Genomic DNA, 1,145,566 nt, shown 5'->3' on the forward strand with positions numbered 1-1,145,566 from the left:
ACCAAATAACCTTGAGTGTTCGTCACCTGTGTATTACGCAAATGACCCCACAAAAAGAAAAAAAAGTTATTAAAAAGCAACAACAAAAACAAAACAGTATCAGGTATAAACCAAAGAAAACATTCTCATGAAATGGCTCTCTGGGAATTTTCTAACATTTCTTCTTGGCCACCTTCTGAACCCACCCGGGAGAGAGCAGGCCATGAGAACTCACTTGAGATTCAGCAAAAAATAATTAAGAGGTTGTATAATTGACCATATTGCATGTCTCACCTCTGGGGTTGGGGGTCCCCTGGTTCAAGACCCCAAGTGGGATACAAGGTCACACCCAGTGAGGGCCGTTCTCTCACCTCCCTGACCATCCAGGTGGAAATTAAAGATCCCAGGATACTTTTCAAAATAGCGCAGGGGATCACCCAGCTGTCTGGACTAGCAGTCCCCAGTCTCAATAAAATCCAACTTAATGTTCCCGGCTGGGAATGAGCCCTTCTCGAACATAGAGGAAAGTCTGTGCTCATGGACACAATTATGAAACTGTCCTTTGAGCACTGTAATTACTTTATAATTCACAGAGGACTTGAGATACTTGGAGAGTGAAGGATGCTATGAAAACGTCAATTCGATTGTAATTTATAATTGAATTTATCCACAGAGAAACAAGTGGTCACTAAACGAAAGTATCTTCTAGGGAGCAAATTTACAGGTGTAGCTTTTACAACTACCAGTGGCTTAGCTCCAAGAAAATTCAAATTCCAAAGTGATAACTTTCCACAAAAACGTAACTTCAGAGTTGAGTATTTGTATTAATAAAATTCTCACCAAGTAGCATTTTTGTAGCTCAATCCCCCACTAGTTTAATATATACTCAAGTTAGGGGAAATAGACCCAATGTGTAAAGAAGGTGGCCCAAAACAGAGTTTCCATCATCTCCTCCTAGATAATCTTTAAATAACAATGGTTGGATGTTGTGTGTTTTGTATACGAATCAAGAAAGGTAAAACCTACAAACTATATTCATCTTACATTAATTGATTACAAAGAAAATACTGAGAGGTAAACATTAAGAATGTCTTAAAGGGAAACAAATTAATATCAACATTTTATGCAGCAAAGCTCATATGAACAGTCATAAATGACATTGCTAAATTTAAACATTGCATCCATAATCCACCTTTCAGCCCATGATCTGAAAAATATTTCTGTAATATATGGGCAAGCAGAGTTCCAAGAGAAAAGTGTAACCAAAGGATAGGGCAATGTGTTATTTTAAAGTATATAAAAAATTATCACTATATAAAAAATTATCCCAAAACTTACCAACTTGAAACAACAAACATTTACTATATCATCGTTTCTCTGAGTCAAGACTTCAGCAGTGGCCTAGCTGGGACCACAATCAAGTGTTAGCAGAGCATGGTGTCCCATCTCAAGGTTTGACTGAATATGGATCCACTTCCAAGCTCACACACAGAGTTGTTTGCAGGGTTCAGTTCCACACAGGCTGTTGGACTGAGGGCTTCACTTCCTCCTGGACTGTTGGCCAGAGGCCTTCCTCACTTCCCTCCACATGGGCCTCTCCATAGAGCCGCTCACAACATAGCAGTTGTCTTCCTCAATGCAAGAAGCAAAAGAAGACGGTGAGTAACAGGGAAGGAAGGCAGAGCCTTTCTGTACCCTAATCCCAGAAGTGATATCCATCACATTTTTAGTATTCTATTTGCCAGAAATGAGTCATTTGGTTCAGCATAGGAGGTGGTCATACCTTATGTATGACCAGGAGGTGGGGGTCAGTGGGGACCATCTCAGGGGCTGCCTGCCCCAGGTAGGTGCCTGTGTAGTAAAGAATTAACTCTACCCAAAGAGCAGCAATCTAGCCTTTGAATCTCCAAACCCTTGGAATTTCCTGAGTGATAGCAGTGCCTTTGTTATTCATGGTGGACCCCACTTATGCTGATGAGGTGACTCATGGTGGGCCCCTGGAGAGTTTGTGCTCATAGATGACTCAGGGTGAAAGCTGGCCACCTTGAAAGCCCAGTGAGATTAGAAGGTTGGGGCACTGAATCAGGTAATATCAGCTGGTCAAGGATTCCATCAATCATGCCTACATAATGAAACCCCAATAAAAACTCTGGACACTGATATTTGGTGACTGCTATGCTCTGAATGTCCCCCCAAAATTTATGTGTTGAAGTGTAATCACCAATGTGATAGTATTAAGAGGTGGGGCCTTTCGGAGTTGATTCAGGCATAAGGGCAGAGCCCTCATGGATGGAATTAGGATCCTTATAAAAGGGCTTGAAGGAGTGAGTTTGCTCTCTTCTGGTCTTATGCCTTCTGAGGTCACTGAGACAGCATCACCTATGAGGAGTGGGCCCTCACCAGACACTGGCATCTTGAGCTTGGACTTCCCAGTCTCCAGAATTGTGGGAAATAAATATGTGTTCTTTATGTATAGTAAATAGTCTATGATATTTTATTGGAGCAGCACAAAGGGACTAAGACAGTGACCTCCATAGGCTAGCAATGCTGCATATTATCACACTTCAACAACGGGAGGGTAACACATCCCTGAGGACACCGAAGCTTTACCTTTGAGACCCTCTGAGTCTCAAATTCCGTCCCATGTGTCTCTTCCTGTGGCTGGCTCTAATTTGTGTCCTTTTGCTATAATAAAACTGTAATTGTAAGTATGGTGCTTTCCTGCACTCTGTGAGTCATTCTGGCAGTTTATCAAACCTGAGGGAGTCCATGGGAACCCCTAAATTTGTTGTTACCTTGTCTCATGTGAGGATGGCCCTGGGAACTCCCAAACTTGTAAGTGGTGTCAGAAGTCTTGGGCAGACTTGACAGTCTTGGAAGACTGTGCCCTTAACCTTGAGTTTGGCTGACTCCAAGTTAACACCTGAGAGACTTTTGCTGTTCCATTTATTCCAAAAGGAATTAACTATTTGGTTTGTTCATTTGTTTAGGTTTTAGTCTTGCTTCTCTTTTTGAAGACAATTTCCTCAAGAGATATCCTAGATAAGCAAGTGGGGAAACTAGTACCACTTTTTAGAGGACACCAGCCTCATCAAGTGATCATCCCCAGCCTAACAGAACTCCTTCTAGGGCTATGGTAACCACCGGGTTAGTGCAGGAGAGCTGGAAAGTGAACAGGACAATGGCGTACCCTTTATGAAAACCACCAAACACAATAGCAGCTAAATTATTGAAATGTTTGTCAATTTATTGCCACAGTAAATATTTTGAGATTTCTAGCTTGATGTATTCTACTGAGCATATTTTAGACAATATGAATTTTAGATCATTCCTTCATTATACTCCCTCTTTTTAATAAATGTTTACTGAGAGCATTCTATCTGCCAGGCACTGACATAAGTGCTTCCCAGCATGACCTTATTTAATCCACAAAAATTATTCCTGAGGCAGTTGTCTGTTACTTCAGTAACCTTATATTACAGATGAAGAAAATGAAGAGCAAAGAGATTAAGTCCATAAGAAAAATAAAATTCTAAATTCACATTGAAAAGCAAGTGAGCAGATATTCTACCAGTTCTTCTTAGGGTCACCTTTACTTGGAATATAAAATTGACAGGCACTAGACTCTGTTTTTTCATTGCCATAGATTAATCTCTGTAAATTTAATTGATTTTAAAGACAACTGAAATTATGCATGAAAGAAAGGAAAACTATTAATATCTTCTTAGAAAAGGGATTGCAAGCTCAACAGATTCAGGGGCCAGGCAGATAATGTGAGCGAATAAGGGAAGCAGCTGGGTGGGGCCTCAGTGAGCCCAGGAATGCCAGCCCCTCTACAGAATGCAAGAAACACAGGGACCCCATTGCTGCCTGTAGGACCAGTGGCTTTTCAAGAAAAACCCAGGAATCTGAAGTTTAAAACAAAACAAACAAAAAAAAACTTCCTTCTTGTTGGCAACAAGCTCTTTTTTTAAATTCTAAGCTAAACAAAACACACCAGTGGTTCAGAAGTTTGACCTAGGAAAAATAACTAAGAGAACAAATGTTATTTTGGCTCATTTGATCACTGTCAAGAACCAAACCAGGTTATCCTGGCTCCTGGTTGGGGTCAAAATGGCTTGACTGTATGGTGTGGACCACTTCACAAATAAGCTCTTCGCGTTCTAAACTTTGCAGACACGGAGCTGACCAGCTGGAGACAGCTAAGAAAGGAACCATGACGTCATGAGCTCTTGAGGTTGGGAGAAATCATAAAAAGACCTGATCCACTGAAGACATTCCTTCCACACACATCTCTAACAAATAATTATCCAGATTATCCCAGAATCTTCTAAGGGATTAATCTAAGGGATTCTTGAATCTATGGGGATTAATTTGAAGATATCTCATCTCCCTTCTAATGAGCTCCAGTCGTTATGAAATTCTTCCTAATACTGGCTTGAAGTGCGCCCTGCACTCAAGCATCCTAGTTCTCTTCCCTGGGTCCAGCTGACTGTACCAGCCTCTTTGCACATGACAGCCTTTCCCATATTCATAAACACCCTCTACACCAAGATTTATCTTACCTTACAGCCCTTCCAGGTAGAAACTCCTCAGTACTCTAGTCACCCTCTTCTGGGCTAGCTTCATAGTGTAAGTCTTCCCCTTAAAACATTGCACCTAGAACTAAACATGCAGGAAATGAGCTCAAACTGCTTCTCAAAATTAAAAAAAAAAAAAAAAAAAAAAAATCCCACCAAACACGGCCACGCTACAGTTTGCCAATGGGAAGGGCCAACTTAGATATAAATTTGAAGAATTAGAATGAAATAGTCAAATGTCTACTTTAAAATTCGAATTTGGTAATTTAGGAATTAAATTACATATTTATTCTGAATCACACATTCTAATAGAATAGATCAATTTAGAAGCACAGTTTTCTGGCTGGATGTGGTGGCTCATGCCTGTTAATCCCAGCACTTTGGGAGGTGAAGGCAGGAGGATCACCTGAGTTCAGGAGTTGAGGACCAGCCTGGGCACTATAGTGAGACCCCATCTCAACGACCACCACAAAATAAAAACATGGCTTTTCTTTTCTACACACATGTTATCAAAAACATTATTCACTCTTCATTTGCATCATTACATCATCCCTGCCGTCACTGGAGCCACCTTCAGAGTCACATAAATAAAACAGATTTCCAGAACATATCATCTTTAGCTCTAAATTGCTCAAAGTGTAGTATTTTTAAAAAGTTTCGGCCAGGCGTGGTGGCTCACACCCGTAATCCCAGCACTTTGGGAAGCCGAGGCGGGCGGATCACGAGGTCAGGAGATGGAGACCATCCTGGCTAACACGGTGAAACCCCATCTCTACTAAAAATACAAAAAATTAGCCGGGCGTGGTGGCGGGCGCCTGTAGTCCCAGCTACTCGGGAGGCTGAGGCAGGAGAATGGCGTGAACCCGGGAGGCGGAGCCTGCAGTGAGCCGAGATGGCGCCACCGCACTCCAGCCTGGGCGACAGAGCGAGACTCCGTCTCAAAAAAAAAAAAAAAAAAGTTTCACTGAAGTAAAACATACATATACAGAAAAAGGCACAAATCATCCGTGTTTGGCTTATTGATTTTGCTCAAAGTGAGCCAACAGAACGACCCTTGCACTCATTACCAACCAGTGCCCCAGAAGCCCCGCCCTTTTCCTCTTCAGAGGGAAACCAGAACCCTGACTCCTACCACAGCAGTTTAAAGGTGCCTGCTTTTGAATTTTATGTAAGTGTTTTTTGTGTCTAGTTTATTTTAGTCAATATTATGCTCATGAGAGTCATCCATACTGTTTCAAATTGTACTTACACCTGTAGTTCAAGGTTTAAGTTTACATCTGTGTGTGGTGCATTTACTATGTTGTTCCCCCAAGCCACAAGTGCCCATTTGCATAATATTAGGCAGCTGGGCTCTTGAAATTCATCTCATAGGTTTATAGATGTGTGATTTCCATAATATAACCCCTTACTTGTTGGCTTTGTCAAGTGATCTCTAAAAATCAATTAAAAAACTTGTTTAAATCAACATTTTGCATTTAAAACTGTGAGGTCACACACCCAGGAATAATCACTAAATTCATGTGAAATTTCTTTGCCTCCTTTTTTTTTTTAACTAATTCTATCAAGGGGCCTCTGTAAGCCTCAAAACTGGCATTGATTGAGGTCATATGTCTTCATAATACAATATATTCTTGTTTCCTGTAATATGAGAGACTTGTTAGACCTTAAATATAAGGTGGCTTTTTTCCCGATGGATAATTTTTGGTGGAAAAGTTCATCATATATTCAGGCATAAATTGTGTCTCATATTAACCTCTTTATCACTTGGGTTCTAATATTTTCTCTTATTGAGCCCATGATTAGCTAAAATATCCAGATCTTTTGCACATGAGTTCCTATAGAACTATTTATCGCCAGAGTATATTTCTATTTATACTTACACTTTTAACTAAGTATAAATTCCATATTAAGATCATCATATACCTCCATGTACATAATGCTTGGGATTTTTCAAAGCACTTTCGAATGCATTATCACGATAATTCAGTGCAATAGCCCAGGGAATGAATTGTTATGCACATTTTACAGATATGAATGTAATTATCACTGATGGATTTCAACATGTTTGAAGGGATAATGCTGATGTTTTATAAAAGGCTCCTTCAAATGGAAAAGAACACTATCTAGCAAAATCAAAAGTCATGATATTTGAATATTCCCCGAAAAATACAAAAAGTAAGCTAGCACACAGCAAAATAAGATTGTGATAAATAAAAGAAAAGCAAATTCAAATAATAATGAGGACCATTTTAGACTTAGTAAATGAATGAGGCAGAATCCAACAGTGACAAAATTCATTATTTGCTGGTAACACCATAAATTTGTATAATTCATTATTCATAAAATTGTTAAATTCATTATTTGCTGGTAACACCATAAATTTGTATAATTCTTCTTGAAAAGTAACTTGACAATATGTATATTTTAAAAACCAAAAACCAATCCACACCCTTTCGCCAAATATTCCCCTGCATAAAATTTATTCTGGAGGAAATTATTTAGAAGAAGAAAATATGTCATTTGCAGGGAGATGTTCATTGAAGCCTTATTTACAATAATAAGAAAAGGAAACAATGGAAGTTTATTTCAATTTTTTAAATAAAGCTTTGTTCAAATGAATACCATCCAATCTCTCTCTCTCTCTCTCATACACACTCACACATACTATACTTTGCAAATATGGGAGAGAATATTACTGTTTCTGTATTCCTGTTACATCTTGTTCACTCCCAATATTCTCCATATTGTATTTCACACAATACTTTCTCATCTGAATTTTCTTATCTAACCATACAGTTAAGTTTGCATTGGCCCAGGAACAGCCTTTGTGGTGAGGAAAAGGCTAACAGGTGTAACATGATTTTCAAACTGCAAAACCAGATAGGAACTGTGACCCTCTGAATGGAGAGGCTGTGGCTGTGTCTATGCACTTACAAATAAATTTTGTGATGAAAATACATTTGCATGAATCTCCGGATAACCCGAACAATTGCTTATCCAACAGTGCCGCCTCTAAACATTTTGGCAGATCACAGGACGCTCTCCCCAGCAGGCATCTCTCTTGTAGTGTAGAACGCACAGTGGCTCCCTCAATGTCTTGCTGATAGCGGCAGGAGGAGGGGGAGGAAAGACTTCATCTATGTCCTCAGCAAGCATAATCCAAGCCCTTGCCTCCATTAGTCAGTAAATATCATTTAGACTTTTTAACATCAAATTTGATTTTCTTAATTTAGAGGGGAAAATACTCGTTTAGTTCATATATTTCCTGAGATGTGCGGAAAATGTCAGGAGGTGGAAAACCGGGTATTTAAGGGGGTTTTGCACTTTTTAAAAAATCTAGTGCCTTAACTTCCCCTCAAGAGAGACAGGAGAGGCCGCTCAGACCATTGAAACAGTGTGCTCAATGTCAACGTTTGCCTTTCCAAATCCACACGTTTCTGGTCACTTCATGACATGTTTATTGGTCTTGACAGGCAAGGAATAGAACAGGAAACTGCAACCTCGCACCCATCTGACTAGTCTGTGGGCAGACAAGCCTTGGTTTCTGCTTTGTTGAGTTCCACATGGTGGCTAGAGGCCCTCCTGCCATTAACTCCCCTTACATCCGATTCTCTGTAAAATGTGTACCAGCAAGTCCAGGGCAGTTAAATATATGGCTTGGGTAATTAAGCAGGTTACAGATGAATATTATTTGGTCTGCAAACAATTCTGTAAAAGGTTCCAGAGGGTTGTCTCGAGGATTGTAGCTTATTTGTGGGGTTTTGGCAGGAAATGGCTAATTATGACACCTGCCCACGTTTCTGTGCAATTGGAGCCTGGGGATTCTCAACCTTGTGTACACAAGTCAGACTCGCCTTCATGGTGGGGAGCCACACAGCAGAGGACTGAGATCAAGCAGAGCCTTGTTAGCAGCACTATGGAGGAAACAGCTCAGCTCGGGCTAGCAGCTTACCTCTATGCCTTTCCCCAGCAACCAATCCTAGGGTTGCTGGCATCAAAATTAGCCCCTTACATACTCCCTATCCACTGCAGGTCTTCTGAAGGTGCACTAGTTCTTCGTGAAAACATTACTTCTTAGACTGGGCATTATTGGAGAGCAATTTCTCTGTCCTCCAAGGTTGGGAATTCCACTGACGGCATCTGGGAACCCTCTGTAAACCTGCAAGCAGAATTGGCAATGGGTATAAGCATGGAGAGAGATCCATAGCTTTTATCTGTTTCTCAAAGATAACAGATGGTGACTTTGCCTGATGTCGATGCTCCAATCTCAGAGCAGTGTGGGATCAGTTGAACGAGTTTAGGAAACGGAATGTGCCAAAACCACAGGCTGGCCAGCTGGAGCTCTCTCCTCTTCTTCCTCTGGGCATCCAGCTGACCCCAATTTCCAGCAGCTTCTGCTGGTAGGTGTGGCCATGTGGCTGAGTCCTAACCGAAGGAATATGAAAAGGAAGATGGCGCCTGTTCTGGCCAAGGCTTTTAACAGGTGACTGCCCCTCCTACAAATCCTTTCTCCTTTCACCAGTTCATGTAGAGGATGACAAGGGGGTAGGAGACAGTAGAACCATACGTCAAAAGGAGCTTGGATTCCTGAGTCACTGTATGGAAGAAAGCTTCCCACCAACCAGGAACAGCTGCCTCAGACCGTGGAACACAAAAGTAAACTTCTCTTGTGTTGAACAATTCATTGTACACATGTATACAGACTAGGCTAGTCTACTGTAAGAGAGGGAGCAGCCTGGTCGTATTTGCATTTTAGAATGGGCTTCACGTTTCGAATATGTTTTTTGTGATGAAGAGAAACATCAGGATTTCACTGTACTGCAATGCTTTTGTATTATCACTTTTCAAAGTGCCCGACACATCCTGCCATTCCCACAGCACCCAAATCTTAGACAACAAAAAGAGCATTTTATTTATAGATCAGCTGCTGGGTCATCTCCTTCAGACTCATACACAAGGGCACAAAGTCTTCCGATATTACTTCCGTAAGTATGACATCCAATTTTTCCTTGAATATCTCTAGTTCTAGAGTCTTGACAACTTCCTGAGTGAAATTATTCTACTGCCTGATTGACCTTCATGGTCCAGAATTTTTTTTCCCCCACTTCAGACTTTAGTTTTCTTTCTTCTGGCTTCACCAAGTAATTGGCCAGACCCAGGTTAATAAAATCACTCCATAGTGAAAACCCGAAACACAGAGGTAAATGACTCAAATTAGCCTTTATTAAGTACTCCCTAGGTGTGATCTCCTTCAATCCTCATACTAATCCTCCATTTGACAGGCTCTGAGATTTTAAATAACCCACCCATTATCACAACACAAAGGATGGAACTATGGCAGGCCTAGATCCTCATGGGCTCACAGCCCAGCCCAGCCCAGCCCATTCTAATTGGCTGTCTAGGACTCAGCTAATAGAAGCATTTCGTCACTGATTCATGCTCAAGTTCCTCAGTCATTTGGGGAAATAAAACCTTGAGTTCACTGAGTATTTTTACTTTGGTGAAGTCCACTACCCAGAGCCAAAACAATTATGTTTTAAAAAGTATTCTAATTCCCTTGAAAGAGACCCAGCAGAAATTTGTGTAGACAGGAGGTATACAGAGACAGTGGATTTGAGAAAATCACTTTCTCATTGCTCAGAATGAGCTTCCAGAACTGATTAGAAAACATTCCCTCTGAAAAGGAACTGGGGAATTTGGGAAATGTTATATTGGTGTTGGTCAGGTCCCTCTGCTCATGCATTGAAGATCTTAGACTAGGGGCCTGGGTGTCTCCTGTCTCTCCTCTTCATTGCCTGCCCTTGCATAAATGGGAGAAAGGGTCCCCAGCCCCTCCATCTCATCCTGGTCCTCCTGTAATTTTTGTTCAGTTGTATGCAGAGGGACTTTGCAGGGGGAGCAGAGGGATCAGACCTTTCTGAGCCAAGGCAGAGGCATCCCCAGCCACACTGGTCAGGTCAGAGGCATGGGGTCTGCAAGGGCAGGGCAGCCCCAAGCCGGCCGCAGCCGCAGCATGTCCATGTCAAGCTCATCACCAGGACTGGGTAATGAGGTCAATGTGAAAACAACTGGAAGGCACGTTCCCCAGGAAACATAAGCAGAGTGGAAACAGCCTGACCTTATGTTGCAGAATCCAAACCTATTGAGTCAATTGCCGGGAAACATGACATAACCTTTGAGATGCAGTGAACATCGCTGAGAGAGCAGGCTACCCTGCTCTTTTCCATTTGCTGCCCCCGAGGCAGCAAGTCACTGGAAATAATAGCCCTGGTTCCAAATCTGTGCTTCTTTGATGAAACACACATGCACAGCATCAAGCTTGACACTGGGGCAGACATGTGTGCATGTGCTTGTGTGTGCATACAGGCACACGTATATATATATATACTGTGTATATGCTTTTATTTATCTGTTAAGTCCCTTTCAACTTAATGTTTCATGTTCTATAATAGAATATGGTATCATTGTAGCTTTATATTTTAAATAGAAGTCTTTGGGACCCAGTGCATATTTTTGAGTGAGAAAGTAATCTTTACAGCCTCATTCGCAACAGCAGCCAGCAGCTCCCTCTTTGAGATCAATTAACAAAGCTACTTGCCCCTCCAACAATGACCCAGCCCTGAAATAAAACCAATAAATCCTGCTTTTCTGCTTTCTAATGTCCTCCTATCTTTTCCACAGCTTGTTAGAATCTGAACACAGAGCTTGTTCTTCATGATTAGCAATTGCAAGTTAAAGGAAGGGACACTGCTCTTCCTGCAGAAAAACTGTTAAGTCTGGTTTTTGGGGTTCAAACTTCAAGCCAGGAATGCTTGACTTGGAAGCCAGTTTGACGGATAAGCAGGAAAAACAGCTCTAAATTCTCTGATGAGAAAGCTCCTTTGATGAAATGTTAGACAAGGGCCCACTGCATGTCACCATAAGCCCCTCTGAAGACTTCACAATCATCCACAGAGCTAAACATTTTAACAGAAAAAAAATTCTTGCTGAGAAATGGAAAATGCTAGCGCTTTACTAAGAGTCTGAAAAATATGATCCTATTTTTTAAAAAAGAAACTTGGGGTGAGGGTGGGGGTCCCAATGGGTAATTCGTACAATATTTCATCCTTGTTGCTGAGGACAAGTTGTGGCATCATGAGTAGGCTGGCTAAACCTGGGTTAATTACATGGATATGGCATATATTGAGTTCCCAAAAGGATAATGTATGCCAAGATTGTTCTTCTCATATTCTGTGCTCTACTTAAACTTGGAATGACAAATAGGGGAGCTGGGAGGGCTCCCGGGAGCTATGAAATATATTCCCTGTAGATTACAGAATACTTTGAGCAATCATTAGAAAATGTAATCACTACTTTATCATATAAAACTGTTTCTCACTGCTGGAGGCTGATTTTTGTAGGTTTAATATAGCTCTAGGTCATGCTTTATGGATCGCTCTGCAGAAATGCTTTGTTGGAAGTCTCCATCAAGGTTAGCTTAGCCATGAGGAGGCTGGGGAGCCTGGGCAGGAGGGTGGCCCTCCTTCCCACAGAGCTGGAGGATCATAATTCTTGGGCCCCTTGAGAAGACTGAACTTTGGAGATATTCCCAGTGGAGAAGTCCTACAGGTCCTACTTTCTGTAGGTAAGCCCCATGAAATTTATCACATCAGCAAGTAATGGAATAGTCATGTGGAGTGAAAGTTGCCCTTGAAAATCCCTTAGGTAGCTTGTTAAGCCAAGCAACAGTAATCATGATAACACCTAGCACTTAGTAAGAGCTTACTGTGACCTGCACTATTCTAGCCTTGAGATGTAGGTATGATGACTAGTTCCCTCTTATAGATGTGGGAAACTGAGGCACAGAATGAGTTAGTGACACTCACCCAAGGTCACAGAGCCACTCAGTGGTGGAGCCAGGGTTTGGACGCTGGAAGTCTGGCTCCAGAGCCCTTGCTTGTTAGTACATGTGGCTTGGTATACAGTACCCAGTCTGTTACTGTGCATAAAAATTGAATGTCTGATGAACTATGAAGAGTGACGACTAATCCTGCATGTCTTCCAGTGATGCATCTTTCTCTTCCCAATAATACCACTGAAATTGTCATTTTCCTCTTGTAGTTGGAACTGATCCAATTGTCCCATAGAGGTGATGTTTACAGTTTCTTTGAATAAACATAGAAATTAATGCTTCCAGTCTTAAAACTTGAGAAAGCTACATTTGTCTTATCTAAGTTCCTTTTTCAGGAAACCAACCATCAGGCCTCCCAGATAGTATCAAGGAGCTGAAATTCACCGGATCACTGTCAGACCACTCACCCATCATGACTGCCTAACTGCCCACCTGCTTCCTGTCGACCAACTTCTCTTCCTTACCCCTCCCTAATTCCTGTTTTCCTACACATGGTTACATTGCTTCCCTGCTATATAAACCCCTAACTTTAGTCAGCCTGGGAGATGGATTTGAAACTGAGCTACCATCTCCTCGGCCGCAGCACCCAGTCAAAGCCTTCTTCCTTGGCAATATTTATTGTCTCAGTGGTTGGCTTTCTGTGTAGCAAGCAGCGGCACCTAGACCAAACTCTGGTGTTTCAGTGACATAGGGAGCTTATACAGTTGAACTTAAGTTAGGTGTTCATCCGATGTGATTCCACTGTGTGTGATGTGATTTTATTCAGTCGGGAATAATAGAATAGAAGTGGAGACTGCCTAGCAAGAGCTACATCCTTTTTCAAATTGAGACAGTGCATGAGCAAAAACCTAAACCTGGGATCAGAGACATAAAACATTTATGCCTGCCAAGAACAACCAAAGATACATTTAAGAACTTCTTCCAGCCAGGCGCAGTGGCTCACACCTGAAATCCCAGCACTTTGGGAGGCCAATGTGGGCAGATCATCTGAGGTCAGGAGTTCGAGACCAGCCTAGGCAACATGGTGAAACCCCATCTCTACTAAAAATACAAAAATTAGCCAAGCGTGATGGCACTTGCCTGTAATCCCAGCTACTTGGGAGGCTAAGGCAGGAGAATCGCTTGAACCCAGGAGGCGGAGGTTGCAGTGAGCTGAGATTGTGCCACTGCACTCCAGCCTGGGCGACAGAGTGAGACTTTGTCTCAAAAAAAAAAAAAAAGAACTTCTTCCTTCATAGACTTAAATAGCTAATTAATTCTACAAAAAGGCTTGTTGGTCAATGGGAAAGATATGCTGTGATTCTGGAACATTTCTGGGAGAGAATGGGGTGGCATCGCCTCTAACAGATTCACCACACAGCAGTGCCATACCCTTCGGCCTTAAAGGCACACAGTCCTGATTTTGTCGGCCCTCATATTTTGTCTACCAAGGGCCAGCTCACCATAATTAAATTAATAGAGACTAATATATAAGCCAATGCCTATGAATTAATGGCCTTGGTTTGACTGGACTATTTCTTGGTCATAGCCAGCAGATTCCCACCACTTAGGAAAGAATAGTAAATCAAATTACAATCAGAAAGGGGCTTGAAGAACATTAAATCAGAACCACAACATGTACTAGATCTGAAGACTGCAGCACTGATGAAGTGCTTGAGGGACTTTTCTCCATCATGCAAATAACTTTACCAAAGAATATCACCTTAAACTCCTGCCTCCCAGTCCACAGCCTGACCACCCTGAGACCTGATTTCCTCCCTGCTGTATATATCATCCCCATCAATCACCAGAGTGGAAATAACTTGCATACAAAGCTTTAATACCTACTGGGGTTGCAAATATACTCACACTACATTCAGATGTGCAGACAAAATGTGCTTAATATACTTTCTTCCTGGATAGCAGAAAAACATACATGTGCCAATTAAGCATTCTTCTGTCTCTTCAGGTTCGAATAATCTACTTTTGTTTAAATAGCCAGTCTATGCAAAGTTCAGCCCTCAAGCAAGGAGGCTTTTTTGCCGTCTCCCTTGGCAAATGTTCATCCTCTTCCCTAAGATGGTGCCAGAAGGTGCCAGAAGGTGTGAGGGGAGCTCACTGTGTCTTCCCAGGCATGGAGATGGAAGGAGGAGAGAAGGTCCTTGGATCTATGGCGTCCTCTGGATCTTCCTTGGTCTCTGCTACTGAGTGGCTGGACAGCTGATCATCATCATATCCGTGGTCTCCAGAGTGTGGCTTTTTGTCCTCAACACGAGGAACCTCCCCTCAAGAGTCCATGGTTAGGGCCAACTACCACCAGGCTCAAAGGCCCAGCCACAGGCCTACACCTTCCACCACTGGGGAACAAGGATCTTTGCATCCCACACTCCACCACGTTCAAGCCAACCTCACTGATCTAGCCCGCTCCTGCCAACACTGCTGTACTATCAACATGTGTCATGTCGGAGTGACAGAGGACAGGCATTTTCTTAGAAGACAAGGCAGGCAAGCATGCGAGTGGTCCCATCTTTTGGGAGACCTCCTCTGTACCTCTCCGGATGTTTCCAAAGCACTGCTGCCACTCCCCAGAGGTCGTTCTCTGACTCTATCCTTCTTTACCACATGCTTCACTAAGCCAGAAGAGCCAAGCTCGGGCTTTCCCACCTCTAGGGCCATGAAACTCATGCCCCAGCCTTCATAAGTGAAGGAGGCCCTTCCTCACAGTATAGGAAAACTATGCGACCTGAGGCATCCAAACTTGGTGCTAATTCCACTTAAGAATTTGAAAAAGCCTTTTTCCTCCAACAACGCCAAGAGCAGCAAACCCAAATCTAATGTGAAGGGCAAATCTGAGCAGCGACGTATTCTAATAGGGACCCACGCTTCCCCTGCACACCTGAGAGCCGTTGCTCAGCATGTAGGAAGAACAGTATTACAGAATAAGAAATTACAAAATATAGAATAAGAAAACTGTTCCACATTCAGCAATGGCGTGTTTGGTAGTGCCTGCAGCTTGGATCTTTAGAAGTCTAGCATAATTAGACCATAATGCAAGGTGAGACTATTAGGGGGTTTTCTGGAGCCCTTGCCATATGCCAGGTACTAAATGAGGTTATTCGTATCATTTCATTTAACTCATCAACAACCCTAAAAGGTAGATATTATTATTACCCATTTTATGAATGAGGAGACTGGGAGCTCGCCCAAAATCTTACCTTTTAGAAAGTGGTAGTGCTTTGTGAGCCCAGGTCTGTCTGTGTCTGACCCATGTGCTCTTGCCACCACGTGAAGATGCCTTTTCATGGGATCATCCTCTCTTTCCTTCGAGTTCCCAATAACCAAACAACTAATAAACGAATCAAGGCCGACTGCATTTGAACTTCTGACTGTTTTCCAACCAATCTGACAGAGAACCAATTTAAATACAACACGCCCTGGGCAAATGTTTCAGATCAGCACAGGCAGTCACTGCCTATGCCCTGCACGTCTGTCTCCACTGCTGTGCCAATGGGCTGGGGGCACCCCGCAGGGCTGACTTCCATGAGCTGGAAGGAGGAGAACTCACGGAGTTATTTGTCATGCTTTCCTTACCGTGCAGTGCACACAAGCATGATTTACGAAAGCCCGTAATTAACATGTTCATTCTGAAAGAACAAATTCTACACCCTGAGAATATGGAGCTCCCACAACACATCAAGATAATCCAGGGGACACTGGAAAGCTCACCATAAGGAAGAGGAAAATGAAATGGGGCTGGAGAGTTCTGATTGGCCCCAGGCCAGGGAAACCCTCAGGTTGGAGCAGGTGCCGTCAGAGGCCCAGTTGCAGAGATGACTGCCCAGGATACCAGGCTCAGTGTGGGACTTGGAGCAGCAAGGGCCAAAATACGTGCAGCAGCCAAGATGGATCCAGACTGGGCAGAGGAGCTGGGAAGAATACAGGCAGGGGCAGCAGGAGGTGGGCCTCAGAAAACCACCCTAGGATGGCCTGTGACCTGCAAGCATAGGCAGAAACAAATGCACTGGAGACGGGGATGGAAACATTGGCTCTCTAGTCAGCCACAGAGGAAGAGAAGCTCTCCATGCCCATTCCCCCTTCCCCATGGCCAGGGTCTCTACCCCTGTCCCAGGATCCAGGGCCTGCGGAGGGAGTCTACACTCCCCACATCCAGGATAAAGAAGCCAGACAACCGGGCCCTGCATCTTCCCAGGACATCTTTGGGTGACAAGTCTGGGAAAATGCTCCCCATGTCATTCCTAGATCCCTTTAGCCAGCTTGCTTTTACAGAGGACCAGTCCCCCCGTACGTCAAGAATAGCAGCAGCTCTGTTTTCGCTTCTTGTGGTTGCTATAACAAAGTACCCCAAGCTGGGTGGCTTAAAACAACACATTTATTCTCTTCCAGTTCTGGAAGTCAGTTGTCCAGAAGGAGTCTTGTGGGGCTAAAATCAACATATAAGCAGAGTCATGTTCCTATTTGGAGGTTCTAGGGGAGAATCTGTGTCCTTGACTTTTCCAGCGTCCAGAGGCCTTCTGGCTCCCTTGGCTTGTGGCCCCTTCCACCCTCTTCAAAGCCAGCTTCCTGACTCCCGTTTATAAAGACCTTTGTGATTACATTGGACCCACCCATATAATCCAAGATAATCTCCCCATCTCAAGATTCTTAACTGAATCACATCTACAAGGTCCCTTTTGCCATGTAAGGTAATTACACTCACAGGTTCTGGAAATTAGGATGTGGACATCTTTGGGAGGTGTTATTCATCCTACCAGATGCTCTTAAAATTTCTTTTCTATTATTTTGTTAATTTTTCTTCTATCTGCAAGGTCCCTTTTACCATGTAAGGTAATTATATTCACAGGTTCTGGGAATTAGGATGTGGACATCCTTGGGAGGCATTATTCATCCTACCAGATGCTGTTACGATTTCTTTTCTATTTTGTTAATTTTTTCTTCAATACAGCAGGTACAGTCAAGTGCCTAAATCTTTACTGTGAAGCTCCATCACTGTCCATATTTCCCTGTGGGGAGGAGCCTCTGAGACAGAGATTTGCCTTCTGGTGGTTGACGGGGGAGTGCTCCCAGATTGACATCTGGCTGACTTCACAAGAGTACAACCTGTGCCACAGTCCTGGGTCGTGCACGTAGAAGGGCCCTCACTTCACCTAGAGCTCTGTTGTCAACATTTTGGAATTCTTCAGAATGTATGAATGGAGGCCCACATTTTTATTTTGCATTGAGCTCTGCAAAGCAGGTAGCCAACCTTACCTATTAGGCAATAAAGCAGCAACACACGACAGAGAGAAGAGCTGGGCTGCAATGCAGTCATGAGAAAGGCTTCGACTGATCCTGTAAGAGCTCCAGAACTGGGATGGCCCTGGAGAGGTGCCTTAACTGGCACAGGCTCAGGTCTTTACCTCCAAAGGTTAAGTCTCTGCATGCTGGCTATTCTCGGGGAGGAACATAACCAAGGGCAATTCCTAGAGATGAACTCAGTCGAGAGCCCTGTGATGTCAACATTCCCAGCGGTGGAGGCATGAGTGCCCGGGTCCTACAGGGGTAGACTGAGTAGTATGCACAGCATCCAGTATGAGCTCAATGAATACTAACTCACATCTCCATCTATGTAATCACCACATATAGAATAGTTTTGGCCGGGCGCAGTGGCTCACGCCTGTAATCCCAACACTTTGGGAGGCCAACGTGGGCGGATCACGAGGTCAGGAGTTCAAGACCTGCCTGAACAACATGATAAGACCCCCGTCTCTACTAAAAATACAAAAATTAGCTGGGCGTGGTGGCACGCGCCTGTAGTCCCAGCTACTCAGGAGACTGAGGCAGGAGAATCACTTGAACCTGGGAGCGAAGGTTGCAGTGAGCTGAGATCGCACCACTACACTCCAGCCTGGGTGACAGAGCAAGACGCCATATCAAAAAAAAAAAAAAAAAGAATACTTTCAGCACCCAACAGGCTCCTTGTGCTCCATCCTGGTCCACAACTGTCCTCACAGAGATAAATACTGATCCAGTTTCTATCATCATACATCAGCCGTGCAGTTCTTGAACCTCACATCAATGGATTCTTTTGGATCTTGCTTGTTTTACCCATTCATGCATGCTCTGGTATATTTCAGTAATTCTTGTTGTTTTGCTATATAATATTTATCCATTCTCCTGAGGATAGACCTTTGGGATATCTCCAATTGTAGATGAATATCAGAAAAGCAGCTGTGAGCACTCTTGTACCTGCCTGTCAGTCATTTCTCTTGGGTGTAGACGTAGGAATGGGAATTGTTGCATTATAGGGTAAGCGTGTGATTAGCTTTACTGGATACAGCCAACCTGTTTTCCAATTCAAAGTCCTACACACTTTTATTTTAAGTAGATTCTGGCTAGATAGAAAAGCAACTTAGAAAAAACATAATTGATTAATGCAGAGGAAAAAGCCACCATCAGTCCACATATATAACCACGATAGATGTGAGTTTAGCTGCAGTTTATAGGCTTATACAAATTTTTTTGGCTGATTGGGACACCTGGGAAGATGGGATGGTCTACCCTAAATATTCTCTGAATAGAGCATGTATTCAGCACTAGAGGCCTCAGACACTCTCCTGTTGATAGATTTCTATTGAAGGCTCAGGAAAATCCCAGGAAAGGGCAAAGGGCTGGACTTTTGTTCAAGGTACCCTTAATAAACATGCTTGGATTGAACTGATCCACACAATGAGAACTGTGTTAACAAATCAGGAGGGGTCTGGGGGGACCTCTTTGCTCTCTGTAGACAATAGAATGGCTGAGAACTGGGCCTGCGACTGATAACACTCGTCTCTTCACAAGAGGCGTGGATGTGGCCTAAGTTTACTCTTCTGTAAAATTGGAATAGGAAAAGCCCCTTCACAAGATTTTAGTGAAGATTCGATGAAATATTGTTTATGAAAGGGCTTACAAATGATAAAGTGCAACATAAATCCCAAGTGTTTATGATTAGCTATTTTCCTGTGCCACTTTTCCTAACAGAGGCTAGGTGCCAGGTGCACAACACGAGGTCCTAAGAAAAGCAGGTGGTCCCTGGACTCCAGGAGATGAAAATACAGTGCAAAAGCCATTCTCCACCCCTTGCAATGGTTTTGTTGAAAAAGTTTATTCCAAATAAATTCTTTAAAAGTTTTCTTCCATGAAAATGCATTCTTCCCACTGAAATAATCTTATAAATCCCATTTGGGTGCCCAGAGGAGTCACACAATATAACACACCTTTCTCCTGGCTTACAGATTCTCATGTAACATACAATAACAACAGTGTCAATTGTGTATTTCTCCAACTCAAAGGTCACATTATAAGTATAGGGTAAGAGGGGCCAGATGCGGTGGCTCACACCTGTAATCCCAGGACTTTGGGAGGCCGAGGTGGGTGCATCATTTGAGGTCAGGAGTTCGAGACCAGCTGGGCCAACATGATGAAACCCTGCCTCTACTAAAAATACAAAAAATAGCTGGGCGTGGTGACGCACACCTGTAATTCCAGCTACTCAGGAGGCTGAGGCAGGTGAATCACTTGAACCCAGGCGGCAGAGGTTGCAGTGAGCCAAGATGGCACCACTGCACTCCAACCTGGGTGACAGAGGGAGACTCCATCTCAAAAAAAAAAAAAAAAAAAAAAAAAAAAAAGTATAGGGTAAGAGGGAAGGGAACACTGGAGGCAGAAAGAGCAGCAGACAGAAAAAAAAATGATAATGCAGGGCTGACAGAACTGACAAAGATGTTCAGGAAAGCAGCATGGAGATGTTTCGTGTGAGAACATCTGGATAATGCCGGAAGAAATTGCAATGCCCTACCACTCAGGTTCATGACAACTTTGAGTCATGAAGAAAACATGACGTCATATTCATTTCATGAAGTGGTGGAAAATGTATCACCCTTATTGGGAAATCTTTTCATCCAAAATACTTTGTAAAATATTTAAAGCAAAAACAAACAAACAAACAAAAATCTATAAGAGGTTTAAATACAATATATTTACTGAATATAGGGTGACTTGAAAAGTCCATTGCTGTGGCATAAACATCTCATCACCTAAATACAGCAACACTAAATAAAAATAGTTCTGGGAACACAGCTCAGATTATGTATGCCTTTAATCACATTTTCTACTATTTCCCAAAGTGATAAGGAAGAAACTGATCAGAAATTCTTCATGTGAGAAAAATACAGACAAAATGAGTCCAATCACATGCAGAGGTTCTTTCACTTCCTACATTATTTACTGAGGCATAAATATATTATGCATTTTATGCTGTTATCTTAATTCTTGAAACTTAGAAAGAAAAGAATTTGAAGCTTTTCCATATAGAGGAGACAGAAAAACATACACAGTAATAACCATAAATTTTGAAGCATGTGGATAAATGGAATGCTGATGCATTGAAATAAAAATCTACAATAATGTGACATTAAAACAAATACACCCTCCTACACAATAGAACCGGGGTCTCAGGGTTCCATTCATGTGAAAGGATCAGCAGATTTCTGCTCCATAATAATAACTGTTATTATTATTTATTAAGCGCCCAACACATAGTGGATGCCTGAGGCACCATCCATAAATGAAAAAGATTCTTTTTTTAAAAAGTCAGTGCTTGAAGGCCTTATGAAATAAGAGGATTCTATATCCAATATAGGAAAGATTGTAATGGAAGCAATGTGCTTTTCCCATGTGTTTCATTTTATGGCTCCAATCAAAACCAAGGAAGATTTTGTCCTTCTGGCCTTGAGAAAAAGCATCCATCATGAATGCCTACAGGAACACAAGACTATAGGGGAGTTATCATCAACCCACTGGAGCTTTGAATATACATGTAAGCTCCACCCTCATTTATAACAAGTACCTATTCACAATAGTAAATATTAAGAATGAATCACATATCAAAAACACAGCTGAATACTGGCTGGGCGTGGTGGCTCACACCTGTAATCCACACTTTGGGAGGCCAAGGCAGGTGGATCACTTGAGGTCAGGAGTTCGAGACCAGCCTGGCCAACATGGTGAAACCCCGTCTCTACTTAAAAAATACAAAAAATTAACTGGGCATGGTAGCAAGTACCTGTAATCCCAGCTACTCAGGAGGCTGAGGCAGGAGTGAATCTGGGAGGTCGAGGTTGCAGTGAGCCGAGATCATGCCACTGCACTCCAGCCTGGGTGACAGAGTGAGACCCTGTCTCAAAAAAAAAAAAAAAAAAAAAAATATATATATATATATATATATATATATACACACACACAAATAAAGACTCCACTGATTTTTTAAAATCAGAACAATGTGCTAATATTTTAGCTGGGTCTATATAACTAAAACAGGTCATCAGTTTGGTCAATTCAACTGAGTAACCAATCAAGTTAACAAATATATCAATTCTAGCTTGCTTTTTAGATGAAAAAGATCTGGCAGCATGCAAGAAAGATGGATGGATGGCGGATGGATGGATGGATGGATGGATGGATGGATGGTGGCTGGGTGGATGGATGGATGGATGGATTGATGGATAGTGGATGGATGGAGGATGGATGGGTGATGGATGGATGGATGGATGGATGGATGGATGGATGGATGGATGGTGGATGAATGGATGGATGGTGGATGGATGGATGGATGGATGGATGGATGGATGGATGGATGGATGGGTGGATGGGTGGGAGGTGGGTGGATGGATATGCGAATTGAGAACAACAGAGAAAGAGAGAGAAGGTGAGAGAGGAATTCTTGCTGATATGATCTGTTTCAAACCCCTTCCTAACTATAGGCTCCAGATTTTAGCTATCTTCAGTAGGACTCATGTCAGCCCCAGCTGAGCTCCATTTCTGGGAAATGTCATCTTTCTGGCTTTCCCCCCATGGTCAAAAGCCATTTAGGATGCTGTGATTATGTGCTTGTCTTGAATTCTCCTAAAGGAAAATGATTTTGTTCAATTTCGTGAATGCAGAGTGCATCAACTTTGCCAACTATTTGGAAGTGAAGAACAATATAATGTGGAAATAGTGAGATACCCTAAAATTTGATTAAATGCACGTATACTGGATGACCTCAAACATCTCTTCAAGCAACCTATCTAAGGGATATACTGTAAGCTGGTGATGGATGGGTATTTGAGAAGCCCCAGAGTACTAAACAAAAGATGAGTACATACCTAATGCCAAAGTCCAGCTATGGAAACATGTAGAAGACATGCCATAAAATAATGTGAACATGGCCGGGCACAGTGACTCATGCTTGTAATTCCAGCACTTTGGGAGGTCAAGGTGGGCAGATCACGAGGTCAAGAGAGCAAGACCATCCTGGCCAACATGGTGAAACCCCATCTCTACTAAAAATATAAAAGTTACCTGGGCGTGGTGGCGTGCACCTGTAGTCCCAGCTACTAAGGAGGCTGAGGCAGGAGAATCACTTGAACCCAGGAGGTGGAGGTTGCAGTGAGCTGAGATGGTGCCACTGCACTCCAGCCTGGTGACAGAGCAAAATTCCATCTCTAATAATAATAATAATGTGAACATCACTGATTATTTCCTCCTTGTATAGTGAACTAATTATCTCACAAAGTATCATTATTATTCTCATCTCACAAATGAGGAAACTGAGGTAAAGAGGTTAGTTAACTTCCCCAAGAATACACAGGCAAATAAGAGCTGGAGCCAAGATTCAAACCTAAGCTGTCATCAGGGTCTACACATCACCTCACTAACAAAGAGGCAGTGCCATTAGAAGATACATAGGCAGCCTAGCAGGTAGAACAAGGGACATCAGGGGGTCCTGGGCAGTGCCCGTGGAGCACTGATGAGAGAGACCTCACAGGGGAGAGGTCTCCTGACCAACAACAATCCCGCCTCACGGATCCTGCTGAAACTTCCCATCACCCTCCCTGGCCTCTTGCCCACCCCAATCTACCCTGGAAACTGTGCCCCCACAAATCATTCCAGAATACCTGCACACCAAGTCACTCTCTTGTTCTGGAATCTACAATGGATGCTGGGATCTAAAATGAATCTAATTCAGTCTTTATCCTGATGCTGAAGGATGTCTCCTGCATGCTCAGCTTTCTCCCAGACACCCAGCCTCATCTGCCTCTGCCACCCCTGCTGCCCCCAGACTCATTCTCCCCTCACTACCAGGATGCCCTCCTCCCTCCCCCGAGCCCATCAGACACTCCCAGCCCTTCCAGCTCACCTCTACTCCAACTTCCTTCTTGGTGATGTGCCCCTTTCTGACCTCTCCTGACACTGACTTTGGCATTTGAATTCCTTGGTACGTTCACTTAATGCACTATGGTTGGTATTTTAGTCCATCCGGGCTGCTATAACAAAACACCATAGACTGAATGGCTTATAAACTGTGGACATCTATTTCTCACAGTTCTGGAGGCTGGAACGTCCGAGATCAAGACATCATTATGGCTGGGTTTTGGTGAAGTCTCTCTCCTTGGGTTGCAGACAGCTGCCTTCTCACTGTGCTCACATGGTGGAAGGAGAGAGAGGGCGATCTCTGGTGTCTCTTTTTATAACAACACTAATCCCATTATGAAGATTCCACCCTTGTGACCTAACTGCCTCCGAAAGGCCCCCAACTCCAAATATCATCACTTGGGTGTGATTATTTTAACATTTGTAATGGGGTAGGGGGACAATGGTACAAAAACATACAGACCATAGAAACTGGAAATCTTCCAATTCAGGGTCTAAAGTGGACATGCTTTTCATTAGTGCTGAGTAACAAACTACCCCCAAAATTTAGTAGCTTAAAACCATGATAATTATTTACTTTGCTCACAAATCTGCAATTTGGGAAGGATTTAGCTGGGTTGTCTCTTCTCTGCTCCACGAAGCAAGAACTGAGGCAGCTTTGGAAAGGATGCACTTTCAGGACAGCTCACTCACACAGGCGTTGTGGTAAAGCTGCATGCCAGCTGGGAGCTCAGCCAGGGATGTCGGCCAGGGGCCTTATTTCCTCCGCACATGAGCCTATCCATGGGCTACGTGGGCTTCCTCACAGCAGGCCATGCTGACTGGATTCCAAAAGCAAGCACCTCAAAAGGACGAGTTTGTAAGCTGTGTCACCATTTATGTCCCAGCCTCAGAGGTCACACAGCATCTCTCCCACCATAATCACGAGCCCACCTACATGCAAGGGGAAGGAATATAGACCCCATCTCTTATTGGGAAGAGTGTCAACATTACATCGCAAGAAGAGCAGGTTACAGCCATTTTTGGAGAATACAACCAGCCACGGTTAGGCCCGGAGATCAACAAGGACACCCAAGCAACAGACTCAGCTACTGCTTCATGGAGCAAACAGAATGAATTCTTCCCAAACCAGCTGAATTCTTCCCAAATTGCAGGTTTGTGAGCAAAATTAATAATTATTGTGGTTTTAAGCTACTAAATTGGGGGTAGTTTGTTACTCAGCAATAATAACCAGCATGTCCTCACAGTGCTCATGGATTTGGAGAGGAGAAAGATAGCTAAACTGATATAGCCAGTATGAGATAGTGTCTAACTATTTTTTGAGCACTTTGTATGCATCAGACATCGTGCTAAGCCCATTTCATGTATTTTCTCACTTACAACTCACAACAACCACATGAAGTAGGCATTATTATCAGACTTATTTTGTACCCTAGAAAACCGAGCTATGGAGCAGCAAATCACTTGCCTAGAGCTTCGCAGCTGGTAATCAAGAGCTGGAATACACTGTGAGCTAATACTGGGGACTGGCAGCACTTTGCAGGGAAAGCAACACTGATGTTGTGCTTTGGAGACAGGTGTGCCCAGGAGGCAGGTGGGGGACTCCACGTGGAGGGAACAGCCTCCACTAAGGATGGAAGTAAGAATGAGAGGGCAGGCAACGTTCCAGCAAGGCAGGCGACTCCTAAGAGCTGGAGCTTCAGGTAGAGCGGGGGCAGTGGCAGGAGGAAAAGTCAGGGACCTATGGGCATGGCCATCTCATGGAACACATCATACATCATGGAACGGAGAAGACAAAGCTAAGGCACAGACTGAAAAGGAACAGCAATCTGAGCTCTGAAGTTGAGGGAGGAAGAGGTAGATTACCACAGGATTAACCTGGAGAAGCTTCTTAGAAGGTACGATGAGACTCAGAAAGAACAATCAACTGCCCATTTTAGAGAAAAGAGAAAAACATAACCAAGGATCTCTTTCCAGAGAGAATCAGTTGGCCGGGTGCCGTGGCTCACGCCTATAATCCCAGCACTTTGTGAGGCCGAGAAGGGTGGATCACGAGGTCAGGAGATCGAGACCATCCTGGCTAACACAGTGAAACCCCATCTCTACTAAAAATACAAAAAAAATTAGCCGGGCGTGGTGGCAGACGCCTGTAGTCCCAGCTACTCGGGAGGCTGAGGCAGCAGAATGGTGTGAACCCGGGAGGCAGAACTTCCAGTGAGCCGAGATCGCGCCACTGCACTCCAGCCTGGGCGACAGAGTGAGACTCCATCTCAAACAGACAAACAAACAAACAACAACAACAACAAAAACAGAATCAGTTTACCACCCATGGGACCACATAAGACCCAGGGAAGGCCCTCCTCATCTCTTGAAAGCCCACTGCAGAAAGTGGGGCAAGGACCTAACACCGTGCCCTCTTACTCTGGCGGTGGTTCTCTTCATCTTGTGAACAAATTTCATGTGTGCATCTCACAGTGCAGACTACTATACAAAAATAGAGTCAGGGCTCCCAAAGGGCATCCTATGCCTGTCTCTTGCACTTAGTGAAGACAGACAGAAAGACCCAGAAGGTAGGAATAATAAAACGTCCTGGCATCTGTAGATAATAGGAAGCAGCATTATCCACAGGGAGCTAATTTACAGTGATGAGAGTGGAGGACAGTTGTCAAGCAGGCTTTGTGCACCTTCAGGCTGGTTCAGCTTAGCCCCTGACAAGAGCAGTCATGAGTCCCACGCTCCTCCTTCACCCCCACCCCATGGAATTGTGCTCCCTTCTTACCTCCGGGATCTGCATCAAAGTCCATCAAAGGACAGGTGCAAGCTCAAAGGAAGATTAGTTCAGTGTTTAAAGCTCTGTGTTGCTAATTGAAAATCCCCTGGATATTTTAAGGTTATCCTTAGAGGGAGGCCTGGAGAATCTCTTGGCACTGAGAAAGAGGGATCCAGCTTCCTGGAGTCTTTCTTAGGTGAGAAAGGAAATGTAAATCTTACCTGCCGGATGCTCTATACACAGGTGCACAGCAGATTGGTTTCTTCTTTCCATCCTCACCATTTTACAGAGCCCATTCTCTGGTCTGTTCTGAAGACCTCACGAGTAAAGACAGGTTTCCAGAGGAAGAACAAATTCTCAAGACTGTAACATGGAAAGCGTGCCTGAGTTTCTAAAGGCTGCCCTGCAGAATTCAGACTCAAGACTGTTGTAAGATCAGTATTTACCTGAATTTACAGCATGCTACAGATTTTGTACTTGTCAGACCCCAAAATCATGAGTCCATTCCTTAAAAAAATAAAATGTCATTGTGTTCTTGTCACTGCTGTTATTGCCTTATACAAATCTAGTCAATGACTGAAGATATTCATTCAGTCATTTCAGAATAGATATGTGTATTATGTATGTACACATTATATATGAGACACCTGTGTATATATCATATAAATTATATATATGATATATGCACATTATATACATATAAACATGTAACATTAAGTACCTACTATGTGCCAGGCAGTGTGTTAGGAGCTAGAAGGTGGAATAGAGTGATAAAATAGACGCATATTATATAAAGATCACACAAATAAAAGTAAAGTTGCATTTGCGATCAGTGCAATGAAGGAAGGGTTTGATGTGATAGAGAATGCAACCAGGGGCACCACCTCAGGGGTGGGATATGGAGGAAAGAGGGGAATCAGGGAGCATCCTTCTAAGTGAAATCAGGAGGATGAGTCATTTCTCTGGTATTAATTACTAGGCAATTGCCAATTAACTACTAGTCAATTGCCACATGATCAGGCTTCCTATCAGCCCAAGAAAATAGAAGAACAAATTCCCTGAAAAGCCAAAGGGAAGAAAGAGCCAGCATTGTAATGAAGAACTCAGATGAGAGACAGGATCCTAAAGTTGAAGTGGCTCTTTAAGGTCATCTATTCTATCCCTCCAGCAGCTGCTCCCATCCTTTCTACTTCTGGCAAAGTGACCCAAGGCTGTGTTTGAGCCCAATCCAACTTGGGCATGTTTCACTCTTGGAAAGCTCTTTCTTAACTGAGCTGAGCTCTGTCTTCCTGTAACATCCATTCCACTCATCTGTCCTGGTGCAAACATTTGGGACTATGTCAAGACCGTGTCTCCTTTGCAAACAGTCTCTGGCACGTAGTAAAGACTCAAAAAGAAGGTGTTGAATTAATGAGTGAGGGAAGGAAGCACTAAATCAATTCAGAATAAGATCAAAGGAAGGTTTTCTGGATGAAATTCTTAACATACAAATTAAACTAATAAAAGCAATAGGGAAAATTCTCTGAATATTTTTTCATCTAAATTGATTTTGGAGTTTACTTGCCTGAAGGCAAGGAGATAAACCAAACCCTTCAAAGTCTTGTCAGCCTCAGAATTCTAGTCCTTTGAATTATAAAACCATTTTCTCAAGCACTCACACATTTCTTTCAGCACATCTCATAAGGACAATAATGCTGGACCTACACCAAAGGTCAGTAGAATAAATATTCACAGAATAGACTCTGAGTGGAGAGATCCAAAGTCAGGAAACCGTTCAATCATTTAACCTGCCCTGTGTCTACTATAAATCAGGTTTCCAAATGAATCCTTCCTCCCTTGGTTATTTTGCTTGAATAACAAACATTGCTAAGTAGAAATAATATTTATAAGTGAACCATGATTCCGAATTCATATATATATATATATATATAACTCTTTCCCTCTTTCCACCAACAACTTTGACTAAAAGGGTCATTGCTATAGGTACCGTGAGCTAGCCAGTGGCAAAAGTACTGCATTCTCAGCATAATAAAGGGGGGAGAAAACAAGAGATGCGAAGAGAGGGACATGCGGTGAGAGAGAGAATTCAAGTGAAAAATTAATTTTTTAAGCACAGTTAGAAGTTAATTGATGACTCTTGAAGGTAATTAGCATCTCATTTGGAGCACTGAGAAAATGGTTAGATGCCAGAGCTGCCTGTCTGAGGTCCAGCCAGGGAAACAGAAACCCCACCAGTTATATCTAACAGAGAGAATTTGATATAGGGAATTGGTTAAGCAGAAAGTATGCAGAATAAACATGTGGGTTTCTCAGAAGACCAGATGAGGAACCCACAAATGCAAGGTTGTCTAGAGTCATCCAAAAATGAATACTGCCCAATAGTACCATTTGGAGGGTCCTCAGGCACCAGGGAAGCCCAGAGGCTGAAGGGAGTCAAAAGCAGCTGGATTGCAGGGAGAAATCTTAGATGGGAACCACAAAGGGTTAACTCAATCCAGAGGACACCAACCTGAGCCAGTTTCAACCTTTCTAGTCTCATTAAACTGTGCCTTGTCACACTCTTGACCTGGAGGTATTGAAGGCAGCAGCCAAGCATTGGGGGCAGATGCAGCAAGGAGAGGTAAGATAAGCCAATCAACCAGCCACATCACCCAGCTGCAGGCTGGTGGCAGATATGGAGGAAGATGGGACAGGAAGAAGGTTGAAGTGACATTATTATTAGACTGAGTAAACTTCTCATTATCTAAGATGTGCCAGCTCAAGATTCATCCAGGAACAAAAAAAATGACAAAATGAACCCAGAAAGGGAGTTGAATTGGGAATACTTATAATTCATAAAACTGCTCTATAAGTTCCCCCTTCTAAATCAAGCTCATTCAATAATTTAGATACTTAATATTACTCATTCAGTTCAATAGATAAGGCTATTAAAAAAAGCACAGTAGAAGCTTAGTAACAAGTACCAACATCAGGGCCTATGATGGAGAGCCATAGGGAGTGGCGGGGACAGTGACAAACTGGCAACCAGATAGCTGTGTTATCTGTAGAGTTTGGCTGCATCTACATAAAATAACGTCATGCTATCTGGGGGCCAGATGCTTACGTGGATTATTTTGGGACCACATGGAAGGCCACAGAACACATCCCTACCCTTCCAGAGGACGTAACTTTCACCTAGCTCCAAGGTATTGTTACCACACAGACTTTATGGATCTTGCATTAGTCCATTTTCATACTGCTATGAAGAAAAACCCAAGACTGGGTAATTCATAAAGAAAAAGAGTTTAATGGACTCACAGTTCCACATGGCTGGGGAGGTCTCACAATCATGGCAGAAGGCAAAGGAGGAACAAAGTCATGTCTTACGTGGCAGCCAGCTAGAGGGCATGAGCAGGTGGACCGCCGTTTATAAAACCATCAGATCTCATGAGACTTATTCACTATCATGAGAACAGCATGGGAAAACCTACCCCCATGGTTCAATTATCTCCCACCGGGTCCCTCCCACAACACATGGGTATTATGGAGCTACAATTCAAGATGAGCCTTGAGTGGGGACACAGCCAAACCACATCAGACCCAATGCTGTGAGGTCTGCTGACTCTTCAAGAAAAGCTGAAATTCCAGGTGATTATGTAAACTCTCCTGATCCTCCAACATTGCCAACTAATTCTAAATATCTTTAGAACATTGTGTGAGCCTCTAGTTTACAGGCCAAGCAAAACATATCTGCACTGAAGTGTGGTCCAGGAGTTGTTGATGATACCAGTGACCTAAATCTACCTCATGTTTTGGTCAAAGCAGAGGCCAAAGCATCCCGGATTCAGGTTCTGGCTCTGAATTTCTTGATTTCTTGAGCTTCTATATCCTCTTCTGTGAAATGGGGATAGTGAGCCTTATCTTTCATGTTTGCTCTAAAAATTGAATGAGATGATGCCTGTTGTGTGTCTAGCATGGTGCTTGACATAGGATATTAACTCACAAAAGTTATCGCTCAGCCCTTCTCCTCTTGAAGGGACCAGGGCTCTGAAGCTGATACACATGATTAAAACTGAAGAAATGCTATAGCACAGGTGTCTTCATGTAAATGCTGCCTACTCCAAGAGCCCCAGCCTGTAAATCAGAGGGCTCTCTGGGACCTCAGATTCACCAAGTTCAGATGCAGCAGAAGCCACTTAGGCCCTGTCCTGCCTTTGCCCTCAGCTCCCATGTTCCACCTTCCCAATTTTCCAGCATGTTGAAGAGCTAGAGGCTGGGCAGCAGGACAATTTGTCCCAAGATGTACACGGAGGTCTAGTATGACCTCACTCTCCCTCAGAGCCAGCCACTTATTTAAGCTTTTTCAGGACCTCACTCCTGCTTTCTCACAGAAGCTCCCTCTAGTTTTCTATGTCTGAAAGTTCTTGAGGATGACGGGGACTTTTCACAGGAAGGGGCACATTAAGGGAGGTGACAGAGTGAATTTAATTCAACTACACTGCAAAATGATCTGCCGGTAGAATTACTTTTCTTCCTTTTAAATTTACCTGATTTGAGTTTTTAATTATGAAAAGATGGTAGATGAAGTAAATGTTTGTCTCCTTTCTTCCTATGCCCCACTCGTATTATAGCAAAAGAGAGAACTGCGCAGCCCACAAGGTGAGAGAATGGTGGCAAAGACATCAGTGGGCAAAAGAGTTTGACATATTTTTAGGAAACAGAAGGCAGATGTAGCAGTGGTAACTAATTTGACAAACTGGAGGAAGCAATAGCCCAAAGAGTCTGCAAAGAGGCATCTTGACAGGAAGAGAGTCCAATTGCACTGCCCCCATCAAAATATCCAGGAAGCTGGAGTCAGAGGAATGCAGTTGAAGATAGCAGTTAAAAGTAACACACAGAAACGCCTACTGCCACCCCCTCCCCAGCTCCAGTCCCACACAGAAGGCCAGCAGCAGGTGTGCACCCCCATGCAGGAAAATGGAAGTCCTCATCCCGAAGAAACTGAAAGAGAATGGTGCAGGAGTTAGAGACATCCAACACCTGAACTCAAGATGGGGACATGTAATTGAAGGACCAAATATGGAGTGATCATGACTCTTACCTCCAGTCTCACACCCTAGATACCAAATGCCAGCAGCCAAGAATCCATTCCTCCAGGAGAGAGATTAGAGCATTCACCCGGAGAAGTGGAATAAACCAAAGAAAAGACCACCATATGGCCAGGCGCAGTGGCTCACACTCATGCCAGCACTTTGGGAGGCCAAGGCAGGTGGATCACGAGGTCAAGAGATCGAGACCATTCTGGTCAACATGGTGAAACCCCGTCTCTACTAAAAATACAAAAATTAGCCAGGCGTGGTCACATGCGCCTGTAATCCCAGCTACTCAGGAGGCTGAGAGAGGAGAGTCGCTTGAACCCGGGACACAGAGGTTGCAGTGAACCGAGATCATGCCACTGCACTCCAGCCTGGTGACAGAGCAAGACTCTGTCTGAAAAGAAAAGAAAAGAGAAAAGAAGAGAAGAGAAGAGAAAAGAAAAAAGAAAAGAAAAGAATAGAAAAGAAAAGACCACCATAGTCTGGCATTTGGAAACCACCCAAATAAAGGTCAGGCCCTCCATGAAATCAACCAGCACTAAGGAAGTACCATCAGACATGGGAGCAAGTCACTCAATATGAAAACAGAAAGAAAATAAACAAATGAGAGGAGAAATGAACCCAGAAGAAAGAGATCATGCAGTGAACAGGGAACAAATGAAAGAAGCCTCTTTTACTATTCCTCTACACGTGCTTTGTTCCACAAAACAAACACACAATGCTATTTTATACAAGAGTGCTCATAGAAATTTAAAAATCTATTTGTCTAATTGCAAAGATAAAAGAAAAAATTTGTAGATAATTTGTAGATAGTATTGAGAAAATGTCCCAGGAAATAAATAGGACAAAATGACATAAAGTTGAAACGGGTAACAAAAAGAATAAAAAATATCAAAGGTCATTCTATAGAGTCCAAAATCTAACAAATAGAGAGAACAGAGAATTAAGGAGAGGAAATTTTAAAAACAATACAAGAAAATTTCCTCAAAACTGAAAAATATGGCTCTCTACAAAGTGCCTACTAAGATGGGAAGACACATGTGCACACACATATATTACATCATCATGAAATTATAGAACTTGAAAATTAGAGAGAATATCCTAAAACCTTCCAGAGACAAAAAGAAGTAGAAAGCAATAGATCAGAAATCAGAAATACATCAAGTTTCCCAGTACAAGATCTTAGAAGACAATAGGGTTTACAAAATTCTGAAGGAAAGTAATTTTCAAGTTAGAAGTGTATACCCCGTTGGAATACTCTTCACATGTAAGGAGAGAATGAAGGCCTTTTTAGGCCTACAGAGACATGGAGCATTTACTTTCAAAGCATTCTTTCTTAGGATACTATTAAAGACATGCCTGGCAGAATTGAAGAGTAAACCAAAAACTGAGGTAGATGGGATGCAGAAAACAAAATCTAACACAAGAGACCTAGTACCCCGGCTCCCCCTTGTATCAGTTCTCCACAGAAAGGCCAGAAGGATCCTTTGAAAACATATGTCCTTTCTGCAAAACCCTCCTTTCCTGCCTCATCTCACAAAGAGTGCAGACCAACATCCCTCCAGCGGTCTACAATGTCCTGCATGCATGACCTCCTTGCACCTCTGACTCATCTCCTACTGCCCTCTCTTGCACTCGCTCAGCTCCAGCCATGCTGCCTCCTTTTATATTTGAACCTTCCAAATGCATCCCTACTTTAATGCCTTTGTACTCTTCAATTTTGCTAGACCACACCTCATGGTAATTTCCTAAGAAACAGTCATTACACTTGAATATTCTGTGTCCTTGCACATCCCAGAAGGTCTTTATTTTATCCTTATATTTCAGTGGTAGTTTGGCTGGGTGTAAAATTCTAAACTAAAAAGATTTTCCTCAATTCGTTCTGCCTAGAAACGTTTTTCCCCAGATATCCATGTGATTGTTTTCTTCACTGCCTTTAATCTCTGTTCCAATGCACTTTATCAAGGAGGACTCTACTGTTCATCCTATAAATCACAGCGACCCCTTTTCTACTTCCATCACTCCTTATCATCTTTACCCTATTTTTCTCCCTAGCTCTCATTACCAATTGATATGTTACTATTCATTCAGTTAGTTTATTTTATGGCACCAACCTCTGGAATGTGAAAACCATGAAGGCAGGGATTTTTGCTTTGTTTACTGCTGTGTCACACCCATAACAATCCCTGGTGTGTGGAGAAGAGGGAGAAAGAAAGGGAGGGAGGGAGCGGGAAGAGAGGGAGGAAGGGATGGAGAGAGGAAGGGAGGGAGGAATTTGAGTAACCAGCAGCATTAGAGAGCAACCATTCATGTTAAAACAGGAAGAGTGATAACTCTGGATGGGGGAGTCCATGGAAAAAAATAAGAACTCTATAGCATAAATCATTTAATGGAGTATTTAGAGAAAATAAGAAGAGATAGTCAATTATTTGAGTAAAAAAAAAAACAAGCAGGAAGAAAACATGGGAGACATTCTAGATGGCCTTGGGTATGATTTGACTTTTTAGACACAACATCAAAGACACAATCCATGAAAGAAATAATTGATAAGCTGGACTTCATTAAAATTAAACACTTTCACTCTGTAAAAGGCATTGTCAAGAAAATAAAAAGACAAGCCTCCCAAGACTGGGAGAAAATATTTGCAAAGGACATATCTTATAAAAACTGTTATCCAAAATATATTTTTTAAACTCTTAAAACTTAACAATAAGAAAACTAGCAACTCAATTTTAAAATAGGCAAAAGACTTAAACAGGCACTTCACCAAATGAGATAGACAGATGGCAAATAAGCATAGGGAACAATTCTCAACATCTTGTGTCATTAAGAAATTGCAAATTAAAACAATGAGATACTACTACGCATCTATCAGAAAGGCCAAAATCCAAAACACTGATAACACCAAATGCTGGTGAGGATATGGAGCAACAGAAACTCTCATCGTTCATTGCTGGTGGGAATGCAAAATGGTACAGCCACTTTGGAAAAGAGTTTGGCAGTTTCTTAAAAATTAAACAGACTCGGAGTCGGGTGCGGTGGCTCACGTCTGTAATCCCAGCACTTTGGGAGGCCAAGGCAGGTGGATCACGAGGTCAGGAAATCGAGACCATCCTGGCTAACACAGTGAAACCCCGTCTCTACTAAAAATACAAAAAATTAGCCGGGCATGGTGGTGGGCGCCTGTAGTCCCAGCTACTCGGGAGGCTGAGGCAGGAGAATGGCGTGAACCCGGAAGGCAGAGCTTGCAGTAAGCCGAGATCGCACCACTGCAGTCCAGCCTGGGTGACAGAGCAAGACTCCATCTCAAAAAAAAAAAAGAGAGAGAGACATACACTTATATACACAATGAGTTTATATAAGTAGGTAAGTTCCAGGTAAGTTCAACCAACAGTTTAAGAAAATACAAAAATTCTAAGTAAAATATGAGCAAGTAGAATCCAGCATCATATAAAAAAATACGATATGACTAAGTTTTCATATCAGCACTGCAAAGATAACACAATGATTGAATATGCATTAAAATATCTATTATTACTATATTTATAAAAATCTTGATCATCTTAAATGCTGCAAAAATTTTGATATAATATTAGACATCAATTTTAGAATTTTTAGAATTTTTTAATTAAAAAATTGATGGTTTCTTCTTAAATGTGATCTCATGTTGCTGTGGGTTGAATGTTGGTATCACCCCAAAAAGTCATATGTTGGAACCTAATACCCTAAGTGATAATTTTCAGAGGTGAGGCCCTTGGGAAGTGAGTAAGTCATGAGGGTTCCACTCTCATGACAGGATTAATTTTCTTATAAAAGAGGCTTGAGAAAACTCCCTTGCTTCTTCTGTCATGTGAGGACACAGCAACAAGCCAACATCTACAAAGCTCTTCCCAGACATCAAATCTGTTGACACCTTGATCCTGGACTTCCCAACTTCCAATAACGTGAGCAATACATTTCTCTTGTTTATAAATAACCTAGTGTAAAGTATTTTGTTATCACAGTACAAATGGACTAACACATACAAAGGTATGCCGTTCACTCTTGAACAACACAGAGATTGAGGACACAAACCCTCCATGCAGTCGAAAATCCACATATAACTTTTGACTCCCTGATAAGTTAACTACTGATAGCCTACTGTTGACTGGAAGCCTTATAAATAACATAAACCAGCCAGGCGCGGTGGCTCATGCCTATAATCCCAGCAGCTTGGGAGGCCAAGGCGGGCAGATCACTTGAGGCCAGGAGTTCTAGACTAGCCTGGTCAACATGGTGAAACCCCATCTCTACTAAAAATACAAAAAATTAGCCAGGCATGGTGGTACACACCTGTAATCCCAGCTACTTGGGAGGCTGAAGCACAGGAATCGCTTGAACTAGGGAGGTGGAGGTAGCAGTGAGCTGAGATCAGGCCACTGCACTCCAGCCTGGACAGCAGAGTGAGACTCTGTCTCAAAATAAATAAATGAATAATATAAACAGTTGATTAACACATCTTTTCTATGTTATATTGTTAGAGTAGGTAGTTAGGCAGACATGAGAAGAGCAAGAAAGGGCCCCCCAGGAATGCCAGGTGACTATCAGATGATGGTTCGGCAGTTGTTAAACTGCCTTTCTGAAAATGTATAGGAAGACAGTCTCCCAACAGATAGAAAACACCCAAAGCTGGTGTTCCGTAGCCTCCTGATAAGATCTCAGGAGTTGGGCGAGCAGGCTCAAGCATGCACAGGAAGAAGCAAAATGGCGGATGTATGCACTTCCTCTAGAGGCATTTGACCCACAAAGGAAAATCACCCCCAGAGAGCGTGGGCACAACCTCAGTAAATGCACTATGCATGCGGTCACGCTCCCAAGTGCTGACCAGCACTGCACATGTGGCAGTTGAGCAAAAGCCCTCCCCAAGGGAAGGATTAAAGGAGGAGAAAATGAAACCCCAGAACCATGCCAATGTATAAAATCCCAGGTCAAGGGCTGAACGGGTCACATGGATTGCTCAAGTTGCTTGCTTGGCCCCCTTCCAAGTGTACTTTGCTTTCTTTTGCTCCGGCTCTAAAACTTTTTAATAAAGTCTCGCTCTTGCTCTAAAATTTGCCTCAGTCTCTCCCTCTGCCTTAAACCCATTTCTGCCTCTTGGCTGATTTACTTTCTCTGAGGAGGCAAGGATTGAGTTTGCTGCCAACCCATAAGAATTTGCTGCTGGTAACAATATGCATTATATACTGCATTCTTGAAATAAAGTAAGCCAGAGAAAAGAAAATGTTATTAAGAAAATCAGAAGAAACTGTATTTATGTACTATTAAGTGGAAGAGGATCATCATAAGGGCCTTTATCCTCGCCATCTTCATGTTGAATAGGCTGAGGAGAAGGAGGAAGAGGAGAATTTGATCTTGCTGCCTCAGGAGTGGCAGAGGCAGAAGAGGTGGAAGAGTTGGAAGGGGAAGTAGGAGAGACAAGCATACTTAGTGTAACTTTTATTGAAAATATCCATCCATGAAATATTTTTGAACTTTATTGAAAAATATAAGTGGCCCATGCTGTTCAAATGCATGCTGGTCAAGGGTCAACAGATACACAGGTAAATAGATACATCTATGTAGCTATCTAGATATATACATGCACAACATACAAACATATACGCCTCATGGTAAATACTAGAGGCTTCCTACTAGTGTCAGGAATAAAACAAGGATGTTCCCTGTGCTGGTTATCACCCCCTTTGTGTCTCTAAGTCCACTGTTTGCTTCTCCATCTGCTCTTGCCCAAGAAGCAAGCTCACCTGTGTCACCAACAGGATGCTTTATCTCAGGCTGCTCATTGGGTTCAACCAATGGAGAGTACTGGCAGATCAGAGGGAGGGAGAGAGCAGGGCTAGGTATCATTTTCCTGTTTTCTCACTGTCATTGCAGGTTGGCTGTGACCCTCAACTAAAAGCCGTTGCTCCTGTCTGACGGCCCCCTCCACACAGCTCTCTCTGGCTCCAAGCTCCAAAGCTTCTTCCTCCCTTTACCCATCAGGCTTAGAGGAAGTAAGGGTTTCCCGCGGTCGCTACAGAGTCCTGCAACATGATGCCTCCCCACACCTTGCTCGCTTTGGAAACAGCCTATTCATTAAATTTTTCTCAAATCACCCAATTTAGAAATCAAATCACCCACTTGTTCCAATATCAGAACTTTTACTTCCTCTCCACTATAATTTAACTATCTGATGCAATTAGAAATAAGGAAGAAATTAAAGTACATAAACGATAAAGAATAGAGGTAAAAGTATCATTATAGTCAGGCAACATTACTGCATATCTGAAGAAACTAGAAAAAAATCAACTAAAAACATTATTATAAACAATATAAAAATTAAATGTATGATTACAAAATTAACTTACAAGATTATTAGAATATATACAAGTTAGGAAATACAATGGAAGAAGAGAACAGAGAAGATTGAATATATGAGAATAAAAATATTAAGAAATGTTTAAGATTCACCTAAATAAAACCTTACAATGCTACAGAAGGACATACTTGAATAAATTAAAAGGCATACTCCATTTTGTTGAGATAGGAAGACTCAGGTTTTGTTTTGTTTTGTTCTGTTTTTTTGAGATGGATTCTCACTCTGTCGCCCAGGCTGGAGTGCAGTGGCGTGATCTCGGCTCACTGCAACCTCCACCTCCTGGATTCAGGCGATTCTTTTGCCTCAGCCTCCCAAGTAGCCGGGATCACAGGCATGCGCCACCATGCCTGGCTAATTTTTGCATTTTTAGTAAAGATGGGGTTTCACCATATTATCCGGGCTGGCCTCGAACTCCTGACCTCGTGATCTGCCTGCCTCAGCCTCCTAAAGTGCTGGGATTACAGGCGTGAGCCACCGCGCCTGGCCAGGAAGACTCAGTATTTAAAGGATGTCATTTTTTTCTACATTAATACATAAACTTAATGTGGTCTCAACGAAATATCAATTAAAAATACAGAACACAATCTGATTCTAAAGTTCATATGGAAATGCGCAGAAAGAAAAAATTTTGAAACAAAAAGTTGAGATATTTGTCCTACCAAACATTAAAGTATTTAATAAAACTAAAGTGAAAATATTGTGGTAATGGCACATGAATAATTAGATCAATGCAACAAGATAGAAGGCACAGAAATAGACCAAAATTGCTATTAAAATCTAAAATACTATTAAAATGGCATTGAATGTCACTAGGGGAAATTCAGTAAATCAGTGGTGTTGGCAACTGAGTAGGTATTTAGAGAAAAAATTGTTAGGTCTCTATCTCAATCCTTAGAACAAATGAAATTAATTCCAAATAGATGAAAAATTTTTGGCCAGCGGGGGTTGGCTCACACTTATAATCCCAGCACTTTCAGAGGCCGAGGTGGGCAGATCACAAGGTCAGGAGATCGAGACCATCCTGGCTAACACGGTGAAACCCCGTCTCTACTAAAAATACAAAAAAAAATTAGCCGGGCTTGGTGGTGGGCGCCTGTAGTCCCAGCTACTCGGGAGGCCAAGGCAGGAGAATGGTGTGAACCTGGGAGGCGGAGCTTGCAGTGAGCCAAGATCGTACCACTGCACTCCAGCCTGGGCGACAGAGCGAGACTCCGTCTCTGGAAAAAAAAAAAATTTAACATAAAAATGAAACCAAAATTATGCCAGAAGAAACATGGAGACTTGTCTTTTTTTAAATTCTTTAAGTGAGGCAGGCCAGGAGCCACTGTGCTATCTCAGTTAGAAATTGCATTCTAGGTATATAGAGACTTCATAACAACAAGGTAGGCCATTGCTGCAGATGGTTCATGATATCAGAGGTGTCAAATGTAAGGCCTCTGAAATTCTTCTGATACTTCATTCACGAACCAAGGATGGCTGCTGGAGCTCCAGTCACCTTGTCACCTTTTCTGCTTCCAAGACAACTGGAAACAGAAAGGCAAAACGGACTTTCACAGAAGGCCCACTTGGTAAATTCCCCCTTTCTTCTCATCCATCAGCCTTAATCTGCAAAGAAGCTAGAACATTAACCAGGGTTCTTAATAAGGAAAGAGAGTAAAATAAATTTTGGTAGATAATTGGAAGCCTATGCCCAAATTACATTTTTAAACTATTTAAAAAAAAAAACTAACTAATTTTAGGCTTACAGAAAAAAGTACAAAACAAGAGCAGAGAGTTTTTACATGCCCCCACCCCCATCCTCAGCTTCCATTAATGCTGACGTCTTACATAATCATAGTACAATTATCAGAACCAGGAAATTTGTACTGGCATAATGCTAAAGACCTTATTCAAATTTCACCAACTTTTCTGCCAATGTCCTTTCTTCAGTTCCAGGATCCTATCCAGGAACCCATGTTGCATTTAGTTATTTCTCCTTCAGCTCCTGTATCTGTAACAATTCCTCAATCTTTCATGACCTTGGCACTTTTGAAAGTATTGACAAGTTATTTTGTCAAATGTTCCTCCATTTGAATTTATCTGATGTCATCTCATAATTAGATTAAGGCTTATACAATTGCAAAATTTGATTAGATAAAAAAATGAAAATTTCTACATGAAAGAAACACTATAAACAAAGTCAAAAGATAAACCCCAAACTGAATAAAATAATCTGCAAGTCATATTCCAACAAAAAGCCAATTTCCCTAATACATGAATAGTTTCTACAATAAATAGGATATGCAATTCATAGAAAAATTGGCAAAATATGACTAATAAAAAGTTCAGATAAAAGGAGATATATTGACTCTTAAATATACAAAAAATATACTAAAACTCATTCATAGTAAAAGAACTACAAAATAAAACTATAATCACATCTCACTGTAGTATTTTATCAGATTGGCAAACAGTAAGTCAAGTCACTTACCAGGAAGGAAGGAAGGAAGGAGAGAGAGAGGAAGGGAGGGAGGGAGGGAGAAAGAAAGAAAGAGAGAGGAGGCAAGGAGGGAGGGAACGAAGGAAGGAAAGGGAGAGAGAGAGTTCATCAACCTGGCTCTCCTTTCTCAAGTTACCAAGTCCCCTCCATAGTCATAGTGTTCTGGCCTCTTACTGGTTGTGTGCAGAGGGTACACAGGTCGGGTTGTTGGGGTCCTTCCAGCATTTGCTGGGGCCAGTGACGTGATTGGGCCTTACCCCTGTAGCAGCCATGGGGTGCCCTGCTCAGAGCTCCCTTCCTGAGACAATCTTGGGTGAGGGGTGCAATCAGCTGACATTCTTTGGCTGCAGCACCTTTAGGACTTGCTGGAGTGTTTGAGCCAAGGCTGTAGTCTCCTCAGCAGTGGCCAGACAGTGATGGAGCCCACTGCAGTACTAGGCCTGGCCACTTCTGTCCCTTAGGGACACTGTGGGCAGCCTTTGTGCTGAAGCTCCACTGGGGAAGGCTAACTTCCCAGAGCTGCACGGCAAGGCCTTCTTTATGCCTTTTCTTGCACAGACAGCAGACCCACCTCATAGTCTGCAGCTTTCTCTGCCTAGTCCTGTTCCTTCTCCTTTTTATCTTTCACACGCATTTACCTCCAGAATAGTTTGCACTTCTGTGTCTCACCAGCTGCTTCCCAAAGTACCCAAACTGACTCATTTCTCAGCCAAGCAATGCCAGAGGAGCCTCGCTGCTCTTAGGTTTATTCCACTCAACCAGTACGTCAGCTCCCAACCATGCAGTACACAAATATTCCTGTGCCTCTTCATGGGGACCCTCCAGCTCTCTGGGGTCAGCAATATGGGCAGCCTCCCTTGGAGCAGACGGTGCAGAGGCCTGGAAGTTCTCAAGGGGCACAATTGGAGTCTTCCTCTGGGCTGCTGGGAGAGGCAGGGCTTCTGTGCATGAGTCCCTCGTGTTTACCCTGTGTCCTGGAAAATGCTAGCCTCCGCCTCTTCCTTTGAGAGCTTGGGGGAACTTACTGCCTCGCTGGCCTTGGTCGTTGAATTACTCCAAAGAGGAAGAGGGCCTCGGAGATGTGCATGCAAGCTGACATATTCCCAGAATTCCCTAGTAGTGATACAGGAAGAAAGCAAGGGGTGGAGGGGTGTCCAGGTACAGGCCAATGAGGAGGGAGAATGGTAGGGGTCACCCAGCATAGATGTGTCCCACTCTCATTTCAGCATTGCCTCCTGGCCAGATCTCTAGTTGCCCTGAATTCCTCTTAACAGTACGGCATAGATGTTGGCCTAACGAGATGAATCTGACTAATTACTTTCATTTTGTGGGTGTACACACACTACCAAACTGTCACAAGAAAATCAAAACTACACAGGATTTTCAGACTGGTATCCACTCTCCCAGAAGTTCTGAATCTTTCAAGTCAGTTTCTGTCACTAAGTCTTGTCAGATAATGTGGGAGAAAAAAAGTGACAGGGAATTTAAAAAATCAAAGAAGCAGTAGCCCAATAATAGCATTATGTTCTTCCTACTCAGTATCGATCATATGTCATTAACTGTTGGATTGCTTTCCACCTTTTCACTTCAAAATTATTCCAGGAAGAAATGAATATTTTTCAGCAGGTGACCAAGATCATCAAATGTGCTTCTGAACTCTTCTAATGAAAGACAATTACTTTATGTTGCCTTAGGCTCTTTCCAGCCAACAGAATGTCAATGTCAGATTCTCCAATTAAAAGGGACATTTTTGAAAAAGACTGATGAAAACTTAAAAGAATAAAGTTGGTTTAACAACCATGCCAGCAATCAGAACTTCCTATGGGCTAGCATGATAGCTACTGCTGTGTAGTAAAAAACACACAAAGTCTGGAGGCCTGGGTTCAAGTCCCAAATCTGCCCCGTAAGTTGTACTACTTGGGCAAATCGTCTACCCTACTGGGCCTCAGTTCCCTCATGTTTCAGATGATGGATTTCCAAAATGTTTAGCAGTGAACTTCTTTTCCAACAAATTTTGCCCTATTAAAAGAGGGTAGAGGCCAGGCACAGTGGCTCACACCTGTAATCCTAGCACTTTGGGAGGCAGAGGCAGGAGAATCACTTGAGCTCAGGAGTTCGAGACCAGCCTGGCCAACATGGTGAAACCCCATCTCTACTAAAAATATGGAAATTAGCCAGGTGTGATGGCACACACCCATAGTCCCAACTACTCAGGAGGCTGAGGCAGGAGAATCGCTTGAACCCAGGAGGCAGAGGTTGCAGTGAGTCGAGATCACGCCTCTGCACTCCAGCCTGGGTGACAGAGTGAGACTCTGTCTCAAAAAAACACAACGAAAAAAGAGGGTAGAGCTCCTACCTTGTAAAAGCACCTGTTATGGGCTGAATTACATCTCCTCCAAGAAAGATATGTTGGCGTCCTAACTCCCAGTGTCTCAAAATGTGACCTTATTTGGAAACCAAGTCTTTACAAGAGTAATCAAGTAAAATGAGGTCATTAGGGTGGGCCCTAATCCAATATGACTAGTATCCTTTTTTTTTCCTTTTTTTTTTTCTTTTAGACAGAGTCTCACTCTTTGCCCAGGCTGGAGTGCAGTGGCGCGATCTTGGCTCACTGCAACCTCCACCTCCCGGGTTCACACCATTCTCCTGCCTCAGTCTCCCGAGTAGCTGGGACTACAGGCGCCCGCCACCACGCCCGGCTAATTTTTTGTATTTTTAGGGAGACAGGGTTTCACCGTGTTAGCCAGGATGGTCTCGATCTCCTGACCTCGTGATCCACCCGCCTCGGCCTTCCAAAGTGCTGGGATTACAGGCGTGAGCCACCGCACCTGGCCGACTAGTATCCTTTCAAAAGGAGGAAATCTGGACACAGAGATGTGCACTAAGGGAAGACAATGTGAAGAGACACAGACAGAAGATGACCGTCTACAAGCCTGAGGCTACCAGAAGCCCAGAGGAAGGTCTGGAACAGATCTCAATCCTACCCACACCCCACACACACACACACACACACACACACACACACCGATCTCCCAGTGCCTTCAGAGGAAGCATAGCCCTACCAACACCTTGACTTCAAACTTCTGGCATCCAGAACTGTGAGATAATAAATTTCTGTGGTCCTCAGCTACCCAGTTTGTAGTACTTTGTTATAGAAGTCCTAGAAAACTAATACAGCCCAAATGCCCAGTTAAAATCCTCCACTGTCTGTAGAGTCCCACAGAGCACAACCCAAAGCCCCCTGAACTAAATGATGGCTAAGTGCCCCACTGCCTCTTCTAGCCCATGAGAGCTGGTGTTTATACACGACCCTGGGCCCTAAAACTTCTGAGCGCTCATCAAAAGAACATTCCCGCATGTGACATTTGAAGGTGAAGTGTGTGCATGTATTCCATGCCTTTAAAAATTACTAAATTGGCCGGGCACAGTGACTCACATCTATAATCCCAACACTTTGGGAGGCTGAGGTGGGTGGATCACCTGAGGTCAGGAGTTTGAGACCAGCCTGGCCAACAGGCTGACAAAACCCCGTCTCTACTAAAAATACAAAATTAGCCAGGCATGGTGGTGGGTGTCTGTAATCCCAGCTACTCAGGAGGCTGAGGTAGGAGAATCTCTTGAACCCGGGAGGTGGAGGTTGCAGTGAGCAGAGGTTGCACAACTGCACTCCAGCCTGGGGGACAGAGTGAGGCTTCATCTCAAAAAAAATAAAATAACATAAAAATAAATAAATAAAAATTACTAAATTGCATATGGTTTACCTGCTACACTCTTAATGGTAGAATTTGATTGACTGAATGTGTAATGCCCTAATCCTGAATTTTTTTAAAAAGGAACCTACCTCTTTGGGTCTGTTTTAAAAATAGATAGATGACAGAGAGACAAACGGAGAGGGGTATTTAGATTACATTTGTAATCTAATGGACCAGTGTCAGCAGCTTCTTTTTCATGCTTACCCAAAAAAAAAAAAAAAAAAAAAAAAAATCTCTTAGGAGAAGATGCAAGACAGAGAAAAGAAACAAGAAAGGTTGAGGGTGGGACAGAAGTGGAAAAAATCCCATTCTGCCATCTATTTTATCCATGTTCTATCCACATGGATGTACATTCAGATAAATATTTCCATATTTACATTCAGGTCAGCACCAAGACAGGATATAAAACTGTAAAGGGGGATAAACGTTGCTGACCTTAAAACGTGATGAGAGACTACAAGAAAGAGACTGCTTCCAATGATGATACCTCAACGTTAAGAGTCCAAGGCATACACAGTGACACTAAATTTGAGCCATTGGATACCATCACAGAGATGCTGTCATTGTTGCCACATACCCTTTCTGGAAGAGGTCAATAGGTTCTCCTGGACAGGCATGTTGGCTTATGCCTATCATCCCAGCACTTTGGGAGGCTGAGATGGGAGGATTGCTTGAGGCCAGGAGTTCAGGACCAGCTTGGACAACATATCAAGACCCCTGTTGCTAGAAGAAAAAAAATTTTAATGGTCTGGCATGGTTGCACACACCTGTATTTCTAGCTAATCGGGAGGCTGAGGCAGGAGGATGGATTAAGCCCAGGAGTTTGAGATTGCAGTGAGCTAGGATTGTGCAACTGCATTAGGCAACAGAGTGAGTCTGGCCAATAGAGCAAGACCTTGTCTCTATTAAAAAAAAAATGAAGAAAGAAGGTTCTCCTATGAAATTATGAAATGGAGCCTTGGGTCTTGGGTGCCACACATCCTTGGCTAAGACAGAAAGAGTCACCAAGGGAGCAAATAGAAAGCACAGTTGCTGCCCTGTCTTCAGGTCTCTGTGTGTTGCACTCTTCGCATTCATTGTTTCATTTAATCCCACAGCAGAAGCACTATTTATCCTCATTTATGATCAGGAAGGAAACTAAAGCATAGATGGTTTAGCAAATTTCCCATGTTTCATGACCAGAAGGACTCTCCAGTTTCTAGAACCTTGGGTTGTCAACACAGGAGAAGCTGTCCTCACCTTTCCCATAGGAAGCAGGACACCCTCCCTGTAGTCTCTATATTCCTCAAGTCCATGCCTTGGATCCTTTCTCAGACCTAGAGCTGCTGTCCTCAGGGTGCCCACTCTCCTCTCTAGAGATGGTTGAGAAGCAACAGGGCATGAGGACCTGAAGGAACCCACTCAGTCACTTCCTTCCCGGGAGACGCTGGGGAATTGTTCTCACCCCTTCCAAGACTCGCTGTCCTCCAACGCAGGGTGGGGGTAAATATTGCACACCTTTTGGTGTGATATGTGCATGCAATGGGTTAGCAAACTAAGGGCACGAAAAATAGAGGCTTGTGAACAACAGCAAAGACAACAACCATGCATGATTTTTATTTAGTTGGTGGGGATCTTCACCCAAGTAAAAGATCTGCAATTCTACAGGTCCTACACAGAGGTAGGACCTCTCCAAGAAACAGGAGGCCTGCAAAATTCTCTGTGCTCGTTTTCAGTTCCAAAATTTCAGTTCCTGCAGGTGTGCACTGACACCCTGCCTATGAGTAGCATCATCAGTGGAAACAACAGTTCCTCCTATTTAGTCAGTTGCCAAATTAAAAGGTGTCAACTGAGACACTTTTTTGGAGCTTTCTGAACCTAGCTTTGTATTGGCATCCTGTCTAGTATCTTCCCTGTGAAACATAATAAAAATCCCATTGGCATATATTTTAAAATTCAAATGAGTTCGAATCTTATTTTAACCATTAGGAGAAATTATTTGCAGCTCCTTAGAGATGCCCTGTAGTGTAAAGCTAGAATAGAAAAAAAAAAAAAAAAAACATAATTCTAAACTGTTCTCCTCTATCTCATCTTTCTCAAGAGAGTGTGTGTATGTGTGTGCATTTGTCAGCCTATGGAGCAGGACGTTGTCAGTGCAGAGAGGTAGAAAGACAAAAAAGAAATTAAACTTTTCCATTGGGGAAATGTTTATTGGACACATACTTTTAGCCAAGGCTGGGGAATAGTAGACACTGGTGTATGTCTCTGCTGACTCACAGTCTGGCAACAGAAGTGGACCAGAAAGCTAATAAAGACAAATAGTGTGGCACATACTAAGACCCAGGGAAGCCCTTGGGCCTGTTGAAAGCCGAAGGAACCACACTTACATCCAAGAATGGAGATAGGAAGCTGTTTCCTATCCTTTCTCAGCGGTGGTGGAGCACAGTTTTGTATTTGGCAAGCTTATTCCTGCTTTGGGTATGAGGTCAGTCTAATTACTTGAGAGCTCTTTCCAAACCTTTAATTTTTCCACAGACTTCCTCAAAAAACTAGACCAGAGAGATAATCTTTCTTCTTGCTCATAAGGCATTTCTCACACAGGGCAGTCTCCAACACATCCTTACTGTCATGTGTATTGGTTGTGGGTAATCCAGATGGTGTGTAACTAACGTGATGTGCCACTATCCCCTGGCTAACTCACAAAAGCTTTGACCAACTGACTAGCAAGTTGAGCCTTCTCTGGTGCTGCTCTGGGTCCATGTGCAGCATGAAATGCAGCCCCAGTGTGCCTGGCTCCAGGGCGGACAACACTGGGATGTCCTTGGAAGAACAGCTTGGCCTTGAACCAGAGACAGGAGTTTGGAGGCTTTGCACAAAGATTTCTGTGCTGAAGCACTGGCTTTTTCACCACCTACATCCTGTGAACTCAGCTGTGTGTCCTGGTCAGTAGTTAGCATGCCTCTCAGTGTATCCCGATTGGTGACTGCCTTTCTCAGCGACATGTCCCACGGCCCCTAAAGTAAATGCGCATTCTATGACACCTGCCTTTTTGTTAAACCACTTCAAATACACCCTTTAATTCAAATGAAAATCTCTTCAGCCACTTTGTCTTGATAGTGTAACAACACTAAGATAGAAATTTAATTGTATTTATGTAAGAGACATTATGATTTTTCTTTATTTTTAAAAAACCTTAAATGTGAACTATAACATACCGTATCAGGCAGGTGTCATTTGGCATTGTCAGGTAAAAGCAAACATCTGCTGACTGTGCTTGCAAATGGGTCTAGTGAGAAGGTATTTATCTGGTCGATAGCTGCGTTCCAATATTAAGGGTCATGTTGATTTGCTCCATAATAAAATTCCACACCTGGAATAGCAGCAGCAATTGAACTCACCACTTGATTAAGCAGAAAACAGCCCATCTTCATTCCCCAGGATCCATCCACAGCCCCAACAGGTGAGTTAATAGGATCACAGCATGTGGTGAGTATCACCCACATCTATCCATATTCGATGGTGGAACTTACATCCATTCAGAGTCAGGACTGTGGTTAAGCTTTTGGTTTACTATCCTGATAGGGAAGGATGTTCCAGGGACTTCCCATCAGAAAGAACTAAACAATTCTGCCCATTGCCAAGTATGTACATTATAAATTTTATATTCTGGAAATGGAGAGATAACCACAGCATGAGTCCACAGACCTACAGGGACCACCATGATTTGAGCTTGGCTTAATTCTCCATTTATTACCTAAGTGCTATAAGCCCTCACTTTGATGCACAGATCCCAGTGGTATTTTGGATCCCCAGAAATTAACATCAATTCATAGTCAGAATATCCTGAAGGGTCTCAATATTTCCTTTTCCTCTGTGTAGCATCACTCTTGTAAGTGACTCCGTGTTCCTCTGGGTATAGCTTGGAAGAAGATTCATGATCTGCACTTGTGACAGTGCAGCCGCCCTCGAGAGGATTCAATCAAGGGGCTTCCAATCTGAGAACTGGTTAGGCCCGGGATTGGGGTGAGGCTGTGACTGTTCCCTGTGGCACCTCTGGCTACCCAGACCTGGTGGAGTTTCTGCCATCAAATAGATAAAGCAACACTTATTAGGCTGCCCATCTACTTCATTCTTAAGGACACCATAATAGCCAGTCAGCCATTGCCAAAGATCCCTGTGGCCAGCAGCAGTCTGCTGGCCCCTCATTCCCACTGCCCATTCTGCATGGCACACCTATCTGTAGTGTTAAGTGCTGCCACTCAATCTCTGCTACTTGGGGATCCCATCATCCCCACCGCAGTCAGAATCCAAATGAGTGGCAGCATCGTCCATGATGGTACAATGGCCTCCTCACCACTGCGCTTCTCAGATTCTTAACAAAGGGAAGACACTCTGGGTCCTCTCGAGGGATGTAATTGAGAGGTAGCGGGGTTGGGAGGTAAAGGTTTCATGTAAAAAATCCATTTCATGCCGGGTGCAGTGGCTCACACCTGTAATCCCAATACTTTTGGAGGCTGAGGCAGGCGGATCACCTGAAGTCAGGAGTTCAAGACCAGCCTGACATCAACATGTAGAAACCCCGTCTCTACTAAAAATACAAAATTAGCCAGGCATAGTGGCGCATGCCTGTAATCCCAGCTACTCAGGAAGCTAAGGCAGGAGAATTGCTTGAACCCGAGAGGCAGAGGTTGCGGTGAGCTGAGATCACACCATTGCACTCCAGCCTGGGCAAAAGAGCGAAACTCCGTCTCAAAAAAAAACAGACAGACAAACAAAAACAAAAACAAACAAACAAAAACATTTCAACATTCCCGTCTCCCTAAACCTTTGGATCCCTTCCCCTCCATTATGGCAAGAAGTTCTGGCATCTCATCTTCGTTAAGGGTGGATCCTCACTGGGCCCAAGCTTCAGTCATCCAAACCAAATAAACCATTAGACCTAATTCCAGCCACACATTAAATACAAGGTCTCTGGTAAGTGCAACCACATACAGGAATTTGGTCCTACCCAGTGTAAACATCCTGTCTTCTTTGTCTAACACCCTCATAACACATTACTACTCATATCCCTCAAGTTTCTAGTAACATAAATTGGTCAGATCTCACAATTCTTTTGAAACGTAAGCCATTTCCTCCGGTGTCCTGCTTTGTACTTGTTCTTTAGACCTTGTTGAGCAACAAAAGGTGGCTGCTTTGGTCTTGAAAGGATTGGCCCACCTTTCAAGGGAACTTCCCTCCATGACATTATTACAATTTCTTCCAGCAATAAAAGCCTGGTCTCCTCAGACACCAATGGCAAGCTGTTTCCACCGGTAAGGAAGGAGGATCAAAGGGACTCAGGCCTCCAAAATTATCAGCTTCATCTGAATGCCCCCAAATATCTCCATTATCAGTTCTTAAGGTCCCACTCCTTCCCAAAGAACCCTCTAAATTTCATGTAGAGGCTTGCCATAGCTTTGAATTCACTTTAGGTTGCAATTCTTCATCTTGCACAATTAAGTATTTTGTCTAGTTTTCAGCAAGGTCGGCCCTGGAGCTATAAAGAAAAAAGAAAGATTCAGAGGGTTCTCTCTGATTGTTTGGTGGAGACTTGAACTGAGAGTTTAATGGCCTGAGTGTGTCCTTTTCCTTTCTCTATGTGCTCCAGTGCACTGAGGAAGAACCACTTGCCCTCCAGTCCTGGTGGTCATCATGACCCCTTCACAGTCAAGCATGGCAGCCACCTGCTCCTCAGGCATTTGCTTCAGGAAGCATTTCGTTCACATGCCACTGCAGGTGACACACTAATTGCTCATGATGCCACTGCCTGCCATGACAAGGAGCTCAGCACTGTATTCAAATCCAAAGATCAAATCTTGCCCCAAATCCCATCTTTGAGGACCTGGGGGTCACTCCTGGAACCATTTTCTGTACTACAAGCGTTCAGTCAAGAGACCAGTTATTTTAATAGAAAAAAATATAATATGAAGAAGTGTTAACTAAATTATTGAGAATGAAAAAGATAACGGTAGACATGGATTTCCCACAGAGGTAATACCTAGAGCATCTCCCAAAGGAGACTCCTCAGCAGTTCCTCCAATGCTTGGTAGTAAAATGCAAACGACAACAACAACAGTAAGAGGGCCCAGTGCCATTTATAACCTTAGGTAATAATAAGTTGCAAGTGTTTTCTATAGAAATTAGCTGCCTGAAGGAAGCAGCTACTACCCCCAGAGCCGCAGGGATAAAGGAAGGAGGGTGGGAATATTAAAGTTTAGAAGCTTGAAGGAAAGATCCTGCAGAGATGGAACTGAGACCTTTGAGAAAAGGCTCCACTGGGAATGGGTGCCTTGCTGGCTGGTGCTGAGCCCTCTGAGAAGATACATCAAGGCTGTTTCAAGTAGCATAAGAAGCTGGACCTGGTGTGGTGGCTCATGCCTGTAATCCCAGCACTTTGGGAGGCCAAGGTGTGTGGATTACCTGAGCTCAGGAGTTCAAGACCAGACTGGCCAACATGGTGAAACCCCATCTCTACTAAAAATACAAAAATAGCTGGGCATAGTGGCAGGCGCCTGTAATCCCAGCTACTCAGGAGGCTAAGGCAGGAGAATTGCATGAAACCGGGAAGCGGAGCTTGCAGTGAACCCAGATTGCGCCATAGCACTCCAGCCTGGGTGACAAGAGCGAAACTCCACCTCAAAAAAAAAAAAAAGCTACAAATTGGACTCACCAGCTGCTACTGGAATTGACTGGACCTGCTAGGGTGAAGGAGTGTGGCTGCAGAGACATTGACAAGAACAGAAAGCCAAGAGAAATAACGAATCCCATCTCCCTCCTCTAGCCTACCAGCCTCTCTCCAGAGGCCCCTACTGTCAGTGCGTTACAGAGCCATGTGGCAAAGGAGAATGTGTTTTCCAGAGTCCCAGCCCCAGCATCAAGAAAGGTATATAAAAATGTGGGTTTAAAGCTAAACGTCAAGAGGTTAATAACCAGCAGACCCACACAGAGAGAAAGGCATCAGGTCTCAATGTATACAAGTTAGGTACTGCCAGCTCCAGGAAGCTCCTACACACTCTTCCCATGTGCAGCCCTCACCCAACCCCATGAAGGCAATCATCATCCTGACTTTCAATGTACCACCTCTGTGCCTTTCTTTATACTTTTACCACCTAGGTATGCATCCCTAAGCACTATCATTTATTTTTACTAGTTTTTAAACCTACAATGTGGTCCAGATGCAGTGGCTCATACCTTCAATTCCAGTGCTCTGGAAGACCAAGGTGGGAATATCTCTTGAAGCCACGAGAGACCAGCCTGGGCAGCATAGTGACACCCGTCTCTACAAAATAAAAATTAAAAAAGTAAAAAGGGGCCGGGCACGGTGTCTCACGCCTGTAATCCTAGCACTTTGGGAGGCCAAGGCAGGCAGATCACCTGATGTCAGGAGTTTGAGAGCAGCCTGGCCAACATGGCGAAACCCATCTCTACTAAAAATACAAAAAAATTAGCTGGGCGTGGTGGCGCACGCCTGTAGTCCCAGCTACTTGGGAGGCTGAGGCAGGAGAATCATTTGAACCTGAGCAGCAGAGGTTGCAGTGAGCTGAGGTCATGCCACTGCACTCCAGCATGGGTGATAAAACGAGACTCCATCTCAAAAAAAAAAAAATTTAAAAACTCTTCTATATATATTCTTCTGTGCCTAGGAGCTTTTATTCAACATATAATTGTGTGTAGCTGTAGCTTATCCATTTTCACTGCTTTATAGTATTCCATGTATGAATATATCATCATTTATTATCCATTATAGTTGAAGGACATCTTCCAAACAACTGTTGCTTTTAAGGTGCAGTTATCTGAGATAACTCAGATAGTTATTCTTAAACTTTCTGTTTTCAGGATCCCTTTACATATTTAAAGTTTATTGAGGATCCCAAAGCAATTGTATTATTTTGGTTTTATCTATCAAAATTTACTTTATTAGAAATGAAAACTGAGAAATTTTAAAATATGTAATAGTTCCTTTTAAAATAACAATAAAAACCCATTACATGTTAATATAAATATTGTATTAGAACAACTATAAAAGAGAAAATTTTAATGAGAAGAGAGGCTTTGGTTTAAATTTTTCAAATCTCTTTTAACATCTGGCATCACAGAAGACAGCTGTACTATTGGGTCTGCTTCTGCATCCAATCTGTTGCAATATTTTGTTGGGTTGAATTAGGCAAAGAAAATCCAGGTTCACACAGACATGTCATTGGAAATGGGAGGATCTTGCAGACCGTCTGAAAGAAACTTCGGGATCCCTGGGGGTCCTTAGGCCATCCTTTACAAACTGCTGACTTAGACGAAGTTCTAGAAAATCAAATGCAATTCCTAAATAAGTTTCCATGGAGGAAGGCCAAGTGGGTTTCTACAGTTCTTGTGTTTAAAATGCTATGATTAATGTGTCTCTTCTCCCTTTGCAAGCCTCTTACCTTATCCTCTGCAAAAAGAAAACTAATAGTAAACTCATACAAATCAATTGGTCGGGGGGGGTGGGAATAAGGTGCATCATCCCCCCAACCCTGTTGACCAGTGGATCCCAGTTTAAACTCAACTGAGTGCATTTTGCACAATTTCAACAGGAATCATGCAATACTTTTGTAATAAGAAAATAAAAGTTCTTTTCTAGAGAAGAAATAAATGGAGGAAGAGGAGAGGTAGAACATCCAGAAGTTTTTCCCACTTTTCTGACTTGACAAGGGGAACCCCAGAGACCAAGATGGTGAGTGGAGAGGAAAGAGCTGGATGAGGAAAGAATGATGGAGCAGCCAAGACACCCAGAGTTCTGCTCATGGGCAAGACACACATATGACACGTGTCAGAATGTGACTTCCTGTTCCAAAAGGGAGAGAAAAGTATTTTTCTGAGTTCATATTTCTTCATCCATGGGACTGAAATGCAAACCTCAAGAGTCCAGGAGAGAAAAACAACCGTGCAAGTAGAATACCTCAAGACCCTTCCACTGAGACCGTGGTTGTGCCTCTCCTTTATGCAATTCTCCGTGCCTCCACGTTCCTGCTTGAGTGAGTAGAGTAATAATCCTCCAGCTCCCAAAGCTGTCCACTAACTCAGATAAAGAAACCATCTGCAAAGTAGAACTGCACCAGAGCACAAAAGGTGGGTCCTCACTAATGAACAGGAGCCTGGTTTGACAGCCTGGGCTGCCCGCCAAACTCATTTGTTTCCAGATTTTCCATTTGCCAGCTGAAGTTGTTGAGAATTAATAGCCCCCAAAATATTTCCTTGGATACATGATGCAAGAGCTGCCAACTCTGGCCACTTCCAATGATGTTAGAAAAAGCAAAGTTAAAATGTAATGAAACAGAAGAGCCAAGGTACCATAAAGCACACTCCAAATAGAAGCCATTCCGAAAGGAACATTCTGTTAATTTGCTGCATTCACCGAGAGGAACACGTCTTCTAAATTCGTATTCCGATCTCAAGTGTCAGCAAGCTACCGCTGAGAGCAGGAGAAGGGAAGTCTTTGTCTACTACCATAGTTAATAAATAAGCATTCAATTGTATGGGACTGTTCAATTTAAATAATCCCCATAGTGTATACTAACTTTTCTTGGGAGAGATTTAGAAAGTAAATTTTAACTGAAACAGAGAATAAAAGGTAAAGTAAAATGGAAGGAGAATCCTGGAATCCTCATAAAATGTTAATTTTTTAATAAACCTAAGAACTCTTTTTAAAATAAACTGATTGGCTTCCAGTTTTGGGCCTGGCATGTAAGGAGTTAACAAGTGAAAAGCCAAACAAACTGAAAAATCAACAGTTCTTGCTAGATATGTCGGAGAACTGGGGTCACAGGGCAAACCAATGCACCAAAAATCAGAGAAATGAACAGGCAGAGGCAGAAAATCACAACTTTCTGGATGCAAAACCCACGAGCAGGAAACTCCATGAAGACCAGTGTTGAGGTAGGAAACCTGAACTATAATTGATGGAGGCTCAGCATGGACAAGTTTGAGAGTCAAAAACTCCAGAGGGGACCCAGTCATAGGGGAATCCCCATGCTTTCGTGAGTTTTACCTCCAAGAGCTCCAACAAGTCCTTACAGTAAATATCAGAGAAAATCCCCTTGTGCTTCCAAAAGGGGAAGGAAGAGAAAGAACCATTTTGAAATATGCCAGAGCATTCTGGTCTTTTTAACAAGGCCTGCTCTGAGGAGAAACACTTTTACCAGAGCCTAACCTGCTGGCATATTATCAAAGCCTAACTTACCTGGAGGAAGGAAGTTACCCAACCCCAGATTCCTCTACCCATCCTGTCCCACCTAAGTGGGAAACAAAAAAAAACTGAAATGCACTGGTGAAGTTCACAGTCCAGGGCACAGGCTCACCGGAAGTCTGAGACCTAATCACAGGACAATGGAATGCTTCTCCCACCCCACACCTTACCACCACACAGCTAAAGGTCTATTTAACAGAGTTCCTTTCTACCAGTACATCATTTCCAGATTTCAACAAAAAATTTACAAGATATACGAAGAGGCAAACAACACAGTTTGAAGAGACTGAACAAGCACCAAAAGTAGACTCAGCTATGGCAGGGATGTTGGAATTATCAGACCAGGAACTTTCTTAAAACTTAATACCCTAAGGCCTTAATGGAAAAAGTAGACAACATGCAAGAACAGATGGATAATGTAAGAAAAGAAGTTGAGATTCTAAGAGAGATCAAAAAGAAATGCTAGAGATCACTTTAACATGAATAACAAATGCTTTTGACAGACTCAATACCATACTTTATACAGCTGAAGAAAGAGTATCTAAGCATAAGTATATAATGATAGAAACTTCCAAAACGGAAAAGCAAAGAGAAAACATATACCGGAAAAAAATCAGAGCAAAGTAATCAAGAGCTATAGGACAGCTATGAAAGGTATAACATACATGGGAATATCAGGAGGAGAAGAAAGAGATAAAGGAATAGAAATAATATTTGAAGTAATGATAACTGAGATTTCCTGAATTAAAGTGAGACACTGAACGACAGATCTAAGAACCTAAGAGAATACTAAGCTGAATAAATGCAAAAAAAGAAAAAAACTACATATAAGCATATTATATTCAAATTGCAGAAAATCAAAGATAAAGAAAAAATGTTGAAAGAATCCAGAGAAGAAAAAAAAACCTTAAAGAAAAAGCAAAGCAAAGATAAGAATTACATCTGACTTCTCTTCAGAAACCACGCAAGCAAAAAGAGAGTGGAGTGTAATATTTAGTGTTGAGAGATAAAAAAAAAAAAAAAAACCAACCTAAAATTCTGTAACCTGTGAACTTATCCTTCAAAAGTGAAAAAGAAATAAAGATTTTCTCAGACAAACAAAAATTAATGGAACTTGTTACCAGCAGACCTACCTTGCAAGAAATATTAAAAGAAGTTCTGAGACAAGGAAAATCATATAGATCAGAAATCCATATCTACATAAAGAATGGAAGCACATCGGAGAATAAATAAGTGAAAGTAAAATTAAAATGTTTTATTTTTCTTATCCTTAATTGATCAAACAGATAACACTTTGTTCAAAATAATAACAATCATATATTCAATTGTGTATGTATATATATGTATATATGCTTATGTATAATTCAAATAAGTGATAGTAATGATACAAGGGATGGAAGAGAGGAATTCAAACTATTTTGTTATTACAAGGTTACCAGGTATTTGCATTACCTATGAAGTAGTACAGTGTTGTTTGAAAGTGGACTTGAATTAGTTGTAAAATATATTTAAAATTCTATGGAAACCACTAAAAGAGGGGAAGAAAGCATAACTGATATCTAAGAAAGGAGAAAATCATATAAAATCCTCAATTAAACCATAAAAAGCAGAAAACACAATCTGCCAACACTCAAACAAGAAGAAACAATCTGGATAGGCCTATATCTATTACTATCACTGAATCGGTAATTAATAACCTTCCAAAATAGAAAGCACCAGGTCCAGATGGGTTCACTGGTGAATTCTACCAAACATTTAGGGAAGAAATTATACCAATTCTCAATATTCTCTCCCAGAAGATAGGAAGAGAGGGAATACTTCCTAAATCATCATGAGGCTGCCATTACCCCAATACCAACCAAAGACATTAAAAGAAAAGATACAAGAATTCTCAAGAAAATATTTTCAAATTGAATCCAACAAAATATATAAAGAACTATGCACCACAACCAAGTAGGATTTATCCCACGTATGTGAGGGATAAATCAATTAATGTAATAAATTACATCAACAGAATAAAGAAGGAAAATCAAATAATCATGTAAACAGATGCAAAAAAAAAAGCATTTGACAAAATCCAACACCTATCTAAGATTTTTTAAAAATCTCTCAGCAAACTAGAAATAAAGGGGAGCTTCTTCAACTTAATGAACAACATCTACCAAAAAAAGAAGAAACAAACTACAGCTAACATAATTCTTAAGGTGAGAAACTTGAAGTTTTCCCACGGAGGTTATGAATGAGGTAGGGATGTGCTCCTTCACCACTGCCTTTTAACAATATACTGGAAGTCTTAGACAATGCAATAAGACAAGAAAATGGGCTGGGGAGAAGCTATACAGATTGGGAAGAAATAAATAAAACTTAAAGCTGTCTTTGTTTGCAGATGACATGATCATCTATGTAGGAAATCTGAAAGAACTGACAAAAAAATCCTCTGGAACTAATAAGCAATATTAGCAAGGTTGTAGGATACAAGGCTAATGCATAAAATCAATTGCTTTCCTACATACCAACAATGACCAAGTGGAATGTAAAATTAAAAACACATTGCCATTTACATGAGCATATAAAAATTAAATACTTAGGTATAAATATAGCAAAATATGTACGAGATCTACATGAGGAAAATTACAAAACTTACAAATCTCTGATGAAAATCATCAAAGAAGTAAACAAATAGAGAGATATTCCATATACATGGATAGGAAGATCTGATATTGTCAATATGTCGGTTTTTCCCAGCTTTATAAACTTAATACAAACCCAATAATAGTCCCAGAAATTTATTTTGTGCATATTGACAAATTGATTTTAAAGTCTATATGTAGAGGCAACAGAACAGCCAACTCAACACTGAAGAAAAACAAAGTCAGAGGACTGTTACTACATGACTTCAAGACTTAACATAAAGCAACAGTAATTAAGACTGTGTGCTACTGTTGAAAAAAATACACCAATGGAATAGAATAAAAAGCCCAGAAATAGACCACATTAAATAGCCAACTCATGTTTGTTTGAAAATTGAGCAAAAGCAATTACATGGAGCAAGGATTGTGTTTTCAACAAATGGCGCTGGAACAACTAGACTCCCATAGGCACACACACAAAAAATTTACACAGGCTTTCCACCCTTCACAAAAATTAACTCAAATTCAAAACTATAAAACTCCTAGCAGATAACATAGGAGAAAAATAAGGGTTGGGCAGTGGGGAGGAATGGATAAATAGGCAGAGTGCAGACAATTTTAGGCACTGAGACTATTCTGTAAGGTACTACAATGGTGGATGCATGTCATTGTACATTTGTCCAAAAGCACAGATTGTACAACACCAAGAGTGAACCCTAATGTAAATGATGAACGTTGGGGGGTAATGATGTGTCAATGTAGCTTCATCAGTTGTAACAGATGTACCACTCTGGTGTGAGATGTTAGCAGTGGGAGTGGTTGGGGAGGGTGAGGCAGGGGTTATGTGGGAAGTCTCTGTACCTTCCACCTAATGTTGCTTTGAATCTAAAACTTCTCTAAAAATAAATCATATTAATTTATTTAAAAGATAGATTTTCTTGCAAATCATTGGCAGTATTTCCTTTCAGATTATGTGTTTTCTCAAAGCACACATACTTATCAAACCACTGTCAAGCAACTTAAACTCTGGACTTGCCCCACCCTCTGCTGAAATTCTGAACACAAGTCCGTGCAGTTAATAAACATCATATCCCCTGTTGAGAGAGCTCACTGAGGTCCCAGCACAGAACTCAGCACTTTTACACAGGTTATCACATACGTTCCCACTACAACCCACAGAGAGAGATAAGTATTTTTACCTCCACGTGGAACATGGAGAAACTGAATTTCAGAAATGAAGTAACTTGCTCTCCAATACATACAGTCTCAAACACACTACTATTGGGAGATCAAAACAAAACAATATGAAACTAACCTCTGTAAATGTGTGTGTGTGTGTGTGCGTGTGTGTGTGTGTGTATGTGTGTTGGGATGTAAGATAGAAGGCGATGAGTGTCTAGAGCAGTCTCAGTAACATGAGAATAATTCCTTACAAGTTAGATTTAGGAAGTGGCTGCAAGAAATTCAGTTTTGTGTTCAGGGAAAACCCCACGGAGGAATTTAGACACCACTGGGGAAAAACTCTAAGAGACTAAAGACAGAGAGCACCAATAACTGGTGGGCAGTGGCTATTTGCATGCCTTTGTGGCTCCATCCTAAAAAACATAACCATGTCAACAATCTTCAAAGAAATATCATCATAGAAATTTCAAGTTGGTACAGACCATCTTCACCAAAACCTTACACCCATCTCAGAATATCTGGAACATGGTTTCTCCCCACTAAGCAGTCATAACCTTTACAAGATCGAAGACAAACATTTGTGTGTCAGCAACCCAAGAAGCCTGTCTTTGTCAGGATTACTCACACTAGCTGCTGCGTCAAAAAAAAAAACAACCACATTTCTCACTGGCATAATAGGCCAATGGAAGCTGGGCAGCTCTCTTCCAAGCATGTGTCAGACCCCTTGTATCTTGTGGCTCAGACCACTAGTCTTCTTAATGTCTCCTGGATCCTTCACATTCAAAGAGTCTGCATCACACAAGACATTTTAGGGGCCAGGATGGAAAGTAGCAAAAATCACTTCTTCCCACATCATTGGTTCAAACTCATTGTACCAACCAATTCAGGTGAGGCCTTGGGAAAAGCAGTTTAGCTGTGTACCCAGGAAGGAAAGGAACCCCAGATATATGCATGCAAGCAGGTCGGTGAACAGTCTCTGTGATTCCTGGGGCTCCACCAAAGGAGGGAATGCCTGGAAAGGAGGAGGAGCCAGTGTGGAAGTAGTAAGGAAAGAGGAAAAAGACTCCATGAAACTCAGCCCAGCTCTGACATGGAATGACTTTGTGGTCTTGGCCTAGATATGGAAGCTCTTAAAGACTCAGTTTCTTATATGTGATATGAAGCTAAAAATAACTAGCTCATGGGTTATTATAAGGACTGATGGAAGCAATGCATGGAGGTGTGGCTTTAAATGATTCAAGAACGGATGCTGGACCCTTCCTCCAAGGAAGGTCTTTAGCGACATGACCCAGTAAGTGTGAGGGAGCTGAGGACCTCTGCTGGTAGGGAAGGTGTTTTTCAAGAGGTACCCAGCCTCAAATCTATTCCCTGCTCAAATTCAGAAGGGCCTGCTCAGCACACGGTCCCCATGCCCCAGCTCCGTAGCCTAGAGTAGCTGAGCAGAGCAAGCCCATCACAAAGGAGGAAAATAGCCTCTGGTCCGGCTTTGCCTGGATCCAAACGGTGACATCCTAAGGACAAGGAGATCTGATGAGGTGGAACTCTAGTCCTTGCTGTCTAGACCTTTGGATATTTGCAGGAAGAGGGAAAGCACATATTTTTTTTTCTATTAATCCTAAAGGCATTGATACCAGGATACCATGTGTTCAACTCAGAATCAATCCAGAGCACACAGAATGGACTGGGGCCCTGGAGGCAGACATGTGATAAGCTGAGGGTGACTGAGGAGTCCCAGAGGGGACCAAAATCCACATCCCTCAGCCACACATCATGGAAGGTGTCAACCCCTCCATCCTTCCCATGGCCAGGGCATGTGCTACAGATGGCCCAGCCCATTCTCTCAGGGGCCAGGAGAAAGACAAGTGGCTTCTTCCTCCTGGGAGGCCAGGGAAGCCTCACACAAAGCCCTCCCATGTGGCATCCCACTTCTTTTGGCTCTCTGCCTGAAATCAGAAAAAGAATTTGATTCTAAATCTAAACTTTACGGTTTGAAGCTTGATCATTTAGAATACTTGACAGCCAACCCTCCTCCTTCGCATCTGCCCAAGGAAATCAAGAAAGAGCCAGGTTCCCTCCAGCTGCTGACTGCACCATCCTTAGGACAGAAAATTTATCTCCATGATTACAAAATGGCGCCCAACCGTAGGCTCTGCATTGCTGTTCCAGGCAGAGAAAAGAAGGAGAGGGGAGGACTAAAGGAAAATGGAAAAAAGCACATGCTGGCTGACCCTGTCCATTTTCATCAGAAAAAATCAACAACTTTCCATGAAGACCTACCCAGCAGACTTTCACTTAAATGTCTTTGGCTGAAACCATGTCACACAGCCACGCTCACCAGCCAGACAGCCTGGGAAATAACATCCTTTGATCTCTATTTTGTCTTGCTGAAAAAAGTATTTGTCAATAAAGAAAAGTGAGGAATAGCCATTAGGTATTGCCCAAAAAGCCAACAAAGCTTCGCTTGGGGGAAAAACTTAAACCTAGAGTTGGGACTAAAGTGGCTACAATGCCCTGTTTAAGTGACCCCTTTTGACAGTTCATTTCCATCACACACCCAAATGCCTGGAACAAGACCAGAGACAGAGCATCAATTTGACTCACTCAAATAACTCCAAATGTGTGCATTTCCACATAATTACTGATTTCCTCAACAGATTCAATGTCTAAGTTTATCTTCACTTTAATCCAATTTCATGCCTGGAGCAGAGGGATTCCAGCAGAAGGTCTTTCTTAACCTTCTGATATCATTAATTATTACTACATTGGGAGTTACTGCACAGAACAAGCAGGTTTTTAAATAGAAATCATTTGTCTCTCAGCAGGGAGACTCAATGGCTTTATTTCCGAACATTCAAACTGCTGCACTTGAGTAATCAGGTTTCATGGTGATCTCCCCATGCTCACCTCCAAGCAGAATAAATCCTTCCTCTTAGTTCCCAGACCAGCCCAATTTGCCACCTGTAGCAGGAGGCGTCCATTTCCTCCTTTAATTGTTGAGTAGGTTTTTCTAGAAGGAAAGGCCAGCCTCTCCCTGAGTTCTGGGCATTTGGTCATGCTTCCTGGTGATTTTCTGCTAAAGGAAATCCCCTAACTCATTAAAAAATAATAATAATAGATTAATTGACCAGTTCAGTAACAAGTCGCTCCAGGACCCAATAAACTTTGCAAAGAGTACATTCCAATTACAACTGGGCTCAGCGGGAGCCCAGTGGGTAAGCCAGCATAATCTTTCTCCAGCACACAGGAATTTTTGTGTTTTCTTCTCCATTCATGCCACTCTTCTGCTTCAGTGTGGGCGTGGGGTCCATCTGCAGCCCCTATTCTGTCAATTTCTTGCCACTAAGACTCTAGTGACTCTTGTGACCCAAGGTTCCAGTGAATGACTTTGTCAAACCAACATGGTCTCATGAAGGGTTACTGCGGGCTCGGGTTTGCAGAAGCCTTGCAATGGGGCATTCGGGCCAAGTAGAGACAAACATCTGGGAATCTGTGAGTGTTTTGGTGGGTGGTGCAGCTGCAGCTTGCCCTCAACGGGGTGAGAAGGTCAGCAGGAAGCAGGGACTTCGGTAACTAGCCCGATTGCAAAAGCAGGCAGAAGAATTGTGGCCAAGTCTCAGATAATGAGCCTGCTGAGAGGTAGAGGATGCTTCTTGATGGGGCTACTCCCTCCAGGACAAGCTACACCATCATTTTGAAACCTTGACACCATAAAAATAATCCGCCTGAAAGGGCACCAGAGTGCAAAGCAACTCAACAAATGTTTATTAGGCACCTCTCACGTGAGATGATGGATATGTTAACGTGTTTAATCATTTATATATATAATGACATCATGTTGTAAACATTTAATTATGCAGTACAATTCATTTTAAAAAATAATAAAGAAAGAAGGGAAAGAGAAAGATGGAAGGGAGGAAGGAAGGAAAGAAGGAAGGACAAGAAGGAGGGAGGGAGAGAGGGAGGCAAGAATGAGAGAAAGAAGGAAGGAAGGAAGGAAAAAAAGAAAGAAAGAGAGAGAGAAAGAAAGAGAGAGAAAAAAAAAGATATGACCTCTTATGTGTCAGCTCTGACCCAGAACTCATGGGCTGCAAAAATCTAAGCCAAGGGCCAGGCATGGTGGTTCATGCCTGTAATCCCAGCACTTTGGGAGGCCAAGCCAGGCGGATCACCTGGGGTCAGGAGCTCAAGACCAGCCTGGCCAACATGGCAAAACCCCCTCTCTACTAAAAATATAAAAATTAGCAGGGCATGGTGGCAAACACCTGTAATCCCAGCTACTCAGGAGCTGAGGCAGTAGAATCGCTTGAACCCAGGAGACAGAGGTTGCAGTGAGCAGAGATCAGGCCACTGCACTCCAGCCTGGGTGACAGAATGAGACCCCGTCTCAAATAAATAAATAAATATTTAAATATATAAATAAATAAACTAAGCCAAGGTCCTTTGCCTTTCTCAATCCCTCTGAAATGTCTCTGCAAATAAAATATGATCTAGAAATTAAAGGTACAGCTATAACATTCTAAACTCAGCCTCTCTTTTCTTGGCCCTCTTCCCCTCATCTTTTTTTCTCATTTCAACTTCCCCTCGCCAGTGTCACTTTTTTATGTAGGCTAAAAGAAGAGCCAGCCCCAGCAACGAAGGAAGGACATGGCTTGTTTCTCACATAAGAAAAGGCAAAGCAAACATCCTAGTCCTGGGCAGGGCAACCCCGTGCCCAATGAGTCTATGCAAAGACTTGGCTGCGGGGCACTCCCGCTTCTAGAAACCAACAGCTTTGAGACCTTCAGTGACCCCTAGCTATACATCTCCACCCCGTTCCTTGCTGTAGATCACAAGCTTCTCAAGGGCATGAATCAAGTCTCATGGACCTCGATAGTTGTAGTGACTACCAGAAGCTACTAGGTACAGAATCGGGGTTTCTAAACCTCACACTGTTGACATCTGGGGCCAGATAATTCTGTCTGGTAGGGCCTGTCTGGGGCACTGTAGTACCTTCAGTAGCATCGCTGGCCTCGACCCAACAGATGCCAGTAGCACCTCCGATCTCCTTGTGACAACCAAAACGGTCTCCCGACATTTTGTCTGGTTGGAAAGCCACTGAACAAAATACATGTTTGTTAAATGAAATACATAGATGGCCACTGTCCTGTCCAAGCGTTTAGCTGCACTGATGTTGCTTTTGAATTCTAACTTCCAGTATTATTTCTCAGACCTGTTTAACCTCACAATCTTTGTAGAAGTGAGACCTCAGGGTCGAGGGGTACAATGACAGGGAGGGTGATCTATCTCTACGGGGCAGGATCACAGTATATTAAACAGGCTCTTGGGCAGTTAGTGAAGTTTCCCCAGTGTCAATGCTATGGCTGGCTATGAGCTGCTTATCACAGATGGGTTCAGCAGTCAGCAAAGCGCCTCACGACCCCACTGGAAATCCCTCAGGTCAGTCTACAGTGCCGAGCTCAACTTGCAAGTGTTTTCATGATCTCAACTCCAAGGTCACAGCGTGCCCCAAGCCTGCTGTATCCTTCCTCCTCTGCCCTCTCCTCCTCTGGCTCATGGCTGCTCCTTCTGCCTGGACAGCCTTGGCCCCTTCCTTGCCTCCCTGCAGGACGTTATCTGAGGGTTCTGCTCTGGGCTCCGAATTCACAACCCTCCTCAAGCAGGGTGAATAATTCTCTCCCTCAAACGCCATCTGCCCCATCCCTGCAAATGCCAGGAGGGAGGACATTGCTCTGCCCTGACACTGAGCCAGGAACCCGACAGGCACTCCATGGGTGTTTGAGAAGGACTTCACTCATGGGTCAAAGCCTGAATCATTATCGCCGTGCCTTCATCCATCCCGTGTTGTGCTAAGTGGTCAACTCCCTCTACACTTGGGCAGTAACACAAAGTTAACTCAGGAGCTATACTTATCAAAATAGTTTTTTTTTTTTTGACATCATTTGGGAAAAGAAAACAAACTCGTTGATGAAACTCGATTTGGGGATTTTTCTACTGATTATCTGAGCACTGTGAGTACATCATCACAATTCTTGTTTCTTGGAACCTTACAGTAGCATTCTAAGCATGCCACAAATATTCAAAAATTACACACAGCAGTGGGAGGTGTTTTAAAAAAACACATTAGTAAAATTGGATCTACTGCACCAAGTGTTAGCGATGGTTTAAAATATTAATGCATGTTGGATGCCAAGTTATTTTGAAGGCTCAACCAGATTTCTATTTGGCAGGAACAATTTCGCATAGACAATTAGATACACGTGCAAATATTTAACTATAAGTTAATGCCTACACCACTGAAATACAGAGGTTCATCTACTAGCCACCTGGTTGGCAGAGACAATTAAGGATTTGTCCATATTACAGATAAATCCTCCCCACCTTTCAGCATTTTGGAAATACAAATAATTGGGGAAATTGTAGGGGGAGGGCAAGAAGGAACGAAAGATACTTGTGAATTCTAAATTCTCAATGGAGCCCGAAGTACTGGAAATACGCCAGCTGTATACACTTATCTATATATCACATTTGATGTCTCCTAAGAGATCATGAATTGCTAAGTTGGCTAAACACACTCAAAGTCATTTTTCAGTTTGGGTGGATTTTTAACAATTGCACATTTCATATAAGACATGAACATTTTCAAAAAAAAATTATATCAAAGATCAAGTTTCATCGTATATGCTAAGTGGTAAGTGCTAATGTGTGCATAAATACACACATACATGTAGATGCATACACTGAAAATATATCTATGGAAATCTGTAAAGAAGCCAGAATTTTCTCATCTTTGACTTTGTCATTTGTCTGGAAGAACCAAATGACAGGAAATTCATCATAGCATACAGGGGTGAGAGCTGGACTTGGAATCCAAAAGTAGGATCAAGCCTGACTATTTTGTTTACTAGTTTGTCACCCTCAACAAGTTAACTCCCCTGAGCTTCAGTTTCCTCAGTGGCAAAATAGAGAAAACAATATCTGTCTTACGAGGTTGTAGTGAGAATTGAAGTAGAAGAGCCAAATGCCCACTTTCTTTGTTTGCAAAAGAGAGAAAGCCAGCTCTCCAATCTGCCCTTGGCAAGGCCTCTGGTTTGCTGAGAGGCACTGCTTACAGTGCAGAGAGGTTTCTCCTGTTTTCCTAGAGCACACTGCTGGAGTGGTCGTTGAAAGCCATTCATGTCTCCTGAGACATTTCTGAATTAATATAACATTTTATTCCAAATTAGACTGACAATGGATGAATGCTTTGACCCCACATGATACAGAGGGAGACTGGACCCAGTAACATGAACTACTGTCGTCTTAAGTTGTAGGCATTCCAGCAATTCCAGGAACCAACATTTTTCAAGAAAGGTAGAGCATATTTTAGCAATGATACCCGGATTTTATAATTCTTGCTTTTAAATATATCCATCCCCCCAAATTCCCTATGCCAAGTCCATCCAAAGAATTTCCAGATACATATATTCTTTCTCATGAAGCCCAACATAGCAAACGTCTGCATTTTGTCTTCTATTTAAATGCTGGGCCAGGTGTGGTGACTCATGCCTGTAATCCCAGCACTCTGGGAGGCCAAGGTGGTCAGATCGCTTGAGCTCAGGAGTTTGAGACCAGCCTGAGCAACATGGCAAAATCCCATCTGTATGAAAAATACAAAAAAACAGCCAGGTATGGTGGTGTATGCCTGTCGTCCCAGCTACTCGGGAGGCTGAGAAGGGAGGATTGCTTGAGCCAGGGAAGCGGAGGTTGCAGTGAGCTGAGATTGTGCCACTGCACTTCAGGCTGGACAACAGAGAGAGACCCTGTCACAGAATAAATAAATAAATAAATAATAAAAATATGCTATATGCCTTGCAAAAACACCAATCCCAATACTAGAATGTACCTGATGTTTTTACTGGTTGCTCAGGCATTTTGTAAATGACAATTTGATCCTCAATAATTTCAACATAGACATCCGTTAGTATCGTCACACTGAGAACCCAGGATCTCACATCATTTTTGTTTCACCGCCAGCAATAGACCAGGCAAACACAGTCCACGTTCACACCCTCTATTCTTTGTAGCTCAGTTTCCCTTGGAAAGCAGAATGGTGTCGGTGGAAGAACAAAAACTCTGTCATTAAATGAGCCCAGCCTGGCTGGCTGCTGACCACATGACTCTGGACAGTCACTGACCCCTTCAGAGCCTCCATCTCCTCATACGTAAAATGCAGTCATGATTCCTATGACTCAGGATCATTGCGCCCCACTGTGTGCTGAGTTCCCCAGATGTCCAGTGCCTCACAAGAACAAAGCGCTAAGCCCTTCCCTTTGCACAAATAAAATGCCAAACACAATGTTCCAACCTCCTCCCTTGCTGTCATTACAGACATTGGATCATTTTTCTGGTGAACAAAAATTTTCTTCGGAATTTTCTCCTAATGTAGTAATGAGTGGTCCTTAATAATTCAGGAAACCGTGAAAGACTTCTGGTGATATCCTCACCTGGTGCCTCATAATATGACAACACTTGGTAGCTGAGCTGATGCAGCAAGTCGATTACTAACTTCTCTTTAAAGTGTGCAATTCTTTAACTTTTTACTGGGAAATAATTATGTACTCACAGAAAATTGCAAAAATACTGAGTCTGTGCACTCACCTATAGAACAGAACTATTATTAACAGTGGTCTCCTATAGAAAAGTGGCCCAATATCAAAACCAGGGAACTGACTTTGGTACAATACTAATAATTAGATGACAGGCCTTATTCACTTTTCACCAGTTTTTACATTCTTTCAGTGTTTGTGTTTGCGTGCGTGTGTGTGTGAGTGTGTGTGTGTGCACGCATGTCTAAGCAATCTGACCCCATGAATAAATTCCTATAACAACCACCACCATTAGGACACAGAACATTCCATTTCTACGTAGGAATTCCCTAATGCAACTCTCGACAGTCACACCCCAAATTGATTGTGGCTCATAGCAGCATTATTCACAATAGACAGAAGCAAAAACAAACCAAATGTCCATTGGCAGATGAATGGGTAAGCAAAATGTGGTATGTGCATACAGTGAAATATTAATCCTTAAAAAGGAAGGAAATTCTAACACATGCTATAACACGGAGGCACCTTGAGTAGTTAGATTCATAGAAACAGAAAGTAGAATGGTAGTTGCCAGGGACTGAGGGGGTAGAAAATGAGGAGTTCTTAATGGAAATAGAGTTTCAATTTTGCAAGATGAAAAAATTTTGGAGACGGCTGTTGGTGGTGATGGTTGCACAACAGTGTGAATATACTTAATGCCACTGAACTGTATATTTACAAACGATTGAAATAGTAAATTTTGTGTTATTTTACCACAACTAAAAGTAAAAAGTAATTCGATTGTGATTATATGGCCTGCAGGCTCTCCCGGTGAACCTTGGTGCCGTAATGAAGAGGAGAAAGTATAGCATGTGGTTAAACACACAGCCCCTGGAATCAGGAAGACCTGGGTTCAAATCCCATCCTGGAATGTTTACTACCTGTGTGGCTTCCACCAGGCACTTAACCATTCTGTGCCTCCATTTCCCCCTCTGAAAATGGAAATAATTATAGAACATACCTCCTGGGGCTTTTATGAAGATTAAATAAGGTGATGCTTTTGAAAGTTGCCTGGCCTGTGTTTTCCACTCAGTGAATGAAAGACCTTGGCTATAAAGGCCACTGCCCCCTTCCTGGGTATCCCGAGACTTCCTTGCCAGATTGGACCTGCAGGGGTGGGGTGGGGGTTCTGAAAGGGATTGAGATAAGGTTCCCAGGTCAACCTCTTCCCATTGAATGACCTGTGAACCCCAACTCACCCCAAGCATGCTCCAACTACTCACCCACCCCACTGCAGTTTTATCCTATTTCTACTGATTTTAAGTCAAAACAGTATTGTGGGGCTTTTTTTGTTTCAGTCCTAAGTCCCACTTGCCCTGCATTGGTAGCTTTAAAAATGTGAGAGGTCAAAGAAAATATAGGCCAATGAAAATAACATTGCAGCAAGAAATTAATTGCACAGTCTGTTTAATATGACAGGGGATTCCCTAAAATCCTATTATACCGTTCCCGGCTTCCCTCCATCGTGCGCTCTGATTCTGTGCACAAAGGCCAGGGCAGCCTCCCCGGTGCATTGCTGCATTAATTTGACATTTCTGGCTCCAATTAACCTTACATTTCAGCTATTTTCTAAAGATTGTTCTTTTAATTTGTGATAAGGTTATTTTTTTTTTCTATTGGTGTTTCACTGCCTTGTGCACAAAGGGCTCTTGTAGGAAATCCGGCCCAGTGTCTCCATGTTTCAAAGCAACACATTGTCCTTTTTACTTTGCCTATTCGTTAGCAGAAGACTTGGGTAAGAGACAGTTTCCTGTGATGTTAGCATGGGATAGGTTACAATTCCAGGAGAGCTGGGTAGAGTTGCCCTGTGTTGGCACAGTGGGTGTTGTGAGCTAGTAGCCTCTACTCCAAGGCAACAGCAAGGAAATGAAAGTGTAGAAAGGACATGGGATTCTGACTCAGTAGATCTGGATTCAAACCCACCTGCGTCTCTTGTCAGCTGTGCTAATGTGAGCAACTTGGCTGATACGTGGAGTCTCAGTGTCCTCATCTGCCAGATGGGGCAAGGCCACCTCCCTCCGTGGAGTGAAATAAGAGATAAGCAGAAAAGTGCTCTTCTCAGAAGAGATTTTCAGGAACCTGTTCTCTGTTTGCCTCTCCTATTGTCACACACAGTTCTAAAGCAGGAGCCAGCAAACAACGGCCCACAGGCCAAATGAGCCCACTGCCTAGTTTTGTAAATAAAGTTTTATTGGAACACAGCCATGATCATTCATTTATTGTCTACGGCGGCCCTCAGACTACAAGGGCAAAGTTGAGAAGTTGTGACAGAGACATTATGGCCCTCAAAAACGTAAAATATTTAAAACCTGGCCCTATACAGGCAAAATTTGCCCACGTCTGCTCTACAGGAAGGAAGGAGAATGGGGGGCCATGGGTCTTGGTACCATGGTACCCCTTCTTTACCCCTGTGGCCTAGCTTTGGTGGTGGTTGAATCCTAGAAGATTTGAGGACTAGGGAAGATGCCTGTGAGTCTCTGCCATCTCTGCTGTACCTCAGCCTCAAAACAGGGCTTCAGCTGATACTGTGGATAATGCCTCCCACTCAACTGGGGACACTAGTATATACAATTTTTTATTTCAATAATTTATTTTCTGAGCTATCCTAACTCTTAAAAATTATCTTCCGGCCGGGCGCGGTGGCTCACGCCTGTAATCCCAGCACTTTGGGAGGCCAAGGCGGGCGGATCACGAGGTCAGGAGATCGAGACCATCCTGGCTAACACGGTGAAACCCCGTCTCTACTAAAAATACAAAAAATTAACCGGGCGTGGTGGCAGGTGCCTGTAGTCCCAGCTACTGGGGAGGCTGAGGCAGGAGAATGGCATGAACCTGGGAGGCGGAGTTTGCAGTGAGCCGAGATAGCGCCACTGCACTCCACCGGCCTGGGTGAAAGAGCGAGATTCCGTCCCAAAAAATAAAATAAAAAAAAAAAATTATCTTCCAAGTAGAAGCCCATTGTGGGACTAGATTTGACTTCTGCAAGTACAGAACTTATTTTCTATAAGACATGTTGAGGCTGGGGGCCTTTCTCCAACTCCCCTCTATATAAACTGCTACCTTTTAGCACAAAGGGAAAGATGCTGTGCTATTAGAACACTTAGGGGGAAACAAACATGAACCAGACATGAGTCCTTTTCTCCTTCATGCCTACACTCTAGTTGGAAATATATACGTAAAATAAACTTGCGGGACAAAATACCACACGGGCGTCAAATGAGTCTCACTACTCAATGTGGGGTCCAGGGACCAGCAGCATCAAGGGGACCTGGGGGCTGGCTAGAAGTGAAGAATCACAGGCTCACACAGACCTGCTAAATGAGAATCTTCATTTTAACAAGAAGCCCAGGAGACTGATGAGCAGGTATATCAGGTGCTTCCTCTGGGAACAAGTAGACAGCTGGAGCCAGAAGTGCAGGAGATTTATAAAGGGGAGAGGGAACAGGAGCAGGAAGGGGGCCTTCAGCTCAGGATGCAGATCTGAGATGCAGGAAAGAGAAGGGAAGGAAGGAGAACTGGAAAGGAAAAGCCTCACATTGGGGTACAGCTCTGAGAAAGTCACCACCGGCCCAGGGAAGGTTCAAACAAATTTGAGTATGCTGAAATGATTTTAGTGAGGGGACCTGCCCATCTTCACCACTGCAGCCCTTTCTTCCTTTAGTCCTGATTCCATCAACTGTCCCTTCTATTCTTTTGCTTTTTAAGCCTCAAAGCCTATTTATATAAATACTTGTTTTTTTAATTCAAATAACCCCATTTTTATTAATTGAATTTGAGTAATCCTTTCTCAGAAGATCACCCTTGTCATTGAACACTTAGACCACTTTTCTACCAAACCAACATTTTAATGAAGCTGTCTTTCGGCTGAAACGTCCAGGATCATTTCAAAGTGCTTCCTGCAATGACTGAGAGACACCAGCATCCTGTCAATGCTGTATGTTCCCAAGTTAGTTAAGAAAAACTTTGCCGGCATTCGGTACCCACAAAAAGGATAAGAAAGATGTTTTTTTCACACTTCAGGCATCAGATGCTCGGTTTTAAAATACCCTGCCTGGTGTGAACTTAGCTTTCAACATCAAATGCAGCTTTTCCAAGTTTGAAACCAAGTGGCTGAGAAATAGAGATGCTGGGTGGGAAAATGCACATGTGCACGGAATCATGTTGTGAAACTGGCATACGTGTGGGCAAGTGCAACCGTTCACATCCAAATAAACAGCTGGACAGCCTTGCGTGATTCTGAGCCCCTACCACCAGTGGGTGTGCATGCACAGAAGCACACACACACACGTGCACACAGGCGCACACACACACGCACATGCATACACACAGACATTACATCAGTTACTAGACATGCCAACTGAAGCACTGTGTGTCTTTTGCATTCATGTGTGGTTCCATCCATATGTGTTTTAGACATGTGCACCAAGCAAAGAATGCTGTGGAAACACGCGATGAAACAAAGTTGCTCTTCTTCCTCCTTTAAAAAGAAATGGCCCAGTACACCTTCCAAATCACTACGATTTTGTAACATTTAAACAACCAAGAATGGTTTCAATCAAAAGTATTAGCTGACCTTCTGCAAGATCTGTGCCTTGTTGGCAGCCTGGAGCAGGACTAGTCCCGGCCCGCATACTCACTCCACCTTTCCAAGTTTAGCCTTTGTGATGAGGCCCGTCCTTGTGGCTGTTCTGATTTTGCCGCGTGCTAAAACTCAAAGAAGGCAGGTGGGCAATGCAGCAGAAGGAAAGCCGGTTTCCTGTTTTAAAATCCGACACTAGTTCTGGCTCTGCCGCTGGCTCCTTCTGTGTCCTGAGTGAGCCTCAACATCTTCATCTGGAAAATGGGTCCTGCCACTGAAGCACAGTCATTGTCTGGGGTAAATAGCCGAGATTCATTGTCTCATGGTCGTGGAAAACTAAGACACGGACACACCAGAGTGAGGTTAACAGCGGAAGTTTCATTGGTGAGAGAAAGAGACAGAGAAAGAGACGGAGAAAGAACCGGAGAAGCGGGCTGCCAGTTCCAAGGTGAAATGCAACGAGTTTTATAGATGAGCTTGAGGAGTCTATAAAGGTGTCTGATTTACAAAGGGCACGAAAGATTGGTTGGACCAGGTGTGCCATTTGCATAAGGTGCGAAAAACTGGTTCGGACTAGGTGTGTCATTTGCATACTGCATGAAAAACCTGGCCGCCCCATCCTAATCTTTTATTATGCAGATGGTTTCTCTACCTAGCTGGCATCGTGTTGCCTGCTTCTTTACTGTACATGTGGTGACAAAGAAAAGGAAAGATAGAGTCTCCATGTTGAACATACCTGGCCCCCAGGTAGCCCTTTTCTATTGGCACAGTTGCCAGCATTCACCCGTGCAAGCTTCCAGATTTTCTTATCTATGTTTGCAGCTCCAATTTTTAGGCTGCTCTTTGTTAGAAAAGAAATGGTTTGGGGGCTGCTTTTTGTTAAAAGGGAAACCTTGTTGATGACTCTTTTAGCCTCACTATCTACCTAGTTTCTTTCTATCTCCTCTATCCCCATCTCCTTGAGTGGCTCAATTAGGGATTTAGGAGGTGTAGGTGAGAGAGCGTCATCAACCATGCAGAGGCGTGCAAACCAAGGTATCCATCCTTACAGCAGCTGTTACAGAGTATATGGCTGTCACCAAGAATAGGGCAGACCTGGCCAGACTTCAGAAAGCTCAGTGGAATGGTTTGAAAGTTTGTCCTCTCCAAAAGTCATGTTGAAATTTAATCCCCAATGTGGCAGGATTGAGTGGTGGGGCCTTTAAGAAGCGATTGGGTCATGAGAGCTCTGCCCTCATGAATGAATTAATCCGTTCATGGGTTAATAAATTCATAGATTAATGAATTATCATGGGAGTGGGAGATATCATAAGGAGAGGAAGAGAAACCTGACGTAGCACACCAGCCTCCTCACCACGTGATGCCCTGTGCCACCTCGGAACTCTGCAGAGGGTCCCCACCAGCAAGAAGGCGTTCACCATGGGGCCCCTCCACCTTGGACTTCTCAGCCTCCACAAATGTAAAAAATAAATTCCTTCTCCTTATAAATCACCCAGTTCAGGGATTCTGTTATAAGTGATAGAAAATGGACTAAGAAACACAGAAAGGCAAATGCTTCTCTATGTATTTCTTAGACTCCCCCTTCTAAGTGCCTCTTCTGAAGGAAAAGCAGTTTCATCTTTAATAAAATGTGACAAGACATTTTCAACATCAGTACCACCTTCCAATCCAACCAGGCTCCTGCAAAGCTCAGTCTTTGGAGAAGTCAGACTCCATTTTGTTGTTTTTAAACCTGATCAAATTCATCATTTTAAAACATACAGTAATAATAACAGCTACAGTTAAGGAGTGCACAGTATAATGCTGCAAAGCATTGAATGCTTTCTCATGTTCTTTAACCCTCATAACAATCCCTATTTTGTAGATGAGAAAAATCAAGGTACATGAGGTGAAATAACTTGCTGTAGGACACAGAACTACTATAGTAAGGGGTGATGCTGAGATTCCATTCAAGCACTGTGTCACCTCACTTCACGTACCGTAGCGACTGAGCTCTCCTGCCTTTCAAGGGCTTCTCTGGAACAATCCCTCCCGGATACTGCAACTTTACATATTTTAAACCCATTGGAATATTTCAGAGAGCACTTGAAGCAATCATCAGGACAATGAAGGTAGAACCAAAGAAAGAAAAGGCTATGATTACGTTGGTATCTCATTTCCGGGAAGACCACTCTCCTGATTCCCAGTTGATCCTGTTGTCCCAAGTTAATTATTAACATTATAGCTTTGCCTTTTACTCTCAGATGCAGCCAGGCTGGAACCATAAACTACATGGTCATCCCAGGCTTAAAATGTTGCAATACATTAAGCTGAGTTTTTAAAAAGGAATTCCCAGAAACAACCCTTGTGGAAATTGACTGCTGTTTCTCTGCAAAAAAGTCTTGGCAGATTTTATCTTACACTTTAATAGTCCTGGGTGTCAAGTCCGTAAGCCTCACCTGAATTATAAATTGGGGTATTTCTCTATTAATTCAAATATCCAGGCCAGGAGCGGTGGCTCACGCCTGTAATCCCAGTACTTTGAGAGGCTGAGGTGGGTGGATCACGAGGTCAGGAAATCGAGACCATCCTGGCTAACACGGTGAAACCCCAACTTACTAAAAATACAAAAAATATATTTTTTTTTGTAGTATTGTAGTATGTAGTATTTTGTAGCATGTAGTATTCGAGAACACTCCTACAAATCCAGGGGTCCTGGGAAGAGGAGAATCACTCCAAAATTCTGTTCTAAATCCTTGCCACTTCCTATTTTAAAGTAAGAGTTTGTGTGTATTATTCTGTTTTGTTTCATTTTTAAGTTATGTTCTGACTTCAGTTTACCTATTTCTTTCTAATTCAGTCTGTGAGTACAGCTACTAAATAAAGGAGACAATTATTTAAATCTTATCCTAATTGCATAGTTCATTTTAACTATGTTGACACTAAAATTGATTCATGTGTATATTTAATTGACTTAATAAAAAATTCCATTTTATAGAGTTATTTCCAGTTACCTCTATATACTATAGCTAGTTGTAAGGAAAGTTGAACATAAAAGTGAACATAATAGTAATTCCCTAAATCTCACCTATTTAAATGTGGTATTTGGGTTAGTAATAATTAAGCCATATTGACCCATCAGTGTGATGAAGATTTCTCTCCATGTTTAAGAGTATACTTTTGTGGGAAGCCCCGCTGGTTATCTCCTGCAGGACCACCCCTATGGGACAGCTGGACAAGGGGTCACAGTGCCCATCTCTTGCTTTGAGGTACCGGGGAGACAATAAAGAACGTTTTGGGTGTGAACCTCGTAATGCAAGCAGCTGGAGGCCCCAAAGACTAGAATTCGCCCCAGAGACCTATGGGTTTGCTTCCTGAGAAGAGGAAGCCAACCAACGCCCACCCATTCCTGGCCATTAGCTCATGACACATGGAAACCGGGCAGGGCCTCCTCCGAGCAGTTGCTCTGCCCCGTTCCTCCACTGGAATGTCCCCTTGTCCAAGCTGGGGAAATGGCAGGCAGACAAAACTGTTGTGAGAGAGTTCCAATTTAATCAACCTTAAATAAGCCATCTATTTTCCTGGAACAAGGATTTTTCTAAGCTGCCTTTTACATAATGAAATTACCCACATTTCAAATTCTTTTCTCAGAGCCCCAGAGCTGAAACATTCGTTTCCTGTAAAATGAGGACCTCTAACCCCTTCCCCATTGCCGCGTATCCCAGGTTGGGGCTACTGATTATCTCCTTTTTATTTGAACTCGCTTCACTCGAAGGACAAAGCATACGGGCCTTCAGCACTTGACCCTGCTGAAAATATTTAACATCTGAATTAAACCAACAGGCTTTGCCAGAAATGCTCTTCGTATTTTATGTCTGAGGCTATTTTCCCCCAGCATTTAATCACTAAAACATAAGTAGATACAGACAACTCCGATGAATTGTGTTCCCTGAACTAAATGCCATCAAGGAAATTCTTTATTTTCGCTTTTTCACAGTAAGTGTTATAAAGTGTTCTATACCCTTTGTTTCCCCTGCTGGAGTCAATTATTCTGGAAACAAACATTATTGTTCACAATGAAGATCCAAGGGCTATTAGCGTGATCCAACAGCTGTACTGGGGGTGAACCCAGAAGCAATGAGGCAGAGATGAGGGTGGAGGCGAGGAAGCTGGCTTTGATGGAAGATCAGAGACAATAAAATTATACAGCCATCTTTGTTTACTGCCCTTTCAGGATTAATGCCAAAAGGCCCATTCCACAACAATTGACTGCAAAAAGGAATAATGGGGCTTACTGGACATTTCCAGAAGGCATGTCTAGACCGGCTTTTTCCCAGTGAATAAGTCAACAATATTTATCAGGCACCATCATCATATAAAGCATGCTGCATGGTGCTGCCAGCATATAGAGAAAAAGACAAAACACAATGCCTTTCCTAAAAATGATCTGTATTCTTCTCACTGGTGAGCCCAGTGCCTATTTCATGCAAAGTAATGAGCTGGACACCACAGCCCATAAGGAAAAATAAAGTCTCGCCCTGGGCTACAGGAGGCATGTTCTAGAGTGCCTGTCCCACTCCCGTCCAGCCTGTGGCTTTGGTGGCTGTGTTTGGTCTGGGTGGTCTTGTGGCCACAGCTGGACTGAATAGAGCAAAACATACATCCTAGGGATCCCATTAACCGTTCTAAGGTCTGGCAGAAAACAGTGGTGGTCTCTCTTGAAAAGCTGGGCCACAAGACACAGAGCAGGCAGATGTGGTCAACACAGCAGCTCTAACACCACGTGGACTCAGCTTACAAAAGAGGCCAGACAACAGGAGGAGATGGAAGCAGAGACGAGTAAGATCCTATGCACCCGGTGTGGCCAGGGCTGCGGATGACCTCAGGGCTCCTGAGAAATAGGGAGGATCTTGGGTCCTTCCCTCAAGGTTTCAATTTGCAAGTTCTCCTGCAAAAAGGGGCTCTGAAGGGACACTTGGAGGAGCTCAGCAAGGGCCCTTGAGTTGGGGTGCAGTGGGCTGTGTCTGGCCCATGCCTGAGGATCTAAAGAAAGGATCTCCTGGAGCTGAGGCAGAAGGTCAGGGACCCAGAGAGGAATCCACAGGCTAGAGCTTGTCTTGGGAACATTTTAAAAGAGGTCATGCCACCAAGAGGTCTGTGTGAGGTGAGCATCACCCTCTTCCTGAGGGCCTTTGCCTCTGAAGGACCCGCAGGCACATGCTTGTGATGAAGAGGCAGCTCTGGAGATTGGCCAGATGCAGGGAGCTAACAGTAACTCATGGTATCGTGAGTCAAGGCTGGGGACTGCCCTGTGCCCTCCAAAATTCATATGTTGAGACCTTAACCCCCAATGTAATGGTATTTGGAGATGGGTCCTTTGGTAGATAATTAGGTTTAGATGACGTCCTCAGGGTGGAGCCCTCATGATAGGAATAATGCCCCTATAAGAAGAAACCGCAGGGAGCTGGCTCTGTCTCCTTCCTCCATGTGAGCACACAGTAAGAAGGCAGCCATCTGTAACCCAGAAAGACAGCTCTCCCCACGACCCAGAACCCAGTCATCCTGGCACCTCCATCTGGGACTGCCCAGCCTCCAGAGCTACAAGAAATCAATGTCTGTGATTTTAGCCACCTAGGCTGTGGTGTTCTTTAAGGCAGCCTGAACCACCTAAGACATTAAGTAAAGTTATTCTTACCTCTTTTCCCTGTTTCTCTCCCCCAAGCTCTAGCCTTGAGGGAGGCAGAAGCCAGAACTTGAAACCTGTGGGAAGAGAAGCAAGCAAATGAGCTGAGCCCATGCCCTCGCCTGGGCCATATGGCTGGCTCTAGTTGGGGAGGAGAGATGCTCTGACTTTCATCAGAGTCAGAGTGCTCAGTATTACACTGGAGCGGGCATCTCCATGCCTGCTGAAGACTGTGTTTGCTGCAGAAGCTGTAGGAGCTCCTATAACCTCAGAAGGACTTTCAGGCCACAGAGCCCAGGCACCATGGGAAAGTCCATACTCAGAAGGAACAGTGGGGAGAAAATCAAGTCATATTTTGATCACATTCCCACGTCATGCTTGTGCACAAAACCAATGTGAAGAAACTGGGAAAGTCACATGGGGAGGTGGCCCCTCCCAACATCCAATCACCTTCAACTGATTGGATGAGGCCCACCCACATTGTGGCAGACCATGTTTTACCCAGAGCTCGTCAATCTAAATGTTCTTCTACCCAAAAACACCCTCCAGTTGACACACAAAATTCACCACCACAAAGATCATCACAACACCCATCTGGCTCAGTTGCCCATGGGCACAGTGAAAGTGGACAGCTCCCCTCAGTGCAGAAGCATCAAAGGTCTCAGCCACTCAGGACTGGGCACACATTTCCTGGAAGAATCATGTGAGGAACTTGTGCAGATACCACCAGAAGCAGCATCCAGAACCTCTGAGGGCCAACCTGTAGCACAAAATCACATCCTTTAGGTGGAGACTTTAGAAACTTTCCAGCTGCATCCAGGAGTCAACCATGGGTTTCATTATCAGCTTAAGAGGGAAGATTCTGGCATTCACTCACACAGTCAACATGGCTCAGGAGGGAGAATGTGGAAGATCGTCAAGATGTGCAGATGATAGGGTCCTTCCTGATAAAGGAACAATGACTTAACTAGCAAATATGAAATTATTTCAGGACTCTGAGTTATCTAAATTCCTCTAGCCAGCCTGCAAAGTTCACTTATTGGGTGATCTAAGTGGACGATAACACCTGTCTCATGTCTGCTTGATGTTTTACAAGGGCAAAATGTGTTCATGTGCCTCCTCTTATGAAATCCTTAAAATCTTTCTCAAAGTCCTAATTTAGAAATTAGGAAATGAGATTAGGTGGTTAATCATAAGAGTGAGTGAGGACTTTAGCCAGCAGCCTCTGGCTCCAGGTCTGGCATCCTTTCCAGACCTCTCCCGAGGAGAGGCTGATGATTGCTCAAACTATAAGACGCCCAAGGCCACCACAGCAAGGACTGTTGCTCATCACCATACAGCAACCCCCAAGAGGGAAATCAACCAGAAAGGGGTGATGCAATCAATCAAGGGTAAAGGGGCTGGGATTTTGAAGTGAAGGACATTCTGAACCTCTTCCCAGCAGGTCAGCAGAAGGCACACAAAGTGACTAAAGCAAATGCCTCATTCCTCATGTTACTGCAGCCCTGCTTTGCAGGGGAAATGTCTAAAGCCAAGCAGACCAGAGCGTTTTGGCCAAAGTGAGCTCCCCAGATAGAGTTGGAAGGATCCACATGTACTAACAAGACTTGCCGTGATAAACAGAATGCTGAGAAGACCCCCAAGCTTCCCTCTCCCTGGTATACACACACTTTCCCCCAGATATTCAATCCAGCACTAATCCAGATGCTTCCATAAAGGGATTTTTACAGGTGTAATGAAGGTCCCAAATCAGTTGATCTTAAGAACAGGAGGTTATCCTGACTGAGTGTGACCTAATCAGCTGAGCCCTTAGAAGGGGCAGAGCTCTTCCTAGCAAAAGAGACTCAAAGCATGAGAGGGGTTCCATGCAAGGGAGGTTCTCAGTGGCTGGCTTTGATGATGGAGGGACCATAGGTCAAGGAATGTGGGTGACTTCTAGGAGCTGAGAGAACCCCCAGCTGAAAACCAGCAAAGACAGAGACTGAGCGTGGAGGTGGATTTTTCCCCAGGTGCACTGGCCTGGCCACCTCCCCAAGCACAGAATTCAGTCCTGTTGCATCCAGACTTCTGTCTTACGGAACCATGAGCTAGTAAGTGGGTTGCCCGAAGTACCTAAGTATGTGGTCATTTCTTACACAGCAATAGAAAATGAGCACAATTGCAAATGCCTACTAATTGCTCCCTCTTTGCCAGGCAGCTATATGTTTAGTTAATTAAATTAATCCTCACAACACTATGAGGTGCACACACTTATCATCCCAATTTTACCAGTGAGGAAATCAGGGTACCAGAGACTAAGCCAGTTCTTACATATTAATACTTTTTCTAACCTGAAATTCTGGGAGGCTGTCAGCCTCCCCACAGGGCCCTGGTTTGCTTTCCCAACTTTCATCTTTGTATCTGTAACTAGTCTGAGGGGTGCCCGCCTCCCACCCCTGCTATCAGGACTCTGGGCTGACCTTCTAGGCTAACAGAGAGACAGAGAATGAAGGGTGCTGTATTAGTTTGCTACGGCAGTATATTAGTCAGGGTTCTCTAGAGGCACAGAATAGGCTAGATGCATATATGAAAGGGAGTTTATTAAGGAGGATTGACAATGCAGCCTTCAGTCTGTGGCCAAAGGCCTGAGAGTCCCTGGCAAACCACTGGTGTAAGTCCAAGAGTCCAAAAGGTGAAGAACTTGGAGTCCAATGTTCAAAGGCATGAAGCATCCAGCGCTGGAGAAAGATGAAGGCCAGAAGACTCAACAAGTCCACCCTCATTCAACTTCCTTCTGCCTGCTTTATCCTAGCTGCGCTGGCAGCTGATTAGATAGTCCCACCCAGATTGTGGGTGGGTCTGCCTCTCTCGGTCCACTGACTGAAATGTTAATCTCCTTGGGCAACACTCTCACAGACACACCCAGGAACAATACCTTGCATCTTTCAGTACAATCAGGTTGACACTCAATATTAACCACCACAGGCAGCCTCAACAAAGTACCATAGACTGGGTAGCTTAAACAACAGAAGTTGATTTCCTCATAGTTTTGGAGGGTGGAAGTCCAAAACCAAGGCATCAGCAGGGTTGCTTCTTCCAGAGACCCCTCTCTCTGTCTTGCAGACGGCCACCGTCCCCACCCCCCACCCCGTGTCTCCATATGACCTCCCTCTGCACATGTGTGTGTGTGTGTCCAAATTTCCTCTACTTATTAGCATACTAGTCACATCAGATGACTTCATTTAACCCTAATCACATTTTTAAGGGCCCTGTCTCCAAATACAGTAGTCACATTCTGAGATACTGGAGATTAGAATTTCAACATATGAGTTTTAGAAGCACAACATTCAGCCCAAAAAAGACACCAAGTTCAAACTCAGAGGCTTGAACAAACTTGTCAGAGCCCAAGTGAAAGGCCACCTCAGAGCTCCTCCCAGCCATTCGTCAACTAATAGCCAGCAGAGCCAAAGGTTCCCAAATTCCATCACCACTATCTCCCCCAACCTCTTCCCTCACCTGTGCTCCGGACCCTCAGCACCAGGCCATCATTTCCTGCCCTGCACTCCAAGACACGTGGCCCCACAGAGCCCAGGGATCACGCCAGGTAGTGGACTGTAACCAGCTGGTCTCACTGGAATTTCAAAGGAGAGCAACATTTAACAGTTCAAGCGGGGCCAAAGGCTGACATTAAGCAAATTTCAAGGGTTATTTGAAGTTAATTGAGTTTAATCATATAATGATTTTATAATTAGTCATAGTGTTCTTGTTTCTAGGAGGGTGGACCTGAGCTCTAAAGAAAAGGGCTGAATTGAGCAGGGAAGGGGCCCGGGCCGCAGTGGTGGGAAGCAGGTAGGGCCCCGGTGGAGGACGTGCTGTGCGGATGAACCCACAGAAATGCACAAGTGTGTTGGGTCCCAAACCGCACCAGCCTGAGCTGGGATCCCGAACTCGCGCTCCATCTGCTGGTGCTTCCTGCTTTTTCAAACTCCTTACTTGGGAGTACATCTCATCTGTGTTGAGATGGAGGCTTGTTGCAAGCGAGTGGCACAATAAAACGTCCAAGGTGACCAGGATCATTGTGAACTCCGCAAATGCTGCTTCGGATCCAGCCATGAGATCTGCAGGGCTATTAACCTAACGGACCAGTAGCTTTGAACTTCTGGGCAATTATGAAGGATTTCTGTTTGCCGGGCTTCCATCCCTGTAGGTCTTTGAGGTCGGTGCCGTGAGGGCCCCATGGGCCTCTCACCCAAGCTGACTCTGGGCTGTAGGTTTTGCTTCCAATGCCACAACATTTAGCCCTTGGGGCCTCATCGCATCCCTGAATAATGGAATTGGGAATCACTCATGGGAAGTCCTGCAAACGCGTTGTGAGATGGGCTTCTCAGGAAGAGCCCAACTGTCCGGGGTGGGGGGAGTCAGACTGACCAGGGTGACAACATCCAGCGCATCACCATGTGTGTGGGTCCCCAAAAATCAGGGAATGTTTTCTCTGAAGTTCATGATCACCAAGTGGGAGAGCAGTAGGAAGAAAACCACCATTTATCACAAAAGGACTATTGTTCAGACACTGTGCTCTCTCATTTCTTTCCCACGGCCGCTTTTGGGGACCACAAATGAAGAGAGGCTCACAGAAGCAAAGTCACCTGCCTGAGGCCACACACTCAGTTCCAGGCCATCCGACGCCAGCATCAGTGGCAGGGCACCGTGCCATGCCAGCCAGCGCACATAAAGAAGGCAAGGTGGGGAAGCTGGGTAGGTTCCGGTAGAAACACCCCATCCCTGCACAGACACCTGCGACACCATCAACCTGAGACGTCCACCCACTGTCCGCCACAGGAAAGTCTAAGGGTTGCATCAGAACCACACTCATACTTTTCTTTGCCTCCCAGGCCCTTTCCCACAGAAGGATCAAGTTAACCACATGAATATAATTTCAGGGAAATGAATCAATGAGACAACGGTATAGAAAACACTGCGTGTAAACTCCAACCTCTTATTTAATTATTTGATGATCGAAATACTAAAGATGCCCCATGCAACCCAAATGCCTGTCGACGGATGACTGGATGGATCATACATACATACGAGGGGATTATTATTCAGCCTTAAAAATAAAGGAGATTCTACTATGCAGCCATAAAAAAGAATGAGATCATGTCCTTTGCAGGGACATGGATGAAGCTAGAAGCCATCATCCTCAGCAAACTAACACAGGAACAGAAAACCAAATACCTCATGTTCTCAGTTTTCGGTTTCAGTGTTGCAAAACAATAAGAGTTCTGGAGATGGATGGTGCTGGTGGTGGCTGCACAGCCATGTGAATGTACTTAATACCCTGAACTGTACACTTAAAGTAGTAAGATGATAGATTGTATGTCATGCATAGTTTACCACACATAACCTTGGGCTAAAAAAAAAGGCACTGTGCACGTCACAGTTGCACTGTTCCCAGAGCTCCTAGACACCCCTTCAAGGCCAGCCACCCTGAATAGAATCTCTGTTTCTGGAACAAGTAAAGTGAGGCTGCAGATCCCAAGGCCAGCCTGTCTGAGCTCCTTCCTCACCCTATAGAAGTTTGTCCTGAATGGAGACTGAGCCTCTGACTTGGACTTTACCGGGACAGCTTATCCTGTACAAGGTCAGTTCACCATCGGCTACTGGGGCCTCTGGGGCTTCTGGCCAGGCCCCTCCTCCCCTGCCCCAGGCTGCTGTTGCTGCTGCTCACGAACTTTTCTCCTTCTTTTCCTAGGCATCCCCAAGTCTGATGAAAACTGGGACATGCTCAAGCCACACTCTAGGTGTTGTAAATGGGGCTGTGACTACACATATGCAGGACACAGTGCAGAATGATGCAGGCTGTCTCTCTCCCTCTCTCATACACACACACACACACACACACACACACACACACACACACACACACACTCACACTCACCCACAAAAAAATACTACACAGTTCCCAAGAGGCCATACCTACAACATTGAGGCAAAGGGGTATCTGTTGGCCTCCCCTAGCTCCAGGCTGAGATTAGTGCATTCAGTACCTGTTTAGTAAGGGACCCAGCATAACAGTGGATAAGACACAGCTCTGTCCTCAAGGATCCCAACGTCTCCAGAAAAGCCCAGCATTAAAGTTGGGATAGCAATACAAAGACATGGGGCGAGGGTAGGGGGAGCCCCCAGTCCTCCTGAACACAGAGAGGGGCTCCAACCTGGGCCTTGGGAAGGAGCAGGAAGATTGATAAGGTAGCCACGACCTGGAGTCTCGAAAGACAAGAAATTCAGGTAGGCACAGAGGAAGGAGTGGCCCAGGGCGCAGCAACAGCTCGTGGGGAGACAGGCCAGTGAGAAACACTATGTCTCCCACCAGACTCTCCCCTCCCTTCCTGAGTCTCGCTCGTGAGCTGAGGGACTTGCTCACTAAAGTCCTGCCTTCCATGTCCTCATCCATAGAGGGAGGCAGACAATCTCTCTCCTGCAAGGGGAATTGCTAGCAGTCCCAGAAACTGTGTGGGGGGTTATGAGGCCCTTTCCCTACAAGGGGATCTTCTGCTGCCGTCTCCCACTCCCAACACCCCCAGCCACCTGTGCTCTTCATTTCCGAGCAGAATGGGACTGCCCTTGTTGCTTCTCCAAATCTCCAGGCTTATGCTGTTTCGACTTCAGCCCTACTTGTCTCCGTCACCACACACATGTGCACTCACATGTACAACACACATGCACATAAGAACACTGCACACGTGTGCACACACAAACATGCACACAAGTATGTGCACATACACACACCTACACGTGCACACTCACACAGTTAATCCCTCAACTGGATTACATGGACAGAATCCTGTCATCTTCCTGCTGCTCCCACCACTGCTGAGTCCTCAACGCAAGAGTTCAAAGACTAGCTTAAAAAAAAAAAGTTGCTGAGAACACTTGCCCTATCCCAAGAGATTTTACTTTTGGTGGACCTGGGGCTAGAAGTCTAAGGTTTTGACTGATGACTTTGAGGTGGGTGAGTAGGTGGAACTGGGTCACTCCTTCCTTCTCCTCCTACCCCAGGTGCATTTTCTCTTGCCCTGTGCTTCCAGGTACCTGAAGGTGCCAGAGGTTGCTCTCTCACTGTCTACATTTTGCTGGCTTTTACAGAAGAAACCATTTTAAAGCACCATTGAGGGTAACATCCATCAGTCGTGTGCTCATGACAATCATTAAAGCATGTCACCCAAGTGGAACTGGTATTGTTGATCAATCTTGACTTATCTAGCAATCTGCCCACGCAGGTGTGTGGCATCCAACGTCCACACTCTTTCCCTACCAGACAATGCCCACCAAGACCTCCCAGCAAGATATGTGATGAACCCTACTGGCTTTACTGTGGGCAACACAAGCCATTTCTTTTCAGACATTCTGCGATTCTGACTCCCTTCCCACACCTGATGGCCCAACTTGTGGATTTTATAATGTCCACCAGCTCAGCCTGGCCACATTTCAGGATGGCAGCTTATGCCCAAGGTATCCACCACTGCCTAGTTTGGATGTTTTCAACTACAAGCAACAGACAACCTGGATTCCAACTGGTTTTAAAATATGGACATTGAATATTTCCTGTTATAAACAGGACAGCCAGGTAGGATGTTGATCTACCAACTCTACAGAGCCTTCAGAAATTGTACTCTGCCATCCATGGTCTTAATGTCATCTTCACTCTGGTCCCCTGGAGATCCACCAATGGCTCCATCAGCAGCCTTCCATCAAGCAGATGGACCGTGTCATCCAGGTGGGCTGGAAGGTAGACAAGGTAGACCACTTATATCCTGCAGGAGTGAGAACCCCTCCCACCTGAGTGGCCTCCAGCACTTTTCTGATTGGGCCAAGGAAGGTCCAATGTTCACCCCTTGACTCAGCACAGTCACCTGGGGTCGACCACACTTCCGCTTCCCATGGCTGTACCAAGGAGAAGCAGGGGAATTAACAAAATCTGAGTCCCTTAGAAAGAAGGAAGGGAAACTGGATACTGGGTAGGTGGCTGCAAGAGCCACAGCATTCCATATGACATTGACTCATCAAAACAGGCCTCAGACTCGGCCCCCTTGGCAGACAGAAAATAAGAAGCTGTTGCATGGACCGGATACGGTGGCTCATGCCTGTAATCCCAGCACTTTGGGAGGCCAAGGCGGGTGGATCAGCTGAGGTCAGAAGTTCGAGACCAGCTTGACCAACATGGTGAAACCCTGTCTCTATCAAAAATACAAAAATTAGCTGGGCTTGGTGGTGGGCACCTGTAATCCAAGCTACTCGGGAGGCTGAAGCAGGATAATCGCTTGAACTCAGGAGGTTGCAGTGAGCCAAGATGGTGTCACTGCACTCCAGCCTGGGTGACACAGTGAGACTCCGTCTCAAAAAAAGTAAAAATAAAAACTGGTGCATGCCCTGCGCAGGGGGCCCCCCAAAAAGAAAGGGGTTCATGGAGAGCTTCACAAGCAGATCCAGGCAAAGCCAGGCTTCCCGTCACAGAATGCTTCATTAGTCATAAGGATTTTCAGGACTTTTTGAAAGTACTTTGCTCCAAGCACCTGATTAAACATTAATGAAAGGTCAAGGTTGTGGTGCGAGGGACCTCTGTCTCTATTCCTCAAGAATTCTCCTCAACGCCCTTGCCTCCTCACTCCCCTGCCTCCCTGTCTGCCCCACTGTCCGAACGCTGAGAGACGGCGCCAACAACCTGCCTCTGCTTCCTTTGGAACGGGGCATTTCCAAAGCCTTGGTTTGTAGGAACAGTTTTAGGATTTGGGTCATTTGTGGCCCTAGGTTAGACAGTTTTGCTTCCCTGCAAAGCACTTACAGGCGAGAAAAAATGGATGGTCAACACAATGGGATTTCTGCATTCAAGGCCACCTTTCCTGTATGTTAGTATTATTGATCACCCACACCTCAGGGCGTGACAGGTAATCAATAGACCCTCTGACCCAGATATGTGACTTGGCCTGTGGGGGCTTTAAAAACAAGAAGTGAACATGGCAACTCTGGTTCACGCTTTCATACACGAGAATTACATTTTTTTTCCCCAGAGCTGCAAAGCCGTTTCTGCTCAAATTACCCCAGCCAACTTAGGAGCACGTAATCAGAGGGTCCTTTTCATTTTTTCCTGCCGGATAGTTCTGCAACCAACCTCAAGCCATTAAGAGCAAGTGACAGGCCAAACTTTGGGGGGAAAAAAATCTATTTATGCCCCCAAAGAGCTAGGATTCCATATCACCATTCCTTGGAAGGGGCCATTAACCTTCTAGATGTGGGAAATAATGACACCACAGTGGGGGCAGGAGAAGAGGAAGGGGAAGGGGATGGAATATAGAAGCCATGGACACTGTGACCCTCATAAACAGAAGGATCATAGCTGGGGATAATGACATTGACCCTCAGGCTGTGAATTTAGTGGAATGAGGGTCGGGGGGAGTGTGAAAAACTCATAAAGAAAAATAGAAGACAAAAAACTCTAAAACTATCATCTCTTGCAGGAAGCCAGCCCTGACACAGCTTTATATCCTATCTAGACCAGAAGCCACCTCCTCAGTGGGCTCATACTTCCCTGGACATATCTGTACCATTGTGTGTGTGTGTGTGTGTGTGTGTACACATATGTATATGTGTACATATATGTATGTATATATGAATACATGTATGTACTTACAGCCTTCAGCCTTAGAGGAACAGCTGTGGGTGTACACATATGTATAGTATACATATATATACATACGTACACACACACACGCACACACACACACAGAGCTGTTCTTCCAAGGCTGTGAGTCCACTGAGGTTGAAGGCAGAAATCCTAACCAGTCCTTGTCTAAATCCCAATCCCAAACAAAACCCAGCACCTGACAGATTCTCATCAAAGCCTAAGGAATGCGTGAATGAGTTAATGAATGAGCAAATGAGTGAATGAATTTATGAAAGAGTGAATGCATGGATTAGTATGTGGATAAATACATGAATGAATTTATGAATGAATGAATAAAAATGTGACATCCAACCAAACACAGAATGTCAACGGGCTAATACCATCAAGGATAATTTCTATAACATCCCTAAGGACAGAGGCACCTTTCATCCCTCTCCTAGAAATTTACAAAGGAGAGTTGGCTAGGTGCAATAAAAAAGAACATAGACTTTTACATCCAGAGTTGGGACCAAACCTGGGCTCCACTATCAAAGAGAGGTTAGGCAATCTATTTAAATAGGTTTACCCTGTTTGTCCCTCAGTGTTACCATCTGAGACATGGGAATAAGATACAGCCTCACTTATAGAGTTATAGTAATAATTAGAGGTACTCATTGCCTGGCACATAGTTGGCACCCCATCAGTTGTCATTATCAATATTAACCATGGAGTGGCCTGGCCAAAGCTGGGGCATCTGTTTTTAAGCCAGGAAGGGTTAACCTCACAAAGTATGCCAAGGTCATTCTCAGATATCAGACCACTTGGCACTGGGCTGAGTTGCCAAAGATATTAGTCCACAACATCCTCTTCCCAACCTTGAAAAGAATAATAAATTCTAATTGGCCATTAGTGAAAATTCGCACAAGAATTGTGAATTGACAAAACAGCAAAGGCACACTGCCTTTGTGCAAGCAAAGTTATGGTAAATATTAAGTTGCTGAAAATGCCAAACGCTATAGATCAGTCAGGATATGCTAGGCTGTGCTGCAGTAACAAACAACTCCAAAATCTCAGTGGGCTAAAAATCATGATACAGGTCAGCAAGGGGACTCTGCTCAGAGATCCAGGCTTACTGAACAATTACCATCTCAAATGGTTCTGATCAGCAGTGCCAGGAGGAAACAGATCTGGAGGGTCTCATAATGACAATTAAATGTCCAGTCTGTGGATATGATCCATGCACAATCATTGATGTGAGCTAATTACTTGACACTATCCAATCATGACAGGGCCAGGATGGGCAACCCTAGCATGCGGCCAGAGTGGGAACAAAGGAAAATATTTCGCAAATAACACTAAAGGGCACCACACACCACAAGAAAAGGAAACATCCAGTAAGCTCCATCCATGCCAGTGCTGGACAGTGATGCCCACAAGAATGACTCCCAGACAAAGGAATCAAACCCTTCCCAAGACGCAACAGCTCTGAGTAGAAGGGGAAGGTCATTGCAGAAGACAGCTTTGTTTTGCATTTAGCAAAGCGTGAGGGAGCTCAGAATTCCCTTACTGCTCTCTTTAAAAGTCAACTGTATTCATATTAATTGGGCATCCACATCATATCACAACACTGCCTGTGTTAGGCAAGAACAGGGCGGAACCATTCAGAAATGTGGATTCTTGCACAAAAGTGAGAAAGTGCTTCTTTCCCTAATTTGGAAGTGAGTTTAAAAATGCACAAAGAAGCAGAAATTCCTCTGGGCATATTACTCTGCCAGATATGCTATGAGTTATTAGTAGCGGCTCTGCCAGGCTTACAGGGGGCTCAGCAAAGAGCCTCATTTTCCAGGTCAAGATCATTAGGGAGTTTAATTAGCACCTTGGTTGCAGAATCCATATGTACCCTGTCCTCCGAGGCCTACATAGAATTAACTGAGGAGCCCCATTCTTTGCCAGATGGAAGGCTGAGTGCTCCCCTAGATGTCTTCAGGCTCTTGAGGCTTGCATTCACGTGGGTTCCCTCTTGTACAGCTTTCTTTCCCACTGGCTCTTCAACTCACCTGCCAAAGGGAAACAAGCAAAGGGAAAAGGTGGGCACCACCCAGTGTGTCTGTAACAGCCTGGGGTGCAGTGCTGCAAGAACAAGACATGGGAGTCTTGAGAGGACCATCAGCTGGGGGACCTGTAAGAGGGTCTTGGATTCTGCAGGAGGAAGCTGGACTTTATCCAGTCATTGATGCAAGGCCAGGGAAGGATTTTAAGCAAAGAGTGGATGTGGTCAGATTCACACTTTAGGTGGGTCACAGGGCAACTCCAGACATTGGTGAGGAAGCAGGCAAAGGTGGAGAGAGAACCCAGAGGGGAAGCTTTTGCAGGACTCCTGATGAGAAGCCAGGGGTCTGACCCTGAGCTGGAAAGAGAGAGAGAGAGAGGTGGGGAACTATTTGTGAACTCATTAAGAAAGTAAAGCCAGCAGGTCTTGGTGATTAAAACTGGGTGTAAGGGAGAAGCAGGAGTTCAGAGGGCAGTGGGAATTGATGGAGCACAGGATATGTCCAGAAGAGAGCGAGTTGCCAGGTAAACTAGAAGGTAGGCTGCCCTTTGCGGAGTAGGAGAGGATATGGCCAGAAATGTCAGTTACCTTAAAAGTTAGGGGTGGCAGTGGGGCACGGCGGCTCACACCTGTAATTCCAGCACTTTGGGAGGCCGAGATGGGTGGATCACCTGAGGTCAGGAGTTCAAGACCAGCCTAGTTAACATGGTGAAACCCCGTCTGTATTAAAAACACAAAAAATTGGCGGGGCATGGTGGCTCATGCCTGTAATCCCAGCATTTTGGGAAGCCGAGGCAGGTGGATCACAAGTCAGGAGATTAGGACCAACCTGGCTAATACAGTGAAATCCCGTCTCTACTAAAAATACAAAACAATTAGCCGGACGTGGTGGCATTTGCCTGTAGTCCCAGCTACTTGGGAGGCTGAGGCAGGCGAATCGCTTGAACCTGGGAGGCAGAGGTTGCAGTGAGCCAAGATTGCACCACTGCACTCCAGCCTGGGCAACAGAGCAAGACTCTATCTCAAAAAACAGAAAACAAAAAACCCACCATAAAAAAATAGCCAGGCATGGTGGCGGGCGCCTGTATTCCCACCTACTCAGGAGGCTGAGGCACGAGAATCACTTGAACCTGGGAGGTGGAGGATGCAACGAGCTGAGATCATGCCAGCGCACTCCAGCCTGGGAGGCAGAGTGAAACTCCATCGAAAGAAAGGAAGAGAGAAAAAGAGAGAGACAGAAAGAAAAGAGAGGAAGGAAGGGAGGGAGCGGGGGAGGGAAGAAGGAAGGAAGGAAGGAAGGAAGGAAGGACAGAAGGAAGGAAGGAAAGGAGTGAAGGAGGGAAGGAAGGAAAGTTAAGGGTGGCAGAGGGTGGGAGAGGCACTCTGTGCTGAGTTCTTTAAACACGGGGCAGTCTGTAATGGTTTTTAAGGAAAGATGCACCAGGACTGGGTTACTTTTCTGGCGGCTTGTCTGTCTAGACTGGGTAAACCAATCATACAAGAGCCTGTGGACTAAATTCCCTGAAAACACAGACAGCAATGTTTACATAAGGGATGAGATCATTTTAAAGTATGTCCACAAATTCTTCAACACCATTCCCTTCTAAAGGTGGAACCTAATTCCCCTCCTCTAAACTAAAATGTGGGCCAGCTTCTAACAGAATATGAGGAAGACATGGTGTCTGGCATCCAAGACTAGGTTTTAAAATGCATGGTATTGTCCTCCTCGCTTCCTCTCATGGATCACCTGTTCTGCAGGAAGCCAGCTGCCATGTCATAAGGACACTCAAGCAGCACTGTGGAGAAACTCATGTAATGAGAGACTGACACCTCCTATCAAAAACTAGGGAGGAACCGAGGTCTCTTACCAATAGCCATATGAGCATGCCATCTTGGAAGTGGATCCTTAAGTCCCGGTCAAGCCTTAGATGACTGCAGCCCCAGCTGACATCTTGACTAAAACCTCATGAGACACCATGAGCCAGAACCACCTGGCTAAGATGTATCCAAATTCCTGACCCTTGGCAACTATGTGACATAGTAAATATTTGTTGTTTTTAGCCAACACGTGTTGGGCTAATTTTTACTCAGCAACAGGTAACTAATACAATGGAATTCCTGGGAAATGGTTGAAAGGTGAATGATAAAATGGAAGGGAGGAAGGATACAGGTTAGACAGCCCTTGCCAAAGTTTAGGAAAGACACACGAGGAGCTGAACAAAGGTGATGTGGATGGAAAGGAGAGAAACAGCAATGTGGGATGAAAGGTGGAAATCCTAGGGATCTTGGCAACTAGTTGACCATGAGATGATATGCAGGAAAGAAAGATTATTCCAAGGTTGGGAGCCTGAGTGACCAAAAGGAACCTTTGGGAAAGGAAATTATGTGGATCTGTCACTGTTATCATAAACAGCACCACTGTCACCATTGTTAGTATTTAGAACAGTTTTCCTCTTAAAGAATATGTTCTCAAAAACAGCATGATCTCACTTAAGGGGGTTTCCATTCTCTTGTCATTTCAACTACTGAAGTGGCCAAAGCATGTTTTGTAACAAAAATTTTCCATTTGGCTGTTTTGTTTTCTGAAAATGCTTGTAATTACCCCCGAGTACTGGAGGAACTTGAAGCAGGCGTGGCCTTTTTCAACAGCCAAATGAGCCAGACCAAATCCTTTCCAGCAGCATCCTGCAGCACTTTAAAGAAGTGTGCATTGATCGAGGAGCTAGCTGGCACGCACGCAGGCAGACGGCCACCTCACCGGAATTCCCAGTGAGACGCAGTGGCAAGGGCCGCATCGATTGACTCATCAACACTTTGGAGTTGAGCAGAGAGAAAGAAACTCAGCTGGACATGGGGAGGCACAAGTGACGGGTGCTGACGGCCTCTTCTGTAATGGATTCTTGAGCCAGATGGTTCCTTCTCCTGGATGTCAGGGCAGCAGATGCATGTGACTTCACCAAGCGTCAGATGAACCAAACACTTGGCAAAAGCTGAAGCTGGCTCCCCTGGATCAGATACAAGGAAAACTATTAGGACCCTCTTCTTTGCCTCCTCTTTAAAAGGCCACGGAAACATTAAGGGAGAGGTTTACTCAAAAGTAGAAAACCTCCTCTGGTTGCAGGCCTGCCGCCAAATGAACTCATTCTCCTCCACTGCACTTATTTCAAGGTAAAGGAAAAGCAGAAAGAGATTAGCAAGGAAGGTCATTTTATTGTTCATCTTATTTACAGATACCTGATTGACGGAACCAATGCAGAGAATCCAGGACAAGCGCCCCATGATATTAAGACAGTTGGGTGTGGTGGCTCACACCTGTAATCCTAGCACTATGGGAGGCCAAGGTCGAAGGGTACCTTTAGGCCAACAGTCTGAGACCAGCCTGAGCAACACAGCAAGAACCTGTCTCTACAACAACTATTAACTAAAAAATTAGCCAAGTGCAGTAGAACATGACCGTAGTCCCAGCTACTCAGAGGCTGAAGCAGGAAGATCACTTGAGCCCAGGAGTTGGAGGCTGCAGTGAGCTATGATTGTACCACTGGTACTCCAGCCTGGACGACAGAGTGAGATTCTGTCTAGAAAAAAAAAGTTCTTCTCCTGGCTGTGGTTTTATGTGGGGGTCTTACCTCCTCAACAGGTATGTACTAAACACCTACTGCAAATCCCACTGCCCCAGACTCTGATCAGGAGAAGATTCCTGAGTAGACCCATCCGGGGACTCTGGCCATGCTATGCAAGCTGTATTGCCCAGGCTGATGGGTTGGCTGTTTTCCCCACTGGACCTGTGGTTCTCAACCAGGGAGACTGACACCCATGGGACATTGGGAAATGTCTGGAGACATTTGTTGATTGCCATATACTGGAGCAGAGGGAGGTGCTATTGGCATCCAGTAGGTAGCATCCAGAGAGGCAACTGCACACCACATAATTCCCAGGACAGCTGCTGACAGCAGAATTCCCCAGCCCAGAGCACTAAATAACGCTGAGGCTGAAGAACCTTGGTCTAGATTATAAACTCCACACAGGCCAGCATTGGGCCTTTTGTCCCCAGTGCCTAAGACACAGTGACTGATTCATAGTAGGTACGGAATGGAGGGAAAAAGGGAAAGAAGGAAACAAGAGGAGGAGGGAGGAAGTCACATTGCACATTCTCAGAGAAACTTAAAGGCTGGATGGGCCGGGCGCGGTGGCTCACGCCTGTAATCCCAGCACTTTGGGAGGCCAAGGCAGGCGGATCATGAGGTCAGGAGATCGAGACCATCCTGGCTAACACAGTGAAACCCCATCTCTACTAAAAGTACAAAGTTAGCCGGGTGTGGTGGCGGGCACCTGTAGTCCCAGCTACTCGGGAGGCTGAGGCAGGAGAATGGCGTGAACCTGGGAGGTGGAAATTGCAGTGAGCCGAGATTGCACCACTACACTCCAGCCTGGGTGACAGAGCGAGACTCTGTCTCAAAAAAAAAAAAAAAAGCTGGATGAAAGGGCATTGCAATTTGGCTTGACCAATGTGCTGTAGTCTCTCTGTCAAAGTGTTTCACCGTCCTTCCAGATTTTTCCAGTTCAAGCCCAGTTGTTGATATCAAGTCAGCTGCTCCTCCCAGAACTCTGACAACATCAATCCTCATCAGTAGCCCCCAACTCTTCAGTTTCAGAGAGCCATAAAAAAGGTGGTCTTCTTCCCTACTCTGCCCCAAGTGTGTACCCACTGTGGCCCATGAGTGGCCTTGCACAGCACTGACCTTCACCGTCACCCCTGGAGCTCACAACAGTTTTGACTGCCCCACAGCCTACACAAGTGCACACACACACAAACACACACAGGAAGTAATGTGCAGGGCCACTTGACTCTACTGCTCTCTGCTGGGGCTGGTCACCCGAGATGGCCTCATTCCCAGTTGCAAACAAAACCTAGTGAGCTCAGAGCCCTTACATTCCAGAGCGGTCTGTACCATGTTTTGCTTCCCCTTCGGACTTGCCATCGGAGAGAACGCAAACTCCACTGAGACAGGCTGTCATGCAAAGCCAGCTCGCCACTCTCTTCCCAAGGGGTCGGTCCTCTTCTTGGGCCTCCCCAACCCACCCCAGGCAGGCATCTCCTGGTAACTGCACTGGCTGACCTGTTGAGCAAGAAACAGATTGAAGAGAGGCTTTTGACAAGGCCTCTGCAGGCACTGCTCTGCCTGCCAAGCTTCATGGAATGCTGGAAGCATCCCCATTTAAATGAAGAATCTAGCCATTCTGTGCTCACCCAGGAAGTTTATATTTGTGTCAGTGAAGCATGCATTCTAGAAGACCATAAACAAAGCCATAGCCTTGGGGACCCAGAGAGCAGCCTCCTGAGGGGCTGTCCAAAGTTAGAACGTACTCCTCGCAGGGGACGGAAGTACCCATATCAAACATGTCTTCTGATTTCTTTTATTTCTGTATTCTGATGCTATGACATTTGTGGTTTTGCTGACCCTGAAGGGACTGCCCCTCCAGCGATAGCTGATTCCTAAGAGAGTCAACAAATTGCCCCCCACCCCCAAGTATGTTTTTCAAGTGCAAACAAACAAATCTTGATCTCACACACCCTCTCCAGCATCCTCCTTCATTAGGTTCCCACCCTCCTGAGCCACCATCCATCCACCCTGATCACCCCAGGGCCAGGTGCCAGACAACTAGGGACACCCTGGATGCCCTGGAGCCTGGAAATTCTTCAAATTTGCCAATCCTGAGACTGCTTGCCCTGCCTCTCTGCTCCATCCCACGGAAGGCACAATAAAGACCTCTGACCCATTTTCCCCAACCCAATCACCCTGACTGACCAACCCAATCACCCTGACCAACCCGGTGCTTCCTCTTATGAATGTGCCTCTTCTTTGCAGGAAACTGTAATTAGGATAAGGTGTTTCTTGGTGACAATTATTTCCATATCTGGGGCATGGTGACGTAGCCTCCCCATCTCAATGCTGAGGGAGTACAGAGTAGTCAGAGGCAGGAGGAGGCGGCGCACTGCACTGTGGAAGCTCTGACTGTAAGCAGACACGACGTCTGTTCCCTAGATCACTCCCTCTATCGTCCCCACAAACTGTGGACACCGAAGAGGCACAGAAGCGGTTAAAACCCCTCGCTCACCAGAGGCAGAGCCAAGATTTGAACCCAAGACTCGAACAGCGAACAGTGGTTCTCTTTCCACCTCCTCTGGCTGCTTTCTCAATGGACGCTTTAAAGCATCAACAAGGATATGTCTTTTTTCCTTTCTGGGACCAGTGAGGGCCACACAGAAAGGGATGTCTACAAGGGTGTCACCGCTGCTATCAGTCCCAGAGACCATGCACCATGCACCCCTGTGGTCCAGTTCTCCACCATCCTCCCCAGGGACACCCAGTTATTAGGCCATCTTCAGTAGCCAATGGCCAGTAATAGCTTCTGGTGTCCCCTCTTCTTGGGACATCGGCATTTTAGCAGCACTCCAAGTGCAGAGAGGTGGCCCAGAGGGCAAGGGAGCCTGCCAACCGTCTCCCTGGAAGCCCCGCTGTGCTACGGCACACTGGAGTGTTTTCAAAACGATGTAGCGAAACCACCGCGGAGGTAAAAGGTCGATTGTTCCCAGCCACAGCCGCTCTGTGGGGACGACTTTATAGCGCAGCCCGGCCAGTACCGACAGGGAAAATGGCATTTGGGAAGGGTGGGAACTGCCAGCATCACTCATGCCTAAAGCCGGCCTTCCTGCTCGAAGCCAGGAGGCTTACTAAGGTCTTTCAACCACAGCTGAGAATAAATGAGTTTTTTTCAGAGTCCACATTGAAAGAGAGCCATCTCCTGACGTTCCAGCATTGCACAGATCCCATGGTAGCAAAGAGAAATGAAAATATTAATAGCTTGTGCTATGAGAAGGCATTTCAAGACGGTTCTGATTTTAAATCTGCTTTCACATGGGATACCTTGAGAAGAAATAAAATCGTCTGCTCTGTGTTCCTGCATAATTACAGAGACTCATCGGACACACACAAAATAAAGAAGGTTCTTTTTTTAAAAGCAGAAGTACTATATGCTTCGAAAATGCCAGTGTCATAAAAGACAAAGAAATGCTGCGGAAATGGTCCAGATCAAGGTATATAAAGAGACATGACAGCTAAATGTAGCATCTGCCCCTAAACTGGATCATCTACTATGGAGGAGGGGGGATGCTACAAAGGACATTATTAAACCAAGTGGCAAAATTAGAATACGGACAGTAGATGAGATGAAAGTATTGTATCAATGCAAATTGGTGTCAGTGACTGCACTGTGATGACATAAGAGGTTATCTCCATTCTTAGGAAATACCCACTGGAGTGCTGAAGGGCAAAGGGCCATGTTCCATATAATTCACCCTCCAGTGGCTCCGAAAAAAAAATTACACACAAGCAAGCTGAAATAAAAAGTACACAGGAGCGCCTTGTACTATCTGCATTTTTGCATCTCTTGTCAATTTAAAATTAATTCCAAATAAAAGCTCTGCTTTTTTTTTTTTTTTTTTTTTTTTTTTGAGACAGTCTCACTCTGTCACCCAGGCTGGAGTGCAGTGGTGTGATCTCAGATCTCGGCTCACTGCAACCCCTGCCTTCTGGGTTCAAGTGATTCTCCTGCCTCAGCCTCCCGAGTAGCTGGGACTATAGGCGGGCGCCACTACACTCAGCTAATTTTTGTATTTTTAGTAGAGACTGGGTTTCTGCATGGTGCCCAGGCTGGCCTCGAACTCCTGGCCTCAAGTGATCTGCCCACCTCAGCCTCCCAAGTGTTGGGATTACATGCATAAGCCACCATGCCCGGCCAAGTAGTCTGCTTGTAAATCTCATCTTTGAGTAACTGCAGGCAGAGGGAGAGAATGTTCTACCACTAGAGCATAAGCTGGCAGCATGGGTGGGGACCAGCTTGGGGCCCAGGAGAGGGCTGATTCCAATTTTCTCAAGTCCCACTGGATTTCAGGAGCTGCCCCAGGCCCTATCACAGTGGGGAGCAAAACTGACAGTCTCAGGAGGCTTACAGCCTGAAGGAGGAGAAGGAGGAGGAGAAAATGGAGGAGGAGGAGGAGGAGGGGGGAAGAGAAGAGCGGGGAGGAGAAGGGGGAGGAAGAGGAGAGGGAGGAGGAGGAGGGGGAGGCAGAGAGACAGGCCAAAAATCACACCAGTAGATGGGTCATAACAAACTGTTAAAAGCTGTAAGGGAGAAGTTCAAAAAGATCTAAAACACTAGCTTTAGCAACATGGTGATATCCTATCTCTTAAAAAAAAAAAAAAAAAAAGTAGTTAATTAGCTGAATGTGGTGTCCCGCATCTGTAGTCCCAGCTACTAGAGAGGCTGAGGCAGGAGGCTCGCTTGAGCCCAGGAATTCAAGGTTACAGCGGGCTTTGATTGCACCACTGTACTCCAGCCCGGGCAGCAGAGTGAGACCCCATCTCTTAAATTAAAAAAAAAAAAATCTTAAGGCAGTAAACTGGGGGGGCTGATATAATTTGGCTGTTTGTCTCTCCAAATCTCATGTTGAAGTGTAAACCCCAATGTCGCAGGTGGGTCCTGTGGGGGGTGTTTGGGCCATGGGGGCGGATCCCGGGGGTATGGCCTGCTTGGTACTGTCCCCACCACAGTGGGTGACTCTTTGAGACCTGGTTGTTTAACAGTGTGTGACACTCTCCCTCTCTCTTGCTCCTGCTCTCGCCTGTGATGCTGGCTTCCCACCCCACCCCCCGCCCTCCGCCATGATTGGAAGCTTCCTGAGGCCCCCACCCAGAGGCAGGTGCTGGTACCATGCGCTACAGCCTGCAGAACTGTGAGCCAATTAAACTCATTCTGTTTGTAAATTATCCAGCTGCAGGTATTTCTTTCTAACAATACACGAACGCCCTAACACAGAGCCCTATGAGAAAGTAAAACCAGAAACCTGAATTAGAGTGTGTTTCTGGAACACTAAAGCAAGAGCTGAGGGAGGCTTGAGGAGCGGGGCATTTGAGGGGTGGTCTTGAGGGGCTCGTTGAAGCATTTGCCCGAGAACACGCAGCAAGAAAGCGGCGAGGGCAGCTCCCAGGCATCCCAGATTGAGCAATTAGGTGAGCGGAGCGCCAGTCACTGAGAGGAGACCCTGCCGGGAGCCTCGCTCAGCTCCAGGGGTGCTGTCTACACAGCAATTTCCTGCACTCGTATTTCATGTTCATCCACCTCCCCCTCTCCATCTGGTCCCTATGGACACGTCGGCTCTGGCCGACCGCTTGCCCTGGTGCAGAGGTTTCCCACTGCCCTCACCTAGTCTTCTGTGCCGTGGCTGTGGTGCCTTTCTCTTCCTCAGAAGATGCCCGATTCCAAAGCTGCAGCCCTCAGCGATGCCTGTCAGCAGTCTCAGGGGTAGGGCATGGGGGACTCAGCACTTTCTCTTAAGCCTCCCAGGTGGATTCAAAGCTCCGTCCTTTGGGAGCCCCAGCGCCTGCAAAGCTGCGCTGAGGGAGGAGGTGGGGCCTTGGGTGGAACAGTCGGGAATCCTGGGTCCCGTGGCTCCTCCTTGCCCCTGGAGCCAATGAGGAGAGACACATCCCAAGAAGGCCCCAGGCTGGGGCAGCCCCCTCAATCGGGACACCACAGCTCCTAGGACCTCTACTGCAGACCTTGGGGTCTCTGGCTTGGGGCAAGGAGGCCCTGGAATCAGAGGCCTGGTTTGGAATCCTGCCTCCACTTCCCCACCTGTGTACTGGGGACACCACAGTCCCTCCCTAGTAGGGGTGCAGTGAGGGCTCAGTGCGTTTGTTCTCATTGCCGCCCTGTGTTTATTACTATCGCCATTACGGCCTCATCCTCCAAGGAGACTGCTGCTGGAAAGGCCGTGGTTGCTGCGTGTGTCCCGCAGCCCCCTGCAGCCAGCGTCTCCTCGGCCCCGGCCCGACCCTGCCGTCCCTGCTCTGCTCCCTCAGCGACCGCAGACCCCTCACGCACATGCCCAGCCCTGCAGTCCTACTCTGCCACCCCAAGGGGCTTGGGCTTCAGTGGGGGCAGCGTGCGGGGCGTGGAGAGGGAGACGTGTAAAGCCCTGAGAGGCTCTGCAGCCACAGTCCCGCAGTCAGCGTTCCCTCTCGGCCAAGCCTCCTGGCTGCACATCGTTTCCCGGGCATCTCAGTGAGACCGGCCTCGGCTCACAGCGGCACGTTGTTTTTACACTTCGGGGACTCTGGTGGGACCGCGGGAAGCCAGGAGGCGGGCGCGCCCCGGGAGCCGATAGGAAAGTGCAACAGCGCCATCTAGTGGCCGCGCGGGGAGGCTGCGGAGCGCGCGCCGCGACCCGGGATCCACCGTCCGCAGGAAAACGTGTTCCCTCCGATGCGTGGTCACAGCGCGGCAGCGCGGCCTTGGGAGCTTCTTAAACAACAGGTTAGCTATCGCTGCCGCCTCAGTAAGAGAAGTCAAGGCCAAAACGCTTAAAGGATTTTGACCTATTCGGCTTGGTGGAGAGCGCTAAAAGGGGACGCTATAGCGGGATTCTCAGCTCTCCTGGGCTAGTGGGACCCCCGGTGCGCCGCCGCCGATGGGGTCTTAGGGCCTGTCTGTCTGGGCTAGAGCCGGCCCGGGAGCCTGTTTGCGGGGAGTGCGGGTCAGCAAAGCTGTCACAGAAAATCCTCCTCCAAAGGAAGGAAAAAACTGTGTTCTCAGGGAAGGTACCCTACAGAGCGCAGGTCCCCACCCCTGAGCGTGCATCGGCGTCCCCCGGAGCGCTTGTTGAAACAAGGATTCCCGGGCCTCCCTGAGGCTGTGATTCGCAGGTCTGGGGTGAGAGCTGAGGATCTGCATTTCTAGCAAGTCCTCTGTTGATGCTGATGCTGATGTTGCTGGTCCGGGGCGCACCTTCAGACCCACTCTTAAGCCTCATGGCTATTTAAGCTGGGCTACTTCTTCCTGAATATTTGAAAATTCCCGTGGTCTACACTTACCCTGCTCCACCTACAATGGCAGAGTTCCAGAGCCTCAGTGTGGGACTTTTCAGGAAAAGCCAGAGAGGCGCTTTGGGGGCATGGGAAAGGGGGTACGATGGAGCTGAACGTGGAGCTCTCTCCCACCCGCTGAGCTCTGGCAGCCCAGATCCACCAGGAGTTGAAGTCGGACCCAGCCCCAGGCCTGCAAAGGCTGTTGGTCCCCAAGGCAGCATCCAGACAGTCAGTGAGGGCAAGATGCTTACACTCTGGAGGCTTACATTCTGTGGAGGACAGGTCTGAGGTCATCTGTGCAACATAAACGCTCGTGGATTTCCACTACCTTTACAGACAGAATTGCACTGGCGACATTTTATGCTAGAGATTTATCGACACAAATGAGAAGTTTCTGTTCTGATACAACCACCATGATTTCATGAGAGGGTTGGTTCTTCAGCCTGCAGTCTGTGGGTCTCTGGCTAACACTTAGGCCAACAAGACCACGTGTGCATTCAGTCAATCGGAGGTGAGCAGTGCTCTTTAGTGCCGTCCTGTTACATTCCAGCCAGTCAGACAGCAAGCGTATTCAGCCAATCAGAAGTAAGCATTGCTGTGCACTCCATCCCCATCACATTCAGCCTAATCAGACCACAAATGCATTCAGCCAATCGGAAGTGATCACTAGTCTGAGCCCTCACCCACCGGGATCCATAATATTGTTATACCTGTTCTATTAATTCATAAATGGCCTTCATTGATGTGGCCGTTAATATGTGCTGTAGATCAGCTGAAGAGTGATGTGCCTGCCCTAGGAACCAACTGTTCATCACAAATGTATGCCCATGACAAAAATGTATACATCAGGCTGGGCACAGTGGCTCAAGCCTGTAACCTCAACACTTTGGGAGGCCGAGGCTGGAGGATCACCTGAGGTCAGGAGTTCAAGACCAACCTGGCCAACATGGTGAAACCCCATCTCTACTAAAAATTCAAAAATTTAGCCGAGCATGGTGGCACGTGCCTGTAATTCCAGCTACACAGGAGGCTGAGGCAGGAGAATCGCTCGAACCCAGGAGGCAGAGATTGCGGTGAGCTGCAATTGCGCCCATGCACTCCAACCTGGGAAACACAGTGAGACTCCATCTCAAAAAAAAAAAAAAAAGAAAAGAAAAAAGAAAAAAAAGTATACAAGCAAGAAAAGTTAACACCGCCGGAGTTGATTTATCCATTAAGTACATAGGCATCTTGTCCAAGGCCCAAGGAAATATTTTAATTTATTTTTTAGAAAAGTAAGTAAATACAATCTGTCTTGGAGTATGTTTGTCTTTATACTAACACAGTGCCAAAATATATTTTTTAATATTTTTATGGAGGAAGGGGCCTATGAAGGCAAAAGTCCCTAAGGCCCAAGGAAGTCATGCTTCAAGCAAATAGGAAGAATTGGATCATCCTGAAGGCCTGTACAGCTCTAACCATCTGTGGTTGCATATAACCATTCTCTTTTCCCTCCATTATTACAAAAGATAGTAGACTTCGGAGAAGGAATGTGTCAGTCTGGACTGTTGGTTTCAGGGGCAGAAAACCAACTCGAATTAACTTGGGCAAAAGCGGAAGATTTTTAACTCTTGTCACTGAAAACTCTAGGAGTAGTTCTGGCTTCAGTCAGAGCTGGGTTCAGAGACTCAGTAAATCCCAAGTTCCCAGGTCTCCCCATCTCTCAGCTCCCATTCCACTTTCTGGCCCTGCCCTGTAGTCACAAGATGGCAGCAGCTTTTTCACACTTACTTCTACTCTTTTCGGGCATCTGAGGTTCATTCTGTCTGGACCAGCTCAAGCCAACTTGCCACCCTGCGTGACCCAGGAGAATCCTATGCTCTGACTGGCTTAGGCCTGGGTCACCTGCCTTATTCTAACCACCAGGTAAGAGGCAGAGAGGGATTTCAGGCAAAAATCGGGCTATTCTGGAAGTGGAGAAAATGAATGCAGGAGGCAGATGACACCTGCTGGATGGACTGCCCTCTGATCTGCACTGTGGAACAGCTGCTCCACCTTACAGCTGAGACGCCTCCACCTACATCAGCTTATTGCACCACCTAGCAACACCAGGACTAGGATATCATCATCCCCTTTTCACAGGTGAGGAGACTGAGGCTCAGAGAGTCAAACTTCCCACCCAAGGTCACCTGCTGTGAACACAAAGCCACATCAACATTCCAGCTGTGTTCTGCCACTTAACCAGACTCCCAGTTCTGTGTTTTCTCTTTGTTGTACAGGAAGTGAGGAGAGAGGATGATCACAAACCTGAGAGAGGAGGAGGAGAAAACACAGGAAGGATGAAAAATCCCTGAGGAAGTTTTACCAAGGCGCCGCCCTGCCTCCCCGCCCTGCCCCAGGTGCTGGTCGGTTCATTGCTCTCCATTTAGGAGACTTCTTCCCAGCCTTTTTAGTGGTTTAACAAACATATTCATTTCCATGTCATCCTCACGATTTTGCCACTTGTATTTTTGTTTACTTATTTTCTTAAGTCAACTCATTATTATACTTGCAAACAGTATGTAAATATCAACTTCATAGGGCAACTGTCAATCAAAAGGAGTACCACTTGCCTCAAATAAAAATTAACTTCAGGATCAACAGAGAACTATTAAACTTAATAACAGCCATCCGCACAGCCCTCAAAATCATCTCACATCCAAAGCAGGGTCCTCAGACTCACTCTGGGGAATCAGAGCTACCTGGTCACACCGGAACACTAGCAATCACCATGCTCGTTATTCTGCCACATGCATTCTGCCAGGCATGCCTGCACCTCCCCTGTGTTCTGATATGCAGGGGAGGGAAGGCAGAGGGCCCTAGGAGCAGGAGGCACGTGCAACCCACTCCAAATGCGGCCAGCGTGCTGCGGGATTACAGCCCGGTCCGCATCCCCCCACCACAATGCCACTAGTTCTTCCGCTATCAAAACAGTTTCACTATCAAACTAGGGTATCAGAAATCCTCCCCTAACAAAAAATATTTCCTGTACCCTCTTTGGTTTTATTCCTTTGGGTAAGAGCTCTCGGCTCACTGCAACCTTCACCTCCTGGGTTCAAGCAATTCAGCCTCCCGAGTAGCTGGGACTACAGGTGCATGTCACCACACCTGGCTAATTTTTTTTTGTATTTTAGTAGAGACGGAGTTTCACCATGTTGCCCAGGGTGGTCTCAAACTCCTCAGCTCAGTCAATCCACCTGTCCTGGCCTCCCAAAGTGCTAGGATTACAGGCGTGAGCCACCGTATCCAGCCTAGATCGTTCTTTATAACAGCATGAAACAGGAAGGACCCTAAACATTCAAGAGGAGGAAAGCGGTGGTGTCCACCGTGGTGCAGCTATGTGATGAGATCTTAGGCAGACTTAAAGTATGACGGGCCAGGTGGGGTGACTCACGCCTCTAATCCCAGCACTTAGGAATGCTAAGGCGGGAAGATCACTTGAACCCAGGAGTTCAAGACTGTCTCTATTAAAAAAAAAAGATGATGGTTAAAACACTGGGGTGAAATAGGTAGTTCTCACATTTTTAAAAAAACAGGAATTAAACTGCATGTGCGGTATGATTTCTAGTATAGAATAAAATGCTTCACTTTTAAAGCAAAGTCTAGCTGTATATACACCAATAATAGCATTGTTAGTGGTGTAGTACTTGGGCAGTGTGTGGAAATATAGCAAGATATGACTAATTAAAGGCAAGGGTCCCTGTTCCCACTCCAGGGCCTCCCAGCTGCCTGGGACACCCAGCTCTGCCACTGCACGCCCTACACAGCTGTCACCTGGACCTCAGGCTAGGATGCTAACCCAGGTGTGTGCCGAGCCCATGAACTTCAGGGTTTCTTCATGCAGGACACCACAGCAGCAGGAATGCCACCAGATGTGGCAGAGTCCAAGTTCTCCTGGAGATTCTTTCTAGCTCTTCAGACTTTCAGCTGACACTCACACGGCGCTGATTGCATCAATACTGAGGGCGCTGTGAGCCCTGACCCTGACTTCAGGGAGCTTACAATCCAGCATAAATATCCACAAGTGGACCCCACCTGCCCCTCCTCGGAAGTCCCCTCCTGTATTCATCTCGCTGGCTGCACCTGCATCTGGTCCTTGGGAGCCAAGGGCTGTAGAAGGATAATTTTCTGCCATACCCACGCGTCTGTACCAGTCCTCAGCACAGCACTTGGCCCATGGAAGCCACCAGTGTGCATGGGAAGGATGACTGCATGAACCAGTGTTTTGTTTTGTTTTGTTTTTGTTTGTTTGTGTGTTGAGACAGGGTCTCGCTCTGTGGCCCAGGCTGGAGTACTAAGGTGGGATCACAGCTGACTGCAGCCTCAAACTTGTGGCCTCAAGCAATCCTCCCATCTTAGCCTCCCAAGTAGCTGGGGTTACAGGGATGTGCCACCATGGTCAGCTAATGTTTTCATTTTTTGTAGAGATGGTATCTCACTATGTTGCCCAGGCTGGTATTGAAATCCTGAGCTCAAGCAATCCTCCCACCTCAGCCTCCCAAAGTGCATGAACCAGTTTTAAAACAGTAATTAGAACTTCTATAAGCTGAGAGCATGCTATCCTTAAGTCGGTAGTCCCCGGAGGATGGGGCACCCTGTGGCTGGGAGGATCTTGGGCACCTCTGTTAACCAGTCCCAGCTTGGTTTAACTAGGGGGAGGGCTTCTTGGGCTAGAAGGGCATCTTCCATCCCTCCCACCCCAATTCAAGTACCAGGTCTGCCTCCCCCAGCTCCCAGCTATCTCAGTTCAACCTCCCTGGGGGCAGGTAGGGGCGCCCGGCCCCAGCACGTTCTGTTGGATGTTCCACCTCCTTGTTCCCTCTCTTCCCTCTTCTCACCCCCAGTTCCATTCTCATCGTTGCAAGCCAGGGCCACTGTGAACTTGGCATCCCTGGGACGCTGCACATTTACCTTCATCTTCCCAGCGAATCCTTCCAGAGAGACACTGTCCCCATTTTATAAACGAAGCACACTGGCCCCAGAGTATTTTGGCTGCTGCTGCTGCTGCTGCTGAAAAGAAGCCAAATAACACATCAAAAAAACTACAGATGAAAATGGGGCCAAATTGATGACACAGAACAGAAGGGAGTCCAGATCACAGCTGGATCGGGGGGTGCCTCTTGGCCCATGGCCCCCGTGTTTTCTATAGAATGCCCAAGGGCCAGAGAGGCTAAGAGGGAGAAAGTGGGCGGCCCCCACTGCACCCCCCAGCTTTTGTGCCCGGGTGGGGAATCCCAAGGAATACGTGAGTCTCAAGGCCCCCCACTTTCAACCTGTGGTGAAGGGAGGCAGGGTGCATTGCAGTGGGTTAGTTGAATTGTTTACGTATGTATTTATTTATTTGCAAGTCTATGGGGTTAATGAAGTAATTAGGGAAATCTGGGGTCTGCACTCCTGGACTTACAATGAAAGCTAGACATTTTTTTTTTCGTAATCCCAGCACTTTGGGAGACCGAGGTGGGCGGATCACATGAGGTCGCGAGTTCGAGACCAGCCTGGCCAACATGGTGAAACCCCGTTTCTACTAAAAATACAGAAATTAGCTGGGCGTGGTGGCGGACGCCTGTAGTCCCAGCTGCTTGGAGGCTGAGGCAGGAGAATCGCTTGAACCCGGGAGGCAGAGGCTGCAGTGAGCCGAGATCGCCACTGCACTCCAGCCTGGGCGACAGAGCGAGCGAGACTCAGTCAAAAAAAAAGAAGAAGAAAAGACACGCGAGCCCCTTTGAAGAATAAATCTCAGCTGTGTTATCTGTCTTGTCACAGCACTGAAACGTGGGGATGGGGAGAACGTAGTTCCACGTTGGCACAGATGAGCTGTTTACATCGAGGCGGACGAGCAGGCAGGAGCGTGCAGTCCGTGCGGCTCTGTTTCTTTCCCCTGTTAAGCGCAGAGTTTCTAGCTGCAGCTAAAGACGCCCACCCAGGCCGAGCGCCCTTGGATTCTGTGGGAGGGCGGCCCCGCGTCCACCGCCTGGGGGCACCGACTCGGGGCTGCGGACCTCGGAGCGCGCCCGGCGGGCTTTGGTTTGGGCAAGGCTGCCATCGTGTGGCCGCCGTGGGTATTTCCCTCGGAAAGCGGCCGGGCAGCGAGCAGGCGCCCGCGCCTCTTCTTTTTACGGGAGTCCGCGCTCTCCGCAAGTCTGTCCTGAGATCGCCGTTTTCTCCCACCAGCCAGAATGGGGCTCACTGCTGCAACCCGGGTCTCAGTCTTCTCCAGGGCACCTCCTGGGCCGTGCCCCGAGCCTTGACTGCGGCAGGCGGTGTTTTTTCCTCTAAAGGAAGAACTTGCCTGTCAGGGCAGTCCACAGTCCAAAATGTGACGCATACCGGAGCTCAGGCCTGGTATCAATCTTAGCACAGCATTTCGGGCTGAATAACTCTGTTATGGGAGCTTTCCTGCCTCTACCCACTAGATGTCAGTACCACCTCTCACCCAACTGTGACAACCAAAAATATCTCCAGACATGGCCAAATGTCCAGGGTTAGGAGGCAAAGTTACCCACCTGAGAACATAAGAGGGAGTGTACTCGTTTCCCATTGCAACTGTAAGAAATTATCACAAATTTGGTGGCCTAAAACTGCCAGGATTTCTTACCATACAGTTCTGGAAGTCAGAAGTCTCAAACAGGTCTTGCTGGGCTGAGGTCAAGCTGGTTCCTTCTGGAGGCTCCAGGGGAGAATCTGTTTCCTGGTCCTTTCCACACAGGCGGCCTGCATTCCTTGGCTCATGGCCCCTTCCTTCATCTTCAAACCCAGCAATGGCTGACTGTGTCTCACGCTGCGACGCTCTGATGGTTCTCTGGCAGTCAAACCTTTCTGTGTGTCCCTCATTTAAACAACCCTTGTGATCACACTGGGCCCACCCAGAGGATCCAGGATAATCTCTCCCTCTCACAATCTTTAGCTTAATCGCATCTGAGAAGTCCCTTTTACCAGGTAAGGTAACTGATACGGTTTGGATGTGTCCCCACCCAAATCTCATCATGAATTGTAGCTCCCATAATTCCCATGTGTGGTGAGAGGGACCCAGTGGGAGATAATTGAGTCACGGGGCACCTTCCCCCATACTGTTCTCATGATAGTTAATAGGTCTCAAGACCTACTAACTATCTCAAGTGGTTTCATAAGGGGAAACCTCTTTCACTTGGTTCTCATTTCTCTCTTGTCTGCTGCCATGTAAGACGTGCATTTCGCCTTCTGCCATAATTGTGAGGATTCCCAGCCACGTGGAACTGAGTCCATTAAACTTCTTTTTCTTTATAAATTACCCAGTCCCAGGTATGTCTTTATCAGCAGCATGAAAACAGACTAATACAGTAACACACTCACAGGTTCCCAGGATTCCCATGTGAGCATCTTTGGGGGCTGCCATGAGAAGATACAAGTGTAAGCCTTGACCAGGCTAGAGCAACAGTGCAGATGAGTGACACTGGCCAGTGAGTGGTGGGGATATGCCCTCCAGGAAAGGGACCGCAGTTTCCAGGCCCTAAAACGTCTCATCTGCTGACTAATTTGAACCCTCAAGCTGCCAGTTTACAGACCCTGACTCATCCTCTACCTTTCACCAACGAGAACCCCGGCGACCCAGAAGGAAAGTGATCATCCCAGCCCTCTCTGGAGTAAGGAGCCAGGCTGAAGCCAGACCCCAAGCTCTTCCCAGTCCTGGGACACAAGTCCATGTTACCCACCCTCAAAGGGAAACATTTCTGTGCTGTGGGATTTCAAGCTGTGCATGAGGCCAGGGAGGAAGTGGTGGTCCCCACACCATCTACACTCCACACCCCCCACCAGGGGTTGGAGGCCGGCTGTGAGAATCAGCCCAGGGCCCTGCCTGAGGGGCTGGATGTGAGGGCAACGTGGGCACCATGACTCTCTGGGGACTGACAGGATGAGCTCAGGGGTCTGTCCCTCACTTGGAGGGTGAGACCCCTGTTTGGCTCTGCATTGAGTGTGAGGATATGGAGTGCCAGGGAGGGAGAGAGAAAGAAATGCCTTTGCTATTTTTATTGGCTTTGAAGTCTAAAATGCCAGGCTCACTTGGGCAGTGGTGGGAAGGGCATCATAGAAGTCTTCAAATAGGTTTGGGGGTCCCAGAGTAGAAGAGAGGTGCGTTCCAATTCCAGCTCGGAGTTCTCAGAGAATGAGTGGCCCCAACCCCAGAGCTCAGAAGAGGACTGCATGAGGGTGCAGGGTCAGCCCCACAGCAAAGCCAGGAGTCCCCAGTGGGGACAGAAAAATGATGCTTACCCATGTGGCCAGGGACAGAGACGATGCAGGTTGAGAGCGAGAACTTGCCGGCCACAACGTCACTTCCTGGTTAGGACAGGGGTTTGGGGTAGAAGCATCCGCAGACACCAGCAGGACCACACACCAGGTGTCCAGGGAGCCTGAGACCAGAGACCATGACAGGACAATTGTGCATGTTAGCTCTAGCCAGGGTGGGCCAAGAGCAGATGGCATCTCCTCACCAAGGCCCCTGCCCTTGGAGCTGACCCCAGGAAGAAAGAGGTACCAAAGAAAATCCTACTTGGAGTGAGGTTGGTTGGAAGGTATCTGAATCCACGCGACTACTTTTTCTGCCATCAACCAGAATGGGTGCTCCAGATACAGATACAACTCAGTTCTAGGAAAATCAAGCCCTAATTTTGCACACCTGAGTGTGAACTGTGTAAAGTGAAAATTAAGTATGACAATAGCAGAGGCATGTGATAACGGAGCCCTTTACAGATGGAAGAGTGCTGTCCTGGGTGACATCCATGGCACCCTCACAGGGACGTGCTGGGGCTGGTGTTTCATGCCTGTGGATAGCCAGGACCTGTGGGGCTCAGAGCTGTGCAGTGATCACTCAGCAAGACCTGTCCAAATGTGCCGGGCCAAGTCTTCAAAACACTGTGTGTCCCCTCTCAAGCCGGCTTCATAGGAGAGACAGTGCCCACTTCCCGATCTGTCACCGAGTGTCCCCACGCACCCAGGACCATCTGAAGCACAGGGCTGGGAAGCCGGCGGGGCTCTGCACACACAGAATCCAGGCTTTGCAGGGGTGGGAGCAAAGGCCTCAAGTCAGCTTGGCCTTCCCACAGCACAGGCGCCAAGGCCAAAGCTGCTTGGCCTCCAGAAACCACCTCTGCAGCCCAGGCTCTGGTCCACAGCAAAAGTGGGTGGGATAAAAGTCAGCGCGTGTATTGTGAAATCTGATTTCTTCTGCTCGACTTATGTCTGCAGCATTCAGGGAGCAGGGGAAGGTCTTTCTTTCTCTTTTCTCTTTCTCTCTCCTTCCTTCCTCCCTTTTCTCTTTCCTTCTTTCTCTTTTTCTTTCTCTTTCTCTTTCTCTCTTTCTCTCTCTCTTCTTCTCTTTCTTTTTTTTTTTGAGATGGAGTCTCTCTCTGTTGCCCAGGCTAGAGTGCAGTGGCATAATCTCAACTCACCATAACCACCACCTTCTAGGGTCAAGTGATTCTCACACCTCAGCCTCCCAAGTAGCAGGGATTACAGACACATGCCACCACACCCAGCTAATTTTTGTATTTTTTTAGTAGAGATGGGGTTTTGCCATATTGGCCAGGCTGGTCTCAAACTCCTGACTTCAAGTGATCTGCCTGCCTCAGCTTCCTAAAGTGCTGTGATTACAGGTGTGAGCCACCACACCTGCCCCCTTGTAGTATTTCTTTATGTAGCTTATGTGAATTTAATTTAGACTGATTTTCATGAAGCTACTTTACAAATACAATACTTATAGTTGGTTGTAATACCTACATTAGATGGGACGGATTTTATCTGCTTCTGTTGTTCACACGGTGATATGGTGTGGCTGTGTCCCCACCCAAATCCCATCTTGAATTATAGCTCCCATAATTCCCACCTGTTGTGGGAGGGACCCGGTTGGACATAATTGAATCATGGGGTGGTTTTCCCCATATTGCTCTCGTGGTAGTGAATAATCTCACAAGATCTGATGGTTTTATAAGGGGTTTCCCCTTTCGCTTGGGTCTCATTTTCTCTTGTCTGCCACCATGTAAGACATGCCTTTCACCTTCTGCCGTGATTAACCGAGGCCTCCCCAGCCACGTGGAGCTTTGAGTCTATTAAACCTCTTTTTCTTTATAAATTATCCAGTCTCAGGCATGTCTTTATCAGCAGCGTGAAAACGGACTAATACACATGGAGACCCAGCAGACATTTCCTCAATCGAAGCACCCCTATTGCAAGTTGAGAGCCATGAGGGAATGATCGTAAAAAGAGCCTACCTAGTCCTGTGACTGGCGTCACCTGGGAAGATTATACCGCAATCCGACCCGAGGAGACGCCCTCCCAATCCCATGGAATTGGAACAGAACCTGGGTGCCCAAGGACCCAAAGCCATCTGCTGGGAGCCCATCCTGTACAGCATCGGCCGCCCACTAAGAATGGCTCAAATCTCAGGCAGTGAAGATCACCCAGGTTCACAAGTCCTGTAGCCCGTCTGTCTGCACATTGTCAAGAATCCCTGTTAGAAGGGTTTGCTGCCTAGAAAATCTGAAGGTGACTTTTTTTTATTTTTTTTTTTGAGACGGAGTCTCGCTCTGTCGCCCAGGCTGGAGTGCAGTGGTGCGATCTCAGCTCACTGCAAGCTCCGCCTCCCGGGTTCACGCCATTCTCCTGCCTCAGCCTCCCGAGTAGCGGGGACTACAGGCGCCCGCCACCACGCCCGGCTAACTTTTTGTGTATTTTTAGTAGAGACGGGGTTTCACCGTGTTAGCCAGGATGGTCTCGATCTCCTGACCTCGTAATCCGCCCGCCTTGGCCTCCCAAAGTGCTGGGATTACAGGCGTGAGCCACCGCGCCCAGCCCTGAAGGTGACTTTTGTTTGGTGGGAAGGAAAGTTCAGAAAGATGAGGCAACTCTATTAAACAGAGTTAGTTGGCACTAAAGCACCCTCCCGGAAGCACTTCAGTGGTTGTGGTCACATTAGGATTTTCCTGCCAGGAAAGAAATTATTCCTTCCAGTTGTGTCTCATCTGATGCTGAAAATAACACAAGACCTTCCTAGAGCCAGAAATCACAGCTGCGTAGATACCGGACTTAACGGACCTCCCGTGACTGCATTGCTGTGGTTTGAGCTCGGTAGAATACCCAGCTCCAATCCCTCTTGCTTTGCCATGGTGATGTTTTGTGCCCTGTGTGAAATGGAGAAGCCAGGGGAAAAGAGGAAGGTGGCCAAGGAATTTCATGGCTTTTCAAGATGGAAACTTAGATACCTAACTTTAAAACTTCCAGCCGCTAAGCATGCTTTCCCTAGAAAGAGAATTAAATCAAATGCAAAGATTGCTTCTTGCAGAAAATGGGGATTTTAAAAATTATCTCATAATCCATTGACCCCCTGAGGTTTCTGGAAGTAGCCAACAAGTTGAATTTATTTCTTCCTCATCCCGAAGGGCTTGTTCTCAAAGACTTTCTGGAACAAAATACCCAATGCTGGGAGAGTCTCAAAACCCTGCTTCCTGAAATATAACCTGTTCGAAGGCTCCGTGCATAGCAGTGAGTGTCCGTCACCACTGCCAGACCCTGGTCCGGAATGCAAGCTTCCGAGTGACTATGGACTCCCTGCCTGAGCCCATTCGTGAGTGTGGGGCAAAGCAGCCCTCAGGACAGTGTGACTGTTACAGGGCATGTGCATCTGGCCACTGCCTTTGAAGAACGTGGGATCCAGAAACAGCCTTGTTCTAAGTCATGACTTCTTTGTGGATTTCCCACGTTGATTTCGGAGTCAGATCACTTTCTCCCCAGTAACTCCTTTTAGATGGGAATGAAAGAGCAAGCATTTAAAAAAAACACACAGCCGGTCGTGGTGGCTCACACCTATAATCCCAGCACTTTGGGAGGCCGAGGCAGGTGGATCACCTGAGGTCAGGAGTTCGAGATTAGCCCGACCAACATGGAGAAATCCTGTCTCTACTAAAAATAATTTTTAAAAATCAGCCAGGCGTGGTGGTGCATGCCTGTAATCCCAGCTACTCGGGAGGCTGAGGCAGGAGAATCGCTTGAACCCAGCAGGAGGAGGTTGTGGTGAGCTGAGATCGAGCCATTGCACTCCAGCCTGGGCAACAAGAGCGAAACTCCATGTCAAAACACACACACACACGGACACACACACACACACAATATTTACTACTGCAACTGTCTTGCTTTGTTCAAGCAACAAAGAGAAAATAATTGGACATTGTCAAAATTAAAACTAGGCCAGCATGGTGGCTCACACCTGTAATCCCAGCACTTTGGGAGGCTGAGGAGGGAGGATCACTTGAGATCAGGGGTTTGAGACCAGGCTGGCCAACATGACAAAACCATCTCTACGAAAATACAAAAATTAGCTGGGCATGGAGGTGCACGCCTGTAGTCCCAGCTACTGGGGAGGCTGTAGTGGGGGGGATGGCTTGAGCCCGGGAGGCAGAAGTTGAAGTGAGCCGAGATCACCCCACTGCACTCCAGCCTGGGCGATAGAGCAAGACCCTGACTCAAAAACAAACCAAACCAAAACAAAACAAAACAAAATTAAAACTGTACTTCAAATGACATCAATAAAATGAAACGAGAAACCAAAGAATGGGGAAAAAAACTGCAAATCGTATATCCAAAAAGGGATTAAAATCAGAATTTATAAAGAATTCTTACAAATCAACAAGATAAAAACAACGCAATTCAAAAATAAGTGAGGATTTGAATAGACATTTCTCCAAAGAAGATAACACAAATGACTGAAAAGCTGTTTGACATCAGTAGTCACCAGGGCAATGCAAATCAGCACCACGGTAAGATGCCACTTCCCACCCACTAGGATGGTGGCTGTATCAAAAAGACGGAATAGGCCCCGGGCGCGGTGGCTCACGCCTGTAATCCCAGTACTTTGGGAGACCGAGGTGGGTAGATCACGAGGTCAGGAGTTCGAGACCAGCCTGGCTAACATAGTGAAACCCCATCTTTACTAAAAATACAAAAAATTAGCCAGGCATGGTGTCAGGCGCCTGTAATCCCAGCTACTTGGGAGGCTGAGGCAGGAGAATCGCTTGAACCTGGGAGGCGGAGGTTGCCGTGAGCTGAGATCACGCCATTGCACTCCAGCCTAGGGGACAAGAGCGAGACTTTGTTTCAAAAAAAAAAAAAGATGGAATAAGTGTTGGCTGGGATGAGGGAAGCGGAAACCCTCATACCTGGCTGATAAGAATGTAAAATGGTGCAGGGACTTGGAAAAATAATTTGGCAGTTCCCCAAAATGTTAAACATAGAGTTACCATATGACCCAGAAATTCCACTCTCAGATGTGTACCCAAGAGAACTGAAAACATATGTACACACACAAACTTGTATTTTGTTTTTTTTTTTTTTTTTGAGACGGCGTGTTGCTCTGTCGCCCAGGCTGGAGTGCAGTGGCACGATCTCGGCTCACTGCAAGCTCCACCTCCCGGGTTCATGCCATTCTCCTGCCTCAGCCTCCCGAGTAGCTGGGACTGCAGGTGCCCGCCAGCACGCCCGGCTAATTTTTTTGTATTTTTAGTAGAGACGGGGTTTCACCGTGTTAGCCGGGATGGTCTCGATCTCCTGACCTCGTGATCCACCCGCCTTGGCCTCCCAAAGTGCTGGGATTACAGGCGTGAGCCACCGCGCCCGGCCATAAACTTGTATTTGTGTATGTGTATATTCATGGCAGCATCATTGATAACTACCAAAACCTCAAATCAATCCAAATTACATCACCTAGCGAATGCCAAAATACAGTGTTCTACATCCATACCACGGGACGTTATTTGGCAATAAGAAGGAGTAAGAACTGATGACACGCACCACAACACGGATGAACCTTGGAAAAATTATGCTACGTGAAAGATGCCAGCTGTGAAAGACCCCGTATTGTGTGATTCCACTTACATGACATACCCGGAAGAGGCAAATTTATATATAGATTAGTGGCTGCCGAGGGCAGGAGGAGGGGGTAAGTGGGGAGTGAGAGACTCATGGGCGCAGTATTTCATTTTGGGGCACTAATGGTGGTGATGAGGGCACAGCTCTGTAAATATACTAAAAATCATTGCATTATTACTTTTTTTTTTTTTGAGACAAGGTCTCACTCTATCACCCAGGCTGTAGTGCAATGGCACGATCTCCACTCGATGCAGCCTCAACCTCCCGGGCTCAAGCAATCCTCCCACCTCAGCCTCCCAAGTAGCTGGGACTATAGGCGCAGGCCACCACACCCGGCTGATTTTTGTATTTTTGTAGAGTCAGAGTTTCACCACGTTGGCCAGGCTGGTCTTGAACTCCTGAGCTCAAGTTATCCACATGCCTCTTCCTCCCAAATTGCTGGGATTACAGGTGTAAGCCACCTCGCCGGGCCTGAATTATTACTTTAAATGAGGGAACTTTAAGGTTTGTAAATAATATCTCAATACAGCTGTTAAAAAATAAGAGACAGGAACACAGAAAACCGAAAAATAAAATTGATTTAATAAAAACAACACAACACACACAAAGATGTGCATTATGGGCAGTCCTGCACACACTGCTGGAAGGGACCCCTGCACACGGCCTCACAGCTGGCATGGACTGGGCAGGAGGTTGCTCTCAGTTCCACGGCATTGCCTTCTAACTTGTGTGGTCAGTACATATGCCCTTAAACAAAGCCATCAATACATCAGCTGTTCTTCCCTGAGAGGTTTCTTTTATTGAATAGTAACTTCATCAAACCCCTGAGACATTTTTAAACATTTATTTTCATGTAAACACAAAATACTAACCATTCATCTCAAATAGCACAATGCTCACAGCACACACATCCCATGTGAAAGGTTACATCTGACACCACACACAGGGCACCCTCTAGGCTGTAGACTTCACTCTCCTTTTATGGTCTGTGCCACCTGCACAGAGAGCCCAAGTATAAGGGGCAGGGGGGAGGCAGGCTTCATGATGTCTCCATATGAATCTCTAAACTATATTTCTAGTCAATTGGACCCTTCCATCTTTGTAATGGGTGCAAGAGAGATGAAAACTCCAGTGGAACACTCCAGAAGAGATTCCTCCAAAGAGAAGAGAGTTTCCTGAGGCCAGTATCCATACCTCACTTATATCCCCTGTCCCCAGCACAGAGCATGTCCCTGAGAAAGCATGCTGAATATCTGTTGTACAACAGAATGGATGGATGGATGGATGGACGGATGGATGACGGATGGAGGATGGATGGATGGATGGAGGATGGGTGGATGGATGGATGGATGGATGATGGATGGATAGAGGATGAATGGATGGATGGAGGATGGACGGATGGATGATGGATGGATGGATGATAAATGTATGGATAGATGGATGGCTGGATGAAGGATGGATGGATGGATGGATGGATGGAAGATGGAGGATGGATGGATGGATGATGGATGGGTGGATGGATGGATGGATGGGTGGATGGATGGATAGATGGATGGATGGAGGATGGATGGATGGAAGATGGATGGAGGATGGATGGATGGATGGATGGATGGATGATGGATGGAGGATGGATGGATGGATGATGGATGGAGGATGGACGGATGATGGATGGATAGATGGATGAATGGATGGATGGAGGGATGGATAGATGGATGATGAATGGATTGAATAGATGGATGGTTAGGTGGATGGATGGATGATGGATGGATAGACGGATGGATGGACAGAGAGATGGACAGCTGGGTGCATGGATGAATAAATAACAGGTCCCACCATGTGTGTCCTTTGACTGCTCAAGGGAACAGACGATATATTCCCAGAACTTGGGACTGTTGGTAGTCTCCTCATCAGGCCACAGGAGGGGCTTTATTACATCCTAAAAAGGTAAAACCCTCTTCTTCTGTCAACAAAGTAACCAGGCAGCCCAGGGCTGATCCTGCAGCTGAACTCCAATGGCAAGGAGCAGAGGCAGCAGGGCCCCTGGCTTCTCCAAAGTCAGTGATGAGCACAGAGGGGTTTGGGATGTCCTCGGCAATGGGATTGGATTTGCATTTTCCCAAAAGCAGGGGCAAGAACTTGGGTCGTCTGCCTCAAGAGGGCCTGACCAGCTTTCTCTGGGAAAAATCCTACTGAAATCAGCAAGGCTGGGCCCAATAGCAGAGAAAGCACCACCCCACCTCTCGGGGAGCAGGCTTTGGGCTCCCTAAAGCAGCCTGGATTTGCGCCCCACCCTTGAGGAGGGCAGGCGGCCCTGGGACAACTCTGCCTAGCCCATTGGACCTGGGGCCTAAGAGCAGGTCCTTGTCTCTGCATCCCAAGAGCGGCCATACACTATAGCGACCAAACAGGGCTCCATCAGTATTTGAGAAGGGGGAAGCCAATGTCACATTCGAGCCAGGCTATCATTTTCAGTTACTTTTACTACCACAAGACTTTCCACTCAAGGCCACCAATATTCTAGAAGCACCATCTGCCCAAATTCCTACCCAGTACTTCCCATATGAGCTCTCTGAGTGCCTTCTGTATACCAGGCCAGAAGAGAGCTCCAGGCCTACAGTAGGCACCATCCAGCCACTGCCCCTGCCCTCAAGGCACTCATGTGCCTTGAGGCACATCAGCACTGATGTGGCTGAAGCCTCCCGGGAAAGGACACGTGTACCCCTGCAAACCTCTTTGGTGTCCGGAAAGGACACGTGTACCCCTGCAAACCTCTTTGGTGTCCGTGGTCTCACGGCAACAGCAGGGCTGGCATGCACAAACCTGCAATGGGTTTCTACAGCCCAGATGGAACGGGTGTGGCCCCTTCCTGAGCATCTTTAAACTTCTATAAGGAAAGAGGTACATTCAGTAAAACATCCCTGTGGTTCCGGTAAAGTCCCACCAATTTATCCTGAGAAACAGAAACCACATTAGTTTTAACGAGTAAGCTTCTGAAACGTTTAGGAACTGTCAACAATTAACTTAGGGAAATACTTCCTCACTGTGGCACGGTGTCGCATGCTGAGCGCAGCACGTTCTCAGGTACTCTAGAGCCTGAGCCCACCTCAGAGGTAGGTGGGGCCCGTGGGGTCACTGGCCCCTCAAAGATCCCCAGGGAAGGTACACTCCCAGACACACAAGTCTCAGACCCGAATCCTGGGAGCCCAGGCAGGCCTCTGGACCTGGCCCAGATGGGCGTCTGGAGACGTCAGGGACTGGACCTTGTAAGCTTGCCTGGTGGCTGCCCTGCCAGCCCGGCATCCTCCTCTTCCACTCCACACTCTGGATCATCCTTTGTGTCTTCCAGTTCTTCTCCACACATCCTCTCCTGAAGTCAGAAAAGAATCCACAGGCATTCCAATTAAACATGGCAATGGGGTCGTCCTGCACAGTCTGGGGCTGGACATTCAGGACATGGAGGTGTCCTGTCTGGCTTGTGCCTGCACTTCCTGCTGAGATTCAGAATAGGCCAGGTTCAAACGCTCCAGCCAGCCATGGGGAAATCAGGTTTTGTGCATAAGAGCACGTATTTACTGAAAGGAACTAAAGGACAGCCCAGCCTGGGGAGACCAGAGAAAGGGCAGGGAAGGAAGCACTGCTTTCAAAGCTGGCACCCCGTGCTCAAATGTGCAGAATTCCCCCAGGTCCACACCCATGGGCGTTACAGTACCTGGACATTTCTGCTTCCTCTAACAGGTTTAAAAGAAAAGTCAAGGATCAGCGGAAAAGGCCAAGTGCAACGCTCTCTGTTCAGTGCCTGTTGGGTCTTAGGTTAGCCCATCTTTCCATGGTGAACCAAAGAAAATGAAAGCCCTCATCTGCCAGATGGCTAGAGCTAATGTCAGACAGGAAGCAGCTTTCTAAAACAATCCAGCACTTACTGGGATATTTTCTGCTTTCATTGTTGAATCTTCTATTTCAGAGCAATATATTTTCCAAAATAAGCAGTATTTGTCCATGATGTACAAGCGTAAGTTTAAAGTAATTTTGGACTCTTTAGGGATTTGAAAGTAAAGACCCTTTGGCACCAGAGAATGGACATTTTCACAATACCCTGTTTGGTCAAGAGTCTGGTTTAGCCACAAGAAAACCAGGAAAACCTAAAATTTTATAAAATATTGAATGACAGCAAGCTACTAAGAAATATTCTTAATATTCCCTCAAGATTCTATTCTACAGTCACTCTGGATTGTACAAAAACCTAATACCTAATTCCACTCCATCCCAGCAATCTGGGCTTTTGCAGTGGAGGAGGAAAGAAAGACAAATTTGTCTTGCTTTTTGTTCTGCTTGACAGACACTGGTCCATGGCAAAATTTGAAATTCAGATTTTTCAATATTTCCTTAACGATGCAAGGTTACGGCCAATTCCCATGTGTTCTGTTCCATTTTGGTTTCGTTAGAGCTTGTCTAGTTAAGAGAAGAGAACCATAAAAAATCTAATTACAAAGGCCTCTCCACGCAACACCCCCCTCCCATGATAGCCCGGAGATTCTGAGCCTAGACCAAGGCCCTGCTGCCACGAGAAGCCCACAGCCAAGTCGTCTGGGAAGCTGCCTGGCAGGTTCAGACCACGGCTTCACTAAGCAAGGACAACCTGATCACTAGGAAAGTGAGAGGTTCATGGGGTGATATAGTATCACCATACCTTGCTGCCGTCTCCAGGGGCAGGCTGTCTGGGTCTGTCATTCTGAGAAGTCCTCGCATGACGGCTCACGTCCTCGGAATTTCCTGGGTGTGCTGCCCTCCCCAAGCAACAGAAAGAGGATAAGCAAATGAGGGTGGCTCCCAAGGGGCTGGACAATCAAAAGAGGAAATAGTACACTGGGGACCTTGCAAACATGTTGATAGCCATGACCCAATTCTATCTCTCTCTCTCTCTTTTTTTTTTTTTTTTTTTTTTTTTTTTGAGATGGAGTCTCCCTCTGTAGCCCAGGCTGGAGTACAGTGGCACCATCTGGGCTCACTGCAACCTCCACCTCCCGGGTTCAAGTGATTCTCCTGCCTCAGCCTCCCGAGTAGCTGGGATTACAGACGCCTGCCACCATGCCTGGCTAATTTTTGTACTTTTAGTAGAGATGGGGTTTCACTATGTTGGTCAGGCTGGTCTCGAACTCCTGACTTCAAGTCATCCTCCTGCCTCAGCCTCCCAAAGTGCTGGGTCAGTTCTATCTTCTTGACCTTCACTTTGCCATTTGCTGCAATGCTCTCCAGAAGACAGGAGTACCTGCCAGGTGTCAGGAGATGCAAAGTGAGGTTCCACTCAAGCATTTCTGAGCTGGAATTGTGATCTGTTCTTCCATCGATTCTGGCATTCAATGGACTCACATTTCCAGTTCTAGTCCTGGATCCTTCTTTTTGCTCACCGGTGGTTTTGCTCACAAGAGAGGTCATAATCACCCACGTTCAGTGAGTCTCCCTCCTCTCCTACCAAATCAGTACCGACTTGGAAAGGGATGACTTTCTTGTCCTCCTTTGCACCTCCACACCCCACGCCCCCAAATCCATATGTGTGTGTGTGGTGTTCAGATCCCTAAAAAAAATACACAGTTTTGCATTTCAGCTGAAAATACCTATGTAACACATTTTGTTTACTAAAGAACAAATGAATTATTTAGTTGTTATCTATATAAGTAAATTTTTAAATTTATTTACAGAACTGTATAAATTAGCAAAATTTGGTTTGGCAAAATTTAATTGTGGGCACTTAAAAATACCAGCACACTTGAGTTCTCTCGGCCATAGAGTTTTTATATCACACAGTAGTAGGTGCCCATGTAGTTAGCTGGTAAATAAGTTCAGAAGCCAGGTCAGCCCTGTTCATGACTGCATCCCTAACGTCTAGGACAGTGCCTGGCACGTCTGTAGATGCCCCATTGACAGCGAATGAACGAATAAAGGAATACATGAATGAATGAATGAGAAAATGAAGTAGATAACCCATTATCAGTTTTCCACCTTTCCTAATGTTTTTATGTGTTGTGAGCTATCAAATGTTTACTTGTATTTCATTCCTAATTGAGGTTCATTAAATCTTTAAAAATGAATGCACTAATTACTCATTTGGAAGCACACCTGGAGGTATCAGAGCACTAATCACAGAGGTAAGTTATCATCCAAGGCTGCAGTAGACGACAATGGCCACTAAGGGGAGCCACACAACCTGTCAAAGAGCAGCATTCGACAGAAAAAAACACACCCAGTATGGTGGTTTTGCCCCCAGCACTTCCCAGCACACTGCACCACCACAAAATTGCTGTTGCTATTGTACTCTATAACGTATGAGTCACCAGAACAAACTGAGAAAAAAGGTCAGAACTGCAGTTTGCTGGGCATCAAACTTTCAAAAAAGTAGCCCCCGCTTCCCTTCTCATATTTTTCACATCTCTTGATGCAAAGATCCTTCTGGTTTAAAAATTAAATGCAAATAAAAGTATTTGTGGATGACAACTGAATCCATTAAAAATTCAGCTGGAGAAAGAAAGCAAAAGTATGACTTACAGATTGAAAAAAAATTAATTTTTAAAGCAGTGGTCAATTATTTCCTGATCCCGGCAACAATTTTGTAAAAGAACATTTCACTGTTGACATATTCAGTTTCACTCTCTCTGGTAAAGAAACTTAAGGCATGTTCAGGCTGACCGGGAAATCACATCAGATGCAATTATGATCCTATTGGTCAAGTTTCAAAGGCTTTGTCTGTAACTGAGTGTAGGAAGAAAGAAATTTCCCACAAACTCCTTCCCTCAAAAGGTCTGCATAACCTGTAAATATTTTCAGGGCCATTATAAGCTGCAGATGTTATCAACAGCCAAGATCGCACAAACTTTTAAAGACCTGGCCCACCAATCAGGCTGCTTCAGAAATAGTCTTTAAAACATTTGCAAGGAGCACAAGTTAATTTCCCTTTGAAATGTTGTGAAATGTTCATGCCTTATTTAGAGCAAGAAGCAATTGATTCCACTGGGCTTCTTGCTTACAGTTCTATTTCTATGGCACATAAAATTATAGGATACCTCCAAAATAACCGTCAGGAAAAAGAAGGGAGAACAGATAAAACTTGAAAAAAACAGAACAAGTCAAAAAAGCAACTCTAAGAATCACTGACTAATTTAAGACTAACATCCAATTAATGGCCTACTGAGATTCCCAGGGAAGAGAAGGTTCCGGAATCTGCATTGTTCGGTGACCCATAAGAAGTTCTAATCCACTAACACTTGCTGATTTCCATGAAGAGAGAAACAGACGAGAAACTGCAGAGCACCGAGCTAATCTGTGATCACATTTGCAGCCCCAACTCACCAACTTGAAAAAAACCTGAGATGTCAGCACTAACTGTCATAATGGTTGCAAGCTGAAGCCGGTTGGCTGAAAACCTTCCTGAGTGAATTAAAATCCTGACTGCGGGCCCTCGAGGGGAAAGAAGATGTGGGTGAAACTGGGAACTAGCCATGATTTATACAGGCAGTGAAAAGACCATAACTTAGAATTTTTTTTTAAATAAAGAGTTTTAGTAATCTAATTATATCCTAATTATAATGATAACCCTTCTTCCTTCAAGGGACTCAAGCATGCTTCTGGAACATTCTCTGTGCAAGTCCCCTCATTTGCTGTTTTAAAATGAGAGTTGGTGAATCTCAGAGTGAATTAAAGTGACATGTTTGGCATCTGACTTCCAGCTCAGTTTCCTCTGCCCAGACCACACCGACTCCCAGCTCTTGAAACAGCCCCAGTGGGATTCTCCAGGAGGAGCCATCTCCCCAATTAGGAGAAAACATCCTCGTCCCTGCTCACCCCTCTGGCCCGTGCAATTTCCACATTTCAATATGCAATGCATTTTCTTTTTCCATTCCCAGCCAAGGAACTGAAACATCCAAGCACAGAGGCTGTGCGAGGCCCCACAGCCTCATTTGTGAAGCGTGTCCATAAACTCCAACAGCTAGACAGCTCAGTGCCCAGGGACCCGACCGGCTTCCCTTCATTCCTAACTCAGTGCCACAGGGCAAGTCACTTAACCGCCTCATTAGGATCACAGCACAGCCCCGCCCTGCCATGCCTCCTTCCCCGGTGCCTGCTCACCCCATTAATATCTGTAAAGATCCATTAAGCCTTCCAGCATAAAAGCAAAACTGATCACTATTATCATCAATAAACTCCAAGGCACGCTCACCTGTCGACACCTAAGGTGGATCAGTCACCACGTGGAGAGAAAGCCTGGCACCTCGGCTGCCTGTCAATCCCCTAATGAGCCACATGCAGCCGCAGAAATGGCATTCGACGCTGACGGGAGCACCCACTCCAGGAGTGAAGGAGAGCCAGGGCTTGCATTTTGGACAGTTAATTTAAATTAACTGTCCCCCTCACCTCCCACCCATGGCAGCACCTGAAGCCTGGAGGTGTCCGCTGCCCCAGCCCTGGCCTGGCCTCGCCTCTTAGTGCTGAGCTGAGAAGCGCTGAGCTGAGAAGCGCCTGCCATGGGCAGCCGTTCCCCATTTGTGAGAAGTAGAAAGTTCACTGTCAAAAAAGCAACTTGGGGTCGGGCGCGGTGGCTCACACCTGTAATCCCAGCATTTTGGGAGGCCAAGGAGTGCGAATCACCTGAGGTCAGGAGTTCAAGCCTGGCCAATATGGTGAAACCCCATCTCTACTAAAAATACAAAAATTAGCTGAGCATGGTGTCACATGCCTGTAGTCCCAGCTACTCGAGTGGCTGAGGCAGGAGAATCCCTTGAACCCAGGAGTCGGAGGTTGCAGTCAGCCAAGGTTGCGCCACTCCACTCCAACCTGGGTGACAGAGCGAGATTCTGTCTCAAAAAAAAAAAAAAGAAAAGCAACTTGGAAACCCAGACACTGCAAGCCTGCTTTCCCATCTGGCTGATCAAAGGATTTCCCACCTGCTGCCTCCCCTGGAAACCCACCACCAGAGGCTCTGTTCTCCTGCTTCCTCCACTAAACCCCACTGGCAAACTGCCACTGGGGCACTGTCTCGAGCAACCAGAAACTGAAGACGGAATGCGCATCTGTCAACAGGGAAATAAATGACATCACGTCCACGCGACATCATACTATGCTGCTGTGAAAAAGACCAGGCAGCGGTTTTGTAGAACGTTGTCTCTGTGATGCTGCCATGACGTGTGCAGTCCCCTCAGAGGTGAGGAGGATAGAAGACTTGCTTGTCATAGTCAACTCTTTTGAGTTTTCAACCAAGTGCACACTTTACCTTTCATCACCTGTTCAGAATCGTGTTTTCAACTCATCTTCAGCTAGGCAGAGGAAACCGATCTTCTTATATGTTTCAATAATCTATCTAATTGTAAAAGGGAAGTCCCTTAGTCCCAGGGAGCTCCTAACTGCTAAACTGGGGGTGATCTTTTTGAGCAAGAAGGATGGGAAGGTGTGCTTCACTCAGGAGGGGAACGTTGGAGGATAAGATGTCCTCACCCAGGTCCCACCCCTCCTTTGTTCTTGCCACAACAGAAATAACATCTATATGGGTCTCATTGGATCACTGTAAATCCACGCTAGTATTGAAACCAGAAATAAATAGACACAGTGCAGTGTTTCAGTCCTACTCAGTCTGGAAGCCTTGCCTGGTGAAGCTGAACCTTTAGCCAGATATTGGTGCACTGGCCCCAGGCCCCCCGGCGCTCCACCTCCCACAGGCGTCCTCGCTCCTCCAGACAGACCAGCAGGAACTGCCTGCAGACTGGGAGAAGAGAACGCAGCATGAGTCAGGAAGTCCCCCACCTCATCCTGGTTCACTCTGCACCAGCTCTCTGGGTCTCCGACACAGCCCACTCCAGTCCTCGAGCAGCCCTCCACCCCCTGATCTCTGCTGGAATCCCTGCTGCACTCAAACCACCTTTGCGACTGCCTACCATGGACAGGTCCACCTCCCGGCTTCTCCTGATGAGGAGCTCTCATCTCCACCCTTCCCATCTGCATTCATTTACTAGGGCTCCTCTAACAAAACACTGCAGACTGGGTGGCTTAAACCAGGAGTCTCCATCCCCTGGGCCACCGACCAGTGCCAGGACACACAGCAGGAGGTGAGTGGTGGAGGAGTGCGCGAAGCTTCATCTGTATTTACAGTGGCTCCCATTGCTTGTGTTACTGCCTGAGCTCCGCCTCCTGTCAGATCAGCGGCAGCATTAGATTCTCATAAGAGCGCGGATCCTATCGTGAACTTTGCATGTGAGGTTGCGCACTCCTTATGAGAATCTAATGCCTGATGATCTGTCACTGTCTCCCATCACCCCCAGATGGGACCATCTATTTGCAAGAAAATAAGCTCAGGGCTCCCACTGATTCTACATTATGGTAAGCTGCATAATTATTTCATTATATATTAAAATGTAATCACAATAGAAATAAAGTGCACAATAAATAAATGTAATGTGCTTGAATCATCCTGAAACCAACCCTTTGTCCCTGCCCCATCCGTGGAAAAACTGTCTTCCACGAAACCAGTCCCTGGTGCCAAAAAGGTTGGGGACCACTGGTTTAAACAACAGAAATTTATTTCACACAGTTATGGAGGCTGGACGTCCAAGATCAAGGTGGCCCAGGGTTGGTTTCTCCTGAGGCTTCTCTCCTTGGCTTACGAATGGCCATTTTCTCCCTGCATCCTCACACGGCTGTTTCTGTTTGGGTCCATCCTGGTGCCTCTCTTCTTAAGGACACCAGTCATACTGGACTAGGGGCCCGCCCTTAGGACCTCGTTCAACCTTAATTAGCTTTTTAAAGGCCCTATCTCCAAATGTGGTCACACCAAGGGCTTCAACATACGAATTTGAGTTGGGGGCCCAATTCAGTCCTTAGTACCATCCACCCTGGCCGCTCTTCATGCACCGTCCTTCCTCCCTCCCAAAGAACCTTCAAGCTTATCCTCTGCTCCCTCCCGGATTCCAGAGTCCACTCAAGGTTCCTAGACTTTTATGCCAACATTCGTGGGTGAACATTTTCACATGGCAATGTCCCGAATCCAGGTGAATGGGAAACTGCTCCTGGTTCTGCAGGTGCCCATGAGGACTCCATTAGGCCCTCTTCTTAACATTTGGGGGGCCCCGGGGAAGAACACAGATGGAAACCTACAGAGTGCAATGCTAAGTGCAGGCAGGCCTCGGAGATACTGTGCGTTTGGTTCCAGACCACCACAATAAAGCAAATATCACAGCAAAGCAAGTCACGCAAATTTTTTGGTTTCCTAGTGCATACATGTAAAAGTTATGTTTATACTATACTGTAGTCTAGTAAGCGTGCAATAGCATTTTGTCTTAAAAATACAATGTACATACCTTAATTAAAATATATTTTAATGCTAAACAATGCTAGTGATCATCTGAGCCTTCAGGAAGTCATAATCTGTGCTGGTGGAGGGTCTTGCGTCAAGGTTGATGGCTTCTCAGGGTGGGGTTGCTGTGGCAATTTCTTAAAATAACACAGCAATGAAGTTTCTTCCACTAATTGATTCTTCCTTTCACAATAGATTTCTCTGCAGCATGTGATGCTGTTTGACAGCATTTTACCCACAGTAGAACTTCTTTCAAAATTGGAGTCCATCCTCTCAAACCCTGCTGCTGCTACTTTCTCAGCTAATTTATGGAATATTCTAAATCCTTTGTTGTCATTTCAGCAATGTCCACTGCATCTTCAACAGGAGGAGATTCCAACTCAAGAACCCATTTTCTTTGCTCATCCATAAGAAGCAACTCCTCAACTGTTCAAGATTAATCATGAGGTTGCAGCAATTCAGTCCTATCTTCAGGCTCCACTTCTAATTCTAGTTCTCTCTTTATTTCCACCACATCTGCGTGACTTCCTTTGCTGAAGTCTTGGACTCCTCCCTCAAAGTTATCCATGAGGGTTGGAATCGACTTCTTCCAAACTCCTATGAATGTGGATATTTTGACCTTCCATGAATCATGAGTGTTCTTAATCGTGTCTAGAATGGTGAATCCTTTCCAGAAGGTTTTCAGTGTACTTTGCCCAGAACCATCAGAGGAATCACTATCTATGGAAACCTTAGGAAGTGTATTTCTTAAATAAGGTTTGAAAGCTGAAATTATTCCTTGATCTCCAGGCTTCAGAATGGATATTATGTTAGCAGGCATGGAAATAACATTAATCTCTTTGTGCATCTCCATCAGACCTCTTGGATAACCAGGTGCATTGTCAATGAACAATAATATTTTGAGAGGAATCTTTTATTCTGAGCAGTAGGTCTCAACTGTGGGCTTAAATTATTCAATAAAACACGCTATAAACAGACATGCTGTCATCCAGGCACCGTTGTTCCATTTCTAAAGCACAGACAGAATAGATTTGGCATAATTCTTGAGGGCCTTAGGATTTTCAGAGCAGTAAATGAGGACTAACTTCAACTGAAAGACACCAGCTACATCAACCCCTAATAAGAGACTCGACCTGTCCTTTGAAGCTTTGAGGCCAGGCATTGACTTCTCTTTTCTAGCTATGAAAGTCCTAGATGACATGTTCTTCTAGTAGAAGGCTGTTTCACCTACATTGAAAATCTGTTGTGTAGTGTAGCCACCTTTATCAATGATCTGAGCTAGATCTTCCAGATAACTTGCTGTAGCTTCTGTATCAGCACCTGCTGCTTCATCCTGCACTTTTATGTTATGGAGACAGCGTCTTTCCTTAAACTTCATGAGCCAACCTCTGCTAGCTTCAAACTTTTCTTCTGCAGCTTCCTCAAATCCCTCAGCCTTCATAGAATTGAAGAGAGTTAGGGCCTTACTCTGGGTTAGGCTTTGACTTAAGGCAATGTTGTTGCTGGTTTGATCTTCTATCTAGACCACTAAAACTTTCTCCCTATCAGCAATAAGGCTGTTTTACTTTCTTATCATTTGTATGTTCACCAGAGTCGAACTTTTCATTCCCTTCAAGAATTCTTCCTTTGCATTCACAACTTTGTTAACTGTTTGGTGCAAGAGACCTAGCATTCAGCCTACCTCAGCTTTTGACATGCCTTCCTCACTAAGCTTAGTCATTTCTAGCTTTTGATTTAAAGTGAAAGACATGTGACTCTTCCATTCACTTGAACATTCAGAGGCCATTGTAGGGTTATTAATTGGCCTAATTTCAATATTGTTGTGTCTCATGGAATAGGAAGAGAAGGAAGGAACAGCTGGTCGGGAGCAGAATCAGAACAGGCTCGTGTATTGATTAAGTTCACTAACTTACACGGGCATGGTTTGTGGTGCCCCAAAACAATTACAATAGTAACGTCAAATATCACTGATCACAGATCACCATGACAGATATAATAATAATGAAGAAGTTTGAAATATTGTGAAAATTACCAAAACATGACACAGAGACACGAAGTGAGACCATGCTGTTGGAAAAATATCCCCGATAGACTTGCTCAAAGCAGGGCTGCCACAGCCTTCAAAATGTAAAACACGCAGCATCTGCGAAGTGCAATCAAGGGAAGAGCAGTGAAATGAGGAACGCCTGTCTTCCAAAGGTACAAACCAAGTTAGCAAAGCGCTATATATGACACGTTCTGCCCTCCTATCTTGACAAATATAACTTCCTAACAACAGGAGAAGCTCGTTTCAAATTTAGAATTCTTGGACTCCTTGGAGTGTTGCACCAGAATGTGGCAATACCAAGCGAGCTGGCCCCCAGCCGGCAGTCCACCCCCTTCTCCTCCCACCCCAGCCCCCGATACCTCAAGGGGCCTGTGAGTACAAATGTGGCCGTCCTCCCCACACGCCATCCACAGCTCCCCAAGAGCCACCCCTGGGCTCTAAGGATGTGCAAACTAGCGGCATGGTCCACCCTCATGAGCCCAGACCATGGGATGAGGTCCACTCAGGCCCACAGTGGCCACTGGCAGGAATTCTGGGGTCCTGGCACCCTGAGCCAGATTAGAAGGAGCAGCATGAGCCAGGTGGGTACCTCCTCTTGGGCCCGTGGAGTCCTTGCCCCCCTGGAGGGAGATGCAGTTGAAAGAAGGCTCAAAGCATGGGGCCCAGGGCAGGAGTCCCTCCTGTCCAGTTGGAAGGCATCAGTGAACTCAATAAAAACCTGACAGGCACATCTGGGTGTCTGAAGCCCAGAGAGAAGTAGCGTGAGTCAGAATCAGCACGTTCAGATCTTTCTTTGCAGGCAAAGACAGTGGAAGGACGAGAGGGATCATAGGGCCCTACAGGGTCTTAGCAAGGCTGGCCCAGGCTCAGTAGCCAGCCCTTAGCCTTGGAGTCCACTGTTCCTTTGAGTAAAAGGCTCTCTTTCACTCCCTTGCCAAAGCCTCCTAAAACCGTGAGGTGGCCTGCACCTGAAACAAAGAGGAGAGGGCCTGGAAGGACATGGGTGTGGACAGAGGACCAGCTGCCTGGGCCCCTGAATGCTCCTGCACCTGAAACAAGAAAGAGGAGGGGGCCTGGAAGGACATGGGTGTGGACAGAGGACCAGCTGCCTGGGCCCCCGAATGCTCCTACACCTGAAAGTGAGCTACATGGTGCAGGAAGTCTCGAGCGCTCTTTGCAGAAATTCAAGGCTCTTCAGAGTTTTAGCAACAGACTAAGAGTTTGAAAATACAAAGAAACAGCCAGACCCACTTGAGGAAAAGTATGTTTTTACCTGCTTTTCTTTATGACTTCACAGCAACAGAAGCTTCCTTGCTTTTCCTAACTGTTCTCTCCTATCCCTTGAGCCAGAAAGACACCAGAAACTGCATACTAAGCGTTCAAAAACAGCCACACACCAAGAACAGGGGCAGAGCACAAAGTAGGGTGTGTGTGCTTCATGAGGGAGAAGGGGACTCAGAGACATGCTCTCCAGAGCCTCCCACCCTCATCACCTTAGAGTGTGATGTTTCACATCAGAGCTGTTTCATCCTCCTCTGGCAAACGTGGATAAAGAATATGGGAGGGAGGCGTCTTGTGCGTAGAGAGCTACAGAGACGCTGGAAAGCCCAGCCCATTCAGAGCTTGCCTTTCTACCCGGTCCCTGCCTTCCCTTCAGCTCCTGGGCTCTCCCGTGGCTTCTAGTTCAAAGGACAAAGTGAGGAACTACAGGCGTCAAGTGAAAGAGCACAGGCACTCCAAAGCCCCGCAGCCCGCAGCCTGGCGGCAGCTCTCCAGATTCCCTCCTCTCTGAGCTCGCTGATTTGTTTGTGATTGTTTCTAAATCCAATTATTTTCCAGCTTGGGAGAGTTCACTTCTTGTGATCAAACATGAAGTCTTGGTTTCTGCTGCAGCAACCAGAGATTTCTCAGAAGGAAGGAAAATCCCATGTGCGTGCCGCCGAGCCAAGGCCTGCACCTGCCCACGAGGGCTCCCCAGGGCCTCCTCCTGCAGAATCCCCTGGAATGCACGTGTGTTATCCATCACCTTTACCCAAATGCTTCTGCACGACACAAGGGGGGTTACCTTGGTACATGGCAGGAGACATCGAGCAGCTAACCCCCAGGGCCTCGTCCTCTGGGAATGTCTCACAGAAGTCCCGCAGCATGGCTGTTCCCAAGCCTCGGTGCCAGTGTTTCCTCCTGATGAACACGGTGTCAAAGACAGGCAGCAGGTAGCATGCACCGGTGCCATCACCACACAGTCTGCCTGCAGAGAAAGAAAGAGACACACACTGTCCCCTGGGCTCGCGGCTGACCCACTAGGACCCTGTAAGGCCCCTGCACAGCCAGAGTTATGGGTACCTCCTGGAAACATGGTCAGGTACACAAGCTAAACAAGTGATGCTAACATAGCAGATCATTCTCCAGTTGACTGATCAGCTTTCTTTACAAACTCACATGATACAAGACCACTGGACTGAAATGAAAGGTGAACCTGGGAGACTAGGCAGAGTGAGGCCACTCAGGCAGCATCCTCCTCAGATTCCTCCCTTCACTGCACACTGTTCAATGAGACCCTTGGAGCCAACCAGGAGTATCTGGCAACATCAACTATCTCCCTGCAGAAGTGAAACCTGAAGAGACCAATTCGACCCATCTCTAGGGTACGCACTTGTTTCAGTAACTCTAGCAAGGGCTCACCGTGTCCAATTATAGCAAAATGCACTTACCCCATATAGACACACCACCAGGCCCTGCTTCTCATGAAATATTGATGGCCCTGCTGCAGCAGAGCCAGAGAGGTGACAATTGGCACCCTCCCCACTTTTCACCCACAACTTAACTGTATCGCAACCAAAGTCAACACCAGCACAGTTGCCATTTCTGCAATGAGAACGTGGCCTTTCAGCCAGGCACCTCTGTCATCACCCTAACTAGAACACCAGTTCTACACTGGGCCTACTAGCTCACCTTCCTCACCTCCAAACTGCACAGATGCCCATGACCTAGATGCAATGGAAGAAGAAAACAAATATGGAGCATTTTCAGCTTCTGTTGGAAGTGGTGGTATTTGTCCCTGCCAAGATTCAGAAGTGGGTAATTTCCCAAACAAACAAAAATGACTCCGATTCTAATCAGCCAGACTGAAATGCAAAGATACACACTGCCATGGTGAACTGTTTGCAAAAATGGCCACGATTACTTCTTTCCTATGGCCATGCCCCTTTGCATCTGATTTTGAAGCTCCTCCCATCAAGAGATGGGATCAATTTCCCCTCACCTCTAATTCCAGCTGGCCTTGTGACTCACTTTGGTCAACAGAATGAGGCAGAGTGACAGCACCACCACTCTAAGCCTAGGCCTCCTGGGGTCCAGTGTACCTGTGTTCTCTCTCAGATCCCTGCAACACACCACAAAAGCAAGCCCAGGGTGACCTGCTACCATGAAAGGAATATGGCCCACGCACTGCTGCGGTCCCAGGGAATGTCTCGCCAGCCCCAAGCAGCAGAGCCACCTGACAGGCAGGTTACCATGGATAAACAGCAAGCCCAGCTAGACTAGAAAATCACCCAGCTGAGCTCAGCCTAAAATGCCAAGCAAAAGAATTGTTAGCTAAATAAGCAGTTACTATTTCATACCAAAAATGAATTTAAAAATAAATAATCTACAGCCAATAAGGAAGTTCATTTCTCTTGAGACAGTAACTATAAAATATTTGGGATTTCAAGCTTGATGCGCTTGAGATGACAGTACCAACTTGCTTGCAATTATATTATTTCAATATATAGAAGATGAGAGCAATGTTCTTGTAATTGTGAAGTCTTCCAAAACTAAAAGGCTTTAATATTAAATAAAGATGCAATTTAATTTACAATAGCATTAAAAAGAAGTAAATAATTAAGAGTATGTTTAACAAAAGAATCTTGAACACCAAAAACTACAAGACATTGTTGAGAGAAATTAAAGAAGAGCTAAATAAATGAAGAGAAATTCCATGTGCATGGATTGGATGACTCAATTCTTACAATAATTCTTCCCAAAATGATCTGTAAACTCAATGCTGGCTCTATCAAAATCCTCTTTGTAATTCTACAACTAAGCATATGAAAGGATGCTCCACATCATATGCTATTAGGAAATCACAAATTTAAACAATGAGATGCCACTACACACCTATTAGAATAGCCAAATTATTTTTTTTTTGAGACAGAGTTTCGCTCTTATTGCCCAGGCTGGAATGCAATGGCGCGATCTCAGCTCACTGCAACCTCCGCCTCCTGGGTTCAAGCGATTCTCCTGCCTCAGCCTCCCAAGTAGCTGGGATTACAGGCATGTGCCACCATGCCCAACTAATTTTTGTATTTTTAGTAAAGACAGGGTTTCGCCATGTTGGTCAGGCTGGTCTCGAACTCCTGACCTCAGGTGATCCGCCTGCCTCGGCCTCCCAAAGTGCTGGGATTACAGGTGTGAGCCACCACACCTGGCCTAGAATAGCCAAATTCTTTAACACAGACAACAACAAATGCTGGTGAGGATGTGGAACAACAGGAACTGTCATTCATTGCTTGTCAGAATACAAAATGGTGCAGCCACTTTGGAAGGCATTTTGGCAGTTTCTTACAGAACTAAACATACTCTTACCTTGTGATTCAGCAGTCACACTCCTTGATATTTACTCAACGGAGTTGAAAACGATGTTCACACAAAAATCTGCACACAAATATTTATTCATAATTACTAGAACTTAGAAGCAATCAGGATGTACTTCGGACGGTGAGTGGATAAACTGTGGCTTATCCAGTCAATGTAACATTATTCTGCACTAAAAAGAAATGAGTTATTACTATAAAAAGATATAGAAAAACCATAAGGGCATATTACTAAGTGAAAGAAGCTAACTGAACAATGACATTCCATTGGATTCCAACTACAGTAATGTGCTTCATAAAGACGTTTCAGTCAACAATGGACCACATGTGCAATGGAGATCCCATAAGATTAAAATACAGCTGAAAAATTCCTGTCGCCTAGTGATAGTCATAGGCATCATAAAGTCGTAATGCAACACGCTATTCATGTGTTTGTGGTGATGCTGGGGTAAACACACCTACCACACTGCCAGTCATATAAAAGTCTAGCACATACAGGCGGGCATGGTGGCTCATGCCTGTAATCCCAGCACTTTGGGAAGCCGAGGTGGGAGGATCACTTGAGGTCAGGAGTTTGAGACCAGCCTGGCTAACATAGTGAAACCCCATCTCTACCAAAAATATAAAAAAAATTAGCCAGGTGTGGTGGCATGCACCTGTAATCCCAGCTACTCAGGAGGCTGAGGCAGGAGAATTGCTTGAACCCAGGGGGCAGAGATTGCAGTGAGCCGAGATTGCACCACTGCACTCCAGCCTGGGCAAGAGAACAAGCCTCTGCCAAAAAAAAAAAAAAAGTCTAGCACATACAATTATGCACAGTACCTAATACCCAATAATGATAATAAATGACTGATACTGGTTTATGTATTTACTATACTATATTTGTATTGTCATTTTAGAGCGTACACCTTCTACTCATTATAAAAACAAAATTAACTGTAAAGCAGCCTCAGGCAGGTCCTCTAGGAGGTATTCCAGAAGAAGGCAGTTATCCTAGGAAATGATAGCTCCACGCATGTTACTGCCCCTGGAGACCTTCCAGTGGGACAAGATGTGGAAGTGGAAGACAGTGATATTGACAATCCTCACCCTGAGTAGGCCTAGGCTAAGGAGTGTGTTTGTCTCTTTGCTTTCAGCAAGAAATATTTTTAAACTTAAAAAAAAATTTTTTTTAATTAAAGCTTATAGAATAAGAAAATATTTATGTGCAGCTGCATAATGTATTTATGTTTTAGCCAAGTGTTATTACAAAAGAGTCAAAAAGTTAAAAAAATCAAAAAGTTTTTGTAAAGTAAAAAGGTTACAGTAAGCTACAGTTCATTTATTATTGAAGGAAAAAGTAGACATTTAGTGTAACCTACGTGTACAGTGTTTCTAAAGTGCACAGTAGTGCACAGTACTGTCCTAGGCCTTCACATTCACTCACCACTCACTCACTCCCTGAATCACCCAGAGAAACTTCCAGTCCTGCAGCTCCACTCACGGTAAGTACTCTACACGAGCATACTGTTTTTAAATCTCTTTACTGTACCTTTTCTATATTTACATATGTTTAGATACAGAAATACCATTATGTTACAATTGCCTCCAGTAATGAGTACAGTAACGAGCTATACAGGTTTGTAGCCTAGAGATGACAGGCCATACTCCACAGCCTAGGAGTGCAGCAGGCTCTGCCATCAAGTCTTATGTGAATACATTCTATCATGTTCACACAATGATGCAATTGCCTAACAATGCATTCCTCAAAACATATCCCTGTGGCTAAGTGACAAATGACTGTATATTACATTCTGGAAAAGGCAAAACTAGGGAGGCATGGTGACCGGGCGCGGTGGCTCACACCTGTAATTCGAGCACTTTGGAAGGCCAAGGTGGGTGGATCACCTGAGGTCAGGAGTTCAAGACCAGCCTGGTCAACATGGCGAAACCCCATCTCTACTAAAAATACAAAAACTGAGCCAGGCATGGTGGCTCATGCCTGTAATCCCAGCTACTTGGGAGGCTGAGACACGAGAACTGCTTGAATTGGGGAGGTGGAGGTTGCAGTGAGCCAACATCACACCACTGCATTCCAGCCTGTGTGACAAGAGTGAGACCCCGTCTCAAAAAAAAAGATCTGTGGTTACCAGGGCCAGGAGTAAGAAGGATGAGTAGACAGAGTACAGAGGAATTTTAGGCAGTGAAACTACCCTGTGTGATATTACAACAGTGGACACATGCCATTAAACATTTGTCACAACCCATAGAAGTTACAACATGGAGTAAGCTCTCATGTAAACTATGAACTTCAGTTAATGATAATCTATTCTTATAGGCTGAACCTTGTGTCTCCCACATTCGCAAACCCACAGTACCTCAGAAGATACTTTCTTTGCAGCTGGTTGGAGATAAGGCCTTTAAAAGAGGTCATGAAGCTAAAAAGGAGGCATTAGGATATGCACCACTCCAACCTTCTTACAGGGACTAGTGTCCCTATAAGAAGAAATCTGGACACACAGAAAGATACCAGCAATACTCAAGTAGAGAAAAGACCAAGTATGGACATAGTGAGAAGGCAGCCATCTGCAAGCCAAGAAGAAGCCTCTAAAGAAAACAAGCTTTCTGACACCTTGACCTTGAACTTCTGGCCTCCATAACTGTGAGAAAATTAATTTCTGTTGTTTAAGTCAGTAGTCTCCAACATTTTTGGCACCAGGAACCAGTTTCATGGAAGACAATTTTCCCATGGACCAGGAAACGGAGGGGATGGTTTCAGGATGATTCAAGTGCATTACATTTATTGTGCACTTTATTTATATTATTATGGTGTAATATATAATGAAATAATTATTATACAACTCACTATAATGTAGAATCAGTGGGAGCCCTGAGCTTGTTTTCTTGCAACTAGATGGTCCCATCTGGGGGTGATGGGAGACAGTGACAGATCATCAGGCATTAGATTCTCATAAGGAGCACGCAACCTAGACCCCTCGCATGTGAAGTTCACAGTAGGGTCCGCACTCTTACGAGAATCTGATGCTGCCACTGATCTGACAGGAGGCAAAGGTCAGGTGGTAACATGAGCAATGGGAGTGACCGTAAATACAGATGAAACTTTGCTCACTCGCCCACCCCTCACCTCCTGCTGTGCAGCCCAGCTCCTAACAGGCCACAGACTGGTACCAGTCCATGGCCCGGGGACTGGGGACCCCTAGTTTAAGCCACCCAGTCTGTGGTATTTTGTTATGGAAGCCCTAGAAAACTAGTGTATATGTCAATATTGGTTCATCAATTGTAACAAACGTACCTCACTAGCGCAATATGTTAACAATAGGGGAAATGATTGGGGGAGAGGATACATTGGAACTCTGTACTTGCCCCTCAATTTTTCTATAAAACTAAAAACTATTCTAAAAATAAAGCTTATTCATATTTTTTAATGTATCAGGTATTTTATAAAGTGAGGTTGGACCTTTACTTTACATCATACATAAAAAAATAATTCAAAATGGATCATAGACATGAATGTAAGAGCTAAAACTATAAAGCTTTTAGAAAAAGTAAAAATCTCCCCAACCTTGGGTTAGGCAAAGAGTTCTTAGATTCAACACCCAGAACACAATCAATTGACAAACCTAACTTCATCAATGTTTTAAATGTTTTGTTTCAAAAGGCACGACTGGGGAACATGGCGGACGGGAGGCAGGACTAGATTGCAGCTCTGACTGGGACAGACAGAGCAGTGTGTGGAGGCTCGCATTGTAAATTTTTGCTCCAGAACAACTGCAGGAATAAATCAGGAAACCTGAGAGGACCCACAGACTCCCTGAAGGAAGCAGATTGCTCCTGCAGGACCCAGGAGACACCCCAAATACTGTGCTGGTATCCATGACTGAGAGTCCCACAGACGGTTCACATCACAGGACTCTGTGCAGACAACCCCCAGTACCAGCTGGAGCCTGGTAGACTTGCTGGCTGGCTAGACCCAGAAGAGAAATAACAATCACTACAGCTTGGCTCTCAGGAAGCCACATCCACAGGAATAGGGGGAAAGCACTACATCAAGGGAACACCCCATGGGACAAAAGAAGCCTTCAGCCCTAGCCCTTCCCTCTGACAGAGCCTACTCAAATGAGAAGGAACCAGAAAACCAACTCTGGTAATATGACAAAACAAGGTTCTTTAACATCTCCAAAAAATCACAGTAGCTCACCAGCAACGGACCCAAACAAAGAAGAAATACCTGATTTACCTGAAAAAGAATTTAGGAGATTAGTTATTAAGCTAATCAGGGAGGCACCAGAGAAAGGCGAAGCCCATTGTAAGGAAATCCAAAAAAATGATACAAGAAGTGAAGGCAGGAAATAGATATTCAAGGAAATAGCATTAAAAAGAAATCAAAACTCCGGGAAACAACAGACACACTTATAGAAATGCAAAATGCTCTGGAAAGTCTCAGCAATAGAATTGAACAAAGAGAATAAAGAAATTCAGAGCTCAAAGACAAGGTCTTCAAATTAACCCAATCCAACAAGACAAAGAAAAAATAATAAGAAAATATGAACAAAGCCTCCAAGAAGTCTGGGATTATGCCAAATGTAAGAATAATCAGTGCTCCCGAGGAAGAAGAGAAATCTAAAAGTTTGGAAAACATATTTGGGGAAATAATCGAGGAAAACTTCCCCAGCCTTGCTAGAGCCCTAGACACCCAAATACAAGAACCACAAAGAACACCTGAGAAATTCATCGCAAAAAGATTATCACCTAGGCACATTGTCATCAGGTTATCTAAAGTTAAGACAAAGGAAAGAATCTTTAAAGCTGTCAGATAAAAGCACCAGGTAACCTATAAAAGAAAACCTATCAGATTAACAGCAGATTTCTCTGCAGAAACCCTACAAGCTAGAAGAGGTTGGTGCCCTATCTTCAGCTTCCTCAAACAAAACAATTAGCCAAGAAATTTGTAGCCGGTGAAACTAACCTTCATATATGAAGGAACGATGTAGTCTTTTTCAGACAATCAAATGCTGAGAGAATTCGCCACTACCAAGCCAAGCCACCACCACAAGAACCGCTAAAAGGAGCTCTAAATCTTGAAACAAATCCTGGAAACACATCAGAACAGAACCTCTTTAAAGCATAAATCTCACAGGACCTATAAAACAAAAATATAATTTAAAAAACAGAAACAAAAAACCAAGGTATACAGACAACAAACAGCATGATGAATGGAGTGGTATCTCACATCTCAATACTAACACTGAATGTAAATGGCCTAAATGGTCCACTTAAAAGATACAGAATTGCAGAATGGATAAGGATTCATCAGCCAACTACCTGCTGTCTTCAAGAGACTCACCTAACACATAAGGACTCACATAAACTTAAGATAAAGGGGTGGAAAAAGACATTTCAGGCAAAAGCAAGCAAGAGTAACTATTCTTATATCAGACAAAACAAACTAAACCAGCAGCAGTTAAAAAAGGAAAAGGGGGCATTATAATAATGATAAAAGGTCTTGTCCAACAGGAAAATATCACAATCCTAAACATATATGCACCTAACACTAGAGCTCCCAAATTTATAAAACAATTACTACTAAACCTAAGAAATGAGATAAACAGCAACACAATAATAGTGGGGGACTTCAATACTCCACTGACAGCACTAGACAGGCCATCAAGACAGAAAGTCAACAAAGAAACAATGGATTTAAACTATACCCTGGAACAAATGGACTTAACATATATATACAGAATATCCCATCCAACAATCACAGAATGTACATTCTATTCAACAGTGCATGGAACTTTCTCCAAGATAGACCATATGATAGACCATAAAATGAGCCTCAATAAATTTAAGAAAACTGAAATGATATCAAGCACTCTCTTAGACCACAGCAGAATAAAACTGGAAGTCAATTCCAAAAGAAACCTCCAAAATCATATACATATACATGGAAATTAAATAATCCACTCCTGAATGATCACTGGGTCAAAAATGAAACCAAGATGGATATTTAAAAATTCTTCACACTGAATAACAATAGTTTCACAACCTATCAAAACTTCTGGGACACAGCAACGGCAGTGCTAAGAGGAAAGTTCATAGCCCTAAACACCTACATCAAAAAGTCTGAAAGAGCAAAAAGACAATCTAAGGTCACGCCACCCCAAGGAACTAGAGAAACAAGAACAAACCAAACCCAAACCCAGCAGAAAAAAAGGAAATAACCAAGATCAGAGCAGAACCAAATGAAATTAAAACAAATAAACAAACAAAAAAACAAAAGATAAATGAAACAAAAAGCTGGTTTTTTGAAAACATAAACACAATTGATAGACCATTGGCAAGATTAACCCAGAAAAGAAGAGAGAAAATCCAAATAAGCTCAATAAGAAATGAAACGGGAGATACTACAACTGACACCACAGAAATACAAAAGATCATTCGAGGCTACTATGAACACCTTTACGTGCATAAACTAGAAAACCTAGAGGAGATGGATAAATTCCTGGAGAGATACAACCCTCCTAGCTTAAATCAAGAAGAATTAGATACCCTGAATAAACCAATAACAAGCAGCAAGATTGAAATCGTAATTTAAAAATGACCAACAAAAAAGTCCAGGATGAGATGAATTCACAGCAGAATTCTACCAGACATTCAAAGAAGGATTGGTACCAATCCTATTGACACTATTCCACAAGATAGAGAAAGGGGGAACGCTCCCTAAATCATTCTATGAAGCCAGTATCACCCTAATACCAAAACCAGGAAAGGACATAGCCAAAAAGAAAACTACAGACCAAATCCCTGATGAACATAGATGCTAAAATCCTTAACAAAATACTAGCTAACCAAATCCAACAACATATCAAAAAGATAATCCACTATGATCAAGTGGGTTTCATACCAGGGATGTAGGATGGTTTAACATACACAGGTCAATAAATGTGATACACCACATAAACAGAATTAAAAACAAAAATCATAAGATCATCTCAATAGATGCAGAAAAAGAATTAGACAAAATTCAGCATCCCTTTATGATTAAAACTCTCAGCAAAATCGGCACACAACGGACATACCCCAATATAATTAAAGCCATCTATGACAAATCCGCAGCCAACATAATACTGAATGGGGAAAAGTTGAAAGCATTCCCTCTGAGAACTGGAACAAAACAAGGATGCCCACTCTCACCACTCCTCTTCAACATAGCCAGAATCTGGAAATCCTAGCCAGAGCAATCAGACAAGAGAAAGAAATAAAAGGCATCCAAATCAGTAAAGAGAAAGTCAAACTGTCACTGTTTGCTGATGATATAATCATTTACCTAGAAAACCCTAAAGACTCCTGTAGAAAGCTCCTAGAACTGATAGAAGAATTCAGCTAAGCTTCCAGATACAAAATTAATGTACACAAATCACTAGCTCTTCTATACACCAACAGCAAACAAGCAGAGAATCAAATTAAGAACTCAACCCCTTTTATAATAGCTGCAAAAAAAAAAACTTAGGAATACACCTAACCAAGAAGGTGAAAGACCTCTACAAGAAAAACTACAAGACACTGCTGAAAGAAATCACAGATGACACAAACAAATGGAGACACATCCCATGCTCATGGATGGGTAGAATCCATATTGTGAAAATGACCATACTGTCAAAAGCAATGTACGAATTCAATGCATTTCCCATCAAAATACCACCACCATTCTTTGCAGAATTAGAAAAAACAATTCTAAAATTCATATGGAACCAAAAAGATCCTGCATAGCCAAAGCAAGACTAAGCAAAAAGAAGAAATATGGAGGCATCACATTACCTGATTTCAAACTATACTATGAGGCCATAGTCACCAAAACAGCATGGTACTGGTATAAAAATAGGCACAAAGACCAAAGGAATAGAATAGAGAACCCAGAATACACCCAAATACTTAAAGCCAACTGATCTTCGACAAAGCAAACAAAAACATAAAGTGAGAAAGGACAGTCTTTTCAACAAATGGTGCTGGGATAATTGGCTAGACACGTGTAGGAGAATGAAATTGGATCCTTATCGCTCACCTTATATAAAAATCAACTCAAGATGGATCAAGAACTTAAATCTAAGACCTCAAACTATAAAAATTCTGGAAGATAACATTGGGAAAACCCCTCTAGATATTGGCTTAGGCAAGGATTTCATGACCAAAAACCCAAAAGCAAATGCAATAAAAACAAAGATAAATTGCTGGGACTTAATTAAACTAAAGAGCTTTTGCATGGCAAAAGGAAGAGTCAGCAGAGTAAAAAGACAACCCACAGAGTGAGAGAAAATCTTCACAAGCTATACATCTGACAAAGTACTACTATCCAGAATCTACAATGAACTCAAACAAATCAACAAGAGAAAAACAATCCCATCAAAAAGTGGGCTAAGGTCATGAACAGACAATTCTCAAAAGAAGATATACAAATGGCCAACAAATATATGAAAAAATGCTCAACATCACTAATGATCAGGGAAATGCAAATCAAAACCACCATGCAATACCACCTTACTCCTGCAAGAATGGCCATAATAAAAATGTAGTAGATGTTGGCGTGGCTGTGGTGAACAGGGAACACTTCTACACTGCTGGTGGCAATGTAAGCTACTACAACCACTGTAGAAAACAGTGTGGAGATTCCTTAAAGAACTAAAAGTAGAACTACCATTTGATCCAGCAGATACCCAGATACTACTGGGTATCTATCCAGAGGAAAAGAGTCATTACAAAAAAAAAAAAAAAAGATACTTGTACATGCATGTTTATAGCAGCACAATTGGCAATTGCAAAATCAAGGAACCAACCCAAATGCCCATCAATCAACAAATGAATATAGAAACTGTGATATGTATATATGTATGATGGAATACTACTCAGCCATCATAAAAAGAAATGAACTAATGGCATTCATAGCAACCCAGATGAGACTGGAGACTATTATTCTAAGTGAAGTAACTCAGGAATGGAAAACCAAAAGTCATATGTTCTCACCCAAAAGTGGGAGCTAAGCTATGATGATACAAAGGCATAAGAATGACACAGTGGACTTCGGGGACTGAGTGGGAAAGGGTGGGAAGGGGGTGAGGAATGAAACTCTACAAATAGGGTGCAGTGTCTACTGCCCGGGTGATGGGTGTACCAAAATCTCACAAATCACCACTAAAGAACTTACTCATGTAATCAAACACCACCTGTTCCCCCAATAACTTACGGAAATTAAAAAAAAAAAAAGACACCACTAAGAAAATGAAAAACAAGCCATAGACTGCAAGAAAATGTTTACAAATCACATTTCTGATAAAAGAATTAGATTCAAAATATATAAAGAATTCTTACAATTCAATAAGAAGAAAATAGACAACGCTATTAAAAATGGACAGAAAATCTGAACAGACATTTCTTCAAAGAAAACATATAAATGGCTACTTATCAATTAAAAAATATTTCACATCCTAAGTCCTTAGGGAAATGCAAGTTATAACCACAATGAAATGCCACTTTTGGCCTACTAGAATGGCTATAATAAAAAAAAACAATAACAACTGTTGACAAGGATGTGGAGAAATTGAAACCCTCATCTATTGCTGATGGAAATGTGTTATGGTACAGCCACTTTGTGAAACAATTTGGCAGTTATTTAAGAAGTCAAACATAAGCTTACCCAATGACCCAGCAATTCTACCCCTAGGAACCTACCCAAAAGAAAAGAAAACAATGTCTATGCAAAGACGTGTTTGTGAATGTTTATAGCAGGGTAATTCATAATAGCCTAAAACTGGAAACAACCCATCAACTAATTTTGTTTATGATAGATGCATAAACAAAATGTGATATTCATACAATGGAATACTACTCAACAATAAAAAGGAACAAAATATTAACACATGTTACAATTTGGATGAACCTCGAAAACACACTGTGCTAAATGAAAAAGAAACCAGATGCAAAAGATTGCATATTTTATCATTCCATTTATGTGAACTGTCTTGGAAAGGCAAGTTGGTAGAGACAGAACAGATCAGTGATTTCTTGGAGCTGGGATGGAAACAGGCTGACAGCAAACAGCCAGTACTTTTGGGGGGGTGATGGAAATGTCCTAAAACTGGATTTTGATGATGGTTACACAACTCCCTAAATTTGCCAAAAATCACTGGCTTATACGCTTATAATTGGAAAATTTTATGGAATGTAAAAATTATTCAACAAATTGAATTATTCAATTAATAATTATTCAAAATTATTCGAAAATATCCAGTAAAATTGATTTCTTAAAAATACAATGGATTAATTTTTTTTAAAAAAGATTGTAACAAATCAATTATAAAAAAGAGAAAAGAGTAGCTTTACAGTGAAGAAATCTAGCAGACACTCCCTTAACTGTGATCAGGGTTATCACCAGTAGTAACATTCATATCGTGCACCCTACCTCTCTGATATGATGTGAGGAGAAAGGTACTTCCCTTTCCTCCCAAATTCAAAGCCCCATAGTCTAATAATGAGAAAACATCAGGCAAGTATATATTAAGGGACATTCTATAGATCACCTGACTGGTACTTCTCAAAAGTGTCCAGATGGTGAAAAATAAGGAAAAACCAAGAAAAGGTCTCAGATTGGAAGAGTAGACTAAAGAGACTTGAAGACTAAATGTAACATGTATGCTGGATCAGGAAGAGGAAAAGGACATTGGTGGAAAATTAGCCAATACTGACATCTTTGTTTTGATAATTATTCCATGGTTATAGAAGATGTTGACACTAGGGGGTTGGAGGGTGAAGGGTGAACAGGCACCTTCTGTACTATCTTTGTAACTCTTCCGTAAATCTAAAATTCTTTCAAAATAAACAGGTAGAGGAGGAAGAAGAAGAAACAAAAATCCTCCAGCAGCCTTTTATAAATGCTGATCACACCTTCAGATTGGTCAAATAAAATTCATCTTGTAACATCAACTCCCAAAGCCGATTCTTATTACAAACCCAGTCATGAACAGGGGCTGAAGCAATAATCCGGTTGTGCTCAAGTGGGCTTGCTACTCATAATCAGAACATAAAGTCCAAGGAAACCCTAGCAACATAGCACAGAATATTTGATAGGAACCATAGCAACGATCTCGCCCATACTACCCATTTTATAGACATGGCAACTGACAGGGTCAAAAAAAGGTTAAAAACAGGGAGGACGTGGGACTTGGCCCCAACTGTCCAAAGATGTCTCTCTTCAGCTCATGGGGCATCTTTTGATCCCAGAGCAAACCTAGACCAACCCATGCCGTGAAGTAGTTGGGGTCACAACTGAGCCAAGAACAAGATCTTCTGATGCCCTTTCTTTTTCTTCTACTTCACGCCTAAAATCACTTCCACTGACTACACAAGTTGTCTCTCTACCTAACAACACTTTGAAGACTAAAGCCTATTCCAAAATGTGCACTATCCAAAATCAGATGAAGCTGTGTCCCTCAGGTAAATGTTCAGAAAGGCCTGTTACATGAGGATAATTAGTCCTGGATAAAGGGTCAGGGGAACAGATCCAAAGAGACCACAATTCATAGCAAATAGTTGGGGAGGGCAGGTATGGCAAAGTACAGACCAGTCAGAACATACAACCCATAAGACCACAGCAGGGTGAACCAACCAAACTGTCAGTAGCGTGAGATGGTTTTAACCATGAATGCTGATAGCAGAAAACAAAAATGGCTAAAAGTGAACATGCTAAGCATCAGAATTTACAATATTCAAAAAGAACAGAAGAAACTCAAAGAAAATAAAGGGAAAAAGACAAAAAGGATAGACATTAATGAAATAGAAAGGAAAGAAACAACAGAAAGTTTTTAAAAATTCAAGAGTTGCTAAAATAAGAAAGAAAGGAGAGACAGTATATCAAGTATATTATGAATTAAAAGAGATATCCCTACAGATGTGGCAAAAGTTTAAAAGAAAAGAAAAGATGATAATAAACTTGAAAACAAATAAAAAGGACAAATTCCTAGGATAAGACAACCCACCAAAACTGACTCAAGAAAAAACCAAAAAACTAACTTGTCCTATGAAGATTAAAACCTTAAATCAGTAGCTTAAAATCCTCCAGCACTGAAGACATCAGGCACAAATGATTTTAGAGATAAGTTCTATCAAACTTCCAAGAACACCTTCAAGAGAACAAAAAATAAAGAGAACATTCCCCCTCTCAGTCTATGAGTATAATATAGCCTTTGAGGGAAAAAGAAAAAGCCAAGGACAGGAAGAATATGTCAACAGTAGTCATTTGTGAACATAAAGAAAATAAAAATAAACAAATATTAACATACTGGATTCAACAAGGCATACAAAGCTAATTTAGGTCACCATAGGGGGCTAGTTTCTCTGCTCATTAACCTGGCTGCTCTGGAGGAGAGGCAAGACCAATAACCCACACAAAACAAAGAAAAGAAAAACTAGGGTTACTTTAATGAAGATACGAGTGATTTCTTGGAATACCTAAGACAGAATTCACAGATTGCCCACCAGGAAATGACAGGGGCAGACAGCTAGAAAGTAATGGAAGAAACTGTATCTACTTCAAAAAGGCGATTTGTCAGGAAGGAGGAAGATTAAAAAGACAAGTGGCGGGACAAATTCCATAATGTACGTCTCTGCCCAGCTGCTTTTGAGAATCAAGACAGGCCACCAGGAAAGTTATGGTGTGGATGTCAGAGCACAAAATAAACAAGTGCCTGGCCAAAGATGACCCAGCTTTCAGCAAATTTCCTTTTGCAGTATTTCTTTTGTGGAGCTGTGACGCACCCACCCAGGTCTTGTCCTGATAATTTTAAGAGACATTGTACTGATGGTGGCTGCTGCACCTGCTGTGGCTCTGTAGAGTGTTTTATGAAGAACTGCTCTAAAAAGCCAAATTCAAGTCAAGTAGTAACAGTTGCTAGTCCAAGAGAATGAGTGCAAATTGTGACGATATTTAGGATACTCCTAAACCACAGAAATCCAATACAGAGATGGCTAAGAGTTCAATTTTGCTAAGTGTTATTACTATCTTTTAGTTACAATCATGCTATTATGTCTGTCCTGGGCCCACTTCACGAGGTTAGAGCCAGACTCCCTTGGAACCTAGCACAGTTAAGCATCCATTGAAGATACTAGTAAGTGGTCAGAATGTTCCTAAATTCTGCCCACCAAGAACTACTACACCAATTTAGATTAAATAATTTTTTGGAAAAAAAATTGCATTCTCTAGAACAGGGGTTGGCAAACTTTTTCTGTAAAGATCAGAGAGTAAATGCTTTAGGCTTTGGGAGCCATAAAGTCTCTGTTGCAACTACTCAACTCTACAGTTGAAATGCAAAAGCAACCAAGGACAATATGAGTGGGCATAGCAATATGCCAATAAAACTTTATTTACAGAAACAAGCAATGGGCATGATTTGGCTCACAGACCACAGTTTGCTAATGTCTGCCCAGAAAAACATCATTTTTAACAGGAGGAACTAAGCTTTTATAATATCTATTTGTAATAATTATATGTTTCTCAAAAACAATTAAAAATAATGCATTCACATGAACCATCCCAAAATAGGACACACCTGGAGAAAAGCTTTAGTTATATTATTTTCCCTTTTAAAATTTCATTTATTTCTACATATTTTGCTATTATAACAGGAATGAATTTATAAGGTGCCACAAAATTTGATTTACTTTTTAAATATTCAAAAAAAGCTCAGGAAAAAAAAAAAAAAAAAAAAAAACTTGACCTAGCAGATTTATCCCAGGTAGTATAACATAAGAAAATCTATATCAGTAATGTACCTCATTTAAAGATTACAGGAGAAAGGCTGCTTCAGTTCAGCATTGTGCTGGACCCTGAACATTACTCAATCCATTAATCAGAAAACAGAATTTTTTTTTTTTTTTTAGACAGAGTTTCACTCTTGTTGCCCAGGCTGGTGTGCAATGGCATGATCTTGGCTCACTGCAATCTCTGCCTCCCAGGTTCAAATGATTGTTTTGCCTCACCCTCTGAGTAGCTGGGATTACAGGCGCACACCACCACATCCAGCTAATTTTGTATTCTTAGTAGAGACGAGGTTTCTCCATGTTGGTCAGGCTGGTATCAAACTCCTGACCTCAGGTATTCCACCTGCTTCGGCCTCCCAAAGTGCTGGGATTACAGGTGTGAGCCACCGCGCCCGGCCAGAAAACAGAAAATTTTAAAAAGCAAAAGAAACTATAAGAATGGGCAATCTTTTCAATGAATGGTGCTGGAAAAACTGGATATACATATGCAAAAGAATGAAGTTGGACCCTTAGCTGACACTATACACAAAAATTAACTCAAAATGGATCAAAGACCTAAATGTAAGACCTAAAGCTATAAAACTCTTAGAAGAAAACATATGGCAGAAGCTTCGTGACACTGGATTTGGCAATGATTTCTTGAATATGACACCAATGACACAGGCAATTGGACTTCATGAAAATTTATAAATTTTGTGCATCAAAAGTCAGTATCAACAAAGTAAAAAGGCATCACATAGAATGGGAGAGAAAAATTGCAAATAATATATCTGATAAGGGATTATTATGGTCTGAATGTGTCCCCCAAAATTCATGTATTGAAACTTAATCACCAAAGTGATAGTATTAAGAGATAGGGCCTTTAGAGGGTGATTAGGCCTTGAAGGCTCCAGCCTCATGGATGAGATTGGCACTCCTATGAAAGGGCTGGAGGGAGTGAGTGGAAGGAGGCCCTTTTCTCCCCTTTCCATCCTTTCACCATGTGAGGACACGGCATTCATCCCCTCAGGAAGATACGTTAACAAGATGCCATTTGGAGGCAAATGGCAGGATTCATTTGGGTCCTCACTAGACACTGAACCTGCTAGTATCTTGATCTTAGACTTCTCAGCCTCCAGAACTGTGAGAAATAAATTTCTATTGCTCATAAATTACCCAATCTGTGGTATTTTGTTATAGCACCACAAACAGACTAAGGTGGGGGTTAATATCTAGAAAATACAGAGAACTATTCAACCTCAACAACATGAAAACAACCTGCAAATCCATAGCTTACATCATATTCAACAGTGAAAAGCTGCAAGATAGTCCTCTAAGATCAATAACAAGGATATTCACTCTTGCCACTTCTATTCAACATAGTACTAGAAGTACTAGCCATAGCAATGAGGCAAGAGAAAGAAATAAAAGCCATCCAAACTGGAAAGGAAGAAGTTAAATTGTCTCTGTTTGCAGCAGATGACATAACCTTTACCTTGTCTTTCTCTTTCTTTCTTTCTTTCTTTTTTTCTTTCTTCTTTCTTTTTCTTTTTTCTTTTCTTTCTTTTCCTTCCTTCCTTCCTTCTCTCTCTTTCTTTCTTTCATTCTTTCTTTCTTTCTCTTTTTTTTTTTTTGAGACAGGGTCTCACTCTGTCGACCAGGCTGGAGTGCATTGACGTGACTGTAACTCACTGCAGCCTAAACCTACCAGGCTCAAGCAATCCTCCTGCCTCAGCCTCTCAAGCAGCTGGGACAACAGGCACATCATCACACCTGGCTAATTACTTTTTAATTTTTTTTGTAGAGACAGGGTCTCCCTATGTTACCCAGGCTGGTCTCAAACTCCTGGGCTCAAGTGAGCCTCTGGCCTTGGCCTCCCAAAGTGCTGAGATTTCAGCGATGAGTCACTATGCCCAGGTGACACAATCTTATATATAAAAAAATCCTAAAGACTATATTTAAAAAACCATTAGAACTAATAAACAAATTCAGTAAATTTGCGGGACACAAACTCAACATACAAAAATCAGTAGTGTTTCTATACACTAACAATTAACTATCCAAAAGAGAAATTAAGGAAACAATCCCATTTACAATAGCTACAAAAAAAATAACAAAATACCTTAGGAATAAATTTAACCAAAGAGATAAAATTCTATACAATGAAAGCTATAATACTGATGAAAGAAATTGAAGAAGACACAAATAAATGAAAATATATCCCATGTTCATGGATTAGAAAGATTAATACTGTGGAAATATCCCTGCTACCCAAAGCTATCTATAGATTCAACACATTCTCTATCAAAATTCCAATGACATTTTTCACAGATATAGAAAAAAAAATCCTAAAATTTGTATAGAACCACAAAAGACCCAAATACTCAAAGTGATCTTAAGCAGAAAGAATAAAGCCACAAGCATCACACTCTGTAATTTTAAAACATATACAAAACTATAGTAATCAAAATAGCATAGTATCGACATAAAAACAGACTGGTATACCAATGGAACAGAACAATGAGCCCAGAAATAAACCCACATATGTACAACCAATTGATTTTTGACAAAGATGCCAAGAACACACATTGGAAAACGACAGTCACTTCACTAAATGGTGTTGGGAAAACAGGATATCCACATGCAGAAGAATGAAATTAGGCTCTTATCTCACATCATATACAAAAAACAACTCAAACTGGATTAAAGATTTAAATGTAAGGCTGAAACCTGTAAAACTACTATAAGAAAACATAGGGGGAAAGCTCCATGACATTGGCCTGGACAATGGTTTTTTTAATATGATCCCAAAGCATAGGCAACAAAAGCAAAAATACACAAAGGGGACTACATCAAACTAAAAAGCTTCTGCATGGCAAAAGAAACAATCAACAGAGTGAAAAGGCAACCTACAGAATGGGAGAATATTTGCAAACCATACATCGGATGAGGGGTCAATATCTAAAACATATAAGGAACTCATACACCCTAATAGCAAGAAAACAAATAACCCAATTTAAAAATGGGTGCATGATCTCATTTATATGTAGATCTAAAAAAGTCCAATTCATAGAAGCAGAGAGTAGGATGGTGGTTACCAGGTGCTAGAGGTGGGGAGAAACTGGGAAGATATTGGTCAAAGGATATAAAATTTCATATAGACAGGAGAATAACTTAAAGAAATCTACTGTACAACATGGTGACTACAGTTAATAACAACATACAGTATACTTGAAAATTGTTACAAGAGTAGATTTTAAGTGTTCTCACTACAAATAACTGATAAATATGTGAGGTAATGCATATATTCATTAGTTTGATTTAGCCATTCCACAATCTATACATATTTCAAAACATCATGTTGTACACCAAAAAAATATACAATATTTACCTGTCAATTTAAAAAACTTTAAATATGAATAATGTTATGTAACCATCATCACCATCCATGTCCAGAACTCTTTCCATATTGTAAATGGAAACTCTGTACCCATTAAACAATAACTCCCTGTTTCCCTCTCCCTCTAGTTCTTGAAACCACCATTTTGCTTTGTATGAATTTGAGACAAATTCACAATTTGAATATGAGTATTTTTTAAATTAATATTTTTTAATTGACAGATAAATATTGTATATATCTTTGGTGTACAATATGATGTCTTGAAATATGTATAGATTATGGAAAGGCTTATACAATATATTTATTTGTAATATATTGATCACCATCCCCCAAATTAAATACTAATAAAAAATAAGACTTTGTTAAATAATGTTGATCTTTGAAAAGCCATAAACCACTGTAAATATCTAAGATTTTTTTTTGCTCCCCAAGAACAAATCACTGTCTTACTGGGGGCAATATCTCCTTGCTGAGAATGTGTGCCTTAGGTCAGTGGTTCTCACACTGTAGAATACACGAGAATCACCTGCAGGACTTGTTAACACAGACTGCTGGGCCCCACTGCAGAGTTTCTGATTCAGTAGGTCTGGGGTAGAGCCTGAGAATTCCTGTATCCTATACTACATGAGCAGCACAAAGCTGTGTCCTCTGCAGGGCTCTAAAAGTTAAGAGTTGTCAACAAAGGGCTGCCTGGTGGTCTTGACTAAGAGTATTACAGCCCAGGTTAAGGCCAGAATACTTTTAGGCAAGACCTCCAGGATTCCTCCATGGATTATTATGGGATGTCTGCCAAACCCATAGCTCTTTAAAATTGCCCCACCATAGCCTCAGTTAAAGAGACAGGGCTAGATGGCCATCTCTGATCCATAGCACCCAGCCTACCTGACCACAGCTGAGCAAAAGGTGGACCCATGATCCATCCATAAGAAACCAAACCACCGGCCAGCTGGACTAGCACTATAGTAGGTCCTGGCCCTTGAAAGCGGGTACAGTTAGAGGCCAGTCTGGCATCACAGCAAACTAAAGTCAACATTCTAAGGGAGCAAGAAACATAAGTAAGTAAAGGAAGCTGGTCTGCAAAGAGACTAGCAGAGTAGCACCCCACTAACAGCTGTGGGGTCCCCATCCCAGCCTTAGAAGCCAGGCAGCACCTCACGAACTTCCCCTGCCCTCTTCCAGTGCCCTCCCTTCTTGTAAGTCCAGGAGTAGACTTCTGTTCCTTGCAGTGGCAAGCCCCTTCTCTTTGGGTGGCAGACTCGGTACCCGAAACAACACTGCACTCTTGCCACTCCATTTTTTGCTATGCTTCTACTAAAGTCCAGAAGATGGCAAGGGGTCCCTGCTTGACGGGACAACAGTGCAGGAGGTCCCTGTGGGCCTGGTGTCTGGGGAAGGCAGAGAACAGAAGGCCCTGGTGACAGGCAGGGCTGAGGCCGACTCCACAGTGTCACTGTCATCTCACAGGTCCCATGCTTGCCTGGGCTCCAAACCACCTGGTTTAATATTTTTAAGTGTTGCCCTTGTATTTGTTCAAGGACTTTCAGAAATCATTTGTGTTGGGCTTTCAGGAATCTGAAATGCAAAAGTGTTCTTTTTAGGTTTTTATACAAAACCACAATACTTATTAGCTCTGCCTTAAATTGGCCGACTCTCCACTCCCCAGTGAGTATTTTCTTCCCTTGAATGCTAACGGTTTTGTGGAATGGTGGTTTTAGAGCAAAAGTTAAAGTAAAACCTCACAATTTTGATTACCTAGGGAAAATTTCAACGTGAAATAGTGAAATGGCTAAAGTGTCAATATTTTGTAAGAAAGACAATTACAGAACCATCAAACAAAGGGAGAAACTCAAACCACCCTACTAGCAAAATGTGTCCAAAGAGAGGTCTACCTGAAAATATCTTATTTGTTCTATATAAAGGCACTCACTTGTTTGAAAACTGAATGCGCTCTTCAGCAGTAATGGGACACAAACTACTGATACACACATTATGGTGGATGAATCTCAAAGGCATTATTCCGAGCGAAAGAAGTCAGTCTCCAATGGCTAAACACCGCCTGACTTCATGTACAGGATATTCTAAAAGAGACAGAACTGTAGTGATGGAGAACAGACCCGTGGTTGCTGGGGTTATTGGGAGGCGGGGATGAAGCGTATGGGGGAGGTAATGAAACTATTGTTTATTTTCACTGTGGTTGTGGTTATTCAAACCTATACATGGGTTAAAATTCACAGAACTGTAAACTCCCCCTAAAAGTGAATTTTACTCTATAACTTTTAAAAATTTAAAGTTACATGCAGACAGAAAAGATATAGCTAAAATGCTTAGAAATAATGTATACTCTGCCAGGCACGGTGGCTCATGCCTGTAATCCCAGCACTTTGGGAGGCTGAGGAGGGTGGATCATGAGGTCAGGAGTTCGAGACCAGCCTGGCCAACATGGCGAAACCCCGTCTCTACTAAAAACACAAAAATTAGCTTGGCCTGGTGGCACGTGTCTGTAATCCCAGCTACTCAGGAGGCTGAGGCAGGAGAATCACTTGAACCCAGGAGGCAGAGGTTGCAGTGAGCCGAGATCATGCCACTGTACTCTATTCTGGGCAACAAAGCAAGACTCCATCTCAAAAACAAAAAAAAAGAAAAAGAAAGAAAAGAAACAATGTATACTCTTCAATAGGCGTATTAGTCTGTTCCCACATTGCTATAAAGAAATACCTGAAACTGGGTAATTTATAAGAAAAGAGGCTTAAGTAGCTCAGGGTTCCACAGGCTGTATAGGAAGCATGGCTGGGGAGACCTCAAGAAACTTTCAATCATGGCAGAAGGCAAAGAGGAAGCAGGCACATCTTACATGGCCAGAGCAGGAGGAAGAGAGAGTGAAGGGGGAGGTACTATACACTTTTAAACAACTAGAACTCTTGAGAATTCATTCACATCATGAGAACAGCAAGGGGGAAGTCCACCCCATGACCCAATCACTTCCCACCAGGCCCCCACTCCACCACTGGGGGTTACAACTGGACATGAAATTTGGGTGGGGCCACAAATCCAAACCATATCAGTAGGTAAAACCTGGCCCCTGTGATCCTATTTATGCAATGAATTTGTACATTTTGTTTTCCTCACAGAATGAAATTATAAACTTCAGCCAAGCCCAGGCTAAATTAACAGACATTCTGAATCATATGGATCTAAGATTATGAAGAGAAACTGTTGTGCTGAAAAGTGGAGAAGCATGCCATTTGCTGTGCCCATCTCTCAAACATCAATACAACATCACCACAAAACACTGTGACAGGCACCAAGACAGAGCCAAGACTGGAGAAACATCATTAACTGTTCTGAACTTCTGAACTATAAACCCCTCCTATAGCCAATTAAACCACATGTACTCACTGGCAAATTTTCTTAACTTACATATGTAAAATAACAAAATAAAATATACCTAATCACCATCAAAATTACTTTTTGTTTAATTTACCTGCATGCATAGCAACCATTTTTTAATTCATCTAAATACATCCCTCTCTCAACTTATAGGAAGAGAGGGGAAGGCAAGGAACAAAATCCTATGATCTATACATGAATAGAATATTAGATAACGCTGGTGAGATGAAGTGGTCATGCAAATCCCTATATATAATAACTATTAAAAAAATAAATTTAATAAAACATTTAAAGACACTGCAAGGCATCCAAAAGCAGATAGAAGCCAGAGGAAAATTTACTTTCAGAAAACTGGAATAGGTAGAACCTGTGAGTTTTCAGCTTACCAGCCACAGGATTAATTCCACCTGCGAGGTTATAAAAAAACATTTGTAGGAAAAACCGCAGCCTTACCAGCTAAACATGTCAAATATCAGAATTCAGGATGGGAAAAAAAACACAGAAATTTAATGAGGAAGCCCTAGCAGCAAGAGAACCACAGAATTAGTGAGACCCAAATTCAGAGCATAAACTTCCGAAATCTGGCTTATAGCTAATCTGCGTATGAGTGGAGCAGACCCCAAGGGATCCGGCAAAAAAGAAGTCAGAGCCCAGAGAGATACCCACTCTTGAAAGATGGAATTGCACAGAATTAGACCTGTGACTTTGACACTTTCCTTAACCAAGGACATTCCTCAACTTGGGCAGCTGTAGTAACAGAAGACTGAAGTCAAATAAATTGTTTGAAGGGTCAGATTACGGAATCCAAATCTGGCAGAAGCAAGGAAATCACAGAGAAGGTAAGTCACATCCATGTCCAAATCTTTGTTGAACCACCAACTTTGCAGGTACAGGGAAGAACTCTACAGGGCCAGGCTAAAGAAGCAGCCATGGGAAGCCATACAAACAGATGTCAGCAGCTACATATCACAAGGGAGATGAAGTGTGCAGTTTAAATTCAGGCAAGTTCAATGCCTGCTAAAACAAAAATCTCAAAATCCTCGGAAATCAAAAAAGAATTTCAGTTGCTGCAACGACTAGTTTTCAACCAAAAATTACTAAATATGCAAAGAAACAGGAAAGTATGACCCTTACTCAGGAAAAAAAATAATGGTGGTCAGTAGAACTGAGTTTACATAGGCCCAGATATTGACAGACAAGGACTTCGAACCAGCTTTACAAATGTATTCAAATAATTAAAATAATTCCATGACTTCAAACCAGCTTTACAAATATATTCAAAGAATTAAAATAAAATAATCCCAAGAATTAAAGAAAAAGATATAATCAAATGAATAAATAGACAGGGAATCTCAATAAAGAATTGAAAACTCTACACAATAATACAAGTTTTAGCACTGAAAAGTACAATAACTAAATTTTTCAATAGACTTAGCAGCAGATTATAGATGGCAGATGAACCTGAATATAGATCAAGATAAATTAAACCAAAGGAGAAAGAAAAATATTCCAAGAAAAATAAAATTTCAGAGGCCTGTAAGACAATATGAAGCACCCTAACATACATATGGCTGCAAACCCAGAAAAAGAAGACAACTGGAACTGTGAGGAATAAATTTCTGTTGTTTATAAATTATCCAGTCTCTTGCATTTGTTATAGAAGCACAAATGGACTAAGATATAGATGTATCACAGTCAACTGCAAAAAAAAAGTCAAAGTTAAAGAGAAAGCCTTGAAAGCAGTCAAAGAAAAAATGACGTTTTGTTTATGAGGGGACAAGAATAAGAGGAATGGCTGACTTCTCACCCAAAATTATGAAAGCCAGATGATATTGGAACAAAATATTCAAAGTGCTGAAAGAAAAGAAGTGATCTCTAATAATTGTGTATCTGGATAAACTATCTTTCAAATATGAAAGTGAAATAAAAACATTTTCAGTAAACAAAAATTAATGGAATTTGTTGCCAGCAGAATGGCACTATAAGAAATACTAAGGGAAGCTGTATTAGTCTGTTTTGTGCTGCTATAAAAGAATACCTGAGGCTGGGTAATTTGTAAAGAAGAGAGGTTTATTTGGCTCCTGATTCTGCAGGCTGTACAAGAAGCATGGCACCAGCATCTGCTTCTGGTGGGGCCTCAGGAAGCTTCCATTCATGGTGGAAGGCAAAGGAGAGCAGCCATGTCACATGGAGAGAGAGGGAGCAAGAGAGAGATGGGAGGTGCCATACTTTTTTAAACAATCTGCTCTAGTATGAACTAATACAGCTAGACTCACTCAGTATCATAGGGAAGGTGCTAAGTCATTCATGAGGGATCTGCCGCCATGACCCACCCACTTCTCAGTAGGCCCCATCTCCATCTCCAACAATGGGGGGGTCACATTTTAACCTGAGATTTGGAGGGGACAAATATCCAACCTATATCAGAAGTATTTTGGCCTGAAGGAAAATTACACTGGATAGCAACTGTTTAAAAGAGCATGGCACTTCCCCACTCTTGCTCCCTTGCAGATATGAATGACATCACCAGTCACCATAACCTGACAGTTCTAAACACTACACCCAACAACCACCGAATATACTCTTTTAAGTCCCCACAGAATGTTCCCAAAGATAGACCACACACTAGGCCATAAAACAGCTCTCAGTCATTTTCAGAATATTAAATATAGCAGGCTATATTCTCTTACTGCAGCAGAATTAAATTAGAAATAAAAAAAAATCAGAGATAGCCCCCAAATATCTGGAAATTAAAAACTCACTTTTAAAGAACCCACAGAAATCACAAAGTATTTTAGAAAATATTTTCAACTGAATAATAATGAAAATTGATCAATTAGACTTCATCAAGATTTAAAACTTTTGCTCTCTGAAAGCCACTGTCATCAAAATGAAAATGTTTTCAAAACATATATCTGATAAAAAGCTCTTATCTAAAATATATAAAGAACTCTTGAAGCTCAATAATTTAAAAAACAATTAAAAATGGGCAAAAATATTTGAACAGACACTTCATCAAACAAGTTATATGACCATCAAATAAGCACATGTTCAATGTCATTCATCATTAGTGAAATAGTGAAATGTGAATTAAAACCAAAATTAGCCACCACTTCACACTTTATAGACTGGCTAAAATGAAAAAGATTGACAATACCAAGTACTGACAAGGATGTGGTGCAACTGTAACTCTCAGACATTGCTGCTGGTAATATATATATATATAGATTCCACAGAAATAGCCTCATTGTGTCTCCCTAAAAATGTTAATCCATAACAAGGCAGTAAAAAATTTTAAAGTTGGCAATGAAAACCTGAAAAATACATTTGCTTCATTTATTTTATTTTCTACAAGTTTGATACTTTTTTTTTTTATTTGAGACAGGGTCTCACTCTTTTACCCAGGATGGAGTGCAGTGGCATGATCTCGGCTCAAGTGATCCTCCCACCTCAGCCTCCTGAGTAGCTGGGACCACAGGCATGCACCACCATGCCCAGCTGGTTTTTGTACTTTTAATAGAGATGGGGTTTCACCATGTTGCCCAGGCTAGTCTTGAACTCCTGAGCTCAAGCAATCTGCCCACCTTGGCCTCCCAAAGTGCTGGGATTACAGGCGTGAGCCACCACGCACATTTGACACTTTTTAAACCCACTAAATTGCCAAGTAACTAACAGTCCATTGCCACTTCAAAAACCAGTTCATTAATGAAAATAATGTGACCTCACAAGCAGCTTCAGGGAACTTTTCACTGAATTTGTAGGATCCATCAGAAATGAAAAGGCAGAATTCAAGCACCCAGTCTGACCTGCCTCAGCTCAGCATCCTTAGGTCTTCCCTCTCCTCCAAGGCCCTGAATCGGCCTGGGGAAGAGCATAGCGGCTGCAGACAACCCCTGTGTCCCTCCCCGGAATCAGGACCCTTGGTATCACTGCCTCCAGGAATAGCAGCAGGACCAGGCAAGACCAAGGTCAAGCTCCTTCTGCCGCCTACCTGTGGTTTCACACATCAAGCTGGCATCTGTTAACAGTTTTTGTTAGTATTAGTAGGATGTCTACACCACAAATGATTTGGTTACAGACTCAAAAACAGCCATTTGGTAGAAAATGACCACTGATGAGTCTCCCAGGAAAGAGGAATTACAAAAAGCTTCCTTTTCATTTTAATTTTTCTCTAGGCCCCTTGGTCTATCTTAAATGGTGAAAGAACATGACCATTCAAAAAAGTGAAAGGGCATCAAAGTCTGAGGACAAAGGCTGTCGTGAGGAAAAGAGCTGAAAGACACAGGGGCTAAAGCTACGACTGACTTTGCAAATATAATTAACCAAGAAATGAAGAAGTGGTTTGGATGAGAAACTGCTGTATCTCACTGAGGAAAAAACAAAAAAGCGAGAAACACAAATTTATCGCATCCTGGACAGGTCAACCACACACACAACGTGAACGTGGCTCAGAACCAAACTCAGCCTCTTTAGCGCCCAAGAAAAACATCTAACTCGTAGTATATCCATGGCAGTTTACTGAGAAGATTAATTTTTGCTAAAATTGAGAACTTTTTGACAACCAAATGATGGGGCTGGAATTAGTTAGGTGAGAGATGTTGACAGCCTTTAAAAATTAAATAAAGAGGCCAGGTGCGGTGGTTCATGCCTGTAATCCCAGCACTTTGGGAGGCTGAGGCAGGAGGATCACTTGAGCCCAAGAATTGGAGGCAGCAGTGAGTTATGATCACGACATCGTACTCCAGCCTGGGTGACAAAGAGATCCCATCTCAAAAAAAAAGAAAAGAAAGAATGAAAAAAAGAAAGCAACTTTAAAGAAGAAAACCAGTGGCCAGGCGCAGTGGCACACACCTGCAATCCCAGCACTTTGGGAGGCTGGAGTGGGCAGATAGCTTAAGCTCAGGAGCTCGAGACCAGCCTGGGCAACATGGCAAAACCCCATCTCTACAAAAAATACAAAAATTAGCCAGACATGGCTGTAGTCCCAGCTACTCAGGAGGCTGAGGTGGCAGGATCACCTGAGCCCAGAAGTTGAGGCTGCAGTGAGCCATGATCGTGCCACTGTACTCCAGCCTGGGTGACATCAAGCAAGACCCTGCCTCAAAAAATTAAAAATAATAATAAAAAAGAAGAGACAAATCACTTCAGCAAAATGGTACTAGTCCCACACTTAGCACTGGTCACTGCCCTTCAAGTCAGAGACTTTCACCCTAACCTTGTTATCATGGCCGGACTCCCTCTCTTCTAATGTCTATAAATCTTGGCATCCAAGCTGCTTTGGCTCCACATGTCAGCTATTAGCAGTGGTATTTTTCCTGACAACTAACTAGTAACACTGAAAGAAAGAAATGAAATTTTATACCATTAATTACAATTAGTTATTTTTTAGAGGGGACATGGCACTGCCTGGAAATCAAAGGGACATGCTTTTCACCATGTTTGCCACTGAGATGAGAAATGTGGTGGAAATGGAATCCATACGTGGGGTTTATTTACACCCAACTTAATCCACGATACTTCCTGTGCTAGAAGATTCTCTCCACATAGCTGGTGCTGAGCAAGCCCTCCAGGCCAGGCAGACCCCTAGACAGCCCCACTCAGTCCAGCCTGAAGTGGTGGCCATGCATCCCTCACCTTTCATCTTGGTTGTGTAAAACCCAACAGCCGCTCCACGTCTCCACAGGATTTTAGCTTGTTCCTTCACAGAGTGAGGTAGAAAAAACATGTCATCATCATCCAAATTTCTCTCCAATCTTCCAAAAATAATGGCGTTTAGAATGAAAAGCACAACCCTTTCCCCAAACGACTGAACCTTTCAAGAAAAAAACAGAAAGAAAAAGAACAACAGTCAAGTGAGACAAGAGAGGAAAATCATGCGCAATAAATTCTGCGCTTGGATGTGACGCACACGTCGGGGCCAGGTGTGAGCTCCTCCACTGAAGATTCATTTTGTGCTCAAAGAGCCAAAACATGAATCACGGCATCTCACAGAGGCTTCCACACCACTGACCTTTGGCACCATGCAGCCTGCAGGAGCAGAGAACGCTGCCAGGGGCAGCCCCTGGTCCCCAGGGCCATGGACCAGGAATGTGAGACGACAAAGCACAATCCATCACATGGTAACAAAACAGGAAATTAACACTGGGGGGCTGCGGCAACCCATTTCAACTGACTTGCTGGATGTATCCTGAAATAAACCCGATTTGTCATTTTCATGACAGCAGGCCCCGGAATTCTGGCCGTCAGAAGGAGGGTAAATGATGTGGGAGATCAATTGCTACACCAAAAGCAAGTGAGTTTCAATGGCTTGTGACAGATTTAGAGCACACACTGGTGTCCTAATCCCAGAGAATTACGGGGACTCAGGGCACAGCCCGTTCTAAGGCTGTAAAATTGAACCATCTCTTGCCTGTAGCAAAGTTATCACAAGTGAGGAAATTGTATTGTGGTCAAAGTCAGGCCCACACAGTTAGAAGCTCCCCTTCGCAAGTCAAAATGACTTCACACTCCTGCCTGTTACAATGCTCTGCATTTGTGTAGCCCACGGATGGCAAATAGGTGGCAGAAACCAAGGTCTCCCACCCCTGGATTCAGAGCAGACCTATCTGTCCAGCTAAGCGTGGACACGGTCTCAGAAGCCTCCTTAACGCAGCCCTTCAGACAGCCACGAGCAACTGCTAAAATGTGGCAGGAGGTGAAACCAATCAGCTATTTACGAAGTGACAATGCTGTTGTATTGGAACTTACTCTGCAACACTGCTAGGTGACAGCCTCTGCGTGCGTGTTTGTCACTTTATCCTATGCATTACCTCCAGATCAACAAGGCCACTAACTGGTCCAGGACATCCACCCACATGCTACCATGTGATTCTCACCACCTGCTGGGGAGGTCTTGGTTCACAGGTGGGGAAATTGAAGCTCAAAGAGGGTGATTACATTTATTGATTTCCCCGCCTCATTTCAAAGAGGATTTGAGACAGCTGGGCGAGGGGTCTGTCAGAGGCAGGCACAAAACAACAGGCTGGGGCTTTCCAGTCCAGCCAGCGGTTTCATTCTTCATCTTCATCCATTAGAAATTAGATTTGGGGAAAGGGGATAATACAAATATTAATACTTTGTTTTATATTTAATACTTGACTCTTGGATTATCATCGTCATCATTTGCGGTTTGTGGGTTGTTACGCTGGATTTGCTGGGAGATCCTCAGCAACTCACAACCTCTTTGAGTCTTGGTTTCCCCCTCCAGTCAAGGGAGAAGATCCTTCATGTGGTCTCTAAAATACTTGCATGTTTTTCAAATGCTCTGATAATAAAAATAAGGCAGCTTGCAGCAAATGGCACGAAGTGTTCAGTGCCAACAAACTTACGAATTGGCCAGAATGTAAAATATTTCACCTTCATCTGGAGCTAAATCTTAAATGAGAAAAAGATTAGTGAAAACCACACTAGCTTGGCTCTGAGAAGCCATCACATTTTGTATCTCAGACAGCGGCAGCCAAATCAAGTTCAGACGTTGAGAATAACTAGCTAGTCACAAAACCAGATTGGTGTCGTGGAGGAGGTTATATTTTTCAACTTATAAAACTAAAAAGTTCAGAAGAAAGCCAGAAGACAAAAGCAGATTGCATCTGGCAGAAGGGAAATATCCAATCAAAAACTGGCAGGAGAAAAAGGAGGAGAAAGAAAATGTACTTAATTTGTCCAATTTCATTATGGGGGAGGAAAACGTGTGACATGTGATTTTGACTCAGAAATGTTTCTGAAAACACAAAGCTAAGTTCCAGTTCACATCCCTCATTAGGACCACTAATTAAGTTAACAAGAAAAACATTAAGAAATCTTGTGGGGGTTTTTTGGTAATTTGTGAAGAAGAGCTGGCTAGGAAACAAAATGTAATTAAAAGAAAAAGAAAAAAAGTCAAGATCTAAAGTTCTACAAACAGAGGGGAAATATTCCTATGTACAGCTGGGGTAGGATAGATCTTTACAACATGGTTAATTAAGTGGAAATAACACCCAAGTTTCTTTCTGTTCATAATATAGGCCACATTGTCAGAAAATGTGGGGGTTTTCTCATTTAAACTTAGAAGAAGAGATGACAAATGAAGGAAGTAACAACTCTTGTTCTGAAAAAATTATTTAAGGAGCCATCCACATTCTTCATAGCATTCAGAACAGTCAGTCATTAAGTGGCCACCTGGCCCACCTGCAGCACCAGAGCTGGGGCAGCAACGCAAAACAAGATGCCAAGCACCACACTGGGTACATCATGCTCACTTGCTGAATCTCAGGCCGTCTCTAATGTGCTGGAAGAAAAACCTTTTCAAAATAATATCTACTGAGTCGATTAAAACGAGACCTAAAAAAGACAACTCATAGAATGGGAAAAAAATAATTTCAAATCATATATGTGATAAGGATTATGCATATGAAAAACTCTGCACATGAAACCCTGCATATGAAAAACTCTCACAACCCAATAGTAAAAAGTCAAATAACCCAATTAAAAAGTGGGCCAAGGATCCTCATAAACATTTTCCCAAAGAGGATCTATAGATGGCCAATAAGCACATGAAAAGATGTTCACCATCCTTAGCCATCATGGAAATGCAAATTAAAACCACAGTGAGATTCTACTTCACACCTACTAGGATGGAGAACATTAAAAAGACAATAACAAGTGCTGGTGAGGATATGGAGTGACTGAAACCCTCAGACACTGCTGTTGAGAGTGCAGAATGGTATAGCTGCTGGGGAAGGCAGTTGTACAGTTCCTCAATATATGAAACATAGAGTTACCACATGACCAGCAATTCCGCTCCTAGATATATACTCAAGAGAACTGAAAATATGTATCCTCACAAAAATTTCCCTACAAATGCTTATAGAAGTATTATTAATCATAGTCAAAAAGTGGATACAACTCAAATGTCCATCAACTGAAAAATGGATAAATGAAATGTGGTATATCCATACAATGGACTATTATTCACCCCCAAAAAAAGAATGAAGTACTGATGCATGCTGCAATGGATGAACTCTGAAAAGATTAAGCCAAGTTACAGAGGCTGTTTACAAAAGACCACCTGTAATATGATTCCATTTATAGGAAATATCTAGAAGAGGCAAATCCATAGAGACAGAAAGCAGATTATGGTTTCCAGGGACTGGGGAAAGACAGGAATGAGGAGTGATGCTAGTGGGTAGAAAGCTTCTTTTTAAAATGATGAAAATGTTCTGGAATTAGTGGTGATTGATACAGAATGTTGTGAATATATTAGAAGTCACTCCATTGTACACTTTAAAAGAATGAAGATTATGATGTGTGAATTCTATCTTAATGAAGCTCTTGTTTAGAAAAAAATCAAGAACTAATTTTTTAATTGCTCAGCAGGAAAAAAAATAAAAATAAAATAAAACCTGGATTAACAACTTGGGAACATTACCTGAGACCCCTTATAGGGATTATCTAATTTCAGAACCTTCGAGGTATTTGTTGTGTAAATGAAGACATCGAGGCTGAGTCACACAGCCAGTAAGTGATGTAGCTGGGTACAAACTTCCATCTCCTTGACATCAGGCTGGAGATCTTTGAAGTGTTGTGCCTGGGACTATTTCCCCTCTCTGTTTGTAGAACTTTAGGTCTTGACGTTTTTTCTTTATCTTTTAATTGTATTTTGCTTCTTAGCCATTCTCCATACTGAACCGGAAAGAATACTGATATTTCATTCATTATTTACAGGGCTCTATGAAGGGAACCGAATGGCATTCCAGACAACTGTAAACAAGATCACACATTTCAAGACTGCAGGGAAGCATCATCCTTCTTCCCACCTATGGAATTAAGATAAATATACCAATTAAATGAAAATGGGTGAATGTGAGGCACACAGTCCAAACTCTCAGTTGGGTACTGGCTTCCTCCTTAGCCTCTGCCCCAGCCAAAGTTCAGCCAACAGGATGCCACCTGGACCTCTGAGAAGCTCCTCTGGCTCCTGCCTTCACACCTGCCATCCCAGGTCTCTGCTTTACAACTGCTCAACAGAGGCACAGCTCTTCAAAGATCACCAGGTCTGATGTCAAGGAGACAGATGTTTGTACCCAGCTAAATCACTTACTGGCTGTGTGACTCAGCTTCAATGTGTTCATTTGCAAACAAATACCTTGAAGGTTCTGACATTAGATAATCCCTATAGAGTCTCAGGTAACATACAGGATAATATCTGCTACAATTCTAACTCATGCTAAGAGCCAATAAACGTTACCTGAATGCACTAAGCAGAAGTTTCCCATTCAACAGAGAGATGGTGTATGTTAAAGTTTTAAAACTTAGACATGAGGGGCCACTCAGGAAAGTAAAATAGACTTATCAGTAGCCAGATATCTGTTATACATAGCACTGAGTGCTGTTTTCCTTGCTAGCAGGGTGTTATGGATTGAACTGTCACCCCCAAAAAGCTGTTGACGTCCTAACCCCCAGTTGTGTGAATGTGACCTTATTTGGAAAAAGAGTCTGCTGGTCAATCAACATGAAGGGATTCAGTTGGTCTCTAATCCAATATGACTGGTGTCCTTATAAAAAAGGAGGATTTTGACAGAGACGGAAACACATATAGAAAACAATGTGGAAATACAAGGAGAAGGTCATCTACAAGCCAAGAAACCCCTGAGGCTACTAGAAGCTAGGAGGGAAGCCAGGAACAGATTCTCATTTACAGCCCTCAAAAGAAAACAACCCTGTCGATTGCTTGATTTCAGACTTTCCAGCCTCCAGAACTCTCAGACAATACATTTCTGTTTTGTGGTACTCTGTGGTACTAGGAAGTGAAGATATGGCTAGACTGCTTTAAATTATCAAATTATCAAGGAGGCACTGTGACTTTTAGAACTTCTTTTACAACATTCATTTAGAATTGCATCAACTCACCTTCATCAACCCTTCTCTTGCAGGATCAGAGGTTCTTAGTGCATCTTCCGTGGAGCACCAGGATTCCTTTATGTAAACAGCCACAACTAGAGGGAAAGCCAAAAGAGGATGATGTGCACACAGCAAACTGGCCAACAGAGGGGCAGCTTCACAGCACAGAGCCACTGACAAGGTGCAAAGGGAAGATGATTTGTGGGGAAAGCAGGTGATATTTTTAGAGCTGAATTTACTGACCAGGAAAGAGTGACCGCTCTCACATGAAGGGGGCTTCACAGATGTTTCAAAGGTGGCCTGTTGTTGATGCCAAAACAGATTATAGCCCAATGTTTGGGGACACAATGGGATACACACCAATATTGACAAATCCAATGGGTAAGAATTACTTTTTTTTGAGTCAGAGTCTCGCTCTGTCACCCAGGCTAGAGTGCAATGGTGCAATCTCAGCTCACTGCAAGCTCTGCCTCCCAGGTTCAAGTGATTCTCCTGCCTCAGCCTCCCAAGTAGATGAGACTACAGGCGTGAGCCACCACGCCCTGCTAATCATTGTATTTTTTGTAGAAACAGGGTTTCACCATGTTGGCCAGGCTGGTCTCAAACGCCTGACCTCAAGTAATCCACCCACCTCGGCCTCTCAAAGTGCTGGGATTACAGGCATGAGCCACCATGCCCGGCCAACTCTTTTCATGTTAAAAACACTTATCAAAGTCCAACCATGTGCCACAGCACAGAATTTCCCCAATTGAGTAAAATTCAACATGGGCTAAGCGCGTTAAACAAACTGATTTAATACCTGTGTATTGAGCATCACCTTGGCCCTGGGCTTGGTGCTGCCTTCTTTTACATGAGTTTCTTTCATTCTCACCATGAAACTGTTACCAGCATCTTTCTAAGGAGGATGCTGAAGCTCTGAGAGGTGAAATGACTTGCAGGCAATCAGCTAGAAGGGGCTGAGGTGGGGTTCAGCCCTGGGCCACTAGACTCCTAAGTCAGTGCTCCTTCTAAGAGGCTCGAGATGGGTCTGGGGTTAAGAATGGGGTGAATCACATGGGGTGGAGGGGGTGTCTTTGGATGAGAAGGTCCCTGAGCTAAGATCTACAGGAGAAGGGTAGGGAAATCCTCCCCTCCTCCCCCCACCCTTACCCCAGGCATCTCCAAGCCCTGCTGACTCTGCCTCAGAAGCATCCCCAGAACCATTCCAAGTGTAGACATGGGTCCCGCTGCTCAGCAGGGGAGACCTGGACATGACTCCAACTTCACTAAGCCCAACATTCCTCATCAGAGTTGCCCAAACTGATCACCCCAGGTGGCTGGGAAGTTCCCATGAGGATCGGTACTGAAATGCCCAGCATAGGGCCTGGCACACGGGAAGTGCTCAGTGTCTACTAATCAATTAGTCGATTTCTCCTCTTCCCTTCATGCTGGCATCACAATGTCCCATCAGTTCCTCCAGCTGCCTCATAACAAAATCTGTCCTCTTGGTTCCAGCTCCAGATCGCAGCTGGGTGAGGCCACCAACATCTCCACTGACAGCTGAGACAGCCCATCGCCTGGTTCCCACCTCAGTCTCCCCTGCCAATCCATCCCTACTGACTGGTCACTCTAAATCCCACCATGGTCTCTGCCCCTTGTCCCAACTCAGCAACTTTCCTTTCCTTTCTTAAAAATTACATTTTTTTCTTTTAAAATTTTTTCCTTTTTAATTTTTTTCTATTTTTAATTTTTGTGGGCACACAGTAAATATATATATTTATGGGATACCTGAGATGTTTTGATTCAGGCATGCAATGCGTAATAATGGAGTATCCAACAGGGCACTTACATCTGTAATCCTAGCACTCTGGAAGGCAGAAGTGGGCAGATCGTTTGAACCCAGGAGTTCAAGACCAGCCTGGGCAACATGGCGAAACCCCATCTCTGTGAAAAATACAAAATAATTAGCTGGGTGTGGTGGCACATGCCTGTCATCTCAAATACTTGAGAGGCTGAGGCTGGAGGATCACTTGAGTCCTAGAGGTCAAGGCTGCAGTGAGTCATGGTTGCACTCCGGCCTGGGCAACAAAGTGACACTCTGTCTCAACAAAAAAAGGAAAGACAAAAAATGGTGTATCTGTCCCCTCAAGCACTACATCCTTTGTGTCACAAACAATCTGATTCTACTCTTTTAGTTATTTAAAAACGTACAAGAATCACATTTTAAACACCAAGGTTACTTTGGTTGTTTTCTGGTGTCTTTTTTATACTCCTTTGATCATTGTTTTTATATCTGCTTCTCAGGCCCAGTATCTGAACCTGAGGGTTCCAGAATCCACAGAATTATAAAAGAGGCCTCTTCCCAGTCAAACCTTCTTAGACGGAGATTTGGAGGAAAGTGTGAACATGGAGTAGAAAACAAAAGCAGTTGAACATTTCACATAAGCCTCGAGATTTTAAAACAAATGTTGTGGACCACTCGGGGTCAGCTGCCACAGCCTTTCTCCCTGTCCTCTGTGCTACTAAAGGAACTTTAGTAGAAAACTCTGTGAAGACCAAGCTACAGTGGTGCGATGATTAATAATGAGTGTCAACTTGATTGGATTGAGGGATACAGAGTATTAATCCTGGGTGTGCCTGTATGGGTGTTGCCAAAAGAGATTAACATTTGGGTCAGGGGGCTGGGGAAGGCAGATCCACCCTTAATCTGGTGGGCACAATCTAATCAGCTTCCACTAAATATAAAGCAGGCAGAAAAACATGAAAAGGAGAGATGGGCCAAGCCTCCCAGCCTACATCTTTCTCCCATGCTGGATGCTTCCTGCCCTCGAACATCCGACTCCAAGTTCTTCAGCTTCGGGACTCGGACTGCTTCTCCTTGCTCCTCAGCTTGCAGACAGCCTATTGTGGGACCTTGTGGTTATGTAAGTAAGTTAATACTTAATAAACTCCCCTTTATACATATATATAATACTTAATAAATTCCCCTTTATGTATATATATAAAATACTCAATAAACTCATATATATAGGATATATATATATCTCCCATATATATATATGGGAGATATATATATCTCCCATATATATATATATATCTCCTATATATATATATCTCCTATATATATATCTCCGATATATAGGATATATAGGAGATATATATATGATATATATAGGATATATATATAGGATATCCTATGGATATATATGATATATATAGGATATCCTATGGATATATATGATATATATAGGATATATAAGATATATAGGATATATATAGGATATATATGATATATATAAGATATATAGGATATATATATAGGATATCCTATGGAGATATATATATCTTATGGATATATATCCATAGGATATATATATATCCCATATATGTACACACGTATATACACATATATACACACATGTATATATATACACATATATATACACACACATATATACGTATATATATATACACATATATATACACATATACGTATATATATATACACATATATACACATATATACGTATATATATATACACACATATATACGTATATATATATATATACACACACATATATACGTATATATATATATATATATATACACACATATATATACACATATATATATCCTGTTAGTTCTGTCCCTCTAAGAGAACCCTGACTAGGCCAGGCGCGGTGGCTCACGCCTGTAATCCCAGTCCTTTGGGAGGCCGCGGCAGGTGGATCATGAGGTCAGGAGATCGAAACCATCCTGGCTAATATGGTGAAACCCTGTGTCTACTAAAAATAGAAAAAATTAGCCGGGCGTGGTGGCAGGCGCCTGTAGTCCCAGCTACTCGGGAGGCTAAGGCAGGAGAATGGCGTGAACCCGGGAGGCGGAGCTTGCAGTGAGCAGAGATCGCGCCACTGCACTCCAGCCTGGGTGACAGAGCGAGACTCCATCTCAAAAAAATAAAAACTAAAAAAGAGAACCCTGACTAATACAAGTGGCATTAGCCAGGTATTAAACATTAACTCTGCATAGCCAGCCCCTCCTCCCTAGAGACCAACAGCATCTAACCCACCTTGTCAGTTTCATATGGGTGAATTATGTCATCTCTGACAATGGCTCCAAAATTGATAGAGCCAGCTGGGAGCAGAGAGCCAATTAAATGTTTGACATCTGCCTTCATTTATTCAACTCAATTCACTTCCAAAATGGCACCTACTAGAACTTCCAGGAGCTTTATAAGCTATGATTATTTTCCTGCTTAACAAGGTGAATCAATAAAAGCTGTTGAATTTACTAATACACTGTATTGCTATAACACAGATGTTCAATTTGCTAATACAGTTTCAAACAAGAAATGTGTTATGATTCAGTGTTTATGTGGTACCTTGCAAGTTTCACAGTGCACTGCAGACCAGTAATTAGTCACACAAGTTGTCACAAATAAGACTGACCTGTTGTTGTTTTTTTTTCAAAACTCATCTTAAACTGCTAAGTATACATAACAATGAAACTGAAGTCCAATCACATGTAACAGTTAAAAACAAACTGCCTCAAAACCAACTCTTGAAAAATAGAATCAGCCTTCTGGAGAGCAGTAGCTTCTGATCAGTGAAGTCTAACACCTTGTCCAGAGAACACAGGAGGGAGACACAGCCCTTGGAGAGAGGCAGTCCCCAGCTCAGCAAGGACAAATGATGGCTCCTGGGGTGCTGACAGGTGCCACAGAGCCAGCCTCAGGGTATCACTGCTGAGACCCTGGAGCCAGCAACCTCCAAAGGTTAGAAAAAGGAAGTCACAACATCCTTGTTTTTAAAAAGGAAAAATATGGTCCTGATCAGTCATTTCCTCCACCTAAGGACTGAGAAGAGCCTGGACACCTGCGGAGAGAGATGCGCCGTGCTGAGAGCCATCGGGAGGGCATTGTGAAGAGCCAGCCTCACCACGCCAATTCAATTGCCCTGTCCCCGAGTGGCAGGTGACATGGACCACAAGGAAGATGTCAGTAATGGATTTTATTCTATGACACTCCAAGGTGTCCCAAAGAAGTAAAGACAGTGAGGTCCCGAAGGCTAATTCCTAGAGGCCTGGATTCACCCAAGGCTATGCATGATCTGCTGAATTCAACTCTCCATGGCTGAGTTCCCCACTGTGTGACTGGTGCTGTCCTGGGCCCCAGGAGCTGATGATTAAGCCTCCATCCTTGCCTCTTGGAGTTGGGAGCCCACTAAGAACAAGAGAGCTAAATAAGCTATTCCAGTACAGGGCAGGGAGTGATCAGTGCTGGAATCGAGTTTCACGAGGACCCAGAGGAGGAGGTCGACTCTGCCGAGGGGAACTGGGAAAGCATTCCCAGAAACTCCACCAGCTCCGCATCACTGGGTGAGGTTTCAACAGACAGAGACGGTGGGGAAGGCTGATGCAGGCAACCCGGGAGCAGAGGCACAGCACCCTGTAAGTCCCGGGCCATGTTCAGGGCATCCCAAGCGGCAGGGGTAGCTGGGCAAGGTCTAAATATGGAAGAGACTGGGCTGCAAACACCATCTCAGCAAAACATTGGCTTCATTCACTCGGAAGCCACTAGCCGACATCAGCGCCAATGGAGAGTAAGATGACTCAAGGCATTTTAGAAACGGCTCTACATACTGTCCATGGTATAGGAAAAGGAATTGGAACCTCAGAGCCAGACAGGGCCCAAATTCTGCCATCTCCAGTTACTAGTTGCATGACCTAAACCCATTCCCTCCCCAGCTTTGATTCACCCTCTTGTCAAATGGAGATCACATCCTCTTCTATTGTTATAAAGCAAAGTAGGTGAGAGAGTTCACCTCACCAAACCACTTCTCCTTAGGTGTTTGAAGCATTCCAGTAATTTCTAGAAAGTTCCTCCACCTGCTTCAAACATTGCTCTGGGATTACAATGAAGTATGAAAAGGCTGTGTAATATTTTCATTGTCAACAAGACAACGGAAAGTGTTCTGTAACTCTCCGTTTCTCCCTGGGAGATCCCCGTCCAAACCATCTTTCTGCTCCGGTTTGCACAGAAATGTCTGTCTTTCACATCTTGAGATCTGCCCATCCAGTGAGTATTTACATTTCACACCACATTTCCTCATGACCATCACCTTTTCTGTCAGGCAGTTAAGCTGACCACAGCTTTCCTCGCTTTGCCCTCCCAATGTAGTGGGCACGCATCAGTGCCGGATTCAGACACATAACAGGACCTCTGACAAGATTTTTTAAACTTCGTGTCTTGCCTAAGACTTCTTAAAGAAGCCGAACCTTTTTATCTGATTTTTTAAATCTATAAGTAAGCAAAACAATCCTTCGGACAACGTTAGCATGACTTTTTCACAGTACAGGTCAGAGAGACCTGGTTGTCACCTGTTACCTTGGATGGATGGGCTGTGGCAACTAAGAGTGAGTGGTGCCTTCAGAAGGATTTTGAGGCTGCAGCCAAATTCAGCAAGGAGGAGTCTACTTAAGGAATTAAACTATATCCTGGCTTAAGAAACTAACAATTTATTTATTTTTTTTTTTTTAATTTTTATTTTTTTTATTGATCATTCTTGGGTGTTTCTCGCAGAGGGGGATTTGGCAGGGTCATAGGACAATAGTGGAGGGAAGGTCAGCAGACAAACAAGTGAACAAAGGTCTCTGGTTTTCCTAGGCAGAGGGCCCTGCGGCCTTCCGCAGTGTTTGTGTCCCTGGGTACTTGAGATTAGGGAGTGGTGATGATTCTTAACGAGCATGCTGCCTTCAAGCATCTGTTTAACAAAGCACATCTTGCACCGCCCTTAATCCATTTAACCCTGAGTGGACACAGCACATGTTTCAGAGAGCACAGGGTTGGGGGTAAGGTCACCGATCAACAGGATCCCAAGGCAGAAGAATTTATCTTAGTACAGAACAAAATGAAAAGTCTCCCATGTCTACTTCTTTCTACACAGACACGGCAACCATCCGATTTCTCAATCTTTTCCCCACCTTTCCCCCCTTTCTATTCCACAAAACCGCCATTGTCATCCCGGCCCGTTCTCAATGAGCTGTTGGGCACACCTCCCAGACGAGGTGGTGGCTGGGCAGAGGGGCTCCTCACTTCCTAGTAGGGGTGGCCGGGCAGAGGCGCCCCTCACCTCCCGGACGGGGCGGCTGGCCGGGCGGGGGGCTGACCCCCCCACCTCCCTCCCAGACGGGGTGGCTGCCGGGCAGAGGGGCTCCTCACTTCTCAGACGGGGCGGATGCTGGGCGGAGGGTCTCCTCACTTCTCAGACAGGGCGGCCGGGCAGAGGCGCTCCTCACATCCCAGACGGGGCGGCGGGACAGAGGCGCTCCCCACATCTCAGACGATGGGCGGCCGGGCAGAGACGCTCCTCACTTCCCAGATGGGATGGCTGCCGGGAAGAGGCGCTCCTCACTTCCTAGATGGGATGGCGGCCGGGCAGAGACGCTCCTCACTTTCCAGACTGGGCAGCCAGGCAGAGGGGCTCCTCACATCCCAGACGATGGGCGGCCAGGCAGAGACGCTCCTCACTTCCCAGACGGGGTGGCGGCCGGGCAGAGGCTGCGATCTCGGCACTTTGGGAGGCCAAGGCAGGCGGCTGGGAGATGGAGGTTGTAGCGAGCTGAGATCACGCCACTGCACTCCAGCCTGGGCACCATTGAGCACTGAGTGAACCAGACTCCGTCTGCAATCCCGGCACCTCGGGAGGCCAAGGCTGGCGGATCACTCGCGGTTAGGAGCTGGAGACCAGCCCGGCCAACACAGCGAAACCCCGAGAAACTAACAATTTAAAGGAAGACACAGAATGGAGTTAAATCAGACCCAGGCTGTGTGGTGTGATGTAGTAACAACGTCCAGCAGGGATTGGTGGAGCGCAAAGTTGAGCTTGTGGTCCCTCTCCGCCTGCCTCAGCACAGAGATCAGCAGGAGGTACCAAAGCAGTGCACAGACCCTCCGGAGGTCACAAGTCTGTGGCACGTGTTGCTTATCCAACCCACACGTAGAGCAGCTATAATGTGCAAAAGACATATTACATCCAATCAAGGAATCAAACTAGACCCTGGCTTAAGAAACTTACAGTTTAGAGGAAGACACAGAATAAAGTCAAATCAGACCCAGGCTATGTGCTGTGGGAGGGCCAGAAGGGAGAAGAAGGTCATTTGGACCGAGGGATGAGGGAGTCTCCAATGGCAACTGACTTAACCAGGTGGGAAGAATGAGTCAGGCCAAAGTAAGGGGAGAAGGCCATGCCAGGTGAGGGAGGTGACAGAGATATAGAGATGTGACAGGCAAGAACAGGAACTGCAGCATGCCAGAGCCACCAGCGTTCAGAGTGGTGAGAAGGCAGGAGGAGGCCCATCAGGCCCATGAGGGCCAAACTGTGGACAGCTACTATGCTTCAGAAAAGGACAGGAACGTGATCCAGTCACTGCTTTAAAATAATAGCACTGACCACCACAGCACTCATCAAGCGCCTGGCGCAATGCCAAGGGCACATGCAGTATCTCTTTTTTTTTTTTTTGCCTGTATTATTTTTTTGACACATTATTTATAATTGCACATATTTATGGGGTACATGTGATATTTTGATACATGTACACAACATGTAATGATCAAATCAGGGTAATTAGCAATACTTATCACCTCAAACATTTATTCCTTCTTTTTGTTGGAGACATTCAAAATCCACTCTTCTAGCTATTTGAAAACATGGAATAAATTGTTGCTAACTGGAGTCACCCTGCAGTGGTATGGAACCCTAGAACGTATTTTTCCTACTGACCTGCACTTTGCATCCATTCACTAGGCCCTCCCTTTCATCCCCCAACAGCCTTCCCTGCATCTAGTAACCACTATTCTACTCTCTACTTGTATGAGCTCAACTACTTTAGCTTCTACATATGAGTGAGAACATGTGGTACTTATCTTTCTGTTTTGGCTTTTTTCATATTTCGACATAATGTCCTCCAAGCTCATCCATGTTGCTGCAAATTACAGAATTTTGTTCTTTTTTATGTCTAAATAGTATTCCATTGCATATACATTGTCTTTATCCATTCATCTGCTGATAGACACTTAAGTTGATTCCATATCTTGGCCATTGTGAATGCTACAGTAAATATGGGAGTGCAGATATTTCTTCAACATACTGATTTTATTTCCTTTGGATATATACTCAGAAGTGGGATTGCTGGACCATATAGTAGTTCTATTTTTAGATTTTTGAGGAGCCCCCATACTGTTCTCCATAATGGCTGTACTACTTTACATTCTCATCAACAGCATACAAACATTCCCCTTTCTCCACAACCTCATAGCATATGTTATTTTTTGTCTTTTTCATAATAGCTGTTCTAACTGGGGTGAGGTGATAGCTTACTGTGGCTTTGATTTGCATTTCACTGATGATTTGTCGTGTTGAGCATTTTTTCATATATCTATTGGCCATTTGTATGTCTTCTTTTAAGAGATTTGTATTCAGCTCATTTGCCCATTTTTTAATCGGATTATTTGTTTTTTTTTTTTTTTTTTTTTTTTTGCTGTTGAATTATTTGAGCCCCTTGTATATTCTGGATGCTAATCTCTTGTCGGATGAATAGTTTCCAAATATTTTATTTGATTCTGCAAGTTGTCTCTTCATTCTGTTGTTTATTTTTCTGTGCAGAAGATTTTTAGTTCAGTATAATCTCACTTGCCTTATTTTGATTTTGTTTCCTGTGCTTTTGAGATCTTCTCCATAAAATATCTGCTCAGAGCAATGTCCTGAAGCATTTCCTCTGTGCTGTCTTCTACTATTAATAGTTTCATAGTTCCAGGTCTTACATTTAAGTCTTTAATCTATTTTGAGTTGAATTTTGTATATGGTGACAAATAGGGGGACTAGTTTCATTCTTCTGCTTATAAATATCCAGTTGTCTGAGCACCATTTACTAAAGAGACTGTCCTTTCCCCCAATGAATGTTCTTGGTACATTTTTCAAAAATCAACTGTCTGTAAGTATATCGGTTTATTTCTGGGTTCTCTATTCTGTTGCATTGGTCTACATGTCTGCTTTTATGACAGTACCATGTTGTTTGGGTTACTACACCTTTGTAGAATATATTGAAGTCCAGTAGTTTGATGCCTCCAGCTTTGTTCTTTTTGCTCAGTATTGCTTTGGCTATTCGAAGTCATTAGTAGTTCCAAATCAATTTTAGAATTTTTTTCTATTTCTGTGAAGAATGCCATTGGTATTTTGATAAAGAGTACACTGAATCTATAGATTGCTTTTGGTAGTATGGTCATTTTCACAATATTAATTTATCCAACCCATGCACATGGAATGTCTATTTTTTGTGTATCCTCTTCAATTTTTTCATCAGTATTTTATGTTTTCCCTTGTGGAGCTCTTTGACCTCCTTGGTTAAATTTATTCCTAGTTTCTGTGTGTCTCTGTATGTGTGTGTGTGTCTACTGTAAATGGATTTCCTTTCTCGATTTCTTTTTCCACAAGTTTGTCATGGATGTATTGAAATACTACTGATTTTTATGTTGATTTTTGTATCCTGCAACTTCACTGAATTGGTTTATCAGTTCTAAAAGCTTTTTTGGTGAAGCTTTCATGGTTTTCTATATATAAGATCATGCCATCTGCAAACAGGGACAATTTGACTTCCTCCTTTCCAACTTAGATGACCCTTCTTTCTCTCTTTTGAATAGTTGCTATAGCTAGGTCTTCTAGTACCATGTTAAATAAAAGTGTTAAAAGAAGGCATCTTTATCTTACTCCAGATCTTAGAGGTAAAGCTTTCAAATTTTCCACATTTGGTATGATGTTGGTTAGGGGTGTGTCATATATGGGCTTTATTGTGTTGAGGTAGGTTCCTATTATACCTAACTTGTGAGCTTTATCATGAGACAATGTTGAATTTTGTCCAATACTTTTTCTGTGTCTTTTGAGGTGCTAATATGGTTTTTATCCTTGATTCCACTGATGTATCACATTTATTGATTTGCATATGTTGAACCATCTTTGCATCCGGGAGATGAATCCTACTCGATCATGGTGAACAACAATTTAATGCATTGTTGAATTGGTTTGCTAGTATTTTGTTGAGAACATGTACAATTATGTTCATCAAGGATATTGGCCTATAGTTTCCCTTTTTTGTTGTTGTTGTTGTGTCTTTGACTAGTTATGATATCAGGGTAATTCTGATCTCATAGAATGAGTTTGGAAAAATTTCCTCCTCTTTAATTTTCTGAAAGAGTTTGAGAAGAATTTGTATTAGTTATTCCTGAAATGTTTGGTAGAATTCAACAGTGAAGCCATCAGATCCTGGGCTCTTCTTTGATGAGAGACTTTTTATTACTGATTCAATCTCATTACTCACCTATCAACAATAACCTTGATAGGTCTCTTTAAGTTTTCTCTTTCTTATTTGGTTCAATCTTGGTAGGTTCTATGTGTCCAGAAATATACATATATTGCTGCTAGCTTTTCAAATTTGTTGTAAAGTTGTTTGTAATATTCTCTAATGATCCCGTGTATTTCTGTGGTATCAGTTGTAATTGTCCCTTTTCATTTCTGATTTTATTTATTTGGATATTTTTTTCTTGGTTTTTTTTTTTTTTTTTTTTTTTTTTTTTTATGAGACGGAGTCTTGCTCTGTCGCCCAGGCTGGAGTGCAGTGGCGCGATCTCGGCTCACTGCAAGCTCCGCCTCCCGGGTTCACGCCATTCTCCTGCCTCAGGCTCCCGAGTAACTGGGACCACAGGCGCCCGCCACCGCGCCCGGCTAATTTTTTTGTATTTTTAGTAGAGATGGGGTTTCACCGTGTTATCCAGGATGGTCTCGATCTCCTAACCTCGTGATCCGCCCGTCTCGGCCTCCCAAAGTGCTGGGATTACAGGCGTGAGCCACCGCATCCGGCCTTTTTATCTTATCTGTTAAAAAAAAAACTAACTTTTATTTGTTGATCTTTTGTATTTTATTTAGTCTCAATTTATTTTATTTCTGCTCTACTCTTTATTATTTCTTTTCTCCTACTTATTTTGAGTTTGTTTTGTTCTTGCTTTTCTAGTTCCTTGAGATGCATTGTTGGGTTATTTGAAATATTTTTACTTTTTTGATGTAGGTGTTTATTGCTATAAACTTCCCTCTTGGAACTGCTTTTGCTATCTCCCAAAGGTTTTGGTATGTTGTGTTTCTATTTTCATTTGTTTCAATAAACTTTTAAATTTCCTTCATAGTTTCTTCATTGACTCCTTGGTCATTTAAGAGCATGATGCTTAATTTCCATGTATTTATACTATTTCTAATGTCCCTCTTGCTATTAATTTCCAGTTTTATTCCACTGTGGTCAGAAAAGATACTTGATATGATTTCAATTCTTTTAAATTTGTTTAGACTTTTTTTGTGGCCTAACATGTGGTCTATCCTGGAGAATGTTCCACGTGCTGATGAAAAGAATGTGTGTTCTGCAGCTGTTGGATGAAATATTCTATAAATGTCTGCTAAGTCTATTTGGTCTAAAGTGCAATTTAAATCTAATGTTTCTTTGTTGATTTTCTGTCTAAATGATCTGTCCAGTGCTGACAGTTTGGTGTTGAAGCACTCACCTATTATTGTATTATAGCATATATCTCCCTTTAGATCTAATAATATTTGCTTCATATATCTGGGTGTTCTGGTGTTGGATGAATATAGATTTATTATTGTTATATCCTATTGCTGAACTAACCTCTTTATCATTATATTATGACTTTCTTAATATCTTTTTACCATTTTTTAAAAGTCTATTTAATCTTCACATAGCTATTCCTGCTTGCTTTTTGTTTCTGTTTGCATGAAATATCTTTTTTCATCTCTTCAGTTTCAGTCTATATGTGTCTTTACAGGTAAAGTGAGTTTTTTGTGGGTACCATATAGTGGGGTCATGTTTTTTATCCATTAAGCCAGTCTATATCTTTTCCATGGAGAATTTAATCTGCTTACATTCAAGGTTATTATGGATAGGTGAGGACTTATTCCTGTCATTTTGTTAATTGTTTCCTGGTTGTTTTGTATGTAATTTGGTCCTTTCTTCCTCTCTTACTGTTTATAATTGTAGTTTGATGGCTTCCCATAGTGATAAGATTTTATTCTTTTGCCTTTCTCTTTTGTGAATCTGTTCTCCCAGTGAGTTTATTTTTGTGTGTTTTCATGATAGTGATTATCATATTTTTGCCTCCAGATATAGGACTCCTTGAGCCTGTTTTGTAACATCAATCTAGTGGTGACATTACAAAGTTTTTCTTGTCTGGGAAAGACTCACTTTTTGCTTGTCTGGAAAAGACTTTATTTCTCCCTTATTTCTGAAGTATTCTTGATGGCAATTTTTTTCTTTTGGCATTTTGAATACATTATTCCATTCTCTCCTGGCCTATAAGGTTTCTGTGGAGAAATCTGCTGTTAGCCTAATGAGAATTCCATCACATATGACTTGACGCTTTTCTCTTGCTGTTTTTGGAATTATCTCTTTGTCTTTGACTTTTGATAATCTGACTATAATATGCCTCAGGGAGGGACTTTTATGGCTGAATCTATTTGAGGATCTTTGTGCTTTCTAAATCTGGATGTCCATATCTCTCCTCAGACTTGGGAACTTTAGGTTTTCTATGCCTTTTCCCTTCTCTTTTCCCAGAATTCTCATAATACGAATATTTGCTTCCTTACTTATGTGTCATAAGTCTTGTAGGATTTCATCACTCTTTTTCCTTCTTATATCCTTTTTTTCCTCTGACTGAATAATTTCAAATGACTTATCTTCAAGTTCAGAGATTTCTTCTTCTGCTTGATCAAGGCTGCTGTTGAAGCTCTCTATCATATTTTTTATTTCATTCACTAAATTCTTCAGTGGTAATATTTATGTTTGGTCCTTTTTAATGATTCCTATCTCTGTTGAATTTCTCATTCATATTGTGAATTGTTTTCCTTATTTTGTTGAGTTATATTGTATTTTATTTTATCTTTTTTAGTTTCCTTAAGATCATTATTTTAAATTCCCTTTCTGGTAACTCATTACTTTCCGTTTCATTGGTGTCTGTTACTATAGAGTTATTGTGTTCCTTTGGTGATATCAAATTTCCTTGCTTTTTCACATGTCTTATGTTCCTATGTCAATGTCAGTATGCTTCTGATGGAAGAATCACCTCTTTCAAGCTTTCTAGAGTAGATTTTGTAGACAAAGACTTTCACTTGCAGTTGCATTTTAATGCACCAGTTGGGAAGGGTGTCGTGACTCTTTCCAGATAGGCACAATATTATAGCCTCCATGAAGGTTCTTTATTTGTGCACAACATCAGGAGTAACTGTGGGTGCCACAGTGGCCCAGGCTGTAGAAGTCTGTGGCGGCAGCAGCAGTGGAGTAGGTTGCTAATGTCCTCAGTGTCAAGGGATTTGGGGGTCCTCCTAGGCTCATCTTCCCTACAGTGTGGAGACTCAGCCAAGGGGATCCCTCCTGATGTCAGGTCTGACGTGACCTACAAGTAGCTTCAGTGGTGCTAGGTTCCAGATTCAGGTGCTTAAAGCAACTGTGGAGCCAACATCCTAGGCTCAGGGTCTCACGAACCTATTTTGGTACTCGGGTCTTGGGGTACAGGTTCACTTTCTGTGGCAGGGTTGGCTGAAGGTTGCCCACAAAGCCAGGATCTGTGAGTCTGAGGCATCTTCTAGCAGCTCTGGCCCACAAGGTTGCATTGTAGCTGTGATTCTACCCACAGGAGTTAGGGCACAGAACTGGCCCAACTCCAGGGAAGAAGAGGTGCTCTAAGGTTTGGGCCTGGGGAGCAAGGTACAGCTGCAATTTGGGAGCCTGAGCCAACCAACAGGGTTCAGTGGCAACTTGGGTCCCACAGGATAAGGCACCATGCAGTAGTGACTCTAGACACTGGGAGGGTGGGGCTCACCAGTATTCCAGACTTTATGAGACCAGGTGCGGGAGTAACAAGTACCCCAGAATGGTGGAACACAGCTGTCCTTTGGGCCCTGGGAGATTGGGGAGGCAAGGAGGCAGCAAAGCTGTAACTCCACTCCGCAAGGAGAAGGCTATCTCAGCAGCTCAGACTCTAGGAATCTAGTTCAGCTTCAGGAAAGCAGGATTCTGGAGTTATTTGGCCAGTAGAAAAGGGTGTCTGAGATCAGTCACTGCTCTGTTTCCCTGGGACATGGGATACTACATCAGCTCAGCCCTGGGATGTGGAGCTGCTCAGCTCAGCAAAAGCTCTAATTCTCCACAGGGCAATGTACCACTTCAGCTTAGGTCTGGGGGGTATGACTGTTCTGGGTGCCGAGGCACCGTTTCCCTGGGATGCAGGGCATCACCTCAGCTTAGGTATAGGATGTGTGACCACTCTGGATAACAAAGATATCATTTCCTGATGTAGGGTGCTGCTTCAAATTAGGCACTTGTAGGCATGGCTGCTCTGGGCAGCCAAGGTACTATTTTCCCAGGAAGCAGGGTACTGCTCAAGCTCCAGCCCAAGGAGGTAGAGCTGGTGGTAGGTGGAGCCACTTCACCTCTCCTTGGCCCCATGGGGATGGGTGTAACACCTGCTGGCAACTTCGCTTGGGGATATCAGGCCATCAGGCTGGGGTGGTTCTGTGGCAGCTTAACCTCAGAGATGAAGGGAAGCTGTGGCCACTCAACCCCAGAGCCAGACATACCCAAGCCATCTTTCCAATTCCAAAATAAGAGAATGCAGTAGCCATGCAAGGCATAGGGGCAGGGCACAATATTGGCTCCTACCCTGGCAGGAGCATAGCTGTGTAGACTCCAGGCAGACCCTTCAGTGGGGCTTAGTGCCTGTGAGGGCTGCAGGAGACCCCAGCAGTGATGTCTGTAGGTGTGATGCGGTGAGGTCCAAGGTGGTAATGGGGTTTTCTGGGATCCCCTTGCTTACTTCCCCACCATAGGAAAAAGCTCCTCCTGGTTCCCAGATTATCCCAGTTGGGAGATGAAGTGGCGGAGGCCCATTGTTCCATTCTCTATGTGGCCATCCCGAGTTTCTGTGCTCACCAGGGTTTCTCTTAAACCTCTGATACACTTTGGCACTCTCTCTCTCAGTTATTTTCATTAACAGGTGGTTGTTTGTTGTTCTGGCTGTCTTTGTAGGGGGTCAAGCACTAGGGGCTTTTAGTCAGCTATCTTGCTGACATCACACCAAGTTCTCCAGTATCTCATTGACTGGTTACTATAGCTAATTCCATTTTCCAGGTGAGGCTCAGAAGGTTAAGAAACCTGCTCAAGGGCTGGGCATGGTGGCTCACGCCTGTAATCCCAGCACTCTGGGAGGCCGAGGCAGGCGGATCACTTGAGGTCAGGAGTTTGAAACCAGCCTGACCAACATGGTGAAACCCCATCTCTACTAACAATACAAAAATTAGCCAGGCATGGTGGCGAGCGCCTGTAATTCCAGCTACTCGGGTGGCTGAGGCATGAGAATCACTTGAACCTGGGAGGCGGAGGTTACAGTGAGCCGAGACTGTGCCACTGCACTCCAGCCTGGGCAACAGAGCAAGACTCCACCTCAAAAAAAAAAAAAAAGAAAAGAAAAGAAAAAGAAACCTGTCCAAGGTTGTGTACCTAGAAATAGCAGCACTGGAATTGGATGTGAACCCGGGTGGGTCTCACTGACTCCAAAGCCCCTGTTCTAAGCAGTATGCCCCAAATGAAGAATGGACAAAAGACAAGAGGGCAGAGCTGGGCCAGACCCAGGCAGAGGCCAGCAGAAAGAGAAAGGAAAGGGCTAGATGAGGAGAGGACAAACCAAGGCACTGTGCTGAGAAAGGAGAGGCCAGCCAGGGAAGACCTTAACAGGGTGAATGCCTCATGCCTGTGTAATACTATAATGGTGGATACATGTCATTATTCATTTGCCCAAACCTGTAGAACATACAATACCAAGAGTGAACCCTAATGTAAACGATGAGCTCTGGGTGATAATGATGTGGCAATGTAGGTTCATCAATTGCAACAAATGTCCCAGTCTGATGGGAGATGCTGACCACAGGGGAGGCTCTGCACGTGTCGGGGAAGGGGGCATATAGGAAATCTCTGTACCTTCTTGAGCCTGAAACTGTGAAACCTAAAGCTGTGACCCTGAAACGGGTCTAAAAAGATAAAGTCTTAAAAGGGAAAAAAGAAAAAAAAGGTTCACACTGACTGAGGGTGGAGACTGGATTAGGATGGGGGTGAGGATGGAGGGAGAGAAAACAATGGGAAGCCGTGGGGATGCAGCCAGGAGAGGAGAGACGGGCTGCAGCAATCATGCTGACTGGGACGGAGGTACTGGGGAAGAGATACAGGCTGGGAGTAGACTCGTCTGCAGCAGAAAGAAGGCGGTAGCAGCCAGGCACGGTGGCTCACGCCTGTAATGCCAGCACTTTGGGAGGCAGGGGCGGGTGGATCACCTGAGGTCAGGAGTTCAAGACCAGCCTGGCCAACATGGAGAAACCCCATCTCTACTAAAAATACAAAATTAGCCAGGCGTGGTGGCGCATGCCTGTAATCCCAGCTACTTGGGAAGGCTGAGACAGGAGAATCGCTTGAACCCAGGAGGCAGAGGTTGTGGTGAGCCGAGATCGCACCACTGCACTCCAGCCTGGGCAACAAGAGCAAAACTCCATCTCAAAAAAAAAAAAAAAGAAGAAGGTAGCAGTGAGGGCAGCCAGCCCTCAAGCTTCAGCAGAAGGTTGCAGGTGCCTTAACTAGGAGGAAGCAAAGAGGAGGAAGAGGAGGAAAGTGCGGGCTGCAGTTTCCAAATGCCTGATAGAGATGGCAAAGTGAGCCTGGCCAGCAGGCAGCTGGATACATAGCCGGGAGCTGAGAAGAGAGAGAGAAGAAGGATCCATGTCCCATGCCATCACAGACACCAAGGAGGGACCCATTCCACTCGCACACATATTATCTCCTCAAACTACCTGCAAATTGGTCATGTCTGACCCCTGGTCTGGAAGGGGCTTCAAGTGCCCCTTCCTGCCCCTTTTTGCTCCCCCATCCATTACTCTCCTGGAGTCTAAGTCGCCACTGCCCCGTTACAAATCCAAGAAATATGTAGTTCCATAAAAAAAGAACACAGTTAAACCAAAGTGACAGGCCATCTTCTCAAAAGCAAAACACACGTAGGAAAAAAAAATGCTGAAAAGTTCTGGCAGAGGACAGCACATAAACACATTCCAAGGCATTGCACGACTTTTGTGCAACATTGAACTGGCCAATAATATAAGGGGAGGGGAAAATACGCGAGTCGACACAGCAACTGTCACATCGCATTACTCAGGCTACCACTTCCATACAGATGTCTTCCTTAAAGACAAACACTTCCCCAGATGCCCCATGAACTTCAGCGCCTCTTTGCCACAGAGAAGGAAACATCTGGTTTGCAGTAGATTTGCATCAGCCTCCCTCTGTTTCTCAGGCCTTTCTTGCCTTAAGCAATTTTGTTTTCATGAGTCTAGATTTTAACCAGAGGAAGATGGAGCGAGGTGGGGTGCCTGGATCCAGAGGTACAGCTGAACTGCAAGGTTTTGGGGACAAAAAGAAACCCACGCTAAAGCTGTACATCTAGGAAAGGAGTCTTAAAATCACCAGCCGGACCAAGGCAGGCTTGGCACGTTTCTCGGGTTTGGGGGAAGCAAAAAGAGATGCAGACAGCTCCCCAAATGCGGTGGTAAAACCTTCAAGGTGCCTCCCAGAAGCAACCCACCCCCACCACACCAAGCCCAAGGCTCCGTCCTTGACACTCGAAATATTTTCCATGGAGCGTCCCTGTCTTCCAAATACCATTAGTCCCTTGGTAAGAAAGTGGGATGCTGTTTTCCCCTATATTTAAATCCAGCTCACAGTAAGTGCCATAAAGAGGGAAATCCCAAACTCTAGCCAACATGCACTTCCAAAACATTTCGCTGTCCTTGTGAGTAGCCAGCCCTTCAACTGGCACCTTTTAGGGCCCAACGAAAACAAATCTCTCTGTTCCTAGCACGGGGCTCCTTTAGGTTGTATGAGAAGTGGCTTGGGTCACTACTCAACCTGGGGGCCACCTAACACTGGCCAAACATCCGTGGCCACATGGGCACCTCAGCTGCCCAGAGACGCAGGTATTTAAATAAAGCCTGAGTTTCTGGCCAGAGCTCTTTTCCCTCAAACTGTCAAACCTACTTCAGCAGGGTTCTGCCAATGTGGAGGGTGGGATTTGACCTGCCTCGGACTGACGTTTCCCTTTGCATGATCCAGAAAGAAAGCACAGACTAAAATATAAAGACGCTATGTCCACATGCTCATGGCAGGCATATTTACAGGGTGCCTCCTAACCAGGTGGTCCCTGAAGCAGGCTCCGGGAAATCTCCACTCTGCATCCTTCGTGTTCATGAGTCTGCGGGGCCATCACACTTCAAAGCCAGAAAAATTGCAATCACCGCTCCACACGCCAAAACCCAGACTTCACTAGGTCAGCGAGCCTCTCCCCATCTCCCACCACCCCAGTTGTTTTTCATTCTTTTCACTAGATATACACAAACTGCCCTCATCCTGCTAGTCAGCACTGCACTGCACCCATCCATCCCACCAGAGGGCCCAGCCCCTCCCTTCAAGGCCCACCAGCAGAGACCAGGAGCTGCTCTAGCTGGGCCCCCTTCTAGGAGTCCCAAATTCACAATCCCCACCCGCTTCCAGCCCTCCATCCCTGACCCATCCCCAAAATCTGGGCAGCCTGCACAGCAGAGAGGAGCAGCTCAGACAGGACCTCCTGGCCCCAAAGAAGTTCCCTGAGGTTCCCTCCCAACCACCACCTGCCCCCGGCACAGCCCAGAGAGGGTCTGGCCACAGCCCCACCATGTCGCAATCTCCCGGCCCAGGACAGCCATGCGGAAGGCAGGCTACACCAAGGCTCTGGTTTCAGCTGAATGTTTGCCTTGGCCCCTGCTGTCCCTGTAGGCTATAACGGGCATGCTTTTCCAGGAAAAAATCATCATTTTTTGATTCTCTGCTTGTTTTTCTCCGGGTGCACATGCTGTGCAATCACCAAAAACTGTAAATCAATTAGCAGCCATTTGAAGGGTTAGTGCTATGCTTGGTCACAAAACGTCCTGGGAGTTGGCTGGAGGGATAGATGTTCTAATCAGGGAAGGCAACAACTGCAAACACTATTGCTTCAGCCTTCCTTCTCCCTCAGTGTCTTGATTTCTGTTTCTTAGCCCAGCTGCCTCCCCATCCCACATCTCCCCCATGGAGAGACCTAACTAATATTTACAAACACCCTCTGGGGATGCTGGCAACCCAACAGAGCCCAGAAGATCTAAGTGGCAGGACCCCTCCCTTCAGAGAGGTTATAATCTACCAAAGAAGGTCAACCACAGGCAATGACCAGGGCTAGGAATAGCAACAGGTGATAACTGCAAGGTGCTATGCCCCACAACGCAGACACGCCTACGGCACAGGTTCCCACCCAGGTGGAGGATCCAGGCCCAGACTCCTCCTCCCGCTGCCGAATCTTACTTCCCCCTGCTTTTGCTATTCCCCAGACCCTTCAGATGGGAGCTCAGGTTGACCTTGCCCTGTGCTTTTTCTCCTAGATAACCGAGCATGGCTGGTACCACCACCTAGCCACGCTGAAACCTTCCTCACCATTGCTTTCAATCCACTCCATGTGTCTCCAACCTGTGCCCCCTGCCAGGCAAGCCCCCAGCATCTCTGCCGAGGTTGCCAGCAGCCTCCCCAAGATTCACTGGCATGTCCTTCCTTCCAATCATGGGCAGGGCATTTTGCCAAGGACTGAAGATACAGAGCCAGGATCCCTGTCCCCACCCCATCCTCCATAACATCACCAGGCTTCTTTGGAAATCTCCGCTTCCTTTCAGCACTCCTTCTGCATGCCCCCCAGGCAGCCAAGGGCTGAGAGCAAGCAGGGAGGGCCTGTTGCTGCAGGTCCACAGCCCCTAGTGCTGGGGACAGAGCCAGCCTCTGTGAGAGCCAAGCGCGGGCACCACCACTGAGTCTGGACGCCAGGAGGCAGAGCCAGAGGTCCTGAGGAAATGGGCAGTGGGCGGTGGATAACTTATCTGGTTTCACACCCCCGTACCGGCTAGACTGCCACTTCCCTGCCAAGAACCAGGGAGGGCTCCCAACTGCTTCCAGCAATACCCAAGAGCCTCCTTACTCCAAAACCTTCTGCAGCACTGTGGCATCATATCTTTGTCATTTTACTCAATTATAATTTTTTTTTCCTTTTTCTAAAACATTTGATGACAAAAGTTTTCAAACATTTGTTACAGTGGACACCCACACACTCACCACCTAAATCTACCATGAATATTTTATCATCCTTACCTGTCTGCCTATCTATCTATACCTCTCCTATCATAGGTTTAATTTTAATTTTCGGGTCTTTACTCTTTAGTCTGTACATGCTGAAGCTAATCAGTTGTGAATTCCTGTTGCCACAGAGGTTTCCAGAAACTTAAATCATGAGTAGAAAGAAATTTTGTATTCATTTTTATATTATGGGTGTGGATTTTAATTTTATCTCATTTGGTTTTTTTACATGTAATTCCTCAATCCGTTTGGAGTTTATTTGGGTTGTTGTATAAGGCAAGGGTCTTGCCTTTGTTTATTTCCCAAACAGCTGCATTTGACTGCATATCAATTACAGTTTGCCATTTTTAATCAGCCTCTGGAACATTCTTTGCCTTGCCCTCTGATCATCTGACTCCTGGGCTTCATATGAAAAAATAAAATAAAATAAAAGTTGTCAGAAAGAGAGCTGATAAGAGGAAATCTTACAAGACAAATCAGCAAGTTTCCTGACAAGTACAACAGGAAGACTCCATCTGGAACTAAAGGTGTGGCCCAGGAGCTTGCAGAAAAGAGGCCCATTCAGAAAGGGTCAGATGTTACGAAGGTGTTACAGTGGGGGATGGACAAAGGTGCCTGTAACTGAGTGCAGAGCCCCAGGCCTGGCACAATCCTTAAAGAATAAGGTGGGGAAGACCAGAGCACTGAGTAAGCTCAGGCAGGCTGGGAAACTGCTCGTGAAAACAGGGTGAGGGGCCCGGGTAGGCTGGCTGGACTTGGAGAGAACCTTGAGGAAGAACACGCATTGGCCAGATGCTCTAATGGTCACAGAGGACCATATTCACTGGAAAGCCAACTGGTCCCCAAATTAGGAATGGCTTGGAAACTGGAAATAGTGGATTAGAGTATAAGGCAAGGGTCTTGCCTTTGTTTTTCTGTTGTTGTTGTTTGGTTGGTTTTTTGTTTATTTTTTTATTATTATTATACTTTAAGTTCTAGGGTACATGTGCACAACGTGCAGGTTTGTTACATATGTATACATGTGCCATGTTGGTGTGCTGCACCCGTTAACTCGTCATTTACATTAGGTATATCTCCTAGTGCTATCCCTCCCCGCTCCCTCCACCCCACAACAGGCCCCAGTGTGTGATGTTCCCCTTCCTGTGTCCAAGTGTTCTCATTGTTCAATTCCCACCTGTGAGTGAGAACGTGCGGTATTTGGTTTTCTATCTTTGCGATAGTTTGCTCAGAATGATGGTTTCCAGCTTCATCCATATCCCTACAAAGGACATGAACTCATCCTTTTTTATGTCTTATCTTTGTTTATTTCCCAAACAGCTGCATTTGACTTCATATCAATTACAACTTGCCATTTTTAATCTGCCTCTGGGACATTCTTTTAGAGATTTGCTCCTTTTAGAGATGCTCAAGTCTCTAGACCCAGTGAATTCACATCCCAAGGAGCAGAACCTGTGAATGTGATGCTGAAGTTGAAATCCACTCTCTGTAATTATACAGTGACAGGAATGGCCAAAAAGACCAAACATGAACCAATGCTGCCCCAGTGCATAGGGGGATAACATCAGCCTTAGTATTAATGCCTGGTTCTCCTAGCATCCCCTCCTGACAAAGGTCCAGAGTGAATTGTGAAAGATGGTCTATAAGGACCAAGAAAAGAAAGACTGGACTTAAAATCAGTATGAATTCCCCAAAACCAGATGATACAAAACTGACCTCACCTCCTTTTCTCAGAGTGTTCCCAGACTAGTGTTAGGAGAACAATTAAACATAAGTCATCTTGGTTTCAGCAGCCAGGTTTCCCTCCACTCTAAATTTCAAGCATTCATTTCATAAAGTCTCTTGAAATCTTTTTGTGGATGAGCCAGCAATGTGTGCTAAATAATGGGTTGAGTGTGTTTTTAAAGGTATAATAATTGCATGAATAATGATCAGCATTTTTTTAGGTACTTGGATTACAAATAAAGAAAGCACACCATCAGGGCTGGGCATGGTGGTTCATGCCTATAGTTCTGGCACTTTGAGAGGCCAAAGTGGGAAGATCGTTTGAGGCCAGGAGTTCAAGATCAACCTGGGCGATATAGGGAGACCTTGTCTCTACAAAAAAAAAAAAATTAATTAGCCAGGTGTGATAGTGTACACATGTATAGTCCCAGTTACTCAAAAGGCTAAAGCTAGAGGATTGCTTGAGCCTAGGAGCTCAAGATTACAGTAAGCTATAAGCTCCATAGCCTGGAAAAGAGAGTGAGATCCTATCTTAAAAAAAAAAAAAATGAATGCATGCCTTCAAAGGACACAAGCTATACAGTCAGAAGAAAGAGCTAATATAGCTGGATGGAAGGACCCACTCTTTAAACACAATGAAATAATAGACCCAAGAAAAACATAATCAGAAAACACAGGCATAAATCTTCATGACCTTGGATTAAGTAATGGTTTCTTAGATGTGACATCAAAAGCAAACACAACAACAAAAAAATAGATAAAGTGGACATCATAAAAATTAAAAACATTTATGTGGCACATATACACCAGGGAATACTATGCAGCCATAAAAAGGGATGAGTTCATGTCCCTTGTAGGGACATGGATGAAGCTGGAAACCATCATTCTGAGCAAACTATCACAAGGACAGAAAACCAAACTCCACATGCTCCCCCTCATAGGTGGGAATTGGACAATGAGAACACTTGGACACAGGGTGGGGAACACCACACACCGGGGTCTGGGGTGGGGGGAGGGGGGAGGGATAGCACTAGGAGATATACCTAATGCAAATGACGAGTTAACAGGTGCAGCACACCAACATGGCACATGTATACATATGTAACAAACCTGCATGTTGTGCACATGTACCCTAGAACTTAAAGTATAATTTAAAAAATTAAAAACATTTGTGCTTCAAATGATACCACCAACAAAGTGAAAAGACAACCCACAGAATGGGAGAAAAATTTTGCAAATCATATAGCTGATAAAGAATTTGTATCCAGAATATATAAAGACTAGATTTTAAATCTCACAACTCAATACTAAAAAGACAAATAACCTGATTTTAAAATAGCAAAAAATAAGAATAGACAGTTCTTTAAAGAAGATATACAAATGGCCAATAAACACATGAAAAGATACTCATATCATTAGTCATCGGGGAAATGCAAATCAAACCCACACCCAGGGACACCACTTCACACCCACTAGAATGGTTATTGATTTATTGCCAATAATAAGTGTTGACAAGGATGTAGAAAAATCGGAATCCTCAAACATTGTTGAAGGAAACACAAAATGTTGCAGTGGCTTTGGAAAACAGTACAGATCCTCAAAAGGTTAAACATAATTACCGTATGATTCAGCAATTCATCCCACTCCTGGGCTCCCAAGAGAAATGAGAACACATCCCCAATGCAAAAACTTGTACACAAATTTTCACAGTGGCATTATTCATAGTCCAAAAGTGGAAATAATCGAAGTGTCCATCAACTGATGAATGGATAAACAAATGTGATGTATCTGCATAGTGGAATATTATTCAGCCCTAAAAATGAAGGAAGTACTGAAACATGCTCTAACATGGATGATCCTTGAACACATTATGCTATGTGAAAGAAGTCAGGCACAAAAGGGCATATATTGTATGATTCCATTCATAAGAAATGTCCAGAATAGGCAAATCCATAGAGAAAGTAGATTAGTGGCTGCCTGGGGCTGGGGAGGGTAGAAGGATCGTGATAGATGAAGGGAGTGGGGTTTGTTTTAGGGGTAATGAAAATGTTCTGAAACTGATTGTATGATGGATGCACAACTCTGTGTATGCTAAAAAACATGAACTGTAAACCTTAAATAGAGGAATTATATGGTATATGAATTATATCTCAATAAAGCTGTTATTTATATATAGTGGAATAAAGATAAGTTCCTATCTTTAGGTTTGAAACATCAACTACACAAACTTTGAAAGAGAGTGATGTCTTAATAACAAGTTCATGTGGAAAGCCCAGGGCCGGGCACGCAGGTGGTGAGTGAAGTGTCAGGTGAGTCAAACTTGGGCAGGAAATGCCCAGTTAAACTGAGGCTAGCTTTGTGGAAGCAAAATGTCCAGTCCAAGAAGAGTGAACACTTACCCAACCACCACTCTAATCTCACGGTTCTCTAGACAAGCATTTCGTAGCCTGCAGTGTGCCTGCAAATCGCCTGGGGATCTTGTTAAAGCCCAAGTTCTGACTCTAGGTCTGGGGTGGGGCTTGAGACCCTGTATTTCTTTCTTTCTTCCCTCCCCTCCCCTCCCCTCCCCTTCCCTCCCCTCCCTTTCCCTTTCCCTTTCCTTTCTTTTTTGAGACAGAGTCTCTCTCTTGTCGCCCAGGCTAGAGTGCAGTGGCATGATCTTGGCTCACTGCAACCTCTGCCTCCTGGGTTCAAGCGATTCTCCTGCCTCAGCCTCCTGAGTAGCTGGGATTACAGGCGCCCGCCACCATGCCTGACTAATTTTTGTATTTTTTTAGTAGAGTCGGGGTTTCACCATGTTGGTCAGGCTGGTCTTGAACTCCTGACCTCAGGTGATCCACCCACCTCGGCCTCCCAAAGTGCTGGGATTACAGGCGTCAGCCTCGGCACCCGGCTGAGATCCTGTATTTCTAACCAGCTCCTTGGTGATGCCTTGCTGCCGGGCACAGGCCACGCTACCGAGTCGCAAGGCAGGAAAATAAGGCTCAGAGACACTCAGGAACTTCACCAGGGCCACCCGCTCCTAAGGGTCAGAGCCAGGATCTGAACCCAGGACTAACTTACTACAAAACCCAGGTGCTTCCACAATGGCACCCATGACACAAGTTCTGACGTCGTGCTAAAAGAAGCCTAGACCTGAAAGAGGGACCCAGGGTGCGACAAGCTCTGCAGCCTGTATCCCAGGAGAAGCAATTGGAGACTGAGAGATGTGTGATCTGGTGGAGGGGAGGACTTTGAAAATGCAGCACACCTGAGTGGAGAAGCCATGCCCACCTACCTGGATGACCCCACGCGAGGCACAAGGCCAATGGAGAGGCATATGGCCCTATCAGTTTGGGCTCCTCATGAAGAATGTTCTAACAATCAGAGCTATCCCAGAATAGAACAGGCTCCTGGGGGTGCAGAGGCCCAGACCATAGGCCAGTGCCTCCCAGAAAACACTTGTGTGATTTTGACACATCTGAACACCACCTGTCCTCTTATTAGCCCTGCCATAAATGAGGCATCATTTGCTATAATTATAAAAATACCTTACAAAGACAAAACATAGCATTCTAGCTAAGGGTACTCAGCTGGGAGGCCTACTCTCTTTTTTCAAAAATAAAAAAGGTGATTAAAAAGTGTTAGTCAAGCACTAAAGGCATATTGGCAGGAAGCAAAAACGTTTTCCTCAAAATATTGAAAATTAAAACCCAAAAGATTATCCTTTTCCTCCGTCTGAAATTCAGCCGCACCTCCTTAAAATCATCTTGGAAAACACTGGACCTAATGACCTCAACACCCTTTCAAACCATGAGTTTCTAGACCCCTGCATTCCTTCTCTAAAGTGAAATAGCCCTAGTTTCTTCAAGCGTTGCTCAAAAGGTTCCAAGTCCTCTCATCCATCATCCCCATTACTCTCCATGGATAAGTGCTGTTTGCTTCCGTCACAGCCTGAGCAGCACCAAAGAAAACTGAGCTATAACTGAGCTGGACCTATCCTTCCATTAGTGCCACATCGCGCCTGCCTTAAGGCTCACCTGATGAGAGCCACAGCCTCTTGACCCAAGGGGCATCGAGACACATCCGCTCCAGCCCATCCCTGATCAGTCGGGGCTTTTGGATGGACTGCATGACATTTATACAAGGAGGCAGTTTGGATCAGTATAAGGAACAACTTTCTGACAATTAATAAGAATCCAAGAAGAGGCCGGGCGCAGTGGCTCAGGCCTGTAATCCCAGTACTTTGGGAGGCTGAGGCGAGTGGATCACTTGAGGTCAGAAGTTCGAGACCAGCCTGGCCAACACGGTGAAACCCCATCTCTACTAAAAATTAGCTGGGTGTGGTGGCACACGCCTGTAATCCCAGGTACTTGGGAGGCTGGGGCAGGAGAATCGCTTGAACCCAGTAGGCGGAGGTTGCAGTGAGCCGAGATCGTGCCACTGCACTCCAGCCTGTGTAACAGAGCAAGACTCCATCTCAAAAAAAAAAAAAAAAAAATCCAAGAACAGTAGCTCAAAAACAGACTCAGATTGTCCCTGGGGAAGTCCCCAAGCAGAATCTGCCAGGGTGGTGATTCCAACTGCCAAACTTTCACCAGAAGCTACAGAACAGGCCCCCCACTCTGAAATCCATACTTTTCTAGCACAACACGCAAAGACAGAGGAGGAACAAGCCAGGGTGCACTTCCTGGAGGAGCCCGGGAGTCCTGCAGATTTCATGCCTAGGCTCTGCCCTGGGATGGTCCAATGCATCAGATTTCCTGCCATAAATAATTTCATTCTCACGACTGTCTTGTGAAGTAGGTAAGCTGTTTCCATTTTGCAAATGATGAAACCGACTCTCAAAGAGGTTAAATAACTTACCCCCTCTGCCAGTCAGCTGGCAGAGCCAGGATTCCAAGTCAGCTCCATCTGACGTCAAAGTCCATATTCATCCTATTATGCTGCACAGGACACAGGAAGAAATGAGAAAAGCTGAACGTCATCATCTGATGTCAATCTTGAAGGCTAGGATGAGTGGTTTTGATTTTACACGGAAGATCAGAAAAAGGCCCCAACTTTTTTGATGAGAGAAGTTTTTTTAATATGTATAAACATTTGAGATCCATTAATAATTAACAAATGAGAATAACAAAAGGAAATAAATGAAGTAACAAATAAGGAGACATAAGTGGAAGCTGAAGTCCTTGCAAAGGCACGGGAGCAACCTAGGAAAGGGGGTTCCTGGCAGCCTTCAGCCATGTCCCCTCAAAGAATATAAACCAGCCTCTGTCCAGAGAAGCATCCAGAAAGAGCCCGCCAGGAGCCACGGGGACAAGGGCACCTGCTCTCACCCCTGCTCCATGGAAAGTGCAGTCACAGTTTCTTAAAGGGGAAAGGTGGAAAGCTTCATTACTTACCTCGTAACAGCAGACTGCCACCACGAACGATAACCACTTGCCACAGGGGAATTCACAATTCCAGGATGTTTTTCATTTGCTTGCGGAGTTATCGGAAGTGACTGTGATGGGTTCAACCACCTTATCAATAATTAACTCATACCCAGGGCTTATCAAACAGCTTCTGACTCCTTTAGCTTCCATTTAAACACACAAACACACAAACACGCACGGCCTTCACAAATAGAACTTCTCCAAGAAAGTGGCAAAGGAACTAGTGATAGCATTCTCCACGGTCACAGCTAAGCATAGAGGGGAGGTGACACATTTGTCAAAGCTGTGAAGAGGGTCCCTGATAGCATCGGCTGCTGCACAGTCCACATGCTTCAAGCCACAAGACATGCTCTGGAAATGTGCGATGTGTTTGGGAAAGAACTCGTGTCTGCTTCCAAATACCGGATTAAAGAGCGAGAGCGTGGGGCTCCAGGAACACCTGAGTGCTTTTTTTGAAACCATGCAAAATCACAGCCAACACAATTGAGCCCACAGCAGTAGGAAAACATTTTGAAACGTTATTTAAAGTGCTATTATATATAACGAATGGTCCATAGTGAGATGTCTTGGAGCTTATGAATATTTATTATAGTACATTCTTGAAAACAACAAAAAAAATTAAGTCCAATACAAATGAGAAACAGATTTATAAGAGTCAGTCATATGTTTACATTATGCAAATTGTAGTTAAAGACCTATAACCAGAATATTGTTAAATGCCTAAAAGGGGGTGGTGGGGCAGCTGATATGTGAGCATTTTCTTAAAATGGGCAAACAATATTCTTAGAGTTTTTGACAATCTGTGCACTGAAGGGTTCATGTGGGTACATCTTGGTACTTTCAGCGACTTGGTGGTGGAGTCACAAATCCAAGGCAATATCAAAGGCCTGAGGTTCTCATAGGTCCCCTGTTCACAACAGCCAAAGCTCCACCGGACAGAGGTAGGAAGCACCCTGAACCTCGACAGAAAGCTCTCACACACATCTCAGCCACCTCCAGCCCTGAAGCAATGAGGAGGCTTTGCCTGCATGCTGAAAACTCCCACACAGCTGGCTAAGCACACTTGAGTTTCACGTTTAGCAAACACAGAGGCCTTGAGGACGTGCAGAATAGCTTGCCCCAAAGATGTCACCTTGGGCTTTGTGACACGCACTATGCGGGGCATCCTCTGAGTACAGGTCCCAGACAGACATGCAGGTGACAGGCAAAGGTCTATGTCTAAGGAAGCTGGAAGCTGAAGGAGGCCCCCATTTGCAGATATAGTAAAAGATCCATAACCCCAAACTTTCACCAGATACCACATCATCGAAGGAGGGCGGACCAATAGCATTAGTCCGTTTTCATGCTGCTGATAAAGACATACCCAAGACTGACTAATTTATAAAGAAAAAGAGGTTTAATGGACTCACAGTTCCACATGGCTTGGGAGGCCTCACAATCATGGTAAAAGGCAAAAGGCCTGTCTTATATGGCAGCAGGCAAGAGAGAATGAGAGCCAACCAAAAGCGGAAACCCCTTACAAAACCATCAGATCAGCCAGGCAGAGTGGCTCACGCCTGTAATCCCAGCACTTTGGGAGGCCAAGGCAGTCAGGATCATTTGAGATCAGGAGTTCAAGACCAGCCTGACCAACATGGTGAAACCCCATCTCTACTAAAAATACAAAAAAAATTAGCCAGGCGTAGTGGCACACCCATAGTCCCAGCTACTCGGGAGGCTGAGGCAGGAGAGTCGCTTGGGCCTGGGAGGCAGAGGTTGCAGTGAGCTGAGATCACACCATTGCACTCCAGCCTGGGTGACAGAGCAAGACTATGTCAAAAAAAAAAAAAAAAAAAAAAAAAGGCTGGGCGCGCGGTGGCTCACGCCTGTAATCCCAGGACTTCAGGAGTCAAGGCAGTTGGATCATTTGAGGTCAGGAGTTCAAGACCAGGTTGGTCAACATAGTGAAACCCCATCTCTACTACAAACACAAAAATTAGCCAGGCGGTTGTGCCACATGCCTGTAATCCCAGCTACTTGGGAGGCTAAGGCAGGAGAATCGCTTGAGACCAGAAGGTGGAGGTTACGGTGAGCCAAGATCGTGATGCTGCACCTCAAGTCTGGGCAACAGGGTGAGACTCTGTCTCAAAAAAAAAAAAAAGAAAGAAAGAAAAAGAAATGCACACGTTCTCTGGGCCCTACAGGCCCAGTCTAGGCTCCCTGTCAGCCCTGGGACAGAGAAGCTCAACTCTGAGCACTTGTTTGTTATATGAGACAGAAACCAGTGTCTCTAATACTGAGATTGTCCCAGAGACTTCTCTGAAGTGCCCACATCCAAAGCCCTCTTTGTGGTCATCAAATGAAAAAGGTCAATGTGCTCTGGTACCAAGTCTGTTTTGAAAACCAAGAAAGGTATAAGAAAATTACAAAAGAACACATTGGCTGAGCTGGGCAGCCAGGTTGCTTGTTAAAAGTTGATAGCGGCCAGGCGCAGTGGCTCACGCCTGTAATCCCAACACTTTGGGAGGCCGAGGCGGGTGGATCACCTGAGGTCAGCAGTTCAAGACCAGGCTGCCCAACAAGGCAAAATCCCGACTCTACTGAAAATACAAAAAAAAAAAAAAAAAAAAAAATTAGCCGGGCATGGTGGCCAGCGCCTGTAATCCCAGCTGCTCGGGAGGCTGAGGCAGAGGAATCGCTTGAACCTGGGAGGCGGAGGTTGCAGTGAGCCGAGATAGTGCCACTGAACTCCAGCCTGGGTGACAAGAGCAAAACTTTGTTTCAAATAAGTTGACAGCAGGCCTCCACAGTTTTAGAGAATGATTTCTTAACAAATCTTGCAACCTATAAATGTCTTGGTCTTTGGCGTCACTTTAATGAAGAGTCCCCAAGCTGGCCCTCCCGAAAGGTGGTGTGCAACATGGTTCATCCACAAGCCAGCTGTTACGGGCCATTAAGCCCAAAATTTACAAAGCACTGGATCAACACAGAAAGACAGTTGAGTACAGTGGTTCATGCCTGTAATCCCAGCACTTTGGGAGACCTCAGTGATCACTTGAGCCCAAGGCTTTGAAAGCAACTTGGGCAACATAGTGAGACCCCATCTTTACAGATAATAAAATATTAGCTGGGCGTGGTGGCACATGCCTGTAGTACCAGCTACTTGGGAGGCTGAGGTGGGAGGATCGCTTGAGCCTGAGAGGTAGAGGCTGCAGTGGGCTGTGATCACACCACTTTACTCCAGGCTGGGCAACAGAGAGAGACCCTGCCTCAAAAAAAAAAAAAAGAAAGAAAAAGGAAAAGGAAAAGGAAAAGGAAAAGGTGCTTGTTATAAACCACATTATATTCAGAGAGTAATCTCACCCATGTTTTTTTTTTTTTTTTTGAGAGGGAGTCTCACTCTGTCGCCCAGGCTGGAGTGCAATGGTGCTATCTTGGCTCACTGCAGGCTCCGCCTCCCATCACCCATGTTTTAAGAAATGCAAAAATACAAAAGTCAAAAGCAAACACATCAAAATGCTCACAGCAGTTAACTATGGATGATTTTATTTTCTCCATCCTTTGTAACAGTTCCTAAATATTAAACGACGAGCATGTACTAGAAAAATTGATAAGTATTAATATTATTGTATCTTAAATGTGATAGGACAATTTCAAGACTGGAAAAGAGTTAATTATCAAAAGGAAATATTTTTAGGAGGACCAAAGTGAAATGACATGATGTATGTTCAAACCACTTCCTTATCTTTCTTTTTGTTTCGAAAAACTTCTCTGCATTCAAAAAGAAAAGTTAAACCTTCTTTTCTTCTTTAAGCAATGAGGAGGTCCAATATTACTCCAAATTAGACTATTTCAACATCCCGAGTGGCAGGAGACGGCTCCCATTTCTTTCTTTCTTTCTTTTTTTTTTTTTTTTTTTTGAGATAGAGTCTCTGTCTGTCGCCCAGGCTGGAGCGCAGTGGCGAGATCTCAGCTCATGGCAATCTCCACCTCCCATGTTCAAGCGATTCCCCTGCCTCAGCCTCCTGAGTAGCTGGGATTACAGGCACATGCCACCACACCCAGCTAATGTTTTGTATTTTTAGTAGAGCCGGGGTTTCACCATGTTGGCCAGGATGGTCTGGATCTCCTGACCTCGTGATCCACCCGCCTCAGCCTCCTAAAGTGCTGGGATTACAGGTGTGAGCCACCGCGCCCGGCCTCCCATTTCTTATTAACTACAAAAATAGTAAAATAGTAGGAAATCAAATGATTGTTTTCATGAAACTTTCTTTTTCTTTTTTTTTTTGAGACAGAGTTTCACTCTTGTTGCCCAGACTGGAGTGCAGTGGTGTGATCTCGGCTCACTGCAGCCTCCGCCTCCTGGGTTCCAGCAATTCTCCTGCCTCAGCCTCCAAAGTAGCTGGCATTACAGGCACCCACCACCACACCCGGCTAAATTTTTTTTTTTTTTAATTTTTAGTAAAGATGGGGTTTCACCATGTTGGCCAGGCTGGTCTCGAACTCCTGGCCTCAGGTGATCCGCCCGCCTCTGCCTCCCAAAATGCTGGGATTACAGGCGTGAGCCGCCGCACCCAGCCAAAACTTCCTTTTTTTAGAAAGGGAAAAAGGAAATAGGTATAAAGTCATTTCGCATTCCTATCACATTAAAACAACTTAATTTTAGTAGCTGTCTTATGCTGTCACTAATAACACTAAAATTCTTCACTCACTGAGTATTCTACATATTGGGGCGGGGTGAAAGTAATGTAATCCATAAATATGTGTGAAATACATGCAGATGATTGAAACTCCATCCTAAAGTACTTCAGGGCTAACTCTTGTAATTCTCCCCACTTCCGAGATGACCTAGCACCCCCACACTCCATGCAACTCTGCCCCTCACCACGCTGGCTCGCTAAGACAGCCGCTAGCCTTGACCGAGCTTTTAAAAGTCTTTTTGGCTTAATAGCCACTAGGGGGCGCTAGAAGCGTGTGAGGAAAGCGACCTCCATCTGCAGATCAAAAACGTGGAGGGTTTTGATCACAGATGAGCGCTGGATTCTTCAGGGAATGACTGCGAGCTAGCATCTCCAAAATCTCAAGGAAGCCACACAATAAACTGTACAAGTCATTGTTTTCATTAACTCAGGAACAACTTCAGTGCAGAGAAATAAAACCCTGTCTTTCTCAACCAACTTTGCCCACCAGATAACAATACCTGCTGTGAGTGAAATTGTATCCGTATAAAACAAGAAAACTTTGTCTCTTTCAACAGATCAGACTCAAATCTGAAAGAAAGGTAGCTGACATAGGTATTGACTAAAACTTACATATTCTTTTTACTTACTGCAGGGAGGGAAATAAAGATCTTAAAAGTAACACAATTTTAATATTTCACCCACAATCCTACTGTCCTAACAAATGGTTTTCATTTCTCTCTGTTACTTTTCAGTCCCTACTCAAAATGCATAGAATTGCATCAGTGCCAAAAATCAAAATTGATATAACTTCATTCCACATCACAAAGTTTTGGAACTGAATCAAACCTCGGAGATTGAAGACCAACCAATCCCCTCATTTACAAATGGGGAAACCGAGGTAGCTGGGCATAGCACACAGTATCTCACTTAATTCTCATAACAACACTATAAGATATGTGCTGTTATTGTCCCCAGTCTAGAGATGACAATACCGAGACCAGAGAGGTTAAGACACTTGCTCAAGGTCACACAGCTAGTAAGTTAGTGGTAGACATTCATACAGGCTTTCTGGCTCACTGCCTGGCAACTCTGGACGGACACTCTGGACTCCAGAATCCCAATGCAGGATTCATTCTGCCTCTGAGGGTGCACTTATTCTAATACTCACTCCAGAATGGTTTTTTTTTTAATCTATTATATTCTTTCAATAACATTCTACTCTGTAAATTAGATTTTACAGAGCTCTTCGCCAAGGAAGATCACGTATACCTTCTCCCCAGTGGGAAGACAGAAAACCTCAGCTGGGGCCCCAGCTCCTTCCCTAAGTGAGGCATGGTAAGCCAGAGCTGCTTCCTGTTGTGCGTCAGGATCATCTTCCAACACATCTACTGGATACATGCCTGCTGGGGTGAAAGAGGCAAGAAAGGACATTAGTTTTACTCTTTTGTGAAAGGAAAGTCACTTATTCCTTGAGGAGTTTTTTAAAAAGTGAACACTTGGGCCAGGCACAGTGGCTCACGCCTGTAATCCCAGCACACTGGGAGGTGGAGGCGGGAGGATCACGAGGTCCGGAGATCGAGACCATCCTGGCTAACATGGTGAAACCCCGTCTCTACTAAAAAATATACAAAAAATTAGCCGGGCTTTGTGGCGGGTGCCTGTAGTCCCAGCTACTCAGGAGGCTGAGGCAGGAGAATGGTGTGAACCCGGGAGGCGGAGCTTGCAGTGAGCCGAGATTGCGCCACTGCACTCCAGACTGGGCAACAGAGCGAGACTTCGTCCCCAAAAAAAAAAAAAAAAAAGTGAACACTTGCTCTAAAAATTATGTTCACCTATTTTTTTTTCTTTTTTTTAGAGACAGGGTCTGGCTATGTTGCCCAGGCTGGACTTGAACTCCTGGGCTCAAGTCATCCTCTGAAGTAGCTGGGACTATAGGCACATTGCACCTTGCCTGGCTCACCTATTTTTTTTAAAAATTAAAACAAACAAACAAACAAAAAGCAGCCCAGCAGAGGGTACCAAAGAAAATAGAAAACATTCCTGATGGCAGGGTTGGCCCCAACCCCAAGGAGATGAAGCGTGAGCCCTCTTAAGATGGCTGTAGAGTCAGCCTAGAGACCATGCAGACATGCTGGTACCCTGAGCATGAGACTAACGGGATAGAACTTGATGACTTGGTCAAAATCCAGCTTGAGTTATTATTTTGCTAGCTTACATTGGCCGTGCAGGTTCATAAGATTATGCCAATTCTTCTGCTTTAATTGGGCTAGTCTTTGTAAGACTCTGTAAGAACACTGCTAGTATGAATTATAAAACTACATGTCCACACACAGACGGGCTATCGTACATATTAATGTGCTGGTTATTCGTCAACTCTTCCTCTGCAGCTCTTTCCTCTCACCTTACTTTTGAAGGTAAATTATATCCTTGAATACTCAGATGATGGTTTTGTGTGTGTGACAGGTCTCATTCTGTCGCCCAGGCTGGAGTACAGTGGTGCGATCTTGGCTCACTGCAACCTCGGCCTCCGGGTTTCAAGCAATTCTTGTCCCGTAGCCTCCCAAGTAGCTGGGACGACAGACACGCACCACCATGCCTGGTTAGTTTTTGTATTTTTAGTAGAGCCAGGGTTTAACCATGTTGGCCAGGCTGGTCTTGAACTCCTGACCTCAAGTGATCCACCTGCCTCAGCCTCCCAAAGTGCTGGGATTACAGGCATGAGCCACCACACCCAGCCAGCTAAAACAAATAGATAGCATCCAACTTCAGCTGAGAAGCAGCAGTCTGTTTCCCACTCTGCAGAGACCAAAGATTCTGGCTGGCATGTCCCCAAGTGGGGAGGGGGCTGTATCCCCAATCTGTGGACCCCACCTCAGCCTCCAATTCACCTCTGAGCATCCCATAGGGGAAGGAGGCTGCCACAGCAACTGCCTCCTCCTCCTCCTCCTCCTCACCCCCGCCCCCCCAAGATAAGCCTGGACGTAAACACCTACTTGGTGCCCCTTGTGGAACAGCAGCTTCCCCTGCTTGTTTCGGAAGCACCATTCCCCCTGCCAATCACTATTCTGGAATCAAAGACTGCAATAAGTGGCAAAAAGTGTCAAGTCTTCAGTCCACCAAGTTTGCCTAGGAAGAATTTCACTGCTGGGAATAGCTCCTGGAGGGAAAGGCTCCTAACTTTGGGAGGATGTCAACAGCTTCAGTGGGCCAGAACTCAGCCTCTGCAGAAGCCTCACCTCCTTGTCCCCCACCTTCCAGGGTGAAAATGTCATGGGCATACAGAGTGGTAAATAAACAGCTGAGTAAACACATTCTTTCAGCCCCCTGGCCTGAACCTACAAGCCTTCCCTACGCCTTACTGGGCCCTCCAGGTGCACAGCTTAGGAGCCAAATGGATCCGCGATGGCACCCCAGTTCCTTCCTCAGGGACCATTCAGATCTGCCATAAACACCAAGCTGAGCCTGCACCCCCTCTCTCCCATCGTCCTGACACCACCTCTCTCCCATCGTCCTGATGTGCATCCCTTAGCTCAGGGCTGCAGCATCTTTTCTTTTTCTTTTTTTTCTCTCTCCCATCGTCCTGACATTCATCCCTTAGCTCAGGGCCACAGCATCTTTTCTTTTTCTTTTTTTTCTCTCTCCCATCGTCCTGACGTGCGTCCCTTAGCTCAGGGCCACAGCATCTTTTCTTTTTCTTTTTTTTCTCTCTCCCATCGTCCTGACATTCATCCCTTAGCTCAGGGCCACAGCATCTTTTCTTTTTCTTTTTTTTCTCTCTCCCATCGTCCTGACGTGCGTCCCTTAGCTCAGGGCCACAGCATCTTTTCTTTTTCTTTTTTTTCTCTCTCCCATCGTCCTGACATTCATCCCTTAGCTCAGGGCCACAGCATCTTTTCTTTTTCTTTTTTTTCTCTCTCCCATTGTCCTGACATGCATCCCTTAGCCCAGGGCCACAGCATCTTTTCTTTTTCTTTTTTTTAAGACAGGGTCTCACTCTGTCACCCAGGCTGGAGTGCAGTGGTACGATTTCAGCTCACCGTAGCCTCAATCTCTCAGGCTCAAGGTCCCCTCCCTCCTCAGCCCCCCAGGTAGCTGGGACCACAGGTGCAAGCCACTATGATCAGATAATATCTGGTGGTGGTGGTGATTTTTTTTTTTTTTTTTTAGAGATGGGGTTTTGCCATGTTGGCCAGGCTGGTCTCAAACTCTTGGACTCAAGCATTCCACCCACTTCAGCCTCCCAAAGTGCCGGGATTACGAGCTTGAGACACCGGGCCGGGCCCTCGGCATCTTGTAACAACTATCTGCTCCATCCGTCCATCCGCCCTCCCTCCATCACCAATTAAAATAACAGCAGCAGCTGATGTGCTTTCGGCTCCAGTTGCCAACACGATGCTGAGCACTCCACAGCCGTGACCTCACTGAATCCTGCTTAACGCATTCACAGAAGAGGAAACTGAGGCCTCTAGAGGATAACGCTTGGCCAGTAAGGGGCAGCACTGGGGCATGAGCCCAGGTCTATCTGATTTCAAAACCTGTGTAAAACATTCAGCTGGTGCTACTGACCGGATCAAAACAGTCCCCTTTACCAAGCTCAAATGCCATTTAAAAGTCCCAGGTCAGGCCAGGTGTAGTGATTCACGCCTGTAATCACAGCACTTTGGGAAGCCGAGGTGCGTGGATCACCTGAGGTCCGGAGTTCGAGACCAGCCTGAGCAACATGGTGAAACCTCATCTCTACTAAAAATACAAAAAGTAGCTTGGCGTGGTGCCAGGCGCCTGTAGTCCCAGCTACTCAGGAGGCCGAGGCAGGAGAATCGCTTGAGCCCGGGAGGCAGAGGGTGCAGTGAGTTGAGATTGCACCACTGCACTCTAGCCCGGGCGACAAGAGTGAAACTGTCTCAAAAAAAAAAAAAAAAATCCCAGGTCCCTCCTCTGCCGTACCCAGGGTGCCCTATGCCCTCCGCTGCAGAGCTCTCTCTGCCTGTCCATCCTCAAGGCCCATCTCAAATGCAGCCAGCTCTCTCCTGGAGCCCTAAAACACAAGGGCAAGGACTCTGGGGGACACTGAGTCCTGTGTTCAGCCCAGGATAGGATGAGCACATGTGGGCCACATCCTCTGTCTTGCCGGACTCCCTAACTCACAGCTCAACTCTGTCTCAGAGCAGTCACTCCCCAACTCACAACAACGAGAGGAGCTGGGGCATGCCGAGTACAACACAGCTTCCCTCCCCTCCCCAGCCCACCATGAAGACCCCTTCCCGTGCTTTTCCCATACAAAGCATTCAGTCCATTTGGGTGGTTGTTCAACTAAGCTCTCTGTTGAAACTGCTATTCATTTCAACTCACTGGGCAAGTGGCTTCCCACAAGTCTGAAAAAAGATTCACTGAACGTTCAAAGAAATTAAGAAAAACAAACTGGAGAGAGGGCTGCTTCCACCCTGGGGCCTGCACGCATGCTGCATGCTCCTCCCATGGAAACCAACTTCAATAGCGACCTTTCTCAAAACACACCCAGGAACTCCAGTGTTAAGGGGCAGGGACAGATCTGATCTTGATTTTTACTTTCTGTCGCTGGCCCTGTGTTCTGGGAAAGATGTTTGTCAGATCTGGACCACCCGTCTCCTACAGCAAGGTTGCAAGTTCAACGGAAGAGCATTGATTGACCAGCCCCAAGAAGATGCTGACCTTGGCCCTTTGTGAATTGACCTCCTGCCAGCGGAGTGCTAAGACACTGTGATCATTTGGATTTGCAGGGAGGGGGGCACCTCACCCAAGGCCGTCAGGTCTGAGGCCTGGGTGCTCAGGGTCCTGCCTGATTCTTGCAGGAAGCCTAGACTTGCTTGGCATCATTTCTGGTCACGTGTGATCAGGAGAAATGCAGTGAATGTTTTGCTCCTTCCACACCATGAAATCGTTTCCCCTACAGGTTATGCTGTGGGGGCTGTCACACTCCCTCAAAGAACTCAGTGGACTCTGTCCCAGGGCACCACTGCCCCAGAGCTCTAGTGCCTGGCCACCCAAGAGGCCACAGGGACAGGTCCCTGGGGGAGTGTTCTCAGCACTGAAGCCACCAGGATCAGCAGACACAGCCCAGCTCAATGATCCCGAGAGTGGGGGCAGCATCAGGCTCACCTCCGGAGAGCAGGGTCCCAGAGGCCACAAAAATTAACCCTCTCAGACCACAGCAAACTGGGGGAGAGCTTAATGCTCATAAAGTAACGTGGCACCCAGAGGCTTGGTTCCCTTTTAAAGATTGAAAGCAGGACGCAGTCCCCTGTTTCCCCAGGAAGAAGAGCCACAGAGCAGGCACCAGGGCCACCTCTCCTGGGCCGTCCCTCAACCCAGCCTGGGTGACTGGTGACAAGGGATGCCAGACTGAGGCCTGCAGCTCCAACCCACACCAAGGCCGCAGGCTGCCCAGCGTTTTTTGTTCAAATTTGTTCTCTTCCCTGAGGGATACTTCCCTCTCACACGGAGAATGTTTGGGTTGGCTTTCTGGAAAACTGGGTGGGAGTGAAAAATAGCTGCTTAAGGCATGAGGGGAGGGGGGATGCAACACTCACTAGGAAGAAAGATTCCCCTCCCCACCCCCAGGAGAAAGAAACCTCCCTCATTACCCAAGAGGAAGACCCCTCCATCTCCATCCCAGGAAGAATGAACACACACACACACACAATGAACACACACACACACAATGAACACACACACACACACCCACACACACACCCCTGCCCTGGGAGCAAGGAAGCGCCTCTCCCCCGCTCAGAACCCCCTCACTCCCCGAAAACCCGCAAGGCTGAGCTTTGGGAAGTAAACAAGTCCCGGCGCTTTACGCAGGCGCTGGGGGCCCAGCCAGGCCGCCACACTCGCTTCGCTGGTGACGGGAGGCACAGGCTTCCAGATGTGAAACGCTAACAGGCTGTAATGGCTTGAACTGAACAGGAAATATTTTTCCAAAGCCAAAAGAATGCAATCTTTTCAGTACAATGTAAAATGCTTTTATGAAAAAGGCACACAGTTAAAACGATAATTCACTGCAGACTGTAAAGAAACTGAAACCCCCAGCAAACCCCAAATTGAAGAATTCCCTTTAAGCATATGTTGACGTAGTTACCTTAAAAACAAACATAATGGTACGTCTTAAGGTGTCCTTTAGGGAAAATGCTTAAATCATTCAGAATCTTCGTATCAAAGCTTGGGTTCCCAGGGCTGCAGCAATAGATCCACTCCCTCGGTCACTGCCTGTCCCATCAGCCACGACCGCGGCTGGGTCAGCCACTGCTGATCAGTCCAGCAAGGCCTAATGTCCAAGGCCCTTCCTAGCACCTTTTGGTCCTTCCTATGTAAACTGCAAGGTCAACTAATGAAGACCTTGAACGGGATCAATGTTTTGCAATTAATCATTGATTTAGTATCACTAGCAAAATATTCTCTTCAAAGACTACCTTACCACAAAGGTTAGCAAAATCTTTTCAGTTTAACAAATGTAATTTGTATCATATGGGCCCATTATTTTAAGAAACATTACCGAAGACATTTTACATTTTACTAGCCTCACTCTTAGAAACTTGGACTTTGCCGAAAGCCACTACCTGGCAGCAACTATGAGGCAGTATGTCATGGGAAAAGCTGGCTGAAATCACTTGATTTTTTTTAGTAACGTGGGCTGTCATTCTTCAACTACAGTACGAACAATTCTTGCTCTGGATAATGTGAACACATTTTTAAGGACACAAAATTATGAAGTAGTATTCAAGTCTTTTTGTTTAGTTTTCTTGTTTTTTTGAGGCAAGGTCTCACTCTGTTGTCCAGGCCAGAGTGCGGTGGTGCAATCGCGGCTCATTGCAGCCTCCACCTCCCAGGCTCAAACAATCCTCCTGCCTCATTTTTTAATTTTTTTTGTGGAGACAAGGTCTCACTACAGGCTGGTCTCAAACTCCTGGGCTCAAGCGATCCTTCTACCTTGACCTCCTAAAGTGGTGGCTGGGCTTACAGGTGTGAGCCATTGCAGCTGGCCATCAAGTCATATATATATACACACACATATATATACACATATATATATACACATATATATACATATTATATGTATACATATATATATACACATATATATACACATATATATATACACATATATATACACATATATATATACACATATATATACACATATATATACACACACATATATATACACATATATATATACTTTTTTTGATATATATACTTTTTTTTGATATATATATACTTTTTTTTTTTTGAGACGGAGTTTCACTCTTGTCACCCAGGCTGGAGGGCAGTGGTGCAATCTCGGCTCACTGCAACCTCCACCTCCCCAGTTCAAGCGATTCTCCTGCCTCAGCCTCCTGAGTAGCTGGGATTCCAGGTGCCCGCCACCATGCCCAGCTGATTTTTTTGTATTTTTAGTAGAGACAGTGTTTCACCATGTTGTGCAGGCTGGTCTTGAACTCCTGACCTCAGCTGATCCACCTACCTCGGCCTCCTAAGGTGCTGGGATTACAGGCATGAGCCACTGCGCCCGGCCTCAAGTCCTATTTTTAAACAATAGTTAGGAATAGATACTGCTTATAGAAAACCTTTTTTTATTTTTGTTTTTCTTTATTTTGTCACATAGGTGGCCTGTTTCTTTCTTCACAAATCAATTTTCTTGTAAAAGGAATTTATTATAGAAGAAATCCTTATTAAATAAGAAATCTGCCAGAAGTGGGGGGGGGGTGTTAAATGACTAATTTTGGGCTCAGCAGAGAGCATGAAAACTAGTTTCTAATCAGAAAGAGGACAACATCAGAAAATATAGGAAGCTTGTGGCAAGAGCTCTGCAGGGGTCTGAACCCAGGTGTTCTGCACACCCGCGGTAGCGGTGAAGCATCCAAAGGGAGAAGAGTTCCAAATGCCACCTCAGCAGCTCAGAATCCAGAACCAGAAATGTAGCAGGGGTCCTGATTTCTAGGAAGGTATGTGCTTCACAGCACAGTCCAGTCCCCAGAGCTGCGTGTTCTTAAGTTGTATGCCTTAAGAAAACTCAATACTCACAAATGCAAACTTCCTTCTGAGCCTCCAAACCTCACCACATGATGTTTTAAAACTCAGAGCTACTTTTAACTTAAAGTATGCTTATGTTTAACTTTTTTTTTTAAGGAGGGCTGTTGGATTCAGTAAGGAATGCCCACAGTTGTGCAAGGCAGTGCCTGGCATTTATTTAATATCAAAGAATCTGAGGTTTTGTGCAGTCATCACCACAGCCTCCCTGGTATCATGCTGGCCCTTTCCCAAGCGCATCTTCGGAACGCTAGCTGCACAAGCTATGCTTCAGATATCCTCATGAAAGGGGGTTTCTGAAGTCAGCAAGATTAGAAAAGGGTGGCATGCTGCGCCTATCAGAAATCGAGGACTTTTGGAAATCCTGCAACAACAGAGTTTGCTTAACTCAGCATTTATTTCCCAAATGTACTTAACTAGAGACGCTTTGTCCCAGAACGTTGACAGGTAACAAAACCACCTTGGAGAAGAGTGCTTTGGAATGATGTCACAGTGGGAGGACCCATCACTGTCAGACAGAAGGCAAACAGGGAAGCACCCGGAGTTCAAGGTCAGAGTGTAAGAACTCATGGCCATTTGAAAGAGCCATGGTGACAGCAGCACATCCCTCTACCCAGAGGAGGAGAGAACAGAAGGTAAGGCAAATAAACACTTGGATATTTTTGTTGTTTTTTGAAGAGCATCTGATTGCCAAAATATTCTTAGCAAAGAATTTTTTTTTAAGTTGGAAGACAGAATGTAGAATATGTTAGAATTTCTTGAGCAGATGAGCAAAATTGTCAGGGAAGGAGGAGGCGCTGCTGGAGGTCTGCAGGTGGTGGTGGCGAAGGTTCTATTACCCAGTAATTGACAGGCAGCCTGTTGATCTGTTATCAGGTATTTAGTATTGGACAACTTGCAACTTGTCATTGCCTTGACTGAGAATAAATCACTTTTCCCAAATCTAAGAAGGTAAAATATGCAGATGCCTTTCTTTGCCACCCACACAAAGGTTTATATAATCCCGATTGCTTTTAATAAGAAGCTCTTGTAATCTGAGCATTGGTACCTCTTACTTTTAGGCAAAGTAAAACTATTTTTTACAAGATAAAACTATTTTTTCCCTTTGAATCAATCAAAAGGAGATGAGGTGGGACTAAAACATACTGTTCCTTTTGCATTCAAAGAGGTGTCACCTCTGGGGACCAGTGGGTCTCTACATTTGGGACAGACAGGAGGATATAACGCCTCAAATATCTGCTTCCTTTTGAATGGTAACCAAAGACAGGTCCTGACCTTGACCCCGTGCAGGAAGCTCAGGCTTCCCTCACCACTGACCATGAGCCACCCCATCCCTGTGGTCATGATGATGTTGCCCTATTTGTCTAACCTTTACCAGGAAGGAAGAGGGCTTTGGCACGTGCACAGGAAAACACGGAAAGCCCGACTCTTCGTATCCTGAATTTAATTGACCAAGAACTTGTAAAAATACCAAGTCCCAGTGTCAGTAATACCACAACACCATGCGGCGGTCCCAAAGCTGGTGGGAAAATGCTGTGGTGGAACAACTGTCCAGCACGGATCCGGAGCCCGAAACCACACAGCACACATGAGAAGAAAAATAACCCCTCGTCACCATAATGCGTTTACCCATTAGTCACAGAATAACATTTCTCAGAACTTACCCCCAAATTGTGTCTATTAATGGGCTTTATAAACTGTCGTCCAAAGATCACATCCTTACATGTTCATCTATTACATTTCAAACAATAAAACCTCTGAAAAGGAAAAAAAATGTTTTTGTATTTGGCATGCCTCGTTCTGTGCAAGTGATGAGGAGACTTGAAAGCACATTGGTCCTCGTCTGCACAGCCTAGTTCTGGGTTAAGCTGGTGCACACTGTCTAAGTACTTAGACTCCACATATGCTGCACTCGAAAAACGTATGGTGTTGAACGTGTTTATCTTGAACTTAGACAATGATTTACCAGGGAAAATGCAGTCACTTCCAAATAATTGAAAATGTATTAAGATGACTATATTTTTACAAGGGCACTGAACTCATTTGTGTAAAACTGAAAAGTAAATGAGGAAATACATGCAGAATACTAATATTTGTATCAAGGTTGCAATATTGGTGCCAATTCAGTTTTAAATTGAAGAAATAGTAAAGGAATGTAACATTCTGCCTTCCGCAAATAAACAATATTTCCGAAGTACTTACTGGGAGAAAATGTATGGTATTACAAAATATGGTGATAGGCTATATTAAAATGTACTCTTTTACATCTGTAATCTCAGCACTTTGGGAGGCCAAGGCAGGCAGATCACGAGGTCAGGAGATCAAGACCATCCTGGCCAACATGGTGAAACTCCCGTCTCTACTAAAAATACAAAAATTAGCTGGGCATGGTGGCAGGCACCTATAGTCCCAGCTACTCGGGAGGCTGAGTTAGGAGAATCACTTGAACCCGGGAGGTGGAGGTTGCAGTGAGCTAAGATCACAGAGCGAGACTCCGTCTCCCAAAAAAAAAAAAAAAAAAGTGATCTTTTAAACCTGACATTTGCATAGAGTTTTCCAGTTTACCAAGGGCTTTCACATTTCCTCTCTTGTGTGAAACTTACATCAACCCTGTGAAAGCAATGAAGCACGAAGCCCTAACCCCATTTTTCAGGTGTGGAAACAGAAGCTCAAAAACAAGAAGTTATTAGTAATGAGGCTGGGGCTCAAACCCAGGTCTTGAGATTTCTAGCAGAGCCTTCCCTGACTCACCTACTTACCAATTTCTATTGTTCTACCCACACACTGTGCAAACGGCAGCCAGGGCTCAGCATCACACTGTTGAAAATACCACTGAACTAATTTGCACACCCACTTTCATAGCAGCATTATTCACCATAGCCCAAAGATAGAAGCAACTCAAGTGTCCATTGATGGGTGAGTGGATAAACAGAACATGGTATACACATACAATGGAATATTATTCAGACCTAAAAAGGAAGGAAATTCTGACGCATGTTACAACATGGATGAACTTTGAGGACATTACGCTAAGTGAAATAAGCCAGTTACGAAAGGACACGTGCTGAATGATTCCACTTATATGAGGTACCTAAAATAGGCAAATTCATAGAGACGGCAAATAGAAGTTAACAGGGGTTTCGGGGAAGGAAGACTGGGGAGCTTTTAATGTTTAATGTTTGCAGAGTTTCTGTTTGGGATGATTAAAAAAATCCTGGAGATAGATGGTGATGAAGCTTGCAAAACAATGTGAATTTACTTAATGCCAGTTAAAAATGGCTAAGATGGTAAATTTTATGTTATGTATATTTTAACACAATAAGTAAAATGTTGGCTGGGCACAGTGGCTCATGACTGTAATCCCAGCACTTTGGGAGGCCAAGGCGGGTGGATCACCTGAGGTCAGGAGTTCGAGACCAGCCTGGCCAACATGGTGACATCCCGTCTCTACTAAAAATACAAATAATTAGCTGGGCATGGTAGCGAGTGCCTGTAATCCCAGCTACTTAGGAGGCTGAGGCAGGAGAATCACTTGAACCCAGGAGGCGGAGGTTGCAGTGAGCCGAGATCGTGTCATTGCACTCCAGCCTGGGCAACAAGAGCAAAACTCCATCTCAAAATATAAAATAAAATAGGCCAGGTGCAGTGGTCATGCCTGTAATCCCAGCACTTTGGGAGGCCGAGGCGGGCGGATCACGAGGTCAGGAGATCGAGACCATCCTGGCTAACATGGTAAAACCCCATCTCTACTGAAAATACAAAAAACTAGCCAGGTGTGGTGGCACGTGCCTGTAGTCCTAGCTACTCGGGAGGGTAAGGCAGGAGAATTGCTTGAACCTGGAAGGTGGAGGTTGCAGTGAGCCAAGATCACACCACCACACTCCAGCCTGGCAACAGAGTGAGACTCTGTCTCAAAAAAACAAAAGAACTAACTAAATAAATAAAACATAAAATGTTAAAAACACTGAATATCTGGCCCCTTCCTTCAAACGTTTTGTTTTATATGGAAAAGTATGACACATTATTATTTTAGATTGTTTTCACGGATGTAAAATACATGTAACATGAAGTTTCTCACTTAAACATTTTTAAGTATACAGTTTTGTGGCATTATGTGCATTCACACTGTTCTGCAATTATCATCACCACCTAGCTCCAGAACCTTCTCATTTTACCAGCTAAACTCTGTACTCCCTGTACAGAAGTGACTAACCCTCCCTGGCAACAGCCATCCCACTTTCTAACTCTATCAAGATCACTACTCGAGGTACTTCAGATAAGTGGAATCTTACAATATTTGTCTTTTTGCAACTGGTTAGTTTCATGTACCATAATGTCTTCAAGGTTCATCCATGTTGTAGCACATGTCAGAATTTTCTTCCTTTTTAAAGCTGAATAATGTTTTTTTCAGATTATTAGGTTTACTGAAACCATCCTCTTTTTATTATACGTATAGACCACATTTTGTTTATCCATTCTTCTAGCAATGGACACTTGGGTTGTTCCCACCTCCTGGCTATTGGGAAGAAGGCTGCTGTGAACACAGGTGTACAAATATCTGTTCAAGTCCCTGCTTTCAATTATTTTGGCTATATATCCAGAAGCAGGATTGCTGGATCATACAGTAATTCTATGTTTCCTTCTTTGAGGAACTTCTACACTGTCTTCTGCAGCAGTGACACCATTTTGCATTTCCATCATCAATGCACAAGGATTCCAATTTCTCCACATCCTCAGCAAAACCTGTCATTTTTCGTGTTTTCATTTGGTGGTTGTTGTTGTTATTTTGTTTGTTTATTCTGAGATGGAGTCTTGGTCTGTTGCCCAGGCTGAAGTGCCATGGAGCGATCTCCACCTCCTGGGTTCAAGTGATTCTCCTGCCTCAGCCTCCCAAGTAGCTGGGATTACAGGTGCTCACCATGAATCCTGGCTAATTTATTGTATTTTTAGTACAGACGGGGTTTCACCATGTTGGCAGGCTGGTTTCAAACTGCTGACCTCAGGTGATCCTCCCACCTCAGCCTCCCGAAGTGCTGGGATTACAGGCGTGAGCCACCATGCCCAGCCAGTTCTCATGCTTTGTGACTTGCATTTCTCTAATGATTAGTTATGTTGAGCATCTTTTCATAAGCCTATTGGCCATGTGTATATCTTCTTTAAAGACATGTCTATTCAAAGCTGGGCATGGTGGCTCACGCTTGTAATCCCAGAACTTTGGGAGGCCGAGGCAGGCAGTTCACTTGAGGTCAGGAGTTCAAGATCAGCCTGGCCAACATGATGAAACATGGGAGGCAGAGGTTGCAGTGAGCTGAGATCGTGCCACTGCACTCCAGCCTGGACAACAGAGCAGGACCTTGAAGGAAGGAAGGAAGGAAGGAAGGAGGAAGGAAGGAAGGAAGGAGAAAGAGAGAGAGAGGGAGAGGAAGTGAGGGAAAAAAGAAAGAAAGAAAGAAAGAAAGAAAGAAAGGAAGTAAAGAAGGAAAAGAAAGAAGAAAGATGTCTGTTCGAATCCTTTGCCCATGCATTCATTTTTAACATCAACTTGAAAAACTTCCAAGAGGGAGAAAGATAGATATTCATTCAGTAGGGGATAAGTGTGTGTGTGTGTGTGTGTGTGTGTGTGTGTGTGTGTGTGTGTGTGTGTATGCTGCTTCCTCTAGAATATACTGCAATAGGAAACCAAATCAGAGAATCAGAGTGCCAAGAGTTCAGGCAAGACACAGTGACAACTTCATCTAGTGATGGCATTGAAGATGGCATTGAAGAGAGAGATGGGAGACTCGAGCCAGGTTTTGGCAATGGACATGGCAGAACTTGCTGCTAAGCTGTAGATGTAGGATGAGGGCCAAGCTGACCTTCTCCTTTAACTCTTCCCCTCAATAAAATTCAACTGGCAGCTTCCAAACTGTGACAGACTTAGACTGTTTCCAATGTTACTTTATAAACCTATTAAGATCCTAGCCTTCCCAAAGGGTTAAACTGATGAACACACCAACAGAAGAATGACATGCACATTACTCTAAAACAACAAATATTTTTAAGGTATTTTAAACTGAACAAGTATGAAAAGGAAAATGAAATGCCCACAAGAGGATGGCTTTCATATATTAGATTGAAACCTGGAGAAACTCAAAGAATGATACCATGACTCTCCTCAACATTAGGCCACGCAGATGTTTGGACACGAGGGCAAGGGCACCCACTTCGAGGTCATTCAGACTTGATTTCAAAAATCCCTGAGCATATGATTAAAGAAATTGCCAGGGAAGAATCAGCATAAACTACAGAATTGGACCCATCAAGACCACAAATATTAAAACTATTTCATATAGAAGATAATGATACTAAATAAGTTTTAGGAAATTTAAATAAAGAATTTAAAGGGCCAAGATTTTTCAAATTGCCCAATAAGATTCCAGGGGGAAAGAACTTCTAGAAAGGGATGTCTTTAATAGCCAATAAACTGGAAAATGTGTCTGAAGAAATTACCCAGAATGCAGCACAGATGAACATACAGGTGGAAAACTTGAAAGGCAGGTTAAAAGAAAGGAAGAATAGAATGATAAAGCCCGGCAACTATCTAATTGAGGTTCCAGATGGAGAAATTAGAATGAGGAAGAGTCAAGATTTGAAAAAATAATGCTTGAAATTTTTCCAGAATTAATGAAAAACATCTACCCTAACATTCTGGAATTCCAACCAATCCCCAAAGCAGGGAAAATAAGAGAAAAGTCCCCACTTAAACACACTGTAGTCAAACTGCAAAACAATAAACACAAAAAGATGACTATAAAAAGAGCCAGAAGGGCTGGGTGTGGTGGCTCATGCCCGTAATCCCAACACTTTGGGAGGCTGAGGTGGGTGGATCACCTGAGGTCAGAAGTTCAAGACCAGCCTGACCAATATGGTAAAACCCCATCTCTACTAAAATAACAAAAATTAGCCAGGCGTGGTGGCATGCGCCTGTAGTCCCAGCTACTCGGCAAGCTGAGGCATGAGAATCACTTGAACCCGGGAGGCAGAGGTTGCAGTGAGCAGAGATCGTGCCACTGCACTCCAGCCTGGGCGACAGAGAGAGACTCTGTTTCAAAAAAAAAAAAAAGCCAGAAGGAAAAGACAGATCCTTTCAAGAGAATGGCAATTAGGGCCAGGCGCCGTGGCTCACGCCCATAATCCCAACACTCTGGGAGGCCGAGGCGGGCAGATCACCTGAGGTCGGCAGTTTGAGACCAGCATTGCCAACATGGTGAAACCTCCCCCCCTCTACTAAAACTACAAAAATTAGCTGGACATGGTAGCACAGGCCTGTAGTCCCAGCTACCTGGGAGGCTGAGGTGGGAGAATCACTGGAACCCAGGAGGCAAAGGTTGCAATGAGCCGAGATCTCACCACTGCACTCCAGCCTGGGCGACAGAGCAACACACCGCCTCAAAAAAAAAGAGAGAGAGAATGACAATTAGATCAACAGCTGCCTTCTTAAGAGCAACTGTGGAAGCCAGGAGACAATGGAGTACTATTTTTTAAAGTGCTAGAAGAAAAATAACTTTCATTCTCCATCTAGCAAAAGTAACTTCCAAGTATGAGGCAAAATAAAGCAATATTTTGAAAAATAAGACCCGAGGGAATTTGCTACCAGAAGATCCCCCTAACATCATTTCTACAGGATGCACATCAGGGAATAGAAAAACAGGCCAGATGCGGTGGCTCACGCCTGTAATCCCAGCACTTTGAGAGGCCAAGGCGGGCAGATCATGAGGTCAGGAGATCGAGACCATCCTGGCTAACACGGTGAAACCCCATCTCTACTAAAAAATACAAAAAATTAGCCGGGCGTGGTGGGCGCCTGTAGTCCCAGCTACTCAGGAGGCTGAGGCAAGAGAATGGCATGAACCTGGGAGGCGGAGCTTGCAGTGAGCCTAGATCATGCCACTGCACTCCAGCCTGGGCGACAGAGCGAGACTGCATCTCAAAAAGAAAAACGACTCCCGAAGAAGAGGTGATGGTTGCCATGCATGCATGAGGGCAGACCCCACTGCCACCACCCCAATGAAGCACTTTGGCAGGCACCCCCCACTGGAGTGTTGTGGCCAGTGGACGATGTGACACATTGGCCCCTGCAGCACAGCAGGTGCTTAACCTTGAGAGGCCAGAGAACAAAGCCATAGGCCTGGTCCCCAAGCCCCTCAGGGTTAGAGCACACAGCCCAGGAAGGCTGAGCTGTGCCTTTGGCCCCTGAAATCTTCCAGAAACCAAGCCAGTTGACTGAACCCACCTTATACCGCAGTCAAACCCTTAAGAGCATCAAAGAAGATAAAAGCAAAAAACCCATTGAAAGGACAGCAACTTCAAAGATTAAAGGAAAATCAACTGACACAGAAGAGAGAGAACCAGCAAAAGAACTCTGTCAACTCAAAAAGCCAGTGTCTTCTCACCCCAAATGATCACACTAGTTCACTCTAAACGGTTCTTAACCAGACTGAAATGACTGAAATGACAGTCGAGAGGAATGAATCTGGATAGGAATGAAGACCATCAAGATTCAGCAGAAAGTTGAAACCCAATTCAACGAATCTAAGGAATCCAATAAAACAATACAAGAGCCAAAATATGAAATAGCCATTTTAAGAAATAACCAGGCAGGGCATGGTGGCTCAGGCCTGTAATCCCAGCACTTTGGGAGGCTGAAGCTGGTGGATCGCTTGAGCTCAGGAGTTCGAGACCAGCCTGGGCAACGTGGTGAAACCCCATCCCATCTCTACAAAAAATACAAAAATTATCTGGGCCTGGTGGTGTGCACCTGTAGTCCCAGCTACTTGGGAGGCTGAAGTAGGACCTCTTGAGCTGGGGAGGCAGAGGTTGCAGTGAGCCGAGATCATGCCACTGCAGTCCAGCCTGGGCAACAGAGCCAGAACTTTTCTCAAAAAAACAAAGAAGGAAAGAAGGAAGGCAAGGTAAGGGAAAGGGAAGGGAAAGGCAAGGGGAAGGGAAAGGGAAGGGAAGGGAAGGGAAGGGAAGGGAAGGGAAGGGAAGGGAAGGGAAGGGAAGGGAAGGGAAGGGAAGGGAAGGGATAGGGAAGGGAGAAAAGAAAGAAAAGAAAGATCAGGCTGCTCCCATGAAAGGACAAGAGAACGTGGTCCCTTTGGTGCTGGCCACGGTGGAAGACCAGACCCCAGCCTCACTTCAGAGGCAGGGACAGCAAGGAGCATGGGACAGGGGGATCCAGTCTATGTTGCATCAAAGTTTTGTTTTGTGTTTTGTTTTTCATTTTCAGATGAATAATTCAGTGGCTATGCCAAGGTTGAAATATTTTCTGTTTTCAGTAAGATGTGAGAAAAGGAAATGAATTTTAATGAAATGTTTTGGTTTACTTTATCTGAGGTTTCCAGTGTAATGGGATTCCCACGCCCTAAACAGATGTCAGCTGTTTCATCCTCTTGCCTGAAAAAGGCAACAGAGAACTGGGGGGCTCCCCTGCTCAGCCCTCTTGCACTCGCCTCCCCCATTTCCCAGATGGGCAGGACTACCTGTGAGCGCAGCACTGGGAGAACTTTGAATGTCCCAGCCATTCAGAAAACTAAAAGTGCAAGTGATGATTATGATGTCTTCACAGATGCAGACCAACAGGTCTCCATAGGTGAGAGCAAAGCACCTGTTCCAGGTTCCTGGGGCCTGTGCATCCCTGCCCCGCCAGGAGGCTCAGACTTTGGCAGATGGCCCACGCTCTCTGAGCCAACGACTCCCAGGAAGAACTTGAGTGTCATAAAATTCTGAAAACAAGATTTAAGGAGAGGTGGAGAAATGTGGCAAGATCTCTAAGGAGAAGGCAGAGCTGTCGGGTGGAGGTGATGTCACAGACGTCTGAAAATCTGCCAGAGCATGAGCTAACTTATAGCTGCGGGCTCAGGACATGTTTCTGAGCAGAAGTTTCTGAACTAAGTTGGCAACTAACAGACCACATAAATTCCCTTAAATGGGATTACTGATGGGATTCCTTCTGATTCAGTAAAACACCTGCCCAAAATGAGCTGTCATCAATGGATCCATCAAAGGAATGATGCACTGAGCCCTTCCCAAGTGTTCGTGCAATTGGGGATGAAGAGGCAAAGATAACCAGACCCTGCCTGCAAGGGCTTATGAGAATATGCCTGTTGAGGCAGCGACCCTGCATGACAAACCAAAGAAAACCCAAAAAACTTCTGTAACCAAGTGCTCTTTGCCTAGATTCTCAGCTGCCACCACCCCTGGGGTGTCGCCATGTCTAGAGACCCGAGTGAATATCTGAAAAGAAAAAAAGAAGAGTAGTTGTTGAAAGAACACAGCTATAAAAGATTTATGTGGCCACTGGGGTGTCATCAGAATTCTCTTTTCATATCCTTTGCCAGTTAAGATTTTCAAATCACATTCTGTATCATTGTTCCCCTGGTATGAAAAGGGTGAAGGTCTTTGTCCTGGTTTTACTGGTGATTTAGAGCACTGGGATTCCCAATCCCAGCTTCCCAGCAGCAACTATGCTTGGCTTTCCCGTACTGTGAGGGGGTTGTCCAGCGGGCAGAAAACCCGAACAGTGGAGGACTCTAACGAAAGCCACACCAGAGCCTCCCTTGCTCCTTCTAGTTCTCCAACAGGGGAAATGTCCCAAGCCTTCCTAGTGGAATGTGACTGTGTCACCTACCTTCCCAAAAGTGGCCAGCAAAATGAGAAATGCTGTTAGTCAACTTTCAATGTCCTCTCTGCCCAGTGCTTTGATTCCAACAGCCTGTAAATGCTGTTTCTACACTGGATTAGTCCTTCAACCCCACCGCACACGCTGTCTGCTGTACTCAATTTCATCAATCCGCATTACCTAGAGGCCAAGCAGACACCATCGTCCTCCCTTGCGGGTGAGAGGGTGATGGAGGGACCCTCAGGAGCCCAGCAGGAACAATGTCTATCTCCGCAGGCTTTGCAGAGATCCTGGAATATGATAATATGGCGGGCAGAGGCAGGTGGGAGAGGCATGTGTAGATCGGGCTCGAGGAATGGATCTGGTTAGGAAAAAAGGGATCAACAGAGCAAACGAAGCACTCCAGTGTGTAGACAGCTGCAACTAAGGGATGAATGAATCAATAAAAGCCTGTAGGAATGTAATATAATCCAGAAAAACACAGCTACCCCTTTCTCTGCCATTAGACAAGCTGATTCTCATTTACATGAGAGCAACAAACAAGAAAGACTGGACAGAAAAGCTGTGAAAAAATACAATGAGAAGGAAAACTTCCCTGCAAATAGAACAGACTACAAAGCCTTCATAATTAAAACAGTGAGGAAATGGCCAAGTGTCCTCCAAAAATCCAGAAAGAGACCCAGAGACATACGGAAATGTATCTGGTGTCTCATTTCAGAGGAGGTAAATGTTAACATTTTAAATACATGGTGCTAGGACAAACGGATAACCATCAAAAAGACAGAGCTGGATCCATACCTCACACTGTACATGAGGATAAATTCCAAATGGATTGAAATTTAAACATGACAAATTAAATTTTAACAGTGTAGGAAGAAAACATGAACAAATTTATTTGGAACTTTGGTGTAGAAAGGCCTGTCTTGATTTTAAAGATCCAGAAGCCACATACAAAAAAAAAAAATTGATTATATAAAAATAAAAAGCTTCTAGAGAGGGAAAAATACCATAGCAAAGCCAAAAGGTAGGTAAATGAGAAAAAAACATTTTCAACTCTTACCTTCTTAATATATCAAGACTTCCTAGAAATTGAGAATATGAAAAACCTATAGCCCAAAAGAAAAGAGGCAAAAGATTGGAATAGAGAGTTCACAAAAAAGAAATACAAATGGCTCTTTTTTTTTTTGAGACAGAGTCTCACTAAGGTTGGAGTGCAGTGTCACAATCTCAGCTCACTGCAACCTCCACCTCCTGGGTTCAAGCAATTCTGCCACCTCAACCTCCCGAGTAGCTGGGATTACAGGTGCCCGCCATGACACCTGGCTAATTTTTTGTATTTTTAGTAGAGACAGGGTTTCACCATGTTGGCCAGGCTGGTCTCAAACTCCTAGCCTCAGGTGATTCGCCTACCTCAGCCTCCCAAAGTGCTGGGATTACAGGCATGAACCACTGTACCCGGCCACTTTTTTTTTTTTTTTTTTTGAGAGAGGGTCTTGCTTTCATGCCCAGGCTGGAGTGCAGTGGCTCCATCACAGCTCACTGTAACCTCGAACTCCTGCGCTCAAGCAATCTTCCTGCCTCAGCCTCCTGAGTAGATAGGACTACAGGTGTGCACCACCACACCCAGCTAATTTTTAAAATTGTTTGGTAAAGACAGGGTCTCATTATGTTGCCCACGCTGGGCTCTTAAATTTATAAAAGATGTTTGATGAAGAAAGTTTCAGAACACCCTACAGGTGTCTGGACAAACGTAGCTCATGGAAAGACAAAATGGTTCCACTCTTGTGGAGGGCAATCTGGTACTTAAACATTTATCAGAATGGCTAATGTACTACTGTTGCCCGGTGATCCCACCTCTGGGAATTCAGTCACAGCTGCACATGGACAAAATTATGCATGAACAAGATCCATCATCGTAACATTATCACAAGGAGGAATATTGGAAACATCTCAAGTGTCCATCAATGGGACAGCGGTTAAATAAACCTTGTAACACTATGCAACTGTCAGAAAAAATGAATGAGGGGTGTTCTGTATCCTAATAAGGAAAATTCTCCATAGTATAGTCAGGGGGGAAAGCAAGTCTTAGAATAGTATGCTATCTTTTCTGAAAGAAAAGGGAGACATAAGATTGCATATTCATGTTGGCATGTATTTGCATAAACAACACAAGAATAATACACAGGAAACTAATAAAAGTGGTTATGGGGATGTGGGATGGAACAGAGTAGCCAGCGGTGGGGCAAGGACTGAGACTTTTGGTCTGCATCTGGTCCCGAAGGGGAATCCAAAGTCTTCCCAGAGGAACCAAGTGGATGAATTAAATTTCAAATTAAAAAAAAAACAACAGGGTTGGGCGTGGTGATGGTGGCTCACACCTGTAATCCTAGCACTTTGGGAGGCTGAGGCAGGAGGATCATTTGAGACCAGGAGTTCAACACCAGCCTGGCCTCAATATCAAATAGTGAGACCCCCGTCTCTACAAAAATAAAGAAATTAACCTGGCGAGGTGGTGAACCTATAGTCCCAGGTACTTGAGAGGCTGAGAGGGGAGGATCACCTGGGCCCAGGAGTCGGAGGCTGTAGTGAGTTGTAATCACACCACTGCACTCCAGGCTGGGCGACAGAGCAAGACCTTGTTTCTAAAAACAAACAAACAAATAAACAAAACAATAAAAACAACCAAGCAAGCAATCAAATTTAAAAAAGAAAAAGTCAGTAGGAAGAAATTCAAATGAGAAAGAACTTGCTCTGAATGTCTGCTCCATCCTCCAGATCTTTAATCTGAGTTCCATCCCTCATTCTGTCAAAACTCCACAAGGAGTTCCAAGTTTGGGGTTGGTGATTCCTGAGAAAATCGGTTACAGCTGATTTGCAGGTTTAGCATGGCTATTTGTGCAGTCTAAACGTCCAAGCCAGATTTCTACAAGACAGTAAGATTACACCACAACGGCGGGAGCACACGTATATGTCTCTCCTATTTCTGATGTTATGTTGTAAATATTTAAAATAAAGCAATCCAGCCGGGCGCGGTGTCTCATGCCTGTAATCCCAGCCCTTTGGGAGGCCGAGACGAGTGGATCACTTGAGGGCAGGAATTCGAGACCAGCCTGGCCAACATGATGAAATCCCGTCTCTATTAAAAATACAAAAATTCGTCAGGCGTGGTGGAGTGCACCCTGTAGTCCCAGCTACTCAGGAGGCTTGCTTGAGAATTGCTGGAGCCCGGGAAGTGGAGGTTGCAGTGAGCAGAGATCGCGCCACTGCACTCCAGCCTAGGCAACAGAGAGAGATTCCGTCTCAAAAAAAACAAAAATAAAAATAAATAAATAAATATCTAAAAATAAAAATAAAATAAAGCAATCCTTATGATGTTTTAAAAGACTATGAAAGGTGTATTTACAGGGTAGTTCCTGCCGTGTTTTCTGAGCCGGTATCGCAGGGAAGGCTCTGCGTCAGACCTCAGGGCCCCCTTGCTACTAGGAGAACCAGCAAAGTCCCCGTGGGCTGGGTCTTCCCCGGCATGCTCAAGCCACTCACCTTCATATTCTGTGCCCTGGCCACGCAGGTCTGTTGATTTCTTGCCTTCACCTCTGCTCTGCTAGATACTGTTCACGCTGTTGTCTCCCTTCCCTCACTACCTGACAAGTTGACTTCTGTCCACACCTCAGGTCCCAGCTGAAGAGCCTCTCTTCACACAAAGCACACCTGTGGTTGCCAGGGCCTGGGGTGGGGGTCCTGGAAAATGACTGCTCAGCGGGACAGAATTTCTTTCTGGGTTGATAAAAATGTTCTGAAATTAGATAGTACTGATGGTTATAAAACTCTGTGAACTGCAAAACTTTAAGAGGTGAATTTTATAGTATGTAAATAATACTAAATCATTCTTTAAAAATCCCTTCTTAACCGGATGCAATGGCTCACACCTGTGGTCTTAGCTACTTAGGAGGCCGTGGTCGGAGGATTGCTTGAGGCCAGGAGTTCAAGATCAGCCTGGGCAACATAGTAAGATCTCCCATCTCTACCAAAAAAAAAAACCATTAAATTAAATTAGCTGGGCATTAGTGGCATGCACCTATAGTCCCAGCTACTCAGGAGGCTGAAGTGGGAGGATCACCTGAGCCCAGGAGTTTGAGGCTGCAGAGAGCTATGATTGCACCACTGCACTCCAGCCTAGGTGACAGAGCCCTGTTTAAAAAAAAAAAAAAAAAAAATCCCTTCTTCAAGGAAGTCCTCCTAGGTGCACCTGGACCCTCTACCTCAGAGGACCCTGTGACATCCATTACAGCAGATACCACAATTATAGAGAGTAATGGTGTTACTGGTTACTAAATGCAGTAGGATACTGAGAGCATGGTAGGAGGGGTACACTGGCAATAATTTAAAAACAAGAATAAAACAAACCAAAAATTGATCTTCTCTTTACCATGCCATGCCCTGGCAGTTCTAAATAACATCAGTGATAAAAGTCACCTCCCCTCCTCAAATATTCTTTGGTTTAAGTTCTAAACAATTGCAGGGACTACTGTTGAGTTTGAGTGATATGCATGTAAGCTTCAAATTAACACATTCTAATTACTTATCCTTTAATAAGCATTATCATTCTACATGTAACTTAATTCAGAAAATTCCTAATTACAGCCAGTCCTCCACAGATGAACCCAAGCAATAGGGTTTGTTTGTTTGTTTTTGAGATGTTTGTTACTATAACAATGTGGAGTGGCTCAGCTAGCATTTCCCGCCCTGTGATACTATTTATGCCTGCTGCCTTTAAAGTGTAGAATCAAAGTAAACACTGATAGCACACTGATAATGGAGAAAGAAAACAGAATTTGATGTAGCTCAATTCTCTCACTCTATGTAACTGTGTGAGTTTTGATTTGTGTTTTAAAATTTGAAACAGTGAAACAGTGAGAAGTACAAGGTGTAATATTTTTGTTTGATGAATGCAAATTTTAGTCCATGCATAAAATATTTGACTAAATTTGACACTTAAGTTTATTCTTTTCTTCTAATTGTTGTTGGTTTTAAACTAAAGGACAAGGCCGGGCACAGTGGCTCACTCCTGTAATCCCAGCACTTTGGGAGGCCAAGGCAGGCGGATCATGAGGTCAGGAGATTGCGACCACCCTGGCTAACACAGTGAAACCCCATCTCTATTAAGAAATACAAAAAATTAGCCGGATGTGGTGGTGGGCGCCTGTAATCCCAGCTACTCAGGAGGCTGAGGCAGTAGAATGGTGTGAACCTGGGAGGCAAAGCTTGCAGTGAGCAGAGATAGTGCCACTGCACTCCAGCCTGGGCAACAGAGCGAGACTCTGTCTCAAAACAAAACAAAACAAAACAAAACAAAACTAAAGGACAAATTTTAAAAAATTGTTACATTAGTAATTGACTAAACTCTACCTTTTACACAATTTGGTTTTATTAAAATTCACTTACTAGTTACTGAACACTTACATAAAATAATATTACATGAGACTGTAACCAAAATATCAACGTTTAATCTTTAGTAAATATAAAACTGATTGAATAGCTGGATTGAGTTTTTTCCCTTTTTTTGCATGATAACTTATTTTTATTCATTTTATTGACAAGATTATGTAAAGATTCAATATAAGGAAATTTCCAGTGTTTGCATTTATTTTCTATTTTTGTTATTAATTTTGTTATGATTATTGCTAAAAAATAATTTAAGCATATAGAGATTATTTTCTAACACTCCCTTTATTAAACTGTAATATTCATGAAGAATATATTAATGAGCTACAAACATGCTTTACATTTCTAAATATTCTTAATGTATATCAAATACATAATAAGTACGTATATTTTGAAGAATATTCATATTCATTTAAAATATCTAAAAACTGGTTTAATGCAAGGCTTTGGTAAATTGCTAAGTTTGGTGAATTGTTTGGTGATTTAGCCATTCAGTGATTTGTTTTTTGCCCCGTGAGACAGATAGTTTTATCATTACTTCCAAGGGAAAACTGAGGTATAAGGTATGTAAACTATTTGTCCATGGTCAGAAAACCAGTAAGAAGAGCTATGATCTCAATCAAGATCTTCTGATTCTAGCCATTATACTATATTGCTTCCTCACATACCTCCCATTAAAACTAAAGTTGACCATGAAATACCATCCAGCTATAACTTCACCAGAAATGCTGCCTCGGTGAGAATGAATAGCCACATGGGACTACAGACCCCCGTCTACACACCTATGAGTCCAGCTCCCACTTCAGCCTAGTCATCAAGAATTAGAGATCACACGGAGGCAACCCATCAAATGCCCATCAAGTGTCCAAAGTGGTTCACTGGGTCCATGTTCTGAGCCAGGTTTTTGATCATGTTAGGTTCATTCCTGCCTCAGGGCCTTTGCACACACAGTTTTTGTTGTTGTTGTTGTTGTTTTGGTTGTTTTTGTTTTTGAGATGGAATCTTGCTCTGTCACCCAGGCTGGAGTGCAGTGGCATGATCTCGGCTCACTGCAACCTCTGCCTCCTGGGTTCAAGTGATTCTCCTGCCTCAGCCTCCTGAGTAGCTGGGACTACAGGAACACGCCACCATGCCTGGCTAATTTTTGTATTTTTAGTAGAGACAGGGTTTCACCTTATTGGCCAGGCTGGTCTGAAACTCCTGACCTTGTGATCTGCCCACCTGGGCGTCCCAAAGTGCTGGGATTATAGGTGTGAACCACCGCACCCGGCCTGTTTTGTTGTTTTGTTTGGGCCTGGCTTTCCCCTCTGGCTTTTGAAATAACTCTTCCTCATGTTACCTCCTCAGAGAGGCTTTCCTTGACTACAATATCTAAAGTTACTCCTCCCAACCACTAACCATTGTCCTAGTGCTTTGTATTATTTCTATGCACCATTCATCCATCTATATTTCTTTCTTTCTCTTTTCTTCTATGTTATCAGCGACTTGTATAGAATAGATTCCTAATAAGTATTTATTAAGTTATTGAAAGAATGAGGCCAGGCACAGTGGTTCATGCCTGTAATCCCAGCAATTTGGGAGGCTGAGGCAGGCAGATCTCTTGATGCCAGGAGTTGGGATATCAGCCTGGGCAACGTGGCGAAACCCTGTCTCTACCAAAAAATACACAAATTAGCTGGGTGTGATGGTGTACGCCTGTAGTCCAGCTACTAGGGAGGCTGAGGTGGGAGAATCACTTGACCTCAGGAGGCGGAGGTTGCAGTGAGCTACAGTGGTGCCACTGTACTCCAGCCTGGATGACAGAGAGAGACCCTGTCTAAAAAAAAAAGGAAGAAAAGCATGAAGAGATTAATCACAGTGCTAAGGACTCCTCTGAGGTCACATCCAGGCTCAGTGGGGCAGAGCACTGAGAAATGAGCCTGTGCTGTCATACGTAGGATGTGGGGAGGCCTGGCTCACCAGCACCTGAGAACCCTGACTTCCATATTATCCATAACGGGGGTACAGGCTAGGGCTTTCCCCCATCAGCACCCAGCAACACACTACCATCTATCCATTCACAGGTGGGAGTCTCCAGGAGGGGAAGCAGGTAAGGCACAGGCAGGGCCCTGCGCAGGTGGAGACTGGTTTTGTGTCTGGGGTTTGTTCCTTCTGGTGGGTTCCTGGTCTCGCTGCCTTCAAGAATGGAACCGCAGACCTTCACAGTGAGTGTCACAGCCCTTACAGATGGCACAGACCCAAACAGTGAGCAGCCGCAAGACTTAATGTGAAGAGCAAAAGAACAGATATCCCACAACATGCAACGGGACCCAAGCAGGTTGCCTCTGCTGGCTGGGGGGTAGCCAGCTTTTATTCCCTTATCTGTCCCCGCCCATGTCCTGCTGATTGGTCCATTTTACAGAGTGCTGATTGGTCCATTTTACAAACCTCTAGCTACAGAGCGCCTATTGGTGCATTTTTACAGAGCACTGATCGGTGCATTTTACAAACCTCTAGCTAGCTACAGAGCGCCCATTGGTGCGTTTTACAATCCTCTTGTAAGATATAAAAGTTCTCCAAGTTGCCACCCGACCCAGAAGTCCGGCTGGCTTCACCTCTCAGTTTCGTGTTCTACTCCAATACCATCTGTACACCTTCATGCGGGGATTAGGGATTTGACAGGTGAATAGGTTACTCAATAGCGTTCAGAGTTCATAAACCAAGACTCTACCTGCTTCCCACAGCCTGCGTTCATGGGAAAGAGGCAAGAAAATAAAACCAGCCTCAGCTATATCGAATCCTTTCCTTCCCCTCCCAAGTCATTAACAAAGACTGACACTGTAGTATTTATCAAAAAATCTTGTTCCCTAAGTGGTGATACAGAATAATTATCTCAGCATGCAATCAGCTCAGCGATCTTCTTCAAAGCAATTTGTGGCAAGGATATGCAGTTTTTAAATAGATTAAATTTTCAAGAGCTTGCCTCTGAAACCTGGTCAGAATGTATTTACAACTCACCTGGTGAGATGATGCGTATCTTAAGCTGGAATTCTCTTTCGTTAGGTCTTGCTTAATTGAATCAAGCAAAGTCATTTTGGGATCGTCCCAAAAGAAACCCTTTTATCTCAAGGCAAATGTGTTTTAACAAGGCCCTAAGGTGAATAAAAGCTAGGTTTCCACTCACCGGAGCTCTCTGCTCCTCCTTTCAAAAGCCTACCACTCTACTTCATTTGTTTTTCTTTTAAGTGAGGAAATTGCTTATGGAGTTAACTGTTGCCAGTGAAAGCAACAAGTTGCCTCTCCCCTCCTCTACTCTTAAGAAACACCTTGTTTCCCTCCCTCTCTTCCTTCCTTCTTTTAAAATAAATAAGTTATGCATAGCTGGAGCGTGCATGCAATGCTCAGGCGTGGTCCTGGTATAGCCAATAGCGTCATATTCAGCCCTGTTTAATTCCCACTGTCTTGGGTCTAGAATTTAGGCTTTTGAGAAATCTTTATTGAATTAATGAAAACTCAAAGACCACGATTCTGCATTCCCCCAAATCCTGAAGTGCAGTAGGAGCCCATGCAGGGCTTGGGACGGGCTTTTTGCCTCAGCAGCCAGGACAGCCTCTGCATCCGTGACCACCTCCCCGCCCCCCTCGCATTCCCCCCCATCCCCTGGTGATATCCTTCTAGCGCAGGCTCGTGCTCTGGAGGCGGGGTGGGGCCGGGATTCTGCAGCTGTAACCAACTCCCCCGCTGGGGGCATGGGGCTGGTCCCTGGGGCGCACAGAGAAGTTGTGACAGATAATTGACGTGATCGGGAGGGGCGTCCAGGCAGACCTCATGTGACTTCTAAAACCAACCCACAAATCTGAAGCGTGGCTTGCGTGGTCAGCCGCCTGCCTGGCACCCGGTGAACAGTTTCTCCCGGACTCTCTGCATCTAGCCCCAAAGAATCTAAGATTCTTTGTCTAGAAAAGTGCCCTGGTCTTCCCTGGCACCCTTCGCGGTGGGTTTCCTTGACTCCGCATAAACTCCCGTTCCAGCCCAAATCAGAGGCGGTCGCAGCAGCCGTTCCTCGTCTCCATCAGCATCCGCGTTGCCATTTCCCCGTCCTGAGCTGTTGCTCATATCAAATGTCACTCGGGGATGACTAAGAGCCGATGTTGATGAGGAGCCTTCAGCGTTACGGTAAAGGAGCTCGTGCAAACTTAGACCCCAGTCATCTGACGGTCACGTGGGCGGGCGTCGCGGCCCAGGCCCCCGCCTCCTCCGTCCTCCGCGATTCGGACATGACACGGTCCTCCGCGAAGGGCAGGCGTTACATAAACCCGGCGAGCTCACACCGTGCGGCGGGGAGCAGCGCGAACGCTCGACCCGGACACCTCCCTTCCAGGTCCCGTTCCGTAGGCGGGGCCGCTCCCGAGGCACAAGGAGGCCTGCGCGGCGCCCGAGGTGTCCGGATCCCAAAACAGGACCCCAGGAGTTTCTCACACTCAGGACTGGCCCCTAGTTGTCAATCCAGAAAAGGCATCCTCCGTCCTAGATCCAGCCTGTATTTCACGGAAAGCGTTTCCTCCCCCATCCCCAAAGCCGGCAGGGGTGGGGCGGAGAGGGGAGGCCCGGGGAGACTGACTCTATTATATAAACTTGTAATTGGCTCCGGTTCCTGCGGCTCGGGCGGCACTGCAGGACGTTTCCAACCAGATGGGTTGTGAGGCCCCGCGGCTTCCTCCTCTTCTTCCCTCCCCCTCCGCGCCCGTCCCCTGGCCAGCCAAGCCCCACCCTTCTGCCTTCCCAAGGCTACCAGAATTTCCCTGTCTTTCCAGTCCTCCCCTGCACAGGAGATGGCACCCAGAAAAGAAATGCATGATGATTTGAAAATGGTATTCCATTGTTAAACGAATGTATTCCCAGTCTGCTAGTCCTGGCTCCAGCTGACTCTTAGAATCAATCACCTCAGTAACTCAAATGTTCCAAGCTGGGAATCAGTCATCTCAGACCGGCATTCTCAAATGAGCTGGGCGTAGGGGGGTTGTCAAAACTCAGAGCGCTGAGCCCGACGCCCAGAATTATGTTCGATCGCTCTAGATTGGGCCCCAGAAATGTGTATTTCTTTCTTTCTTTTTAGAGGCAGGGTCTCCTTCTGTCGCCCAGGCTGGAGTCCAGTGGTGGAGTCATGGCTCACTGCAGCCTCCACCTCCTGGGCTCAAGCCATCCTCCTGCCTCGGCCTCCCTCATTATAGACATGAGCCACCACACCCAGCGAGGAAGGTGCATTTCTACAAGTTATCAAGTGATGCTGATGCTGTGGAATAGTATACACAGGAGCAGGGTGGTGGTTTATATAATTCTCCTTCCATTAAAAAGGTTTGCAAAACAAATTAATAGTGTGAACAGAATGTCAGGAAGACCAGCCTCCTCTCAGGGATTCTCTGGCAGTTTAGAAGTGAGAGGTGACAGCGTGCTGGCAGCCCTCACAGCCCTTGCTCGCTCTCGGCGCCTCCTCGGCCTTGGTGCCCACTCTGGCCACGCTTGAGGAGCCCTTCAGCCCGCCGCTGCACTGTGGGAGCCCCTTTCTGGGCTGGCCAAGGTCAGAGCCGGCTCCCTCAGCTTGCGGGGAGGTTTGGAGGGGGAGGCGCAGGCGGGAACCGGGGCTGCGGGAGGTGCTTGCGGGCCAGCGCGAGTTCTGGGTGGGCGTGGGCTTGGCGGGCCCGCACTCAGAGCGGCCAGCCGGCCCCACCGGCCCCAGGCAGTGAGGGGCTTAGCACATGGGCCAGCAGCTGCTGTGCTCGACTTCTCACCGGGCCTTAGCTGCCTCCCTGCAGGGCAGGGCTCGGGACCTGCAGCCCGCCATGCCTGAGACTCCACCCCGCCTGCCATGGGCTCCTGCATGGCGCGAGCCTCCCCGAAGAGTGCCACCCCCTGCTCCACAGCGCCCAGGCCCATCGACCACCCAACGGCTGAGGAGTACGGGCACACTGCACAGGACTGGCAGGCAGCTCCACCTGCGGCCTCCGTGCAGGATCCACTGGGTAAAGCCAGCTGGGCTCCTGAGTCTGGTGGGGATGGAGAACCTTTATGTCTAGCTAAGGGATTGTAAATACACCAATCAGCACTCTGTATCTAGCTCAAGGTTTGTAAACACACCAATCAGCACCCTGTGTCTAGCTCAGGGTTTGTGAATGCACCAATCAACACTGTATCTAGCTACTCTGGTGGGGACTTGGAGAACCTTTGTGTCCACACTCTGTATCTAGGTAATCTACTGGGGAGGTGGAGAACTTTTGTGTCTAGCTCGGGGATTGTAAATGCACCAATCAGCACCCTGTCAAAATGGACCAATCAGCTCTCTGTCAAAATGGACCAATCAGCTCTCTGTAAAATGGACCAATCGGCTCTCTGTAAAATGGACCAATCAGCAGCATGTGGGTGGGGCAGATAAGAGAAGAAACGCAGGCTGCGCGAGGTAGTAGTGGTAATCAGTGGGGTATGTTTCTAGGGTGTGCAAGGCTTTGGTCTTTCGCTCTTTGCAGTAAGTGTTGTTGCTGCTTTCTGTTTGGGTTCATGCTGCTTTTATGAGATGTAACACCGTGAAGGTGTGCAGCTTCATTCCTGAAGCCAGTGAGACCACAAACCCATCGGGAGAAACGAGCAACTCCAGACATGCCGCCTAAAGAGCTGTAACACTCACCGCGAAGGTCTGCAGCTTCCCTCCTGATGTAACAAGATCACGAACCCACCAGAAGGAAGAAACTCCGAACACATCCGAATATCAGAGGGGACAAACTCTGAACACGCCGCCTTTAAGAACTGTAACAACGGGAGGGTCCGTGGCTTCATTGTTGAAGTCAGACCAAGAACCCACCAATTCCGGACACAGAAGCACACATTTACAAACAACAAACATGTTCATTATAAATTGTAACATCTATACCTGTGCGTGATGAAGCAACTACAGGAAAACCTCCGATTAGTAACCAAGGTTTGCTCACTCCAGCAACTTGAAATTGAGCATTTTATAGCAGCAGGTGACTTCAGAGACTGGCCAAGCAAAAACCTCATCTAATAGGTGAGAAACAAATGATGGGGGCAGCAAGGTCGGTGGATTTGTGTGGTGAACTGGGAAGGCTGACATCCAGGCAAGCAGGTGTAACTCTGGATAGGGTCAGACCCCAGCCTCCACCTCTAGCTAGCTCTGTAACCTTCTTTTCCCCACTTCCCAATCTGTGGAATGGGATTAAAGTCCATCTTGCTGCAATGTTGTGAAAATTATATAGGATGTATAAAAACCACATAATTCAGATCAGACTTCCATATGTGTCATAGTATTGCTATTATTATTAATGGTCAAAGCCACTGTGCTCATTAGCAGGATCCCTCATTTCTCATCCAGATTGATTTTTTTTCCACTGCCCTAATGAGTAGGGAATGTTTCTTTAAAATATATATACTCATGGCACTTAGGGCTCAAGCTTCTCAAGTGAGAAGCATTTGCTCTTAATTAGTCCAAACAGATGCAGTGGGTTGAACTTTGTGGTTGTTTATGAGGCTGATGGAAGTAACAATCAGCCCAAGAACCAGGAGGATTCAAGATGCCACTTTGGAGTTTTTTGTGAAATGCATACCCTGAGTGGTGTGACTCAGTCTCTCCTGGTATTTATTTATGAGACGGAGTCTGCTCTGTTGCCTAGTCTGGAGTGCAGTGGCGCGATCTTGGCTCACCGCAACCTCCGCCTTCTGGATTCAAAGCAGTTCTTCCTGCCTCAGCCTCCCAAGTAGCTGGGATTACAGGCACCCACCACCACACCCGGCTACTTTTTGTAGTTTTAGTAGAGACAGGGTTTCCCCATGTTGGCCAGGCTGGTCTTGAACTACTGACCTCAGGTGATCCGCCCGCCTCGGCCTCTGAAAGTGCTGGGATTACAGGCATGAGCTACCGCGCCTGGCCTCTCCTGGTTTCCAAAACTGGTGTTTTCAAATGTCACAGGCCAGGGACAGATGTTGTATACGTTATTACTGCTGCCCCGAGGGCAAATACTCTGAAAACTAAAGAATCTTTGAAACTTCAGTCTAGAGTTTAATATTGCTCCCTCTGAGCTCCTAAACAGATGATATTAGTGCTGAAACTGCTTTGTCTGTATTTTCAGGAAACAGACTGTTACTCATACCTTTGCAGCCTCTCTCATTAACCCCCCTGAGAGACCTCTGCTGCTGGGAGAGTCCCAGGAGTAAAAGGGATGGGGGAGGAAGGGAAAGCAATGGAAGGATCCGGGTGGGTAAATTGGAAATACAGAACCTCCTGGTGTGGCCCTGAGCACCATCGTGGGTGCTTGAGTACGTGGGTTCGTGGCATTCACATTCCCACAAGAAATGAGATGGTAAATTGCTAATGGCTTCCCAGGGGTTTAGTTCCCTGCTGCTATGCCTTCCATGATTTCATCAGAGTTTAGGCGCATTAAAATATCACAATTTAGGCCCACATGTGCGGCATTCACTCATGTTCCTGACATTGATGCTGAAATCCTGTAAGGAAGAAAAACTTCTTTTCCTTGTAATCCGACTGCAATTGTCAGTGTCAACGGACAATTTCAAGTGGGATCCCTCTTACTCTAAGAAGCAGTGATATCTGTGGCTTAAGTTGTTGTAGTGATACACAGAACAAGTTTGGCTTGTTGCTTTTAATTCTCAGAATTTGTGTCTTTTCCACATTAATTTGTTTTCCATCTCTCCAACCTGACTAATTCAGCCTTCAGTTTTATTTCATAATTGCTCATAATATTTTTAATCCCCACCCCCCATCTTTGAGCCAAATGGTCTTTAAGATTTTGAATTTCTACTGTGATTCCCGTAACTCTTTGGATGATGAAACCCCAGGCATGGTTTTTAAATCCAATCAAGCATACTGAGATGTGCGTGTCTAATGTGTCTTCAGGTAGGTGGCATCTGTAACTAGGTAGAAATCTGTTTTAAATCAATATACTTACTAGTCTGCACATTTATTCTGGGTTTTTTCAAGTTGTTGTCATAGAGCAGTCACTTATTGTCTTTCATCTTCTTGATATTTTCCTTCTGGGTTGGTAAATTTTTAGCATGTCCTCAGGTACTGTAAGAGAAAGATTTTGATTTATCTAACCTTTTACAAATTCAAGAGCATGGCTCACGCTTCTTGAGATTGCAAGTGAGATTTTGATTGTTTCTCTGACAATTATTGATGTATGTAATATATCCAGACCTGTCGTTTACAGATCCCTTCTAGGAGGCGGAGTTGATATAAAATTGAAATAATTGCTCTCTTGGTGCCCTTTCAAAGTTGCAGTGAGATTGTTCCTCTTGGGTTAATGCTTGGGTGTTAAACACATTTCCTTATCTAGCAAACACACTGAGAACCCATTGTGCCAGCCCCAATTCCTGGTGCTGGGCATACAGAGGGAAGTCAGAGAAGGGCCTTTTTTGTGGGAATCTGGTGATGGTGCCAAAATATGGACAGACTTTATCCTTAATGGAGCATAATAAGAAGGGCCAGGGGCTATGGAAGCCAGAGGAGAGGGACAACTGAACTGCCTCTGGAAGGCCAGAATGGCTTCCGAGTGCAAGCAACACCTCGGCTGAGCATTACAGGAAAAACGGGAGTTAGGCAGACAGAATAGGCCAATCAGTTTAAATGGTGCTTGAGGCCAGGTGTGGTGGTGCACACCTGTAATCCCAGCACTTTGGGAGACTGAGGCAGGCAGATCACTTGAGGCCAGGAGTTCAAGACCAGCCTGGCCAACATGGTGAAACATTTGTCTCTTAAACACACACACACACACACACACACACACACACACACACACACACACACACATAAAAATTAGCCGGGTGTGGTGGCGCATGCCTGTAATCCTAGCTGTTCAGGAGGCTGAGGCATGAGAATCACTTGAACCTGGGAGGTGGAGGTTGCAGTGAGCCAAGATTGCACCACTGTACTCCAGCCTGGGCAACGGAGTAAGACTCTGTCTCAAAAAAAAAAAAGTGCTTGAAAACACTCTATGTAAGTTAAGATCTTGCTTGTTTACAAATAGCCAAGACCTAAATGAATAATTGCTGAAACAAGGTAGAAGCTCATTTCTTTCACATATAAAGACCAGACGTGATTTGAGGCTCTCTGTGCATCGGCAACATAAGGTCCTGCCATCTTGTTGCACTGCCAGGTGTGGCTCCATCTCCACATGACCTCTTGGTCTAAGATGGTTGCAGGAGCTCCAGCTGCAACAGCCTCATTCCAGGCAGCATAAACATAGAAGGGAAGGAAGAGAAGCCCTCGCCTTTTAAGGAGGCCTTTTGATGTGCCATACTTTCCTCATTGACCAAAACATATCACATTGTTCTACATAGCTGCAAGGAAGGCTAGGGTATGAGGTCTTTGACTGCATGGCAAGGTGTCCAGGTATTATAGAAGTCAGTGTCCTTACTGAAGAAGAAGGGGAACTACTGGGAAGCGACCAACTGTTTCTGCCCTAGTGATTGAGTGTGGGGAGAAGGCTGCCTGAGCAAGGGAGAGAAGGAAAGCTTATCTTGTTTCACAGAATAGATAAGTAAGTCAATTTGGTTTGCCAAGTGATAAGGCTGGGAAAATAAACAGATGCTGGGTTGTGGGAGGTCTTGTAAACTGTGCCCTGCAGGGGAGCTGAAGTTCTGTCCTCAGGACCATGGCGAGTGGTTGAAGGAGTGTTATCATTGAGGTGGAGGGAAAGGCACTGGGAGGTGAGAGCAGGCCCATCATTAGGAGGCACTCACAGTCTTTCGAAAGAAACTATGACAGCCTGAACTAGGTGGTGGAATCAGGGATAGGGAGATGTGAGCAGATTCCAGAGATATTAGAGAGGCAGAACTGGTCAGAAGTAGGTGAGATGTAGGTGATACATAGGTGTAAAGAGATTAATGATGGCAGACACCCAGGCATCTGGGTGGATGTGACACCTTCCATTGAGATAACAGGGATTCTGGAGAAGGTGGGTGGAGAAAGTGAGCGTGGTTTGGGCATTGTATCTACACATACAGATTAGGTTGACCCATTTTTTTTAGCAGCTTTGATGGGATATAATTTAGATACCATAAAATACACCCATTTTAAGTGTACAGTTGGACAAGTTTTAGTAACATACAGTTGTGCAACCCTCACCATTACCCAGTGTTGGAAGACTTCCACTGTCCCAGAAAGCTCCACTGTGCCCATTTGCAGCCAAGTTCCTCCCACCCTGAGCTCCAAGGAGTCACTGATTTCATTTCTGTCAGATCCACCTTTTAAAGTGTAAATTCAATAAAATGATGAGTGCAGTGATTCTCTGATGGGGAAGGTGTGGGGGGTTGTGGAGAGTCATGATCCCCCAGGACAGTGTACAAGAATCATCCAGGAGGCTTTGTCAGACTGCATATCTGTCCCACGCCCCCTCAAGAGTTGAGTTCCCTTCATCTCCCCCACCCTGCAGAGTAAGCCATTGTTAGAGTCCTGAATAAGAAGTATTCAAGTTTGCTGGCCTGGCACAGTGGCTCACACCTGTAATCTCAGCACTTTGGGAGGCCGGGGCAGGTGGATCACTTGAGATCAGGAGTTCAGACCAGCCTGGCTAACATGGTGAAACCCCATCTCTACTAAAAATACAAAAATTAGCCGAACATGGTGGCAGGCACCTGTAATCCCAGCTACTCGGGAGGCTGAGGAAGGAGAATTGCTTGAACGTGGGAAGCAGAGGTTGCAGTGAGCCAAGATCGTGCCACTGCACTCCAGCCTGGGCGACAGAGCAAGACTCTGTCTGAGGGGAAAAAAAAAAAAAAGGTATTCTTCAAGTTTGTTGGGGCAGACGATGGAGAACCTATAAGCGTGTGTTTTTGTTTTTTGTTTTTTGTTTTGAGACGGAGTCTCGCTCTTGTCGCCCAGGTTGGAGTGTAATGGCACGATCTCGGCTCACCACAACTTCTGCCACCCAGGTTCAAGCGATTCTCCTGCCTCAGGCTCCCGAGTAGCTGGGATTACAGGCATGTGCTATCATGCCCGGCTAATTTTTGTAATTTATTTTTTTTTATTTAATTTTTTTATTTTTATTTTTTAGTGGAGATGGGGTTTCTCCATGTTGGTCAGGCTGGTCTCAAACTCCCGACCTCAGGTGATCCGCCTGCCTCAGCCTCCCAAAGTGCTGGGATTACAGTCTTGAGCCACCACGCCCGGTCGTGTGTTGGTTTTTAATAACTAGCTTGATAGATATTTTGTTTTACTCTGTTGTTTTCAACTAGACATTGACACTCATAGAATAGAGCTCAGATTTCTGTTATGTCCCAAATACCAGATGAGATGGTGCTCAAAAGCACACACTGTATGACATGGCACTTTTTGAGGAAGTCTCCTTGATTCCCCGCAGAAAGTATCTCCATATTACCAATTGCACTCCTTGAATGAAGTTTTTCAAATGCAATTCAGCAATTTACAAATCCAAAGGGTGCCCCAGCCTCACTTGATACTATAACCATCTTTTTTGGCTGTGACTAATTCCACATGTAAACACAGATGGAGGATTCTTTTTTAGTGGCAATGCAACTCTGTTGAGTGGTTTGAGGACACACTGGTTTGAATGTCCCTGGTTTTCTTCAGGAAGACTGTTCCATCAGGGACACCTTTTCTTAGTACTTGACTTTGAACTAATTACAGATATGTGAAGCCTCTCAGACTCCATGTCAATTATCTCTATCTTTAGTAATATCAAGATTTCTTAATTAGTTGCTAAAACCATCAATACTATGAAGCTTGAGATTGCTGGTTTACAGACGAGTATTACACAGGCACTTTTTCCTCTGCTCTCTTGTCTCAAAGCATGAAGGATTCAAAGTGGCTTTTGGGTGGAGACCGTAGTTCTAACAGTTTTCCATTGCCCAAAAGGACTTTTCTACTGTCTCACCCTCCCTTGCATAGGTAGGCAAAGTGAAAATATTAAGCACCATACAACCCAAAGCTTTAAAAATCATCTTATCAAATACTCTTCAAATTCAACTTTCTTTCTAGCTTGGCAGTACTGGTATTGTAAGTCTTTGAAATCAGTGCACAGCTTCTCCAGGAAAAAAATGGCAAAGAGAGGTTACCAGGCATTTCTTCATCCCACACATATTTTTTGAGCATCTACTATGTGCTAGGCCCTGTTCTAAGCACATGGGATACAGCACTGAACAAGACAAGAAAGGTCTCTGCTTCCTGTGGTAGACATTCTGGTGGGACAAGAAACAATAGGTAGGATGATGTCAAAGTAGTAAAGTAAAGCAGACAGAATGCTGCTAAGTGATGTGAGGAGAGTCATCAGAGAGGCCTTCAGAGGAGGTGGGATTTACACTGCATCCCAGATAGAGAAGGGAGTAGCTGAGGCTGGGAGGACCATTCCAGACGGAAGGCCTGGCAGAGGAGAGGGCTTGGCATGCTCAAGGCATTTCCGGGAGGCTGGGGGTCTGCAGAAGAATGATTAGGGTGGGAGGAGACTGGTGTGTAATGGCGGGGTGGGGGGGGGGACCACAGGGCACCATTCAGATAAGCTGGCCTGTAGCCCACAGCAAGACATTTGGATTCTATGGTAAGGGCCATGGAAAGTCACTGGAGGAGGGGCCTTAAGCAGGCTAGAAGCATGGCGCACTTGGCTGGGTAGGAAGATTACTCTGATTGTGGAGTAAGGGCTGGACTAGGTGGGGCAAGAGGAGGCAGGGAGACAGGTTAGGAAGCCATTACATAATGGAGGTGAGAGATGACTATGGCTCTGAATTGGATAATGGTGTGGCAGGCGGAAGGAAGGAGTGGGATTGGGGGCATATTTTGGAGTTGGAGCGCTGGGCTGAGATGACACGGTAGTAAGGAAAGAGAGGAGTCAAACATGGCAAAAAGGCTGTTAGCTAGACGACAAGATGGCAGGGGTGCTATTTACCAGGGTGGGGAGGAGAGCGTGGGGGTATGGAGAGTTCTGTTTTGAACATGTTAAGTCTAAGATGTCTAGTCATTCATTCATTCAACTCTCTTAGAATGTACATTCTGTTTCAAACACCAAGCACTCTCACTGGAATCATAAAGATAAACAAGCCAGAGCCCTTGCCTTCTAGGCATTCCTAGACGACTAGAGGACGTGGACCTGCAGGAAGAGGGCTGTGATGGTCATAACAGAGGGGTGTCAATGGACCAGGCATGCCCACCTGAAGCAGAGCTTAGGGATACTTAGGAGACGGGAGCTCTCCGAGCTGGGTCTTGGGGGATGAGGCCAGTAGCCAAGTTTTCCCATAAGGGAGATTTCCTTTGGGCACTGGAGATGGTGGCTGTTGGGCCATAATCATCCAGCCCCAGAAGGGAGGACCTTACAGAGCAGCAATCAAACCACAGTGACTGTGGACCAAATTGAAATAGTTACAGCTACCAGATAGCACTGATTAAAAAAAAATGTACAAATATACTATATTACATTGGCCAAAAATAATTTTGAAAAGGAAAATGTATATTCTTTATTTTATTATTTTATTTTTAGACAGGGTCTTACTGAGTCATCCAGGCTGGAGTGTAGTGGTGCTATCATAGCTCACTGCAGACTTGGTCTCCTGGGCTCAAGTGATCCTCCTGCCTCAGCCTCCTGAGTAGCTGAGACTACAGGTGCGTGCCACCATGGCCAGCTAATTTTTTTTATTTTTATTTTTGTAGAGGCAGGGTTTCTCTGTTGCCCAGGCTGGTCTCGAACTCCTGAGCTCAAGCGATCCTCCCACCTTAGCCTGCCAAAGTGCTGAGGATTATAGGCATGAGCCACCGCGTCCAGCCAGAAAAGGTATTTTTCTATGTCTGGAGGTGTCTCTCCATGTAGGGGAATGTAGAGGAGTTAAGGAACTTGCCCAAGGTCACTCAGGTAATAAGTGTCCAGCCAGAATTTTATCCCAGTAGGTCTGGCTCCGATGCCCAGTCTTGCCCCTGCCCCTGTATGTGACATCATGGGATGATTAGCTGGTGAAAATTAGGACATTTCAGAGCAGTGCGTTCAGCATGATCATGATCCTTTTTATGTTTATGGGGGGGGCACTTCATCACAAACATATATTCACATATATTGTGTGCATAGAATTTTTCTTTTTTTCTTTTTTCTTTTTTCTCTTTTTTTTTTGAGATGGAGTCTCGCTCTGTTGCCCAGGCTGGAATGCAGTGGCGCGATCTCGGCTCACTGCAAGCTCCGCCTCCCAGGTTCATGCCATTCTCCTGCCTCAGCCTCTGGAGTAGCTAGGACTACAGGTGCCCGCCACCACATCCGGCTAATTTTTTGTATTTTTAGTAGTGACGGGGTTTCACCGTGGTCTTGATCTCCTGACCTTGTGATCTGCCCACCTCTGCCTCCCAAAGTGCTGGGATTACAGGCATGAGCCGCCATGCCTGGCCAGAATTTTTCTATTAGGATTTTTTTTTTTTTAACTTAAAGGTTACATTTGGGGAGTAGTAATGAGGTTAGAGGAAAAGGAAACTTTAAATGTTACATGTTTCTGCTGCTTGGATTTTTTTAAGTGAGAATGTATTAATTTGTCATTAAAATCGTAAGTTCAGGTCATCCAGGCAGGGCCAGGCCAGCATCCATGTTCCACCTGGCTGACCACCCCATTCCACCTTTGTGGAGTTCTTAGGATCCTGGGTCATTTTCCATCTGGCTGCTGCCCAAGACCATTTCGGGGCATACTTGGGTAGCAAGGACCCTCACTTTGGAGGCTTATCTTTTGTAAATTTAGTTCCTGAACCTTCTTACCTTCACCTCACACCAATCTCTATTGCCCTCACCTTGGAGCCTGAGGTCTAGAGAGAGGTCATAGAATTCTTTAATTGTTGCCCTGGGAGGAACATTCTCTATTGTCTTGCCCTGAGGGATTGCAATACAAGCCAGCAATCTTTTAGGAATCGGAACCCTAGATACTGGACAACCTGGAAGAACTAGAGGGTACAGATGGCCCAAGCGGGGTACCTCCCGGCAGCAATAAAGGGGAAAAGGGGTGATTGGGGTTCAGACATTTCTATATTATTTACCTGACACCATCTCATTGTGGTAAATACCTTAACCATAGATGTGGCAAATAGGTTTTTACCATGAGTGCCAAATATGTTCAATGATTGTTGGCTGCCAGGAGCACTAAATTGAGAAAACTTCTGAGACAGAGTCTGAGCTCTGCAGAGAAAAATGAATTAGTAATTGATTAGTGATAACTGCCATTGGCAAGACCATTGCCATTGCCATAGATGCCTCAAGTACGTGTGCTAGGTAGTTCTCATCCCAACTTGAGTTCAGTCCTGCCTTTGGTTTTGTCCTCAAATGAGATGAGTAATTCAGTCTCCCAGCTGATATGTCTCTCTTTCTTCCCCTACCCTCATAGCCGTTTGTTCATGTTTCTGGAACCACACTTGCCACAGCCTGCCTTGTGCCTGAGTTAGTCACACGTGTGTCTGTCTCTCTGGAGCTCACTGCTCCAGAGCGAAGGAGTGGTGGACAGGTTTTGCTAGAGGTGACGAAGAATGGGGAGAGAGGTGAGAAGGAAGAATGGGGGGAGAGGGGACTGTCTTGAGGATGAGGAAAGGCTTCTACTGGTCCTCTTGTTTCCAACCCCACTCCACTCCATGGCATTTTATGGGGAATGGCACACAGGGAATGCTTGTGGGATTGAACAGTGTGGAACTGAATATTCGTGGGGTCCCTGAGACATGGGCAAAATGGAGAGTCTGGAGGAAGCACAGCAAGAGAGGGGAGAAGCTGCGAAGCGGAAGCAGCCAATGTGTATGAAATATTCATTTCATTTAGTATTATCTACTTATTTATTTTTTGGTTTTGAGACAGGGTCTCTCTGTTGCCCAGGCTGGAGTGCAGTGATGCAATCAGGACTCACTGCAGCCCCAACCCTCCAGCGATCCTCCCACCTCAGCCTCCCGAGTAGCTGGGACCACAAGTGTGTGCGACTGTGTCTACATCTTTTATTGCTTGTAGAGACCGGGGTCTCCCTGTGTTACCCAGGCTGGTCTTGAATTCCTGGGCTCAAGAAATCCTCCTGCCTTAGCATCCCAAAGTGTTGAGATTACAGGTGTGAGCCACAGTGACTGGCCTCAATTTATTTCCATGGCTGCTGTAACAAGTCACCATAAACTTAGTGGTTTAAAACTCAGATTTCTTATCTTATAATTGTTACAAGATAAGAAATCCAACACCCTGGAGCTGTGTTCCATTTGAAAGCTCTAAGAGAGGATCTGTATCTGCCTTCTCCAGCTTCTAGAAGCTACCCACATCCTTTCCATCTTCAGAGCCAACAACAGAGCATCTTCAGATCTCTAGATCTCTAGATTCTCTTCTTTCAGCCACTTCTCCCACAGTTAGGGCCCCTTGTGTTTACATTGAGCCCACCAGGATGACCCCAGAGAGTCTCCCTGAATTTCCTTTGCCAGGTAAGGTGTGGTATATCCATAGGGACCGGGGATTCGGAATGGACATCTTTGAAGGAGCCACAATTCTGCCTACCACATCTTCAAAGAAGCCTACAGATGACTCTGAAGCTGCAGCCGGCGCAGTTGAGGGACGTTTCACCTGACTCAGAATCAGAGCTCCCTCCTTTGGTTTCACAAAGACCAGAGAGGCCCACAGGGCCCCAGGGGCATGACACTACCTTCCTGTCCATCATAGCAGCATTATGGTGGCATCAGTCAAGCTTCGAGGTTCCTATGGGGTGCCTTTCAGCTTTTTTTTTTTAAGCTGGAGTTTCGCTCTTGTCGCCCAGGCTGGAGTGCAGTGGCACCATCTCAGCTCACTGCAACCTCCGCCTCCTGGGTTGAAGCGATTTTCCTGCCTCAGCCTCCCGAGTAGCTGGGATTACAGGTGCCTGCCACTATGCCTGGCTAATTTTTGTATTTTTAGTAGAGACGCGGTTTGCCACATTGGCCAGGCTGGTCTCGAACTCCTGCCTTTCAGCTTCTGTAGCATTATCCAGTCTGGGAACCTCAGCAGGGGCATCCAGCTTCCTTGAGTACCAGCAGGAGCCTTTCTGTGGCCTGAAGACAGTCCCCTCTCTCTCAGCTCTTCTTTGGGACTTCCAGCAAAATCTGTCCAACAAGCTGAGAGTTTTTCAAGACAGGATCCTTTGCTTCTAGACAGACACACACACACTTGAAGCTTTTAGTGAAGCAAAATTCCCTGAGGTAAATAATTACAAAAGGCCCAATGAGATGCTTGTAAATAGGGCGGAGGAGAGAAACACAGAGAAGGAAATAGACATGAATACCTCAGAAATGTCTCAGGCCGCACCTTTTGCCCAGTTTTGCCTGGGGCCTGTCTCAGCTCCGTGAATGCCTCATAACAACTCTGCCTGGGGTGTGCTTCCCATGTGGGCCTGGGCCATGGGAACTGATCCTCTCCAAGCCCTGGGCAGGAGGCGGCCCCCCTGGCCACTGGCTGCGATGCTCATAAATGCCCAGGCCAGGCTGGGCACGTCAGAGCGTCCGCGGGAGCTGGCGCATGTCTATAGAGCTGGCAGGGAGGCCCGTCTCAGCGTGAGAAGAGGCCTGTTTATAGTAGAACGCCCGGAAGGATTTATGGAGGGCCGGCTGCTGAAATAAAGAGTAGTCACGAAGGAGAGGTGGGCAGCCTTTGGAAGCGGGAGTATTTAGTAATGACATGGGCACAAACATTGGCCAGGGAGGGCCTTCCTAGGATGTGCTGTTTTCTATTTGCTTTGTCGGGGAGGAGAGTCAGCTGCCTTTTTTTGGAAAACAGGGATAAAAAGGTGTGGATTTAATGCTTGTGAGAGGCAGAGGAGAGCCTTGAAAACGAAAATCCTTAACTCAGCCCCAGAGGCAGAGCTGGGCCCTGGCTGTGACCCTGGGGCTTGCTGTGGGGCTGAGACCTGGGGGAGAAGCCCCCTGAGTGGACAGGCCCTGGAGACCCACCCAAGCAAATCATGCCACCCCAGAGCTAGCTGGGAAAGACTTCTGGGTTTTCCATCTTGAGTGTACTTCATTTTATCTGCAAAGATCAGCAAGACAAGCTTTTACTCTTTCCCTTCTGGGATTCTTTTTAAAATTCCTAACGCTTTTGAAAGGACATTACCTTAGAATCTAAGGCTTAGATGGATATGTCTTTTGTTTTGTTTTGTTTTTTGTTTTTTGAGACGGAGTCTCACTGTCACCCAGGCTGGAGTGCTGTAGCGCGATCTCGGCTCACTGTAACCTCCGCCTCCCAGGTTCAAGCAATTCTTCTGCCTCAGCCTCCCAAGTAGCTGGGACTACAGACATGCGCCACCACGCCCGGCTAATTGTTGTATTTTTAGTAGAGACGAGGTTTCACCATATTGACCAGGTTGGTCTCAAACGCCTGACCTTGTGATCCACCCGCCTCGGCCTCCCAAAGTACTGGGATTACAGGCGTGAGCCACCGCACCCGGCCCACAAATACATTTTTTTAATGTAAAGACATTTTGTAAATTCAAATGAGCACTTAAAATAATACTGTTTTCCCAGTTTCTCCCTTTTGTTCATAATGGCTCATTTCTTCATTTGCAGTTTTTGTACCTAACTCATTACATCTTCATTGGTCCTGTAACCTTGAGAGAGCAGAGGGCCTGTTCTTGTCCCCACCTGCATCAGCAGGACCTTGCCCCAGGTCTTTTGGCCAGCTTATGCAGCTGAGGGGCCACCCTGTTGCTGACCGCGAAGTGCCTGTCATGAGAACAGAAGTCTACGCCATGGAGATGGTGCCCCAGTGCTCCCAGAGCTGCCTGAGAATGGTGCAAAGAAGGAACGTTAGTCACTGGGAGGCAGCATGGCGTAGTGGTTTATGGCATGGTTTCAGGAGCCAGAATAATCATAGTTCCATTCCAGAGCTACCACGTATCAGCTACATAAGGCTGGGACCTGCTCCCTAAGCTTTCTGTTCTCAATGGCCTTATCTACTAAATGGACCTGATAGTAATATCTAACCCATAGGGCTGGACTGGAGGAGTCAGCGAGTTATTGTTGCTAATTGGACCCCAGATCCCAGAAGCAGGACTGGTTAGGCCCAGAGTCTCACAAAATTGTTCATGAAACCCCAGGTTAGTATTTCCCAGCTATGTAACTTCGACGAGTCATTTACTATCTCTAAGCCCAGTTTTCCTGCTTGAGAAAAGAGGATAATAACGACAGCATCCTTATAGGAATGAGCGAGGACTGGATAAAATAGCACTTGTCAAATGCTTGGTACATTGTAGCTACTTGGGACATGTTCACTGTCATGGGGACAATCATAAAAGCTCTTTCCCGACAGATTAGAATGGGCCCACCTAGCTGTCTTTGCAAGCAGCAAACCTCTCCCAAGTGTGAGATGTGACAAGGGGCCATCAGCCTGAGCTGAGGCATCAGGGATTCTGCTTCTAGTACATTCTCCAGCTGTGTGCATACATGCTAACATACATGCATGTGGGCACGCACACTAGCAGGGACACCTTGGGCCAGGAAGTCTCAGCCTTTTCTTGGACAATAGGCAATTGCTGTGAAAATTGGTTTCAATACTTTCTATTTGCCAATTACCCATTTTAATTCCAATGGAATCTCCTTGGGCTGCATCACACAACACTGTCCTCTCCAATTTCCCAGGTGAGGAAATGCATTTCCTGGCCAGGCACGGTGGCTCACACCTGTAATCCCAGCACTTTGGGAGGCCAAGGCAGGCAGATCACTTGAGCTCAGGAGTTCAAGACCAGCCTGGCCAACATGGTGAAACCCTGCCTTTACGTTAAAAAAAAAAAAATTAGGTGTGGTGGCAGGTGCCTGTAATCCCAGCTACTCAGGAGGCTGAGGCAAGAGAATTGCTTGAACCAGGGAGGTGGAGGTTGTAAGCCAAGATTGTGCCACTGCACTCCAGCCTGGGCAACAGAGCAAGACTCCGTCTCAAAAAAAAAAGCATTTCCATGAAACTTTGCTCTTCTTTCAAAAGGTATTTATTTTAAAGGGTTCAATTTTCTTATTGTGTAGCAATAAGTTGATAAAAAAATTTATTTTAATGTAACTGGCTTTTAAGTCATCAAATTTTACCTTTAACAAACTGTGTTTTTGGTTTGTTACTAACTTGATAATGTAGACATTGTCTGGTTTTAAATGGACTGTCATTATACTAGGATGATTGGCATGGTATATTTTATTCTCTCTTTCAGAGAAATACTGATGCTCTGGAAACAAAAAATTGTTGAACTTTTATGTTTTTTAAAAAGAAAACCGATAGGCTTTTTGGTCACTTGAAAGCTGAAAACAAATTACGTTGATGTATTTAAACATGCCTCTGTGAACCATTATTTTCAAGAATGAAAAGTATGAAGAACTGGTATTTCTAAATCATCTTAGCTGAGAGGATGGGAAATCCCAGTCTAAACACAGCCTTGCAAAAGAACGGAGAGAGAAGTCAGTGGAGAAGGAGGAAGCGTTCTGCTTGCAGGACACAGTGCCCACTGTGGCTCCCCTGGGCACAGAGGAACCCTTTCCAGGGCTGGCCTCAAACTTGATGGGCAGGCAGACCCGCAAGTGAATGAAAGTTCCATTCATATGGCTCCTTTCATCCCAGAACCAAAAAAGACTGCTGAGCGCCCAGGTCAATGAGCCGCGGTGTAACCGCAGACGGGCAGCCACCTCTGAGACGAAACACAAACCCAGGTTCTTGCCAGAATATTCCACCAAGGGGATGGGCAGCCGCCACACACACCTCCAAGGAGCCACGTGCCACACTCTGTTTCCCTAGATAGGCCAAATGTTTTGGCCCGTTAGCGTTCAGCTTAGCATTTTTTCCTATCTGCCTGTGTTTGTCTCTAGTCCCACTCTGATCTCCCCAGCCTGCTTGGGGCATTATAACTAGCCCAGCTCAGGTTTTGTCTGTCTGTTTTTTTTAAGAGACGGAGTCTCATTTTGTCGCCCAGGCTGGAGTGCTATGGTGCGATCTCAGCTCACTGCAACCTCTGCCTCCCAGGTTCAAGTGATTCTCCTGTCTCAGCCTCCCGAGTAGCTGGGATTACAGGCCCGTGCCACCATGACTGGCTAATTTTTGTATTTTTAATACAGACGGGGTTTCACATCATTGGTCAGGCTGGTCTCGAACTCTTGACCTCAGGTGATCCACCTGCCTTGGCCTCCCAAAGTGGTGGGATTACAGGCATGAGCCACTGCGCCTGGCCCCGCTCAGTTCTTAAAACCAAACAGACCGGCTGGGTGCAGTGGCTCACGCCTGTAATCCCAGCACTTTGGGAGGCCGAGGAAGGCAGATCATGAGGTCAGGAGTTCGAGACCAGCCTGGCCAACATGGTAAAACCCCGTCTCTACTAAAAATACAAAAATTAGCTGGGCATGGTGGCGCATTCCTGCAATCCCATGTACTCAGGAGGTTGAGGCAGGAGAATTGCTTGAACCCGGGAGACGGAGTTTGCAGTGGGCCGAGATTGTGCCGCTGTACTCCAGCCGGGGCTACAGAGCGAGACTCCGTCTCAAAAAACAAACAAAAAACAGACCAGGCTCTGAATCCCAGCTGAGTGTCTTAACCAAGAATAATTTAACATATTTATTATCTATGCATTGGAAAGTTTTAATTCTAACATCCCTTCTGGGCCTCAGTTTCCTCATTGGTAAAATCACAATAAGTGCCTGCCATATAGGTCTGTTGTGAGGATTAAATGAGATAACCTGGAGAAGGCACTCAGGACAGAGGTTGGCACCTAGTACATTCTTAATACATATTAGTTATCATTTGTATTTTTATTATCACTGGAATATGTGGGTAGCCTTCCAAGGTTTTAAATGTCCTACTTTGAAGAACAGCTGTCACTCAATGACAAGCTTCTTGCATAATGTTAAAAAATAAGTTCTACATCATCACAATCCCACAACTTTAGGAGATGACACCTTCTATAAATTTGAACATGATTGGGGTAAAGCAATTTAAAATGTGGAAATGAAATAAATGTCAGCTCAATGATCCTACCCAGCCACATGAAAAAGTGGGGAGAGATGGCCTATGCATGGGAGGTTCTATTTAATCCTTTTGATCTCCTGCAATTTTTATTTCTCTCTTTAAAGTTTAATTTTAAGTTCCAGAATGCATGTGCAGAATGTGCAGCTTTGTTACATGGGCAAACATGTGCCATGGTGATGTGCTCACCTATCAACCTGTGACCTAAGTATTAAGCCGAGCATGTATTAGCTATTTATCCTGATGCTCTCCCTCCCCCAGCCCCCAGAACAAGCCCCGGTGTGTGTTGCCCTCCCCCGGGTGTGTCCATGTGTTCTCACTGTTCATCTCTCACTTATAAATGAGGACATGTGGTGTTTGGTTTAGATTTTTTATTTCTTTCCTGCTCATTGGAATTCCATCACAGGTGGACAGGTTGGTGCACTGCTTGGTTTTCTCTCTGGAAGGCTTCACTTTCCCAGAGGCTGACCCCGTACCTTTGTGCTGACTCTTAAGCAACCGACAACCCTAAGTCACAGATTAAAAGCATCCAGTCTAAGACATTAGTCAACATTTTAACTGTCACTCAAAGCTCAGACTTCTCCCCTTCAGGCAGCTGAGAACTGGATGCCCATACATCAGGGTTTGCCTGGAACACCCCCAGTTTACGTCTGTTGCCCTGACATCCTGTCCTTGTTGGTATCTGTCCTGGGTTTTCCAGTTTCCATGAAGTATTATTAATAATAGTTGCATTAAAAGAAGCTAGGATGGGTTTGGGGACCTCCACTTGGTACTTCCAGTGCTTCCAAGTTCTCTACTAGAAGCATGAAAATTCATGCACAATAAACAAGACTCATGCACAATTAGCTCAAATGTGAAAACTGAAAGATGAATGAAACTCTCCCTAGTTCTTTCCAGACCCAAAGTAACTCACACCTTCATTTCGGGGATGGCATGTCGGGTGATGGCTATAATAGAACAGTTTGCCCACACACAAGCATCTGGGGACAGCTGGCTCCTTTCAGTCTCAGTGGTGAGAGAATAATTGGCGCCTCTGGGCTGACCAGCCGCATGGTGTACCGGCCAGGCATACCATGGTCTGCGCTGAGTCACAAAGCTGCCAGGCTTCACTCGGCAGAGTTAGGATAATACAGGAAATCATAGGTTAGGTGTGAGTGAAATATGTGCAGAAAATAGAAGCTGCAATCCTGCTAACAGGCATTTAGAGAGTCATCTGAAAACCTTTGCTCTGGTGCTATTGTTACTTATTATATTATATAAATCCACAACTATTAATTGGTAATGATTTTTATTTTGTAATAGACCTGCAGCAGCAATGACCCATAAAACAATGTAGGTGCATGTTTAATGAGATACATTAAGTACTGCATTTCCATTTCTTAAAAAATTTGATGAAGAATACATAATTTGCACAAGATGTCTGTCAACATTTCTCCCACCAGGGGAGCTGTGACAATTTTACTGACCACATAAACAGAAAACAGCAATCTGCTGAAAATGCACTAACATCTATTATATATAATGCTTGCAATTGCAGACAGGGTTTTAATATATTACTCTGGGAAGCATGACTTTTCATTTAGATCAAATGTCTTTCTTCAAATTGAATTTTGCTCATTTTCTATTCCACGTTTCCTTGTGCACATAGAAAAGGGAAACCGTAGCTGTTAATATGCTGGCTCCACTGGAAGCAGAAGAATTTTGCATATGGTCAAGTCATGCCTGATTTATATCAGTGACGTCAGGTTCTTCAAACTCAAACAGTGAACTGTAATAGTAATGTAATGGTTTTCATCTAGTTCATGGTGTCAAAGTCAGGTTTTTGGAGGCTCACTGTCAACACTGAAACAGCTGATAGATGGATAATTTTGTAAATCCAAGTAAGAAGTTCTACATTAAAGATAAAATTGTTTTTATAGTGATAACAGAATTATCAACTTTAGTGGAGCGCATAGTATTGTAGTTAAAACATTGTTAATGCTAAATTAAGAAACTTATGGAGCAGAAATCGATTTAGAAGTGGTTGTGGTGCACAGATAATTTATTGCTTCTAAACAAGCTGATAAATTTTCTTTTTAAAGTGGAAGCAGTGGTTATCTGTTTATCTGCCTTTCTACCCACCTATTAGTAACTGAACTAAAAATTAGTAATTTTTTGCTGCTGAGATGATGGTGAGCACAAAAACATACTTTGGCATGGCAGTATGTCACGTCCTTGGGCTTTTTTTTTTTCCCTCTTAGTCATGAATAAGATTATAAACATATTGGAGCCTTTAAAGAAATATTTTATAAACCAACCAAAATATCCTGTAATGGAATTAAACATTTATGAAAATGAGTCATCCAAATGTTGGTTGCATTTTGGTTACATTTTGTTCCAAACAAATTGGTAGGAATATTCAATCAAATATTCAAAGAATGAAGCAACCAAAAAAACAATCAGCTTTTAAGGCTTTTTAGAGAATGGCAATTGCTGAAAACAAAGCTTGAAGTGGGAAAATATTAAATTTTTTTCTCCACAAAAGTAAGGAAGGCACAATGAAATACCATTTTCATGCCACTAGGATGGCTATAATAATAATTCATTAATCAAATAGGAAATAAGGCCAGTGTGTGGCTCACGCCTGTAATCCCAACACTTTGGGAGACCAAGGGAGATGGATCACCTGAGGCCAGGAGTTTGAGACCAGCCTGGCCAACATGGTGAAACCCTGTCTGTACTAAAAATACAAAAATTAATCAGGCGTGTGTAATCCCAGCTACTCAGGAGAATGAGACAGGAAAATCGCTTGAATCTGGGAAGCGAAGGTTGCAGTGAGCCAAGATCATGACACTGCACTCCAGCCTGGGTGACAGTGTAAGACTCCGTCTCAAAAGAAAGAAAATAAGTGTTGGTGAAGATGTGGGGAAATTGGAATCCTCGTACACTGCTATGAAATAGCAGTGGGATAGAAAATGGTGCAGCCGCTATGGAAAACAGTTCAGCAGTTCCTCAAAAAATTAAAACTAGGATTACCATATGATTTAGCAATTCCACTCCTAGGTAAATAAGCCAAATGATTGAAAACAGATCTTCAAACACTTGTACAGGACTATTCATGGCAGCACTATTCACATTAGCCAAAGGGTATGAATGATCCAAATGTCCACCACTAGATGAATGAATAAACAAAATGTAGTATATCCATACAACGGAATAGTATTCAACCATGAAAAGGAATAGAGTACTGATATACACTACAACATGGATAACCTTGAAAACATGTTAAATGAAGGAATCCAGAAACAAGGATCACATATTGTATGATTCCATTTATATGAAGCACCCAGAACAGGTAATTTCATGAAGACAGCAGAATAATGGCCGGGCGTGGTGACTCCCACCTGTAATCCCAGCACTTTGGGAAGCTGAGGCAGGTGGACAACTTGAGGTCAGGAGTTCAAGACCAGCCTGACCAACATGGTAAAACCCCATCTCTACTAAAAATACAAAATTAGCTGGGCATGGTGGCACCTGCCTGCAATCCCAGCTACTTGGGAGGCTGAGGCAGGAGAATCACTTGAATCCAGGAGGCGGAGGTTGCAGCGAGCCGAGATTGTGCCATTGCACTCCAGCCTGGGCAACGAGCGAAACTCCATCTTAAAAAAAAGAAAGCAGAATAGTGATTGCCAGGAGCTGGGGCTGAGGGGTGGAGAATGGAATCGGGAACGGCTGATCTGCTAAGTGGGTATAAGGTTTTCTTTTGAGGTGATGAAAATGTTTTAGAACTAGATAGAGAAGACGGTTGTACAACATTGTGAATATAGTAAGTGCGACTGAACTGTACACTTAATGATGAATTTTATTTCAGTTTTTTAAAAAGCAGGAGAGAAACAACATATTCAACTAAATCATCTGCAAGATTTAACTTTGAAATTCTGTAATCATGCTTTGAAATATGTTGATTTATGGAAGGACTATTTGGGTGGGGTTTTTTTTTATTAGATGTTTAGTATTATGTTCAGTCACAGAATAGAATGTAATTGAAATATCTAAAACATGGTGAAACATTTTTTTAAAAATAGAGAAAACATTTAATTAATTGTGTCTTGCACAAATATTTGTCAAGGAAAGGGTATCTGAATGAATCCAAAATGACAATACCTGTGAACATAGGTTGACTAAAATATTTGCATATTTCAAAGACTGAAGAAATAGAATACTCCAACAGAATTTGCTCTCTGGTTACCATGTACCTCACTCTGCACCTATCAAGAGAGGTTTTTGTTGTTGTTGTTTTGTTTTTAAGCGATGGTCTCTTTCTGTTGCCCAGGCTGGAGTAGAGTGGCACTATCGTGGCTCACTGCAGCAAGAGGATATTGTTAAAGTTATTATGGTCTACAGAGAAAACTCAGTTGAAAATGTTACCAATTTCAATTTATTATTCATAATAAATGCATAATAAAATGCATCTTTGAGGGTGGCTACAGCCAATTTTATTTTTTAAAAAAAGATGACTGCATTTTTACAAAATATGTTAGAACAAATAAGGCTAAGAAACTGATAAAAAGTATGTGAATATGCACAAGATTTATATTCTGCTTATGTATGTTTTGTTGTTGTTGTTTTGAGACAGAGTCTCACTCTCTCTCTCAGGCTGGAGTGCAGTGGCACAATCTCGGCTCACTGCAACCGCCTCCCCGGTTCAAGCAATTCTCCTGCCTCAGCCTCCCAAGTAGCTGAGACTACAGGCACCTGCCACCACGCCCAGCTATGCTTATGTTTTTTAATGTTCAGATTAATCATCATAAAGGCATTTCATTTTTCTCTTTAATGTACAGAGATATTTTTATTTTTAAAGAAATGTATTTCAAAAATTATTTTTGAATAGGACTATTTTAACAATATAATACACCAGGCTGGGCGCGGTGGCTAACACCTGTAATCCCAACACTTTGGGAGGCCAAGGTGGGTGGATCGTTTGAGTTCAGGAGTTGGAGACCAGCCTGACCAAAATGATGAAACCCCGTCTCTACTTAAAAAAAAAAAAAAAAAAAAAATTAGCTGGGTATGGTGGCGCATCCTTGTAATCACAGCTGCTTGGGAGGCTGAGGCAGGAAAATTGCTTGAACCTGGGACACGAAGGTTGCAGTGAGCCGAGATTGCACCAGTGTACTCCAGCCTGGGCAACAGAGTGAAACTCCGTCTCAAAAAAAAAAAAAATACATACATATATATACGTATATATATACATATTATATAAAACAACAAATGATTGTGTAATATATGTTTTAAAATAACATTTTATTTATGTTTAGTGCCAACTTTCACCCTCAAAAGTATCTTGTTTGGATAATTAATCATATGACCGCCCCAGGGGAGTGGTGGAAGGCAGGGAAGCGGACATGCCCCACGCCTATCACTTCTCTTTCCATCCTTCCCTCCCACAGTGGCTAAAGAAGGGAAGGGAGAAGGAAGGGTATTGGAAAGTCCACACCTGACTGGATGTTTTCAGCTCTCAGGGTCTGGAAGATATTTGAAGATGACTATCTCATGGGCACTCTCACAGGCTTTACGAAGGTTGTCTGCATTGGGAACCTCCACTGAAGATCCCAGTAAGTCGGCAATGCATCAACTTTGGGGACCACTCCCCACCAGGCTCCCACCACTGCCATTCGTTTGCTCTGATTCTGGCTACTGGAGTCATGCCATTCTCCAGGAGTTCCTGCGGATCGAGAGCAGAATTTAACATTAGCCTGGAAATCTCACACCAGAGAGTAAAGAAATGCTCAAAGACCACATAGTCATGTCAAACGGACATGAGACTTCTCGAGTTTTTGCTGGCCTCATTTAGACAATCTGTGCATCAAACTAATAATGAATATGATTGATTAGAACATATTGACTGTTTTTGTTTGTTTGAGAGTCTCCCTCTGTTGCCAAGGCTGGAGTACAGTGGAGCGATCTTGGCTCACTGCAACCTCCGCTTCCCGGGTCCAAGTGATTCTCCTGCATCAGCCTCCAGAGTAGCTGGACTACAGACATGCACCACCACGCCCGGCTAATTTTCTGTGTTTTTAGTAGAGACAGCGTTTTCCCATATTGGCCAGGCTGGTCTTGAACTCCTGATCTCAAGTGATCCACGCCTCAGCCTCCCAAAGTGGTGGGATTACAGGTGTGTGAGCCACCGTGCCTGGCCCTGATTAGAACATTTCGAATCAATAAATATTCATTAATGAATAAATAGAAAACAATGAGAATGCGGGGGGAAAAGCAGCTCTTCTTTACTGAAAAACGTCATCTGATAAATACACAGGCGTAGAATTAGAAAATTACCATTTTGAACCTTCAGTGTATCAACTGATTCAGGTAAGGGTCTTCTATAGGTGATAAAAGTATTAGATGAAAAATTATTGGGGGACTGGATATCTGTATGATGTCAAAGCACTACTCTTTTAAAAAAGATATCTTTGACCAGGTGCAGAAGCTCGTGCTTGTAATCCCAGAAGCTTGGGAGGCTGATGTGGGAGGATTATATTTGTAATTTTGTACGCTAAAAACCTTTTTTTTTTTTTTAAAGACCAAGTCTTGCTCTGTTGCCCAGGCTGGAGTGCCATGGTGTGATCTCGGCTCACTGCAACCTCTGCCTCCTGGGTTCAAGCAATTCTGCTGCCTCAGCCTCCCTAGTATCTGGGATTACAGGCATGCACCACCACGTCCGGCTAATTTTTGTATTTTCAGTAGAGACAAGGTTTCACCATGTTGGCCAGGCTGGCCTCAAACTCCTGATCTCAAGTGATCCACTGGCCTCAGCCTCCCAAAGTGCTGAGATTACAGGCGTGAGCCACCATGCGCAGCCTGAAAAAAGTTTCTTATACAGCTTCAGACGCTACAAAATCTGGGTCCCTTCAGGGGTGTCTTACCTGAACCCCAAGATTATTGAGATGATCCTATGAATGCCCTAAAGGCATGTCCTACTTTTGCTTGGTGGTTCTGACCATGGTTTATAGTTATACACTCATCATGGCATCTGCCTCCCCTCACACCTTAGCTTCTGAGAGGGCAAGGACCACATCAGGTGTTATTCCCAGTTATATTCCCAGTGCTCAGCACAGTGCTTGGCACATAGTAAATGCTCAGTAAATGTTTGTTGAATGAATGCATGAACAAATGAATGAATATATAAACATGCCTTCTCTCTTTATCAGCCTTAAGTAACCTGATAGTCTGTCGGTCTGATTCTCTGATTGTGTAGTGATTTCTCAATTTCAATAGGTGGCCTAAATTGTGAAGGTGGTAAGGTATTGCCTTGATGTGTTTTCTAGGTATTAGCTTTTTCTATGTATTTATTTTTCAAAAGACAGTTGATCATAAATCTTTATTTTATATCTGTAAAGTATTGTGCTGCAAAAGGTTTTCCTACTTTGTTACTTAAAAAGAAATAATGTTCTTTTTTGGTCTTCTCAAAAAAGAATGTATTTTCTCCCTCATGTACTAAACTTTCTATGCTTGTATAACTTTTGCTGTTAATGTCCCTGAAATGCTATCTTCCTGTATGAAAATTAGGTACCTTGGAGGAATTCATTCAGAAACCCGAAGGACTCTCAGTGGGTGTGGAGTACTAGGAGCCAGGGTAGTCCCAGCAGTGTCAGGTTAACCAGGAAACCACTCACTAAAATGGGGAGAGCAACTCTTCTCAGGGCAGTTCTGAGGATGGCAGGGAGATGCTGTGTTTGAAAAGTCCCCAAACCATAACGTATGTTGCATTTTTATTATTATTATTTTTTTGAGACAGAGTCTTGCTCTGTTGCCCAGGCTGGAGTGCAGTGGTGCTATCTTGGCTCACTGCAACCTCTGCCTGGGGAGTTCAAGTGATTCTCCCACCTCAGTCTCCTGAGTAGCTGGGATTACAGGTGCATGCCAGCATGCCTGGCTAATTTTGTATTTTTAGTAGAGACAGAGTTTCGCTATATTGGCCAGGTTGGTCTCGAACTCCTGACCTCAAGTGATCCTCCTGCCTCAGCCTCCCAAAGAGCTGGGATTACAAGCATGAGCCACTGCACCCAGCCCATATGTTGCAAATATTAAGCTGCCCCTTTCTCTCCTCCTCCTCCCCCTCCTCCCTCTCTTCTTCATCACAGTGTTTTACCATGGTTTTAACATTATTAAATAAATAACTTATACCAATTCAAGGTATTCACAGAAAAATATCTTGGGGAAAAAACATAATTCTATATATTTATTACTTCTATTGCAACATTTTAATGAAATCGTATTTTTGTTTAAATGAAATGTTTTCTTCCCTAAAACAAGGCTATGGTAATTTTGTATGTACTATAGCCCAGTTTTAAAATTTTTTAAATGGAAAGTTCTTAAGAATGATTTTCCAGAAACAAGAACCCTCTTATTTCAATTCACAGAATCCATTGCCAGTTTATTCTTCAGTAATTTTACATGAAGAGGAGGCTAGATTTCTTCCGATATCAGTTCATCTTTTGATAGCTATTACCATCTTGTGAGCTAAAATATAGAACTATTTTCTCAATGAAAAAGCGTCCTTTCATTGAGAATGCTCACAATGGAATATGAATTTCAGCCTTGTCTCAGTGCAAATAACAATAGGGGAGAAATGGGCTGAGTTCGGTGGCTCAAACCTGTAATCCTGGTGCTTTGGGAGGCCAAACGGGTGGATCACTTGAGGTCAGGACTTAGAGACCGATCTGGCCAACATAGTGAAACCTTGTCTCTACTAAAAATACAAAAAATTAGCCGCGTATGGTGGTGCAGGCCTGTAGTCCCAGCTACTCAGGAGGCCGAGGCATGAGAATCACCTGAACCCTGGAGGCGGAGGTTGCAGTGGGCAGAGATGACACCACTGCCCTCCAGGCTGGGTGGCAGAGCAAGACTCCATCTCAAAAAAACCCACAAACAAACCCTGTAGGGGAGCAATGTACATATGAATGCATGGAAACAAGGAACCTTGTTATTAACCCCCTTAATCCTATGTCAACCAGAAAGGGTTTTTAATGTGTTTCTTTCTAAAATTAAAAATAGGCTCGGCATAGTGACTCATCCCTGTAATCCTAGCACTTTGGGAAGCCAAGGTGGAAGGATCAGTCCAGCCTAGGACTTCAAAACCAGCTTGTTCAACATAGGGAGACCCTCATCTCTACAAAAAGAAAAAATATATTTTTTAATTAACTGGGCGTGGTGGCACATGAGTAGGTTGCAGCTACCCAGGAGGCTGACGCAGGAGGATCACTTGAGCCTTGGAAGGTCGAGGCTGCAGTGAGCTATGATTATACTGCTGTACTCCAGCCTGAGCAACAGAGCAAGATTCTGTCTCAAAAAATAACAAATAAAATTTGTTTTATTATTTTTGAGATGGAGTCGCCCTGTTGCCCAGGCTAGAGTGCAGTGGTGCTGTCTTGGCTCACTGCAGCCTCTGTCTCCTGGGTTCAAGTGATTCTCCTGCCTCAGCCTTCCGAGTAGCTGAGATTACAGGCATGTACCACCACACCCGGCTAATTTTTGTATTTTTAGTAGAGACGGGGTTTCACCATGTTGGTGAGGCTGGTCTCAAACTCCTGACCTCAGGTGATCTGCCTGCCTCGGCCTTCCAAAGTGCTAGGATTACAGGTGTAAGTCACTGTGCCTGGCCAAAATAAATAAAATTTAAAATTAATATAATAACATGAATTTGACCCAAGATACTTCTCTTCAGCTCCGAGCTTGCTTATGCATCATTACTCATAAAACCTACCCAGGACTGGGGCCATTGACAGACACCCACTCATACCTAAGATTCCGTCACCCTTACTGAAAGCTATCACAGGAATACAAGTGTTCACAGGTACTCTATTTTTATCTGAAACAAGACAAGTAGAGGCTGAGCTGATGGTTCTGCCGATTTACCAGTGACCTCTGTCACCTGACCCTCAGGTTGATCACAGTCAGCTCCAGCGGGAATGTGTACCAGCAGATGGTTCACTACCACAAAGGTCAAGTGTGTTCACTGAAGAAAATTCAGAGAAAAGAGAAATGGACACAAATCATATAATAAAAATTACTATAACCCTACCCCTGAGAAATAGCCTACTGTGAACATTTGTGTGGAAGTTCTTTCAGTATGTTTTCTGAGCATATATGATGATTTTTTTCATGATTGTCATCAATATGATTTGTAACTTGATGTAGTATATCATGAGTGGTATTTCATATCATTGGATATATCCTTTCTTTCCTTTTCCTTTTCCCTTTCCTTTCCGTTTTTTTTTTTTTTTTTTTTTTTTTTTAAGACAGAGTTTCGCTCTTGTTACCTAGGCTGGAGTGTAATGGCATGATCTTGGCTCACTGCAACTTCCACCTCCCGGGTTCAAGCAATTCTCCTGCCTCAGCCTCCCAAGTAGCTGGGATCACAGGCATGCACCACTACTACTACCAGCTAATTTTGTATTTTGAGTAGAGACAGGGTTTCTCCATGTTGGTCAGGCTGGTCTCGAACTCTCAAACTCAAGCAATCCACCCGCCTCGGCCTCCCAAAGTGCTGGGATTACGGGTGCAACTTTTTTTTTTTTTTTTTTTTAAATAACCTGAGAAGAGAGTCTTGCTGTGTTACCCAGGCTGGAGGATGGAATGCAGCCTTGACCTCCTGGGCTCAAGTGATCCGCCCACCTCAGCCTCCGAAAATGTTGGGATTGCAGGCATATGTCACCAAGCCCAGCTAAAGATATTTTAAAATCATCTTTAGAATATATCTTATGAGGCCAGGCATGGTGGCTCACGCCTGTAATCCCAGCACTTTTGGAAGGACAAGGTGGCTGGATTGCTTTGAGCTCGGGAGTTTGAGACCAGCCTGGACAACATGGCAAAACTCCATCTCTACAAAAAATACAAAAAAGTAGCCAGGCGTGGTGCTGCATGCCTGTGGTCCTAGCTACTCAGGAGGCTGAGCTGAGCTGATCACTTGAGCCCAGGGGGTAATGGCTGCAATGAACTATGATTGTGCCACTGCACTCCAGCCTGGGTGACAGAGCAAGACCCTGTCTCAAATGAATAAATAAAATATCTTCATGGTAGCCATTCTAATGCTTGTGCCATAACATGCTTGTTCAGTATTTAGTGACATTTGTATACAATTTTGAGGATACCCTTTCCTGTACTCAGAATGCATTCTAAAAGTAGAACTTTTGGGACAAAGGATAGTCATGTTTTTAAAAGCTTTTGATAAATATCTTTAAACTGCTTTTTAGAGGGCTTCCAATAAGTTGAACCTCAGATGTCGTTGCCAAACTTTGATATTATCATCAAAGCAACAATACGCTTAAAAAAACAATTGGCTGGGCACAGTGGCTTACACCTGTAATCCCAACATTTTGGGAGGCCAAGGTGGGTGGATTGTTTGAGCCCAGGAATTCAAGACCAGCCTGGGTAACATAGTGACACCCCATCTGATATGGTTTGGCTGTATTCCCACCCAAATCTCATTTTGAGTTGTAATCCCCATAATCCCCACATGTCTAGGAAGAGACCTGATGGGAGCTGATTGGATTGTGGGGTGGTCCCCCCATGCTGTTCTTGTGATAGTGAGTTCTCACGAGATCTGATGGTTTGCAAGGGGCTCTCCCCACTTCACTCCTCATTCTTCTCTTTCCTGCCGGTTTGTGAAGAAGGTCTTTGCTTCTCCTTCACCTTCTGTCATGGTTGTAAGTTTCCTGAGGCCGCTCCAGCCATGAGGAACAGTGAGTCAGTTAAACCTCTTTCCTTTATAAATTACTCAGTCTGGGGAAGTTATTTATAGCAGTGTGAGAACGGACTAATACACCATCCCTTAAAAAAAATAGGTGTGGTGGTGTGCCTGTAGTCCCAGCCTCTTGGGAGGCTGAGGTGGGAGGATCTCTGAAGCCCAGGAAGTCAAGACTTCAGTGAGCTGTGATCACACCACTGCACTCCAGTTTAGGTGAGAAAGTGACAAAGTGAGACCCTGTCTCAAAAAATAATAATAACATTAATTATATGTAATTATATGTTTATATTCATCATTTGCATAGATTTTTTGGCGAGGGAGTTGGGGAGAGGAAGAATCACTTCTCCATGTCTACTAGGGCGAGGAGTTGTCTTTTTGTCTTTCTTATTGAATTGTATGAATAAGCCTAGTTTTTACAAATGACAAATTTCCAGGACACCAGAATAAGTTACTTGGTGATGATCAGATTATGTTATATTGCACTAATATCATACTCATCTTTTGGATAAAACACTCAACAGGCACAAAAAATATTTTATAATGCCGATCTGCAGCTAAAGTGCCAAAGCTACTATAAACCCACCCTTGGCATTTCAAATTGGGGGTCCTTGGAGTGGGGTCCAGCCCCCATGCCCTCCTGGAGAGATGCCTTCTGAAGGCTACACCACCTCCAAGGGCACAGCTCCAATGTGCTACCATATTGCTGTGAGGGCCACTTCTCTGTGATGGTCTTGGGGAGGGGGCGGGTGTCCTTTTCTGTGTATGGGACCATGGAGCACATGGTGTCAGGTGGCTGGCCCCGGACACACCTGCTCTCAGGGCAGCCTGGGTCATTTGTGAGAAAAAAGACGCGTAGCCAGGCGCGGTGGCTCACGCCTGTAATCCCAGCACTTTGGGAGGCTGAGGCGGGTGGATCATGAGGTCAGGAGATCGAGACCATCCTGGCTAACACGGTGAAACCCGTCTCTACTAAAAATACAAAAATTAGCCGGGCGTAGTGGCGGGCGCCTGTAGTCCCAGCTACTTGGGAGGCTGAGGCAGGAGAATGGCGTGAACCCGGGAGGCGGAGCTTGCAATGAGCCGAGATTGCACCACTGCACTCCAGCCTGGTCAACAGCGAGACTCTGTCTCAAAAAAAAAAAAAAAAAGATCAGTAGTAGCATCTCACTCATCCGATTGTGGTGAGACACAAATGAACTAAGATCACTAAAGCACTTTGTGTAACACACACACATCTTGTCAATTTATAAGGAAAACCAGGCGGAGGTTGCAGTGAGTCGAGATCGCGCCACTGCACTCCAGCCTGGGTGACAGAGCAAGACTCCATCTTAAAAAAAAAAAAATATATATATATATATATATATATATATATATATATATATATATATATATATATGTATTTCTATATATATATGTATTTCTATATATATATGTATTTATATATATATATATGGAAAACCTTGTGTTTTAGAAACAGCAACCAAAACTAACTTTCCAGGATGGCTTAACTAGCTGGTTGCTTTCTGATGACTCAATTGTGGATTCACATGCACATAATCTCATACTCCTTTCTTGAATAAAACGTTCACTGAGCACCCAAAGTGATATTATTTCTATTATTTTTCTACAAGCCTGGCGGGAACAGGAGAGCAAGAGAGAGGAGAGGAAAGTGGGCTAAGATCTGGGCACTACGGAGCACCATTTTGGCACAGTTCGAGTTGGATAATAGCCCCACCAATCCACCCCAGACAACCCCTGCCACCTCCTCAGAGCAGGATAGTCCCCATGAGCCTGGTCACTAAGTACACACTTTGCTCTCTCCTCTTGAAAAGCAGGTATCTTAACGGGTGCAAGCCTCTCTGAGCTTCTAGTCCTATCCAATGTTGACTCTTACCCAACGTGGCAGAGCAGAAGCCACAAGGAAAACGTAAATGGAGCCCACATCCCCCGCCAGAATGCTCGCTGCAGCCAGACAGCTGGCCAGGACACTGTTGTCAGTGGGGGATGTGCGTGTCACTGAGGATTCCAAGGAATTTGGCTTGTTCTGCGCTCTGCCTCTCCAGCTAAATGAGTTCCACTTATACCCCGCACTACGGGCTCTGTCGATTAGGCAAAGTGGTGGTATCCCTTCCCGGCACAATTGACAACACTAATAAAAATAGATAACGTATTTTTAAAACTACAGCAGATTGTCATGGTAATAAATAATTGTATCATGTTGCTGTCATAGCAACGAAGTCTGTGTAACACAGGCAAATCAAGCCTATATGGAATTTTTCTAAATTTAGGTGTTTGAAAAGAGTTAAAATAGTCTATAGTCATCGGGAGGTGCATTAAGAGAAAACTCCTTAACCTTCATTGGAGAACATATTTTAGTCATTTTTTAAAAATCTGAATTGCTTGTTTTAATATTTCTCCATTCTCTTCAAATGATAAAACTCAACTTTCCTTTTTGTGATATATATATTTATATATCCTTAAGACCTTTCATAAACAGTAGAAGACTAGAGCTCTCTCCCTCTGTCTCTCTCTCTGTGTGTGTGTATCTCTGTATCTGTCTCACTCACTCTTTCACTTTCTCATCTTTAAAGTAATTTGCAAGGCAGCATATCATAACTCTTGTACTTTCCCTTGGTGGCTAACGACACAATATTAATGAAATAAGTTACATTAGCTAAACCACGCCATATCAAATTAATAGCTAGTTTCCATACTCTTTGCTCCATTTTTTAAAAAAGCATTCATTACTGCATGATATCCAGTGTGTCATTAACCACTATAGACTACCAGAGCAAACTATGATGATTTTCTGACACAGTAAACTTGCCTTCCTGACTTCAACTAAATGCTATTGAAATGACAAATAAGTGACACTGCCCAAAAAGGAGGGAAGGATTTTTTCACAGATATGTAATTATTGTGCCATTACGAGAAATCTCCAAGTCCAAAATAATTGCATGAAAAAATTCTGCAGTTTCCCGCATGATAAAACAAGACCTATGTCCCTTGATTTTTTTTTCTTATATTTGGTTTTGATGAAATAAAAATGTCTCTGTTTTCCTCTGTAAAGGTTTCTTCTCTCTGAGTCCCCACTAGGGGCTGTTGTACCATAGAAATAGGGTTTAAATCGGAGCTGAGCTACCTATATCAAGGTAACTTGCAGCACGGATGGGCAGTATTCATTAATTCTTTAAAACGTAAAGGTATTATTTAGAAAAAAAAATTAGATTATAAATTTTTAAAGATAAAATAATTAGGCAGGGTGTGGAGGCTCATGCCTGTAATCTCAGCACTTTGGGAGGCTGAGGTGGGTAGATCACCTGAGGTCAGAAGTTTGAGATCAGCCTAGCAAACACGGTGAAACCCCATCTCTACTAAAAATACCAAAAAATTTGTCAGGCATAGTGGCACACACCTGTAACCCCAGCTATTTGGGAGACTGAGGCAGGAGAATCGCTTGAACCTGGGAGATGGAGGTTGTAGTGAGCTGAGATCACACCACTGCACTCCAGCCTGGGTGACAGAGCGAGATTCAGTCTCAAAAAATAATAATTAAATGAGACAATATGTGCAAAGTTAGCTGCTGCTTTCAATTCAAGCCAAGCATTGAATTATATTCAACTTTAATAGGAAAGTAAAATGATGAGATCTTTAAACATATTCTATGATGTAAACATCTATGATGTAAAAAATGTAAGCATCAAAGTAAAATGTAAATCAGTGCCTCTAATGTTATTAATTTTTTAATGTGTTTTGTCCCTTTATAATTTTCATGACTTATTTTTCCCTGATGCACTGTATTAAAAGGTGACTGTCAAAGTGAACAGACACTGGCCTCAGGCAGAGAGGGAAGATGATATCACACATGACAGCATTACTCTACTGGGGGCCACCACTTTTGCTGCCTGGCACCCTGAGCAAGTGGGACTTCGTGGAAAGGGAGACACACCTTATGTTTCTGTGCCACCCCACGGCCCCTAGCTCTGATCCAAAAACTTGATGGCTGAGTATGTATTAATGCCTGCAGAAGAAACCTGGGAAGGAATTATAGAGATTACAACTTGCCAAAAAACCAGAACTGAATATATTAATAATAAAGTACGCAGCAAGCCCGGGAAAGGAGGTCCCATCTCCTTGCAGATTCCTCCCCCAAAGCAGATGCCTGCCTGTCCGTGGCTGCAGATGGGAGCTTTCCTCTTGTCAGCTATATGCAGGCACAAGGGAGAACTCAGTGTCTTTGCAGAGAGAAAACTTACTTTGGGGTGGTGCTGACTTCTTCTCTTCTACTTCTTAGAGGATTCCTTTTTCCCTTTACTCTCTGGGGTTTTGTTTGACTTATTTCGTTTTGTTTTTAAAAACATTCAAACTTTTGGATAATATTTTACAAGCAAGTCATCTCTTTTAAAGTTGTACACCCATAAAAACCTATCACAAGTGCAAAAAATCCTTCACCAAACACAGAAGGATGCGTGGCTTTGCCGTTTTCCTTACTGCAAAAATTGATTTCACAGAATTACAAACCCAGGTATATAGAATGTGAATTTTAATATACACTTCTAAAGACAGAAGAAAAAAGAATAAAATTGTTACCTGAAGAGTAAAATTAATTTGTCATTTCTAGATGATGTTACTATGGATGATTTTTATTTTCCTCTCATATTTTACCCCATTTCTACAACTAACATTTTTATCTGGAAAAAAAAAACCTATAAGGGAAATAAAATTCATCTTCATGTGTATCAATTGCCCTAGCAATTCTGTGACCCCTTCAGCTTTTACAACCTGTGGGTTCAATTTCCACAATTACCCATGCGAACTGAGAAGAGGTGACACAGATAAAGTCATCCTGTTTTTTAATTGTTATATTTATTGTTTTGGAACTATCATTAATATTGTCATTGCATTGCATATGAATTTTTTAAACAGTTTCAAATTGTTTTCACATTAGTTATTTTCTTCTGAGACTGTGACATAACTTTACCCATTTTACAAAAAGAAGATTGAATCACCTCATACCCAGTTTTTCAGAAGCAGTTTTATATTGTCTCTCTCTAGGAAATCCAAAAGCCACTTAGAGTTGACATTGATTTATATGTGGTATATGATTGTGTGTGTGTGTGTGTGTGTGTGTGTAAGACAGGGAGAGAGAGGTGGCAGCAAATTCATCTTCCTAATTATGTTTTGCTTAGGCAAACATAAAAGTCGGCTTGCATTCTCTGAGCATTCACCAGCTGGGAAGTGGAGAGTGTTTTGTGATGGTGGAAGTTGCCTTGAGATTCAAACTTGGCTGTATTTAAAAACAAACAAACAGGGAAAAACATTCATAGCATGTGACCAAGCACGTGTAGAATGTGTACATGGGTAGCAAGAGTTAATATCTTTATTATGTAATGAGCTTAGGCAAATTGATAACAGCAACGCTAAGATCTAACAAATAAAACAGGCAATATTTTTTGTTTCTAATATTTTCCATGACTAGGAAAAGAAATATTTCTAGTTGAAAATATAGAAATGTTTGCTCGAACATTGCATTTTTGTTCAACTCTCTAGGAACCAAAGAAATTAAATTTAGACCAAATTGGGGTGAGACACGTTCTAAAATAAGCATTTACAATGTGAAATCAATACACTAATTTTGAATATTATCCTTTTCAAACACAAATCTGTCAATACTGATCAATATGTATTAAGAGCCATCAAAATGTCCAGAAATTTTATAGTTTTAAGGCAATTTTATATATATATGTGAAAAATGCAAGAAGATGTTTGTGATATGTAAGAGGACTATGCAGCAATGTGAAAAAAAATTCCTGATAAAATATACACTGGGAAAAGGAACACAAAATTGCAAGTACCCTATGGTTATAATGACTTAAAAATAACCATGGGCAAACATTGGAAAAGAAAGACATCTGAAAAACAGTGATTGTGGAGGTTATTCTTGTTACTTTCTTTCTTTTCTCAAATAGTGATTGTTGGGATTTTTTGTCTCTTTTATTTCTTTCTTTCTTTTTTTTTTTTTTTTTTAAGACCAAGTGTCTCTCTGTAGCCCAGGCTGGAGTGCAATGGTGGGATCTCAGCTCACTGCAACCTTCGCCTCCCGGGTTCAAGTGATTCGTCTGCCTCAGACTCAGAGAGGAGCTGGGATTATAGGCGCCTGTCACCATGCCCGGCTAATTTTTTTTTTTTTTTTTTTTGGTGAAAGTCTTGCTCTGTCGCCCAGGCTGGAGTGCAGTGGCGTGACCTCGGCTCACTGCAAGCCCTGCCTCCCAGGTTCACGCCATTCTCCTGCCTCAGCCTCCTGAGTAGCTGGAATTACAGGCGCCCGCCACCACGCCCGGCTAATGTTTTATATTTTCAGTAGAGACGGGCTTTCACCGTGTTAGCCAGGATGGTCTCGATCTCGTGACCTCGTGATCCGCCCGCCTCGGCCTCACAAAGTGTTGGGAGGAAAGGCGTGAGCCACCGCGCCCGGCCATTTCTTATTATCTCTATCCCTGTCTCAATTCTTTGTGTGTTTTGTTGTTGTTGTTTGTTTGTTTTGTTTGTTTTTGTTGTTGTCTCGCCCGGGCTGGAGTGCAGTGGCGCCATCTTGGCTCTCTGCAAGCTCCGCCTCCCAGGTTCAAGCAATTCGTGTGTCTTGGCCTCCTGAGTAGCTGAGATGACAGGAGTGCACCACCATGCCCAGCTAATTTTTGTATTTTTAGTAGAGATGGGTTTTCGCCATGCTAGCCAGGGTGGTCTTGAACTCTTGAGCTCAAGTGATCCACCCACCTCAGTCTCCCAAAATGCTGAGACTACAGGTGTGAGCCACCACGCCTGGCCCCTTTCTCAATTCTTTAATGAAAAAAATACAGCCGTGGACCATACATACCTGAAAAGCTGTGGGTGGGTCCACGACACCAGCAAAGTGATGGAAAGCAGACCAGTGTCTCCCTCGAGGTCTAAGAATATATAAATGTCATCCTATAAACCAATGGGAACTTGAAATGTTTTTATATGGAATGATGTCTTTTTGTACATGTTTTTATCATCAGGACTACAGAATCTCAGAAATGCCTTTACTCAGTTACCATTTCAGGCCTTTTCTAAAGGGTGATTGTGAGAATAATCTATTTGAACAGAATTTTTCCCTCTTGTAAAACCATACTTCAGAATGGTATTCTCTGAACCACTCCCTCACTCTCTTAACAAGGACCTATGTCATAAATTCCTGCTTGGTTTAGTTCTAGGAAAAGTGTTTTTTTGTTGTTTGTTTTGTTTTTTTCCAGAGTGGATTAATTTGGAAGCTCTCTTCTCAAAAACAAAAACACTCTTCAGCCTCATGGCCTGGATGAGAACTCTTTTCTGTTACTCTGGGGTTGCCAGGGAGCCACGAGCCAGAGTCTTTGCCTTGTTCACTGTAATCACACCTTTGCCTATTTGACTGTAATCAATCACGCCACATGTCTCTAGCCTTGGTTTCCTTCAGGTTGTCTGTGTTCTGTGGTTTTGATGCTTTGATGTTTTATCTTGAAGTTCTCTCAGAAGTAGATAGGCGCAGAAATTGAAAATAAACAAATGAAGAAAAGAATTTTGTTATACAAACAGAACATACTAATTGTTTTTATTTGAAGATGCAAACCATCTAAACAAATAGAGAGAAAATCAAAGTGTGCCTCTACCCAATCCTGTGCTGGGAAGTAACCCAGTCTGAAGTGTATCTTTTCATATTTATAATTAGACAAACTTATTTTTTTCTAAGAAAAGAAAGACACGTGGAAACGTGTTTTTAACAATGGGTTTAATGTTTTAAACATTTAAACTTTTTCAAAAGTGTATGCTTTTTTGAAACATAGACTGTGACATCCAGGTCGGGCAATTGCTCACAATTGCACGTATGTGAGGCATGCTGAGATTCAGGTGTGTTTTCCAAAAATAGAAGAATTGTGTTTTGTGTGGCAGAAGGACTGCAATTTTACATATAGATTAAGAAATCACTCATAAATCCAAATAGTTAATCAAACACCTCTCTGAAGAATCTGAGCCACTTAGCTTTGCAAATTCAAGTGAAAGCTCTGCAGAAACACAAGCGGGGAAGCCCTCGGTTGTTGTTTCTGGGTTTCATTGTTGGGCGTGTTGTTTTGATTTTGTCTTTTCCTCTGGTAGGAATGGAACTTTTGTTCCGATATTTCAGACGTGTGACCAAAAGTAGTGCTTTCCAAAGGCTGCTTCGGGTAAGTGTCACCATGGACCCTCTTTTCTGAACAGGAAGCTCTAGGACACCTGGAAAAGATTGGCCAGGCATGGTGACTCATGCCTGTAATCCCAGCACTTTAGGAGGCCAAGGTGGGTGGATCACCTGAAGTCAGGAGTTCGAGACCAGTCTGGCTAACATATGAAACCCTGTCTCAACTAAAAATACAAAAATTAGCCAAGTGTGGTGGCACATGCCTGTATTCCCAGCTGCTTGGGAGGCTGAGGCAGGAGAATCGCTTGAACCCAGGAGGCAGAGGTTGCAGTGAGCCAAGATCATACCACCGCACTCCAGCCTGGGTGACAAAGCAAGACTCCATCTCAAAAAAAAAAAAAAAAAAAAGAATTCTTAATGATTTTAGTTGTTGTAGAAGATATAAAGACAGCTGGGGCCAGGCACGGTGGCTCAAGCTTGTAATCTCAGCAATTTGGGAGGCCGAGGTGGGTGGATCACTTGAGGACAGAAGTTCAAGACCAGCCTGGCCAACATGGTGAAACCCCATCTCTACTAAAAATACAAAACAATTAGCCAGGTGTGGTGGCAGGCACCTGTAATCCCAGCTACTCAGGAGGCTGAGGCAGGAGAATTGCTTGAGCCCAGGAGGTGGAGGTTGCAGTGAGCCGAGATCACGCCATTGCAATCCAGCCTGGGCAACAAGAGCGAAACTCTGTCTCAAAAAAAAAAAAAAAAAAAAAAAGGATAGCTGGGATGTGTATCACCCCATCTCACATTATAAAAATTGGAGGCTGGGAGCCACAGCTCATACCTGTAATCCCAGCACTTTGGGAGTCCAGGGCAAGAGGATTGCTTGAGCTCAGGAGTTTGAGACCAGCCTGGGCAACATAGGGCGATCCTGTTTCTACAAAAAAATTAAAAATGAGCCGAGTGACATGGCACATGCCAGTAGTCCCACCTTCTCAGGAGGCCGAGGTGGGAGAATTGCTTGAGCCCAGGAGGTTGAGGCTGCAGTGAGCCGTGATCATGCCACTGCACTCCAGCATGGGCAATGGAATGAGACTCTGTTTAAAAAGAAAACAAAATTGGAGTCAAGTTAAAAAGTATAAAGAAAATTTTAAAATATCATAAACAATAAAATACCATCAGCAATGAAAGGTTTTTATAAATATTAGCATACAAAATAGCCTGATTAAAAAAATATTTTTGGAAGTATTAAAGAGAATTTAAAATCAGAATTATTTGTTATTTGCATGGCTTTCTTTTAGATCTAGTATTTATTGGCAGAGAATATGCTTGCAATTTCCCAAAAATGGATAACTATGTCATTACGAATTAATGAAAATAGAAAAAATTGAGGTGGAGTTATATTATTTAAATGACTATTGATCCTTTAAAATTATTTTTAATGAAAAGAGACAGTGTAATTCCTGTTAAAATAAGAAATTATACTTAATCGTTAATTTATTCTATCTACAAGCAAGCTGGAAAGTCTATATTACTTACAAAAGACATGTTTCATTTACTTAAAAGGCTACATTTTTTTAAGATGGTTATTAAACATAATAAAAATTTTTTTGGAAGTCTGGCTGGGCATATTGCAGAGGATGACTAAGGAATAGGGTTAGAATACCCTATTTCTTTTTACTGACAGGAAATACACATCCCAAATCAAGAATATTTGTATAAGAAAAAGCAAAAATATTCACTCGAAATATTCATGTGAACACTACACAATTCCCGTGTGGCACAAAGACAATCTCTTTGTGATGTACCATGTTTTAGGTGGTGATCAGAAATAGTACCACCCTGCCATGATTTACAGAAACTTCCTCCAAACCACAAAATCTGAGGGGAAAAAAACTACACAGACACATTCTCTCTCTCTCTCTGTCTCTCTCTCACACACACACACACCCCTTAAAAGCAAAGTTTTCTTTTACATTCAACTTTAAAAATTTGGCAATTGGCCAGGCACCGTGGCTCATGCCTGTAATCCCAGCACTTTGGGAGGCTGAGGCAGGTGGATCACTTAAGGCCAAGTGTTCAAGACCAGCCTGGCCAACATGGCAAGACCCCCTATCTCCACTAAAAATACAAAAAAATGAGCCAGGCATGACAGTGCATGCCTGTAATCTCAGTCACTCGGGAGGCTGAGGCAGGAGGATCGCTTGAACCCAGGAGGCAGAGGTTGCACTGAGCTGAGATCGCGCCACTGCACTCCAGCTTGTGTGACAGAGAGAAACTCTGTCTCAAAAAAAAGAAAAAAGCATCAGGAGATTTCAAAAATACGTTTGATTTTTAAAATTCAGCATATTTTACTCTTAAAAGTTGTATTTTAGGGTGAATGGTTAAGCAAACAATGGTATATTCACATGTTAGAATAATATTTAGCAATAAAGATGAAGGAAGTAATGATACCTGCAATGACTTGGATGAATCTCAAGGAAATTATGCTGAGTGAAAAAGCCAATCCCCAAAGGTCATATTCTATAGGATTCTATTTCCATATCATTCTTGAAATGACAAAATTATAGAAATGGAGAACAGATTGGTGATTGCCAGAAGTAAAGGAGGAAGGGAAGGGTGGGAGAGAAGTCGGGGAGGCTGTAAAAGAACAGTGATGGATGATGGAGCTGAGGTGCTAAAATCTCATACCTACACATAGGATCAAACTGTAGAGAGCTAAATACACACGCAAGTGAGTACAAGTAACAAGGGGGAAATCTGAACAATATCTTGGATTGCATCAATGTTAATAATTTCATTGTGATATTTTATTACAATTTTGCAAGAGGTTACCACTGGAGAAAAGAGTAAAGTGTACATGGGGTTTCTCAGTATTAGTTCTTACAATTGCATATGAATCTACAATTTTTTCAAAACAAAAAGTTTAAATTTTAAAAAGTCACATTGTTTTGGGATTATACCTTCTAACTTGAGTTAAAACAACATCTTACCTCTCAGAAGATGAATATAAGATATATATGGCTGGGAAACAGCAAAAAATGCTCACTTAAAATATTCAAGTGGGCTGGACATGGTGGCTCATGCCTCTAATCCCAGCACTTTGGGAGGTCGAGGCGGGTGGATCACTTGAGGTCAGGAGTTTGAGACCAGCCTGGCCAACATGGTGAAACCGTCTCCACTAAAAATACAAAAATTAGCCGAGCATGGTGACAGGCATCTATAACCCCAGCTACTTGGGAGGCTGAGGCAGGAGAATCGCTTGAACCCAGGAGGGAGAAGTTGCAGTGAGCCGAGATCATGCCATTGTGCTCTAGCCTGGGTGACAGAGCAAGACTCCATCTCGAATAAATAAAAAATGAAAAAGTAAAATATTCAAGTGAATATCATCCCCACTGGTCCTGTATCTTTCAGGGATCCTAATGACATATTTAATGGAGCTGAAGGGTCCTTTCACCCTTGGAACAACCCAAATGCTTCTGAACAGTTGGAAGCTCCAGGTATGGCCCTGCTTCTCCTGGTCTCAGTAGATGTTCAGAGAAGCTCTTTCAGATTCTCTAGAACAAAATTCTGATCTTGTTACCACATATAAAAGCATCAAGCTTCAAAAAGCACATGTTGTCTAAAACATTTTTCTCCTTCTGTATAGACTTCCCTCTTTCCTCAGCTGGTATTGTGTTTAGATTTTTTTTTCCTGAGACAGGGTCTTACTCTGTGGCCCAGGCTGGGGTGCAGTGGTGTGACCAATAGCTCACGACACCCTCAAACTCCCTGGCTCAAGTGGTCCTCCTCTCTCGGCCTCATGAGTAGCTGGGACTACAGGCGTGTGCCACCACACTGACTAATTGTTTAATTTTTTGTAGAAACAGAGTGTTGCTATGTTGCTATGTTTCCTAGGCTGATCTTGAACTCCTGGCCTCAAGAGATCCTCTCACCTCTGCCTCCCAAATTGCTGGGATTACAGGCAGGAACCACCACACCCAGCCACTGTGCTTACATAGAACCAGAAGAAAAGCTCCCCCCTTCCAAGTGTGTATTTTCCCAATCCTTGGGGTTTTATATGTATAGGAAGCTTGCATTCTAGCTTCATGTCCTCATTCATTGTGGCCGCCAGAGGCTGTGTGCCTCCACACCCACCTTGGGTTTCTCTTGCTTCTTCCTTTTTTCCCAAGCCATGGAATAGGTCCAAGAAAACCATTGTCTGGAAAAGCTCAGAGCTGCCCCCTGTTGCGGAGCCCTCAGATCCTCCTTGCTAAGCTTTACAACTACGTTGTGATTCTCCAAACCAGTGGGTCTTTCTGGGGAAGCTGTTAACAACTGCTCTAGAAGGAAATAACTCTTACTGTTTCTAAAGTCAAATATTTTAGCCATTAACACACGGAAGAGTTCTCCTGATTCAACCCTTTCTGTCTCAGAACCTGTCCAACTCTTGGCCCTGGTTTGGTTTTTGCTGTCACTTACCCCTGTTCTTTTCTGCTTTCTCCTGTGTTTGTCTCCCAGAAAGCACGCCTGTATCTTTTCCCCTTCAAGTCTGTCTAGCCCACATATCTCCTGAGCCACGAACCCAACAGGTCCCTCCAAGAGGATGCCACTTTCTCTCTCTCGTCATAGATGAAGCCCAGGAAACAGGACTGCCTTTTGCTGTTGTTGTAGGGGGTGAAGCCCTGAAGGAAAGAATTGCCACGATCCTTGCGGAGGAGTTGACACGGGAAATGTTAACGTTCTTATCTGTTTGGAGGAGGCACCGTGTACTCCTTGACAGCAATGCTTAATAGATTGTCTCCCAATAAAGCCAGGGTGAAACAGGATTTACTAATTTCAGGGTGACCATAGTATATGTTATGTAAAATAGTTTTGAAACACTCCCTTCTTTGGTTTGCCTGCAATGATAGTCTTGAAACATTTTTAAAAAATGAATGAGAAACCTTCTTGATGCTAAATACAATGAGGTGGGGAAGGCTCGTGCTCCGCTCTCCAGGCGGTTCCCATACAGCCCTGCCTGGAGGGAAGGTGTGAAGATGCCCACCGTTCTCTAGGCTCTGTCACCTGCCTGCACATTTGCAGGTCGCATGGTTCCCTCAGAAAGATGACAGTCAACATGAGCCACCCGGAGGTGACAGACACACCATAGTAGGGAACAGGTTAGGCCACCCGCCTCAATTTGGTTTAAAAGACTTCCTTCTCTCCCTGTGTCCCACCCCCCCCGCCCCATCTATGGTCCACCTTGTGGCAAGCTAGCGAGGCAGATGTAGAGAGCCCCAGGTGAGACGAGCAAGGCAGCGGAGGAGCTGCCTCAAGAGCCAGCTGATGCCAGCATCCCCGCTCTACACGGCACTAGCTCAAGTCTGCAAGGCCAGTCCCGCTCACCTGACCGACCACGGCCCGCTCCGCCTCCACAAGCCCCTCCTTAAAGGCTGTCTGACTTGGTCACTCCATTTCCCCACCTCCACTCTCCCTGCCAGCCCCTTGAGCTTCATGAGAAAGGGTTGGACAGTTGAAAGTTCTATTTGATTTCCCAGCTCTGTTTTTAGCTTTTCTATGCCCACATTGTAAAAGAAACAACAACAGGGCTGGGTGCAGTGGCTCACGCCTGTAATCCCAGCACTTTGGGAGGCCGAGGCAGGCAGATCACGAGGTCAGGAGTTTGAGACCTGCCTGGCCAACATGGTGAAACCCCGTCTCTACTAAAAATACAAAAATTAGCCGGGTGTGGTGGCGGGTGCCTGTAATCCCAGCTACTTGGGAGGCTGAGGCAGGAGAATTGCTTGAAACTGGGAGGCAGGCGTTGCAGTGAGCTGAGATCGCGCCACTGCACTCCAGCCTGGGTGATAAGAGTGAGACTCCTCTCGGGGAAAAAAAACAAAAAGAAAACCAAAGGAAGTTAGTTAGGCTCAATCGCTCCTGCACCTGGATCCCTGGCTGCTGGTGGGGTGGAGGTGGGAAAATTGCTTGAGCGCAGGAGTTTGAGTCCAGCCTGGACAACATAGCAAAACCCTGTCTCTAAATAAACGAATAAGTAAATAATAAAAAGCGAATTCCTATAAGATTTTGCGCATTTTCTGATGTGAGAGGCATAAACATTGGTCATCTGGGGCTTCGAAGACCTAATTAAAACAATCCATGTGAAACAAAACTTTGGCTTCTAGTCCTGTCGGACCAGTAGCCTCAGTAAAGTCACTCTGCTTTTCCAGATCTCAGTTTTTCCTTTTGGAATACAAGGAAATTGAGACACATTATTTCTGATGTTAGTTTCAAAGCTAACATCCTATGGTTCTAGGAAATATATATATGAATTCTTTTGAAGGAGGGTCCTAAAAAATGCAATGCCATTTTAATAGAATTAGCAAATTTAGGCTGAGTGCAGTGGCTCACGCCTGTAATTCCAGCACTTTGGGAGGTCAAGGCAGATGGATCACCTCAGATCAGGAGTTCAAGACCAGCCTGGCCAACATGGCAAAACCCCATCTCTACTAAAAATACAAAAATTAGCCGCACATGGTGGTGCATGCCCGTAATTCCCTGGCACATGCCTGTAATTCCAGTTATTGGGGAGGCTGAGGCAGAAGAATTGCGCGAACCCAGGAGGTGGAGGTTGCAGTGAGTTAAGATGGCGCCACTGCACTCCAGCCCGGGCAACAGAGCCAGACTCTGTCTCAAAAAAAAAAAAAAAAAGGAATTAGCAAATTTGTATATTTTTTAAAAATTCAAATTAGATTTAAATATTAAAGGTCCTTCTATCAGTATTTATATCCAAGAACTAACGGTCACGAGGTCACATAGAGAGGTCAGAGTGACCACAACATGGAATATTGACTGAGAAACTGATCACTTTTTTTTTTTTTTCTTATTGGAGACGAAGTCTCACTCTGTCATCCAGGCTGGAGTGCAGTGGCGCAATCTTGGATCACTGCAACCTTCACCTCCTGGGTTCAAGCTATCCTTCTGCCCTCTGCCTCCCAAGTAGCTAGGATTACAGGCGTGTACCATCATGCCCGGCTAGTTTTTGTATTTTAAGTAGAGACAGGGTTTCACCATGTTGGCCAGGCTAGTCTTGAACTCCTAACTCAACTGATTCGCCTGCCTTGGCCTCCCAAAGTGCTGGGATTACAGGCGTGAGCCACCACGTCCAGTCCAAACTGATCACTTTTAATATTTATTCTCAATTAACTAGGCTTCCAGGTGTAAGAGTAACACCCACCCACACCTATCACATCACTATTGTTTCTTTGTTATCATTTGTTTTTTGAGACAGGGTCTCACACTGTCACCCAGGCTAGAGTACAATGGTGCAATCATAGATCACTGCAGCCTCAAACTCATGGGCTCAGGTGATCCTCCTGCCTCAGCTGCCCAATTAGCTGGGATTATAGGCACACGCCACTGTGCCTGGCTAAATTTTTTGTTTGCTTGTTTGTTTGTTTGTAGAGACAGGGTCTCAATTTTATTGCTCAGGTTGGTCTCAAACTCCTGGCTTCAAGTGACCCTCCCACCGTGGGCTCCTGAAGTGCTGGGATTATAGGCATGAGCCATTAAATCTGGTCTCACATAAATATTATTTTAGGTCAGCCTCTTTCTGATAATGACACTATAAATATCTAACAATACAAGGCAAAGAAAAACCAAATTGGCCATAAAATGAGAGTATGAATTGTAAAAAAAAAAAAAAAGCTACAAAGGTCAGCCCTGATGAAAAAAATCGCATTATTTTATCACTGGAACTGTTTTGGCAAAACCCTACTACCAAAGACAATAGCTGAGTCACCCTTTGTTCTTACTTAAATTGGTACATGGTTTTCGTTATGGCCTAGATAATTTTCGTTAAATTTTAGTTTATGTTTTTGGTATTAAGCTCCAGTTATACTGTTTTTCCCATCATTTGCTATACAATTTGGTTCCTGCTTTCAATGTTTTGTTTGTTGGTTTGATTGGTTAGTTTTGGTTTTGTTGTTGTTTAAGTAAGGGATGATTCCTCCAGTATTGATCATCAGGCAATGAGAACCCATTAAACTTACTGAAGAAGACCAAAGAGACTGCCAATTTAGAAAGAGTGGGCTGGGCGTGGTGGCTCACACCTGTAATCACAGCACTTTGGGAGGCTGAGGCAGGCAGATCACCTGAGGTCAGGAGTTCAAGACCAGCCTGGCCAACATGGTGAAACCCCGTTCTCTACTAAAAGTACAAAAGTTAGCAGGGCGGGGTGGTGGGCACCTGTAATCCCAGCTACTTGGGAGGCCAAGGCGAGAGAATCGCTTGAACCCTGAAGGCAGAGGTTGCAGTGAGCCAAGATCGTGCCACTGCACTCCAGTCTGGGCGACAGAGCGAGACTCTGTCTTGAAAAAAAAAAAAAAAAAAAAAAAGAAGAAGAAATAGTGGCCAATACTCAAGTAAATTGCCAAGTATAATGGATCACCAAAAACTTGCTCCATAGTGTCAATACTGAAGGGACTTGGGACTGAGTGAGAAGAGGGCTGTGGGGGACTTGTTGCAAATCCTGTTTGGATAATAATAGGTATTGTTTATTGAGGGCTTACTATACTTCAGAGTTTATACATACCATCTCTTTTAAACTTCACAATGATCTTACGAGATAACGACTATTATTTCTCTGATTCTGTAGACCAAGAAGCAACCATAGAGCTGTGCCAAATGGATACATCTACTAAGAGACTAAGGAAGACACAGACCTAGTCAGTCTGGCTCCAAAGCTCAGACTCATATATGTCAATAGTTCTTAAATCACATGGGGTCGCTAGAGGAGGGCCAGGGACCTGGGTCCTTTCGAAAGTTTCTCAGATATGGCTGAGTGCGGCGGCTCACACCTGTAATCCCAACACTTTGGGAGGCCGAGGCAGGTAGCTCATTTGAACCCAGGAGTTCCAGTCCAGCCTGGGCAGCATGGAGAAACCCCATCTCTACAAAAAAAAAAAAATACAAAAAATTAGCTGGGTGAGGTGGTGCACGACTGTAGTCCCAGCTGCTCGGGAGGCTGAGGTGGGAGGGTCACTTCAGTCCAGGGAGTCGAGGCTGCAGTGAGCCATGATTGCACCACTGCACTCCAGCCTGGCTGACAGAGTAAGACCCCATCTTAAAATAATAATAATGACAATAATAATAATTCCCAGATGCTCCACTGTGCCACGAGAAAGGAGACCATTGGCTTAGAGGAGCACTTTGATTCCAACGTGCACATGAATTCCTGGGGAATCTTGTTAAAATGCTGACTCTGGTCAGGAAGTGCTGCAAATTCTGTGATTCTACGGTTCTAATAAACTCTTAGGAGAAGCTCGTGTGGATCCATGGCTACCGTCTGAGGAGCAACTAAGAAATTCTTCCTCTTTAGGGGTTGGGGGGTCATTTTGAAAAAAGTTCTGGGGGTGGTAACCCCCTGCCTCATCTGCAAACCACCCCTTGGTGGCATCACTGCAAGGGACCCTTGAAAACTCACCATCAACCAATTTTCCACAAGCAGGTGGTCTCCCTTGCTTCACAGGGAGGGGAAGTAAAGGAAAGATTAATCTTTCATACTCTGAGCCACAGCAATGCCAACTTGATATGGGTAGGAGTGAAAGGAGAGTCACCTCTAGACACCCTCTCTAGCCCCTTCCATCTTCGGTGGCTTTAACATCAGCCTGGGCAGCTGCTCACTAGTACCCAGGACTGAAGCAACTCCCTCTGTTCTGGCACTTCAAGGACAAACCTCTACTTTGCAAAGGGATCCTGAAGCCATTTTGGTTTCTTGTGGAGCACCATGATCAGTGCCAGTGGAGGGGGAATAGACGTGCTCCACCCTGGTGCCTGGGAGAAACGGAAAGCTTTTTTCTGAAAAGTGTTGCAACCCTCCTGCTTCTAGCTCCTGCTGCCCTCCAGTCGTCCTGTCCCCCAGGGACACACATTGCTGATATCAAATAACTTTTATTGTTTAAAGGTAACTGAATACATTGTGTACAGAAAGATACCGTCATTACCAGATGGACCTAAAATCTACATGATGCAAACAGGCACTAAAAGACACATAGAGAAAGTGAGTGTGCCAGAGAATTACATAAGGCTAGGGTAGACAGGGAGTCACGAGGATGGTGAGATGTTTATTGTCATGACCGTATGTGTGTAAAAAAGGAGCTGTGCCGTTTAACTTCAAAGTGGATGTGAAGAGCAGTGTATACATTTGAGAGCTGCTGAGACAAAGCTCAAATGCCAGGAAACTCCAAGCATTTGGCTTCTGCCACTTCCAAAGAGATGTGCGCATGTGTGTGTGTATTTAAGAGGGAGTGATGAAGAGGGAGCTATTTAAAGGTAATCAGGATGATACAATATTTCCTTTCATTATGTTGCATTGTATCTGGAACTGGATCACGTGGTTTCCACATCTTGGCCATGATGCTTGGGCTTTTTCACTTACCAAGAGCAACATTGAAGTCCCCTGCGAATATGCCCCAGAGGGACCCCAGGAAAGAATGGCGCTGCACACTACTCCCACTCTGAAAACTTCTCCAGGTCTTTAAAATGTCCAGACCTGGGTGGGAAGGAGTCTTCTCTCTCCAGAAGTTATATCTCCAAAACAAATTATTGGTTCGTTTTGTTCTTTGTTTTTGCTGTTGTGTGTTGTGTGAGTTGGAAGGCTCCTGAGCCAGACATGGGAGGGGAACATGCAGCTTGGCACCTGCGTCATTGTTGACACCCAACTGGTTCCTGTCCCACATGTACCACCTCACCAAACCATCACGTATCCTTTGCACATGCAACTCCTCCTTTCTAGAAGCAACAGCCTGTGTCCAAAGCTACTTGCTTTGTGGAAGGGCCCCTCAGCCACACCCGGTTTGATCAGTTTTGCTTTCTTAGCACTCCCCACTCCCAAAGAGTGTCTTGGAGCAGGATCTATGACTCACTGGTTTACCAGGAGTTCACAGCCCCGAGTCATTTAGGATCAGAACATCAAGAACAAAGAAAAGCCCCAGGATGCCTTCTAGGAATCTTATGGCATCCAAAAGGAAAAGTGAGGGTTCCCTGGACTCTCTAATAGCCTCGTGAAACACCAAACATACATTTTAAAAGACCAGAACATCTTCCATCCACTGCTACATCATGAATCCTCATTAAGATGACACTTTGCTCCGAAAATATTCCAGTTGGCATTTTAAGATATTTCCTTTTTAAAACTACTTAAATATCTGATGTGTGAAAAACATTGAATTTTACCATTTGTAATTGGAACCAACATTAAGCAGAGTTTGTCAACAAGGTTTGTGTAGAAATGTATATATACAGACTTTTCATGTACATATATAGCATATGTTGGATGAAGAGATTTATGAAAATACACAACATATAATTCCGTAAAGCAATAATTTGTTAAGCAAAAGAAAAAAATACATTTCAGGGTAAATTTTAGAAGATTTTTTAAAAAACTTTACATGAGAGTTGACTTTATGAGAAAGCATTCCCCTCTGGTAGGTCTGATTGTATCATTGGTGTCTTTCCCACTAGACTGTGAGCTCCACAGTCTGCAGAATGGGAATGTGCAATCTGTGTTTTCACTACCAAATCTCTAGCTCGCACTCAGCACAGCACTTGGCACTACAGTACGGTTCTACAAGCATTTGTTGAATTAACTAAGTTATATTTGACTGCTAGGAAAGCCCACTCTTGCATTGAAAGAGAGAGAGAGAGGAAGGAAGGAAGGGAGGGAAGGAAGGAAAGAGGCTTATTGCTTTCAAATTGATCTATTTAATTCAACACCTGCGAAAGCAATCCTGTAGCTTGGTGTTCCAGCTCTGGTTGTATATGCAAGTCTTAGTCATACTGGCTAATATTGACGGCTTATCACACATCACAGGTCATCTTACCAGATCTTAACAACACTTTTTTTTTTTTTTTTTTTTTTTTTTTTTGGAGACTGAGTCTTGCTGTATCGCCCAGCCTGGAGTGCAGTGGAGCAATCTCGGCTCACTGCAACCTCCACCTTCCAGGTTCAAGTGATTATACTGCCTCAGTCTCCTGAGTAGCTGGGATTACAGGTGCCTACCACCATACCCGGCTAATGTTTGTATTTTCAGTAGAGACAGGGTTTCACCATGTTGGCCAGGATGGTCTGGAGCTCCCGACCAAGTAGTCCACCCACCTCAGCCTCCCAAAGTGCTGGGATTACAGGCGTGAACCATTGCGCCCAGCCACAACACCTTTCTAAGTAGGTAGAATTACCATCATCACTATGCCCATTTTACAGATAAGGACAGTGAGGTTAAATTGTTGCCCAAGGTCACAGAGCCAGCAAGGGGTAGAGCCAGGATTCAAACCCAGGTCATCTGGCTGCACGCCCCAGCCTGAATTGCTGTAGATGCAGTTCTGCAAACCCATTCCTGGGAAAGAATGCTTTATTTTTAGGTGATAAAGACAAGCCATCTACTTCTGCAAAATCTTACATTTTAAATTTGAAATTCAAAGTTAGCAAAGCTCCAAATCAGAACCTACTGAACTCAAATCCAAGCTCAGAAGATGTGACTTCCAGCAAATTACTTAACATCATTGAAGGCTGAAAAAATACCTGTCTCCAAGAGATGATGTGCGGAAATTCTCTGGCTCCTGGTAGGCATGGAACTAATGATCACTAAGTGCGTTTAATGTCCTTGCTAGAGTAAAGAAAGCACTGGGCAAAGCTCATGGCTCCTAGTAGGTCCTCCGTGTCTGTTTTCTCCTTCTCCCTTCTTCCGTCTTTCATACACGTCGGGAGAAGAGTGTGGATATTATGTCCACATCATTGAGATAAAAGATATTTATCAACAAACAATTGCAGTTGCAACGGGAAAGCAAGACAAGAGCATGGGATCCATGGTTTGTGTGAATGCAGATAGCAGGGATGCGATAGCATACATATGGCAAATATTATGTGCCTAAAAGCTGGAGAGCTGCAAAACAGACCATTCCTATTTATAGTGAGAATAGACAGCCCGCAGGCTTTGCCACCACGTGTTCCTCTTGCTGCTCAGGATGAATGGGGGCTTCAGACCAAGTCCCAAGTTTTTAGTTAACAATCCACACCAAGTTTTAGATATAACATTTCCAGGGCCCCTATGTCATGAACTAAATATGTGAGGTTCAAAAAACTGGAATGGAATTTAATTTGCAGTGGGATCAGGACCTTTTGCGAGTAGCTGATGACCTAGGGTGGATGTAACGCATACACATGTGCAGGAGAGAGCTTTAAGCACCAGGGCAGAGCTGAGGCCTTCTTAAAAAAAAATGGTAAATACAATTCTGAGAAAAATCAGGCCCCTGTATTTCTTGAGCTGGAGAGAATTGGGCATACAGGTATGTTTACAAAGACTGAGCTCGCGGAAGAGGTTTTAAAAGACCAAAAAAAAGTCTCAATGGGAAAAGATACCTTCTGCCCTGCCTCCGCCACCTCCTGCTCCTCCTCCTCTCTCTCTCAGCTCATGCGCATGTACACACACACATACACACACACACACACACGCACACTTACACACACTGCACTGACGCACACATACACACACTGCACTGGCAAGGATCCCATCCCCAAGGCTCCTCGCTCCGGAGGGTGGTCACTCCCCAAAGAATGTGCTCTTTGGGGTTCCCCTGCGAGGGAGCCTGCAGCCCTCTCTCCTGGCCCTGCCTGCTCTCTGTCGGTTGCTTTCACTCTCACTTTCTCTTCCTGGAAGCCGTTTCCTGATTTACACTGATAGCCTGAAATCCTATGAATTCAAAGCTGCCACACTGTGTTCATAGCAAACATATAATATATTATTTAGTTCGTTTTCAATTACAAAGATATTTCCTTGAAAACAATCATTCACAGGAACTTGGCCATGTTTTAAATATGGGAAATAACAAAGTGGCCAAGGAAAGCCTTAGTAAACACGCAGGGAGAGCACACCAATCAGTCTTCTTATAGACATTTTTGTTTCCTTACAAAAACTTGAACCTTCATAACTTTTCACAGTAGAACACTGAAAGCCAAGAGACACAAATCATTCTAAAATAGTGAGTTAGCCATACAAAATTACAGAAAAGTCTAGATAAGTTGAATCGTTGGTTTCACTTTTTCCTTTCAAAACACCTTATTGTTAAGAAAGTAAGGCCAAAAAAAAGGAAGAAAGTTAAAAAGCCAAATTGGAAAACAATGGGAAAAAATATTTGAAGGACCTTTTTTTTTTTTTTTTTTTTTGAGATGGAGTTTCTCTCTGTCCCCCAGGCTGGAGTGCAGTGGTGCAATCTCAGCTCACTGCAACCTCCACCTCCCGGATTCAAGCAATTCTCCTGCCTCAGCCTCCCAAGTAGCTGGGACCACAGGTGTGCACCACCATGCCTGGCTAATTTTTTTGTATTTTTACTAGATACGGGCTTTCACCATGTTGGCTAGGCTGGTCTCGAACTCCTGACCTCAAGTGATCCACCCACCTTGGCCTCCCAAAGTACTGGGATTACAGGCGTGAGCTACCACGCCCAGCCAGATCCTATGTTTGATAAGGGACTAACATCCAGAATACATAAAGAATTCTTTCTTTCTGTTTCCCGGCCCCACCAAGGCAGAGTCTCTCTCTGTCTCCCAGGCTGGAGTGCAGTGGCACAGTCACGGCTCACTGCAGCCTGGACCTCCTGGGCTCAAGCGATTCTCCAACTTCAGCCTCTCAAGTAACTGGGACTACAGGCATGTGCCACCAAGCCTGCCTAATTTTTATATTGTTTGTAGAGACAAGGTTTCACCATGTTGCCCAGTCTGGTCTCAAAATCCTGGGCTCAAGAGATCCCCCTGCCTTGGCCTCTCAAAGTGCTGGGATTACAGATGTAAGCCACTACACCCAGCAGGAATTCATATAGCTCAATAACAAAAAAAAAAGACAAATAACCCAATTGTAAAATAAGCAAAAGATTTGATTAGATATTTCCCCAAAGAAGGTATACAATGACCAATAAGCACAAGAAAAGATGCTTTGCATCAGGAGTCCCCAAGCCTGGGCAGTGGACTGGTACCAGTCCATGTGGCCTGTTAGGAACCCAGCTGCACGGCAGGAGGTGAGAGTCGGGCCAGTGAGCATTACTGCCTGAGCTCTGCCTCCTGTCAGATCAGCTGCAGCGTGAGATTCTCATAAGAGCATGAACCCTTTTGTGAACTGACATGCGAGGGATCTAGGTTGCACACTCTTTATGAGAATCTAATGCCTGATGATCTGAGATGGAACAATTTCATCCCGAAGCCATGCTGCTCCCTCCACACCACATCTGTGGAAAAACTGTCTTCCATGAAACTGGTCCCTGGTGGCAAAAAGGTTGGGGACCACTGCTCCACATCATTAGCCATCAGGGAAGTGCAAGTCAAAACCACAGTGAGATGCCACTTCACATCTTCTAAGATGGCAATAATAAAAATGACAGATGAAAGCAAGTAGTAGTAAGAATGTGGAGAAATTGGAACCCTCATATGCTGCCGGCGGAAATGTAAAATAGTCCAGCCACTGTGGAAAACAGTGTCACAGTTTCTCAAAATGTTAGACACAGAGTAGCCATATGACCTGGCAGTTCCACTCCTAGGTGTTTACCTAAGAGAAATGAAATCTGGCCAGGCGTGGTGGCTCACGCCTATAATCCCAGCACTTTGGGAAGCCAAGGTGGGCAGATCACCTGAGGTCAGGAGTTTGAGACCAGGCTGGCCAACATGGTGAGACCCTGTCTCTACTAAAAATACAAAAATCAGCTGGGTGTGGTGGCACATGCCTGTAATCCCAGCTACTTGGGAGACTGAGGCAGAAGAATTGTTTGAACCCAGGAGGTGGAGGTTGCAGTGAGCCAAGATGGTGGCATTGCACTCCAGACTGAGCAACAGAGTGAGACTCCATCTCAAAAAAAAAAAAAAAAAAGAGAGAGAAATGAAATCTACATCCACAAAAGCTTATACATAAATGTTCGTAGCAGCGTTATTTATAATAGTAAAAAAGTGGAAACAACTAAAGTGTTTATCAACTATGAATAGATAAAATGTGGTATATCCATGTAATGTAATATTATTCAGCCATAAAAAGGAATGAAGTGCTGATATATACTACAGTGTGGATAAATCTGGAGAACAGTATCCTAAGTGAAAAAAACCGTGAATAAAATAGCACATATTATATGATTCTGTTTATATAAAATGTCTAGAATAGGCACATCTATAAAGATAGAAAGTAGATTAATGTTTCTCTAAGACTAGGGGTGGTGAAGACGGTAGGGAATGACTGCTAAAAGGTTTGGGGTTTATTTTTGGGGTGATGAAAATGTTCTAAACTTAGGCTGGGTGCAGTGGTTCACACCTATAATCCCAGCAGTTTGGGAGGCTGAGGCGGGTGGATCGCTTGAGGCCAGGAGTTCCAAACAAGCTTTGGCAACATAGTGAGATCCTATCTCTACAAAAAAAAGAAAAAAAAAAAACCATAAAAATGAGCTGGCCATGGTAGCACGTACCTGTAGTCCTAGCTGCTCTGGAGGCTGAGGCTGGAGGACCGCTTGAGCCCAGGAGTTCAAAGCCGTCGTGAGCTAGGATCAAGCCACTGCACTCCAGCCTGGGTGACAGAGCAAGACCTTGTCTCTAAAAAAAAAAGAAAGAAAGAAAAGAAAAATCTATGCTTTAAAATTAGATCATGGCGGATGATTGCATAACTCTATGAATATAGAACACCACTGAATTTAACACTTTAAATGGGTGAATTTTATGGTATGTGAATTATATCTCAGTAAATATATTTGAAATATAAAATTAGTACATAGTTAACATCTCTGTAACTCTGTGCTAAACACCTTAATTTATCATTTTGTTCATAACACACCATAGCACACCTGTTAGACTATTTCTATCCCTAATGGTTAAAAAAAATGTTTTGACATTAAATTGGAAAGAAATGACAATGGTTAGGAGTTAAACTTTCCACTTTTCTCAATATAAGTACTAGAAAATGTCATCATGCAAAGAACAGAATTCATTTACTTCATAGAACAACAACGGATGTACTTTTCAAGGTCCTTCCTACTGAAGAATGCTAAGCACTTAAAAAAAAAGTAATTCTTTTGAGAATTAGAAACACCACCTAAGTATTTTTTTCAAAACTTTCAAATAAACACACCCTAACAATTATTTTATTTTCTCAGGCACTAGCTAAATATCTCAAGTGGGGGCTTTTTTGGTGGTATTTCCCACCCCCCAAGCCCTTGCGTGCAGGTAGTGCCTCATAAGTGTTAAGAAAGTCTATGCACAAAGTAAATGACATCTGCCTACAGGATAGTGGTCCTGCTGTTTACAGTATTTCCACTGGATACACGAAGAAAATATGGAATGATTTTCACACAATTTCTCTGAGTGTTAGGCCATGTATTCTCCTGCTCCTTCTGGAGATTCCAATTCAATACGTGCTCACCCACGAAGCATCTGGGACACACAGGGCATGTGACAAGTGCTTCCCAGGGAACAAAGGTGAGGAAGGTGGCTCCCATCCTTGTGGCACCTTCCATCCACGTGGAGATGAGAAGATCAGCCAACCAGGAGCATCACAGAGCAGGGCCTGCCATCAGAGTGGGTGAGCTTCTTGGGGAGCCTGGGTTTGATATAGACCTGGGAGAAGGAGAGAAGGCAGCAGAAGGAGGGAGGAGTGCAGGGAGCAGGAGGGGGTCTTTCCAGACAAGAGGAACATCATGAATAAAACCTGGATCCTGAGAAGAAAAGGACCAACCTGGGAGAAGAGTTTGGGGGAAGGTGGAGATGACTCAGGGAAGCAACAAAGCCCATTTTCTTTTCTTTTGTTTTCTTCTTCTTTTTTTTTTTTCTTTTTTTTCTTTTTTTTTTTGACAGAGTCTCGCTCTGTCACCAGGCTGGAGTGCAGTGGCGGGATCTCAGCTCACTGCAACCTCTGCCTCCTGGGTCAGCCTGCCGAGTAGCTGGGATTACAGGCACGCGCCACCACACCCAGCTAATTTTTGTAGTTTTAGTAGAGACGGGATTTCACCATGTTGGCCAGGATAGTCTGGATCTCCCGACCTCATGATCCGCCTGCCTCGGCCTCCCAAAGTGCTGGGGTTACAGGCGTGAGCCACCGCACCCGGCCTCAAAACCCATTTTCAGTGCCACTGGATGAGCAGCTCTGCTGGGAAAAAGTGAAGGAGAGGGAGCCAGGAGCACCTGTGGAATACGGATTTGGCAAAATGCCACCCAAGGAAATGAGGACATTGGCTGCTGATTCCAAGGGACTCTCCTCTGCACATGCGCGCTTAGCAGGGTAGATGCAAAAGGCCCTGTGTTAGGGAAGGAGCTCCTGTGTCAGCTGATTGACTTCTCCAGTGATGGTTGGTTCTGCCGCGGGCCAGGACGACCAGCAACAGTAGCAAAGTCCGAAGTGTTGCACGTACGCTTGCTGTTTTTATGTTGGGTCTCAACGGACTAATAATTTATGGAAATATTTCATCATAGTCCAAAACAGAAGCAGAAACTTCCAAACAGTATTTGTTTGGAAGTTTGGGAAGGACCTGAGAACACAGAAATGGCAGTTAAAAACTCAGCATGAACCCAGCAGCAGAGGCTTAGAGGCTGCAGGCAGCGGGAATTCCATTTTCTAACAATCCCAGGAAGGATGAGAGTTAGTGGGGAAAAGAAAGTTATTGAACAGTGGCCGGGAGCAGTGGTTCATGCCTGTAATCCCAGCATTTCGGGAGGCCGAGGTGGGCGGATCAGAAGGTTAGGAGTTCGAGACCAGCCTGGCCAACATAGTGAAACCCCGTCTCTACTAAAAATATAAAAATTAGCCAGGCATGGTGATGTGTGCCTGTAGTCCCAGCTATTCGGGAGACTGAGGCAGGTGAATTGCTTGAAGCTGGGAAGGGAAGTTGCAGTGAGCCAAGATGGTGACACTGCACTGCAGCCTGGGTGACAGAGCGAGACTCCATCTAAAAAAAAAAAAAAGTAATTGAACAGCTTCTGTTTCTCCTATCTGTTTCCTAGGGCCCCTCCCACGTGGCAGATGGGTAGTTTCTGGTATTTACCTTGACTGCTAGGTGAGCTAGTTGGGGCAGGAAACAACACTGAGGTTCCAATGGTCTCAGGAGGAGATTCCTTCCTCCTCATTCATTTATTCCTGGAAGGAAATCATTTCATCCTCTTGTACTTCAGGGAACTTTCTACAGCTTTTCACAGAGTAGTGGACTAAGGATTTTCTCATCACCAGTGAGAGAAAGCTAAATGAGAAAGTTGAAGAGGGGTTGGGAGATGAAAACACAGGGGCAAATTGCATGGAAGATGCCTGCTCTTCACTCCTAAGATGCATGGGCCTCTCAGTCTACCAGGTAACCCCAACCCTCTCTGCAAGGCCATGCTTTAGCCTCTGCTCTTCTAGAACCTTCCTTGGCACCCTCTCCACGGCCGCCAAGATGGCAGCAGTTCTCTCTGGAACCATGGAATCTCACCCATCCTCCCGCCTGACCTCCCTGAGCTGGTTCTGAATCACCAGTCTCTCTCTTGGACAGAAGGAGGAGGCTGACCCAGGCATTGTCTGTGGGTCTGTAGCTTCTAGAGTGATACCGGCACACGGTAACCCCAATAAATGTTTGCTGAGTAAAAAACCAACGGTCTCTTTGGTATCTGATGGTAAATGCAGATGGAAAAGGTCACCACGGACATCTTTTCTTCTTGCTTTGCCCTCAGTGGAGTCTACCTGGCCAGGGACCTGATCTCTTGACCTTTGAAATGGAGCAGAAAATAAAAACGTCTCAGGATTTAGGGATGCCCAAAGGTCACCTGATCTAAACTCCTACTTTTATGGATGAGAAAACAGGACTTTCCAGTGCTAACCCCAATTTAACCTGTCCCCCAAGTGCCCAGAACTTGCTGTGAGATCCTGTTATACATGGGAACAGACAGGGAGGGCGTTGGGTAGGAACAACTCCTACAACTGCAGGAAGTAACATACAGATGATTGGCTCTAGAAGTGGGGGACCTTGGCTCAGGTCCTAGCCCCTCTGTCATTTGGGCAAATCCAGTAAATTTTCAGCCTCAGTCTCCTCATCTAGAAAATGGACAAGAATCATTGTAACTATATGGTTTTCATCACAGGACTTTCGTGAAACATTTGGTCTGAAGGCTCTTGGAAATCTGTAAATGCCTTCTACATGTTAGCTATGGTTTCATTTGTTGTTATTTTCCATAAACCCAAGCCTATTTAAGAAGGGAGAAGACATAATTGCAGTGTGGCAGTGAATTTTATAAATGCTGAGAGATTCTAAAGATGGGACACCTGAGGATGCTCAAGGTTATTTTATTTTATTTTATTTTATTTTATTTTATTGAGATGAAGTCTCATTCTGTCACCCAGGCTGGAGTGCAGTGGTGCAATCTCAGCTCACTGCAGCCTCCGGCTCCCAGGTTCAAGCAATCCTCCTGCCTCAGCCTCCCAAGTAGCTAAAATTACAAGCATGTGCCACCATGCCCAGCTGATTTTTGTATTTTTAGTAGAGATGGGATTTCATCATGTTGGCCAGGCTGGTCTCGAACTCCTGACCTCAAGTGATCTGCCTGCCTTGGCCTCACAAAGTGCTGGGATTACAGGCATGAGCCACCATGCCTGGCTTTTTTTTTTTTTTTTTTTTGGCAAGGTCTCACTATGCTGCCCAGGCTGAGGTGCAGTGGTGCAATTTTGGTTCACTGCAGCCTTGGCCTCCTGGGCTCAAGTGATCCTCCCACCTCAGCCTCCTGAGTAGCTGGGACCACAGGCATCCCCACCACACCCCACTAATTTTTGTATTTTTTGTAGAGTCGGGGTTTCTCCATGTTGCCCAGGCTGGTCTCAAACTCCTGGGCTCAAGCAATCCACCTGCTTCTGCCTCCCAAACTTCTGGGATTTCAGGCGCATGCCACCACACCCAGCCGGGTTAATTTTCAATGGATCCAGCCTGTCCCTTCAGGACAAATGTAGTCCAAGTCAACTGTCTGGGGCCAAGTCCTGAAGTCTCTCATTTACCTTCCTTGGCTGGCATTTTCTGCCCTGCTGTAAAGAGATAGCAAGGCCCCCTTCTGTCATTGTCTTGGGTGATAGATGGGTGAGGAAACAGGGGTGGTTGTGTGGTCAAGGCCCCAGGACACTAAGGAGACCCTCCACTCCTGTCTTCTTCCCTATTTGGAGAATACACAAAAGCATAGGACCCCAGACCTGCCACTTGGCACCTGATTCTATATTTTCCCTCATGAATAAACTGCACATCATTTTCACACACACATCGTTTATAAATTAGTAGGTTCAATGGCTGAGATGTCTGATGATTTTCCTGGGTTTATTTATATAAGAAGAGAATACTTCTTGATTGATATATATCTACATCTATATCTATCTATCTATATATGTATCTGTTTAGAATGGATTCCTCCCAAATACAAAAGCAATGCATGCTCAATTCATACATTTACTCATTTATCCTCAGATTTTTTATCCTCTGTGTGTTAAGAGCTGTCCTAGACACTAGAGAAAGAGTAGTGAGCTAAAGAGACAGAAATCCCTGCCCTCGCTAAGCTTAGGTCCTAGTGAACTCTAGATGCAAAAAAATAAAAATTGAGGAAAAACGCAAAACATCCTCTTAATTTCAATTCCTAATGGTTTAGAAATGCCCATCCATTGCTTCTTTTATTTATCTCTTCATTCTGAGATCTTAATCATTTTTAAATAATAAATAATGTAGTCCATTCTCGCTACTTCTCTGTATATTTGAAATTTTTGATAAGAAATTTGTTGCTGTTGTTTTTTGAGACAGAGTCCTACTCTGTTGCCCAGGCTGGAGTGCGATGGCGTGATCTCAGCTCACTGCAACCTCCACCTCCCGGGTTCAAGCGATTATCCTGCCTCAGCCTCCTGAGTAACTGGGACTCCAGGCACCTGCCACCACGCCCAGCTAATTTTTGTATTTGTAGTAGAGACAGGTTTTCCCCATGTTGGCCAGGCTTGTCTTGAACTCCTGACCTCAAATAATCCACCCACCTCAGCTTCCCAAAGTGCTGGGATTGCAGGTGTGAGCCACCGCGCCTGGCTTTGATAATAAAAATTTTAAATCTGGGCAATCCAGGCACTTGAGCCCTCTCCACCTGTGTCACCTTTCTAGAGGGAAACAGGTTGCCCTCTCAGTCTCCTGCCTGTTTTTCCAGAATTATTCTGTGGATGTTCAGGCACATTTCTGTGCCAGCTTGGATTCCTACCTGTGAAACCCAAGAGGCTGTGCTCCCTGGACAAGCCCAGCCCACTCAGCCTCACCCCCAGATGATGAGGCCATGACGGTGGAACACTTCCTCGGGCTTGGGCTGCCTCTGTTCCATCCATTGGCCTGTACCCATGACCTGGGCCAAGGCTGAAAAGGCCTGGGCTCTAGGCAGGATGTGCACCTCCCACCAACACTGTGCAGTCCAGGCATAGAACCACGACCTCCTGAGCCCCAGCGTTCACACTGGCAAGAGTGGATGATGGTCTCTATCTGGCCTCACAGTGGTCTCTGTGGAGTCAAGTCAGTTGGGACAGCACCTCACAGTCCTACTTGCAGTGCATTCGTGTAGTAAAAAACGACCTCAGAGCAGAGGTGCTCCCCTTGGTATCACATTAGGATCCCCTGGGGAGATAAGAGATACATCTACACAAATGCCAGGTCCCACCTGGACCAGTTAAGTCAGCCACACTGGAGGTGGGGCCCAGGCACCACCAGTTTTAAAGCTCCCCAGCTGGCTCCAGCAGGCAGCCAGGCTGTGGACCAGGATTCAGGAGCACGTTGACTCCCGGTGGAGTTTTGCGGAATGAGTCATATAGGCAGGAATGCCAATTAAGTTGTGGTATGTGGGCTGTTTTTACAGTTCTGATTTTGGGAGAGCATGGTCGTTACCAGATTTGTTTTTAAGATCACAGGTGTTTCATAAAAGTCTGAGAGGACATCCACCAAAGTGTTCCCAGAGGTGATAAATAAGTTAGCGTTCGTGGTTGGGGGGTATGTATTCGTGGAGGGGGCACCCTGTGGGTGCTGGCTCTACGGCGGTTTTCAATTTGCTGTACACAGAAGTGTGCATCCAGCAGCACACGGATGATTTGTGCACTTTGCTGCAGGTGTGCTATGCTCTGTTAAAGCTTTATTTTGTTTTGTTTTTGAGACAGTGTCTCGCTCTGTCACCCAGGCTGGAGTGCAGTGGTGCGATCTCGGCTCACTGCAACCTCCGCCTCCTGGATTCAAGTGATTCTCCCACCTCAGCCTCCCAGGTAGCTGGGAAGATAGGCGCGCAAGCCACCACGGCCGGTTAATTTTTGTATTTTTAGTAGAGATGGGGTTTCACCATGTTGGCCAGGCTGGTCTTGAACTCCTGACCTAAGGTGATCTGCCCACCTTGGCCTCCCAAAGTGCTGGGATTACAGGCATGAGCCACCGCGCCCGGCCTGTTGTTAAAGCCTTAAAAGTCACACACACACACACACACACACACACACACACACACACACACACACACACATTCTGCCACAAAAAGGTTAACAGTAGTTACCCTTCAGGTGATTAGAATTCAAGCAATTTAGGCTTTTTTCCTTTGTACTTTTCAACGTTTTTTGAATATTTTTCTGTGAGCAGGTATCATTTCACAAAAATAAAGCATTTATCTAAAAGAAAGTCAATGGAAAAGAGAGGGCAAAGGAAGAGAAAGGGAGAAAGGGGAGACTTTTTTGTTTTTGAGACAGAGTTTCGCTGTTGTTGCCCAAGCTGGAGTACAATGGCGTGATCTCAGCTCACTGCAACCTTTACCTCCCGGGTTCAAGCAATTCTCCTGCCTCAGCCTCCTGGGTAGCTGAGATTATAGGCATGTGCCACACACCCGGCTAATTTTTTGTATTTTTAGTAGAAACGGGGTTTCACCATGTTAGCCAGGCTGGTCTTGAACTCCTGACCTCAGGTGATCCACCCACCTTGGCCTCCCAAAGTGCTGGGATTACAGGCGTGAGCCACCACGCTCAGCCTGGGGAGACATTTTATTGCTTATCAGGATAGTTCTGTTCTTGTCTCATAGTTCAGTAAAGCAAATAGTCATGATGTGACTGCTTCCTATTTGAGATCTGTTCCCCAGCAAGTAATCTACCTTGGTATCTTCAGCTCCCAGCATCCCAGAAATATTGGCTACCTGGGCCCTGTCTGACCTTGGGCAAGGCCTCTGTTGAAGGTTAAGCAAGAACCCGGGCGTGCTCACCCCAGACGCCTACCCAGGGGATGTCGAAAGGGGCTGGGGAACTCCAGGCACAAGCTCCAGCAAGAGAGGTCTATTATGTGTGGACAGACTAACTCCACTGGGTGTCTGCATGAATGCCCCAAAATTCCTCCAGCTAGACTAACTGAAAATTCATTTTCCCTCTTGGACTTTATGCTTCTCTCAAAATTTCTCTGCTGGATAGAGAGGGGAAGGAGCAAGTGTTAATCAGTCCACTAGTGTGATCTGAGAGCATGATAAACACCAACTATCAGCCCGTTGTAAAGTTACTCATCCCCTAAATAACTTTATTGGACTCTTATTGGTGACTGTTTTTATTGGACTGTAATTGATGAACTTTTTTTTTTTTTTTTTTTTTGAGACAGGGTCTCACTTTGTCACCCTAGGCTGGAGTGCAATGGTGCCAACACAACCAACTGCATCCTTGATTTCCTGGGCTCCAGTGATCCTCCTACCTCAACCTCTGGAGTAGCTGGGACTACAGGTGCACCACCAGACTTGGCTGATTATTATTATTATTTTGGTAGAGACAAGGTTTTTCCATGTTGCCCAGCCTGGTCTCAAACTCCTGACCTCGAGCAATCCACCTGTCTTGGCCTCCCAAAGTGCTGGGATTATAGGCATGAGCCACCGTGCCCCGCCTGTGACCCTTTTATTATTGCTTGGTCAATGGAAGAGGAAGAAAATGTTATTATCTGCCAATATATCTTGTAGATTCAAAAATAGTATTTAAGTACACTATTGACTATTGCCCTGTAAACAATGAACAGGTCTCTATTTCAAGGAGAATTGTCCACAGCTGTGTCAACAAAGGTTTCATGCTCCCTGTCCACCAGTGGGAGTGCACATGATATTTTGAAAAACAGGTGTAAAATCCCCATTGCTCAGTCTAAGAGTGGTTGTGGATTTCTCCTGCCTCCTTCAGAGCTGGAATCATATCAGGTGGAAATGGTCCTGGCTGACATCTCACCAAGCACCTACTCTGAAGGCTGTGATGAGGTGGGTGGAGGAGTGGAACCTGCAGAATGGGAATTTTCTTTTTTTTCCTTTTTTTTTTTGAGACCGAGTCTCGCTCTTGTCGCCCAGGCTGGAGTGCAGTGGCATCTTGGCTCACTGCAACCTCTGCCTCCTGGGTTCAAGCGATTCTCCTGCCTCAGCCTCCCAAGTAGTTGGGATTACAGGCATGCGCCACCATGCCCAGCTAATTTTTGTATTTTTAGTAGAAATGGGGGTTTCACCATGTTGGCCAAGCTGGTCTCGAACCCCTGACCTCCCACCTCAGCCTCCCAAAGTGCTGGGATTACAGGTGTGAACTACTGCACCTGGCCAGAATGAGAATTTTCAACTCCCCTTCCCAGCAAAACACATTCTGAGAAATGGAATTCTGTGTAGAAGCAGCTTTCTTCTGGAGCATGCCCTTGGTTCCTGGGACTGGAAGTAATCATCTCGCAGGGCTCTGTCTCCGCCCTTTTGAGTGAGTTCAGTGGGAACAATATCAAATGAAGAAAGGACCTCAGTTCAAGTGCAGGCTCTGTGTAACCTTGAGCAAGCTTGAGCCTTGAGACCTTACCTCTGAAATGGACGATAACACACGGGATGATGGTTTTCTCTCAGGGTTCTTGGGAGGCTTCCATGAACTGGGACAAGTGAAAGTACTTTGCAGCTAGTCAGCCACCATGCAGCAAGAGACAGCTTTGCTGCAACCACAACTTCATTTCCTGTTTTCACTCTATCTTCTGTTCTCCTTGGAGTCCTGGCCACCAGTTGCATGGCACTTCCCATTGAGGAGGGGCCCAGGGTGAGGATTTACTTTACCAGGCTTGGAGGATAAAGGAGAAGGTGCCAAATCGTTTGCTTATTTACATGCTTATTATTTGTGTCGTGACATTACAATGCCGGTTCCTTGAAGACTGTCTGCTGGGTCGATTGCAGTATCATGGCAGCCAGGGCAATGCCTGGACCTCTTTACCAATATATCAGTTATCAATCTTATATTAACATTATCGTTGATATTTATCATCAACTTATTATTATTATTATTTTGAGATAGAGTCTTACTCTGTTTCCCAGGCTGGAGTGCAGTGGCATGATCTCGGCTCACTGCAACCTCTTCCTCCCTCGTTCAGGCGATTCTCCTGTTTCAGCTTCCTGAGTAGCTGGGATTACAGACGCCCGCCACCACACCCAGCTAATTTTTTTCTTTTTTTTTTTTTTCAGTAGAGAAGGGGTTTCGCCATGTTGACCAGGCTGCTCTCAAACTCCTGACCTCAGGTGATTCATCTACCTCAGCCTCCCAAAGTGCTAGGATTGCAGGCATGAGCCACCATGCCCGGCCTCATCAACATGTTATTAATTATATATTATTTATTACTTCCATTATATAATATTATCAATTATATAATAATATACCATCAATATTTTAAATTATAAACTCCCCATCAAGGGGCAGCCCCTGGGAGACAATGGCATGGATGATCCCACGCAAGAAAGAACTTGATGTCAGCTCTGTTGAAAGGGTCACAGCAGGCTGGGCATGGTGGCTCACGCCTGTAATCCCAGCACTTTGGGAGGCCGAGGTGGCCAGATCACTTGAGATCAGAAGTTTGAGACCAGCCTGGCCAACAAGAGGAAACCCCATCTCTACTTAAAAAAGTACAAAAATTAGCTGGGCGTGGTGGTGGGCACCTGTAATCCCAGCTCCTTGGAAGGCTGAGGCAGGAGAACTGCTTGAACTCAGGAGGCGGAGGTTACAGTGAGCCGAGATTATGCCACTGCACTCCAGCCTGGGTGACAGAACGAGACTCCATCTCAAAAGAAAAAAAAAGAAAGGGTCACAGCACTTTTGAGAAATGCCACCGGGACATTCAGACTTCAGGCCTTAGTGCTTTACAATGCCTCAGTGATGTGCGAGCTCAAGCCTTATCAGCCACTGGGGTTGCCCTCCCCCTGGCCATCTGACTAAGCTAGAATATCATGATTTACACATGTCCTCACCAGAACCTAGAAGCTTCCATGACACCTCCAGGAGACTTTCCTTCTTGCTTAATATTTCTTTTTTATGAACTCCAGAGAAACTTTCTATTCTGCATGAAATGTTCAAAGCCTTATTAAAAGAAAAAAAAGTATACTGTTCTCAATCCCATGTTGCACAGTTGGATGCGTTTCCCCTGAAGGGGAAGCTTCTGAGGGCTGGAAGTTCCATGAGCTTCTTTAGTTGAGGCCCCACTCATAGAGAAAAGAAAGAGTTGACTAGGTGCAGTGGCTCACGCTTGTAGTCCCAACACTTTGGGTGGCCGAGGCGGGTGGATCACTTGAGGTCAGGAGTTCAAGACTAGCCTGGTGAACATGGTGAAACCCCGTCTCTACTAAAAATACAAAAATTCGGTGGGTGTGGTGGCGCTTGCCTGTAATCCCAGCTACTCGGGAGGCTGAGGCAGGAGAATTGCTTGAACCCAGGAGGCTGAGGTTACAGTGAGCCGAGGTCGTGCCACTGCACTCCAGCATGGGCAACAGAGCGAGACTCCATCTGAAAAAAAAAAAAAAAAAGAAAAAGAAACAATTATCTCAGGAAGGTCTGGGAGCCAGGTACATTGTCCAGGCATGCAACTGGGAAGGCATTTTACAGGCCTGGCATGTGGTGAGTGCCCCTCACATTTTAGTCGGATGACTAAACACAGAACATTTGATTTGTTCTTTCCAGAACCTGGAACTCAATAAGAGGCTTACAGAGAGCATCAGAAACAGAATAGGAACAATGGAGTTGAGGTTTGGCCTTGAATACGAGTAGCGGGGAGGCTACCTGCTGGAAAATCAAGGGACAGCAGACCCAGGCCAGAGGCAGAATAAAAAATATTGCTGGGCCAGGCGTGGTGGCTCATGCCTGTAATCCCAGCACTTTAGGAGGCCAAGGCAGGCGGATCACGAGGTCAGGAGATCAAGACCATCCTGGCTAACACGGTGAAACCCCGTCTCTACTAAAAATACAAAAAATTAGCCAGGTGTGGTGGTGGGCACCTGTAGTCCCAGCTAGTCAGGAGGCTGAGGCGAGGGGAATGGCGTAAACCCAGGAGGTGGAGCTTTCAGTGAGCCGAGATCGTGCCACTGCACGCCAGCCTGGGTGACAGAGCAAGACTCTGTTTCAAAAAAAAAAAAAAAAAAAGTGCTGCCAAACTAGAATCTAGGTGTCAACTAACCAGGGACTTTGTAACCTGCACTTTGTGAACTCACTCTTTTCTTTTTTTTTTTTTTTTGAGACAGAGTCTCTCTGTCACCCAGGCTGGAGTGCGGTGGCGAGATCTCAGCTCACTGCAACCTTTGCCTCCTGGGTTCAAGCAATTCTCCTGCCTCAGCCTCCCGAGTAGCTGGGACTACAGGCACCCACCACCGCACTCGGCTAATTTTTTATATTTTTTAGTAGAGACGGGATTTCACCATGTTGGTCAGGCTAGTCTTGAACTCCTGACCTCAAGTGATCCGCCCTCCTCAGCTTCCCAAAGTGCTGGAACACAATACAGGCATGAGCCATCGCACCTGGCCTGAGCCATCGCACCTGGCCTGAGCCATCGCACCTGGCCTGAGCTCACTCTTTATTTCCATCATCTGTGTCCTTTTTCTTTTCTTAATTTTTAAGACAGTCCCTTGTGAAAAAGCCTCCATCCTGTTCCAGCTCTTCCAAGGGAAGACGGGGACAGGCCTGGGCTCTGTGTCTGGAGCCAGAGAGACAAAGGAGGCAAAGAAGGGACCCTGGCTTGGGAAGGGCTGTGACCACCCAACCTGTATTTGTGCAGCTTCTCCAGACCCAGGGAACTCTGTTTTCTGTTTTATCCTTACAACTGTGATATAGTCAAGGTTGCTGGAGAGAATTTACATAGAACCCTACTGGGGTGGAGAAAACTCGAGAGGAGCCAACTAGGGCAGCCCTCCTCCTATAAATGCAGACAGCCCCTCGACCAGAACTTTCCAGAGTGGATTTTTGGGGCCAGGGTTCTCTGGGTAATGGCAGGCGTTTCTCAAAGAGAAGGTTTCAAGGTCAAAGCAGAAAAGCAGTCATTACCACAGGACATTCAGAGCTGCATCCACTCGTAGTCAGCTGAATAATAATAATGATCTCCAAAGAGATCAGGCCCTAATCTTTGGAACCACATATGGTAAAGGGGTCTTTGCGCGTGTAATTAAATTAGGGATCGAGAAGAGAGATCATCCTGGATTGTCCAGGCAGACCCTAAATTGCAAGATACGTTATGAGTGGCAGGCTGCGGAAGATTTGGCACGGATGGGAGGGGAGGAGGCAGAGATGAGCGTAATATGGCCACAAGTCAGGAAATGCTGGCAGCCACCAGAGGCTGGAGAAGGCGAAGAAGGGACTCTCCTGGCACCTGGGAGGGGGCGTGGCCCTGTGGACCCTGGCTTTTGACCTGGCCTGTGTGCTTCGGACTTCTGGCCTCCAGAACTGTGAGAGAACAAATTTCTGTTGTTTTAAGCCATCAGGTTTGTGGTCATTTGTTATAGTCCGCACAGGAAACAAATATGTTCATTTAAAACTGTAAATTGGCCGGATGTGGTGGCTCATGCCTCTAATCCCAGCACTTTGGGAGGCTGGGGTGGGCAGATCACTTGAGCCCAGGAGTTTGAGACCAGCCCAGGCAACGTGACAAAACCCCATCTCTACAAAAATACAAAAATTAGCCGGGTGTGGTGGCGTGCACCTGTAATCCCAGTTACTCAAGAGGCTGAAGCAGGAGGATTGCTTGAGCCCTGGAGGTCGAGGCTGCAGTGAGCTGTGATGGTGCCACTGCCCTCCAGCCTGGGCAACAGAACCAGACCCTGTCTCAAACAACAACAATAAAAACCTTGTAAATTTCCTGAAGGTTTGGGACTCTGTCTGATTTGTTTCCTGTTTCATCCTGAGCCCCTAAATAAGACCTGGCTTTGGTAAATGCTTAGTACATATTTATGGAATAAATGTTGGGTGTTCACGGGTCTCCAAGAGGAGGATAATAATTTGTGGTGCTTCCCAAACTTATTTACCAAAAGAACCCTTTTCCAAAAAACATCTTTTGGTTCAAGGGTTTCTCACTCTGGGAAATACTGATTTTTGTTGTTGTTGATGCTGCTGCTGAATCTTAGGAAAAATGTAGAGGGAGTTGTTTAAATGGTAGAGTCTACAGTGCTGGCTTTTTGCTTTTTTTTTTTTTTTTTTTTTCCCTAGTAACCTGGTTTTTACCCTTGGAATGCTCAGCACTTTACAGTGTCCCATTTTTCTTGGGTGATGGGACATGCTTGTGGCTGCCGATGCTCTGATTGTGAGGCAGAGTATTTATGGGAATGAATGGCTCTGATCACACATTTGTATTAACAAAAATGTGATGCTTTGAAATGTTTAAATGCCACACAGTCATTATTTATATATTGTCCATTTAAAAGGAGAGGCAGTCAGAAATGTCACGCCTGCCCAGCTTTACAGTAATAACACTATTTATTGCAGAGATACAAATTGTCACACTAGCGATATTTAGCAGTGGCATCCAGCTTCCCATCTTCAGCCTGTGCTGGCACTGTATGTTGTGTGTCAACTGCAAATGATCAATTACAGTTCTTCTGAAGGGGGCCCCCTTCTTTTCTTCTCCAAGGTGATTGGCGGTGTCTACAAGCATGAGAGAAGCCCTTACTCTCATTGCCTTTGCTAGTGTGTTTATTTAGGGTTTATAAAAGAAAAGTGCACACAGGTATTACTCAGATGTGTAAGACTCCGGAGCCAGAGGGTAGGTGGATGCAATCCTTTTTTTTATTTTTATTTTTGAGATGGAGTCTCGCTGTGTCGCCCAGGCTGGAGTGCAGTGGCGGGATCTCGGCTCACTGCAAGCTCCTCCTCCCGGGTTCACGCCGTTCTCCTGCCTCAGCCTCCCGAGTAGCTGGGACTACAGGCGCCCGCCACCACGCCCGGCTAATTTTTTGTATTTTTAGTAGAGACGGGGTTTCACCGTGTTAGCCAGGATGGTCTCCATCTCCTGACCTCGTGATCCGCCCGCCTCCACCCCACAAAGTGCTGGGATTACAGGCGTGAGCCACCGCGCCCGGCCGGTGGATGCAATTCTTTCACAGCACACGATAACACATAGCAGTGGGTCCTGCTGAGCCCTGTGCACGGGGTATGTTGAATTCACTCACAAGATGCACTCCTGAGAAGGAGGTCGAGAAACACAGGAACAAGCTGGTGAAAGTCCGGGCGAAAGGCAGGTAATAGTGGTGGCTGTGTTGAAACAATTTCCAGTCTGTTTTTTTGTTTTGTTTTGTTTTGTTTTGTTTTGTTTTGTTTTGTTTTGTTTTGTTTAATGGGGTCTGGCTCTGTCGCCCAGGCTGGAGTGCAGTGGCACCATCTCGGCTCACTGCAAACTCCGCTTCCTGAGTTCAAATAATTCTCCTTCCTCAGCCTCCCGAGTAGCTGCGATGGCAGGCGCGCTCCAACATGCCCGGCTAATTTTTCTATTTTTAGTAGAGACAGGGTTTCACCATGTTGGCCAGGCTGGTCTCCAGCTCCTGACCTCAGGTGATCCGCCCGCCTCGGCCTCCCCAAGTGCTGGGAATACAGGCCTGAGCCCCCGCGCCCGGCCTCCAGTCTGTTTAAGAAATATTTTATTTCTTCCCCCCCACCCCACCCCTCCAAGAAAAGATAACTGTATTATAAATTCTAAGAAGTTCTGGAAGAGAGGGTATTACATACCCAGGTGGCAAGAGGTTGCTGAGAAGCAGAAGTATGTGTAAATGATTAGTAATGGGAGATCAAACTTCAGAAATCAAAACATCCCTAAGAGAAGAGAGTTTTTAAAATCTAAGATCATAGGATTCAAAGGATGAAGTAAGTTCTCAAGTATGTCTCCCTTTCTAGAAGTCAAGAAGATTTAGTTCTGTTTTGTTATCAAGGTCAATTACAGTAATGGATACTATCTGTTGTTTCTCAAGATAAATTTGCATTTTCTGCAGGTTCTTTTGGAGAAGTCAGGTCACTTGGAAATAATGTTCTGGGTAGATGACTGAGCAAGAGGTTCTGTATGATAATTCTTCTCTGTTAATACCATCAAGATATCAATTTAAAAAAACAGAAATCTAGAGACTATTTAGTGAATATATTAATACTGAGAGAGAAAGAAATTAGCCCTTCTTAGGAGTTAGGTTAAAAAAAAAAGAAGAAAGGTAAACACTTTAAAAATAAGTGAAACCCTTATTCAGTACACACCATTAATAGCAAGAAAACCATTAAAGCTCCTGTCCCTTCTAAAAATAACAGCTAAAAGAATCACAATGAGAATATAGATGACCTTCATTCTCAAATACAGAGGAATGGGACAGAACAACCACTGAATCTGTTGGAGTTTTAAAACCATAAAATGTAGTGATTGCTTTAAACAGAACCATTTAGAACATTCTAGAAGCAGTAACAAAAGAGAGAGAGAGAATACTCCAGAATATTGAATTACTAAACTAAAGAATAACCTGGAAAATCAAGTGTATGATAAAGAAGGATTAACCCTTCCATAGATAACATAAAAGAAAAACCATACATCCCGGTTTTCCAACCTGGCAGCCAGGGCCCAGAGGTCAATAAATGTTAGCCACTGTTGAAACTATTCCTCCTAAGAAACAATTAAATTATGGCTCCAGCCCATAATTTAAACCATAAGCCAATAAAATTTCCAGAACTGATTAAAGAGGTTAGATTGGAAACTGAAACAGACAGTGGTGAATATATATATTTGATTTTATAGGCATTTAAAGTATTCCACATCTCATTCCAAAAAAGAATCTCAGCTCTATGGGGCAGTTACATAACAGACAAGCTATAAATAAAGAATGAGATCAATCGATATGTAAATAAATGAACTCAGCGATAATGAAATCGTCACCAGAGGCTTGGTCCCTTTGACCACTCTCAGCAACTCTCTGGGAGTATCTCAGTGTGTAGGAAAAGATACTGCAGTCGGTGGCAGAGTTAAAACTCTAAACTCCGTGCTCCTCCCAGCAAGGGCCCGCCCGTAAAGTCTGACAACCGCACAACAGCAGCCAGACAGTAATGCTCAAGTTTCCCAGTGGAGAACAGAGAATGCAATCATGTTTTCTCAGTGTTCAGTGTGAAATGAATACAAGTGACTGGCATGATTTTACCTGTTCTATTCATGTTCTTATTTAAAATGGAATCAAGATGGGTGGTTTTCTGCTTTTAAAAAGTGCTTTACTGTAGCAGTTGAGACTGTAAGCTTCCTAAAAGCAATGGAAAACTATATATAGTCTTCCTAAAAAGGACAAAAAAAAAAAAGAGAGATTCTCACAGATTATCTACCAGATTTGATCTCAGAAAATGCTGCAGATACTCCCTGACCATACACTCCCCTCCGAATAGCATTTCCAGAGCCATAGCAATGAATGATCAGCGTCAGTTACAGAAAAGTGTAAGAATTATTTAAAACTATTTTACAAGTTATGAGGAATGAAAAAGGAAAAGAGAGGGCAGGTGTAAAGTTAAACGTGCAAAATTCTAAATGTCAGATTTTTATGAGAAGTCATTATTATGTATTTAAAAAATACCAATGTTTGTTTTGTATTTCTTTTTAGAATTAAGTGAAGTAAAAGAAGCTTAAATATGACCCTTTCCCAAGTGAAGAAACAAAAAAGAAAAATGACAGAAAACAAAATAATAAAAATATGGTTAAAATGGTTTAAATACAAAATTACAAGAGCATGCCAATAGATTAAATTTCAGTATTTTCTTAAAAAGAGTTTCAGGTTGAATTCAAGAAAAAAACCAAGAATATTTTATTTAAAAGAGAAAGAAGATGAGATGTGGAAAGAACAAAAATAATTGGTTAGGTAAGAAAATATCAATTAAATATATTATGATATCAAAGCAGTATATAAAGCAAAAAGGATTATGTGTGAGTTTGTGTGACAACAAAAGGCAAAACAATCACTAAAAACGAAAAGTATTTATATGAACTACAACACATTGCAACAAAGTACATAAAAAAACTTAGACCTGCAAGATGAAATTGAGAGAAACAAAATATTAGCAGAAATCCTTATCCCACCATAAAAATTAGATGGATGAATTAGGGAAAAAAAAAGAAATAAGACTTTGTAAAACTGAAAACTACAAGAAAGAAGGCCGAATGAGCAATTTTATGGTGAGAATTTAAAGAGAAAATGCAGAATATATAAAACTTTCAGAGAAAAGAAATGAATGGAACTTTTCAATAAAGGAAAAACACTGATAATTGTATGCACTGTATTATGTGACATTGCTGCAAAAATGTTCATAGTTTATTTTAAATAAACGAAAAATAACTAAATATCAATGAAACAAAAATTCTATCACCTGGTCAAAGAAATTTAAAATATAACAACAAATCATTTTAAAATATGAAAAATGAAGATACTATTTAATAAATATTTGAACTTAGAGAAAAGATATATTTAAAGAAAATGTATTGTTTTACATGTTTTATTAATAAAGTAAAATTTAAAAAACTAGAAATACACTTCTAGATACAGGACCAAGCAAAACCCTCAAGACAAAAACACCTACAGCAGTAAACAAATTGATTCTGTGAAACTGTCACAAAACATTCTGCGAAATGCTAAAACAGAGAGCTCTCTTACTTTGAAAAGACAAAAAAAATCAAATTCGCTTTCAAAATTAATGAGATTAAAAACTCTAGAAAGTTTTGAAAATCAATGAAAAGAGACAAAATCATTAGAGATTATGGTGTCCATTTACAATGGTGATGCACTTAGAAATTTAAATAAGATGGATGATTTTACAAAAGTTAGAGAATATAAAATGGTATCATGAGAGACAGAAATGTGAACAGTCCAGTTGCTAAGGAAGAAATTAAGAAGGGTAGCCAAGAGACTGCTTTCCTTGCCACAAGGAATTAGCTGGAAATTTTTTCAAAATTTCAAATAAAAGTTAATTACACCTAATAAAAATTTTTCTTAAGTTAAATAGTTCCCAGTTTATTCTAGCAGGCAAAAATGATTCGGTTCTTAAAAAGTGTAATACTACAAAAGAAATCTGTCTCTAATGAAAACGCTTGTAAGTGTGAAGATATCTGCAAGTAGAATGTGATCCTATTTTTAAAGATTTGTTTACCATATATTTATGATAGGGTTCATCACTATAATATGTTTAGTTTAAAAATGTAATGAATAAAGTACACAATTTAAATAAATTCAGGAATAAAATTTTTATGATCTTCCTGATACAATAGTTAAATATTTGATAAAAATTTAATGCTCCTTCCTGTTATAAATTTAAATACAGAAATAGGAAAATATTTCTTTAACATGAGATAATTTATCAGTCTGTAACAGAGAAACTTTTGAAGGACTCCACTTAAAAACAAGCAAAACAAAGATTTTTTTTTTCTTAAAATTATTTAGCATATCAGTGGAGATTCTTGTCATCCTAACAGTGCTTCAAAAATGTGCTAGAGAATCAATATTATAAAATAGAAAACAGAATCATTAAGTTGAACCCAAAGAAACTAAGAATTCCCACTAAAATATTAGAAATAAAAAGAGAAGTCAGGAAAGTGTCCAGATAAAAGTGAAATCCACAAAACCCTAAAGCATTTCTACTAAAAACCAGCAAGTAACTGGTAATTGGTTTGGGGCAGTCTCATTCACAATGCTGACAGAAAATATGTAATATCTGAGAATTTTCCTGATACGAAATATGCAAACAAAACTAGAAAATGCTAAACTTTAAAAGGAGATGTAAAGAAAGATGAACAAATGCTTTATATTAGGTGATTAAATATAAAAAAGAATTTATTTTATCTCAAGGTAATTTTTAGATCTGATTTATTTTTAATCAAACTATAAAAATACTTATAAAATCTAATAGCAAAAGCTATTCCAAATTTATAGCTGAAAAATAAATAGGCATGAATGGCAAATGCAATTTTTAGAGATTTTTCCTCATTATGAAATACCAAAAAGAAAATAAAATGCATGCTCATTGAAAAATTTTAGAAAACACAGAATAGTGTAAATGTGAAAATTAAAATCACCATGGGCTTGGTTTAAATGCAGAAACAAATTAAAGTACAATAGAAAATGCAGAAGTAGATTGTGGTATGTGAGAAACTGGTGAATCATAAATATTAACAAAGCAAAAGGAAAAGTAATAATTATTTAATAAATGCTCTGGGGATACTTAGAAATCAGAATGAAGAAAAAATTAACCTGACCTAGACCTCAAATCCATTACCATAATAAATAGCGGGTAGATTAAATGGTAAACTAATAATAATAGTAATGACAGTAACAATAGAAAAACTAGGAGAAGAATAGAACTATGTATGAAAATAATTTTGATTACTCAAGAAACGGAAAAAGTAGACTGATATAATTAGATTTCTAAAAAATCATATAAGATAATGAAAAATATTTGAAATAAATTATAGGCAACTGTTTGCCTATAATCAATATCTAAAATTGATTAAGGATTTATACAAATTGATTAGAAGAGAAGCAAATACCAGTGCTCAAGAGACAAACGTTAAAAGCAAAGGGATGGTTTAAACAAAACAAAACACAAATAGAAAACCAACATCTGACAAACCAAACACCTTTTCTAAAATTTAAAGAAATTCAAGTGGAATCAATGTGTTTTCATTTCACACCCATGAAATTAAATGAAAGGAAAGAAAATGATAAAACTCACTGATAGCTGGACTTTGGGGAAAAAGAGGACTCCTATTTTGTTGATGGCAATAAAAATGGGTTCATCTCTTCTGGAAGGAAATGTGATGATCTGTGTCACACACGCACATAAAAGTTCCACCCAGAAACATTCATCTCTCAGACTTTATCCTAATGAAATTAGTTTTTTAAAAAATTATATACAGAGATGCTTATAATGGCATTGTTTAAAATTTCAAACCCTGAAAGAAGTTTAATAGCAATTTAAATATTACAAGAATAGTTGTAAATGTTAAAATCAACTTCCAAAATGGTTATGCAGGGCAGGGAGGGCACCCACCACACTATGGATGATTTTGTTTGATCAAAGAATTATTCTGCTAAAGAAAGTTTAAAAGTAACTCCTTTCCAGGACAAAAAGAATTTAAAGATAATTGCAGATACATTGGAAAACATGTAATAAAAAAGTGGAAAAGCAGAACATAAAAGTGCAGGAAAATGTGTAAAACTATGGATAATGGTGGTGTAAAATCCAGTAATATAGGGATAAAAATCAGAAGAAAGGCTTAAAGTAATAGAAATAAACAATTTAATTAAAGAAGGTGAATATTGTTTTTAAATTGGTTTACTAAAAAATGAAATTAAAATCTTAGGCTTAAGAGTAGAAAAAGAAAGGATGAATCCTTAAATTCCAACTAGTGTACGAATAAAGTGCTTTTGGGTATGCATTTTTCAAATCTCAGCTTAGCAAGACCCCCTACTGGAGTAAGTGGTGGTGGGGCAAAGCAGAAGAAAATTATTTCAGATCTGGGATCTTTATCATTGCCTGGGGATCATTTTCCTTCAGCAAAAAATGCTCAAAGAAGAATTGTGAGTTATTTAAGCAACTTAAAGACAAATCTACTGACTTATTGGTGTTTATAATGTACCCGCGTATGTATTGTTTTTTCTAGTATCAATTAATATAATATCGGGTAAATATCTTTATGATATTTTGTTTAAAATGTAAAACATATTTCCATCAAAAACAGCACCATTCTTCCACTTATTGATGTTAAGTGTGTGTGTGTGCACGTGTGTGTGTGTGTGTGTGTGCATGATTCTAGGAACACATGGAGGAGGACAGGGGTCTTTGGGGCCAGTGATCCTTGCTTGCTCAGCCAAAGGAGCTTTCGAGGACAAGGACCATGTGAGTTTCATGTCTATATGACCATAACATAGCCTAATCCAATTTTGCTCCTATATAGATCATTGTTGATAAAAATAACCAAACCTAACAAAAATACTAAAATAATTAGAAAGGAATGTAATAAATTAGAATGATGGACTAGACAACAGTAAATTAATCAATAAATATGAGTGAAGTATATGTGTCCTTTAAGAGAATTTATCCTAAACCATTTGCTGTTAAAATGTGTTCTAAGCCTCTTATTATTAAGATGCCATTCAAATTTTCATCCTTAGAGCATCCACAACATCAGCATACAGTATCTTTATGCGTTTTTAATCCCGTACTTCCAAAAGGGCACACAAGCCCTTCCTTATATTTTCAGAAAAATTGTTTGCATGAAAGCCCTTTAGTTCTCTCTCAACTTTGCACCTTGACCTGACGTCTTAACATCAGAAATGCTGCAAATCTGACAAAGAGTGGCCGCATTTTTGGAAAATCAGCTTGGGCTATCATGGAGAGCTCTCTGGACATGGGGACAGAAGACTTTGGCGTGAGTTGCTGCTTTGTCCAGTTTTCCCAGACCTCAGAGTCCTCACGTATAAAATGGGGTAATAGGCTGGGCGTGGTGGCTCACGCCTCTAATCCCGGCACTTTGGGAGGCCGAGGCGGGTGGATCGCTTGAGACCAGGAGTTGGAGACCAGGCTGGCTAACATGGCGAAACCCCGTCTCTACTGGAAAAACTAGCCGGGCGTGGTGCCACGTGCCTGTAATCCCAGCTACTCCGGAGGCTGAGACACGAGAATCGCTGGAACCCGGGAGGCAGAGGTTGCAGGGAGCCGATATCGCGCCGCTGCAGCTGCACTGCAGCCTGGGAGACAGAGCAAGACCCCGTCTCTAAATAAATAAATACATACATAAAAATAAAATAGAGGTAATAATCATGACAGGGTATGCACTACCAAGTTTACACATTAGTTCTTAAAAATTTTTTAAAACTAGATAACATATGTAAATGTTAAGGTGTTACACAAACACGTTATTCTTTCATAATACCTGAAGACTATATTTCTTATATTTGAGAATCTGAGCACTCTTCAAGAATTGCGCACTCAGTATAAAAGGTACCGTGTTCCAGGCAGTGGGGTTGTCTGTCCATGCCATCCTGCCTCCCTGTCCCCACTCCCAAGCCTGGCCCACATACTCATATAAAGCACAGAATTCCAATCTGGTGCATCAGCCGCCCCCACTCCCCATTCACTCCCAGCTTGCCTCCTCCCAGGTCCGAGCATCCTCACCCCTGGCCTCCTGCTTGTTTCAAATGATTTTGTGCCTTTGGCAATCCCCAGGCTCTCCTCAAAGCCTATTTTAGAAGGAGCTCACCACTCCTGCCCATTTGTGGGTTGACTTTGCACCTATGATGTTTCTTCTCCCTCATGGCCCCAGGCTGCTCACCTCTGGCCCACAGCGTTTAATTAGATGGATATTGAGGATTGAATGGGTCTGTACTTGAGGAAGGGCAGAAGTATTTCATGGCAAAGAGAATGACAGTAGCAAAAACTAAGAGGCTGGAAAGAGCTGCGCACGCTTCTGCATGTGATTTGGGGAAGGCTTGGATGGCTAAGGACAGCAAATGTAACTTCCTGGGCAAGGTAAATTCTCAGGGCATCTAGGTACAGATGATAGTGTTAGAGAATGGCTCAGAATTCGAATGTGACGAATTGCTACTGATTTCTTCCATCCACTTTTAATTTATAAAAGTTAATCTTTTTTCCTTTCTATACCATCATTGGTCCAATGTCATATTTCTATGGAATTTATTCTGATCAATTTCAGAGACTTTTATAAGATGTAATACTCAGTGAGGATGCAATAAAATCTCATATTTGGCTGCTGAAGTATAAATAACAAAACTTCCTGTGGTACAAATTAATAGTACATATGCATTAAGAGATTTTTTAAAATTCATATTCTTTGATCCAGCGATTTTAATTTATCCTGAGTAAATTATCAAATGCTTATAAAACTTTTGTACAAGGATGGTCACTACAAAATTATTCAAAATTGAGAAAAAATGGAAAACATTTTACATATCCAACAATAGTTGATAGGTTTGAATAAATTAAGGCTCACGGATAAGATTGAATTCTACTGATTGTTACAACGAGTAACAATACAGTGAGAAAAGCAGGCTCTGTGTAATCCTGTGTGTGTGTGTGTGTGTGTGTGTGTGTGTGTGTGTGTGTGTGTATGTGTATCTGCATACATCTATACAGATCAGAAGAGGAAACTGCACCACACATTAATCACATGTTATCACTACTTGGTGGAAGAACAGGTGGCTTTAATTTCATTTTACTTTTCAAAGTTTTCCTAGCTTTCTTCAAGGAGTATTTGTTGCTTTATTGGAGGAGGAGTTTGAAGAAACCTCGTTTAAAATTTTTTTGTGGTAAAAGACACATAATATAAATTTTGCCATTTTAGCTATTTTTTAAGTATACAATTCAGTGGCATTAATTATATTCATAATGTTATTCAACCATCACCACTACTTATTTCTAAACTTTTTCATTTTCCCCAAACAGAAACTCTGGACCCATAAAACAATAACTCCTAATTTCCTCCACCCCCCTACAGTCCTTGATTACCTCTAACCTACCTTCTGTCACTATGAATTTGCTTATTCTAGATATTTTATATAAGTGTAATCATGCAACAATTTTTCTTTTGTGTCTGGTTTATTACACGTATAAAGTTTTCTAGGTTCATCCATGTTATAGCATGTATCAAAATTTTATTTTAAAGGGTGAATCATATTCCATGGTATGAATATACCATATTTTCTTTATCTCTTCATCTGTTGATGGGCACGTGGGTTTTTTCTACCTTTCAGCTATTGAATAATGCTGTAATGAGCATTGATGTATAGGTATCTGAATCCCTGCTTTTAATTCTTTTGGGCATATACCTAGGAGTGGAGTTTCTACATCATATGATAATTCTACAATTAACTTTTTGAGGAGACTGCTGCTTTTCATGAGAAAAACACATATTTTAAATTTCACTGTGATTCAGCTTTCAAGAATATAGTGTAGATATTCTGATGCTGTCAGCATCTATCAGTTGTAAAATTGAATGCCTCAAAATGTTCCTGTGTTTTACACATGTCCTCACCAGCTAGAAGCTTAGGCCAACTTTTAGAAAATGTCAATATAAATTTAATTTATCCAAATATCCGTAAGAGCTTTATGTATGCCAAGCATTTCAGGGCTAGAAACTAAAAGAAACTTTGTGATCAGTAACTCTTTTTGGAATGTTTCAAGTTGCAAAATCACCCCTGAGAAAACCACATCATTTACTTTATTGCAATCTTTTGCCAACACTTAGATCTTTTCCTCACATTTCCACATGCAAAATTTTCAGTTCCAGGCAAACTCCAAGTATTTTCATTTAGGAATTGCTTTTTTTTTTTCTTTATAATCAGAATGTCACTTTAAAAATTTAGTCTGAAATTCAATACTGTTTAGTTTAAAGAAAATTTTCTTAGGTAACTTGTCAGAAAAGGATGATTGATTGTGTACGGGTTGAATGTTTTAAAAATGAGAATCATGGAATTTAATAAAGTATATTGTTTTCTCTTGGGCTTAAGACATCCACAAAGGATCCAATTCCAATATGAAGTTTAAGCTTCTCTAATTTTTTCCAAAAAAATCTTTTTCTTATTAATCTGACAAAAGAGGTCTGGCCAACAGTTGTCAGGACAGGGGATATCCTTTTTTTGTCTATTTAAAAAACTCTTGTCTACAAAGAGAAGTCTCTATAAATAGGAGAATGGGTCAAATATCCTTAGAGAAACAAGAATCTCTATAAATATCTGAGTTTCAAACTTTTCTAGTTATACCATCTATTTGTGTAATCTAAAACCACAGGTACCTAGGATATATTAAAAAAAAAAAAAAAAAAGCGACCCAGTGTGTTTTATAGCAGAGTAGACGTATTTTTCTAAATGGGCTTATATGGCAAGTGGGGACATTATGAAGAGAACATAAAAGTAGAAATTTAATAGACAAAGGATTCATATCTAGAATGCATAAAGAATTCCTATAAGTCAATAAGAAAAAGACAAACAATTCAGCTTAAAAAAAGACAAAGAGTTGAACTGGTAATACCCAGAAGAGAAAGCTGGCATGGCCAATAAGCATATAAAAATACACTCAGCTTCACTAGCAACTGGGGGAAAGAAAATTAAAACAACCATGAGAAGGCATTTTATATGGATGATATCAGTCAAAATAAAAAGATCTAATGACATCAGGTATTAGTGTGGAAGCAGGGAAATAAGGGCTCTCGTCTCTTGGTGGGAGTATAAATGGTAAAACCACTTAGGAGAGTAATTTGAAAAAAACAAACAAACAAAAAAAAAACCTAGAACAGTTGAAAACATGCATCCCCTGTGACCCAGCTATTCCACTGCTTGGCAAACACCCTAGAGAAACTCTTACACGTGTGCTTAAGGAAACAAGTGCAATATCCTTCACTAAAATTGGCAAGTGTATAGGGGAAATACAGTTGGAGCATGCTGCTCAAAACCTATAGAACTTTGTCACCCCAGCACTAACAAAAGCTACCATGTTTTAAAAATTATGACACAAACAGAGTTGGTCCCATGCTGGCATTGTTCCCAGCATCCCAGGTGCCTGTCCTTTTCAGCCTTCAACCCGAGGCTCCTCCTTCTGGGACAGGTAGGTAGAGAACATTTTCATCAAAATTAAAAATATGGCCCCTGGACTGTATTTTTTAAGGTCCGAAGTTTTAATACAAGGAGAAATGCTTCCAATTTCTTTTTTTGTTTGTTTGTTTTTGAGACAAGGTCTCGCTCTGTCGCCCAGGCTGGAGTGCAGTGGAGAGATCTCAGCTCACCACAACTTCCACCTACCAGGTTCAGGCAATTCTCCTGCCTCAGCCTCCTGAGTAGCTGGGATTACAGGCGCCCGCCGCCACGGCCAGCTGATTTTTGTATTTTTAGTGGAGACGGGCTTTCACCATGTTGGCCAGACTGGTCTTGAACCCCTGACCTCAAGTGATCCACCCGCCTCAGCCTCCCAAAGTGCTGGGATTACAGGTGTGAGCCACCACCCCTGGCTGAAATGCTTCCAATTTCTTAACGTTATTCTTCTGCACCCACAGCAAAACCATATAGCTTAATAGCTCTATGGAAAACATAGTGCTCCTCGAAGTCACTAACCCTGTAAGTATTCGCTCCGAAGGAAGACATTTTAGTAGATTTTCAGCTCCAGGTCTGTATTCATTGCTACGACTTTTTTTTTTTTTTTCTTTTTTTTGAGATGGAGTCTCCTCTGTTGCCCAGGCTGGAGTGCAGTGGCGCGATCTTGGCTCACTGAAACCTCTGCCTCCCGGGTTTAAGCGATTCTCCTGCCTCAGCCTCTGGAGTAGCTGGAATTACAGGCGCCCGCCACCGCGCCCCGCTACTTTTTGCAGTAGAGACGGGGTTTCACCATGTTGGCCGGGATGGTCTCGATCTCCTGATCTCGTGATCCACCCGCCTCGGCCTCCCAAAGAACTGAGATTACAGGCGTGAGCCACTGCGCCCGGCCGACTTTCTCTTTTAATTGCTTTAAAACAGTAACATGTTGTGGAAAATCATGTGTAAGCTAACATGACTTCCGTGTTCTAACATCCTCCCCTTATTTACCAACTGTGTGTTAGGTAATTTGTACAAGAAGTAACCCGAGTTGTAATGAGGATGTACATTTCAGCATTGTTTGTTATAGCAAAGAGCTGGGTAGGGAAACTCTGAAAGTCTCTCACTTGGCAGTGGTAAGTACAACCCTGTATATTCACATCATGGGATAGTATATAATAACTAAGGCAAATGAGCTAGATCCATGTCTATCAATATACATTGGTCTTGAAAACATAATATTAGTTTAAAAAGCAAGGTGCAGAACATGTAAAGTTAGAAAAATAATGAAACAATACTAAGGATTATATGCAGCAAAAATATAAAATGCAAATCAGAAAAATACATACCAAAATAATGGTCATAGTTTTCTCTGTAGTGGGCAAGAGGAGGATAAAATCATGGAAAGGGACTTCTACTTTATCTCTAAATTTTATTTCTTTTTTGAGATGGAGTCTCATTCTGTTGCCAGGCTGGACTGCGGTGATCTCGGCTCACTGCAACCTCCGTCTCCCGGGTTCAAGAGTTTCTCCTGCCTCAGCCTCCCGCGTAGTTGGGATTACTGGCGCCCGCCACCATGCCCGGCTAATTTTTGTATTTTTAGTACAGACGGGGTTTCACCATGTTGGGCAGGATGGTCTCAACCTCTTGACCTCGTGATCGGCCCGCCTCAGCCTCCCAAAGTGCTGGGATTACAGGCGTGAGCCACCGTGCCCGGCCTCTAAATTTTATTTCTTTTAAACCAACAAAATTCAAGGCAAAAATGAGAAAAATGTTTTCATTTGCTAAATCTGGCTCATGGGTAAAGCGTCTCTTCAATACTTTTCTCCTTAATTTTCTGTGTCAAAATTTTTTCCCAATTAAAAAAATAGGAATTTAACTCAGTTTGGTAGACATTTACTGAATGCCTAGTATGTGCAATCACACCCCTAAGTAACACTGGTGAAAGAAATGACAAACTCTGCTGACACATCATTTACAAGGAGTGGAGACAGTAAAGAGGTGTGTGAGAATAGGAAGAAGGAAAAGCTAATTCCACCTCTGGGGAACCAGGGCTGCTCCTCCCTGAAAGACACCAGGCTTCGTAGAGTGAGTGAGTGAACAGCGTTCAGGAAGGAGTTTTTTCTTTGAGGGATGACATGTAGATATAGAAAGGTTTCTTTCTAATGGAAAACCCAAGAAAATGAAACAAAAGAACCCAATGATTTCATCATAAATGGCACAAGAAACCCAAATTCCGCTTTTTTTTTTTTTGAGATGGAACTTTGCGCTTATCACCCAGGCTGGAGTGCAGGGGTGCAATCTCGGCTCACTGCAACCTCCACCTCCTAAGCTCAAGCGATTCTCCCACCTCAGCCTCCTGAGTAGCTGCGACCACAGGCACACACCACAATGCTCAACTAATTTTTGTATCTTTTGTAGAGATGCTGTTTCGTCGTATTGCCCAGGCTGGTCTTGAGCTCCTGAGCTCAGGTGATCCACCTGCCTCAGCCTCTCCAAGTGCTGGGATTACAGGTGTGAGCCACCATGCCTGGCCTTAAATGTAATTTAAATAAGACGGAATTTGAATTCCCCACCCATGGAAAGAAGTTAACTCCACTTTGCTCAATAAATTCATTTTGTAAAACGTATTTTAAAAATGATCACTATGTCTGTGTTTAAGGCAGACTTTGTAACGCTATAATACTGTAAGTTGCATATTTAACACTATAATACTGAAAGTTGCATAAGTTCTTGGGAACTTATGCTCTCCTTTGACTTCAGTTTCCCCGTCTATAAAAATGGGTATGAAAATAACGACTATTTCTGTTTGTTAAGGAAATGGAGGTGGTGCGTTGTGTGCAATGTCTGGCTAAGAGCTGGTACTCAACAAAGTTACTTTCCTCTTCTTCTGTAAGAACCTGTTTATAGATAGAGCGAGACTCCATCTCAAAAAAAAAAAAAAAGAACCTGTTTATACGAGCAATGTCTACATTGCACTAGTTACAACAAATATTTCTTATCGATTCATTAATGTACATTCTCTTTTATCACAATTTTTTATTTTAATAATTATTTTTATAATTTTGAAAATAACGAAAGCTACAATCTGTTTAAAGGATTCTGCAGTATAAATCCTTCCCTAGTTCTCAGAGTTTTCTTGTAACACAGAGGCAGTGAACACTTTGGTGTTCAAAGTACATCTGCAAAAGGCCTTAGAGGTCTCTGAACCCTAGAAAGTGTTTGCAAAATTGTGTGTATGAATAGAGACAGATTTTTCCAGGGAGAGGACCCATGACTTTTATTAGATTACTCCCACTTTACTCCAACTGCTACTATAACCTTATATTGTGTGTCTTTTACAATAACTCAGCTTTGCAACTATACAGGAAATTGAAAACTACTTGCCCACCTTTATGTTAATAAAAAAATTAAGCTGGTGAATTAGACTGGGGTATGAGGATAAAAGAGAATATATTAACTTAGAAAAGAAAAAGAAAGGAGCATGCTACAGACCAATAACAAGGAAGATGAGGCAGGGCATAGTGGTGCACGCCTGTAATCACAACATGGAGGTTACTCGGGAGGCTGGGGTGGGGAGGATCACTTGAGCCCCAGAGGTGGAGGCTGCAGTGAGCCATGATCATGCCACTGCACTCCAGCCTGAGCGACAGAGTGGGTACCATGGCTCACACCTCTAACCCCCAAATTTTGGGAGGCTGAGGAGGGAGGATCTCTTGAGCCCAGTAGTTTGAGAATAGCCTGGGTAACATGGCAAGATCCTGCCTCTACAGAAAATTAAAAAATTAGCTGGGCATGGTGGTGTGAGCCTATAGTCCCAGCTACTCGGGAGGCTGAGGCAGGAAGATCACTTGAGTTCAGGAGAACAAGGCTGCAGTGAGCTATGATCGCGGCACTGCACTCCAGCCTGGGAGACAAAGCAAGACTCCATCTCTAAAGAAAAATAAAAGACAAGAAGTGAAAAGAAAATAGAAGTAAACAGCAGCTCAGCGATGGCATCTAATAAAGTCTTCTTCTCCTCTCCTTTTTCCTACTACCCTAGTTGTAGACCAAGAGGAAATATTTAATGAAAATTCAATGCCTTTATTGCAAATAACAAAATTTGGAGAGTGAGGAAACGTTTTTTTCTTTTCTTCCTCTTCCCCTTCCTCCTCCCCCTCCTCCTCCCTCCCTCCTCCTCCTCCTCCTTCTTCTTCTTCGTTTTTTTTTTTTTTTTTGAGATGGAGTCTTGCTCTGTCGCCCAGGCTGGAGTGCAGTGGCATGATCTCGGCTCACTGCAAGCTCCACCTCTTGGGTTCATTCTCCTGCCTCAGCCTCCCGAGTAGCTGGGACTATAGGCGCCCACCACCACACCTGGCTAATTTTTTGTATTTTTAGTAGAGATGGGGTTTCACCGTGTTAGCCAGGATGGTCTTGATCTCCTGACCTGGTGATCTGCCTGCCTCGGCCTCCCAAAGTGCTGGGATTACAGGAGTGAGCCACCGCGCCCGGCTTCTTCTTTCTTCTTTCTTTTTCTCCTTCTTCTTCTTTTTCTTTAGAGACAAGAGCCTTCCTGTGTTGCTTAGGCTGGTCTTCAACTCCTGGGCTGAAGCAGTCCTCCTGCCTAGGCCTCCCAAAGTGCTGGGATTACAGTGCTGGGATTACATGCCACCTGCACATTTCTATCTTTATGCTCTAAGTGCTGCAGATTTGGGGGAAGCTCTAGCTCTGATGGGAAATGTCCGGACCTCTTTAATTTTCTTCACCCTGTTCCACAGGTCGGCGTCTTTATGCCTTCATGCGCCCTTCTCTCTTCGGTCTCTCAAGAGTAACTTGGTGCTTTCTTCTCTGTGGTCTTCGGAGTTCTGCTTATTCCTCTTCCTGAGGCCAGGAGACTGTTGGCTGTCCTAGTGATCTGATCGCATCAACACCCACTTTTTCTTCTTGGAAGTGGCCATGGTCACTTTTCCCATGGGCAGGGAAGAGCAGCTTCTGAGGATTACACGGAGCACAAAGGCCACGGAAGCTCCCCCCCAGTATAGGGGTGGGATCTTAGCACCTACCAGTAGGTTTTAGCTTCAGAAGGAGGGCCTTGGGTGCTCTGCCTGTAGGGAGCCCTAAAACCCCATCCGCAGCATGGCAGGACAAGCCAGTCCCCAGCCTCCACTGTCCTGAGGCGTCCCCTCCTCTGCCCGCGCTCTCTGCCTCATTCGTCCCCACCCCACCACATGGTCTCCTCTTAGGGGATCTCATGATAGGCAGTGGTTTTCAAACTTTTCAGAAAAAGTGGTGGAATCATTCATTTCAAATTAATTTTTCATCCAAAATCTAATGTATAAAACAGCTTGAAGCCAGGCAGAGCTTGGATGGTGGGATTGGTCATTTCTTTACCTCCTTAACTTCCTTTGACTCCTCCACAACCCCTTCTTTTGACAACCCCCAGGAGGGGCTATATAGCACCCCTCAGATTCCAGGGACACCACTGAGGAGCCATTGATGGAAGGAAGCAAAGCAGTCACTGCTGGCCGGGCACGGTGGCTCATGCCTGTAATCCCAGCACTTTGGAAGGCTGAGGCAGGTGGATCACTTGAAGTCAGGGAGTTCAAGACCAGCCTGGCCAACATGGTGAAATCCTGTCTCTACTAAAAATACAAAAATTAGCACACCCGTAGTCCCAGCTACTCGAGACGCTGAGGCAGGAGAATTGCTTCAACCCGGGAGGTGGAGGTTGCAGTGAGCCAAGACCGCACCATTGCACTCCAGCCTGGACAACAGAGCGAAACTCCATCTCAAACAAAAAACAAAACAAAACAAAACAAAACAAAAACAGTCACTACTCACTATTCCTGTCAAAGTTCTTGTTCACAAACAGCAACATCCAACTGTAGGCCCTTGATCAGTACAGGAATTTATTGGAAGACTACACTACTGGATAGCTGAGAATTATAAGGAAGGCTGGGAGAACCAGGCTCAAAAAAAGGGGAAAGGACCATGGGGGACTAGATCAGCTGAGCTCTGGCCACGCAGTTTATGTTCTGTGCAGTTCCAGAGCATCAGTCACTATATTTGTGCAGTGCCACCCGGGTAAGTTCCGAGCAGGGTCCTTGTGACCCCCTTCAGAGGTCCGTGGTGTGCGGATGCTGGGCAGCCCAGAAGGACAGTGTCCTTCCTGCTTCTTTGTGCCAGCTCCTTTATTTATTTCAGCTCCTTTCATCCTCTCCAGAGCCCATCCTAAAATCACCGGGGGAACCTCGTTAAAATGCAGATTTCTAGGCTCTCTCCCACGCCACCACCTACCTCCCCACCCCCAGGATCCTGTCTGATAAAAAAGTTCTGGGTGGCAGCCTGGGAAGTTCCATTTAACAAGCACCTCAGCTGATTCTGATGTGGGTGGCACAGGAAACACATTCAGAGAAACACTGCCCTGCATGCTAAGCTTTATGATTGCTATTTTATAAAGGGGTAAAGTTTCACTCACCCAGGATCACATAGCTGGCAACTGAATTCAGACCCTTCTGGCTCCAAAGTGTATGCACTTTTCACCATAGTCAAGACATCTCTCTTCATACCGGTTTCTGAAACTTCAGTTTTTTTCCTGTTCCAAATGTCACTTCATATGTTTCTTTAAATTGATTTTATTAAAAATAAAACTGGCCAGGCACGGTGGTTCATGCCTGTAATCTCAGCGTCTTGGGAGGCTGAGGTGGGTGGATCACTTGAGCCTAGGAGTTCGAGACCAACCTGGGCAACAGCAAGACCCCGTCTCTTAAAAAAAAAAAAATCAGCCGGGCATGGTGGTGCATATCTGTGATCCTAACTACTTGAAAGGCTGAAGTAGGAGGATCGCCTGAGTAGGAGGATCGCCTGAGGCTAGAGTTTGAGGCTGCAGTGAGCTATGATCGTGCCACTGCACTCCAGCTTGAGCAACAGAGCAAGACACCATCTCAAATAAAAAATAAATAAAAATTGGCCGGGTGCGGTGGCTCACGCCTGTAACCCCAGCACTTTCGGTGGCCGAGGCGGGCGGATCACGAGGTCAGGAGATTGAGGCTATCTTGGCTAACACGGTGAAACCCCGTCTCTACTAAAAATACAAAAAATTAGCTGGGCATGGTGGTGGGTGCCTGTAGTCCCAGCTACTCGGGAGGCTGAGGCAGGAGAATGGCGTGAACCGGGGAGGCAGAGGTTGCAGTGAGCCAAGATCGTGCCACTGCACTCCAGCCTGGGCGACAGAGTGAGACTCCGTCTCAAAAATAAAATAAAATAAAATAAATTTTAAAAAAACCCTAGATTCATTTTTTAAAAAAAGTTATTATTTTCATAAATAGAAAACCATTATTACTTGCTATTCGCTATAAATAGGAGGTAACCATAAAAACAAACTGGCAAACTGAGTGCAGTGGCTCTTGCCTGTAGTCTGAGCTACTCAGGAGGCTGAGGCAGGAGGATCACTTGAGGCAAGGAGTTTCAGGCCAGTTGCCCAGGCAACTGGTCTTTTTTTTTTTTTTTTTTTTTAAATCTTTTAAAATTAGTCGGGCACGGTGGTGTGCCTGCAGTCCCAGTTACTTGGGAGGCTGAGGTGGGATGATTCCTTGAACCTAGGAGTTTGAGGCCACAGTGAGCTATTTTATTTTAAAGAGACAGGGTCTCACTCTGTCACCCAGGCAGTGGTGCCATCATAGCTCATTTTAGCCTTGAACTCCTTGGCTCAAGCCATCCTCCCAACTCAGCCTCCTAAGTAGCTAGGACTACAGGCCTGAGCCATTTTGTCTGGTTTATTTATTTAGTTTTTTGTTAAGATGGGGTCTTGGTACGTTGCCTAGGCTGGTCTTGAACTCCTGGCCTCACATGATCTTCCTACTTCAGCCTCCCACAATGCTGGGATTACGGGCATGAGCAACTGTGCCTGGCCTGCAGTGAGCTATGATTGTGCCACTGCACTCCCGCCTAGGCGACAGAGCAAGACCTGTTTCTTTTTTTTCTTTTTTTTCTTTTTTTTGAGATGGAGTCTTGCTGTTTCCCAGGCTGGAGTGCAGTGACACGATCTCGGCTCACTGCAACCTCCACCTCCTGGGTTCAAGCAACTCTCCTGCCTCAGCCTCCTGAGTAGCTGGGATTACAGGTGTGTGCCACCATGCCCAGCTAATTTTTGGATTTTTATTAGAGACAGGGTTTTGCTATGTTGGTCAGGCTGGTCTCGAACTCCTGACCTCGTGATCCACCCGCCTCAGCCTCCCAAAGTGCTGGGATTAGAGGCATGAGCCACCGCGCCCAGCGACCTTGTTTCTAAACAAACAAACAAAGTGAACTGTTAGTGACAGATCCTGACCATTCTGAAAAGAACAGGGCTGAAGTAGTGTAGCCTTCAGACTTGGTTACCCCTAGTCCTACTCCAAACACACACACACACACACACACACACACACACACACACACACACACGGCATTCATGCAGTATACATGAAGCTTTCTTAACCTGAGGCCCAAGTATGGGCTCAGAGGAGGGAACAGTTTTTGTGCTGTTTGATCTATTGGAATGTTTTCCTGAGCTGAGCATCCATTGCCCACATTCGAGTCTCAAAGAGGCTCACTATTGAAAAAGGTGAAAAATTGCTGTTTGAAGTGAATGTTTCCAATCTCGCTTTTCTCTTTAGCTTATGTTACGTGATTCCTCCTCCCACCTAATTTTCTTCAAGGATCCCCTCCCACTGTGTCCTGGACTTGGTGCTCTTTATCCCTCACAACTGGGTTTCACAGACCTGTTCTGAAGGGACATTTGGCCTGTGTTTCCATGAATGCCCCCTGGAAGGGCACAAGACAAGCATGTCCTGGCCCTGTAGAGAGGTCTGTGCTGGGAATGGATCATGACATGAAACTTCTTCTCCCTGCAAATGTCTGCTTTGTAAATAGTCTGCACCTTTGGTCTGGATGCTGTAATAAGTTGAAGCATTTCTTAGCAGCATTTATTTTTCTTCTTAAAAAATTATAAATTGAGGCTGGGCACGGTGGCTCACACCTGTAATCCCAGCACTTTGGGAGGCTGAGGCAGGAGGAACACCTGAGGTCAGGAGTTCGAGACCAGCCTGGCCAACATGGTGAAACTCCATCTCTCCTAAAAATACAAAAATCAGCCGGGTATGGTGCCAGGTGCCTGTAATCCCAGTTTCTTTGGAGGCTGAGACAGGAGAATTGCTTGAACTCGGGAGGCAGAGGTTGTAGTGAGCCGAGATCACACCACTGCACTCCAGCCTGGGCAACAGAGTGAGACTCGATCTCAAAAATAAAAAATACAAATTATAAATTGAACAATGAGTAAATGGATGGCAGATGGTGAGAACCAGGGTTCTCACTAATGGATGGGAGCAAGGGCAAGGGGAAGGAGGCTAGGATGATCCGTGTGCTAATGGAGCAGTTGGAAACTTCAGTAGGAACTTCGTTTGGCTTCACAGAGATACAGATGGTTACATATTGAAATATTTTCAGATATGTGTAAATACACAAGTTAGTATGCACAGATGTGTTTCCTTATTTCGTCAGCTGAGAGGACCTAGAAGCAATGACACCCCAGTAGCAACAAGCACACCTGGCAGCTGGCTTTTGGTTTCTGAAAGCGTTTTCCAGTTTCCACTGGAACCAGGGCTCCTTGGAGAAGTAACTGATTCTAGGGCTGAGGCAGGAGATATATGAGATCAGCCTGGAGTATCTTGTAGTGCCGGAAACTAAAATTGCTAAAACCAAAACAAAACCCAAAATGATGGGGGTATGTCAAGTGGACCCAAGAGGCAAATGAAATTACTCCCAATAGCCAAACCTGGAACAATCTGAGCAACATAATAAATAAAGTATTACTGGGTTATAACCCAAAATATGAAATAAATATCCACAAGCCTGTACTGATATAAATAAAAAGTTATTATATAAATAAAGGAGAATAGACAAACCTGCTGTGCAGAAGAATTGTAGATAACTTACACAGATATGTTTCCCTTACGGAGGTGGAGCATAAGTGTGGGATAGGCAGAGTGACTTTCTTTCAAAGAGTACAACATATAAAGAGAGAGAAAAATAGAGATAACTTTACAGTAGAAAACTTGATGAACATCACCTCAGGCAGGTGATCAATGTTAACATCATGTTGATAGCATGTACCCTTGTTATGATGTGATGAGAACAGCACTGTACCTCTGGAGTCTTTCTCCCAGAAACACATTATCCAACATGGTGAAACCCTATTTCTACTAAAAATAGAAAAAAAAAAGAAATTAGCCAGGCTTGGTGGTGGGCGCCTGTAGTCCCACTTACTCGGGAGGCTGAGGCAGGAGAATCGCTTGAACCCGGGAGGCAGAGGTTGCAGTGAGCCGAGATTGCACCACTGCACTCCAGCCTGGGCAACAGAGTGAGACTGTGTCTCTGAAAACAAAAAAAATCATCATAATAACGATGTCTTAATATTGGTTCATTAGTTATGACAAATGTCGCATAGCAGTATGTTAATAATATGGGGAACTGGGTGTGGTTATATGAGACTCTCTGTACTACGTTTGCAACAGTTCTGTAAATCCAAAACTATTCTCTACTAAAAAGTTTATTTTAAAAAAGACAAAGGAAAAATTTATAAAACAGTTCAAGCCTACAAAAAATACACAAAATAACTTACAGACACACATGTACCTGCCATCCAGGTTTAACAGATATTAACATTTTGGATCATTTGCTTCAGATATCTTTTGTCTTTTAAACAAATAAAAGGTTGTCAGTATAGTTAAAACTATTCTCTATTTTTTATCTCTTCCTTCATCCTGAGAGATAATGTCTCACTGACGTTATTATCTCTTCCATGAATATTTTATACTTTTGATACATATGTATGTATCCATAAACAATAATGCTATTGTTTTTGTATTGATAGTTACATAAACAGTAGCATATCATTATTTAACCTTTGCAAATTGCTCTTTCACACCATATTGGCTGTTAAATCTATCTATGTTGATTCGCTTAGATCTAGTTCATTCATTTTAACCTCTGTATAGTATTCTCCCTATTCTACCGTACAAGTAAAGCACCATTATTCATCCTTCCACTGAAGGACACTTAGATTGTGTCTAGTATTTTACTATTGAAAACAATGTTCCAATTAACATTCTTGTTTGTGTCTCCTGGTGCATATATCAAGAGCTTTTGGGGTATCCTCCTTATGAATGGAGTTGCTGGGTTGTGGAGCAGGTGTATCTTTAACCTTATGGATATTGCCAAGCTGCTCTCCAAAGGGTATGTACTAATTTATTTTCCCAGGAGCAGTGAATGAGAATGCAATTCTCCCCATTCATCCTTGTGAACAGTTGGTACTGTCCAATTGTTAATTTTGCCAACCAGGTTGCTGAGTATATTTTCATGCTTATTGGACGTTCTGGCTTCTTTTGTGAATTTTATGTTTATAGCTATTGCTATTTTTGTACTGGTTTGCTTATAATGTTCATATGAATACATATTTAATTTCTTACAGAGGCAACACAAGGTTTTCAGCTATCTTAGCCCAGCGATGTATCGGAGCAGGCTCACACTGTCTTACAAGAGACAACTGTGCACAACTTTTCAGACTTCTGTATCCAGTGACCTTACATTGGTAGCTCAAATTGGCCATGGTGGGAATATTTCTACAAGGGAAATTGGGAAACTGCAGATCTTGGCTTTCCCCACCCCATAGTCCATGTTAAGCATTTACCAGCGTACCACTATCTTAACCTCCACCTTGGCCCAAGCATCTCTCACAATATGACTGACTTGAAAATAAATCTTGATCTAAGTTGGCTTTTCAGTCTGTTGGAACTGGGCCTTGGACCTCTTTCAGGAGCGATTTCATCAGGGTTTCTGTAATATATGAGAAATTCAATATCCTTTTGAACTAATGCATCTTCTACTCTGAAGTGGATCACTATTCATTTAAAGCAAAGTGAGGGTCCTTCGGCAGCTCATCAGTCACAGTAATCCAAGCACAGAGTAGAATCCAAGTATCCAGTGATCCTGGAACTGGAAGGGATGGCAAATGTCACCCCCCACCACACACACCCCTACCATCTTCTCAATCTTGTTTCTTTGGACAATTTCCACAGCAGGTATCAGTTCAGTCTCTGCATGGACATTCTGACGACAGGGATTTCTCTCACACCACGTAACTCTCCAAGCAGAGACTGCAAAATAATACTGACTTTTTGTTTCAATTGGAAAAGAAGAAAAATTCTTTAAAATAAATGAAATCTGTTTTCCTTCCCGTTAGTCTAGTTCTGCCCATTGGCATTACCTGGATCAAGTCGAATGACCAATGGGCAGAGCTAGACTGATGGGAAGGAAAACAGATTTGAAAAGTCTAATGACTTCTTCAGGTATTTGAAACCAGAAATCATATACGACCTCTCTTAATGTCTATGTGTCTTAATAATTCCTCATGGATGTAGGAACCAGCCTTTTCCAGGTTCAGGTCCCTGTGGTCCCTGTTCAGTTCTCTGGTTGATCAATGGTACTCCAAGAACAAATATAAACAACTTCATTCTGCAGCTGATTCTCCAAATTGCAGAGCTGCAGATATCTGCATAACTTCAAAATCACCTTATTCTGTAGCCTGTTCATGAGGCCAGAAATAGAGTTTGCTGCTAGTAAGGAGCCTGACACAATGATGTTGCATTTAAAAATGTACTGAAGAAATGTGCAAATATATTCTACAGAATAAGGTTCCACTAGAACTTAATATCCCAAAGAGAATGTTTTGCAGGAACATTCTCAATGATCAATTGAAGGATCCCTTTTGTGGGTTACCTGTGACCACTTCCCCCTGCCTTGCTGATGTTTCTGTTTGTCTTTCCATACTCACATTCTTAGGAGAAAATATATTGAAATTCAAAACTGCTAAAAAATATTTTATGCTATACTTTAAGAAACCCTGGCTGGGCATGGTGGCTCATGTCTGTGATCTCAGCACTTTAGGATGCCAAGGTGGGTGGATCGCTTGAGCCCAGGAGTTTCAGACCCACCGGGGCAACATAGTGAGACCTTGTCTCTATTAAAAACAAACAAACAAACAGCTGGGTGTGATGGCACACTCCTGTAGTTCCAGCTACTCAGGAGGCTGAGGTGGGAGCCAAGATTGCACCACTGCACTCCAGCACTCCAGCCTGGGTGACAGAGTGAGATCGTCTCAAAAAAAAAAAAAAAAAAAAAAAAAAAAAGAAAAGAAAAGAAAAAAAACCTCTAATGTGTGAAAAATCTGTATTAATAAAACAAATTAGGAAGCGTTTATTCCCTGAGCCTGGCTGCTGTTGCCTGTATTAATTTATAGATTTATTAATTACTTGACAGAGAAGGCAAAAGTACAAAATGTACAACCAAAGTATGAGATATCAAGGTACCACTGTCAATTAAAAATCAAAAAAAGAAGTCATATTTTAGAGCGGAATGGTCAACGTCAACATGATCATTTCATAGAGGAGAAAAGAGAGAGGTGAAGCCACTTGCACAGAGTCACACAGCTTTGCAGAGTAGGGCGGGGTAGGGCAGAGGAGCAGCTTGTCTCTTCCTGGCATGCTGCTGATAAAACATCTCAGAGCTGGTGGCATTAATCAGAGGGAACAGAAATTTTGATTTAACCCCACTTTTCATGTACATCTATGATGCATTTCAACAACGAAGAAGCATCTTTTGTACTGTCTGCCAGACAGGGATCCTTACTATTGATATGTTTGAAAGTTAATTACATGGAGGAGTGAAGACGGCACACCCATCTCAGAGACTAACCACCGCAAATGACAAGTGAAAAAGACAGAGCCGTTACAGCTATCCTGGTCGGGTTTATTTTCCCAGACTACCATGTGGGGAGTTGAACATACCCACCCTCAGGTCGGGGACAGGCTCGTGACGATGCTCAGGGTAGTGGTGGAGCCCCAGAAGCCTCCAGTTTCCATTTTGGACCCACGGAGATCTCCAGGGTGCCTATCACTCTTGGCCCAGGCCTGGGCTTTCCAGGAACTTCCCCGATTGATGTTTTACTGAACGTGGTGCCGAAAGTTAGTCACAGGAAGACATTATCTCAGCTGTCTCTGCGCAAATGCTCTCTGAAACCTCCACGTTGCTTTTAAAGCATCATGGAGAAATGTAGCATTTATGCCTTGGGAGCCAGCTATCTATGCAGAGCTAAAATAGAAAATCTTCTCAAGTTGAGTATAAACAGATCCTCAACAAGACTGAGACTCTTGTTGCTTGTGGCTGTGTGGGGATAGGAATCAGCTACAGCATCACTTGTATTTTTCCTGCCCTTGGGGTGCTCTGTGGAGACCATGTGATGCCTTCCACAGCTAATGCCCCTAAGGAAAGACCTTAGGCAGATACACACTGAAAGTATACACATCTGTAGACAGCTGTGGGCAAGGATGTTGGAGTTTAGCATCTCTACTAACTCACCTAATAGTAAAAACGGGAAGCATTGTGCTAACATTTTTTTTAGAACAGCTGCAACTATCTAAATTATAATACAATCTTAACAATTTAACATTCAGATACAATTATGCAGAATGAAGTGCACCCATCTTAAGTGTACAGTCTGATGTGTTTCTGCTAAATGCATATACTAGCATAGCCAACACCCCATCAAGATATAGAGCATTGCCATCACCCAAGAAAGTTCTTTATGCCTCTCCCTAGTCATTTGAAACTTTCCCTCTCTACCCACCCAGGGCAGCCATGATTCTGATTTCTAGCTCTAGATCAATCTTGCCTGTTTTTGAGCTTTACATAAATGAGCTAATACAGTATGTACTCTTTTGGCTTATACATTATGCTTTGGAGACTCATTTATGTTTTTGCATGGATTAGTAGTCCATTCCTTTTTACTGCTAAGCAGTATTGCATTGAATGGATATATCATGATTTGTTTATCCATTCTCCTTTTGATTTACATTTGGGTTGTTTTAGTTTTTGCTATTATGAACAAAGCACCTATTGACATTCCCATAGAAGTATTTTTGTGGAATTTTCATTTCTTTTGGGTAAATAACTAGGGCTAGACTTGCTGGATCGTAAGTTAGTTGTATGTTTTACCTTATAAGAAACTGTCAAACAGTTGACATAATGCACTCTTAATGAAGCTTATTACCTGTGAAGTGAGGTCTTTTAAATTTTTTGTCTTTTGATTTTTGTCTTAAATTGCATCGATATTAGATGTGTGGACATTCTTCTGAAATATCTTAAGGATCAGACCTTGATTAACTGTGTTATTTTAGTAGATCTTTAATGCTTCTGAGTTATTTATACGGACAGCTCGAAATCTGAACGACTCCCATTGGAAAACCAGAATGATCTCTTTCATGGATCTCTCCCATATTTTTATTTATCTTCTTTAATGTTTTATACATACAAAAATATGTAGAACATGTGTTAGTTATTAAGCATACTTATAAAATGGAAATTTGTAAATCCGTCACTCAATCCAAGAGTGAACTCATTTCCAAATTACAATGGAAACCCATGTGCCTATGGGCTTCTCATCCTCTCCAAAGGAATTCACATCCTTCATTAATTCTTTTGCTAAAACAAAAGCAAAACAAAGGAAAAATATTATTTTATTATTTAAAGCAAAAAAAATTTTCTGTAACTTTTAAAGTTTTCCTTGCTTTTTAAGAGCTTTATCAAAATGGTGTTACGCTGTGTGCGTTTTTGATATTTGTATATTTTTACTCAGTGTGTTTCAAAGATCTGCCCATGTTGTGTGGGGCTGTAGTTTATTCACTTTTGCTGCTAACATTCCTTTCTGCGAATACATCACAATATACTGTATTACTTGATACTTGTCAATTGTTGTGCTGTTTCTCACGTTTGCACTTGATGTATATGATATACATTACATTTTTTGGGGAGTCTGGTACATTTAGCAGAATAATTTGAGATGAAACTGTTATCAAGTAAACGGCGTTTTTAAAAAATGAAAACAAGCAATCAGTTTCTGCTCCAAAAGAGGGAGAACCTATAAGATACCTGAGTAAAATGGTATAAAATAAAAAGTTTGGTGCATTGTCAATGTGGGTATAAAGCAAAGACTCCAATTAATTTTTGTCTACATGATTTTATTTCAAGGTTGAAAAAATAAGTTTGACTTGTGTATGTAAAATATAATCATTGAAGAAATACAAATCACCTCCTTTGTCCATGTGGTCAAGTTAGAGCGTAAAGACAACCTAAATTTTTGTTCCTTTTTTTTCCCTAAATATTAAGCTATATAATGATACATCTCCCACTTCACTGTTTAAAATAACTTAATACGATTGATTTCCTACTACTTCAGGAAAACACAAACATTTAAAAAATTCACAAATAAAAATCATTTTAGTAAAAAAAAAACACACAAAAACAAATCCTACAACCCCTACAACAACCTATATACATTTAAAAATTCTATAGACCTCTTTATGTTCTTGGGGACAAATAAACAGGCATATTTATTACTAATACTAAAAATACATTGGGTAGTATTTGAAGATTTTATATTAGCACTAGCCTTTTAAAAATCAGCTCTAAATTTTTGTCTTACAAGTATGTATTAAAAATTCTGAAATCAAGTATAATGAAATTATATATCAATATTCCTTTGCATTTAACTCCAGAGTGGATCTGCAGGAATCAAGACCAACCTCATGCAGAGAACTTAAGAAATATTTAAAAATTAGTAGACTGGACTTTAATTCTTCATGTGTAGTGCCTAATTTTTAAATAATACATTTTAAGATTCTAATAAATTTATTTCACTGTTAAATCTAGGAACATCCAAAACTGAAACTCTTTATTTAAAAATCAAGCTGAATTTCAGTTAAACAAAACCATCCCATCATATGAATAACTTTCTTAGGTAAAACAAGGTTTATTTTCTTTCTATACAACTGACTCTGAATTGAGCTAGAAATTTCCAAGGAGGAAAATGATCTAGGAAACAACTTTAGAAAAAAAGGGCTAAGTTTCCGTTATGATAGCTTTTGACTTGTTTTCAGCTCTTAAAAAATTATTTACGAACGATGGATACACGTTCTAATGCAGAAGTATTTTAGAATTAGAGAGTAAAAGAAACCTACTACCTTCCTTTACATCAGGTCCCTTCTACCATCCTACCCGATTGTTTGAGACAACCACTTCTTATCTCGACAATTCACAACTCTTTTATTAGCTATCTTAAAAAAATTTATTACTGGCATCAATTAGCCTGAGTCATGAAACCGGACCACATTAAGGGCGACACATGGTCCAATCACTGTTTGTAAAAGTCCACGTATTTCAAACTCCTCTCTCCTGCCACTGCTGGGCTGTTTCCCTCTTTGAGGACCTGGTCTCCGCAGCATTTATTCATTAGATGGCAGTCCTAGGGGAGTCTCGCTTTGGGGAAACCTCTCCTCCTGCACATTCAAGAAAACAACCGCGGAGACTTAGGGTCGGTACTGGTTTCCAGTCACTTACGTAGCAAACGAAGCAAGAGGAACGTGCCTGGGAGGACCCGAGACAGGTGCGGGTGGGTTTCCGCAGTAGCCGCTGATCCCGAGTGCATGCGGCGTGTTCCCGGGTCGGGACCGCGGCCAAGGGAGGCTTCCCGGCCCCAGCCTCCACCCCCTCCTCGGCGCCCCGGGACCCGGACACGCCCCCCGAGCTTCGGAGACCCGCAGCGTGCACGCGCCCCGGCCGCTCCCCGCAGCCGCCCACGTGGTGGAGCCCTGAGCTGCGCGAGGCCGCGGAGAGCGCTCAGGGCGGGCGGCTGGTCCGGGAGGCCACGCCAGCGCGACCCAGCCGAGTCGGCCCCCAGCCCGGGCCCCCACATTTCCTCCCCCGGAGGGAGGGAGGCGACTCTCCGCGGGCTGCCCTCCCCAGCGCCCGCCGCGCCCTCTGGCGGCCGCCGCGGGGACGCGCCCGGGGCACGCGGCGCTGCCTGTCTGGGCCCCCCTTCCGGGGCGCGGGGCCCGCGAGGGGCGGCGGGGTCCTCTCTCCTCGAGCCACTCTGGGCCGAGCCACACGGGCCGCGCCCTTCCCCCTCCGCTCCCCCTGAGCCCCCAAACTCCGGGCTCCACGGTCGCAACGCCGCGGGCACCCCAGCCTGGCGTGAAAGTGCCCGGCGTAGTAGCCTGGGGGGGGGGTCCCCTTTCTCCCAGGTGCGCCCCTTCCGCCACGTTCGGGCTTTCCAGTACGCAGCGAAAAAAATGCCGCATGCACGCATTTATTTATTTTGCAACAGCTGCAAGAAACAATGAAGCTTTTCAAGAACCGGGGAAACGCGCTTTCCAGCCGCGCTGTTGTTGTTTTCAATGAACCTCTCCCAGCCCCGCACTCCCCGCCCACCCCTCCCCTCTCCTGCCCACCCCTCCCCTGCCTAGCCTTTCCCTGGCTACCCACCCCTGCCCCGCCGAGACCGGACCGGCGGCGGGGGCATTGTTTTTGGAGTCGGGCGGGAGGGGAGGGCGCGTGCGGGGTGGCCGGCGCAGTGCGGTGGGGGCGGGAGCGGGTGGGCACGCGCGCGTGTCTCTGTGTGCGCGCGGGAGGCGGTGGGGCGGGAGATGGGGGCGGCGCCTCGCAGTCTCGCGCCCCACGCCCGGGCTCCGCTCCGCACGTCTTGGGGAACCGGGCTCCGGTTTTTTGCGCGCGCCGGCCTGGGCCGGGCCCTCGGCGCGCCGCTGCTGCGGCGGTGGCCGCTCGAGTGTGCGAGCGGGCGCGTGTGCGCGGGCCAGGGCGCGCGCGCGCGCGCGAGCCCCCAGTGTGTGGCAGCGGCGGCGGCGGCGCGGCGAGGCTGGGGCTCTTGTTTACCAGCATTAACTCCGCTGAGCGGAAAAAAAAAGGGAAAAAACCCGAGGAGGAGCGAGCGCACCAGGCGAACTCGAGAGAGGCGGGAGAGCGAGAGGGACGCCGCCAGCGAGCCTGCCCACGGCCGGCGCTCGCAGACCCTCGGCCCCGCTCCCCGGATCCCCCCGCGCCCTCCACGCCCCTCCCGCGCGGGGGCAGCTCCACGGCGCGCCTCGCCTCGGCTGTGACCTTCAGCGAGCCGGAGCCCCCGCGCAGAGCAGGCGGCGGCGGGCGGGGGCCGGGCGGGGGCCGGCGCGGGGCGGGCGGCGGCGCAGAGCCGGGCGGCGCGGCGGGAGTGCTGAGCGCGGCGCGGCCGGCCCGCCGCTTTGTGTGTGTCCTGGATTTGGGAAGGAGCTCGCCGCGGCGGCGGCGGCGCTGAGGGAGGAGGCGGCGGCGAGCGGAGCCAGGAGGAGGAGGAGGAGGGGGAGCCGCTCATTCATTTTGACTCCGCGTTTCTGCCCCTCGCCGGCCTCGCCTGTGACCCGGACTTCGGGGCGATCTTGCGAACTGCGTCGCGCCCTCCCGCGGCGGAAGCTCGGGCGTCCGGCCGCCTCCCGCGCGGCCAGGGCCGGGCTTGTTTTTCCTCGCCTAGGCAGATTTGGGCTTTGCCCCCTTTCTTTGCAGTTTTCCCCCCTTCCTGCCTCTCCGGGTTTGAAAATGGAGGCCGACGACGCCGACAGCCCGCCCCGGCGCGCCTCGGGTTCCCGACTCCGCCGAGCCCTGGGCCGCTGCTGCCGGCGCTGAGGGGCCGCCCCGCGCCGCCCGCCCCGTCCGCGCACCCGGAGGGCCCCGGCGGCGCCGCCTTCGGAGTATTGTTTCCTTCGCCCTTGTTTTTGGAGGGGGAGCGAAGACTGAGTTTGAGACTTGTTTCCTTTCATTTCCTTTTTTTCTTTTCTTTTCTTTTTTTTTTTTTTTTTTTTTTTTGAGAAAGGGGAATTTCATCCCAAATAAAAGGAATGAAGTCTGGCTCCGGAGGAGGGTCCCCGACCTCGCTGTGGGGGCTCCTGTTTCTCTCCGCCGCGCTCTCGCTCTGGCCGACGAGTGGAGAAAGTGAGTATGTGCCCGCCGCCCGCGGCCACTGCGGGAACTTTTCCTCCGAGGGGCTGCGCCCTGTTTGCGAAACCCGAGTTGCCACCGTCGCAGCTGTCGGGCCCCCGGGCTCGGGAGCGGCGGGGTGGGGCGCAGGGCGGCTCTGCCGGGAGGGAGGCTGCAGCGGACCCGGGACCCGGGCTCGTTCGTCTGGAGCCCCGCGGGCCCTGGCTCCGCGCATCCCCGCGCGGGAAGGGCTTTTCTCTTTCTCCGTCCTGACAGCCCAGCCGTGTTTCCCGGCTAGGCGCGAGGACTCGGTAGGGAAGTTGGTGCCGGGGCGGGCTCCGCGGTTCCCGGGCCCCGCGACCCGCACCTCGCCCCTTCCATGCGCAAGAGCCTCTCCGCACACAGCGCTGATCCCCTGCGGCGCGCAGGCAGCAGCGACAGCACCCTGGGCCGCACCGCGTCTCCGCTGCTGGGGCTGACCGGGCAGTGGGGAGCGGGCAGCCGCCCGGCCCGCGGGGTGCGAGTTGCCCTCGAGGGGGGAGGTGCCCTGCGGAGAGGCCCCGAAGCCCCAGGACACGTCTCCAAGCGCCCGTCGCTGCCTCCCGTCGCCCAACGTGCTTTTGCCCCTCGGGCTCCTCGGGTTCCTGGCCTTGCCCGTCACTTTGGCCCGCTCCTCGTTGGGTTACCTGCCCCCGGCGTCCCGGGGCTGGGCGGTGGGGTGAGGGGAAGCGCTCTCTGGGCAGCCCCCCGGGAAGTGCGAGGCCGGGAGTCTTCCTCAGCTTGTCTCTTCCGGGGAGCGCCACTGGGTCCCCAGTTCAGAGGGCTCTGGGATGGTCTCCCAGTTTCTCCCGGGCCGGGGGATGGAGGGGTACTAGGGCCGCATCCGAGTGTGCGTTGGTGGGTGTGTGGTCGGAGCCGACGTGCATTCCGACACACGTGCTCGCAGCGCGGGGTGTAGTCGCCGCCTCACGGGGACACCTAGACGCCCGTCCCTGGCGAGAGGTGTCGTACGCTGTGGTTTCAGCGCCAGGGTCTGCGGCGGCGCGGGGAGGGTGTTGTGTTTTGCGAGCGCGGAGCCCTGGCCTTGGTTTTGTTGTGGTCGGCGTCGTGTCGCCCTCTCTTCTGCCGCCCCGCACTTCCTTTGTACGTAGTTAATAAGCAGTGTCGCTCCACATTCGCTGTCTTTTGCAATCTGATAGCTTTTGTTTTGGTGGTGTCGGGTGGGGGTTAGTAGGGAAGCGCGGGGATGCGGGGAGCGAGAACTCCCCCCGGTGTCTACGGCCGGAGGAGGTGGGGGTTTTATTCTTCTGAAAAAGTTGAAAGTGTGGCTTACTGGTACATTCAAGATGGTAGGGTAATTTGAACACGATTAAAAGTTTAAATGTCGCAGAACTGGGACTGGGAACGGTGAGGGCGTGTTGGTGAGTAATGGTTGCCGAGGGTATGCAGGTGGTGCCGATTAACTTTGAAAAAATCACGACTGAGCCTTCACGAGTGAGGCGGGGAAGGAGGAGGCAGCGGAGGTTGTATGGCCCCATCACCGGGGCAATTCAGAAAGGCTGTTTCTATAAACAAATCCTTAAACGTCTGGTAAGAAATGAGTCCGCGACGGAACGAGAGCAGATCGTGGTTCGCGTGTTTACTGCCGAGTGGGACGCGGACTGGGGCCGGACCTTCCACAGATCTGGGCTCTCCTGCTCTTTGTTTTCTAAACTTTCAGCGGACTCGATTGGGCGAAAGCCTTCCGGCTCCCTTTACTAAGTCGTTTAGGTGGTGGCTGGGGGGACAAAGGAGGGTTTTTATCTTTAAAAGATAAGTACGGTTTAGAAGACACGGGAGAAATAATCCATTTTGTTATGTTATGCAGTTGAACTGTATAGCTTCTCTAGTTTTGTGTTTTTAATGTTCTGAAATTCAAAACAGCAGGGATGGCCTTCGCCGACGCAGGAGTCGGGCATTTTAAAATAGGCTGTTTTTCTTTTGGAGCGTTCTTCTTGAAGGATATTCTTTGTGCAAGACGGCGATTTTTGAGAACACAGGCAGGAGGGAGGGGGTGTTTTAATGTATGTTTTTACTCCATGATACCAAAGCTTCCCCCCAGGATCCCTTTACAGTGGTTAGTTCCTGGAAACCTGATGGGTGGTCAGAAGGCACCCCAAATCTCGATTATGGTTTGCTGAAGTCTTGACTGACTCAGTACCTGCCCCTCCCTCCATCTCTGAAATGTGGAGAATTAAAAGCTATGCCTGTGAACGGGCGTTCAGTTTTTAGCCGGGAAGGTGCTAGACCACTTAACTCTGATAGAAATAAGCTGCTGAGCCCTATCAGGGAGGGCGTTCTTTCAGCTGTTGTCTGGTGGAGAAATAAAGACAGGGTGTTGGTTCAGTTGCAGGTATTTTGCTGGCGTATTGAGAGATTAGAGTTTCCTCTTTGAGTGTGATGGCAGTAGAAAGAGTGTTGTTTATCTTAGAAAACTTAGTTTCTGAAGCAGAGGCAGTCATATGGATGTGTTTGTTTTGTATCACCATAATGTGAACAGAGCATCTAAATGAAGGCGGTTCGGAGGTTCTGAGTGATAGCCAGATAATCTGAGGGCTATTTTGTTTTTAAAAAGTCAGCATGCACTTTAAATTTATTGTACCCATCTCCTTAAAAGGATTCAGTCATCTTTCTACCCCAGGCATCCTGTTGTCACAGAAATGTAGGTATGTGAAATGTTGGTGTTTAAAGAAGTTAGTGTTTTATTACCAGAAGGAGAACCCAGAAAAAGAACTTCTGAAAGAACCTAAACAGCAAATTATAGTTTAGATCCTCTGGAGAGACATAGCAAGCAAATGGTGTTTTGTGGAAGGGTGGGGTTTGTGTCAGGATTTGAAATGTAAAAGGTCATAATGTTTGATTTGTCGAAAAAGATTAGAAAAGTTCAACTCTAAGAAATATGCTAAGGTTGAATAGATGAAGCTTAAAAATATCACAAAAAGTGAAAGAAGTCAGTCACAAAAGACCACATATCGTATGATCCGGTTTATGTGAAATGTCTAGAATAAACAAATCCATAGAGGCAGAAGGTAGATGAGTGGTTGCCAGGGGCTGGGGGCGGATGGAATGGGGAGTGACTGCTGGTGGGCACAGGGTTTCTTTTTGGGGTGATGAAAATTGTTCTAAAATTAGTTTGTGGCGATGGCTGCATAGCTCTAAATATACTTAAAACCATTGGATTATGTACTTTAAATCGGGGACTTTAATGGTATGTGAATTATATCTCAATAAACCCTTTTTTTTTTTTTTAAAGAAATGTGATCAGGTTGAAAATAACTTGTTATGCTACCTTAAATTACGTTAAAATTATTACATACATTTGACAGGCTGATGTCTCTCTCTCTTTTCATTTATGAGTTTTTCAGATCCGTGAGTTGCAGCAATACAACAAACTGATAATTGAAGCTTAGCAACAGGGATTCAATCCCGCAGTAGAAATGGGCAAGCAGGAGAAAAAGAATCTTGGTTCTATGTAGCTTCAGTTAGGGATTGAGGAGCTGGATTTAAAAAACACAAATGCTGGTGGAGGGCAGATTTTTGACAATAGAAACCTCAGCTGAATCTGAAATGATGGTTTTTTTCAGGATAGAGTTTAGGAGCTGAGTCTGAAGGGCTGTTTGTATTTCCAGTTTTATTATGTTTTCCAACAAAGAAAGACATTGCTGTTTTAAGATGTTTTAAACACTCATTTTTTGATATGCCACATTGACCACAAGTGGTAGTAAGGACTGAGGATGAACAGAACAGTTCATTTTAATGCAGTATTGTTGTTTCTTTTCTTTGCAGTTTTATTTTATTTCTTACATAGTTCCAGGGTCTGAGCAGGAGAAAGAATCTTTAGGATGCAGTAGTTTTAGGATACACTGTTTCAAGTATACAGTGATTTTTATAAAATTAAAATTCCTTACAGAACGAAAGGTTTTAAAATGTGGCAAAGGCATTTTTGTTTTGAAACTGTGTGCATTTATCCAGATTTACCCTGGCCTTTCAATAGGAAAAGACCTAGAGAATAATTGTTGTTTACATTTGCTTTTGGTCTTTGTCTAAGGCTTAGTTTACTAATAAAAATGTTTCCTGCCCTTCCTATTGTTGCAAGATCAGGGCAGTAATGAAAATCAACTGTATCATTTTCACTTGTTGCCTTAGAGTTTTTGCCAAGAGGAACCCTCAAGGGACGGTGGTTTCCTTTTAAATCTGGTTTCATTTGTTTTGTAAGAATGTGCTGTAAGAAGCAACTGAATCCAGCCTGCACTTATTGTGCACCTACTGTATGAAAGCTGACCTTGTGCTACTCAGTGCATGAACCTGCAGAGTCTTGCATGAAACCACCTTTCTTGAAATTCAGATTTTTTTTCAGACTCAGTATAGGGTGCAGTTTTCAAGTAGACAGTAGTTAGCATTTTAAAGGTTCTTTTAAAAATATTTCTGTAGACTTAGGACTCTAGTGTTGTTCATCAGAAGCCTTTACCCTATACCTTTTTTGCCTCATTGGTGCTTTCCGTTATATTGGGATGTCACTGTAGACTGTGACATACAGGTGATGTTAACCCATCTTGACTGGCGGCACTGTCTTCTTTATAACATTGGATATGGCAATTGTGATTTACAAACTGCAGTGTTGTAGTTGCCTTTTTCCAAAAATTAGGAGTCACAGGTGTGTACATGAACGTTGCATAGCATGTTTTGAGTTGTAAGAAAGATGGAACTTATTTCAGAAGTTTTCTGGATTACATATTGCTTAGTTAGCTTTCTAGAAATCAGGAAGCATTCATAATTTCAGGGCATTTTATAATTTGTAAATAACTTGGTGTTTTTAAAAGCGTGAGGGAGTAAGAGTGAGGAGACAAATCCTGAAAGTTTTTGTTTTTTAATTGTAAAGCATACAAGATACATTTCTTTATAGGTTGTGATTTTCCCCAATTTGTTTTCAAAACTCATTTAAAAATCAGACCTAGTTCATGGAAGAGGTATTTGCGCCTGTGGGCGAACTTGATTTGAACTGCTTTTCTTAGCCAGCTTAGGACAGGTGCTGAGTCCAGGGGATGAGCTCTTCTCAATTGTACTAAATATATAATAGTTGCACACATGTTACGGATATAGTTTCTTGATTTCCAGTCTGAGATGTTCTGAAGGAAAATTCTGAACACTTTAGAGACAACAAAGTGCCTAATGAGTGATGCACTCTGATCCCTCCTGGAAAATGGTGTTTGGCATCAGCTTAGCAAGAGGAGGTTTTCCAGTTATTTGTAAAGATGTGATGTGGCTTTAAGTGGGGATGGGGGAGGGTAGCAGCCCCAGTGTTTGTGGACATTGAGACCTGTTGACATTTGGGAAGCATAACTGAGTTCCACTATTTGAAAAGATTAAAACTTTGATATATGTACACATCCCCTCATGCCTGCACCCCCATCCCCGAGGGTCTGGAAAAGAATTGATTTGTTCTGAGGAAGGAACATATATTTGGAATATAAAATGGTTAGTAAACAAAGGATCTTTAAAACAAGTTAGATTGTTATCTCAAGAGAAGCATACTTCCTCGGCATGATGTTTTCTTTTGTTAAATTGCTTTGGTTTTATTTGACTCAAAGTATTAACAATACCTTTGATTTTGAGACTTTTGGACTTTTGAAGACTAAGTTTTTAAATGGTCAATTTTACTCGTTTGAAAGTCCCAGATACCATTTTTGAAGATTTCTCTCCCTTTTTTTCCACTGATGCCGGCTTTACTTATGTTTTATTTTCAAATCTTAAGGAAAAACTGATATTTCCTTACTTGAACTGAGAAATAGTCGTTTTCCCTCCCTCTTTTCTTCCACAGTAAATACATGTTGAGTACTTACTGGATGCAGTTCTTTAGGTTTAGAAATTATTTGATACTGTAAAATGTCTTACCATAAGTTTTTAAAGATACCCGTCAAACTATAGATGTTACTGCCATGTTTATTAAAAAAAAAAATAAAACGAAACAAACTAGTAAGCAAGCTTAAAATTTTTCTTTTTCCTGCCCTGGACTACAGATTTTTTTTTCTTTTTTTTTTTTGAGACAGGGTCTCTGGTCACCTAGGCTGGAATGCAGTGGTGTGATCACGGCTTGATTCTGCCTTGACCTCCCAGGCTCCAGTGATCCTCCCAAGTAGGTGGGACTACAGGCACACACCACCATGCCTGGCTAATTTTTTGTATTTTTAGTACAGACGAGGTTTTGCTATGTTGCTCAGGTTGGACTCAAGCGATCCACTCACCTCGGCCTCCCGGAGGGCTGGGATCACAGGTGCGAGCCACCGCCCCCAGCCTACAAGAATTTGTAAACTCATAGATTGCTCTTCTGTTTTCACTGGACCACAACAGAAAGTAGTTTCTTTTATGGTGAGGGATGAACACCTACGATTGCAATATAAGTTGTTGGGCCTTGTGTCCATGGAGCTCACTTGGTGGTTGGTGGTCTTGAAGCATTCACATTCTTTGGAGTAGTGGGGCGGCTGGCTAGTCACATGGGGAAGATGTGCACACCTGTGGATGGGGCCATCACACACTGCAGCGATAGCTGGGCCTACCTTACTGCTCACCTGGCTGGGCACAGCGGCTCCTGCCTGTAACCCCAGCACTTTGGGAGGCCAAGGTGGGCAGATCACTTGAGGTCAGAAGTTCAAGACCAGCCTGGCCAACATGGTGCACCCCCTTTCTACTAAAAATACCAGAATTAACCGGGCGTGGTGGCCCGTGCCTATAATCCCAGCTACGTGAGAGGCTGAGGCAGGAGAATTGCTGAAACCCAGGAGGCAGAGGTTGCAGTGAGCCAAGATGATGCCACTGCACTCCAGCCTGGGTGACAGAGCGAGACTCCATCACACACACAAAATACATATATAAAAATAAATTGCTCACCTGGTAATAGTCTGGAAAACATTTTTTTTTTGTTTTTTTGCATATTTTAAAGACTTTAGAAAGTAGTCTTGCTAATCCAGAAAGTTCTTGCGGGGAGGAGTTTGAAACTTTGTTTTATCTCACTCCTCAGTCTTAGCCCCCTTAATACCATAGGTCTCTACTTCAGTAAGAGTTACATAATACGAATGCCGTTTGTTCAGAATTGTGTATCTCCATCCATCCGTCCATCGTCCAAATTCTGCGAGTTTGAAATACATTGTTGTTGCTGTTTTGTATACTTTTGTTCAACCATTTTCTTTTTAACATGGCACTAGCTTTCTCAAACTGGCTTTGGAATTATTTGTCAGTTTAAAAATAAATACCACTTTAAAAATTACTCTTGACATGGGAGAACAAATATATTTTGATAGTTGTTAGAGCATAAATATTTTATAGAGCATAACTTGAAATTTTTCCTGATACATTGTGATTGCTTTCAGCTTGTCCTCTGCTGTAAAAAATATAGTCGTGGTTAGTCTCTGTAAAGTTGGTTATTGGGAATATGTGCTTGATTACGTAAATGAGACATCACCAATTTAAGTCAGCCAAAGTTTAGTCAATAGAACTTTAAAGAACAGAAGTCTAATGGTAATTAGGGAGAGATGAATTTATTTGTAGGAGTTTTCCCCAAATTCAAAGCGTCTTAGTGACCTTTGATAACTTCCTGGAAAAAGTAGGAAGCATGGAGAGAAATTCCAGGTAGGAGCCCATGATCCAATTGACTGCATCAGCTTACAAAGTGTTTTCTAAGTCATTAGCTATTAATTCTGTCTAGATTGTAAAATCCCTCTCAGTTGTGTCCACATTTATCTGTGTTGTCCTGTATTTATTCTCTTTACCTAATTTCCCTGAGTCTCATTTTAGTGGGATAATACACAAGCTTACAGACTCAGGACTTTAAAGAGAAGCACAGATTGCCACGAAAACAAATGAACACAGAGACCAGTAGCAGCAGAGGGAGATCTGCTGTGAGGCTTCCCTTAGTTCTGTTGTCTGATTTCTGTGGATAATGAGTTCACTGCATATGTTAGGTCACAACATGATATCGTGTAGTCGTAGGTACAGAACTTTTGTTATGGTAGCCTTTCTTCGTCAGGTGATACAATTGGGATTTTCTTTCTCACATGCACCTCAGTAAAATTTTCAGCAACAGAGATTGGCTCAGGATGGAATTTGTTCAGTTTCAGTTCTGCAGCCTGTCCTTTTCTGGGGAGACTCATTAATTGAATGTTGCCTTTCGATCTCACTGAGTCACTTGAAATCGCTCAGATTGACCCCTATTCCGGGATCCAGCCTGGTCCAGTGCAGACCTGCATTGACTCTGACTACATGCTGAGTTGGCCTCTGAACCAGTTCCTGTACCATTCCCTTAGTCTGATGGACTTGCCAGCTCCAAATACTCAGAACGTGCCTCTTGTGGTCCTAGGATCAAGTCCAGGGTCCTTAGAATCAAGTAATGAAACAGGTCCTTAGTAATCCTGTGCTGTAGGGATCCACTGTTAGTTCCTGGTACTCCCCAGCATCTGTGCATTAGCTTGATGGAAAGGAAGCTGTGTTATGCCTGTCTTCAAGTTTTTGCTTCTGCTGTTTCCATAGCTGAGAATGTTTTTCCTCTTCACTACTCTGCTACTTCTCCTTCCATCCTCAATACTGAATAGCAGAAAGTGCCGCTTAAGAACACAGGAAGGTCACCATAGCTTTAGTTTCTCCTTAGCTGCCAATTAGTTCTTTGGTCCTAAAGTTATTAACTTTTCTGAGTCTTGATAGAAATGCGGAGACTTAAAAATATTTGGGGGAGACATTTCTCCTTTTCTCACTAAACAACAGAATGAAAACCTTTTCTAACAGGTTTAGAAAACCAAAGTCAGAAAAATTGTGAGGAAATAGAATAGGTTTTTTAAATTGAAATAATTTCCAAGTTCCAGGTGGATCTGTAAAATAGGGACAAGATCATAACTTTCAAAAGGCAGCACGCTAAGTCAGGTGATTCCTTTCCCCCATATGCCTTTTCTGTGGTTTGAATAGGTCAGAGATGCCATCTTTACATTTCCAAGTCAAATTCCTCTTCCTTCTTGAAGGTTTTTGGGATTTCCCTAACTTGTATAGATCTACTTTCCCATTACTCCTTTTGAGTTCATAACCCACGGTTTTGCTGGTTGACAGTGATTTGTCTTGTTCCTTGCTTGTAATTTTATTAGGACCATGGAGCCAAAGTGGCTGGTTTGAATCTCAGCTCTTCAGTAGCTAAGCTCTCAGGCAAATAATTTAATCTTCTTGTGCCTCAGTTTCCTCATCTGTGAAATTATAATTTTAATAGAATCTACTTTAAACATTCATAGAAATCAAATTCGTACACATGTCAAGTGCCTAGAATAGAACCTGGCACCTGGTATTAAGCCCTTGGACTTCAACTGCTACTGTTCTTAGGGTTGTGACATCCTCGAACAGAGATGTTCTTTGGATAGAAATATAAGGCTTACTTGATGTTTGATTGTCCTTGCCATTTAAATATGTTATAGAACCTGGCACATAGGTGCTCAATAAATGTATAATAAAACTTTATTTTGCTAAGGTGTTTATTAACAAGATGGCATGTTGCTTATTAAACAGTTGTGATTTTTTTTTTCAGTAAACGATGGTCATCCCCCTGCAGTTTGCCTTCCATTTCAGAGATCTGTTTATTACACTTTCTCCCTTAATATTGTCATTTGTCAATTTCTGCTCACACCTGAGAGGTGTCCAGTGTGCACTTTGCCCATCTCGCCTATGCATAGGCTCCATCTAGTGGCCAGAAGGGAAATTCAGCATATTAGGTGACTGAATTAATAGTGCCCCAAGGAGGAAGATAGCGATCCCAACCCACTCTCTGGCTTGCTTCCTGGGGACTGATTGCAAGAAAATGTGGATACTACAGACTTCTGTAGAAATCACTGGGCTACAGTTTTGGATTAAGGTTACTCTACTGTGTCAGTGCGAGCTGTCCTGAGAGAATTAGGGTCTTCCTAAGTGATGCAGACAGGCGCACTGCAACTCCATGGCAGAGCTGTTAACACCTAGTGTGTCTTTTACAGTTAGAGTTTTAAGATAATTTTACAGGACTTTAATAAATTTAAAGCTCCAAAATATTTGAGATTAGAGATTAAAAAAACACTACTGATTTCATTTGGAAAAATACAGCAAGATTTACCTTCCATTGCTCTATTTAAACAGGTAGTAACACTTTCATTCTCTTCTCTCTCCCCTTTGGCTATTCTATGTGGTTAAGATGCTCGCCAGCCAGAAATACTCACAGAGAATAAGAATAAATACATCCAGTGTTGTGTTAGGTCCCACACCGTCTATATTTCGCTAGCTAATTTTATGTATTTTGTTTCATGTTTTATTGATATTTTCAGAATCTTTCTTGCTGAGATTACACAAAATATATAGCTGGTTATTCAGTTTTACGTGTCAAAAGCCTTAAACCTGTTTCCCCATGATTGCCTTTTATTATTTTTAATTCGGAAATCTTTGTTTGGCTGTCTGAGAGAGAACTTCAGCCTCCCTTCCTCCCAGACATTTTGAACAGTTCAGGCTGTACTCATTCGTGTCTCTTTGTCTTGGCAGGTGGAAGCCCCTCTGCTTGGAATAGCAAACAATACTACCAGCTTGCCCTCTGGCAAGCTCCTTTAAGAGTTAGCTGTAATTTCACCCTCTCTCTGGCCTTGATTCTGCATGCAGAATGATTGCACTGACTTGAGCTCCTGTGGTCTCTTGCTATACCTCCTATTTGGGCATCTCCCCCATATTGCTTTCCCCCACCATTGGGGAGGGGAATGGTACCTTGGTTATCTTTGAATTCCCAGGAGGTGGCCCAGTGCCTGGTGCATAGGAGGAGCTGAAGAAACGGAAGACTTCTTAAAGGGATACTCGCCATTCACTTTGAAGCACTTCTTTGTACAACAAATTTATTTTCATCTGATCATTGCACCTCTGCTAGCCAAAACATTTTATCACACCAGTTACTGCTGCATGGAACTTGAAAGCAATAAAATTATCTTTAAAATCATTGTTTGATTAGGCTTTTTGCACATTGAGGTGAATAAAAAAAATTAGAACTCCTGGAAGGGTAATTTGTGAGTCTGGCCTTGTGTCAAGATCACCTCATCCCTGTGGATGGAGACTTTGTTCCATAAGTTCCCTATAGATAAGATGTAATGAATAATTCATTGGCACCGATTTATGTCTGTAGTGTGCTTTTAAACCCTCTTGGAGCTGGGTTCCTGAGGAGGAAGCATCTGCAGGCTGGACTCGGCTGCCTGGTGGTCTCCGGAGTGGCCTGGTGCAGAGGGCCAGGGTGGCATCTCAGAAAGTTGGGTGGGTAGGGTACTTGCACACCTGCTGACCTTGAGTTACAGGGTGGACCTAGGTCATTTCACAGGCCCTTCCAGCCTTCAGATCTCAAGATACTAGGCAGAGAGAGAGATGGAGATTTGAGGGAGATGTGGTTGGAACAAGCAGAATCACCACGTATGGAAGTTGGCTTCTATTTTTTGCATTGTTTTCTTGGTGAGGCCAGTAAGCTTTTGCCTCACTCCTGGGAGGGACAGTAGCAAGGTCTTACAGGTCTCTCTATCATTGAAGCACCCTCTCCAACCCTGCCGGTTTTGGTTGCTGGTGAAGGCCTTTGACAGTGTCCTGGTAGGGCGACGGTGAGGCCAGCTCCCGACCTCTGGACAGAAGAAAGCTTACTTGTCTAGGTTGGTGTCAAGGGGACTCCTGAACTTAATGAACACCTTAGAAATTATCCTTAAAGTCTCCTCTTCCGAGGAGTGGGGTGGGATATTTCTTGCAGAAAATGTAAACATAATCATTTGAAGCTGGAATGTTAATATTCAAGAGTAGCTTGTAAAAAAGCATCTTGTGAAATTCTCATGTGAATGCTGAACCGGCTGGATGTGAACTTAGCTGGACAGCCTGGCCTGTCTTTGCTCTGCTCTTCTCCGTGCGGTTTGCATATGTGCAGGGCTTCCTTTGAAGCCTTGTCCCCTCAAACAATTCACTGTCTCCCTCTCTCCCACGCATGGAGGCATGTTGGAAAGGGAGCTCCAGGCCTCAGTGTCTCTGCCTGTGATTGGAATAACACTGCTCTAGCAGGGATGCCAATGAGAATTAGCAATAGATAATGTATCCAAGCTGCCCAGCAAACCTGGCAAATAGAAAGCATCCAATAAATGGATGCTTTTCTCTTTTTTTCTCCTCCTCATGGTGGGTGGCCCTGGTGGGCTCTCTCTGGGGCCTCCAGTCCTCCTTCCCCACAACACTGGGGAATTGCTGCCAGTTGAATAGGGCCCTTTTTTTTTTTTTTTTTTTTTTTTTTGAGACAGTCTTGCTCTGTTGCCCAGGCTGGAGTGCAGTGGTGCAATCTCCGCTCACTGCAACCTCTGCCTTACTGCAACCTCTTCCTCCCAGGTTCAAACAATTCTTGTGGATCAGCTTCCCAAGAAGCTGGGATTACAGGCGTGTGCCACCACGCCTGGCTAATTTTTTTTTTTTCTAGTAGAGACGGGGTTTAGGCATGTTGGTCAGGCTGGTCTCAAACTCCTGGCCTCAAGCAATCCACCGACCTCGGCCTCCCATAGTGCTGGGATTACAGATGTGAGCCACTGTGGCTGGCCAAGGAGGGTCTTTTTTTGCACATCTACAGTGAAAGGTTTGAACCCGGACGTCTGAGTCTCAGGTCAGTTGTTGAAACCACTAAGTAACCACCTTGCTTCTCTGTGCCTGAAGAGAATGGGTTTTTAGGTTAACCAGGCTGACTGGTTCAAGGTCATGTCCCTATCTGTGGAAGGGGAGTGGGAGTGGAAGGTGAGTGGTGACAGAGTATGGAACCCTGTTTCTGATATCTAGATTATTTGAGGGCCTCCAGTGGTCTCTGCTCCATGGAAAGCATATGAAAGAATATGATTTTTTTTTTTTACTCGAGCTTGTTGTCTAGTTGGGAAAACTCAACTACTGGTGGAGAGTAACAGATGCTATGAGTTTAGTGCTAAGTTATGGGATGCTGACCGGAGAGAAGTATGTGGGCTGCAGGCAGTGGGGTCACGGAACTGCAGAATGGCTTGAGAAGCTTTAAGGAGGATGTCTGACTTTAGTGTGCCCTAAATATTTGACTCTCAAGATCCAAGGAGGCAGCTCCCCAGGAGAGGAAGGGACCATGTGTGGTGTGGGTGGCAGTGTGCACTGATGGAGTGGAGAGGGTGTCAGAATCCGGTGTTTGTGTGGTGGGAAGGAATTGACTGCTGGCTAGAGAATGAGGAGCGCTGAAACCTTTGCACCATTGCAGTGGACCCGCTGAGAAGGGTGTTCTGGGGAGGCTGCTCTGGTCTCTCGATGGAGTCAGGATTGGGGGACAGATAGACACCCCGGTGTGAGCCAGTGATGGTATAGATGAGGGAGGCAGTGAGGACAGGCTCAGGGAGGGAAGTCTTGTCTCTAGACCTGAGACCAGGAAGCAGGAATGGACTGGACAGGTTGGCCCAGCTGAGGGAGGTGACTGGTGAGATGGGTCCTCGGTGTGAGGGGCTGGGTTGCCAGAGGAGCTGTGGGCTGGGGTGGTTTGTCGAGAGAGCAGTCCCAGTTGATGGAGAGGCAGGACCCGCAAAACAGGTTGGCTGCAGGACTGGGGGCGGTAGCACAGGGCAGCTCCCGAGGAGACACCTGGCACTTTTAAGGCATGGAATGGAGAGAGCTAGGGGAGAGCACACCTGCAGTGAGGCAATTCACATAGCAAAGTTCTCCGGAAACTGCAGTGTTCAACTTTTTTAAAGAATAGCTGGATGTTAGAAAAGTGGAGGAACTGTCACCTTTATTAGGGGCATCATGGATACCTGGTAGCATCAAGGGCTAGGGTTAAAACCCGTGGAGTAATACGCCCTCCTATTGTGTTCCTCTCCTCTAAAAATGAAGGTGAAACTGTTTCAGGTGAGCGCTGTTGTTGTTCGTTTGCTGGGGCACTGCTTTCTGATTTTTAGAGGAGTCCAGGCTGGAGACTGACCCCTGCCTTTTTCTGAGTTGGGCCGGCTGGGCCCGAGGCTGGTTCTGGGCTGGGCCAGGCTGATGCAGTGGCCTTGGGCTTCCCGAGGCTGGGAGAGGGCGGTGGCCCCCGCTACCCTGAAGAGCTGGCCAACGCGGCAGGGCTCTTTCCAGTCCTTACCATGCAAGTGAAGAGGAACAGTTTGTTTAAAGAGGGGTGCCAGCTTCACATCCAGGCCTGGACTTTGCTACTGGTGCTTTTGAACTTGTGTTGATTTATGTTTGTAAATTGACTGGACACATTGTGGTTCTTGATGAGAAGCAATTGCCCATCCTTAGCCCACGATTAGTGCCACTCTCTGGGTGCTGCCTGTTCTGCCACTGTAACTGTTTTCACTTGACAAATAACATTAAAAAACACAGTTCTGCAAGAGACTTCCTGGGAGGGTGGTATCATTTGGCCTGTGGGCTTTTGTAACACTTTCCTGCTATTAGGAGAGTGAATTCTGAATTTTCAATCACGTTCACCTGTTGGAGCAAGTAGAGTTTCAGACGGTCTCCGCTTTTCTCGACTAGAAAGCAGGCCTTCTCCCTTTTCCCCCCAGTCTTGTTTCATGACACCATTCCCCTCTGAGATGAGGGTTGGAGAATTAGAAGTCTACTGATGCATTGTACCGGGGCACGTTATTGACCCTCTCTGCTCTCCTTTCCTCATCTGTAAAATGGAAGATAATGCCACCCATCAGGCCGAGTGCGGTGGCTCATGCCTGTAATCCCAGCACTTTGGGAGGCCGAGGTGAGCGGATCACCTGAAATCAGGAGTTCGAGACCAGCCTGGCTAACATGGTGAAACCCTGTCTCTACTAAAAATATAAAAATTAGCCAGGCACAGTGGCATGCACCTGTAATCCCAGCTACTCAGGAGGCTGAGGCAGGAGAATCACTTGAACCTGGGAGGTGGAGGTTGGAGGTTGGAGGTTGGAGGTTGGAGGTTGCAGTGAGCCAAGATCGCGCCACTGCACTCCAGCCTGGGCGAGAGTGAGACTCCATGTCAAAAAAAAAAAAAAAAAAGTGTCACCCATCTTGGAGGATCGTTACCAATACTTCATGAGTGAATACATACACATTTCTTAGAACCTAGGGTTTATAAACACTAGGAGTTAGCTGATACTATTGTTGCTAAGGATAGAGGAAATACGCATTAGAAGTTATTTACTTCCTTTAAAAAAAAAAATACCCTTTGGGTGTGTATTGATTCTGATGTTTTGCTCCTAGCTACATTTGCCGTTTTTTTTTGACTGCAGAATTAGGAACCAGCTTCATTTTTTTTTTTTTTTTTGGATGGAATCTCGCTCTGTCGTCCAGGCTGGAGTGTGGTGGCGCAATCTTGGCTCACTGCAAGCTCCACCTCCCGGGTTCACGCCATTCTCCTGCCTCAGCCTCCCCAGCAGCTGGGACTACAGGCGTCCGCTGCCACACTAATTTTTGTATTTTTAGTAGAGATGGGGTTTCACCGTGTTAGCCAGGATGGTCTTGATCTCCTGACCTTGTGATCCGCCCACCTCGGCCTCCCAAAGTGCTGGGATTAAAGGCGTGAGCCACCGCGCCCGGCAGGAACCCAGCTTCATTTCTTGTAAAGAGAGTTTGACAAGCGCTCCACTGGGGATAGCAGCACAGCTTCCTCCTTTTCTGTCCCTGTCTCCCTCCTGACTCTGCATCTGCCTCCGTTTGAAGCATCCTCCTCCAGTAAGTGGGTCATTTGGATTCCAAGGCCCTTTTGAGGCCATGGTGATGGATCATTTGCGTTATCAATGTGAACTGTGGATGTCCCTTCGCCCTTCAGTCTCTTCCTTCTTCAAGGAGGGGGAGGTAATTGGGGGTCATGTGGCCTGGGGAAGAGCCTGGTCACGAGCATGAGGGATGTGAGTGGGACTATGTTTCCAGCCAAAATTTAGGGCACAGGATCTGAAAAACACTTAGATTAAGTATCTGCAACACAAATTAGGGTATTTTAAATTGAATGTGGAGAACCCTGAGAACCTGTGCCCTTTGTGCGTGGATGGCTGCTTGCAAGGATGAGCATCCCCAGCTGGAGCGGCCCATGGCTGCCAGAACAGGAGAAGGCTTCAGTCAGGTGGGAAGCCAGCTGCAGTGTGTTGCCTGATGCAGGATGGTGCGAGAAGGAGCTGCTCTCTTGCTCTGCTCCCTGGATCGCACAAGGTCTTCCTGAGACCAGAATTCAAGGTTAGTCCTGTTTAGGCAACTTGGTAGATGGACTTGAATGGTCTTGCTAAGCGAATATTGCCTATGGTGGTATTTGCAAGGAAAACAAAAGTGTTTTGAGCCCAGACTAACCAATTTAACAATGCTAGTAGGTAAGGATACTACTGTTTGCTTTCTGTGATGAGAGGTCTCTTAGGAGGAGGGGTTAATTCTTTTGATTTAAAACTTACTACTTGAGGCAAATAGGCACATGAAAAGATGTTGAAAGTCACTAGTCATTGGTGAAATGTAAGTCAGACCCACAATTGGTACTTCATACTCATTAGTATGGCTATTACCAAAAACACCAGATGATAGCAAGCATAGGCCAGGATGTGGAGATGTTGGAACCCTTGTGCCTTACTGGTGAGACTGTTAAAATGGCACAGCCTTTTTTTTTTTTAACAGGAAGATGATATGGTGCTTCCTCAATAAATTCATCATAGAATTGCCATATGATCCAGCAATTCCACTTTGGGGTATATGCCCAAAAAGAAGTGAAAGCAGGGGCTCGAACAGATATTTGTACACCCATGTTCATGGCAGCAAATAATTCAAAATAGCCAAAAAGTGAAAGCAACTCAAGGGTCCATCCATAGACGGGTGGATAAACAAAATGTGGTCTATCCATACAATGGAATATCATTGAGCCTTAAAAAGGAAGGAAATTCTATGATGTGCTACAATGTCTGTGAACCTTGAAGACACTCTGCGAAGTGAAAGAAGCCAGTCATGAAAGGACAAACAGTGCATAATTGTTACCCTTACGTGAGCTATGTAGAGTAGTCACATTCATAGAGACGGAAAGTAGAATGGTGAGGGGCGGTGAATAGAGGCTGGGGGGAGGGAGCAATGAGGAATTGGTGTTTAATGGGTACAGAGTTTCAGTTTGGGAACATGTAAAAGTTCTAGAGGTGGATGGTTACGGTGGTTGAGCAACATTGTGAATCAGTGTCAGTGAACTATACACTTAACAAGGGTTAAAATGTTAAATTCTTTGTTGTGTATATTTTACCACAATTTTAAAAAGCTTATTTCTCAATTGTTTATGCGAGTATATGTGTGGAATAGTTGGGGAGACAAATTCAAGGAGACCAGTCCTTGTCCATGGCGGTCCTAGGTACCACGGGATCACTGCGGGGGAACTGTGAGGTCAGGAGAGGCCTTGAAAAAAAACGCAGGTTTGAGCTGAGTCAGATGGAATGGGTCTGTTTTCTATATCAAGAGACAGTATTGCAGATAATTTTTTTCTTTCAAGGAAAGCAAGTCAGGAGTCAAACTCATGCCACCGTAGTCACAAATGAAATTTATTGCTAATCAGCCATGTGACGTGTAATTGCTTTTTCATTTTCTTATTTTTCCAGAAGAGAGATTTGTTTAGATGTTTGATTCCCTCACTGATTATGATTATACTGGAAGTTTTTCATTTGTTTTGACAGCTCAATTTTTTTTTTATTGTAAATGGACTGCCTCATTACAGAGGGGGGAGCCCTTGAAAGAAAGGGATTGACCTCTGCAGGCAAGAATCTGAGCATCCTAAAAGTAGAAAAGGGCTAGAGGCTTCGCCTTACAGGCCAGGAAGCTTGGAGGGACGCGCTGCTAGAGACCATGGCACGCATGCTGTGTGTCGAAGGCCAGGTCCGCCTGTCTGCCTCTCCAGCAGATACTCTCTGGGGCTATTTTTTTCTGCTTGGTTGTCATCCTTTGGTTTAACCAGGCGCCAGGGCTCAGGCCTGGACCTGCTGGATTCCAAAGAAGACTTCGAGGTGGCCGAGCTTGTCTGGCTTCCAGAGGAGCTTTCTCTGTCCCGCCCGGGGGAGTGGCTCACCTTGGTCTGAGACCAATGGGAGGAAGCCTGCTGCGGGCAACTGGTCTGTGCCTGGAAGTTGGACTTGCATTTTCTCTGGACCTCCAAAGCAAACCCGAATGACCACTCTCATCCTCCCCTTTTGCTTGTTTGTGTATGTGCTTGTTTTGCCTGGTCGTCAGGCAGGAGGTGGTGTCAGATGATGAGAGGTGTTGCTCGTCCCTGGGTTGGTTCTCTTACGGGGCTGTATGGATGTCTTAGCTCAGACTGCTGTGACAGGTTACTATAGACTGAGGGCTAAAACCACAGACTTATGTTTCTCACAGTTCTGGAGGCTGGAAGTCTGAGATCAAGGTGCCGACCAAATTTGGTTTCTGTTAAGGGTCCATTTCTTGGCTTGCAGATGACAAATGTCATGTGTCCTCACAGGGTGGAGAGAGCAAGGGGCTCTGGTCTCTTCCTCTTTATGTAAGGGCATTGTTGCCATTATGGGGGCTCTACCCTCAGGACCTCATCTAAACCTGATTACCTCCCTAAGGCCCCACCTTCAGATACCACTGAAGGTATCTGGGGGTTGGGGCTTCAGTATATGAATTGGAGGGGACACAGTCATGCAGTTCAGAACAGTGGAGCAGTGTGCCATAGTGAAGGGATCTCCAGACCAGGATTCTCTATGGAAGTTCTTGGCCAGGTCTGAGAGTTGGTTACAGATCATTAAAATTTACATGGAATCCAGTACTTGAAAGTACATGTCTTCAGGATGGCGCTGAGCACATTCGCCTCTGTAACCAAATGCCTGAAATGTGTAGTGCACCTTCTGAGCACCCCAGTGCTTTCCTTAAAGTGAATGCAGTTTGAGAGGAACTCAATTATTGAGAAATTTTATATGACCCCATTTCTCTCATTTTAGGACAGATAAGTTGCTTATTTTAAACTCTGCAGGAGCTACATAGAGGAAGTTATACTCCAGGAGAGCTTAAATTTCACTCTCTGAAAACTCTGTTCCATGTAAGTACATTCCTCCTCTCTCCCCTCCTCAGTGAGCACGTACCCATCAGATGTGTGGAATTCTATTAAAAGCAGCTCCTCGTGACCCTCCAGGGTCTGTTTTGTAAAGCTGACACCAGCATCAGTGAGTTGGAAGGGGCTGCCACAGAAGACAGACTTACTGCTGCAGCCCGCTTCAGAGCCCTCAGTAGTACTTTTTCCTCTCCCAGCAAATCCAGGAGGCTGGGAAGGTGATTGTTAATTGTTTATGAGCATTAACTGTTTACCAGTCATACTTACTATTTTAAATCTGACCCTGCCATTATGTTGTTTTGTTTCTGTTCACAGCTGAGCTTTAAGCTGGGTAGAATTTCGTGATGAGTCACTCCTATGACTGTAAAATCAGTATCGATCAAGCCTTCCTGTTCATCCTGTGAGCAGTTTAGAGACAGATGAGACAGGCTTATGGTTTCCACTGGCTCGGCTCCGTGCGTGTGCGGATTGGGCTTCCTGAGAGCCTGGTTAGCCCCTTTTATCTGCTCTCTGAAACCTGCGCAAGGGTGTTTAGCATGCACCTTGAAACCTCTGCTGCCTGAAGACAGTGTGCTTAAATGAAGGGTATACAAACCCATGTGAGGTTTTCTCTTCCCTTTTCCATGAACTCCACCCCAATTACCTGTTTGAATTTTGCATGCCAGTTATTTTCAGGGAACTAGTGACCCTTTTCTTGCCACCCTGGGCTTTGAATTGAAGGCCAGTGTGCCACCTTTTCTTTGGCTTTGTTAGAACGTTGCCCTCAGGGTCATATGTGCTGGCTGCTATGAATTCTTACTGCTTGATGGACAGAGAAAGGTGAGGGTTAGATATCTGGACAGGGCATGACAGGGCGGGTCATCGAGTAGGAACATTGGGACCTTTTGCTTCCAGGCTTGAGCAGTGGGTGAGAAACACTGTCTTCCCATTAGGGCAGTGGGTGAAACACTGACTTCCCTCCATCCTCTGGGCAGCCTTGTCAGGTGGGTGTGGAAGCTGAGGTGTGTCTGCCCCAGGCTGTGCAGTCAGCCCCGTGTTCTAGCTTCCCGTGCCGAACCTGGCCCTGGAGGCTGTCTGCCTGGCAAGGGGGCTGCACAAAGCTCGGAGGGGCATTTCTGGTGCTTGGTAGATGGTAGGCCTGCCCCCAGTGCACTGATAAGAGCATGGGCTGAGAGTGCCACTTGGATTCGGCTACAGTGGGCGGCAGAGTGGGGGTGACTGGTGTTGCTTTTACTCTAGAGCAGAGGAGGCAGATGAGGTAGATCGGGGCCCCAGGGATGCTGAGCTGAGCTGGGTAGAGAGAATTTGGTTTTGTAGGATTTGGAGACAGAGACAAATTTGGAGTGTTTGGATGTTCGGGGACCTGCAGGAGGTATGTGAGGTGTGTAAAATGCAGCCCCTGTTTTAAAAAGAGCTTACATTGTCTCTTGAGAAGATAAGGTGTGCCCAGCTGTGGAATGGAACCAGATGCTTTTATGAGTGAGGATGGAGTGAGCACACTGGGAAAGAGCCCTGGAATTGGAGGAAGAGATCATTTTGCCCAGAGGGATCTTGGAGGTCTCCTGGAGGAGGGTACTTAGATGATCAGAAGGATTATACTAGACTTGATGGGGTGGTCTTGGCATCAGAACTTTAAAAATGTATTTTGGGGCTGGAAGCAAGGCTGGAGAGGAAGGTTTGTTTAAGTTGTAGTGGGGGATGAGGCTGGGGGCAAATCAGGGATGGTTTTCCAGGTCTGTAAAGGCTGGGGTAAGAGGAATGGTTGGTTCTTAAGAGCAAAAAAAATCCCTTACATATTGGTTCTCTTATTTGTGCTAAGTTAAATACATGGGAGGCTACTGGTGTTTATGAAATAACCCTGAGCCTTTTTGGGGAGGTAGTAGTGGATGTCTGATGGAAGAGATAGAAGACTGGTCCCAGGGGTTCTTAGTGGCACCTTCCTCTCAGGTCATCACTGTGCTTTTGCACATTGCAGTTATATTTGACTACATTTGATTATGGCAGATTTACTTAGAAGGGCACTGGAAAAAAGCCTCCCAAATTACAACTGACACAGGAAATGACTTTATTTTCTTCTATTTTTTTTCTTTGCTTTTCTCCCCCAATCAACATACATTTTTAAACCTGTCATCTCACATGACCTGCCGGTAGAATTGATATGTTTAATTTCTGTAGAAAATAACTGGAAATATTTCACAAGCTCCAGTAGCTTCCTGTTGTAGGGACCCTTAGGACTTTGGAATGAGAAGTTTTCTATTGAGTTGTCATATTTGGAAGGATAAAGGTGCCCTCTTTTCCCTCGATCCACATAGTAGACTCCTGTGTGCGGGCATTTGTTTGGTGTCTCACGTTGATGCAAATGCAGCCATTGCAGAGTGAGCCCCGCTCTGTTACTGGATCTCCATTTGCTCAAAAGAGAGCAGTGTCCCCCTCCAAATCTGCATGTCTGAAAGCATTCATGCAGGTTCATTGCATGGGTCTTTGCATTTTACTTAGACTTAGCAAAAATCAGGTATAGTCTTTCCTGAAAACAAAAGTGACCATTGTTTTTAATCAACTGCAGGGTGTTTGGAGTTGTGAAATATTTAGGGTCCCGAGTCCATTCCAGATTCAACATTGGGAAAGAATGAGAAAGCTGAAGCCTGGGGCAGGCTCTGTCTGCAGAAACCATGGGCTATCACCCCCTCTCCTTAGCAGCATTGTAAACAAACGTCATTTGTAAGGAGCATGTCCCAACTGAGCTTGTAATTATAGGGGCAAGATTTGTGTGGTGGTAGGGGCATGGAGCTGGAGACTGGGGGCTTCCTTATTGGTTCATTTATCCTGGCCCTTCTCTTTTCTCTCAAGTCTCAGCTCTTTTAAGATTCAGAAAATAATGCAAAATGCCTAAGATTTCTGAAATTCCTGGCTTCAGAGACTTGACTACATAAAAGAGCCAGGATTTTCAGGCTGGCCATTTCAGGATCAGCCATTTCCCACTTCCTGATTCATAGCTTCCAGGATTTGTAATGCCTGTAGACTTTTTTCTCTTTTGCTTAAAAGTGGCCATTGAAAGAAAAAATAAATAGCAAAATCCCCATCCCAGAAGTTCTACTTCCTGTTGTTGTACTATTGAGCTCTGAAAAACAGCTTTGTAAGTTTAGGCTCTTGTTTGGACTATTTCAGTGGAATTCTTGAGATCTTTTTGTTTGGACAGGCAAGTATGAAGGCGATAAGTCGAAAGAACTACAGCTTACTCAGCACAGAAATGCAGAGGCTCAAATTTAAGTTCTTCCTTAGCTTTATGGTGTGTATATTAATATAATCCAAGCAATAGTGAGTTGCTTAGCCAGGGTGCACAGACATTTTCCACAATGCCAGTTGTTTCCCTCATAATGTTTAATGTTTATTTTTAAAGGACATATTTGGGCACACGTTTCATTTTTGCCTGTAAAAGAATTGGGAATATTTATGATTCTTGCAACAAAGGAGAAGGATCCAAAGTAACCAAGAAAATGATGGACTGGCAGCCTTCACATTTTCCCACAACTCTTTTCATGAAATAAAATGTAGATAAGGCTGGGTGCCATGGCTCACGCCTGTAATCCCAGCACTTTGGGAGGCCGAGGCGGGCGGATCACCTGTGGTCGGGAGTTTGAGACCAGCCTGGCGAGCACGGCGAAACCCCGTCTCTACGAAAAATACAATACAAAAATTAGCCGCGTGTGGTGGTGTGCGCCTGTAGTCCCAGCTACTCGGGAGGCTGAGGTGGGAGAATCACTTGAACCTGGGAGGCAGAGGTTGCAGCGAGACAAGATGGCGCCATTGCACTCCAGCCTGAGTGACAGAGCAAGACTCCATCTCAAAAAAAAAAAAAAAAAAAAAGTGTAGGTTAGCAAAAGTGCCTACAGTTCAAATGCTTCCATGCTAAACGTTGTATTTCTTCCGGTCTCATTTGTGATGAGAGTCATAAGATTTTGAGAAATACAAAAACCTTTCCAGCTTTATAGGATGATAATGGCTTGGCCACTCAAGTAGTTCTGATTGGGTTAACTAATTTTGGTCCAGTAATCATTTCATTTGGGGTGAATGGATTTTTCCCCCCTAAATACGGGTACCTGGAAAGTTGAAGCAGTGAATCTGGTGAAACTTAATCAGTGATTTCGTAAGGGTTAACAAATGTTTCTGGGTGGGATTCCTAATGTCCAGCTTCCTCTGTGTAGCTCAGTAAGTCTTCTTTGGAGACACTAGCCTGCATTGTAAGACTGTCACATGGGAGCATCTTTTTATTTTATTTTACTTTTTTTTAAAAAAATGAGGTCTTTATTATCCTGGCTGGAGTGCAGTGGTGTGATCATGGCTCACTGTAACCTTGAACTCCTGGGCTCAAGTGATCCTCTTGCCTCAACCTCCCAAGTAGTTGGGCTGATAGACATGAGCTACTGTGCCACGTAGCATTCTTGGGGATTATTGTAGGGTCCTTTTGGACCACACATGGTTTTATACTCTGTAGCTGATTGATGTACTGGCATGTCAGTGACATTGTGTGTATCATTACACTATTTGGTTAATTGATGTACTGGTGGAATAGCCATCTTCTGGAGGCTCTTGTTTGCATACTTCTCTTAGTGGCGGACTAGCGGTTGTACAGTAAATAGATGATCATTCTCGCTCTGTTTTACCTTTCCTCAGCTGCTCTTCTAGTAGGAAAATAACAGCCCTCTTAGCTGTAGTCTTCTGGAGGCTCTCTCAATAATAGAAGTGGAAAGAAAAGACTCAAATCCCTGGGCAGTGACTTTTTAGTTGTTTCATTTGCTTTTAAGGCAGAAACACCTTTAACTCTTAGTAGCCTTACAGATCATTTTTGAAAACACCTGTGCTTGCCTTGAATGGGGCGGTGACCACTGGATCCCCCCATGCTGGGTACATGTTTTGCAGTCACAGACACTGCTGGCCTCACCTTTGGTGGTGAAGGAATGTTTCCAATTTCTGCTGATGGTGTAGTGCTCTTGGGAGCTGGGTGCTCTGAATGAGCAGATGGGCATCTGCTTTTTTAAGCGTGCTGTTCATTCTGCAAAATAGTTATTGTGCAAATACCTGATAAGCACCAGGTCTGTGCCAGGCGCTGTATTTTGTATTTTGCATGTCTGAGGCCAGCATCTTTTTCCCTGTTCCTTTTTCTCCTCATCCAGTGAACTTTCCACTGTGGTTGTAGTTTGTCTGAAAAAGATTTGGAAAAAATGTACAGCCATGTTTCTCTTGTCTAGAGAAGCTGTCTTAAGGACTTCGACAAGTTTCATTGGCAGAGTGAATGAGTGGTGGCCTCTGAATAGTTGAAATGTTAATGCTATCTATAGGTTCTAGAGAATCTGTGTCTTTAAAAGTCATAGCGATAAAGTCTCAGCTTTTTGAGAGAGTGGGTTTCAGACATATTTTAAAATACTACTATACAGGAAATCTGATTGTTGCATTGAAACAGGATTTGTTATCACATCACGGTTAGACATACCCAAAAGGCAAAAACTACAGTGGTCATGATGGCTTTACATAAGATTTTGGAGGAGAAACTGTTAGCTCCATGAAAGCAGGAACTGTGTTCACTCTTGAATGCCTGCTACCTGCACATGGTGAATGTTCTATAAATGTATATTAAAGAAATGGAGGTCCTTAGAGTTCCAAGATCACCGTCAATATCATCACCCTAGGCTTCCTCGTCCTTCCAGTTACTTCTTTTCCAGAAGAGTCCATTGCCTCCTTTATATGAGGTCTACAGAGCGCGTTCAGAGGGCTCTTATCATTGATTCAGCAATCACGTGTACACATAGCACTAGAATGACTTCACATATTTGACCTGTTTAAAAATAACGTGCAGCTATGACGAACAGCGAACCTTTGATTAGGGACACATTTGCCTGCCGCCAGACACTACAAGTATTATGTGTATTGCTTTTTTCAAATTATAATAGTAATAGATGATTATGAGAAGAAAATTAGAAAATAAGTTTTCTGTCTCTCTATAAAAGGAAAATAAAAATTATCCTTAATCTCAAGGTAACCATTGTTAATATTTTGTTGTGTTTTCCTGAGATTTTCCCCCTAGACTTATATGTGTATCTATATATTTAAAAAAATGAAATTAGTAGTATACTATGTACACACATATTGTGAATTTCTGCCCATAACATTATATCTTTATCACCTGGAATGAGGTCTTTAATGAAATTATTAAAATTAAAATTATTCTATAAATGCTAAATTTAGGTATTTTACAATTTTTTTTTTTTTTTTTTTTTTTTGAGACAAAGTCTTGCTCTGTTGCCCAGGCTGGAGTGGACTGCAGTGGTGCAATCTCAGCTCACTTCAACCTCTGCCTCCCAGGTTAAAGCAATTATTCTGCCTCAGCCTCCCGAGTATTTGGGACTACAAGTGCATGCCACCATGCCTGGCAAATTTTTGTATTTTTAGTAGAAACGGGGTTTCACCATGTTGGCCAGGCTGGTCTCAAACTCCTGACCTCAAATGATCTGCCCACCTTGGTCTCCCAGAGTGCTGGGATTACAGGTGTGAGCCACTGTGCCTGGCCCATTTTATAATTTTGATCATTAAAAAATGATGTGATAAAATTATTGTGTATTGTTGTTGATACACTACTCTGATTAATTCTTTGGGCTAGATTCCTAAAAGTGGAAAGTAAGGAATAAGAATTGTGTAAGTGTGCATGATCCTAGATAAATATTGCCAAAATATTTTGCAGAAAATTCTTAGTTTCAGCTTCCAGAAGCAGTGTCTGTCATCCATACTCCACCAGAATTGAACACTAAATTGAGCTTTGCAATTTTAGCATTTAAAAAGTTGTATCATTTAATATAGAATAGCAGTCTCTTCATTATGATCTTCCCTTGCCTAGTAAGTTTATACTCAAGTCAAAATCGGTTAATCATGCATATTGATTCCTTGTTTATCTTTTTCTTTTAATTCTTTAATACTTCTAGAATGTATTTGTAGTTAAGTGAAGTAAGATACCTCCTCCTGTTGACGATTTAGTTTCCCCACATTGTGCTGTTTTTTTTCTTCACTGGATTATGTAACAATATCTTTTCTTTTTTTTCTTTCTTTCTTTCTTTTTTTTTTTTTTTTTTTGAGAGAGTCTCGCTCTGTTGCTCAGGCTGGAGTGCAGAGGTGTGATCTCTGTTCAAAGCAGCCTCCCCCTCCCCAGTCCAAGTGATTCTACTGCCTCAGCCTCTTAAGTAGCTGGGATTACAGGCGTGCGCCACCACGCCTGGCTATTTTTTTATTGTATTTTTAGTAGAGATGGGGTTTCCACATGTTGGCCTGGCTGGTGTTGAACTCCCGGCCTCAGGTGATCCGCCCACCTCACCTTCCCAAAGTGTTGGGATTACAGACGTGAGCCACTGCGCCCAGCCTAGAGACTCTATTTTATTAGTGTTTTTTGTAGACAAAGTCTCACTCTGTTGCCCAAGCTGGAGTGCAGTGGCGCCATCTCGGCTCCCTGCAACCTCCACCTCCCGGGTTCAAGCAATTCTGCCTCAACCTCTCGAGTAGCTGGGACTACAGGCATGTGCCACCATGCCCGGCTAATTTTTGTATTTTTAGTAGAAATGGGGTTTCACTATGTTGGCCAGGCTGGTCTTGAAATCCTGACCTTGCGATCCGCCTGCCTCGACCTCCCAAAGTGCTAGGATTACAGGCGTGAGCCACCGCTCCTGGCCGAGACTCTATTTTAAAGCTGTCTTCTCCCACTGATTTGCCTTTTGTTTGTGGTAAAATCATTTTGTCTTAAACACTGTAGCTTCATTATACATGTTAACATCTGCTAGGAAGAATCTCCACTCAGGTTAAAAAAAAAAAAATTTGAAGCACCATTATTTCAGGTGAACTTTGTGTGTGTGTATGTTGTTTTGTTTTTGCAATTCTTCTCCGCTACTCTTCCAAAAAAGAAAACACAAATTCATTAGGTTTTGATTGTTAATAAATCAGTTTGGGAGAAAACATTTCCAGATATTTGAATTACTCATTCAAGGACATTTCGTGTTTCTCCATTTACTCAACTATTATCTATCTATGAAGAAATCACAGAAGGTCATAGAGGTTGTATACTTTTCCTTTTGGGTTATTTCTGGTTAATGAATGCTTTTTGTTGCTAATGTAGAAGGAATCTTTATTCCCCATTGTTTATTTTATATTTTTAAATTTTTTTTCAATTAAAAAAAATTTTTTTTTCATTCCTGAGACAGGGTCTCGCTCCGTTACCCAGGCTGGAGTGCAGTGGTGCGGTCATGACTCACTGCAGCCTTCAGCTCCTAGGCTCAAGTAATCCTCCACCTCAGCCTCCTGAGTAGCTGGGACTACTGGTATGCGCCACCATGCCTGGCTAAGTTTTTTCTTTTTCTTTTAGGGGCAGGATCTTGCTGTGTTGCCCAGGCTGGTCTCAAACTCATGACCTCAAGTGATCCTCCCACCTTCACCTCCCAAAGTGCTGGCATTGCAGGCGTGAGCCACCATGCCTGACCTTCCTTGTTTCTTTTAGGTGATTATTGGTTGTGTGTGAGGAAAGCTCTGGTATTTTCTGTACTTATCTTGTACCTACCCAATTTGTTGATTGCTCTTATTCGTTATAATAGTCTTTCAGTTGACTCTTCCTAATTTTTTTGTGCCGAGAATCATTGATGACAAATAAGGATAATTTGGTCTCCATTTTTCTGGTACATAATACGTCTTTACTTACCATCAGTTGTGTGTCACTTAGGAATATAAATGGCTGAAAATAACTGAAAGCCTGCCTAATAAGGGAGTAGGCCGACAGGGGCTGACTTTTCTCAAGTTCAGGCAGTCTGGAGGGAAGGAGTCTGTGGCTGCTGTGAGGTGCTCAAAGAGGGTGTGAGGACTGGGCTCCTGGCTTCTGTTTGTTCATCCTTAGCCTGTGGCTTTTGTCCTCGTGAACACAAGATGACCTCCAGGAATTATGTCTGTTTCAGGCAGGAAGAAGTTGAGAAGGAATGAAGACAAAAGGCAAAAAAGGCAGAATGACAGGTCAGCAAGCGCTGCTCAGCCAGTAGGCCCTGCTTCTCCTTGGCCAGAACTGAGTTGCATGCAGCTGGCTAGAAGGTGGGAGATGAATGTGGGTATGGCTAGTGGGTTGGGCATGGGGGTTGGGCCAACCAAGCATGGTTGGTCATAGGGTCTTGCTGCATTAGCCTGCACATCCAGAATTGTTACATGTTGATTACAGGCATATTTGTCCTTTTTTGTCTATATTAATGATAATGCCTCTGTTTCTCAATGTGTAAGGCATCTTTTGGTTTAAGAGGTTTTCATCATGTTGAAGAATTGCCTGTCTTGTTTTCTTGGGTGATTTATTAAGGATGGGTGTTGAATGTCATCAGATGTCATTTTGGCATTCATTTGGATTCAGAAGTGGTTGTTACACCTATTAATTGAGGTAGGAATAGATTACCTAGTAGTAATCCCTCCTCAAATTCCCGTGTTAAACTATTTTTGGTTGCGGTGGGTGGCTGTTTAAATTCCTAATTAAATTTGGTTTGCTAACATATTCAGATTTTTTAATCTCTTATTTTAAATGAGATAGCTTTACAGTTCTCTTTAGATGAGTTCTTTTCCAGATTTTGCTGTCAGGCCTAGACTAGTTTTGTAAAATGAATTAATGACTTTTCCTTTTTACCTTCTCTGTAACAGTTTTTATAGTGTGGCAATAAACTGTCCTTTGAAGGTTTGGAACAACTCACTTGTTAAATGCCTGGAGGCTGACACTTAAAAAAAAAAAAAAAGAATAGTTTTTGTTGTGTTTCTTTTTGTTGTTGGTGTTGTTTTTAGTCTTCAGTGCAGTGGCATAATCTTGGCCCACTTCAGCCTTGACCTCCCAGGCTCAAGCAGTCCTCCCACCTCAGCCTCCCTGGTAGCCGGGACCACAGGTGTTTTGCCGCCACACCCGGCTAATTTTTTATTTTTTTTGTAGTTTTTGTAGAGATGGGGTTTTGCCACGTTGCGCAGGCTGGTCTAGCATTACTGGGCTCAAGTGGTCCACCTGCCTTCGCCTCCCAAGGTGGTGGGATTAACAGGTGTGAGCCACCATGCCTGGCGTAAAAAGATGGTTAGTTTTTGTTTTGTGACAGCTTTAAAAAAGGTCTTCCATGGGTGTTGGTCTGTTCCAGGGTTCTGGTTCTTTCCTCTGATGCTCTTTTTTTTTTTTTTTTTTTTGAAACAGGATCTCGCTCTTGTCCCAGATGGTGTACAGTGGTGTGGTCATGGCTCACTGTAGCCCCAGCCCACTGGGCTCCAGCAAGCCTCCCACCTCAGCCTCTGGAGTAGCTGGGACCCATACCTGGCTAATTTTTAAATGTTTTTTAGAGACAGAGTCTCGCTATGTTCCCATGCTGGTTTTGAACTCCTGGGATCAAGCGACCCTCCTCCCTTGGCCTCCCAAAGTGTTGGGATTACAGGCATGAGCCACCATGCTGGCCTTCTGGTTCTTTTTAAATCAATTTTAGTAATTTAGTAATTTCCAGCAAGTCAATTAAAAATTATAGCTCAGTTGTATGTAGTATTTTCTGTGTGGTGTTATGCCCTCTGTATCTGTTTTCTCAGATGTTTTAGTTGCTTTTCTCTCTTAATCTTGATTAGATCTGCCAGAGCTGTGCTTATTTTGTGTCCCCATCCAAATCCAGAATTAATTGCCGTGCTCCACATGTTTTGGTCAATGGTGGACCTCGTCTGTAACAGTAGTCCCATGAGATTATAATGGGGCTGAAAACAGTGCTGTCCCCTAGGGATATCGTGTCTGTTGTAGTGCAAGGCACTGCTCACGTGTTTGTGTTGATGCTGGTGTAAGCCCACTGTGCTTCCAGTCAGATGAAAGTGCAGCGCATACAATTGTGTGCGGTACCTAATACTTGATAATAAACAACCATGTTACTGGTGTATGTATTTACTATGCTGTACTTTTAATTGTTAGAGTGTACTCCTTATACTTATTAAACACAAAATTAATTGTAAAATAGCCTCAGGCAGGTCCTTCAGGAGGTATCCAGAAGAAGGCATTGTGATCATAGGAGCTGATGGCTCCGCCTGGGTTACTGCCCCTGTAGACTTCCAGTGGGACAGGATATGGAGGTGGAAGACAGTGACATGGATGATCCGGACCCTTTGTAGGTCTAGGCTAACGTGTGTGTTTGTGTCTTAGCTTTTAACAAAAAAGTTTAAAAAGTTAAAAAAAAAAGTTAAAAATAGAAAAAAGCTTATAGAATAAGAATATAAAGAAAATATATACAAGAACCAAAATTTAAGAAAAATAAAGTTTGTAAAAGTAAAAAAAGTTGTGCTTAAGCTAAGTTTAATTTATTATTGAAGAAAGAAATTTTTAAATAAATTTAGTGAGGCCTAGGTATACAGTATTTATAAAGTCTACAGTAGTGTACAGTAATGTCCTCAGCCTTCACATTCACTCACCACTCACTGACTCACCCGAGGGAGCAACTTCCAGTCCTGCAAGCTTTATTCGTGGTGGTACTCCCATATACGTATGTATACTTTTTTTTTTTTTTGAGACAGAGTCTCGCTCTGTCGCCCAGGCTGGAGTGCAGTGGTGCAGTCTCGGCTCACTGCAACCTCCACCTCCCAAGTTCACGCCATTCTCCTGCCTCAGCCTCCCGAGTAGCTGGGACTACAGGCGCCTGCCACCACGCCTGGCTAATTTTTTGTATTTTTAGTGGAGACAGCGTTGCACCGTGTTAGCCAGGATGGTCTCAATCTCCTGACCTCGTGATCCACCCACCTCGGCCTCCCAAAGTGCTGGGATTACAGGCGTGAGCCACCGCGCCTGGCCTTTTGTTTCGTTTTTAAGAGACAGGGTCTAGCTCTGTCACCCAAGCTGGAGTGCAGTGGCGTGATTATAGCTCATTGCAGCCTTGAACTCCTGGGCTCAACTGATTCTGTTGTGTCACCCTCCCCAAGTAGCTAGAACTACAGGCTCATGCCACCACACTTGGCTAATTTTTGTTTTTTAATTTTTTGTAGAAATGGAATCTCACTATGTTGCCTAGGCTGGTCTTGAACTCTTGGTGTCAAGCAAGTGCTTGGCCTCTGAAGTGCTGAGATTATAGGTGTGAGCCTGGCCATATGTACTTTTTTTTTTTTTTTATCCTTCTTACTATATTTTTATTGTACCTTTTCTATGTTTAGGTATGTTTAAATACACACATACTTACCATGGTGTTACAACTGCCTGCAGTATTCAGTGCAGTAATGCACTACAGGTTTGCAGGTTGGTAGCCTAGGAGTAATAGGCTATACTGTATAGCCTAGGTGTGTAGTAGGCTATACCATTGAGGTGTAAGTATACTCTGATCACACAATGATGAAATCACCTAACTGTGCATTTCTTAGAATGCATCCCTGTCATTAAGTGATACGTAACTCTGCTTCTTTAAGCCTCTGTAGCACTTTGGTTATGTTAGGATTCTGTGTCTTTACAAGTCTGCTTTGCTGATCGATTGTGACATCTTGAGGGCGGCTGCACTACTTTCTGCCTGCACCTTGTTTCGCATGTCTACCTGGCGCATGACATACACCTCGTTGTTCAGTTCTTGCTTCTCTGCTTGTGTCTTTGCATTCACCACCAGCTATTCTGATAGTTATCAGGAGGTTTTCATTGATTGCAGTCTCGTGCAATGGGTGCAGGTAATGGGTAGCCTTATGGAGGAGAAAATGCTTACCTATTTGGGTTCATTCCAAGGAGTAGTTCAAGGATAAACCTCTAAGTTTGGGGAGTGCTGTAATTTGCTGGATATGTGAGCCATAGAAGACAGCTTGGATGGCATCTGATGCTTCCTGGCTGCAGGGATGGAGGCAGCAGACCCTCCTGCCTGGGGTGGTTGGTTGCCATCCCTGTCGGGGGCTCATGCTCCACCCTCAAGGCTATTCTTGGGGGAGTTGTGACATGGCTTTCATAAAAACTCAGTGGAATTTTACCCTGTGTATTAGTTAGTAAAGGTGAGTCTGGTTCAGTTGGTTTGAGTCAAAAAATCTGTTAATATCTCTGCTTTAGACCTGCATCAGGCTAATACTTGAATTTAGGGTCTGTCCCTGGTGTCATCTGAATTTTTGTTTGCTATGTGTGACCAAGGAGATGGTCACTCTTCAGGATGGGTGGGTGGAGGGGAGAAATGCTATGATTTCTGTTGGGTCATGTGAAATCAATTTGGAATGTGGATGGGGCCCTTACACTTTTTCTTTTGAGCTTAGTGATTTTCTGTGTAGGGTGGAGAGCGATTAGGAAGGAATTCACCACCCTTAGGTCCTCAGGCATAGGGTCTTCTAGGGGCAGGACTGATGAGTGAACAGCAGGGTGGATGGAGCAGAACCGTTGGAACCTTCAGGGCAGGACCTGCCACCATTATTTGGTCACAGGAAGTGTTCAGTGGTGAACTTGTTGGAAATGATTTTGAGTAACTTCCGTCTCCTAAATCATATTAGGACTCTTTGGTCTCCTATGGTTATCTGAGTTGTTTTCCAGGAGGAGCTGGGAAGGTACCAGGAGAAAGATGACTGTCCCTCTCATGTTTGCTGAGGGTGTTCCTGTAAGGTGAGCTAGTGTTCCTTTTAGGGCCCGTGGAGACCGACCTTCACATTGAAGAAGCATATCTGTGCTCCGAGATGTTTTCATGGGGAGAAGTGTCAGGTGTAATTATAAAAGGAGTCTTTCTCTTTAAATACTGTAGGCGATTTAGAAATAGTGGAGGTTTAATTGAAGAGCTTGTCTACGTTTTTACATTTTCCTTAGGCACAGAGAAACTAGTATCTTTCTCTGGGTTGCCTTTTTTTTTGGAGACAGAATCTTACTCTGTCATCCAGGCTGGAGTGCAGTGGCCTGATCTCGGCTCACTGCAGCCTCTGCCTTCCGAGTTCCAGCAATTCTCCTGCCTCAGCCTTCCAGGTAGCTGGGATTACAGGCACGTGCCACCATGCCTGGCTAATTTTTATATTTTTAGTAGAGATGGGGTTTCACCATGTTGGCCAGGCTGGTCTGGAACTCCTGATTAGGTGATCCACCCGCCTCTGCCTCCCAAAGTGCTAGGATTACAGGCATGAGCCACCACACCTGGCCTGGGTTGCTTTTTAAATTCATACCTACTGTCTTATTTGGGTCTCAAATGTGATCAGTGGTTATACTTTTCTTGCTATGCATTTAAGTTGGAGCAGGCTCCGGGGCACCACTTCCCTCCCTAGAGTTGATGAACCCCTCATATCAGTGACCTCCCCATGTCACAGTGTATCTCGTGTGCACTGCTAGATATTCTGATCACACAGTGCTGAGATTACTGGTTTCTCTCCCTTTCTCTTTCTGTGGTTATAGGGATTCTTTAAGGGCAGGCAACATGTTCTTTGTTTCCATAGGATCTGACAAAGTGCATGGCATAGGTAGGTGTTCATCAAAAGGGGTGGAATAGGGTTGATCTCAAGGGTTTTAAGAGAGATCTGACGAGTTTGGGTGTGTGACTTAAAAAGCAGATACAGCGCCTTTTCACGGATACACCTCCGTGATTCCTCAAGTGGTCTGGCTGTGTTTATTTTAGGATTCTAAAAGTAAAGTGTTCTGTTCTGAGTCTTTCACGATCTGATGTTCTCCAGTTCTGTGAGGTCTCCTCCTTTAGTCCCATCATTGGGGCTGTTTCTGCTCGGAAGGCCAGGAAGTTGCTGGAAGTCTGCTGGGCTTTGCAAAGGGACTTTTGCTTGTGTGGGCATTGCCCAGTTGTGTTACAACTTGTTTACAGCCGTTGGTTTTTAAGGGATGAGGTAATCTTAGCTCAGCTTAGTGTAATACACAACAGTTTTGTTTATTGAGAAAATCATTGTTGAAGTTTTTCAGATGTTAGAGATGTTATGAATTGCAATCAAGTCGGTATCCTCTTATATAAGTGCATCTGACAAGCCCATTTCACAACTACATCTCATCAGTCACAGTTGGATGGCAAGGTTTATTGTTTAAAGTTTTTGTTTTTTCTTTTTTAAGTTGGGAAAGGAAGACAGATGGTTTCAGAAGCCAAGAAAGGGCACAAAGGCGTGGATATTTGGAAATCGGGACATAATTCACCATTCTTCTTAATTTTTTCTGATCTCTAAGACACTGAGACAGCTGTTAATTGAATTGCTTGTTCACAGTATTTGAGACGTAATGAAATGTGAGTGTCCTAATCACCTGGCGGGCGTAGATCTTTGGGATCCTCCTGGAGGCTTAGTAGGGCTGCCCTGAGCAGTATTGTCTTCTCCAGCTGGGCCTCTGAGCTGTACCATGTGCCCGTGCTCAGCCTCAGTCCCTCCCTCAGCCAGTTGTTAAATCACTTTGGACGTGTGACAGCCTCAACATGTCACAGCTTTAAAAGTTCAGATTTTAAAAAGGTAAGGAAATGATCTCCTAGTGAGACAACTTCTGCCTAAAAAATAAAAGCTTCTAAGACATAAATTCTGTGTTATGAACAACTTGCAATTTTCATAGTTTTCAGTTTTAGCTCTGGCAGCCTCTGATAGATCTTAAATATGTTTATCACAGCTGGAAAAATGTTTTATTGTCATCTTTGTTTATCATAATATGCCACCTACTCTGGTTGTGTCTTACAACTGTAGCTCTGTGGGGTTTTTTTTGTTTGTTTTATGCTTGCTAATGGGGGAGGTGGGGGGTGTGGGCGGATGAATATAAATGATACCTAGAAATTGAAATTGGAAAAAAAAATGTATTCAGCCAGTACTCTTTCCAGGTTATAGCTAAACGTCAGTTGGCAACCTCTATGCTGTGGTTTATTGAGTAACACTTAATACTTAGCACAGCCCTCAGTGAAGATCTTTTATGGCCTTTTCTGAATGTTATACAAACATAACTAAAGCTTATCCAGATGAGGACAGGGACCTTTCTTTCCTTCCTTTTTAAATGGAGCAAAATTTGGCCACTGGGTTGCTGTGGATGAGAGAGTAGAAGGAGAAAGGCAGTCATCGGGAGACTGTGTGCTGAGAGAGCGCATGTGGGATTTGGCTTCAGGAAGTCTGGGCTTGCATTCTATCCAGCGCTAATATTTAGTGAGTGTGATTTGGGGCAAATTATTTCGTCTCCCTGAGCTTCAGAATGTTTGAAACTTTGTGAGGAGTCTGACCCCACACTGTAGGCTCCCTCCATGTATATATTTCTTCTTCCTTTTCCTTTTTTTTTTTTTTTTTTTTTTAAATTTTTGAGATAGTGTCTCGCTCTGTAACCCCAGTTGGAATGCAGTGGCATGGTCATGGCTTACTGCAGCCTCAACGTCCCAGGCTCAAGGGATCCTCCTGCCTCAGCCTCCTGAGTAGCTGGGGTCACAGATGTGTGCCATCACGCCTGGCTAATTTTTAACATTTTTTGTAGAGATGGGAGTCTCACTATGTTGCCCAGGCTGCACTCAAACTCCTGGACTCAAGCAGTCCTCTCCCTCCAGCCTCCCAAAGTTCTGGGATTACAGGCATGAGCCACCATGCCCGGCTGGAACTGTTGGCTTTGAAGAAGAATGATGCTGTGCTTGCCTTTGCAGTCCTGTCACCATACTTCCTGGAAAGTGGGTGGACACGCTGGATGGTAGATGTTGAGTTCTTTAGATGCCTGGATGCTTACATGCTTTGTGTGGGTTCTTACTGGGGCTGTAACTTACTAGAGGACAGACTCCAACTTCTGCTTACTTAGTCTGGGGAGGTTAATAATAATCTAGGGCACCCGCTTCCCAGTGGGTTTCCATCAGTCTCCTCCAGCCCACTCTACTCTCTGTTAGCCAGCTGGGCACCTCTTCCTCTGTGTCCCTTCGGTATCTTCCCAGTGGCTCTTTCCACGACTGGCTCAGACCATGTGTATATCTGCTCATTGTCTGTCCAGGGTCCCTCCAAAGATGCCTCTGTGGGCTGGGCCCCTGGTGGTGCTTCCTCCAGATAATTGTTGAAGATGGAACAGGAGTGTGCAAGAACACCAGCGTGCTTCCAGTATTCAGGTCTAGCGGCAGGTCCCAGGCATCAGCGGCTCACCACTCCACCGCAGGTAGCCTGATTGCCCAGCCTTGGAGCCGCAGCCTCCTTGGGTGGTGTGGCAGCTGTCAGTGTCTGAAACCATTTTGAACTTTAAAGGGTGGTGTCAGACAGCAGCTATTGAGGCTACTTAAAAGAATTTTTTTAAATGTACGAGTTCAGTGGCATTAAGTACATTCATATTGTTGTGCAACCATCACCACTGTCCATCTCCAGAACTTGTTCATCTTCCCAAACTGAAACTCCATGTCCATCAAACAACTCCCCATTGCCTTTTTCCCCAAGTCTTTGGCAACCGCCATTCCACTTTCTGTCTGTAAATTTGACTGTCTGGATACCTCATGTAAGTGGACTCGTACACTATTTGTCCTTTTGTGACTGGCCCATTTTATGAGCATAATGTCCTCAAGGTTCATTCAGGCTGTAGCATGTGTCCAGAATCTCCTTCCTTTTTAAGGCCCAATAATATTTAATAATATATGTATGTGTGATAACACATTTATATAATGTCCATTACCATGTGGTATATATGCTTATCCATTTGTCTGTCGATGGACACTTGAGTTGCTCCCCCGCTTTGGCTACTGTGAATAATATGACTGTGATCATGGATATGCAAATATTTCCTTAAGTCTTTCAGTTCTTTTGGGTATATACCCAGAAGTGGAATTGCTGGATCATATGGCAGTTCTATTTTTAATTTTTTGAGGAACCACTGTACTGTTTTCCATGTAGACTGCATAAGAATTCCAATTTTTCCACATCTTGCCAACGTTTATTTTTATTTATTTTTTTAAATTTTTTATAGTAGCTATCCATTCTAATGGATGTGAGGTGGTATCTCATTATGGTTTTGATGGGACTTTTGAGTTTTAGCAAATATCAATGAAGTATTTAATTTTTTTTTTTTTTCTTAGAGACAGGATCTCACATTGTTGTCCAGGCTAGAGTGCAGTGATGTGAGCATAGTTCACTGCAGCCTCAACCTCCTAGGCTCATGTGATGCTCCCACCTACGCTTCCTCAATAGATGGGACTATGTTCCTGCGCCATCACTCCTGGTGAATTTTTAAATTTTTGTAGAGATGCGGTCTTGGTACATTTTCTAGGCTGGTCTGGAAGTCCTGGCCTCAAGCAGTTCTTCCACCTGAACCTCCCAAAGTGCTGGGATTATAGGCGTGAGCCACTGCACCTGGCTTATTTAAATTTTTATGGGTATGAATTCACTTAAAAGCTGAAGGTTTTGAGAGGAGAGGGAGCATGTGAAAAAACCTAAAGGTTTTGGGAGGAGGAGGAGAAGGAAGAGAGGGAGCATGTGAACAAGAGCAACTGATTACTTCCTTGTCATTCATTTGCCCAGTGTTTACTAAGCACCTGCTGTGTCTCAGACCTGTGCTGGTTTGGCCCTTGTGAAGGACAGTAAATACAGTGCAGTTCCAGCTGCGCATGGGATCACAGTCCAGTAGGTAAACGAGTGCCTAAACTTAAGAGAAATGAGTGCAGTTGGGGTCCTGTGGCGGTGAAGGGGCGAGTCTGCACCCAGGCGAGTGTTAAAGGCCTGGCCTAGAGAAGATGGGTGTTTTGATGGAAGGAGCTGCTGGGAAGCATGTGTACTCGGTGTCTTGGAGTTTAGAAACCTCAGTTGGCTCCATGTCTCGTCCTTAGTAAAGGAATATCGGGAGCTGAGACTGGATGTATTGACACAGGTCAAATCACAGAGTCTTAGGCCATTTCAAGGAGGTTGGATTTTTCTCTGGAAGGCACAGGGAGGTTTTGAAGGACTTAATGCAGAAGAATGGGCACTGTCAGGTTTGTGGTTTGGAAAGTCCGCCTTGGTAGTAGGGTGGAGGGTGCATTATGGAGGGCTAGACCAGGGTCCAGCCCCCAGCGAGATGCTGTGTGGTAACCAGGGGAGAGAGAGGTGGTGGTGTTAGAAGCCACGACTTGGCATAGAAGCCAAAGCATCCCCAGGTTGTCATTGTGTAATTAATGGTTAAGTTGGGGCAAGAAATAAAGCTCTTAAAAGTGTCCAGCTGTAGAGCTCTCTGCCTGTTTTTATCTTCAGATTTTTGTCTTTGCCATCTCTGGCCTCCAGTGGAAGGCCGAAGTTACTTAACTTCCTTGCTGGAAGCAGGGCTCCTCATGATTGCCAGCCCCTGTTTGGTAGTGGTCCTGGAGTGCTGTGGAAATGGGATACTTGGTGCCACTTACCTTGGGGCTTTGCTCCTGAACTGCAGCGGTGTCTTGTGCTCTGTGGTTTGTAGCATGGAACAGAGGCTGATGGGCGGGGAGTTTGAGTCCCAGTGATTGAGGCCCCCTGCCTGCCTGCACCTTACTGAAGGAAGGACATGGTGGCTTCTCAGTGTGCTCTCTGGTGATCTGAACCTAGATTCTTGTTTCACGGGTAGGGGGCAGGGTTTTGGATTCAGCCCTGGCCAGCCCTGGCCCAAGTTCATAGTGTCAGTAGTATAGTTCTCCCACCACCCCCTTCTCTCCTGCTCCTGTTTTCTCCCCCGCCCCTTCTCTCCTACTCTCCTTCCTCTCCCACTCTCCCTCCTCTCTCTGCCTTTCACTTCCCCCCACACTCTCTCTCCCCCGCTCCCAACTTTCTTTCTCTCTTCGACTCACCACACAACACACACCTGTGTGTGTGTGTGTGTGTGTGTGTGTGTGTGTGTGTGATGGCACTGTTATTTCATGTGTATACCTTTGCGTAGCGTTGGCACATGTGGGAATGCTATTATAATGCTTTCGTTGGGGGTCTGTGCTAACCACTGCTGAGTGTGCTTCATGTTTTCTAGACAGCATGAGACCAGAGCTCTCCACCTTGCCATTAGCTGGTGGGAGAATTTTGAGAAAGTCACCCAATTGCTCTTAAGTCCTCATTTTTTTTTTTAAATCTGTAAAATGGTATCACAGATGCTTATAGCTCAAGACTAGTTGATGAGGGTCTGTGACTCAAAAGGCCCCATAGATGGGGTTCAGAGGGCCTTTGGAAATGGCGTGCAAGCTCTTTGTAAGTGTATTTTTTTTGGAGAAAGGGCCCAGCTTTTTATCAGACATCCTGAGAGATTCAGGACCTAAAAAATAAACCTTGATTAATCTTGGAAGCCTCTTTTTACGCAGTACGCTTTGATTCATCAGTATATGCATGTGGATGGGTTCTCAGATGGCCTGATGTTTCTCCTCCTTCCTCTGTGTGGTGGGCGACGACTTTGGCTGCCCAGATGTTAACATCAGTAAGCAGAAGCTCAGTCAGTGTTAGCAAAATTAAATCACTCTGCAAAAATCAATGTTAGTGAAATTAAATCACTTGATCTTAAAAGCAGCATGAAATAGCAGTTTTTCATCTTCATTGTGCTGTTTTCCCACTCTAGATATCTTGCAGATTTTTTTTGGTTGCTTGGTTGGTTGGTTTTTGGCGTCCTTTTCAAGGACAAGCAGCTTTGGACAGTTGCACTACTTTTTTTTTTTTTTTTTTTTTTTTGACAGAGTCTTGCTCTGTCACCCAGGCTGGGGTGCAGTGGCGTGATCTCAGCTCACTGCAACCTCTGCCTCCCAGGTTCAAGCAGTTCTCCTGCCTCAGCCTCCCAAGTAGCTGGGATTACAGGTGTCTGCCACCACACTTGGCTAATTTTTATATTTTTAGTAGGGACAAAGTTTCATCATGTTATTCAAATTCTGACCTCAAGCCATCTGCCTGCCTTGGCCTCCCAAAGTGCTGGGATTACAGGCGTGAGTCACTGTGCTCAGCCAGTTGCACTACATTTTTTTTTTAGATGCCATTGTTGAGGATCCAGGGGTTTGTCATAGATTGATTAATCAGAAAGTATTAATCTAAAGTATTAGAATATATTGATTGCAGGCAGGGACCTTGCATAGTTTAAAGATGACTCAGAAGGCACATTAGGTTCTTGCCACACTTTGCTGCCATCACAGATGGATGTGAGTTGCCCCCTTATATAGGTCTCTCGGGATGCCCCAGTGGAGAACAGCATTGATGTTGAACAGATCCTGTCCGATGGAGAGATACCAGCGTTTCAGCCAGCGGTGTGAGTGAGGGCAGGGGCCACCTCTGAGGGTGCTTGCTCCCTCACACTGTCCTCACGCTGCCCTCAAGCTGTGGGCAAAGGAGAGGGATCCTGTGCCATCACAGCCCTAGAAGCAGAATTCCAAAATGTGGGCTCCTTTGGGTGTGGTTTGGGGGTCAAGGAGATAGAGCAAGTAAGGAATGAACTTTGAGGGTTTATGATCATTTTCATGATGATAATGACCTAAAAACATGCTTGGCTGGGCATGGTGGCTCATGCCTATAATTCCAGCACTTTGGGAGACTAAGACAGGAGGATTTCTTGAGTCCAGGAGTTCAAGACCAGCCTGGACAACATAGGGACACCCCATCTCTACAAAAAAATTAAAAAATTAGCCAAGCATGGTGGTGTGCACCTGTAGTCCCAGCTACTCAGGAGGCTGAGGCAGGAGGATCCCTTGAGCCTAAGAGGTCAAGGCTGCAGTGAGCCATGTCTGTGCCACTGTACTCCAACTTGGGTGACAGAGCAAGACTATCCCAAAACAAAAACAAAAACACATGCTTATGGTAGGCAATTAAAACAGGAGGTAAGGAGTAAACATGCCAGGCCCCTCCTCCTCTCCTCTGACTCTTCCTTCTTCCCCCCTGCTTCCCAAGGGTAAGCTTTGCAGATACTTGCTATGCAAGCAAAAATGCTATTCTTAGCCATCGTTTAAACACAGATTTGCAATTTGTGGTTTTTCATTTATATAAATTTTGGCTCTCTTCCTATAGCAGAATGATCTTTGTTTTTAAAATGATTTTAAGTATACAATTAATATGTGAATGTATGTTTCTTATGGAAATTAGAACAATACACAGTTACAGAGTAGAAGGTGATAGGTGATATAGCTCACCCTCTCCTCTTCCTGCTACTCTCCCCAGTCTGCTTCACTCCCCGGAAGGAACTACTGGCCCATCAGCATGTCTCCTTCCAGGCATTTTTTCCATGTGGTTATGTCCACCTGCATAAGAAACTGGGGGCGGCAGGGTGGGGCGGTGTTGGCGGGTCAGGCAGAAGCAAGCCACAGAGCAGTAAGGGTACTTTTTAAAAAAACATTTAAATAGATCCCTGTTGTCCTGCGGCTTACATGCTCATGCATACTCACTGTTTCTTTAAATAAACTTTTTCTTTTAGAATAGTTTTAGATTTACAGAAAAGTTGCCGCGATAGTCTAGAGAGATCCCATGTACCTCTTAACAGCTTCGCCTCTGTTAACATTCTGTGTCACCATGGTAATTTGCCACAGCTAAGGAACCAGCATTAGTCCATGACTGTCAGTGAACTAAACTCAAGACTTTTTTTGGATTTTACCAGTTTTGCCCAATGTTCCTTTCCTGGTCTAGGATCCTGTGCAGAATAGCGCATCACAGCACATTACATTTAGCTGTCTCCTTCACCTCTTCTGGTCTGTGACAGGGTCTCAGACTTTCCTTGTCCTTGGTGACTTTGACAGTTTCGAGGGACACTGGCCAGGTTTTGTGCACACTGCCCCTTAATTTGGAGTTGTCTCATGGTTTTTTTTGTTTTTTTTTTTTTTTGAGACAGAGTCTCACTCGTCTCCCAAGCTGGAGTGCAATGGTGCAACCTCGACTCACTGCAACTTCTGCCTCCCAGGTTCAAGCAATTCTCCTGCTTCAGCCTCCCGAGTAGCTGGGATTACAGGTGCCTGCCACCACACCCAACTAATTTTTGTATTTTTAGTAAAGATGGGGTTTCACCAGGTTGGGCAGGCTGGTCTCGAACTCCTGACCTCGGGTGATTGCCCACCTCGGCCTCCCAAAGTGCTAAGATTACAGGTGTGAGCCACCCTGCCCGGCCCATGGTTTTCTTATGGTTAGTCTGGGACCATGGGTTTTTGGGAGCAAGACCACAGAGCTGAAATGCCCTCCCTTCAGTGATTTGTCAGCATGACCTATCACCATTGTTGTTAACCTTCACCACCTGGATGAGGCAGTGTATGCGTGGGGACATACATCTATTTGCCCCACTGACATGAGGGTTGGATCTCTAGAAGAGGAGTCACTGTTCAGAGGTTATAGGCATTTGTATTTTTTGGCAGATGTTGTCCTTCAAAATGGCTGTACACATATGCTCCTCCCAAAAGTAGGAGAGTGCCTGTTGCCCCATGTCCTCACTCAAGCTTGGTGTTATTAGATTGGTAATTTTTTTGTGTGTGAATCTGTTAAGTTAAAAATATTTCTTTCTTTGGCCGGGCACAGAGTGGCTCATGCCTGTAATCCCAGCACTTTGGGAGTCCGAGGCGGGCAGATCACTTGAGCTCAGGAGTTCAAGATCAGCCTGGGCAACATGGTGAAACCCCATCTCTACCAAAAATACAAAAAAATTAGCTGGGCATGGTGGTGCTTGCTTTTGGTCCCAGCTACTTGGGAGGCTGATGTGGGAGTATCACTTGAGCCCAGGAAGTTGAGGCTACAGTGAGCCGAGATCGTGCCACTGCCCTCTAGCCTGGGTGACAGTGTGAGACCCTGGCTCCAAAGAAAAAAAGAAGATTGATTGAGATAGGGTCTTGCTCTGTTCAGGCTGGAATGCAGTGGTGTCATCATCATAGTTTACTGTAGCCTTGAACTCTTGGGCTCAAGCAGTCCTGCTCCTTTGGCCTCCCAAAGTGCTGGGGTTACAGGCATGAGCCACTATGCTCAGCCAAGCTAAAAATATCTTAGTGTGCATTTCTCTAATTGTCAGAAGTGTATTTATTTACCATACCCTGGAAACCTTATGTAAGATGATGGTGAGTTTGGACTTTCCAGTAACATTTGGAAACTGTTTAGTACCAAGCTCTCATTAACAATATAAACAAAATAGGGGTCTACCCTTAAGGAATCAAAGCCATTATCTAAAAGCTCTTTCCCGCAACAACTACCTGAGATAATGTCCTTGGTCATATGCCCCAGCATTTAAAAATGGAGTTAGTGAGAGTCTGTTGTTTACCACCTGATACATTGGTAAGAGCTGCTTGATGGTATGGGGACATCAGTAGGGAGGATATAGACGTAGCCACCCCCGCCCTAGATAGTAGGGGCCTCAGGGTGGGGTAAGCCTGGGTGGGGGAGGTATGAGTGGTGGAACAGTGGGAGACCCTGGATCCTTAGTCTCCAGCGTGATTGCATTTTGCCAAGGCTTTGTCCCATGTCCCTTTGTCCCGTGTTCCATTTGCCCGTGGTGTTGCCTAGAGAGCATGGAGGGGCTGGTGGAGCATGCTCTGTGGTTCCCTAACCCAGGGCTGTGTGGGGAGAGCTTGCAGCACCCCCCTGACCCCATATGAACGTCCTTGCTATTTCCTGCTGTGCCATCCAGCAACTATAGGATGCTGTGCTGTGGCTGGGAGACCTGTTTGGTCTTGGAAGCTGGGTCCTGGATGAGCAGAATGAGGCAGGCATAGAGGTGATGTTGGCTACGGGCAGGGGAGCGTTTGCTTTGCCTTGGAGTAGTGCCATTTCCATGTAGAGGGGCAAGATTTACCACCCTGTTGTGGGGATTTGAGACTTTGGGTTTTGTTTTCCTTTACACCTTGAGCTTTGTTCTACAGCAGGTCCCTGGGAAGACTGGTCCACAAAGCTGCTGAATGGGGCTGCTGTCCTTCAGCCCTGCCTCCTGCTGCAGAATGCAGAGGACGCTGTAGACTTGCTTGGTGGGTGCCTGGGGTTTTCTGCCTCCCTGGTGCACTGGGCACAGCGGCTTGCCTGCCTTTTGGGTCGTCTCCACCTCCCAGGGATGTTTTTGTTCCCTGATCGAATGACCTCCTGTTTTGTTTGTTTTTTGAGACGGAGTTTTGCTTTGTCACCCAGGCTGGAGTGCAATGGCATGATCTCGGCTAACTGCAACCTCTGCCTCCCGGGTTCAAGTGATTCTTGTGCTTCAGCCTTCTGAGTAGCTGGGACTTCAGGTGTATGCCACCATGCCACGCTCATTTTTGTATTTTTAGTAGAGATGGGGTTTTACCATGTTGGTCAGGCTGGTCTCGAACTCCTGGCCTCAAGCAGTGCGCCTGCCTCAGCCTCCCAAAGTGCTGGGATTACAGGCGTGAGCCACCGTGCCTGGCCTGACCTCCTGTCTTCTGTTTTTGCCCACTGTCAAGGGTAGACTTCTTCAAGGCTGTACTTGTGCTATCCTAAAGAGGAGTAATGGGAGACATTTCTGACTTTGTCAGCATGCTGCTTGGCAGCACCTGCCTCGTTTCTGGTGACCATTTGGAAATGTGTCCTTTATCTGGTAGCAAGGAGCATTTACATTGATCCCTATGCACTTAATTGGCATACTTTTATTCCTCTGGATTTTTTTTTTAAAGCATAATTGTTCGTGTCTACATGATGTAACATGCTGCTGACTTTTAAGCAAATTAACAGAGTTCGTGCTGAAGCGCAAGGGTGCAGGGAAACAAAATGGGAGGGTTATTAAAGGGGTGAGGCGGCTCCTCAAAGATGTCACTGCACCATTCATTCTTGTGTTCCTGGCCCATGGCAGGCTCATTAATCCTCCACGACAATCCATTAGCATGCCTGTCAACCCTTCAGAGAAGATGAGCCATAGGAAGGCTTAGGGATCCCCACTTGAACTGCTGTGTGGCTCTATGAACATCCCCACCTTCCTGGAGTGAGGTGGTTGTGGCCACCTGACTTTCCCCATTTTTTTTTTTTGGACCTCAGCCTCCAGCGCTCCTGGGCCAGACTCAGGGTGGGGGGGATGCAGGTGCCAGTGACTGACACTTGGCCCCTCACACTTCACTGCCTGATTTGCTTTAAAGGCAAGGGTTGCTCATGCTTGTCTGAGCTCTCCATCTGTTTGAGAATTATATTGTTCTCAACTGGAACTTGTAAAAGAGAAAAAAATGTACTTCTCAATTTCCATGGAAGAATATAGATTTTCTGGTGGGGTGGAAACTTTCTTAGCATGAAGGGATCTTTGTGTGATCTGCGCATCAGCACTGAATAAAGAATGGGTGCGCCGAAGTCGGGGAGGCCGACTTTCCTGTGGCTTGCTGGGGAAAGTTTGAACTGTGTGTAAGCAGTGCGTGGAAGGAAAGCTAAGTGTGGAGATAACGAAGGGAATGGGATTTAATAGAAACAGGGTGTGATGAGTGGCAGTTGCCTGATGAAGTGGAAATCTTGTGTTCCAAATTTGTGAGATCCATTTCTGTCCTCTAAGGAAAATGTTGTATGTGCAGGAGGAGTTCATGTAGTTGGGTTAGATTGTGTTTTCTGTCTTTATTTTTTTTCCTGCCTCTATGGGTTGTGAACAAAAACAAGAATTTGATATTCTGCAGTATAGTTAACTCGTGCAAACAGTGTATGCTTTTCAGTGGGATATAAGGTCTGAAATAATAGGATTTTCCCTAGTAAGTCAGTTTCATTCCTTTACATGTGGGTTATGAGATACAAAGTGAAGCTCTGTAAAGCTTTTTACGAGCTCCCTGTGTTGCCCTCCTTTGACGGGTCAAGGCATTGGGGTTGACAGAGGTTTCTACTCTCAGAGGCTTTAAAGAGGTGCCCACTCTGGTGAGATGGCTGTCAGCATGCACGATGTGTGTGAGAGAGCACCTCTTCAATCATATGCACCTGGCTGTAGCATCCTTGTCAGCCTTAAGAGATACCTCCAAAGCGGAATTTTCTACCCCTAGAATCATGTGAGGTCATCTCAATTTAAGCCCCAGCTCTGCTCCCTAAATTACCTGAGTGATCCCAGGTAGGTCATTTGCTCATTGTTAACCATCAGTTTCCTTAGCTGCAAAACAGAGCAGATAACACCCCAAAAGAGTTCTCATAGTAAATCACATCAGGCTTACACAATCTCAGAAATGTGCAGCTCCACAGGAATCTTCATTACCTCTTTAGGCAGTCCAGTCGGGTTTCAAATGAATCCTACTGTCTGTTCTTATATGGAACCACAGTCCCTCACCCTGTGTTGATCTAAGTTCTCTGTTTCTCTCCTCCAGCAGGGTCATAAAGAGCCTGACCAGTCCCCCTCCCTGGAGACCTTTGTGTGCTGGGTTTCTGCAGCCGTTCTCCATGAGAAGGGACTTCTGGTCCCTGCTCTCACTTGGATGTTCTTCCACTGACTTATCTCTCTTAATGTGTGGAGGCAGAAACCCAGTTTTCAGGGTCTCTCCCCTGGCCCCTTACTAAGTCTCCCTTAGGTACAGTCTAAGACTGCCTGACTTTTTCTTCTTTTTTTTTTTTTTTTTTGGCAGCCACAACATCACATCGTCACATACAGAAATTATATCCAATTAAATCTCCTAAGTCTTTTTCACACCTCCTACATTTGTGCATTTCTTTTTTTGCACCCAAGTGTCCAAATAGCATTTATTTCCTCTCTATTGCAATTCCAATCTGTTGATCTTTTTAGCTCTTGACTCTGTCATCCAGTGTATTTGCCATTGCTCCTGGAAACTTGTCATCTTTGAATTAGATAAACATTTTATCTGTGCCATCGTTCAAGTAATTGATAAAAATGTTGAAATCTACAGTACTCAGAAAGAGACCTGTGGCCTCCCACTAGAGACCTTCCTTGGTCTGTTCATTAATCAGCACTTTGTAGGGTAAATTGAACATTTACTAAGCTATTCAGATGTAGTTCATATTTCTTCACCTTGTCAACAAAGAGATCTTAGCAAGGCATTGTAGACCAAGTATGTGTTCCTGGAATATACATATTAAGAAAAAATCCTTATGCCAAGAAAATGGGCACATCCCCAAAACCCAGGTTATTGTAGTTTACGGCTTCTGACCCAGGGCTTCACTTTGTAGCAGTGTTTTTCTTCTGTTTTTGCCTTTGGCTGATACCACTGCTAGAGTGCAGATAAGAGAATGTTACTACCAGGGGGCTTGAGTGTCGGGCTATGATTGGCTGTCATCTGGAGCAGAGTGGGACTGAGCTGCTCAGGAGAAAGGTCTTCAGGTGATTTTTTTTGGGAAGCTAAGAGCACTGGTTTTAGACATCCTCTCCTGGCTGATGATGGGATTGGCCTTCATGGGGCTGCTGTCTGGCTGGGCTGGTGGGCAGAGGTTCCTGTGGGTGTGGATGGAGAAATCCTAAATGCCGAGGGTACCTGGTCTTAGTAGAAATCGTAGGATGCCTCAGTGAAGAAGTCAGGGATGCGGATTGTCCTCCGGATGCTTGGATGAGCGTGCAGTGGAAAAAGTACTCCTTTGGGGGAAGAGGTGAATCTGGAGGTGTTAGAGCAGAAGAGTAAATGCAGAAGTTGTAGCAGATACAAAGGCTTTGGCAAGAGTGGGAGTGATCATTGAAGGGAAGGCAGGGGCTTGCTGGGACAGGCTGGAGCCGTGATGGACCCTCATAGTAACCCTGCTGCATTTTACAAAGGAAGAACTGTGTTGGGGTACAGATGTGCCAAACACTCAAAGTTAGAAAATCAACGCAGTCGGTTGTGGCTTCTGCCCTTGAAACATCAGATAGTGAGAACCTGCCACTGTTCAGTTTGCAGAGTGGTTGGTTGCATACAGTGTTTTAGCTCTTGCCCACTCAATACAGAGGTTGCATGCGGGCGTCCACCTGCTCCGCCACCTCTGCCTGCTTGTGGCTGTGTGCCCAGAGCCCATTTCCCTGGGGAGTCAGTGCAGCACTCCTGGGGGACCCTTCTGTTTGTGTCCTGACGAATCTGACTGTGCTGGATGCAGTCCCACAGCCACACCTGGTATGGGTGGCATCTTTAAAGGCCTGGCCTGTGTGTGCTGTATCTGCAGCAGAGCTGTGGCCAAACCTGCTTTCCTTCCATCTGGGTTCCCCTTGGTTCTCGGTGGTGGACGGGCTGTGTGGTCTCCCCTCAGCTGTCCACTTGCACTTGTGTTAAAATGCGGCAGAACTTTCCCTCTATACTTAAATTGTGGTGAAATACGTATGACATAAAACTTACCATCTTAACTTTTTTTTATTGAGACAGGATCTCATTCTGTCACCCAGGCTGGAGTGCGGTGGCGCGATCTCTGCTCACTGCAACCTCTGCCTCCTGGGTTCAGGCGATTCTCATGCCTCAGCCACCCGAGTAGCTGGAATTACACGCGCCCGCCACCATGCCTGGCTAACTTTTGTATTGTTAGAGATGGGGTTTCGCCATGTTGGCCAGGCCGGTCTTGAATTCCTGGCCTCAAGTGATCCCCCTGCTTCGGCCTCCCGAAGTGCTGAGATTACAGGCGTGAGCCGCCGCGCCTGGCCTTCCTTTTTTTTTTTTTTTTAAGAGATGGAGTCTTGCTCTGTCGCCCAGGCTGGAGTGCCGTGGTGCGATCTTGGCTCACTGCAACCTCTGCCTCCCAGGTTGAAGTGATTCTTCTGCCTCAGCCTCCCGAGTACCTGGGATTACAGGCGCCAGGCACCATGCCTGGCTAATTTTTGTATTTTTAGTGGAGATGGGGTTTCACCATGTTGGCCAGGCTGGTCTTGAACTCCTGACCTCGTGATCCGCCTGCCTCGGCCTCCCAAAGTGCTGGGATCACAGGTGTGAGCCACCACGCCCACCGGCCTCCCATCTTAACATTTTAAAGTGTTCAGTTTAAGTACCTTTACACTGCTGTCCAATCAATCTCTAGAACACTTTTCATCTTGAAAAACGGAAACTCTGTACCCATTAATAACTCCCATTCTCTCCTACCACAGCCACGGGCAGCCACTTTCTGCTGTCTCCGTGAGTCTGACTACTTTGAGTACCTATGAGCAGAATCCGCAGGATTTCTCCTTTTGTGACTGCCTTATTTCACTTAGCATAATGTCCTCAAGCTCCATCCAGGTTGTTGCATGTGAGAGGATTTCCTTCCTGTGCATGAACTAGAGTGATGCAGGGACTGACCTCTGGCCATGTGATGGGTGGTTGGTGATGGATCCAAGAGGTAGCTGGTCTCTGAATACTAGCCCAGTCCTTTTCCTTGCTAGGAAAGTCCCCAGATCAGATAGAAAGCCTCAGTATTTCAAGAAGCTTCTGTTTTGACACCACATCCATGAAGAATCACACTGCAGGGTAGGGGAACAGATGAGTGGGATTTCTACACTGTTATCAGCTAGACTTAGATAACTGGCTAATTGAAAAGAGTACAGGTCACTTAAGGAAACTGGAGCATTGTAGGGCAAGGTAAAGTGCTTTTGAAATGAGGATGTGAACTGTAACTGGAATGATGTAATGTGTTCTACAAAATGAAGCCAGTGAGAGGACAGGGGACACAGGGCCGACTTTTATTTAGGACATTTGCCTGGTTCTGAGAAGAAAGTTGAAAGTCACGAGAGAGAGGGAAAGGAAGGCAGAAGGAACTTGGTTTTTGCAGGTGCCTGCTCAGCATGGGCCTTGCCCCAGCTTGGCTGTACCTCACAGCACCATCCACTGGCTCTACAGTCTGTCCTTCGGAGGTTTAGGGTGCTGTCTCATGCACAGTGGGTGCTAGGTGGTAGTGAGGACAGGGTGTGGGACTAGGCAGGTGCTGCCCCTCGGAAGGCCTCATGGTGAGGCAAAGATCTCTGGCTCCGAGGGACTCTATCTCCTGGTGTCCTGCTTCATCGAGAAGCCAGCCACCCATGGGAACTGTGGATAATTAGAAAGGCTTAGAGGCTCTTCTAAGGGTGTTTTTTGAAATATGGAGACCTAGAATATTGGGCTTTGGGATATTTTAAGATGAGAAAGGCATTTGGAGTAACTGTCAGAGCAGATAAAGTTGTTTTTATGAAGATCCGGGAAAACGGTTGTTACAAATACAGCTCTGCACCAATTCTGCGCCAGTCTGTTTGGCTACAGATGCTTTCAGTGGAGGGGACACTGGGGCTTGTGTTCCCTTTAGTCTTTGAATTCCCGTTAAAGTTTCCATGTCTTAAGTGGCGTGGCAGGATAGAAACATCTCACCCATCTTAGTAAGTTCTTTGCTGTATGTAGCACTCTGGTTTTAACGTTCTGAGCCTTCAGGACTGCCCTTGATGTGTGCATTTATTTTGTTGATATGCATGATGTGTGGGTGGCTCTGCGGCAGTAAAACAGTTCACATTCAAATTACACTCGGTTTCTAATTTCTGTTCTCAGAGTTTCCTCTGTAATGGAAATCTCTTACATTCTTATCATTGCCTTCAGTTATTGAATGTGTTAGGTGGCCAGGATTGCTGTCTGTGTGAAATGGGAATGTATATATACAACGTAAACATGTTCTGATTGACACGTGAAGATAAAGGGCTTAACATGAATTGTGTCGGTTTACACTTACACAGAAAATTCTACTGTAATAAACTGAAGTGTCAGTAGTGTTTGTTATCATAACATTGTCTTTTTCCCTCTTTTCTGATCTCTGATTTTTCAATTAGGAATGAGGCCTAAAGAAACCCATGCTCTCTCTTCTCTGAGCGCAAGGAGGGTGTGCTGAGACCTTGAAGGGCACAGCATGGGAGGATCATATACTAGGGAGAGTCTGTCTCCACCCCATTTTTCTTCTGCTTTGCTTTGTTTCGTAGTTTCTTCGGGCTTCTTGGGGGTTTTCTGAGAGAGAGAATGTCAATTTGAGAAGTAACAGGTGCACAGGCTTTACCTGCACCACACTGCAGATAAGGTGGGTAGGGAGGGTAGTGACAGGTGGTGTGGTGGGTTATTCAGTTCTTTCCTAGGGCAGTGGGTCTCACAGGGTGGTGCTTAGGCCAGCAGCATCAGCATCACCTGGGTGCATATTAGAAACAAATTTTGGGGCCTCACCTCTTGCGTTTTAACAGTTCCTTCAAGTGGTCCTGATGCATGTTGAGGACTTTGAACACTCCTCCTACAAGCAAAGTGAAGTTGACCTCCCACACACTTGTCTCAGTCTGCTTTCTAGCATCTGTCCCATTGCCTTTGTTGTTCTCCCCGCCACACGGGCTGCACCCCTGGGATTCCCCCAGCTGCCACCAGGCATCAGCTCCAGCTGCCTCCCAGGGTGTGCTCCTGCCTCTGCTTGGAGTACCCTGCCTCCCACTCTTCCTGGCAAGACCCTGCTCATCTTTCAGGGTCGTCTCTGCTGAGAAGTCTTCCTGACCTCCTCGGAGATAGGGAGTTGTGGGGCCTTGTCTTTATGTTCCCAGGGTTCTGTCTATTGCGCTATTAAAACTTTTTTTTTCATTTAATTTGCCACTTGCTAGAGAGATGGTTGTTCTGCCTTCGTTGTGCAAAATTCAGTGATACACTAATCCTCTCCTAACCTCTTAAATCATTTTGACTTTCACAGAGTGATAGTGTCTAGAGAGGGTTTTTGTTGTACTAAGTTATTGGTTCCAAAGAATTCATTTTAAGAGGAGTAAAGAACTACTATAGTATGCCGCTTACTGAGACAAAACCGACTTCTCACATAAGCCCAAAGGTTTTGTTATGTTGGATTTTACCATTAGAGTTAAAGATGATGATTGGTTCACTAATGTGCTTTACCTTCACAGTGTGCCTGTAGACCTGTAGTAAAAGAAGGCTAATTATGTTTCCTGATGTCTTTTATTTCCAACTATAAGCTAAGCCTATCTCATTTTTTTTTTTTTTTTTTTTTTTTTTTTTTGAGATGGAGTCTCGTTCTGTCACCCAGGCTGGAGTGCAGTGGCGTGATCTCAGCTCACTGCAAGCTCCGCCTCCCGGGTTCATGCCATTCTCCTGCCTCAGCCTCCCAAGTAGCTGGGACTACAGGTGCCCGCCACCACACCCGGCTAATTTTGTTTTTGTATTTTTAGTAGAGATGGGGTTTCACCGTGTTAGCCAGGATGGTCTTGATCTTCTGACCCGTGATCCTACCGCCTCGGCCTCCCACAGTGCTGGTATTACAGGCATGAGCCGCCGCACCCGGCCAACCTATCCCATATTTTTAAAGAAGAGTTGATCAAGTAGTTACCCATTTTAACTAAATGGATAACTATAACATTCTTTAATGGAATTGTTGACAGAGGGATAATCAGTGTTTTTGCTAATTCATGCCACCCTCCTTTGTTGTATGTTAGTAATATTTACATTGGGGCAACAAAATAGATCAGTATTTCCATTAATGTTTACTTAATAACAGCTGCTAAAAGGTATTACTGTTTGCAGTAACACAAAAGCACTTACCTGATTCTTATGCCAGCTTCTATAGGGTAGGTAGTGACAGCCCATTTTGCAGGTGAGGAAGATGGGGTTTAGAGGTGAGGTGTGTCTGCCTGAGAGCAGGAGCTGGTAAATGGCACTCTGGGCTCATGGGAGTCACGCTGTTTTTTTTTTTTTTTTTTTTTCCTAGGACCTCAAGGTTGTGTCTAAGACATAATTTACAGTTCTCGTGTAGGTCTTCCAAATACTTAGCTACACAGCTTTGGGGCGTTTTCTCAGCCAAATGCTTTTCTTTAGCCCTTCTCATATTAACATTTAGTTCTTAGGGATTTATTTTCAAAATATATATAGCTTGTATATGCCATTCACCTAAGTTGTTAGAGCAGACATTCTGCCTCTTGATCTTTAGAAAATACCTAAGAGTATTTTGTTAACAGTACTCATTTCAGCTGAAAGACTTTATTTTAAAATTTAATTTAATTTTATTATTGTTTTTTGAGACAGAATCTTGCTCTGTGTCTCCCAGGCTGGAGTGCAGTGGTGTGATCTTGACTTGTTGCAACGTCTGCCTTGTGGGTTCAAGTGATTCTTGGGCCTCAGCCACCCAAGTAGCTGGGATTACAGGCGTGCACCACCACGCCTGGCTAATTTTTGTATTTTTAGTAGAGATGGGGTTTCAAACTCTTGGCCTCAAGCGATCTACCTGCCTTGGGCTACCAGAGTGCTGGGACTGCAGGCATGAACCACTGTGCCTGACTTTTAAGGCTTTCTTTAAAATGGCATCTTTTGGCCAGGTGTGGTGGTAATCCCAGCACTTCTGGAGGCTGAGGCTGGAGGATTGCTTGAGCCCAGGAATTGGAGACCAACCTGGGCAACATAGGGAAACCCTCTCTCTGCCAAAAAATTAAAAAACAAAACAAAACCTAGGTGTTATGGTGTACCCCTGTGGTCCCAGCTGCTTGGGAGCTGAGGTGGAAGGATTGCTTGAGCCCAGGAGGTCGAGGCTGCATTGAGCCACGATTGTGCTGCAGCACTCTAGCCTGGGTGACAGAGTGAGACCACGTCTCAAAAAACAATAAAAAATAAATAAAATGACATCTTTGGAGAAGTGAATTCTACCCAGGTACCAAGCCCCTGCCTGCCCCTCCCAACTCCCTTCCCTGACTCCCAGCACCCCCATCTGTTTTGGTTCTGCTGTTGCCATTCTCTGGCTTTGGGGACTTTGCTGAGGCCCCACTGTCCCCATCTTCCAGCTGTACCCTTTCTCTCTGCTTCCCTGCTTGTCTTATTCTTTACAGGGCTGCCTGGGATCTCACATTCCAAAAGTTTTTGGGTTTGTTTTTGGATCATGCCAATATCGGTTGCTTTGAGAAGGGAGAAAGGGTATTTTGCATTTTCCTTTTAATCATCGGTGAGTAGCCACAAAGGGTGTGTCTCTCCCTCTTGTGCTGTGTTTACTGTTTACTCCCTCGGTGCATGAATTATTTCATGGCACCAGTGGAGCATATTTTCTTCTCTTTCCTGTTTGTGGCTTGCGCCTCCTGAACGCTGCTATCATTCATGGTCCAGCTTGGTTTTCTTTTTCACTGTTTCTATCACAAAACCTCCTGAAGACCAGTGGTGTCAGTCATAGGCTCCAAAACAGCTGGTTCCTAGGCCCTGCCTCGTGCTCTGTGGTTTGGGCTTGTCTTTTCTTCCAGAGTAAGTGGGTAGCTTCTTCCTACTTTTTTTCTCTTTTCTTCTATAAATGGGAGGAAAAGTGTGAAGTATGGAGACTGCTCTTTCATTTGAAGGAAATTCACAGTTCCAGCTCTGTAGTGTGGCCTCTGTTAACTAGTGGTCAACACTGACTGTGGAAGGGGGGCCAGATGGCAAAGTGAAGCAGATTCTTTCCTCCTGTCTGCATTTTGATTGCAGTATGAAGTTCAACTTGCTTCAGTCTTTGTCTTCATGTTGTTTCACTAGGTACTGAATTTTGTGATCTGTTGGAAATAACAAGTAAATAGATGCCTAACGCTTTATACAGGTTGAGCCTGTCTAATCCAAAAATCCAAAATCCAGAATGCTTCAAAAGTTTCAGCTTTTGGAGCACTGACATGACACCACAAGTGGAAAATTCCACACCTGACCTCATGTGACGGGTCACTTTTCGAAACTCAGGCACACGACACACAGTTAATTTAGTGTCCCCAGGGGAAAAAAGACCCTCCCGGCCCCCTTCAGCTGTGATGTGTCTTTTCCACACATGCCCAGATTCCCTCAGACACCTCCACAAAGGGTAATAAAATGGTTCGTTGTATACAAACTTTGTTTCATGCACAAGATTATTAAAAATATATAAAATGACTTTTTAGAGAAGCGAGAAGAGAAATGAGAGGTAGGGGAGGGAGGGAGGAGTTGGGGGACAGTTGGGGGAATAGTTGAAGCTAAGGTGTTTAGGCAGAGCTCTGAGGAGGTGACGTTTGAGTGGAGACCCAGATGGCTAGAGAATGGGGCAGCCTCCTGAAGGAGCAGAAGCACTGTGGGCGGCAGGGTATCACAGAGGAGGAGCTCGGTGTGTTGGAGGTTGGTGAGTCCCGTGGAGTCTTGTCAGATGGTGTTGGGACAGGGACGGACCGTGAGGAGGCTGGATCATGGGGAATGTGTTGCTTTAGGCCAAGCTGGAGTTGATAGTGGCTCAGATCAGAGCTAAAGTAGTGGAGACACACAGACATTGAAAGAATGATGAAATTCACTCATTCTGCGTGTGTCCCATGTCATGTGTCCGCTGCACACCAAGTACTGTTTTAGGCACTGGTGATATAATTGTGAACCAACTGGAGCTGCGGTGAGAGAGACCATGAAAAGAAGGGCCAGAGCGGTGTCCTGCAGAGGGTGGTGTACCTTGGGAGGGAAGTGTGTAGGGTTGTTGAGGAACAGCGTGCTGCACAGGGAGGAAAGACGTGGGGCAGCATTGTGGGAAGAGCAACCAAGATTCTCATAGGCTTGGGAGCGGAAGCCCTGAGGTCTGTTGCTGGACTAGATATGTGAGGTGTGAGAGGAGAGAAGAATCAGGAATGACTCTTTGATTCTTAACGTGAGCAACTCAGAGAATGAGAGTGCTGCAGTTTACAAGCTTGGAAGGTGGATTATGTGGGGGGATGAGTGAGTTGTTTGACACCTCAATGGATATACTCGGATGTATACGTTAGAGCTCAAAAGAGTCTGGGCCAGTGACATGAATTTGATCATATCTAGAGTATGAGTGGCACAGGAAGCCACTTGTCTGGATGAGGTGACAGAGGAAAAGGTTGAGGATAGCAACCAACATTTAGAGGTAAGGTAGAAGGCAGAGCAGTGTGGAATCAGGGAAGCCGAGAGGAGGAGGCAATGCCAGGTGACTGGAAGGTCAAGTGACACTTCGACAGTGTCACTGAGGGCTCTGCTAGGAGCTATTCGGTGTCATAATGGGGACAGAAGCTCAGTCGGAGTGGGTTAAAGGTAACCAGGAGGTGAGGGTGCTGAGAGGTGGGACTATTGACAAGCCTTGTGTCAAGTTTTGCTATGTAGGGGCTGAAATCTAATGTATGTGACTGTGTATAAGTGACTTGACTTCCCCAAATCTGTTTCCTCACCTTTAAAATGGGTGTTTGCCAAGTGCTGGTTTCTGCTATTCTTTTCTCTGTCTTAGGGGTGTCATTTTCTCTTTGGTAAAACAGAAGAATTAGATGATATGAAGTTTCACATTCTAAGTTCTCAAGCTTTGCCCACTCCTCAGCCCTTGGGTCCCTCCACTTCCTCTTCTCTTCGCTATCTCTGCTCAGTTTCTGTCTTTGATTGTAATGTAATGCCCAGTGGGACTTTTCTTCTCTCCCTCGTCTGTTCACTTATTCCGTCCTGCACTGGGCCACCAGATTAATCCTGCAAAAGGCCTCACATGGGCTTCTCTCCCGCTCAGGAGCCTTGTGGGGGCTTTATTCCTCTGAGATGAAAGTTCTTATCCCCACATGTGATCCTTTATGACTTGGGTGCTATCAAATTCATTTCCTCAACTGCTCCCCTCTTCACCCTGACCATCAGATCTGCTGGCACATGGGCATACCTTGTTCTGCATTGTCTCTGGCCTGTGGGATATTTACCGAGCTTTAAATCCTAGGCACCCTTTGGGAGCCGGCCTGTGTGCAGAGCTCCCCTTAGCACGGTGGCACAAAGCTTGGACACCACCTCTTGTCTGTCCTGCTTAATTCCATTCACATCTAGAGTGGACTCGCTGTGTGCACACCACTGACCACCTGCCTCATGTGACAGTTGTTCCTCATGGGTCTTAGCTCTTTGCCTTCACCATGAGCCTCCTCAGAGGGCAGGGCACTGCCTGTTGGCATTTCTCGTGGTATCATACATGTTGGGTGCTTCCCAAATTAATTACATCAGTCAGAAAACTTCACTCTATCTGAGAAGCTTTAATAGTGTACTTGGGATTATTAAATCCTAAAAAAGGTTATCACAAAGAGTTTTCTTGGTGTGTGTCTGTGCTTAGAATTTAGAAAATAAGTCATCCAGTATTGAGGCCATTTTATGAAAAGCCTTTAAAATCTGCAAATGCGTTGGCCCAGCACTTCCACTTCTAGGGATTTATCCTAAGAAAATAGTCTTGGGTATCTGCCAATAATGTTCACTGGAGTGTTGTTTATAATGTGCAAAACAGGAGCTAACCTAAATGTCCAACAATAAGGGATTGGTTAAAAAAAAAAAACAACCCTCATGGTGTGTATTAATACTCTGGAACTACTGTCCCCTTAAAATGGTGATGTAGAAGGACATGTATTGACCTAGTAAAATATTAAGTGAAGGAAGTGTGTTTACAAATGTCATTTTTGTCTGATTTCACTTACCTTCATTTATAGAGAGTGGATAATTGGCATAGATAGTGTTAACATTGTTTATCGTGGAATGTTGAGATCGTTGATGATTTTTACTGGTTTTTTTTTTTTGGTTATTACCTCTAAACTCTGTAGGAAGCATGCTTTCTTGATCAATAAAACTTAAAGTTGGAGTTTATGCTGCTTTTATTCATAAAAAAATCACGTTTTTAATCTTGTTAGGTTATCCTTTATGTCTACATTAATGCACGTGTGGAGAGAACACAGTCTACTCGGCTTATGTCAAATGGTAGTGGGAAGCATGGAAGCATGCGTTTTTTAGTCCCCACTTTACAAGTCACAGTGACGGTTCTCCAGTGTAGAGTAGATTGATTGCCCTGTGTCCTTCAGGCAGGGTGCAGTAGTAAGTTATTGATACTTGGCTGCTGAGCTGTCGTTCAGGCCTTGGCAACTGACGCTCTGCAGAACGGACCAGGAGTGTGCGGTGGTGGAGTCCGGCTGGCCTGGGTTGCAGATTTAACTTTCGCCTCTGCCTCTGTGTGCCTCTGGGCTGTAAGCTTTAGTTTGCACGGTTAACGGGGATGGCCTCTCCCATGGTCGGTTGGAGTGTGTTGCACAGCGTCTGGTCCAGTGTTGGCACTGTATAAATGCCAGCTAACTGGTTAGCCACCTAAACTGTCAGTCTGCAACCCACAGCTCTGCAGTGAACAATTGAACCTCATTTCTTTAATAATAATACAGGATTCCTGAAAACCAACTGTATTATTGTTTGGAAAATAGTTTAAAAATTATTTCCTTCTAACTGAGACGTTTACCCTCTTGTCTCCCTTCAGTCTGCGGGCCAGGCATCGACATCCGCAACGACTATCAGCAGCTGAAGCGCCTGGAGAACTGCACGGTGATCGAGGGCTACCTCCACATCCTGCTCATCTCCAAGGCCGAGGACTACCGCAGCTACCGCTTCCCCAAGCTCACGGTCATTACCGAGTACTTGCTGCTGTTCCGAGTGGCTGGCCTCGAGAGCCTCGGAGACCTCTTCCCCAACCTCACGGTCATCCGCGGCTGGAAACTCTTCTACAACTACGCCCTGGTCATCTTCGAGATGACCAATCTCAAGGATATTGGGCTTTACAACCTGAGGAACATTACTCGGGGGGCCATCAGGATTGAGAAAAATGCTGACCTCTGTTACCTCTCCACTGTGGACTGGTCCCTGATCCTGGATGCGGTGTCCAATAACTACATTGTGGGGAATAAGCCCCCAAAGGAATGTGGGGACCTGTGTCCAGGGACCATGGAGGAGAAGCCGATGTGTGAGAAGACCACCATCAACAATGAGTACAACTACCGCTGCTGGACCACAAACCGCTGCCAGAAAAGTAAGAATGATGCTGACTGCTGCTTTCTCTCTGCCTCTCTCTCTCCTCTCCTCCTCCTTGACCTCCCTTCTCTTCTGAGTGCACGAGTTCCGCTGGGCAGGGTGCAGTCGTGTTGCATTTAGGACGTGGCATGCCTGCTGTGCGGAAGTGGTTCCCAGTGGGGGTCTTGGTTGGCTTTCCTTTGCATCTGGGACTCTTGGATTGCGGGACTGTGGCGTGGCTGGAGGCCATCATGGCTGCTGTCAAGACTGTTCAAATCACATGTTAGAAATAATCCAGCACACTCCTGGGCTAGACACTTGCTGACCTTCAGCTTTGAATTCCTGATGAGAAAGGTGACCTGGTGTGCTTGGAAGTCCCTGAGCCTTGGCAGCTGGGGGCTGCTTATGTGTCAGCTCTTTCATCCTTTGTGCGAAGTGATATTTTTTGTTCTGCAGGACTTCCTTAGTTTGAATGGACTTGGAATATGGTTAAATAAAGGGAAGGTAAAGCACTAACTCATATCCTGTGAAAGTGGTCCTTAGGTCCTAGTGATGATGTTATGATACTCAGGTGTCCTGGTTATGACAGAGCACCTGGCCCAGGTGGGAGACCTCTGGACCCATTTCTGCAAGTCCCAGGTTCAGGCTGTACTTGCAGGTAGCTGTGTAGCAGGGTGCATTTTTAAACCTCTGGGATTCTGTTTTCGTTCTTTTATACCTGTTTACTGAACAGTTGTGAAAATCTTAAGATTTCACGAGTGAAGGAACTTTGGAAAGTATTTACTGTTCTGGGGGTCAGATGGTGGTATTTTGAAGCTTCTTGTATATTTATCTGCAATATGCTTATTTTCCCTTGAGAATAACTGAGCTCTTGCCTTCATGTGATCAGTTCCTTAAGAACCAGGCTGTTTGGTATTAAAATGTGACTCTGAGCCTTCACCTTATTGCATTCAGCAATAGTTATGTATATTGGCTAGGAAGCTTTTCCTCACTGGTTTGAAGTCAGTGTGTTAGCTATAAATAGCTATTATTTAAGTGTTGGCCCAGTTAAAGATGTAAGGAACCCATGTTCTCTAGTTATGAAGAACCAAGAAACCCCAAATTGTTAGACTTGCCTAAAATAAATAAAAGGCGAGACCCCACAGGGGTGAAGTGTGTAAAGTAAATAAAGGACAGACCTCCCAGGTAGCCCTTCAGTTCCCGTTCAACCAGTCCTGAGGCAGGAAAAGGATCTGTGTACCCTGATCTGCCACGCACTTTTCTATTCTGCAGAATTGGATCAGTGCGTATGTGAACATTGATTAGTGAGGGCAGGGGTCCCACTGGCTGCAGCCAGTACCTTGTAGAGCTCTGAGAATGCAGTCAGGCCACTTTAAGGTTGGCTGGAGTTGGAGGGAGATCTTATGCTAAAGTCACTTGTGTGGTTGATTAAAACTGCCCTATCATTAAGTTACCCACTGGTTTGAGAAAACAACAAAATATATTTTTTAAATAACCTTGACATTTAAAAATTTTATCTGAAAAGTAAAAGGTGTTATCAAGGGAGGCAGCATGGAGTAGAAAAGAGATGTTGAATGTGGTGATGAGGGCCAGGAATGACCTTGGATGGGCCAGCCCTTCTGGGCTGTAGTTGGGCTTTTTTAGGATATTTCTAGGGCAGTCCAGTACATCCCTTAGTGGTGATCATATATGGGCATGAGGATGTTTTGAAAACTCATAAGCTCTTTAGAGAAGGGAGGTGCCATATGAAACGTCATTAAGTGGAGAGTTGTTCACGAACTAGGTAGGTAGTTACTTTGGTCTTGCCATAGGTTTTTGGCTGTTTCTGATGAGCTACTGATTGAAGACCCCTGGGGTAGGGGTGAGGCCTGCATTCTGGGTCCAAGTCTAAGAGTGGCGACTAGAAATGAGCAAGTTATTTAAATTGCCTGGGCCTTGGTTTCTTCATATGTGGAATGGGGTAAAGCCTGCCTTCCTCATAGGGCTGTTGGAAGATGAAAAGGAGGAAGGAAAAGCACCGTGAAAATGTTAACGATGGTTAGAAGGTGGGCTCTGCTGGTGACAGACAGAGCCTTGATATCACCTGTTGGTTGGTCACCTGCTTCCCCAAGGCCACGCCCTGCAGCCTTCTCCTTGACCATCCCAGCCCTGCTGATGTTCCTTGTGATTTCACAATGGAGTACTTATATAAAATTGGTAACTGCTTTCCGGGAAATTGACTTCCCTTCCCCTTGTCCTGAAAACTCAGGCATGGGCATATTTCTTGGAGATTTTCTAGTTGAATCAGAACTTCCTCTTGGTTTGCGTAGATTCCATTTAGACCTGCATTGTCCAGTGTGGTAGCCGCTTATTGAGTAAGCCACGTGGCTTATTGAGTACTTGAACTGTGGCTTGTCCGAATTGGGACTGCTTTAGGTGTAAAATATACACTAGATTTCCAAGACATAGTATAGCAAAAACTCTGTACACCATTTCATTAATAATTACTATGTTGATAACATGTTGAAATATAACATTTTGGATATATTAGATTAAGTAAAATGTGTTCTTAAATTTCACCTGCCTGTTTCCTTTTTATTCTTTTTTTTTTTTTTTGAGGCGGAGTTTCGCTCTCATCACCCAGGCTGGAGTGCAGCGGCGCGATCTCGGCTCACTGCAACCTCCGTCTCCTGGGTTCAAGCGATTCTCTTGCCTCAGCCTCCCAAGTAGCTGGAATTACAAGCATGTGCCACCATGCCCGTCTAATTTTTGTATTTTAACTGGAGACGGGGTTTCACCACCATGTTGGCCAGGCTGGTCTCAAACTCCTGACCTCAGATGATCCGCCCGCCTCAGCCTCCCAAAGTGTTAGGATTACAGGTGTGAGCCACCATGCCCGACTCTTTTTAATTCTTAATGTGGCTACTTGAAAATTTAAAATTACAGATGTGGCTTGCATTCTGTGTTGGTAAGCTGCTTTAGAGCATTTCTTTTAACACCAGGAGTTCTTCCCCTCATCATCTTTTTGGCTGAGTCGTCACTGCAGCGCTCATAGCCCCGCATGTACCTCTCCAGCCAGAACCCTTAGGAATCATTTGGGGAGCTCCATGAAGGGCATTGAGTCCAGGCAGAATGGCTACCTTGAGTTCAACATAAGCATTAAGATGGCCATTCGAAAACATTAAGCACAGAAGAATCCCATTCAGGTAATCTTCTGTTGGCTGGCTGTAGAACTACGGAGAACATCTGGAGAAACACGTCAAGGGTGTGTGTGAAATCGTTGAGCCTACTCGATTTTGTCGTGCTGTTGCGCGGTTTTCACTTGGCACTGTCCTTTAAACTCCTTCTGTGCCGTGACTCTGCAGTGTCTGGCAGCGTAGTAGACTCTACTCCCTCTATGGACGTGATCCCTCTGTGGGTTCTCTGCACACTTCTGTATTTCTCGGTTCTTTTTGGATTTAGGAGTGGATTTTATACATTTTTGAGTCATTCCTAAAGAGCGATTGACCCTTAAAGAACTGTGTACAGTGGTTTCCTTTCAGTAAGAACATAGTTGTGTGGCACCCCCTGACATGTGGTGTGGTTGATTCTTCTTCCTTGTCTTCCAACGCCACCCTCTTATGAGTCTCTTCCTACCCCCACAGGTGCCGCTTCTCTGTCTCCCTTCCCTCAGTCTGGCTTTTAACGGTGGTCTCCTGACATAGTCCATTCAGGCTGCTGTAACAAAATCCCATACCCTGAGTGGCTTACACACAACAGAAATACTGCTCACAGTTCTGGAGGCTGGAAGTCCAAGTTCAAGGTGCTTACCAGATTAACTGTCTGGGGAGGGCCCACACTCTGGTTCACAGAAGCACCTTTTCACTGTCTTCACATGTTGGAAGGGGCGAGGGATTTTTTTTCTGGCGTCTTTTTTATAAGGGCACTAATCCCATTTGTGAGGGCTCCACCCTCATGGCCTAATCACCTCCCAGAGCCATCATACTGGGGATTAGGTTTCAACATAAGAATTTTGAGGGGACATAAACATTCAGATCATAGCATGGCTGGAGTTCTGTCCTGGGCTCTCTTTTCACTTTCCTTGTTCTCATCTCATCCACTGGTAACTGCATTGCCTCCTGTCTCCACCTAAACTTCCAAGTATCTCCAGCCCAGAACCCTTTTGAGTCCAGGACCTGTCATTCATATCCATCCCAGAACCCTTTTGAACCCAGGACTTGTCATTCATATCAGACCACCACGAGCATTTCACTACAGCCTCTGATGGTCTTCCCTGTTTCCTCACTTTTGCCTATTTTTTTTCTTTTCTATTCCCTCTTAAGTGGGCCACACTTTTGTTCCCCTGGTTCTTATGTCAGGAATGTGGGTGTCCTTTGGACACTTCCTTCTCCAGTTGGATACCAGGCCCTTTCCCTCCCGAATGGAATGGAAATGCTGCTTCAGCTGTGTTCCTCTGCTCCTCCCCCTTACAGCAGTGACATAGCCTCTCTCCTGCTATTGTGTCCTGTGGCTCCACCGAGCACTGGGGAGCTTTTCAGTATGCACTTTTTTTTTTTTTGGAGAAAGAGTCTTACTCTGTCACCCAGGCTGGAGTGCAGTGGTGCGATCTTGGCTCATTGCAACCTCCGGGCTCCCAGGTTCAAGTGATTCTACTGCCTCAGCCTCCTGAGTAGCTGGGATTACAGGCCCGCACCACCACACCCAGCTAATTTTTGTATTTTTAGTAGAGACGGGGTTTCACCATGTTAACCAGGCTGGTCTCGAACTCCCGACCTCAGGCGATCCACCGGTCTTGGCCTCCCAATGTGCTGGGATTACAGGCATGAGCCACTGCGCCCGGCCATCTAGTGTGCACTTTGGACTGATGAGCTCCCCTACCTGAAATCCTGTAGCAAGTCCCTATAGGATAGGCATGTGGTACAGTGTGAAGCTCCTGAGTGGTCAACAGCTACCCCGTGACAACATGCCACACTCCATGTGCCACTCCCTCCCGCCTGCCTGCTGTGTCCTTGGCCCCAGTGGTGCTCTCCCGTGCTGACCAGCCGGCACGGCTCACCTGGCCGAACTCTAGCCTTGCCTTTTCCTCTCAAGGATGTAAAGGCTCTGCAGATTTCGGGAGGCCTGTCTCCCAGCACCTGATGGGACACTTTTTGCCCCACTGTAAATTCTGGGTGTATCCTCCACTGTATGCTGTCACCCCAAGGGCAAGCACTGCATCTGCTTAGTGAAGGATTTATTGTTCGGAAGATACATTTTCCCCTTGAGCAGAGAGTAGCGTATCCTGGCAGTCTTCGGTGAGCCAGTTGTACCAGGATTATGAAATGCAGATGTTTACTGTGTCATTGTTGCTGTCATTGCTACTGAGGAGTACTGACCAGAATCATCTGCAACTCTTAGTTGGCAGAGAGGACCACTATGGCGGGTAGCTCTTTTCTTTCCTGCCATTGTGGGGATGATTCCAGGCCAAAGATGATGGAGAAGTATGGAAATCATCTGAAAGGTTGAAGCTTGGCACGTGAAGCCATTCATGACTTTGTAAGGCAGTTTTGCTGAAGGCCAGTTCTGCCCTGGGAGGGACGGAGGTGAATCCTCCTGAGTACCTGTGGTTTTCTTACTTCCTGCTGAATTTACCTAAGTGCCTGTTGTTTGCTTGCTGTGGAGGCTTTCTGGTATTTCATTTCAGGTGCAGATGCCTTCACTTTCCCACAAAAAAAACCCCAACAAAACCTAAGACCTTACTGCAACTAAGTCTCCAAGTACTTTTTAACCCATTGGGATGAACAGCCTGTGGTCTGCTCAGATCACCCTGAGTGCGTGTGAGAAGGCCTGGGCTTTGCCAGGAAATCCAGGAAGGCAGGGCCGGGCTGTGTTGGAAGCTGGCTTAGCTGGTGGGGCAGCCTTATTTCAATTAAAAGGGCATTGACTGGGAGCAGCAGTCCTGGAGTTTGTTGCATTTCCTATTGCCCTCAAAATGAGAAACCAGGAAAATAGCAGATTGGAGCCTTCGAGAAGGCAGTAAATGGCTGTTTTTATTGACAAAAGGAAAACATTTTACTGCCATCTCACTGATGGCATCTCACTGACTTAAAATGAAGGCAGGTTGTAGTAAAAAAAAAAAAGTCTACATTTTTCCACCGCCACGTTCTTATATCCTTGTTTGTCAGCCACTGCTCACAAGGGCAGTGTTGTCTTGCGGAGTAGAGGCGCTCTCCTTCCCTCGTTTTCCTCTATAGGTTGGTGTGGCTGACCTGCTAGATCAAAGTGGAGGACCTGTTTAAGAATGTGTAAATTGAAGGCTGGGCGCAGTGGCTAACACCTGTAATCCTAGCATTTGGGGAGGCTGAGGCAGGAGGATCGCTTGAGTCCAGGAGCTCAAGACTGGCCTGGGCAACATGGTGAGACCTTGTTCATATAAAAAAATTTAAATAATTAGCTGGTTGTGGAGGCACGTGCCTATAGTCCCAGCACTTTGGGAGGCTGAGATGGGAGGATCCGCCTGAGCCTGGGGAGATGGAGGTTACAGTGAGCCGTGGTTGTGCCACTGCACTTCAGCCTGGGCGACATAATGAAATCCTGTCTGAGAAAAAAAAAAAAAGATTTTGTAACTAAGTTTTATGGCTAGCTTTGAGAAAGGAAAATAATAATAAAAAAAGAATGTGTAAATCACCTGCTGGATGGGGGGAAGAGGGGCACATTGTCTTTGTAGTGAGACTTCACTCATGTGATGTGCAGTATTTCATCTTAACATTTTTTTTTTAAACTTAAGCTACTTGTGAAGAGCTGAGATGTTTCTGTTAAGCACTGTGTGGTCTGCTGCTGGTCTTCTGCAGGCCACTGTTCCCCAGACTGCTAAGACGATCATGACACAGGCTTGCATTTTCAGGTGGACTCTTGGGAGGGGCTTGTGGACCCTGGAGGAGAAGGCAGCCAGGAGAGGGGCATCTGGCTTTGTGTTGTTGGTAGGAACTTGTCTCGGTTGCCCTGGAAGGCCTCTGCTCTGGTCAGCTGCTCCCAGTGTGGGGGTGATCTTTATTTAGAAGGGGGTCACATGCCCCCAGGCCTCATTGCTATGCCTTTTATAGTCAGGCGTGGAGCTCACATTCTCTTCTGCCTGATTGCCGACGCTTGTTGCCGAGATGGTGAAGCAGTTTGTGTGCAGGTTCCCTGGGACCTGGCTTAGCCCACCTCATTTCTTGGGGCGTGTGCCTTGTGCCTCAAAGACTTTGCTTTTGGCTAATTGTCATTAGTGATGGTGTCACCATCCTGGGCCTCCTTCAGAAGTTTTTAATAGGGATCTCGTCTAAGAGACCAAAAAGCTTTCAGAACCACTGACTTGTGGTGATTTTTGCATGCCAAGTATTTGGAAAATATCTGGAGCCCCTTCAGCTCTCACCAGTTAAACCTATTTGTACAATTGTTCTGGTTTCTTCCTGTGCTTGAAAAGCCTCTTTCTTTGTTGCGTTAATACCTCTGTCTTGCTTTCCTCATGTGTATGCCAGTGTGACATTCTCGGCAGAGTGGGGATGACGTGGAGCGTGTGGGCCCGTGGTTAATCTTGTCCTGAATTGCCTTGCTCAACTTGCGTGTATAGGGTGGTTCAAAAGTTAAGTTTGGCTGGTGGTGAAGTTGGAAGCATCACTTAGAAACACGCCTCCTTTGGGCATATGGTGTGAATCAGGGACTCTGGCTATAAAAGGTGGGGTCTCTGAGCACCATCCTGGTTGGAATGTTCCCCTGACTTGGAGGTAGCGAGAGACAGCCAAGGTGTTTGTTCCAGGGAGGCTGGTGGGTGGGAGATGGGATTTTTCTGTCTGTGGCACAGGCAGTATTAAGTAGAGCAGGCTGTTTAAATCACATTTTAAGTAAAAACCAAAGTGCACAGATGATCTGCAGAACTTCTGGGGGATAAGAAGCTGCTTTCCTCGAAGAAGTTCATCTCCAAACCAGCGCCCATGGCTCAGCAGCCAGCATGGCAGCCCCAGGGGTACATGGGACTTGGGCATGTGAGGCTGGTGAGGGACAGGGACAGCTGGGTCCAGCAGTGCCTTTCCTAGGGACGGTTGCCACGTCACCTGTCTGCCCTGTACTTCCATTTCCTTTCTTTGAACTCGGGGGGCTTGCATCGGACTACCTGTGCCGTTTCCTCAAACTCTAAAATTGAGTAAGTTACTGAGGGTTTCCGTGGTCTGCTCTGAGAAGATTTCTTGCTTCCTGATCTGCCTGTGTGTTCGTGTTGCTTGGTCTCTCTCTCTGTCTCTCTCTCTCTCCTCTTTGATCCTAGTACATACAGGCAAGGTATGCAGCATTTAAAATGTTCATAACTCATCAAATGGCACACTGATCATCATGTATAATTTGGGAATCAGGGTTTAAGAAATTTAGAGATCATTTATATGGAAGAAGGAACCCCAAGTAGAAACCCAAAATCTAGACCATTCTGGGTTCTAATCTGTACCTGCCACTGGCTAACATATGGCTTTAAGCTGGATGTTACAATGAGAGCTGGAGTTTCGTCTGATTGCACATAGCCTTGCTTTTCTGTCTTTGGAAAAGTAGCTCACTGTAGAGCCCTGGTAAACGTTTGAACTGCATTGCGGGAGTAGGCAGAAGAACAGAACAGTCCTTGGAGCTTGGTAGGAGGTGTGAGGGCTTATGGGGGACAGTTGTCTTTTCAAGTCAAGGAGGAATAAGGGCTTCTGGGGCCGGTGGAAAGGGTGAGTCTTAGGCAGGGAAGGTGACCATCCAGGTTAGATCACTTCTTCTGCGGGGTCAGCTTGGCCGCTGTTAGGTTTTCAGGATGTCATGGGGCTGGCCAGGCCTCACCCCTGATATCCCTGAGCATCTGTTCCTTACAATATTGTGGAGTCCGTGGGGGCAGAAGCTACCATCCTGTGCCTGCCCTCACTCTCAGTGTGACTGGTCTTCAGGATGTTTAGGTGGCTCCACATGCGGATGTACAGCTTTCCCCTGCTTGTTTTCCCCATGGCATATTAACAGCGAGATCTGCAAGAATACATCATTTTGTACAGAACAGGATGTATTTCTTTTAAACTACGTTCCTGTGTGGACAAGTGGTATCATATGCAAAGGTTTAAGGACCGTTGATGCCTTGAGATAGTGCCATCTGTTTGCCTCAGGTATGTGGTGCTAGGACAAAGCTGCCAGACCTCACCTTCCTTCAGTGAGACAGGAATAGGACAGTATTTGAAAAGCATCTAACATGTTTCCAAGCACATAGGTTTTTGGTAAATGGTGGCAGCTGCTGCTATTTTTTTTTTAAATTAAACTATCTAAGAGTTGCATTCTAAGACCATCTAAAATTCTGAGTCTTAAGCTGTGTTGACTATATATGTTCACTACCATAACTAAATGGTCCTTCTGTATTGCTTTTCTAAATTGTAGAATTTCAATTATTGTAAATAGCGGGCCATACTGTAGGTGTGGTTCTTGCTAATTTGATTCGTACTGTTCAAATTCTTGTGTCTGTCCAGATAAACTGTATCTTTACAGAACATTCAGCGAGGTACATATGTCTATATCGGGGTGCCAGTGGAGTCACCCTAGTCATATGTAAACTCTATTTATTTGGTTCCGAAACTGAATTTATTTTGTTTGCAAGTTTGGTATTTGGGAGCATTTAAGAAATATCCATAGATTCTTGTATGATACTGACATTAAATCATTAAATACCATATTTTTTAAATGCCTCTGTCTGTTTGCATGGATAACATTAAAGTGGTTAGAGTGGGCACAGTTATTGGTAAAGATTACAAAGATGTGCATTTTTATGACAACTTTAGGTCTCACATAGGTAGCCAACCATCTGCTCCAGGATGAAGCATGTGCCTGTTTATCCTCTTCTTTGGTAACGCTAGGTATATGTGTGCACACGTGCACGTGTGCGTGTGTGTTTGTGTATGTGCGTACCACTTTATTCTCCCACCCAGCCTCTTCTCCTGTTTTGTTTAGTTTCATTTTCCTCCTCTCACCCCCATTGCAGGAAACAAACACTGGCTCTCTGTCCTCCCTTAGGTCTTCCTTCCGTTCAAGGGGATCAGGTGGGTGGGAAAATGTTGTGCAGGAATGCCAGGCCTCTGCCCGAAGCCGGGCTTCTGTTTCATCTCATTATTGAACAGAAGTCGCTTTTTGTTTCTTTGCCTTGGTCACAAACAAGCGCCCAGTCCTCTCTTCTTTCTTCCTGCCATTTTTCCCAGAATCCATGTGGGATGGGAACAGAGGCAGCGTATTTAGGGACTGTCGGTTGCTTGATACCCATGGCCTTGTTTAGAGAAGCTGCACCCACTGCCCCAACGTGTAGCTGCATCTGATTTGTTTTTGCAAGTCCTAATGAAGGGACCTGGATGAAGTTAGTGAGGTTGCCGTTCCTGGGGTTAATGCAGAGTGGCCCATGGAGCTTAGCCACCCTTCATGCAGAAGGTGGGGCTGAGGGCAGCCAGTGTGACTGAGGCTCGCTGGCCCACCCTGAGCTGCTTGTGCCCATGGGGCCCCTGGGGAGGAGGGCCCAGCTGCAGTGCGCATACATCTGCCCTTGGCAGCAGATCTGTGAACCCAGGCTGCCATTCTGGATTTCCGGATAGATGCAAAGTGCTTGGACGTGTTTTAGCAGCTGCTGAGACCAGGAGTTGGGCTTAGTAGTAAAAAGGGGGAACAAAATAAAAGAAGATCAGGAGACAAAGAGCCTACAGTACAAAAAAGGAAAGACGAAGGTTGATATTATTAGAAATACTTCCTGGGCAGCCTTACTGTTTGAATTAGGATCACCCCCACCCCCACCTCCCAGAGGTATTAGTTGTAATGCAGAGACAAATGGAAACTAGTCAGATCCTTGGGTCCTAGAAAAGACCAGCTTTGTTCCTGGGGTGGTAACCTAGTACAACGTTTCCGTTCCTATTTCTTGACCTCTGAATGGCCCCTTCTGCTTTGCTAAGTAGATGATATTATTAGGTGCTTAGACTATTCTTCAGATAGGATGTAAGGATATATTTTTGTTCTCTTCCTCAGTGAACTTGAAATGATTGGATTATTTTGTAATACGTCGATACTACTTTTAGAAGCTTTTGAATAACTGTGTCAAAGAAGCTTTAGAAGAGGTTTTAAGCAGGATTGCAGAGAATGTACTGAGTGTGTTTTTCCACTCACAAGGAAAGACAGCAGCTGAATGCAGAAGTGTGTGTCTGGTTCTAACTCTTTATCACTTCAGGGACTGTCCAGGCAGCACCATCCGTTGGGTCTCCTGCCCTTCCTCCTCCCACCCCTGCCTTACCCCTGGCCATTCTTTTGTGACCAGTAGTCCTTTATGAATGGAATTCTGAGAATGTATAATTTTCTCAGAAGAATGCTTCTTTAGCTCACCAAATATTTCTTGTTTGCTGAGGGGGGAAAAAGATCCTCCTTGGAAAAGTCACTGGGTGCCAAAGGTGGGTGATGAGGAGAGATGAACTTCTGGGTGTGCCTAGCAAAGCTGTTTCTGTTGATAGGCGATTAACAAAACAGCCAAACTTGACCTAACAGACTGCCATTTTGAGAGGAATTTGTTTTGCAGGATTAATTGGCTTCGAGGTGTACTGGTGGCTGTGCAGTGATGACGGCTGTCGTGCCTCCTGTGTCTTCTGCTCATTGTGATGCAGGGCAAGTGCTTAGGCCTCAGACACAGGCTCCCTGAACTTCGTGTTCAGTGCTTTAGGGTGGGGGGACTTGAGACCCTTGACTTGACTCGGTCCCACTGGAAAGCTTCTGTTGCTTATTTGGGTAACCCCAACTCTATCTTATTGGGCGGTAGTGTTATCCTAATTCTTGGAAATACTCAGTGTAGAATAAAGAGCTGATGAAAATGTGTAAGAAGGGAGTAAGTGGTCATTAGAGAGAAATGGTAATTGGGATGATGCTCTGACCCCTTCAGCAAAAAATAAAAGGTGAATGGTTTATTATGAGCTAGTTCAGATTCTGTTTTTGGAAATGAGCTTGGTTATACATAGTGCATTTGAAAAGCGTGAAGCATGGACTTTCAGATGCCAGCTCCTCAGCCTCCTGTAACTCCAGTCGCAAAATCCCTCCAGTGTATCTAAATAAATGCAAACTCATCAGTGCCTTACCATTATAAAGCTGGGCTGGAGAGGCAGGTGGCCTGGAGAATCAAATGACAAGAAGTATAGGGAGCAGCCCAGCTTCATGATCGGGGGAATTTGCATGAAAATTGTGTACACTTAAGCACCATTGTCTATTGCAGAAAGCACGATCTGGCCTCTTCTACTGACTTTCCTTCCAGCTCTGAGATTCAGTTTTGAAGACAAGGTTGTTGGGGACCTCGGATAGATCTGTTGGCCGTGGCTTTCAGTAAACACTACTAGAGACTGAGGACATGTTCTAGACTTGGAATGGTATGAAGCAGTCGAACTTTTTAGGATGGGCCCTACCCTTAGGGACTGCCTACGAAACTAGATCTAGAAGAGGAGGCTGTGGACATTAGGAGGTGGCTGCAATTGGAAAGTTCCAGAGAGCTTACTGAGGGATAACGGATGTAGGACAGGAGGCTGGCAAAGCACCTCAGTGATAGGGCAGAAGGAAATAAAGTGGTTAGGGAAGGAGTTGAGAGCAGGAAATTCAGGTAGGATTGATGTTAAGTCTTAGATCTTTGAAGTGACTTTCTCTGGTCTGGCTTTTGCTGTTACCAAAGTGAATTATTCATAAGTGCATATGAGAAATGCTGATGTAACTCGATTATGTGGAATGAATTTAAATTCATTTAAGTCATTCTTTTCCACTAAAGTAAGCTTTCCCTCATCCAGAATCTGAGCAGCCCGATAGCCAAGCAGGAGTTTCCTTGTGCCATGGCCAGTGATTGATGTCTTCTTCTATGATGCTGCTGAAATGCTGGGGACTCTGAAGCGCAGCTGGAGTGATCAAAGCAAAATTAAAATACTTTCTCAGTGGTTTGGGAGTTGGGTGCGTTCTGCTGTATTTTTTGGTTTTCGGCATCTGGGTTTGGTGTGCATGCATGGTGAGCTCTAGCTGGAGCAGACGTTACCTACTGAGGCTACGCTCTTCGTGGTTTCTCCTTAACCATCACCCACTTGATCTTCCATGAAGCCCCCCAAATCTTCCTTACTGAGGACTCTTGCTTCCAGGTTGCTTTTGTGCTCATCCATTGCTGGGTTATTTGGTCAGTGATGATGGTTTCTCTGTACTTTTTATCAGTAGGTTCAGAGGACCTTGTTTACTCCTCATTCATCTCTCTCCCCAAACAGTTGAGAAACCACTTGTGGGTTAGGACTCATGCTTTGTTTATAATGTTTGATTCTCCAACCTCACAGCTAATGGGAAGCCCGTGGAGGAGATACTCTGTAAAAATCCATCTCCCATGTGGGCTTGACCCCACTTAGTGTCTGAGTGGTTTGGTCCTCATAGTTCTCTTGGGGGAGGAGGAAGGGAAGGAGGAGGAGGTGGCGATGGCAGTGGCAGCAGTGGTGGCATCTTGGACCAGAGTGAGAAATCTTGGACCAGAGACAAAAGAGGTCTTCTCTCAGGGTAGTGCACCATGAGAGGGAGCACCTGTTTACATTTTGTATCCTGGACACCAATCTTGCCTTGCTCTGGTGCTGGCCCTGAGAGGTGCAGGAATTTTATAAAGAGATTTACAAAACATTTTTGGATGACCAAATTGGTCCCTGGTTCTAGCTGGAATGAATAAACAAACTAAATAACAGTAGAGTGTGAGAGTAAGTGTGTGTGCTAGAGAATGTGTGCACATGTATGGCCTAGGTGAGTTCTTCACTTTGCTGACTTGTGAATTATTTGGGGTCCTATGGTCCTCCCCATCATTCTTATTCATGTCAGTCCACCATCATTAAGGAAGTGGAAGCGAACACATTGTGTACATATCACTCCCATAGAGAGGGAGACTGGGGAAGAGGTTTGAGTTATAAGTCGCACCTAGGTTAGGTCTGGATGTGTCTTTGCAGGTTTCCTTGCTAGTTCCTTGGCCAGAGTTTCCATCGTGTCCCTCAGCTGCACAATTAAGGTGCCCCCGTTTTGTGCAAGTCTCATGCTAGGCAGTATGAGATGACACAAACTAGGATTCTGTTGTGAGATAAGATAAAAACACTTGACATTTAAAAGAGAGAGACAACTTATGCGGTGTGACGAGACACTCTACGACTTTTGCCAGAAGAGAAATAGAGGCAACAAGTGCTAGGAGCTCAGAGGAGGGTAAGTTCCACATTTGGAACTTTGGATTAAAAGAATATTTGGGTCTGGTTGAAATCGAGGCCTTTCATGAGAAATGTCCACACTTGCTCAGTACTGTTTGCCGAACACTGTATACAAGGCCCTCGACTCGTGAATGAGTTGTAATGCAAAACTTTGCCAGGCATTTGGAATGTGGAGTATACTATTTTGTAAAGATGAGGTCTGAATGGTGGTTTAGGTCCCAGGCCAGTGTCCCTCTGCCCCCCACCTCCATATGTGCCCTCAAGCCGGTTTGGCTTAGACATTATTTATCTCTGACTACTGTGTACAGCTTAGTTCCATGGGGAGGAAAAGGCTTGATGAACCCTACCCTGGAAGGCTGGTGGCTCTGTTTTCTGATGGATGAGGTAGGAGTGGTGGAAAGCTGGTAGTTTCTACTTTGTGCCTGTTTAAAAAGCCCCCTCTGAGGCCTTAGCACTTAACAGATGTTCAGGATTGGGGGAATAAAGGAGCTGCCTTTGCAGAGGTCTGTGGGCATGCAGTGGGTGAGAGAGCAGGCACTGAGTGCCCCGAGTTTCCTGCCTGTGTGGGCAGGAGGATTCTCAGTGGAATCAGGAGCATCTCCGCCTGGTGCTGGAGGAGGTGTGGAGTTGAAGGTGGGATTCTTCCTCTTGAAGGACTTGAATGAGTTTCTGTGTGGCTGAACAGAAACTGGTTCAACACCCATGTCATGATTTTTGTGAAGCGAGGACTTGGGGTCCCAAGTCTAGGTTTTAGGTTCCCTGCTGTAACCCGTGGCCACCGAGAGAGAGTTTTATGATAAAATGTCAGCAAAGTACCTGACAACGTCTCACGCTAGAATGAGTTTCGTACATGTTTAGTTCCCTCTCTTTTTATTCCACGCTCCCCCACCCCAACTTTAAATCAGAAACGTGAGGGTGCTGATTGAAGCTTTTTATAACTTTTCTTATTGAGAATTGTTCTCTGGAGTTGTCTCCAAGAACAAAGGAATTCCAGACGTTCTTCTTCTCTCCTTGTCTCTTCTGTCCTCCAGTCAAAGAAAAACTCTGCATATGATCTTTGGCCTGGAGAAATATTAAATCTATGTTAAGTATGCAGACATGAATGGGCAAATGAAGGATTTGTGGCAAAGAAGATCTGCCGAAACAAATAAGTCATGTAAATGGGCAGAGGGAAATATTAAATTGATTGCATCTTTCAGCTCCTGGTACTTAATGCAAAGATAAAGTAGTGGGAAAAGGTTGTCATTTGAAATAATGGAAAGATGAGGGAGTTTTGAAGCTAGCTGGGATTTTTCTGCCTGTTAATAGAGTGACTTGGATTACAGACTATAAAGATAAAGAGTAGGGCCGTTGCATTTAGTATGGATCATGATGCTGATTGCTGTCTGAGCAACCTCTGTACTAAGGGAGGAGAAGCTAACATCCCCGGGCCTGGAAGATACTGGATACTAGCTCATTAAACTCTTGTGAGAAGCCTTCATTAGCATTATGGGAAGACTTGCTGTATCTATATTATGAAGGCATTTAGATTTTTTTTTAAATGCATGTTCTTAACATTTTTTGTTTATTAAGTGGGGCAGTAGATTAGGACTGAATGGATTTGATTCTCTCATCCTACATAGTGTGCCCAGAAGCCAGAAGGTTTCCCAGAATTTGTATTATGGCAGCGAGGGCAAATTTAATTAGCAGATAGGAAAAGCTTTGGAGCAGTTTAGGCCAATCCATTTAATTGTATCAGCAATTAATATTTTGAGAAAATGGAAATAATTAAATTTACATTTCTTCTAGGACTTTATTTTGTTATCCTTTAAGGTTATTGTAAATGAGGAGACTTTTGAACTCACAGACTAAAGCAAACTACACCAGATAATCATTAACTTTTTCTATTGTGTGCCACCCTTCCCAACCAGATTGTTCCATAGTATCACTTATGAACCAAGAACCTGTGAGCTTGCAAAACGCATTTTTAAGGAGTCTCAACTTTTCTGATTTGTGTTAAAGTTTAGGTGTGGGTCCCAGAAATGAGTTTCATGGAGGGGAGAGGTTGTCTCTCTGGGTGGGTAATACAGGGGCCACTGGGGGCTCACTGTGGCTTTCTGGCACAGACATTTATGAAGCAGGGGTGACTAAAGTGGGAGAGAGCAGCCAGTTCTCCAGCAGCCCCAGTGAGAGCTCTCATGGATCTGCCTATTGCACTGGGGTAGGAGCCATCACCGTCAGCTTTTCTCTGGCCCACAGTGCCATTTTCTGATTAAGCTGAGACCTCTGTAATAGACACGTTGTCATTTTTTCTTGTGTCTAAAAGTTTGCTTGACTGCAGTGGGTCTCCAGCTCAGAGCAGGTCTGGCTAGAGAAAACAGGAGGTGATGACTGGAGCACTTTGCCCTTATGGAACGTGCTCTGATGTAGAAAGCAAGAGGATTTTCCTTGCAGTCACTGAAGGTACCTTGTGTACACAGAAAGAAGACAGAGGGAGCCCCGGATGCCTCGGTATCCCTCAGAGCCGGATCCTTCAGACCTGTGCAGTACCTGTGGATTTGGTTAGTCGATGATGCGCTGCCATTAAAACAAAGGCATCGGCCCTGGAATAGAGAAGTTCAGTGAGAACCTCTGTACTCCATGGGCATTTTCTAGGAAATAATTTCACCTGCCCTGTGTAATTCTCTGGAAGAATCACAGTGAGTTGGAAGGAAACTTAAGACTTGGAAAAGGATTGAGAGGTTAGCCCAGACCACACCAGGGCTCTGAAGGCCCAGCTGGGGTTAGAACCTGGGACACCCTCCAGCCCACTGTCTCCTGTTCCCTGGCCATTTACTGCCCCACTCCCCTTTCTACTCTCAGGGGCCCTGGATCTAATGAGGGGATTCGTGCAGTTTGCTGCACTAATACATTGCAAGTGGTGCCAACCTAAAGGTATTCTGATGGTGGAATCAGAGCAGTAGCATCTTATTAGGTCAGAATCTGTATCTCCTCTTCCAAGATTTTTACATGATTTAGTGTTTTCTGAATTGGAAAAAAACAAAAACAAAAACACACAAAAAAACCATGTCTAAATCCTAGCATTTCATCCCATGTTGATGAAAGGGCATCTTTTTTTTCCCCTAATCTGTGGTTAGAACTCTCAGAAACTTTTAGAAGATCCCTCCTATGTTTTGGAGGTTTGCAGATTTGAACCCCAGTTCCTCCCACAGTGCTTCTCCAACTCCTGGAATGAGGTAAACCTCCAGGCAGCCTGTTGACCCAACCCATGCATGCCGGTCTTTGGGACTCCTAGATGTGGACCCTGGAGTGAATAGGGATCAGGTGGGAAATGAGTTCCTTTGATCAAGATCCTTGTACCAGTGAACTGACCCCACTCCCCGTCTGGATTCCTGTGGTGATTACCCTCTGTATTAGTCTGTTTTCATGCTGCTGATAAAGACGTACCCAAGACTGTGAAGAAAAAGAGGTTTTAATTGGACTTACAATTCCACATGGCTGGGGAGGCCTCAGAATCATGGCAGGAGGCAAAAGGTACTTCTTACATGGTGGCAGCAAGAGAAAATGTGGAAGAAGCAAAAGTGGAAACCCTGATAAACCCATCAGATCTCGTCAGACTTATTCACTATCATGAGAATAGCACGGGAAAGACCAGCCCTCATGATTCAATTACCTCACCTGGGTCCTTCCCATAACACATGAAAATTCTGGGAGACACAATTCAAGTTGAGATTTGGGCGGGGACACAGCCAAATCATATCACCCTCTTAGCAAGGACTGTGTTCGTGATCATGACTGGCATTCACTGAACAATGACTAGGTGCCAGGCACCTCGCCAGTATTCTTTAATCTTTGCACAGTCTGTAGGGTGGATATGGATATTACTGTTCCATTTTTTGTGGAAGAGGAAATGGAGGCAAGAGACCTGATTATAACTTGTGCAAGGTGCCATGCAGCTAAGCAGCCAGCCCAAATCCAGACCTGCTTTCCTATGATTTTCCTGCCCATTACTCTCCCATCGTAGCTCACCTAATACTTCCTAGTGGGCTGCTGCTGAACACACACCCAGGGATGACTTAGTGGCTTGTCTTGCTCTGAAGAAGGCTAGGCACCATGTTGGATGAGTTCTTGAAGATGTCTTGCTCTAGTCAAGAAACTTTTAAATCTTTGGAGTTTTTGTCCACATCTGCCTAGTTCTTAGTAAACATGATGTGGGTTCTATTAGCATGGCGCCCTCCCTCCCTTCCTACCACCTTTATATGAGCGGAGAACATCTATGACTCTTATGAGAAAGGAAAGATGAAAATCAGAGTGACATAGTATAGTTAAATTGCAGATGCTTAATTATAAAACAGCTTGTTTCTGAATTTTAATTCCTTGCTTTTCTCTGACTTTTTAAATTCCCCTCCTTAGGCAGAATTCATTTTTACATTGATGATTTTTTTTTTTTTTTTTTTTTTTTGAGATAGAGTCTTGCTCTTGTCACCCCGGCTGGAGTGCAATGGTGTGATCTTGGCTCACTGCAACTTCCGCCTCCCGGGTTCAGGCAATTCTCCTGCCTCAGCCTCCTGAGTAGCTGGGATTACAGGCATCTGTCACCATGCCCGGCTAATTTTTTGTATTTTTAGTAGAGATGGGGTTTCACCATGTTGGCCAGGCAGGTCTCGAACTCCTGACCTCAGGTGATCCACCCACCTTGGCCTCCCAAAGTGCTGGGATTCTAGGTGTGAGCCGCCACACCTGGCCTGATGAATTATTTTCATGTGTGGAACAAAACTTTGATGCTGATCAGTGATTAGGTACCTTTGTTTGGTTCATTTTTAACTAAGGAGATTTCTTTCTTTTTAAAACCATTCTTTAATCTTGTAAAAATATCATTTAATGGGTGGATGTTTTAGCTGTGATGAATGACAGGTTGTCGTAAAGGAAGAAAGGTATGTGGTTTCCAGTAAACTTTTAATTCTTTTGCAAAATAAAAATAACAGTCGTACAGAGAGTAAAATATATGAAGAGTCAGGAAGTGATTTATCAAAATCAGATCTTGGACTGCTGGTTTTACCATGAATTAGGCTCTTGGAAAGTGATTGGGCCAGTGTAGGTTTACATTTTTTTTTTCTTGTTTTATTTGTCAAAGCAAACTTGTGGTTGCCTGCCCGTAGTTTAATTCTGCCTCCTTTGGGCAAACAACCGACTTTTACTGGGAGTCTTTCTCAGGGAGATAAAGGTGCACCCTGAAACTCTGCTCTCTGATTCCTCAGCAAAGTCAGTCCTGAGTATGGGGCTTGGGTGTCTCTGCAAGGCCTTGCAAGTGAGATGGGCTGTCACCTGAGCTCAGGTGGGGCTGCTCCTGCCTTGGACAGCCTCCCCAGCTTCTCCTGCATTATACCCAGGGGCTGGAGGGCAGAGAGCAGGTCTTCTTCTGCTGGTCGGGGCAGTCACAGGCTTTCCTCTCGGCCTGCTTGTCCTCCGGGTGGGTCCAGCACCCGCTGGGATTCCTGTGGGCTTAGTCACTGTGTGGCGGCGGCAGAAGGACTGGGGAAACCGCCGGCCGGCCCTGGTGCGCTGTCACCCCGAAGGAATGCGGGCCAGGCCGGGGCTGCTGGGCCTGGAAAGTTCTCCAGTCCCTGTTGCAGATCTGGCCTGCCGACTCAAAGTAAATCTCTCTTCCCCTTTATTTCCCATCAAATAAAAAAGGAACACGAGGTAGCCACTGTACTCACTGAAGATGCATTGTTTTTTTTTTTTTTTTTTTTTTAAGCGAGCAGCAGCAAGATTTATTGTGAAGAGTGAAAGAACAAAGCTTCCACAGCATGGAAAGGGACCCAAGCGGGTTGCCCTGAAGATGCATTTTTTAACTTGCTTTTTAACTAAGTATTTTTGCTCTGAGCTTTCCTGGATCTGTAAACACACCCCCAGCTATTCAAGATGGGCTTCTTGGTGAAAAGTGATGTGTCCTAGGAGAAATCACGCCTGTTGTTGCCGCTGGCCATCACAGATCCCGGTGCCTGTCTGTGAAAGGCTGGCCGGGCTGGGTGGGGATGAGAATGGTCGGGTTGTCTAGACTCAGCCTGGACTGTCTTTGACTGGAGGGGCCTGAGCTCCTCCTCCACTGCTCAAGACCCCGGTTAAGGGGACAGCAGAGCAGGGATGAGAAGTGGCCCTCTTCACATCACCTCCCAGCAAGAGGGCCTGACTTAGTGCTCCCACCATTGCCAGCCCCAGTTTCAGGGTCCCACTCAGTTGTATTTGAATAGGTCTCATGACATGTGCTTTGCTTGAAGAGCGGCTATTAGCAGCAGACGTTCAAGAGGCTGAGCTCAAGCAGGTGAGCATGTTCTGAGCCATTGTGAACCCAGTGAGGTGCCTATGCTGATGCCCAGGGCCGCCTGGGCGGGGTCAGGCCCCCATCGCTTCTTCATCCTAGCTCTGGGAGTGCATTCTGCACTCTCCCGAGGCCAGCTGGTGGCCTTTGGTGATCACCCTCTCTGTAAGTTTTTAAGTGGCTTCCTTTCCTCTGGTGGAGAAGCCAGCACCTTTATCCTATGACAAGAAAGCTCTTTGTAGTAGGTGGTAGTAGAATCAGACAGATCTGGCTTAAAATCTTGGCTGTGCTACCTCTTGGCTCTGCACATTGGTGAAGAGAATTTACCTTCCTAAGGCCTCTCAGCTACACGACTGTGGACACTCAGCTTCCTTCTAAGGTCGTTGTGAGAGGTAAAGAAAAGGGGTTAGTCCAGGGCCAGACATGGCACAATGCCTCAATGAAATATTAGCTGATACTATCATAATTTTTAAATTCCCATAGGACTCACTGTTAAAGGATTACAAGGCTGACACAAAAAATACTGCATTTTGAATTTGTGTCTGATTTATACATTTCCAAAGAGTGGAATTCTCACTACAACAGCTGTTCTTTGAAAGGTTAGATCTTTGTTCTGAGATAAATTAAGTGGAAAAAGGTGTAGAGCATTATATGTACTCTGATTCTTCAGGGCTTAATTTAAAAAGAGCATGTTTGCTGGTGAATGCTGGTTCAATCATTAAGAAGTTTTTGAGAAGGAATCCCAGAAAGTAATAAGCACTTATTTTTCATGGAAAGGAACCGGAAGTGCTTGGTGACCTCCACAGGTAATCTTGTATTATTTTTGCACTGTTTGGAATTTTTTAACCATGTGCTTTTATTTCTTCTATTCTTTTCAAAGGTCAGTAGGTGTTATCTGGACAATAGGGTTCTGGTCTGTTTTCTGTTTTCTTCATTGTACTGTGCATTAAGAAAAACCCTAATGTGCTTTTTTTTTTTTTTAAGTGAACCTTTCCACATCTCATTGTCCTTCAGTGAGAGCAGGCTGTGTGTGTGGTCTTGGTGAACTGTCCCGTTCCCTGGAGACAGTATCTGGGGGCCTCCCTGCCCTTCCCAGTAAGAGCTGGGCCTTCACAGGAATAGAGGCCTAGGATTCGCCTTCATCCTCTTGAAGAGCCCTAACAGTAGGTCCTGGCTGGGGTCTGGCATAGAATGCCCTTGGCACGATGTGTGTGAGTGTGTCTTTCCTTAGTAAATGGCCTTGAAAATGCCATGTGCTTCTGGCAGGCCTGGATAAGGTTTGCCCTGCATAACCCTTGGAAAGCACAGTTCTCACTTGTAACACCCTGTCTGCAGGTCCATGATATTGTAATTAAAAAGTTATGGGATCACAAGGGCCTATTTAAAGGGCATCTGGTCTAAAGGCACAGTTAAAAGCAGAATTTGTGTCAGTGGCTCCCTTAATTTCTCAAATATGGTTCTGTTTCTAAATTCATCCCACTGGATGTCTGTGTTGAGTTTTCTGTTGATGAAAGAATGTTTAAAAATGAGGCAGATCCAAATTCTAATGTCTGAGTGTACCACTGCTTAATTACTTTGGGCAGGTCACCTCACCTCTCTTGGAAAGAAAGGTGATATACTACATCTGTGATTTTCAATTTTTTTTTTTTTAACTAGACCCACAGTAAAACATAGATATACACCATGATCCCAGGACAGAATAAGTATATAACTAAAATAAGTGTTTTGAAATCACTTCTTGTCTGACACAGCACTCACGCTTTCTATTCATGTAGTACCACGATACTTTCTTCTATTCTAATGCTGGTAAGAGATGCCTTAAACTGATTTTGAGAACTACCAATGGGTAGCAGCTAGCGGCTTAAAAAGGATGTTATTAAGGTCCTTTTCACCCTGATTTTGACTCTGTTGGCTCTCAGCTGAGTGCCCCATACTTAGTGCACATAGAGTTGGCCTCTGAGGTCAGCCTCCTGTTTTCCTGTGAAAATGAGGATGGAAGAGAGTCACTTGTTTCCCTCCTTCATGGCTACCCCCTGAGGACTGGGAAGAATTTAAGAATTTGAGTATATGTTCCCAATAGCATGATGTGTTTCATTGTTCATCTGTAAGCATTTTTAAATATTCGAGATCTGTATCTTGGGTAATTTTTATCAACTTTTTATTTGTAAAATAATTTCAAGTCAGTTATTAAAGTAACAAAAATAATGGCAAACTTGATACCTTCCCGTATTTTTTTTTCATATTTTTCCTTGAATGCTTACAGAAATATTAAAGAATATTATCACATCATTGTAGTCACCGATGAATTATTTTCTGGTGGCTTATGATTAGAAGAGCTTGACTCGGAGTGGAAACAGATAACATTTGAGTGCTCTTTCTGTTAATTCATCCTTGTCAATAACCCCATTAGCTAACTTCCAGCAAGGCTGTGTTAGGAATGTGGAATCAATTAGATGAATTTTGAAAATAACTTGGTCTGTTCTAAAAGGCCCTATGAGATCCAAACTGTTGTGGCCTGGTGCCTGGTAACTTTGATGGCCATTTTGAAATGTTACCGTAGTGATAATTCTTCTGGAATCTCAAGTCATTAAAAGTGATATGGCTAACTCTGGGCCCTGTGCTATAAAAATAGATGTCATGGGATGTGTGAATCCTTTCTTCAGTGTTATAGTTAATAGCAACTGAAGGAACGTTTTGGTCAAATCCCGAATACTTATTAGGGGCTCACTGCTTGGCTGCATTTTTCTCCTCTGCGTAAATCATCTATCCATGTAATTATTAACCCCTAAGAATGAATAGCATTTTTAAAAGGGTTCCATTTTCCCCTCATATGACTTTGGTTCATTCTCCTCCTTGTTTCTGTCTCTCAGTGAACTTTCCAAAAGATGGGTTATGATGAAAGGTGAATCGTCGTTGATAACTGCTCTTACTTATCTGTGTATCGAAACTGCAGGTAGTGCTCTTCAGCTCTGTGGCTGGATTTAGTGCCTCTTCTAGGGAGGGGTGGGTGTTGGCACAAAGCGTATCCCATTTCCCTGAATGTCGTGTGGACACGTGAGAGGACAGTGCACCCTTTGGGCTTGGTGCTGCCCCCTTCACGCTACTGAACCCCAGGGTCATAATTAAAAGCTGTGTTAGCTCTTCTCTGGTTAGAGGCATACAGGTTGGAGGCTTGTACATAGCCGTGAGCCGGTTGGTCTAGGCCAGGAAGCAAACCATTGGAAAATGTGGTTAGCAGTGACAGTTGACAGCATGTTTGCCTGCAGTAGTGGTGGTTGGTGCTGCGTGTTGACTGGAGTTGCTTGCATTGGGAGAGCCTGACTTGGCCAAGTGTGTAGCTTGAGACCAGTTGGATTCCTCTCAGAGAGACAGTCTTCACCCCCAAGCTCTGGGTGTTGGGCGTGCAGCATTCGTATTCAGCAAACATTTGCTGATTTCCGCCTCTGCAACTACTGAGCTCAGCTTTGGGGATCTGAAGATGAATAGACACAGCCACACTTCTGGGGAAATCTCCCTGTGGGGAGGCTGACATGGAAACCAACCAAATGGGAGTGTGGTGCATATCTTATTAGAGCTTTGTGCAAAGTGCCACAGGAAGCAGGAGAAGGGGTAGATTGGTGTGGAGGGGGCAGGGGAAGACTTGCCTAGGAGCAGGGCCTCGCAGGATGCAGAGGAGTTTGCCAAGTACCAGAGATTGTGGGGTAGGTGAATAAAGGCTGAGTATAAGGATAAGTCAATTCAGGCAGATGTCCTCTAAGAATGAAGGTGAGAATGCTGGCGGAAACCAGTTGTGGCCCTGTCTGCCTTCCCTAGGAGACTGGACCTGACTTTACAGGCAGTGACGGTGAAGCAGGGCAGTGCCACGAGCAGATCTGTGTTTCCTGAAGGGTCTCTGGCAGCTGTCTGGGGAAGGAGGGAAGCTGGCAGAGCCGTGGGTGGAGGCAGATGCCATTGCTATGGAGTGAGCATGGGGAAGGGGGTCGGAGGCCTTTTGGAGATAGATACAGCAAGACTTGGTGAAGGATGAAGTTGGGGCAGGTAGAGGAAAAGCAATGAGCTTACGGATGACTGGAGACTGACTGGAGAAGATGACCACCCTTGCCATTAACTAGGATAGGAAACAACAAAGGGTAGGAGTTTGACAGGGGAGAATGTTTGTGCTGTTGAGTTGTTGAGTTTAGGTGCTTGTGGCACGAGCAAGGGGAGTGAGCTGGTCTAGGAGGTTTTTGGAAACACTGACCTGGCTGCAGAGAGGGAGATCCTGGGACACCTGTTTTGGGAGTTATCCCAGTGGGGAAGGATCACTGGGAAGGGGGCCACCCCTTTGGGAGGGGTCAGTGGGACGACTCCCAAGGGAAGAGGTTGGTTATAGGGAGTTAAAAGAAAGGAGCACCCCTCACGCGAGCCCATTTTTCAAGGATACATGTTTGTCTTTTAGATTCTATAAGGAGTAGCTGCTACACAGAAAGATGTCTACGTGTGGGTGAACACCTGGCGTATCCCATGCAGGGAGGCTTCAGCAGACCTTGGTGGCGATGGAACCACCACAGTGATCCGAGGATTGGGTCTGAAGGCTCCTCCGAGTCTCCAATAAAAGGGGTTGTTTTGAAGGGCTCAGGTTCTTCCTGGGCTTTTTTGGGACAGTCTTGCTCTGTTGCCCAGGCTGGAGTGCAGTAGAGGCAATCATGGCTTATTGCAGCCTCAGCCTCCTGCCTCTGGGCTCAAGTGATCCTTCTGCCTCAGCCTCCTGCGTGGTTGGGACTATAGGTGCATACCCCCATGCCTGGCTAATTTTTAATAGAGATGGGGTCTTGGGCTCAAGTTATCCTCCCACCTCAGTCTCCCAAAGCGCTAGGATTACAGACATGAGCCACTGTACCTGGCTGAGAAGGTTTTTTTTTTTTCCCCCTTCCAAACCCCCATGTGGTCCAGACGAGGCCAGAGGATCTCAGGGGAATTCCCTCTCCGAGGAGCCTCCACTGCTATTGCATGGCCCCCAGCATAGTCATTTGAGTGAAGAGCCCTCCAAAATCATTAAGCTGATTTGTAGAATCAGTTTGCTGTCTGACTACCTGATGAAGATGAGAAGTGGTAGACCTCCCCCCACTGTAAGGTCTTAACAAGATCTAGGTGGAACATGGGACTGTTTGCAAGCTACTTCTGTTTCTGAAATCACATGCTTGGGATCCCAAATAATCTACTGAAAGCTGTCTTCGGGAGGCAAAGCCCAGGGATTTGTTTTGTTTGCCCCTAATCATCTCTTCCATCCCCTTTCTCAAAAGTCTTATATCTAGATAATTTAGTACATTTGATCTACTAACAGCCAGGGCCATAACAGGAGCTGATATTACATACCCCGGAAGTCCTTTGCAAACACACTGTAGTGGCGATTGATTAGTGTTCCGAGCCATAGGTAACATTAGCCTGCCTCGTAGGACCCTCAGATGCTGACCGTATCTGCTGCAATTCTTAGATGTAAAAGAGCGCGCATCGTATAAATCAAAACTAGATGATTATTTTCATTTGAAATTGTTGTTGCACTGTAATTTCTCAGGGTTTTGTATTTTCCAACAGTGGTGTCACTTAATGGGAAGATCGCTCAGGCTTTGTAACTGGGCATAATACCAGGTATTCTCGTTTAGGCATTCTGCTCAGTAGTATTAACCTGAAGCCATAGGACATGCCAATGTTTTTTTCCGTGTTTTTTAAAAAAATTAAAATGGTTGGCTACAAATGCATCCTTTTTTACTTCAGAGTAAGTCGGCCTTGGTTAAGTCTTAATATTTCTCATGCCTATTTTTTTTTCTTCAAATGAAAACATACGGAGAGAAAATAGCATGTTTATGCCTTTTGGTTGTACCCAGCACTGCCCAGAATGGCTTACAGAGTTTATACCCATGGAGGTTTCGTAAAGGTGACATTAACTTCGCAGTAAAGTCACTGACCCCGAACCTGTGTCACTTCAGGCTTAGCCAAATGCTAACAGAGCAGCTCAAAGCTTAAGCAGAGGTATGTGCTTGCTAAGTAAGTGTGTGTTTTGGACTAATTGGTGACTACCATTCTGAACATTAACTGCCCTTTGTGTTTTAATGTTGCCAGGAGGCCGATTGTGTAACCTTTGGAGGCTTCCCTGAGTTTGGAGAACTGAATTCATGTGGTGACTTCCTATTTATAATGTCTTTGGGGGAGCTATGAAATAACTTTTCTTCTAAGTGTGATTTTTGCTTTTTTAAAAGTTTTTATGTTGTTGTCAATTGGGTATTTCCCTTCTATGCCAAGACGAATTGTAGGTTCAGGTTTCTATGCAGCCTGTATGTAAACACTGGCCCTAAAGAAGGACTCTATCACTCTACTTTCAGTTTCTTGCATTAAAACAAGTATGGGTAGCGGTATCCTTCTTATTTCTGCTTCCTGGTCCTGTGTGAGACCCTGAAAGGTCCTAATGGCAGTGCTGATTAGATTGTGGCCAGGGTTCACCCACAAGTTCCGAAGCTGGGGAAGGTGGAAGTGCTGTTAACTGACTTGTCCCATGTCTGGGGTTTTGCAGCCTGGGGAGAGGTGACCACCCCTCGTTTCAGTCCAGGTAGGGTTTTATGTCCCTGTCAAAAATGTGTTGTGTGAAGTACCTTGACTTTCATTTCCCAGGGAAGAAAGCCCGTTTCAATTGGCTCAAGCGGAAAAGAGCACTGTGGGTCCACTTAATGGAAGAGTCTAAGAGTGGCTTCAGGAAGTCCACTGGGGGCTCCCCGTGACTCTGCCCACCTGCATATTGTCTTCATTCTAAGGATCCAGGTGGTAGCAAAAGGGTTGTTACAACTTTAACCCTGCATCCCCACCTTCAGGTTCAGTACCCAAGGGTGAGCAATCTGTTCCAGTGGCACAGACCTGTTTCAAGAGGTCTCTAGCCGTGATAGTGCTAGGCCACTGCCCTCCACCAGTGTGTTCCAGAGAAAGATGCTCTGATGTGCCAGCCCAGGCCATGAGGTTCCCGGCCTCAGTAAGGAAGAAGGAGGACAAGGTGGTCCCTTAGGAGAAAATGTGGATATTCAAGAAAGAGGGTCGCAAAATAGCAAACACCCACTATGGCTGGGCAGTACAGGGTTGCAGAAATATATTTTGATGTGTGATCGCATTGGAGCTACTTCAAAGAGCAAACACACCACTTTGATTTATTTCTCTTAGTGATACAGTATTTAGAGAGGGAGATACTTTTTATCTTCGTGGGATACTTACAGTGGTGCTCTAGAAGCCATGTACTGCTTCTGGCTTCTCCTTCCTTTCCTCCAAGGCTCCTCCTGCCTCCTCCCAAAGCTCTGTGCCCTGAAAGAGCCTTGAGCCATTGCTCAGATGTCAAAATTGTATTAAGCAGACACATCAAATTAAAACTTTTGGGATCACTCACCAATATGGTTTCCTGTACAGTACTGCCCTGAGGGGGGATTACAAGTAGTTATGCATCCATTTCATTGATGTATCATTTTTATTAAAAAGAAAAACAATCCAACCAAGAGAGGAAGTGTAGCCAGCTGCCTAAAGAGTGGCGATGATGGGAGATGATATTTTGATTACATTAATCCATATCCTGTTAGTTCACTTTGCTTCTGTCGCTGCTGCTGGTGAAGTTACTAATGTGAACTAATTACATTTGCTCTGAAAAGCCAGAATTTTTAATGCATCTCAGCAAGAAAGGTTAATATTATCAATTTAACAGCATGAATGAAACATTGTGTGTATTGAACTTGAACTGTCCTAAAAGCTTGGATAATAAAAACCCAGTGGCTTCTTTTATAACTCACTGGATAAACAGTTATTGGTGAGACATGGATAAGGCTTTCTTCTCTTTCAGTTTTATGGGGGGTGGTAGGCAGTCAGCATTAGATGCTGTCTGTTTACAGGGTGATATCGTAACTTCGTGAAATTGGAGGCCACATTTAAAAAGGCACTCCTTCCTTTTAAAAGCTTTGCAAGGGGGCTGCATATATTTTCCTAATTAGTGGGAATATTTTCTTTTTTCTTTTTTCTTTTTTTTTTTTGAGACAGAGTTTCACTTTATTGTCCAGGCTGGAGTGGAGTGGCATGATCTCGGCTTACTGCAACCTCTGCCTCCCGGGTTCAAGCAATTCTCATGCCTCGGCCTCCTGATTAGCTGGGATTACAGGCATCTGCCACCTCACCTGGCTGATTTTTTGTATTTTAGTAGAGACGACGTTTCACCATGTTGCCCAGGCTGGTCTTGAACTCTTAAGCTCAGGCAATCCGCCTATCTCGGGCTCCCAAAGTGCTAGGATTACAGGCGTGAGCCACCGAGCCTGGCTGGTGGGAGTATTTTCAAAGAGAACAACAATTCACCACACCCCAACATGGTAACAGTCTTTTTGTTTTAGAAGCATCTGTGAATTGCCAAGACTCGTAGAACTAAGATGTATTCAAAGTCAGTCGATTTTCTGGAAACGACCCAGTCCCTGAAGATAGTCTTTTGGGGAGTTGAGTGTTTTGAGAGGGACACCCCCTCTACAGGGACTTAAAATGGAATGGCTTTTTGTGTGTGCACATGGTACCTGCAGTGATTTCTTGTGTTTAATTACTTCCTGCACTCATCTGACTTACACAGTGGTAAACAATGAGGATGGGAACAGGCGGCAGCTGCTCTGTGCCATCCACCGTCTTGGGAACCCCAGCGTGGCATTCTCTCTGGGGCAGCATGTTGAAGTGTTTGGCTGGTGACATTTTGGTGACCAGTTGGCTCCTCATTGTCTTTCAATGTGGAGATTAGGAACCGAGCGAGGATTTGGAACCCTTGCGTTTGTTCTGCCAAGAACATGACTTGCCTCTGGCCTGAGAGCAGTGGAGTAAGCTGATAGGAGCTAGAAATACTGTTTTGGGTAGGACTTACCCAAAAGAGTGGGCTGAGTCACAGAACTCCCAAGTTTGAGCCCTGTCAAATAAATTCTGAATTGTTCTCAGGTATGTTTCTCAATTGGAATTTTTTTAAAAATTTAATTTAAAAAAGACTTCGAAAAGTTACCTTGTTCTCATTTTTCTTCTCCCTCTTTGCCCCGTCCCCACAATATCTTAGGGCGAAGAAAAGCAGGTTTGAGAAAAGCTTTTTTTCATCATGTATTTGTAATAGCTGGAGCCTGCTGAGATGATGAGGTAGAGTGGAGGGAGAAAGAGACCTTGAGGAGGTGTGGAGGGGGAAGGGGTGGAAAGTTCTGTCGTCTTCTGTGCCTCTCTCTCTCTCTTGCTCAGGGTCTCCAGTCAGCCCTCTGGGTTTGTGCCCTTCGTGCTGCACTGACAGGTCAAAGCCGACTCAGGCCTTTGATGTCTGCTCTAGGAGCAAAAGTGATTCCTGGTCCCGCAGCCGTTCCCACTGCCTTGTGTATGAAGGTCTGCTGCTCTGAGGTGGATGGTGGCTCTAGGCAGGCTGTTTCCGCTGGGTGCGGTTGTTGCTGCAGGTTTTTCTATATAGCTTGGTCATGCTCCTGTATCTAGATTAAAATCCTATGACAGATGGGCCTGCTTATATCTAAACTTATTCAGAGAGTCTTATGATAGGCAACAGGTTACCCTTTACCGGGGTAAAACATGGTTTATTCTACAGTTTGGTCCCGTTGTAAGGCCAGGAGATAGAGTCTCACTAGTTTGCCCCGGCTGAACTCAAACTGCTGGACTCAAGGGATCCTTCCGACTCAGCCTCCCAATTAGCTGGGACTGTTGGTGTCAGGCACACACCACCTTGCCTAGCTTGAAGATCTTTCTTCTAAATGAGCGGGCTTTAAAGTGATCAGTGGGACCTGGGCAGGTTGGCTCTTGCCTATAATCCAAGTGCTTTGAGAGACCGAGACAGGAACATCACTTGAGCCCAGGAGTTCGAGGCTAAAGTGAGCTGTGAGCACACCAGTGCACCCCAGCCTGGGCAACAGAGTGAGACTCTGCCCCAAAGCAAGATAAAATTATCCCACAGGATTTTAGTCCTGACTTGTGTATTACTATGCAGTTGTGTCTGTCTGAGGCTCAGATTCCCCCCCATTTAGGATTTGTGTGGCTAAATCTCAGATCTCATTTTCAGGTGAATTTCTCTATTAAGGTTATAAAAGACCAAAATAACTGGAAATTCAACTCTGTACTTGAATACTTGGTAATGCCCAGCATTCTCTTGACTATCCCATTTCACAGTTTGCCGGTCATTTCCCCAGTGTACTCACTGGATTCTTCCCGCAGCCATGAAAGGTAGGTATAATTAACTCCAGTTTACATTCAGGACAATAGAATGTTCGTCAAAATGCTTTTGCACATGTTTTCTCACCCTGAGTGGCTACACTTGTACAGTCATACCCTCCAAACTCTAAGATGTATACTCTTACATACCAAAACACAAAGAAACAACAGGAAGAACAAAACTCAAGAGGTCTGAGTGACATCTTGCCTTGCTTCACAACTTCAGAGTTTGCATTGCTTTAAAAACATTGGTTATAAGTGAGTGTGGAAACAGTGTGTTCACTATTTTTATGCTGTGGCTGTGCTGTGCAGGAGCTGGGCTTTTCGTGCATTTTAGACAGAATTGACCTTGGTTAATGCTTGACTTGGGAACTATGCAGAAACATCCAGGAAGTGGTGGTGGCTGATCCTGACCGTCCTCAGTTTTGTGAAGCAACAGCCTCTGTGCCTCTTTCTCTGCATGCTCTGTTGACGGTCTAGTCTTGAGAGAGAACCTGCTGCTGTCCCGTCTGTCATAGCCTTCCTAGCAACTCTTAGGCCTGCGTGCTGTGTTTTCATGATCTCCCCCAAAGCGGCACTTTGATGTTTTTTCAGAGTCAAAGTATCACTGTGGATATTTATCCCAAACAAAATTGCAAACTGATCAAATGTTATGTCTTTTGATACCAAATCAAAAACGATTCTTGGTGGCTGATCAGGTTGTCTCCTAAAAATTTGCCTTTTGAACCTATACTGCCTTTATGAGATGATTATGAAAGTAGAAAATAGCCTGTGAAAAATGGTACCTTTGCTAAAAAGAAAAAAAAATTTTTTTGAAACTAAGAGTCTCTGTTGTCCAGGCTGGAGTGCAGTGGCACTATCTTGGCTCACTGCAACCTCTGCCTCCCAGGTTCAAGTCTCCCGAGTAGCTGGAACTGCAGGTGCACGCCACCACATGTGGCTAATTTTCATATTTTTAGTAGAGATGGGGTTTCACCATGTTGCCCAGGCTGTTCTCGAATTCCTGAGCTCAAGCAGTCTGCCCACCTTGGCTTCCGAAGGGGCTGGGATTACAGGCCTGAGCCACCGCGCCTGGCCTGCTGTAAGAAAATATTAAACTTAGGATGGGAAATGTGATCTGAACAGGATTCCTGTGAAGGTACCCAGTGTAGGTCTTAGTCTCCTCTCCAGTGTACATTTATGGAGGGGCAAGATTTCACCATTCTGTGAAGAACTCTGCGTGTTGACGACTGCTCACGCCTAGGGAATAAATTTCAGAGCATGCGTAGATAGTGCCATTTTCTACTTAAAATACTATAATCCATTATTTACTTCGGAAAATAAAAGCATTAAGGCTGAAAGTTTTGGGTTAGTAATCTTGATGTTTTAAAATGCCTTAGCATTCCTTCATTTGTTTTGCTTGCCACGTGGTTTTGCTCTGATTTACACACCTCTGTGCATGGCTAATCCACTGTGCCACTCTTGGGGCTTTATTAACTCTTCTCTGCCAGTTTTTCCCTTAGAGAATATCATGGCCATTCTCTAAGATGATAAATGGGACTAAGAGTAAATGCAGGCTGAAAAAGCATTTAACAGGTCAAGGATCTGAAGCTTTTAAGAAGGCAAAACAATAAATAAGAAACCCAAACAGAGTCTTGAAGCACACCCATCGAAACCCAAGTTTCAGAATTTGCTGCAGCCTTGCTGCCAAATCACAGTAAAAGCTGAAAAGGCTTTTGTGGTTAGTTACGTGTGATACAAGAAATCGATGTGTCTGAGAGAAGTAGGATTTCTCTTTTTGAGGGGGAAAAATACAGCAAGGGGAAATGTTTTATTAACAATAAATATGCGGCTTACCATATCTGTAGGGCACAGATTTGGTTAGTAGTATTTTGGAGGCAGGATAAAGGAAGATCCTAAAATCTCTGTGCTGTGTAGCTTCCATTCGAGCTGCACATGTTAAAAACATTCTAGGATCCACACAGTTTAAACAAGGTGGCTGGCTTAGGAAATGCTTCTCCCCATTCCTTGGCATCCCCACAACCCTATTCCCCTACTTTCTCTTATGTATCTGGACTGGCTTTTAAAAGATATTTAGTGAAATTTAATTTTCTAGGGAAACTCCACTTTGTCAAAAGTGTAGTATTCCTCAAGGATAGCTTTGCTGGTCGGCAAATCTCAGTTGAGTGTATTTGTGGTTTAAAAAAAATTCTTTCTGAATAGAAATACAAAGAGTGATAATGTTTAACATTTTATTTTTTTAAAAAGCTTTACGCTGTGTAAATTGTGGGTTGACTTCATGTTTCTAAACTTTGTCTTTTAGAATGACTCTCTTGGGTAAATTATTAGCAGACACTCTCGTGTTGACATGTCCATTTTCCTTTCCATTAAGCTGTCTCCATTGCAGTTCTGTTGATATGGCTTTATATAGTTTTCCTGAGCTTTTTTTTTTTTTTTTTTTTTTTTTTGGTAACAAGATACCTATGCAAGCTGAAAAACTCTTGGCTTTTTAGTTTGTATCACTTCCAGAAACTTTTAGATGCTACGTATAGAAGTGGCTTTCTTTTAGGGTTAGGTAAGATACTTCCTTTTTTGGAAATAGTTTTGCCATTTGGTCTCGCTGCCTGATTTGTGCTTTTTCTTCTTCAGCAGGTAGTGGGAGGCTGTGTATTGTATTGCCTTTTACCAGACACCCAGAGGGGTCATGTTGGAAAATAGCATCCTCTTAGCAAAAACACAATCCCTTCTCTGAGAATAAATTGCCAAGTCTTTCCAGGTCATTGATGGACTCTCAGGTGCTGCATTTCTGCACGTCGGGGAACAAGGGTGAAGAACAGAGCTAGTCCAGCACTGCTCCGTCCTCCCGCATTTCTTCTTCTGTAGAGTCTTTTGCAAACTAGAGAGTCTTGCAGAGAGTTGTTGGGTTTTCCCAGGAGATACTGTATGCAAAGAATTGTCATGAAGACATAAAATCAAGTCTTGGTGTAAAACTTTTAATAAATTTAAAGGCATGTCTCTGTTTTTCTCCTCCTCCATGGGGATTTTCATGTGGTTAGTAATAAAACTGTAGGCAGTTGTATGTCTAGATTTCTATGTAATTTGTTTGTGTTCGTATATGCACACCTGTATACATGTGCACATGTATTCAAGAAAGACCTGCAGTATGCTTGAAAGGATTGAGGTGCCTAGTTTGTGGTAGTAGCTGAACAGAGTGGGAGGTCAAAGTTAAGTCATTGTGAGGCAAGGGAACTTGACTTAGCCCTTTAAGAATTGGTCTGTCCCTGCTAAGCCAAGGCTATTAGTGTTTTCTTCCCTAGCTGTGTTCTGAAATGGTTCACCTGACATTCAGCTGGGTTGGGGGAGAACCTCTTTAAACATCAGATCTTATTCCGGAGGAGTGTATCCAGCCTTCTCACAGCATATCCTGTTAAATATCTGTTCAAGGTTAGCCTAGGCCTGGAGTATGGACAGCATGAAGCCAGATCTAAAACAGATCAGTTCATGGATAAATGATGAATTTAATAAAATTTGAAAATAAACCCCACATAACTAGTGCTGCTATTGATCATTCATATAGCCAGCAGGAGTGGTGAGAGGCTTGGTCTGCCTGAGGTGTGGAGATGCTTGTGGTGGGGGGCAAGGTGGACGAGGGCTGGGGCTGCTCCTGGAGCATCTTTACGCGGGTGGAGGAGCTCTGACACAGTGGCAGTGTTTGTAACACTTTCCAAAGGGATTAAAATAATTCTGTAGAGTTAACCCTAGGCTAGTGTGGCTTGATCTGAAACAGTCCCAGCCAGAAGGTAAGAACTCCTGTGTTATGTTGTTAGCATACAATTTGCTGAAGTTCACATTTTAAATTTTATATTTAAAAACCAAAAAGTAGTACTGATCATTTTGGACTGTTTCAAAGTGATATTGTTTTTACTTGTTACAAACATTGGCTTGCCTGCATCTAATTGCACTCACAATGGGCCGGATGTGGTGGCTTACACCTGTAATCCTAGCACTTTGGGAGGCTGAGGCGGGTGGATCACCTGAGGTCAGAAGTTTGACACCAACATGGTGAAACCCCGTCTCTACTAAAAATACAAGAATTAGCCAGGCTTGGTGGTGGGTGCCTGTAATCCCAGCTTCTCGGGAGGCTGAGACAGGAGAATCACTTGAACCTGGGAGGAGGAGGTTGCAGTGAGCCAAGATTGTGTCATTGCACTCCAGCGAGTGCAGTGTAAATCCCTTAAGGAAACAGTGTGTTGTGGTAATCATGATATCATAGTAAATAGGTTTTGTTCGTTATTTTTTTCTTTTACTTCCTTTTCTACCAGTGACTAGTCCTAATGTGTTCTAACTTTTGAAAATAAAGTACAAATTAGATGGATTTAAACATACGGGAAGTAAGACGGAAATTCATTACTTTTAAAAAACAATTTGTTGTGGATAAGATTTAGAAATGGAAACACAATAAACTGTGTTTCCATGACACAGGTATACTACCAAGTTCTTACAATGTACCTTTGAGGTAACGAATTTTCATGTCATTTGGAGTAGGGCTGGGCCAGTGAGTCACTCATCTCCTTGTTCATTCATTACGTGAATACCTAGTAAATGCCCACTAGGCACCCTGGAGTCATTTGTGTAGAGTGGCATCTCTATACAACTGTTCGACTAACTGTCGGAGACACCCTAATCACCCCAGCCACAAACAAATAGAACATTGTATGTGTGCTGAATCCCACAAAGGCCAGACATGATGCCATGAGACCAAGAAGGAAAAGAAATAATGTGGAAAGGGTTTGGGGTGGAAAGGTGGGGAACCTGGAGGCGGGCCACATGGGGCCCCAGAAGCCATGTTGAGGGTTTTGTCTTCACCAAAGGATCAGTGGGAGATTAGTGTAGAACATTAAACAGAGGTGGGGTATGTGTCATATTTCCATTAAAAAATTCATCCTGGCCACAGTGTAAAGAATAGATTAGGGAGGAAGCCAATCAGGAAGCAATTGGAGTAGGCAATGCAAAAGGCAAAGTGAACTTGGACTAGTGGTGGAGATAAGTTGACTGCAGAGAGAGTAGGAAGTAAAATTGGCCAGGCCTGTGTTGGGGGTGGGCTTGTGAGCAGGATATCAAAGATAATGTCCAGGATTCTGGCTTGGATGACAACTATGGCAATGCCCATTACTGAGCTAGGAGATGCTGGAGGAAGATCAGGTGGGGACTGTGAGCATGAGTTTGATTTTTGCAGATACTGGGTTTGAGACACTTCTGAGTCAAGCAGGCATTTGGAAATGTGGACTGGTGCCGAGAAGGAATTCCCAGCAGTGACTTGGTTTAGGTGGTCCTGGAAAGTAGAAACACACATGAGATAATTCTGGGGATGGAGCTTAAAGGGACGTCAGCGTTCAAGGGCCAGGTAGAGGATCATGAGCTGTAAAGGGACCCAGGTGGCTCCAGCACAGCGAGGAAAGCATGCGAGTGTGATGGCCAGGCTTCCAGGGAGAGAGGAGGGTTTTAAGGAGAACAACGTGCTAAAAGCCACTAAGAAGCCAAGCAGAGTGAGAAATGAAGACCTCCACTGGGTCTTGCAAGAGGGGAGGCCTTTGAGGACCTCACCTGAGAGCTGATGAATGAAGTGATGGCTGGAAGCAGCTCTGGAGAGGGAGGAATACTGTGGGGAGGGGAGGAACTGAAGAAGTAGAGAAGCATGGCTGTGCACAGGGGAGGTGGGATGGCAGCCAGGGAGGAGCAGAGGTGGAATGTGGATCTTGTTTTCCCCAACAGAGATAGAGGGGGGCTAAAAGTCCATGGAAGGGACTCTGCTGAGAGGGAAGGGTGGATCCATGAGACAGAAGGGGAGAGCTCCAGTAAGGACCCAGAGGTCTGAGGACAGGCCAAAGCACAGATGGAGGGATTAGCTTTGGATGGTAAGAGGAAGGACAGATGGCCCCTTAAACATGACGGTAATGCAAACTGCTCTGTTTTTTTTTTTTCTTTTGGCGTTTGTGATGAACTTTGTATATGCTTTCCTTGTTTGATCCTTATCAAACCTTATGAGAAGAAACTACCATTCTCCTCATTTGATGGATGAGGACCCTAAGCCCTGGAGAGGCCAGGAAACATTCCCAGAGTCCCTCAGGAGGAGGACTAGTGCTGGGCTCCTTTCCTCCTGTTCTGCTGCCTCTGAGAGGAGCCAGGATTGAATCGTAGCCTTGTCCTCTGACCTGGAGGTCTGGGAGTAACTCTCTTATGACTTTTTTAGCCTAGTAGAATTGAACATGAACTTCATGTTTTAAGGGATGGTTGCATTTGTTTGAATGGTCACTTCTTTTTCTATCAGTATTAGCTAATATAGGGAGAAGGAAGTCATGCTTCTCAAGTAAAGCAACAGTATCTGTGTATCCATTTACTTGATTGAGCTTTCTACTGAATTACAGGAGTTAAATTATACTTTGTTACACTCTTGATATTACAAAATGATGGCCATGCCTTTATTATAAAATGACACCAGTTATTCTTTCCTGGAGGATGTGCCTTGTGTCACTAGCCGCACTAAGCACTTCCCCACTAGTGGCCCCATGTGGTTGTGTGTCATCGCTGACTACCTGTTACAGGTGAGGAAGCTGGGTGGTGCAGAGACAGAAAGCCGGTGGCCCAGTCAGGAGCTCCTAAGTGGCAGAGCCCTGTCTCCTGGGTTCCTTCTCCTGTCTTTCTTGCCTCTCACTTGAAATAAGAGAGGACATCAGAACTGGCCTGAATGGGGCCCTGGTAGGGCAGGAACAGGACACCTCTGTGGTTTTGTTATGATGTCCTGAGGATAAAGGAGTGAAAAAAAAATCTTTGAGGAATTGAAGATTTCTTTATGAAAGATGGCTGAAACTCCTGACAGCTTTTCAAATTCATCTTTGGAGAAACTTCCGTTTTCTCTTTCCTGTTCCGAGGCTTAAAGCTGCCCTGAAATCTACACATTTATCAACAGTCTCTTGTCAAGACTCCAGGGAGACAAGAACTCTTATACATTGCTGTTGAGAGTGTAAAACGGTACAACCTTTATGGAAGGCAAATTGGCGTTATAAATGCGTGTTACCTTTGACCCAGAAATTCTACTTCTAGGAATTTATCTTACCAATACACCTGCCCACATACAAATTGCAGCATTGTTTTTGATAGTAATACGTTAGAAATAACCCACGTGTTCTTCAGTGGGAGACTGGTTAATACACTAAGATATATGCACAAAATGGAATGCTCTGCTGCTGAGAGAAACCACAAGTATGCCCTGCACCCCTGTGAATAGATCTCCAGTATATTAGGTGGAGAAGGCAAGGCAGGCTTCTTTTTTGTAAAGTTAAGGAGGGTAAATAAGACTGCATGTTTGCATCTGCTTGTATTTGTGCAGACTGACACTAGAAGGGAAACCAAGTAACTGAAAAACACGATGATTCACCGGGGTAGGTGGGGAAACATCTAGGTCGGGACAGGTATGGGAGTGACACACCTCAGTGTACATCTTTGTATCATTTTTAAAAGTCTGTGCTTGCATTATGTATCAAAACTTAGTGCTATCTCCTCAGGTGCAGGGTTCTCTGGAACTCTGTCTAGGTTGGTCTCTTGGATGGCATTCTTGCAGACTTGCCGGAAAACCAAACAAAAGGTGTGAGTGCATGCCTCCTGGATAGATGTCTTTTTAGTGTAACTTAGCACACCTTGTACACTGTCAGGGCGCCTCTCAGATGAGTCATCCCGGCAGCCCCTGCTCCATGAGTGTCTTCCCCACAGTCCTGAGTGCTTCTAAAATCATCTACACCAGTGGAGGCAAAACTAGATATTTTCTTAGTTTGCAGAAAGGAATATTTCCAGACAACATGAACTTGTTCTCCTTTGGTCTCCTTTTCCTTGTCATTGTTCAAGTCACAAGGTCTGCTGATTAAATTTCCCCTTGGGTTTCAAAAGAACTTGCTTGTTTGGTTGTTGTGTTTTGCCTTTTAATTTGAGAGTTGAGGCCCCCAGGTGCATGTGGTAAAGAATTCAAAGGGCTAAATGGGTGTGTGTTGTTCGTTATTTCTTTGAACCTCTTGGCACTTGAATGGTGTCAGTAATTTCACTAATTATGGTTGGCAAAGAAACTCTGACACATGGCTTTGGAGCTGTGTTGTTCTTACATCATATCTCTTGAGTTGAACCTATGCTCTCTTGATGGATGAACTCGTAATTCACCAGGTGCGTGGATCGCTGTGATTAATTGTTTCAAGCTATCAGTTATTTAACTCTCTAGTGCCAAATGTTCAGGAGAAAATGTAAGTGCAGTGTAATGTAAAATCAAGCCGGCAACTCCAGCAATTTGCTCTTCAAACTATAGCTCTATCAGTTCCCATTCATTTATACACTTACACTATTCAATTTGTCGTTGTTGTTGTTGTTGTTGTGTTTTTGAGACAGAGTTTCACTCTTGTCACCCAGGCTGGAGTGCAATGGCATGGTCTCGGCTCACTGCAACCTCCACCTCCCGGGTTCAAGTGATTCTCCTGCCTCAGCCTCCTGAGTACCTGGAATTACAGGCACCCACCGCCACACCCAGCTAATTTTCTGTATTTTTAGTAGAGACAGGGTTTCACTATGTTGGCCTGGCTGGTCTCGAACTCCTGACCTGGTGATCCGCCCGCCTCGGCCTCCCAAAGTGCTGGGATTACAGCCACTGTGCCCTGGCACTACTCAATTTGTAATAAATCAGGGTAAGTTATTTTTGGTGCCAAGTCGATTAATTGAATATAGGTTATTTTGCATCTTAGATTCCCTCTGACGACTAAATCTTATAAGCAGAGGTATGTGAGCATGAGAACTGTGTCGGGTGGTCCTGAAGAGATTAGTGGATTAGAAGGAGATTTGGAGATTTTTAAAAAAGCCTCTGGACAGTGAGTTAAATGGTGGGTTGACACTCTGTGGTCGGGACTTTTTGGAGAGTCTATAAAGTTCTGCTGTATTTCTCAAGAGCTAGAGAGAGATGATACTATGACCAAATTTGGTTTGAATGTATTATAATGTACTGAGTATCACTAATTTGTTGGGAAATGACTGTTAAAAATACTTACTGACGCTTAAAAATATCACCTATAGCATTAGTATAAGTAGCCAACTGATTTACATATATTTCATGTGTGTGTTGGGAGAGGGGTGTGGATTCGTTAGGCCAAAGATTTCGGTAATATATTTGGAAGAGATAAATGAAGATAAAGAGATAAATTACCTTTTGAATAATTCCAAAACTAAAAATGCTTCCCTTAATTTTTATTTCTGATTTTCTTATTTCTATCAGAGAAATGTTTCTCATGTGACAAATATAATGCTTTCATATTTACTTCTGCATGCACAACTTTTAATTAAGTATTAATTGATTAATTTTTTAGAGACAGGATCTTGCTGTGTCATCCACTTTGGAGTGCAGTGGTGTAGTCATAGCTCACTGGGACCTCAAACACCTGGGTTCAAGGGATCCTCCTTTTTCAGCCTCCTGAGTAGCTGGAACTACAGGCATAAGCCACCTTGCCCAGCAAATTTATTATTATTATTATTTTTGTAGAGATGGAGGTCTTGCTGTGTTGCCCAGGCTGGTCTCAAACTCCTGGCCTCAAGTGATCCTCCTTCCCCAGCCTCCCAAAGTGCTGGGATTACAGGCGTGAGCCACCACATGCAGTCCGTGTACACTTTCACACCTTTTAATTTCTTTACTCATTAGGTGCATTCTTTAGCAATTATGTGTAAAGTGGAAATGAGCGTGCAAATCGTCATTTTCTATTGACTTGCACTCCAGAATTGGAAAATTGGAAAACTGTAGGAAACTGGAAAATTAGAAAACTGTAGGATCTAAAACAAATCGCTTCTATGACTTATAATATTCACTTGTAGAACTCACTGGCCTTTGTCAGCTTTCAGAGTATGTGAACACTTTTTGCCATGTAAGTAGTTAGTCCATTGGCAATGGATATATGTAAGTTGGTATCTTCACTGCAAACATTTAGTTAATTGCGTTTATTCTTGAGCCATTCTTGCTCTACCCTTAGGACTTGATTTTCAGTAGCTACAGTGGTTATTCCAGAAGTTGTTAGAATTAAGAGCCAGGAGGAGGTACTATGTAAGCTACATTTAGACTCCACTGGACACTCACATATTGCACGTGGAATATCTTAAAGGGGTTGTGTGCTGTGGTCAGGGTGGGAATTATCTCTTTTCTTTCCATGAGACCTCCACTGTGCATTATTTAAGGGCCTGTCAATTGCCCGTTATTCAAGTTTTGTTGTTCTTGGAGGACACTATTGCCTATTTCTTTCCTTGTTTAAAAAATTTCATTTAGGTAGGCTTAGCATAGTTGCAGTAGAATTTAATAAATCCTTTTTTTTTTTTTTACAGAATAAATCTTTTTATTACGTAAATACCCTTTAATTTGCCTATTTTTAAAATTCTTGTTTCTGTGCTTACCTTGTTGTTAGACAGCCAAGGGGATATGCTGCTCTTTTTAGTGCCAAGGTAAAAGGTAAAGCTGTATCTTAAATATTTGTATTTCTCTTTGGTCTTGGTGACCCAAAGTGATTTGGGTCATTCTGACATTTAATCAAGTTTAAACAACATGGCTCTTAGAAGTATGTTTACCAGGTAATCTGAGGGCTGGTTACCTGGTAACGCAATTGAGAAATTTCATCAAGACTAATTGATTAATTTATTAAGCACTTATTGTCCAGTTTGCCTTTAATTTTCATTTTTCTAAGTTTCCATTAGCTATCATGGCCTCACTTGTTATTTAATAATGAATGGTTACAAATTGTTTGTGTGTTTTTGTAATTAGAATGTAATAGCAATCGTCTACCAGATGAGCTGACATTGTAATGACATGAAGTCAGTAACAATTATGCCTTACAGGAAAATTAATTCTGTAATCCTATCATCCCATATTTTGCCTAAGAGATTCGATTTGGCTGCTGCTAGGCTGCTTAGGCAGGTGACAGCATGGTGGGACACTTCTCATTTTTCTGGTTAGACTACTTAACCATAACGTTCATGGTGCCACCTGAAAAAATAATTTTATCGTTTTAGACTTTTAAAATATTTTTAGGCTTTTTTTTTTTTTTTGGCTTAAAAAAAGAATCTGTTCTACTTGGGTATTTTGTTCTCCTTATTTCTTAGTGAACAAAGATATTTGCTCGACTTCTATCCCAGAAGGACCATCCTTTCTTCTTCCTTTTCCTTACCTCTAAGGGATATGAAGCTGTGAGAGGGAATTGCATATAGCAATACCATTTTGATTCCAGTGAAAGTTCTTACCTTTCTCTTTTGTCATTCTCAACCTCTTACCTGAAGAGTCCATTCCCTCAGTATATAGAGCATCTGGAAGTCTAAGGTGCAGGCAGGACTGAAAGAGCTGAGAAAGGCCTCACATCAGGTGACACTGGGGCACCTGGCTGTGCTCCCTTGTTGGGGGGTCCCTTGGCCTGGGCAGTTTTGCGCTTCTCCCTGTTTCCCTGTGCCCTGAGACTTTGTGGGTCACAGGCAAGGGGGCTGGCCTCCCTGATCAAGGGCCCTTGGCCTAGGAGGGCCCCTGGATTTATCTAGTCCAGCTTCTCGTCGTCCAGGTGCAAAACTGATGCTCTGAGATGTTTAGGGATTTGTCCAAGAGCAGAGTTGGAGCCACAGTCCAAATCTTCTGAGCCTAGTATGGTATTCTGTCATCCTTGGTTTCATTTTGTTCTGTTCATAAAAATTGCCCAAAACTGCTGGGCAAAGTGGCTCATGCCTGTAATCCCAGCTCCTCAGGAGGCTGTGGAGGGTGGATTGCTTGAGGCCAGGAGTTCAAGCCTAGCCTGGGCAACATTGGGAGACCCTGTCTCTTAAAGAAAATAATTGCCTAAAACTATTCAGGGTTAAAAATTTGTCTCTAAGCTTAAGAATTTGGAAAAACTCAGAAAAGTAGCCACCTATAACTCCAGCATTCTGAGAACAGTTAAGTGTATTTTCTTCTAGTTTTTTGTTTGTTTTTGAGACGGGATCTTACTGTCACCCAGGTTGGAGTGCAATGGCGTGATCACTACTCACTGCAGCCTCTACCTACTCAGGCTCAGGTGATCCTCTTCACCTCAGCCTCCCGAGTAGCTGGGACTACAGGTGTACACCACCATGGCCAGCTAATTTTTGTGTTTTTTTTGTAGAGACAGGGTTTCATCATGTTGCCCAGGCTCATCTCAAACTCCTGGCCTCAAGTGATCCACCCACCTCGGCCTCCCAAAGTCCTGGGATTACAGGCGTGAGCCATCATGCCCGGCCTTCTTCTAGATGTTTAAAACAAACACATTTTAGTGTAGTTGAGCCTCTGATCGTTACATGTTTATTTCCTAGCATTTAAAAGCCTTTCAGCGACATACACTCCTTATTAGCTTAATTTTTTCTTTTAAGAGCTGTGTTCTTGCTCTGTCACCCAGGCTGGGGTGCAGTGGTACCATCGTAACTCACTGAAGCCTTGAGCTCCTGGCTTAAGTGCTCTTCCCACCTTAACCTTCTGATTAACTAGGATTACAGGTGTGCATCACCACGCCCAGGTAATTTCTAAAAAAAAAAGTTTTTTGTAGAAGTGATGCCTCGCCATGTTGCCCAGGTGTCTGTCTTGAATGCCTGGCTTCAAGCGATCCTCTCCCCTCAACTCTCAAAAGGCTGTAACCCTGATTTTAATGGTAGTGTAAAGTGACATGGGATGAAGGAACCGTAACATTCTTAAAGTTTCCCCATTGTTGGGCATTTGCATTGGTCCCAGTTTTTTATAAGTAAAGAAGGCTGCAGCAAACTCTGTTGTACTACTTAATCTTTGTCCTTTATTTCAAATTATCTCCCTACAATACGTCCCTTGAAATAGGATTTCTGTGGAAAGGTATCAGTTTAAAGCTCTTGACCCATATGGCCAAGTTGCTTTCCAAACAGCTTACCTGTTGAGACTCGGACCTATGCTTCTAAAGCCTATGTGTGAAATGTTCACATTGTCTTTGGGAGAAGCTTCCCACGAATAAGAAAAATAAGGGAAGAACAAATAACATAATTGTTTGGATATATGCTGTGGTTTGTGTGGACGTCTCCCACCCTTTCCCTTCCCCAGCCCAAGTCAGTCTTCTGTATAAACAACTTACATAATACAGACTCTTCACTGTTTGTATTATACATGTATTTTGTGAGTCTGTGTCAGTATTTGTTTACACGGGAATTAGGGCATCAGGCTGTCTTCCTAGGGTTCCTCTGTGCAGACTTGTAGACAGTATGGGTTCTTTGCGTGCTGAGTTGAGGTGGCCCCAAACCTTTCAGACAGTTGCTCAGATACCTGGCAGTTGCTCATTTACCCTTCCAGACCTTCCTGCCTCTATATTAGCCAATGACAAGCAGATGCTTTCCACAAAACATTCGTGTGTGAACTGTTGACATTTATGACTGTTTTCTGAGCCCACACCAGGTCATTTTTCTATAAAATCAGAACTGTGAGAGCTCAGGGCATGTGGCCATCCTGGATAATGGGTCCTGCTGTCTGGGGAGTCGTTTTCATCAAAATTCACTTTTAAAGAATAGAGTGTTTATTAACGAAAATATGTGAGCCTTGGCTGGGCACTGTGGCTCCCGCCTGTAATCCCAGCACTTTGGGAGGCCGAGGCGGGTGGATCACAAGGCCAGGAGATCGAGACCATCCTAACGCGGTGAAACCCCGTCTCTACTAAAAATACAAAAAAAAAGTTAGCTGGGCGTGGTGGCGGGCACCTGTAATCCCAGCTACTCTGGACGCTGAGGCAGGAGAATGGCATGAACCCGGGAGGCGGAGCTTGCAGTGAGCGGAGATTGTGCCACTTGCACTCCAGCCTGGGCGACAGAGCGAGACTCCGTCTCAAAGAAAAAAAAAAAGAAAGTATGTGAGCCTTATCCCCCAAATGTACCTGACATGTGAATAATATGGCTCAAACTAATGATGTGTATAATATTAAATTGACTTTGTTATTATAAGTGATACATAATTCAATTTTAGTTAAAATGCATTATTTCAATCAATATCAAATATTGCAGAAGGAAAACCTAAAATAGTAGCCAAAGTTACTCAGATGAGATAAAGAATATGTTTAGGGCTGGAAAATCATACTATTTTTTTTTTTTTTTTTTTTTGAGATGGAGTCTTGCTGTGTTGCCCAGGCTGGAGTGCAGTGACATGATCTTGGCTCACTGCAACCTCCGCCTCCAGGGTTCAAGCGATTCTCCTGCCTCAGCCTCCCAAGTAGCTAGGACTACAGGCACGTGCCACCACACCTAATTTGTTTGTGTATTTAGTAGAGACAGGGTTTCACCATGTTAGCCAGGATGGTCTTGATCTCCTGACCTCGTGATCACCTGCCTCGGCCTCCCAAAGTGCTGGGATTACAGGTGTGAGCCATTACGTCCAGCCTTTTTTTTTTTTTAAATAAAGAGGGTCTCAGGCTGGCGTGCAGTGGCACGATCTCGGCTCACTGCAGCCTTGACCTCCTCTGCTCAAGCAATCCTCCCGCCTGAGCCCCCCAAATAGCTGGGACCACAAGTATGCACCACCATACCTGGCTTTTTTTTTTTTTTTTTTTTTTTTGTATTTTTTGTAGAGACGGGGTCATTCTATGTTGCCCAGGCTTGTCTCGAACTCCTGGCCTCAAGCGATCCACCTGCCTTGGCTTCTCAAAGTGCTAGGATTACAGATGTGAGCCACTATGCCTGGCCAATAATTATATAAATTTTGATATAAATTCCTGCTCTTCAAGGAGATGTGGGTTTTTTTTCCTCCTGAGAGTATATTTATAAAGTTAATTGGATTTTATACAAAAGAAGCTTTTGACTCATTTCATTTAGCTTTTAATGTTATCATCTGGGAGGAGATGGTGAAGAATTCTGTTAGCCAAACCATGGCGAATTAATGTTTCTTACAGATGGTTTTATTACTTTTTATGATATTATTTGGATCATGAAACAAGTATCTTGGAAAATGTGAGATACAAAGATGTGAGTTGGGAGGTCTCTCTTGTATGTGAGTTCCTTCTATAACAGAGAAAGGATACTTTCAGTTTAAGCTGAGATGCTTTTTCCTTTTCACTCTTGAAAAGTCTTTGTTGCAGGAATTTTCTGTGCCCTCCCTCCTCTGGGACAGATCTGCTTCTTGATACTGCAGGGCTCCAGCCTTCCTTCCAGCCAGCTCATTTCTCAGGGAAGCCTTGTTTTCCTTTTTCAGAAAATTTAAATGTATATTTAACGCACAATTTAACTCCCTTTCCTGTTGATAATTTTTTTCTTCTTCATATTTTGTTATTAATAATAGCTTACAGAATGGGATCAGTATCAGGATCGGGAGGTAACCAGGTCTCCAAGTTTTCCCTTTCGTTTTTCTTTTCTGCTTTTAATGAGCCTTAATTAATCCAGGGAGCTAGGCTGCAGTATCTGTGGCTCTCCCTGATGTTTTCTTTCTGCCTTTCTGTCTTGGAGGGGAACCTGAGGATTTGGAAGTAGAGGGCTCTACTAGTGCTTCCTTTTTGTCCTTTTCTCATTGTCCAAAAGAGTCTTAAGCGATCTCCAGGAAATCCCCTGCTCCTGCCAGGAATCTGCCTGTGAGTATTTGAGTGAGTTGCTGCTTTTTAAGTACCAGTTGAGAAGCTGAAGGTTGGTGTTGTGGTTGTGATAAACTCCCAACATGAAAACTGAGGACCACCAGCGTTTTCAGCTCACCTTTGACTCACGCTGGCAGCTCCAGGAACACTGAACAGGAGTCCCCACTGAACCTTTGCTGCGTTCCGAAGCAGCACAGCCATGGTTAGGCACTGCCAGGCAGCTCTTGGAAACCACAGGGAGGGAAGTTTTGGTTCCTTCTTTCTGTCTTTGTTTTTGAGAGGAATGAGCTTGGAATAAAAGAACGCTAGTAATGACTGATTTGCAGGTTAGGTGTAAACATTAAATCCTCATAACAGGCTAATGAGAGGTGGGAGAAATTATCCCCATTTTACAGATGAAGGAACAGAGGCTCCTAGAGACTAAAGAACTTGCTACTCAATGAGGTCAGGATTCACACCTAGGTTGACCTGAGGATAGCTGCTGCAGTGCTCACCCTTCCTACCTTCCCAAGAAACAATACGCAGAGAATTTCTTTTCTAAATATTGTGTGCCTAGAAGGTGCTTTGTGTTATCGAAACAGATATATATGTGTATATCTGGTCTCTTTAAAATTCTCTTTAATAAAAACAAAAAGTGATGCTAGTGTAAAATAAAAGATATATATAGAAAATTGTGTGTCCTCGTTAATCTTCTTTAGGAAAGATATATGCATATATGCAGTATAGTTTTGGGTTTTTATAAAAATGAGATCATGCTATTAGTATAGTGAATAGCCTCTATATAGTCTTTCGTAACATTTTTACTTTTTCTCGGTGTATGGATATCAATTTAGGTCAGTTGCTGCGGAGTTTGAAACGAGTTAAAATTTCAGCAGTTCACAAAATGGATGATTCATAGTTTAGTCGAGCCATCATCTGTTGATGGACAGTCATGTGGTTTCTTGTTTTTTCTTTCTCTGTGTTTCACTAATGAAACAGGATTACAGTAAATTGACTCGTGTATGTGTATACATCCATCTTTGCTGGTACTATAGAAAAGTGTATTGCTGGCTGGGCATGGTGGCTCATGCCTGTAATCCCGGCAATTTGGGAGGCTGAAGTGGGTGGATCACCTGAGGTGAGGAGTTTGAGACCAGCCTGACCAACATGGCAAAACCCTGTCTCTACTAAAAATACAAAAATTAGCTGGGCGTGGTGGCAGTGGAGGCTGAGGCAGGAGAATTGCTTGAACCCAGGAGGCGGAGGTTGCAGTGAGCCTACATCGTGCCACTGCACTCCAGCCTGAATGACAGAGCAAAACTCCATTGCAAAAAAAAAAAAAAAAAAAAAAAAAAAAAAAAAAAGGCATTACTGCCTTGTTCCTGATTTAAATAAAAAAATGTGTTTTAACAAGGAATATGTTAAGTTTTGGTAAATATAGTTTATCATATTTAAGTTGTGTATACTCATTCATGTTTTAATTTTTATCGGAAGAGGCTGATGAATTTTATGAAATGCCTTTTTGGCATGATATAATTGTGAGCTTTTGCTTTTATTTGGTGGTGTAATAAATTACGTTGATTAGATTTCCCAATATTGAATCATCTTTGCATTCCTGGAATAAGCCCTAATTTGTTATGGTGTGATAATCTTTGGATATGTTGCTATTTGATTTGCTAATATTTTTTTAAAAATTGTGACTGTAGCCTACAAAGCCCTACAGATAGGGGTCTTTAGTTTTTTTCCTTGTTTGCATTCTATCAGGTATTGATATTAGGATTATGTTTTTTAAATAATTTAAGAAGAATTTCACCCTTTCCCAGCATCTAGAAGCATTTACATAATATAGGAAATAACCTGTTTTTTTTTTTTTTTTAAGTTAGAGTAAAATTAACTGGAAAACTTCATAGGCATCCCCTGTAGTCCCATCCCAGAACATTTTAAAACAAATTTTTTAGTTTTTCAGAATATATTATAGTTGTTCTGTTCAGCTTTTAAGCCTTTTCTCTGGATTTTGATATTTTCTACTTGCTGGGAAAGAATTTATCTACAATTTGAGTTTATCGCACAGTTATTTGTAATATTGTTATCATTTCTCTGGTAATCATAACCCTTTCTCATTACTAACACATATTTTTGCTCTTTTTTTGCTTTTTTCCCCCTTAATCAAGTTTGTTAGAAGTTTATATATTTTATTGTCTTCAAAAAACTAGGTATATTAATTTTATATTTATCCTGCTTTTAATTTCATCTCAGTATTTAATTTTTATTCACTTTTTCCATTCCTTTAAGTTTATTAAGTTGAATGCCTGTCTCATTTGCTTTTTAGTCTTCTTAAAATAATGGCATTTAAGGCTATACATTTTCTTTGAAAATTGCTTTTGTTACGTATTTTTGGTTTTAGACAGTTGATCTCCTTTTTGTTGTTTTCTAGATGGTTTGTAATTAAAATATTTATTTGATCTTTGATTCTGACATTACTTAGAAGTATGTCTGTCCTTGAATTTTTCTTTTGCTTACCTTTTGATATTGTTTATATGATTTATGAATGCAGCTCTGAGGTATCTGAGAGGATTTATTAACGTTTACTTGCATCCAAGTACATGATTAAGTTTTAATTGCTTTGTGGACATTAAAAAATTATGCCCTTGGTAAAATGCAAAGGTTTTATTTTCTGTATTTAGTAAATCAAACTTACTGATTGCATTATAGTCAGATCTTCCAAATTCATGTATGTTTTCAGTTGTCAAATTGACAGTTAATGATGCACCTTTTATAATTTTTTTTTTTGAGACAGAGTTTCACTCTGTCGCCCAGGCTGTGTAGTGCAGTGGCGTGATCTTGGCTCACTGCAGCCTCTGTCTCCTGGATTCAAGTGGTTCTCCTGCCTCAGCCTCCTGAGTAGCTGGGATTATAGGCACATGCCACTGCACCTGGCTAATTTTCATATTTTTAGTAGAGATGAGGTCTCACTATATTGGCCAGGCTGGTCTCAAACTCCTGACCTCAAATGATCTGCCTGCCTTGGCCTCCCAAAGTGCTGGGATTACAGGTGTGAGCCACCACACCGGGCCCCTTTTATAATTTTTAAACTTTTCATATTTCCAAGAGAAATGCTTAGTGTATTTATCTGCCGTTTTGCTTGATGCATCAATATGTGTAATTTTTTTATTTTTCAGGGATTACATATTTATCACATGTAATATCCCTCTCTGTCCAGTTTAATGCTTAATGGCCTTGAGTTCTTGGTTTGATTTTACTATTGCCAGCTTTGCTTTCTTTTTACTTGACTTTGCTTGGTATACTCTTGTTCAATTGTTTGTTTTTAAATAGAGCTGGACTTTTAAAACCCATTGAGACATTTTTGTTCTCTAATAGGGACGTTCTGCCTTGTCTTTCTTTACTGTGATAATGCATACATTTTGCTTTATTGCTTTCATCTTATTCAATGGTTGCCATTTATTTTACTTTCTGTTATTCTCAATTCCCATGTTAATTGAACAAGTCCTTTGCTAATTTGAAAAGTGTGTTATTTTCAAAGCTACCGGTGCCTAACAATTTGAAAATCTGTATTTTTCTCCTGAAATAGGTACCAGCATTAAATTACTAATTCTTCCACCAGGGTTTGCATTTCCGCAATTTCTGCCGTTCCCATGACTTTCTCTGTCTCCTGGATGTGTTCTCTGTCTTTTCACTCATGGATTCTAGTAGATTCTTATTCCTTGCTCTTGGGCGCTCGCATTTCTTCTTCTTAATCCTCCAGAATCTGATACTCTAGAGCAACAGATCTTTTCTGTTCAATTTAAAATTTTAAAGTGTTTTTTTTTTTTTAATTCCTGAAAGTTTTTATACTCCAATTGTGTCTCCACATATGCTCTTAGACTCCTCTTCCCGTCTAGTTCTCCTTTCTTGGTTCGATTAGTTCTGTTTCAGCTGGTGCCACCTGTTGCAGCTGAGCTTGGTCACCCTCCCTCAGGCTCCTGCGTCGTCCTCAGTGGGTCATGGTTTTTCTTTGCTTGCCGATGGCTGCCCTCAGCCGTCACACAAGTCATGGGTTAGTGTCACTCAAGGAATGGCAGACCAGCAGATGGTAGGTGATAAGCCAGGAAACAGATACTGTGCCGCTGAGTTGCTCTGTTCCCAGTCTCTTCCGACAACATAAGGCTTGGGAACAGTTCCACCTTCCATGGAAGCCCCCCTTCCCTCTGGTTTCACCTGGGACAGCAGGATGAGCAGGGTGCAGGGCCTTCTTCCCTGTGGATGGACTCTCAGTTACAATGACCATGGAGAACTGTACCCGCTCTCTGTTTTGGAGATTTGGGAGATCCTGAGGGCCTCAGAAGGCCCTCACTCTCATCCCATGCACTACCTGTAAGCTCATTAGATTACTGTCCTTGTTACTTTAGAGAGGGGACTGTGAGGGAGGCAGGACCAAGTATGTTTATTCAGGCCACTGTCTTCCCCATAAAGACTATATTTGTGTACATTTTTCTTTGCTGTATTGTGAGAAGGAGGTAGAAAAAAGATGTGCATGTCTGCATTTGGAAACAGTTCTGAGAGTGGTGCTGCATCAGCGGGGCTGGATTGCCCTCAACTATAAGAAAGTGGGATACTTATATAAAGGAAGCATAATACAGCATGTTTCTCTTACAGGAAGGACTGTTTCTTAGAGTCCTCATCCTCTGTCTCCATCACTCAGTATAGCAAATCATACATTCCATCAATGTTAATGACATCAATTGTATGCCTGTAAGTATGTACACACGCACAGGGGCAGGGGGCACTTCTTCACTCCACAGCTGGAAAACTTGGGACAAAATGCCTAGCCAGCTTGGCCCAAATTTGAGGGTATTGCCATCTGTATCTCAGTGCAGGTGTTTCTGTCTGATGTTCACAGTCTGTTTATCCAGAGTGCCCCAGAAAGGACAGTAGTGTTAGGTTAAACCTGTGTATGTCTGTTCTTGGTTTTAATAACAGTCCTGTCTTTGGAATTATTTAGTGTGTTCTCTCATTTCTCAGGAAGTCAGGATGTTAGTGCCGAAGCACTTCTCTGACTTGGTCCGACATTGAAGTACCTTCCCCTGCATTACAGAAGAACGGCCCCCCAGGGGGTCTGTTTGATGAACACATGTATTATTGCAGTGAGATACTCTAGAAATAGCTTCATGTCCTTGCAAAATTGCCAGCACAAGTAAGGACCTGGAAATTGTTGCTATGCATGTATGTCAGAAGATTTCTTAACCAATTCTGTACTGAATAAAATAAAATTTATTTTCAAGTTTTGTAGGGACCTGGGGCAATATGTCAGATAGAGTTGAATATTTTCAAGGCATTTTTAGTTCATGGGGCACATAGTTGGCTTAAGATATCTATGTGTATCAGGACTGAAAGGTAAAGTGCCCGAACCTGCTAATGAAAGAGGTGTCTGTGTGGCCATCTGAGGTTCAGCCACAATGTGTCTTGCAGAATTATTTTATTTTGCTAGTTTTTAATTTCTCAAACAGTTCAGCTGCCTGTCCCGTGGTACCGTGAGACTTCTAATTCAAGATGACCAGTATTTGCAGACAGAGCCACTGCCTTTGCTGCCACATTTTGCTTGGTTATTGTGTGAGAACACCATTTTTCTCTTTTTAAATGAATTGTGTTTCTCTTTTTAAATTGAGCATCTGACTGGGCGCGGTGGCTCACGCCTGTAATCCCAGCACTTTGGGAGGCCACGGTGAGTGGATCACCTGAGGTCAGGAATTTGAGACCATCCTGGCCAACATGGTGAAACTCCTGTCTCTACTTAAAAAAAAAAAAAATGCAAAAACTAGCTGGGCATGGTGGTGCACATCTGTAATCCCAGCCACTTGGGAGGCTGAGGGCAGGAGAATGGCTTGAACCTGGGATGCGGAGGTCATAGTGAGCCAAGACTGTGTCATTGCACTCCAGCCTGAGCAACAGAGAGAGACTGCCTCAAAAAAAAAAAAATCCGTTTACATAGTGATAAATAAAGTAATTACTATAGTGGTGGCATTCTGCCTAAGTCATCTTGAAAACTGAATGCAAAATCTTTTTAATAGCTCCATAATGGTCTCTTGAAGTGTTACAGATTTTTATAACGATAGCTGTAATACAAGTGCCTTTATTTACTGTGAGACTTGAACATTTTGACCATTTACATGGGTACTTGTGTGTCTCCAGCTGAGCTGAGTGCATGTCGCTGCGGCATTGCAGGCGTGTGTGCATGTTGGCTCTTGCAACGGGGCGTCTGCCAGGGGTTGTCTCGGGCAGGAGAAGGAGGCCAGACTGGCACCACTTGTAGTGATTGGAATGTGTCTAGTCCAGCTCTTCAGTTCCATGTAGGAGGTTTTAGGATGGAGATTGTGTTTTGGGAACTCCAAGTCACTGTCCAATTTGGAGAGTATTATGTAAGAAGGCTTATGTTTTCTGATTACCCATCCTTCGATACAGACCAAATAATACCACAGTGATAAAAATGGGAAAGGAGCTGTCGCTCAGCTCTTCTTGGCCGTGTTGTTTGCTTTTCGATGTCTAATTTATGAAAGCATTTCAAAGTGACATATATACTGAACAGCTTCGTCTTGCCAAATGTAAAATAAACTGGAGATGAGTTTAGCACAGAGCTTTGTAGATTGTTGTCCTCTTGGTAGAGTCGGGGCCTAAACACCACCTGGCCTCTGTGCCAGTGGACAGGTGACCTGCCTGTCCTACTGCTGGTCTCTGCAGCTCTCTGTCTTGGGCAACCCTGGCTCTGAGTTCCAGAGTGTTCTCCAGTAGGAGAGTCTGCAGGGGCACTGTGGAGCACCTGGGTATGTGCACATCTGTTGTTGGCTGGCGTTGTCTCTGATGGCTTGGGGTGTCACAGAGACATGACAGTACTGTCACTGCATACCTCTCAAGCTTTTGCTGAGTCCTACATGAGTTGCAGGGGCAGAGAGGGAGGGAGAAAACAATGCCTAGCCACACTGAGAAAGGGGAAAGTGCTACAGAGTCCTGGAAGGAAGCGAGGATGGACATGGACGGGGAAGCATTCATACCAGGCAGGAAAAGTGACTTCATGGACCAGTCACAGAGGACAGGGCCAGGGATCAAACCTTCCGTAATTTGCCTCCACAGTTTGTCTGAGACTGGCTACCTGGTTGAGTCTGCCAGAGCCCTGTGTGCAGGTACTACCACTCACTGTCACCTCCAGGCAGGAAAGGCCATGTGAATGCATGCATCTTTGCAGGAACTTGCCCCTTTCCACTGAGGTTTGAGGCAGACTCCAACCACATTTCCATCCAGTGGCTTAGTGGTCTTACCCGTGAGCTTGAACTGTTGTCCCTGCCAGGACAGTCTTTGCCTCTGTAAGTATCTCCATATTCCTCCATCCTTTCAGGTCCCATTCAGTCCCTAGGTCCTCCATGATGGAATATTGGTTGATGCACTTATTCCACAAACATTTGTTGGCCACCTTTCAAGTGCCAGACAACCCTTCTAGGTATGGAGGGGTACAGTGATGAGCAAGCCACTGTTTCTGGCTGCAGAGGGCTCACTGTTTAGTGGGAGAAACAGACAAATCATACATCTTAACTACACTGCCCTTGATTGCTCTTTACCTGTTATATCAGTCGATCTTGCCTGCCTAGCATTTGTTCCCTGTTTGGGGGCCTGTATGATGTTCGTTTGGATACCTCAGGGTACATTTTCCCATCTTTGTGATGATGTAGCTCACTTGGTCTGAATGATATGTAATCCTGCACATGTAGAGTGACCATTATATTTGCATAAATAGCATTGGAGGAATATATAAGAAATGAATAAAAGTTGTTATATCATTTGATTTTTCTTTTCTTTTCTTTTCTTTTTTTTTTTTTTTTTGAGATGGAGTCTGGCTCTGCTGCCCAGGCTGGAGTGCACTGGCACGCGCATAGCCCATCGCAGCCTCAAACTCCTGGGCTCAAGTGATCGCCTGCCTCAGACTTCATTTTGATTTGTGAACCTCGTGATTCTATTACTTGTTCCACAAAAAATTTTAAATGAAAAAATATTTCAAAAATACATATATTCCGGCCAGGCATAGTAGCTCATGCCTCTAATCCCATCACTTTGGGAGGCCAAGGCAGACAGATCACCTGAGGTCAGGAGTTTCAGACCAGCCTGGCCAACATGGTGAAACCCCGTCTCTACTGAAAATACAAAAGTTAGCTGGGCGTGGTGGCACGTGCCTGTAATCCCAGTTACTCGGGAGGCTGAGGCAGGAGAATTGCTTGAACCCGGGAGGTGGAGGTTGCAGTGAACCGAGATTGCATCATTATGCTCCAGCCTGGGCAGTGAGTGAAACTCTGTCTCCAAACAAAACAAAACTAAAACAAAAACAAAAACAAAACAGGCTGGGCACGGTGGCTCATGTCTGTAATCCCAGCACTTTAGGAGGCCGAGGCGGGCCGATCACAAGGTCAAGAGATCAAGACCATCCTGGCCAACATGGTGAAACCCCATCTCTACTAAAAATACAAAAATTAGCTGGGTGTGGTGGCAGGTGCCTGTAGTCCCAGCTACTCAGGAGGCTGACGCAGGAGAATTGCTTGAACCTGGGAGGCGGAAGTTGCAGTGAGCTGAGGTCGCACCACTGCACTCCAGCCTGGCGACAGAGCTAGGTTCCATCTCAAAAAAAAAAAAAAAAAAATTCCTCCACAACATATATTCCAATGTTTAGTTTTTCTGTTACAGAGATCACATGTACTCTAACTTGTCAACTAAATTTAAAAGGAAAAGACAACTTTGAGAGAAAATTAAAACCAATGCAGTGTGTGTAAATGCCATTTTGATAAGCTCTTATTTCATGTTGACATATTCTATGGTGCTCGTCTTACATAACCTAGTTAGGGAAATGTTTTGTTCCAGTCTGGCTTTGTTTTTCTTCATGTGTTTAGGTCCTTCCACTTTCCTTTTGTTAATTTTTGGTGTTGTACTTCAGGAAATGAATTGAGGGTTGCAAATGACCTGGAGGGCCTTAGTTTGTTTGCTTGTTTGATTTTAGCAACAGTCACCGTGGTACACCTGACGTGGCTGGGACTCCTGATTTTTTTTTTTTTTCTTTTTGAGAACAAAGAATGTGTCCTTGTCTTGGCATGGACTGGGTAGCCTTGTTCACCTCCCCACCCATCTCTCCTTATTGGTGAGGCATTGTAAACCGTGTTAACAGGTAGCATCCACAGAACCCTGGAAAGGTTGTGAAGTCCCTTTGGAAGCCTAAGGGTTTTGATCTCATCCAGGTTGTAATCTTAAATTCTGGTACAAATTCCCTTGTTACAACTGGGTTAAGTGGTTTTAACCTCTTTTGTGCCTTCATTTTGAATGCTTAGACTGGAAAGTCGTTCAGAGACTCCTGACCGAATAAAGCCTACTTCCAAATGAGTGGGTTGTCCAGGTGTGCTTGTAGATGTCACATACTTCTAACAAGGCTCTGCAGCTGCGATGTCACCTTGCCCAGCGTGACCTCATTAGCATGTATGTGGCTTTCAGTGGCCATGTACTTTGCTTCTAGAGCTTTCTTTCCCATTCTGGGTTCTTAGGAGGGGGCTGTGCTTTGTGTGTGGCCAGGCAGAAGTCCATGTTTTAGCTTTTCAATTCTCTTGAAGAAAACAAATGTTGTTGATAAGAACACTTGTCATGGCATCCGATTTGTTCTTGTGAGGGCTGTATTAGCAATAAATAGACATTTAGTTTGCATATTTAACACCTCATCTTCTTTCAGCCCACACGTCTTCACTACAGGATTAGCTTTTCATTACTTAGTAGAGCTTTTAATTACCTGAAGCTTTCGTGTCTTTACTGGGATATAACTTTTCTCCTTATTAACCAGAAAAAGTCACAGAAAATCTTGTAATTTATAATGGAATGGAGTAATATTCACAAACAGGCTTTGGCAGGATTTTTTTTGTTATTGTGTTTTTTGTTTTTGTTTTTTTGTTACACTAGTTTTATCACAAGACAAGAAAGAGGGGAACTTTTAGAAATAAAAATTATGTGCTAAAATAATTAACCTTCCTGAGTAACACACACAGAATGTTGGTATAGTGTTTGCACCAGAGGAATTACATATGGAAGAATGCTGGGATCTTTTACCAAATAAGGGAAAGTAGAGTTCATTACAAATAGAGGCTTCTAGCACAGAAAAGAGGACATTTTATAAGTACTGTGAAGCATTTTCAGAGATAATTAAATAATAGAAAATATTAAACCAATTTAAACAATTTGTAGTTTTTTTCTAATAACCAGTAAGTTCTTCGTCTTCGAATAATTCTTTTATACTGTTCTATTTCCAGCTCCACTGAGTGCCCCTGTGTTTTCAGAGAAAACAGGAGTCTGTTTTGGACTTCCTCTTTGGTATATATGGTGGGAGATTTGTTTAAAAAATTTTTTTATAGAGGTAAAATTCATATGACATAAAATTGTCCATTTAAAGGTGAACAACTCAGTGACATCTAGTATATTCATACTGTTGTGCAATTGCCATCTCTATCTAGTTCCAAAATACATTTGTCATGCCGCAAGGAAAGCCTGTACCCCTTAAGCAGTTAATCCCCATTCCCCTTTCCGCTCAGCTCCTGGCAACCACCAGTCTGCATTCTGTTTCTATGGATTCACCTATTTTGCATAGTGCATATAAATGCAGTTATATAATATGTGACCTTTTGTGTCTGGCTTCTTTCACTTAGCATAATATTTTTAAGGTTCATCCATGTTGTAATGTATCAGTACTTCATCCCTTTTTATGGGTGAATAATAGTCCATTGTATCCAGTTGTATCCAGAAGATTTGCTTTTCATTGCCTAACTTCAGGGCTTCAGACACCTCAATCTTTGTTCTGAGATGGATGTAAACTTAATGTATATCTCTCTCTCTCACCCAATGATCATGCCAACACCTTTTTTTTTTTTTTTTTTTTTTTTTTTTGAGACAGTCTCGCTGTGTTGCCCAGGCTGGGGTGCAGTCTTGGTTCACTGCAACCTCTGCCTCCCAGGTTCAAGTGATTCTTGTGCCTCAGCCTCCCAAGTAGCTGGGGCCACAGGTGTGAGCCACCACACCTGGCTAATTTTTTTTTCTTTTCTCTTTTTTGTTTTTGTAGAGATGGAGTGTTGCCATGTTGGCCAGGCTCGTCTCGAACTCCTGGCATCAAGTGATCTGCCCGCTTCAGCCTCCCAAAGTGCTGGGATTACAGACATAAGCCACCTTGCCTGGCCATGCCAACAATAATTATTTAGAAGTATGTTGAGAATACATCCCAATAATAGAAGTGAAAGCTCTTTAAAAAGAAAAATATTCAAAACTTACCAGCTGATCTTATGTTTCATTTAGAATGGCTGCATTCTTTGCAGTACCCTAGGGTTGTAGAAATTCTCCCCCATGATTGCACAACCCACTCCTTCTCAGCCAGTGTGCACCTGGAGTCAGCTGTGTTTGGCCTTAAGGTGTCCATGGTCCAGCAGGGAGAGGGCAGATGGGTCAGTGTTGTCCTGCTAGTGATGAGTATCCCATGGTGGGCATGCTGATGCCACGCAAGGGAGAGGGTGTCTGGTTCTGTGCAGTGGCAGTGGTGCAACCCCTTACCAAGGTACCGTGGGGACCTGGGTTAGGGCAGGAGGAGGAAGGTGTTCTCTACAGACTGCAGGGCTTGGAGGCAGCCTGTCATGGGGAAGGGTGTGGATGAAGGGTGAGCCGGGACCCCAGGCAGGTACGGAGCAGTTCAAGGCCGTCAAGTGTGCTTCATTCTTCAGTCATTAGGGTGTCTCTGAAAGGTTTTTCATTGAATCAGAATTCCCCTAATTCACGAATTCTAAAGCTTAAGTAAATTCAGTAATAATAAACTGTCAATTATCCAAGCGATGAATATAAATCCATAAGGTTTTTCAAATCCCCAGAAATCCCTTTCGTCTCCCACCTGGTTTTGCTGAGCGCCTGTCTCTTCTGTCTCTTTTCTGATTCCCACCTTTCACTTTTCCTCCATTTTTCGCTTAATGGATTTATACTTTAAAGTAGGTATTCTGAAAATTCCAATTTTATGAATGGTGTGACGGTGAGAACTTTGATTCATTGAAAGATAAAAATAATCATTACATTTTATACTGCAAGGGTCATCCTTAATATTCTTCGTATTTTTAATATAGCTGCATGATTTGAGTAGTTGAGTTGGGGATTGGATAATGTATTTATTGATTGATTAACTCTCTGGGGGTCCATACATACCCCTCTTTATATCCCTGTGGTCCCTTTTTAGTCCTTTTGTAAAAACTTGATAATGTTAACCTCTGCCAAAGTTGATGCGGTAGTTGTGAGTGGTGGGACGCAAGCGTGTTGATTTATTCTTGGAGACAGCAGAAACAGCACCACCTTCAACTGTTTTGTCATGATCATCTTGTAACCATAATTCTGTGCTAAGTCAGAATTAATGTTATTTTGTTAATTCAGGTTATTGTGAAAATCTCCACAGGAGGTTATTTAAGCAAGTCACAAATTGATGTTTCTGTTTGTAGAAAAACTCCAGCTCATCCAGCCAGCCACATTATTCCAGGGCTGCATGGTGTCAGCGTAGGGACCAGGCTCGGTGTAGAGACCAAGGGTGCCTTTCCCCTTCCTTTCCGCCCGTTAATTGCCTACTCGCCCAGTGGTACCTTCTGAACTTTTAGAAATCCAGATAGGATTTCCACATGGTTCATTAGAATTCATTTATTTTTTTCCATCTGTATTTCTTTTTGTTGTACTCCCTAGATCATTATTTTTAGTTACTTTTTACATGCATTGGTTAGGTTTTTCATGTAATCTCTCAGTAAGCGTACTGGGGGATGAGTGACCTCAGTATTTAAATTTTTCATAGGTGGGATGAAATGTCTTTTCTGAGTGTGAGTATTTCTGTTCCATTCTTCTTTTCCAGGCAGGCTCTCATTCTGTGCTGCAGTTTGGATTCAGGGAGCACTGACCCTTCTGTCAGGTTGCTCCTGCTATGAAGGATGGAAGGGCATTTTGATACATGAGGCATAACTGTAATTATCCGGTGGGGCTTGGTTTGTGCTGTTTTCCACCTCTTCGTCATATTTTGGAAAACTGAGGCCAAAAGCAAAGTTCATTTTCCCCTTTAAAAGCTTCTTTAAAAAAATGATGAAAGAGCTTTATCAATGTTTTGAATAACCCAGAAAATATTTCTTATTGTTGATAATCTGCAGTTTGCAAGTGCAGCGAATCTTGTAGGTAGATTTACCTTGAGTTTTTTGAAACGGTAGAATTAATGTATTAAAACATATGGTTTTTAGTTAAAATAGGATGTTAAAGGAATAGAGCGCACGAACAAAAAACTTTCCACTTGAACCCATGTTGTTTCATCTGACAGTGGGTATGGTGTCCCTGGCAGGATAGGGCTTCCACCTCCTGCTGGTGCCGGTAGGACAGGGAAGAGGTGGGGAACACTGTGTCTCCATCTCCCAAGCATCTTACCTCCCAAGTCAGATCCCTGGCATTGTTTGAATACTTGCGTGTTTGTGTGTGGGGTGATGTTTTCCTGAGAATGTGGCAAAATAATAGAAGGTCCCAGGGTTCCTCAGTCTGCAGACCATAGCTGAGTGGTGTGTGCCTCTAGCCATGAGGTGAAGCATAGGTGAAATTCAGATCCATAGGAAGACAGACAGACTTTGCAAGTTAGTAAGCTAACTTGCTAGAGGAAACGGTAGACTCCTGTGCTGGCTGCCAACTAAAAAGCCTTTCTCCACAGTTCTGTTCTCATGTACACCCTCAGGACCTTGGATGAGCTTGTGTGTTCAGGAAATTGGGCACCGAGATTTTTTTTGTATCTTTGATTTTAGTTGATATGTAGTCCTTCCAAGGAAAGTATTCGTTGGATGCCCTTTCTACACTTTGGCATTGTGCAAGAGGTATCAAATTTTAAAGTAAAAGTGCACAACCTGGCCAGGCGCGGTGGCTTACGCCTATAATCCCAGTACTTTGGGAGGCTGAGGCGGGTGGATCATGCTGTCAGGAGATCGAGACCATCCTGGCCAACGTGGTGAAACCCCATCTTTACTAAAAATACAAAAACTAGCTGGGCGTGGTGGTGCGTGCCTATAATTTCAGCTACTTGGGAGGCTGAGGCAGGAGAATCACTTTAACCAGAGAGTTGGAGGTTGCAGGGAGCCGAGATCGCACCACTGCACTCCAGCCTGGGTGACAAAGCGAGACTCCATCTCAAAAAAAAAAAAAAAATGCCCACAACTGGGCATGGTGGCTCATGCCTGTAATCCCAGCACTTTGGGAGGCTGAGGCGGGCAGATCACGAGGTCAGGAGTTCGAGACCATCCTGGCTAACACGGTGAAACCCCGTCTCTACTAAAAATACAAAAAAAAAAAAAAAAAAGCCGGGCGCGGTGCCGGGCGCCTGTAGTCCCAGCTACTCGGGAGGCTGAGGCAGGAGAATGGCGTGAGCCCAGGAGGCGGAGGTTGCAGTGAGCGGAGATCACACCACTGCACTCCAACCTGGGTGACAGAGTGAGATTCCGTCTCAAAAACAACAACAACAACAACAACAACAACAACACCTCACAACCCTGGTCTCCCAGAGCTTCCATATTAATAAATCTAGACAATGTGAAATGCAAATCCACTTAATATTTGATGCAAAAAAATTTTATTTGACCTGTTATTTTAACTCTTTGACATAAAATCTCTAAATCAAAATAATCAGCAACAGTTTTAAGTGTATAAATATGTATTTCTTTCAGTGCTTGAACATTTTTAGACAGGAAGATTCTTGATCTTCTTTGTAAGCAAATAGCATCAAAGAGTAACATTTCTGTACCTTTGTGGTATGTACCTTGTGGCTAATTTGTCCATGAAGGGATAGGCATTGTGTTTTGTTGCTTAAGTCGCTTAAGGCCTTTAAAGCATTTCCAAACTCACCTATTTTTGCTCTAAGGGGTATAAGGTGTTAAAAAATGAATGGAAGTTAACTCATTCTCACCTTGTCTGCTAACTTCCTTTTGTTCTTTTTCTGTAAGAACTCATAAAGCTGTATGCATCAGCTGCTCCCAGGGGCCTTCTAAGGCCTCAGTCCAACAACAGTGCTACAGGTGAGGAAAGGAAAGAAGACACTATGTCATCATGTCATTCTTTTAGACTTGGTAAGAAGTATATTCAAGCAGATCAGATGCTCTCAGAATCACAGCGTGTTGTACTGCTAGTAATTAAAACTGAAGTCCACATTGAATAAGAAATAATTTTTTATTGATTGCTGGCATTTGTGAGAAAGGGTTTAATTAGACCAGGATATGGAGGGGACTTATCGACAGTTCCGTTGTACATTGTTGACATGGTTATTTTCTGTATCTCATTTTGCCTGGGAATTTGTCATTCTCTTCTATTTTCTTATCAGTAGCACTGCTTTTACACTTATTAGCCCTAGCTGTTTGTCTTGCTTATTTAAACTTGTACATGGCACATGCTCAAAGATTTTTCCAGGCAAAATTTCTTTAAAGCAGGATTTGAGATTTTCTATCCCCTTCCGTCTGCTGGATTATTCCGGTGAGTGTTAATCTCCCGCCTTTGTCTTAGCCTCTCTGTGGTCTTCGGTTGCTTCCTTGTTCTCTGTAGATCTCCTGAGTTGGCCATTAGCTGTCAACAGTCAGCACTTGCTGCCTCTCAAGTCTCTTCCCCTCCTGGCTCTGCCCTGGTTTTGCTCTCTGACGGGGATCTAAATTGGGATTCTTTCCAGTGTGGAATCCTGGGTGTCCACCATGTCACTCTGACTTCCAGATGATAATGAGTGTGACCATGGGCTGAATGAATGTCTCTCTGCTGGGATTAAAAGTTAGAGGAAGGCAAAAACAGATATTGCGTGTTCTCACGTATACGTGGGAGCAAAAAAAGTTGATCTCTTGGAGGTAGAGAGTAGAGTGATGGTTACCAGAGACTGGGAAAGGGGGCGATGAAGAGGGGTAGAGAATGAGTACAAACATTCAGTTAGATAGAGGGAATACATTCTAATAGGGTGACTATCGTTAACAGTAATTTACTGTATATTTCCAAATAGCTAGAAGGTTAGAAATGTTCCCAACACATAGAAAGGATACATGTTTGAAATGATGGATATCCTAATTATTCTGATCATTATACATTGCATACATGTTTCAAAATATCATATTAACCCCATAAATATGTACAAATATCACACATCAATAAAAAATAAAGGGGAAGACATAGGTGTAGGCATAGATTTTTAAGCTGAGAACCTTTTGACAGGGAAGACCAGGGATGGTTTTAGGGTGTGGGGAATCTGTGTAAGTTGGCCGTTAGCTGTCAACAGGCAACAATCACTGTCTCTCAGGTCCCTCCCGCTCCCTGCCGTGTCCTGGTTCTACTTGCCGGCAGGGATCTAAGTTGGAATTCCTTTCCAACATGGAATCCTGAGTGTCCACCATGTCAAAATTGTGTCAAAATTCGTCTGTATGCATTTTTCTTGGTAGAAGGGTCCCCAAAAGTCACCACATTCTCAGAGACTTCTGATCCCTAAAACTTTAGATCAACAGTCAATAAAAAGGTCCCAGTTGTGTCTTAGTCCCCATGGCAGTACTTTTGAACATTTAAAGGTGGAGAATTGCTACTGAGGACTTTGTTCTGTGGATGAAACTTCGAATGAGGATTGTTGGTGAGAGTTGGATTGTTGTTGTATGAGGAAGTGCACCTTGGAATCTAATGGGGTCTTCACGGAGGGGGAGTCAGTTGTGGCACTGTTTGTGTATTCCATTCATCATTCATCCCTCCATCCAAGCACCCACGTGGAGCTCAGAAAGATGACTAACACATACCCCCTGCTGCTCCTGTTTTTCTAAGGTGTGCTGGGACCATTTACATTTAGTTCTTTGGAGAACACAACTACTTAGGATTTTTGTTGTTGTTGTTGTTTTCCTGTACATTGTCTTCCTCTCTCCCTTCTGGTACCCATTCCACCCTCTCTCCCCTTCCTCACTGCCGTTTCATAGGGGTTCTCAGATTCCTGTGAATAAAGCAAACCGATGTGCAGATATGTGTGCTTACACATGTGGACGTATTTGAGGAGGTAAGAGGGACCTGCACAAGGCTTTAGTGAGTAAGCAGAGAAGTTATTTATATATAGTGAGACCCAGTAAACGGTGATGTCGCAGGTGAGGCAGTTGATCTGGTCAGAATATGCCTCCAGAGACATCACTGGTGAGGCCTGCATGCATGTTGAAAAGAGTGTATCTTACATCTAGGCTTGGGTTTCCCCCTGCAGCTCACTTATGAATAACAACGTATGCAAGAGATTTGAACATTTTCATGTTCAAATGAAACATGAAAAGGGAAAAAATTTAAGGTTACGGTTAAGTTTGGATTGTTTGCTTATTGGTTTGGTTATTGGCAATTGCTACAAAGTCCAGGGTGTTCTTTATCAGCAGCATGCTTATCAAGTTACTGACATTCAAGCTGAGTTTCCTTCCCTCCCTCCTTCCTTCTTCTCCACTGACATTTTTTTTTTTTAAATAGGTAGGGAGGCATTTAATCTTGTAGCAGCATGAGAGTAGCTTAAATGTCCCTCCTCTAGCAGTATGTTTATAGCAGCGTAGGTAAGGAAAGCCCAGCTTGCACAGCTGAGCTCTAAAGTGCATACATCCCTTAAGTTCTCATACACACACTGGCCAGTGAGACCCCCAAACTGCGAACAGAGAATTCTAATTGAAGTAAAAGCATGAAGTTTTTCTTTATTGACCATGTAGCAACTGTGGAATCATTTGAAAATTTCTGAAAACATGAAACAGGTGTTTATAAGGAGTTTTCTGACTTAACAAAATTGGTGAAATACCAACTTTACTAAAAACTACTAATTCATAATTTTTTGATTAATAATTTCTAGTCTGGAAAAGAGGAATTTTTTGAAAATCACTGATATTTTTGATATACTGTTGTTTTCAAATTGAGTTCTCATAGTGTGGTCGGCTCTGTTCTATGGAATTAATATTGAACAAGCTGTTCTGAACCTAAGAAAGGTTTGTAAAAAATAAACATGAAGGAAGACTTCATTCAAGAGGTCACTTAAAAATTATTATTATTATTATTATTATTATTATTATTATTATTTTAAGAATTAGGTCTCTGTTGGCCAGGCTGGAGCACAGTGGCACAATCATAGCTCACTGAAGCCTCGAACTCCTGGGCTCAAACAGTCCTCCTCCCTCAGCCTCTCTAGCAGCTAGAACTGTATATGTACACCACCACGCCCAGCTAATTTTTTTTTTTAACTTTTTTTTACTTTTGAAGAGGTGAGATTATAGGCACTAGCCACTGTGCCCAGCCAAAAGGTCACTTTTTTTTTTTCCTTGTTGGGGAGGAATCAATAACAGGAACACCAGTCATGATTTGGTGTTTTTTCCAGGGCAGACAAATAAAGATGATATTACGATGTTTGTTATCACAGAATATGTTTGCTTTTGATAGGGGTTGGGTGCTGAAGGGTAAGTGGTTAGAATCATTCTTTTTCTAAGGGTACAGCCATTAATACTCCTTGATTCAAATCACTATTTAAGTTATAAATACATGGATTTATTTTCTAACCTCAAAATTATAGCATCTTACCACATATTTGCATGCCTCTCTTGAGTTAACTACTGGTGATGATTCTTAGCTCATCTGTGGCCAAGTATAGATAAGAGAATTAGAAAGTTGTTTCCAGCGTGTGAACTTTTATGATTTTCTTCCTTGGTTACTGTACTCAGTTCTTTTTTGTTTTGTTTCTATACAAGATGAGTAGCTGGTGGCTCAGATGACCCCCGTGCTGCATGTACAGTCCCATCCAGAGAGTGTTGGGGGCTGTGTAAACCTCGAGGCTCAGAGTGGCTGCCATTTTCCTAAAAGAGAAGTATGGCTGCTGTTGGCCTCAATGTTCAGCTTTACAAAAACTCCCGTAATTAATGAAGGTCAAGGCATCTGCAAACATTAATGGGGTCACAAGGGACAAATCAGTTCCTTGAGGGGAAGTTAAAATGCTAGATTGCTTACCGCTCCAGACAAGGCGTTCTCAAGAAGTATGTGCAGTTTCAGCACAAGGATTAACACGGAGCATTACTTGAGCCATGGGGTGCCTTGGGGGACATGGATCAGCAACCATTTCCTTTTGCTCACAGCGCCCAGATTTTGTTCTGGGGACCACTCTTATCTGCACTGCATAGCAGCCACACATTTTGAGTGAAATTAACCCCAACTAGCATTCGAGCGTCCTCCCCTCCCCCAAAAGATGGACTGTACCCCACACTGTAATCAGCAGGGAGGCATTTCCTGGCCACAGTTCAGGTTGGTCCCTTAGAACGCTGCTCAGAACTGTGGTTTGGTGGCTCTGGGAAGCAGTGCTCTCTCTGAGTGTGAATAAGGATCCACATAGCTCCAGTAGGTGTCTGACGACATCTTGTGATCCGGGGGGAAGCCAGCCTAAGGACAAAGCCATTGTGGGGTGAGAGACAGGATTGGCACAATCACTGACAACCGCAGTAGTAGCCCAGAATAAACTGTGCCTGAAACCTACCCTATTTTTGTATTTTTTCCAGTTTTAAGGAAATAAATCCCCTTTATTGTATACTCAGTTTGAATCAATTATTTTTATCTCTTTGGGATTGGTTTTTGGTTAATCTCAGCAATTCAGAAATAGCTGAAGAACTATGCTGTGGGTTTAGACATCATGCCGTGACAAAAAGAAGAGGATCTTAGAAGCGGGGGACATTCACTGAAGCTTTATGAGCCTTTCCTGAATCCCTTCAAATCAGATCAAGTTCTCTCTCTCCTGTGCTTAGAAATGCTGCCTGTTAAGTCACGTTGGCTACAGCACCCATCTCAGATCCCTTGTGATTCAGTTGTAAAGTAGATTCTTCTGGTCTGAATTAGAGGCCAAAACACAAGACAGATCAAAAATGGGGAACATATTGCAAATTTCCCCACAAAAGACTGAAGGATGTGTTTACCATTGATTGCACAGGGACTGCAGTGTCTATGCTTTTAGGCATGGAAAATGCAGGGTTTGACTATCGAGTTTAGATTTTAAAGTTGAGGATTGTTTCTTTAAGAAGAAATATAGAATATTATTCAGTCCTAAAAAGGAAGGACATTCTGACACATGCAACAGCGTGAATGAACCTTGAGGACATTATGCCAGGTGAAATCAGCCAGTCACAAAAGGACAAATACTCTATGTGATTTCATTTAGATGAGGTTCCCTGGAGTAGTCGCATTCAGAGACAGAAAACAGAATGATGGCTGCGGTGGTGGGGGGGTGGGGGGTGGTTTGGGGAAGGGAGTGGAGTGATGGTTTCACTTTTGCAAGATGGAAAAAGTTCTGGAGGTGGCTGGCGGTGATGTTGTACAACAGTGTGAACTTACTTAACATTGCTGCACTCTACTTAAAAATGGTTAAAACGGTACATTTTGTTATGGATATTTTCCCACAATTAAATTTAAAAGGAAGATGAGTAGTACTCGACTCATTATTGGATATTACATCAGGGAACTGGAGGTAGGGTCTCACTTACTAGTTACGTAGCTCAGGAACCTGGAACCAGACTCCTTCTCCAGCTGGGCAGTCCCAGGTTTGAGTCCTGGCTCCACTGGAGGTTGTCTGACTTGGAGGTTAATAATAACCTGCCTTAGTCCCAGAGTCCTTAGAGGGAAAATAGGTTATAATACCTGAGTCCATGTGTATCAAGCCATTGCTGGTTCCAGGCCCCTGGAGCACTCAGAAATGGATGACCCCCAGCTGGGTCAGGCCAAGTCCTCCCTGCTGTAGCAAGCGGGACCATTGCCTCGTTCCCCCCACCTCCACATGGAAGGTGCCTTTTGTGTCCTGCCCCATCTCTGTTTTAACAGTCACAAGACTGTAGGCAGATCTAAACTTGTTTGCACATTATTATCACCTGGGGAGCTTTGACGATTCCAAAGCCAGGCTGCCACCCCCACCTCTAGACCAACTGAATCACCATTTCCAGGGGTGGGACTGGGCATCCGTGTTTTCGAGGCTTCTGGGTGAGTACCTTGTGCAAACAAGTTCAGGGACCGTTGCCCTAGACACTGTTCTTCCCCTCATGTCTCAACCTGGGCCTCCTACCACTGCCACCACCACAGCTATGCCACCTGGGATGTGTCCCAAGCCCCCACTTGTCGGGGAAGCAGCTGGGGAGGGGTCTTTGGCCACCTCTGCAGCTATAAGGATCAGAGCAACACCTGGCTTCTGTGCCTGTGGCCCCTGCTGGTGCTGGGTCCCTGGTCCGCACTGAAGGATCCAGGCAGAGTACAGTGGGTCTCCCAGGTCAGAATCCCCTGGGTTGCTTGTTAAAGCTCACAGGGCTGGGCCCCACCCCAGGGTTTCCGATTCAGCAGGTCTCGGGCTGGTTGGATGATGAGAATTTGCATTTCTGTCAAGTTCCCATGTGATCCTTTTTGGGGTCTGGGACCACACTTTGAGAACCACTGGTCTATTAAACAAATCTTTGCAAATTAGGGAGGTGTGTTGTGGGAGGAAGAGACTGATAGTTGAAAGAATATTTGCCTAAATACAGTGCCTAGTATTTGCCAAGTACGCAGCCTTCTTTCTGGCTTTAATCATACAGACTTTCTCAATCACATGTAATTGCACATCCTTTAAGCAGCTTTTGACTGACTTTGGTTTTCTCTTTTGTGGTGATTTTCCTTAAACTCCCGAAGGGAGGGTGGAAGGGGCAAGAGAAATTTTTATTTATTTATTTTAATTTAATTATTTTTTATTATTTATTTTTTTATTTTTTTTTTGAGATGGAGTCTTACTCTGTCGCCCAGGCTGGAGTGCAGTGGTGTGATCTCAGGTCACTGCAACCTCCGCCTCCCGGGTTCCAGCAATTCTCCTGCCTCGGCCTTCTGAGTAACAGGGTCTATGGGCATGTGCCACCATGCCGGGCTAATTTTTTGTATTGGTAGTGGAGATGGGGTTTTGCCATGTTGGCCAGACTGGTCTTGAACTCCTGACCTCAGATGATCCACGCGCCTTGGCCTCCCAAAGTGCTGGGATTACAGGTGTGAGCCACTGCGCCCAGCCAGATTTTATTTCTTTAAAAAAGAAACTTACTAGTTATCAGGACACTTGTGTTCTTGGTACTTGATTTTGTCAGCATTATTTTTAAGAGCCTCTTCCCTCCTTCCCCCTACCTCCCTGTTGAGCCCAGGCTCTGAAATAACATAGGTGCATGTGAAGTTCCCCTACCTGCCATTACCAGACATTGGTGCTGGGCGGCCCTCACCTCCACCTCCTCTCACCTGAGGCCACAGCGGTGTGCAAGGATGTGGTCTGTCTTGAGTGTGTTTTCAAAGCAGCTGTTTGGTCTGTGCCTTGGATGTTTTTCCACAGATAAGCCCAAAAGAGAACCACATCTTAAAACGCCCGTGACCTTGAATGGTCTTTCCGGAGGGGCGGCTGGATTTGTGCTCTCATCGTCTCAGGTATGTGTCAAGCCACTGTTGTTTCAGAGCTGGACACAGGTGCTTAGGAAAATTCCTCACTGAAGGGTTTTCAGGATTTACAAGTTCTTGCTGTTTTTGTGACCTTGTGTGGTTTCTGGTTTCACAGAAGGCTTTGTTTCTTGGTTCTTGTTGCTGCTTTCAGCCTTGGCCTGTAATCACTGGGCGCCAGGGAGGGCTGCGGTCTGTTTCCCGGGGTGTGCTCAGATACCGTGTCAGTTCACATGTGTTGCTGCAGCGGCAGGGGGCCAGGCAGGAGGGGCGGGTGTCCTGAAGCACGCTCAATTTGCTGATCAGGGCCTTCACTTGGATTTTGCACTTGCCGCAGTGGAGACATTCCTCGTAGCTACTCAGTGTGGTTTGTTTTAAGTGGGCCATCCGTTAATTCATGTGACCTGGAACTTGGTTAATGTACTTGCCAAGGTTAAAGTTGAGACGCTGTTTGTTAAACCTTTCAAAGAGGGAAGAAGGTTGCCTTGAATTCAGTTCCAGGGTTTGGGAGTCTGAGAGGGAGGTGGTGAGGGGCCCGGGGAGGCCCTGAGAAACAAAATGCTGGTTAAGGACACAGTCTGCTCACCGACCTCGGAAGTCTCTAGACGTCTAAAGAAGTCCAAGCAAGGAATGATGACCGAAGAGGAACCTCAAGGGTGCAGGCGGCTCTGGGATCTCAGCACATCTCAGTGATGGAATGAGCTGCCGGGGAATGACCCCTGTGGGGGCTGTCCAAAGTCAGAGCAGACACAAACGTAGCTCTCCAGGCCCCATACCTTGGTGGGCAAGAGGGCAGCAAGTGCATCCTCACAGTTGATGGGGAGAGCAGCATTTCAGCCTGCAGAAAAGAGAACCACACAGATGTAAGATGAGGTCTGCACTCACTTGCCTGGTCATGCAGAGACGGAGCTGGGAGCAGCTGCATGACTTTTCAGAGAAGTGGCACACGTTTACTGTAAGGGTCCCAAATGTAGACCACTGCAGATCGTAAGGTCTAGATGGAGGGACCAATAGTAGGGAAGTAGGGGAGAAGAAAGTAAAACCTTACAGTATAAAGACCCATAGATGCTCTTTTGTTTTTGATGTGTGTACGGGGGTTAGATATTTATTGAGCACCTACTGCATGACAGAGTGTTCAGCAATGACAATGCAGAGCTTAATAAGAACAGGTTCTAGACTAATCTTTTAGGGGGTGAGGATAGAACAGAAATAGGTAATTATGTCCTGAGAACATGAGAGAGTGTTGGTGGACAGAACGGCGATGTATCCCCAAGGGCAACTGAAGCCTTCACAGAAGATGCAAAGCCTGTACGTGGTCCTCGGAGTCATGCCACATGGTGACTGGTTATCTTAGTCGTAGGAAAACTGAGAAGCTTTGAGGCATGTTCTATCTGTCTTTGTGGGCATCATCTTCATTATTTGAACAATTCAGAGTGCTTGATGCCTTTTGCTTCGTTCTCACAATCCTTGACACTAAGCTGTGGGCTTGGGTTATAGTCACTCATTCTGTTATTCATGTCATTTTGCCTATCCTTCCACTTCACAGATGAGAAGACTGAGACCCAGAGAGGGTCATGGTTTTCATTAGCCAAATGGTGCAGAAACCCAGTGGTCACAGTGGCTCTCTAGCTCTTTGTCACCCACAGGGCCCTTGATAAGAGTACGGTCTTTCTCCAGGGGAGCAGGGTTGAGGAGTGGGGGCAGCCCTGGCCTGGGTGGCCATATCCTGATTTCCCCTCCCTTGGCCCATAGCTCTCTATCTTGGGTGAGGTGAGAAAGTAAGGCTGCTCCTTGACTGTGGTCCCTTTTGTGTCTGTCCTGCACTGGGCCACCTTCCCAGGGGCCTTGTGTCAGCCTGGTAGTGGTGCTAGTGGCCTTGAAGTGAGAGTGGGTGGATCACACATGGCAGATCTCTGGCAGTGACCTTTTCTGTGGATTTCCGGTGACTGATGATAGCCTCTTTGGAAGTCAGCATATGCATAGCTCTCTGTCTTTTGAAAACAATGGAAAAACCCACCACCAGCCCCAAAACCAGCTGTCTTTCTTCTTATGAATAGATATCCATGAAAAGCAGAAGAGTAGTTTCTTGTAAGTACTCTGGGAGTGCATAATACATTTTAAATAAGATTAAAAATTATGTTTTATTCTTACTAGCATCACTGTCAGATAATTGAGCGTGAGAGCATTCAGTGCTGTGTGCTTGGTACGAAGTAGTAACATCAATTCAGTGTTCAGTACATCCACTTTGTTCCAGAACAATGTATTCAAGGTCGGTGTATTTTGGCTGTGCCACAGAGTTCTGGAAATTCCCAAGAGAATAAGTTTTCACCTGTTATATAATCCAGCACAAGTGACTGTGTAGCAGCAACCTCATGTTTCATGATGACTTTAAAATGCAATTGATTCTAAAATTTAGCTTTTAAAAATTTCGACTTCAGATTTTCTCTGAAGGTTTAAGGTAGGCTTCTCCTTTATTAATTTTTTCAAGAAATATTTAAGAACACTGCTCTGTGCTATGTACCATTCTAAGCACTTTACAGATACTAATTCATTTAATCCTCAGCCTGGTTAGGTAAGTACTGCTATTCCCACCGTACAGATGAGGAAACAGCCTCAGAGGAGTTAAAACAAGTTGCTCAGGTTACACCGTCAGCGGTTTGGACTACTTCAGTTTCAGATAATCACTGTGAAATTTTACTGTTTTGAGCTACACGTTTCAAAATCTTTTCTGATGCGGAACTATCATTAAATCATATAATCCGCTTCTCTGGAGTCAGAGGTTGACAACACATTAGCACTTGACTCGAGCCTCTCCCTGGAGGAGGACATTCCGTCTGCGGGGAGCCGAGTCCGAGGCTGGAGCAACTCTGGAACCACAGCCCTCCAGTAGAGGGCACACGAGAGCAGGCTATCTGTGGAGATAGCCTGTTGGCACAGGGGTGAAGATGACAGAGGCGAACCCAAGCAAAGAGAGTTAATTAGCAGAGTTTGCCCTCCAGGCTCGGAGGGCAAGTCAGCCTGGGGACCTGGAGTTAGTTCCCTTTTCAGCTGTGACCATTGAAGACATTCATCAAGTTCTCTGGCTCCGGGATGTCAGCTGTGGTAGTGACTTGCATGGGAGGTTATCCGACATACCTCACACACTTTAACTCCACCTCTTCAGAGTTTGTGGCCAAGAATGGAGCCAGGTGGCTATTTTTTTTTTTTAAATTTATGTAATAACAAACATTCGCATTTATTGAAAACTTAAAGTATAATAAAAAAATAAATAAAATAAAAAAAGAAAAAAGAAAACTTATTCCTGTGTCAGGCACTTTTCTAAGTGCTTTGCAGTGTATTGTCTCATTTAATAGTTGTTTAAATTAACAGAGTAGGCCGGGTGTGGTGGCTCACATCTGTAATCCCAGTACTTTGGGAGGCTGAGGCGGGTGGATCACCTGAGGTTGAGAGTTCAAGACCAGCCTGACAAACATGGAGAAACCTCATCTCTACTAAAAATACAAAATTAGCCACAGTGGTGGCGCATGCCTGTAATCCCAGCTACTCAGGAGGCTGAGGCAGGAGAATCGCTTGAACCCGGGAGGTGGAGGTTGTGGAGAGCCAAGATTGCATCATTGCACTCCAGCTTGGGCAAAAAGAATGAAACTCTGTCTCAAAAAAAAAAAAAAAAAAAAAAAAAAGAGAGAGAGAGTAAATAAAATTGTAAGGTGAATATGTTATCTACTTGATGGAATTTTTTAAACTACCTTGAAAAGTTTTATAGTTTCCTATTTACAGATGAAATTAACATACTAATTATAAATCATGCCTCACTATTCACTTTAGGCAGTCTATCTCCTTAAGGATCTCCTTACGGTTTAGATAGATAAGTGAATTGCTTAATGTTTTTGGAAGTAATAAAACTGCATTTCTTTTTAATTAAACAATCCAGATAACAAGAAGTAATTCTAATAGGAAACTTGTAGGATGTATTTACAGAAAATCTACACAATCTTACTGAACAATGTAGAAAAGAAGATTTACCAGCCTGGGCAACATGGCAAGCTTTGTCTCTTAAAAAACAAAACAAAACAAAATTTAGCCGGGAGTCGTGGCATACAATTGTCATGTCCACTTCTCAGGAGGCTGAGGTGGGAGGACTACTTGAGCCCAGGAGGTCAAGACTACAGTGAGCCACATTTGTGCCGCTGTACTCCAGCCTGGATGACAGAGCGAGACCCTGTTTCAAAATAAAGAAAAAGAGATTTAAATGAAGCGAAATGCCATTTTCTCTAGGTGAGAAACTGGAATATTATCAATGTCACTTCTTCCCAAATTGATTTATAATTTAAAAACAATTTTAGTACTTCTGCAGCTTGTTTGGAGCTTGATAAAATGATTGTAGAGTTTGTCTTGAAGCTTTAATAGTGAGGCAGGTTTAAAATTGGGGGCAAAAAAGAAATGGGTTTTAGGGTGTAGAAGGGACTTGCCTGATCACTTTTGCTAGAAATAAATGTCCCTCCAAATTAAATTACTAATGTCGCACATCAGATCGTATTTAAATCCATTAGAAGATTTTACTGTTCCATTAGAGCTACCCATAGCTGGTGAAGACTCTGCTTATAGTGGAACCTAGTTTCTCAGTTTTCCATTTATATTTATTTACCTGAGCTTTTTGTAAAGTAGTAAGTACTTGACTGAATTTCTGCTATTTATCAAATGCTTTTTGAATAGAAATAATGAGTTAATAACATTTAGCCTTTTTTGGTAAATAGTATAAACAAGATAGGGCAAATATGTAAACTACTTAGAACTTTATCTACCTTGCATATTTTGTACCTCTTATTTGCATATGCATGTCACATGCTCCTTATGTACCATGTGCTATTACTGTGCCGGGGTACTGGGGCTATATTGAGTCTATTTCCTGTCTTTGTAGACTTGATGGATAATTTGGACAGCATTGTGATATTCCAGGTTTAAGAGTCTTAAGGTTCAAGACTACATTAAATGTTAATGTAGTCCAACATTTCTTGAACTCTGAAATCCTCTGAGCATCTTTTCATGCACTGGCCTAAAATGTTTTCATAGCCCAGCAAAAGGCTGATTACTTATTTCCCTCCTATTGATTTTTTTTGAGATGGGGTCTTGCTGTGTTGCCCTGTCTGCTTGTGAACTCCTGACTCCGGTGATCCTCCTGCCTTGGTCTCCTGTTTATGTTTTAAATAGCATTTCTCAAACCTATTTGAGCAAATAACTTTCCTGTTAATATGTAGTATTCCTTGAAAGAATTGAATTTGTGAGTCCCTAATCTAGACACTTTTAAAGAAGAAACAAAACTCAGTAACACATTTGGATAAAAACCTGAATATGTCCATTTTGGGATGAAAGGAAGCAGCTTTGTTTACCATGTTGAATTAAGTGGAAAACATCTTATTTTAATCATGATTGATAGAAATCTAAATTTGTAAATTCTGATTTTTATGTTTTTTTTACAATGAAAATACATTTTAAATGTCACCATCCCCTTCCCCATGAAGTCTTCATTACAACTAATTTTGAAAATACTCTCTCATTTATTTATATTATATATGCATATGTTCTACTGTATAATTTTAAATACTTAAATGGGGTTATCTTTTTGCATTGTTCTGTATCTTTTTTCAGCTTAATAATTTACCTTGCTTATAATTATTGTCAGTGCTTGCGGACCTGCTCTTTATGCATTTTTAACCATTGCATAAAGCTGGAATGATGGACATGATTTCTTTAATCACTCCAAATTAGTCATTTAGTTGTTTCCAGTTTTTTAGTATTACAAATAACTCTGCAATAAACGTGTCTTGGGTATGCATTCTTTTAGTTTAAAATAGTCTTGTTCCTTCAGAAAGTTGCTCAATAATAGACTTAGAAATTCTTTTGTGCTAATTACTGTAATTGCTCATTTTAAGATCTCCTTTTATTGTTTTCATAGTATATAATCCTAAACTGTTACAACTGAAATAGTCCTTGAGCTAAGAAAGCAATGTGGCTTAAAGATAGGATTTCTAAATAGAGACTTAAAAATTAACCTTTTTGGAGCTGTGACTTCCTGATGAAGTGGCAGCACACAGGCTGAATATGTTCTACATCTGGATGGCCCAACATCATGATGCTGTGATTTGCGAGAAGCTCTCTGCCTGCCTAGGCTGCTGGAGGATGGCAAGTTAATTTATTTGTTGTTGGGAGACCTCCCCCTGCCCCCATTAAAAAAATTATTTTGAAATACTTGTAGATTCACATGCAGTTTCAAGAAATAATAAAGAGTAATTCCATGCACCATTTTCCTCCAATAGTAACATTTTGTGAAACTAGTACAGTATCACAGCTAGGATATTGACGTTAATATAGTAAGGATATATGTCATCACCACAAAGGTACACCTACTTCCCTTCTATCTCTCCTCTCTCCTTCATGCCTGGTTACAAACTAACCTGTTCTCTCTATATAAAATTTTATCATTTAATAATGTTCTGTAAATAGACTCATAGTATGTAACCTTTTGGAACTGAAGTTTTTCCATCAGCATAATTCCTTATAGATTCATTCAGGTTGCTGTGTTTATCAATAGTTTGTTTCTTTTTATTGCTGAATGGTATTCTGTGGTGTAAATGTACTACATTCCATGAGCATGGCATGTCCCTCCATTTATTTAGTTTTTCTTTGATTTACTTCATTAGCATTTTGTAGTTTTTGTAGTCCTGTGTATGTTTTGGTAGAGTTACACCCTAAGTATTTAATTTCTTTGCTCATTGCCAGTATATAGAGATACAACTTATTGAACTCACTTTTTAGTTTATGCTAGTTTATTACTAATTATCAATACATGCTCAAGATATGTCAACTCCTTTTATTTTTATTAGGTGTCACTTGCTACATTTTGTGGAGAATACCGATGCTGTTGCTAGAAAGTGCTGCTGTCACAAAGTGGGTTTATAGATAGTACCACGCTATCCTTCTTCCTAGGCTAGATTAGAAGTTATTTATGTGCTATATGCACATAGAGTTTTTGATTGGTCTATTGCAAATACTATGGCATCTGAAATTTTTTTTTTTTTTTTTTTTTTTTTTTTTTTTTTGAGATGGAGTCTCCCTTTGTTGCCCAGGCTAGAGTGCAATGGCGCAGTCTCAGCTCACTGCAGCCTCTGGCTTCCGGGTTCAAGCGATTCTCCTGCCTCAGCCTCCCAAGTAGCTGGGATTGCAGGCACCCGCAACCACACCCGGGTAATTTTTGTATTTTTAGTGGAGACAGAGTTTCACCGTGTTGACCAGGCTGGTTTCAAAGTGCTGGGATTACAGGCGTGAGCCACCGTGCCCGGCCCCTGAATCCTATTTTTAAGTATAAAAAGTCTTTTTTCAGCTCTGGATTATGGTGCTGCAAGCTGATATTCTTCTCATGGCAGTAAACAGAGAAGTCCTAGGGGTAATCTTACCCCTCTGGGGAGTCCAGGATATCTGAGCATCTCCCTTTTCTTTTTACTGCTAGAAAGAATTTCTGCTAGTAGAATTTTTATTTTGGCCAACTCTGACCCCTTAGGTTGATGTCAGAATGAGGTGTACCAACCTAGGTGGTCAGAGTTGGCCAAAATACACATTTTCCTGCTGAGCAATTTAGTCTAGGTTAAGTCATACTTGACCATATGCCCTAGTTTAGCGTCCAGTTTGTGAACATTCTTTACCTGAGTTATTGTAATTCTAATCTCTTATGTAAAACTGCAGGTAGTCAGCCCTTTGTCTCCTTCAGTTCTACATCTGCGGATTCCTTCAACTACAGATTAAGAATATTTGGGGGGAAAAACAGTAAAAAAAAATTACAATACAACAATAAAGACAACAAATTTAAAAACTAGTATAACAACTTTTTATACAGCATTTGTATTGGGTATTGTAAGCTAGAGATGGCTGAAAGTCTATGAGACGATGTGCATACGTTATATGCAAGCGCTGCCATTTTATTGCAGAGACTTGAGCATCCAAGGATTTTGTATCCGTGGGAGTCCTGGAACCAATCCCCCTTGGATACTGAGGGATGACTGTATTTACAACATGTCTAGATTTTCGACAACTTGAATTAAACCAGAAAGAATATGAACACACAGAAGTTCATGTGTATATATATATGTGTATGTGTTTAGAAGGGAGCAAGCTGTTAAACATGGGAAATAGTTGCTAGTAGTTTGTAATTTTATGATTACAATTTTAAAATTCAATTTTGCAACTGGAATTTGACTTGATTGGTTAGTGCCTTACAGTAATTAACCTCCAAATCATCAGAATGTCATCTTGTTATTTAGGTAATTGAATCTACTTTTCTTGTATACAGAATGCTTTTTGGAAACAATACACTGTATATCTAGTTTGTACCAAGAACTAATTGTACACAGTCAGATACTTGCAGTTCTTTTGGACTTGAGTTTCTTTATCCTTCTATCAGATGTCACAATTCCCTCTTCCCTTTGTAGCATATGAAAGTAGTTGTGTGTGCACTGTATTTGAGAATGTCAAGTAATAGAATCTCTAGAAAACATTCATGATTTCAGTCCCAGGTAATCCAGAGTTAAAAATAATGTTCATAAGGAAGGGTAGCAAAATTTAGATTTTAATACTTATAGGAGGTGTGTTAATTGGCCCCAGGGCCGCAGGCTTTAGCGTTCAGAGGACTTTAGCCCCAAAGGTTTTGTGGAACTTTTCCAGAGTCCTCACCAGTACATTGGGAATAAATGGAATGCCTTTGGAAGTACTTTGAAGATTGAATTCGATAGTGTTGGTAAAGCAGTCTAGCCTGCTGTGATTGTGCTATTGATGCAAATATTCTCTAGCCTGTATTATTTTTCCTTGGAGCTCAGGAAGTGATCCCCACCCACCTCAAGCAGTAAAGGAAAGAGAGGCAGGAGGGTCTGACCATGTGAGGTGCCCCAATAAAGCATCTGTATTGTAAATCAGGAATGTAGGTATTGGGTTTCCTTAAAACAAAGCACACCTACGTGACCACTAGCTGGAGCACAATGTGGGCTCGGTCTGCTGAAAGAGTCAGTTGGTTGCGGCTGTCTAATCCAATTATGGATGGTCCCAGCGCTCAGCCTTTCAGCTGCTGCCCCTCCCCTGCAGACTCTGCCTCTCTCACCCTCCCTTTTAGGGCTTGGTCTGTGGCTACCCCAGAAATCACGTGCACTCCTAGGCTTCAGCGAGTACAGCCTTGTTAATCTCAGACATGGAAAGCAAGTTGCCTAGGTCTACAGATGAGTATTCAGTTTCCCCACCAGTTGACCTCAGTGCAGGTTTTGTTGGTTCCAGTCATTTGGGGTCAGCACCTGTTTGAAGCCAGGACACTTAGAACAAGGTGGAGGAAAACCTGAGGGTACATACAGTGTGGTTTCCTTGGCTCATCTAATGCAGAGTCAGAATGATTAGCCACATTGCAAATTGTCTTTACTCAGTGGTTTAATTGTTAACCAGGGAGTTAATTTTTTTTTTTTATTAAACAAAGAAGAAAACACCTCTAGATTTTTCTGGGACAGATGGCCCCATTGAAAGAGGCCATGTGCTGCAGCGAATGGCCAGGCCTCGGGTGTGGCAAGTGCCTTCCAGCTCAGTGCTTGCTTTGTGCTCCTTTGCCTATTTGAAGACGTGGATGAATCAAAATCTATAAGCCTATTTCAGTCAAGTATTCTAAGGAACCTGGAAACACAGGGGATTTCTCTGTTGCCTCTAATACAGTGAAAAACCACTGTCTTTTTTTGTTGTTGTTGTTGCATTGGGGGAAGAAAGTCCAGGTTTGCATGTACATTTTCACTCATAGGATTTTTTTTTAGAATAGTTTGGGGAGGACATTGTGCTCTGGCCAATAACTGGGCCAGTGTCTGGTCACAAGATGATCAGGCAGGTGCCTGCATGACTGTAGGACAGAGAACTGGGCAGCTAGAGAGCCTGTGTGGAACGTGAAGCCTTTCCCCACTTTGTTGCCGTCCTAACCTTTTCTCAAGTCATGGAGAATTGATCCTTAGACATTCCTTACCTCTCTCACCCACTTGAGGATTGCTCAGAGCCTGGGTTTCGGATTGAAATAGCACTATTTCTGGTTGGTGACGACATTCTGTGAGCCAGCAATGTAGTTTAAATATCCACAAGAGCGCCCTGGTTCCATCAGCGCCCCTTCGTAATTGGTCATGAGACTTGGACCTCCTTCGGGGCTGGGACTCGGGCAAGGGAGTTGAGTAGAGCTTCTCTTTCTGGGCTCCTGGGAAGGATTCATGGCATAAAAGTGGGACTTCAGCATTCTCTGGGCACACCTGTCTCTGTTTTTGTCCTCTCCTGAATCTTTCTGGCCTGCAGAGCAGAATAAAGTCACTCTGTGCCAACCTGACTTTTGTTCATGACTATATTAGGGGCATGGATAGAAAGTGCCCCCATAGCACTCTCAGATAAAACACCTTCAAACAAACCCAGAAACCCATGCTCACAAAACCACCCACCTTAAATTATGAAACTTTCAGGCTGACTAAATCCTGAAGGCGTTGGAGCGTGAGCAAAGGGAAAATGGTGACACAGAGCTTTGCCCTTCCTAATCCAAATGAAAAGCTCTGTAACCCTCCCCCCACCTTTGCTATCAAGAAATGTTGGACCTTTGGGAAGCAGATGTAGAGTATTGATCCTTAAAACAGAGACCTCTCACCCTAGGTCTCTTAAAACAGAGACCTTAAAACAGAGTATTGATCCTTAAAACAGAGACCTCTCACCCTAGGTCTCTTAAAACAGAGACCTCTCACCACTTTCTAACTGAAGTGGGTTCCACATTGGAAGTACTTTGCAGAAACTTCTATTACCGCAATTACTTTTGCACCAACAAATAGTATCCTCAACTCAGAAGGAAAGAATTGGAACACTCAGCTGGAGGTGTCTGGTAGGGACATGTGTCTGCTTTTTGAATCAGTCGTATATGTTTTTGTTCCTGTGCCTGGAGGCCCTTTGTGGTGTGAGAACATTGAATTTGGAGAGGGAAAGGGAGACAAAAGAGAAATGGGGGTGATGCTTAAGGGAAAGTAGGGTTTTTAGTTTGTTCACCACGCTTGATGGCAGATTTGCCTCTGGATCCTCAGGCCACGTTCCTATGGTGGGTAGGGATCTCTCTCTCTCTCTCTCTCTCTCTCTCTGTGTGTGTGTGTGTGTGTGTGTGTGTGTGTAAATAGTGATTTCTCTAAGTTAATAAAGAATGTGGGGTGACCTCCTACACATGCCCGTATGCTATTGTGTAGGAACAAATGCATGGTAGGAATGGGTAGACTCTAATCTGAAAGCATCAAGTTGTATGCATCTTCTGCAATTAGGAATCTGCTCACCAGCACGAGTGCTGTGGTTTCTGTAGTTCTGGGATTCAGAGGAGCATTTTAAAGATGTAGGATGTTAGAGGAGGAGGTGCAGGGATCTCCCCTTGGGTAAAGAGTGGGAGACAGTCTCTGAGTCATAATCTGGGACCAGTGGAAGGTCAAAGGGAAGAACTGTCCTGTTGTCTGCTAAGTCACAGGCTTCCTTCCTGTTCTCTGAGCCCTGTCACTTACCCAAGGTGCAGCAACAATTAGTGTCTGTTTACACATAACAGACATCTCTTTCATAAAATAATTTTTAAGGCATTTGTTTGGTAGAAGCTTCCCTGTTTGGGGGAGTCTTTTCCCTGAATGCATGTAAATAACTTCACAGTTTGCGCAAGTTTGCAAACGGTCTATACTGCTCAGCCTTGATTGGGCTACCCAAGGATGCGCCCGCCCTGCTGAGGTCTGACAGCTCTGGGAGGCCAGTGAGGCCTGTCCTAATCCCTGTTCTGGCCGGTGATTCAGCTCCAGGTGGAGGCTGTGCAGAAACAGCCCCGGTCATCTTTGTGTGAAATACATTTGTCGTCTTCATTTTCTTTTTTCTTCTGCTGGTATCTTCATGGTTTTCAGCAAAACTGTGTACATTACATTTTTTTCTTTACCATTTCTCCGTAGTTATTTCTAGCATTTTTTTTTCAGCTGATGAAAGCAAATGAAGAATTTTTATGCTCCATAGTCAGTCAAACATTGATTTCTCTGACTTTTAACTTAGAAAGTCATTTTGCAGTGGCTTGCGTGTGTGTATTTAGACTGTGCTTCTACAAAAAAGCACACGTAGGCTTATGGCTCAGTTTACTTGTTCCAGCTCACTTTCCTGTTCATTTACCTTCTTGTAAAATGGAAAGACAAACATACCTTAAACTTAACTCAGATCGTGATTGCCAACTTTGTTCTCTGTGTGTAAGTAGTTATATTATTCCTAGGTTATGGCATCTTGATTTATCTTTGAAAGAAGAAAACCCTCACTGAGTTGACAGGGACACATTGTTCTAGGCTTCTACAATTGTGCTGATGACGCTTTTTCCCATTGGAATGACAGGGATGATAAGGTCGGCTGGCTAGCCTTTTTTTAAAATGTAGAAAACCACAACTTTAATTTATAGCATCATCATTTTCCTTATGTATGTAGTATGTTTCAAAAATAATCCAATGTCAGATTCTTGCTTCTGTGATCAAGGTCTTGTTTTTGCCCTTTCTTTGCTCACCACCTCCCTGCCCCTGACGCCGAGTCCTCGCCTTAGAGGAGGTGGTCAGCTTATATTGCAACATTGAAAATGTTATACCTTACAAAGAAGGTGATATGCCATTTCTTAATTATAATGATGTGCAACAGTGACTTCTGATGTAGACCTTTAACATTGGGCCACGCAGCTTTTTCTTTGGAGGAGGGGCATTTCAAATTGGATGATGCTCTTATAGTTTAATAAAGAAACAAGCAAACAAAATAGGCTATACAGGGCATGTGTTCTTAAACTCTGTGACAGTGGAGGTGAACCCAGGGCCCTTTCATGGCCTTGGGAGGGTCCTCAGCTTTGGGGGCGAGTTATCTGGGTGGAAAAGCACCATGGGAGGAAGAAGTCAGAGAGGCGGGTTGCTGGAGCTCAGAGAATAAAAGCAAGTCTCTGCCCTGAAAATGGCCCTGATTTGCTTCAGATGTACTCTGTCTGCCAACATTTAGTGTCTGTGACTTAGCCAAAGGAAATGTACATTAACTGTTCAGTTTCTATGTAGTTTGTGCTCTAGGATTTTGCCTCCGGAGGATTTCTGTGAAGGAAGCTCTGTTCAAGTGGCTCTGTTCCACTTGGGTTTGGAAAGAGGCCGGGACAGGTGATTTCGAAGGAAGGATGAGGACAATGGAGGAGATGGGCTTGGTCATTGCAGTGTGTGAGGTGGCCCAGCTTATCTGGCATTTTGGGGTACTATATGTGCCATATGAGGTGGGTATGGGTGTTTGAAGGGAAAGGGGGTGGCCTGGGCAACTTGTGTCCTTGCCTAGAAAGATCATCACTCTTTTTATTTAAAAGAAACATGTGAAAGAGCCATCAGGGATAGTTTTGTCCTCCCTCTTCTTACAAGTGATCATTCCCTTGGTAGGGCAGTGCCAGACCCTGCTTGTGAGCACAGAAAACGCCATAAGCTCCTCATGAAAGCATGTCTGGGGAAGCTTATCTCAAATGCAGTTTGCACTTGCAAAGGTCCTGTGGTATAGCGGGGGAGCAGGGGAGATGGAGTCTGGGAGCGGTGAAGGCTGGGTCACTAGCTGGCTTTGTAGCCTCTGGGCGTGTTGTTTTTATCCTCAGAGGGGCCACTGCACCTGCTCCATGGTCTCTTCCCACAGCAGACCCTTCTGTCTCTGTGCCTCGAGGGGCTATGTGGAAAGCAGAGAAAGACTCAACCAGAGTCTTCCCTTAAGGAAATCGGAAGGAAAACAAAATTAACGGCATTAGAACTGAGTATGTATTAAAACTTCTACTGTCTTACAAAATTTAGTTTTCTTTCTTATTTTTCTTTCCATGTTGACTCAGTAGGTAAATGGACTAAACACACATTCATTTAGGGCAGGAAGAACTTCATCATTTGATTACCTTTAGTTCATTTACCTTATAATGCCTAAAACAAAGCAGAAAGTGACGTTGGTTAATCAAAAAGATCACTTTCTTTTTTGTGTTCTTTTGTGCTATTGTGAGATGCCTCTTCTCCAGCAAGCTGTAGTTGTTCACAAAGTAAAGCTGTTCCTAAGCCTTCATTAGATTGAAGCTTGTCCCAGACTTTCTTTAAAGAAGTTTGCATAGCTTAGTTCATGCTCAGATGATTCAGTGATGATGATGGGTTGTTGGTTAGAAATTACTTAAAAATGCCTAATACATTATTGACTGATAAATGTTAAGACATATTCTTTAAGGGTCTAAATCCTATTCTTGTGGAGCTGCAAAGATCTTGGGGGTGTGGTTGCCCTTGTCTGTTGCATCATCTTTCAAATGCAACAGCTGTAATGATATTCTGTATCTTGAAAAACTTAAAAAAGCAACAACTAACTTATTTGTATCTTTTCCTCTAATATTTAGTTTTTACTTCACTTGTAACTTATTACATGTATTAAGGAGTTTATTTTTATATGACATTTTACTCATAAAAGGATGAAACCAAGATTGGTGATCTGTTCACATAGATTAAAATCCTGTTTGTGACCACTTAGGTGTGTAATGTGTGACTTGTGGACTGTGTCAGAGGAAGATTTTCCAACCAAAAGTACCCATTGGTATCACAGATGAAAAGTCCTTATACCATCTGAAAAAAAGTAGAAGGTGGGGAGAAGCTTGAAAACCTAAGGAGGCCATTAGGAAAGGCTGTATATTTTCTGATTCCGTTTAAAATTTTAAGTTGGTGAAAATACTATGTGATCGAAGGATGAACATATTTTAGTAAATAGAGTTATAGTGCTACAATGAGATAAATTTCACAGGTAAATGTGACGTAGCTAATGCATAATCATTCTTTGTGTTGCATGGCAATTCTGTACAAATGGAAGGTAGCATGTTTAACGTTCCTGTTATTTCACATAAATACAGACTGAGAGTTTCAGTGGTCTGGTTTGAAAGGGAAGAAATAGAAGAAGGAAGGAGAGAAGTTGGCAGAGGAGCAATCTGCTCTAATATCCTCCAGTACACAATCTAGCTATAGGTCCTCACCTGGCAGGGTTTGAGGATCAGAATGGTGGCTCAGGTTTAGACAATTCTCCCTGTTTGTGGGGCCCAGCAGCTAGTTAAGAGAAAAATCTTTTTTCCTTCCCTATTACCCTATAAGGTCCCCAAATTCATTGTATGTAGAATACTTGAGTCAGAATAACTTTCCTAACACTTAGGTTTCAGGTTTGTTAGGTATGCCTGACAGCTCTCTTATCAACTCCCATTTATTTGCTAATCTAAATGAAAGTTTGATGGTAGAGTATTGTAAATGTAGGGAAGGTGAAGTGTTCACCTTCAGATGGTAGCTATTTATCTCAGCAAGAAGAGCAGATGACTAACACCCAAATACATAACCATTATTATATAACTTAGCATTTATAAGGCATTTCTATGCATCCTGAGAGACTAGAGCACTCTCAAATGAGGTTTCAGAGTAAGATTAATCTTTGCAAATGAAGACAAATTAGCAAAATCTTCCTATTTTTAAAGTGTGCCTTTTGATTTGATACCTATTTATTTGTTTGGAAAGAAGCTTTTAAAATCAAAACCATGAATCTGTGGTTATCTTCAAAGGATAAATTATGGTAGGTGGTTGTTACCCAGGTTACCATTTTAAGATGATTATGGCTGGCCCAAATTAGGGGATCTTTTCATATATGTATTATATATTTTAACTTCAGTCTTTTAAAAATGAATATTCCTAGGTGGCATGGGAGGGTGGGAAGGTCAAAAGCCCAAACTTCTCTTACTTATTGGCTGCTTCCTTGAACTTAGCGTTTTTCTTTTGGAAAAGTGAGCTTTTGTTTTTGGATATTTTGTACTGATACTCTGTGCCTACACAGATTTTGTTTTGGTTCAATAAGAGTTGATATTTTGCCAGGGGTTGCCTCCCATGAGATTCCAAATACAGATGTAAGTTTAACAGGCTTCTGAACTGGATGTTTCTATGCGCTGAAACTCTGTAAACGCGTGTAGCTTTGTCTACCATTGTATATTGCTGTATTGATTTGTTGGGTTGTTTTTTTTCTTCCTCCTGAAAAGCTCTGGTCTGTCCTCTGCTGATACAAAGACTGGTCCATTCCCCAGGGTCACTGCAAGAGAACCTCCAGGGCCTGGCCACTGTTAGATATTACTAATCTGTGAAGTTGCTCCAAATTCTCTTGCCCCGATCATAAAGTTCCATTGAGTTCAATTTTATGTGAAGGTTCTTTGTCAAAAGGAATAAATGTTTATTCAACAGATCCAGTTGTTGTCAGCATTGACAGATGTGAAAATTAGCAAATAGCAAGAAGTCTCCCCTTTAGAAAAGGAAAACAAGTACTTAAAAAAAATCTTGTGTTGTCAATAAACAAGTCCATTTTAAAAGCATCTTTGAAGGTGTGTAATGAAAATGGAGGCCTTAGGTTGTATCAGGGTTTATGAGGAGCCAGCTTATATGTAATCAGATGTTCCTGTTACTGTTATCACTGTAGTATAGGGCTTAGTTCTGCCCTTTAAGTCACAGACTCAAGTTACTCCTGATTTTACCAGCAGTCAGAATACATTTTTCTTTAAAAGGAAAAGAGACGATATCCCAGTGCTTCTCTATACTAAAACAGGAAGAGAAGCTTCCTTGTTGAAGTGACAGTTTAGATGTTGTTATTTTGACAGAAATATTAGTAAATATGTCACATTATCCCTTGCTAAATATTTATAGCATAGAACGTATACTCTGATGCATAATATTTTATGAAAGAAATATCTTTTGCCTCAAATCCCTTTCACTGTTTTGACATGAATCTATAATTTATACCCAGAGGTCTGCAGGAAAAAGACTTTATTAAGACCCTTTTATTTCAGCCAAGATAAAACTCCATCCTAAGAGGGAACACCCTGGAATCTTTGAGACCCTTAAAGGTGGGGTATTCTGAAATACCTGTGTTCGTTCCTTTGCTAGAATTTAGATAGCTTCACTTTTGCAAAAAGGCACAAAATGAGGGCAATTTTTGATGGAAAATTTTAGTTTTTGAGATGAAGCAGGGGGCACAGTGGCGAAGCGCCCTATCTTAGCACTTAGGTAGCAGCCGTAACAAGTGTCCTGGGTATTCCTCCCTAGAAAGGAAATGTTGGTCACAAATGGCAGTGTCCTCTGCATTCAGTTCAGCTATGTGACTGAAAGACACTGTTCTTCAGCAGCTGTGAGTTTACAAGATGTCGCACATTGAGTATTTTTCTCTAGCTTATTTAGAAACGCCAGTCTAGACTTCCGCAGTTTTGGATTCGTGGCCATAGTTTTGGCCTTTATTAGATGGCCCTCAAAGGTACTTTTCAGGTGGACATTGATTTCATGCCAGCTGTCAGAGATGATTTTCCCTAGAAATGGCTGGGTATATGGAGACATTCTGTATTAGAATGGAGGTATACACCCATCTCTTCTGTATTAGAGAGCAGGTGTTGCCCCCCGTGGTGCTCAGATTGCTTAGTGTGAGAAGGAAAAGACCAGTGATAAGAGGAGGAAAACTGCGCCTTCCATGTAGCTCAGTTAACAGCATCATGATTCTCCAGGATGGCCCCATTTCTGTTTTTATTTACAAAATGGACTTGAGAATTAATTAGTAAGCAAACTGTCTCCATTAGGTAAGTGGCATTCTGATTTGTCTGTGTAAAGTTCCATTTCCCAAGTAATGTGTTCCAAAGCATTTTTATGTACAACTACTGGAAACTGCTGTACAAATGTTTGCTGCTATTTGGTTGTAACAAAATCAGTAATGAGTTTCAAAATGGAATAATTTCAGAGCCCTTCATCTACAGTAGTTTGGGAAACACTTGAAATACCAAGTGATCTGAATTCACTACAAGCTCTCCAACTGGAAAATGTGCCTGGTGTCGTCTTCAAGCAAGAATCCCCCGCCCCTTAACCACTGCTGCTGTGGACTTGAGTCTTCAACCTTGTTTTGTAGACTTTAGCATTTGTATTGTGTCATCCTTGACACCTCCCCAACCCCAGCCTTCCCAGCTTTGATTGCTTACCTTAGCAATGCTCTCAGCTTGGACCAGAAGGCACGGATGTTTCCCTGACCTTAACCTCACTGTGTATCAGCTCAAGGAAGAAGCCAGATTTGCTGATGTTGTAAGCACTAAATTATGTTCATAACATTTAACCCTCACATCCATAAGCAAACTAAGTGGGAAAATATTGACTATTGTAGCAGTCATAGATTGTTTAGGAAGCAGCAAAAAGGCAAATTTTTCTTTAAAGTTCAAAATGGGGCGAAAGAGGGTAGGAAAGGAAAAGTTTATTAAGAAAATTGTATACTACATTAATTTGACTTTGCCGTCTAGACTTAAATTAAATTCATGTATTTTTTTGGTCTTAACACATTGACATGTATCAGTAAGTTAAAAACTTAAAAATACACAAATGATTAGATTAGCATTATTATGTGTTTCTTTCTTGTTTTTTGTTTTGTTTTGTTTTGTTTTGTTTTGAGATGGAGTCTCACTCTGTTGCCCAGGCTGGAGTGCAGTGGCATGATCTCGGCTCACTGCAAGCTCCGCCTCCTGGGTTCATGCCATTCTCCTGCCTCAGCCTCCCGAGCAGCTGGGACTGCAGGCACCCGCAACCACCCCTGGTTAATTTTTTTTGTATTTTTAGTAGAGACAGGGTTTCACTGTGTTAGCCAGGATGGTCTTGATCTCCTGACCTCGTGATCCACCTGTCTCGGCCTCCCAACGTGCTGGGATTACAGTCATGAGCCACTGCGCCTATTATGTGTTTCTTATAGAAAATCTCTCTAATTTTTTAATAAGCATGTTTTTACAAATGCTGTTTCCTGAGAACTGTCGCACCACATGCGACATGCCATGCATGCGACTGGAACATGCCAGATATTTGTGGGTGGTCCCTTCGTGTCACCTGTGCCTTCTTACCAAGTAATTTGAAACACCCGTGTAAACTACCTTTGGCAAATAGGATAGCTAAATCACCGCTAAGATTTATAATTTACTTTTTGGATATCTGAAACATCAACAATACAGCCATCCATGGCGTGTTCCTCTGGAGTGTGGTCCGTGCCGTCTCTGCCTGCTCCATCTGGCTGATCCCAGGCAGGCAGCTCAGCTCTCAGCAGACACAGATCCCCAGCACATATGAACGTGAAAGAGGCTTCTCCGTGGGAGCGAAGTGGCCAGCAGGTGTCACAGGCTGTGTGGGCCCAGCATCGTGTGGGCACTGTGCTGGGGGAATCCCATCACAGCATGTGCTGGCGTTAGTAGTAGACTGTGTGTGTCTCAGAGGGTCCAGAAAGTAATACAGTAAAGGCGCCTGGGGGTGTGTGGGGGTGGTTGGTTGGGGTTTGCTTGTTAGTTTGTTGTAAAAGCCCAGCTTTTCATTCTTGGAAAGATTTCAGCCAACTCGAGAGGGTTACCTGCCAGGAATGCTGCAGAAGCAAGAACTCAGTGGGTGAGCACTTCCATTTCTTCAACAAATGCTTCTGAGTCCCTGACCTGTGCCAGGTGCTCTTCTTGAGCTGAGAATCCTGCAGGGAGAAAAGAGATAAAGACCCCATAGTCCTGTGGTTTACCTTCTAATGAGCATACTTTTGTCGATCAAACAGGGTGACCTCTCTGGTGTCTCTGCACACTACCTGTATGGTCTTTGCGTAGCTGATGGGGTCTCCTGACTAGTGATTGGTGATTTTAATCTGGATTTTGCCACAGCACTTATTTTCTAACATATGACTTAATTTACTTAATAATTGTGTCTATTGAATGTATTCTTATACATACACACAGGCATGCACACACGGACACGAATATAAGCTTTACAAGGACAGAAACCTTATCTTTTATTTATTTCTTCCTTGTGTATCCTGAGCACTGAGAACAGCCTGGCACAAAGCAGGGCTCAGGAAATGTTTGCTGAATGCATGTTCACACTGGATGTGTTCGAAGGCTCTCACTCGCGACTCCTGTTGGCTTGTGGAGAGTGCATCTAGCTGTAAAAGCCATGGTGCTTGGATGTCTTGGGGTGCTGAGCCTGTTCCCCCCTCATTTGGGGGTGTGGTGCTATGCTGGCGTTTGGGTCCATGCCCCGCATTTCTGATGGCTGCCCCATCTGCCCTGTGTGGGGTGGCAGAGTTCTGTGTACACAGAGTTACATTTCGTTGTTCCTGGCTTCTCTATGGATGACAGCAGCACTGATAAATGCCACACCTGCTTTCTCAGCAGTCTTGCGGGGTGATTTTTCCTCTTAAGGAAGTCACCTGATGTCCATGCTGAGTAGGAAATGCATCCAAAGCTTTGGGAGCTCAGTGTTGGCCCCTGGGCTGCAGCCCGAGCCCCGTTTTAGAGCTGTGTCTCCCAGGCAGCTGTGATGACTGCTCGAAAGCCCACTCAGGGGGAAGGTAAACCTGATGCCCGGGTGTTTGGACAGTGAGCATGGCGAGTGGACCGTTACCTGTGCATAGAGTTGTTCATATGTGGTGACAGATGTTGGGCTGTTATTTAGTAACTTCAAATTGTTTTTCTTTGCGTCGGAGCCATGTCTAGGTTCTGAGTGCTTCTCCCAGGTCAGATGGAGAGCTCTTCATTTGGGGTTGGGGGAGCGGGGTGGTGTTTTCAGGTGCCCAAGGCATTCCATGCACATGCACCTGCAGGGTATGTGTCATCTGGGGTAAGACAGAGCCCTCCCGGTTCCTCTTCTGGATGTGTGCTTTTAGTTTTTAAAGAATGTCAGTATATACATTGCCATTTATTCAACAAATACGGACTGAGCATTCTGTTGTGCTGACGTAGCTACTTGGGGTTACAGAGACAAAGCCAACTCCATTCTCCAAATGGAAAACAAATGGAAACATTCTAGTGGTAGAAACAGACAACAAACAAGTAGACAGAAAATAATGTCAGACAGTGGTAAGTGCTATGAAAAAAATACAGACTCACTGATTGTGATGGAGACTTTTAAGTTGGATTCTCATAGAAGGCCTTTCTGAAGAGGGGACATTTGCCCTGCCACTGTGAATCAGCCATGAGAAGACGTGGAGAGGAACATGAGGTGGTAGGCCCCAGCGAGGGAAAGATCTCCATGATGGCATCGATTATTCGCTCCACAAATATTATTGAGCACCTGCTGTGTGCCAGGCACTGTTCCTGGTGTCAGGGTTATAGAAGTGGACAAAATGAGGCCTCTGCCTCTGTGGAGCTTTTATTAAAGTAGGGAAGGGGATGGGAGGGCTGGGTCACATGTTAGGTGTGGGGTACAGGGTACGTGGTGCCAGGCAGGTATCCGGGTACCTTTTTACGTAGGGTATTCAGAGAAGGTCTCTAGAGAGGTGACATTTGGACGAAGACCTAAAGGAAAGGGAAGGGAAAGGCGAGGAGCTTGGAGAGCTTGGTGCATCTTGGTGGGGGATGGGGTAAACTGAGTCAGTTATGTAGGGCCCTGGAGGCCACGGTGAGGACTTCGGCTTTGACTCTGAAAGGAGATGGCAGAGTTTGGAGCTGGTGTGTACGTTAACAGGACCATGCTGGCAGCTGCGTTAAGAGAGACTGTAAGGGCAAGGACAGAAGTAGAGAGACCAGTAGGAGTAGGCTGTTGCCCCAGTGTAGGGCAGAGAAGATGAACCTTAGACCAGGATGGTGGAGATGGTCAGTGGAGAGAAGTAGTCAGAGTCTGGAAGCACCAGCAAGACTGTCTGGTGCACACAGGATGCACGTGGGATGTCCAGTGAGGAGGATGAGATGAGGTTGGGTGGCTGGAGCCTGGTGAGTGACAGGCAGAGAGGGCTATTAGATCACATGGGCCCTGGAGCCATGGTGAAGAATTTGGATTTTGTTCTCTGTGTTGGAAAGTTAGCAGAGAGCTTATATGGGGGGTGAGATGGCATAGGGACAATGTTAATAACAGCAACGAATATTTATTGAGCACTTACTGTGTACCAGCTGTTGCAACAGCCTCTCAAGGGTTCGTTCTGCTATTAGAGCCATGTTATAAATGAAGAAACTGAGGCACAGAGAGGTTAGCTAACTTGTCCAAGATCACACAGTTAGGGACAAACTTGACAGAATTATGTGTGTCCTGGTATGTATTTCAGTTTTCTTTAGGGAAGGTACCACAACTTTGGGTAACTATGCCCCTACCCCAGGATTTAAGATGTTTTGATGGTTGAAGGGCGATGTTTAAGAGTGGGACCAGAGAATATTGAGGTATTAAAATCTCACTAAATCTGTATTCATTATATCTGTATTCATGGTATAATTCATGTGCCTCCCCCTTTCGTGAGCCCCTCAAACATGATCATGGATATGTTTTCTCCACCCGTAAAGTACGTTCATATTCATAGAAAACCCACAGAGAACTGCAGACCTGAAGGTTTCTTTGTAAGAGCTTTCATTGGATAGCTAGAAGGGCTGCAGTAAGTTTAAAAAAAAAAAAACCCAAACCACCCTGGATTCCAGGCTGCACAGCCTCTAGGAGGTGTGGGTAATCCCTTTATAAAGCTTGGCATAATTTCTGTTAAGACTTGCTTATTTTGCTCTCAGCTTGCTATCTTGATATGTTTGCCTTTGAGGAGGTTAGAGTTATTGTGATTTAATCACAGACCATGTATTTCGCAAGATTCATTTGGTATCTCCAGCTTGTTTTCTTGTTTCCTCGGCTGTCAGTCCACAGGCAGAGGTGGGAGGCGGCCGGCATGGGGGACCGAGTGTGGTAGAAAGGAGTGTTTACTTAGCGGAGGGGAGTGCTGAGGGCTGCTGTTACCTTCCCAGAATGGCTGATCCCCAGCAGTGATGAGCAGGCTGGGATCGTGGTGTTAAATTTGGTATTTTCTAGAAATATATAGCAGGCTTTCCCCTCCACCTGCCCCCCTTCAAGGTTTCGAAGCCTTGTGTTTTGCAAGAGTTGAGAGGGGAACAGTTAATAGCTTGGATTATCTTGTCTCTGGAGAGAATTTATGTATCAATTCACCGGAAGACTGCTCTGGTATTAGGGCAACAAGAATGGTTTTATTTCTCCCTTCCTTTCCTGCACTCTGTTCTTATGTAATTCTTGTATTAAAACCATTCCTGGTAAATTAGAACATGCTCTTGTATTTGGGCCCTGCTTTGAAGAAGGCTGCTGAGTCTAAAAAGTTTGGTAGCCTCTCGTTTCTCATGGTGATTTCTGAGATTTCTAGGGACTTGGTGTTTTACAGAGCTTGTTGAGTTGCACAAACCAGCCTCCTTGGCCCTTCTAGGTGATAAAAGATGCTGGGCTGGGAGGGCAGCTGTGGAAAAGGGTGTGGGCGAGGGAGACAGTGCTTCATCCTGCCTGGATGAAGCATGTTGGTTGTTGGTTTATTCATAAATTAGAAAAATATATTAAGAATTGAAGTTGTTCCTTATCTCATAAGATTTCTAGCAGGCTGCATAAAGTCTGTAGATGGTAATATCCATTTAAAAGTGGACAATGAAAAAATTACCTCTTTGGGAGTTGTGTTGCTATCTCTACCCCAATTTGGCAATCTTTAATTAACTTGGCAACCCCCGTTTTACCAACAAAGAACAACCTTTGATTAAAAAAAAATAAAATGTCAGGGAGTGAAAGATACGGAGTGTGACTCAGCAGATGGGAATTCCTTTAATAACACGCTGGGTGTTAGCGTTAGAACCGCCACTGAACAGCTCTGCAGGATGCCCTCCCAGCCCTCCCTCCACCTATTTGGATTAGACCAGGAGACTGCAGCAAACTTCTCAAGGGGAGGCGAACTTGGTGTTGGTATCTGAGCGATTGTCTGTTTCAATTGTTTCCCTCTGTCTTGGAAAACACCGGCACAAAACACAAATCCAGTCCCAGTTCCTGCAGCTGCTGGGGCGAAGCAGGCTTTTTATGAATGAGGCCCAGAAGGGGGAGGAGAGGGCTTGTGTTACAGCAGCAGTTGGGTAATACATTTCATTCACTTGCAGCCATCTAGCCCAGGCTTCATTTTAAAGGATATTGTTCATTTTTGGCAATTCAGATTAGACTTTTTTTCTTCCTTGTGCAACTGTTGGTAAGTTAGAACACGAAGCATGTGTGTGCATTCTTTTTGCTTGCTTTTTTGAGTGTTTGCTCCTTTAGTTGGGATAAATGGTAGGAGAGGTAGGAAGGCTTTGTCATCCCCGGGGACCTTGCTTACTTCTCCCTCCCAGCACCACTTAAGAGAAGAGGAGGTGGCCTCCCTCTCCCCAACCTCAGAGCCCTCAAAGCCCTTGATAGTGAGCCTGAGCACTTGTTAGGAGGTGACTTCTACCTGGGGTGTGCTGGGGTCCACATGTGCCAGTCTCTCTGCCCTGCTCCCCGTGAGCGGCTCTTTATTTGTGGCCCTTGAGGCCCCATTGTTGTGGCCACCAAAACCTGAATTGGAAGCTGTGTGACAATGCTGGTCCCCCTCCCTGCACTGCTTCCTGCTGGGGGCAGAACAAAGAGAGCGGGCATTGTCTCTGGCATAAATGAACCTCTATCAAAACAAACACCCAGAGAGAGGGGCAGCCTGGTTACAGCTGCCTGTGTGAGCCTCGACAGTGGGCCTCATTCCTCACAAAGGGAGCTTTGAGGCCCGGAAGAGGCCTTTCCTTGATGATCGAGCTGTGCACAGGGAGCAAACCCCAAGCCGACTGCTTGTCTGTGCCACCCTCAAACAATGATTTCCCCAAATTGGACAGCCTGGGTTTGTATCCTTGAGCACGGTTTTGGGAAGAGCATTCTGCATGAGGCATTGTAGCTATGTGTATGGAGTATAATTCTGTTTTCAGGTTGCTCTGCCACAGAGGTTAAGAACTCCCTCTTCCAAGGTAGACATTGAGAACAGAGACGACCACACTGGGTTTTCACTGCAGCTTTTAAACAGGATGACTCCCAGCCCCCATCCCCGTGGCTAGCAGCAAGCAGGGACTCTGAAACACTGCAAGCCAATGGACTGAGCATCTTACTTTTGCTGTCCGTGTTTTGGTGTTTTGTAAACCCATCTGGTAATGACCCTGATGCCCCATGTCCCAGCAAGGGCATAGGTACCTGCCATTGTGCACCAAAGTCCCTTTCCTCATGGCCCTGGCTGTTCTCCTGCATGGGGTCATGTGTGTCCCGTTACCAAGTTGTGGCCCCTTTTCAACCTTGAGTGCCACATCTGGGCTGTTGTAGGCATGGGTAGTACAAGCTGGGTTTGTTACTCTAAAAATGAAAGGGAGGATCAGTTGTTAATACCTTCCTGTAGGTGCGAGAGGGAATGAGTTGAGGATTCGATCACTGTTTATAGCCAGTCTCGGATCCTGATTGTGAAGTCATTCTTTCTGGATAATAACTACTATATCCAGCATCTTGAGAGTATAAAATAAAGGCACATGTTGTACGTCATCTCTGAGATGTAGCGATGGCTTGGACTTTGGAGGCTGATGAGAGAAAACTCATGGTGGTGAGCTGGAGCAGGGTGTGGCTGGCGGATTCTGAAGGTGCTAGCCCTAGTTTTACAGCTGACCAGGGAAGGTCATTGAACCCTACAGTCTTGGCCCTGAGAGAACCTTGGAGGACTTAAGGATGGAGAAAGGTGACAAAAGAGATGCAAGCCAACAGCAATTTTGTGGAACAAAGTGTGTACAGGATTTGAACTTAACTCTGCGAAAGACAGGGGTTGCTTGTATGCACGAATTCACATCTGAAGAATGCATCTGATTGTGGCTGCAATTTCTGTGGACGTGCAAACATCTACCTGTGCATTTTATTTGTCTAGCATCATTGAAAGAGTTTTTTGCTTGAGTTGATTTCCCAGGTAATTGAAGCTTACTTCTCAAAGCACAAGATATTTTTTCTCATATATTAGCGGTCTTAAGTGAGTGAGACCCCTAAGAATTCTTAATTCCTTTATCTTACTTTTCCTACAGGAAACTTATTATGTTTTCCTAGATAGGAATTGTGCTACCAAAAATGAAAAGTAAACGTAATATGTAATGTTCTACTGGTAATTGTTTCCATTTTAGGTTGACACCGAACTAATGATATTTAAATTGTAGCTGACTTGAAACACAGTGAAAAAATGGTTTCCTGCTGTTTTTTTAAAGCTGGATTCAGTAACATGAAGGTAATTAAAAATGTACAGATCTCAGTAATAGACAGTCATATGTTGCTTAATGACAGGGATATGTTCTGAGAAATGCATTGTTAGGTAATTGGATTTTATCATTATGCCAGCATCATACAGCGTACTTTCACAAACTTAGTTGATACAGCCTACTACACACCTAGGGTCCATGGTATAGCCTGTTGCTCGTAGGCTGCAAACCCGTGGAGCATGTTGCTGTTCTGAACGCTGTAGGCAATGGTAACACAGTGGTAAGTATTTCTGAATCTAAGCATAGATAAGGTGCAGTAAAAAATATAGTGTAAAAGATAAAAAAATGGTACACCTGTATAGGGCACTTACTAGGAGTCAGGCTTGCAGGACCAGAAGTTGCTCTGGGTGAGTCAGTGAGTCAGTGGTGAGTAATTGTGAAGGCCTGGATAAATACTGTACACTTAGGCTACACTTAGTGAATATTACATTTTATTTATTTATTTATTTATTTATGAGATAGGGTCTTGCTCTGTCCCCCAGGCTGGAGTGCAGTGGTGCAATCACAGCTCACTGCAGCCTCGACCGCCAAGGCTCAAGCGATCCTCTTACCTCAGCCTCCTGAGTAGCCGGGACTAGACGCACACACCACCATGGCTGACTAATTTTTGTGTTTGTAGTAGGGATGAGGTTTCACCATGTTGCCCAGGCTGATCTCAAACTCCTGACCTTAAGTGATCCACCCGCCTCGGCCTCCCAAAGCACTGGGATTACAGGCATGAGCCACGGCGCCTGGCCACAGTTAACTTTTTTAATAAGTAGAAGGTGTACACTCTTAAATAACTATAAAAAGTATAGTAAATACATAAACCAATAACATAGTCACTTATTATCATTATCACATATTATGTACTGTGCACTGTTGTACGTGCTGTACTTTTATACAGCTGGCAGCACGGGTTTGTTTGCACCAGCATCCCCACAAACATATGAGGAACATGTACATCTTACCACGGTTGCAATGTCACTAGGCAATAGGAATTTTCTAGCTATATTCTATCCTTACAGGACCACTATCGTATATGCACTTCATCTTTGAAACGCTGTTAGCTGCCTCATGACTGTATTTCTATTCCTCAGTCATGGGCTCACCATGCAGTACACATGTGTGGTCACTGGAGGGAATGGAAGAACACTGAGGAAATGCATAGCCTGTTTCATATATTTATTACACTATTATTTATTTAGAGGAATGTTAAGAAATCTTGCTTTTATGTAGTTTTAGAATGCCATGAAATATCTAGTTGGGGCATTATCTGCCATTTTGCAAGGTAATCTTCCACTTCTGAATAACGTTACAAGTAACCCGCGTTTGGAGGACTGATTTGGGACTAAGGCAAGGAATTTAGGAGGCACAAGTAGAGGGGAAGAAATAAACACATGACTTTTGTTTTTGTTTTTGTTTTTGTTTTTTGAAAGAAGGACAGTGGTTTGCTTGTTGATTCTGCTTTGAGAGGATGGGGATGCACTCCAGAGAAAGTGAAACGGGGCTATGGGAGGAAGAGAGCAGCGCACACACAGCACCTGCATTTGATTGTGAATGCGATTGTGACTCCTTAGGCAGGAAGGAGAGTGCTAAGACCGTCATCATGGACACTCAGAAAATACCTGCTAATCCGTTTACTGGAAGATACAGGGAGCTGCAGATAATTATTGTTTTTTAAGATGGAGTTTCGCTGGAGTGCAATTGTGCAATCTCGGCTCACTGCAACCTCCACATCCCCAGTTCAAGCAATTCTGCCTCAGCCTCCCGAGTAGCTGGAACTGCAGGCGTGCACCACCACGCCTGGCTAATTTTTTGAATTTTTAGTAGAGACAGGGTTTCACCATGTTGGCCAGGCTGGTCTTGAACTCCTGACCTCAGGTGATCCTCCTGCCTTGGCCTCCCAAAGTGCTGGGATTACAGGCATGAGCCGCCACTCCCGGCCGCTGCAGAGAATTTTTAAAATAAATGATAGATTCTCACAGATAAGAAGTACAGGATAATTATTTGCCAAAGTTTGAAACTGCCATTATATTCAAAGGCATTCTCTTTTGGGAGTGGTTTTATATTTAAGGTTTGAATTTAGATGACCTCAATCTTGAGGTGTTATCGGAGCATTACAGGGGAGTCTTATATACATGCAGGTGCGATTTAATTTGAAGATACTTCCATTTAAACTTTATGCTGCCAGAGTTGGCCAGCTAAGCAAAAAGAATTCTGATAGGTCTTATTCTCCTCCCCATCCCACACGCTGATTTTTTTTTTCTTTGTGTTTGGCCGAAACATTTTACATTTCTCATTTTTCACAGAGCTACTGTTTCTCTAGGATTGTTTTCCCTGAAGTGTGTACCCTGTGTTTGGGCAGAGCAGCAAGACCAGACTTCCAAATGGCATGCTGCGTTTTAATGTGCTTTCATAATTGTCTGTTCCAAAAGGGTGCCTGTGTGTGTATGGTGTGTGTGTGTGTGTGTGATTCAGAGCACCTGAGAGCACACTGCCCGTTGTCCCCTCCAGCCCTTCTGAAATGCAGGCCACCCTTTCTGTTTCAGTTGCCCCTTGGGTGGCAGTCTGTGATAACTCAAGGTCAGGAGGAAGTATTTGTTTTGGTTGTCTTGTTTAACTAATTAAATCTTTAATCTTGGTCCTTAAAAGAAACTAAAATAAAATCGTAAAGTAGTTCTGATAAGTCCTTGCCATAAATTATTGCTTTTGTAAACGCACATAAAGGACTCTGAACTGTTGCTACTCATAACATTTCTGACGCCAAATGTGTGGGGTTTTGCCATACCAACAACCAGTTGTCTAACTCTCCAGACACCAACTGGGGGCCTTACAATTCAGTGCAGTTCTGACACTCACCACCTGGAGTTAGCACAGACTCCACAGGGATGAGGGTTCAGTCCCACGAGTCTGCCCTTGCTGCAGATGCGAGTAGCAGGTATGGGGTGCCCACACTTCTGTCTGACTTGCCTGAAAGGTTGAGAGTTTGTTGCCAGGCCCCTTGCTTTCAGGTCTGATAACTTGCTAGGTTATTAAACCTGAAACTTGATAACTTCTGTAGATGTTGAAATTAGAACGGCCTCACTCACCTGGGCTCACAAAATTCCAGAAAGTAGTTGACGTCCTATTACTGGTTTACCGTGAAGGCTCTATGTCCAGAGTGGACAGGACAAGTGGAAGAGTGGCACAGGGCGAGGTGTGGGGGGTGGCGTGGAGCTCCTTTTCAGGAGTCTCTAAGAAGGTGGGACTCCAGCGGCAATGCCTTGTCCATGTGCTAAGCCAGCCGAGGGCGCACGAAGTGCTGTGTGGTGTCCAAGCTGACTTGGGAGGGACAAGTTTGGGGCCAGCCCCCCAGCCTCCCTTGTCATGTCCCACCTCTGCTGGCATCTGTGGGCTTAAAGTGCCTTCACTCCCATCCTTTTCAACTATTTCTTGATTAAAAAAAAAAAACAAAAAACTGTTGAATAGTAGGAGACTCTCTCTCTCATTGGTATTTGTGGGAATAAATATTAAATAAACACTTTCTAATAGGTGTTACCAGGACGCCTAAGGAAATTATCTCACAGAGTTTTCAACACTGTGAAAAGAGAAGCTGACTGCCAGGGAGAGATCCCTTTTTCCTAGTCCTTGTGAACATGTGCTGGACAGCCAGGAGTGGCACTGTGGCAAGAAACACCCGTTCTCTGGCATTAGTAAGAGGGATATAGCCAAGGGTATCTGTATACCAGTGTTAGGCCCATACATCCATAAAACATTGATGTGAGAGCTTTAGGGCACAGCTGACCCTAAGCCTAACGTGATCATTAATGTCATGAAAATTGGAGAATTGGTCAGGCGCGGTGGCTCACACCTGTAATCCCAGCACGTTGGGAGGCCGAGGTGGATAGATCACTTGAGGTCAGGAGTTCAAGACCAACCTGGGCAACATGGTGAAACCCCGTCTCAAAAGAAAAAAAAGAAAAGAAAATTGGAGAATTTATAACGTCTGATGTGACCTGTTCTTTAGGTGTTGAAATTAGAACGGCCTCACTCACCTGGGACATTCTTCAGCTCACGCCCTGTACCTGGCTTACAGTTGCTCAGTGAAATGCTTTCTTGATTGTAGCATGGTGGGATTTTTATAAATCCAAATGACTTAGAGGTAGGTGTCACATTTTTAGCAGCTAAAATCATACTAATCGTAAAGCTCAGATTCCTGTAAGTAGGGCGCTGAGCACAGGCTGCATCCTGGATATATGAATAGATGAACCAGATCGTGTACATGTGGGACACGTTCTTTGTCCTTTGGGACTTTCTTTTGCTTGGATGTTGGTAGTAACCATGTAAGTTCGGGCAGCTTTCTAGAAACTTTCCTTGTTGTGCAACATTATGCAATAAATGCACTGCTTTGTGATATCTGAGACGTTTTGGTTTTCTTCAGCTTGTTTGAGTTAAATTTAGACTCCTGGCATAGTTTTAGGTTTGAATGCATTCTCTGAGATAGGATAAGGACCAAAACATCCACTCAGCAGCCAGATGGGATTTTATCCTTGTGCTGCCATTTTTGAGACTCATGCCTCTGTTTCACTCTCTGTAAGATGGCATTAATAGTGAGGGATTGTTGTGCTGTGAGGTTTAAATGAGCTAATCCCTGTGAGGAGTTTACAGCAGGGCCTGGGCCATAGTGAAACACTGTGTATGTGGAAGCCACTTCACTTTTGTCATAGCTTTGTTGTCATTAGTGTATACCCTGTCTCCTTGCCGTTTATGGGTCCTTCTTTCAAGCAGTCGGATTTTCTGTCTGACATAGTATAAGTTTAGAGGAAACAATAGCAGCTGTAAGATAATAGTAATTTTCCTTCTGAAATCATTTTGGTGAATTTAGTCAGAATATCTGATCCATAAACTCTCATTATAAAACATTGCCTTATGATTGGAGTTTTTTCTGAGAACAGTTCCAATGAACATGATTTTTTGGTGGTGAGGTACTATTTCTGTGCAGTAATGAAGTTGTGAGGACACACAGATACCACATCCATGTTGTTTGGGAATTGTTTGGGAAAGGTACGTGGGATAGCCTGGCATGGGGAAGAATGATGTTAGGGTATTCTCCTTGAGGAGCTCAGAATAACCAAAGGTAAAGCATTTGGTGGTATAAGATATATTCATCTTAAAAATAAGTTGAAAATAATAAGATACTGGGAGATGTTAGCCACCGAAGTAAATAACTACAGTGAAATAGCTCTTTATTAATTTTGAAACCTAAAGTTGAAAGAGTTCCGTATTATTTGTCAGTATCTTTATCCTCTTCAAAAATGTTTCCAGCTTTGGGATAAATTGTGAATAATTGTTTCACTTTGTTTTTTAATATTGGCTATGTAGTGATTTTGCATTGAACTGTGATATAAGAATGATCATCAGCCCCTTGAGATTACTGTGTGTACCTGTGTCACCAGTGGCATATAGGGGCTTAAAAGCAAGTAAGTTTAATATATACATTCATTGAGAACACACTGTAGACTGTTAGGATTTTCGGTGCTGGAGCCATAGTGATGAATATGACAAGGCCCTCACCCTTGAGGTGCCTATAGTCGTGTGGAACCTAGGTCCTCGCAGGGACTCTAGGGCAGGTATGTTCTTGAAAGATTTTTTTTTTTTTCTTTTTGAAGAGACAGGGTCTTGCCTTATTGCCTACACTGGAGTGCAGTGGTGCGGTCATAGCCCACTGCAAGCTCAAAGTCCTGGGCTCAAGAAATCGTCCTGTCTCAGCCTCCCGAGTAGCTAGGACTACAGGTGTGCACCACCATGTCTGGCTAATTTTTATTTGTATTTTATTTTTATAGAGTCAGAGTCTTACTCTATTGCCCAGGCTGATCTTGAACTCCTATCTCAAGTGATCCTCCTGCCTCAGCCTCCCAAAGTGCTGGGATTACAGGCATGAGCCACTGTGCCCTCTGTAAAAGATTCTTATCAACAGTTAAAATAAGAAGCTGCTCAAGACATTTACCTATCCTGAATGTTTCAGGCCCTCAAGGTGCCAGGTAGCTGCAATATAGTTCTAGTGTAGAAAAGAAAACCCTGACGAGGTCTATATATTCCAGGACTCTGTCTGAGGCCCTTTGACACTCCGGGGGCACCCTGCCGTGACCCTGACTCTTTCCTGCATGTACTGAGGATGGAGGTAGCCTATGGGTGGCACAGAGATTTGCTGTCTGGCTAGCAGTACTTCAGGGTACTGGGTGGCTTGAGGACCTCCTGTTAGAAGCTTGGATTCACTTTTCCCAAGGCAACCACGATTGGATTCTATTAGTTCTGGGTCTTGAGAGCCTGCAAGGGCTTCCTTCTGCGAAGGTGAGTCTGGGAGAGACGCCATGGAGTCAGTGTGAGTTCTGCAGCCTCCCAAGTTCCGCTGGCGTGAGAGGCTTGCCTGGTGCCAGGGCTCTGGGCATTGGGAACATTGCCTGGTCTACCGGGCAAGAAACGTGAACCACCGCAGTGAACTGGCAGCGCGTTGGCATTTTTCCCTCCATGTTTTTATAAAACCGCTGAGTAGACACCAGATTATAAATCCTGTGTAAATAGTCTTGAAGAGTTTCTGGGTTCAGCCCCAGAGAAGACTGGTTTGGGTTTTGAGGAATACTTCAAGAAAATGTTTGTTGGTTCTGTTTTCCAACGTAAAGTGCTGCACAAGGACTGTGCTGTGAGATCCAGGAGTGTCTTTTCAGCCCTCAGTGAGTGCCTGCAGGGGACACAGCTGCTTTGGAGGAACGTGGTTCCGGAGGGTTTCCCACTCTCCATCCTAGTTGCTAAAGTCACGTTCCACGTATTGTGTTCTGATGATAGAATGAAAGCCCACTCCCCGCACCCTGGGGTCTAGGTGGGGAAAGGAGAGGTGTATATGGGATAGCCACGGGGTTTGGCATGAGCTCAGTAGAGACAGCAAACTGACCCAGACAGACTCCCGCTTTAGGGAAGCTGGGATGAACTAAGTGAAGGTGGGTCATGGGAGCAATGCTGAACCACTTTGGTGGTTACAGTGAAGGCTGCTACACACCCAGCTTTGGGAGGTGGGGCCCAGGGTGTCCAGCTTTGTAGAAAGGCATGGTGTGGGGGTGGCTGGCGGAGGGGGTGGTGGGTGGTTTTCCTCTTGAATCTCTGAGAAACTTGACTGGTGTACTGCTCTCTGCTTTCCTAAGGGGTCCGTAGCTGTGCTGGTGGTTTGCTTGGTATCTGTATTACATCCACTCTGTGCTTCAGCCTGTTTGTCCAGTTACTGTGTCTAGTGAAGCTAGCATTCACATATTTTAGATTAAATTCCACACTCCACCCCCAAATTAAAACCCTGCTATTTAAGGTAAAAATAATTTTAAAATGTTTTATTTTGGTCTCTTTGGATAAATTAATCTTGAGGAAAGCAATACTTACTGAATGTTGATGTGTGTATATGTCTTTCTCTTTGTACCATACTTAACAGGCAAGTAACTCTCTTGTAAAATCAGATTCTAAATGATTTTCTTTTCTTTTCTTTTTTTTTTTTTTTTGAGACGGAGTCTCTGTAGCCCAGGCTGGAGTGCGGTGGCGCGATCTCTGCTCACTGCAGGCTCCGCCTCCCGGCTTCACGCCATTCTTCTGCCTCAACCTCCCAAGTAGCTGGGACTACAGGCGCCCGCCACCACGCCCGGCTTATTTTTCGTATTTTTAGTAGAGACGGGGTTTCACCGTGTTAGCCAGGATGGTCTTGATCTCCTGACCTCGTGATCCGCCCGCCTCGGCCTCCCAAAGGGCTGGGATTACAGGCGTGAGCCACCACGCCCAGCCTCTAAATGATTTTCTTAAGTGTAATTCAGGAGTTGGCAAACTACAGCCCATGCTGCCACATCTGGCCTGCCACACCTGTTGTTGCACATAAAGTTTCATTGAGTCACAGTCATACTCATTTGCTTTCATATTGTCTGTAGACAACCTAGAATGTTAGAAAATTCTTTCTCTGGCTGGACGCGGTGGCTCACGCCTGTAATCCCAGCACTTTGAGAGGCTGAGGCGGCCGGATCACCTGAGGTCAGGAGTTCGAAACCAGCCTGACCAACATGGAGAAACCCCATCTCTACTAAAAATACAAAAATTAACCAGATGTGGTGGCACATGCCTATAATACCAGCTACTCGAGAGGCTGAGGCAGGAGAATCACTTGAACCCAGGAGTTGGAGGTTGCGGTGAGCCATGGCTCATGCATGTAATCCTTGCACTTTGGGAGGCTGAGACGGGCAGATCACAAGGTCAGGAGATCGAGACCATCCTGGCTAACACGGTGAAACCCCGTCTCCACTAAAAATACAAAAAAAAAAAAAAAATTAGCCAGGCGTGGTTGCGGGCGCCTGTAGTCCCAGCTGCTCGGGAGGCTGAGGCAGGAGAATGGCTTGAACCCAGGAGGCAGAGCTTGCAGTGAGCCGAGATCACGCCACTGCACTCCAGCCTGGGTGACAGAGCGAAACTCCATCTCAAAAAAAAAAAAAAAGTTATTTCTCTATGTAAACAAAGAAAACTCTCCTTCCTTATAACTTGTATGTGTTGGGTCTATTTGTATTCTGTGAACCATAAGAAATAAGTCAACTATCAGCTGGGCGTGGTGGCTGACGCCTGTAATCCCAGCACTTTGGGAGGCCGAGGCGGGCGGATCACGAGGTCAGGAGATCCAGACCATCCTGGCTAACACGGTGAAACCCCGTGTCCACTAAAAATACAGAAAATTCTCTGGGCGTGTTGGCGGGCGCCTGTAGTCCCAGCTACTCCGGAGGCTGAGGCAGGAGAATGGCATGAGCCCGGGAGGCGGAGCTTGCAGTGAGAGATCGCGCCACTGCAGTCCAGCCTGGGTGACAGAGCCAGACTCTGTCTCAAAAAAAATAAGTCAACTATCTCAAGGTAATTACCCTTTTGAATACTTGAGGACATCTTTTCTGTGCCCTCTGAATATTTCCTTCCCCAGATAAAATATTTCTAGTTCTTTTACTTGTTCTTTGTTTCAGAGTTTTAAGTCTCCATTTGATAAAGTATAGTTTAATAGCCTTCGAAACCACATCGTTGAGATTTAAAAAGCCCTCCTTGAGAGACATGACCAGTAGAAATCATACCAGGACCGTTTAGCACCCTAACTCTGGGAGCCATGGCTCTTGGGATGCGGCTGAAGATTGTGTTATCGTCCTGAAGCTCTCTTGGACAGCTGAGTCAATGACTGGAGGTAGGAAAGTTCCTTGAACTCTTTCTTGTGCCCTTCCAGCTGTGAGCTGTGTCACCATTGTATTATTTTTACATTGTTGTTGTTCTTGAAAAAGCTTTTTTTTTTTTTTCAAGGCAGAGTCTTACTCTGTCGCCCAGGCTAGAGTACAATGGTGCGATCTCAGTTCACTGCAATCTCCGCCTCCTGGTTTCAAGCATTTGTCCTGTCTCAGCCTCCCCAGTAGCTGGGATTACAGACGCCTGCCACCATGCCCGGCTAATTTTTTTAATTTTTAGTAGAGATGGGGTTTTGCCATATTGGCCAGGCTGGTCTCAAACTGCTGACCTCAGGTGATCCTCCCACCTCAGCCTCCCAAAGTGCTGGGATTACAGGCGTGAACCACCGTGCCCGGCCAAAAAAGCTTTTGAAAACTTCGTCGTATAATATTATGGCCATCCTTCCAAACGTGACCTTTTTATGTTGTATTTTATCTAACTAATTTGCCCTTGCCCCCAACTTTTATCTTGGAATTTCTTACGTATTAATATACTGTCAGGGTCCCTGCTTGGGGCATTGTCCTTGGGCTTGTCATTAGATAACTCCAAGTTGGCTTGACTCCAGAGGAGCTGCCTTCACACGTGCTGTGAAATGTACTGTTGTTGACCAGAGACCATCGTTATCATTAAGTCCACAAACCTGCTTCCTGTCTCTTAGGCTGTTCCAGTCTTCTATCGAAAAACAGTGGTTTAAGTGGCTTCTCCGATAGTGCTGGTGAATTGGAAGCTTCTCGTCATCCCCCTTGGCTGGGGCGAGGCTTACTTCCTGGGGCCTTGGCAGTTTTGATCTAACTGACTTATGTTACCTTTCTGTATTAATCAAGCCTTTTTATTTTCCATACTTCTGATGCTTTGACATCTTGGGGCCTTGCTGACCCTGAAGAGACCAGCCCCCCTAGGGTTAGCCAGTTCCTAGGTAGTGAATGAGTACAATGCTCATATGCAAAATAACCAATCCAAAGGCCACGCCCCTCACTCATATGCAAAATAACCAATCCAAAGGCCAGGCCCCTTACCACCTTTATTGGGATTTCATACTCCAGGCCAATATTGCCCTACCTTAATCACCCTAGGGCCAGATACCAGGCAAGAGACAGCCCCTACACCCCAGAGCCTGTCAGAATTACTCCAGCCAGCTAGTCCTAAACCTGCTTACCTTGTGTGATTTATTCCTTCCCAAGGAAACCACAATAAAGGCTCTCCTCCATGTTTTCCTACCATTCCCTCTGCCTCAGGACCAACCTTGGTTCTTCTCCGTGTGGCCCCTTGGCATGGTGCACTACCTCTTCTTGGGGACTGTGAGTAACAGACTTTTTCAGTGGCAATTGTCTTTTAACTGTTGGCCTCACCGTACCTGAATAGCAGTAAACCCTACATCTTAAAATACTTTGAGATTGTCACATACAGTACCCAGAATAGGTGAGGATGAAGGCAATTTACTGGATGCAGAGCGGCCCCAGTCCATTCCTTATGTCCGAATGCTAAGACTTGAGAAAGGTGGAGAGGAGCCTGACTATCAAGAGTTGCCTTCTTGGATGAAGTGGGCTGAAGACACACGAACCCCTTCCATTAATACATCTACATATTTTCCACCATTGTAATTGTATTAATAATTGGAGAAAATAACAATGACTGTCAACAACAATAGCTTAATCCAGTAGAGATGAGGTCCGGAATAGGTTCTGGCCTACCTCAGTTCATGTTTTTTACTTTCAATGCTGAAGCACAAGCAAATGCAAAAGCTTCTCTTGAATGTTTTGTAAATTGTGGGATAATTGAGGTATGTGACATGGTTAATAACCCAGTGTCTGCTCATTGAGCACTGGGTTATTAACCATACATAGCAAATGGAGCACATCATCGTGGGTTGCTTGCGTCACTAGATCCTGTTGCAAAACCAAGATTCAACTTTAAAATACATTTTAATTTAAGTTACTCTTTCTGGCATGAATGATACATCACTTTGGAGCAACACTTACCAGGCAGTGAAAGCTTTTTTTAATGCCCTGTGTAGCACTGCTTTCGGTGCCCTTATATGATTTGGATGGATGGATGGATGGATGGATATAGCCACAGGGTCTTGCTCTGTTGCCCAGGCTGGAGTGCAGTGGCACCATCATAGCTCACTGCAACCTCAAACTCCTGGGCTTAAGCGATCCTCAACCTCCTGAGTAGCTGGGACTACTACAGGTATGTGCCACTATGCCCAGCTAATTTTTAAATTTTTTGTAGAGATGGGGGTCTCACCGTGTTGCCGGGGTTAGTCTCAGACTTCTGGCCTCAAGTGATCCTCCCACCTTGGCCTTCCAAAGTGCTGGGATTACACGTGTGAGCCACTGTGCCCAGCCTGTTTATATGGTTTTAAAAACAAAAATGTATATGCTCTCAAGATGGCTTTCAGAGAGCTTATTAGTGTCTTGGCCATTTGGAATTCCATTTCACTTAAATTAGAAGAGTGAAAGAGAAATGAATGGAAGACCAAAAATGGGGAGAAGAAATTGTATCTGATATAAGCGTGGCTCTACCTGGGAGAATGGCCATTCCGAATTACTGGAAACAGGAAGAAGACTTGCTATGATGCTTCCTTATATCTGTGGGGGAAAATCAAACTTACATTCTGAAAGGAAACTTAATACTTCATGTTTTTAAACACAAAAGGATATTTTTTCAGAGTAGCAGTTATAAAGTTGTTAGTTTAATCTTTTAGTTCAGCTTTTTTTCTTACCAGAAAAATAATTAGTAGTACAAAAATTTATGCGTTTGTTTTAGCTCTATTCTGATACTGTTAAGAAGATACATGACATAAAAACAGGAATATTTTCAGTCAGTGATTACAATTTAAAATCATATTCGAAATTTAATAAAAAGTTTAAAAGAAATCACCAGCATAAGATGTTGTCATTTGGCTCTTGGGGCAAACCAGCTCTCTTCTGGTGAAAGAACTTTCTGGATGAGGTCGAAAGGCAACAGAAAACCTGGGGAACAATGGCTGTCTTTTTAATGGGAGTTGCTCCTATTCCTGGTGGTAACAACCTCTTCCTGTTGCTCCTTTCCGAATGGAATTGCCTCAGTGAAGTTGTTGAAGAAGTGAGGAGGGCGAAATATGCCCATCCTTCTACAGTGGGGAGAGGCCTGGCGCATGAAAGCAGGCCTTTGTGTATGCCGGGCTGGGCCCATGCAAACAGGGCACAATCAGGCTATTGTTTGTTTGGGAAAAGCTATGGCATCCTATTGCAATTATTTATGGAAGAAAATATTTGATGTTTTTGGAAGAGGTTAGGTGTGGGGGGTGATGAGGGAGGGAGGAAAGAGACTGGGCTTACCTCTTGTCCCATTCACTCCAAATCTCTCAGTGCGTAGGATAGGGTCCATCTGGTCCAAAGGAGAGTTTTGTGTGACTCTGTGTGTTGGAGTGTTTTCGAAATGCAGAGAAATTCAGAGCTTCTCTAGCTTTGGCTAGAGAAGGAACAATGGAAGTGAGTCTTATTCTACCTAAGTTTGATGTGGGGCAGCCTGTTCTGTAGTTGCCTTCCAAGCCCTTCTTCTTTCTGATGCTTTCTTGGTACCATTGCCCACATGCTGCCTCCACCCTGGATGAGGTCTAGACCTGTTACATTGATTCTCAACTAATTAAAAGTCAATATGGTAAAATATTTGCAGCATTCCTTCTCCTTCCCTGTGTTCATTTCTGAAGCTCAACAGTCTTCCATACTCAAGCTGTGGGGAGGTCCCTTTCTCCTTTGACACCAGCCATTTTGTGATCTGCCCTTTCAGGCCACCCCAGCCACCCTACTTTCCCAGTCTTGCCTCTGCCTACTTCACCTCTTCTCTCGAACCTCAGAAGCTTCTGGAGTCTTCACAGTGGCCCTAATCATGGGTCTCATCCTTGTTTTCCTGTCTCTTTGAGGTTCCAGCAGCCAGCTTTGCCTCATCAGGCCTTTCTCTGAAATTCCCATCAATAACTACAAGATCTGCCCAGTACCTTGTGCATATCAGGTCTCAGGAAATTGTGAGTTTCTTGTTTCATTAAACATTTTTCTTTCCAGGAATCATCATTCATCGCATTGCCATATGTGTCCAGATCCCCCTTTTCAGGGAGCCAGTAATTCGAAAGCACTTGCCTGTGTTGAATATGGTGGAAAAAACAAATGTCAACCCTAGCCGGCCATCACTCCCCATCGGCCCACCCCATTCTCTTGTGCCAGTAGGACTTGCCTGTGTTTTCTTTGGGCAGTTCAAAGTTGGGCTCTTGAGAAGTTGCCTGTAAATTCAATTGAAGTGACCAGATCTCATCCTTACCCACTCTGTAGCTGCAGATAATAAACACTGGGGACTTCCCTTGTGCCTGTGTTTTAATGTAACCTTAAGACTTGATGCTCCCTGGAGTGTAAGAATATGAATAGCTACTCGCTGTGGATATTGCAGTTAATTACTCCTTCCTGTCCCATGTGGTCCCCAGAGGAATATGAGATTGCCACAAACATGGCAGCTTTCTTTGGGGAGGTGGGAGAGGGAGATGAATCTTGGGGCAAGGCACATTCTCATAACCATGTGGCTCCAGAAAGCTGCCTGACTCAGAGAATGGCTATAAATGCCCGGTTGTATGGATCTGAGATCCTCAAAGCCAGGTTCATTCACTTATTTATTAATTTAACAAACATTAGGCAGCTGTGGTGCTCTGTCTGCTCCAGCAGTGATCAAGACAGAAAAGATTTCTTCAATGCTGCGTGTGGTGGCTCACACCTGTAATCCCAGCACTTTGGGAGGCCAAGACAGGCGGATCACCTGAGGTCAGGAGTTCAAGAACAGCCTGGCCAACATGGTGAAACCCCGTCTCTACTAAAAATACAAAATTAGCTGGGTGTGGTGGCCCATGCTTGTAATCCCAGCTACTCGGGAGTCTGAAGCAGGAGAATGGCTTGAACCCGGGAGGCAGAGGTTGCAGTGAGTGGAGATCATGCCACTGCACTCCAGACTGGGCAGCAGAGCGAGAATCTGTCTCAAAAATAATAATAATAATAATAATAATAATAATAATAATAGTAAGAATACTGGGGTGGGGATGGTAGGATGCACAGTAAAGAGAATAATAAGCTAGTGATGAGCATCTAAGAAGAAAACACAAAACAGTACTGTCATCACAATGCAGGAGTGCTGGGTTGGGGGCCAGGTGTGGTTGAGGGGTGCTGTATTACGCTGGGTAGTCATTGAGGCCTCTGTGAAAAGGTGGCATTTAGACTAAGGGAGATTGGAAGGTCCAGCCATGGGAAGTTCAGGAGAAAGGATAAGAAGAAAAAGCTGTCACATGGGCACAGACTGATGACCAGCAAGGCTGGAACTTGGAAGATGAGGGAAACTGAGAGTGATTGTCAGCTCAGGCTGCTTTGACAAATTACTGTAGCCTGGGTGGCTTAAACAATAGACATTGCAGCATTCCCTCTCCCTCTCTGTGTTCATTTCTGAAGTTGAATAGTCTTCCATACTCAAGCTCTGGGGAGATCCCTTTCTCCTTTCACACCAGACATTTCGTGATTTGCCCTTTCTGACCACCCCAGCCCTACTTTCCCAGTCTTGCCTCTGCCTACTTCACCTCTTCTCTCCAGCGTCATGGTTGGAGAAGCATATTCTCATGGTTCTGGATGCTGAAAGTCCAAGGTCAGGTGTCAACAAGGTCTGGTTCTAGTGAGGGCTCTCTTCCTGGTTTGCAAACAGCTACCTTCTCACTGTATCCTCATATAGTGGTGGGAGAGAGCAAGCTGTGGTGTCTCTTCACTGATTAAGGACATTAATCCAATTGTATCAGGGTCTCACCCTTATGACCTCATTTGATCTTAATTGTCTCCTTAACAGCCCTACCTTCAACAGAGTCACATGAGGGGTTAGGGTTCCTACATATGAATTGGCAGGGTGGAGGTGGGAGGTGGCCGGGGATGAGACACAATTGATTTCATAGCGTCGAGTTATAAGATGGGTCACAGTATTAGATGGGACCAGAGCAGAGAGGGTCTGTAGGCCATGGCAAGAGTGAGAATTTACTCAATACACAGTGGAAGTTGGGGATGAGTGAGAAGCACAAGAGTGGCACACTGATTTCTACAACAGTCAGTCTAGCTGCTGGGTGGAGAAGGGGAGAAGGAGGAATAGTGGAAAAAGCAGGGAGACCGCTTAGGAAGCTGCTGGGACCGTGCATATGAGAGATGTTGGTGGCTTGAACCAGTGCTGGGTTTCTCAGCATTGGCAGTATTGACATTTTGGGTGAAATAATTAGTTGGGGAGTGGCAGGGCGGGGGGTAGGGGTGCAGTCCTGAACCAGTGCCAGGTTTCTCAGCATTGGCACTGTTGGCATTTTGGGTGAGATAATTAGTTGTGGGGGGCTGTCCTGTGTATTGCAAAATGTTCAGCAGCTTCACTAGTCTCTACCTGCTAGATGCCAGAAGCCCACCCACCCCGCCCCCTAGTCATGACAATCAAAAATGTATCTAGACATTGACAGATGTTAACCTGGGATTAGGGGGTGGGGAGACCAAAATTGTACCCTGTTGAGAACCACTGGACCAGAGTCATAGCAATTTGTAGTGGATAGATTTAGGAATATTTGAAGACTTGTAAAATATAGCCTGAAGGGAATGGAGACTGGGAGAGTGAAAGATACCTCTGAGACATTTTGGCTTGGACAGAACAGGGGGTGGAGGCTTCCATTCCTGAGCTGCAAAGGAGTGGGGAGGGAGGAGCAGTGTAGTTTGGGAAGTGTGTGGTGGAGAAGGCAGATGGGGCAGGAGCTCTGTCTTGCATCTCTCAGGTCAGAAATGCCTCAGACATCCAGGGGGGGCAAGCTAAGATGGAGTTGAACACAGCAGTGTAGGGCTCAGGGGACAGGCCAGGAATGGAGAGAAACATTTGGCACTCATCTACTTGTAGCTTCCCTGTCGAGAAAAATGAAATCATCCAGGGGTTTTCAAATTCAGTGGTCTCTGGACCCCTTCACACTGTTAAAAATGGAAAACCCTGCCACTGTCTACATGTTTATGTTGCCCCAGTAATCTATGCATTGAAACCTAATCACCATGTGATGATATTAGGAGCTGGGGCCTTTAGGAAGGGATTAAATCGTGAGGGTGGGGGACCTTTATGAATGAGATTGTGCCTTTATAAAAGAGAGCTGCTTTGCCTCTTCTGCTAGAAGGTGCCCTCCGTGAACCAGAAAGTGGAGCCCTCACAAGACACTGAATCTGCCAGTGCCTTGATCTTGGACTTCCCAGACTCTAGAACTGTAAGGAATAAGTTTCTGTTGTTTAAAAGCTACCTAGTTTAAGGTGTTTTGTTATAGGTGCCCAGACAGGCTAGGACAAACGCCAATAAGCTTTCGTTTATGTGGGTTGTATCCATTGATACTTGCTGTATGAAGAATTAAAATTAATAACTTTAAAAAGATTTATTGATTCAGAAACAGTAACAAAACTTAATATGCGTTAACGTACTTTTATGTTGGATAAAAACTATATCCCACCCCAGTATATGAATAGAGTGGCATTGTTTTATGTGTTTAATCTCTGGCTTAACAGAAGGCAATTGGATGATCATACCTGCTTCTATGTTTATTCTGCTGCCAATATCACACAGCTTCTGGAAACTTCCACGGCACACATTCATGAGACAATAAGAGTTAAAAAGGTAAACAGTGTCTTAGTAGTGTATGAAAATAGTTTAATCTCATAGACCCCCTGAAAAAGCTGCAGAATCCTTACGCGTTCACAAACCACACTTTGAGAACTAAAGATCAAGGAGTACAGTTTTCTCATTTTTATGCTGTTCAGAGTGTGGTTGAAGTTCAGCCATCACTAGTCCTTCACGGATAGTTCATACCCCAAGTTGATGGCCTTGTGGAATTGCTGATGCTATTTTCATATATATATATATATATAATTCTAGCCTTTTTCTCTGGTCTTATAAGAGTCACATACGTAGGTAATTTCATATCCTACAAATATGTTCTAAACAGCAGAATATTCCAGGAAACCTTAAGTGATAACTGAGTTGAAAGAGTCATATTTTTTAAGCAATACAATTTAAATAATTTTTAAAGGAAACATTTCTAAAGGACGTTTTACATTGCTTGCATTAAAAAGAATATAATGAACATAATCCAACTTTTTCTCAATACTCAGGGTCATCACTGTGAAAGTAACTTCATTCTATGATAAGATAATGATGCTCCCAGGTGGGCAAGGCAGTTTTTCATCTAAGGTAATTGAGACACCTTTTAAAAGCAAAAGATAAATTCACAGACCCTCAGTGTCATTATAAATTACTTGGTATAAAGATACTTAAATACCTACAGCCTTATAAGGCCTAGGTGTCAATTTTTTACGCTTGCAGATCTTTTACAACTGTAAGTTAAATGATTTTACACATTAAGTGCATATAAAACAAAAAGATTCAAACCCAAATATTAATTTAATGACATGGGTAATATTTTGCTAAAAGTAAACCACTGCTCAGAATGTGAATAAACTGACCTCGAAGGCCTGAGTACGTTTGAATTACGGAACACCTCTCTTTGACATCACAATTGAATTTTTTCTTTAAGTATCGCAAGGCCCCAGTTCACGGAAGTACCACAACATAAATTGGTCTTCACTTGGTATGTGAACACATATTTATATGTTAAATGTGTCTTTTCTTTTTGGTGTACAACAGCTAGAGTAATGCAGTTTGCTTGCAATGTGTTTTTTATGTAAATGCTGATGCCGAATCCACTTGGCAGCACTGAGTTACAAGAAGGTTAAGTAGATGAACTAGAAGATGGATAAACGAAGATAGATAAAATGAAGAAAAACAAAAATCAAGGAGAACTCAGGCGTCCAAGAGTGTGTAAACAACTTCTGGTGTGAGACGCGCTACATTGCGCTAAATGGCCTGTGCGCTTCTGGTTTTTCCCTTCCTCTGTTGATTTTTTATAGTTGTCTTTTATTTTAAACACGCCTCCCCCCCCCCTTTTTAAACTGATTTTACCATCACTCTCTCTAGCCCTGCCTCCCTAGAATTAGCTGCTTCTTACCTCCCTTGGATCTGGAACTTAAATATTAACGTGTATATAAGTTAATAGTAAGTAGACCGTGAATTTAGAAGAGTAAAACAGAATCATGAGTACGTAGTCACTGTGGCCCCTTTTCTGCTGGATTTCAAGTTCGTAAGCATTTTTGGAAGAGAGTCGAAGGGGAAGGGGTGGCTTGCCAGTCAGTTGAGTGATGCGTGAGGGAGGCGTTAAATGTGCATGATGCACTAAAATGCATGTTTCGAGATCCAGTATGACTGCTCTTCCATAGATGATGAAACCAAGGCAGAGAAATAAGATGTAACTCTCTTACCTTGATTAGTGATGAGAATGGGACAGCTTTATTCATGAAACCCGGAAACCACTAGCCCATTCTTGGGATGATTGATATCTGCAAGGATCTTCAGGAATAGAGTACCTGGGGCTCAGGAGCCAAGACTAGAAGTGTTGAAAGGTGAGCAGGAATTAGCTGCTGGCCTCAGACGTGGAGAGACACACGGGTGTATGTGTGCACACACACACACAGGCACATGTATATTCATGATGGCTTCTTAATTCCCACTCCAGGCCAACTCATTTCCCTTTCCCTTCCACAGGTACTTATACCATAAAAGGTATATGAAGTGCTAAAATACTTGTAGGTATGTTGTCAATATGAGCTACTCTGTAAATGATAAATAATAATTGACTGGTGAGTCTAGGCAAGGCAAGTCAATGAGATTACAAGAAAAGAGATGTTAGGCCTTCAGAAAGATGGAAATTTCTCTTTGTCCCTGCAGGGACTGTTGCAGAGCATTAGAGCCACCCTCAAACAGTTACCCAGTGAGTCTCCTCAAAGCAAGTGGCACTGAGATACAACCTTCCTACAGGTTTTCAAGTCATCTCGTGTGGTGCACAGTCCTCGCCCTACCTCGAAGGCCCGGGCGAAGTTTTCCTGAGTGTGTATACTCATCTCTTTGTGTTGTCTCTGGCAGGGAGCAAGTGAGTACAGGATTGGAGTAATAGGCATTTTTAGGCTTGAGATGGCTTTGTGTGTTTGGTTAATGTCACTACATTTCCTAGGGGATAATAAAAGTCTAGCATGATAAAAGATCTCGTCTTACAAGGTCCCGATGTAAAGTTTGGAGCCTAACTTAGAATTTAAAATAAAATACATTTTGACCCATTGTATTGAGAGCTGGTATAATTTAATATAGTGAGCCCCTCGGCTTCTGGTTGGTTGGGTTATAAAGCTTCTTATTCATTCGCTCATCCATTAATGCATTTCTCCTATGAGGAAGCTTTTTCCTTTGAGCTGAACACACAAAATTAATCGTGCTCGAACTCTCCAAATTTTGTGAGTTCCCTGGTAACTGACTGTATGGAAGACAGAAATAAAAATCAGAATAAACTTTTATTTTCTGAATCAGAAAGCAGTTGCTCCAGCTTTTGGTGGTCACATTGCTAAGATGTAAAAAACAGAAGTTAGGTGAAATAAATTAAGAATAATTATTTTGGAGAAAGAGAGGGTAGTGTTTGACTAAATTAGAAACATTCTCTGAGTCTTAGAAGCGTGAATGATTTAAATGAGGTTCCAGCATAGTATTGCATGTGGTTTCTATTTTAGAGTTTTCCCACTTGAAAACAAACTTTGAGGATTTTTATTGAAGTCCATCAGTTTTAACTTACTCAAAGCTTAGCAGCCACCTTTTGCTTTTCTTCCCGTTCCCCCCACCTCATGCTGTGAAGAAAGTCATACACCATTGTGGTGTTGATTGAAACCTTTATTTCTCCAGGTCTCCTCTCATAAACTGGGCTAAGAAACACAAAGGACATTTGACACTTCATGACTACATAAGATGTGCTGTTCCTCTCTCTTTCTGTTTGAAAGTGACTTGGCAGGGTGAAGTTGAGAACCCCTTGGAAAGGAGGAAGCCGAAATGCAAACAAAGTTGAATCATGAAGTGATGTCACTCTGAACCAATTGGAGCAGTGGTGTCATGTGCCTGGCAGCTACTTCAAATGCCCACAAAACAGGAGTAATGGTTTAAGCTGTTTCCCTCTTCCCCTCCCACCACCAATCAGCAGCAGACTGCTAGAGGACAGATGCAAAACAGTTATTAGACCAGGCTTAGTTAGACATGGAGGATGCATCTTAACAAGTTAGTACCTTTTTGCAAAGCATGAAGACTAATTCAAAGTCTATTTTCTGGTTTTGCTCTACCAGTACGGCCAAAACCATTTCTTTTTAAGTGAGAAGTGGGGATATGGTCAGGTTTGATTCCAGTTGAAGTTGTGAGCTGCACAGGGCTGGTCTGAGCCCAGTGGCATCTTTCCAGGTGTCAGAGCCATGATTTTAAGCTCCTGTTAAATTCACAGTGCTTAGTAACCATAACTTCTTGGTTTCATGATCATAGGGGTTTTTGCATAGCTGCCACCCCCATTTTCTGTTTGTGATCCAGTAGTTAAAACTCCCAGAAAATATTTCTCACCCTGGTTTAAATAAACAAAACAGCCACCACAAAAACAAACAAAAACTTGGCTAACCACTATTTTCAGGCATATTCTGAGAGAGAAAGAGGGGGAAAAAAAGACTAGACATCCTAAAATTAAGCAACATTATTTTTGGAATTGTGTTGTTTCTTATACTCAGTCATTTGTGAATGATGTGGTTCAAACAAAACTGAAACAAAAATAGTTTTTCTCATTAAAAATATGTTTGTCGCATAGCCAGCACTCGGAACTAGGGAGGGTAACATGGAAGTATTGTCATTCTCGGGGCTGACTGGTTGACAGCAGCCTATACAGGAGTGGAGAATATTGACAGGGCTGCCCGTTCTCCCCAGGTCGAAGAGAGCAAATGCACATCCCTGTGTGCACGGCCACCTGGTTCCTCTCCTCACTTGCTGGTGAGTATTGAACGGCTCACATAATTAGGCAGAACTCAGGAACTTTCCTCCCTATCTCTTTCACTCTTCTGAAATGCCCTTTATGTTTTCCTCTGCTCTTTCAGTCCCAGTGCCTTTTCTCTGGTGCAGCCTCATGGTTCGGTCTCACCTTCAGCTTTTCCTTCCCTCCAATACATCCTGTAAATTATTGTCAGACTTCTTCTTATCTAAATAACTCGTTTAGGTAAGGTACTCATATGTTCAAAATACCATGGTGGCTCCCTGTTCTCTGTGATGTGAAGTCCTAACCATTAGACTCAGCTTTCCCCCAGGACACCTTGGCTTATCTTCTTGCTGCTTTCCAGAGGCATGGGCCATTAGGCTGGTTTTCTGAAGGTTCTGCCAAAAGGCTGGGCCCTTGTCTCCCACCCCACTGCTGTTACTCATGTGTTCTCCCACTTGCTCGGCATTCTTTCCCATGCTTTTTCCTTGATCATCACTTACTAGCTAACATCTATTTTTTCCTAAACACTCTGTTGCAGTTGTAGTCTGCAGTCACTCTCCTAAGACTTGATCATCTATTACGCTGTTTCGTTCTTTATTTTTTAACTTTTCTTCTTCTTTTTTTTTTTTGAAACGGATTCTCGCTCTGTCACCCATGCTGGAGTGTACTGGCACAATCTCGGCTCACTGCAACCTCTGCCTTCCGGGTTCAAGCGATTCTCCTGCCTCAGCCTCCCTAGTAGCTGGGATTACAGGCACGCGCCATCACACCTGGCTAATTTTTGTATTTTTAGTAGAATCGGAGTTTCACCATGTTGGCCAGGAGGTCAGGTCGAACTCCTGACCTCAAGTGATCCACCTGCCTTGACCTCCCAAAGTGCTGGGATTACAGGCATGAGCCACCATGCCCGGTTGTTTTGTTCTTTAATTTTACAAACTTGGCATAGCTTAGAAGACCATATACAGTGGCACCATATACAGTGGCACCATATTAGTGGCACCATATACAGTTTTCCCTGAGAAAACTGGTACCTCCCAACAGATACCAAAATCTGGGACCACCCCAACAGATACCAAAATCCACAGATGCTCAAGTCCCTTTTATAAAATGGTGTGATATTTGTGTATAGCCCATGCTCATCTTTCCGTATACTTTAAACCAGGGATCCCCAACCCCTGGGCCACAGACCAGTCCCGGTCCATGGCCTGTTAGGAACCAGGCTGCACAGCAGGAGGTGAGTGGCAGGCCAACTAGCATTAACTGCATGAGCTCCGCCTCCTGTCAGATCAGCAGAGGTCCTAGATTCTCATAGGAGTGAGAACCCTATTGTGAACTGAACATGCAGGGAATCTCAGTAATGCCTGATGATCTGAGGTGGAACAGTTTCATCCCAAAACCATCCCTCTCCCCCACCCATCTGTGGAAAAATTGTCTTCTACGGAACCGATCCCTGGTGCCAAAAAGGTTGGGGACCACTACGTTAGACCATCTGTAGATTACTTATAACACCTAATACAATGTAAATAGTTGTTATCATGTATTATTAGGGAATAATGACAAGGAGAAAAGTCCATACATGTTTAATACACAAGCATCCTATTTTTTTTCCTGAATATTTTTGATCTGCAGTTGGTTGAATCCATGGGTGTGGAGCCCTCAGATATGGAGGGCATGCTATACTGATCACCCCTATGGGTGTGAATGTTGGGCAGATCCTCCAGTGTCACCAGCCATGTGGCCTTGGTGACCTTTCCATACTTTTCAATCAGAATGATGATCTCCACCTCTCAGGAAAGTTGTGGGGATGAAATGGTATAGTCTGTGTGTGTAGAGTTGTTAGGCTGGGGCCTGCCATGTTAAATGCCCATGAAGCAGGTAATTATGGTAGTAGTGGTTGATATCTTGAAATCAGGGGGATTCCCAAATTTCTACCCCAAATCTGGATGACTGCATATTGCGGGAGTTCAGTAAATATTTGTTGCACTAATACTTATGTGCATACGCTGAAATAATCTAAATATTTAAAAACCAAACTAACGGTAGGACTTTCCTCAGGGATTTAACGTTTGCTGTAGAAGACTGAATGATAGAATATATAAGCTGTATTTTTCTTGTGATTCTACACATTGTCCATGTTGCAACTTAAATATTTTTGGAATGCAATGTAAAAGTGATTTACTGTCCTATAATTGTTTTCCTGAAAGCAAAATGATATTTAAGTGAACTGCAATGAAAAATGCAACGACTGTAATTTATCGTTGAAGGGCATTTTCAAAGTGTATAGAATGACTAAAGCTTAAGTGTATTAAATATTCTAGAGGAAGACATATTTAGGCTATAAATCTAGACTTCCTTTGGAATTTGTTTCCTTTTTCTCAGCCAGGTGTATGAAGATTTTAAGTTCTTAGGCCTCAGTGGGAAGAAGATTTAAGGTTCCAAGAGTACATTTGTATCTCTTTTAAATTTTCTATTGTTTATCAGTGACATATGTAAATGTTTTAGGGAGCTGTTTACTGTAACATTACCTACTTTAGCTCTGTGCAGTTGTCTGGCAACCAATGTGATAAAGACAGAGGGAAGTGCTGTATTTTGTTGCTGACAAGTATATCTTAAAAGTGCAGGTGCACCTGAATAGGCAATAAAGTATTAAGAGCTGCTCCTGGAGCAGTTTGCTCTCTGTGACGTGTGAAAAGTCTACGGGGTTTATAATTGGTCTGGCCATACGGCTGCCTAGGATTAGACTCTTTTCATATCCCACTAAACACTCTCCTTAGAAGCAAGCACAAGGAGATAGTTTATTTTAAAATGTAATTGCTATGTTACTAAGATTTGAATTTGAGTACCGAGAATAAACCATATTTCTGTTTAGAGGCTGGTTGGCTTAAAATTGTGTCTAATCCTTCCCCTGCCCCCCAACTCCGAATCAGAGAATGAATAACAAATAAACATGACAATGAAGTCTCATGCTGTTGTTTTCATATTTGTATTTAGGAGTTTCAGAGCAAATGACTTGGAAAACAGGCAAATCCACTGACATAGGCATTTTTAGCCACCTTGGAATCCGAGGAGGGATTCTGCACTATGCCCTGTAACCTCGTTCACATGCCGTTTGAATGTATACCATGAAGACCCCTTAGCTCAGGGAGCTTTGCTCTATTTAAGTAATGTTTATATTCTTAATGAACCAAAGAGGAAGTGGTCATGGGAAAAGAGCCAGGACTAGATTTCATTCTAATGCTTATAAGGAGAGTTCTAGGAAACCCTCAGACTTGGTAAACCAAGGCATTTGGAGATACTATGAATTGGTTTAAAAGGCCATTTACCACTTCTTTTGTAATTGGCCTTTTAAACCAACTCTCACTTAGCTGATTAAATGTGGTCATTTAAACTGCTAGTTAACAATCGGAAGTGCAGTGGCGCAATCTCAGCTCACTGCAACCTCTGCCTTCCGGGTTCAAGCGATTCTCCTGCCTCAGCCTCCTGAGTAGCTGGGATTACATGCGCACGCCACCACACCCGGCTAATTTTTGTATTTTTAGTAGAGATGGGGTTTCACCATGTTGGTTAGGCTGGTCTCAAACTCCTGACGTCATGATCCACCTGCCTCGGCCTCCCAAAGTGCTGGGATTACAGGCATGAGCCACCGCGCCCGGCCTAAGATTTCTTATTGTGGTATTCTGCAGTGGAGAATGGGAGTTGGAAAGAAATGTTTTCTCCCACACCTGTCCCGCTCCTGTCTACTGAAAGCTGATTAATCAGTCAGATAGTGAGTTCCTATTGGTAGTACGCCTCCAAAATTTGGAAGAGGGGAGGTGGCGTGATGTGAAAAAGCAAGGCTTTAGGGAGAGATTCCCGCTGGGGGCATTCACCCTCTGGTCCAGCGTGCCTGTTACAGTGATCACTCCATAGTGGTTTTGCATGAACAAGACTGCCCAGTTTGCTTAGGAAGAAAACAAAGGACATAAGGTAGTTCTCATGTCTTCCCAGCACCCTAAATACTCGGGCTAAACTTCCACAGTCAGACCGTCAGCTTCAGGAAGGGCTGCTGTTGGGAACTTTTTTTTTAGTTTGCAGTTAGTTCAGCTCCAGCCAAAAACCTACAAAAAGCCACTGCAAGCCCTCTGCCTGCTCGTATAAGACACCTTGGTTGGGCCCCTGTGACTGTCCATCCATAGGATGGTTGGCCATTGACTGCACAGAGAGGTAGGGCAAGATAAAACGACTCATTTGTGGATCTGACTCCTTGTACTTCTGTTTGGATTCAAACAGAGGAAGATAGAGTAGTGGCCTTGGGAAACCGTGGAGAGAGAAAAGGCATAGTCAGAATGTTTTCAGAGGAGCGCAGACTTTTCAAAACCCCTCTCATCACGTTCCCACTGACCTTCAGTTCCAGTGCTGTGGCCACAGGGTGTCTGCACCCCAACTTCTTTGCCAAGAAATTAATGATCTGTGAAGACACACAGACATGAGGCGGACTTACTATTTAAAGGAATCCTGAAACGAATATTTTTCTGATACATATTTATCCTAATATATTTGCTGAGCATGGTTTTTTTTTTTTTTTTTTTCCTATTTTGGAGTTTTTGGGTTTTTTAAGCCTAGGGAATGCCTAATATGTACTGTGGAGTGCATTTGTTCATTTATATCCCAGTGCATTGTAAAATCGAGCAATTCAGTGCCTTAGAATCCTTTCTGTGAACTTGATGCTACGTGAACTACTTGAGAACAACTACTTTCAAGCCCTCCGAAGCACTCAGTTACAACTGTCGGTCTAATTGCACATTATTCTAATTCATTAAAAAAGTCCCCAAGGGCTTCTTAGGATACTGCTCTATGTTATTAGAAGTCCTTCCAAATAGAAAAACTTTATTAATTTAAAAATAACCGCCAATTCAGACTTCGATTCAAACAAGGCATTTTACCAAGTCCGGCTGAAAGAGCTTCTTACCACATCTGGCATGTAGAATGGCAGAAGACTATTTTTGCTAGATTCCTTGTTGCTGCAGCCGTTTCTGATGTCCTTTTCCCCTTCACACCTTTCGTGTTACACATGTCTGAGATGACATGATGCTAAGTAACCAAAGTACTGCTGCGATGGAATTGCTCTGATGTTTTTTTCCAGAGTGAAAGCTGCTATTACTTTAAAAAAAAAAAAACTTGAGGTTTGGTTTCTTTCCCCCTCTATCCGGGTGTTATACAAATATGTAATTAAGATGTTTGGGGGTTCAGATGACAAACAAGGAGTCTACTTCTAAGAATGCATTTGCAAGCCAAAAGAGTGGTGAACCACTTCAGAGTGCGGGTCTGTGGGGGATGATGTCTGCTTTGCTTCGTTTTGTGGAATAATTTTTAACATTTCTATTTAGCATTCATGATACTCTAAATAGAAGCAGGAGAACACTGTGGCTCTCGGATCCAGGAGAGGCAGGCCACGAGGGCTCCTGCTGTTTGGGGACAGTCTGTAACTCTAAATCTTTTTATATGCAGCAATTATGACCTTAAAAATGGGTGACTCTAATACTGGCATTCATTGCCTAAAAATAATTTTAATGTGCAAATGCCAGAGACCAGGTCATCTCAGAAATGGACTAGAATTGACCACTGCTATGTTTTGGTGAAACCTGATAACCTTGCTTTTCTCCGTGTACCTTGTTTTTCATTGTAAAACTATTTAATTATGAAAATGAGAGTGTGAAAGGCAAAGTATGATTGAATTTAGGGGGCAGTTCCATATAGTTGTAACAAACTGATTATCAAATGTCCACCATTAGTATGTTAAAATACGGTTTTCTAATACTGAGACAACAGGGATGGAGCAGCCTATCCACTGAAGTCTTGTTGTTTGTCCCTGCTGTGTCCCAACCTGGAATCTCTTTCTTCTTCCTTCAGCAGACCCTTCGAGATCAGCTTAAGCTTCACTGCCTTAGAGAAACTTTCCTGTCTACCTGGACTGTCTTCTAGATTTCTAGAGCAGTGTTCCTGCCCTTTTCCTTTCTAAATGGGGTGGGAGTTCTCAGAGAACTCATCTCCTTTATGGCTTTATCCATCACAGCCACACAGATAGGTTCTGTCTGGACCATCCTTTTCCCTGAGCTTTCTTCTCCTTTGCCATGTGTTTTCATTTCTGCCAGACACTGGCACTGGGGAAGCCTCCCATCGTCTCAGACTCAGGGTGTGTGAAAAACAAACCTGCTTTCTGGACTCTACAGTTTGTGCACTAGCCTAAGCCGAAAATCTTGAAATCTGTCATCAGTGACTATTGTAGTCCATAGGAATACCCAAGACTGGGTAATTTATAAAGAAAAGAGGGTTAGCTTTTTTTTTTCCGGCTCATGGTTCTTCAGGCTGTTCAAGCATGGTTCCAACATCTGATCATCATCTTTTTTTTTTTTTTTTTAGATGGAGTCTCATTCTGTCACCCAGGCTGGAGTACAGTGGCGCCATCTTGGCTCACTGCAACCTCCCACTTCTGGGTTCAAGCAATTCTCCTGCGTCAGCCTCCCAAGTAGCTAGGATTACAGGTGTGCGCCACCACACCCAGCTAATTTTTGTATTTTTAGTAAAGATGGGGTTTTGCCATGTTGGCCAGGCTGATCTTGAACTCCTGACCTCAGGTGATCCCCCCACCCTGGCTTCCCAAAGTGCTGGGATTACAGGTGTGAACCACCACGCCCGGCCAGGATCTGATCATTTTCTAGGAGGCCTCAGGGAGCTTTTATTCATGGCAGAAGGTGAAGGGGGAGCAGTTGTATCATGGCAAGAAGAGAAAGAGAGACGCCAGATCTCCTGGTAGATAACTAACAGAGTGAGAACTCACTCTTTACTGTGGGGAGGGCACCAAGCCCTTCATAAGGGATCCACCCCATGACCCAAACACCTCCCACCAGGCCCCACCTCCAACAATGGGAATCACATTTCAACATGAGATTTGGAGGGAACAAACATTCAAACTATATCTACGACCAAATTTTCCTAATTCCTTTCTACTTAAATGCTTTCTTTTCCATTTATTTCACCCACATCTGACCCTAGGATTTCAACGTGTTCTAAAATGAATTTCTTGCACCCATTTTCACTTTCTCTCCACCAGAATCCATCTCACCACCCACCTGCCAGTGGCATACTCCTTGCATAGACCCTGCTCTAGCATGAATATAGCCCACTGTTATCTGTTGTAGAACCTCACGCCCAGCTTCCCACCCTGTGTGACATCTTCACCCTCTTGCCCTGGCTTGTGCCATCCACATTCCGATCTTGATGACTCTGGTTCTCTTCTCTTTGACGGTGGAGGGTTGATCCCTTCCTTCCCCATGATCATAAAAGGTCATGCCAACACTCCTAAAACAAAAGATAGATTAATAAGAGAAAAACCTAACAAATTTATTATATGTGTGCATGGGAGTCATACAAAATATGAAAACTCAAGAAAATGGCCAGATGGTTGATCCTTAAATGCTTTATTTATTGGTGAGAAGGTATTGGGGGTGTAGGAGTAAATGATTTTCAGGGAAAATGAATATTTCCCTGAGACAGCAATTTACTTGTAAATGATGCTCTTTAGAATTTGAACACGCTCCAGAGGCAGAAATTGTCTTGTGAAAAAGTCTGTCTGGGTATGGTTGCATTCCTCAGTCTTGAGCTGGTGGATGGCAGGGTGCAATTGCAGGCCGTAGTGTTCCTCTTTGGGGATCTGGTTTCTAGGTGGGTAAGGGAACTTCAGAGAACAGCCTTGTCCTGTGCTTTGCGAGAGACAAAGGATGAGGAAGGGGGGTCAGGGACCTTGAGGCTGCTTCAGCATGTCAAGAGTGCCATGTTTGGGACGCCTCAACACTGGAAATAGCCTTCATTCCTCTGCTTCTTGGGTCTGGATCCTTTTCTTTAGACTCCAAGAAATTCTTCCTTTTGCCCCAAACTCACATTGTTTTTGTCTTCTGTCCCTCTACTTCTATGTAATTCTATTATTATGCACAGATTCTGTGTGCCCAAGGAGACTGTAAACTCCAGGAGGGCAGGAATTATGTCTTAAAACACTAGCGGTTAAACAGTTAAGAGGTGTCTTAAAACATTCCTGTAGCCCCAGCTACACTCTTGGGTGCAGGAATCACAAGTGCCTTATTCCCCACAGGGTCCCCAGCATATTCCAGGAGCTCATTATGTTTTTAAATGAATGACCTACTGAAGGCAAGAGACCAGGAAGGAAAGTTTGTAAAAGTTTACATTATTAGATTACCCCTGAGATGTGTAACCTTCTCACGAGTTAGATTTCTTGAACCACTGCCCGGGTATTGTATTCCTACTCTAGGAGCTTGAAGGATTAATGATAATCCTTTTACAGATATATTCACAAGTTTCTGTGAATGTGAATTAAGTATGTAGATCTTGATTGCCTTTCTTGAGTGCATGGTTTTTTTCTAGAAAAACAAATTTAAGTTAGGTGGGACACCTAATAAAGCTCTAGGCTCCTTTCTTTTCCTCTTTTAAGACACAGTTAATTACCTTATGCTAAGTTGGAATATAGGAATTATCTTCCAAAACTGTGTTTGCTTGCTGTGTCTACATAAAAATTGATACAAGGTATGCCATGGTTTATACAATTTCTGGCACATTTACCTGGTCTCTGTTACAGGTTTGTGAAACCAATTTTTTTATTGTAAATAGTACGTTACCAGCTTAATTGCTTTAGAACCTAGACAGTCTATGTCTGTGATAGTAATTACATTCTTTCATGACTTTGTTTGGTAACCTGAATGTTGAACTAGCTCTACAGATTTAGGTCATGTCTGATGCTAGCCATTCCTAGGAAAAAGTGGTGAGGACTACATTATGGGCCTTTCCCCCTAGACTTAAAACTGTGAAGAAGTCATTTTGGGTTGAGGTATCCCCTGGTACCCTCTCCTGAACTTCAATAGAATAACATGATGTGGTGAATGAACCATATTAGAAAAACCAGCCAATCAGCCAAGATTCTTGTATTGACTCTTCTGATCTCCCTCTACCTCTCCTTTCCCCATCTGCCAAACAAAGGGTTTGGAACAGTTAAATTCTAAAGTGGTGTCATTGATGGCTCTCAGTATTCTGTGGACTTTCCTGGTTGATTCAGTACTTGTGATTGACCTGGACCCCCTGGTTTGGTCCAGCCTTAGAGCGGGTTTGCAGGTAGACACCTTCCTAATGTTTGTTCCACGTAAGCCCCCGGAGCACAGTATTTCCATCAGCTATTTTGTGGAAGTGAGCGATTCTCTTTTGGTTGTAAACCTTCACTATTTCATGTGGGTGACTTGACAATGGCTCCATTTTTGAATGGCCCATTGATAGTTGTAGTCTAAAAATTTCCAGAGATTACACAAGGGTTTATTTAAAGGGAATGGGAATAGGGAGAAGGTATAACCTTTCCAAAACAATCTTTAAGGCAATTATAAGCTGTTAGGAAATGTCATGTAATAATAACACAGATACCCAAGCTTATATCACATAAATCATTCATTTTGCATGTTTTTGACAGGGAGATTTATTTTCCAGGTTAAAAACAAAAAAGAAAAATCTTAAAAGCTTAAGCTTTTATTGTTTGCTTTTTTTATTAAAAAGTAATTTGGAGCCAGTAACTTAACCTGTTTTTCATAAACATGCTATCTAGAGGCAGCCAAAAAAATATTCATGCTTGCATAGTCAGGGTCCTCAAATGAACTTATGTGTTGGATCATGATAACTCTGGTAATTACTCGAATTACCCTTGTTGAGTAATAGTATGGACCCTGAATACAAGGGTTTGATTTATGTGGCCAGCTCTGTGCTGCTGGGTTTATGAGGACTTGCCAGATGTCATCTCCTAATTAAAATCCTTCTTTACCCTTAATATCCTCTCCTCTGTCCCCAAGAAATTAATCCATTCTATTGCTGGAGCATGTAACAGCTGATGTTGAAGTTACAAGTTTACAGCTTGAACTTTGCCTAGACTGTACCTTTTTTGGGAAAGAGTTTGCAAAGCTTTTAAGCCTGACTCTTGTCTTTAGATCACCAGCATCACCATGGTGCCTGGCATCAGTGGAGCCTCAGCAAGTGTTTATGGTGGAAACCTCAGAAGCTGTCACTTTCTCTGGCTGTAACAGTTGTCATCTTTGTTTACAGGGAAAATGCTCTTGAGAAAATGGAGGTCATTAAACACTCCAGCTTCAGCAATATCATCAGAGCTTTCCGTCACGTGAGTTATCTCACCAAAGGGTCAGATTCTGGTAAAAACTCTTGCCTTCACACTTACTTCTGTTTTATTTTGCCTTATTTGACATTTCACCAGAATTGATCCATAGGTTCAATAAGGCTCCATTCTGTTGGGACAAATCAAGCTAGAAAGACACTGAACTCTGGGGGTTACCAGAAATATCTGAAAGCAAAGCAGTGACTGTGAGGTGGGAATCTCTCTGAGAATCCTTTGCAGAACCATGTAACAGCTCTGCATCACTAGACGAGCCAAGCGAAGTGGTCCTGGATGGTTCAGTAGGCTCAAGCATTGAGGGTCCAGAGCATCCTTTGCCCCTGGACATGGAAGGGTTTTCATTGGGAGATGGCATTTAGGGCATCCTTATAAACGAGCAGGAGTAAACCTAGCAATAAAAACCAAACCTCTGCCTTCAGAGGTATATGCTATTACTTCTGCTTAAACCGTTGTCAGAGCTAACAGTTTTGGTTAGGGATTTTTGTGGGTCCAGGGCACGCCCAGACACCCAGATGCTTCTCTATGTTTGTAAGATGGCGAGTGTTGAGATGTCTTATAGGCTTATATTGAGTGAAAAGGAATAGGATCCTTTGTCAGTAGTAACTTAGGCTTTTTAGGTGGCCAGGGCAAGAGAACACCCCCCCTACACACACACACACACACACACACACACACCCCTACACCCACACACACCCACCCCTACACCCACACACACCCACCCCTACACCCACACACCTTCCCACACAAACCTACACCCACACACCTTCCCACACAGACCTACACCCACACACCAGGATTTGAAGGCTCTGCTAAGAGGCTACAACAACTGTAGCATACAACTAGCACACTTGTTGCTATTATGTGTAGGGGACTAGATGGAAAGAGTGCAGATAGGACTACCTACCATTCACCCCTACCAGCGAAGTGGAAGCACTCATCTTCTTTCCCTTCTTACCCTTTCAAAGCAAGTTGTTGAGGGATGAAGAGGAGAGTGACTTTAATCGTGGCTTTAAGTAGAGATTTTCTTTAGGAGTAATTGTTTCTCTCGACAGAGTGGATAGGCTTCCATAGTTGTCTTAATACCTTTTGTCCACCCCAAGGATTGACCCAGGCAAGGAGGATGAACCCTCCTCAATTTGGGAAAGTTAAATTTTAGGCACAGCAGGTCAAAGAGTAGGGAAGAGCTGCAGTTGTTGGAACCAAGTGACATTGATTTAGTCTGGAAAGGAGTCACAGAGGAATCAAAAGCCAGACCCTCCTGGCAGCTTTAGATGTGGTTGGGGTCTGGGAATAATGCTGGTCCCAAAATCACCTCTGGAACTAACTCCTGTAAAATGAAGCCTCTGCATCCTTCAGTAACTTACTTAAAATTTTGTTAGGGCTGCATTTTCTTCAAAGCCAAGTTCTGAATAAGAAGTATTTGTTTTGGGCTCTAGCCAGATTACTGAAGTATTGTTGAGGGAGATTTGCTGTGGAAGGTGTTGGGGGTACAGGGATTGTGAAGATAATGTAAAATATTTAACATTTTAAAAATTTTCAGTAAGTTCTCTTTCCCCAATGTCAGCATGACTTCTTCATTCATGTTCTTCCATCACTCTCCATTCAGTTAGAATCTCAATTGTGTAATATCAGTGGTAGCGACAATTATGAAATTCGTCCAGTGAGGAAAATCCGCAGAGCTAGAGCCCAAACCAGCAACTTTGTAGTGAGGATGACCCCACTGGCCGGGGAGAAACTGAACTGATTTTTTTTTTTCTCTCTCTCTCAGCTTTTTATTTTGAAATAATTTTAGACTTACAAAAAAGTTGAAAAAGCATCCAGGCATGGTGGCTTATACCTATAATCCCAGTGCTCTGGGAAACCAAGACAAATCTCTTAAAGCCAGGAGTTTGAGACCAAGCTGTGAGACTATCTCTACAAAAAAAAAGAAATTAAGTAGCCAGCAGTGGTGGCACGTGGCTGTAGTCTCAGCTACTTGGGAGGCTGAGGTGGGAGGATCGCATGAGCCAGGAGTTCCAGGCTGCAGTGAACTATGATCATGCCACTGCACAACAGTCTTGGAGACAGATTAAGACCCTGTCTCTTTAAAAAAAAAAAAAAAAAAAGTTTGTAAAATATCACCCAGTTTTCCCTAACGTTAGCATTTTACATAATCTATACACCAATTCTCACAGCCAAGAAATTAACAATGACACAATACTGTTAACCATGGACTATTTGAATTTCACCAGTTTTCCCACTAATATCCTTTTTCAGTCCCAACATCCTTCATTGTGTTTACTTACTATATCTAGTCTTCTCCAGTCTGTAAAAATGTGTCTATCTTTGCTTGTTTTTCATGACCTTGATATTTTTGAATAGTATGGACAGGTTGTTGCATAGAATGCTCCAAATTGGTTCTAATGTTTCTCATCATTAAACTCATTTTTATACATTTTGGGGAAGACTACTACAAGATTGACATTGCATCTCAGTGCGTCACATCTGTGTGATGTCAGCATCTTACCACTGATGATCTCTTAGCCTTGAACACTTGATTGAGGTGGTGCCTGCCAGGTTTCTCCAGTGTAAATTTTCTGCTTTTCGCATTGTTACTGATATCTTAGGGCTGATACTCACAGTATGCAGATGTCTCGTTTCTCTTTTTTCATATTTCTTTTCTTTTTTCTTTTTTTGAGACAGTCTTGCTCTGTTGCCCAGGCAGGGGAGTGCAGCCTCAGACTTCTGGGTTTGAGCAATCCTCCCATCTCAGTTTCCCAAGTAGCTAGTGTGCACCATCACTAATTAGTGCCCCACCAGTTTTGTTTGTTTGTTTTTTTGTTTGGGCAGAATCTCGCTCAGTCGCCAGACTGGAGTGCAGTGGCGCAATCTCGGCTCACTGCAACCTCCAACTCCCTGGTTCAAGCAGTTCTCCTGCCTCAGCCTCCTCCCAAGTAGCTGGGATTACAGGCAGGCACCACCACACCCAGCTAATTTTTGTATTTTTAGTAGAGACGGGGTTTCACATGTTGGCCAGGTTGGTCTTGATCTCCTGACCGCCCACCTCGGCCTCCCAGAGTGCTGGGATTACAGGCATGAGCTACCATGCCTGGCCTTCACCAATTTTTAAATTTTTTGTAGAAACTCACTATGTTGCCCAGTCTGGTCTCGAACTCCTGGCCTCCCACCTCAGCCTCCCAACCACAACTGGCCAAGGTCCTGTTTCTCATCACATTGTCACTCACTGATCTTGTCATGCTTTGGTGGAGCTTATCTACAATAATTATTACTGCCATGCTTTAATGGCAATTTTCTATCTTATTGTCATTTATTCATTGGAATTTTTACATAGGAAAGACCTGCTCCTTCTCAAACTCTAAACAGTTTCATTCACCATACTTTTCTCCAGGTAACTTTCTGGGTGGCTGAAAGTGACTTTCAAAGAATGGAGATATCTTTTCAATGTTGAGAGAGTGGCAGTCTGCTGGTTCCCAAGATGCCTTCTTCACCTAGCATTGAGACTCTGCAGAATGCCTTGACCACAGTTGTGATTTGGATCTGTTGGCTTGCAAAGCCCATTTGAGAATTTACAAAATCATTTTCACGGCCTGAGAGTCTTTTAGGTACTGATTTTTTTCATCCCTTCTTTACTAACAGACTTTATTTAGTAGAGTATTATTGGACAGGTTTGGGGTTCACCTTTATGAGAAAAAACTTAGATTTTCTAATTTCAGCTTTTTTATTTTCTTCCATCAGTGGGACAAAGTTGACATCATTGCCTAAAAGTAATTTCTGTGATTATCTGTGTATTTCAGTTAACCATGTTCTTTGGACTCACTGTGGTCTTCAGCAGGGATGGTGGCCAAACTATGTTTAGAAAGATAAAAATTAAAATGACATCTGCATCCTTCATGTAAACCCATAAAAAATAGCACGTGACCCTGAAGATCCTCTGCCTCTCATTCCAGGCATTACAATTGAAAATGCTATCTGGGATGTTAAAAACTAAAACTATTCTAGGACTTAGTGGAATATTGATAGTTAGGGAATGCTGTTTGCTTTCTTGAATTTTGAACCTGTTATTGAGAAGGTAGATGCGCCTGTTTACCCCAGGAAGGCTCCTCTTTGAAGACAGTGCCCCTGGAGCACATGACCTTTTCATGCCCTTGCCTGTCAAGACTTTTCCAGTACTCTAAGGTCAAAGGGCGTTGGGCCAGGCTGATCTAATCAGGGTATTAACCTTGCCCCACTCATCTTGATTTATTCCTAGATCCCAGTTCCCAGAGCATCCCTTTAGAGCCTCAGAAATGGAACACAAGACAGCTGAAATAAGCCCGTGGCCAAAAGGCACTCTGAGCATGAGGGAAGTAAGCAGGCTTCCCTGTCACTGCTGAGGCTCTGTCATCCAGCCCCAGCTGTCCTCTTGTGATCACTCAGCAGACCCGGGAAAAATTCAAGAATTTGTTTTTTAGTGTCAGTGGGAGACGTGGGGATCCTGCTTTTGCTGGGAGAGCTTCAGTTGTCTGAGTCCCCACTCAACCCCAGGCTCCTGCCAAGGCCACCAAGGGCAGGAGCACTGGAAGGCTGACTATGGAGTGAAGAGGCCACTGGGTTTCACAAACAGCACTGTCAGCCAAAGCTGTAGCTTGTTAGCCATCCAAAAGAATCTTGCACCTGCTGCCAGTGAGCTTACACCTAGATGACAGCTGGAGCTGACACTCATTCAGCCCTTACTCTATGCCAGGTACTATTCTAAACACTTGCCATATACTCAGTTGTCCCACAGATACAACTATTTATCCCCACTTTAGAGACAAAAAATTGAGGCACAGAAAGGTTAAGTAATTTGGCCAAGGAAGTGCAGCTAGTAAATGGCAGACCTGGGGTTTGAACCGAAATCAGTGTGACTCTAGAGTACCTACTCTTAGACCCTACTCTCTACTGCCTCTCATTAGAAGTCTCCCCCACCTCCCTACCACCACCATCACCACCCACCCTCCCAGCCACATATATGCTCACACTGGGTGGTTCAGATGGCTAGAAGTGGCAGCTCAACCTTGTGTGCCTCGGACACGAAAATATTAGGTTCAGACACCACTCAGACTTCACATTTTCATTAGTTTTGGGTAGAGGAATGAGAATAAATATTCAGCGAGACAGCCTTTTCTAACTGCAAGATTGCATTCCTCTTCTTTCTAGATGCAGTGGCAAGAACAGTACCCTGGATGGTGGAGCTGGTAGTGGTAGATGAGATAGAGCAGTCCCTTGATTCTGCTTTGTCCCCATTAATGACAGATCTGAGGGCATCCAGAAGGAATCTCCACAAGCCCAGCCTCCACAGTGGCTGCTTCCTCTACATGGTAGAGTGGTGCTCACCTCCACTCCTCCATAGATGCCAAGTCATCTGTGGTATAGATGTGGATGTCTTTGTTCAAATGGTCCTTGAGTCTTTGCTCAGATGATCCTTGGTTCTTCATTTCACCTGGGAAAGAAAATAATTTGCCTGTTGTCATTTTATCCATAATATTAAGAAAACTTAATGGCACAATCTAAGCTTTTTACCATGTTATTTATCATGGGATTACTTTTTTCAGGTGTCTTCTGAACACGCAGTTGTCCCACCAAACTTTGACACTGCCCTTGTGATTAATTTTTGCCTACATTAATCACTCTCCCTTGTTTTAATTGCACATTACATTCTTTTCTGTCCTTCCCGGACATCTTTGCTAGCACAGTGAGTGCAGGGAGGACTGTCACGGACTCTCTCCCCTCTTGAATGGGGGCATTCCAGCAGAGTGTGTTACATGAGCTCAGAGCACATGATGTGAGAGCCTCGTGATGAAAGATACTGCAAAAACAGTGCGCACTGTTATCAAACCTGACTGCCTTCACATCTTGCTTTCTGTGGTGCAAAATAAGGTTTTTATAGTGTCCTGTTTCTTCTGTTATCATCTAAACCAATGGGGAACGGTGAGTAAGTAGTAATCTTCAGAAAAGAAGAAAAGACAGGGAGGAGAAAGTGTACTGGAGGCCTGCTTTACCATTAAGTTGTTAAGATGGAGTCTCACTCTGTCACCCCGGCTGGAGCGCAGTAGTGCAGTCGTGGCTCACTGCAACCTCCAACTCCTGGGTTCATGCAGTCCTCCTGCCTCAGCCTCCCAAGTGGCTGGGGACTACAGGTGTATGCCACCACAACTGGCTAATTATTTATAGAGATGGGGTCTCATTTTGTTGTCCAGGCGGGGTTTTTGTTTTTTGTTTTGTTTTTTTTTTTTTTTTGAGGTGGAGTCTTGCTCTGTCACCGAGGTTGGAGTGCAGTGGTGCAATCTCAGCTCACTGCAGCCTCTCCCTCCCAGGTTCCAGCAATTCTCCTGCCTCAACCTCCCGAGTAGACTAGCTGGGATTACAGCTGCGTGCCACCACGCCTGGCTAACTTTTGTATTTTTAGTAGAGACGGGGTTTCACCATGTTGGCCAGGCTGGTCTCAAACTCCTGACCTCAGGTGATCCGCCCGCCTCGGCCTCCCAAAGTGCTGGGATTACAGGCGTGAGACACTGCGCCTGGCCGTCCAGGCTGGTCTTGACTTCCTTTCGCTTGTAGCCTCCCGAAGTGCTGGAATTACAGGCGTGAGCCACCGCATCTGGTCTCTAAGTTTTTTTTGAAAGTGTGTGTGTATGTGTTGAAAAACAATCTTACTGCCATCATATTGAAGTTACCTAGTGCATTTCTTCTTCAGGGTACGAAGAAAAAAGAAAAGTATGTCCTGTGGTTGATAGAAATCAGTAAAATGGAGCCCTGTACGAGGAAGTGCTGATGAGACTCCAACTAACTCCATGGAGATGAGCTACAAAAAAAAATACTGATTGGGTTCAAATCCTTGGCCTGCCATTTACTGGCTGTGCTTCCTTGGTCAAATTACTTAACCTCTCTATGCCTCAATGTTCTCATCTCTAAAGTATGGAAAATAATTGCATCTGTGTGAAAACTGAGTTACTATACGTAAAGTTTTTAGAATAGTACCTGACATACAGTAAGTGCTGAATAAGTATCAGCTAGAGAGAGAGAGAGTTAGTTTCCAGCAGCCTGTTTCTGTTTGGGGTCACATGTGGTCTCTGTCCACCTGGCTTTTTAGGCCTCTCTTACCTGTTCCCTGTTTATCCTTGCCTGCCCCAGGGAGGAGTTTGAGTTGGTACATCCTGACTGGGTACTCTGCCTGTGGTTAGCAAATACTCTGCATGTTGAGTGCTTTCAAAATACAGAAACAAACAACTTGTGGAGGCATTGGAAAAGTGTGTTTGAGAAACAAGCAGCCTCACCATGAATGGGAGTTTGTTTCCCTTTCTCGTCTTTCTGGTCATCTGCTGCACGGGCAGGAGGAGCTGTGGGTTGCTTTTCTTCCTTGGAACATGGAGCACCACTCTCCCCTGTGCTGATACACTTACAAAGAAGTTCACCTACTCCTTGGAAAGTTCTGGAAAAGGGGCTTCTACACTGTTGGCCTCTCGAGGAGAACGGTTTTTGTTTCTGTCTTCCTGGAAAAGAGGTGACTGCTGGCATCATCTTTCTAGATAAACTCCTTGCTATGATGCCATTAGAAGCAGTGTTCTTTTGTGTTTTGCTTTTGTTTTTCCCTGTAGACAGGAATAACATTTTGACTAGAAACTTCCCTGATGTAATAACGAAGATGGCCTCCTTAGAAAGTTCCAGAACAGACCCCTTCACCTCTGTCCCCAGAAGCAGAAGTAGGTGATGCACTTTCTTGGCAAGCCACATAACTACCATTTCTCTACAATCGAAGCTCAAAAATCTGTGCTTGTATACGTTCATTTTTTGTTTTTACTTCTTTACTTCCTTTGATAAGACAGAAACTTCTGTATTAAAACTGATTTAACTCTGAGGGGCTAAGTGAACAACAATCTGTTGTCCTATAGAGGTCAAGGCAGTGCTCACAACAGGATCATTGTGCTGCTGTAGTTCAGTTTAGGGGACGGGGAATGTTTATAAAAACAAAGTTTTGAAATGAGGACAGGGAAAGGCTTTGTTTACCTGGGGCTCTAGACTTAAGGTACTCATTTTGCCTGCAGAATAATGAAATGCAGAGTTGTAATTAGAAAAGGTTGATGTAATTGATGTGTTAACAATTTTTGAGGTTTTTCTCTTTCCACTTTAGGACAGTCATGCAATTATTTTTCTGAACCAAAATCAGAACCATCAGTCGAAGGCTAAAACAGGCCTGGGGAAACACTGTCTTTTGGCAAAGAAAGACAAAGATCCTTGTTCTCTAGGCCAGTGTGCATATGTGTGTAATGCTTTAAAGAACAATTTTGACAAGAACTCTTAGGATGCAACTTGTAGAGTGATTTTTAAGGAGATGCAGTAGGATTTGTGCAAGTATTCTGCTATGAGCCTAAGATTTTCAACATGGAAATCTAGCCATGCAGTGACTCGTTCACTTTGGCAGTGTCTATCTTAGTCTGGGGGTGAGCGTTTGTAGAAAATATTTAGAGACTCAAGTACACTCATTTGAATTTTTGCTGTTAGCAAATAAATGGCAATATGTGTAACGTGGTGAATGGGATGTAAAGCTGTCTTTATATTACCACGGTTAGAATTTAATTTTGAAAGTTGCAAGTCAAACTGCTTCCTCTTGCGTCATTAAGTTGTGCCTCTTGTTTGCTCACCGGCATGTGTGTCCTTGTGTCATTTTGGTTGCTGTGAAATTGCTCTTACCATTCTTTCATCCTTCAACCTGCTGTGCTACAATCCTAACATGCTGTTTTTGTTGAAAATGCATTCACTCTTTTTGGCATCTTTTTTCCCCAGAAAGTTAGAATATTGGGAATTCATTGGTATTAGTGAAATTCCCACCTAATGCAGCAGTTTTTTTCTCTTACCTGCATAATAGACGCAGAACAAATTAACTCTAAACGGATTAGAGCTGTCAACTGACAGATACTGTGCGAGATACTGAGGAAGCCTCAGAGATGATACCAATAAACAGGACAGGGCCTTCTGGTCGTGTTTCTACTTCTCTTATTGGTTTGTCTTAGCAATTTTGAATTGCACTGAAAACGAAATTTCATAGGTACACGATACAGTAGTTAGTTTTAAAAGTTTTTAAAATATTAAAAAATTGAAAGTATTTAAAATATTTTTAAAATATTTTAAAATCTGCTGTGTGAGATAGATAGGAGACCTAGCTTTTCTTCCTTCTTACCTTGATCCATAGAGAAAGCAACCCTGAAAGAAGAAAAACTCACCCATTTGAGCTTTCTTTTGTTTCCACTGAGCAATACGGAAGAAATTCACCGCTGGTTATAGGTCTTCAGTGCTTTCTTCAGAGTGGGATTGTTTTTTGTTTCACCATAAGTAGTAGTCTATTAAATTAACAGTTGCTAGAGAAGAAGCTGCATCTATATATGCAGTTCTCTTCTTGTCAAGCAGTATATTTTCACGATAGCAATGAAAAAATTCCATCCTCACCAGCCGCTGAAACATAGTAATACTGCAGAAATTCCTGTGAACTATGCGTTTGCTGCTTCCTTTTGTTTGTTTGTTTTCAGAGCAGATGGGCTTGTTTGCTTTTTGCTTAAACATTAATCAAAAATCAATTTATGGCTATGTAAGTGGCATTAGATAATTCTCATTCTGACTACAGTAAATAATATCTATTTGTTCATGTTAGATAAGTCTGGGCGGCAGTGGAATGTAAAATAGAATTACATGAGATATGACATATGGCTATGTGTTTTATAAATTAATGCTTTTATGCATGTGGGAGGAGAAGTAATTTAGCTTACTGACAAAAAGAAAAGCAAAGGAAATTCCAGAGAAAGAACAGGATACCAAGTCTAAATAAATTTGGAAGACAAAGAGAATATCATAGTTTAGTTCAATCTTTTAAACAAATTGTCACAATTTATACGTTGGGATAAGAGAACCATGAGAAAAGGTATATTCTAAGTCCTGAACATCTTTCTATACCCTGAAGATGTTTTTATAGCTCTTCTGCTGACTCCCTGCCAAAAAAACTATTTACGGTTTGGGGTAGGGGGCGTGTCATGCCATACAGCTAAATACACTTTTTTCCTAATCTAGGAGGCATGTCTACTTACAAATAAATTGCTTAAACTAGTTAGGCTTGTGTAAATGTAACTGACATTTCCTTGAGATCAGAAAAAGTTTTGCTGATTAACTATATTTGTGTGTGTGTGTGTGTGTGTGTATTTAGAGAGAAGGAGGGATTTTATAATTATTACAATTTGATTTGAAATGTCTAGAGAAAGTGAGAGATTATGGAAATTACCATAAATGCTCCCTTTTTCATAGATTTAGATCTGTTAATTGCAAGAAATCTTTTTTTAAGTGAATCAATGGGAACTTTTTATTTCTTCCCTAAGATTCATTTAGCCTTGAAAAGGCCAAAAGTTGAATGAAGCTTCTAAATGCCAATCTTTCCCTCCTTCTGTTAAAGAGTATGCTTCAACTATAATTACATTTGCATTGTTTAAAATATTAGTAATTCTACAGCCAGACCTCTGAGATAGCTGAGAAACCAAAAAGTGAAGTTCAAAGACATCATCAGGCACCCTCTCCACACACAACATACCAGGCCCACCAAGGAGTTTACATGAGTGTTTTTGCCTTGTTAGCCGTGGAACGACCTGGGCAGTACCCAAAACTTAGCAAACTCTTCTTGTACCTTGTATTCAGTAGACGGTCAGTAGCACCGAGAGTAGGGAGAAGAGTAAATATGTTTCTAATACTTTATTCAATGTATGTTGTTAACAGTGTAGACACTCTGACTTTCCTTGTGAATTGCGCCTCAGTATTTAGTTTTCATTTACCCTGGATCAGATAGGGCATGATAACCTTTGAGGGGCTTTGTGCATATGTAATTTGGAATCTGAGTCAGTCGGGCTGTGTCTCTCCCAACTTCCCTTCTCATATTCTTCTCTCTCCTCCTCCTCCCCTCCCTCCTCCTCGCCTCCCTCCTCCTCCCCCTCCCTCTTCCTCCCCTCCCTCCTCCTCCTCCCCTCCTTCCTTCTCCTGCCCCCTCCTCCTCCCTCCTCCTCCTTCCTTCTCCTCCTCCCTCCTCCTCCTTCCTCCTCCCCCTCCTTCCTCCTCCTCCCCCTCCTCTCTCCTCTTCTCTCGTTTCTCTTCTCTCTCTTCTTTCTCTCTTCTCTCTCTACCATTGCTGTCAGTTGAGATGGGCCTGTGCGGCACTTTGTTTGCAGTTGATTGGCAATCTTCTGTTCTACTACTGCATCTGAATCATCACTTGCTTCCACCAGTTCTCTGAATGTCTTACCTAGTGATCCTGGTGGGGAAATTACAGTGATTAGTGTTCCAATTCTTGTTTGCCCATAAGTGTTTCAAAGTAGTATTTTTAAAAACTCTTCTAAGACATTCTCTCTTCTCATAGTAGATGCAGTGAATCTTAAAGGTGCCCTAACTAAAATTTTTGTGCTATAAAATTGGCAGCTTTACAAAATAAAAGGTTCGAGATATGAGCCTGATCAAGGCTCTGCATTTGCAACAATATCCTTGGTTTGCCTGGCCCTGTTATATTTTGCTGTTGTGATATGACTCCTGCCAGTGCTATTTCCATTTAACCTTTGTTTTTCTAAAAGACAGTAATAATTTTTCATTTCTAGGGAGTCTCTGACATCAGCTAAAGGAAAGACACTTTTCTTTGACTGTATATACATTTCTCCCCATTTCATTAATATCAAAGTTGCTCTTTCAAATGGCTTATAAAATTTTAAAATTACACCAGTTGCATAAGCCTGCATAAAAAGCAGACTCCTACATAAGCTGACAATGCATTTGTACCGTGGTGTTGAGCAGTTTTAACATCCTCCGTGCCTCTGTGCTTCTGCTAGCTACTGCTCTGATAAAGTTATCAAGGTATCATTGGATGCATTGACCAGGATGAAGACACAACAGTATGGCCTTATTAAATTTGGAAATAATGAACAGACGAGTAGAGAATTTAGGAGCAATATAGGCAAGCTTAATAGGTCTTTACTTTGGGGCCTGTAACTCCAACTACATATGGAAGAATTTAAGTACAGGAAAAGTTAAGCTCTTTTCCCAGTAGTTCTGCTGACAAGTTGGGTGACTTCGGGATGGTTACCTCTTCATGATACCACACGGTGATGGTAACAGAGGCACTGTCCAGTCTCTGGTTCATGCACACTGGTCTTCTCAGGGGTCCCTGTATAGGTGACACAGTGGAGAACAGGGCAGTACTGCCAGACTCAGGGACCCAGTTCATCGAGAGGGGCAGTGTTTCTCTTATGCTGCCTTAAAGGCATTGGATGCCTTTTGGAAAGCCAGTGGACAACTCCTGCATCCACCCAAGATTAATGTTAACAGCTTAAAGAATCATTGCAATCAAGGGAAATTTTGCAACACTTTGTTGGGATATTTTTAAATAAATGTGTGAACACCTTGTTTTAGGCTTGCTGAAAATGACCCAGGAATTCCTTGACCCGGGAATATAGTGTATGGCTGCCAATTATTATATTCCTTCATCAGACAAAGGCGGAACAGTTCACTCTTTTTCTTTTTTTTGGACACAAATTCTCACTCCCTCACCCAGGTCAGAGTGCAGTAGCATGATCTCGGCTCACTGCAACCTCTACCTCCTGGGTTCAAGTGATTCTCATCCCTCAGTTTCCCAAGTAGCTGGGATTTCAGGCACGTACCACCATGCCTGGCTATTATTTGCATTTTTAGTAAAGACAGGGTTTTACCATGTTGGCTAGGCTGGTCTCGAACTCCTGACCTCAAGTGATCCTTCTGCCTTGGACTCCCAAAGTGCTGGGATTAAGGTATGAGCCACCTTGCCCGGCTACCGGACAGTCCACTCTTTACAGGGGGGCGTCTTGGTATAAGTATGGAAAGCTCCGTAGATGCCGTGTCAGTCCATACCCTCACCACCTTCTTGACCCTGTGCCGATAAACTAAGAGATGTGGGCAGTGTACCATCTGGAAAGGAAAAGGCTTTGGAGCCAGGTAGTCCTGCCTGCATTTGAATCTGCTTTCTACCACTTACTTACATCAGGTTTTCCTTGTCTATAAAATGGAAGTCCTTGTACCCACCACCTAGAATGGAAGTGAGGATTAATCCAGACCAACGATGAAGAGTCCAGCATGCAGGAAATGCTCGTTTATAACCATGGAAGTTTCGAGGACTTTTGAAATTCGATGACATTAACCTTTGAGGTGCATTTTAGTTGGCTTGTGTGATGAGGCCTTTCTACTTCTAGTTCCAGAATCGTCTGGATCTACATTATGTGGGAATGTTTATTCCCCCCTTTACTTTCCCAAAATTTGCTAAACATTTTCATTGCTATTTGAGTTTTTTAGGAGACATACTGAGATGAAGTTAGGGATGTGAAAGGTTTACTGAGGATAACACCAATGAAAGGAAGAGAGGAGGAAGATGATGGGTGTGGGGAGCGGTTTGACCAGGACTCTGATAGGACAGACACTCTGCCAGCCCTCCGGGAGCTCATTTGCAGAGCCCCCTGTTAGATGGATATAACCGGGCCCTGGGACCATTGCTGGGCTCAGTTACTGGCCAGGAGCTGCCTAGGAAGAGTGTGACCTAGGCCAAAAGTTGAAGTGGACCCTAGAAGAGCTAGCAGCTGGAGGGCATCTGCTAGTGACACTCTGGAGCTGGACAGCAAGTCCTTTCTGAAAGAGGATCTGAGCTGAGTATCCCTGTGGTCCAGTATTTCAAGTTGGAACCTCTAGGTTTGAAAAATACATGTTTTGGGTGAGAGTTTGATTATTCTTAAAGGGACATATCTTTCAAACATATGGCTGTGGAAGAGGAAACTTGTTTTTGACTTGTAAAATACCAGCAGAGCCTTGCAGTGATCACAACTTATGTGAAATACAGACCATCACCCACAGTTTACGTGTTCACACTAAAGTGCCAGTCTCTCTATGGGTTTTAGAGCTGATTTAGATACATGCATTGCTAATACAGTCAGCCCAGCCAAGATAGTGCCATCCTCCGCAAGCATCCACTAAGGCATGGAGTCAGCTTCCGTCATTGTTAGATCAGTACTTGTTTCTTTCCCTTGCTTATTTTTCCTAACCTCTCTGAACCTGCTGTGTTGGAAGCTTAAGGAACATCATCCTCTGTTGGGCAGAATTCTTCCATGGCCACCCCAGCATTATGCCCCACACCATTTGACTTACTCATTTGTGAATGCCAACTCAGAATGTATTGCTTTGATTCTTGATTAGGATCTCAACCTCTATTTATTGTTAAGACTATCACCCTTTGATTCCCCCCCATCCCATTGTGTCCTTCTAAAGGCACAGAATAGAACATCTTCTGCCAGAAATAACATACAAATTTATCATCATACAACTGTACAATATGCAAATAACTTGCTAGATGATATTACTGAAGATTCTACATCCAATTAAAATAAAAAGAGAAAACACCTTAAGATAACCATACTATTAAAAGATACAGAAGACAACTGGAATAAATGGAAAGACATACCACATTTATTAGACAGGAATAATCATCATTAGCAAGATGGCAAGATGTCAGTTCTCCGTAAGTTTTTCAATTTAATATAAATCCAAATACAACAGATTTTTTTCTTTTAGTTAGATTCTGAGGTTATCATTAAAACAAAAACAAACAAACAAAAAACTGAACAAGAGCAAGGAGTCCTTACCAGGTATTAAAAACTTCCATAGTGCCTAAATAATTAAAATAGTGAGATACCAATAGATGAAGAGACAGACCAATGGAACAGAATAGAAAGTCCAAATGTAGATGCAAGTACCTGTGGAAATTTAGTTATTCGATAAAGGTAGCTTCACAAATCATTGGGACTAAGATAAACTCTTGATTTACTGGATTGGGGCATGTAAATTATGGCCCAATCATGCCATGTTTCTTTTCTCTGGAAAAGAAAGTAAATTAGGTTCATACATTATACCATGTACCAGGCTAGACTCCAAGTGAATCCAAGGTAAAAGTGTAAACAAAACTATGAAAGTCCTGGAAGAACACATAGCGAGTTCCTTTTTATAACCTTGGAGCAGAGAAAGCCTTTCTAGTTTCAACTCAAAATCCAGAAGCCAGAAAAGAAAACATTCATAAAAATTGAATTTAAATTACAAAAAAACTTTCTGCATGGCCAAAAACCATAAGCAAAGACAGATGCCAAACTGAGAAAAATATCTGAAACTTCTATCACAAAGAGCTAATCTCCCTTGTTTAAAAAAACAAAGTAAAACAGAGCTCCTAGAAATTGTTAAGGAAGAGGCTAACAGTTCAATAGGATTTGGGATGAAGTATTGAACAGATAGCTCACAGAAGAAGAAACACAAATAGCTAAGCATAGAAAAAAAGTTTGATTTCACTCATACGAGAAATGCAAATTAAAACTACACCAAGATACCATTTTTTCACTTCTCATATTGGAAAAAATCCAAAATATTTGATAACACACTCTTTGGAAAACAACCCCACATGGCTGGGAGGACGGCAGAATAGCACATCTATAGAGGAGAATTTGGCAATATCTCTCAGGTTATAAACACGTATTCTTTGACCCACCAATCTTAGAGGGGGCATTTACCCCATAGACTTGCACACATGTGAAATGACAGTTGTGCAGTTGTTCATTGTAGTGTTTCAAATGGCAAAAGATGAAAATGTCCCCCAAATTCCATCACTGAGGGAATAAGTAAGTTAGGGTGATAGCTCCCAAGCTTATTTTCTCTTCAGAATCACCTCATGAAGAAAATGAAGGTCTGTGTGATAGTAGCTGGCAGGTGGGCATGGTGGTGAGGGTGGTGTTTGAGCGGAGACCTGAATGAAGGTTGAGAAGGAGCCAGCCACTCACAGACACAGAGGAGGCCTTCAGGCTGAGAGAGCAGAGAAGGACCCTGTGGCAGAGACAAGCTGGAAACAGCACTGCTTCCATGGTCTGGAGACTGGAATATGTGGGTTCTGCAGACACCTGGGGGGGGCACCACCTGGTAAATCTGCCTTTCAGCTCTTGGTTCTTCCAGCAAACCATGCCAGCTGTGGCTCTGTAGCCATGTCCTCGGAAGATGGCAGAGGTTGCAACGAGGCCTCTCTGAGGTGCTCTGGGAGCACAGAGGAGTCAGGTGGAACTTGTGGCATGTTGCCAAGGGAAGAAGTGATTTTTAGACAGAATAGGAATTTGCCAAGAAGAGAAGTCAGAAAAGCATAACTGGCAGAGGAAGCAGCATACGTTACAAGTAACTGCATGTGTACAGGGAATCACTGAGTGATGGACAAGGGCTTGGCACTTGGTGGGGGGGGGTACCATGTTAACATGTTAGCAAGAAACTAGGTAGGGGTACTTGACTTGGGGGCAGCAGAAGCAGGTGTGAGTGTTGGACAAGACGAGAACTGAGTGCTGCAAATGTTTGGCAAGACTTGATTGAGTGCATATTGTGGACCTGTGTCTCCACTGGAGACACAAATTAGAATATAACACCTTGCCCTGGTATGCTCAGGGTCTACTGAGGTGGAGAAACCTGCAAGTAGAGTCGGAGTACAGTGTTGAAAACACCATCTGCAACCTTAACACAGTGCTACCAAAACCGATTTCGGAGCACTCCTGCAGGAAGTGGGCTGGCCAGGGCAAGGGAAGCCGTGGAGAACAGTGGCCTCTCCCGGGCAGGCAGGGTAAGGCCTAGAAAGAATAAGCTGAGTGAAGGTTTGTGTGTGGCCCATCCAGGGACCTGCGACAGGAACACAGCGGCTGAGGAACGGATGCTTGGAGAGGAGGGGGTGCTTTACATGCCAGGCGGGCAGGGCCGGGGTGGGGCCAGATGCTGGAGGAGAGGGCTGGCCAAGGGGTGGCAGAGAGGCCCCCCAGGTGGCAAGTTTGCACCCTGTTGCTTCCTGCAAGGAGCTTTTGTTTACGTTTTCAGCTTGGACAGTCTGGCTGTCTGGCCAAGAGTGACAACGTGACTTACCATCAGAGCGAAGCACCAAAGAGCACATAAATGAAGTGGAGATCCCTCCTGTGTCCAGCCTCCCCCTCCCCGTGGCCTTCTCCTACCTTCCCAGTCCTCCATCAGTACCCCGGGGCCTTGCCAGAATCTCAGAAAGAATCTCTGGACTCTGGCTCAGGACCTCTGAGGTGATTATGCATCTAGAGGCATCCCCAGGTGCTGCCCAATTTGGGGAAGCAGCACTTCCCGCTGGAAGCTGGGAAGTTTCCCCTGGCTGGGGGTCCTGTGAGGATGGAGAGGCCAGAATGAGGAATGGGTTGTGAGTCAAGACCAACCAGAAGGGGACTTAGCAATGTCAGATGATAGCCTGGGTGAACTACATCCTGTGTGGAAAAGGCAAGGTGTAACTGCTTATTTCTTGTCAAGTGAGCCTAATATCATCATGTTTCTTTTTATGCCTGCTCCCAAACTCAGCCCCTCCCAGTGAGATCACAGCTCCAGGAACTTGCAAGGAAAGGGACTAACGGGGCATCTGATTCACCCGTGTGCCCTTAATGGCGTATTGTGTGAATAAAGCAACAATTTTTAGTACAGGGATTTAAAACAACTTCTGCAAAGACAGAACTAAAAATTAATCTTAAAAGGTGGAGGGTTGGGGTGGAGGGCAGGAAAGAGGAGGAACTAAATTGCCATTCTCTTTGGAGACTTTCTAAAACCTAAGACGAAGAAGAGGAGCCGAATTATGGAAACAAAACCTTTGCGGTTTTCCACAGAACAAAAATGATGTGAAGCTGCAAGTCAGCAGTTCTGGCGCAGGGGCTCCGGGGGACGCCCGCTCCGCCGGCTGTGGTGTGCGCCCTTCCTGCTCTCCCCTCCGAGGGGCTGAGGCTCCTTTTGTCTGGCGCGCGCGCCCCACCCCGCCCCGGGTGAGGGAAGAGGGAGCGGGCACCCCGCGCCCGCGCCGCCGCCGTGGACCAAGGTTGTTTACTACTTTCCACTCCGAATAACACGCCAATCACCAGGGCCCACCCTCCCCGCCGGCCAATCGCTGCGTTGGGAAATTCCACCTTTCCGCGGGGCCCGGGCAGCGACTGGCTGGAGTGTCTGTCAGTCAAGTGGGCATCCCGCAAGGATGCAGCAGGAGTATTAGGGAGGCGATCACCAGAGCAGAGGAGGAGTAACCTTCCCCATAAACAAGATGTGTTCCCCCCACTAAGAAAGCGGGTGGAGGGTGGAGGAGCCAAAACACATCCCAGCCCCGGGGCCCCACCGGAGCGAAGCGGGCCGAGCGCAGAGTGCAGAGTCGGGGAATCCCTCCCTCCGCCTCCCGCCGTCGCTGCAGTTGTAAACACGTTTCCCTCCATGTCTGTTTTCCCTTCTCTCTCACCGTGGCCATTACGGGCTGCTGTTTACAAAAATCCTGCAGGCCTTTGACACCCCGTCCTCCCTTCCCCCGGCATCCCTGCCCTTATTCTGGCTTTCTTCTCTTCCATCTCCTGGTGAGCACAGCATACTGTTCTCAGGCTTGTTTTCCTTTTATTGCTCTCCATGTGGGACAGGTCATGCTTTATCAACATGTACCATTTTCTACAAATGCCGCCCTTCCTCTTTAAATTGCTTGGATGGGCAGATCGATTTTGATTAGCAACACTGCAGCAGAAACAAGGTGCATCTCTGGAAGGACTGGGTGGTTTTCTCGTTATTGTTGCTGGTTTGGGTCACATCGGATGCTATTTTAAATTCTGTGTTTTATTCCACGATGGGTCTTGAATCCTTTCCCTATTCCTAGGTTTGAAATATGTTTCCTCCCTTTAAAAAAAAGAAGGGGGGCAGTATTGTGTTGAACCAAATGTTTTTCTACCTTCTCCTGTGATCTGAATCAGGTTTCCCATTTCCAGCAGTACAATGTGGTTGTATTCAGTGTGATAGGGGCGTAGTGGACATGAATTATTTGCGACAGGGCTGCCTGGAAGATGCGGAGCGGAGTTTGCGTGGCCCGGAGCAGCTCCAGTGTCTGAGGCTTCTCTGTGTCACAGGCTCCAAGCAGGAAGCGCAGGCAAAATGGCAAAATACAGCATGTGGCATTCAGTTCAAAAATGCCCTTTTTTAGAAGTCGGTATTCTAAATGACATCCAGTCTTGCTTAGTTTTTTAAGAGAAAGGAAAAATAATCTATGAAGATGGTTTGGAATATTTTGTGAAAAGCCTTTTCAGCATAAAAAAGATGATCTTGAGGGTCTGGTTTGCGGAGTGGAGGATAAGCCTCCCTCCTGCGATTCTGAATTGCTTTTTGGTTTGTAGGAATTTCAGGAACATGTTGCAAAGCCGTGGCCGCTTGAAAGGGTCGGTGCCCTGCGCCCCGTCTCAGCCCCTGCGGCCCCTGAACTTTTTCAGTGATGGGGCACTTGGGGAGAAGTGCGGGGAGTGGAGGAGGAGGGGAAGGTGCATTGCAAATAGAAATGTAAGGCGTGGCCTGGGTGGCCAGGATGTGCCAGAGCAGCCTCCAGACCTACTTAAATCCCAGGAAAAGTCCTGCCTCAAGTTAGGCACAACATCTGACTTGGATTTCTCTCTGTTTTTTTCTCTTCCAGTTGTCTGTCTGTGCGCCCTCTCCCACAAGGAATAGTTTTCCACACTGATGGAATTAATGCATATCGTGGTATTATTGGTGGAATATGTTTAACCTTTGTTTCGTGATTTGAGAGGAATGGTTCTTGTGTATCGTGTGGTGACAGCAGGTTAAGGAGAGTGTCAGAGCTGGTGCAGAGTTTTGCCCCGGGGCCATGAGGTTCTGGGCATCATGACTCTCTTATGAAGTTACAAAACTGGGCAAGTGATTGAAGGCAGAAAGACACTGTAATAAAGTGTGCTCCAGTGATGTGTGCTCCGGCTTCTCTCCCTTACTCATCTGGGCCAGGTGCTTTCGCCACAGTGAGCCTGGGTGTCCCCTGCCTGAGATGAGCACAGTGATGTCTATGCGAGGTTGTAGGACTCAGTGAAGTGCCTTAGGGATTTTGCCTGGCACTCTCCTGGGCTCATGAGGTGCCTAGGGCTGAGACTTCCCCTTCTCTGTCTGGTAAATCATCTCTCCCATTCTTTCTTCTGCGGCCCTTCATATGAGCTTTGTAATTTACTCAGGGTGGCAGGGTGAATTCATCTTTTGCTGGGTTTCTGCATCACCTGCTCCTTTCTGGCCAGGTCAGCCTGTTCATTTTTTCCATGCCAACAGCCTCTAAGTGCCAGTAAGTCACGTCTGAACAACCAAAGCATGTTTCCCTGCGGGAGAATGCCAGGGCAGGCGGGTCTGGGAGCCAAGAGGATTTCTCCTGTTCAGATAAGTCGGGGGAATAGAAGAGCCCTGTGACTTGAGACAAGCTTTGAGTGACACCCAGTGAATCTCCCATCACTACTTTAATCCCTGCCCCAGTGTTCTGGTTCCCCCTTTCCTGCATGAGGCAGTACGAGTACCCTGGCCTGGCTTTGGGTTCTACACGGTCTGACTTTAGCCTGCCTTGGTCTTTGTTCCCCTCTCACTCCCTCCACCCCTGCCCCCCCCAACACATGTGGAGTACCTTACCCTGCCTTCCTAGTTCTGGAATGGCTGCCCCTGTGCCAGGCCACCCCATTTTCTAGAACCACCTTCATACAGCCCCTGCGCATCCCACTGTACTATTTCCTTGTTTGTTTTTCCTGTCAATCTTGCCTTCCGCGCTAATGGGACACTGATGCTGTATGGTGATGTGTTCTCCCACAGTCATCTTTTCCTCCTGTGGTTGGGGTGGGGAGCTTTCTCTGTGTCCCCCCATGAGAGTGAGGACAGTCTCATTTAATGGCACCATGGTCTGTGGAGCCAGGCAGGCCTGTGTGTCTGACTCCACTTCAGCGCTCTCAGCCAGCGTGGGCACCTCGGACCCAGACAGACGCCCCGAGCCTGTCTTTCTGGAGAAGGAAGTAGTAATACCTTTTCCTTGAGGGAGTTATGAGGATTAACTGTGCCTGGCCCTGAATTCGTGCCTTGCAGGTACTTAGGAAGTGAGTTATTACAAGCAGTGCTTTTTATCATCCATAGATGGAGATGTTATCTATGCTATAGGACTGCAGAAAGAATTACAGAGAATTATGTAGAATCACTAGGGACTTGATTAATATTTGTTTACCTTTCCCCCACATGGATTGATGTCCTTTATTATACTTTTGTACCCCCGCTTGGCAAGCCCTTGACAAATATTGATCCAACAAAAAATTAGCTCTTTAATGTATACGTTTAGAACCTGTTGCTTTGTCAGTAGTGGTTTTTATGAAAATGAATGCTTATAGGTCAGACTTCTGGAAACCCTAATCTGAGGGAATTGGGCCAAATAGGAAAGTGAGCCCCTTAAAGGCAGTTGTCTGACCAGTACTTGGAGCACAACAGGTTCTTGCTAAAGCACTGTGTTTTTAAAACAGTGGAGTTATTAGGTTGAAATTCTGAATAGCAAGAAAAAGAATAATGGAAGTGCTGCCAGCCCCGTGATGCTGGTGCAGCTGGTCAGTTTGCAGAAGGAGGCCAGTTACTAGAGCAGAGTGGCCGTAGAGGCTGCAACACGGTGGCCAAAGCATGAAGCTGCTGTATAGTGGCAAGGTCACAGTGATTTCCCCACAGCCTCGGTTTAGAGGGAGACGGGGTGTGCTGAGCTGTGCCTGCTTCTGTAGAAGGGGCCTTCTCCAAGTCTGAGTAGCCTTAAGCCATTAGGACTGCTGAGTCTTTCTCCACAAAAATATGTGGGAGGCCTGCAGGGCAGGTGCTCAACTAAGCTCTGGGGCTGCAAAGATCCAGAGCCATGCCCCTCCTTGGAGGCAGGTCCTTGTAGACGAGGACAATCGTAGCCTTCCTGATTAAAGCAGGAATTGTCCAATCAGGCTATATGACGGGCATCGTCCATAGTCTTCACCAGGGGAGCTTTTCTGACTATACATCTCTAGCCCTGTGGCTTGAGCCAGTCACTTAATTTCCCCTGAGCTTTGGTTTCCTCCTCCTGGTAGCAGAGAGACTATCAGAGTGAGGGGCAGATGCAATAGCATATGTAAAACACTTAGCGTTGGGCCTGGTGTTTAACTGCAATAAATGTTAGCTCATATTTTACTGTGACATAGATGCTGTATGCCTTTTGCTGAGTATTAAAGATACTGAGCTGTAGCATGCATACTTGCATGAATCAGTCTGCTAAGTTATTTTAAGTTTGCATTTGAAAATAAAGGGTGGATTGCTATCCAAATATAAAGAATTGGAACCAGGCTCTAAAAGGATGTTTGCTGTTCTTTAGCAAAATACCATTCTTCTTAAGTTTCATTCAATCATTCCACAAAAATTTAAGCATCTGTTTTGTCCCAGGCAGGCACTGTGCTTGTAATGGATGTGCAATAGCAAACAGAACACTTGCTTTCAGCTCACACAGAGCTGACTCCTGGGCAGAGAATTTCGACAGTAAAGAAATACAAGTGTGATGAAGGAGAAACCCTTTGGTACTACCTGCTACATGTTTTAATATTTAAATGTTGACTTAGGGAGGTCTTTCCATCTAAAAATAATGATTTGCCCTTTCTCCTGTAAATGACCCCTTTCTCTTAAGTTTTGGGTGAGAGATTTTTTTTTTTTAAGGAAGAAAGATATTCTACAATCGAATGTACAACTGAGATAATGCTTAGGAGAGAATGTATACTGGGTTTGTGCCTTGGAAGTTGCTTAGGGGAAACAGTTGTGTGCAGTTGGAAAGCTGATGCTTTAAAGAAGCTTCTATAAAGTGACCCCACAATTAAACTGTTTTGTGTACATCTTTATTTATTTATTTATTTATTTTTTAATTGAGACAGAGTCTCACCCTTTCGCCCAAGCTGGAGTGCAGTGGTGCGATCTCGGCTCATTGCAACCTCCACCTCCCAGGTTCGAGCAATTCTTCTGCCTCAGCTTCCTGAGTATCTGAGATTACAGGCATGTGCCACCACACCCGGCTAATTTTTGTATTTTCAGTAGAGACGGGGTTTTGCCATGTTGGCCGGGCTGGTCTTGAACTCCTGACCTCAAGTGATCCACCCACCTCGGCTTTCCAAAGTGCTGGGATTACAGGCGTGAGCCACCACGCCCAGCCTACGTCTTTAAAAATAAATGTAAATACCCAAGGCTCACAGTTCCGTTCTTCCATCTAGTCTAGCACCGTCCAGTGGAAGTTTCCACCATGATGGACTGTTCTGTGGATGCCCTGTCCAGTACAGGAGCCGCTAGCCACATGTGGCTATGGAGCACTTGAAATGTGGCTAGTGCTACGGAGGAACTGGATTTTGGATTTTTTTAAAGTTTTAATTTAAATTTGAATAGCTACATGTGGCTAATGGCTACTGGACATCACAGATCTAACACAGGATTAACTGACAAAATTCTTTCCTCTTAAAAATATGTGTTTATTTTGATAAGGATAACTGAGACCTGTACATTCCATTTTTCCTGTCATATTTAGGGCTCATAAAGGGGGTGGTATGCACGTTTTAAAAAATGCAACACAACCAGTTAAACCAGCTGTCTAATTGTACACATTTCCTGGAGCTGTTGGTGTTGATTATTAGCAAATACTAAGTACTTGTAATGACCTAAGAACTATAAGACAAGCAAGTCGTCTTCTGTAACTGAGTATCAGCGGATTCAAGCGTTAAGGAAAATGATTAAGAGAAAACAACCAAAAAAGTCTTAATGGTTCTGTCAATCAAGTGGCTATCAATTCATGGCTATTCAAAAGCTTTTGTGGCTATGAAAATAAACTAGATTGAAAAAATTCTAAAACAAAATTGAAACACTCATTTGAGTTTAAAATTTTAGTTGAGTTGATTTTTATTTCTTGTTTTGGTTCATTTGTAGTTTCCCCCCGCTTCGTTGTTTCCTCAGATATGGAGAATAAAGCCTGGCTGGTCAGTTTCAGTTTTTATTTAAATTCATTTTGTCTTCATTCCTTTTAATCTAGCACAGTCCTGTGATGTATTGGGATCACAGTGCTCTGGGGAAACATTGAAATATAAAAACATTTTCCTGAAAACATTTCCAGTTATATTTAATTTTCCTCCTTGAATAGAAAAATATTTCCAACTTAATCCTCCCTCTCCCCTCTTGAAATGAATTGCATGCTTTGGAAATAACATCAATCCACCCAAGTACACAAGGACAATCTCAGCCATTTAATCGAGATATAAAGGCTTAGAGAACTCTGGGCTTCGGAGGCACAGACTCCACCTTTCAGGATGCTAATAAACGTGGACGAGGTCTCGCCTGGGCTTCCTCCTCCATTGTTCAGCGCAGCAAACCAGCACAGCACTCCGTGGCCAGGGTTTGCGGGGAGAAATCTCTCACTCTGTTTTAGTAGCATCATCATCCTTATCAGCACCCTGCTTTTATTTTTGAACAGCCAAACTTCCTCTTTCCAAACTTCGTGTGACATCTGGGACCAGCTATGTTTGAAGGAGTCTGAACATGCCACATAGTGGCTCACGCTTTTAAGGGAGGAAGGCCAGTAAGCCTCCTCAATGGCAGAATTCTACTTTCAGTCTACCCTTTGGTTCTGTTGTGGTTGTTCCTTAGAACTTTATTCTGCTCATTAGGAAGCCCAGCCTCCGGGGAGGGTTTAGCTTCTCATCTAAGCAAGAAGTAAAATGTCATAATGGAGGAAAAAAAAAAAAAAGTCCAAACTTTTTTTGGACTTTTAGAAACACATCCAGTTTGAGCTCCACTGAGCTATCATTGCAGTTACAAAGCCCATGTATATTGAGATCGGTGTAAAAATTCAGCATGTCCACCTGCATAATTATGACCAGTGTATTGAAAGCACATTTCATTTAGTTTTGCAACAGCCGATGAGGTAGATTCTACCAACATTGTTTTACGGAAGAACAAATGGAAGCCTGGAAAAATAAATTGTCTACCTCACACACTTCGCAGGTGGTAAACACAGGATTTGAACTAAGACATACTTGATTTTAAAGTGTTTGCTTTTCCTTTGCACTACTGCATCTGCGATGTTTGCACTCAGACACTCTAGAATATTTGGTGTTGCATGTTTTTGCCCCAAGAAAGAACCCATTAAAATGAAACTTTCCAGTTCGTAAGCTTTGCCCTCAAGAAGGGAAAGAACTTCTTGCAAGGTTTCTGAAACAAAAAGAAAATGAAAAGTAACTTTACTGTATCTGGGTTTTCTGATTAAATTACGGTTTTTGCAAGCTTGTGCATTTCTCAGTGTCCAGATAGCCAGGATTTTTCCTTTTAATAAATATCACTTTAAAAAACAAACACACACATTCTTAAATGCATGATTAACTGTATAGATTGATTTAGTTATAAGATGTCCTAGCCTAAATATAAGAAGGTGTATGTGTTAGAATTAATTTCTTCAATAAAGAGAAAGAAATTCAGGAATTGTGGTTCTGTTGGTCTTCTGTACTGTATATTTTTGTGCAGCCAAAGCAGCATGCCTTGCTTCTTGGTTTCATGACCACATGGGTAGTTTCTTGAAGTTTTTTCTTTTGAGATGGAGTCTTGCTCTGTCACCCAGGCTGGAGTGCAGTGACGCGATCTCGGCTCACTGCAACCTTCACCTCCCGGGTTCAAGCAATTCTCCTGCCTCAGCCTCCCGAGTAGCTGGAATTACAGGCATGTGCCACCATACCTGGCTAATTTTTGTATTTTTAGTAGAGACGGGGTTTCGCCATGTTGGCCAGGCTGGAGTTTCTTGAAGTATTGACTGATCCTTGACTCTGAACTGTATGATCAAAGACTTTTGAAATGGCACACCGTTTCTTAACATTTAGGCCAATTTCAGTTGCTCATATCCAAAAATAAGTCATGATTTTCGGAGTCAGTGCGCAGCACTTAGTACAACAATCCAAACCCTTGTACAGACCATCCTAGTAGAAATGTGGATCTTGAGTATCTCAGCTTCTTAGTAGATTTTGAACTCCGTGAAAGCAGGAGCCAGGCCTCTCACAGCAAGTCTCTCCAATATGCTCAGTAAATATTTGTCAGATCGAGCAATGACCAGATGATGAAATACATTAAAGCCTTAGGGAGAACTGAGACTACTGCACCAGTTTTTGTGCACTATCATGCTGGAAATCTTTCCAACATGTATTCTGTACTTCTTTGCTTCTTACTCCAGTGAATATAATTTAGTCATTTCTGGCCAACTTGAGGACATCAGCGAGCATAAATTGTTGTATTATGCATAATACAGTGATACCCTCAAGGCTGAGTGGGAGGCAGTTTGCCCTCTGCTGAAGGTTTCTTGTGCTTATTGTGTTCTTATGGTTTGGTTTTACCATTTTTATGTCTCCATTTCTGTTTAATAGACTTATTTCAGTAAGAAGAGAAAGCCGTCTCCATCAGCCCCTCTGTAGGTGATTATTTGCCACTTCCTTTTTGCTGTGAGTGCTTTGAAAACAGATTTCTAAGCTTGTTAGAGTTATGTGTTAAGAGTAAATAGGCAGTAAGTGAAACCAAGCTTCTTCCTGGTGCTTGACTACCCCAGAAATGTTTATTTGCTGAATAGTTGAGTTCTGGAAAGGTGAGGTATAAATGTGTGATAAATTTATTCCTTTGCATGATTTTTTTTTCTTTTTCTTCCCTCCCTCCCTCCCTCCATCTATGTCTCTGTCTTTCTCTGAACATCTCTCCGTCTCAGTCTGTCTCTCTCATGATAGTTGCTGGAATAATTTAAATGAATGTAACTCATTTACCCACATCGAAGCCCAACTCAGTAGTGAAAAAACAAATCTTCCAAATGAATGCACTTTCCCCTTGATGTGCTATATACAAGACCTTGGCACACCTAGTTCAATGACATAGTATTTTAGAAGGGCCTCCTTACACCTTCCTCTCAGATAAATATACATGCAGGGACATTCTGAAGAAGTTTGTTATCGGTCTTCTCCCCTCCTACTATTAGCTCCGCCCTCCTAGTCCTTCTCTTTCACCATGCTGACCCGCGTAGGGAGGACCCTTACACCCTCTGCATGCAGCGCTGGTGCTCCTTAGTGTTCATAACCCCAACCTCCATGGCCTCTCTCGCAGTTCTCAGGTTAGGCCCTGCTTCTAGGGGACATTAGCTTTCCACCCTCTACTACATACTTCCTAGTTGTTGCAGCCTTTGCAAGCAAAACTTGTTTTCATTTGGGAGACAGCATGGTCTGACAGAGCCTAGATCCTGGGGTGAAGACATTCTGGGTTTGTATCCCGTCTTTACCACCTCTGAGCCTCTGATGCTGGACAAGTCAGCAAGTCTTTGCACCTTAGTCTCCTTTCTGTAAAAAGGAGCTTATGGGGATGTAATCAGAGAAGCCTTAGCATGGCTCTTGGTACAAGGCACGGACCAAATCCATGGTACGCTCACTCCTTTCCTTTCAGTAATACTGCCTAAATAGGGCACATGTACCTAAAAGGATTTTGTACATTCCTTGACAGCAGAATTCTCATCTTCTGTTGCATATCCCATAATGCTGGGAACACAAAATAAAAATGGTAGCTTTTCACATTCACTTTTGGCCTCAATTTTTTGTTATTCCCCAATGAGGATCATTTCATTTGGGGCTGGTCTCCGGAAAAAAGTAGATCAAGCTTTTCAGATGAGATTTGGGTGAAACCCTGACAAACTCTTTTTATTGCCTTCCCTACCACATAGTGGTGGATCAGGAAACTGTAGGGCTTATGATGCTGGGAAATTTCTGCTAATGCAATAAAGATTTTTGCTGTTGAAAGAATTTGATCTGTTTTATGTATAACATGCAGAGAGCAGAAGCATATATTATCTGTAGCAGATGATAGAGCAGGGTATATGGGCAAGTTAGAAAAACACAGTTCTCACTACATTTGAAGAAAAAGGACAAGGAGTTGTCACAAGGATCCAGGAGAGTCGCACATAATTTTCTGTCGTGCATTTTGTTGACTGTTCCTCTTTGCATCCTTCAACCATCTTAACTTCCCACTTGCACCTCGCTGGAAGACAAATCTAAGCTAAATTAAATGCTAGGCAATATGTCAGAATGGAAAGGGCCCTCAACTTGGGATGCCCGGTTCTCTACCAGCCTGAATAAACTCCAGCAACAGTATTTCTCTAGGAATCATCTGTAAAAAGTAGAGGTTTGTCATATCTCTAAACTAGGGATTCACCTTATTTATTAAGCTATCAGTGACTTTATCTTGAGGTGCACGGCTTTTAGTAACTCTGGTTCAAGTGCAAGGAATGCAAAGTTAAGTGTATCATTGGAGGTGGGATTTTTGAGTTTGTCAGTCATTTATTGATTTGCATGTATCCTTATAGTTCAAAGGTCTTTTTCTCAACTTAGTTGATGATCATGCTGTAAGTTGTTTTCTTTTGCTTTATCAACTTTTAAAAACGTTTATTAACTTTTTAATTTGAAATAATTTCAGACTTGCATAAAGGTTACAAAGAGTACCAGGAGTTCTGGAACACCCTCCACCCAGCTTCCACAGATGTTAACATCTTACATAACCGTAATACGGTTATCAAAACAGTGTTCACTCCATACTCCAGTGCTGTTAATCTCCAGACTGAATTCGGATTTCACTATTTTCCCACTGATGTCCCTTTTTTTGGTTCCAGATCCAAGAGACGATCCTACCTGGCATTTATTGTGTTCAGTTTTTCTAATTCTGGGACGTTTTCCTGGGTTTTCTTTAGTCATTCACGAAGTTCGCACTTTTGGAGAACATGGGGCCAGTTATTTTGTAGAATATCTTTCTGTTAGAGTTTGTGGATGTTTCCTCCTGATTAAATTTGGGGGGTACATTTTTAACTTGGAGATCACAGAGGTGCTGCTGTTTGTGTCTTTGCGCATCCTGTCAGGAGATGCGTGATGTTTCCTTTCCTGGTGCTGTTAGCTTTGATCCCTTAGTTAAGGTGGTCTCTGTGGCTTCCTCCATTATCATTACTATTTTTCTCTTTGTAATTAGGAAGAATCTTTTGGAGGTAGATACTTGAGACTATCTAAACAAGCATTCTGTTCCTCATTATTCTTTCACCCACTAATTTTAACATCCATTACTGTGATGTTTGCCAAATGGTGATTTTCTATTTCTGTTTTCTACACTTAGTAATTGGATTCTACTCTCAGGATTTTATGTATTTTTTAACAGTGAGGGACATAAACTTTTTAACTAGCAGTGGCAAGTCCACTTTTATTTGGGAGGACAATTACTAGTCACATGAAGAAGAAAAAATATGCAGAAGCTTAAGAAATCCCACATATGAATGTTATTTGAAATGTTCTTGCCCTTTCTCCCTACAAAGGAGGTGAAGAAGATGACAGGAGATGTTAATTGCCAAAATAGTCTCATAGTTTTGGTCCTGGCTGCAAATCTCTCGTTTTTGATACTCAAGAGAATGCTATTGGGGAACTGACTCTGAAGCACAGCCCAGATGCTTGAGATGGGTTGGGAAGGTTTACATCAACACCATGAATTTAATTTATCATGTGACATTTTATTTCTGAGTTTTTAAAGCTGTAATTAAAAGAAGTGTTCAAAGTGTTGCTTTCCTCTTTTAGAATAAACGTGGCTGGGTGTGGTGCCTCATGCCTGTTATCCCAGCACTTTGGGAGGCCATAGGCAAGAGGATTGCTTGAGCCAGGAGTTTGGGACCAGCTTGGGCAACATAGGGAAACCACATCACTACAAAAAAAAAAATTAGCCTGTCATGGTAGCATGCACCTGTGGTCCCACTTACTTGGGAGGCTGAGGTGGGAGGATCACCTGAGTTCAGGAGGTCAAAGCTGCAGTGAGGTGTGATCATGCCCCTGCTCTCCAGCCTGGACAACAGAGCAAGACACTGTCTCAAATAAATAGGCAAACATTACCAACATGGCAAACAAGTTGGAGGAGGCCCCCTATTTAATTAAATTTCAGCAGTCCCAAATCTAATTGGTATGAAGAAATCATTATTCAGAATTTTCCATCACTGAAATACTAAAATCACTTGTTGTTTGAGACATCTTGGCCTGTCACCCAGGCTGGAGTGCAGTGTTGCTCTCATAGCTCACTGGAGCAGGAGCCTCAACCTCCCAGGTTTAAGTTAATGCTCCCACCTCAGCCTCCTGAGTAACTGCCACTACAGGCGTGTGCCACCATGCCCAGCTAATTTTTTAATTTTTCGTAGAGATGGGGTCTGTGTTGCCCAGGTCCCTCTTGAACTCCTGGCCTCAAGCTATCTTCTCCAGTCGGCCTCCCAAAGGGCTGTGATTACAGGCGGGAGCCACAGCGCTCAGCCTAAAAATAACTCTTTAGCCAAAAGAAAGTTTTAAAAAATTGTCTGTTGTATTCTTTGATTTTACTCTATGTGGTCTTTTCTATTATTTTTAAAATAAAAAAGATTTATACTCCTCAAGTGTAACATTTTATCAAATCTCATGCTTCTGTTTGATGAAACCGAATGGCTAAATTTTTTAAATATCATGCAATCCATCCCAGTTTGTAATTTTATTATGGCCCTCACACAAGAGCGTGCAAGCTATACTAAGCTTCCTGTGGCCCTCGTTTTTCCTCACTGATATTTGTAACTCATTCCAAATTAAATTTTAGGAGTCTGAAATGTAGCTGTTATATTTGGGAGATGTGAAGAAAAGAATCGTAGGCATCTCAGTAGGCTAGGTATCAGATCACACATGCTTGCTGGACCAAAGAGGACTCCTTACAGTAGGATACATGATTCTGAGTTAGTTTGTGTACTAAGTATATACTATATAGCTTTTGAAGGGGAGACGGGCACAGAATTCACAATATCATGCACTAAGGGTTATTTTGTGTTTGCAGTTTCCAGATGAATGTTTTAAAGTTGGCTGCAGAATACAGCGAGATAGGTAAAATCTATTTGAGTATTACTTACAGACCCCAAAGGATATCCCAAAGGATATGTTGGACTAATTCCTAAAATATCCTGTAAGTCATTGCAGGTACAGGCGTGGATCTGGGTTTGGAAACGCCGCCTGGATCGCTGGCTGGGCTCCTGCAGCCGCCAAGGAGGGGCTGGCTGGAGGTGGGGCTCGGCGTGCATAGCGGCCACGTGACTGCGCCCCGGCCACGCCCACCGTCCCTCACGTGGTCCCAGGCCACGCTGGGCTTCGGCATGTGCTAAAGTGGATAGAAAAGGGAGTGGGGCCCGGGCGTGGCTTTGTGGTTTGGGAAGATATGAACTCCTTGGGGTTTTTTTCTCTTTTAATTCTTTAATTTTGATATTTGGAAATGCGTAAAAGGTTTTTCATTTGTCCTTGACCACGTGGTCCAAACCTCAATTTCCCTAGCAGAACGCGGTTTCGATCACTGGTGGATCCGTCTCACAGCACCAGTCATGCTGCCTCGCTGGGAAGTGGAGGGCTCAGGATTCCCGTGGTTCACGATCCATTTTATGTTGGAAGGAAATCATTTTGAACTATCTCAGTACACACCCTAGTGTATCTTTAAACCTAATTGAGTGTTGATGGAAAATCTGCGGTCCGAGAACCGTAAGAAAAGGGGGCTCCCACCTCCCGCTCTGGGGTCGCCACTTGCCTCGCAGGCAGGAGGAGGCTCCCAGAGTAGATACAACTTGCCCGTCACCCGGATGGGTTGGTAGTGCACATATGCACGGGGCGCAGTTTAAAATGAAAGTAAAAGATGCAAATGTGTTTGCAAAAGAAAAATTAACATAGGATACGTGCGGGCGTTCTCAGTTGAACTCGGTCTTACTGTTCCACGCGAGCACCCCATGACTCAGAGCCCAAATCTCAGCGGAACAGCCCAGGACGCTCCTGCCGTCCACAGGAAGACGCCTCTGTCTCTGTCCCCCGCCGCCACCACACAGATGCACGTACTCTCTTCACTTCCGTGTACCCAGTAAATGCAGATCCTGATTTAAATCTGCAGCACGCTGCTTTCTTCCCATTGCATGTGGGAAGCTTCAGGTTCTCTTCGGTTTATTTTCTCATCACCTTTATTAAAATGCAGTAAAGCAAGGAGTATATTAATGCGGGCCTCTGCAAATAGAGGGAATTTATTGAAAAGCAGAATGGCTTGAAAGATTGAACTTCATCTTAAAAATCAGAAACAGACTCTTGTTATTAATAGCTTTAGAAACGAAAATCTAACTTCTGATAAATTATTTCAGAGGAGTGGTTCAAACGTGTAGTAGATAGCTCTGCCTGGTCATCAATTATAGTGACGTCCTTGCATCAGCTCCAGAAACTCAGAATATTCATGAGCTTTCCAGTCTGACTCAGACCTTCAGGAGCCATGAAATTTTCCTGTTGGGATGAGAGGAAGCGCTGGCGGTCGTTTCGGCAGCTTAATGAAACCAGAAATAGATAAGCACGAGTGAGGGGTGATGTCCGCTTGTTTGCTCCCATCATGTTGTTTTTAATGTGTGAAAGTGAAAGTTTTAAAAGTCATACTAAATGTGTGATCCTTTTTAGAATTCACTGGGTACGGGTACGTGGAGGAAGTGTTTTTGTTTTTGTGAATTTGTTTAAACAAATGACTGAGGCTTTGTTTTCCACTCTGTCTGGCCAAGCACCATTGCTACACTTTTTTAAATTCATGACATCCTGAGCAGTGAAGCTGTTCTTCAGCCCGCCTCTCCATTTGTGACTGGAAGACAAGGAGGCAGACACCAATGGCGCCTCTCACAATGGAGGTTTATTTTTTTTTAATCTAACGGAGGGATTGTAGATGGTGTAAAACTTCCTTGTGCCAGGAGAGAAAGGGGGAGAGAGAGAGAGAGAGAGAGAGAGAGAGAAATAACCCATTCTAAACAACTTTAGGAATAGATGATCCGTAGGCATCAACTTTGCGCAGCAACAAAAGCCACTTTCTGAACCTCGTTCTGTGAAGTTTTAAAACAAATTGGGTTTGTTTAATTAAAATATTTCTTAAAGGCAAAAAGCACTGAGCTAATTTTTAAGAATTTTAAGTTATATATTAATATGAGTAGTGATTTATAATTTTCTGTTGAAATACATAAATTCGAGAAGCCCCACCCCTACCACTTGCCAGTCTTGAGTCCCCACGGCTCCTTTGCCTAGGTCTAAAGTCACTGCTTGCACACTCCTGCCTTGCATATGCCTTGCCATCGTGTGGGCCTCTTGGCTGGAAGTGTTCTTGTCCTCCCGTTAGGTATCTTTTATGACGTGAATCCTTACCTCTAATTATTATCTGTGTGTACATCTCATCACCTGCATCTGACTGTGTGCCTTGTGTATGTCTCTTAGCCCTCACAATTGCCTGACATGCCTTACAAACGGGTAGACCAAGTGTTAAATGAACAAATATTTAATAAGAACTTAAAAGCTTTTTGACTTTATATATTTTTAAAGCCATTGTGATTAAACACTATGTTTGATGTGGTGCTAATTCTGTGCTTTATCAACTGTGTGAATTGTAGTATTTTTAAAGTAGGAATAATTGAGAAATATTTTGAAGTTAGGTTAAGCATAGCAGTAAAGTTTCCACTTTTTAAAATAGCCAAATCCAGGCCAGGCGCAGTGGCTCGTGTCTCCAATGTCAGCACTTTGGGAGGCCAGGGCGGGCAGATCGCTTGAGGTCGGGAGTTCGAGACTAGCCTGGCCAACGTGACGAAACCCCGTCTCTGCTAAAAATACAAAAATTAGATGGTTGTGGTGGTGCATGCCTGTAATCCCAGCTACTCAGAGAAGTGTTTGAACCCGGGAGTTGGGGGTTGCAGTGAGTTGAGATTTCACCACTGCACTCCAGCTGGGGCAAAAGAATGAGTGAAACTCTGTCTCCAAAAAAAAATCAGAGCGTGGTGGTGCACACCTGTAGTCCCAGATACTTGGGAGGCTGAGATGGAGGTCAAGGCTTCAGTGAGCCATGATGGCACCACTGCACTCCAGCCTGGACAACAGAGTAAGACCTTGTCTCCAAAAAAAAAAAAAAAAAGCCAAATCTGTTGGGTTTTTTTTTTTGGGGGGGGGGTCCTTTAGAATGGCCCTGACAGATCTTTAAGGCATGGAAATGAGCCTTATGCAAGCTCCTGGCAATCAGTATGTGAGTTCTGTCTCCTTGGCAAGATACAGCCTCTTAGACCCTCAGTCTGGGGAAATAATGCTGATTTCTCCTACGAGTTACGAGAATTACGCTAGAAAACTCTGTGGCGCATACAGGTGCCCTGTAGCCTGTTGGTTAGAAGCACTGACCCTGAAGTCAGGTCGCCCAGGTTGGAATTCCAGCTCTGCCTTCTTCAAGCTGTGTGACTCTGGGAAGTCACACACACTCTCTCTTTGTGCCTCAGGCTCTGGTTCTGAAGATGGGAACGGCAGGCCCTCCCTCTTTGGCTTGTTGCACAGATGAAATCTGACAGCGTATGCCAAGCGCTTAGCACGGGTAGCAGTGAGTGCCCCGTAAATGTTAGGTACCTTCCTACTACTACTAAACATTCATTCTTCCCTTCCCTGCTAGTACCTGCAGCTCTGACTCATCTCACACCCTTGAGAGAGGATTATCTTCATTAAAAAGTTTTTGGTCTGCCCAGAAGCAAGTGTTACCTGTGAGAGAGCTGGGCTTGTGCATAGGTTAGATTATTTCTTTGGGTTATTCCTGGGGAAACCTGCAAAGAAATGCAGCCAGAGGCCTCTGGTTCATTTTACTGCTCATCTCCTAAAAGTGGTTTCTCAGATTTTTATCCTTTTTTTCTCTTTTTCGAGGAAGGGGCAAGGAAATATTTTTTCATATTATTCTTGTCATCGTCTATTTATTTAATAACAGTTGACTGTTGAAACATAGGAAAGTACTTATCCGCCAGGAAACTCCCTTCTATTATTGGACTTACTTGCTTTCCATTTATATGTTGTCTAATTCCAAAGAGATTTCGAGACAGCTTTCAATTAAAAAAAACAAACAACAACAACAACAAAAAAAAACACCACATACCGCATGGGTATTACACAGGACCTGTATGGTCAAATTGGCAACGACCACACCACATGAGAAGGAAGATTATTCTTCCTGGAACCTGGCTCCCTTGAGATTCTTTTTTTTTTTTTTTTTTAGACGGCGTTTCGCCCTTGTTGCCCAGGCTGGAGTGCAATGGCACGATCTCCGGCTCACCGCAACCTCCACCTCTCGGGTTCAAGCGATTCTCCTGCCTCAGCCTCCCGAGTAGCTGGGATTACAGGCATGTGCCACCACACTCGGCTAATTTTGTGTTTTTAGTAGAGATGGGGTTTCTCCATGTTGGTCAGGGTGGTCTCGAACTCCCATCCTCAGGTGATCCACGCGCCTCACCCTCCCAAAGTGCTGGGATTACAGGCATGAACCACCGCACTCCCTTGAGATTCTTGTAAGCCAAGGCAGAAGAAGAGACATCTTAAAGTCTGTATGTGCACACCTGCCTCCCCCCATTTTATATACAATTCAAGGGCTTTGCTTTTGGAAAGTTTGCCTATGTAGTCGTCCAGGGCTAAATTAACACCTGTCTCTATCTGTGTGTAAGGCTCTCTGGGAGGAGCTGTGAGGCAAATAAAAATAAGGAATGGTGTCCCGCAAGGAGCTTACAATGTGTGCATTACAAGTATATACTGAGCATGGCCCTGGGAACACAGTGAAAAAACAGGATTCCTGCCCTAGTACAGTGTACACTAGTGGAAGAGAGAGAGGCAGTAAACCTAAAAGTAAGTCTTTTAAAAACTGTGGTAAAATGCACATAACATAAAATTTACCATCCAACCGTTTTTATGTGTACAGTTCAGTGACAGTAAGAACATTCACATTGTTTTGCAGCCGTGACCATCATTTATATTCAGAACTCTTTTCATCTCGCACAACTGAAGTTGTACCTATTAAACAGTAACTCCTCATTCTCTCTTCCACCTAGGCCCTGGCCAAAAACAAAAATAAGTCTTTGATTGTAAACACGATCAGTGCTTTGAAGGAGATGGGAAGGATGTTATCATAAAATGATGGGGCTGCAGGAATGGCACCTACTCAGAGAGGGCGGTCAGGAGAGACCTCTTGGGAATGATGACATCCAGCAGGCAGGTCATTAAGGCATCTCTAGGCAGGTCCAGAGTGCAAGGAGGCATAAGCCAGGCAGGTGGAACAGCGTGTGTGAAGGCCCAGAGTCAGGAAATGGTCTGCTTCCTTCCAAGGAAAAGAAAACAGCCAGTGTGGTTGGAGCAGGGGCTAGGAGAGAAAAGATGTGCATGTGTGTGTGTGTTTGTGTATCCCCATCATGATTTAGTACTGTCAGCGCTTCTGTGTTCTGAACCTGGAGTACAGGCAGACACAGCCGCATCCCAGAAGCTCAAGAGTGCCCATACCAGGAAATTACAGAAATCTTTGCCAAATGGATGAGTGAATGCAACTTCCTTGATACAGGGTCAGAGAGGGGAAATCTGAGAAAAGCAGGTGGGCAATGTACTCCTGACATACTCCCTTCCGTTGCAATGGCCTTGAGTGATGGAGCAAGAGTGAAGGAATGTTCCCATGGCACTGGCACCAGGATGACTTTTTGTGAAGCAGAGCAGTTGGTCTTAGATAGTGGAGGTGCGGGAGGCATGAGAACTGGGCAGTCTGACGGCTGCACCAGCCAGTTGGCTGTCCTTTCCACCTCCATGCCCAGGAGCTGGCCCAGGGCGCGCATGCACAAAGCCAGTGCTCTTTTCAATCAGAAAACAGCCTGCGTATGTTCTTGCTTGCAACTCAGATATCCAGCCCACTGATCCAGGAAGAGATTCCTTTGACCTGGGAAGTCATAATGGCAGATATTTAGACCCAGCTCTCAAGCAAGCATCCAAGTTGTTCCGGTGAACCCGTAACTTTGAGTAACCTCTGATTGAACCAGAGAGTAGGAACTAGGTGCAGAACCTTGTTGAATAGAATTGTTTAGCATCGTCCATTTGTTAGAGCATTTCAGGATGCCTGTCCTAAAATTTGGTATCATAATGGTATTTACCTCTCACTCACCTCCATCTCAGCCCAGTAATTAATAACAAGGGACTTGCTTCTTCACCTGTTTCTTTATTGGTTGTAGGAAGTCTTTTCCTTACCACAGAGGAAGGAGCTTCTGGATCCCTTTGCTACGTCCAGAGAGTTTTCATCTAATCTGGGTGTATTAGTCCATTTTCACACTGCTGATAAAGACATACTCAAGACTGGGCAATTTACAAAAGAAAGAAGTTTATTGGACTCACAGTTTCATGTGACTGGAGAGGCCTCAAAATCATGGCGGAAAGTGAAAGGTACATCTCACATGGCAGCAGCCAAGAGAAGAAGAGCTTGTGCAGGGAAACTTCCATTTTAAAAACCATCAGATCTTGTGAGACATATTAACTAATAACAGCAAGGGAAAAACCCACCCCATGATTCAGTTAGCTCCCGGCGGGTCCCTCCCACAACATGTGGGAATTATAGGAGCTACAAGATGAGATTTGGGTGGGGACACAGAGCCAAACCATATCACTGTGTAAAAGTTGAATAAAGTTATTTAGGAGCACATTGTATTGGGAGTTTGTTTGTTTGTTGAAGAGCCAAGTAAAGTCATTGGAAGCATGGGAAACTTTTTTCCCTGTCTAAAAGGAACTCCTTCCTAGTGGAAGTTGAAAGCTTTCTTGGCAGCCTCAGCCCCCACCCTACCTCCACCACCCCAGTGGGTACCTGCATCCTGAAGACCCTTCACAATAGCATCTGAACTATACTGGGCCTTCAAATGATGTCTTGGGTAAACCCATGTCCAACCTGCACTAAATGAAGATTATTTTCGAGCGAATGGATTGAAGAACAGTGCTGAAAAACTAGAATTTGTAATATTTTCATTTGAGCAGAGGTGAAATTTGAAATATTTTAGAATCTTGTCTTATGATTTTTTTTCTTTCTTTGCCACATAGCCCTCCCCTGGAAATTAAATCTGTGGATTACTAGTATATGAACTGATCAGAGACATGGCTTGGGGTCTCCCCATTTACCCACTTCCCAGCACGTTATAATCCACTGGACACCTCCAAGGATGAGAGACCAGCGGGTCATAATGCGAGACTGGACATCTCTCCTACCCCATGTACACTTCAGCTGAGCAGGCAGAATTAGCAGAGTCAGGACTAGAAGTTCAGTCTAGGGATCAAATAATAATAGTAGCTAATGTTTAAAGAGTACCTAAGATCCGCCAGGAGACATACTCAGTATAGTTCCGTGGTTTGCCACATTTCATCTTATACCAGTAGCACAGGTGAAATTTGTCTTATGTGTATACTGAGGAAAACAAGTCCCTCTGATACACAGCAGCCAATAAATGACAAAGCTGGGATAGAAACTTACTTCATTCTAACCCGAGAGTCCCTGTTCTTGCATGGGCACAGCCTGCCATCCCCATGCTCTGCCTCCTAAGCAGAGGATGAACTTAAGCATCTTAAAATTTTAAACATTGACTTTCCCTAAAACCAATTAAAAAAAAAAACAAAACAGACAGACAGACATGACTTGTGCCCTTAAAAATGCAGCCAGGCTGGCATATAAATGGGCGTAGGCTGTTTCTAAATTTTTTGCTTTAAATTTTGCCAGCATAGCTTCTGGACTGGTAGTTTTGTTTGCTTTTTAATATATTTTTGACACTGTGTACAGAGGAATGCTACCTCGCGTCATCATGTCCTCCTCCCTGAAGGCAAGCCAAGGATGTCAAGGGGCCACTTCAGGGGATGTGCACCCTGAAGGTAAAGCTGCTCCAGTGGGAGGGGTTGGGGTAAATGACAATGTTAGCAGCTGGTAAATTTTTTTACATGGGATATCTCACAAGACTTATTGATGCATGTTATACGTAATAACCTGAGGCACATCAACATTTTCCACTTTTTCCTATTCTTTCTGTATTTTCACTGATACTTTTTTTCAAAAAAATCTCCAATAAGTTTAGGATCAGCTTCAAGATTTCTCTTTAGGTAAATAGATTTGTATTTTTGATGGCCATCCTAGTCCAGTGTAAAGATATGGACAAGAAACCCCACATAAAGGAAGCAAGATCGCTGGCTGCTTTCTCTAGGTAGCTTGAGTTGTATACTAATTTGTAGATTATTTCTCTTCATCGAAAAAACAAAACATTCTGCAGAGGGCAGTCATGTGTCCGCTGTGCCTCTGCTCCTGTGTGCACCATAAAACTTGAAAGTGAGCCAGAATTTGAAAATATCGGATTGGGATGTGATTTCTTTAAGCCTCTGGCTAATTTAATATAAAGTGTTTACACTTCATTTTTCTGGCAGTGGATTTTCTATGTAGGTGGTGGAAGATTTCCTGTAAGTTTTGCAAGTTCCAGGGCAAAGAGAGTTGCAATATGCAATATCTTTCTGTGGTCACACCAACAGAAAGGGCGATTTCTTAACCTGCTGCAGTTACCATGTGTGTAGGTGGATGCTGGCTATTACAGATGGTATCCTTTCAACCCTCAAAATTGTTGCAAGTTCACAGGTATGTTAATGAAAATGAATAAGTGGCATTTTTAGGAATTCCAAATACTGAGTCTTGGAAGTAGATAATCTTTTCCCTAAATGTATGCTCCGGTCAGAACTGCTGCCTACCACACCTCGTGGGTGAAACAGATATTTCGAGCATGACTGAGCTTATTAAGAGCCCTGCGGCGCTTCCTCTGCCGGGGGTTTAGAAATTTCAAAGGATGGGGGTTGAGGGAGGGAGGAGTTATGGGCATGTGATGTGGACAGGGCGGGCAGGAGGATGGAAGTAACAGGTCCAAAATGTATCTTTGGTGGCCCGGCAGAGCTCTTGCATGGGGTGAGAATGGTAATTTAGGAAGAGCAAGTCTTCCCATCTGTGAAGCAGAAGAAAAAAGTGGACTTAAGGAGAAGTTCGGGTGCTGTTTATTTAGATAGGAGTAAGGAGAGTGCAGTTGGGGAAAAGCACTTCAGAGGCTTTACTTAGACTAGCAGAAGTCTGTTTGGCAGGGTGGGAAGCAAGTGCAGTTGGGAGAAAAACGTTTTCAATAGGCAGTTTCAGAATTGGAAATTGGAGGAGGGCAGTCCATTTCAACATTTCCAACAGTATTAAAGAAAATTTGCGGGTTGTTTGTCAAAAGGGGTCATATGCTTTAAAGATTGAGAGATCTTTTCGGTGAAGTAGGGGAGCTGGGGACATCGTGATGTGACAAGAGCCGTGGGCTCAGAGGCTGGGGACCTGGGTGTTTAACCCAACTCTTGTGAGTGGTGTGGCTTTCATAGCTTTGGTTCTCTGGTCTTCACTTTATCTGCCAAGTGAAGACATTTGACTGGATGTCGTGATCTTGAGTTGCTTTCAGCTCCAGAATTCGAAGACCCCTTCCATTGGGCATTCATCTAATTTCAAAGATGCTCCCTGGCTCCAGCTCTGCAGTGAAGCAGAACAAACTGATACAGCCTAGCTTGGGGGTGGGGAGTCGGCCCTCCTTTTCCCCTCCCTTCCCAGGTCCTCTGGGTGATTGGGGGAAACTGAGAAGCCGTTCTCTTCTCCAGAGCACTCCATTTAACAAGCATTGCAGAGCCTGGCTCGTGCTGCAGTGAACAAATGCTGACTTCAGCCTTTACCCTGGGTTTCAGGTCACACTGATTGTTTGCAAAACATGTTCTTTTTTTGTCACTTGCCAGTACTTGTTCTCTGTGAGTAAAACACAAACACATCCTCAGGGATGTTGCACACCAGTTTGCAGCCTGCAGCTTCTGCCCTCTGGCCTGCCCAGGTCCTCGGCTCCGGGACGAGGATGCTCCGGGATTTCGGGAGACAGCAGTTGTTTTGACATGAATCTCAAAGTTCCTACAAAGCTTATTTCTTTGAAGAAGGCCAAAAAAAAAAATGAAACATTTTCAGATCTTTGTTTTCAGATTATTCAAGTCCAGAATGTTGGATAAGATTTTTGAAGAAGAGATTTATGCTTGAGATTCCTTTTAGTTTCTTTCTTTCTTTTCTTTTCTTTTCTTTTTTTTTTTTTTTTAGGTGACTTGGCCAGTTTGGGTTTTTACGGTGTTCAGGGAAAGGGTTAAGAAGTTAATTTGGGAAGTACAGTCATGTGTTGTACAAGTTGCTGTCTACTGATCCCTTCATTGAGCAAGTAAACTTCACACATTCTCGTGTCTGCAAAGCATGTGGATGCATGGGCAGTTATGTGTATGAACTTTTTTTTTTTTTGAGAATGGCTTTAGTGTTCAGACCAAGGATGGAATGAAAGATCACGTGTGCTTTCCACTGTAGAGCTGCCCTGCTTGTTTTGATTTTATAGTTATTCTAAGTGTTAAGTTCCTTCATCTTTCAAAGCAAATTCCTTTGATCCCTGAAAATCAGCTAATGTTTGGGAGGCAATTAAAAGATGAGGCTGTGGGGTTGGGGTGAAGGCTTCCCCAGCAGGAAGAGAGGAGAAGCCCACTGGATCTGGGAGCACGGTGCTAGGACTCTCTAAGCGTGACCTCCTTCAGTTTGGCCCAGAGTGGTCAGATAGTTTGCCGGGGCATAGGATGGATGACAGGCCTCATACGCATCACGTCTGAAGGGAAAGCCCTTGAATTTTCCACGCTACTTTTTAGTAACAGTAGGCTTTGTCATAATTGGCTTCATGTTCCAGCTTTCCTAAAACTGTAAGTGATGTTGGGTGGGCCAGCAGCAAAATAATTCACTTTACAATTTGCATGATAGTCTGGAATGAACCGAATACCTAAAACCAGGAAATAATAGTAGATATTTAATGGTTTGGGGATCAAATAAGAATTTACTCCCAGATGTTTCCTAATTAATTGGAAAAAGCAGAAGGTTGCTGGAAGGCCATCTCCATTGGGCATTTACAGGTGAAATTCACTCTTCAACTAGGATTTTACTCATGGGATGCCTGTGTTCTTCATTTGAACCCAATTTTACCTATCATCTACAAAAAAAGAAAACTATTAAGAGTTAAAAAAAAAAAAAGAGAGAGAGAGTCTTGAACTTTGAAATCCTTCATCCACGTTTTATAAAGTGTGGGGTCAGATTTTTTCCCTAGTTGAAATTGAGGAAATGAGAGTTGCCAATATGATTGGATTTGTACTGCCAAGATGGGGTTTTAGCACTTCTAATGCATTCTGGCAAGGCTGGTATACTTGTATCAAGTGCACAGCCCCACTACCACCAGCTCTACCACCCACAAAAATAAAAACTAGCAAAATAAAATATGAGCCAACAGAATTCTGTGGGAATGGCAAGTGTTTTGTTTTTGTTTTTAGTAGTAATCTTTGCGAGAACATTCCAAAGATGATAGTTTTACATTTGTATGTTTTTTTCCGAGGCACTTTTGAATCATCAGATAGATTAAATATAAGTTCCATGTATTTTTGAAGGTGGGAGTGTTCTTTGGTACAGTTCCCCCAAAAAACTGGTTCTCATGAGGCTTATGTGGTAATTCTGTTAACGAGAATGTATGATTATCTGGGATACTCTGTTCTGCTCTCCATCCTGGATAAGAGTTTACTTTGAAAGTCTAGTTGATCTTTTGTGATTTCTGCACAATGTAAAAGGTACTTTAACTTCAGGAGATAGGGCCAGCAATCAGATTTGATGATGGAAAAGAGTAGTGTAGCATTTAAGCATAATGTATACTCTATAATAAATGTTTACAAGTCCAAAAGTGTGCCATCAGAAAGTAACCAGATCAAAGGAGAGGTGACCAGAGAAGCTGGAAAGATAAGAAATAAACAAGTTTCAAGGTTACTGATCTGTAGCTGTTGCTGTCCATGCTTCTTGGCAGCTTTAATTATGACAGGGAGAGGGACCCAGAGGGAGAGAGAGAGACTGACTTACACATAAAGGCATTTTATCACAAAGCCATCTAAAACAAAAGTGTTAAAGGCACAATGCTGTGTTTAAAAAGCATGTACTTCTTTAAGAGCTCAAATTTAAATATATAATACAAACTTAAGATCCAAGGAAGAAAATGGACCCAGGACACGAAGAGAAGTTAACGCCACAGGTAATGCAGATGGCCAAGAGATGTGTGAAAAAGATAATCCAGCCTCACCAACAGCCACAGAATTGAAATGAGATACCTGTTTCTGCTTCTGGCATTGGGAAAGAAAGAAAAATGGCACTAGCAGCCTTTTTTTTTTTTTTTTTTTTTTTTCCCCAAAAAATTTGCTACTCTTGAGGTTCTGTCAAAGAATGTGCTGTGGCCTCTAGAAGCATTTTTAAAAAGAGACTTTCACAAGTGATTGTGCAAAATTGTGAGGTCACTGAATAGGTGTGTATCCTCCTAAGGAGGTAGCGTTGGAGGAGCTGTTCTTGTTCAATTTACTCAGCACCTGTGAAGAGGCTTCACTGTGATTTGCCTGTACAGGTGTGCAGGTAAAAATCTAAGTTCCACAGGTAGTGCAAAAAAATCTACCTCCCTAGGTACCTCGTACATTTATCACAGTTTCCTGGTAAACAGTTCTGCTGTTGTTGACAAAATTTTATCAGAAACATTGCATACTCTTCTCTAAATAGTAGTTTCCCTACAAGTGGCTGTCTTCAGTTTAGTCGTTTAAGTTATGTTGACATAAATGATTATGTGTGTGGCAGGGGCTTTTGCGTAGGTTGTTGAAACATTGCACCTTTTGGACTAACAGTTTTTACCAAAATAGGCAGAAGTGACATTTGCAGCCACAGCTGTGTGGCATTGAGCGTCTAAGGTATGTGTAATAGGCAGTGTATCGGTAGCATTGATACCTTGGTCAACACCAGTAAGCCATGTAATTGCCCAGAAGTGGGCTCTAACACTAGTTTTAGGAGATGCAGCCAAAACGACAAAGCTGGAGGCCTCTCCCTCTGAGCTTGGCCTCCACTTGGTCAAAACAGTCCCCAGTTTGTCCCTACGGGACACAGGCCTGCCTTGTTAGGAAATCAGCAACATTTAGGAGCCCACAATACCTCACATAACTCTGTGTACAGTAACAGAGAATGGAAATAGGGCTGTAAGCATGAACAACCAGTCAAGTTACAAATATAGAATACTCTCTCAATTCCACTTTAGTTAGTCATGGAGGGACAGTGTGAGTTTTATAAACTTATAAGGAATATACAAACAGTTCCAAATTTAAAATAACTTGAAGTAACTTTTAAGTGTGTGAAAAGAATATTTTTTTCCACCCTGTCCATTTAAGCATCTGTGACAGGCAGTATTAAGTGATGGGTGTCTTTACGTACACATGCCTGTTGCTCACAGTACTGGGGAAGAGTTGCAAAATAGTCACCCATTCTGCAGTGATTTCTCTCTTCTTATTTGTGAAAGACTCAAAAAAAAAAAAAAAAAAAAAAAAAAAAAAAACAACAACAAAAAAAAGGCCAGGCACGGTGGCTCAGACCTATAATCCCAGCACCTTGGGAGGCCAAGTCAGGTGGATCACAAGGTCAGGAGAGCGAGACCATCCTGGCTAACACGGTGAAACCAACCCCGTCTCTACTAAAAATACAAAAAATTAGCTGGGCGTGGTGGTGGGCGCCTATAATCCCAGCTACTCGGGAAGCTGAGGCAGGAGAATTGCTTGAACCCGGGAGGTGGAGGTTGCAGTGAGCCGAAATTGTGCCATTGCACTCTAGCCTGGGCGCCAGAGCAAGACTCTGACTCAAAGAAAAAAAAAATAGGGGGGATGTGGGTTGTGAGAGCGACACTGTGTGTCCATGCGTGAAGAAACCCGGCTCATGATGACCTCGCCCCAGAACGCCGAAGCAGGGCCGGTCCAGCCTGGATTTCACAGTGTTCTTCATTGCCTTTGTCCTTGATTTTTTGTCGTTACCATTATAACTTATCTCTCTTTCCCAAATGTATAAGTAGGCTTTGAATATGAGTTTAAAAGAAAGAATTCGGGGATGATTTCAGAGTACACTAGAATATTTTTTAAAAGAATATTTTATAAAAATACAGTGATAGTAAAAGAAGTAGAAGGCCAAATTCCGCCCCCAGCCCCTTCTTAATATTGGACTTTATTCCTTTGCTTTTTTCCCTTGCTGCCATCTAAGGAGGCTTTCTGTGCTATAGCATCCAGTTCCTCTGCCAGGCATTTCTGTAAAGATGAGGCACCTTCCACTGTTTTATTCTCCATCATTAGAGCACGTGTCCTGCTGACTCGGAGCAGAGGGGAGGCACACGGGGGTGAACATTCCCTGACAGATTGGATGTCTCTTAACTCTTTTTTCCTGGTATCAAAGAATGGCACAATTTAGTTGATTTGATAGCGTTACCAAATCGTTTTTCCTTTAGAATGAATCTAGAATGCAGATAGATTCTGAGGTCCAGATGGGCCTCTCTCCACCAACCTGTGACCAGTGTACCTGTGATTTTATCACTGCACATTCATAGAAAGGTTACAGGGCTAATCTTCCCGTGATATGAATCATGAAAGTCAAAATTTATGAATGAAAATAAAAAGGAATGAAGTACTGATATATGCCACACCAGAGATAAATATTGAAAACATTACCTATGCTAAGTAAAAGAAGCCAGTCACAAAAGACACTACCTATTGTCTGATTCCATTCATGTAAAATATCCAGAATAGGCAAATCTATAGCGACGAAAAGTGTAATAGTGATTGCCTGGGAAAGGGGCGTGGGAAGCATGGCTAACGGGTATTGGGTTTTTCTTTGGGGTGATGAAAATATTGTTAAGATTAATTGTGGTGGTGTTTGTACAACTCTCTAAATATACTAAAAGCTACCAAATTGTACACTCTAAATGGGTGAGTTATAGGGTATGTGAATTAGATCTCAATAAAGCTATTGTAAAAAATGTGTGAAGGAAGGGGAAGCATCCTATAACCTATACCATCCCAACAGCCCAGCTAGAGGACGATTCCTGAGCCTCCTTCTCAGCCTTTGTGTTAATTCTTTGCATTGATGACTTCTCTCTCTTTACCCTTACTAATTAGCTCTCAAAACCTCTATTTAATAATGATGCTATTTATAACTTTCCTCCTTCTGGTTTCTTGCTTGCCCTTTTTGTGGTGTTTGCTTGTTTTTCTTTTTTCTCAATACTCTGCCCAGCGTTGCGTGTTGGTTCCGGAGACTTAAGTGATCCAGTGGGCACTGTCAGGCAATTATTTCTTTTGCTCATTAATTAAGTGTTCACAGATACATTCAGCAGCCAAACCTTGTGGCATGCCTTCTGTCCCAGACAGTGAGAATCTACTTGGAACTTGGATATTTCTGTGAGCCTTGATTATATACACCACCAAGGGGATGGCATAGAACTAAGTTTTTTCTTCTTCTCCACAACAGACTTTGTTCTTTAATTTCACAAGCTTGACATAGCCTATAAGACATCATAGTGGTACCATAGACAGTTTTCCCTTGATGCCCATGGGGGATTTGTTCTGGGACCTCCCACAGATACCAAAATCCACAGGTTTATCAGCAAGGGTCACTGCTCAATTGCAACAACTGAAGCAGAAGCTCCTCTCATCAGAGGCAGTTACTGCAGCATGTTCTGTAGGGCAAATATAACCATATGTAAGTGACTGTGCTATCAGGAGACAGAACAACAAGACCCAGAAAGACTCAGTGACCCACAGAGCCAGTTCCACCCAAACAAGTCTTAGTAATGAGATTAGATAATGAGAGTGTATTTTCTTCATCAATTCATGTAGCTCAGCAAGGCTGGAAACTGCTTGCACACTTCTGCAGAGAAAAAAAAAAGTTCCATTTGCTGGAACTCAATAAATAAAGAAGGCCTTAGTGGGTACGTGTTATCTCCTTAGCATCACCTGGATGCCTGACCCTTTTCCAGAGTGTCATGTTGCCTGGGTTTTGTCCTTCAGTCTAAGTGATACACCTCTTAGTGTGGCGGAGAAAAGGGTGCTGTATTTCTTCCTGATGGATACATGCTTAAATGGAAAAGTAGCATGAGATGAACTCCCATAGCCCCTTCCTTTTATTATTTTTAAAATATTCATTCATTTATTTATTTATTTTTGAGATGGAGTCTCACTCTGTCACCCAGGCTGGAGCGCAGTGGCGCGATCTCAGCTCACTGCAACCTCCGCCTCCCGGGTTCAAGCAATTCTCCTGCCTCGGCCTCCCGAGTAGCTAGGACTACAGGTGTGCCCACCACCACACCTAGCTAATTTTTGTATTTTTAGTAGAGATCGGCTTTCACCATGTTGACCAGGCTGGTCTTGAACTCTTGACCTCAGGTGATCCACCCGTCTCGGCCTTCCAAAGTGCTGGGATTACAGGCGTGAGCCACTGTGCCTGGCCGGCCCTTCCTTTTAGACAATAGAAACATGCTGCAACCACATACCACCATAAACACGGTGGGGGAAGAGGCTGCAATCAACAGTCAGGAGGATCTGGGTTCCAAGCCCAGGTTTGCAGTGTAACAGCTGTGTGCTCTTGGTGTGAACATTTGGTCATGTACAAATGAGGATAATGATACTGCCCCCTTGTGATCATTAGGGGGATTAAATTAAATGCAGAAATATATGTGAGATGCTTAATGTGTTGTAAGGCGCATGGAATATATTTAGTGAATATTAACTGTATATTAATACAAAGTCCTGTATTCAGAATCTCCAGTATAAATTACATTTATATAGTAGAGATATGAATAGTTTTTGTGAACAAGAAGACCTGGAACTTCAGGTGACTAGAAGCTCAGAGTGAGCCAGCTATGTTTGATGATAGTTATTCTTAAGATCACACAGAGAAACGGCAAGCAAGCTGCTTTGGGCAAAAAAGAGCATTTCTACACTGTTCAGACTGCCTCTGTACTGTTAGAATAGGTCTAGGGCGTGTTGCGTGAGTGGTGACTGAGTAAGATGTTCAGAGGGAAGCCGTGACCGTCATCTTGGAATATTGTTTGAAAGTCTGACCTGTACAAAGCAGCACTCACTTCCCCTGCGTGTCAGACACCTGCATGAGGGCTGGGGAGGGTCCAGTACAGGAAAGCGCATTTTTAATATGTGTATGGAGGAAGTTCGTCAAGATGGGTGCCATCTGGCAGTGGAGTAGCACTTCCTGGAAAGTAATGAGCTCCCTTGGACTTTGTTTGAAGAGTCACCCAGGTTTTTGTAAAGAAGTGTTTCAGATCAGTATGCAATGGATGACTGTAAATTTCTCTTCAGATCTAAGAATCTGTGATTGGATGAAAGGGAGAAAGGACTGCATAAGTGCTTGTTGCTTGTAAACTGGGCCAGGTGGATGTCATGGCCCTAGGAGCTTCTTGCCTGCCTTTGCATGCCATAAAGCAGTCCTGCAACCCAGTGTCACCTCAGAGGGATGGGAATGTAGAAGAAGAGAGTGAATAGGGACAGTGATGAGGGGTGAAAATATGTAACTCCTTGCCCCTTCTGTATACCCTAGTACATTAGGAAGTTCACCCTTGTCTAGGCTTCCTGTTAGGAAGACAGCAGACTCAAAATGGAGTCTCAACCCCTTTCAAAGACTGCAAGATCTCCTTGTACACACTGGACTTGGGAGAAAATGAGAGCTTTCAGGCCTGCTATCTTAACAGGTTCAGAAAGGTGTGGTCCAGCCCCCTGACTAACCAGCCCTGCTGTGCACACTGAGAATTCTGCTCAGGTGTACCTTTCTGTGTGCTCCTGGGTGCACCCCCAAAGTGCTGGTTCTCTTGAAAACCTTTTTATTTAGGTTCAGACAGACAAACTGTGGTATCTTCCATTCTGACCATAAAGTGTTTCTTCTGGGTCTAACTACTATAGTGGGATATTTTCTCTAGAACAAGAGGTTGTTTCTTTTTGGCATTGAGAAATGTTGCCGATGTGATTTTCTTTTGTGAACGTTTAAGACACAGCGCTTGCCACTTGAACTTTCTTTTGCCGTGCGTAGCTGATTCCACATAATGGCTGCAGCTCCAGGCAGAAACCTGTTTGGAAGTTGTTTTAAACTCTTCCTGGAATCTCTAGGCAGTGGCTCAGTGGGGTTTTTTTCCAACCATTCCTTAGGATGACCAGAAGCTTGACAGAATCCTCTTGTCTTCATTTTGAGAAAATATGTCTTTACTGTGTGTATGTGCAGCATTTGGTTTTACCTCGTGGGTCTAAGCATTTTCAACTAAGCTTCCTTTTCCAACCTAGCAGACTTGTTTAAAGAACTTCAAACTAATAGCCAAGCTGTAATACGGTGGCTCTCTCAGCCTGAGAAGCCTGTGCTCACCGTCACTCTCTTCTTCCCTGGGGTGATAGGGATGGGGAGTAGTGTGTGTGAGAGGACAGAAGCGAGGATTGATTGAAGATTATTTTACGAGGCGAGAGCATGGTGGCACACCTGTCAGCTGAGTGGACTCAGCGCCTGCCCCGGCTAGGCTGTCCTCCTCCTGTGCCAGCCGTGGGTTCCCTGAGTCCCTCTGCAGTCATTCATGGGTGCTGAAAATAAAGATACCCTTTCTGTCGAAAGTGTTCGCCGGGCTGCCTCTGCCTCCCTGGAAAAGCAGCAGGGCACACAGGCTTCCTAGGCAGCCCCTGAGGGAGGGGCTCTTTTTATTGTCACTCTGGTTAGTTTGAAGACCAGACAGAAGGCAGCAAAAACCAACCCTTTGTTGAAAACTCTTTGCCTTTAGGCCCTTGGTACCATGTTCATGAGGCTCCAGATAATTCCACAAATACATTATTATTGTTACCTAGACTTGGGGACAGAGAAGGGTGAAACATGGGTCTGGGAATTCACAGATGAATATACTGTAATCCCCTCGAGCACATTTCTTTTAAAGGAATGGGGGTATTCTAAAGGAGTGAACACTCCACTGGGGGGCTGCTAGGCCCCTGTGAACGGTGGCAGCCTTGGCCACGGTGTGTGCTGTGATCTCTCCTGGGTCCCCCGGGCATCCTCAGACCTCCCCCACACCCAACCCACAGTCCCTTCTCCATCCATCTGCTGACCACACCCCAGGATGTTTCCAGCTCAGATCACGCCTGATTGCATCCACACAAACTGCACGCCAGGCATTTCCGTTTGGATGTGTACACAAAAACAACACGTCCCAGACTGAGCTGATCTTTCTGTACCCCTCAAAAGAAAAGTTCTGTACCCGGCCAGGCCTGGTGGCTCACACCTGTAATCCCAGCACTTTGGGAGGCCAAGGCAGGAGGATCACGAGGTCAGGAGATTGAGACCATCCTGGGTAACACGGTGAAACCCTGTCTCTGCTAAAAATACAAAAAATTAGCTGGGCATGGTGGCGGGCGCCTGTAGTCCCAGCTACAGGAGAATGGCAAGAATCCGGAAGGCAAAGCTGGAGCTTGCAGTGAGCTGAGATTGAGCCACTGCACTCCAGCCTGGTGACAGAGTGACACTCCGTCTCAAAAAAAAAAAAAAAAAAAAAGAAATTCTGTACCCTTCCAGATGGTCCTGGACATATCTTGAATCTACCCTGCTTTTCCTCATCTGCACTGCTGTCCTCTTGATCTGGGCTACTGAGGCTAGAATGCACATCTGATCATGTGCCTCCTGCTTAAAATAGTATTTTTCCTCTTAAGAGTAGTCCAAACTCCTATTGCTGGATTAAAAGGCTGTTCCAGGCTCTCCCTACCTCAGGGCACACCATCTTTCCTCCCAGTCTCCCCTCCCCTCTGTCTCCAGTGCTTCCATCCTTCAGTCATGCTGAGGTTGTCTTTGTTACCTTTGCTTCTCTTGGCCCGCACTCTCTGTTGGCTCTGCCAGCATCCCTATGCACCTGCTAGCTCCTACTCACTTGTCCAGCTTTGGCCTGGAAGTCCCTTCCCCTGGCAGGCAGCCCTAAGCTACCCTTTGCTTGCTACTGGCTCATATTCTCACTGCTTGTCCTCAGGCTGTGAGCCCTGGGAGGGCTGGGCTGAGTCCCCGAACCTGCCACGTCTATAGGGTGTAACCTACCTGAGGCCTGACTGCTAAAATCAAAAGAAGCCTTTCTCATTTGCTTAGCTGAGCTAAGTCCTTTCTGGAGAAGAATGCCCACGTCCTGGGTGGACTTCTGTTCGGCCTGGGGCAGGACGCTGCATGTCAGTTCACCTAGAGCCCCTCGCTTGCCCTCACCCCTCTCCCTTTCCTTCTCCTCCCCGTGTTGTCTCATGGTCAGTTCCTCTCCTGGCAAGGCAAGAGAATCATAAAATCTCTTTGGACCATGTGTCTCTCTGATGCACTTTGGAGGTTGAAGCTCACTTTCGTGAAGTTAGGAGCGGTTAATCCTCCTGCACGAGGATGCATGCCTGCTAGGGAAAGCCTCCCTGCGTTTATATGGAACAGTGGTGTGTACCTTAGGGCAACCCAGAAACAGCTGAGATGGCCCTAAACTCTTCCGTATTTTGATTCAGAAGCTTTACCTTATTTGAACATCTGCAGAATAAGTTCTTTCCTTTAGAAATGATTGGGGATAAAATTGTTTGCATTATGAAATATTGTATGGCCAGGTGGCCCCTCTTTCATGTTTTGTTCCTTGTGAAGAGGTTGAGTCTCCTATTTTTTTTTTTTTTTTGGAGATAGAGTTTTGTTCTTGTCCCTCAGGCTGGAGTAAAATGGTGCAATCTTGGCTCACTGCAACCTCCGCCTCCTGGGTTCAAACGATTCTCCTGCCTCAGCCTCCCAAGTAGCTGGGATCACAGGCACGTGCCACCACACCTGGCTAATTTTTGTATTTTTAGTAAGAGATGGGGTTTCGCCATGTTGGGCAGGCTGGTCTTGAACTCCTGACCTCAGTTGATCTGCCCGCCTCGGCCTCCCAAAGTGCTGGGATCACAGGCGTGAGCCACCACGCCCAGCCTATGGTATGCTTTTAAAAATGGTTTCTCTGCACTAATGATTATTTAAAAAAAAAACTCTGGCAAGAACAAAAACAAATGGTTTTTTAAAAACTCTAGAAATAATTTGATACATTCGAGGACTCTGGAGAGGGAGAGAGTTAAAGGCTGATGTGTGTGACTCTTTTTCCTCTCCCCCCAAGGAAAAAAAATGAAGAGAAGGAGCTTTTAAGTGCAGTGCCTCGTTTTTATGTGATTGCAAACCTGAACCAATCCTTTTAGTGGTGGATGTGGGACATGTTAGCTTTTCCAACAGTTTAGATGGGCCTTTGTTTTTATTGTTGGTCACTGTAAGAATTCCAAGGAATAGAAGGATCTCATGGGCAAAATCAGTTTGCTTTTTTCTCTGTATATTTGTTAGTTTATAGCAGCTTCTATTTTCCTCCTATTTTTAAAAGCTGAAATGCCTTTAATCGCACTCAGTGTGTTTATTCATGGAAGCCAGAGAAGAGGGTCCCTTCCTTTCCCCCATAGCGCCGTAATTGGAAATTTGGTAGTACTAGGTGAAATTCTCAGTTTTGGCGCTCGCATGGAACAGCCATCCATCTGCTGGCGAGACACACTGCCCGGGGCTTTTCAAGAAATCCCTTAATGGTCCTGAACACTAATAATATTTATATACATTGAGATGAGACAAAATTTACAGCGGGCTCTGGGGCTGGCTCCAGGACTCTCTAATCCCACACTTGCTCACGTTCTCTTGCTTGCCTCCTAGAATCCTTTCAGGTTGTGCTTCAGTGAGGGGAGCATGGTGTCCGTCTCTGCAGCAATGCTTATTTATGCAGTTCGTCCTCTAACAAACAGAGCAACTTTCCTTTTGACCTTCCCCTCTTCTCCCCATCACATTCCATTGCTGCCCCCGCATAGAGCATGTGCTTATGCATAGTTTGCATCATTTAACACGAAGGAACCCCTTGATTTGTGATCCCTTTAAGAAGTTGCTCTGTATATAAAGAAAATGATTTTTCCTGGTTGGTTTTACTGAAGTTCCTTCAGAAATAGCTCCCACCACCGAAACACACCTGACTTCCCCAGCCTGTGTATCGGTTGTGGCACGGACTGACTGACTGGATGGTATAATTTCACTCACTCCTTTGGGAAGTTTCGGGGGACTACTGCTCAGATGTGTGGGAAATGCGGAATATATCTACAGGTACTTTGTCAGTTTTTTTTTTTCTTTTCTTTCTCATCCTGGAAAATCCCGGCATTGATATTTAGGTATAACTATTTGCAAGCAAGTGCAGAGGGACATTTTTCTGTTCTTTTCAACGTTCTTATTACTACTGCATTAATAGCTACTTGATCTTAATGTCTATTACACATCATTTTATATAATGTTTTCTTTAAATTGTCAGGGAAAGGGATTCTGCAAGTAGATGTTGGTCCCCCCAGTTAGTGTCTGATGATGATGGTAAGATTCTCAGAGTTTCCTTCCTCTAATGACAAAGCATGGTGATGGTGATGTCTGAAGAGCAGCCTCGGTGCTCCAAGATGGGTGTATGCTTAATACTGCTGGCACACGCCTGACGAGCGGGAATGTGAGCGTTGTTTCTGTAACCAGTTTTACTGAACCTCACAGATCCATTATACGACGTGAATTTTGTGGGAATAACATAGGCTGGGAGTCTGCTCTCTTCCAGCCTGGTCCCTCTCTTCTTTCAGCCCTACCCTCTCTGATCATCATGTCCCTTGCACTGCGGCCAGGTAACCTTTCTGATACGAAGGTCTGGGCATGTTGTTCCCTTGCCTAAAACTTTCCATGGTTTCGTATTATCCACAGTTGGGCTAAACCCTCTGGGACAGGCCTTCAGTGCCTCCCCGGGCAGTGGTCCCTGGCCTTCTTCAGTAACACCCAAGCCCTTGCACCCACAGTGACCTCGTTGCTTTTACAAGCATTTACATGTGATGTTCTTTATTCCTCCCTTGCTCATCTTTCCACTTTCAACTCCACAAAACCGTCCTCGGCACCCAGAAGCCCAGGAAACACCAGGCAGCTCCACTCACTCCCGTACTTGCTGTGTCGTCCGTTCCCTGGGGACAGGATTGTCGCTGATCCTGCGTGCATCTGTCTGGCACACAGGTGCAGCACACATTAAATAGCTGCTAAATGAATAAATGAAGAATAGATGGAATTATATTCTGTTGTGACCAGTTTAAAAACATGAAATTGGAATACCCAATTGCAGTGTTTCTTTAGATCTTGGACCTTGAGGTGACCTCTGTAATGGATATATTTGAAATTATTAACTGTCTTCAAGTGGGGGTTTGATGAGAGAGAGAGAGAGTGTGTGTGTGTGTGTGTGTGTGTGTGTTTACAGAAAATATGCTAGGTTTGTACATTCAAATTTGTGTTATCCTCTTCAAGAAAGTCACCTTGGTAGACAGCATATATATCCCAACATTTTAGGAACTCATAAAATGCATACTTTTTTGGTGTGATCAGAGATGGGTAACTCCTTATTACTTGTGGGTTAGATTAGTTTTTGGAAATAGCCTGGAGTCATTGAGAGCCAATCCTTATCAACAAAATGGCATAAATGGACAGGAATGGGTTTCTTCTTCACTTTAGAGATAGCTCTGAAGACATGTCTCAGTTGGGATTAGTTCAGTTGCATATATGAATAGCAGTCATTGAAACAAGATAAAAGTGTATGTCTCTCACATCTAAAGAAGTCTGGAGTAAGCAGTCCAGGGTTAGCCTAGCGGCCCCACTCTCATAAGGGACTAAGTTCCTTTTATCTCGCTTCACCATTCTTGATGTTTCGCCTTGTGGTCCAAGGTTGGTACTTGAGCTCCAAGCATTACTACTGCATTCCAGCCAGCAAGGAGGAGGATGGCCATGCCCTCTTTGTTCTCAGGAGTCTTCCAGGAAGTTCCAGTCACAACGTTTGTTTATATCTCACTGGCCAGAACTTAAGTCATATGGCCACCTCTAGCTACAAGGAAGGCTGGGAGATGTAGTCTGTAACTGGATGGCCATATTATCAACTAAAAATTACTGAAAATGACAAGAAGAATAAATAATGGAAGGCAACCTGTTGTTTCTGTCAAAGGATGACTTCAAAAGAGAAAGTTGCAAAAGTATTTCAAGCTTGACAGTATCATGACAGTTTTCTTCAGAGGTGACGCTATTCATTTGCATGTCCAAGTTCTGATATCTGTTTTCAAGTTCACCTATTTGCAGCGAAATAGGAACTCTTGGAGGCAACTAGTGGGTGTGTAAACCGGTACAAACTTTCTAGAGGACAGTTTAACCCAACAAGATGAATTCTGGAAATTGATCCTAATGAAATGTTAAGGGTGCTCATGAAGATTGCTTTGCCGATTGCAATAATAAAAAGTAAAGAAAATATCTTATAATTGGGGACAGGTGTAACTTATGATACATTCCACAATGGAGTGTAATACTGCTGTTAAATGTTTGTGGAATTCACAATCTTTTATGCCAAAAGAAAGCTTTCAGAATGGCTTGTCTTTTTTGTAGATACTTGTATTTATATGTCCATGCACATACATAAGAAAGGACCAGGGAAGGTCTGCTTGAAGATATTAATAAAGGGGTCACTTGTGGGTAGGTGGACTTACTTGTTCTCTATATTCTCTTTACTTGTTTGTGATCTCTGGTTTTTTTAATCATGTATTTTTATTACAAGAAAAAACAAATTCTAGAATCTCCACTCAATATTGCATGTCAGAGTCAAAAAGATACACATTTAAATAATTTTGTATTGTTTTCCAATTTGAGGATAAAGTAGGAAATGTATAATGCAAACCAGATTTCATATTTTGTTGATTTAGACTTAATTTACAAGTAAGGCTGACAGCCCACAGAGTGTGATCACGACAGCATTGTTATGGAAATAAATGCCAGCTCATGCATTTGGGATGTACACCATGGATCTGTGGTTATTAGATACTGATTTCACTTTAGCACACGAAGAGGCTTAGCGGAGGTGGCTTCTAATATCCTATGGTTCTGTGGGCTCGGAGATGCTACTCACCCACTTGTCAGAGGCATTGAAACCAGAGCAACTGCATCTTGAATAGGAGCTAGGTAAAATGAGGCCGAATTCCCAGACAGTTAAGACATTCTGAGTCACAGGATGAGGTTAAAGGTCAGCACAAAATACAGGTCATAAAGACCTTGCTGATCTAGCAGATGCAGTTAAAGAAGCCGGCGCAAACCCACCAAAACCAAGATGGTAACGAGAGTGACCTGTGATCGTCCTCACTGCTGCACTCCCACCAGCGCCATGAGTGTTTACATGTCATAGCAACATCAGGAAGTTACCCTATATGGTCTAAAATGGAGAGGTATGAATAATCCACCCCTTGTTTAGCGTGTCATAAAAATGGGCAACCAGCAGCCTTCCAGGCTGCTCTGTGTATGGAGTAGCCATTCTTCTGTTCCTTTACTTTCCTAATCAGCTTGCTTTCAGTTTACAGACTCACCCTGAATTATTCTTGCGTAAGATCTAAGAACCCTCTCTTGGGGTCTGGATCAGGACTCCTTTCCTGTAACACACCTATGTTCTTGGACTTAAGAATGACCCTCAGACATGGTGACTTCTTTGTCATCTAACAGCTTTGGCTTATTTGAGGTAAAACCTTTGATATCTAAGGCAGCAGAAATTTCCCTGAAGTCATTTTGAATGGTATCATCTTTACTATAGTGTAGTTTAATCATTTTCAAAGTAAGCATTTCTGCACACTAAGGCTTTAAAAGAGTTTTCAGTAAGGAACATATTTGAAATGGAAAGTGAGCAGAGCACAATGCCTTTTAAATTACTGATAAACCATAGAGTTCCTGTAGGGCTTCCACTGGCTGACCCACGCCTGAGGCAACCCTCAAATGTGGGTATTATCCCCCTCATTTTACAGATGGGAAGAGAGAGGATCAAGATCACAGAAGCTAATGGTTTGTCCCAGACCAAACAAGGAGTTCCTAGGAGAGACTGAACTTTAAAGATATCGACTCTCTGCAGGTCTAAGTGGATGAAAGGACAGTGGTGGGGGTGAGGATTTCGTAGTGTGTTTTTGCATTGTCTCCTCAATGAGTGATCTGGTGCTGGTGGTAGCAGTGAATGACCCAGAAGGATGCTGGCCAGGCCCAGAGAAGGCGGTGCCTCCCCTGCCCGGTCTCATCTCCGTCTCTCCTCTCTCTCCACAGTGTGCCCAAGCACGTGTGGGAAGCGGGCGTGCACCGAGAACAATGAGTGCTGCCACCCCGAGTGCCTGGGCAGCTGCAGCGCGCCTGACAACGACACGGCCTGTGTAGCTTGCCGCCACTACTACTATGCCGGTGTCTGTGTGCCTGCCTGCCCGCCCAACACCTACAGGTTTGAGGGCTGGCGCTGTGTGGACCGTGACTTCTGCGCCAACATCCTCAGCGCCGAGAGCAGCGACTCCGAGGGGTTTGTGATCCACGACGGCGAGTGCATGCAGGAGTGCCCCTCGGGCTTCATCCGCAACGGCAGCCAGAGGTCAGTCGCGGCCACACGTGTGGTCACTACCCGCCCCACCTCACCCGCCACCCTAGCACACAAAGGTAGACTCTGTCGGTTGTTTCATCCGGGTGCAGCCCTCAGGAAGTTCACTGAGGTGGGTCATTTTGAGAGGGCTGGCTTACCTTAAATGTTTGGTGAGATTCTAGGAACAATTGGCATGGCTTACCGCCCCCCTCACCAGTTTGTTTTATATTTTAAGTGCATACTGCCTGGCCATTTGAAATTAAGTACTTGCTTGCTGGTTTCGATACCCAGAGTTCATAGTCTCTCTGGGTACTTGCCAAGCTGCCATCTAAGAGACAGGGAACTGTAGTTTTGGATTTTCCTAGTCTGGGTGCTGCTAGCCAGGTGAGGCTTTGGAAGTGCAAAAGAAAAGACATGCTAAGCCCCCACCACCATCCTTGAGACCAGCAAGCGGACCTAAACATCTTAGTGCAAGAGCTAGCAGCAGCTCAGAGTAGGCAGTAGCTTAAAATAAGGGACATTTTTCCATCAGCACTTCCTTCCTCTCATCCCCCTCTACCTTGACCCTCCCTCAGTGCTCATCATGTCCTTCATTTTCCTTCCTGAACTTTGAGACTTCACTTGGGAAGCAAAGAAGTTCCTTATGGCCAGGCATGTGGCTCACACCTGTAATCCCAATACTTTGGGAGGCTGAGGTGCTTGGATCACTTGAGGTCAGAGTTTGAGACCAGCCTGGCCAACGTGATGAAACCCTGTCTCTACTAAAAATACAAAAATTAGCACCTGTAGTCCTAGCTACTCCGAGGCAGGAGAATTGCTTGAACCTGGGAGGCAGAGGTTGCAGTGAGCCAAGATCACACTACTTCATTCCATCCTGGGAGACAGAGTCTCACTCTGTCTCCAAAAAAAAAAAAAAAAAAGAGAAGTTCGTTATAACAAATGCCATATGCCCTTTTGTACATGTCAACTGGACTTCTATAAATTTGTCATTGGTTTATGCTTTTGAAAATAAGATGTTAGCATTGTTTAAAAATGTGATAACTATAACTTTGAAAGCAAAAGAAGATTGGAGATTTGGGGTTGCTGTTCCCTTTCCTGGAGCAGAGTAAAGAACTTTTAGGGGCTCACGCCTGTAATCCCAACACTTTGGGAGGCCAAGGTGGGCAGATCCCTTGAGGCCATGGGTTCAAGACCAGCCTGGGCAACATGCAAACCCCATCTGTACAAAAGATTAAAAAAAAATTAGTTTGGCTTGGTGGCACACACCTGTAGTCTCAGCTCCTTGGGAGTTGCAAGTGGGAGGATCACCTGAGCCCTTGAGGTCAAGGCCGAAATAAGCCAAAATCGCCTCACTGCACTCCAGCACAGGCAACAGAGACCCTGTCTCAAAAAAAAGAACTTTTAGGAAAGTTCTGTTTTAGTGGACTAAATGCCTCCTTCATGATTAGCACCAGGGGGCCTGTCTTTCTGAGTCTGTCAAAATCTATTCTACAAATATAAAAATATCGTTAGAAAAGTAGGTGTTAATTTTAAATATAATTTTTGCTGCAGCTTATGAAGTACATTGAGGAAGTGTTTATAAAGGGGATTCTTTTTCTAGTGTATTATTTGGAGACGCAGCTTCTACTGTAGGCTTACCTTCAAATCAAAGATAATACATTCTTTTATAGTATTAGATGTAGAGCAACTTTCTCCCTCTTATAATCTGTATAACCATTAGCATACTAACAACAAGAAGAAAATTACTCTGAATACTTTAAAATGATAAATAGGCCAAGGACTTCAATGAGCTGTAGAGGATACATATTACATCCAAAATCAGTCTACCACATTGTACTCACATTTTGTTGGCAGCCTTCGAGTGTAAAAGGGCTTTTACTGGTGCACACCTCGGGCCCAGGGGCAGTGCCTGGAACCAAGTTGAGGCTCAGACACTATTCAGACGTCACCTTCCTCCTTGGGGTGGGGTTAGGGGAGTGGTAGCTTGTCCATGAACTCAGTGTGCTATCGTCTTTGTTTTGTGAATACATTTTCTTAATGACATTTGGAGGCCTTCAGTCGTTCTGCAGCCACCAGAGTTGTGGCAAAGTGGGAATGCTGTCCATTTGACAGTGTTGTTTCTTCCGCTCTAGTGCACTCTTCAGAGAATTGAGCCATTATTTCCCCTATTCATTCTTACAGTCCGTTAAAAACTATACATCTACCTTTTTGTTTAAAAATAAAACACCATAAAGAATAATAAATTCCCTTCTCTCAGCCTTTGAGGCTTATTTAACAATTACTTTGAAATATTTAATTTTTTCATCTTGTTTATACCTTCTCTATACCATAGTGGATTTGAGGAAGCTTAATCTATAAACATGTTATCAAAACACTTCCTTAGAAAAACATTTTTTAAGTGCTTGATGACTCCTAGACTTTTTACCAAAGATGATTGGTTCCATTTTTTTTTTCTTTTCTTTTCTCTTTGATAGACTCTGGCTGTGTCACCCAGGCTGGAGTGCAGTGGCACAATCATAGCTCACTGCAGCCTCAAACTCCTGGGCTCAAGTGATCCTCCTGCCTCAGCCTCCCAAAGTGCTGGGATTACAGATGTGAGCCACTGTACCCAGCTTCAGATTTTTCTATTTGAGTGAAAGATGGAGAGAAACTAAACATACACTTATGGTACAACCCAGCAGTTGTAACCCTGGATATTTATCACAGAGAAATGAAATTTATGTCAACACAAAAATATGTACACCATCGTCCATAGCAGCTTTATTTGTAATAACCCCAAATTGGAAATTACTCAGATGTCCTATGATAGATAGTTAGTTAAACTGTGGGACATCCACACCATGGAATATTATTACTCAGCAATAAAAAGGAACAAACCATTGAAGTACACTACTTGGATGGATCTCAAGGACATTATGCTCTGTGAAAAAGCCAACCTCAAAAGATCACATACTGTATAATTCCATTTATGCAACATCCTCAAAATGACAGATTATAGCCAGGCACGGCGGCTCACGCCTGTGATCCCAGCAATTTGGGAGGCTGAGGTGGGTGGATCACCTGAGGTCAAGAGTTTGAGACCAGCCTGGCCAACATGGTGAAACCGTGTCTCTACTAAAATTACAAAGTTTGGCCAGTCACAGTGGCTCATACCTATCTCAGCACCTTGGGAGGCTGAGGCAGGCAGATTGCTTGAGGTCAGGAGGCCAACATGGTGAAACCCCATCTCTACTAAAAATACAAAAATTAGCCGGGCCTGGTGATGGGTGCCTGTATTTCCAGCTACTCAGGAGGCTGAGGCAGGAGAATCACTTGAACCCAGGAGGTGGAGGTTGCAGTGAGCTGAGATCATGCCGCTGCACTGTAGCCTGGGCGACAGAGTGAGACCCTGTCTCAAAAAAAAAAAAAAAGACAGATTGTAGACATGGAAAACAGATTAGTGGTTGCCAGGTGTTAGGGACATTGGGGACTAGGTTGGGCAGGGCAGTGAGTATGAACAGGTGGCATTAGGGAGAGCTTGGTGGTGACGGAACAGTTCTGTATCTTGATTGTAGTTGTGATTACACAAATCTACACAAGTGATCAGTGACACAGCACCACACACACACACACACACACACACACACACACACACACACACACAGAGTTAATTTCCAGGTTTGATACTTATATCATGTAAGATGTAGTAAACATTGGAGGAAGTTGGATGAAGGCTATGTGGGATCTCTCTGTAACTTTCTCGTAAATCTTTGCAGCTTTTTGTGACTCTATAATTATTTTAAAATAAAATTTTTTTTTTTAAATGGAAAGTTTATAGGGTATGTAGATAAATTAGAAACAACAGAAGGCCAAGTAAAAAAGTGCTGAAGGAAGCCTCTACCCAGGCTGGAAATGAGAATGTTGAATGCAATGGTAGAGGAAGGACTCTCCCCATCTGTGGGTGGGTCCAGTTCCTGTAGGACCCTTGGGGAAGCCATGACCCCCATTCTCCCAAACACACAATAGGAAAATACCAGAGAAGTTTTGTTTACCTGTTAGCTTTTAAACAAAACAGAACCCTGCATCTTTGTCTTAGATACAAAATAACCTTCATGGGTAGGGGGAAGGGACATTAATAAAAAGAGCTATAATTTACATTGTTTTTCTTGAATGTTTTTACTTCACGAAATTTGAGAGATGATTTAAGAACAATAATGTACATATAATGGCTCCCCAGCTTACCATCCTATTACACACACATCGCATAAGTTCGTATTATTTGTCTTGTTTGGAAATCAGTCCAACTTTCTGACCCTTGTTCTATATATAACTATAGATCCCAAAGGTTCAGCTGCTGGGCTAGCATTTTGTCTGCTATTTCCTAAATAATGGTAGGTAAGCAGGAAAAGTGCCAGTCTTACTTGTCCCTGACTCTTGGTGGTTCGTGGCATGTTCAGGATAGTATTTGAAACAAGAGCTCATTACAAAGTAATGGAAACCCCTTGCTTTTATTGTGTATGCAGCAAAAGCAACATTTGGATCAATTTACAAGTTTCTGCAAAACACCGTCAAGAAATAATTTCGGTTGTGCTTTAGCAAGAAAATAATGGATCTGTGCTATACCACATGCCTTTTGGTATCCCTCACTGGGCTTTGCCAAAACACTGACTGCAGGAGCTAGACTACTGTTAGGCAGAGACACTGCACTCCCTTTGCTGTCCCTGCCTTCTCTCCTAGCGACTCCTCCAGGTACACAGGCCAGGGTCACAGTATCAGAAAGCAGCTCTGTTTTCCTCCAGAACCCCCCAAGCTTCCTTTCTGCAGCACTGTCTCTCCCACATGGAACCAGCTGGCTCACCAGTCAACAGCCTATGACACACAAATGCCTTGAGGATGCAGCATGTATTTTGTCTGGAAGCAAGCAACACGCTCTTCCTTTGTAGGCTGTTTCTCCTTTTGCTTGCAATGTGAGTGGCTTATCTTGGGTGGGCTTGGGGGTGAGATACCATGTGACCACATGAACACTTCAAAACAGTTGCTTTTTCTAATGCATGCTGTAATAACAATGAAAAGCATATCCTTATGGTTTTTTTAATGCAAGAAGACAGACTCAATTATGTGTGTTTTTGATTTTTTTTTTCTTCTTCAACAGCATGTACTGCATCCCTTGTGAAGGTCCTTGCCCGAAGGTCTGTGAGGAAGAAAAGAAAACAAAGACCATTGATTCTGTTACTTCTGCTCAGATGCTCCAAGGATGCACCATCTTCAAGGGCAATTTGCTCATTAACATCCGACGGGGGAGTAAGTATTCCATCCCCCTGGAAAAACGGCTAGATCTCATGGTTTTCTTTTGTTGATGCTTTTCATGCTCCCGTCCCTGAGTCACCACTAAAATATGGGCTTAGATAAACAACATGGTGTGTAAGCCTCACGCATGACGTCTCTTCTTTGAGTTTCCCTGAAAGATAAAGAACAGATTGAAAGGCAATCTGTCTTTTAGCCATTGGCACGTCATTTATTCCTGTAAAGAGGGTCATCGCTCATCTTTTTGTTAGTCACATCTTGCATAGGAGAGGCAAGCCCTGACACATACAAACCCCAGAAGAGACCATTGGATCAGACGTGTGACTCAGCAGACTCCAGCTGTAGCCAAATCCACACATCTTTCAAGTCTAAAGAGTTTTGGTTACTTGAATTTACTGAGAAGACTGAGCAAAGGGAAGTTTAGTGATATCACGTTAAAATTTTATGAAGTCCAAAAGAATGCTAGATTTCCAAATTTACTTGTGAGAGACAAAAGGATACAAGTGTGTGTCATTGTGTACATAAAGTTTCGGTCTCACCCCTGTACAATGACCTTTATTTGCAATAGATGGCATTCCTGGTAAGTTGCTTCTGAGTTGGATTTGTGCAAAGGATTTCCCACTGACTTAGCCTATGATCTCTTCACTTCTTTGGTTTTTTGTGTGTTTGTTTTTTGGTTTTGTTTTGAGACAGGGTCTCACTGTATCACCCAGGCTGGAGTGCAATGGCATAATCATAGCTCACTGTAACCTGGAACTCCTAGTCTCAAACAATCCTTCTGCTCAGCCTCCCACGTTGCTGGGACCACAGGCACACACTACCATGTCTGGATAATTTTAAAAATCTTTTCACTTCTGATTTTTCATTGCCAAGGGCTTCTAGTAATGGTGCCTTAAATTCTCTGCCACTGGGACCACTTGGTCAAGGTACTGATAGTTTTATAAGCTAGAATAAATATCGTAAAATGGCTTTGAAGTTGAAAGGAATTTTGGGGGGGGAATCCTTTTATGAAGAATTTTTTTTTTTTTTTACAGTTTGAGAGGAAAAATAATGTATTTTGAGAATGTGTTTTCCTTAATATTTGTTAAATGAGTAGACTGTATTCTTAAGGTTTAGAAAGGACAGAAACAAGTTTGTGCTTAGTTCTTCTGAATTAGTTGATATCCCTTGTTGCTGTTCACAATACACCCACTCCCAGCCCTCCGTGATGGAGATAACTCTGTTCCCCACAACTAGGGCTTGCCCACTCTCATGGTACTTCTGATGTTTAATTCTTTTGGCTGTGTCTGCATTTCCTCATTTACTTTTAATTTGCTTATCCCTAGAACATACCTTTTGAGTGCCTAAACTTTTTTATCTTCCTGTCCTGAAGACAAAAATTTAATCTGTGAATTAAACCCATGGAGAAGTATCATTTATGAAGGGATTGGTACATATTGATGCATGATGATGAAATGTGTCTTCTGGTTTATGTCCATTGCAGGAAATAGATTGGATTTAGGATGATGGGACATCTCATTAGAGGGGAAATTTCCTGATCTTGACTAAGGCATGCTTCCTGCCCCACGTTTAAAATTCAGGATCTCTTCCTTAAAACATCAACTGCACGCAACCTCTCATCTTTCCAACTTGAACTTCCCTTTAATTTTTCTTGGAAAGCTATTAAATTAAATTAGATGTAGGGCTTTATCCTTTAGTACCCTTATTATTTTATTTGTATCAACTCAAAGCAAAATAGAGCATTTTATTAAATATGTCTTCATAAATTACGCACAGTAAAATCCCATTAATTGGACCACACCCAGTTCATTATAGTGTTTATTATAATTTTAGCATTAGTTGAACTGAAAATTGGTTTTTGTTTACTATGAGAAAAAGGTAGACTAAACAAGATGAAACCTGTTGTTTGCATATTATGTTTGTACATCTTTATTAGCAACTATTTTTCCAACTATTTTCAACTATTTTTCCAACTATTTTCTAGTTATAAAAGCAATACATAAATACTATAGAAAATTTAGCAATGCAGAAATGAATTTTTAAAAATCCCTCATAGATAGCCATTGTTAACATTTTGGTGTATTTTCTTCAAGTCTTAGTAAAATGGAACCTTTAAATATAGATCCCTGTATCTTAGGAATTAGAAAGGCAGCAAAGGCAGTTCCTAATGAGATGGAGAAAATGTTGATTTAGTCATGCCCTTGTACTGTGGGGGCCATACTGTCTGTTGACAGAGCATATTAAAAGACGTTCCCTACATTCGTCAGCCTTAGCTAATTGGCAGTCTGGTATTTATGATTTTATATTTTGTTAATCAGCTTGGGAGCTGCAGTACCCCCCAGCCTCCTAGAAACTTGGCTTCCCCTGCCTGGGAGGCCTCGTTCCAGGAGTCGTTGTTGAGAGTCAAGCCAGGGAAGTGTGTTTTTGTCAGGGAGCAGCCAGTCCTGTGCTGGGAGCATCTCAGGGGGCACCTGCCGTTGAATTGTTCTCACTTGTGTTTGTAAGAATCCAAGTATGTCACCCTTACACCAAGTGAGCACACAGTGACACAATCCCCTTTCAATGTAGATAACATTGCTTCAGAGCTGGAGAACTTCATGGGGCTCATCGAGGTGGTGACGGGCTACGTGAAGATCCGCCATTCTCATGCCTTGGTCTCCTTGTCCTTCCTAAAAAACCTTCGCCTCATCCTAGGAGAGGAGCAGCTAGAAGGGTAAGTGCCCCAAATTTCATGAGCTGACGTTCTATTACAAAATAAGCAGCGTGCTTATGAAACTGTGTTGCTGAGGTAAGAGCCCTCCCTGCCTTGTTAAAGAGAAGAAAGGAGGAAGCCGCAGTATTGCCTGTGCTGCTCGAGTAGGTCTTGGGTGGAGTCATGGTTCTCCATTCTTAGGAGGTTGCTGTTTGGAAAACAGAGATGTTATCACCCTTACTGGATTTTGCCTCATCAGTCAAGGGTTGCGTGTCTGACTGTGACCAGTGAGACGGCAGACGGGGGTGCGCTTAGGGCTTTTCTGCCAAGAATGACAGCAGTTGGTCTGGAGTGCTCACCTCCCTGTGAAATCATTGTTCGCGCGACCCTCATCTGCCTCAGGATGCTGTACTCTACTACGCACAACTGCTCCATCTTTTAAGATATTGGAAGTGAGAGCACGGGAGGAGCATGGGCGGTTCGTTTTGTTAGAAAGAAACCCGGATTCACGAGATGGTTTTTATTGATTAGTTTACAGGATTTGCACTATTGATAGAGTTTTTGCCTTGGCACAGGCCTGCTTTGTGATAGGGGTTTTAAAATAACCGTGGGCTTTTCACTGGAGGATAAAAGCCGGTGCTTATTGCATGCACAATTGCTTTCCAGCCGTCAGCCTGTGTGTACCTTTGCATATGTACTTTTCTCTTTAAACTCTCCCTTTTAAATACGACTCTTGCCAGGCTTTAAGTGAATGCTTCAAAATAAAAGGAGTTATCAATTAAAGAGTGAATTCCTTCCAAAGAGAATTTGGGAAAATAATTTAGGAAAAGAAGAGGCGAGAAGGTCATGGGAAAGGTTGTCTTTGCTGATTTATCTGCCCCAACTGGATAAAGTTACTGCATAAGGGTTTCTTTACAGCCTCCCTGTTTTTCTCAGACTAACTCTTGGTCAGTCTTAAATTCTTAAAATTCCATCATCTGATAGAGCTAACGAGAGCGGGCAGCTCTTCATTCCATCCTTGAAAAGCACAGTGTCCTCCCCACTGGGGAACACCAATCCTTAAAAAACTTCTTTCTCATTGCAAATCGAAGGAGGCTGCCGCTGCACCCAGCCCCAGACTCCTCAGTCACTTACCTGGCAAGCTGAGGCCCTACCAGTTTAAGGTGATGATTATTGTTTCTTGTATTAAATTTTAAAATGAATTTTTCTCCGCTTTTTTTTTTTCTAAGTAGGTTTGTGTTTCTGGAATCTCGGGTGTCTGTGAGCATTTCTTCTTCAGCAGAGCAGTAGCTGTCAAATTTTCTTGTTGCTTAATGATATACTTTTTTGTTTCTAGACTAAGCAAATGATAGACATAGAGGTGAATGCTGAGAGGAGAGTTTAATTAATTTCCATTAGGAATTATTATGTGGTTACCTTTTCATGGAGTGTTAACTAAGTATTGTGCACTTAAATGTAGTTAGAAATTAAAGCCTGATTTTTATTTGCAAGAATATTTATGATGTCTTTCTCATTATCTGAAACTTGCATAAAACCTGAAGCATCAGCAAAATCTTTTTAAGGTTGCGTGCTCAGGTGTTTGGGAGGCTTTCCAGGTAAGCCCGGGCCCCTGGCCTGCTCTTACCATTTTAGATGCAGGGGAGGGCAAGTGGGCCTTGGGTTTTCCCTGCTGCTGCTGCTCCCCAGTAGTCCTGCAGCTCCAAGGATGCTGGCTCCAGCCTTTCATTCCTGCGTGCAGCTTCTAAGAGGCTCTTTCTTGAGCTTGGGCTCTTAAGAATCTTTTACCTCCCGATGGGAAGTTTTCTCTCACCCTGTCTTCCTGGCCCATGACCACAAAGGTATAGCCCATCCTCACGATGATGAGCTCCCCAAGAGCTCTGTTTGCTTCAGGTGTTGAGACCGCTAGCAACACCTCAGCTGTTCATTTCTCCTTAGACTCAGGGACAGAGTTAGGTCTGGCCCCTTCACTAGCTGCCCTCACTTCTGCAAGAAGGGAAGAGTCAGAGCGAGAAAGAGAAGGACAGGATACGATAGTCAGATAAACATCAGCAGTGCAAAGCAGAACTCGCACAGTGATACAAGGGAAAGAAAGAAATGTGCCCTAGGCATGGAGAAGAGCCAGATACCTGAGAAGATCAGACAGGCTTCTGACAAGAGGTGGCATTTGAGATGGGCCTTGAAGGCTTTCGGGAAAAACTTGAGGAAAGCAGAGGATTGAAGTGAAGAAAGGCAATTCAAGGTAGGGTGGCAGGAGCAAAGGCAACGAGTTGGGGCATCCTGGGGCCTGTTGGGCAACTAACACTGGAGAGGTGGGTGGTACTAGAGTTATGTAAGATGTTTTGCACGCAGGTATAAAGGGTTATAATTTAGGAAGACCATGGAACGTATTCAAGGCTTTTGAATAGAGGAGTGTTAGCAGAGCTGTCTGAAATTTTTATTTCGGTGTGCTTTTGGTTTAAGCCAAGATAGCTTTCATCCCAGTGTTTCTCAAACTTTGCTACACATTATGGAATCATTGGGGGTGGGGGCAGGGGTGGAGTTGAGAAATCCTGATGTCCAAGTTGCACCCCCACCCCAATTCAATAGGAGCGTTTGGGGTTAGGATCCAGGAATCAGTGCTTGTCTAAAGATCCCTAGGCACTTCAGCAGGCAGCAAAGATTGGAAACCACTGCTTTATCCCTTCATTTCTTCCCATGTGCATATCACAAAGCACTTTGACGGTTTTTTTTCCTAAATATTTTCCCCTCACACTGCTGCCTAATGTTTTAGAGGTTCACCCATGTTGTTAACACGTGTCACACTATTTTCTTGAACTTTTTTTTTTTTTTTTTTTTGAGATGGAATCTTGCTGTGTCGCCCAGGCTGGAGTGTAGTGGCGCTGTCTCGGCTCACTGCACCCTCTGCCTCCTGGGTTCAAGCGATTCTCCTGCCTCAGCCTCCTGAATAGCTGGGATTACTGGCACGCACCACCACGCCCGGCTTATTTTTGCTTTTAGTAGAGACGGACTTTCACCGTGTTGTTCAGGCTGGTCTCAAACTCCTGACCTTGTGATCCGCCCGCCTCAGCCTCCCAATGTGCTGGGATTACAGGCTTGAGCCACCACGCCCGGCCTTCTTGAACTTCTTTTATAGCCAGTGATAACATAAATGTTTCCATTTGGTTCAATAGGATGAAAGTTCTGTTCTGTAGCCTTTTGTTTTTGATGGAGAACAGAACAATTCAAGGTACAGAGATCCTTCAACTCTGACAACCTTGGCTTTCCAAAATGTCACTGAGATCCCCCTCAAAAAGTCTCCTGAGCCATCCAGAACAGAAAATTCAAGCATTTTACATAGAGTAGAGCTCTTATTCCTCACTCAGAGCCTGTTGACTTTTATATCGCACTCGGCGTGAGCTGATTTTGTAACCCAGTTACAAAAGCCATAGCCATGGTTTCCTCAAGGACACCATAGGGTGTATTTCTAGAGTAATGACCTTAGACATTAAGAAAATCAAGACCGCTCTGCTGTTTACAAAGGAAACAGGTTTTGTAATCCACATGTACACAATTTTTATAAAATAGCTAATTTTTAAGCTCTTGAGTAAGAGAATATTTTCACTATCTGGAAAATCCCCTTGTTTGGACAACCTTGTTTCCTGATGGCATCAGATAAATAAGGAGTTAAAGTTTCACATTATTTGGTGCTACCAAGGATTGTTGCCTTGAAAAGAAGAAGGAAAAAGTAGATGGAGGGTGGTGAGTTAAAAGAATTGAAATTCGCGGATAGGCATTTCTATGCTTTTGTTCCTACCACTCGACTGTGCAACACGCAGTGCTTTGTAATACCTTCTTGGAGCTCAAAGGTCAGGCTGAAACATGGCCGCTTTTTCACATTTCCCTGGGACTTTTGGAAAATATACACCAACCCTGTGACCTAGCAATTCCGGGATCCACCCAAGAGAAATGAAAACATGCCCACACAAGACTTGTGTATGAATGCTGGTAGCAGTATTACTCATAATAGCCTCCCGGGATTCCCCCGACCCCCAGCCCAAAAGAAAGACCCACTGGAAACCATTCAGATGTTCATCAGCAGATGAGTGGATAGAAAGATAAATGGATAAATGAAATGTGGCACAAAGGACAACTGACTACTCAACAATAAAAAGACGTGAAGTATGACACGTGTTACAACATGGGTGAACCTCTAAAACATTAGGCTAAGTGAAAAGAAAAAATCCAGACACAAAAGACTACATATTATATGACTCATTCGTATGTAATTTGCAGAAAAGGCAAAACTATAGAGACAGAAAGCAGACCAGGGATGGCTGCAAGGAAGAGGTGGAGATTGACCACCAATGGGAATGAGGGAACTCTTGGATGATGGAAGTGTTCTGGAACTGAGTAGTGGTGATGGTTGGACAGTTGTGTAAATTTACGGAAGCTCATGGAATGATGGGTGAATTTTTTTTTTTTTTTTTTTTTGAGATGGAGTCTCACTCTGTCACCCAGGCTGCAGTGCAGTGGCGCTGTCTCGGATCACTGCAAGCTCCGCCTCCGGGTTCACACCATTCCCCTGCCTCAGCCTCCCGAGTAGCCGGGACTACAGGCGCTCACCACCACGCCCGACTAATTTTTTTGTATTTTTAGTAGAGACGGGGTTTCACCATGTTAGCCAGTATGGTCTCGATCATCTGACCTCGTGATCTGCCTGCCTCGGCCTCTGAAAGTGCTGGGATTACAGGTGTGAGCCACCGTGCCTGGCCTGATGGGTGAATATTTGATAGGCAGGTTATACTTCAGAAGTAAAGCTATTTTTAAGAAACACCTAAACAAAGAGGAAACATTGTCTGAATATCTGTATGGTGCCTGGTTCCACCTAGATAGACATATCCACCCTTGCTGAACCCCTAAGGTTGATGTAAATATTGGATTTGGGGGAGAGTGGACATGATATAAACCAGCCTGTTTGCAGATGGATTGGTGGGAGCATCTGCAGAAAGGCAAAAAAGGCCAAATACTCTTATCAGTTGCAGATGGCTCTGTTGCTGATGACAGCCTGTGTCCTGGGTTCTGATGCCCCCTAGAGACAGCCGTGAAGAGGCAATTTTCTCCTCGAAGGAAGGAACTGGAATGATTGGTTGTATAATTGCAGAATTGTTTTCAGTATGTCAGCAAGCACTGAAAATGGGGAAACTGTCCCTTCCTACCTCTGTAGGCTGGAGACCTCGGGTTCAGCTCCATTTATCAGGGCACAGGACCTTCCTGTTCTGAGACTTTGTTCCAGGGGACTTTCACACTTCAGAGAATAGCACATGTCATCCTGCACTTTTGTGGGGTGATTAAAAGCTCACGGTATCCTTTTATGTTTAGCCCATCCAATTCTTCCAACTGGCCTCAGCCAGAAAAGCAGGGAAGGCACCCCCAGTTTGCAGCTGAGAGACTCCAGCCTGGGAGAGCTGAATAAATCTTTTGCCCAGAGGGGTTCCTCAGTAAATGCTGGAGATGAGGCTCAGACCTGACCTTTGGATTCCCAGATGGAGTGCTCTGAACCGTGTACCTGGGGCTGTCTTCACCACTCAAATATCGATAGAGATAACATAGAGATGTCCTCAGGAAGATAACCAACTGTTCCCATCCTGTGTGGTCTACAGATTGGGAGATAGGGCCTACCCAAGTGTAGAAATAAACATTTTTTACAACATAGAGAAGGCTGAGAACCAGGATACCAATATCAATAAAATCTGGATATCATAGAGCACATGGAAGCTAAAGAAAAATAAGTAACTGGTCAGGTGTGGTGGCTCACACCTGTAATCCCAGCACTTTGGAAGACCATGGCAAGGCATTGCTTGAGCCCAGGAGTTTGAGACCAGCCAGGGCAACATAGTGAGATACCAGCTGTTAAAAAAAAAAAAGAAAAGAAAAATTAACCAAGCATGGTGGGGCATACCTATGGTCCCAGCTACTTGGGAGGCTGAGGTAGGAGGGTAGCTTGAGCCTGGGAAGTTGAGGCTGCAGTGCTCTGTCATTGCACCACTGCACCCCAACCTGGATTACAGAGTGAGACCCTGTCTCAAGGGGAAAAAAAAAAAAAAACCTAATTTTTAAAAGCATTCTTTGAATGTAAAGGCAGTAAGCTAAGAAACAATTAGGAAATCACATTTACTGAATAATTTACTTAAGTAATCTTTTTCTTCAGGAAACAATGATAACTTTAGCGTATGCATATTTTAAAGATGTGCAGACAGGTCTCTGCCTTTTACCTTCTCTTAATTCTCACCTAATCATGGAAGGAATTTAGCGGGGAGCCTTGCCCCAAGCTGTGGCTCGAAAAACAAGCATGGTATTGACAGGCAGCTCATGAATGGCTTGATTATTATTTTGACAAGGGTTTTATTTTTATTTTTCTTTAGCTTCCACAGGCTCCATAATGCCTGGGTTTTATTGATATTGGTATCCTGGCTCCCAGCCTCTTCAATGATTGTAAAAAATGTTTGTGTTTACTGTAAAAAGATAATCTTGCTTTTCAAAGTGATTAGTCAAATACACAGAATTTCAGTGTGCCTGCCATTCATTTGTCAAATTCCTGGTTTATAATTCATGCTTCCTCCCGTGGGGGAGAAGAATGTTTTGTTCAGAAGGTATTTTTGGTGTGGTTCCGTTCCCTGCTAGTGAAATTAGTTTATGAAAAGAGGCCTGGTTCTGGGTGTAGATGGAAGTTTGGCCTGATTAATTGGTCCTTACCGGCAGCCCAGAGGTTTCTTCATCAACAAGGAGATTTTGTCCTGTAACTAACTCAGGTACCTGGAAGCAGCCCGACATTTGGGGGTGCATCGCTGCAGTCTCCTTTGGAGCTGGAGAAACCTATGAGCAAGAATGGGCTTATGACACATCCATTTCCACTCCATCCCTCCTTCCGTTGTATGACTGCATGGAGCCCCTCTGACCTCCAGCAGTGTCACCTGCAGCCTGGTAGTGAGAAACAGCAGGTATGGATGGGGTCTACCCCCAGCAACAGTAGCGCCAGCTGGGCCATATCCTGGCACTGCTCCCCAGGAAACACACCTTGTGTTGCATTGACCAGATCTGGGATCATTTGGACAATGTCTTATGCTGCTTTTCCAGGATAGCTGTGTGTTCAGGAGGGAGCCCTTACTGAAAGGAAAGAACTGTTGACTTACAAGTTTTTGCTACCGGTTTGGTGGTCACTAATGTGTCCAGAGGCCTGAAGATGGGCGTGTGAGGAGCCTGACTTAGCTTCAGAGGCTCTGTCTTTCGACTCACTTGTGTGCTCACTGCACCCCTGTGCTGGCAGGACTCCAACCTCCACCCCCAGCACTTGTGTGGACAGAGAGCCCAGTGCTCAGGAAAGGGTTGGGCTTCAGGCTTGTGATGCAGATTCCGTGGTGGCTCTGTGACTCCTTCTGGTCGTTCTTAAAGTAGACAGGGAGCTTAGATGTCACCTGTGCATTCCCCTTGTTGTCCTACGAGTGAGTAAACAGGGCTACAGATAGCACTAAGGGATCTGCGCATGGCTGTGCAGCTCATTCATGGCATTTCTGGTCCTGGGTCCCAGTCTCTGAACTCCTTCCTGGTCTGACGTCCCTTTGTGAATGTTCAGGAAAATGTCACAGGGCTGCTTGGCAGCATTGTAACCATAATTTGTGCTTTACTGTAAATGAGAATCAGGCTGAGGATTGACCAGCTGGTTAGAGGTCCTGGTTTGGGTGTAAATGAAGACCCTCACCAGATGCAGAGAGATCCCCAATGGACATAGCCTCCAGGGCAGACGAAGCCTTAGGGGTTCTGTTTTGTCCTGGCTACGCTGGCTCTGCAGGGAGGGCTGGGGTTCTTTCTCCTTTGTGTGTTTATACATTAGATCTGTGAGTGGATCTTAGAAGTCACTCAAAGTACTGCACTGATTCCCAAACTTAGTAAGAAGCAGAGCAGGAAGAGGAGAAGAAGGATTCACGGTCCATGGGGATCAGGCCCATCAGCACAGAGGACTCAGAAGTCAACCCTGGCATTGTCTGCTGCCTTCCTGGGGAAGCCAGAGAGAAAGGCCCACTGCGGGGATCTTTCTCTAGACCTAAGCCGTAGCTGTCTGCTTTCTTGCCTCTCCAGGGATGGACTTGTCCTGCCACCTGGGTAGCCAGATAGAACGGCTTCCTGTGCTGGTTGGATCTGCTACTCGTGTGCACACCCTCTGGGGCAGAAGCCACGTCTGGTTTGGTGGGCTTTGGTCCTCCACCACCTCACTGGAACTCAGCCTCTCCTAGATTGCTGGTTCTCCACGTGTGGTCCAGGGACCACAGCAGGGGTCAGCACCACCTGGGATTTGTGATAAATGCAGATTCTTTGCCCACCCCAGCTGAATCAGAAGCTCTGGGGGTGGGGCCCAGCCCTTTGCAAACAAGCTTTGTGCACACTGAACTTGGAGAACCACTGTGTTGGACTCCGAGTCCTCTTGCCTGGATGAGAGGCCCAAGAGCACTGCATGTTAGTGGCTCTTCCTCCTCCCCCACACCTCCAGGGACTGGAGCTGGGGCTGCTCAGAATGAAAGATGAATGGGGGAGGGAGAAGGCCCAGGGTTGACCCCCCACAAGCTTGTCTCCCTGTCTCATGCTGTCTCCTATCCCATCATGCTGCTGATTGGGCAGGATTTACTTCCATGGATAATGGGAGACTTTAGAGCAAAGTGTACGCTGTTCCGATTGGGTAGCAGAGCATGTCTGTTCTCTCATGGACTGCTTTCAAGCACGTTGTACATACTTGGCTGAGAAAAATAACCAAAGGCATTTCTTGGGAATGATTCTAGTAACATCCTCTGGTACAAGAAGCATTATTTGATGGTAATAGTGGTCATAGAATTAATTAGCATCTTACCGATTTTGATATGTTATCCTTGAATCATGTTGCTGCCATTGTTAACAGCAACTGTCTGTTCTCCTATAGTGTTAATAACTAAATCTCTTATTGGCAAAGGAAATGTATTGTGGAGCAGGTGGCAAAGAGGACCTGTGTTACGTGGCCAGCAGGCTAGAGGGGACTGTGGCCAAGGGCAGGTGCGCTAACATCGATTTCTGTGCTTCTAGGAATTACTCCTTCTACGTCCTCGACAACCAGAACTTGCAGCAACTGTGGGACTGGGACCACCGCAACCTGACCATCAAAGCAGGGAAAATGTACTTTGCTTTCAATCCCAAATTATGTGTTTCCGAAATTTACCGCATGGAGGAAGTGACGGGGACTAAAGGGCGCCAAAGCAAAGGGGACATAAACACCAGGAACAACGGGGAGAGAGCCTCCTGTGAGTGACAGCATCCAAAACACCGTGGGCCCAACCATCATGATAACAGCAGACCCTCCTCCCATGTGTGATGGCAGCTTTCCTCTGCGGCCCCTCCTGGTTTCACATGGGGGACCACTAGACCATCTTAACTAGCACTTTGCTCCTACTTATATGTCATCACAATCAGTAGTGGGCAGATACGTGATGTATTCGTATTTATAAATTCTGTACATCTCTGTGAGTGTGTGAAACACTTATAAGTAGGTTCTCAAACTTTAAAGTGCTGCTTACAGAATGCACAGTTAAATGTCCTTTTATACACAGGTGCACAGTTAGATATTTCTCTTTCTTTTTTCTTTTCTTTTTTTTCTTTTTTTTTCTTTTTTTTTTTTTTTTTTGAGATGGAGTCTCACTCTGTCACCCAGGCTGGGGTGCAGTGGCATGATCTTGGCTCACTGTAACCTCCACCTCGGTTCAAGCGGTTCTCATGCCTCAGCCTCCCGAGCAGCTGAGATTACAGACACCTGCCACCATGCCCAGCTAATTTTTGGATTTTTAGTAGAGACGGGATTTCATCATGTTGGCCAGGCTGGCCTCAAACTCCTGACCTCAAATGATCCACGTGCCTCAGCCTCCCAAAGTGCTGGGATTACAGGCTTGAGCCACCATGCCCTGTCCGATTATTTTTCAGGGAAGAGCCAGTGTGCTTCAGCCCTATGAGCTCTACCCTTCTGCTCCCACAGAAGGGAAGCACAGGCCTGTGGGGTGGAGGGGGCTCTGCCCTAAGCGCAGCCCCTGTGGGCCACGGGTTTCCTGTCCCTTACACTCGGCCGCCTTGTTTCTCCCACCCCAACATGAAAAAGATGGAGTGAGCCTGCAGCCCTGAGTTGATATTGCTTTTTAAATTGAGAACAATATAATTACAGCCTTGTACTGTTTATAAAACTTTAAGGTCTCATATCAGAGATACAGCAGTGCCTTTCTCATCTAACCCTGTGTAGAATACGGCTGTTGAGAATGGCGTGGCTCTCTGGCTGGATAGGGTTATAAAAGTAAATCGTCTTTTCACCTTTGGCTTTTAATAAGGGAAGGGTATTAGAAAAAAAGTAATTTGTATGATGAAGGGTGATTTGTGCGTGTGTGCAGACAGACACACATGCAGGGAGGCAAATCAGAACCGATGCGTGTTTGGCTTTGGCTTGTTTCGCTGGTGTCTGGATTTACCTGGCGACACTTGTTGCTCTGGGGGATCTTAGAGGGAAGCACGCTGACTGACCTAGGGCTGAACAGCAGGCTGACGACCAGCGCCGCCTCCCGCCCCCTGCTCACTCTATCCCTGCAAAGCCCCTGCCTTGCTCCCTGTTCAGATCATAGTAAAATCGGATGTATCCGAGTATTTCAGAGTGCTTGTCTCCTTAGAGTCAGCCAGTCTGACCTGTCAGATCATAATACATAGTAGCCGTTTATTTTCTTTTGAAAGCAAAATCATGGTTTCCTCTCTAAATAACACTTCAGCAGGAACTGTGACATTTCCCAATCTCAGTTGCGCACATTTTGTCCTAAAGACTTCTTAGCTCTTTTACTGTCTTCAGTCCCTCTGCTTCACCTCTTGAGTGTGTAGTGGGATTCAGGCAGATAAGAGGGCGAAAGGACAATTCGTCAGAGAGCTCTGGGTCTCCATGAGGGTGGGCAGTCATCAGTCTTTCCCTGGTCCTTATCGTAGTTTGAATTTGGTCCAAGGAATAAGAGAGACACTTGGCACAGCTTCCCTGCCATACCCGCCAGCCAGGCTACTTCCCATAGAGCACGTTAGGCTTGGCCAAGTGAGATCTTCTTGTCAGTGCTTAATCCAGCCTCCCGTTGTTTGTCAGCCCTAGCTGGAGGCCTCACAGGAGTTCCTGTGTCCTTCCAGTTTGATACCAAGTTTAGACCAAGAAAAGTTCCTTTCTGTGGCACACCTGTAGTCTCTTACCTGTCTTTGGTGGTTGTACACGAACAGGCAGATATCCACAACTGCAGAACAAGTGTCATCGTCTCTCTTAAGAAGTTTCAGGGCAGCCTAAAGGCTCACCTTCACCCTACCAGGCCCCCTTTCATAGCCAGGATCTTAGGGATGGAGAAGAAAGATAAGTTCACCTCGTTCACTGAAGTCGCCCCTTGTTTTCAGGTTAGGAAACCCAGGTTCATGTCCAAGTCCCTGGGCAAGTAGCCAGCGTAACTGATTGACCTAAAACAAAGGATGGAGCCCTTGGAGCTCTGCATAGTGAAATGTATGATTTCTTAGTGGAAAACGAGAAAGCCACTGAGGAAGCCCAGAAGGGAACTTAGCATATACAGCCAGCTTTGGGGAAGGGGGAAGCAGTGCCAAGCAAGACAGGTGCTTTTCAGAGACACATGAATCTCTGTCACTCACGGATGTACTCTTTGCCCCAGGTGAAAGTGACGTCCTGCATTTCACCTCCACCACCACGTCGAAGAATCGCATCATCATAACCTGGCACCGGTACCGGCCCCCTGACTACAGGGATCTCATCAGCTTCACCGTTTACTACAAGGAAGCGTGAGTTTCTGCTTTGGGTGATGCCATTCTGTTGACAGGGCTACGAATGGGAGAGGCCAGTCTTTCGATCCTTGAATGGGCTGGCTGAATACAGGGGGTCAGCAGAGTCCCCAGGGAGAGCCACGCCAAACATCCCTACTTCATCCTCATGCACCCTCTCGGGCTGTCCCTGTGATGTCAGTCACAGCCAGTGACAGCCATGATTGGGAAAGTGTTAGCTCGAGGCCTGTCATTCTTTAGTGAGTGATTAGAGGTGTTTGAATAAAATAAACCCAAAATGGGGAAAGCTTGCTTTTTCCAGAATTAGGTCAGTCCAGACTCATGAACGATGATGGGGGACTTCACTGAAATATCGTTTCAGCCTCCTTACCTACTAGGCCTACTCCAGGAACACCCTGCAGGCACGTGGCTCTTTTGTATCATCTTATTCCTGTCTCTCTCTCTGTGTGCCTCTCCCAAGCTGTGGCCCTCTGCTCTAGGTCATGAGCCTTCCAAACAAGCGAAGAAAAGTGGAGAGAGAACAACCTTCATGTCTTGAGCCTTTTGTGACTTCTCCTAGACTCTGTTGGGAGCTTTTCCTGTGTGATCACATGACATTCCCCCATCTAAGCAGCCGAGGCTTATTCCTCCCGACTGCAGCCCTCTTTGATCTCCCTCTTCCTTCCTTTGCCTTCTATATCCAGGTGGCTACCCCGGTCTACTTAGCCATCCCCCTTACCCAGGTCCCATGTTAATCCCATAGTTCTCTCTCCCAGATGTGTGGCTTCCAAAGAGCAGCAACCAGAGGCACCTTATGACAGCATCTTGTACTCTTTCCTCCTGCCAGAGCTGGGGTCCTATGAATGAGAAATTGGGTACTTAGGATTACTAGGCTTTCAGAGTTTGTACACAGGGGAGCCCCTCATGATCTCCCATCCCATGACAGCAGACGGTGTTTTGTTCATGTTTGTTTCAGAAGCCAGCGGCCAGCAGCTGTCCAGCCCTTTTAGCTGATAAATATAAAATACCTACCCAACCATGCATCTGTGCGAAGTACTATATTCTCTGATAGTCACACCAGTGCTTTGGCAATGTCAGCTGGTAATTTCACTGAGGACTTGATGCTGGTTTCTAAGGCAATCTGGAAACTAAATATTTGAATATTATAAGATGCTTAAGCATCAGAATTGTTTATGAGCAATCTGAATTTTAGAAGCTACTTCTGTTTGTCTGTAGGAAAGTCATTTTTCTCCAACAGTTACCTTCTTTCAATATCTGATATTTGCATTAACTGACTATGCTTGTTTTTTTCTTGATGAAAAAATGCTGCAATCAGAAGAGAGAAAAATAGTTTTTGCATATGTTCTTAAGGAATAGTAACTATTGAATCCCAGTAACTGTTGAAGTGGCTCTTCCTGAGGCAGACCATTCAATTCTGTAATGCCCGACTGGGGAAGCCCAGAGTCCAGTCACTTCATTTCTTCTTCTATAAAAGTCTAATTGATTATTTGTTTATTTAGACCTCCCATTATAGAAAGTGTGACATGCTGGGCCTCTGGGGAAGATTTTTGAGGGTTTTGATGTCAGAGCCCCGAACTTTCTCTGAACTTAATTGTCTTTCAGACCCTTTAAGAATGTCACAGAGTATGATGGGCAGGATGCCTGCGGCTCCAACAGCTGGAACATGGTGGACGTGGACCTCCCGCCCAACAAGGACGTGGAGCCCGGCATCTTACTACATGGGCTGAAGCCCTGGACTCAGTACGCCGTTTACGTCAAGGCTGTGACCCTCACCATGGTGGAGAACGACCATATCCGTGGGGCCAAGAGTGAGATCTTGTACATTCGCACCAATGCTTCAGGTATCCATGCCTAGACAAGCCCCCAGCATCCACACTTCTTCGCAAGCTCACTGGCCTTGCTTGTACCAGGTGTCATTGTAGGGTTAGCAGTGAGCTATGCCTGTTGTCTTTCTTGTCAATAGGTAATACTGTGTCATATTCATTTCCCCACTGCTAACACATTAGGCTCTTCTGTGCCATTTTCTGGCCTCGGTACTATCTTCCATCATCTCCTGCTTTGTGCCTGTGAGCCCAGGTCCTCCAGGGTGCTGGGCTGGTTTCATTGGAAGGCCCAGCCTGGAAACAGCCGTCTTCAGCTGCCCTTGTTTCTTGTTTGTTTTGATGTTCAATCCTCCAGGAACTGAAACCATGCTGATCTGTGTTCCACTTAATTCATGTAGCTCACTGGTTTTCCATCTTCATTCTGGAGCTTATAGAGTTCCAAAGAGGTCAACAAAAGTTGAAAGCCTGCAGATGTAGTATGTTGTGGATATTCAGAGTATTCACTGATGATGAGGTTCCTCCTTCCTTTATCTTTAGGTTCTAAACCATCTCATTTCTCAACTCCAGATCTGGAAACAGTAAAAGCAAACGTTAATAGTTTCCAGTATATAAAAACTAGTTTAGAAGTAGGAAAATCCACTTCAGTTTTAAAGACACTGATTGTTTTAGTGTATTGGAGCTTCTATCACAAAAAAACAGTGTAGCCTGGGTGGCTTATAAGCAATAGAAATGTATTTCTCACAGTTCCAGAAGCCACAAAGTGCAAGATCAAGGCGCTGGCAGATTTGGTGTCTGGTGAGGGCCCACTCCCTGGCTCATAGATGGCTGTCTTTTCATTGTGTCCTTGCATGGTGGCAGGGATGCGGGAGCACTCTCCGGGGCCTCTCATAGAAGGGCCTGGATTCCATTCATGAGGGCTTCACTCCCATGACCCAATCACCTCCCAAAGGCCATGCCTCCTAATTCCATCCCCTTAGGGGTTAGGATTTTGACATGTGAGTTTTGGTAGGGGACACAGGCATTCACTCTATAGCACTGATAAACATTCTTTGATAATAGCCATTATTTTAGTGGGTAAGGTGTTTTTAAATACCCATAAGCGAGCACAAAATCAGTTTAAATGGCAGAGAGGAGGGTGAGAAGAAAATGCTGGTGGGGAAAACCTTTTGCTGTGCACGCCTGCTCCTTCCTCCACTCCTACCCCATCTCCATGACCCTGTAAGTGGCCACAGTCATGTCACTGGGTAAAGTGCTTATTGAAACAAAATTGGCACAGGCTTCTGATCCTGCGTGTGGGTTGGTGTAGCAGAGGTTCAGTGCAACAGAAGAAGTTTTTCATCTTAAAATTTGGAAGTAACCCCTGGCCAGCAATTCACTGTAGTGTTTGGGAAACATAGGAATATCTGCTTATTGTGACAGATTCTCAAGAAACCTGTTTCCTTTCCACAAAGATGGAAACCAGGCACTGTACCAATGAGTCAGTTCACTACGTTTTGTCCTCTGTCCTTACACGCAGCGGAGACAGACGAGAACTTGGTCCTCTGCCTCTGCTGTTTGGTGACACCTATCGTAAGAATGTATCTAGGAATGAGCTGTTTGTTTTTGAAGTACTTATTTTTGGAAACCCTAAAGTGGCTGAGCATCAAGTGGTTGTGTTTTCTCTGAAAACGCCAGTATTAGTCATAACCTTTTTCCAAAGTATCATCCCTTAAAGATGTTCAGAACCTTGTGTGTATCGTATAACCTGGAGCACCCTCAAGCTGTCCGCCCTTTTCAAGTTTTAAAAATGGCTTAGGCAAACATATTGCTTAAGTGATATCCAGTGAAGGTGTCTCCTGTGCTTTGAAAAACCATCAACATTGATGCTTTTTTGTGACCCAATAAGGACAAGATTTCAGTGGTTCTGGGATGCATTTGATCTTTATGCACACTTCAGCTCTGGGTTTCAGTTCAGGGGTCAGCATAAGTAAAGCTTGATCAGATAACTATGCTTTGCCTATAATCGGCATTCATTCTGCTGGTGACAGAGTCCTTTGCTCAAAATGAGGCTTCCATGCGTTTGCAGTTCTAAACTGCTTTTCAGAGTCATGCCTCAGTCATTGTACTGAAGGATGCCTGTGGAAATGGTGGACTTCCGTGTTCTTTGCATTGCCTCTCCCCCATCCCTCTTACACACAGCTGTGACATGGGCATGCACACTCCTTCACACACACAGACTCTCCAGGCCCCTTTCCACTTCCTCTTTCCATTTGGCTTCATGACATTTTTATCAGAGATTCAAAATCTCAGATGAAATCCAAGTCAGCCTGTTTTACCAGTTGTCGAAATTGCCGGAGTGCAGCACTGTGGAGAATGGCAGTTGTAATAAATGAGAAATACCAGGTGTTTGAATTAGCTGTAGATTTTCACATTGTCTCTTCTAACCCTGCTTGTGCCCCCGCAGCCTTTTTCCATTTACAACTCAGTAATGTTTGTTTTCACAGAGATTACCGGAGGAAATAGATTATAAAGGGAAATGTTGGCATTTATAGTAGTACTATTTCAAAATAAGGTTCACTTTTCACTTTGTATTTCATTGTTCATTGTTATTTTCTTATCCAGGTCAAACTGGCAGTTTCCTGTTGGCTTGCCAGAGTATCTGATAGCCTGACTCTTAAGTTCATTTCATTTTCTAGAATGTTCTTTGTTCCCCTCTCCAGTTCCTTCCATTCCCTTGGACGTTCTTTCAGCATCGAACTCCTCTTCTCAGTTAATCGTGAAGTGGAACCCTCCCTCTCTGCCCAACGGCAACCTGAGTTACTACATTGTGCGCTGGCAGCGGCAGCCTCAGGACGGCTACCTTTACCGGCACAATTACTGCTCCAAAGGTAAGGGTGCAGCAGCGGCCTGGACGGAGGGTGTGACCGTTCATTCCTGTGGTTGTAATGTGCCTGAGCCCTAATATTACACGTATCAGACAACAGTGTAGTTCTCCATTGGAAACCAGCTATCTTCTGGTTTTTTTTTTTTTTTTTTGAGACAGAGTCTCACTCTGTTGCCCAGGCTGGAGTGCAGTGGCACGATCATGGCTCACTGCAATTTCTGCCTCCCAGGTTCAAGCATTTCTCATTCCCCAGCATTCCGAGTAGCTGGGATTACAGGCATGCACCACCATGCCCAGCTAATTTTTGTATTTTTAGTAGAGACGGGGTTTCACCATGTTGCCCAGGCTGGTCTGAAACTCCTAACCTCAGGTGATTTGCCCGCCTCGGCCTCCCAAAGTGCTGGGATTATAGCCTTGAGCCACCACATCTGGCCGAGACCAGCTATCTTCTTGATTAAAGGTACTGAGAGCTATTATTTTTCCTTACAAGCATGTATAACGGCTTTCATTCCCACTCTTGTTTTGGCTTTTCTTTTCCGAGAAGACAAAATCCCCATCAGGAAGTATGCCGACGGCACCATCGACATTGAGGAGGTCACAGAGAACCCCAAGACTGAGGTGTGTGGTGGGGAGAAAGGGCCTTGCTGCGCCTGCCCCAAAACTGAAGCCGAGAAGCAGGCCGAGAAGGAGGAGGCTGAATACCGCAAAGTCTTTGAGAATTTCCTGCACAACTCCATCTTCGTGCCCAGGTACCCAGCTCATGTGAAATTTCAGTTGGCAAAACCCACTGCTCAGGCCGGTTCTGTTGCCTTTCTCCCCACCAGGTAGTGTGTAAGTCAGCAGCTGGGGGGTACAATACAGTAGCCACTGAGACGGAGCCGAAAAAGATGACAGGTTCGGTGAAGTGAGTCCCTGCGGAAGCCAGTCAGCCCTGAAGGGAACAGGGACCAGGGCTTGGGTTGCTGGGGCCACCGGTGTGACAGGTACTGCTGTCTCAGCCACAACCCCCCACAGAGAGCAGGTGGGCACCCTGTGGTAGAGGCAGGGAGGGGAAACTCAAAGAGTATTGACAGCTGCTGCCTGGTGAGAGGAAAGGCCAGGATTTGGGTCCATCTCTGCCCTTCCTAATTATCTTTACTGCCTCTCTCAGCCTCACAGAGGAGGAGTGAAGCAAGAGGGAAAAAAGTCAGAGTCTGTGCTGGAAAGGGCCTGACTTCAAAACATAGCCAGGTGCCACAGGCATCCTGTACAAGTAAGTTTGGGAAGCAGTGTAGGGCGACAGCCTGCATTGGCTGTTTATTCCGTGGTTACTCTGTCTTTCAAAGCAACACAGCCCCTGCCCCAGGGACTCTGCTCCTCTGCTGTGGTCTTGGTTTCTGGGGAGTGGGGACAAAAGCAGAGGAAAGTAAACGTTCATAGCAGGACTGTTCATAGTAGCCAAATCTGGAAACCCAGTGTACATCAACAGGTGAGTGGCTCAATAAAATGGGCTCGAACCTTACAGTAGAATATTATTCAGCCATAAAAAGGGAGGAAATTTTGATCCATGTCACAACACAGATGAACCTTGAAGACACCATGCCAAGTGAAACAAGGCCAGACACAAAAGGACAGATAGTGTATGATTTTATGTTGTGTGAAATATATGGAATGGGCAAATGTATGGTGACAGAAAGTAGATTTGAATTTACCAGGGGATGGGGATAGAGTGTGGAGGGGAATGGGAATTATTCCATAATCGATAGGTTTTCTATTTGGAGTGATGAAAATTTTTGGAAATAGATAATGATGATAGCTGTACCATTCTGTGAATGCAATTAATGCCACTGAATTGTACCCTTAAAATGATTAAAATGGCAACTTTTTATCTTACATATATTTTGTTTTGTTTTAAAATTTTATTTTAACACAATAAAAAATGTTAAACAATTTTTTTTTCCTTTCAAAAAAGGATTAGCCCAGTAGTGTGTGGGAAAGGAGATGGAAGCACAGTGGTGCTCCCTGGCCCCCTCTTCCTGTAAGATTATAGTGCAGATTTTGGAAACGACCTCATGCCTGAAAACTAGGCCAAGGAGTTGGATTTAAATCAGCATGGCACCCATGAGCTGCCCATCCGCAGTCCCCACAGCACCCGCTGCCAGCACCCCACCCAGCACGTTCCCTTCCCCTCACTGCCCCCGACCCTGAGAGGAGCCTGTAGCGGCTATTTATTCCACAGTGACTCTGCTCTTACAGGCTTTCTTAGGCTGTAACAACAAATGGTTTTTAAAGTGATTTTTTTTTTCTGCCAAGTGACCTTTTTGATATTTGCAAAATGGTTGAAATAGCTATCTCACTTCGAGAAATCAGTAAAGTGGGAAATAAAGACTGGTTAGAACTGGAGGCATTATTTCCTTTTGAGAGTGCGCCTCTTCATTGCTTGGTGGCTTTTTTCTCCTCCCCTCCTCTCTCGAAGTTCAAACCACCAGAGCAGCCAGGCGCGGTGGCTCACGCCTGTAATCCCAGCACTTTGGGAGGCTGAGGTGGGTGGATCACAAGATCAGGCGTTCGAGACCAGCCGGGCATCATGGTGAAACCCTGTCTCTACTAAAGATACAAAAAATTAGCCAAGCGTGGTGGTGCACACCTGTAATCCCAGCTACTTGGGAAGCTGAGGCAGGATAATCGCTTGAACCCGGGAGGTGGAGGTTGCAGTGAGCTGAGATCGCACCGTTGCACTCCAGCCTGGACAACAGAACGAGACTCCATCTCAAGAAAAAAAAAACACCAGAGCTGTGAGAAGGGCCTGCGAGGCCCTCATGGCCTCTCCTAGCCTGCCCCGCTGGGGGAGTCTTCTGCCTGCTGGTGTGTGGCAGGGCTTTGAATGTGAACCTTGAGGTTCAGTGCCCAAGGCCATTTTCTTATCCAGGATATCTTTGTATCACTGGTGGTTCCTAGAAAGCAGAAAGTTTGAGGACTAGAAAGATTGCAAAGAGGTTTGGAAACTGGAACTCAATGAGGTTTGGTGACTTCTCTGACATCCTAATTAATTAAGAATCCGTTTGGGACCTGGTCCTCATTCCCACACACCGACTCTTTTCCCCCTCTTCTCCTCCATTGCGTTGCTTCTCGTGGTCCTTTCCACCTAGACCAGCAGAGGCTTAGCTCGTGGCAGCTCCTGCTGCCCGCCACACGGAAGGATGGATTTAGAGTGTCCCAAAGCAGGCTGGGCGGGAAGTTTGTTTTTCTCTATCATGGGCCCTTGGTTACGTTGCTGTCTTGTTCCACCAACCAGCAGGAGGTTCGGGTTGTGAGTCAAGGTTTTGGAAAGATTTTGCTGAAAGGCCCCTTGCTTTCAGTTGTAGTTACGAGGCAAGACCTGTTTTTTTCTCATCAGATGTGGAGCACAAGGTGAAGTGACGTGAAGGCAGAGCTGTGATTGACATGTTATTAATGCACAGCATTGGTGGTGTTGGGTTCAAAACAAGTTTCCTGTGTTCTACTGGAGAAGTGTGTTTATCTGTCCCCCGAGTCCTTCCTTTCTCTCTCCTAAGACAAGTCCAACTTGTGATTCTCTGTTTTCATGGATGTATATGAAGACAATATTTTGTCCGTGGTGAGAGGCCATAATTTTTAAGAAGTTAATATTTGTTTTTTTGCCTCCTACTGAGTTCTGGCAGAGTCCAGGTGAAGGAGTGTCCAGCAGAGAGAATGACTGAATCACAGAGGCTGGCTTTCTGTTTTACACGTGGATTGTCCGAAAATGGATTTGATTTCTTTCAGTTCATTCTGAGAACAATGTATTTGTGGGATAAAACCAGTTAAGTAAGATTTAGTTCCTTATAAATTGTCCAGAATATCCTGTATGTTTTGAAGTACAGTGGAAGCTAGAGTTTGTAAAACTTACTAGTTTCTGAAGTCAATATTCGCAGTAAATGCCTTTCTTTGACTACTGTCTTTATTTTGTAAATCACATAGTTTGGTTTAACTAGCTAAAATGTTGACAGATGTTGGAAAGTAAAAGGTTTTCCAATAGGGCTAGGTTGTATTATGGGATGGAGTGGGGAAAGTTGGCAGTAATGTTTGCTTTTGGGCGTACGATTTGGAAATGTAGTTGTTTACCAAAAAAAATGATGTATGGGCCATTGTGCTTCCCCTGTTCCTGCCTTCCAGATAATGTTCTGTGTCACCTCCCTCCCCTTGTCACTGCCTTGATGTCATCAGCATTGAGAGCTGTGCAGTCCCTAAAAGTGTGATGTTGATAAACAAGTAAACTACTGAGTATACTTCATGAAGTAATCCCAGTTAAATGGGGGTGGGCTGAGCCGGGAGAGGGGTTTTGACAGAATTATTTTGCGGTACATCAAACCTAAGCAACTTCTGACAGACACAAGTGTATGTTGTGTTGGTTTTGAAGGTAGGCAGGAAATTTGTTGATGATGTGTTGACAAAGATTTCCCTGACAGTAAATGTGGTTTCTTGTGTTTTTCCCTTCCGGGAAGCTTGGTTAGCTAGTTGGTTGGTTTGCAGAGTGTGAGGATTGTGGATGATCAGCCTCATGTCCTTACCCTTCCTCCCCCAGTATTGTGAAAGCAAATGTACACGCCCTGACCTTGTGGTTTTCTGCTTGTTGGAACGAGCATATCTGTGTTGGGCAGTTCATGCCTTCGGTAGGACCCCCGTGTGCCACTACACAAAGAAGGACCGTGTTTTCCTCAGGGGAATCCATGGGCTGAGAAGACTGGGGAGCCTCAGAGGCCCTTTCCCAAAGCCCTCTGCTCTCCCCTTCCAGGTTCTGACCTAAGGACCAGCCAGAAGCCTGCCGAGCGTCAGCCGAACCTGCAAGTGGCTTCTGGGCTGTTCCGTTCCCTGCGTGAGCTTTCCCTCTCTGCTGCTGCTGCCGCGCTCTCCCCTCCATGGCACTGATGAGCTTCCCACATTCTGGACTTTCTCATTTCCCTGGGCAGATAGAATTCATCCCATTTGCCCCCTGCCTTTTGCCTATTCCTAAGACCGGTGACCCCAGCCGAAGGCCTCAGCCCTGTTTTCTCACCATTCGTCCATGGCTGACCTGAGGGTTGCCCTTTCTCCATCTGGGTGCTCCTCTCGTATTCTGTTTGTTTTTGTTGGTTCCTGTAAACATTAGAATTCTGTTTTAAGGTTTCTAGGGGGAGCCACAAAGCCCATTTCTTCATATTTGACCAAAGCAGCAATTAGAGGGTCGCACCCTCATGCCTCATCTGCCCTTTTTGGTGAGAATGTCCTTTTTGTGATGACTTTATGCACTCCCTTTTGCTTTTCGGTTGTTCCAAGCCCCATTCAAATCCATGACGAGGACTCTGCTCTCTGATGGGCAGGACCTTGATGAGGCCACAGGTGCTCACTGCTGAGTGGGAGGAAGCCTGGGTGGGCTCCAGGGACCTGCAGAGTGTAGCAAGCACAGACGCTTGGGGTTGGGGGTGGGCTCGCAGCAGGAGCCCCCAAGAAGAGAGAGCCCTGGGGTCCGTGGAACTGCTTGCTGCTAGACTCCAGGCATCTTTATTTCCACAGTCAGAGCAAATCCAAGGAGCCACCACCACAGGCTTTCATATCCCTCTGCCCCAGGTCTCTGGGGCCTCTGCCACACACCTCACCTCTCCCCTCCTGCCCTAATAAATCTTAACCACAGCTGATAGGTTTGCCACCTTTAAGGCTTAACCATAAGGTCTGTGACCAGATGGCCTGAGTGTTCTGATGACACAGCCAGGACTGCCTGGCCAAGAGTGGCAGAGACACTATTTGCCTCTAGGTAAAATCGAAGAACCACTCTGAGAGCCGGGGGGTGGGGGTGAGAGTTTGTGTGCCCATTCTGACACTTGCAGAGTAGAGAAAGCAAGATAATGAGGAAGGACATCCCTGTGTTATTCATGAGTTCTTACCTAAGGGGGCTCAATAGCTCCTTCTATTCCACGGTTAAGATTCTTCTGTTACTCTTACTCAAGTCATAGAAAAGACAAAAGAGGTAAAAGTACTTAAAAGCCACATTTCTCTCCTCCTTGCAGACCTGAAAGGAAGCGGAGAGATGTCATGCAAGTGGCCAACACCACCATGTCCAGCCGAAGCAGGAACACCACGGCCGCAGACACCTACAACATCACCGACCCGGAAGAGCTGGAGACAGAGTACCCTTTCTTTGAGAGCAGAGTGGATAACAAGGAGAGAACTGTCATTTCTAACCTTCGGCCTTTCACATTGTACCGCATCGATATCCACAGCTGCAACCACGAGGCTGAGAAGCTGGGCTGCAGCGCCTCCAACTTCGTCTTTGCAAGGACTATGCCCGCAGGTATGGTATGATCCAGCTGGCCCCATTGCCACCTTCCTCACAACCTAGTGGAGAAGATGTGTTTTATGGACACAGGGTCTGACACCCAGGGCCATGACCCTTAGACCCAGGCCTGCCTGCTAAATAACGTGCAGTCATTGGCAGGTGGCGTGTAGACCAGCTGCCCAGGGAACAGAGCCCACGCTCTCCTAGTGACACCACTCCCAGCTTGGTCTCTCCATAGAACGTGCTGGGAGCAGGGAGCTGTCTGCAGGGTCCACCCTCCACCTGCTACTTGGTGCACATCGTGCATTCCTGCTGTCCTTTGCCCCCTCTTGCGCACAAATCGGGTTGCCCCCTCCTGAGCTCTCACATGTCCAGAGATGTCTCCAGTTAGTTGCCTTGATCCAGAGTAAACATTGCCCCTCAAGATCAACTCCTGGAGCAGCCTCTGGTCTTGCTTATTTAGTCTTTGGCTTTCCCTTGTTGTTAGACACTGCCTGTCACTCGGGCATTCATCCATCTTTGAAGGTGGGTGCCTTCAAAGACAGAACAAGAGCTGCCCTGTCCTTTAGTAGGCCTCAGGTGGTAGAAAGAGCACGGAGGTGACCAGAGTCTGGGGTGTGGGGTCCTCCTGGGTGCAGTTCTGGCACTGAAGTCCATTGTAGCGTGCCTTGAGGCAGTCGTCAGGCTCCCTGCCTCAGTTTCCTTAGCCCTCCTGGGAGAGACATAGCCAGCTAACCCCTCAAGTGCCTTTTCCGGCTGTAACTTTCCATGACCTTTGCTTATCACAACTTTGTTTACTGCTTCAAGAAGCAAAAGCAAGAAAGGAACCACTGCAAGGTCAGCCAGCCGCTGGAGGAGTTGGTGCCGGCAGGGAGGGCTTGCCCTGCTCTTAGCACCAGCCTCCTAGCAGCTTCCTCACAGGCCGGGCTCGGGGCCATCCTTCGTGCCTGCATAAAAATTGCAGTTGCCGCGTGTAGACGCGGGCCACGGAGGGTCCCTGTCACAGCCGGCAGGCCCCGTGTCCTGCTTCTGCTTACTCAGCATCTTTCCAGGGCTGCTTGTGTTTGATGGCTTCACAAAGCTTTCTTTTTTCAAGTGGTAGGCACAGGGTAGAAGAAAGTTACTTAGGTTGCCAAGATTTTCCTGCTGTGCTTGGCAGCAGGCTTTTTTTGTTGAGGGACTGGGGAGAAAGGAGGATCTTGTGGCATCTTGAGACGTGCAAGTTTTGTGGTTGGTGTATTCTGAACCCTCCGCTGTGTGAGCAGCCCGCTCAGGGGCAGTGTACGTGGCTGATCTCCACTGTCCTGCCCGCGTGGATGGGGGCGTTATTCTCAGTGTACGTGGCTGATCTCCACTGTCCTGCCCGTGTGGATGGGGGGGTTATTCTCAGGTCAGCCCAGTGTTGGCCTCCCTCCCTGGGAACCCAAATCCAACTTTGTCACCTGTTTAAATTGTACAGAAGGAGCAGATGACATTCCTGGGCCAGTGACCTGGGAGCCAAGGCCTGAAAACTCCATCTTTTTAAAGTGGCCGGAACCTGAGAATCCCAATGGATTGATTCTAATGTATGAAATAAAATACGGATCACAAGTTGAGGTAGGACTGGGGCAGTGGCCCGTGCCTGCATGTACTTCCATCCATTGACAGCATATGCTACCTGACTGCACAGGTTACCTCCTGGTTAGCATAGGACTTAAAACAATAAAATCCATGCCAAGTTGGTGAGGATTTGGGTCTTTCTACCCACTCTGTACTCTCCAAGGAGTACTGCATAGTGTGCAAAGAGCTAGGCTGCTTTTTGCCCTCAAGAAACGATTTCATTGTGTAAGATAACCTTGTGGCATAGGCCAGGTCAGTTCTAATAACTTTTAATCCTTCTGGAGTTCTTGGTTACAAAAATGTTTGGTTAAAGCTTTTGGGTGTGCTTAAAGCTACTTGAAGACGACCTTTTAAGATTTGATTTCTTTGTCTTTACTGACACTCAGGATCATTGTTAGGTGGGAGGTCAGATCAGGCAGCTGGAGTCCCCAGTGTGGTGAGTTTAGTTGGCAGGCCCCAGATTTCTCCTGCATTCATGGGAAATTGACATGTATGTTTTATTTCCCCAGGATCAGCGAGAATGTGTGTCCAGACAGGAATACAGGAAGTATGGAGGGGCCAAGCTAAACCGGCTAAACCCGGGGAACTACACAGCCCGGATTCAGGCCACATCTCTCTCTGGGAATGGGTCGTGGACAGATCCTGTGTTCTTCTATGTCCAGGCCAAAAGTAAGGCTTGTGGAGGGAGAAGAAACGTGGTAAAACTGAAAGCAGGGTGGTCCAGGATCAGGACAGCCCGAGTGTTCATGGCTGTCTTATTTTCTGTTAAAATGGAGTTGGCCAGCTTCCAGAAGGGTCATGCTAAGGTGCCGGCACATACCGGCACTGTGTGTGAAAGGTTGGGCAGGGCAGATGCCGAGCTTTGGGCTCCTACCTCATGTGGCAGGAAGGGAGAGGATCCGAGCCTCTCCTTTGAGGTTGTGTAACCACTGGAGAGCCAGAGGAGACAGTTGCTTTCAACCTGGCTTACATTCAAAGACTTTTTTTTTTTTTTAAACAAAAGACATTTTATAAAGCATTGAATTGACCATTCCACCTCCTACTTGGTCAGTAAAGCTAGATAGGGCTCGGATTCAGGGCTTGAAATCCTAAGGGGTGTAAGGAACTCCAGAGGTCATCTGGTTCAGCCTGCTACAGGGCAGGAATCTCCACGGTAGCATCGCAGACCCTCCACTGTCCTTTTAAAGTCCCCACATGCATTGGAAATGTACGGTGCTCACCCTTTGGTACAGAGACTGAGGAATGTGAGTTTATGCTCAAGTCATTAACAAGACAGAATTCTTAGGCTGTTCTGTGTGATGACTTCAGATTTTAAAACAAATTATAAGATGTATAAGCGCAACAAGGGCCACATACTTGTTGTTTGACCAACAAAACTTAGTATTTTGGTGAAATTAGTTCTGTGTTGAGTTTCTGTTATTTCTTATTTCAAACCCAGTTTTTAAGATTATTTCATGTTCATGGAATGGGATCAAATTTGGCATAACACATAAAATAGCAATGCAGCCTCACTTAGTGGTAACACTTTTGGGTCTAGTGGGCTGATCTTTCCTGGTGTCCACATTTCTGCTACTCACATCTGGAGTTACGTTAAAACATGCACTCCGCCGGGTGCAGTGGCTCACGCCTGTGATCCCAACACTTTGGGAGGCCAAGGTGGGTGGATCTCTTGAGGTCAGGAGTTTGAGACTAGCCTGGCCAACATGGGTGAAACCCCGTCTCTACTAAAAATAAAAAAATTAGTTGGGGGTGGTGGTACACGCCTGTAATCCCAGCTACTTGGGAGGTTGAGGCAAGAGAATCTCTTGAACCTGGGAGGCAGAGGTTGCAGTGAGCCAAGATATGTCACTGCACTCCAGCCTGGGTGACAGAGCAGAACTCCATCTCAAGAAAAAAGGAAAAAAAACAAAAAACAGCGCACTCAATAGGTCCAGCAATCTCACTTCTAGTATATTTCCAAAGGCAATGAAATAGGTATGTCAAACAGCTCTCTGCACTCCCATGTTCACTGCAGCACTATTCACAGTGGCCAAGACATGGAATCCACCTGATGTCCATCACTATGTATATGAATGGATAAAGAAAACCTGGTACATATACATTATAGAATACTATTCTACCATAAATTAGAAAAGAAAAATGTCGTTTGTGGCAACCTGGATGAACCTGGAGGACATGATGTTAAGTTAAATAAGCCAGACACAGAAAGAGAAATACCACATGATCTTTCTGATAATGCGGAATCTAAGAAGTTAAGCTCATGGAGAGTAGAATGGAGGTTACCAGGGGCTGAGGGTGAGGGAGCAGATTTGGGGAGATGTTAGTCAAAGGATACAAAATTTCAGTTAGATAGGAGGAATAAGTTCAATAGATATATTGTACATGATGACAGTAATAATGATGTATTCTTAAAAATTGCTGAGACAATAGATTTTAAGTGTTCTCACCACACACAAAAAAATGTGATGTAATACATATGTTAATTAGGCTCATTCAGCTGTTCTACAATGTATGCATATTTCAAAACAATATGTTGTACATGATAAATATACAATTTTTATTTGTATATTAAAATTAATTAATTTTAAAAAAGATCTCCAGTAGTCACCTGGTCAGCACCAGATATTCTAATCTGTTTGTGATATCTGAAAATCCTAATACAGACAGCAAAAGCAGGATGGGGTGAATAGAACTGCAAATCTTGAGCCAACATTTTATGTGCCTGGCACTGTTCCTGGGTTCAGGTTTTTAGGGGTAAATGGATGTTTAGGCAGATAATTTTGTCAATTAAAATAGTCTGAATTGTTCCATCTAGTCCAGTTAACCTAGTCTCACCAGTTAGTCTATGCCACCTTTGCAGCACCCAGAAGCTTCATAATATTCCTGCAGCCTTGTCCAGGGTAGTGGCTTGCTTGCTTTCTATCTTTCCCCAGCCTCCTTCCCTCCTCTTTTTCCTCCCCTCCATCTCCTAGAAACAGATCCTAGTTTGGGGGTCTGTGATCTGTGAAACAGCAACCTTGGCTTCTGGGGTTGAGTGAACTCAGCTTGTTTTGGTGACATGACATGTTCCTGTCTGGCTTTGCTGCTCCATTTTTAACCTTGTAAGTGCCAGGATGCCAGTGGGAAATCGGGAGTCCTTCTGATAGAATTTTTCCAGCAGATGTTATCACGTACTGCAGGGAAATTGGATCTGCGTGCTGGCCTTACTGTTGAGAAATTTTTCCTTATGTCAGACAAGACTCTGTCCTGCTACAGTTTAGTCTCATTTCCTCTTATTTAATCCTCAGAGGAGATGGAAGGTTTGGAAGCTTTCAGGCAACTGCCTTCCTTTTAGGAACTCCTTGTGTGCCTGAATACTATTAAATTACTCCTCAGACTTCTCTTTTCCAGATGAAATAATCTCAGGTCTTTTGGCCTTTTCTTGTAGCCCAATATCATACACCAGTTTCCTAGCCATTTAATCATTTTTGTTATTCTCTGGATGTGTTCCATTTTCTCCATGTCCCTGTTGAAATGTGAAACTCAAAAAGAACACAGTACAGCCTGACCAGTAGTATAAGTGATATAAACAGTGATATAAGGGCCTTGGGGGAAGAAAGAAAAATCTGCCAGCTTTCCGTTGGTAATGATCACCTCTGAGTGTTTTTAGGAATTGCAAAATGCTGGAGCCTGCATCCATTTTGAGAGCTACAATATCAATAAAAATATTTCTTTCTTCGATTAAAATACTTCTAATTTTAAAAATTAAAATAGCTGTAGTAGTCTTTAAAGAGTAACCATGATCACAGTTTTCCATGGCAAAATAATCATTGATAGGGGACTTACGATTAATGTTTACTTGATCCCCAGTGATTCCAGGCCCATTTCCACATAGACATCTGTATTTGGACGTCCCAGAGAGGTCTCAGATTCCTTGTGCCAAAACCAAAATCACAGTTGTTGCCCTCGAAAGGCCTCTTCTCTCCTTTGCTCCTTAGCTCAGTCAGTGGTCTTGTAATCCATTTGTTACCCAAGCCAGGAACCTCACAGCATCCTTCACTCTTCTTTCTGTTCAGCCACCCCTTTTTCATTCCAACCCAAGCCTCATGGATTCTGCCTCTTAAATGTCTCTGGAATCCAGCCCTCTGTCACCACCAGCACCGCCACAGCTCAGACTCCAGGTCACTCGCCTTGGGGGGATGGTATGAGCTGTCATACTGTATGAGCCTCATCCTGGGGCCATGACTTACCAAGCCAGATCATCTCTGTGAGTCTGCCTGGTGTAAAGACAAGGATCAGTGACTTCTTTGTAGGTCTGAACTGGGTAATGCAGAGCATGCCCTGGAGACATGGCATGTCCCCCCAATTCTCCAAGACATGACAGTGCCTTCTCTTACTGCCAGGTCCCTCCGTCTGTCCTCAGCACAGCCATTTCCCTGGAACGCGAATCTGATCAGTTCACTGCTGGGCCTGAAAGCTTTCGCTGACTCCTTTTAATCTGCAGAATGAGGGTGAAACTGCTTAGCTTGGGCTGGGTCCCTTGTGAGCTGGCCCTGACTTCTCTCCAGTATCATCATTTTCTAGGAAAGCCATTTCCCCACAACCCCCAAGGAAAGCATATCATAAACAAGTTTTCCCTTGGGGAGGTTCCCTCGACTCCCTTCTCTCCTCTCCCTTCCTCTCTGAATTGTTGCCATATGTGAAGTCCACTTTTCTAGTTGTCATGCTACCTGTTGACACTAATTTCCCATGTCCCACAGAATGTTCCAGGGTATGGGTCCATGTGCCTGGTGCCCAGCCTAGCATCTGCCATACAAGTGCTGGTTCTGATGATCAGTGGCTTCTGTGGTCTTAGACTTGTAGCAGGACTCAAATGTCTGCAGCGGCATTGGAAAGGGGTGCCGTCCAGTGTGTGCATGTGTGTGTGTGTTTATTTTAAATTGTCTGTGGAACTATCTCAAAGATTGAGGCCAGCAGGACTTGACCTATACATAGATGTAGACTGTACATAGATGTAAGAATTTCTATTCATTTTATGAAAATGAATAGAAATTTTCATTCTATTTATTAGAAATAGAATGCTTGCTGCTGCAAGCATTTGAGTCCTTTTACAGGTGTGAGATCACAAAGACCGCTTACCAACAGAACCAACACTTGTATGGCAGATGCTAGGCTGGGTACCGGGGACATGGACCAAACCCTGGAACATTCTGTGGAATGTGGGAAATTAGTGTCAAATGTATGCATTTTCACTAACAGTCATTAAACTGCGTACAAAGATTATTTTTCTTCAGTCTATCATTGAAACTATTGCACCAGAATATACTGTACTTTAAAAAATGAGTATATGCCTCAGTCTGCACATATTTACTCTTTTTTCAAATAATTGTTTGTTTGCCGTGTTCTATTTCTGACACCATTTACCTTCAGGAATTCTTACTGTATGATGGGGAGTAAACGAATATACAGGTATTTTTTTCATACTTCCAACTGAATGTGAAGAAATGAAATGAGCAAATTGTTCACCTGGTGATATTTTATCATTTCCTCCTCTTTGCTGCAGCAGGATATGAAAACTTCATCCATCTGATCATCGCTCTGCCCGTCGCTGTCCTGTTGATCGTGGGAGGGTTGGTGATTATGCTGTACGTCTTCCATAGAAAGAGGTCAGTGATGTGCAAAGTTATGACACTTTCTGTGGCTGAGTGGTTTGATGATTTGAATGTGAGTGAAGGTGATATTTTTGAAGATTTCAAGGAAATATTTTATGGACTGGAAAACCTGATTTTCCCATCAAATGTTCTTCCAGGAAAAGAGAACCTTTTCTAATGATTTTAACAACAGCCAAAATAATTTTTCGATGGTACAGACCTTCCCCTGGCTGGCTTTTCTGGTATACAGATACTGCTGCTGGTGCATACTTTTCCAAACGCGATGCGCTAGCCTTCCCAATCAAATAAGCCTTTTTATTTCCAATGAAGTAAAGAAACAGATGTTTCTTAAAAAGCGCTAATCTCAGGCTACTGAGGAAGCCAGAAGATGTGTTAGCAAATGTCTGCTGGCTCACCCAGGCCTGAATTGGGAGTGTAGACAAGAGCTGCTGTAGACAGTAAGCTCTCCCCATTCTGTTCTGATACCGTGTGAGAGAGGATAAATGAAACTGTTGTAGCGAAGATGAAAGTATATACAGGAATGTATGGAGGTGGGGTTTTGTTAACGTGAATTTAATCTTTTTGACAGAAATAACAGCAGGCTGGGGAATGGAGTGCTGTATGCCTCTGTGAACCCGGAGTACTTCAGCGCTGCTGATGGTAAGAGTCCGGGCCACCAGCACTGCCAGCGTGCAGGGCAGGTAGATCGGGAGCTTTCAGGAGGGTTGCTAATTTGGGAAAGGAAGGAGGTTTGCATTATTTTGAGCTACCTTTGGCCTTGGATCTGTCTTCATTAATATTTCTTTCTTTCTTTTTTTTTTTAATCAAAGTTTTTAGCAGTTCAGTGAATATGTCAAAACTTGTGGGACTGTATGGGGTGCCCCAAGGAAACACAGGCTTTAGAGATGAATGTGGCCAGCGCAGTAATCAATTTATTTAATTGCTTGAGATGTTATGCTAGAATGAAAACAGCTTTTTAATTGTTAACATCTAGTCAGAGGATATGCTGCAGCTGACAAAACAGTCCTTTTAAACTAGTTTCAGCTTGAGTATCATCTCATTATAATTGTCTTTGATGAATTACAGCTCTGCTTTTTTTTTTATCATGGAATTTTTCTGTCATTCCCTTCCGACTAGGGTCATACGCTCGTGGCTCATTCACATTCCCCTTGGTAATAACTAATGAGGGCCATTCAGTTAAGTGGCTGGGAAGGTCTGACATGGAAGTTGGGTGATCCTCAATGGTTATTTCCTTTTTTGCTCTTTCTAGCATTTTTATATCCAGACCTTTTGAGTGAGTCGGATTAGGGTGAGGGGTTGGTCACTGAGTCCAGTGATACTAGGACCCTTAACTGGCACTTTGCTAGGGGCTTTTACAAACACCATCCCATTTGTTTCTTAAACCCCTGCAATGTGCGTTTTCTTAATGCCCATCTGCAGGTGAGGAAATGAACTCTGGGAAAAAACTTGTGCAGGCTCACATGGTTAGACAGTTGAGAAGTCAGGAGGAGAATGGAATCACTGTGGAAAGGGCTGTGAGGTCCCCCGGGCAGGCAAGGAAACAGCCCTCAGGAGGGGCTGGACCGGATTCATCAAATGAATAATAAATAAGTGCATGATGTTGAGTGAGTACATTTAGAAAAAGTGTTTGCTGTCTTCTTGCCTCGGGAGAAGTGAAAGTAGATGCAGGAGATGTGAAATAAAGAGACATGATTATTCTAATTATTGTGATCAAATAAGAAAACATAAGAAAATACTTTAATAATGTGAAAACACCGTTATACTATGTAGGGTTTTACTATGGTTTCTTTAATAATTTCTAATTCAGTTTATAGTAAAGTCAATCAAAAGCAGCCTCCTCTGAATGGGAATCAGGTGCAGAATAATGACTTTATTTCTATCTACATAAAGGTCTCACAAAGTTGGTTTTTTAATAGTAATATATATATACATACTTCTGTAGTGTGTGTATATAAGGCAGAGAGAACATTCTGGACGGATGCACACCACACTTACAAGAGTTGTTACTTGTGGAGAGGATCTTTCCCTTTAAAAAAAAAAAAAAAAAAAAAGCCAGATGTGGTCGAAGGCACCTGTAGTCCCAGCTACTCGGGAGACTGAGGTGAAAGGATTACCTGAGCCCAAGAGCTGCAGTGAGCTAGAATCCCACCACTGCACTACAGCCTATAGAGCGAGACTGGCTCTTAAAATCCAGCAAGAAGATAGATATGCATTGTTTGTATGAATAATAGCTTCTAAAAAGAAAATCAGTAAGGAAGGGAGTCATCCCAGATGATGGAATTGATAGAACAAGGCAAGACCACTTTCTCCCTCTGTGAGGGTGGACTGTGACTCTACGAGAGAAGCTATTCTGCTTTGAAATGCGGCACTAGAGGTTGGTGTGTGTAGCTTTTGACTGTGAAGTGTCCAGGAAGAGAAAGCATCAATACAACAAATTCAGATTCTCAGGGCTCTCATGGTGACTTGAATTCACATTTTGTGTCCTTCTAGAATGCTTTCATGATACGTCTTGGTACTTCATTACAACAAAAACAAACTTATTGCCACCCAGGTCGACAGGTGGGAACAGTGTCACCTTATTTGAACTTAATTTATTCGGCCTTTGAGAAGCACTTATAGCCAGTTTCCTCGAGGGGCAACAAAATGACATTGCAGTTCAAAAGTGCTTTAAAAACTTCTTTTTCCCAAAGCTATAATCTGCATGTCACCATTCTCCAGAGTACATTGAAAATCCCCTACAGGAAAGTGCTGATAACATTGTGCACAGAAACCGCTCCTGGCTGGTGGCACTGGGGACGCCTGCTTAAAGTCGGAGCCGTTGGGTTGAATCGAGAGAAAAGGATTGAGCGTATTGACTTCAGGGACCTCCCAGGGAATGAATGTGATTGGTTTCAACTCCATGTTTTATGGCAGGCTAAACAGTTAATTCTGATTAAAAGCAAGCCTGGATTCTCAGAGATAAATGGCTGGAGACAGTGAACTCTTTACACTTTCTGAGGCGCATTGTGAAGAGCCTTATCTCCTGGGTTGTCTTGCATACTTACTCTCCTCTGACAAGCACCCGCCTCTTCTTCAGGGGTGCAAGCCACCTATGCCAGCTGGAGGGCAGAGTTCCATTCGTGAAACCCTTGAAACATACGTACTATGAAATACAAAAATGTGTAGGAAAGAAAACAAGATTATTAATGAAGTTCATATTGGACACCCCTCAGAGGTCTAAAATGATGGTGCCCCTCCTGGGCCTAATTTATAATAAACATCTCTCCTTTGAGACATCACTTAAAGGTTGATAGTTGGGATATGGAGATGTTAGGATACAGTTGTCAGCCTCTCACATCCAGCCACAGGCCCAGGGTCAGCATCTGAAAGCATGAAAGCAAAAACAGGCACCTTCTCCACCTCCTTTCTGAGCCAGGACCACCTCCTTCCCACAGTCAGTGTGTGGTAGAGCCTGGTGGCAGGTCCCGTCAGGCAAGGACATTAGCACACAGCGTCAGAGGAATTACTGACATTTCATATGGATCTTATGGAACAGGTTGATTTTATTTTCGTTTTTACCCTACCCATTTGGAGGTGTAGAATTGAGCCTGTGTTTGGTTTTGTTTTCTTTCTTTCCAACCTTTTTCCTTTCTTTCTCTTTGTTTTGCCTTCCTTCCTGCATAGAAATATTTATTTATTCATTCATTCATTTTTTTGAGACAGGTTCTCACTCTGTTGCCCAGGCTGGAGTGCAGTGGTGCAGTCTCAGCTCCCAGTAGCCTCAACCTCCTGGGCTCAGGCGATTCTCCTGCCTCAGCCCCCTGAGTAGCTGGGATTCCAGGTGTGTGCCATCACACCTGGCTAATTTTTTAATAGAGACAGTGTTTTGCCATGTTGCCCAGGCTGGTCTCAAATTCCTGGGCTCAAGCGATCCTCCCAACTTGGCCTACGATTACAGGCATGAGCCACCGCACACGGCCCATTTATTTTCTTAAACCAGATCGAATCTAAACAGAAACAGAAACTGGAGAAGAAATCCTATTCAGGCTTGGTATCTACTGTGCATTCCTCCCAAATCTCTACCCATTGGTCAAGGTCCCTGAGTTCACAGAGCCCAGGCCAGAGCCCTGGAAACGCCTCTGCCCGTCCGCTGCCTAATTGCCTGTCCACGCTGGGCACCACCGGGTCTCTCCCTCAGTCTCAGAGCTCAGTTGCTTCTGCACCTCATCAGGGATCCAGCCATCAAAGCCAAGGCTGGGGGACACTTGGACTAGAGTAATCCTACCAATAATGCAGTTCAGCTTTGTAACCGCAAATTTTCTAGTAGCCGTATTTTTTAAAAGTAAAAAGAAACAGATCAAATGCATTTTAATAGTTTTTTAGTTCCAATAATACGTTTCGTGTAACCCAGTATATCCAAAATATCCATTTTAACATGGAGTCAGTATTAAAGTTACCTAAATATTTCACTTTTTTTTTTTTTTTTGTCTAATCTTTGAAATCCCATGTGCATGTCTCAAATTGGACTGGCCACATGGAATGCTCAGGAGTCCCATGTAGGGACCAGCTGCCATGTTAGATAGCCCAGGCATAGCATCTGTGTTGAGGGCCCTGACACCTCTTTTGGATTCATCCAAGAAGTAGGACCTTACGTGCACCATCATCACCTCTCATATGTGACTCTGGCCTTTTTCCCGACCCAGCATAAGAACTCTTCCCTCTCCCTACTACTCTCCTCCTTTTTACATTTGCGTTTTAATCTGTTGGTGAAGATGGGTAAAATCCTGCTTGACCATTTCATTCAGTTTCTCAATCCCCTGTGGTTAATTTGTTTTTTTCAAAAATGTGTTTTTATGTGATGAAAAGAAATTTTTAAAAACCAACTGCTTTCTTTCCTATACTAGACTTCCTTGCTTTGTTCTGGTCCTTCTATCTGTTAGTATCCTCAAATTATCTTGAAATCCTCAGAGATCTGAAATACTAGTACTGACTGTACAGTTTTCTTACTCAAATCTATAGCATGTGGAAAGTTGACATCAAGCCATGCCATCGCCTCCTGGTATTCTCTGTGGGTTTAAGGAAGCAGCATCTTATATTCTTTGGCTTAGAGTTCCCCCAAAGCACGTTCTGTCTAAGGGCTTGTTTCTGTACCTGCTTTAATTACGGTTTCTTCTCCAGTGTACGTTCCTGATGAGTGGGAGGTGGCTCGGGAGAAGATCACCATGAGCCGGGAACTTGGGCAGGGGTCGTTTGGGATGGTCTATGAAGGAGTTGCCAAGGGTGTGGTGAAAGATGAACCTGAAACCAGAGTGGCCATTAAAACAGTGAACGAGGCCGCAAGCATGCGTGAGAGGATTGAGTTTCTCAACGAAGCTTCTGTGATGAAGGAGTTCAATTGTCACCATGTGGTAAGAGAAAGTTCCTGAAAAGCCAAAATGCAGCACAGGGAGAGGGTATCACACAAGCCTCCCAGTATGTTCTTGGCTGCATGTACCCGTGGGTTTGGTGTCTTGCCTTTGCCTTCTGGATAGTTACCCCATTACCTCACTGCTACCTTCAGACCCCTGTGCTCAGACCAGGCCGCAGCACCACAGAGACAGTTCCAGACAACACAGGCATCAGCAAGGGCCACCTGACCCTCTGAGTCTTTCTCTTTTTGATTCCTCCCAGGTGCGATTGCTGGGTGTGGTGTCCCAAGGCCAGCCAACACTGGTCATCATGGAACTGATGACACGGGGCGATCTCAAAAGTTATCTCCGGTCTCTGAGGCCAGAAATGGAGGTCAGTTTTCATTTCCACCGGTATTGCATGTTGCCTGGCCTGCTCTCTTTTCCTTTATAATCTCCCTGCAAGGAAATGCTGTGTCTTTAAATCAGTTTACTTTCCAGCATCCAGTGTTTCTTACTGCATGCTCAGTTGTAGGTCATTTATGCAAAGGATTTCCCCAACTAGAGTCAGACTCTGATCTTCGTGAGGGGAACTTCCTGTTCCTTGGATCCCCTCTGCTAAGCCCCTCTGTGCCTTTGTTCCTGCATTCCCTCCACCCCCAGTCCCCTCCCCACATCAGTGTCCACCTGCCAAGCCAGGCCAGCGCCACTCCCTCCCCGAAGCTTTCCTGCCCCACTCCAGTAGCTATCTTCTCTGCTAACTTCTCGATGCGCTTGACTCACATCCTCGTATGTGTTCTCTCTCGTTATGTTGTGTTGTGCTGTTGTTGGAGTGTGTCCCCCCTCCACCCCGTTGTGTTTAGCTTTTCATCTCAGTCCAAGTGTGTGGCTCAGGGCCGCATTTGTGGCAGGCACTCTGTCAATAAATGTATGTTACAGTTCAAGGTTAAGCTGCCTGGATTCTTGCCCTTGCATCTGGGAAGTTGCTGGGTGATTTCCCACCCAGCTCCGTGCGCAAGATGTGCACTCATTCATAAACCCCCTCCCCACACACAGTCCCCTTCCCCGGCATTGTTGGCGGTCCTTGTCTTTGCCACTGGGAATCTGGTTTCCTCAGACTCTACGTCCACGTTTCAGGATTGATCCAGAGTCAGTGTCCTGCTTACGCTTTTGAATGAATGATCCCACCTCAGCTGCAGGATTTCTGCTTAGTTTCCTAAAAATTTCACTTTGGGTTATGAGCTTCCAATTCTAAACCTGCTAAAGTCCTATGCAATTTTTCATTAAAAGTCACCGTGGTGTCTCCCCCCTCTGTAGTATTAACCCACAGGCCAGCTTTTTAACATATGCGGGCATGACTTTTGAGTAATTAATTCTACAAATAAACTGGGAGATAAATGCTGAGACATAAAGCCAGCAAGAACTGAGTTTTCATTTGGTTGCCTCCGTGGGTCTGAAGTCTTTGACCCTTACTTTGCTGCTTACTGGGTAAGCAGTGTGTCTGCTTTTATTCCTTAGAAGCAGTGACTTCCCCTTCTCGGCCCCTTTGGAAATTCTTTTGCTGTTCTTCATTTGGGCTTAATTTTTTTTTTTTTTTAATGTTCTTTGAATCGGCAACTTAATCATCTCCCAAGTGACAGTTTCTTAATTTTAGTTCCAAACACCTGTTCACATATGACTTCATGTATTTGCAGCACATGGTGTTTGGGGCCAAGTGTGGACTGGGGCTTCAAGCAGGATGGTTTACAAAACTCCCACCCTCTGTTCTGCCAAGCATTGGTCCCCAGCACCCCTGGGTGTTAGTGCCTCTTCCTGGTTCACTCACTCACTTTCTCTGGCCCTCTCTGTGTCTCTGTCACTCTCTTTCTTTCGAGATGGAGTTTTGCTCTGTTGCCCAGGCTGGGGTGCAGTGGCATGATCTCAGCTCACTGCAACCTCCACCACCTGGGTTCAAGCGATTCTCCTGCCTCAGTCTCCCAAGTAGCTGGGATTACAGGTGTGTACCACCACGCCCACCTAATTTTTGTATTTTTAGTAGAGACGGGGTTTCACCATGTTGGCCAGGCTGGTCTTGAACTCCTGACCTCAGGTGATCCACCCACCTCAGCCTCCCAAAGTGCTGGGATTACAGGTGTGAGCCGCTGCGCCTGGCCCTTGGTTCACTTTAATACACAAAACAGCATGAAGGAGAAAAGCTTGATGAAATAGGTGACTGGAGATCTGGCAGAGTATTTCTTGCCAGCATCGATTGAGGCACCTCTGAAAAGTCCAAAACTCACTCCCTTCCTCCCCAGTTTCAGGCACAGAATAAAAATTCAGAACACATGGCCTTGGTCCTGGCTCTGCGGCTGGCTGCCTGTGGTCCTCAGACAGCCGCTGCAGGTTCCTGGGCCTCAGTGTCCTCAATATAAAATAAGAGGGTGGGACAAGATTACTGAAGTCCCTTTCAGAACTAAAATTCACCTTTAGATTGGTCAGATTTAAACTTTTTCTTTCTAGCTCATGTCAAGTATTAAAATGTGTGCACTTACCCTGCAGTTTCATTATATTCAACCTGCTCCCCCGACCAAGTTTCACTTACGTATCTCACTACGAGTAGGTGTATATGTATACTTGTCTTAAATAGCTCTAACCAAATTAAAGGAAAGAATGGCAGTGTAACACCATGAACTGACAAAATTTCAGCCCTCTGTCTTTCTCCATGCTTAAAGTTGAGTGCTTTTGTTGATTCTGTTGCTCACGGCAATTATAAATGACCACTTCATAACACATATAGGTCATACTGTAATATTTAAGAATTGTGAGCATAAACTTTACATTTCATGTGCATATTTCCTCATGCATCACACGTATCTAAAGCCCTGAAAAGTAGTGATTTGGACTTACCCCCAGTGACTTAATGTTGCTTCCCCAGATAACCACGTGATAAGTGTTTTAAGTCACCAAGAGACAGCTTTGACAGCCTGTTCAGAATTCAAAGGTTTGTGTCACCAAGTGTAGAGAACCAACCCAGAAGTACCGAGGAGTTGTTATAATGATTCCAAATACTAGCTTTCAGTAGAAACTAGCACCTCACAGGGCAGCAGCCAGCATCCACTGGGCATTGACTATGTGCCACGCACCACTGGGCACTTTCTGTGCGTGGCCCCAGGTCATCTTCTCGTCAGTGAAACCACTGTGATACCCCATGTGGAAAAGCCTGGGCATGCTCAGCTGGTGGCCGGCCTGCAAGTGTGGGACCTGTCAGAGCCCTATGGCTTTGCAGTGCTGTGTGAGATGCTTTGTGGTCAAGAAAACCAAGGTGTAGAGTCTGTTGCACTTGTATATGCAAAAGTAAAAGGTAACATTAAAATTAGGGACTAGTGATTGTTTTAGGATGGAGAGACTTGGGCATGTGTTTTATATAAAACTTTTTTCTAAATGGATGTATTATTTAAGGGTAATTCTTTTTAATTCCAAAGCCAGCACGTTGCTGTCCTCTGCAAAGAGGAATGCTTATCCCTGTTACTTATTCCTGGTTTCCTCCAAGACTAGTTTCAGCTGGACTTCAGTTGCCAAGGACTTGTCTTCCGTAATGCCGACAGAAAATAATAATGCCACATTGTAAGGTGAAAACAGTAATCCTGGTATTTTTGTATTTTAGAAGAAGGTTGAAGGGAAAGAAAAGGATTAAATAATTTATAACGATGCTCTTATGGGAAATAAAATATACCATGTCCATTTGGAAACACATTTGCTTACTTCCACACAGCCTTTGTAACGTGCTCTCCTTCCTCTTACCTGTACTTCGGTGATGGAAATAAAAGGAACATATAAACAAATAGGAATTTGAGTAACTGAGAATCCTTACTACCAAAAATGGCTTGTTTCACTTTAAAAAAATGTTGCCCTACCCAAAATAGAAAATGTTGGTCCTAAAGAGTGCAAATTGGTGTTTCCCTCACCAGCTCTGATGTGGTCAGGGAGCAAGTGCAAATAAGCTTGCGGGGAGCAAGCAGGTGCCATGCTCTCCATGATGGTTTGTTCCTTCCGAGCAAGTCCTGGTTTCTTAGCATAAACAACCCACGGTGCCCAGATTGAACAAAGATGATATGCAAACCTCGAAAGAAATTGGCATGGAAAAAAAAAATCCAAAATTCTCATGTGAATTTTTTTAAATCTCCAACAGAATAATCCAGTCCTAGCACCTCCAAGCCTGAGCAAGATGATTCAGATGGCCGGAGAGATTGCAGACGGCATGGCATACCTCAACGCCAATAAGTTCGTCCACAGAGACCTTGCTGCCCGGAATTGCATGGTAGCCGAAGATTTCACAGTCAAAATCGGAGGTGTGTCCTTAGCTTTCCAGGTCTGGGCAAGAACTAAACTCAGGTGTTTTGAGGACTTTGTTGGCATTAGTCTGCCCCTGGAGAGGTTTTCTAGTGTGTCCCTTGAGTGCACGGACTCCTTCTTGGGAATGATGTGATTGTCTCCAGTTGATGGTCACAAACCTGGCACGGTCGGTCCCAATGCTGATAGCTCATGGACATGGTGGTTCAGATACTGGGCACGGTCCCTGAGGCTGGCTCTCCAGACGTTTGAGGCATTTCTTGGTAGAACACCTCTTAGCATTGGTTACAGAAATAATTAAGACAATGTCTTCAGGAGATTTTGACTTGGGAATAAAACTCACTGTCCAACCTTGCATTCATCCCTCCAATTTTCCTAGCTTTTAAGGAGCATTGCTCCCCTTCCAGGGACCCACATTGGTTTCTAAGAGGCAAGCTGCCCTAATGACGAAGCCTCTGCACGGAGCAGGAGCAGTGGCAGGAGCTGGCATGGCAGTCCCTTAGGTGAGGGACGATCACTGCTCACTGGGTTTCACGGCTGGGGCTGGCCAGCCTCCAAGCTCTCGACCACTCTCTCACAACACTTACTGTCCTGCTCTTAGCTCACCAGCCTACTGGTTAGACTCCCTTGTTGCCACCACCCACTGTCACACCAGAAAAAAGGGTTGGATTGAATTTCTGAGCAATGGTTAAAACCCACTTCAGCCTTTAGGTTTGTGTTTTTACTTCGGTCTTTTAATCTGCCTAATAAAAACACACATAACATCAGGGCTGCTCAGGAAACCACCTGCTTTTACCAGGATTCTCATCTTCCCACTATGATACAATGATAGTTTAGAAAAATACCAAATATTTATCCTGAGAAACTGCAGGGGAGATTTAACACCCAAAAGAAGCTATTTCAAATGGACCTCTGTGTCTAGTTCTTGAACTGCCTTTTCTGGAAGTGTTCACCTTCCTTTAGTAACATATTTTTTTCCTTTAGTAGTGATGTTTTAATGAAATGTTTTAGCCCCTTTGGTGAACAATGAGAATCTTTTAGAGAACGGTTTCTTTTTTTGAGACAGAGTTTTGCTCTTGTTTTCCAAGCTGGAGTGCAGTGGCACAATCTTGGCTCACCACAACCTCCACCTCCCAGGTTCAAGTGATTCTCCTGCCTCAGCCTCCTGACTAGTTGGGATTACAGGCGCGTGCCACCACACCCAGCTGATTTTTTATATTTTTAGTAGAAACAGGTTTTCATCATGTTAGCCAGGATGGTCTTGAACTCCTGACCTCAGGTGATCCACGCACCTCGGCCTCCCAAAGTGCTGAGATTACAGGCGTGAGCCACCACACCCAGCTGAGAATGGTTTCTAAAGTAGGGGTGAGTGTCTTTCTTTTTACTCTGTAGGAGCTAGAGGTATTGAAATGGAACCATATCCCAGAGCCCACATCCCTCCGTCATCAGAGTTCCTCATTCAGGATCCACCAGTGTGTCCCTAGGTTTGGCACGTTGAGACGTCCTCACGTTTGGTGCTCTGTGAAGCTGGGCAGCCCTCAGAGAGGCAAAGAAGTCCCAAGAGGCCGTCCTGCCTCAGGGCTCTCAGGAAAGAGCCGCCCGCGTCCCTGGCTGGGCTTCCTTGGTGCACCCAGCTCATTTCTCCTTCCCTCTCTGTAGAACTCACATTGTCCCCGTGGAAATGCCAGCCAGCTCCCCTTTCCCAGTGCAGGGGGGAGCCAGGTGGGCCTGAGGTGGGCCAGTTCTGCCGCTAATGGGTGAGAGACTTGGGCCAGGTGCCTTACATCCGGGAGCCTCAGTTTCCTCACCTCGGAAATAGGGTGATAATGTAACAGACCCCATGGGGTTATGAGAAGGACTTGGTGCAGGAAAGCAGCAGCACGTGCCTGGCACAGGGCAGGGCCTCTCCAGATGGCAGTTCCTGTCTGTGTCTTATTCCCACCCTCCGGGCACATGGGGGGAACTCAGTTTCTCCCCACTGCGCGTCACCCTGGGAGAGGTGTTTTTTGTGCCAATTGCCATTTTAAATCCAAATCAGCAGGGATCATGTTTGCTGTTCAACCATGTGGCATATTTATAGTGATTTTTTTTGTAATCATGGTTTTTCTTTCTGGAATTTCAAGTTTTTCATTTGTGCTGAGGAAGGTCGTTTGTGTTTTTTAATAGGATTCCTTCTTTTCCACCTTGTGCAAGTAAAGGCAAATCCCCTATTTGCATGTCACTGTATTAATTCACAGATAACACTTTCACACTTCATTTTTATTCTTCTCAAGGGCTCAAGATGTTTTCCCAATGCCCAGCGTCTCATGGATGACAAATATGACAAGTAATTTTACCAGAGGCAGTTTGAGGGCTCTTAGCATAGCACAAGTAAATTATGTTGGTTCAAGTCCAAGGAACTTTGTTCTCTTTGTGTTTGCTTTTGTAGCCTTACCTCTTTGGGGCATGAGTTAGAGACATACATGAGCATTTTAAAGTGGAGCAGCCCTTTCTCCTGGGAAGGAGAACGGAAGAGTCCACTTAAGAAAAGGTTGTATGATTGAGTGCAAAATCAAAATCTGACAAAGCAGCAATAATTTAGGATTATAAAGCGAGCCTGCCATCAAACATAATTATGTGGCATCTTCTGGAGACATGGAAAATGGAAGAAATTTTCAAAAATGAGTGGGAGGATTATGTTGAAAAACAGTATTGAGTAATAGCTTCAGGGGCCTCGTAAATAGCATCTTTTCGGCATCTTACTGGGTACTTTTGTCATCATGAATTGTTACCCTGAATATTTTCCCCCTTATTAAGCAGTGAAATTATTTACTTTTCTCCAGTGGTGGGGCAGTGCTACCAAGTTAAGTAAGCATCTGTACTCTCCTGTTTATTTGGTCAGGTTTTAAAACCATGTGTAAATGACCAGTGGTCTCTGCAGTACTATATATTTTCTTAAATTGTGGGACTCTAATTTTTACACCGCTTCCTTTTTTCTTATTTTTATTTTCAAGACAGGTTCTCACTCTGTCACCCAAGCTGGAGTGCAGTGTTGTGATCATGGCTCACTGCAGCCTCAACCTCCAGGGCTCAAGTGATTCTTCCACCTTAGCCTCCCAAGTACCTAGGAACACAGGCGCACACCACCACTCACAACTGACTAATTTTTAAAATTTTTTATACAGACAGGGTCTTGCTGTGTTGCCCAGGCTGATCTTGAATTCCTGGGCACAGGCGATCTTCCTGTCGTGGCCTCCCAAAGTGCTGGGATTACAGGCGTTGAGTCACTGCGCTCAGCCTGCCTCTCATTTAAATGCAATAAGGGCATTAACTTCCTAAGGGAATCAAATTGTAAATATATTAAAAGTGGAGATTGCTTGGTATTTGCTCATCATGTGATTAATCATCCCTTACTGTCTCCACCTTATAAAATTGCAAACCCTAATATTTGGCCACCTTAAAGTGGGACGTGTCTGTGTCTTGCCTTGCGTCTCTCCACACATAATGAGTGTAGGGTCCTCTGCTGTGACAGCAGTGGTGCCTGCTCCAGCGTGTGACTCTGCGCCCTCTCTTCCCTTACAGATTTTGGTATGACGCGAGATATCTATGAGACAGACTATTACCGGAAAGGAGGGAAAGGGCTGCTGCCCGTGCGCTGGATGTCTCCTGAGTCCCTCAAGGATGGAGTCTTCACCACTTACTCGGACGTCTGGTATGAGAACCTTTACTGCATTGCCAGCCTGGAGCCCCCAGCCTCTGCACTTTCCACCAGCTCAGTCTCTAGGGCTTTATCTTTCTCTGTTCATTGTTACCCGTTGCCAGCTTTAGCTCAGTGTTGTGTGAGCCACACTTCTTCATCATTGAGGTGTTCCTGTTGTCAGTGGGCTAGCTAAGGGCAGAAGGGCATTCGTGGGATTTTAAAGAATTTATGGGACCAACATTCTTTCCGCCTTCAGCAGATACCGATTATGTTTCCAGGAGGTGGGATGTGCCAGAAGCCGTCACCTCTTTTTGTTTCTCCCCTGCCTGCCTTCTTTCTCTTTTCCTCTTTCTCAATAAACAGATACTGTCTGTGTGTCTGCCTCACCTAATCTAACCCTCAGATTGCAGACAGTGCTTTATTTAGACCCAAAGCTTATGAGTCCTGATTGTGTTTTCCTGCTGGTCCCATCTGCTGTCTGTCTTTCAGTGGGCATCCACCGTTGTGGACCCAGGGATGGTTATGGGAAGCAAAACGTCTCCCTTAATCATAAACAGTGTCTACCAGTGGAAGCCCATCGACCGAGGGATCAGAGGCCTCTCAGTAGTATTGTTTATTGCAGTTCCTTGGCAACATTGCAGAGAGGCAGTCAGGTTCTGAAATACAACTGAGGTTATTGGCAGGCTGAGGCCCTGGCACAGGCACCTTCTAGAATATCAGCTAGTGTCTTGGCTTTCCTCTGGGGGGATCCCGTTGCTGTTGTGTTACAGAAATGGTAGTTGTTTACTCCAACAGTCTGGATGACCGCATAGAGGAACTATTTCAATAGTGACTGACATCATTTTTTTTTTAACCTCGTAAACCTTTCACAGTTCAGGGGCCTTGGATCTTATTTTGAAGACAGGTGCAAATTGGAAATAGCATTTGAATATGACCCGGCAAAGCATGATTGCTTCTTAAGCTCAAGTATGAGATCTGTTTTGCAATCAGCTTGTCCAAGATGGTTATCTCTTCACTGTCAAATCAAAGTGCTCTGCATGGTGTTTAGAGATTGGGATGGTGAGGAGAGAGCAAGCCTGGGTATGTGCATGCATCTGTTTATTCTAGGCTTCGTGCCTCCAGGAGCTTGGAGGTCAGCTTGTAGTATAATAAAATAGAAAACTATACAGCCGGGGAGAACAGAAGCAGAATAGAAGGATAAAGTGTTGTTCATATCTCTCGGGCAAATTTTACCCAAATTCTGACGAGCAGTTACTGCACAAGCAACAACAAAGGGACCTAGAGTGTGTTCATTGCCAATTCTGTCCATTTGGCTACATAACTACTGTGAACCAATACAAAAAGATATGTATAAACATGAATAGGCGTTTGGTATTCATTCCATGAAATGCTCAGGCATTGACAGCGCTTCAGGTTTTGTTTGCTTTTTAACACAGGCTTTGAGGATAGCACAGGTCAGGAAGGCTAGGGCGTTGGAGCAGGTTTCTCAGCGGTCCAGGCTCTAAACTAAAGCTGTCCCTCTCAAAAGAATGGAAATGATTTCAGATTGTATTCAGCAGCACGAAGCAATGATTCCTAAATAGTTAAAAATCTAGAAAGAAACACTAAGAATTGTATTGGGCTTTGTAGAAGAGACCCCAGAATTTTAGGATTTGGGATGTATCCCTGCAGTCAGGCCCAGTCCCCAGTGCACCTGCAGATCTTTGACAGCTGCTGGTTGAGCTTCTGCTAAGAGGTTTCCTTCCAGGGACTCCATGTTCACTGCCTCACAAAGGCAGGCCAGCCTCATGCTTTAGACATCCTTGCTCTTAGCAAATCTTTCGTGTTCTGCTACGTCAGCCTCTGTGTGACACCCATTGGACCTTCTCTCTGTAGCACAATTGCATACCTTGCTCTGTTCTTGATAAGATAGGTCTAGGAGTCATCGAAGAGGTGTGTCTGTTCTAGCCAGAACACCTCCAAGTTTCCTGCTGTCTTCCAGGACTTCATTCCCAGGCCCTTGGGCACTGTGGCTGCTCTCCCTGCAGCTCCCTGTAGCACCATGTCCCTCTGAAATGACAAGGGTGCCCTCTAGGCATGGAGGAAACCAGACGAAGGACTGGGGAGCTGCACCCCACAGCCTAGAGCTGTGCTTCTTCCCGAGCATCTGGATCACCCAACACATAATCTTTATTTTTTATTAAGAAGCTTTCCAAATAGTCACAAATAGCCAAGGTTATTTGCTTCTTTCATGACTAATTACCATCTGTGGGGAATGTGGATTTCTCTGTAGGTTTTAATTTGCTGGTGAGTGGGCCATTGCTACCATCCCCTCCTGGTGTGGGGAAGTATAGTTACTGAATGCTGCCTCCAGCCAGCACGGGCATTGCAGGGGGACTCACAGCCGCCGGTCTTCCCCCTGGGGAAACAACGTCAAGGTTCCTAATTAGAAAGGGCTTTACACAGAGACATGTATCTACTGTTTGAAGATTAAATCTGTCCATGAAATGGAAGACTTGATTTTATATGAAGTCATGAAGAGCCAACACCACATAGTAAAATACCGGCTTTGAAAAACACAGAGGTGTTGCATATTTCTCGGTGCTTCTGACTGGCTGTGTGGCCTTGGTTAAACCTCAGAGCTTCTCTGGCCTTCGGTTGCTCCATCTGTAAGGCAAGGTCTGTCTCGAGAAGTCTGCGGTACCTGAATAGATGTTGAAATGGCTCCTGTGGCAACTGGTATTGTGTAGAGATGGTTCAGTGTCCACACCTTGCAGTTGTCACATTAAGCTGTGAAGGACGACTGACTCTAGCACTCAGTGGTCCTCAGTGGCAGGTGATGTTGACCTCAGACAAGAGTTGCTCAGGAGATAGGCTTTGCAGTTCACCTCGACAAGCGTTTGTGGAGAGCTAGGTCTGCTACCTCCTGTATCGTTGCCTGTGGGTGATGGTAAGGCTCTTGGGGGTGTGGAAGATGCGGGGATGATGATGATGACGATGATGACGATGACGACGATGACAGCGTCGTCGTCGTCCTGGTCCTGGAAGGATAAAGTCTTGTGGAGAAGAGGAGGCAATTCTGACAGTTTGGGGTTGCATCATCTTCTTCACAGAAGAGATGAAGTTGTGTAGGCACCCTAAGTATGGATTGTCACAAAAAGAGCACTAGGAAGCGGGGCGGGGCGGGGCAGGGGTGGGGGGTTCCTGGCAGTGGGAATGCTGGGCAGGCATGGCAGTAGGGAGCACCTGCTGCAGGTGGGGTTGGTGAGGTTTCCTCGTGGGACTTAGGCTGCAGAGAGATCAAGACAGGCCTCAGCTGTTGTATTAGGCATCCTGGACTAATTCTTTAAGCCCTGTTAAGGTTTCTGAACCAGAGGGTGATTAGAGCTGTGCTTGAAGTTCTTGTTAGCCGGAGTATACAGCTGCATTGAGCAAGATGTTGTAACCAAAGGAGAGGTGGTGGTGGGCCAGGCAAGCAGGATCCTGCACACTCAGGGAGCTCTGAGGGACGGAAGGAGGGTGCCAGACCTTGGACAGATGTGAGCCTGGGTGGACAGTTCGCAGTGGGACTCCGAGGAGGCCAAGGGCATGGGTGACAGCAGGCAGACTGCTCGGGTGGAATGGGCATCAGCTGCAGGGAAGCCGGGGGAAGAACAGGGCACAAATCGGAGTTCAGTGTGAGACGCAGTGAGTTTGTGGGTAGCCCAGTAACTGGGAACTTGGAATGGAGCAGTTGGGCCGGGAGGGCCAGGGTGGGAGCCGTGCCGTGAGAACTGGCTGCCTGCAAGCCGCTGACACAGCCAGGAAGGGCACGTGGGGCAAGAGGAGAAGTGGGTCTGGGAGGGAGCCACATCCTCAGGCCATTTCCCAGACCAGCCTGCAGTCAGCAAAAGCAGAGAGCTAGTCATTTCTTCTTATTTTATTTTTAATTTTTTGTTGTTGGAGAGCTAGTCATTTCTTGTACCAAGCTGCATTTCAGATGTGTGGGTACTACTGCCACTGGCATCTGAGGCATGCTGCCTGTATGGCTGGGCTGGTTGTGGAAGGCAGAGCTTCCCGCACAAAGCTGATGGAGAGCCCCTTCTCCCCTGGGCCCAGGCCTCTCTAAACTGCACTTTTGGCCTCTGGGTGTCTTGTACAACATGAAGACGACAGCATTTCTTGGTCACTTGTAATTAAAAAGGACCTTGGGTTGGTCTGTCCTCTGATTGCTAAGATTCTATTTCTGTCTAACATCTACTTTTAGTATCAATTTGTACAAAAATCTTTGATTCACCGAAAGTAGCTGAAGCAGCGAATAAAACGTTCTCATACAGTCAGGAGCACTGTGGGCTTGGGCACAAGGTCAAGGTCCCAAGAGCTCTTGGTTGGAAATCTCCTGCCCCAGGTTTTTCCATGTGGCTTGACCAGCACCTGCAGCCCAGGACAGGTCCAGCTAGAATCCCTGCTCCCCACCCTGCTCCCGCCCCTACTTGGTGATGAGTAGCCTATTTTACTCCACCAAAGTGAACCACATGGAAAGGCACACAGGTCAGGGAGAATTTGTGAATTACGGAATTTGCCCTGGGAGGGCACATTTGTTTTGCAGATTCCAGCATTGTCTTTTTTAACATTCTGTCTGAAAGTTGTGTGTGTACTCTCTGTTTTGTTTTCCAGTGGTTTGATCTTCTAAACTGGCAAAGCTGCATGCATATGGCAGAATTGCTCACTACAAAGTTATTCCTCAGCCAACTTCTCTGCTTAAGGATTCTTTGTCCATGATACCCCCTCCCAGCCAGTGCAGCCCACCCTGGTCCCCCCACCTGTGACACAGAGGCCCTGCAGGCCAGCAGCTCCCCAGCTCTGTTGTGGGTGGGGGAGCAGCAGGAGTTCTCTTCTCCCTTGGCCCAACTGGACCTCAAGATCCCTATAGATCTTCTAAACATTCCAGGTCCCAGGCCCTCACCCCAGACCAATCAAATCAGAGTTTCTATTGGGTGCCCAGCCCTCTGTTTAAAAACCTCCCCAGGAGATTCTCCTGTGCAGCCGGCAGTGAGAACCACCTGGGTAGAGGTTTCCAAAATTGTCTGATTGTAAAAATCACCTGAGGAGCTTGGTAAAGCTTGACTGTCCCAGGCCTCATTTGAGGCTACTAAGTCAATGTCCAGGCTGGGGCTTGGACAAGAATGTCATTCTTTTTGGGTCAAAGCCAGGTTAGGTGATACCGCCTTGCCAGATAAATGGCCGGGACTAGGTAGATGCTGAACCCAGTATGCTCTGCGTTCAAAGCACAGATCAGGGGCTTCCTGACCGTGCAAGGGATGCCGGAAGCGCCCTCACCACCTTCCTTAGCTCCACCACCGGGGCTGAATTTAGTTTACGGGGAACATTAGCAGCAACAGAGGGAGGATGATATCCCGCACTTAGCCCAGGGCCTGGCTCGCTGTCTGACAAGCACTGTCACCATAGTAAGGACAGTTTATCTGCTCGGGATGTAAGAAGTGCTGGAAAGGAGGGGGCAGCATTGTTCAGTCCATCCCTTTCCAAGCTCCTCACAGTTTTTTTCTCCCTGTAGGTCCTTCGGGGTCGTCCTCTGGGAGATCGCCACACTGGCCGAGCAGCCCTACCAGGGCTTGTCCAACGAGCAAGTCCTTCGCTTCGTCATGGAGGGCGGCCTTCTGGACAAGCCAGACAACTGTCCTGACATGCTGTACGTACTTCCTGGGCCCTCCGTGCTCTTCTGAGTTCTCTTCTCAAATACCTGTTTTCTTGGGTCACAGGAGATTAGGAGATTAAAGCCATTCTCTCTGGTCCTGCGCCTCCCTTGCCAGGCGTGGCTAAGAGGTTTGTCCTTGTGGAAGGAGCTGAGTGGGTTGGTCGACCTGTGCTTTTCCGTGGGTACCTTAATTCTACCCCATATTCCGTAATGCTTTCGTTCCGATTTGCAGTTCACACTGTAGTTTCTCAGGCCAAATGTCTCTGTGAAATGTTTGGCCAGAGTAATCCATCCTTACTCATCCTCTCCATGTGAGGTTTTTGTTTCTTTTTAAAGAAGGCTACAACACAACACATACTACTCTGAAGTCGAATTCAAGAGCCCCGCGCCCCACCTGTGGCAGGCCTGAGGGAGCCGCCGCAGTGAGTGTGCACACAGCTGCATGGCCAGGACTCCGGCATGCACCACGTAGGGTCAGCTTGGTGTCTTCTGAACCCTGCCCCACATGTCTTCTCTGTTAAGTGTTTACAAAAGTCATAAACCATCTAAGTAACATGCTCTCCGGAGCTTCATCCGCTGACCAATGTGGACCTGGAGCGTGTGTGAGCTGACATCCCTGCGGACAGAAGGATGCCAGTGCTGGTGAATTTGTCTTCTCACTGCACTTTTTTTTTTTTTTTTTGAGATGGAGTCTCGCTCTGTCGCCCAGGCTGGAGTGCATTGGCGTGATCTTGGCTCACTGCAACCTCTGCCTCCCGGGTTCAAGCAATTCTCCTGCCTCACCCTCCAAAATAGCTAGGATTACAGGCACCCACCACCACTCCCAGCTAATTTTTAGTAGAGATGGGGTTTTACCATATTGGCCAGGCTGGTCTTGAACTCCTGACCTCAGATGATCTCCCCGCCTCAGCCTCCCAAAGTGCTGGGATTACAGGCATGAGCCATCGCACCTGGCAACCCCACTTATTTTGAAAAAACACTTTGCAGCTTTTAGTCCTAAGTTTTGTCAGATGACGAGAGAGAGTTTGTGATGCCTCACAGTGTTGGTGAGGCCTCTCTGCTCAGCGCCCCCTGGAGAAGCCCCCCTTTTGGTGGAGGACTTGCTCTGTGTCCGTGGACGGTGCTGTTTTGTGGCTCAGTGGAGGTCAGAGCTGCTGGAGCAGGGAGGCCTTGTTGTCCTTCCTGGAATGAGTTTGAGGAGGGGGTGAAGGTGTTCCAGTTCAGTCATCAGGCGCACAACAGGTACAGGTTGGGAGCAGTGGCCTTGCTTTTGACATGCACTTTAAGGCAGGCTTCAGAGATTGATCTGGATCTCCATAGCTGAACAGGAAGGTGGGCTCCCACTAGTATCTCAAGACCAATTCAGGAGATTTCCAGAAATGCTTTTCAGGACAGGTTTGGCTTCATTTTGGAAAGGATCCTGAGGAATTGCTGGGCTGTTATGTCTGCATGAAGGCACCCAGCTCCTATCTCTCACCCATCCACCCCCCTGGAGCCAGCACAGACTCAGGCTGGGCCCACAGTGGCGGGATAATAGATAGATATGAACCAGACATGTGTCAGGTGGACAGGAGGGAATGAGGGCTCCAGCAGCCACAAAAGTTTTGCTCATTTGGTCTCCTACAGTGTCTGTGGGCCAGGAATCCAGATGCAGGTGTTCTTGCTCTCAGCTCAGAGTCACAGGAGGCAGAAATCAAGATGTCAGTGGGGCTGCAGTCTCACCTGAGGCTCAGGGACATCTTCAGGCTCCTTCAGGGTTCTGCACTTGCAGGACTGAGGTCCCCATATTCTTGGCACCTGTCAGCTGGGGACTGCTTTCAACTCTTGGAGGCCAAGGCCACTCACAGTCCTTGCCATATACAGCCTCCATAGGCCCTCTCATAACAGCAGCCTATTTCTTCAAGACTGATAAGAGGACAGCTCTCTACTGCTTCTACTGGTTTTTTACCTGATAAAGTCAGATCTACCCAGGATACTCTCTCCCTTTTAAGTGATTCACAGTCAATTGATGAGAAGCCTGATTAGAGGAGTGAAGTATCCTCTCATGTTCACAAGTCCCACCCGTACTCAAGTGAGGGGATTATATGGGATATTTACACCAGGGGCAACGATCTTGGGGGGCATCTTAGAATTCCATAGTCTCAGAAATCATTGTCCCTAATCAAACAATCAAGGTGCTATTTTTGTTTCAAAGCACTTTGAGTGTTGCTACAAATACTGAATCCCTAAGCTCCTTGTAAATGGCCGGCCAGCGGAGGGCATGGGGTGGGGAAGACTGGATACACACCCCTGTGCTCTGGGAGTACGTTGGCTGGGCGGCATGCTCATTAGCTGCTGCTTCCGAACATAGGTTCAGCTGAAGTGTATCCCAGGCAGTGGACACTTCGTGTGGAATTCAGAAAGGTGGCGCAGGAAGGATACCAGGGAAAGCCAGAGTGAAGGCATCACCCTTGCACAGCTAGCACATGTGGGGGCTCCCATTGTCCCATCAAGGCAGGGCCAGAACCAGAAAGTCGGCTGGTGCCCTGGGCCTGGGCCAGTGATGGGAGGCTCCTCTTCTCTGAGGGTGGCACCTACAGATGCAGTGGCACTGGGTTTCCTGGAGCCCTCATCAAGGAAACTTCCCAGCATGGCCTCTTCAGAACTCCACAATCCAAACTTGGAAGAGACTCGAAAGACCACTTAGTACCTTTTCTTGCCCAGTATAGAAATTCTTCTTCTCCCCTTCTGTGTTAGTTTTTTATCGCAGTATAACAAACTACCCAAAACCTACTAGTTAAGAGCAACAGTAAACATGTATTATCTCTCAGAGGTTTCTGAAGGCGAGGAACGCAGGAGCGGCATAGCTGGCTGGCTCTGGCTTGGAGCCCTTCTCGCGGTTGCAGCCCAGCTGTCCGCCGGGGCTGCAGTCATCTGAAGGCTTGCCTGGGGGAGGCAGACCCACTTCCAAGGTGTTGCTGCATAGGTAGTATGCCCTGCATGAATCGCCCTGTTCTACGTGGGCCTCTCCGTAGCACTGCCCAAGTGTCTCAGGATGTGTAGCTGGCTTCTCTGAGTGCAGAGTTCGGCACACTCTTTCTCTAAAAGGCCGGCTAAAAAAATGTTTTTGGCTCTGTGGGCCCATACGACCTTGACTGTGACTACTGGACTCTGCCACTGTGGAGCAAACACAGCTGTGGGCGTCACATAAGCTAGCGTGGCTGTGTTCCAATACAGCTTTATTTTTAATACTGGAATTTGAATTCCACATCATCCCTGTGTTGTCACAAAATATTCTTATTTTGAATTTCTTTTAGCCATTTACATGAAAACCATTCTTAGCTCATAGACCTTGGAAAACTAGGCAGCAGGCCAGATTTTACCCACAGGTACATAGTTTGCCTGCTGTGCCCTAGAGTAAAAGATCCAGGACCTGAGCAGAAGGCACGACGTCCTTTCTGACCAAACCTCAGAAGTCACACTGAGGCTCTCACCTTCTCCTTCAGGTTACACCATGTGAGAGTCAATCACGTGGGGATGTGAGCTCCAGGACACAGGGGAGAGGACCACTGGGGATCCGGGAGCCTGGCTACCCCCCAGTACCCCACCAACACACACACACACACACACACACACACTGCCCCTCACAGGTGACCATCTGCTCCACACTTTGAGCAGCGCAGCCACTGTTTTCTTGCCAGCCATTATGAGAAAAATCATGCTTTCAAGTCTGAATATAAGCCATGGAGTAAGAGGTCTGATGACCACTGAATCTGCATAAAGGTACAGTGCTAGAATCTAGGCTAATACTAGAACTGGTGGTATTTTAGCAAGCTTAGAAACAGCCCATGAAAGCAGGTGTGAGTTCTGCTTCTGTGGTTTAGGGTGGGTGAGGGAGAGCGGTATTGTTCTGTGCTTTCTCTTTGACTCGGGTAAACGTTTATCTACAAGAGACTTGTGGGATTCTTACTTGGTCCACCTCCAGGTGACTGGGCTTTTACTATTAATGTAAACTGCCTGGGACGCAGCCCCTGCCATGGGAAACGCAGGGCACTTCCTGTTCTCAGCATAGAGTGACAAGGAAATTTACTCAGAGCGGTTACTCTGACATTCAATGTTTAGTTCAGGAGGCATTTCTGCTTTGCCATCGAGAATTTTTCTCCCTTCTAAGAAAATGTTTTCTCCTGAGAAAATTTTTCTCCCTTCCAAGAAAAGAGTAGAATGAAAGGAGGCAACTTGGTTTCATAGGGAGTGTCATGTTGTCCTTCTGAGTTTACTGATGAGCTTACCTGAGAAAGGAGGGTTCTAGCATGGGAGTTCTGTTGCTACAAGACATGAAAGAATGGCCTCCGTTTATCCCGGAGAGGAGAGTCCCTGAGCCCTTGGGAGTTGCCTTGAAACCTCTGCCGGGTCCCAGGTGAGAAAGTGTGTGAGTTGTGTGGTTCTGAGATCTGAACAGGCACCATCTGGTGACACTAGGGGCTGAAGGAGCTCGGTGGCTGCAGGTGGACTGGAGCTCACCATCAGGAAGTAGCCAGATTCTCACCCCTCAGTGTCACCGAGTGTTCTGGCTTTAGAGGAAGGACTCCGTGGTCCCCAAGCCACAAGGTGTCGAGGTCTGAGTCTCAACGCCATGACTCAGTGTGAATTAACTTAGCAGGTATCACAACATCAGATTTGGGTTGTGGTTCCCTGCTGGGTCTGTACTTTAGATTGATGACAAAGCCCGTCCTCAGCCTTATTTCAGCCCAGATCTCGGTATTTATGCCACAGATACTGTTGAGCTCCTCTGGGTGCGTGCTGACCCTGAGGTCACACAGATGAGCCAGGAGTGGCCCTGGCTTTCAGGAAACGTAGTGACGTAAAAGGTCCCGGCTGCTGCGGGATAAGGGCCAGGGCAGAGGTGTGAACGCAGCCGTGGAAGACTTGGGCCAGGAAGCCATTTGTTCTGCTGCTAACACTTCCACAGCTCCACGTGTCCAGACTGTTGCCAGAGACGTCTTTGGTCTACAGGATTCAGGAGGGAATCTGAACTTTAGCCTGGAGCATTATCAACTCATAGATGAGTCTGAAACAAACTTAGTGAAATCTGATGTTTTTTGTAGTTTTCCAGTACAGTTTTTCCCATCGCTGGAATCCTGGTTTGGTTCTGCGGGAATCGAGTGCTTGAGTGGGACCCAGACAGACAGGAAGGGCGCTCCTGCTCAGTTAGCCCCAGTAAGCTCACTGAGGCACACAGGCCCCATGTCCACAGCCGCTCCTGGCTGAGGCGTGGTTCCTAAGACGACCCTTACTGTTGAGGGCTGCCAGGAGGGAGAGACACATTCAGCCCCGCAGGTCCTCTGGGAATCCGGTGAGCGTCGGCACCGGGCTGGGGCCGTGCTGATTCCCGGCAGCGTGTGGGAATGTGCGGGTGCCTCGTGGCCTGCTGACATCGCACACAGGTCACAGCCTGTCCAGTTCAGGACATCAGGGCCAAGAGTGAAGTGAGAATACGGAGGCACCTCTGTGTGCTCACCCTGCTGACCGTCACCCAGCCTCCGGGGGGGGTCACAGCTGGCCCCCAGGAAGCTGCTTCCCAGCAGGGCAGGAATTCCATTTGAGTCTTGTCCCTGTTCCAGGAGAAGGGCTGGGTATGTGTCCCCCAAAGGGGAGAGCATTCGAGAAGGATGGCGCCAGCCTCCCCAGAACTGACCTGTGGTTAAAAAAAAAAAAAAAATTGTGCTTTTTAAAAGATGAGTTTTATCAGCTCACACATCCTTCTAGAGTCTAATGGAGATTTTTTGTGTGTGTGGAAATAGTAAACAAGGTCTTGAATCCCACAGAGCAAAAAAGACTTCCTTTCATGGGCAGCACTGGAAGGGTTGTTACTCTGGAATGGTTTAAAAGAGGCGTCACATGGCTTGTTTGTGCTGATGTCACTGCCTCGCTGCTCTCCTGTGGCACCTCCTCGGTCCCTGGCCACAGGGCACAGAGCCAAGCACATCTCATGCTCTTGGCCCAGTTACGCTTCTGCCCAGGGGTAAGTCAGCTGGAGAGGAATTCACAGCCCAGGCATTTCATGTCGTTATGGCCTATTTTAATTTTTTTAACCCCAATCATTTTTCTTAGGAAGTGATGGGGAGTTTGGAAAGGCAGGCTTATTTGTCATCAAGCTGCCAGCTTTTATCAATGCAAACCACATCCCTGTGACATCTGTGACTGTTCCTTGGACAGTTAGGTGAGGGAGGGTCTCCTGGTGGCCCCAGGGTTACTCTTATTTAGGTTGAGAAAAATTCCTTTTTCCAGGATCGTTGGTGATCAAAGTGTAGTCATTCTGTTGCGCAGAGAACTCCATCCCAGCTCCACCCTCATGAATTTTGTAATCTTGGACAAATTATTTAGTATCTTAGTGCTTCTGTTCCCTCATCTGTAACATGGGGGTATATTATAGTCAGTAGCACCTGCTTCACAAACTCGTGAGGACTTCAGCAGTTCACACACATAACTGCCTCGCTGCCTGGCACCTAGCGTGCACATGGCATTCTACCGTGGGGTAGACTTTTAAAATTCTGGCTACAGAGATACTTTTCCATAAAAGTGGCCACATGGAACTCTCCAAATCTAAGAAGCATACTGTGGGGGCCTTCATATTTTGTCTAATTCTTTTCTCCCCAGAACAGGAACCTGCACCCTTCCTTCTTTTAAAGGGCGACGTGGTAAATAAACATTTTTAGACTTGCAGGCCACAGTCTCTGTCCTAATGTCCTCAGCTGGTAGTTGTAGCTGGAAAGCAGCTGCAGCCCACATGGAAATGAGGGAGCGTGGCCCCATGCCAGTGCAGCTGATGTAGAGGCGGGCAGCCCCGGGTTAGGCCCTGTGGAGACGCAGGCCCCCGGGCTCTAGAACGCTGAATTCTAGTGAATTCTGGATGGCTCTCCCTCACACCCAGGCCCACCCTCCCTCAAGGTTGCACCTTCTCCACCTGAAGGAAGCTGCCAGGTGGCCATAGGAGCCCTTCTCTTGGCAGGCCAGCTTCCAGGCCCAGTGGCTTCTCTTACATCAGGGGCCTCCCCTTGGAATGTTCCCTGAAGGCCAGACACGGGCAGGTAGTCTGTGGTCAAGCAGCCACCCTGACAGGAGGCTAGATGCCACTGGGTGTGCTTTGAGTTTCCTAGATGTGGAGAGTTCTGTGTGGCCACTTTTATGGAAAAGCATCTCTTTAGCCAGAATTTTAAAATAAAGAGGATAACTTCCTGGTGAGAACAGACGTGGAAAGGAAGGCACTTTGGTTTCACGCTCATGTAAGAGAGGGCTGTTGGCGGTCACTCCTCAGAACTATGGCCAGCCCTGGATGGTAGCCAGCTGCTTTTTGCCCCAAAAGTCTGTTTAGCTGGGTCTCTGCATTCTGGAAGCTTGTCAAAGCCCGGGCCTTTCCTGGGTCAGGGCAGCCGGCTTTCCTTGTCCACGTGTGGCCGGCTGTTTTCTTGGGGAGCCCCGGCCACAGCCGGCAGGACTCCCTTTGCTCCATGTGACTCTGAGGGCCTCACAGGTATTTGCAGCCCAGGTGCTGTCGGAGCCCAGCCGATGCGACCGACACACAGCACAAGCGTCATCCTGTTCTGCCTGTCCCTTGCGTGTGGAGGGGACTCGTGCCCAGGGCTCTCCTTGCTGGCTTGTTGGAATCTGGCTTCAGGTCTACACGGGGCCTCTCGTTTGGTCCAGAACAGCCTGGCTCATCGGCTGGGGCTTGCTTGTGCAGGGCTGGAGCGAGCACGTGCTAGATGGAGACAGCAGACTCGGAGTGTGCATTTCTTCGTGTTGCAAGCCTGGCCTCACAGTGCCTTCTTCCTTTGGTTGTCTGCCAGGGGTAGCCCTGCACCAGGAGGAAGCTTAGAAATAGCACAGGTGGGAACCGGAGAGAGAGCACTGTTGGGGAAGCTGCGGTCACTCATCAGCCTTCCTGGTGAGAAACCAGGGGTTTCCTGCTAATTCTGGAAAGGATGTTTCAGCAGTGCCTGCATGAGACGCCTCAGATAGAAAACTGGTTATTTTTGTTTCTTAGCACTGCCACCATAGATAACAGCTGTCACGATGGACAGTGTGGACCTGGATTAGTCCTTCTTGGGAAAGGAGAGTTTGGGTTTTGTACCGTGGTGGTTCTGGGTTCTGGGGGAAGAGAATGGAACCGTACGAGGTAAAACAGGAGACTCTGAAGGCCACTTGGCCATCCAGGCAGAAAGCCAGGGATGGAGAGGGGCAGCAGGGCTGTGTTCAGTGCTCCCGCCGTACGCTTGTATGCGGGAAACCACTGCAGGCGGCCCATGAAGCCTCCTGGCCATGTGCGCCCTCCCGGTTTGGACCCCCTCCCGTGTGTCTTGGCTGCAGGTTTGAACTGATGCGCATGTGCTGGCAGTATAACCCCAAGATGAGGCCTTCCTTCCTGGAGATCATCAGCAGCATCAAAGAGGAGATGGAGCCTGGCTTCCGGGAGGTCTCCTTCTACTACAGCGAGGAGAACAAGCTGCCCGAGCCGGAGGAGCTGGACCTGGAGCCAGAGAACATGGAGAGCGTCCCCCTGGACCCCTCGGCCTCCTCGTCCTCCCTGCCACTGCCCGACAGACACTCAGGACACAAGGCCGAGAACGGCCCCGGCCCTGGGGTGCTGGTCCTCCGCGCCAGCTTCGACGAGAGACAGCCTTACGCCCACATGAACGGGGGCCGCAAGAACGAGCGGGCCTTGCCGCTGCCCCAGTCTTCGACCTGCTGATCCTTGGATCCTGAATCTGTGCAAACAGTAACGTGTGCGCACGCGCAGCGGGGTGGGGGGGGAGAGAGAGTTTTAACAATCCATTCACAAGCCTCCTGTACCTCAGTGGATCTTCAGAACTGCCCTTGCTGCCCGCGGGAGACAGCTTCTCTGCAGTAAAACACATTTGGGATGTTCCTTTTTTCAATATGCAAGCAGCTTTTTATTCCCTGCCCAAACCCTTAACTGACATGGGCCTTTAAGAACCTTAATGACAACACTTAATAGCAACAGAGCACTTGAGAACCAGTCTCCTCACTCTGTCCCTGTCCTTCCCTGTTCTCCCTTTCTCTCTCCTCTCTGCTTCATAACGGAAAAATAATTGCCACAAGTCCAGCTGGGAAGCCCTTTTTATCAGTTTGAGGAAGTGGCTGTCCCTGTGGCCCCATCCAACCACTGTACACACCCGCCTGACACCGTGGGTCATTACAAAAAAACACGTGGAGATGGAAATTTTTACCTTTATCTTTCACCTTTCTAGGGACATGAAATTTACAAAGGGCCATCGTTCATCCAAGGCTGTTACCATTTTAACGCTGCCTAATTTTGCCAAAATCCTGAACTTTCTCCCTCATCGGCCCGGCGCTGATTCCTCGTGTCCGGAGGCATGGGTGAGCATGGCAGCTGGTTGCTCCATTTGAGAGACACGCTGGCGACACACTCCGTCCATCCGACTGCCCCTGCTGTGCTGCTCAAGGCCACAGGCACACAGGTCTCATTGCTTCTGACTAGATTATTATTTGGGGGAACTGGACACAATAGGTCTTTCTCTCAGTGAAGGTGGGGAGAAGCTGAACCGGCTTCCCTGCCCTGCCTCCCCAGCCCCCTGCCCAACCCCCAAGAATCTGGTGGCCATGGGCCCCGAAGCAGCCTGGCGGACAGGCTTGGAGTCAAGGGGCCCCATGCCTGCTTCTCTCCCAGCCCCAGCTCCCCCGCCCGCCCCCAAGGACACAGATGGGAAGGGGTTTCCAGGGACTCAGCCCCACTGTTGATGCAGGTTTGCAAGGAAAGAAATTCAAACACCACAACAGCAGTAAGAAGAAAAGCAGTCAATGGATTCAAGCATTCTAAGCTTTGTTGACATTTTCTCTGTTCCTAGGACTTCTTCATGGGTCTTACAGTTCTATGTTAGACCATGAAACATTTGCATACACATCGTCTTTAATGTCACTTTTATAACTTTTTTACGGTTCAGATATTCATCTATACGTCTGTACAGAAAAAAAAAAGCTGCTATTTTTTTTGTTCTTGATCTTTGTGGATTTAATCTATGAAAACCTTCAGGTCCACCCTCTCCCCTTTCTGCTCACTCCAAGAAACTTCTTATGCTTTGTACTAGAGTGCGTGACTTTCTTCCTCTTTTCCCGGTAATGGATACTTCTATCACATAATTTGCCATGAACTGTTGGATGCCTTTTTATAAATACATCCCCCATCCCTGCTCCCACCTGCCCCTTTAGTTGTTTTCTAACCCGTAGGCTCTCTGGGCACGAGGCAGAAAGCAGGCCGGGCACCCATCCTGAGAGGGCCGCGCTCCTCTCCCCAGCCTGCCCTCACAGCATTGGAGCCTGTTACAGTGCAAGACATGATACAAACTCAGGTCAGAAAAACAAAGGTTAAATATTTCACACGTCTTTGTTCAGTGTTTCCACTCACCGTGGTTGAGAAGCCTCACCCTCTCTTTCCCTTGCCTTTGCTTAGGTTGTGACACACATATATATATATTTTTTTAATTCTTGGGTACAACAGCAGTGTTAACCGCAGACACTAGGCATTTGGATTACTATTTTTCTTAATGGCTATTTAATCCTTCCATCCCACGAAAAACAGCTGCTGAGTCCAAGGGAGCAGCAGAGCGTGGTCCGGCAGGGCCTGTTGTGGCCCTCGCCACCCCCCTCACCGGACCGACTGACCTGTCTTTGGAACCAGAACATCCCAAGGGAACTCCTTCGCACTGGCGTTGAGTGGGACCCCGGGATCCAGGCTGGCCCAGGGCGGCACCCTCAGGGCTGTGCCCGCTGGAGTGCTAGGTGGAGGCAGCACAGACGCCACGGTGGCCCAAGAGCCCCTTTGCTTCTTGCTGGGGGACCAGGGCTGTGGTGCTGGCCCACTTTCCCTCGGCCAGGAATCCAGGTCCTTGGGGCCCAGGGGTCTTGTCTTGTTTCATTTTTAGCACTTCTCACCAGAGAGATGACAGCACAAGAGTTGCTTCTGGGATAGAAATGTTTAGGAGTAAGAACAAAGCTGGGATACGGTGATTGCTAGTTGTGACTGAAGATTCAACACAGAAAAGAAAGTTTATACGGCTTTTTTGCTGGTCAGCAGTTTGTCCCACTGCTTTCTCTAGTCTCTATCCCATAGCGTGTTCCCTTTAAAAAAAAAAAAAAGGTATTATATGTAGGAGTTTTCTTTTAATTTATTTTGTGATAAATTACCAGTTTCAATCACTGTAGAAAAGCCCCATTATGAATTTAAATTTCAAGGAAAGGGTGTGTGTGTGTGTATGTGTGGGGTGTGTGTGTGTGAGAGTGATGGGACAGTTCTTGATTTTTTGGGTTTTTTTTCCCCCAAACATTTATCTACCTCACTCTTATTTTTTATATGTGTATATAGACAAAAGAATACATCTCACCTTTCTCAGCACCTGACAATAGGCCGTTGATACTGGTAACCTCATCCACGCCACAGGCGCCACACCCAGGTGATGCAGGGGGAAGCCAGGCTGTATTCCGGGGTCAAAGCAACACTAACTCACCTCTCTGCTCATTTCAGACAGCTTGCCTTTTTCTGAGATGTCCTGTTTTGTGTTGCTTTTTTTGTTTTGTTTTCTATCTTGGTTTCCACCAAGGTGTTAGATTTCTCCTCCTCCTAGCCAGGTGGCCCTGTGAGGCCAACGAGGGCACCAGAGCACACCTGGGGGAGCCACCAGGCTGTCCCTGGCTGGTTGTCTTTGGAACAAACTGCTTCTGTGCAGATGGAATGACCAACACATTTCGTCCTTAAGAGAGCAGTGGTTCCTCAGGTTCTGAGGAGAGGAAGGTGTCCAGGCAGCACCATCTCTGTGCGAATCCCCAGGGTAAAGGCGTGGGGCATTGGGTTTGCTCCCCTTGCTGCTGCTCCATCCCTGCAGGAGGCTCGCGCTGAGGCAGGACCGTGCGGCCATGGCTGCTGCATTCATTGAGCACAAAGGTGCAGCTGCAGCAGCAGCTGGAGAGCAAGAGTCACCCAGCCTGTGCGCCAGAATGCAGAGGCTCCTGACCTCACAGCCAGTCCCTGATAGAACACACGCAGGAGCAGAGTCCCCTCCCCCTCCAGGCTGCCCTCTCAACTTCTCCCTCACCTCCTTCCCTAGGGGTAGACAGAGATGTACCAAACCTTCCGGCTGGAAAGCCCAGTGGCCGGCGCCGAGGCTCGTGGCGTCACGCCCCCCCCGCCAGGGCTGTACCTCCGTCTCCCTGGTCCTGCTGCTCACAGGACAGACGGCTCGCTCCCCTCTTCCAGCAGCTGCTCTTACAGGCACTGATGATTTCGCTGGGAAGTGTGGCGGGCAGCTTTGCCTAAGCGTGGATGGCTCCTCGGCAATTCCAGCCTAAGTGAAGGCGCTCAGGAGCCTCCTGCTGGAACGCGACCCATCTCTCCCAGGACCCCGGGGATCTTAAGGTCATTGAGAAATACTGTTGGATCAGGGTTTTGTTCTTCCACACTGTAGGTGACCCCTTGGAATAACGGCCTCTCCTCTCGTGCACATACCTACCGGTTTCCACAACTGGATTTCTACAGATCATTCAGCTGGTTATAAGGGTTTTGTTTAAACTGTCCGAGTTACTGATGTCATTTTGTTTTTGTTTTATGTAGGTAGCTTTTAAGTAGAAAACACTAACAGTGTAGTGCCCATCATAGCAAATGCTTCAGAAACACCTCAATAAAAGAGAAAACTTGGCTTGTGTGATGGTGCAGTCACTTTACTGGACCAACCCACCCACCTTGACTATACCAAGGCATCATCTATCCACAGTTCTAGCCTAACTTCATGCTGATTTCTCTGCCTCTTGATTTTTCTCTGTGTGTTCCAAATAATCTTAAGCTGAGTTGTGGCATTTTCCATGCAACCTCCTTCTGCCAGCAGCTCACACTGCTTGAAGTCATATGAACCACTGAGGCACATCATGGAATTGATGTGAGCATTAAGACGTTCTCCCACACAGCCCTTCCCTGAGGCAGCAGGAGCTGGTGTGTACTGGAGACACTGTTGAACTTGATCAAGACCCAGACCACCCCAGGTCTCCTTCGTGGGATGTCATGACGTTTGACATACCTTTGGAACGAGCCTCCTCCTTGGAAGATGGAAGACCGTGTTCGTGGCCGACCTGGCCTCTCCTGGCCTGTTTCTTAAGATGCGGAGTCACATTTCAATGGTACGAAAAGTGGCTTCGTAAAATAGAAGAGCAGTCACTGTGGAACTACCAAATGGCGAGATGCTCGGTGCACATTGGGGTGCTTTGGGATAAAAGATTTATGAGCCAACTATTCTCTGGCACCAGATTCTAGGCCAGTTTGTTCCACTGAAGCTTTTCCCACAGCAGTCCACCTCTGCAGGCTGGCAGCCGAATGGCTTGCCAGTGGCTCTGTGGCAAGATCACACTGAGATCGATGGGTGAGAAGGCTAGGATGCTTGTCTAGTGTTCTTAGCTGTCACGTTGGCTCCTTCCAGGGTGGCCAGACGGTGTTGGCCACTCCCTTCTAAAACACAGGCGCCCTCCTGGTGACAGTGACCCGCCGTGGTATGCCTTGGCCCATTCCAGCAGTCCCAGTTATGCATTTCAAGTTTGGGGTTTGTTCTTTTCGTTAATGTTCCTCTGTGTTGTCAGCTGTCTTCATTTCCTGGGCTAAGCAGCATTGGGAGATGTGGACCAGAGATCCACTCCTTAAGAACCAGTGGCGAAAGACACTTTCTTTCTTCACTCTGAAGTAGCTGGTGGTACAAATGAGAACTTCAAGAGAGGATGTTATTTAGACTGAACCTCTGTTGCCAGAGATGCTGAAGATACAGACCTTGGACAGGTCAGAGGGTTTCATTTTTGGCCTTCATCTTAGATGACTGGTTGCGTCATTTGGAGAAGTGAGTGCTCCTTGATGGTGGAATGACCGGGTGGTGGGTACAGAACCATTGTCACAGGGATCCTGGCACAGAGAAGAGTTACGAGCAGCAGGGTGCAGGGCTTGGAAGGAATGTGGGCAAGGTTTTGAACTTGATTGTTCTTGAAGCTATCAGACCACATCGAGGCTCAGCAGTCATCCGTGGGCATTTGGTTTCAACAAAGAAACCTAACATCCTACTCTGGAAACTGATCTCGGAGTTAAGGCGAATTGTTCAAGAACACAAACTACATCGCACTCGTCAGTTGTCAGTTCTGGGGCATGACTTTAGCGTTTTGTTTCTGCGAGAACATAACGATCACTCATTTTTATGTCCCACGTGTGTGTGTCCGCATCTTTCTGGTCAACATTGTTTTAACTAGTCACTCATTAGCGTTTTCAATAGGGCTCTTAAGTCCAGTAGATTACGGGTAGTCAGTTGACGAAGATCTGGTTTACAAGAACTAATTAAATGTTTCATTGCATTTTTGTAAGAACAGAATAATTTTATAAAATGTTTGTAGTTTATAATTGCCGAAAATAATTTAAAGACACTTTTTTTTTCTCTGTGTGTGCAAATGTGTGTTTGTGATCCATTTTTTTTTTTTTTTTTTAGGACACCTGTTTACTAGCTAGCTTTACAATATGCCAAAAAAGGATTTCTCCCTGACCCCATCCGTGGTTCACCCTCTTTTCCCCCCATGCTTTTTGCCCTAGTTTATAACAAAGGAATGATGATGATTTAAAAAGTAGTTCTGTATCTTCAGTATCTTGGTCTTCCAGAACCCTCTGGTTGGGAAGGGGATCATTTTTTACTGGTCATTTCCCTTTGGAGTGTAGCTACTTTAACAGATGGAAAGAACCTCATTGGCCATGGAAACAGCCGAGGTGTTGGAGCCCAGCAGTGCATGGCACCGTTCGGCATCTGGCTTGATTGGTCTGGCTGCCGTCATTGTCAGCACAGTGCCATGGACATGGGAAGACTTGACTGCACAGCCAATGGTTTTCATGATGATTACAGCATACACAGTGATCACATAAACGATGACAGCTATGGGGCACACAGGCCATTTGCTTACATGCCTCGTATCATGACTGATTACTGCTTTGTTAGAACACAGAAGAGACCCTATTTTATTTAAGGCAGAACCCCGAAGATACGTATTTCCAATACAGAAAAGAATTTTTAATAAAAACTATAACATACACAAAAATTGGTTTTAAAGTTGACTCCACTTCCTCTAACTCCAGTGGATTGTTGGCCATGTCTCCCCAACTCCACAATATCTCTATCATGGGAAACACCTGGGGTTTTTGCGCTACATAGGAGAAAGATCTGGAAACTATTTGGGTTTTGTTTTCAACTTTTCATTTGGATGTTTGGCGTTGCACACACACATCCACCGGTGGAAGAGACGCCCGGTGAAAACACCTGTCTGCTTTCTAAGCCAGTGAGGTTGAGGTGAGAGGTTTGCCAGAGTTTGTCTACCTCTGGGTATCCCTTTGTCTGGGATAAAAAAAATCAAACCAGAAGGCGGGATGGAATGGATGCACCGCAAATAATGCATTTTCTGAGTTTTCTTGTTAAAAAAAAATTTTTTTAAGTAAGAAAAAAAAAGGTAATAACATGGCCAATTTGTTACATAAAATGACTTTCTGTGTATAAATTATTCCTAAAAAATCCTGTTTATATAAAAAATCAGTAGATGAAAAAAATTTCAAAATGTTTTTGTATATTCTGTTGTAAGAATTTATTCCTGTTATTGCGATATACTCTGGATTCTTTACATAATGGAAAAAAGAAACTGTCTATTTTGAATGGCTGAAGCTAAGGCAACGTTAGTTTCTCTTACTCTGCTTTTTTCTAGTAAAGTACTACATGGTTTAAGTTAAATAAAATAATTCTGTATGCATTTCTGTCTCTGGTTTGGTTTTGTCCCTCCTGGAAGCATCACTACACTTTGGTGGCAGGGAAGCTGAGCTATGTGGGGCACGTGTGTTCACGCATGTTGCCTGGAAGCGTTCTCCAGAAAAGCATTGCCTCTTCTCTGACAGCTGAGCTTTCTCAGCATGCAGATTGCCAGTAAAGACGACAGGGAAGCTATCTGTTTCTCCCTCCATTAAATCATCTGGAAAGAAATTTGAATACATAAATTACGAAACTCTGTACTGCAGTTCCGACTGATTTGTAGACTTTTTTCCTATACCTTCCACTAACAACAGTCAGGCCAAGGCAAGTCTGATCTGCATGACCCCAAGGCAGAGGACTTCAGTTCTTCACATTTCCCATGTGCTTTTTGGTCTTTCACAGCTGACATGCCCACCTCGGGGGGATGCTGGTGAGAACCCAGTGGGCCTCACGCAGAATGTGGGTCACTGGAGGAGCTCCAAAGTCCTAGTTACTTTCTAGCTGCTGCTCAGTGATCTCTGTCTGCCCCTAGGGACCCTACAATGTAAACATTATTTTTGTCAGGGGAAATGGCATGTATGGCAAGGTGTGTTCTAGAATCAGACTAAGGATTCAGACACATCAGGCAGAGAAGCTGGTCATTTCCTTCAACTTTATCATGGGAAATTATGCTCCAATAGCAAAATCGGGCCAGTAGAAGAAGAGCTGTCCAGCAATGTATAGGTAGAAGTAAACCGAAGACCATGGTTACTTCAGACCTGTTGAGCCTCAGAAGTGTTTGCACCTAAAAGCAAAGGCCTTTCTGAAAGGGGACTCTCAGCTGGGGTGCGGTGGCTCACGCATGTAATCCCAGCACTTTGGGAGGCTGAGGTGGGTGGATCACATGAGGTCAGGAGTTCAAGACCAGCCTGGCTAACATGGTAAAACCCCATCTCTACTAAAAATACAAAAAATTAGTGGGACATGGTGGCGGGTGCCTGTAATCCCAGCTACTTGGGAGGGTGAGGCAGGAGAATCTCTTGAACTCAGGAGGCAGAAGCTGCAGTGAGCCAAGATTGTGCCACTGTACTGCAGCCTGGGTGACAGAGTAGGACTCTGTCTCAAAAAGGGTACTCAAGCTTGGCATTGCTTCAGGGTTACTGCTCAGTGTTGTCACCGAGTGCCTGGCACTCAGGGGATCTTCATTAGGTGACTGATGATGAGGAGGTCTCAATTCTGAGGCTGGAAAGCCCAACAGGGCCTCCTCCTTCCCTGGTCAGGTAGATGCTGCCCTTCCAGGTTGCCACAGTGCAGTCTGCACTTGGCCTGCCCAGCCAGAAGGAGCAGCAATATCTAAGGATGAAGGTGCTGGGTCTTCAGAAGCATTAGAACCTTTCCCCTCCAGGCCATTTCTTAAGACTGCAAGCCCTCAAGAGCTATTTCTGCATTTACCCCCCAAGTCCAGGTATGAGTCCATACTCACTCAGATGTGTGATTTTTGTAGTGTTCTAATGTTGCTAAAAAGACCTTCACATCCATTCTCTCACCAGATGTTCACAATCACCCTGCAAAGGAAGGATTTTAATTACTCTTACAGATGAGCAAACATACAGGCATGCTCAAGACCCCTCCCCCGCCCCCCCACCTCCCCACCAGCTACCAACTCAGGACTCAGCCTCTCAGCCTTTTCTGCTGTGGTTCTCAATCTGGCTTCAGCACTGCCAGAACTAAGCAGGCTCTGTGCATACTGACAAGGGATGCTGGGTGAAGTACACAGCCCAGGTGTGAATGAGACTTCTGGGGTTCTCCCTGGAGAACTTCAGGGGCCACAGCGGGGGGAAATGATGGGGAAGTTCTTGAAGAGGGAGCTCTGGGCCTCCCAACTGGATAATATCTAAAAATTTAAAAAATGTTATGGCATGCTGCCAGGCAGTCTGAAATATAACACTGGAGCCCAGTCCTGGGGGCCCCTTGCTTGCCAGTGTCCTGGGACAGAATTGCCCATAGCAGAGACAGATCTCCACATTAGCAACCATGCAGCCAGACCTGTGCACACCGCCCAGCACCACCTCCCCCCATCCCCCAATATGTGGGCTTTGATCTGTTTTCTAGCAAATGATCCAGGTGTACTTGCAAAGGGAGTCCCCTAAAGGCTACTCCAAATGCAAAAAGCGTGCTGGCGGCCTTGACTGCTTCCTTTGGTTTTCTTGTGGGTTTTTGTTTGTTTTTTTTTTTTTTTTTGAGACACAGTTTTGTTCTTATTGACCAGGCTGGAGTGCAATAGTGCAATCTCGGCTCACTGCAACCTCCGCCTCCTGGGTTCAAGCGATTCCCCTGCCTCGGCCTCCCAAGTAGCTGGGATTATAGGCACCCACCACCACACCCGGCTAATGTTTTTGTAATTGTAGTAGAGACTGGGTTTCACATGTTGGTCAGGCTGGTCTTGAACTCCTGGCCTCAAGTGATCCGCCCACCTCAGCCTCCCAAAGTGCTGGGATTATAGGTGTGAGCCACTGCGCCTGGCCTGGTTCCTTTGTTAGGAAGCTGCAAATGCTTTTCTTAATAGTGAATGAATCCAAACACTAACTGATGAATTTTTTAAATGTAGTCAAGTGAAAAATGGTAGTTGTAAGCACACCAACGTAACAAGAAATTTCCCAGAGCTCACCTACCTTCACTCACTTCCTCCAAAAAAAAAAAAAAAAGCGATGTTACCAATGGGACTCCCAAAGGAAATCTGCCCCTAGAAAACACTGAACAGGTAGAATCTTGCTGGGAGAAGCTTGGCACAAGACCCGGTGCTGTGTCATAAAAGCAAAACAAAACATGAAACAGAAAGGAGATTCTGCTTTTAAAAAGGGAAGACACCATGGAGAGAAGCTAAGCCCGGCTATTAACCTGCGCCTTCAAACCAAACACTACCAGTGTGACTGTAAAATGGTGCAGCCCCTGTGCAAAACAAAATGGCAGTTCCTTAAAAAATTAAACACAGAATTAGCATTGAATCCAGGAATTCACCTCTGGAGATTGACCTGAAAGCAAGGACTCGGATACATATTTGCACGCCAGTGTTTGTAGCAGCATGATTTGCAAGAACCAAAAGGAGCAAGTAACGTAAGTGTTCATCTACAGCTGAATGGATGAAATGTGGTCCATACATACACTGGAATATTATTCAGCCTTCAACAGAATGAAATCCTGTCCCATGCTACAACATGGATGAACCTGGAGGACATGAGGCTGAAATAATACGCCAGATGTAGAAGGACCAGCGCCGCATGACTCCCTCATATGAGCTACCTACAGTCAGATTCATAGGGATGGAGGGTGGAGTGGTGAGCACCAAGTGCTGGGAGGAAGAAGGAATAGGGAGTTAATAGGTACAGAGTTTCAGTTTGGGATGAGGAGAAAGTTCTGGAGATGGATGGTGGTGATGGTTGTACAACAAGGAAATGTACTGTATACTACTGAACTGTATGCTTGAAATTATTAAAATGAGTAGTAAAAGGGGCAAACACAGAGACAGAGAAATCATACAGTAGAGCCTCGGTGGCTTCGAGGCTACCCAGGACCTGGACACACAAGCTCAAAGGCCAGGAATGGGGTCCCTGGAGCAGCGGCTGTCTCTGTGCTTCTGTAAGCATCTCCAAAACAGGTCTGTGGTCCCCACAGTCTGCGCAGGATCACACAGACCCACTGTGTAGATTTTTGGAAGAAAACAGATGACTCGGATTTCATTTTATTGTCATGAAAACCATAACTGAAGCTAGTTCATCCCCTGTGAAATGTCCACCTTTCAGAGTGTTCTTTCTCCTGACAATAAAATAACCCTTTGTGATTTTGTTGGGCTAATTCAGAGTTTTCCACCCTCTTTGTCTTACAAGCAATTTTTGAAAAAGTTTCTCAATGCACAGTTGAGTGCTACATACAGGATTGAAACATTCAATTTTCTCTAGAGGAGCAATCCCCCGGTCAGTTCCCTTTGGCTGGAAGGACCATGGTTGAGTTTTCTTCGAACTGGGCTCTGTGCTTGGGCTTTCCCACCTCTTCCAGCATTTCCTGGATGATGACTCTCAAGGCTCTTCCCAGCAGGCTGGCCGGGAGCCCGCGCGATAGTGGAGGGACATGGATGAGTGCCGCGCAGCCCTTTCCATGATGCAGAGACAGGTAATAGGTATAATCACAGACGTATCTGCAACCACAGGAAATGCCACATTAATTCTCGGACCAGCCTCTAACCTCAGTGAAACATACGCAGAAGTGGCAATGCAACACCCACAAAGCCTGAGGAGGGAGCACTGCCACCCAAGGGAGACTTGTGTTGTTTCACCTCAGAAAGAACATGGTGCCAGGATGAGCTGGGGAGAGCTGGCTCTTGGCCTCATGGCCTCATGACCGGCAAGTGGCCAAGGCAGAAAGGGGTCAGATATTCCACAGCACCTGCATCCCAGTGAATCCCTCTCATTCATGTCTTCGTTGAGTCACTTACTCATTCATTCACTGGGGAAAGGGGAAAAACCACCTACTGGGGATCGGAGTTTGGAGAAACAAAGGTAAATCAATCTTTATCTGGGGCTACATCAACACAGTTAACTCACAACTTCGGTCACCCCAAAAATCAAAATCAGAAAACATTCACGAAATGTTAGTGGCTCTTGAAGTCTGCCTTCCCATCTCTTCTCCTAGATCAACACACCAAAGACCGTGTTTCCACAGGCAGGTCTCACAAACGAGACCTCAGGCAAGGTGTGAGCAACTGTGCTGGCCTGCACACAGCAAAGAGGGGCAATCTGGGGGCGGCACCGCATGGCCAAGTGGCCAGCTGGACGATACAGGATGGCTTCTTGGAGGTCGGGGGGACGCTGACGGCCATTGCTTCTCTCCTACCTGCTCAGAGTCCTGACACCCACAGAGCATACCTGCCTGCATCTCGGGAAAAGATCACGTCGACACCCTCCACAGCTACGCGCTTGCAGACTGCCTTCATGCAGACCCCTGACTCCAGCACGTCTGGGCTGCCAGGTAGGCACACGCCGCCCTCGGGCCAGAAGCTGCGGATGTCGGCGTCCCGGTAGCCTTGGTTCTTGCCAGACTGTTCCAGAATGATCGCCTTGGCGGCGGTGTCCATGCCCACATGCACGACGAGCTGTGTGAACGGGTAACAGCAGAGAGAACCCAGGAAAACGAGGCCCACCCTGCTCACCAAATGTGCAGAAGGGGCCACTCCTTTTGAGAGCCCGGCTCTGTGCAAAACATCTCAAACCCCAAATCCACTGGGAAACCCCAGGATCCCCCACCAGTGTCTCCTAATTAATATGGCTGGAAAGAAAAACAGCTGGATTCTTTTAGCTGAATAAAAACTCATGCTGCATTTACATTTAAATGCTTTTTACTTCAAATTATTCTTACAGGGTAATGTATTCTCTTTTTGTGGGGGGAGGGTTGGAGGGAGGAGAGGCAAGCTAGTAAGTGGTGAGGCTACCACAGCAGAGTCTTCGTGTTTTGGTGGAATCCTGAATCTTTTTATTTTATATTTTATTTATGTATTTATTTATTTTTATGAGACAGAGTCTGGCTGTATCACCCAGGCTGGAGTGCAATGGCACCATCTCAGCTCCCTGCAACCTCTGCCTCCCGGGTTCAAGTGATTATCCTGCCTCAGCCTCCCGAGTAGCGGGGACTACAGGTGCACCACGCCCAGCTAATTTTTGTATTTGTAGTAGAGATGGGATTTCACCATGTTGGCCAGGCTGGTCTCAAACTCCTGACCTCAAGTGATCCGCCTGCCTCGGCCTCCCAAAGTGCTGGGATTATAGGTGGGAGCCACCGTGCCCGCCTCCTGCATCTTTTTTTAAATGAAACTTTAATAAAGGAAGTTAGTGGCCATCCAGTGAAATCTTCTTAGAATTTATTCAAGCTGATTATTTTTCCTTTTTGAAAAATAGCTGCCCAAGTATGTTATCAAAACATCTGGGGCATTGTCTGAATGGCTTGATAGTGTATGTTTTATTAACCTCATCACATCTGGTCCTTGTTTGGGGTTTTTTTTGGGGGGGTGGGGTTGTATCTGTTTTTTATACAGTAATTATGTCCAGATAAAATGGGCTCGTGCTATGAAGATGGGCCTCCCCTAGGCTGGCCACCCTCCCAGTCGCTCCCTGGGCACAGAGGTCCTTGCCTCACGTCCACCTTCAAACCTACCTGCCCCTCATGGGTATGTGTGGGGCCCAACCCAAGGGCCTCTCCCTTAGGTGGAAACTATTTTTGAGTCCTGGCTGGGAATAATACTTCCATTTCTTTTCCTCCTCCTTTCTCTCCAGATTTTCTATTAAGATCTAATCCATATTTTGGCTTAAACTTTTACAAACAGACCCAGAACCTTACACAATCAGCTGGGACCTTGCATGACTGGTGGGGCCTGGGGACGGGGTGCCCCTCAACCATCAACCCTAGAACCAGGACCCGGGGGTTCAGAGGCTCCAGCTCCACATCGCCAGTCCCATGCCCCACTGCCTCTGGCCATCACTTACTTGCGGCTGATGATCTTCCCAGATTCCGGTGACCCTCCGCTTAGCCTCCCTGTAATCTACAGGCAGCTCCAGAGTCCGCAGCTGCACCACTGTTTCATTCCCCAGGCCCAGCTTGGAGAGCTCCTGAGGAAAGCGGCAGGTGGACTTGCCTCAGTTGATGGGGGGGGGGGGGGGGTGGGCACCAAGAGTCCCTGAAAACCCAATCCTTGGGGTCTACTTCCAGGGGTCTTCCGCAGCCTGGACTTTGCCCTCAAGGAGCTCACAAAGTGGCAAGGGGCCAAGAAGAGAGCCACAGTTCCTACCAGAGAGGCAAATGCACACAGCAGCACCTGTCTGTAATCCCAGCTACTTGGGAGGCTGAGGCAGGAGAATCACTTGAACCTGGGAGGTGGAGGTTGCAGTGAGCCGAAATAGTACCACTGCGCTCCAGCCTGGGTGACAGAGCTAGACTCTGTTTCCAAAAAAAGAAAAGAAAAGAAAAATCCAAAGTGTGAAGGAAAAAAAACCCACCAACAACAATACTGTACCCAGCAAAGCTATCCTTCAAACATGAAGAAGAAATAAAGACTTTCCCAAACAAAAGCTGAGGAAATCAATGCCAGACCTGTCTTACAAATCTAAAGGGTTCAACTTGAAAGAAACAGATACTAACATGTAACAAGAAAACTTCTGAAGGTATTAAACTCACTGGCACAAGTAAGAAAACACATTCAGAATACTCTAATATGGTAATGGTGTTAAGTGAATCATGTACGTCTTAAGTGTGAGACTAAAAGACAAAACTATAAAAAATAATTACTACAGTTGGTTGAGAGATAGGCAACATAAAAAGATAAAACTGAAACACTAAAAAGTCAAAAATGTGGGTGAAGGTTGGTGTTAAATTGTAGTTTGTTTTTGATACTTTTCTTTGCAATCCATGTTCAGTTGTTATCATTTAAAAATAACTTATTATAACTATCCAATTTTTTTATAAGCCTCATGGTAATCACAAAAGAAAAACCTGTTAGAGATACATTAAAAATAAATAGCATGGGCCAGGCATGGTGGTTCACACCTGTAATCCCAGCACTTTGGGAGGCCGAGGTGAGTGGATCACTTGAGGTCAGGAGTTCGACACCAGCATGACTAACATGGCAAAACCCCATCTCTACTAAAAATACAAAAATTAGCCAGATGTGGTGGCAAATGCCTGTAATCCCAGCTACTTGGGATGCTAAGGCAGGAGAATCACTTGAACCTGGGAGGCAGAGGTTGCAGTGAACTGAGATCGTGCCATCGCACTCCAGCCTGGGCAACAAGAGCAAAACTCCGTCTCAAAAATAAATAAATAAATAAATAAATAAATAAATAAATAAATAGCATGGAATAAAAACATTCTACTAGAGAAAATCACTTAACCACAAATAAAGATAGTAAGAGAGGAAAAAAGGAAGAAGGGATCTACAAAGCAACCAGAAAATAAGTATCACAATGGCAGTAGTAAACACCTGCCTATCAATCATAACCTTGAGTGGAATGGATTAAATTATCCAATTAAAAGGTGCAGTGGGCCGGGCACAGTGGCTCACGCCTGTAATCGCAGCACTTTGGGACACCATGGTGGGTGGATCACGAGGTCAGGAGATCAAGACCATCCTGGCTAACACAGTGAAACCCCCCCATCTCTACTAAAAATACAAAAAATTAGCAGGGCATGGTGGCAGGCACCTGTAGTCCCAGCTACTCGGGAGGCTGAGGCAGGAGAATGGTGTGAACCCAGGAGGCGGAGCTTGCAGTGAGCAGAGACCGTGCACCACTGCACTCCAGCCTGGGTGACAGAGTGAGACTCCGTCTCAAAAAAAAAAAAAAAAAAAAAAAAAAAAAAGTGCAGTGTAGCTGAATGGATTTTGAAAAAATAAAGATCCAACTATACGTTGTCTACAAGAGACTCACTTTACCTAAAAAGATATGCACAGACTAAAAGTGAAGGGTTGACAAGATATTCCATGCAAACAGAAACCAAAAAACAGCAGGAGTAGCTATACTTATATCAGATAAAATGGACTTTAAGTCAAGAATGGTGAAAAAAAGGACACAGAAGAACATCATATAATGACAAAGGGATCAATAAAGCAAGAGGATATAGCTATTATAAATGTATATGCACCTGACACCAGAGCACCTGAATATATAAAACAAATATTAATAGACCTAAAGGGAGAGATTAACTGCAACCAATAATAGCAGGAAACTTTGATACTCCACTTTCAGCAATGGACAAATCATCCAGACAGAAAATCAACAAAGAAACATTACAGTTAAACTGCACTCTAGACCCAATGGAAGGAACAGACGTTTACAGAACACTCCATCCAACAGCTGCAGAATACACGTTTTTCTCAACAGCACATGGATCATTCTCCAGAATAGTTCAAATGTTAGGTCACAAAACAAGTAACAAATTTTGAAAAATTAAAATTATATCAAGTATCTTTTCTGACCACAATGGACTAAAACTAGAAATCAATAACAGAAGGAATGTTGGAAACTGCACAAACTCATGAAATTAAACAGCATGCTCCTGGACAATGAATGAGCCAGTGAAGAAATTAAAAAGAAAATTTAAAAATTTAAGACAAATGGCAATGGAAACACAATATATCAAAACCTATGGGATACAGCAAAAACTGTTCTAAGAGGGAAGATTATAGCAATAAATGCTTTCATCAAAAAGATAGAAAGACTTCAAATAAACAGCCTAATGATGCACCTAAAGGAACTGGCACTAACCAACCAAACCACACATTAGTAGAAGGAAAGAAATAATAAAGATCAGAGCAGAAATAAATAAAAATTCAAACTAAAAAAGCAATACAAAAGATTGCTGATATGAATAGGTGGTTTTGGGAACAAACAGAATCAACAAGCCTTTAGCTAGACTAAGAAAAAAGAGAAGACCCAAATACATAAAATTTGATATGAAAAAGGAGACATTAAAATCGATACCCCAGAAATACAAAGGATCATCAGACACATAATGAACAACTATAAACCAACAAATTGGAAAATATAGAAGAAATAGGCTGGGCACAGTGGCTCATGGCTGTAATCCCACCACTTTGGGAGGCCAAGGTGGGCAGATCACTTGAACCCAGGAGTTCAAGACCAGGACAACATGGCACGAACCCGTCTGTACTAAAAGAATACAAAAATTAGCTAGGCCTGCTGGCGCACGCCTGTAATCCCAGCTACTCAAGAGGCTGAGGTAGGAGGATTGCTTGAGCCCAGAAGGTTGAGACTGCAGTAAGCCAAGATCACAGCACTGCACTCCAGCCTGGGTGACCGTGTGAGACCCTGTCTCAAAAAAAAATAAAAATAAAAATAAAATAAATTTCTGGACACATACAACCTACCAAGATTTAACCACGAAGAAATAAAAAACCTAAACAGATCAATAATGAGTAACAGATAGAATCAGTAATAAAAAGTCTCCTGACAAAGAAAAGCCCAGAACCTGATGGCTTCACTGCTGAATTCTACCAAACACTTAATGAGCTGATACCAATTCTACTCAACTATTCTAAAAAATTAATGAGGGGCCGGGCGCGGTGGCTCATGCCTGTAATCCCAGCACTTTGGGAGGCCAAGGCGGGTGGATCACCTGAAGTTGAGAGTTCAAGACCAGCCTGGCCAACATGGTGAAACCCCATCTCCACTAAAAATACAAAAATTAGCTGGCGTCATGGCACACATCTGTAGTCCCAGCTACTCAGGAGACTGAGGCAGGAGAATTGCTTGAACCCTGGGAGGCGGAGGCTGCAGTGAGCCAAAATCGCACCACTTCATTCCAGCCTGGGCAACAAGAGCGAAACTCCACCTCAAACAAAAACAACAACAACGACAACAACTAAAAAGAGATATACCATATTATCCAGAAATCTGACTGCTGGGTATATATCAAAATAAAGGAAATCAGTATATCAGAAAGATATCTGCCTTCCCATGTCTTTTGCAGCATTATTCATAATAGCCAGGATATGAAATCAACCTAAGTGCCCATGAATGAATGAATGAATGGATACAGAAAATATGGTAATCATACACAATGGAATATTGTTCAGCCAGAAAAAGAATGGAATCCTGTCATTTGTAGCAACATGGATAGAACTGGAGGTCATTATGTTAAGTGAAATAAGCCAGGCACAGACACACAAACATTACATATTTTCACTCATATATGAAAGCTAAAAAAGTTGATGTCATGGAGGTAGAGAATAGAATGATGATTACCAGAAGGTGGGAAGGGATGAACGGGAGGGAAGTATGAAAAGAGGTTGGTTATTGGATACAAAAATGCAGTTAGAAGGAATAAGTTCCAGTGTTCAATAGCATAGTAGGGTGACAATAGTTAACATTAATTTATTGTACATTTCAAAATAGCTCGAAGAGATTTAGAACGTCCTCAGCACAAAGAAATAAGTGTTTGAGATGATGGATATCCTAATTACCCTGATTTAATCATCAAATGTTGTGTATGTATGTGTCTAAATATCACTTGTACCCCATAAATATGTACGATTGGCCTGGGCATGGTCGCTCACGCCTGTAATCCCAGCACTTTGGGAGGCCGAGACGGGCGGATCACTTGATGTCAGGAGTTTGAGACCAGCCTGGCCAACGTGGTGAAACTCCGTCTCTACTGAAAATACAAAAATTAGCCAGGCATGGTGGTGCATGCCTGTATTCCCAGCTACTTGGGAGGCTGAGGCAGGAGAATCGCTTTAACCCAGGAGGCGGAGGTTGCAGTGAGACAAGATCACGCTACTGCACTCCAGCTTGGGCGACAGAGCGAGACTCTGTCTCAAAATAAATAAATAAGTAAATATGTACAACTATTATGTATTAAGAAAAAAATTGAAAAGAAAAGATGTATGGTGAAATAAGCCAGATTAAAAAAAAGACAAATGTGTGATTTCACTTATATGAAGTATCTAGAATAGCCAAATTCTTAAGAGAAAGAACATACAGTGATTACCAGACGTTGGGGGAAGGAAGAAATGGAGGGTTATTGTTAATGAACACAGAGTGTTAGTGTGGGACAATGGAAAGTTCTAGACACGATAGTAATGATAGTTGTACAACAATGTGAATGTACTTAATGCCACTTACTTGTACACTTTAAAGGGTTAAAATGGTAAATTTAATGTTATACATCAATGTTATACATATTTTACCATAATTTTAAGAAAATTATGGCTTTCACCATCACCAACATTTTTTAACCTGACTAAAAAGTTTGCTCTGAACGAAGACTAAATCCGTAGTAAATCATTTAGCTCAGGCTAACATCCCTCAGGGATAATAATTAAGTTGGGATTTTAACTAAGCATACTCTTTTCCATATCTGAAAGCCTTCTAGAGTTCTATGGAATCACAATCTAAAAGTCATTTTCTCATATCACAACAATAAAATCTGAAGCCTAACAGTATTTAAGCTGCTGGTTTGCTGAAAATGTCTCAGGACTTGAGGTGTCCTGAAGAGAAATCATTATGGATGGCAATTATTCCCATATAAATGCTGTATTGCAAAAACCCAGATCAAAACATAGATGTTTTCCTAGGAACAGAAGAGGCAAGGAGGGGCAGTGGCCACTCCAGAATTTTCTGGTGGCTGAGGCCTGAGCACGGTGAGCTGGCTGGAGGAGGGCATGGTCTTGGTAAGGGAAGCTCATGAGTAGATTATGTTTACTTGCTGCATCTCAGAGACATGAGTAAAGACATGAAAATTTTAGTGGAGATAATACATTTTTACAGATTATTATTTTATTTCACTGAATTATCACAGCAACCTTTCAAGTTAACAAGAGGAGAAACAAGGAGGGCCTGGTCAACTTGGGCCTCATGCTCCTCACCTGTATAATGGGTACAACAATACTGTATCCACCATAATGATTATTAGGACCCTAGAGAGGTCAAGTAAAATGGCAAAAAAAAAAAAAAAAAAACAAGTCTGTAGTGACTTTGATAAGAGTAGTTTGAGTATGGAACCAGGCCTGGAGGCCAGGCCATGGTAAATATATTTAAAAGTTAATAGAAATGGTCTTTTATTTTTTTTCTTGATCAATCTAAATGAAGGTTTATCAATTTTATTAATTTTCTCAAAATATTAACTTTTGGGTTTTGGTTTGATTTCTATTGTTATATTTCTGCTACTTCATTGATTTCTGCTTTCATCTTTACTATTACCTTTCTTCTGCTTAGTTTAATTTGTTCTGTTAGTTTCTTAAGATAGAAATCAAAGTCACTGATTTGAGAACTTTCTTCTGCTATAATATTGTTTAGTGCCATAAATTTCCCTCTGATATGTTTTAATTTTCATTCATTTCAAAATGCTTGCTAATTTCCTTTTTATGTCTCCTTTCATCTCTGGCTTATTTAGAAGTATCTTGTTTGGTTTCCAAAATTTAGGAAATTTCCAGATGTCTGTTATTGATTTCTAATTAAAATCCACTGTGGCCAGAGAACACACTTTATGTGACCTGAATCCTTTTGAATTTATTCAGACTGGTTTTATGGCCCAGGGTATAGTCTCTGTCTTGGCAAACACTGCATATGCACATATGAGAGTGTGTTCCATGCTGGGTGGAGTGTTCTACAAATGTCAATGAGGTCTGGTAGGTTGGTAGTGTTGTTAAAGTCTGCTGTATCCTTTTTGGTCTATGTGTTCTGTCCGTTATTGAGAGGGGTACTGAAATCGTTGACTATTAACTGTGAATTTATCTATTCTCCTTAAAGTTCTATTAGTTTTTGCTGCACGTATTTTACAAGCACTGTTATTAGGAGCATGAATGTTTACATCTATTATGTCTTATTTATTGACCATGGTTCATTGAATGCTTAATACCTAATTGCTACACGACATTCTGACTCCACATTGTGAGCTCTAGAACACAGCTCTCAAGGGAGGTAAAGGTCAGGAATAGTCTTACAAGTGGGCAAAAAATAGGGTGAGCCCAGCAGGCTGTTGGCTGAGGGCTGCTGCCCAAAAGGCATCTTGTGGCTCCCCAACCATTTCCCCATCTCTTGGGGACCCAGTGCCTGAAATTTCACCTCCAGAGATCTTTTCGGTTCATTAGTCCCTGTCTAGATAATTTTGCAAATGCCTGCAAGAGAGGAAACACAGCAGCACACATGCTTCCCTGATGAAAGAGAAGGCGCTGTGTGTGAGCACTAGGGCCCAGAGTGGAACCCGAAACTGGGAGAGTCGGGGCACCCCTGAGAGGTGCAACTTCCCAAGGCTGGTCTGGGGTATGGAGTAATCATCTGTGATTACAGATGTCAGTGTAGAGTCCAGGGACCTAATTAATGGCATCTCAAACTGGCTCACAGCCTGCAGGCCCAGGCAGGCCTACTGGATTTTGGAATCCCAGATTTGGCATCTGTAATGTAATGCTGACATTTTTCAAGATTTGTACCATGGAAGTGGATGTGAGGATGGAGATGAGAAAAGGTTTGCCCAGTAGACTTCCCTTTTTTGTTTTTTCCCCAAAAAAAACTGTGTAGAACGGAAAAGAACTAAGACTTATCTTCTGAATCCTGGACCAAATTAGACATTCTGCTGCCCTAAGTAACCTGCCTGATTTCCAGGGCCCCACTTATTTGTGTCTTTTTCTCTAGCATTAGACTGTGTATATATATATATATATATATTTTTTTTTTTTTTTTTTTTTTGAGGCACAGTCTTGCTCTGTCACCAGGCTGGAGTGCGGTGGCATGATCTCGGCTCACCGCAACCTCCGCCTCCCGGGTTCAAGCAATTCTCCTGCCTCAGCCTCCCGAGTAGCTGGGACTACAGGCACGCGCCATCACGCCCAGTTAATTTTTGTGTTTTTAGTAGAGATGGGGTTTTACCATGTTGGCCAGGATGGTCTCGATCTCTTGACCTCGTGATCCGCCCACCTTGGCCTCCCAAACTGCCGGGATTACAGGTGTGAGCCGCCGCGCCTGGCTACAGGATATATATATATATATATTTTTATTACATTTATGGCAGCACAAATATAGCCCCAATGCCCTCAAGATTCTGGTCTGGATTCTGTGAAACAAGATAAACAGGTCAGACTGTTTCCCATGCTGACAGAGTGCGTAACCCAGGAAGGATGTGATGGATTTCATCAAATCTAAGTCCCAGAGATGGAACATCGAGCATTACTGTACGAACCAGCAAGACAGTAAAAGTACTGCTCAACTATGACAAAGCATAAGATGCAGCTGCCTGTGAGATTCATCTGATTTCAGGATGCCAAAATTAAAACAAAAAAAAAACCAAAAAACACCTGGCTCTTTGCATCAATAAAATATGGTAGGCGATGAGTACAAGAACAGGAGGACATGCACATAGCAACACAGCACAGACTTCTATATATAAGTAGTGTGGTTATTTAATAAGTGCCCAACAATTTGCAATTGCAGAAATGTGAAACCAGCCCAAATTCCCATCAATCAATGAGTGGATAAAGAAACTGCGGTATATAGATAGGATGGAATACTACTCAGCCATAAAAAGAAATGTATTAATGGCATTTATAGCAACCTGGATGGGATTGGAGACTATTCTTTTTTTTTTTTTTTTTTTTTTTTTTTTTTTTTTGGAGACAGAGTCTCACTCTGTCACCCAGGCTGGCGTGCCATGGCACAATCTTGGCTCACCGCAACTCTGCCTCCCGGGTTCAAGCGATTCTTCTGCCTCAGCCACCACAGTAGCTGGGACTACAGGCGAGTGCCACCACACCCGGCTAATTTTTGTATTTTTAGTAGAGATGGGGTTTTACCATATTGACCAGGCTGGTCTCGAACTCCTGACCTTGTGATCTGCCTGCCTCGGAGACTATTATTCTAAGTGAAGTAACTCAGGAATGGAAAACCAAACACCATATGTCCTCACTCATAAGTGGGAGCTAAGCTATGAGGATGCAAAGGCATAAGAATGATACAATGGACACTGGGGACTCGATGGGAAAGGGTGGGAAGCAGGTGAGGGATGAAAGACTACAAATTGGGTTCATGTATACTGCTTGGGTGATGCTGCACCAAAATCTCACAAATCACCACTAAAGAACTTACTCATGTGACCAAATACCACCTGTTCCCCAAAAACTTATGAAAATAAAGAATAAATAAATGAAAAGTGTCCAACTTAGTCTAACTTTTAATACAGCTAAACACACAGCCATAAAAACAAAGTGTGGACTCGTGCCATTTCCCTTGGAGCAGAGAAACCTGAACGATCAGGGAGGCATTGTCCTAGGATAGTAAAGGGAGGAGGGGGGAGGAAAAGGTTTCAGGAGGAGACAGACTTTCAAAAGGAAACAAGCCATAGGCCAAAATATGAGAAATAAATATTCATGAGTCCATCCTGATCTAATGAAATGACTACATACATAAGTAAACAAATAAGTAAGTGGGTCCAGGAGGAGGACTCAGCTCTCTCATGCACTTGCACTCCCAGTAACCGATGTAACTCCTCTACCCTGAAGCAGAGAGGAACTCCCCCACTCGAGTGTGGGCTGCGCAGAGTTACTTCCTTCCAAAGAGGACAGGATAGAAGTGGGGACAAAAAGTAACTGTATGGTGGCCAGGTGCAGTGGCTCACGCCTGTAATCCCAGCACTTTGGGAGGCCGAGGTGGACGGATCACCTGAGGTCAGGAGTTTGAGACCAGCCTGGCCAAAAGAGTGAAACCCCGTCGCTACTAAAAATACAAAAATTAGCCAGGCGTGGTGGCATGTGCCTGTAGTCCCAGCTGTTCAGGAGGCTGAGCCAGGAGAATTGCTCGAACCTGGGGGGCAGAGCTTGCACTGAGCCAAGATCACCCCCACTGCACACTAGCCTCAGTGACACAGAGAGACTCCATCTGGAAAAGGAAAAAAAAAAAAATTAACTGTATGGTAGAGAGGCCTGACAAACACTCCCTCCACCAAGTAAGATCAAGGTCATCATGGACAGTGCTGTCACACTGATACTGTGTGCCCTTGATCTGACAGGATGAAAGTGACACTTTACCTCTGTCTTCCTCCCCCTAACCTCAGTCTGATCATGAGAAAAGCAGCAGAAAAGTCCCAATTGAGGAACAAACTATCAATTCCTGGCCAGACTCTTCAAAACCATCAACGTCATCAAAAACTAGGAAAGTCTGGCCGGGCGCGGTGGCTCCCGCCTGTAATCCCAGCACTTTGGGAGGCCGAGGCGGGCGGATCACGAGGTCAGGAGATCCAGACCATCCTGGCTAACACAGTGAAACCCCGTCTCCACTAAAAATACAAAGTTAGCCGGGCGTGCTGGCGGGCGCCTGTAGTCCCAGCTACTCGAGAGGCTGAGGCAGGAGAATGGCGTGAACCCGGGAGGCAGAGCTTGCAGTGAGCCGAGATCGCACCACTGCACTCCAGCCTGGGCAACAGAGCAAGACTCCGTCTCAAAAAAAAAAAAAAAAACAAAAACAAAACAAAAACAACAAACAAAACTAGGTAAGTCTGAGAAATGGCCACAGCCAAGACAAGCCTACGGAGACTCGAGGACTTATGAATGTGGTGTTCTGGCTGAGATTCTGGGACAGAAGAGAGGCATTAGGGGAAACTGAGGGAACCCAAATAGACTATGGACTTTATGTAAAGGTAATATATTCCTACTGGTTCCGTCATTGTGACAAATACACCATACTAACGTACAAGGTTAATAATGGGAAGAATTGAGGAATATATATTCTGTGCTATCTTCACAACTTTTCTGTACATATAAACGTATTTTTAAATAAAAAGTTTGTCTAAAAAAATAAACAGGGAACAAGCTGGAGAGGCTGCTCTGTTTAGCACCCTGGAAAAGGGTAAGGACTCTAGACTTGCTGGGGGCCATGTAGGAAGTAGGGGGACCCACAGTAACATCCGGGAAAAATGTGGGGGTCATTCTGAAAGATCATCTTGGTCTGGTTTTTCTGGCTTGTCTTCCTGTCAACGTGGGAATGGATTTGGGGTTTAGCTAGAACTAAACATATGACTCACTTGTCTGTGAATAGCAAACTTTTCTCCAAATAAGCAGAAAAAATATGTTTCCTTGAGCGTTTACTAGGAGCACGGTGTTTGTGGGGAGGACTGTGAAGCCACAGCAGACACCCTCCATGCATGTGGACCGTGGGGTCTCCTCCACCAAGGTGTGGATTCCATCTGCACTCGCCTCGATCCTTGGGAGCTCCCTGGAGTGCGGCCCCTTGTGCAGGCGACTGGGACTATGAGAGCACAGGCTCTTTGCCATGGACTCACACAGTCCCCATATTCTTGTGGATTCTTGTGGATTCTTGTGTCATTTCGAAGTGAGAATGCAAGGACAGTCCTATTTCATGCTGTTCCAAGGCCAGAGTGAACTGTGTATCACCACTTGGTTACTTCTCTTCCCACTAACAAGGTGGGGCTCACACTACAGTCACCAGACTGAAAAAAGGAGGTGTAAGACGTCATGGGAAAGTGCATTTGGGTTATCCAACCGTGGAGGCCAATGTTCAGATAACCCACTGAAGCGGGTGCCCAGGACATGGTTGACGCTGAGCTGGGGGCTATCATAGGTGAGGTCTGTGTAAACTAGAGAGATGTCTGAGGTCTCCCTTCCTCCTCACTCTGGTTATTTTTATCTGAGGCTTTTTTTTTTTTTTTTTTTTTTTTTTTTGAGACAGAGTCTTGCTCTGTTGCCCAGGCTGGAGTGCGGGGGCATGATCTTGGCTCACTGCAACCTCCGCCTCCCGGGTTTGAGTAATTCTCATCCCTTAGCCTCCTGAGTAGCTGGGATTATAGGCACCAGCCACCACGCCCAGCTGATTTTTGTGTTTTTAGTAGACACAGGGTCTCACCCTGTTGGCCAGGCTGGTCTCAAACTCCTGGCCTCAAGTGATCCACCTGCCTCAGCCTCCCAAAGTGCTGGGATTATAGGCGTGAGCCACCGCACCCAGCCTGAGGCTTTCTCATTTTAGTCAAGAAAACAAAACAAACCCACTCTGGACTAATTGGAAAAATGTCTGTCATATATGTGTTTGTATTCACCTAGGTTGGAAAAAGGTTTTGTCCTGGGATTTGGTGGGAAGAATAAAGGTTCTCTTGGGAAAAAAAAAAAAAGAAGAATCAAGAGAAACAATTTTCTTTCACTTGGAAAGGTTTGCAGTTACTTTCCTATCCCTGAACAGGACTCAGCTTTCATCCTAAAGCACCGTTCAGCTTAGAAATTCTTTGACTGTTCTGATTCACGGCTCTTTATTCATTATTATTATTATTATTTAAAGCAACATGTAAGAAAGGCACCAGGCCACCTCATCTTTGGGGCAAAGAGAAATTATTCTGCATGTCAAGTTTATCAAATATGAGAAGAGCCCTGACCTCTTGGCTGCCTAGGCTGTATTTTAAGTGCAGTTACGTAATGTCTTGGCCCAACTGACCCTGGGTGTGTTTTCAAAAACCCTTGTTTTATTTGCTGACTCACCAGGCTGAGGCACTTAAGAGCTAAGCATGTAATTTCTTTTGAATGAATATGAGGTGGTAGTGGCTCCAAAATTAGAGTATCCAGAAACCAGGGAATAATGATGTAACTACTGCACAGGTCACTATGTAAAACTTGAGACTAAGAAGGGAAGAGTGCCCGTCCTAGTCTGGCTCAATGTTAAATATTTTGGCACATACTGCAAACAGCATTAAGTCGCTTTTCTGGGAGTTTGTAGGAACTGCCTCTTTTCCTTGTGAACTTTTAGCATGTATAATAATCTGTCTGTATTTTTCTTCTTTTCAAAATATCCTTTTCCCATTCATGAGCAACCACAATAAAAATGCATTTGAGTTATTTGTTAAAAGCTCACCTCTCTTAGAGGCAAAATGCTGCGGTGTAAAATTGAACATTTTTTTCCTTACTATCTATAATTCCATGAGTTCCCATTTATAATGCCTGGCAGTGGAGTAAGTAGTCTTTTTTTTTTTTTTTTTTTTTTTTCTATTTTGAGTCTCACTCTGTCGCCCAGGCTGGAGTGCAGTGGCGCAGCTCACTGCAAGATCTGCTTCCCGGGTTCACACCATTCTCCTGCCTCAGCCTCCCAAGTAGCTGGGACTACAGGCGCCCACCACCACGCCCGGCTAATTTTTTTGTATTTTAGCAGAGACAGAGTTTCACCATGTTAGCCAAGATGGTCTCGATCTCCTGACCTTGTGAACCACCCACCGTGGCCTCCCAAAGTGCTGGGATTACAGGCCTGAGCCACCGTGCTCGGCCTGGAGTAAGTACTCTTTAAACATTGCTTGGTAATGCTCTTGATATTGATAAAATTGACTCTTGCTGGGAGAATGCAGGAGGATAGAAAAGAAAACTATTCATTCATGTATCTAGTGAACACATAGCCGGGCCCTTGGTGGAGATGGGGATATGTTACACAGGACCCTAGAGACAGTGAGACGCTTGTATTGACTCAAGATGCCATGTGCCCTTTTGTTCATTATTCAGCCCATCTAAGTCTATTTCTATATCCGTGTAATGGGTCAAATGAACGTCCATGAACATTACCTTAATACAGCCACTTAGATGATTATACCTACTATGGACACTTTTGGCTGTATACTGGCACTTTCAGTGGGTACTACGAATGAGGTCCCAAACCAGAATCCCAGTGGATCCTACAGACATGTTAGTGGAGGACCTGGAGTGACCCAGGATAGCCCAGGAAGAGACAGTGGTCCTGCAGATTGATAGTGAAGAGAGCTTCTAAAGAGGTTGCAATGAACTCTGCCCAGACGAAAATACCACCAAGAAGGGGAAAATGAAAGCTAGAGACTGATAGCAAGGACGGTGGAGAAGACAAACTCGACTGGCAGAGGGTACCGGAACCCTGGACGTGGGCCTGCCAGCCTAGGAAACTGCTGCTTCCAGATGCCATTCCTGGTAGTGCTCCTTGCGGGTCCATCTGCTGTTACTGGGGCTTCTGTTCTGGTCACCACGCACACGGCCCTATGGTGAGCAAGAAGATTGAGCAGCCTATAGTGCAGTCTATGTCTAAGGCACTGGACGCAGAGCTTGAGGAGGGGCAAATATGAACTCACGGCACAGGGACAGCCATGAAGAGATGGATATAGGGCTGAGGCATTAGGGTGACTATCCTCACTTCGCTCACCCTCAGGTCCTCAGGTTCTTCTATCTCTTGATTTCTACTAAGTTTTAAACCCACTGGCTGGGCACAGTGGCTCACACCTGTAATCCTAGCACTTTGGGAGGCCAAGGCGGGAGGATCACCTGAGGTTAGGGGTTCGAGACCAGCCTGGCCAACATGGTGAAACCTCATCTCTACTAAACATACAAAAATTAGCTGGCGTGATGGCAGGTGCCTGTAATCCCAGCTACTCAGGAGGCTGAGGCAAGAGAATTACTTGAACCCGGGAAGCGGAAGTTGCAGTGAGCCAAGATGGTGCCACTGCACTCCAGCCTGGGCAACAGAACAAGACTCCATCTCAAAACAAACAAACAAACAACCAAACAAAAAACCCACTCTTGTGCTAGAAGTGATCCTCTTCCTCTGAACTAAATGTTTCCTGACCCCAGGAGAAGAGCGCAAGTGGGCTGAACCTGGCCTTCCCTCACCAGGACCAACTGAGGTTGGAATTCAGGCACCACCACTTTGTGGTATGTGCCCTCAGGCCAGATGTGCAACCTCTCTGAGCACCCCTTTCCTCATCTGCAAAATGGGAACAATTTCAATGCCTCTGGAAAGCAGGAAGAATTCAATGAACTACTCTGCATAAAAAGTCATTTTGAGAATTTATTCCAGCTTTTCAGAAGAAGTTAGCCTTCATTGCTGCTTCCACCAGGCAGCCTTCCCAGCTACCCTCCCTCCAGGGTAGTTTCTTTTCAACTTTGCTTGAGCTTCCTCATTATGTTGCTTTCTTCCATATGTTTTTCAGGATGAAATTAATGTCTTTTCTTCCTCAGATGCCTACAGTGCAGCATGCAGCTCTTCTTAGAATCTGCTTTGTGTTGTAATTATTTTGTTTATGGACCATGTCCTCTCCCTAAACAGGAACCCCTATAGGGAACTGTGGCATAAGAGAGAGTATACTTAGCCTGTGTCCCTAGTTCCAGGCACAGAGCTTCAAAAACCCTTAGAATTTTGTAAGTGATAGAAGTGTCTTTCATGGGAATGAGGTGACTCATGTGGGCCCCTAAATAGCTTCAGGATGGGATCTGGCCACCAGAAAAAAACAATCAAGTGATCAGAGAGTTAGGCTTTCTGGTACCAGATCTTCAAAAAGGGGAGGTGGACTGAAGATTGAGTTTAATCATATGACCATTGATGTAATCAGTCATGTCTACATAAGGAATCTCCAATAAAAACTCTGGATACCAAAGCTAAGTAGAGCTTCTTGATGAGTGTCTGGATGTTTCAGGAGGGTAACGTGCCAACACCATAGTGAGAGGGCATGGATTTGGGATCCTCCCAGACCTCACCCTTCATAATGAAACTGCAATGTAAGTATAGCACATTCTTGAGTTCTGTAAGTAGTTCTGATGAATCATTGAACCTGGGGTTGTAAGAACTCCTAAATTAATAGCCATTTGGCCAGAAGTACAGGTGGATCTGGTGACCCCTTGAAGTGTGGCTGGCATCTGAAGTGGGGACAACTTCATGGAGAACTTTGCTCTTAGCCTACGGGGTCTGTGCTAACTCCAGATAATTAGTGTCAAAATTTTATGCAGTACACCCAGTTGGGGTGGAAATGGAAGAGGAAGAGACTAACATAATAATAATCTTTGTGCTCCACATCAGGAATGGATAAATATGTCAGACTTAGAAGAGCTAATTTAGGCTGGGCATGGTGGCTCACACCTGTAATCCCAGCACTTTGGGAGGCTGAGGCAGGTGGATCAAGAGGTCAGGAGATGGAGACCAGCCTGGCCAATATGATGAAACCTCGTTTCTACTAATAATAGAAAAATTAGCTGGGTGTGGTGGCATGCACCTATAGTCCCAGCTAATTGGGAGGCTGAGACAGGAGAATTGCTTAAACCCGGGAGGCGAGGTTGCAATGAGCCAAGATTGTGCCACTGCACTCCAGCCTGGGTGACAGAGTGAGACTCCATCTCAAAAAAAAAAAAAAAAAAAAAAAAAAAAAAGAGAGCCAATTTAATTTTTGATATTCATATGGACATTTGTTATTTCTTTGGCCTTCCTCTGTTTGGGGACACCCCTGATATTGGAGTGTTGGTGGTAGAGTCTGGCTCTCACTACACCTGCTGAAAAGGCCAGATAGTCTCTCCTGCAGCCAGGACAGGGTCACATGACTTTGGCTCAGCCAATATGATGCACTCACCCTCAACATTCCATCAGGAGCAAATGTTTCTGATAGACGCAACACCACCAAGCTTCCCAGGACAGAAGTAAAGCCTGAGGTGGGCAGGGGTGGTGGTGGGGTTGTGGTGGGTGCAGTATCCAGCGGCATGGGGACAACTACAGTGCCTAGTGTTCAGCAGGGATGGCAGTGGTGCCTTTACCCACCTTGTTCTATGGGGTGATTTTTGGTCTCTATGACTGAAGCTTTGTTTGTTTACTTATCTGTTTTGTAATTTTATTGAAACCACATACTCTACTTCTACTCTTTAATAGTTACTCTTGAAGATAGCCAAATAGGAGCAGCTCCAGTCTGCAGCTCCCAGCAAGATCAACCAGAAGGCAGGTGATTTCTGCATTTCCAACTGAGGTACCCAGTTCATCTCATTGGGACTGGCTGGACAGTGGGTGCAGCCCACAGAGGGTGAGCTGAAGCAGGGTGGGGCGCTGTCCCACCTGGGAGGCACAAGGGGTCAAGGGATTCCCCTCTCCCAGCCAAGGGAAGCTGTGAGAGACTGTACTAGGAGGAACAGTGCACTCCAGCCCAGATACTGCGCTTTTCCTATGGTCTTTGCAACTGGCAGACCAGGGGATTCCCTCCGGTGCCTAGGCCACCAGGGCCCTGGGTTTCAAGCTCAAAACTGGACGGGGGTTTGGGCAGACACCGAGCTAGCTGCAGGAGTTTATTTTTTTTCATACCCCAGTGGCACCTGCAACACCAGCGAGACAGAATCTTTCACTCCCCTGGAAAGAGGGTTGAAGCCAGGGAGCCAAGTGGTCTGACTCAGTGGGTCCCACTCCCACAGAGCCCAACAAGCTAAGATCCACTGGCTTGAAATTCTCACTGCAGCATAGCAGTCTGAGGTCGACCTAGGACCCTTGAGCTTGGTGGGGGGGAGGGGCGTCCACCATTGCTGAGGCCTAAGTAGGTAGTTTTACCCTCACAGTGTAAACAAAGCCACCGGGAAGTTCAAACTGGGCACAGCTCATCACAGCTCAGCAAGGCCACTGCGGCCAGACTGCCTCTCTAGATCCCTCCTCTCTGGGAAGGGCATCTCTGAAAAAAAGGCAGCAGCCCCAGTCAGGGACATATAGCTAAAACCCCCATCTCCCTGGGACAGAGCACCTGGGGGAAGGGGCAGCTGTGGGCGCAGCTTCAGCAGACTTCAACGTCCCTGCCTGACAGCTCTGAAGAGAGGAGCGGATCTCCCAGCAGTGTCTGATCTTTGATAAGGGACAGACTACCTCCTCCAGTGGGTCCCTGACCCCCCACGTATCCTGACTGGGAGATACCTCCCAGTAGGGGCCGACAGACACCTCATATAGGAGAGCTCTGGCTGGCATCTGGCAGGTGCCCCTCTAGGACGAAGCTTCAGGCGGCAATCTTTGCTGTCCTGCAGCCTCTACCAGCAATACCCAGACAAACAGGGTCTACAGTGAACCTCCGGCAAACTCCAGCAGACCTGCAGTAGAGTGCCCTGACTGTTAGAAGGAAAACTGACAAACAGAAAGAAATACCATCAACATCAACAAAAAAGGACGTCCAGACACAGAAACCCCATTTGAAGGTCACCAACATCAGAGACCAAAGGTAGAAAAATCCATGAAGATGGGGAGAAATCAGTGCAAAAAGGCTGAAAATTCCAAAAACCAGAATGCCTCTTCACCTCAAAAGGATCACAGCTCCTTGCCAGCAAGGGAACAAAACTGGATGGAGAATGAGTTTGACGAATTGACAGAAGTAGGCTTCACAAGGTGGATAATAACAAACTCCTCTGAGCTAAAGAAGCATGTTCTAACCCAATGTAAGGAAGCTAAGAACCTTGAAAAAAGGTTAGATGAATTGCTAACTAGAATAACCAGTTTAGAGAAGAACATAATTGACCTGATGGAGCTGAAAACAGAGCACAAGAACTTCAAGAAGCATACACAAGTATCAAAAGCTGAATCGATCAAGTGGAAGAAAGGATATCAAAGATTGAAGATCAACTCAATGAAATAAAGTGAGAACACACGATTAGAGAAAAAAGAGTGAAAAGAAACAAAGCCTCCAAGAAATATGGGACTATGTGAAAAGAACAAATCTACGTTTGATTGGTGTACCTGAAAAGTGACAGGGAGAATGGAACCAAGTTGGAAAACACTATTCAGGGTATTATCCAGCAGAACTTCCCCAACCTAGCAAGGCATGCCAACATTCAAATTCAGAAAATATAGAGAACACCACAAAGATACTCCTTGAGAAGAGCAACCCCAAGACACATAATTGTCAGATTCACCATGGTTGAAATGAAGTAAAAAATGTTAAGGGCACCCAGAGAGAAAGGTCGGGTTACCCACAAAGGGAACCCTATCAGACTAATAGCGAATCTCTCAGCAGAACCCCTACAATCCAGAAGAGAGTGGGGGCCAATATTCAACATTCTTAAAGAAAAGAATTTTCAACCCAGAATTTCATATCCAGCCAAACTAAGCTTCATAAGCAAAGGAGAAATAAAATCATTTACAGACAAGCAAGTGCTGAGAGATTCTGTCACCACCAGGCCTGCCTTACAAGAGCTCCTGAAGGAAGCACCAAATATGGAAAGGAACCACCGGTAACAGCCACTGCGAAACCATACCAAATTGTAAAGACTATTCATGATATGAAGAAACTGCATCAACTAACGGGCAAAATAACCAGCAAGTATCATAATGACAGGATCAAATTCACACATAACAATATTAACCTTAAATGTAAATGGGCTAAATGCCCCAATTAAAATACACAGACTGGCAAATTGGATAAAGAGTCAAGACCCATTGGTGTCTCACGTGCAAAGACACACATAGGCTCAAAATAAAGGGATGGAGGAATATTTACCAACCAAATGGAAAGAAAAAAAAAAGCAGCAGTTACAATCCTAGTCTCTGTTAAAAGAGACTTTAAACCAACAAAGATCAAAAGAGACAAAGAAGGGCATCACATAATGGTAAAGGGATCAATGCAACAAGAAGAGCTAACCATCTTAAATACATATGCACCCAATATAGGAGCACCCAGATTCATAAAGGAAGTTCTTGGAGACCTACAAAGAGACTTGGACTCCCACACAATAATAGTGGGAGACTTTAACACCCCACTGTCAATATTAAACAGATCAATGAGACAGAAAATTAACAAGGATATCTAGGACTTGAATTCAGCTCTGGACCAAGCAGACCTAAGAGACATCTACAGAACTCTCCACCCCAAATAAACAGAATATACATTCTTCTCAGCACCACATCACACTTATTCTAAAATTGACCACATAATTGGAAGTAAAACACTCCTCAGCAAATGCAAAAGAATGGAAATCATAATAAACAGTCTCTCAGACCACAATGCAATCAAATTAGAACTCAGGATTAAGAAACTCACTCAAAACCGCACAACTACATGGAAACTGAACAACCTGCTCCTGAATGACTACTGGGTAAATAACGAAATTGAAGCAGAAATAAAGATGTTCTTTGAAACCAATGAGAACAAAGATACAACGTACCAGAATCTCTGGGACACATTTAAAGCAGTGTGTAGAGGGAATTTTATAGCATTAAATGCCTACAAGAGAAAGCAGTAAAGATCTAAAATCAACACCCTAACATCACAATTAAAAGAACTAGGGAAGCAAGAACAAATTCAAAAGCTAGCGGAAGACAAGAAATAACTAAGATCAGAGTAGAATTGAAGGAGATAGAGGCATGAAAAACCCTTCAAAAAAAAAATCAATGAATCCAGGAGCTGGTTTTTTGAAAAGAACAAAATAGATAATATGCTAGCCAGACTAATAAAGAAAAGAGAGAAGAATCAAATGGATGCAATAAAAAATGATAAAGGGGATATCACCACCAATCCCACAGAAATACGAACTACCATCAGAGAATACTATAAACACCTCTACACATATAAACTAGAAAATATAGAAGAAATGGATAAATCCCTGGACACATACACCCTCCCAAGATTAAACCAGGAAGAAGCCAAATCCCTAAATAGACCAATAACAAGTTCTGAAATTGAGGCACTAATTGATAGCCTACCAACTAAAAATAGTCCAGGACCAGATGGATTCATGGCCGAATTCTACTAGAGGTACAAAGAGGAGCTGGTACCATTCCTTCTGAAAGTATTCCAAATAGATAGAGGGAATCCTCCCTAACTCATTTTAGGAGGCGAGCATCATCCTGATACCAAAAACCTGGCAGACAAACAACAAAAAAAGAGAATTTCAGGCCAATATCCCTGATGAACATTGATGCAAAAATCCTCAATAAAATACTGGCAAACTGAATCCAGCAGCACATCAAAAAGCTTATCTACTACAATCAAGTCAGCTTCATCCCTGGGATGCAAGGCTGGTTCAACATATGCAAATCAATAAATGTAAGCCATCACATAAACAGAACCAAAGACAAAAACCATGATTATCTCAATAGATGCAGAAAAGTCCTTTGACAAAATTCAACACCCTTCATGCTAAAAACTCTCAATAAACTAGGTACTGACGGAATGTATCTCAAAATATTAAGAGCTATTTATGACAAACCCACAGCCAATATCATACTGAATAGGCAAAAACTGGAAATTCCCTTTGAAAACCAGCACAAGACAAGGATGCCCTCTCTGACCACTCCTATTCAACACAGTATTGGAAGTTCTGGTCAGGGCAGTCAGGCAAGACAAAGAAATAAAGGTATTCAAATAGGAAGAGAAGAAGTCAAATTGTCTCTGTTTGCAGATGAAATGATTGTATATTTAGAAAACCCCATCGTCTCAGCCCAAAATCTCCTTAAGGTGATAAGCAATTTCAGCAAAGTCTCAGGATACAAAATCAATGTGCAAAATTTACAAGCATTCCTATACACCAATAACAGACAAACAGAGAGCCAAATCATGAGTGAACTCCCATTCACAATTGCTACAAAGAGAATAAAATACCTAGGAATACAACTTACAAGGGATGTGAAGGACCTCTTCAAGGAGAACGTCAAACCACTGCTCAAGGAAATGAGAGGACACAAACAAATGGAAAAACATTGCATGCTCATAAATAGGAAGAATCAATATTGTGAAAATGGCCATACTGCCCAAAGTAATTTATACATTCAATGCTATCCCCATCAAGCTACCATTGACTTTCTTCACAGAACTGCAAAAACTACTTTAAATTTCATATGCAACCAAAAAAGAGCCTGCATAGCCAAGACAATCCTAAGCAAAAAGATCAAAGCTGGAGGCATCACATTACCTGACTTCAAACTATACTACAAGGCTGCAGTAACAAAAACAGCATGGTACTAGTACCAAAACAGATATATAAACCAATGGAACAGAACGGAGGCCTCAGAAATAACAGCACACATCTACAACCATCTGATCTTTGACAAACCTGACAAAAACAAGCAATGGGGAAAGGATTCCCTATTTAATAAATGGTGTTGGGAAAACTGGCTAGCCATATGCAGAAAGCTGAAACTGGAACCCTTCCTTACACCTTATACAAAAATTAATTCAAGATGGATTAAAGACTTAAACGTAAGAAACATAAGACCTAAAACTGTAAGAACCCTAGAAGAAAACCTAGACAATACCATTCAGGACATAGGCATGAGCAAAGACTTCATGACTAAAACACCAAAAGCAATGGCAACAAAAGCCAAAATTGACAAATGGGATCTAATTAAACTAAAGAGATTCAGCATAGCAAAAGAAACTATCATCAGAGTGAACAAGCAACCTACAGAATGGGAGAACATTTTTGCAATCTACCCACCTGACAAAGGGCTAATATCCAGAATCTACAAGGAACTTAAATTTACAAGAAAAAAACAACCCCATCAAAAAGTGGGTGAAGGATATGAACAGACACTTCTCAAAAGACGACATTTATGTGGCCAAGAAACATATAAAAAAGCTCATCATCACTGGTCATTAGAGAAATGCACATCAAAACCACAATGAGATATCATCTCATGCCAGTTAGAATGGTGATCATTAAAAAGTCAGGAAACAACAGATGCTGGAGAGGATTTGGAGAAATAGGAATACTTTTACACTGTTGGTGGGAGTGTAAACTAGTTCAACAATTATACAGTGTAGCGATTCCTCAAGGATCTAGAACTAGAAATACACAGATACAGAAAATCAAACACTGCATGTTCTCACTCATACTGGGAGTTAAACAATGAGAACACATGGACACAGGGGTGGGGGTGGGCATCACACACCGGGGCCTGTCAGGCGGTGGGGGGTGGGGGAGGGATAGCATTAGGAGAAATACCTAATATAGATGATGGGTTGATGGGTGCAGCAAACCACCATGGCACGTGTATACCTATGTAACAAACCTGCACGTTCTGCACATGTACCCCAGAACTTAAAGTATAATAAAACAATTACATGAAAAAAAAAGAGAACACAAAATTGAAAAAACAAAACAACAAAAAAAGTTACTCTTGAAATTTTGCCATACATATATAATTTAACAAAGTCTAAAGCTGATATCTGGATGCCTGTCCTGTAGAATACAAGGACCTTAAAAAACAAATTTTGGCCTGGCACAGTGACTCATGCCTGTAATCCCAGCACTTTGGGAGGCCGAGGCAGGTGGATCATGAGGTCAGGAGATCGAGACCATCCTGGCCAACATGGTGAAACCCCGTCTGTACTAAAAATGCAAAAATTAGCCAGGCATAGTGGCACACACCTGTAGTCCCAGCTACTTACGAGACTGAGGCAGGAGAATAGCTTGAACCTGGGATGTGGAGGTTGCAGTGAGCCAAGATCATGCCACTGCACTCCAGCCTGGGTGACAGAGCAAGACTCTGTCTCAAAAAACAAAAACCTTAAACTTTGATTATCCTTCTTGGCCTATAAAAGCTTTCATTGTCTTACATTTTAGTTCAGTTCTCTATTTAAAGCCTAACAAGAAGCTACTGGCCCGGCGTGGTGGCTCACACCTGTAATCCCAGCACTTTGGGAGGCTGAGGTGGGTGGATTGCTTGAGTCCAGGAGTTCAAGATCAGCCTGGGCAACATGGCAAAACCTTGCCTCTAATAAAAAATAAAAAAATTAGCCAGGCATGGTGGCACGTGCCTGTAGTCCCAGCTATACTGCATTCCAGCCTGGGCAATTGGAGTGAGACCCTGTATCAAAAAAGAAAAAAAAATGGAGCTATTATTACTACGACCTTATACAAATAATGCTAGTTTAGATTTTGCCTGCGGGCTCACTACCCCTCCTTGCATTTCACACTGTCTTTCTCAGATCATTTTCCTTCCTTTTGAAGGACATCCTTTAGTTGTTCCCTTAGCACTGTGTCTTTTGATAGTAAACTCTTGGTGTTTGTTTTTATAAAAATGTCTTTGCTTCATTTTTCATGTTTTTGAAACAATTTTGCTGGGTACACAATTATAGTGATAATTTTTTGGCACTTTGAATATATTACTCTATGTATTCTGGCTTTTACTGTTGCCTTTGAGACATTTACTCTAATTAGATTGTCAATTTTTCCAAGTAATGTCTTTCTCTCTGGCTAAAGATCTCCTTGTTTTTGGTATTCTGTAGCTTAACTATAATGTGTATCCGTGTGGATCTTGTTTGTCCTTGCTTGGTCTATTTTGTGCTCATCTCTGTGGATTCATGCCTTTCATCACTTCTGGAATATTCTCAGTCACTATCTCTTTGAATATTGCTTCTGTTCCATTCTCATTGTTCTCTCCTTCTGGAACTCCTACTAAATGTATTTAGAACATCACATTTTATCGTCCACATTTATTTTCTGTCTTCTTTCTGTATCTCCTTATGCTGCTCTTTTGAGTAGTATCTTCAGATCTGTCTTCTAGTTCACTAATTTTCTCTTCATTTGTCTCTAAACTTCTATATATGCATATGCATGTATATCTATATGTATATCTAATCTGTCTTTATTGAGATATAATTCACCTCCCATACAATTATCCCATTTAAAGCCTACAATTCAGGCCGGGTGCAGTGGCTCACACCTGTAATCCCAGCACTTTGGGAGGCCAAGGTGGGCAGATCACCTGAGGTCAGGAGTTCGAGACCAGCCTGGCCAACATAGTGAAACCCCATCTCTACTAAAAATATAAAAATTAGCTGGACATGGTGGCATGCCTGTAATCCCAGCTACTTGGGAGACTGAGGCAGGAGAATCTCTTGAACCTGGGAGGCAGAGGTTGCAGTGAGCCAAGATGGCACCACTGCACTCCAGCCTGGGCGACAGAGCTAGACTCTGTCTCTAAATAAACTCTACAATTCAATGGTTTTTAGTAGATGCAGAGTTATGTAACCATTACTACAATCAATTTTAGAATCTATCACGCCCAAAAAACCCCATATTCATTAATTGTCACTCCCCATTTCCCCCACCACCTTCCTCCTCTTCACCTACCCTAGGAAACCATTAATCCTCTTTTTGTCTCAATAGATTTGCTTAATCTGGACAATCATGTAAGTAGAATCTTACCATATGTAGTCTTTTGTGACTGGTGCCTTTCATTTACCGTAATTCTAACCTGCCTTTTAAATCATCTGTTAAATTTTTCACCTCAACAACTGTTTTAAATTTCTGTAAGTTTTATTACTCTCCTTTTCATTTTACCTGATCTTTTCAGTCTTTTTGCTTACTTTTGTGATTCTATCTTTAAGTATTTCATATGTAGTTATGCTATTTTCTGATCATTCTTGTAGCTGAAGTCCTTGAGCTTCTAAATCTGCTTCTGCTGATTCCTACTCATGGTAGTTTGCTTCTCTGTATATTTGGTGATCTTTAATTGGAAATTGACATTTAGTTTATCTTAATTTGTGAAAAATCAGAGGTTTTCATTCAAGAGAAATTGCATAAGCTTCTGCAGGAGTCAGGGTGCTTGAGACCACAAGGTCCCTTAAGGGACTGACTTAAAGAGGCTTGGTTTCATCTCCACCCCCCTTGCTGCTCACAATGCTGATCATGAAACTCACCCTCACCTGTGTATGTGTGCTAACCACTCACTCACCTCAGCCTGAAGCTCTTGGTATGTGTATATGGGTGTATGTCTAGATGTATACATGCATGTGTATATAGGGGTATGTGTGTGTGTGTGTGTGTGTGCATATGTATAGGTATGGGTGTGCATGCATGTATTATGTGTGTTGTGTATGCTTGTTGTATGTGTATATGCCTGCGTGTATGTGTGTTGTGTGCATGTTGTATATGTATATATGCATGCACGTGTGTATGCCTGTGTATCCATGTGTGCACGCGTGGGTACGTGTTTGGTCCTCAGAGCTGCCCTTTACCTTCTGCTTGCCCAGCCATGCAGAGGCTCTATCTTACCTAGTGATATCTACCTTATCTGTGAATCATCAGAGTCAGATCCTATTTGCCTGCAGCTAAGAACCTTGACTCATGGAATAGCCTTTTAGTAATAGAAGAATTATATCTGTGAGCACTGGCAATATGCCCCACCTGGTTCTAAGGGGTTTACATGTGTTAACTCCGTTAATCATCACACCTTCCCATTTCACAGATGAGAAAATTGAGACACAGAAAAGCTGGGTGACTTGTCTTGGGTCTCGCAGCTTGCCACTGTTGGAGCTAAACCCAGGAGGCCTGGCTCTTTTCCATTCTCATGACTGTAAAAAGAAATAGAAGGGTTCAGGATCATCGAGGATTTGGCAAAAAAGGTCCTGTGTTTTGAGGAACTGCCTGCAGACACACAGGAGCCCATGAAAGCCCCAAGCTGGCCTTTCTGGTATGTTGTGTGCAGCAGTGAGGCTTGGCAGTGGCTCTGGGATGCCCTCAGCTTTTTCCTGGTTGAAAGGAACCTAAATTCTAACTCAAGAGTTGAGAGTTTTCCTTGACTGCATCTGTACTGACAGCCTAGAAAACCGATGCTGCAGCTGCTGCAAATGCATGGTGCAAGGGGTTTTGCTGCATTTTCAGCTTGACCAAAAAACTCAGAATAAAGACCTCACCTTGATCCAACGGAGGCATGAAATTGATGGCCAAGTGTGAATAAGCAGTTGGCGGTGTGTCACCTGAGTGACAGCTGTATGGGGACAGAGAGCAGACAAGTGCCCCAAGGAGAAGAGGCAGTTCCCTCCTCAAGGCCTGTCTGAGGTTGTGCTTTCTCCTAGTTGGCTTTCTTACAAATAAACATGTTGTTTATGACAACAGACATTTATTAAGTGCTTTCTCTGTGCCCAGGTGCTAAAATAGCTGCTTGTACAAAGTGGCTTTACATTACATACTTACCTCTTTGGGTCCTCAGAACAACCCTGCAACATCTGCTTTATTATTCCCTCATTTCATGAATGAGAAAACTGAGGCTGGGGGAAATGACTTTCCCCCGGGCCCCATAGCCAGAAGGGACACAGACAATAGAAACCTCGCTCTGGGCCAGCGAACCTGCTCTGAGGACACTCCCCATCCCTCCCAGGAGGGTCCCTTTAGGCCCCTTTCTTTACTTCAGAGGCAGGAGGGGCATGAGGCAGACAAGTCACAACCCAAGTGCCAAAGACAAGCTGTTCTCCCAGGGGCCCATGCACTTGTTTTTCCCCCTGCCCCTGCGGATCTGGTTACTGACGGGCCTGAACGCCGGAGGTTTCTCAGCAGCCACAGAAGAAACTCATTGGGCGCTGAGCTCCTGGGTCTTGAGCTACAGGGTTTTTACCTTCACTGCTTCCCAGCTGGAATTCACCAAGTGCTGCCGGAAGGGCCCAAAACCTGAAACCAAACATGCCCAGGTTTGCTCAAGCCAGACCTTGGGACTGGGGCCTCTACTCCTGGCTGCACTCGAGCACCAGGTCCCACCCCATAAGACTCTGTTCCTGCTCCTCAGACCATCTTGGGCCCTAGGGATCTTTGCACGTCCCCTTCCCCATGGAGGCTGCAACTGTGCCAACCTGGGAGCATTCTCAGAGTCCTCACATGTGAGGCATTGTTGGGGAGCAAAGAAAGAACATGGAGCTGACCCACTGCCAAGCTGCGAGGGCTTAAGAACATGTGTGCACAGATGTCTGAATAAAAAGCATGCTTTGTAAAGAACCCTGGAATAGACCCACATGAATATGCCCAATTGTTTGTTGACATAGGTGCAAAAGCAATTTCAATGGAAAAGGGATAGGTTCGTCAACCAATGGTGTTAGAACAATTAGACACTAACAGGCAAAAAACCTGAACCCTTCAACCTAAGCCTCACCCCTTACACAAAACTTAACCCAAATGAATAATGGACTTAAATATAAAAAGCAGAAGTAGCCTGGCATGGTGGCTCATGCCTGTAATCCCAGCAATTTGGGAGGCCAAGGTGGGTGGATCACCTGAGGTCAGGAGTTCGAGACCAGCCTGGCCAACATGGCGAAACCCCGTCTCTACTAAATATACAAAAATTAGCCAGACATGGTGGGCACCTATAATCCCAGCTACTAGGAAGGCTGAGGCAGGAGAATCGCTTGAACCCGGAAGGCAGAGGTTGCAGTGAGCTGAGATTGCGCCACTTAACTCCAGCCTGGGCGAAAGAGCAAAACTGTTTCAGAAAAACAAACAAAAAACTAAGTTTTTTGGGGGGAAGGAGAAAATCTTAGGCTTTAAGGCTAGGCAAAGAGTTCTTAGATTTGAAACCAAAAGCAGGCTGCATAACAGGAATAATTAACAAACTAGATTCCGTCAAAATTAAAAACTCTTGCTCTGTGAAAGTCCCTGTTAAGAGGAGGAAGAGATAAGCTACAGATGGAGAAAATAGTTGCAAATCATGTATTTCACCAAGGCTTTGTATATAAAATACATAAAGAACTCTTGAAACTCAAACAGTCCAATCAGCAGATGGGCAAACCACATGAAGAGACATGTCAGTGATGAGGATATACAGGTGGCAAATAAGCACATGAAAAGATGTTCAACATCATTAGCTATCATAGAAATACAAATTAAAATCTGGATGAGATGTCACAGCACACTTATCAGAGTGGCTAAAATAGAAAGACTGATAACACCAAATGTTGGCAAGGATGAGGAGAAACTAGGTCACTCACACATTGCTGGTGGGAATATAAAATGGTACTGTTGCTCCGGGAAATAGTTTGACAATTTTTTTTTAATTGAAAGTGGATTTACTAGCATTTGCACTCCTGGACATTTATCTCAGAGAAATGAAAACTTATTTTCATACAGAAGTGTATACAAAAACGTTCATAGAAGCTTTATTTGTAATAGACCAAAGCTGGAAACTACCCAAATGTTCTTCAGTGGGTTAACAGTCAAACCAATCATGGTTCACCCATCTCACAGAATACACTCAGCAGTGGAAGAGAGAAGTAGAAACATCAAAATGTCCATCAACTGATGAATGGCAAACAAAATGTGGTATAATCCACACAATGAAATATTATTTGTCAATAAAAAGGAATGAAGTACTGATACATGCTACTGAGAAGGTGACAGCATGCTGGCAGTCCTTGCAGCCCTTGCGCACTCTCAGCCCCTCCTGTGCCTGGGCTCCCACTTTGGTGACACTTGAGGAGCCCTCCAGCCCACCACTGCACTGTGGGAGCCCCTTTCTGGGCAGGCCAAGGCCAGCGCCAGCTCTCTCAGCTTGCAGGGAGGCGTGGAGGGAGAGGCGCGGGCGGGAACCGGGGCTGCGTGCAGTGCTTGCGGGCCAGCGCGAATTCCGGGTGGGCGTGGGCTCCGCGGGCCCCGCACTGGGAGTGGCCGGCCAGCCCCGCCGGCCCCAGGCAGTGAGGGGCTTAGCATCTGGGCCAGTAGCTGCTGTGCTCAACTTCTCGCTGGGCCTTAGCTGCCTTCCTGCCGGGCAGGGCTCAGGACCTGCAGCCCGCCATGCCGGAGCTCCCCCTCCTCCGTGGGCTCCTGTGCCAACGAGCCTCCCAGACAAGCTGGCCCCCTGCTCCACGGCGCCCAGTCCCATCGACCACCCCAAGGGCTGAGGAGTGCGGGCACATGGCACAGGACTGGCAGGCAGCTCCACCTACGGCCCCAGTGCGGGATCCACAGGGTAAAGCCAGCTGGGCTCCTGAGTCTGGTGGGGATGGAGAACCTTTATTTCTAGCTAAGGGATTGTAAATACACCAATCGGCACTCTGTATCTAGCTCAAGGTTTGTAAACACACCAATCAGCACCCTGTGTCTAGCTCAGGGTTTGTGAATGCACCAATCGACGCTCTGTATCTAGCTACTCTGGTGGGGACTTGGAGAACCTTTGTATCCACACTCTGTATCTAACTAATCTAGTGGGGAACTTTTGTGTCTAACTCAGGGATTATAAACACACCAATCAGCACCCTGTCAAAATGGACCAATCAGTTCTCTGTAAAATGGACCAATCAGCAGGATGTGGGTGGGGCCAGATAAGAGAAAAAAAAGCAGGCTGCGGGAGCCAACAGTGGCAACCCACTCGGGTCCCCTTCCACACTGTGGAAGCTTTGTTCTTTCGCTCTTTACAATCAATCTTGCTGCTGCTCATTCTTTGGGTCCACACTGCCTTTATGAGCTGTAACTCACCACAAAGGTCTCCAGTTTCACTCCTGAAACCAGCGAGACCACGAACCCACTGGGAGGAATGAACTCCAGACACGCTGCCTTAAGAGCTGTAACACTCACTCCAAAGGTCCGCAGCTTCACTCCTGAGCCAGCAAGACCATGAACCCACCAGAAGGAAGAAACTCTGAACACATCCAAACATCAGTCAAGAAATAAACTCTGGACACGCCGCCTTTAAGAACTGTAACACTCACCACGAGAGTCCGCGGCTTCATTCTTGAAGTCAGTGAGACCAACAACCCACCAATTCTGGACACACTACCACGTGGCTCAACCTTGAAAACATGCTAAATGAAAGAAGCCAGAGGCAAAGGACCACATGTAAAATGATTCCATTTATATGAAATGTCAGAAGAGGCACATCTATAGGGACAAAGTATATTAGTGGTTGCCAGAAGCTGGGTATGTGTGTTGTGGGGGGACGTGAGTGGTGAAAGCTAAGGGGTGTGGGGTTTCTTTCTGGGGTGCTGAAAATGTTCTAAAATTGACTGTAGTGATGAATATGTAACTTCGTGACTATACTGAGCCACTGAATGTTACTCGCTTTAAATGAGTAAATGGTATAGCATGTGGATTATATCTCAATGAAGTAGTTTAAAAACTTTTTATAATGGACTATTGATACATACAACCTGGATGAACCTTAAATTACTCCAAGTGAAAAAGAACCAATCTCAAAAGGACATGTACTGTATGATTTCATTTATATATTTGTGTTTTTTATTTTTGCTTGTTTGCTTTTTGAGACAGAGTCTCACCCTGTCACGTAGGCTGGAGTGCAGTGGTGTGATCTCAGCTCACTGCAACCTCCGCCTCCTGGGTTCAAGCAATTCTCCTGCCTCAGCCTCCTAAGTAGCTGGGGTTACAGGTGCCCATCACCATGCCCAGCTAATTTTTGTATTTTTAGTAGAGATGGGGTTTCACTATGTTGGCCAGGCTGGTCTCGAACTCCTGCCCTAAGTGATCCACCCCTCTGGGCTTCTCAAAGTGCTGGGATTATAGGCATAAGCCATCGCACCTGGCCCTATTTTTATTTTCAGACAGGATCTCACTCTGTCATGCAGGCTGGAGTGTAGTACCACGATCATAGCTTACTGCAGCTTCCATCTCCTGGGCTCAAGTGATCCTTCCACGTCAGCCTCCCGAGTAGCTGGGACCACAGGTGCATGCCACCATGTCTGATTAATTTTTTGTATTTTTGCCAGGTTTCCCAGGCTGCCCTCGAACTCCTGGTCTCAGGTGATCTGCCCATCTCAACCTCCCAAAGTGCTGGGATTACAGGTGTGAGTCATTGTACCCAGCCTACATAAAATATTTGTAAAATAAAATGATTATACAGATGGAGAACAGACTAATGGTTGCCAGGTGTTTGAGATGGGAGGAAGCGGGTGGGTGTGGCTGTAAAGAGCTAGCACGAGTGAGCTTTGTGGTGATGGTACTGCTAGGTATCTTGATTGTGGTGGTGGTGATAGGAAGCTACACTAGCTGAAATTACACACACACACGCACACATACTGCAAGCACAAATTTTGAATTATACCAATGTCAATATCCTGGCTTTTATATTGAAAATGTTAATATGTCAATATCAGGAGAGGCTGGGTAAAGGGTACAGGGAACCTCTGTACACTTCTTGGCAAATTCCTATATTTATTTCAAAATAAAAAGTTTTAAAAAGTGTGTGGCCTCCTGTGTGGGAGACTAGCCAGTGCCAGATATGCCTGTGATGGAGTCAGGTGCTCAATTAAGTGGGCTGCAGATACAAGTGGAATTCTCTAACTCAGCTTTATCCCGGAGTACAGCTGAGGTTTTCAGTTCCACCTCTGATTCCTGTGACATTTCCACCTCTGATTCCTGTGACATATTTCTCAAGTCATTCATATTCTTTGATGAGGAAAGGGCTGTGACTAAATGTCAGTCTCTGAGAACCCAGCTCCCTGGACCTCAGGCCTTTAGACTAGGAACCAGTTCTGGAGAGAAACTTGAATTATACCTTTGCAATTCCTGAACATCTGGGTCTAGACCCACAAACAGGGTTGGCTCATGAGGAAGTAAAAACTTTCTGAGGGAATGAAACAGTTTTGGACAGAACGTCCCAAAAAGCCCATGGTGTCCTCTGATTCAACCAAATCCTTCAGAATAAATAAGACTTTAGCTGCCCTTGGAAACAGCCAGAAAAAAAAAAGGGCAGTTATAGAAAATAGTGAGATTAAAAAAAAAAAAAAGCACTGAGAAGCCAGGTACCTCCTGGGATAATAAAAATACAATAAAAATGCAGCAACACACACAAAAATCACATTCTGCTTTAGAATCATATTTGTATCAGCAAATATGACATCTCTTATCTGTTTTAAATTAGAAAAATCAACTCTGCAAGTGAAGGTTTGAAGCTCTTGTGTTTCAAGTTCAAACCTCACTTTAAACTTGGTCAGCCCCCAGTGCAACTTGCAAACGGAGCTGGAGAAATCTTAGAATTCTGAGAGGCCCGTGGGAGGGATGCACGTTTTCTCACTCTTGTGGTTATCGTTGGTGCCAGTCTGAACACTTTGATCTCGAAGCAATTTGTCGGAGCCCTCGTTCTCCCACCATCTGTCTACATGCCAATTGTCTTGAGGAGATTTACACACGAAGCAAATCCAATTAAATGAAGAGACTGCCCCTGGCAGCTCTAAGCATTTCTAACACAGGAAGGCCACGCTCTGGAATCCAGCGGGCATTCCCAAATCATGGCTGATTATCAGGTATTTCATCAAACAATTTCCAGTTTGCCAGCAAACCACAGGCTGACAAGACAAAGGCAGGGGTCAGTGTGATTCTAAGATGGTGCTTCAATGTTCATATTTCATTCATGACAAGCATTGCATGCATTAGAGTACAGTTTCCTTAGGAATTCAAGAGTAATTTGAACCATTCAATCTCCAGAACCAAAATAACACAAATAAGAGCAAGGGAGATAAAAGGTTTCCCAAAGAACTTTTTCTCTGAAGGTCGATAGGAGTTAGAATTATAGTCTGAAAAGATTAAGCGACACAACTTTCAATTTCCCATTCATCCAGGAAACCCTGCCTCTTCATCCAACACAATTCAGAAAACTTAAAACCGGCCAAATGTGTCTAACTAAAAATGAAGGCTGGACATGATGGCTCATGCCTGTAATCCCTGCATTTTGGGAGGCCAAGGCGGGAGGATCACTTCAGCCCGGGAGTTAGAGACCAGTCTGGGGAATACAGGAAAACCCTGTTTCTACTAAAAACTAAAATAAAATAAATTGGGGGGTGTGGTGGTGAGTGCCTGTTGTCCCAGCTACTCCAGAGGCTGAGGTGGGAGGATTACTTGAGCCCAGGAGTTTGAGGCTGCAGTGAGTTATGACTGAGCCACTGCACTCCAGTCTGGACAACAGAGGGAGACTGTCTCAGAAAAATTAAAAATATAAAAATAAAAATAGGGCCAGGCGCAGTGGCTCATGCCTGTAGTCCCAGCACTTTGGGAGGCCTAGGCGGGCAGATCACAAGGTCAAGAGATCGAAACCATCCTGGCCAACATGGTGAAACCCCATCTCTACTAAAAATACAAAAATTAGCTGGGCGTGGTGGTGCGTACCTGTAGTCCCAGCTACTCGGGAGGCTGAGGCAGGAGAATCGCTTGAACCCAGGAGGCGGAGGCTGCAGTGAGCTGAGCTTACGCCACTGCACTCTAGCCTAGCGACAGAACAAGACTCTGTCTCAAAAAAAAATTAATAAAAATAAAGACCTTTGTGAAGATCAGGCCCCCAGGGACCAGCTGGGATGCTGACTTGGTGAGGCAAGTGTGGGTGGGGGTGACTCTGGATGTGCTGGTGTTTGCAGGAGTGAGCAGCCACCATTCCTTCCAAGTTGACCTTCTGGGGCTCAGGGTCTCCAGCTAGTGGCTCTCGGGGGGTGCTTCACAGCTCCCTGAAAAATGGAAGTTCTTACTCTGGAAGTGGGGACTGTGTGTTCCTTTGCGGGTGGCTGTTGTAGATGGGTTTGCAAGCCTTGTGAGGGCCCTGTGGTTTCTGGGCGTATAGATCCCTCTTCCTTGCTATGAGCCTGCACCCCCAAGGGATACCTCACGTGCCTCGGGCCCCACTCAGGGAAAACAGGTACCAGCCTCAGCTTCCTCCCTGCTGGGTTGAAAGGCAAGGTCTGAGCCTAAGCCACCAGTGGCACCTTCGTGCCCGCCACTCGAGAGTTACTTGAAGCGAATGAGCCACAGAAGCAGAAATGCCTGTGATCCTGATTGTTTATTAATAGGGCACAGCAGCAAGTTCGTTTCCATCTGGAATTATTAGCACCACCAGTTGCCATTCTTTTTTTCCCTCAGGGAACTATTTAAGACCCAGGATCAGGCCAGTGCGCATTCCAGGGGCAGGCTAAAAGCAGCAACAAATAGGAGAGAAAAAAATTATGTAGTCTTACCAGTCACCACCACGCAGCTGGGCTGGGAATCCATGAAGACGAAGTGGGAGCTCGCGCTGCGCCTCCCTGGCTCAGGCAGCGGCCCAGCGGCCGGGCTCTGCGCGCTCTGAGCTCCGGGCACCTTCTCTGCCTGGCCGCGTGCTCGCCGGGGACCGGGGTGGAGCGGGAGCCCAACCCCTCCTGGCCGCCCGGCGTCCGTAGCGTTCTGGGCCCCGAAAGGCCAAGGATCTAGGGGAGGGTGATAAAGCAATGCCCCTTGAAAGCAGAACGATCCAGCTCAGGACAGCGGGTTGGAGCGCCAGCAGGGACTTTCTGGACATTTGAGTCTGGGTCACTTTGTTGTTCAGGATGGTTCAAAGGTGAGCTAAGGGTTTGGCTACCAGCTGTCCCGGTTTGCCTGGGACAGAAGGATGTCTGGGACGGAACACCACATGGTGCTCAAAGAGGTACTGTCCTAGGAACTGTGGGCTACCCTACAAGTCGTTTACTTAGATCTTATTTTTTCCTCTTTAGTAATCCCTGCCAGAGCCCCTCATTGTGTTTGGCCATTATGATTTGGTAAAATTTGATTGCTCTGAAAACTAATTCCACAAAATATGTGAGATGTGAGCAGAAAAAAAAGAGAGAAAACCATAGATGAATCTTATGGCGCCTGCCTTTAAAATATTGATTGCAAGCACCGCTGCCTAGGAGCTGTGGGTCCTCAGGGAAGTTAACCTCTGTGCTCAGGTTTCCTGTTTTGAGAAACGAGGATCGCAGCACCGGATCCTGTATGGATTCTTTCTGTGCCCCAGGCACTGTCCCCAGCTTCATCAGCCCTGAGGAACAGAGGCTTGCCACCTAGCTAGCGTCTGTGCAAGCTTGCTAGCTCTGTGCTCACCACCCTGCGTTCTACCTGCGAAAAGTGCTTTCTTGACACTGTGCTGGACTCCTTAAACATGCCACTGACAGTGAGCCACAGCCGTGGCATGCCACCTGGCTCTGCAGACAGTCCTCTTTTTAATGTGTCAGAATAACTGAAAAAGGCTAACATTTGAGGCTATTTCCTCTATCGAAAAAGCTGTTTTCCAATATCTTGATCTTTCGGAGAATTCTATTTAAAAACAAAACAAACTTTTGGCCAGGTGCACTGGCTCACGCCTTTAATTTCAGCATTTTGAGAGGCCAAGGTAGGAGGATAGCCTGAGGCCAGGAGTTCAAGATCAACCTGGGCAACGTGGCAAGACTGCATCAATTATTTTTTTCAAAACGTGGTATATGCCCATAGTCCTGGCTTCTCAGGGAGGCTGAAGCGGGAGGATCACTTGAGCCGTCAGTCGTAACTGCACCTCTGCACTCCACCCTGGGTGACAGAGTGAGACCCTGTCTCTAAAAATATTCTTAAACTTTTTTTTAAACTGAAAATACTTTTTTCCTGAAGCTGTATATTAAGAGGAAGAAGACCCATGATTCTCTGTCCCCATCTAGGTCTGGGGAGGAGAAGCTCCCTTCAGGGAAGCAGGCAGAGCCTCTCAAGCACCCTGCGGCCTCTAGAGAGCTCAGTGTGACAGCAGGACCACGTGGCTCCATCTGCTGAATTGTCCTCCTGATATAAAGCGCTCCCTTTTAATTGGGATCACCCCCGCGGATTAGACCCCCCTTGGTGGCTTTCTGGGATTCTGAACCAGGAACAATTCCCTTTAATTAGCTCCTGGTGTGGGCTGCAGGCCTCTTCACTGCCAACAGGTGGGAAGCGCCATTTGCTCCCACTAGTCTCCCACTCCCTGTCCTGAGAAGCTGGGCCCACCTTGCCATGAGTGGGATGCAGAGGATTTTTGTACTTTGCCTCATTTCACAGAAGTTACCCGGTTTCTCAATATACCCCGGATGCACTTGTAGACTTGGTCTCTACCTCCTCTGGTGAGCAGCTCTCCTAGCTCCTATCACTTACCTAGTTCCGTCATGGTGTGTCCAGAATCGGCGGATTCTTGGTCTCACTGACTTCAAGAACGAAGCCGCGGACCCTGGCGGTGAGTGTTACAGTTTTTAAAGGCAGCGTGTCCCAAGTTTGTTTCTTCTGATGCTCGCATGTGTTCGGAGTTTCTTCCTTCTGGCAGATTCGTGATCTCGCTGACTTCAGGAGTGAAGCTACGGACCTTCATCATGAGTGCTACGGCTCTTAAGGTGGCGTGTTTGGAGTTATTCGTTTCTCCCGGTGGGTCCGTGATGTGGCTGGCTTTAAGAACGAAGCTGCAGACCTTCACGGTGAGCGTTACAGCTCATAAAGGCAGTGCGGACCCAAACAGTAAGCAGCAGCAACGGTTATTGCAAACAAGCAAAACAACAAAACTTCCACAGCACAGAAGGCGACTCCAGCAAGTTGCTACTGCTACCTGGGGCAGCCTGCTTTTATTCTCTTATCTGGCCCCACCCACATCCTGCTGATTGGTCCATTTTACAGAGAGCCGATTGGTCTGTTTTACAGAGAGCTGATTGGTCCGTTTTGACAGGGTGCTGATGGGTGCGTTTACAATCCTGGAGCTGGACACAAAAGTTCTCCACGTCCCCACTAGATTAGCTAGATACAGAGTGTGGACACAAAGGTTCTCCAAGTCCCCACCAGAGTAGCTAGATACAGAGCGTCGATTGGTGCATTCACAAACCCTGAGCTAGACACAGGGTGCTGATTGGTGTGTTTACAAACCTTGAGCTAGATACAGAGTGCCCATTGGTGTATTTACAATCCCTTAGTTAAACATAAAGGTTCTCCAAGTCCCTTCCAGACTCAGAAGCCCAGCTGGCTTCACCCAGTGGATCCCGCACCAGGGCCGCAGGTGGAGCTGCCTGCCAGTCCTGTGCAGTGCGCCTGCACTCCTCAGCCGTTGGGTGGTCGATGGGACTGGGTCCTGTGGAGCAGGGGGCGGCACTCGTGGGGGAGGCTCAGGCCGCGCAGGAGCCCATGACGCGGGGGAGGAGGCTCAGGTATGGCGGGCTGCAGGTCCCGAGCCATGCCCCGCACGGAGGCAGCTAAGGCCCCGCGAGAAGTCGAGCACTAACAGCTGCTGGCCCAGGTGCTAAGCCCCTCACTGCCCGTGGCCGGCGGGGCGGGCTGGCTGCTTGGAGTGCGGGGCCCGCCGAGCCCACGCCCACCCGGAACTCGCACTGGCGCGCAAGCGCGGCGTGCAGCCCCGGTTCCCGCCCGCGTCTCTCCCTCCACACCTCCCCGCAAGCTGAGGGAGCCGGCTCTGGCTTTGGCCAGCCCAGGAAGGGGCTCCCACAGTGCAGCGGCGGGCTGAAGGGCTCCTCAAGTGCCGTTAAAGTGGGAGCCCAGGCAGAGGAGCCGAGAGTGAGTGACGGCTGCGAGGCCTACCAGCATGTTGTCACCTCTCAGTGGGGGCTTGGCTTCCTCTGCACAGTTAAAGGAAGAGATTGGACCATTAAGAAATGCCCACTTCTTCTTTTTTTTTTTTTTTCAGATGTAGTCTCGCTCTGTTGCCCAGGCTGGAGTGCAGTGGCGCGATCTCGGCTCACTGCAGCCTCCGCCTCCCAGGTTCAAGCAGTTCTCTCCCTCAGCCTCCGGAGTAGCTGGGATTACAGGCACCTGCCACCAGCCCTGGCTATTTTTTGTATTTTTAGTAGAGACAGAGTTTGACCATCTTGGCCAGGCTGGTCTTGAACTCCTGACCTCGTGATCCACCTGCCTCGGCCTCCCAAAGTGCTGTGATTACAGGCGTGAGCCACCGCGCCCGTCCAGAAATGCCCACATTTGTAAAGTTGGTTGCTGCTAGGGTCCAACTCTGCTATCAACATTCACCTATGAGGTCTGGGAATGGGAACTTGTGTTTAAGGAGACTCCTTAAGTGCAAAGACTGCCCATCTTTAACCATACTACTTTTCTGATAACAAAGCTGAAATTTTCATCATTTTTTTTTTGATTTGACAGGAGCTATTATTTTAACTAAACTGGAATGTGTCCTGCAGTTTTCACTTTCCCATAATTCACTTATTTTTTTCTGTTCTAAAGTTTTCTCTAATTTTGAAATTAATAGAAAAAACAACACAAAATATTTTACTTAGTCACAGTGATATGTCTATTTTTGTATTCATTCACCTCCCCTCTCCCCACACAAGAACCCCCCAGCACATTCCTACTTTCTGGAATGAAAATAGCTCTGAGAAGTATGGATTTTGAGGTTCAACATCTGCACTTTTATTTCTTTTTCCATTGTAAAAACAAATGGTCTCTAATAATTGATGTCAAACACAGTCTTTAGGCTGATGAAATACAGTAAGCCTGAGAACGAATAAGGCAACTAAATGGAGCTGTTTTATTTAACAGAGAGCACAGTGATCTTCCTTACAAGCGGGATTCCCGAGAGGAAAATGTTTGTAATCAGATTTGACTCTAGGATTAAGAGGGCAAGGTGCGACCCTCTTAGTGAACCGGAAAGTAAGCAACGGTACACAAGTGTTCTCACCAGGGACAGCAAATGGGAGTTGCCAAGATTACAAGATCCCAAGACCTCAACTATTTCACGTGCTGAACTAAACTCAAAACTTTGTGGGATTTGTTTTAAATTTCTCATTGGCAAGTGGTGACTTCCTGCTCTCGCAAGAAAAAAGATTAAAGGGGTTTGTTTACTGTCTCTGACACAAACAGCTCTTACAACACATTTTGTACACTTGACATAAATGAAATTTAATCAAACTGGTCAAATTCCTTTGGGAGGTGGGGAGAAAATAAATCAATCAGCAAGAAGCACTTGTGATTTCCAAAATAATGATAACATAAGTCTTTCTCCATGTCAAACATCACTGTTTCCAGATAAGCGACTTAGCTCTACTATAAAACACAACCCATAGCCAAATTGCTTCTTGTCAAAGCACTAAGGGATCCTCCAATAATGTCACTCTACCAAGGCAGATTCAGAACTCACCCTCCTCTATACCTCTGCCTCTGCAGCTTTGTACCCCAGCAGGGGCCAGCCAGCACACGATTTCTGAAAAGGGCCATAAAATAAATGAATAAATGTAGTAGACTTTTTTTTTTTTTTTTTTGAGACAGGGTCTCACTCTGTGGCCCAAGCTGGAGTGCAGTGGTGCAATCTCGGTTCACTGCAACCTCCGCCTCCCGGTTCAAGCAATTCTCGTGCCTCAGCCTCCTGAGTAGCTGGGATTACAGGTGTGCACCACCACACCCGGCTAATTTTAGTAGTGCCTGTAGTCGCAGCTAATCGGGAGGCTGAGGGAGGAGAATGGCGTGAACCTGGGAGGCAGAGCTTGCAGTGAGCCGAAATCGCATGCTGCACTCCAGCCTGGGCGACAGAGTGAGACTCTGTCGCAAGGTGATATTTCTGTTACATTTTGTAGGAGAAGGATTTGTCTTTATTTTTCTTCTGTCTTATATTTTTCCCTCAGACTTTTGCTAAGCCTTGATCACTTTTTTTTTTAGGGACTACAGCTCCTTGACTGCAAAGTAACAACTGTTGCAAAAGGAAGTTTTCTACTTGTTAAAATCCAGTAGCTTGTTACCCCTATTGTTTAAATACTGGATTTTTCTTTCAAATTTCACAAATATCTTAGGAATGACTGGAACATTTGTGTTCTTAACACTGAGGAAATTCCTGTGTAGACAAATGAGGCCAGATGGAGGGTGCAGCAGAGAGCTTAATATCCTCTTGGAATGGAAGAGGGGCCACACTAAAACATGCACCAGGCCTTCGAGGGGCCGCTATTTTCCAGTATACACATGTAAGAGGCATTTTTCTTTTTTTCTTGACTGGGGCCAAAGGTAACTTTCGTGTCAGAAGTGAGTGCTAAGTGGCTGAGTAGGTTTGAGGAAGGCTTAGCGATCCAGCTTATTTATAGACAATCCGATTATAATATTTATGATCATTGATTTTTAAAAATTACTGGACCTCTTAAAAATGGTTAGATATGAGACTGGTATATACTGAAGCTAATAGCTTTCTCTTTTTAAAGAGATAGTGTTTCTCTCTGACGACACACAGGCTGGAGTGCAGTGGCACTGTCAGAGCTCACTGCATCCTCAAACTCCTGAGCTCAAGCGATCTTCCTGCCTCAGCCTTCTGTGTAGCTGGGACCACAGGTGTGTGCCACCATGCTTGGCTAATTTTTCAATTTTTTTTTTTTTGTAGAGATGGAGTCTTGCTATGTTGCTCAGGCTGGTCTTGAACTCTTGGCCTTAACCAATCCTCCTGCCTTGGCCTCCCAAAGTGTTGGGATTACAGGTGGGAGCCACCTCTCAGGGCCTAAGAGTTTTCTTATATATCAGCAATAACTAATTCTAATGTAATTGGAGAAAAGAGCCCATCCACAATGCCCTTCAAATATCAGAAATCTCTAGGAATAAACCTGGCAAGAAATGTATGAGATCCTTTTGTGGAAAACTGTGGAACTGGCGGGGTGCGGTGGCTCACGCTAGTAATCCCAGCACTTTGGGAGGCCGAGGCAGGTGGATCACCTGAGGTCAGGAGTTCCAGACAAGCCTGGCCAACATGGTGAAACCCTGTTCTCTACTAAAAATACAAAAATTAGCTGGGCGCGGTGGCTCACGCTAGTAACCCCAGCACTTTGGGAGGCCAACGCAGGTGGATCACCTGAGGTCAGGAGTTCCAGACAAGCCTGGCCAACATGGTGAAACCCCATCTCTACTAAAAATACAAAAATTAGCCAGGTGTAGTGGTTCATGCCTGTAATCCTAGCTACTTAGGAGGCTGAGGCAGGAGAATCACTTGAACCCAGGAGGAGGAGGTTGCAGTGAGCCGAGATCGCACCATTGCACTCCAGCCTGGGCAACAAGAGTGAAACTCTGTCTCAAAAAAAAAAAAAAGAAAAAGAAAAGAAAAAAGAAAAGAAAACTGTGGGACTTTAAGAAAAAAACATAGAAGACCCGAATAAAACAAAGGATGCCATGTTCTGTAATGGGAAGATTCGAAACTTTAAAAATGTTAATGCAAACCGATGTTAAAGACTAGATGCAACTGGCTTGCCTTCCCAGATATCCAAATATATGCTAAAAGCTAGGGTAATTAAAATAGTGCAGTGTTGTTGTAGAAATAGGAAAACTGTCAATAAAACAGCTAGAATGTGTATGAGAATTTAATATATAGTTAAAGAGATAATTCAAATTAGTAGCGGAAAGAATATACCATTTAATGGTGTGGGAACCATGAGATATAGCTAGATCCATTCCTTATGCCATATAGGTCAGTAAATTATGATTGGATTAAAATTCAAATCTGAAAATCAAGACAGTAAAAATACTGGAAGTAAATTTAGAAGAATTATTTTCTAGTTTTGGAGTAGTTTCAAAATACTCATGCGAGACGCAAAACTCAGAAACTAAAAGGAAAAGAGGAGGTATTTGACTAATACTGACTTTGGATATAGGAGTTGAATGAGAAGCAGGGAACTTTTCAGTTCATTATTCTTTATATATACTGTATACACACACACACACATACATATTTTAAAAGAACTGTTCAAGCTCTATACATGTAATTTTTTTTTTTTTTTGAGACAGAGTCTCGCTCTGTTGACCAGGCTGGGGTGCAGTGGCGCGATCTTGGCTCACTGCAAGCTCCGCCTTCCGGGTTCACACCCTTCTCCTGCCTCAGCCTCCGGAGTAGCGGGGACTACAGGCGCCCGCCACCACGCCCGGCTAATTTTTTTTGTATTTTTAGTAGAGACGGGGTTTCACCGTGTTAGCCAGGATGGTCTCGATCTCCTGACCTCGTGATCCGCCCGCCTCGGCCTCCCAAAGTGCTGGGATTACAGGCATGAGCCACCGCGCCCGGCCCTATACATGTTATTTTTTAAAAACAAGAGAACTTTAAAAAATGTAACAAAAACGTACATCAAAAAATGTATACTTCAGACCTTGAAGAAATATATTCTACATTTTTACAGCAGACATTAATGAACCTTTAGTCCTGTGTGCCTGTGGCTGACTGCCACAATTACTACTTGAGACCGTCACTATGACAGTTATTACCGTTACTACTTGAGACCGTCACTACGACAGTTATTGTTACTACTTGAGACCGTCATTACAGGACTGAACGAAAGGACAAACGTAGAAATGATTAAAGAAATCTGTTTTAAAGGAAGGGGAAACCGGGAAGAAGGGAGCTCCCTGCTTCTAGTGAGCGAAGGCAGCCCCCCGAGCTTCCACAGCCCTTCGCATTCATTGGGAGAATGAGCAGGGAGGAGGCCCTAAGACTGGTCAGCTGTTTGATTATCACAAGTTCTCATTACTAACAGGCTTCAGTTGTGTCTAATCCTAAACACTTGCACCTGGGTGGTGACTGCCCTCAGCAGTCCTTCTGGGCGGCAGACACAGGTTGTCAGTTTGCCAACACCCTGCTCTCATGAGAAACAGTTTGCTGCTTACTCACGTGGCCTCCAGTGGTATACTGAGTTGATCACGACCCTCAATCTTTCGGCCCCTAAGAGCCGCAGGGGGGTGGGGAGGTGCCAGGCTGCTGAGGCCTTTGGGTTCCTAGGCTGCTGGCATTTTAAAACCACCACTGTATTCCACCTCCCCTTGGATAACACGCAGAAACAGGCCAAGAAGAAATTACCTGCTGTTGGTTATTTCTATTTCAAATGAATACTAGCTGAACATTTACTAAATGACATTGTCAGGTTTCAGCAAAAGCGGCCTGTAATAGTTGGGTGAGGACAGGGAAAGACTTTGAAATGGGCAGAAAAGATTACGGGATGTCCTGCAGGTTCAGTGTGCTTTGGCCTATTTTTCAACTGTCTAAATTTTCGCCGCCAAAGTCGCCAAAACCGCCTCCGCCGCAGCCTCCTCAAAAGCCGCCCCCGCCGCCGCTGCAGCCAAAGCCTCCTCCTCCTCCTCTTCCTTCTCTCTCCTCCCTCACCTCCTCCTTCCTTCTAGGAAGCTTACTGGAGTGAAACTTGAACGTTTTCAAAAAAGGTTAACGCAAATGATTCTTGTCCAAAGAAACAGAAATAATAGAAGTGTGAAGGGGCGTGGGAGGGGGTTGACATGTGCCGCGTTCAGGCCCGGGGCACCGGCGAGGGTGGGCGTGTGAGCGGGGGGTGGGGGCGTTAACGGTGTCTTCTCCCCACAAATGAAAGAGAAATAGTAAATTCTCCTGGGGTGGCGAATCAGGTGGGAAGGTGGAGCCCACAATCTTTGCAAACTCTCTGGGGAGCCAGGGGTTGGTAGCTGGGAAGACTGTTGGGTGGTGACCCTGGGGGAGGGGAAGGGGCCGGGGAGCGGGGAACGGGGGCAGCCCCTGGGGAGGAATGGGAGAGGGAGGAGGACGCCAGGGGCACAGGGACAGCCTCCGGGGCGGGGCGCGGCGCCAGCCTAGCCCGAGGATGGAGGCTGAGGCCGCCTGTTGAGTCACAGGTAAGGGGAGCCGCTCTGGCCAGGCCCAGGGCCGCCCTCGTTCCTCCCGGAGCGCAGCGACAGCTCCTCCCCGCGTCTCGGGTTTCAATGGCTCGACCTGCCGGAAAGCCCCGGGCCCGCGCGCTGCAACAGGATCCCGTAAACAGCGCGCGGCGGCCAGGGAAACTTTCCCCGGAGCCGGCGCCGGGGTGCGGCGAGCCGCGCACCTGTTGTTGCCTCGGGACTGAACTGCAGCGGCGGACCGGCGAGCGGGGGGCCTGGACGTCGAGTGCGGGGCCGGCGGGGCCCCCGCACTCACCCTCGGGAGCGTTTAAGTCCCTCCCGGGAAGAAGGGGGAGGAAATGCTCGGGGGAGCCGGAAGAGGCACTGCCAGCATCAACTCCACGCGCGCCCCGGCCTCGGCGCCCGGCCTCGGTCACGGCTTCTCTCGGAGGTCCCCCGGGGACACCGGGCGCCGGGACTGACCCGGGCTTGCTTCCCAGGCGCGGGAGCGTGGGGAAGTCCCTGCCTTCCCAGGGTCTCCGCTGTCTTGTCTGTGAAATGGGAACCGCACAGTGGGGGAGAATTCTTTACGGCCGCTCGGGTTACTGCCAGCGCCCCTTCCGCCCCCGCCACCTTCCCTGCGCCGGGACGCCTCGGCTGTGGTCGGGGGCGCAGAGGTGGAGCGGGTCGGGGTCGCCGGAGCCCGGGCTTCGTGCCATTTCTGGCCCTGGAGCGCGCGCGTCCCCGAGCCTGTCGCTTCCCGGGCCCCAGGGGGTGCCATGCTTGGCCCTATCTCCAGAAAACCAGGCAGAGCGGGTGCACCTTCTGAATCTGAAAGCACGTGAAACAAAACACCCCAAAGCCCACCAGCCCCTGAGGTGCTCGGATAGGAGCAAGAGTAGCGCCCTTGGATGCTGAGAAAGTGCCTCTTTACCTCCTGCCCCTTCCCTTCTCCTTGTGGGGACATGTGGCGGGGCCGGGTGTGAGAATGAGACCCGTTTCCCGAGGGAAGGAGGGCGCGGTGACCGGCTGTTCCGGCCCCTACACGTCCAGTCCGACCCGTTAGGCGCCCTGGCCGCAGGTGGCCCGCCCTCCCCAGCAGCAGCTCAGCCGCAGACTGGCCACTTTCTCCCGCCACACGTCTCGGTAGGGAACAAAAAATCTCATAAAGGCTCCTCTACCTTTTCTTGGAAGGCAACTTTAGAGGCGATTTACGCTCTTTTATGACTTGCTCTAAAAGCTGTGACTTAGAGTTGCTTTTCTGCTGATTTTAGGCGAGTTAAGGAGGGAAGGTAGCGATTAGCCAATTGTATGGATTAGTTACATTTTTCGTGGACGTTTTAGTTGGCCTAGAGATTGAGAAAGGGTTTTTTGTTTATTTGTGTGTTTGTTTTGAGACAGAGTCTCTGTCACCCAGGCTGGAGTGCAAAGGCGCAATCTCATCTCACTGAAACCTCCGCCCCGCCCCCACCCCCTCCCGGGTTGAAGCAATTCTCCTGCCTGAGCCCCTCGAGTAGCTGCTTCTACAGGCGCCCGTCACCATGCCCGGCTAATTTTTGTATTTTTAGTCGAAACGGGGTTTCACCTTGTTGGCCAGGCTGGTTTCGAACTCCTGACCTCAAGTGATCCGCCCGCCTAGGCCTCGCAAAGTGCTGGGATTATGGGCCTGAGCCACCATGCTCGGCCGAGAAAGGTTTTTTGTCTTTCGTTTTGGAAGGGGAGATACTATTTCTTTTTTGATTGTTTTCTCTATGCTTCTTTCTAGAAAGTTGGGTTTCACGGTTGTGGATGGCAAGTACTGTTTCCAGTTTACATGTTGGAGAACTAGGACGAGGAAAAAAAGTGATTTGCTCTTTGAATCTCATCTTCCTCATCTACAAAATAGAGGAGATTCTGCCCACTTAGGGGCTTATTGTAGAGCAGTATTACACCGAGGTGCTCCCAGAAGCTCCTCCCTGCCCCTAGGCCTGTGAGTGATTTCATGAGTCAGAGGGTTCCTTCCAAGGATTGCTTTAGAGATCTGTCTTACTCTACCCAGTCTCCTTGCATTTTAATGGGAAAAGTAATGGTAATTTCATCTGCTGGAAAAGTATAGTTGGCTTAAAACAGTTAAAGGATTTTCCTGTATTTATTTCAACTTTTGCTGTGGCTTTGATGGTTACTGATGGCCAAGATGACACACAGCAGTTGCACATTAATCATTTCAACATGTGCTACGTCCTAATGGACTGGAGTTTTACATAGCTGAACCATTGCCTGAACTTTGGTAGCCTCTTTCCAAAAAGAGCTTGAGCAAATCATGTCTACTTGGGAATCTGATTTCCTGTAGCAAGGAAGCAGGAAACTAAGAATTAGGCTTTCCGGTAAGGCTGTATCCCAGGTCCCGCGGCGCTCTAGTGCTGAAACACAGCGAAAGGCGCACGACATCCCCTGGGAGCTGTGCTGTCTGTATAGGGCTCCTCACTGTTGGTGTGTCTGGTTTCCAGGAGGCAGGCGTGCTGTCTGAAGAGGCTTTGGAAGTACCCCAAATAATTCAGTTCTTGACCTGCCCCAGGGCCACACACATGCATATGCTCTCTCTGTCTCTCTGTCTGTCTGTCTCTCTCTCTCTCTGTCTCTGGATTTCTCAGAGTGTGTATGTGTTTTTAATTTCCCCGATGCTGCAGACCTTCTTAGGTTCCACCAGACCATCTGTTGCTGTCATTTCAGCTTGGAGTGCAGTGGAAAGAAAAAAGAAAGACACAGCCCGATTCTGTTACCACCCTCATCCTTTACCTTGGCCTTCCAACATCTATAAGAACTTAACCTGCCTTGTAAGGATTAGATGAGACTGTGTGCATAAGAACCGACCGCCAGGCCCGTGGCAAAACTGAGAGTAGATTGTGGAGAAAGCCATTTGTTCTGACCTCCTCCCTTCTGTTTACATACAAAACCAAAGCCTTTGTGAGAATTGTGTATGTTATGACCTTCATTTAGGAAGTCAGTTAAGTGTTTGAATTTGGAAAAGTTGGGTGTTCTGACAATTTACACTGGTAATAAAGCAGAGAGGGGCCAGTGCGGTGGCTCAAGCCTGTAATCCCAGCACTTTGAGAGGCCAAAGTGGATGGATCACCTGACGTTAAGAGCTCGAGACCAGCCTGGACAACATGGTGAAATCCTGTCTCTACTAAAAATACAAAAATTAACCGGGCTTGGTGGCGGGTACCTGTAATCCCAGCTACTTGGGAGGCTGAGGCAGGAGAATCGCTTGAACCTGGGAGGCAGAGGTTGCAGTGAGCCGAGATGGCACCACTGCACTCTAGCCTGGGTGACAGAGCAAGACTCTGTCTCAAAAAAAAAAAAAAACAAAAAAAAACAGGGCTAGTAGACTAGAAAGATAGCAGGTGAGGAGGAAAATTGAGGGTGACTCAGAAGCTTGGGTTTGGGGACGGGGAACAGGGACAGTGGTGACACCCATAGAGGAACTGGCTCTCAGCGGGGGAAATGGTGCAATAGAGACATAGTGATTTCAGAGTGTTTCAGGACGTATACCTCCCATTGCAGATACGAAGAATTGGGCAAAAACTCTAACTCCCGAGCTTAGGGGGAATTTAAGTGCTAATTCTAGAAAAGCCAGTGCCTGCACCTGAGCTCTGAGGGACCCCCTGTTACTTAGTGGAGAGCGAGCAGAGCAGATGGAACCCCGGGAAAGGCTGTCTCATCCTTTGGAGCATGAGAGGAGAAGAGGAGCTGAGGACAGGGGCAGAAAGCTCAGAGAGTGAGAAGTGCTGAGGACCTGGTTTTGAGACAAGGCTCCAAAGGAGGAGAGACCAAAAAGGAAAGAGGCCAGGGGCGGGCCTGATGCTGAGGGAGAGTGAGACATGTGCAGGTTTGGAGAGGCCCAGAAAAAGATCAGGGAGGGGAGAGTTGGTATATCTCGGGACGTTGAACAGGGTTGGGCATAGCTGCCATTTCCAAAGGGTTTGTGGGAATAAGAAAAAGGAGGAGGCTGAGCTTGAAGCATTAGGGAAGGGGGCTTTTCCTTTGTGTTTTTGGGTGGGGGAGGCTTGAATACATTTTTAGTAAACTAACCTTTAGGAACAGTTTACTATATGCCACGTATGGTGCTAAGCCCTTTCCTACATTACCTTAAATGATTTTAACAATAAATAGTAAACATGGATCCAAAAGTTCCCCCTTATCCAGGGGAATATGTTCCAAGACCCCCAGTGGGTGCCTGAAACCGAGGACAGGACCGAACCCTGTATATACTAGGCATGAATTTCTCTTTCTTTCTTCACAGACAGCTTCATGGATAGAAATTTGTTTTTACTGCAGATCTTAGCAAGTTCATTATAGGATTTTTTCTTTCTTTCTTCCCTTACTAAATTGAGAACTTTCACCTTTTCGCTTAAAGAAAACACTTTACTAGCTGGGCATGGTGGCTCATGCCTGTAATCCCAGCACTTTGGGAGCCCGAGGTGGGCAGATCGCTTGAGCCCAGGAGTTCAAAACCAGCCTGGGCAACATGGCGAAACCCTGTCTCTACAAAAAAGTGCAAAAATTGGCCAGGTGTGGTGGTACACACCTGTAGTCCCAGCTACTTGGGAGGCTGAGGTGGGAGAATCACCTGAGCCCAGGGAGGTTGAGGCTGCAGTGATCTGTGATGGTGCCACGGCACTCCAGCCTGGACGACAGAGACTTTGTCTCAAAAAAAAAAAAATATATATATATATATATATACATATACATATATATACACACATATATGAAGGAAGGAAGGAAAGCAAGCAAGCATCACTTCACAGCATCTCTTTGGCATTTCTGAATTGCCAGCATCCCTACTTTTACGCTTTGGGGCAGTGATTAAATAAGAATTACTTGAACACAAGCACTGTGACGCCAGGACAATTAATCTGATCATTGAGATGGCTCCTCACTGACTAATAGACAAGGAGCATTGACAGCGTGGATCCGTTGGACAAAGGGATGATTCATGCCTCCGGTTGGACAGATCCAGATGCCTCGAGATTTCATCATGCTACTCAGAACAACATGCAATTAAAAACTTTCCAACTGTTCATTTCTAGAATTTTCCATTTAATATTTTCAGACTATGGCGGTCTGCAAATAATTGAAGCCTCGGAAAGCAAAACTGAGGATAAGGGGGGACTACTGTATTGTTATGATTCTCATTTCACTGGTGAGGAAGCTGAGGCACAGAGACGAAGTAACTTGCCTAAGGTCACCTGGATAGTAAGTGGCAGTGTGGCCATGGGGTTGGTGGCGGTTTGACTCCACCCAGAGAAAGGAATCTGTCATGAGGGTGAGGTTCAAAGTGGATGCTCCCTCCCCTCCAAAAAGTGGGGGTCCCCTCCAAAAAATTAGAGGCCCAGAAAGTAAATAATTTATGATTCAGTTTCTAAGGGGACTCCTTCAGAGATGACCTCATGTAGACATAAAATTTTAAAAAACCAGAGGCGGGTGGATCACTTGAGGCCAAGAGTTCGAGACCAGTCTGGCCAACATGGTGAAACTCCATCTCTACCAAAAAAAATACAAAATATAGCCGGGCACAGTGGCTCATACCTGTAATCTCACCTACTCGGGAGGCTGAGGCACGAGAATTGCTTGAACCTGGGAAGTGGAGGTTGTAGTGAGGCAAGATTGCACCACTGCACTCCAGCCTGGGTGACAGAGTGAGACCCCATCTCAAAAAATAACAAAAAAACTCTCCCAAACCAAATAGTCTTCAGCCATTTTGGATCTTCTCTAGTCCATGGTGTGTAAGTGTCTGTAGGGGAACGTGGACCCAGCACGTCTGGGATTTCAGTTCTTGGGGAGCAGGGTCTCGCTGGGGACCATGGGCAGGGACTGGGCTGGATATTTGGACTCATAACACTGCCACAGACTATTCCCATTCCTTCATCAGTGTGAAAGGAAAGGATGAGGTGGCCTCTGAAAGTCTACCTGGCCATGGAGGTTGTCAGTTACTTCTCACCCAAGCAGATAGTATAGTCTATCTGCTGTAGGAAAGTTTGCTAGGAGGGATTTTTTTGTGATTGGGTGTATCGACGAGCTGGCTTGCCACCACCTGGCCAGGGCTCTGGGCAGCCCATCCCCTAGAATGTCTTTCCAGGGGTCCTGTTCTTCCTGGGAGGGCCGGGTCCACAGTGAGTTCCCCTGATGGCCAAGGCGTCTGTATTTCCATCTTCTGTTGTGATTCCTTGCCATGTAGTGGCATCTACACTAGAGATGGCTCTTATCACCCCCTTTCTACACATCAGGGGCTGTAGGATATCTGTATGAAATGGGATCTCCACAGCATAAGATGGCTGGTGTCCTGTCCCTCTCCACATGGGTCCTGCCATGGCCTGGCAGGACAGAGTGAATGACCAGACTTGGATAGGGTGGTGGCAGGGCAGTGGATGCTGAGTGTTGTCGTTTTGAACTTTGAAGCCCTAGTCTGGCGGCCAGCTGACCGGCCTTTGCTGGGCTCCTGACATTGGCTGGCTGCTGGTTCCTCTGGTATTCAGATTTACAGCTCAGCCCTGGGAAATTCAGAGGACTGTAGAAAATGGCTGTTTTGTGGTATAGAAAGAAACTTTAGGGAAAAATGTAAATGCTTGGTCAGATGCCCCGGGGGTCACATGACTTTTAAAGTCAGGGTTGCTGGAAGGCTGGGGAGCAGTTGCAGGTCAGTGACACCTGCTGGACCTGAAGGTCTGGGACTTTGGCACACAACAGTGGTGGTTTAGAAATGCCATGCCTTCTAGTGTGCCCACCTGTGGTTGTTGGTTTGCTTTTCCTAGGCCAGTAGTCAGCAGGCTTGGGCAGAGGTGGGGCACACAGGCTGCGTGAATCCAAAGGCCACTGTTGAAATCCAGCCATGTCCCTCCACCCACCACTGCTCTTCTCCTTGTCTTTCTTTCCTGTCCCATTCTCTGGTCCACTCTGTGCCTTCTCACTTCAAACCTTTTGCATTCTATATCCCCAGGCAATGGCTTCATTTCCCTCCTAAGAGGAACCTGCTCAAACCAATGCCTATTAACTCTCAAGGCACAGAAAACTTTCCATGCTTCTTTGCTCTTCCAAAGCAGGGCAGCCACAGAACCACCAGGAACTGCCCTGAGGCTGAGGCCTGGGAGTGCCTGGGGAGGGCAAGAGGGGAACTCCTTGTGATGTGTGTGTGTGTGTGTGTATGTGTGTGTGGAGGAGAGGCTCCCATGGCCCAAACCCTCATAGACCACTTGGTTTCCTTTACTTGCAGAAATTAAGATAAATGTGTTTTTTTTGGAAACCGAGTCTGTAACCACAATTGGTAAATTCCATTAACATAGAGAAAGCTGCATTCATTTCTTCATTGCATTTTGCAATGAAGTTGATTTTGCGGAGTCTTCATTGCATAAAGCTCCTCCCAATACTGCCCCCCGTCCAGCTGTATTCTATTAGATGGGTACTTAGCAGATTATTTTTGTGTGTGCATGTATGTGGCAGAGTTGTATAATATTCAAACAGCGAATTATGGTTGGTTATTCATTTTGACCTTTATGTTTCCCAACAAGTGATTTGTGTGATACACGTATACTGCCCACATTTGACCTGCTGGAACATCTTGAAAAAAAAATTTTTTAAGCTATGCAGGAGGAAAGATATTGCTTTGTTTTTTCATAATATATGAATACTAAATTAAAATATTATTAAAATATTTAAAAATACTTGGGGTAAAAAAAAAATCTCTCCTCCAAAAGAAAAGTCTAGTTATTTGTTGATGAATATCTGCTTTTAAGAATAACACTTAAATATGGTTATTGGCAGATCATCTTCTCTTCATTTCTTGCCTTCTTTTATTTGTTTATTTATTTGACGGAGTCTTGCTCTGTCACCCAGGCTGGAGTGCATTGGTGCAATCTCGGCTCACTGCAACATCCGCCTCCCGGGTTTAAGTGATTTTTGTGCCTCAACCTCCCAAGCAGCTGGGATTACAGGTGCCCACCATGATGCCCAGCTAATACTTGTATTTTTAGTAGAGACAGAGTTTCACCATGTTGGCCAGGCTGGTCTTGAACTCTTGACCTCAAGCGATCCTCCTGCCTTGGCCTCCCAAAATGCTGGGATTACAGGCGTGAGCCACGGCGCCCTGCCTGTTTCTTGCCTTTTAAATGAGTTGAGATTCCCTTCACCTCTGCCCCAGTCCCATTTTTTTCTCTCTCCTTTGAAATTTAATATCTATGTTTCTATTCTTTTAGAAGCTAACTTAGAAATCTTAATATGCATGTTTCACTTTATTTTGAAATCAATGATTTTTAAAGCTTTTTCTGGAAAAATATAATGTTCTTAGAATGCTTATACTCCAATTACTCCTTCTCACCTTGTGTACTACTGTTTGTAGCACCTTAGTTCTGTTATGACTTTTTTAGCTCCTCAGATTAGATGCTTGTGTTCTGTATTCTCAGCATTTTAACTTAGATTTATTCACATGTTGATTTTGTTGTTGTTCCCATTTCTTCTTGACTGTCACCTCTTTTTTGTTGTTGTTGTTCGTTTAAATTCTTTTTTTTTTTTTTCTGAGATAGAGTCTCACTCTGTCACCCAGGCTGGAGTACAGTGACGTGATCCCGGCTCACTGCAACCTCCGCCTCCAGGGTTCAAGCAATTGTCTGCCTCAGCCTCCCTAGTAGCTGGAATTACAGGCACGCACCACCATGCCTGGCTAATGTTTGTATTTTTAGTAGAGATGGGGTTTCACCATGTTGGCCAGGCTGGTCTTGAACTCCTGACCTCGTGATCCACCTGCCTCAGCCTCCCAAAGTGCTGAGATTACAGGCATGAGCCACCGCACCTGGCCTTAAATTCTTTTTTCTTTATTTTTGTCTGACCAAGTTAACCCAAAGAACCCATCTTTGAGTTCTGAGATTGTTTCCTCAGCTTGGTGTTCTGCTGTTAATACTTCTGAGTGTATTATGAAATTCTTGCAGTGAGCTTTTTTTTTTTTTTTCAGCTCAATCAGTTTAGTTTGGTTTTCTTTCTTTCTTTCTTTCCTTTCTTTCTTCCTTTCTTGATGGAGTCTTACTCTGTCACCCAGGCTGGAATGCAGTGGTGCAACCTCGGCTTACTGCAACCTCCATCTCCTGGGTTCAAGCAATTCTCTGGCTTCAGCCTCTGGAGTAGCTGGGACTACAGGCACCTGCCACCACGCCTGGCTAATTTTTTGTATTTTTGGTAGAGACGGGGTTTCATGGTGTTAGCCAGGATGGTCTCTATCTCCTGACCTCATGATCCGCTCACCTCGGCCTCCCAAAGTGCTGGGATCACAGGCATGAGCCACCGCGCCCCCTTCCCTCCCCTCCCCTCCCTTCCCTTCCCCTTCCCTTCTCTTCCCTTCCCCTCCTTTCCTTTTTCTTTCTTTTATTTTCTAGTGTGGGTCCTAGGACTAAAGATCACATGTTGTCATGACTCCTGGAACTGCAAACTTGAAGGGGCACTGGGAGCCCAGGTGGGGGCAAACCAGGGAGGTACAGGCACCTGCCCAGACAGAAGGCCTCTCACTGCTCTCTGAAGCCTGGGCCAGCCAGGAGGGGAACCTGTGACCCACCCATAGTTCCATTACCAGGCTACAGCTCCTGGGCCATCCTCCTGGGGCTCCCTCTGCTTTCCACCCTCCCTGGAGGCTGATGCTGAAAGAGGGGGCCAGAGGCCTGGGTACTGATCTCCCTCACTCATGCACACGCCCTCAGCGGAGGGAGTGGGGCCGATAGGGACGATGATGTCCTCTGGATGCCGCCTTCCTGGATTGTTCATTTGGAACTTCTCTTCTATTTCTAGTTTCCCTGTGATGCTCATTTTAACCAGATGGCACTTGCTTAGCAGTTTGGAGGAGAAGACCTGTTCCCCTGCAGGTATGGGCCTTTGGGATCATTACCCTCTCCAGATCTGGCAGCTCCATCAGGTGGTGGCTCTTTCTCCAAACGTCCTTGACAGCTTTAGTGCTCCTCCTTCTACTGTGCCCTCTGGTGAGCAGGGGTTTTCTGCATCTGTGGTGACCATATTTCTGAACCCAGATGAATCATGGGTATGAGAATTCTTGGGGTGTTCAAGGGAACAAATATTTATTTATTTATTTATTGAGATAGGGTTGTACTCGGTCTGAACTCACCCAGGAGTTCAGTGGCATGATCGTGGCTCACTGCAGCCTCAACCCCTGGGCTCCAGCTATCCTCCCACCTCAGCCTCCCTAGTAGCTGGGACTAAAGGTACATACCACTATACCCAGCTAAATTTTTGTACTTTTTTTTTTTTAAGAGATGGGGTTTCACCATGTTGCCCAGGCTGGTCTCAAACACCAGGTCACAAACGATCTTGTGACCTTGGTGCCTGCCTTGGCCTCCCAGAGTGCTGGGACTGCAGTGGGAGCGGATCTTTGAAATTGTGGCTGCCCTGAGAAGCCAGGGGCACATGGCAGTTGTACCTCTGCTGGGGCATCCTGGGAGCTTTCCAGCAATGGGACTTCCCTTTTGGATATGGTCAGACTAGTTGCATGCCTTTTTATTTTGCTTGTTACCTAGGTTTCTCCCTCATGAAATTCACTTATTTCAGTTACCAAAAAGTACTTTGTAGATAATGATGGGGGCTTCTTACATTGATGGCCCAGAAAGGCTGGAAGATGTAGGTTAACCAGACGGCCCAGGCACAAAAGCCATATCCACACATTCTAAACAGGGAGAGTGCTGAGAGCCCACCCTTTGCTTTGTTTCTGGGAAAAAATATTGCCTCCTTCCCCTAAGAAACTGATCTGATTTTTCAGTGTGACCGTCAATGTTCATCTACCCTAAGGATACTCAACTCTATTTCATGTTGTTGTGCAAATAAAGCCTAAGGGTTGGTGAGAGGTTCTGGCTTCCCCTAAAATACTCACTCACTGGTTGTGAACTCTTTTGTGAGAGGTGGATTCTGAAAGTGAATGTGTGGCTCTTGAATACGGGGATCAACACCAGCTGTGTTGGCAGCAGAACTTGCAGGGTTTTAGGGAAAGAGATCTGGGGCAACAAAGGGAGGGTAGCTGGGCAGAGTGGGGGTGAGTGGGGTGGAGCTGGAATGGGGAAGGCCAAGGTAAAGATGGACCAAGAGCTGAGACTAGCTGAGGAGCCCTGGTCTGCATGGCTGGGGCAAGGCTGGCTCAATCTCAGCTCACTGCAACTTCCATCTCCTGGGTTCAAGCAATTCTCCTGCCTCATCCTCCTGAGTAGCTGGGACTACAGGTGCCTGCCCCCATGCCCCGCTAATTTTCGTATTTTTAGTAGAGACAGGTTTTCACCTCATTGGCCAGGATGGCCTTGATCACTTGGCATTAAGTGATCCACCCACCTCGGCCTCCCAAAGTGTTAGGATTACAGGCATGAGCCACCATGCCCAGCCCCTTGAACACAGGTCTTTAAATGGTTTATTTAACAAATTCTTACAAGAGTCTACAATGGGCTTGACTTACGTGGAGGAAAGATGCCTATTGTGGAGGAACCCTTACAGTGGACTTTTTTTTTTTTTTTGAGTCAGGGTCTCACTCTGTCACCCAGGGTGGAGTGCACTGGTGTGATCATGACTCACTGCAGCCTCGACCTCCTGGCTCAGGTGATCCTCCCACCTCAGCCTCCCAAGTAGCTGAGACCACAGGTGCACACCACCACGCCCAGCTAGTTTTTTTATTTTTTGTAGAAATGGGGTTTCTCCATGTTGCCTGGTCTGGTCTTGAACTCCTGGGCTCAAACGATCTGTCCATCTTGGCTTCCCAAAACCTGAAGCCAGGCCAGGTATGTTAATTTCCTCGGGCCCCCATGTCAAAATACCACAAACTGGGTGGCTTAAATGTTGATCATTTTATTGTCTCACCTTTCTTGAGTCAGAAGTCTGAGATTAATGTGTCAGTAGGGTTGGTTCCAGGCATTTGGAGGTGGGGCACTCATATTTCCTTCTGAGGGCTGTGCAGGAGAATCTGTTCCATGCCCCTCTCCTAACTGCTGTTTTGTTTTGTTTTGTTTTGTTTTGTTTCTCTTTCCTCCATCTTGTGGATGCAAAAATATAAACTGACCCAAGAGATTCATTATTTAGAAAGTGATGCCTTATACCCAGGATTTAATCAGTGGCTCTTCAGGTTGCCATGTAGAAAGCAGCTTTGCTGGCTGCCACTTTCGATCAAGGGCTAAACTCTGAGGGTGACATGCCACTAAGGAGCTGAACGGAGCCTGAGTCCTTGTAGCAGAGGCTGGTCTCCAGTCCTGTCTGTTCTTCTTCTTGGGCACACAGCTAGGCTACATTCCCTAGCCTTCCTTGGAGCTTAGAATAATTCCTAGCCAATAGCATTTGAGTATAATTGAGTGGGCCACCTCCAGATGTGGCCCATTACAAGTCACATTCTCTGCCTCCAACCCAGGTTACTTCAGGTAATAATCCTTCTGCCTAGAAAGGTTGGGCACCCTGATATGCACAAATCTGCATTAACTTCACAGATGACTCAATTAGCAGGTGATGACTTACTGGCAGTGTTCATTACGGTGGCCTTTCTAGTTGTCATCTTCCCAGATGACATTTTTAGAATTTCATCTCTACACTTTCCAAAAACACTACTTGACACCTGTGGGTTTTAAAATGAAATAACCTCAGATATGAAATAACCTTTCCCCAATCCATTCATTGTAGTTGGAAGCTGGTCTTACTAATGGCAGGGTGACCGTAACACTTGGTTATGAACCAGGGTATTGCCTCCAACCAAGCCTTAACAATCTCATCCTCCCTTTAGCCTTCCATGATTAGACCTCAACTCATGAGAACTCTTGCCTTGCTCACAAGTGGGAGTAAATGCTCATAGCTCTAGAAATCTCCCAGGAACCAGACATCACGGAAACTAGAAAGGCTAAGGGAGTCCAATCTTCCTCTAAATTGGCCAACAGTAGAGTGGTGGAAAGAGAACAAGCTGCAAACCAGACAGACCCAAGCTTGAATCTCACCTCTGCCAAGCTACCAGGTACGTGAGTTTTTCCAAGTTATATCACTCCCCTGATACTCAGGCGCCTCATTTGAAAGATGAAGCCTCTTCCTATCTTACAAGGATGAAGCATATGGAATGGAAAGCCCTCTGTCAATGTGGTTATCTTTGGAAGTGATTGCAGCTCTCTTGCTTCATTCTCGCACACCTCTGGAGCCCTTGGTCTCAGTTAGAATCCCAGCCCTGACACTTAATGAGGTGTGTAACTTGTCCAAATAATCTAACTTCTTTGTACTGTTTCCTCATCTTTAAAAAGAGGACAATAATAGCACTACCTACACAGCACTGTTGCAAGGATTTAGTGAGTTAAAGTGTGCGTAGTACATACAGCAGAGCGTGTAGAAGTATCCAGTGAACTGTTATTATCATATGAAGAGACTATTTGGTTGATCTCGTCAAGGACAGAAAGCTCCTTGGGGCTTGAAACCTTGCCTGTATACCAGTTACAGACTCCCTTTTGCTGTTAAACCCAGTCCTTAGGATGCTCAGTCAAATCCTGTGGACTTACTGGCTGTTCTGCTGACGTGGAAACAAGGTGGGGTGTGACCCATCTCCGGGCGAGTAAACTTTTGGGCACCTGACAGTGTCAGAGCCTCGGGTACCACCTGTAAATGGATGGAACCCTGTGTCTGTGCCCATAGCATTGGTCTGGTCTGTCATCAGAAAGGAATCTTGCTGTCAGATGATCACACATCCTCCCATAGTCTAGTTTAGTTTAGTTTAGTTTAGTTTAGTTTAGTTTAGTTTAGTTTAGTTTAGTTTAGTTTAGTTTTTTAAGACAGGGTCTCGCTCTGTCACCCAGGCTGGAGTGCAATGGCATGTTCATGGCTCACTGCAACCTTGACGTCCCAGGTTCAAGCGATTCTCTCACTTTTGTCTCCCAAGTAGCTGGAACTACAGGCATGCACCACCATGCCTGGCTAATTTAAACATTTTTTGTAGAGAAGGGGTTTACCAGTGTGGCCCACGCTGGTCTTGAACTCCTGGGCTCAAGCGATCCTCCTGCTTTGGCCTCCCAAATTGTTGGGATTATAGGCGTGAGCCACTGCACCTGGTCCCCCAGAAGCTAAAGGATGGTGCAGGTTCTGTTTTTAAATGTACCTGTTAAGTATGTATTAGCTCAAACAGAGTTTACCTGAGATGTGCATCTGGGGTCCACCCTCTTTGGCACTGTCCCTCATTTTCCTCCTCCAACATTCTCCCAATCTCTCTCTGTTAACCCCAACAACCTGCCACCCCTCCCTAACAAAGGATTCCCAGCTCAAGGCCAATTCCAATTGGATCGAGTTTTTCTTCTGCAGAAATTGTGGGGAGGTGGCTTCAGAGGCTCACAAGCAGAACCCCACCCAGACACATAAACTTTTCTTTGGCTGGTACCAACTCCTCTATTGCAGGGTATGGTCCAAGTAGGTTATACAAGTCTCTACCTCTTCTAGCTGAAGCCAACCTCCCAGGAAAAGGATGAGAGGAGAAAGCCATCCTGCCTGGTGTGTGGATAATACCACCACCAGAGTCTCCTGTAATTTTGATTCGATGGCATGCAGCTGCGTGACCTAAGGCACGTATCTCCATTCACAGGGTGTGGTCAGTACTCTGTGAATATCAGGTGTTCTGTCTGCCCTGTCTCCTGTCTTCCTGGAGCCTGCCCTTACCCAGTGAGTCCCTGGAGGGAACATTCTGGCATCTGGCTGTGAGCTGTCACAGACATGGGTTTCTTTCGGTTCCCAGAATGATGGGATGCCAGCCGCTGGCTGCCCCCAAGAAACTTGGGAGCAGGACAGGCTTGGCTGTCCCAGAGGAAGAGCCTGGCATTGGGCCAGGAGGCTCAGGAGGGAAGATGAGCTCATTCTGCCCAGCTCGGTTCTCCCGTATGCAGACCAGGTCATCACAGGGACCTGCCTCCACATTTGCATCCCCCACGGCATATTTTCCCAGCACATGCAGCATTGGGAACTTGAACGTCCCTCTGCTTTTCCTTGGTGAGACCCACCAGCCCCGCCTTAGGAAGGAGGCTGAACATTTGACGGAGCTTTCCTGTCACCTGTGAGCGACGTGCACGCTGCTTCCGAAGAAAGAGACATCCCCCTACTGTTTTCTCACAGTGGGATGATTCAACTTTTTCTTTCTCACAATCCCAGATAATCATATCTTCCCAGGTTTTGTCATCTTTGAGGACTACTCACTATCTAGTTATGAGTCAAACAAAACCCAATTTAACTGATAACTAACCAGCCATCACGTATCCCTGAAGATAAACCTGGTTTATCCTTTTTATACCCTCTGGCAGAGCAAAGGAACAAGGAGTTTGGGAGAGAAAAAAAAACACAACACTAGAAACAGCACTGACACAGGTCGTTAAATACAGATGTGACCAGCCTTGATTACAAGTGTTGTCATCCTCTTTTAACAGGGACCTACCCCGAACTTTCATGAACCCCTGGTAGCTGAATAGCAGCTTGTCTAAGCGAGGTGCAGGGATTTTGTCAAAGTCGGCCTCGGTGTTAAAGGCAGGGCCACCTACCATGAACTTCTCTCTGTGACTTTATTCTTTAGCAGTGCTCAAGTGTAAATAAACTTGTTTACCAGGATCAGAATGGCCATGTTAATGAAGTCTTATTTGTGTCACCACAATGACAAGTAATTTGTGCACAGCTGGACTCGGAGAGGGGACAAAACCAGAGAAATTGTATTTCTGTTCTGAAGTTTCCATACAGATGCCTTAGGCCAAAGTTAGTACAGCCAATATTTGCCTGTTTCTTTGGATTGTGTGTCCATGCTGGAGAAAAGCCTTGTTACTGTGCCCAGTGTGGTAAACGAAATTATATGTACGCAGTGAGAAGAAAAATGAAATAAGAAGCACTGATGAATGTACCCACGGGTGTGACCTTGGGGGCCAGTGTGTGGTTTTTATGAAATGAACGCATGAATACGAGGACCCTAATTATTGCTTTCAACGGACAAAGTATGGTGAATATATAGAGAACGTTGCTGTACAACACTGGCTGTGTCTCAAAGCGGCTTTAGAAGTAAATATAGAAATTCTTTGGTACATGGTATTGCATAGAAAAGTCATTAAGAAAAAAGCAAGACAATTTGTTAAGACCTTGTTAAGTGGAGCTGGGGGATGATTAATTTTGTTTGTTTGTTTTTGTTGTTCCCTGGTAGAGCTCAACAAACTACAGACCACGGGCCAAATCTGACCCACCGCTGCTTTTGTAAATAAAACTTTATTGGAAAAAAGCCACATTTGTGTATGTGTTGTCTGTGGCTGCTTTTGTGCTACCGAGACAGAGGTGAGTAGTCGCAACAGAGACCATATGGATCCACAAGACCTAAATTATTTTATTTATGTATTTATTTATTTTGTATTTATTTATTTATTTTTTTGAGACAGAGTCTCACTCTTGTCACCCAAGCTGGAGTGCAGTGGCATGATCTCAGCCCACTGCAACCTCTGCCTCCCAGGTTCAAGCGATTCTCCTCCCTCAGCCTCCTGAGGAGCTGGGATTACAGGCTCCGGACATCACGCCCAATTAATTTGTGTATTTTTCTAGGAGAGATGGCTTGTCACCATGTTGGCCAGGCTGGTCTCGAACTCCTGACCTCAGGTGATCCACCTGCCTCGGCCTCGCAAAGTGCTGGGATTGCAGGCGTGAGCTACCACGCCCGGCCCAAGATGTAAATTATTTACTATTTGGCCTTTTACGGAAAAAGTTCACCAGCACCTGTTCTTTTGGAAATAGTTATTTCAGAGAAGGTTTGCTCATGTGGAGTTAGTGTGGTGATGGCCAGATGGAGTAGAGAAAGAAAAAGTCACAAGATAATGGGAAGGAAGGCACAGTATTAGAGTATGTGCGGAGGAAATTGAGGCCTTCAATTAGGAGGTGAACAGGGAGAAGAGAGGGCTACGTGGGTTGTGATTCCATTCTCTAATAAGCAGTCTATGTGGAGTAAAAGTCTAAATGGAAATGCTCAGGTACAAAGGGAAATTACCATGTAGGTTTTCATAGAGGTATTAAACATTTTATCAGCTCATGGGATCTCTGACTCACAAATAAATCACGTCAAAATCAGAACTACAGTAGAGCAAAACATTTCTTTGGAAGCTCAACCGTGGAAGGGAAGGGTCCTGACCTCCTCTTGCAGTTGGGTTCTCTGGCTTTTAAAGCTTTGTCTGAAGGCCATCACCCACATTTGCACTGTTGCTGCAAACCGAGAGAAAAGAAGCATGGAGAATTTTTCTCCTGCCACAGGGATCTATTGCTCAATAGAGTTTATGACATTAGGCCTGTGCCTACCTGTTTAATAATTCTGAGTCTGGGTTCAGTAGCCCAGTGGGTTATAAGGAAGGTACTGGCTGTGGATTTTACTGGAGATGGGGATCTTTCAATCCCAAAGGTAGGGCTGTGAGATTGCTCTGAGTAGACACTAAATTATTAGACTATTAATACAATAATAGCTCATTAGCCCAGATAGCCCAATGTCTGGGCCTTTTTTTTTTTTTTTTTTTTTTGAGACAGAGTTTTGCTCTTGTCGCCCAGGCTGTAGTGCAGTGGCGCAGTCTCGACTCACTGCAACCTCCACCTCCCAGGTTCAAGCGATTCTCCTGCCTCAGCCTCCCGAGCAGCTGGGATTACAGGCGACCACCACCAGGCCCAGCTAATTTTTTGTATTTTTAGTAGAGATGGGGTTTTGCCATGTTGGGCAGGCTGGTCTCGAACTCCTGACCTCAGGTGATCTGCCCGCCTCAGCCTCCCAAAGTGCTGGGATTACAGGCGTGAGCCACCACACCCGACCTGTCTCATCCCTTTTAGTCATGCAAAAGGTGACTTCCAGTTCAAAAAGTCCTAGCAGAACTTTTCTTGCTGCCTTGCCTTTCTGCTGTCTTGGTGAGAATAGGGCCTGTGTACACAGCCAGGCAGTGTGGCTCCAGAGTCTATGCTTTGAAAACTTTTTTTTAGTGGATCTCAGATTCATAGAATTAGATTAATTACAATCTTCTCATGCATGGGCTCTCTTTTACTTAGTGAAGTTACAAATCATTTAATATACACACACACACATACACACACATAATCTTAGTTTAGGCTTCCACAGAAGCAGACTCTGAGACAGGGATTTGAGTGCAGATGGTTTACTTGGGAGGTGAAGGGAAATCAGCAAGAAAGGGGGGAAGTGAGACGCTAAAAAGAAGGCAGCAAATACAGAGTACCTTCCTCAGGAGCAGCCACAGGGGGCAACCAGAACTCAGTCCTGTTGGCAAACTCTGGGAAACATCTGCTTCAGAATTGCCCAGTGCAGCCCAGGTGCGAGGGAGTTGGGGTATTTATACACCAACCCCAGTCTCTTGCTGGTTGACAGATTCTGGGGAATGAAGGGAAAACCTTCATGGACAAAGATACAGATCCCAGTAGTTTGGGATCATCTGGGGTACATGAAAAAGTGGAATCCAAAGCACTCTTTCTTTCTTTTTTTTTTCGAGACAGAGTTTTGCTCTTGTTGCCCAGGCTGGAGTGCAATGGCACGATCTTGGCTCACCACAACCTCCGCCTCCCAGGTTCAAGCAATTCTCCTGCCTCAGCTTCCCAAGTAGCTGGGATTACAGGCATGCACCACTACGCCTGGCTAATTTTGTATTTTTAGTAGAGATGGGGTTTCTCCACGTTCGTCAGGCTTGAACTCCCAACCTCAGGTGATCTGCCCACCTTGGCCTTCCAAAGTACTGGGATTACAGGCGTGATCCACCACGCCTAGCCCAGCACTATTTCTTGATCTTTTTAATTAAATCATTGCCACCCCTAAGTAGCTTTTTTTTTTTTTTTTTTTTTTTTTGAGATGGAGTCTCACTCTGTCACCCAGGCTGGAGTGCAGTGGCACTATCTCAGCTCGCTGCAACATCTGCCTCCTGGGTTAAAGCGATTCTCCTGCTTCAGACTCCCAGGTAGCTGGGATTACAGGCACTATCTGCTAAATTCTTTTGTATATTCAGTTCATCCTCTATCAGCCCTGGGAGGTCTACATTATTTATTAGCTTCACTTTACACAGAAGGAATTAGCACTTAAGAGGTCATGTGATCACTCCCCCAAAATCTCACAGAGACTTAATTCTGGGCCCAAGTCATTCATCTTTTCATGAATCAAGTAGCAACTGAGTATTAGTAGGTGCCAGGCAGGGTGCTGGTGCCTGTGAATTAAGTGAAGAACAGAACAGACTGGACTTTGCTCTCAAGAAGTTTAGAATCTACTGGAGAGACAGACATTAAAAGAACAATTGTAATGCTTTTTTTTGTTCTTGTTTTGTTTTTTTTTTCTTGAGACGGAGTCTTACTCTGTTGCCCAGGCTGGAGTGCAGAGGCATGATCTCGGCTCACTGCAACCTCCGCCTCCCAGATTTTAGGCGATTCTCCTTCCTCAGTCTCCTGAGAAGCTGGGACTACAGCCACACACCATCACGCCTGGCTAATTTTTTTATTTTTAGTAGGGACAGGGTTTCACCACGTTGGCCAGGCTGGTCTTGAACTCCTGACCTCAGGTGATCCACATGCCTCAGCCTCCGAAAGTGCTAGGATTACAGGCATGAGCCACTGCACCCAGCCCCTAAGTAGCTTTTTTGAACATTTTCTTTCTAATTGCTTCTCCACTCCCCATGAAATTTTAGTACCACAGATATACTGTAGATCTGTTTATGTTCTGTGTCCCTTTGGAGGGACCCAAACCATTAAAATATGCAAATTTTTTTGTCCCCACCGTCCCACCCCGGATCGATTTTTTTTTTACCTGTTAGCAGTGTTGCCCCTGTTGAGGAGGTATGGCCCTAGTGCCATGGGCAGGACAGTACCTGATGCATGTGTATAGCAGGCTCCAAACCACCCTGCCCTTATCTCTCTATACCTGTTATTTGGGGCAACTCATTGGTGCTGGAGTGGTGACTCCACAGGAACAGAAAGAAAAACACACTGCATCAGTTCATTCTTCTAGTCTGTGGAGTGTTGGGAGTAGGAGAAGAGAGAGGTGGGGCAGATGGAAACAAATGGTTATCTTTGATCATCTATCACAGCAGAAATGAAGCTGTGGTTTTCATTATTTTCATGGATTCCTATGCAGTTCTGATTTCCCCAAAAGGAGCCCCAGCATAAAGCAATGAGGCCCCGCTTGCTTGGTATTTCGCTGCTGTTGAAATCAGATGCTAGAGAGGATGTGAACATCCCTCTCTGCGCCTGAGTCCCACCACAATCTCGCACCAATGTCAAGCTAGCTTCTCATGTTCCCGAGTTGAAAACAGATGGTGGCTGACACCTTTCTCAAGAATCCTGGAAACCCACCAGTCTACCCACTGAGGCACGAAAAAAAAAAGGGATCCGAAAATGTGGTGTAGAAAGAAAAATGACTGAAGTAGGATGAGCCCAAGAGAAGCCTGTCCTGCTCAGTGTGATGGAGCAGTGTTCTCTAAGCGTTCTCACAAGCCAGAAATTTGGGAGCAGGGGCAGGTGACTTGCAACCCCTTACGTGAGATGTTGCTGCAGCCAGGAGTCTAGGACCAAAGAGCATTCCGACCCAGCCTGGGCACTGGGAAACTCTTTTGCCCAAAGACTCTGGAGATGAGTTAGAGCAATGCATTCCAAATTTTTATGCTTGCCTTAAAGCAACAGAATTCCTTCCAGGTTCTAAATGGAAGCTTGAGTTGTGAAAACTAGATCATAGAAAAAGTGAAGAGAAGAAAAGGAAAATCAATGCAATATGGCATACCTACATTTTCCTTGAGAAAGCAAAGCACACCACAAACCCATGTCCACTCTTAAGCACTGAAGATCAAGCAAGGACATTTTCCAGGCTTGTTAGGATAAGAAAAAAAAGTCTTGTTTCCTTGTTAGGATAATAAAAAAGTCTAAGCAAAGAATGTCTTTGAGGGGAAAGGAAAATCTCAGCTTTAATCCCGAAGTAACACCTTGGTAAGATGTATATGCCTGCCTTTATGCTTAATGATTTCAGATTTTTTTAAATAAATAGGGCAGTAAGTGTAGCATATAATCCAGAACCTATGCCAAATTCCTTCCCTCTTTTATTTAACTTGAGACATAATAGCTATATTACATTTGTCCTGTAACAAACTCATCTTTCAGCCTCAGTAAGAATTTTGTGGCTGGCCACCTAAAAATTACTAGAAATGAAACAACTGTAGCAGAGTTGCTCTAATTTGTTTTTTTCTTTTTAGACGCAGACTCGCTCTGTCACCAGGCTGGAGTGCAATGGCGCCATCTGGGCTCACTGCAACCTCCAACTCCCTGGTTCAAACAGTTCTCCTTCCTCAGCCTCCTGAGTAGCTGGAATTACAGGCACATGCCACCATGCCCAGCTAATTTTTGTATTTTTAGTAGAGATGAGGTTTCATCATGTTGGCCAGGATGGTCTCGAACTCCCGACCTCAGGTGATCCACCCGCCTTGGCCTCCCAAAGTGCTGGGATTACAGGCATGAGCCACTGAGCCCAGCCCAAAGAAAGGAAGTTTAAATGAGCTGACCAGGATCTCCTGCAGTCAAGGAAAGAGCTGGGATCAGGAACTACTAAACATTTCTGACAGCATATCTGTTTACTGGAGCAGGTTTTAATAGAATCATAGGATCCCTCAGTTAACAGAACCCAATTTCAGAAAGGGACGCATGAGATGATCTTTTCGGATTTGGAAGAAAATATTACATTTTTTGTTTTGATTTTAAGTAAAATATGAAGAAGAAATTCATTTTTACTACTATCTAATACGTAGGTAATGTCATTGCTCTCCTTTGGTCAAACGTCTCTGGTGTGTAAGGTACCAGGAATCCTGGGGAAAGAGAGGGAGGTCTCATCATAATACATTGCTGTCTGAGTGTATGAAATAAAGCAGCTTCACAAATTATAGTACTTAGTTTTAAGTAAACTAACTCTAACAAAATGGACAAGTGGAACCTTTGGTGTACAAGTGATGAACTAGGTTACTCAGAGTAACTCTCTGCTGAAAACATATAGAAATGCTGGACACAATATATTTTTTAAACTTTTCTTAAAATATCAAGAAATTGGCAACATAGTTAGGAATTCCTAGGTAATTGAAAATTGATGGAAAATTGAGAAGCTTAAGAACCTTTGTTCTCAGGGCACTTGCTGATCTAGGCACATAGGAACATTAGATTTTCCAGGGTCATGGGGAAAGAGGAATAGAAATCAAAACCATAAGAAGCCATCTCCCAAATAAGCTGGGACCTCAAAGGGATACGCTCTCCAGGTATAGGTGATCCAGAAGTGAACCAATGGGTTGAATGAATTTGAAGCTCAAAGTATCACCTTTTGAGAGCACTAAACCCCTGCTAGCTGTGAACCTCATTTGAAAGAAACTCAGACTGTAGTGATTTGAGATACTCAACAGAAACAAACACAAATCCTCTTGTGAGAGTACTTCCTTCTAGATCTCAAATTATTCCTACAAATAGTTTTTAGTGACAAAAAGCAGCATACACTAAAAATAATCAAGCACATAGGAAAATAGACATTGTGAATGAGAAAATAAGAAACAATACAAAATAGAAACATTTAAAGACTTCATATTTCAGAACTTCATATTTCAGATCTGTCAAACACAGATCATAAACAAATATGCTTCCTACATTTAAAGATTAAAGACAGCTTTAAAAATGTATATAGGGAATAGGAAACTATAGAGTATGATAGAAGATTTGAAAAAGAACTAAATAAAATTTCTACAAATGAAAAGTTCAAGAATTGAAATGAAGAACTCAATAGATGCATGTAAAAACATTCTAGACATAGCCAAAGAAAGAATTTAATAAGATGGAAGATATGCTGGAAGACATTTTCCAGGATGCAGAACAAAAAGATGAACATACAGAACAGAAGTTACAAGACATGGAAGATAAACAGAGAAGATCTAACATACGTTTAAGCAGAGTCCCTGAAGAGAGAAGGGAGAGAATGATACAGAGGCATTATTTTAAAAGATTATGGCTGATAATTCAATAATGAATCATTCCATAATGAATTTAACAATGAATTCAAAGCAAGATAAGTAAATGAAAATCTAGATACATTGTAGTGAAACATCAGCACACCTAAAATAAATAGAAAGTCATAAAGGAGTCAGAGTAAAAAGATGTACTTCCTTTAGTGGAGTGACAGACTGACAACTAACTTATCAGCTGTAAGAATGGAAGTCATAAGATAGTGGAATGATATCTTCAGTAGAATGAAAAAAATGGCTGCCAACCAAGGATTCTATACTTAAAGACAACATTTTTCAAGTATAAGAGCAAAACAAACAAACAAAAATCTGCTTTCAGAAACAAAAACTGTGACTTCACCACTGGTGGACTTTTATTAAAAAAAAAATTCTAAAGGCAGAAAGAAATTTGTCCCAGAAAGAAGATAAAGAAGGAATGAAGAAGCAAGAAAGAATATATAGCCAATTCTAAATAAACATTGACTGTATAAAATAATCATAGTTTCTTGTGAGGTTAAAAGAAGAGAGAGAGATGAGGGGAATTGTAGTGGTGACAGCTCTTTTCTTGCACTGAATCTCCACATATTAGCAAACAACAATTACAAAAAACTGTGACAAGATATCTTCAAAAACCCTAAAATACAAGTGGATATGTGGACAAACCACCAATAACCTCAAGATCTTTATGATTTTGGAATCTGTGTGGAAAGGGGAAAAAAGAAGCAACAGAGTGGCATTTGATATACCTGAGAATAGCAGAACCCCAGTAGGAATTTGCTGGAAAACATTGAGAACAGCAGTTGAATCTAGGAGGGGCAAATACTGGGCAATGATATATATGGATCATGAACCCTAAAAGCTAGCTGTCTAGGGCTTCCTTCTGAGACACAGTCCCAATGAGGAGAAAGTGCTGGAAGTAGAGTTAAAACTGAGCAGGATGAAGACAATATAGATGAAGGAAAGAGAAGGTCCAGTTCAAAATAGGAGAAGGAACCAGAGACGGGAAATCTCAGAAAGTAAGCCATTATATTTTTAATGTACATTGCACAAAAACAACAGAAGAAGACACTTTATGTTAGAAAATTTTCCTGAACCCCACTTCATTCTAAAGTCAAGAATATGAATTTCACCTAAAACTAAGGTCAAATTCTGTACAAAGTTAGAATTTTTTAAAAAGAGAATAAGGATCAAAAATAACAAAACACACAAAAGTCATGCCCACAAAATAGACCAAAAAATGTAATTTACTATTTCAAAACAATTAAAAACATTAAGAAAATTATAAAAGACATGGAAATACATCAGCGTTATAAACACTTAGAAATGAAGTGAGAGAAATAATTAAGAAGCAAAAGACAAATTCACTTCAGAAATGAAAACTAAACTAGATGGAACATGGGAAAGAATAAACAACAAATAATGCCTTAAGAGGAATATAAGATTTTTAAAAAGTTTTCAAACAAAAAAGAAATGAAGAAAGGGATAAAGAGGATTTAGGAGAAAGTAACAGTTGCAAATGATAGCCAAGGATTATATGCCTTCTTCAAGAAAACCTGAGAAAGCAAACCAAGAGAAGGACCAAAAGAAATATTAATACTATAATTAACCCAAGAAAACGTGCCTAAAATTGTAATTAAAGGATTTGAAATTACATGTTCAGGAGGACACTATGTACTTATGAATATTGACAAAAAGTTATTAACACCTGGAGATATTCTAGTATAACTACTGTACTTTAGAGATGTTACTTGGTTGGGAGGCTGAGGCAGGAGAATCACTTGAAGCCAGGAGTTCGAGACCAGCCTGGGCAATATAGCAAGACCCAATCTCTAAAATAAATAAATAATAAAAATAAAAGTTATTTGGGCATAAAAAGAGAGAGAGAATGGAACTTGAATAGAAAAGAATAATAGATCATCATTAGACTTTTTGAAAGCAGTACTTTATGCCAGAAAAAAAAAATAGTCACATATTTAAGAAAAGGTGCATCCAGGATTTTATATTGCAGAAAAATTGGATTTCAAATATTAAAAACAAACTATTATCAACAAGAAAGATCTAAGGGAATATTGTTTCCATGAGTCTAAGAAGTTTAGCAGAGAACAAAACTTCAGACAACCAAAATGACCCTTACCGATGTGAAGGCAGATGGCAAGGATTAAATTTAACTTGTAGAATTAAGACTGAATAGTGGCTAAAAAGGATTGTGTATAGACTGTCCTGACTATATATTCTGATAATACATAGCACAGCTTTTGAAAAATGGAGAGAGGGCTGGCGCGGTGGCTCACGCCTGTAATCCCAGCACTTTGAGAGGCCAAGGGGGGGGCAGATCACAAGGTCAGGAGATCGAGACCATCCCGGCCAACATGGTGAAACTCCCGTCTCTACTAAAAATACAAAAATTAGCCGGGTGTGGTGGCACATGCCTGTAATCCCAGCTATTTGGGAGGCTGAGGCAGGAGAATCGCTTGAACCAGGGAGTCGTAGGCTGCGGTGAGCCAAGATCACGCCACTGCATTCCAGCCTGGCAACAGAGCGAGACTCTGTCTCAAAAAGAGAAAAAAAAAGAAAAAAAGAAAAATGGAGAGAGAATGGGAGAACATATGAAAAAGATTTATTTTAATGTTTTAAATAATCATATTGATAGTAAATTAGTATTTTAGTATTTTTATTCCATGTCTGTTGTGTGTGTACTATGGGATTCAGGAAATTATTAATTATGAGAAATTCTAATTATATAATTCCCTGTATTCTTGAGAACCAGGATTTGTGATAGAGAAGAAAGGAGTTACAGGTGTAATACAGAAGAAGTTAAATAAAATTGGGGTAGTTTTGAATTAGAAGTATCAGTATTGACTCATGAGCTATTTTGTTTTTAAATATATAATTCTGGCCAGGCAAAATGGCTCATGCCTGTAATCCCAGCACTTTAGGAGGCTGAGGAGGACAGAACACTTGATGTCAAGAGTTCAAGACCAGCCTGACCAACATGGTGAAACCCCATCTTCACTAAAAATACAAAAAATTAGCTGGGCGTTGTGGCACGTGTCTGTAGTCTCAGCTCCTTAGGAGGCTGAAGCAGGAGATTCCCCTGAACCCAGGAGGTGGAGGTTGCAGTAAGCAGAGATCATGCCACTGCACTCCAGCCTGGGTGACAGAGCAAGACTCAGTCTCAAAAAAATTGTGCATATGTGTACAACATATTTGAATATGTGTTCTAATACATCAGAATTAGAAACACTCAGAAGTGTGTGTGTATGTGAGTGTGTGTGTGTGTGTGTGTGTGTGAGAGAGAGAGAGTATTTAGCGCCACAGAAAAGAAACAATGACCTGTCTAGAGAAATGAGCTTTCCTAGTGCTGGTATTATGTATTCAAGTTCCACATCACACGACAAAGGACCAGGACTTCTTGCAGAAATGACTGAATGCAGGTCTGGTCCTGGAACATCTTGTCATATCAGAAAGCAGCAATGTTAAAGACTTCTAGCATCATGTCCAAAGGACTCAAGAACTAACCTAAAGAGGTTCGCACTAGCCAAAGTCAGAATAATTTGAAGCTACAGTAAAGATAATGTTTAAATTCGTGAGTACATAATAATATTGAAACAATAAAAAAGAACTAGTCACCCTCAGAGGATGACAGGAAACCAATTCATTATCTTGGAAACTGATGAATAAAGGAAGAATCTAGCATCTATCCCCGTTTCTATATGAACTGTACTGCTGGGTAACCAGATAGCAGTTGGAGAAGGATCTCCTTAGAACAGTATTACAACCATTAAATAACAAAACAATAAAAAAGATAGAATGTCACCATTTTGCATCCCCAGTGAATTATTAGATGTAGGCACTAAGCATCAACAACTGCTAACATCAATAAAAGAGACAACAGGGCTTTATATGCCTCCTATTGTCTTGCCAAACCAAGGGATCAAATCTGAATCTGATACAGTTTCTGGATCCAGCTGCCCAAATTTCTGGAAATACAGAAGGCAGAGAAATGCAGTGTACTGTGAGGATGTGAGCAGCAAACTCTAAGCTGAAGGAAGCTAAACCACTCAGGGAGAGCCCAGGTTCCCCAAGAGATTATCTCTACGGAAAAGAAAAGGATGAGAGGGAATTTACAGATTAAAAGAGACTTGAAGTCTTAAATTCTTTAACTCGGCAAAGCAATGCTGTAGTTTTATGGATACACCATTTGGTTGATAAAATTATTATTATTATTATTATTATTATTTTGAGATGGAGTCTTGCTCTGTTGCCCAGGCTGGAGTGCTGTGGTGCAATCTCAGCTCACTGCAACCTCCGCCTCCTGGGTTCAAGTGATTCTCCTGCCCCAGCCTCCCGAGTAGCTGGGATTACAGGTGCATGCCACCACACCTGGCTAATTTTTGTATTTTTAGTAGAGACAGGGTTTTACCATGTTGGCCAGGCTGGTCTCAAACTCCTGACTTCAGGTGATCTGCCCTCCTCAGCCTCCCAAAGTGCTGGGATTACAGGTGTGAGCCACCACACCTGGCCAAATAAAATTATTTTTAAAGGAACTAATAAGTATAGAAACCAGCACAGTGGTTACTTAAGAGATAAAAGAGGGTTTGTGATTGGGAAGAAGCAGACAGAGGTGCTTCTGGGAAGACTGGCAAAATTTTATTTCTGACTTGAATGATGTTTATCTTAAAATCATTCAGTAAGCCACACATTTGATTCATGTGGCTTTCTGTCTCTGGGCTTTCTTCACAATAAGAAGATTATTTTAAAACATAGATTTGAATACATGGCAATAATGCTACATAAGGTTGGAAGAAGGGCAAGTGGAATTAAAGTGGTCTAAAACCTTTCTATTGTCCTGGGAGAGGGCAAATGTACTGATTACCTTTAAATATACTTCATTGTAATGTGCATATTGTATACATGCAAATATATATAATTTCTAGAATAGCAACTAAAAGAATAGAAATAGAATATATAACTCTCAATGCAGTAGAAAAAATAAATGAAATAATAAAACTTATCCCACATTTTTAGGCAAGAAAGGAGAGAAAAAGAGGCATGGAGCAGGTATATTACGGGTTGAATTGAGTTCACCAAAAAGATATGTTGAAATCCAAAGCCCCAGTGTCTGTGAAAGTTACCTTATTTGGAAATAAGGTCTTTGCCAATGTAAAGATAAAGTCATGCTGAATTAAGGTGAGCCCTAACCTAATATGGCTGGTGTCCTTATAAGAAGAGAAGAGACAGACAAAGGGAAGGAGTCCATGTGACCACAGGGCCAGTGGAAGTGATGCAACTGCCTGCCAAGTGCACCAAGGATGGGTGGCCACCAGCAGAAGCTCGGAAGATGCAAGGAAGGATTCTATCCAGAGTTACAGAGGGAGCATGGCCCAGCTGACACCTTGATTTCAAACCTGTAGCCTCAAGAAATGTGGATAATGACCTTCTGTCATTTTAAGCCACCCCGTCTGCAACACTTTCTTATGGCAATGTGATGGGTAAGCTTATGTGTCAATGTGACTGAGCCCCAGGATGCTTAGATACTTGATGAAACATTATTCTGAATGTATCTGGGAAGGGATTTTTGGAAGAGATTAAATTTGATTTGGTAGACTGGGTAAAGCAGATTGCCTTCCTCATAGGAGTGAACCTCATCCAAGCCACTGAAGGCCTGAATGGAATGAAAAGATGAGTAGGAAAGAATGAGCTGGGACATTGGTTTTCTCCTGCCTTCAGACTGGAACTGACATCATCAGCTCTCCTGGGTCTCCAGTTTGCTGGAGTTTGGACTTCTCAGCCTTCATAATCACATGAGCCAATTTCTTATAGCAAATATCTTTGTCTATTATCTATCTATCCATCATCTATCTATCAATCAATCATTTACCTAATTGTCCTATTGGCATATGTATCCTATTGGTTCTGTTTCTCTGGAGACCCCAGGCTAATACAGCCATACCCGGGAAACTAATACAAGGTAGAACAATTGGAAAGCACAAAATAAAGTGCCAAATGTAACCAAATACAGGTGGTGGCTCATGCCTGTAATCCCTGCACTTTGGGAGGCCGAGGTGGGTGGATTAATTGAGGTCAGGAGTTCGAGACCAGCCTGGCCAACATGGTGAAACCCCATCTCTACTAAAAATATAAAAATTAGCCAGGCGTGGTGGTGCACGCCTGTAGTCCCAGCTACTCAGGAGGCTGAGACAGAAGAATTGCTTGAACCAGGAAGGCAGAGGTTTCAGTGAGCTGAGATAGTGCCACTGCACTTCAGGCTGGGTGACAGAGCCCTGTCTCAAAAACAAAAACAAAACAAAACAAAACAAACAAATGTAACCAAATATATCACAAAATGTAAATGGTTAAATGTTCCAGTTAAATGACAATGACAGGGTGATTTTTCAAAATTTCAACTATATGCTGTTTTCAAGAAAAACATCTAAAATAAAAGCCCACAAAAATTAAAATTAAAAGATTGAAGAAATCACAAAATGAAGCTGATGTGGCCACATTAGTATCAAACAACATATGCTTTATGGACAATAGTTTTAGCAGAGATAAGACAATCACTTCATGATAAAAGATTGAATTCAACAGGACTATATAATAATTTAAAATGTATATGTACCTAGTATCATTTCCTCAAAATACATCAAGTAAAAAATGACAAAATTAGGCCAGGTGCGGTGGCTCACGGCTGTAATCCCAGCACTTTGGGAGGCCGAGGTGGGTGGATCACCTGAGGTAAGGAGTTTGAGACGAGCTTGGCCAACATGGTGAAACCCTGTCACTACTAAAAGTGCAAAAATTAGCCTGGCATGATTGCGCATGCCTGAAATCCCAGCTGCTTGGGAGGCTGAGGCAGGAGAATCACTTGAACCCAGGAGGCAGAGGCTGCAGTGAGACGAGATTGCACCACTGCACTCCAGCCTAGGCGACAGAGCGAGAATCAGTCTCAAAAAAATAAAAGACAAAATTATACAGAGAAAGAGACAAACCCTCATCAATGTGGAGATTTTTAACAAAATCAATGAGTAGCTTAAAAAGATGTGGAATATTATCACATACTAAAAGGTTACACTATATAATATGTATGTTATATCCTATAATAATGCAAACATAAGGAAACCAAACAAATCTGTAGAACTGGCCCTTCTCTTACTCCTACTATAAGCTCTTAGCTGCATTGAAAGATAAAAACAATGATGAACTAATCAGATTAGAAGTGAAGTCCAAACAGTGTTATAATTGCCAAGTATAGTCTTTTAAATAAGGGTTCATATGAACTGTCCTTAATGATGAATGTTGCCCTAAGCGTGCACTGCACCTAGAGACACTTGCTGATAGTAAGATACAGTCACCAGGATTGCTTTGACACTTGAAAGCTAACCTTCACTTTTCAGGAAGGGACACTGGAGCCACTGGATATCCCCATTGTGGGAACTGGGGAGAACTGTGTTCCCCACCTAAAAAAATAATGCAAGATGGATACCAAACTTACATGTAATTTTTTTTTTTTTTTTTGAGACGGAGTCTCGCTCTGTCGCCCAGGCTGGAGTGCGGTGGCGCCATCTCGGCTCACTGCAAGCTCCACCTCCCCGGTTCACGCCATTCTCCTACCTCAGCCTCCCGAGTAGCTGGGACCACAGGTGCCCACCACCACACCTGGCTAATTTTTTGTATTTTTAGTAGAGATGGGGTTTCACCGTGTTAGCCAGGATGGTCTCGATCTCCTGACCTTGTGATCCACCCACCTTGGCCTCCCAAAGTGTTGGGATTACAGGCGTGAGCCACTGCGCCCGGCCAATCTCTCCAATTTTTCTAGCAATCTTGAAAGTAATGAAATATTCAGTCCATACCTTAAAACATTTCATTAAATGCAATGGTAAACATTTAGAAACCTCTTCTAAGGTTTTTGGCACAAAAGACCAAAACTCACATATCATTTGTGGATATTTGATCTTTTTTTCATGTAAAAATAGTATAAATAATGTATGGAAAAATAAAGACAAAATTAAAGAGAAAGTGAAATGCATTCATTTGTCCGAAGATACTGCTGAAGATTTGAAAATAAAAGTACTAGAAAAATAATGAGACATTTACGGTGTAGTTGTATAAAAGTACAGTGAGCTTTTCACACATATTAGTCTATGGTATTTGCTTGATTTTGTTTCACTGATAAAAAACAAATAATTTGATTGTTTGGAAGCTACTAAGGAAAAGATGTAGCAGAGAAGATATATTCTCAATAGTATATACTTTATCAAAGACAATGTTTGGTGGGAAAACAGTGTAAATGTAACTAACCACAGCACGGATGGCTGGGGTTTTTTGTTTTGTTTTGAGATGGAGTCTCACTCTGTCGCCCCAGGCTGGAGTGCAATGGCATGATCTTGGCTCACTACAACCTCCACCTCCCAGGTTCAAGCGATTCTTGTGCCTCAGCCTCCAGAGTAGCTGGGATTACAGGTGCCCACCACCACGCCCGGCTAATTTTTGTATTTTTAGTAGAGACTGGGTTTCACAAAACATGGTGGCCATACTGACCTCAAGTGATCCACCCGCCTCAGGCTCCCAAAGTGCTGGGACTACAGGTGTGAGCCACCACGGCCAGCCAGATGACTGTTTTGATTGCAATTTTCTTTTTATAAAAGGTCTGAGGTAGGCCAGGCGCGGTGGCTCACGCCTGTAATCCCAGCACTTTGGGAGGCCGAGGCAGGTGGATCACAAGGTCAGGAGATCAAGACCATCCTGGCTAACACGGTGAAATCCCATCTATACTAAAAAATACAAAAAGATTAGCCGGGCGTGCTGGCGGGCGCCTGTAGTCCCAGCTACTTGGGAGGCTGAGGCAGGAGAATGGCGTGAACCCGGGAGGCAGAGCTTGCAGTGAGCCAAGATCGCGCCCCTGCACTCCAGCCTGGGCAACTGAGAGAGACTCCACCTCAAAAAAAAAAAGAGGTCTGAGGTCAGATTTCAATCAAGACGATTCACTACATCATCCAGACGCAAAGTATTGCATAAGAGAACTGGAAGCCAAAAGCACACAAAGTGATGGAAGAAGTCATCAATGTGATTAATTTTATGAAAACAAGGTGTTTAAAATACAGTTAAATCTATATAGACTGTCATAATGCCAGGTGCTTAAACTAATGTCTTCTTTGACCAAAAAAAAAAAAAAAAAAAAAAAACAACAGCAGCAACAACAAAAACAACTGCTCTCGATTTCCTGACCTTTCCTGAGATGACAAGTGTTTTGTTTTTTTTTTCTTTTGTTTGTTTATGTGGGTGTGTGTGTGATGGAGTTTTACTCTTGTTGCCCAGGCTGGAGTGCAATGGCGGGATCTCGGTTCACCTCAACTTCCACCTCCCGGGTTCAAGCGATTCTCCTGCCTCAGTCTCCTGAGTAGCTGGGATCATAGGCGTGCGCCACCACGCCCGGTTAATTTTGTATTTTTAGTAGAGATGGGGTTTCTCCATGTTGGTCAGGCTGGTCTCGAACTCCTGACCTCAGGTGATCTGCTCGCCTCAGCCTTCCAAAGTGCTGGGATTACAGGCGTGAGCCACTGCACCCGGCCGACAAGTGGCTTTCAATAATACACATATATAGCAGGTAAAATAGAAGGAAGAAATGGGTTTCCTCTCTACCTTCAAGTAAAAGTGCTGCTTTGAATAATAAATTAGAAATGAACTACTTTTTAAAGAAACATGCTACAGAGAGATCATTGTGAAACAGATGTTTTTAGATGTTTCCAATATGTTGTTCTTTATTTTCTTACCAAAAAACAATGTGGGGCCACAATAAACTCTTCTATGTACCTATTTTAAAATTTAGAAACAAATTTTTTATTTTCCAAGTGAAAAAGGAAATATGTAGTTGAGGTGTGAACCCAATTATTAAAAGTATAAAACTGCATTGTTGTTGAATGGGGAGAGTTTTAGTTTTGCAAAAGATGAACAAGTTCTGAAGACTGATTGCACAGCAGTGAGAATGTACTTAACACTACTGAAGTGTGCACTTAAAAATGGTTAAGATGGGCCGGGCACGGGGGCTCACGCCTGTCATCCCAGCACTGTGGGAGGCAGAGGCGGGCGGATCACGAGGTCAGGAGATCGAGACCATCCTGGCTAACACGGTGAAACCCCGTCTCTACTGAAAATACAAAAAAATTAGCCGGGCGTGGTCGTGGGCGCCTGTAGTCCCAGCTACTCGGGAGGCTGAGGCAGGAAAAGGGCATGAACCCGGGAGGCGGAGCTTGCAGTGAGCCGAGATCGCACCACTGCACTCCAGCCTGGGTGGCAAAGCGAGACTCTGTCTCAAAAGAAAAAAAAAGTTAAGATGGTAAATTTTATGTTATGTGTACTTTACCAGACCTAAAACAATATAAAACTCTAATATGTTCCAAATTAGTTTTCAAGAGTAACTGATTAACATGAAAGGAAATGGAGAATCACTAACCAATCTCATTTAAAATTTTTTTTGATCAGTTGATGGCTGGAACCAAAAAAACAAAAAAAAGTCATGATTCACTAACTATGGCCAGTGATGCCTGTCTGCCAATTGGAATCAGGCATCTTTGAAAATTATATTATACAGCTCAACAGTTATTAAAACCAAGTATTCAAGGAAACTAAATTTAGACCAGGCTTCCACATTACACTATTACAGAGTGGCAAATCCATGAGACAATAATAAAATATTTTCAATCATATGGCCCTAAAATACCAATAATTAATCTAATACTTGTGATAAAGAATTTTTAGCTGGGCGAGGTGGCTCACGCCTGTAATCCCAGCACTTTGCGAGGCCAAGGTGGGCGGATCACAAGGTCAGGAGTTCGAGACCAGCCTGGCCAATATGGTGAAACCCCGTGTCTACTAAAAATACAAAAATATTAGCCAGGGTAGGGGGTGGTGGGCATCCGTAGTCCCAGCTACTAGGGAAGCTGAGGCAGGAGAATCACTTGAACCCAGGTGGCAGAGGTTGCAGTGGGCCGAGATTGCACCACTGCACTCCAGCCAGGTGACAGAGCGAGACTCCGTCTCAAAAAAAAAAAGAGAGAATTTTTAGTGTTAATTAATAAAATAAAAATTAACTCAAAATAGATTTATTTCATTTATTGCTCATTCTTTTAAAAGTCTATTTTGTGATGGTCTTTTATAGGCATATGTATTATTATTATGGTAGAATGTGATATACATTTGCATAAACACACACACACACACACACACACACACACACACACACAGGCTGCATCCTCAAAATACTCTCCTGATGGGAGTGCTCAGTGCAAACACTTTGAGCCCATCACCTGGTTCAACGGCCCACCATGCTTAGCTTGCTTCTTCTACATCCCAAGTGCTTGACCAGCTGATGCTCAAATGTATCCTATACCCAGGAATGGCTGCATCCCAGTGGCCTAGGGCTCTTAGAAGGAGCTGGGAGTTTCTGCCATGTACAAAATCAAAACCCACTTCCCTGGATGTTCTGCTCATTGCCTCCAGCCCCAGCCCTGCCCTTACAGCCCATGGTCCACACTGGTTCCTGCTTGACCCAGCTGCTCTTCAACACATTTGCAGATCATCCAAGTCTCAGACTTACCCTCTACTCTCACTCATTTTTTGGTCCTCTAACATCCCACTTCATTTTTAACAATACACTGAATTTCATCTGGGGCATTCCCTGAGAAGCCTTGTCCTGAGACGGGGCAGCCTGTGCCCAGGGGCTTGGTCTCTGTCCAGCCTCAGCGCCCCTAGGAAACTTGCATGTAATGTCCCAGGACTTCGGATCTTAAGCAAGGGACACAAAGATGTGGGATAGTTGGAGCTTATATTTTCCTCAGGGATCCTTCTAAAGGTCTTGTGTGTCTTAGTGTGACCCCCAAACACAAATAAATCTCCCGATTTCCTAGCCACCCGCATCTCCGTAACTGGCATCTCATTGGGCCAAGAACCTGGGAGTTCTTAAATTTCTCTCTTTCCCTTCATACTTTATCTAATCCACTAGTACTGTCAGTTCCACCTCCAAAGAATATCTAGGGTCTAGTTATTTCTTATTCCCTACTGGAACAGCTCCCTCAACCCCTATCACCTGTTGCTGAGACCCCCACCTGGGTGCCTCCTACCTGGGCTCTCTCCTGGGTGCTTCTCCACTTCATGTTCCACACGTGGACGTCAGAGAGATTCTTCCAGCATGTTGGCTGGGTGTAGTGGCTCATGCCTGTAGTCCCAGCACTTTGGGAGGCTGAGGTGGGCAGATTGCTTGAGCCCAGGAATTCAAGTCCAGCCTGGGCGATATGGTGAAACACCATGTCTACAAAAATGCAAAAATTAGCCAGACGTGATGGTGTGCACCTGTAGTTCCAGTTACTCAGGAGGCTGAGGTTGGAGGATGGCTTGAGCCCAGGGAGACAGAGATTGCAGTGAGCCATGATTGAGCCACTGCACTCCAATCTGGGCAACAGAGCCAGACCCTGTTTGGAAAAAAAAAAAAAGAAGGATTCTTTCAGCTTGTAAATCAAATCGGGTTAGGGTTATTCCCCTGTTCAAATCCTTCCAGTGGCTCACCATTTCACTCAAAATCCACAGCCCTCACTGTGGCCTGCTCAGTCGGCAGTAGCCACATGGATCTAACTGTTCCCATGACAGACAGAGCTTGTTCTAGCCCCCATTCTTTTGCTGGGGATGCTCGCCCCACAGAGATTCGCAAGGCTGCACCTTCTCTGCATTCAGGTATCTTTTCTGATCGCATCACTGGAAAGGACTTCCTGTCCCCTGCATCTGAAACAGAACCCCCCCCCCCCACCCATGCCCTGTGTGGCTCTGGGGCCCTCTTTCACCTTCATACATTCTTATCCCGCCTGCTGTTCTGTTACCTGTGGATGGGCTGTTGCTTGGCACCTAGTAGGCACACAGTAAATGTTTGGGGAAGGAAAGAACAGGGGATTCCTGCTGCCTGACCATCTGGAGCCATCTTGGTTCCTGTCCATTTCCTAAGCCATCAGGTTTGGTGAGTTCTGTTAGCCTCCCAATGAATGCCTTTCTTATGTAAGCTTGCCTGAGTCCATTTTTGACACTACTTTCCAGGAGCTCAAATTGATGCACCTCTTACAAACACACACGCTCCTTTCTTTCAGGTGTTCCTTATATTATCTCATCCTCTCTTGAGATGAGGGATCCATAGGAGTGGATCCAGCGACGAGCCACCACACCCTCGACAAAGATGTGGCAGGGTATGAGGCAAGGCAGACAAAGAGTGGCAATCCCGCTGACTTTAACTCCTACCCCCCACAACTCAACCACCAGCTCCTCTGGCCCAGCTAGCGTCATCTCTCATCTGGACCCCAGCAAGAACCTCCTACCCAATCAATCTCTTCTCATAATTCGGATCCTCTCTGGATCACTGTCCACACTGCAGCCAGAGGGGTGCTTCTATCCCTCTGTGAGCTGTGAGCCCTGTCACAGCAGTTCACATGGTTCTCGGCATGGTTCAAGTTCCGCCTGGCCCCCTCAGCCCCCCTGCTCCCCCTCCCCCCGGCACACACACCTCAGAGGAGCATGTCAGCTCCTCTGATCCCTCCTGGTTCTCAGACCCCTGCCCAATTTCTGCACCTTTGCCCCACCCTGGGATAGTGGGGCAGACACTGTGAGTGCCCTGGGACCTTGGTGGACAGCTCCGTGGTCCCAGCTGACAGCTCCGTCCCTCCAACACCTGCCTCTCTGCCTGAGAGTCCTCTGTGGCTACAGCCAGGCAGCCAGCTGGCTCAGGGTGCAAGTTGGAAGAGCTGTGGGATCAGTGTTCTCCTAAGAGCATCGGAATTTGGAGATAAGCACCTAGCTCCTCGCTTTGTGGGTGGGACGGTCCTTAATGCGTTTCACATGGTCCCTCAGGAGATCTCCAGCAGGCCTGAGCTTCCATTGCCCATGGCAGAGAGCCTCCCACTGATATTCCTTGCACTGACTCCCTTCCCTGTCTCCCTTCCCCATCCCCTGTCTGAGTTTACCTCCCAGATGAATTCCTCACACACAAACTCTGTCTCAGGGTAAGCTTTCCAGCAAAAGCTTTTTTTTTTTTTTTTTTTTTTTTTTTTTTTTGAGACAGGGTCTTGCTCTGTCACCCAGGCTGGAGTGTGGTGGCACGATCACCTCTCACTCTAGCCTTTACCTCCTGGGCTCAAGTGATCCTTCCACCTCAGCCTCCTGAGTAGCTGGGACCACAGGCACGTGCCACCATGCCCTGGCTAATTTTTTGTAGAGACAGGGACTTCCTCTGTTGCCTAGGCTGGTCTTGAACTCCTGGCCTCAAGTGATCCTCCCACCTTAGCCTCCCAAAGTGTTGGGATTACAGGCATCAGCCACAGCACCTGGCCAGCACCTCTCCTTCACAGCATTAAATATACTTTGTAATAATAAGCATTATAATTGCTTTTCAAATATCTGTCTCTCCAGTAGATTCTAAACTCCCTGAGAACAAAGTCCAGTCTTCTGCTCTTCGCTAAATTAATAGGCCCCAGCACCCTGCCTGGCACCTACTAACACTCAGTCACTACTTGATTCATGAAAAGTTGAATGACTTGAGCCGAGAACTAAGGCTGCTTTTATCTACTTCCTCTCTGTGAGATTTGCGGTGAGTGATCACATGACTTCTTTAAGCACCAATTCCTTCCGTGTAAAGTGAAGCTAATAAATAATGTTGACCACCCAGGGCTGACACAGGATTAAATGAAATCGTATACAAAAGAATTTAGTAGATGGTGAATGCTCAATACAGTCACGTGCTACATAACTTGTTAGTCAAGGATGGACTGCCTACAGGACGGTGACCCCATAAGATTATAATACATGCAGGCCAGGCGCGGCGGCTCACGCCTGTAATCCCAACACTTTGGGAGGCCCAGGAGGGCAGATCACTTGAGGTCAGGAGTTCAAGACCAGCCTGGACAATATGGTGAAACCCTGTCTCTACTGAAAATACAAAATTTAGCTGGGCATGGTGGCTGGCGCCTGTAATCCCAGCTAGTCGGGAGGCTGAGGTAGGAGAATCGCTTGAACTTGGGAGCAGAGGTTGCATGAGCCAAGATCACACCATTGCACTTCAGCCTGTGTGACAAGAGTGAAGTTGCATGAGCCAAGATCACACCATTGCACTTCACTGCAGCCTGTGTGACAAGAGTGAAACTCGGTCTCAACAACAAAAAAGATTATAATACATGTTATTATGCACTTGTCAAAACCCACGGAACTATATGACACAAAGAGTGAACCTCAGTGTAAATTCTGGGTTATAGTTGACAACAATGTATCAGTGTTGGCTCACTGATTGTAAGAAATGTACCACATGTAAGAATTTCATAGGATAAACCACGGTGGGGCGGGTGAGAGAGCAGTGGATGGGTGTATGGAATTCTATGTCTTTTTGCTCAATTATTCTGTAAATCTAAAACCGTACTATAATAAAGCTTATTAATTGTTTTTAGAAAGATTATAATGCTGTATTTTTACTCCGCCTTTTCTATGTTTGTTTAGATATACAAACACTTACCACTGTATTACAATTACCTACAGCATTCGGGACAGTAACATGCTGTACGGGTTTGTAGCTTCAGAGCAATGGGCTATATCATACAGCCTAGGGGTGTACTAGGCTATGTAGGTTTGTGTAAGTAGACTTTATAATCTTCATACGACAATGAAATCACCTTATGACAAATTTCTCAGAGCGTATCCCTGTTGTTAAGCAATGCATGACTGTAGCTGGTAACTGTCGTTACCATCCTCAGGTCCAAAATAGACCTGCACAGCAGGGCACCCGAGGAGCACACGGATAATGCCTGGAGGCAGAGAATCAGGAGACAAGTGGGAGGAGGTTGACACATTCCGGAGATGCAGACATCTGTGTAGGGTCAGTTTTTACCTGCCCTCTGTTCATGTGTGGGACGTGACATTGAAGTGTTCCTGGACAAATGGACAGCCGGCATTGACATCAAGGGCAACTGCACCGTGACTGCTCTCTGAATGGGGATGCAGAGTCTCCATCCCGGAGACTGGGATAGTGCAGGATGGGGCGTGGCATGTAAAAGGCTCAGAGGGGAGACCCAAGTGTTGGGAGACTCCCCAGGCACAAGGTGGGAGGCTTGCCCACTTTCCAACACCCTCAGCCTTGCAATGTGGAGTGTGCCTCAGTAGCCTCTCCCTCAGCTCAGGGCACGTTTAATGGCAGGAAAGCAGCACCTTAGTGTTTGTCCAGTGACTGTTCTCAAGCTTAACTATTAGAGAAGTGACCAAAGGTCCGTGACATCTAATAATTTGCCAATTTGCTCAGGCACTGGTTTAAATTGCATCAGATTGCTGTGAGGAACAGGTCATCACGCAGCTTGTGACCAAACCTAGTCAACAGCCCGGCATCCACCCTCAGTGTGGATTCGTAATGTTTTATTTATAGTTGTGTGCCCTGACTCTCATTAAGGGTCTACCGGGATCTTTAGTTCAGTAGGTTCAGTCAGACTTTACTGCATTTTTACATTTATTTATTATCATTATATAAAATATCACATATGTACAAACATGTACATTTATACTTATTTGTAATATTTACATTGTTAATGCACTTTGTTATGTATTCTGTTTATATTATTATGAATCATATTGTTAAAGCATTCTGCTACACTAGGACATTGAAGATTTCTAAAGTCCTTCACACCCAGTCTTTACGGATTTCAAGGTTTTTCTCTGTTATTTATTTATTTTTGAGACAGAGTCTCCCTCTGTCACCCAGACTGGAGTACAGTGGCTCCATCTCGGCTCACTGCAACCTCCACCTCCCAGGTTCGAGCAATTCTCCTGCCTCAGCCTCCTGAGTAGCTGGGATTACAGATGCCCGCCACCACGCCTGTCTAATTTTTGTATTTTTAGTAGAGATGGGGTTTCAACATGTTGGCCAGGCTGGTCTCGACCTCCTGACTTCAAGTGATCGGCCCACCTCGGCCTCCCAAAGTACTGGGATTACAGGCGTGAGGCACCACACCTGGCCCTTCTCTACTATTTAAAATGGGCTAGCCTGACCCAAAATGGGAGGAGTATGGGTCTCCTGTATAACCCAAAACGCTTCTAGTTACCCCTCCCCTGCCTGCTTGGTTTGTGAGTGCCGTTAGCAGCGGAATTGATCACTGATATAGTCTGGCTTTGTGTCCCCAGCCAAATCTCATGTCGAATTGTAATCCCCAATGTTGGAGGTGGGAGTCTGGTGGGAGGTGATTGCATCATGGGGGCGGATTTCCCTGTTGGTACTGTCATGGAGATAGTGAGTTCTTGTGAGATCTGGTTGTTGAAAAGCGTGTGGCGCCTCCCCTGCTCCTCTCTTCCTCATGATCTGGCCATGTGAGATGTTGGCTCCGCCTTTGCCTTCCACCATGATTGTAGGTTCCCTGAGGCCTCCCCAGAATCTGATGCCATGCTTCCTGTATAGCCTGCAGAACTGTGAGCCAATTAAACCCCTTTTCTTTATAAATCACCCAGTCTCAGGTATTTCTTTATAGCAATGAGAGAATGGACTAATAAATTCACCATTAAAGTTTTTTCTCTATTATCTTTTTTTTTTTTTTTTTTTTTTTCCTGAGGCAAGTCTCTGTCACCCAGGTTGGAGTGCAGTGGTGCAATCTGCAACTTCCGCCTCCTGGGTTCAAGCAATTCTCTCATCTCAGCCTCCCAAGTAGCTGGGATTACAGCCATGCACCACTATGCCCTGCTAATATTTGTATTTTAGTAGAGATGGGGTTTCACCACGTAGGCCAGGCTGGTCTCGAACTCCTGACCTTAAGTGACCCACCCACCTAAGCCTCACAAAGTGCTGGGATTACAGGCGTGAGCCACCTGTGCCTGGCGTTTTCTCTACTATCTTTCTGATCCATGGTGTACTTGGTAGGGTGTAGTGGACATCTGTCATATTTGCCTGCTCAGCATCCCTGACCTCTTTTAATAAAAGGAACCATGATTTCTTTTAGAGACCCAAGTCTCTAAGTTTTCTTAGGCCTGGCCAACAAGGGACAAAAAAAGGGTCACTGAAAGAGCCAACCTGAGAATAAAGCCAACAGGGAGGAAAACAGGGCTGAGATATGGAGAGGGCCAGTCCATATAATGTTGTTAATCTCCTGGATCAAGCTATGCCTGAAGCTGGACCTTTCCATTATCAGTTTCATGAGCCAATTAAACTTCTTTTTTGCTTAAATCAATCTGGGTTGGATGTCTGTCTTTTCCAGAAAACAGAAAGAGTCCTGACAAGCCTGGGCTTAAAAGGGCTGCCGTGGATTTAAGAAGACAATAGTTAGGCGACCCAAAGGTAGCTGCCGTCCACTGACATTATATCCACATGTGTAATTAGCCTTCTGTCACTGGCTTCTACATCTGGTTCAAAGACACATGGCTAACTGCCAGTTATTCACACTGAGGAGTCAGTTTTAATTCCTCTCCATGAAGACCCTGCAGCTCACTTTACAGGACTGTGTATTTATTCTTTCTTCCTAGGTTGCCCGTAACTGCAAAGCCACACACTTCGGAGCCAGATGGATCCTGGCCCTGCTGTATACTAACGGTGTGACATTGGATAATTTACTTAGCCTGATTCTGAGTTCCTTGTATATGCAATAATTTTGTCTACATTCTAGGTTTCCATAAAGATTCAAATGTATATGTAAAGAGCCTTAGTTTGTAGCATATAGCTGACCCATCAAAAGAAGTGGCTGATTATACTACTGGCCACATGACTGAGCCCTCTCTTAAGTGCTAGGCCCTGTGCTAAGGGCTTTACAGGCATTATTTCATGTAACCCTCTGAACTGCCCTGGGAGGTATGCCCTCCTGTGCTCCTCAGGGGGCAGGTACTGTGTTAAGTCCTTCGCATATGAAGATATCATTAAATTCTCACAACAGTGGGAGCACAAAGATTTTAAGGAGTGTGACCAAGGCTGTGCAGCTCTGTTCCCTATGACTTTGCTCCATTGCTGGGCACCACTGCCCCTCCAAACAGGGCAGTCCCTGAGATGATGGTGGGACAGTGTGACATTCCTTTGGCTCCATCTGCCTCAAGGCATAAATGGAGAGCAGAATCCAGGCAATGGAATGGAACCATATCTCCATTTGGGAGTAGTTTCATGGTGAGGAGAACCTCAGGAAGAAGTGAAGAGCCAAGGCAGGCGTTAGGGACCCCCGGGCTCCAGCCTGCCAGAGCATCTGGAAGGGAAAAGGCAGCAGCCATGCTGCTACATTCCTGATCCTGCTAAGGACTCTTACTGGCTCCTGGGATGGGGACCTGGGCTCTGGGATGTCAGGGCAAACCCGGATGGGGTTGCCCCCAACTGGAAGTGACTGCTGGTTCTCATGGAAGCTGGTGCCTGGGATCAGCACCAAGGAGAGTGAGCCTACCTCCTGGCCTGTCAGCTAGGAAGTGCCAAGCAAGGGACCAGCAACAAAAGGTGCAGTCCTGAGCAAGACACGAGAGCGGTGGGAAAGGCCTGGGTTTTTCCACTAGGGGATAGGAGGCCTTACTGGAGCTGATCAACTGGTTCATACTGTGGAGTTGACTGTAACCAGTACAACAATGCTGGAAAGTAAAAGCTACAAGATATTCTCGCTGTCCTTTTCCCACAGAAATATACTATGTATCAAGCTAAGTAAATGTCTGGAAACCTGGAAACCCCCCAAAACTGGTAGAAGCAGTTTCTTTTCTTTATTCTTTTTCTTTTTTTTTTTTTTTAACTATTTCACACGCACACAAAAAAAAAAGAGCTAGAGAAAAACCATGTTTCTTGGATTTAATTTTGTTCACACAAATTTTCTTTTTTAAAAAAGAATAAACTGGAACCATCTAATCTAAGGTAAGCATGAAACTGTCTCAGTGACTCTTTTAAAAGTTGTCTGTAATTGTGTGACTTGGAAAATTAATTTCCTTCCAGATGAAGAAACCCGAGGCAGGTCTTATGAGTGACAATTATTAGTAACCACCTCAGGAAGCAGCTGGAACAATGAGAAGGGGCGGAGGACCGTGTGAGACCTGCAGGCAAACACAAGGGCTGCTTGCAACTTGCCTAAAATAGAAAATAGAAGTTAGCAACAGCTTCCCCGCCTGCCAGGCCCCTCTTTGGAAGGCTCTGTGCGGTAACAAGTACCATGGCAGGATGCTACCCAAGAGCCTCTCTGGAGATGGACAAGAACCCCTGGGGCAGTTGAGGCGAAACGAATGCCCCCTGGCTTCCTTCCCACCTCTGGGGCGCAGGTTCCCCACTAGAGTCACCTCCAGGTGCTGACGCCCTTTTGCTTCCTTCTGCTGAAAAAGTCAAACCAGTTACTGTTTTGATTCTTTTTTAAAGGTTTTAGAAGAATGACACATATTACACAAGCTTTATTTGGAGGAGTCATTGGCGAGGTAATGTGCTCTTAACCGTGGAACAAGCCTTGGCGCTGAAGCGTGAAGGACGCGGTTCGAATCCCAGCTTGGTCACCTTCGCCTTTTTGAGCTGCCCAGGATAATAAGAAGGTTGGGCAAGGCTCAGCCTGCACGTGGCTAGAAACATAATCCCAGCACTTTGGGAGGCCTAGGCGGGAGGATCACGAGGTCAAGAGATGGAGACCATCCTAGCCAACATGGGAAACCCCGTCTCTACGAAAAATACAAAAATGAGCTGGGCGTGGTGGCGCGTGCCTGTAGTCCCGGCCACTCGGGAGGCTAATCGGTTGAACCCGGGAGGCGGAGGTTGCAGTGAGCCGAGATCGCACCACCGCACTCCAGCCTGGGGGTCAGAGCGAGACTCCGCTACACATCACCAGGCTCACCTGAGAGGCTGGAAAAGCAGGGGCGGAGGGAGGAGTGGGGAAGAGAGGGAAGGGGGTGGGGAGCAAAGTACCCGAGCCGACACCGATCCCCAAACTGTACCTTTTCAATTATCTTAGTAACTTTCACCCCAATGGCACGGCTTATCTTAACACTGATTACCGCACCCCGCACCCCCCGCTATTCTCCCCCACTCCGCGCACTCCCAGATGCTTCACATGAAATCGACATGGCAAAGTCACAGCCTCGAACTGAAACGGTTTTCCAATTTTGGAAGCTTGACTGGCCATAAAAAGGTTTTGTTTTTTTCTTTTCTCTCTTCTTCCCTGCCCGTGACGCCGCCCCCTCCCCCGCCCTCCCTCCGCCCCCACCCCCACCCCCACCCCCTCCCCACGCTCAAGAGCGGATCCGCGCCGGCCGCGGCGGAACCTACGCGCCTGTTTTCCAGCGGCCGCTCCCCGGCGCTGCCCGGCGCCGCCCCCTGCCGGCGGGAGTCGGAGCTGCTCCCGCGTGCGCGCCGGCCGCGGCGGGCTGATGACCCAACGCCGCAGGCATCCGAGGATAACCTTTCCCTTTTCTTTCCAAGACCAAATAAGGGGGCTCTTCCCTCTGCGCGCCAGGCCCGCGGCAGTTAGGCCAAGGGGCGTGGAAAGGAGGATCCGGGAACGAGGCTGACAGTCGGCAACAACCGAGCACATTGTTCCCGCGGCGCCCGGCCTCCCCCTCCTCCCGCGGGCCCGGCCCGTGCCCACCCTGCAGCCCCAGGCGCGGGGAGCCAGGCGGGATCGGCGCGACCCCGGACCCCGTCGGCAGCTCCGCCAAGCCCTCCGGCCCCTCCCCCGAGAAGAAGTGAAGGGCGGGGTGCCCGCGGGCCCTCGCCCCGGTGCAGACCCTCCAGGCTCGCGGGGCAGCCGACCGGGGACCCCGGCGGGGGCCAGGCCCGACTGCCCAGCCTCGGAACCCTGGCATCGCCCCCGAGGGAGGGAGTCACTGGTGGCTGACAGTGTTTGGTAACCACAGAAACCGAGATCTGACCTATATTTTCGAACACGGCCTCAACTCTAGCTTTCCTTCTAGAAATCAAAGTGAGAGAATCTGACTTGCTGCTAATTTTCCTCCTGCTTTATATTCCAAAATGCCACCCGGAAGGCTAGGCAAGTCAGGAAACCTCGCTGGCGGTGTGGATGGCTGGTGAGGGTCCCCGGTGCTCCAGTTAGGAGGCAGGGGCTGTCCCCTCTGCAGCCTCCTGCCGGCCACAGCGTCCTCCTGCCCACCAGCGGCTGGTGCATTTCTGGAGGGCAATTGGATGATATTGATCAGGATTTAAAATAAGTGCATTGTTTGACGATTTCATTCCACTTCTCGGTGTTTATCCTAAGTAGGTGCTGGGAAGGGTGCACAAAGACAGACCTTCTAAGCACAGAGGATGGCCACAGTCCTGCTTAACAGTAACAGTAGTTGGCCTTAACTGAGCATTTACTAAGTGCTAGAAACTGTTCTAAACATTTTACAAATAGCTACTCACAACATCCCTATGCTGCGGGAACTGTATTATTTTTTATTTTTATTTTCTGTCGCCCAGGCTGGAGTGCAGTGGCGCCATCTCAGCTCACTGCAACCTCTGCCTCCCGAGTTCAAGCGATTCTCCTGATTCAGCCTCCCGAGTAGCTGGGACTACAGATGTGCGCCACCACGCCCGGTTAATTTTTTGTATTATTAGTAGAGACAGGGTTTCGCCATATTGGCCAGGCTGGTCTCGAACTCCTGACCTCATGATCCACCCGCCGCGGTCTCCCAAAGGGCTGGGATTCCAGGCGTGAGCCACCGTGCCTGGCCAGGGACTGTATTATTAATACAGCCAACCCTCCATATCTGTGGATTCAACCAACCATGCATGGAAAATATTCCAGAAAAAAAAATTCCGCCAAGTTCCAAAAAGCAAAACCCGAATTTGCCATGCGCCAATTACTACTACATTGAATCCACAAGAATGAAATGAAGTGTTGGCATTGTATGGGGTATTATAAGTAATCCAGAGAGATTTAAAGTGTACAGGAGGATGTGTGCAGGTTATATACAAATATCACACCATTTTATATAAGGAACTTGAGCATCTGTGGATTTTGGTATGGGGCTCCTGGAACCAATTCCCCACGCATACCGAGGGACAACCGCACCTCCATTTAATACATGAGGAAACTTCTCAGAGATGCTAGGTTTCTGCTGACCATCACCCAGCTGGGGAGTTGCACAGCCAGGAATGATGCCACGCTCTGAGGCTCCAGAGTCTGTGCCCTTGACCGCAACACTAAATGTTTATCAATGGGGATTTGATTAATTTAGAATACATCCGTATAATGGAGTATTTGCCGGCCGCTTAAATGGTGATGTAGATTGGGAATAATTGGCATGGAAAAATGTCCATGACATATTGTTGAGTGAAAACAGCTGGTTATACAAGAGTGTGCCTAACGGGATCCCGCGGTTGTGCAGAAGGGCGCTCATGGCTATGCTAACCATGGTCACCTTTGGGCAGTAGAATTTCAGGTGGCTAATTTTACAAGTATGTCGTCTTTGTTGTTGAACTCTTTTTTTTTCTTATTGTTAATCACAGTCCAGGCTGTGCTCAAATCCCACTTTCTTCACGTAAGCCTTTCCTGATCCCCAAAGTTGGAAGCTGCAGCTCCCCATGATTCTGACAAGTGGGAACTTGTATTGGAAGGTTATTCAGTGGCATGAGTGTGTACCTGTGTTGTCAGCTAAACTGTGAACTCGGAAGGGAGGCACAGACTGTTTCATCTTTTTCGGTATGCCCATTGTACATTGCATGGTACTTTACCCACTGCAGGATTCAAATATTTATCAGTAATTTGGTATAACCCAATGATGATGGAGCAATCCACAGAAAAATTAATTGCATAATTAGTTGTTTGAGAGCTGCTTCCATTAGCTAGGTGGTAAGTTCCTTGGGGACAGAGATGTACCTGTTCCTTTCCTGTCCTGGCACTAGGGCAGTGCCTGCACACAGTAGGTGCTCCATAAATGTTCGCTAAGTGACTAAGTCCAGGCTGCTCTGCCCCAAGCAGCCTTCCTTCTTGAGGAATCAAAATGAGAGCTTATTTGCTTTTCTCAGGGACCTCTGTCTGTCAAATGATTAGTCACCTATATGGACCAGACCCCTCAGCAGGAATTAGCTCTGATTAACATAGCAGAAAAGGGAAGCTCTTGGAATGGATGGGAAGGCAGGAGAAGAAGGCTTAGAAATTGGGCAGGAAATGAAGGAAGGAAGGCAAGAGGAAGACTTGGCCAAAGTCATGCCAGGGAGAGGCAGCTGACGCTGGCACCCTTGGGCACTGCCACCACCCGCACTAGATTCCCCCCTGCCCTGCCATGGCCAGCTGCCCCTGCAGTACATGGATTCTGTCTTGTTCCTGTGTCTTGGATCACTTGATTGAGAGTCAAGGCCTCAGAGGGAGGATCAGGTGGCTAAACCCAAGTGCTGTGCTGGGTGTTGGGCTGGGAAACGTTTAGCAGCTTGCTCACCAGTGGGAAAAGCCCGGATTTGCAGCATTTGCTGACTTCCATGGAGACATTCCCACCATGACTGATTTTTATTTGCCAACCATTTAACAACCAGCTCGAAGGATTCCTGAGAATGTAAAAGTTGGTGCTGGTGGGCTGGTGAGCTGTGCTCCAGCATACTCCTGTGTGTGCCCCATTGTCTGAGATTCCCACAGTAGGGAAAATCCCCTGGAAAGGAAGTGGGAAGGTTGCCAGGTAGCCCCGCAACACCAGTACATGTCCATATCTCAAAGCAATCCAGGGTATTGTGGCAGGGGCGCTATAACCCAAAGTGTGCTAGCCCTTCTACTTGTTAACAGGAGCTTTCAGAGATAATACCCAAAGGAAGGTGAACGATGAAATTTACGATTGTGGGGCAGGCCAGTGGGGCAGATGTTTGAAGGCAGAGGGGGATGAGGGAAAGATGTTTAGATCTGTACCCTTCAGATCTCAGTCAGTGTCCCTCCTATACTTGTAGCTCTCCAAGAACAAGGACCCAGCCCTGAATTATCCAATAAGTTGTCGGGAAACAGAGAAGCCTTCTCTAGGAGGGATTTACCTCGTTTCCCAGGTTTCAAGTCCAAGGACAAGAATAATTACAACAGTGGCTACTATTGTGTATAAAGAGCTTCCTGCATGTGCCAGGCATGTGTGAAGCACAGTCCTTCACCTAGGTAGCTTTTCTAAGGATAGGTCACTCATGGATAATCCCCCTGGGATTTGAGCCCAGGCTGTCTAATGGCCAAGCCATGTTCCTGATCACAAAGCCATCCTGACTTGGCCCATCTGTTGGTTGTCTCTGAATGAACCACAAGGCATGCCCACATTTTGGAAAATGGAAACCCATTCAAAACCCTGGAGCTCCCAGACACACATTAGATTAAAGAGACTGCAGAGACAATGTGGTCAAACTGATCCACACTGCCATCTGAGGTCTGCCCCTTGGCAGCTTCCTTCTATGTAAAAATGGATCCAGGGATGCCCAATGCCAGGGCTATGGTGGAGCCATGTTGGAGCACAGGACATCCGACACATCATAGGCTGTGAGTGTCATTATGCATTTTTAGAAGATTGTTTACTTAAGTCGAAATTACTACGGACATTTACTATTTTTGTTTTTAAAATCGTCTCTCAGACATCGCTTAGAGATATTCACACATCGATTTTAGAGTAAAGACGTCAAAATGTGGGAGACTGGCTTATTGAGCAGGCAGTACTCCTGGGATGTCATCATGAAAGTAACTGATTTTTGTCTCACGTTTTCCCTTGAAATGTCCCTCAGAATTGCCTTTTCTGGTTCTGGATGAAGTCTCAGGTCAGTTCCATGTCTTTCCTGGTCACTCTTAGGGGCATAGGATGTTGGAGGTGACAACAGAGACAGCCTCCTCTCCAGAGACTGGTTACATGCAGTGCCGGCTGATAACCAGAGTCTCTGCCTTCCTTCACAGTGACAGCTGCTGCCCCTCCACTGTAGGACCTACTGCAGGCAAGAGCCTGCTGCACAGGAATGGGGGAAGAGAAATGGTCATTGTCTCCCTTTCCAGTCCTCTTCCACAGCTTGAAGACGACAGACAAATTCAGACTCTTCTGGCTGAGTGAAAGTCACATCTTTTTTTTTTTTTTTTTGAGACGGACTTTAGCTCTTGGCTGGAGTGCAATGGCGCAATCTCGGCTCACTGTAACCTCTGCCTCCCGGGTTCAAGCAATTCTCCTGCCTCAGCCTCCCAAGTAGCTGGGATTACAAGCGTGCACCATCACACCTGGCTAATCTTGTATTTTTAGTAGAGACGGGGTTTCACCATGTTGTTCAGGCTGTCTCAAACTCCTGACCTCAAGTGATCCACCCGCCTCAGCCTCCCAAAGTACTGAGATTATAGGCATGAGCCACTGCGCCCGGCTGAAAGTTACATCATTTAAGAACCACTTAAGCAATGACCCATCTGAAGGGACACCTGGCCTTGGCCCTGCCTCTGCTGCTGCAGCGGGAAATGGGGTGGGGAAGAGGGGAGCAGGAAAGGGGGCAACAAAGCACATCATTCCTCGCTCAGCCGTGTCATAAGAGGTTTCCTGCTTGTGGGGCCTGGCAAGGGGCTTCCATGGGTTCTTTGGCCGGCCCCAGTGGAAATATTTGACTGCATATGTTATGACAAAGGCGGTGCATTTCCCCCAGGCAGGCTCACACCCCTGGTAGTCTACGCCACACGAGTTCTTTCTGTTGGGATTCTATTGCCCAACAGGGTCACACCTGCTCCACGGAGAAAGGTCACACATTTTCTGTTCCATCAAATTGTGGGAGTAGAGACCCATTCCGTGCAGTAGCCCCTCAACAAGTCAGCTTCTCCCTTGTCCTCAAGGTTTCCTGATCAGTCATCAGATACCAGTTCACTGGGTCCCCCTTGATGACAAGGGACACATGTCAAGCTCTCCATGTGGTCCCTTAAAACCCCATTCTCCTGATTGAGGGAAGGACGTAGGCAGCTTCACTCCACCCTTCCTGGATTGGTTCTCTCAGCTCAGGCATCTGCAGAGCCGTACCCTTTATAAATCTTCTCTAACACCTAATGACCCAGTCCCTCAAGGGGTCTAGGCTTGGAGAGTCATAGGACTGGCTTCATGCCCACCGCTTTGGAATGCTCACCACTCCAGCACCTAAAGTTCCAATTTGGCATCCTGCAAGAATTTACCAACTGAGTGATGATTACAGGGGTCTTGGCCTGATGATATTTTGATACATCCTACACTTAGGATTTAGGCATTTCATTCTCTGTGAATGAAAGAACAGACAAAAATTCTTAAAAAGGTATACACTGACCGAGGCCAGACGTGGTGGCTCATGCCTGTAATCCCAGCATTTTGGGAGGCTGAGGCAGGAGGATCACCAGGTCAAGAGATCAAGACCATCCTGGCCAACATGGTGAAACCCCGTCTCTACTTTTTAGTACAAAAAAGTAATTTAGTAATACAAAAATTAGCCAGGCATGGTGGCACATGCCTGTAATCTCAGCTGCTTGGCAGGCTAAGGCAGGAGAATTGCTTGAACCCGGGAGGCGGAGGTTGCAGTCAGCCGAGATCCTGCAACCTCCATCCTGGTGACAGAGCAAGACTGTCCAAAAAAAAAAAAAAAAAAAAAATGTATCCACTGACCACCATGTGAGATGGGAAAGAACCGGTAGAAAGGAAAATGGGCTGGTTCTTGGACAGACTGCAAGACGTGCCTGTGCTCATTTTCATCATGATCTGGAATCTTAAGAGATGTAAGAACATACTAGGAAGTGGAGTGTGATGTGAATCTAGAAGGGAACCCCAAGGGTGAGGGATCTAAGACAATGGCTGCTGGGAAGGTAAGACTAGAAGAAACCATACTCTGTGTCCTGTTCTCTCTTGCAGATTAACCATGTTCAGTCGTGGGTTCTACACTGAGTCCTCTCATGTCTTCCCATCAGAGTAGTAGCAGTGACTAAAAAGGCCCCCTGTGGAAATTGTGCCTCCCTGGCCCTCCACCTCTGCATCTGTGTTCTGGTATCCTGGAGGAGAATGCCAGTCATCAGCCATCAGCCATGGCCAGTAAGTGTCACCTAACAGCCTCCCATCTCTCTAGACCCTATGCAGTCCGAGCCAGTCAGTTTAGTCATGCTTTGTAACAAACAACCCCCAAATCTTGGTGGCTTAAAACAATGATCAGCTGGGCTCGGTGGCTCATACCCGTAATTTCAGCACTTTGGAATTACACACCTATAATCCCAGCACTTCTGTTGCCAGGCTGGAGTGCAGCAGCGCTGTCTCAGCTCACTGCAACCTCTGCCTCCTGAGTTCAAGTGATCCTCCTGCCTCAGCCTCCCAAGTAGCTGGATTACAGGAATTTGAGGCTGAGGTCAGGAATTTGAAACCAGCCTGGCCAACATGGTAAAACCCTGTCTCTATTAAAAATACAAAAATTAGCAGGGGGTGGTGGCGCACACCTATAATCCTAGCTACTTAGGAGGCTGAGGCAGGAGAATCGCTTGAACCTGGGAGGCAGAGGTTGCAGTGAGCCGAGATTGCACCACTGCACTCCAGCCTGGGTGACAGAGTGAGACTGTCTCAAAAACAAAAACAAAATAAATCAATGAAGATCTATTTCTTGATCATGTCACATGCCCATTGTTGGGAGACTAGGGGCTTGTCCTGGCACTATCCTCACCCCAGGACCTAGGTGGGCAGAGGAGCTGTGAGCCGGAGTGTTGCCAGGTGCCTGGCAGAGGAAGAGAGAGCTTAGCAAATAGTACACAGGTTCCTGAAGCTTCCACCTGGAAATAACAGCTCATTTTCGTTCACGTTTTATTGGCCAAAGCAAGTCACAGAGCTAACTCCATGTCACATGGCTAACTCCAATCCTATCATTACCCGGAAAAAAAATGAGAACTATTTAATGAACAACACTAAAGATGACCCCTGGGTCCTTCTCTCAGCCCTGTCAGAGGCATTCAGAGGACAGGTGTCTGGGTAAGCAGGAATGGGGCACACACCAGAAATGGGTTAAATAATTTGGGTTAAAAAGAAAGGACCAAGGAGAAGGTTCTACCTGTAAGACAGTGGCGGTAGTGGGCTTGGAGGGTAGGTGGGGGGAGCGGTTTGAGAGAAGCGGCCTGAGTGGCTTGGTGGGAATGGAAGAGAGTCAAGATCCCAGGAGAGTGAGAAGTGAGTGAGGAGGTTTTCATTGTCAGCTCTTGACTTCTCTGGATTCCCAACCATGGGACTTGCTTTGTGAGTGTAGTGGACTCAGCTTGGATCCAGCTGACTTCTGTTAGCTGAGCATTTGATCCACCTCCTGAGCACAGGGAAGAAATATTGACTATTCTCCTCTGCTCTCTGGGCTGTCCTCTCTGACCCTACCAGACCTGCCCTAAGCCCCTAACAGGGCATCTATCTTCCTTCCCCTTAGAAATGGGAAATGCCTCATTGAGTTGCCTGAAGAATCCTTTATTTATTTATTTAATTATTATTATTAATATTTGAGACGGAGTCTCACTCTGTTGCCCAGGCTGGAGTGCAATGGCACGATCTTGGCTCACTGCAACCTCTGCCTCCTAGCAGAGCAATTCTCCTGCTTCAGCCTCCCAAGTAGCTGGGATTGCAGATGTGCACCACCATGCCTGGCTAATTTTTTTGTATTTTAAGTGGAGACGGGGTTTCACCATGTTGGCCAGTCTGGTCTCAAACTCCTGACCTCAGGTGATCTGCTGGCCTCGGCTTCCCAAAGTGCTGGGATTACAGGCATGAGCCATCATGCCTGCCCTATTTATTTATTTGAGATGGAATCTCCCTCTGTCGCCTAGGCTTGTGTGTAGAGGCGCTGTCTTGGCTCACTGCAACCTCCACCTCCTGGGTTCAAGCGATCCTCCTGCCTCAGCCTCCCAAGTAGCTGGATTACAAGTGTGGGCCACCCTCACCGGGCTAATTTTTGTATTTTTAGTAGAGACAGGGTTTCACCATGTTGGCCAGGGTGGTCTCAAGCTCCTGGCCTCAAGTGATCCACCCACCTCGGCCTCCCAAAGTGCTGAGATTACAGGCATGAGTCACCATGCCCAGCCAGAGTCCCTTTATTTTAAAAAATATTATAAAAATTTCCAAATACTGGCCAGGCGCGGTGGCTCACACCTGTAATCTCAGCACTTTGGGAGGCCGAGGCAGGCGGATCATGAGGTCAGGAGATTGAGACCATCCTGGCTAACACGGTGAAACCCCATCTCTACTAAAAATACAAAAAATTAGCCGAGCGTGGTGGTGGGCGCCTGTAATCCCGGCTACTCAGGAGGCTGAGGCAGGAGAATGGCGTGAACCCAGAAGGCGGAGCTTGCGGTGAGCCGAGATCGCGCCACTGCACTCCTGGGCGACAGAGCGAGACTCCATCTGAAAAAAAAAAAAAAAATTCCAAATACTGAGACATAGAGAGACGAGTACAGTGCACCTCCATGTAGACATCGTGAAAGATGTTTTCCGCAGTTGCACTAAGAACAGAATTCTAAGTTGCACCATGCTAAACTCTGCAGAAACTTGGTCCCATCTTATCTGCATGAGAGCCTTATTATTTGTCCCATTTTATAAGTGAGGAACTGGGACCCAGAGAAGCTAAGCGACTTGGCCAAATTTACACAGCTAGTGAGGACAGAGCTGATGGCACATCCACCCCTGGCAGGGCCGCTGGACGGTGCTACAGCCTCAGGGGTAGATAGAGCTTGGCTAGAGGCCATGGCAGGGAAGTGGGCATGTCTGTCTTAACAAGGTGCTAGCCACATGTGAGCCTGGCTCCCCTTCTAGCCTGCTTTGCTCTGAGCCGAGGCATCACTTATCAGGAGCTAGAGGAGGAGGCAAAATCCAAGAAATCAGAAGGACCCTTATCCCCAAAGAGGGATCGTCGTGAAATGCAATAGTGTGGGCGCATAGACATTCATCTGCCATTTACGCTAGCATTTATTCATTCAGTATTTACTGAGCACTGACTCTGCACCAGCTCTGAAAATACAAAAATGAGTGAGCCAGGCCTGGCCCCTTGCCCTGTAGGGGAGACTCCTGCCTTCCTGGGTGACTGACTAGATGATCTCAGACACCTTCATTGGAGTCTCTGTTTCCTCACATGTGAAATGGGAATAATGAGCTACTGAATTATACACTTTAAAGTGGTTAATTTCATGTTCTAGGAAGTTTATTTCAATTTTAAAAATAGGCAGAGTGATAGCCTCTGTACAGCAAGACTGTTGTGAAGATTAAGTCAGCTCATGCACATAGATGAGTGGGAGCTGCTACCTCCTTCCATGCCCATGGGCAGGGGTAGCATTCCAAGTACTGAACAACCCAGAAGGCATAGGCAGCAATCACTGAGAAGGTCAGAGCTGAATATGGGCCTTGGTGTTGCTGTGTTTTCACAGATAGATCCCTAGACGGCTCTGGTTAGTGGGTGCTGTTTGGTCTTATGAATAGGTTTCCGGCTAGGCATGGTGGCTCATGCCTGTAATCCCAGCACTTTGGGAGGCTGAGACAGGCAGATCACTTGAGATCAGGAGTTCGAGACCAGCCTGGTCAACATGGTGAAACCTCATCTCTACTAAAAATACAAAAATTAGCCGGGCATGTTGGCGCACACTTGTAATCCCAGCTACTCGGGAGGCTGAGGCAGGAGGACAGCTTGAACCCAGGAGGTGGAGGTTGCAGTGAGCTGAGATCACACCCCTGCACTCCAGCCTGGGCAACAGAGCAGAGCAAGACTCCATCTCAAAAAAATAAAAATAATAATAATAATGAGTAGGTTTCCCAAAGGTGGCTGGCCTCTCGACCCCAGCTAGGCTGAGGCCCATCCATGCTGCTGGTCTCCAGGGCTGGAAGCACGTGTGGATGGACCCCACTCCTAACCTCCATACCCATCCCTTCTAATACACCTACCCTTGTAAGTGCAGGGCCAAGAATATCTGGAGAGTAACAAAAGATTAGAGACATACCCAGATCCTCCTCTTGTGCTTAAAGCCTGTGTCTTTCACTGCGGTGGGTGTCTGCAAGAGAAAGAACAGTTTGCTACTCTCGCCTTGGTAACGAGCCCTTTCTAAGGACCTGCCATGTCCAAAGTTCCCACAGAAGGATGCATCAGTCCCCGTGTACCTGCTGGAGGGGAAAGGTGTGAGCAAGAGCTTTGCCCGTTGCTGCTATGAATTCACCTGAAATAAATTAATTTGCTCTGTGCTAGTTACAGGCATGTTACAAAGCTTCTTCTTTTAAAGTGGCAGCAAATGTCTCCTGATATTAATGAGGATAATTCTGGGGGAAAAAAAGTCTCTAGAAAGGTTTTTTCTTCTTCCAGAACGTTAGGCTGTCCACATCTCATTACTTGGGGAAGGTTCTCTTTCTCCTGCCTCTTCCACGTTATTAAAAACCAGTTTGTTCCCATGTTCATGTGTGGCTACAGGATTAGACCACATGCAAGAAATTCAACAACAATTGGAACTGGGATTGGAATTGGGGTCAGACTGGGGAGAAAAAGTCTGCCAGCTCTATTTGCAGAAACCCACATGGAAGATAAATTGCAGTGAGAAACTCTGACAGTCGAGTGAAATAATTAATACATCACTGTGAAGTATTTGAAATCACATTCCTCAATATCATTTTCCCCATTTGGCTGCTACCAGTGAATTGAGCTGTGTGATCCTATAGTGTAGTGCTGCTCTCCCCCCAAGAAGCTCACTGGGATTAGGAAATGCTAATGAATTAGGTGGCACATGACTCTGAATATGCTATTATTACACCTACGTTACAGATAAGAGACTGAATCATCAAAAAAATGTAAGTAATCTGCTTGGTGTCAACTTAGAAGTCACGGTGATGGGCTGGGCGTGGTGGCTCATGCCTGTAATCCCAGCACTTTGCGAGGCCAAGGTGGATGGATCACTTGAGGTCAGGAGTTGGAGACCAGCCTGGCCAACATGGCGAAACCCCGTCTCTACTAAAAATACTAAAAAATACCACCGGGCATGGTGATTGGCACCTGTATTCCCAGTTACTCGGGAGGCTGAGGCAGGAGAATAGCTTGAACCTGGGAGGCAGAGGTTGCAGTGAGCCAAGATTGTGTCATTGCACTCTAGCCTGGGACACAAGAGCAAGACTCTGTCTCAAAAAAAAAAAAAAAAAAAAAAGTCATTGGTGATGATTTGGAAGGATCCGCTGCCCTACCCTGGCTGGTATAAATTCATAGCTTCCCCCAGGCCAAGCCTAACAGACAAAAGTGAGGGGGAATATATGTCCTGAAGTCTCTGGCCTTCAGACCTCTCCCCATTGTGTGAGGGGGGGAAAGGGGAGGCTGGGAGGAATCCTGCAGAGACAGGAGGCATCTGGGAGGACCAGTGTGGGGACTGCACACCTGCTGTTGACTGACTGTTGCTAGGAGGACAGGGTCAGATGGATTCCAAATAGAGAAACAGGCACATTGCTCCAGGGCTGCAGCTTCGGGCCCCTCGCTCAAAGTTATCTAGAAGACCTGTATGTCTTTGACATATGGCCCTGAGGGGTGTGGAGCAGGTGAGGAGGCGGGGTGCCTTGCACTTTCCCCAGTCCATTCACCTCCTATTTTGAGGCCAGGAGGATGGGACAAGCTTATGTCTCCCAAAGACTGCTGAGAAGAGACCACTCACATCGCTTTGAGCTCGGTCCAAGAGAGGAACCAGAGCTGGGAAACTTGGAGAGGTCACTGGGTCCTGAAAACGTTGTCATTTCAACCCTGGGTGGGGGGGGCTTTTATGTTTGCAGGAGATGGAGGCCTGCAAGCGTCTTTGGGAAGGTGTTTCCCTAGGTTCTGGAAAAGCCACCCAGACAAGCACACACGTAGGGATGCCATCTGCCCCATGCATGTGCGGGTTCTTGAACAGGGATGCAAACTACCGACTGCATCCACCCTTCTGATGTGATCTGTTTGGCCTAAACAATGTTTTAAAAATAAACAAGTTCACAGTTAAAAATGAGAATCTCCTTACTTCTTTTTTATGTTTGTTTGTTTTACTTTGAGATGGAGTCTCGCTCTGTCACCCAGGCTGGAGTGCAGTGGCACAATCTCAGCTCACTGAAACCTCCGCCTCCCGGGTTCAAGTGATTCCTGTGCCTCAGCCTCCAGAGTAGCTGGGATTACAGGCGCGCGCCACCACACCTGACTGATTTTTGTATTTTTAGTAGAGAGAGGGTTTCACCCTGTTGGCCAGGCTGGTCTCAAACTCCTGACCTCAAGTGATCCACCCACCTCAGCTTCCCAAAGTGATGGGATTACAGGCATAAGCCACCGCGCCCGGCCTTACTTTTTTCTTAAAGCAACAAAATCTGAAAATCTAGCATTGCTCCACCTACATTTGCAGATGGTCCCAACTCCCCTCTGGACAGGGTTTGTCGGCTCCAGTGCACCCCTCCTCCATAGCACCGATATTGCTTGTAGCTCCCCCACCCCACATGGAAGCTGAACACTTATCACTTCATTTGCACCATTGTTTTCATTATAGAAGAGCCTGTGTTTCTTTGTACCTGGGTCTCTATCAAACATAGATCAAAATAATATGGTAAGGTGTCTCTGTGACTCCTCAGAGGCATTTGGGTTTGCATCCCCTGATATAGGAGATTTTCTCTCTTGAAGTCAGAAGTCAGTGAGGTTTCTTCTGGATAATATTTTTCCTAAAAACGGACCTAGACAACCTGCAGCATCCAACTGTTGTTTGTTTTTGAGGAAATATTAATAATAAAGCTAACATTTATTGAACACTTGCTCTGTGCCTGACAATTTTCCAAGCTCTTTACATGAATTTTTTTTTTTTTTTTTTTGAGATGGAGTTTCGTTCTTGTCGCCCTGGCTTGAGTGCAATGGCGCGATCTTGGCTCACTGCAACCTCCACCTCCCGGGTTCAAGCGATTCTCCTGCCTCAGCCTCACAAGTGGCTGGGATTACAGGCATGAGCCACCATGCCAGGCTAATTTTTGTATTTTTAGTAGAGACGGGGTTTTACCATGTTGGTCAGGCTATTCTCGAACTCCTGACCTCAGGTGATCTGCCCGTCTCGGCCTCCCAAAGTGCTGGGATTACAGGTGTGAGCCACGGTGCCCAGCCTACATGAATTAATTTAGGTAATTCTCACAAGGATATGCAGTAAATACAATTATTGCTAATTTATTTTTTTTTAATTTTTTTTGAGACAGGGTCTTGCTCTGTCACCCAGGCTGGACGTACAGCAGTGCGATCATGGCTCACTGTAGCCTTGACCTGGCTCAAACGATCCTCCCGACTCGGTCTCATGATTAGCTGAAACTATAGGCACGTGTCACCATGACCAGCTAATTTATCTTGTTTTGTTTTTTTGTTGTGATGGGGTCTTGCTTTGTTGCCCAAACTGTACATTACTGCCATTTAATAGGTGACGAGACAGAGGCATAAAAAACTTGAGTAATTTTCCCAGCGTCTCTCAGGGAGGAAGTGGCAGAGCCAGAATTCAAATGCAAGTATCACAAGCCATGGGGCCCCAGAGATGGGGCAGTTACCTGCTATGCTATCCTGTCTGTGTGGGGCTTTCCTGGACCAGTTTTCACAGGTTCATCAGTCAGGATGGGCTACTAGACCATGCTACATACAGAAGTAACCCTCAAATCTCAGTGGCTTAAAACAACAAAAGCTTATTTCTTGCTTATGCCACATAATTACTGAGGGTCAGCTGATGTGTCATCGTGGTCCTGGACAGACAGAGCTAACCCATCTGGAACACTGCCAGTTGCCATGGCAAAGAGGAAAGAGAGCATAGCCCCTATGTATCAGCTCTTAAAGGCTTTTCCCCTAGAAAGTGGAGCTCATCACTTCTGCTCCAGTTTCACTGGCCAAAGCAAGTCACATGGCCAAGCCCAACTGCAAGAGGCTGGGACAGTGCAACCCTCCTGCAGAGAGAAGGGCTGATGAGCAGTTTGCAGAAGAGGAGATGAAGCTGACTTGCAAGATGCGCATTTGTGAGCCTCAGGAAATAAGTAGAGCTGTTTGGGGGCCCAGAGGACAAAGTTTGCACAGAGTTAGGAAGATGGCTTTCCTCCCTACCTCTGCTGCAGCTCCTTAGACAGCACTGGTGGCTTCAGAAAACTCAGGATGCCCACTTATCAGGACTATTGGCATGCAAAGGGGCACATTTCTGTACCCATTGCTTTGCATATGCTGTTTCCTCTGCCTGGGTCTCTTCCCCACCCCACCTCCTCACCTACTTAGTTCCTTCATCCTTCATATCTCATCAATAAGTTCAGTTCCTCTGGGAAGTCTCTCTTATAGCTTCCACTGGATTAGATGCCCTGCTATACTGCATAGCACCCTTTGGTTTTAATTGCCTGCACTTATTAAAGATTATCCTTGCATGTGGATCTGCATGATAATGGGATTGTGCTTATTTTCCCAAAAAGCCTGGAAGCTTCATGAAGGCAGGCTCCAAGACTGTCTCACTCACCTTGCACCCCCAGCACCTGGCACAGTATGAGGCACATCACCAAGTCTCTCCTTAGTGCCAATGAATGCCAGTGAAGACAGGCCATGCAGTGGGGGACTGCAGCTGATAAACAGGACTGTGGGAACATGGGAGGTTCCCCTTCTAGGACTTCAAGAAATAATTTAGGGGAAATTTCCAGGGGTTCAGAGGTCCTGTAGCTGAGGTAGAGTCAAGACAGGAGAGAGTTCATAGGAACGATAAGCAATATTTTATCAGAGGCCCCCCAGAACCCCTGATCCTGAGTCAAGGATCAGGAGGCAAGCAGTTTATATGAGAGGTGATCTCAAGGCCCACAGGCAGGGGACTAGGGAAGGAGGCAGGAATGGGGAGGAAGCCAGCCATTCTCGTTATCAACGTGGCCACTGGAGCACATCCTACCCAGCACACGCATTCTGGGTGTAGTGTAAAACACATGCCTAGAGTTATCCCATCTAAGCAGTGAGGGAGCTGGGGTATTTATACACCGACTCCAGTTGATCATTGATCCAGGGTTGCTCTCAGGGGGCTGCCAAGTGGACAACGGAGATGGCTTCTGCAGCAAGAGAAAACCTCAGATGGAAATGCAGGTGCTGGCAGTTGCAGAGCAATGGGTATGGGCAGGGCACAGTTGGCATGTGCTTCACTAAGGAAGAGTCCATTTACACCATTCTCACTGTGGCATCTCCTATACTGGTGAGAGCCGAGGTTCTACTCTAAGCTTCTCAACATCCATTTTGCATTTTTTGGCTCTCTGGGAGTGCTCTGGGAAGTCCTTACATAGACTCAGGCTAGTCTGGTGTAGAATTTACGTTTACGGCTTGGCCATATCTCTACTGCTATTTCATTCATCATTCATTATTTCACTTTACAGACCCCTCAAATGCTTACTGAATTTCTCTGTTTGGCAGGCACTGACCTAGAGGCTGGGGTACAACAATCAGATAAAGCACAATCTCTGCTTTGAAGTACTTTATAAAGCAGTATTTCCCAGGATTTAGAGAGGTGCTAAATGCCAAACAAGATATTTTGTTAAATAAGTTTGAAAAGCTTTGCAAAATACAACCTCTTCTTGGATAACTGCAAAGCACATTGACATATTAAAGGCTCTGAGAATGTCTGCAGAAAAGATATCTGTTTATTTTACCTAGGATTTTCCACACTTATTTGGCATTGGAGCCCTTTTCTACCAAATTGCCTTTATTAACATCCCAAGGAACTTGAATTCTGTGGAACATACTTTGACAAAGTTATTGGATTTCCATCCAATCCACTGAAGGCCTTAATAGAGAAAAAAAAGGGCTGAGTAAGCAAAAATTCACTCTCTGGTCTTTGAGCTGGGTCATCAGCTTCACTCTCTGGTCTTTGAGCTGGGTCATCAGCTTCACTCTCTGGTCTTTGAGCTGGGTCATCAGCTTCACTCTCTGGTCTTTGAGCTGGGTCATCAGCTTCACTCTCTGGTCTTTGAGCTGGGTCATCAGCTTCACTCTCTGGTCTTTGAGCTGGGTCATCAGTCCTTTGCCTTTGGAATTGGACTTGAACTGGAACTTACATTATTGCCTCTCCTGGTCTCAGGTCTTTGGCCTCAAGACTGGAACAATACCATCAGCTTTCTTGTGTGTCCAGCTTGCCAACAGCAGATCTGGGGACTTCTCAGCCTCCATTATCATGTGAGTTGCTTCTTCATCATATATGATATATCCTGTTGCTTCTGGTTCTCGGAGAACCCTAACTGATACAAATTTTGGCTGAGATTTTTGATGGGATGGTCCGCAGGGCCTCATGGCTCACAGGCTGCTTTATAGATGAATAGCTACAAAGGAAATCTCGAATCCTTCACATTAATTACCTGCCCTGGGATACAGACACTATCTGTCTCCTCATGGAGTCAGAGTTCTTGGTTCTCAGAAACATATAATTTGTATATTCATTAAAAACACTATTTATACATTCTGATGGGAAAAAGTCCAAATAATAGAAACACTGACAGTAATTACACTTAGTTTTGGAGCTAATTTTATTGAAAAATTGTCCTTAAATTGTTTCTTGACTTTGCCCTTAATCATGACGTGTTAAACACTCACAGGAAATCAGCATATGGCTCTTTAATGAACCAGCAGTGCATGACCAAGAAGTGTGGAGGTTGGTGTTTATTTTGAGATCAAAGGGAGAAAAATGAAGCCCAGAGGTATTTGTTTTCAGAAAAAAAAATCACACTCTTGTGTGTGAGGGTGACGGGAATCTTCTTAATTTAAGTTTTCTCCTGACTGTCCTATTTACTCCCACCACTAATCTGAATCTATAAATAGGGTTTAAATATTGCCCCTCTGGCTGTTTACTACACAGTCAATTATTTACTTTTAATTAAGAGATTTCCAAAGAGCATCCTTCCATTTCACCCTTGCAGCCAAACAACAGAGGGTGTGGCCTTTCCACAAAGAATGACTTTCTGTAACTCACATCCAAGAAAAGACACTGAAACAGGAAGAGACTAAGGAGCAGCTCCTCTCTGACTTGAAGGAAAGTCAGGCTTAATGATGATAATTTTTTCCCCCAGAACTTAAAAAAAAGCTGTATGCTCACTACGTGATGCAGGATGAGGCCCGAATCTGGCACAATTCCTGGTCCCAGGTCTGTTCCGTTCGATCCTTGGTTGCTTCCTGCTTGCCTCCGTCCTTCACCTCCCCAAGAGTTCGGCAAAACCCTGGTTGTCGAAATGCTGTAGTGTGGATAACACGCCATCTAGTGGTTAACAGGACAATTGCAAAAATAGCTTCACAGGTCATATGTCAAACTATTCCAAAATTGGGCTTCAGACCTCAGTTATCTATGCCACTGGTCCTCAGGGTTTGCTTCACATGAAAATCACCTGAGGAGCCTTTAAAAATCTGATGTCCAGGCCGTACCCCATCACAATTAAATCAGAATCTCTGGATGTAGGGCCCAGACATCAGCGTTTTTAAAAATCCCCAGGTGATTCCAAAGGGCAGCCAAGCTTGAGAACTGGTGACCTTTGCAACCAAAACAATGGATTAAAAGGTAGAAACACTTTATGCAGTGATTATAAATCACATGTATCATAAAAAACATTTCCTGTATAAAGCATATATAGAGGTTGCTTTTTTCCTTCTTCTTCATACTTGGATTTTATTGATTTTGTTTAGACAGGGTCTCACTCTGTCCCCCAGGCTGGAGTGCAGTGGTGAGATCTCGGCTCACTGCAACCTCTGCTTCCTGGGTCCAAGCGATTCTTGTGCCTCAGCCTCCCGAGTAACTGGGACTACAGGCGTGTGCCACCACGCTCGGCTAATTTTTGTATTTTTAGTACAGATGGGGTTTTGCCATGTTGGCCAGGCTGTCTTGAACTCCTGACCTCAAGTGATCCACCTACCTCAGCCTCCCAAAGTATTGGGATTACAGGCATGAGCCACCATGCCTGGCTTACAGTAGTACTTTAACATTGCTTTTTCAACTTAATATGTTATGGATATCTCATATAGTCAATACGCTAGATCTAACTCATTTTCTTTTTAAAAAACTTTTATTTTAGGTTCAGGGGTATATGCGCAGGTTTGTTATATAGGTAAACTCATGTTATGGAGGTTTGACGTACAGACTATTTTGTCACCCCAGTATGAAGCGTAGTTCCCAATAGTTATTTTTTTCTGATCTTCTTCCTCCTTCCTCCCTCCACCCTTAGGTGGTCCTCAGTGTCTGTTCTCTTTTTTGTGTCCATGTCTTCTCATCGTTGGACTCCCACTTATAAGTGAGAACATGCAGTATTTGGTTTTCTATTCCTGTGTTAGTTTGCTAAGGATAATGGCCTCCAGCTCCATCCATGTTTCTGCAAATGGCATGATCTTGTTCTTTTTTATGGCTGTATGGTATTTCATGGTGTATATGTACCATATCTTCTTTATAAAGTCTACTATTGATGGGCATTTAGGTTGATTCCATGTTTTTGCTATTGTGAATAGTGCTTCAGTGAACATAATGTGCATGTATCTTTATAATAGAATGATTTATATTCCTTTGGGTATATACCCAGTAATGGGATTGCTGGGTCGAATGGTGGTTCTGTTTTTAGCTCTTTTGGGAATCGCCACTCTGCTTTTCACAATGGTTGAACCAATTTACACTCCCATCAACAGTGTATAAGCATTCCCTTTTCTCCACAACCTCACCAGCATCTGTTATTTTTTCACTTTTTAATAGTAGCCATTCTGACTGGTGTGAGATGGTATCTCACTGCAGTTTTTATTTGCATTTCTCAAATGATCAGTGATCTTGAGCTTTTTTTCTTACGCTTGTTGGCCACATATGTCTTCTTTTGAAAAGTGTCTATTCATGTTCTTTGCCCACTCTTTAATTAGGTTGTTTTCTCCTTATAGATGCTGAATATTAGACCTTGCAAATATTTTCTGCCATTCTGTAGGTTGTCTGTTTACTTTGTTGATAGTTTCTTTTGCTGTGCAGAAGCTCCCACATTTTATTAGATCCCATTTGTCAATTTTTGCTTTTGTGGAAATTGCTTTTGGTGTCTTCACCATGAAATCTTTGCCAGTCCCTATATCCAGAATGGTGTTGCTTAGGTTGTCTTCCAAGGCTTTTATAGTTTTGGGTTTTACATTTAAGCCTTGAATTCATCTTGAGTTGATTTTTGCATATGGTGTAAGGAAGGGGTCTAATTTCAATCTTCTGCATATGACTAGACAGTTATCCCAGCACCACTTATCAAACAGGGAGCTCTTTCCCCATTGCTTGTTTTTGTCAGCTTTGCCAGAGATCAGATGGTTGTAGGTATGTGGCCTTATTCAATGCTATTCCTATCAAACTACCAAGGACATTCTTCAGAGATCTAGAAAAAACTATTTAAAAATTCATATGGAACCAAAAAAGAGCGCAAATAGCTAAGGCAATCCTAACCAAAAAGAACAAAGCTGGAGGCATTACCTTACTCGACTTCACATTTTACTACAGGGCTACAGTAATCAAAACAGCATGGTACTGGTACAAAAACAGACATTTAGACCAGTGGAACAGAGCAGAGAGCCCAGAAATAAGGCCTGATTTTCAATAGCTGTGAAAAATGAAAAAGCATCCGTAAATATGTGTCCTTTGAGGTATAACATCCACCAGTGGATTTCTTTGGTTAGATGGTGTATATGTTTGACATTTAACCAAAGCTTCTGGCCAGCGTTCTTCATCCAAAGGACAGCAATTCACTCTCCCACTAACACTGTATGAACTGTTCCATCTACACCTTCATAAGCACTGAATGCTATCAAGCTTTTTAATTCTTGCCAATATGATTTGTGAGAAATGCTATCATGTTACCTTATAAAATACATTGCATTTCCCTGTCTAGTGAGTCTGGGGATCTTTCATTTATTGACCATTTTCATTTCCCTTCCTATGTATTGCCCAGTCACGTCCTTTCTGCATATTTCTATTGGGTAAGTTTTTTTCCTTATCAGTTCCAAGAGCTCCTTATATATTACAGATATTAACTCAGAAATCAAGAATGTTGCAGATATTTTCCCCAATCTGTTCTTGTGTTTTAACTTTTATTACTTTTTATTTATTTATTTATTTGAGACAAGGTCTTGCTCTGTTGCCCAGGCTGGAGTGCAGTGGCCCAATCACGAACTCCTGGGCTCAGACAATTCTCCCACTTCTGCCTCCATGCCTGGCTAATTTATAAATTTTTTTTGTAAAGACAGGGTCTCCCTAGGTTGCCCTGGCTTCTCTTGGCGTCCTCAAGTGATCCTCCCACCTTGGCCTGGCAAAGTGTTGGGATTACAGTCATGAGTCACTGCACCTGGCCATGTTTTAACTTTTTATAGTCAAGCTTGTCTTTTCTCTTCTGGATTCTAGATTTCCTGTTATGCATAAGCAATACCCCCCACCCATGCCATGCTCCAATCTTGAAATTATACACATTTTCTCCTAAATTTATTCCATTTTTTTATTTTTCATTTAGGGTTAATTCATTCATAATGATTTTATTCATGGCTGGAGGTGTTATTTTCCAGATCAATAACCAATTATGTTAGCAGTATTAATTAAATAAATCATCTTCTCTCCCACTGAACTAAAATGCCATCTTTATCATGTATTAAATTTGAATATATACTCAGATTTTTTTTGACTTTCTGGTCTTCTGATCTGTACACTTATTTATAAGCTAAAGTCATACAGTTTTAAAATTATTATATTAGTTTTCTAGAAAGTTTTAATAGCTGGTAAGGGAATCCCACCCACTGTCTTTTCACAATTAAATATTTTTGTTGTCAGTTCTAAAACATTTAGAATTTCTCCAATATAAATGCTAAGTACTTTTTGTATAGCCCCAGGAAAACACCATTGATATTCTGATTGGAATTAATTTAAGGTACATATTTATTTGGAAATCACTGACATTTATGATGATTAATTCTTCCCATTCAAGGACATCCTGTGTCTCACAATTAGTTGAAATATTGTTTTTACACCCTGTAACAAAATGTATAGCTTTCTTCATGGAGGTCTCATAATTTTTGGTAAATTTTAACAGTTAATTTTTCTAAGTAAATAATATAATGGCTATACAGCACTTAACCCAAAAATCCAGTGTGTAGTAACTATTACAAATGTTAGGTATTAAAATTATTGTTGTTATTTTGATTATTAGCTTTACTTATTCTCATTGAGTAAAATCATAGAAAATATAAAGCTTGAAAAAGCTCTTTGCTGGTTAACTCACATGGACCCTCGATATTGTAAAAATGTAATTTCTCCCCCAAAATTGATCTATAGAATCAATACAATTCCAATAAAAATTCTAGGAGATTGTATGTGTGTGTGTAAATTCACAAGTTGCTTGTAAAATTTATATAGAAAGACAAAGAGCCAAAAATAACCAAGCCAATCTTGAAGGAAAATAAGAGGACTTATACTAGAGGATATTGAGACTTCTTATGAAGCTCAATAATTAAGACAATGTGGTATTTGGAGCAAGATTAGACAAATGACGAATAGAACAGAATAGTCTAGAGGTACACACACATGCTCAATTTATGACAAAAGTGACAAGTCGGAGCAATGGGAAGGTATGATCTTTTCAATAAACAGTGCTGGGTCAATTAGAAATCAATGTTTATGTTAATCTCTATAAACATTTTACACTAAAATCAGTTCCAGATGGATTATAAATCAAAATATAAAAGGTAAAACAAGAAAACATATAAAAGACAATATAGGAGAATGCCTTCATGACCTTGGGATAGACAAAGATTTCTTTCACAGGATACAAAAAAACAAAAGAAAGTAAAATATTGGCTGGGCATGGTGGCTTATGCCTGTAATCCCAGCACTTTGGGAGGCTGAGGTGGATGGATCACTTGAGTTCAAGAGTTCAAGACCAGCCTGGCCAACTTGGTGAAACTCTGTCTCTACTAGAAATACAAAAATTAGCCAGGCATGGTGGTGGGCAACTGTAATCCCAGCTACTCAGGAGGCTGAGGCAGGAGAATAGTGTGAACCCAGGAGGTGGAGGTTGCAGTGAGCTGAGATCACAGCACTGCACTCCAGCCTGGTTGACAGAGCAAGACTCCATCTCAAAAAAGAAAAAAAAGTAAGTAAAGCATTAATAAATTGACCTATATTAAGATTAAGAACTGTTTATTGAAAGGCACCATTATTTGGCTCAGCATAAGAAAATCAATCAATGCAATATACCATATTATTGGAATAAAAGAGAAAAAACAACATGACCATCTCAATATATGCAGAAAAAGCATTTGACAAAATCCACCGCCCTTTCATAATAAAAACACTCAACAAACTAGGAATAGAAAGGAACTCCCTTAACCTGATGAAAGGCATCTATGAAAACCCCACAACTAACATCATTCTTAATAAAGAAAGACCTAATGGTGAAAAGGCAAAAGATCTAAGATTCTCCTAAGATCAAGAACAAGGCAAAGATGTCCATTTTCATTATTTCTATTCATCATTGTCCCAAAGGCTCTAGCCAGGGCAATTTGGAAAGAAAGTAAACTAAAAGGCATCCAGACTTGAAAGGAAGAAGACTATCTCTATTTGCAGATGAGATGATCTTGTATATAGAAAATTCAAAGGGATACATACCAAAGAAACTTATTAGAATAAATGAGTTTAGCAAGGTTGCAGAATACAAGATCAATATACAAAAATCCATTGTATTTCTATATATGAGCAATGAGGAATCTGAAAATGAAATTAAAGAAATAATTCCATTTATAGTAGCATCATACGGAGTAACACAGGAGTAAATTTAACAAAAGATGTGCAAGATTTGTAAACTGAAAAGTACAACACATTGTTGAAAGAAGATTTAAAGAAATGAAAAGACATCCATGTTCATGGATTGGAACACTTAATATTTTTAAGATGGCAATACTCTCCAAATTGATCAACAGATCCAATTCAATTCCAAGCAAAATCCCAGCTGCTTGTTTTGCAGAAGTTGAAAGCTGATCCTAAAATTCATATAAAATTTTCTGATTCAAGGGACCCAGAATAGTCAGAACAATCTTGAAAAAAAAGAATGAAGTTAGAAGACTCAAACTTCCTTGATTTCAAAACTTACTACAGAGCTACAGCAATCAAGGCTTTGTGGTATTGGGATAAGGATAGCCATATAGATCAATGAAATAGAATTGAAAATCCAGAAATAAACCCTTGTACTAATGGTCAATTGATTTTTGACAAGCATGCTGAGGCAATTTAATGGTGGGAAGGAATATTCTTTCCAATAAATAGTGCTGAACAACTGAAGATCCACGTGCAAGGTGTGAAATTGGATCCCTACCTCACACCATACCCCAAAATTAACTTAAAATGGTGGATCATACACTAAAGCTAAAACTATCAAACTTAGAAGGAAACATAGGTGCAAATCTTTATGATTTTGGATTAGGCAATGATTCTTTAGACATGATACCAAAAGTACAAGTAACCAAAGAAGAAATAGATAAATTTGACTTCTTCAAAATTAAAAACTTTTGTACTTCAAAGGATGCCATCAAGAAAATGGAAGACAGCCCATAGAATGATAGAAACTATTTGCAAATCATATATGTGATAAGGGACTTGTAGTCAGATATAACTCTTACAACTCAACAAAAAGAAACAAATAATACAATTTAAAAATGAGCTAAGGATTTGAATAGACATTTCTTTCTCTTTTTTTTTTTTTTAAAAAAAAAACAGAGTCTCACTCTGGCAACCAGGTTGGAATGCAGTGGCATGACTTTGACTCACTGAAACCTTTGCCTTCTGGGTTCAAGTGATTCTCCTGCCTCAGCTTCCTGAATAGCTGGGATTACAGGCATGTGCCGCCATGTCTGGCTAATTTTTGTATTTTTAGTAGAGATGGGGTTTCACCATGTTGGCCAGGCTGGTCTTGAACTCCTGGCCTCAAGTGATCCTCCTGCCTTGGCCTCCCAAAGTGCTGGGATTACAGGCATGAGCCATCGCACCAGGTTGAACAGACATTTCTTCAAAGAAGATATACAAATTGCCAATAAGTAGATGAAAAGATGCTGAACATCATTAATCAGGAAAATGCAAATCAAAACCACAATTAAATACCACTTTCTATTCTCTAGGATAGCTATAATAAAAAAGATAGACAATAGCAAGTGCTGTCAAGGATGTAGAGAAATTGAACCCTCATACCTTGCTGATGGGAATGTAAAATGATGAGGTTGCTTTTAAGAACAGTTTGGTCATTCCTCAAAAGGTTAAACAGAGTTACATATGACCCAACAATTTCACTCCCAGCAATAAATTCAAAAGAATTGACATCATATGTTCACAAAAAATTTTGTACACCAGTGTTCATAGCAGCATGATTTATAATGGCCAAAAAGCAAAAAAAAATTCAAATGTCCATCAGCTGATAAACTGATAAACAAAATGTATTATATGTATACAATGGAATACACATGTCACAACATGGATGAACTTTGAAAACACTTTGCTAACTAAGCCAGACACAAACGGTCACACATATTGTATGATTCTATTTATATGAAGTGTCCAAAAAAGGCAAATACAGAGAGACAAAGTTTAGGTTAGTGGTTGCCAAGGATGAGAGGAGAAGGGAATGGGAAGTGATAGTTAAACGGAATGGAGTTTTTTGGGGGATGATGGAAGTGTTCTGGAATTGGATAGTGGTGATGAATGAACAACCTTGTGGATATACCAAAAACCACTGAAACATACATTTTAAACATGTGTATTTTATGGTATGTAAATTAGATCTCAATTTTTAAAAGATCTCATTAAGAAAAAGAAAAGTCAAGACTCAGTGTGCGAGGAAATATTTGCAATGTGTAACCATAGAGGTACAAACCAGAGATACAAGAAAGTACCTGTGGCCTGGCGCGGTGGCTCACGCCTGTCATCCCAGCACTTTGGGAGGCCGAGGCGGGTGGATCACGAGGTCAGGAGATTGAGACCATCCTGGCTAACACGGTGAAACCCCGTCTCTACTAAAAATACACAAAAAATTAGCCGGGCGTGGGGGTGGGCGCTTGTAGTCCCAGCTACTCGGGAGGCTGAGGCAGGAGAATGGCGTGAACCCGGGAGGCGGAGCTTGCAGTGAGCCGAGATTGCGCCACTGCCCTCCAGCCTGGGTGACAGAGCAAGACTCCGTCTCAAAAAAAAAAAAAAAAAAAGAAGAAAGTACTTGTATTTCACACATATAAAGAACAAAGCAGGCAGGACGTGGTGGCTCACGCCTGTAATCCCAGCACTTTGGGAAGCCAAGGTGGGCAGATTGCTTGTGCCCAGGAGTTCGAGACCAGCCTGGGCAACATGGGGAAACCGAACTCTACAAAAAAATACAATAATTAGCTGGGTGTGGTGGTGCGCGCTTGTAGTCCCAGCTACTCAGGGGACTGAGGTGGGATGATCACTTGAGTCCAGGAGGTCGAGTGATGGCACTGCCGCACTGCACTCCAGCCTGGTGACGCTACCGCATCCCAGCCTGGTGATGTCACCGCACTAGTGACAGCCTAGTGACAGAGTGAGACCTTTTCTCAAAAGAAAACAAAACAAAGAAACAGAAAAGCAACTCAATGAGCAAAAGACACACAGGCCTGCAGAAAAATGAGCAAAAGACGTGGACACTTCATAAAAGAGGTTATTAACATAGCCAATAAATATATGAAAATAAATGTTCAGTTTCATTAGTAATCAGAAAACTGTAAGACCCTAATCCTAACCCGACTACTACTCCTAACCCTAATCTGAAACCTTAACTCTAAATCCTACCATAATGGCTATAATTTAAAATTTAAAACTCTTGGGACATTACCCTTCCTCTCCTCCCCAGAGGGAACCACAGCTCTTGCTGCTACTGGCTGGTTGTGTTTTGAGTTTGAATGGTATATTCTTTTGAATCTGGCTTCTTTCACTCAATGTTCTGTTTGTGAGATTCACCCACACTGCTATGTCTCGCACCAGGTCATTCATTTTGGTTACTGTGTTGTATCCCATTGTAGAATAGATTATGGTTTACTTATTCATTATTTCTGTTGCTGAGCATTTGGGTTGTTTCCAGTTCTGGTCTATTACAAATAACACTGCTATGTGGAGTGAAAGAAGTCAGATACATAAAAATGCATACAGTGTGCTTCCATTCCACTGGCTCACTCAGTCTATTGGGGTGTGTGTGTGTGTGTGTGTGTGTGTGTGTGTATGTGTGTGTGTTCTGAGACAAGGCCTGGCTCTGTTGCCCAGGCTGGGGGGCAGTGGCACAATCTCACCTCACTGCAACCTCCACAGCCCAGGCTCAAACATCCTCCCACCTCAGCCTTCCAAGTAGCTGGGACCACAGGTACATGCCACCACACCCAGTTCATTTTTGTATTTTTGGTAGAGATGGGTTTTTTCCACGTTGGCCAGGCTGATCTTGAGCTCATGAGCTCAAGTGATCCACCCGTCGCGGCCTCCCAAAGTGCTGGGATTATAGGCGTGAGGCACCATGCCCAGCTTCCAGTCTACGGTTTTAAAGGGAAAGGATGGTACCTGGCAGAGGACATGAGGGAGGCTCTTCTGTTTCTGGATCCTGGTGATGGCACAAGGGTGGGCTCACTCTGTGATTCTGTGAGTGGTACACTTAGGATTTGCACCATTCCACACTTCAATCAAAACCGACTTAGGAAACTCAAAACTCACTTGAGACCAAATTGGGCAATGTATTTCTTTTGCTATCCACAAGCTACTAAAGCCACTTTCTGAAGACAGGCAAGCTGGAGCTACTCCAGATGGAGGCTGGCCATGGGGCATTTGTCATGGGTATTATTTACAGGCTTGAGTATTCCTCCTAGGCTGCCCTGCTTTTTGGTTTACTTCTCAGACATCCTTGATTCATGGGCTCTATATAGTACCTCCTTGGGTCTTCACCCCATCCTCACAGTTGCTGGCGATGGCTTTTCCATTCTTGACTGTAAGTAATAAGAGCTGATAGTATCAATGACAATAGAATCCATTCACTCTTTTAGGGACTTCCTTTACTGTAAGTAAATTACTAACAATGATGGACAATTGGGTAAAATGATCGTAAGAAAAGATATTTCCGGCTGGATGCGGTGGCTCACAACTGTAATCCCAGCACTCTGGGAGGCCAAGGTGGGTAGATCACTTGAGGTCAGGAGTTCGAGACCAGCCTGGCCAACATGGCAAAACCCTGTCTCTATTAAACATACAATACCAAAAATTAGCCAGGTGTGGTGGCTCACGCCTGTAGTCCCAGCTACTCGGGAGGCTGAGGCAGGAGGATCACTTGAACCTGGGAGGTGGAGGTTGCAGTGAGCTGAGATCACACCACTGCACTCCAGCCTGGGCGACTGAGTGAGACTTCCTCTCAAAAAAAGAAAAAAAAAAAAAGAAGGAAAAGATATTTCCTAACTATCCTAAATTCTGTTACATTGACACAAACAAAGATACTTGTTCCATTATAAGTTTCTGGAGAAATCAGAATGAAAAGCTCCATGCCAGTATTATTTCAACAGTCCCTGAAACACGGCTTTGGTGAAGCACTTGAAGAGCTAATGCTTTATACATGGGCATCTCCACTCGGCATCTGGAGTGTTAGTTGCACTTGCTATATTTTAATTTATTAGAATATGTATTTTAAAACAGTAGGCTGGAAATCTGACATATATCCTGATTTTTTTTATCACATTGTCATATAAGGGTGTTTCTAAATTCATTGCCTTTCAGAAGAGAATAGAGCTCCTTGAAAATCGATTAAGTATATTTAATCACGCAATCCAGTCTCTCAGAGGCACCGGAAACATTCTGCTGCTCCCTTGACAGGATGGGCTGTGAGTCTGGCCAGGCCTTTCTGCCTAGCCTTACTGCACAGTCATACTTCTCCTCCGGAATCCTGCCACCCTCCCAGGTGCCACGGCCTCCCTGGTTGTTCCTCTGCCCAGGGTAGAGCCCAAGGGAACAGGTCACAGGCGCCCTTCCCTGGGAAGCACCAGTCCACTCCCGGCCTTCTCGACAACTCTTCCACTCTGCCAAGGGGGAAAAATCTTTCCTGGCCTGGGGGTTCAGGGTGGAGGGTAGAAAGCTGTGTTCTTTCTCCAGGGTAGTTCTCCCAGGTGCCGCATACACGAGGTTTCTTCCATCACCCCAAGACTGAGGCATTGGAAAAGCGAAGGCCAGTGTCTGAATCTTTGCCCTTCCCTACTTTCTGCTGATCATCCTTCCCTAAGTGACCTAGAAAGCTGACAACATGGGGAAGGGGAATCTGGCTATTATTTCAAATATTACCCACCCTCTCCCATACTAGCAGCCCTGGGTCTCTCGTGCCTCCTGTCTAATCAAATCCCAGAAAATGACTGAGCCTCCACCTGACTCAGTATTCATGTCTGCCCAGGTATTCTAACCTTGTGTCCTGCTGTACAAAGTTCAACAGGAATTACTTCCAGGTTTGAGTGTGGTCTGGGGTTGTCTTCACACCATGGCCTTCTACTAACTTGCCAGGTAAAGACTTGACTGTTTGGGATCTGCTGCCTCCCCGCCCCCCACCCCCACCAGCCAAGATCCCTGTGTCAAAATCCAGTGTGATCTCAGTGGAAAAAGCGTATCTAGGACCCAAGATCTGGTACTTGTCACCCCATGACCCACTCCGACTCGTCCTGTCACACTGAGCAAATTGTTCAAAACTCTGTGGCTTGGTGTTGTTGCAAAGTATCAATGACATTTGCTTCCTCCCTTCCTGACAGTTACGTGGGGAGAGCCAGTGAAACACTGTACTACCGTCACTAGCAAACAACAGCTTATTGGACTTGAGACACTTTCACATCTATTATCGCATCTATCCAAATACTTGGCTTCAGAAAAAATAATCCTCATGGGGTATACAAATATAAAGGAGGAGAAATTGCTCTTTAATACACCAAAAAATACCGAGTTCCTTTATCTTCCGGAATTCCGTTCCCTAGCACAGTATTTCCATTTTGATGGGTTTTTCTGCTATTCACTCCTCAAGCATGTCTTTATTTCATTCACAAAGGGAAAACTCACATGGTGGAGCAGCAGTGCGTTCAGCTCTGTGTGGTCCAGCAATTGGAAAGGGATCTCTTGGAAGGAGCAAGGAAGCTACCGCAGTGATCTTGGTGAAGTAGCCAGGTTTGCTGAAATCAATAGGAGGTTTGCAGCCAAACGACTCTCTGGTCTTGGCCGGGCGTGGTGGCTCACACCTGTAATCCCAGCACTTTGGGAGGCCGAGGTAGGCAGATCATGAGGTCAAGAGCTCAAGACCATCCTGGCCAACATGGTGAAACCTCGTCTCTACTAAAAATACAAAAAATTAGCTGGGTGTGGTGGCACGTGCCTGTCGTCCCAGCTACTCGGGAGGCTGAGGCAGGAGAATTGCTTGAACCTGGGAGGTGAAGGTTTCAGTGAGCCGAGATTGCACCACTGCACTCCAGCCTGGTGACACAGCAAGACTCTGTCTAAAACAATAATAATAAAAAAAGAACTCTCTGGTCTTAAGTCCCGTAAAAGACTTGACTCTCAGACTGGGCATCCCATCAGCTTCTCCCTCTTCCCTCCAGCCTCACACATCTTGTTTCTTACCCATACTTCTCCTTTATTCCACAGCAACACCAAAAAGTCCAAAGCTCCCCAACCAGTTAAGACTATTTAGATCTTTTTTTTTTTTTTTGAGATGGGGTCTTGCTATGTTGCCCAGGCTGGCCTTGAACTCCTGGGCCCAAGTGATCCTCCTGCCTCAGCCTTCTGAGTAGCCAGGAATATGGGCATGGCGGCTTCAATCTTTTTGATTCAAGAGGCAATTATTAAGTTCAAGATGGGGTTTATCTAAATGACCACATTACTTAAATAAGAAAATACTGCAACAAAAGCCCATTTGATAAAGCAAATGCTTTCAGAGCAACACACTTTTAATCTTCCAGAGTCATCTCCCACCCATCCACACCTCTTTTCTTATTTTTCCTAATTTCTTTTCTTTTTTTTTGAGACGTAGTCTCACTGTGTCACCCAGGCTGCAGAACAGTGGCATGGTCTCGGCTCACTGCAAACTCTGCCTCCCTGGTTCAAGTGATCCTCCTGTCTCAGCCTCCCAGGCAGCTGGGATTACAGGCATGCGCCACCACGCCCAGCTAATTTTTGTATTTTCAGTAGAGACAGGGTTTTGCCATGTTGGCCAGGCTGGTCTCAAACTCCTGACATCGGGTGATCTGCCCGCCTCAGCCTCCCGAAGTGCTGGGATTACAGGTGTGAGCCACCGTGCCCCTTTTCCTAATTTCATTTTCACATGCACTCCCATCCTTTCAACAAACCTATGTTGAGGGTCTCTTCCATGGAACACCAAATCTAGAGACCCATAGTGGGCAGAACAGACCCTTGCCCTCCAAATGTGCTTTATCACCCTCAGCATTCTCTTTCCTCTTCCAGCCCCTTCTTACCATCTTTCCAAACTCATCCTTGCACTTGTCATCAGCCTTTGTCATCAGCTGATGAGGCCATCAGCTGCTTGTTTTCATCTGGGGGAACCACCAGGGCTCAAACCACAGCCAGAGAAGACACATGCCTCCTGAACCCACCCTCCATGCTCTTAATTTCCTTCCCAGCCCCCTGTTTATCATGGATGGTCTCCATTTTAAACAGAAAATCACTTCTTGTCACCTGTCCTGTCAAAAGTCTTCTGTTAATCCAGTCTGACCTGGTAGCCCCATTGCCCAGCTGTCTGTTTCCAACCTTCAGCTATTTTTCTGGAGGTGACTTAGCAAGCTGCACTCACTCTTCTCCCCTGAGAGTTCCCCGGGCCCATGGCTGCCTGGGGAGACATGTGCAAGTATTACCACCGCTCAAGATGCATTTCTCATGATGAGGCAGAAGTGAAACAAAGCAAGCCTGTACCTCATTTTCATTCACCACCGAGGAATTGCAAATGTTGTGAAAGTGAAACACATTTGCATTCTTCCAATCACCTAATTTATCTGGATTTCCACCTTCATTTGTTAAATAAAGGATTCAGTGAAGCAAAATCAACAAGGCTTTGGGAACTCTTATAAAAACAAATAAAATAAATATTGTGATTCTACAATATGTTTTGACATATTTTGTATTATCTCTTTATGATTCTGGCTGGGGGCAGGAGGGGAAGGATTGACAATTGCTGTAAATCAGGCTTTTCCTGAATGCAATAGCTGTATTTCAGGGACTTCACGCTTATAGAATTTTAGAGCCAGAAACAATTTGTATGAGTTATCTATTGCTGTGTAACAAAGGACCTCAAATCAGCAAATATTTATTATCTCACAGCTTCTGAGGGTCTGGAATCCAAGAGTGGCTTAGCTGGGTTGCTTGGGCTCCGATTCTCACATGGAGCTGCAGTCAAGCTGGGCCACAGCTGCAGTTGTCTCAGGGATTGGCTGGGGCTGGTGAATCCACTTCCAGGCTCACTTGCATGGTTGCTGGCAGCTCTTGGTTCCTCACAGGCTGTGGGCCAGAGGCTTCAGTTACTCACTGGCTACATCTCCAAAGGGTGCCAATGACATGGCATCTAACTTCTCCCAGAGTGAGGGATCCAAAGCAGAGAGAGAATGACCAAGAAGGAAGCCATAGTACCTTTTTTTTTTTTGAGAGGGAATCTCACTCTGTCACCCAGGCTGGAGTACAGTGCCACAATCTCGGCTCACTGCAACCTTCGCCTCCTGGGTTCAAGTGATTCTCCTGCCTCAGCCTCCTGAGTAGCTGTGATTACAGGCATGCACCACCACGCCCAGCTGATTTTTGTATTTTTAGCAGAGACGGGATTTCACCATGTTGGTCAGGCTGGTCTCAAACTCTTGATCTGCCCACCTCGGCCCCCAAAAGTGCTGAGATTACAGGCATAAGCCACTGCGCCTGGCCCATAGTACCTTTTATAATCCACTATCAGAAGTGACATACCAACCACCCTAGGTACAATGACGAAGTAACGGCAGGAGATGGGGATCACTGGGCACTGTCTTGGAGGCTGGCTACCCCAGAATCTTAGAAATAGTGGCATCTTGTTCCCTTAATGACAGCTAAGGAAGCTAAGGTCCGAGAGTTATAACCTCTGAGTGAGTTGGCCAACATCACACCAGAAGTTAATCACCAAACCAGAACTTGAACCCAGACTTTCTATATTTTAAAACATTGCAATTTAGCAGCCACATATTTTACTCATTCAGTGCTTACCAAAAGCAAGAACTGGACTAGGCAGCATGGAGATTCCAGGATAAAGAATACAATCATGGTCCCTAACCACAAGGTCACAGGAGTGGTGTGGAGTGGGATATACCGAATGAGATTACCCAGTAGAATGGAGCACACTTCATCAGAAAGTTACAACTGAACACCCTTGACAGTTCAAAGGCAGGCCTGATTTCCACCGCCACCCTCAGGGCAGGCTTTGCGGAGGAGGTAACATCTGAGTTGGGCCTTGAAGTATAGATGGATTTAGGCAGATGGGGATGAATGGGGTGGGGCTAGGCTGAGAGTCCACGATTTAACCCCGATGTCTCCAAATCTAACTCTGTGAGCTTCAACTATGGCAGTATTAATCAAAGGCTCCAGCTCTGAGTTACCCTTTTGGCTGCTGATGACTAAACTTCGGGGCTATCTGGAAGGAGGGCCTTGGTAGCTTTTGTAAGAACTTCAGTTGCCTTGGCTGCCACTGACATTTTTATTGATGATGCTGACACTTTGTGATCGAGAAATTGAAACCAGCTTCCTGACCATAGCTATCGACGTCATCCAGACAATCCCCCAATACAGTGCAAAAACAATTTCAAGTAGTTTGTGAGTCCATAAATTATCCTTGCCTGCTGATTTAGCCGCTTGCGAGTTGATGTAGGAAATTTACTATTGAGGAGGTGGTAAGAGGTTAGAAAGGGTGGGCTTGAGTTGAGGGCAGCATTTCCCCAACCACAGGCCAGGAGTCTTCAGGAAGGTGGGAGTGGAGGGGTGGCCAGCGGAGGCCCATTACAGAAATGTGTTCAATCAGACTCATTGTCCACCACATTTAGAAAGCCCACAGGTGGGCCGGGTATGGCGGCTCATGCCTATAATCTCGTACTTTGGGAGGCTGAGGTGGGCGGATCACCTGAGGTCAGGAGTTCTGGACCAGCCTGGCCAACTTGGTGAAACCCCGTCTCTACTAATCACACAAAAATGAGCCGGGTGTGGTGGCAGGCGCCTGTAATCCCAGATTCTCAGGAGGCTGAGGCAAGATAATTGCTTGAACCTGGTAGGTGGAGGCTGCAGTGAGCCAAGATCACGCCACTGCACTCCAGGCTGGGCTGGGCGACAGGGTGAGATCCGTCTCAAAAAAAATAAAGAAAAGAAAACCCACAGGTGTTGATGAATGCCAGGCCCATGTAATTGACTAACGTGTAGACGGCATCATTTGAATGAAGGGTTTTGAAATTATAAAGCAAGATCCATTAATGAGTCATGATATTAAATTTGTGGCACCAATCCAGCACTAAAAAGGAGATTAAAACATTGGAGGGATAAGTAATGCTTTGTAGAATTTTTGTTTCAGTTGCTTGCATGTGTGTGCAATGAAAAATGTATTTCCTTTTGATGTGGTCACTGACAAAACAGTTTGTGTTTTATCTACTTTATTTTTTTTTAAATATTTTATTTTTGGAAACAGGGTCTTGCTTGTCACCCAGGCTGGAGTGCAGTGGTGATCACAGCTCCCTGCATCTTCAAACTCCTGGGCTCAAGCGATCCTCCTGCCTCAGCCTTCTGAGTAGCTGGGACTACAGGCACACCACCACGCCTAGCCAAGTTTTTTATGTTTAGTAAGAGATGAGGCCTCACTATGTTGCCCAGGCTGGTCTTGAACTCCTGGCCTCAAGTGATCCTCCTGCCTCAGCCTCCCAAAGTACTTCAAAGTACTTTAGAAACATAAAACTAACATTTCAAATGATACTGTAGATAGCACTTCTTGGGATAAATGTCTCTTTTTTTTTTCCTTCGAGATAGAGTCTTGCTCTGTCACCCAGTCTGGAGTGAAGTGGTGCCATCTCGGCTCACTGCAACCTCCGTCTCCTGGGTTCAAGCAATTCTCCTATCTTAGCCTCCCAAGTAGCTGGGATTACAGGTGCATGCCACCATGCCTGGCTAATTTCTATATTTAGTAGAGATGGCATTTCACCATGTTGGCCAGGCTGGTCTTGAACTCTGGACCTCAGGTGATCCACCTGCCTTGGCCTCACAAAGAGCTGAGATTACAGCCGTGAGCCACCCCGCCTGGCCGAGATAAACGTCTCTTTAAAAAAATCAACTTTATTGTAGCATATGTAACTAAAATTTACTATTTTTTTTTTGAGATGGAGTCTTGCTCTGTCACCCAGGCTGGAGTGCAGTGGCACGATCTTGGCTCACTGCAAGCTCCGCCTCCCGGGTTCACACCATTGTCCTGCCTCAGCCTCCCAAGTAGCTGGGACTACAGGCGCCCGCCACCATGCCCGGCTAATTTTTTGTATTTTTAGTAGAGACAGGGTTTCCCCGTGTTAGCCAGGATGGTCTCGATCTCCTGACCTCGTGATTCGCCTGCCTTGGCCTCCCAAAGTGTTGGGATTATAGGCGTGAGCCACCGCGCCCGGCCAAAATTTACTAATTTTTAGTGTGCAGCTTAAGGAACTAGAATGTATAGTTGTGTTACCACCACGCAAGTCAAGATGTGGAAGAGTTCTGTTTTACCAAGAAGGTTCCTGTTCCCCTTCTCAGTCAGTCCCCTTCCATCACCTAGCCTGTCATGTACAAGGGGGGCCAACGAATCTAGGGCAGAAGCAGAAGGAGGGGTGAGTTGATCAATATGTATTGAGGATCCACAGCACGTAGGGCTTTGTAGGTCAGATGTCCAGGGCTTTGGGTTTACTCTAAAAGAAATGGGGAGGCACGGGAGGGTTTTGAGCGAAGGACTGATCCGATTTAGGTTTTGAAAAGACTATGGAGAAACTACTTTACATATACACAAGGGGTGAACAAATAAAAAACTATACTACAGGTAATGAGAGCCAGGCTTCTCACTGCTGGAGAAAGAAGTTACAAATGAGAAATAAGGGAAGGAAGGCTAGAACAATCCTTGTGGATGGGAGTTGGAGGCATCAGTATGAACTTGTGTGTGGACAGCCAGCTAGATACATAGAGAAATAAATATAGACATGCCTGTAGACACGGATTACATGTGTGTGCATGTGTGTATGTGTGTGTATGTATGTGTGTTGCTATCTTAACAATAGTAAATCTTCTAATCCATGAACACAGGCTGTCTTTCCATCAGTTTAGGTCTCTTTAAAAATGTATCTTAAGAATGTTTGGTCATTTTCAGGGTGCAAGTCTTGAATTTCTTTTGTTAAATTTATTCCTAAGTAATTTTTTTATATTATGAATGAAACTTCTTTTTTTGTTTGTTTTTTGTTTTTTGAGATGGAGTCTTGCTCTGTCGCCCAGGCTGGAGTGCAGTGGCACCATCTCAGCTCACTGCAAGCTCCGTCTCCCGGGTTCAGGTGATTCTTCTGCCTCAGCCTCCCTAGTAGCTGGGATTATAGGCGCCTGCCACCACGCCCAGCTAATTTTTGGCTATTTTTTTTTTTTTTTTGTATTTTTAGTGGAGATGAGGTTTCACCAGGTTGGCCAGTCTAGTCTCAAACTCCTGACCTCAAATGATCTGCCCACCTCAGGCTCCCAAAGTGCTGGGATTACAGGCATGAGGCACTACACCCAGCCATGGATGGAACTTCTAAATTAAAGTTCCATTTACACAAAAATAAAAACAGTAAATGAATATTAACTGAATTTTTGGATTGTTTATTGCTAATGGGTAGAGGAGTATTGAGAGTTCCCGGTATGCTGTCGAGGTGTGGCTGCTGAGACCTTCACACTTAACGAACTGGGACAAGATACAGCAGAAGCGGAGGCAGGTGAAAGGGTAAAATCCCACGGGCTCTTGAGAGGTTTGGAGGAAACTGTAATAGAAGGACCGTAAAATCAAGTGACTTTTGCTAAGTGCCACTAACTCATTAAGAGAGAAAATGTCAGTCTCAGATCTGTTGCTCAGTGATTTACAGCCAATTGTGAGAGTCACAGGGCCTACTTGGCTGCCTTTAAAGAGACCCTCACCCCCTGCAGGCAGAAGGCAAAGAGAATGGAAGAGCAGGCACAGCTTCTAATTGTAAGAGAGGCTGAGTTCTCATTCTAGGCAAGTCTCTAATGTCAAAGCCAGGGCTCTGAAGGGAAAGGAGTGGGACTGTGAGACTTGGGATGGGGGTATTTGGGGACTGCAGGTAAGAACCAAGGATCTCCAGATTCCCCTGCAGAAGTGACCCACTCCCCCTTTCAGGAATATAGGCCCCTGCCCCCAACCACCAACTTCTGCCAGAAGACTACGCAGAGGCCACAAATGTTAGGCAGGGGCTTTACAAGGCAATGCCTTCCCTTCATGGTCCACCAGCACCTCTCTCCTGGCCACCAGATCTGTATCTAACGTCAAACCTCAGCAAGCCCAGCTGGGAAGTACTGGGCCAGCTCAGGAAGGAGGGGAATTATACAGCAAAGGTGCTACACAACCTGATTCATGCATGTCAGCAGGGACTGGAGCGGAAAGCCTGGGAATGGGAGGATAGGTGGTCTGTAAGGTGCTGGGTCAAGGTGGGCTTGTGGGTCAAGGCTATATGGCTGGAGTATGAGAGAGTTGTTGGTGTGCGGGCAGTGTCCTGCGACAAGGATTCACTCCCTGGCAAGGGCCTTGGGCAGCTGCTAGTGTGCTGCTGGGGTAGCCCTGGGAAGCCTGGGAAAGGGATAGTACACATTAAATGAATGAAGTAGAGATGCCAGGACACACAATGCAGGAGGGAAGGAACAAATATCAGAGAAGTGGGCGTAAGACCAGAAAACCCACCAGGCTAGCTACGTTCCTTGGGCGGCCTGGAGGATCCTCCATCTATCACAGTGATAAGGAAGCAGCTGGTGAGGGGCACCACCCCACTGAGAAGCTGAGTGGTACCTGTCCTCTGGAGGGGAGGGACTGACAGAAGAGACGCTGTTACAGAGCTGGCCTCTCTGGTGGGCATGAGAAGACGCAGCAGTGGCTCTCAAACTAGCATGCATTCAAATCAACTGGAGGCTTGTCAAAACACACAAGGTTTCATCCGCAGGTCTGGGCCGGGGCTAGAGAGTGTACATTTCTAAAACGTTCCCAGGTGATGCTGCTGTTGCTCATCCAGATACTAGACTTTGAGAGCCACTGGCTACAGGCCTAGCAGAGGGCGGATGGCAGCCCATAAGTCTCATAAAAAAGGTGAGTATAATTACTGTTATGAGCTGCAAAGTTGGAATGGCCATGGGGGTGGGGAGTGAACTAAGGGTTCTACAGACTCAGGGATCTGAGGGATCTGTGAATCATAGAACACGGTGTTCCTAGGGGAAAGATAAATGGGCTGCCGGCAGAAACATCCCCAAGTATATATATAATCAAAAACACTTCTAAGCCAAGTTATGATCCAGTTTTCTGACCCTGAGCCACCAGAACACACTGGCTGAAAGGACCCGACAACCTCTATGGCAAGTGAGAGCCTTGGTCCTTCCCCAGAGCGACTGCAGCCAGTTAGGACGCGAGCACTCATTTCTTTTCAGGATGGTTGGTTCCTACTGTGGCGTCCAAATTGATGCGGATACCCAGGGACCCATAGCACCACCATGGCCCCCGTGTTAGAGTAGGGATCTATGGGGGTCATGTCATCCACAGAGCCCTGCCCAAGACACAGCGGGGTCAGAACAGCAGTCTGGGCTGCAGCGACACATCCGAGGATCACTGGCATGTTACTGTATTTAAAGCCATGAGATTGGATTGGAGCAGCAGCAGGTAGATAGAGAAGAGGTGAGTGGCTAAACGACTGGTGGGTGGCAATTAGGGAGAAGCAGGCACTTGTGACAGCGTTGGGGGAAGAGAGGAACTTCCCCAAGCTCTCTGGCCTCCCCAGGCCCCGGGTCTATGAGGAAGACGGCTGTGTCTTTCTCCTTTCTGTGTTCCCAGGGCCCAGCCCAGCACCAGGCACACAGAGGGGACTCAAAAACTAGCTTTCGAGTTACCCTATCATGAACACCACCAACAAACTCCACAGAAAATGTGCTTCTAAGGGCAGGGAGAGCAAATATGCTGTTCTTTGACGGCAAATTATTCTTTTTTTAGTTCTTCAGTGGAAGTGAGAAGTCTTGTCCCTGTTGGGAAGATTAAACAGGGGATGTTTCTTTGTCACTTGGGGCTCTTCCCAAGTTCATTTGTAATGATTATGACATGACTTTCCAAATTAAGAGAGGGAAGTTGTGCAGCTTAGATTACTGCATTTTTTTTATGTGACAAATGCTATTTTTGTACCTTTTGAAAAGGCAGCCTATACCCCAACAAACACCTGCTGTGCTCCTATGAAACAGTGACAAATGATCTACCCACCCAAAATAGCCAGAAGAGCTGTGACAGAGTGGGGACACTGTGGGCTCTGAGCAAGAGTGGCTGGATTCGGATTTTGGAGTGAGACGGAGCATGAAGACGCTGTGTCCTGAGGCCTTTACATTCTCATCTTACTTATCCCTTGTAGCGATCCTATGAGGGAGGGGTTATCCTTACTTTACAGATGAGGAAACTGAGTCTGGGAGGCTCAAGGACCAGCTCGTCCCTGTCCTCCTGCTCCCTAGACCCAGCTGGTCTCAGACCCTGCGGAGCTGCCATCATCTGCATCTGTGCCCTGACTCTTCAGCCTCTCTCCCTGGCCTTCTGGAGACAGACCTCTGACCGGTGGGCTCCATGTGATTCTGGGCTCCAGGACCTCTCCCATGAAGATGACCAGCACTTGCTGAGTGCGGTGTGCCAAGTCTTGTGCAACACGTCTCACACAGCGTAACGGGCAGTGTGGCAAAGTGGGTAAGGTAAGGGTTCAAATCCTGGTTCTGCCACTTTTTACTTGCACGGGCTCGGGCAAGCTGACCACCCTGTGGCTCAGCCTCCACATCATTCACCTCGAGCTGATGGTACCCGCTGCACGGGCTGCTGTACTGCTTGTGAGTTCATCCACATGAAGAGCTCAGAACAGTGCCTGGCGTGGCAAGACTATACAAGGACTAACTCTGATGGTGGGAGCCAGGAGGTTTCCTTGTGGTCCTTGCCTGGCAGCATCTTCCTCACCTGGGAATGGACTAATGCTTAGCCCACTCCAGGCTACTGACTCTGAAACTCTGTGTGTGGGGCCCAGGGATCTGCATTTTAACAAGCTCTCCATTGAGGCCAATGGACGTGAAAGCTTAGTCTTTCTAACACCTCTATAAGAAGGTCTATTTTGTTCTCATTATTACTATTATATGGATAAGGAGGTGGGCTCAGAGGGGTTGTCATGCCTAAGCTTATGCTGGTACTAAGTGCCAGGATGCAAAGTGGGTCAGTCCACTCCACACCACTGTGCCTGGCCCAGCCCTTCCCGCCAGCTCGACGCACTTCCCTTTCCCACTGGCTTCATTTCCTACCTGGCCAAGCCTGTCGGGGGCAAGCATGCCTCTCGGTCCACAAACTTAGGGAGGCAGGGAATAAGCACAGGGTGATGAAAACTCAATCCCCATCCATTCAAGGGGTTAGAGACCTGATCCCCTTCCCTAGATTGCACCAGAACTGTTGAGGACTTACACAGTGCTAAGGCACCAGGGTGGGGGGCCCACCTGGTCCTCATGCCACCCATCAGTGCTGGCATCCACTAGCCTTCCAAGAGAGCCCTAGATCTTCATCCCTACAGGCAGAGGCTGGGACAGTGGACCACTTTGGATAGTTAACCAGCTTGTTCACTGCACAAACATATCCGGATGGGGTGATCAGTGGGACTGAAATCCCACCTGTGCTGTCCTTGCTGAGCTATGGAAGTGGGTGCAGGACAGCCTCCACCCTGAGGCAGGGCATCTCTTCCTTAGCACCAAGGAACCATCCACGGACCAGGTCATGCACCCAGTGGGCTCATCCATCTTCCCACAAAGGGTGCCTTTTCCCAATTTGCACAAAGGAACCTTAGAGACGGATGTGGCCCTGCTGGTGTGGCCCCATGCTGGTGGAGTGGCTCCCACAGGTCTGCGGTCCTCTGCCACTTCCAGGTGGTGCTCAGGCCCCTGGCCTCACTCAGGCTGGGGGAGATGGGGTGCAGGGCGAGGGCATGGAGGAAGGCTATCCTGGGCCATGCTGTGGCCCTTCCGCTCAGGCCCACAACTTCCCCAAGGCTACCTCTGGGAAGTAGGGCACAAGGGGCCCGTGGGATCGTTGCTTGGATCCCACAACATAACTGGGGTTTTGCTGTCTCCTGGGGCTCTGCCCAGGAAGGGGTGCAAATCTCCCTTCACTATGACCCAGGGCTGTGCTTCCATTCCACTCCATCACCCCTCCTTCAATATTTTCTTGCCTCTGCGGAAACCCAACGCTACTCAGCCTTCCTTCAGGATTTTCTCCCCAACTTTTTTCCAGCTAGAAGTCTTCCCCGAGTTCCTAAAATCTTGGATTTTGGAGACCAGTCAGGCCTTTTCTTTTCGTCTAGGGCATAGGCTTCCCTTCAGGCAGTGAGCAGAAGGAATGAGCTGGGGTAGGGGGAGAGGGAAGAGCAGATCTATTAATCGCCCCACCCCACAATAACTGCACATGCCTGGGAGCCCCGTGGAGCGCAGGCCACACCGTGCCAGGTCCTCCGAGTCGGGAAAGACTCGCTATTCCCGCTTCCCCAGCCCGGAGCAGGGGCTAATGGAAAAGGCTGCAGCCCCCGGCGCGCGCAGCCTCCTGCTTCTTGGACTTTGGTGAAATTGTGGCTGCGGGCCCGCGCTGCTTCCGATCCACGGCGCCGCTCAAGCGAAGGCTCAGGGGGTCCCCCGCCCGAGGCGGCCCCAGAGCCGCCCCTCTGGTCTCCATCCCGGAGCAGCGCCCTTCCACCCTCCTTGGGCGGCGCTGCCCCAGCGGCCGGGTGTTTTCACCGCCGACCGCGAGCTTCCTACCGTTCATCCATCCGCCGCAGGAAGGGGGCGCACGCGTCACTCGCTTCTCTCCAATCCGGCTACATCCCGGAGTTCGGTTTTCACTGGAAACGACACCACCGGGGGTTGATGGTCCCTAAGGTGTTCAGCCTGCGAAAGAGGGCTGTGGTTAAAAAGATAAAAATACACTAGTGCCTTACCGGGTCCTGAGCAATTTGTTTTGTATTAGGTCAATTCTAGAAAAAAAAATTTACAGGTCATTTTTTTTCATTCAAAGTAAAAACTGTTTTACTGAATCCCATGATCTATCTATCCAGATATCACCTGTGTAATCTAAGCTGGAAGACTATATATATATATTCTATTGAATAGAAAAATGTCAATAAGAAGTGAAGATTGCAGGACTTTTATTTTTGCCATTAAGCTATTAATAGAAATGCATAGTTGTTAATATGTTAGCAATGTGGCTTTCAAATTTTTATTGCAAAAAATAATAAAGTATACACTGCTCCTTATCATAAATTCCAAATAGCAAATTGATTCTGGCAGAATGGTTTTATCGATTTTTGCAGAACTCTGGTGTTCCTAGTGCATTTATGATTACAGTTGACAAATGAATGCAGCACCATGAATATTGATTGATATTTTTGTTTACCTTAGCAAGAAAGACAAAGGTGAAATAACTGAGAAATTTCATTTATTCTTCATCATGATGTAACTTCTTTTTAAATTTTTTTTGTATTTTTAAATTTTGTTAAGACAGGATCTCACTCTGCTACCCAGGCTGGAGTGCAACGGCTCAATCATGGCTCACCAAAACCTCGATCTCCTGGGCTCAAGGAATCCTCTCACTTCAGCCTCCCAAGTAGCTGGGATTACAGGTGCATGCCACCATGCCCAGTTAATTTTTGTATTTTTTGTAGAGAGGGGGTTTTGCCATGTCCAGGCTGGTCTCGAACTCCTGAGCTCAAGTGCTCTGCATGCCTTGGCCTCCCAAAGTCTTGGTATTACGAGTGTAAGCCACCACGCCCAGCTATGAAGCAACTTCTTTCCTGATCTGGATACAAGTTTCGAGACACCGGACAAACATTTCCTCACGTTTTTGTGCTGTTCACAATTCAATAGCTAGACACACAACATACCACTAAATTTAATCTGCACTATTAACATACTCTCCACTGCTTTTAAAGGCTAGACAATCAACAAAACATCAAATCCACAAAAACAAGTCATTGGCTGATTTCTGTGTTGTAAATACTCAAGCTACCAACATGATGTCAGTGAATATGGAGTAGGGTAGTACACATTAAATGGCATTTCTATGGTGCAGGCACACTGCTCATTCATAACTTCAAGAGCAGATCATAGGAAAATGCAGTGAAATACTGAGGAAGTGATACGTTTTGAATATGTGTTTGCTCTTTTTGTATAATTAGTTGTAAGCTTCTATAATTAATTTTTAATAATGGCTGTGTTTAACAAGTGGTTCATAAAATTCTAAAAATTTAACAGTTGGCACTCACAAACCTGTGGGAGCCAACCGCAGTGCACCACTGCCAGGCTCCTGTGACTTCTGGCTTCCACAGCGGGAAGTATTGGCAAGAGAAGGGAGGCTTGGATGAAGGAAGAACTGGGTTTTCCTCCTCTTGCTCCCTCCTGGGATCCATTCTGCTCCTCTTTTCCAGCGCTCTGGGCTTCTCCAGGCTCAGCCAACACCCTAAGGCGCTAACGGCTTCTTAGCTTCTTGCTCTTGCTGGTCCCTGGTGCTTCCTCATCCCATCCATCCCCATCCCATCAATCATTCCCTTCCCTCTGAGTTTGCCTCTGCTTCCTGGCCAGACCCTGCCTGCTCAAGTCTGCTCTTGTGGTCACAACTCTAATACTTCTAGTCACTTCACCCCTCCGAGCTTCAGTGTTGTGAGGATTCAGTATGAAGCAGCAGGATATTATCCTGAAAGAGTAGCTGGGGGTACTTCCCCCCTCCCACCTCCCGGCCCTGCTAGTTCCTGATCCCCTATAACTCTTTCCCTACCGGGGCAGCTGCATGCTGGAGCAGTCAATTCCTCAGGGACAGGATTTACAGCAGAAATGGGGGAAAGGGTTTTGAGTTTCAAAGTCCAAGACCCTGAAGGGCACTGGGCAAAGAAAGACTAATGAGTCACTGCAAAGTGTCCTGCTGGGACTCACTGGTCCCTGAGAAGGCTCTCCCACCCTGCAGGGCTGCCCCCTGCCCAGCCAGGGGATGTGGGACAGCAGAACCCGTTAGCGTGGGGAGTCAAAGAGCTGAGAACAAACAGCTGCAGCGGAGTCCAGGCAACTGTGAGAGCCGCCCCCCCGCACCCCAATGTCCCAGAGGGGCCCAGGACCGGCAGGGTCTCCACATAGGTTTGGGCGATGACACCACAGCAGCTCTGGTGTTTGACAAGCAAAGGCCAGGTGTCAGTGTGCACCTGGGGGAATGGGAGGATGGACAATGATGGGGTGATGGGGGTCCAAATCCCCCTGTCCCACACCAAGGTGAATGAACCCAAGCACTGAATAAACCCACTTTCCACCCCCACTTAGTTTTAGCAGAAAAGGACAGGGAATTATTCATTGAAAGATATTAATTTCTACCACCTACAGAATGGGATCTCCAACATAGGGTCTCTAGAAAAAGGAAGGGCCACTTTCTGCCTTGCTTGTGATTGGAGGCTCATGGCTGTGACAAGGAGAGCACTAGAAGCTTTGTCAGAGGCCCTGGACCAGCTTGCTGAGTAGTCCACCTTTCCATGCCATCTGTAAAATACACTAACTGCTGGCCCTGCCATGAGGAGCCCTCTGGCCAGTGGATGACCGTCCAGGTCTCGCCCTGGGCACTTGTGTTGCCACAAGTTCAAGGGCACCCCAACCAAGGGTCAGCTGGTTTGTCCCTGTGAGCCTTAATGACACTTATACTGAGAACTGTCATTCATAAATAACTGCCATGAAAACTAATGAAATGCAAGTGTACAAAAAAGAGCTGTGGTTTCCATGGCAATTAAACTGAATACTTTCTTAGGGAAATGCTGGAAAGAAACAGCTGTCACATTAGGGGTGTGTGTGTGAGATTTGTAAAAGTTCGGGGAGATGTTAGATGTCTAGAAAGTTCTGTACTTGGAGCACTTTATGGTCTCTAAGTTTTCACTCCAAATGAAAGAAATTCGTTTTGGAAAATGTAATGTACTATGAGGGTAGCTTGTATAAGAAGGGCAACTGGGACTCCTGTCAACTGACATCAAGAGAAGTATTTTGCACATTAAAATACTGGTAAATGGATATATATTTATGTTTTAAGTTAAAAAGATTATTTAGGCTGGGCACGGTAGCTCACGCCAGTAATCCCAGGACTTTGGGAGGCCGAGGTGGGCGGATCACCTGAGGTCGTGAGTTCGAGACCAGCCTGACCAACATGGAGAAACCCCGTCTCTACCAAAAATACAAAAAAAAAAAAAAAAAAAAAAAAAAAAAATTAGCCAGGCGTGGTGGCGCTGGCCTGTAATCCCGGTTACTCGGGAGGCTGAGGCAGGAGAATCGCTTGAACCCGGGAGGCGGAGGCTGTGGTGAGCCGAGATCGTGCCATTGCACTCCAGCCTGGGCAACAAGAGCGACACTCTGTCTCAAAAAAAAAAAAAAAAAAATTAATGCACATGTATGTGTAATGTATATATATGAGATGAGGCCTCTCTCTGTTGCCCAGGCTGGAGCGCAGTGCCACAATCAGGTTCACTGCAGCCCTGAACTCCTGGGTTCGAGTAATCCTCCCGCCTCAGCCTCCCAAGCAGCGCGTGTGACACCACCACGCCAGGCTCCATATATATATATATATATATATATTTTTTTTTTTTTTTTTTTTTTGGTAGAGACAGGGTCTCTCTATGTTGCTCAGGCTGGTCTCGAACTCCTGGGCTCAAGCGAGCCTCCCACCTCGGCTTCCCAAAATGCTGGGATTATAGGCCTGAGCCACCGCGCCCGGCCCATATCGTTTTTTTAAAAATAGAAAAGCCACCAATCTCCAGGGCCTCGGGTAAGAAGTCGCTCCAAAATCGCCAGCACCACAGCAACTCAATAGGCTTCTATTTCCATCCACCAAGGCCAGGACACTCGTATGCTCCCGGACGCCCTCTCCGGCGTCCCTTCGCTGAGCCCGGCCTGGCTAGCCCGCCACCCCGCCCGCTGTTACCCGACTGCCCGCACCGACCACCTGCGGCCGCCAAGGTGCGGCAGGGGGCGCTGTGCGGCCGCAGAGGCCGCGCCGGGCCGCGCTCTGATTGGCTGGAGGCCGCGGCCCTCGCCCAGGCCGCCCGCCCAGTCTGCCCGCCCCGTCCGCTAAGTGCCTGGGCTCTCCCGCTCGCGTCCCAGTCTGCGGGCCTCCGGGGCAGCGGCGAGGCCGGAGCGTCGCGGCGGAGAGGACGAGACCGGGACAAGACCAGGGCAGGAGGGAGCCGGCCAGCCGCGAGAACCCCGCACGCCCGGCAAGATGCTGTCCTGGCGGCTGCAGACGGGCCCCGAGAAGGCCGAGCTCCAGGAGCTCAACGCCCGGCTCTATGACTACGTGTGTCGGGTGCGGGAGCTGGAGCGCGAAAACCTACTCCTGGAGGAGGAGCTGCGCGGCCGGCGCGGGCGAGAGGGCCTGTGGGCCGAGGGGCAGGCCCGCTGCGCCGAGGAGGCGCGCAGCTTGCGGCAGCAGCTGGACGAGCTGAGCTGGGCCACTGCGCTGGCGGAGGGCGAGCGGGACGCTCTGCGGCGCGAGCTGCGGGAGCTGCAGCGCCTGGATGCGGAGGAGCGCGCCGCCCGCGGCCGCCTGGACGCCGAGCTGGGTGCGCAGCAGCGCGAGCTGCAGGAGGCGCTGGGCGCGCGCGCCGCCCTCGAGGCGCTGCTGGGCCGGCTGCAGGCCGAGCGCCGAGGCCTCGACGCGGCCCACGAACGCGACGTGAGGGAGCTGCGCGCGCGCGCCGCCAGCCTTACCATGCATTTCCGCGCCCGCGCCACCGGCCCCGCCGCGCCGCCGCCACGCCTGCGGGAGGTGCACGACAGCTACGCACTGCTGGTGGCCGAGTCGTGGCGGGAGACGGTGCAGCTGTACGAGGACGAGGTGCGCGAGCTGGAGGAGGCGCTGCGGCGCGGCCAGGAGAGCAGACTCCAGGCGGAGGAAGAGACGCGGCTGTGCGCGCAGGAGGCAGAGGCGCTGCGGCGCGAGGCGCTCGGGTTGGAGCAGCTGCGCGCGCGGCTGGAGGACGCGCTGCTGCGGATGCGCGAGGAGTACGGGATACAGGCCGAGGAGCGGCAGGTCCGTGCGCGGGGATGGCGCGCTGACCCCATACCCGCTGCCGTCGCCCCAGCACCCTGCCCTTGACGGCGTGGGGCAGCGGCCCCTTCACCAGGGGCGCGGCGTCGCGGACCGGTAGGGCCCGCCCAGAGGGTGCCCGAATGGCATGGGGACCCGGACTCGGTCCGCTGGTCCATCGACTCAGCGGGCGAGCGCGGGGCGGCAGGTCCTAGCGGATAGCCCCGTCCTCGTCATGGGGTTAGGTGGCAGCTGCTTTAACTCTTGACAAGCGTGACTGGGCGCATCCTGATAGGCCACCCTGTTAGCTCTAGGTTTTCCTTCCATTTTCCGTGCTCCGTAGACTCAGTAGACCCAGATCTAAGAGTCAACCGAGAAACCTCTCTCACTTGCAGAAGTGACGGCTTATGGTAGCCCCGCTGTCTATAGCGCTCCTCAGGGGAAAACTCAAATTAATTTCCAAAACGGTTTTTATTTTGCCAATATGATTTCCCAGTTGGAAGCCGCAGTTGTGGCTCTCTGGGCGGCTGCCTTGTTTGATCTTGGGAGGGGCAGCAACCCTCATGCAGAACAGAGCTTGATCGAAGATGTTTTGCTCACAGCACACGCTGACGTCAGATCTCTGCGTAGTGTAAAAGTTGTGGGAAAGTGGGGCCCTTTGGCAGGATGTTATTACAAGTGCAGAGTGATATAAACAGTTACTATTTCAGGGAAGCAAACCCTCTGACACCGGCGGGGTGACACCTGTGGCTGATGTAAACTATGCCCAGTCCAGCCCTAGCGTTTGGCCCTCGCCCTGCCCTGCCTCAGCCAGAATTGGAAATATTCCCAAATCACACTATCAGTAGTTCTCAAAAGGACAGATGGAAATAACATCTGCACAATTTCACAAATATTTTAAGAGTACAGTTTGCAGCTGTGAGTTAAAGATTTGAGACTGACTTTTAAAAATTAGAAGTGAGAGGAACATGGGGGTTGTCATATGGAATGACTGCGGTGATGTGACAGGTATCCACAGGTGATGAGTAAATACCTGTTGATTCTCCCTGGGTCCCCAGCACTGCCCTAGACTTTCAGTATGCAAAGAGCTACAGGCTAGATGGGAAATCATAGAATGCAATATGGTACTACATTGGGATTTAATCTTTTGAGTTGTGGGTTTTGTTTGGCTTCCGCCTCATAACTTTTCAAAGTGTTCTCTTGGGGCTTTGCCATAGCTAGAGCAGGGACAGGGACTGACCCAGTGTGTACCGATTTCCACTTGTGAGCACTTGTGTCCCTTTGCAATGACAGTGGCCAGGGGTCTGAGTTCCACAGGTCCTATACTCGTTGTTGAGTGAAAGTTAAAAAGTGCCTTAATGTGGCATTCATGGAGATTTGACCAGTGGTTATTTTGACTCTCCAAAAAGGAGTATCTGTCAAACCTACTGCCCAGGGAACCCCTTTGTAGGGAACCCTCGCTACCAACTCAGGGGTCTGTGCTGTGCAGGCAGGTTTAGAAAATGCTGCTTTGAGCCACGCTGTGTGGACCAAATCGTCACCATGCGTTCACAGCCACAGCTCACTTGGCACATTTCAGACCTTCAAATTCTGGTTCCAGTGTTCTTTCTTAGCGGCAAAGCCCTTTTCCCCACTAATGAAACCTTCAGTGGAACTCGTAATGTGAGCCATATGAAAGCAGAGTTCCCCTGACTGGAGGAGACATGGGGACTTGAAGTGCAGTTAGAATCCTGTGCAGCCCTCCTTTGACACAGGGACTCCAGGGCCCACCGGGGAAGTGCTTTTCCTGAGGTCATACCTGCCCTCAGAGTGAGGCTGGGACCCCACTCTCCGTTTGCCATCCAGTGATACTTCTCTCTTGTTGGAATTTGCTGCTTTTTCCTAAAAGCAAAGAGCGAGGAAAATGTCAATAAGGACCTGGTTTTTTTTTTTGTTTTTTGTTTTGTTTTTTTTTTGGTTTTGGTTTTGGTTTTGGTTTTGGTTTTTTGAGACGGAGTCTTGCTCTGTCGCCCAGGCTGGAGTGCAGTGGCTGATCTCGGCACACCGCAACATCCGCTTCCTGGGCTCAAGTGATTCTCGTGCCTCAGCCTCCCGAGTAGCTGGGAGTACAGGATCCCACCACCCCGCCTGGCTAATTTTTGTATTTTTAGTAGATACAGGGTTTCACCATGTTGGCCAGCCTGGTCTCAAACTCCTGACCTCAAGTGATCCACCGGCCGTGGCCTCCCACAGTGCTGAAATTACAGGTGTGAGCCATGTGCCCGGCCATTTTTTTTTTCCAGTTCCAATTTGCAGAGGTTTTACTGCACTAAGTGTTACCAGTCACTACCTTGTCCATATACTGAATCTTCCCTCAGTTAACTTAAGTCAACTCCATTTCAAATTGCATTCCAGAAGATTCAGCACCAATCACAGAGATGCTAGGAAGTATGTGAAAGAGGGAGTATGGATGATTTAACCCCAAGCCTGTAATTTTTTTCGGGTTCTGTAGAAGCTTACTATGGGGAGAGTGAAAAAATCCTAAAAATGGGTTGAATTAGTATATGGTAATAAATATCTTATTACTAAGAGCCTTTAGCAAGTGCTTCGTGTGTGCCAGGTACCACAGATGCCCTTCACAAATATTCACTCTCAGTGCCCACACCAGTGTTACGAAGTGGGTACTAATATAAGCTCCATTTTACAGAGGAGGAAGCTGAGGCACATAAGTCACCTGATTAGTAAGTAGTTAAGCCAGGATTCAACTCAGGCTCTAGTGCCTGAGCAACTGACCGCTGGGCGTCCGTTTCTCTCTTCTGTCTGTTTGATCAGAGAGAAACCTTTAACCAGTATTCTTGCATTCATAGCATAATGATAATTGCTCTTCCTAAGGGCTAGCCCGAGGTACTCTGCTGATTTCAAGTCCTAAAATGCTTTTAGACCCCTCCAGCTGGCTGAATAGTTTTGGCATTAAAACTATTTTCTTTCATTTCTTTTTTTCTGTGTTCCATGTGCTTTAATGCCCCCCTCCCCTGGAGGCAGGAGCTGGAGGCAGCAGAGGGTGCTGCCACATTGTGCCCAGCTCTCCCTGCCTCTGGCTATAGCTTCTGTGGCTCAAGGGGGAAGATGCTTGCTAGGATTCTACTTGAGGGGAAACTGGTCCTTCCCAGATGGCCCATGCGCCTTCACTGTATGAGGCGGTAGTCATTGGCCTGCCCCAGGCCTGGCCTCAGATTTGCCCGAGAAGAGTTTGCTGAACTGACATCCAAGTTCCCAAATGTGATCTAGATCACTTGAAGCCTGAGTGACACACCCAGGCTGCAGGAGGGGGCTTCAGAAAACACTTGAAGACATTTGCGATAAAGTGGAGACCAGCTTCACCCTGCAAACACGGAGATTTTTGCTTATGAAAGTGAGCCCTTAGCTGCTGAGGCTGACTGGAAAAGGCTTCCAAGCCCCCAAAACATGATTGAATGAAAGCTTTTTGTAGATGGGAAGGTGGGGTGGGATTAGGATGGGATTAGCTAAGGGTCAGTGCTCTGCAGCTGTCCTACCTGGCCCTGAATTCTGACTCTGCCGCTCTTTGGGCAGGTTACGTTCCTTAACCTGTCTGCAATTCAGTTTCCCCATTTGTGAAACGAGGTACTGGAAGTAGCTCCCAGGGTGTGTACAACTGGTTCATTCGTTCAGCTAACAGCCGTTGAGCATTTAGTGTGCCAAGCTCAGTTCTTCATGGTTGCAGATTCAGCAGTGAAAAATGCCACGTAAAACAAAGAAAGTCCCTTGACCTGAGAGGCCTTCAGGTGGAAACAGCGTGTGGTTTTTCGGGGATGCCTCAGCCAGGCTGCCGGTGTGGCTAGGGCACAGTGAACAGGGGGTAGAGTGGCCACTGCAGGACTTGGGCATTTACTTTGAGTGCCATGGGAAGCCACTGGAGGTTCTGAGCCGAGGAGAGTTGGGGCCTGGCTGTGGCTTAGTGGAATCACTGTTGCTGCTGTTTTAAAAATAGACTGAGTGGACTCAGGGATGCCTTCAGAGATTGTTGCAGTAACCCAGGCAGGAAGTGCTCGAGGCTTGGACCAGGGGTCTCAGAGGGGCCCCTGCGTTCAAGTTGAAGCCAACGGCATTTGCTGCCAGATTGAATGTGATGGGAGAGGGAGAAATCACAGTGGACTTCAGGCGTTGTGGCCTGAGCAACTGGAAGAAGGGACTTTCCTTGTTTTACGTGGCATTTTTCACTGCTGAATCCGCAGCCATGAAGAACTGCGCTTGGCACACTAAATGCTCAACGGCTGGTAGTTGAACGAATGAACCAATTGTATACACCCTGGGAGCTACTTCCGGTACCTCTTATACGCTTTACTGCGGGGCATTGGTTAGGAGGACGGGCCTGGGTGGGAGATTCAAGTTCCATGTACGTGTGTTCAGTTTGAGATGCTTCTTACACACCCACCTGGAATTGTAAAATATAACTTGAGTTCAGGGTGCTGTCTGGGCTAAGCTATAAATACTTCGTCGGCATCCAGTTCGTGCTTATTGTTATGAATACATTTAATTTTTGTGTGTAGCTGAAGTTATCACAGTATTTAAATCCCCTGGAGCTCTACCTTTCAAGGTTGCAAATGACAGTGATATTTGTGAACTGTCCCACAGGCTTGCTCAGTGAGCGGTAGCTCAAGTTTGGCTAAGAGAAAATTAATTCTTTTGATACTGACAGCAGCATGCCTTTCCTGGTGTGGAGCAAGATTTCATCATCGGTTGTGATGCTGCCCAAAAGTTCTCTAAATAGCAAAAAGGTGACCTCTCTCCCAAGCTTTTGCAGCATTAGGTGAAACTGCCTCTGCTCGGGTGAGATGTAGCGTCCCGTGTCTGGGGCTCCAGTGCCTCTGTCCTGACCCACAGCTTGCTGACTGGCCAAGCAGAGCCCAAGTCTGAAGTTTTATTCCACAGCAGGATTTGTTGTGATTTCTGCAGAGACCACTGGGAGCCAGTTAAGTCTTATATTCCTGCTTCCAAACGTCAACTAATTTTCCTTTGACAATTTAGGAGGAGCTGACTCACATGGAAATGTGACTGAAACTGTACTTATTCCAACTTCAACACAGTTTGATTTTCCTCTTTGTATTTTGTGGGTGCAGAACTATTCTGTGTGCTCTGGGAGGAGTATCTTCCTGCACACCCCTTCCACGTGACTAGGCTTTCTTGACCTGCTCAGGAGGTTTGTGGTTGGAGAGCTTTCATCGTATTTTTTTTCTAAGCAGTTTAACAACATTTGAACTTCTTTGTAAGGAATAAATTACTATAAATTTTTAATTTGTAATAGTTATGTCAAATTTCCTGTAGTAGGAAGGACACACATACATACATACATGCATACCTACAGCCCATCTTGTATGAGAACCTTGTACCTGAATTGTATTCCCTCTAAAACAGGGGAATGTAGGATTTTGACATTGAGATTTAACTCTAGAATGTGTGAATATTGTGGCTAAATTGTGGCAGTGCTGTCACTTACATCAAGACTGGCAGTTGCTCTTTGGTGAGCTTCTCTGTTTGTAATGCCAGCTGTGGGATCTGTTATCGTTTTTCCACCCTGGGACATAAGCCAGTGATTTTTAAGTTTACTTCTTTGCTTTAAAAGCTAAGGGGTTTTAAACTACTTCAGGACCCTTTATATTCAGGGAACCTAACAGCCATCATTGGCATAGAAATAGAACTGTTATGAGAAGTGGGAATATTTATTGGCTGATCATGCATTTTAAAAAATGATAAATTCTGGCTGGGTGCAGTGGCTTGTGCCTATAATCCCAGCACTTTGCAAGGCTGAGGCGGGAGGATCACCTGAGGTCAGGAGTTCAAGACCATCCTGGCCAACGTGGTGAAACCCCGTCTCTACTAACAATACAAAAATCAGTTGGGCGTGATGGCAGGCGCCTGTATACAGTCCCAGCTACTTGGGAGGCTGAAGCTGGAGAATCACTTGAACCTGGGAGGTGGAGGCTGCAGTGAGCCGAGATTGTGCCATTGCACTCCAGCCTCGGTGACAGAGCGAGACTGTCTCCAAAAACAAACAAAACAACCAAAAAGATAAATTCCATGTGCAATCTTGTAGAGTTCATTCCTTGGTTTCACAGACATATTTATTATGGACCCTCAGCATCTTGCCGGGTGCCTTTGGTGAAGGGATTCCAGCAGCAATGAACATAATATTCCCTCTCCCAGTAGTCTTACCGTTTTTGAATTCTACAAAGATAAATGTTTATAGGTCTAGCTTAGTTTAGTTAATGATGTTCAGAAATAATGCTACTTCCCATTACAAACCAGAAGTTAAAAGTACATGGACTTATTTCAATGTTTAAATACTTGCTTGGTTAATTGTTCCCCAGAGTAACTAACAACTAGGAATAAAACAAAACTGGAAATCGGTGCAGCTGAAGCCCATATGTTTGTTTGAGAAGATACTGTCGACTTCAAATAGTACATTTTGAGGAGGGTGATATGATCTTGATCATTTCATTTTAAATTTAATTGAGCAGCTATGTGCTGTGTGACTTGTATGTGGTGGGCACTGGTCTAGGTCTGGGATTCAGAAGGCCGCAGTATCTCCCTGCCAGGTAGAGAGGCAGGTCGGGGACCCGGCCAGGGGTGAGGGGAGCTGCGAGGAGCACCCAGGACGCCCTTACTAGCTGCACTGTGCAATTACGGTTCATAAAGCAGTTTTATTTATTTTTATTTTATTTTTTGAGGTGGAGTCTCGCTCTGTCGCTCAGGCTGGAGTGCAGTGGCATGATCTTGGCTCACTGCAACCTCCGCCTACTGAGTTCAAGTGATTCCTGTTCCTCAGCCTCCTGAGTAGCTGGGATTACAGGTCTGCGCCACCATGCCCAGCTATTTTTTGTATTTTCAGTAGAGACAGGGTTTTGCCATATTGGCCAGGCTGGTCTCGAACTCCCGACCTCAAGTGATCCGCCCGCTTCGGCCTCCCAAAGTGTTGGGATTATAGGTGTGAGCCACCACGCTAGGCCCAAAAAGAAGTTTTATATCTGAGTCTGTAGTTTGTCATTTATGCCCAGAATGCATTTCTCCCCAGATGATCTTAAAGTAGCTTTTCTAAGTGAAACAAAACTCTGTATCAGTTTACCTGCTTATTGTTGGAGAAATCATGACTTTGGGGAGTACATTTCAGTTCAATTCTGAGTGACTTATGTTTTGAATATTGTAAAACCCCTGATTTCTAGTCTTGGCTTATTTTCCATAGCGTCTTAGTGACTGGTTTGAAGCACTGGCTCTCCTAAGCAGCCTGATGTCTAAACGGTAGAGATGATTTGAATAAACTCCTAAGCATTCATTATTAATAGAGAGTCTGAACAGAGAAGCCAGTGTCCTATCAAAATGTTCCACATGCAATAAAAAACTTCCATATGGAAGAGATACAACATTGGAAACCATCCTGCAAGTGACTGCATGTTTAATAACGCCGGGTGTTTTTCTGGTCTGCTAATAACCCTGGTCTGTTTTTCAATTCGATCCTGAATTGTTGGTACCTTCAGTTCGACCCAGTAAAGCTCCAGTTCTCTGATATAAAAGTCTGTCTATTCTCTTTAGAGAGTGATTGACTGCCTGGAGGATGAGAAGGCAACCCTCACCTTGGCCATGGCTGACTGGCTGCGGGACTATCAGGACCTCCTGCAGGTGAAGACCGGCCTCAGTCTGGAGGTGGCGACCTACCGGTAAGGAGACTGTGCTGAGTTGGCCTTGACGAAGCCATGGGGGTGTAACTTGCACATGAAGGAAACTGGTCTAGGGACCGTAGCCTTTGTGGAGTCACTGTGGCTTTGTGACAAGCAGAGAGCAGCCCTTGGCATGGCCAGGCAAGGAGTCCGAGGCCAAAAGGAAGAGGAAGAGTAGGGCTTGCTTAGGTCACTGAGCAGGTGTCTCCAGCAAGGGAGTAGCTGAGCCGTGCCCCCTTACCTAGTGTTTGTATGTTCTGGGGACTGCTGAAGAGCTTCACACATGTCAACGTGTTGGATCCTAGGAACTGGAGACTGTGTTTACAGATGAACAGACTTTGCTCAGAGAAGTTACAGAACTGGAAAGTGGAGGGCCAGGATGTGTTAGTGTGTTTTCACACCGCTATAAAGATCCTACCTGAGCCTGGGTAATTTACAAAGGAAAGAGGTTTAATTGACTCACAGTTATTCCGCAGGGCTGGGGAGGCCTCAGGAAACTTACAATCGTGGCGGAAGGCAAAGGAGAAGCAAGAACCTTCTTCAGAAGGTGGCAGGAGAGAGAGAGAGCTCAGGGGAAACTGCCACTTTTAAAGCATCAGATCTCATGAGAACTCACTCCCTATCATGAGAACAGCGTGGGGAAAATTGCTCCCATGATCCAGTCACCTCCCACCAGGTCCCTCCCTCAACACGTGGGGGTTACAAATCGAGATGAGGTTTGGGTGGGGACCCAGAGCCAAACCGTGTCACAGGATTTGGACCCAGGAAGTCTGTGTCTATCTGCTTGATTGTTGCTTTGAATCTCAGGGCTCTGATGCCACCCTGTGTGGGTTTGGCCCTGAACTGAATCTCTTCCAAGAGATTAGCATGGTGCATGCTAATGTAGGCCAACTGGCTTTATGTATCAAGATGTTGACTTGAGTTCAAGGTAACCAACTCTGATGAAAAGGTCACAAAGCGCTCAAAGGGGCTGGGTGCTGGGTGGGGCAGAGAATGCAGTCCAGTCCCCCTGGGTGTGGCCTGCAGGCCGGCGGAACAGTGCTCCTCCCCTCCTTGGCATCACCCTCCTTTCCCCTGGGTGCCAGTGCGTCTTTGATTGAGGTGGTGCCCCTTGTTTCCTGGCAGCTCTCATGCTCAGGGCAGCTATGAAGGAGCCAGGGTCTGTGACGCTTACAGTGGAAGGAATTTTAGAGACCCAGTTGCCCAACTTCAGGAACACTAACAATAGCCAGCTTTATGGCGTCCTTACTGCCTGCCAGACGTGGTGCTGAGTTCTTTGCCACTATTCTCTGCTCCGAGTCAACTCTGAGGTGGGCACCACTCTCCCCTCTTAGAGGTGAGAGAGAGAGGCCGGGAGGTTGGGGCTGCAGGCTGGTGAGGGGCAGAGCCAGCCAGGTCTGGTGCCAAAGCTGTGCCATCCCCACCAAGCCGTGTAAAAAGGGCACAGTGCCTGCTCCGTTCCCAGGATTGTGGAACATGTGGCAGTGGAGGGTGTGAGCAAGCTGTGGAAACCGCTTTGGCAGAAGAGTCAAAGTCTGGTCATCTCCAGTGGTGTCTCCTTCACAGGTGGCAGATTAAACCTGGAGAGGTTAAGAAGGGGACCAACTCCCCTGGTGAGGGGTAGAGCAGGGACCATCCCCAGGCCTAGTTCAGCACATCTTGTAGGCTGCCTGTGTAATCTTCTGATCATGATTTTTTTTTTCATTTTTTTTATTATTTTTTATTTTAATTTTAATTTTATTTATTTTATTCTATTTTTTTTTTTTTGAGATGGAGTCTTGCTCCATCTCCTAGGCTGGCATGCAGTGGCACGAGCTCAGCTCACTGCAACCTCCGCCTCCTGGGTTCAAGCAATTCTGTTTCAGCCTCCTGAGTAGCTGGGACTACAGGCCCCTGCCACCATTCCTGGCTGATTTTTGTATTTTTAGTAGAGACAGGGTTTCACCTTGTTGGTCAGGCTGGTCTCGAACTCCTGACCTCAGGTGATCCACCCACCTCGCCGCCACAAAGTGCTGAGATTACAGGTGTGAGCCACTGCGCCCGGCCCTGATCAGGATTTTTTGCTCTAAGAATATCAAGGTGACCTGAATTGCTTTGATGTCTATTAAAAGGGTATCTGGCTGATACGTTGCTTGTAGTTTACATTGCAGCCTGGGCCGGCCTCACTGTCTTTATTTTCTGGAAGACTTACATCAGCCAGGGTTCATCTGAGCCCTCACTCCCATCAGTGAAGAGGGAGCAGCTCTATCAGGCAGCCCCTGGCCTGGGCCCCAGGAGGCTGCTAAGGGGTGAGGCCTTCCCAGGGACATGGAGTCCATGGAGGAGCCACGGCTTCACCAAGGGATGAATTGAGGGGTGGTCCTGGGGCTAAGGCCATGAGGGCCTTTCTGGATCCCCCATTTGAGAGCCTTGCTGCCACTGAGGGGCTGGTGGCCGGGGCTCAGAGAAAGGGGAAAAGATGTTGCCAGACTGGACTTCCCAAAGCCCATTGTTGGCATTCTCCTTGGAAATCTTGTGGGGTGAACAGTTGCACAATTAAATTGGTAGGGCATTGAAACACACGTTGAGTTAGATGATCTAAACTTTAATATGGAAAACTTGAAAACACTCGGGCTTTATTTGGGGGAAGAAAGCATTAATCAGGAATTTTTCATTTGTGAGTGACAGAAACTCTCCTCAGACTGCCCCAAGTCAGAAAAAGAATTTATTACTCATATACCTGAAAGTCTTGTGCTGGTCTACTCTGTGTTATGAAGGAATAACTGAGACTGGATAATTTGCAAAGAAAAGAGGTTTATTTTGGCCCACAGTTGTGCAGGCTGTACCGGAATCGTGGTGCTGGCATCTGCTCCTGGTGAAGCCTCAGGAAGCATACAGTCATGGTGGAAGGTGAAAGGGCAGCAGGCATGTCACATGGCAAGAGAGCGAGCAAGAGAGTGGGGAGGTGTCAGGTTCTTTTTTTTTCTTTTTGACATGGAGTCTCACTCTGTCACCCAGGCTGGAGTGTGGTGGTGCGATCTTGGCTCACTGCAACCTCTACCTCACGGGTTCAAGCAATTCTCCTGATTCTCCTGCCTCAGCCTCCCGAGTAGCTGGGACTACAGGCACCTGCCACCATGCCTGGCTAATTCTTGTATTTTTAGTAAAGACGGGGTTTCACCATATTGGCCAGGCTGGTATTGAACTCCTGACCTTGTGATCCACCCGCCTCAGCCTCTCAAAGTGCTGGGATTACAGGCATGAGCCCCTGTGCCTAGCCGGTGCTGGGTTCTTTTAAACAACCAGATCTCATGTGGACTCATAGAGTGAGAACTCACTCATTACTGAGAGGACAGCACGAAGCCATTGATGAGCGATCCCCCCCATAACCCAAACACCTTCCTCTAGGCCCCACCTTCAACACGGAGGTCACATTTCAACATGAGATTAGGAGAAGACACACATCCAAACCGTATCAAATCCTTAGTTTCAGGTACAGCTGGTCCACATGGCGGGATGGTCTCTCTCTTCTGGACTCTTCCCACCACGTGGCTGGGTGGGGCCCGAACAGCTCCAGGCTTAGGGCCACCCAGTCTCGTGCCCGTGGTCATCCTCTCGGCCTCTCCATCTCTGCTGGGTCATGTTCCTGCCTCTGAGCCCATCACTGGCCAGAGGAATGTAGGGCTCTAGAGCTTTGGGTTGGGGTCCCAGCCTCTTATGAGTCACATGGACTGAGACTGGGGTGGTGGGAGTTACCCCAAATCAGGCACTGTTCTAGGGCAGATGCCAGGCAGGCCTGGAAAACTGACTTCTGTGTGTTAGGTAATGCCCCATGCCAGATGAATCTTTTCCCTGCAGGGCAGTTGGATTTTTCTATTTTCTTTCTGTAATAGTTCTCTGAGTTAGAATCAGGAAACTTATTTTGTGCCTTGCCTTTGGAATTTTGAGCTCTTTTCTTCCCTACTTCGTCCTGCCCCCTGTTCTCCATCCTGAAAAGCCAGTGTAAACATGGGCATCCTGCCTCAGAGTCCGGGGCCTGCCTTTTTGGTAGGGTATTCACAAGCCACGGGGCCTGCCTTTTTGGTAGGGTATTCACAAGCCACGGGCCCAGCTTTTCAGGGCATCGATCGCGAGCCGTTTCTGCTCACTGTCAGCAGTCTGTCAGCCAGGACAGAGTTTATTTTGTCTGTCTATGGCTGGCGTTTCCCTAACCCGATTATGGATTGATGTGGCCATCTCCTAGGAATTTAGGAGCTACTCGTGCTTTCAGGGGAGCAAGCGATGGATTTCACTGTACCTCTTTCTGCTGTCCAAGTTTGCATGGGGAAAATGAGGACCCTGCCAGGAGCTTGCCTGACAGGCCCTGCCCCGCTGCAGACTCCCAGCCCTGCTGGGTAGGATCGCTGCAGGCCTCCCGCCTCTGTGCTCCGGTATAGTCTCGGAGATGCCCGTTGACGAAGAAGACATACAGATGGTTGAATAGAACCCATTCTTTTGTATAAGCCAAAAACTTACCATTTTTGAAAATCACCAGTGCATGTCTGGAAGACAAACCCTCGTCATCCTCGATGTGAGTCTTGCTCAGTAGTCTGCACTGCTCCGATTCGGAGGACAGGTGTGAAGTTCCTGTTTGTGTTCGTGGACTTGCGCTCTTCTGACCCTTATTCTTTAACTAAAGTGCTCATTTGATCTCTGCAAACCTTGACCCACCTGTGGTGGCCGTTGCCCCAGAATTGCTGAGTTGACTGTCATCATCCTGTGGCTTATTGGTTCTCATTCACATGCAAGGGAAGGGACTGTGGCTCTTTAATGCTTAAAGCACGTTTTGCTGGGATTTGTCCATTGTCCCAAGGACTCTCAAATGTACTGAACACCTCCCAACCCAGATCTTTGGCCCTTCTAGGTGACTGTCACAGGGAAGGAGCAACATTAAAGTAATCATAAAATAATATAATTGTATACTTGTAATTTCCAGAGAGACTTGCAATTTATAAATAAATATATAATTTAATAAAATAAACATAAGATAATAAAATTAAAACAAAGCAAACCTCCAAGAGTCTAAGACTGGGGTTTTGCCTTTGGCCAGTGCATGGCCAGGGAAGCTGCTGGCAGCTCGCCTGGCAGGTGAAGATGAGATCGAGACCTCTGAGCATCCTAAGACGTGCAGCACCATCCCTCCCTTTCCTCCTGCATTGCGGGTGGCAGTGAGCGGGAGCTGTGGGGCTGGGCGTGGGGCCATGGATACTGAGAAGAGAGGAGACACACCCTGCCTGCAGCTGGCACCAGGCTGTACTGGCTCTTGTCTCCTGTCAAGAGTAGCGGCAGTTGTGTGGGGCTCGAGGTACTGATCCATTTGCTGTATGATCACAGGGTCTTGCCTGGAGTGTGCGTTTTATTGCACTAGCAGCAGAATGGTAAGGGAAACATGCTCGGGGACAGGGAGGGACTGCACCTGCGAATCTCCCGGCCCTCAAGATTCTGATGAGGTTAGTGACAGGTGGAACCGGCACAGTGGTTTCAAACCTCCCTGGATGATTGTCAGGTACCACCAGGGTGGAGAATCCCCGGTCCAGGGCCTCACAGCTCACAGGGCGGCAGCATGCGCATTGTGAGGCATTGCAAGTTTGTTGGGAATGCAGAATCTTGGGCCCACCCAGACATACTGGACCGAAGTTGGCCTCGTAACAAAATCCCAGGTGATTCGTGCGCACACTGCTGTTGGCAGAGTGGCCCAGGCGCAGGTAAGTGCTAGGTCTTCTCACAGCAGCCTGGAAGACAAGATGAAGGATGGGTTGATGGAGGAGAGGGGAAGCAGTCACAGTGGGAGGCGGGGCTTGCACCAGGACCCACGCGCCAGTCTGGGCTGCTTGCAGTTGCATGCGGCAGTCCCCTTAGAGCTGCCCTGGGCCTGTCCGAGGTCACAGAATCCTGTGGAGCCATATGGAGAGGCCACACTTTAGAGAAGGTGATGACTTGGATTGGACAGAATCTGAAGCTCTGAACACCCGAGATGAGCAACACAACTCATTCCTCTTAAGTCTTGTTTTGCAGAGTCATGTCAAAATGAATACTTTATCTAGTTTTCCCAACATTTTGTTATGAGAATTTCCAAAGATAAGAAAAGTTGGAAGAATAACGAATGCTCCATTTGAGTTCTCCAGTGAACATGCGACTACATTTGCTTTATCTCATGACTGTCCACCCCGTGTCATCATCCATCTTACTTTCTGATGCATTCCAAAGTAGGTGCCATTATCTCTGACCATGAATGGGTGACAGGGAGTGACAGCTGCCTTCTGTTTAGTACCTACCATGTGCTAAGCGCTTTGTAGACTGTATCTGCAATTTTTATAGCTTCACCAAAGAAGCTTTTTTTCCATGTGATGACACCCACGTTCAAGGAGGTTACTTAAAACGTTACACAACTCGTAATTGGAGAGCCTGAGATTTTAACTTCAGGCCTTCACCCAAGGCTGTTCCCTCCATGCCCTGTTGAACGTGGAATTAGAAAGGAGCTGGATGTACTGGGATGCTGGGCAGATGATGGTGTGGACCTAGTCCCTGTCCTCAGTGGTAGGATGATGATGTGTCGGGTGCAGTGGGAGGGAGGCTGATGAGGCACGCAGGGAGGGCTTCCTGAAGAGGCAATGCTTGATTCTTGTAGGAAGAGAAGCTGGAAATGACTTTTTGGAAAGGGTTTTCCAGGCAGAGGGAATGGCCAGGGGGAGGCCCTGAGGACTGTGCTAGTGTGGTATTTATGACAGTGCCCGTCTCTGGGCAGCTGGGCTTTGGGGGCGTGTCATGGAGGGCCACGTGTGATGGATGGGTAAGAGCCACACCTGCCCTCAGCCTTCTCTGGAGACAATTGATATGCAGGATACGATGCTGGGTGGGGGCCTGCAAAGACACTGCCAGTGTGGGCTTCACGTCAAGGAACATGGGCTGTAGATGAGGCAGCATGGATCTGGGGAGCCTGCTACACAGCAGGGAACCTGAAGAGCTGCAAAAGACTCCAGCACGAGGCTTCTGGTGATGGGGAGGGAGTTGTGAGAATCAGGGGAGGCTTCTAGAGGGATTGAAGATTGATGAAGGTCTTGAAAGACGGGGAAGTGTGAGCAGACACAGAGGAGAGAGGGAGAGGGACTATAGGGGGTAGTGTGGCAGGAGGGACACAGTATGTTGAGGTAGAAAGTCAAGCATATTCCAGTAATGGAATGCACATTCCTAGGGGGTAGTGTCGATGGTTCACTGCCCCCTAACAGGGAAAGCTATCCATGGGTCACTGCCGGATGGAGCACTTCAGACTGAGGTGATGAGAAGAGATTTGCAAAGGGATGTGGGGTTTGGGCCTTTGGGTGGTGGGGGAAGTGGGGAGATGGGAATTGGACTGGCAGAAAGGAATCAGGAAGGAGCTCCGGGTGGGCAAGTTTGAATAAGAGAATAAGTTGAGGGAGGAACTTGCAAGGGGAGTGAGGAGAGGTCTGGGAATGAGGCAGAGTGCAGGGGCCTTGAACGCTGGGAAGCTGCAGTGGGGCTTTCTGTGGCATGCAGGGGCAGTCCCAGGGCCAGCACTGTGGAGGGGGTAGGCAGTGCTGGGGAGGCAGCTGCAGGCAGAGTGCAGGAGGCCTGCAGTGCTGGGGTGGATGGGGTGTCTGGGTGGCTGCAGGGAGGCTTCCAGAGTTTCCTGCAGTCGCTAGCGCCCAGGCGTGCAGACCTGATGGAGGTGGCTGTGGTAGGAGGGAGGAGCCTGAGGAGCTGAGAGGTAAGGAAGTATGAGAGACACGTGCCGCTGTCACTCGCTGCAGGCTAGCACAGAGTCGGTAAAGCAGGTGCTTGTGAATAATCGGATGATAATTGATGATGAGATGGTGAAAACCCTAGCAATGTCCAGAACCTGCAGCGCCCCAAACCCTCTCACTGCCGATGTGAAGACCTGGTCCAGATCCTACAGAGTGAGGACGTGCAGAAGCACAGATAGAAAAGAAACAGCTTCCCCATACACACACTCAGCATAGAGCCCAATGATCAGCAAGAAGCTGTTAGAAAACAGAACCTTTCAGAAAAGATACTCAATATTGAAACAACAAATGCAAGAATACCCAGGGGTAGACAGTGCAGAAACCACAGAACAGAAGGATGCAGAAACAGTGTGCGTGACATGAGGCCCATCCTAGGTTTCTGGTCTGGAAGACAGACAACGCGGTCTCTGTAAGAATCCAGAAAGAGGCTTTTGTGTTCTATGTTTTGGGGATGAAAGATATGATAATTGTTCTAAATTTCACCTGAAAGAAAAAATGGAAAGCTGGGTCAAAATGATTTTTCAGTAGAAAAATCGAAGGAGGCCTTACCTCGGCAGATAGGAAAATGCAATGCAGAGATTTATTTACTGCCTGGGGCCTTTCAGGCAAAAGTCCTTTTAAAAGGTTAGGTTAGAAACAACAACATCAAAAAATATTGTGTGTGCTGGGAAGGGCATGGGAAGCTTCCTGTTTCTTCTTTCTGATCCCAGTTGGCAGAAGCAGCGTGTTTTAATGGAGAAAAATATGATGTCTCTGGTCTCCATGTAGACTGCTAATGTAGCAACACAGAGGACTCCTAATGTTTACATCTCATCATTCTAGTGATATTTCTGATTGCTCCATTATTTTTTAGGCCACCTGTACCTTTTCACGTGTCTATTCAAAGGAAAACGTTTCTTAGGGGTTTCCTCAAGGTTTTGCAGAAGTACATTTTGTTTTTTTAAGTTAGTTCCCACCTTTTTTTGGAAGACTTATAAAAATGTGTGAACACTGAGACTTATCTAGTTACTAGATAAAATACTTGAAGTGAATAAAAATCTTGTAGTTGTAAGAATAGAGTTGGGCATGGTGGCTCACGCCTGTAATCCTAGCACTTTGGGAGGCTGAGGCAGGTGGATCGTTTGAGCCCAGGAGTTGGAGACCAGCCTGGGCAACATGGTGAAACCCCATCTCTACAAACGATACAAAAACAACTATTTGGGTGTGGTGGCACGTGCCTGTAGTCCCAGCTACTTGGGAGGCTGAGGTGGGAGGATCACCTAAGCCCAGGAGGCAGAGATTGCCGTGAGCTGAGATGGCACCACTGCACTCCAGCCTGGGCGACAGAGCAAGATCCTGTCTCTACATAAATAAATAAATAGAATATATAATTGAAAGGATCGACCAGTACCTTTGGTTGCTGGTCAAATAAATGAGTTAACATTCAGTTAACTATAAAATACAGATGGTCCACAGTCCCTTCCCTTGTTGACTCATTTTAGTTAGCTGGAAATCAGTTTTCTTTGGAGGATGTAGAAGGAGGTGGGGACGACGTGATCGCTGATGTTTAGTGAGCTCTTACTCTGTGACAGCCATGGTTCTGAGAACTTTCTGCTTCTTGATTAATTCCTACTGCAAACCTGTGAGTTCTCTCCATTTCAGAAATAGGGAAACTGAGTCACAGTGGGTTTGAGCGGCCTGCCAGGGTCACAGAACTAGGAAGTGGCAGGTCTCAGATCTGAATCCAGACATCCTGACTCCAGAACTTTGTCCTGCGCTTGCTTCCTCTCTGTTTTATGAGTGATGTTTGTCTCTGTTGATTATCTGGTTTTTTTTTTTTTCAGTCTCTAGTATTGACCTAGAGATGGCTCTGGGATGTGGTTGAATACTGACCCCAGAAGCGATGCCCGGAAATGGCCCAGCACTGCCACGTTACCTCCTGTTATCCTTCCTGTGAAGCCGGTGGTCTCACCTTTCCCGTTCAGGTGGCGTTGCTGGTCATGGGAATGGAACTCCCCTCTGCCCCCTCCCTTCTGTTCCCTGGTCTTCCCGGTGACTGACCAGCCACGGGCCCGCATCTGGGGTGACCCAGGCAGTGCGTCCACTCTGTGTGGAGCTTGGCTTCCTCTGTCGCAGTGAGGAGTCGAGGGAGGCGGCTCTGCGGCTCCTTCTCCAGCTCCGGAGCCTCCCTTTCTTCTCTGCACTTCTCCACCTGCTGTTTGCTAGGAAGCACCCCGTGAATCACCCACAGGCCCCGGCCCCGGCCCCAGCAGGCTCCCGCACAGACACGGCTTCTGGGAACATCCTGACAGTGCCTCATTTATGGGGCTGCACAGAGCAGTGGCCTTGTGCCCACGGTGCTGAGTCACGGCGGATTGTTCAGCAATTCCATTAGGATAATCTATCCCAGACAGAGAGCCTTGCCTTGGAGCCTGCTCAGGACGCCGGGTGGCCCATTAGGGCCTGGCGCCTGGCCAGAGGCCACATGACAGCCGGCTTCTGCACTGTGGGTTTGTCCTGGGCTCCTTAATGAGGCCAGGGACTTGAGTTTTCTTGCACTTTTGCTTATTTTCCTGCATAAGGGGCCACCAACCTGTGGAGCTGTGTGAAATGCCCACAATAGCCCATGACTCAGGGGATTGGCATTTCTCACAGTCCCCGAGGCTTGGGGGCAGATTTCCTCCACCGCTCTCAAAATAACCAGGTTTGATTGCAGCCTCAGAGAACATGCTACCCATTTCTTAAAGTGGTACGAACCTATTCCTTAAAAATGTCCCTTGCAGAGCTTTAGAGGAAGTCGTGGTTTCTGGCTTCTCCTCAGAGTCTTGTTGATGCTTTCGCCGTGTAGTCCTGGGGCTGTGCGGAAGGAGGGTGGCTGCCATTGGGCTGGATGTGCTACCCAAAGCATGAACTCAATGGCCAGTGCCCAGCCGGGTGCTCACAGATAGTAAAGGTGACATGTGTCGCTGCCTGCTAGGATCCGGCCATTGAGAAGGGACACAGATGAGGGATAGCTCCTTCTCCAGCAGGAGCTTCTTACTTATAGGAGAGCTCTGCAGGGCCATTTTGGATGAAATCACCAAGAGAATTTATTTTCATTAATATGGCCCGGAGGGTCTATCTGTAGGATTTGTGCTTTCTGAAATTTGTGTGCAATACCATGGTCTCTGGCCTCACTGGGAGGCCTAGTGGTATCGCAGGGGAGGGGGCTGAGAGCTCAGGCTGCCTGGGTTTGCATTTTTCTCTTTACTGGTGAGCCGTATGCCCTTGACCAAGACGCTGTCTCTGCACCCCAGTCTTCTCACCTCTAGAGCGAGGATGCAGCCACAGGCCCTGTGTTGGGGGTGGCTTCGACGGTGTAAGTACATGAGTGACCACAATGCCTGGTGCTCAGTGTCAGCCAGGGATGGTAAAGGCCTAGAAAGGGGAAGCTGTGGGGCTGTATCTTGTCCCCTGAACCCAGCCAGAAGCCCCACGCAGGGCTGGTGCCTGTTTCGTGTGGGTCCTGAACTCTATGAAGGTTTGGTGATGCTTTGGAATTCTGGAAGAGGAGCAGATGCATTCCCTTTGGAGGGTGGGGAAGACGTATTTTTCCCTGGACAGCAACATACCTTCCGTTCTAACTTGGGCAGCTCAAGGGAGAGGCCCCGTGGTACCCGAGGTTCACAGCTGAGCCAGGCCGGGAGGATCTGAACTAGAACCTAGTCTTTCTCCCCACGCCCTGCCCTGGCTCCTCAGCTGCAGGACGCCACCCCTTCTGCTGCCGTCATCCTGGGGTGCAGAGCCTTGGGGCCTGGCTTTTACCCCGAATGTTCCTCTGATTATATAGACCTCAGAACTTTCTCAGCAGTGAAAGCTGTTTGCGTTCCTGGAACCTACAATGCTTGGTCATGAGGGCGTGGGATTAATGGGTTGGTGTCCTGTTTCCTGGCCTCTGCCCTGAGCGAAGGGCTGGGGCTCTGGACTCGGGCCTCTGCACATGCCCCGTCCACACACAAGCATCCCGCAGTCACTGCGCCGGGGCAGGCCCGCTGTGTGCGCCTTCGCGAGAGTGCCTCATGCCTCCTTTGCTTTCTTCCAGCTGCTCACAGGGCTCTCGTGTTCATGGGGCTCACCATGTTTCAACAGATGGAAATACAACTCAGTGCAGTTTGTCCAAGCTGCCAAGTCCCTGCTCGGGTGTGGGCACCCTGCTCCGTTTTTGTGCCCAGCTCTCAGCCATAAGATTGGCATTTCTCAGTGGGCTCTTGTTCTGGATGCCTTTTGCCGTGTGCAGTGTATTTCTTGGAACCGGAGTTAGTGACTTCACATGTTGCTCTAGCAACTGAGAAACTGTTGCACCCAGAGCTGCCAGCAGCCCAAGGGGTCTTCGCGAGTGACTGGCTGACAGGCATCCCGGTGCTAAGCCCCTCGCCAGCAGGCTGGGTCTGCTGGGACCACTCTCCTCAGCTCTGGGATCTGAAGCAGTAGACGTGAACAACCTAATGAAACTTCTATAATTTTAGAACTTTGGCGCAGACATAGTCAAAGAAATCACCTTGTTGGGTACTTCTCACCATTTTATTAAAGGAGATAACAGGATGCCAATTTGGATGAAGTGAGGCCCCTGGGGGTGGCATGGGGAGGGGCTACTGACGGGGGGCGCTTTAGCACTACCTTTTCCGTCTGCCTGCCTTCTACTTCTTTTTGTCGTCTCCAAGGTGACCCCCTGGAATGCAGTTTGAAACCACAGATGCAGTCTGGCTGCCTTATAAGTGTCAGTCCCTGCCGTCTCCTGGTCAGCCCTCTGCAAGCTGCCCCCACCAGCTGTGACTCCAGGAAGAACCCAGTGGGGGGTGTAGCTGCTCTGGGGCCCTCTAGCCTGGGGCCCACATCTCTCCAGTGCCCCCTTGCTCCTGCTCCTCTTCACCCTGGACTGAGAAAGCTTTCTAGAAGGGCTTGGCTCGCCAGTACTGCCGAAGCCCTGGCCTGGTCATTTTGTTCACTGGGCTAGTAGGGGTTGAGCGCCATGCTGGCTGCCAGGGATGTGGCGGTGAGCAGAGCAGGTGGCCTGGCCCAGGTCTGCTGAGGCTGGTGGGTGGGCTTGCCAGCCCTATGGTGCAGCCCTGCCCAAGTCTCCTCTTCAGGTAGAAGTCCTAAAACAGGTGACACTATGGTCATTGGCCGCATACCACGATACGTTTTATTAGAGGCACTTCTTACTCTTTCGTTTCCTAATGAATTATGTTTGTAAATTATTTTTACAGGGCCTTATTGGAAGGAGAAAGTAATCCAGAGATAGTGATCTGGGCTGAGCACGTTGAAAACATGCCGTCAGGTAAGTAAAAGCTAATGACTTGACTTAGCTTTAGGCATCTGAACTGTTTATTCTGTGGCTAGATAGTAAAGCACCATCATCGGGAAGAACGGGTTAGATATGGTGTTTAGATAACAGGAGTTCATCTCTCATTTAAGTACCAAATAGATTTTAGTTTAGTGTGACATAATTTCAATTATGTGAATGAGAATGTTTGGGAAGGTGCTTGATAAACTTGGTCCCTCTCTCGACAGGATGCAGGAGCGGAAGGGGCTAATGGCACTGGGCAGTGTGAGGGCGAGCAGGAGTGCACCTGAACTTGTGTTTCACACCCCTGGAAGGGACACTCCTTCCATTTCCAGACCAAGGGGTTATGGTTGTTACACCTGTAGAGGGAGGTATGGCCTTGGATGGCAGGCAGGCAGCACTCTGGAACCTGCTACCCTAACAGGAAGAGAGATGGGAATAGTTACATTGTTTACACCACCCTAGGTTGTTGTGAGCAGCTCAGGAAAATGTGTCCTGGTGCCTTGAAGACTACCTTATTGAGGCCAAGAGCCTCAGGACAGGGCCCATCCTTCCTATGGCTGCAGAACTGACATAAGATCATTAATGTTCATTAGAAAGATCCTAAGAAACTGAGGGATAACTTGTTTTTTAACCTTTTAAAGCCCTATAGAATCTTGAAGAGCTCTGGCTAAGCAAGTGTCGATTAAATTACGTATAGAATGTTGAGTTCACACCTTAGGCAGCAGCATGGTTTTAGTCTTCATTGTTTCTTTTAGGCAACTCATGGATTTGACATGTCACTGGGTTGAGAAGAATATTTGGGTTCTAGTCATCTATAACTGGAAGGGATCTGGTCTTAGACAACATGCAGCAAATTTTCTTTCTAATTTTGAGAGTAAGTTTGAAAAAAGCAAAGGTGTTCATGGAAGGGTAGGCATTGGTCAACCTGCCTGGCATCAGTTAACGTGTGACATCTATAAAACAAGAATTAACTCCCCAGATTTCAAGGTTTACTTAGTTACCTACATTTTTAACCTGTGGATACCTAAGTTTGGACATCCATCATGTAACCTAGAGAGAGGGGAGAAGGAAGAAAAGGGCCCAGGAGCTCCGAGGAAGACCAACAGTCTAAGCCAGGGCCTTGCTCAAATTTTCCCAGTTGTGATTTTGGGGCCGAGGGAGAGCACACAGAGGGGCTAACAGCTGTTGCTGTTAACTTGCTTCATTCATTCATTCATTCATTCATTCATTCATTATTTTTCAAGCTTCTTGAAGGAAATAGAGACTTAATATTTGTAAACTAAATTTATTCTGGCAATTACATATTATGCCAAAAGCTTTAGAATAAAAATTACTAGTTGGGAATTTTTATTAGACGTTGAGCTTCTAGATAGTTCTGTTCTGTTGAGTAAATATACAGATAAGTTCCTAAGTAGTGAACTTATCAATACTTGTTAGTGTGCTTGTGTTTCTTTTATAATATTGCATAAAATAATGTTGGCCGCTTGCCCGCTAGCCGGTGGACCTAAACCCAGTCTGTAATCTTCCATGTTTCTTGTTGAATCTTAACTGTAAATGAGATGGTCCCTGCACTATTGCCTGGGGGTTCATCTTCTGGGACTTCTCAGTTGGATCAGTAGGATCAGTTGACCTGAAAAGAGGAGTCTTGTAGAAAATGTCCTGGCCTGGTCTCTTTCCTGTATCTTGGGATCTGTGCAAAGGAGGCCTCTGGCCTTGGCTCCATAAGGGAGAGAGAAAGCCCTGTCCCCGCTGAGCCAGCTGGGGTGTGGGTAGACACCAGGGGCACTCTCGGGGTGGACGGTGCTCCTGGCTGCGTTCTAACCACCAGCTGCCATTCCTAAAGAGCGGTTTCCCCTGCTGGGGTGTGGACACCCCAAAGGGTAGCACTGTCTGCAAACAGCCTGGAGCAAAGCTGGAAGCCCTGAGGACTGCCTCCCAACTTCAGGATCATGACACTAAGACAGACCGGGGTGTTTCTGCACTGGCTCCTTTTCAGATAAGTGTTAAATGTAAAATAAAAGATCAGAAAGCTTAAAGAAGTTAAATTCTTTAATACTTGTTGGCCCAATATGGAAATCAGTGAAACAGAAGAGTATATTAAATAGTGGAGGATAATGCTATTTGGTGTTTAATAATGACACACTTTGTAATTACAGAGCTCTTCTCTGCTACAGTAAATTAAACTTACCTCAAAAAGCAGAAATTAATGATTTCAAAATATAAGATTGTGAAATTTCAGCCACAAAAACGAGCACCTCTGACCTCTCTGGGATATGCATTGTGCTTTATGATTAATGTTAAGATGAGTGAGTATTTTAATATCAGTAACTGGAGAAACGTGTTAGGCTGAAGTATTTGTAGTGCTACATTTTATTGTAACAGGATTTTGTAAACTGCCAAAAAATAATTTGGGCACCAAATATAACTTATCTTTATAATGAGCTTTCTGTGGTAACAGTGTATATTTATTATGATGGAATGGGATTTGGCCTGCAACAATGCTTGTAGATGGAAAAGGGTAATGATGACTGTCATTTTAATGAATGCTTTGTTCAATTTCTACAGAATTCAGAAACAAATCCTATCACTATACCGACTCACTACTACAGAGGGAAAATGAAAGGAATCTATTTTCAAGGCAGAAAGCACCTTTGGCAAGTTTCAATCACAGCTCGGCACTGTATTCTAACCTGTCAGGGCACCGTGGATCTCAGACGGGCACATCTATTGGAGGTGATGCCAGAAGAGGCTTCTTGGGCTCGGGATATTCTTCCTCGGCCACTACCCAGCAGGAAAACTCATACGGAAAAGCCGTCAGCAGTCAAACCAACGTCAGAACTTTCTCTCCAACCTATGGCCTTTTAAGAAATACTGAGGCTCAAGTGAAAACATTCCCTGACAGACCAAAAGCCGGAGATACAAGGGAGGTCCCCGTTTACATAGGTGAAGATTCCACAATTGCCCGCGAGTCGTACCGGGATCGCCGAGACAAGGTGGCAGCAGGTGCTTCGGAAAGCACACGGTCAAATGAGAGGACCGTCATTCTGGGAAAGAAAACAGAAGTGAAAGCCACGAGGGAGCAAGAAAGAAACAGACCAGAAACCATCCGAACAAAGCCAGAAGAGAAAATGTTCGATTCTAAAGAGAAGGCTTCCGAGGAGAGAAACCTAAGATGGGAAGAATTGACAAAGTTAGATAAGGAAGCGAGACAGAGAGAAAGCCAGCAGATGAAGGAGAAGGCTAAGGAGAAGGACTCACCGAAGGAGAAGAGCGTGCGAGAGAGAGAGGTGCCGATTAGTCTAGAAGTATCCCAGGACAGAAGAGCAGAGGTGTCCCCGAAAGGTTTGCAGACGCCTGTGAAGGATGCTGGTGGTGGGACCGGTAGAGAGGCAGAAGCAAGAGAGCTACGGTTCAGGTTGGGCACCAGTGATGCCACTGGTTCTCTGCAAGGCGATTCCATGACAGAAACCGTAGCAGAAAACATCGTTACCAGTATCCTGAAGCAGTTCACTCAGTCTCCAGAGACAGAAGCATCTGCTGATTCTTTTCCAGACACAAAAGTCACTTACGTGGACAGGAAAGAGCTTCCTGGGGAAAGGAAAACAAAGACTGAAATAGTTGTGGAGTCTAAACTGACTGAGGATGTTGATGTTTCCGATGAAGCTGGCCTGGACTACCTTTTAAGCAAGGATATTAAGGAAGTGGGGCTGAAAGGCAAGTCAGCCGAGCAGATGATAGGAGACATCATCAACCTCGGCCTGAAAGGGAGGGAGGGGAGAGCAAAGGTCGTCAACGTGGAGATCGTGGAGGAGCCCGTGAGTTATGTCAGCGGGGAGAAGCCGGAGGAGTTTTCCGTCCCATTCAAAGTGGAGGAGGTCGAAGATGTGTCGCCAGGCCCCTGGGGGTTGGTTAAGGAGGAGGAAGGTTATGGAGAAAGCGATGTCACATTCTCAGTTAATCAGCATCGAAGGACCAAGCAGCCTCAGGAGAACACGACTCACGTGGAAGAAGTGACAGAGGCAGGTGATTCAGAGGGCGAGCAGAGTTATTTTGTGTCCACTCCAGATGAACACCCCGGGGGGCACGACAGAGATGACGGCTCGGTGTACGGGCAGATCCACATCGAGGAGGAATCCACCATCAGGTACTCTTGGCAGGATGAAATCGTGCAGGGGACTCGAAGGAGGACACAGAAGGACGGTGCAGTGGGCGAGAAGGTTGTGAAGCCCTTGGATGTCCCAGCGCCCTCTCTGGAGGGGGACCTGGGTTCCACTCACTGGAAAGAACAAGCTAGAAGCGGTGAATTTCATGCCGAACCCACAGTCATTGAAAAAGAAATTAAAATACCCCACGAATTCCACACCTCCATGAAGGGCATCTCCTCCAAGGAGCCCCGGCAGCAGCTGGTGGAGGTCATCGGGCAGCTGGAGGAAACCCTTCCCGAGCGCATGAGGGAGGAGCTGTCCGCCCTCACCAGAGAGGGGCAGGGTGGGCCGGGGAGCGTTTCCGTGGATGTCAAGAAGGTCCAGGGTGCTGGTGGCAGTTCCGTGACCCTGGTTGCTGAAGTCAACGTCTCACAAACTGTGGATGCCGATCGGTTAGACCTGGAGGAGCTGAGCAAAGATGAGGCCAGTGAGATGGAGAAGGCTGTGGAGTCGGTGGTTCGGGAGAGCCTGAGCAGGCAACGCAGCCCAGCGCCTGGCAGCCCAGATGAGGAAGGTGGAGCGGAGGCCCCGGCTGCTGGCATTCGCTTTAGGCGTTGGGCCACCCGGGAGCTGTACATCCCTTCAGGCGAGAGCGAGGTTGCTGGTGGGGCCTCTCACAGCTCGGGACAGCGCACTCCCCAGGGCCCAGTGTCGGCCACTGTGGAGGTCAGCAGCCCCACAGGCTTTGCCCAGTCACAGGTGCTGGAGGATGTGAGCCAGGCTGCAAGGCACATAAAACTCGGCCCCTCTGAAGTCTGGAGGACTGAGCGAATGTCATATGAAGGACCCACTGCAGAAGTGGTGGAGGTAAGTGCGGGAGGTGACCTAAGTCAGGCAGCGAGCCCGACCGGAGCCAGCCGGTCTGTGAGGCATGTCACGCTGGGTCCCGGTCAAAGTCCACTGTCCAGAGAAGTCATCTTCCTAGGCCCTGCCCCTGCCTGTCCAGAGGCATGGGGCTCGCCAGAACCTGGCCCAGCAGAGTCTTCTGCAGATATGGACGGATCAGGGAGGCACAGCACATTTGGCTGCAGACAATTTCATGCTGAAAAGGAGATTATTTTTCAGGGCCCCATTTCTGCTGCAGGGAAGGTTGGTGATTATTTTGCAACAGAAGAGTCAGTGGGTACCCAGACTTCTGTCAGGCAACTCCAGTTAGGCCCTAAAGAAGGGTTCAGTGGGCAAATCCAGTTCACAGCTCCACTTTCAGACAAGGTGGAGTTGGGTGTCATAGGAGATTCTGTACACATGGAAGGGTTGCCAGGGAGCAGCACATCCATCAGGCACATCAGCATTGGGCCTCAGAGGCATCAGACCACCCAGCAGATAGTTTACCATGGGCTGGTTCCCCAACTGGGGGAATCTGGTGACTCAGAGAGCACTGTGCACGGAGAGGGCTCAGCAGATGTGCACCAGGCCACTCACAGTCATACCTCGGGTAGACAAACCGTTATGACTGAAAAGAGCACCTTCCAAAGTGTCGTTTCTGAATCTCCCCAGGAGGATAGTGCAGAGGACACATCAGGGGCAGAAATGACATCGGGTGTTAGCAGATCCTTTAGGCACATTCGACTAGGTCCTACAGAAACGGAAACCTCTGAACACATTGCCATCCGTGGACCCGTGTCCAGAACATTTGTGCTTGCTGGTTCAGCGGACTCCCCTGAGCTAGGCAAGTTAGCAGACAGCAGCAGAACGCTAAGGCACATTGCACCAGGGCCCAAAGAAACTTCGTTTACCTTTCAGATGGATGTGAGTAACGTAGAGGCGATCCGCAGCCGGACACAGGAAGCGGGAGCTCTCGGTGTGTCTGACCGTGGTTCCTGGAGAGACGCGGACAGTAGGAATGACCAGGCAGTTGGTGTGAGCTTTAAGGCCTCTGCTGGGGAAGGAGACCAGGCCCACAGAGAACAGGGCAAGGAGCAGGCCATGTTTGATAAGAAGGTGCAGCTCCAGAGAATGGTAGACCAAAGGTCGGTGATTTCAGATGAAAAGAAAGTTGCCCTCCTCTATCTAGACAATGAGGAGGAGGAGAATGATGGGCATTGGTTTTAATAAGCAGAAACATTTTGTTTTAATGGCAGCCTGTTGGCGACGTGCCAACATCCAAAGGCCTTAACTTATTTTAAGAGGCCGAGGGAGTCTATGAAAATCTCCCCTTTTTTACTTTTTTAAAGAGTACTCCCGGCATGGTCAATTTCCTTTATAGTTAATCCGTAAAGGTTTCCAGTTAATTCATGCCTTAAAAGGCACTGCAATTTTATTTTTGAGTTGGGACTTTTACAAAACACTTTTTTCCCTGGAGTCTTCTCTCCACTTCTGGAGATGAATTTCTATGTTTTGCACCTGGTCACAGACATGGCTTGCATCTGTTTGAAACTACAATTAATTATAGATGTCAAAACATTAACCAGATTAAAGTAATATATTTAAGAGTAAATTTTGCTTGCATGTGCTAATATGAAATAACAGACTAACATTTTAGGGGAAAAATAAATACAATTTAGACTCTAAAAAGTCTTTTCAAAAAGAAATGGGAAATAGGCAGACTGTTTATGTTAAAAAAATTCTTGCTAAATGATTTCATCTTTAGGAAAAAATTACTTGCCATATAGAGCTAAATTCATCTTAAGACTTGAATGAATTGCTTTCTATGTACAGAACTTTAAACAATATAGTATTTATGGCGAGGACAGCTGTAGTCTGTTGTGATATTTCACATTCTATTTGCACAGGTTCCCTGGCACTGGTAGGGTAGATGATTATTGGGAATCGCTTACAGTACCATTTCATTTTTTGGCACTAGGTCATTAAGTAGCACACAGTCTGAATGCCCTTTTCTGGAGTGGCCAGTTCCTATCAGACTGTGCAGACTTGCGCTTCTCTGCACCTTATCCCTTAGCACCCAAACATTTAATTTCACTGGTGGGAGGTAGACCTTGAAGACAATGAAGAGAATGCCGATACTCAGACTGCAGCTGGACCGGCAAGCTGGCTGTGTACAGGAAAATTGGAAGCACACAGTGGACTGTGCCTCTTAAAGATGCCTTTCCCAACCCTCCATTCATGGGATGCAGGTCTTTCTGAGCTCAAGGGTGAAAGATGAATACAATAACAACCATGAACCCACCTCACGGAAGCTTTTTTTGCACTTTGAACAGAAGTCATTGCAGTTGGGGTGTTTTGTCCAGGGAAACAGTTTATTAAATAGAAGGATGTTTTGGGGAAGGAACTGGATATCTCTCCTGCAGCCCAGCACCGAGATACCCAGGACGGGCCTGGGGGGCGAGAAAGGCCCCCATGCTCATGGGCCGCGGAGTGTGGACCTGTAGATAGGCACCACCGAGTTTAAGATACTGGGATGAGCATGCTTCATTGGATTCATTTTATTTTACACGTCAGTATTGTTTTAAAGTTTCTGTCTGTAAAGTGTAGCATCATATATAAAAAGAGTTTCGCTAGCAGCGCATTTTTTTTAGTTCAGGCTAGCTTCTTTCACATAATGCTGTCTCAGCTGTATTTCCAGTAACACAGCATCATCGCACTGACTGTGGCGCACTGGGGAATAACAGTCTGAGCTAGCACCACCCTCAGCCAGGCTACAACGACAGCACTGGAGGGTCTTCCCTCTCAGATTCACCTGGAGGCCCTCAGACCCCCAGGGTGCACGTCTCCCCAGGTCCTGGGAGTGGCTACCGCAGGTAGTTTCTGGAGAGCACGTTTTCTTCATTGATAAGTGGAGGAGAAATGCAGCACAGCTTTCAAGATACTATTTTAAAAACACCATGAATCAGATAGGGAAAGAAAGTTGATTGGAATAGCAAGTTTAAACCTTTGTTGTCCATCTGCCAAATGAACTAGTGATTGTCAGACTGGTATGGAGGTGACTGCTTTGTAAGGTTTTGTCGTTTCTAATACAGACAGAGATGTGCTGATTTTGTTTTAGCTGTAACAGGTAATGGTTTTTGGATAGATGATTGACTGGTGAGAATTTGGTCAAGGTGACAGCCTCCTGTCTGATGACAGGACAGACTGGTGGTGAGGAGTCTAAGTGGGCTCAGTTTGATGTCAGTGTCTGGGCTCATGACTTGTAAATGGAAGCTGATGTGAACAGGTAATTAATATTATGACCCACTTCTATTTACTTTGGGAAATATCTTGGATCTTAATTATCATCTGCAAGTTTCAAGAAGTATTCTGCCAAAAGTATTTACAAGTATGGACTCATGAGCTATTGTTGGTTGCTAAATGTGAATCACGCGGGAGTGAGTGTGCCCTTCACACTGTGACATTGTGACATTGTGACAAGCTCCATGTCCTTTAAAATCAGTCACTCTGCACACAAGAGAAATCAACTTCGTGGTTGGATGGGGCCGGAACACAACCAGTCTTTTTGTATTTATTGTTACTGAGACAAAACAGTACTCACTGAGTGTTTTTCAGTTTCCTACTGGTGGTTTTGATATTGTTTGTTTAAGATGTATATTTAGAATGACATCATCTAAGAAGCTGATTTTGCTAAACTCCTGTTCCCTACAATGGGAAATGTCACAAGAATGTGCAAAAATAAAAATCTGAGGAAAAAACCCACATTGTTCCTAAAGAGAATGAATATTTTCAGTAGATTTTGATGTTTCCTTTAAACTCTAAGTAAAGAATCTGTGTGTTTACATGCATGTTTTTAGGGTAGCAGAGAATTACTGGGCAGAATATATATGAAAAGTTCCAGTTCTCTAATTCCTCACCTGAATCGGAACTCAATATTGGGAGCACAGAGCTAGAAAGCCTGGCAGACAGAGCATAAGCCAATTGGCTTGTAATCAAATATACACTGGACAATTTGTGGTAAAAATGTCATCATCACAGCCTGAATGACTAGTGGCAGTAGGACACCACCAACCATCCCATTTGGGATGGAGAGGTTTCTTGGGATGTGGTACTTTGAGTGCTAAAACCAGGACTGTCCTGGGCATACCAGGACAGTTGGTTACCTTATAAGTGCAAATTGGAGGGTTAACCCTAAGGCATGGCCATTTCTTAGGGGCTTGAAAAAACTGAGGTAGTTTGAGACAAAGGAATAGCTAGATATCTTTACCCGTTTGTAACCTTGTAGCCCTTTACCAAAAATAGAAAAACACAAGTAGCTATAGTCTTCCTCTCGTTGAAGTCAACAGAATTAACAGATGGGAGACATTGGAGGGAACATTCCTAAATTCATTGCTTCCTGGGGTGGGGTGGGGTGGGGGCGCTAAATTTTAAAAATGTGTTTTAGTTTTTGTGATTCCAAGCTACGCTTCAAGAAGTACAGAAAGGAAGAAGTAACATCAGAATTCACATTTATTTCAAAAACTCGGCATGGACTCTCAGTTCAGGCTGCTGTAACAGAAAGCCGTAGCCTGAAAGGCTTAAACAACAAACATTTATTTCTTACAGTTCTGGAAGCTGGGAAGTCTCAAGGTGCCAACAGTTTCATTTCCTGGTGAGGGCTCTCTTCCGGGCCTGCAGACGGCTGTCTTCTCACTGTGTCCTCACATGGTGGAGAGAGAGATCATCTCTCTGGTGTCTCTCCTTATAAAGCACTAATCCCATTCATCAGGGCTCCACCCTCATAACCTAATCACCTCTCCAAGACCCCACCCCCAATACCATCCCTTTGGGGATTAGGGCTTCAACGTGAATTGGGAGCATATGAACATTCACCCCTTAGCTGACTCCACCCATGTCAACTAGATAGGACACACGGTGAGTAGTGACATCTTACACGTTTTTAGCACACTGCTGATGTCCGACAGGCCTGGGTCTGGGACCAGTGTGTACCAGCAAGCATGGTCTGTGGGGTCAGCTGTCACGCTCCTGAGGAAGACAATGGTCCCTGCTTCTCTCCACCCTGTCGTGGCTCTACTGAGTTTATTTTCCCCATCAATACTGGAGGTGGTGCCCTGCACAAATGGCCCCAGGGTGGTTTTGATGTCCCACTGGGGGCTGGAGGGGAGGGCCCTGTGCTGCAATCTGCTGTCATAGCACCAGCCTGCAGCCTCATGGCCACAGTCTGTGGGACCAGGGGAGGGAGGGGAAGGGACATCACTGCCCACACCTGCACCCCTACCCCTGGGTGTTCCATCCACCTCGATCTGGCACTGGATCTCCTCGTTGACATCGTGGAGGAAGGCACTCAAAGCTTCCTGTTCGACTTTGCCATCCTCACACGACTATGGCCTCCTTCCAGGGGGCTGAAGACTGCTGTGTACACGATAGTGTGCCAACTCAGGAAGCAGCTCCAGGTGGCATCCAGGTTTGTCCTGCCTGCAGTGGAGGCCACAGGAGGGATGCGAAGCAGCAGGGAGTCTGCGGTCTTCCCCCCGCAGCCTCCGGCTAGCCTTTCTTTTCACTCCCTTACACCTGCCTCCTGGGCCCCAGGCCAAGTCAGGTGTGTCGGCCTCCTGCCCCTCCTACTGGGCTCTTTCTCAAACCCCTTTTCAGGCTCCGAAGAACTCTGAGGCAGGCTGCACTTTGAAAACACATGCTGACAGCAGCGTGTTCAGGTTTCCCTTTATTAGCGTTTTCTTCTCATGTTATTCTCAATCCCTATTAGCCTCCTATAAGAAAGGACTTCCTGAAGTTCACTGTCCAGATCTAACTCCACACCTATGCAAGGAGCTGTGTGTACAAGCAGATGCCGGGCTGACTCCTGCACAGGGCGCACTGAACTGTTGAAGAGAAGTTTTTCAGCCACAGTAGTGCTGATGGGTAAAAATTCTTGTTGGCAAGAAAAACCACTTAGGTGATAGAAAACTGCTTTATAGCATATATCACCCTGAAGGGCATCCACTGTCAAAATGTGGCCCACGGGAGGCTTATGGTCTCACTGTTGCATGTTGGGGCCAACAGTTGGCCTTGGAAATCTGTATCCTGACTGTTGAATTCCATTTTCTAGGCGGAGGTGATTTGTACAGCACCCTAAATGACAGTGCCCAGGAATGTCCTAGGCTTTTTCAGGGTGGGGGCCTCAGTCTGCTGTTGTGCCGGGCCGGGCCTTCCCCAGCAGGGTGTCCTGAGGGATGCTGGTGCAGAAGGCCACTTTGGCTTTTGATGCCTGCCTTGGCTTCGAAGCAACCTTGGGGGCCCTGCAGACAAGCAGAGGGTGGGGTGAGTGTGGTGCCCCTCAGCCCCCCACACCGTTCCCATCCAGCCTTTGCTGCCCAGCAGGTGCCCAGACCCATTTATGAGAAGACTTGGTAGGGGCTATAAATGAGAGGAGAATTGTAGCACAGAGCATAAAACATGAGATGTTTTCCTCCCATCTTTTATTTTTTTAATTTTTTTTTTTTCAGACAGAGTCTCACTCTGTCACCCAGGCTGGAGTGCAGTGGCCCCATCTCGGCTCCCTGCAACTTCCGCCTCCCAGGTTCAAGCAACTCTCATGCCTCAGTCTCCCGAGTAGCCAGGATTACAGGCACATGCCACCACGCCCAGCTAATTTTTGTATTTTTAGTAGAGACGAAGTTTTGCCATGTTGGCCAGTCTGGTCTCAAACTCCTGGCCTCAAGTGATCCACCGCCTCGGCCTCCCAAGGTGCTGGGATTATAGGCATGAGTCACCTCGCCTGGCCCCTCCCATCTTTTAAAATCACCTGTGACCATCCTCACTGAGCTGAGGCCCTCAACCCTTAGCTGGCTTGGTGAGCAGGACATGGGTGAGGAGGATGGTCAGGGTTGCACTGGAGGCCTCCCTGGCTCGCCTTCCCTGCCCTCAAAGGGGATGGCGCCCTGCTGGCCAGGTTGTGTCTGCTCCGGGCTGTGGCCCTGTTTCCCTGAGCAGACTCAGGCAGCCCTGGGGCTGCTCTCTGCGGACCAGGCTCTGTGAGGTAGGCCCTCCACGGCAGAGCGCTGGGCCTCTGCTCGGGCTGAGAAAGGACGTAGGGGCCAGCCTTTAAGGTCAGTCAGTGAACCTTCCGGCTCCAGTCCTGACGGGCATCCGAGGGCAGAGGGAAGCCGGAAGCAGGGCTGCAGGAGGCCACAGGGATTCCCGGGGCCCTCCCCCTGCAGCAGGTGCCTTAGCCTGCAGGGGCTGGTCTGCAGGAAGACAACATCCAGCATATATTTCTGACTTAAAGGATGAATTATTTTTAAATACCTGGGCAAGGAAGATCTTTTACAACTCGGGTTTCAAAGGAACTTGTCCTTTATGCAAGTTATGGGAAGTCAGCAAAACATTCCAGAGAAGGTTACACAGAACCTTCTAGAACCAGCTTTCTCTTGAGATTCTGAATGGAAAGGGAATGAGATAGAGAAAGTGTGAGGGACGCCAACTCACGTGGACAGCATGCCCATGGCCTGCTGGGTGGCCAGAGTCCTTTTGTCCTGCGGTCCATATAAGAGGGTCTGGATCTGGAGACACTGTAGAACACCAAGCAGCTATCATGAGGCTATGGAAGTGTCGCTGAGAGCAGGAAACTAAGGTCTCCCTTGAATGAGAGAAAGATGACCTCATTCTTAGGCCCTGCTGTGATGGAATTAGCATGCTCCTGGGATGTCTCCTAGTGACTGACCTTTGGTTTGGATGTTCTGAGGGATCTAGGCAAAAGTGAACAGTTTTAGCACTATTTCACAAAACTCTCTGTGACTATCTGTATGCAAAAAATAGATTTAAAAGTAGTATTTTTAAAAATAAAGGCAAGAACCTTGGTACTGACCAGAGGATGGGCTCCAGTTTCTATTTTTAAATGTGGCCCTTGTTATAGCCTGGAAAAGATTTAAAAAAATAGTTTTGTTTTTTTTGTAAACACATACTCTACTTTTATTAATATATAGGCTGTCTATACTCTTGACTACACAGCAATGTCTTAGTTATTAGGAACCAAATATTCAGCTTATGGACTACCCAGGGCTGGCTTTGGCTTGATTTCTCCCTTCTGCTTACTTTAAGTCTTGCCATTTGATTGCTTGTAGTAGGCTAGGGCAAATCAAGGAGAGGAGAAAGATTAAAGTTGTGCCCAAAATGGCCAAAATAATTTTGAGAAAGAATGAGGTGGAGAGGTGGAGGAACTTGCTTTACTGAATGCCAAAGACCCTTTTATTTTTTTAAATAAAGTAATTAAGACAGCATGTTTGTCACCCGGGGTAGACAAAAAGACCAGTGGAACAGGGCAGAGAGCCCAAGCCTTGACAGATGACAGAAATGGCCTTGCGGGATTGGTGAGGAAGAGGTGGGCTAGTCAATAAATGGGTACTGGGACCGCTGGTTTTCCAAATGGAAGAAAATGGATCACTACCCCAAATCAAACACAAATATTAAGCTCAAGAAAGATTTGAAGGACTAAGTGTGAAATGCAAAACTTGGAGCTTTTAGATGAAAATACTGGAAAATATATATATATATATTTTTTGATGGAGTCTCACTCTGTCGCCCAGACTGGAGTGCAAGTGGGGTGATTTTGGCTCACTGCAACCTCCACCTCCTGGGTTCATGTGATTTTCCTGCCTCAGCCTCCCGAGTAGCTGAGATTACAGGTGCCCGCCACCACACTCAGCTAATTTTTGCATTTTTAGTAGAGATGAGGTTTCACCATGTTGGCCAGGCTGGTCTCAAACTCCTGACTGCAGGTGATCCACCTGCCTTGGCCTCCCAAAGTGCGGGGATTATAGGAGTGAGCCACCATGCCTGACCGGAAAATACGATCTTGAGGTAGGGAAGTATTTCTTAGACAAGATCTAGACAAAGCAAAAGTGAAAGACTGATAAAATGTAACTATGTGAAAACCTAAAATATTTGTGCACCAAAATTCACCATAAGCAAAGTAGAAAGACAAGCCACGCTGAGGAAAGATTCTTGCAGTGCACAGAAATGAGAAAGGTTTAACATTCAGAATACATGAAGAATTCCTATAAGGTAATGAGAAATACCAAACCAAACCAAAACCTCTCAATAGAATAACACTCAAAAGATATAAACAGATTATTCAAAGAGTTGAAATCTGATGAAATAAACATGCTTAATCTCATTAACAACCAGAAATACAAACTAAAACCTCAATGAGGTAGGTACCATTTCACCCACCAGACTGCAAAAACTACCAAGTTTTGTTAAAGATACAAAGCAACAAGAATTCTTTTATATATTGATAGTGGGTATTCAAACTGGTATAGCCCCTTTGTAAAACAATTTAGCAATATTTAGTAATGAATATGTAAACTGTGATATGTATATATTATATATGTATGTGATATATAAATGTTTGATATATGTATGTGTATATATAACCACATAGATGAATCTCATGATTACAAAGTCAAGGGGAAAAAGAAAACGACAGATGAATGCATATAATATGTATTATAATTTAATATGAAGTTTTAAAACATGCAAAACAAAACCATAGTAAAATAAGAAGAGCATGGGAATGATATCAAATTTAAAAAAGTAGTTATCTGGGGATGGGGTAGGTATAGAGGGGACTTCAACTGGATGGGTCATGTTTTATTTCTTATACTGAATGGTGAGTTCAAAGGTCTTTGTTATGTTATCCATACTTTTCTGCATAACAAATGTTTCATAATATATTTTTTAAAAATCGGATGAATTGTGCTACATAAATAGCTTGAGTAAAAAAAAGTGTGAGGGTTTGGGGACTTACTACTGAAGCCTGTTTATTCATTCTGATCTGCCAACCATTTTTAGGTCTTCAAGAAAATTAAAATGCAAGCAGCCAAATGCCTTTGTCTTTATAAGCTGTGGAAACTATAAAAACTGAATGTTTCAGTCTGAGGAATTGAGAATGTGGTTGTCCTTTGAAAAAAGTAACTATCAGATGAGAATATGACAGGATTTTTTAAATAACAGAAAATATTCACTATTTCTTAGTCATTTGACTAAGAAATATACAATATCAAGAAGTAGTAAACTCTTCTTGTTCTTTTATTTAATGCATAATTCAAATTCTACAAAGGCAAGGATCCCTGTCCCTCTGTCCAACAAGCCCTTGACTTTCTAAATCTGCACGGGGACCTTGGCCTGGCCTAGGCAATGGGCTGAGCTGCTCATTCCATGGGGTTGAGCCAGCATTGCTTTAATGCTTTAGGCTGTTGCGACCCTAGAAATTTAGGAACTTTGACTAAGCTCCGTTGCTCTGAGGGGAGGGGATGCGGACATGTTTTTGACAGCCATGGTACCTGATGAAAACCCTTCCAGCACCCTGCTTGGGTTACAGCTATTGGAAGCCTGGGCACACTGGGCCTGGCAGAGGAGGTGGTGCTCAGAAAGGGCCACAGAGCAAGAGAGGCAAGATGCTTCCCCCACTGCCACCCATCAGTGAGAGGCCCCTCTCTCCAGGGTTAACACTTCTTACCAGAATAGACTCTATTTTGCCCAGAAATACCTTCACTCAGTGTAAAAGATCAGGGCTAATTTTAAAGCCACCCAAACTTCCCTGTGTTTATATATTTATGAGTGCCTCTGATGCAGCTCATTTTGAGAGGTGATGTTGTCACTGCTTGTTGTTAATTCATTCACTGTGGCATTAGAGTTTTACTGACACTGTAACAGTTAGTTGAGACAGTCTGAGGTCTCAGTTCACTCTGCCTTAACAGATTGCCTTCAAAATCTAATACTCAGAGGAATTTCCATCCTACCCCTTTGGTGACTGAAGCTGCTGCTCCTTGGCCCCTCATTCTCTAGGGAAAGACATACAGCATTGGTGAATATGCACGAATCCCCGGGAAGAATGAGAAGGCAACTGACAGTGCTTATGCAAATTCTCAGTGTCTACTAACCATCCCCACCTGTTACAAACCCGTGTGCTCACCATTTTCCCTGGGAGCATTTTCACTACTGTGTTCGTAGAGAAGAGTGGAGTTAGGAGAGAAGATTCTGGTTGGGTCAAGAGATCCTTTTCAGTAATCAAGCCCTGAAGAGGGGCGCCCCATCCTTACCCTACCCCTAGACCTTTGTCAAAACTCAACTCTTCCTGGTATTAATATATTTGTTTCCCCTAAGGTTACTTATCCTTACTAAGGAGATTTGTCCAAAATTCCAGCTGAAGTGAAAAGAGATGCAAAGGGGTGTCAGCTAGGAGACAGAAACAAATCCTCAGCCCCTCACTAATCCCTTGTGTGATTACAGTGTAAGAGCAGGCACCAAGGCTGGAAAGAATGGTCATCCATTAAATGACTACTCTTCCAAAGATAGCTTTTTAAAACAGCAAAATAACCCATTATGGACTTCTACTAGAAAATGTTTTATATAGCTATATATTTATCTAAGAAACATAAATTGAATTTTTCAGCATTCTGCTCTTCTTAGCTAAATTTACTTAAGCATTTTTGTGTGAAGTAGGTGTTTTGATTCTTTTGTTAAAAACACAGGCATTGACAGAGAGGAAGTCAATAAATGTTAATTGAACCTGCTGGAGCCAGGCATTGTAAACATGTCGCTGAGCTAAGTAAAGAACTCGCCAAACCTTGACAGTAGAACATTCTCCACCATAAATAAAGATATTCTGTGCTCCCCAGATTCTTCTGAGAGGCAGATATGCTGCTCCTTGTAATCAGCCACTAAGGGGTGTTTCTCACTTTTCTTTAAAGTGAACAATAAACTGAACTCCGGAGTGTCCAGATGAATTTTAGGAGCCATTCATTACATTGCTCTTATTCTCTTTGATTTTATATGCAGGGTTGTGAGAAGTCACTTGTGTTTCTACTATTCCTTAAATACCAAACAGGGAGCTTTTCTTTCCCTTGCAGGAAGACAAAAGGGAATGTCTGCTTTTATACCAGCCTGCAGGCTGTCCCTAAATGGGGCCATGTTTGTCTTGCTCACCACTGTGTTCCAGGGCCTTGCACAACCCCTGGCACACAAGCCGATGCAGCAGTTGCTAAGTGAGTGATTAAATAGGACAAACATGTAAGCTGGGGAGATTCTTACATGGAGCCTGTAGACTCCTTAAGACACAGTTGGACCCTAGGGCTCCAGTGGCTCATCAGTTACTAAAACCTCTGCTAGGGAAGTTCCACTGGGTGTGTGGTGTGAAAAGCCCTCGAAATTCCAGTCCAGCCTTCAACAGGAGAAAGACTGCCGTTCACTATTTGCTGCTTACTCTTAGGACTCATTCGGAAAGCTGGGGTAGTTGAGAGACAATCTTAAGCATTTGATGCAAACTTTCAGAATTCTTTTTGACATGACCTTGAGGTTTGAAAGCTAGGAGTCTAAGGAGCCCAGGAGCCAAGAAACCTGGGATAGGTGCCGTCAGTTAGCCATCCTCCTAGCTGTGGTGGCTTTGCGCTAACACCCTTCCCAGTGTGGACAGAGGGGTGGCTCAGTGGCAGCTATGGGATCAGGGTTAGGTGACTCGGTATACTCTCATTTAAAAACCCACAGTAATTCAATACCCAAACTCAGGAAGAATATTTTCTGTTTCAGGGGGATCTGTGAAAATGTGCAGCTGTTACTCAGGGCCATTTTCATAGCAGCATCCTGCAGAAGTAGATTGGTGGTGTCTCCCTTCCTCCCTTAACCTCCTGCCTAAGGTCCCAGAATTGCATCATAACATCTATTGAGGAATTTCAGATGATGAAGGTACTGATGGAACACATCCTATTTATTCATGGAGACAGTGCAGCAAGGACTGCAACTAGAGGGTCATTTAAGTTACAAGGCTACGTGACTCCATAATAGAAAATTGAGAAAAGCATACTATTCATTTCTGGTAAGGTTCCAAGCCAGGCTCGTCAAGCTATTACTTGTATTTTGTACTTACATGAAATGAAAAAGCTAAAGAAAGGTAAATTTTAAAAAATTGCTCTAATGCTGAGGATCTGAAATCACTACTCTTCTTTATACACATTATCCAATGCCAGATTACGTCCACGGGGGAGAAATTACTCAGAAACTTGAAAATTGTGCTTCTGTTTTCATGTCAATTCTCAAGGCTGATACTAAGAGAAAAGGTGACTTCGGAAGCCTTACTACGTGGAAGCGTGAAATGTGATAAATCTTTCAAGAAATACAAGTACGCTTTCATTTACCAACCATTACAAGGCAGGCAGAAATGACTAACTTGGGGGAATTGAAGGAATAAACCAAAACGTAATTCATCAGACAGGCTTCCCCTACAGAAACACAGTCAGGGGTAGTGGGTGGTTTTTCTGAGCCACCCAGATACCAGCCTCATCCTGGCTGGACCCACGTCTTTGTCCACATTCGCCACTTCCTGAAGCAGCTGTCTGCTGAACACCAGCAACACGCCAACCCTGTGGCTACTTCGGGGATGGAGTGGAGAATGGGCAGAAGTGAGCCTTGCTCTCAGGGGGCTTCTAATGGAGTAGCGGAGAAAGATATTTTTAAAATACATAAATAAACGTGTCAACAACTTGTGATAAGAGCTACAAAAGAAAAAAGAAGACGACGGGGCTATGAATGAATACCGGAGGGCCTTGGTGGTGGTCGATCCAGGGTAGCTGGGCCAGCAGAGGCCTATGTGAGGAGGTGACACTGGAGTGACACCTGAGGACTGGGGAGTCGGCAGGTGAAAAACAAACAGGGCAGGATGGGGATGGAGGGAGGTGGTGGGGATGGGGGGAGGTGGTGGTGGTGGTGGTGGGCTCACAGGGAGAAGGAATTCCGAGTGTTTGTTTGAGAGACCACACCCCTGCATCCTCTTTCTCTCAGTCTATGTCTCTCTCTCTGTCTCTGTCTCTCTCTCTTTCTTTCTCTGTCTGTCCCTCTCACCCAGCCCTGCAGCTCCCTTACTTGAAGGGACACTGATCCTATGACCAGAGGACTGAGGCACTGGTGGGTGGGTAGGGAGCCTCTCATGAGAGAAACACAGGGAAGGTGGGAAGGGAGATCCTGGGCTTTGCAGGGAAATGGGAGATGAAGGAGAAAGGGGGTGAGGTCCAGCCACTGCCACCCGCACAACTCCTCAGAGCGGACTCTTTCAGAAAGCTCGCCCTGAGTATCTCCTGGGTGCCAGCCCTGGGGGCATGGATGTCATCCTTGCTGTCTCCCTCACTCCTCACCTCCAGGTTGCCAAGTCCCATGGGTTCTAATGTCCTTATCGACATCCCTTGACTCCCCCACGACTTTGTTCCATCCCTTGGCTACTGTACTGGAGCAGGTACCACCATCCTTCTCCACAACGACTGCAATACAAATATTTAGAAAATAAATGCATTGGCAGGACTTGCTATTGAGAGAAATCCTGCTGTGTACCCACATAGAAATTATGGTTTCTTTTTCAAGTGGAGCCGGCTTTTTGTATAAAAGCTGGATCTGCCTATTTCTAAGCCAGCCAAGGCAAGGGATGCAGACTCCTAAAGCTGGGCCTTCTGAGCTGCCTTCTCTTGGCAAATTTCCCTATTACATGCAGCTCAGCGATCTGGTTTAGTCCTTCCCGAGTCTGTGCTATCCACACCAGCCATCCCTGACCATTGGTCTTTCAACTTGTTTAAAGTTACACTAGATTTATGTAATAGGAGCTTTTGCTTTTCCCTCCATCCCTGGCCATGTACCCATAAACTCACTGTTTCCAGCGAAGCTCCGAAAAACCGCTAGAGAGCCTCAGGCCAGGATGGTCTGTCCAGACCCACAGTTCTGCACCTCTCCAGACCTTGTGGGACAATTGATGACCCTCTGAGGCACTGTACACTCACTAAGCCATGGTCAGAGTTCTGATGTTTGAGGAGCTTTTCCACAGCAAATGTAGCCTTGTCAGTGGGCAGTCTGTGTACACTACAAATCAAGTGTTTTTCCAAGGGATAGCAAACATGGAGGGGCACTGTGCCTGGGTGCCATAGCTGGGCGGGCCCAACCTCAGGAGGGTGCCTTTTCCCCACAGCTGATGATGCCAGGGAGGCCTGTGGTCAGGAGAACTGGAATTCTTATTACCACACAGCCTATAGTGGGCAAGGGGGGCTCCACATTCATTCTTGTTTTTTGAGACGGAGTCTCGCTCTGTTTCCCAGGCTGGAGTGCAGCGGTGTGGTCACGGCTCACTGCAACCTCTGCCTCCCAGGTTCAAGCAATTCTCCTGCCTCAGCCTCCCAAGTAGCTGAGATTACAGGCACACGCCACCACACCTGGCTAATTTTTGTATTTTTAGTAGAGATGGGGTTTCACCATGTTGGCCAGTCTAGTCCTGAACTCTTGACAGGTGGTCCACCCACCTCGGCCTCTCAAAGTGTTGGGATTATAGGTGTGAGCCACAGCGCTGGGCCTCCAAATTCATTCCTTTTTTTTTTTTTTTTTTGAGACAGAGTCTCGCTCTGTCACCCAGGCTGGAGTGCAGCGGCGCGATCTCAGCTCACTGCAAGCTCCGCCTCCCAGGTTCACGCCATTCTCCTGCCTCAGCCTCCCGAGTAGCTGGGACTACAGGCGCCCGCCACCACACCCGGCTAATTTTTTGTATTTTTAGTAGAGATGGAGTTTCACTTTGTTAGCCAGGATGGTCTCGATCTCCTGACCTCGTGATCCTCCTGCCTCAGCCTCCCAAAGTGCTGGGATTACAGGCGTGAGCCACCGCGCCCAGCCTCCAAATTCATTCTTAACCAAAATAAGAATGAATGACCATGACCCCTTTAACAATTGGCTCTCATTCTCATATAAACTGATTTACAAACATCTTCAAGTCACGAGTGCTTGAAGAGTCTTTAAGCACACTTCTCAACCCAAGAACAAGACTTTTTATATGCAATTAATGTCATTATGACCCTCTCTTTAAAAAAGGTGGGCTGTTGCAGTCCAACAATGGGTTAGTCAAAGATGATTATAAAAATCAGGATCAAGGACAAATGAGGCTCTACACATGAAAACAATGTGGCGTGGCGTGGTGGCTCTGTGGGAACTCCAAATTTGGCTTGGAATTCCTGGTATATGCAGGACAACAAGGAAAACACCAAATATGCTAAAGGGAAAGTAAAACAAAGGGGGCCACTGATGGAATTACAGGGAACGGATTCTAACATAAGGTATGGCCTTCCCTAGGAAGGCTGTGTGTATTGGCCTGCTTGGAGGAATGGCTGGAATATAGCAGGGACTCAATAGCCTATTCTCCAGTCTTGACTTATGACCACATAAGACCTTCCTAGGCCGGGCATGGTGGCTCATGCCTGTAAGCCTAGCACTTTGGGAGGCCGAGGCAGGTGGATCATGAGGTCAGGAGTTTGAGACCAGCCTGGCCAGCATGGTGAAACCCCATCTCAACTAAAAATACACAAGTTAGCCAGGCATGGTGGCACATGCCTGTAGTCCAAACTACTCAGGAGGCTGAGGCAGGGGAATCGCTTGAACCCGGGAGGTGGAGGTTGCAGTGAGCCGAGATCGCGACACTGCACTCCAGCCTGGGTGACAGAGTGAGACTCTGTACCAAAAAAAAAAAAAAAAAAAAAAAAAAAGACCTTCTTAGCGTTGGCTTTCTTGCCTACAGCCTCTGAATAAAAACTACGTTCCAACTCCTTTCATAAAAAGATTCATTTTAGTGGGCTTTGAGTTTTTGAAGAAAGGGGTCACATACAATTTTTTGTGTGTGGAAATGTTTAATGCCCACAGCTAAAGTAGTGAGGCAGTGGACTGAACCCTGCTGAAGATAGTACCTAATACGGAGGCCAGATGATGACTGGACCCAAATCCGACTTCAGTGTTCTTGGGCTCAGTATACTCCTGAGATGTTCCTGATCCATGAAGCCGCCTTCAGGAATTCTTTCTGCAGCCTTTCACCTGAGGAAAACGTTGGTGACGATGACCATTCTAGAATACAATCAGGTTTCTATGTTGTACAAGTAGGTGAACTTTTGCTGTGGAAATTTCCACCTGGAGCCAAGAGAATTCTGTGATTTTCCCCTGCAGGCAGATGCCTTTAAAAGGCAGATCAATAATACGGTTTCCTTTTCGGTGATTTAATCCTGCTGTGTGTGTGCCTTGTTTCCCAGGCCTTCCTGTTTTTTGTTTTTCAGGCCTGTGGGTCCATGCCTGGACCATTCAGTGCAGGAGGGTACATCTGGAAAAGCCACTGTTCAGTGGGTTCCTGCTGCTGAGTTGAAAACTTAGGGGAGGCAGCTGCTGCTGTGATAAACACGAGAGCCACCGTCGCCGGGTGGTGCTTAGCTCTAGGAACTGCTGGCTTCACAGAGCTGAATGCTAAATATGGCATTTGAGAAACTCCAGTCAGCAGCAGATGTGAAAAGCATGTTTCAAGTCCCCATTTGTGCCCTGGTATTCACAGAGCAGTCAGCCTGTCCTCACATAGGTACATGTGGAGGAGTGGAGATCAGAACTGCACGCACCACAGTGCACAACCTTCAGAAATACGAGTGCCCATCATTTCTCTTGGAGCCTGGCAAACAGGTGTCTTTAAGATGCCAATGCCATTGTTTTCAGGACTGATGGTAAACAAGGCCAAACCAAAGGAAAAAGGGGTCACCAGCTTCTACCACAGGCTTTGGGGTGATGCACCCTTAGAGTTTCTTGAAGCCGAGCTGATTTTTAGCCTCTAGGGTGGCAGTGTGGCCCAGAGCAGTGATTCTCAGCCTCCGCCTGGGAAACTGGCCAACATGCAGAACCCTGGGCACCTGGCCCCTGCCCCAGAGACTCTGGTTCAGAAGGTGACCCTGATGCAGGGGCTTAAGATGCACACTTGGTGAGCCACTGGCATAGAGTAAAGAGTCGGGCCTTATATAAGAACAACCTGCCCACAGACCACTGGCTTACTTCTGGGAGCCTCAGGCCCCTTCTCTGTTTAACAGAGCTATGCAGGTCTGACCTGCGGAGTTGCTGTGAAGATGAGGAATGATGTATGAGCCACACCTGGCAGCAGTGAGTGTACGGTGGGGCACATGGTACCAGTTCAGTCCCACTGGGAGCCAGCAGTGACAGTGTGAAGGTCTGTGTGGTCCTGTTCAGCCCTGCTCAAGTTTCTGTGTATCTCTCTTATCATTTGCCACCCCCCTCTATTCTGAGGTCCTTCCCCTGCCTGGGGTGCAGTGGCTGGGCTGAACCCTAGGAAGAGTTTTTCCAGATGTCATCTACCTTCTTCATGGGATAAGTGAGGAGGGGGAAGGAAAGCAGGTATTCCCAGTGGCAGGCAATGCCTTGGCTCTGCGTTTTCCTCTCTCCTGCAGAGGTGCTGATGGTTGGAAAAGCTTCCCAGCGGCCTGCAAGGCCTGCACGTAGGCAGTCTCCAGTGCTCATTAGAACAGCCTCACTCAGTTCATCTCATTCGATCCCTAAAACTGTGGGATGGAAGGAGGACAAAGAAAACTGAGTCCTCTTGTCTCCATTCTTGGTCCACTCCATTCCATCCTCAACACTATCCTCATAGTGATTTAAAAAAAAATTCCAAAGGACAACTCTAGACCCGTTGTGCCCTGCTTATTAGCATTCCCTCCAAGCTCCCAGCTGCTTAGAGCAAGGCTCAAAAAATTTTCTGCAAAGGGCCATATGGTAAATATTGTAGACGTAATAGTCCAAGAGACAAAGTTGAGGCTACTAGGTAGGTGCAGCACTTATATAACAAGAGAGAAGACAAATTTCCACAAATTTCTTCTGATGAAATTCAAGATACAATAATAAGCACATTTTTTGGGGCAATATAGTTCTATATAGTTCTACTAACAAGAAAAATAGATTCATTTTGGGGGGAGGATAACCTTTCACTTACTTGAAGTTCAAAGTTAGTGTTCCCTATCATCAAATGGGTTGCAAATGATCATGTGTAAAAAACGTTTAACTTGAGGGCCACACAAAAGCAGGTGGAGGGCTGCATTTGGCCTGTGGGCCATAGTTTGGGACCCTTGCTTAAAGGATCAGGTCTCAGCCCCTTCACCTGGCAAACCTGGTCTTAGGCATTTGCCCTGCACCTCTCCCACCAGCAACCCTACAGCCAGCCAGCTCCAACTGCTTTTTGTTCCTTAGATGTACTTTGCTGTCTTGCCTCTGAGCGTCCTTCTTCCAACCCACCAGCCTGGGAATTCCTGTTTCTCTTAGCCTATACTGTTTTTTTTTCAGGGCTACTTATCTGGACACTTTCCCTAAATCTCTTCACTCCCGTAGATCCCAGTATGGACCTGCCGCATGGAACTGAGCACTTGGGAGGTTACCGTCTGTAACTCCCTCATTGGTCTGGGACATTTTTAAGGGAAGGGGCTACTTCATTCCTGTTGTATTCATTGCACATGTGCCAAAAACAGGGAGGGATGCTGGCAACCCTGTCCCAGGTCTTCTGACTATAGGATAGTGTTTCCTGTGCCACCTCCACCCCAGGCCACCCAGTTACCTTGGAAGCACCATGTTTTTATAGCTTACCACTCTCCTGGCCTTGGCTGACTGAGCCAGGGGTGGGCCCTGGATTCAAGCCAGGCCCGTCAGTCTTTCCCTGAGGTCTTTGAGGTCTTTCAAGCTGAGAAAAGAAAAGGCACAGGGACAGAAAGTAAAACTCTGGAGTGTTGCCAGCCTTGATCTTCACCTTGAGGGAAGACATTGCCATGAGAGATGAGGAAGATGTGCAGAGAGGAGCAAGGAGAAGTCCTGGACAGAGAGCGCCCTCCTGGCATGAGAGTCTAGCTGAGGCTCAGCTGCATCCTGCCGGCGAATCACTGGCTGTTGGCCCTTATTTGGAAACCACAAGACAATAGATGCCCCTTTATACCTGAGCTAGTTTCAACTGTATTCTGTCAGTGACAACCCAAAGACTCCTACTGTCCCAATCTTGGCATTCTCCCCACTGTGCCATTCGCTTCCAAACATTTTTTAAGCTCAGGGACCCCTTGTTCAAAAACAAGTCTTGGAATTCCACGATGTGAAATAGATGGCCCTGTAGTATACACTGTGCGATGCCGACCACCTGGCCAACATGGCGAAACCATCTCTACTAAAAATACAAAATATCTCCACTCCAACAACTCTGAGCCACGAGATCAAGGCCAAGACACGTCTCTCTCAGCCTCAGTTTCCCTCTTTATAAAATACAGAGTACAGGTACCCAAGTGATATAGTTTGTATATTTGTCCCCACCCCAATCTCATGTTGAATTATAATCCCCAATATTGGAGGTGGGGCCTGGTGGGAGGTGACTGGATCCTACAGGTGGGGATTTCTCATGAATGTTTAAGCACTATCCTCTTAGTGCTGTCCTCACGATAGTGAGTGAGTTCTCATGAGATCTGGCTGTTTAAAAGTATGTGGCACTTCCCCATTCTCTCTTGCTCCTGCTTTCCCCATGCGACGTGCCTTCTCCCACTTTGCCTTCTGCCGTAAGTAAAAGCTCCCTGAGGCCTTCCCAGAAGCTGAGCAGATACCAGCATCATGCTTGCACAGCCTGCAGAATCGTAATCCAATTAAACCTCTTTTCTTTATAAATTACTCCATCTCAAGTATTTCTTTTTCTTTTTTTCTTTTTCTTTTGAGATGGAGTCTTTCTTGCTCTGTGCCCCAGGCTGGAGTGCAGTGGCATGATCTCGGCTCACTGCAACCTCTGCCTCCCGAGTTCAAGCGACTCTCCTGCCTCAGCCTCCCCACATAGCTGAGATTACAGGTATGCGCCAGCAGCTAATTTTTGTATTTTTAGTAGAGACGGGGTTTCGCCATGTTGGCCAGGCTGGTCTCTAACTCCTGACCTCAGGTGATCTGCCCAGCTCAGCCTCCAAAGTGCTGGGATTACAGGCATGAACCACCACGCCTGGCCTCAGGTATTTCTTTATAGCAATGCAAGAATGGCCTAATACACCACCTCTTAGGGTTACTGTAGGGGTTAAATGAGTTAATATACACGAATCACTTAACATGGTGCCACCGGTGTAACAACCACTCAAAAAGCACTGGATCTTTTTTTTACAGGGTCTCACTTTGTCACTCAGGGTGGAGTGCAGTGGCATGATCTCAGCTCTCTACAACCTCTGCCTCCTAGGTTCAAGCGATCCTCCCACCTCAGCCTCCTGAGTAGCTGGGATTACAGGCGTGTGCCACCATGCCCAGCTAATTATTTGTATTTTTAGTAGAGACAGGGTTTCGCTGTGTTGGCCAAGCTGGTCTCGAACTCCTGGTCTCAAGTGGTCTGCCTTCCTTGGCCTCCCAAAGTTCTAGGATTACAGGCATGAGCCACCGTGCCTGGCCAGCACTGGCTCTTACTATATGGAGGTGACACATGGGCAAACGCAGGGAACCTGCCACCCTCAGCTTCCGTCTCACCTCTCCCTCACTAAAATGTCTTTGGCATATGGGTAATGTTTAAATTATTAAAAATGATTGATTTAATATATTTCTTCCTGGCTAGACTGGGAACTCACAAAGACAAGGTTCATATTTGTCTTGGTCACAGTTTTCCCCCAGGTCTGGCTAGCACATGACTGGCCTATTGAAGGTGCCAAGTAACTATTTACTACCTAACTGATAGCAGATACGTGTCATCTCATTAACAAAGAGGTGTCACACGTGTTACCAAATCTACTGTCTTTTGCAGCAGAATCAGAAAAATCATAAGAGAAAAATACTCGATTTATAGGATAGCCCCTCAGAACTAGTTAATTCTTTTGGTTTGATTAATTATGTTACTTACTTAGGGTTTCCCAGGTTTTCCCCATTTTGAAACTAATTAATGTAATGAAAACATATGATGTAACTTATGAGATACATTTAGAACAATAAGAGAAAATTTCATATTCATAAACAGATTAATAAAATGAAAACAAATGAATTAAATTCCCAACTCATAAACACAGAAAAAAATTTCAACAGAGCAAAACAAAATAAGGTACAAGGACAGAAATAATAAAGATAAAATCAGAAATTAAGGAAGTAGAGAATAGGATTTATGGGATTAAAGTCCTGGCTCTTTGAAAAAATTAACACAATAGACAAACTAAGTCAAGGAAAAAGAGAGAAAACCCAAATATAAAACTAAGAAATTATAATGGGAAGATAACTGTTAAAAAGTAGAAAGATTTAAAATTCACGAGACCACTTTTCAAATCTCCATGCAAATAAATCTGAAAATATAAGTGAAATGGATAATTATCTAGAAAAATACGGTTTGCCAAAATGACCCCATTAGGGACAGAAAGCTTCAACAGATCACTTTTTGTAAAAGAAATAGAGAAAATTGTCAAGGAATTTCCCTACAAAAGAAGCAGCAGGTCTAAAGGATGTCACAGAAGACATAAACCTCCAAAGAATGCGGAGTTTCAATGCTGCATAAATTCTTTCAGTGCATGAAAGATAAGGTGAACTTCCAAATTATTTTTATAAGCAAATATAACATTGATCCTTAAACAAATAATACATACAAATATTGGCACAAAAATCCTAAAATAAATGTTAGCATACAGAATCAACATCTGCTATGGTTTGAATGTGCCTCCCAAAAAGCATGTGTTGGAAACTTAATCCAAAATGCAACACCGTTGAGAGATGCAGCCTAATGAGAGTGGATTAGGCCATGAGGACTCTGCCCTCATGCATAGATTAATGCTGTTATCTTGGGAGTGGTTTGGTTATGAAAGGCTGAGTTTGGCCTCCTTTTCTCTCTCTCATTTCCTTTTGCTTTCTGCCAAGGGATGATGCAGCAGGAAGGCCCCTGCCAAATGCCAGTCCCTGGATCTTGGACTTCCCAGGCTCCAGAATTAAAATAAATAAATTTATTTTCTTTATAAATTACCTAATCTCCGGTAGTGTGAAATAAGTTTATTTATTGTGATTTATTTAAATGATCTAAGAAGAACCATCTGATAATCTCCACTGATGCTGAAAAAGCCTTTGGTAAAATTCCACATTTAGTTCTAATTAAAAAAGCACTCACGGTAATAGAAATTGATGGATACTTTCTTAACATGATAAAATATATAAACCTTAGTTCTAAAACCAGCATCTATTAAATAAAGAATCACTAGAGGCATTTACACTAAGATCAGGAACATGGCAAGGATGCCCATTATCTCCACTACTGTTTATTATTATATTGGAGGTATAAGTCAATGCAGTTAGACAAAAGAAATAAATTGGAGGCATAAGAACTGGAAAGCATAAAGTAAAACTAAGTGTATTTGCAGATAATGTAATAGAATACCCCCAAAACCTGGGAGACTCAATGATTGAATTAACTCAAGCAATGAAAGAATTAAGCAATTAGCAGGATATAAAATTTACACAGAGAAACCAACTGGGTTCATATATTAAAAAAATCAAAAGATATAACAGTAGATAAATCTCCATTTATAATAGTAATAACGAAGATCAAATGGTTAGAATTAAACTTAATAAGAAATATACAAAACCTATATGAAGAACGCTTTTGGATGTGCCTGAAAGATACAAAAGTAGGAATGAAGAAATGGAAAGATATCCCTTGTTCTTGGATAGAAAAACTCAATATCACAAAGTTGTCAATTCTCACAAGATTTATTTATAAATAATGCAATAAAAATACTAGTAAGCTCTTTATGGAGTTAGACAAATTGATACAAAAATTCATGTAGAAAAATAAACACGGAAGAATAGCTAGAACACCTGATATTCTAGTAAAAGAAAAGCCATAAGGGGTGTCTACTCCTATCACATATTAAATCATTCTATAAAATCTCTGTAATTAAAACTGAAATATTGACACATGAATAAACAGAAAGACTAGTGGAAGAGAAGAGAAATCTAGAAATAGACTTAAGTCCATAAGGAAAATCAGTATATGATGAAGGTGTTATCTGAAGTCACTGGAGCATAGATGGGCTCTCTAATTAAATGGTGCTGGACAACTGGGTGGCCATTTGGAAAAAAGGTAAGATTAGATCCATTCCTCATGCCATCCACACAAATAAACTCCAAATTTAAAGAAGAATGACAATTGAAGAAAGTGTAAGAGAATTCCTCTATAAACTCAGTATAGAGAGAGCACCGCAAACATAAAGGACTGATCAATTGTACTACGTAAAAAATTAAAAATATTTGCATAGTAAAAACTGATAATTCATTTAAAAAATATGTATGTCTAAGAGGCTTACTATGTCTTTTACCCAAAAAGTATCAGGTTAGATCTACCACAAAAGTGATGTCATCCTATCTAAACAAGCCACTTCTAAAGTTTCATTTAAAAGAACCACCACAAGGGAGAGAAATTGACCTTGGAGAGGGGAGGGAGAGCCTAGTCTCGTGTTAGTACTGGTTCCAGCTTTACCTTCTTCAGTTTCTTGCGGGCCCCACTGTGGTTCCCCTGCGCCAGGTCTGCTCCTCCCAGGAGCCGGTATGTCTCTGCCACCTCGGGACTGAAATCGCCAAATGCTTCCACTTTGGCTTCCAGGGACTCTCTCAGGATCGAGGTTGCTCTCTGTGAAAGGAACAAAAAGCTATCTGGTTAACAAGCTCAAAGGCTGATTAGGATCATTACGCAACTTGTAACATTTTCACATGGGTGTGGTAGTCTCACGAGCTGAGCCTGTTCTCCTCTTGTATTAGTCCATTCTCATGCTGCTATGAAGAGATACCTGAGACTGGGTAATTTATAAAGCCAAGAAGTTTAATTGACTCACAGTTCCACATGGGTGGGGAGGCCTCAGAAAACTTACAATCATGGCAGAGGGCACCTCTTTCATAGGGCAGCAGGAGAGATAAGTGCTGAGCAAAGGGGGCAAAGCCCCTTATAAAACCATCAGATCTTGTGAGAATTCAGTCACTATCGCAAGAACGGCATGGGGGTAACCGCACCCATGGTTCAATCACCTCCCACAGGGTCCCTACCATGACACATGGGTATTATAGGAACTATAATTCAAGACGAGATTTGGGTGGGGACACAGCCAAATCATATCACCTCTGGTTGAACAAGAGTCAGGAAACAACACGAATGTGAGGAAAGGTGTAAACTATGAAGAGAGAGGACACCTGGCAAAATAAACCCACTCAGCCATTACAGGAATCCATTTCAGTTGAGTAGTAAGAACAAAAGCTGACATGGATCAGTCCTCACATGTCACTAATTGTGCTGAACACACACAATTGTGTGGGTCTCATTTAATTTTTGCTGTCTTCTTTAGATGGGTAAAATTTTAATCCTCATTAGGCAGAGGAGGAAACAGGCACGGCAGTTAAGAAACTTGCTCAGAGTCAGAGGGCTCAGCTGTGGTGGTGCTAGGATCTGAATCCAGCCAGTGATCTTCATACCTTTTTTTTTTTTTTTTTTTAAATCCGTCTCACCGTCTCAGCAGATCTTCCATTTTACAACAGCAGGTGGAAATCTGGAGGTTTTTTTTTTTTTTTTTTTAGACAGAGTCTCTCTTTGTCTACCAGCCTGGAGTGCAGTGGCATGATCTCAGCTCTCTGCAACCTCTGCCTCCCAGGTTCAAGCGATTCTCCTGCCTCATCCTCCCAAGTAGCTGGGATTGCAGGCGCCCACCACCATACCCAGCTAATTTTTGTATTTTTAGTAGAGACAGGGTTTCACCATGTTGGCCAGACTGGTCTTGAACTCCTGACCTCAAGTGATCCACCCACCTTGGCATCCCAAAGTGCTGGGATTACAGGCGCGAGCCACAATGCCCAGTCTAATTTTCATACATTTTAGTCCCATGCTTTTCTCCCTCTGTCCACAATGCTATTCTTACAGAAGTGAAAATATAGCATTCCTGGGCAAATTATCTATGTATAGAACATCCTGAACACACTCCAGGCTTGGCTATTCTCATAGGAAATCGTTTAGGAAACTGAAAGTAAACATTCCAACATGACATGACATTTTGTTTGGTTTATCCAATTTATTTATACTAACATGGAATAAAAATTATGAATTGGTCAGGACATAGTATTTCCTGATATTAGCTTCTTCAGACACCAAAATATGCAGGGGGAAACCCTGTTAAAGTATGTCAATCCTCCATACTTTCTCCAGAAATTCTTCCACGATCTTCCACATGAAGGCACGACATCAGCTGCAGAGCATGGATGCTGAATTTAACTGGCAAATACAGCAGGGACCATGGGAGCTTCCTCATGACACAGCCCCAAAGGGGTCCCAAAAGTGCTCCACAAACAGAAGGACAAGGAGGGCGTTTAATCCTTTTGTTGGCAATAATACAAGTTAGGGGATAGGGCCGGGGTAGGGGAACCACATTACAGGTGCTGATGAGGCAGAAATAAATTTCTCAGGTGAAAGAGGAATCTCTGTAGAGGCAGAGTGATTGTGTAACTCAGCAGTGAGGCCCCACTGAGGTACATGAGGGACTAGAATTTAAATCTAGACTTGCCTGAGGGTAAAGCCCATCACATCTCCCAAGTTCTGAGAGCAAGGACTTGGACTGCTGAGAGTGCTGGGTTTGGTGATATTTCTGTGGGAAAATATCACTGTCAGACTTAGAGGAGCCAGTGATGGGGAGAAGACCCGGGGAGACTCCCTTTCCCAGATAAAGCTTTGGATGCCGCCTACAGCCTGACTGCGGAAACGGGGAGATGTGAAGGAAGTTAAATGGCACGGGTTTCTAGGAAACTGAGATAGTATCAACCTCTGCTAGGAAAAGCTTAAGAGAGAGGAGTGAAGAGTAAAGAGGACTTAGGTGGGATGAGAAGAGGGTATGGGCCACTGGGAGCACAGGAGGAACACATGGCCTGTTGAGGGCCAGTGAGTGGCCAGGCTGAGGAAGTCACAGAAGATTCTTGAGCAAAAGAGTGGCACAACTAGAAGACAAACCCTCACGGAGTAGCTTAACCTGTGGCAGAGTGACCTTCACTTACATTTTACCTTAAAAGGCATTTCATCCCTCAAATATCATGTTCCACAGTGCCCATGGCCATGTGCTGTGGGAACACCTGGGATGGCCTGAGCACAGCCCCATTCTTGGCTCCGGGACTGTCCCTGGGCCCGGCCCTTGTTGGCCAACACCTGCTAGAACCCACAGTGAGAGGTTTGCAACCAAATGGTGAGAACAGCATGAGACTGCCATGTTTGGCTGGGCAGGTGGTGCCACACACAAGGGTGCCTGGCAGGAGCATGGGGAGGGCTGAAATCCAGCCTATGGTCCTCTCCAACATGGGCGGTATCTACCTGAGGAAGGGGCAGCTTTTTCTATTATGATAAGGGCATTGGATGGGCTGGCAGTGGCCCTAGAATGAAAAGAGCCAGTTTGCTAAAATCTTCGAGGGCAGCTTAGGAGAGTGAGGTGCATCTTTTGATCAACACTGATCTGGGTGACTTGGGCAAGGGCAGTGAGGCATAGCATCAGTGACACTGAGCATTGGCTGACTCAGCAAGACACTATGGTGGGAAGCCAGGCAGTACAGGGGAACTGATGCATGGCCCACAGGAGTCAGAACAGTCAGCTGGCCTGTGGCCAAACATGCATCCACCTCTCTGCTCATCACTCCTCACCACAGGCAAGAGGGTCTCTGCTTTCACAGGTTCGGTCTAGTTGCAAGATAGATGTTAAATATCCACATGAATATATACTTACAAATATTTGATGACATCAAATGGATTCTCTAAGGAAGAATAATGGGGAGTATCTAATGAAGCCTGGGGAGAGGAATCAGAGAAGCTGGTAAGAAATGAAGAATGGGTTAGCATTGGCCTGGAGATGAATGAGGAAGGGCCTTCCAGGAGGAGGAAACAGAAGCTGGCACTGCCCGGAAGTGGGAATTAGAAAAGGCCAGTGTGGCAGGAACATGGATCAGGGAGAGGAGGCAAAAATGAGCCTGGAAATGTCAGTGGAGTCCAGGTCGTGGACGGTACTGTGGGCCATGTCAGGATTCTGGTTTATCCTGAGGGCATCGGGGAGCCAGTGGACTGGCTTTTACAAGTGAGTGTTCAGTGGTCAGATCTGCTTTTTGGAAACATCACCATGGCTTCCTTATTCTGAGTGGATTAGAAGAGGGCAAGCATGGAAAAAGCAGCTGAGAGATAGGAACTTGTTAGAGCGGTCCAGGCAAGAGATGATGAGTGGCAGGACTAAAGATGGAAAACAATGGATGCATTCAAGATCTATTTTGGAGGAAAAAATGGCTGAGGAACTAGATGGAGTGGGGCATGAGGGGGCAAACCTACCCCATTATTCTGACCTGAGCACTCCCCTTGTCTTCTAGAGATGTGAGGGGGGAATGGGGAGGGAGTCTGAGGCCCCTGGAAGGCCCCTCTCTCTCCCTGGGGTTGGGTGACTGAGAAACATCCTGAAACTCCAATTTGTCCTGGTGATTGTGGCCCTACTTTGGCCTGAGAAACATAGGTATATCGGCATAAAAGCCCGTGTTCCCTAGCTGACAGAAGGCGGGGGTGGAGGGGGGATTAAGGATGAGAAAAGAGCTGTGGGGGAGGAGGTCTACAGACGGTAAGGGAAATAAAGTTTTTCATTTCCAAGATTTGCCATGATAGGTTAGAGTTGAAAAAAATACATAGTCAGCCCTCCATATCCATAGATCAAAAATTATATGGGAAAAAACAATAAAAATAACAATACAACAATAAAAACAATACAAATAAAAAATACAGTGTAACAACTACTACCATAGCATTTACATTGTATTAGGTATTATAAGCAATCTAGAGATGATATAAAGTATTCAGGAGGCTTTGTCTAGGTTATATACAAATGTGACACCATTTTGTACAAGGGCTTGAGCATCCTTGGAGTTTGATATCCTTGGGGGCTCTGGAACCAATCCCCCACAGATACTGAGGAACAACTATATATATATGTGTGTGAGTGTGTATATATGTATGTATGTATGGTTTTCTAGGAAATTGAGATGGCGTTAACCTCTGATAAGAAAAGCTTAACAGAGGCCGGGCGCAGTGGCTCACGCCTGTAATCCCAGCACTTTGGGAGGCTGAGGCGGGCGGATCACGGGGTCAGGAGTTCAAGATCAGCCTAGCCAAATGGTGAAACCCCAACTCTACTAAAAATACAAAAAAATTAGCTGGGCATGGTGGCGGGGGCCTGTAATCCCAGCTACTCGGGGGGCTGAGGCAGAAAATTGCTTGAACCCAGGAGGCGGAGGTTGCAGTGAGCTGAGATTGCACCACTGCACTCCAGCTTGGGTGACAGAGCAAGACTCTGTCTCAAAAAAAAAAAAAAAAAAACTTAACGGAGAGGAGTGAAAAGTAAACAGGACTTAGGTGCGCTGAGAAGAGGGTGTGGGCATACATGCACACATACATATATACATATATATGCACACACATATATATAATTGTTCCTATCTGTGGGCGATTGTATATATATATATGTATTAATATGTACACACACACACATATATAAAAACATAAAGCAATGGTATGTTAGGCTTTGCAGGGAATGCATTCCCAAGGGTTTAATTCCCAATGAATATAAGGTCTGGGTCTTGCTCTATTTTCATAAGCCACGTAAATCACGCTTGTACGAATCAATACTAAACAACTGAGCTGTAACTTCTGCACCGTATAGTTTTCCTTAGACATGCAAACTCCATTCATTACCCAAACTGAGGAGAGAGGGATTAGACACACTAACTGCCACACTATTCCAGCCAGATCTGCAGGACTTCAATAAGCAGGGCCTGTCCACTATTTCTTTAGGATCTTTTGTAGGTGGGCATGACAATCTATATTCTCATAAAGTCTCCCAGCTTCTAAGAGCAAGTATCTCTGGAAGCTGCCCCAAAGGAGCCCTAGCCTTATTTATGTGTCCCTCTAGAGACTGGCACATGCTTTGCACACAGTAGATGCTTAATGGATGCTTGCAGAGTAAAGGAGTTGCCCTTTGGATATCAACTGTGAATAACTAGACAATTGTGATCCAAACTCACTTACCTCTTTTTGTCCAGTCATTTGTAGAAAATGGCAAAATTCATCTTGAATTGAAAGAAATTTGGTTCTTCCCATCCCTTCAGAATCCTTAAGATGAGCCATGCTCTCTTGAAAATACTGCTCAGCTACATCTGAAGAAAAGCATTTATCATAACTTTGAAAACTGCTCACAGATTTGAAATGGAAACAGAATAAATATACTGTTAGCAGTGTTGAGCTATTTGGAAAGAGGTATTGGGACAAGAAAAAACAGTTAAGACTGTCCTTTGCCCATTAATCTGCCTGTTTCATTAGAAAGGATTTAGGTCTTGAAGGATACCGTAATTTACTTTCTTTAATTTTCATACATCTAGCTTTCCCGGTGATACATAAAGAAAAGTTACTGCAAAAGAAGAAACTATGCCCCACATCTGAACACACTGGTAAGTTTTCAGGTTGATCAACCACTAATTCTTCCTATAACTTTAGTTATAGGGTAACTATGACTTTACTGAGGGTAGGACTCTGAAAGTTCACTTATTTTGATGGATTTGGAGTATAATCTTGGTACATATTTCTAAAACATGAAAAATCTGGAAAATATTGCTGACATGCCGCTGAGGGAAGAAATCATTCAAAACCCCAATCATTCCAAATACTTCAACATACTGGTTATAATATAACACAAATATTTTTAAATGCATGCCAATCTTGAATGCAAGAAAAAGAAAACCTCAGGTATGGAAAATGACGAGAGAACTAAAAGCCAGAGAAGTGAGCGGGAGCTGAGGTTGAATGGCCCGTAAGCATATTAGAAAAAAGGTCCATCTACTAGTACTGGGGTTTTCTAAGCCTGAGCAGGACTAGGGATGAAGCCTGAGGCTCATTTGTGGTGGAAAGCTGAATAGGACTCCCTGCAAAAAGCTGGTGTGGCCGGCAGAATTCTAAGGTGACCCGTGGCCCTTGCCCTTGTGTAGTCCCTCCCCTGTGGTTATGGATGGAACTTGTGAGTATGAAGATATAGTTCTCCTGAGATGAGCTTATGTTATAGGGTACAGCTGACTTGAAGAAAACGAGATTATGGCCGGGGGTGGTGGCTCACACTTGTAATCCCAGCACTTTGGGAGGCCAAGGTGGGAGGATCGCTTGAGCCTGGAAGTTCAAGACCAGCTTGGTCAACATGGCGAAACAAAAAATAAACAATACCAAAAAAAAAAATTAGCCAGATGTGATGATGTGCACCTGTTGTCCCAGCTACTTGGGAGGCTGAAGTGGGAGGACTGTTTGAGCCCAGGAGGTTGAGGCTTCAGTGAGCTGTGATCATACCACTGTATTCCAGCCTGGGTAACAGAGCCAAGACCCTGTCTCAAAAAACAAACAAACAAACAAACAAAAACAACAACAACAACAAAAAACAAAACCAGAAAGATTATCCCCTGGGCCAGACTTAATCACAGGAGCCCTTTAAAAGCAGAGTTTTCTCTGGCTGGTAGCAGAAAAGGAAGTCATATTTATGGAAAGCATGACAGAGATTTGATGAGAAGGATTTTGCCTGCTGCTGAGATGGAGAGGGATATAGTGGAAGGACCTGAGCAAGAGCAGCCTACGGGAGCTGAGAGGGGTCACTGGCCACCAGCTCTCCAGAAAACAGGGACTTCAGTCCTACAGCTGCAAGGAACTGAACTGTGCTCATAACAGGAACGAACTTCAGAAAGCACCCCAACCTCCAGTTGAGAGTGGAGCTGGCCAACAATGCAATTTCAGTCTGAGCAGAGAAGCACGCCTTACCACACCAGACTTCTAACCTACAGAACTGCAAGGTAATAAATGGGTGAGTAAACAAATTTGTTACGCAGGAAATAAAATGAATACAGCCAGTGCTATAGTCTGAATATTTATGTCCCCCTCAAATTCATGTGTTGAAATCTAACCCCCATGGTGATGATAGTCAGAGGCAGGGCCTTTCAGAGGTAATTAAGTCATGAGGATGGCACCCTCATGAATGGGATTAGTGTCCTTATAAAATACACCATCAGAGAGTTTCCTCACTCCTTCCACCCTGTGAGGACACAGTGAAAAGATAGCTGTCTATGAACCAGGAAGCAGGTCAGGCACCAAATCTACCAGAGCCTTGATCTGGGACTTTCCAGACTTCAGAACTGTGAGAAATACACTTCTGTGGTTTATAAGCCACTTAGTCTATGGTGTTTTGTTACAGCTTCCCAAACACTAAGACAGCCAGGAATCTCTAAAATGAAGATAAGAACAATTGCACTGGTTCCAGGTGTGGAATTAAGGGTGTCTATCCAGAGGTTCTGACTAGAAAAAGAATACCTGAAATAAGCATATATGTAGTCTGAATGTGTACCACCTACTTGGTCTGGAAATCCTGAACCAAGAAACCAGCACAGAAACTAGTCTGAAACTGGAAAAATCACAGGGCTCTAGCACAGGGGTTGGCAAACTTATTCTGTAAAGGACAGGATGGTAAATATTTTAGGCTTTGCAGGCTGTATGATCTCCATTGTTGCTATTCAACTCTGCTGTTGTAGCATGAAAGCAGCCGTAGACAATACATAAATGAATGAGCATAACCATGTTCCAATAAAACTTTATTTACAAAAACAGGTGGTGAGCAAATTTGGCCCATGTGCATAAGTTTGCTGCCCCTACCCTACAAGAGGAAAATGCGAAGGCTTCCTCCCCAAAGAGACATGGGACTCCCACAGAAGCACCTGTTGAAGATAGCTTCAGGGTGACACATGACAAGCACATAAAGTCTGTTGGGGAAGATCATGACCCGTATATACAGTGGTCTACTTGACATTTCCACTTGGAAATATCATATTTATTATGGAGCACTGTACAAACCATTATCTTTTGCTTTTAGAAATTTCCTCAATATTTGGTTATTCCCTTCTATCATTTCTAGTTTTGCATTTGTACTTCCTCTCTGTTTTCTTGATTAGGCCAGCTAGTGTTTTATCTGTTTCATTATCTTTTCCAATGAATTGATTTGGATTTATTTTTCTCATTCTGTGACGGTAATGCCAGGTGCTTCCCAAGTGGCCTCCATGATCTTCAGGTACAGCTCTCTAGAACACACGAGGATCAAAAATCCAATCAGCCCCTGTAAAGTGTGCTGCTTCTTGGAGGCAGCAGGGTGAATGGGAAAGAGAGCAGGCTCTGGGCTTGCATTATCTAGGCCCAGATTCTGGCTCTGCCCCTTACAGCTGTGTGCCTTGCTGTGTTCCCCATCTGGAAAAGGGGACCATTATATTAATAACTCCCTTATAAGGAGGTATAAGGAGTAAACAGATTAATGCATATGAATAAATGATAACAGGACTGACATACAGTTGGTGCTCAATAAATGTTGATGATTTTAATTTTAGGGACAGTTTTGATAATTGTGGCTATGGGTCCCCATACTAGGCTGAAATAGCAGGCACACTGGAAGCAACAAGTGACAGAAATGGACATTGAGAGGACAGAAATGGACATTGAGAGGACAGAAACATGAAAACACACAGAGCAATCAAAAGACACAGAAGTCTAGCATCCTTTGCAGATAAACAGCCCTGTACACCTCAAGAGCTCTGAGAACATGCCTGAAATTCACAATGAGAATCCTGGGTCTTAAGAAATGATCTAATTACATTCCATAGGATCTGTGTTAGAAAGGAGAGACGTAAACACTTTGGAAATATGTCTACCAAATCTAGTCAACCTAAAGAAAGCTTAGGTCTGAAACAAGTTATGTTCATCTGCATGATTTACTCCATGTAGATTCCAGGCAGTTGCCAGACAGGAGCAGGAATTGCACTCAGTGCCAGCTGGCCCTGGGGTCTGCAGTGAGGCAGAAATCAATTGAACTGGATTCTTGTAACCCTCTCTTTCAATGGGGCCTGTCCCCAGCCAGACCAGCAGATGCATTTCTGGAGCACTCCTCAGAAGGTTTTGTCTTGGTGGGAGAAAATCTACCACATGGAAAATGTTACCTCTCTTCCTCATAGCTGCCCATGCGAGAAAACGTTGCAGATTTAATGTGCAAACTGAGTATTAACTTTGGCTACTTTGATAATCTAATGTCAGCAAATGTTGAGGATGAAGTGGCATTAATTTTATTGATTATAAAAGCATTACAGAGATGAACATTCATGTCTAAAATGAATGAAGATAGTCAGGAGTGGAGTACTCTTTCGTTATTTTAATTTTCTGGCTGATTGGGAGTCAACTGAAGAACGTAGCTGAGCAATTCTTTTTAAAAGTAAAGGTCTTTCCGCATCTCAGCCTTGTCCCTAACGATGGGCCCTTATTGTGCTTGCGGTGAAGACCTGCAGATGTATAAGGCATGGGGCAATTCGTGCACTGAGTTTCAGACTCCGGGCTTTGGCTGAAGCAGCACTGCCATGCTCAGGGAAAGGCAGAGGCCAAAAGGGCTAGGGGGCATTTCCCTGCCCTCTCCTGGGGTAGGAGCCGATCTCCCTGGCACGGGTGGACACAGCCGCACCTCACATCTTTCTAGTCCTCTTCTTTGTAATGTTCTCCCACCTCCCAGGATTCCTTCCCCTAACTGCCCCGAAAAGCACCCTGTTTGGGCTGGTCCTCTCAACCCGAGAATGGCATGCTCCTTTCCCTCAGTGCAGCTCAGCTCACAGAGAAGCTTTGAGGGAGGATGCTGCAGGGTTCAGTTCCAACTAATGTGCAGACGGCTCCTAACCTCAGACTTACGGACGCCCAGTCATATTTTCCAAAGAGGATGCTTGTCAGTGTACGTGGACCTCCGGAAGAGGGAACGGGTGTGAGGGAGGAAGGAAGGGAGGAGAGTGCGGAAGGAGTGTATTCCTTACATGAAGGCAACGCGGCTATCAAAGTGACAGAAGGCCAGGCGTTGTGGTGGGCAGACGGAGATGGGCCCTGCCTGGGAATCTGCCTTCTGGGGGCAGCCTCCTCAAGTCGCTGCTCTCTTTCTTCCTTTAAGTCCCTGGCTTCTCTAAGGTTTTGTGCTTTTCCCATTTTTGTTCCTGGTAGGTCTCTAGTCACAGGGGGATAAGGCCAGATAGAGGGTTCCCAGACGGATGTTGTCACATGTAAGCCAGCCACACATCAGGCATCTGTGAACTCAGGTTAGGACCCCTGTATATTAGAATGGCCTAGAGCTTAGGAACAGAGGAAGGTCTAGTGTGTCCACGTGTGCACCTTCCCTGTCTATAGATTTCAAACCACTTTTATCTTTATCTAGGATACAAGAAAGCTCCTTTATTGCAAGATCCTGACTTATTTCCCCCAACCCCCTCACCTCCAAATTAACTTTGAGAACTAAATCCACATGAGCAGCCTTTGACGGGAGGGCAAATTGAGTCCTATTACTACAGCAAAGGGGTCACTTCCTGAGAAGCAGTTTATTCTCCTGGCAATGGACATCCCAGTCTATCTCCACCTGGGACAAGTGACAACAGGATTTCCAGAAGGACAGGAAGTCATAGCCCCTTCAAGTGGCTGCTGCCTCCCGGCCTGAACCTTGTGCCCTGAAACAGGGTGTAGGTTCACAAAGAGCCAGCAGTTTCAGCACTCTCACACAAGGCCACCCCTACCTTTGAAAACCACTTCTAGAATCCTCTGCAATCTGATGCCGAAGGCCTGGGCAGAAGCTGAGGTCATTTTCTAAAACACAGGAGCATGACTTAGCTTGTAAATCTGAGCCCTAATGGCACAGGTGTTCCAAGGCCACGAATCTTCTATTTTCACTCTAACAGAATGTTTAGGTTGTCTGTGAGTTAGAGCAGGGAGAAGGTGTGGCTCGGTGAGCAGGGTGGTTTGATGTCTCTCCAGACGGCTCTGTTTGAGGACTTGGAGCCATGTCATTCCAAAAGACCCTGAAAGATTCTGTGTAGAGATGTACGTATACAGGCAAAAGAAAACAAGGCTTCATCCCAAGAGCAAGAGGAATGCAGGACTGCAATGTGGCCCACTGGAGGGGAGGTCAGGAGGCTTTTAATTAAAATAAATTCCAGTAACCCTGCGTTCATTTTCCTGTGGCTGTCCTAAGGCAGGAGTTGGAACAGTAAGGACAGCTTTCATTAAGAGGGAGGCCTCTCTACAATGTGACGATTGTCTTTTGTAGCAGTCTTAGGAAATAGTCCCTACTCTGTACCAACCGCAAAGGACCCCAGGGAGTTTAAAAATGGAAAGTCCCAAATCATAGCCTGGCGCTAACCTGGAGGAGCTCCCTCACCCAGGAAACACATTGAAGCTACTTAGACCCTGCTGGGGGCTGCTGTTCGAGTCTGCTAGCTTGTGGAGGCCACACGGGAAGCCTGAGAACACATAAAGCCCGGAAGAGACTCCTTCCTCACCCCAGAGCCTTCAGTGGTCCTCACAGGAGACCCTCTTCATGAGGAACACTTTCACAGTGCCATAGACAGGGGCCTGTGACATGGCTTCAGGGAGTGGCAGGGCTGCTACTCACTAGCTGTGTGATACAAGGAAGTCCGTGGCCATCTCTAGGGACAGGTGTGCATCCATAAAGTGAAGTGATCCAATGGCAGCAGACAAGGTGAGGCTCGCAAGGTATAAATATGCAGAGTGCCCACACAGGGCCTGGTCGCCATTGGGATCTGCCTGCCTTAAGTGTCCTCACCACCAGGAAAGTGACCAGCCCCCCTCCATGACCACAACTTGGGGCCACCATGTAGTGAAGGCTTCCAGCAACCTCAAGTTCCTGTTACTTGTCTTGGTGATGTAGATGCGTTTTCCATAAGCTGCCTTAAAAATCCTTTTTGAAGCCAAGTCGGGGTGTAAGTTACATAGGCTTCTCTAAGAAGTTCTGAACGCAAATTACAAACCAGCTCAGAAGTGAAAAACCCGAACCTCATGAACGTGGTCATCATGCTGCTCATGCACTTCAGCCTCCCCAGGAAAGAAATGAAGACAGGCTTTGCTCTCAGACACAATGAAGGGACAGCAGTTGGTGAGTAAGCTTGATGAGGTTTCAGCTCTGCCCCAGCTAGAGGGGTCAACGCACAAACTTGGGTGGGGAACAGGCCTCCTCTCCTCCTCCTCCACTGGCCCCAAGGGCTGCCAACCCCTGCAGCCCCTACCTGCCTCTCCTTTAGGGCTGCTCAGAGCCCTGCACCCTCAGCAGCGTGGGGTGGGGATGGGACAACTCCCTCTCTGGGTCTGGAGTGTGGTAAGTGGGTAGCACCTGGGTTCCATTCTAGGCCTTGCTTGGCCTCTAACTTGCTGAGTGACCCTGGACCCTAATCCCCTAGATGTGACTACTCTAGGGTGACTTCCAGAAGTTTCTGAGAAGGGATCCTCCTAATGCTGGTGAAAACAGAGTATGGGGCATCTCTTTCCTTCTCTGGGCCTCAGCCTCACTCCACTGCACCCTCACTTCCCCTTTCTCCCTCACTCCCTGTGGGGCACAGAGCAGGGATGGATGCCACATGTGCTGCTTGGGGAGCTCAAAGGCAAGGCCAAACTCAGGCTGGTTGGGCATTTTGTAAAAACAAATGGGCCCTGAGAAGGGACAGAGGAAGGCTCTCTCAGAGCGCACAGGGGCCCAGGGCAGTGGGAAGTCTGAAGGGAGACAGGCAACTGGGGCGTGGCCAGCCATGGCTTACTCTCACTTGACTGTACCACCAGGCCCCACTTGGAAGCTGAGGTTGGAGGCATCATGAGAGAGGTAGCAGGGACAGCTAAGAAGGGCATGGGAAGGTAAAGGACACCTCACTGTGGCTATTCCCAGGTGTCCATGTCACCTGTCAGGGGCCCACAAGACCTAGGGCCTGTGTACACCAGGGGTGCCTGATTTCTGGTCTCTCTGGAACACACGGGGCCCAAGGAGCATCAGTAACCCAGTGAGCAGGGAGTGGGGAGGGCCCAGCACTGGGCAAGCTGAAAAGGCAGGCCACAGGGGGAAGAGTTGAGAAAAGGGAGGGTCGTGTAAGGTAAAAAAGAGGAGACCTGGGTGAGATGCAGTGACTAGCTTCCGATACTGACATTTTTCCAGTCTACTGTGTAAAATGTGGCTAGAGGCTAGGACCAGTGGGGGCGGGGGAGATATACATATTCGTGCATAGGAAATTTTATCTTAGGAATCCACTTAGTCAGCCCCTGCTCCCTAAACTCTAACCAGACAGAGCCCATTCCATCTGCTGTCACTGAACGCTGCAGAACTCCCCGGCCTGCAAGAGCCCAGGCCGCAGATGGGGCTACTTCCAAACAAGGCCGCCTGCACTCAGCAGGCTCTGCCCTCTCAAAGGCTGAAATGTTCTTGGCTTTGAACCATTTCATTTTAATATTCTTTAGGAGATGAGTTATAAACACAAAGCCAATGCCCTGAACACTTAGCAGGGCTGGGAAAGCTGTGAATACCAAGTTTGTCTATGCTCCTCTGGGAAGCTGGCCAGGCTCAGGTTAGTGACATTCCAGGAGCCTGAATTGGGAATCTTTGTGCAATCACAAGCCTTCGTGACTTCTTGGGCAGTTTTGTCTGCATAAGGAATACAGGGAAGGCACAGAGCAAAGGGATCAGCTTGTGCGTCGAGACTGAAACACTTGCTTCTTGGCCAGTGGCGTTTTGTTAGAGGGCAATGCCTTCAATGGGCATTTCGCACGCAAGCAGGCAGGCTACAGAGAATCCTCAAGGGAGAAATTTTTCTCATTAATAATTATTTTCTTCAAAAATCAAAACCAAAACCAACTCCCCAAAAGTCTTTGTACCCCGTACAAACAGGTTTAAGCACAGGAGAGCAGAGCTAAGATTCCCCCTTGGTGCTGGGTGGAATGTGCAGATTTGCTCCTGGGATCCAGCCAGGACTTCTGAATTAGAAGTGACCAACGTCCAGGTCAGAAAGTCCTATGCTGTTGAGAGCTGTGAGGGATTTGGTTGCCCCTTAGTTGTTACACAAAGATACGTTGCAAATTGCCCTCTCTTATTTCTCCCTGGTGGAGGCAGCAGAGGCCTGGAGAAACCTAGGCCGCAGTAGATTTCTTTCATTCCTGCTGTGGGGGCATTGGCCACGTGAGGGGACAGCAGAGAGGTGACATAAAAGACACTGGGAATGTACCCACCTGTGCTCCTGCTGCAGCCCCTGGCTGGGTGGTGCCTGTTGCATTTCTGCTTCTAGAGGGAAGCTGATTCCCCACACGTGCAACACGTGCTGGCCTGGGGAGCTCTTTTCCAGCCTTTCCCACATCTGCCACTGTGGGCACAAGGATTTCAATGGCAGCAGTTTTTAAACTATGTTCATGGGGTAGGAATAGTTTGAGGGTTCTTCTTGCTTTTATTGTTCCTGATGTGCCCATTTAGGTGATTCGTTTGAGGCCTTAGGGGCAAAGGTTTGTGCTCCTTTTTGCACCTGTTCCAGGACTTCACGGTGCTGCAGGACACTCAGCATTTGTTTCCAGCCACTGCTTCTCTGCTCTGGCTCTTCGCTTAGCATTGACTCACCTTTAAGGCCTCAGTAAGCTTTCTTCCTAATAGCATCAGGATGATAAACAGTTCAAGTGTCTTCTGGTTGATAGGTGCTGAATCTGACAAGGGCCTGCCTAGGAGCACCATACAGACTGATGGGGACTTGGTCCTTTTGGGGTAGAACAACGAGTAGAGACAGTAGGTCCTTCAGATTCATGGTACTTTCTGGTATGAAGAGGTGGCAGTATGAACTCATCTGTAAAATGGGAGGTCCTGTCCTGCCTCCGAGGGTTGTTAAAAGGATTCAATGAGCATGTCTGTGGAAGTACCAGCACCTGTATACAAGAGGTGCCCAAGTGCTGCTGCTATGGTTGTTACTGTCACTATTATGATTCTTGCTTGCTCCTGAGTCTCTCCGTCTTTTTTTTTTTTTTTTTTTTTTGAGACTGAGTCTCGCTCTGTCGCCAGGCTGTAGTGCAGTGGTACAATCTCGGCTCACGGCAACCTCTGCCTCCAGGGTTCAAGTGATTCTCATGCCTCAGCCTCCCGAGTAGCTGGGACTACAGGTGCGCAACACAACACCCAGCTAATTTTTTGTATTTTTAGTAGAGATGGGGTTTCACCATGTTGGCCAGGATGGTTTGATGGTCTCTATCTCTTGACCTCGTGATCCACCCACCTCGGCCTCCCAAAGTGCTGGGATTACAGGTGTGAGCCACTGGGCCCGGCCTCTCAGTCGTCTTTTGCTTCTGCTTCAAGCAACCAATCCTCCAGGCCTAATGCAGAAGTCACCCCCTTTCCCAATTTGTAAAACTATCAGTCCCAACTCCTTGTGCCTGGGAGAAGTTGTCTTCTTACCCATCTACTTTATGTTTCTCACATTTTTTTTTTTTTTGGAGACAGAGTATTGCTGTGTTGCCCAGGCTGGAGTGCAGTGGCACAATCTTGGCTCACTGTAACCTTTGCCTCCCAGGTTCAAGTGACTCTCATGCCTCAGCCTCCCAAGTAGCTGGGACTACAGGCGCGCACCACCACACCTGGCTAATTTTTGTATTTTCAGTAGAGACGGGGTTTCATTATGCTGGCCAGGCTGGTCTCGAACTCCTGACCTCATGTGATCCACCCATCTTGGCCTCCCAAAGTGGCTCCTCACATATTTCAATTCTGACTGGCAAGTGGGCTTTCTGAGTGCATGTCACCGAATGCCCTCAGCTGCTGCAGGTTGGAGCTGAGATTCTCCGCATGCTCCTGGGCCCCAGGCCTTCCCATTGGCACTCCAAACCCTTTTCTCTGGGCTGCCTTCATTCTTCCTGTGTCCCTTGTCTGCCCACAGATTCTTTTGGTGGGCCTAAGGTGGGAGGAGACATGTGAAGTGCCAGACCCTATAACATGACATGGCATAAAGAGCCTCTGGGGTGGTTGGCTGCCTGGGTTCATATCTTTACCACTCACTGGTTATGGGCCCTTGGAAAAATTACCTAATCTCTGGGTGCCTCAACTTCTCCATCCAACAAATGGGGATAAATGTACCTATCTCATCGAGTTGCAAGGATTTCTGAATTAATAAATGTAGTGTGGTGAGAACCATTGCTGGTATGCCATATATAAGCGGTAGCTATTAATATTATAACTGTGTGAGGTCATTTAATTATCACACATTTATCATCTGTATCAAGTAGGTATTATTATCATTTTCAATTTAAGAGAAGGCAATAGAGTGCTATATTTAGACTGGAAAACTTTTTAAAAATATATAACTAAAATTGGATTGCCTCTGATTCCAAAAGTCATGCAAAGCAGAGTGGCCTAACTTCACAGCTATGGGACAATAGCATTCTAGGGCACAGATTCACTAGGTCCCACTCAATTCATACCTGCAGTGAGTACACTGAGCACTGGGTCAAGTGCTGGAAACCAGAATCCCTCTAGGCAAAAAGATGGTCTTTTGGCCTTAGCCTCCTCTCTGTTTGGTTTGGTATTCATTCAGGAATGGACCCACCTCCCCTTACTCTGCCAGTTTACGCCCCCAAGGAAAACAGGAAAGATCTGACAGCAACCTGTCACTCTTGCTTTCCAGGTCAAAAGTCACGGATCCAGCCTTCGCACTTGTTTTGACTCACTCAGAGCCTTAAACATATTTCAGTTAGTTACCATCAGTTAAAAATTGGGCTGGGTCTGTGGTGGCTCATGCCTGTTATCCCAGAGTTTTGGGAAGCCAAGATGGGAGGGTAGCCTAGGGCCAGGAGTTCAAGACCATCCTTGGCAAGACTCTGTCTTTAAAAAAGAATTTTTTAAATTAGCTGGGTGCAAGCAGTGTGTGCCTGTAGTCCCACCTACTTCGCAGGCTGAGGCAGGAAGACCACTTGAGCCCAGGAGTCTGAGGCTGCAGTGGGCTATAATTGCGCCACTGCATTCCAGCCTGGGTGACAGAGTGAGACCCTGTCTCTAAAAAAATAAAAAATAATTAAAAAAAAATTGAAGATTCTCCAATAAAACTCCAAATTTCCACCTTCTCTTAAAAAAGGAGCTCTGCCAATATAAGCCTCCCTTCCACATGGCTGCCAGGGCTGGAGCTTAAGTAGCAGGTATGGGTTTTAGTTTGCCACAATCCTCACCACTCTGTTTCGTCTCTCTCATACTACAGCCATCAGTTAGCTGCCATTTATAACTATGCTTGCTGCTGCTGCTGGTTTCTGATAACCACCTGCTTCACTCACATTGCTTGCTTGGTTCCTGTAGACATTTAGATTTGTGACTTGCTATTCTAGGAGTTTCCATCAAACATGTATTTTAAGTGTTTTATTAATAGGTATGGAATAGAAAGTACTTTCCTCCTATTACATGAATTTTAGGCACCAACAAGCAAACCTGATGGTTAGTGTGGAATGTTCTAGGGAGCAGGGACAAGAAAGGTCACCTGTCTCCTCTCTCCATCCTTACACAGGCTCCTCCAGATCTAAAAAGGTGCTTCAAGCTCTAGTAGGCCAGAATGAGAGATCTGCAAGGTGTGATGGACAGATGGATAAATGCCGATGCCCCCTTCATCAGTTCCTCTGTGGACCGAAGCTCCCTGCCTGGCCCATGGATCTTTTCAGACCAGGCTGCTCATTGAAGCTTTCCCTTCACCTTCTCCCATGTGCTGGCCTCATTTTAGCCTGACTTCTACTTCCTGAATCAACCCCATGCCTTCCAGATGTTGATTTTATGCTTTTGAGCACAGTGGACCTTATTTTATTCAGTATGTAATTATTTTTATCTGATATCTTGGAATACACCCCTAGGTCTTCTTTATGAATTGTACTCCATTTCTGAATATTATGACCAAAAAAAAAAAAAAATCATTAGTACTATGTGTTTTCTGCCAACGGAGGCACATTGTATGCTCTGTACGTGGATTAAATAATTCCTGAAGCTTGATGCTCTACCTATTACGCGGGGATAAGAAAAACCCTAAGAAAAAGCCATAAATGGCAACTTCCTTTTGGAATCCTGAAGCCGTGTAAGTTCATCCTGATGGAAAGTTCAGCCCTGACAGTGCCTGGAGGCCGGCTGGCCCAGAGGCCAGAGCTGTTGCCACAACAATCTTTAAAAATAGATCACCTTTGAAAGCAGAGCAGATTTACCGTAAGCCCAGTACAGATGCTCTGGGGCTCTTAACAGCTAACATTTGGATAGAGATTGGCTGTATTTAAGAATAAAAGACTAGAAGAAGGCTAGAAGAAGGGGAGAGAAACCAAAGGACTCAGAGGAAAGCAGCAGAGTAGCATAGGGGCAGATGATCAGATAAAACAAGGAAGGCTCTGTGGCGGGCCTGTGTCGCGGCTCTGTCCACCTGTTAACCCATCTAGAAGGCAGCTCGTTTATAGACCCAGATGCCTGTGAGACAGGAAGAGAAAAGGATTCTTCTCACCATGGTGCTCGTGTCTCCCTGAAGCGACAGCAGCATGGGCGACGATGTGTGCCGAGTCTGCTGCCTCCACTTGAGAGGGGCTTCTACTCAGGATGATAAGATGTGCCTGTCACCACAGAAAGAAGAAACATGTTGTTTACATACTTGGCAGCAGCAGCAGGGAATTAACTGTCCTTGCAGAGATAAGCAGAAAGCCAAGGAACTTTCCAGCAAGCTAGAAGAAATGATTTATGTGGAAGTGAAATCAACTCGCAGGAAAGCTGGATTTTAAAAGGTCTGAGTGGTGGAGGGAACACTGGACAATGAATCCAGATGGCTCAATGCTATGGCCAGGGCCTGTCACTAAGCAAATCATTAAACGTCTATGATCCTTTGAGTCCAGTGTCAGCAAAGGAAGGGGAGTTACAAGAAGTAAAGAGATGAATAGAAGGTGTCGATGCTGTGCAGACAGTGGGCAAGCCCAGTGCCCTGCCTACCCGCCAGCCCCAAAAGTGGGACCTACCGGTGGGTGTCAGCAGTCTCCCCACAGATATACAGACCCCTCCTTTGTGCCTGTGCCACCAAGCCCATTTGCCTGCACCCTCTACAAACTTGCTCAGGGGAGCTGCCCAAGCACAGAAAGCAGCTCAGTTCCTTGAAAATAAAGTCCACTAAAATGTTGTTGCCCAGGCGCGGTGGCTCATGTCTGTAATCCCAGCACTTTGGGAGGCCAAGGCAGGTGGATCACTTGAGGTCAGGAGTTCAAGACCAGCCTGGCCAACATGGTGAAACCTCATCTCTAATAAAAATATAAAAATTAGCCGGGTATGGTGGTGCACGCCTATAGTCCCAGCTATTTGGAAGGCTGAGGCACGAGAACAGCTTGAACCTGGGAGGTGGAGGTTGCAGTGGGCCGAGATTGCACCACTGCACTCTAGCCTGGGTGACAGAGACTCTGTCTCAAAAAATAAAAGTTTTTAAACAACAAACAAAAAACTATGATCTTCTGAACATAAAATCACAATAGTCCTTTCAAATAACATGCAAAATACCTGCTTTCAAATAAAAAGTAACTACTCAACTCCCTGTCAGCATTTGGAGTTTTAAAATACTATTAGTAACATGTTTACATTCATTCACACTTAGGATTGCCTACTATAGGAGAGGCATGGGCTAGAAAGTGTGTGCAGTACAAAAAATAAAATACGGTGAAGTAAGATAATACACTAATGTGAGTCAGTAGGTAGGTAGTTCACAATTAATTGCCAAAAGAGTGACAGAATACTAAAATGCCATGAGTAGGCCAGGCATGGTGGCTCACAACTGTACTCCCAGCAGTTTGGGGGACTGAGGCTGGAGATTGCTAGAGCTCAGGAGTTCAAGATGAGCCTGGGCAACATGGTGAAACCCTGTCTCTACAACAAATACAAAAATTAGCCGGGCATGGTGGCATATGCCTGCAGTCCCAGCTACTCGGGAGGGCTAAAGCGGGTGAATTGCTTTGAGCCCGGGAGGTTGAGGCTGCAATGAGTTATGATTATGCCACTGCACTTCAGCCTGGGTGACAGAGCAAGACCCTGTCATACACAAATACACACAAAAAGATAAAAAAGGAAAACACTAGATTGGGATAGGCAAAACACACTAGCAATTCATAAGATGTAAGCTGCACTTTAATTCTTTTTTATTTGTGATACCAATTTTAATTTTCTTGATAATTGTTATCTTCATTTTATACATGAGAAAACTAAGATTGCTGAATGGGTGATTATGATATCTCACAGCTAATAAGAGATAGAGATAAGAGTCTGACCCTGATCCTCTAACTTCAAATTCTGCTATCTCTATCATGTCCTGAGTGCTGCCATTCCCCCCACCCTAGCCAGTGGTGGGAGACATCACTAATTGATGCCAGCACACTCCTCAGGGAACCCTAATTCAGTCCTCAGGAGCTGTGATTCATCTATGGCAGCTGGCACAGGAGATCAAGTCATCCCAGTTGAGCATTCTAGTCTGGACCATGCAGTACTTCCTCCTCTTATGACCAGCCGAATGCATTTCTGAGACTATAATCAGAGCGGAGATAGAATCTTTGACTCTAGACTGTCACCTTACTTGTCACATGTTAAAATCTGCTAAGCTACTAGCTCTGGACTTTTTATGTTGGGGCTACTCCAAAATAAGACTGCAGGTAATAATTTTTATTGCTGCATTAGAATAGTCAGAATTTCTTATTCATAAGTGCCAACAATATCCTTTGCTTTAAAATGACTTTTCTTATTACAGAATATAAAGAATTGAATATGTGATTTTGGCAACCCCAAATTAGCCACTGTCCTTGATTTGGCATGAAAGGCCCAATCTTAAGGTCTGACTTAAATGTTTTCCAAATAACGGGCACTATGAAATTCAACTTCATGTGTATATAGACAATAGCAGCCACAGGGATAGAGTCAAATTATTGCTTGTGTAGTGTTTGGAGAAAGGAAAAAAGAGGAAATACCCACACCCTCCGAAAAAATACCAAATGCAAATTGAGCCATGTTTACTTTGCTTTTCCCCTACTATCTCTACGATCTGTTATTTGGAGAGAACAATCACTGTGTAATGCCAGAAAAGCTTTAACTCATATGATGCAAAGACATATAGTATTTTAGATTAAAACCAAAACAAGAAAGATTTTATATTTTGTTTCTTCCTATTCAATATTATAAATTCAAGAAAATGTTAATAGATATGTGTCTAACAAAATTATTTTCAAATCAATAATTACATGTTCTGAAAACACTGTAAGTTGTTTTTTTGCCATGGAGACAGAAAGCAAAGTTTTCCAAGAGCAAAATACACACAATATCAAGAAAGTGAGTCAGGCTGGGCATGCTGGCTCATGCCTATAATCTCAGCACCTTGGGAGGCCGAGGCAGGAGGATCACTTGAGCTCAGGAGTTTGAGACTAGCCTGGGCAACATAGTGAGACCCTGTCTGTACTAAAAAATAAAAAAAATTAGCCAGGGGTGGTGGCATACACCTGTAGTCCCAGCTACGCAGGACGCTGAGGTGGGAAGATCACTTGATCCTGGGAGATCAAGACTGCAGTGAGCCGTGATCGTGTACTGCACTCCAGCTTGAGTGACAAAGCAAGACTCTGTCTCAAAAAATAAAAAAAGAAAGTGGGTCCTGAAAGCTTAAAGGGATCTGAATTTATCACAAAATTTTCATGACTTAAACATTTTTCTACATGAAATGCTAACATAAGCAAACATTTATTATTCATTATTCACTTCAGAAACTCAATCCCTAATGTAATTTATTTGATGTTCATGAAGCTTTTATAAACCATATGCTAGAGGGAAGGGGGTTTGACGGGGGAACACCCAGGATGTCTAAAATGTGCAAAATTAGCATCTCATTTATTCAGTAAAATTCAATTTAATTCCATTTAATTTAATTCAGTCCTATTCAACTTATGTTCATTTTTAAATGCTTTCTACATGCCAGATATTGTGCTAACATTAGAAATTCCCCTAAAAATTTAGGCAGGAATTTTAGTTTTAAAGGAGCTCACATGTGAACTACAAAAATGTAGGATAGTTTGTATTTTATGCAGATTTACAGACACTGCCCCTCACTAGGTTTTTGCACCCAGCTAACTGACTTCCTATCTACCCTTACTCTTGTCATCATTTCCCAAGATTTCAGTATGCATGAGATTGGCCTGTACTCAATCAGGCAGGAAAGAGATGGCACATGTAAACAGGTTAATGGAGGAAAAGAGGTCAATAAAATGATCCCTGGCATGGAGGAAACCCAAGATGAGCACGCTGGCTCCCAAGACAAGGTGCTGGGGGCATTTGCTATAACCAGAAAGAAGAATTGTAGGGAAATGAGCGGTGGGTTTCAGTAGAGACACGGCCTACCTGCAGGGACCTTGAGGGGAGGGGCTGGAGGAATGGATGCTCTGTCTCCATGTCTTCCCTGGTCCAGGCTGTGTATCTCTCAGTCTGAGGGAAAGGGCACTGAGATGGTAATTAAAGGTCAGCCTCTGGGGCACAGAGCAGGGCTGAGAAGGATGCACAGTGTAGCTGAAGGACCACACGGAAATGTCCAGCCAACGACCTAGCCAACACCTTGGCCTCTCAGGTTTCTGACAAACTTACTTTCCTCCTTACTCTCAGGTGCCCAGTCCCTGGGTCACACTCCAGACCTCATCATCGCCCACTCTGTGTTACCACTGGATCCTCCAACTCACAGACCCATTTTGGCTCTTGGGGGGCCCTAGATCTATTGCCTCCATGCACATCTACTCCACCGCCCCCTGACATTCTCACTAGTCATCCAACCCTCCTGCTGTCCTTCCCTTCTTGTCCAGCTTAATGGGCACCGCCCATTGCCTGTGTTGAAAATGCCCTCCACTGATGCATTAATTGAGATGGTAAAAAATGGGGAACCACCTAAATATCTATCAGCAGGGGAATGAACATATTGTGGTTTATTCTACAAGTTCTTGATTGAACTCCATCTACATATGTTAACATGGTTGTATTTCAAAAACATACCACTGAGTGAACGAAGCAACTTGTAAAAGGATGCAAACACCATGGCACCATTGATTTTCAAGTTTCTTTTCTGGAGCAGAAGAACCCAAACAAAACCTTCTGTGGTTCTCAATATACACAGCAGGAAAGAGCAGAACAGCCGCTCTCACAGAAGCAGGTGGAGGGGCCTGGAAGTCTGACTACCTGCTCCCAGCTAGCTGCCCCAGAAGAACCTCCATGGAACATGAGGGCTCAGGGTGACACAGATTGAGAACCACAGCACATGCTGGGCAGTGAGGCTTCCTTAGGGAGTGAGTGCAAAGGACGTTGACAATGCTAGTGTTTAGACTACACTGTCTTTCCAAACTCAACCATTGTTCACAATTTTCAAACAATGCTTCATTTGCTGAGGGAATATAAATACCCTGTTACATGCATCTGAGAGCATTTAAGGACTAGGAATCACAGTTAACAGAATTACAGGCATCCTGCTTGCCTCTCCTGGATTTCTGCAAGAGATCAAGTAATGGGCCTCGCTGGGGCTCCATAGTTTGACCACACTCACTCCTTCTCCTCAGGATTTATTAATCTCCCCAGGGCTTGCATTTCCCCTCATGTCTTTTGTTCTTTTCAGTATCTTATGGTTACATTTATCAACTGTCATCTTGAAGCTGAGGAGGAATGTTTAATATCTCCAAATCCCTTGGGGTGCTGGCATGTTGGACTGGGTTAAAAACAAAAAAAAACTTCTAATATTCCACATTGAACAAGGTCATTAATTAAAAAAAAAAAAAACAAAACTCATCCACAAGACCAAGGACCTCAACCCCTGCCAAGGCACAGAGCAGCTGTTCCATCCTGGTGCCTTGTATGTATGTCTGGGGGAAACCACAGATTCCTCAGTGCCAATCAAGCTGTCGACAGACACAGCCAGAGCTGGCAGGCTTTTATCTAACTGGGCCTGTCCCCTTGGATTGGTAAAATGTGTAATATTTCCTAAAGAGAAAGCCTGATGACTAGTGAAAAGGATGAGAGACACTTCTATTTCTGCAGGCAGACCCCATCATCTGAACACTCAACTTCAAACCCTGGAAGGAGTCTGAGTGTGGAATCCCAGCTCTTGGGGATGGGGTGGGTCTTGGGGGTTAGGGAAATATATTTTCCCCCCACTTTGTAATAATTTGGGGTTCAGTGACAGAGCAAAATCTCTCCTACAGCAAAGTAGAGATTAAGTACACAAGAAGATCAAGGTACATTTGTGGACTTAGCCTGAATGTATTTACTCTGGAGATGAGAACACTCAGCGAGGAGACAATAGAAGTCTTCAACTTAGTCACAGCCAGGATCTCTTTGTACAGCTGAGGGTGAGCACTGGAGGGACACAGGGAAGGAGGGAACTAACATCGATTAAGCACCTTCTTCTGCCAGGTGTGGTACTAAATGAATTTTACCACTTACCAGTTCACTCAGTCTCAAAATGACCATTGAAAGTGATGTGAACAGCCCAATTTACAGAAGGGGAAATTAAGCCTCCAGGAGATGAGGTTGAAGGTCACATGGTGCGTCAGCAGCAGAACAGAGACTCAGACTAAGGCCTGTCATTCCAAACTGCATACTTTTCCAGTCTAACACTTGGTTATTGAGAGGGTAGAAGTTACAGAAAGATGATTTTCTAATCAATGTAATGAAGAGATATTTAAGGGTCAGAGAAAGAGGCTGTCAAAGAGTAGACTCTGTCCAGAAATGGACTGGGCTGCCTAGAGGGAAGAGTGAGATGCTAACATGTGGATGCCTGAGCAGCTAGCTTCTAAACACTTTAGAGGGATGCCATAAAGGAGAGAAAAGCGGCAGATGGTGGATAGAGAAGATGTTATGGTGTCGTCGACCGAGAGTCTACGACTCTGCTTTGTTTCAAGTTTGTGCCTTAATTCAAAAGAAGTTCAAGTCCACTTGTCATTGGAGGTGTGAGCTTGCTGTTTCTTTTATAACTGACCAGCTGTGAAGCTGCATAGCTTGCCTTTTCACCCTGCCAAAACTGGTCATTTCACCCTTCAAATCTGAGCTAACACCCTTACGTAAGACAGGGTCACGTTGCAGCCCCGGGTTGCCATTTCCTTCCCTCTCCCATCTCTGCCCAGCAGGGAAGGCTTTCATGGCCACACACCCCTTGGAGGCCTGGGGCAGCTGGTGAACCTTGGCTAAGAAAAAGACGGAGCTGGGAATCCCTGGGGGATTAGATGAACAGGAAGTCACTGGGAGCAGAGAGCATTGGAAAACTGAGTTCTGAGGGCCCTGGACTAAGCCAGTTTCTTTTAATAGTCAGAGAAAGTCCTCAGTGGCAGCTCTCCAGTTGTCAATTTTAGCTCCTCCAAAGAGCTGGGGAGAAAAAGCACTACTCTGTATAAGCATTAGCAACAAAATAGATACCTCAAGGGCTTATATTTTCTTCGTTTGGTTGCAAGTATGTGTTTTCTTAAAACTTAATTAGATTTTTAAATGATAAGAGTATTACCTGCATAGAATCTTAAAAAATCTTAAGTGGTGGAAAAGAATAAACAATTGAAATTAAAAATACTCCTTCCCCCTTCTACCTGCCTTAACCTCTTTTTCTCCCCATTCCCAGGCTTACAGCTAATCAGTTTCCTGTATTGTTCCAGAAATCTCTCTCTCTCTCTCTCTCTCTCTCACACACACACACACACACACACACACACACACACACACACATAATCATAACCCAGCCACGTGCCGCTCTTAGCTTCATCTCCTATGACCCATACTGGGCTCCAGCCACAATGGCCAGACAGCTAAATTGCATTTCTTTAATTACGAGTGAGGCTGAGGATTATTTTTGTATGGTTATTGGTTATTTATGTTTCCTCTTCTGTAAATTGTATGTTCCTGTCTTGTGCATGTTTCTACTGAGTTGTCTTTTTTATCCAGATTTTTAAAGAACTCTTTCTATATTTTCTCCTCTTTGACATTTATGTTTTGACTTTATGATATATTATCACAGAGTAGTTTTTCATTTTTACTCTGTCAAATTTATCACTTTCTTCCTTTCTCTTTTTTTTCTCTTCTGTCTCCTAATGTATACTCATCTGTATATATGCAGAGAAAAATTGTTCAGCAAGTGTCAACACTGGCTATTTCTGGGCAAGGAGGTCTGAGGTGACTGGTGGCATATATTTGACCTTTCCTATATAGCTTGATTTTTAAAAAACAAAGAACATGTATCATTTTTTAAAAAAAGTAGTTATTACTTAAAAAAAAAAACCAGTAATCTTCCCCTTTGTGGCACTTGGATTGATGTCATTCTTAGAAAATTTTTATAGTGAAACAATATGAAACAAAAAGTGAAATAGTATGAAAATGGACTAATGCAGTAAATTGGTACCAGCAGAATGGGGCATTGCTATAAGATACCAGAGAATGTGGAAGTGACTTTGGAACTGGGTAATGGGCAGAGGTTGGAAAAGTTTGGAGAACTCAGAAGACAGGAAGATGTGGGCAAGTTTGGAACTTCCTAAAGACTTGTGGAATGGCTTTGGCCAAAATGCTGATAGTGATAAGGACAATGAAGTCCACGCTGAGGTGGTCTCAGATGGAGATGAGGAATTTGCTGGGAACTGGAGTAAAGGTCATTCTTGCTATGCTTTAGCAAAGAGACTGGTGGCTTTTTGGCCCTACCCTAGATCTGTGGAACTCTGAACTTGAGAGAGAAGATTTAGGGCATCTGGTGGAAGAAATTTCTTTCTTTTCTTTTTTTTTTTTTTGAGACAGAGTCTCGCTCTGTCACCCAGGCTGGAGTGCAGTGGTGCGATCTCGACTCACTGCAACCTCCGCCTCCTGGGTTCAAGCGATTCTCCTGCCTCAGCCTCCCGAGTAGCTGGGACTACAGGCACGTGCCACCACGCCCAGCTGATTTTTTGTATTTTTTTTTTTTTTTTTTTTTTTTAGTAGATAACGGGTTTCACTGCGTTAGCCAGATGGTCTCAATCTCCTGACCTTGTGATCCACCTGCCTCGGCCTCCCAAAGTGCTGGGATTACAAGCATGAGCCATCGCTCCTGGCCTGGTGGAAGAAATTTCTAAGCAGCCGAGCATTCAAGAAGTGACAGAGCATAAAAGTTTGGAAAATTTGTAGCCTGACAATGCAGTAGAAAAGGAAAACCCATTTTCTGGGGAGAAATTCAAGCTGTCTGCAGAAATTTGCATAAGTAACGAGGAGCTGAATGTTAATCACTAAGACAATGGGGCAAATGTCTCCAGGGCATGCCAGAGACCTTCACAGCAGCCCCCCTTATCACAGGCCCTGAGACCTAGGAGGAAAAATGATTTTGTGGGCCCAGGACCCCCCTGCTGTGTGCAGCCTAGGGACTCGGTGCCTTGCTTTTTGCTCCAGCCATGGCTAGAAGGGGCAAAGGTACAGCTTGGGTGTGGCTTAAGAGGGTACAAGCCCCAAGCCTTGGTAGCTTCCATGAGGTGTTGAGCTTGCAGGTACACAGAAGTCAAGAACTGAGGTTTGCGAACCTCTGGCTGGATTTCGGAAGATGGATGGAAATGCCTGGGTGTCCAGGCAGAAGTGTGCTGCAGGGACGAAGCATTCACAGAGAACCTCTGCTAGGGCAGTGTGGAAAGGAAATGTGGGGTGGAAGCCCCTACACAGAGTCTCCACTGGGGCACTGCCTAGTGGAGCTGTGAGAAGAGGGCCACGGTCCTCCAGACCCCAGAATTGCAGGTCCACTGACAGCTTGCACCGTGCTCTGGAAAAGCCATAGACACTCGATGCCAGCCCATGGAAGCAGCCAAGAGGGGGGTTGTACCCTGCAAAGCCACAGGGGCAGAGCTGCTGAAGGCCCTGGAGCTCACCTCTTACATCAGCATGACCTGGATGTGAGACATGGAGTCAAAGGAGATCATTTTAGAACTATAAGGTTTAATTACTACCTTATTGGATTTTGGACTTGCATGGGGTCTGTAGCCCCTTTTGTTTTGGCCAATTTCTCCCATTTTGAACGGGTGTATTTACCCAATATCTGTACCCCCACTGTATCTAGGAAGTAACTAACTTGCTTTTGATTTTACAGGCTCATAGGTGGAGGGGACTTGCCTTGTCTCAGATGAGACTTTGGACTTGGACTTTTGGGTTAACGTTGGAATGAGTTAAGACTCTGGGGGACTGTTGGAAGGGCATGACTATGTTTTGAAATGTGAGGACATGAGATATGGGAGAGGCCACAGGCAAAATGATATGGTTTGGCTTTGTGTCCCCACCCAAATCTCATCTTGCATTGTAATCCCACAATCCCCATATGTCATGGGAGGGACCTGTGGGAGGTAATTAAATCATGGGGGTGGTTTCCCCCATGCTGTTCTCGTGATGGTGAATGAGTTCTCATGAGATCTGACAGTTTTATAAGTGTCTGGCATTTCCCCTGCTGGCTCTGTGAACAGGTGCCTTTTGTCATGATTGTAAGTTTCCTGAGGCCTCCCTAGTCATACAAAACTGTGAGTCAATTAAACCTCTTTTCTTCATAAATTACCCAGTCTCGGGTATTTCCTTACAGCAATGTGAGAATGGACTAATACAACTGCATTCTACATCCTTCCTAATTCTAAACAAAAGGCTAGTATTAATATTTTCAGAGGTGTTTAAAATTAAAAATAGCATTTTCTGATTATTTACAATAAATTGATTGCATATGTATAGCAAATGCACAGCAACTACTAAGAGCCAATAAGAAGCGCGACCATTAGCTGAGAACTCTGCACCTGCCAGGAGCCATGTGGGAGCACTGAGCAGCCATCACCCCAGGCCTGACCAAGGCCAGTAAGTTGTTGAGGCTGAGATCTAAAGCTAGATTTTCTGGCTCCAAAGCTGTCAGTAGAGCAACTGATGAATTTAATGATTTCATTACACTTTGCAAGTCAAAATACCCTAAATTTGGGAACTCTTGAGTGGCAGAGCTACCCTGGAAACTGAAAAAGAGGGATATGCAATTCAAGTGAGAGATGGGAAAAAGCAACCCAAGCTAGCACTGTTATGGGTGTGTTAATTTATACACACCCATAAACATACTCTCACTCACATAAGTAGAACCCTGTGATTTTTCTTTTGGATAGGAAAATAAGGTTTTATTGCCAAAGTCTACCATCAGGAGTTTCAGAAACAATCACATTTGCATGGTTTTCTTCCGGACCCCTGCGGCAGAGGGAGGGATGAGGTAGATGACGGCTCTTTCAGCAGTCCCTGGAACTGCTGCCTTCCTTGTGTTGGCTCTCCAGGACTTGGTTTATTTTTCTTCATTTTAATGAGTTAATCACTAAAATGCTTTGGAACTTTTCTGTATTTTACAGGAAATAAAAGGTCTTTTCTCTCTGGGTATTTCTGTCACTCCAAAGGAATGAAGGGTGAAAAACAACAGGGAAAAATAACAAAACCTCTTTGTGTATACTTAATAGATGGCTTTTATACACGGGTCCCCTTTGAGGGCTGTGGCCTTACTGCACCTTTCTGTATCTTAGGTAAATCTCCTAAAGGAAAGAGAAGGATTGAAAAATGTTTAATAATTACTGTTAAGAAATAAAAGTAGCTTATACTGGCAGAAGGCCTAAGAGTTCACAAAGCACTTTCCATTTTGAACCTTTGAGTAGTTCTATGAAGTGCATGGAATATTTTGTAGGTTATTTTTTTAAGGAGCTAAATGACTTGCCTACAATCAAACAGCTGATAAACAGAATAGTCTGAACTCCAACCCAGATTTTTTGACTTCAAATTCAATATTATTCTCATTTCACCAAGGTATTTCTTTAATAATCTGCAGTTAGTTTTAAAACACTCTCTAATCTTTTTTAACCTCAAGAGTAAACAACAGCAAAAACCGCCTATCAAACTTTATAAGTATTATAAAAATGAGTGAATTCCACTATAACCTGGATACAGGGAAATCCTTCTAACTTAGGGCCACAGCAAAGGTTGGAAATTTGAACACATTTAGAAAACTTGTGTGGCAAAAAGCAGAAATAGCACTAATAAATGAGTTCAGCAAGGTTGCAGGATACAAGATAAACATAAAAAATCATATATTTCTATACATGAATAATTAGAAAATGAAATTTTAAAAACTTCCATTTGTAATAGCATGAAAAATAATAAAATACTTAGGAATAAATTTACCCAAAGAAGTATAAAGATTATACTCTAAAAACTACAAAACATGGTTGAATGACATGAAAGAAGAGCTAAGTAAATAGATATCCCATGTTCAGTGATTGAAAGGCTTAATATTGTTAAGATGTCAATACTTCCCAAATTGAGATACAGATTCAATATAATCCCTACCAAAATCCTGGTTTGTTTTGTTTTGTTTTGTTTTTTGCAGAAATTGACAAGCTGATCCTAAAATTCACATAAAAATTCCAGGGATCCAGAATAGCCAAAAGAATCTTAAAAAAGAAGAACAAAAGTTAGAGATTCACACTGATTTCAAAACTTACAACAAAACAACACTAATTAAGACAATGTGATACTGGTATAAGGATAAACATACAGATCAATGGAACAGAATTGAGAATCTAGAAATAAACCCTTATATTTATGGCCAATTTATTTTGACATGGGTCCCAAAATAATTTGATGGTGAAAGGATAGTCCTTTCAATAAATAGTGCTAGGACAATTGGATAGCCATATGCCCCTCTACCCCGCCAAAAAAGGAAGTTGGACCCCTATACCTCACACTGTATATAAAAATTAACTCAAAATGAATCAAAAACCCATGTGTAAGAGCTAAAAATTATAAAAACTCTTAGAAGAAAACTCAGATGTAAGCCTTCATGACCTTGGATTAGGGAATGATTTCGGAGATGTGATGCCAAAAGCACAAGCAAAAAAAAAAAAAAAACAAAACAAAAGAAACCCAACATAGACAAGTTGGACAATCAAAATGAAAAACTTTTGTGCTTCAAAGGACACATCAAGAAAGTCAAAAGACAACCTACAGATTGGGAAACACCTCACAGATAAGGCTCTAGTATCCAGTATCCAGAATATGTAAATAACTATTATCAGTCAACAATAAAAAGACAAATAACCCTATTAAAAATGTGCAAAGATTTTCAATAGCCATTTCTCCCATGAAGATATATAAATGGCCAATAAGCCTATGAAAAGATGTGCTACATCATTAGTCATTAGGGAAATTCAAATAAAAAGCCACAATGAGATATCACTTCATACTTACTACAATGACTGAAATTAAAAAAGACAGATAGTAAGAAGTGTTGGTGAGGATGTGGAGATATTGGAACTTTCATAAATTGTTGGTGGGAATGTAAAATAGTGAGGCTGCTTTGGAAAATAGCATAGTAGTTCCTTGGAAAGTTAAATATAGAGTTACCATATGATTCAGCAATTCCACTTATAGCCTTATACCCAAGAGAAATAAAAACATATGTCTGTACAAAAAATTGTACATGAATGTTCACAGCAGTATTATTCATAATAGCCCAAAACTGGAAGCAACCCAAATGCCCATCTACTGATGAATGGATAAAAAAATGAGGTGAATCTGTATAATGGAATATTATTCCACCATGAAAAGGAATGAAGAATTGATACATGCTAAACATGGATGAATCTTGAAGAAATTATGCTAAATGAAAGAAGTCAGACACAAAAGACCACATACTGTATGATTCTGTTTATATGGAATGTCTAGAATAGAAAAATCCATAGAGATAGAAAGTAAATTGGTGGTTGCCAGGAGATGGGGGAAGAGGGAGGAATGACTGCCAATGGGTATGGAATTTCTTGAAAATACTCTGGAATTAAATAGTGGTAATGGTTACAAAACTCTGTGAATATAATTAAACCACTACATTGTACACTTTAAATGGGTAAATTTGTGGTATACAAATTTTCTCAAAAAACGCTATGAACAAAATTTTAAAAAATAAATTGGGTGAAGATATTTACAACATATGTCATAAACAAAGGGGCAATATGTATAAGATATGAAGGATTTCTAGCAGTTAAGAAAACTGGACCAAAGCTTCATTTAAAAATGGTGAAATGACAGGAATATTTCACAAAAAAGACAATTGACAAAAAATATATGAAAGTCACTTAAACATATGAAAAGATGTTCAACTCCTTTTTAAAAAATATAAATGCAAATTAAAACTATCCTGAGACGTCATTTCTCATTCATTAGATTGGAATTAACTCAAAAGCTTGACAATGTACTTTGTTGAAACAGGTTGTGGGGAAACTGGCACTATCATACATTGCTAATGGAAATACAAATGATACAAGCTTAATTAAAAGGCAATTTGGCAACGTAGTAGTAGAATTCCAATAAGACAAACTTACCAATTAAGTTTTGTAGTAAATAAAACTACCAATATATACTCCCTTCAACCTAGTGGTCCCATGCCTAGGAATTTTCTCTGAAGATACAACTCCAACAATAAAAAAATAATTTCAAAATATTGAAACCTGTTTAAATGCCCCAAAGTGGAAACTATTTGGAAAAAACCCATAGTACATACATAAAATGTATTATTATACATCTCTACAAGTAAGGGAGATTTCTATGAACTGCTATAAAGTTCATAGTATGAAGGTTTCCAGATATACTGTTATGTGAAAAGAGCAAACATACTAATAACAAATAAATAACTTGGTAGGGAAAAAGAGGGACATTCCTAACAGCAGAATGCCAACTGATAAGTGTGGATAAAATGGTAGAATGGAAAATAATTATTTTACAACCATCACAGTTATGACTGGTTCAGGAAAGATTCATCAATAGATGTGTTAAACCCAGAGGGAAAATTTATGTGAGAAGCAAGATATTTACATAATCTTAAAATGTGTCTTTAAAGATGCTTATTAGCTGCAAGGGGAAAATAGTTACTATACAGTGAAGAAACTGTACACCACCAAGAATGGGTGATAAAAATTAGTATCACCAGAAAAGGACAGATGGATTTCATGTGCCTCTGAATGAAATATCACAAGAAGGTACAATATCCCTTTGTAGTATTCTAGCTCGGCATGCATCACTCATGAGGAAACATTAGACAAACCCAAACTAAGGAACAGTTTATAAAACAGCTGACTTATATTCTTCAAAAATTTCAATGTCATAAGAGACAGACTGAGTGAGAAACTATTCTAGATTAAAGAAGAGAAGAGCCATGACAACTAAATGTAATACATGATCCTGGAGTGGATCTTGCATTGGAGGAAAAAGAATTGCCATAAAGGACCTAATTGGGACAATGGACAAAATGGAATATGACCAATGTTCAAAATTCCCTGAAAAGCCAGGAGTAGTGATTCATGCCTGTAATCCCAGCACTTTGGGAGGCTGAAGTGGGTGGATTGCTTGAGCCCAAGAGTTTGAAACCAGCCTGGGTAACATGGCAAAACCCCGTCTCTACAAAAAAAATATACAAAAATTAGCTGGGTGTGGCAGTGCACGCCTATAGTCCCAGTTACTTAAAGGGCTGAAGCAGGAGGATTGCTTGACCTGGGAGGGCGAGGCTGCAGTGAGCTGTGTTTGCGCCGCTACACTCCAGCCTGGGTGACAAAGCAAGACCTGTCTAAAAAAAGAAAGAAAGAAAGAAAGAAAGAAAATTCCTGGCTTTGATAGCTGTATTGTGGTTACATAAGAAAATATCCTTGTTTTTTTTTTTTGTTTGTTTTTGTTTTTTTTTTTAGATGGAGTCTTGCTCTGTCACCCAGGCTGGAGTGCAGTGATGTGATCTTGGCTCACTGCAACCTCCACCTCCTGGGTTCAAGCGATTCTCCTGCCTCAGCCTCCCAAGTAGCTGGAATTACAGGCGTGCATCACCATGCCTAGCTAATTTCCTTGTTCTTATAAAACATACACTGAAGTATTCAGGGATAAAAAGACATGATATATTGAACATATCTTCAAATGATTAAAAAATATAAACAATTATCTCTGAGTATATGTGGCTGTATATATATGTGTGTATGTTTGTATGTATGTCTATATAGATAGAGAAAACCAATGTGGCAAAATACGTTACAATGGTGGTGAATCAGGGTGCCACAAATGAAAGGCACTACATAACTCACTTCCCATTCCCAAAGTGCTAAGGACTCCTGAGAGTGACAAGACCTACATGCTGCATGCATATTTGAATTCCTTTGCTGATTCCTACTTTTAGACATTTATATGTCTTTTTATTTTTTTTTGAGACAGGGTGAAGTGCAGTGGCGTCCAGGTTGGAGTGCAGTGATGCTATCTTGGCTCACTCTAGCCTCGGCCTCCCAGGCACAAGCAATCCTCCCACCTCAGCCACCCGAGTAGCTGAGACTACAGGTGTGCATCATCACGTGTGGCTAATTTTTGTATTTTTTTTTGTAGAGACAAGGTTTTGCCATGTTGCCCAGGCTGGTCTTGAACTTCTGAGCTCAAGCGATCTGCCTGCCTTGGCCTTCCAAAGTGCTGAGATTACAGGCATGAGCTACCGTGCCTAGTCTACATTTCTTTCTCTAAGCTCAACTGGGACCTGGGGACACTAGTATCTCACAGACTCATTAGATCTACTCTTGATTCATAATCCAAATTGGCATATTTAATGCACTATAAAGCCATAAGTAAATGCGTTTGATTTCAACTTAATACCTTTCAATTTTATTTAACCACAAACACTTTTTTCTAGGAAGACCTATGAACTCTCATGATATGCTAGTACTCTGTGGAACACAGTGTGGGGAATGCTTCTCTAAACCAAACTCAGATCTTTGAATGCATACTGTTGGTGTTGGCTCTTGGAGGCCATCTTTCAGTTCAGTGAATTTTGTCAGGAGAAATGGTCCTTGCTAGATGACTATGTGCATATTATCACTTACATGGTTTGGCTCTGTGTCTTTCCCTGCTGTTCTCGTAATAGTGAATAAGTCTCACAAGACTTGATGGTATCATAAGGAGGAGTTTCCCTGCCCAATCTCTCTTTTTGCCTGCTGCCATCCATGTAAGACATGACTTGCTCCTCCTTGCCTTCTACCATGATTGTGAGGCTTCCCCAGCCACGTGGAACTGTCAGTCCAATTAAAACTCTTTCTTCTGTAAATTGCCCAGTCTCAGGTATGTCTTCATCAGCAGCATGAAAACAGACTAATACAGCAAAACAGCAGAGAGGGGTGCTGCTGAAAAGATACCCAAAAATGTGGAAGTGACTTTGGAACTGGGTAACAGGCAGAGGTTGGAACAGTTTGGAGGGCTCAGAAGACAGGAAAATGTGGGAAAGTTTGGAACTTCCTAGATACTTGTTGAATGGCTTTGACCAAAAGCCTGATAGTGATATGGACAATACAGTCCAGGCTGAGGTGGTCTCAGATGGAGATGAGGAACTTGTTGGGAATTGGAGCAAAGGTGATTCTTGTTACGTTTTAGCAAAGAGACTGGCAGCATTTTGCCCCTGTCCTAGAGATTTGTGGAACTTTGAACTTGAGAGAGATGATTTAGGGTATCTGGTGGAAGAAATTTCTAAGCAGCAAAGCATTCAAGATGTGACTTGGGTGCTATTAAAGGCATTCAGTTTCAAAAGGCAAAGACAGCAAAAATGTTTGGAAAATTTGCAGCCTGACAATGCAATAGAAAAGAAAATCCCATTTTCTGAGGAGAAATTCAAGCCAGCTGCAGGTAATGAGGAGTGAATTTTCATCACCAAGACAATGGGGAAAATGTCTCCAGGGCATGTCAGAGACCTTTGCACAGTCCCTCCCATCACAGGCCTGGAGGCTTAGGAGGAAAAAGTGGTTTCACGGGCTGGGCCCAGGGTCCCCATGCTGTGTGCAGCCTAGGAACTTGATGCCCTGTGTCCCAGCTGCTCCAGCCTTGGCTGAAAGGGGCCATCATAGAGCTTGGGCTGTGGCTTCAGAGGGTGCAAGCCTGAAGACTTGGCAGCTTCCTCATGGTGTTGAGCCTGTGAATGCACAGAAATCATGAATTGAAGTTTGGGAACCTCTGCCTAGATTTCACAAGATGTATGGAAATGCCTGGATGCCCAAGCAGAAGTTTACTGTAGGGGTGGGGTCCTCATGAAGAACTTCTGCTAGGGCAGTACAGAAGGGAAATGTGGGGTGGGAGCCACCACACAGGGTCCCTACTGGGACACTGCCTAGTGGAGCTGTGAGAAGAGGGCCACCGTCCTCCAGACCCCAGAATAGTAGATCCATTGACAGTTTGCACCGTGTGCCTGGAAAAGCTGCAGACACTCATCGTCAATGTGTGAAGGCAGCTGGGAGGGAGGCTGTACCCTGCAAAGCCACAGGGGCGGAGCTGCCCAAGACTATGGGAACCTACTTCTTGCATCAGCATGACCTGGATGTGAGACATGGAGTCACAGGAGATCATTTTGGAGCCTTAAGATTTGACTGCCCTGTTGGATTTCAGACTTGCATAGGGTTTGTAGCCCCTTTGTTTTGGCCAATTTCTCCCATTTGGAATGGCTGCACTTACCTAATACCTGTACCCACTTTGTATCTAGAAACCACTTGCTTTTTGACTTTACAGGCTCATAGGCAGACAGGACTTGCCTTGTCTCTGATAAGACTTTGGACCGTGGACTTCTGAGTTAATGCTGAAATGAGGTGAGACTTTGGAGGACTGTTGGGAAGGCATGATTGGTTTTGAAATGTGAAGATATTAGATTTTGGAGAGGCCGGGGGCAGAATGATATGGTTTGGCTCTGTGACCCCACCCAAATCTCATCTTGTAGTTCCCATAATTCCCACATGTTGTGGGAGGGATCTGGTGGGAGATAACTGAATCATGGGGGTAGGTCTTTCCCATGCTGTTCTTGTGATAGTGAGTAAGTCTCATGAGATCTAACAGGATCATAAGGGGGAGTTTCCCTGACCAATCTGTTTGCCTGCTGCCATCCACATATGACATGACTTGCTCCTCCTTGCCTTCTGCCATGATTGTGAGACTTCCCCAGCCATATGGAACTGTCAGTCCAATTAAACCTCTTTCTTTTGTAAGTTGCCCAGTCTTGGGTATGTCTTTATCAGCAGCGTGACAATGGACTAATACAATCACTGATGTCTTTCCATGAACTTAAGAAACTGGTAGCGAGACCTTTTTTTTTGAACTTTTGAAAGTTTTAAAGTTTGTACTGGGCACGGTGGCTCACACCTATAATCCCAGAACTTTGGGAGGCTAAGGCAGTCATATCACTTGAGGTCAAGAGTTCAAGACCAGCCTGGCTAACATAGTGAAACCCCATCTCTACTCAAAGATACAAAAATTAGTTGGATGTGGTTGTGGGTGCCTGTAATCCCAGCTACTCGGGAGGCTGATGCAGGAGAATTACTTGAACCTGGGAGGTGGAGGTTGCAGTGAGCTGAGATTGTGCCACTGCACTCCAGCCTGGGTGGCAAGAGCAAGACTCTATCTCAAAAAAAAAAAAAAGTTTTAATGTTTGAAACTTTTACTAAAGTTTTGAACTTTAGGAACTCATAGCTGAGACGTTGAGGATAGATCTGGATTTAGTCATGAAAAATTTAGAGAACAACTTTTAGAAATTGGATAGGAAGACTCAATGTTGTCAAGATGTGAATTCTTCCCAACTTGATATCCAGATTCAATGTAATCCTAATAAAAATCTCAGGAAGTTATTTTGTGGATATTGACAAACTGATTCTAAAGTTTGTATGGAGAGGCAAAAGATCCAGAATAGCCAATGAAATATGGAAGGAAAAGAACAAAATTGGAGGACTGATACTACCCAACTTGAAGACTTACAATAAAGCTACAGTAATTAAGACAGTGTGGCAGTGGCAAAAGAAGAGACAAAGAGATCATGGAACAGAATAGAGAGCCCAGAAATAGGCCCACATAAATACAGTCCACTGATCTTTGGCAAAGGAGCAAAGGCAATACAATGAAGAAAAGACAGTTTTTTCAACAAACCGTGCTGGAAAAATTGGACATCACGTGCAAAAAAAAAAAAAAAAAAAAAAAGATTTCAGACACAGACCTTATACCCTTCACAAAAATTGACTAAAAATGTGTTATAGACCTAAATGTAAAATAAAAACTAGCTGAGCGCAGTGGCTCACACCTATAATCCCAGCACTTTGGGAGGCACAGGTAGGCAGATCACCTGAGGTCGGGAGGTCAAGACCAGCCTGACCAACATGGAGAAACCCCGTCTCTACTAAAAATACAAAATGAGCCGGGCATGGTGGCACATGCCTGTAATCCCAGCTACTAGGGAGGCTAAGGCAGGACAATTGCTTGAATCTGGGAGGCAGAGGTTGGTGAGACGAGATTGTACCATTGCACTCTGGCCTGGGCAACAAGAGCAAAACTCCATCTCAAAACCAAAACAAAACAAAACAACACTGCAAAACTATAAAACTCCTAGAACATGACACAGGAGAAAATCTAGATGACCTTGGACTTGGTGATGACTTTTTAGATATATCACCAAAGGCACAATCCATGAATGACAGAAATGATAAGCTGGATTTCATTAAAATTAAAAATTTCTGCTCTGCAAAAGACATTGTCAAGAGAATTAAAAGAAAAGCCGCAGACTGGGAGAAAATCTTACAAAAGACATATTGAATTAAGGACTGTTATCCAAAATATGCAAAGACCTCTTAAAAACTCAACAATAAGAAAATAAACAAATTGATTTTAAAAATGGGCCAGTAACTTTGACACCTCACCAAAGAAGATACACAGATGACAAGCCCATGGAAAGATGCCCCATATCATATATCACCAGGGAAATACAATTTAAAAGAACCATGAGATACCACTACACACCTATTAGACTGCCCTAAATCCAGAATGCTGAAAACATCAAGTACTGGCTTGGATACTTGATGGATATGAAGGATATGGAGTGACAGAAACTCTCGTTCATTGCTGGTGGGAATGTAAATGGTATAGCCATTTTGGAAGGCAGTTTGGTGGTTTCTTACAAAACTAGTGGTTGCCAGAGTTTAGGGGGAAGGAGAGATGAATAGGCAGAGCATGGAGGATTTTTAGGGCAGTGAAGCCACTCTGCGTGATATTATAATGGTAAATACATGATGTTATAAGTTTGTGCAAACCCACAGAATGTACAATGCCAAGAGTGAACCTGAATGTCAACTATGGACTTTAGGTGATAATGATGTGTCAATGTAGGCTCATCAATTATAACAAATGTATGACTCTGGTGAGGGAGGCTATGCATGGTGGGGGGCAGGGGCTATATCTTTGTACATGCCACTCAATTTTGCTGTGAACCTAAAACTGCTAAAAAAAAAAAAAAAGAAAAGAAAAGCCTATTAAAAAGTTTGTTGGGAGGCTGAGGCAGGGGGATCTCTTGAGTTCAGGAGTTCAAGACCAGCCTGGCCAACATGGTGAAACCCTGTCTCTACTAAAAATACAAAATAGCCGGGCATGGTGGCACACGCCTGTAATCCCAGCTACTCGGGAGGCTGAGGCACGAGAATCCCTTGAACCCAGGAGGCGAAGGCTGCAGTGAGCCAAGATCGCACCACTGCACTCCAGCCTGGGCGACACAGCGAGACTCTGTCTCAAAAAAAAAAAAAAAAAGTTTGAGAGATATGGGTTAACATAAAAAATTAAAGTAAATTTGAGACTCTATTCTGTAAAATGAGAGTAAAATAATGTAAAAAGCTGGCATGGTTTGTACAAAACTGCTTCATTTAAGAACAAACAAAGAAAAAACTGCTGGTGGCGAGGTACATCAAAAACAATTCTGTGGCAGAATGTTAATATGAATCCATATGAACTTCCTCCTACTAGTTTAATTTCTGGACATTTACCCCTGGAAATAATTCAAGAAACTACAAAAGGTTTTTGTATAAGAATATTTACAGTTATTGATACTAACAAAAGTTGTAAACCCGCCAGTGTGCCTATGCTAAGTAAATGTTGCCGTGAGCCACACAGCGACCTAGGCCAGAAACCTGGGGTAAAGCTGGACTCTTCCTGGAGATGTGCACAACCCCCAGGCCTGTCATGTCTACTCCACACATATCTCTCAGATCTGTCCATGCTTCTCCATTTTCACCAGCACCACCTGAGTATGGGCTGTCTCACCCCCAACCGGAACTGCTGCAGTCATCATCTCTGAGTTATCCCCCTGCTTATCTCACCACCATCCAGTCCATTCTCCATACCACAGAGTGGTCCCTCCAGAATGATAATCTGATGATGCCAATCTCCCTGCCTGAAAACCTTCATCTGCCCTTAGGAGGAAGCTCAAATTCCTTAAGATGACTTTCAACACCTACCTAAAAGATACCCATCTACTGCCTTTGCCATTCCCACTGCCCAAGCAGAGGGAGCTTCTTATAGCTTCCTGAATGTGTCAAGCGTTTAACCTTCAGACCTTACCATGTGCTCTGCCCTCTTGCCTAGGCTTGTCTTCCCCCAAAAGCATCTCAGTACCTTTTGTAACTGCCAACTACACTTACTGTTTTTGCTCCCTCATATCTCACCTGCTATATAATGTGGTTTCTGTTCTTTTTTTTTTTTTTTTGAGACGGAGTCACGCTCCAACGCCCAGGCTGGAATGCAGTGGCGCGATCTCAGCTCACTGCAAGCTCCGCCTCCCAGGCTCACGCCATTCTCCTGCCTCAGCCTCCCGAGTAGCTGGGACTACAGGCGCCCGCCACCATGCCCGGCTAATTTTTTGTATTGTTAGTAGAGATGGGGTTTCACCATGTTAGCCAGGATGGTCTTGATCTCCTGACCTTGTGATCCACCCTCCTTGGCCTCCCAAAGTGCTGGGATTACAGGTGTGAGCCACCACGCCCGGCCTGGTTTCTGTTCTTATCATCACCCCAGTATTCACCTCAACAAAGTCATCAATGAAAGAAAAAGAAAAGAAAAATAACATAAAAGGAAAGGAAAGAGAAAATTAAAAACATCCATATTTAGCACTATGTATCAGGCACTGTGCTAAGCTCTTTACAAACTTATTTATCCTCTCTAGAATTCTATGTCCTCCAAAACAGTGAAAGGTATCAAAAAAGGGAGGGAGGCCAGGCGCAGTAGCTCACGTCTGTAATCCCAGCACTTTGGGAGTCCAAGGTGGGCAGATCACTTGAGGTCAGGAGTTCGAGACCAGCCTGGCCAACATGGTAAAACATCATCTCTACTAAAAATACAAAAATTAGCCAGGCATGGTGGCGGGCGCCTGTAATCCCAGCTACTCGGGAGGCTGAGGCAAGAGAATTGCTTGAACCCAGGAGGTGGAGGTTGCAGTGAGCCCAGATCATACTGCACTCCAGCCTGGGCAACAGAGCAAGACTCCGCTCAAACAAAAAAAAAAAAGAAAAAAGAAAAAAGAAAGGGACAGAGGACACTACTTTCATTTTCCCTTTTCCTCTTGTTTTCCTGGCAGTCTTTCTCTGTTTCATTTGCTAGGTAATCCTTCTTTACTTCAGCCATGAATACTGAAATTCCTCAAGAATCTGTCATCAGTTCTTTTCTCTCTCCATCAACTCTCCCTAGGTGATCTCGTCCTCTCCCAGGGCAATCACTGTGTGTAAGTGGATAACTTTCTGACCTATATTTTGAGCACCAGCCCCAATTATCTAACTGCCTATTGTCATTTCCACTTGTACGCCTCACAGGCATCTCAGGCTCATCACCTAAAACACAGCTTGCCATCTCTCCATCACCCAGTCACACACCAGTTCCCTGGTAGAAATGGCACAAATATCTACTCAGCAGTCCAGGCCAGAAACCTGGGAGTCATCTATAACTCTTCCCTTCCTTCTTTCCCCCACATCCAATCAATCTCCATGTCCTATCAATTCTGCCTCCTAAATCTTTCCTATATCCATCTACTTCTCTTCATCTCCACTATCTTCATCCTAGTTCAAGCTACCATCATTCTCAGCTTTGGCTACCTCAATAGCTTCCTAAGTGGTCTAGTTCTATGGTTGGCACAACCTCCCCAATCCATTCTCTACAAATCATCCAGAACAATCTTTCTTAAGTATTGGTTTTGAATGTGAGCATGCCATTTATTGGGTATGTACTCCTGGGCATATCACTCAACCTCTCTAATTCTTGGCTTCCTTATCTACAAATGGGAAATAATCATGTGTCACAGGGTGGTAATAATGATTAAAAGAGACAATCCAGATAAAGTGAGAAAAAGGGGCACTCTAACAAACTGTGAGTAGGAGTATAAATTGTCAGACAAATTAAAATAAGAAATATTAATGAAGTACTCTCAGGACCTTGTCACTGTATCTCACTTCAAATAACAAGAATGGATTGGTCTGTATCTTACAACTTTTACAGGAAAAAATTATCAGAAAAACTTTCTTAAAAGTGCCTTTGGCATGATACAATATAAAGACATAAAACTCACTATTATGGTTAATTTTACATGTGAACTCGGCTAGGCTATGGGGCCAGGTTGTCTGGTCAAACGCTAGTCTAGGTGTTGCAGTGAATACACGGTGTTTTGTAGATGTGATTAATATTCACAATCAACTGATTTTAAAGGAGATGACCCTGGATAATATCGGTGGCCCTCATCAAATCAGTTGAAGACCTAGAGTGAAAAACTGAGGCTTCTAGAAGAAACTCTGCTTCAAGACTGCAACATAGAAATCCTGTCTGAGTTTCCCCTGTGGATTCCAGACTTAACAGCCCCTTAATTGCATGGGTCAGTTCCTTAAGAGAGGCCGGACCTGGTGGCTCATGCCTGTAATCCCAGCAGTTTGGGAGGCTGAGGCAGGAGGATCACGTGAACCCAGGAGTTTGAAACCAGCCTGGGCAACATGATGAAACCCTGTCTCTCCAAAAAAAAAAAAAAAAAAAAAAATCTAAAACAAAAAAACCAAAGTGTGTGTGTTTGTGTGTGTGTGTGTGTGTGTACGTATCCTATTGGTTCTGTTTCTCTGGAGAACTCTGATGGACACAACACACTCACTGAGGAATCTTATAAAGTAGACTAGCAGCTAACAGACATAACTCTAGGTGGCTTCAGGTGAAGACTTTAGAATGTAGAAAAAAAGAGTCCTTATCAGTTGGGTAACATACGCTCTAAATAGATATTAAAGGATAAAGCAACCCCCTTTAGAGCATCTCAGGCTGTTTGTGGTTTGTGCAACTACTAACAGGGGACAAGTACCAGCACTTGCCCACGTGACCACCTGATAAGAACACCTTTGTTGAGCATCTACTCTAGGCCAACTGTTGTCCTTATCTAGAGCAAATGACAAAGCCAGGCATTTTCAGAGCTGCTGTGCCACTTGTGTCTATGAAAAGCATTGGGCCTAGAACAGCTTTGGTAGCCAGGACCTTGTAGCTTACCTGGAGGAAGTGGTTGATGGATACATCGTGGAGTCCCAGGGCTTGCTCTACACCTGCTAATTCTCTCAATATGGGTACACACTCACGACTTGTTTCACCTTTACTGATCTCAACATATTCCAAAGCTGCTTGATAGTGGGACAAAGCTTCTTTTGACTTCTTCTGACCTTGATACACCCTAAAAAAATCAAAGGAATTATTTTATTTAATAATTAAAATAGAAAATACTGAAAATATAGGTGAGCTGGTAGTTGGGATGTGACTCTTTGATCCCTGGTGTTCAGGTTCGTTTCCTTGCTAACTAAGCATTTCCTCCAAGAGCCAGCAGGGCATGGTGGTTAAGAAGATGGGTTCTGGAATCACCAGGAAGGTTCAAGTCCTGGCTTCACCACTGACTAGATGTACGATCTTCCAGTCACTCAGTTTCCTCATTTGTGAGTTAAGGATAACAGTGCCCACACTTCATTGGGTTATTAAGAAGATTAAATTAATTGATATTCATAAAACACCTAGAATAACCTCTAATACACAGTAAGTGCTATATGGGTAGGTATTGGTTTAAAAACTGTTAAATACTTTACAAAACAATGACAGCAACCATCAAGGAAAGGATGCTGAGATGCTAATAACTGATCTGTTGAGAAATTTTAGAAATTTCCCAGTATTGGGAAGGATGTGAAGCACTCTCATCAACTGTTGAGGAGAATATAGTTTGGGCATAAACTTTTCTATATCAAATCATACACATATATGTACACACACACGCACATACACACATACAATTTTGCGAATTCCAATTCTAGGAATTTATCTTGAAGTGATACTCTGGCAGGGCAAGAAGATATATATATAGAACATTTACCTTAGCATTCTCTATAATGGTGGAAAAGTCCAAAGCACTTAAAATGCACCAACAGGAGACTGTGCAAGCAGGTTACAGTAAGTACATCTATACTGTGGAATGCCACGTAGCCATGAAAATTAGTGCTGATCCATATTTATTGACACAGAAGTTTACCCATTCTATATACTTCAGTGAAAAGGCAGGCTACAAAATATTCTGTATATCATCTCAGGCATGTGAAAACTGTATATCTAATTTGCATGTACACATATGCACAGAAAGATGGCAAAAGCCATTGCTATGTTAGCAATACTTATCTCTAAGCTGTTAGACTGTAATTTTACATTTCATGTTTGTGCTTTTCTAAATTTCCCAAACTTCTATGAAAATGTGTTACTTTTATATCATAAAAATGCTAATTTAGAAATTATAAGTAAAGGTGGCAGTGCGAAAATATTTCTATACCTTCTTAGAATAAGAATCTCTCATATAAAAAATGTATCCTTACATATTTTTCAGCAAACACAGCACATATTTAAAAATAATCTTCTCCAGCATATTTGTTAAGACTATTAGGAACCTTTTCTTTCATGGAAAAATTTTATGTGCAAAATTTATAATCCCTCCTATGTTGCCCTCCACTCCAGAACTTTTAATACCAAAAGGCCTTGTGATTCCCAAACTGCCCAAGAGAAAGCTAAAAGACTACAAAAAATAGGTATTATTTTCACCTCAACCACTGGGTATTTTTCACACCTATTTTTGCTCTCCAGAGGAATTAACTGATAGAAGTAAAGATACTTTTCGGATCTGTGGTCCAGATGGCCACAGTGGAATAAAATGCTGATTGAACAGTTTATTAATCTGGATACCTTCTATAATTGTGAAGAGGTTTAAAAACTCAGGAAGACTTCAGGGACTAAGGAGGGCTACAGCTTGTAGAAACTCTAATCTGGGAAGGAAAAAGATTAATAGGCGACCCAGTAATACCGGTCTTCCTTTCTGTGGGCTTCCTTTCTGATGCTGAAGGAGCTTAGAATGTCGGGAGTAATCCTTAGTTTTGTAAATATCATACTTTATATTTGAAGAGAAAACCCATTAGAACCTTTGGTGATAGAAAGTCTCAGAAACATATGGTTGGTAAGAAATCATTTAGCCAAAGACTTAGATTCCGTGGTAGACAAAGCTTAAATAACTAAAAATGGGGGTCAGCAAACTATGGTGTGGGGGCCAAATCTGCTGTTTTTGTAAATAAAGTTTTATTGGCACAATGCCATGCCCATTCGTTTACATATCATCCATGGCTGCTTTTGAAATATGACAAGAGTTCATTGGTTGCCACAGAAACCATATGGCCTACAACATCTGAAATACTTATTATCTGGGCTTTTAGGGAAAAAGTTTGCTGACCTCTGGTCTAGAATCTAGAGAAAGTTACATACTTCTAAAATGATTTCAGATTTTTTTCCACCTAATTTAGCCTAGAGAACTCAGACAATGCCAGGGATATTTGAGAGAAGGAAAAAAATATTCATCTTTTTCCTCGTCATGTTCATAAAAGATGCAGTGTGCCATTGAAGTAAAGAATGGATCCTTTGTTTCCCAGACTGCCCGTAAAAGTCACAGAAGAGAAATGAAGGAAGTACAAACACCAAGATAATTTCATCTGGGCAACTGCTTTTAAAGAAAGCAGTATTTAAAGTTTAGTAATCAAGCTCATAAATGAGCAAAAAAGAAAACAATAACAAGGCATGCATTCATTGATATATAAAAAATTCCTTCTTTCCTGAGATAAGCCACTAAAGAAAAGTGTTTGGGGGTTTGTTAATAGGTGAAGACCACGGAAAACTTGTAGCCACCTACTAGCTATCTCAGCCAAAAGCACAGCATATCATCCCAAGTTAACACCAGGTCACCTTTTCAGGTCTCAAAAGTCATCCTTCAAATAATACCTGACTCCCAGAGAAAATGTTATGGAAAATAACAGAAAATGAGAGGCAGGAGAATCAGTTGTAAGTAAGCAGCAGTAGAAAACCCAAACTGTAGTCCAAGCAGCCTTGTTGACAAAGCTTCGACAAAAACAAAATGTCTTGAACCTTGGTTCCGTCATCTGAACACACTGGTTGTTGTGAGAATTGAATAAGATGTCCGTGAAAGTGCTTTGCAGACAGAAGCACATCACACAGATTAGTATTAAATGTCTACACATAATCATATCTTTTACTCTTTCTCCTCCCAACCTGCACACCATATGCAACAGCCTCAGTTTGTTCCCATGTTGAAATGGGCTCAATTGTGATCTGAGCTCCACCCCAACACCAACCACATAAGAGTTTGGAAAGTCCAAATAATAGGCAAAATCAGAGAAACTGATTGGAACTATTGTGCAAATGAGGTGGGCATTTTCTTATCCAATTGAACTTTAAAAAAACAGAATAATGTATTATAAGAATACATACTCATCACCAAAAGTAAGAACGCATAAATAAAAACAAAAGATATATAAAAGGAGGTACCATGTACACCAAAGCTCCAAGTGGATTAGAGGACAAATTTTTTTAAAAAAATTTTAAATTATTATGGATACATAATAATTGTATATATGTATGGGGTGCATGTAAAATTTTGATATAAGCACACAAAGTTAATGATCGAATCAGGGTTATAGCATACCCATCACCTCAAGCATTTATCATTTCTTTGTGTTAGGAACATGCCAGTTCCATTCTTTAATTATTTAAAAATATACAAAAAAATATTGTTAACTATAGTCAACCTATTGTATTACCAAACATTAGGTCTTATTCCCATTATTCACCTGTATTTTTATACCCAATAGTTTTCCCCTCTTCATCTCCCACTCCCTACTCCCCTTCAAAGCCTGTAGTAACCATCATTCTGCTCTCTATCTCCATGAGTTCAATTTTTCTTTTTTTTCTTTCTTTTTTTTTTAAATCTTTTTAGCTCCTACATTTGACTGAAAATGTGATATTTTCTGTGCCTGGCTTATTTCACTTAACATAATGCCCTCCAGCTCCATCCATTTTGCTGCAATTGACAGGATTTCATCCTTTTTTAATGGCTAATATTCCATTATGTATATCTACCACATTTTCTTTATCCATTCATCCACTGATTGACACTTATGTTGAGTCCTAGGTTGGCCATTGTGAATAGTGCTGCAATAAACATGAGAGTGCAGATATTTCTTTTGATATACTGATTTCCTTTTTGGGGGGTATATACTGAGTAATGAGATGGCTGGATCATATGGTAGTTTTATTATTAGTTTTCTGAGGAACTTCCACACTATTCTCCATAGTGGCTGTACTAACTTGCATTCCCACCAACAGTGTATGAGTGTCCCCCTTTCTCCACATCCTCACCAGCATCCATTACTGCCTTTTTGATAGAAGGCATTTTAATCGGGGTGCGATATCTCATTGTAGTTTTGATTTGCATTTCTGTGATCATCAGTGATGTTGAGTATTTTTTCATATACTTGTTGGTCATTTGCATGTCTTCTTTTGAGAAATGTCTATTCAGATCTTCTGCTCGTTTTAAAATCAGTTTGTCTTTTTCTATTCAGTTGTTTGAACTCCTTATTTATTCTGGTTATTAATCCCTCGACAGATGGGTAGTTTGCAAATATTTTCACACATTCTGTGGATTGTTTCTTCACTTTGTTAATTGTTTCCTTTGCTGTGCAGAAGGCCTTTTAGCTTGATGTGATCCCATTTGTCCAGTTTTGCTTTGGTTGCCTACGTTTTTGAGGTCTTCCTTAAGAAATCTTTGCCCAGACCGATTTCCTGGAGTGTTTTCTCAATATTTTCTTCCAGTAGTTTCAGAGTTTCAGTCTTAGATTTAAGGTTTTTTTTTTTTTTTTTTTTTTTAGACAGGTCTTGTTCTGTGGCCCAGGCTGGAGTGCAGTGGTGTGATCATAGCTCACTGCAGCCTCAACCTCCTGGGCTCAAATGATTCTCCCACCTTAGGCCCCAGAGTAGCTGGGACTATAGGTGCACACCACCACACACCTGGCTAATTTTGTTTGTTTGTAAAGATAGAGTTTCACCATGTTGCCCAGACTGGTCTTGAACTCCTGTGCTCAAGCAATCTTCCTGCCTTGGCCTCCCAAAGTGCTGGGACTACAGGCATGTGCCCCACTGCCTGGCCAGATTTAAGTCTTTAATGAATTTTAATTCGATTTTTGCATATAGCGAGAACTAGGGGTCTAGTTTCATTCTTATGAATATGGATATCCAGTTTTCCCAGCACCACTTGTTGAAGACACTATCTTTCTCCCAGTGTATGTTCTTGGCACCTTTGTAAAAAATGAGTTGACTGTAAATGCATGGATTTATTTCCGGGGTTTCTATTCTGTTCCATTGGTCTATGTGTCTATTTTTATGCCAGTATCATGCTGTTTTGGTGACTATAGATCTGTAGTATAGTATGAAGTCAGGTAATGTGATGCCTCCAGCTTTGGTCTTTTTGGTCAGGATTTCTTTGACTCTTTTGGGACTTTCGTGGTTCCACATAAACTTTAGGATTTTTTTTTTCTATTTCAATGAAGAATGTAATTGGCATTTTGAGAATGCATTAAATCTGTAGGTTGCTTTGGGTCGTAGGCACATTTCAACAATATTGGCACTTCCAATCCATGAACATGAAATCTTTTTGCATGTCCTCTTCATTTTCTGTCATCAATGTTTTATAGTTTTCATTGTAGAGATCTTTCACTTCTTTGGTTAAGTTTATTCTTAACTATTTTATCTTATTTATTGCTAGGTTTTTTTTTGTAGCTATTGTAAATGGCATTACTTTCTTGTTTTTTTTTTTCCAGATTGCTAGCTGTTGGCATACAGAAATGCTACTGATTTTTGTATGTTGATTTTGTATCCTGCAACTTTACTGAATTTGTTGATCAGTTCTCATAGCTTTTTGGTAGAATCTATAGGTTTTTCTGAATATAAGATCATATCATCTACAAACAAGGATAATTTGAATTCTTCCCTTCTAATTTAGATGTCATTTATTTATTTTTTCTTGCCTAACTTCTTGGGCTAAAGCTTTCTGTACTATGTTGAATAAAAATGGTAAAAGTAGGCAAGCCTGTCTTGTCCCAGATCTTAGAGGAAAGGCTTTCAGTTTTTCACTGTTCTGTATGATACTAGCTGTGGGTTTGTCATATATGGCTTTTATTACATTGTGGTATGTTCCTTTAGTAAGTTAAGTAAGTTCCTTTAAGTCCTTGTTAAGTTTTTATCATGAAGGGATGTTGAATTGTATCAAATGCCTTTTCAGCATCTATTGAAATGATCATATGGTTTTTGTCTTTCATTTTGTTGATGTGAGGTATCATATTTATGGATTTGTGTATGTTGAACCATCCTTGCATCCCTGGGATGAATTCCACTTGATCAAGATGAATGATCTTTTTAATGTGTAGTTGAATTGGGTTTGAGGATTTTGTATCCATATTCATCAGAGATATTGGCCCATAGTTTTCTTTTTTGATGTGTCTTTGTCTGGTTTTGGTATTGAGACAACGCGGACCTCATAGAATGAGTTTGGATATACTGCTTCCTCCTCAATTTTCTGAAACAGTTTATGTAGGATTGATATTAGTTCTTCTTAAAATGTGTGGTAGAATTTAGTACTGAAGCCATCAGATCTTGGGCTTTTCTTTGATGGAAGACATTCTATCAATGCTTCTATCTTGTTACTTATTGGTTTATTCAGGTTTCTGATTTCTTCATAGTTCAACTGTAACAGGTTTTATGTGTCTAGGAACTTATCCATTTATTCTAGATTTTCCAGTTTATTACATATTACATATAGTTGCTCATAATAGTCTCTAATGATCCTTTGAATTTCTGTGGTAGCAGTTGTATTGTCTCCTTTTTTGTCTCTGATTTTACTCATTTGGGTCTTCTCTCTGTTTTTCTTAGTCTAGTAAAGGTTTGTTGATTTCGTTTATCTTTTCAAAAAACAAACTTTTTGTTATATTCATCTTTTGAATTTTTTTAGTCTCAATTTTATTTATTTGTGCTTGGATTTTTATTATTTTTTTATCCGAATTTGAGGTTTAGTTTGCTCTTGATTTTCTAGTTCCTTATGACACATTGTTAGGCTGTTTATTTGAAGGTTTTCTACTTTTTGGAGGTAAGCATTTATTGCTATAAACTTCCCTCTTAGTACTGCTTTTGCTGTATTATATATGTTTTGGTATGTTATGTTTCCATTTTCATTTGTTTCAAGAAAATTTTTAATGTCCTTCTTAATTTCTTCATTGCCCCAATGGCTGTTTAGGAGTCCTAAATTTAAAAATAAAAACTTTGATATGTTTGAGAGAAAACATATGGAAAAGTAACCCTGTGTCTTTGAGTAGGGAAGGATTTCTAATATATACACAAATAAGAACAGAAAAGATAGGTAAAATTGATCATATTAAAAATAAAAACTCTTGTGCATCAAAAATCAAGGCAAACTACACATCTGAAGTACATACAATATATGTAAACAGCAAATAACTTGTTTCCAGAAATATGAAGACTATCTACCAATTTTTAAGAAAAATGCAAATAGCTCAATAGCAAATAAGCAAAACATGTGAATAGATAATTCACAGAACAAGAATTCCAAATGTCTAGCAAACATATAAAAAGATATTTAACTTCCCTATCAGAAAAATTCAATTAAAGAAACCATAAGGGCCAGGTGCGGTAGCTCATGCCTGTAATCCCAGCACTTTGGGGAGGCCGAGGCAGGTGGATCACTTGAGGTCAGGAGTTCAAGACCAGCCTGGCCACGGTGAAACCCCGTCTCTACTAAAAATACAAAAATTAGCTGGGCCTGGTGGCATGTGCCTGTAATCCCAACTACTCAGGAGGGTGAAGCATGAGAATCGCTTGAACCCGGGAGATGGAGGATGCAGTGAGCTGAGATCATGCCACTGCACTCCACCCTGGGTGACAGAGGGAGACTCTGTCTTAAATTAAATAAATAGATAAATAAACCATAAGATATAATTTTGCATCCATATAATTGAGAACTATAAGAAGCCTGAGGACGCTGAATAACAAGAATTTACACACCCTGCTGGTGGACACATAAATTGTTAGAAAGCGTTTGGTAAATCCAGTAAAATTGAAGATGCAGATGCTTGTCAAGTAAACAATTCCACTCCTGGGAATATACCTCAGAGATAATCCTGCATATGTGCCCAAAGAGACTTATATAAGCATGATCATGAAAGTAGTGTTTACAGTAGTAAAAAATTGGAAACAATTCACATGTTCACCCTCATCAAAATAGACAATTAAATTAGAGGAAAGTCAGACAATTACACACCATATGGAGGTCTAAAATGAAAAGACTAGAGCTGGATTATATCAATTGGTAGAGATATATCTCAAAAATACAGATGGGAAAAAAGGAAGTTACAGAAGGAAACATACATATAAAGTTTTAAAATATGACAAATTTTATATATATATACACACATATATATATGCTATACATATACACAGTAAAGGTACAAAAACATTCAGAGGAATGAAAAACACTAAATTTCAGCATAATAATTGCCTATAATGTATGGGAATAAAATGGTATTGGGAAGAATGCATAACAAGCTTCTATTTATCAGAAATAGATTTTGTAAGCTTAGTAGTGTGTATACTATTCTTTACACTACAGAATTTACATAATACTACATATATATGTGTCTAAAATATTTTATTAAAAAGATGAATACAACACGCAATTGCACAAAGAATGAAGCACATCCTACCCCTCACCTCCTCAGGTTGCTGTTGCAGGCTATTTCATGGTCCTGGCACTAACACAGCCAGAAATGGAGGCTATCAAGCTAATGCAACCCACAATGAGCCTTCTGAAGCTCATTGTGAGTACACTATTCACATAAAAGAAAAGGCAAAATAGAAAATAAAATTACTTTAGTTTTATATTTAATAAAAAAGGAATTGAGAGTACTACATCAAGAAATAACTAAATTATAGTCTTACATCCATCTACAACTTACTTAAAGCATCAGTCAATTTCGGGTAATCTTGTGTGTTTCCATTTTCTTATGTGTAATGTTTGAGAGCAATATTTTCTCCTTTCCATTTCTGGCTACCTGCCAGGGATGATTTGAGGATTTATTATCTAGTGTATCCACAATGTACTTGGTAGCTTAAGAAATACACTAGACAGATGAAAAGACAGAAAATTTTGAATAACAGAATGTGGCAGTATGTTAATTTGGCAGGTGCACAACTTAAGCCATGGCATATTTTATTGAATGAAAGTTTATACGCAGTAATTCTACAGAGCACAAGAGGAGACACTATCTCATTGCAGACAAGTTTCAGATCTCATAGGGATGGAGACTCGTTTTAACAAGCAATAAACAAATGCAATTTCTGGTATTACTAAGGCAACAGAGTTTCCTTTTAAAAACTCTGGAATTTGGCAAGAATATTGAGCACCAGTATAAAGGAAAGGCTTTGTGTGAATATCACTGATCAGAATCTGATGAGAAACCAATCCCAAAAGATAACAAATGGGATTTTCCATAGCCAACATGAGAAAAGAATTACATCTGGGTATCTTTTTATCACCTGATACATACAGGTAAAGGCTTTGCTCTGTTGAATGCATTGTGGGGTTTCCAGTCTACATCAGTGAATGTAATGTGTGCCATGGTCAGGAGCTTGGACACTAGCGTTGAATAAGCAGGGCTCTGCTGGGCCACTTTCCAGCTTTATCGCTTCCTGCCTGTGTGACCCTGGAAGTGACCTCACTTCTCTCAGCTTTAGATGCTACATTTGAACATGGGAATACTAACAGTATCCACTACACAGAGAGGACTAAGAATGAAAGGAGATGACATCTGTAAAGCACTTAGCAAAAGCCTGACACAGAAGGTGGTCAATAATTGGTAGCTAGTGTGGTTTTAAAAAAATCATTATTATTATATTTTTGAGAAGGGGTCTCACTCTGTCACCCAGGTTGGAGTCCAGTGGCATGATCTTTGCTCACTGCAACCTCTGCCTCCCGGTCTCAAGCAGTCCTCCTACCTCAGCCTCTGGAATAGCTGGGACTACAGGTGTATGCTACAACGCCTGGCTAATTTTTTGTATTTGTAATTATGTATTAGTTGTATTAATTTGAGACAGGGTTTTGCCATGTTGCCCAAGCTGTCTCGAACTCCTGGGCTCAAATGGTCCGCCTGCTTCGGCCTCCCAAAGTTCTGGGATTACAGGTGTAAGTCACTGTGCCCTGCCTATTATTTGATATATATTATTATATGTTGTGTTATTTATTTAGAGATATATGATTATATATTTATGTTACATATTAATACTAATAACATGTCATTTTAAAACATGATTCTATTATTTAAATCATTATTCTCATATATTTAGGAAAAGGTACATTATAAGGGTATAATGTCAGAAAAGGAAAGACAGAAATGCAGTGCTCTAAAACATTAAAGCTTTAGGAGATTCAAGAAATAGAAAGCAGATAAAGTATATGAGAGTAACCTGTGCCATGTGGTTTTTCTTTGGCTTCCCCACATTGAAAATAATAATAATAAAAACAAAAATGAGACTTGTGTAAGTTAAGAGCATATCTTCAACCACAGAAATATAGGATTAGGAAGAGTCCCAGAGAAAAAAAGCAATTTCCTTCTTTGTTAAGTAAGCAAAAAGTATTCTAGGCACATAGTGTCCCACAGGAGCAGCTGACAGGAGAAACATGTCTGCTGGAGAAGAGCAGGATGTTCTCAGGGAGCAGGCAAGGGAGAAGCAGGACTTGGAACATGTGAGCATCTGTAAGAGCCTTTATGTCCAAAAGAGAGAAGCAGAGAAAATGCAACTTAGACATCAAGGAACCTCAGGTGATGGTAAGAACTAAAAATTTTTTTAAATGCTGAGTCCAGAAAGCAAAAGTTAGATGTAGAAATTTCTGACTGGACCAATTTTGGGAGGACTATGGGATCTAAGAGCAAAGGTTATTATTGAAGTATCAAAAATTCCACTGGGAAGCATTTCTGGAGCAGCTTATGGAACTAAGTAGAACCCCATCATCTCAATGAGGTGATGGCAGGTAGATACATATTCTGTTCCCCTTGCCACATCACTTCTCCATTATTTTCTCCTCCTTCCTAGTAAGTACGAGTTAAGGGAGAAATCTTCCCCATCCCCTTTCCTTTTGGAAAACTTGTGTTAGAATAACTTTCCAAACCTCACAACTTCAATGAATCAAGAGAGAGCAAGACAAAGAAACAAAATCAAGCTTAAGGAAATAAGAATATACAGGTTGGGTGCAGTGGCTCATGCCTGTAATCCCAGCACTTTGGGAGGCCAAAACAGGTGGATCACTTGAGGTCAGGAGTTTGAGACCAGCCTGGTCAACATGGTGAAACACTGTCTCTACTAAAAATACAAAAATTAGCTGGGCGTGGTGGCACACATGTGTAATCCCAGCTACTTGGGAGGCTGAGGCAGGAGAATCGCTTGAACCTGGGAGGTGGATGTTGCAGTGAGTCAAGATCACGCCACTGCACTCCAGCCTGGGTGACAGAGAGTCTCAAAGACAAAAAACAAACAAACAAAAAAAAAGAAGAAGTAAGTATATACAATTGTCTGATTTTAGCTTAGATGATTCATGAGAGCAAAGAAAACAAAATGTAGCCTTCCCAAGGCACAGGGAAAAAATGCAGAAAAAAATTGCACACCAAGGGCAGTCTTGAAGTACAAAACCTTAATATGTGATATAAGTACCTGATTTAAAATCACCTCTGGGATGAAACAGCAGAAAGGAAAATGTTCAATTAGATCATAATGATAATTATATTGCCCTTTTCTTTCTTGCTTTCTTGCTTCTGAGGGTCTCCCATGCACCTAGATGCTTTAAAGTAATATCTTTTTAATCTTCACAGCAACCCCTGGAGGTCTTATTATTTTCACTTCAACAGGAGAGGAGAGTGAGGCTCCCAGGAAGCACAAGATCTACCCAAGTTCTACAGCTGGGAAGTTTGAACAAACACTGATTTGAACCCAGGGCTTCTGACTCCAAAGACTACATTTTTTTGTTTTTAATAGAGATGGGGATTCACCATGTTGACCAGGCTGGTCTTGAACTCCGGGCCTCAAGCGATCCTCCCATCTCAGCCTCCCAGTGTTGGGATTACAGGCATGAGCCATCATGCCGGCCCAGAGCCTACATTGTTAATGACACCATGGCACACTGCTTAGAAATACTTGGGAGGCGTCTTGTTGATGCTCTGAGGAAATAAAAGTGTTTACTCATTCCTGAGTTAGTTCAGCACAGTCATGCCAGGCAAAGTGTTCGCTGGACATGCTGTGGGAGACTTCAAGGACATGTCAAGCAGTCAGAGAGAGCTGGGGGAAAATCACATGTTCTGGAGCAATAGTCTCAATAGGTCATCATCATGCTGCATAGAAAGATAATTTAAAGAGGGATGTGTGTGTGTGTGTGTGTGTGTGTGTGTGTGCATGCATGTGCAATGGCATATGCCTGTATATACAAAGACAACTATTTCTCTCTGGGCATCTATCAATAACCAGGATAGAAAATAATTCTTAACACTGGGGATAAATTTGCCCCTTTTTGTAAGTGACTTTCTTTACCAGATTTAAAGAAATATAACTGTGCACATAAGAATACATGATTTGGATTCACTCTCCAAAGTTAACAAACCATTACTGTACGAAGTAGCACCGGAACAGAGGAGAGGAAGAAGGAGAGAAGTTTCAGGCCATAGTCAGGGATGGGAGGCATGGAGCATGAGTCACCCCGCGGCACTTATCTGTCAGCCCAGGGAGAAAGGCACTGGGCTGTTGCGATGGGCACCATAAAAGGACAGGCAGGGCAGGAAGATGATACACTAAAAGATATCCTTTTAAGAGGGACATAGGACTGAGTGCAGTGGTTCATGCCTGTAATTCTAACACTTTGGGAGGCCGAGACAGGAGGATCGCTTGAGCCCAGCCTGGGCAATATAGTAGTAAGACCCTGTCTCTACAAAAAAATAAAATTAGCTGGGTGCAGTGGCACGTGCCTGTAGTCCCAGCTAGTCAAGAGGCTGAGAGGGGAGGACTGCTTGAGCCCAGGAGGTCAAGGCTGCCGTGAGCTGTCACTGTGAAACTGTACTCCAGCCAGAGCAACAGAGTAAGACCCTATCTCAAAAAAAAAAAAAAAAAAAAAAGGGGGGGACATAAATCCAATGAGCGCTGCCTGAGAAATTATCTTGGCCTTCCACTTCCAAGACCTGGCAAAAGAAAAGGCCCTCATGGTTCAAGCTTACCTACAGAAGTGCATAAATCCAAAACACCTTGTTAATTTCTAAAGCAGATAAATTTGGACAAAATACATTTCAATAAGGAAATGAAGCAAAGTAATTGAATGAAAATTATACAGTTTAAACATGCACATTGTGGTGATTATATCAGGGTGAAGAATTAGGATGAAAAGAAGTAGCAAAGTTTGAAACAACTTGGCTAAACACAAAAGTAACTTTGTAGAATAGTCTGGAATATTAACTTAAATTCTTGTTGGCTATTCAGCCTAGATGTGTACAGGGCCCGCCATCTGCTGGCAAGGCTTGGTGTTGCTAATTTGGAAAGCACTCAGAGGAGGTGCCAGAGGATCATTTACTCTTTTTTATAGCAACACTGCTCAATGTTAAATACTGATATATTAGGTCTCAACAGATGCAACAAATATTATATCTTGGAGCTCTGAATTGTGTATTTCCTATCTTATAAGACAGAATACCTAATTTCTGGCAGGAAGGGATTCTGGACTGGTAAAGCCTTCCCAGTCACTAACAACCTTCTTCCTCCTCCAGTTATATAAATGGAATTGTACAGTATGATTCTTTTGCATCTGGCTTCTTTCACTACACATTGTGAGAGCCATTCATGCTGTTAAGCATAGGAGTAGTTTTAATCATTTTATTTATATTAACATCACATTTTTTCTGTTTTACTTTTGGTGAACATTTAGGCTGTTTCCAACTCTTGGCTATTACAAATAATGTAGCTTTGAATATTCTTGGCTATGTCTTTTGGTGAAAACATGCATGCATTTCTATTGGGTGTATAATTTAGTAGTGATACTGCTGGGTCAAAAGGTATGCAAATGTTTAAATTTAGGAGACAATGCCAAATAGTTTTCTAAAGTAGTTACACCAAATATATTTGAAACAATGGTATATGAGAGAGCATATCAGAGAATCACATCCTTCCAAATGTTTGCTATTAGTAGTCTTAAAATTTTTTTAGCCATTCTAGTGGGAATGTAAGAGTATCTTATTTATTTATTTATTTAAAGAGACAGAGTTTTGCTTTGTCATCCAGGCTGGAGTGCAGTGGTGTTGCACAGCTCACTGCAAACTCAAATTCCTGGGCTCAAGAGATCCTCCCGGCCGGGTGCGGTGGCTCACGCCTGTAATCCCAGCACTTTGGGAGGCCGAGGTGGGCACATCACAAGGTCAAGAGATCGAGACCATCCTGGCTAACACGGTGAAACACCGTCTCTACTAAAAAATACAAAAAATTAGCCAGGCGTGGTGGTGGGTGCCTGTAGTCCCCACTACTCGGGAGCTGAGGCAGGAGAATGGCGTGAACCCGGGAAGGTAGAACTTGCAGTGAGCCGAGATCGCGCCATTGCACTCCAGCCTGGGTGACAGAGTGAGACTGCATCTCAAAAAAAAAAAAAAAAAAAGAGATCCTCCCACCTCAGTCTCCTGAGTAGCTAGGACTATAGGTGAGCACCACCACACTTGGATAAATTAAAAAATATTTTTGTAGAGATGGGGGTCTCCCCATCTTGCCTAGGCTGGTCTTGAGCTCCAGGGCTCAAGCTATTCTTCCACCTCAGCCTCTCAAAGCGCTGGGATTACAGGTGTGAGCCACCACACCCAGCCATATCTTATGATTCTAGTTTTCATTTTCTGATAACTGATAAGGTGGAACACCTTTTGATAGGTTTATTTGCTATGCGGGTGTTCTTTTTTTGGGAAAAGTTTCCTGCCCATCTTTCTTTTCTCCTTTTTTTTTTTTTTTTTTTTGAGATGGAGTTTCTCTCTTGTTGCCCAGGCTGGAGTGCAATGGCGCGATCTTGGCTCACAGCAACCTCTGCCTCTCGGGTTCAAGCAATTCTCCTGCCTCAGCCTCCCGAGTAGCTGGGATTACAGGTGCCCACCATCAGGCCCAGCTAATTTTTGTATTTTTAGTAGAGACAGGGTCTCGCCATGTTAGCTAGGCTGGTCTTGAACTTCTGACCTTGGGTGATCCACCCGCCTCGGCCTCCCAAAGTGCTGGGATTACAGGCATGAGCCACCGTGCCTGACCTCCTGCCCATCTTTCTATCCAGTTATGTGTTTGTTTAACTGATATATAAGGGTTCTTTGTAGACTTCAGATATAAGCCCTTTGTCAGTTGTACGTATTACAAATATTGTCTGTAGTATAAGATACATGTGATTTAAATACAGGACAACACAGCACCAAGCAGAGAGGATAAAGAGTGCTGGCACGCTCAAAGGTCCTTGCATTGTTCAGGAAGTGGTTAAATGATTAATTTACAATTAGATTCTAATAAATCAGGGATATAAGTGACAAACTCCACAGTAACTACTAGAATAAAAAGAAGATAACAAGGCCAGGCATGGTGGCTCATGCCTGTAATCCCAGCATTTTGGGAGGCCAAGGTGGGTGGACTGCTTGAGCCCAGGAGTTCAAGACCAGGCTGGGCAACATAGCGAAATTTCATCTCTACAAAAAATACAAAAAGTTAGCTGGGTGTGGTGGCACACACCTGTAGTCCAAGCTACTCAGGAGGCTGAGATGAGAGGATTGCTTGAGCCCAGGGAGGTTGAAGCTGCTGTGAACCATGACCCCACCACTGTACTCCAGTCTGGGCAACAGAGTGAGATCCTGTATACAAAAAAGAAAAGAAGAAAGAAAATAAAAAACAAAAGAAAAAAATGTATAACTTGCAAATTAATGGGTATAAAATGGAATGATAGAAATATTTGATTAATCTAAAAGAAAGCAAGTAAGGAAAAAGAAAAGAACAAAAAGTTGGCAGGAGAAAAGGAAATTTAAACCCAAATAAATATTTTTTAAAAGGTATTGTAGGAAAATATTTACCAAAAGAGAGCTAGGATATAGTATCAGACAGAATAGATGTAGGGGACAAAAAAGGACAAGGTCAACTAACCAATAAAGTGATAGGTTAAGAAGATATGAGGCTGCTAAACTCTCCTCTCACCCCAACAAAATAGCTTCAGGATATATATAACAATGCAATACAATTACAAATCAGTAACACCAAGATATCTTGAAAACTCTCATACCTGCAAACCAAAACACACATCATTTGAATAATCCTTGGACTAAAGAGTAATTTATAAACTGAGTTATGAAATACTAAGAAGTTATCACAGTGATAATGCTTCATGATAAAATATATGGAGTAGAGTTAAAGTAGGTCTTGGAGGGAAATTTTAGAGAATATTTTTGATATTTAGCTGGAAAAGACTTTCTAACCAGACTCCCAAAGCATAAATCATAAGGTGAAAATGAATGGATTTGAGTGAACCAAATTAATAATTTCTAAGCCACGAAGAACACCATAGACAAAATTAATAAGCGGGCAATAGATGTAAGAAAATATTTATATCATTAATATTTATAATATATAAGAAAACCCTGATTATCAATAGGAAAGGTACAGGAAACTCTAAAAGAAAAATAAGAAGGAATACTAACAGGCTATTCATACAAGGTGAATCCCAAGTGGCTAAGTCGTATATGAAAAGTATTCAAACTCACTAATAGGAGAAATGTAAATAGAACTTTAATAATTAGATAGCACGTTATATGCACCAGGTTGGCAAAGATTAACAAAGTCAAATATTGCCAGTGGTGTGTTAGGAACCTACCCACCCTGCAAGTAGGAATGCAAATGCAGATGGGTGTCGTGGTTGGCTGGTGCTTGGTGAACTTAAAGTCTGTTTGTACTCAGTACCACCCCTGGAATATAAACCTCAGAAAAGCAATACCACCCTTGGGATATAAACCTCAGAAAAAGTGTCACTTAGCCACGTAAGTGAAGCTGTGTAAGGATGGTCATGGCAGCACTGCTATGGCAGCAGAGAGCTGGGGACAAGCTGAATGTCTATTGTTAGGAGGATGGACAAACAAAATACAACAAATGCATTCTATAGAGCATTATACAGGAACCAGAAGCAATGAACTAAAATCCAGGCAACAACCAAAACGTGCTGAGTGGAAAAAATAAGAAGCAGAATGATACATACGCTACAAATTTATACAAATTTTCTTTTTTTCTCTTCTTTTTTTTTTTGAGACAGAGTCTCACTCTGTCACCCAGGCTGGAGTGCAGTGGTGTGGTCTCTACTCACTGCAACCTCTGCCTCCTGGGTTCAAGCGATTTCTCCTGCCTCAGCCTCCTGAGTAGCTGGGATTATAGGCATGCGCCACCACGCCTGGCTAATTTTTGTATTTTTAAGTAGAGATGGGGTTTCACCATGTTTGTCAGGCTGGTCTTGAACTCCTGACCTCATGATCCACCTGCCTCAGCCTCCCAAAGTGCTGGGATTACAGGCATGAGCCACTGTGCCCGGCCAAATTTATACAAATTTTAAACACATAAATATATAAAACAATATTGTTTGTTATTCAGAGATACATACTCAAAAACGTAAGCCATCATTAAAGTATTTATCTATGATGTGTGTGTAGGAGAATGAGAGAAAAGATCGGAGATGAAGGGAAAAATTAATTTAAAAATCCATACCAGAGGATTTGCACAGATGAGTGAGCTCTGCACTTGCAGTTCAAAAACCACCCAAGAAAAACAAAAGAACAAAGGGAATTGTGATCACAAAAGAAGATCTTTAACTGCATGAGTCAAAGTTGGTTCTTCCCACTTTCCATTCACATGGAAGCATTAGGTGTGTTCTCCTGGGGCCCTTTCCTAGCACCTTTCTTAAAATGATTCCGTGGGTTCTCTGAGTCGTCTTGGCAATCAACCTACACATACAATCTAGTTAGGAAGGTAAACTGAATTCTTCCGGCTTTGGCTAAGGGCAGCCATGTAGGTCAACTGGGATACTCTGCCTCTTCCAACACAGACCTTTCTCCACCTTTTCCTCTGCACAAGTCCATCTTTCCAAAGAGTGTGGACAAACTCTGTCACCCCAATACTCTGAGGAATTGGCTTAGGTTGCTCTTTGGAGAAAGATAAAAGTACTAACTATGCACAACCTTCTCTTCGTGTCTCTTCCAGCTGAGTTTATTTGGTGAGTATGGAGTAAGGTGAGGAACAAAGAACAATCCTTTCGTGATCATGGATTCAGATGTGTTTAAGATCTTTCTCCTTTGAGGCTTTCATCATAAACTCAACCTGTTGAAGCATTTTAGACTGGAGCAGGGCAGGGAAAAAAGGAAGGGAGGGAGGAAGAGAAGGGTGTAGGGGCTGGGGGTGAGGAGGGAGAGCAGGTAAAACGAAAGTCAAGAGAATAATGATCAGAACTCTGGGACCCAGGGCACTCCACAGAGAGTGAAAAGTGTCACTGATGGATGCCCTGGTTGGGGCTGCTCTGACATGACTGTGTTCCTCTTTTACTTTTACACAGTGACCTCCAGAGAAGCCATGGCCGCAGCCTCATGGAGATGCTCCTCCTACCTGAGACAGATTCTACAGGCAAAGAGCCTCCCGCCATCATGTATGCAAAATCCTAAACTTGAAACTTACTGTGCAAATGATAATCTGATCCGTGCTTCAATTTCTATCCATTCTTCCTTTATAATTCTTCCACATTGTAGCAGCTCCTTTGAAAGTCTCTCTGCTTTTGTCAAATTCTCTGCAGCTTCCTTAAATCTGAATTGTGTTCAGGAAATTTTCCACTTGGTTCTAGATTCTACACCCCATGTCCTGAACTTCCTTGGCTCCCATACTTCCAATCACACTTCCTAAGTCATCCATCAGCATCAGCTTTTTACTTGGCGTGTAAGTGTTACGTGAATAGTATTTCTATTTGTAAAAGTTAGAGGCAAAAGGATACTTTTGAAGGGAGAGTAAAGCTCTGCCCATGGTATGGAAAAGCTCAATGGAAAACTTGAAAACATCTGTATTCTCACTATAGGGAGGCACAATGGAGTTGGCGAGGATTTGTCTGGCTTTTTCTGCATGTTGTTTTGCTTGCAGTGACAGTCCTGTGGACAAAGAAAAAGAGGTCTCAGTTTCTCTATCATCTCAACTGGACAGGAATACAGTTCCTTATGGTCTGGGAATCTAACAAGGTCTCCTTCACATATTGTCAAATGACACATGGAGACGTATCTGGGCAGCATGAAACACTGCCATGACTGTAACAACCAAAGAAGTGTTTTATACCAAGTACCCAAGATAAATTTTCCCCCAAATGGCCTTTTTAGAAATAAACAAAATGAGCTGGAATTGAACAGCTTTGAAACCTCACCAATAGCAGAAGCAAAATATGTTACATATAATTATAAGAAACAAACTGAATACAAGAACTATAGCATTCTGAGCAGGAAATAAAATATTCATGAATTTTAATCCTGGCTGTGTAACTGCAATCTTAATGAAATACTAAAAATTCTGAATCTTCAGCTCACCCACCTATAATCATAATGTCAGAGAGTTATTTTTTTAACATAATACATATCTGATATCTACAAAAACTTACAAACACAATTCCAGTGAGGTAACAGATTAATGTGTGACAATTTCATCTTCCTATGTGGTAAGAGACTAATATGAAACAAAGTGGAGCAAAAAAAAATCACTACTAAGAAAGAATTCCCCAGTGTGTTCCAGTGTTCCTCCACGGGCTTGTTAATCTGTGGGAAGGGAGGACTGAGATCGCTAGCACGGCTTCAGGGCTTTGCACGTCCCTGTATTCCCATCCTCCTCCCCTACACCGACAACCACTTCCACTCACATACACACAGCCCCCATCTTATGTTCTTAGTTACACAAAATTGTATCTTAGATCTCTAAAAAAATCTGTCAAAATATGAAGTTAATTCTGTTCCTATGTCTATAAAACAGGAAGAATATATTTTCTAATGGAGAAAATCAAGGGTATGTGTTTCATGTGGGAATTCTTACACAAGATTGTCTTATTACATATTTTTAAAAAGCACAGACATGTATTAGTGCCACCTGTGCTTGTGATGTTACACAAAGCATGTTGGACTGTATTTTCAACTGTGTCGAGTCCCTGAAGGAACCTGAACTCAATTTACTGGAGGCAGCATAGGGTGAAGTTCAAGAACATTGGCTCTGAAGTCAGACTGCCCAGGATGGATCCCCTGCTCCACCACTTATTATAAAACGTTGGCCTCAGCTTTCTCAGCTGTAAACAGGGATATTAAAAATACCCACCTTTGAGGACTGTGGTGAGGACTGAATAAGGTTATGCATGGAAAACAACATGCCTGGCACCAAATGAGACTTTAATAAATGGTAGATACTACTTTTACTTTAAATTGAGAAAGAAGGACTGTCACGCAGAGAGGCAGCAGGCTGTATAAGAAAAGCATCGTCTGAAACCCCAGATGGCAGGACAAACTGGCATTGAAAACCTAGGTCTGAGTCTCAGATCAGCTACTTATTAACAGTGTGGTATGGGGAAAGCTGTTCTAACTCAGACTCATTGTTTTCCCTGAATCTACAAAATGGGGTGGGAGGGCAGAGTTTAAATTAGATAATCTCCAAGGTCCCTAAGAGCCTTTGATCTAATAGGTAGGACCAGTCTATAATCAGATTTGGCCAAATTTATTGGGTGGCAATAATGAATACGCTTGGTATAGAATATGCTTGGCATTTGGTGTTTTCCACTTCTATTATTTTCTTTATTCACTGGGCCAACCCTGGAAAGTTAGCATCACCATTACCATCATCATCACTTTTCAGCTGAAGAAGCTGAGCACAGAGATGCTCTTGTCCATCTTGTCTTAGGCTGCACAGTCAGTAAGTAGAAGCCATCATCATATCCTGGGTGTCTATTGTTTTTGCCTCCCCTGCACGCATTCTCCCCTCTGTTTCCCTTTTGGGATGCCTGGCTCCTGCACATCCAATCCATGAGATGTGGCGAAGGCCTGCTTCTCCTTCAGGATCCAATGAAGCCAAAAGAAAGGTTTAGCCAATCAGACTATTCCTTGCCTTTGGTATACAACCCAAGTTGTTCCAATTAGAACCCTTCCCAAATCCCGGGATTTTGGTGGAGGGACATTCTTTTCCTCCTGGGAATGCTTATAAGGGAAGTCTAAAGTTGCAGGCAGTCTTGTTGCCACCATGTGGGCAAAACCTGGCAAAGAATGGAGCAAATACCAAGAAAAACAGAGCCAAGCAGTGGGAGAGAGAAAAATTGAATCCTGGTCACATTGTTTGAACACTGGATATGGCTAAGTCTAAAAATTTTTTCCCTTGAATTTTTAAGTTGTATGAGCCAAAAACTTTTGTTTATGCCAATTTGGGTTAGTCTTTTTAAATTTTTTGGTTATTTACAGTCAAGAGATTCTCCAATAAAAGTGTGAATGGATCCCATTCTGGGCCCCTATTCCATACCTTGGGTTTTTTCCTACAAAGTCTTCTGGCCCAACAGATTAATTTTCTCCTAAGAACCTTACTTTTGAAATCATAAAAACAAAAACAAAAACAAAAAAACCAGAAAAGTTAAAATATTTTTTCCATTTTTCCCCTTTGAATGTTTACAGGTTATATACCTTATCAACTCTTTCTAAAAAGAAATGGCTTCTTGGTATTTAGAAAGGAGAATATTAAAAAACCTGATCCTTCTAATTAAGTGTGAATCAAATTTTGGGGAGAACAGCAGAAATCGACCAACTGATCCCCCTCAGTCTAAGGCGAGCTTACCTTTCAGCTGGAGGTAGCCTTGAGCCAGATTAACATGTGCCTCTGCTAGTTTCCAATGTGAGTCTCCATAGCAAATTCTTGTCAGTGCTACGCAACGCACAAGCTCATGGACGGCCTGTTTGTACTGTTAGGAAGAGAAAACAGGCTTACCAGTTATACAACTTAAGAGTCACAAAACACAAAATCAATGCGCTTTTATATCCCTTTGATAAATACTGAGTGACTACTATGTGCAAAACATTGTTCTAAGCACTTGAGATGTATCAGAGAACAAAACAGACAAAGATCTATTTGGGGTGGTAGCATGTACATCTGGTAAGATGAAACAGACAATAAACATAAGAAGTACAATTTATAGTACATTTAAGGGTGAAAAAAAGAAATAGAATTTAAAAAATAGAAAAAGTAGAGCAGACATCTAGTCATTCTCTAGGTTTCCCAGCTGCCCACCAATGAACAGCTACTACATATGCAGGCACAACAGGGGCAAATGGTAGTGTTTTCAAATAGTACACTTTGTGTGTGTGTGTATGTGTGTGTGTGTATGAGACAGGGTCTCACTCACCTGGAGTCACCCAGGCTGGAGTACAATGGCACGATATCAGCTCACTGTAGCCTCGACCTCCAGGGGGCTCGAGCAATCCTCCCACCTCAGCCTCCTGAGCAGCTGGGACCACAGGTGTGCACCACCACACCTGGCTAGTTTTTTGTATTTTTGGTAGAGATGGGATTTTGCCATGTTGCCCAGGCTGTCAAATACTATAGTTTAGCTCTCAATTCAAAACTTTCCTTAGCCATCTGCACTAGCATAGCAAATGAGATCAGCAGGACTTACAGACTTGATTAAAGCAGCAAGAAGCACAGTTTCATTCAGGGATAGGACAAAAAGAACAGAAAACTGGATTCCCAGCTCCAGGTGATCTCAGAGCAGCCATATCCTCAAAGCAGAGCTGGCAGTTTTAAAACACGGTTCCAGGCTGGGCGTGGTGGCTCAAACCTGTAATCCCAGCACTTTGGGAGGCGGAGATGGGTGAATCACAAGGTCAAGAGATCGAGACCATCCTGGCTAACATGGTGAAACCCCATCTCTACTAAAAATACAAAAAATTAGCCAGGCATGGTGGCGGCCGCCCGTAGTCCCAGCTACTCGGGAGGCTGGGGCAGGAGAATGGTGTGAACCCGGGAGGCGGAGCTTGCAGTGAGCCGATATCGTGCCACTGCATTCCAGCCTGGGCGACACAGCGAGACTCCGTCTCAAAACAAACAAACAAACAAAACCTCAGCTCCAAAATTATTTGATACTCCTTCCATTCAGAGATGGGGGTCTATGTCCCATTCCCTTTGAATCTGGGCTTTATGACTGTTTGGCCAATAGAACGTGGAGGAAATGATACAGTGCCAGTTTTCAGGCCACAGTCTAAAGGAACTGGTGGCTTTGCTTTCTGTCTCTTCTTGGGTACTCACTCTTGAAACCTGTTATGGGCTGAACTGTGTCTCCTCCCCAACCTCCCTGAATTCATATATTTAAGTCCCAATCCCCAGCACCTTATAATGTAACTGTTTTTGAAGATGAGGTCTTTAAAGAGGTGATTTAAGTTCGAAGGAGGTGTTAGGGTGGACCCTAGTCCAATACAGCTGGTATCCTTATATATGAAGAGGAAAAGACACCAGGGATGGGCATGCATATGGAGAAATGACCATGTGAGAACACAGCAAGAGGGCAGTCATCTACAAACTAAGGAGAGAGGGCTTTAGAATGAAATCAAGCCCTGCTCACACCTTGGTCTTGGACTTCCAGCCTCCAGAACTGTGAGGAAATAAACTCTGTTCTTTAAGCCACAGCATCTGTGGAATTTTGTTAGGACAGCACCACAGACTAATACAGAATCCAACCACAGTGCTGTGAGGAAGCCAACATGGCCCCATGGAGAGAAGACCCACATAGAAAGGCCTGATAGTTTGAGTGAACCATTTTGGCAGCAGATTCTCCAGACCCTTCAAGACCAGCTGATGCTGTGCGGAGCAAAGCTGAGCAAACCCCACTGAGCTCTGCAAAAACCGCAGGCTCATGAGAAAAATGAATGGCTGTTTTGGTTTTAAGCCACTAAGTTATTGGGGTGTCATGCAGCAACAGATAGTCAGAACAGCAAGAGAGATGGCTGAAGAAAGAAAGCTGAAGGGGTCAAAGCAGAGGAAGAAAGGTAAGAACAAGGACAGAGTTGTGAAGAAGATCCAGGATACACCTAGGATGCACGCCCATCAATGTCAAAGCTCAAAGGGCTTGCATTTCCACACAATTCCTACATGCATTGGAAATACCTTCACCCTAAAACAACATTTTTCTTGACAAAAATACACAGCCAGACAGTTGGCCAAAGGAGAGTCACTTTTGTGACCTAGCAGGAGGAAGCTAAGGAATACATGCTCACCATAAAGTGCTGAAAGAAGGTGGACTGTCATATTCTTTTCTACAGTAACGTTTCTTACTACAAAAATAATGTATGCTCATTGTCAAAATACAGATAAGCAAAAAGATAAAAACTAAAAATCACCTGTAAGTTTACCGCCTAGAGATATCTAGGTAGATAAATATCCCTTTATTCTTTATTTTTGTGAATCTATCTTTATATATTTTTTCTTTTTCAAAAATAGGTTCATAAACTACATGCAGGTTTACAGCTGCTGTTTTAACAATTTACGAATAACTTCTCATGTCATCTTCTATGATATAAGTTTGAATGGCTGCACAGTATTTTATTATATGACTATATCATAACTGCATTACTCAATCCACTCTTTATTGGGCATTTAGCTGTTTGTAAATTTCTTACTCACTGAATATCCTGTATGGATAGCTTTGCACATACCCATAAACATTTCCACAAAACAAATTCCCACAAATGGGATTGCTGTATAAAGGATATGCAAAATTCTGAGGCTGTGAGTAGCTATTGAAGTGCCTCTCCCAGAGGTTGTACCAGTTCATACTTTCAGCGCAGCACATGTGAGCAGAAATGCCCCTTACGTTGAACTGAGTACAAATTGTGGAGTTTTTGTTTGGTTTTTAGTTTGTCAGTTTGTCAGTTAGCCCATTTCTCCTTGATTTAGTCCACATTTTTCTCCCAAATTGATGAGGCTGAGCATCTTCATGTGTTAACTGGCTGTTTGTACTTCTTTTGGGAATCACCTTTTTATTGCCTCTAGACACAGGAAGTTTAGGGAATGACTACTTTGGAGAGAGAGAAAGAGAACAACAACTACAGTGTATGAAAGACACGGAAATGATGACAACATCATGGAATCCAGACAGACAAAAAGAGAGGTAGATCTGTTTTGATAGTGAATCTGTCCCAACTACAGATTTCCAGCGAAGAGGACGGTGCAGGCTGAGTTGGGCTTCCCTGATAATAGCCTTGGTTCTCAGGACCTGAGTAGGGATAGAGGTATACAAGAAACAGCTTGTCCTTCCTTCACGTCCTTATTTGTTACAAGGCATGGTCCAAATATCCCTATTGGTTTTCCAACCTTTATTCTACCAGTTCCAGTGACTTTAGCAATAGGCATCAGTAAGGGGCAGACAGAAGACAAGCACGAAGTAGGAAGGCAATTTCAAAACTGGGAGGAACCTTGGAAATCATCTCACCTGGTCCCCTCAGTTTAAAGATGAAGGAGTCTAAGGCTGGAAAGTCGAGATGATTTACCAGCAAGTGGTAGCGCCAGGAAGTGGTTAAACCGTAAGGGGATGCATTGAGGACTCAGGAGCCAGCTGGAAGGGTCTCTCACTGGCAGATACGGAACAATCCGAGCTTCCATGAAAATAACAGGTTGTAGTGTATTTGAAAAATACAATTTCCTGAACCCATACTGATAGGAATAAATGAATGATAAATAAGCTGTGAAGAAAGAAAAGCTCTTCCTTATAATAGAATGCCAACAAACAAATGTTGAAATAATGTGGAAGTCAGAGACTGGCTATGTGACAAACATCATAGTAATAACTGATTCAGGTGGCAGAGTGAAGTTTTAAATATATACATAGTCTCAGTGAATCTACCCACAAAATACTTATTAATTACAAAGGGAAAAATGGCAATTCTGCAGTAAAGAAACCTGCCAGACAGCACCTTAACCAAGTGTTCAAGGTTGGCATCACTGTACGAAGACAAACAGACATTCTGCACCTCCTGACAGGACGCACTAAGGAGCGCCCCATGTCACACCTGTGGTAGTCCTGCTCCAAATGTACAATCTGAATAGAATCATGAGGAAGCATAAGACGAACTCAAACAGAGAGATATTCTACAAAACAATTAGAGTATATATTTCCAAGATATCAAGATCATGAAAAACAAAGTAGGTTAAGCAATTGTTTCAGATTAAAGGAGACTAAAGAGACATGACAACTCTATTTAACATGAATTCACAGACTGAACCATGGGTCTGATTGTTTTCTGTAAAGGACATTATTAAGAAGAAATATAAACAAGGTTTACAGATTAGATAATAGTATTATACTGACATTAATTTCCTAATTACGATCACTGTACTGTGGCCATGTAAGGGAATAGCTTTATTCTTAGGGAATAAACACTGAAGAATTTGGGGGTAAAGGGCCATAATATCTATAACTTACTCTCAGTTCAGAAAAACAATTAGAGTCAGAGAACAAAGCAATAAAGCAAATGTTAAAAATGAGTGAATCTTGTGCCTTTTCTGTAAGTCAGAAATTATTTTAAAATACAAAATTACTAAAAAACTGATATTTTAAAAAGTAAATTACGTCATGTTAATACCATGCTGAAAATATTTTTAAGGCCTTCCAGGGCACTTAGCTTGAAACCTGCAAGGCCCTAAGTGAACTGACAGCCTCTCTCACTATATTTAATGTCAGCTTGCAGCTTCTTCTCCTTGCTTCAGATATGTCCTGCTTGTGCCTACCCTGTAGATTTATGTGTGCTGTTTCCTCTCCCTGGAACTCCTTTCCCTCAGCTCCTCCACACTGGCTCTTCTCTTCCTCAGGTCTCAGCTTATCTGTCACGTCTTCCTGGAGGCCCTCCCTGATCACCCTACCCAAGACGGAGCCACTCTATGTCCTCCTTAGCACTTATCACAGTCTATAATAATCCGGTTCATTTACAATGTTGATTGCCTCTCAGGTCCATCAGGGTATGCACCTTGTCTGTCCTGTTCACCATTGTATGCTGGATTCTTCACCAGAACCACAGAACAACGAAATGTTTAATACCATTCTAGTTACACAGAAAAGAAGTTAATTCTTTACATTTGTTAAATGCCTTTGGGCATGAGGGCTTAATTCTTTTGCAGAAGTCTGTTTGAGAAAGGCTGCCAGCCTAGAGCCTACAAATAGTAGGTTCTGAGTGAGTATCTGTTGCATAATGAACAAGCACAACCTCAAAACCAAATTTATGCTCTTTCTCTATAATCCTGGTCTTTCTCCTGTATTTGTTATACTGATGAAGGTCATGGACAAGTCTCCAATCACCCAAGCAGACTCAGACCTTGGGTGGTGGGAATTCTACACACCCCATCTTTCTCACTCTCACATCTCCATTCCCTATGTCCCCTCAGTCATCCAGTCCTGTCCCACTGATTTGCATTTCTAAATTCCTTTCAAAAGAGCTCAGCATTTCTATTGTCTCTGCCACACGTAGTTCAGGTCCTCATAATTACTTGCCAGGATTACTGCAAATATCCTCCTAACTGATGCTCCTTTTCCAGTTTTACTCTTTTTTTGTCCATACCCTTCACAGCTATGGGAGTGACTGTTCTTAAAATCAGACCTGCTCATGGCATGCTTCTGCTTATAACCTCATGGTAATCCTCCATCATCTTTAGGAGAAAATCAAAACTCTTTCACTAGGCCTTGAGTGCCCTCTGGGCCTCAGTTCCTGCCCATAATCCAGCTTCATTTCTTGCCCTGTGTCACTAACACATTAGTCCCAGACAGCTCCTTACAGTTCCCCAGACAGACTGCACTCCCTCAGACCATTGGCTCTTGTCCATCTGCTACCTCTGTCCAGAACATTTGGTCCTCTTCCTCACCTGTCCAACTCCTAAGCACTGTTTACCAGTGCAGTCTACGTAACTCCCATCCGAAGAAAGTGTGCCTTAACTGCTGTCCCTCTACCACCTCCAGGCTCACTGTCCACCCCTTCGTGTTTTGCATCTATGTCACTCGAGCTCTCACAGAACTCATCAACCTGACTACCATTATCTGTCCCCCGTCTATCTTCCCAACCAAATCCCGAGTCCCTCCAAGACAAAGACTGTGGCTTTTCCTTCTGTGCCCCTGGCACCTACATTGCACCTGGCACATATTAGTCATACAATAGATATTTATGATGACTGGATGAAGAGGACCCAACATATAAGAGGTGATAGAGAAATGCCTACTGAATGAGTTAGTGAATGAGTAAAACTTTTGAGGAAAGAATGGGAAAGAAGCATGCAGAGAACAAGATTTGAGATTATAAGGAATTACAAGCTCTATGAGAGCAGAAGCTGCATCTGCTTTGTTTGTGTTGTATCCCAATGCCTAGACTTGGCACACAGTGCGAGCTCAACAAATATTTGTTGTTGGCCATGCGAACTGCTGTGCTTGGAGCCTAGAGGTACTGCATTCATTCATGTTATAACAAAGGCACTGTCTTATATACTTTCTTGTATCAAACTGCTGAGATTAGGAATGTAATCCAAAACATTCTACTTCTCTTGATTATACCATATAGCTCAATTCTCAGAGTAGAAATACAGAAACAAAAGTCTCCTTACCTCATGACTGTTGGAATAGGACTTTGCTTTCTCTTCACAGAGGTGGAGTTTCTCTCGAGGAGGCTGGAATAGTGCTGTCTGAAGCAGCTTGTTTTGGAACTTCTTTCTATGAGTGATGCTAACAGCAGCAACAACTTCATCTAGGTGGTTGGATATGTGGGTTTCCTGTGATTCTTGCATATTTTTATATACATTGTCTTCTAATTTTAAAATAAAAAACAAAGATGTTAAATGATAATTTCCATAGTTACTTTTAGAAATATACATTTCAACACTATACCCATAATTTCTTTGAAATTAGTAGCATTATATCCCAAAAGATTATGGTGGCTACTACTGACCTGCTGATTTCTACTTTCAACTAAATTAAACCTTCTTTCTTTATGTATATAGACATACATATATATATGCCTACATACATATACACACATACATACACATGTATATAAACACACATACATACATGTATATGTGTATGTATTACACACATACATACATACGTAAAGTCCAGTAGAAATTAGCCTAGCACATACATATGTATTTGTATGTACATATATATATAAAGTCCAGTAGAAATTAGCCTAGCACATACATATGTATTTGCATGTACATATATATATATATATCTAAAGTCCAGTAGAAATTAGCTTAGCCCAAACAGCTCTCAATGACCCCAGATTAAATCAGCTGAAGCCCAATTGACCCTGAGGTAGAAAATAAATAATTGTTGTTACAACTTTTGCTTCTGGCCAAGATGAAGTCTAGTAACTACATTTATCCTCTTGCCTGAAATAACCCAAAACAAACAGATAAGCAGCCCACAGAACAAAGGATAAAACAACGGTTTCAAGAAACAAGACAAGCAATGAGAGAGCAATTCCTGAGAGATGGAAAAAATAAATCACCCCAGTTTATTGCTTTGAGAGAGTTTCCAGGAAACAGCACAGGGAAGAGGGGACCCAGAAGTTATCCCAGTGGACTACCTGAGTTGAGGAAGTAGAGTTGAGAGTTTGGGGAGACCAAGGTGACTAGAACTGACAGGACAAATTACTGAAGAGGAGAAGGCTCCAGAGACAGAGGAACCAAGATATTAGCAGAGGGACACCCTCAAGTATAGGGACAGAATACTGATTAGCATGTGTGTAAGAAAAGTATTTTAGTCTGGAGAAAGAATCCTTCAATAAGGTTACAGGGAACAGTGTTTTGTGCTAACGTAAGGCTGGCGCCTGTTCCCACCAACCAGACTGAAAAAATTTCTAATTCATGAGGCATTAGATAGTTAGAGTACTCAGAAGCCTTTCATCTCAGTAGAGGCGATAATTAGCTCTAGACTGAACACTGCTCAGATCACCACACAGATCAAAAAAGTAAGACCTAAAAGGATCAAACTGTTTTCAAGGGACTTAATTGCACTAGAGGATAATACTCAAGGATGTTCATAGGAATACTAAAATAACCAACACCTAACGAGGTAAAATTCACAAAGTCTAGCATCCAAAGATTACCAAGCATCCAAAGAAGCAGGAAAACATGGCCCATAATGAGAATAATCAATCAAAACTGACCCAGAATTGACACAGATGTTAAATTAGCAGATAAAAACATTAAAACAATTACAATAATTGTATTCTATATGTTTAAAAAGTTAAATAAAGACATGGAAGAAATAAAAAAGACCCAAATGGAACTTCTAGATAGAAAAATTATGTGTGAAGATGAAAATGTGTGGGATTAATGGCAGATAAGATACTGCAGATGAAAAGATGAATTTGTAGACATAGCAATAAAAATTATCAAAAATGAAAAAAAATCAGTGGGCTGTAAAACAACTTCAAGTTGCCTAATATATATGTCATTTGAGTCCCTAAAGAAAAGCAGACTAGAGGAGGGACAGAAAACATATTTGAAGAAATAATGGCCAATATTTTTCCAAATTTAAGAAAAAGCATAAAGCCAGAGATCCAAGAAGCTCAATGAACACTAAACGCAAGAAACATGAAGAAAACTATACCAAATAAAGTCAAAACATCATAAACAAATTGCTTAAAACTATGATAAAGCAAAAATCTCAAAAGTAGAGAAAAAAGACACATTACGTATAAAAAATAAAGATAAAGATGATAACAGATTTCTTAGGGGAATAAAAAGCAAACAAGGAGAGAGTTAAAGATACTTCTTATCTTTAAAGTATGGAAAGAAAAAAGTTGTCAACCTTAAATTCCGTACTGGTGAAAATACCTTTTGAAAACAAAATTTTAAATAATTAATCGCCAGAAGACTTGCACTACAATGTTCTCAAAGAAATGTAAAAGGAAGTCTTTCAGAAGGAAGGAAAATGATAGCAAATGGAACTCTAGTTCTACAAAACAGACGACCTTGGAAATGGTACGTACATGGGCAAATGTGTAAGGCTGCTTCCATATTACAATCATGTCCAGCTCCACAGCATTTCAGTCAATGACTGCATACATAAAGGTAGTCCCATAAAATTACAGTGCAGCTGAAGAATTCCTACTGGGTAGTGATACAGTAGCTGTCGTAACATCATAGCGTAATGCATTGACTCATGTGTTGGTGGTAATGCTGGTGCAAACAAACCTATTGTGCTGCTAGCCATATAAAAGTAAAGCATATACAATTATGTACAGTACACAATATGTGATAATAGTTGATAAATGACTGTTACTGGTTTATATATTTAATATACTACATTTTATACTTATTTTAGAGGGTACTCCTTCTACTTATACATTTCTAAAAGTTAACTGTAGAAAAGCCTCAGGCAGGTCCTTCAAGAGCTATTCCAAAAGAAGGTATTCCATTATCATCATAGGTGATGAAAGCTCCATGCATGTTACTGCCACTGAAGACCCTCCAGTGGGACAAGACATGGAGGTGGAAGGCAGTGATATTGATGATCCTGACTGTGTAGACCTACATTAATGTGTGTGTTTGTGTCTTAATTTTGTTTTTTTTTGAGACGAAGTCTCGCTCTGTTGCCCAGGCTGGAGTGCAGTTGGCACGATCTCGGCTCACTGCAAGCTCCGCCTCCCGGGTTCACACCATTCTCCTGCCTCAGCCTCCTGAGTAGCTGGGACTACAGGCGCCCGCCACCATACCCGGCTATTTTTTTGTATTTTTAGTAGAGATAGGGTTTCACCGTGTTAGCCAGGATGGTCTCGATCTCCTGACCTCGTGATCTGCCCACCTCTGCCTCCCAAAGTGCTGGGATTACGGGCATTAGCCACTGCGCCTGGCCTGTTTGTTTGTTTGTTTTGAGACGGAGTTTCACTGTTGTTGCCCAGGCTGGAGTGCAATGGCTCTATCTTGGCTCACCGCAACCTCTACCCCCCAGGTTCAAGCAATTCTCCTGCCTCAGCCTCCTGAGTAGGTGGGATTACAGGCATGCGCCACCATGCCTGGCTAATTTTGTATTTTTAGTAGAGACGGGGTTTCTCCATGTTGGTCAGGCTGCTCTGGAACTCCTGATCTCAGGTGATCCACCCGCCTTGGCCGCCCAAAGTGCTGGGATTACAGGCATGAGCCACCATGCCTGGCCTGTGTCTTAGTTTTAACAAAAAAGTTTAAAAAGTAAAAAAAGAAAATAAAAAATTTTAAAAATAGAAAAAAGCTTATAGAGTAAGGATATAAAGAAAGAAAAATTTGGCGGGGCGCGGTGGCTCACACCTGTAATCTCAGCACTTTGGGAGGCCAAGGTGAGCGGATCACAAGATCAAGAGATGGAGACCATCCTGGCTAACATGGTGAAACCCCATCTCTCCCAAAAATACAGAAAATTAGCTGGGCGTGGTGGCACATGCCTGTAATCCCAGCTACTCGGGAGGCTGAGGCAGGAGAATTGCTTGAACTTGGGAGGCGGAGGTTGCAGTGAGCCAAGATCAAGCCACTGCACTCCAGCCTGGGCGACACAGTGAGACTCCATCTCAAAAAAAAAAAAAATGATCAAAGGGCCTGATAGATATTCCTCAAAAGATATACAAATGCCCAATAGGTGTATGAAAAAATGCCCAAGATTGTTATCATTAGAGAAATGCAAATTATATCCATGAGATTTCATCTTACACCTGTTAAAATGGCTATGATTAAAAAAAGAAAGATACATGTTGGTGAAGATGTGGAGAAAAGGGAATCCTTGCACATTGTTGGTGGGAATGTAAATTATGGAACACAGTAAGGAAGTTTCTCAAAAATTAAAAACAGAACTACCATATGATCCATGAATCCCACTACTGGGTGATACATCCAAAGAACAGTATTAGTATATTGAAGAGATCCCTGCACTCCATGTTCATTGCAGCATTATTGACAATGATCAAGATACGGTGTTAATGTAAATGTCTATCAACAGATGAATGGATAAAGAAAATGTGGTATGTATACACAATGGAATACTACTCAGCCTTAAAAAAGAAGGGCATCCTGTCATTTGTGACAACATGATGAACCTGGAAAATACTATGTTAAGTGAAATAGCCAGGCACAGAAAGACAAATACTGAATGGTCTCATTCATATGTACAATCTACAAAAGTTGAACTCACACAAGTAGAGAGTAGAATGCTGGTTAGCGGAGGTTGTGGGAGGAGGAATAAATTCAAGAGATCTATTGTATAACATGGTGACTACTGTATTGTTTCCTTGAAAATTGCTAAGAAAGTAGATTTCAAGTGTTCTAATCACAAAAAGTGATAAATATGTGAGGTAATACATATGTTAATTAGCTTATTTAGCCATTCCACAACATGTACATATTTCAAAACATCATGTTGTACAAATAAAAGAATGAGAGAGATGACATCACTACAGATTCTACAAATACTAAAAGGTTAATGAGAATATTGTGAACACCTTTATACCATAAATTTGACAATACAGATGAACAAATTCCTTTAAAGACACAAACTACCAAAGCCCAAAATATTAATAAAAAAGAAAAACTGTATGATCTCACTCAACATAGAAAAAGCACTTGACAAGATCTAATATCTAATATCTATTCCTGATGAAAATTCTTAGCAAAGTAGGAATAGAATTATACTTCCTCAATCTGATAGGCACCTTTGAAAAACCTACAGCTAACATCAGACTTAACAGTGAAAGACTGAATGCTTTATCTCTACGATCAGAAACAAGACAAGAAGGTTCACTCTCAATACTTCTATACAGATTTTAGATTTTAATCTAAATGTGAAATTTAGATTTAAATCTAAAATACAGATTTATTGAGCTATATTTATGATAAAGCTACGGTAGGCAAGGCAGTTTGTACTGCTGTTAAGTAGACAAGCAATGGAACAGAATGGAGAGTCCAGAAATGGACCCACACATACATGAATAACTGATTCCTGACAAATATGCAAAACCAATTCCTTGGAGAAAGAAGTCTGCTCAACAAATGATACTGGAACAACTAGATATTCACACGTAAAAATAAAACAAAAAACCCCTTTGATCTATATCTCATATTATATACAAAAATTAACTCAAAATTGAACATAGAGTTAAATATAAAACTTAAAACTATAAAAACAATGTGTAAGAAAACACCTGTGACCATGCATTAGGCAAAGCTTTCCTAGATATGACCACCAAAAAGAATCATTAAAAGAACAACATAACCAATTGGATTTCATCAAAATTTTAAATTTTTGCTCTTCAAGAGAAACTGTTAATTAAAAAACTAGAGGCTGGGAGAAAATATTTTCATAAACATGTATCTGATGTAAGATTTGTATCTTACTGGTATAAAGAACTCTCAACACTCAAGAAAACAGCTCACTATACAAATGGGCAATTTATTTATTTATTTATCTATTTATTTATTTATTTATTTTTTGAGACGGAGTCTCGCTCTGTCGCCTAGGCTGGAGTGCAGTGGCGTGATCTCGGCTCCCTGCAAGCTCCACCTCCTGGGTTCACACCATTGTCCTGCCTCAGCCTCCTGAGCAGCTGGGACTACAGGTGCCCGCCACCATGCCTGGCTAAATTTTTTTGTATTTTTAGTAGAGACAGGGTTTCACCATATTAGCCAGGATGGTCTCGATCTCCTGACCTCGTGATCTGCCTGCCTCAGCCTCCCAAAGTGCTGGGATTACAGGTGTGAGCCACCGCACCTGGCCAAAAATGGGCAATTTATTTTAACAGACGCTTCATCAAAGAAGATATACCAAGAACAAATAAGCACATGCTTTATATTCAACATTATTAGGCATCAGGGAAATGCAAGTTAAAACCACAATGAGACGTCACTCATCAATTAGAATGACTAAGATTAAAAAGACTTATTGTAGTAAGTGTTGATGAGGATGGGAAATAACTGGAACTCTCATACACTGTTGCTGTAAATGTAAAATGGTATACCACTTTGGAAAACAGTTTGGCAGGGTTTAAAAAAAAAAAAACTGGTAAAATAAGGCCAAGCATGGTGGCTCATACCTGTAATCCCAGCACTCTGGGAGGTGGAGGCGGGAGGGTCACCTCAGCTCAGGAGTTTGGGACCAGCCTGGGCAACATGGCAAAACTCTGTCTCTACAAAAAATACAAAAATTAGCCAGGTGCAGTGGCATGTGCCTGTAGTCTCAGCTACTCCGGAGGCTGAAGCAGGAGGATGGCTTGAGCCTGGGAGGGGCAGACTGCAGTGAGCCAAGATCACACCATTGAACCCCAGCCTGAGAGACAGAGGAAGACACCATCTCAAAAAACAAAACAAAACAAAATTGTAGTAAAAAATATATATATATAAAATAAAATTTCTCATTTTAACCTTTTCATTTTTTTCCCTTTCTTCATGTGGACATTTTAAGCATTTTTTTTTTTTTTTGGTTTGTTTTTGTTTTTGAGACGGAGTCTTGCTCTGTCGCCAGGCTAAAGTGCAGTGGCGCGATCTCGGCTCACTGCAATCTCTGCCTCCTGGGTTCAAGCGATTCCCCTGCCTCAGCCTCCCGAGTAGCTGGGACTACAGGCACACACCACCACGCCCAGCTAATTTTTTTGTATTTTAGTAGAGATGGGGTTTCACCATGTTGGTCAGGATGGTCTCAATCTCCTGACCTCGTGATCCGCCTGCCTTGGCCTCCCAAAGTGCTGGGATTACAGGCATGAGCCACTGTGCCCGGACCATTTTAACCATTTTTAAGTGTGCAGTTCAGTGACATTAAGTAAATTCACATTGCTGTACAACCATTACCACTGTCCATCTCCAGAATTTCCTTCACCTTGCAAAACTGACACTCTGTACTCATTAAACAGTAACTTCCCATTCCCCCTACCCTCCACCTCTGGCAACACCCATTCTACTTTCTGTCTCTGAATCTGACTGCTCTAGGTACTTTGTATGTGTGGAATTATACATTATTTTGCCTTTTGTGACTGCTTATGTCTCTTAGCATAATGCCTTCAAAGTTCATCCATATTGTAGCATGTCAGAATTTCCTTTCTTTTTAAGGCTAAATACTATATAACATATTGTGTTTATACATTTATCCATTAAGGAACACTTGGGTTGCTTCCACCTTTTAGCTATTGTGAATAATACTGCTATTGAACATTAATGTACAAGTATCTCTTTGGGTTTCTGCTTTCATTTTTGGGAGGTACATGCCCAGAAGTGAAACTGCTGGATCATATGATAATTATGTTTTTAGTTTTTGGAGGAAACATCGTATTGTTTTCCACAGAGGCTATGCCATTCTACATTCCCACTGGCAGAGCACAAGGGCTCCAATTCCTCCACATTCCCGACAAAACTTATTTTCTTTTTTTAATAATAGCCATCCTAATGGATATGAAGTGATATCTCATGGTGGCTTTGATTTGCAGTTCCCTAATGACCAGAGATCCTCAACATCTTCTCATGTACTTATTGGCCATCTGTATACTTACTTTGGATAAATGTCTATTGGAGTCCTTTTCTCACTTTTTTTTTTTTTTTTGAAACAAGGTTTTACTCTGTCACCCAAGCTGGAGTGCAGTGGTGTGATCGCAGCTCACTGCAGCCTACAACTCTTGGGCTCAAGTGATCCTCCTGCCTCAATCTCTGTTGCCCCGGCTGGTCTCCAACTCCTGGGCTCAAGTGATCCTCCTGCCTTGGCTTCCCAAAGTGCTGGGATTATAGGTGTGAGGCATTGAGCCTGGCCCTTTTCCCACTTTTTAATTGTTTTTGTTGTTCTAGTTATTGTTGATCTGTAGGATTTCTTTATATATGCTAGACCTTAACCCCGTATCAGATACACAATTTGCAGATATGTTCTTTCATTCCATGGATTACCTTTTGTTGATTATTGTCCTGTTTTTGCACAAAAGTTTTCAATTTTGAAGTAGCCCAATTTATTTATTTTTTATTTTGTTGCCTTGGCCTCTGGTGCCATATCTGACAGTTTCTTACTAAGTTAAACATACGCTTAGCACAGGAGTCATCATTTCACTCCTAAGTTTTTTTTTTTTTTTTGAGACAGAGTTTCACTCTTATTGCTCAGGTTGGAGTACAATGGCACAATCCTGGCTCACTGCAACCTTCGCCTCCTGGGTTCAAGCGATTCTCCTGCCTCAGCCTCCTGAGTAGCTGGGATTACAGGCGCCCGCCACCATGCCCAGCTAACTTTTGTATTTTTAGTAGAGACGGGGTTTCACCATGTTGGCCAGGCTGGTCTCAAACTCCTGACCTTAAGTGATCCACCTGCCTCAGCTTCCCAAAGTTGTGGAACTACAGGCATGAGCCACCATGCCCAGCCAATTCCTAAGTATTTACAAGAGAGAAATGAAAGCATGTATTATAAAAAGACTTACATACAAATGTTCATAGAATTTTTATTTTTAATAGCTAAAAAACTAGAAAAAAAACCCCAAATGTCTATAAATGGGTAAATGGGTAAGCAAACTGTGGTATAACTATACAATGAAATACTACTCAGTAATAAAAAGGGATGAATATGTTGCGACATGAATAAATCTCAAAATAGTTATGCCGAGTGAAGAAGTCAGGCAAAATAGAGTACATATCACGTGATTCCATTTATATAAATTTCAATGAAATCTACTCCAATGTATAATGACCAAAAGCAGATCAGTGATTGCCCTGAATTGGGCTAAGGATGTGGTATGACGGGGACGGGACACAAGAGGGAGGAAGATGTAGGAAAGGGTGGAGAGGAGGGATTACAAGGGGCATGAGGAAACTTTTTGTGGTGGTGGATATGCTCATTATCTTGACTGGTTGCAGTTTCTTGGGTGTACACATATGCCCAAACTTAGCAAATTGTATACTTTTATGCCAATTAATAAAACTGCTAAAAATCATATATATAGACCAGGCTTTCAGAGATCCCTCCCCATTCCTCCTCTTCAAACTCCAATTCCATTATCTACTATAGATAACATTTTAAATTTCATCCTATTGCAACTTGTTTATTTATTTTTTATTATTATTATTTTTTGAGACGGAGTCTCACTCTGTCACCCAGGCTGGAGTACAGTGGCACGATCTCGGCTCACTGCAACCTCCGCCTTCCAGGTTCAAGCGATTCTCCTGCCTCCGCCTCCCAAGGAGCTGGGATTACAGGCATGCACCACCATGCCTGGCTAATTTTTTTTTTTCTTTCAGTAGAGATGGGGTTTCACCATGTTGGCCAGGTTGGTCTTGAACTCCTGACCTCAAGTGATCAGCCCACCTCGGCCTCCCAAAGTGCTGGATTACAGGCATGAGCCACTGCACCTGGCCACAACTCATTTAGTTATTCATTCCACAACTATTTACTGAATTCTGGCTACAAACAATGCACCAGGCTAATGTATTACGCAGAAAACAATAACCCCAAGAAATGTAAAATGGAGCAGGAAAAAAGATCAGGTACACATTAGCACAGTACTAGGTGCTAAAATTGCTAGAAGAGTGGCAAGTGCTAAGACTTCAGAAATGGGAATCATTGCTGCTGCAATGACCTTGCTTGTTTGGCTAAAAAGACTCCAGACAACAAGAAGGGAGAAGAGAAAGCATCCCAAGCAGAGTGAATAATTACAAAAGGCTTGGAAGTGGGAAAGTGAAATACATGCATGGCTAACTGCTGGTGGTTCAATTTGGTGTATGTGAAATGAGGCTATAGAACAGCATTTTCCAAGCCAATTGCTGCAGTACACCAGAGCCACAAGACATTAACGTACATGCCATTGAGGAGGGTTATTGACAGAGGTGATCAAATGAGTTGGTAAACACAAATATTGGTTCCACAAAAGGAGGATTCTGTGATCAAATAAATGGGTAAACAGGTCTTCTCAAAACTTTAATATAATACCTTGTGAATATCCCAGAGTGGGTACAGTATACAGCACTTTTCCAGTCTTTTTTTGACCATGAGATTATCTTTTTTCTTGAGCACCTATTAAATCTTATGGAAATAGCACTTTAAAAACATTGTTTGGGAAACCCTGAGCTAGGGGGAAAGTAAAATGCTGGATTTCAGGCTAAGAAGGCATTCATTCATTTCAGGCTAAGAGTTTGATTGACTCATTTCCTCATAAAGCTTATATAGCACAAAAATATGAAAAAGAGAAAGAAGGAATCAGCCAAAGGTCAAACTGTGAGAATGCTAGAGAGGCTGATCTACAATGTAGGTGGTGTTCTCATTCCTGGGTACCTCCTAAAAATGTTAAAGGTCGGCTGGGCATGGTGGCTCACGCCCGTAATCCCAGCAGCACTGTGGGAGGTCGAGGCATGCAGATCACAAGGTCAGGAGTTCAAGACCACCCTGGCCAACACAGTGAAAACCCATCTCTACTAAAAATACAAAAATTAGCCCAGTGTGGTGGCATGTGCCTGTAGTCCCAGCTACTCTGGAGGCTGAGGCAGGAGAATCACTTGAACCAGGGAGGTGGAGGTTGCAGTGAGCCGAGACCACACCATTGCACTCCAGCCTGGGTGATAGAGTGAGACTCTGTCTCAAAAAAAATAAAAATAAATAAAAAATAAACAAATAAAAATAAATAAATAAAAACGTTAAAGGTCAATACTTCAGATTTAACAGGAAAGCTTTGCCTACACCCTGTTGTACAGAGACACAGTGCTATTTGAGATCCTAAGATGTTGGCTAACTTTTTTCTAATAACTTCTTGCCTTATGCTTCCTCATCTGTTCAACCCCACTGGCTGATAAGATGACCATTTCAACAGGTGCTGCAGTCTAGGGAAAGAGCAGTAGCCAGAGATGGAGAATCTGAGATTCAAGAACCTGTGCTGTCCCAACTACCCATGTGATTTGGGCAATACCAACTAATATATACATAACACTTTATACTTTCACATGTTTTATCTCATGTGGCCCTTACAACCATGTAAGGTACAGAGGGTAGCTATTATCATCCCCATTTTATAAATAAAGACGATGAAATGAACCTAAATCAGTTGCACATCACACAGCCAGAATTAGCACCCTGGTCTTCTCATAATTTGGGGGTTTCCCATGACATCATCCTGCCTTTCACTGACCACAGTCTACAGCAGTGGGAAGCAAATGCTGTTGCTTTGGAAACCTAAGCCTGCATTTTAAAAAGTGATCATACATTTTTATAAACAGGAATGCAACATCTTCAATAGATTTAACTATATTTTCTTATCTTCCATTTAGTGGGAGGCAGAAAAGAAAGTTTAAAGATGAAATAAGTAAGAGGCCCTGCAGTATTTGTTATTCTGGGCCTCTGAACCTAGTGTTAAACTTCGAAATGGATTTAACTTTTCTTTTTTGGCTTAATTGTAAAAACTGGTTTGTCTCATGCTGCCTCTTAATATTGCATCCTTAAAAGAGAGGTTATATTTATTCTGAGCACTCATAGGCTCATCTAACTTGTATATATATATTTTTTTTCGCCAGTTAAAAAAAATTGAGCCATCATTTTAAAATTAGGAGTTTCACATGAAGATGTAGATTTTGGGGTTTCTGACTTCCTTTGAAAACTCAGAACACTTGTCAACACTAGATCTATGCCACCACAGGCAATAATCAGCTAGGGAAGAGGGGGAGCTGCCCTGGGGGCAAGGGTACTCTCCAGTTTGCCTGTTGCCACCAATCCCTATTGGCTACCGGACATGAAGGCAGCAAAGTCGTTCCCATTTGTCATTGTTCTTGTGTCTTATTGTAGGAAAGTAGGTCTCTGTATCCATTTCTCTCTTTCAAAGTGAAAGGCCAACAGAGAAGGATATAATTTTCCTGGCCAACACCACTCATTTTCTGTTATTTCGTCTAATCTAAAGCACCACTGACTATAAAGATGCTGCTTTTTTATACACCATTTGACTTGCAATTGTAACGTTCACTCTAATTTCAGAGATGTTCAAATGCCAAAAAAAATGTACGTCTCTGAATCAATGAAAGGAGGAGGTATGCTACCTGTCTGGCTTCTAGAGGCATTTGAGTCTGTGGCCTTACTTTAAATGTATGTGTTTCAATGTATGTGGCATCACACAGTAACATCCTCAACATAAAAACATACTTCTCAGGCAGGGCGCGGGGGCTCATGCCTGTAATCCCACCACTTTGAGAGGCTAAGGCTGGCAGATCACCTGAGGTCGGGAGTTCGAGGCCAGCCTGACCAACATGGAGAAACCCTGTCTCTACTAATACAAAAAATTAGCCAGGTGTGGTGGCACACACCTGGTAATCCCAGCGACTCGGAGGCTGAGGCACAAGAATCGCTTGAACCTGGGAGGCAGAGGTTGCAGTGAGCCGAGATTGTGCCACTGCACTCCACCCTGGGCAACAAGAGCGAAACTGTCTCAAACAAACAAACAAACAAACAAACAAAAAACATGCTTCTCAGTTCACTTACTTTGAGTTACATGCTTATCATCAGCCACTTTTCTTTGTAGTAGCTATAGCTGGGGCTTAAAATTTCATCAGACATCAGCCCAGGTCCCACAAACCATCCTCTTCTTGCCAGCCGTGGGTTCAGCTTTCTAGGTCTCTGAATCACAACTGCCAATGAGACCTACTCAGTCAGTTGATACTGTTCCTTCTGCCAGACCTGCCCAGTAGAATGTTAAAGCACATAATCAGCCCCAGATCAGGGTGTTAGGAAGAAGAGGTCTGAAGTGGAGTCTCAGTCTTCCAAGTGGTGATGTTCAAAATAATAACTGAAATAGCAGGAGGGCCAACCAATCTATATAGGTGCCAACTAGGCTGGAGCTCAGTTCTGAAGGTCCCCTGCTTTTCCAGGTGTGAACCGTTGGAGGCTGACTTGTGGAGAGATGTAGGGGAGCCTGAGGAAGGGGCAGGGGCCCTCAGGGCAGTGGCTTTTAGGAAATAAAAAACCTCATCAATCAGGGACGGTGGCTCATGCCTGTAATATCAGCACTGTGGGAGGCTGAGATGGGTTGATGGCTTGAGCCGAGGAGTTCAAGGTCAGGCTGGGCAACATGTCAAAACCCCGTCTCCACTAAAATTGCAAAAATTAGCCGAGTGTGGTGGCGCTCGGCTTCTCCAGCTACTTGGGAGGCTGACGGGAGAGGACTGCTTGAGCCCAGGAGGCGGAGGCTACAGTGAGCTGAGATCACACCACTGCACTCCAGCCTGGGTGACAGAACAAGATCCTGTCTCAGAAAAAAAAAAAAAAAGTTAAAAAAAAGAAGCCATTATGACTAGTTTCTTAACTAGTGAAAGTGTACGCTAGTTAAGAAGCAAACTTACCCATATGTAAGCTAACGCACTGGAAAAACACTCTAAAAAGATAAAAAATACCAAAAAAATAGTGATAAAAAAATAACAGAAAAATAGAAAATCTGAATAGATCTATAACAAGTAAAAAAATTAAATTAGTAATTAAAAATATTTATACAAGGTTAAGCCCAGGCTCAGATGGCATCAGTGATGTATTCTACCAAACCATTAAAGAAGAAACAACATGAGTATTTTGAAAACTCTAACAGAAGATAGAGAAGGAAACTCTCACTTGTTCTATGAGGTCAGTATTACCCTGATACCAAAGCCAGACAAAGACATCACAAGAAAATAACAAATGAATACCCTTCATGAATATGGACACAAAAATCCTCAACAAAATATTGGCAAACCAAATCTAGCAACATATACAAAGGATAATACATTATGATCAAGGGGAGTTTATCCTAGAAATGGAAGGTTGGTTTAACATCTGAACTCATTAATATAATACACTATACAGTAGAATGTGGTCACAAACCATCTGATCATCTTGATAGATGCAGAAAACACATTTGGCAAAATCCATTATCCAATCATGATTAAAAAAACTTCCCCAACCTGATAAAAGGCTGATAAAAGCCTGATTTTACAAATCAAAGTGGATTAAAGACTTAAATATAAGACCTGAAACTATAAAATTACCAAGAGAAAACACTGGGGAAACTCTCTGGGACAGTGGTCTGGGGAAAGAATTCTTAAGAAAGATCTCAAAAGTACAGGCAACCAAAACAAAAATGGACAAATGGGATCACATCAAGTAAAAAAGCTGCTGTATAGCAAAGGAAACAATCAACAAAGTGAAGAGACAACCCACAGAATGGGAGAAAATATTTGTAAACTACCCATCTGACAAGGGATTAATAACCAGAATATATAAGGAGCTTAAACAAAACCCAATAGGAAAAAAAATCTAATAATCTGATTAAAAAGTGAGCAAAAGATCTGAATAGACATTTCTCAAAAGACATGCAAATAACCAACAAGTATATGAAAAAATACTCAACATCACTGATCAGCACAGAAAGGCAAATCAAACTACAATGAGGTCATCTCACCCCAGTTAAGATGGCTTTTATTAAAAAGGCAGTAACAGATGCTGGTGAGGATGTGGACAAAGGGGGACACTCATACACTGTTGGTGGGAATGCAAGTTATTACAGCCACTGTGGAGAACAGTATGGAAGTTCCTCAAAAAGCTAAAAATAGAAGAACTACCATATGATCCAGCAGTCCCACTGCTCCATATATATCCAAAAGAAAAGTATATCAGAGATATCTGCACTCCCATGTGTACTGCAGCTCTATCCACAACAGCCAAGATTTGGAATCAGCCTAAATGTTCATCAACACATGAATGGATAAAAAAATGTGGTAGATATACACACAAAACAGAACGAAATCCTGTCATTTACAGCAACATGGATGAAACTGAAGGATATTATACTAAGAGAAATTAACCAGGCAGAGAGAGACAAATTTTGTATGTTCTCACTCATTTATGAGAGCTAAAAATTAAAACAACTGAACTCATGAACACAGAGAGTAGAATGATGATTACCAGAAGCTGGGAAGGGTATTGGGCAGGGAGGGAAAAGTGGGGATAGTTAATGGGTACAAAACGTAGTTAGATAGAATGAATAAGATCTAGTACTTGATATCACAACAGGGTGACTACAGTCAACAATAAGTTATTGTATATTTTAAAATAACTAAAAGAGTAGAATTGGAATAATTCTAACACAAAGAAATGATAAGTGCTTGAGGACACAGATACCCACTTACTCTGATGTGATTACTATACATTGTATGCCTGTGTCAAAGCATCACATGTATCTCATAAATATATACACCTACTACTATGTACTCACAAAAATTAAAAATTAAAAAACAAAACCAAAAAATCCTGATTTACAAAAACCTAAAGCTAATATCATACTTAATGGAGCATGTTTGAATGTTTTCCAAGATTGGAAACAAGGCAAGAATGATTTCTCTCACCACCTGTAGTCAAAGTTGTGGATATTACAGTCAGAGCAACAGGCAAGAACAATAAATTAAGGCATGAAGATTAGAAAGGGAGAAATAAAACATTATTATCAGCTGACATAACCCTCTATGTAGAAAATCCTAAGGATTCCACAATAAATAAACAAATAAATCGCCCCCCCCAATTAGAACGACTAAATAAGTTCGGCAAGGCCATAGGATACATAATAAATAAATAAAATTGTATTTTTATATGTCAGCAATAAATAATCTGAAAATAAAATTAAGAAAACACTGATTCAAAATAGGATAAAGAGAATAAATATGTAGGAATAAATTTAACAAAAGAAATACAAGACTTGTACAATGAAAATCATACATTATCGAAAGAAATTAAAGATCTAAATACATGGACATTCCATGTTCATAGATTAAAAGCCTCAATATTAAGATAGAATACTCCTCAAATTGATGTATCGATTTAATGTAATATCCATCAAAACTCAGCTGTTTTTTTGCAGAAATTAACAAGTTGATCCTTATTATGGATGAATTAAGATGGAAATACGAGACTAAGAATAAATAAAACAATCTTAAAAAAGAAGTTGGAGGACTCACACTTCCCATTTTTAAAATGTACTATAAAACTAAAGTAAAAGTAATCAAAAGTGTTGTACTTAAAAATTTTCAGTTATGAGGTAAATAAGTTCTAGAGATATACAGCATGGTAACTATAGAAAATAATTGAAATTTGTTAAGATCTCAGATGTTCTCATCACACACACAAAAATGGTAATTATGTCAAGTGATGAATGTGTGAGCTAGCTCTATTGTGGGAATCATTACAAAAGGTACACTTATATCAAAACACCATGATGTTTACCTCAAATGTATATAATTTTTAGTTTGTCAATCATATTTCAATAAAGCTGGGGAAAAGCCCTCCCCAAAACAACGTGGTGGTACTGGCATAAGAAATGACATATAGAGGCCGGGCGTGGTGGCTCATGCCTGTAATCCCAGCACTTTGGGAGGCCGAGGTGGGCGGATCACTTGAGGTCGGGAGTTCGAGACCAGACTGGCCAACATGGCAAAACGCTGTCTCTACTAGAAATACAAAAAATTTAGCCAGATTTGGTGATAAGTACCTGTAATTCCAGCTACTCGAGAGGCTGAGGCAGGAGAATCGCTTGAACCTGGGAGGCAGAGGTTGCAGTGAGCCAAGATCACACCACTATACTCCAGCCTGGGTGACAGAGCGAGACTCCATCTCAAAAAAAAAAAAAAAAGAATTAATATATAGAAAAATGGGATAGTGTTGAGAGTCCAAAAATAAACTCTTATATATGTGAATTATTTTTTTTAACAAGCATGCCAAGATAATTCAATGGGAAGAGAACAGTCTTTTCAATAAACAATAAACAGTGCTGGTACAACTGGATAGATACATGAAAAGAATAAAGTTGGATCTCTACACCTCACACCATATACAAAAATTAACTCCAAATGGAGTAAAGACTTAACAGTAAGAGGTAAAACTATAAAACTCTTTGCAAATATAGGAGTAAATCTTCATGAACTTTTTTTTTTTTTTTTGAGACAGACTCTCGCTGGAGTGCAGTGGCGTGATCTCGGCTCACTGCAACCTCCACCTCCCAGGTTCAAGACATTCTCCTGACTCAGCCTCCCTGACTCAGCCTCCCAAGCAGCTGGGATTACAGGTGCCTACCACCACGCCCAGCTAATTTTAGTAGAGACGGGGTTTCACCCTGTTGGCCAGGCTGTTCTCGAGCTCCTGACCTGAGGTGATCCACCCGACTTGGCCTCCCAAAATACTGGGATTACAGGTGTGAGTCACAGGGCCCAGCCTGTTAGGCAAAGACTTCTGAGATATAACACCAAAAGCATAAGTGATAAAAGAAAAAAAAAGATAAATTAGATTTCATCAAATCCAAATCTTTACTGCTTCAAAAGACACTATTATTAAAGTTAAAAGACAACCCACAGAATGGGAGACAATATTTGTAAATCATTAATCTGATAAAGGACTTTAACCACAATATATAAAGAACAATTAAAAATCAGTAACATGGGGCTGGGCGTGGTGGCTCACGCCTGTAATCCCAGCACTTTGGGAGGCCGAGGTGGGCAAATCACGAGGTCAAGAGTTCAAGACCAGCCTGGCCAACATGGTGAAACCCTGTCTCTACTAAAAATACAAAAAATTAGCTGGGCATAGTAGTGGGCACCTGTAATCCCAGCTACTCAGGAGGCTGAGGCAGGAGAATCGCTTGAACCTAGGAGGCAGAGGTTGCAGTGAGCTGAGATCGAGCCACTGTACTCCAGCCCGGGTGACAGAGTGACACTCCGTGTCAAAAAAAAAAAAATTTATTAACATGGGCTGGCGCGATGGCTCATGCCTGTAATCCCAGCACTTTGGGAGGCCAAGGCAGGTGGATCACGAGTTCAGGAGTTCGAGACCTGCCTGGCCAACATGGTGAAGCCCCGTCTCTACTAAAAATACAAAAAATTAGCTGGGCGTGGTCGTGGGCACCTGTAATCCTAGCTACTCGGGAGGCTGAGGCAGAAGAATTGCTTGAACCCGGAAGGTGGACATTGCAGTGGGCCGAGATCGTGGCACTCTGCACTCCAGCCTGAGCGACAAAGCGAGACCCAGTCTCAAACAAACAAACAAACAAACAAAAACCAAAAAAACCAAAAAACAATCAGTAACAAGATGACAACTCAATTAAAAAAATAGGCAAAATATTTGAAAGACATTTTACAAAAGAAGATATATGGATAGTCAACAAGCACATGAAAAGATGCTTCATATCGTCAGTCATCAGGAAAATGCAAATGAAAGCTGTAATAAGATACCACTTAAAATCCAGCTGAATGACTACAATGAATAAGACAGATCATAAGGAGTGTTGGTGAGGATGTGGACAAATTGGAACCCTCATACACTCTGGTGGAAATGTAAAATGGGAAATTCACCTTGGAAAGCAGTTGTGCAACACCTTGAAAAGTTACACCCAGAGTTACCATATGACAGTAATTCCACTCGTAGATATACACCCAAGAAAACTGAAAACACACGTTCATACAAAAACTTGTACCCATCTTCATAGCAGCATTATTCATAATGCTAAATACTGTACTGTATTTACTGTAATACAATTACAATTAGTACAATTAAACACTATATTTAAATACTAGAAGAAATCCAAATGTCTGTTAATTGGTACTGTTAAATAAAATGTGGATTATTACTTAGCAATAAAAAGGAATGAAGTAATGAGACATACTACAACATGGATGAACCTCAAAAACATTATGCTAAGTAAAAGAAACTAGATGCAAAGGATCGCATAATGTGTAATTCCACTTACATGCCCAGAAAAGGTAAATTTATAGACAGAAAGTTTTTTAGTGATTGGGGCTGGGGATAGGAAACCAGGACTTGCCTGCAAATGGGCACAAAGTATTTTTTTAGGATGATGAAAATTTTCTAAATTTTCTAGGATGATGAAAATTTTCTAAATTTTCTAGGATGATGAAAATTTTCTAAATTTTCTAGGATGATGAAAATTTTCTAAAATTGGAATGTGGTGATGGTTGTGATTTTCTAAAACAATCATTGAGTTATATCCTTAAGACAAATGAACTTTATAATATATAAATTATACTTCATTAAAGCTGTTAAAAATAGCTATGAAACCACAACGCAGTTTTATGTGTAATTCTGGTTTTTATACATATTATGACAAGACTTTTATAAAGACGGGGCAACCATGACTCCCCAAGACAGTGTGGCAGCGGTCCCCAAAAATCTTAAAGAAGTAAACTCAATGCTTTCGAAGACTACAAAGAAGTGCATCAAAATTTATATTATTCAACAATGATAAGGTAAATGTATTCGGGTAAGAAGCATGGTTACTAACCTGTGTGCCAGTATTTACACAGCATGGGGCCCCTTAGCTTCTGGTCTCTGCTCTGGTCTAGCCATCTTAAATTCCACTGTCAGTTTTATTGTCTTCAAATATTACTTTCATAAGGGGTGCCTCCTGTTCCAAACACAGGACCCAAACCCCTGATTTTGGGAATTCCGGCTCTTTATATTTCTCATGCTGCTTTTTAAAATTTGTAACCAAAGTTTCCAAATGAACCTTCTGCCGCAGTCAGAACCAACTCTTCCTCAGGCTGCATGTATTTGCTAACAACTCACTCACTAGTAGGGATGCCACTTCCCTTATTTTTCTCTCTGAAATTCTGCCCATTGCTCAGGCCCAAATTGAGTCTTACCCATACTGTGAAGCCTTCTCTGAATAATTCATCTCACATTGAGCTGAGCTCCTGAAGCACCTGTGCTCTACAACAGTCATCCGGGCATTAAGAACTGTTCAGAAGTTTTAGTTTAAATGTTCTGAGCCTCATTTGTCCCTGCTCTTGAGGGGCTGGATTTTATTACTTTATATTCCCCTATATGGATTAACACAGGCAACTTAAGAAATAGTCATGTTCATCAACGTTTCCTTGATAAATTCTTTTGTATTTGTTTTAATTAAAAATGTCATTTTTGAAATATGATTGCTGGATTTTTTTGAGAATTTACCCTTACATGCTGATTCTGCTTCAGGTATCTGTAGTATGTTTTGTTCAGCCATTAGCAGATCTGTCCCTGGAATCCCTAATCCACAAATATACACAAAATTTGGGTTCAAGCAACTCTATTTTCTCCTATATCTTTTAATAGATATATTATCTATTATGCCAGGTATGACAATATATAAACAAAAATATCCATATAAAAATTACAATATTACTAAATGTCCTTCTAAATCCACACTTAAGCAACAATAACGAAGCACAGTTTCTTAAAGTAGAAAATGATCTATAGTTAATCTTATTATCTTGCCTCCTTTACCTTTCAAAAATCCACTGATAATCTGGGCATGATGCTTTCAAACTTCACCCTAAAGAGAAAAATGCTCTCTGAACACTCTTCTTCCTGCTGTCTTTAAATTGTGCCTGTATTTTCTCTGCTTTTCCTTTGACACTCAATCACTCCTTTAAAACTTGTAAAAAACCGGAAAAGTTTCTGTAACTCTCCAATCTCCAACTATGTCGTAAAATCCCTTGCCAGTTTACCCAGTCTGCTGGAGAGGCTCACCGTTTCTTTTTCGAGCGAATTACACAGTTGTCTTGGCAGCGTGATTTGCCCTCTGGTTCCTGCTTTATCAGTTTGGTGATTCTTTGTACAGATTGATAACCATGAAAAAGTCTAAAGTAGGGCAGTTCCGGAGCAGCCTTTTCCCATAAAGCAAGCGGGTACCTCACAAAACTCCAGGCAAAAGAATGAATGATAGAGCACTCACCAATAGCGAGTGGAGAAGAGTATTTTGTCGAAGTTTGCAAACCAATCTTTGGGAGCCAGAGGTGGGAATTTTAAAATGAGGTCTTTTCCTTGGAATTTTCTTAAAGTGGTATCGTTGCCTGTTGATATTGAAGTTTGTCAAAGAACGTGAAATCACCAGCTTAGAGGATTTTTTTCCCCTTTAAGAGAGACAAAACGTGCGAATTGATTCTCTACAAATTGTGAGAACTTCAAGAGTGGGGTCATAAAGTATTATCAAATATAATCACTTGGTAACTTTTGTGTCAATGTGGGGAGGAGGTGAAGGTTATTTTAACATGATTCATTTTTCATGATCAAATATCAGATATTAATCACTGAAAAACAGTATTCCCCATTAAAAAAAAGAAATGAAAACTAAGAGGCTAACATTGTTTTCAAAAAACTGTTCTACTGTTAATCTTTTTTCTTTTTTGGGGGGTGTAACTCTTCATATATTAGCAGCAAGTCTTATTATTTGGGCTGACCATTAAACACCGTATCTTTGTTTTTACACAAAATGTGGATTTCCTCATTTTAAGACCAGCAAAAAATTTCTGAGTGCCACGAATTCTTAGGTATTCCGAAACTATCTTAGAAATACATGACATATACCAACCATGCTGTATACCTGAATAGCTCTTGAAGACCAGATTTAATAGATAACTGATAATTTTTATTATAACTCATACCTTGTTTTAAAACCAATGTTTTTTATTTAATATAACTCTGCTTTCTAGGTTATTCGTCTCTATGAATAATTAAGTCAGCAACTGTAAAAACTACTTCATTATAAAGTTAAAGTTCCTTGACAAGGAGCCTCGCAAACTCATAGACAGGCTTTCCACAGAACAAAAAATATCAGCGGTTGTAGTAGAGGATTATACTTTAAAATCTTCATTTCAGAAGGAAATTTGTCATATTAATGAGACACTTTAAAAAGTGTCTTTTAAAAATGTTTCCGAACTATGCTTCCAAGTATTTTTAACAGCATAAAGCCCTCTTTCATGCTATTTCGCTGACATAATAATTTTCGTCTTGAAGAAATACATATTGACGGCCTACTCAGTCAGGCTAGGAAGTGTCATTGTATTTAACTCTCTAAATTGTTCCTGACCTTTTTAGCAATCTTTACTCAAAATAAACCTTGGGTGTTTGAAGGGCAGAGACTAGGTTACGTCCTCCTCATCTTTGTTATCTACCAGTTCGTAGTGACCCCTTAAATCCGGTGCTTAGACTCACTACTTGCTAAATAACGTTGGCTTCGTTACATAAACCCACTGGCCTGTTTTTCAACGGTCAGACTGGCGCTGTTAGTCCCTGTGTCATGGGATTGCTGTCAAGGGTTCAACGAGATAATCTATAAACAGCTCTTAGAACGAACGCTCAACGTGGGATCATTGTTGTAATCCCTCAACGTGTGCTCTGAATGAGAAGCCGAGTGACTGAATGAATGTATGAATGAAGGAACAGGTCAGTAACTGGCGGTTCCCGAAGTTGGAGCCGACTAAATTACCCCTTCAAGACGCTAAGCAAAAGCCACTCCGTCGACATCAAACCCCACGCCGGAGCCGGAAGCAAGAGTAGAGCCGCGGGCGGGGCCAGCATAGAGGAAGTAGCGCTCTCGGCCAATACACAGATCGCTTGGCAAACGAGCATTTTCCCGCGCCTATCGTGAAAGCGCGAGAACACAGGGGATTATCGCGAGGTTCCGTGCTCCTCTCCCGCTCCCTCTTCCCCAGCTCCCTCTGGCGCGGGTTCCGCTCCACCCCCGGAGCCCCGCCCCCGACGCCCGGCGCTCCGCCCCGCCCTCGCCTGGCTCCCTGCCCCGCCCCGCCCGCCGTCCCCCGCTTGGCTTCCAGCGCCGCTTGCGCTCCGGAGCGCTGGCTCTGCTGGCGCTGAGGTGAGTAGAGCTGTCCGCCTCGTCGGGTGATTCAAGTGGCGAGGCTCTCTGACCCGGCCCCCCGGCGGGGACGCCCCAGACGTGGTCCTGCCAAAGCGTCCGGGTCGCGGCGAGTGGGACAGCGGAGCCGTCCGGGCCTCGGGTGGCCACAGCTGCCGGGTCCTCCTCCCACTCTGCGGCCCGCGGCCCCTGGGACCCGAGAACCCTGATACCGGGTCCGTGAAATCCCTGCTGCTGGGCTCGCTGCTTCCCAACTGTAACGATCTCAGTGGCTGGCTAACTCGGGCGAAACGGCGTGTGTTTTGCCTAAGACTCTGCCAGTGTTTGTTACCACAGCTGAGAAAATAGCCTTTTACAAATGCTTTTAATATGTAGCTTATAGTTCTCTAATCTCCAGCGTTAGGAAATTGGAATGCGTATTCTACTAAATTGAGTACGGGGAGGTCAGTATAAGGGACTCCTTCCTTTCAAAATACTCCTTAATATGTGTGGAATTTTGTTGAGAGGTTTTTGATTTTTTTGTTTTGTTTTTAATAATAAGATAGATTGGTGTTCACCTGTCAGAAAGCTCGTGTGTAAGTGCAGCTGTATACAGCTGATATTAAGTAATACTATTTGCCTTAACTACATAAGAGGTAGTATAACTATACAAGAGGTAGTTTGCTTAACTAGGTAAGATGTAGTCAAGTGAAATGGGGTAAGAAAATTACCTTGTTAAAGGCTGTGTATGGCCCGTGAATGCATACTGCAAAACTGTGAGCATTGTTGATGCTTTATTGCTATTATTGGCAGTTTTAGGATTTCATTTGTTTAGATTTTATCTCCCAAACAGCCTTTGTAGCAATTTTAACAGAGTGTAATGGTGTTTTTGAGGCAGCCAATCCCAGCCAGAACATTCAGAAGGAAAGCCGTCAGGTTACAGGGACTGTCTTATTGAATCTTCCTTCAGTGAGTGTGGTTTTGCATTATAGGGCGGCGGTGCACACGCTTTGTAGTCAGTCCACCTGCGATGGAACTATGGCATGTTACCCTCTGAGAAACTCAGTTTCCTCCTCTACAAAACGGGCTACATAATGTCTATTGCAGTGCATGGTTGTAAAGATTAGACATCCTTGTGGCATGTAGCAAGCTTATAGGCTCTATCCGTGGTCTTGACATAGTTGGATGAAAAATCAACCTTGCAATGTTCTTCCACATGTCATCAGATATTAGAAGGCCTACTTTAAAATTTTAAGTCCCTGGATACATGTGCAGAATATGCCGGTTTGTTACATAGGTAAACGTGTGCCATGGTGATTTGCTGCACCTGTCAACCCATCACCTAGGTTTTAGGAAGGGTTACTTTTAGTTACTGTGCTAGATGCAGGTATGCAAGCGTGAAGAAAACAACGCAGTCCCTGCCCTCAGGATTTCTAAATAAGTTTCGGAAGGGTTTATTTACAGGCTTTTTGGCTTTATTGACAATAGACAGATGCAACGATAAATATTTAAGTGACAAATTGTGAGGAGTCCTACGAAGAAAAAACAAACAGCCAAGTTCCTCTGAAAGAACACCAGGGGAATTACTTTGGGATAGGGAAGTGATTTTTTTTTTTTTAAGACTGAGTCTCGCTCTGTCGCTCAGGTTGGAGTGCAGTGGTGCGATCTCGGTTTACTGCAAGCTCCGCCTCCCGGTTTCAAGAGATTCTCCTGCCTCAGTCTCCCGAGTAGCTGGGATTACAGGCGCCCGCCACCAAACCCAGCTAATTTTTGTATTTTTAGTAGAGATGGGGTTTCGCCAAGTTGGCCAGGCTGGTCTCGAACTCCTCACCTCAGGTGATCCACCCTCCTCGGCCTCCCAAAGTGCTAGGATTACAGGCGTGAGCCACTGCGCCCGGTCTCAGGAAGTAATTTTTATGTTGAAATCTGGAGAATGATGGGACATTGCTTTCTAGGCTAAGAGGAGACCAGCAAGTGCTGTTAGGGGTTTAGTAGCTTTGAGGATTGGAAAAGCCCAGAAGCTTGGTGAGAAGCCAAGCAGAGTTGCTGGAGAAGTGGGTGGGGGCAGATGGTGAGGCACCCTCAAGGCCTAGTATGAGTTGATTTTCTAAGTAAGAAGTTTCTGAAGGGTTTATTTAGTAAGATGTGTACCGAAAAGAGTGAGATGTAATTGGATGTACATTTTTAAAGGCCCATTGCTGGGATTAATGTGTTGGAAGTGACTAGAGTGGACACAGGGAGACTGGTAATACTGTTGGCCAGGCAGGAGATGACTGTGGCTTGTGGTTTTGGCAGATGGAGAGATTTGGATGGATTTGAGATGTATTTGGGAGATAGAGGCCACTAGCCTTGTGATAGATTGGAGGTGGTCAGAATATGAAAGGATGGAATCATTCATGACTTCCTGCTTCTCCGGCTTGAGCCACTGGGTGGATGGAGGGGTGAGCCATTTACTGAGATGGGAAAAACTGTGGAGATTCGGATTGATGATGAAAATGGAAAGCTCTTTGAATGTGTTAAGTTTGAGATGGTTGTGAGACATCTAAACTGCTAACAGTTTCCTAGTTCAGTGAATAATTACCTATGAAGTTTCACTTTCTACACAGAATCATTGATGTTATTTGTAGTCTACTTCCCTTTGCTTTACAGGTAGGATAATTAAGATGTGGAAAAATTATCTTGCACAAAGTCACATTAATATATCTCATAAAATAGGTGAGTAGGTGGAATAAATGTGGGAAAGTATTGGATCCTTACGTTGCTTTGGAAATAGTATTTCATACTTTGCCTTTTTATATAAAATGGCAAGTGCTAGCTCATTAGCCAGGAATTAGAATTTGAAAATAATAAAATATAGCCAGAAAATTACAAAACTCATGTTTATTGAAAGCTTATGTTGCTGCCTTTTGTACTAATTTGGTATTAATTCCCAGTGAAAATCACTTTCCTTAAGAAAAAAAATTATTGAAAGGTACTTTCCAATAGAGAGTTGGGAAAAAGAGCTGAGGAAAACAGTCAAATCTTTAAGCAGAGCTCAACTTCTTTGTAGTTGTTTCAGCATTTCCTTAGTATCCTGTGGAATCTTGTGAGTCAGTGTCTGTGAAGAACCCAAGCTTTGAAATCCACTGGACCTGGTATCAAACCCTTGCTTTTATCCCTTGTGAACGGTCTAACCTTGGACAAATTACTGAAGCCTTGAGTTTGTTTCTTTTTGTGTTAACTGATGGTGAAGTTTGTTTTAGCTCTGTGCCTAGTGGATAAAACGGCAAATGTTACTTGTCTTCTTGCCCTTGTCAATTTTGGAGCTAGAAGAGAATTTATAATAATCTGCCCTGGACTCAGGCCTTTAAACCAGTACATTAATTGCTATCTCCATTCTGCATATTAGGCAACTGGAGACCCAGAGACATTGTAATATTATAGAATAATACAGGATTCTTGTTTCTGAGTGCAGTGTTTCTTCTTTCATTGAAATAATTTAAACTAATGAGACTGTGTGGCCCTGGATCTATTTCTTTGATGCCTCTGATAATCCATAAAGCTAAAAACAAAGAGGCGAGGCATCGTGGCTCATGACTGTAATCCCAGCACTTGGGGAGGCTGAGGTGGGAGGATTGCTTGAGCTCAGGAATTTGAGACTAGCCTGGGCAACACAGTGAGACCCCCATCTCTACGAACAAGTAAAACAATTAGCTGAGTGTGGTGGTGCTCTCTATAGTACCAGCTACTTGGGAGGCTGAGGTGGGAGGATCACTTGAGCCCAGGAGTTGAGGCTACAGTGAGCTATGATTGAGTCACTGCGCCCCAGCCTGGGCAACAGAGTGAGACCCTGTCTCTAAAAAAAAATAAGAAGAAAGAAAAGAATAAAGAGATAAAGAAAAAAATCAGAATATAGGACAATATTTATATATTAGGAAGTGAAGAAAATGAAGCTATTAGTGCTCTAGATATAAATAATATATATTTTAATATTTTTGAAGTACCTTAAGCTAAATACAAAATGAGGTAGTTCATAAAAGAAATGGGGTTTGCTGCATTTGATTTTTAAGCTTCTCCTTTGGTTGTATGTTATGAAACTGGTCACTGTTTTTCTTACACAAGGTTTCCTATCTCAAGTGCAAAAACTATTTTTTTCCATTAGGACTATTTCTAATAAGTAATAAATATTGCTTAATCAGAGTATTTTTATTAAATTGTTATTCATTTTAATCTCCTCCTAAATATGTGTGACAGTTTTAGTTTTGAAAGTAAAATGTAGGATTGAATGTATTAATTATTTTTTTCAGTGTCTTCAAGTGGCTCTGTGTGCTAACTGGTTTATATGGCAATTCTTGTAAAAAATCTTACAATGAATAAATTTTCTCGTTCTCTTTATAGAAATGGACCAATTTTGACAAGATATAGTGCTGCAGCGTGCCTGATGGGATATATTCAGTCATGGCGTCCGAACTTTGTAAGACGATCTCTGTGGCAAGGCTAGAAAAGCACAAGAATTTGTTCTTAAATTATAGGAATCTGCACCATTTTCCATTGGAGTTACTGAAAGATGAGGGACTGCAGTACTTGGAGAGACTCTATATGAAAAGGAACTCCCTGACATCCTTGGTACAGTATTATATTACACTACTGAAAAATTATTTATACATGTGGTCCTGATCAAGATACATTTACATACCCTAAGGTATTCAGACCAAGACTTATATCCCCTGTTGTTATATATACAGTTAATATAAATACACACACAGGGGTTTCTCATTGGCTATGAATTTGTTATCCAAGTTCGTGCAGTTATGAGGTTGCCGGAGAAGTTGTGTAGGAAAGCAAAATACTCACTGATGTATGACTTATAAAGTTAGTACCCATTCAGAAACCCATCTTCGTTTAGCATGTGCTTCTGTCCTGACTTGTAATTTGTTTGTGTGTTAAGCTTCTCAGGTGATTCTTGAATATTACAGCATTCACCAGACCAGTTAAAAAGTAAACGAGAAAGACCAAAAATGCTTTTGAGGTACAGGCATTAAAGGGAGAATGATTTGAAAATTAAAGCATTAAGAGATGCACTTGGGAAGCTTAATGTAACTTTTCAGTGTTTTGAAAGCAAAACCTTTATGATTGCCCTGTGAAACTCAAATGATTTTGAATTGGGCTAGCATACAATTTTTTGGAAAAAATTTTGCCACAAAGGCAACATTTAATTTGCTCTTTTTATGTTCTAAGAATAAGCACGTAGTTTTCATTATAATCTGAATTGTATTACATATAAGATAAACTAAAAGTTTTTCAAGAGAATGTCCAAATCAAGCTTTTTATTCCTATTATTTATTGTAAAATTTGGTCTCTGTATTAAATGGATTTACTTTGTATGGCCTTTTCTGGTTATCACTTAACCTTATTTGAATCTTGTACTTGAATTCTAGTGCTTACTCATTTTAGATGATTTATGAAATCTTACTACTTTGTGAATTTACCCATTCTTCATTCCCTTCCCTATACTGGACTTTGCTAAATATCTGGAAATTGTATCTTATTGGCTTCAAGTATATGGCATGTTTTCCTGGAAAAGTTTTATTTAATCTATGTACAATGCCTATAGTGGGTAGAAAGCATTATAAAATTAGTTTATCTTTGCTCTGTCTGGAAGTAAATAGATACGTATGTCTTGTTCTTTTGTGATTGGCATATTGGCATATATGTTGAATGCCTACTTATATTTCTGAAATTAGATTTTTCAGTTTTCCAACTTGGAAAATCTATTTGCAGTTATAGGAATCCTTTTTTGCAAAGTCATCATCCCGTGCTATGAAACCATATTAGTACTTTTTAACCCTTTAACGAGAAGTGGTATAAGAAATATTTTGACAAGGATTATAGCCTAGATTTTCCCATGTTTGTTCTTTATGTATAAAGAAAAATTTGTGATTGGATTACTTATTAACTATCTGCCATAGCCCAATGGGGTAGACTTTGTTCAGAGAATTGACCTTTGCTTATAAAAGTTAAATTTGTGGGCGGACCACGCGGCTGGAGGTGTGAGGATCCAACCCGGGGGTGAGAGGGTGGAGGTGGCTCTTGCGATCGAAAGGGACTTGAGACTCACCAGCCACAAGCTGTGAAGGCCCTGTGGGTGCTGGGGCCTCTGCTGCGTCCTGCTGACCTTCGGGTCGGTCAGAGCTGTTGATGAAGTTGATGTGGAAGGTACAGTAGAAGAGGATCTGGGTAAAAGTAGACAAGGCTCAAGGATGGATGATGAAGTAGTACAGAGAGAGGAAGAAGCTATTCAGTTGGATAAATTAAATGCATCACAAATAAGAGAACTTAGAGAGAAGTTGGAAAAGTTTGCCTTCCAAGCTGAAGTTAACAGAATGATGAAACTTATCATCAATTCATTGTATGAAAATAAAGAGATTTTCCTTAGAGAACTGATTCTGACGCTTTAGTTAAGATAAGGCTGATATCACTGACTAATGAAAATGCTCTTTCTGGAAATGAGGAACTAACAGTCAAAATTAAGTGTGATAAGGTGAAGAACCTACTGCATGTCACAGACACTGGTGTAGGAATGACCAGAGAAGAGTTGGTTAAAAACCTTGGTACCATAGCCAAATCTTGAACAAACGAGTTTTTAAACAAAATGACTGAAGCACAGGAAGATGGCCAGTCAACTTCTGAATTGATTGGCCAGTTTGGTGTCAGTTTCTATTCCATCTTCCTTGTAGCAGATAAGGTTATTGTCACTTCAAAACACAACAACGATACCCAGTACATCTGGGAGTCTGAATCCAATGAATATTCTGTAATTGCTGACCCAAGAGGAAACACTCTAGGACGGGGAACGACCATTACCCTTGTCTTAAAAGAAAAAGCATTTGATTACCTTGCATTGGATACAATTAAAAATCTCATCAAAAATATTCACAGTTCATAAACTTTCCTATTTATGTATGGAGCAGCAAGACTGAAACTGTTAAGGAGCCATGAAGGAAGAAGCAGCAGCAAAAGAAGAGAAAGAAGAATCTTATGATGAAGCTGCAGTAGAGGAAGAAGAAGAAAAACAGAAACCAAAGACTAAAAAAGTTGAAAAAACTGTCTGTGAATGGGAACTTATGAATGATATCAAACCAATATGGCAGAGACCATCCAAGAAGTAGAAGATGAATACAAAGCTTTCTGCAAATCATTTTCAAAGGAAAGTGATGACCCTGTGGCTTGTATTCACTTTACTGCTGAAGGAGAAGTTACCTTCAAATCAATTTTATTTGTACCCACATTTGTTCCACGTGGCCTATTTGATGAATATGGATCTAAAAAGAGCGATTACATTAAGCTCTATGTGCGCTGTGTATTCATCACAGATGACTTCCGTGATACGATGCCTAAGAACCTGAATTTTGTCAAGGGTGTGGTGGACTCAGGTGGTCTGTCTTTGAATGTTTCCTGTGAGACTCTTCAGCAACATAAACTGCTTAAGGTGATTAGGAAGAAACTTGTTCATAAAACTCTGGACATGATCAAGAAGATTGCTGATGAGAAATACAATGATACTTTTTGGAAAGAATTTGGTACCAACATTAAGCTTGGTGTAATTGAAGACCACTCGAATCGAACATGTCTTGCTAAACTTCTTAGGTTCCAGTCTTCTCATCATCCAGCTGACATTACTAGCCTACACCAGGATGTTGAAAGAATGAAGGAAAAACAAGACAAAATCTGCCTCATGGCTGGGTCCAGCAGAAAAGAGGCTGAATCTTCTCCATTTGTTTAGCGACTTCTGAAAAGGGGCTATGAAGTTATTTACCTCACAGAACCTGTGGTTGAATACTGCATTCAGGCCCTTCCCGAATTTGATGGGAAGAGGTTCCAGAATGTTGCCAAGGAAGGAGTGAAGTTTGATGACAGTGAGAAAACTAAGGAGAGTCATGAAGCAGTTGAGAAAGAATTTGAGCCTCTGCCCAATTGGGTGAAAGATAAAGCCATTAAGGACAAGATTGAAAAGGCTATGGTATCTCAGTGCCTGACAGAATCTCTGTGTGCTTTGGTGGCCAGCCAGTACGGGTGGTCTGGCAACATGGAGAGAATCATGAAAGCACAAGCGTACCAAACGGGCAAGGGCATCTCTACAAATTACCATGCGAGTCGGAAGAAAACATTTGAAATTAATCCCAGACATCCGCTGATCAGAGACATGCTTCGACGAATTAAGGAAGATGAAGATGATAAAACAGTTTTGGATCTTGCTGTGGTTTTGTTTGAAACAGCAATGCAGCAGTGATTCGGTCAGGATGTCTTTTACCAGACACTAAAGCATATGGAGATAGAATAGAAAGAATGCCTTGCCTCAGTTTGAACACATCCTGATGCAAAGGTGGAAGAACCCGACGAAGAACCTGAGGAGACAGCAGAAGACAAAGAGCAAGACAAAGACAAAGAAATGGATGTGGGAACAGATGAAGAAAAACAAGAAACAGCAAAGGAATCTACAGCTGAAAAAGATGAATTGTAAATTATACTCTCATCGTTTGGATCCTGTGTGGAGAGGGAATGTGAAATGTAAGTCATTTCTTTTGGCAGAGACTTGTTTTGGATGCCCCCCACCAGTCCCCTTCTCCCCTGCACTGTAAAATGTGGGATTATGGGTTACAAGAAGAAGTGGGTTTTTTAGTTGATTTTTTTTAAACATACCTCATGAATGTAAATTTGTACTATTTAACTGACTATTCTTGATGTAAAATCTTGTCATGTATAAAAATAAAAAAGATTTCCTCCCCACCAAAAGTTAAACTTCTGGTCTTGTGGTAGTTTCTCAGCTTCAGTTTTTTATTTATGAAAATAAGAATCTACTGTCCAGTAAATTGTTCTTTATAATAGCTTATGGTAATACATTTTATTTCCCTGCAACCTTTTTAATCATCAAAGATTAAATTGTTGTATGTGTTTATAATGATGTATGTATTTTACTTTGTTTTCTCTTAGCTGCGATATTTGATTTACGTATATCAAAGAACTTTGTAAACTATAAAGGCTGTACAGATATGAGGGGATGGTGGGAATAGTAGCTGTCATCCAAAGCCCACCCATTGCCTGATTATATCAGATATATGACAGCTTACAGCACAGTTTTTGACAACAGGTAAAACATTACTTTTCCTAGAGTGCTGAAAACTAGTAGTGATTCTTAGGGCTTTTGGAATGTTTGCTGATGTTAAAATATAGTTCCTAAAGGAGAGTAGTATGTGGAATTTTATTTACAACTGCAATACTGCCCAAAACTGGGGAAAACGTTGAAAATATAGAGTATCTCGAATATGTTATTGCTTAATTGGCCTTTTACTTATGGATTTTAAACAAGCTTGGGAATCTGTCAGTCACTTCCATTTTCATGTTGTTTTTGTGTTTCTTAACATTTTTTGTTTGTTTGTTTCCTGTTAACATTTTTGCGTGTGTGTTAAATGCCTTCTCTCAGCATTTTCCTCCTTTCCTCTCCTACCCCTCAGCATGTTAGGCCTGTTGCTGAGAAGAGAAGTTGTCGCTAATACTCAACCTCTACTCTTCTCCCTTTTGCCCCTCAGTCGCTCAAAGCCGTGTAGTGGCTTGTATTTGTAGGACGATTGCATGACAAAAGTCCAGAACTTGGTGAATGCTCATGTTTAGAACTAAAGCACAAGAAAAAGCCTTTTAGCACATTTAAAAGAATAAACTTTTCAATTACAAAACCGGTATATGCCCTTATGTCAAACAACATAGAGGCGTATCTGGAAAGCAATCCTCTCTTTGTCCAGTTTGTGAAGCAACCAACATTAATAGTTGGATTGTATCCTTCTGCTTTGGTTCATTCATGCTGCCATAACAAAACACCATAAAATCAGTGGCTTATAAACAAATTTATTTCTTAACTGCTCTGGAGTTGGGGAAGTACAAGATCAGGGTACTAGCAGATTCGGTGTCTGGTGAGGTCTCTCTTCCTGGGTTCGCAGATGGTGCCTTTTTGCTGTATTCTCACATGGTGGAAGGGGTCAAGGGTCTCTCCCCGACCTCTTTTAAAGGACACTAATTCCATTCATGAGGGCTCTGCTGTCATAATTTAATTGCCTCCCAAAGGTCCCACCTCTTTTATTAATTTTAATTTTAATCTTAATTTTAATTTTAATTTTTTTTTTTAGATGGAGTTTCACTCTTGTTGCCCAGGCTGGAGTGCAATGGCTCTGTCTCCGCTTACAGCAACCTCTGCCTCCCGGGTTCAAGTGATTCTCCTGCCTCAGCCTCCCGAGTAGCTTGGACTACAGGCATGCACCACCACGCCCGGCTAATTTTGTATTTTTAGTAGAGATGGGGTTTCTCCGTGTTGGTCAGGCTAGTCTTGAACTCCTGACCTCGGGTGATCCACCCACCTTGGCCTCCCAAAGTGCTAGGATTACAGGCGTGAGCCACTGTGCCCGGCTGGTCTCACCTTTTAACACCATCATCATCTTGGGGTTTAGAATTTTAGTGTGTGAATTTGGGGAAACACAAGCTTCAGACTGTACCACCTTCCACCTCCTTGCTTGTGTTTATATAATTACATATATTTTTTATTTATATTTTTCCTTTTTAATAACAAAAAATCATACATATTTCTCTGGAAGTCTCTTTTTTCACTTCATGATATTCTCATTCCACTAACCTCTAGGCCAATAGATATATGTACATTCTTGTATGTATGTGTATGTTTATATTTAGGATAGCCTAAAAAGTAGGATTGCTGGTCTAAAGGGTAGACATGTTTCATAATTCAGAATACTTTTAGGCCAGGCATGGTGGCTCATGCCTGTAATCCCAGCATTTTGGGAGGCCAAGGTGGGCAGATCACTTGAAGCTAGGAGTTTGAGACCAGGCTGGCCAACATGATGAAACCCCATCTCTACCAAAAATACAAAAATTAGCTAGGCATGGTGGTGCGCGTCTGTAGTCCCAGCTACTCGGGAGGCTGAGGCAGGAGAATCACTTGAACCTGCAAGGTGGAGGTTGCAGTGAGCTGCAATTGTGCCACTGCACGCCAGCCTGGACAACAGAGTGAGACTCGGTCTCAAAAAAAATTTTTTTAAAGCAATATTTGATTATCATTTATTTGTATAGCTGAGAAACCTTAAAACTTTTTGTTTTGTTTTGAGTCAGGGTCTTTCTGTGTTGCCCAGGTTGGAGTACAGTGGCATGATCCTGGCTCACTGCAGCCGTGACCTCCTGAGTTCAAGTGAGCCTCCTGCCTCAGCTTCCTGAGCAGCTGGGACTACAAGCACACACCACCACACCATACCCAGCTGAGTTTTACAACTTTTTATAGAGATGGGGTCTTGCTGTGTTGCCCAGGCTGGTCTCAAACTCCTGGGCTCAAGTGATACTCCTGCCTTAGCCTCCCAAAGTGCTGAGATTACGGTGAGCCACTGTGCCTGGCCAGAACTTTCTTTTTAAACATAAGCTAGTTTGTATTGAAATCTAGTTATATAACTGATAGGTGAAAAAGAAGTAGTTGTGGGGGCCGGGTGCAGTGGCTCATGCCTATAATCCTAGCACTTTGGGATGCTGAGGCAGGCGGATCACTTGAGCTCAGGAGTTCAAGACCAGCCTGGGCAACATCACAAAATGCTGTCTTATAAAAAATACAAAAAAAAAAAAAAATAGCTGGTTGTGGTGGCGTGTGCCTGTAGTCCCAGCTACTTGGGGGGTCTGAGATGGGAGGATTGCTTGAGCCCAGGAGGTTGAAGCTGCAGTGAGCCAACATCACGCCACTCCACGCCAGCCTGGGTGACAAAGTGAGACCCTGTCTCAAAAAAAAAAAAAAAAAAAGAAGTAGTTAAGAAACATGATTTTGCTTCCTATCATTTACCTTAGAAAATGTTTTAAATACTTTTTCCATAATTATTTTAAATGCAATTTAGGAATTAAGTCTGATCTTTGTGATCGTTTTAAGATAAATAGATATTAGAAGTAATATAGGGTCTGGGTTTGTCACATGATAGGTATTCATGCAGTGGTAGAATTAAATAAATGAATATAAAGTAGAATTGCATAAGGACCATATTATAAGAGTTCCAGACTGAGAGCTTTCAAGAGCAGGAACTGTGTCTTGCGTTCTGTACCTTCACTGCCTGGCTTACTGCTTAACATGTGTAGTACACGTAATTTCATTCTATGTAGCAGCATTGTAGAATGTTTTAAAAATAAGATCCTATTTGTATGACACCGAAGACTGACTTTGACAGGCACTTAGGAGGAAGAGCATCATTCAATCAGTGTGTATTTGTTGAGTACTTAACTGTGTACCCATCACTCTTCAAGACACTGACAATAGATACATCATGGAACAGCTGCTGCTTCTTATGGAATTTTCATTTGTTGGAATTTCAAGTTTAAGGAAAAAAAATGAACTAAGACTCAATGGCATAACGTTCGAGGGACAAGTCTACAAAGCTGTTCTGCTTGCCTTGAGCAGTGGTTTTATAGGTTCTGTTGGAAGTAAGAGCTCAGGGCCACAAAGAAAATGAACACTCAAAAAGTTTCTCAGCAAGGCCAGTTTTCTTCTGCAGAAGGGTGCTGCTCATAGGCCTAGCCACCATGAGAACACACAGAACAAAGGAGAACAACACAGATTCTGTGTCTGTGTCTTTCCCCCATTAGCTGGGGTTGGACCACACAATCTAAACTAGTCCTGATTGGCTAAACATTTAAACTTTCTTAGACAAGGTAGGCGCATGATAGAGGAGAGAGGGAGAGGAGGAAGTGGTCACCTGCAGGCGACTAGAAAGCTAACCTATTTCTACATAAGGAAAGGAATGTGGAACAGGGCTGTGGCATGTCTAGGCATATTTAGACACGTTAAGGCTCAGCAAAAGCGGGGAGTGGGGGGTGGAACTTGGAACTAGAGAATAAAGAAGAGGGGAACTGGACAAGCTGTTTGAAGAGGAACCTAGCTGTATCTAACAGTTCCACAGAACCTTAGGTTTACTGAGCAATGCTGAGGTGGGGACCGAGCAATAGTGTATCTCCACTTCAGCGGGAGCAGCTCTTCTTTTGTTTGAGTATTGATGTTCTCTATGCAAACCCCCACATAGATGGGATATGCAGAGAGGACCTCTAGTAAACAGATGGGTAGATAGGTTTTGAAGTTTGGCTGTGATATGGGATGGGCATAGTGGGAGGGGATTTGACAGCAAAGGAGATTTTTCTTCTATTCTTCCCTTTTCTTTTCTTTTCCCTTTCCTTTTCCCCCCTCTCTTCTCTTTTCTAAGAGGACAGAGTAAATGCTGATAGGAAATTCCCATTAGAGAGGAGTTGAACCTCTGGAAAAAGGGAATAATGAAAAGTCCAAGTTTCCTAAGAATGGGCTCCAGAGTACACATGGAAGGATTGACCTTAGGAATATATCCTTTCCTCCTTTGTAAAAGTAAAGAAAGGGAGAACAGGTGGAAAGACAGATGTGCACTGAGGGAGAGAGAGGCAGTTGAGAGAGTTTTTGTCTGATGCTTTTACCAGGTCAGACCATCTGCTTGGGAATGAACATTTGGGGAGAGGGCAGGTTTGAAGACTCACATGGCAGTTTGGCTAGAGAAAGATAGAATTGTTGGGTGTTATTTAGCAAGCAGTTGGTGACTAAGCTTATGGTGGAACCTTCTGCTCGTTTAGGGAACTTTCTCTTGCTGTACTCAGCTGTCTGAGGGATGGAGAAGGTAGACTGTGGCATTCATACAGATTTAGGTTTTTGCCAGGTGGATGCAGTACAAGTAGAGAGAGACTAAGGAGGTTTAGGATTTGGCCAAGAGAGTGATATAACATGAAATCTGAGTTGGATTGGAGGCAAATAAAGGAAGAGTGAATACGGAGAATGGAGGTGGGCCAAAGTACCCATTGATGTTGACGAACTGCTGTATTGGGCACGACTGAGTAAGCCATCTGGGGTATGGGACATTTTGGTGGCAGAGAAAGACTGTGGTCATGGAGAAGTTTCTGATGATGACACGGTCTTAGTGTGCAGGGTGGAGGGGGCTGAGGTAGAGCCTTACAACCTTCCCTGCATCGGTCCCTGTGGTCTTTGTAAGAAGGAGAAGGAATATAGCGTGGAAGCAACAATCACTAGTCCTTTCTAAAACTCTAAAGTTCCTCAAGGGAGGAAATTAGTAGTGGGAGCATTTCAGGGCTGCAGTCCCAGGAAGCGGGTGTTTCATGGTTTGGTAGCAAAACTCAGGACTGAGAGGTAAGAGAGGTAAGAGATCAAAGTCCTATGGCTTAACCTCTTTGGACCTCAGTTCCTTTATTTACAAGAAAAAAGGCCACAAGAGACTTGGAGGAAAACATAAAATCTCAACCTGGAAGCAAAATCACTTAATGAATCTGTCAACTGCTTTTCTTAATGGTAACAGTTGGCCTTCCTGAGGAAATGAAAGAGTAACTTGCCCAAATACTGATAGAGCTCTCACTACTTGCTAATTTTATTTTATAAATATGAATGGACAAAAAAGAGGTATCCAAATTTTAATGAAAGAGGGGAGTTTGGCTTATAGCTAAGCAACAGGAGCAGATGGATCCTGATTAAGCAGTTAATCTATGCAACAAGAGATAATTTAACTTAAAAATTATATTCCACTTAGTGAAGGAAAGAGAGATCTGTCAATCATGTTCCTGAATTGGGCTGGGAAATGAGGCACAGATGTTCTTTCTTTCCTGTTAGCCCAGGAGAAAAACATTCCTGACTTTCTGCTTCAAATATGAACAGGCAAATGAAAAAAGAATACAGATAGCAAAAACACGTAAAAAGATGTTCAACTTTTAGAAGAAGTGATAAAACACTAATTTTTACCTATCAGATTGGCAAAGATGAACACCTAGCCAGGCATCGAGGCATACCAGCTACTTGGCTGAGATGAGAGGATCATGTGAGCCCAGGAGTTTGAGACCAGCCTGGGCAACATAGTGAGACCTTGTCTAAAAAAAAAAAAATTAACACCTAGTGTTAAGGATAATTAATACCCAGTGTTGGAGACAGTTAGGAGAAGATACTGTCACATACTCCTAATGGAAATTAATGTTTTTGTTGAGTTGTTGGGCCATATCTAGCAAAACTACATGGATATGTGTTTGAATCGGCATTTTCACTTGCAAGAATCTACCCAATAGAAAAGTCTGGTGAACAAGAGTGTTTATCACAAAATTGAATATGATGAAAAATTGTTAAAACCTCGATATTCATCAATAATGGATTTGTTAAAATATGATAGCAGCTAGCACTGTTTGAGTCTTTACCAAGTGCTCAAACAGTTTTACGCAAATGACATGTATTATTTAATCCTCAGGACAATCCTGTGATGTAGGCACTATTATGATCCTTATTTTATAGACAAATAAACTAAGTCATAAAATGTACATCAAACTGAATAATGATTAAAGTTGGAGATGGATGGAGAGTATGAGGGTAGGGGTGGAGGCTGAAAGAAACAGCCTTACTTAAGTGTTTATAGGACAAGGGAAAACTCTACTAGTAAGTTTGGTTTATATTACTTTCAGTAAATATTTATTTTTATAATTTGGAGTCAGTTAAAATAAGATGGTTAGAATATAGTGCCACTAAGTTTTTATCAAGCTTTCTAATCAGCTAGTCTAAATATTTTGATTTACAGCGATGCATATGTTTATGCCATATTGACATAGATGACTCTCTTAGCCGGTGGTTAGGTGAGGGTGAGAGAGGTTGATGGCTAGGAAAGTCACACAACTATATCCGCCACCCCCTCCTTGAATTTGGTAGTAGTAGGATCTGGATCAAATAAGGATCAGAACACCCTGAGGGGAAAAACAGTAAGTTAAGGAGATGGCCTAAAAGAGCATCATACAGCCAAGTGCGGTAGGAGAAACCGGGAGCGGGAATTAAGTTTTGTTATTAGTTTGGTTCATTTTGAATTCCAGAGCAAGGACTTCTTGTTTTTCTCCAGTCTGTTGGATCCTTGCAGCTTGAACTGCTGCTAGGGTGCAGGGCCTCCATAATCGCCATGATTGCACTGTTCTTGAGCTAGCTCTGTATAAAAGCATCTCTGTTTCTTAAATTGACTATGTGGAAATATGTGAGTATATCAAATAGTAAAGCATTCTAATGGTCCGTTAGTGTTTTAGTGTTTGTAAGTAAATGTGGTACAGTTCTGGAAAACAGCCATTGCACATTTATCCTGTCTTCATAATACACATGTGCCTGAAAATTAAGTTTTGTTACAACAGCTTCTTTTCCTGTTGAATTTTCAGATTTAGAAGCTTTTCTGTCATTGTTACTGATTCCTTGTCAGTAATGTGAAACGGTGATTCCTTGTCAAATAATTAAGAAACTCAAGCCTCTCACATGTCATAATGACTTTCATTTTTCAGGAAAATGAACGTCTGTTCCATAACTTAACTCTATTTATGGAGTCATAGGATTTTAAAGCTAGAAGCTTTATTTATAATTTAGACAATTTTTCTTTTTGAGGAAACTAAGAAGAGGATAATGGCTGGTTCTAAAGTCACTTTTCAGTGCAAAAATAAGGTCTCCTAATTTGTGGTCCAGTTAGTTTTGCTTCATTTTAATTCTGTAGATATTTATTGATAACCTCTTCCTAGCCTAGCACCACCATGTCGTTAAAATTTAACCACGTTTATCGACTGTGGAGAAATGAAGTGCTGCATGTTAAGTGAATTTTCCCAGTTAATTTTTGTAAAGTCTGTGTCTGAGTTTTCCTGTGAATAAAAGTCTAGCTTAATAGAAATATTTTTAAACATGTATCATTCTTTGCTTTTTAAATGAAATGTAGGGAACCTGACTTAGCATATACCCTGTAATTTGTAGTTTCTGCCTAGGGAGTTAGGAGGGGGACAGTTTAGAAAGAGGTGGCAGGGCTAGGGGTCTTTTCTTAGAACAGACCATTATCTTGTGTACTCGAAGGGTGTTATTTGCAAGCAAAAGACTCAAAACCATTGGTGTATGTATGTTTCCACAAGTTTAAATTCATTTTTCAGGCATTCACTTTAATGAGGCACCTGTGTACTGGAAGTGAGACACCAGTGCCTAACTGTTAGTCCCATCGAATCAGTCAACAAATACATACGTTATGTAAGTAAGGCACTTGTACACGGATCTTGGAACATGCTCCCCACCCCACCCCCGCAAAACCAAACAGTTATGTCATAAACTTACAGAATTGTTCAAGCTAGGTGTAATCTTAAATCATTGATCTGGCTTAATGGGAATGTGTTTGGTATTCTATTTTTGTGTGTATTTTTATATTGCTTTGAAAATTGCATTTATAAAATCATACTTATGGCATGTTTATTAAATAGGTTTTTTTAAAAATAAAAAGCTGGAGAAGACACTTGATGCTTGTAACCTCCAACCCTTGTTTCCGACATTTACATAACTTAAAGTTTTAACAAATATTAAGATAAACACTTCAAGAGGCATTTCAGCAATTTTTAATGCCTGTTTTTTCTTTTGAAAAATCTTTTCTTGGCAATCAAATTTCTATCAAATTCAGAAACATTGTATTTTTGTAAATGTACTGGATGTATAGTTTTTTTTATTTTGAGCTCATTCTGTAAGTTTTTGCTAAGTTAAAAATATCAGTCTTGATGTTTGTTTTACATTTTTTGCCAGAAAACATTTGTAGATTTGAAGATACTTAAAATATTTTCATTTACATTTCTTAAGATGACAATTTTAATTTCTACAAATGCTAAGCAAATACTTTCATTTATTTCTAAGAAAAATAATCTAAAACATTTATCATTCTTACAGTTAAGTAGTTATTCTTCATGTTTTACATTTGAAAGAGCTGAGTTTAAGTGAAAAATCAGTAGTGAATATGAAGGTATGAATTCTGCACACTTTACCAGCCACATGTGCTGTTAACTTTTTTTTTTTTTGGAGACAGAGTTTTCACCCAGGCTGGAGTGCAGTGGCACGAACTCAGCTTACTGCAACCTCTGCCTCTCAGGTTCAAGTGATTCTCCTGCCTCATCCTCCCGAGTAGCTGGGATTACAGGCACCCGCCATCACGCCCAGCTAATTTTTGTGTTTTTAGTAGAGACGGGTTTCACCATGTTGGCCGGGCTGGTCTTGAATTCCTGACCTCAGGTAATCCACCTCCCTCAGCCTCCCAAAGTGTTAGGATTACAGGTGTGAGCTACCATGCCTGGCCTTAACATTTAAATTAAAGTAAAATAATATTAAAAATTCAGTTCCTCCATCACATAGCCACATTTTAAGTGCTTCATAGCCACATGTGGCTAGTGTCTGCCATATTGGACAACACAGATAATGTTTCCATCATGGCAGAGAGAGAAACAAAGGAAAATGAGTAATTATTATGAAGTGAGTCAAGAGACAAAGGTAATGGTAACTAGGACCCTGAAGGCATTTATGCTACTGGGGAAGAAGAAAGAATGCTGGTTCCTTCATTCTGTACCATTAGCCTGCTAGGGTTTCTGATTCCTCTGTTGATAAATATTGCTCTATGACATATATAAAAATGGAGGGAAATACTGGAGAAGGAATGGACAAGTTGAAAAGAGGTCTACCACAGTTTTAAAAAATCTGGACACGTGGTATTTAACTCATGTCGTGTACCTGCTCAGAAGCAATGACATCAACTTATTGATTCAACTAAAAAGCTTGTTAAGTGTGTTGTGGTAGTTTGTGAATGAAGTACTTTTTATTCCTTCAGTGCCAAGACTTCATTAGCTTTTTAAAAACGAAAACGAATTTATTGGGGTGAAACTGACATAACATAAAATTAATCCTATTGAAATGACAATAGGATTCAGTACATTCACCGTGGATGCAGCCACCTCTGTCTAGTTCCAAACATTTCGTTCACTCCAGAGTAAAACCCCTCACCCATTAAGCAGTTCCTCCCCATTGCCCCGCCCCCACCCTCAGCTCCCACACCCAGCCCTGGTAACCAGCAATCTGTTTTCTCTCTGGGTTAACTCTAGATATTTTATATAAATGGGATCACAAAATATGAAACTTTGTGTATCTGGCTTCTTTCACTTAGCAAAATGTTTCCAAGGTTTATCCAAGTTTTAGCATATATCAGTACTTCTTTTTTTGTGTGTGATTCCGTAGGGATTCCATTGTATGGCTATACCACCATTTGTTTACCCATTCATCTACTGATGGACATTTGGGCTATTTCCACTTTTTAGCTATTGTGAATAGTGCTGCTATGAACATGAATGGACATGTTGAAGGACCTGTTTTCAGTTCTTTTGGGTATATAAATAAGAGCGGAATTACAGGGTCATACGGTAATTTTATGCTTAACTTTTGAGGAGCCACCAAAAAGTGGCTGAGCCATTTTACATTACCGCCAGCAGTGCACAATGGTTCCAGTTTCTCCACATTCTTGCCAACACTTGTTACTTTTCTTTTTTTGTTAGTGTTACAGCTGTCATAGTGGGTATGAAGTGTCACCTTATTGTAGTTTTGATTTGCATTTCCCTAATGCTAATGATGTTGAGCATCTCTACATGTGCTTGTTGGTCATTTGCATATCTTCTTGGGAGAAATGTCTGTTCAGATCCTTTGCCCATTTTTTAATTGAGTTGTTGTTTTGTGGTTGAATTGTAAGGGTTCTTTTTATAGTCTGGATGCTAGACCTTTGCCAGATATATGATTTGTAAGTATTTTCTCCCATTCTGTAGGTTGTGTTTTTTATTTTCTTGTAGTGGCCTGTAATACACACAAGTTTTTACATTTTGATGACATCCAGTGTATCTATTTTTTTTTTTTTGAGATGAGTCTCATTCTATTGCCAGGCTGGAGTGCAGTGGCACCATCTTGGCTCACTGCAACCTCTGCCTCCTGGGTTCAAGCGATTCTCCTGCCTCAGCCTCCCAAATAGCTAGGACTACAGGTGTGTGCCACCATGCCCAGCTAATGTTTATATTTTTAGTAGACATGGGGTTTCACCATGTTGGCCAGGATGGTCTCCATCCCTTGACCTCATGATCCACTTGCCTCAGCCTCTCAAAGTGCTGGAATTACAGGCGTGAGCCACCGCATCCAGCCCTATTTTTCTTTTATTTATTTATTTATATATTTATTTAGAGATGGAGTCTCACTCTGTTGCCCAAGCTGGAGTACAGTGGCGTGATCTCAGCTCACTGCAACCTCCCCCTCCTGGGTTCAAGGGATTCTCTTGCCTCAGCCTCCAGAGTAGCTGGTACTATAGGCGCATGCCACCACGCCCGGCTAATTTTTTTGTATTTTTAGTAGAGATGAGGTTTGACCATGTTGGTCGGGCTGGTCTCGAACTCTTGACTTCAAATGATCCACCCACTTTGGCCTCCCAAAATGTTGAGATTACAGGCTTGAGCCACTGCACCTGGCCAGTGTATCTATTTTTCTGTTGCTGCTCATGCTTTTGATGTAATAGCTATGAATTCATTGCCAAATCTAAGATTATGGAGATTTACTCCTATGTTTTCTTCTATGAAGTGTGGTTTTAGCTCTTAAATTTAAGTTGTTGATCCATTTTGAGTTAATTTTTGTATATGGTATGAGATAGTGGTCCAAATTCATTCTGCTTTCTTCTGCTTTTTATAGCTTGTATAACAACCCAAATGCATTTAATCTGTGACTTCTTTGAAATGTGTTGTTAGAAGCCAGGATGGAGCAGGTTTTGCCAAACCCTGAGTCCTAGTGGCTTGTAACAGCACACATATTTCTTGTCTACACTGTACTAGTCTCTCAGAGCCTGGAGCCTCTGCCCAGGAATGAAGCTGACAAAACGTCCACCGTCTGGTGGTCACTGTGGAAGGGGTGAGGTCTTTTGCACTCAATCTTGTCAAGGCTTCCTCTTTGGCTTAATTTCACTGACCAAGCTAGTCACTTAGCCATGGCCAGCTTGATGAAAGATGTGCAGTCCTAGCAGGTGTTCGGAAAGAGAAGGAAAGAAAGTAGGTAATGCACAGTGCCCACCAGAAAATACTATTGAACATGGTGGTGTTTGCAAAATATTTGACGTATTTGTTCCAAGTTAAAAAATTTTAAAACATTCCCATTTAAGTGGAGTCTAAAAGAATATGGTAAAGCATCATTGATTCAGAATTTGGGGTAAGTTTTATACTAACTGTGCTTGCTGAAGTTTACTTTTTCATTATTGTAAAGAAAAGTTGTTTAGCTAGATAATAATGTAAATGAGATTTAATGAAGAGAATCCTTGGCTTGATTTAGAGAAACAATTTCTAGGTAATTTAGTAGGAGGTATCTGAGTACATGTTATGTTTATCTGATAAACTTTTCTGTTTCAAATTGTGAAAAAAGAAGGTAATAATAGATTTGAGAAGCACTTTAAGACTATTGCTTTTATCAGGATTTTAAATTTAAAAACATTAAAAAACTTCATAGCTTGTAAATCCTATGGATTAGGATACACTAGTTTGTGTGGCTTCTGTAATCCAACATTAGAGCTTAGTTACCCACAAAGTAACAAAAATTCTGACATTAATTTCTAGTTGTCTAGTCTCTTATATGCTGTACCTAAATTATAGAAGTGTAAAAATTAAAACGTATAACATTTCTCAGCTACATTGCTAAAAATATGGCATTAGAAAACAGAGAGTGATATTATGGAACACCAGTAGGTGTCAGTCACAGCCTGTGCAAGGGCTGATTACTTGCCAGGAGTTTTGGGCATCTATTCCTAAGTGTGTGGTGTGTTTTTTTTTGTTTGTTTTTGTTTTTTGAGATGGAGTCTCACTCTGTCACCCAGGCTGGAGTGCAGTGGCGCGATCTTGGCTCACTGCAAGCTCTGCCTCCCGGGTTCAGGCCATTTTCCTGCCTCAGCCTCCTGAGTAGCTGGGACTACAGGCACTCACCACCACGCCCGGCTAATTTTTTGTATTTTTTAGTAGAGACAGGGTTTCACCGTGTTAGACAGGATGGTCTTGATCTGCTGACCTCGTGATCTGCCCGCCTCGGCCTCCCAAAGTGCTGAGATTACAGGCGTGAGCCACCGTGCCCGGCCGTGTCTGTGTGTTTTAAGGCGTTATTCTAATGAACTGCAATTTTCTCAAAGTGAATGTGCTTATTTTTAAATAAAAACACAATGTATCTACTTGTTAATAAAGACATAGAGATGCTCTATTGGCAACAGAAGCATTATTTCAGTGCTTAATTGTGTGTAGAGCTACACCTCAAAAGAACTAACTAGTTTGTCATGGAAAGATTAGAATGCTATTTGATGGAGCCAAGTAGACATCCAGAAAGAATGACCGTGGAGTGTGTGAATTAGCCAGATATAGTATTGGTATTAGCAGATGAAACTAGGTGAAGGTCTAACAGTCAAACAGCATTTCTTTTTGGACAAATCTTTCCTTTTTATAGGAACAGCTATAATTAAGGCCCTCCACCCACTGGTTCCCTAGTTTTTCTAGGATGCTTTGTATGTATGCCCATAAACGGAAGCGTATATTCTCAAGGGAGATACTGATAATAAAAACAAAACATTCCAGGGATTTAGACGGATCCACAAGGAACATCTGAGAAATGACTAGTTATGATGGATCTTGTTGCATATATCAGTATAGAAATATGGGGCAAAAAGAATCACAGCTTTCAGCATTTGAAAATGAAATACAAATGGTACTGTCAAGAGTGAGTATTCAAAAATGCTTCCTTGACTTCATAACAATATTCATATTCAATGATACTTGGTTATCACAAAAGGGAAGGATATGTATATATAAGCAGTTTGTGATACTGTTGCTAAGTATTTAAATACATCAGTATGCCAGTATGACATTAATAATGACATTTTCTGGTTTAAAATAAACCAGTGATTTTCCATTGTGTTCAGGATTTTTTAAAAGCTAGTCCTTAGTATAAAATATAAGCCTTTAGTGTTCTGTTCCTTGCCATTCTCTGTAAAATCTCACATCTTCATACCTAATGGCCCAGACATACCAAACTAATGTCATTTGTCTTAGTGAGTGTTTAGATCTCAAATTGTATATAACTGATTAATCAATTGTATAACAGCTTATGCTGCACACAGCAGATCTTAAAATTCAATTTTAATTTTTTCAATTATAAAAGACACATGCTTATTTTTAAAAATTCAAGTTTATGAAAAATTTCTTGGTTATTTAAAATAGTCAACTTTCTAGTACCTAACACGTTAGTTTTTCTATTGACATGATTGTTTTTCTAACAGGATTTTTGAAAATGTAAGATTTCTTCGGGAGTGCTGTTATGTAGTTATAGCAGAATGGATTGTATTTGCAGTTTCCCAATTGTACTTGTTCTCTTTTGGCTTTTCATATGTTGCTTCTTGTGCTTAGAAAGCTATACAGAACTACTCTCCTCTCCATTCCATGTCATCCTCTTATAATTTATGTCTTTTGGAACTCGGGTCAGACCTAATGTCTTCTAAAAAGCCATTCCTGATTCATTATTATTGATACACAGTTTACCCTATAGTAGCTTGAATGTAAATGAAAAAAAAATTAGTTTTGACTCAGTGTGCTCCTTCAGCCTTTCGACTCTTTCTTTTCGTATGTGTAAATTTGAACCCCCTATGTGTGTGTGAGAGAAAGAGAGAGAGATATTATATGTATATATATGCCTATATACTTGTGTGTGTGCGTATGCAGACTGGCTTTCAGTTATTTACAGGAGGCTTTCTCCACTACCCAGTACCTCCAGCAGAGAGAAGCCTGCTTTCAACCTGTGAGTAGACTTTTGTTCTAGGATTCTTTTCATGGAAAGGCCAGCCCTTTCAGGGCTCTGACTTCTTCTGGGTAAAGGACCTAGGTTTGTCTGCCTTTCTTTCTCCTGCCAATGGCCAATTTCCTGGCCCTCTACTCTGATGTCTGGACCTGTGGCCAGGTCTGACACTCCCTTGGACCACATGAGCTCCAGCTTCCCCTGTTCATTTGGAGCTTAGTCAGGTCTTGTACCTGGGGGCCCTGCAGATTTCCCTTACTTTCTCTCGAGGAGCATGATTTGGGAATTTGGAGGATATATTAGTTTTTCAGGGCTGCCGTGACAAATTATCAAAAACTGGGTAACTTAAAACAACAAAAATGTATTCTCTGACAGTTCTTGAGGCAGGGAGTCCACAATCAAGGTGTGATTTGGATTGGTTCCTTCTCAGGGCTCTGAGGGAGCACATGCTCCTTGAGTTTCTCCTTGCTGGGAGTGGCCGGCAACCTTCGGTGTTCCTCAGCTTCCAGTTACATCACTCCAGTTTCTGGTTCTTCCCTCTCTCTGTGTCTGTGAAGCACATTTTTATTTCTTCCATGACCATGGATTATGAGGTTTGTGGTTTCTCTAAGGCAGGGGTCCCCAATCCCTGGGCCACAGACCTGGTACCTGTTAGGAACGGGGCCGCACAGCAGGAGGTGAGTGGCAGGCAAGCAAGCGAAGCTTCATCTGTATTTATAGCCACTCCCTGTGGCTTGCATTACCGCTTGAATGCCACCTCCTGTCCCATCAGCAGCAGCATTAGATTCTCATAGCACAAACCCTATTGTGAACTGCACATGTGAGTGATCTAGTTTGTGCACTTGTTATGAGAATCTAGTGCCTGACGATCTGTCACAGTCTCCCGTCACCCCCAGATGGGACCATCTAGTTGCAGGAAAACAAGCTCAGGGTTCCCACTGATTCTTCATTATGGTGAGTTGTATAATTATTTCATTATGTATTACAATGTAATAATAATAGAAATAAAGTGCAAAATAAATGTAATGCGCTTGAATCATCCCCAAACCACCCCCACAACCTTGTCTGTGGAAAATTTGTCTTCCATGAAACCAGTCCCTGGAGGCAAAAATGTTGGGGACCGCTGCTCTAAGGGACATTGTTTTTTAATGTTTGAATTTATAAATTTAAATTGTAGTATGGTCTCTGTAAGAATAAAACCCAGACCTGCTGATTAATTATTTTCACATTTTCTCAAAATTTACACCCCTCAAAAAGGTAGTACTTTGTATTTAAACAAATTAGAAATGTTTAGACATTTTTCAAAAATAAAATTTAATTCTGAGTTTTTAATTTTCAGCCAGAAAACCTTGCTCAGAAGCTTCCAAACCTTGTGGAACTGTGAGTCTGTTTATTCAAATTTTTTAAAGACAAGAATGAAAATAATTCTAAGTTGTTTGAAATAATAGGATATGTCATCTTAATGTATTAATTTGTTATTTTTTGGTATCATGATCATGGTACTCATGTAGGTAGACCTGTGGTTCTACTAAACCCAATAGTATTTCAAAGTATTTAACCATTTAAAATTGTATTTTAAATATTTCACTTCAAGGTAGTGAAGATGATGAGAAATGCCTTTTCTCTGGGTATAGTGTCTTCTGTCACAGAATCTTTCTGGATAGTCCATGTAATTGGGAAAATCTATTATTGTTATTACTACTACTACATGTGATACTTGATATAAACAGGTCGTATAAAATGTTTAAAATGTACAGTAAAAGTCTCTTTTCCTGCATCCTCCACGCTTCATTTGTTTTAGTTCTTTTTATGATTACCTTCAAATGCTAAATACTATGTTTACACCTTTGTTTTTTTAATGCACCAGTGTTAATTATCTGTTAACTTACCACTAAGGAAGACAAATTTAGATATCTTATATTTCTCTCTCTCCTTAGCTACCTCTTAATTTTTGCAGGAGGGTTTGCATTGCTATTTCTTGTACTCTTTGTTATTTGGCACGATTTTCAAGAGGTCAAGGAAGGAAAGCTAGCCTTATACTCCCATCTTTTCTGTCATTTCCTTTGTCCCATCCTTTCATTTTGAAAAAAATTTCAAACTAATAAGAAAGTTGAAAACATAGAAAGAACACCCGTAAACCCTTCACCTAAATTTAACCAATTTTGACATTTTGCAACATTTGCTTTCTCTTTCCCTTTTCTACCTGTCTCCTACCCCTCTGCCCCCTCCCCCAAGCTGAATGATTTGAAGGTAAATTACAGACATAATGTCATTATCACACCTAAGGAAAGTAATATTCAATATAATTTAATACACAGTTCATGTTTAAATTATGCAAGTTTTCAAAAATAATGTATTTTAAAAGTAGATGTCTGAATTTACTGTATTATTTGCTCTTGATTAGATTGATTTAAACATTTTTTGTGGTGTTTGACCCCAAAACTTGCTTTATCAAGTTTTTGCTTTCATCCTTTTGTATGTATGTATATGTGTATTTATTATTTTCTGAAGCTTTTGTGAGTTATGCACATCATGGCTTTTTCTTTGTCTCTAAATAAGTATGTATTTCTAGGAACAAAGATGTCTTTCCATCTTTTTAGTCTACTTTTGCATCCTTTAGGTACTTTATAGTTTTCTTTAAAATAGGTTTTGAAGATTTCTAAAGTCTGTTACTAAGTATTTAATCTTTTTTTACTATCGTAAATGAATTTTGTCATGTTATATCTTCTAACTGGTTGTATTTTGTATATATGAACAATATTGATTTTTGCGTGTTAACTTTATATCCTGGTATCTTGCTGAAATCTTTATTGTTTCAATTAGTTTTCATGATAGATTCTCTATAGAGTTTTCCAGGTATACTCTTATGTTGGAAAATACAGATAGTGTTACTTATTCTTTTCCAGCTGTTATCCCTTTAATTACTTTCTTTAGTCTTATTGCATTGGCTCGTTCCTCTAGACAATGTGAAAGTGTCCTGGAGAGAGTGGACATCCTTGTCTTCTTTCTTTTTTAAAAAAAAATTTTTTAAGACCGAATTTCACTCTTGTCACCCAGGCTGGAGTGCAGTGGCACAATCTTGGCTCACTGCAACCTCTGCCTCCCAGGTTCAAGCAATTCTCCTGCCTCAGCCTCCTAGTAGCTGGGATTACAGGCATCCGCCACCACGCCTGGCTAATTTTTGTATTTTTAGTAGAGACGGGGTTTCACCATCTTGGCCAGGCTGGCTTCAAACTCCTGACCTTGTGATCCACCTGCCTTGGCCTCCCAAAGTGCTGGGATTACAGGCGTGAGCCACTGCACCTGGTCCCTTGTCTTCTTTCTGATCTTGCTGGGAATGCCTCTAGGGTTTCCCCATTAAGAAAGATGCTGGCTTTACAGTTAAAGTGTCTGTAGTCTATTGTGTTAAGCAAATATTCACCTTTTTAATTATCTATTGCTGCTTAACAACTTACCCCCAAATGTAGTGATTTAAAAGAATAAACATTCAGTGTCTTGTATTTTCTGAGGCCCCAGAATCTGTGCCTGACTTAGCTGGGTGCCTTTGCCTCCAGGTCTCTTACGAAGCTGCAGTCAAGGTTGTTGGCCAGGACTGCAGTCTCATCTGAAGATTTAACTGAAGAAGGATCTTCCTCTATTCACGTGGTTGTTGTCAGGTTCAATTCCTTGTAGGCTGTTGAACTGAAGGACTCCATTTCTTGCTTGATGTTGGCTAGAGCACTTCCCTCATTTCCTTGCCATTTGGCCTTTCTGTAGGATAGTTCACAACATAGCAACTGTCTTCCATCAGAGCAAGCAAGCCAAAGAGCAAGAGAGAGTATACACTTTCCCACAATCCCTGGTAATCACTAATGTACTTTCCGTCTCTATGGATACACGTTTTTCTGGATGTTTTATATTAGTGGAATGAGACAATATGTGACCTTTTGTATCTGGCTGCATTAACATAGCATAATGTTTTCAAGGTTTATTCATGTTGTAGCAGGTATCAGAATTAATTCCTTTTTATGGCTGAATAATATTCCGTTGAATAGATACATGACTTTTTGTTTATCTGTTCATCAGTTGATAGACATTTGAGTGGTTTCCACATTTTGAAAGCTTTTCCTTTTACAGTTTGTGGTTTGTCAGTTGTTTGTTACAACTGTTTCAAGCAGCTGTGAAGTTAAACAATTGCCTGTAATTTGTTTCAGTTTACAGTGGTTTTTGCCCTGGGCAATCTGCTACTCAGACGGAATAAAGACAGCCTTGCAACTGGGTCTTCCAGGGAACCTTGAGACAAATCTTTGACAGTTCTCTGAGAAGGAAGCTTTGAAGGCACTCTAACGTGGTCCTACCCCCTTGCTACTGCTTTTCTCTTTGATTGTGAACTGTTGGTTTTTCAGGCTTCTGCAGAGCAGGAGAGTGGGGTTAGGACTAGAGCAAGCGAAAATACCATGAAGCCTACAACCCACGGTTCTTACTGACGCTCAGTCATTTTTTTCTTGGATAAATTCTCCCTGTATTATGGTAAGCCTTAGGTTCATTTCCAGAGTTCTCAACATGTAGCATTTGGACATTTCTGACAGTTTCTCATTGTTTTTATGGAAGAGAATTTTTGGAGGTTCTTACTCTACCACTGTTGCTCAAAATTTTTAGTTTTGTAAAAAACTGCCGGTTTACCAGATTAGCTGTTCCATTTTACATTTCCCCTGGCAATGTATGATTGTTCCAGCGTCCGCACATCTTACCAGCATTTGGTGTTGTCTTTGTTATTTTAGTCATTTGGATAGATATGTGGTTTTTATGACATTGGAATTTCCATTTGTATTTCTAGAATGACTAATGATATTGAACATCCTTTTGTATACTAATTTGTCATTGGCATCTTTTTTTGGTGAAATGCCTGTCCATGTCTATTGCTCATCTTCTGATTGTATTTTTTTTAATTTCTGAGTTTTAAGAGTTCTTTGTAAACTAGTTTTCTGTTCTATATGTTGTTTACAAATATTCTCTCCCAGTGTATAGCTTGTGTTTTCATCCTGTTTATGTTCTTTTGCAGAGCAAAAGTTTTACATTTTGATGAGGTCCAGTTTATCATTTTTTGCTTTGATGTGTCATGCTTTTGATGGCAAGTCTAAAAACTCTGTGTCTAGCCCTAGGTCCCAAAGACTCTCTCCTTTCCCCGCCCCCACCCCAAAGTCTTACAGTTTTTTATTGTACATTTATCACCTATATTTTTAAAATTTTTTTCTGGGATTAGAATTCTTAGTGACCATTTTTTTTGTTGTTGTTGTTATCAGCACGTTCATGATATTCATTATTCCCTGGCGTGCATAGTTTCTGAAGAAACATCTACAGTTGTTATATTTGTTCCTTTGTGTGTATGTGTCTTTTTCTCCCTTGGGCTACTTTGAAGGGTTTTCATTTTTTACACTAATTTTAAGGGTTTGATTTAGGTGTATCTTGTTGTAGTTTTCTTCTTTCTTACCTTTGAGGTTCATGGGGTTTCTTGGGGTTGTGTCTTAACAGTTTTTATCAAATTTGGAAAACTTTTGACATTGTTTTTTCAGATATTTATTTATATACCCTGTTCCTGGCCCCTGCTTGTGGAACTCTTACCTGTTTGTTAGACTGTTTAATACTGTCTCGTAGTCACTAAGACTTTTCATTTCCTTTTCAGACTTTTATTCCCTATGTGCTTCAGTTTGGACAAATTGTATGTTCTGTGTTAAAAGTCAGTAATATTTTCTTCTTCAGTGTCTAATGTACTATACTAATCCCACTCAGTGAAGTTTTCTCTTTGGTTACTGTATTTTTTTTTTTTTAAGGGACAGGGTCTTGCTCTGTCGCCCAGGCTGGAGTGCAGTGGCTCTATCCTAGCTCGTTGCAGCCTTGAACTCCTGGGCTCAAGGGATCCTCCCATCTCAGCCTCCCAAGTAGCTAGAAGTACAGGCATGCACCACCATGCCCAGCTAAATTTTAAATTTTTTCATAGACATGGGGATTTGCTGTGTTGCCCAGGCTGGCTTTCTGTGTGTGTTTTTGAGACAGGGTCTTACATTGTCACCCAGGAGTTACACTGGAGTGTTGTGATGCAATCATGGCTCACTGTAACATCAAACTCCTGGGCTCAAGTGATCCTCCTGCCTCAGCCTCCCAAAGCTCTGGGATTATGGGAGTGAGCCACTGTGCCCAGCCTGTTACTGTATTTATGATATTTGGAAGTTCTGTTTATTTTTCTTTATCTTACAGTTCTTATAATGTTCATATTTTCATTTAAATAGCTGAATATAGTTATTATAGCTATTTTAATGTCCTGTTTGCTAATTCTGTCATCTGTGTCATACTGGTTCTATTTGTACTGACTGATTTTTCTCCTGGTTATGGGTCATATTTTCCTGATTCTTGGCATGTCTAATACTTTTTGATTGGATGGACCTTATAAAGTTTGCATTTTTGAGAGTCTAAATTTTATTGTGTCCCTTTTTTCTGGCATGCAGCTATTTGCAGTTTACTTTGATCCTTTTATGGCTTATTTTTATACTTTGTTAGGATAGGTGGTTAGGTTAGCCCTATTACTAAAGCATGAGCTTTCCAGGATCTCTCTTGAATACCTCAAATGATCAACAAGGATTTGGCATACTTGCTCAGAACTTGAATGTCTCTCAACACTGTGAGCTTTGCAGGCTGTTCAGCTGATTGATTTTCAGGTGCTTTTTGCCTGGAGTACCTTTTATTTTTCTTCTATTATTTTTTGAGATGGGGGTCCCATTATATTGCTCAGGCTGGTCTTGAATTCTTGTCCTCAAGTGATCCTCCTGCTTCAGCCTCCCAAGTAGCTAGGGTTACAGGTATGACCCATGACCCACTGTATCCTGTTAGAGTTTTTCTTATGTGTGTTTGTTCTAGAATTCAGCTATGAGTGAGGCCAAGGGATTCCTTATGCAAATTTTTGGAGGTTTTTTTTTTTTTTGTAGCAGTAGCTCTCTCTTCTTCAGAACTTTACCCCACAACTTCCAGTTGCCTCAGGTTCCCTGAACTCTGATATGTGTCTCCATAACTCAGTAAGACTTCTGTACTTTGGGATTTCCTTCCTGTTCTACAGTCCAGAATTTGCCCCTAGGGTGAAAGCTAGGGAGATTGTGTGGCTTACTTCCTTTCTCTTAGGGAATGTAGTCCTAGTTGCCTTTGTTAATATCTGAAAATAATTGTTTCATGTACAGTCATGCACAGCATAATTATGTCAATGACAGGCCACATACATAATGGTGGTCTCATAAGATTATAATACTGTGTTTTTACTGTACCTTTTCTATGTTTACATATGTTTAGATACACAAATACATCGTGTATCAGTTGTCTGATTGTGTTACAGTTGTCTACAGTATTCAATACGATAACATACTGTCCAGATTTGTAGCCTAAGAGCAACTACACCTTGTAACCTAGGTGTGTGGTAGGCTATACCATCTAGGTTTGTGTAAGAACACCCTATGATGTTTGCATAACAAGGAAATCACCTAACGACACATTTCTTAGAACATATCCCAGTCATTAAGTGGCATGTGACTGTATTTCATCTGGTTTTCTTGTTGTTTAGAACAGTTGGGAAAATCCCATTTACTCCATTGTTGTTATTCATCCTGACTGAAAGTAGAAGTCCTGTTTCTTTAATTAAAAATTTTTTTTTTTGAGATGGAATTTCGCTCTTGTCGCTCAGGCTGGAGTCAGTGGCAACATCTCAGTGCACTGCAACCTCCGCCTCCTGGGTTCAAGAGATTCTTCTGCCTCAGCCTCCCAGGTAGCTGGGATTACAGGCATGTGCCACCATGCCCAGCTAATTTTTGTAGTTTTAGTAGAGACGAGGTTTCTCCATGTTGGTCAGGTTGGTCTCAAACTCCTCACCTAAGGTGATCCACCCACTTCGGCCTCCCAAAGTGCTGGGATTACAGGCGTGAGCCACCACACCCAAACTAAAAATTATTTTTTAAAACTTTTTTTATTTTGGAACAATTTTATATTTATAGAAAAGTTATAAACATAGTATGGGTCATACTGGTGTACCCCTTACCCAGTTTGTCCTGTTGTTAACATCTTAGAATTCCATGGTACAGGCCAGGCATGGTGGCTCATGCCTGTAATCCCAGCACTTTGGGAGGCCGAGGTGGGTGGATCACGAGGTCAGGAGTTTGAGACCAGCTGGACCAACATGCTGAAACCCCATCTCTACTGAAAATACAAAAAAAAATTAGCCGGGTGTGGTGGTGCGCACCTGTAATCCCAGCTACTCAGGAGGCTGAGGCAGGAGAATCACTTGTACCCAGGAGGCAGAGGTTGCAGTGAGCAGAGATCGAGCCACGGCACTCTAGCCTGGACGACAGAGGGAGACTCCTTCTCAAAAAAAAAAAAAAAAAAAAGGAATTCCATGGTACATTTGTCAAAACTAAGAAACTGACTCTGGAATATTCCTATTAAGTAAACATCATATTTAACATTTAAAAAAAACTGCCAAGCCATTTTCCAAAATGAGTATACCCCAAAGTGACATTCCCCACCAACAATGAATGAGAGTTCCTGCATTATTTGAGAAGAGGAACATTTTATTTTAATAAGAACATTGAAACATCAACATTTCAACTACTCTGAAATTACCAAAATTAAGTAAAAGGAAGTGACTTAAATTTGAAAGTCCTAAGCCTGTGATTACAAATGACTCATAATAACTATAATAACAATAATAAGAGCATTCATTTAACTCTTACCAGGAGCCAAGCACTGTTCTAAGAGCTTTACATTTATTAATTCATTTAGTCCCTGCAACATCACAGATTAGGAGAGAGAGCAGTTCAGTGATTTCTCCATAGTCACATGGCTATTAAGGTGCAGGTAGTGTGGCTTCAGAGCCCGCTCTCTGATCCACTTTACCAGTAATGGTTCTTAATCGGTTGTACATCAGGATTATTTGAGTTGAGATGGTGTTTCACTTGCTGCAGGATGGTTTTGGGTACCAATAAGACCCCTGGTGATTCTAATGTGCAGTCAGGATTGGCAACACTCTGTTATCTTTTTTTAAAGATACATTTATTCAGCGTCATGATCACACTACTATATTTAGCAATCAACAGCATGAGTGCAAAAAAAAAAATCTACATTAAAACCCTTTGTTGGACTGCTTTACACTTTCCACAGAACAGAAACTAAAATAATACAGTTATTCACAAATACAGTCCTCGAGTTTTTTGCCCATATACATGAGTATTTGTCTAAACCATGTCTTCTTTGTAGCAGGTAGGCCCTGCCACCACTGTGCTTGGCTGAGTTCACAAAACTGTTGTAACCTGTAGCTTCCCTGTCACTTCTCTTGCTCTCCTTTCCTGCTAAGCTTTGTTTCCTGGCAGTAATTAAAATCTTCTGACACTGCCATAGCTGCTGCTGCTACTGGAACTGGCATAGCCACTTTGGTTTCATGGTTTGGCCAAGTATTGGACTCCACCCCCATAGGAGCCAGAGCTTCTGCCACCATTGTCCTCCCTTCATGGGTTCAAAATTTGAAGACTGACTATTGCAATTGTCAAAATCATTGTAGCTTCCACCACTTCCAGAATTGCTTCCATCATTACCAAATCCATTGTAGCCATCCCCACTGCCACCATATCTACCATCACCATGGCTGCCACCAAACCCATCATGACTGCTGAAGTTTCCTCCACGACCAAAGTTGTCATTCCCATCAAAACCACCTCCACGACCACCATCAAAATTTCCAGAATCACTTCAGCCTCTTTGGCTGGATGAAGCACTAGCCATCTCTTGGCTTTGATGGGGCTTTCCTGACTTCACAGTTGTGGCCATTCACATTATGGTATTTCTGAGTGACAGTCTTATCCACGAAGTCATGGTCATCAAAGGTTACAAAATCAAAGCCCCTTTTCTTGTCACTGCCTCAGTCAGTCATGATTTCAATCACTTCAATTTTTCCATACTGTTCAAAATAATCTTAGGTAATGTTCTTCAGTGTCTTCTTTAATGTCATCAACAAATATCTTTTTCACAGTTAAGTAGGCACCTGGTCTTTGAGAATCTTCTCTTGAGACAGCTGTCTTTAGTCCCACAACTCTTCTGTCCACCTTGTGTGGCTTTGCATTCATGGCTGCATCCACCTCCTCCGCAGTGGTATAGTGACAAACCCAAAGCCCCTGGCGTGCTTGGTGTTGGGATCTCCCATGACCACACAGTCCGTGAGCGTTCCCCATTGCTCAGAGTGACTCCTCAGGCTCTCATCGGTTGTTTCAAAGCTCAGGCCTCCAATGAAGAGCTTCCTCAGCTGTTCGGGCTCTTTAGGAGACTGACTTAGACTTGACGGCAGGGGGAGGAGAGACTTTAACGATGCTTCCTCAGCAGCATCCATGGGCAGCCACTGTGTACTATTTCATACAGCATCTTGATTATATGTAGATAATATTTTAAAGTCTGTTTGAAAAATTCTAATCATAATAGTGGGTACTTTAGTTCATATTTTGATTTGGACATTTTAACGTCTTTTTTATAGGTGGAACTTGAATTGAGGCAAGTATTTTGTTGAAAAAAATTTTTTTAATCAGTTCTCTATTTTGATTTAGGTATTCCTTCCTAAAATTAATGTTTAAAGAGTATTGATTTCATATACAGAAAGCAAGGAATGAAATGTATCATAGAGTAAATGGTGGGCTTATTTAAATTGTGTTATACCCAGCAGGTTAGTTAACCTTCTACAAAATTGATTTAATTCAACATAAAATAATCTTCATAAAATTATCAATTTTCTGTCTTATTTTGTGTTTATTGACATTTTAATATTCAATATTAGACTTTAAGAATGCAGAAGAAAACTTCTGAATTCTATTTAAAAGTACTTTATAAATTTTTTGTTTGTTTGTTTGTTTTTGTTTTTGAGACGGAGTCTCACTCTGTTGCCCAGGCTGGAGTGCAGTGGCACAATCGCGGCTCACTGCAACCTCCGCCTCCCAGGTTCAAGCAGTTCTCCTGCCTCAGTCTCCCAAGTAGCTGGGACTACAGATGCACGCCACCACGCCTGGCTAATTTTTTTGTATTTTAGTAGAGATGGGGTTTCACCTTGTTGCTCAGGCTGGTCGCGAACTCCTGAGGTCAGGCAATCCGCCCTCCTTGCCTCCCAAAGTGCTGGGATTACAGGCGTGAGCCACCGCGCCCGGCCATAAAGATTTATTTTTAAAGTACAATAAATAAAACCATAGGTTTTTACTAAAATCTTGTTCTCTTGTCTCTAAATCAATGATATAAATTTATTTTCTTAAATTATTGTTGTGTGATCTCCAGCATTCACTTGTTTTGCTCTGAATAGTTGGTTACTGATTGCAGGAAGTCTCCACCAGAGTGTGCTAAAGACACTGTAGTGGGAAAATTGTTACTTAGGCTTGTCTAGACTTCTCAGCCTCTGTGAAAAAGATTTTTTAAGAGAAGCATTTGATTTCTTGTTACAAAATTTCTTTTGCCATGAAATAAATTCTGTACCTCGACAGTTGAGTATTTCTACAGACACTGTAAATGATATTTAATCTGTTGTTGGTTCTCCGTATGCATGCTAGCTAGAAATATCTTTATTTTGTGAAGTTATTTTTTAGAAACGAAAAGTTCATCTTCCTTTACACAATAGGTGTTGATTTTTCTTCACACAGTAAGTATATTTTTTAAAGCCTGAATAAAATGAACTGGAAAAACTAGTAATTTGTGTTATGAAGTTAAAAAGACCTTATAGTTTATCCATTATGTATGCTTTTATTTTAAAATAACAACTAAATCAGTAAATAGATTTAATATTTGCAATTCTGGTACAAAATATTTTTCTCAAAGTATTATTAGTTAGCTGTGATAACCATTATTGTATGTTGATGCATTAGAGTAGGGTGCAAAAGTTGTGGCCTATTTATATTTGATAAATTTCTAAGTGAGCATTTTATAAACTGATTATCTGGCAAAAGTACTTAATGATAATGGCTGTTTTTTTTCTTTTTCCTTCCTAGATACCTGCACTCAAATAACATAGTTGTGGTTCCGGAAGGTATGTTTAACTTAAAAATTTTAGTTAGAAGATAATATAATTTAAGCTTTGCTTTATAAATAGATCAAATTTTATTTTTAAGACACCTTTAATTTTTTAGCTTCAAAACTTTTTTCTTCTAATAAGTCCAGTTAAGAACTATAATTAAATAAATCTAAAATGGTTATAATGGTTAGGTAAACTATTGTTGGATAAATTGCTATTAGGTAGATAATAAGTTGTAAATTTAATAAATCTAGTTAAGAATTCTGGTCAGATAAAAAAAGCCCTGTGTATCATTTCTTGATTTATTTTAGTCTTAATGTTTTTATTTGTGCTGTATTTTAAGTTATATTTTATCTTGAGCTGGAAGTATTTATCACTTTCATGAACTTAGTTTGATCTGTGTTTTTACTATTTTGTGAGCAACTGAGACAAGGAAATTAAGTAGTAAAATATTTTAACTTGGAATACTTGCTTTAAAGATTTGATGTAATACTTGAGTCAAATTCATTTTGCCTTCTCCTTTTCTCTTTGAAGCCATTGGGTCTCTTGTAAAACTCCAATGTCTGGATCTTAGTGACAATGCCTTAGAAATTGTTTGCCCAGAAATTGGTCGTCTGAGAGCTTTACGTCATCTTCGATTAGCTAATAACCAACTGCAATTCCTACCTCCAGGTAATCATAGTCTCTAGCACACTATAGTTTCTTGTCTATTATAAATCTGTATTCATATTTCTCACTCTATGTCTAGGCAATGAGCTGTAGATGTATTTATAAGTATTTGTCCATTTGTTTGAAGATGAAACTAAAGAATGGGTGAAATATTACTAAGAGTCTTTTTTGTGATGCAAATGTAAGAAGGTAGAATTTATATTTTAGATATAGCTACAATTACTACAATTGTGCATTGCATCCAATATCCCTTTGAATCACTGCTCTGGCAAAATATTTGTACAAAGAGTTACTTCAGTTCTGAATTTCACATAAGAGAATTTAGGTGAACTTTGCGTGATATAATCATTTTACTATCCAAAAGTCAAATGCATACAATGTTTTCTCTCTTACTCTCTAGTGAGGTAACTAATGTACATTAACTTTTTTTTTTTTTTTTTTTTTTTTTTTTTGAGATAGAGTCTTGCCCTGTCGTCAGGCTGGAGTGCAGTGGCACAATCTCAGCTCACTGTAATCTCTGCCTCCCAGGTTCAAGCGATTCTCCTGCCTCAGCCTCCTGAGTAGCTGAGATTACAGGCGCGTGCCACCACACCCAGCTAATTTTTGTATTTTTGGTAGAGATAGGGTTTCACCATGTTGCCCAGGGTGGTTTCAATCTCCTGACCTTGTGATCCACCTGCCTTGGCCTCCCAAAGTTCTGGGATTACAGGCATGAGCCACCGTGCCTGGTTGACTTTTTTTTTCTGTTTTTAACAGAGTCTCACTCTGTTGCCCAGGCTCTAGTGCAGTGGCGTGATCTCGGCTCACTGCAGCCTCCGCCTCCCGGGTTCAAGTGATTCCCATGCCTCAGCCTTCCAAGTAGCTTGGACTACAGGCACGTGAAGCCATGCCTGGCTAATTTTTGTATTTTTTGTAGAGACAGGGTTTTGCCATGTTGGCTAGGCTAGTCTCAAACTCCTGACGTCAAGTGATCCACCTGCCTCAGCCTCCCAAAGTGTTGGGATTATAGGTGTGAGCCACCATGCCTGACCTAGTATGTTAACTTTGATTTTAAAAGGAATCATACTAAAATTTAGTAGAACAATTTAAATTTGAGCCTTAGGATTTTCAGTTCTGCCTGATGAACATGTAAATAAATTATGAATGTGCCTTATAGATAGGCAGTACTAAAATCTTGCATTTTATTGAGAGCCACCATTAAACCCTTTGATTTCTTGGGAGGAGCATCCAGAGACCTTGCTTTGTGAATCCACGTATTAGCAAATTCCACTGTCATATATGGTTTCCTATATTAAAAAAAGATAGATAATTAAAAAATAAAAAACTTATGCTTCAGGTATTATATGAAAGTTACTGTGTATTCAAGAATGAGCAGAGAAAGATACAGATGTTAATTTGTCTGAGATTATTTTTACTCTTTTGAGTAAAACCAACTCGAGAACACCAACCAGCCTTTTAGTGTATCTAAGTGAAATATGTGACTCAAATAAAATTACAAATTACTACCTGTCATAGAACTTCAGGGTTGCAAGAGAATGTTAAAAATTATGCATGTTAAACCCATGAATGAAAAAATCTATGGTATTTCTTTGTTTTTTCAAGTACAGAAATGTCTAAATTAAAACATACTAATGGATTAATTTTTAGACTTTATGTTCTGGCCTTAATATATAGATTCAATACTGTGTATAAAAATGGCACCAGGCCGGGCGCGGTGGCTCACGCCTGTAATCCCAGCACTTTGGGAGGCCGAGGCGGGTGGATCATGAGGTCAGGAGATCGAGACCATCCTGGCTAACAAGGTGAAACCCCGTCTCTACTAAAAATACAAAAAATTAGCCGGGCGCGGTGGCGGGCGCCTGTAGTCCCAGCTACTCGGGAGGCTGAGGCAGGAGAATGGCGTGAACCCGGGAAGCGGAGCTTGCAGTGAGCCGAGATTGCGCCACTGCAGTCCGCAGTCCGGCCTGGGCGACAGAGCAAGACTCCGTCTCAAAAAAAAAAAAAAAAAAAAAAAATGGCACCAGTCAGGCTGGGCGCAGTGGATCACACCTGTAATCCCAGCACTTTGGGAGGCCGAGGTGGGTGGATCACCTGAGGTCAGGAGTTCGAGACCAGCCTGGCTAACATGGTGAAACCCCATCTCTGCTAAAAATACAAAAATTAGCCGGGTGTGGTGGCATTGTGCCTATAGTTTCAGCTACTTGGGAGGCTGAAACAGGAGAACTGCTTGAACCTGGGAGGCGGAGGTTGCAGTGAGCCGAGATTGCACCACTGCACTCCAGCCTGGGTGACAGAGTGAGACCCTGCCTCAAAAAAAAAAGAAAAAAAGAAAAAAATGGCACCAGTCAGCAGTGACTGTGTTTTAAAAAATATTTTTTTATTCTCATATAATGAATGTCTTATTTTTTCTAACTATAGTTAATATAAAAATTTTTGACACAATACAGGAATATGGTCTTTCCTTTATTGTATATCATCAGGCCAATGGTGTTTCATCATTCTAGCTTTCATCAAGTTTGTACATTCAGATACACAGAAAATGAGATACTCTTTTGAAGATTGCCTAGAAAATGTATCAGTAAAGATAATACTTTACATTTTCCTAACATTTTCCTATATGAAACTTACATAAGATATACAACCAAAATTCATGAATATAATGCTGTATTTATGAACTTTTTTTTACATACATTTAAAGAATATACAAAAAATACAATTCTGCCAGGCATGGTGGTTCACATCTGTAATCCCACCACTTTGGGAAGCTGAGGCGAGAGGATCAGGATCGCTTGAAGCCAGGAGTTCGAGACCAGCCAGGGCAACATAGTGAGGCTTTGTCTCTACTAAAATCCAACAATAAAAAAAAAAAATTAGCCGTGCATGGTGACACACACCTTAGTCCTAGCTGCTTGGGAGGCTGGGGCGGGAGAATCTCTTGAGCCCAGGATATCAAGGGCTGCAGTGAACTCTGATTGCAGTATTGCACTCCAGCCTGGACAGCGGAGTGAGACTCTGTCCCCAAACCCCCACAAAAAACAATTCTGTGATAAACCATTGTTCTGGGTGTTGTATTATTCTGTGTTTTCCTGTAATATAAAAACATGATGTGGTAGAATATAGTCATTGCCTTCCATTATATATTCTTAGAGGTTAAGGATGTACTTCTAATGTCATTGACTGCTTCTTAATAACCAGTGAAGGGTATATGTTTTGTGACTACTTTCACATAATTTATTTATATCTCACCTGTTACACAAGAAATTCGAGGCATATACTTGTGATTTTATTTTCCTAGGTTTGTTTCTATTTGTGTTTGGTTTTGCTTGTTTTGAGTAAAATTATATACCTTAATAGTTATACATTTTGGATAGGAACTTTTGATTGAGCCATGTATATAGGCTTTATTATTTCTTGCCACCATGAGTAGCACTTGACTGGGTCTTATGAATTATTTGATTCACTTTATGCATCTCATGAGGTGATTTCAGATGTTATGATTTAAGTCTGTAAGGGGCTAAGCACACGTCCCCTAAATGCTTGATTATGTTTGGAGACATACTATGGGAGGGTATTCTAAAGGTGGGAAAGAAATGTGAGGGCCTGTGATGTTATCCCCATTTGACCACAGTAGGCACCAGTTGATATCTGCTTAACAAACCCCTTCTCCATAGTCCATGCTGAGACTTGTCACATGTTATATTCTCTTAAAAGACTTAACATTTTACCATGTTTCTTTGTTGTCATTGAAAAGCCTTTGAATATAGTTTTGTAATTTTATATCCAATATTTAAAATTTGCCAGTTAGTTTTCAAAGTGGTTATGCCATTTTACACTGTTCTGTCAGCAATATATGAGAGGTGCAGTTACTCCACATTCTTGTCAACATTTGGTGTTGTCTGTTTGTTTAGCCATCATAGTGGGTGTGAAGTAGTATTGCATTTTTTTGAATTTTATTTAATTTGCATATCTCTCTTGACTGATGTTATTTAGCACCTTCTCATGTATTTATGGGCTATTCCAAATCTTTTTGAATTATAGGAGATATCTCCATGCTTTAAAGACCAGCTGCCAGCAGGTTCAGTTGCTGAGGAATTCTCTTTGCTCTCCAGTTTGGCTTCTGACTTTCTGTGCCTCGAGAGCTCTTTGAGTCCTGCTGCTCCATCCTTGGCCTGTAAAGGTTGACTGTCATTGCCCTGTACTCTGTGATGGTGGGTCTTGCCTGTGAGAAGTTTCTCTTGGCTTTTCTGTTACTGCCTATCCTCCAGGTTTTCCCTTGCTGGAAGCCTAGTGTACATTGAGGAGATTATCTCAGCTCTTTCTCTCTTTTCTTGCCCTCATTTTTGGTAAAGGTTGGTGGGACGGAGTGTGTGTGTGTCTGTGTTGAGCAGGGGGATTTATTAATCGTACAGTCTTTTTTTTTTTTTTTTGAAACGGAGTCTCGCTCTGTCGCCCAGGCCGGACTGCGGACTGCAGTGGTGCAATCTCGGCTCACTGCAAGCTCCGCTTCCCGGGTTCATGCCATTCTCCTGCCTCAGCCTCCCGAGTAGCTGGGACTACAGGCGCCCGCCACCGCGCCCGGCTAATTTTTTGTATTTTTAGTAGAGACGGGGTTTCACCTTGTTAGCCAGGATGGTCTCGATCTCCTGACCTCATGATCCACCCGCCTCGGCCTCCCAAAGTGCTGGGATTACAGGCGTGAGCCACCGCGCCCAGCCTCGTACAGTCTTTCTATACCTACGAATCCTCTGGGTTCTACACGGGTATGTCCACATATAGCTTTCAAAGTTAGACTGATTTTTCTTTAACCCTTGTCTGTGGCAGATTTCTTTTCCCACCTCTATTTCAGTCAGGGATGATAGCAGCCGAGGATCTCTTGTCTTTGAAAATGTGCTTCTCACTCTGGAGTTGATTTACATTTCCCTATGTCCTCAGTCTCTGATGGGTTTTTATTCAGCTTGTTTTAGTTGTTAGGGTGAGAGTGATGATCTCTTTGGAGTTTCTATTTTCAAATTGGAATTAAGTCCTCCTTCTTCCCAACTGACTTTCACCATTTGTTTCTGGTTCCTCTTTGCTTCCTTTCTGTTTCTGGATTACTTGAGTATGTTTTAGTGTTCTGCTTTATTTCCTCCATTGGCTTTTCTCTAGGGTTCACAATATCCTCCCTTAACTTACTACATTTAGAATATTGTGCCATTTCATACAAATTACATGCATTTTTATATTATTGTGCATATTTTACAACAGTATACTTCCTTTTACCCTCCTCCTTTTGTACTACTGTGTCATATATTTTATTTCAATGTATGCTGTAAACTCCATTAGATAATATTATTTTTGCAAGTCAGTTGTCTGTAAAATACTAAGGTTGGGTGCGGTGGCTCATGCCTGGAATCCCAACACTTTGGGAGGCCAAGGTGGGTGGATCACCTGAGGTTGGGAGTTCAAGACTAGCCTGACTAACATGGAGAAACCCCATCTCTACTAAAAATACAAAATTAGCCAGGCGTGGTGGCGCATGCCTGTAATCCCAGCTACTCAGGAGGCTGAGGCAGGAGAATCGCTTGAACACAGGAGGCAGAGGTTGTGGTGAGCCGAGATCATGCCGTTGCATTCCGGCCTGGGCAACAAGAACGAAACTCTGTCACAAAAAAAAAAAAAAAAAAAAAAAAAAAAAAAAAAAAAAAACCTAAACAATATTTACCTGAATATTCACCATTTCCTGTGCTTTCTATTCTTCTTTTCTTAAGAGACACAGTCTTGCTGTGTTGCCCAAGCTGATCTCAATCTCCTGGCCTCCTAAAGCACTGAGATTACTGGTGTGAGCCACTGCACCTGGCCATTTTTTCCTCTAGATTTAGTTTCCATCTGTCATTTCTCTTCAGCCTGAAGTATTTCCTTTAGTATTTGTTTTAGTGCAGTTCTACTGGCAGTGAACTATCTCAGTTTTTCTTTATGCAAAAATGTTATTTCATTTTCACTTTTGAAGAATATTTTCTCTGGAAATAAAATTCTGGATTGACAAGACTTTTTTCTTTGAGCACTTTAAGGAAGATCTTCCATTATTTCCTGGCCGCCATTGTTTCTGATGAGAAGTCAGCCATAATTTGTATCATTGTTACCCTGTATCCTTTTCTATGACTGCATTAAGATTTCTCTCTTTAATCTTTTATCTTTATCTTTGGTATTAGCAGTTTGTATATGATGTGTCTTGATACAGGATTTTTTATATTTACCCTTCTTGGGGTTTTCTTTATTCCCAAATTGGCAAGTTTCCTTTTATTAATTTTTCAAATATTTTTCTGTTCCACATTTCCTCTCTTTCTGGAACTCTGGTTACGCACATTAGATAATTTGGTATTCTTCTACAGGTCAGTGAACTTTGTTCTTCTTCTTTTTTTTTAATGTAATGTTTTTCTTGCCCTTATCTCAAGACTAGAAGTTATCTGTTGATCTGAGTTCTACTTACTGTTTGTTTTATGCTCTCCAGTGTGTTAGTTTTTATGCTCCTCTGTCTTAATCCATTCAGGCTGCTGTAAACAAATACCATAAATGGGGTAGCTTATAAACAACAGAAATGTATTGCTGAGTTCTGCAGGCTGGGAGTTCCAAGATCAAGGTGCCAGCAGATCTGGTGAGGGCTTATTTTCTGATTCATAGATGACACTTTTTCACTGTGTTCTCATGTGGTAGAATGGAGCAAGGCAGCTCTCTGAGGCATCTTTTGTAAGGGCACTAATTCCACTCATGAGCGTTTCACCCTTAGGACCTCCCAAAGGCCCCACCTCCTGAGACCATTGCATTGGTGACTAGGTTTCAACATATGAATTTAGAGGTGGGGACACAAACATTCAAATCATAGCACCGTCTTGACCTCCTTACAGCCTTTTCATCTTTGGTGCCCTGTCCTGCATCTTTCAGGTGCTTCACTTGCCCCCAACTCTGATCTATTCCTCTTCAGGTCTGCAGGACTCGAGCTCTGTTTAGGTTCCATTTCCCTGTGCCATGGCCCAAAATATGCCCCATGGCAGAAATTCAGGTCCAACATGGGGCTCGCCTCTTGTGTTCCCTAGATTTTAAGGATTGTAGTTCTGGGTCACCTGTCCATTGCTTGAAAACAATTGCTTCATATGTTTTTGAGTAGTTCATTGTGTTTTGGCGGGAGGCATGTCTGGTGTGAGTTACCCTGTCATGTCTGGAAGTGGAAGTCCTGTTAGATGTCCTTTGATTACTGATCCGATTGCTTCCCTGCCTTCTTTTATGTATGTGTTTTTGTTGCTGTTGCTGCTGCTGCTGCTGTTAAGCATGTACCACTTAAACATTTACGTATTGCTTTTCCCTACACCTGGCATCAAAACTATAACATTATTTGTCATAGAACATATTTAAACTAATTTTCTCCCAATGACATTTTGTAATTTGATTGTATAAAATTATGTAATCTATTATGAAGAGAATTACTGTGTACCTAGAAATAAAGGATTGTTGGGGAAAGGCTTCCATCAGTACAGGGCCCCTTTCTGATTAAACCTCGCTAAACATCACAAAGTCCAATGGATGTTTGAGGAGACAGAAAGAACAGCCAATCTTTAATACTCGAGAAATCTGATACCTTTGTGAGTTGCTGTAAACACTGAATTACCATGAGAGAAGGTTATAGTAACAAAGAAACAACAAAAAGTAACCAGCAGTCAGAAAAGATGTTGCTTACATCTGGCATATAAATCAGCCTATTTTTAAAAAATACTTTTATCCTTGAAAAGTTGTTTTGCATACCAAAAAAGGAAGGATTTTTAGCCCAAGTTAATAGCATGAATCTGTTGTGTTTTAATGGCTGAAAGTATGCACAGACAGAAATGTGTACCACATATAACCAGCATGTGTTGTTCCTAAAACCCAGGCTTCAAGTGTAGTCAAATTTATTACCATTTTTTTCTTAAAATTTACTTTTTCTCCAGTTGAACCTCTGTAGGTTTATTGGAATGAAATTTAGTATCCTTTCTTAGGTCTGTCCCATTGCCACCTGAATTGTTGTGAAACCTCTGTGTTTATTGATCTCATGTGGAGGTGAAGAGGAGTGGATCAGCCTTTTTCCTACAGAGGACATAAAAACAGCCAGAGCCTGGTCCTCTAGGGCTTCTGCTGTTGCTTACTACCCTGTTGTTGAGAGTGTATTGGCATAGGCTGCTGTTCTGCAGCACAGGCTGCAGTGATTTTTCAGAGGTGCTGATCCCACCTTGTAGTTACAAGCCTGGGCACAGATGCTCCATATTTGAATTCCCTGTGTTACAGTTTCTAGGAGTGACAGGTGGCCCAGGAACACTGGGTCAGCCCTGGTTTCCTCATCACTTCCATTGTGCCTACCTACTATGTGATCAGTTCAGAAGGAGAACAAAGCAGCTCTCATTTTGAATCCTCAAAACACGCAGTGTGTTATTGTGCCTCCTGTCCCCAGATATTCAAGGCTCTTCACCCCACGTTACCCTCCTTAGGCAAATACCATGGTAATTTTGGGTGATTTACTCTTCTGGGAGACTCAGCTTTTCACTGATTACACATCAGTCTGGTAAAATAACTAGCTAGCACTTCTCTCACTAAAAAAGAATCTAAAAAATTAATCTCTGGCAGAGCATCCTTCTGGTGTCACCAGGCTGTATATGTGTGGTCAGCAATATACGTAAATAGATTTTCTCTATTTTGTGGGGTTATCTGCATGACTGGAGGGGGGACTTGCTGTTTCATCTGCTTAACAAAATAGTATTTACTGCTGCAAAGTATGCCATGCTATGTGCTAGAGAAAGTGGGCACTAAGAAGGAAAACAAAATCTGGACCCAGACTTAAAGGGAGCTTATAATATTTTATTGTCTAATATTTAAACTGCATGTAGTACTTGCAAAGAAGGGATTAGACAGGAGAGAGAAGGAAGTATTGAGTGTGTTATTGTAGCTAGTGATTATCTTGGTACACAGTGCTGAGACTTGAAATACCCATTTTGACAACTAATGGGTAGAGGGACAAAATCTAACAATCTGCCTCAGCTTGCTAGATGACCACTGAATAAATTATCTGCCAGATACAAAAATAATTAGCCGGGTGTGGTGGTGGGCGCCTGTAATCCCAGCTATTCCGGAGGCTGAGGCAGGAGAATCGCCTGAACCCGGGAGGCAGAGGTTGCAGTGAGCCAAGATTGCACCATTGCACTCCAGCCTGGGCAACAAGAGCAAAACTCTGTCTCAAAAAAAAAAAAAAAAAAATATCTACCAGAGCCCTAAACTCGTATTCAGAACATGTTCTTTCAGTCACTTTATATTTTATTTTATTTTAGGGGCAGGATCTCACTCTGTCACCCAGGCTGGAGTGCAGTAATCGTAGCTCACTGCAGCCTTGACCTCCTGGGCTCAAGTCATCCTCCTGCCTCAGCCTCCTGAGTAGCTGGGACTATGGGCATGTACCACCATGCCTGGCTAATTTTCTTTAATTTTTTTTTTTTTTTTTTTGGTAGAGGTGGGGTCTTGCTATGTCACCCAGGCTGGTCTCAAACTCCTGGCCTCAAGTGATCCTCGTGCTTTGGCCTGCCTAAATGCTGGGTTAAAGGTGTGAGTCATCATGCCTGGCCCTCAATGACTTTCCTAGACCTAAAGTTACTTTATTATTAATTGTAACTTTGTAATGGATATAGTACTTTATTAGTAAAGTAACTTTATAGTATAATTAAATATACATATATTAATAACTTTATAATAACAGATTTTAAATTTAGATTTTTACATAAAATTGTGATATAATAGATAAAACATTTCTCAGAAAAATATTTTTACTATAGATAAACTATCAGCTATTGTAAAATCTTTTTACAAATGAAGCTAAGACTTTTCAATTTTATTTACAAACTTTTACAAGCTTTGAAAATTTGGCAAAACCTTAGGATAAAAATGACTGTTGAAATTATTCTAAAAGAAAAAAGGTTTTGTTTTCTGAACGATGTGTCCTTCTCAGTGACAAATACATACAGAAAAATACTCCTTTTTAGGAAAAGTGTAAAGGGAAATGGTAGAAAACTTGCCAGATATCTAAAAAACAAAAGTTCATTGCTACAATACTTTTAAAAAAAAAAAGGCAAAAGAAGAAAAGTTGGTTGCTTAGACTTGGAAAGCCTCTGCCATCAATCATGCTTACTGCACGTTGAGCTCCTTTCCAGGGTGCGTTCCTTTGTGAAAAGATTTAAAAGCAACTAACACTATAACCCAAGTGATCCAAATTCACTTCACATGCAGTACTTCTTATAGAATTAATTTATGACAGCATGGTGTATTATAGGCTTGGTGCTGTATGGGAACAGTGATGACAGCACTGAGGTCGGTTAAGGAGGGCTTAAGGAGAAGGCAGATGTGATTTGTGGGGACTAAGCTGATGTGAGAGCAGTATGCAGGAGCAAATGATTTGGTTTGGGTATTTTCCACTATTTATCTCTGAAAGGTATCTGTCTCATAATCCATCATACACACTACTTCCAGGATGCTCTCTCTCAAATACAGATTTGACCCACTATTACCCCAGTTTAAAACCCTTCATTTAAATAAATTGCTGAAAATGTTGTGGTTGCATGATAGAAGCCTATAATGAGTTCATAACCATTTGTTTATGATGAATACCAGGAATGGGGACATTTTTAAAAACCTGATAAATATAGAAGTGTTTTTAATCTTTTCAAGTGAATTTTCTTGAGAATATGTGTTTTCTTAGACACAACCTATTAATAAGACTTCAGAGGTCTAATTGTGAGATGGAGTCTCGCTCTGTTGCGCAGGCTGGAGTGCAGTGGTGCAATTTTGGCTCACTGCAACCTTCTCCTCCTGGGTTGAAGCGATTCTCCTGCCTCAGCCTCCCAAGCAGCTGGGATTACAGACATGTGCCACCACACCCAGCTAATTTTTGTGTTTTTAGTAGAGATGGTGTTTCACCATGTTAGCCAGGCTGGTCTCCAACTCCTGACCTCAGGCAATCTGCCTGCCTCTGCCTCCCAAAGTGCTGGGATTACAGGTGTGAGCCATTTCGCCTGGCTTTGTTATTTTTGTATCTAAATCAGCTTGCAATATTTTAGATGTGGCATGGAGTAATTTCTACCATACCGTTTGCTATCTTGGCAAAATGTGGTTTAATAGTTCGTTTTTACTGAAGAACTTTCAATTATTAAAATATATGAATAGTGATTTGATGTATTGCATTTGTTAACCAAACTTTGGCAAAGTATGTTTTTGATAAATACGTTAACAAAGATAGCATTTTCATCTGTAATTATTTTATAGTTTCAGCTAATTTTTCTACCTTGATTTCAATATATTTAAATGATTCAGTTGATTTTTCTACCTTGATTTCAATATATTGTTTTGTGACATGATCAGAAAATTATTTTATGTAAATTGTGAAGAAAAAGTAATAAAGACAATATATCTACATGTATTATGTAGATTGATATAATATAGATTTCATATATAGGTACACATAATATAGATACCAAAATAAGTGTTTCTTAAAAATTAATGTATTTAATATACAGAATGTTTTATTTGTCATTTATTTGAACATGCTGTTGCTTTACTTCATCTGTGAATTGTGTTTCAACTTGTTAAAGGTTTCAATTTAAATCAGATTTCTGTTCTGCAAGTAATTTTAGAGTTAACGCTTGTTTTAATGAGTGAAAAGCTTTATGATTTGCCAAGGGTCAATGTAATGAGAAGTAATTTTTACAATGTTGTTTGATATTGTTTGTTATGAACCCCCCCACTCAATGTGCATAATAGTTCTTTGTTTAATCCTTTTTATTAAAGCTTTTATTAAAAATTGACATTTTAAGCAGATACCTTTTTTTGAGAAGTTTTGGTTTTCACTGTGTATTTTTTGTAGGTAGTAGGAAAACATTAAGTCAAAACTGGCTGTGAAAGTGAGGAAGCACTCAAAAAATGAGTATCTTTATATGCTTATAACAAATATCACTAGTTGTTTATATGTCTGATCTACTTCTTAGCTGGATCTGCTGACATCTCTGCTCCTGACGTAATCTGAAAGAGAATTAAAGCCCGGCAGAGCTGTTTGATGACTTTTTTAAATTTCAGAAGTTTGGCATTCTTCACTTTAGTATGAATTTACAAGACTAATATTAGTGACTTAGTGTTTTTTTTTCTTAATAACAGCAGGTTTTGTGGAAGTCATGTTATTTTCTTATATATTTAGGTTGTAGCATGAATCCATTTTTCTTAAATGAGATAGTTTTTACTGTAATTTCATAGTCATTATAAGATGTTGAAATAATTAAAAAGTATTCTGAGAAAAAAATGCTGAAAGATATATATGGATGTTTATAGTAATGTAAAGTCTTAGAATTTTTATCTATTTTTACCTAGTTTTAAAATATAAATGCATATTTTTCTGAAGGAAAGTACAAGTCTCATATATAAAATTAAAATTTTAATTATTAAAATATTCAATTGAGTAATCAAATAATACTTATAATTTTTTTGTTTACAGGCTATGAAAATAGTGTTTAATCTAAAGCAGAACAAATGTACATTGGAAAATATTTTTAAAGGTATGCACAATTGGCCGGGCACCATGGCTCATGCCTGTAATCCCAGCACTTTGGGAGGCCGATGTGGGTGGATCACTTGAGGTCAGGAGTTTGAGACCAGCCTGGCCAACATGGTGAACCCTGCTTCTACTAAAAATACAAAAATTAGCTGGATGTGATGGTGTGCACCTGTAATCCCAGCCCCTCAGGAAGCTGAGGCATGAGAATCGCTTGAACCCAAGAGGCGGAGGCTGCAGTGAGCCAAGATTGTGCCACTGCACTCCAGCCTGGGTGACAGAGTGAGACCCTGTCTAAGAAAATAAAATAAAATAAAAAGTGTGCACAGTTATGCACATTGTTGCATATATGTCCTGAACCAAAATTATGATTTCTGTGGTGCTATTCTTCTTTTACTTGATATCTCTAGGAGACTGAATACTACATGTTCAAAAATGTGAGATAATTTTTCTGTACAGCTCTGTGTACATAATCAGTGAAGGAAGAATCACCATTACTGTTTTATATACACAGGGTGTTGTCTTGCAGTATTTTTATCCATCAGAGGAGCTGCTCTTGTTCAGAGATAAATTTCTGTAACTCATTCTCTTTAAGTGAGAAGATCCAATAGCATAGTTGAATATGTATTTTACAAAGACCAAATCCCTAAATTATTTAGCAATCTAAGAGTCAAATATTTGTATTGTTTTTAAGTGCATGTTATATTAAATATAGACTATAGAATACTATTTTTTAAAGGGAAATGAACATTTTAACCTTTTTCTTTTGAGACTCTTAATAAAATCAGCTTCATAAATCAGAGTTACTAATAATTTTATCTATTCTGTACTTCTTAATTTTTTCCTAAATTACCAACCACCATATCTATTTTATTTGAATATTCTTGGTTTGCTTATGATATCCTGTGAAATTGCATTTGAACTTTATAGATAAAACTATTTAAGTCTCCCACAACGGAATTCCATGGAACTTTAAGTACTATAAACTTTCAATAAGGCAAAAGCCTATAAAATTATTGTTACTTGATCCCTCTGTGTCTCCATTTTCTTATCCAATGTGGTAGGTAAATTTTAACATGGTGGATTCTGATATTCATTCTACCATTAAAACTCAACATTTTTAAATTTATACTAGCTCTAGCAGGTTTGATTTTATGGAGGACTTAAAATGATGCCTTTGAAAATTTGCTTCTGCTGCTAAAAGAGGTGACATAATAGGGTGTGAGAGTTTACATATTACCAGTGTTTGTTTCCTATCCGTAGTTTAAATTTCTAACTACTTCTAAATCAGAAACATATGTAAAATTATGATATATAATGGTATGACAAGAAAGAGAACCTGTATTTCCTTATCCCCAGGGCATTATCTATACTGATTTACAATGTGTGTTCCATACATCACTTTTTTTTTTCTACATACCACTCTTAAATGTCATCTAAATAATATCTTCTTAAACTTTATAACAATGTCAATAATTTTGTTCTTGGCGTGAGTTAATAATTTTTTTTTTTTTTTGAGACGGAGTCTTGCTCTGTTGCCCAGGCTGGAGTGCAGAGGCGCGATCTCAGCTCACTGCAAGCTCCACCTCCCGGGTTCACACCATTCTCCTGCCTCAGCCTCCTGAGTAGCTGGGACCACAGGTGCCCGCCACCATGCCTGGCTAATTTTTTTGTATTTTTAGTAGAGATGGGGTTTCATCGTGTTAGCCAGGATGGTCTCGATCTCCTGACCTCATGATCTGCCCGCCTCGGCCTCCCAAAGTGCTGGGATTACAGGCTTGAGCCACCGCACCTGGCCAAGTTAATAATTTTTTAAGCTATTGATTTTCTTTGTGTGGGTGTGTGTTTTTGTTTTTGTTTTTGTTTTTTTTGAGATGGGCAATAAGTTTCACTCTTGTTGCCCAGGCTGGAGTGCAATGGCGCAATCTTGGCTCACTGCAACCTCTGCCTCCCCGGTTCAAGCAATTCTCCTGCCTCAGCTTCCCAAGTAGCTGGGATTACAGGCATGTGCCACCAAGCTATTGATTTTTTAACAGCTTTATTGAAGTGCAATTTATATGCCATAAAATTCATCATTTTACATGTACAGTTAATTAACTTTATTCAATGTCCACAGTTTAGGAACCCTCAATACAATCTAGTTTTAGAAGACTTCCGTCATTGCAAAAAGTTCCCTGGTGCCTGTTTATTGCTAGCCTTTGTTCTCACCCGCAGTCAACCACTGATCTTGCTTTTTGTCTCTATAGTTTTGACTTTCCAGAAATTTCATGTAAATGTACATAACCTCATGTTTTAGTAGTTTAAATGTATATAACCTCATCTTTTATTGCTTAGTAATGTTTTATTGTATGGATGTGCCATATTTGGTTTATTCATCAGTTGTTTATTTAGGCTGTCTCCAGTTTGGGCTGTTAGGAATAATGTTGCTATGAACATTTGTGTACAGGCTTTTTGTAGGCATATGTTTTCTTTTCTCTTGGATAAATACCTAAGAGTAGAATTGCTGGATGTATTTTTAACTTTGAAAGAAACTGCCAAACTGTTTTCCAAAGTGGCTGTACCATTTTACATTCCCACTAGCAGTGTATGAGGGTTCCAGTTCCTCAACCTTGCCAGCATTTGGTATCTTCAGTCTTTTTTATGGTAGCTATTCTAGTTGCTGTATAGTGGCATCTCATTGTGTGTTAAATTTGCATTTCACTAATAACTAAAGATTAAGCACCTTTTCATGTGTCTATTTGCCATCTCTTTGGCAAATATTAACTATGCCTATCTTTTGGCCATTTTTAAATTGAGTTGTTTATTTTCTTATTATTGTATTGTAAGAGTTCTTTATGTATACTGGTGTTAATGGATAATTTTCATAAAAAAGCTAAGATCGTGATGCCCATACAGATATAAAAAATTTAAAATGTGGCAAAGCTTTTATTTAACTTATTAATGAGTAAATTGATAAGGTGTTATAACAAGTTCAAGGAGAATCCCTAGAACACACACATTCATAGATCAAGAATATAAAAACGGCCTGGGCACGGTGGCTCATGCCTACAATCCTAGCACTTTGGGAGGCCGAGGTGGGAGGATCACTTGAGGTCAGGAGTTTGAGATCAGCCTGGCCAACATGGTGAAACTCCGTCTCTACTAAAAATACAAAAATTAGCTGGGCGTGGTGGTGCATGCCTGTAATCCCAGCTACTCAGGAGGCTGAGGCAGGAGAATCGCATGAATCCGGGAGGTGGAGGTTGCAGTGAGATGAGATCTCGCTATTGCACTCCAGCCTGGGGGACAAGAGTAAAACTCCATTGCAAAAAAAAAAAGAATATAAATGAATATTCAAATGGAGGCAAAGCTAGTTTTCTCAACAAAGACAGAGCATTGTCCCCCCCACTGGATGTAATTTATGTATGTGTTTATAAACAAGAATTGTTTACATTGTTATCAGTTATCTGTAGTTTACAGAATTGTAAAATTGCTGTCAGAGACTCAGTATCAGATAACCTGTACGGATATACTAGGGACCGAGGTTAGAAAACTCTGACCTGTGGGCCAAGTCTAGCACTTCATCTGATTTAGTAAATAAAGTTTTTTTGGAATACAGCCATGTCCATTCGTTTACATATTGTCTCTGGCTGCTTTTATGCTGCAGTGGCAGAGTTGAGTAGTTGTGACAATGACCATATGGTTTGCAAAAACGATTTACATAAATAGCCCTTTACAGCAAGGTTGTCAACTTTTGTCAACCCCTGTGATTATCTGGATACAAGTCATTTATCAGATATATGATTTGCAAATATTTTTTCTCAGTCTGCGGTTTGTGTATTTTTTTAATTGGGGTGTCTTTTGAAGAGCAAAACTTATTTTTCCTTTTTCCGGCACTCCATTCATTTATATATATTCCTTTTCTTTTTTCTTTTTTTTTCAAGACAGGGTCTTACTCTGTCACCCAGGCTGGGGTGCAGTGATGTGATCTCCGCTCACTGCAACCTCTGCCTCCTGGGTTAAAGTGATTCTTGTGCCTCAGTCTCCTGAGTAGCTGGGATTACAGGTGTGCACCAACACGCCCGGCTCATTTATTTATTTATTTATTTTTGTATTTTTAGTAGAGACGGGGTTTCACCGTGTTGGCCAGGCTGGTCTTGAACTCCTGACCTCAAGTGACCCACCTGCCTGTGCCTCTCAAAGTGCTGGGATTACAGGCATGAGCCACCGTGCCCAGCCTTATATATATTTCTTTATGTGTGTATAGGTAGCAATGTTAACAAGAATGAGGGTCTGAAAGACTATTTATTAAAGTGATCTATGGGGATCACGACCCTATTCAGTATAATTTTTAATCATTTGATCTATTTCTTGCTTTTATTTTTATTTATGTAAAAATACAGCTTTAGCCTTGCTTCTCTCATTTTGTTGGGCCTCCACAACAATGTGCCTCTTTTCAACAATATAGGGAGATACTTGAGACTGTGTGGCCCACCCCAATCTTGTGGACCTGCTCGCGTGCATCACTGATGGCCAGATCTTAGCGGTAGGAGTTGAGCCAAAGAAGTGAAAGGCTCTGGGTTTTGGCACACGTCAGATCAGCTAGGTGCCTTTTGCTGTGCTCTAGAGATCATATAAATACGTATATATAAAAGGAGACTAGATGAAGGCATGCCAACAGCCAGGATGGTTATTGGAAGAGTTCATCTCTCAGGATTTTTTATAAATGTGAATGAATTTTCTGTCTTGCTAAATGGTAGTAAATATTGTGAACAGCTTTTTAATATAGTCATGGTTGACAAGTCTTTCAGGGCTTTTACAGCGCTGAAACTTGGTTTAATTTTTCTGTAATTTCTAAACTCTGATATTTAAATACATAAATTATCTGTGTAAAGATGTAGATTTTCTAGCACATATTCATTTAATTTTTTATTTTACAGAACTAAAGTAAAATGAATGCTACTTTGAAATTAATTAAGAAAATGTTTATGATGTTTGAATTTAACAAAATGTTTATAAGAAAAAAGTATTTCTGATATCGCTAAAACTAAAATTCTAACACTTTCAGGATTCAAGCTTTAGCTTTCCATAAAATATCAGGGCTTGTTTATTTAAAGAATGTTAATTAATAGCTACTATCTTTTTTTAAAAGCTCTATGATGTGCAAATTTGGGGTCAGTAAAATTTGGAAAGAGGAATATTATGTATTTTTCCTTCTATATTTTTCTATCATTTATAAATTAATTTGAAAATAAAAACAGTGGCTTTGTTTTCTTGAAATCCTTCTTTGTGTTTCTCCACTCAAATCTCCTTGAATGTTCAAACTGAGCTCTACATAAAGTATGTTAGTATATATTTGTAAGAATTGTGATGCATAACTTCGCATTTCTCCTTCATCACTTAGAAAAAGAGGGCAGTATTTTAGTACCAGTCATTGAGAAATTAAGCCTTGAGTGGTAGTAGTTCATTTATTTTTAACAACATGATTAAGGCTATTCAGAAGAATACTTTTGTTAAACATTTGGATTTTTCCCTTTTGTCTTCATTTAATTATTTCTTAGTATTGCACAATATTAGGCTACATTGCCTTGGTATCTCTAATTAAAAATTAAATATCTTATAATGATATAGCTTTTAGGGAGACTTGCAGGCTAATGATGCCGAGGCATTTCTCTTTGCTGTTGTCCCAGACATTGCCCACTCGGTTTCCTAATTTAGTAACAGAAATAAAACTGTGCACGACTGGGCAGGTTTGGTATGCCGGCACCCTGCCAGGAAGCATGGGTTTCTTAAGCAAATGGACCGATGGGGATTTGAGGAAAACACAGATTATGTTACATGAGCTTTGCACTTTGCAAATCCCTAACTATTTAAAGGAACTCGGCTAACCCGCTGATACCTAAATAAAGTCAGTTTTGTTTAAACATACATACACACAAAATGATATATTGTTTCCTTTTCCAAAATTAAAAATTACCCTTCATATTTGTGTTTTTAATTTCACATTTTTTGTCAACGTTTAAAAGCTCTCTCTTGGTTAAGTAATGTATGAAAATTATTGTTAATTTTGTTAAATTCTTTTATGTATTTGTAATACCCTTCCATATAGCATAATAAAAGGAGTTGATAATGTACATATGCATTGTGCTTCTGTGTGAGGAAATGAAAGAAAGTTCTGGCAGGTTTTAAAAGAAGCCTAGTTTTATACCTTGGCTCTGGCACCAGCTTGGCTGAGTGACCTTGGTGCCTATTGTCTGTCCTGCACTGTGAGTGTCATGAGTGTTCTGTGTCACGCTAACACTTCAGGTTGGTCTGCAGCAGTTTCTTTGCTGAGTGTTTGAGCACGGGCTGCTTTCCTATCCACTGACATGTTTCCTTCTTGCTGGTGCGTCTTGTCTGGCACATCTTTGGTCCTTTTCGGGTCCATTGCCTCTGAGTTTGGAGAAGAGCCTTCAGCCCTGAGGATTAGCCTGCTGCTTTTCTCCTTCAAGCCATTACGTGTTTCTTCAGCGTCTGCCATTCATTGTCAGAATGGGGCCAGCTGTTCACTCTGGTGATCTTTGTTTAATTGCCATTAGACTGTATGTAAACACTGGGGGCAGGTAATTCTGAAGCATGTTTTCATTGAGAGAGAGAGTTTATCTCATCTTTTACTAGACTTTTGGCAGATAGAAATGAAGAATTCTAATACTTGGGACACTGTGGGTTGGGTAGGGAGAACGATACAGGGTGCAGGGTCCACATCATGCTTAAGGCAGCACTGGCTACAGTGCAGAACAAAGTGGATTTAATATAAACTGAAGTTGTCAAATCCCACGGACTTGAGGACCAGTAAGATTTCCCATCCCATAAATGCCATCCAAAAGTGTGAAAGAAAGAATACTAAACATCAAAAATTCTTAACTGAAGTGGTCAGAACATTACTAATCTTTGAAAATAGTTTTTAGAAAGATCTATTCCTCTCCTTTTGAATATCTGAATAAGGCAGATAGATGCCCAGTCCTAGCATCAGAGACCAAAGATTCTAATCCCGTTCATTCATTTTTTAAAATGTAAAAGTTGTTACATATAGAAAAGTTCTCAGACCAAAAGTATGTACTCAATAAATTTACCTTCTTCCTCATCTCATTTTTCTGCCTTCCCAGTTTATTTCTATCCTCTTAGAGTCCACACTCCATGAAGACTGGCTCATTGTTCCTCTGCCATTAGCCTTGCCTTTGTTTTCCTGACTTCCAACACTCATCTCAGTTTTAAAGCGAAACTAAAGATCCTGCAATTGAAAATCTTGTTAAGGTGCAATATGTTATACTTGTTAACAGTAAAGACTTAATTTTGTGTGACCTTGGTCACTGTGGATTCCATTCTGGATGTGAGGGGAAGTCACTGGTGGATTTTGAGCAGACGAGTCCTATGATCTCATTTAGGTTTAAAAGAATGACTCAGATAACTGTAAAGAGGGGCCAGTGATGAAAACTTAAACGAGGCGCCGACAACAAAAACTGAGACGAGTTAGGAATCTGCCAAAATAACCCCAGCAAGAAATGATGATGGCTTGCACTAGAGTGTTAGCAGAACTGTTGGTGAGAAGCAGTTGGATTTTAGTTTATTTAGTGCTTTATAATTTTCACAGTGTCTCACTCACTTTCTTTTACCAACAGGGCAGGTTTTATCCCTGGTTATAAATAAGAATTCTCGAGGCTCTGAGAGATTATGAATCTTACACAACGTGACTTAGTAAGGTAGAATCGAGACAATGCTAGGTCTTCTGATTCTCAGTAGTGTTTTTTCCAAGTCGTTAACATAAATACTTAATCTTTAAAAAAAAAGTCTGTTTCAAATATTTTATATGATTGAAGAAAGTAAAATCATGTACTAGTGACAGATCATGGTGGCTCACACCTATAATCCCAGCACTTTGGGAGGCCGAGGTAGGAGGATCGCTTAAGCTAGGAGTTCAAGACCAGTCTGGGCAACATAGTAAGACCTTGTCTCTACAAAAGATAAAAATAAAAAACTTAGTTAGGCGTGGTGGCACGTGCCTGTAGTCCCAACTGCTTCGGAGGCTGAGGTGGGGGGATTGCTTGACTCTAGAATATTTGAGGTTGCAGTGACCTATGAACGCTCCACTGCACTTCAGCCTGGGCAATAGAGTGGGACCCTGTCTCCAAAAAATAAATAAATGAATAAATAATCATGTACTAGCTTATAATACTATATTATTTATCTCTGCATAACAAATTACCACAAAGTTAGTGGCATAAAACAACACACATTTATTATCTCAATTTCTATGGATCAGCAGTCTAAGCACAGCTTAGCTCGATCTGCTTAGGGTCTCAGAAGGCTGCAGTCAAGGTTGGGTTGGCCAGGGCTGCAGTCTCATCTGAGGCTCAACTGCAGACGAATAAAGGAATTCTTGATTGTTTTTGCTATCTAAGAGAAAGAATTAATTCTACTAAGGAATAGTGCCCTTGTCTTTTTTTCTGTATTATCACTCCCTTCTCACCTCAGCTTTAGATATATAAACTTAGCAGTTGGAGTATAAATGCTTGTTTATTCCATTCTATAAGAATCTTGGAATGCAGACTTTGTGTTTGTGGGTGTTACCCTTATTTTGCTGCCATGAGTAAATATACTAATTAGGCTTGTTAGTGGTTATTTTCCATTTAGTTTCCTAATTCTGCTTTAGCTGTTAGTCCACTGTCAGGGTGATATTTTGCAGGTTCTTTGGCTGATGAATTAAGAAAATTTGTGGAACCAACCCCTGGGTTCAAAAAACAGAGTGACCCTCAACTGTGATCTGACTTTCCACTCCTGAAGCCTTTCTGAATTCTACCCCAGTTTAGTTGATTGTTATGAACTAGTCTTTATTTGTGTGTGGCATATAACTGAGGGAAGATGTCTTTTTTTTCTTTTTTTGAGATGGAGTCTCGCTCTGTCGCCAAGGCTGGAGTGCAGTGGCACAATCTTGGCTCACTGCAACCTCTGCCTCCTGGGTTCAAGCAATTCTCCTGCCTCAGCCTCCTGAGTAGCTGGGATTACAGGCACGCGCCACCACGCCTGGCTAATTTTTGTATTTTTAGTAGAGACGCGGTTTCATCATGTTGGCCAGGCTGGTCTTGAACTCCTGACTTCGTGATCTGCCTGCCTTGGCCTCCCAAAGTGCTGGGATTACAGGTGTGAACCACCACGCCCACTGGGAAGATGTCTTTTAAAAGCTTTTGGGTGCTCTCTTCCACAATTTCTTATCTTAGGACTTCTGCTTATAGAATTGCAAGACTAGATAATTCAGACCAACCCTCCCTTGAGGACAGTGCAGGGTGGGGAGTCTGGGAAAATCTGTTTTGAAGGCATTGGTGAGCTAATAAGGTGGTGAAGAATTCCAGGCCAAAGAGATTAAAGCCTTTAAAAACCATTTCCCACTAAAATGAACCAGGTTGCTGTGTTTGAGGCACAACTTGTAGAAGATGCACCCTCGGGACATCTTGTGCCAGAAAACAGAATCAGTCAGAGACTTCTGAGGGTCATGTGAAAATCGTACAGAAGTCAAAAGTGAACTGTTAAGCATAAAAAGCTATGACTGAAATGTATTAAAACATATCAGATATAGAAACATGTATGAGTTTGTAATGGTGCTCTTAAAAACTTGTTGGTAAACTCTGGAGGTTGTTATACTACCAACTTGTTCTTCAAAATTTAAAGGGAAAGAATCATTTTTCTGCCTTTTTCTAAAACAACTATTTTTCAGGGTAACTGAATAGTTGAAGGTGGGAGAGTTTTTCTACATGGAATAATTATAGTTAATACATATAGAAGGAATGATGGAATTTTAAAAACCAACATTTGTAATTTCTAATGAAATATCTTGGCAAAATCATTAATAGCTTCCTGAACCATTAGGTAAAAAGTTGATAGGAAGCTTTGTATTGAATGGATCAGGCTGATAACACTAGAATCTACTAGTTAATCTTAACTTCACTAGAAGTGAGACAAGCAGACATTATGTTCTACTACCCAGTGTGATGAAATTGGAAGGGTGTAACCCTCTCCTTATAATGTAATCATGCCAAAGAAAAGTGAACAGGGATAAGTGAGTATTTTTGATGACACAAAGAAGGCACAATAAACCAAATCGAGGGTGTTGAAAATTCTGTAAGACAAAAATCCGTGTAAGTAAGCGAAAGACATGAAAATGAAGAAAGGAGAGGGAGAACTGTTATAAATTAAGAGATTTAAGAATCATATCCTTCCATTTCTTCAAGTCATACATGGTGGCCTGCCAACACTATACTCTTCTGTAAGGTGTTTCACGCAATACGGCTGTCCACTTTCTCCAACAGTTTGATTTTCTGTGCTGTAGATAAACACAAATGCTTCCTATTTTTCTTATCACTGTTACCCACAGAGGTATTTGCAGGCCTTTTTGACATTTTCAGCAATATATTTACACCACAAAGCAGAGAATAAACAAAAAACCACAGTGAGTAATGCACGTAGGTCTTGGCCCTGTGTGGGTCATGGTGGGGAACCTGCCGTTGGTGTCCTTAGTCTGCACACATGCCATTTCACTACCCTTTTTGGTTTGCTTGCGTGGAGCTATCTGGGCATGCACAGAAAAGATATATTTCAGCTAAAGGGGACTGGGAGGGTCTTTTCTGTCTTGGGGACATGGAATAAACTATGTGTTGTGTACTTGCATTTTGACTGCAACCTGGCACGTGAGGTCAGGTGTATAATTTTCCACTTGTGGCATCATGTTGGCACTCAGAAATCTTTGGATTTTAGAGCATTTCAGATTTCAGGTTAAGTACTTCTTTCGTTGCTTTACGTGAATTGTGATATGTTGTGTGTTCGTTCTCATTCATTTCAAATATATTTTCTAATTTTCTTCACAATTTCTTCTTTACCCATGAGTTGTTTACAAGTGTATTGTTCAATTTCCAAGTGTTTGCACATTTCTCAAATTTCTTCCTGTTGTTGATTTTCAATTTAATTCTGTTGTGGTCAGGCTATATTCTTGTATGTTTTCAGTTTTAAAAAGGAAATGTATGAAGACTTGTTTTATATCTTAACATGGGTTGGCAAACTATGACACACAGACCCAATCTGGTCATTGGTCTTTTTGTGGTTGTTTGTAATTGCCTGCAAGTTCAGAATGATTTAAAAATTTTAAAGAGTACTCTAAAAAGCCAAGAATATGCAACAGAATCTGTACATGGCTTGCAAAGCCTAAGGTATTTACCATCTGGCCCTTTACTGAAAAAATGTGCCACCCCTGCTCTAGAATATGATCTATCGGATATGGTAAATGTATGTGAAATATAAAGGGCTGAATATGTATATTTCTTAATTTCTTTTAAAAAACCCTAAAGATTATTTAAAGCCATAGTCGTAACAGTGAGGAAAGTGGAAACAGAGCTATACTGGAGCAAAGTTACTGTGTTTTACCAGAATTAAGCCAATATTGACCTGAAATATATTGTGATTAATGATGTGTATTGTGATTCCTAGAATACTCACTAAAAAAACCCTCAAGAATTATAGCTAAAAAATTAATAAAGGAAGTTAAAACAATACACAAATATTTCTACAGTCACGCACTGCTTAATGGGAATACATTCTAAGAAATGTGTTGTTAGGTGATTTTGTTGTTGTGTGAACATCATAGAGTACACTTACATAAACCTAGATATTATAGCTTGCTACACACTAAGCCATATTGTATAACTTATTGCTCCTAGGCTACAAACCTGTGCAGCATGGTACTATACTGAATACTATAGGCAATTATAACACAATGTGACTTTATTGTTAAAAACTGAGACACTAACACACATATTAGTCTAGGCCTACACAGGGTCAAGATAATCAATATCACTGTCTTCCACCTCTAATCTTTTCCCACCAGAAGGTCTTCAGGGACAACAGCATGTATGGAGCTGTCATCGCCTATGATAACAATGCTTTTTCCTGCACTATCTCCTGAAAGACCTGCCTAAGGCTCTTTTACAATTAATTTTTTTTATAAGTAGACGGAGTACACTCTAAAATAAAAAGTATAGTCTAATTAATAAACCAGTAACAGAGTTGTTTATTATCAGTTATTATGTACAGTATTTGTATGTGCTGTCCTTCATACAACTGGCAGCATAGTAGGTTTGTGTTTATACCAGCATCATCACAAACACGTGAGTAATGAGTTGTGCTACAATGTTACAATGGCTACAACTCTCAGTAGGTGATAGGAATTTTTTAGCTACATTATAATTGTATGGGACCACTGTCTTCTCTGCGGTCTATTGTTGACCAAAACGTAGTTATGTGGTTCATGACTGTATGAGATAAAAAATAGAATGGAAAAACAGAGACACAAAAAGACATGAGGCGTAATTTTAAAAATAGCTGAATCACAATTGTAAATATAACAACATCAGTAATTACATTAAATGTGAATGGTCTAAACACTACAATCAAAAGGAAGAGATTTTCCAACTTAGTCATAAAGCAAGACCCAAACTATATTTTGTCAGAAGAGGTACAATTTAGGATCAAAGACACAAATAGGGCCAAAAGAAAAAGAAGGAAAAAGATATACCTTGCAAACAGGAAATAATAGCTGTAGTAGCTATTTTAATAACAGACACAATACACTTTAAGACAAGAAATATTGGAACTAAACAAGGACAATTTATAATGATAAAAGGATCAGTATATTGGGAAGATATAAGAATTATAAATGTAGATGCACTTACCAAAAGAGGCCCAGAATACATGAAGCAGAAAATGACATCTGGCTCACACCTGGAATTGAAAGGGGAAATAAACAACGCAATTATGTTGAAGATTTTAATAGTCCTCTCTTGGCATCTGAGAACAAGTAAAGATATAGAAAACTTGAACAATTTTGTTGACCAACTTGAACTAAGGTAACTCTCCACTCAACACAAGCAGAAGGCATTATTCTTTTGCAGCACACATAGAATATTCTTCTGCAGCACACATAGAACATTCTTCAGGATAGATCATATATGCTAGGCCATAAAGCAATTCAAAAGAACTTGATTCCTTCCTGTTATTTTGAATTACCATCTGATAATCATTTTCTTTCAGCCCTTTTAATATTTCTTATAGGGCAGGTTTGCTAGCAACTAATTTTCTCATTTCTTATTTATCTAAGAATGCCTTTATTTTGAATTCATGGCTGAAGGATAGTTTTCCTGTATGTAGAATTCTTGGTTGACATTTTTTTTCTTTTCCTTATGGATTTTGCCAGTTTTAGGGGACAAAGCTGTGGGATTTTGTCCCCTGCCCCAAATTGAGGGTGCTCTCTCTGGTAGCCAAGCTTTTGGTTTCCTTAGCCCTGTTTTGATAAACTGCTATTCTTGTAGACTGGGCTGGGGGTAGGATGTGACAGGAGCCATCCCAACCAAGAAAAGGCTGCAGACTTCCACTGTTCTTGAATGAACAAACACTACTGAATTTATTTTCTGCCTTTGGTTGATTTCTAGAGTTATGAATAGTTGTTTTTCAGAGTTTTGTCCAGTGTTAAGCTTGTTTTTGGTGGAGAAACTTCGCTGAGTTTGTCACATGCCTTAGGCTGCTATTCTTCCAAAATATTCTCAAGCCATTTATTTAATTAGCTATTTAAAAATATTGGCCAGGTGTCGTGGCTCATCCCTGTAATCCTAGCACTCTGAGAGGCTGAGGCAGGTGGATCACTTGAATCTAGGAGTTTGAGATCAGCCTGGGGAACATGATGAAACCCTGTCTCCATAAAAGATTAGCAAGGAAATGGTGACACATGCCTGTAGTCTCAGCTGTTTGGGAGGCTGAGGTGGGAGGATCACTTAAGCTTGGGAGGTTAAGGCTGCAGTGAGCTGTGATCACACAACTGCACTCCAGCCTGGGTGACAGAGTGAGACCTTGTCTCTAAATAAATAAATAAATAAATAAATAAATAAATAATTTTGTAAAGATGTAAGGAGCTCACAGAGCTGCGGAATCCATATTTTGTCATGAATTTGTAACAATATTTTATCATCTCTGATTCTCTGGCACTTCTATTCTAAAGTTACTGGGTAAGTTCCTGTGTTCACAGTTACTGACAAAAACATTGGGAATATGTTTTTATGTTCTTTCATTTACTGAGATGGTATTTGTTTGGGTACGTAAACTGCTTTAAAGTGTATGAAAGCCTTCTTACCCCCTTCACCTAACCTGGGTTTTAAGTTCCTCTATAAGATGTTTGAACATCAATCTCTAGTGGAGAAAGTAGCCTTTAACTTGTCATTTTAGCGAATTATTCTTAGTGCAAGCATACATACAGAAATCTTTCTGGTATTAGCATTTTTTTGAAGTGTGGCTCATGCAGGACAATGGAATTTACTTCATTCTTGCAGATTCATATAGCTAAAGACAAATGTAAATCTTTGGTTGTAGCTTTCTCTGAAAGCAATAAGATGTATATACAACTTTAAATCTTGGATTTTATTTACATAGGGTGTTATTTGACATCAATTTTTATTCTCTTTACTCCAAAGGAATAAAATAGTAAAAGCTAGAAAATGTTTTTCATAGATTTTCAGCTCTTCAGAGGATGAAAAAAAATTTTTACCATTAAACAAGGAATCATGCAGTTCTTATAAAAATTACCAGAGGACACAGTATAATTTCAGTGTTGATTATTTATTTAAAATATTATACATAATTTAGTTTTTGAGGACAGCAGCGATCAACAGACAGTAATATCTAGGTAACAGGAAAGTAAATTCATTTTATTGTTTTAGGTGCTGTTTAGATAGTGTCATTGTTTAGGTTCTGTTTCTGTATTGTTTCTGTGATAGAAAGTTTCTTGGTGTTTTGAATCATTAACCAAATGAACTTTCTTATTCTCTTATTATAGGCTTAAAATGAACTTCCAGTGGAAAGTCACTACTACTATCCTAAAATTTTTATGGTGGGAAACAGAATTCTAGGATCTCATGCCAGTAGTGCTATTGACAGTCCATATGCTTGTTTGTTGATTAAACTCAATTTTGAAACAATTAGAGACTCATATGCTGTCCATATATTTTGAACCAATCATTTTTTTCTTTTTAATTTTTTCCAGCTATTACCTGGTTTTGTACAAATTAGCTAATGCTATTTTATGGGTAATGAAGGAGGCCATATAGAAAGGTTTGAAGTTGACTGCTACTCTGTGGCCCCAATTTTGTTAAGCACCAACTATGATAATAGTCATGATTAAGGTAAGGTATCAGAAATACCATCTTCAGGCCAGACATCTGGCTCACACCTGGAGGCTGAGGTAGGAAGATAGTTTGAGGCCAGGAATTCCAGGATATAGTGAGTCGTACATTCCAGCTAGGGCAGCAGAGCAAGAACCTGTCTCCAAAAAAAGAAAAAGAAACATTATCTTCACCTACTAGAAGCCTGTTTCCCACTCATGAAATTCTTATTTTAAATTATGAATTCGTAACAAAAAGCATCATACATTTTAAAAAGTTGAGTAAAGCATCAAATTAACAACTTTTGTGTGCTATTAATGGAATCTGCTCATGTTTTCTAGAAATTTTAACTTAAATAAAACATTTAGATATTAATGCTATATTGGCTCAACCAGTAAGCCTTTTATAAAGTTTGTTGTATCTATGTTGACAATATTTCTGAATGTAAGGTTATATAAAAATCATTTCATCCATACTTTTGGTTACTCATAAAATATAATTTGTTATATATACTACTTATATCTCTTAATGAAAGTGAATACAAAGGAAATAATTATTTGAACAGTAGTTGTATCCATGTTTTTGTAGACTCATTTCAAAACAGAGTGCTCTTTTTTTCCTTTTAATTTTATTTACTCTAGCATTCTATCTGGCCCTTTTCTTGTGAAGAATTTGTGTGGTAGAAACCACTTGCCTCTAATAAGGAACTAGAGAAATGGGAATTAGGGAATAAGGAAATAGGGAATTAGGGAATAAGGAAAGTCATTTTTTTGGTGGAAAGATTTGAAGGAAATTATGGATACAGTTCATTCCATATTTTATGAGGAACTTTTAAATTCTATTACTGTATTGGGAACATGTGCCATAGGGGGCTGAAGGCCTGTTTTTGCTTATAGGGAAGAAAGTAGAGAATTAATGGATGATAGGAGAGAATTATTGTGCAAAGAGAGATTTGAGGTAGGATTTAAATAGAAAACTCTTAAAAAAAAAAAAAAAAAACTCTTTGAACATCCTTCAGGAGAACTACAAGAATAAAACAGTATCTGTAAAGTATTGAAAGGACCCTGGCGGATACAAGCTTGGACACCAGGGAAGGTTTTTTGTTTGTTAGTTTTTTAAAGATGAAGTCTTGCTCTGTTGCCCAGGCTGGAGGAGTACAGTGGCATGATCATAGCTCACTGCAGCCTCAAAATCTTGGGCTCCAGCAATCCTTCTCCTTGGCCTCCAAAAGTGCTGGGATAACAGGTGTGAGCCACCTACTGGGCCTTTTTTTTTTTTTTGGAGAGGTGGGGAAGGTTTTTTTTAAAGCACAGCCTAAAGTGATAATAGTCAGAGCCTCATAAATGTTGCGTGTACGCAAGTATGCCAGTGACCATGAGTATTAGACTAGGATTTAGCATCCCATTTTCATTTCGTTTCCCTTGAGCAGGGTCCAAAATAATTCCTTTTTATTTTTCCTGTATAAAAGGAAAAAATATTAGAGCTACTATTAAAAATGTCTATGCCTTTCTGATGGAATACCTAGGGAAAATGTTCCTTAAAATGTTGATAACCAACCTTTTCCAAACTTTCTTTACATGTTCTATGAAAAAGTGTGCGGTGGCCAAATGTATGGGAACCTGCTGGTGAATCACAATTAAGTGGGTTTCCTGACTTGATAATGCTCTGTGATATGCTAATGTGTATTACAGTAAACTGTATAATGTATTGTTTTTCCTAAACTTAATAGACCATGAGAACATTGCTCTGAACTGGTGTTCCTGTGAACACAGTTGGACTAACCGCTACTTGAGATGTGTGTTGTTCCATAAGGTCAGTAGTAAAAATTATTACAGACATTTGGTTTTACTTAAAGTTAATTTAAAAATTAGATGTCAGCTTTCTTTTGTTTTTTTTAAGTTGCTTTTTGGGGTGTTGTTTTGAAATAATTCCTATATTTTGCTAATCTGCCAGTTCAAATATTATAGGAGAGTAGAACATAAACTTAATTTGGAAAATGTTAATATTCTTGGAAATTTTATTTGCAACTAAAGCATTTCTGAAAAAAATATGACTTATAAAACACATGTCATCTCTGCAGCGTTGAACTGTTTGCTATTCTCCATAAACATACAAGTTTTATTGTTCTTTTCCACTGTTTTGTTACTTCCTTCCTATTATTGAGGAGCATTTAAAAGCTTTGTTGATGCAGTGCACAACAAAAGATTGGTAGAACACAATAAAAGATTTTGAATTCTGGTATGTATTGACTGCCTTGCAGCAAAGCAGTAGTCCTCTTTGTAGTATTTTTGCAAAGATTGGGAATAAACAGAAATCTGAAGAAATACGTTTTTATGTGTTCTCATTAGAAGCATCATACAATTTTCTATAGTACTTGTAATTGACAGAAACTGTATGAAATTTGAGATTTAAAAAAATTTTATAATGACAGAACTTGTGAGACCCTCAGCAATATAGATTTGCATAAAAGCATTATATATACACGTTTATTAAATTTTTGTTTTCTGTTGCAGTGAACCAGAATATCATTAGGAAACTCAAATTTTTAGAATTTTAATCACAGATTTCAGTGTGATAATTCTTAGCTAAAGTAAATACAACTAATAAATAAAAATATAACAGGTGCTTACAATTGTTGTGTTTCTTGTTCTGAGGAATCCCAATGTGTGTGAGGAGGCACCATTAAATAATTAATTTTTATTATAGAAGTAGTTCATAGCAATAGAAATAAAAGTTTAAACAGCATAGGAAATTTTGAAATGAAAAGATAACATCTTTCTGTGCCACATTTCATTTCTACCCTTGATATTAATCATTTTTGAGTCTTTTTTTTCACTCTGTAGGTGGTTATCTGAGAACTCTAAACAAGAGCAGGCAGTAAATTTAGAGACTTTGCTTTTGTATTAAGATTAATAACCAATATATGCCTATTCAGAAATCTCTAATGCAATGTTTTTCATGTAAATTGTGATGTGAGTTTCTTATTGTTTCTTACAAAGGCTATATATTAATATTTAGAAATCAAAATTATATATTGTATTTAGTATGGAAGTATTTTAATTGAGAGATTTTTTTTAAACTAGATAATTTTTGTGTTGTGCATGTGTTTTTCCAGTGGTTTCCAAATGTTCTATCAGTGGAGGTCATCAACCGCTTTCTATTTTTCATGGTAATTTTTTATGGGAATTTCAAAGAAAGAAACTGGAGTGAATCAGTTTGGTAATCTGAAATGTATATGCACTAAAATGTTTTCCTTTAAAATTTCTTCCTGTTTTGAATTTGGAAAGTGAGATGAAAGCAGTCATCATTATTATATCATTCTTTCCAGCAAGTAAAATAGAGATTACTTTTACTTATTCTGTGCAAAGTAGTAAAGTTAAAAAATAAATTTTTATTCTGGACTATGATGCTGTGATATTTCTTAAGGCAATGATTATAATAGTTTTATACCAACAATAGACACCTAGTGGCCTCATTCAGGTCAAAGCTTAAAAACTCCATTGTGCTAACTCAGTAAAGAGAAAAAAGCCTCCCTAGAAGAAGTCTATAAAATTGACCATCGCTAAAATAAAACATAAAATGAAAATCTGGGTATGTGGTCTCCATGAATCTTGAAGAATGAGGAAGATAAAGGATTTTTCCAAATAGAAATCCATGTACAGACACAAAGCGATAACAAAGATGCTAACTTTTAGAATAAATGCTTTTAAAAATCAAAGACAATATATCTGAAAAAGATAAATGCCATTTCTCTCTAGCAGTTAGTTATATTATAATTGTCACTTAGCAAGAATACTTTATTGACTAGTTGGTTAGATACCAGCGAACACCTGGGAAATAACTTATTTGGAAGAATACTGAATGAAATTCTAGTGCATAATCTAGTCACACACAAAGCACGAGGTAAAATGTCAAAACAGTGTGGTTTTTTTTTTTAAATTACTGTCTTTAACATTTAAAAATTTCTACTGGGAATTAATTGGCAAGCTTGGCACCTAGACATAAATATTTAAATCAAATTCATTTTTCTTACGTTTCTCAGATGTCATATGTTTGGGAACATTTTATTTTATTTTATTTTATTTATTTTTTATTTTATTTGAGACAGAACCAGGCTGGAGTGCAGTGGTGCAATCTCAGCTCACTGCAACCTCTGCCTCCTGGGTTCAAGCTATTCTCTGCCTCAGCCTCCCAAGTAGCTGGGACTACAGGTGGCCGCCACCACGCCCAGCTAATTTTTTTTGTACTTTTTAGTAGAGATGGGGTTTCACCATGTTGGCCAGGCTGGTCTCCAATTCCTGACCTCAGGTGATCCGCCCTTCTCAGCTTCCTGAAGTGCTGGGATTACAGGCGTGAGCCACCGTGCCCAGCCGGGAGCATTTTATTTTAAAGCTCCCAAATAATATTTAATTATCTTTTATAAATATAGTATTCTGTTAAGAGGTCTTGTTAATTGCTAATATAATTTTTTTAAGTTCTTCTTGTATATTGCTTATATTAGACAAATGCATAATTAATAGATTTTCTCCGTGTGCTTCCTGGTATTGTTCCTAACTTTAAGTTATGGTCATTTGTTACTAAATATAACCTGCCACACATTCAAAAGTTATGAATATATAGCAAGCCTCTTATAATATGGACAGTTGTGTCCTATACTGGCAGACCCTAAGTAGTGTATTACTAAGGGTTATAAAAAAATAAACATGAGTTCATGTTTAAATTTGTAGACCATTACTCTTTAGAGCCAAAATAATTGCTGGATAGGTTCCAAAGCAAGTTTCCCAACACCTGGTTAACTCCTGGTGCCTTTGAAACATGTTATGCACTTGGAATTATAGGAGGGAACACATGCTAGTAAGCATGCAGCTATAATGGAGTGTAATAAGAGCATGGAGAAATATGCTGGTGCTGTTTGAGCCCTACAAGCAGTCACCCCTTCAGACTTACTGGATCATGATGTGAACCAAAATCAAACTATTTCTGGCCCATCAAATAGACCAGGTAAGGCATAGATTTGGTTTTGCCAAACTGGGTGGATCTGGTTGTACCTTCTCAAATGTGAAAATGATGTAATAGTTAAACAAATACACCCAGATTCCAAATTTATAAAGTCAGATCATTGTTAATTCCTTCAGATTAGTTAATCTTGAAAATACACTTATTCCAAAAAGACTCCATGGTTTTTAAGTTCAAATAAGATCTAATCGAGTTTCTAAATAATTCCAAAAACAAAAGAACATCATTCTTACAAGAATGCCTCTGAGCTGTCATTGAGTATGTTACTCAGAGGATGCCAATCTTGTTTAAACATGAAAAAAATGTTTTCCTTTAGACTTGCCTTCAGAGTTTGAGGCATGTTCTTCTCAATATAATTGATGGTATCATATCCTTATCATTTTGGGGGTAGATTTGATCCCTAGAATCCATGAAAAAATTCTATATCAAGATCTTAAGGGAATTTCAAAACAAATTTCAAAAATATGAATGAACACATATCATTGGATTGGTTTTGCTGGTTTATGATCTTGAAGGGCAATATTTATTTGCTTACGTGACTTCTGACATGCCTGCTGAAAATTTAGTTATGTTATTGTATAGTCTAAGTTATGCATGTTACATTTATTTCTGTAAAACTGTGTCAGCTATATAGCAGATCACACACACAAATTTGAAAATGCGTAAGAGACTGGGGCTATTTAGCTTGTGGGCAGCTGGCGTTCGGTCAGTAATGTCTTATAGAATACTCCCATCACTTGCATTCACAGAGATAATTATAAGACATTAAGGAAAACTTAAATTATGTTAAATGTGCAACAAACCTCTAGCAGTCTTGGATTTCACTTTTTTTTCCTCCAAGGATTTGTGAGTTTCCTCAAAAGTCCACAACTGTTGTAATTTTGCTAAGCAACAAATCTGAATCATAAGTGTGAGGTTTGTGTGCAGCTGCAAGTCTGGTCTGCGGCCACTGAACAAGTGAGGTAGTTTAAGGAATACATTAAGTCAAAAAATATTTACTGTGCACCTACCATGTGCTAGACTCTGCTAGGTGCTAGGAATATGGGGAATATAGCAGCAAATAAAATCAAAGCCCCTGTTCTTATGAAATTTATTTTCTAGTGGGAGGTACACACTGTGGTTTGACATGTAAATAAATGAATAAGTAATTAAATAAGTAAATGCAGGGAGGGAATAAATAGGATGCTACAATTGAGAAATAGGGAATCTGCTTGAAGTCAGGGAAGGCCTTTGTGAAAATGTGATGGTAACATTCTGAAACACAAGAAAGAGTCTACGGTTGGGAGGGTTGGGAAGGAGCATTCCTGACCGAGGAATAGCAGATTCAAAGCCTCCAAGGGAAGAAATAACTTGACACTTCATTGGGCCAGACAGAAGGAAGGACAAGGTAATTAGATTGTAGCGAGGTGGGGAAGAGAGGTGGGCCAGGGCTGATCTGGAGACCATGTTGCTAGTAAGATGGTGTTAGAGATTTTATTGAAGTGCAGCAGAAAGCCAGGGCAGAGTCTGGGGGCAGGAAAGGACCATGATCTGATGTATATTTTAATATCACTGGCTTCTGTGACATTGGAGGGGGTGAGAATAGAAGCAAGAAGACCAATGGGGAGGCTTGTTGGTTGGGTTCAGGCAAGAGATGGTAATAGGGTGAGCTTGGTGTCAACAGTAGAGGTCTCGGAGAGGCTAACAGATTCAGTATGGATTTTGGAATGTGGACTCTTATGGGGCCCTCACCTACCTTTGTTCTGTATTTCTCTCTATTCTATAGAGGGTGTAAGTTACAGTGGTGTTCCCAGATTTGGTCATTACCCAGTTCATAAAATATCAATAAAATAAGGGTATGTTCTTTGCTTTTTAAAAAATAAAATAAGTGATTAAAAGATTTTAAAAGGTATACTTTCTTACCTGGAAAATTATCTTCAGACCCCCATTAGGGTCCAGATACCATTTTACAGCATATTAATCACATTCTAGTTTATTCTTTCAGCAAGGAGATAATGGTGCCTCCTGTGTTCCAGGCACAGAGCTAAGGCATGTTGTTGCAAAGGTGGGCAAGACAATCCCTGCCCTTTAAAAGGTCATGTCCTGGGGCAAAGCAAGCAAGAGCCAAATAAACAGCTAAGTTACTATTCAACTTTGTGGAAAGAACCAGGCTACTGAGTTAGCTTGGGTAGATGGTGGCTAGCAGAGGCTTTGACCACTTTGTTGATGCTGCTGATTTTTCTGTGGTATTTCTGTATTTAATTTCTGTTCTTTTCTATCATCCAGTAATTTCTCACAATTTCTGGTCCATGATGCCTGCCAGTATCTTTTTTTACTGCTTTTGTAGATTCTCTTTCCCACCTTTTAAAATAATGTACACTCAGAAACATCTCAGAACAGAAGCATCAAAGTTTATTTGTATTATTAAGCATAATTTACCACAGTTTGATTTTGGCTCCCTGGTCTGTGAGCATGATTCACCCCACGTGTAGAGACCAGGTCCTTTCTAGCTAGGCTGCTTATTTGCAGTGACCAGTCTGGGTTTAAAAATATAAGTACAATAATTTGGTGTTAAAGGATTTTAATCCTCATATCAGAGAGTCAGGTTAAACTCCTTCTTAGGAAGATATGAATTCTGCTTTTTAAAAAATGATTTTAGACTATATCTAGGATTCGATCCCAATTGTTACAAGGAATGTCTAAGAGGTTGCGTTGTTTGATAATTGCAGTTAACTTAAGTGTGTGGGACATCCTGAATGCTGTTCTTAGCCTTAAAAATGGACTAATATTTCAAGTGAATCTGAATTGCTTTTAATTTTTTTAATTGTCCAAGGAAGATAGTGCTTCACAGTTTCTGAAAGTCATCTATCTCCCAATAAAGAGCCCTTTTCTCTGTGTTAGAGTTAACAAACATGTTTGTGTTTGCAGTTATTTTGATAATAAAAAACTTCATCAATTACAGAAGTATTTATATTGAGTTTACATTTGGAATATTTTGTAGTATGAACTGAAAAATTAGAAGTAAATACTAACTTTTCTGTTATTGTTATTGAATTATATGGGATATTTTAATCACTATTAATCTCCTGAGTTAGGTGTTACTCTTTTTTCTTTAACAGCAATTCGATGATCTAAATAGTTGAGTAAATAACCCAAAGTTGCATGGCCAATAAGTAACAGGATTATGGTTTGAACCTATTTGTACGTACCAGAGTATGTGTATTCCACAGCTCAAGAGAAAGAAAATGGATATAAAAAGGAAGACTTACTGTACACCAAATGGAATTTGGCATTGAAATGTTGTCTTTTATTTATTTGTACAGTAGTCCCCTATTATCTGTGGGAGTATGTTCCAAGACCCCCCGTGGGTGCCTAAAACCTCAAATAGCACTCAACCTTATATCCACTACGTTTTCTGGAGCTAATACCCTAAATGACTAAGTGACTAATGGGCGAGGAGGGTAGACAGGGCGGGTACACTGGACTAAGGGCTGATTCATACAATGAGGTTTCATCATGCTGCTCAAAATGGCATGAAATTTAAAACTTACGGACGGTTAATTTTTGGAATTTTCCATTTAATATTTTCAGACTGCAGTTGACTGTGGGTAACTGAAACCTCAGAAAGCTAAACCGCGGATAAAGGGGGATTTCTGTATGTTCTCAACCCAGTGTGCTCTGGAGCTCAACTTAGAGCTATTTTTAGTGGTACCGGAAAAAGCAAGTGCTTAAAAATATCAAGTCTGTCATTGACTCTCTGTGGTCACTAGCTTGGTGTGGAGTGGGTGGCTTCCTTCCCATTCCCATTTAAATTTTAGGTTAGGTCATTGTGCATCAGCACAGAACTATGATTTAAAGGGGACTTACTGTGTTTTTCTTTTGAAATTGACACCATAATGTTATTTTTGTGCCTAATCTAAGTAATTACTATGTGGCAATAATAAAATCATTTTCAGAATACTCTATAAGTAGCTGAAAAGTTTCAAGGTATTGTGTATTTAGCACAAAAGTAAACAATGCAAACAACTGTAAAGTTAGAGACACTAAGGAAATAAGGTGTACAGACTTATGTTTGCTCCCAGGGAAGGGGTAGAAAGGATTGGGAGTGGTGTGAAAAGAGTAGGATTCTACCAGGATTCCAAAAAGAATGCATTGTAACTCTGTGTCAGGAATACAACATTAATTTCAGCATGACACAGCAATAAATATTTAAAATCAGTCTGTCAATTTCTACCAAAAAAAGCCTCCTGGGATTTTGATAGGGATTGTGTTGAATCTGCAGATCAGTTTGGGGAGTGTGCCATCTCACCAGTGTTGTCTTCAAATCTATAAACATGAAATATCGTTCTGTTTATTTAGATCTTCTTTAATTTCTCTCAACGGTATTTTGCAGTTTGTAGCATATAAGTTTTGTACTACTTTTGTTCAGTTTATTACCAAGTATATAATTTTTTTTGGTGCTGTTGTGAATGGAATTATTTTCTTAATTTAATTTTGGAATTGTTTTTTCCTGATGTATAGAAATGCAATTGATTTTCTAATATTGATCTTGTATCTAGCAACCCTTTAAAACTTGTTTATTAGTTCTAAGAGTTTTTGTGGATCCCTTAATTAGTATTTTCTACTAAGGATCATTTTATCTGTAAATAAAGTTTTACTTCTTCTCTTCCATTCTTGATGCTTTTTGTTTGTTCAGTTTTTGCCTTCCGGCCTTTGCTAGAATCTCCAGTATATTGTTGGGTACCAATGGAAACACTCAGCCTCCTTGCCTTGTAGGCACAAGGGGGATTTAAGGGGAAAGCACTCAGCCTGTCACCATTAACGTAGTGTTCCATACGTTCTCAGCTAGAGGTGTTTTGTAGATGCCCCTTATTGGTTGAAGGAGTTGCCTTTTGTTCCTAGTTTGTTGAGAGTAGTTATCATGAGTGGATTTTAGATTTTGTGAAATGCTTTATTCTTATTCCATGAACATGTGTATTACATTGATTTTTCAGCTGTTGAACCAACCTTACATTTCTAGCATCAGACCCACTTGTGGGGAAGAGAGGTGGGCCAGGGCTGATCTGGAGACCATGTTGCTAGTAAGACGGTGTTAGAGATTTTATTGATGTGCAGCAGAAAGCCAGGGCAGAGTTTGGGGCAGGGAAGGACCGCCATCTGACGTATATTTTAATATCACTTTGACTTCTGTGTAGAAAATAGATTGGAAGGGGTGAGAATAGAAGAAGACGACCAATGGGAAGGCTTGTTGGTTGAGTTCAGGCAAGAGATGGTAATAGGCTGAGCTTGGTGTCAACAGTAGAGGTCTCGGAGAGGCTAACAGATTCAGTATGGATTTTGGAGTGTGGCCTCTTATGGGGCCCTCACCTACCTTTGTTCTGTATTTCTCTCTATTCTATAGAGGGTGTAAGTTACAGTGGTGTTCCCAGATTTGGTCATTACCCAGTTCATAAAATATCAATAAAATAAGGGTATGTTCTTTGCTTTTTAAAAAATAAAAAAAATGATTAAAAGGTTTTAAAAGGTATACTTTCTTACCTGGAAAATTATCTTCAGACCCCCATTAGGGTCCAGATATCATTTTACAGCATATTAATCACATTCTAGTTTATTCTTTCAGCAAAGAGATAATGGTGCCTCCTGTGTTCCAGGCACAGAGCTAAGGCATGTTACTGCAAAGATGGGCAAGACAGTCCCTGCCCTTTAAAAGGTCATGTCCTGGGGCAGAGCAAGCAAGAGCCAAGTAAACAGCTAAGTTACTATTCAACTTTGTGGAAAGAACCAGGCTGCTGAGTTAGCTTGGGTGGATGGTGGCTAGCGAGGCTTTAACACTTTATTGATGCTGCTGACTCTTTTGTGGTATTTCTGTATTTAATTTAATTTCTGTTCTTTTCTATCATCTAGTAATTTCTCACAATTTCTGGTCCATGATGCCTGCCAGTATTTTTTTTACTGCTTTTGTAGATTCTCTTTCCCACCTTTTAAAAAAATGTACACTCAGAAACATCTCAGACCTACTTGTTCATGATAAATAATCATTTTAAGTGTTGCTGGCTTTCATTTGCTAATATTTTGTTAAGGACTTTTGCACTTATGTTCATGAGGGATATTGGTCTGTAGATTTCTTATGATGTTTTTGTATGGTTTTAGTATCAGGGTAATGTTCATAGAATGAGTTGGAAAGTTTTTCCTCCTGTTTTCTGAGACAGTTTGTGAACAATTGATATTATTTCCTCCTTAAATATATAATAGAATTGAAATATTTGTTAGAATAGAAAAGCCATCTGGACCTGGTCTTTTCTTATGGGAGGATTTAAAGATTTAAAATTACGAATTCAGTTTGTTTTTTTTTAATTTTTTTTGAGACAAGAGTCTTGCTCTGTCGCCTAGGCTGGAGTGCAGTGGCACGATCTCGGCTCATGGCAACCTCCACCCCCCGGGTTGAAGCAATTCTCCTGCCTTAGCCTCCTGAGTAGCTGGGATTACAGGTGTGCACCACCACACCCAGCTAGTTTTTGTATTTTTAGTAGAGATGAGATTTCACCATGTTGGCCAGGCTGGTCTCAATCACCTGACCTCAAGTGATCCACCCACCTCCCAAAATGCTGGGATTATAGGTGTGAGCCACTGTGCCAGGCTACTAATTCAGTTTTTTAACTTGTGATACATCTATTTAGATTTTTATTGACTTCTTGAATTTGGTAATTTGTATCTTTTTAGAAATATGTTTATTTAAATTGCTAATTGGTTGAAATAAATTTGTTCATATTATAGTATGTCCTTTTAATCGTTTTAATTTCTGTAAAGTTAATAGTGATATTTCATCTTTTGTTCCTAGTTTTCCTAATTCAAGTCAGTTTTCCTTTTCTGTGTATGTATTTATTTGCTTTGGTTAGTCTAGCTAAAGGTTTGTCAATTTTGTTGTCTTTTTAAAGAACTAACTTTTGTTTTCATTGACTTTTTTTTCTGTTGCTTTTCTAATTTCTATTTCATTGATATCTACTCTAATTTTTATTATTTTCTGCTTATTTTTATTTTAGTTTTTACTTTTTCTTTTTTCTAAAGGTGGAAGCTTAGGAAATGGATTTCAGAACTTTCTTTTCTAATATAGGCATTCGAAGCTTTAAATCTCCCACTAATCATTTCCTTGGCTACATTCTATGCATTTTGATATCTTGTGTTGGTTGTTTCTATTTGGCAAAAATATTTTCAAAGTTTCCTTCTGATTTATTTTATTATTATGGGTTATTTAGAAGTGTGTTGTTTAATTTCCAAATACGGGGATTTCCTAGATTTCTTTCTGTTGTTGATTTCTAATTTAGTTACCTTTTGGTCAGAGAACATACTTTGTATGATTTAAATTCTTTTAAATGTGAGACTTAATAGTCTAGCATGTGGTCTGTCCTGGAGAATATACCATGTGCACTTGAAAAGAATGTGTGTATTCTGCTGTAGTGTTCTTCTTAGATGTCAAATTAGGTCAGTTTGTTTGCAGTGCTGATCATAATCCTGAAAGATACAGTCCTGAATGTGAGAACCCCAAATGTTGAAAGATCGAGTTTCCTAAAGATGAGAACGCCTAACATATAAAATTCTAAAAGTCACAATTGTGAAAGATCAAAATCCTGAATGTTGAAATCCTGAAAGCCGAATTCTAGGGAAGGAGTTTTAGTACATTTTGGTTTTACCAGGATAGTTGCATCATGTTAGGTGGAACTATTACCTTGTTATTGTCTTTATTTGGAAATTAGGTGTGGTTTAAGGAGACACATGAGTGCCAGGTTGACAAGGAGTGGACTCGTGGCCTTAATTTTAGGTGTCAACTTGACTGAATTAAGAAATACCTAGAAACTTGATAAAGCATTATTTTGGGTGAGTCTGTGAGGTAGTTTCCAGAGGAGACTAGCACATGAGTCTGAGTGGACTAGGTAGGGAAAATCTGCCCTCATTACTGGTGGGCACTATCTAGTAGGCCAGAGAGGACAAATACTGAAGGTGAATTGGTCTGTGTCTCAGAGAAGGGACAGCCTTTTCTCCTGCTGCCTTAGACATTAAAATTCCAGGTTTGACATCCTTTGGGCTCCAGGATTTACACCAGCAGCCCGCCGGGTCCTGAGGCTTTTGATCTCAAACTGAGAGTTGCATCATTGGCATCCTTAGTTCTGAGGCCTTCAGACTGGGACTGAGCCACACTGTAGATATCCCAGCGTTCCAGCTTGCAGACAGTCTGTCATGGGACTTCTCATACATGAACTGATTCCCATAATAAATCCCTTCTCATATATCTATATACATATCTTATTGGTTCTGTCTCTTTGAAAAACTCTAATACAGATTTGGTATTGGGGAAGCCAAGTATCATTCCTTCTTACCATTTTCCTTTTAACACAATGGAACAGATCAGTGAAATTGTTCTCTTGCAAAAACGCTGAGATAAATTAAGTGTATGAGGCTACTTAATGGTAAAAGATAAATTTTAAAATATAATTGGTGCTGTGAATACAGAAAATCACTTAATTGTAATGGTAAAGCCATAACCAGACTTTCAAACAGACAGCATACACTTCAAAAAGTTGTAGAACACAACCACCCTCCAAATATAAGTGGAGAGAGTTTTGAAGATCATAGAAGTGAAAATGCAAGTAAAAAATACAAGAAATCTCCCCTGCCAAATTTTTCAGTGGTGTACAACTTCTGCCCCTTCACTCATAGTGCCACTTTGTTATGCTGAGCATTCCATCTTCGCATAATTTCCAACACTGGAGGTATAAATTGTGTAAAAATTTCGAGAGTTCTAATTTATTGTGTGCATTTTTATAAATTTGAGTCCATAAAATTACATTATTACAATGTTAACTTTGGGTATAAGCATTGGGCATGTGTGGAAAAGGTTGAAACTTCCTCAGTAAATGAAGAGATGTCCATTTTGTACATCTGCATATGTGAAAGATAAAATTTCTTGAGATCTTCGCTCTTTGGATATGGATAACTGCATATTCAGTGGTTGACCCATCATAGTTTTTCATTGATCTCGTCAGAAGACTTAGGTTGTTCATCATGGTATTTCATGCAGCTGACTGCAGTTATAAAGCTGGCTGCACGTGGTCGCCAACCATAGTGGTATGCGTGTATGCATTTTGCTTTTTGACATATTTCCTTATGAATATGGTTTTTCTGCTTGTAACTATTATACCCATGCACCTATGATTAATATATCTGAGTGTTTATGCTTGCAAAAAATATGTATGTTTATTGCCTATTTTATTGCGTAAAGTGACCTATCAAGTATTGTTAGGTTTTTATGTTTCTAAAATAAACCCTCTTTATAAAATAAATACATGTCTTTTTTAAAAAAGGAATTTTTAAAAATTCTTTCGAGAATTATACTTTTGGGATATTGATCTTTCAGGATTGTGATTTTCATTCAAATTTTACACTTTATTGATTTTGGATCTTTCAGGATTTCAACATTTGGCATTATGGTTGTCAGGAGTGTGTCTTTTAGGATTTTGGCCCAAGCCCATTTGGTTGATTGTGTAGTTTTAAGTTTTCTATATTCTTAGTGGTTTTCTGTTTAGTTGTTTTATTTTTATTGAGAGTAATGTATTAAACTCTCCATCTATCATGTTGAAATGTCTGCTTTCCCTTCCAGTTCTGTCAGTTTTTTGCTTTATATAATGTTAGGCTCTCGTTACATGTCTATATATTTATAGTTGACTTATTTTTCTAAAGTATTATCCATTTTACTATTATGAAATATTCGTCTTTGCCTCTTATAGCATTTCTTGTCTATTTTTTTCTGATATGAATATAGCTGCTCTCTCTTATGTTACTTTTTGCATGGTATTTTTCCCATCCTTTTACTTTTCAACCTATTTGTGCCTTTGAATCTAAAGTGTATTTCTTATGGATAGCATATTGTTTTTTATGCGGTTGACAGCCTTCCCATTTGAGTGGGTTATTTAGTCTGTTCACATCTAATGTAATTATTGATATGATTGTGTTTATTAATACATCAACCATTTTGCTATGTGTAGTCTACATATCTTGTATTTTTTTCCCCATACCTCTCCTTTTATTGCCTTTTTTCATGTTAGATAAATATTTTTAGTGTGCAATTTCAGTTACTGTGCTGACTTTTTTTAACTATATATTTTTAGTTATCTTCTTGTTTCCTCTGAACATGATGAGTCATTTTTCTGTTGATGCTTTCAAGATTTTTTATGTATCTTTGTCTTTTATAGTTTGATTATGATGTGTATAGGTGTGGGTCTCTGTGTTTATCCTACTTGGTTTTTATCAAGCTTCTTAAGTCTTTAATATTTCTCATCAAAATTTAAATTCATAATCACACATTGTTGCCCCATTTTACAATAACGCAAAAAAAGTGCAAGCCTTAGTAATTTTTGCAGCCATGTAAAAACACTTTTTTGCACATTTAATTATTTTTGAAATATGTTCAAAATCATTTATTTTACTTGCTGCCATGTAAATTTTGATGGATTTTTTTCAAATACCTTTAGGTAGATGGTTTGCAGATAATGCAATTCAGAGGTATTGATGACATTTTAATTGTTTTTCTATAAAAATAAATTTTTAGCATTGGCATCAGCACACTTAGAGTGTAATAGTCTAGAAGCTTGTGCCTGTCTTTGACTTATTCCTATTTTATTATTTTCCATATCCGATCAAACCTACCTCATGCTTCTGTTAAAAGTACCTCTGGAATTTGTCTTCAAATTCTATTGCACTGCCTCTGTCCTAGTCAAATGCCTACTTGTTTTGTCAGCCTAGGATCTCTTTCCATATCATTGCTTTCTGCATATTTGCCTGTCTAGCCTTTCCAAAAAACATCCTTTCATCCTTTAAGAATCTTCGGGAGATGTCATATTCTCACAATAGCAAGTCCAGGCTCCTCTACCCAATATTTATTATCATTCCTGTCTCCACCAAGCTCTCTCTCTCTCTCTCTGTTGAATTTATTTTCTGCTCTTCTCCCATTGGTGTCTCTGTCATTTGCTGGTCCCCAAAGAGCCCATTGTGCAAGCTGTATGTAGTTTTTCACCTCCATGCTTTTCCTCATGGTTTTAACCCCCCGCCATGCCCTGCTGGGAATGCTTTATGCATTTTCTTTGTGCCTTATTCAAATTCCCATCTCCAAATTCAGATTTTGGAAGAGTTTCTCCAAGCCTTCACATAACCTTCTCTGAGCTCCTCTTGCACCTCGTCGGTTGTGTGTGATATGCTTCTCAATGGCAGAGGCCTTGTCTCATCATTGTCTTGACACGGGCTGTGGTATGTCTGGGATTGGTTACTCTTCTCTCCCACATAGTCATTTTTTGATTTTTAAATTTAGTTCTTTTTCTTTTTTCTTTGTATTTCTTCTTATGACTTATAAAACACGATGATTCTTCCTCATATTTTATCCCCACACCCCTGAAATCAGAAGCATTTTTGTTTTGTGAAAGAGATAGACAGGCTTAGCAAGGTGGAGTACTATGCCAGTGGAGCCAAGCGTGAAATTGACTCTCCTATGCACCAGTTAAGTTCAAGTAGAAAACTCCCTTTCAGAGTCACAGGCTGTATACTGAATCCTACCTGCCCGCTCCACTGCAGATGTATATTTTGTTCAGTATTGAGGAAATTGAGCAGTAACGTATGAACTTCCTAGCACAAATTCGTAAATATTAGAAAAATAACTACAAGTTAGGGTATTTTGGACTTGTATTACTTTTATAAAGTAAAATAATTATTTTAAATCCTCCTACTAACAAAAAGTCTATAGCAAAGATCAGCAAACCTTTTCTGTAAATGGCCAGATAGTAAATATTTTTAGGTGTTGCAGGCCACATATGTTCTCTGTCACATGTTCTTTGTCTTTATTGTTGTTTACCATCCTTTAAAAATGTAAAAAACCAGTTTCAGCTTGCAGGCAGGACAAGAGCAGGCCATGGGCTAGATTTGGCCTGTGAGCCATAGTTTACCACCAGCTGGTCTGTAGCAATGAGAAAAACTAATCTGTTTAATTGAGCATCCAAGACGGCAGAAGACTCTTACCCAGTAGAGAAGACATTGCTAATACTAATCCAAGTGTTGTACAAACTGGAATGTGCACAGAGGGGTACTGTCAAGTGGTAGAGCTTGGGAAACCTTAACCTAGGAGGAATGACTCGGGAACAGGGACAGGATGAGAGAAGGGGAAACCTTAACCTAGGAGGAATGACTCGGGAACAGGGACAGGATGAGAGAAGGCAAGAGATAGTATCACAGTGGTCTTCAACGTCTCAGTCTCCATGATGTGAAAGTAGGCTTGTCCTGCACAGTGCTGACTGTAGGTCTTCAGTGTAATGTGCTGACCTGGGAAACAGTAAATGTCCTTCCCCTAAAATGGTGATTTTCCCTGAGAAGGACTAAGTTCCTTGTAAGGAACTTCCTAATCTTCACTCAAGTCTTAAGTGATTTGATGTATGAAAAGGACCTAATTGTACTCTCCATGGAAGAGATGACAACTGTAGACATCAATGATGAGGGAATTTTGGAGTAAATGGAAGTATTTAATTTGGGAATTAAAGTAAGTCTTTATAGGGTATGTATACTTTGGGTTTTTTAAAAGGTGCCGCATGCCTAAACGGTATCTAAAAATGTTAGTTAACTGTATCTCATTTTATTGTTACAATCTTTACCATGGTGAAAATTTCCAAAAGACATTCTAATTTCTACTCCAGAAATCTGTTTAGCTCATATGAACAAGTTGCACTTACTTCATTGCTATTATTCATAAATCTCCTATTTTCTTCTTAGATGGATGGTAAAATCACACAAGTGGCAAAAACCAGGTTCCTTGAAATGACTGTAATTGTTCTTTTCTCACCCTGGCAACAAACTTGACTCATCAAGATGCAGAAGCCATAGTGACAGACTTCTGGTTCAGACTCACCACTTTGTGTCTCTTTTTTTCTCCATGCTACCCAGCCCTTTTCTCCATTTAAGAAATGTTGGCAGGGTAATTTAAAAACACTCACCTAGCTTGGATTATTTGCATTTTCACCAAAAATCCTGCACTTCAGCATTCATGTTTATGGGAATAGTCGCAGCTACTGATTTCATTTGGTTAAACTGTTATAATATTGATTCATTTTGTTTATTTCAGTTCATAAGGATGCAATTTATCCTAATTTTGATTTTGGTTGTAGAGGTTGGCGATTTGAAGGAGCTGCAGACACTAGACATTTCTACCAATCGTTTGCTAACTTTACCCGAGAGGCTTCACATGTGCCTTTCTCTGCAGTACCTCACTGTGGACCGAAATCGTCTATGGTATGTGCCGCGCCATCTCTGCCAGCTGCCCAGCCTCAATGAGCTCTCCATGGCTGGAAACCGTCTTGCATTTTTGCCACTTGGTAAGTGATTGTGTTTAAAGTAAAGCAGCCAAAGAATAAGATGGAAAGCCTTTGTTTCTTTGACTAGAACCAATTAGTTAGTTTCCTTCCTTCTGTTTATCTTGACGATTGCTTCTCTAAGTTTGTTTTTGCAGTGAACAAAGCGTCATTCCTAGCTAACAAATGGAATTTATTTCAGTGAGGGATTTTATACTTTAAAAAAGAAATCTGTGCTAAAACTGTGTTTAGGGATAAAATATATGAGATGATTTCCTCAGAGAAAGGAATTAAAGAGTGTGTGTGTGTGTGTGTGTGTGTGTGTGTGTGTGTGTAAGGTATTGAACAATATGAAAAGATAGCTAGCTACGGGTCTTAAGTATTGGCTTAGATGTTGACTTCTCCCTAGAAAAATTGGTATTGGGTATCCTAATAATTAATATTGCCAGATAACCAGATTATAAAACTTTAAAGACCTTAAAATTGGCTGAACTTCCTGCTGAGCTAGAAATGTCAGCCTGGCTAAAAAATAATATATTATCCACTGTAGAGTTCTGTAGCTGACCCATTTTGACATATTATATGTCATAGTACATAGGCCTTGAATAAAACAGTACATTTATTTTATAGATAGCTGAATAATTTTGTTAACTTGTAAGAAACAAAAGTGCCATTTAAAAAAATTAAAATATGAGGCCACTTTGAACCTTAAACTGTCACAATAAGCATCATATGATTTTACTCATAAAAGCATTTTTATAATTTATCTCTGAGGGTAGTAAAGTGAATAATTTACTAGTCCCTAAAGGAAATATTTTCCAAGATAATACAATGCACATATTATTTTCAATTTAATATGTTCAAGGTAACTTTAAAATAATGGATACATTAAAATCAATGGAAGTAATAATCAAATTTGAGGAGATTATTTTTCCATAAATATAATTAAATTTTGTATTTATAAAATTAACAAAATGAAATGAGGCCGTTTCAGAAGCAGGCTACATTTCTAAGAAATCAGAGCTTCTTTCAAGTGAGAAAAATATCAAATATAAATAGAATTAAAAAAATAAATGTACCTGCTGCACTAACCCCACAGGTCATAGACCGATTATGGTGGTCAAGCACCAAATTACAAATCTAGAGCTCCAGCTTATAGCCTGATTCCACCATTTCACAGTGTGTGACCTGGAGTAAGTCACCAGAACCTCTCTGAGCTTCATAAATTTTATTTTCTGTGAGCCAGAGATCATATTTATCCTGCTTCCTTTATAGTTATTTTGAAGTTGAATATGATAGTTTATGTATAAGAATTATAAAGCACTGTACAAATGTAGATGATTCTCAAATGAGAAGATACAACTTGTAGATTACCATATCTGACTTAAAAAATTTTTATTCTTGAGCCAGGCATGGTGATGCATACCTGTAGTCCCAGCTACCCAGGAGGCTGAAGTGGAAGGATCACTTGAGCCCAGGAGTTTAAGGATGCAGTGAGCTATGACTGTGCCTGAGAATAGCCACTGCACTCCAGCCTGGGCAACATACCAATACCCTGTCTCTAAAAATTTTTTTTTACCCCCCTCACATTCACCCCCTCTCCTTGTGGTAAGTACCTAAGCTTGTATTTACCACTTCATAATGGAGATGGAAGTGTGACCTACACCAGTGCCAACTCCCTTCCAAGTGATTGCCAGGATGTTGCAGTCAGTGCTGGCAATACATGAGGGAAGGCAAGGAGAGAAGGAGGGAGGGAGATAAAGGATGTGATGGTTTGATTTGTGTGGCATGAAATGCAACTTACTGGCATAACACCAGAGTTCAGAGTAAAGTTGCAAATTTCATTATAAGCAGCCTTTAACTTACTGTGGCTTGACTTTCAGACGTTACCAGAAACAGATTAGGTTGTTAAGTCTGGGGTCGCCTATACTACTATTCATAATGTTGTTGTTATTACAGACAATATATGTAAAAAGGAGTGTTTCCATGTGCAATAATGGTATTATGTATACTACTATGACTATTTGTAAGAATAATAATAGCTACCATTTATTGAGCACCGAGTCTTCGGCCAGGTACTCTGTTTAATTGCTATACATATGCTCACTAATTTAGTTATTACAAAACCTTATGACAAAATCTATTATTATAAAAGTTATTGGCAACCTAATTTTATAGATAAGGAAATTGAGGCTCACAGAAGTTAAGTTACCTGCCAGAGTCACAGCTAGTAAGAGACAGAATTGAGTTTCAGACTTGTCTGATTCTAAACCTACATTCTTGCCACATTGACATGCTGTCTCCATATTTCAGACATGGTCTCTCTACAGGGGGCCCTTATTTGGGAATAGGGCTGAACCATATTGAGCATCTTTTAGTTGTTGTGTGGCCGTTTCCAGTGTCAAAGTTTGGCTCTGCCATTTTGGGCTCAAGATACTCCTATTGACACTCTCGTTGGCCTCATTCAATCTCTCTCTCTATTCACTTAGCAAGATTACCTGCTAGAGGCTAGCGCTTTCTCTCACCTACCCACTCCGTACGCCAACCAGGTGCTCCCAATTACTTGTTTCCATCTGGCCTAGTGTCAGTAGCTTCTGCATCAACAGAAATCTTATAAAAGCCTAGGCCTGAGACCTGTTATCTAGGTCTGTCTTGGTGCTGATAGTAACTCTTCTTCCATTGCCCGGCCCCTGCAACTTCAGCAGAACTCCTGGTTCCTTAATTTGGAGGTGTGCTCCTAATAACTTGTTTTTCTCTTGTCTTGGTTATTCCATTACATATCCTTTGTCTCAGCTGTGAACCATTCATACAACTACTGGCTACATTGAGCCTGCCAGAGTCTGATCCACAGCCCTGTTCTCTTGTCTGATACTCACATGTGCTCTTACCAGAATGCCATCTGGTTCTAGAGCCCTGGCTCTGCCTAGACTCCTGCATACAATTGAACTCCTTAAGTCGAATGACTTTTGTTTGCTGCAGCTGGTTTCTGTGCCCTTCACCTTTGCCTATTCTCCCTCCCTCACTATAGCTCCTTAGCCCTGGCTCCTCATTCCCCTAGTCATTGGCCACTCATTCCTGCCTTTCTTTCAGCAGTGACAAAAGCTGAGTATGTGCCAAGGTGGCAGTGTTGTTGGGAGAATAGAGGGAAGCCATTCCCATAGGAAGCTGACCACTGTAATGTTTGGGGTCCTGGGGAGTGACGCTGTGTGTCATGCTGAATGCTTGCAGCAACAGAGGACCTGACTTGCAGTGGCTGGTGCAAGGTGATAGAAATGGTTGTTGGGTAGAGAACTGAGTGCTACATACACATAGCTAGGCTGCTCTTCTGCCTTGGCACTCTCAGTTATTTACTAGGGCATTTTCTGCATGCACCATGCTAATGGCCGGTGTGGCTAAGGAGGTGGGCATCTCTTCTTTGGTACACAATCTTCAGTGCTGAGTTGAATTATTACAGAGTAGCTTCTTCTGTCTCTAGGTTTCTTGTCACTCCAAAGCCTTGCCTCTGTGTCAGGAGCAACTTTCCTTTGTGAATTTGTGAATGTGGTGTCAAAGAACTTTAGAGGCAAGAGGGTCTGCTCTGCACTTTGAGGAGGATGCCTTATGGCAGTTGAAGTAACCACAACTCCCAAGTCGGGCTGCAGATAGCCCAGGATAGGAAGCAGCTTCCACAAGGCTCTGGGCACCATCCTGGCTCACAAGGCTTACAGCCCTGGCAGAACATGGGCCTGTGAGTAGGTTTTACTTTACTTAAGAAAAGCATACAAGCAAGAGGATGATGATGATGATGATGAAGATTATCCAGTATAAAAGAAGCAGGCTACCTGAAGCAATGCTCTGCCCTGGTCTAAAACTGAATTCTTTGAGAACAGCAGGAAGAAAGGATCAGGGAGCAAATGCAAGCCCCGGTGGCCTTGCTACATCTGGTATACTGGATATTCTTTGTAAGAAATGGAGGAGACAGCTGGAGACCTCTGTGTGAGGTCACTCAAGGAAGGCTTCAGGAGACTGGAGACAGGATAATCCACGGAGATGAAGAAACTGAAGCTGACCAAAATAGCCACAGTCTCCTCAGTCTTGTCTTTCTGTTTCTGGGGGTATTTTTTGCCATCATGAAGATCGGTGTGGAAATTGAATTCAGTTCTGTGTTTAGGAAGAAAACAATTAAGTTTATACACTTAAAACCTTTCCATGAACCGTTTTCTGAAAAACCAAAGCCATCTAATGCTAAGAACTATCTGGGAGAGAGTCAAACAAAGCATGCAGCCTCTGGCACTGCCTTTTTTTAGAGAACTGAACTGTTCTTAGAAACTTAGCAAATAGGGGTACCTCTTTACAGTAGTTTGGAAATACTCTGCACATACACACAGGCACACACTCACGTGTACCCCTAAGGTTTTCAAATATTAGAAGGCTCCTGTGTTCTAAGAGCCTTGATTCTATAAACATAATACAGGAACTTAAAAGTTTTATGAAATGAATGCTGTGATATCGCTCCCTATGATGGGAGGTGGGAATCTTACTTTGGGGAGCCACTTAATGAATTCAATTTCTTGCCAAAGAAGTGTGATTTAGGAGAAAACCAGTTTTTAAGTGGCTTCTTAGAGAAATGTAAGATTATAGCCTCTTCAAAAGGTAACTAGAGACACCACCTGTAAGGATGACTTAAATCACTTATAATACTGTCTAACCCATTAACAGTCTTTGAGTATGTTTCCCTAAGTCACTTGTAATACTGTTGAAACCATTAAGACTCTTTGACTATGTTCTTCTTAAGATGAAAAGATGCACCGGAAGAAAAGGATGTTCCTATTATTACTATGCCATCACAACTGAGTGACAGAAGATTCTACAGATAGAAGCTTTGTTCACAGTGGTGACTATCAGCAAGGAGGAGGGAAAGCAGTCACTTGAGCCTAGTGCTGTGAAATTTAATAGAGGCCTCGAGACGTGAATATTTGCTTTTGATTCAATACAGCTCTGTTAACTAACTCAGAGAACTGCAACTCATTTCTTGGCTTCTGAAAGTGTAGGGAGATATAAAGAAAATGATTTTTTTCTCTAAGGCTTTTTAACCATGCGCTTCTGGTTTTCATTGCATAATTAATAAGTCCAATTATCCAGGCGTGTTTACAACTTATTCAATGTTGAATAATAGATATAAGGATTGTGTTCCGTTCACAAATTGACTATGGAAGAGCATCTTTAGTTAGCTCCCAGGAAATGCCACGTCAGCCAAACTCAAGGCCAGTAACTTCTGTAGTTTAAGAAAACAAGAAAACAAAAGTTGTATCCACTTTAGCGATGGAATTCTTATTCAATGTTAACTTAAAAAAACAGTGATTGGGCTGGGAACCGTGGCTCACGCCTGTAATCCCAACACTTTGGGAGACTGAGGCAGGTGGATCACTTGAGGTCAGGAGTTCTAGACCAGCCTGGCCAAGATGGTGAAACCCCGTCTCTACTAAAAATACAAAAATTAGCTGGGTGTGGTGGCAGACACTTGCAATCCCAGCTACTGGTGAGGCTGAGGCCCCAAAATCGCTTGAACCCGGGAGGTTGCAGTGAGCCGAGATCGCACCACTGCACTCCAGCCTGAGCAACAGAGTGAGAAAAAAAAAAAAAAGCGATTGAATTTGTAATCAGGAACGTTTAGCACAGGACATTGAGATTTACAGAATAGCTTGTGCATAAACCACCACGTAGTAAGCCCAACAGCTAGTAGAAAATAACTTTCTACGAGGGAAAATTAACTGGGTTTCTAAACCAGCCCCAGAATTATCTCTTGGAGATTCTAGTAGTGTTTATTTTCTTGGGAAGAGTTATTCTGTGTATCAAGGACTTGTGCTACATAATGAAATGATGTTTGAAAAATATCAAATATAAATAGATTTTTAAAAATAAATGTACCTCTGCATTAACCTCAAATTGTTTATAGAAGAATTTTAGTGGACAAGCAAGCACGTGAGTGCAGAGAGTCATGTTTTAGCGTGATTCTACCACTCCTCCAGATCACACACTGTGACTTTGATAAGGGTATAAAGCTGGCCCTTTATCACATAACAGGAGAACACTCCAGTTTTTTGTAGTGGTAGTACACTTGTATTTGTTTGTAGGAATTGGATGCCTTATGTAGAAAGAACATATAGCAAGTAATGGTGCAGTTTTAGAAACTAGCTCCTAGGCATTTTCAAAGCACATGCTGAAATCCCTTCTCTTTTTGTAAATGGCATATAAAAGGCACAAATCTGTTAACTGTACTTGTTTTTTCTATTGCCTCTTGTTCCTACTTTCTCTGTATTTGCTTAGAAAGTCAGGAAAAGAATTGCTGTTTACTATTTTTTAATAAAAAAGTCCACACAGTAAAACTATTTAAACTTCAATCAACTATTGAAACGAGTTGGAAACCAGTTAATAATTTCCTAATCTCAGACTTGGAGATGAGTGTAAACTGTACTGTACTGAACTGTGAATGTATTTCATCTGCAGTTTGAAGAACTATGGCCTTGACGTCATTATTTAATGGGACTAATTTGCAGAATTTGTGGCCTTAAGTAAATTTCAGTAAAGAACTTCATTCTAGTATGGACAAAAAGTCCGAGAAGTTGGAGTGAGTTCTGTGTTTGAGTAGAAGGTATGAAAGGTGTGATAGCTGCTTTCAAAAAGGGGGCCCAAACATGTGACAAAATGATGTTCTATAGTAATTGCTGGGCAGGTCTCTATCTAATGAAAACAGAGAAGAGAAAGTCTTGAAAACAAGGTTCAAAATCTAGTAGTGGGAAGAAATGAGAGAATTAGTCAGTTAACAAAAATCCATACAGATCTTGTTTCACAAGAAAAGTTAGAGCTCTGGAATGCAAATTTTGTCAAGGAAATGGATGTGCAATGCTTCTTTTTGAGCTCTGTCTTTTTCTAAGTATTTGTAACAAAAACTCTTCTTTATCCTTGTTCTGCTTACTCATCTGATCCTATTCTACTGTCTTTTTTTTTTTTTTTTTTTTTTTTTGAGATGGAGTCTCGCTCTGTCACCCAGGCTGGAGTGCAGTGGCGTGATCTGGGCTCACTACAACCTCCACCTCCCGGGTTCAAGTGATTCTCCTGCCTCAGCCTCCCGAGTAGCTGGGATTATAGGCGCACACTGCCATGGATGGCTAATTTTTGTATTTTTAATAGAGATGGGGATTTCACCGTGTTGGCCAGGCTGGTCTCGAACTCCTGACCTCAGCTGATCCACCTGGCTCAGCCTCCCAAAGTGCTGGGATTACAGGCGTGAGCCACCGCGCCCGGCCTGTTCTGCTGTCTTCTGACAGTGCTTTGTTTTTCTTTCATTGCATAAGGGTTTTGCTCTTGTGTTAGGTTTTCCTAGGAAGCTAACAGGATTATTTCATGTGGCTTCTGCAGCACCTGCCAGATGTTGACTTACTATGCTAATGTATGAAGAGAAAAGTGCACCTAGATTAGGTGAGCTTTAAATGAACAAATTTGTATTTTTCTCTAAGTTTTGGAGTAGGATTTAGGGGGTGGGACATGATTAATGTGAAGAAAGTGAGCCCTGTTCTCCCAAATATCAATTAAGAGAAAAAGAAATGTTCATTCTTAGGGCACAATGTGAAGTTTAGAAAAATAGCAGTATGAGGGCTAGCACCATGAGCAGAATGTTTACCAGGAGAGTTTTTTGTTGTTCTCGTTCTAGAACTCACAGCTTTTTAAATAGTGACAAAAATGTGCAGTACTAGTGAAGTCTGGAAGATGTTATGAATTGACTTAAAAGCAAGAATCTGGAGTCTCCATCAGTCATAGCTTTCAGTAAAGTTCTTAAGTTCCAAACAAACCAGAAAAACAGGAACATAGTGCAGCTGAGCAAGCAGTTCAAGGCACAATGCAGTGAAGACATTTTGCTCTTCATACAAGCAGCCATGGCAGTGTTGTATTTTCCAAGTCCATACTGGACAGTCAGCCTGTTTCCTTCTCTAGGATCTTCTCTGAAGGAATTCTTGGTATTTCTGCCATAAATCTGTAAATTAGAACTAGCCTACCAGTTTTCTAGACCTTTAAAGCAAGCAAAGAGAAACTTTTTTCCTCACTTATCTCTTTGGCAATGTCTGCTTCAAGACCCCACTCTGATACTACACCTGGATGCCTTGGGCAAGAACCAGCTCTCTCACCCTTAGCCCCCGGGGAATCCTGCTAGGTAGTACCACTCCCTGGCCTGCATGGGAGTGCCCTGCTTGTATCAGAATGATGTGTTGGGGGAGGCTGTCTAACTTCCGTCATGGTGAAACAGGCAGATGCGCCTTTCAATCCCAGCTCTACCACTTGATAGCTGTGGAATCTTGGACTTCGGAAGGTTATTGAAGTCTCAGTAAAAGGGTAATATTAGCACCTACTTCATAGCACGATTGTGAGAATAAGATCCATAAAACACATATCACTTACAAATACCACATAAGTATACAGTCAATATGAACTGTTTTACTCTGTAACTAGACTGTAAGGAAGTGTAGGAACTGTGTGTCTTCATGTTTGGACCCCAAGCATTGAGCACAGTGCCCAGCCCATTCCTTGTGATCTTTTTGTTACCTGAACTGTGCAAGAGAAATAGAGATTCTGCAGCATGAATATTTAAACCCACAGCAAAGGAAGCCTGCAGTCATTCAAATTCATTAAAATCTATTTATTTTAATTTAACAGTTGATGATCTACCATGTGTAAAGTTATCTTATTAAATTATAATTCACTGTGAAGTCTTATTTTGTAAAAGGTGAATAGAAAGACAGTGACTTTGTAAGAGAGTTAATGGAGTCTGTGTGTTTGTGTGTATTTAAAGAAGCTAGCACTTAAAAATTTATTACTCTGAGAAAGTGGTTGAAGGGTTCTCTTTGTAAAAAGCATCATGTAGGTAATTTAAATTCATTTTAAGAATTATTTTGGAATACACTGTAAATTATTCTGAATTTATTACTAAGAAGCCCACATTTTATAGTATTTAAAGCATTGTAATTATGACTAATAATATCTCTGATTTATTGAACTATGATAATTGGTTTAACATTGATAGAGCATTCCAAATAATTTATTTTGATTGATTGCTTTGATGTTGTTGTTTCTTTTGCCCCATCATTTTGTTGATGAGAATATACCATTCACCTTTTGATAAAATAAATGAATTTCATACTGGTCAGCATGAAGTAAACACAGATCCTGTTCTGTCCTCTCCTGTGCTGTCATTCCATGCTTGCTTTTACAGTATGGTTAAAAGGGCAGTAGCCTGAATACACAGGAGCTTTTTGTTCCATTTTCAGCCATGTGGACTGTGTATGCCAGAGCCTTGAGGTTATAAGCAAACAAACAAACAGAATTGGAGCTTGTGCAGGACTCCTAGATTTTGCTAATTTCTAAGTCAGAAACTTTGATCTGTGAGTTTGGAAGAAAAAAAGGAAATATTTTGGACACAATACAGTACTTTAAAAAGCCACATGAAAAAGTTCTTTGTGGCTGTAGCATCTGTACGACGGACAGCTTCCTTGCGTTATAGATTTTACATACTGAGCAATTTTGCACAGGAACTTTAAAAATATTATTGCGTGATGTATCTATTGTAAGGTATCGGTGCATTAATAGTAATTAAAGGAAGAAAACAAACCGCCCCAGTGGTTAGTACACGAGTGATCTCTTCCAAAGTTAATTATTGAGTGAAGGGTTTTTTATCTTAAGAATATAAGAAACATCTCAAAGCCTTTTCATGAAGTACACGTTCGTATTTCAGCCTCATAATGATTACGAATGCCATTCCATTGTGCTTGGGGGTTTTTGCCAGCCGACTGCCTTCTGGCCAGGTTCACGCTCTCAAGAGGCCATCACAGCATCGCCTTTACAGCCTGTGACCTTGCCCGGCGCTGCGGTGTCCTGGCCTCCCCACCAGGCTGTGCTGTGCCAACTAAAACAGCAGAGCTGCCTGGTTCTCTTCATCATCCTGCTGGTTCTCTTCATCATCCCACACTGTTTTGTGATCTCCTCTTTGTATTCAGAAGCAAGAGGTAAAAGACTAAGATGTATCGAGTACCAATTATTTTGCCAGGAATAAAGCTGGGCACTATATACGTTGTTTAATCTTCATAACAGGTCTGTGAGAAAGGTACTCTTATCCCCTTGTTGCACTGGAGGAAGCAGGCTCAGAACATTTCATTTCCCTTCATGTCAGGAAGCAGTTAGTAAGTGAGGAAGCAGGATTCAGACTCAGTTCTGACTCCATCACCCACTGCATTGTCTAATTTCAGTACTGCCACTCCCCACTCTATATCAGATTGTGTATTTGGAAAGTTTAAGTGTCTGTATTACATACTCATGTCCATGAGGCATTATGCTGGCTAATGTATAATACATCTGAACAGAGCAGATACTGATTTTCTTTCAGCTTTAACATAAAATAGTCTATTTCATGGTGGGCATATATAAAAAACTACCTTCCTCAGAATAGCCAGGAGGTGCAAACTGAATTATGTGGAATATTGAAAAGCTAAGACAAGATCTGAACCTAATAGCATTTTTAAATTATCAACTCATTTTTTCCTATAAAATTAACATAGGGAAAGAAGACTAAACTATGTAAGAAGTAGCAAGTGTCAGCTCTTATTTAACTGTATTGTATGATCTTTGCATGTCACCTCATTTAATTTGCATAAGCTCTTTTTGCAGTATAGAGAAAAGAGGTGCTTCCTCTGTCATGTCCCATTTTGTGCCCTTGGTTTGAGGGGATGAATCATTGTCTCTAGAGGCCGCTGCCTCCAACTCTTCTCTGTGCAATTAAAGTATAGAAAAGTGTTACTACCATTTGCTGCATGCCAAAGAGAATTCTCTCTTAACTGGCCTTCTTCTACTGTAGGCCGTACTTCCAAATATGTCACTTACTAATAATGAGAACAGTAACTGCCATATATTGGAGAAGGTTATGTGCCAAGAATGCTATTTGATAATTTGTAAACCTTGTTAGCAATTCTCACTAAACCTGAGGACAGCTTTATTTTCCCCATTATACAGATGAGGAAACTAAGCCGCACATTTAGTAAATAGAACAAGGATTCAAACCCCAGTTGTCGGACTCCAAGACTGTGCTCCTGCTCTCTTAACTAGTATGCCACACCCCTTACCATTGCATATACCCAGGTAAAGAGTATTTTCTGCTTTCTGTGAGCCCCCTAGGGGCTCTGAAAGACAAATCTGAGACCAGAGATCATTTGCATTTTATCAACGCAGTTTTATTTTGAAAAAATATTCCAAAGTGTTCTATGTACCTTTGAAGTCTTCTATTTGTGGCTATAGGACTTGTTGAGCACCTTTTCATCTACCTGTTGGCCTTTCATATATGTTCTTTGGAAAAATGTCTGTTTAGATGCTTTGCCCATATTTCAATCGATTGTTTTTCTTCTATTGAGTTGTAAGAGTTCTTTATGTATACCAGAGAAGTAGTGAAGAAATTTAAAATAGGAAATCTTAGTGCCTTGTTGAGGCCTTTTTTATGCAAGTGGATTCTGGTATTTATAGTTTTCCCATCTATATTTTATAAATGTATTGCCTTTTATACCAATAGATATGTCCATGCATGTTTACTTAAGTTAACAGTATGCAATATTTTGGTAATTCTCTAGGCTGATGCTTAAAAAACATATTGTATGGTGATTTAAATATCACAATTTTTTTAAACATTCAGTGACCTTGCAACCGATAAGATTGAGGGACCAGGTACTGTTACACCATTTAACATATGAGCAAACAGAAGCTCTGCTCACATGCCTTGTAAGTGAATAGTCAGACACATGAGTCCTCTTATCCCCACAGTGTGCAAATTATTCTCTTCAGTGACTTACTTCTAGGTTAACGCCTCTCTTTTTATTTTTTTTTTAGCAGGGTCTCGCTCTGTTGCCCAGGCTGGAGTGCAGTGGTGTAGTCATGGCTCACTGCAGCCTTGAAGTACTGGGCTCAAGTGATCCTCCTGCCTCAGCTTCCTGAGTAGGTGGGACTCTAGACATGGGCCACAATGCCCAGCTAATAGTCATTTGTTCATTCATTCATTCATTCATTCATTCATTTGTTTTGAGACAGGGTCTTGCTCTGTCACCCAGGCTAGCGTGCAGTGGTGCAGTTGTGGCTCAGTACAGCCTGGAACTCCTGGGCTCAAGTGATCTTTCTGCCTCAGCCTCCTGAGCAGCTGGAACTATAGGCATGTGCCACCACTCCCAGCTAATTGTTTTGTAGAGACAGTATCTTGCTGTTTCCCAAGCTGATCTTAAACTTCTGGCCTTAAGTGACTCTTGTTTACTTTTGTTTTATGATAAATTACATTTTAATACAATAAGAAATAAAATTAATGCAGAGTAATCCGTGGTAAACAAAATAGCAAAAATTTGAATCAAGACAGGATCTGGCAATGCCGTGTTGAGACATTTGAAGCCTAAGGCAAAAGGAAAAATGTGCACTCCTGTGATTTTTTTCTAGAACATTAATTTTTTTAGGGCATTAAAGTACTTGAAAAAATATCAAAAACTGAAAGTAGATGTATTAAAACTTGACATTATTCTAAGTTTAAATATTTTGTTTATACTAAAGCCAGAATTCATTGTAAATTTACTTCTCTAGCTTTAATGGAAGCACACTCATCAAAAATATTTTCATTACAACCATTACCTATTAAAAAAATAAATAAAAACCTGTATGCGGGGTACACATTTTTCCTTTCCAAATTGCATGACCTCTGTTCAGTGTTATTTTCCATTGAAGAAGTTTGTGTGTATATATATATTTAAGTAAATTTTATTATGTATATTTCAGGTTTATAACACGATATTATGGGATACAAATAAATAGTAAAGTGGTTACTGTAGACAAACAAATGAACATATCTATCATCTCACATAGTTTTTCATGACAAGAGCAGCTAAAAATTTATTTAACAAAATTCTGTAATACAGTACAAGTTTATTAACCATAGTCTTCATGTTGTACATTAGATCTCTGAACTTGTTCATCCTATATGTCTGCTATTTTCCATCCTTACCTTCTTCCCACATGATAACGCCTGTTTCAATCTCCTTGTGTACGTGAGCTCCCTTTTTTTTTTTTGTCTTTTTTTAGATGGAGTCTCCCTCTGTCACCCAGGCTGGAGTGCAGTGGTGCTATCTCGGCTCACTGCAAGCTCCGCCTCCCGGGTTCACGCCCTTCTCTTGCCTCAGCCTCCCGAGTAGCTGGGACTACAGGTGCCCGCACCATGCCTGGCTAATTTTTTTGTATTTTTAGTAGAGACGGTTCCACCGTATTAGCCAGGATGGTCTTGATCTCCTGACCTCGTGATCTGCCCGCCTTGGCCTCCCAAAGTGCTGGGATTACAGGCATGGAGCTCTTTTTAAAAAAATACTCTGTATATAAGTGAGACTGTGCAATATTTTTCTTTGTATGTCTGGCTTATTTCACTTAGTATAATGTCTTCCAGATTCATCCAGGTTTGGCATAAATCTTTCTTTTTTAAGGCTGAAAAATATTCCATTATGTATATGTACCACATTTCTTTATCTAGTCATTCATCAATGGGCATTTACATTGTTTCCATATCTTGGATGTGGTGAATAATGCTGCAGTGAATATGGGAGTGCAGATGTCTTTATGAGGCGATGACTGTGTATCTCCTTTAGATATATACCCAGGAGAGGGATTGCTGAGTCATGTGGTAGTTCTATTTTTAATTTCTTTAGGAACCTCCATACTGTTTTCCATAATGGCTGCACCAATCTACAGTCCTACCAACACATACTAGGGTTCCCTTTTCTCCACACCCTCAGCAACATTTGTTATCTCTTATCTTTTTTATAATAGCCATCCTTATAGGTATGAGGTGATAATCTCATAGTGGTTTTAATTTGCATTTCCTTTATTAGTGATGTTGAGCACCTTTTCATCTACCTGTTGGCCTTTTGTATATGTTCTTTGGAAAAATGTCTGTTTAGATGCTTTGCCCATTATTTAATTGAGTTGTTTTTCTGCTATTACGTTATAAGAGTTCTTTATAAATTTTGTATATTAACCTCTTATCAGTTATGTGGTTTGTAGTTATTTGTTTTCCCTGTCAGTAGGTTGCCTTTTCGTTTTGTTAATTGTTTTCTTTGCTGTGCAGAAGCTTTTTAATTTGATGTAGTCTCCTTTATTTTTGTTTTTGTAGCCTGAGCTTTTGGTGTGATATCGAAAAAATCATTGCCAAGTCCAATGTCAAGGAGCTTTTCTCCTATGTTTTATTCTAGGAGCTTTATGGTTTCAGGTCCTATATTTAGGTTTCTTAATCAATTTTGAGTTGGTTTTTGTGTATTGTGTCAGATAAGGGTCCAATTTTATTCTTTTGCATGTGGAAATCCAGCGTTCCCGGCACCATCTATTCAAGACACTTTCTGTTCCCTGTTATGTCCTCTTGGTGCCCATTTATGTTTGGATTCATTTCTGGACTCTCTGTTCTGTTCCATTGGTCTAGGTTTCTGTTTTTATGCCGCATCATAGTGTTTTTGTTACCATAGCTTTGTAAAATAATTTTAAATCAGGAAGTGAGATGCCTCCAGTTTTATTTTTCTGTCTCAGTATTGCTTTGGCTATTTGGGTTTTTTTTGTTGTTTTTTTTTTGTTTTTTTTGTAGCTCCATATGAATTTTAGAAAATTTTTTTCTACTTTTATAAAGAATGCCACTGGAATTTTGATAGACCTTATATTAAATCTGTATATTGCTTTGGGTAGTTTGGACATTTTGACAGTATTAATTCTTCCTATCCATGAACACTGGATATCTTTCCACTTATTTGTGTATTATTCATTTTCTCCCATCAGTTTTTTATAGTTTTCAGTGTACAAATCTTTTTACCTCCTTAGTTACATTTATTCCTAGATATTTTTAAAAAATACTATCATAAATGGGATTGTTTTCTTGATTTCTTTCTTTGGTAGGTTGTTATTTGTATATAGAAATGCTATGAATTTTATACGTTGAAATGTATCCTGTAGCTATAGTGAATTCATTTGTATGTTCTACTAGTTTTTTTTGTGAAATCTTTGGGGTTTCATCTCTTTTATTTTTTACATATTTTCAGCTCAATTAACACCACGGTTATTCTCTTCTGGAATCTGCACACTTTATAATTGTTTTTATCTTCTAGTCTTAGAGATCTTTTTTTGGTGTACTGGAGTAAAAATGGACTAAAAAGTTCATAAATGACACTGAGACAGCTGAATCACCATTTGAAAAAAGGAATTATTAGCTGTACTTTTTATGCCATATATAAGAATAGACTCCAAATAAATTAGGACTCTATTTGTTAAAAAAAGGAAAAGAAAAATGAAACCATGTAAACACTAGAAGAAAACATCGGTGAATTCTGCTTAAACTTGGATGTCACAGGGAAGAGGTTTTCTAACTACGACTCAAACTCTGGAGGCAATTTAGAAAAAGATAAATTGGAAGACTTTTCAGAATTTTGCATGACAAAAATACACCATCAGCTAAGTTAAATGATAGCTGACAAACTGAGAGAAAGTAGTCATAACATAAACCACAGACATGGAACCAATGTCCCTGATACGTAAAGGACTCTTAAAAAACAAGGGATGAAATACCAAAAACCGGATCAAAAAATGAGAAAAATATTTGAACAGGCAATTTACAAAATGTATATAAATGCCCCTCAGACATAGTTTTGAAATGTTCAAACTCATAAGTAGAAAAATGCGGCCGGGCGCGGTGGCTCACGCCTGTAATCCCAGCACTTTGGGAGGCCGAGGCGGGTGGATCATGAGGTCAGGAGATCGAGACCATCCTGGCTAACAAGGTGAAACCCCGTCTCTACTAAAAATACAAAAAATTAGCCGGGCGCGGTGGCGGGCGCCTGTAGTCCCAGCTACTCGGGAGGCTGAGGCAGGAGAATGGCGTGAACCCGGGAAGCGGAGCTTGCAGTGAGCTGAGATTGCGCCACTGCAGTCCGCAGTCCGGCCTGGGCGACAGAGCGAGACTCCGTCTCAAAAAAAAAAAAAAAAAGAAAAATGCAAGTTAAAACAATGTCAAGATACCTTTTCTTACCTATAAGGATGGCAAAAATTTAAAAACGTGATGTTTTGCTTCCTATGGGGAAGCAGATGCTCTCATACGTAGCTGGTAGGGGTGTAAATTGTTGTAACCCTTTTGAGGGAAATTGTGGTTCCTTTTTGTAACTGGGCAGGATGATTGTAGTAAGACCAGCAGGAAGTAATGTTAACCCACCCTACCCTCTCCCACAGGAACTCTTTCTTACCTTAACTTTATATTACGCTCCTCCTGCTTTCTGGGACAAATTGTCCAGAACCCATTTGTGAAGCAAAAGACCTTCAACCAGCCTCTCTAATAGCAGTGATCGTATTGTATTACAGTTACTGTTTTTCCTGTTTCCACATCGGTTATGCTGTATTCATAGCTACATTTCCAAGGCCTAGCACAGTGCCTGAAGGTCCTTAATGGTTAAATGGGTTTTCATTTGCAATGTAAATGAATCTAAAAACCTCCTGATTCAGCTGTCTGGGCCTTTGACTTTCCTAAACTAAAGAAAGATGAGGAGGAGGAGCTCTCCTTCAGCCTATCTTCTATGTTTGTAAGCAGAACCCTAGAAAACCTTTCAAAGACTATGTTCTTTCTTTTTTCTCTCTCTCTTTTTTTAAAACTTTTAGTCAGGGTCTGGCTCTGTTGCACAAGCTGGATGCAGTGGAATGATCTTGGCTCATTGCAGCCTCGACCTCCCAGGCTCAAACGATCCTTTCACCTCTCCTGAGCAGCTGGAACTAGAGACACATGCCAGCACACCTGGCTGATTTTTTTGTATTTTTTTGGTAGAGATAGGGTTTCACCATGTGGCCCAGACTGGTCTTGAACTCGTGGGCTCTAGCAATCCGCCTGTCTTGGCCTCCCAAGGTACTGGGATTACAGGCATAAGCACCACCACCCCCCACCCCTGCCATATTATGTTCTTTCTTAAGAGCAGATGGTTAGCAAGACTGCTCAGGACTCTGTTGTGTACCTCTGTGACAATAAAGACAAATAGCCCTAGTCAGTGAGTGCTTAGGAGCGGAGAGGAGAGCTGGTCGGACATTCCTGGGCACATGGGAAGGGATGGCCTGTATATCTGAGAAGTGTCTCCACCACCTGTACTTGCCGGGAATCTCCATCCGTACTTTCAGCCTTATTTCCTCACTGGATCCTCTTCCATTCTTTGCCCTCTCACTGCCCTGCTACCTCTGGGAAATACCTGAATTCTGCCTCTTTCTGACATTCTTGTTACTGTTGTAGGCCCTTCTTTTGGGGCCCCCTTTCTCAACTTCCTCCCTTTCTAGGTTCATACCCACTCCAGCTCCTGCTCTCTGGCCCTTAAGTCTTGTCTATGCCACTGTCACACCTCACGGGACTGGGATTTGGGTTCTGCTTCACTTCTTCCTCATGAGGAAGTTCTGTCTATTCCTACATCTGCCTGGATCTTCAGACTCCTGCCTAGCCAGTGCCTGATCCCTAATCCTCCTCCATCCACCTTTGCCCATGGGAGGTGAGACACAGGAAATCTCTGTATAAGGTGTTAAAGAAAAAGTTATTCAGTGGCACTTGTTAAAGCATAGTAAGGAAGACTTTATTTGAGACCATCAGCCTAGGTACAGCAACCACTGCAACTGGGTCTTGTAGTTGGGGAAAGAGATTGGGCCAGCTCTGAATATAACGTGGGCAAGTAGGAATTTACAGCCAAGGAGCAAGGTGGTCATTGGATGGAAAATTGCTCAGAGGCAACATCAGGAATAAGGAGACAATATGTAGTTCTGGCAAGAAAAGGGATGACTGACCAAATAGAATTCTTGCTGAAGACAGGCCAGGGTGATTAGACCAAGGAGATGGGGGAGAAAGGAGGAACCCAATCAGATATCCCAAGTGAGGGGTTCTTGCTAAACTGACTTAGCAGAGTTCTTTGCTAAAACTGGATTTTACAGGGTCCACACGTGGACCTAGAAGAAGGTTTAGGAACCTGACTAAAGTTTGGCCAAGCAAAGAATCTGTATCAAGGGGCAGAACTAGGCTTGTTTAGGCTGACCCATAACTTACTTTATATAACACTTTTTATGGTTTTCTTCCAGAGTAGAAATCTTCGAATATTTCTAATACTATGTATTAAATTTTATATTTCACATTATAATGGTGCCTGTATATAGGAATTACAGCACTTTTCTTTCTAATCCAGATTTAGGTCGATCTCGAGAACTACAGTATGTATACGTGGATAACAACATTCACCTGAAAGGCTTGCCATCTTATCTGTACAATAAAGTCATCGGGTGCAGTGGGTAAGGCCGATTTCACATTTTGAACTAAAAAATAGATTAACTACTTTTGGTACTTCTGTTCAATTTTGTCTTTGCCCTTGATGATATGCTAAACCAGGTATCCTTAGAAACTAAGGATATTGGGCAGGCAGTTTGGAATATTGCACATTGGGTTCAGTCAGTAAGTTATTATTTTCTAGTCTAAAGAAAAATGAATCCATGTATACCTTTTTTTATTACAGAAAGAAACACCTTTATTTCCCCCCACACACCCCAGCTTTATTGAGGTAGAGTTGACAAATAAAATTGTAATTATTTAAATGGTACACGTGATGGTTTGATGTACCTACCACACATACCGTTATAAACTCAGTGGTGCTAGTCACAGAAAGTAGAGGAATCAGCATTAATTTAGAAGGTTTTCTTTCACTGAAGCCCATTGCCATGACAGTTTTACTGCAGTGACAGTCCTAGTGTCTAGGATTTTACCAGTTGGAAATATTTAGAACTCAACATTTGAGATAGTCCCTCAAAATAAATCATGATTCTAGCAACCAAAACAGATATTTCAGTTAATGGGCTTTTATTTTCAGAGCAGCAATAATCTTTTCTTTTTAGTCAGGCTTTTAGAAAGATGGCTTCATCTTCTCCTTCTACAACGCTGGCACAGAACCACCCTAAAGTGTTTCCCTGAGTGGCCAAGGATTAAGATGGGGCCACTCAACCACCAGGACCCACTTGTGACTGACCTTCCCTTCCCCACTTCAGCAGCCAAGTGAACACCCCGGGGGCAACCTAATCAGCATGTTTGACTCTCCCCTTCTAGTCCCCATCATCCTGCATGACTTGGCCCATGCTATGAGTAGTTCTGGCAAGAAAAGGGATGACAATAAGTGTATACATAGAAGACAGCCATTCCCCCCGTTGGTATAGCACAACTCCAGGGGCAGTCCTAGGAGTAGTGGCCTTCTTTTAGGAAAACTTATGCAGCTGTCTTGGGAAAGCCCAAGATGAGTTCAGTGCCTATACAGGCTGATGAACTCCAAGCTGAGAGATGTATTCTGGAACCTTCTGTGAAGCAAAGATAATAGAATAGGTGTTTTTAGCTCAGTGATTTTTCTACAGCTGATTATGTCACAGCTGTGATACTATGTAGTCATTAATCCTAATGAGTTCTTAAAGGATCATTAATATAGCCTAATTCTTCCAGGTGGCGAATAAAGTGCCTGCAATCACCATGGTACATAGAACGATGCCAGCAAGCTCCAAAGCTGAAGGCACTTTTTCCCACACCAAAACCTTCAGAGACCACACTGAAATGCGATCTGCATCTCTGCCACAATTAAGGAGTAGCTTTTAAGAAAAAGTGCCTTATACTTTGTCGTTTAGATATAGATGTTATTGACTACTAGAAAGTTCTGTTTGTGCTAAGTAGAGAGATATTTTTAAATCTTTGACTTGGTGTCTGGTAGCAGTGGTAGTGAATTTCATGAGAACTCCAAATCTTTTTAAAAAAACAAAACACTAGGGGAAAATACACAAATTATTAGGTAATAGTCTACTTTTTTATTATTAAACTTTTGTTATAGTAATAGAGAAATAAAATTATTAACAGGATAGTATCAAACAACCAGTTTTCTAATAGTAGTATTGAGGTAATAAGCAGTCCTACTTACAAATGGCCTATAATCTAAAGGCATTTTTAGCCTGTTGGTTTAAATCAAAACTCGAAATGCTTTCTTCATAGAAACAGCTCTGGCCACTGTATTCCTAAGCAAACTCATTAAAGAGTCATTTGACCTATTTTGCACCCCCAAAATTATACTTACAATAATACTTCTATGGCAAAATGTGCTCAGAATTTTAATAGATGATAACTACTGAAGCTTTGACAACAAGCATTAAGAGTCTTCTTTCTTCTGCCTCTTTTATCTGTTGGATATGTGAAAAGGGACTTCCCAGTTCCAGTTCAAAGTAGTGTTGCTTAGTGCCTCAGCCTAAAGGAAAGGAGGGGGAAGGGGTAGTAGCACAAGGGCCTGGGGGAAATCTAGTAAAAGGACATACGTGTGTTGAAAGCCTAGAAAGTGCCCTTCTTGATTCAGAACACGAATTTTGGTCCAGTTGTTCCTTCAGTGAACATTTATTGAGCAACTACTCTGTTTGGTCACTGTATGAGATAATGGCTGTACAGTGATGAGCTAAGCGATGCAGTACCTGCCCGCATGGACCTTCTGATCTAGCCAGGGAGTCAAGCAAACCCTAAATAATTTAACAAACTTGGTACTAGTTCTCTTTAAGGAGGTAATATTTAATCTGAGACCTGAAAGATCAACTCCCTTCGTTCTTCACTGCTATCATATGTTGCATCTGACCTAGATGTAGGCTTGGGATATAAGAACAGTTTCTGCTGTGCTGTACAAGCTCTGAAGCAATTACAGTACCCTTTTCAGATTGAGGGTCTAAGAATTAGAGCAACAACTGAGCAAAATGAACACAGCTTTAGGTACTTGTGGGACAATATAAGAAAAGTCTGAGATATATACGTATTTATCTCAGATTCACATCTCAGAGGGAGAATAGAGAGACAATGGGGTATAAAACTTATAAATAGGTATAAAAACAGCAAATAACAAATGTAGCAGTTTTAAGAAATCTCAGAAGTCTCATAAAATTCTTTTGTATTCATGGAAATGCAAACAAAGTTAGCTTCTTCTTATTCTATGTTTATTTGTCAAATAATTTGTGAACATTAGCAAATCAGCACAGTGCTAGAAATTGTGGGAAAAACCAAGATAGTTTAAATGTTTATCTTGATATGCAAAAATAACTGTAATACAAATAATAAATACCCTAAGAGAGGTAGAGTGATGGAAATGTATAGCATGGAACTGTGTTTTATAACCTAGCTTCAAAGCCACACACTGTTGTTTCTGTTATATCCTGTTGATTACACAGGTCAACCCTATTCACAGTAGGAGGTGACTACATGGAGAGTGACCACTAGGAGCGAGGACCATTGGGGGCCCACTTGGAGACTGGCTGTCACAGCTTCATGGCATCTATACTATTTGCTAGCCTCATGGAAAAGAATGATCTTTATTTTTTCTGGGTTTTTCTTGTTATTACAGGAGTAAATGTCCTCAATCTTCTACATTGTAGCCAGAAAGAGAGGTTCATCCCATGTTAGAATTTTAGAGAATGGTAATTGGCACATATACTTACTGAGGAGAACTTAATGGTAAAAGTAATCCTCTACAGGATGTTTTTTCCAATTGTTTAATTATGTAAGAAAAAAAAAAAAAAACCAAGCCACTACTTTGCTTTTTATTGTGTAAATAAGCAATTATAGCTGGATTTGTGTCCAAATTGGTTAAATACTATTCTAATGGTTTATTAATATAACCACTGAGAGTAATAGAGTTGTTTGTATGAGAAATGTATTCTGAGTTAAACCAGTATACTAAAAGTATCCATTTTTATGTAGGGGCTGCCTGCCCCCAGTATCGGATACCTGAAACACACTTCAGTGGAGCAGGACCAAAGTGGCCTGGCTGCAGATGAAAGTACTCAAGTGTGATTGAAACTGTCATTTAAGAGACTGAGTTTGCAGTTTGACGCCCATGAAGTTAGTTGTTGTTAAAACAAAAATATTAATTACGTTTAAGTGTTAGCGGAATATAAGAGAACCCAGGGTCTCTACAATATAACTTTCACAATATCTAGGAAACGTTCCAAAATTACAAGACATGTAAAGAATCAGGAAAATGTGACCCATTCTCAAGAAGAAAGATGACCAGCAGAGACTCCAATTTGAGATGACCCAGATTGTTGAAGTGACAGAGATTTCAAAGCAACTGTTACAATTATTCTCAATGAAGTAATGAATGAAAAGGCCAGAAAAATAGAGACTAAAAAAAAGGAAATTCTAGAATTGAAAACAGTGTCTGAAGTAAAAAATTAACTTGATGGACTTCATGGCAGAATGGTTGGAACAGAGGAAATGTCACTGAACTGGAGATAGATCAGTAGAAATGATCCAATCTGAAGGACACATAGAAAAGACATTGAAAACAAAAATGAACACAGCATCAGGGACCTGCTAGCCAATATAAAAGAATCTTATGCATGTATAATTGGCATCCTTGAAGGAAAATAGGGAGAGAATGGGTAACGTCAGTAACAAACATGTTTGAAGAAATAATGTTTAAAAATTTCCCAAATTTGATGAGAAACAAATTTACATTTTCAAGAAGCATAGCAAATCCTAAGCAGTATAAATTCAAAGAAAACCATGCGTAGGCAAAGCTGATGGGTACAAAAGATAAAAAGAAAATTTTGAAAGCAACCAGAGAAATAACATTACATACAAAGGAGTAATTCAAAAAGATTGTTAATTTCTCATCAGAAACTTTGAAGTCCAGAAAACAATGCAACTACATTTTATAAGTGCTAAAGAAAAAAGTCAACTCAGAATTATATAAATACATTCTCAGAACAAAACTTAGCCTTAAGTAGCTCTGCCAAGATGACAGACTCTTTGTCCAAGCCAAGGTTTATTCTTTCTAGGTGACATAGTTTCTTTCCATCTCCATATCCACTTCTTCCCTTTCCTTTTACTTTTAAGCTGAAGAAAAACTTTTTTGCTAAAAAGGAGAAGGATAAATCTGTAGTAGCTCCCACAAAAATGCACATGTAGATGACACAGCATACTTTCTGAAGGAGAAAAGATCATTATTTGGGTACTATCAAAATTCATACAGCTCTCACTCCCCTCTCAGTCTATTATATATTAATGTCTGTCTCTCCTCACTATAATAGGCCCAGCTCTGATCTTAAGTATGTTCCTCACAAATGTATATGCTCATATGTACCAAATACACAATTTTTATGGAGGCACAATTTGTAGTAGCTCCACACTACAAACAGCCCAAATGTCCATCATTACTGCACAGCAATGAAAATTAATAAACTACAGTACACAAAGCAACATGGATGAATTCCAGAAGTATAATGTTGACAAAAGAAACCAGGCACAGCAACCTTCATGCTGTTCAAAAAGGCCAAACCAGACTATAGTGTTAGAATTTGGAATAGTGCTTCCCTTTGGGGTATGGGTTTTGCTTAGCAGTGGGACCCAAGGTGGTCTTCTGAGGTTCTTGTTCTTGACCTTGGTGGTGATTAGTGTGTTCATCTTGTGAAAATCACAGCAATTGTGACTTGTGTACTTTTCTATATGATTATATTTTTAAATAATGTTTTAAATATTTTAAAGTTTACCTTAAAATATCGATAATTTATTCAACATTATATTAAAGAAAAACACAATTATATTGGTATGTTAAGAGAAACTTTTGATGATTTTGTATGATTTCTGATTTTGATGAATTCTGTAGCCACATATAATAATAATTTTTATATTAAATGATGATGTATTCAAACTATGGCCATTAAAATCAGGAATAGGAGAGGAGTGAGGGCCCACTGTCACCACTGCCATCTGTCTAATGCAATAAGATGGAAAAAAAGGAAATAGACATTATAAATACTGGGAAAAAAAGAACCAGAAAGACCTTTATAGGTGATATGCTTGAATACCTAGAAAACTCAAGATATGCTACCAAAAAAAATCTTTCAGACACCTAAAAGAATTTAGTAAGGTGGCTAAATATAAGATAGCATACAAAGATTAGCAGCTTTTCTTTATGTCTTCGTAAATTAGAAATCAAAGTTAGGGGGAAAATGTCATTTATCTTTGTACCACACATTTAAATATACAGTAATAAATATCACAAGAAAGGAACAGAATCTATGTGAAGAAAATTGTGAAATTTTTATTAAAGGATAGGATATAAAGCACTAGGTGGATAGTACAGAGATACCATGTTTGCAAATAAGGAAATTTATGATCAAATTACCTGTCTTAACATAGAAATCGATGTTAATTCTAATACAAATCTCTGGAAGGCTTTAGGGAAATAGAGATAAAATAATTGTAAAGTTCAAATTGAATGATAACTGAGAATTGCAAGAAAAAAATTGAACAATAATAGTTAGGGCAGACTTGTCAAATGATAGAATCTTCTATAAAGTATTGTAATCAAAACAATATAGAACTGACACAGAATTAAACTGATACATCACTGAAACAGACTAAAGACTCCAGAAAGCAATGCCAGTGTATTTGGGAACTTAATAGGATAAAAAGAACAGTTCAATTCAGAGGTAAATGATAGTGTTGTTTAATAATGCTACCCGTATTATTTTTCCATTTGGAAAAAAAAAGCTATGTCCTATTTTATATTATATAACCAAGTAAGACAAATAGATAAAACATCTACACGTAAAGGCCAGGTGCGGTGGTTCATACCTGTAATCCCAGCACTTTGGGAAGCCGAGGCGGGCCAATCACTTGAGGTCAGAAGTTCAAGACCAGCCTGACCAACATGGTGAAACCCCGTCTCTACTACAAATACAAACTAACCGGACGTGGTGGCGGGTGCCTGTAATCCTAGCTACTCAGGAGGCTGAGGAGGTGAATCACTTGAACCCGGGAGGCAGAGGTTGCAATGAGTTGAGATCACAGACTGTACTCCAGCCTAGGTGACAGAGCAAGGCTCTGTCTTAAAAAAAAAAAAATCTACATGTAAAAATACAATAAACATACTGGAAGAAACTTTAGGATAATATATGCACAGTCTTCAAATCAGGGTAACCCTCTTAAGAAATTCAGAAAAATGTAGATACCATGAAGGAAATAAGTGGATAGATTTCACATCAGAAAAGAATGCTGACAAAGAGAACCATATGCAAAGTTAAAAGACAAAAACATTTTTGTCGATAAATATTTCAGTGCATATGACAAAGGATTGTTATTGCCAATATGGAAGTTCCTACAAATTGATATATTTTAATTTAATAGAAAATGAGATAAGGGATGGACGTGGACAGTTTACAGAAGAAGAAATGTAAATGGCCAGCAAGGCTAACAAAAGGTGATCAAACTCATTAGTAACCAAGGAGGCATTTCCATTAATCAGCCTAGCAAAAACTAAAATGACTGATAACATCCAGTTCTGATGATGGTGTGGGGAAATGGATGCTTTCTTACCAATCTTTTTGGAAAGATCTCAGGCATTTAAAATGTTCATTTTTCATGGCCAGTGGTCTCAGTTTGGGAATTTTACTATAATAAAAACATCTGTGCATTGGAATGTATGTAAGATTTATTGTGATGTTGTATGTGTAGTAGGAGAGAAAACATTGAAACCAGGATAAACATAATGAATAAATTAATAAACTGTGGTTCATCCATAGTATGGAATATTACAAAAGAAATTCTCTAAATCTATCTTGATTGGCATAAAAGATTATGTGAACAAAATCGCATTTCAGAATTATTTGCTTTAGGAACTAACAGAGAAAGCCACTGGCTTCTTACCCATAATGATATTCCATACCTCTTCTGTTTATCTCAGGCTCTCATTTTCAAGACCCTAAAGACTTCCCCATTTCTGTTTCCTTCTGTATTTGGGTTCTCTTTACCTCTTTGCCACTTATCAGTCCCTTTCCTGTCTACCATACTGTGGTCAGATATTTGGTAAAAAACAAAACAAAACAAAGAAAAAAAAACCACACCTAACAGTCTTCCCCGTGAATTAAAACCATCTAACTTCAGCTAATATTCCTGGCCTCCTTCCCCTGTCCATCCATACCCTGCATCCCTGTTTCCAGCACTGTTGAAACCAAGACGTAGCCATATTCTTTCAGGCTTCTGTACTGCTGCACATGCTGTTCCCTCTGCTTGGAATGCTCATAACACATTTCCATTTATTCCAGGTGAGTTGAACATTAAGTCAGATATTGTCTTATCTTTAAAATCTCCCCTAATTCCCTGGACAGAGTCAGTCAACCCTTCTTTGCCCCCACATTAGAATAATTGTAATGATTTTCTCCCAAAGGAAGGGTTCATTCTTGTTTTTCTTAATTTAAGTATCTTAACTGACTGGCATATAGTAAGTGCTCTGGAAATGTTTTCTGATGGAGAGAAAGAACAAATGAAGAAACTTTTAAAAAATAAATGAATCAAGGGCTTCTGGCTTCCAGTCCTGTCCCCTAAGCTTCATTGCTTGTATCTGGTCAAGGTTAGTGATATTATTTCATGTTGTCTTCAGAGCCAAGGTTTGTTGGCCAGCTGTTTGTCATTAGACAAGAAAAGTATTGAGGCTCTTAGGTTACCCAATGGTTTCACACAAGAAATAGAATGAGATTGGATTTGTGAGTTTCGGTAACACTGCAGCATTAGGAACGAGGACATCTCTGCCTTCTGGTTATGAGTGGCTGCAGGGAATAGGGCATGACTTGGCTTATTGAGTATGCCAAGAATATTTTCCCCACAAGTTTATGGAAGGATCCAATAAAGTTATCTTCTGCCATTTAAAATCTATTTGCTTTGTGGGTTTAAGTTTTTCTATACAAAAATTCTATTAAACCAAGATGCTGTTACTCAACAAAGTACTCTTTTTTTTTCTTTTAATTTTGAGAGTTTCAGAAAAACACGTACTTGGAGAGGGTAATAAAATTGGGAAAAGTAAAATTTACAAAGCAAATTGTGTACGGCCTAAGAAGGAAAGTTCCTTTAAAGTTCATCCTTGCTGGAAGTGACTGGGCCTCAGCAATGATTTAGCTGAGTTCCAACTGATGAGTTTAGATTGCTGGGCCAGGTTTTATGAAGGAACCCGGGATAGCATCTGTTCACTTTGAAAAGAATTCTGGCAATTCAGCAGTGTCATAAATTTTCAAATGTATATTTTGATTAACACATTTTATTGGCACCCATATTCTTTTCCTTATTGCTAATAATACTGTGAATGTGTGTCTTTCTGCAGCTGTGGTGCTCCCATTCAAGTTTCCGAGGTGAAGCTGCTTTCCTTTTCATCAGGGCAGCGAACCGTTTTCCTCCCAGCTGAGGTGAAGGCCATAGGGACGGAGCATGATCACGTCCTCCCTCTGCAGGAATTGGCTATGAGAGGGCTGTATCATACCTACCACAGCTTGCTGAAAGGTACGTGGGACTTCTGGTTTTCTTATTTTTCTCTCTCATTTAGTGAACATTGTGCTTGGTGCACCTGTTTTGGCGTTCATCTTTAAAAAAAAAATTATTGTGGTAAAATACACATAACACGAAAGTAACCATTTTATCCATCTTTAAGTATACAGTTCAGTGGCATTAAGTCCATTCACATTGTTGTGCAACAGGATTTTTCTAATAAGAAAAATAGTTTTGATATTTTATTAACACTGATCACTTTAGCACCCCCTACAGGCACAGAGAAGCATTCTTAAAAAACGTGGTTGTCAGTTGCAAAGCACGGTGCTTAAAAGTTCAAGTTTCAAGTAAGGAACTTGGTGTTTGGGAATGTGTATTTGGTTGAAGTAAAAGGCTGGCAGTAGGAAATTTGGAAAGATCTTGTCCTCAAAGTTGGATACGTCAATAGAGCAGGTTTTTGCCTTGCCGCCTCCTCGCATCTCAGCAATATGTAGACCTAAAGGAGGTAGAAGTACTGGGAGCCGTTGGCAGTACTGTCGCAGCGTGCCAGCTAAAATTTGGAAAGGATTTGGCCGTGCACAGATTTGATAGGTATTGTGGGTGTATGTCTGAAATGCTTTAAGACAGCGCTAGGCAATATTAATATGAAAAATACATTTCAGGTGTTTTTAAAACTGTGAAATGTTTCGTCTTTACTTAAAAAAGAGTCCATACAAAAACATCTCACATTAACCTTCCAGAAATGCCTAGTGCAAAGTTAAGTTGGTTTTAAAAGCTAAACAGAAAATTATAGTTGTTCACCAATCAGTCAATTCCATTTTTCTAAGTGTTATTGATGAGTCTGGACAGATATAAAAGGTAAAAAGATGATTTGTATCTCCTTCCCAAAGATGAGTTGATAATTTTTAGATTTCACCTCAGCATGACCATGCCTCTTTCTGTTGGATGCTCATCATCAGTAGAAACCCAGTGTAAATGTGTCTTCAAGATTGCCTGGGCCACTGGGATGTTTTGCTTTAAATGTCTGTTTTGTGTAGCTCAGACTAAGCTGGGAAGGAAGCTCCCTGCTTTTATTAATGACAGCTTATGAGAGTAAGTCAAGCAAACGCTTGGTTTCATTATTTTTCATTCTTTTTTTATTTCCTCCTTTTCATTCTCTTCAATAAATATGATTTAGCCTTGGTGGAGGATTGATACTAAATGCCTGATAGATTAGGGAGAACTTAATGAAACTCAGTTTTAGTCATCAGTTCCAAAAATTCTCTGACTCTTATTAAAGTTTCAAAGTCCTCTTTGGGTGAATTATTCCTTTTTGATCTTTGTTCTTAAAAAATATTTTATCTCACTTATTCCTTGCCTCTACCTCAGGACAGCTTCTGGCTCTTAAAATGAGTGAATTTGTGTTTTCTTTTAGTATCAAAAATATAAAAAAAAAATTTCATTTTCAAATGTTAGATTTTTATTCAGTGTGTATCAATCAGATAACAGAATTTTCAACATGAAGTACTTTTAAGTAACTGAACTTATTTGGTAACAAATATTTTAAGAAGCGTAGTTTAAGGAAGTCTGATTTTTTTACTCGTGTGCGTGATTTTCTTTTGTGTTCCAGATTTGAACTTTCTGTCTCCAATCTCATTACCCAGAAGTCTCCTAGAGCTGCTGCACTGCCCTCTGGGGCACTGTCATCGGTGTAGTGAGCCTATGTTTACCATCGTCTACCCCAAGCTCTTTCCCTTGAGAGAGACGCCAATGGCAGGGCTGCACCAGTGGTAATCATGCCTAAGTGGGCACCAGGGTTTACACCCAGGCAAGGGGTGGCAGGTGGGGAGGGGAGAGGCTGTGCATGAAAGCATTAAGTCAGCAGTTTTAAAGGGGCATAACATGCTTCCTGAGAAACAGCTAAATGAAACGATGCTCACTTTCAACATCACAAGAAAACTGGACTTGCCTTTATTAATTTTTTGGTCATGTGCTGGACAGTTTTATTGTATATATTATTTAGAGGAGCTCATTCTTTGTGAGAATGTTTTCCTGCTATTTCCCTATTCACAGTAGCCTTTAGGCAATAAGGGATGCAAGAAAAAAAAATGTGTTACATAACGGGATGAGCCCAGCTCTTTTGCTTGGTTGGTGTTGCTAACTGAAAATGTGTGATTGAGTTCTCTGTATGTGTGTGTGTTTGTGTGCATGCGCACACACACACATTTCTGTTTTGAATTTTTAACCCTTCCAAATGGCATTCTCATGCCACTCTTTATTTCTTGGCACATTGCCTTGAATTTGCGAAGAATGTTCACTAAGTAAAACCCCAATAGTTCTACTTTAAAAAAAGGATAGCAGCTAAAGATAGGCTCTCAAATGAAAAATTCCCCACTTGCACAACCTTAGTTTATGGGCTTCCTAAATTTAGGAAACTAAATTTAAACTTTTTCTAAGTTTGAATTTTTTAAGTAAAAAAAAGTACTATAGTACCTCATTTATCACCATCAAATGTATTTCATATGAGTAAATTTTCCACATAACTGAAGCCATTACCCCTCTTTCCATGCCAAAAAGCATTTTGCTTGTAGTCATGTTAATAGAAACCTCTCCAAGATTTTCTTTCCCTCCTTCGTTTCTTAGTCCATGCAAGATAGGCAATATGGGGCAGTGTTCAGAGCATGGACTTTGCACCCGACAAGTCTGGCCCTTCTGTTGTGAGAACGTGGGCAGGCTGTGGGACTTCTCAAAATGGGGATACAACAGCCTGCGTGGCAGGGCCATGTGAGGCTTGGCAGATGAGAAAGGCACACACCTGGCATGTAAGAGGTATTCAACAAATGGTAGTTCCCATTTACATAGCTCTACTCACGCCATCCCAAAACCGTGTTTATCTTTTTCTTCCTCTGGATAATCCTGTTTTGCTATATTTCACTTCCTATTTCAATCTTCTGTATTTTTAATGTTTCCTGCTTACAGGAGCCCTCCTCCAAATCTTTCTAATTTGCTACTTCTAAGGTGATCAGATAACCAGATTTGGTGGAATTGCATTTAAATTAGAATAAAAATAATTGAATTGGGTTCTGACTGTATTACTACATGAATAAAATTAACAAATAAAATAGATACGTTTATGAGAATCTTACAGTGGTGAAGTGCACAGGCCCTGATTCCAACTCCACAAGGCCACCTCAGGCAACTTACTGACCATCCCTGAGCTTAGTCTTTTCATCAATAGAATGGGAATAATAATAATATCTATTTAATAGGGTCATTGTGAGAATTAAATGTGATCATCCCTGTGAAGAGCCCAGGATGGTGTCTGGCAAGTAATAAAAAGCAAATGTTAACTATTATTATCTATTTTTGTAGTTTAGAGATTTTTTATTTCTTATTTTTGCTGTGTTTTTAGCAAATGATCTTTATATTAGCAAGATATCATCACAGGAAAATCTTAACTAATTCATTAAACTACAGTTCAAACCCTTATGCATTGTTATTATGCAGTTTCCTATAGAAGACATTTCCTTATTGAAAATATGAAAATGTAAACAAAATGATAGGGTCAGGATGCTCAGTAGCCAATCAAATTCTGAATACCTGTTTTTAAAATTAAACTTTTTTAATCTTGGCAATTCATTTACGAAAATAAAGTAGATCCTTCAAATCACTTTTATGTTATCTTTATATGAAATTTGGGGAATTTAGTCAGTACTTGCATTTTCCATTTACTGTTTAATTTCCCTGCTACAACTTAGAAATGTAGTGTGACTAATCTATTGTTTCAGAACATAAATATTATTAATTTCATAAAATGAGTATATCAAGTACATAGGACTAAGGCAATGTCCTTTTCTTGCATAAAGCCAGAGTGCCTCTGTTTATAGCAGAGATGAAATGCCAAGATACAAACATGGCTTTCTGTGGGAAGTTAATGGTAGGGTCTGAAATTGAGAGTTTGTGGCTTTCATTCAGCCCACCAGGCTGTGCTCCTTCCCATGTTGCCATGGAGATTGTATTAAAAGCACCGGCTTCAGTTTCTACCATAGTCTTAAAAGTACTTCCTTTTGTAGTTGAAAACCAAATACTTGAATCTCCAGTAGCTTGTTGCTGAAAATATTTTTTAATATCATAAACTCTAAAAGATCTTTCTAAGTTTTCTAATATATTCAGTTGTTTGCATTGCTTGTCATAAAATACATTATATCAGCCAATATCTAAATTAATGTGAACATCTGGCATTATTTCAAAAAGGAACATATTGAATATTCTTCTAAAATACCAAATTCAGTGGAAGTGTTAGTTTCAACCTAAATTTAATACAGAGTGAAGTAAAAAGAAATGACAGTATTTTGCATAAACAGTAAATACCCAAACTTTCAAATATTTATAGCAAAGAAGAATAGCTAGTAAATTCATGACTTTTGATCCTGTAGGCATAGCAAATTTTCACTTTCAAAACTTATTGTTCATTTATTAAAATGGAGAACTTCAACATAGAAGATTATTTCTTAATAAAATAACATGTCTCTTTTCCCAAGCATGTATGGGTCTTACAAGTTCCATATTTCCCAGTAGGAAACCAGGCTACCAGAGTTTTTCAGGGGCATTGGGTTAGTTTGCCAGGGATGCTGCAACAAAGTGCTGCAAACTGGGTGACTTAAACAACAGAAATTTATTGTATCTCAGTTTTGGAGGCTGGAAGTCCAAGATCAAGGTGTCAGCAGGGTTGGTTCCTTCTGAGGCTGTGAGGGAGGGATCTGTTCCAGGCCTCCATGGCTTGTAGATGACCATCTTCTCCCTTCGTCTCTTCACATCATTTTCTCTTTATGAATGTCTGTCTCTGTGCACAAGTTTTCTCTTTTTATAAGGACACCATTCATATTGGATTAGGGCCTACCCTAATGACCTCATCTTACCTAACTATTATATATGCAAGGACATTGTTCCCAAATAAGGTCTCTATATTAGTCAGCACAGGCTGCCATAACAAAATGACAGGGTGGCTTAAACAGCAGAAATTATTTTCCCATAGTTCTGGAGGAAAGAAGTCTGAAATCAAGGGGTCAGCATGGTTGCGTTCTGGTGAGGGCTCTCTTCCTAGCTTGCAGGCAACCAACTTCTCATCGTCTCCTTACATGGCAGAGAATGTCTCTTCTTATAAGGGCACAAATCCTATCATGAGGATTCCACCTCATGACCTCATTTAAACCAATTATCTCCCAAAGACCTCCTCTCCAAATGCCCTCACACTGGGGGTTTGGGCTTCAACATATGAATTTAGGAAGGAAACAGTCCAGTCCATAATAGTCACATTATGAGGTACTAGAGGTTAGGACTAAAGCACAGGAATTTTGGGGGCTATACAATTCAACCCATAACAGTCTGCGTTCTGGCCCCACTGAGATAAAAAAAAATGTTTTCTCCTGCTCTTACATAGTCACTCAATACTGAATATAACACTGAATGTTTCACTTCTTGTCACCAAAATTTGTGGGAAGTTCTCCCCACCAGCAACCAGTCAGTCAGTTCTCCAGTAGACACTAGCTGGGTGTCCTGTAAGGCCATCAGTTTCTAGACACTATCTTACTGGAGATAGCATTAGATCCCACAGGTTAAGGGCTCAGTCCCACAAGACTGCCTCCACTTAAGATGCTAGTTGCAAGTTGTAGATTGTCACCTGTACTTCTGACCAACCAGCTATAAAATCAGGGTTCCCAATACCTCCTTCTCATGTTCAGTTAATTTGTTAGAGTGGCTCACAGAGCTCATGGAAACACGTAACTGTTTTATCTGTTTTATTCTGCTATGACAGAGTAATTGAGATTGGGTAATTTATAAAGAAAAGAGGTTTATTTGGCTCATGCTTTTGGAGCCTGGGAAGTCCAAGATCGAGTGGCCACGTCTGGTGAGGGCCATCTTGCTGCATCATAACATGTCAGAAGGGCAGCAGGCACAAGAGACAAAGAAAATCAGACCAAACTTGTCCTTTTCATCAGGAACCCCCTCCCACGATAACTAACCCACTCCTGTGATAATGGCACTCATGAGGGCAGAGCTCTCATGACCTAATCACCTCTTAAAGGCCTTACCTTCTAATATTGTCATATTGGCAATTAAATGTCAACATAAACTTTGGAGGGGACATTCAAACCATAGCACTTGAGTTCACTGGTTTATTATAAAAGATACAGGTGAACAGCCAGATAGAAGAGACGTATAAAGCAAGGCTTGTGGGAATAAATATGGAATTTTCATGCCTTCTCTGGGCATGCCATCTTCCAGCTATCCCAGAGCTCTCCAAACCCAGTCCTTTGGGCTTTTATGGAGGCTTCATTACATAGACATGATTAATTAAACCATTGATGATTGGTGATTGGCACAACTTTCAGCCCCCCTCCCCTCCCCAAAGGTCAAGGATGGGGCTAAAAGTCCCAACCCTCTAATTGTGTCTTGGTCTTTCTGGTGACCAGCACACATCCTGAAGCTACCCAGGGATTCCCAAGCCACCAGTTGTCTCATTAGCATATGAATGATACTCTAATCACTTAGGAGATTTCAGAGTTTTAGGAGCCATATGTCAGGAAACAGGGTCTAAGACTAAATATATATTTCACAATACCACATCCCCCAAAACTCATGTCCTCACATGCAGAATGAATTCACCCCATCCCATGCCCAGAAAGTCCTAAATCTATTTCAGCATCAACCCTTAAGTTCAAAATCTCATCTTAAATATCTAAATCAGGTATGGGTCAGGACATAATTCATCCTGGGGCAAAACTCTCCAGCTATGAACCTATGAAACCAGATAACAATTTATCTGCTTCTAGCATGTAATGTTGGGACAGGAATAGGATAGACATTCCTATTCCACAAGTGAGAATGCTAGAAGGAAAAAAAGGGGTCACAGGTCTCAAGTCTAAAATCTAGAAGGTGAAATTCCATTAGATTTTAAGGCTTAAGAATAATCCTCTTTGGCTCCACACTCTGTTCTCTGGGCCCAGTGGGGTGGCAATCACACCCCCTTAGTCCTGGATGAACCAAAGAGGTTGCCCTGCCCCTGGAATTGAGAAGGTTGCCCTACCCTTGGGCTTTTTCTTCTCTTTAAGTATAACATATGTTTGCATCTAGGTAGTTCTTTTGGCCATCCTGCCTAAAATCCCAGAAGTCTGACAGCATTTCTTCATCTCATCCCATTTCTGTCCTGTTCAGTACAAGCTAGCAGTATTTTTGCTGAAATAGTTGATGATCCAGAAGTCACATACCTAATCTGTTTGCAAACCATTGTCCAGCCACACTGTTGGTGTTCTCTTTCATGTTTTACAATATGAATAGGCTGAGAATTCTCCAAATCTTCAAGTTCTGGTTCCTTATGCTTAATAATAATGTGCTCAATTCATCTCTCTCCTCTTGTATTTTACTCACATCTATAAGCAGCAAGAAGAAACCAAGCTGTGCCTTCAACACTTTGCTTAGAAATCTCCTCAGCCAAATATCCAAGTTATCACTTACAAATTCTGCTTTCCATCCAACAGAACACAATTCACTCAAGTCCTTTGCTACTTTATAACAAGGATCACCTTTCTTCCAGTTTCCAATAATACATTCCTCATTTGCAGTCTGAGACCTCACCAGAAGCATCTTTAACATTTTTATTTCTAGCAACATTCTGTTCCTGACAATGTATTTTCTAAGACATTAGAAACTTTATAGCTCCTGCCTTTCTTTTGTGAGCCCTCACTAGATTCTTCTTTATTTCTCCCAATAATCTCTTTTCTATCACTCACCTCAAAATTCTTCCAGCCTCTATTCATTACTTCATGTCAAAGCCACTTCCACATTTTTAGGTATTTGTCACAGCAGCATCCCACTTCCTGATAGCAAAATTTCTCACATTGAAAGAGAGAGAATGACTGATTTTAAGAAATTGGCTCACACAATTGCAAAGGCTGGCGCGTTCAGAACTGGGGCAGACTGGCGGCCTGGACGTTGAGGTTAGAGTTGAAGTTGCAGTGTTGAGTCTGAATTCTGCGGGGCACCAGGCTGGAAACTTAGGCAGGGATTCTTTATTGCAGTCTTAGGGAGAATACCTTCTACTTTGTTGCTCTTAAGGCCTTCAACTAATTGGATGAGGCCCACCCACACTATGGAGGGTAATCTGCTCAACTCAGAGTGTACTGATTTAAATATTAATCATATCTTTAAAAAATGCCTTTACAGCAACAGCTAGGCTAGTATTTGACCAAACAAATGGGCTCCATAACCTAACCAAGTTGACACATAAAATTAACTAAAAGGTCTTACTTTAATCACCAGGGTATTTTGAGACAGGAACTGTAGGTAGGCCGGTAACCCAATGGTTCTTCCCATATTGCTGGGTTAAGCTTTAGCCATAACGGGTAGTACAGAGTGCATTCAGGCTTTATTGCTGTGTTATCTCTGCTTTTGTGTAATAAGCCATGGCGTGCAATGGAAGAACCAGTAGTCCTGGGGATAAAGAGATCTAGTTTGGAAGTTGAGCTATTTTACTTTTCTTAGTACTGTAAGATAGGTACTATCATTAAGTTGAATCATACAAGTCATATGCGTATGGTCCAACCTGTGATATCCCTTTTACAGGGCAAACAGGTACAGGAAGATTGCAAACTGGGCCAAGGTGTCATAGCAGAGCTGGGATTTGAACCCCAATAGTCTGGCTCCAAATCTGTGTTTTAGCCACTGTGCTGTTCAATTAGCTACTAAGTGGACCAGCATATTAGCATAGAGAAATCTCGAAATAAATAAACTTGTAAATAATGAGTTTAAATATACTTTCAACTCATAAACTCATAAATACAAAATTAAATATTCTCTAACATTATGAACAAGGTACTTTCGAAATATATGTGTATGTGTACGTATGTACATATACACACATGCACACGTGTGTGTGTGTATGGTTTGGGTGTTTGCACTAAAAAGTCCAGAAGGATGGAGCTCCAACTCTTTACTATGAGTATCTTGGGAAGGGGGGAATGTGGAGTTATGAGGTAGTCAGGTGGAAGGAGAACTTTCATTTTCAACTCCATATACTTGGGATATAATTTTACAAATCTACAAAACAATATTTGAAAAAAAATTATTTCTAGAGGCATTGAAAAAGCCCTTTGCCTAAAACTGTATACATATTAAAAAAGAAAAGGAAAGATTGTTATGGCAAATTTTTTTGTTCAATTACAAATGTTATTAAGCAAGTTACATAAAAGATTGCATAGTGTGATCCAGTCTTTGTCAAGCAATTATAGGTGTGAATATATGTGTATATCTATGTGCACATATATAGTAAATACATGCACATACACACATATTGAAACAATTGTGTATATATAGAAAAAGTCTTGGGAAGGACTCATACACCAAAGTAACAGTGGTTTCCTTTGAGTAGTGTTAAATTTTTGTAACAAACTGGTATTTGCTTTAGAAATTAAAAATATTTTTAATTATTAAAACATTAGTATGCCAAGTGCCTGTAATCCCAGCTACTGGGAGGCTGAGGCAGAATTGCTTGAACCTGGGAGACAGAGGTTGCAGTGAGCTGAGATCGCGCCACTGCACTCCAGGGTGGGTGACAGAGCAAGACTCTCTCAAAAACAAAAACAAAACATTAGTATGCCAATGGCTTCTTGTAAAAAAAATTTTCAGGTTACTTCCAAGTAACTCAAAAGACTCATCCTCTTGTTTATTAATTTATCCAGTTGGTTAGCAAACACACTTCGAACATCTACTGCCAGCCGGGTGCTGTGGTAGGTGAGGGCTCCATGGGCTTCAATCAGGCCACTTTCAAGCTCAGATTTACATAGCTTGGTTCTTTCAGGAATTCTTGGTCTTCTGGGCCGGAGTGATTCTATGAGAGTGCCACATGTCTGAGTGATTGTTGTGCCTTGAGGTAAAGACCTGTTTGTTAGAGGGCCTGCAAAACTGACTTGGTCTTACAGTTTCCTTTTGTCTTTCAAAACAACTAATACTCCCTTCTCCCACTCACTAGTAGTTTATTTTTAAAATAAGCTCTTTTATATAATTCTTATCTGGTTTCCTCACTTATGAAATGTTTCATATTTCCTTACCCTTGCTTTTTGTGGCTATTGCTTCTTTGAAGCCAAGTAATATCAGTCACACCAACATTATTTGCATACTCATTTTGGGGATTTTGTTTTTCCTTTTGGCAGAAGCCTATTCGTTGGCACCCTCTTAAGGTGACTTATGAAATTTCCCACAAGTGAAATAGTCTTCAAAAATTTAAGTAAATTGTTCTTAGCTGTTTCTTCCTCCTTACAACATTCAAAAATTATTTGTTGACCATCTGTCATGGGCTGTGCTCTGCAGTAGGTACTGAAAATTCTGCTTTGACCCCACCACCTAATTCTTTTCTCATACATATCTCATTCCTAATGTCTAGGGCAATGACACAATCAAGAAAGAAGTCTGCTTGACATTTCTGTTTCTGTTTCTGCACACAGAATCTTCCCATGAGAGACAGTCACTACTAACATAAATGCAACAAGCAGATACAATATGTTATTAGATGATTCTTGAGTAAGTTAATATGTACACAAGCTCAGGATTTTAACTTTGTCTTATAAATACTATTTTTTCTTTTGGCTTGACTTCCTGTACGAGTCAAATATATGCTTTGTGTTTTTAATCAGGAAACATATTTGCAGAAAAAATCGCACATTTCTTATGATTTTTGTGGGCTCCAATATGTGCCAACAGCATTGTGATTCGTTCTTTTAAGGAATAGTGGTATTTCTGTATTTTAAAACCAAGCTGAAATGCTCTTTCTTCTGCCTTGCCTGTAAATATGCTCAAAGATTCTAAAGCAACAAATGTCATGTCTGATGTTCTTTGTAGAATTTATCAGCATCTTTTTCTTAACTGTAGAGCTTATTGCTTAGCTCAAAGTGTTTCCCCAGACCTCTGATGTCTCTGGTGCCACAGTTCTGGATTTTAAAGGACTTAACCAACATGAATCCATTCTTAAGGCAGCAGATTGGTTGGTGTACTTGTAATAACTCAGATTATTAATACAACAAGCAGATACAATATGTTATTAGATGAGTCTCCCAAAAGCAAATAAGTACACAGCCTTGGGATTTATTTGTTGCACAAATATGAAACCTCCAGGTTACTCCACCCCCGTGAGCTTCATAAGTAGTTAATGATGATCCAAAGGACATTATCCTTTAATGAGTGTAAATCCCGTATCTTCATGGAATTGAATGCTTTTGCTTGGGAGCTGTTTTAGTCCGTTCTTATGCTGCTGTGCAGAAATACCCAAGACTGGGTAATTCATAAAGGAAAGAGGTTTAATTGACTCACAGTTCCACATGGCTGAGGAGGCCTCAGGAAACTTAACAATCATGGCTCGAGGGGAAGCAAACATGTCCTTCACATGGCAGCAGGAGAGAGAACTGCTGAGCAAAGAGGGAAACGACCCTTATAAAACCATCAGATCTCATGAGAACTCACTCACTATCACGCAAACAGGAGCATGGGGGTAACCACCCCCCCATGATTTAATCACCTCCCACCGGGTCCTTCCCACGACACATGGGGATTATGGGAATTACAATTCAAGATGATATTTGGGTGGGGACGCAGCTAAACCATATGAGGAGCTTTATTTTTAAAAACTAAATGGCTGTGGTATGAAATGTATCCCTTGTATGAATGATTTGCATTTAACATAATTATCTTTTGCTCCTTGTGTTAAGTTTCATCAGCGAATCCCCCAAAATGCACTTTTTATGTCTGTGGTTCTTTTCAATTGTGATTTATTCAAATGTATACATCCTGGTGTAGCATAAAAATTATTGGAACTAGGGTTCTAACCAACTTCATTTTTTAAAAAAAATTATTTTTAAAATTTTTTTCATTTCTAATTTTTGTGGGTACATAGTAGATATATATATTTATGGGGTACTTGAGATGTTTGATACAGGCATGCAATGCATAATAATCACATCATGAAAATCACATTCCCTCAAGCATTTATTCTTTGTATTACTAACAATGCAATTATACAATTTTAGTTACTTTAAAATGCACAATTACTGACTGTAGTCACCCTGTTGTGCTATCAAATACTAGGTCTTATTCATTCTTTCTGATTACTTTTTGTACCCATTAACCGTTACCCAGCCAACTTTAATTTTTTAAAATTAGAGGTAATGCAAAAGTATCTAATAACTCAAAATTTACAGAATTTCCTGAGTTAAGAAAAAAATTCAAAAGTGATGCTTGCCTTTTCGCTTTCCTAAAGATGTCATTTGAAAACAAGTCTTCTGTTTTGATAAAGTTAAATTAATCCATTTCAATTTTATAGTAATGCTTTTTGTGTTCTAAGAAATCTTTACCTACCCCCAAGGTCATGAAGCCTATATAAATCTCTGTTAATATAATTGTATTATAATTCTCTGTTCCATTCACTTGATCTGTGTCTATCTCTTAGTCAATAGCAAACTGTCTTAATTACTATAGTTTAGATTATGGTAGGCCTTAATATCAGGTTGAGTGATACTTCTACTTTGCTTTTCCCTTTCAGGATTTTTTTAGCTATTCTAGGCCCTACACTTTTCCACTGATTTTTAGAATAAATTTATCTTTGTCTCCAAAAAGCCTTGTTGAGATTTTCATAAGAATTGCTTTAACTTTATAGATTAATTTGGAAACGGTTGACATATATGCTATGTTGAGTTTTCTAATGTATGAACATGATGCGTCTCTCCATTTATTTAGGTCTTTTACTTCTTTCGTCAGCATCTTAAATAATTTTCAGCATATAAATCATTAAACGTTTTCCTAAGTTTATATCAAAATATTTCACTTTTTTGTGTGCTTGTAAATGATACTGTGTTTTAAAATTTCAATTTCCATGTGTTCATTGTTAGCATCTGGGAATGTTACTGATTTTCATATTTCGACTGTATATCTTACAGCCTTGCTGAACTGGCATATTAGTTCTAGGAGTATTTTTTGTAGATGCCTTGGGATTTTCTGCATAGAAAATCATGTCATGCTGTCTGCTAAGGAATAGTTTTATTTCTTCCCTTCCAATCTGTATGCCTTTATTTCTTTTTCTTGCCTTATAGCAGTGGTTAGGACTTTGAGTACTATGCTGACTAAGGTTGTGAAAATAGACATCCTTGCCTTGTTCCAATCTCTTTTTTTTTTTTGAGATGGAGTCTTACTCTGTCGCCCAGGCTGGAGTGCAGTGGCATGATCTCGGCTCACTCTGCCTCCTGGGTTCACACCATTCTCCTGCCTCAGCCTCCCAAGTAGCTGGGACTACAGGCGCCCACCACCACGCCTGGCTAAATTTTTTTTTTTTTAGTAGAGACAGGGTTTTACTGTATTAGTCAAGATGATCTCGATCTCCTGACCTCGTGATCTGCTCACCTCAGCCTCCCAAAGTGCTGGGATTACAGGCATGAGCCACCGCACCCAGCTGCCTTGTTCCCAGTCTTAAAGGGAAAACACTCAGTGTTTCACTGTTAAGTATAATGTGTTAACTATAATAATACATATAATGTGTTAAGTGTAATATAATTTTAATCTGTTAAGTATAATGTGTTAACCCTACTGATAAGCAGGGGTTTTTGGTATGTTCTCTTTATTAAATTAAGGAAGATTTCCTCTCTATGTAGTTTGCTGAGAGTTTTAATCAAGGAAAAGTGTTCTATTTTGTTAAATGCTGCTTCTGAGTCCATTGATATGATCATATGGTTTTTCTTTTGCCTGTTGATATGGTGGGTGATACTGATTATCAAATATTGAACTAGCCTCACACTCCTGGAATAACTCCCACTTGATCATGATGTGTAATTCTTTTTGTACATTTCTTTAATTTGTTAATACTTTGTTGAAGATTTTAAAATCTTTGTTCATGAAAGATACTGGTCTGTAATTTTCTGTTTTTGTATTATCCTTGTCTGGTTCTGGATTCAGGATAATAATGGCCTTATTAAATGAGTTAGGAAGTGTTCTTCTTCTTCTGCTTTTTCCTGAAGAAATTGTGTAAAACTTTTCAAAAATTTATCTTTTTACTCTTTGTTAGAATTCTCCAGTGAAACTATCTGGGCAGGGAAGTTTGTATTCTTTTTTAAATTATAAATTCAATTTATTTAATGGTTGTAGGACTATTCAGGTTGTCTATTTCATCTCAGTTGAGTTTTGGTAGTTTGTAGTTTTCTAGACACTGGTCTGTTTCTTTGAAGTTGTCAGATTTATTAGTATAAAGTTGTCCCTGGTATTCCTATACATCTTTTTAATGGCTGTAGGATCTGTGGTGATATCACCTCCTTCATTTTTAATATTAATTCGTGTGTTCTCTCTTTTTGTCAGTCTTGGTCAAGATTTATCAGTTTTATTGTTATTCATAATCCTAGTGATTGATTTCATTGGTTTCTCCTCTTTATTATTTACTATTCTTCTGCTTGCTTTGGGCTTATTTTGTCCTTTTTTTAGGTTTTTAAAAGCTAAAAGAGGACATTTATAGCACTAAGTACTTACACTAGAAAAGAGGAAAAGTCTCAAATCAATAATCTAGGCTTCTTTGTAATGTAAGCATTTAGTACTATAAATTTCCCTCAGCACTACTGTCTCTAGCTATGTACCAAAATCTTTGATTTTTGAATCGTATTTTCATCTTCTTTCAGTTTGTGTATGTTTTAAGTTCCTTTGAGATTTCCTTTTTGACCTATGGAAGTGTGGTCATTTGATCCATGGGTCAAAGAACTGTGGTGTTTAATTTCTATGTGTTTGAAGATTTTCCTCTTGTCTTTTTGTTATTGGTTTCTAGTTTGATTCTATTATAGTCAAAGAACATACTCTATGATTTTTCCTTGCTTTAAACTTAAATTGTTCTTCATTCTGTAGTTTCCTGGTAGAAATATGAGTTATTGATTTTAGACCTTTCTTTTCTAGTATGTGTGTTTAGTACTGTAAGTTTTCCTTTAAGTACTGCTTTGGCTGCATCCTATTACTTTTTGATGACTAGTATTTTATTTTCATTTAGTTGAAAAAAAATTTTTTATACTGTAAGTTCTAGGGTACATGTGCACAACGTGCAGGTTTGTTACATATGTATACATGTGCCATGTTGGTGTGCTGCACTCATTAACTCATTATTTACATTAGGTATATACCTAATGTACTCCTAATGCTATCCCTCCCACTTCCCCCCACCCCACAACAGGCCCTGGTGTGTGATGTTCCCCTTCCTGTGTCCATGTGTTCTCATTGTTCAATTCCCACCTATGAGTGAGGACATGTGGTGTTTGGTTTTCTGTCCTTGTGATAATTTGCTGAGAATGATGGTTTCCAGCTTCATCCATGGCCCTACAAAGGACATGAACTCATCCTTTTTTATGGCTGCAGAGTATTCCATGGTGTATATGTGCCACATTTTCTTAATCCAGTCTATCATTGATGGACATTTGGGTTGGTTCCAAGTCTTTGCTATTGTGAATAGTGCCGCAATAAACATACGTGTGCATTTGTCTTTATAGCAGCTTGATTTATAATCCTTTGGGTATATACCCAGTAATGGGATTGCTGGGTCAAATGGTATTTCTAGTTCTAGATCCTTGAGGAATTGCCACACTGACTTCCACAATGGTTGAACTAGTTTACAGTCCCACCAACAGTGTAAAAAGTATTCCTATTTCTCCACATCCTCTCCAGCACCTGTTGTTTCCTGACTTTTTAATGATCGCCATTCTAACTGGTGTGAGATGGTATCTCATTGTGGTTGTGACTTGCATTTCTCTGATGGCCAGTGATGATGAGCATTTTTTCATGTGTTTTTTGGCTGCATAAATGTCTTCTTTTGAGAAGTGTCTGTTCATATCCTTTGCCCACTTTTTGATGGGTCTGTTTTTTCCTTGTAAATTTGTTTGAGTTCTTTGTAGATTCTGGATGTTAGCCCTTTGCCAGATGAGTAGATTGCAAAAATTTTCTCCCATTCTATAGGTTGCCTGTTCACTCTGATGGTAGTTTCTTTTGCTGTGCAGAAGCTCTTTAGTTTAAATAGATCCCATTTGTCAATTTTGGCTTTTGTTGCCATTGCTTTTGGTGTTTTAGACATGAAGTCCTTGCCCATGCCTATGTCCTGAATGGTATTGCCTAGGTTTTCTTCTAGGGTTTTTATGGTTTTAGGTCTAATGTTTAAGTCTTTAATCCATCTTGAATTAATTTTTGTATAAGGTGTAAGGAAGGGATCCAGTTTCAGCTTTCTACATATGGCTAGCCAGTTTTCCCAGCACCATTTATTAAATAGGGAATCCTTTCCCCATTTCTTGTTTTTGTCAGGTTTGTCAAAGATCAGATGGTTGTAGATGTGTGGCATTATTTCTGAGGGCTCTGTTCTGTTCCATTGGTCTATAGCTCTGTTTTGGTACCAGTACCATGCTGTTTTGGTTACTATATCCTTGTATTATAGTTTGAAGTCAGGTAGCATGATGCCTCCAGCTTTGTTCTTTTGGCTTAGGATTGTCTTGGCAATGCAGGCCCTTTTTTGGTTCCATATGAACTTTAAAGTAGTTTTTTCCAATTCTGTGAAGAAAGTCATTGGTAGCTTGATGGGAATGGCATTGAATCTATAAATTACCTTGGGCAGTATGGCCATTTTCATGATATTGATTCTTCCTATCCATGAGCATGGAATATTCTTCCATTTGTTTGTGTCCTCTTTTATTTCGTTGAGCAGTGGTTTGTAGTTCTCCTTGAAGAGGTTCTTCACATCCCTTGTAAGTTGGATTCCTAGGTATTTTATTCTCTTTGAAGCAATTGTGAATGGGAGTTCACTCATGATTTGGCTTTCTGTCTGCTATTGGTGTATAAGAATGCTTGTGATTTTTGCACATTGATTTTGTATCCTGAGACTTTGCTGAAGTTGCTTATCAGCTTAAGGAGATTTTGGGCTGAGACGATGGGGTTTTCTAAATATACAATCATGTCATCTGCAAACAGGGACAGTTTGACTTCCTCTTTTCCTAATTCAGTACCCTTTATTTATTTCTCCTGCCTGATTGCCCTGGCCAGAACTTCCAACACTGTGTTGAATAGGAGTGGTGAGAGAGGGCATCCCTGTCTTGTGCCAGTTTTCAAAGGGAATGCTTCCAGTTTTTGCCCATTCAGTATGATATTGGCTGTGGGTTTGTCATAAATAGCTCTTATTATTTTGAGATACATCCCATCAATACCTAATTTATTTAGAGTTTTTAGCATGAAGGGCTGTTGACTTTTGTTGAAGGCCTTTTCTGCATCTATTGAGATAATCATGTGATTTTTGTCTTTGGTTCTGTTTATATGATGGATTACATTTATTGATTTGCATATGTTGAACCAGCCTTGCATCCCAGGGATGAAGCCCACTTGATCATGGTGGATAAGCTTCTTGATGTGCTGCTGGATTCGGTTTCCCAGTATTTTATTGAGGATTTTTGCCTCAATGTTCTTCAGGGATATTGGTCTAAAATTCTCTTTTTTTGTTGTGTCTCGCCAGGCTTTGGTATCAGGATGATGCTGGCCTCATAAAATGAGTTAGGGAGGATTCCCTTTTTCTGTTGATTGGAATAGTTTCAGAACGAGTGGTACTAGCTCCTCCTTGTACCTCTGGTAGAATTCAGCTGTGAATTTGTCTGGTCCTGGACTTTTTTTGGTTGGTAGGCTATTAATTATTGCCTCAATTTCAGAGCCTGTTATTGGTGTACTCTGGGATTCAACTTCTTCCTGGTTTAGTCTTGGGAGGGTGTATGTGTCCAGGAATTTATCCATTTCTTCTAGATTTTCTAGTTTATTTGCGTAGAGGTGTTAATTATAGTATTCTCTGATGGTAGTTTGTATTTCTGTGGGATCGCTGGTGATATCCCCTTTATCATTTTTTATTGCATCTGTTTGATTCTTCTCCCTTTTCTTCTTTATTAGTCTTGCTAGCAGTCTATCAATTTTGTTGATCTTTTCAAAAAACCAGCTCCTGGATTGATTGATTTTTTGAAGGGTTTTTTCTGTCTCTATCTCCTTCAGTTCTGCTCTGATCTTAGTTATTTCTTGGCTTCTGCTAGCTTTTGAATGTGTTTGCTCTTGCTTCTCTAATTCTTTTAATTGTGATGTTAGGGTGTCAATTTTAGATCTTTCCTGTTTTCTCTTGTGGGCATTTAGTGCTATAAATTTCCCTCTACACACTGCTTTAAATGTGTCCCAGAGATTCTGGTATGTTGTGTCTTTGTTCCCATTGGTTTCAAAGAACATCTTTATTTCTGCCTTCATTTCGTTATGTACCCAGTAGTCATTCAGGAGCAGGTTGTTCAGTTTCCATGTAGTTGAGGAGTTTTGAGTGAGTTTCTTAATCCTAAGTTCTAGTTTGATTGCACTGTGGTCTGAGAAACAGTTTGTTGTAATTTCTGTTCTTTTACATTTGCTGAGGAATGCTTTACTTCCAACTATGTGGTCAATTTTTGAATAAGTGTGATGTGGTGCTGAGAAGAATGTATAGTTGATTTGGGGTGGAGAGTTCTGTAGATGTCTATTAGATCCACTTGGTGCAGAGCTGAGTTCAATTCCTGGATATCCTTGTTAACTTTCTGTCTCGTTGATCTGTCTAATGTTGACAGTGGGGTGTTAAAGTCTCCCCTTATTATTGTGTGGGAGTCTAAGACTCTTTCTAGGTCTGTAAGTACTTGCTTTATGAATCTGGGTGCTCCTGTTGTGGGTGCATATATATTTAGGATAGTTAGCTCTTCTTGTTGAATTGATCCCTTTACCATTATGTAATGGCCTTCTTTGTCTCTTTTGATCTTTGTTGGTTTAAAGTCTGTTTTGTCAGAGACTAGGATTGCAACCCTTGCCTTTTTTTGTTTTCCATTTGCTTGGTAGATCTTCCTCCATCCCTTTATTTTGAGCCTGTGTGTGTCTCTGCACATGAGATGGGTCTCCTGAATAAAGCACACTGATGGGTCTTGACTCTATCCAATTTGCCAGTCTGTCTTTTAATTGGAGCATTTAGCCCATTTACATTTAAGGTTAATATTGTTATGTGTGAATTTGATCCTGTCATTATGATGTTAACTGGTTATTTTGCTTGTTAGTTGATGCAGTTTCTTCCTAGCATCTATGGTCTTTACAATTTGCCATGTTTCTGCAGTGGCTGGTACCAGTTGTTCCTGTCCATGTTTAGTGCTTCCTTCAGGAGCTCTTGTAGGGCAGGCCTGGTGGTGACAAAATCTCTCAGCATTTGCTTGTCTGTAAAGGATTTTATTTCTCCTTCACTTATGAAGCTTAATTTGGCTGGATATGAAATTCTAGATTGAAAATTCTTTTCTTTAAGAATGTTGACTGTTGGTCCCCACTCTCTTCTGGCTTGTAGAGTTTCTGCTGAGATCCGCTGTTCGTCTGATGGGCTTTCCTTTGTGGGTAACCCGACCTTTCTATCTGGCTGCCCTTAACATTTTTCCCTTCATTTCAACTTTGGTGAATCTGATAATTATGTATCTTGGAGTTGCTCTTCTCGAGGAGTATCTTTGTGGTGTTCTCTGTATTTCCTGAATTTGAATGTTGGCCTGCCTTGCTTGGTTGGGGAATTTCTCCTGGATAATATCCTGCAGAGTGTTTTTCAGCTTGGTTCCATTCTCCCCATCACTTTCAAGTATACCAATCAGACGTAGATTTGGTCTTTTCACATAGTCCCATATTTCTTGGAGGCTTTGTTTGTTTCTTTTTACTCTTTTTTCTCTTAACTTCTCTTCTCACTTCATTTCATTCATTTGATCTTCAATCACTGATACCCTTTCTTCCAGTTGATCAAATCGGCTACTGAAGCTTGTGCATTTGTCATGTAGTTCTCGCGCCATGTTTTTCAGCTCCATCAGGTCATTTAAGGACTTCTCTATATTGGTTATTCTAGTTAGCCATTCGTCTAATCTTTTTTCAGGGTTTTTAGCTTCTTTGCGATGGGTTCGAACTTCCTCCTTTAGCTTGGAGAAGTTTGATCTTCTGAAGCCTTCTTCTCTCAACTCGTCAAAGTCATTCTCCATCCAGCTTTGTTCCGTTGCTGGCGAGGAGCTGTGTTCCTTTGGAGGGGGAGAGGTGCTCTGATTTTTAGAGTTTTCAGCTTTTCTGCTCTGTTTTTTCCCCATCTTTGTGGTTTTATCTACCTTTGGTCTTTGATGATGGTGACTTACAGATGGGGTTTTGGTGTGGATGTCCTTTCTGTTTGTTAGTTTTCTTCTAACAGTCAGGACCCTTAGCTGCCAGTCTGTTGGAGTTTGCTGGAGGTCCACTGCAGACCCTGTTTGCCTGGGTATCAGCAGCAGAGGCTGCAGAACAGCAAATATTGCTGAACAGCAAATGTTGCTGCCTGATTGTTCCTCTGGAAGCTTCATCTCAGAGGGGTACCCAGCTGTGTGAGGTGTCAGTCTGCCCCTACTGGAGGGTGCCTCCCAGTTAGGCTACTCAGGGGTCAGGGACCCACTTGAGGGGGCAGTCTGTCCGTTCTCAGATCTCAAACTCCGTGCTGGGAGATCCACTACTCACTTCAAAGCTGTCAGACAGGGACATTTAAGTCTGCAGAGGTTTCTGCTGCCTTTTGTTTGGCTATGCCCTGCCCCGAGAGGTGGAGTCTACAGAGGTAGGCAGGCCTCCTTGAGCTGCGGTGGGCTCCACCCAGTTCGAGCTTCCTGGCTGCTTCGTTTACCTACTCAAGCCTCAGCAATGGTGGGTGCCCCTCCCCCAGCCTCACTGCCACCTTGCAGATGGATCTCAGACTGCTGTGCTAGCAATGAGCGAGGCTCCGTGGGCATGGGACCCTCCCAGCCAGGCATGGGATATAATCTTCTGGTGTGCCGTTTGCTCAGTTGGAAATGCAGAAATCACCCATCTTCTGCATCTCTCACACTGGGAGCTGTAGACTGGAGCTGTTCCTATTCGGCCATCTTGGAACCGCCGAAAATTTGTTTTATTTCTCTTCAGATTTCTTCTTTCACCTAGATATTTAGAATTAAGTTGTTTAATTTCAAAATATTTAGGAATTTTCCAGCTATCTTTTATTGATTTCTAGTTTAATTCCATTGTAGTTTGAGAACATAATTTGTCTGATATCTTTTAAATTTTTTAAGGTGTGGTTTTATGCCCAGATTTTGTAAACATTCTCATTTAAGTGTTCCTACCTGTTTATGGCTCTAGCAGCTCTGTCCAGGTGGGCAAATCTCAGCTGTGACTTGGTATATGGTCCATGGGCATTTGAAAAAAACAACGTAGATTCTGCTGCTGTTGGATAGTGTTCTGTATATGTCAGATTTTTAATTTGTTGTGTTATTCAGTTTTTCTATACTTATACTAATTTTCTATCTAGTATATCAGTTGCTGAGAGTAAGGTATTGAAGTCCCCAATTCTATTTTTGGATTTATCTATTTCTCCTTTCATCTCTCTTATTTCTTAACAGCTTTATTGAGATAATTCACGTATCATACAATTTCACCCATTTAAAGTATACAACTCAGTGTTTCTTAGTACATTCAGCGATATGCGCAACCCTCACCCTAATCCATTTCAGAACATTTTCTCACCCATACGGAAACCCTGAACATTTAGCTCTTGCCCCTGTCCCTCTGTCCCCATCATACCTAGCCCTAGGCTTATCTACTTTCTGTCTCTGTAGATTTTCCTGTCTCTGGCCTTTGGCTTGGGGGCATGGGCTTTACTTGGAGCCAATTGCATCTGTGCCTGTTACTGATTCTGGATTGGAGGCTTCTACAGCATCCTATTTAAGATATAGAGGGCAATAAGGTACCCAGGGAACGTGCCAGCACTGCGTTGTTCCTCAAGTCCCACTGTCCCTAGGCTGTCTGCCTTGGTTCTCCCTTTCAAAGCTTGCCTGTGCTTATTTGTTGTATTTTGTCCAGAGTGTTTCAGGTGGAGGGGGGAAGACCTGGGAAGAATGGGGCCTACCCCATCTTGGCAGAACCAGAAGTTCCACCTAAATATATTTTCCCCCAAAATCCAGAGGGATCCACCAAGTGTGTGTCTGTTTCTCTGTAGTGGGCAGTTCTGGATACAACTCTTCTTTTCCATTTGAAACTGCACTGATGTAGTAGGCATATGAACTCTTGCAGGATTTTTCTCTCTCACCTCTGATAATCGTATATCTATGAAGGCATCAAGGGTGCTTGCTACTTCCAGTTTGTATTCCCCCTTGCAAATACATTTAGGCTTAGGGAAGAAAAAGACTTCTTGGCCCTCCTGGAGATTTTCAGGAGGTGGCTGAGCAGGGTCCGCCACCCTGGGTCCTCTCTGCATTCCCATTTATCCTCCCTCTAGAATCTGCAAGGGGAGTCTAGCATAGCTGTCTCATTAGCTGTTGGCCTGCAATGAGTCAAGGCTTCTGTTAACCATTCCCAGGTGCTTAATGTATCATATTCTGAGGTATAGGTGAAGTACCCCTGTTGGCCTGATCCAATCTTACATTCATTCTTGCTGGCCAATGTACTTAGAATCCGTTTCCATGCGTGCCCTCCAGGTTCCTGCTAATATAATTTGACAAGATCCTGCAACTCCATCAGCGTGTATGTGATTTCCTCCAGGAGTAGACCTTTCAATGATCTCTGGATCATGCTAGGATTTTACCCTTTTTGGCCCTAGAGGCGATGAGTATTGATGGTGGTGGGTCCTGAAAAGTTTTTAGGTAACCACCCCAGGGGAAGCCATTGAAACATTTTTACCCAAGGGAATGCTAGTTTTCGTAGAAGGTGGAAAGGTCTGTTTCTGATATGAAGAAATGTTTAGAGATGCTAGGGAGTCAAGGCTCTTAGATTTGTGCCTGTCTAGAGGCTCCCATATCAAGTCTCAAGTTCCCACTCTTTCTCAACAGCACCTTTTACCTTAGCATAAGAGACTTAGCATAAATATATCTTTATCTGGCATGTGATCCTGAAACCTCTACATTTAGCCTCAGCCATGTCCCTTGCAGCTTCATAAAATAAGGATTCACTTAAGGCCACCATAAAAACTTTCTGATTCTCTGTCCATGCCTTGAGTTGAGATCTCAAGGCACTAAGCTTATTGTTTTCGTTTCAGAATCTCTTCAGCACAGTCAAAAGAAGCCATCTCACCCCACAAACTTGGAATCACCGTGATGCCATAGCAGTCAAGTGCCACAGCCACTTGCTTTCCCAATGCCTTTCCCTCCTGTTACCTTCTGTTCCAGTGATATTTGAGTAACCATGATGCCACCACATGCTACAGATTAGCAGGGTCCCACTTCTCTCTAGTAAGAAAGCCATTCGTGTACTCGCCAGCCCAACTTCAGAATCTCACTTGGATGAGCTGCTTCGTTGGGCCACTTCTCATAACACATACTGTATTCATCAGGGCTGGAAAACAAAATGCACATTTGGCTGAGACTTTGAAGAGAAATTAATGAAGAAGGACAATTGGCTGAAGTTTGGGCAGGGTGGAGAGCACCCAGAAGGATACTGAGGCACGCAGGGACTCACAGCAGTAGGAAGCCCTTACCATGCTTAATCCTTGGGCCTGAAGGGCAAAGGGAGCTCTCTCTGGAGCCTGGCGAGAACCAGAGGTAGCAAAGGGGGCCTGCCTGATAGGAGCTCCAGTCCCAGAGGTAGAGAGGGAGTGGGGTGGAAATACTCAACCTTCCTTCTTCCTGCCCTTCAGCCCCCTGCTGGTGCCTCCTGCTGGTGCCTCTCGCTGGCCTAACCAGAAGCTAGAGTTGAGGCAACTTTGCTGGTAAAGTCTACAGAGGTCCCCTTCCTGGGCCACAGGGAAAGGCGGACTGTGTTGGGGGTGAGGAAATAGAAAACAATCAGCACAGGGGGTCTTGTGGAAACAACAAGAGAGTCTTCTCCCTCTACCAGAGGATAGCACTTCTGGCAGGAAAACAAGGCATCTAATAGCTGGAGCTGTCCAGAGTGGGTCAGAGGCCCCCTGGGGCTCATGACTCACGCACAAAGGTGCCCAAACCTCTGATATGTGGGAAGACCTTTGAACTGTATTATTCAGATTCTGAAATGACCTCTACGAGCAACCTATGTGTATGCGTACATTTGTAGGATAAATTCCTTAAAATTATGTTGTTTAAGCTCTGTGGTATATATGTGTTCTGGCTAAATTGGAGACATTTTCTGTTACATGATTTTTATAATGGACTTCAATTCTGTGATTGCGTTGTTGGTTCTAGAAAGCAGAGTTCGAAACGTAATGTGGAAAAGGCATTTGTTTTTTTTTTTTTTCTTAGTTTCTACTTTAGGGATAATATATCTTCTGAACGCTGCTATTAAAATGAACATTCAAAAAATAAATAAATAAAATGAACATTCACATGTACATACTTCACCTGATTCCAGTGCTCAGTTTGAAAAGGAAATTTAAATTTCTATTATGCAGTTTGTTGACCATGGCTAATCCTCCATTTTAACAAAGAAAAAAGTTTCCAGCAGAAAGAATCAGAGACTTTAATCTTGAACTCACAGCGTTCTTCTCTCCCTTTTTCCCCTTCCAGGAAGACAACTGTTAGTTTTGTGGCTTACTGCTGCTCCACCCAGTGTCTGCAGACTTTTGACCTGCTGAGTTGATAAACACTCAAGAACCTCAGGAGCGCTGCCAGCTTGACACTGGGGAATCCAGCCAGTCCAGCACACTCTTCCATCCTGTCCTGTCCAATGCGGGGGCACTGCAGAACTCTCTAGAAATGTCATGATTGAGCTTCAGAGCTAAAATGCCTTCACCCTTCCCCCAAGTTGGAATATATCCTCCCCCAAATTAAGGACCCATTTGTCTTCTGTGTTTTTCCTTTTTATGTGAGTGTGTCTTTTACAGAAACCATTTAGATTGATGGGCCTCCCCAAATCTAATTTAAAGCAAGTTTCCGGTCCTTGGAGAACAGTGACTTGATCATCTAGCCAGATTCCCTTTTGAACACACATACCTTCAGTGATGCTTCCTCTCCTCTCCCCTCCCTTGCTTTCCCCAGAGAGTTATTTCCCTGAGACCATGTTCTCCACAGTGTCTCCAGTGGAAACTTGTCAGTTTTTGAGGAGTTTCAGCAAACCCCGTGGCCTCAATGGTCTTGAGTAGCAGGGTGGGGCGCCTGAGTTGGCAGCAAAGTGAGGCTCCCATGGAGGCTCAGTGAGGGTCCCAGAGCACACACCCTCTGGAAAGTTCCAGCCTTGTTTATACGTTCTACAGTGTAGCAACAGACTTTTGTGAGGGATTTTAAAAACAAAAATGTAGATTGTAATGAAATACACTTCCTGTTTTTTAAAAGTGTTTGCAGAAAAATGATTTTTGAAGTTTTTAAATTTCCTGATAAGATTTTTTTTATATGAGAAGAATTTGAGGAATATTTGAAGCTTTACAAGATCTGATTTTTTTCTTTCTCAATATAAAGTTTCCATACAATGAGAAAGGGGGAGAAAACACACATTGAAATAAGACCTCCGTGTTCTTTTTTGATGGGTTTATGATTCAGTTTATACTGACTTTGAAATATTTTTGTCACATGTGAAAGGCTTCAGCTACTTCCACTACTGGTTTTTTTTTGTTGTTGTTGAGACGGAGTCTCGCTCTGTCGCCCAGGCTGGAGTGCAGTGGCGGGATCTCGGCTCACTGCAAGCTCCGCCTCCCGGGTTCACGCCATTCTCCTGCCTCAGCCTCCCAAGTAGCTGGGACCACAGGCGCCCGCCACCACGCCCGGCTAATTTTTTGTATTTTTAGTAGAGACGGGGTTTCACCGTGTTAGCCGGGATGGTCTCGATCTCCTGACCTCGTGATCCGCACGCCTCGGCCTCCCAAAGTGCTGGGATTACAGGCGTGAGCCACCGCGCCCGGCCCACTACTGGTTTTTAACAGGATGATTCAAAGTACAGCCCGTGCACATTTACTTCGTCACCTGGTGCACCACACTGTCTTCATGTTGGCCCTCGTTTCTTGTATACTTAGCTTACTGCCCAGATGCAACTGAGAAAATACAGGAAAAGCAGGTCCAAATTCAGCCTTCGACTTCTGCAAAAGTCCATAAACAGAAAGTCTGTGAGCCTCCACCCTGCCAGAAAGAACTCTTCATGAAGAAGTCACGTATTTGCTCTTCCTTTCAAAGGATGGCATTTTAATGTTGCTTTGCTGCCAGATGTTCATCTGCTTGCTGTGAAGTGATTCTTTTTTTAAAATGTTTTTTAATGATGTAAGTTTTCTAAAAGGCAGGGCTGAATGGAGAACCAAGAATTTGCTTGGTAGAAAAATTATTTTTTTTTAATTTCAGACTTATCAAAAATTTGGTTGAGGGAATTTTTATTAGCTGCCCTGACTTTATAATGCTACGCTCTTAACAGTGCCAAAAATCCTACATAGTTACTGACAAATGTGTGATCTTTTTACAGTCACAACACCTGCTGCCCGGAAAGCACACCGTCCACGTAGAATGGAGAAGGCAGAAAGTTACCGTGTGTTCCCACTGTATCTGCACTGTTCTTACTTCCTCTTGTCCCTTTTCATATCTTGGTCTATTCAGCCTTAACATTTCAAAGGCTTATAGTAAAATAGGAACTGAAGATCTGTATCAAAATGTAACACTTTCATCCTTTGGAATAATTGAAGTTTAACATAACCTCTACATGTATATAAGTTAGCTGGTGAAAATGTGGCATGAAACTTCACAATTGTGCTTCAGGCCTAAGTGACTGCTACCTATGATTTAAGTGACAGTAAATGTCTTGCTACATTTTTCTATTTCATCCTCTACAATCATATGTCATGGAATGGAGCTATGAAATGTGCTAACTTGGTATTCAGGATTCTCATTGTGATAAGGTGATACATTAGTTTTACCTTGTTTGAAATTTTACAAAAATGCTTACAATCCAGGCATTCTTTCTCTACCTATTATGAACTACGGTGTGTTAAACAACAGCAGTGGGCTGGGCAGACAACCTTTGGGCAGTCTCAACCTTAATCCTTGGGTACAGCACCTGAACTTAATTGATGAGAAGTGGAACTTAAGTGGTTTCCCTGGTGCTGTTCATTATGGAAATTTTATGCTGGATTTATCGATGTCATTCTTAATCTTTTGATACTATAAAGGAGTCTTACCAACTGGAGAAAATTTGCCTACATGCTATATATTTGAATTGTGTCCAAAGCTTTGCAGAAAAGCAAATCTGAAGTTATTATATATGTTGTTTTCTTGAGCAACAGTTACACTAGGTAGAAAAGTATTCACACAATAATAGTAATGCAAAAAAAGTGAGCTACTTGGAAAGTATCATCTCTGTTCAGGTAAGTTTACTTCAGTGAACTCTTGTGTGGTTAGCGATAAGTTTTAAAGTCCAGGATAGCCTCATGAGCATAGGCCTTCCTATGAAGTAGTGCAAAGGGGGCCGATTTTAGTGGATTACCCTATCAGTGTTCTTCAGTATGTCCAATTGTTATCATACCAAAAACCTTAATTACATAACATTGTGTGGATGAAATGCTGCATCTTCAGTTAATACATGTTTTGAGCACATTCTTAAAATACATAATAATTAAATGATCCCTATTCAAAAGAACCCTGGCTTGGGTGGAGGATCCACTCTGGCTAACGGATAAGAGTGATGAACTTCTTTGTTACCTGACCCTTCTCTTCTGGAAAAGTGAGGTGTACATTAAACATCTTTTGGTCACCGTGCCTCACTAAGACCTTTCACATTCCAGCTTGTCCGACTAGTGTAATGTACCTCTCACTTCTGTTTTACGTTGAGCATTACGAATTAAAATCTTTACAGTCTAGGGGGAAAAAAAGGCTTCAATACCAGTTGGCTTATGAGGCTCTGCATATAATTTTCTCTAAAATATGTAACTATTTTGTAGTCTGTGGGGACTTTCAAAGCCAATTTTTAAAATTAGTAGTAGTAAAGGTTTTTCCCTTTCCTGAATGAAAAATCAGAAATTCTAATCTTTGCTATAAAGTACTTAAACACAATACATTGCCTCAGCATAAATAAAAACATTTTTATTAAGATGATTTATGAACATGGATTTCTAACTGGACCAACACTAATGTTGCAACCTGATAAAATTTGAGATGTAAATTCATTTCACAGACTCATAAACACACTCTCTTTAAGACTCTTCTTTAAATGGATCCTTACATTACCCTGCCTGTTTTATTATGCCTTCATTTTTGTGGTTTTCATTCACTCCTGCTTGCTTCTATTGAGGTTCTCCTACATTTCCCAGAAACTCAGTGAATATCTTGCCTTTTCTTCAAACAAAGGGGGTTTTTATAAAGTTTGTATTTTTGAAACTAGCTCTATGTCTATCTAAAAATCAAGTCTCGGCAGTGGCTCATGCCTATAATCCCAGCACTTTGGGAGGCCGAGGAGGGCAGATCATCTGAGGTCAGGAGTTTGAGACCAGCCTGGCCAGCATGGTGAAACCCCATCTCTACTAAAAATACAAAAAATTAGCCAGGCGTGGTGGCGCGCACCTGCAGTCCCAGCTACTCGGGAGGCTGAGGCAGGAGAATTGCTTGAACCCGGCAGGAAGAGGTTGCATTGAGCTGAGATCACGCCATTACACTCCAGCCTGGGCAACAGAGCGAGACTCCGTCTCAAAAAAAAATCATTCAAGTTTCACTGTGCCTACAGTGAGGAGCTACCTCCTTGTGTCATCAGCTAATAGATCTGAAAGTGATGCCGGTGTCTCTAGGAAAGGAATTGATCATAGCCAAGTGACTGACATTCTCTCGGTCAGGAAAAGAGCTTGCTTCACAGCCTTTGAAGTATGACTGTATGTGTGGTCCCCTTGTACTTTGGAGACAGAAGGTACTGGCAGCGAGTGTGGTGGATGGGCAGAAGGTGTAGCATTCGGAGATTATTTCTGTATGTAATTAAGAGACTTTCAAGGGTTAGCCAGACTTTTTTCCACTCAAGTGTGGATTATCTTTGCTACCTGTGTTAAAGAATATCAGGTTTTGTTTCTTATTGTGATTTTTGAGTCTAAATGATCCAAGATTTTTAAAATAGATACATAATGAAATCCAGGCCTCTGAAAAATTATGGCAACATTCATTTGGAGTGTGGCTAAAAACTCATACTTTATCCAATTTGGTTGCCTCTCTCAGTTACTGCAGTTTATAGAATAATTGAGCTTGAACCATGTGAATGCTCAGAATGTCAATGGTGGAGTATTTATTCAAGAGAAATGGCTGAATCTCGATACGAACAACGAGTTTTGTGGTGTTTTAACTTGCCCTATTCCTATCTCCCCCTTCCGTCTCTGTTGTATCCTTGAAAACCAACAGTATACAATGAAGGTGAAAAGTAGCAGCCTGGAAGCCACTAGAGGGGGCAGAATGGGGTTAGAACTCCTTCAAAGCCTCATTCCCAGAGAATTGTCATTATTTGACCTGGCAGGCAGGTCCCTGGAAGACCTCATTTGCAAGACTGTCTTTATTTTACCGGATTGGAGCTTGCCAGGTGTGAAAAGCCTTTTTCCCAGGGACATTAGTCAAGAGAGACTCAGAGGCAATTGGTTAATTTTGTGGTTGCCTCAAGTGGTGGCTAAGCTTTGGAGCAGACAATAGGCTAACCAAAAACGTAAAAGGAAAAGCTTGGGAATGAGATGTCCATAGGGACCTTGAAAAGCTCTGGTATTCTTGGGAATTCAGATGGTCATGTGTATGTGTAGAGCTTTGCATATGCCAAGGGTTATACTCCTGCTCAGGAAAGACTTAAGAACATCTTGAGCTGTCACCATCGGTTGACCCTGACACACAAGCAGAAAGTGAGGCCAAAGGCAGCTTCCTTCCTGTCGTCTTCCTGGCTCAGTGTTGAAGGGGTGCTCCAACATGCACCCAGAGCCCTTAGCACAGACTTGGAGATGTAGCACAGTAAGAAAACTCCCTTAGTGGCATTTAGGGAAATTTCTGTCCAATCATTAGCTGACCACTAAACAACCCTAGCAGAGACTTCAGTATCCACGCACTATAAAGAATATAGACTTTACTGAATTAGTTCAGAATAGTCACTAAACAAGCCAAAAACCCAGCAAGTACATCAAACCCTTAGCAAGGAAATAAAAAGCTAGGTATGATTTCCAGAGTTGCCACATTGTTCTTTGAAATGTCCAGTTTTCCACAGAAAAATTATGAGACACATAAAGAAGAAAGTATGTTCCATACATGGGAGGAATAAAAAATAGACACCTGAGGAAGTCTAGACATTGGATTTTTAGATGAAGACTTTAAATTGGCTATTTTAAATAGGTTCAGAGAACTAAAGAAAAATAATGTGTAAAGAACTAAAAGTATGAAAATGTCTCACTAAATAGAAAATGAAAAATTATTTTTAAAAGAACCAAATATAAATCATGAAGTTGAAAATACAATAACTGAAATGAAAAATTCATGAGAGGAACTCTATCTAGTCTGAGAAACAGAAAAAAGAATAAAGAAAAATGAATAGAGCCTCAGAGAGCTGTGGCACACCATCATGCATACCAATATATGCATAATTGGAGTCCCAGACGAGAGGAGAGAAAGAGGTAGAATATTTTAAAAAAAAATAATGGCCAAAGACTGAAATTTGATGAAAAGCATTGATTTACATACCCAAGAAGCTCAATGAACCTTAAGTAGTATAAACTCAAGAGATCCGTGCCTGGATACAAAATCACACTGTGTACCAAAGCATCTTGGAAGCAAAGAGAGAAGTGACTCGTGTACTAGGGATCTTCATCAGAAACTATGGAGTGTAGAAAACAGTGGGATGATGTATTCCAAGTGCTGAAAGTGAATGACTATCAAATAAGCATTCTATTTCCAGCAAAACTATCCTTCAGAAATGATTAGGACATGCCCAGATAAACAAAAACAGAATTTATTAGCAAGGCTGCTCTACAAGAAAAACAGAGAACTTAAAGGCTGAAACGAAAAGATAATAGTAACTCAAATGCACATGAAGAAATAGCACTGGTAAAGGTAGTTATATTGGTAAATATAAAAGGCAGTACAAATGCATTTTTGGTAACTTTCCTCCTATCTGATTTGAGGCAACTGCATAAAACAATAATTAAAAATCTGGGCATAAGGTGAAAAAACAATTTGTATGACAACATTACAAAGGAAGGAGGAGGGAAGAGACTTAGGAAGAAAATTTTTCTATACTGTTGAAGTTAGCATTATTCCAAACTAGGTTGTTATAAATTGAAATGTTAATAATCCTCAGGAAAAACACTAAGAACATAGCTAGAGAATATATAGTAAAAGCTACAACAAAGAAAATGGTACACTAGAAAATAGCTGCTAACAAAAGAAGATATGGAAGTAACAGAGGAATAAAGGAACAAAAAAGACAAAAGACATAGAAAGCAAAAAATCTGGTCACAGTGGCTCATGCCTATAATCCCAGCACTTTGGGAGGCTGAAGCAGGAGGATTGCTTGAGCCTGGGGAGTTCAAGGCCAGCATGGACAACATAGTGAGGCCTTGTCTCTATTAAAAAAAAAAAAAAAGAAAAAAATTAGCAAAATGGCAGACTAAACCCTGCCTTATCAGTAATTGGCATTAAGCATAAATGGATTAAACACTCAAAAGGCAAAGATGGTAGAATGGATAAAAATCATGGTCCAACTATATGCTGCCCACTAAGAAACACTTTAGATTCAATGACACAAGTAGGCTGAAAGTAAAAGGATGAAAAAAACACATGTAAACTGTAAGGAAAAAGCTTGAGTGGATATAACATCAGACAAAACAGACTTTAAGATAAAAATTGTTAGTAGAGACAAAGACATTACATAATAAAAGGGACAATCCATCAAGAAGGCATAATTTTAATCGTTGAAATTATACAAAACACGTTCTCTGACCACAATGGGATGAAATTTAAAATTGGAAGAAAATTTGGGAAACCTAAAAAAATGTGGAAATTAAACAGTACATTCCTTTTAACCAATGGGTCAAAGAAAAGAATCACAAGGGAAATTACAAAGTCCCTTAAGAGAGTAATGAAAATAACAGAACATACCAGAACTTATGAGATGCAGCTAAACCATCACTTAAAGGACCATGTATAGCTATAAATGTCTCTGTTAAAAGCTTCAAATCAATAACCTAGCTCTAAACCTTCAGAAACTAGAAAATAATAGCAAACTAAACCTAAAGCAAGCAGAACAAAGAAATAATATGGATTAGAATCAAAATAAATGAAATAGAGGATAGAAAGAAAAACAGAGAAAATCAAACCAAAAGCTGGTTCTTAGAAAAAGTCAATAAAGTTGACAAACCCTTAGGCAGCCTAGAAAGAAAAACAGAGAAAATCAAACCGAAAGCTGGTTCTTAGAAAAAGTCAATAAAGTTGACACACCCTTAGGCAGCCTAGAAAAAAAAATAGAGAAGATAGATTACCAAAGTCAGGAATGAAAGACTACTACCAATCTTATGGAAATAAAAATAAGAGTTCATATGACAACAAATTAGGGAACTTAGATGACATGGACAAATTTCTAGAAAGACATATCAAAACTGAAGAAGAAATAAAAACTTTAAATAGATCCAAACAAGAGATTAAATTAATGAGTAATCAAAAAACTTCCCACAGCCAGGCATGGTGGCTCACACATGTAATGCCAGCTACTTGGGAGGCTGAAGCAGGAGGATGGCTTTAGGCCAGAAGTTTAAGACCAGCCTGGGCAACATAGTGAGACCTTGTCTCTAAAAAAAAATAAATTAAAAAAAAATAGGTGTGGTGGTGCACACCTGCAGTCCCAGCTACTTGGGAGGCTGAGGTGGAAGTATCCCTTAAGCCCACAAGTTCAAGGCTGTAGTGAGCTATTGTCACACCACTGCACTCCAGCCTGGGTGAGAGTGAGACTCCCATCTCTTAAAAACAAACTTCCCACGGGAAAAAGTCCAGGAGCAGATGTCTTCACTGGTGAATTCTGTCAAACATTTACAGAATACCACCAATTATTCACAAACACCAAAAAACAGAGAAGGAGGATACCCTTCCCAATTCAGTATCACCCACATTAGAAATCAGGCAAAGAAAACAACTACAGGCCAATAGCCCTCAATATAGAGGCAAAAATCCTCAACAAAATACTAATGAAAGTAAATCCAGCAACATATAGAAAGGAATGTACACCATAAGCAAGTGAGATTTATCTTAGGAATACAAACTTCAACATACAGAAATCAATGTAGTACACCATATTATTAGAATAAAGGACAAAAACAACAAGATCATCTCAATGCATACAGAAGAAGCATTTAACATTTGGCAAAATCCAAAACTCTTAGATGAAAACATTCAAAAAGCCAAACATGGACTTTTTCATCCTGAGAAAGGACATCTATGAAAAACCCGTAGCTGATATGTTGATGCAAAATACTGTAAGCCTTCCCCCCCAGAGATCACAAATAAGACAAGGATGTTCTGTCTCATCACTTCTATTCAATCTTGTACTGGAGGTTGTAGCCAAAGCAGTAGGCAAGATGAAATAAAAAGCATCCAAATTGGAAAGGAAGAAGTAAAACAATTTGCAGATGACATGATCTTGTATGTAGAAAATATTAAGGGATTCACACCAACATATTACTAGAGCTAATAAACTAGTTCAATGAGGTTGCAGGATACAAGATTAATATACAAACATCATTGGTTTTTATACATTAGCAATGAACAACACAAAAAATTCCATTTACAACAGCATCACAAAGAATACTTGGATTTAACATCATTAAAAACCAAAGATAATTTGAATAAATATAAAGAAATTTCGTGTTCACAGATTGGGAGATAATATTGCTAAGATATCAATATTCAATGTCAAATTGAACTCCTATTTCATACCGTAGGCAAAATTTGCTGCAAATGGATGACAGACCTAAAAGTAAGAATGAAAATAAACTCTTAGAAGAAAATGTGGATGTAAACCTTTATGACATTGGACTAAACATTTGATTATTTGATATAACACTAAAAGCACAAGCAACCAAAGAAAAAATAGACAAATTGTATTTCATTAAAATTAAAAATGTGTGCCTAAAGGACACTATCAAGAAAGTGAAAAGACAACTCACAGAATGGGAAAAATTGTCCAAATTATATATCTGATAAGGGTCTAGTATTTCGAATATATAAAGAATTCTTACAATTCAAAAAGAAAAAAAATTCAAAGAAAAAATGGTCAAAGGATTTGAATAAACATTTTTCCAAAGAAGATATGCAAATGTCCAAAAGCACATGGAAAGATCTCAATATCATTAGTCATTAGGAAAATGCAAATCAAAACCATGAGATACCATTCCACACACACTAAGATGGCTATAAACAAATAGGTGGAGAATAATAAGCCTTGACAAGAATGGATAAATTGAAACTTTCATACATACTGGTGGGAATGTGTGAACTATGCAGGCTGGCTCAGTCTGGCAGTGCCTCAGAAGGTTAAACAGAGTTACCACATGACCAGTAATTCCACTTCTAGGCACACATCCACACAAAAACTAGTGCATGAATGTTCATAATGGCCAAAAAGTGCCCATCAATGGATGAATGGATGAATCAAATCTAGTATATCCATATGATGGAATATTATTTAGCCATAAAGAGGAATGGGTTAGTGACACATGCCACAACATGGATGAACCTTGAAAACATGACATGAAAATGAAATGAAAGGAGCCAGCCACAAAAGATCACATGTATGATTCCATTAGTATGCAATGTCCAGAATAAGAAATCCCTAGGGACAGAAAGTAGATGGTGGCCAGGAGTTGAGGGGAGAAGAAAATGGGTACTAACTGCTAATGGGTATGGAGTTTCTTTTGGGGCAATGAAAATGGTCTGGAATTAGATAGCAGTGATAGTTGCACAACCTTGTGAATGTACCGAAAACCATTGAATTGAGGTAAAATTCAGTGTATGGTATATAATATCTCCATTTAAAAAAATCAAAGCTAGTGATGCAACTTACTTTACATATCTGTTAGTACATTTTTTGGATAGACCGACACTCCTTCCAGAAGCCAGGGAACTGCTGTCGCTGTGGCTGTAAAACAGATGAAAGCAGTACTAACAGCTCATCTGGTTTCAGATTCTGTTCTTGCTGGTTAACATCATCAGGCCAAAACTGCAGTAATTTTAAATTTTCACTTGGAGAGTCTTCCAACTCACTTAATCTATCGATCAAACAATTACCATCCTAGTGAGCGCTCCTCAAGGACTGAAACCTGCTGAAAGTAAGACACCATGAAATTAATGTGTTTGAACATAAAATCAAACGGAAAATTCTGTAAAGTACTAGGAAGTACTCCTCTGTAAAGCATTTGGATGCCATATTTGCTTTTTTCCTCAGTTTCCAATGCTGTGTTGGTACCATTCTTTAGAACAAAAATGTACAGGAAGGAATTATCTACCAAAGGTCCTCCTACAACTTGCTGGTGCCTGGCACTGACCTGCACCGTTAGATTTATTGACTGAAGAATTACACCCTCTTTGATGGTACGCAGTTTAATTCAATAGATCAAAGCTACGTCTAGATTTTAAATAAATGATAGGGATTTAAAATTGTATATAAAAAACGTCATTATATCTTGCTTTCTTTGGGTATGTATTCTTTAATTGAGCAGGCAAAGAATTTTAAGAGAAAAATATAAAATGCAGCTATAATATTATTAATCTGATCTTGCTATTTGAAAGAATCTAGGTCAGTTATGTTTTGAGCTATTACTGTTGAATCCTGTGCATATAATCTTTTTTCTTCTCTTTTCTTTTCTTTATTTCTTTTTATTTTGAGATCGAGTCTCTCTCTGTCTCCCAGGCTGGAGTGCAGAGGCGCGATCTTGGCTCACTGCAACCTCCTCCTCCCGGGTTCAAGTGATTCTCCTGCCTCAGCCTCCCGAGTAGCCGAGAATACAGGTACATGCCACCACACCCAGCTAATTTTTGTATTTTTAGTAGAGACAGGGTTTCGCCATGTTGGCCAGGCTGGTCTTGAACGCCTGGCCTCGTCCTCCCAAAGTGCTGGAATTACAGGATTGACTACCCTAAAAGGGAAGACCTGATCTTTTTTTTTTAAGTACAGAAGTGTACTTTAATCCCAGTCTCCTTCCAGGAATTCTCTATCCATGTAGTATTTTTTATAGTTTCTAAATCATATTGAAATAGCCTTTTTCTAATTACAAAAGTAATACTGCAGGCTAAAGAAACGCATGACGTAAAAGCTTGAAATTTAATTAATCCCCTCTCTTTTGATGAATATTTGCCTATCTTTTCATTCTTTTGTATGAATCCTACACATACATATGTGGTCTGACTTAAATGGCATCTTTCTATGCAGTTTTATAACCTGCTTTCTTCACTTATTATGAAAATCTATATCAACAGACATAGATGTACATAATCACTGCATAGTATTACATGTCTACTGGCCAGATGCAGTGGCCCATGCCTATAATCCCAGCACCTTTGCCGAGGTGGGCAGATCACATGAGGTCAGGAGTTCGAGACCAGCCTGGCCAACATGGCGAAACCTCTTCTCTACTAAAAATACAAAAATTAGCTGGGTGTGGTGGCAGGTGCCTGTAGTTCCAGCTACTCAAGAAGCTGCGGCAGGAGAATTGCTTGAACCGGGGAGGTGGAGGTTGCAGTGAGCCAAGATCGTGCCATTGCACTCCAGCCTGGGTGACAGAGTGAGACTTCATCTCAAAAAAACAAAAAAGTATTACATGTCTAACAATATCATTTAATATAATTTATATGTATATGTATATTTAATATATTTTTAAACCTAAGTCTTTTTCTTTCTATTGTATTTGAAAATATCAATTTCTTCCAGTTTCTTCCTCTGTGACTTTATTTGAGCAAGCAGATGGAAGATTAATTCTTTTACAAGCAAGTACTAAATTGCTACTACTTTTATAAACACACATGATCAGTTCAGTTCTTTTCAACCAGGGCAATCTTGGAAAACGTTATCTTTTTTTTTTTTTTTTTGAGTCTCACTTTGTCGCCCAGGCTGCAGTGCAATGGCACGATGTCAGCTGACTGCAACCTCTGCCTCCGGTTCAAGCGATTCTCCTGCCTCAGCCTCCCGAGTAGCTGGGATTACAGGTGCACGCCACCACACCCAGCTAATTTTTTGTATGTTTTTCAGTAGAGATGGGGTTTCGCCATGTTGGCCAGGCTGGTCTCGAACTCCTGATCTCAGGTTATCTGCCCGCCTCAGCCTCCCAATTTGCTGGGATTACAGGTGTGAGCCACCGTGCCTGGCCCAGAGAATGTTATCTCTTCATTTAATGTAAGATTCATGTATGATGAGGCTTGGAATAGGATTTCATTCCAAACGTGTTTTATTTGTGTGACTGTCTGGTGGGCCATGGCCACGCGGTCTTCATTAGGTTTCCCTGAACCATCTCCATTTGACGTATTATGTAAAAGCAGCAACAACAAAACAAGCTGGAGTTTCATCAATTAAGCTTTTGCTTGATATTAAATTCACAGCATTGCTTTACATCAGATTCATGGCCAGAGTATTAATAGTTGGCCTGTTGATCTGGGGTCACTACAAAAATAAGCTGTGGGATGCAGCTTTAGTTAAAATGAACAGCTCACAGAAAGAGCTGTGTGAACACCGAGAAAATGGCATCGGGAAGACGAGTGTGGCAGCAGGGGTCCTTGTGTCAGCTGCAGAAGAGCGAGCCGCACCCTTTGGGGAGTTTTTGTGGCCAAGAAACTCTGCAGACTTAGGAAGTGTGAAGAGTAAAGAGACTGGAGAAAAGAGAAAAGAAGAGAGTGGTGGGGGTTGGGGGAGATGATGAAATACCACTGCTTTAGGAACAAGGCATTACTTACAAATAAGCATAATTTTACCAGTGCCTATGTTTGCTCTGAAAGAAAATCCAAATTTAAGGAAAGAAATGTTATGGTGTCTCACACCTATAATCCCAGCACTTTAGGAGGCTGAGGCGGGTGGATCACTTGAGGTCAGAGTTCGAGACCAGCCTGAACAATATAGTGAAACCTCATCTCTACTAAAAATACAAAAATTAGTCAAGTATGGTGGTGCATGCCTGTAATCCCAGCTACTTGGGAGGCTGAGGCAGAAGAATCGCTTGAACCCAGGAGGTGGAGGTTGCAGTGAGCTGAGATCGCGTCATTGCACTCCAGCCTGGGCAACAAGAGCAAAACTCCATCTCAAAAAAAAAGAAAAAAGAAATGTTATGAATTGGTAACATCAGTCACATTCCTACAACTTGCTGGTGCCTGGCACTGACCCGCAGCAGCCTCTGAGATTACTAATAGGCTGAGTGTAGGAGTAGCCTGGACCATGTCTCCATGGGTGTGGGGGATAGCTCTTCTGAAGAAAGACTTAGGCTCAGTATTTAGGAAACCTGAAATGAAAGTGAGCCCACCTCTGTTTACCTTGTAGGAAGCTGAGCTAAGTGAGCAGCTGAAGATGAAGGGAAGCCCAGAGGTTTTGCAGGTCACCAGAAAAGCCCTAATTGAAGGAGGTACTATACAAATTTAGAAGAAATGGTGCGTGATTGTTTACAAAAGGTTCCTGAATTTTCAGTGTTTGGCAGAGGAGGAGACATGGAGAAATACTGAAACTCCTGCTAAAGGTAAACATGAAAAAGTGAGATTAAAGAGCAGAATCATCTGATGTCACAAATATCAAAAGAAAGCAAGAAATAACTTGATTTTTGCCTGTGCCTGTGGCCACCTCAAGGAGTTGTCTTCGCACGCCACTTTCCTTTGGGACAGTCTTGCCCAGTCCCATATCTTTGCGTGATCTCATTGATGTATCTGAATTGGCAAACCTATCTCAGAGGACATGGAAAATTCCTCAAATAGAATTCATCATGCCTCACCCCAACTCACCCTCAGGTTTCTCCAAGAAGCCCTCTCAGCCCCTTTGCCAAACCTGTAGCAAGCAAATATAGATGATTCCTACTTGAGATCACTTCCTCTACTTCTATTAGATGGTTTCCATTATTTTATTTAATTTAATTTAATTTAGAGACGGAGTCTAGCTCTGTTGCCCAGGCTGGAGTGCAGTGGCTCAATCTCGGCTCGCTGCAACCTTCACCTCCTGGGTTCAAGTGATTCTCCTGCCTCAGCCTCCCGAGTAGCTGGGATTACAGGTGCACACCACCACGCCTGGCTAATTTTTTGTATTTTTTTAGTAGACACGGCGTTTTACCATGTTGACCAGGCTGGTCTCAAACTCCTGACCTCAGATGATCTGCCTGCCTCGGCCTCCCAAAGTAATGGGATTACAGGCATGAGCCACCGTGCCTGGCCAGTTCCCATTATTTTTATATTAATATTTTAGTCATCTTCATCAGGAGTTGTGGTGGCCATAATTTGCAAACTACATTTTCCACATTACCAGTATAAAACAGTCTTTATTCTACTTATATAGAAAGACCCAGGAAAATCTGAGAGTTTCATTTGGACCACTTTCATGTCACATTTTTCACTAGAGTCTTAAAGGTCCATCACAGCTCGAGCATTCATTTGAAAATATGCCATCCGGGACCTCACTTTGGTCACCCGAGTTTCTGAGGAGATGCACACTTCAAAGCATGAATTAAACGGCTGCTTTCTATTTTAACCTGCAGCTTCCTCATAACAAACCTTTTTAATGGTACTGTATTAATCCATTTTCATGCTGCTGATCAAGACATACCTGAGACTGGGCAATTTACAAAAGAAAGAGGTTTATTGGACTTACAGTTCCACGTGGCTGGAGAGGCCTCACAATCATGGCGGAAGGTGAAAGGTATGTCTCACATGGCAGCAGACAAGAGAAGAGAACTTGTGCCCGGCAACTCCCCCTTATATAATCAGATCTCGTGAGATGTAGTCATTATCACAAGAGTAGCATGGGAAAGACCTGCCTCCATGATTCAATCACCTCCCACTGGGTTCCTCCCATGACATGTGGGAATTGTGGGAGTTACAATTCAAGATGAGATTTTGGTGTGGACACAGCCAAACCATATCAGGTACTTTTACTATCCAAAGTAATACACAAAGCAGTCACCACTAAGTGATATCCTGGTTCCTCTGAATAAAAGAAACAAAATCCAAACAAGACTGAAAGCTAGGAAGTGAGCCCACCCAGACCGGCAAAACCAGGAACTGAAAAATCACTCCAGGCCCGTCACATTTGTAAAGTGCTTTTAAAAGTTCTCCTCCCAACCCCGGCTCACTTTGTACTTAGGAAAAAGGAATTCAAGGTATAAATTGAATAAATAGATATGATAGTGATGACGTGTGTAAAAGCAAACCGTTCATACTTTTAGACTTGTGAAGTCAATTCTGTCGCTATGTTTTGGCCTATATAGAGGTTTAAGAATATTCAGACATGTTATCTGTTACATGAAATTATCATTTCACTTCTAAAAATACTCTTCTGCTACTAATTCAATTTAAACAATGCAGCAGGAAAGCTTAATTAAGCTTTCTAGGTTGTTAAAACTCTGCTTCCAGAAAAATATACTATTCTTAGAGTCTCACAGTCAAATAGCAAGAAACAACTAATATATTATCAGTCAAGAAATGTTGGTCCCTTTCTTGTGCTTAGCACAGAGCCCAAGCTAAGAGATTTTTAACTTAGTAAAGCCTGAGAGTGGGCAGCTGGAGAGGACTTTGCTCTGCTGGCAATGTCAGCCTCGGGAGAGGGAAATTGACAAGAGGCCAAATTCCTCCAGGAAATTTGGGACTAGTTGAAACCATCCTACCCCTCCTCACCTTGATGATGGTGATTGATAAGTTTTAATCTTTCAGCACCTGGTGTTAACAAGGCAGGCTTCACAGCACCAAAACAACAACAAAGAAAAACCTAAAACATCATTTACAGATTGGCAGCCTGATCCGGAGCCTGCAGAGGGAGGAGAGAGTAGCGAGGGAGGGGAGGGAGAAACTTGACTCTGTTTTCCAGACGCTGTGAGGAGAAAATCCAGCCTGCTGAAAAGCCACAGGACACATGAAGACGGTGAGGTGTTTGCTGGCTGGGTGGAAAGAGGCCTGCAGGCAGGGCCGGCCTACCTGTGAGTGGATTCGAAGGCAGCGTCCCCCAGACGTGCGGCCAGGAACAGCACCTCATTCCTGGGCACAGCGCTTGGTGAAGATGCTGGTAAACCCCACTGGGCTCCAGCCCCTCTTCTCTGCCAGGCCCCCAGTGCGGAGCAGGGCACAAACGGGCTTGCCAGTCTGCAGAGGAACAGTCTACAATGACAAACAATCCCAATTCAGAGAAAACGAAGGCTTTCCAATGGCCTAACCACCAACCAGAGCTGTATAGCGACACAGCAAAGAATCGCTGTCTCTCCCAGCCTGGCCAATATGGCGAAACCCCGTCTCTACCAAAAAATACAAAAATTAGCCAGGCATGGTGGTGCATGCCTGTAATCCCAGCTACTCAGGAGGCTGAGGCAGGAGAGTCGCTTGAACCTGGGAAGAGGAGGTTGCAGTGAGCCGAGATCGCGCCACTGCACTCCAGCCTGGGCAACAGGGCCAGACCCTGTCACAAAAAAATAAACAAATAAAAAGAATTACTATCTCTCCTGTGCAGTCCTGGGTGGGGGCAGATACTTTTGCCCACATTTATTACAAGAGAAAAGTGATACCAAAGGAAATTTAGAAGATGTAGCGAGGGTCTCACAGCCTCGTTGTAAAAGAGTTGAGGCTAAAACTGTATCATTCATTCATGTATTCGCAGGACACCCCTTCAAAGGGCAGGCGCTGTGCTGGGCTCTGGGACTCGTGGGTGAACTGCACAGAGCTGGGCCCTGCCTTCAGGGAAAGAAGACAATAAGCAAAACATACCCAAAGAGATGGTTACAAAGACAGCGAGCACCCGGAAGGAAAATGGAAGCTGCCAGGAAAGGGGCTCCTGGGCCTACTCACCAGGAAGTCCAGTCCTCACCAGCCCGGAGGCCTGGTCTGCATCCTCAGCCTCACAGAAGCTCAACCAGTCACTTAAAACGAGATTGCAGTGATGTTTTACAACTCTGTGAACGCACTAATAGCCACTGAATTCTACACTAACGTGTGCATTTTATGGTACGTAAATGACACAAAACAAAAGGAAAAGGCTACCAGCTCTCCTTTCTCCCCAGCCCTAACCTCCACACCCATGCCTTTGTCGCCAGGGAGCCACCACCTGCCCCCAACATGACTCACACTGCACTGACTCTTCCCCCTGACTAACTTCCCAGTCCAGAAGGTTTCCACAGTTGGCCAACCCTGGCCCACGAGTATTTCTCGAACCGCCCACCTCAGCCCCTACCATCCATCGGCAAACCCCCGAGGGCTCTGGGTCAGTGGCTCACAGCACGGGCACTGCCACCCAGGGAGCATTCAGACCTTTGTGGGGGGCGCTTTCGGTTGTCACGTGACTCCAGGGCACTGCCAACAGAGGTGGGTGGGAGAGGATGCAGGACAGCGTCTTACAACAAATCCTGGTGTCCCACAGGCCTTTAGAACACCTCATCCACTTCTGTCCAGATCAGTCTGGTCTGCTGTGATCCCTCCTGCTACTCCATTCTTGTATTAACCTGTTCCTCTACTCTTTGTTTTCATGAATCTCTTATACAGAATGGCTTCTGATCCTCTTATTTTCTTAAATTCAAAATTGCCCCTCCTATCTAGCTGCCAGCAACCGATTCCTTTGCTGTCTATGAAGAAGGAGCAGGGCACTCTACAAACACCGGGATCACCATGTGGCTCGGACCATGAGCTAGTGGGGACCTGGACCCCCATCTTCCAGCCAGAGGGGCTGCCTCTGAGCTCGGCCTCATCTGGGACAAGTGGTTTCTTTGCAGCTTTCCTGGGCTAGGGTCTCCAGTTGCCAGACAACTGGCATTCCCAGACAACTCCCAGAAACAGCTGGCACCAGCAGCCAGATTTCCTGGCACCCTGCAGTGTGGGTATTCCCGCTGTGATGGGGCCACTTTCTCATGTGGGCCCTACAAACAGGGAGAGTGACAGAGGCGGGGAGCCTCCCGTGGGACATCTGTTGGCCAGCTCCCCACGCCACTGCTCTGCTCTCTGTGGGATGTAGGAGGCTGGGGGGCCCACCTCCTGTCTCTTGCTGATGCTGACTTTGTAAGGGTCCACATCCTCCGGTAAGGCCTGCTCCCTACCGGGGCCAGCGGCGGCACGGAGTCCAGCCTGAGCCTGTGAACGTGCCGCCCTTTGCGTATTCTTGGCCCTAGGGGTCAGATGCCTTTGGACCCCCTCACTCCCGCCGGTCAGCAGCGAGCTCTCCCTCTCTCACTCTTAGAAAATGTTTTATTTGTAGTTCTCTAACGATGTAGGTCACTTCCTTCCTTACATAAAACAGTCCCCTTTCTCCCACTGCAGTACTTTCCATGCAATCTATGACAAGTGCATGCAGGAGGGGAGTTCAGGTCTCATCATTCTAGAAATATTTAACATGTACCTAAGGTCTTATACTAGATACCACTTTGGGGCCCCGCAGAGATACTGTTAAAGAAAAATTATTCCGAGGTAGTCGTTAAAGTGCGGTAAGGAAGACTATTCAGGACCATCAGGATAGCTACAGGGACTGCTGCGACGGGCTTATACAGTGGGGAGGGGAGATTGGGTCGGCTCTGAATACGGTTCGGGCAAGGGGGAACTGACAGCCAAAGATCAGGGTAGGGGCAGTGGATGGAAAATTCCTGAGAGGAAACATCAGGAGAAAGGGGGATTTGGGGAATCCGGAGCAAATGGACCTCACAGGATTCTTGCAGAAGACAGGCCAGAGGGAGCAGACCCCACCCGGGGGATGGTGGAGAGGGAAGAGCTGGATCAGATATCGAGGGTGATCAGGTACAAATGGTAGGGGGTTCTTGCTCAACGGACTCAGCAGGGTTCTTGTTAAAACTGGATTTTACAAGGAAATGCAAAGATGAGCCTAGGAGAAGGCCCAGGAATCTGACTAAAGTTTGGTCAAGCAAAGGATCTATGTCAATTCCTACAGATCAAACACAGTCCCTGCCTTTGAGAAGTTCATAATGTATTCATGTGTAGCCACTGGAGTACGAAGACATTAGTAGGAAAGGAGAATGGAGGGAGGGAAGAGGCAACACTTATAATCCAACAAGGATAAATGCCACCCTGTCCAAACCCACTACTGGGTCCAGTCAAGGATTTTGTGATGTGGCGACTGGAGCGGGCAGTGGGCCCAGCCATTCTCCCTGGAGCTCCCCCCTTGCAGGCTTGATGGGGGGCCCCTGGAATGTCCCCTCAAGACTTCTCTCTGCTGCAGGACGGAAGAAGTCTCACTGCGGAGGAAGAGGCAGGCTCCGTGATGGTCTCTCAGGTCCCCGATTTCTACTTTCTTAGACAGGAGTGCTGCATCTGGATGGCATGGCAGAGGGAAGCCCCAGCTGCCACTGCTCCAGGGACCCTTATAGTTCCACGGTGATGGGGAACAGAAAGAGGCTCTTCCAGGAAACAGCCTTGGGGACAAGGAGACCACACTTCTGGGTGATTCGAAGATCAGACAAGGCTCCTGTAAAATGAACGAATGAAGTGAATGAATGAGACGGTAAGTCAAGTGAAATGAAAGGTGTGGGTGTGGGCTTTGGGCTCTCCACCCTCTTACCATTCCACAGTGTGCCTTCCTTACAGGGAAGGGGGACGATGTCCCCGGGGCTTTACTCTTTGGCAAATATCACCATTTCCAGCCAAGGCGCCCTGGGCGAGCTGTGGTTAAGTAACTGAACATGGCGTGGTCAGGGCACACAGGACACCTGTGTTCACAACTGGAAAATGAGAAAGCAGAGATATGACTTTGTCAGGATAAGGACCACGCACCTCCCGAACTAGGCGGCTCTTGCAGGTGTGAAATGGTGACAACAACGTGTCTTCTTGCTCATAAAAATAATTCTCGAGCCAGGCATGGTAGCTCAAGCCAGTAATCCCAGCACTTTGGGAGGCCAAGGCGGGCAGATGACCTGAGGTCAGGAGTTCGAAACCAGCCTGACCAACATGGAGAAACCCCATCTCTACTAAAAATACAAAATTAGCCGGGCATGATGGCACATGCTACCAGTCCCAGCTACTTGGGAGGCCGAGGCGGGGAGAATTGCTTGAACCTGGGAGGCGGAGGTTGTGGTGAGCCGAGATCGCGCCATTGCACTCCAGCCTGGGCAACAAGAGTGAAACTCAGTCTCAATAATAATAATAATAATAATAATAATAATAATAATAATAATAATAATAATTCTCATCCCTAAAAACGCTTCAACCAAACAAAAACCTTTCCCGGTTCTGAGCCATTCAGTTGGCCTTTCCAGAGCCAAAAGTTTGTGGCAAGAATTCTGGTCCTTGCTCTAAAAGCAGTGGCCAGTCTTCCAGGTGCACCCACGTAGCCCCGTCAGGCTTTCTGTGCTCCCTGCCAGCTGCTGCTCTGGAGCTAGGATGTGCCAGGGTTAGCATCTTAAAAATAAAGATTTCTTCCAGCTGAAGATCAAAAATAGACTTGGTGAGAGTTTTTCAGATGAGAAAGAGGAGAAGAGCAGATTCTCTAAAAAACTGGTCCCGATTCTTACCCAAACCCAAGCTAGAGAGCTGTGTGTGCCCATAAACTCAAGTCCCCCTTCTCAGCCTCTCAGAGTCCACCCGTAGCCTGAAATCAGGCCCGTCCCCACCTCGTGCCCATCATGGTGCTGCACATTCCTCTGAGGAAGCTCTCGGTTCATCCAGGTGGACAGTCGGGACCAGAGCGACAAAGAAGCCTGCAAAGCCAGGTGCAGCAGGGCTGGGTGGGCACGGCACGGACCGAGCTTGCTCTTCCCTCCCGTCCCAGCCAGGCACGCTGTCTGCGTGGTCCTGGCCTGGGTCCTTACCAATCAACAGACATGAATGGAAGTCCATCTGACACTGATACCCTGCCCAAATTGGTTGCCATTGCCTCTTTGCTGTGCTGGGACCTTGGGCAACACAAGGGCTGAGGGTGATGAGCTGAAAGCTGCTGCTTCCAGCCTTCGGGCAGGTAGGGCTCAGACAGAGGAGCTGGTGGATTCTGCCTAGGGGCTCCACCAAGACCTTTTGAGGGCTGCTCCCCAACACCTGCCCTGGGCCTCACGTGCCTGAAAGGTTTTATCTGCCTGGGGAACCTGCATGTATTAAGTAACAGCTACTTTACTGTCCCATTTTTCTTGATAATCAAAGCACGTGTATCTTTGCACACAGCCTCAGGTCAGGCTGGAGGGTCTCTGGGTTGTCATAAATCCCACCTAAGGCAGGTGTGCTGGGCCTGCGGCATGGGCACGTGTCTGCCTCCATGGGGTGCTCCCCGGACCCTGCTTCCCATTTGCAGACCTCTCGAGCCCTGGACTCAGATTCAGAAGGGCTGGGCTTTGAGGACCTAGCCCTGCAGCCAGAGAACCACAGAAGCTGCTGTGGCAGCGCTGAGACTTCCTGTAGGCTGATGAGGCTGACTCTGGAGGTGATGGTCCCCAAGTCCTAGTCACTGGCACCACCACATTCTGCTGCCCCTGAAGTCCAGAGCCACCTTTGCCCTGGAGGGGACACAGCTTTGCAGCTAGATGGCATGTGTTTGCCCCCAGCCCTGCCATGCCCCTCATCCTCTCTAAGCCTCATTTCCTGATCTTATAAAGGGAAACGACGAAGAGATTCTCCTCGGATTTTTTTAAGGAATAATGAAATGTGCCTGGTATATGACAAGGCCTCAAAAGGAAAGCTTCTCCCCATTCCCTGCCATCCCCCAAACTCTGCCCACTCCCTCCTGCCCACTCCCTCCCTCTCTTGGGCGTGGCTCAGTATTTATCTTCATTCCCTGGAGCTGAGTTGGTTGGAGGGAGAGGGGTGCTGTAGGAAAGCCCTCCTCCTGTCCCCAGAGAGATAGCATTCCCGAGGGGCTGATTCCAGCCTCCGCTCGCATCACACTCCTGCCAAGCCTGCGGCCTCCTTTTTTCTCCTTATGGCTCAGAGCCCAGTTTTGGAGACATTTGGCTCTGATGCACTTCTAAGTGCTGAGACAAGTTACTTGGATGCCTTTAAACCCAAAACAAGGTCAGACATCAAACCACATCTCGCTGTGCAGCCAGGCTTCCACTCCCAGCTGCCCCAGGGAGGTGGTGGAAAGAATAAACAGTATTAATGGTGGAGCTAATATTGTGCCCACCCAGGCTCCAGGCCCTTCACCAGCTGCAGCCACTCTTGCTGATGGTAGTCTGGGGTCTCTCTGTTTATTTGCTATATGTTTGCACTCGTAAATGTTGCGCATCTTATATAGTATGGTTTTGTGGGCATTGCACGGATAATATTGTTCTTCAACTGTGCTTTCACTAACTTGGCATTGCTGAGATGAGGCCCTGTGGATAAGTTTTGTGCATGGTTCCCCTGAGCTCCTGGCTGCCGCCTGTCCTCCCCAGAAATGGCCAGCATTTGCTGACTCTGAGGCAGTGTCTGGCCAAGGAGTGCCTTTCCTTCCAGAGCACAACACGATCACTTTAATGATAATGTCACTTAAAGATATAAAAAAACAAGGCACATTTGCCTGATTTGAAGCTGAGAGCATATTCCGTATGCTGGTTTAGGGCTGCAGAAAAGTTTTTGGTGCCAGTGACACATACACAGCACTGTTTCCTGATCTGGGTCATGGTGACGGCCGTGGCACCCTGAAAAGCACCTAGCACCTAATACTGGCAAGGGGTAGAGGGAGCTCCAGAGCCAGGGCTGGGCTGGAGATTGCTGCTCTTCCTGCTCCTCCCGTGTCCCCAGCTGCCAGAGGGAAGCTGCTGCCTTCCTGTTTAAACGCATCTTAAATCTGTGCTCATCAAAAGCATCACCCAGGGCCGGGCACGGTGGCTGACGCCTCTAATCCCAGCACTTTGAGGGGCCGAGGCTGGCGAATCACCCAAGGTCAGGAGTTCAAGACCAGCTTGGCCAACATGGTGAAACCCCGTCTTTACTAAAAATACAAAAAAATTAGCCAGGCATGGTGGCGGGCGTCTGTAATCCCAGCTACTCAGGAGGCTGAGGCAGGAGAATTGCTTGAACCCAGGAGGCGGAGGTTGCAGTGAGCTGAAATCGCGCCACTGCACCCCAGCCTGGGTGACACGAGTGAGACTGTGTGTTAAAAAAAAAAAAAAGGCATCACCCAGAACATGGGCCTGATGGGCACCCTGGATGCCACCCCAGCAGCCACCTGGTGAGCGGGGCCCCACTTAATGGGAGCCCTTCTAGAACAGCTCCATGGTAAATGCCCCCACTGCAAGCTGTAGGTTATGGGCAGGGGACCTCGGTGCCTGCCTGGTGCTGTGTGAGAGGCTGCTGTGCCCATCAGGAACAGAGGTGGGCTGGATGTCAGCCTCCACTGCCCATAACACATCCCTTTCTTCACCTGGGGCTGTTTGTCTGAGATGTGAGTCAAACCTACCCTCAGATGGCTTCATAAATATAAAATTGACAGAGTGGCCTGGTGCAGTCACTGCTCACACCTATAATTCCAGCACTTTGGGAGGCTGAGGCGGGTGGATCACTTGAGGGCAGGAGTTTGAGACCAGCCTGGCCAATATGGTGAAACCCCATCTCTACTAGAAAGAAAATACAAAAATTAGCCTGGTGCGGTGGCACATGCCTGTAATCCTAGCTATTTGGGAGGCTGAGGCAAGAGAATTGCTTGAACCTGGGAGGCGGAGGTTGCAGGGAGCTGAGATCGCACCACTGGACTCCAGGATGGGTGACAGAATGAGACTCTGTCTCAAAAAAAAAAATTAAATAAATAAAAAAAACAAATAAAATAAACCAAAGCTATGGTTTCCCAAGGGTCTCTGAAGACCTAGTCAACCTTGGGGAGGTGGCCCACAACAAAGGGGTTCCATCTCCAGCCATCACCACTCTGCATCAGGTAAGGTGCCAAGTGCAGGCCAGCCGGGATGCATCCTAAAGGAAGGATCCATTTTAGGACACAGCCACCAGCCAGCCTAGCTGCCCAGCCCTAAGGCAAAGGCCCATAGAGTTTGATTTTCTGGTGTTTGACTAATGTCCTCTCGTTTTAGAGCTTGGGTTCCTCTGCTGTTGTCCACCAGCTCCCTCCCCTCTCCCCAGGCCTGCCCCAAGCATCCCTGGGCCAGGGCTGAGCCTGACTGGCCAAGCAGCATCCCACTGTCTTGGGCACTGTGATTGGTGGAGGAATCCAGGCTTGAGCCAGTCAGCACAGGCATTACCCTGGGCCCCAGAGTTGTAGCTCCAGTGGCTTGGAGGTGGGCGTGTGACCTAGTTTGAGACAGCGAGATGTGAAAATGGTTCCTTGCTCTTCAGAGTGAGCCAAGGAAAGAAACACCTCCCTTGTCTCTGGACATCTGGGCGGGTTTGAGGCCTGGGACAGCTGCCACCATTTTGCCACCATGAAGGAAGCCAGACTGAGGATGAAGCTGACACAGTTAATTCGGGGAGACAGAGAATCACTGAGAAATGGGGCCACAGCCCCTGGATGGAGCCAGTCGTGAAGCCCACCCTGAGCCTCGGCATGGAATTTATGTGAGAACAAACTTCCCTGTGGTTTGGCATCTTAGTGTAGGTGGTTTTCTTTGAGCTTAGGTGAGAAAGGGCTGAGGGTCTCTTCAAGGAAACCTCCCTGCAGACTCCCTTTCTGGCAAACACACCTACTCTGAGACTAGTCCAGTGTACCTCGAGGATCAGTATTGCACATTGATGTCACAGGGTGAGTTGCCTGGATTAACAGGCATGTCAAAGGCACCTGCAGCCTTGGCTCTGCCTGTCCTGGATCTCTTTCCAAGTGACCCCCCAAAGACCCTAAGTCGAAGGAGTACAGGCAATGGGCTTTGAGACCAGAGAAGAAGACAGCAAAACCACAGGCATACCTCCAAGGCCAGGATGCCACTCTCTGGTGAGATCAGCTCCCTCATTACAAAGAGAGAGCCTGGATTCACCGCTCCACAATCCCAATGGCTGTGCTTCTCCTTAGAGAGGCCGGAGGGCTCAGAGGTTCAGAGCACTGGGGTACCCAGCTCTGCTGCTTGTTTTCTGACCGAAGGCGTCTGTGCTTCAGTTTCCTCATCTGTAAAATGGGAGTAGTTTCGCCGTCCTAGCGTTGCTGTTAGGATCAGATGAGCTAATTATTCATAAGAAACTTAGGACAATGCTAAACAAAAGCAAGCACACAGTCTAACAGCAGTTATTAGTAGTAGTATAATTCTCATTAGCAATCATTAGTAGCAGTATTCTCATTAGCGATTAGTATTAGCATTATTATTTTCATTCTTGGTAGGAGAGTCAGTTGAGTTAGTTTCTGGCTTTCTTTTTTTCTTTTTCTTTTTTTGAGACAGAGTCTCACTCTGTCGCCAGGCTAGAGTGCAGTGGCGTGATCTCGGCTCACTGCAACCTCTGCTTCCCGGGTTCAAGCGATTCTTCTGCCTCAGCCTCCCAAGTAGCTGGGACTACAGGTGCCCGCCACCACGCCCAGCTAATTTTTGTATTTTTAATAGAGACGGGGTTTCACTATGTTGGCCAGGATGGTATCGATCTCTTGACCTTGTGATCCACCCGCCTCGGCCTCCCAAAGTGCTGGGATAACAGGTGTGAGCCACTGCGCCCGGCCCTTTTTTTTCTTATAATTTTTTTTTTCTTTTTTTTCCTGGGGAATGGAGTCTGAAGCTCTTAGTCAGTGCCCTCCAGCAGCACTGGGAGGTAGATGGATTCTAGAACTCCTAAACATATCAAGATTCCCACACCCGCACGCTGGGCGGATCCCAAGGGCAGGGCAGGCTGAGGTCTAGTGTCTCACCACACCCAGGACAGACCAGTGAGCAGGGCCTCCAGCACCTTGGCCTCATAGAGAAAGCCTGTGACCTCTGCTCTTCCCAAGGAAGAAGCCTAACGATGGCTGAGGTCAAGCTCCCTCCAGCCCAGCATAAGGAGGCCTAGAGCTGAAAGTAAATGAATCCATAGAAACAAAAGCAATGAATCTTCCTTCCAGCGTGTGTTCATGCCCAGCACATGTATACAGATCCTATATGCCATTGCTAATCACGGAGGGCTTCCATGCCCTGAGTACTTGCGTTGGTTTCTTGTTCTGAATGAGTGCCCTTAGGAGATGCCTTGCCTGGAGCCTCATTTTGCTCCAGCACCAAGAAGGGGAGGAGAAGAGTGCTAAGACGAGGAGAGCCACAGAGGCACGGCGGGGCATGGCAGGGCTGCATCAGGCTGCTGAAGGCAGGCAGGACCTCAGGCTGAGAGAAGTCACAAGGACTCGGCACTGGAGGGGACTGCATGGCAGACACCGTCTGGTGTGTTCCTCCAACCGCACTGCCTGGCACCCACCAGGAGTCCAGCTTGGGGAAGAACCCCGGGGAAGGCTGGTGGTCCCTCTCCTGCTGGCCTCCCTATGCCCCTCTCCCCTCCCTGGTCATGGGGTCCAGGCCTGTCCATGTGGCTATGATTGGGGACAGGCTTCAGCACTACGCCAGCTCAGAGCAGGGCCTCAGCCAGCCCATGCCAAGTTCCCAATAAGTCACTTCCACTGAGGACTAACGAGTACCCTCGGCATTTTTCTTGCTCTGGACTCCAGAGGCCACATGGTGATGAAATCATGGACACAGTTTGTTTGTTTGTTTGTTTGTTTTGAGATGGAGTCTCGCTCTGTCGCCCAGGCTGGAGTGCAGTGGCGCCATCTCTGCTCACTGCAAGCTCCGCCTCCCGGGTTCACGCCATTCTCCTGCCTCAGCCTCCCGAGTAGCTGGGACTACAGGCGCCCGCCACCACACCAGGCTAGTTTTTTTCTGTATTTTTTTTAGTAGAGATGGGGTTTCACTGTGTTAGCCAGGATGGTCTCGATCTCCTGACCTCGTGATCTGCCAGCCTCAGCCTCCCAAAGTGCTGGGATTACAGGCGTGAGCCACCGCGCCCGGCCTTTTTTTCTTTTTTTTTTTTTGAGATGGAGTCTCGCTCTTGTTGCCCAGGGTGGAGTTCAATGGCTCAATCTCAGCTCACTGCAACCTCTGCCTCCCAGGTTCAAGCAATTCTCCTGCCTCAGCCTCCCAAGTAGCTGGAATTACAGGTGCCCACCACCATGCCCAGCTAATTTTTGTATTGTTTAGTAGAGACGGGGTTTCACCATGTTCGGCTGGGCTGGTCTAGAACTCCTGACCTCAGGTGATCCACTTACCTTGGCCTCCCAAAGTGCCAGGATTACAGGCGTGAGCCACCACACCCAGCCATGGCCACTTTTTTTGGCGGCAGGAGGGGTGGGGGGGTGATACAGCTAGTGGTAATTATATAAAATTGTTTGCGGTGGTAGAGTTTAAGACAAAAATGCAAATGAAATAAAATGAAGTTTGTTGCATAGAAACACTGAAAACATGGTTATGTCCTTCTACAACCCTATAAGACATACAAACATTGTCAGAAACACCCCCTGGTTCACATTTTAGATTTCATTCATTGATTAATTATTTTTTTTGCCCATTCTCTGTGCAGGAGTTGCACTGTTAGAGATGGTGGCAGCAGTGTGAATCAAATGAAGTCCCTGCTCTCCCGGTTGTGGCCACGTTAGTCCAGCCCAGAAGAGTCTCCAGGGGCCCGAGCATCTGTCCTCACATCAGAACTAGCTTTGGGATTGTGACTTTGGGGTTGCTTTGTTGGCTTCCTTTTCCTGTCAGGCAGCATATAGGGCTGGGGGCTGTCAACCGCACCCTCCCTGAATCTACGTCCATCACGAGTCCCCTTGCAGGGCCTTCTTTTTTTTTGACCCAGCGTCAGTCATGTAACTTGCTTTGGCCAAGTGATGTCAGCAAGTGGGATACAAGCAGAGGTCTGAAAAGTGCTGGCAAACGGGGCTTGCTCGCTCGGCTCTGCCACAGTGTGAGAACGTGCCTCGACTCGCCTGCCGGTGGACAGCACACTTGGAACAGGACTGGTGTCGCCAGCTGCCCCAGCCGAGGCCACCCTAGACCAGCCAGCAGCCAGGACCATGGCCCGGGCGAGTCCAGCCTGCATCACTGGCTGCAGACTCGTGGGCTAAATAATTGCTCATTGCTTCAAGTCACTGAGTTTCAGGGCAGTCCGTCCCATAGCATTATTGTGGCAGTGGTCACTGATGGGGCAGTAGGAGGGCTCCTGTCAGTACCAGGAGCTGTTGGCTCCTGTCAGAAAGGACCTAGTGGTAGCCAGTGTGGACCTGGAACAAGAGAGTGGGCCTTAAAACGAGGATCTCCAGGCACCATGTGGGGCTGAGCCTCATAGGCAGCCATTCCTGAAGCGCAGGAGGTGGTAGGAAATTAGGAGGCAAAGGCATGAGATGCTATGGCAGCTTCCCTGAGCGGGGACGATGGGCACCACTCATCGGTGGGCACCGCAGGGTGAGTCAGTTCCCGGCCCTGCTGCTTGAACTCATCTCCCACAGGCACAGGCTGGCCGTGGGAGTCCGCGGGCCACGTGCAGTCTCCTCATTCCCACCTCCTCCAGGTTTCCTTGCAGCCTCCACCTCCAGGGCTGAGTCATGAGCTCATGGCCCCAGGGAAGGAGAAGCTGGAAAGGCCTAGGACTTCAAGGTCACAGAGCTGTCAGCCCTCTGGGGAACTGCCTTGGTAGAACAGAGTAGCCACCTCACCCAAGGCAGCCCCCAGCCAGGGACGGATCAGCTTGGGGGCGTAAACCTTGGTCCCCTCACCGCAGCTTGGTGCAGCCTGCAGGGCCACCCCAGCTCCGGGGCTCCTGAGACCAGCTTCTCCCTCGGGCCATCCTGCCTGTCCCATTCTGTCCCCTTCCATCAGGGCTGACCCCCAGAGGACACCCTAACAATTCCCTGCAGCCCAGGCTCCACCTCGGTGGGTAGCAGCTTCCCTGAAACCAGTGGTGCTTCTCATTCAGTCCCTGCAGGCTGAGAAGCAGCCTGAAGGATCTCCACTGCTTCCAGGCGAGGCCCCAGGGATCTGCTGAGAATCTGGCTGGTTGGCTTGCCAGGAAACATCACTGTGAGTGTGAAGTGTCCCAGCCTTTGAGGGCCGCACGCCCACTGCCCAGGCAAGGGCTGAATGGGAGCTTCAGAACTCAGGAGATCACAGTGTGGGCGAGCCTAGGCTGCAGGACGGAGCCACAGCAAGGGTGACACAGGTTGCCAGTGCCCTGTGGAGGACACCACAGAACCCCACGGCAGCCCGGGCCTGCCGCGCCTGCACTGTCACCCACTTGGGGTGGAGCATTCTTCTCTGCAACCAGCTATAGGAAATACATAGTCTTATAATCTTTGTCCACCTGAGGAATTACAGATGGTCCCTGGCTCCTGGTGCCTCAATTTATGATTTTTTGACTTTATGATGGTTTGAAATATTGGCAGTTTTGATGAATGTACAGTATTCAATATATCATGTGAGGTATTCAACATTTTATGATAAAATGGGCTTCGTGTGGCATGATTTTGCCCAATTGTAGGCTAACCTGAGTGTTCTGAGCATGTTTAAGGTCCACTAGGCTAAGCTAGGATGTTCGGTAGCTTAGGTGTGTCAAATGCATTTTCAACTTACGATATTTTCAACTTGGAATGGGTTTACCTGGATGCAACCCCCATGTAACTCGAGGAGCACCTGTATGCGTCAATTGCCTTCACCCTCTAACAGGGTGGGTGTGAGGGCTGCCATGTCAGAGAAAGCAGGCCTGGAATGGCGGTCAGAAGAGGATTCTGGAAATTCTGAGGTTTCCTAACAAGGCCCCAGTCATGGCAGGAGGCTCTGAGGGCTCCACTGGGGCCGGAGAGGCTGCTTCCAGGCTCTCTCTGGCGTCCCTTGCTGGGGCTCCAGGCCTTCTCCAGCTGCTGGTGGCAGACCTGGATCACAGGGCTGCTCAGTACAAGGCAGCTGGCTTTTCCCAGAGCAAGGGCTCTGAAGGGGAGGGAACAAGAGAAGGCGGGCAAGGTGGGGGGCACAGGCGTTTTGTAGCCAAATAATCTTGGAAGGGACAGCCCATTACCTTTGCCAGATTCTACTTAGTTGAAGCCAGTCCCTAGGTGACAGGAATCACGAAGGCCATTGGAGAGGCTGCCTGCCCTACGGGATTGCAGAGGGGACGAGGCCCAGCAAAGTCTGTGGAGCTGGAGGATGCCACGCCCATTCAGGACGAAATGCAGAAGGACGCTGCAGAGCCTGCTTCTCTGTTCCTTCGCCTCACTGGGGCAGACCAGCTGCGGCCAGCCTGTGCCCACTCCTCGCGGACCTGGGTACTGCTTCCAGAGATCCTTCAGTCCTGGGAGTTTAATCATTCTGTCCCGGCCTCTTTGCTCCCAGCCCTCCCCTGGCAGTTGCTGCTCTATTGTTCTAGCTCAGTTTTCACTTTTTGCCCTTGCAATGCACAAGGGTTAGCAATTCTTGATGGTACAGTCTCTCTGTTCGAAGAGCTGGGGTGGTTTCTACTTCTAGCTGGACCCTGAGTGATCCTTCAGGCAGGGGTCTCTGCGACTGGAGACATGCTGTGTGCATGAGGTCCCATGTACACTCAGATTGCATCCCCCATCCCTGCCCAGCCCTGAGAGGCAGGCGAGACAGTCCCCCTCTCACCATCTCTGGGGTGGGCCTGGATTTATTGGCTGAAGAATTACACCCTCTTTGATGGTATGCAGTTTAATTCCGTAGATCAAAGCTATGTCTAGATTTTAAATAAATGATAGGGATTTAAAATTGTATATAAAACACAGTCATTGTATCTTGCTTTCTTTGGGTATGTATTCTTTCTTTAATTGAGCAGGCAAAGAATTTTAAGAGAAAAATATAAAATGCAGCTATAGTATTATTAATCTGATCTTGCTATTTGAAAGAATCTAGGTCAGTTATGTTTTGAGCTATTACTGTTGAGTCCTGTGCATTGATTATATAATCTTTTATTATTATTATTATACTTTAAGTTCTAGGGTACATGTGCACAGTGTGCAGGTTTGTTACATATGTATACATGTGCCATGTTGGTGTGCTGCACCCATTAACTCGCCATTTACATTAGGTATATCTCCTAATGCTACCCCTCCCCCCACCCCATGACAGGCCCCGGTGTGTGATGTTCCCCACTCTGTGTCCAAGTGTTCTCATTGTTCAATTCCCATTCCCACCTATGAGTGAGAACATGTGGTGTTTGGTTTTCTGTCCTTGTGATACGTTGCTGAGAATGATGGTTTCCAGCTTCATCCATGTCCCTACAAAGGACATGAACTCATCCTTTTTTATGGCTGCAAAGTATTCCATGGTGTATATATGCCACGTTTTCTTAATCCAGTCTATCATTGATGGACATTTGGGTTGGTTCCAAGTCTTTGCTATTGTGAATAGTGCTGCAATAAACATACGTGTGCATGTGTCTTTATAGCAGCTTGATTTATAATCCTTTGGGTATATACCCAGTAATGGGATGGCTGGGTCAAATGGTATTTCTAGTTCTAGATCCTTGAGGAATTGCCACACTGACTTCCACAATGGTTGAACTAGTTTACAGTCCCACCAACAGTGTAAAAGTGTTCCTATTTCTCCACATCCTCTCCAGTACCTGTTGTTTCCTGACTTTTTAATGATCGCCATTCTAACTGGTGTGAGATGGTATCTCATTGTGATTTTGATTTACGTTTTTGCGATGGCCAGTGATGATGAGCATTTTTTCATGTGTCTATTGGCTGCATAAATGTCTTCTTTTGAGAAGTGTCTGTTCATATACTTCACCCACTTTTTGATGGGGTTGTTTGATTTTTTCTTGTAAATTTGTTTAAGTTCTTTGTAGATTCTGAATATTAGCCCGTTGTCAGATGGGTAGATTGTAAAAATTTTCTCCCACTCTGTAGGTTGCCTGTTCACTCTGATGGTAGTTTCTTTTGCTGGGCAGAAGCTCTTTAGTTTAATTAGATCCCATTTGTCAATTTTGGCTTTTGTTGCCGTTGCTTTTGGTGTTTTAGTCATGAAGTCCTTGCCCATGCCTATGTCCTGAATGGTATTGTCTAGGTTTTCTTCTAGGGTTTTTATGGTTTTAGGTCTAACATTTGAGTCTTTAATCCATCTTGAATTAATTTTTGTATAAGATGTAAGGAAGGGATCCAGTTCCAGCTTTCTACATATGGCTAGCCAGTTTTCCCAGCACCATTTATTAAATAGGGAATCCTTTCCCCATTTCTTGTTTTTGTCAGGTTTGTCAAAGATCAGATGGCTGTAGATGTGTGGTATTATTTCTGAGGGCTCTGTTCTGTTCCATTGGTCTATAGCTCTGTTTTGGTACCAGTACCATACTGTTTTGGTTACTGTAGCCTTGTAGTATAGTTTGAAGTCAGGTAGCATGATGCCTCCAGCTTTGTTCTTTTGGCTTAGGATTGTCTTGGCAATGCAGGCCCTTTTTTGGTTCCATATGAACTTTAAAGTAGTTTTTTCCAATTCTGTGAAGAAAGTCATTGGTAGCTTGATGGGAATGGCATTGAATCTATAAATTACCTTGGGCAGTATGGCCATTTTCATGATATTGATTCTTCCTATCCATGAGCATGGAATGCTCTTCCATTTGTTTGTGTCCTCTTTGATTTCGTTGAGCCATGGTTTATAGTTCTCCTTGAAGAAGTCCTTCACATCCCTTGTAAATTGGATTCCTAGGTGTTTTATTCTCTTTGAAGCAATTGTGAATGGGAGTTCACTCATGATTTGGCTGTTTGTCTGTTTTTGGTGTATAGGAATGCTTGTGATTTTTGCACATTGATTTTGTATCCTGAGACTTTGCTGAAGTCGCTTATCAGCTTAAGGAGATTTTGGGCTAAGACGATGGGGTTTTCTAAATATACAATCATGTCATCTGCAAACAGGGACAATTTGACTTCCTCTTTTCCTAGTTCAATACCCTTTATTTCTTTCTCCTGCCTGATTGCCCTGGCCAGAACTTCCAACACTATGTTGAATAAGAGTGGTGAGAGAGGGCATCCCTGTCTTGTGCCAGTTTTCAAAGGGAATGCTTCCAGTTTTTGCCTATTCAGTATGATATTGGCTGTGGGTTTGTCATAAATAGCTCTTATTATTTTGAGATACATCCCATCAATACCTAGTTTATTGAGAGTTTTTAGCATGAAGGGCTGTTGACTTTTGTTGAAGGCCTTTTCTGCATCTATTGAGATAATCATGTGGTTTTTGTCTTTGGTTCTGTTTATATGATGGATTACATTTATTGATTTGCATATGTTGAACCAGCCTTGCCTCCCAGGGATGAAGCCAACTTGATTGTGGTGGATAAGCTTTTTGATGGGTAAGCTTTTTGATGTGCTGCTGGATTCGATTTGCCAGTATTTTATTGAGGATTTTTGCCTCAATGTTCTTCAGGGATATTGGTCTAAAATTCTCTTTTTTTGTTGTGTCTCTGTCAGGCTTTGGTATCAGGATGATGCTGGCCTCATAAAATGAGTTAGGGAGGATTCCCTTTTTCTATTGATTGGAATAGTTTCAGAAGGAATGGTACCAGCTCCTCCTTGTACCTCTGGTAGAATTCTGCTGTGAATCCGTCTGGTCCTGGACTCTTTTTGGTTGGTAGGCTATTAATTATTGCCTCAATTTCAGAGCCTGTTATTGGTCTATTCAGGGATTCAACTTCTTTCTGGTTTAGTCTTGGGAGGGCGTATGAGTCCAGGAATTTATCCATTTCTTCTAGATTTCCTAGTTTATTTGCGTAGAGGTGTTTGTAGTATTCTCTGATGGTAGTTTGTATTTCTGTGGGATCGGTGGTGATATCCCCTTTATCATTTTTTATTGCGTCCATTTGATTCTTCTCTCTTTTCTTCTTTATTAGTCTTGCTAGTGGTCTATCAATTTTGTTGATCCTTTCAAAAAACCAGCTCCTGGATTCATTGATTTTTTGAAGGGTTTTTTGTGTCTCTATCTCCTTCAGTTCTGATCTGATCTTAGTTATTTCTTGCCTTCTGCTAGCTTTTGAATGTGTTTGCTCTTGCTTCTCTAGTTCTTTTAATTGTGATGTTATGGTGTCAATTTTAGATCTTTCCTGCTTTCTCTTGTGGGCATTTAATGCTATACATTTCCCTCTACACACTGCTTTAAATGTGTCCCAGAGATTCTGGTATGTTGTGTCTTGGTTCCCATTGGTTTCAAAGAACATCTTTATTTCTGCCTTCATTTCGTTATGTACCCAGTAGTCATTCAGGAGCATATTTTTCAGTTTCCATGTAGTTGAGCAGTTTTAAGTGAGTTTCTTAATCTTGAGTCCTAGTTTGATTGCACTGTGGTCTGAGAGACAGTTTGTTATAATTTCTCTTCTTTTACATTTGCTGAGGAATGCTTTACTTCCAACTATGTGGTCAATTTAGGAATAAGTGTGATGTGGTGCTGAGAAGAATGTATATTCTGTTGATTTGGGGTGGAGAGTTCTGTAGATGTCTATTAGGTCCGCTTGGTGCAGAGCTGAGTTCAATATGCTGGTTAACTTTCTGTCTTGTTGATCTATCTAATGTTGACAGTAGGGTGTTAAAGTCTCCCGTTATTATTGTGTGGGAGTCTAAGTCTCTTTGTAGGTCTCTAAGGGTATGAATTTGGGTGCTCCTGTATTGGGTGCATATATATTTAGGATAGTTAGCTCTTCTTGTTGAATTGGGGATTGCTGGGAGAACCACTAATCTCTTCAAAGCTGTCAGACAGGGATGTTTAAGTCTGCAGAAGTTTCTGCTGCCTTTTGTTCAGCTATGCCCTGCCCCCAGAGGTGGAGTCTACAGAGGTCGGCAGGCCTCTTTGAGCTGCGGTGGGCTCCACCCAGTTTGAGCTTCCCGGCAGCTTTGTTTACCTACTCAAGCCTCAGCAATGGCAGATGCCATTGCTCAAGGCCACACAGCTGCGAGTGGAGCCCACTGCCTCTGCTCCTCCACTGCTCCACACTGCCCTGCAAAAAGGAGGAGGCCAGTCTCGTTTCTTGGGGAAGGTGGGGGCTTAAGACCCCAGGGCCGAGTTGCTCCACTGTTTGGGAGCATTTGCTTCAATCTGGGAATTCAATCATCTGGGAATTATTTAAAAGAGGTGTAGAGGCCTTGAAAAATCTCAGCTTGGGTTGACTGGGGGAGGGAGAGGGACAGTGTCCTGTGTTTTCCATTTTCTTTTTTTTTTTTTTGAACTTTTATTTTAGGTTCAAGGGTACATATGTAGATTTGTTATATAGATAAACTGTGTGTCACGGGAGGTTGCTGTAAAGACTGCTTTGTCACTCAGGTGATAAGCACAGTTCAGACAGGTAGTTTTTCTGCTCCTTTCCCTCCTCCCACTCTCCACTCTCAAGGAGGCCCCAGTGTGTGTTGTTCCCCTCTTGGTGTGTCCATGTGTTATCATTTAGCTCCCATTTATAAGTGAGAACATACATGTGGTATTTGGGTCTCCTGCATTACTCTGCTAAGGATAATGGGCTCCAGTTCCATCCACATTCCCACAAAGGACATGATCTCATTCTTTTTTATGGCTGCATAGTATTCCCTGGTGTATATGTAACACATTTTCTTTATCCAGTCTACTGTTGATGGGCATTTAGGTTGGTTCCATATCTTTGCTATTGTGAATAGTGCTGCAATTAACGTATGTGTTCATGTGTCTTTATGATAGAACAATTTATATTCTTTGGGGTATATACCCAGAAATAGGATTGCTGGGTTGAATGGTAGTTCTGTTCTTTGAGGAATCACCACACTGCTTTCCACAATGGCTGAGATAATTTATACTCCCATGAACAGTGTATAAGTGTTTCCTATTCTCCACAACCTCACCAGGGTTTGTTTTTTTTTTTTTGTCTTTTAAATAATAGTCATTCTGCAGGCTGGGCACAGTGGCTTACACCTGTAATCCCAGCACTTTGGGAGGCTGAGGTGGATCACGAGGCCAGGAGTTCAAGAGCAGGCTGGCCAACGTGGTGAAACCCCGTCTCTACTAAAAATACAAAAATTAGCCAGGCGTGGTGGTGGGCGCCTGTAATCCCAGCTACTTGGGAGGCTGAGGCAGGAGAATCCCTTGAAACTGGAAGGCAGAGGTTGCAGTGAGTGGAGATTGCGCTGCTGCACTCCAGTCCAGGCAAAAGAGCGAAACTCAGTCTCAAAAAAAAAAAAAAAAAAAATAGGCATTTTGATTGGTGTGCAATGGTATCTCATTGTGGTTTTGATTTGCATTTCTCTAATGCTTAGTGATATTCAGCATTTTTTCATATGCTTTTTGGCCGCATGTATGTCTTCTTTTGAGAAGTGTCTGTTTATGTCTTTTGCCCACTTCTGAATGGGGTTGTTTTTTGCTTGTACATTTGTTTAAGTTCCTTATAGATGCTGGATATTAGATCTTTGTCAGATGCATAGTTTGCAAATATCTTCTCCTACTCTTAGGTTGTCTGTTTATTCTGTTGATTTGCTGTGCAGAAGTGCTTTAGTTTTATTAGATTCCATTTGTCAATTTTTGTTTTTGTTGCAATTGCTTTGGCATCTTTATCATGAAATATTTCCAAGTTCTATGTCCAGAATGGTATTTACTAAGGTGTCTTCCAGGGTGTTTATAGTTTTAGATTTTCCCTTTAAGTCTTTACTTCATCTAGAGTTGATTTTTGTATATGGTGTAAGGTAGGGGTCCAGTTTCAATTTTCTGCATATGGCTAGCCAGCTATCCCAGCACCATTTATTGAAAGGAAGTCCTTTCCCCATTGCTTGTTTTTGTCAGCTTTGTTGAAGATCAGATGGTTGTAGGTGTTCAGCCTTATTTCTGGGCTCTCTATTCTGTTCCATTGTGTCCTGTATTTTCAGTGAGGGAGACAAGACGCTGAGCTTACACAGCCCCACTCCCTCCAGAGCTACACGCCAGGGACCCCTGCCCAGACCTGCCTGGAATGGCTGCTCCTGTGTTGGCCTCCAGCTCAGCCGTGCATGGATACAGGAAGACCAATAGCCAGAGGCTGAAGGGCCATAGGAAGGATGCTGGGGCAGCATCAGCTCCGTGGAGGGGCCCATGGACCACTCTTACATTTAAATCCATCTGCCAGTCAGGAACAAGTTCACTTCCATAACACAACTTTATTGTGTTTACACAGTTAAACACAGCCCATGTGTTCACTGTAGACACAGAACTGCTGTGAAAGGACTGCCCGTTTCTAGGCTTTTCCATGAAGATTAATATGCCACTTGTTTGTTCCCTGTGTCCGTCTGCTAGCATTGGCCAGTCAGCGGCGGGTTAAGAACTCACCAGGGAGAAACTTAAATTGGAGAAAAAAAAATTCTAGTAGATACTGTCTGGCTACTCACCCAGCTTCCACCACCTTTTCTGCTGTCTCAAGAACCCAGATATTTTTTGTCGTGGTCCCCCCAGTCCTCTCTCGTTAGAGGCCCCAGGAAGAGCCCTCAAAGGCGGAGCTCTCCAGACACTGTCATGAGCAAATGCGAGCCCAGGACAGCCGTGGCCACCCGGCAACACACCTTGTGGAGGGAAGTGTGCACCACTCAGGGGGACTGAGGGACCAGAGCAGGTGCCATGGGAGATGCCCACCCTGCAGCCCCTGGCCTCCGCTTAAACCGGTTTGAGCTGGACTTCCTATTACCTGCAGCTGAAGCATTTTGACTGCTACAGTTCTACTCATCTTCTTGTCTCTCTTACGCTGGTCAAACGCAAGTTAACATGGGTTCCAGCTGGATGCCGAGTTGAACTCTGCGTTTGCACTCCTGCTGCACCCGCCGTGGCACACTCAGCCAGGGGCCTGTGCTGCTTCTCTCTGCCTGGAAGGGGCATGGCTACATGTGGGATCCCCCTCAAGCAGACTGCAATGAGGACTTGGGTGCATGAAGTGATCCGAGGAAGGGCAGGGCAGGGGTGGAGGTGGAGGGGGAGGCAGGGGAGGGAGACAGGTCCATGAATGAGGGGTTTCCACTGCGGGCAATGGGCTCAACCCACTGGGCCCTCAGGGAGACTGTGGGACACAGGCCTCCAATGTCCCCACTGGAGAGGGCGGAGGTGAGCATTTCTACAGACTCCCATCCCCATGGATGAAGGGGCCCTGGGGCACAGACTCCCCTGGCATAGCCGACCTGTGCTTGCAAGTGGGAGGGATATTCCCAAGGTGGCAGGGAAGAAAAGAATAATCGAGAAGCAGGCTAGTAGGTATCTCCTGTCCTGCAGGAGAGCTGGGTGGCTGGGGCTCTGGATGGGACATCACAGCCTCTGCTTAATCACGGAAGCCTCAATTTTCTTATCTGTGAAATGAGGCTAATGTTTGGGGTACATACCTGGCAGGGCCAATGTGACAAGAAGCAATAATAAATGTACTTCCTGGCATACAGCAGGGGCTCTGTAAGTGCTGATCCTGTCAGTGGCAGCTCCTTAAGGAAAGCAGCTGCCTCAGTTATGGTGCCAAATGCTGTGTGCCAGGCTCTGCTCTCCCTCTGCCACCTCTACCCCACCTCTTCCTCCTGAATCTATGAGTGGCCCGGGGCTCCAGGCAAATTAGGCTTTAGCACCCCGAGCTGGCCCACTGGCCTAGAGGCCAGGCCACTGTCCTGAGGTGTCCTGACAAAGGCTGTGGGGGCCACATGAGGCAGCCAGGCCAGGCAGGTGCCCCTGCTTGGTGTCTGCAGCCCGGGCCCAGGTTGATCTGCAGGGTCACTGCCAGCTGCCGGTGCCCACAGACCGCGCCACTTGGCCCTCTGACCTGAGCAACCGCCTGCTGCCTTCCATGGGAGGCCTAGCCGCCTGACCTTTCCTTCCCAAAGTCATTTTCCGTTCTGCTGTGTTATTGGCCAGGCCTGAAACGCTCCTCTGAGGGAGTGGGAAGGACCGTTCTGAGGCTTGTCATTGTTTCAGGATCAGGTTGCCTCAGCCTCAAAATCTGACAGAAACCAGAACTTCCTCTGAGTCACCCACACCCATGACAGGGGCCTCGGGTGGAGGGTGAGGCTGGGGTGGGGGGCGGGGGCTCTCTCAGCCCGTCTGGGCCTAGAAGGCCTCAGCGGTGCCCTCCCCCTGGCAGCCCAGCTCCAATTTTGCAGCTCTGGCCAAGCACCAAGCTGGCATGAGGGTCTGGACCTCAGCCTGAGCCCTGCGCAGCCTGAGCCAACTTAGAGGGCAAGGTGGGAAGGAGGTGGCCCCTCTCAGACAGGAGAATGCAACTGCTCCTGCCACGGAGCCAGGGGAAGGAGGCTTTGGGGTTTGGGATGAATGCTGCCAAAGGCCGCAGGAAGCCCCTTCACATCTTCCTGAAGGCGGATGAGGGAACCCCAGGACCCAGCACTCACTTCCTAAGTCTCCAGCCCCATATCCAAGACGGGGCCGGGGCGTGAGGACCCCTGCACAGCTCACCACTCGGGCCCTCTCTAAACAGCCTCCTGGACATCTGTGTCCCCTGTGTCCTTTGAGGAGGAAGGAAGCCGCTCCCTGGAAGAAGTTGGCTCTGGCCTCAGACATGCATCTCCTGTCAACAAATGAAAGCCCCGCCACTCATCAGCTCCGCTGTCGGTTGGGAACCTGCAACCGCCTCTGGCTCTCCGTCTGTACAGCCGGGGGTCCTGGCCCCATCCCCGCCTCAGGCTAGCTGGCTGTGGATTCCATGCCAAGACACACCGCCCAGACACATCTCCAGCCAGCAGGAGGCTACGGTGCCACGTTCAGGCTCTGCCAGTGCTTCTAGGTCCTCCGAATGTCCTCAGGTGGAGAGCCTGGGCCACTCCTCCTATGTGCTCCTTGTTCTTCCACCTCAGAGTGGCCAAAGGAGGGGCTCTGGTTCCCAGCCCTGGGCCCCAGGAGGAGGGCCTGTCTGTCCCTTTCCTGCCGCTCAGCCTTTCCCATAGTGCAGCCTTTGAGGACCTCAGCTGAATCCCACCTGCCTGCCCTCCACGGGCCACAGCCCTTCCTCACGGTCACCTGCATTAAGCACCTACTGTATACCCAGGGCTGTGTCCCATGAAAACAGAGCAGATGTAAGAGCCAGGTCTTTGGTCACGGCGCCAGCATCTGAAAAGCATTTGCAGTTTGAGAAACATTTGACCCTCATGGTCACTTCCAGGTGCGCAGAGTCCAGGAACTGTCCCGTTTTCCAGATGAGGAAATGGATGCTTTTGAGAGTCACGTCACATGCACGGAGCACAGGTGTGCCCGAGGCCGCGCCCCGCAGCAGAGCTGGGATTAGAATCTAGCTGTTTTGGAGCCATCGTCTTTTCCGTGATGTTCTGAGGGGCCTCTCTGTTTCTTTTGAGGAGTTTCATGCTGATTATTGAGACAAGGTGGTTCAGGCAAGACCGCTCTCGAGCATGGACGCAGGCACGTAAAAGTTCATGCACAATCACACCACAGGCATTCCAGAGCACCTCAGACGGGAGGGGCCTGCGGGAGGGTAAAGTCAGAGGGCCTGGGCGGGCGGCAGATGCAGTGATGAGGAGAGAGCATCCCGGGGAGCTACTCTGGGGATCGGCGTGGGAGGCTGGACGAAGCAGCGTGGACGGAGCACAGATGTGGTCACAGGCCACACCCTGCAGCAGGTCAGGCTGGGCTGGTGTTAGAGTCAAGAATGGGAGGCTTGGGACTGTGGTCTGTGCTGCAGGGTGATGGTATCACAGCAGGTTTTGACCTGGGAGGTGACTCCCTGAATGCATTCAGTCTGGAGTAGCCTGGGAAGTGGCGAAGGGAAAGGGTCTCCAATGAGAGTAACTGCTGTTGCCCAGCTGGCAGGTGAAGAGGGCCTGGAAATTGGATTTTAAAACTTAGAGTCAACCCGATGATTCAGTAACAAGTGGGGCACATCTGGCTTGTAATAATAATAACCCCTTCTGCACTGCAAAGGTCTCTATGCACCACGCACTGTTTTCTCCTCTTGTGCCTACGGGAAAGACGTTACCATCTTTCATGGCAGCTCATCACCTTCAGCAACCTCTGGAAGGACCCCACAAGCCCTCGCCTTGCACTGAGGGTGGCCCCACACCTGTCTGCCTAGGCTATTTGGGGGTCTCTGCACCCAGACCTCTCCCCGGATGGAGTTTGGCAGGTGGTCAGTTTTGCTGCGTGAATTGTAAGTGAAGAGTCTTTTAGCAACCACCTCCCCACTCTCTGCAGCCTCAACCTCACTGTTCTGTGCCCCTCCCGTCTTTCCTGCCTTGTACTATTTGGACTCCTTTCTCTAATCAAAATCTGCTCCCTGGAAGAATCAAAGAGCAGCCACTTATTTTCCTTAGGGCCAACATCTTCACTTGGTCATCATTCTACTGTAAGCTGGTGAATATAGCACCTGACATAGAGTAGGTGCTCAGTAAACTAGAAGGAAAGGAAAATGTGTTTTGAACGACTGGGTGGACGCATGGGTAGACGCGTGGGTGGACGCGTGGGTGGACGCGTGGGTGGACGCGTGGGTGGATGCATGGATGTCCATGTGAAGAGGCTCTCTTATGCAGAAAAGCTACTGAAAATGGATCGGATTAGATAAAAGTGGGAAGAAGGCTCTATCAGATGCTTCGCCTCTCTTACTGCCTGGGCATTACTCTTCGGGCTCTCACTTTCTTGCAAGTGGCAAGAAATAAAGCTGATGAGTATGTGAGGGGATGGGCAACCCGACTAGAGTGCTTCCGGTCACAGGCAGTAACATGCATGCAGTGTGAGCAGAGGTGGTCCAGTTCAGGCTGAGACACGGTGCAGCAATCCAGGGGGACCCGGGAATGCTGCAGGACCACGCCTCAGCGTCACTTGCAGGGTCCCAGATCCCTCCGATGGAATGGGAGTCAACACATCCCTGATCTAGCTGGTGACACCAGCCGTCCTTTACCTCCTGAGGCTCCACTTTATTCCTCTGATGAGGGACTATACTGATGCAAGATGGTTTCCAGGACCTCTTTGCCCCTTCGCTGACCCTTAGGTCTCATGGGTTATAATGGCAAAGGTGCTGGGACCCCGGGTTCTCTCCAGAGCTGTAAGCCATCTCCAAAGGAAAGCTGCAAGGAACATCTGTCCATCTATCTATACGTATATATATATATAGATAGATAGTTAGGCTGCGCGTGGTGGTGCATGCCTGTAATCCCAGCACTTTGGGAGGCCGAGGTGGGCAGATCACCTGAGGTCAGGAGTTCGAGGCCAGCCTGGCCAACATGGCGAAACCCCCTCTGTACTAAAAAAAAACCACAAAAGTTGGCCGGGTGCAGTGGTGTGCACATCTATCTATATATATACATACATATAGTTTGAAGTCTTTGGAGACCCTTGCTGTATGTGTGTATATACATGTGTGTATAGATATGGTCACATAACATATGTATATATCATATATGTACACATATATAATTTATACGTATACTTTTTTTTTAATAAGAAAATGTGTGAGTCACTGGGGTCTGAGTCCTTGTTCAAAAGATCAAAAGCAGACATGTGGTCTGCATGCCCATGCTCACTGCAGCACTATTCGAAAGTTACGGAATCAACCTAATCATCCAACAACGGTTGAATGGATAAAGTATGGTGTATACACACAGTGGTATACTATTCAGCTGTAAAAAAGAAAGAAGTTCTGTCATTTGTGACAAGATAGATGGAATTGGAGGACATTATGCTGAGTGAAATAAGCCAGGCACAGAAAGACAAATACCGCAGGTTCTCACTTGTATGTGGGATGGAAAACAATCAAACTTAAAGAGGCAGAGAGCAGAATGGTGCCAGAGGCTGTGGGAGAGCTGGTGAGGGGAGTGAGGAGATGACAGTCAAAGGGCACAGGGTCTCAGTTAGGCAGGAGCAATATATGTTTTGTTTTTGTTTTTAGGAAATGGGGTCTCGCTGTGTTGCGCGGGCTGGTCTCAATCTCCTGGGCTCAAAGGATCCTCCTGCGCTTGTCCTCCTGTAAGGCTGGGATTACAGGTGTGCACCATAAGTTTTCTTTTCTTTGAGATACATTGCACAGTGTGGTAAATATGTAAGTAATAATGTATTGTACATTCCAAAATCACCAGGAGAGTAAATTTCAAATGTCCTTACCACAACAAGTGATGAGTATGTGAGGGGATGGATATGTTAATTACTTGATTTAATTTTCTACGTTGTATTCATCAGTCATCACATCACTTTGTACCCATAAATACATACAACTGTAATTTATCAATTTAGAATTTTAAAAGTAAAATTTAAATGTAAAAAAGTGGACATCTCACATAGGAAGCTCTCAGGGGTGGCCCAGCCTCAGGATCTGGGCAGGCCTGGCCCTGAGCTCTGTGACATGTGATCTGCCTGCCATGTGGCTTTGGTGGGGACAGGAGGGGGAAGCAGGGGAGGAGGGGTCCTGCTTGGGTGTGGTCTGGTGCCTGAGAACTGGGCAGACCCATGGTGGGCCCCTGTGTGACTGCCTTCCTGGCCAGCCCCCAGGTGTTTGGGTGGCCAACGGACTACTCCTAGCCAGGGAGCACAGGTGACTTGTGACACTTCCCAGCAAGAGCTTCTGAATGCTGGTGTGAGAACGTCCACAGGGCTCCTTCCCTCTGAAATGGAAGCTGACAGTCTAAGATGGTGGCTTCCTGTCAACCCAGTCCTGGATAGATGACCACGATCAGTCTCCTGCCAACCACGACGGATGCTTACTGTGGGCAAGAAAGAAGCTTCTGTTGCTATCAGCCACAAAGACTTGGGGCTTGTGACCATTGCACCACCTAACCTATCCTGGCAGGGTCGAGGCCCAAATATTCCCAAAAATCCCAGAAAAACCACCTTATTTTTCTTCTTCCCATGTGCTGGCCCTCAGGTTCTTGGTGGCTGATCTGGGTTTCCTGGCCAAGCTTTTCAGCAACACTGCTGATGACCTGACGTGTTCCAGCACCTCCCCTGCTCCTCCCGCAGCCCCCCAGCCACTCACTCTGGGGGATCGCTGCAGATGCAATGTTTCTTGATAGGAGGGATGGTATGACTCCAAGCCAGGCTGAGGAATTGCAGTGAATGGGGGCCTCCAGGAAAGGCCTCCCCTGGAAGTGAGCCCCAGTTGGCATAAAAAGCTGTTTTCACCGGGTGCAGTGGCTCACACCTGTAATCCCAGCACTTTGGGAGGCTGAGGCGGGCGGATCACCTGAGGCCAGGAGTTCGAGACCAGCCTCAACATGGAGAAACCCTGTCTCTACTAAAGCTACAAAAGTAGCCGGGTGTGGTGGTGCATGCCTGTAATCCCAGCTACTCGGGAGGCTGAGGCAGGAGAATTGCTTGAACCTGAGAGGCAGAGGTTGTGGTGAGCTGAGATGGCGCCATTGCACTCCCGCCTGGGCAGCAGGAGCGAAACTCCATTTCAAAAAATAAATACATAAATATAAACAAAAATTTTAAAAGATAAAAAGTTGTTTTCACACTTGCCTTATGTTCTGCTGAGAGCTGATGTTCTCCTCTGGATGTGAAGCAGCCAGGGAGAAATCTCTCTCCCGGGAACGCAGTGTTAAGCAGGGAGCTGAGAGGTGCACGCATAACCTTGGCAGGCTCGGCTCTGCCTCCTGGGCGTCTGCAGCCCACGTGCATGCCTGGCACACCCAGCGTGGACGCACCCTAAGTGGCCCTGGGGCAGAGCGGACCACAAAACGCACAGCCTTCAGCTCCGGCAGTGGCAGGTTCAATGGGGAGGTGGTTTTTAAAAACCTCCTGCTTATCGATTTCTGCGTGGTGAGGGAAACTTCAGCCGGCCTTTCCGTGGAGAGAAGCTGAAAACCGACCCTGCTTTGTCCGCATCTATTTCCTGCCGGCTCTCAGCAGCGTGACCAGCTACCTCTGCTGGTGGCGTGACCTTGGGTGTGTCACCTCACTGCCGGCTCTCAGTTGCTCCCTCATCCCTGTCATCACCAACATTTCCTGGAGCCCACCATGGGCCACACATGGACTCCACGTCTCACATGAAGTTGCTCTTTAAATGCCCACAGAACCACCCTGGGTAGGTACAACTCTCCTCCATTCCCATTTTTCCAGACGAGGCGATTGGCACACAAAGAGGTTAGGAAATGTAACGGAGGTCACCCAGGGGTGGCGTCGGATGAGAGAGAGCTCAGCCCAGTGCCCACCTCTGGGGACTGACCACCCAGACGTGTATTGCCAAGACCCACTCCCCTTCTGATTGGAGTCACTTTTTCCTCCGTGCGCTGCCCGTGCCCACTTGCCCTGGCGTCTATGAACACATCGTTCCCTTCTCTTCCCCATGGGGACAGCACAAGGATGCTGGTGGCTGGCTGTGCCCCCAGCCATGTGAAGACCTGATAGGCCGGCCTCCCTGCGGGGTTCAGGACCTGGCCTGCCGTTGGGCCTGTCACAAGAGAAGCCATGGCTGGTGAGGAGGGTCACTGGCCCGCCTGAGCGAGGCACGGGGACCAGCCTGAGGCAGCAGCGGAAGGCAGGGCTGGCCTTTTCTCCAGTGGTCATCCCTGCACCCCACAGAGAACCTTGGTACCAACATGACCCCGCGTGGCAGCCCCCGGAGGTGTGGTGAGCAACCACCAGGGCCAGAACCCCAGCTGGTGCGGGGAGACAGGCTGCCGCCCCTCCAGAGGCCTAGATCAAGCAAAGGTGACATACCAGGGAGGAGTCAGGCCCCTACGGGAGAGGTTGGGAGGGTCTCTGATCTAGAGAGCACAAGCAGGAGGAGCAGGCATGGGGCCTTGCCCAGCTCTCGGCAGTCCTTCTCTGTTGCCCATATGGGGTAATGTCGAGACCCAACCAAAGATTCCAGCAACATCAGTTTGACCTGGGGTAAGGGGTTCTTCATTCCAGACCCTCAGGGTCTCTTCCTTTGGAATGGAATGGGGATGTAGTGGGGAGGGTGCCCTGTCAGGGGGTGCTGCTGAGCACAGGGTAAAGATGTGCAGGTGTCTGGCCTGCATCTTTCATCAGCCCCCACAGCAGGAAGGAGACCCACAGCGGGATCCTGATGGGGGACACGCCCACACCCGTCCTTCAAGGCTGGCCCTGATGGCGAGCTCACAGCTCCTCCCAAGTCCTGTCTGAGCCCTGTCATGTCCATCCAGGTCCTCCAGTGAGCAGACCCCAAGCCAGGAGGAGAGGGGCAAGAGATCCGTTGGGGGAAGCACCTGTGGCAGATGGGGAGACAGCCTCGAGCCAGGATGCAGGTCTGAACCTGGGACAGGGAGAGAGGGAAGGGGGATTGGGTAGGAGGACGTGCGTACCCAGGGAAGCCCTGAGAAAGCCGTGCTGCTAGGCTGATGAGAAGCCCCAGAGAGAGGCCTGCATACAGGGCAGTTGGTGGGTCAGGAATGGCCTGGTTCTAGGGACTAGTGCCTGCACCGTATCCAGTCACTGGCTGGAGTGGCTGGGGAAGGAGCGGTCTCTGTGTGAGCAGTGACTCCCGTTGGGGCAGCAGTGGGCAGCTGAGCCTTTTTGGGGCAGCAGTGGGCAGCTGAGCCTTGCTCCAGCATGTTCTTTGAGGAGATCCCATAATTCCCATTGGTTTCTGGGGCCCCCTTTCCCCAGAGGCCCCCAGACCTCCTAGCCCCCCACGCCCTCTGCCTGTGGACCCCTCACCCGAGCGGACTGCCATCCCCTCTGGTCCTGTCTGGCAGGCAGCTCCTGCTGCCGGGCCTGGGACCCACCTGCCAGGTGCTCCTTCTGCCCTCCAGCTGCCCAGAGAGGGGCACCCAGAAGCATGTGCAGCCTTGGTTCACAGGGAGTCCTGTGTGGGGCAGAAATGGCCCCCTGTGGGTGAGCTGGGACAGGAAAAGGCCGTGGAGATGAGGAAGGGACCCTGAAGACAGACCTGGCCTCGGCCACACTCATGCTTGGAGCTGGCTTGAGCCCTGTGGGGTGGGGTCAGATGGAGCCCAGATGCTGGCTGGAGGGTCCAGGTGAGCATGTGCCAGGCACAGGGGCAGCCTGGCCGGTTCTCAAGGGACCACGGGCAGCCGGACATAGCTGTCCCCGCCACAGCTGGGCCCAGCTTTTGAGAACAGTGACAGGAAACAGAGGCCTGGATGGGCAGGGCCCTCACTGGACACAGGCCTACCTCCTGGGAAGGAGGCCTGCGTTTGAGAAATCCCCTCGGCCTGGGAGGGTGGAGAGACAACACCCTGCGTGGGTGTTCGGCCTTCGGCAGCACCACGCCCTCCCACCCCCAGAGCTATTTCTGCAGCTTCCTGGCTTGGTTCCTCTTGCCCCACCCCCACCTCTGTCCCAGGTGAGACCTGCTGGGAGCAGAGGCCCTGGAGCCACATTGGGGCAGGGCCTGGGGAAGGGGGACACCCCCTGTGGAACAGCACGGACAAGGGGCCATTGCCAAGTCACAGCCAGGTTTAACCCCTAGGATTCCAGTTAAAATGGAAAATTTGGACTCAATCTGCCTCTCCCCGCTGAGCAGAACCTGGGGGGGCTCCAGCCTGTGGGCTCTGGGGGTTTCTTGGTAACTTCTCCTACGGCAGGGATGCCACAGAGCTTCGAGGGCAGATGCCACGTGTGGCTGCTCCTGTTGGCTGGAGGGGACAGGAACCTGTGACAGTGTCCTCTTTCTTCCCCAAGAGCAGAGCCGAGGACCAGGAGGTGCCACAACACCAAGGGGACAGGCCCCGCAGAACGCTGTGGGGAGGAAGACATGACGCGACAGCCTCAAAGCACCCGGCAGAGCTCTCGCCTCCTTCCCTGTGATTGCCAGTGTCCAGATGCGCAGTCGGTCAGCCCTGGGACTGCCCGAGTGTTGCCTGCACTCGGCAGCCGTGACCCAGAGCTCAGCTACGCAGCACAGGAAAAACAGGGCTGTCGTGGAGGAATTTGTGTTCTCATCACACATTCAGAAATTAATTTTTTTTAAGAACTTATACTTTTGGGCTCTTATAAACAATCCGTCTTCTAAAAGTCCGCCTGGGACAGGCTGGATAGCCTCATGGCCACCTATTTAAGTAAACTCCCCATCTCCATCATCACCCAGGCTCCTCTCTGCTCCTGCTTCCTTTTTTCTCCTAGCTTGCATTGTCAGTAACACAGTCCGGATTTGACTTATTTACCTTGTTGTCGTCTCTTCCTACCCTGACTCCCAGTAGAACAGAAGCTCGAGGAGGCGTGATGTTGCCTGTTGTTTACTCTGTATCCTCAGAACTTGAACTGTGCCTGACATGCCATAGGCACTCGATAAATGTTTCTGGAATGAACAAAAAGGATGCTTTCTTCAGAACACGGTGACGCTTTCCCAGCAGGGCTGGAAGGGCGGACGCTGGCATCCCCGTCGCTCCTAGAAGCCCCCCTGACAGGGTCTGCCCTGGGCTAGAAGCCGGTGCACCTCCCTTTCGGGTCCTTACCACAACCTGGGACATCTTGAGACTGGACCCCTAGATTGGTGGCAGGACCTGCTCCGAGCTGCCCAGCGAGACCTGGGCAAGCCGCCCCCACCAGCCCGGGGCTCCCGACCTCCTCTGTGCTCGTCCCTGCGCCCTCACGCCTCACCTGGGAGCTGATGAGACACACAAAAGCTCCAGCCCCACCCCGGACCTGCAGGGACCAGGGGATGCATTTGAACCAGGGATCCAGGTCAAACAAGTGCACATTGCAGTTTCCCATGCAATGCCCTGCCCACAAACGCCCCCTTCTCCCAAGCAAAGTGGAGGGCTTTGCTGAAGCCATCTCGATTCTTCCTCCCTGCAGCTACTAAAACACGCAGCGCTGGCAGCTGAGGGGCGCGGGCCTTAGCATTACCGCAGAAACTGTGAAGGGCAAACCTGGTAATTAGCCGGGGAGAGTGGGGAGGTGAGGCAGGCACAATGGGAAGGCGGGGAACGGCAGCTGTAATTGCAGGGTGTGCCAGCCCTGGGGACGCGCAGGGGGAGGGCATTAAGACGTGGAGGCAACCACCTATGTGTGAGCTCCCGTCGGGTGGGGGCCCACAGGGGCCGGCAAGGGAGGAGCGGGGTGACAGGATGCGAGGGAGATGTGAGTCCAGCCACCTCGAGCCTGAACGCAGCCTGCCCAGGTGTGCAGGCGGAGCCTCCCTCACTGTCCCCACCCTCGCTGGGTGACACCCAAGGGACGCTGCCCCAGGCTTCTTGGCCACTGGAGGGTGAGGCTTCCTGGAAGCTGTTTCCCTGTTTGCTGCATCTGAATTGGATCCAGAGAGTTCTAAGTCGTCAGAGTGAATTTCACACTGAGGCTCCCTGGCACCCTGGGGCTTCATGGCAGGGTGTGGAGGCAGCTTGCAGGGCAAAGAGGAGGCCAACCTGGTGGGCTTCCTGCCCCTGGCCTGACCCCTCCATCCCACACACCCTGACTTCAGCCAGGCAGCGCTGCTTCTGTTTTATATTGAAATTTCTGAATGAGATTTCATTTCAGGAATGAGGTCTCGTTACTTTAAAAAAGAGAGCAAGAAAGGAATTGATTCATCTGCTGTCTCATTTTATAGATGAGGAGGGAAGCAGCGTGCCCAGAGATACTTGGGTAAGAAGAGGCAAGTTCCGTTCTCCTTCTACTTCCTGGCTCCAGAGAAGGAAATGGCACATTTAGGGAGGACTCTGTCTCCTTGGGCAGATTCCCAGATTCCAGGGCATTTTTATTGTCCTAGAAAAATGATGCGGAAGCTGAGAATCAGGATACTTCGCTCCCTAGAAGACACACAGAGGTTTGAGAGGGAGCTGGGCTTGGCACCCAGGTTTGTGGGGAGCATTGGACCATTTGGAGTCCAGGGTGACATCACCCCACCCCTGCCAGCCCCTTCTGCTCTATCCTCAGCTCCGCTTTGTCCACTGCCAATCAGTCATTGCAGGGACAGGCGTCGTGCAGGGGGTGGAGCCCCCAGCAGCCCCAATGCTGCCCTCCTTGGCCCCAGAGTCCAGCAAGACTGGGCACAAAAGCATATTTGATTTCACCCATGGGAGGGCTTCAAAGGAAAGGGAAACCAGTTGGGGCCAGAAAGGGCTGAAACCTCCTGAGAGCTGCCACTCCCTCCTGCCCCCTGCCCCTGGGACCCCTACACCATCTCAAGCCCGTGAGATCTGATCCTCCCCTCATGTTCCATGATGAGACCCACTGCATCCCAGGCGCCTCCCCCGAACCCTCAGCCACCAGGCATGCTGACTTCTTTCACTCCCCCTCCCCGGCCAGGGCAGGTGCCCCCCGACCCTCCACAGAGGACCCAGTTCTGCCTGCAGAGAGATTCTCCTGCGCAAGCCCCACATTCGCTCTCCTGCGCCCGTGGGGGGCCCTGACAGCCCCTCTGTGGGGTGTGGACCTGGGTAGGAGGAGCCCCTGATGCTAATCTGAGTGTGACCTCGAGGTGACGGAACTTTTCTGGTTCTCCCTTTCCTCACACGTAAAACCAGAAGACGGTGCTGGAAGAAAGGTGACCCCCAGCCTGACTTCTGTGACCCCTGCTGTCCAGGGTTCCATCAGCATTTCTCAGCGACCGGACATTGCTGCACTGGATGCGGGGGAGTGGGGTGGGGCGCTGTGCCTAGTGACCCATGGGCCAGGGCCATGTCCCACGGCCACCTTTGTAGATGTTGCCAAGTCATATGCCAAGTGGGGACACTGCCCTGGGGTTGGCTCAGCATCCCTCCTCCCCTCTGTCCAGCACCCTTGCCTCTGGGGACTGTCTTCTGCCCCCCATGTACTTCTGGGGGTCTGCCAGGCCCAGCTGCCCCCGGCCTCATGCAGCGTGGGCGCATATGAAGAGAGCCCTTCCCTCCCTGGCACTAGGCTGAGAGGGTTGGCTCTGGAAGTCAAATGGAATGTCCCTTACTCCTGGGAAAGCTTGTCCAACACCGGAGAGTAAGGTCCACAGGCAAGCAAGGGTGGTGCTAAGTGAGAGACAGAGCACAGCCCCTCCACGATGGCGCGTCCCTGGGCCTCTGTAGCCTGCACTGGCTCTTGGCAGGGGCACTCTGGCCCTCCTTGCTGTCCGTGACCCAGCTCTCCCTGCCCGACCTCTCCCTGTATCCCTCCTCTCTGTGTCTGCCCAGGATGACTGACTGCCTGGTAGGGAGAGCAGCAGCTGTTGGCTTTTCCCATGTTCCCTACCTGGAGCATTCAGCACCACACCAGGGATCAGGCTGCAGTGTAGCCTGGGCATCAGGCAGCCAGGGCAAGAACCGAGGCTGGGGGAGAGGAGTCTGTCTGGGGTGCAGAGCTGGTGAGGAAAGCGGCTCCAACCCTATCTGGGGAGGCCGCCTGCTCCAGCCTGGGAGGATTGGGGCCCAGCACACTGGGGGTCTCAGCCCTCCAGGGACCCAGGACCCAGGACCCAGGGAGGGAGATGAGGTCAGCGCTGAGCAAAGGCCCGTAACACGAGGCAGGAGGATGTCGGCACCCGAGAGACCTGACAGCCACTGGTGACTCAGGGGGATTGGCTGGGCTGCCTGCAGGTTCCCCTGGGCACTCTCGCCCCTGTGGACCCCCTTCTGATCCCTGGTTCCTGGGCTATGCTGTGCTCCTGCGGGCCCCTCGGCAGGGCTTCCCTATTCCCTCCAGCTTTCTGTTTCCATGCAGAAAGTTCCCGAAGCCTGGACCAGGAGGGCTCAGCGCCAGGCTGAAGGAAACAAGGCAAGGGCCACACCAGCCTGTCCGCCCTTCCCGGGTTTTAAAGTCTGGTGCCTGGAGAAACATCAACCTTTGACTTTAGCCACGTGCGATTGCTTTTCCGCCGGAATAATTAGCAGTATCCAACCCTGAAGCCTAGACACTTTTTCCTGAATCATCCTGGGCCTCAGGACAGCTGGAAGGGCCGAGTGGCTCACACAGCCTTTCATGCCGCCCTCCTGCTGGTCCACATGGGGACTGAAGTCACACTGGCCAAGTGGGCTGGATGACAATATTTTATTTTAAGACCCAGATTTCCAGCCAGCTACCCCAGCTGTGTTATGACCCTCTCTGTTCACACAGGTTGAAAGGGAGATGGCAGGCAGCATCCTGTTTTGGGGGTGGGGAGAGGGCAGCGGCACCACCCTTTCCCTGGACTCCCCTATTCCCTGACACCAGCATGAAAGCAGACCCCTCATTATCCCCCGGCCAGGGCAGCCCAAGACCCAGCGTCACCGGGCCCAGGCGGTGGGTCCTCCGGCCAGGACGGGGGTCGGGGGAGGCTCCTGTCTCCCAATACCCCCACTGGCTTCCGAGAAGGTGCAAATAACGAGCGAAAGGAGGGAAGGGGGGAGGCACCCAAAATAAAGGCCTCTGAGGATGAAAGCCCGAACCCAGTCTTTCCACGGAAAAAAGGACTTCCATTTGTTCTTGGGTAGAGTTTAAAGAAGAACAGAGTATTGTCATCACGAAACGGTTTCATTTCAAGCCTTGACTTTGGGGGGTTTGTTCTGGTTTTGTACTTTCTCTCCTCCCTGTGGCTGCCGCACATGAAAGGCTGGGGTCAGGCCCCGCACGGGGGTGGGAAGCAGGGCTGTGCGTTTTGCTTTCATTTCCCCGAGAACAGCAGGAAGCTCATTCCACCTGGAGATGTCTGGCTGTCTCCTTCCGGCCAGTCCCAGACTTTGCTGAGAATAATTCCTTCTTGAAAAAAAAACATAACAATTCCCATTAAATGTTTCAAATTGCCCACACCAAACTCAAAGCTCAGAGTGAGGGCTTTGAAGGCTTTTCACGGAACAAAAATAAAACCTTCGCAGCCTTGGAGAGATGTGGCTGAAATAACCCCCGGGTATGTGAAATGAGCCTGAGGTATGTGAGTGGCCAAACAGCAGCCCTGGTACCCGAGGAGGGAAAGGTTTGATGAACAAACGGAAGAAATGAGGATCGTGGCTGGAAGAGGCGCTGCTCCCAGGGGTTTCACAGATTTTTGTGATTTGATCCAACGTTGGGTGATTAGCTCCACTAATGAGGGAAACAGATAATCCCAAACAATGACTAATCCGTCCAGTGACCTATCCCCCTCCGGCCTTCCATCAAGATGGCTGGGGAGAAGGGGACCAGCCCAGGCAGAAACCCTCGCCGAGGTCTTTGAGGTCGTTCTGAGCTCAGTCTAAACGCAGCCATACTCAGATTCAATTAACGCACTTAGTAAACATTTATTGAGCACCTACTATATGCCAGGCATTGTTCTAAGTGCTGGAGACACAGCAGTCGACAGAATGACAAAGATCCCTGGACATCTCGGCTGCGTGGTCCTACAAACCCAGAAGGAGCATGTGACGGTTCTCCGGGGCCACCTTCTCCAGCTGGACCAAGCACATAAATCATCTGGGGCCTTGTGAGGAGCAGCCTCTGATCAGGGTCTGAGGAGGGGCCTGGGGCTCTGCATTTCTGACAAACTCCCGGGCGGTGTCATGGCTGCTGGCCCAGCTGCCTGAGTTCCATCCCAGCTCCGTCACCCACTATGTCAGCGTGGGCAAGCTTTTTAAATGCATTCGCCTCCATTTTCTCATCTACAAAATAGAGCTTCAAATAGAGCCCACCTCACAGAAATGTAGTAGGGATATACATTTTCTTTTTTTTTCTTTTTTTTTTTGCCTAAGCCCGCTTGCACTGGGTTTTCCATCCCTCACAGGGTCTGTGGATGCATCTTTGTATCTTGCTCTTGCTCTGAATTTCCCCGTCTTTCCTGCCAAGCCACCACATACCCTTGATTCAAAAGGCTCCTTTCAGACCTGAGAGGGTGGAAGGGTGCACAGCTTTCTCCTCAAACTTTGCCACTTGGGGTGGCTGAGCATGGAGACAGGAGTGAAGGGCTTCTCCATAGAGCTGCGGCTGGAGAATCTCATCCTGCACAGCCTTTTAGCAGCGGGGGGACTGAGCGGACTGCAGTCCCCATATCACCCGGGGACCACGGAGATCATCTGGAAAGATGGACTAGCCAAGAGTTACTCAGCACTCTGGATCTGCGGTCAGACTCCCCAGGTGCGACTCTTGGCTCCTCCGCTCAAGACCTGGGTGACCTTAGGCAAGGGACTTAACCTCCCTACTCCTCTTCCTGTCCAGTAAGGTGGACAGGTCAAGGTGGTCCCGACTTCTAGACTTGGTTGTTCCTCCATTTCTCTGCTTTCTTGTGATCCAATTTGGAAGCAGGCCCACAACGAACATGGTGGGGAGGCATCTGTTCCAGGCAGGTGGCATTTTACCTTGGGGCTTCACACTCCCCAGTGGGTGAGTTAGTGGTTTAGATGCCACTAGTGGTGGTCACACTGATAGGTCATGGAGACTGACGCCAACCTGGGTTCCAGCAAGGGGTTCGAATGTCTTAATGACATTCCAAAGCTCTTCCAAAGCTGAAAGACTGAAAATGAACCTGACACTGTGAGACCCACAGGGCAGGGCAGGGAACATGCCCAGTGAAGCCCGAACCCCTTCATCTGGGTGGTGACCAGCCTGAGCACTTGAGTGTGAGTCAGGCTCAGGCAGCCGCGGCGGCAACTCACAGCCTTCGGCAACCCCTGCCACCCACCACACCTTCCTGGTGTAAGCAGGAGGCCTTGGTCTCAGGGAGAATCTCATCTACCACCTACTGGGTGGATAACTATAAAGCGACTAGGCAATTTGCTTAAGCCCGCTGGGTCTCAGGTGTTTCATGTATAACATGAGAACATTGGAATCATGGTTTCTAAGGATGCTTGGCTTCATGCCAGGTGGGACGACAGCGACTCCAGCAGAACAACGGTCTGCAGTGTCACTGTAGCGGGGTGGGGGGGCTCACCCAGTACATCCCCACCCGGAACCTGTGTGGAGGCTTCCTCCTCTACAGCAACGCCATGCAATATATGGGACATACTTTACAAACAATCATTGTTTATCTGATATTCGGTTTTAACTGAGTGTCTTCCACTTTATCTGTCAACCCTACCCCCTGACTCCATGCTCCACTTTGCTCTCCCACCCAAAGCCTCCCAGCCTCCCTGAAGTCTGGCTCACCTTGCGGCCTGCCCCAGCTCCGATGCCCCTCCTCAGTTGGGGGAAGAGGATGTTCCGTCTCCTGTCTATACTAAGTACAAACTACGTTTATCTCCAGCTTCTTTTTTGATTTGCAAAAGGCTATCTTGGATTTTGTTGTTGTTAAGCACAGTGCCTGTTTTTTGCTTTTTTTTCATTCCCACAATCACTTTCCTTCTCCTGAAAGCAATGTGGGTGTGAGGACTTTGGGAAAGGAAGAGCTCAAGGATGGATCCTTCGAGACGCTGTCTCTAAGCGCAGGGAGCCGAGGAGGCTGCCACTACTGGGGCAGAGGGTGGGGAACGGAATCCCTCTGGGAACTCAAGGGTGTGGACGAGGTTTAACTGTTCTAAGGGCATCTTGTTTGGAGCCCAGCTGTATGCATTGATGAGGCCCATTTAAATATTTTAAATAATTAGTAAATTCCTTTTTGCAATAGGAAATGCTTGTATTTTTTTTTTAACTCAAATGGCACAAAATGGCATTGAGTGAAGCCTCATTCTTTCCCATCCCCAAGCTTTTTCTCTACTCCCTGAAGACCAACTTGACGACAGAGGCAAATTGTGCACTCTGGGACATATTCGTCCCTTTTGGTTGGGTGTGTTTTGGGCACAGGCAGTAGCTGTGCAATGTGCACGGTTCGGCATCCTGCTTCCCCCTCACTCTCCTATGCTGGAGAGCATTGTAAACCCACCCCATCTGCAGTTGCCTTTAGGTGGGTCACCACATGCAGTGGGGGATGTAGTCTCAGCACCTGTGCTGGGGCTCAGAGAAAGGACCTGGCACCAGACATCCATGAAACACTTGGATAGCCCCTGGGAATGCCACCCTCCTCCTGGAACAGTTGGTCCAGATTGCTGATTAATGTTTACCAGAACAATTTAAAACTCAACTTTGCATTCAAAAGAGAGCCCAATGCTATACCAGAGGCAAAGCTTTGTGATCGCATCTGAGCTTTGTTGACGTGCTTAGAGCTGTTTGTACACACTTTTAATTGGTATATATACACCGACTTTTGTTTTGCTCCCTTTAATGCCACTGCTCATAAACACTTCCCTGTACTAACATAAGATCATATCTTTTTGATTTGCAATGGAAAAACTGTGTCACTATTTTTTCCACCACTCAAGCATCTATGGACTTGATCTTTTTGCCAGAGTTCTCTGGCTGGCGTTTGAATACAAAAAAGAATGTGAGCTATGTCATCTGAAAACTGCTGATTAACTCTTAAAATTTCTCAGCTCTCATTTGCTCCACATGTAAAGATTAAAAGCAATAATAGTCATGTGATTGCCTTCTTCTGCTTCAGAACACTCCACCCCCACCCCATCTTCTCCACACATGCCATTCCTTGCAGGCTTCTGGCAGTGGAAAGGATTAGTCAACTATGTCAAAGGCCAGGAGCCAAACATCACGCCCCGCGCTAGCCAGGAAAACCCTCCCCTCCCAAGCCGTGCCCTCTCCCTGCCAGCCCCAACACCCCAGGCACCTGGTACAAAATCATTGAGCCGAGAGTGGGTGCTTCGGTGGCTAACTCTCCCCTTCGCAGCATTCACGGAAATACTCACGGGACCACGCTGGAAAAGAGCATACGGGGTTTCCCCTTGAAGGGTGATGAGGCTGAGTCTCCTTAAAGACAGGATTGCCATTGCAAATGTTACGGCAAAGATGAATTTTGAGCTCGGTGCAGACATAGGTAACCAAAGACGTGATATCACCACATGTACTGGTGTTGGAGAGCAGTCACCCAATCAGAAAACATGACAATGGATGGGCTGGTGCTGGACCCTGGAGCCCACTTCAGGGTGGGGTGAAGCTGTTAACCTTCGAGATGCTGGGTCCCCTGGGGGCTCTGGAGAAAGGCTAGGTCAGCCAACCATGGGGGCACAGCAGTGGGTACTGGGCCATAGTCTGGAAAGATGGCAGGGTCCTCATAACCAGCGCAGCCATCACTGGGAGTACTGGCTAAACACTAGCGCCTGGAGTGAGGGAAGTGCGGGGCTCCCGTGGGTGGCTCCACCTTCTTTCCATGCACCTGCCCTGAGGCTGCCCTCAGCAATCCTTATATCCTGCAGAGAGACCTAATTCCACAACAGGTTAGTATAAAAGGGGTAGAGTACTGTTTGGGGAGCCAGGAGAGACGTGGTCCAGCACAGGGCAGGAGCATAGCAATTCCTCAGGAGCTGTGCCCATTTTTTTCTGTTTGTTTGTTTTGTTTTGTCTTTTCCTGAAACGGAGTCTCACTATGTTGCCCAGGCTGGAGTGCAGTGGTGCGATCTCAGCTCACTGCAATCTCCGCCTCCTGGGTTCAAATGATTCTCCTGCCTCAGCCTCCTGAGTAGCTGGGATTACAGGCACCCACCACCATGCCTGGCTAATTTTTATTTTTTGTATTTTTAATAGAGATGGGGTTTTGCCATGTTGGTCAAGCTGGTCTCGAACTACTGACCTCAGGTGATCCACCCGGCTCGGTCTCCCAAAGTGCTGGGATTGCAGGTGTGAGCCACTGCGCCCAGCCAGGAGCCGTGCCCGCTCTTTCCCAAACAGCTGCCCAGCCTACCCCTCCTCTCCTCCACGCGGCCTCTCAAGACCTTGCTGGAGGTCCTGGGCAGCTCAGCTCTGACACACGTGACTGTTTCGGTCATGGTTCACACTGGGCAGTCTGAATGTGAAATTAGGGTGATTGACAATCACGCCAGGTGCCACCCTAGCAAACCACGAACTTCTGTCTCCCTCGCTCTGACTTATAAACCCTCCTTGGCACAAGAAAAGCCAGTGGTTTGCTAAATAGAGAGCCATTATTCCCTCCAAGCATTCTCCTTGGAGACAAGAACAAGTTTCTCCCTATGGGTCAATTCAGCTGCAGAGAAAATACTTTCTAGTCTTCCATGTATATAGTCAGAAGGAAGAAAGGAAATAGGCACATAAATAAATGCACATTTTGTGGGCAGTCTTTTTGTGCCAGGAAATAACATGTTCAATGTTATTTAACTTAAGCCACACAGGTCTGTAAGAAAGGTGGGGTTTCCCCCTGCCGTTTTTGTTTTTTTTTGTTTTTTTTTTTTGAGACAGAGTCTCACTCTGTCATCCAGGCTGGAGTACAGTGGCTCTGTCTTGGCTCACTGCAACCACCACTTCCCAGGTTCAAGTGATTATCCTGCCTCAGCCTCCCAAGTAGCTGGGATTACAGGCACCTGCCACCAGGCCTGGCTAATTTTTGTGTTTTTAGTAGAGACACGGTTTCACCATGTTGGCCAGGCTGGTCTCGAACTGCTGACCTCAAGTGACCCACCTGCCTCGACCTCCCCAAGTGCTGGGATTACAAGCATGAGCTACCATGCCCAGCGGTTTTCCCCGTTTTACGGATGAGGAAATTGAGACTCAGAGAGGTTCCCAACTGGTGGGTGGTAGGGTCAGAATTTTAACCAGCCAGTCAGCTTGTCTGACATTATGTTCCAAACTTTTCAGAGAACAAATCACCCATATCTCTAAAAGGCAAGACACAAGGTATACTCAGAAGGCCATTTACCCTTCAAATGAGGACTCAACTTGAGGCTGGAGACATATGGCCCCTTCCTTCACAGCATTTTTCTGTTTTACTTTGGACCTTTTTGACATTTTTCATCAGTGGGCTGCTGCTGACTGGTTTTGATAGGCACATTTTTATTTACATGCAAATTCTCAGCAAGCAGCTCACATGTAAATACTATACTAATTATTAAACTTGTATGGCTCATCAGAATGCTGCATCCTAATTGGCTGCAAGATTGTCGATAACCGACAGTAGCCTGATTTGGAGCCTTACCAGTTTTCACATCTGCATAATAAAAGGGAACAGGAGGTTGAGAGTGTATACCTATTTTATATGTGTTTCTTCAAGGTCAAATAATCTTTTATTTCCTTCCCAATCTACATATTCATAAAGACCTTTGTGCAATTAATGAGACGGAAGATTAAATGGTTGCAGATTAAGAACAAACCCTACTATTCTAATTAGAGTAAAAGTTACTTAGTCAATCAGATTAGAATTCCAGATTCAAACTAGCAAACACCGAGGCATAATAACGCCAGCACACACCGTCCCCCTGACTGAACTGGTAGCTGACACACAGCTAGTGCAGCCGGGCAGGAAAGCCATGAGCCCTGGGAATTCTTTTTGCCTTTGCAAAGACCCTTCTAAGTGCCGCCAATGGTGGAAAAATTGAGAGTAGGGGATGGAATCTCATCTCATCACATCACATCACAACAAGGCAACATTGTTTGGCCCCATTGGGGTTACAAGAAGAAAGAGTCTGCCCACATCAATTGGTTTGTGATTTTCCCCAGAGTCCTCTTTGGGGAACGTTAAGGAGTTTTGGCAAACAATGAGTACTTATGGATGAGGTCTTGGGGCACTGGGGCTGGGTACAGAGATTTAAGATTCGGTCCCTTCTGTAAGGGAGCTTGCAGTTTCCTTTGGGACATCAAGACCTGTACATCTGGAGATGATTTTGAACGAGGTCTTCACTTGGGCTCCACAGACGGCCGGAGCAGTGTTTCTGGTTGTTGCTCTTGTTGTTTTGTGTTGTTTTGTTTTGTTTTGTGATGGCGTCTTGCTCCGTCATGCAGGCTGGAGTGCGGTGGCACCATCTCGGCTCACTGCAACCTCTGCCTCTTGGGTTCAAGTGATTCTCCTGCCTCAGCTTCCCAAGTAGCTGGGATTACGGGAGCGCACCATCAAGCCTGGCTATTTTTTTTGTATTTTTTTACCAGAGATGGGTTTTTGCCATGTTGGCCAGGCTGGTCTTGAACCTCAGGTGATCCCCCCACCTCGGCCTCCCAAAGTGCCAGGATTACAGGTGTGAGCCGTGGCGCTTGGCCACGGAGCAGTGTTTCTTGAAGTACGGGTCTAGAACAAGCATCTAAACAACTTCAGGCCAAAATGCAGATTCCCTGTCACCCCAGACCAGCTGGTAAAGCTGGAACATCTGTATTTTTGACAAGCCCCTGATGATTCTGATGCACATTGAAGTTTAGAAACCACTGGCTTGAAGAGTCCCTGAATGGACTTCAGCGAATCCACAGACGCCCTGACATTGCAGACATTTTATATTTTATGTACATTTTTCTAGAAAGAGGTCCATAGCTTCCATCAGGTTCTCAAAAAGTGTCCATGCTCCAGAAAAAGGTTAATATCCCTAGAATAGCAGAAAGGGATTAGGAGAGGGGAATCCAGCAAACCAGCAGACACTGGCCACATATGACCCAGGGCAAATCATGGAACCTGAAGTTTAGAGATATCCCCAGTGCAGTGCGGTGTTGGCGATTCTTTCCTTCAGCCCCAGTGGTGCAGGCAACAGCACTACAGGAGCTCAGAGGAAAGAGCCAGGGTGAAGCGATGGCCTGGACGAGAGCTCTTCCCAGCAGAGGAGGGTTCGTCTGGTCCACAGAGGAAGGGCAGTCCAGCTTGCTCACGCGGGGTTTGCATAGCCAAGGCACCAGCCAGGCGGGGACACGCACACAGGGAGCACTGGGAGTGTGAGTCTCCTCCTCTCTCTTTGCCCTGTCTCTCCTTTGCCTCCATATTCTCAGGAAACTTGGAGCTTGGTCCCATTCGCACCTGAAGCAGATGGTGCACCTTCTCCGTCCTGAGTGCCGCCCTTACCCAGCGGGGGCAGGAGTCCTCTCCAGACTTTCTGCAGGATCGCTAATGAGATCAAGTCTGCCTGTCTGGAGGGGCGATTATCCTGCGGCAATGGGTTATTACCTTTTACAAGTGGCGCTCGGCCTTCCCCGCTGCCTGCGCGCCTGGGGCGCACACACCTGGGCGGGGACAGGGCAGCTGCTGAGAGCCACTCAGCAGCTGGCAGCTCATTAGCAGACGCAGCCTCGCCAGCGGGCAGAGCCAAGTGGGGGACAGCACTCGGGCCTGTCTGGGCCTCAGGACCAGATCGCAGGAGGAGAGTTGCAACCCCAACCACCCTGCCCCCAGCCCAGCTCAGCCCTGGAATTGGGGCCGGGGATTCCCTACCATGCAGGGGTCCGGGCGTCTTAGAGAGGCAGGGTCCTCATTTTTTGTGGAAGGCTCTGAGGCCCTTGCCCTCCCTGGCCCTAAATGAAAACCCTTCCTCTGGGCCCGCGGGACAGTGAAGGGAGGCATCAGGTCTCCAAGCAGGTTTACCCTCCACTCTGACCTGCGGCTCCTCGTCCCTGAAGCTCAGGAGAAGCCTCTAAATTGCAATCCATCTCCCCCAGAGATGGATTTTCCTGCCCCTCCCTGTACATCCCATTGCTCTGGGGTCAAGCTGGCATGCTTGCAGAGACAGAGGAAGGGGAGGCACGGGGGCGGGGGGCGGGGTTAGCGCAGTGCCTGGACACGCCCACTGCCCCGAGGAGGCCCCGCCCACAATCTCCGGGCCAGCCTGCAGGGAGGACCCGCAATCTTAGAGCCAGGTGCCACGCGCTTTCCCCATCACTCTTCCCCCACGTTAACCTCCGTCCACCCGCTGTGCTGCACTCCCCAGCGCGGGGCCTATGGAGGCTGCCAGCTTCCTGCGGCCCCCACACCTGTTTTTGCTGCAGCTGCGTGCAGGCCTCTGGGGGTCTGCCAGGGCTTTCGGGAGGTCCACGTGGATGTCTCTATCCTCGCCCAGTGAAGGAAGCCTCCTCACACTCTGCCTGAGCACCTGTCCTTTGGCTTTGATCTTCGTCCAGACCCAAAGCCCCACATATTGTCTTTCATATTATTCGGTGGGGGGAGAGGGGTGACTGTGGGAGGGGAGAAAGAGAGAACGGAGAGAACAGTTGTCTGCACCTGGGTCATGGTCTGCAGCATCAGATAAGGGGTAAAAGACACCCAGATAATCCACACTCCCCACCCAGCTTGGGGCCTAGAGAAGCAGAGGCAGGGAGGCCTCATGGACGGTGTCTCTGCTAGTCTCCTCTGGCTGCCCTAACAACACGCCACAACACACCACAACACACCACAGACCCGGTCGCTTAAACAACAGAAGCATGTTTTCTTAGGATTCTGGCAGCTGGAAGTTTGAGATAGAGATGTTGGCAGGCTTGGTTTCTTCTGAGGCCCCTCACTTTGCTCTGTAGACCGCCACCTTCTTCCTGTGTCCTCACATTATCTTTCCTTTGTGTCCAAATGTCCTCTTCTTCTAAGCACACCAAGTCAGGCTGGATTCGTAACCCCCAATGACCTCATTTTAATTTAATTACCTGTCTCCAAATATGGTGACATTTGGAAGTACAGGGAGTTATGACTTCAACAAGAACTTTGAAAAAGGACGCAGTTCAGCCCATAACAGTCTCCCAGGGACCCCACAATTCCTCCAGGGTTTGCCAACCTCCAAGGCAGAACCTGAACCCCTTTCCTGGGGAGTTCCCCCGTCTAGGTGGAGAAGCAGCAGTGAAGGAGGCAGTCATGTGTCCAGGTGCAGGGAAAGCCTCTTGTTCTCCGAGCCGGGAGATCCTGGAAATAATTGTGAAAGGCCGTCTGATCCAGGTGCCGGTTCCAGTGGGGCATCAGGGAATCTTTCAAGTTAACCTGTTTTTTTGTTTTTTGAGACAGAGTCTTGCTCTGTCGCCCAGGCTGGAGGGCAATGGTGCGATCTCGGCTCACTGCAACCTCCGCCTCTCAGGTTCAAGTGATTCTTCTGCCTCTGCCTCCCAAGTAGCTGTGTGCAGCACCACGCCCAGCTAATTCTTTTTTTGTATTTTTAGTAGAGATAGGGTTTCACTTTGTTAGCCAGGCTGGTCTCGAATTCCTGACTTCAGGTGATCCACCCGCCTCGGCCTCCCAGAGTGCTGGGATTACAGGCGTGATTAACCTTCTTCAGTTGAGCATTTGAGGAGGCCTCCCCTAGAGAAGCACACACCCAACCTGATGCTATGAGGCAGGTTTCCTTATCCCCACTTTACAGAATAGAAAAGTGAGGCATGGAGTCACCCAAGAATCAGGAGAGCCAGGATTTGAACCCAAATTGTCTAGTCCTGGAGCTCAGGCTTGGACTTGAAGAACTTGAAGAAAACGTGAATTTAAAAAAATATATATCAAAGTGGAAAAAGCTTTTTAAAACATAACACGCAACCAGAAGCATCAAACCAGATACATTTAACATCATTCACAGAAACCGCTTCATGTCCTATAATAACAATAATAATGGCCACCGCCACAACTCAGACAAAAGACAAAAGAAGTGCCAGGGAAAACCACTTGTAATATACAATAATTTCCATTTTCTTTAATATACAACGAGCTCTTCCAATCAATAAGAAAAAGTACAACAACCCAAAGGAAAAATGGGGTGGGAGGCAGGGAGAAAAGCTGTGAGCAGACAGTTCACAGAAGAAATAGAATTGGCTATGAATCATTTCTACGTGCAAAGTCACCCAAGGACACTCATAGTTAAAGAAATGCAAATCAAAATGCTGACTCTCCATTTTCACCTGTCAGATTGGCAAAATGGAAGAGACTCACAATTCTAGTACTGATGAAAGAACGGCAAAAGGGAATTTTTTTCTATATTTTGGGAGAAAATATAAATTGATGGAGCCTGTTTTAGGGCTATCTAGGTTCTGGCAAAATTGGCACTGCAAACACCATTCCACCCGGCAATGCGTTTACTAGGCGTTATCTACCCCAGAAACAGACTCACAGGAATGCTTACGGCACCAGCCTTTGAGAGAGTAACCATCTAGAAACAGCCTAAATGCCATGGATGGGGCAATGGCTGAATGAATTATGCCCCTCTTCCCCTGGAAAGGAATTCTACACAGGTATAAAAAAGAATGAGGTTGGCCATGCGTGGCAGCTCACGCCTGTAATCCCAGCACTTTGGGAGGCCGAGGCGAGTGGATCATCTGAAGTTAGGAATTTGAAACCAGCCTGGCCAACATAGTGAAACCCCATCTCTACTAAAAATACAAAAAAAAAATTAGCTGGGCGTGGTGGTGCATAACTGTAGTCCCAGCTACCTGGGAGGCAGAGGCAGGAGAATCACTTGAACCTAGGAGGCGGAGGTTGCAGTGAGCCAAGATCGCACCATTGCACTCCAGCCTGGGCAACACAGCAAGACTCCGTCTCAAAACAAAACAAAACAAAACAAAGCAAAACAAAAAAAAGCAGAATGAGGTTGATACCTAAGTTCTGGAGTTGGCAAAAGGTGGGTGGATCTAAGATCTATTTATTAGGTGAAAGTGTGGAGCGCTGAGCAGTGTGGTGCTGGGAGTGATCCCATCTGTGTGAGAACGTGAATAAAGGAAGGTACCTCCAGGCAACGGCCCTGGGAGTAAGAAGTTTGCCTTCTGTGGTCTCCACTCTGTATCGTAGGGTTCTCAGACTCTGGTGCCTCAGGGTCCCCTGGAGGTCTTGTTCAAACACAGTCTGCTGGGCCCACCCCCAGGGTGTCTGATTCAGCAGGTCTGGCGGTGAGTGGTGAGGTGGGGAGGAGGCAGAATCTGCATTTCCAGCAAGTTCCCAGGCAAGGCTGCAGCCGCTGCTGCTGCTCCAGGAGCCCCACTTTGAGAAGCCCTACCGTAGTGTTCACATTTGGGCACCATGTGCAAGTATCGGTTTTATAGTATTTTTTAAATAATAATTTATGAAAATGATCCCTGGGCCAGACTCTTCTCCACCCACGCCAGTGGTTTGTTGTCTTCACCTTGTCGGTCGGGAAACCACTCCCTGTGTCTAAGCCCCGTCTCTCTGGCTTCGTTCCAACCACCGCCTCTCCGCAGTGAGGTCAGCTACTCACAGGAAGGATAAGCCACGCTTAGAACAAAGCTCCCACCCACTGGAAGACAATGACCAGACCCCCGCCCCTTGAGCCTTCTGTCTAAGAGCAGAGCTCCAAACCCTTATTTTCGGCACTAGAGCAGCCCTTTCCTGGTTGCATAATCACAAGCCTCAGCCTCAGCTTCCCGCTCCTTCCCCCTAAGCTAGAGGATGTGCAAAAGGAACGCTGACACCTGTGTCTGTGGAAAGGTTATGACTTCCCTGTGACGAGCCAGAAAGCTCAGAGCCCGACTTGCAGGAGCCTGTGCACCCAGAGACTTGCCATTATAAAACCAAGAATGAAACTGTGCATTGGGAGGAGAGGACGTTGGAGTCCTCCTTCAGAAGGCCGGTTCTGTCTCATGAACCCCGTTTGAACCTCTTGGCTGTGAAGGTGAAGGCAGGGTCTTGGGACAACCTCCAGGTCACCCCAGGAGGAGGCCCCAGCAGTGGGGCTCTGATCACTGTGGCAACCCAAATTCCCTGCTCAGAGGTTCTAGACACTCTCTGCCCTCCTTGCCCCTAAATAAGTGGAATTGAGTCATGCCCACGGTCCTCTCCCATCCAGCACCCCTATGAAGCTGGTGGCCACCATGCAGAGCCCAGAGAGGGACATCTCACCCTCAGTGTCCTGAAAATCATGTAGTAACACAATGCCTTGGAGCACATACCTGCTGAGTGGAGTGGCAGTGTCCCTTGGCCACCCGGTCCCTTCTCATGCACCTCACAGCCTCACAGAGGGGCTGCTCCCAGCCCCCTCCCGACCTGCCTCCAGCAACCCACCTCCCCCTTTCCTCCTCCTCTCTCCTTCTGCCCAGGGAAGCAGTGACCCATCTCCCCTCTGTCCATCCTTCACATGCTCCCTCCATTTCTGCTTTCAAAAGAGGGAGAAAACATTTTGATTATGAAGCATTTCCAGGGCTGTTTAGGTTTGCCATTGCTAGGTCTTTTGTTTGCCTTTCCTCCTAGCCTCCACCTGGGTTGAGGCAACATTATTATCTCCTCTGTACAGGTGAAGAAATGCTAATTGAGAAAGGCCACGAGACGGCCAAGTTCAGACACCCATGCGGCCTGGAGCAGGGCAGAGGCCCTGCCACCTAATCGCAGGGCCTGGCGGTGTGCGGGACACAGAGACATCGGACCCTCGTTCCAGAGCCAGTGACTGCTGGAGGGAGACACGAGCGCCCCGTGGTAGCAACAGAATTGAAGAGGGTGAGAGTGCAAATCCTACCTGGTCAGAGGCAAATCCTACCTAGGTCTGAATTGAGGGATGATGAGGAAGAAGGGAGGTGGGCAATGGTTGAGTCAGGGCTTCATCCTCTGTACTTCTACCAGCCTTTTAACCCTTCAGTTGTTCTCACAATCGTATCCTCACTTGATTCCTAGAAGCACCACGGGTAGTCGGGAATGTCAGGGGAACCATGGCTCTTGGGCACAGAGACGCATCCCAGGTCACACTGCTTGGCTGTGATGACTTCAGTGAGCTCTTTCTAGCCAGGGGATATGTTATAGGCTTTGTGAGTCCAGTGTCGAGAAGCAGGAGGCCCTGTTCTGCCCGGTGGCCATCTGGGAGTGGGGTCACTGTGACCCTGCTGTGTGTGGCCAAGGTGGCAAGGAGCATCGAGTCCACTGAGACCAGACAGGAGCCCACTCCGCTCCTGCCCCGCCTCCACCTCCCACCTCACCACCTGGTTTTTGTTCCAGGCAGCCACATTTCTCAGCTTTCCCCCAAGCTGAGACCTGGAGGGGATCCAGTTTGACCAGTGAGTTGCACGTGGCAGGGTGCCGGGACGCCTGGGGAAGTGTGGTGTTCCAGACACAGCCACCGCCCTGTCTCCTCGCTGCTTCCTGCCTGAATGCAGAAGCGGAGTCCGGCTGGGGGTGGCCATCTGGCGACTCTGAGGACAGAGTCTATGCTTGGGATGGCAGAGCCGGATGCTCAAAGGAGCCTGGATCCCCAGCACTTCCTCATGTGGCTCCACCAGCCCTGCCTGCTTCTGGACTTGCTCTATAAGAAAACGAAACTCCTGTCAGGTTCAGTGGCTGTGGTCGGCTGTGGTCAGGGGCAGCTGAACAGAACTTGAAGTCTCAAAGGTCATGAAGCCCATCAGAAAACAGGAGCTCCCTGGCGCCTGCAGCCTCTTGGTCTCAGATCCAGCTCCTGGGACCTCAGGGCCTGCCCCTTCTCCTGCCTTGCACCCCAAAGCCTGCCTGGGACCCACAGCCCCCTCCCTGCGGCTGCTGGGAGCTGCGAGTGGCACCCACGCACTCTGGGCCTGGTCTTTCGGCCACGACACTCGCCACCTCTGCTGGGCAGTCTCAGTAAGTATTACTCCTTCCACGCAGGCCAACTGTAGGTGGCCGGAGGACAGTCGAGCAGTTCCTTCTGTCTGTCCTGCCATCCACAGCGGCCAGTCTTGCCCAGATCCATGTGGTCTCAGGACTGTGCTGAGGGGTCCAGGGAGGCTGCTGTTTTCCCCAAGTTACGCACAAAGCAACCATAGGTGAAGGGGCTTGCTGGGGGCCTGTGGCTGGTGAGTGGTAGAGATGGAAGCAGAACCTCATTCAGATGTCCCTGTTCTGTGGCTCTCAAAGGGAAGATCCCTGAGCACACATCAGAATCACCCAGGACATTGCTCACGATGCACACTCCCCAGCCCCACTCCAGGCCTACCAAACTGGGATGTCTGGGGAAGATTCCCAGGAATCTGCATGGTTGGGCACCCCCCTCACAGCCCAGGCATGATTCTGGTGCACACCGAAGACCAAGCACCTCTCTTGAGCTGAGCTCTCTCCCCAGGCATGATTCCGGTGCACGCCGAAGACAAGCACCTCTCTTGAGCTGAGCTGTCTCCCCAGGCATGAGGGTCAGACCTGCAAGGTGTCAAGTGCAAGCCTCCATCTCATGGTTCGTGGTTCCAGGTGATGACCCTGAGCCCAGCACCCCAGAACACAGAAGCACTTTCAGCCTGCAAAACAGCCAAAAATCCTGATGCCCAGGCTAAAACCTAGACCAGAGAAATCTGAATCTGTAGGGGTGAGACCCAGGCACGGGCACTTTTAAAAGTTCCCCTAGTGATTCCAAGGCCAGAGCTGCCTGTCCCCAGGCTGCGTAGGGGAGAAAGATGCTTCTTCCTGGGGGAAGGTGGTGGGGTGAGGCTATTAAACACACAACTAGGCCCCACCCCAGAGTTTCCCATCCAGCAGGTCTTGGGAGGGCCCAAGAATTTGCACTTCTATCAAGTTCCCAGGTGGTGCTGGTGCTGCCGGACTGGGAGCCACACTCTGAGAACCCCTGGAGAAGGAAGCAGGAGTGGAGGAAGAACTGAGGGTGGTTACATGTGGTCCTTGTTAAGGGGCAGGTGACTTGCTCCACTGAGCAGGGCCCACCTGTCCTGTTTTCTTAGGTGCTATGGATTCTCCAAATGCACCTGCTGAGGATGGGAATGTGCCTCTCCTAACATCACTGAAGCCATATAGATAAAGAATTGTGACCTTCCATCCAGGGCCCCGGGGATGGCAGGGCAGAGTGTGCGCTGCACAAATCCGGAAGCCACCATTCACCTCCCCTGCACTGTGGCCCTCCCTGGCATTGCCAAGCCTAACACATTTCCCACTGAAAGCACAGCATGTGGCTGTGGAAAGTTTCCTGTGGCACCTCAGAAATTCTGCACCCACATTTGCTTTCATTTGTCTCCTTTCTGCCCCTCCTCATTTCTGTTGGAGCTCCATCCCCCTGGAGGGTTTAGGATGGGATGGATCTGGCTGGCTTGGTACGGGGGCCTCTGCCCTACCCAGGACCCACCAGAAGCGAGCCTCCATCCTGGAACCAGGCGCTCGGCCTGGCTGACCCAGCTAATCCGGGCATGGGCAGCTCAGCCAGGTCAGGAGCATATGGCCTCCCTCCTTTGCCACTTCGTGCTGCTGATTAGGCCTCCTCCACAAGGAGATAAACCTGCTGGAGGAATTTGTTTTCTCTGGCAGCCCACACTCTGTCCAACAGAACTGCAGGCTGACTCACTGGCGCTGGTTTCCTCTGAGCCCCCGCCCATGCACGGCCTGTCCGGGCTTCTCCCTTTCAGGAGGCACTTCCTGGCTTGACCTACGTGTCCTGGGAGTTTCTGTCTTGTGATTCGGGCCCAGCTGCCACCACATTCCTTCCGTGACACTTGGCTGGAGTGGGTGGGCAGCCGTGAGCGGGCTGGGGAATCTTATCAGAAGGTGTTCCGTCTGGGGCCTGAGCACAGAGAGAACTCGCCAGCCCAGGAGCTCGGCTGGCAGGAGTGGAGGGCCCCCAGGGGAGGCCCCTCTCCGCAGGGAGAGAGGGCAGGTGGGCAGGGCCCGTGGGGGAGAACACACCCAACCCACCAGTGGGGAGTGAGGCCTTGCCAGGTATGAAACCGTTGGGGAAAGAATGTCCAAACCAGCTGGTGCCTCCCTCATTTCTATCTCCAGACCAGCCCTCTCCCCTGAAATCTGGGGTCATAAATCCAACTGCCTCCCTGACAAGCCTGCACTCCTGATTTCTACCCCCAAAAGCTATGTACGCCTCCCAACATCTCAGCAACTCCATCGTTTCTTAGCTCAAGCCAAAAATCATGATGCTATCCTTGACTCCAAGCCTTCGGCACATTCTACTTGCCTTTTTTTTTTTTTTTTTTTTTTTTTTTTTGGTACACATGAGTTTGACTGGATGACTGACTGAAATGTCACCAGCAACTCTCCACAGGGCCAGATGGGCACTGTGAGAAGCCCTCCCTCCCTTTTACTTTCTCCCCCAGGGCAGAGAGAGGAATCTGCCCTTAGGCTTACTTCCCTGGGAGGAGAGCATCATCCTCCAACCTCTCCCACCAAAGTGAGGTCCCCATGAGGTCACTGATGGTCCTGAGTTGGGACTGAAGGCTGGCAATATTCTTCTCCAAGCCCTGCACTTGAGACAAAGCCTGGAAAAGCCCCTGGCTGGGCTAGCTCACAGGCTTCCTGAGAACTGCTACTCAGAGAGCTGTGCTCTAGCTGGGAGGATCACCTTCTTGCAGGTCATGCCCCATATTTTGCTTGGTCCTTGGATGAGAGGAGGGAGAAACAGAGGGGACGAGGCATGGACCAGATCCCTTGGCAGTAGCTAAACCTTGGGAGCTGCCACCAGCTGCAATTACTTGCTTCTGCCTTTAATTTCATGTTGAGAAGCCACGGGTGATGGAAAAAGAAATTGGTCCCCATGGGCAGAACGCTTTTTCGATATGCATTTATTAGCAAAGCTTCTGAAGGTGTCGTAAGCTGAACGTGAGGCAGCTGCCTCTAGAAGTGAGATTCACATGCAGGGTGGAAATGGTAGATGGGAGATCTGGAGGAGAGACACTTTGGAGAAAAAACTTCTGTTTGCAAGGGACCGTTATTTTAAAGTTCAGAACATTTTTGCAACTATCCCCCTACCCGCCCCCCGGCAACCTCCTGGCTTGTCCCTTATTTCAAATCTATTGTTGCTCTCTAAGGGCCCATCCGAGCTGATGTTCTTGCTGATGTTCTTCTTCGAATCAGTGAACCAAGGAATTTTAGTACAGGTGCACCTCGTTTCGCATAATTGATATGTGTCTGAAAAATGATGTGTTAATTAGCTTTGTTATAAATTAAATGCTGTTTTAAATGCAACAAGATGGTTTGCATTTTAAGATAATCTGATGGCAAATTCATTATTTTCAAAGGCTCTTATAGCCAGTTATACTCCGGTTCATGGCTCCTTCCCCAAGCAGCCTCAGAAACGTCGCTGGGATGGATTATGATTCATATCATCACAGACATCCACAAATAGAGAGAAACTCAGATATTTTCACCGTGGTTTCCAAATGCTTTCTCTTTTTTCAGCCATGGAACTAATGTTTCAAATGAAATCTGGCTCAGAGCTGAGTGAATGGGACAGGGGAGAGGGAGGCCTCTCCTGCTGAATTAGTGTGGAGAACCCAAATCCCCACCTGCCTGACACCCGTGTAGCTCCCTATGCTCCCTCATGAAGTCCCCAGCACCCACTGGAATGCCCAATTTGAAAAGCACTGCTCTCAAAGCGTCATAAGCATTTTCTCTTATCAGCAGTTCTACCTCTAAGACTCTAGATCCTCCCACTGGAGCACAGATGTTCGTCACAGCTTCATTTTTGACAGCAAGTATTATAGAGGAAAACAGTTTAGCTCCTGCCACTGCACCGTCAATGGAGAATACACGGAGAGCCCGGACTTAGGAATAACGAGGCATCCCTCCCTGTCTCCCACAGGGGTGGAATCAGTGGAGCCTAGTGGGGAGGTAGAATTGCCACTCTGGGCTAGTAGGAACAAGGATCTTCCCACCCCCGCCCCCCTCCCCAGGCATTAATAAAGGACAAGTAGAGAACATGAACTTCTACTTCCACCTGGCAGTAACAAGACAGCACAGTGTCTCCACTTTTGCTGCTGGAGCAATCTCAGAAGAAACCAACTGGAACAGAAGGTTTAAATAGAATCCAGAATTTCACAACATAATACCCCAAATGTCCAGGTTTCAGTCAAAAATCACTTGTCTTATTGAGAACCAGCAAAACCTCGATTTGAATGAAAAAGACAATCAATATATACCAATACTGAGATGATGAAATGTTAGAATATGATAAGCAAATATGATAAATATGCTTCAAAAAGCAATTACAAACACACCTGAAACAAGTGAAAAATAGAAAATCTAGGCAAAGAAATAGAAGATAAAAAGAAGAACCAAATGAGAAATTTAAAACTGAAAAATACAGTAACTGAAATTAAAAACTCAATGATGGGCTTAACAGTAGAATGGACTGAGAAAAGTATCCACAAACTCGAAGATAGAACGACAGATATTACCCAGTTTGAACAAAGAGAACATAGACAGAAGAGTAAGAAGAAGGAGGAGAAGGAGAAGAGTAGTAGTAGAAGAACAAGAGAGTTTCAGGGATATGTGGGATGATTAAAAAATTCTAACATTTATTGTCATCAGAGTTCCAGAAGAAGAGGAGAATGAGGGCTGAAAAAGTACTCAAAGAAATAATGGCTGAAAACTTCCTAAATTTGTCAAAAGACATAAATTTACTGATTCAAGAAACTGAGTGACCCTCAAACAAAATAAATTCAAAGAAATTTATCCCAAGAAACATCATGGTAAAATTTAATGTGAAACTTTCACATTATAGTGAAAACCAAAGACAAATGAAAAATATTGAAAGCAGCAAGAGAGAAATGACACCTTACCTGGAGGAGAAACAATTCAAATGACACTGGGTTTCTCATTAAAAACCAAGGGAGCCAAAAAGAAATGTCACTGCATTTCCTAAGAGCTGAAAGAAAAGAAACCTCAGGCTGGGTATGGTGGCTCATCCCTGTAATCCCAGCACTTTGAGGAGGCTGAGGTAGGCAGATCACTTGAGGTCAGGAGTTCAAGGCCAGTGTGACCAACATGGTGAAACCCCATCTCTACTAAAAATACAAAAATTAGCCAGGCATGGTGATGGGTGCTGGTAATTTCAGCTACTCAGGAGGCTGAGGCAGGAGAATCGCTTGAAACCAGGAGGCAGAAGTTGCAGTGAGCCGAGATCATGCCACTGCACTCCAGCCTGGATGACAGAGTGAGACTCTGTCTCAAAAAAAAAAAAAAAAAAAAGAAAGAAAAGAAAAGAAAAGAAATCTCAGCCCAGAATTCTATATGCCATGAAAATATCCTTCAGGAATGAAAGAGGAAATCAAGACATCACAGATGAAGGGAAACTAAGATAATTTGTCACCAGAGACCTAAAAGAATGGAAGTTCTCTAAACAGAAAGACAATGATAAAAGAAGCCATCTTGGAGCATTAGGAACAAGAAGGAACAATGGAAAGGGCAAAAATATAGACAAATACATTTTCCTTCTCCTCTGGAGATTTCTGAATTGTTTCATGATTGAAGCAAAAATTATAGCACTGTTTGATGAGTTTCTAAATGTATATAGAGGAAATATTTAAGACATATTATAAATAAGAAAGGGTAGAGGAATATAAAGGGAGGTGTGCTCCTACACTTCACTTGCACTGGTAAAATGTCAACACCAGTAGACTGTGATAAGTTATATAGATATAATGGGCTGGATGTGGTGGCTCATGCCTGTAATCCCAGCACTTTGGGAGGCCGAGGCAGTTGGATCACTTGAGGTCAGGAGTTTGAGACCAGCCTGGCCAACATGGTGAAACCCCGTCTCTACTAAAAATACAAAAATTGGCTGGGTGTGGTGGCGGGGGGGCCTGTTATTGCAGCTACTTGGGAGGCTGAGGCAGGAGAATTGCTTGAACCCAGGAGGTGGAAGTTGCAGTGAGCTGAGATCTCACCATTGCACTCCAGTCTGGGCAACAAAGTGAGACTCTGTCTGAAAAAAAAAAAAGTTATATAGATATAATGTAATACCTAGAGCAACCAGTTAAAATGCCACACAAAGAGAGACACTCCAAAACACTATCAATAAATCAAAATGGAATCCAAAAAAAAATGTCCCAGTAACCACAGGAATACAGGAAAAAGGAAATAGAGAAATGAAAAACAGAACAAACAGAAAACAAAAAATAAAATGGCAGACTTAAGTCCTAATAGGTCAATAATTACATTAATTTAAAAGTTCTAAATACATAATTTATTTTATTTTATTATTTTTTTAACCTTTATTTTAAGTTCAGGGGTACATGTGCACTTTGTTCATAGGTAAATTGTGTGTCACAGAGGTTTGGAGTACGGATTATTTTTTCACCCAGGTAATAAGCATAGTATCAGCTTTTTGATCCTCCTCCTCCTACCTTTCACCCTGAAGTAGGCCCTGGTGTCTGCTGTTCTCTTCTTTGTGTCCGTGTGTACTCAGTGTTTAGCTCCTAACTGTAAGTGAGAACGTGCAGTATTTGGTTTTCTGTTCCTGTATTAGTTCATTTAGGATAATGGACTCCAGTTCCATCCATGTTGCTGCAAAGGACATAATCTTGTTTTTTTATGGCTGCATAGTATTCCCTGGAGTATATGTACCACATTTTCTTTATCCAGTCTGAGGTTGATGGGCATTTAGGTTGATTCCACGTCTTTACTGTTGGAATAGTGCTGCAATGAACATATGCATGCATGTGTCTTCACGGTAGAACGATTTATTTTCCTTTGGGTGTATACCCAATAACGGGATTGCTGGGTCTAATGGTAATTCTGCTTTTAATTCTTTGAGGAATCACCACACTGCTTTCCACAATGGCTGAACTAATTTGCATTCCCAGCAGTAGTGTATAAGTGCTCCCTCTTATCTGCAACCTTACCAACATCTGTTATTTTTTGACTTTTAAACTTTTCAATTCTAGCATATATATATGCTATGTTTTGCCATGATATATATATAAAAAACATGGACTCACAGTAGCAGAACACACATTCTTTACAAGAGCCTATATAGCAAAGATATGGAGTCAATTTAAATGCCCATCGGTGGTTCCCGGATAAAAAAAAATGTGGTACATACACATGAGGGAATACTATGCACCCATAAAAAGGAACAAGATTATGTCCTTTGCAGAAACATGGATGGAGTTGGCCTTCCGGCATCACAAGAAATTCATTGCCCCAACAGGCATGGACAGAAGCCTCAAGTTCTACAGCCCATAGTCCCTGGCGCTTCTGACAAAAGCTGGGCCTCATCTCAGTAGAGGGATAGAATTAGGGTTGGGGGGCTGGGGGAAGTCTATGAGGGGAAGGAGCATCTGTAGTGTGGGATATTCACACCATTTCACTCTGGTCTTGGTGGTGGCCTGAGAGCCATGGTGGCATGGACCAACCTCATCCATGCACCTCCAGGCCTCATGGGAACAGATGTGGAAGGAAGAACTGTCACGCCTCAAGGCCCAAGGTCAGAGCCTCTCCCTTCCTGTCATTCAATGGACGTGGTAGTGGCTGTTCCACACCCACTTTGCTGCAGTTCCTGTGAGAAGGGAAAGGCTGAGCCAAGGGAGCTGTGAAAGGGATGGGCAAGAGGGCTTGTGCAGGCTTGTATAAGCAGTGAACCCGGGAGGCAGAGCTTGCAGTGAGCCAAGATTGCACCACTGCACTCCAGCCTGGGCGACAGAGCGAGACTCTGTCTCAAAAAAAAAAAAAAAAAAAAAGAAGAAGAAAATTGTACATATATATATATATAGTTTTGAAAACTTAAGTAAATGGTGAATTTTGAAGTCAAGTTTCTCACTATTGGAATAGGAAGTTAGAGACAAGCAACAGGAGAAGGCTATAATGGGGTGGGGTGATTGATTAGAGCTGGAGATATGGATATAAACTCATGTCTAGACTAATATAGATACAGATGGATACATATTGAAATATTTATAGATATGTGTGTATACACAGGTTAGTACACACACATAGAGTTTTCTGCTCTCTCTGCTGAGAGAGCCAAGAAGCAATGTCACCCCAGGAGCACACCTGGTGCCCAGATCTTGATTTCTAACATCATTCTTCAACAAAAGAAATCAGAGTTCTCTGGGGAAATGGCTGGCACTACATCTGGGGCACAGACTATCTGAGATGATCCTGGATCATCTTTTAATGTCAGAAAGCAAGAAAGTCCTCAAAACTAAGCCAAAATCCACAAAACATGATGATGGGAGTCTATCAAAGGAACGCAGAAGCCAACCCAAAGAGCTCCCAGAGACAAAGACTGGGACAATTTAAACAACAAATAAAGTAGTGTTAGATCATAACCTAAAATAAATATCCGAGTCCATATTGTCATAAATAAATTATTCAATACATAGATAAATGGAAAAAATAGACAAATATTCTCCCTTCAAGGAGATAGCACATAACTCTTCATTCCTTAAGTATGGACTGTGCCTAATGAATTTCTTTCCAAAAAGTACAGTAAGAAAGCAGGGGGTGGGGAGTTGGAGGTAGGGGTAGGGTGAAGAGTAAATTTTTGGTAGAGAAAACTGACAAACACTCTGTCATCCAGATGACCAAGGTTAACATTACCAGTGACAAATCATGTTGATGGTATATGTTATTAATACGATGTGATAAGAAGGGCGCTTTGTGTTTGTGGTCTTCCTCCCCAAAACCCATAACCCCATTCTAATTATGAGAAAAAAACATCAGACAAATCCCAATCAAGGGACATTTTATAAAATATCTTGCCAGTGCTCCTCCAAAGGTCATCGAAAACAAGGAAGGTCTAAGAAATTGTCCCATCCAAGAGAATCCTAAGGAGACAATGATGACTAAATGTAATGTAGTAACCTGAATGGAATCCTGGGCAGAAGAAGGACATTAGGTGAAAACTAAGGAAATCTGAATAAAGTATAGACCTTAGTTATTAATAATGGATCAATATGGGCACATTACTTGTGACAAGTGTATCATACTAATGTAAGGTGTTCATGAGGAAAACTGGGCATGAGACGTAGGGAAACTCTTCACAACATTTCCATAACTCTAAGTCTATCCTAAAATAAAAAAGTTTACTTAGAAAAGAAAGCAGGAGTGGCTATATAAATATTAGATGAAGAACACTTCAGAACAAAGAAAATTACCAGAGACAGAGAGAAGCATTACATAATGACAAAAGAATCAATCAACCAAGAAGATTTAACAATCAGAAACATGTATGTACCTAACAACAGAGCTACAAAAAACATGAAGCAAAAACTCATAGAACTGAATGGAGAAATAGACTAATCCATAATTATAGTTGGGGCTTGAATATTACTTTCTCAACAATTTATAGAACAACTAGACAGAAACTTAGCAAGGATAAAAAGAACAACAATATCAACCAACAGGAGCTCATTGACATTTATGAAGCATGTGATTCCACAGTAGCAGAACACACATTCTTTATAATAGCCTATGAAACATATATCAAGATAGACTATATCCTGGGCCATAAAATAAATCTTAACAAAAAAGTTTAAAAAAATGGAATTCATGTAGAGTGTGTACTTTGACCAGAGCAAAATCAAACTAGTAATCAATAACAGAAAGATACAGAAAAACCTCCAAATGTTTGAAAATATAACACACACACACTTCTAAATAATCCATGAATCAAAGAGGGAGTCCCAAGGAAAATAAAAAATATATTGAAGTAAATTAAAAGGAAAATATGTCAAAATTTGTGGGATATAGCTAAAGCATATGGAAAGAATATATAATTAAACCCAAAGCAAGTGGAAGAAAGGGAATAACTAAGGTAAGAGCATAAACCAGTGGCATTAAAAACAGGAAAACAAAAAAGAAAATTCTATGAAATGTAAAGATCAATAAGATTGACAAATTTCTAGCAAGACTGACAAAGAAAAAAGAGAGAAGACAAACTAACATTATCAAGAACAAAACAGAAAATATCACTACAGACCCTACAGTTATCAAAAGGGTAATAAAGGAATACCATGAAGAGCTCTATAGACATAAATTAGACAACTTGAGTGAAATGGACCAATTTCTTGAAAAGCATAAATTACTACAACTCACCTGCTGTGAAATAGATAATTTTAATAGCCCTGTATCTACAAAGAAAAACAAACTTATAATTTAAAAATTCTCCAAAAAGAAATCTCCAGGCCTAGATGATTTCAATACTAAATTGTATTTAAAGAAGAATTAACATCAATTCTAGACATTCTCTTCCAGGAAATAGAAAAGGAGGCAATAGCTCCCAATTCATTTTATAAAGCTAGTCTTATTCTGACCCTGAAAGCAGACAAAGATAGTTGTAAAAACGAAAACTACAGACCAATATCACGTATGAGTATAGATGCAAAAATTCTTAACAAAAAATGAGCACACAGAGTTCAGCAATATAGAAAAAGAATTAATTATGCATCAAAACTGGACAGGATTTATTCCAGCTATGCAACAATGGTTTGTCATTTAAATATCAATCAATATAATCTACCATATCATCAGGCTAAAGAATAATAATTACATGATAGTATAAATGGACTCAGAAAAAAAATTTGACAAAATACAACACCAATTTATGATAAAAACTCTCAGCAAATTTAGAATAAATGGAAACTTCCTCAGCTTGATGAAAAGCATCTACAGAAAACCTGCAGCTAACATTATATTTAATCACAAAAGACTGAATGATTTTCCTTTAAAACGGGGGACAAAGCAAGGATGTCCACTATCATCAGTCTTATTTAGCATAGTATTGGAAGTTCTAGCCACTGCAATAAGACAAGAAAAGGAAATAAAAGGCATACATATTGGAGAGGAAAAAAACAAGTGTTCCTATTTGCAAATGACATCACTTTCTACATAGAAAACCCCAAGGAATCTATGCAAAACAAAAAACTTACTAGAACTAAAAAGTGCATTCAACAAGGTTGCAGGACACGGTTGCAGGATCTAAGATAACTATACAAAAATCAATTGTACACCTACATACTAACAATGATTGGGAGACTTAGCATACAATTTATAATTGTTTTTTAAAAAGCAAAATACATGCAAATTTAACAAGACATAAGAACCATATGCTAAAAATTACAAAACTGTTGAAAGAAATCAAAGATCTAACAAATGAAGAGATGGACTCTGTAGATTGGAAGACTCAACATAGCAGAGATATCAATTATCTCCAATTTTATATACAAGTTTAACACAATTTCTATCAAAACTCCACCAAGAGTCTTTTGAAGATGTTGACAAAATTATCCTAAAATTTATATAAAAACACAAATTACTAAAATAGCTTCAAAAAATTCAAAAAAGAAGAGCAAAGTGAAATTAGTCCACCAATTTCAAGACATATTATCTAGCTCTAGTAATCAAGGCTGCAGTACTGGCAGAGGGATCGACACACAGATCAATAGAACGGAGAACCCAGAAATAGACCCACAGAAAAATGACCAACAGATTTTTGACAAAGGTGCACAATCAATTTGATGGGTTAAGTACAGCTTTTTCAATGAACGGTGCTATAACAATTGGACATCTATAGGCAAAAAGTGAACTTCATCCTCAGCCTCACACCTAATTCAAAATGGAACATGGACTTAAATGTAAAATATAAAACTATAAATCTTTTAGAAAAAAATTGGAGGAAATCTTTGGGCTTTATGGTTAAGCCAAGAATTGCTAAACTTGACACCAATGGCACAATCCATAATGAAAAAAACTGATAGATAGGACTTCATCAAAGTTTCAAATTTTGTTCTAGAAAAGACCCTGTTAAAGGGATGGAAAGACAAGCCACAGACTATGAGAAAATATTTGCGAAACACATACCCGACAAAGGACTGGTATCTAGAATATATAAAGAACTCTCAAAACTTAATAGGAAAAAAAACCAAAAACAAACCCAAAAAAGCCAATTAGAAAATGGCATAAACAGACGCTTCACCAAAGATGTCCAGCATCATTAGGCATTAGGGAAAAACAAATTAAAACACAATGAAATATCAATATGTATCCATCAGAATGGCTGAAATACAAAACAGGGACAACACCAAATGTTAGTGGAGAAACTGGATCACTCATAGATTGCTGGTGGGAATGTAAAATGGCTCAGCTGCTCTGGGGTGCAGTTTGGTAGCTTCTTAGGAAACTAACATGCAGCTGCCATATGGCCAAGCATCTGTACTCCCGGACATTTATCCTAGTGAGATGACATTTATACTCCCGTAAAAACCTGTACACAAATGTTTATAGCAGCTTTATTGGTAATATCCCCAAACTGTAAACAACCCAGATGTCCTTCAAGAGTGAGTGATTAAACAAACTGTGGTACATCCCTTCTGAGGAATACTACTCAGTAGTAAAAAGGAACAAACTCTGATATGTGCAACAACCTGGATGAATCTGCAGGGAATTATGCTACGTGATAAAAACCAATTCTTTAAGGTTACATTCTATATGTTTCCATTTACATAACATTCTTGAAATGACAACATTATAGAAATAGAGAAAGATTAGTGATTGCCCGGAGTAAAAGACCAGGTGCAGGGAATGGGTAGCGAGGATGTGAGGAACATGGGCGTGGCTAAAAAAGGCAACAGGTGCTCATGCCTGTAATCCCAGTGCTTTGGGAGGCCAAGGTGGGAGGATCATTTGAGGCCACCTAGGAGTTTGAGACCAGCCTGGGCATAGCAAGACCCTGTCTCTAAAAAAATAAAATAAAATAAATAATAAAAATGGCAACAGAAAGGATTCTTGTAGGGATGGATCACTGTATCACTGTATCCGGGTTATGATACTGTACTATAGTTTTGAGTGGTGTTACCACTGGGGGAAACTGGGTAAAGGGTACATGGTATTTCTCTGTATTATTTCTTACAACTGCATGTGAATCTACAATTATCACAAAATCAAATATGTAACTTAAGAAAAGACATCTTTAAGAAAAACACTCTAAATGTCTGTAGTTAGGAGGCCAACAAAATAAACTATGGGTCATTCATACTCTGCAAGACAAGCAAGTGTGACAAAGAAGAAGAGAAGCCAACCTGAAGGGCATGGAATCAGAGGTGAGTGAAAATAGCAAGAATAGAAGAGGATATAGATGTCATTCTTTGTCCACAAAACAAGACCAATTTTAAGAATGTCTGTAAACTCACGTAGAAAAACATCTGGGCAGGCACACTGAGCGCTTCACGTTGGTTTCTCGGGGTAAGGGAATTGGCTGGGAGGCACACCTCTACTTTTAACAACGAACTTGTGCTAAACAAACAAACAACAACAAAACCCACTTCATTTTACCGATTAAGCAACCGAGGCTTAGCAGTGATGAAAACAACGGTCGAGGTCACCGAGTGGGGAAGAGGTTCAGAGCTTGGCTCCAAACCCAGAGCTTCTGACTCAGATCAGACGGGTGGGAGCAGGAAACCAGTTGCGTGGGTCTCCTCCAGGCCTGCTGCCGCTGTGCACTCGAGGGCCTGCAGATGAGGAGCGCTCCAGAGAGGAAGAACCTGGGACAAATAAGACCAGAGCGGACGCAGAGGACAGGAAATGGTACCTGCTGGGGTCTTCCCTGCCTCCTGGTGCAGACAGTGCCGGGACCTCAGCAGGGCAGAGGGGCAGACAGGGCCAGGGAGTCTGGATCTGGGGAGATGCCCAGCTACTTAACAGGCTGTGCAGTGGGCACTGGATGGCCACCTTTCCTGTCTTCCTGGGTTCTCGCTTCCCAGGCAGGAGGCAGATCGCAGTCAATCACCAGGGTGCAGTGTGATCCTGGAATCACAGCTCAGGGAGCCCCAGCTTGGCTGGAGGCCTGTGGGGAGCCCCAGAGAAGCCACATTTGACCTCGGCTCTGAACAAGGATGGGTACGACTGCGCTGGGTAGAGTGGGAAGAGGTGGTTTTCTAGGAGAAAGGATTAGCGTGGACAAAGGTGTGGGGGCAGAGGGTCGCCTGGGGCTGAAACCAGCAGGCCTGGCCGGAAGCATGGCGCAAAGCCAGGCTGCCAGCGGGGGTCCCGGACTGAGTGTCCCTTGTTCTGCAGGCTGTTGTGAGCCCTGGAGAGAGTCACAAGACGGGTGTGTTTTTCTGGAAGGGAGTTCTGGCAGCCAAGTGAGGGGAAGGGGAAAAGGTGGAGAAAAGTGGGAGGGCTGCTGCCCCCCAGCTCAGGCACCGCGTGATAAGGCAGCAGCCTGGGAATCGTGCGGCAGGAATGGATTGGAGAAATAGCTTGGTAAATGGATTTGCAATGTATCTGAGAAATATTTTGTAGGCAGAATGAGCGGGACTTGGTGTGGGGCACCTTTGCTGAGCCATGTCCCCCTCTCTGGTCACAGGGCCTTGATTTTCTCTGGGGACATCTTGGAGGGACTCCCAGCCAAGGAGCCCTGCCCACACCCCAGGCTCCACCATCTTTACTTTCTGCCCTGGGACTTTGACTCTTGAGAGGAGGAGTACCGTAGACAGCACATGTGTACAAACATGGTAGAGCGGCTGGAATCCCCCCAGCAGCTGCAGAGCCCTGAGCTGGTGTCTTCAGGCTTCCCTTCCCTGCAGCCCTTGTCTGCAGCTCATAGCCAGAGGGCCTTGGCGCTGGGTGGGCTGTGGTGTTGGAGACAGGGAGGAGTCCCCTTGGTTCTCTGTCCTCACCATTCTGAGCAGGTATGTTAGAAGTTCTCCCGGGCCTTGTGGGCTTTTTTCTTCATTCTCCCTATGTGGTCTGATTTCCACTATAATTGAATCATCTATGAATGCTGACTCACTCATTCAAGGAGCATAATTCAAAAATGAGGCTGGGCCTGATGGCTCCTGCCTGCAGTCCCAGTACTTTGGGAGGCCAAGATGGGAGGATAGCTTGAACCCAGGAGT

General features: G+C 43.9%; 5 protein-coding genes, 10 long non-coding RNA genes, 1 other non-coding gene and 4 pseudogenes across 75 annotated transcripts, besides 96 other annotated features; 9 read left to right on the forward strand and 11 right to left on the reverse strand.

Annotated features, from left to right (window-relative positions):
- Window positions 1–623: 623 nt before the first annotated feature.
- Window positions 624–98,189, reverse strand: LINC02351 (long intergenic non-protein coding RNA 2351). 2 transcript variants are annotated; one of them, NR_146567.1, is made up of 3 exons: window positions 98,000–98,189; window positions 4,545–4,644; window positions 624–1,607 (listed from the first exon to the last, which is right to left on the reverse strand). It is a non-coding gene; the product is annotated as a long intergenic non-protein coding RNA 2351 (long non-coding RNA). The 2 variants fall into 2 exon arrangements; NR_146566.1 differs by lacking the exon at window positions 98,000–98,189 and adding an exon at window positions 8,512–8,749.
- Window positions 20,922–21,091: an enhancer, noted in NCBI's record as "experimental_42822 CRE fragment used in MPRA reporter constructs". NCBI's record gives its function as "activates a minimal promoter by MPRAs in K562 erythroleukemia cells, with activity observed for both the introgressed and non-introgressed 15:98887045 variant alleles {active_cell/tissue: K562}" and the evidence as "EXISTENCE:reporter gene assay evidence [ECO:0000049][PMID:34662402]".
- Window positions 91,168–92,367: an enhancer, noted in NCBI's record as "BRD4-independent group 4 enhancer chr15:98957206-98958405 (GRCh37/hg19 assembly coordinates)". NCBI's record gives its function as "activates an origin of replication core promoter dependent on BRD2, P300/CBP, MED14 and CDK7 cofactors, and independent of BRD4, by STARR-seq in HCT116 cells {active_cell/tissue: HCT116}" and the evidence as "EXISTENCE:reporter gene assay evidence [ECO:0000049][PMID:35650434]".
- Window positions 93,130–93,630: an enhancer, noted in NCBI's record as "H3K4me1 hESC enhancer chr15:98959168-98959668 (GRCh37/hg19 assembly coordinates)". NCBI's record gives its function as "activates a minimal SCP1, AML or CMV promoter by ChIP-STARR-seq in primed H9 embryonic stem cells {active_cell/tissue: H9 hESC(primed)}" and the evidence as "EXISTENCE:reporter gene assay evidence [ECO:0000049][PMID:30033119]".
- Window positions 93,631–94,131: an enhancer, noted in NCBI's record as "H3K4me1 hESC enhancer chr15:98959669-98960169 (GRCh37/hg19 assembly coordinates)". NCBI's record gives its function as "activates a minimal SCP1, AML or CMV promoter by ChIP-STARR-seq in naive and primed H9 embryonic stem cells {active_cell/tissue: H9 hESC(naive and primed)}" and the evidence as "EXISTENCE:reporter gene assay evidence [ECO:0000049][PMID:30033119]".
- Window positions 98,195–98,770: an enhancer, noted in NCBI's record as "H3K27ac-H3K4me1 hESC enhancer chr15:98964233-98964808 (GRCh37/hg19 assembly coordinates)". NCBI's record gives its function as "activates a minimal SCP1, AML or CMV promoter by ChIP-STARR-seq in naive H9 embryonic stem cells {active_cell/tissue: H9 hESC(naive)}" and the evidence as "EXISTENCE:reporter gene assay evidence [ECO:0000049][PMID:30033119]".
- Window positions 99,035–99,144: an enhancer, noted in NCBI's record as "active region_10139". NCBI's record gives its function as "activates an Ori minimal core promoter by ATAC-STARR-seq in GM12878 lymphoblastoid cells {active_cell/tissue: GM12878}" and the evidence as "EXISTENCE:reporter gene assay evidence [ECO:0000049][PMID:35858748]".
- Window positions 99,348–99,923: an enhancer, noted in NCBI's record as "H3K4me1 hESC enhancer chr15:98965386-98965961 (GRCh37/hg19 assembly coordinates)". NCBI's record gives its function as "activates a minimal SCP1, AML or CMV promoter by ChIP-STARR-seq in primed H9 embryonic stem cells {active_cell/tissue: H9 hESC(primed)}" and the evidence as "EXISTENCE:reporter gene assay evidence [ECO:0000049][PMID:30033119]".
- Window positions 105,551–105,845: a silencer, noted in NCBI's record as "tiled region #4169; K562 Repressive DNase matched - State 4:PromP". NCBI's record gives its function as "represses a minimal TATA promoter and a strong SV40 promoter by Sharpr-MPRA in K562 cells {active_cell/tissue: K562}" and the evidence as "EXISTENCE:reporter gene assay evidence [ECO:0000049][PMID:27701403]".
- Window positions 105,551–105,865: a biological region, named in NCBI's record as "Sharpr-MPRA regulatory regions 4169 and 6096".
- Window positions 105,571–105,865: a silencer, noted in NCBI's record as "tiled region #6096; HepG2 Repressive DNase unmatched - State 4:PromP". NCBI's record gives its function as "represses a minimal TATA promoter and a strong SV40 promoter by Sharpr-MPRA in HepG2 cells {active_cell/tissue: HepG2}" and the evidence as "EXISTENCE:reporter gene assay evidence [ECO:0000049][PMID:27701403]".
- Window positions 114,353–191,527, reverse strand: FAM169BP (family with sequence similarity 169 member B, pseudogene; annotated as a pseudogene). Its single transcript, NR_171054.1, has 7 exons — window positions 191,484–191,527; window positions 190,948–191,027; window positions 163,083–163,168; window positions 157,791–157,968; window positions 129,019–129,201; window positions 118,262–118,353; window positions 114,353–116,941 (listed from the first exon to the last, which is right to left on the reverse strand). The product of NR_171054.1 is annotated as a family with sequence similarity 169 member B, pseudogene (transcript).
- Window positions 118,400–118,449: a silencer, noted in NCBI's record as "silent region_6853". NCBI's record gives its function as "represses an Ori minimal core promoter by ATAC-STARR-seq in GM12878 lymphoblastoid cells {active_cell/tissue: GM12878}" and the evidence as "EXISTENCE:reporter gene assay evidence [ECO:0000049][PMID:35858748]".
- On the forward strand, window positions 144,026–144,603 carry LOC100421087 (zinc finger CCHC-type containing 9 pseudogene; annotated as a pseudogene).
- Window positions 165,837–166,036: a silencer, noted in NCBI's record as "fragment chr15:99031875-99032074 (GRCh37/hg19 assembly coordinates)". NCBI's record gives its function as "represses an EF-1alpha promoter that drives an FKBP-Casp9 reporter gene in an ReSE screen in K562 erythroleukemia cells {active_cell/tissue: K562}" and the evidence as "EXISTENCE:reporter gene assay evidence [ECO:0000049][PMID:32094911]".
- Window positions 190,281–190,463: a silencer, noted in NCBI's record as "fragment chr15:99056319-99056501 (GRCh37/hg19 assembly coordinates)". NCBI's record gives its function as "represses an EF-1alpha promoter that drives an FKBP-Casp9 reporter gene in an ReSE screen in HepG2 liver carcinoma cells {active_cell/tissue: HepG2}" and the evidence as "EXISTENCE:reporter gene assay evidence [ECO:0000049][PMID:32094911]".
- Window positions 256,352–256,852: an enhancer, noted in NCBI's record as "H3K4me1 hESC enhancer chr15:99122390-99122890 (GRCh37/hg19 assembly coordinates)". NCBI's record gives its function as "activates a minimal SCP1, AML or CMV promoter by ChIP-STARR-seq in naive H9 embryonic stem cells {active_cell/tissue: H9 hESC(naive)}" and the evidence as "EXISTENCE:reporter gene assay evidence [ECO:0000049][PMID:30033119]".
- Window positions 256,853–257,353: an enhancer, noted in NCBI's record as "H3K4me1 hESC enhancer chr15:99122891-99123391 (GRCh37/hg19 assembly coordinates)". NCBI's record gives its function as "activates a minimal SCP1, AML or CMV promoter by ChIP-STARR-seq in naive H9 embryonic stem cells {active_cell/tissue: H9 hESC(naive)}" and the evidence as "EXISTENCE:reporter gene assay evidence [ECO:0000049][PMID:30033119]".
- Window positions 269,577–270,076: an enhancer, noted in NCBI's record as "H3K4me1 hESC enhancer chr15:99135615-99136114 (GRCh37/hg19 assembly coordinates)". NCBI's record gives its function as "activates a minimal SCP1, AML or CMV promoter by ChIP-STARR-seq in naive H9 embryonic stem cells {active_cell/tissue: H9 hESC(naive)}" and the evidence as "EXISTENCE:reporter gene assay evidence [ECO:0000049][PMID:30033119]".
- Window positions 277,182–277,682: an enhancer, noted in NCBI's record as "H3K4me1 hESC enhancer chr15:99143220-99143720 (GRCh37/hg19 assembly coordinates)". NCBI's record gives its function as "activates a minimal SCP1, AML or CMV promoter by ChIP-STARR-seq in naive H9 embryonic stem cells {active_cell/tissue: H9 hESC(naive)}" and the evidence as "EXISTENCE:reporter gene assay evidence [ECO:0000049][PMID:30033119]".
- Window positions 277,683–278,183: an enhancer, noted in NCBI's record as "H3K4me1 hESC enhancer chr15:99143721-99144221 (GRCh37/hg19 assembly coordinates)". NCBI's record gives its function as "activates a minimal SCP1, AML or CMV promoter by ChIP-STARR-seq in naive H9 embryonic stem cells {active_cell/tissue: H9 hESC(naive)}" and the evidence as "EXISTENCE:reporter gene assay evidence [ECO:0000049][PMID:30033119]".
- Window positions 277,806–277,955: an enhancer, noted in NCBI's record as "active region_10140". NCBI's record gives its function as "activates an Ori minimal core promoter by ATAC-STARR-seq in GM12878 lymphoblastoid cells {active_cell/tissue: GM12878}" and the evidence as "EXISTENCE:reporter gene assay evidence [ECO:0000049][PMID:35858748]".
- Window positions 282,231–282,731: an enhancer, noted in NCBI's record as "H3K4me1 hESC enhancer chr15:99148269-99148769 (GRCh37/hg19 assembly coordinates)". NCBI's record gives its function as "activates a minimal SCP1, AML or CMV promoter by ChIP-STARR-seq in naive H9 embryonic stem cells {active_cell/tissue: H9 hESC(naive)}" and the evidence as "EXISTENCE:reporter gene assay evidence [ECO:0000049][PMID:30033119]".
- On the reverse strand, window positions 323,054–327,978 carry IRAIN (IGF1R antisense imprinted non-protein coding RNA). The gene has a single exon (NR_126453.2). It is a non-coding gene; the product is annotated as an IGF1R antisense imprinted non-protein coding RNA (long non-coding RNA).
- Window positions 323,832–324,453: an enhancer, noted in NCBI's record as "H3K27ac hESC enhancer chr15:99189870-99190491 (GRCh37/hg19 assembly coordinates)". NCBI's record gives its function as "activates a minimal SCP1, AML or CMV promoter by ChIP-STARR-seq in primed H9 embryonic stem cells {active_cell/tissue: H9 hESC(primed)}" and the evidence as "EXISTENCE:reporter gene assay evidence [ECO:0000049][PMID:30033119]".
- Window positions 324,465–324,514: a silencer, noted in NCBI's record as "silent region_6854". NCBI's record gives its function as "represses an Ori minimal core promoter by ATAC-STARR-seq in GM12878 lymphoblastoid cells {active_cell/tissue: GM12878}" and the evidence as "EXISTENCE:reporter gene assay evidence [ECO:0000049][PMID:35858748]".
- Window positions 324,525–324,994: a silencer, noted in NCBI's record as "silent region_6855". NCBI's record gives its function as "represses an Ori minimal core promoter by ATAC-STARR-seq in GM12878 lymphoblastoid cells {active_cell/tissue: GM12878}" and the evidence as "EXISTENCE:reporter gene assay evidence [ECO:0000049][PMID:35858748]".
- Window positions 325,055–325,114: a silencer, noted in NCBI's record as "silent region_6856". NCBI's record gives its function as "represses an Ori minimal core promoter by ATAC-STARR-seq in GM12878 lymphoblastoid cells {active_cell/tissue: GM12878}" and the evidence as "EXISTENCE:reporter gene assay evidence [ECO:0000049][PMID:35858748]".
- Window positions 325,485–325,754: a silencer, noted in NCBI's record as "silent region_6857". NCBI's record gives its function as "represses an Ori minimal core promoter by ATAC-STARR-seq in GM12878 lymphoblastoid cells {active_cell/tissue: GM12878}" and the evidence as "EXISTENCE:reporter gene assay evidence [ECO:0000049][PMID:35858748]".
- IGF1R (insulin like growth factor 1 receptor) lies at window positions 325,730–641,721 on the forward strand. Of its 9 annotated transcripts, none has more exons than XM_047432443.1 (22): window positions 325,730–326,866; window positions 384,753–385,298; window positions 568,516–568,828; window positions 573,948–574,096; window positions 576,668–576,812; window positions 585,876–586,090; window positions 588,506–588,632; window positions 590,235–590,473; window positions 593,155–593,322; window positions 593,863–594,067; window positions 599,339–599,622; window positions 601,067–601,203; window positions 601,716–601,875; window positions 606,749–606,851; window positions 607,426–607,496; window positions 612,015–612,244; window positions 612,507–612,617; window positions 616,392–616,551; window positions 620,114–620,243; window positions 625,765–625,899; window positions 634,252–634,667; window positions 635,154–641,721. In XM_047432443.1, the coding sequence occupies exons 1-21, from the start codon at window positions 326,773–326,775 to the stop codon at window positions 634,631–634,633; spliced, it is 4,104 nt and encodes a 1,367-aa protein (XP_047288399.1). In that variant the 5' UTR covers window positions 325,730–326,772; the 3' UTR covers window positions 634,634–634,667; window positions 635,154–641,721. The 9 variants fall into 9 exon arrangements, with proteins under 9 accessions (XP_047288399.1, XP_047288400.1, NP_000866.1 ...); XM_047432444.1 differs by having other exon boundaries at window positions 606,752–606,851; XM_017022137.2 differs by lacking the exon at window positions 325,730–326,866 and adding an exon at window positions 342,151–343,072.
- Window positions 336,351–336,645: a silencer, noted in NCBI's record as "tiled region #7544; HepG2 Repressive non-DNase unmatched - State 8:EnhW, and K562 Repressive DNase unmatched - State 12:CtcfO". NCBI's record gives its function as "represses a minimal TATA promoter and a strong SV40 promoter by Sharpr-MPRA in HepG2 and K562 cells {active_cell/tissue: HepG2 | K562}" and the evidence as "EXISTENCE:reporter gene assay evidence [ECO:0000049][PMID:27701403]".
- Window positions 338,464–339,274: an enhancer, noted in NCBI's record as "H3K27ac-H3K4me1 hESC enhancer chr15:99204502-99205312 (GRCh37/hg19 assembly coordinates)". NCBI's record gives its function as "activates a minimal SCP1, AML or CMV promoter by ChIP-STARR-seq in naive H9 embryonic stem cells {active_cell/tissue: H9 hESC(naive)}" and the evidence as "EXISTENCE:reporter gene assay evidence [ECO:0000049][PMID:30033119]".
- Window positions 340,351–340,645: a silencer, noted in NCBI's record as "tiled region #1749; HepG2 Repressive non-DNase unmatched - State 2:TssF". NCBI's record gives its function as "represses a minimal TATA promoter and a strong SV40 promoter by Sharpr-MPRA in HepG2 cells {active_cell/tissue: HepG2}" and the evidence as "EXISTENCE:reporter gene assay evidence [ECO:0000049][PMID:27701403]".
- Window positions 345,623–346,822: an enhancer, noted in NCBI's record as "CDK7 strongly-dependent group 2 enhancer chr15:99211661-99212860 (GRCh37/hg19 assembly coordinates)". NCBI's record gives its function as "activates an origin of replication core promoter dependent on BRD2, BRD4, P300/CBP, MED14 and CDK7 cofactors, with strong dependence on CDK7, by STARR-seq in HCT116 cells {active_cell/tissue: HCT116}" and the evidence as "EXISTENCE:reporter gene assay evidence [ECO:0000049][PMID:35650434]".
- Window positions 345,623–347,198: a biological region, named in NCBI's record as "CDK7 strongly-dependent group 2 enhancer GRCh37_chr15:99211661-99212860".
- Window positions 346,473–347,198: an enhancer, noted in NCBI's record as "H3K27ac-H3K4me1 hESC enhancer chr15:99212511-99213236 (GRCh37/hg19 assembly coordinates)". NCBI's record gives its function as "activates a minimal SCP1, AML or CMV promoter by ChIP-STARR-seq in naive H9 embryonic stem cells {active_cell/tissue: H9 hESC(naive)}" and the evidence as "EXISTENCE:reporter gene assay evidence [ECO:0000049][PMID:30033119]".
- Window positions 347,927–348,652: an enhancer, noted in NCBI's record as "NANOG-H3K27ac hESC enhancer chr15:99213965-99214690 (GRCh37/hg19 assembly coordinates)". NCBI's record gives its function as "activates a minimal SCP1, AML or CMV promoter by ChIP-STARR-seq in naive H9 embryonic stem cells {active_cell/tissue: H9 hESC(naive)}" and the evidence as "EXISTENCE:reporter gene assay evidence [ECO:0000049][PMID:30033119]".
- Window positions 377,419–377,920: an enhancer, noted in NCBI's record as "H3K4me1 hESC enhancer chr15:99243457-99243958 (GRCh37/hg19 assembly coordinates)". NCBI's record gives its function as "activates a minimal SCP1, AML or CMV promoter by ChIP-STARR-seq in naive H9 embryonic stem cells {active_cell/tissue: H9 hESC(naive)}" and the evidence as "EXISTENCE:reporter gene assay evidence [ECO:0000049][PMID:30033119]".
- Window positions 377,921–378,420: an enhancer, noted in NCBI's record as "H3K4me1 hESC enhancer chr15:99243959-99244458 (GRCh37/hg19 assembly coordinates)". NCBI's record gives its function as "activates a minimal SCP1, AML or CMV promoter by ChIP-STARR-seq in naive H9 embryonic stem cells {active_cell/tissue: H9 hESC(naive)}" and the evidence as "EXISTENCE:reporter gene assay evidence [ECO:0000049][PMID:30033119]".
- Window positions 381,508–381,688: a silencer, noted in NCBI's record as "fragment chr15:99247546-99247726 (GRCh37/hg19 assembly coordinates)". NCBI's record gives its function as "represses an EF-1alpha promoter that drives an FKBP-Casp9 reporter gene in an ReSE screen in K562 erythroleukemia cells {active_cell/tissue: K562}" and the evidence as "EXISTENCE:reporter gene assay evidence [ECO:0000049][PMID:32094911]".
- Window positions 390,079–390,781: an enhancer, noted in NCBI's record as "H3K27ac-H3K4me1 hESC enhancer chr15:99256117-99256819 (GRCh37/hg19 assembly coordinates)". NCBI's record gives its function as "activates a minimal SCP1, AML or CMV promoter by ChIP-STARR-seq in primed H9 embryonic stem cells {active_cell/tissue: H9 hESC(primed)}" and the evidence as "EXISTENCE:reporter gene assay evidence [ECO:0000049][PMID:30033119]".
- Window positions 391,702–396,190: an enhancer, noted in NCBI's record as "VISTA enhancer hs1932". NCBI's record gives its function as "enhancer in: heart[6/14]" and the evidence as "EXISTENCE:transgenic organism evidence [ECO:0001131][PMID:17130149]".
- Window positions 411,580–412,110: an enhancer, noted in NCBI's record as "OCT4-NANOG hESC enhancer chr15:99277618-99278148 (GRCh37/hg19 assembly coordinates)". NCBI's record gives its function as "activates a minimal SCP1, AML or CMV promoter by ChIP-STARR-seq in naive H9 embryonic stem cells {active_cell/tissue: H9 hESC(naive)}" and the evidence as "EXISTENCE:reporter gene assay evidence [ECO:0000049][PMID:30033119]".
- Window positions 435,211–435,712: an enhancer, noted in NCBI's record as "H3K27ac hESC enhancer chr15:99301249-99301750 (GRCh37/hg19 assembly coordinates)". NCBI's record gives its function as "activates a minimal SCP1, AML or CMV promoter by ChIP-STARR-seq in naive H9 embryonic stem cells {active_cell/tissue: H9 hESC(naive)}" and the evidence as "EXISTENCE:reporter gene assay evidence [ECO:0000049][PMID:30033119]".
- Window positions 435,713–436,212: an enhancer, noted in NCBI's record as "H3K27ac hESC enhancer chr15:99301751-99302250 (GRCh37/hg19 assembly coordinates)". NCBI's record gives its function as "activates a minimal SCP1, AML or CMV promoter by ChIP-STARR-seq in naive H9 embryonic stem cells {active_cell/tissue: H9 hESC(naive)}" and the evidence as "EXISTENCE:reporter gene assay evidence [ECO:0000049][PMID:30033119]".
- LOC124903560 (uncharacterized) lies at window positions 446,817–461,144 on the reverse strand. The gene is made up of 2 exons (XR_007064772.1): window positions 452,142–461,144; window positions 446,817–451,050 (listed from the first exon to the last, which is right to left on the reverse strand). It is a non-coding gene; the product is annotated as an uncharacterized LOC124903560 (long non-coding RNA).
- Window positions 450,223–450,805: an enhancer, noted in NCBI's record as "H3K27ac-H3K4me1 hESC enhancer chr15:99316261-99316843 (GRCh37/hg19 assembly coordinates)". NCBI's record gives its function as "activates a minimal SCP1, AML or CMV promoter by ChIP-STARR-seq in primed H9 embryonic stem cells {active_cell/tissue: H9 hESC(primed)}" and the evidence as "EXISTENCE:reporter gene assay evidence [ECO:0000049][PMID:30033119]".
- Window positions 450,806–451,387: an enhancer, noted in NCBI's record as "H3K27ac-H3K4me1 hESC enhancer chr15:99316844-99317425 (GRCh37/hg19 assembly coordinates)". NCBI's record gives its function as "activates a minimal SCP1, AML or CMV promoter by ChIP-STARR-seq in primed H9 embryonic stem cells {active_cell/tissue: H9 hESC(primed)}" and the evidence as "EXISTENCE:reporter gene assay evidence [ECO:0000049][PMID:30033119]".
- Window positions 453,487–454,394: an enhancer, noted in NCBI's record as "H3K27ac-H3K4me1 hESC enhancer chr15:99319525-99320432 (GRCh37/hg19 assembly coordinates)". NCBI's record gives its function as "activates a minimal SCP1, AML or CMV promoter by ChIP-STARR-seq in primed H9 embryonic stem cells {active_cell/tissue: H9 hESC(primed)}" and the evidence as "EXISTENCE:reporter gene assay evidence [ECO:0000049][PMID:30033119]".
- Window positions 454,395–455,301: an enhancer, noted in NCBI's record as "H3K27ac-H3K4me1 hESC enhancer chr15:99320433-99321339 (GRCh37/hg19 assembly coordinates)". NCBI's record gives its function as "activates a minimal SCP1, AML or CMV promoter by ChIP-STARR-seq in primed H9 embryonic stem cells {active_cell/tissue: H9 hESC(primed)}" and the evidence as "EXISTENCE:reporter gene assay evidence [ECO:0000049][PMID:30033119]".
- On the forward strand, window positions 461,617–461,693 carry MIR4714 (microRNA 4714). The gene has a single exon (NR_039864.1). It is a non-coding gene; the product is annotated as a microRNA 4714 (primary transcript).
- Window positions 471,951–472,245: a silencer, noted in NCBI's record as "tiled region #1759; HepG2 Repressive DNase unmatched - State 8:EnhW, and K562 Repressive non-DNase unmatched - State 21:Repr". NCBI's record gives its function as "represses a minimal TATA promoter and a strong SV40 promoter by Sharpr-MPRA in HepG2 and K562 cells {active_cell/tissue: HepG2 | K562}" and the evidence as "EXISTENCE:reporter gene assay evidence [ECO:0000049][PMID:27701403]".
- Window positions 474,143–474,934: an enhancer, noted in NCBI's record as "H3K4me1 hESC enhancer chr15:99340181-99340972 (GRCh37/hg19 assembly coordinates)". NCBI's record gives its function as "activates a minimal SCP1, AML or CMV promoter by ChIP-STARR-seq in primed H9 embryonic stem cells {active_cell/tissue: H9 hESC(primed)}" and the evidence as "EXISTENCE:reporter gene assay evidence [ECO:0000049][PMID:30033119]".
- Window positions 476,636–477,331: an enhancer, noted in NCBI's record as "H3K27ac hESC enhancer chr15:99342674-99343369 (GRCh37/hg19 assembly coordinates)". NCBI's record gives its function as "activates a minimal SCP1, AML or CMV promoter by ChIP-STARR-seq in primed H9 embryonic stem cells {active_cell/tissue: H9 hESC(primed)}" and the evidence as "EXISTENCE:reporter gene assay evidence [ECO:0000049][PMID:30033119]".
- Window positions 499,663–500,221: an enhancer, noted in NCBI's record as "OCT4-NANOG-H3K27ac hESC enhancer chr15:99365701-99366259 (GRCh37/hg19 assembly coordinates)". NCBI's record gives its function as "activates a minimal SCP1, AML or CMV promoter by ChIP-STARR-seq in naive H9 embryonic stem cells {active_cell/tissue: H9 hESC(naive)}" and the evidence as "EXISTENCE:reporter gene assay evidence [ECO:0000049][PMID:30033119]".
- Window positions 500,222–500,780: an enhancer, noted in NCBI's record as "OCT4-NANOG-H3K27ac-H3K4me1 hESC enhancer chr15:99366260-99366818 (GRCh37/hg19 assembly coordinates)". NCBI's record gives its function as "activates a minimal SCP1, AML or CMV promoter by ChIP-STARR-seq in naive and primed H9 embryonic stem cells {active_cell/tissue: H9 hESC(naive and primed)}" and the evidence as "EXISTENCE:reporter gene assay evidence [ECO:0000049][PMID:30033119]".
- Window positions 504,218–504,719: an enhancer, noted in NCBI's record as "NANOG hESC enhancer chr15:99370256-99370757 (GRCh37/hg19 assembly coordinates)". NCBI's record gives its function as "activates a minimal SCP1, AML or CMV promoter by ChIP-STARR-seq in naive H9 embryonic stem cells {active_cell/tissue: H9 hESC(naive)}" and the evidence as "EXISTENCE:reporter gene assay evidence [ECO:0000049][PMID:30033119]".
- On the reverse strand, window positions 508,858–529,454 carry LOC124903561 (uncharacterized). Its single transcript, XR_007064773.1, has 2 exons — window positions 517,191–529,454; window positions 508,858–517,087 (listed from the first exon to the last, which is right to left on the reverse strand). It is a non-coding gene; the product is annotated as an uncharacterized LOC124903561 (long non-coding RNA).
- Window positions 529,345–529,514: a silencer, noted in NCBI's record as "silent region_6858". NCBI's record gives its function as "represses an Ori minimal core promoter by ATAC-STARR-seq in GM12878 lymphoblastoid cells {active_cell/tissue: GM12878}" and the evidence as "EXISTENCE:reporter gene assay evidence [ECO:0000049][PMID:35858748]".
- Window positions 529,955–530,004: an enhancer, noted in NCBI's record as "active region_10141". NCBI's record gives its function as "activates an Ori minimal core promoter by ATAC-STARR-seq in GM12878 lymphoblastoid cells {active_cell/tissue: GM12878}" and the evidence as "EXISTENCE:reporter gene assay evidence [ECO:0000049][PMID:35858748]".
- Window positions 561,026–561,618: an enhancer, noted in NCBI's record as "H3K4me1 hESC enhancer chr15:99427064-99427656 (GRCh37/hg19 assembly coordinates)". NCBI's record gives its function as "activates a minimal SCP1, AML or CMV promoter by ChIP-STARR-seq in primed H9 embryonic stem cells {active_cell/tissue: H9 hESC(primed)}" and the evidence as "EXISTENCE:reporter gene assay evidence [ECO:0000049][PMID:30033119]".
- Window positions 561,619–562,211: an enhancer, noted in NCBI's record as "H3K27ac-H3K4me1 hESC enhancer chr15:99427657-99428249 (GRCh37/hg19 assembly coordinates)". NCBI's record gives its function as "activates a minimal SCP1, AML or CMV promoter by ChIP-STARR-seq in primed H9 embryonic stem cells {active_cell/tissue: H9 hESC(primed)}" and the evidence as "EXISTENCE:reporter gene assay evidence [ECO:0000049][PMID:30033119]".
- Window positions 573,498–574,697: an enhancer, noted in NCBI's record as "P300/CBP strongly-dependent group 1 enhancer chr15:99439536-99440735 (GRCh37/hg19 assembly coordinates)". NCBI's record gives its function as "activates an origin of replication core promoter dependent on BRD2, BRD4, P300/CBP, MED14 and CDK7 cofactors, with strong dependence on P300/CBP, by STARR-seq in HCT116 cells {active_cell/tissue: HCT116}" and the evidence as "EXISTENCE:reporter gene assay evidence [ECO:0000049][PMID:35650434]".
- Window positions 585,057–585,557: an enhancer, noted in NCBI's record as "H3K27ac-H3K4me1 hESC enhancer chr15:99451095-99451595 (GRCh37/hg19 assembly coordinates)". NCBI's record gives its function as "activates a minimal SCP1, AML or CMV promoter by ChIP-STARR-seq in primed H9 embryonic stem cells {active_cell/tissue: H9 hESC(primed)}" and the evidence as "EXISTENCE:reporter gene assay evidence [ECO:0000049][PMID:30033119]".
- Window positions 592,507–592,576: an enhancer, noted in NCBI's record as "active region_10142". NCBI's record gives its function as "activates an Ori minimal core promoter by ATAC-STARR-seq in GM12878 lymphoblastoid cells {active_cell/tissue: GM12878}" and the evidence as "EXISTENCE:reporter gene assay evidence [ECO:0000049][PMID:35858748]".
- Window positions 614,670–614,719: an enhancer, noted in NCBI's record as "active region_10143". NCBI's record gives its function as "activates an Ori minimal core promoter by ATAC-STARR-seq in GM12878 lymphoblastoid cells {active_cell/tissue: GM12878}" and the evidence as "EXISTENCE:reporter gene assay evidence [ECO:0000049][PMID:35858748]".
- Window positions 615,130–615,229: an enhancer, noted in NCBI's record as "active region_10144". NCBI's record gives its function as "activates an Ori minimal core promoter by ATAC-STARR-seq in GM12878 lymphoblastoid cells {active_cell/tissue: GM12878}" and the evidence as "EXISTENCE:reporter gene assay evidence [ECO:0000049][PMID:35858748]".
- PGPEP1L (pyroglutamyl-peptidase I like) lies at window positions 645,420–684,983 on the reverse strand. Of its 2 annotated transcripts, none has more exons than NM_001167902.2 (5): window positions 684,550–684,983; window positions 682,620–682,847; window positions 648,227–648,349; window positions 646,616–646,842; window positions 645,420–645,888 (listed from the first exon to the last, which is right to left on the reverse strand). In NM_001167902.2, exons 4-5 carry the CDS (start codon window positions 646,822–646,824, stop codon window positions 645,669–645,671), a joined length of 429 nt encoding a protein of 142 aa, NP_001161374.1. In that variant the 5' UTR covers window positions 646,825–646,842; window positions 648,227–648,349; window positions 682,620–682,847; window positions 684,550–684,983; the 3' UTR covers window positions 645,420–645,668. The 2 variants fall into 2 exon arrangements, with proteins under 2 accessions (NP_001161374.1, NP_001096082.2); NM_001102612.2 differs by lacking the exon at window positions 684,550–684,983 and adding an exon at window positions 678,378–678,470 and having other exon boundaries at window positions 645,421–645,888.
- Window positions 659,268–659,317: an enhancer, noted in NCBI's record as "active region_10145". NCBI's record gives its function as "activates an Ori minimal core promoter by ATAC-STARR-seq in GM12878 lymphoblastoid cells {active_cell/tissue: GM12878}" and the evidence as "EXISTENCE:reporter gene assay evidence [ECO:0000049][PMID:35858748]".
- Window positions 684,984–691,894: 6,911 nt separating the features above from the next.
- On the forward strand, window positions 691,895–708,241 carry LUNAR1 (leukemia-associated non-coding IGF1R activator RNA 1). The gene is made up of 4 exons (NR_126487.1): window positions 691,895–692,004; window positions 701,791–701,864; window positions 704,756–704,980; window positions 708,167–708,241. It is a non-coding gene; the product is annotated as a leukemia-associated non-coding IGF1R activator RNA 1 (long non-coding RNA).
- Window positions 692,004–692,103: an enhancer, noted in NCBI's record as "active region_10146". NCBI's record gives its function as "activates an Ori minimal core promoter by ATAC-STARR-seq in GM12878 lymphoblastoid cells {active_cell/tissue: GM12878}" and the evidence as "EXISTENCE:reporter gene assay evidence [ECO:0000049][PMID:35858748]".
- Window positions 692,264–692,343: a silencer, noted in NCBI's record as "silent region_6859". NCBI's record gives its function as "represses an Ori minimal core promoter by ATAC-STARR-seq in GM12878 lymphoblastoid cells {active_cell/tissue: GM12878}" and the evidence as "EXISTENCE:reporter gene assay evidence [ECO:0000049][PMID:35858748]".
- Window positions 692,469–693,244: an enhancer, noted in NCBI's record as "H3K27ac-H3K4me1 hESC enhancer chr15:99558507-99559282 (GRCh37/hg19 assembly coordinates)". NCBI's record gives its function as "activates a minimal SCP1, AML or CMV promoter by ChIP-STARR-seq in naive H9 embryonic stem cells {active_cell/tissue: H9 hESC(naive)}" and the evidence as "EXISTENCE:reporter gene assay evidence [ECO:0000049][PMID:30033119]".
- Window positions 692,564–692,633: a silencer, noted in NCBI's record as "silent region_6860". NCBI's record gives its function as "represses an Ori minimal core promoter by ATAC-STARR-seq in GM12878 lymphoblastoid cells {active_cell/tissue: GM12878}" and the evidence as "EXISTENCE:reporter gene assay evidence [ECO:0000049][PMID:35858748]".
- Window positions 692,704–692,763: a silencer, noted in NCBI's record as "silent region_6861". NCBI's record gives its function as "represses an Ori minimal core promoter by ATAC-STARR-seq in GM12878 lymphoblastoid cells {active_cell/tissue: GM12878}" and the evidence as "EXISTENCE:reporter gene assay evidence [ECO:0000049][PMID:35858748]".
- Window positions 692,954–693,083: an enhancer, noted in NCBI's record as "active region_10147". NCBI's record gives its function as "activates an Ori minimal core promoter by ATAC-STARR-seq in GM12878 lymphoblastoid cells {active_cell/tissue: GM12878}" and the evidence as "EXISTENCE:reporter gene assay evidence [ECO:0000049][PMID:35858748]".
- Window positions 735,019–735,620: an enhancer, noted in NCBI's record as "H3K4me1 hESC enhancer chr15:99601057-99601658 (GRCh37/hg19 assembly coordinates)". NCBI's record gives its function as "activates a minimal SCP1, AML or CMV promoter by ChIP-STARR-seq in primed H9 embryonic stem cells {active_cell/tissue: H9 hESC(primed)}" and the evidence as "EXISTENCE:reporter gene assay evidence [ECO:0000049][PMID:30033119]".
- Window positions 735,621–736,220: an enhancer, noted in NCBI's record as "H3K27ac-H3K4me1 hESC enhancer chr15:99601659-99602258 (GRCh37/hg19 assembly coordinates)". NCBI's record gives its function as "activates a minimal SCP1, AML or CMV promoter by ChIP-STARR-seq in primed H9 embryonic stem cells {active_cell/tissue: H9 hESC(primed)}" and the evidence as "EXISTENCE:reporter gene assay evidence [ECO:0000049][PMID:30033119]".
- Window positions 736,238–736,407: a silencer, noted in NCBI's record as "silent region_6862". NCBI's record gives its function as "represses an Ori minimal core promoter by ATAC-STARR-seq in GM12878 lymphoblastoid cells {active_cell/tissue: GM12878}" and the evidence as "EXISTENCE:reporter gene assay evidence [ECO:0000049][PMID:35858748]".
- Window positions 736,518–736,567: a silencer, noted in NCBI's record as "silent region_6863". NCBI's record gives its function as "represses an Ori minimal core promoter by ATAC-STARR-seq in GM12878 lymphoblastoid cells {active_cell/tissue: GM12878}" and the evidence as "EXISTENCE:reporter gene assay evidence [ECO:0000049][PMID:35858748]".
- Window positions 750,264–750,453: an enhancer, noted in NCBI's record as "active region_10148". NCBI's record gives its function as "activates an Ori minimal core promoter by ATAC-STARR-seq in GM12878 lymphoblastoid cells {active_cell/tissue: GM12878}" and the evidence as "EXISTENCE:reporter gene assay evidence [ECO:0000049][PMID:35858748]".
- Window positions 767,792–767,881: an enhancer, noted in NCBI's record as "active region_10149". NCBI's record gives its function as "activates an Ori minimal core promoter by ATAC-STARR-seq in GM12878 lymphoblastoid cells {active_cell/tissue: GM12878}" and the evidence as "EXISTENCE:reporter gene assay evidence [ECO:0000049][PMID:35858748]".
- Window positions 768,155–783,068, reverse strand: SYNM-AS1 (SYNM antisense RNA 1). Its single transcript, NR_187219.1, has 3 exons — window positions 782,879–783,068; window positions 777,914–778,042; window positions 768,155–768,361 (listed from the first exon to the last, which is right to left on the reverse strand). It is a non-coding gene; the product is annotated as an SYNM antisense RNA 1 (long non-coding RNA).
- Window positions 777,371–778,177: an enhancer, noted in NCBI's record as "H3K4me1 hESC enhancer chr15:99640383-99641189 (GRCh37/hg19 assembly coordinates)". NCBI's record gives its function as "activates a minimal SCP1, AML or CMV promoter by ChIP-STARR-seq in naive H9 embryonic stem cells {active_cell/tissue: H9 hESC(naive)}" and the evidence as "EXISTENCE:reporter gene assay evidence [ECO:0000049][PMID:30033119]".
- Window positions 782,021–782,930: a silencer, noted in NCBI's record as "silent region_6864". NCBI's record gives its function as "represses an Ori minimal core promoter by ATAC-STARR-seq in GM12878 lymphoblastoid cells {active_cell/tissue: GM12878}" and the evidence as "EXISTENCE:reporter gene assay evidence [ECO:0000049][PMID:35858748]".
- On the forward strand, window positions 782,271–818,958 carry SYNM (synemin). Of its 3 annotated transcripts, none has more exons than XM_017022035.2 (5): window positions 782,271–783,200; window positions 790,782–790,906; window positions 803,913–803,983; window positions 806,558–809,004; window positions 813,628–818,958. In XM_017022035.2, the coding sequence occupies exons 1-5, from the start codon at window positions 782,391–782,393 to the stop codon at window positions 813,775–813,777; spliced, it is 3,603 nt and encodes a 1,200-aa protein (XP_016877524.1). In that variant the 5' UTR covers window positions 782,271–782,390; the 3' UTR covers window positions 813,778–818,958. The 3 variants fall into 3 exon arrangements, with proteins under 3 accessions (XP_016877524.1, NP_056101.5, NP_663780.2); NM_015286.6 differs by lacking the exon at window positions 813,628–818,958 and adding an exon at window positions 809,941–812,784; NM_145728.3 differs by lacking the exon at window positions 813,628–818,958 and having other exon boundaries at window positions 806,558–812,784.
- Window positions 783,211–783,380: a silencer, noted in NCBI's record as "silent region_6865". NCBI's record gives its function as "represses an Ori minimal core promoter by ATAC-STARR-seq in GM12878 lymphoblastoid cells {active_cell/tissue: GM12878}" and the evidence as "EXISTENCE:reporter gene assay evidence [ECO:0000049][PMID:35858748]".
- TTC23 (tetratricopeptide repeat domain 23) lies at window positions 813,514–928,416 on the reverse strand. 22 transcript variants are annotated; one of them, XM_047432954.1, is made up of 14 exons: window positions 928,346–928,416; window positions 926,813–926,990; window positions 922,580–922,701; window positions 905,724–905,923; window positions 898,932–899,055; window positions 896,089–896,239; window positions 895,779–895,904; window positions 877,110–877,287; window positions 852,241–852,346; window positions 838,931–839,058; window positions 833,339–833,488; window positions 816,887–816,935; window positions 816,508–816,767; window positions 813,514–815,318 (listed from the first exon to the last, which is right to left on the reverse strand). In XM_047432954.1, the coding sequence occupies exons 4-14, from the start codon at window positions 905,901–905,903 to the stop codon at window positions 815,187–815,189; spliced, it is 1,584 nt and encodes a 527-aa protein (XP_047288910.1). In that variant the 5' UTR covers window positions 905,904–905,923; window positions 922,580–922,701; window positions 926,813–926,990; window positions 928,346–928,416; the 3' UTR covers window positions 813,514–815,186. The 22 variants fall into 22 exon arrangements, 20 of the variants coding, with proteins under 20 accessions (XP_047288910.1, NP_001275544.1, XP_047288911.1 ...); NM_001288615.3 differs by lacking the exons at window positions 816,887–816,935; window positions 926,813–926,990; window positions 928,346–928,416 and adding exons at window positions 912,179–912,271; window positions 918,556–918,750; window positions 926,362–926,772 and having other exon boundaries at window positions 816,508–816,590; XM_047432955.1 differs by lacking the exons at window positions 922,580–922,701; window positions 926,813–926,990; window positions 928,346–928,416 and adding exons at window positions 925,379–925,501; window positions 926,362–926,772 and having other exon boundaries at window positions 816,508–816,590; window positions 816,743–816,767.
- Window positions 813,955–814,456: an enhancer, noted in NCBI's record as "H3K4me1 hESC enhancer chr15:99676969-99677470 (GRCh37/hg19 assembly coordinates)". NCBI's record gives its function as "activates a minimal SCP1, AML or CMV promoter by ChIP-STARR-seq in naive H9 embryonic stem cells {active_cell/tissue: H9 hESC(naive)}" and the evidence as "EXISTENCE:reporter gene assay evidence [ECO:0000049][PMID:30033119]".
- On the forward strand, window positions 816,508–822,584 carry TTC23-AS1 (TTC23 antisense RNA 1). The gene is made up of 2 exons (NR_186223.1): window positions 816,508–818,230; window positions 821,608–822,584. It is a non-coding gene; the product is annotated as a TTC23 antisense RNA 1 (long non-coding RNA).
- Window positions 831,060–831,855: an enhancer, noted in NCBI's record as "OCT4-NANOG hESC enhancer chr15:99694074-99694869 (GRCh37/hg19 assembly coordinates)". NCBI's record gives its function as "activates a minimal SCP1, AML or CMV promoter by ChIP-STARR-seq in primed H9 embryonic stem cells {active_cell/tissue: H9 hESC(primed)}" and the evidence as "EXISTENCE:reporter gene assay evidence [ECO:0000049][PMID:30033119]".
- Window positions 889,181–889,381: a silencer, noted in NCBI's record as "peak2445 fragment used in MPRA reporter construct". NCBI's record gives its function as "represses an SCP1 promoter by STARR-seq MPRAs in K562 erythroleukemia cells {active_cell/tissue: K562}" and the evidence as "EXISTENCE:reporter gene assay evidence [ECO:0000049][PMID:32103011]".
- Window positions 891,461–891,961: an enhancer, noted in NCBI's record as "H3K4me1 hESC enhancer chr15:99754475-99754975 (GRCh37/hg19 assembly coordinates)". NCBI's record gives its function as "activates a minimal SCP1, AML or CMV promoter by ChIP-STARR-seq in naive H9 embryonic stem cells {active_cell/tissue: H9 hESC(naive)}" and the evidence as "EXISTENCE:reporter gene assay evidence [ECO:0000049][PMID:30033119]".
- Window positions 895,105–896,304: an enhancer, noted in NCBI's record as "BRD4-independent group 4 enhancer chr15:99758119-99759318 (GRCh37/hg19 assembly coordinates)". NCBI's record gives its function as "activates an origin of replication core promoter dependent on BRD2, P300/CBP, MED14 and CDK7 cofactors, and independent of BRD4, by STARR-seq in HCT116 cells {active_cell/tissue: HCT116}" and the evidence as "EXISTENCE:reporter gene assay evidence [ECO:0000049][PMID:35650434]".
- Window positions 928,147–928,196: an enhancer, noted in NCBI's record as "active region_10150". NCBI's record gives its function as "activates an Ori minimal core promoter by ATAC-STARR-seq in GM12878 lymphoblastoid cells {active_cell/tissue: GM12878}" and the evidence as "EXISTENCE:reporter gene assay evidence [ECO:0000049][PMID:35858748]".
- Window positions 928,447–928,986: a silencer, noted in NCBI's record as "silent region_6866". NCBI's record gives its function as "represses an Ori minimal core promoter by ATAC-STARR-seq in GM12878 lymphoblastoid cells {active_cell/tissue: GM12878}" and the evidence as "EXISTENCE:reporter gene assay evidence [ECO:0000049][PMID:35858748]".
- Window positions 928,672–1,067,920, forward strand: LRRC28 (leucine rich repeat containing 28). 25 transcript variants are annotated; one of them, NR_135757.2, is made up of 11 exons: window positions 928,672–928,732; window positions 933,089–933,316; window positions 953,767–953,807; window positions 964,448–964,485; window positions 965,005–965,142; window positions 1,011,209–1,011,320; window positions 1,029,560–1,029,662; window positions 1,037,409–1,037,477; window positions 1,038,527–1,038,702; window positions 1,040,297–1,040,456; window positions 1,063,221–1,067,920. NR_135757.2 is itself a non-coding variant. In NM_001321676.2 (11 exons), exons 2-11 carry the CDS (start codon window positions 933,149–933,151, stop codon window positions 1,063,291–1,063,293), a joined length of 1,092 nt encoding a protein of 363 aa, NP_001308605.1. In that variant the 5' UTR covers window positions 928,672–928,732; window positions 933,089–933,148; the 3' UTR covers window positions 1,063,294–1,067,920. The 25 variants fall into 25 exon arrangements, 18 of the variants coding, with proteins under 18 accessions (NP_001308605.1, NP_001308604.1, XP_011519520.1 ...); NM_001321676.2 differs by lacking the exon at window positions 1,037,409–1,037,477 and adding an exon at window positions 994,655–994,737; NR_135753.2 differs by lacking the exon at window positions 1,037,409–1,037,477.
- Window positions 934,716–937,467, forward strand: HSP90B2P (heat shock protein 90 beta family member 2, pseudogene; annotated as a pseudogene). The gene has a single exon (NR_073383.1). The product of NR_073383.1 is annotated as a heat shock protein 90 beta family member 2, pseudogene (transcript).
- On the reverse strand, window positions 961,616–962,823 carry HNRNPA1P62 (heterogeneous nuclear ribonucleoprotein A1 pseudogene 62; annotated as a pseudogene).
- Window positions 975,601–975,801: a silencer, noted in NCBI's record as "peak2447 fragment used in MPRA reporter construct". NCBI's record gives its function as "represses an SCP1 promoter by STARR-seq MPRAs in K562 erythroleukemia cells {active_cell/tissue: K562}" and the evidence as "EXISTENCE:reporter gene assay evidence [ECO:0000049][PMID:32103011]".
- Window positions 1,048,937–1,048,996: an enhancer, noted in NCBI's record as "active region_10151". NCBI's record gives its function as "activates an Ori minimal core promoter by ATAC-STARR-seq in GM12878 lymphoblastoid cells {active_cell/tissue: GM12878}" and the evidence as "EXISTENCE:reporter gene assay evidence [ECO:0000049][PMID:35858748]".
- Window positions 1,067,921–1,071,840: 3,920 nt separating the features above from the next.
- On the reverse strand, window positions 1,071,841–1,079,609 carry LINC02244 (long intergenic non-protein coding RNA 2244). The gene is made up of 4 exons (NR_187226.1): window positions 1,079,463–1,079,609; window positions 1,078,441–1,078,543; window positions 1,073,677–1,073,935; window positions 1,071,841–1,072,584 (listed from the first exon to the last, which is right to left on the reverse strand). It is a non-coding gene; the product is annotated as a long intergenic non-protein coding RNA 2244 (long non-coding RNA).
- Window positions 1,073,168–1,094,414, forward strand: LOC105371017 (uncharacterized). Its single transcript, NR_188335.1, has 5 exons — window positions 1,073,168–1,074,620; window positions 1,077,133–1,077,325; window positions 1,080,433–1,080,776; window positions 1,083,066–1,083,270; window positions 1,091,193–1,094,414. It is a non-coding gene; the product is annotated as an uncharacterized LOC105371017 (long non-coding RNA).
- Window positions 1,079,285–1,079,804: an enhancer, noted in NCBI's record as "H3K4me1 hESC enhancer chr15:99942299-99942818 (GRCh37/hg19 assembly coordinates)". NCBI's record gives its function as "activates a minimal SCP1, AML or CMV promoter by ChIP-STARR-seq in primed H9 embryonic stem cells {active_cell/tissue: H9 hESC(primed)}" and the evidence as "EXISTENCE:reporter gene assay evidence [ECO:0000049][PMID:30033119]".
- Window positions 1,079,805–1,080,322: an enhancer, noted in NCBI's record as "H3K4me1 hESC enhancer chr15:99942819-99943336 (GRCh37/hg19 assembly coordinates)". NCBI's record gives its function as "activates a minimal SCP1, AML or CMV promoter by ChIP-STARR-seq in primed H9 embryonic stem cells {active_cell/tissue: H9 hESC(primed)}" and the evidence as "EXISTENCE:reporter gene assay evidence [ECO:0000049][PMID:30033119]".
- Window positions 1,081,279–1,081,780: an enhancer, noted in NCBI's record as "H3K4me1 hESC enhancer chr15:99944293-99944794 (GRCh37/hg19 assembly coordinates)". NCBI's record gives its function as "activates a minimal SCP1, AML or CMV promoter by ChIP-STARR-seq in naive H9 embryonic stem cells {active_cell/tissue: H9 hESC(naive)}" and the evidence as "EXISTENCE:reporter gene assay evidence [ECO:0000049][PMID:30033119]".
- Window positions 1,086,635–1,087,134: an enhancer, noted in NCBI's record as "H3K4me1 hESC enhancer chr15:99949649-99950148 (GRCh37/hg19 assembly coordinates)". NCBI's record gives its function as "activates a minimal SCP1, AML or CMV promoter by ChIP-STARR-seq in naive H9 embryonic stem cells {active_cell/tissue: H9 hESC(naive)}" and the evidence as "EXISTENCE:reporter gene assay evidence [ECO:0000049][PMID:30033119]".
- Window positions 1,102,540–1,102,599: a silencer, noted in NCBI's record as "silent region_6867". NCBI's record gives its function as "represses an Ori minimal core promoter by ATAC-STARR-seq in GM12878 lymphoblastoid cells {active_cell/tissue: GM12878}" and the evidence as "EXISTENCE:reporter gene assay evidence [ECO:0000049][PMID:35858748]".
- On the reverse strand, window positions 1,106,698–1,112,402 carry LINC03080 (long intergenic non-protein coding RNA 3080). The gene is made up of 2 exons (XR_007064775.1): window positions 1,112,359–1,112,402; window positions 1,106,698–1,111,784 (listed from the first exon to the last, which is right to left on the reverse strand). It is a non-coding gene; the product is annotated as a long intergenic non-protein coding RNA 3080 (long non-coding RNA).
- Window positions 1,110,366–1,111,565: an enhancer, noted in NCBI's record as "MED14-independent group 3 enhancer chr15:99973380-99974579 (GRCh37/hg19 assembly coordinates)". NCBI's record gives its function as "activates an origin of replication core promoter dependent on BRD2, BRD4, P300/CBP and CDK7 cofactors, and independent of MED14, by STARR-seq in HCT116 cells {active_cell/tissue: HCT116}" and the evidence as "EXISTENCE:reporter gene assay evidence [ECO:0000049][PMID:35650434]".
- Window positions 1,110,547–1,110,596: an enhancer, noted in NCBI's record as "active region_10152". NCBI's record gives its function as "activates an Ori minimal core promoter by ATAC-STARR-seq in GM12878 lymphoblastoid cells {active_cell/tissue: GM12878}" and the evidence as "EXISTENCE:reporter gene assay evidence [ECO:0000049][PMID:35858748]".
- Window positions 1,110,607–1,110,806: an enhancer, noted in NCBI's record as "active region_10153". NCBI's record gives its function as "activates an Ori minimal core promoter by ATAC-STARR-seq in GM12878 lymphoblastoid cells {active_cell/tissue: GM12878}" and the evidence as "EXISTENCE:reporter gene assay evidence [ECO:0000049][PMID:35858748]".
- Window positions 1,114,248–1,114,917: an enhancer, noted in NCBI's record as "H3K4me1 hESC enhancer chr15:99977262-99977931 (GRCh37/hg19 assembly coordinates)". NCBI's record gives its function as "activates a minimal SCP1, AML or CMV promoter by ChIP-STARR-seq in primed H9 embryonic stem cells {active_cell/tissue: H9 hESC(primed)}" and the evidence as "EXISTENCE:reporter gene assay evidence [ECO:0000049][PMID:30033119]".
- Window positions 1,115,589–1,116,257: an enhancer, noted in NCBI's record as "H3K4me1 hESC enhancer chr15:99978603-99979271 (GRCh37/hg19 assembly coordinates)". NCBI's record gives its function as "activates a minimal SCP1, AML or CMV promoter by ChIP-STARR-seq in naive H9 embryonic stem cells {active_cell/tissue: H9 hESC(naive)}" and the evidence as "EXISTENCE:reporter gene assay evidence [ECO:0000049][PMID:30033119]".
- Window positions 1,130,119–1,130,428: an enhancer, noted in NCBI's record as "active region_10154". NCBI's record gives its function as "activates an Ori minimal core promoter by ATAC-STARR-seq in GM12878 lymphoblastoid cells {active_cell/tissue: GM12878}" and the evidence as "EXISTENCE:reporter gene assay evidence [ECO:0000049][PMID:35858748]".
- Window positions 1,143,909–1,144,410: an enhancer, noted in NCBI's record as "H3K4me1 hESC enhancer chr15:100006923-100007424 (GRCh37/hg19 assembly coordinates)". NCBI's record gives its function as "activates a minimal SCP1, AML or CMV promoter by ChIP-STARR-seq in primed H9 embryonic stem cells {active_cell/tissue: H9 hESC(primed)}" and the evidence as "EXISTENCE:reporter gene assay evidence [ECO:0000049][PMID:30033119]".

The sequence above is a fragment of the Homo sapiens genome, chromosome 15, assembly GCF_000001405.40.
Source record: "Homo sapiens chromosome 15, GRCh38.p14 Primary Assembly".
In the NCBI taxonomy this organism is placed as follows: Eukaryota; Metazoa; Chordata; class Mammalia; order Primates; family Hominidae; genus Homo; species Homo sapiens.

Excerpts from the sequence above, each read along its gene's own strand:
- IGF1R (XM_017022137.2), top strand. The coding sequence starts at position 342,904 with ATGAGCATCCCCAGCTGGAGCGGCCCATGGCTGCCAGAACAGGAGAAG. Across the intron at positions 568,829-573,947 it reads ATCCGCAACGGCAGCCAGAG|CATGTACTGCATCCCTTGTG; the intron begins GTCAGTCGCGGC and ends CTTCTTCAACAG. Across the intron at positions 601,204-601,715 it reads AATACGGATCACAAGTTGAG|GATCAGCGAGAATGTGTGTC; the intron begins GTAGGACTGGGG and ends TTATTTCCCCAG.
- PGPEP1L (NM_001102612.2), bottom strand. The coding sequence starts at position 678,398 with ATGAAGCCGCGGACTCTCGTG. Across the intron at positions 648,350-678,377 it reads TGAAGCCGCGGACTCTCGTG|GAGCTCTCCAAGCTGGGCCT; the intron begins GTGAGTGTTACA and ends CGCTTTCCTCAG. Across the intron at positions 646,843-648,226 it reads GGGAAGATCATCAGCCGCAA|CTCGTCGTGCATGTGGGCAT; the intron begins GTAAGTGATGGC and ends CCGTTCACACAG.
- SYNM (NM_145728.3), top strand. The coding sequence starts at position 782,391 with ATGCTGTCCTGGCGGCTGCAGACGGGCCCCGAGAAGGCCGAGCTCCAG. Across the intron at positions 790,907-803,912 it reads CTGGAGGTGGCGACCTACCG|GGCCTTATTGGAAGGAGAAA; the intron begins GTAAGGAGACTG and ends TTATTTTTACAG. Across the intron at positions 803,984-806,557 it reads CGTTGAAAACATGCCGTCAG|AATTCAGAAACAAATCCTAT; the intron begins GTAAGTAAAAGC and ends CAATTTCTACAG.
- TTC23 (XM_047432953.1), bottom strand. The coding sequence starts at position 925,403 with ATGCTGTGTAAATACTGGCACACAG. Across the intron at positions 899,056-905,723 it reads CCTATTCCAACAGTCATGAG|TACAAACAGGCCGTCCATGA; the intron begins GTAAGGAGACTT and ends TCTTCCTAACAG. Across the intron at positions 896,240-898,931 it reads AGGCTACCTCCAGCTGAAAG|GACTGTCACTGCAAGCAAAA; the intron begins GTAAGCTCGCCT and ends CTTTGTCCACAG.
- LRRC28 (NM_001321675.2), top strand. The coding sequence starts at position 933,149 with ATGGCGTCCGAACTTTGTAAGACGATCTCTGTGGCAAGGCTAGAAAAG. Across the intron at positions 1,011,321-1,029,559 it reads TCTTGCATTTTTGCCACTTG|ATTTAGGTCGATCTCGAGAA; the intron begins GTAAGTGATTGT and ends TTTCTAATCCAG. Across the intron at positions 1,040,457-1,063,220 it reads ATGGCAGGGCTGCACCAGTG|GAAGACAACTGTTAGTTTTG; the intron begins GTAATCATGCCT and ends TTCCCCTTCCAG.